The sequence below is a fragment of the Saccopteryx bilineata genome, chromosome 10, assembly GCF_036850765.1.
Source record: "Saccopteryx bilineata isolate mSacBil1 chromosome 10, mSacBil1_pri_phased_curated, whole genome shotgun sequence".
In the NCBI taxonomy this organism is placed as follows: Eukaryota; Metazoa; Chordata; class Mammalia; order Chiroptera; family Emballonuridae; genus Saccopteryx; species Saccopteryx bilineata.
The window spans coordinates 72,317,997-73,471,429 of record NC_089499.1 but is presented as its reverse complement, the minus strand read 5'-3'; the positions used below and the strand labels follow the sequence as shown (position 1 = coordinate 73,471,429).

Genomic DNA, 1,153,433 nt, shown 5'->3' with positions numbered 1-1,153,433 from the left:
CTTGTGGCTGGCAATTTAACCCTTACAATGATGTTGTCAATTTCCCTGGGAAAAGGCCCATCCATATTATAAGCAAGCAAGGGGGGGTTAATGCTCATGAGGAACTAAAATTCAGTCTAAAACCCACAGGAACTGAATTCTGGAAACAAATACATGAGTGAGCCTGGAAGCATATCCTTCTCTCTTAAGTCGTAAACTGGCTGCAGCCCCATGAGAGACTGAAACTCAGAAGACTCAGTTAAGTTGCACCTGTATTCATGACCCACAGTATCTGCAAAATAATAAATATACTGTCATTTTCAACAGCTATGTTTTGAGTAACCTGTTGGGCAACAATAATAGGTAACTAATACATGACATGATCTTCAAATCTTCACCTCTTTTTAAAAAATCTGTTCTTATAAAAACGAGACTAAGAGACATGGATGGGAGAATGGTGGTTACCAGGGGTGGGGGGAGGGAGGACGTAGGAGGGAGGGAGGGAGAGAGTTAGGGGGAGGGGGAGGGGCACAGAGAAAACTGGATAGAGGATGACGGAGGACAATCTGACTCTGGGTGAGGGGTATGCAACATAATTTAATGACGGGATAACCTGGACATGTTTTCTTTGAATATATGTACCCTGAATTATTAATGTCATCCCATTAACATTAATAAAAATTTATTTTAAAAAAAAAACAAAAAATCTGTTCTTACATAAAAGGCTCACTTATTGATATATTTTCTTACAGTTCCACCATACTTTTAAAATAAACTCTGCATTTATTCCACTCCTCCAATAGGTTTCATCTGATATCTAAATATTTCAAAAGAATGCTCTTTACACCCCTTTTCCTCTCAAAAGCCCAAATAAATGGAACAAGAAATGTAACCCAATAAGACTCCTACAGTGGAGGACAAGATGGCGATGGAGTAGGCAGATGTACCAGCTTCGACCTCCCAGAACCAAAGTGGATTACAACATAATTTTAAGAACCATCATCTGGAAAAAAAAACTTTGGACTAAACTAAGAGGATTCTTCAACCAAGGAACACTGAAGAAGCCACAATGAGACTGGTAGGAAAAGTGGAAATACAGAGAGGGCTGCCCAGCTCTCCAGAGCAAATGGCAGCTGGGAAAGACTTGTGTGGAGGGAAGTGAGATTAGCAGAGAGGGGAGGGTCCTGAGCCACAGGAAGAGAGCTGCAGCCTGCAGCCCCAGAGCCTAGAAAAGGCATACGGACAGTATTTAGCTGCAAAACAAGTCAGGATACTGTTTGTGAGAAAGAGACTGATTTCTCAGACACAGGATTCTTCTTAAAGGGACCATGCAGAAAACCTTTCTCACAACCACTCACCTGGGGCTCCAGGGGGTGGGGAGAGAGGAGAGGACCAGAGCAGCTGGAAGAGAGTGTAATTTAGGAGGCACAGGGAGAAACACTTTGAGGGACAGCCACCCTAACCCCTGGGCTGAGTCACTCCTCAAATCTGAAGTGAATATTTCTCCTGGAAACAGCAATACCAGAAAAGAGAAGCAGGACACCAGCCAAACAAGCTCTCCCACGGCACTAAGAGCAGAGTTGCTTAGAAGGAGGGAACTTTCGATACTACAGTATGTAATGTTAGGGTCTGAACTACAGTTCCGCCACCCACATGGCTGAGGGCTTGCCTGGGGGTGGGCGACAGAGGGACGCTGAAGTGCAATTCTGTCGGCAAGGGCGGAAGCTGGCTGGCCACAACTGAGGCCAAGATGTGAGCTCAGTCTTGCCGGGCTGGGGCAGAGGGGACTTGTGAAAGTGGTCAAGCCCAACTGCGGGCCCTCTGCAATCCAGCCTGGAAGGGCAGAAGCCCAGAAAGGGGTGGAGACCCGCCCTTGAGCAAGGGTGCAGAAGCGCAACTCGCCCAGCCTGCAGGAATGTAGACTTCTAGCCTGATGCACTAGCTGGCTCCTCCTGCAAGGGTGGAGTGAAAGCCCAGAACAAGCAGGGTCCCGCAACTGAGCAAGGGCATGCAGTCCCACCCAGCCCATGAAGCCAAGGCTTGCAGCTGTCCAGGAAGCAGGCTCCTCCTGTAGAGGAGAAGCAAAAGCCCAAAATTAGGCAGAGACCTGCAGCTGAGCATAGGTGCTCACCCCTGCCTTCAGGGCCAAGGTTTGCAGCCAGATGCAGCACATAACTACACCTGTGGGGGCAGGACAAAGGCCAAAGTAACTGAGGCTTGTACACCCAAGCACTTGATCACAGCCCCTCCCATGAAGGAGAGGTGGAAACCACAGCAACAGCCGCAGTGGGCTGGCACTAGTAACCCCCATACCCAAATGCCCTAGGCAGCAGCAGAGGGGGTGGCAAACCTGCAGACAGACCACACCTAGGAAACACAGAGGCCAGACCTAGTGGACTCCAGTGGCCAAAACCTTCTTTTAAACAGACAAAATGAGAAGACAGAGAAATACAACACAAATGAATCAAGAGAAATCCCCAGAAAAAGATCAGAATGAGTCAGATATAACCAAATTAGCAAATTCAGAGTTTAAAATAACAATTGTTAGGATCCTCAAAGATCTTAGAACAACAATAGATGGTCATTATGAACACCTAAATAAAGAGATAGCATATATAAAAAAGGACATTGAAATAATAAAAAAGAATCAGTCAGAAATGACAAATACACTATCAGAAATAAAGAACACAATGGAAAAAATTAAAAGCAGGATGGATGAAGCTAAGAATCAAATCAGCGAGTTAAAGGACAAGATAAATGAAGGCATGGAAGCAGAGCAGAAAAAAGCAAAGAGACTCAAAAAGTCTAAGGAAACTCTGAGAGAGCTCTGTGAAAACATGAAGAGAAATAACATCTGCATCATACGGGTTCTTGAAGAAGAAGAGAAAGAACAAGGGATAGAAATCCAGCTAATAACACTGTTTTGTCTTTTTCCAAATAACTCCAGATATATGGAAAAGGTTTATATAGGCAGATGGGGATCCTCAAACCTCTCAGCGAGATCTTCTGAGCATGGCCTTTAAGATACCAAGAGACAGAAAAAGCCCAATAGAGATCATGTGAACTACCAGCTTTTAGGATACGCCCTTTAAAGGCTCCAATGCCCCAAAGGGGTCCTATAAGATTCCATCTGTGTTCTGCTTCAATAGTGAATAGGAAGGTCATTGAGCCAAAGCCTACCAGGCTTACATGCCTTTGTTGTGAGATAAAAGGGAAACTGGAAGGTAGGCTTCCCCCTCGCTCCTCTAAGGGAGGGTTCAGTCTCTTCCCTGCTCCAGCCACCTATGACCTAACCTTGCCCAGAATGCTGGGGTTTGCCACTGAAGGCTGAAGGTGCCCAGGGCCATCAGCCCCATCTACGACACTGTGGAGGAGCCTAGGGTATTTCTTCCAAGAAGCAGGTAAACTGATCTCATTTGCACAAGGGCCACTTAACTATGTCTTGCCTGAATAGTCAGGTTTTTTATTCTTCCCTTGAATATCTCTATTGTGGGTGTTGATAGTCCTATTTTCTGATGCTTTGTTTAATATATAGTGTTTTGTTTATTTCTCCTACCTCAATGCCCCACTCATATTTCAGGCTGGAACCTACTCCTAATTTAGAGCTCTCTTTCCCCCCTTTGCCAACTTCTATTATGAATTTACCTTTGCCATTCATCTTAGTGTATCCCAAGGTTCTCTTTACCATGCCACAGTTGCAGAGCTCCAGGGAAAAGCAGCCTGGTCTCATCTCTCCAGGCAGAGGAGATCAGAAGCTCCATTTCCACACATGCTGCAGATGGCTTTTCCAGTCAACCTGAATCATTACCAGCTAGAAGCAGCGGTCATTGGGACTTGGATGTGAGCTGCAAAGTATAGAATTGTGACAATAATACCAGTGCCATGCGGACTTGTCCTGGATGTGGACTTTTCCTGCACTCCTGCTCCTTGTGAGAGCTCCGAACAAACTGAACTGGGGTTGGGTTGCATTCGCAAGGATCTGGAATGGTGTTGGTGCCAACTTGGACTCAGTGAACATGTTAAGGACACTACTCTTCTATGGATTCTTGCTGTATTGGCCAAGAGTTTGCTTAAAGGCCTTAATCACTGTAAAAAAAAAAATAGAAGACTGGATAAAGAAGATGTGGCACATATACACTATGGTATATTACTTAGCAATAAGAAATGATGTAATTGGATCATTTACAACAAAAGGGTGGGACCTTGATAACATTACACGGAGTGAAGTACGTAAATCAGAAAAAACAAGAATTGCATGATTCCATACATTGGTAAGACATAAAAACAAGACGAAGAGAAATGGACAAGAGTTTGGTGGTAACAGGGAGGGGGTGAGGGAAGGAGGGGGAGGAGGAGGGGGAGGGGGAGAGGCACAAAGAAAACTAGATAGAAGGTGACAGAGGACACTCTGATTTGGGGTGATGGGTATGCAACATAATTGAATGAAAAGATAACCTGGACATGTTTTCTTTGAATATATGTACACTGATTTATTGATGTCACCCCATTAAAATTAATAAAAATATACTTATAAAAAAAGAAAAGAAAAAAATAGTATAAAAAAAAGAATAAGGGATAGAGCCTTTGTTCAAACATATCATACCTAAAAACTTCCTGAAATTAAGGCAGAAAAACATCTTACAAGTTTAAGAGGCACAGAGAACTCCATTAAAGAGTAACCTAAAGAAATCTACACCAAGACACATTGTAATTAAAATACCAAAGCTAAGTGACAAAGAGAAAATATTAAAACCTACTAGGGAAGAAAAAGGCTATCACCTACAAAGGGGCCCCCATAAGGATGACTTCTGATTTCTCAACAGAAACCCTTGAGGCCAGACGGGAATGGCAAGAAATATTCAAAGTAATGCAGAACAAGAGCCTACAACAAAGACTACTTTATCCAGCAAGGCTATCTTTTAAAATTGAAAGAGAAATAAAAAAGCTTTCCAGACAAAAAAACCCTCAAGGAATTCAAAACAACAAATCCAATGCTATAAGAAATGCTAAGGGGCCTGTCATAAACAGATCAAAGGAGAAAAAGAATATAGCAAAAGAGGAATACAATTTTAAAGAAGAAAATGGCAATAAACAACTACATATCAATAATAAACTTAAATGTAAATGGATTAAATAATCTGAAGAAAAGACATAGGGTAGTGGCATGGATAAGAAAACAGGACCCATACATATGCTGTCTACAAGAGACACACCTTAAAACAAAAGATGCACATAGACTGAAGGTAAAAGGATAAAAAAAAATATTTTATGCAAATAGAAATGAATGAAAAGCAGGGGTAGCAATACTTATATCAGACAAAATGGACTTTAAAACAAATTATAGTAAGAGATAAAGACAGACATTACATCCAACAGGAAGATATAAACGTTATAAATATATACACACTAATATAGGAGCACCTAAATATATAAAACGGACTTTGATGGATTTAAAGGGTGCGCTCAACAGCAATACTATAATAGTAGGGGATTTCAATACCCCACTAACATCACTAGATAGATCTTCAAGAAAAAACATTAACCAAGAAACAGCAGACTTAAAGAACACACTAGATCAACTCAATTTAATAAATATCTTCAGAACCTTTCACCCCAAAGCAGCAGAATATACATTTTTTTCAAGTGCTCATGGTATATTCTCTAGAATACACCACAAGTTAGGGCACAAAAGCGGTCTCAACAAATTTAAGAAGATTGAAATCATATTGAGCATTTTCTCTGATCACAATGGCATAAAACTAGAAATCAACCACAACAGAAAAACTAAAAAATACTCAAACACGTGGAAACTAAATAGCATGTTATTAATAACAAATGGGTTAACAATGAGATCAAAGAAGAAATTTAAAAATTCATAGAAATGAATGATAATGAGCATACATCAAACCAAAATTTATGGGACACAGTAAAAGCAGTCTTGAGAGGGAAGTTCATAGCATTACAGGCATATCTTAAGAAGCTAGGAAAAGCTCAAATAAACAAATTAATCCTGCATCTAAAAGAAATAGGAAAAAAACTGCAGGTAAAGCCCACAGCTAATAGAAGGAAGAAAATAATAAAGATCAGAGTGGAAATAAATGACATAGAGGCTAAAGAAACAATACAGAGGATCAATGAAACCAGGAGCTGGTTCTTTGAAAAGGTAAACAAGATTGATGCACCTTTAAGTAGACTCACCAAAAAAAAGAGAGAGAGGACTCAAATAAATAAAATTAGAAATGAGAGAGGAGAAATAACAACTGACACAACAGAAATACAAAATATTGTAAGAAAATACTATGAAGAACTGTATGCCAAAAAACTAGACAACCTAGATGAAATGGACAAATTCCTTGAAACATATAATATTCCAAAAATCAATCTGGAAGAATCAGAAAACCTAAACAGATCAATTATAACAAATGAGATAGAAACAGTTATCAAAAAATTCCCAACAAAGAAAAGTCCTGGGCCTGATGGCTTCACAATGGAATTCTACCAAATATTCAAAGAAGAACTAACTCCTATCCTTCTCAAGCTATTTCAAAAAATTCAAGAAGATGAAATTCTTCCAAGCTCCTTTTATGAAGCAAGCATAATTCTGATTCCAAAACCAGGCAAAGAGAACACAAAGAAAAAAAATTATAGGCCAATATCCCTGATGAATATAGATGCTAAAATCCTCAACAAAATATTAGCAAACCAAATCCAGCAGACATGAAAAAAATCATACACCATGAACAAGTGGTATTTATTCTGAGGAGGCAAGGCTGGTACAATATTTGCAAATTAATCAATGTGATTCATCATATAAACAAAAGGAAGGGGGGAAACCACATGATAATTTCAATATATGCAGAAAAAGCATTTGATAAAATACAGCACCCATTCATGATCAAAACTCTTGGCAAAGTGGGAATACAGGAAACATACCCCAACATGATAAAGGCCATCTATAACAAACCCACTGCCAACATCATTTTCAATGGGCAAAAATTAAAAACAATCCGTTAAGATCAGGAACAAGGCAGGGTGCCCCTTTCACCACTCTTATTCAACATAGTTCTGGAGGTACTAGCCACAGCAATTAGACAAGAAAAAATTTTAAAAAAAGCATCCAAATTGGAAAAGAAGAAGTAAAACTATTAGTATTTGCAGATGATATGATATTGTATATAGAAAACTCTAAAGGGTCAGTCAAAAAACTACTCGACCTGATAAATGAATTCAGCAAGGTAGCAGGATTTAAATTAATACTCAGAAATAGGAGATATTTTTATACACTAACAATGAACTGTCAGAAAAAGAAATTAATGAAGCATTCCCCTTCACCATTGCAACCAAAAAGTACCTAGGAATAAATTTAACCAGGAAGATTAAAGACTTGTACTCAAAAAATTATAAAACATTGATAAAAGAAATCAGGGAAGATACAAACAGGTGGAAGCATATACCATGCTCATGGATAGGAAGAATAAGCACCATTAAAATGTCTATATTACCCAAAGCAATTTATAAATTCAATGCAATACCAATTAAAATACCAATACTTCGAAGATATAGAACATACTTCAAAGATATAGAAGAGATAATCCAAAAATTTATATGGAACCAAGAGAGCATGAATTGCCTCAGCAATCTTGAAAAGGAAGAATAAAGTGGGAAGTATCACACTTTCGGATATCAAGTTATACTACAAGGCCTTTGTACTTAAAACAGCCTGGTACCTGGCATAAGAACAGGCATATAAATCAATGGAACAGAACAGAGAACCCAGAAATAAACCCACACCTTTATGGACAACTGATATTTGACAAAGAAGGTAAGAGCATACAATGAAGTAAAGACAGCCTCTTCAACAAATGGTATTGGGAAAATGGGACAGCTACCTGCAAAACAATGAAACTAGACCACCAACTTACACCATTTACAAGAATAAATTCAAGATGGATAAAAGACTTAAATGTAAGTCGTGAAACCATAAGTATCTTAGAAGAAAACATTGGCAGTAAGCTCTCTGACATCTCTTGCAGCAATACAATACATTTGTCAATTTATCTCCACGGACAAGTGAAATAAAAGACAGGATAAACAAATGGGACTATATCAAACTAAAAAGCTTCTACACAGCTAAAGACAATAAGAACAGAATAAAAAGACAAACTACACAATGGGAGAACATATTTGACAATATGTCTGACAAGGGGTTAATAACCAAAATTTATAAAGAACTTATACAACTCAACAACAGGAATACAAACAATCCAATTAAAAATGAGTGAAAGAAATGAATAGACACTTCTCCAAAGAGGACATACAGATGGCCAACAGGCATATGAAAAATACTCAACATCACTAATCATTAGAGAAATGCAAAATAAAACCACAATGAGATATCACCTCACACCAGTTAGAATGGTGCTCGACAACAAAACAACACAGAATAAGTGCTGGTGAGAATGTGGAGAAAAGGGAACCCTCCTGTACTGCTGGTGGGAATGCAGACTGGTGCAACCACTGTGGAAAACAGTATGGAGATTCCTCAAAAAATTAAAAATCGAACTGCCTTTTGACCCAGCTATCCCACTTTTAGGAATATAACCCAAGAACACCATAGCACTGTTTGAAGAACACCATAGCACTGTTTGAAAAGAAGAAATGCACCTCCATGTTTATGGCAGCATTGTTTACACTAGTGAAGATCTGGAAATAGCCCAAGTGTCCATCAGTGAACGAGTGGATTAAAAAGCTTTGGTACATATATACTATAGAATACTACTCAGCCATAAGAAATTATGACTTCGGATCTTTTACAATAACATGGATGGACCTTGATAACATTATACTGAGCAAAATAAGTAAATCAGAAAAAACTTAAAACTGTATGATTCCATACATAGGTGGGACATAAAAATGAGACTCAGAGACATGGACAAGAGTGTGGGGTTACGGGGAGGGGGGGAGGAGAAAGTGGGTGTTGGGGGAGGGGAGGGGTCACAAAGAAAACCAGTTAGAAGGTGACAGAAGACAATTGGACTTTGGGTGATGGGAATACAGCATAATCAAATGTCAAAATAACCTAGAGATGTTTACTCTGAACATATGTATCCTGATTTATCAATGCCACCCCATTAAAATAAAAAAATGGAAGTATCTTGAAAAAAAAAAGACACTGACAGAGGACCCTGGGATCTGGAGCCCCCGGAAGTTGTGGCCCCAGGAGGCTGCCTGGATCCTGTAGTACAGGACCCAGCAGTGAAGCAGGCAGCGTGGAAGCTTGCTGGTCAGGATTGAAAAAAAAAAGAAGGAAAGAAATGTAACCCCAGCCATTTCAGTTCTGTGCACTAGTATCACTGTTAACTTTGCGTTTTCTGCCTTGACAACTCTACACGTGGCAATAATGCCCTCGAGCTGTGCCCTCTTCCTTCACAAAGGCTTCCTCCTCCCTCCTCCCTTCTCATTATTTTCTTTATGTCAGAACTATTGTAATTGTTCAAAAACAGATTTCAATTCATTTTGTATACATATGAATTGTATACATAAAGTCATGTTATACCTTCTATAACTTTTCTCATTTTACATGAAGCTTTTGCCTAAAAATCTAGAGAACTCTCATTTGTTTCTGGAAAATTTACTTTGACTATGACATCCAATCTGACACTGTACCTGGCATGCCAGTTTCTGTCCCTTTTTTGATCAGGGTCTTATGAAAACTTCTAAGGCTGTGATGGCGAACCTATGACATGTGTGTCAGCACTGACACAAGTAGACATTTTCGATGACATGCAGCCGCATGTGGCCGCATACTAGAGAAGTATGGGACTGCATGCCGAGAAGGACGTTTCATCCTCGGCTCCTGCATGGCCAGGTGCAGTAGCTGAGGATAAAACATTTGCTGTAGTGTAGACACTCTGTGTCAGAGGTATGTAGGCCAAAACAACAGAACTCTGGCACTGAGCGTCTAGCTCTGGGACTTCCAGTTAGGCCATTAGGGGATCTTTGACCTCACTTCTGGCTGGTGGAGCAGGGTGCAGTGGAATGCCTTGGGGGATGCATCTCTGGGGCCCTGTGATCGCCATTACCAGCAACCACAAATCCACAGCAACCATCATCCAATCTACTGTTCTGGGGTGTTGTGGATTTCTAATTGCCTATCATTACTGAGATAAGTGAGGGGAGGCTGGGAGAGGCGAGAGCCTGTGCTATGGGTGCCGTTTCCGCCATTAGAAATAATGGCAACCATCGTAATTTACATAAGATGCAACTTGCAGAATTTCAAGACAGCATCTGGGCTCAGGTGTTTGTTGACTTGAGGTCAAACTTGAGAATCTGGAAAGGTGCCACTTGGAGCATCAAGAGGAGTGCCACTATGAACAGGAAATTTGGAGTACCTGGAATCAATTACCAGAACTTTTAGCACCCTGAAAAATATAGCAATGGCTTTACTCACAATTTTTCCCTCTACGTACTTTTGTAAGACCTTATTCTCAGCATTAAATAATATCAAAACCAACCAAAGAAACAGATTGACAGATGAAGTTAATAGCACTTGCTTGGGCTTGAAGTGTACAAAATACCAACCTTCGATTAAAGATTTAGCCAATGAAATTCAGCAACAAAAATTCACTAATATGCAGGTTAGTTAAAGAATTCCCCCTCCCCCTCACTTATCTTAGTTCACAGCACCCCATACAAGTTAAATAATATCAAGACCAACAAAAAAGAGGAAAAAGAAGGCAGCGGAGTAGGCGGATGCACAGACGCCCAGCTCTCACCACCAAACTGGAATACAAATCAATTTAGGAAAAATCAGCATGAAAAACCAACTCTGAACTGCAAGAACAGCTCTCAAAAACCAAGGAGCAAAGAAGAAACCACAAGAATCCTGGTAGGGAGTGCCTGAACCTCCTCTGCTTACTGGAACGAAGGGGGGGGGGGGGTGAGGCTGAGAGCCCAGAGAGGATCTTAGAGGAAAAAGAGCAGAAACTACTGCTCACAGCCACTTACCTGGTGACCAGGGAGCGAGGTGCATTGAAAAGACCAGCTTATCTCCCAAGTGGAAAGGACAGGGAGAGGGACAGACTGTGAGGGACTAAGGAATGCAGGAAACAAACTAAGAAAGCTGACTCACCCAAGCTGGAGGCAGCCATAGCTGGGGGAGGGACTGAACCTTTCACAAAACAGAGCTGAAGTGCTTCCAGATCAGAGATCTCTGGACATCTATCCAGCTCCAATCAGCGCAACAAGACACAGCTGAAAACAAGAAGTGGGGAGGACGGGCAGTAACTCAGGTCTCCATGGAGTTCTGAGATACACCTCCCCCTACTGAAGCTGAGAAAACACCCTGCCCCCAGTGAGATTAGCTGGCTAAAGAGGCCTTCAGAGTCTCAGGTTACACCCATCGCATTCCTGGATACAGTTTCAAGGAAGCCCCCTGCTGAGATCAGTAAACAAGACTATCACCTGTTAAGAAAGCAAACAAATCAAGACTTCAAAGCTGCCCAAATCGAAAAGTGGATTACAGATAACAGCTGATACCAACCCAAGAAGACCTAGAAATAACACAACTGAAAACTGGAGGCAGACAACACCAAGCCTAGACTCAACCAACTCTACAAATAAAACACCCAAACACAATGAGAAGACAAAAAAGTGCAATCCAAATGAAACCACAAGAGACACCTTCGAGAGATGAACTGAGTGATATGGAAATAATCAAACTTCCAGATGCGGAGTTCAAAATAATGATTGTAAGGATGCTTAGGGATCTTAGAACAACAATGGATGGTCACTATGAACACCTAAATAAAGAAATAGCAAGTATAAAAAAGAATCAATTGGAGATGACAAATAAAATATCAGAAATAAAGACCAAAATGGAAGGAATTAAAAACAGGATAGATAGAGCAGAGGTTCGAATTAGCGAGTTAGAGGACAACTGGAATGAAGGCATGAAAGCAGAGAAGAAAAGAGAAAAGAGACTCAAAAAGTCAGAGGAAACTCTTAGAGAGCTCTGTGACAACATGAAGAAAAATAACATCCGCATCATAGGGGTTCCTGAAGAAGAAGAAAAAGAACAAGGGATAGAAACTTTGTTCAATCATATCATAGCTGAAAACTTCCCTAAATTAATGCAAGAGAAACTCTCACAAATCCAAGAAGCACAGAGGACTCCATTAAAGAGAAACCCAAAGAAACCTACACCAAGACACATCATAATTAAAATACAAAAGCTAAGCGATAAAGAGAAAATATTAAAAGCTACAAGAGAAAAAAAAGTTATCACCCACAAAGGAGCCCCCATAAGGATGACATCTGACTTCTCAACAGAATCACTTGAGGCCAGAAGGGAATGGCAAGAAATATTCAAAGTAATGCAGAACAAGAACCTACAACCAAGACTACTTTATCCAGGCAGGCTGTCGTTTAAAATCGAAGGAGAAATAAAAAGCTTCCCAGACAAAAAACAACTCAAGGAATTCATTACAACCAAACCAATGCTGCAGGAAATGTTAAGGGGCCTGTTGTAAACAGATCAAAGTGGGAAAAGAATACAGCAAAAAAAGGAATACACCTTTAAAGAAGAAAATGGCAATAAACAACTACATATCAATAATAACCTTAAATGTAAATGGATTAAATGATCCAATCAAAAGACATAGGGTAACTGCATGGATAAGAAAACAGGACCCATAAATATGTTGTCTAAAAGAGACACACCTTAGAACAAAAGACACACATAGATTGAAGGTAAAAAGATGGAAAAAACGTTTCATGCAAACGGAAATGAAAAAAAAGCAGGGGTAGCAATACTTATATCAGACAAATTGGACTTTAAAACAAGGGGTATAGTAAGAGATAAAGAAGGCCACTACATAATGATAAAGGGAGTAATCCAACAGGAAGATATAACTATTATAAATATCTATGCACCTAATATAGGAACACCTAAATATATAAAGCAGACTTTGATGGATTTAAAGGGCGAGATCAACAGCAATACTATAATAGTACGGGATTTCAATACCCCACTAATATCACTAGATAGATCTCAAGAAAGACAATTAACAAAGAAACAGCATACTTACTGGAAACACTAGATCAACTCGATTTAATAGATATCTTCAGAACCTTTCACCCTAAAGCAGCAGAATATACATTCTTTTCAAGTGCTCATGGTACATTCTCTAGGATAGACCACCTGTTAGGGCACAAAAGTGCTCTCAACAAATTTAAGAAGACTGAAATCGTATCAAGCACTTTCTCTGATCACAACGGCATAAAACTAGAAATGAATCACAACAGAAAAGCTCAAAAATTCTCAAACACATGGAAACTAAATAGCAGGGTGTTAAATAATGAATGAATTAAGAATGAGATCAAAGAAGAAATAAAAAAATTCCTAGAAACGAATGACAATGAGCATACAACATCTCAAAATTTATGGGACACAGCGAAAGCAGTGCTGAGAGGGAAGTTCATAGCACTACAGGCACACTTTCAGAAGCTAGAAAAAGCTCAAATAAACAACTTAACCCTGCATCTAAAAGAATTAAAAAAAGAACAGCAAGTAAAGCCCAAATGTAGTAGAAGGAATAAAATAATAAAGAGCAGAGCAGAAATAAATGACATAGAGGCTAAAGAAACAATACAGAAGATCAATGAAAATAGGAGCTGGTTCTTTGAAAAGGTAAACAAGATTGATGAACCTTTAAGTAGACTCACCAAAAAAAAGAGAGAGAGGACTCAAATAAATAAAATTAGAAATGAGAGAGGAGAAATAACAACTGACACAACAGAAATACAAAATATTGTAAGAAAATACTATGAAGAACTGTATGCCAAAAAACTAGACAACCTAGATGAAATGGACAAATTCCTTGAAGCATACAATCTTCCAAAAATCAATCTGGAAGAATCAGAAAACCTAAACAGACCAATTACACCAAATGAGATCGAAACAGTTATCAAAAAACTCTCAACAAAGAAAAGTCCAGGGCCTGATGGCTTCACAACGGAATTCTACCAAATATTCAAAGAAGAACTAACTCCTATCCTTCTCAAACTATTTCAAAAAGTTCAAGAGGAAGGAAGACTTCCAAGCTCCTTTTATGAGGTGAGCATAATTCTGATTCCAAAACCAGGCAAAGACAACACAAAGAAAGAAAATTATAGGCCAATATCTCTGATGAATATAGATGCTAAAATCCTCAACAAAATATTAGCAAACCGGATCCAACAATATATGGAAAAAATCATACACCATGATCAAGTGGGATTTATTCTGGGGAGGCAAGGATGGTACAATATTCGTAAATCAATCAATGTGATTCATCACATAAACAAAAAGAAGGAGAAAAACATATTAACATATGATAATTTCAATAGATGCAGAAAATGCATTTGATAAAATCCAGCACCCATTCATGATCAAAACTCTCAGCAAAGTGGGAATACAGGGAACATACCTCAACATGATAAAAGCCATCTATGAGAAACCCACAGCCAACATCATACTCAATGGGCAAAAATTAAAAGCAATCCCCTTAAGATCAGGAACAAGGCAGGGTGCCCCCTTTCACCACTCTTATTTAACATGGTCCTGGAAGTCCTAGCCACAGCAATCAGACAAGAAGAAGAAATAAAACGCATTCAAGTTGGAAAAGAAGAAGTAAAACTATCATTATTTGCAGATGATATGATATTTTATATAGAAAACCCTAAAGTCTCAGTCAAAAAGCTACTGGACCTGATAAATGAATTCAGCAAAGTGGCAGGATATAAAATCAATACTCAGAAATCAGAGGCATTTTTATACACCAACAATGAACAGTCAGAAAGAGAAATTAAGGAAACAATCCCCTTCACAATTACAACCAAAAAAATAAAGTACCTAGGAGTAAACTTAACCAAGGAGACTAAAGACTTGTACTCGGAAAATTACAAAGCATTGATAAAAGAAATCAAGGAAGATACAAACAAGTGGAAGCATATACCGTGCTCATGGTTAGGAAGAATAAACATCACTAAAATGTCTATATTACCCAAAGCAATCTATAAATTCAATGCAATATCAATTAAAATACCAATGACATACTTCAAAGATATAGAACACATATTCCAAAAATCTATATGGAACCAAAAGAGAACACGAATAGCCTCAGCAATCTTAAAAAAGAAGAATAAAGTGGGAGGTATCACACTTCCTGATATCAAGTTATACTACAAGGTCGTTGTACTCAAAACAGCCTGGTACTGGCATAAGAACAGTATATAGATTAATGGAACAGAACAGAGAACCCAGAAATAAACCCACACCTTTATGGACAACTGATATTTGACAAAGGAGGTAAGAGCATATATTGGAATAAAGACAGCCTTTTCCACAAATGGTGTTGGGAGAATTGGAAAGCTACCTGCAAAAAATTGAAACTAGATCACCAGCTTACACCACTCACAAAAATAAACTCAAAATGGATAAAAGACTTAAATGTAGGCCGTGAAACCATAAGCATCTTAGAAGAAAACATAGGCAGTAAGCTCTCCGACATCTCTCGGAGCAATATATTTGCTGATTTATCTCCATGGGGAAGTGAAATAAAAGACAGGATAAACAAATGGGACTATATCAAACTAAAAAGCTTTTGCACAGCTAAAGACAACAAGAACAGAATAAAAAGACAAACTACACAATGGGAGAACATATTTGACAATATTTCTGATAAGGGGTTAATAACCAAAATTTATAAAGAACTCGTAAATCTCAACACCAGGAAGACAAACAATCCAATCCAAAAATGGGCAAAAGAGATGAATAGACACTTCTCCAAAGAGGACATACAGTTGGCCAACAGGCATATGAAAAAATGCTCAACATCACTAATTATTAGAGAAATGCAAATTAAAACCACAATGAAATATCACCTCACACCAGTCAGAATGGCGCTCATCAACAAAACAACACAGTATAAGTGCTGGCGAGGATGTGGAGAAAAGGGAACCCTCCTATACTGCTGGTGGGAATGCAGACTGGTGCAGCCTCTGTGGAAAACAGTATGGAGATTCCTCAAAAAACTGAAAATCGAACTGCCTTTTGACCCAGCTATCCCACTTTTAGGAATATACCCCAAGGACACCATAGAACGGCTCGAAAAGGAGAAATGCACCCCCATGTTTGTGGCAGCATTGTTCACAATAGCGAAGATCTGGAAACAGCACAAGTGTCCGTCAGAGAACGAGTGGATTAAAAAGCTTTGGTACATATATACTATGGAGTACTACTCAGCCATAAGAAATGATGACATCGGATCATTTACAATAACATGGATGGACCTTGATAACATTATACGGAGTGAAATAAGTAAATCAGAAAAAAACTAAGAACTATATGAATCCATACATAGAAGGGACATAAAAATGAGACTCAGAGACATGAACAAGAATGTGATGGCAACAGGGGTGGGGGGGGTTGGGGAGGGGGGAGGGGGTGAAGAAGGAGAGTGGGGTTGGGGGAGGGGAGGGGCACAAAGAAAACCAGATAGAAGGTGACAGAAGACAATTTAACTTTGGGGGAGGGGTATACAGCACAATCAAATGTCAAAATAATCTAGAAATGTTTTCTCTCAACATATGTACCCTGATTTATCAATGTCACTGCATTAAATTTAATAAATAAATTATAAAAAAAAAGACCAACAAAAGAAACCAACTGACAGAATAACAAAGAAGTCACTAAGCAGGTAAGTTAAATAATTAGTTTTTGGTTTATTAAATACAGTTATATATTACAATTATACATTTTTGTTATTTAAACTATAAATATCATAAAATTATGGGTTTTTTCTCAAAGTGACACTTATGCTAGGTTTTTGGTGAATTTTCACACACCAAGCTCAAAAAATTGGCCATCACTGTTCTAAGGTATAGTTTTTCCCAGTTTTAGAGCAAAATAAAACAGCACAGATAATTTGATAGATACATTCATCAAGGATGAATGTCAGTCAGTTGTCCAGGAGGTGCACTGTGAGATGGGGATTATTACCAGGAGAGAAGATTATTAAGGAGTCCTTCAAGATTAACTGTGGGGGCAGGGAGCAGAACTGGCAGACAGAAAAGTTGGGTGACAATGCAATCATTAAAACAGCTTCAGCCTTATTCAGAACAGCACCCTTACTCACAGGAACCTAAAACTGAGCACTGCCCAATATTATGTCAACAAAATTGATTGTGGGGTATCACAAGAAATAAAGGCAGGCCTAGCTGGATCAGTGGATAGAGTGTCAGCCCGGAGTGGACATCTGGGTTTGATCCCTGGTCAAGACACACAAGGGAAGCCACCATCTGCTTCTCCTCCCCTCCCTTTCCCCCTTCTTTCTCTCTTCCCTTCCCATAGCCAGTGGATCAATTGGTTTGAGCATCGCCCCTGAGTGCTGAAGAGAGCTCAGTTGATTCAAGCATCAACCTCAGACAGTGGTTGCCAGGTGGATCTCGATCTGGGCACATGTGAGAGTCTGTCTATCTCCCCTCCTCTCACTTAAAAAAGAAATAAAGGCAGTATTTTTTTTAAGAAAAAGCTACTGTTAATCAATAACATGGATGACTTTTGCAGACATAATATTGATTAAAAGAAATCTGACATCAAAGAGTAATTACTATATGATTCCATGTAATATAAAGTTGAGGAAGTGACAACACTAAGCTATAGTATAGAGGTCAGGATAGTGGATTCAGCCTGAGAAAGAGGGATTATTGGCTGAGAAGGGCCATGGGGGACTGTTTGGGGTGTGGGAACTGGAAGCATGCTGTCTTGATCTGGGTGATTGCTGTATCCATGTGTAAGAATTTCTCCAGCTGTGCACTGAATATCTGTGCATTATAAGGCATGCTGTTGCAATTTCTTTTAAAAGGAAAAATAAGTGTTTGCCTTAACAAAAGTATAATTATCTCAAACAAGTATGTACATCTTCCTTGACCAACAAGTTAAAGTTCCAGCCAATTTATAAAATACATTTTCCCAGTTGTTTAGATATAGTATACCTCTGTCCACCAACTATAAGATCCATGCATCAAGACAAAAGGAATACACTTGAATAACAACAATGGTAATCTCTGGCCACTATGATTGCATATAATTTTCATTTTCTCTTTTTTGCCTCTTTGATTTTTAAAAAGTGAACATCGATTACTTTTTGTGTTAAGGGAAAGGATAATTTTTTTAAAAAAGTACATTATAATTCATTGAAGAATGGGCTAAAAGAGAGAGTCAATGCCAAATATGTGATAAACAGCAGGGTGAAAGAGTATTTTTTTTTCAAGACATGAGAGTGGAGATCAGTACAGAATGCTGCTTAAGAACTAGCTGGAAATGACTCAGACTGCAATGACAACGCATTTAAATGGGACCATCTGTTGTGAAGGGCCACAACATAACTGCTGACATCCAGTTAGGGATTTCTAGCAAGCAACAGGGAGACAGAGGGCTGTCCCCACAACATGGCTCTCATCTCCCAGAAGGCCAACAGAGAGCCCTGTCCTCCAACCATGACAGGATCTCCCCGTGGTGGCAGCTTTGGATGCTACACAGAGGACAGGATAGACCGAGGCAAAGCATAAAAGCCTTTCAGTCATTTTCAAATGCTAGAATAACCAGGATGTCAGCCCTGTGGCCTGGGAATACCCAGAGTCAGCCACTGTGGCAGGTAAATATAGAAGAGTGTGAATTTGTCAGATTATTCTTCAAGGCTTCCAGCCACTTGGACTCAGTGCCTATGAAAATCATTTCATGATGAGCAGGCTATTGCCAGGGCCCCCGTGGTGAAGCATCCCACTATCTGCCCGTGGAGCTCAGGATCATGGATCCCTGGGGATGGCTGACAAACACAGACATTTTCATGCAGTTTTTATAATAGGAGGGAAGATTTTTTTCTCTTACAATGACTGATGAAAGCTCACAAAAAGAGAAAGGTTTAATTTCTTTATCATCTAATAGAAGTAAAATAATAATTTAGTATTTTTATTTGAGAAAACAGGGAAATAAGGTGGTGGTTATGAATAATGCCATCTGCCTTTGAGGAAGCAAAAATAGTGTTGTGATTAAAAGTGCTAGTGTGGACCACATAGCCTCTCCATGCATCAGCTCCCTCCAGTGTGGAATGGGAGAATGATAACACCCATCTCAGATTGTTGTGAGTGAGGGGTAATAGGGTTAACATATATTCTCTACACTTAATACAATGCCTGGCACTTAGCAAGCCCTTGTTAACATTACATGTTACATTATGCATACTATGCTATCATGAATCTCACTGTATATTGGCAGTTCTCATTATGGCCCCTTTTGATATTTCACTCCAGTTTCATTCCTGGTGTAAAGTCTTCTTTCATACCTCTTATTTTATGCTTTAAAAAAATTATTTATTTACTTACTTACTTAGTGAGAGACAGAGAAACAGAGAGAGAGGGACAATCATGGACAGAGAGACAGGAAGGGAGAGAGATGAGAAGCATCAGTTCTTCATTGTGGATTCTTACTATAATTTTCATTGATTGCTTTCTCATTTGTGCCTTGACCAAGTGCTCTTGCCAAGCCAGTGACCCCCTTGTTCAAGCCAGCAACGATGGGCTCAAGCCAGCGACCTCGGGCTTCAAGTCAGTGACCTTTGGGCTCAAGTCAGTGAACATGGGTAATGTCTAAGATCCTATGCTCAAGTCAGCAACTCCGCGTTCAAGCTGGCAACCTGGGGGTTTTGAACTTTGGTCTTCAGCTTTCCAGGCCAACAACACTCTAGGTACCCAGATGCATTTTTTAATCTCAAAACCTGAGAGGCTTATAAAAATAGATGGAATCCATAATCTTTAAGGAAATCCACATTCTATAAAATTAATAATAAAGCCTGACTGGTGGTGGGACAGTGGATAGAGTATAGACCTGGAATGCTGAGGAATCGCTGGCTAGAGTGCAGGGTTGCCAGCTTGAGTGCAGGATCATCAACATAGTCCTATGGTTGCTGGCTTGAGCTCAAGATCACTGACTTGAACAAGGGGTCACGGGCTCAGTTTGAGCCCTCTCCCACCCCCATAAAGGCACATATGAGAAGCAATCAATGAACAACTAAAGTGCCACAACTATGAATTAATGCTTCTCATCTCTTGCCCTTCCTGCCCCTCTCTCTCAAGAAAAATAATGTTTTAATCTTATCTAACCTCTCAGAGATAGCCACTGTTAATATTTTAAAAGTTTTCTTTTTAAATATATAATTTCAGAACAAAGACTAAAGTGTACTCAATATTTTGTAACCTTTCTTCAACTTAACCACCAATTATTGAGGGGAAATATCATATTTTTTATTTAATCATACTTTATGGAAAAAAATCCTTGTCATTAATTATTCTTCTACAACATTATTTTGCCTAATGCAGAATATTATTACATTGTTTAGGGATATTTATTTAAACATTCACCCATTACTGGATATTTTGAAGGTTTCCAAGTTTTTACTATTTTTAAAAAGTGGTTGACCACACTCTTGGAGCTAAAAATTTGTGCAGATCTAAGTTTTTTTCTTCCGATAAATTCCTAGGAGTGGAATGTTCATTATCCAAACATCACTAAAGCTGTTGGTATATTTAGTGGATTTCTATTATAATACGTTATTTCTTCCAATACACTTTGAAATTCTAGCCTGGAATCTCTGAGGCTACTGGCCTTTGTGTCTCTAACTCAGTGGTTCTCAAAGTGTGCGCCAGGGCACACCAGTGTGCCCTAGAAGATTTCCAGGTGCACCCTATGGTATTCCAGAGAAATATGTGCCTGTTGGGGACCAGAAAACCAACAGGGTTTTTTAGATTTTGGGGAGACAGAGGTGTGGGGAATTGGCTGTAAGCTGACAGTCTGCCCAACCCTCCACCTCACTTGCCTGATTAGGTTGCAAAAGCTATTAAGCTGTGGTGCTGGGCCGTTTATACTACCCGCCATGTTCCCCAGAAAGACTGGAGGCAAGTTTCTTCTATTCTTTGGTGTAAAGTTAAGATGATATGTATGGTGGGGGTTTTCTGCACTTGGTAAAATTCTTGGGTTGCCTTGGAAACGTGATCAGAGACCATTGATTTGCTAATGGCCTCACTTTGCCCTATAAATAAAGCAAGATGCGGTTTGGGGACACACTTTGTTCTTGCCAGCAGCAATTACAGGTCCCTCCCAACCCCGTATTTTCTTAGTTCCGCACCATTCCCACTCGGGACCTGGAATTACTAGCTGTGCTGGTTCGCAGCATGTGCCCAGATACAAAAATAAATATAGTTACTCTATTATATCATTTCATTACAGAAATACCTCTCTTTTTGTTAACACATCATTATTGTATTTATTATCAACATATTATTATATTATTTTTAAATAAATACACCCAAATAAAATAAATAGATTTCTCAAAAAGAAGCATAATATTAAAGAATCTGATTCTGGAAGTGAGCAAAGTTAAGTGTAAATAAAATAGGACTTGAAGGCTGATGGACAGAATTTAATTTATAGCATTTTCCATCACTTAACACTGAACAATACAATTGGATTAGAAACCCATTCATGGAAGCTTCAAGTGATTTTGGTTTAACATTAACAGAAGAAGAACTGGCAGCTATATTCACTGATCTTGGATTGATGACTAAACATAAGGAATTGTCTCTTAAAGTCTTTTGGATTTCTATAAAAGAAGAATATGTAGCAATATATAAAAAAGCTTTGAACATTTTACTACAATTTCAATATCCTATTTATGTGAATTAGGATTTTCTACTCTCAACACAATTAAGAGTAAAAAGAGAGAAATTCTTCAATATATTGATGAGGAAATGAGAGTTTGCCTTTCAAATATATGCCCAAATATTGAAGAAATCACTAGGACACATCAGGCTCATGTTTCTCATAAACACAAGAATGAAAATACTTAACACATTCACGCTGAGACCTGCCAAATTTACTAAATCTTACTAAGAATGTATCTATATATATATAAAAAAACTTTTTTATTTTTTAACCCCTCTTTCTTATAAATTCTAAAGAGCATAACTCAAAAAAGTAACAAAAATGTTGTTTAATGTCAGAATAAATTTAATTTTGTCATACTTATTTTGTTTAATTACCATAAAAGCACACTTAGACTTTTTTCTTTACTATTTGACTTAATTATTTTTTATTAATTAATTGTGTTTACATAGATTCTAGGGTTGCCACAAATGCATTCCCCCCTACCCCATACTCCCCTCAACATCTCCCTTGTCCCCCTCCTCACAGTGCCCTCCCCCCTTCCCTTCAGGTTTATCCCATCCTATCATCCCTTTTCCCTCTGTCCTCTTTTCTTCTGGTCCCTTTGATCCCTCCTCTGTCTCAATTCCGTTCCTCAGTTCTCATTATTCCCTGGATTACTCAAATGAGTGAGGTCATATGCCATTTTTTTTCTCTGCCTGGTTTATTTTACTCAACATAATAGTTTCTAGGTCCATCCACATTGTCACAAAAGGTAATATTTCCTTCTTTTTTGTGGCCCCACAGTATTCCATTTTATATATGTACCAAAGCTTTTTAATCCACTCGTCCACTGATGGACACTTGGGTTGTTTCCAGATCTTCACTACTGTGAACAATGCTGCCATAAACATGGGGGTGCATTTCTTTTTTTCCATTGGGGATATGGTGTTCTTGAGATATATTCCTAAAAGTGGGATGGCTGAGTCAAAAGGCAGATCCATTATTAATTTTTAGAGAAATTTCCATACTGTTTTCCGCAGTGGCTGCACAAGTCTGCATTCCCACCAGCAGTGCAGGAGGGTTCCCTTTTCTCCACATCCTTGCCAGCACTTATTCTGTGTTGTTTTGTGGATGAGCGCCATTCTGACTGGTGTGAGGTGATATCTCATTGTGGTTTTAATTTGCATTTCTCTAATAATTAGTGATGTTGAGCATTTTTTCATCTGTCTATTGGCCATCTGTATGTTCTCTTTGGAGAAGTGTCTATTCATTTCTTTTGCCCACTTTTTGATTGGATTGTTTGTCTTCCTGGTGTTGAGTTTTACAAGTTCTTTATAAATTTTGGTTATTAACCCCTTATCAGAAATATTGTCAAATATGTTCTCCCATTGTGTAGTTTGTCTTTTTATTCTGTTCTTATTGTCTTTAGCTGTGCAGAAGCTTCTTAGTTTGATATATTCTCATTTGTTTATCCTGTATTTTATTTCCCTTGCCCTTGGAGATAAATCAGCAAATATATTACTGCAGAGATATCAGAGAGCTTACTGCCTATGTTTTCTTCTAAGATGCTTATGGTTTCACGACTTACATTTAAGTCTTTTATCTATTTTGAGTTTATTTTTGTGAATGATGTAAATTGGTGGTCTAGTTTCATTTTTTTGCAGGTAGCTGTCCAATTTTCCCAACACTATTTGTTAAAGAGGCTGTCTTTACTCCATTGTATGCTCTTACTTCCTTTGTCAAATATCAGTTGTCCATAAAGGTGTGGGTTTATTTCTGGGTTCTCTGTTCTGTTCCATTGATCTATATGCCTGTTCTTATGCCAATACCAAGCTGTTCTGAGTACAATGGCCTTGTAGTATAACTTGATATCTGGAAGTGTGATACTTCCTACTTTATTCTTCTTTTTCAAGATTGCTGATGCTATTTGTGGTTTTTTTGGTTCCATATAGATTTTTGGAATATGCGTTCTATATCTTTGAAGTATGTCATTGGTATTTTAATTGGTATTGCATTGAATTTCTAAATTGCTTTCCGTAATATAGACATTTTAATGATGTTTATTCTTCCTAACCGCGAACATGGTATATGCTTCCACTTGTTTGTATCTTCCTTGATTTCTTTTATTAATGTTATAATTTTCCAAGTACAAGTCTTTAACTTCCTTGGTTATGTTTACTCCTAGGTACTTTATTTTATTTTATTTTTTACAATAGTGAAGTGGATTGTTTTCTTAATTTCTCTTTCTGACAGTTCATTGTTGGTGTATAAAAATGCCTCTGATTTCTGTGTATTAATTTTATACCCTGCCACTTTGCTGAATTAATTTATCAGGTCAAGTAGTTTTTTGACTGAGACTTTAGGGTTTTCTATATGCAGTATCATATCATCTGCAAATAATGATAGTTTTACTTCTTCTTTTCCAATTTGGATGCCTTTATTTCTTCTTCTTGTCTGATTGCTGTTGCTAGGACTTCCAGTACTATGTTGAATAAGAGTGGTGAAAGGAGGCACCTCTGTGTTGTTCCTGATCGTAAGGGGATTGCTTTTAATTTTTGCCCATTGAGTATGATGTTGGCTGTTGGTTTCTCATAGATGGCCTTTATCATGTTGAGGTATGTTCCCTGCATTCCCACCTTACTGAGAGTTTTGATCATGAATGGGTGCTGGATTTTATCAAATGCTTTTTCTGCATCTATTGAAATTATCATGTGATTTTTCCCCTTCCTTTTGTTTATATAATGAATCACATTGATTGATTTATGATTATTGTACCATCCTTGCCTCCCCAGAATGAATCCCATGTGATCATGATGTATGATTTTTTTCATGTATTGCTGGATCCGGTTTGCTATATTTTGTTGAGGACTTTAGCATATAAATTTATCAGGGATATTGGTGTATAATTTTCTTTCTTTGTGTTGTCTTTGCCTGGTTTTGGAATCAGAATTATGCTCGCCTCATAAAAGGAACCTGGATGTCTTCCTTCCTCTTGAATTTTTTGAAATAGCTTGAGAAGGATAGGAGTTAGTTCTTCTTTGAATATTTGTTAGAATTCCCCTGTAAAGCCATCACAGCCCAGGGCTTTTGTTTTTTGGGAGTTTTTTGATAACTGTTTCTATCTCATTTGATGAAATTGGTCTTTCAGGTTTTCTGATTCTTCCATATTGATTTTTGAAAGATTATATGTTTCAAGGAATTTGTCCTTTTCACCTAGATTGTTTAATTTTTTGGCATACAGTTCTTGACAGTATTTTCTTACAATATTTTGTATTTCTGTTGTGTTGGTTGTTATTTCTTCACTCTCATTTCTAATTTTATTGAGAGTCCTCTCTCTTTCTTCTTGGTGAGTCTTGTTAAGGGTTAATATTTGACTTAATTATATAACATATTTCTCAGAAATATGTATATAGTGTGTGCCTACAATTATTTGTAGGATTTTAAATGCTCCCTGACATCAAAAAGTTTGAGAAACACTGTTCTGATTCTTTTTGAGTTTCATTATGAGATCCACATTCTCTTCCACAGCAGTAGGAAGAGCTTTCAAAACTCTTTCTGATAGAAATGAATCTTTCCTTTTTGTCTTTAAGCTGCAATTAGTTTATGAAAATATATGAAGTAAAATACTCATATGCAGCCTCTGGTGATAGCGTCCTTTGATGTTACTTTTTATCACTTGAAGCTCAGTTCTGTGTCTCATTGTTTGCTTGTGTGATGCTCAGCTACTATAGAGAGATTTAGCTCCTCTGACCACCACTCCACTCTCCTTTCTCACTTTCTGGACTGGTAATGTTACCTTTCATAGTCCAAGAGTGAAGTTAGAAACATGAAACCTCCAAACCTCAACTATTTTATAAACTGATGTTTGTGTCAAATTTTCTCTAGTGGCTCCTCCTTGGAATTAGAATAAATCTCGGTCACTCATCCTAACATAAAGAACCAGCCCCTGGCTATTCTCCAACTGCTGTGCTCCTCTCTCTTCCTTGCCCACCAAACTCTAGTCACACAAAACACTTTCCAGGTCCTTTAACATGCTGAGTGCTACTGACTGTATAGCCTGTGTATGAGCTGTCCCCTCTACCGGGAATAGTTTTCTGCTCTTACCTGTCATTTAGATCACAGCTCAAATGACATCTCCTCACAAACCCTCCCTGGCCATTCAGTCTTAAGCTGCCTCTCACTCACTTTCTGACATCTCCCAATTTAAATCTCTGCACTACACTTGTCATTTTCTGATCTTGAAAAACATCAGAAACCTCAATTTTCTTGTTCCCTGATGTATCCATTGGAACTAGTACCTGGGCACATTGTAGGTGCTCAATAAATATATACTAGAAAATTTTGTTAAATAAATTATGACCAAAAAATTGCTAGTTATGTCCTATTTAAAACTGCCATCAAAACTTGAGATCTGAAAGGAAAGGAATGTTGTTAAAGGCTACTCATTACACTTAGACTAAAATCCAAATCCCTCCCACAGTATACTAAATCCTGCATGATGTTTCAACTTGCAATTATTTTACTAATATGCATGTTTCATTTAGGGGTATGATTCGGTCTTCCTCATGCAGAAGGGCAGAAATAATGTCTGCCTGTCCTCTGTGAATCCTCATGCCTAGAATGATGGCCAGAAGATGGTAAAACAAGTGTTTGTCAAATACATGAATAATTAGGAAATTAAAAAATAAGTAATTCCCCCAAATATAGCTAAATAATGCATAGTACTACGTGAATTAAAAGTAACAAAAATATGTGTCCTTTATTTATTTAGATGAAATAATAGCTTAACTTTTATCATAAAAATATAGACTAATTGATCTAGAAGTAGAAAATGTAGTAAAAATAGATATACCTATTATATTTAACTCAATTCAGCACATCAGGCGTTGTGATATTTACGACTAGCACAATGCGCATCCACATGCTACACCTTTGCTGTTCAGAATTATTAAGAGAAAAAATTATTCAAGCAACAAGCTTATTATCATCCTGAAGATTTATGATGTAGGCTTTTTTGCATAGATTGTTTCTGATGAGTTTATTCTGATTCTGTTAGCAAGGAATGTATAACAGCTAAATAAAAGTGTCTGCTGCTCCATTGTGTGTCTGTCTTAACGCATTCTGAGGTTATTCTGATTCTCCCACAAGTCAATCTTTGTTCAATAAAATGTACAAGTGATTTGAACTATACTGTAGGTTTCAGTTTCTTTGGGGTTTTGAGGTTGCTATTGCCACTCACTGAGTCAATTCAAAGTAATTGGATGTTAATAGAGAAATTATTCATGCCATGTGTTACTTAAAAAATCATCATTATGATGGCTTGGAATCTTTTCTATGTAAAGTAACTTTTTTCCTTTGCCTTTCTAAATGTATAACTTTGAGGATTCAAAACAAAATAGGAAGGAGTTCCCACCAAAGCCTCACTACTTCTCATACTTTACATATTTGTTCCCAAGAACTCATCATGTTCTTCAATTATTTAAACTTAAGTGTTACCACCCCTTAAAGATTTTAAAGAGTCCACTCTATTTTACCTTGAATCATGCACTTGTTTTCACCTTCTCAGTCACCACATCTGGGACACTCATTTCTTTCCAGGACAATGGCAGCTACCACCCTGCTGTCCCCTACTCCGCTCACGGTTCTTCTAACTCACCTTCCACCCAGCAGGTCAGATCTCTTGAATGAATGAACTGCTGACTGAATGATTACTCATAGTGCAAGGAGCAGCAATTCTATTGGCATACTTCTCATCTGCATAAAGCATTTGTTCATAATCTCAAACCAACATGTTGATGGGAATAAGTGGGTAGTAGTATTATTGTTTCCATTTCACAGGTGAATAAACTGAGACAGGAGTAATGGGACGATTTGCTCAGGGTTGTACAAGTAAAAATTCCAAATTCTCTGCCCTGTGTTCTTTCCATGGCATTGTGTTTCCTCTGTGTATGTGTACATACCTACACACACACACACACACACACACACACACACACAAGCAGGCATGTACACACACACCAATTCAAGTAACATCTAAAGTGCCTAATCTATTTCAAACAAATCTAAAAGTTATTTATGTTTTCTATCTTCAGACCAAGAGAAGCTATTGCTTGAACATCTGGGATGGCAAAAATGTACTAGTGAGAGATTATTTTATTTACAGACAGAACCAATCATGCTGTCCTTGGAACCACCCAAGAAGAAACTCCCAATATCAGGACATGCACACAACTCAAATGATCAGGAAGGCCATTGAGATAAGAAAGTCATGATCTCCTTTCTAAAGAACTGCCTCAAATTACAGATCAGCTGAGTGTATCTTGAAAATAGGAAATATTAAAATGCTCCTTGACACTTTCCTCGCCTTCAAGCAAGTTATTAAATGAAACAGAGCTCTTTGTGAGGCCTGTTTTTCTCCTCGCTCACTGAAAGACTTTACAACATGATGAACAGATACTCTGATTAGGCAGGGCAAAGGAGACTGGAGAAAATTTAATACAAAATAAAGAGAGACTCATAGAATATCTTTATACCAAAAAACAGCAGGCAAGCAAGGTGCACAGTACCACCAAACCCTTTCACTGGTCATCTTTCTTACAAGCATCTTAGCCTCCTTTCTCACCCAGGACAAGAATGACACCCACACCCTCTGGAGAAGGTAAGAACAAAGGAGGAAACACTTCCATGAGTGGCTTGAAGAAGCTGGTTACCATACTGTAGAGTTTCTATAACTCTGGTCAAAATGTGAACTTGGGAACTAAAGGATAATCAAATAAAATGATCCTAGACCAAGGGATCTAGCACAAAAGAAGTAAAAGGGTGAATCAGGGCTTCAGAAATGTATATAAAATCAAAAATTCTTCCTGTTGAAAATTCTTCCTCAAGACCACCCTCCCTGTTTCCATAGACCTTTAGTCACTCTTACTCATCCCTTTACAATTTCTGCTTGGTTAATACCTCACCCTTTTCATTTCAGTTCCTCTTTTTCCTCTCAAGTTCTAAGCATGGGAAGTGGTAAAAACAACATTCAGATGCCTTGGTAAGTGAAAATGGTGCAGCCCTGAGCTGCCAGGACCCTGCCCCAGCTCCAGCAGGTATTTCTCACACATCATGGTGGCTCTGTACCCCACTTTCAACACATATAAAAAGACCTCCCTCTCCTTCCCTCTCCCTCTCTCTGTGTTTTAACCACTCCATATGTTTGATTCCTGGGGAACCTTCAAAAATGTTTCTTTCCTCTGCCTGGAGTGTTTTCTTTTTCTTCTCATCCTTTGAGTGTTTGCCATGACCCTGCCCATCTCCCTCTCCTAACCAGGCCTAATTACTTCTCTTTGTCTTACTTTCATGGTGTGTATCACAAAAACAAAGTAATTAGCAAAGTGATTGAGATTTTTTATTGTGTGTCTTCCCTGTTAGACTGGGCATTCTAAGAAGAAAGTGATCTAATTTTCTTTCTACTGGAATCACAAAACTTAGTTAACTCATTGTTTGGCACATAAAAAGTGCTCAATAAAAATTTGTTGTTCTTTTAGCAACCTGTCACCTTACAAAATCTTTCTACTCCATCATCTTTCTCAAGTTTTAGTTCAAGTGCATACTGACTTGGAGATAAAACACAAGTGACCAGAAGTATGCTATTAGACCTTAATAACCAAGACATAGTAGCGATGCCCCTCTTCCATAATAATCTATCTTGTTGACATGTTCTACCATCTCACTGCACATCCAGTAATCTAGGTGTCATTTCCAAATTTCTTCTTATTTGTTAATTTTAGAGAGAGAGAAAGGGAGAAAGAGAAGGAAAAACATTGATTTGTTATTCCACTAATTTATACATCCATTAGTTGTTTCTTGTATGTGGCCTGACTGGGGATCAAACCTGCAACCTTGGCATATCAGGGTGACATTCTAACTAGCTGTGCTACCCAGCCAGAGCCAGGCATCATTCTGGATATGTATCTCTCCTTTGCCCTCACATCTCAACATCACCTAGGACTGCCAATTTTATCTCCTAATGCTCTACAAACCATTCTCCAAGTCCCCTTCATAACACAAGTCCAAGTCATCCTTCTCTTCCAGCAACAGCTTCCTTTTCACTGGTCTCACTATGCCTCTCTTGCTCTTTCCCCTTGATTCTCTACTTAGCAGCCAAAGTGTCTCTTATGAAACACCTGCCATGCTGCAGCCCTGGCTTCAGTGACTCCTTATTCTTAGGATAAAGAATAAAAGCTTCAATTAGTCTACAAAGCCCTTGTAGACAGATGACGTCAGAGTAATGGCGGGGTAGGAAGCGATACCGATAATTCGCCCCCAAAACTCAACAAGATCTTCAACCAGAAACAGAAAAACCTATACTTGGAGCTTCCAGATGCTTCGCAATACACCCAAAGGTATGATTGAGTGAAAAATTGGCTAAATATATAACCAAACCCCGAAGGAAATAGCGAGTAAGAAATGCTCCTCCTTCCTCACTAACCTAAACAGGGCGGCTTTCTCTGGTAACTGTGAATATAGAAACTGAGGCGGGCAAAGGGGGTGAATAGATCCAGGCCGCCGCAGCACAAACGGCCGAACCAGGCTGTGGCACAGAGATCCAAGCCGAGGAAAATCTGATCCTGTGGCAACCCGGGCAATACAAGCTAACACTTGCGCCAAACCCAAACAAAGAAAGAAAAGCAGAGCGGCCATTTTACCCGGTCTCCTGGTTGGTGCACAGTTAGTGGGCGAGAATTTCTTCCTGGGAAAGCCACGCACAGGAGGGAGTGAGAACTAATTCCAACGGTGGAGATTTTCCGTGCTGGAGGGTGTTTCACTCAGAGGGAACCACGGCCGGCCTCATATCCTGGTTTGCGCATGCAGATAAGGAGTGAGCAATTCCTCCGAGTGCCTCGGCAGTGCGCGCCCGTGTTATCGCACAGAGGGGCAGAGTCAGGGGCCTTTGTGTGGGCCAAAGTGGAATCTCGGGCTGCCCCAGTGCCTTGCAAAAGCCGCGCACGGGGACGGAGCGAGACTCAATTCCAACGGTGGAGATTTTCCGTGCTGGAGGGTGTTTCACTCAGAGGGAACCGCGGCCGGCCTCATATCCTGGTGTGCGCGCGCAGATAAAAAGTGAGCGATTCCTCCGAGTGCCTCCGCAGTGCGCGCCCGTGTTATCGCACAGAGGGGCAGAGTCAGGGGCCTTTGTGTGGGCCAAAGCGGAATCTCGAGCCGCCCCAGCGCCTTGCAAAAGCCGCGCACGGGGACGGAGTGAGACTCAATTCCAACGCTACAACTTTTCCCTGCGGTTGGGGGTTTCACTCAGAGCGTGAGACTGCTGGCCCGATATCCTGGTCACAGACAGTGAGTGAGAGTTTCCTCCAAGCGCCCCGGAAGTGGGCGCCCGCTTCTGTTACCGGACAGAGTGGCAGAGCCAGAGGTCTTTGAGTGGGCGGAAAGCCCGCCTGATTATGCTAGCAGCTCTGACTGACTGAGCCTTACCCAGAGCCCTGTGCTGAGTGGAAATAGAGTGGGGAGTTGCCAGCTCTTTGAGCCTCTTACTATCCAGGCAGAGGCAGCAGCAACCCCATAGCTGGATTATCAGGCTACTAATTGAGGAAGGAAAGACTAAAAGAAAGGCTCCAGGAACACAGACTCTCTCACTGTCGGAGCCTATAAATGCTATTGAGCTTCGACTGCCAACGAGACTAAAGCACAATACATGACATTGCCATAGAGACTTATCAACTGCAAACCTCTACCTGAGCGTGCCAAAGGGGCAGAACCCGGGGTACAGAGTCACCGACCAGGAAGAGGGAGAGAAAAGAAAAAGCAAGAAGATAACCTCTCAAAATCAAGAATAATCTGCAGACTTTATAACCTATCCCATTTTATTATATTTGTTCGTTTGTTTCTCTTATCTTCATTCTTGATACTTTTTTTGCCTCCTCCACTTTGGCCGATTAACTCTCTACCGGTCTTACTCTCTCCTCTCCTTGAACTACACTACCCATAAGTGTTACATCTCCCATTATCTTTTCTCTTCTCTTCCTTTCTCTCTATGAGGGTTGCACTCCAAAACCCTTAACTCTCTCTCTCTCTCTCTCCTTTCTTTTTTCTTCTTTTAGTGGTTCCCTCTTTTTTCTCTCTCTCTCTTTATTTTCTCCCTCTATATTAGTTTCTTCCTTTCTCCTTTACATCTCCTCTCATTCAAACCTCAATAACAAACAAATTATCTTATCTGGGACTCAAACCTATGTTTGTGGCATTTTGGAAGGTTTTTACTTCACCTTTTTAACTCACTAGCAGTGCTCTCATCCCTGGCTCTCCATATTATCTAGTTCTTGTTCCACTAAATACAATAGTAATTTTTTAATTTGTCCCCCCATTTTTCCGTTTTCCTCTTATTCCTCTCATCATAACTCTTAGACAACCAACACCTAAAAGCAAATCATTTTATTCTTGACCCAAATTTTTTCCTTATTTGCTTTTTGTGGGTCCATATGCTCTTTTTTTTTCTTTTTTCTTTCCTTTTTTTTTTTTTTTATTTTTTTTTTTTTTTTTTTTTTGCCCCTTTATTACTTTTCCCCAATTCAGGCCCTCCATCACAGGCATTGTTTGTTATAATTCACAGTCCACCACAAGATTTTCTCAAAAAAGAGGGGAGAGGAGAGGAGAGGAAAAAAGGAGGGGGGGAATAATTTCCTTTTTTTTAATTTTTATTTTATTTTTCTTTATTTCATTATTAATTTTTTTTTAAAAAAAAACAACTCTTTTCGATTTTTTATTTTTTTTATTGTTATTTTTTTTAACTTTTTATTCTTTATTAAATCTCATTAATACTATCAACAAAACCACCCTCAGATACCATTAAGGAAGAGAAAATCGAATATCATGGATACAAAAGAAAGAGAGGTAACACAGCTAGATGAGGAAAAATCTATAGAGAAAAAATTTAATATATTGGAAACCTTGGAGCTAAATGACAGAAAATTCAAGATAGAAATACTAAAAATCCTCCGAGATATACAAGAAAACACAGAAAGGCAATTTAGGGAGCTCAGAAAACAACTCAATGAACACAAAGAATATATGTCCAAGGAAATTGAAACTATAAAAACAAATCAAACAGAGATGAAAAACTCAATTCACGAGCTGAAAAACGAAATAACAATCTTAGCTAATAGAACAGGTCAGATAGAAGAGAGGATTAGTGAAATAGAAGACAAGCAACTTGAGGCACAACAGAGAGAAGAAGAAAGAGACTCAAAAATTAAAAAAAATGAGATAGCCCTACAAGAATTATCTGACTCCATCAAAAAGAATAACATAAGAATAATAGGTATATCAGAGGGAGAAGAGAGAGAAAATGGAATGGAGAACATACTCAAACAAATAATAGATGAGAACTTCCCAAGCCTGTGGAAAGAACTAAAGCCTCAAGTTCAAGAAGCAAACAGAACTCAGAGTTTTCTTAACCCCAACAAACCTACTCCAAGGCATATCATAATGAAATTGACACAAACCAACAGCAAAGAAAAAATTCTCAAGGCAGCCAGGGAAAAGAAGAATACAACATATAAAGGAAGGCCCATTAGATTATCATCAGATTTCTCAGCAGAAACTCTACAAGCTAGAAGAGAGTGGACCCCAATATTTAAAGTCCTGAAAGAGAGGAACTTTCAGCCACGAATACTATACCCATCAAAACTATCCTTCAAATACAAAGGAGAAATAAAAACATTCACAGATACAGAAAAAATGAGGGAATTTATCATCAGAAAACCCCCACTCCAGGAATTACTAAAGGGGGTTCTCCAATCAGATACAAAGAACAAAAAAAACAGAGCCACAAGTAAAAGCTCCAAGAAGAACACAATAAAACCAAATTTAAACTGTGAAAACAACAAAAAGAAAGAGGGGGAGAAGATGGAGATTAACAGTAGCAAAGGATGATGGAGTGCAAAAGTACTCACAAAATAGTTCGCTTCAATGAACAGGGTAGGGACCCTTTTCATTACTCAAAGGTAACCACCATTGAAAAAACCACCACAGAAGCACATGAGATAAAAAAGATAGCAACAGAGGAAAGATGTATGGAATACAACCAAATAAAAACAAAAGATAGAAAAACGAAAGAGAAGGATCAAACAAGACACAAAACTAACAGAAAGCAATCTATAAAATGGCAATAGGGAACTCACAGGTATCAATAATTACACTAAATGTAAACGGATTAAACTCACCAATAAAAAGGCACAGAGTAGCAGAATGGATTAAAAAAGAAAATCCAACTGTATGCTGCCTACAGGAAACTCATCTAAGTAACAAGGATAAAAACAAATTCAAAGTGAAAGGCTGGAAAACAATACTCCAAGCAAATAACATCCAAAAAATAGCAGGTGTAGCAATACTCATATCGGATAATGCTGACTACAAGACAGGAAAAGTACTCAGAGACAAAAATGGCCATTTCATAATGGCTAAGGGGACACTGAATCAAGAAGACATAACAATTCTTAATATATATGCACCAAACCAAGGAGCACCAAAATATATAAGACAGCTACTTATTGATCTTAAAACAAAAACTGACAAAAATACAATCATACTTGGAGACCTCAATACACCGCTGACGGCTCTAGATCGGTCATCCAAACAGAGAATCAACAAAGACATAGTGGCCTTAAACAAAACACTAGAGCACCTGGATATGATAGACATCTACAGGACATTTCATCCCAAAGTGACTGAGTATACATTTTTCTCCAGTGTACATGGATCATTCTCAAGAATTGACCATATGTTGGGCCACAAAAACAACATCAGCAAATTCAGAAAAATTGAAGTTGTACCAAGCATATTTTCTGATCATAAAGCCTTGAAACTAGAATTCAACTGCAAAAAAGAGGAAAAAAATCCCACAAAAATGTGGAAACTAAACACCATACTTTTAAAAAATGAATGGGTCAAAGAAGAAATAAGTGCAGAGATCAAAAGATATATACAGACTAATGAAAATGACAATACAACATATCAGAATCTATGGGATGCAGCAAAACCAGTGATAAGAGGGAAGTTCATATCGCTTCAGGCATATATGAACAAACAAGAGAGAGCCCAAGTGAACCACTTAACTTCTCACCTTAAGGAACTAGAAAAAGAAGAACAAAGACAACCCAAAACCAGCCAAAGAAAGGAGATAATAAAAATCAGAGCAGAAATAAATGAATTAGAGAACAGAAAAACTATAAAAAAATTAATAGAACAAGGAGCTGGTTCTTTGAAAAGATCAACAAAATTGACAAACCCTTGGCAAGACTTACCAAGGAAAAAACAGAAAGAACTCATATAAACAAAATCCAAAATGAAAGAGGAGAAATCACCACGGACACCGTAGATATACAAAGAATTATTGTAGAATACTATGAAAAACTTTATGCTACTAAATTCAACAACCTAGAAGAAATGGATAAATTCCTAGAAAAATACAACTTTCCTAGACTGAGTCAAGAAGAAGCAGAAAGCCTAAACAGACCTATCAGTAGAGAAGAAATAGAAAAAACCATTAAAAACCTCCCCAAAAATAAAAGTCCAGGCCCTGACGGCTATACCAGCGAATTTTATCAAACATTCAAAGAAGACTTGGTTCCTATTCTACTCAAAGTCTTCCAAAAAATTGAAGAAGAAGCAATACTTCCAAACACATTTTATGAGGCCAACATAAGCCTCATACCAAAACCAGGCAAAGATGGCACAAAAAAAGAAAACTACAGACCAATATCTCTAATGAATACAGATGCTAAAATACTAAACAAAATACTAGCAAATCGAATACAACAACATATTAAAAAAATAATACATCATGATCAAGTGGGATTCATCCCAGAATCTCAAGGATGGTTCAACATACGTAAAACGGTTAATGTAATACACCATATCAACAAAACAAAGAACAAAAACCACATGATCTTATCAATAGATGCAGAAAAGGCTTTCGATAAAATACAACACAATTTTATGTTTAAGACTCTCAACAAAATGGGTATAGAAGGAAAATATCTCAACATGATAAAGGCCATATATGATAAACCATCAGCTAACATCATATTAAATGGCACTAAACTGAAGGCTTTCCCCCTTAAATCAGGAACAAGACAGGGTTGTCCACTCTCTCCACTCTTATTTAATGTGGTACTAGAGGTTCTAGCCAGAGCAATTAGACAAGACAAAGAAATAAAAGGCATCCATATCGGAAAAGAAGAAGTAAAGGTATCACTTTTTGCAGATGATATGATCCTATACATCGAAAACCCCACAGAATCCACAAAAAGACTACTAGAAACAATAAGCCAATACAGTAAGGTCGCAGGATACAAAATTAACACACAGAAGTCAATAGCCTTTCTATATGCCAACAATGAAACAACTGAGAAGGAACTCAAAAGAATAATCCCCTTCACGATTGCAACAAAAAAATAAAATACTTAGGAATAAACATAACAAAGAATGTAAAGGACTTATATAATGAAAACTATAAACCATTGTTAAGGGAAATTGAAAAAGATATAATGAGATGGAAGAATATACCTTGTTCTTGGCTAGGAAGAATAAATATAATCAAGATGGCTATATTACCCAAAGCAATATACAAATTTAATGCAATTCCCATCAAACTTCCAATGACATTTTTTAAAGAAATAGAGCAAAAAATCATCAGATTTATATGGAACTATAAAAAACCCCGAATAGCCAAAGCAATCCTAAAGAAAAAGAATATAACATAACAATACCTGACTTCAAACTCTATTATAGGGCCACGACAATCAAAACAGCATGATATTGGCAGAAAAATAGACACTCAGACCAATGGAACAGAATAGAAAGTCCAGAAATAAAACCACATATATATAGTCAAATAATTTTTGATAAAGGGGCCAACAACACACAATGGAGAAAAGAAAGCCTCTTCAATAAATGGTGCTGGGAAAACTGGAAAGCCACATGCAAAAGAATGAAACTGGACTACAGTCTCTCCCCCTGTACAAAAATTAACTCAAAATGGATCAAAGATCTAAACATAAGACCTGAAACAATTAAGTACATAGAAGAAGACATAGGTACTCAACTCATGGACCTGGGTTTTAAAGAGCATTTTATGAATTTGACTCCAATGGCAAGAGAAGTGAAGACAAAAATTAATGAATGGGACTACATCAGACTAAGAAGTTTTTGCTCAGCAAGAGAAACTGATAACAAAATAAACAGAAAGCCAACTAAATGGGAAATGATATTTTCAAACAACAGCTCAGATAAGGGCCTAATATCCAAAATATACAAAGAACTCATAAAACTCAACAACAAACAAACAAACAATCCAATAAAAAAATGGGAAGAGGATATGAATAGACACTTCTCCCAGGAAGAAATACAAATGGCCAACAGATATATGAAAAGATGCTCATCTTCTTTAGCTATTAGAGAAATGCAAATCAAAATGGCAATGAGATACCACCTCACACCTGTTCGATTAGCTGTTATTAGCAAGTCAGGTAATAGCAAATGTTAGAGAGGCTGTGGAGAAAAAGGAACCCTCATCCACTGTTGGTGGGAATGTAAAGTAGTACAACCATTATGGAAGAAAGTATGGTGGTTCCTCAAAAAACTGAAAATAGAACTACCTTATGACCCAGCAATCCCTCTACTGGGTATATACCCCAAAAACTCAGAAACATTGATACGTAAAGACACATGCAGCCCCATGTTTATTGCAGCATTGTTCACAGTGGCCAGGACATGGAAACAACCAAAAAGCTCATCAATAGATGACTGGATAAAGAAGATGTGGCACATATACACTATGGAATACTACTCAGCCATAAGAAATGATGACATCGAAACATTTACAGCAAAATGGTGGGATCTTGATAACATGATACGAAGCGAAATAAGTAAATCAGAAAGAAACAGGAACTGTATTATTCCATACGTAGGTGGGACATAATAGTGAAACTAAGAGACATTGATAAGAGTGTGGTGGTTACGGGGGGGAGGGGGGAATGGGAGAGGGAAAGGGGGAGGGGGAAGGGCACAGAGAGAACAAGATAGAGGGTGACGGAGGACAATCTGACTTTGGGTGGTGGGTATGCAACATAATTGAACGACAAGATAACCTGGACTTGTTATCTTTGAATATATGTATCCTAATTTATTGATGTCACCCCATTAAAAAAATAAAATTATAAAAAAAAAAAAAAAAAAAAAAAGCCCTTGTAGAGAAGACTGCTGTGCATTTTACTCACCTGAAGCCAGTTCCCATGTACTCAACTGTCTTACTATCCGGTGGACTGTTAAACCTTAGGTGTCACATGACCGTGCATGAACATTCCCTAAGTCCCCCATTAACTCCTGATCATTTTTCAGATTTCAGTTCAACTGTCCTGCTGAAAAGAACCTTGTTTTGACCACATTTACTCCCCAATTCTAGAACCAATTTCTTTCCTTTACAGGTTTAGAGACTTCATATTTTAACACATATTCAACATGTAATGCAGTGTCTAGAAGACAGAAGGCACTACATAAACTTTTGTGAATGGATGGATGAGTAAATAGTTTGAGGTACCATTTATTTATCATGTAAGGCATTACAAAATCCCCACCAGGTCAACCAGGTACCATAAATGTGTAAATTGTGCTGGGGGGCTAATAAATAAGAGTGATAAAGAGTGCATTGACATTTAAAATTTTCTTAAAACCCTAGGTTGGACCAACAAAATGTTTGCCCACTTTTTTGCTGCTTTTAATTTAGGTCTTGGAGGGGATTGTTCCAGGAAGCTCAAGTCCCACCTACTTGGCCCTCAGAGAGGAAGGAAGGCTTTGTTGCTGACAGGTCATGACCAATCTCTCCCCATAACCTCTGCTTTCAGAAGGCAAGCTCATTTCACAGGAAGTGAAAGGTGTCCACACAGGTCCACATCCTGTGAAGAAAGGTATCACATGATGCAGAAGCCAGAAACTGTAGCTCCCACATCTACTGATTCTGATTCATATCATGGAGCTTAAATGACTAAAAGAGGTTTAAAACTTAAACATGTGCTATGACCGCAGGAATTCATTTGTTCATTTGTCTTTTTAAAAAAGAAAGAAAGGAAAAAGTTAAACTTAGTAACAATAGTGTGAACACAAAAACATTTTCTGGGAGCAAAAGAAGAATTGTGGCTCTGAAATTCTGCTTTTATCTTCATGAGAAAAGCAAGCACTAACAACTTGAAAAAAGTTTCCTTTCGGTAAATTCACAGGACCTTGGCTATTGCTTCCCCACAAGTTCAAATGCTTTTTGCTGATCTATGACTTGACCATGTAGAAATGTTCAAACAAAATATCAATTTTCACTTATTGTTCTTATTTTTTTCTACAACAAGAACTAAATATATTCTAAGTTTACATATGATTTTACAAGACTTTTGCTCTGGAAGGATGAGGCCCAGAGGCTAGACAGCCACTCCAGGGATTCCTTGATCTCTCCGCATGAAGTGTCCTCACTGTGTCTGCACAGTCGGCACCGGTGTTCGCTGAGAAGCAGCGTTCTCTGCCGCTCTAGGCCTGCTCAACAGAAACTGGCCGTTCCCTCACCCTGCAAGACTGCGGCTTTCCAATTCAAATGACCAGACAGGCTACCTTTTTTTACTCTATATTTCCAGATGTACTTCAACTGCCAATCAGCTCTCAACAGAGGGGCACATCTTCAGAGTAGAGCAATCTGGAACTACTCTGGCAAATTATGTCTCTGCATTTCCTGTTACCTAGAAATTTAGTACAAGAAATTTTCAGAGAGGTTTATAAATAAGGCTGTTCTGAGTATACTGTTTGCCATGGCAAAAAGTTGGGGACCCATTACTGGGAGAAGAGATTAGACAAAATGCAGTGGGTGCCCATCTCAAAATTAGAAGCAAAGAATTGCATCTAGCCATGTGAGAGGTCAGACTTAGCCATACACTGTGTAAGCTTAACATAGACAGACTAAAATTTCCAGAAGGGCAGCAGCAGGATGTTGGCCACACAGGTATTTTCACCACAGAGTCCCATGACGAGATGTTCTGGGACCAGAGTGCAGCCATATATATCCTGGGCCATGTACCAGAAGGCAGGGCCTCCTCTTCTTCCAAGGCTTGTGAGAACTGCCTTGCATGCAAGCAAAACAGAGTCAAAGCAGGCTGGTGGCAGTGTTGGCTCTTTGGGGAAGTTGTATGTCTATCCTGATAGCACCTGGAAAAACCTTTGGAAAATTGAGGCTGAGTGCAACCTACCTCACTGGGGAGAAAGGAGGGGCCTCTCTCAATCCCAGCTAGCTTCCAGTTAATGGGAAGAGAATACTGAATTTAGCAGTTGGCATTCTCATGGGCACTGCAAATCTTAAATACACAGTTATTAGTGAAAAAAGAAACAGAACAAAGAAATATGGAGTATAAGGACCACCATTTACATAAAGAGTGGGGCATGCACGAGTGAAATGAAGTGAGTGATGAGCAAACAGAACAAAAGAGAATCTTTCACTAAATAGTGTGATAATGTGACCAGTGTTCAACCAAAACCTTTCTACTAGAGGTGCAACAACAATGACACAATTTTAAAAATAAATAAGTAAAAGATATATGGCTGTGGTTTCAGAAAGGCTGGGGGTGTCAGGCTGAGAAGACAGCCTCTAAGTTATATATGGCAACTTGTCACTAATCATTTGTACTGACATTAAATTCTGATTCCGAACCAGAAGTGAACGTTGTTTTACAGTGGAGCTGCAGTGACCTTTAAATAATAACCTCTCTGCCAGCAGGATATTTTTCACTTAACAGTAGACCGCTATGAAATAAGATTAACTCTTCTCTTCTCTGAAGGTGGTAGTGATGGTGAGATCCAATGCCCTCTTGACCTCAAAAATCACATAAATAACAGCTCAGCAGTGTAATGCTTCATTGTTGCCAAGGAAAATCTTGTCCATGAGCACTTAAACATTTGTAGAGAAAGAGGAAAAAGAAAGTGCCTGAAAATGTTTTTAATAAATCGCTACAGCTTGGAAATGTGTCTGAAGGTGCATGGCATAAATTGATTTCTTGATTTCTGATCTTAAAGTCTTGAACACACTCAATATCTGCACGAAAGTATCTATATCAATGCTCATCACCTTTTCAAATCAGCTTGAAATGTATCTAAGATGGTCTAATGTCCAAGAGCATCTTTGACTAATGTAGAACAGGCAAATTTCCTATATCAAAAGACAATTACACACTGGATTTTTAACTATAAACTTTCAATTATACACCAACTTATATTTCCAACTTTTTCCTTGTGTCAGCAGACCAGGATTGCCAGAGAGTAGGTTTCAGAGAGGAAAATGCTGATTAAAGCCAAGTGGAGGTTAGAGGAGTAATTAGAAAGAGGACTGCTCTTTTCCCTAGACTTCCCGGGCTCACAGAGAACACAGATGATTGGGTCTGCAGGAGAGAGGCCCCAGCCACCAACAGGCAAGCAGAAATTCACTGGTGTAGTGATGTACACAATGTCACGGTGACCCTTCGCTTGGGCTCAGACTCCACAATTTATAGCTTGGCTGTTATGTGACCTCTGGGAGTTTATTGAGAACCATTAGTTCTCATTAGGAGACTCTTTTTTTAGTTCCAAGTTTTTTATAGCTTGTCTCCAGAATTCTTACAAAAGCACTATGTTTATAAAACATCTCAACACCCAAGAACTTGGCTGAACCAAGCAACCCTGGGAAATAGGTAACATCTGTTTTTGGATTACAAACCTATCAACCTTTTATCCAGTGCTGCTCCATCATTAAACCCTTCCCTCCCCAAATAGAAAGCCAGCCACACACACTTCATCCTTGGTCCTTACGCACTCTTAACTTCTTCTCCCCTGCCTTCCCCTCCTCTGACTTGAGTTTTGCTAGGATAGTGGTGATAATAAAATGAATTCACCATGTTCAATAGTCAATGAGTGCCAGTGTCTCAATACCCAGATTCTCAAAGTTTGAGGTATATCAATGAGCAGACCTGGCATTAAGTAGCACCTATTCTGATTGCTTAGTGCCCATGCCACATTGGTTGTTACATACTTAGAGATCACCCTGCAGTAGATCTTGTTCAAGATGCACATACCATCTTCTCTTGCCTCCGATTTTTCTGTTCCCTCACCCTGACCTAAGCATCTATGCCAGAATCAATGCTTAAGTGAGTCACTGTGACCAATGCAGGTGTGTCGTAATCTGTAGGTGTTTTGATTCAGAAAAAATAATATCCAAGGACAAGAGTTTAAATTGTTATTACAATAATTTTCAAGCCTGGTTATAGATTAGGAAATTTTGTAGGAGAGTTTTAAAAAGTACTAATGCCCAGTTTTACCCTAAGTCAATTACATTATGCTTCCTGGTAGATGTTGAATGGCATCAATATTTTTTAAAAGACTTTCCAAAAGAGACTTTGTATGAGGCATATGGGGGTATTATGCAGTGAATAGAGAGGGTTATATTGAGTGGGACACTTGAAACCATGTCAACACAATAAATTAAAATCTTTTTAAATTGTAAAATAAACAAAGTAAAGAGTAATAGAAAAAAAACTTTCCAAGTGAGTCTAGTTTGCAGTCAAGGTTGATAACTGCTGGTTTGCTGTCTCCAAATAGATTATTATATCTGTGCTTGAGGACCTACGATGCTTTAACTCAAAACGAAAATTTTACAGAGAAATTTCAGTTACTGTAGCTGGGTGGCAAAATATTTTTTATCAGTTTGAATATCGCACAGTTTAATCCATTTTTCTTCAATGTAGGCATGGGGTGCCAGTATTGTGTCTTCCACTCTCATCTTATTTAACCAACAGGGAACTCAGATGGGCTGAAGACTGGTGAGAGGTGCTCTGGTACCCACTGGGGTGTGTCTGACAAAGTCTTCTCCTGGCAGTTACGTTCACGCATGGAAAAGCAAGCTCCATGGTACTGTGCTATTGAACCCTGAAATTAAAAAAAGAGAGAAAGAAAAACCGACACCCTTAAGACACTCTACTTATTCATGCTTGATTTACTCTACTTAAGTTTACTCCACGCTGACATTTCTATATTAAATTATTTTTCCTGCTGTCTTGTATTTTAAAGCCCTTTAAGAAGTCCAACATTAAATCAGCCACACAATAGAAAAATTGGGAGAAGCAGACTTCCCCCCACCCTCTTTTGTTACCATGATTGTTTTTTATTAAGTCATGTCCGAAATGAAAACCACAGGGGTCTTCCACCCCAGACATCCATCATCAGCCTTGTTGAGGGCATTCTCAGAATCCTTATTAGAAGCCCTACTCATGTGAACAGTGAGAAACTTGCTTGAGAATTCTGATATTTCAGAAACATTTCTGAGGAGTCAGGTTGGGGACAAGGTACAGACAAGGATCATTAAGCTAAATCCTCAAGATTAGAGAAATATCCCCCTAAATTAGCTTTTTGTTTTTTGATTAGAGCTTTTTCAAAATGTTATCACCACAAAAATGCCAGTGATTGTTTAGTTTTTTATGAGCGTGGCATTTCTTCTTCTGTCAGTTGCTTTGTTTGTAACTGTGACTATTTTCTATCTTAATTCTGATGCTTCCATATCAAACATCATGTAATACATAAAGCAACATTTTTCCCCAAAGATGATGTCAACCAAGGGTCTTTATTTGACATAGAAACTGCTATAGATTTTCCTAACTGCTGACAGTAAAGATAATAAATCAGCAATCACTTATTCTGCTTAGAACAGATGCTTACTAGCAATGACTGTTAAGGGTTCACTTGCGGAGTGTAGCCTTAGCTTTATCATACAACCATCACTAAGTTTTACTAAGAACCATGCATCCAGTTCTCATTTTAAATCCAATCTCTTGTTTAATCTTCAGCAGGGATACTATTCTTCTCATTTTACAAATAAGAAACCTAATTCAGAGTAGTTAAGTTACTCGATCAAGGCCACTCAGCTGACAAAGCCAAACAACAGAAATCCAGTTTGTCTCAGCCCAAAGCTCTTGATAACACCTCTATATTCTTTCATGTGACAGAGACTAGTAAACAAATTCTGAAAGCAAAAGCAAATGCATGTATATCATCTGGCCTGAACCCTCTCTGGGCCACCTTGAAGGGTCCTGGCTAGAGGATAGTGGGGATTTTGAGGGCCAGGTCATTCATGTAAAATAGGGTTACTCCACCTCTCACTGTAGACATGTGGGGCCAGATAATTCTTTGTTGTGGGTCTCTTTTGTGCACTGTGGAGTGCTTAGCATCCTTGGCCTCTACCCATCATGTGCCAGAACTAACCCCTCCCAATTGTGACAATGTAAAATGACTCGAGACATTGTAAAATGTCTTTTGGGGATGAAATCATCACCAGATGAGTACCAGTGACATAGACTAAAATGAGAATGGGAGCTCTGGCATTGTACCAGGGCAGCAGCCCTGCCCCATCCTACCCATGACCAAAAGGCTTCAGTGAAAATTAGGATCCAAACAGAGTGGCCATATCAAATGCAGATGAATGCTGCTAGAACAGATGGGCCTGGGATTCTTCTAATTCAGCAATTTCCAACCAACGGTGTGCTGCAAGAATTCTTAAAACATGCAATACCTGACAATGCAATTTACTCAGGAGCACTGAGCTCTTTTCCTTTAGACTGTCAAATAAAAAATGAGAACAGCCAACACAACAATAGCGATCCGGTGTGAATAAATCAAAATTATACCTATATTGTTTTGTCAAATCAGCAAAAAATATATATTTTGGAGCACTTCAGAATTTTAGTAATTAATTTATGTGTGCCACAAGATGAAAAAGGTTAAAAATTGCTGCTCTAAAGCACTTATGCCCCTCAGATTGACTACATCACTCCCAAGTCAGTGAATCATTACTTTACAGATAGCCCCTGTCCACATTCTTCTAGGATCAACCCAGTTGATGTCACCTTGCTCGTCTAGTTTATGTCATACCCTGAGAGATCTATTGTCTGCTCTGTGCTGGGTCTGCATGTCCCATCTTTCAAAAGCAGAACAGAAAAATGGAGAAATGGAGACAGTAATAAAGTTGACAGAGATGAAGTCTTGGGGTCAGTGTGTAAGTCTTACTACTAGTCTGGTTTCCTTCACAGCAAAGAGATTATTCCTGTTCAACAAAATGTTCATCTCATCTATTTTAAGGACTTTCAACCTAACATCAAGCAAATTGCTGAGAGATTGCCTCCCACCTCGACCACAGGCAAGAAAACAAGGCATAATAAGCCACAAAATGCAGCTCTTTAAATCTGAGGATGTCATACTTATATTAGAATGAAGACCTTTAGAGGCTTGTGAATTGAATTTTAACCTGAACAGCAGGCTGTGTTAGCAAAACAGAGTAACCATGATACAGATTGAATTTATTTGTTGGTCTTGGCGTCCTAATTTTTTTATCTCCTCAAGAGTTGATCCTAGTAGAGTTGCAGACACTTTCAATTCCAGTTCAAGGCAATACCTAGGATGAAGGTGAGCCAGGTCCTTAAGAGTTGATAACGAGGAAAGACGGAGGGGCACAGGAATATTCTAAGATTCCAGAGGCATTTTCCTCAGAGCGACCGTCACAAGTCCATCCGCAATTCCTTTTCTGTTTCAAACGGGGTGAATCCAGAGGTCTCTGCAGATTTACACACAGCACTGAAAAGCTTTCGTACATTGGTCTTTTTTGGTCCCTTTGCCTTCTGCCATAACTGGGGGTTACAGAAAATGTGGTCCCCTCATTGCCACACCAACAGGATGCTCCTAGGTTGGCTGCCAGCCACAGGGACCTGGAACTGATATTCATGTTGTATGGACAATTCTCCCTTGGCATTTTGGGGTCCCAGACTGAAGTGACAGCATTGTGTCCCTGCTGGAAATAACTCCAGGGGTTTTCTTCAAGTGAAGTGGAGCTTAGACTTAGGTTTGGCCTCGAAAGCTCTTCCTGCCACTTAACTGAGCCCACAGAATGAGTTCTTTCAGGCAGAAGAGCCTCCTTAGAGCCCAGGACTTCTGTGTTCCTGCCAGATGACTCACAGGATAAAAATTGTCTCTCCTCCTCCTTGTTAATCTTTCTTCTGATGTGCAAGCCAGGTGCGTGTCTCACAAATATTTGTACAAGAAAAAAGGTAAATAAAGAAAAACAAAGCAGCTCATTCTCTCACTCACCCTTAACATTATTTTCCTAGTAAATAAGCCTCAGGGAACTAAAAAATCATTGGCTAAAATAAGCACGTCTGCAAAGGTGTGATTTTTTTCCTATTCCGGATTATGCCATGCTTTAGTTTTATCAATAACTATGTTGGCAAGTTTTAACCCCGGCGCTCGGTATTGAGGCTTGTGAAGCAGATTACTCTTGCAGCCCAGTGTTTGAGTGTATTCACTTAGACCACAAAGTTCAGAGAATGGGAGCCACTGAAAAGTAGTTCAGAAATTAAAAGGGAATACAAGTGCATGAAATCTTTACACAGTTGCATAAAGAAATGCCAAATTATCTCTCTCCTTCCTATCTTTGTCTCCAGCGGTCTGTTTTCCACAGAGCAACCAGAATGATCAAATGGAAATCGGCTGATGCTACCCCTCTGTGTAGAACAGGAAAATCTGAAGTTTAGCAAGGCCTCCACAATGTGGCCCCGATCAGTGACCTCTATGGTCTCCTCTCCTACTTGGCCCTCTCGGTGACTCCAGGCCAGAACTCTTGCATTTTTTGCTTTTCTTTTGAGAATGAAAAGGGGCTATGCAATAAACCTTACAAGCTCAGAGCACCACATAGCAGGCCTGGTGAGCTCAGAGACTGAAAGTAACCCCACAGGATGGTCTGATCACAGACTCTGAACTGGCCAAATCATAGCAAGTAGGCAAGTCCCAGGCCTATTGTTTTCTTAGCAAAGGTTAAACTCTACCTTAAGTGAGCTTGTCCAGTGTTCTTATGCATCAAGGATAACATCTTTGAAATGTCAGAGTAATTTTCTTTTCCAGACCCCTCGAGACGTAACTGCAGGTGCTGGAGCACACGACCACAGAACCCCTCATTGTTACCTTGTTCCCACAGACCACCTGTACCTACTGTAAATGTTCACTGTTAATTATCCTGTGCCCACCAATGTGAAATATGTTTCTCCATTTTGCCTTTTATCCAGTTCTAGAGATTTTCCCACTTTGCTTTCCCCTGCCTCCTTAACCTGCCACTAATGGGTTTCAGGCACCTTTCTTACAGTCTCCTTGTTGGGGACCAAAATATAAACAGGATGTTTTTATATTCAGGGGACTGGTGCTGGGCCTAACTACCTATCTCACCTGCCCAGTTAACAAAGAGCTATACCTGATTATTGCTTGTCCCACCCATGTTCTCCAGAAGAGGCTGGAAGCTAGTTTCTTATTGGTGTAAAGTTAGACCTAAATGGTATGGTGGGGGTTGTCTTTGAGTTGTCTTGGAAACAATTGAATTGCTAATGGACCACGTTTTTTCCCTGAATAAAGACGGATGTGCTTCTGGGGGCCGCCATTGCATCGGCTTAGGAGCAGTAACGACTGCTCGCCGTGTGGTCCTCCTGAACCCATCTTTATGTATATATCTTTAATTCTCTATCATTTATTTAATTCCATACCTTTTCTTGTTTGAGGACCCCGTAACAGACTTGTTGTGGCTAGACCGTGACAACTGGTGCCCAACGTGGGGCCATCAAAAAAGGGAAAATGGAGAGGTAATGGAATTCCCCCAGAAGTGAGCACATGAAGTAAGTTAAAGCTTTTAGAGAGTGAAGCTTTTAAGTACAGTCTGGGGGCAGAGTATAGTAATAATTTGGGAGTAAATAACTATGGGAGCACTAGATTCAAAAGTGAGGAACCTTTTTTCTTTTTGTACAAATGTTTTTATTTGAGAATAAGTTGTTTGATCAGAATGAGGTAGAAACAGAGGAGTGCAAATGTAAGAGCTTGGAGTCTGAGAGTAACTTGGAAGATGGGAATATCACGGCTGTGGCCATTTTAAACTTTGCAGCTCTGCAGCCCTCTGCTCCCAAAGTCTTTGTCTCAGATCCTTGGAAATCCCTGCTCTAAAGAGCGGAAGGCTGGCCTCCCCAGGCAGGGGCGATGAGCCGAGAGCCAGTAAAGCGGCAGGGACAAGGCCGCCCGTGGACTAGGGTTCATGCTGGCCTCACGGCTTGCCCTGCTCCGTGCGGCCGAGGTGAAGCGAGCAGGCAACGGCAGAGGCAAAAGCGGTGGCTTCCCAGGTCAGCGGGGCGAAAAAGACACACATGGGGCGGGAGAGAGCTCTGGCCAGTGCTCGGAATCCACATACAAAAGGTGTGCAGCAGGGAAGGCACACCCCAAATACAAGGTTCCAGAAGCCACCAAGTTTCCGGTAGCGCAAATACGAGAAGCCGTGGCAGCCACCACCTTGAGTCCAAGCAGCCTCCAGTGTGGCTCGGCCATGGTCCCCTTTTGGATGCGCAGGCGGCCACTCGTGTGGGCGGCGAAGAAAGCGTGTCCCTCAAGTGCGCGCGGGTGGCAGACGGGACGTGTCTCACCGGTAGCGCAGGCCAGGTGCACAGCACAGCCTCCTTTGCTGGAATGTGCAGCTCCTATAAGCTGGAGGCGCAGCAGCAGAGGAAATGCCTCCAAGGCCCAGGGCCCCAAATCCCTGTGGTCGAGAGGGTGGTGGCTCTAGGCAGGCTGACCTTTGTGCGAGCAAGGTTGGGCTCTGCCTGGGAGCCCCAGCCCCAGGAGAGGAGCAGGAAAAGATTCCCCTCCCAGATAAATTAAATCTGCCTTTCAGCGGGGGTTGAAATGGAGGGATTTCAGCTGCTGGTTGTAGCAGCTATTAGAATTTATGAATGATTAGAAGACAAATGCTTTTTAAAATTGGTATTATCTAATTTTCTTTAATAAATAAAAATACTTAAGAGTTTGGGGAAATTACAAATTTTTTCCAGATATTCTCTTTCTCTAAACTCATTTTATTTTTTTTACTGTTCTATGCCTGAAATGAGAGCAAAGGGAACACCTGTTCGGATGTGGCTAAACAAAATCTCATAAACGGCCATTCTTGAAACTTTTTGAAAGAGTTCTATTTTTATCCTTTTGTTCCTATCATAATAGCCCTGCGTAAAGATGGAGCAGGCCACATTCTAATCTCTAAAATCCCAAGTTTCTCTCTGATTTGTCTACCTTGTCTAATCCTTGTTTGTGTTTGGTCTTTGTTTAATGCTGTCTAAATGTAATGTTTTAAGTTTTTGCATGCAAAAAATTGGAAATGCTGGCTTTAATATTGAAAAAATGAAATGATATCCCTACAAATTTTTAATTTTAATTGCAACAAGTATAGCGCACTCATTTAAATTTAATAGAATGGAATGTGGATCCTAAAGACTTGCTAATTTTGGCTAAACTGCTTCAAACTTCAGGCTGCTACTGCAGCTGCAGAGCTTGAAGTAGAGTAAATTTACCTAACAAAGGTGTAAATTTTTGTTAATAATATAGGAAAATAATGAAAGCCACACTAAAATTTTCCAGCTTTAATGTGCTCTTTAATTTGCCTATTAATTAATGGGGTAAAAATATTTTAATAAGTATGGGAATGTTACTTGAAAATGCATTTACTATGTTTTGTTAAGTTTACATAAAGACAAATATTTCTTACAATTTTGAAGTAAAGGTATTATAAAATGTGCTTAAAGGTCAATTATAAATAATCTTAAAAAGGGGGGAGGGAGTCATATCCCGGAACTCCTGCAAATCTATTTTATCATGCTTTTTACTTAAAAAAATTTTTCTTTTGAATGCTGATGTACAGGTTTATTCAGCAGCTGAGAGACTCTGGAATCCTACAGGAGATGCCAAACTTCTTTTCTTTCTTCTGCAAACTTCTACACTCTTTTATTTGATCCAGCTGATAATGCTGTTTTGTCTTTTTCCAATCAGCTCTAGATATACAAAAAAGTTTATATAGGTAGATGGGGACCCTCAAACCTCTCAGTGAGATCTTCTGAGCATGGCTTTTAAGGTCTATAATGACCAAGAGAGAAACAGAAAAGGCAGACAAAGCCCAAAAAGAGATCAGGAAATACCAGCTCTTGGTATACACCCATAAAGGCTCCAACTCCCCGAAGGGGTGTCATAGGACTCCATCAGGGCCCTGCTTCAAGAGTGGAAGGAAGGTCATTGAGCTAAAGCCTGCCAGGCTTCTCTGCCCCCACCAGGGACATGCCTTTGCTATGGGAAAAAGGGACACTGGAAGGTAAGCTGCCCCCTCACTCCTCCAAGGGAGGGTTCAGTCTCTTCCAGCCCTGCTCCAGCTACCTGTGACCTGACCTTGCCAGCCTACTGGGGCTTGTCACTGAAGACTAAAGATACCCAGGGCCATTGGCCCCATCTCACGTTGCTATGGACGAGCCTAGGGTATTTCTTCCAAGTAGCAGGTAAACTGATCTCATTTCTTATGGACACAAGGGACACTTACTATGCCTTGCCTGAATATTCAGGTTTTTATTCATCCCTCGAAGATCTTTGTTGTGGGTGTTGATAGTCTTATTTTCTGCTGCTTTTTTTAATATATAGTGTTTCCTTTATTCCTCTTGCTTCAATGCCCCATGCCTATTTTAGGCTGAGATTTGCTCCTAATCTAGATGAATTTACCTCTGCTACCCAGCACAGTGTATCCCCAGGTTCTCTTCACCACACCATGGTTTCAAAGCTCCAGGGAAAAGCACCCTGGGTTCACCTCTCCAGTTTAAAGAAAACAGAAGCTCTGTCTCCATACGTGCTGCAGACGGCTTTTCCAGTCTACCTGAATTGTTACCAGCTAGAAACAGTGGTCACTGGGACTTGGACTCTAGCTTCAAAGCATGGAAATGTGACCACAACTCCAGTGCCTTGAGGACTTTTCCTGAATGTGTGTGACTCTTGCTCCTTGGGACACTTCTCAGACTGAAGTGGGGTTGAGTTACATTTACAAATAATATGAAGTGGTGATGGTGTCAACATGGACTTGGTGAAATTACATTAACATGTTAAGGACATTTAAGACTAAGAATTTTATTTTAGATCCTGTGGTATTAGTTAAGACTTTGCTTGCTAATCTAATAGGCTTTAATCACTTCATTGTATTAGGACACTTGTTATAGTATCTGTTAGCATTGGCTGTTTTAATATTGTTGTTTTATATTTTTCCAGTCTGCCTCCAAATTCGAACATGGGAATTCAAATGAGTATGAATCACAACACACGAATTTGAAGTTTTAATAAATACAAAATGGTGGGGGTTGTCTTTGAGTTGTCTTGGAAACAATTGAATTGCTAATGGACTACGTTTTTTTCCCTGAATAAAGATGGATGCGCTTCTGGGGGCCGCCATTGCATCGGCTTAGGAGCAGTAGCGACTGCTCGCTGTGTGGTCCTCCTGAACCCATCTTTATGTATATATCTTTAATTCTCTGTCTATCATTTATTTAATTCCATACCTTTTCCCGTTCGAGGACCCCGTAACAGACTTGTCGTGGCTGGACCGTGACATCTCCTCCTTTGATTCTAATGTATAAAATAAGCTGCAAAACTGCTACCCTCTGGAGTATTTGAGATCTTGCTCCCTGGCATATGGCTTTGGTTTCACTTAAATATACTAATAAAAATTCTCTACAGGTTTGGATGTTCCTTAGGTTGACCCTTGGAAAGCACAGAGCTCCTGTCCTTACCTTGACAACTGTCCACTCATCAGGACTTTGCTGACTGGCCAGTCCAGCCCTGTCCCAGCCTGCCACCCAGATTTTTCTCTCTCTTCCTTACCCTCACTTGATTTCTTATCATATTAAACATTAGTCATTAATAAATTTATTTGACATCCCCTCCCTAAAAGATCAGCTCTATGAAAACAGAAATTTTGTCAGTAAGGTAGTCAAGGAAGTCTTCTCTGAGGAGGTGGCATTTGTACAAAGATCTCAGTGACCCCCAAATAACCAGAGGAATCAAGTTTGGAGAAAAGAGTGCATGTCAGGACATAGACACAAAAACTCTGAGATAGAATTGGGCTTGGCAATTATGAGAAACAACAGGGAAAATTTTTGAAAATAATTTCTTAATGTTGGCTTCCTCTCTTTCTGGAAAAAACAAACTCTTTCCAATGCAGTTCATTATATCTGATAGAATTAGATGAAGTCCTTGTGTTTGTATATTTACAAATTCTCTCCTCCGAGCTTGAATATTCTCTGTGGTAAGACACACAGGGCCAAGAGGAATTTCATAATAGACAGTGTGTCTAGGGACAAGGAACTGTGAATGACTAACCAATTTTCTTCTCTTCACAAGAGGATTCGCATCTGGGTTTTTAAAATGTTTCCTTCTGGTCTAAGTCCATCTCCATAGGGACTAAGCAAATGAGTTTTCACCCTGATTGATCAATCCCAAGAAAGATTAGTTTACAGAGCAAACAGGCTAAGGCCAAAGTCTCTAAAAGAATTTTTAAAAGATAGGTGGAGGTGTGTCCTCAGAGATGCTGAGTTCTAACTCACAGCGGGTCCCTATGTCACACTCCGGTAGGTATTTTCCTTTGTTGGGAAGAGATAGCATTGGAGGGTTTGTGAACTTATGAAAATGCATATGAGATTCACATACCAAAAGCTTAGTTTAGATAATAAATTACCTGCCCGGTAGCACCTTTGGGTTAGATGAGAGAAGTTAGGCCAGGCATTTATAATTTAATTATGCCAAAAGATCTGAGTTGGTCATGATTTTTAACAAGTTTTGACCTCTTTCTGTGCCTCTGAATATGGAGCCATAGGGGACCCCAGGCCTATCAATCACCCTCACCTAGCATCCAGGAAAAGCCCTTTTCACCTATTTTACCTCCAGCTGATGGCAACTTAATCTGCTACCTCTCCCACAGATATTGGCACTACAATTTCATTTTACTGAAAAATTTATTAATCTCTTGTTATGAACAAGGCTTTCTGCTCACTGATTAAACCTGTCTTATTTCAGTGTTCCTTAATGGAATGAGACCATCAGAATTAAGTTGGAGGTGGGCATTAGTAGTTTTTTAAAATACGTGTAATAACTATTATTTTCATGATATGAACCATAAAAATTGAATCTCAATCAAAATCCTCTTGGCTACTGGTCTTGTGCCAATTGACTGTGGACCTTCAACTTTAGCATTCCACCTCTTCTCTTTGTCCTCCGACCCTCAGGGCATGAACTTCCTGCTGTTGCTCTCTGGTAGCCAGCTGCTGTTGCTTTCTCAGCCTTCCTCCATCACCCACCCATATAACCAATTCTCTGCATTACAACCTACAATTTTAAATACAGAGAGTGTTCTGTTTTTTTTGGTTGGACCCTAATTGACACAGAGACCCTGCACAACATGTCCAAGGTCGTACTTAAAAGAAATAGAGCTGGGAATAAAACTCAAGTCTGCATGCATCCAACAGTCACATTATATTACTGCTTGCTACTTGGATAGATTAACTCATTCAATGAATATTTATTGAACTCCTACTGTCTTGCGAGGCACTGGGCCAGGGAGTAGGTAAATAAGATTCTGAAAGCAAAGGCTTATGACTGACTCAAAGATCATTCTAACTTAGACTTTGTTCTCATAGATGAAGGCATTAAGAGGATTCCCTTCCCATGCTCCCCTGGTTCATTGCTCTCCCTGCACTTACAGCCACATACTCCAGCTCGTGCACTGAGGACATGCTTTCCAGACTTCAGTGTCTAAGAAATGAATCACAAGAATCTCCTAATTTTAGGAAATTATATTATTTGTTTACTATAACATCAGGAGTGTCAACTGTGCTCAGAGGTGGTCAGAAGGATGTCTGAACTCCACAACTCTCACCACCCCAATTCATAGATACATGCTGCCTGAGCTACTTGGTGTGATCTCCTGGTTGGTTGAAGAATCTGAATCACCCTCCCCTACCTACCTTCCTCCCTTTCCCCTCTCCTGAGGAGATACTGGTAGGGAGTCTGGCCTGAGCACCACAAGTTATTATAAACTTCATATTTCATTGTCTCCTGTTCCCATAGCAGATTACCCCCAATGGTACCCATGAAATCCGTCTTGCTTTTCTTCTCTTCCTGCATCTTTCTGTGGGGTGAGTGTGTGTGTCTTTTTATTTTTTCTTCCTACTGCTTACCAACTTACCTTTTAATTTCTTTTGGTAGATACTTATAACTTCACAAAACCATTTCCATTTGTTTCCTTAAACTTCTTAAAGGCAGGAAATAGAGCTCTAATTCAACTGCAAATTCTATAGTAGGCACAGGCTTGGTTACTTGAGTAGATGTTCACAAAGCTGCTTATTATCAACAGAGTAATTGAATCAGGTCATCATTTAAATGCCATAGTTAACACTGTTCATTTTTCTGTTTGTTCTCATAATGCTTTCTTTTGCTTTATTAAAAAATTTATTCACCAGGCCTTGGCCATTTGGCTCAGTGGTAGAGCGTCGGCCTGGCGTGCAGAAGTCCCGGGTTCAATTCCCAGCCAGGGCACACAGGAGAAGCGCCCATCTGTTTCTCCACCCCTCCCCCTCTCCTTCCTCTCTGTCTCTCTCTTCCCCTCCCGCAGCCAAGGCTCCATTGGAGCAAAGATGGCCTGGGCGCTGGGGATGGCTCCTTGGCCTCTGCCCCAGGCGCTAGAGTGGCTCTGGTCATGGCAGAGCGATCCCCCAGAGGGCAGAGCATCGCCCCCTGGTGGGCATGCCGGGTGGATCCCGGTTGGGCACATGTGGATTCTGTCTGACTGTCTCTCCCCGTTTCTAGCTTCAGAAAAATACAAAAAAAAATTTTTTTATTCACCACTGAGATATTATTTTAACTTGCAAGTGATTGCAATAAAAGCTTGGGTTTGTATTATATGTTACTTCTTAAATAAAGAACAATCTGATTTGGGGATACAAAATCATCTCTTTCTGTAACTTAGCAGGAGAAGAGTAGATGCATGTGACAGTGACACAGAGGTAGTGCGGATTTATTGAAAGGCTGAACGTGTTCATTTTCAGCTTTATGAGAGTTAGGCATCTAGAATGGTTCAGGCATTTAGAATGAATCAGGTGAGATATATGCAGAGGAGGACTTTTGTTTTGTGAGGCTGAGCATCTCAGGCTTTAAGGTTTATGGGTTTTAGATATGAGCTTCCAAGTGCATAAAACTCCATGCTCAATATAGCCCAAAAGGGAATTTAAGACACACACACACACACACACACACACACACACACAAAAAGGCATACGAAACAGGCTGTGGCACGGAGATCCAAGCCGAGGAAAAACTGATCCTGTGGCAACCCGGGCAATAGAGCTAACACTTGCGCCAAACCCAAACAAGAAAGACAAGCGGAGCAGCCATTTTACCCGGTCTCCTGGTCGGCGTGCGCGCAGTTAGTGGGCGAGAGATTTCTTCCTAGGCCCCGGAAGTGGGTGCCCGTGTTGCCCCACAGAGAGGCAGGGTCAGAGGCCTTTCTGTGGGCCGAGGGCAGAGTCTCTGGGCAGCCCCAGTGCCCTGGGAAAGCCACGCATGGGAGGGAGCGAGACCTAATTCCAACGGTGGAAATTTTCCGTGCTGGAGGGTGTTTCACTCAGAGGGAAATGCGGCCGGCCTCATATCCTGGTCTGCGCGCGCAGATAGTGAATGAGAGATTCCTCCGAGTGCCTCAGAAGTGCGCGCCCGTGTTATCGCACAGAGGGGCAGAGTCAGGGGCCTTTGTGTGGGCCAAAGGGGAATCTCGGGCTGCCCCAGTGCCTTGCAAAAGCCGCGCATGGGGACGGAGCGAGACTCAATTCCAACGCTGCAACTTTTCCCTGCGGTTGGGGGTTTCACTCAGAGCGTGAGACTGCTGGCCGGATATCCTGGTCGCAGACAGTGAGTGAGAGTTTCCTCCAAGCGCCCCAGAAGTGGGCGCCCGCTTCTGTTACCGGACAGAGTGGCAGAGCCAGAGGTCTTTGAGTGGGCGGAAAGCCCGCCTGATTATGCTAGCAGCTCTGACTGACTGAGCCTTACCCAGAGCCCTGTGCTGAGTGGAAATAGAGTGGGGAGTTGCCAGCTCTTTGAGCCTCTTACTATCCAGGCAGAGGCAGCAGCAACGCCATAGCTGGATTATCAGGCTACTAATTGAGGAAGGAAAGACTAGGAGAAAGGCTCCAGGAACACGGACTCTCTCACTGTCGGAGCCTATAAATGCTAATGAGCCTCGACTGCCAACGAGAATAAAGCACAATACATGACATTGCCATAGAGACTTATCAACTGCAAACCTCTACCTGAGCGTGCCAAAGGGGCAGAACCCAGGGTACAGAGTCACCGACCAGGAAGAGGGAGAGAAAAGAAAAAGCAAGAAGATAACCTCTCAAAATCAAGAATAATCTGCAGACTTTATAACCTATCCCATTTTATTATATTTGTTCGTTTGTTTCTCTTATCTTCATTCTTGATACTTTTTTTCCTCCTCCAATTTGGCCGATTAACTCTCTACCGGTCTTACTCTCTCCTCTCCTTGAACTACACTACCCATAATGTTACATCTCCCATTATCTTTTCTCTTCTCTTCCTTTCTCTCTATGAGGGTTGCACTCCAAAACCCTTAACTCTCTCTCTCTCTCTCCTTTCTTTTTTCTTCTTTTAGTGGTTCCCTCTTTTTTTCTCTCTCTCTCTTTCTTTTCTCCCTCTATATTAGTTACTTCCTTTCTCCTTTACATCTCCTCTCATTCAAACCTCAATAACAAACAAATTATCTTATCTGGGACACAAACTTATGTTTGTGGCATTTTGGGGATTTTTTACTTCACCTTTTTAACTCACTAGCAGTGCTCCCATCCCTGGCTCTCCATATTATCTAGTTCTTGTTCCACTAAATACAATAGTAATTTTTTAATTTGTCCCCCTATTTTTCCATTTTCCTCTTATTCCTCTCATCATAACTCTTAGACAACCAACACCTAAAAGCAAATCATTTTATTCTTGACCCAAATTTTTTCCTTATTTGCTTTTTGTGGGTCCATACGCTCTTTTATTTTCTTTTTCTTTTTTTCTCTCTTTTTTTTTTTTTGCCCCTTTATTACTTTTCCCCAATTCAGGCCCTCCATCACAGGCATTGTTTGTTATAATTCACAGTTCACCACAAGATTTTCTCAAGAAAGAGGGGAGAGGAGAGGAGAGGAAAAAAGGAGGGGGGGAATAATTTCATTTTTTTTAAATTTTTATTTTATTTTATTTTTCTTTATTTCATTATTAATTTTTAAAAAAAAAACAACTCTTCGATTTTTTATTTTTTTATTATTTTTTATTTTTTTTAACTTTTTATTCTTTATTAAATCTCATTAATACTATCAACAAAACCACCCTCAGATGCCATTAAGGAAGAGAAAATTGAATATCATGGATACAAAAGAAAGAGAGGTAACACAGCTAGATGAGGAAAAATCTATGGAGAAAAAATTTAATATATTGGAAACCTTGGAGCTAAATGACAGAAAATTCAAGATAGAAATCCTAAAAATCCTCTGAGATATACAAGAAAACACAGAAAGGCAATTTAGGGAGCTCAGAAAACAACTCAATGAACACAAAGAATATATGTCCAAGGAAATTGAAACTATAAAAACAAATCAAACAGAGATGAAAAACTCAATTCACGAGCTGAAAAACGAAATAACAAGCTTAGCTAATAGAACAGGTCAGATAGAAGAGAGGATTAGTGAAATAGAAGACAAGCAACTTGAGGCACAACAGAGAGAAGAAGAAAGAGACTCAAAAATTAAAAAAAATGAGATAGCCCTACAAGAATTATCTGACTCCATCAAAAAGAATAACATAAGAATAATAGGTATATCAGAAGGAGAAGAGAGCGAAAATGGAATAAAGAACATACTCAAACAAATAATAGATGAGAACTTCCCAAGCCTGTGGAAAGAACTAAAGCCTCAAGTACAAGAAGCAAACAGAACTCAGAGTTTTCTTAACCCCAACAAACCTACTCCAAGGCATATCATAATGAAATTGACACAAACCAACAGCAAAGAAAAAATTCTCAAGGCAGCCAGGGAAAAGAAGAATACAACATATAAAGGAAGGCCCATTAGAATATCATCAGATTTCTCAGCAGAAACTCTACAAGCTAGAAGAGAGTGGACCCCGATATTTAAAGTCCTGAAAGAGAGGAACTTTCAGCCACGAATACTATACCCATCAAAGCTATCCTTCAAATATGAAGGAGAAATAAAAACATTCACAGATACAGAAAAGATGAGGGAATTTATCATCAGAAAACCCCCACTCCAGGAATTACTAAAGGGGGTTCTCCAATCAGATACAAAGAACAAAAAAAAACAAAGCCACAAGTAAAAGCTGCAAGAAGAACACAATAAAACCAAATTTAAACTGTGACAACAACAAAAAGAAAGAGGGGGAGAAGATGGAGATTAACAGTAGCAAAGGACGATGGAGTGCAAAAGTACTCACAAAATAGTTCGCTTCAATGAACAGGGTAGGGACCCTTTTCATTACTCAAAGGTAACCACCATTGAAAAAACCACCACAGAAGCACATGAGATAAAAAAGATAGCAACAGAGGAAAGATGTATGGAATACAACCAAATAAAAACAAAAGATAGAAAAACAAAAGAGAAGGATCAAAGACACAAAACTAACAGAAAGCAATCTATAAAATGGCAATAGGGAACTCACAGGTATCAATAATTACACTAAATGTAAACGGATTAAACTCACCAATAAAAAGGCACAGAGTAGCAGAATGGATTAAAAAAGAAAATCCAACTGTATGCTGCCTACAAGAAACTCATCTAAGTAACAAGGATAAAAACAAATTCAAAGTGAAAGGCTGGAAAACAAAACTCCAAGCAAATAACATCCAAAAAAAAGCAAGTGTACCAATACTCATATCGGATAATGCTGACTACAAGACAGGAAAAGTACTCAGAGACAAAAATGGCCATTTCATAATGGCTAAGGGGACACTGAATCAAGAAGACATAACAATTCTTAATATATATGCACCAAACCAAGGAGCACCAAAATATATAAGACAGCTACTTATTGATCTTAAAACAAAAACTGACAAACACACAATCATACTTGGAGACCTCAATACACCGCTGTCGGCTCTAGATCGGTCATCCAAACAGAGAATCAACAAAGACATAGTGGCCTTAAACAAAACACTAGAGCACCTGGATATGATAGACATCTACAGGACATTTCATCCCAATGTGACTGAGTATATATTTTTCTCCAGTGTACATGGATCATTCTCAAGAATTGACCATATGTTGGGCCGCAAAAACAACATCAGCAAATTCAGAAAAATTGAAGTTGTACCAAGCATATTTTCTGATCATAAAGCCTTGAATTCAACTGCAAAAAAGAGGAAAAAAATCCCACAAAAATGTGGAAACTAAACAACATACTTTTAAAAAATGAATGGGTCAAAGAAGAAATAAGTGCAGAGATCAAAAGATATATACAGACTAATGAAAATGACAATACGACATATCAGAATCTATGGGATGCAGCAAAAGCAGTGATAAGAGGGAAGTTCATATCACTTCAGGCATATATGAACAAACAAGAGAGAGCCCAAGTGAACCACTTAACTTCCCACCTTAAAGAACTAGAAAAAGAAGAACAAAGACAACCCAAAACGAGCCAAAGAAAGGAGATAATAAAAATCAGAGCAGAAATAAATGAATTAGAGAACAGAAAAACTATAGAAAAAATTAATAGAACAAGGAGCTGGTTCTTTGAAAAGATCAACAAAATTGACAAACCCTTGGCAAGACTTACCAAGGAAAAAACAGAAAGAACTCATATAAACAAATCCAAAATGAAAGAGGAGAAATCACCACGGACACCGTAGATATACAAAGAATTATTGTAGAATACTATGAAAAACTTTATGCCACTAAATTCAACAACCTAGAAGAAATGGATAAATTCCTAGAAAAATACAACCTTCCTAGACTGAGTCAAGAAGAAGCAGAAAGCCTAAACAGACCTATCAGTAGAGAAGAAATAGAAAAAACCATTAAAAACCTCCCCAAAAATAAAAGTCCAGGCCCTGACGGCTATACCAGCGAATTTTATCAAACATTCAAAGAAGACTTGGTTCCTATTCTACTCAAAGTCTTCCAAAAAATTGAAGAAGAAGCAATACTTCCAAACACATTTTATGAGGCCAACATAAGCCTCATACCAAAACCAGGCAAGGATGGCACAAAAAAAGAAAACTACAGACCAATATCTCTAATGAATACAGATGATAAAATACTAAACAAAATACTAGCAAATCGAATACAACAACATATTTAAAAAATAATACATCATGATCAAGTGGGATTCATCCCAGAATCTCAAGGATGATTCAACATACGTAAAACGGTTAATGTAATACACCATATCAACAAAACAAAGAACAAAAACCACATGATCTTATCAATAGATGCAGAAAAGGCTTTCGATAAAATACAACACAATTTTATGTTTAAGACTCTCAACAAAATGGGTATAGAAGAAAAATATCTCAACATGATAAAGGCCATATATGATAAAGTATCAGCTAACATCATATTAAATGACACTAAACTGAAGGCTTTTCCCCTTAAATCACAAACAAGACAGGGTTGTCCACTCTCTCCACTCCTATTTAATGTGGTACTAGAGGTTCTAGCCAGAGCAATCAGACAAGACAAAGAAATAAAGGCATCCATATCGGAAAAGAAGAAGTAAAGGTATCACTTTATGCAGATGATATGATCCTATACATCGAAAACCCCAAAGAATCCACAAAAAGACTACTAGAAACAATAAGCCAATACAGTAAGGTCGCAGGATACAAAATTAACATACAGAAGTCAATAGCCTTTCTATATGCCAACAATGAAACAACTGAGAAGGAACTCAAAAGAATAATCCCCTTCACGATTGCAACAAAAAAATAAAATACTTAGGAATAAACATAACAAAGAATGTAAAGGACTCATATAATGAAAACTATAAACCATTGTTAAGGGAAATCGAAAAAGATATAATGGGATGGAAGAATATACCTTGTTCTTAGCTAGGAAGAATAAATATAATCAAGATGGCTATATTACCCAAAGCAATATACAAATTTAATGCAATTCCCATCAAACTTCCAATGACGTTTTTTAAAGAAATAGAGCAAAAAATCATCAGATTTATATGGAACTATAAAATACCCCGAATAGCCAAAGCAATCCTAAAGAAAAAGAATGAAGCTGGGGGCATTACAATACCTGACTTCAAACTATATTATAGGGCCACAGCAATCAAAACAGCATGGTATTGGCAGAAAAATAGACACTCAGACCAATGGAACAGAATAGAAAGTCCAGAAATAATACCACATATATATAGTCAAATAATTTTTGATAAAGGGGCCAACAGCACACAATGGAGAAAAGAAAGCCTCTTCAATAAATGGTGCTGGGAAAACTGGAAAGCCACATGCAAAAGAATGAAACTGGACTACAGTCTCTCCCCCTGTACAAAAATTAACTCAAAATGGATCAAAGATCTAAACATAAGACCTGAAACAATTAAGTACATAGAAGAAGACATAGGTACTCAACTCATGGACCTGGGTTTTAAAGAGCATTTTATGAATTTGACTACAATGGCAAGAGAAGTGAAGGCAGAAATTAATGCATGGGACTACATCAGACTAAGAAGTTTTCTCTTTGCTCAGCAAGAGAAACTGATAACAAAATAAACAGAAAGCCAACTAAATGGCAAATGATTTTTTCAAACAACAGCTCAGATAAGGGCCTAATATCCAAAATATACAAAGAACTCATAAAACTCAACAACAAACAAACAAACAATCCAATAAAAAAATGGGAAGAGGATATGAATAGACACTCCTCCCAGGAAGAAATACAAATGGCCAACAGATATATGAAAAGATGCTCATCTTCTTTAGCTATTAGAGAAATGCAAATCAAAACGGCAATGAGATACCACCTCACACCTGTTCGATTAGCTGTTATTAGCAAGACAGGTAATAGCAAATGTTGGAGAGGCTGTGGAGAAAAAGGAACCCTCATCCACTGTTGGTGGGAATGTAAAGTAGTACAACCATTATGGAAGAAAGTATGGTGGTTCCTCAAAAAACTGAAAATAGAACTACCTTTGACCCAGCAATCCCTCTACTGGGTATATATCCCAAAAACTCAGAAACATTGATACGTAAAGACACATGCAGCCCCATGTTTATTGCAGCATTGTTCACAGAGGCCAGGACATGGAAACAACCAAAAAGCCCATCAATAGATGACTGGATAAAGAAGATGTGGCACATATACACTATGGAATACTACTCAGCCATAAGAAATGATGACATCGAAACATTTACAGCAAAATGGTGGGATCTTGATAACATGATACTAAGCGAAATAAGTAAATCAGAAAAAACCAGGAACTGTATTATTCCATACGTAGGTGGGACATAATAGTGAAACTAAGAGACATTGATAAGAGTGTGGTGGTTATGGGGGGGAGGGGGGAATGGGAGAGGGATAGGGGGTGGGGAGGGGCACAAAGAAAACAAGATAAAAGGTGACAGAGGACAATCTGACTTTGGGTGGTGGGTATGCAACATAACTGAACGACAAGATAACCTGGACTTGTTATCTTTGAATATATGTATCCTGATTTATTGATGTCACCCCATTAAAAAAATAAAATTATTAAAAAAAAAATTTTTAAAAAAGGCATAATTTTTCTAATGTCATAATCCAAGTTTGTTGCATATATAGTTGACAAAGCCAGCCATTAAAATTTTTCTCAGACAGGAAAGAATGGCTGCTTAACTTGGTTTCACTGATAAAACATTTTAAATCATTTATTTTACACATACACACACATGCACACACACCCAAATAAACACATGCAATTTAAGTTTAGAAACCCTTAGGAAATATACTGCAAATAAGGCATGAAAAGAGATTATACAAATTTAGAGAACAAAAAGCCATTCTACTGCTTGGCATATCTTTCTTCAATAAAAATGATTATTTACACAAGCAACAAAATCTCTAAAGATACCTGGGAATCCTATGTGCACAAGAAACACAATGGCTTATGACTGAGTGAGTACACTGCCCTCCGCTCACCTGAGCTTTGCTTAGGTCAAATAAAAATCCAAACACTTATCAGTGCATACATAAATTCTCAAAATTCAATCACTTTTCTTTGGAATTTGGAGTACTGATTAAAAATATATATGTAACTTTTTTCTAGTCTAGAAATTAAAAACCTCAATCCTTGGATTTAGTGACTGTATTACTTCCTTTGTCAAACACATGTAGATCTCAGTCAACTCCTGCCTTCATCAAGAAATAAATCTCAACTAAGTGCTGGCTCAGAAAAACAAAACAGATTGATTTTTAACTTCTCATTTGATGGTTTAAAAATGTATCCACAAATTCTTCGATGCTCCTCTCATCGACAGTGGATTATCATTTCACTCCCCTCAAATATGGCTCCTTGAAATTGAAGCCATAGAAGTGATGCTGTGTGACTTCTGAAGTCAGATTCCTACAAGACACCTGACTTCCTCACCTCTTGGGATGTAGACCTCCAGAGCCCCGAGACACAGTGTTGGAAGTCTGGCTACCACATCTGCCACACTGGGGAGACCACAGAGAAAGAGATGAACAAGGGATTCCCACTACTCTAGTCTTCTTAGCCTGGGCACCAGCTCTATGAGTGACAGGGATAACTCCTGGTCAGCCAGCAGCTGACCACAACAGGTTCAATGACCCAAGTGGGAATCATCTAGCAGAGCCCTGCCAGCCCACAGGACTGTAAGAGATAATAATAAATGATTATTATTGTTTAATGACAGGACATATCACACAACAATGTTTTGGTCAACAACAGACTGCATATATGGCAATCGTCCCACAAGATTATAATAGAGCTGAATTTCCTGCTAGAAATGGAAGACTATGTGGTTTAGGAGGAATCATTTTTCTATTACAGGAGCAATATCTGTTGGACTTGGCAATAAAGTCCCCTTACTCATGGCACCTCAATTTTGAGTTCACAGATGACATCCCAGTCAGCAAGCCAGCAACCTGTTTGAGCACAGAGGAGCCTGTCCCCCAGATCTAGCATGACGGTTATCAGAGTACGTTGCTATAAACTCTGTTAACAATCTAAAAATCCTGTGTGAGGGCACAGGTATGCAGGACCTACCTTAACAAGTATTAAGTATCATTTGAGTAAAAGCTTTCTATGGTTGTGTGAGGCCAGCTGTCCCTGCATTTTGGAAATATTTTCAGGTTGTAATGATGGAAAGTGTTGGGAGCCGATCAACGACTGCTGGCTGGCAAGGTCACAGCAGGAGAAGACCCACAACTGCTGGCTGACAAGGTCACAGCAGGAGAAGACCCACAACTGCTGGCTGACAAGGTCACAGCAGGAGAAGACCCACAACTGCTGGCTGACAAAGTCACAGCAGAAGAAGATCAAAAACTGCTGATTGACAAAGTCACAGCAGAGAAGACCAATGGCTGCGGGGTGACAAAGTCACTGCAGTGAAGACCAATGGCTGCAGGGTGACAAAGTCACCGCAAAGGAAAGGCACAATGATACTTCCCCCTTTGACCTTTTTGAATTAATCTGGCCTTATATCCCCCCTTTTCTGGGTGTGTGCTATTATTTGTAGCACAGGGATAATAGTATCGTGCTTTCCCTGTAGATTTGTAGTAATTTCTTTGGAAATGAGACAGAAGGTGTAAGTTCCAAGGGGCCTGTAAGCCCCTTGAACTGGGCTCATAAACATAAGAGGCTGGCTATGATATCTCTCATAAAAGTTTAAGTTTGTAGGAGAATTTCTTCTTATTAATCATGTTAGAAAGAATAAAGTTAAAACTTAACTAGTATATAAATATAGTAAATGAATAAAGTTTAACTAGACATTAGAATCTTAGGTAAAGTGTAGCGGAGTGGCCTGTTGCGTGGCCTTGGATAGGAGTGCAGCTGGCAAGTAAAGAATGTTTTGTTAAAAGACTTGTTTTGTCACTGAAGGCAGTTGCTGGGCTTTTCTCAGTAAAACATTCTCATGAGATTTTTGTATTTTCCAAGAATAAGGAGAGGAATGTGGTGGGATTCATAGCAGCAGTAGCAACTAATGCCTTCTGATACTGTGTTGCTGCTAGCTATCTTGCAGATGCGCTCTATGTATCTTTGGGTGAAAGTTACTCTTGATACTATGTCAGTTTCTTAAATAGCAAGCCTTTTGTAGTCTCATGGGAAAAGAATTAGGACACTGCATGAACTCAAGGCCATTTGCCTGAGCAAGTGGTGGTCCTTTTGCTAGTCCTTGATGATTTCATCTGCTATCTCTTTCTGCGCCCTCGACTCACAACAACAGTAAAATAGAGTTATTAATTAGTACTAATCTTTTAGAAGTTTGTACCAATATTGTTATTACTATTCAAGTTATTGTATAACTGTACTTTGAATAACTTACCACCTGATTTGTAGTTTATAGATATGAATTAACTGTTATCTGGAAATATGTAACCACAGTGAAACTAAAACAATGATGTATTCAAAATACCATGTGATTGTAACTTAGTGTGTGTGCATAAAAAGGAAGCTAGACCAGCATTTAGCGGAGATGCCTGGCAGTAAATGCTAACCAGAGAATAAAGAATTCGGCTCTCTCACTCGATTTTCGCCGACGCCGTCTCTTCCTGTGGCACCCCTGGATCCCCCCCGGGGCTGGACCCCGGCAGGAAAGAATAGATAAGTTTTATCTCTTTCATCAGTTCCATGCCAGAGAGAGTTTTTTGTGCTAGATAGGGTTATTGGAATAAAAAGTAAATTTTCTAGGTCAAAATATTGAGTTCTCGGCCCTGGCCTGTTGGCTCAGCGGTGGAGCATCGGCCTGGCGTGCGGGGGACTCGGGTTTGATTCCCAGCCAGGGCACATAGAAGAGGCACCCATTTGCTTTTCCACCCCCCCCCCCTTCCTCTCTGTCTCTCTCTTCCCCTCCCGCAGCCGAGGCTCCGTTGGAGCAAAGATGGCCCAGGTGCTGGGGATGGCTCCTTGGCCTCTGCCCCAGGCGCTGGAGTGGCTCTGATCACGGCAAAGCGATGCCCCGGAGGGACAGAGCATCACCCCCTGGTGGGCAGAGCATCGCCCCTGGTGGGCGTGCCGGGTGTATCTCGGTCGGGCGCATGCGGGTGTCTGTCTGGCTGTCTCTCCCCGTTTCCAGCTTCAGAAAAATACAAAAAAAAATCAAAATATTGAGTTCTCAGTTCTACAACCTCTCCATGTTAAACCCCCTCTTTTTTTTATAACTACCACAAAGTTATTCCTTAATTTGACCACTGCTCCACATGCAGTAGCCAAAACCACATGGCCATGTCACTCCCCATGCTCCTGTATCTCTCCATCTTAGCTTCTTGTTCCCACTGATCCTCAGTCCGCCTTCCACTACCTCCTGATGGTCACAGCTATGGTGATTTCTGTCTCGCCTGCCTGCTTCTCCCATGTTTCTAATCAATCCAGCCCACATCCTGTGCATGAAACAGCATTGACATGTTACTTCTGATCCTGTTGGATGGAAACAAGGGGTGGCTTGTGGCACAGAATTTGCAGCAGTGTCTGGTCATGTCCTAGGCCTCCACATTCACTCATCACTCACTCATGGACTCACCCAGAGCTATTTCCAGTCCATCAAGTTCCATTCATGGTAAGTATGTTTTATAGGTGTACCATTTTAAATCTTATATAATATACTTAAACTAACTGAAAATAAAGGAATAGAAGTACAAAACCAAGGTGTCAGGGTAAAGAAAGGAATTTTACTTAATTATTTTATTTAGGATGTGAATACTACTTTAAAACCAAAATGTAGTGGGTTAAAACATTTATAAACTCCTAGTTTCTATGGGTCAGGTATCCAGAAGCAGCTTAGCTGGGTCATCTGCCTCAGGATCTCTCAGGCTGAAATCTATAGTAAGTGTCTATGGAAATTATAGTAAGTAATCTATAGATGATCTGGGGTCTCATCTGAAGGCTCAACTGAAATGGGAAAGTGTTGTGGACCGTAAATGGCAAAAAGCCATTGTAGATTTCAAGGCTTAGCAAAAGGCTAAGTTCTCCCCCCTTCATCTCCATATTTGGCTTTGATGCTGAGTATTTGCACCCACTCCACTTGCTTCCTTGGGTTGCTGGAAGCAATATACATGCCCTTCCTCTGACTCTTTGTTTGTTTCAGATGTTGGTAGATTTCACTAATGTATCCTGTTTTTGCCTTGGGAGAGTTCCTGTCTTAGCCTTGGAGGTGCAACTTTGTATCAAGGTCCTTGATTTGCATATGGCTATATAATAAAGCGAACTGGGGCTATGAGGCACTCGGATACTGCCAGGCAGTTTGAAGAGTCCTCCCTGTCCCATCATTTTTGTTTTGATAAGTGTGTTTCCTTAATTCTGCACCATTATTAGGAGTCGCGCTGGTCCAAGGCAAGTGGCGCCTGAACAGAAGACTTGAGTATGAGTACGAGGAAACTAAAACTGAAGGAAGGTGACAGAACTCCCCAAAGTGAAGTGCGCACAGTGAGTAAAGAAAGTTTTGGGGGAAAGTGTAGTTGGGAGTAAAAGAATATGGGACAGATAGGTTCAAAATAAGGGACCTTTTTGTAGAAATGTTTCCGTATGAAGACAACTTGTCTGAAGAGTATCAGGGTGAGCCAGAAACAGAGGGATGTGAACACAAGGATAACTTGGAGTCTGAGGATGACAGGGGGGATGAAAAATCCGTGGCTATGGCTGCCTTAGCCACAGGGCCGCCACTGCCCTCAGCTTCTTCCTACATTCAACCCTCTGCTCCTCCATTCCCTTATCAGGCTGATTGCGGAGTCTATAGCTCAAAATCTGAGAAATCCCCCCTCCAACAAGCTATAGACCAGGTTCAAAATGTAGGGAAAACAATAAATGATGGCTTTACCCATTTTCCTGTTGCAGAAAGACAGGACGATACAGGGAAACTAGTGCGAGAACTTGAACCTGTACCTTTTAGAACTCTGAAAGAGCTTAAACTTGTTTGTGTTCAGTATGGGCCTACTGCCCCTTTTTCACTTGGTTTATTAGATACTATTAGGGCAAAGGTTCTTCCCCCAAATGACTGGAAGGCGATTGCCTGTGCTTGTCTCTCCGGAGGTGATTATTTGCTGTGGAAGTTGGACTTTCATGAAGGGGCTGTTGAGGTAGGAGAAAAATCTCAGCATAGTCAACCTGAGCCACCATTTACAGCAACTATAGAATTTGAGAATGGATAAGAGATTCAGGTATTAGGAAAGTTACAGCTTTTCCTGTCATGATCTGATTTTATTTAATGTTTTAACTATGGTCTTCTGAACTATCATTTTGTTTCTTTCTTGTTCTTTGCCTGGAAATTGAGGCAGGGGACCTGTGTTGGATCTGACTATAGAAAATATCCCAGCAGCTGCCGAGAGCAAATTTTCTCGGGTAGATTTTGTTTAGTCACATGTGTCTGAGGATGCCCTGACTAATATCAGGCAGGCATATTTCTAATCTGGATGTACTCTAAAATCCCGGGTTTCTCTCTGGTTTGTCTAATTCTTGTTTCTGTTTAGTCTTTGTTTAATGTTGTCAAAATGTGTCTGTTTTAAAGGCCTGAATTAAGTTTTTTTTTGCATGCAAAAAATTAGAAATGCTGGCTCTAATATTTAGAAAAAATAAAATGTTTTTAGAACCTGTAATGAGCGCTCATTTAAATTTAAATAGAATAGAATGTAGATCCTTAAGACTTACTGATTTGGATAGTGCATTGTGAGGTGTGTTCAGAGTTAGGAACCAAATAGCAACTTAAGTATTAAAAAACTCCTGCAAATCTTCTTTGTCATGCTCTTTTTACTTTAAGTTTTTTGAATACTGATGTACAAGGTCATTCATCAGCAGAGAGACTCTGGAACCCTGCAAGGAAAGCCTTCCCTGAAGTGTGATGGAGAGACCCACTAACAAGAATCTGGCAAGGGCCAGACCCTGTTCTCTTATGGGGCCGAGGATATGTGTGTGTGTTTCCTAGGTCTGCTGAAGCTCCTCGGTGGAACCTTGAATGACTGGTGAGACATCATGCTTCTGGATGAGAGACTTTCTTCACAAGAGCAATTGCATAAGACTTATTTTACTATACTCTCTTCCCTTTCTCAATTATTATTATCTAATTTTTTAATGTTTTAGATTATTTTATTTCTTTCCTGCTCCATTGCCTGAAAAGAGGGCAAAATGAGGACCTGATCTGGGTGTTGCTGAACAGAAATCTCATACAGCCATCTTGAGATTTTTTGAGAGAGATCTGTTTAGTATATATCCTTATTACATTCCTATTAAGGTAGCCTTACTTAAGATCAAGCAGGTCATAGTTTAATCTCTAAAACCCCAGGTTTCACTCTTGATTTGTGTGATTGTATGTGAAGTCTTTGTTTAATGTCTAAGTGTCTTTGTTTATAAGGCCTGAATTAAATTCTTACATGAAAAGTAATAATAATAATAATTTTGGAAATGCCGGCTCTAGTATTGAAAACAAAATAAAAATAATTTCAGTTCCCTAGAAAAATATAATTTTGTTTGGAATAAGTAAAGCACGCTCATTTTGGATCCAAAAGACTTGCTAATTTAGCCAGGCTGCTCCAGGCCACAAGTGGAAGGCTTGAAGCAGCATAGATTTACATAATAAAAGTGTAAAGATTTTTTTTACTGTAGAAGAATAATGAAGATCACACTGGGATTTTTAAGTTTTGATATGTACTTTTTAAAGTCCCTGTTAATTAATGTTAAGGGGGTGTTTTGATAAGTGTGGGAATGTTGCTTGAAGGTGCATTTACTCTATTTTTGTTAAAAGTCAAGAATTTCTTGCAATCTTTGAAGTCAAAGTATTTTAAAGTATGCTTAACATTTGCTTGAAGATCAATTGGAAATAATATAAAAAGAAAGGGGGGGGGGTCATGTCCTGGACTCCTGCTCCTGTGACAGTTTTTGATGGATTGAACTGGGGTTGGGTTGCATTTGCAGAGATTTGGAATGGTGTTGGTGCCAACTTGGACTTGGTGAACATGTTAAGGACATTACTATTTTATAGATTCTTGTTGTATTAACTTAAAGAGTTTGCTCAAAGGCTTTAATCACTGTGATGTATTAGTATACTTGTTTTGTGTATCTGTTAGCATTGGCTATACTAATTTTGTGTTTGTTCTGTATTTTTTCCATCTGCCTACAAATTAGAATCTGGGAAACTAAGAAATCAGATGAGTGCAAATCTCAGCACACAAATTAAAAAGAAAAAAGAAAAGAGGGATATGTTGTGGACTGTAAATGGCAAAAAGCCATTGTAGATTTCAAGGCTTAGCAAAAGGCTAAGTTCTCCCCCCTCCCTCCATCTCTATATTTGGCTTTGATGCTGAGTATTTGCACCTACTCCATTTGCTTCCTTGGGTTGCTAGAAGCAATATACATGCCCTTCTTCTGACTCTTTGTTTGTTTCAGATGTTGGTAGATTTCACTAATGTATCCTGTTTTTGCCTTGGGAGAGTTCCTATCTTAGCCTTGGATGTGCAACTTTGTATCAAGGTCCTTGATTTGCATATGGCTATATAATAAAGCAAACTGGGGCTATGAGGCACTCAGATACTGCCAGGCAGTTTGAATAGTCCTCCCAGTCCCATCATTTTTGTTTTGATAAGTGTTTCCTTAATTCCGCACCATTATTAGGAGCTGCGCTGGTCCGCGGCAGGAAAGGAAACATTGCCAAGATCACTTTTGTAATCATTGACAGGACTTGTATCCCAGAGGCTGTGGACTGAGAGTCTCAGTTTCTCACTGGATGTTTGCAATTGGAAACCTTCAGCCCCTGGTAACATGAACTTCACTGAGGGCCAGCTTAGAACATAGTAGCCAGTTCCCATCAGAACAAACAAGTGAGAAAGTGTGAGAGAGTAAAAGCAAGACAAACATCAGCCTTTTATAACTCAATCTTAGAAGTGATACCCCATTACTTTGTCTTATTCTATTCCTTAGAAGCAAGTTACTAGGTCCAGCCCACTCTTACACAAGGACATGAATACTGGAAGACAAGAACCACTGAGAGCCTTTTTAGAAGTGAACTATCCCTCCAGAGATATTCTCACTTCACAGAGGGCCTCTTCATGCTCTGAAGCTAAGCTTAAAACCACAGAAGTTTTATGATAGTTATTGGAACAGAAGGAAATGATTGTAGAAAAATCCTTTTAGGAAATTGAAGGGAAGGATTTTCCAAAACCTAAGCTATTCCAGAATTTCTATATATCAGGGGATTATGTTCAACAGTCTTGTTAGAAGATGAAAACTTGATGTATCTCATTTTCTTTTCGTTTGTCAGTGAGCAGTTGAGCATGAGAGTGGTGAATGGGTTATGATGGTACCAGACCTTCTCCAAGCTTCAGCTGTGCTGGTACCAGAACTTTTTGAGTCATAACAAAAAGCCACAGCTTCTAAGTCTGAAGAAATATTCATCATGGACCAACGCCTTCCCAGCCAAGCCATGGAGGTCCCTCTCACCTGGCTCCAATGCTGAGGAACACAGGTACACTGCATTCTGCAGGAAAGGGGGCTGGAGCCCAGAGTGGGTGCATGGGTGGGATGGGAAGAACATTGCTAGCTACCTGTTTATCAGAAGCACTTGGATTCCCTCTAGTTTAAAACAAGATATTTTTCCTCCTTCTTTCTAACCACTAATTACTCCATAAAATCCTCCAGGTAAATAAGCCAGTAAAATAAAACTGACCTCATTAGAACAGCATTTTGTTGAGCTTTAGATAAGGACTACCTTTTGGGCACAAGAAAATAAAATCACTTGAATAAGCATTATTGAGTGCAGAATTTAAAAAGAAGCTTTAGACTCCAGGGTGCTTTATTCCAAAAACAGTTTCACTTTTCTAGGAAAAGTTGTTGTTTATTATTTAGTTACTTTTTTCTTCACAATAGCGGTATATCCTACATTTTGCATGTTTAGTACTGATTCTTGAAAAAGTGCCTCCATTTTCCCATCTTTGTAACAAGCAGTGTAAATTGTCGCTGGAAAACTAGGGGCACAGCCAGAAACCAGAAGATCTCTGTTGTCAGCATGTTTACTGCATGGAAGAGCCAAGGCCAAGGCAGAGCAAAGCTCAGGGGCAGTCAACCTTGTTATACCTACCGCCCACTGTTGTATCTCTGTTAATACTAAAATTTTCTAACCGCCCACTGGTTCCACAGTAATGGTGATTTATAAAGTAGGGAAGTAACTTTACTTTATAAAATTTATAAAGCAGAGTTACAGCAAGTTAAAGCATATAATAATAATTACTTACCAAGTACTTTATGTCGGATTTTTGATAAGTTTGGCAGAATAAATCTTTATAAAACAACTTACTATAATTAAATCTATCTTTTTATTTATACTTTGGTTGCTCCACTACTGCCCACCATGAAAGCTGGAACGCCCACTAGTGGACAGTAGGGACCAGGTTAACTACCGCTGGTAAAGCAGCAACAGGGAATTTTCCCAGCTTGATTCAAGTTGTGTATGTGTCAAGTTCATTCAAGAACTCCCCAGAATAACCTGCCATTTAGCTATTAAACCAAGACATGTGATCTACAGGAAAAAAACTGCATGTCAACAGAGACCTTTGGTAAAAAAAATGCTTCCCCATTATCAAAATACCGATTTAATAGTGGATATTTGATAGTTGGTTCTGACCTTTACAACTGTAATTAAGCCTCCTTAATGTTCCTTCCCAAGCTAGTTATAAACACTACAAGTGCAAAGTCTAGGACTTGGAGTTTTTGTGAGAAGTGGCATGAATGCTCATCTCCCTTCCTGTATGCTTTTATGCTTTAACTCAAAGAATAGAAGCAAAGTTAGGAAGGACACGTGTCTTCACTCTGTGGTCTCATTCAGTGTTGGCTTTGAAAGGTATCTCACATGTGTGGAAACTGTGTTGGTTAGAACAGCTCACAAGTCTTGTGGCTAAAAGAGTGATACCATAGGTTTACACCTTCAGTAATTCCAAGGTGGAAACTGCCCTTGAAGCCATTTTGAATTGGCTTGCTTCAATATATAATTCCACTGGGTGCAAATATGACACAGGACATGATAACCAAAAATGTGGTCTATTGGTTCTTTTTCTGAGATCCTGCAGCTCCAGTGGGAGAGTCCCTTCCTTCCCGCCAGCCCACGGGGACACATTTGTCTCTTCTGTGCCCTGGGCTCCTGCCTTGACAGTTGGTTCTCAGTTATGAACTACTCATAACTTTCTGTCTAGACTTAACTTATTTTTAGTAATTTCGTCTAAAGCCTCAGATTAGAAATCGTGGTTATCTTCAAATATTCATTCCAGCCCTTCCCCCTGGGAAGAAAACAGAGTTTGGAAAAATGGACTTCACACCCAGAACCCCACTCCAGACACACTGTGCTGAGGTGTCCCAGTTTCCCTTCCGTGGGAGACAGCCTGGTGGCTGAGAGAACAGCTTTGGGTGTCAGAGAACCTGAGGGGGTTTTAAATATGTATATATATTGAATTATTAAGATACAGTGTTCACTTAGAACCCAATAAAGTATCGTCTGCGCGCTCCATCCTGCACCTACACCCCAAGCGACGTCTCTCTCCGTCCCCATTCCCTGCCCCTTGCCCAGCTCCGCCCAGCTCCCACCCCCCTTCTCTCTGGCTATCACCGCACTCTTGCCGTGTCTATGTGTTATGTGTGTGTCCGTTTTATATATATGTTAAAAATATGTGTTTAGGGTTTATTTTTTGCTTAGCCCCTTTACCTTCTTTCATCAAGCCCCCTACTCCAATGACAGCTGTCAGTCTGTTCCATGTATTCTTGCCTCTGTTTCTGTTTTGTTCATTACAGTTCCTATATAAGTGAGATCATATGGTATTTTTCTTTCTTTGATGGCTTATATCACTTAGTATAATACTATCCAGGTTCATCCATGCTGCTGCAAAAGGTAAGATTTGCTTTCCTTTTTTTAATTTTTTTTACATTAAGTAGTATTCCATTGTGTAGATGTACCACAGCTATTTTTTTCACTCGTCCACTGATGGGCACCTGGGCTGTTTCTAGATCTTGGCTATTGTAAGCAATGCTGCTATAAACATAGGGGTGCATATAGTTTTTCAAATTAGTGCTTTGGGTTTCTTCAGGTATATTCCCAGAAGTGGGATCGCTGGGTAAAAGGGCAGTTTTATTTTTAAATTTTTGAGAAAACCTCACACTTTTCCGCGAATATGCAGGAGGGTTTGATTTTTTCCACATCCTCTCCAGCACTTGTTGTTTGTTGATTTATTGAAAACTCATTGTGGTTTTAATTTGCATTTCTCCAATGCTTAGTGACATTGGGCATTTTTTCATATGCCTTTTGGTCATCTGTATGTTTTTTTGGAGAAGTGTCTATTCTGATCCTTTGCCTCTTTTTTTAATTGGGTTGTCTTCTTAAAGTTGAGTTGTTTAAGTTCTTTATATATTTTGGAAATTAACTCCTTGTCAGATATATCATTGGCAAATAGGTTCTCCCATTCATTGGGTTTTCTATTCATTTTGTTGATGGTTTCTTTTGTTGTATTAAAGCTTTTTAGTTTGATGTGGTTCCATTTATTTAATTTTTTTTCCCTTTGTTCCCCTTGCCTGAAGAGATATATTGGCAAAAATATTGCTACAAAAGATGCCTGAGATTTTACTGCCTATGTTATCTTCTAGGATTCTTATATTTAGGTCTTTTTAATCATTTTGAGTTTATTCTTGTGTATGGTATAAGTTGATGGTCTAGTTTCATTTTTTTACATTTACCTGTCTCTTTTTCCCAATATCATTTACTAAAGAGACTATCTTTACTCCAATGTATGCTCTTGGCTCCTTTGTCAAATATTAATTGACCTTAAAAATGTGTGCTTTGGCCTGACCTGTGGTGGCGCAGTGGATAAAGCATCGACCTGGAAATGCTGAGGTCGCCGGTTCGAAACCCTGGGCTTGCCTGGTCAAGGCACATATGGGAGTTGATGCTTCCAGCTCCTCCCCCCCCTTCTCTCTCTCTGTCTCTCCTCTCTCTCCCTCTCCTCTCTAAAAAAAAAATTAATTAAAAAAAAAAATGTGTGCTTTGCCCTGGCCGGTTGGCTCAGTGGTGGAGCGTCGGCCTGTCATGCAGGAATCCCGGGTTCGATTCCTGGCCAGAGCACACAGGAGAAGCGCCCATCTGCTTCTCCACCCCTCCCCCTCTCCTTCCTCTCTGTTTCTCTCTTCCCCTCCCGCAGCCGAGGCTCCACTGGAGCAAAGATGGCCCGGGCGCTGGGGATGGCTCCTCGGCCTCTGCCCCAGGCGCGAGAGTGGCTCTGGTTGCAACAGAGCGACGCCCCGGAGGGGCAGAGCATCGCCTCCTGGTGGGCAGAGCGTCGCCCCCTGGTGGGTGTGCCAGGTGGATCCCAGTCGGGCGCATGCGGTAGTCTGTCGGACTGTCTCTCCCCGTTTCCGGCTTCAGAAAAATACAGAAAAAAAAATGTGTGCTTATTTCTGGGCTCTGTGTTCTATTCTATTGATCTGTATGTCTGTTCTTCTGCTCATACCAGGTTATTTTGATTAAAATGTCTTTGTAGTATAATTTGATATCGAGTAGTATGATACATCCAACTTTGTTCTTCATTCTCAAGCTTGCTGAAGCTATTTGGGGTCTTCATTGGTTCCATATAAATTTTTGGAATATTTTTCTAGACCTATGAAATATGCCATTGGTATTGTTTAGGGTAGTATGGACATTTTAATGATGTTAATTCTTCCAATCCATGAACATGGTATATGCTTTCATTTATTTGTATCTTCCTCAATTTCTTTCATCAGTATCTCATAATTTTCCTAGTACAGATCTTTTACCTCCTTGGTTAAATTTATTTCTAAGTATCTTATTTTTTTGTTTGTTTCAATAGTAAATGAAATTGTTTTCTTAATTTTTCTTTGAAATTTTGTTACTGATGTATAAAAATGCCACCAATTTATGAATATTAATTTTGTACAGGCAGTCCTTGGATTATGAACAAGACAGGTTGTGCAGGTTTGTTCTTAAGTTGAATTTGTATGTAAGTGGGAACAGGTACATTTACCTATTAAATGCAACCTATTTGTCTTAACATAGTATTTATTTTTACCTTTCTGTGCATATAAATACTTAATCATTTTCAAATACAACCTTAAACTAACTTGGATGATGCAGAAGATGATGGATTTGTTGGAGAGGATAGGACTGGTGGTAGAGTCAGACTTGGATTCTGCTGCTGGAGTCAGTTTCTTGAAGTATGTATCAAAGGAGGCTTATACAGAGCTTTTCTTTTTCTCATTATAAATGGCCCTGTAGCATCTCAGGCCTTTGATAACTGTACAGTGAACTCTGGTGAACCTCTCTGTATCAGGACCTTACTCCTCTAACTTTGCCATTCCTGCTTCAATGAGATGAAAAGCATCAGCTGTCTTTTGTAGAAAACTTTTTCAGGTCTGGAGATTCTACATAGCTGTTTGTTTGTTTTTTCCCCCAAATGCTATCATCTGTTGTTCTAGCTCCATAGGTCTTTATTGGTTAGTTTTTTGGTATGGGAGTCGAATAATTCTATGATATAATTTTCATTGATGTCCAACTGCAATTGATTACCAATAGCCCTTATGGTGACCAACTGGTAAGTATGCATTGTATGTAAATCAGCTGTTTGTAACTCAGGGACTTGCTGTATTCTACTACTTTGCCAAATTCATTTATTAGATCTAGTAAATTTTTGGTATAGTTTTCAGGGTTTTCTATGTACAATATTATGTGATTTTGCAAATAACAACAGTTTTACTTTCTCCTTTCCAATTTAGATGCTTTTTATTTCTTCTTTTTGTCTGATTGCTGTAGTTAAAACTTCCAGTACTGTGTTAAATAGAGTGGTGAAAACAGATATCCTTGTCTTGTTCCCATTCTTAAGAAAAACACTTTTAATTTTTGCATATTGAGTATGCTGTAGGCTGTGGGTTTGTCATATATGGCCTTTATTATGTTGAGGATGATCCCTCTATTCCCACTTTGCTGAGACTTTTTATAACAAATTGGTGCCAGCTTGTCTCAAATGCTTCTTATGCATTTATTGATATGGTCATGTGATTTTTATCCTTCATTTTGTTTATGTGATGTATCACATTTATTGATTTGTGAATATTTTACTAACCTTTCATTCCTAGAATAAATCCCACTTGATTATGGTGTATGATCTTTATAATGTATTGCTGGATCAGTTTGCTAATACTTTATTGAGGATTTTAACATTTATGTTCATCAGGGATGTTGGACTATAATTTCCTTTTCTTTTTAGTGTCTTTACCTCATTTTAGGATTAGGATAATACTGGCCTTGTAAAAAGAGCTTGGAAGTCTTCCTCCTCTTGAAGATTTTTAAATAAACTGCTCACAAAAATTAGGGGCTATTTCAAAATGAATAAGAAACTATAAAATATTCCCTAATTTTTATAAGCAGTATAGTTTGAGAAGTATAAGTGTTGGTTCTTCTTTGAATATTTGGTAAAGTTTGCCTGCAAAGCCATCCAATCAAGGACTTTGGTTTGCTGCAAGTTTTTTTTATTACTGCTTCAATTTCAGTAGTTGTAATCTGTCTATTCAGGTTTTCTGATTCTTCCTGATTCAGTTTTGGAAAACTGTATGATTCTAGGAATTTATCCATTTCACCTAGGTAGTCCAATTTATTGGTGTAAAGTTGTAATATTTTTTACAATCCTTTGTATTTCTGTAGTGTCTGTTGTTACTTCTCTTTCATCTCTGATTTTATTTATTTGGGTCCTGTCTTTTTCTCTTGATGTCCTTGTTAAAGGCTTGCCAATCTTGTTTATCTGTTCAAAGAACCAGCTCTTGGTTTAATTGGTCATTTGTATTTTTTTAAATCTCTATGTCATTTCTTTCTGCTCTGATCTTTATTATTTTCTTCTACTTGCTCTGGTCTTTGCTTGTTGTCCTTTTTCTAGTTCTTTGAGGTGTAGGGTTAGACTGTTTATTTGAGATTTTTCTTGCTTCTTGAGGTAGGCTTGTACTGCTATGATGATAGACAAAGAAAACACAAGCTCCTGTGCCTTTTGAGCTCTTCTTCTCCCAGTCTCTAGGGGTCTAATGAGGCTGTGACAAAGTCCTAGTCTTAAGATCATAGAAACTTAAAGGTATCAAGTACAATCCTTTAATTTTATGGACGGAGAAATGGAGGTCCAACAGGGTGAAATGACTTCCCCAAGGTTATGCAATGCAACTGCTTTGTGGTGGAAGTAGTAATGTAATAAAATTTCATAACAGCCAGGACTGTATTTTCCACCAACCAGAATCTAATTAGCTTTGATTATGATAATATCATGAAGGTGTTCCAGGTGTCATGACTTTGCACATAAAGATTTATTTTTTTAAAAAACAGTTTAAGTGTTTATGATTGAGAAGGCAAATGTGGCAAACCAAGTTACTGCCCATTAGAAAGAAAGACAAAACAAATATTATTCTAAAATTCCCAAACCACTGAAACATCAAATAGAATGCACTTACATTAGAGCATCAGTCCATGCATAAAATAGAGCAAAGCGCCAAACACAAACTGGATACAGACAGATTGGAGAAAGAAGGGTGAGATGCTGACTGCCAAAAGTGGTCTTTGATAAACCAGAAGAACTAAAGGTGCTCTCACCACCCCAAAATTTATCTTTTTGTTCCTTATAACTGTCATGAGACCCATTTCAATTCTCTTCCACTTACTAACTATGTGACTAGAGGCAGTTACTTAAACTTTCAGGGCTCCAGATTCTGCTTCTGTAAACAGGAGATAATGACATATGGCTCATGGGGTTGTTTTCATAAGGCATTAGAAAGAAATTGTTGATAATGTCAAGAGTAGTGCCTGACCCATGGAGTTTGGCACTGCCTCTCCCAATCCAGGTATATCCAAAGATACTCATTTTCTAAAAATGCAGTGATTATCTGTTGTGCAGCAGGTCTTTCCTAATTGGGCCTTTGTTTTATTTTTTAAAATGGTTTCTCCAAATTAAATAGAGAGCAAAAAGCTGGCTTAGATTATTACAAGGTCACCACAAAATAGCTGAAACTGTATATATGACCTATTTTTAAGCTGCTGCAGCATAATTAAAAATACTTTCTTTGTCTTGGGAAAAAGCCATAGCTGAAGCCTTCTTTCTTCTGCTTTTGTAGGTCATACAAAGTAAGAAAGCCACTTTGACAACTCCATGGCCCTGGTGCATGCTTGATAGCTTTCTTTGACCTTCCTGAGATTTTCCCCAGAAGGCTTGCTTAGCACACTTTCCAGAATTATTGAAACTTCCTCTCTATTTACAATTAAAGTTCCAATCAAGGTGATTATAAATTTATTTATGATGCTATCAATGATATCTCTAGTGCCTCTGAGTTCAGTACATGGCTTTGTTGAATTCTACAATAATTTGTGGTAGATTATCTCCAAAGATGGTCACAAACCCATCTTATAAGAAATACAAAAAGAAATTTGTTAGGCGAAGGAAAGTATTTCCACATAGTAATCTGACTCCACAGACAAAAAGCAAAATACAGGCCTGACCTGTGGTGGCGCAGTGGATAAAGCGTCGACCTGGAAATGCTGAGGTCGCCGGTTCGAAACCCTGGGCTTGCCTGGTGAAGGCACATATGGGAGTTGATGCTTCCAGCTCCCCCCCCTTCTCTCTCTCTGTCTCTCCCTCTCCTCTCTAAAATGAATAAATAAAAAAAATTAAAAAAATTAAAAAAATTAAAAAAAAAAACAAAAAGCAAAATACATACCAGTTAAGGTAATTATGTAATTATAAAAGGTAGCATGAATGCTTATTGTTTTTACTTTCTTCTCTTAACTAATTTAAATAACAAGTGTACAAAAAAATATGTATATCATTGCATTGCTAAGTCTATAAGGTTTATAATATATGAAAGTATAAAATATTTGACAATGAATAGCACAATGGTAGTGAGTCAAAGCAAAACTGATTGACTTGGCCCAACCTGTGGTGGTGCAATGGATAAAGTGTCGGCCTGGAACACTGAGGTCACTGGTTTGAAACCCCAGGCTTGCCTGGTCAAAGCACAAATGGGAGTTGATGCTTTCTGCTCCTTCTCCTCTTCTCTCTCTCTTCCCCTTCTCTAAAATTAGTAAATAAAATTTAAAAAAAACAACAACTGCATTGACATAGGAAATACCAGATGTTAACTCAAATCCACAAAAATAAAAAAAGAAAGAAATAGCAATAGAAATGTTAGAATACTAAATTCTATAAATATATACTTGTCTCCATTTTCTCTTAACATTGTTTTAAATTATAGACATAATTTATATCAACTATAGGCATAAATTATATAAAGCAATAATTATAATGAATTATTGAATTTGTAGCATACAAATGTCTGCTACAATGTAATATTGTGACAACAACAGAAAAGAGAGAAGATGAAATACAAATATGTAGATAGTAGTAATGTTTCTGTATCTCACTGGAATTGCATTTTTACATATCTAAAGTCATTTCTGATAAGATCAGATGTATGTGGTTTAGTTCTAAAGCAACCATTAAGAAAATAACTTAAAATATATAGTAAAAAGATCACTCAGGAAATTGAAATGTTTCACTAGGAACTATTCACTTAATGCAAAATAAGCAGTGAAGGCCCTGGCTGGTTGGCTCAGTGGTAGTGTCAGCCCGGCATGTGGAAATCCTGGTATCAATTCCTAGTCAGGGCACATAGGATAAGCAATCATCTGCTTCTCCACCCTTCCTCCTCCCATTTCTCTCACTTTCTCTCTCTCTCTCTTCCCTTCCCACAGCTATGGCTTGAATGGTTCAAGTAAGTTGGCCTGGGCACTGAGGATGACTCAATAGACTTGCCTTATGTGCTGAAATAACTCAGTTGACAAGCAGCAGAGCAGCAGCCTCAGATAGACAGAGCATCACCATATAGGGGCTTGCCATGTGGATTCCAGTTGGGGCACATGTAAAAGTCTGTCTCTCTGCCTCCCTACTTCCTCACTTTTCACTTAATAAAAAAAGGAAGAAGAAGAAGAAGAAGAAAAGAAAGACTAGAGAAGCAAAAAAAAAATAAAAAGCCTGTGCTATATAAAAAATAACATGTAAAATAGCATACATAAATCCAACTATATAGTAATAACATTAAATGCAAATGAATCAAGCAATCCAATTAAAAGACAGCGATATGCAGACTAGATAAAAGAACAAGATATAACTATATATTCCCTACAAGAGATGCTTTAAATTCAAAGATACAAATATATAGAAAATAATAGGATGATAATAGATGTGTCATACAAGTGTCAGTCATAAAAAAGCTAATATTAAAAAAATGTATTTTAAACACAAAATCTTACCGGAGAAAAAGAGGGACATTTTATAATGGAAAGTTATAAAATACTTTGTCAGTAAATCAGGAATATATAATAGTTATAAACATTTATGCACCTAACAACAGCACTTCAAAATGCATAAAACAAAACTAAGAGTTGAAAGGAAAAATAGACAATTCAAGAATAATAGTTGAAGCTTCACTTTCAATAATAGATATAAACAAGATATCAAAAAAGACATAGAAGATTTAAATAACATGATAAATCAAGTGAATCCAATAGGCATCTATAAAACAATCCAACCAACAACAGAGAAGACACACTCTACTCAAGAACACGTCATAAAACATTCTCAAAAATACATCACATGCGGAAACCTGAAGATGGCAGCGGAGTAGGCAGACTCCCAGCTCACACCACCAAAATGTATTACAAATTAATTTAGGAACAATCAGCATGAAAAACCAACTCTGGACTAAAAGAACAGCTCTCAAAAACCAAGGAGCAAAGAAGAAGCCACAACAAACCTGGTAGGAAGCATCTAAATCTCCCCTGCTGACAGGAATGGGGGGTGAGGCTGAGAGCCCAGAAGGGCTCTCACTCCAAGGAAAAGAGCAGAAAATACTGCTCACAGCCACTTGCCTGGCAACCAGATCTGAGATACACCTCTCCCTACTGAAGCTGAGAAAACACCCTGCCCCCAGAGGGAGTAACTGGTAGAAGAGGCCTTCAGAGTTTCAGGTTACACCCACCGCATTCCTGGATACAGTTTCAAATAAGCCCCCTGCTGAGATCAGTAAACAAGACTATAACCTGTAAAGAAAACAAACAAATCAAGAATTCAAAGCAGCCCAAATCCAAAAGTGGATTGCAAATAATAGCTGATGCCAACCCAAGAAGACCTAGAAATAACACAATTGAAAACTGGAGGCAGACAACACCAAGCCTAGACTCAACCAGCTCTACAAACGATACACCTGAATACACAGACAAAAAGAGAAGATAGAGAAGTGCAATCCAAATGAAACCACAAGAGAAACCCCCAGGAAATGAACTGAGTGATAAGGAAATAACCAAACTTCCGGATGCGGAATTCAAAATAATGATTCTAAGGAGGCTTAGGAATCTTATAAAAACAATGAATGGTCATTATGAACACCTAAATAAGAAACAGCAAGTAAAAAAAGGATATTGAAATATTAAAAAAGAATCAGTCGGAGATGACAAATACAATATCAGAAATGAAGACCACAATGGAAGGAAGTAAAAACAGGATGGATGGAGCCAAGGATTGAATCAGTGAGTTGGAGGACAAGTTGAATGAAGGCATGAAAGCAGAGTAAAAAACAGAAAAGAGACTCAAAAAGTCTGAGGAAACTCCAAGAGAGCTCTGTGACAACATGAAGAGAAATAACGTCCACATCATAGGGGTTCCTGAAGAAGAAGAGAAAGAACAAGGGATAGAGAATTTGTTTAATCATATCATAGCTGAAAACATCCCTAAATTAATGAAGGAGAAACCCACAAGTTCAAGAAGAACAGAGAACTCCATTAAAGAGAAACCCAAAGAAACCTACACCAAGACACATCATAAATAAAATACCAAAGCTAAGTGATAAAGAGAAAATATCAAAGCTGCTAGAGAAAAACAGGCTATCACCTACAAAGAAGCCCTCATAAGAATGACATCAGACTTCTCAACAGAAACACCTGAGGTCAGAAGGGAATGGCAAGAAATATTCAAAGTAATGCAGAACAAGAACCTACAATCAAAACTACTTTATCCAGCAAGGCTACCATTTAAAATTGAAGGAAAAATAAAAAGCTTCCCAGACCAAAAAAAAAAAAATCAAGGAATTTATTACAACCAAACCAATGTTGCAGGAAATGTTAAGGGGCCTGTTGTAAACAGATCAAAGTGGGAAAAGAATATAGACAAGAGGATTACAGCTTTAAAGAATAAAATGGCAATAAAGAACTACATATCAATAATAACCTTAACTGTAAATGGATTAAATGACCCAATCAAAAGACATAGGGTAGCAGCATGGATTAGAAAACAGGACCCATGCATATATTGTCTACAAGAGACACACCTTAAAATAAAAGATAGACTGAAGGTAATAGGATGGAAAAAAAAAACACTTCATGCAAATGGAAATGAAAAAAAAAAAGCTGGGGTAGCAATACTTACATCAGACAAAATGGACTTTAAAACCAAGGCTATAGTAAAAGATAAAGATGGTCACTACATAATGATAAAGGGAGCAATCCAACAGAAAGATATAACTATTATAAATATCTATGCACCTAATATAAAGGACGAGATCAATAGCAATACTATTATAGTATGAGATTTTAATAACCCATTAACATCACTAAATAGATCCTCAAGAAAGAAAATTAACAAAGAAACAGCAGACTTAAAAGACACACTAGATCAACTTGATTTAATAAATGTCTTCAGAATCTTTCACCCTAAAGCAGCAGAATATACAATCTTTTCAAGTGCTCATCGTATTCTCTAGGATAGACCACATGTTAGGGCACAAAAGTGGTTTCAACATATTTTAAAAGATTGAGATTGAAATCATATCAAGCACTTTCTGTGATCACAATAGCAAGAAACTAGAAATCAACCACAACAGAAAAACTCAAAAATTCTCAAACACATGGAAACTAAATAGCAGTTTGTTAAATAATGAATAGATTAAGAATGAGATCAAAGAAGAAATAAAAAAATTCATAGAAACGAATGATAATGAGCATACAGCAAATCAAAATTTGTAGGACACAGCAAAAGCAGTACAAAGGGAAGTTCATAGCACTACAGGCACACTTTAAGAAGCTAGATAAAGCTGAGATAAACATCTTAACCCTGCATCTAAAAGAACTAGAAAAAGAACAGCAAGTAAAGCCCAGAGAAGAAATAAATGACATAGATGCTAAAAAAACAACACAGAAGATCAATGAAACTAGGAGCTGGTTCCTTGAAAAGGTAAACAAGATGGATGAACCTTTAAATAAACTCACCAAGAAAAAAATACAGAGGACTCAAATAAATAAAATTAAAAATGAGAGTGGAGAAATAACAACTGACATAACAGAAATACAAAATATTGTAATAAAATACTCTGAAGAACTGTATGCCAAAAAACTAGACAAATTAGATGAAACAGACAAATTCCTTGAAACATATAATATTCCAAAAATCAATCTGGAAGAATCAGAAAACCTAATCAGACTGATTACAACAAATGAGATCGAAACAGTTATTAAAACACTCCCAACAAAGAAAAGTCCTGAGCCTGATGGCTTTACAAGTGAAGTCTACCAAATATTCAAAGAAGAACTAATTCTTATCCTTCTCAAGCTATTTCAAAAAATTCAAGAGGAAGGAAGACTTCCAAGCTCCTTTAATGAGGCGAGCATAATTCTGATTCCAAAACCAGGCAAAGACAACACAAAGAAAGAAAATTATAGGCCAATATTCCTAATGAATATAGATGCTAAAATCCTCAACAAAATATTAGCAAACCGGATCCAACAATATTTGGAAAAAATCATGGACCATGATCAAGTGGGAATTATTCTGAGGAGGCAAGGCTGGTACAATATTAGCAAATCAATCAATGTGATTCATCATATAAACAAAAGGAAGGAGAAAAACCACATGATAATTTCAATAGATGCAGAAAAAGCATTTGATAAAATCCAGCACCCATTCATGATCAAAACTCTCAGGAAAGTGGGAATACAGGGAACATACCTCAACATGATAAAAGCCATCTATGACAAACCCACAGTCAACATCATACTCAATGGGCAAAAATTAAAAGCAATCTCCTTAAGGTCAGGAACAAGGCAGGGTGCCCCCTTTTACCACTCTTATTCAACATAGTACTGGAATTCCTAGCCACAGCAATCAGACAAGAAGAAAAAATCAGGCATTCAAGTTGGAAAAGAAGAAGTAAAGCAATCATTATTTGCAGATGATAGGATATTGTATATAGAAAACCCTAAAGTCTCAGTCAAAAAACTACTGAACCTGATAAATGAATTCAGCAAAGTGGCAGAATATAAAATTAATACTCAGAAATCAGAGGTATTTTTATACACCAACAATAAACAGTCAGAAAGAGAAATTAAGGAAACAATCCCCTTCACTCTTACAACCAAAGAATAAAGTACCTAGGAGTAAATTTAACCAAGGAGACTAAAGATTTGTACTTGGAAATTTATAAAACATTGATAAAAGAAATCAAGGAAGATACAAACAAGTGGAAGCATATACCATGCTCGTGGTTGGGAAGAATAAACATCATTAAAATGTCTATATTACCCAAAGCAATTTATAAATTCAATGCAATACCACTTAAAATACCAATTACATACTTTAAAGATATAGATCATATTTTCCAAAAATTTATATGGAACCAAAAAGAACATAAATAGCCTCAGCAATCTTAAAAAAGAAGAATAAAGTGGGAGGTATCACACTTCCTGATATCAAGTTATACTACAAGGCTCAAAACAGCTTGGTACTGGCATAAGAACAGGCATATAGATCAATGGAACAGAACAGAGAACCCAGAAATAAACCCACATCTCTATGGACAACTGATATTTGACAATGGAGGTAGGGGCATTCAATGGAGTAAAGACAGCTTCTTTAATAAACAGTGTTGGGAAAATTGGACAGCTACCTGCAAAAAAATGAAACTAGACCACCACCTTACAGCATTCACAAATATAAACTTAAAATAGATAAAAGTCTTAAATGTAAGCCATGACACCATAAGCATCTTAGAAGAAAACATAGGCAGTAAGCTCTCTGACATCTCTCGCAGCAATATATTTGCTGATTTATTTCCACGGGCAAGTGAAATAAAAGACAGGATAAACAAATGAGACTACATCAAACTAAAAAGTTTTGCAAAGCTAAAGACAATAAGAACAGAATAAAAAGACAAACTACACAATGAGAGAACATATTTGACAATACATCTGATAAGGGGTTAATAACCGAAATTTATACAGAACTTGTAAAACACAACACCAGGAAAACAAACAATCCAATCAAAAATGAGTGAAGGAGCCCTGGCCAGTTGGCTCAGTGGTAGAGCATTGGTCTGGCGTGCAGGAGTCCCGGGTTCGATTCCCAGCCAGGGCACACAGGAGAGGCGCCCATTTGCTTCTCCACCCCTCCCCCTCTCCTTCCTCTCTGTCTCTCTCTTCCCCTTCCACAGCCGAGGCTCCATTGGAGCAAAGATGACCAGGGCGCTGAGGATGGCTCTGTGGCCTCTGCCTCAGGTGCTAGAATGGCTCCGGATGCAACAGAGTGGCACTCCAGATGGGCAGAGCATCGCCCCCTGGTGGGCATGCCGGGTGGATCCCGGTTGGTCGCATGTGGGAGTCTGACTGCCTCCCCATTTCCAGCTTCGAAAAAATTAAAAAAAAATTAAATTAAAAAAAAATGAGTGAAAGAAATGAATAGACACTTCTCCAAAGAGGACATACAGATGGCCAATAGGCATATAAAAAGTTGATTAACATCACTAATCATTAGAGAAATGCAAATTAAAACCACAATGAGATATTACCTCATACCAGTCAGAATGATGCTCATCAACAAAACAACAAAGAATAAGTGCTGGTGAGGATGTGGAGAAAAGGGAACCCTCCTGCACTGCTGGTGGGAATGCAGACTCGTGTAGCCACTGTGGAAAACAGTATGGAGATTCCTCAAAAAATTAAAAATGGAACTGCCTTTTGACCCAGTTATCCCACTTTTAGGAATATTCCCCAAGAACACCATAGAACTGTTCCAAAAGGAGAAATGCACCCTCATGTTTATGGCAGCGTTATTCACAATAGCGAAGATCTGGAAACAGCCCAAGTGTCCGTCAATGGATGAGTGGATTAAAAAGCTTTGGTACATATATACTATGGAATACTACTCAGCCATAAGAAATGATGACATCGGATCATTTACAATAACGTGGATGGACCTTGATAACATTATATGGAGTGAAATAAGGAAATCAGAAAAAAACTAAAAACTATATGAATCCATACATAGATGGGACATAAAATTGAGACTCAGAGACATGGACAAGAATGTGATGGTAATGGGGGTGAGGTAAGGATGTGGGGAGCGGGTGAAGAAGGAGAGAGAGGGGTGAGGGCAGGGGAGGGGCACAAAGAAAACCAGATAGAAGGTGACAGAAGACAATTTGACTTTGGGTGAGGGGTATGCAACATAATCAAATGTCAAAATAATCTGGAGATGTTTTCTCTGAACATATGTACCCTGATTTATCAATGTCACTGCATTAAAATCAATAAAAAAAAAATCAGGAAAAAAATTACATCATATGCTAGGTCATAAAATAAGACTTAATAAATTTTAAAAGATTGAAATAATGTACAATATATTATCTGACTACAATGGAATGAAATTAAAATTTAATAACAGAAAAAAATTATGGGTAATCACAAACATGTGGAAATTAAGCCACTCCTACACTGGTTAATGGGTCAAAGAAGGAATCACAAATAAAACTAGAATATACTTTGTAATGAATGAAAATAAAGACACAACACACCAAAACTTATTGGATGCAGCTAAAGCAGTCTTTAGAGGGAAAGTTATAGCTATGAATGACTACATTAAAAAATAAGGTCTGAAATCGATGACAAGTTCCACCTTAAGAAACTGGGGGGAAAATGAGTAATCTAATTCTAAAGCAAGCAAAAGGTAGTAAATAATAAAGATTAGAGCAGAAATTAATAATAGAGTATAAAAACAGTAAAGAAAATCAATGAAACCAAAGATAAGCTACAGATAATCTCCCCCTACCTATACACACATACAGCTTTTTTCTTCAGGAGATGGGGATCTATTTCTCTCTCTTCTGAATCTGGACTAACATTGTAATTTGCAATGATTAGTTAAATGTTCAGAAATTATACGTAAAGAGGCCACCATAGACAGCTGTGAGAGAGGCCTCATGGAGAGAACTGGGAGCATGAGAGGACATGAAGTGAAGATCCAAGGTTTCCTAACCATCAGTGAGCACTGAGACCTCTGACATGTAAGACAGGATTTTGGAACCTTAGAGCACTGCCCGGCCACCAGATAAATGTAACTTCATGAGGTATTCTTGCCAACACCACATGAAACAAAAGAACCACTCAGCCGACATACAATTGTAAGAAATAATTACTGGCTGTGTTAAGCCACTAAGCAAGATATAACTGAAAATAGTTTTTAAGTTTAAAACTCACAAGTAGAAGACTGTTCAGTAAAAGTTGACTGAATCTCAATCTCATATCTCCATAATGTTGAAGATAGGAGGCACCTGATCTTCTGGTAGTGGTCTTCAGTCCCGCAAGGTGAAACTAAATGAAAGGTAAGTTTCTCTGGCTGAAGTAATGATGGTGGTGGGATGACACCCAGGAACATACCTGTTTGGCCTCTTTAATTACCCCTTAGAGGTTTCTCACAACCAGAAACTTGGATAACCAAACATTGTAAACACCATTTGAAAATCCATGATTTAAGTTAATACTATGATTTTGCAAAAGAGACAGCTCTGTAAAGGAGAGAAAAGAAGCTGCCCAGTCATATTAAAAGTCACTGGCTCATTGGAGTCAAAGTTAGGTTTCCTGAGTTTCATGCAATACTTCACCTTAAACACCAGGGTTATTCTGAAATTGCTTCATTTTGGGCTCACGTCTGGGCCCTTTCTCACTGTTACAGGACAGATAGACATGACTTTGGAACCACTGTCTCTTAGTAGTTGTGTGACCTTAACCTCTCCCAGCAGCACAGACCAACACTGAGTCCCTGTTATGATGCCATTCCCCCTGGTGATCAGCCAGTTACCTGGCAGTAGGTTGATTGCATTAGACCACTTTTATCATGAAAGGGACAGCATTATGTTCTTGTTGAAATAGATACACATTCTGGATATGGATTTGCCTTCCCCACACTTAGTGCTTTTGCCAAAAGTGCCATCTGTGAAGTCACAGAAGACCTTATTCACATCATGCTATTCTGCACAGCACTGCTCCTGATCAAGGAACTCACTTCACAGCAAATGAAGTGCAGCAACGGGCCCATGCTTGTGGAATTTACTGGTCTTGTGCTGGACCCTGCCATCCTGAAGTGGTTGGCTTATTAGACTGGTGGAACAACATTTTGAAGATTCAGTTATAGTGCCAGTTAGGTGGCAATGCCTTGCAGGGCTGGGACAAGGTTCTCCAAGAGGCTATATATTCTCTGAACAAGCATTCAATATATAGTGCACTTTCTTTCATAACCAACATTGATGGGTCAAAAAATCAAGGGGTGTTCTATTAGCTAATACTCCTAGTAATCCACTAGCAAATTTTGTGCTCCCTGTCCCTGCAACCTTATTCTCTGTAGAACTAGAAGTGTTAGTTCCAGAGGGAGAAATCTTCCACCAGGAGACACAAAAATGATTCCATTGAACTGGAAGCTAAGACTGCCACCCAGTAATTCTGGGCTCCTTCTGCCTCTGAATGAACAGACAAAGCGAGGAGTTACTTTGCTGGCTGGAATAACTGATACTTATCACTCAGGGGAAACTGGGCTACCACTGCACAATGGGAGTAAGAAAAAGTAAGTCTGGTTACAGGAGATCCCTGAGTGTCTCTTAGTGTTCTTTTGCTTTGTGATTAAAGTCTATGAAAACTATGAAAGAAAGAATGACTCATGGCTTATAGATCCTCAGAAATACAGTTTTGTTTGGGTCATCTCACTAGGTAAAGAACCAAATCAGCTAAAGGGCTTACTGAGGATACAGGAAATATGAAAAGGGTAGAAGAGGAAGGTAGTTATAAATACCAGCTTTGGTCAAATGACTAGTTATAGAAATGAGGACTTTGTCATGTGTGCTTTCTCATTTTGTTATAAATGTATATGTGTATTAAACTAATATTTTTTTCTTCCCTCTCTCATCCCCTTGTCATTTTAGATAAGATGTATTAACTTTACATCATGGCACTTAAGTATTGTTAACTTCTCAACATAATATTTAAGTTAGAGTATATCAAAAAGAGTCTATCACCCAAGGATTTTGTACTCTTTCAGAGAAAAGTATTATTTCATCATTTTTGGTTGTAAGTGGGGGCTATTTTTTATCATGGTAGGCACAAGTATGACTTAGTTATTCTTTTTATTTAGAGATTAAGCATGTGTGTAGGTGCCAAGTTGACAAGGTATAGACTATAATGGTTAATTTTATGTGTCAACTTACTTGGTCAACTAACCAGACTCTGATGGTTAATTTTGTGGTGCCCAGTTTTTGCTCAAAGACCAGTCTAGATATTGTTGTGAAGATATTCTTTAGTTGTAACAAACATTTAAATTAGTAGATTCTGAGTAATGCAGATTATCTTTCACAATATAGGTGGACCTCATTCAATCTACTGAAAGCCCTAGGAGAAAAAGATTGAAGTTATCTAAGGAAGAAAGACATCTTTCAGCAAATTGCCTTTGGACTCAATGCTGCAACATCAAATTTCCATGGGTTTCCAGTCTGCCAGGCTTCCCTCTAGATTATGGACTTGCCAGTCTCCAAAATTTTGTGAGCTGATTCCTGAAAATAGACCTGCTCTCTCTTTCTCTTTCCCCCTCCACATCTCTTTCTCTTTCTCTCCCAAAAGATGATGACAGATGGATAGATGATACATAGATAGATGATAGATGATAGAAAGATTAGATAGATGATAGATAGATAGATAGATAGATAGATAGATAGATAGATAGATAGATAGATGATAGATAGATAGATAGACAGATAGACTTTTATTCTTTTTTTCTGGAAAATTCTCACTGACAGAAACACTACATAGGCATGTGCTATTATTATAATGTACTTTATCATTTTAGGTATCATTATACACCATCTCAATTTTCCTTTAAACTATTGCATCAATTTCTGTCCAGGCAACACTTCAAATCACATTGTAGATATCATTCGCTCTTTACTAAAATGTGAGAACCTAAGAACAAAAACTGTTTTATTCATCTTTATACTCCCATAACAAACAACAGATGATTGAAAAATATTTTTGAATGAATAAATGAACAAATGGATGAAAAAATTCTGCCTTAGAGAAAACACAAAAGTCTACTTGCTCTTAACTCATGTCACATTAGTCTGATCAATTCTGTCAATGTAATTGATACCTAAACTGTGGTTATGCTAAAGGAAAAAGAAGCTTGAAAACAACTATTTCAGAGATGGATCACTTATTATAGGATCTATAACTTCTTGTCATACTTTAGCTAACATCTATTAACTAAAATTTCCCAAAGGCCTTAATCATAACACAAAAAGGATCTGTTAAGATTTCCAAAGTCAATTACTATAGAATGTCATCTTCAGGCAGAAGCTGCTTAAGAACTATGAGGGCATGCTTTGAGGAAGCATTAGCAGCTCTCAAGGCTTCACGATTTCTCAAAATCAAGAAGCCAGAAAAAATCCAGGGCCCAATAAACCATAGCCCATCATGCTCAAACTCGATGGTGTGGAGTCAGTTTAATGAGCACTTATCTTACTACATCGGGGTTACCTATTCTTAGTAGTTGGTTCTGTCTCCCAATTTTAGCATATTTGCTGAGTCGGTGCAAATCAGAAGACAAGCAGTGCTTACAGAACAATCAGCACATACTACCATGGGCTAATGAGAGTCAATTGCTAGAATTTCACCAGACCTAGTCTTGTAATTATCATTATAATTAATAATAATAATAATGATAATAAGTAATTTTCTAACTGCACAGGTAAAATCACTGAACACTCAAAATTGACACATAATTTGTTAACATAGGTAGTTAGATATTAATAAAGGATGGAGCAAAGGGAATCAGATATTATTAAGCATAATAAACTAGGGAGCTGAACTAGATAATAAGCCTGCTTCATTAGGAAGATGCAGCATTCATAGGCTGCATTTTAGCATAACATTGCCCTGTCAAGTGAATTAACACTCCTCCCTTCCCCCATGTAGAGAGGAAGGATCTCCCTAGGAAACAGCCAGCCCTCTGGTACTGGATTATGAGGGGGTGGGGGGTGTCTCTCTGCTAAGCACATGTGAAGTAGACGTCAAGATGGTGCAGGGGGAGGTTCTTCTACTTTGAGGCATGCACAGTAGGAACTAAAATGGCAACCGTAAAGAGCAGAGCTGAGCCTGGGAGAAGGATCAGATTAGAAAAGGACATAGAACCCCAGAGGATCTAGACAATGGATTGGTTAGAAAGAGGACTAGCCTGCAAAAAAATTGAGAAGTTAGTTGATAGGTTAGTTTGAAAGGGCACCTGGTTCTTCCCAAGCCCAAGATAACATAATCAGAGCCTAACAAAGCTCTCCCTCTCTAGCTCTCTCTCTTGCTCAGTAACCCACCCTCCAGCACTCTCTCTCCATAGCAGCCTCGAGGCCCTAGCTACTTGGCAGGTTCCATGTGCCAGCCCAGGCAAGGCAATGCAGCACCAGTCAAAGTGCAGCCAGGAATAGAGACTAGATAGCTGGCTGGACAGGAACAAAAGCTGAACTGGACTGAGCTTTAATATGAACTGAACCAAGGGCACAGAATTTGTGGACCCTGGTCTTTGTTCTGGACTTGATGAGGACAAAGATGGACTTCTTTCACAGCTGGATGAGCTGAACCCAGGATAGCCCTCTGTGTTTGCTCTAGCTTCAGTAATAGTCTCCCATACATGGTTCCCCAGAATGCTTTCTCAGCAACTCTGTGAAAGAGCCCTATTTTCACTGGCAACAATCTCAGTCAGGATTATAGGCTCAACTTTGTAGATGTTTGGGAATCTAATAGGCCACTTGTCACTTTGGGGAAATTAACTTGAGGATTAAAAAAAAAGTTGGTTCATTATAAGCTACAGAACCCCAAAGTCACAGAAGGTCAGACCTAAGAAAACGATCTATATTCAGTCTTTTAGAAGAGGTTGATATGCATAGACAATGGCAAAATGTGCAAGGTATGTTGTAAGTTTGAAAACAATAAATTGTAAGATAATACGTATAATACCAATTTTTTATAAACATAACCACAAAATAAAAACAAAAAATATTTTCTGAAAAATACATACCAGTATTTTCCAATATAAAAATAAATAAATATAAAATAGTGAGTGTTTTGGGTAAATCCAGAATCTCAAAATATTAACAGTGATTATTTCTGAGAAAATAAAGTTATGCCATGATTATAAAAACAGCACCAATTATTTCCTCTTCCTGGATTTATGCTACTTTTGTGATTTTGCAACTTGTCCCACTAAAATGTGGGGTCAATTTCTCCTTCCTTTAAGTCTTGGCTGGCCTGTGACTTGTTAGCCAATGAAAGCAGCAGAAGTAAAGTGTGCCGGTTATAAACCTGGGCCTCAGTCGGCTTCCACTTGATGTTAGAAGGCCCTGCTCAGCCACCATGAACAAGCCTCAGGCTAGCCTGCTGTGTGATGGGAAATATAATCCTGACACCCCATTGCCAATGCCCTGACAGCCAGTACCACCAGATTTGCAAATGAGGCCCTCCTAGACCAGTCATCCCTCAGCCCAATATCCAGCTGCCCCCAGACACATAAATAATCTCAAGTAAGAGCTTCTAAGCTTGATTCAGATCAGCAGAGCTACCCAACTAACATTTAGGGTCCTGGGCAGCAATCACCACTTCTTACTTCAAGTCACTGCATTTAGTTGTGATTTGTTATGCAACGACCATTCACTGATGCAACCTAATAATGGTAGTGTGGACACAACCTAATAATCTTTTTCTATAACAGCATAATTTTACAATAGACATATACTGTTTTTAAATCAGAAAGCAAAATAAAGATTTTTTAAAAATACCTAACCCTTTAAAGAGAATCAACCTGAAGGCCTGAAGAGGAATTGCCCAACTGCTTACAACTCTGGCAGAAAGTGAAAAAAAGTCAAATTTTAGGCAAGTTGGCTAACTTACTGACTCAGAGGAACTCTGAGGCCCTGAGTGGAATGTTTACAGTTTTGGTAATGGTTGAATTTAGGTGATCAAATCATGTTTTCCTGGAATATGTGTTTCTCTTCTTTTACATTGTTTTTTTTCTCGTTTGGCTTTGTGTCCAGGCAGGAGCTCCTAACAGTGAGAAGACACCCATCTACAGGTTTAGCAGCCTCCCATGTTTTGTTTTTTCTTTATTCAGTGAGAGGAGGGGAGGCAGAGTCAGACTCCTGCAAGCACCCTGATGGGGACCCACCTGGAGAGCCCACTAGGGAGCAATGCTCTACCCATCTGGGGCATTGCTCCATTGCTCAGCAACTGAGCTCTTCTTAGAGCCTAAGGCAGAGGCCATGGAGCCATCCTCAGTGACCAGGGCCAATGTGCTCCAATCGAGCCATGGCTAATGGCCTCCCTTATAAAAGAGAATTCTGCTTTTCTAAAAATTTTAGCAAAGTCTCAAAAGTCATTGTAATTGGCCAAGATTGGGGCATATGCCCATCTATCATTCAATCACTCTAGTTCCAATTGGCCACACCTAGTCATACCCCATCCTTCAATTAGGGATGTGCCCTGAATAGAGAAAGCAGTTACTCAAATGAAAATTGGGGTACTGTTTCTCTAAGAAGGGAAACGAGTTTGACAGGGGAAAAAAGCAGAGGTTCACAACACCCAAGAACATATAACTAGTAAGTGAACAAGCTGGACGAATCCCCGGCTCTGACCTCCAGCACAGCCCTGGAAAATGCCATTCCACATCATGGCATAACATGGTATATTCATCTCTGCCCTTACAATCTTCCTCTATCTGGCAAGTAGTCTTAAGGATTATGAAATATTCTGCTGCTGTGGGAAGCAACAAACTTTCACTTATTCACTCAGGAAACTATACTGTGACCACCACTGCATGCCTAGGCTGTTCTATGACTCAATCAGCATATAAATGAAAAGCAATACAGACACCCTAAAAGGGAGTTAAGTTTAATTATCATGCAACAACCCATCTGTTCCTCAAAACTTCCTGAGTAGAAAAGATGCCTTATTACACCTGAAGCAGAGGTAGGCCCCCATTTGATATGTGGAATAAAATAAAACCTTTAAATGGGCTTTTACAGTACTTAAGTAAGCTTCATGCTTTTTCTCCAAAAATTTCAGAATTTGTACATATTGTCACATTTACCACAGCCTTTCATAGCAAAGCTGTTACCATAGACCAGGGGTCGGGAACCTATGGCTCGTGAGCCAGATGTGGCTCTTTTGGTGGCTGCATCTGGCTCGTAGACAAACCTTTAATAAAAAATAATAACATTAAAAATATAAAACATTTTCATGTATTACAATCCATTCATTTGCTACTACTCATGTTCATGGTTGCAGTGGCTGGAGCCAATTACAGTTGTCCTCCGGGACAACACCAAATTTTTATTGGATAATGCATAACGTACATGGGTCGTTGTAGCTCTCATGGAATTACATTTTAAAATATGTGGCGTTCATGGCTCTCTCAGCCAAAAAGGTTCCCAACCCCTGCCGTAGACAGTCAGGGAGCCCAGAGGAGATTCTCCCACTGGCCAAAATGGCACAGAGAAAGGTTCTTACAACAAGCTTATCAAAAGCTAGAAAGATGAATGGACAGGGCTCATGTGTGCCAAAAGCTAGCAAGATAATTGATTAGAAAATAGCCCTTACCTCTCTCTCCCTATAAGAACTGCTCCATTGAGCAAGATGGGAAGATAGTTTCTGAGACAGGTGTCCACCATGTTCCCAGGTTGCAGCGTGTGAAGAAACTTCTTTCCTTTTGCACCAGCATCTCTCTCATGAGCTTGGCTCTTGTGGCAGGCTGCCGGACCTGTGTATGTGTTTCAGTTACAAACTCTCCTGAGTCACTGCAAAGTAAAAGAAAATTAAGGCCCAGAGAGAGAAACCAACATGATAGATATATGAATTTACTAGAAATTCCAACTGCCTGACCGCACCCTTACTTACTGGACAATCACTGCTGAGGCAGAAGAGTTCCAGGAAGCTGGTCAACCCACCCAAAGAGGAGCGTTCCAGGAAGCCAAAACCGTAAAACCATAAAAGGGAACATACCAGAACTTTTGACTCAGTATATCCTCAGGATCTCCCAAACCCTATAAAATCCGCCCTTTAGTCTGTAACTGGTGCCCTTCTCCCTGGAGAAGTGCCCGGCAGGGTTCCTTTCTTCCTTTCAATAAAACCTGTTACTCTGGTCTTTTCGGACTCCCATGGATTCCAACACAACATGCTCAGGTTTACAGTTTTACTAGAAACGTGTCAGCTTGATTACCCAGGAGTGAACAGAATCTGACCCAGCGGGAGGCGGAGATTTTTTTCCACGTCTTTTGCTATCACACAGAAAAGCTGGTACATGCTGGAAAAAACTTGATGTCTTCCTCCTCTGATTCATTTGGTAATTAATTATGGACTGTCTTGTAATATTTCTCCTCTCTGGTTATTTTGAACTAGAAATCTAATCTTTCTACTTTATTTTTTTTATTATTGTTCTCCATCACCTTTTATTTGGTTTTCTTTTATTTTTTTATTTTTTTTAAATAATTTTATTTTTTTTAATGGGGTGACATCAATAAATCAGGATACATATATTCAAAGATAACAAGTCCAGGTTATCTTGTCATTCAATTAAGTTGCATACCCACCACCCAAAGTCAGATTATCCTCTGTCACCTTCTATCTTGTTTTCTTTGTGCCCCTCCCCACCCCCTATCCCTCTCCCATTCCCCCCTACCCCCCGTAACCACCATACTCTTATCAATGTCTCTTAGTTTCACTATTATGTCCCACCTACATATGGAATAATACAGTTCCTGGTTTTTTCTGATTTACTTATTTCGCTTCGTATCATGTTATCAAGATCCCACCATTTTGCTGTAAATGTTCCGATGTCATCATTTCTTATGGCTGAGTAGTATTCCATAGTGTATATGTGCCACATCTTCTTTATCCAGTCATCTATTGATGGGCTTTTTGGTTGTTTCCATGTCCTGGCCACTATGAACAATGCTGCAATAAACATGGGGCTGCATGAGTCTTTACGTATCAATGTTTCTGAGTTTTTGGGATATATACCCAGTAGAGGGATTGCTGGGTCATAAGGTAGTTCTATTTTCAGTTTTTTGAGGAACCACCATACTTTCTTCCATAATGGTTGTACTACTTTACATTCCCACCAACAGTGGATGAGGGTTCCTTTTTCTCCACAGCCTCTCCAACATTTGCTATTACCTGACTTGCTAATAACAGCTAATCGAACAGGTGTGAGGTGGTATCTCATTGCCGTTTTGATTTGCATTTCTCTAATAGCTAAAGAAGATGAGCATCTTTTCATATATCTGTTGGCCATTTGTATTTCTTCCTGGGAGAAGTGTCTATGCATATCCTCTTCCCATTTTTTTATTGGATTGTTTGTTTGTTTGTTGTTGAGTTTTATGAGTTCTTTGTATATTTTGGATATTAGGCCCTTATCTGAGCTGTTGTTTGAAAAAATCATTTGCCATTTAGTTGGCTTTCTGTTTATTTTGTTATCAGTTTCTCTTGCTGAGCAAAAACTTCTTAGTCTGATGTAGTCCCATTCATTAATTTTTGCCTTCACTTCTCTTGCCATTGTAGTCAAATTCATAAAATGCTTTTTTTTTAATATTAATATTTTTTTATTAAATTTAATGCAGTGACATTGATAAATCAGGGTACATATGTTGAGAGAAAATATCTCTAGATTATTTTGACATTTGATTGTGCTGTATACCCCTCCCGCAAAGTTAAATTGTCTTCTGTCACCTTCTATCTGGTTTTCTTTGTGCCCCTCCCCTCCCCTAACCCCTCTCTCCTTCTTCACCCCCTCCCCCCTCCCCCAACTCCCCCACCCCTGTTGCCATCACATTCTTGTTCATGTCTCTGAGTCTCATTTTTATGTCCCTTCTATGTATGGATTCATCTCAGTTTTTTTTCTGATTTACTTATTTCACTCCTTATAATGTTATCAAGGTCCATCCATGTTATTGTAAATGATCCGATGTCATCATTTCTTATGGCTGAGTAGTATTCCATAGTATATATGTACCAAAATTTTTTAATCCACTCGTCCTCTGACAAGCACTTGGGTTGTTTCAAGATCTTCGCTATTGTGAACAATGCTGCCACAAACATGTGGGTGCATTTCTCCTTTTCGAGCCGTTCTATGGTGTCCTTGGGGTATATTCCTAAAAGTGGGATAGCTGGGTCAAAAGGCGGTTCGATTTTCAGTTTTTTGAGGAATCTCCATACTGTTTTCCACAGTGGCTGCACCAGTCTGCATTCCCACCAGCAGTGCAGGAGGGTCCCCTTTTCTCCACATCCTCGCCAGCACTTATTCTGTGTTGTTTTGTTGATAAGCGCCATTCTGACTGGTGTAAGGTGATATCTCATTGTGGTTTTAATTTGCATTTCTCTAATGATTAGTGATGTTGAGCATTTTTTCATATGCCTATTGGCAATCTGTATGTCCTCTTTGGAGAAGTGTCTATTCATCTCTTTTGCCCATTTTTGGATTGGGTTGTTTGTCTTCCTGGTGTTGAGTTTTACAAGTTCTTTATAAATTTTGGTTATTAACCCCTTATCAGACGTATTGTCAAATATGTTCTCCCATTGTGTAGTTTGTATTTTTATTCTGTTCTTGTTGTCTTTAGCTGTGCAAAAGCTTTTTAGTTTGATATAGTCCCATTTGTTTATCCTGTCTTTTATTTCACTTCCCCGTGGAGATAAATCAGCAAATATATTGCTCCGAGAGATGTCGGAGAGCTTACTGCCTATGTTTTCTTCTAAGATGCTTATGGTTTCACGGCCTACATTCAAGTCTTTTATCCATTTTGAGTTTATTTTTGTGAGTGGTGTAAGCTGGTGATCTAGTTTCATTTTTTTGCAGGTAGCTGTCCAATTTTCCCAACACCATTTGTTAAAGAGGCTGTCTTTACTCCATTGTATTTCCTTACCTCCTTTGTCAAATATCAGTTGTCCATAGAACTGTGGGTTTATTTCTGGGTTCTCTGTTCTGTTCCATTGATCTATATGCCTGTTCTTATGCCAGTACCAGGCTGTTTTGAGTACAATGGCCTTGTAGTATAACTTGATATCAGAAAGTGTGATACCTCCCACTTTATTCTTCTTTTTTAAGATTGCTGAGGATATTCGTGTCCTTTTTTGGTTCAATATAAATTTTTGGAATATGTGTTCTATATCTTTGAAGTATGTCATTGGTATTTTAATTGGTATTGCATTGAATTTATAAATTGCTTTGGGTAATATAGACATTTTAATGATGTTTATTCTTCCTAACCATGAGCACGGTATATGCTTCTACTTGTTAGTATCTTCCTTGATTTCTTTTATCAATGTTTTGTAATTTTCCGAGTACAAGTCTTTAGTCTCCTTGGTTAAGTTTACTCCTAGGTACTTTATTTTTTTGGTTGTAATTGTGAAGGGGATTGTTTCCTTAATTTCTCTTTCTGACTGTTCATTGTTGGTGTATAAAAATGCTTCTGATTTCTGAGTATTGATTTTATATCCTGCCACTTTGCTGAATTTATTTATCAGGTCCAGTAGTTTTTTGACTGAGACTTTAGGGTTTTCTATATACAATATCATATCATCTGCAAATAATGATAGTTTTACTTCTTCTTTTCCAACTTGAATGCCTTTTATTTCTTCTTCTTGTCTGATTGCTGTGGCTAGGACTTCCAGGACTATGTTATATAAGAGTGGTGAAAGGGGGCACCCCTGCCTTGTTCCTGATCTTAAGGGTATTGCTTTTAATTTTTGCCCATTGAGTATGATGTTGACTGTGGGTTTCTCATAGATGGCTTTTATCATGTTGAGGTATGTTCCCTGTATTCCCACTTTGCTGAGAGTTTTGATCATGAATGGGTGCTGGATTTTATCAAATGCTTTTTCTGCATCTATTGAAATTATCATATGGTTTTTCTCCTTCCTTTTGTTTATGTGATGAATCACATTGATTGATTTACGAATATTGTACCATCCTTGCCTCCCCAGCATAAATCCCACTTGATCATGGTGTATGATTTTTTCCATATATTGTTGGATCCGGTTTGCTAATATTTTGTTGAGGATTTTAGCATCTATATTCATCAGAGATATTGGCCTATAATTTTCTTTCTTTGTGTGGTCTTTGCCTGGTTTTGGAATCAGAATTATGCTCGCCTCATAAAAGGAGTTTGGAAGTCTTCCTTCCTCTTGAATTTTTTGAAATAGTTTGAGAAGGATAGGAGTTAGTTCTTCTTTGAATATTTGGTAGAATTCCGTTGTGAAGCCATCGGGCCCCGGACTTTTCTTTGTTGGGAGTTTTTTGATAACTGTTTCGATCTCCTTTGGTGTAATTGCTCTGTTTAACTTTTCTGATTCTTCCAGATAGATTTTTGGAAGATTGTACGTTTCAAGGAATTTGTCCATTTCATCTAGGTTGTCTAGTTTTTTGGCATACAGTTCTTCATAGTATTTTCTTACAATATTTTGTATTTCTGTTGTGTCAGTTGTTATTTCTCCTCTCTCATTTCTAATTTTATTTATTTGAGTCCTCTCTATCTTTTTCTTGGTGAGTCTACTTAAAGGTGCATCAATCTTGTTTACCTTTTCAAAGAACCAGCTCCTAGTTTTATTGATCCTCTGTATTGTTTCTTTAGCCTCTATGTCATTTATTTCTGCTCTGATCTTTATTATTTCCTTCCTTCTACTACATTTGGGCTTTACTTGCTGTTCTTTTTCTAATTCTTTTAGATGCAGGGTTAAGTTGTTTATTTGAGTTTTTTCTAGCTTCTGAAAGTGTGCCTGTAGTGCTATGAACTTCCCTCTCAGCACTGCTTTCGCTGTGTCCCATAAATTTTGAGTTGTTGTATGCTCATTGTCATTCGTTTCTAGGAATTTCTTTATTTCTTCTTTGATCTCATTCTTAATCCATTCATTATTTAACACCCTGCTATTTAGTTTCCATGTGTTTGAGAATTTTTGAGCTTTTCTGCTGTGATTCATTTCTAGTTTCATGCCGCTGTGATCGGAGAAAGTGCTTGATATGATTTCAGTCTTCTTAAATTTGTTGAGAGCACTTTTGTGCCCCAACATGTGGTCTATCCTAGAGAATGTACCATGAGCACTTGAAAAGAATGTATATTCTGCTGCTTTAGGGTGAAAGGTTCTGAAGATATCTATTAAATCGAGTTGATCTAGTGTTTCCAATAAGTCTGCTGTTTCTTTGTTAATTGTCTTTCTTGAGGATCTATCTAGTGATGTTACTGGGGTATTGAAATCCCCTACTATTATAGTATTGCTGTTGATCTTGCCCTTTAAATCTATCAAAATCTGTTTTATATATTTGAGTGCTCCTATATTAGGTGCATAGATATTTATAATAGTTATATCTTCCTGTTGGATTACTCCCTTTATCATTATGTAGTGGCCTTCTTTATCTCTTACTATATCCTTTGTTTTAAAGTCCAATTTGTCTGATATAAGTATTGCTACCCCAGCTTTTTTTTCATTTCCGTTTGCATGAAACATTTTTTTCCATCCTTTTACCTTCAATCTGTGTGTGTCTTTTGTTCTAAGGTGTGTCTCTTGTAGACAACATATGTATGGGTCCTGTTTTCTTATCCACGCAGCTACCCTATGTCTTTTGATTGGATCATTTAATCCATTTACATTTAAGGTTATTATTGATATGTAGTTGTTTATTGCCATTTTCTTCTTTAAAGGTGTATTCCTTTTTCTTTTTTTTTTTTCTGTATTCTTTTCCCACTTTATCTGTTTATACCAGGCCCCTTAATATTTCCTGCAGCATTGGTTTGGTTGTAATGAATTCCTTGAGTTGTTTTTTGTCTGGGAAGCTTTTTATTTCTCCTTCAATTTTAAACGATAGCCTTGCTGGATAAAGTAGTCTTGGTTGTAGGTTCTTGTTCTGCATTACTTTGAATATTTCTTGCCATTCCCTTCTGGCCTCAAGTGTTTCTGTTGAGAAGTCAGATGTCATCCTTATGGGGGCTCCTTTGTAGGTGATAACTTTTTTTTCTCTTGCAGCTTTTAATATTTTCTCTTTATCGCTTAGCTTTGGTATGTTAATTATGATGTGTCTTAGTGTAGGTTTCTTTGGGTTTCTCTTTAATGGAGTCCTCTGTGCTTCTTGGATTTGTGAGAGTTTCTCTTGCATTAATTTAGGGAAGTTTTCAGCTATGATATGATTGAACAAAGTCTCTATCCCTTGTTCTTTTTCTTCTTCTTCAGGAACCCCTATGATGCGGATGTTATTTCTCTTCATGTTGTCACAGAGCTCTCTAAGAGTTTCCTCTGACTTTTTGAGTCTTTTTTCTCTTTTCTTCTCTGCTTTCATGCCTTCATTCCAGTTGTCTTCTAACTCGGTGATTCGAACCTCTGCTCTATCTATCCTGTTTTTAATTCCTTCCATTGTGGTCTTTATTTCTGATATTGTATTTGTCATCTCCAACTGATTCTTTTTTTTACTTGCTATTTCTTTATTTAGGTGTTCATACTGACCCTCCATTGTTGTTCTAAGATCCCTAAGCATCCTTACAATCATTATTTTGAACTCCGCATCTGGAAGTTTGATTATTTCCATATCACTCAGTTCATCTCTCGAAGGTGTCTCTTGTGGTTTCATTTGGATTGCACTCCTTTGTCTTCTCATCCTCTTTTTTGGGTGTTTTATTTATAGAGTTGGTTGAGTCTAGGCTTGGTGTTGTCTGCCTCCAGTTTTCAGTTGTGTTATTTCTAGGTCTTCTTGGGTTGGTATCAGCTGTTATCTGTAATCCACTTTCAGATTTGGGCAGCTTTGAAGTCTTGATTTGTTTGTTTTCTTAACAGGTGATAGTCTTGTTTGCTGATCTCAGCAGGGGGCTTCCTTGAAACTGTATCCAGGAATGCAATGGGTGTAACCTGAGACTCTTTAGCCAGCTAATCTCACTGGGGGCAGGGTGTTTTCTCAGCTTCAGTAGGGGGAGGTATATCTCAGATCTCCATGGAGACCTGAGTTACTGCCCCTCCTCCCCACTTCTTGTTTTCAGCTGTGTCTTGTTGCGCTGATTGGAGCTGGAGAGATGTCTGGAGATCTCTGATCCGGAAGCACTTCAGCTCTGTTTTGTGAAAGGTTCAGTCCCTCCTCCAGCTATGGCCGCCTCCAGCATGGATGAGTCAGCCCTTTTAGCTCGTCTCTTGCATTCCTTAGCCCCTTACAGTCTGTCCCTCTCCCTGTCCTCTGCACCTGGGAGATAAGCTGGTCCTTTCAACACACCTTGCTCCCTGGTCGCCAGGCAAGTGGCTGTGAGCAGTAGTTTCTGCTCCCCTCCCTCCGAGATCCTCTCTGAGCTCTCAGCCCCACCCCCCCCTCCGTTCTGGCAAGCAGAAGAGGTTCAGGGGCTCCCTACCAGGACTCCTGTAGTTTCTTCTTTGCTCCTTGGTTTTTAAGAGCCGTTCTTGCAGTTCAGAGTTGGTTTCTCATGCTGATTTTTCCTAAATTGATTTGTATTCCATTTTGGTGTTGAGAGCTGGGTGTCTGTGCATCCGCCTACTCCGCTGCCATCTTCTCTCTCTCCATAAAATGCTCTTTAAAACCCAGGTCCATGAGTTGAGTACCTATGTCTTCTTCTATGTACTTAATTGTTTCAGGTCTTATGTTTAGATCTTTGATCCATTTTGAGTTAATTTTTGTACAGGGAGAGAGACTGTAGTCCAGTTTCATTCTTTTGCATGTGGCTTTCCAGTTTTCCCAGCACCATTTATTGAAGAGGCTTTCCTTTCTCCATTGTGTGTTGTTGGCCCCTTTATCAAAAATTATTTGACTATATATATGTGGTTTTATTTCTGGACTTTCTATTCTGTTCCATTGGTCTGAGTGTCTATTTTTCTGCCAATACCATGCTGTTTTGATTGTCGTGGCCCTATAATAGAGTTTGAAGTCAGGTATTGTAATGCCCCCAGCTTCATTCTTTTTCTTTAGGATTGCTTTGGCTATTCGGGGTTTTTTATAGTTCCATATAAATCTGATGATTTTTATTCTCTATTTCTTTAAAAAATGTCATTGGAAGTTTGATGGGAATTGCATTAAATTTGTATATTGCTTTGGGTAATATAGCCATCTTGATTATATTTATTCTTCCTAGCCAAGAACAAGGTATATTCTTCCATCTCATTATATCTTTTTCGATTTCCCTTAACAATGGTTTATAGTTTTTATTATATAAGTCCTTTACATTCTTTGTTATGTTTATTCCTAAGTATTTTATTTTTTTTGTTGCAATCGTGAAGGGGATTATTCTTTTGAGTTCCTTCTCAGTTGTTTCATTGTTGGCATATAGAAAGGCTATTGAATTCTGTATGTTAATTTTGTATCCTGCGACCTTACTGTATTGGCTTATTGTTTCTAGTAGTCTTTTTGTGGATTCTTTGGGGTTTTCGATGTATAGGATCATATCATCTGCATGAAGTGAAACCTTTACTTCTTCTTTTCCGATATGGATGCCTTTTATTTCTTTGTCTTGTCTGATTGCTCTGGCTAGAACCTCTAGTACCACATTAAATAAGAGTGGAGAGAGTGGACAACCCTGTCTTGTTCGTGATCTAAGGGGGAAAGCCTTCAGTTTAGTGCCATTTAATATGATGTTAGCTGATGGTTTATCATATATGGCCTTTATCATGTTGAGATATTTTTCTTCTATACCCATTTTGTTGAGAGTCTTAAACATAGCATTGTGTTGTATTTTATCGAAAGCCTTTTCTGCATCTATTGATAAGATCATGTGGTTTTTGTTCTTTGTTTTGTTGATATGGTGTATTACATTAACCGTTTTACGTATGTTGAACCATCCTTGAGATTCTGGGATGAATCCCACTTGATCATGATGTATTATTTTTTTAATATGTTGTTGTATTCAATTTGCTAGTATTTTGTTTAGTATTTTAGCATCTGTATTCATTAGAGATATTGGTCTGTAATTTTCTTTTTTTGTGCCATCCTTGCCTGGTTTTGGTATGAGGCTTATGTTGGCCTCATAAAATGTGTTTGGAAGTATTGCTTCTTCTTCAATTTTTTGGAAGACTTTGAGTAGAATAGGAACCAAGTCTTCTTTGAATGTTTGATAAAATTCGCTGGTATAGCCGTTAGGGCCTGGACTTTTATTTTTGGGGAGGTTTTTAATGGTTTTTTCTATTTCTTCTCTACTGATAGGTCTGTTTAGGCTTTCTGCTTCTTCTTGACTCAGTCTAGGAAGGTTGTATTGTTCCAGGAATTTATCCATTTCTTCTAGGTTGTTGAATTTAGTGGCATAAAGTTTTTCATAGTATTCTACAATAATTCTATGTATATCTACGGTGTCTGTGGTGATTTCTCCTCTTTCATTTTGGATTTTGTTTATATGAGTTCTTTCTCTTTTTTCCTTGGTGAGTCTTGCCAAGGGTTTGTCAATTTTGTTGATCTTTTCAAAGAACCAGCTCCTTGTCCTATTAATTTTTTCTAAAGTTTTTCTGTTCTCTAATTCATTTATTTCTGCTCTGATTTTTATTATCTCCTTTCTTCGGCTTGTTTTGGGTTGTCTTTGTTCTTCTTTTTCTAGTTCTTTAAGGTGGGAAGTTAAGTGGTTCACTTGGGCTCTCTCTTGTTTGTTCATATATGCCTGAAGTGATATGAACTTCCCTCTTATCACTGCTTTTGCTGCATCCCATAGATTCTGATATGTCGTATTGTCATTTTCATTAGTCTGTATATATCTTTTGATCTCTGCACTTATTTCTTCTTTGACCCATTCATTTTTTAAAAGTATGTTGTTTAGTTTCCACATTTTTGTGGGATTTTTTTCCTCTTTTTTGCAGTTGAATTCTAGTTTCAAGGCTTTATGATCAGAAAATATGCTTGGTACAACTTCAATTTTTCTGAATTTGCTGATGTTGTTTTTGTGGCCCAACATATGGTCAATTCTTGAGAATGATCCATGTACACTGGAGAAAAATGTATACTCAGTCACTTTGGGATGAAATGTCCTGTAGATACCTATCATATCCAGGTGCTCTAGTGTTTTGTTTAAGGCCACTATGTCTTTGTTGATTCTCTGTTTGGATGACCGATCTAGAGCTGTCAGCGGTGTATTGAGGTCTCCAAGTATGATTGTATTTTTGTCAGTTTTTGTTTTAAGATCGATAAGTAGCTGTCTTATATATTTTGTGCTCCTTGGTTTGGTGCACATATATTAAGAATTGTTATGTCTTCTTGATTCAGTGTCCCCTTAGGCATTATGAAATGGCCATTTTTCTCTCTGAGTACTTTTGCTGTCTTGTAGTCAGCATTATCCGATATGAGTATTGCTAAACCTGCTTTTTTTTTGGATGTTATTTGCTTGGAGTATTGTTTTCCAGCCTTTCACTTTGAATTTGTTTTTATCCTTGTTACTTAGATGAGTTTCCTGTAGGCAGCATACAGTTGGATTTTCTTTTTTAATCCATTATGCTACTCTGTGCCTTTTTATTGGTGAGTTTAATCCGTTTACATTTAATGTAATTATTGATACCTGTGAGTTCCCTATTGCCATTTTATAGATTGCTTTCTGTTAGTTTTGTGTCTTGTTTGATCCTTCTCTTTCGTTTTTCTATCTTTTGTTTTTATTTGGTTGTATTCTATACATCTTTCCTCTGTTGCTATCTTTTTTATCTCATGTGCTTCTCTGGTGTTTTTTTCAATGGTGGTTACCTTTGAGTAATGAAAAGGGTCCCTACCCTGTTCATTGTAGCGAACTATTTTGTGAGTACTTTTGCACTCCATCGTCCTTTGCTACTGTTAATCTCCATCTTCTCCCCCTCTTTCTTTTTGTTGTTGTCACAGTTTAAATTTGGTTTTATTGTGTTCTTCTTGGAGCTTTTACTTGTGGTTCTGGTTTTTTTGTTCTTTGTATCTGATTGGAGAACCCCCTTTAGTAATTCCTGTAGTGTGGGATTTCTGATGATAAATTCCCTCATCTTTTCTGTATCTGTGAATGTTTTTATTTCTCCTTCATATTTGAAGGATAGCTTTGATGGGTATAGTATTCATGGCTGAAAGTTCCTATCTTTCAGGACTTTAAATATTGGGGTCCACTCTCTTCTAGCTTGTAGAGTTTCTGCTGAGAAATGTGATGATAATCTAATGGGCCTTCCTTTATATGTTGTATTCTTCTTTTCCCTGGCTGCCTTTGGAATTTTTTCTTTGCTGTTAGTTTGTGTCAATTTCATTATGATATGCCTTGGAGTAGGTTTGTTGGGGTTAAGAAAACTTGGAGTTCTGTTTGCTTCTTGAACTTGAGGCTTTAATTCTTTCCACAGGCTTGGGAAGTTCTCATCTATTATTTGTTTGAGTATGTACTCCATTCCATTTTCTCTCTCTTCTTTCTCTGATATACCTATTATTCTTATGTTATTCTTTTTGATGGAGTCAGATAATTCTTGTAGGGCTATCTCATTTTTTTTAATTTTTGAGTCTCTTTCTTCTTCTCTCTGTTGTGCCTCAAGTTGCTTGTCTTCTATTTCACTAATCCTCTCTTCTATCTGACCTGTTCTATTAGCTAAGCTTGTTACTTCGTTTTTCAGCTCGTGAATTGAGTTTTTCATCTCTGTTTGATTTGTTTTTATAGTTTCAATTTCCTTGGACATATATTCTTTGTGTTCATTGAGTTGTTTTCTTAGCTCCCTAAATTGCCTTTCTGTGTTTTCTTGTATATCTCTGAGGATTTTTAGGATTTCTATCTTGAATTCTCTGTCATTTAGCTCCAAGGTTTCCAATATATTAAATTTTTTCTCTATAGATTTTTCCTCATCTAGCTTTGTTACCTCTCTTTCTTTTGTATCCATGATATTCGATTTTCTCTTCCTTAATGGATCTGAGGGTGGTTTTGTTGATAGTATTAATGAGATTTAATAAAGAATAAAAAGTTAAAAAAATAATAAAAAAAATAAAAAATCGAAGAGTTGTTTTTTTCAAAAAAATTAATAATGAAATAAAGAAAAATAAAATAAAATAAAAAATTTTATAAAAAGGAAATTATTCCCCCCTCCTTTTTTCCTCTCCTCTCCTCTCCCCTCTTTCTTGAGAAAATATTGTGGTGGACTGTGAATTATAACAAACAATGCCTGTGATGGAGGGCCTGAATTCGGGAAAAGTAATAAAGGGGGAAAAAAAAAAGAAGAAAAAGGAACAAAAAGAAAAAAGAAAAAAAAGAGCCTATGGACCCACAAAAAGCAAATAAGGAAAAAATTTGGGTCAAGAATGAAATGATTTGCTTTTAGGTGTTGGTTGTCTAAGAGTTATGATGAGAGGAATAAGAGGAAAATGGAAAAATGGGGGGACAAATTAAAAAATTACTATTGTATTTAGTGAAACAAGAACTAGATAATATGGAGAGCCAAGGATGGGAGCACTGCTAGTGAGTTAAAAAGGTGAAGTAAACCCCCCCCAAAATGCCAGAAACATAGGTGTGAGTCCCAGATAAGATAATTTGTTTGTTATTGAGGTTTGAATGAGAGGAGATGTAAAGGAGAAAGGAAGAAACTAATATAGAGGGTGAAAAGAAAGAGAGAGAGAGAAAAAAAGAGGGAACCACTAATAGAAGAAAAAAGAAAGAAGAGAGAGAGAGAGTTAAGGGTTTTAGAGTGCAACCCTCATAGAGAGAAAGGAAGAGAAGAGAAAAGATAATGGGAGATATAACACTTATGGTTAGTGTAGTTCAAGGAGAGGAGAGAGTAAGACCGGTAGAGAGTTAATCGGCCAAATTGGAGGAGGAAAAAAAGTATCAAGAATGAAGATAAGAGGAACAAACGAACAAATATAATAAAATGGGATAGGTTATAAAGTCTGCAGATTATTCTTGATTTTGAGAGGTTATCTTCTTGCTTTTTCTTTTCTCTCCCTCTTCCTGGTCGGTGACTCTGTACCCCGGGTTCTGCCCCTTTGGCACGCTCAGGTAGAGGTTTGCAGTTGATAAGTCTCTATGGCAATGTCATGTATTGTGCTTTCGTCTCGTTGGCAGTCGAGGCTCATTAGCATTTATAGGCTCCGACAGTGAGAGAGTCCGTGTTCCTGGAGCCTTTCTCCTAGTCTTTCCTTTCTCAATTAGTAGCCTGATAATCCAGCTATGGGGTTGCTGCTGCCTCTGCCTGGATAGTAAGAGGCTCAAAGAGCTGGCAACTCCCCACTCTATTTCCACTCAGCACAGGGCTCTGGGTAAGGCTCAGTCAGTCAGAGCTGCTAGCATAATCAGGCGGGCTTTCCACCCACTCAAAGACCTCTGGCTCTGCCACTCTGTCCGGTAACAGAAGCGGGCGCCCACTTCCGGGGCGCTTGGAGGAAACTCTCACTCACTGTCTGCGACCAGGATATCCGGCCAGCAGTCTCACACTCTGAGTGAAACCCCCAACCGCAGGGAAAAGTTGCAGCGTTGGAATTGAGTCTCGCTCCGTCCCCGTGCGCGGCTTTTGCAAGGCGCTGGGGCGGCCCAAGATTCCGCTTTGGCCCACACAAAGGCCCCTGACTCTGCCCCTCTGTGCGATAACACGGGCGCGCACCTCCGTGACACTCGGAGGAATCGCTCACTCCTTATCTGCGCGCGCAAACCAGGATATGAGGCCGGCCGCGTTTCCCTCTGAGTGAAACACCCTCCAGCACGGAAAATCTCCACCGTTGGAATTAGTTCTCACTCCCTCCCGTGCGTGGCTTTCCCAGGGCACTGGGCCTGCCAGAGACTCTGCCCTCGGCCCACCGAAAGGCCTCTGACCCTGTCTCTCCGTGGGGCAACACGGGCACCCACTCTCGGGGCCTAGGAAGAAATTCTCGCCCACTAACTGCGCACCGACCAGGAGACCGGGTAAAATGGCTGCTCCGCTTGTCTTTCTTTGTTTGGGTTTGGCACGAGTGTTAGCTTGTATTGCCCGGGTTGCCACAGGATCAAATTTTCCTCGGCTTGGATCTCCGTGCCACAGCCTGGTTCAGCTGTTTGTGTCGCGGCCTGGATCTATTCACCCCCTTTGCCCTCCTCAGTTTCTATATTCACAGTTACCAGAGAAAGCTGCCCTGTTTAGGTTAGTGAGGAAGGCGGAGCATTTCTTACTCCCTATTTCCTTCGGGGTTTGGTTATATATTTAGCCAATTTTTCACTCAATCATACCTTTGGGTGTATTGCGAAGCGTCTTGAAGCTCCAAGTATAGGTTTTTCTGTTTCTGGTTGAAGATCTTGTTGAGTTTTGGGGGAGATTTATCGGTATCGCTTCCTACCCCGCCATTACTCTGACGTCATCTACTACTTTATTTTTTTTAATTTAATTTAATTTTATTTTATTTTATATTTTTGTGGTAGAGACAGAGAGAGTCAGAGAGAGGGACAGATAGGGACAGACAGACAGGAAGGGAGAGGGTTGAGAAACATCAATTCTTCGTTGCGGCTCCTTAGTCGTTCATTGATTGAGTTCTCATAATGGCCTTGACCGAGGGGCTACAGCAAACCGAATGACCCCTTGCTCGAGCCAACGTCCTTGGGCTCAATCTGGTGAGCCTTGCTCAAACCAAATGAGCCCGCGCTCAAGCTGGTGACCTCAGGGTCTCACACCCTGGTCCTCCACATCCCAGTCTGATGCTCTATTTATTGCACTACCGCCTGGTCAGGCTCTACTTTATTTTTTATGTTTGCTCCCAATTAGATACAATGCCTTGAGACTCTGTATTAAACCAGCAAAGACAATAGAGTGTTCCCTGTGAACCCTCTAGTTATTGCTGGATGTTAGGAAGTTTGATGCCAGGGCTCTTTGGGAGAAAGAACTGAAGCCACTGGTAATGCCATAACCTCTAGCTCCCTTCTCATTTGACACCATTTGATTGTTATTCTTTACTTGGGATTTAAACCTTTGTATAGATATGGATAAATGAATGTTATATATGCAGATATATATTTAAATTGGTTTGTTTTCAATCAGAAAGTTTTCATGTACTTTATGTAGTAAATTTAAAAAATAAAGGAAATATTACAATAAACATAATATGATAAATATTGTAAATATTTTATCATGATAGATAAAAATGACTATAATTATGCCATCCACTGCTAACCACTAATAATATTTTTGGAATGTTCCTTGACAATCAATTTATTTTTCTGTTTGGGCAGCCCAATATCCAGCTGCCCCCAGACACATAAATAATCTCAAGTAAGAGCTTCTAAGCTTGATTCAGATCAGCAGAGCTACCCAACTAACATTTAGGGTCCTGGGCAGCAATCACCACTTCTTACTTCAATGTGGGGTCAAGTTCTCCTTCCTTTAAGTCTTGGCTGGCCTGTGACTTGTTAGCCAATGAAAGCAGTAGAAGTGAAGTGTGCCGGTTATAAGCCTGGGCCTCAGTCGGCTTCCACTTGATGTTAGAAGGCCCTGCTCAGCCACCTCAGGCTAGCCTGCTGTGTGATGGGAAATATAATCCTGACACCCCATTGCCAATTGGGTTTCCCCAAATTTCAGTTCATGCTAATATATAGTTTAGATTGTTTATATAACTTAGCAGTATATCTTGAACATTTTAAGTGTAATTATTCTTCTAAAAAATGTCTTTACTCCAATTATATTCTTTTACATGGATTTCCATGTGTTTATTTTCAACTTATTTGAGGCTATATTTGTATTAAATTATATTGGTTTTGATGACTAGGTAGCTATTTATAACTTTCTTTACAACAGTAGGACTTCTCTCTTCATTATTACAATAAATCAAACATTATCAGGGGTTTTATTTCCACACAGGAAAAACATCCTGCATTTAAACCCTGTGAGGACAACACTCTGACTTGGCTATACTGTTGGAAAAACAAATAATATTATAAGGGGAGGAAAACAATTGTTAGGTTATGAGTGTCTAATAGAGTATGATCTAGAAGCAAATGATACCTTTTTTTTTTCTTACTGAATTAAGAATTCACACTAAGGACATCTAGTTAATTTTTTTCTTTTTCTCAATTGCCTTTAGAACCTACCCTTTTTTTTTTCTGAAGTTGGAAACGGGGAGGCAGACAGACTCCCGCATGTGCCCGACTGAGATTCAGCCGGCATGCCCACCAGGGGGTGATGCTCTGCTCATCTGGGGCATCACTTTGTTGCAACCAGAGCCATTCTAGCACCTGAGGCAGAGGTCATGGAGCCATCCTCAGCACCCAGGCCAACTTTGCTCCAATGGAGCCTTGGCTGCGGGTGGGGAAGAGAGAGACAGAGAGGAAGGAGAGGGGGAGGGGTGTAGAAGCAGATGGGCGCTTCTCCTGTGTGCCCTGGCCGGGAATTAAACCTGGGACTCCTGCACGCCAGGCCAACACTCTACCACTGAGCCAACCAGACAGGGCCAATCATACTCATTTTTTAATCCAGAGGGAAAAGAGTTATGTCATCAACAGAGTTTCCCTTTAACCTCATAGCAGATAACACAATCTTCACATTTTATTCAGAAGCTATCCTTGGGATAAGATCAGAGAGAAAGAAAAGCCAGCAAGAACTAGAACATTCTAGCAATCATCCAAGATAAAATACCTGTAGGCATCCTTATTGTTTCATAGACTTAAAAAGAAACTCTAAGCCTAACTATGATTAGTTTGTTTTAGAGTTACTTAATGTTGATCTACATCAGCAGGTTTTAAATTTAATTGTGCATAATGATTACCTGGGGGCTTGTTAAAATTTCAGACTCCCAGGCTTTCCATAGACCACCAAATCTGAATCATAGAGTAGAGAAGAAAAAAGCCAGAGAATCTGTGCTATAAGTTCCCCAGGTGATTCTGATGCAACTTATGGAAACCACTCTCTCAAAACAAACAAGCAGAATTGAAAATCTCAGTCAATACCTGCTTTTTGATCTGCATGATTTGATGTCAAAAAATTGAATAACTGCCTGACCAGGCAGTGGTGCAGTGGATAGAACATTGGACTGGGACAGGGAGAACCCAGGTTTGAAACCCTGAGATCACCAGTTTGAGCGTGGGCTCATCCATCTTGATTGCAGGCTCACCAGCCTGAGCATGGAGTCACTGGCATGGGAACATAGACATGACCCCTTGGTCGCTGGCTTGAGCCCAAGGTTGCTGACTCGAGCAAGGAGTCACTTGCTCTACTGTACCCTGCTGGTCAAGATACATATGAGAAAGCAGTCAATGAACAACTAGGGTGCCACAAAAAAGAACTGATACTTCTCGTCTCTCTCCCTTCCTATCTGTTTGTCCCTATCTGTCCCTCTCTCTGTCTCTCTCATAAGAGAAAATTAAATAACTTATTTCAATGAAATAGAGTCCCCTACCAAAGCCTACTAATATATATTAAACATTAACATTATGTTTATGTCCTCAGCCAATGATTTGCAATTCTTTCATTATCAAACCATATGACTTTGATAACTGGTCCTCCCACACATCCCAAATATTTCTTTAGTGGATTCAGCAACCAATTGGTACATCTGGAAAACAATGTATAACTAATATTAATATTCATATAGTTGCAGAAAAGAGGAAATAAATTTATATTTTGGTTGGCCTAGCTGGCCATATGATGAAAAATATAGCATATCCAGTTGACATTTTGAAATACTAAAAAGAGGTCAAGAATCCTGTATGCTAGTTTTTACTCATTAGTCCCTAGAGCAGGGGTCGGGAACCTATGGCTCGTGAGCCAGATGTGGCTGCATCTGGCTCACAGACAAATCTTTAATAAAAATAATAACGTTAAAAATATAAAACAAGGCCCTGGCTGGTTGGCTCAGTGGTAGAGTGTCGGCCTGGCGCGCGGGGGGACCCGGGTTCGATTCCCGGCCAGGGCACATAGGAGAAGCACCCATTTGCTTCTCCACCCCCCACCCCCTCCTTCCTCTCTGTCTCTCTCTTACCCTCCTGCAGCCAAGGCTCCATTGGAGCAAAGATGGCCCGGGCGCTGGGGATGGCTCCTTGGCCTCTGCCCCAGGTGCTAGAGTGGCTCTGGTCACGGCAGAGCTACGCCCCAGAGGGGCAGAGCATCGCCCCCTTGTGGGAAGAACGTCGCCCCTCGTGGGCGTGCCGGGTGGATCCCGGTCGGGCGCATGCGGGAGTCTGTCTGACTGTCTCTCCCTGTTTCCAGCTTCAGAAAAATACAAATAAATAAATAAATAAATAATATAAAACATTTTCATGTATTACAATCCATTCATTTCCTACCGTTCATGTTCATGGTTGTGGGTGGCTGGAGCCAATCACAGCTGTCCTCCGGGACAACACCAAATTTTTATTGGATAATGCATAATGTACACGGGTCGTTGTATGGCTCTCATGGAATTACATTTTACAATATGTGGCGTTCATGGCTCTCTCAGCCGAAAAGGTTCCCGATCCCTGCCCTAGAGCATTACCGTTTGCTCAGAAAGCAAAGTATAAGGCATATCCTTACTTTAAAAAAATCACAATGGGTGAGGAGAACAGAATTTGTTTCAAACAATAAAAAAGGAAAAATATAAGACAATGAATAAGCAAGTGAAGGAAGGATCCTAAGTACCAGAGGAATTTGGTGACCAGAAAAACCATATGAGATTTGGTTTATATAATTATATTAACTTTGCAGATGGAAACTTTCCTGCAATCAAACAGTTTTGCATCATCTTTATTTTAAATGTCTCATTATAATATGTTGTCTGCGGCCACAATGGGTTAACCATTTCTGTCTGCTAATCTATTTGTGAAACTTTTTTGAAAGCCTGATTTCAAACATAAATCAGTCAGAACTCTCAACATAAAATCCATTTAAAGAAGCAATTACAGTATAATTCACTCTGACCTTTTGTCTGTAGTAAAAATACAATTGTGAATTGTCCAAAAGATGTCACTTTCAGAATAGTTTGTCACGTACAACAGAGGAGACTGAGCAGTTGCAGCCAGCATCACATCACTATCTCACTTTGGAAGAAAATTTTTGTTTTAATGTCATGGAAACATTAGAAACAAAAACCTTTATGAAAATTGCTATGGAAAGTAATATATTATAATATTAAATATAATCTCAGAATATTTTTATTACAAAAATGTTTGCTACAATTCCACCAACCAGAGAAAAGCACTGTGATCACCTTGGTATGTAGCTTTATAGATCTTTTCCTAAGTGCATCACATGCAAACATACACACATGCACAAGCACATGCATAAATATATTTGTATAGCATATATGACAAAAATTTAAAATAAATATAAAATTATACATAATATATTTTTATAAATAAGGGATCATGTTATACCTATATTGTGTAATCAGCTTTCTTACTCTACATATTAATATATTTTTTCCATATCAGGATGTTCATTTATAATGTTATTTTTAATGAATAGTTTAAATTCTATTATACAGAACTGCAAAAAAAAATTATTCAACCAGTTCCACATTGTGAGGCATTTAGATTTTTTATATATAAATTGTTCCTATTTTATAAAACATAACAATGAACATCAAAAAGATAAAATATTTTCTCTGGTATTGATTACATTCTGAGGATAAATTTATTGATGTGGAATTTGGGGCTGAATGTGAGCTTGTGGTACATATAGTGCCAAGTGTTTCCTGGCCCTAGCCCCAACCAGAGCAGTTCGCCTGTGTTCTTTGCATCAGAGAGGAGTAGCTATAAGGCAAGCCAATCTTCCCTAAATAATATGAGTCTCCTGTCCTAGCCCACGTTATAGTGCTAACACATTACTGAGCAAAAACCTCTTCCTCATCACAAGTGAGGTTGGGAGGGTCACGGAGGCAAAGGGGGAGAAACTGCACCCGGCACATTCATTCATTCAGTCCCTGAGCAGGAGGTAAGCAGGTGCTTTATGCCAGGCACTGTGTTTGGAGCTGGCAGTCCAAAGTTTACTGAGCAGTATTTGAACAGAGACAACCACAGACTCTCACAAACAACCCTGGAAGGTTCTGATGTGAATTGTGAAAGAACCTTGCGCAGGGTGCCTTGAAAACATAAAGGACAAGGTGACAGGCTCTATGTGAGAAGTCAGTCACGAATCATGGAGGTCAACTATCTGGAGCATAAAGGAAGAGCAATAGTTCCCCAAGTAAGTAAGTAGACAGGGAAGAACATTACAGTCAGAGGGAACAGACTCAGAGGCCTGTGTGAGAATGGAGCATTCTGGGAAATGGTGATAAAACCGTGGCTATTGGGGGCACAGACTCCCAGCTACAGACAGGACACGAAGACGGAAACGTAACCTGGGCCAGACTTCAAAGGCCTCTAAGTGGAGGTGAAGAAGTCAGGACAACAAAAGGTTTTTGAGAAATCTTTTTCTACGAAAAAGATATTTTTAGAAAGAGAGTTTTTTTATTTTTAGAGACATGATCTCATTTGACCAGACTGTGAGTGATTAAACAGAAGGCTTTGAAGTCACCTTCAGCTGGAGATAATAATGTCTATCTGACAGGATTGTTAAGATCATTAGATAAGTTGACATTTGTAAAGAACTCAGCAACTGCTTGAGTTATACTCTGCACTCAATAAATTGTAGATGATACAATAATAGGCCTAATACATTATTTTTCATTTTCACAGCACCCATTGGAAGGGGCCCGAGGGGAAGGGAACATTTAAAGGCTGAGGATCTGGCCTAAATCCCAGCAGGTAGTTCGTTGAGAAGTTTTACTTCAACACCAAGTTTTGTGGCTCTAAGTCCAGTGCTCCCCCCACCGTTTTTTTTAACATAACAGTGTGTTGCCTCCACAATGTTTTAACTGGATGGAATAATTTCCCCTGATATTCAGCCCAGATGGAGCAAATTGGAACTTCTAAAAGATCCTCTCCCTTAACCTCTCCAGGAGAGCAAAGCTAAAAACAAACAAACAAAAAACAAAGTTGGGCTAACCACTAGCCTGGTGGAAAATAACATCATGATAAGACTAACACAGCAACAATAGCAGCATTAACAACCATGAGTTTTACTGAGCATTTACTAGATGCCAGGCATCACTCTCTGCATGACTTCTACCATGTAATAACCCTCAACACATCCCAAAATTAAGTTGTTTCTACAGTTGAACAAATTGAGGATCAAAGAGCTTAAACAACTTGCCCAAAGTTTCAAAAGAGTAAGTGATGGGTTCAAACAGAAACCACATCATTCCTAAATCAGTATTTTTAACCTCTGTCAACATTTTGTCCAATTAATCCATATAGCTCACCTTTTCAACAACAAAAAAAAATTCTGCATTTTGAAAAAAGCCATCATCAGCTGGACATAGGCTTTTTCCCAGAGCTGATGCTTCTGTATTGGTCCCACAGAGTGACCCTGGTGTGTTGCAGAAGGACAATCTCCTATCTGAAAGGCTACTTTGGGGAAAGGCTACTGTAACGTAGCTGAGTATCACCGCCTGGCAGTGTGTCTGAGGCCAGTGATGAATGGAAGATGAGAGTGACATTTACTAAATCAGATGGCATCCTCCTGCAGAGGAGCAAGGAGCACCAGACAGCAAAAATGATTCACTGAACTTGCTTTGGCAAATTGTGAAGACTTTATTCCAGACGCACAGCAGGGAAAGCAAACCTAAATCTTGCACACAGAGCTCTCTAGGAATGAAATCTATCATATCACTGTAGGGGGAGAGAGAGAAATCGCTCTGCAATACGTGCTGCATCCAGTGATCAGTCACTGCTGTCAATATTCAAACATCCCCTAGATGTGTATTGAGATGCCACCAGTAGCACCTGTGCGTGCAGCACAGTCCTGGCCAATGGGCTGCAGGACTCCACTGGGCTGTGTGCAGCTTTGAGGTGGTAGGAAACAGCCTCGGTGTGCAGAGGGTAGGAAGAGAGCTTGGATGGAAGGCTATAAACTGTCAGGAGGAGTAAAAGCAGGATTCTAAGTAGGAACACACACTGCATCCATCTTCCCTCGTGGTCAGGCATTATCTTCCTACACTGAGTGTGAGCTTACGATGAGGTCCAGCCTTCTGTGTAGTAAGTGGTTCAAATGCACAGTGGTATTCATGAGCCAGGAGAGGCAGAAAAGTTTAGCAGCTCCTTACCACCCCAGCCCCTTCTCAACCATATTGCAAACATCCTGAGTCCTAACCTTTGTTGAGGCTTATGTGCCAGGCACTGTGCCAAGTTAAGTCCATTTGTAAAACAACCCTCCAAAGTGGGGATTATGATTATCCGTATTTTACAGATGAGCTTTTTAATAACTTGCCTGGGGTCACCCAAGTCATGAGGAGCTTTGCTAGGATTTATATAGTCTTATAATCTAACCAGTAGGCTCTCCCACCACAAGTGCCTATATTGGGTTCTGTTCTCAAAGGTCATTGCTCAATTACTACTTGTAATGGGGTGTTGCTGAATTTCTATTGATTTACCAGTTCATTTCCTTTATGCATTATCATTATGCTTTATGCTTGCTTACTGGTCTCCTCACTCTTCTGCATTCCTCTACAGTTATCATATGGAGAAAGACTTGCAGATTATGACTATTACAGTAGCTTTATTAACTTTGTGTTTCATGTTCTCACAACTGAAAACATACTTTTGCTTGCCCCTGTATTTATCACAATGCTGACATATCTTAATGCCTCTTTGTTTACTTGTTGTCCTTCTCTTTTCCTCACTAGACTGTAAGCTCCCAGACAGCAGGGATCTTATGTGTCATGTTCACCAACAACTCACCACACTGAAAACCATGCCCAGCACGTCCCAGACTTTCATTACATATCTGTCAAATAAATGGTTTGCCATTAGTGCTCTGGTTTGAGTTGGTATATGAGCCATGAGCTTCTCAGCTCAGGACCCATGTTTCATTCATCTCTGTGCCCTATTGTATTATTCAGGGCCTGGTCAGTAATGAGCATGCAGTGAATGTTTACTACTGGCTGGAATAGTTTTAAGAGTGGTCATCTGTTTTGGGGAGCAGTAGACCTGAGCTCAGTCACTCTAACTGTGTGAATTTGATAAAGTTACTTAAACACTCTGTTCTGCTGTTGAATCATTATAATATGAAAGGATTATGGAGACGATTAGATGATAAAACTACTGGCACTGAGTCATATACTAACATTGATGGTTAATTTCTTTGTCTTCTGCGACTGGAGTAATGCCAAGCATTCTTGTAGAGGCTCAAAAATGTTAAGTGACTAGAAGGAAAAATCAATCCTAAGAGACGAGGTTCTTGGGAGCCACTCATCCATGTAGACAAGATTACAAAACCATCCTGGTAATAGGGCATGCCCTCTTTCTTCTAACAGGAAATATCACAGAGCAACAAGAGGGCAAAGCTGTGTGAAGACACAGAGACAGACTGAAGGTATGTTGCCACAAGCCAAGGAATGCCTGGAGCCACCAGAAGGTGGAAAGGTCAAGGATTCTCCTCTAGAGCCCTCATAAGGAAGCAGAGCCCCACCAAAACTTCTATTTCAGACTTCTGACCTCCAGAACAATGACAGAATACATTTTCGTTGTTTAAAGCTGCCCAGTTTAAGGAGAAAAAGATGGCAGCGGAGTAGGCGGATGCACAGACACCCAGCTCTCACCACCAAATTGGAATACAAATCAATTTAGGAAAAATCAGCATGAGAAACCAACTCTGAACTGCAAGAACGGCTCTCAAAAACCAAGGAGCAAAGAAGAAACCACAGGAGTCCTGGTAGGGAGCCCCTGAACCTCCTCTGCTTGCCAGAATGGAGGGGGGGTGGGGCTGAGAGCTCAGAGAGGATCTCGGAGGGAGGGGAGCAGAAACTACTGCTCACAGCCACTTGCCTGGCGACCAGGGAGCAAGGTGTGTTGAAAGGACCAGCTTATCTCCCAGGTGCAGAGGACAGGGAGAGGGACAGACTGTAAGGGGCTAAGGAATGCAAGAGACGAGCTAAAAGGGCTGACTCATCCATGCTGGAGGCGGCCATAGCTGGAGGAGGGACTGAACCTTTCACAAAACAGAGCTGAAGTGCTTCCGGATCAGAGATCTCCAGACATCTCTCCAGCTCCAATCAGCGCAACAAGACACAGCTGAAAACAAGAAGTGGGGAGGAGGGGCAGTAACTCAGGTCTCCATGGAGATCTGAGATACACCTCCCCCTACTGAAGCTGAGAAAACACCCTGCCCCCAGTGAGATTAGCTGGCTAAAGAGTCTCAGGTTACACCCATCGCATTCCTGGATACAGTTTCAAGGAAGCCCCCTGCTGAGATCAGCAAACAAGACTATCACCTGTTAAGAAAACAAACAAATCAAGACTTCAAAGCTGCCCAAATCTGAAAGTGGATTACAGATAACAGCTGATACCAACCCAAGAAGACCTAGAAGTAACACAACTGAAAACTGGAGGCAGACAACACCAAGCCTAGACTCAACCAACTCTATAAATAAAACACCCAAAAAAGAGGATGAGAAGACAAAGGAGTGCAATCCAAATGAAACCACAAGAGACACCTTCGAGAGATGAACTGAGTGATATGGAAATAATCAAACTTCCAGATGCGGAGTTCAAAATAATGATTGTAAGGATGCTTAGGGATCTTAGAACAACAATGGAGGGTCAGTATGAACACCTAAATAAAGAAATAGCAAGTAAAAAAAAGAATCAGTTGGAGATGACAAATACAATATCAGAAATAAAGACCACAATGGAAGGAATTAAAAACAGGATAGATAGAGCAGAGGTTCGAATTAGCGAGTTAGAGGACAACTGGAATGAAGGCATGAAAGCAGAGAAGAAAAGAGAAAAGAGACTCAAAAAGTCAGAGGAAACTCTTAGAGAGCTCTGTGACAACATGAAGAGAAATAACATCCGCATCATAGGGGTTCCTGAAGAAGAAGAAAAAGAACAAGGGATAGAGACTTTGTTCAATCATATCATAGCTGAAAACTTCCCTAAATTAATGCAAGAGAAACTCTCACAAATCCAAGAAGCACAGAGGACTCCATTAAAGAGAAACCCAAAGAAACCTACACCAAGACACATCATAATTAAAATACCAAAGCTAAGCGATAAAGAGAAAATATTAAAAGCTGCAAGAGAAAAAAAAGTTATCACCTACAAAGGAGCCCCCATAAGGATGACATCTGACTTCTCAACAGAAACACTTGAGGCCAGAAGGGAATGGCAAGAAATATTCAAAGTAATGCAGAACAAGAACCTACAACCAAGACTACTTTATCCAGCAAGGCTATCGTTTAAAATTGAAGGAGAAATAAAAAGCTTCCCAGACAAAAAACAACTCAAGGAATTCATTACAACCAAACCAATGCTGCAGGAAATATTAAGGGGCCTGGTATAAACAGATAAAGTGGGAAAAGAATACAGAAAAAAAAAAAAAAGAAAAAGGAATACACCTTTAAAGAAGAAAATGGCAATAAACAACTACATATCAATAATAACCTTAAATGTAAATGGATTAAATGATCCAATCAAAAGACATAGGGTAGCTGCGTGGATAAGAAAACAGGACCCATACATATGTTGTCTACAAGAGACACACCTTAGAACAAAAGACACACATAGATTGAAAGTAAAAGGATGGAAAAAATCGTTTCATGCAAACGGAAATGAAAAAAAAGCAGGGGTAGCAATACTTACATCAGACAAATTGGATTTTAAAACAAAGGATATAGTAAGAGATAAAGAAGGCCACTACATAATGATAAAGGGAGTAATCCAATAGGAAGATATAACTATTATAAATATCTATGCACCTAATATAAGAGCACTCAAATATATAAAGCAGACTTTGATGCATTTAAAGGGCAAGATCAACAGCAATACTATAATAGTAGGGGATTTCAATACCCCACTAACATCACTAGATAGATCTCAAGAAAGAAAATTAACAAAGAAACAGCAGACTTACTGGAAACACTAGATCAACCCGATTTAATAGATATCTTCAGAACTTTTCACCCTAAAGCAGCAGAATATACATTCTTTTCAAGTGCTCATGGTACATTCTCTAGGATAGACCACATGTTAGGGCACAAAAGTGCTCTCAACAAATTTAAGAAGACTGAAATCGTTTCAAGCACTTTCTCTGATCACAACGGCATGAAACTGGAAATGAATCACAACAGAAAATCTCAAAAATTCTCAAACACATGAAAACTAAATAGCAGGGTGTTAAATAATGAATGGATTAAGAATGAGATCAAAGAAGAAATAAAAAAATTCCTAGAAACGAATGACAATGAGCATACAACAACTCAAAATTTATGGGACACAATGAAAGCAGTGCTGAGAGGGAAGTTCATAGCACTACAGGCACACTTTCAGAAGCCAGAAAAACTCAAATAAACAACTTAACCCTGCATCTAAAAGAATTAAAAAAAGAACAGCAAGTAAAGCCCAAATGTAGTAGAAGGAAGGAAATAATAAAAATCAGAGCAGAAATAAATGACATAGAGACTAAAGAAACAATACAGAGGATCAATGAAACTAGGAGCTGGTTCTTTGAAAAGGTAAACAAGATTGATGAACCTTTAACTAGACTCACCAAGAAAAAGATAGAGAGGACTCAAATAAATAAAATTAGAAATGAGAGAGGAGAAATAACAACTGACACAACAGAAATACAGAATATTGTAAGAAAATACTATGAAGAACTGTATGCCAAAAAACTAGACAACCTAGATGAAATGGACAAATTCCTTGAAGCCTACAATCTTCCAAAAATCAATCTGGAAGAATCAGAAAACCTAAGCAGACCGATTACAACAAAGGAGATCGAAACAGTTATCAAAAAACTCCCAACAAAGAAAAGTCCAGGGCCCGATGGCTTCACAACAGAATTCTACCAAATACTCAAAGAAGAACTAACTCCTATCCTTCTCAAACTATTTCAAAAAATTCAAGAGGAAGGAAGACTTCCAAGCTCCTTTTATGAGGTGAGCATAATTCTGATTCCAAAACCAGGCAAAGACAACACAAAGAAAGAAAATTATAGGCCAATATCTCTGATAAATATAGATGCTAAAATCCTCAACAAAATATTAGCAAACCGGATCCAACAATATATGGAAAAAATCATACACCATGATCAAGTGGGATTTATTCTGGGGAGGCAAAGATGGTACAATATTCGTAAATCAATCAATGTGATTCATCACATAAACAAAAAGAAGGAGAAAAACCATATGATAATTTCAATAGATGCAGAAAAAGCATTTGATAAAATCCAGCACCCATTCATGATCAAAACTCTCAGCAAAGTGGGAATACAGGGAACATACCTCAACATGATAAAAGCCATCTATGAGAAACCCACAGCCAACATCATACTCAATGGGCAAAAATTAAAAGCAATCCCCTTAAGATCAGGAACAAGGCAGGGGTGCCCCCTTTCACCACTCTTATTTAACATGGTCCTGGAATTCCTAGCCACAGCTATCAGACAAGAAGAAGAAATCAGGCATTCAAGTTGGAAAAGAAGAAGTAAAACTATCATTATTTGCAGATGATATGATATTGTATATAGAAAACCCTAAAGTCTCAGTCAAAAAACTACTAGACCTGATAAATGAATTCAGCAAAGTGGCAGAATATAAAATCAATACTCAGAAATCAGAGGCATTTTTATACACCAACAATGGACAGTCAGAAAGAGAAATTAAGGAAACAATCCCCTTCACAATTACAACCAAAAAAATAAAGTACCTAGGAATAAACTTAACCAAGGAGACTAAAGACTTGTACTTGGAAAATTACAAAGCATTGATAAAAGAAATCAAGGAAGATACAAACAAGTGGAAGCATATACCGTGCTCATGGTTAGGAAGAATAAACATCATTAAAATGTCTATATTACCCAAAGCAATCTATAAATTCAATACAATACCACTTAAAATACCAATGACATACTTCAAAGATATAGAACACATATTCCAAAAATTTATATGGAACCAAAAGAGAACACAAAAGCCTCAGCAATCTTTTTTTTTTTCATTTTTAAATTTTTATTAATTTTAATGCAGTGACATCAATAAATCAGGGTACATATGTTCAAAGAAAACATGTCCAGGTTATCTTGTCAATCAATTATGTTGCATGCCCATCACCCAAAGTCAGAGTGTCCTCCGTCATCTTCTATCGAGTTTTCTTTGTGCCCCTCGCCCTTCCCTTCCCTTCTCCCTCTCTTCCCCCTCCCCCCCCCAACCACCACACTCTTGTTCATGTCTCTTAGTGTCATTTTTATGTCCCACCTACGTATGGAATAATGCAGTTCTTGGTTTTTTCTGATTTATTTATTTCACTCCGTATAATGTTATCAAGATCCCACCATTTTGTTGTAAATGATCCGATGTCATCATTTCTTATGGCTGAGTAGTATTCCATAGTGTATATGTGCCACATCTTCTTTATCCAGTCATCTATTGAAGGGCTTTTTGGTTGTTTCCATGTCTTGGCCACTGTGAACAATGCTGCAATGAACATGGGGCTACATGTGTTTTTACATATGAATGTTTCTAAGTTTTGGGGATATATAGCCAGTAGAGGGATTGCTGGGTCATAAGGTAGTTCTATTTGCAGTTTTTTGAAGAACCACCATACTTTCTTCCATAATGGTTGCACTACTTTACAGTCCCACCAACAGTGAATGAGGGTTCCTTTTTCTCCACAGCCTCTCCAACATTTGCTATTATCTGTCTTGTTGATAATAACTAATCTAACAGGTGTGAGGTGGTATCTCATTGCAGTTTTGATTTGCATTTCTCTAATAACTAATGAAGATGAGCATCTTTTCATATATCTGTTGGCCATTTGTATTTCTTCCTGGGAGAAGTGTCTGTTCATGTCCTCTTCCCATTTTTTTATTGGATTGTTTGTTTGTTTGTTGTTGAGTTTTATGAGTTCTTTGTATATTTTGGATATTAGGCCCTTATCTGAGCTGTTGTTTGAAAATATCATTTCCCATTTAGTTGGCTGTCTGTTTCTTTTGTTATCAGTTTCTCTTGCTGAGCAAAAACTTCTTAGTCTGATGTAGTACCATTCATTTATCTTTGCCTTTACTTCCCTTGCCTTTGGAGTCAAATTCATAAAGTGTTCTTTAAAACCGAGATCCATGAGTTTAGAACCTATGTCTTCTTCTATGTACTTTATTGTTTCAGGTCTTATATTTAGGTCTTTGATCCATTTTGAATTAATTTTAGTACAGGGGATAAACTGTATTCGAGTTTCATTCTTTTGCATGTAGCTTTCCAGTGGAAATAAAACTTTTAACTTCACTTAGAGGTCGATTTCTGTTTGGTACTACATAGTGGTTTTCTTCTTCTAACTTTGTGATGGCAGACATCTGGGCACTGGCCAATAGTAGCTTCTCTGACTAAGATCTTGCAACACCATTTCATTGGGAAACAATATTTGCTCAGGTAGAATTCACTTCCTTTGTTTGGCTCAGTGGAAACAAAAACATTATTGTTAATTAATCTGTTGAAATTCTATTTTGGTCAACAGTTCTAAGAAATATATCTCAAAAGTCTTTGAATAGAGTAGCTATTAATCAGCCATACACATTTATAAGTATTCCAGTTCAAAGCACTCATTTTGCAAAATATTTTATGCCTGTTGCATGCAACTGATGATCAACTAGAGTTTCCAATTGTTTTTCAAGTTTGTTTGTTTTTTCCAATGGATTATGCACCTTTGGAAGTTTGACAAAATGCTGTTTATTAGTCTCATGCTGGGGTGCCTCAGTCTCTTGCAGTGCTTGGTGGTTTACATGATGTCATCTGCACAGCGTATGTAAGAATATCACATCAGATGAGAAGAAGGGGGGGTCAGGACTTGACTGAGAGAATCTGAAAGCAGAACATATGAACTGACTTTTCCTCTTATAGCGTCTCTCTGGGACATTCAGCATGAAATTCAGTTATGACCTATATAACTTTACTATAGTGCATCTTAGATGCAAACTTCTATTAAATATTTCCTTCTGTGTAATAAAGACTAACTTATTGCAATAAATTTTACCTGCCTTTTAGAAGTAGAACAGTGTGGGGTAGCTGTGTTAGGATTCCTGGCTGGGTTACCGGCTACAAGAGCTTTTACTGATTGGTGCGTGAGCATGTGGCTGTGACACGTGTGTATGGACTATGTAAAGCTATGGGTGCTTGTGCTCAGGGGGATTGTGGATGGAGGATTATGTATTGCCTGCCACCACAGTAAGGGGCCATTTTAGCCTCAGCAATCTTAAAAAAGAAGAAGAAGAAAGTGGGAGGTATCACACTTTCTGATATCAAGTTATACTACAAGGCCATTGTACTCAAACAGCCTGGTACTGGCATAAGAACAGGCATATAGATCAATGGAACAGAACAGAGAACCCAGAAATAAACCCACAGTTCTATGGACAACTGATATTTGACAAAGGAGGCAAAGAAATACAATGGAGTAAAGACAGCCTCTTTAACAAATGGTGTTGGGAAAATTGGACAGCTACCTGCAAAAAAATGAAACTAGATCACCAGCTTACACCACTCACAAAAATAAACTCAAAATGGATAAAAGACTTAAATGTAGGCCGTGAAACCATAAGCATCTTAGAAGAAAACATAGGCAGTAAGCTCTCCGACATCTCTCGGAGCAATATATTTGCTGATTTATCTCCAAGGGAAATGAAATAAAAGACAGGATAAACAAATGGGACTATATCAAACTAAAAAGCTTCTGCACAGCTAAAGACAACAAGAACAGAATAAAAAGACAAACTACACAATGGGAGAACATATTTGACAATACGTCTGATAAGGGGTTAATAACCAAAATTTATAAAGAACTTGTAAATCTCAACACCAGGAAAACAAACAATCCAATCCAAAAATGGGCAAAAGAGATGAATAGACACTTCTCCAAAGAGGACATACAGATGGCCAACAGGCATATGAAAAAATGTTCAACATCACTAATCATTAGAGAAATGCAAATTAAAACCACAATGAGATATCACCTCACACCAGTCAGAATGGCGCTCATCAACAAAACAACACAGAATAAGTGCTGGCAAGGATGTGGAGAAAAGGGAACCCTCCTGCACTGCTGGTGGGAATGCAGACTGGTGCAGCCTCTGTGGAAAACAGTATGGAGATTCCTCAAAAAACTGAAAATCGAACTGCCTTTTGACCCAGCTATCCCACTTTTAGGAATATACCCCAAGGACACCATAGAACGGCTCCAAAAGGAGAAATGCACCCCCATGTTTATGGCAGCATTGTTCACAATAGCGAAGATTTGGAAACAACCCAAGTGTCCGTCAGAGGGCGAGTGGATTAAAAAGCTTTGGTACATATATACTATGGAGTACTACTCAGCCATAAGAAATGATGACATCGGATCATTTACAATGAACCTTGATAACATTATACGGAGTGAAATAAGTAAATCAGAAAAAAAACTAAGAACTATATTAATCCATACATAGAAGGGACATAAAAATGAGACTCAGAGACATGAACAAGAATGTGATGGCAACAGAGGTGGGGGGTGGGGGAGGGGGGATGGGGTGAAGAAGGAGAAAGGAATTGGTGGAGGGGAGGGGCACAAAGAAAACCAGATAGAAGGTGACAGAAGACAATTTAACTTTGGGGGGGGGTATACAGCACAATCAAATGTCAAAATAATCTAGAGATGTTTTCTCTCAACATATGTACCCTGATTTATCAATGTCACCGCATTAAATTTAAAAAAAAACAAAAAACTGCCCAGTTTATAGTAATTTGTTATGACAGCCCTAGGAAATTAATACAGTGGTGAATGTAGATGCTATCTGAGAATATAATTTAACTTAAATACATACATACATACATGCACGCATACATACACGCATACATAAATACAGAACAACAACAGCAAATGGCCCAGATTTGAAGTAGTTCAGGTTCTCCTCTCTGGGAGTAAGCTTAATGAATAAATGTCTTAATTCACAGACATGATGAATTAGAGAGCCAAGACCTTCTCAAAATGATTCATCACAGGATCTCCTTAAAGAGCAAGATTCAATTTAGCAAAATGTTTACTCACAAATTTTCATTTCACATTCGGTGAACAAAATAAGATGTATTTATAAAACCCATTGTCCTTGAATAAATCACATTCTTTTTCTTTGCCTGATGACATGACATGGCCCATTTATTTACCAAACATCTCTCTCTCTTTGTGACCTTTTTTTAGTAAATAATTTCATTGAAGGTAAGTAATTTCTGTACATAGGTACAGAAAACTGGCCAACATATATGTGTGTGGCTCAGTGAATGTTTATAAATTGTCCACACCCAAGTAATCAGACAAGAAAGAAAATATGACCAGCATTCTAAAAACCCCTCTCCTGTTCCCTCCCAGCCACTGTCTTAACCTCTACCATCTTTGATCAGTGTAGCCTGCTTTGAATGTGTACAACCAAACCACCCAGTTTCCACTCCATGTCTGCTGGTTTGCCCAGCATTGCTCCGAGATTCATCCATGCTAGCACATGCATGGTAGTTTGTTCTTTTCCATTTCTGTGTAAATAAAACACAACTTATTTATCCTTCCTACTGCAGATAAAATTTGGGTTGATTCTAATTTTGCAGCTATTACCCATTAGCTGCAAATTTTATATTTATGATTTTTTTGGTGTATTTTGTTTGAAAATGGAAGTAGGTAATGGAATTTAGGGGTCTGTATTTGAAACAAAAAAAAATCAGTTGGTTTTGAACATTTTTTATTGATACCCATTTGGGGCTCATGGAATGCCCTGTCACAAAAATTTTGAAAGCACCGCCACTATTACACACACAAGACAAACTCATGTTCTATGCCAAACAGGAAAGCATTTGATATATGGTCCTACATTATATTTTCTACACTGCTTGCACACATTTGTGCCACATATAGCACATTTCCTTTGCTTTCTCTCACAGGTTCTTTCCAATGCATGTCCAGTTGGATCAAATCTAACACCTTCAGGTACACAGCTTTTCCTTGTCGCACTTGAACTGGGTCTTCCGGTGACTTTAGGATTGAATAATGAGTCTTTTTACATTTATGTTCTTGAAATATTGCCTCTGAAGTCTAATAACGAGATGCTTTCATTCGAAGCAGTATAGAGAGCATGAACGTTAACAACAGCAACATCAATGGCATTTGTAGAAAGAGGAAAATACCACTTCTTTCCTTTAAATTTAATGCGATACTTTTGAACATTCCAGTCCAGCTTGTCAACACCACCCATATATTTGTTATATTGCCCTACAATGTGTGGTCTATCCACTCGACATTCTTTCTTTTCTTTCTTAGAATATCTTTTCACTTTTTCTAAAGGTAGTACTCCTAAATAATTTGACATAACTTTGACACAATTATTGTCATTACAAATCAATGCAAAAATGTCATTTTTATCATAACATAAGTAATCGTATGCTCCACATTCTTCTTTTTTTCATAATGCTATCAGATTTTAAGGGACACTTATTCATTCTATTATACCATGCTGTTCCTGTTGCCTTTATATTACATTCTTTCAATCTCAATAATTCAAAGCTGGTAAAGAAATTGTCGAGCCTGACCTGTGGTGGCACAGTGGATAAAGCGCCAACCTGGAAATGCTGAGGTCACCGGTTCGAAACCCTGGGCTTGCCTGGTCAAGGCACATATGGGAGTTGATGCTTCCAGCTCCTCCCTGTTCTCTCTCTCTGTCTCTCCTCTCTCTCCCTCTCTGTCTCTCTCTCTCCTCTCTAAAAATGAATAAATAAAAAAGAAATTGTCAAAAATACTTCATATTCTGATGGATACTGCAGAAAAGATGTCATCTTCATTATTACAGAGGCTCCTACACCACTCACAACTTTTTCTTCACATTTTCCTTCATAATTATCCATATAAAAGCAGTACCCAGATTCAGAGCAGCACATGGCCCATTGTTTGAAACCAAACCCAACTGGCTTTTCTCTTATAAATTGTTTCAAGAAGTGGTGTCCATAATATCTTACCATTTGCTCATCGACGGAAGCTTTTGAGCAAATATTCCAAACTTTTTAAAACTTGAATTAATTTGTCAATCAAAGGTCAAATTTTAAATAGTTTATCTTTCTTTTCCATAACAACTATGGAGTTATTGTCATTGAAATGCAAATTTCTTTTTATTTCTAAAAACCTGTGCTTTGGCATACAGTTTCTAACACAGGTAAGATTCAGATCTTCATCCTCACACCAGTACAATTGTTCCTGTGGTAAGGAATAGTATCCAGGTAACAAAAATATTCCAATAAACTTTCTAAGGCAATTTGTTGAAAGGTCAAAATTATGTCTGTTGTTTTGTCTTGCATACCTTATACTTTGGGTTACTATGTAGTTTAACAAATCTTCATCTAAAAATTCTTCAAATATGTCAACAGGTGATTTATTTTTCAAATGTTGAGTCATTTTTTATTTCAGTGCAGATACATTATCGTACTGTAATGTACTGCTGGAAAAGTTTATGTCCTGTTTTTTCCCACTCTTCGGCAATACTTTACATGTTTTTTGTGTAGATGATGGGATGTCTTCTAAGGCACTAGAATGTACTTCTAATTGGCTGGGAACGTCCTGTGGGAGAGTGTCTTCTAACATATTTTCATCAAGGTCTTCACAATCTGATACTATATCCATGTTATTGGGAGGCAGTTCAACTATATCAATGGTTTCTTTTCCTAATTGGTCAAAAAGTTTGTCATTTCCAAGTAGTTCTTCTATAGCTCTAACACTAAGAAATTCTCTAGCAGCTATACTGCCCCCAAAACCTTGGAAGTAAAAAAAAAAAACTATGAATTACTAAAGTGTCTAAATATTATCAATTTTTAAACATAGCATATTCCATGAGCCCCAAATGGGGAACAGTGTGTTTTATAGTTTATCTTTTATTATAGGTATCATATGGACTTACATATTATTGTGCTATCAACTAAAGGGATGTGTTAACAGTCTCACACACAAACCTGCCAAAAAAAGCAAAAACATAATAACCAGAAGTTTCATAGAAAACAATATAAACGTTAAAACGACATCGTACCCCAAAAGTTATACATTTTTATGTCAAATACTTTTACAGGTTAGGCAATATTGTAACAAAAAATACTTTTGAAAACTAGAAGGTATGTATGTTTAAAATAATGCACATCTATTCACTATAACCGTACTGTAAGTGAGAAAAAAAATATTAAAATCCCCATGTGGGACCCGTGGAAGGAAAAGATAAAAACAGTGCTTCTATGAACATTCTTATATCAGCCTTTTGGTGCACATATGAACACATTCCTTTGTTCATACATCATACAAATACATGCATGCATTAAGTTTTCCAACATAGTCAATTTTAGCCAATTTGGTAAATTTGTAGTGGTATTTCATTGTGGTTTTAATTTGAATTTCTATAATAATTTATGATGTTGGCCACCTTTCAACAACTTTCAAATATTGATTGTCTATTTGGTTATCCTTTTTTGTGAAGTGGCTATACAAGTCTTCCCATGTAACAAAATGAAATTAGGTTTCTGTCTCAAACATATTTTTAGTTTCAGGTTTTCCACAAAAGTATTTTACCAAGATCATGAGAAAAAGATCATCGCTAGCCAAGTACTATAAACAAAGGGCTGACTACAGGAATTCTATTTTGTGATGTGGTTAGAGTGCTTCCCTTTGTTGCTGGACAGAGACGAGCCTTTAAAAACACAAGGCTGTTGAGTTTTGAGGCCAGAGGTCTATTTTGAGCCACAAAACTGGAGTTACTATTACATACAAGCTGTGGAATTCCCCTAGAAGCCAATTGGAGAATATTTTAAATCCTTAGTTTTCAAGTTAGCAGCCATGTTTCCCTCTCTCTCCTTTCTCCTAAGTAATTTGAATGCAGCACAAATGATTCAGGGTCCTTATAGCCAAGCTGATTTAGGACCTCCAAAATCCAAAATGCGCAGCTGTTTCTCAGCTTGCCAGGACTCATCTGTTAATATCATGTTGTCTTGATTGGCAGAGGTGAGGTTTTCCAACGTCAAACTCTGCAATATTCTTCTATGTCCTTCTTTTCTTTTAGTAAAAAGAACTAATTTTCTTTAAAATTGTCACTTTGCTTTTAGAGAAAAAAATTTGCTACAATCAGTATAATCAGTTGGCTTTGATCTGATTTCTGTCATACTGTGCTCTTTCTAATGATTACTAGAATGACCAGTTTGGACTAGTTTGTCCTCATTGATGGTAAAATGATGCAAGTTTCCAGGATTCAAGCTGTGAAAAAAAAGATACCTAAAATATTAATACAAGTTCTCTTAAAGAGTGAAGAAGCTTTTATACTCAATAGAGATCATAGTCCCTAATGGTTTTTTAGACCTTAGGTCTAGGCAGCTATGCAGCAAAAACATGGGGGGAAACCTACAGAATTGAAAATGCAGTCCTCAGGCATTTTTATTAGGTTAGTTTCCCAAATTCCATTCTGCAGTATTACACTGAGACACTTGAGAACAGACACAATCTCAGGGGACTTGGTGTAAGTCAGGAGGGGCAGAATTCACCACACAAGCAGCCTTTCCCTCCATGTCAGACTAAAGTTTCTACCTGGGTTTTTGTTGTTTCTGTTATTGTTGTTTAATTGATTTTAGAGAGAAAGGAAGGGAGGGAGAGAAAAACATTGATTTTTCATTCCACTTATTCATGCATTAATTGGTTGATTCTTTTTTTTTTTTCTTATTTTATTTTTTTTTTATTTTATTTATTCATTTTAAAGAGGAGAGAGAGAGAGGAGAGAGAGACAGAGAGAAGGGGGAGAGGAGCTGGAAGCATCAACTCCCATATGTGCCTTGACCAGGCGAGCCCAGGGTTTCGAACCGGCGACCTCAGCATTTCCAGGTCGACGCTTTATCCACTGCGCCACCACAGGTCAGGCAATTGGTTGATTCTTATATGTGACCTATAACCATGGTATATGGGGACAATGCTCCAACCAACGGAGCTAACCAGCCAAGGCGAGGGGTTCACATCTTGAACTTAGTGGTAGAATTTCAAGCAACACTGGTGAAATATAGCTTTATTGGTTCTGCTTGCAAATATACTCATGAAATAATAAAGGATATGCACAAAGGTTTACAGGTAACAATGGTTATGTCAATATTATTTATAATGGTAACATATTGCCCATTATTTAAATATTAAACAATAAAAGATTGGAGTCATATATTATGTTTTCCTTGTTTTTCCTTATTTTCTTTCCATTTTCCTACAAAATATCTTGTTTAATTAAACTATATATTTTTTAATTAAGTGATATTAAAAATTAGGTTAGATAAAGAAAATAATACAGAAGAGTAATTGCAGAGAAGTATTACACAATCTTTGAACTAGAGCTTTAGGATGGGGCTGGGTGGGGCTGGGCTTCCAGTTGAAGTAAATCCCTTTAGAAAAGGAAGACATGGCTCTGGCCATTTGCTCAGTGGATATAGCATCAGCCTGGCATGCAGACATTTGAGTTCAACTCCCAGTCAAAGCACATGAGAAGCGACCATCTGATTCTCTTCCCCTTCTTCTCCCCCTTCTCTCCCTCTTCCCCTCCCACAGCCAGTGGCTTGGGTGGTTCAAGCTTCAGCCCTGGGAGCTAAGGATAGCTCGGTTGACTTGAGCATGGACCCCAGACGGGGATTACTGGATGGGTCCCAGTCAAGGGTGCATGCAGGAGTCTATCTCTCTACCTCCCCTCCTTTCATTTAAACCAAAGGATAAAGGAGATATAGTACAACAATAGATGAGGCAGCTGGTTCCTACAGAGACTTTTGTTTGGTAATAATGGATTTGCTCTTGGGTCTAGTGATCGTTACCATTTAAGTGCTATTAGATGTCAGAACATGTGCCAGGCATGCTAATTATGCATATTGCTTAATTTGTGCAAAGATGTCATGCGGGTGCATTTCATGACCTACACCTTCATCTCCCCAGCAACTCCATCCTTCCTATCTACACTCCCACCCCCCATTCCCAATGGCTACCTCAGACCTTACTCCCAAACTTCTGTGTTAGGGGTTGAGTGCCACCAGGCTGCCCTCATCTCTGCTAGTCATCTGGAGCATTCTGGACCTTTTCCCCACCCCACAGCAATGTTATGTACAGCTAAGTCACTCATTGATTTATTTTCCTATTCAACATTGAGTCAAGACTCAAACTCAGGTAAGGCAACTCCAGAATCAAGCTCTTCACCTTTCTGCCTCAACAGACACATATGAGCTTTGCTCTGCATAGACAGGGGCTCAAAGCCCTCTGCTGTCGGGTCCTAGCTGTATTGAGCAAATCACTGAACCCCCTAAGCCACACTACCCATATTTGTCAAAATGGATTTCCCAATGGTAACTATTTCATAGGCTTAATGTGAAGGTTACATTAATTAAGACAATGTAGCCAAAGCTTTTGCACAAATTAGTTTAGTTAATTTTAATTGAACTGAAAAATGGCCCATCAAATCAAGTTTCTGAAAATAATTTATTAAGTATTTATTGAAACATTTGGAAAATGAACCATATAAATGGAGCTTCTTGGTCAGTATATAAATACATAATTTCTGTTGAGCTCAATTTGTCCCCAATTACCCCAAATTATCATTTTACAAAGGGCTAATTGAGGGCCTTCTGTTCTGAGAAGTAAGCACCTTCTCTCTCAAGTTTTTCTCTGACTTGCTTCTCTCTCCCTTTCACTCTTTCTCTCTCTTTCTGAGATATAATCTTCTGATCTTCTTGATGCCTCCCAATAAGACTTAAAATGGGATATTATGTTATCACATCACACTCAAAAATTTGCAGAGTATTGCAAGAAGAAAAAAAACCTCCATTTATTATTCCTCTTGGTGCTTCTCAGTCTTTGACGTGCACACAAAACCCCTTAGGTTCTTACTAAACCCAGCCTCTGATTCAGCAGATCTGGAGTTGGGCCTGCGCTGCTGGAGTTGCTAAGAACCTCCCATGTGATGTCATGCTGCTGGTCAAAGGAAGGCACCTTGAGGAGCACAGCACTAGAGGCCTGGTTCCCAAATGCCCCCATACATTTGAGTCATCATGGAGCTGTTCAAATACTGATGCCTGGTTCTCACACCCAGAGATTCTGATCTCACTAATGTAGGATGCAGCCTGGACAGGAGGTGCTTTTGTTATCAGTAACTACACATACAAGATTTTTAGGAAAGGATAGCATGTTTTTCTTGAAGTGTTCATATATTATAAGTGCACAGAATGTACTGTGATCCCCAGAAACCAGAGAATAGATGTCTATACATACAGCCCAGACTGCTTTCTGCCAGGTAAAATTCCCACTAAAGGACACCTGCTACTTATTGGGGACTTACTGTGTACCAAGTACTTTACTAAAAAGCACATATATTTCACTTGACTCTAAGACAACTTCTGGGGTAGGTGTCCTTATATTCATTTCACATTTGACACTTTAATACTGAAGTAATTGCTCAAGTTAACACTATCAATGAGAGGCAAGTCTGGGATCCAAAACCAAGTCTGTTTGATAGCAAGATTTGACAAAGAGTGTTTTTATTTTGTAACAGCTTTATTGAAGTACAATTGACATAAATAGACTGCTCACATTTAAAGGGTATGACTTGATGATTTTTTTGTGTGTGTGTATTTTTCTGAAGTTGTAAACAGGGAGGCAGTCAGACAGACTCCCGCATGCGCCTGACCGGGATCCACCCAGCATGCCCACCAGGGGGCTATGCTCTGCCCATCCGGGACGTTGCTCTGTTGCAACCAGAGCCATTCTAGCGCCTGAGGCAGAGGCCACAGAGCCATCCCCAGCGCCCGGGGCCAACTTTGCTCCAATGGAGCCTTGGCTGCGGGAGGGGAAGAGAGAGAGAGAGAGGAAGGAGAGGGGGAGGGGTGGAGAAGCAGATGGGCGCTTCTCCTGTATGCCCTGGCCGGGAATCGAACCCGGGACTCCCGCACGCCAGGCTGATGCTCTACCACTGAGCCAACCAGCCAGGGCCTGACTTGATGATTTTTAAAATACGTCTACATCTGTGAAATCATCACCACAATGAAGAAAATGCCTCTTTTCATCCCCAATAAAAGCTTTCTGAGACTCTGTCCCCATCCCCACTCCACACCAGGAAACCACTCACTACCCTTCTGTCATTACACCTTGGTTTGCACTCTTCTAGAGTTTTATATAAATAGGGGCAGACTGTGTGCCCTTTTTGGCTGCTTTCTTTTACTCAGCATATTGATTTTTTTATTGATTGATTTTTGTGAGAGACAAAGAGAGGGAGGAGGGAGAGAAAGAGAGAGAATTATTCATTTGTTGTTCCATTTAATTGTGCATCTATTGGTTGCTTCTCATGTGTGCCCTGAGCTGGGATCAAACCCACAACCTTGGTGTTTCAGAATGACACTCTAACTGAGTGAACTAACTGGCCAGGGCCTCTCAGCATGTTGATTTTGAGATTCCTCCCTGTTGTTAAGAATATCAGTGATTTACTCCTTTTTATTTCTGAGTAATCTTCCATTGTATGGATATATCACAATTCACCTGCTGATCAAAATTGGATTGTTTTTAGTTTGAGACTATTACAAATAGCACTGTTATATACTTGTATGAATATGTGCTTTCATTTCTCTTTGGTAAATACCTAGCATTGGAATGTCTGGGTTACATATTATCTGTATTTAACTTTTTAAGAACCTGCCAGATTGCTTTCCAAAGTGGCTGCACCATTTTACATTCTTGTCAGGAGAATATGAGAGTTCTAGTTGTTGCAAATTTTTGCCAACACTTGGTATGATTTAGTCTTCTAAATTTTAACAATTCTGGTTAGAATGTAGTGACACCTTGTTGTGTTTTTAACTTGCATTTCCCCAGTGACTAATGATATCAAGCATCTTTTTATGCACTTATTTCAAGTGCAAAGTTTTACATTTAACATTACTATTTCTCAAACAAATACAATATGATTATTTTAATGAAAAAATAAAATCATACCAATCCCTGAACTTTACTTAAATAACTGTTATAGTGATATTTATTTTATTATAATATTAATAAAATACCAATATAAAACCAGGCAAACATTTCTTTTACATATAAATGTCATATGACTACAAAAAATTAAATCCAAAGAAAACTAAAAGTTTACTCTAAATAATAATGAGACATATGTTGTTTGCTGATCCTAAGTCATCACTTGCAAATTTTCTTGAGTTGTTAATATAGAACCCCAGGATATTATATGGCCTTTCTTTGGCAGCAATTCATAATTTATATACAAGGTCTGCCTTTACTCTTTAGCTGGTATCAATTAGAATAGTTCTTCCTGGCTCTAACACTGTCATAAATGTAAGGTATTTTTCCCTGCCGAGAAAGAAAGAAGGGGCCGGGGCCACAAAGTGTGGAATGATAAAAAGCTTTATTGAGTACAGAGCGCATCCCATCCAACAAGGTTCCCTGGTCCCGGGGACAGAGGCTAGGAAAGTCGCAAGGGATGACCCACGTGAGAGATATTTAAAGGGTCCCTAGGGTGGTCGAGTTAATATGATGTGAAATCTCACTGGCTGACAGAGGTGTCGCTCTTTTCCAAAGAGTTTCTGGGAAGTTTCTTTTGGTGTGCATGGTTTTGGGTGGTCCTAGCCAAAGTTCCTGGGCCTGAGTTCCCCACGTGACCATCCCCCATTATACACCAACCTTACATTCTGACCTTTTGTATTAAATAGAATAGGGGCACCATTTATTCGTCTGGCTACTTCCTGCTGATTAGGGGCATTGTAGGGAGGGGGAAATTGGTTGGTGGTAGTTTTGATGGGTGACAGGAGGAACATCTGTTTGGCCGTGAGCTGAGAAACTTCGCAGATGCAGTCCTGTAAGGATTTAAAAAAAAAAAAAAAAACAGGAGTAATAGGGAGATCTGCAGGGTCCAGTCTTTTGGTGAGCTGGAGATGGATGGAGTCCAGTGGTTCCGACTGCTAGTGGTCCTGCATGGAGGCAAGCTTGAGGCAAAACTGCATGTCAGGAGTAGTGTACAAAAGGGGAAAGGAAGGGGTCCCATTCATTCCCATAACCGAGACCTGTGAGGGAACTAGAGGTCCAGAGTGTGATGACAAAACAGAGAAGGTAGCCTCCATGTCCACAAGAAATGAGATTGACTTACCAGTTTTTGCAGCATTACCCTGGGTTTTGGTGAGGCTGATGAGGGTCTCTGAATCCAGGGTGTCAGTCCCAGGAGTTGAAGTGATGGGCCCACCTGGCTGGATTGGCCTCCCATTCAGGCAGCTCGTCCTCCACATAGAGACACTGAAGAAAAGCCTGCTGCCCAAAGGGGCAAGCGCACTGCCGGTGACCGGGCTGCGTGCAGTCAGGGCAGGGCTCAGTGGGCAGCTGCGGGCAGGAGCCCTGCTGGGACCAGTGACCCTGCTTGCCACACTTAAAGCAAGTTGCTAGTGAAATTTCTCTTTGCAGCTTGGACTTGGGTCGGCACTTCCTGTGCCCTGCCCCTGTTGTTCTGCCAGCCTCATGGTTGCCACCAGCCTTGGTTTGGAGCATTACCTTCTGCTGCATGTGGGTCTGGCAAACAGCGTTGGCCTGTTTCTACTAGTTGGGACTATTAAAAAACTTTAAATGCTGTGTTCACAGTTCCCGGATAGAGGTTTGGGGGTTGAGAATAAGGGGGGTGCTTGTGGGGAGCCCGGCATGCAAATCTGGCCAGAAATTCTGGAGCCAGAGGCAGGACAGGGCCAGAACTTCCTGTAAGAAAATTGCGGTTGGGGTCCTGCAAACTGGTGTAAGAGCCAATAGTAGGTGGAGAATGGCCTGACAGAGGAGGGGCTTAAGAACACAGTGGAGAAGGAAGGGGCCCCTGGCCAGCAGGGGAGGAAAAAGAGAGAATGGTAGTGGTGAATAAGAAACAGGATCCTGTTAAGGGAGAGAAGGGGGCTCTCGGAGGGAAAAGACTCAAGCGAAGAGGTCTGCAGAGGGACCAGAGAGAAGTCCTGAGAGAGGGCAGCCCCCGAGGGTCAGGCAAGAGGGGGAGAGAGTTGGGGTTGGGTGAAGGAGGAAAGATTTGGAGCAGAGGATTGAGGTGAGGTTTCTCTGGCCAGAAAAAGGGCCTGCGTAGTGGAACAGGTGGCACAGAGATTAAGGACAGGCACGCGAATAACCAGAAGCCATGTATATAAGGGATCTTCAACCAGCTCCCAGCTTTTTTGGTGATAGTTAAATTGTTGAGGGTGTTAAAACCAAAAGTCCCTTCAGGAGGCTAATCCAGTAGGTTCTGTGGCCTGGCCACAGCAGAGAAGAAGAACAATTTCTTCTTCTTTATGGAGGGAGATTCCTGTGCCCCCCACAGCCGCCCTCAGTCCTTGGAGTGGTCAGAGTTGAGAACTGGCATCCCAAAACTTAGTCTCCGGCCACGGACGGATAGGGAAAGTGGATATGTTCAGGACGTCTCTACGGGCACACATGCACTCGGACAGAAAGAGGTCCCTGACGTAGCTATGGTTTCCGGACTAGAAGTCTCGGCAGAAAGAACTGAGGGGAGACTGGAGGCAGGGGGCTTACCATACCATGCGCTGAAGTGGGTGGAAGGTTGGAGATCCTGGTTCTTTCTCGGAGGGAAAGGGAAGAGGAGTGGTCCTTGCGGACTTCAACTCCTCCCAGGTTTTACCAAAATGTAAGGTATTTTTTCCCGCGGAGAAAGAAGGAAGGGGTTGGAGCCATGAAATGTGGAATAATAAAAGGCTTTATTGAGTACAGAGCACATCTTGTTTGACGAGGTTCCCTAGCCCCGGGGACAGAGGCTAGGGGAGTCACAAGGTGTGACCCACACGAGAGATATTTAAAGGGTCCCTAGGGTGATCAAGTTAATATTACGTGGTGAAATCTCACTGGCTGACGGAGGTGTCGCTCTTTTCCAATGGGATCTTGGGAAGTTTCTTTTGCCATGCTTGGTTGTGGGTGGTCCTAGCCAAAGTTCCCAGGCCTGAGTTCCTCACATGACCTTTCCCCATTATCCTCTGACCTTACAGTAAACACCAGTGCAAATGTGGGCACTCGCACCACTTGGCAATACCCAGCTGTAAAGAGAACCAGATGATTCAAAACATATTTACATCGGTTTTTTTAGACTTTCATTCAAATGAAAAACACAGTGTTGAAATACCCTTATAGTAGCCTTCCCCTAAAGACACGACTGTGGATTTCAGCGTTTGGGACATCCCATCATTAGAAAGGCCCCGCGCTGTGTGATGGTGCTTTGTGCTATCTTGACCTGGCCACACATTCTCTTTGCATCTCTGCACTGTCCCACATGCTAATGACTCTGCTAACAGTTTATATTTCCAGGTGTCACTGATTCCCCTCCCCCATCAAAACCCTGCAAAGAAGGCAGAGCTTCACCCTAATTTCCAGATGAGGAAAATGAAATTGACAACTCTAGGTGAGCCCTCTCACATCCACATAAAGAACTCAGTGGAGTCGAGACCAAAGGCAGTTCATCCAAGCCCAAATTACATCTTTTTCCCTATATCATGACTTCTCTGCATTATTACTAGAAGAAATATTCTGGAGAATATACAAACCTGGAACTTTTTTAATAGCTCTTCTTATGATCAAACAACCAAATGTTTCCATCCATTTCGTTTCCACTAATCCAAAACAGATTCAGTGTCCTTTTTCCTATAATTCACGTCTATTTTTTTAAGTTGTCTCCTTATCCTCTTCAACAGGACACACAAAGTCCTGGGCACACAACTGGTTATGACACAACCCAGCTGCCACTGTATGTAGCTAATGCCCATCATGTAAAAACAGGGACTCCTTCCTGCCTCATTCCTATAGACACAGTCCTGGTGTTTTTATAATTGCACCAGCTTTCAGTATCCTCCACACATTCCCATAGGTCCTTGAAAATGCCACATTTCTTTTCCAGGTAGAACTTTTCAAATAAAGCTCTAAAAACAATTACAACAAAACCATGATGCCTGCCATTCACTGAGATTTTGTTTCGTGTCAGGAGTTATGGTGAGCACTCACACAAGCCTCAAATCCACACCATGTCTCTATGAGGCAGATACTATCTTCTTCCCATTGGGAGGCAGTACAGTGAATTCAGAGTGACAATTTTACACAGCTAATAACTAGCGGAGCTGAGGATCAAGCCCTAGTCTTTTTTTTTTTTTTTTTTTTTTGTATTTTTCTGAAACTGGAAATGGGGACAGACAGTCAGACAGACTCCCGCATGCGCCCGACTGGGATCCACCCGGCACACCCACCAGGGGCGACGCTCTGCCCACCAGGGGGCGATGCTCTGCCCCTCCGGGGCGTCGCTCTGCCATGACCAGAGCCACTCTAGCGCCTGGGGCAGAGGCCAAGGAGCCATCCCCAGCGCCCGGGCCATCTTTGCTCCAATGGAGCCTTGGCTGCGGGAGGGGAAGAGAGACAGAGAGGAAGGAGGGGGGGGGTGGAGAAGCAAATGGGCGCTTCTCCTATGTGCCCTGGCCGGGAATCGAACCCGGGTCCCCCGCACGCCAGGCCGACGCTCTACCGCTGAGCCAACCAGCCAGGGCCAAGCCCTAGTCCTTTAAGTGCCTGTAGCACCTGCTACTATTACCTCGGAGATCTCATTCCCAATTTCTGCTATCTGTAAGGAATAGTTCCTTCTGCTAAACATTCATAGCCCTTCAATTATATCTCTTACTCTACTTAGCACTTTCGACCTTACACTGTCTTGAATTGGGAGTTTCATTCAGGGCTTAGCTCACTGCTGCACCTATAATGGACATTTTGTAAAGGCCTGTCCAGTTTTTTTGTTGACTAGTTGGCTGAGTAGGTGGATGGAGTGGACCCACTTGCTTTTCTCTGCCCAGCATTCTTATTCCTGGAACTGACAGGAACTACCATTACCACCTGTTCCATAAATGGTCAGTTATCCTGTTCATTCCCTTCTCTGGTCACATAAACAAAATGATTCCCGAATTTCTCTGCTATAGCAATCAATACGGAAGGGTCAATTTATCCAAGCAGATTCATTCCCTGAGATCATTCATGAACAATGGCAGAGAGAAGTATCTCTTCCTCTGGAATGGCTTAATTAGGACAATGTGCCTGAAGTCAGCAGGGTTCACATTTCCTCCCCTCAAGGAAGGAATCTGCACGTAGGATGACAGAACCACCATTTGAACCCCAAATTCAGCCAAGTGTGCCTGAAGCATGAAACCTCACCAGACTTGCTAGTCAAGTAAGCCATATTTGGTTTATACTCATTTGAGTATTGGCCACTTCAAATTTCAAGTGTCCTAAAAAATATAAGACACACAGGCCTAGATAAGGACAGTTTTATTTATATAAATTATAACTCTTTGTATTATTATGAAATTAGTGATGATACATGAGAAAGGTAGACAGACGAGAGTTTTATGCAATTAGTTATCACTCACAGGCCAATTCCATTTCACACAACCTAGATATCATGGCGTTCATAGGGGGTTTGTCTTCCAGTCTTTCATCTATATTCTCATGCATTAAAAAGAGCAATTTGTTTTCTCACCTAGATGTAAAGTCCAGAAGTAAAGCTGATTTCAGGGTAGACTCAAATACCATCAAGGACCCAGTTTCTCCATTTCTCTTTCATCTAATCTCTCCCTACTTGCCTTTACCCTCATGCTTTACATGGTGGGTGCTTGGTGGCTCCAACCTCTCTCTTCACAAATGCAAAATGGCTGCAGATGTGTTGGCATCACTTTCTCATACTGCACCATACCAAGAAGAAAGAAGAGTCTCTTTTTGTAGCTCCTACAAAAGCTTGGTGTAAGTGAGGTTGTCAGTCTCCAGCAGTCATAGATTAAAGAGAGTGAGAGGACAGGACACACATGTACAGAGAAAGAGAGGGAGAGAATGGAGCACAGTATATAATAAAACTTAAATCTAGGTGTGGAAGGTATTTAGGTGTTTATTGTTCTGATTGTTTTTAGTGTCTGATTGTTCAACAATTCATTATATCTATAATTTTCGGCAGGGGTCCCCAAACTTTTTACACAGGGGGCCAGTTCACTGTCCCTCAGACCATTGGAGGGCCAGACTATAAAAAAAACTATGAACAAATCCCTATGCACACTGCACATATCTTATTTTAAAGTAAAAAAACAAAATGGGAACAAATACAATATTTAAAATAAAGAACAAGTAAATTTAAATCAACAAACTGACCAGTATTTCAATGGGAACTATGCTCCTCTCACTGACCACCAATGAAAGAGGTGCATCTTCTGGAAGTGTGGTGGGGGCCAGATAAATGGCCTCAGGGGGCCATGCGGCCTGTGGGCTGTAGTTTGGGGACCCCTGATTTTCGGGATAAAATGTTGATGGAAAAAGAAGGTATAAAGGTCATTAGTGCTACTCACTAAGTATTCTCAGCTTTCTATCTTCAAGATACGTGATGAGTTTACCCTTCTTTGAATTTAGATGTAGACAAGTGACTAGCTTTGGCCTGGGAGATATGAGCTAGTATCACATCTGGAAGAAGCTGTGTAGGCCTGTTTGTTGCAATGATCAAGGAAGCATACATTGAGATGAAGCCTCCCTCAATGTGGACCTCTGAGTGACTGTAGCAGAACAACCCCAGCAAACCACAGTGGGCATGCATCAAAGCAAGAAACAAACCTTTCTTGTTATGCATCTCAAAGATTTCAGTGCTGTTCATTATAGCAGCAACACTTCAATCATCCTGACTTATATAAAATTGGTGCTACACAGGAAAAACAATACTACTACTTCATCCTCTTAATAACAGAAGGATTTGATCACAAAGTTTTAACTTCTAGACCAGGGGTCGGGAACCTTTTTGGCTGAGAGAGCCATGAATGCCACATATTTTAAAATGTAATTCCATGAGAGCCATACAATATGTTTAACACTAAATACAAGTAAATGTGTGCATTTTATATAAGTCCAACACTTTTAAAGTACAATAAGTCTCTGAATTCTTTTTAATAATGTTGTTATGCTGTTGCTAACCAATGATGAATAAAGTACTTCTTACCATTAATGTGACTTCTGGTGCTGCATGGTTTTGCTGATGGCTTTGTAGTCTGGTTGATACGTGGTGAGGTTAAGCTTCATGCAGGCATTGTGACTTCCATCCATTAAACGTGATCGTAGGTTGGTCTTAATGTTCTTTTGATGTGAGAAAGACTGCTCACATGAAAACATAGAGCCAAACATTGTCAGTACAGCAATACTCACACACTGCAATGTGTGGTATGTGATGGGAAGTGCATTCCAAGTTTTAACAATCAGCTGGTCTGCAAGTTAAAGTTTTTATTTCTCCCCACTTGTGTTTGCTCGCCAACTCTGCTTGCTGTTGTGCAAGTCTTTCCAAATCTTCATTCAGTGACTTGAACTTATTCACCCACATGTCTGAGGCCTTCAGGTCAGCAGCTTGTAGCTTAAAATCTCTGACGGAGACACCGGGGATGTAATTCAGGTCAGTGCTGTCCACTGCACACTCGTGTGGATGGGTGATGAACTTAAAAAGACAAGTGAGCTCACGAAATTCTCCAAAGCATGCTTTTAATAACTGCAGGAGATTAGATGTGAAGCCCACTAGCTGCTGGAGATCAAGATGTTGAGCAGGGTCACTTGCTGTGCATGCATCTTTAAACTCTCCAGTTTTTCAAAGTGTGGTAAACGATTTGTTTCAATGCCAGTGATGAAGAGTTCCAGCTTGTTTTCAAATGCAAACACTGCTTGTTGAAGGGATAAGACTGTATGTCCAACACCTTGCATTTTCACATTGAGCTGGTTCAGATGTTCGGTCATGTCCACAAGATAGTAGAACTTCAGGAGCCACTCAGTGTTAGCTAACTCAGTATACTCAACATATTTCATTTCAAGAAAAGTCTGGATTTTGCTCAAACAAGCCGCGAAATGGCTGAGCACCTTCCCTCTTGACAACCAACACACATTGTTAGTGCAGAAGCAGACCAGGATAATTATTCCCAACTTCATCCAGCAGTATTTTAAACTGGTGATCATTTAAAGTTCAGGAAACAATAAAGTTGACCACTGAATGACCAGCAACATCATCTCACCAAGCTGCTTGCCACACATCTGAGCACAAAGCACCTCCTGATGTAGGAGAAATTTAGGATGGGTCTCTTTTCATGTTCACAAAGAAGCGCTACGAATCCTGTTTTTCCCCACCATGCACGGAGCACCATCAGTACACACCGAAATAAGTTTATCCATCAGTGGATTTTTTTCTTTAGTGAACTCAGTGAAAGACTGGAATAAATCCTCCCCCCCCCTCTTGTTGTCTCCTTCATAGGCAAAACAGCAAGACTTTCCTCACATACTGTGTCACAGACAGCATACCTTGCAATCACGCTGAACTGGGATAAAGGCTTATGTCTGCTGACTCATCTAAAGTGACAGAAAAGAATGGCGTTGCATTTATGTCTTTCATTTGTGTTGCCTCAGTTTGATTTGCCATCATGATGGTACGATCGTGAACAGTTCTTGCCAACAAAGGCATGTCTTTTATTCATTTGATTATCTTGTTTTTATCCAAAAAGTCATCAAAAAGTTCATTGGCAACATCAAGCATGAATGTTTTGACATACTCTCCATCTGTGAATGGCTTTCCATTTCTCACAATTGCTAAAGCACCAGAAAAGCTAGCCGAATTCCAGTTACCTTGTTGGATCCAAACACGGAGTTGCTGCTGACTAGCTTGCACTCTGCACAGTAGCTCTTGACATGGTTTCTTCCTGCTGTCCCCCGCTGGATATTTCAATGCAAATGTAGTATGGCGTGTGTCGAAGTGCTGCTTTATATTTGACCGTTTCATTGATGCAATTTTATCATTGCATATTAGACACACCACAGAACCTGCTCTCTCCACAAAGGCAAATTCCTCTGTCCATTCTTACTGAAAAGTACAATACTCCTCATCTTTTTTTCTTTTAGCCATCTTCTTCATCAAAAGGGTTTCTGCAATTAGCTAGCTGACTACTTGATTAAAAGGAGGGAAGTTTACTTCCTGACCTCACAATGACCCGTGTACCTTACGCATTATCCAATAAAAATTTGGTATTGTCCCAGAGGACAGCTGTAATTGGCTCCAGCCACCCGCAACCATGAACATGAGTGGTAGGAAATGAATGGATTGTAATACATGAGAATGTTTTATACTTTTAACATTATTTTTTTTTTTATTAAAGATTTGTCTGCGAGCCAGATGTAGCCATCGAAAGAGTCACATCTGGCTCATGGGCCATAGGTTCCTGATCTCTGTTCTAGACCATTCTTAAATAGGAATCTTTGAGCACACACTCAAAGCAATCTAAAAATATTGATTTGTTTTTTATTTAAATGATTAGTTAGATTATGGTCCAACATCAAACACAATGTGCTCATGCTTTTAAGATATCAATCCCAATTGCTGTGTTTCCATTTTTCCTATCCTCCAAGAATGTATTCTGAAATGTGGTCAGAGCAGTGGGTAAGAACCTTTATAAAATGCTAGAACCTATTCCATTAGCTGATTGTGTGTGACTCAGAGGAGAACATGAGCAGCCAGAACACTGTTAAGGCCAGTCACTGCCTATTAACTCTAACTGTGAAACAATGAAAAGAGGCAAATGTACCTTGCCCTAGGGAAATTTCCAAAAGGTTATAATATGAAAGTGGAATTAGAGTGAATTCACCAGCAATATCAACCAGAGAAGTAAATGACTTCTCTTCACTACTTAGAGGAAATCTTTGTAAAGTACTCAAAACCCATTGCACCAACTCCACAAGCATTCCCTGTGTGCTAAGTGGTAGTTGGTAGGTCAGTATTGGGTTTTTAAAGGTAACTCAAGTGACCTCTCCACAGAGAAATTATTTTAAAGTGAGGAAGTCACTTGGTGTCCAAATTCAACATGGAAAAGATTATCTGAGAACAGAGAAAGGATAGGTAAATGGTTTGATGAACAGGTCTAGATTTTTGGTAGGAAAGGATCACAGAATTTCTGGTTAATGATAGGTCCACGTTGGCTACAGCAAGGGAGTACTCACACCTACCTTTGAGGTCCCACTCCCTGTATTACCTCTCAGTAATCCCTTCAGCAGGTGTCTGAAACCTTCATATTTGTTTACATTGACCTGGAAGCTATATGGTCTTGGGTAAGTTACCTCAAATCTCAGAGCCTCAGTTTCCCCATCTATAAAATGGGAATAAGACTGCTGTAAATATTAAACAAAGTCAAAATATAAAGTGTTTAGCAATGCCTTGTATATAGTAGGCACTCAGTAAATGTTTAGTTGCTATAATTTTTTTTGTCTTTCTTGGACATCTTGTGTGTCTATGTGTTGGCTAGCCTTTTCCTTTTTAACTTTGCAAGGGCTCAAGTCATTCTCTTCTTTCCTCTTCAATTCAAGGACATTGAACTACTATATGTGTCATGCACTGTCCTCCAGGTTAGTAACAATGATGAATGAGGCATATTTCCTTGTCCTCAATAGACAAAAACAAAACAAACAAAAAACCCACCAGAATATAATGTCATTAGAATGTAGGCTGTGGCCCCATGGAGGAGGGGCACCTGAGTTGGTCTGGGTTCTGGCTATCCTACCCTAGGCAGCTGAGACTTGAATGGCATCCTCTCTGCAGGCCCAACTCTACCCCTAACAGGACCAACAAATATAACTTTACCCGCACGTGATAGGAAATGAATACAAAACTTTCTATCCAGCTTTCAGGGCTATGAAAGCTGGCCTGAGCAAAGAGTGTCAGGAACACGGGGAAACCCTAGACTCTAAGGCATTGGACTGGGCCTGGTGGTAGGGATGGTTTTCTTGCCTGTGTATTGGATATATTCATACTGAAAACCATTAAGGATAGAATATCTATTCCAACAATATTAGGAAAACAATTCCAATTGCTGTGTAGCGTTCTTTCTGCAATTTGCAATAGACATTTCTCACTGCATGCTTGTGTCGTAAAGATTCACTTGACAGTCTCCCTGAATTTTGATCCAAATTTATTGCTTCAGCAAAACCTGAACATTATATTCGTGTGAACATACATCTTGATTTGGTTGAGATAGTCCTGCTTTATGCCTACTATCCCAGCATAATCATTAATAACATTACCTTTTACTTTCAAAGGTGTCCCAGCTTAAATAATAAATTACAAGTATACACTGAAGCTAATTTTAGTAAATCTCTCTATATTAAAAAAATTTAAGGATATTTTGATGCTGAAAATTTCTTAGAATTATAAGAGAAGCTGAATTCATTTTCAATGTTATTCATATCATAAATTGATAGAATCATAGTGATAATAAAATTATATTCCATTTATTAAAAAGCAAATATGCTAGTCATTATGCTACAGGCTTTTTAAATTTTATTTTCTATATAAACTTTATAGTTTCGTTTTTGACTGCTTTCCACAGATGTGCAAATGAAGCACAAGACAGAGAAGTGGTTTGTTGAGGAACCATCAAGGGGTGGGTGGTGGTATGCTATGTGGGGAGACAAAGTCCCAGTGTCCAGAGGGAATGGGGAGGATGCTAGAAGAAAAGGCAGGCAAATAGGGACAAAGCAGAGACAGTGGAGTCTGCTTGGTTCAAGGCCAATCATACTCCTTGGCTAGCACCTCGCAGAAGCTGGAGCACTAATGCTCCCTTAGTCAAATAGTCAGCTGCCCAGATTCCTGAGTGAAGAAATCACTTATCCTAGAACACTGTGATGCAATAATGAAGTTTCTTCTCATCTCAACTGTCTATCTCCCCAGGCCCCACCCCCAGCCGTTCCTTAGCCTGGCACCATGTCTCAAGAGCTCTGCAGAGCAATATCAAATTATAAAGATAAGCATGACTTTTAAAATCCAAGCATCATTAAAAATGAAACTGAGAGTTGTCATAGCCTGCAAAATCCCTGATTATGGCTGAGTTGCTGAGGACTAATTTCCTACCTCAGTATTAGTCTGCTGGCTACAATGAAGCCGGGAGATGGGTTCCAATCTCCCCTCTTACATTACCCACATCCTCACTGCCACTGGCACCAGAGTCTCATTTCCGACATCACGATTCATCTAATCCCTCCAGGTCTTCACCATTAATCACATCTTCATAAAGTTTAATTTAATGTAATTTAAAGTTATACTGCCCTCTTGTGCCTCACTGCACAAGGGCCTTTTTAGGGACAGATTCATTTTTAATTAAAAATAAAATTTATAATTATAGCACTTTATTGAACATTATGCTGGGAGGGCAGGATGTATTTCTTGTTTATCTCTCTTTATCATTTATACCAGTCTTTTGCTACATTGGTTACTGTCATTAATAACTGCTGGCCAAGAAAATCAACTCCAAGGGCCGCTTCAACATAAATCCACATGTGATTATTTTAAAGTAGCATAAGAACGGACAGAGCAAACAATGAATCCAAGCTGCCCAGGAATGAGGAATGACGGAGAAACTGAGAAAGAAATCAGGAAATGAGAAGAAAGTTATTAAATAGACTTGCCACAGCTGGCTCCGTGATTTCAACAGACTTGGTTATGGGAAAAACAATCATAGAGAGCTCGTAATTGCTTCTCTGCTGAGTTCCTTTCCACCTCTCCACGTTTGCAGAGATTAATTAGGAGGCCCAATCACAACCTAAAACTAAACTCAGAAAGACAGATCAGAGAGTTTTTCTGTTAATGGTGGCATGCTCTGGCGACTTCCGAGCAGTGTAGCTCATAAAATTGATGGCCAGTGGCTCCAGTTTGCAAAAAATTACTTGTGAGGAATAAGTAATGTAAATGCAGAATCTAACATCAGATAATACACAAATTGCCACATTCTGAGTCTTATTTCTAGCACAAAAATTAGGTTTTTAGTATTTTTTTTTTCTTGATTAGTCACTACTCAGCATGCAGGGGGAAACAGTAATGGGAAGGAAAATTATCCAGAACACCTTAGATATTCTACAAATCAAAGAAGAACGGTCACAGCCAAGCTGATCTCCAAAGTCAGGTGAAACAGACAGGCCTGTGTAAGCACCTTTGCATGTGTGCTCTTTGTGTTTCCAGCGACAGAGCTTCCGAGACTGTTCCATTTCCATCTGGTTTTCCAACTCCCGCATCTATCTCTGTGGTTATTTCAGAAGGTGGGCATGTTGGCCAGTGACAGATAGCTGACTGGGCACATAGTAGGGCTGCCTACTTTCCCCTTCCCTTACTCATCCCCATTTAGGCCATACTCTGCTTTCTGGCGATCTCTTGTCACCAAGTCCAGAAGTAATAAATCCTGGCTTGCCTAAGTCTCTGGACATTCCCAGTGTCTTGAACTACCAGGAAGCGCCCTTTCCCTTTATCTTTTATTTCCTTTATTTTTGTTTCTTTGTTTTTGTTTTAAGTATTGTACCCCTTGCTGGATTTCGTTTCACATCAAACCCCATCAGGGTTCTATGACAGACAAGCAACACTGGACACTGAGAGGTTATGAGAGAGCATCTTACATGGTTTAGTACTTGGGGACAGGCTGTTACTCTTCTTGAGGAAGGGGGCTCTGAGGGTGTGTGTAGAGAAGAGGGAGTGAGGAGGAGAGAAGGGTCATTTCCAGTGGTAGGCATAGCATAGGTGAACATCAGAATAAAATAAAGAACTCAGTGTGTTGGGAGAATTTTTAAAAATACAGTTAAAAGCAAATTACTATTGGAGCACAGTGTCACAGGATGAGACTGAGAAGGTACATTTCATGCCATTTTTCAGAAGAGAGTAAGACCTCTTATGATCATTATACTACCAGGCTCCCCTTTCTGGATCCCTGGTACCCCATTTCTCAGGCACACTAAGTTCTGCACCTGGCAGTTCTCTCCACCCATCAAAACTGCCTCTCGGCCACGCAGCTGATGAAACTCAGTCACATGGAGAAGGGACTGAAAAGTCTCAGTAGACTACAGAGCCCCCAGAATCTGTAGATGACTTAAGTTCAAATTCAGTGCTTCTCTCTGAACTTCAGTTTCCTCATCAGTAAAGTGCAAATATTAATAGTACCTTCTAAAGCTTTTTTGAGGATTTAACAGAATAGTAAAAGTAAAGCACTTAGTACAATGGCTACAGCGCTATAGCAGGAAAACCTTAGCTGCTGTTAGTATTTTGATCATGGGACAAAGCTTTAGGCTGAAGGAATAAATCCTGGTGGCATTTTAGGTGAGAGTGAGCTGGACAGGGTTTAGCGGTAGGCCTTTTGTTCATCTTGAGTCCTGGGCAGATCCCCACTTGCACACCGAAAGGTGAGGGCTACCATCTCATGAAGCAAAGTGGACACACTTCATAAACCAGGTAGTCTGACCCAGACCAGAATCACAGTACAATGTTTATCTTGGAGAGGATACCAAAAATATTTCTTTTTTTTCTTTTTCTGACTGGCTTGTACTTACTGATTTATTGATAATGAACATGAAAGGCTTTTGCATTTTAAAAGAATGCTTTTAATACTTAAATTTAAAAATTTCATTGTTTAATAAGTATTTTATAGGATTAGACAATTGCACTTTTTTCTTTAAATATTTGTACCAAATTTGAGACCTGACTGGGTGCTCAGTGGGTAGAACATCATCCCTGTACATTGAGGTCACAGGTTCGATCCCAGGCAGGGCACATGTGAGAAGCAATCAATGAGCACACAACTAAATGGAATGACTAAGTGAAACACAAGTTGATGATTCTCTCTCTCTCTCTTTCTCTCTCTCTTTTCCTTCCTCCCTCCACTTCCTCTCTCTTTCTCTCAAATCAATGGAAAAATTAAAAATATATACTTACTCATATATGTGTGTATACATATACATTGATATATATTAATAGATATATTGGTATAAAATTTGGGTGTTCAATCATTTCACTGCATTTACCACATGCTATTGATACTTTTTGTTTGCAGCAATACCTATTCCTATTTATGTAGCACGTTAGTTGTTCATTGATTGCTTTCTGTTCCTATTTAATGTAGGGTAGTAATCCTATTTGCCCAGTATACCATTACCTATTGCACACAGAGCATTGATAAAGACAGCATCCAGCATCCATGCACTGGGTGAGAGGGGGATAGGAACAGGAACAGAGACTGATGAGATTTTAAATCCAGAGACTGATGAGTTTTCAATTCAGAAGATAAGAGTCTCATACACATTAATTGCTTCTCAAGGTGGGAAAAAAACGGTCTCATCAGAGCTAGGCACCGGGGTTCTTAGTCCTCACTATACATCAGAAGTACCTGGGGAGTTTTCTTTAAATTGCAGGTGTCTCCATCCCACCCCTAGTGATCTTGATTCCATCTGTGTGGGACAAGGTCCTGAGTAGGTGCGATTAAAAAAAAAGACCCTCAGGTGATTCTTATGTCTAGCCAAGTTTATGAATTACTAAGTACCAGTATAGCTAAATAGACATAGGGACTCAGAAAAGCATGAGGTTAATTGTCCTTGAAAAGGATGAAGGAGTGGCTTCATAGACAAGATGGCAGTTTCCATGTAAGTAGTTGTGAGGTGAATGCTAGTGTAACAGGTATGTGATGTCATCCACACACCCAGCTCCAGATAAGCACATGATTAATGGTCATTCTTCACTAAAGAAGTAGACAGACATGGTGATCACCCAGAGATTCTCAAGGATGATAGTCAGATAAAAGTGTGCAAGGAGGCATTTCACATGCCACCAAAAAGGGTGAACTACTGCTTAATGGAAAACAGAAAGGGCTTAAAACTGTTGGAAGTCTGGAATTAGCACAACCCTTTAATTCTAGAACTGCAAATTGGTAAAATGAAAAAGCCTTCAGCTGAGAAGAGAAAGGGGGCGGACAGGCAAACTGAACACGCCGTGGTGCCACCCACTCATGCACTGTCTTCCCTGAGGGGCTCGGAGTGAAGGGGGGACCCGCACTGCTTCTCCCAGGCTCCGCCCTGCTGAGAGGGTGAGCAAACAAGAGGACACAGCCCAAACCCCACATGGACCCCATTCTGCATTTCTTCTCTCTCCATTCTTCCTCCATCACACTTTCATTTTTGTTTGAAGGTATTGAAATGGCAACGGGCATCGTTGGGATTGAACTAAAGTTGTAGACACATTTAGTTTGGACTTAGTGGGTGGTATTCACGTAGTCAGTCATTTCCACGTAGTCACATGAAGCTATAGGGTCAGAGGTCATATCTCATTATAAACACGACCTACAGCCACTTGCACTGCACCTATAGAAAAGGAAAAAAAATTGTATAGAGCCAGAGGCTCATATGTAGAAAATCCTTACAATTCTTACAGGTTTCCCAAATTTGACAATTCTAAAAATGTAAAATATTACCAAAACTTATTGGTGGAACTAAAATAACTTTTATAAACCACAAGTAATAAATATTAAATGATGATCAAAAATGCTAGAGACAAGACTGACAACAATATTATAAACTTATATGAAGAGGCAATCAACTGCAGAGATGTGTCAGGACTGTCAACTAAAGAAAGTATATTGTTATTTTCCTGGAGTCTGTGTGATGTTTGTGATATTCGTCAGCTTTTTTAAAGCTACAATTTGTTGTGATTTCTTTCCTCATTCTAAAAAAATAAGAACACTGTTTACATTAGTATATGTTTTTGCCTTTTTTTTTTAATTTTCAAAAGGATCAAAATGAACCTTCTAAATGTTGCAAGAATGTATCTAGTCCTTAATCTCAGGAGAACAAAAAATATTATATTAAATAAATATATTTAAGTATTTATTCAAATCAAGTTATCTGATTTCCAGTTTGCCGTAGGGTCAGGAACTTGTCAGTCATTATTGGTATTTCTGCTTTCCCAGGGTTGTGCAAAGGTCCAAGGGACCTTGGGGTTGTACCCAACTCCAAGCATAGGGAGATGGGAGGAGGGAGAGGCAAGACACTGCTCATCTGCTAGGCATCTGTGGCACACTGCTCCCAAGGAGAGGTTCCATGGCTGCCAGGTTCTGCAGGGGAAATAAGAATCTTGGGCTAGTCCTGAAGCCCTTGAGTCAATGTTCCTGTCCCTGGGTTCCTTGGGTAGGCACCACTCCTCCCCACCCCAGGGACACAGCCTTAGATAGATCTGCTCATCTCAGTCCCCACTGAGCTTCACCATATGTTCAGGCTCTTCACAGTTCTTAGAAATACTGCTTTACTGTCTATCTTTGACCCTATAAGCTTGGACTTTTAGTCCTATATCTTCTAAAAGCTTAGGCTTTTGAAAAGAGCAATAACAGTGTTCTCTTTGGGAAACTTTGTCTATCAATCTGGAGCTGGAGGAGAACATGACACAGGAAATATCAAGGGTCTGGTTACTTCTTGGAACAGAGAGAAGGGAAGAAGCACGGGGAGAATAATGGCTAAAAATATTTAAATAGTATCTCAAATGTAAAAAACAAATATGACCACACCACTCTCTAAACTACATATTTTCAGTGCTTGCCATCACCTACCTGATAAAGCATATATCCATTATTGACAAAGACCATTTATGGTATTGCTCAATAAACTCCATACAAGTTCTTTACAGACTTTAATGTGCATCAAATTGCTTGAGGATCTTCTAAAATAAAGATTCTGATTTAGAAGGTCTGGAATAGGGTCTAAAATTCTGCATTTCTAACAACTTCTCAGGTGATAATGAGGCTCCTACTTGAAGAACCACACACCAAGTAGCAAGGGATGCCGGCTTTCTCTTCTGAGCATTCCAAGCCTCCTTGGCCCACTGCTAATCTGAAGCACCTACTCTCCTATGCTATTTTCAAGCATCCACAAGTAAATACTTTAATCCTTATGTTCTGTCTACTTGGATGTCTCCCTCACAGCTTGTGACCTTCTTGAGAGTAGGAAATTCTTTACTGTTTATACACCATGGACATCCCAGTGCCAGGGATGAATAAAAGATGAATGGATGATGAATGTATGGGTGGATGGGTGGACGGATACATGGATGGATGAGTGGATGGATGGACAGATAATGAATGAATCAGGGGCAGATCAGTCTTTCAATCTAGACATATATAGAAGTTTTACATGAATGAAATTCATGGGAATCATTTAAAATACATTTAGCTAAACTCATGGTGACAAAGTCACATGTGTGCTCATGAAAATCTCACCAAAACATGTCAAATATCTCAAAATCTGGGGGTTTCTTCCCAGGAAGAGTACTGTGCCCTCTATTTTGGCCTTTAACCATGCCAGAGAGATGGCAATATAATTTGCTCTTAAAAAGCTGTTTGAGATGTCTTCCTCTGCAGTCCTGTGTATGCACTTATGTCACTCACAACATGCACCTCGGTTTCTATCACCCAGCTGCTGGGTCACAAACTAAATTATAGCAACAAGATCAGCTAGACTTTGTGAAGCACTTTTTACCATTCAGGAACTCTGTTGATTACTTCTAAAAAATCTCTTTTAAACTGCACAACAAAGCCAACATAGGTTACAGATGAGGAAACTGAAATTAAAGAGGTTCTAAGTTAGCTACCCAAGATCAAACAGCTGGAAGGAGAATGGAACTTAGAAACCAGGACCCTCGGGCCCCAGGGGTTATACTTGGAAGCCCTACATCACAGTGCCTCCCAGGGAACACGTTTTGGTCACCCATGGGCACAACATTCAAAGCCTTTGGGACATTGATTTGGATAGAACTTGGGATTTGTCACCATCTGCTGGATGACCATTGGGAATTTTCATCTTTGAAAACTTCTTGACAAAGGTTAGTAAATAGCATGTTAAACTACCCAAAGAATTCCACAAAGCCCACAGCCTCCCTAGACTTGAAGTGTTTTCCTAGTGCTATTTACAATTTCTGGATGTCTATGGCTGTACCACCCTGAACGCGCCTGATCTCATCTGATCTCGGAAGCTAAGCAGGGTCGGGCCTGGTTAGTACTTGAATAGGAGACAATTTCTGGAAAGATGATGCTTTCAGGTAAAAACCCACAAAGTCTGCAGCCTTCAATCAGCTTTCTGAACAAATTGTGCTGAGTCCACTCAGCAAAGAACTCTCATTCAACCTCCTCCTGTGGATTCTTTTGTTCTATTTTGTTCATCCCCCTCCTGCTCCATCCATAAAAAACCCTGCTTGCACCAAAAGAGAAGGATGGGTTTTTTGTTGTTGTTGTTGTTGTTGTTGTTTTGTATTTTTCTGAAGCTGGAAACGGGGAGAGACAGTCAGACAGACTCCCGCATGCGCCCGACCGGGATCCACCCGGCACGCCCACCAGGGGGCGATGCTCTGCCCCTCTGGGGCGTCGCTCTGACGCACCAGAGCCACTCTAGCGCCTGGGGCAGAGGCCAAGGAGCCATCCCCAGCGCCCAGGCCATCTTTGCTCCAATGGAGCCTTGGCTGCGGGAGGGGAAGAGAGAGACAGAGAGGAAGGAGGGGGTGGGGGTGGAGAAGCAAATGGGTGCTTCTCCTATGTGCCCTGGCCGGGAATCGAACCCCGGTCCCCCGCATGCCAGGCCGACGCTCTACCGCTGAGCCAACCGGCCAGGGCCGAGAAGGATGGGTTTTTGAGGACAGGGGTCCCCCCATCTTCTGAGGGGGCCAGCACTTTAATATACTTCTTTCCTTCTCACCAGCACCTGTGTCAGGTAATTGGTTTTCATGGCTACAAGCAGCCAAACTTCGGGTCACTTTCTCCGGTTTCAGTTCTGAAGATATAAATGGATGTTTATCAGCAGCTGTCTGTGTCTGGTGGGATTGTCAGTGGTTTTATTTTCTTCTCTTTGCTTATTTTTTTCTCTCCTGTACACATGTATTGCTTTGTGATAAGGAAAAAACCCACATACAATCAAAACAGAGGTGGTAAGAAGGGTAGAGTGGAGACAGTGCTTAATACCAGCCAGGTTATGAGAAGGGAGCTCAGTGCGCTGTTTAAATCCTTTCCCACAGGAGCTCCTGGAAAGGGCTGGGCACCTCGGTCTGGCATACAGGGTCAACACCAGCCGGTGGGAAGAGGATTAAACAATAAGCTGGGCAACTCGACTGGGCTCAGTTTTCTTTTCTTTTCTCCTTTTTATTGAATTTATTGGGGTGGCATTAGTTAATAAAATTATACAGGTTTCAAGTGTACAATTCTATAATACGTCATCTGTACCTTGTACTGTGTCTGCCACCTGAAGTTAAGTCTCCTTCCATCTCCATTTATCTGCCCTTTGCTTTCTTCCACCTCCCCGACCCCCTTTCCTCTAGTAATCACCATACTATTATCCATGTCTGGTTTTTGTTTTTATTTTGTTACCTAATCCCTTCACCTTTTCCACCCAGCCCACTCCCCCAACCCCTTCCTCCCTGACAATTCTTAGTCTGTTCTCTGTAACACTGGGCTCACTTTTCAAGTTCATTCACAGTTAAAGTCCAATTTTAACTGCCCAGTGCCATCAGACTTGCACTAAAAAACAATACAGTGTGTACAGAAGCCCTCCGATAGTCCTCAAGACTGTCTGAGATGAAGCAGATGCCAATGGTTTTTATGTAGATAAACAAATGCAATCCTTTCCAATGGACAGAATTTGAAAATGATGTTTAAGTTTTCTCTAGCATTCAAGATAATCACAAATTTCAGTATTTAGCTAAATAGTGGGCTGGGTAGAGAGATCTGAGGCCACCTCTAACATTTAGTAGAAAGAGGTAAATATCACAGTGTACCTGCCACACAGACTCTGAGAAAGAATGGTTGGACCTGTGGCTTCAAAGGCAGCTTAGAATTAGATTGAGAGGGATCTACAACTTGACTTTTTCTAGGTAATGTGGAGCCACTAAAGTTTATAAACAGTAGACTTATATAGCCACATCTTTGTCTGAAAGGTAACTACATGTCTACGGCCATACCACCCTGAACGCGCCCGATCTCGTCTGAAAGGTAACTACACTCATCCACAGAATTGAGACTCTAAAATGTCCCATGAATAAACCAGTCTTCCACCTGAAAGAGTGACTGTTAAAAGGACTTAATGAGAAAAGTACATCATACAGTCTAATATTTATTGCTGATGTTGTCACCTCAGTTTTAAATGATACAACCTCACTTATACACTCTACTGGGGGTCCCCAAACTTTTTACACAGGAAGCCAGTTCACTGTCCTTCAGACCGTTGGAGAGCCACCACAGTGCTCCTCTCACTGACCACCAATGAAAGAGGTGCCCCTTCCGGAAGTGTGCCGGGGCAGATAAATGGCCTCAGGGGGCCGCATGTGGCCCCACAGGCCGTAGTTTGGAGACGCCTGCAGTGAGTGACTCTACTATCACAAAGGGCCATGTCCAAACTCCCACCCACAAGGAGCTCTAATTTATGCCTGAAGTGAGCCTCTCAGAATCCCTCCCACAAAGCTTTTATCAATGAAATGTGGATTTCTACAATAAATAAGATGTTATGGTCTTAAACAATCTTTATGGTCATTTTTACAAAAAGGAATGGTTTCTAGCTATAAATATATAATATAAAATATAAAAAACATCTCAATTTATATAATTATGAATTAAAACTCTGTATTGTAAGTGACAGAAACCCAACTGAAACTAGTATAAGCAAAAGGGAATTCCTACAATCATATAACTGAGAAACCAAAAGGTTAATAGACAGGCATATTGATCTAGAGGCTCAAGTAAAATGAAAGGAATTCTGTATCTCTCTCCATTTCTTCTATTTTCCTAAGTCTGTGTAACTTCATTCAAATATGTCCTCTCTTGATTGTGGCAAACTGTAGCAGCCCCACATTCATATCCTGAATGTTTAGGATTCTCGGCAATAAGAACAAGCTATTTTTTTTATAGTTAAGGCCAAGGAGACTTGGAGAAGACTCTAGAACTAAAATGGTCCAAGTGCACACCTATAAACCAATCGCATTATCTAGGGGACATGCTTATCTAATTAGCAGATCTAAGTCAGTGTCTACCATTGAGTAAATTGTTCCCTTACAGAAAAATAAATAGGTTCTGTTTCCAGAAGACATAGGATGATGTGCCAGGCAAAGAAGAACAAGATATGTGATAGATTTTGCAGATTGGCTCATGCCTCTCCACTCAATCCCCTTGTAGCATGCCCTACTGGACACTGGAGGCTAGAAAGCTAAAAGCTGCTAATCCCAGACTCCCTTACAGCTCAGGTCTCTTCCAGGAGACATACTCATGCAAAATTTAGCAGCTTATGTTGTTTATTCTGGCAAATGCATTCATGGAGGCATTTTGGTGAGATTATTAAAGATGATCTCCAGCTTCATGGGTAGCAAGAAAAATAATTGGTGGCATCTAATTTGCTGGAAAAGTTCATGGCTGAGACAATCTGGTCTTGGAGCCAATAGCTGTGGCAGCAGCTTTCTAATCATTGGGTGGTAATATCTCCTTTGGCAAACCACTTTTGCGATGTAGTTTTGGAGATATTCCACAAAAGCCCAGCCTACAGCCTGTTCCTCCAGTCCTTCCAAGGAATTTGTGAGCCCCCAAATGTCTCTATATTTAATCCCTTTCTATTTAAATTAGGTAGATTATTTTCTGTTATCTGCAACTAGACCCTGAACAATGCAGTTATCCAAACAAAAACTTTATTTTCTTTTAATTTAAATTACAGTGACATTCAACATAATAATATTAGTTTCAGGTGTACAACATAGTCGTTAGATATTTATACAACTTACAGGGTGATTCCCCCATACAAAAACTCTTATGTAATTCTTACAGACTTAGATTCCAGCTAGTGGAGTTACCTATACTTTCCATGAGCTTATTCCATTAATGATGGGCCTCAGTAGTTTGAAATGTACTTATTTATTCTGATATTCTATACTTCACCAATTCACTCTTCATCTGTATATAATTTGCTGTTAAACTCATCTCTTGTTAATTTTGATTATTATAGTTTTCAATTCCCATGCTTGTGTTTGGTTCTTTTAAAACTTATTGTGTCATTTTTCCAGTTTTCTGACAAGATTTTTAATTTTCCAAGCATAGTTACTTTAAAATGTGTTTGATCTTGCCAACTTTTGGATAGGGCCTAACTTAATTGTCCATTGTTTTGTCTGTAATTAGACATGTGTAGTCTCTTTGTGTACCTGGTTATCTGTAGCTATAAATGTATTTGAAAAAGTGTTCACAGAAATAATTTAAGAAATCATGTCATCTTCTCCCAAAGAGGATTTTCCATTTACTTTTGACAGGCAACTAGAGGCATTAGGAATCTAGAATTACCTCTATCCAATTTTAGATCATGCAAAGGTGGGTCGCAGGCTCTGTTTTCCACCCATTATGTATAGCCTTTACTGGTTCTCTAGCCACAGTGGGTGCTGAGCTCCAACTTTTGTCCCCCAAGCCCCATCAGGGTATCAGAAACAACACTGAGCTCTCTTGAGTCTTCTAGATTCAAGTGATTCTCTTCTAGAATCAGCAAGTGCACCAAAAAGTGCTGGTTTTCCCTCTAGAGGGTTTGTCTCCTGCATCTTGGTCTGATAGTTTCACATAACCTAGTTAGCTCTCTTAAACCATCAAACAGAATTTTTTATAAATAATAGTTTGCCCAGATTCTGGGTTGTCGCTGAGAGAGTTGTTCCAAATTACAAAATCTGCCATAATCCAGGGACATTTTCCTTTTTAGGAATCCAGCAGGAGCTTTTCAGACTCAGTCTACCTCAGATTTATACAGAAACTCAAGAGAAAATTACAAACTTGAGTAGAATGTTCTAGCTATTTTACCCTAAGTGGTAGAAAATTAACCTGGGTACACTTAAGAGATGAACCAACCATTTTGAGGAAGTTAATAACCGAGAACTTCTGTCTTCCTTCAAACAAAGCAGTGACTACAAACTCCCTGGTCAAGGATTCCTCTTTTCACAGGGAGGCAGGCTGCTCTCACACATGAGACAGTGGCTCGAGTCACTTCCTTGCTGACAACTGCTTTGCTTTCTCCTCAGTCCTGACAAGCTCAGAGGTTCTGGAATGGTTCTCCCAGGAAGCTTTTGGTTGTTGTTGTCATATTTCATTTTTAGTTGGCAGGGCTTTAAACATGTGCTTTGGGTATAAAGGATTTCCTCTCAGTGAATAAAAAATAAAATAAGGAAGGGGCTGGACTCAAAATATGTTTTACAACTATTTAAAATGTAAATATAGGTGCTGGCTGGTTGGCTCAGTAGTAGAGCATGGGCCCAGAGTGTGGATGTCCTGGGTTTGATTCCCGGTCAGAGCACCAGAAGAAACTCCCATCTGCTTCTCTACCCCTCTCTCTCTTGCTTCTCTCCCTCTCTCTCTCTATCTCTCTCTCCTCCTCCTGCAGCCATGGTTCAATTGGAGCAAATTGGCCCCAGGAGCTGAGGATGGCTCCATGACCTCTGCCTCAGGGGTTAAGAAGAGCTCAGTTGCTGAGCAATGGAGTAACACCCCAGATGGGAAGAGCATCACCCCCTAGTGGGCTTGCCAGGTGGATCCTGGTCAGGGTGCATGCAGGTGTCTGTCTCTGCCTCTCCTCCTCTCAATGATTAAAAAAAAAAAACATGTAAATATGTAAGAGATTTCATCATCTTTTGTATGTTTTGCTTTGGCATTTTGTAAGAAATGCTCCTACAGAGGAACTTTTGCCTACATTTAATCCTTATAAAAAATCTGACCTGGTCTAAGCTTGGATCTCTAACTATATTTTGAGAAATCATTTGCTATTGCCATGGTGCTGAGGGATAACAATCACAAAGCTTAAAGCCATGTTAGTAGCAAAAATAGTGCAAGAGCATCCGGGAAGCCCCAGATGTTCTGGTTTTGCTTTATTGACATTCCTTCCTACAAGAAATAGCACCCCTCCACACTTTTCCTCTGGCAAACAGAGTCATTCTCACTGAGAAATCTGCGAACAGTTCCCACAAAATACCAAGGGCTACTGTGTTGATTGCATTTTTTAAGCAACCAAAAATAAAATATCGGTTGCAAAATCACACAAAATTATTCATGGAAGGCAATAATTTTTAACAAATGGGGGAAGGATAGAGAGGCTGGTCATCAAAGTTGCCTAGGAAAGAGTTGTTTTTTCTTAATGAGCCACCCTATAAATTATTAACATGGAGGTGACATACAGAACAATAAGACATTGTCAAAGGACGAAAACATTAAAAGTCATGTAAAATGAGCCTGACTTGTGGTGGCACAGTGAATAAGGCATCAACCTGGAACACTGAGGTCACCGGTTTGAAACCCTAGGCTTGACTGGTCAAGGTACATAAGAGAGTTGATGCTTCCTGCTCCTCCCCCTTCTCTCTCTCTCTCTCCTTTCTCTCTAAAAATGAATAAGTAAAAATCTTTTTTAAAAAATAAAAGTCATATAAAATGAATGTCAGAGAACACAAGAATCTTGGTCTTTGAAGGTTAGTTTTTCCATATGGACAAACCTATGCAATAGAAAGCAGTATTTTTATCACAAAAGCAGAGTAAAAGTGAGCTCAATGCCCAGCATTGTCACTTACTAGTTGAACACATTTCACAGCCCTCCTATACCTGTTTTCTCATCTCTAAAATGGGATTAATAATGATTGCCATTGCAAAACCAGTTGCATATGAAGAACTTAGAATGGTCACTGGCATGACGTAAGTGATCAATGTTGTTGATGTTACATTATTATTAAGTCAATTTCCATGAAACCCGAAGTACAAGTGGCAACATGAAGTAGTCCCCAGGCAAACTGACATTAGCCAAGGAAGAAGAGAGTACAGTGCCTTACAGCATTATATTAAAACATCTTTAAATCAAAATCCACTAATTTATATTCAGCAGTGTTAATAAAAAATGCCTTCCTGACATTTTCCTTTGAACTGCTGATTTTTTTAGTGAGTGAGAGAGATACAGAGACAGAGACCGATAGACAGACAGGAAGGAAGAGAGCTGAGAAGTATCAATTCGTAGTTTGGCATTCTTAGTTGTTCATTGATTGCTTTTCATATGTGCCTTGAACAGGAGACTCCAGCTGAGCCAATGACCCCTTGCTCAAGCCAGTGACCTTGGGCTCAAGCCAACAACCATGTTCAAGCTAGCAACCCCATGATCAAGCCAGATGAACCTGTGCTCATGGTAGCAACCTCAGTGTTTCAAACCCTGGTCCTCAGTGTTCCAGGTCAATGTTTTAACTACTGTACTACCACCTGGTCTGGCTATACAATCTCTTATCTAAATACTTCCAACAGTATCCAGACAGGTATCCAGATTTCTGAGAAATGTATCTTTTCCCAGATATAACTCTCTCCCCTGTTATACTTTCCATCAAAAAATCATCTGCCCTGACTTCAGCTCCCAAAGCAACAGTCCCCAAAATATTCCTTGGAGATGACTCAAAGATGACGTTAGTCTGTGTGACTCTTTCTCCTTTAATAAACAGTCTAGGCATACTCACAGCCATCCCCCAAGCTTGCACTCATTTCCCAAGAGGCTTGGCAACCCTCTTCTAAAAACCTGGAACAAACATTAAGAGTCTTAAGTGATATAAAGGCAACCAGGTTTGGGAAAGCCTTCAGAAAAGCTAATTCTGCACTCACGAAGGAGGAGCAGAAGTCAAGTCCTGCCAGTGGGTGGATTTACAATGCATCATTCTTTCAGAACGAGATATGCAAATTAAATCAATTAAATCCTGGCTGTGCTTGGCCATTCTAATGCACACACTCATCACCACATTAATTGAAATGGCACTGGAGGAGTCTTAAATTCAGGTAACATGTCTGAGATAATCAACAGGCAATGCATTCATATTAGGGCTGAGTAGGAAGAGCTGATTCTAAATCATTCAAGGATCCAGCAATGCATGTGAGAGAGGTTAGTCATGTGGGGCCAATAACCAAAACCAGAGCTCTATTTTCCAATTATATTGGCAGGAGGATAACCCTCTCAGTTGTAAAGCTCTTTTTTTTTTTAATCCTCTGGACACTGAGCAGGCATGAGGGTGAGGAAACGCAGTAACTGAAACCTTGACTTAGCAAGAGCTCAAGAGAATGAACTTTCAGAATAAAACTGAGCCCATAGCTAGAAGTCAAGCCAGACAGTCCTCAACCACATGCCAGTAGTCGCTCAAGACAGAAACCTGGTTGGTATCCTGGATTCCTACCATTCTAATGATCCATTTCCACCAGCCAATCCCAGATCCTCCTTTTTCTGCTTCTTAGTTTTACTCATAATCCATAAACTTTTCTCAATCTCCTCCAGCACCACCACCCGAGACCAAGCCATTACCTTGTCTCCCGTGGACTTTTATAATCGCTTCCTCACTGGTTTGCCTGATTACACTTTTGTTTACCTCCCATCTATTCTCCTTGTGGAAGGCATAGTGGCTTTTATAAATAAAAATCTGTCATGTTACTTCTTGCCTTAAAAACTCCATAGTTTCTTATTGCATTTTGAGTAAAAATCAAACTTTGTATTACAATCTAATTGACCAATCATAATGTGCCACTTTCTGCCTCTCTAACCTATCTGGGTGCCCAATTTCCTGGCTTCCTTCTCCCCTCAAGCTTTTCACTTCCCAATTATAACCGCTCTGGCCACCTTTCAGTCCTCAAATATACCACGCTCTTTCTTCTCTCAGAGTACTTGTTATACTGTTTTCTCTGTCTGGAACACTTTTCCCTACTCCCCCTACCCTCATCCCTAACCTCTTTCTATGGCAGGCTCCTTCTGATTTTACTCGTCGCACCTTAAATATGGCTTTCTCAATAAGCCTTTCTCTTACCACCCTGCCCAAAGAACATTTGTTTTCTACTCCAAAGACCAACATCATGCAATACCACCTCCCCGAAGAAAGTTTGATATTGTCTTCTAGGATTTCCATATTATGTGCTTTAGTTTATTTCAAGAGGCTGAGAAACGGATACTCGATTTTACTCTGGCCATCTCAAGCCTGTCAATGCTCCTTCAGTAGCAGTGAAAGATGAACTCCTCACTGCTCCTGTTGGGACCTATTTCCTCTCTTAGCAGGCAGGGACCCACTTGAACCAATTTGCCTTCAAACCGGTAAACAGATGAGGTCATTTAGCTTCACACTTAGTACCACTGATTTGCTGAGTACATTCTAACAAGTTTTAGTGACCTAACCCACTCATTTTTGCAAACAGACTTGAGACTATGACACAAAAGAGGTATTTATATATACAATGGATGACACCTCTCTACCAAACAGTCCATCAAATTGCTAATTTTATACATTTGTTTTTAAATGTATTTTTTCAACCAGAACCTATTTTCTTTTTATCCTCCTTTGGAGTTGAAGAAGAGAAATCTGGGTTGGGGTGATAATTATAAACGTATTATACCTCCTTCATACTAATTTACTAGTATAGATAACTGGCAATATTCTAGAATTCAACTTTGCTTCTTTCCTCCTTTGTAATTTATTCCCTTTATCAATCAGAGTTCCTAGTACCAGGAATACAAAACCAAATCTCAGTGTCTGGAGATAAAGTGGAATTTATCAGAAACACACAGAATCAACCAGAAATTCAAGCAGGATGGGAAATGTTCAGGAAACATGGGACACTGGAAAGTTGGAATTATAGGAATATTGTGGCCAGTTACTATTGCCACAAACCCAAATACACCACCATGCTCACTGCTGGTGCACCCTATGTGAGTGCTAATGAACCCTTCTTTATGTCCTTTGCTTAAGATTGCAAGTCCTTGAAGAATATGGTGGGCTAAGTTAGCTCATATGCCCAGCAACCAGGCAACAGGGAGCCACAAAGTTTGGCTCCCGGGGTGAGGGCTGTGGTGTACAACCCAGGTCCTCACAGCCTAGCCCCAGCGATGTTGGCTGCTGATGGTTTACAGGGGTGAGCCTTGCCCTGCAGATGTGAGATAGAGACTCATCCAGATTCATTTCTCCATTGTGTCCTTTGAGAGTCACCAGACCCACCTTGACCATTTCCTGTCCCTGTCATGATTATAGTTGTACACTAAACTTGATTCAGAATGTCAGGTATTGTTCTCCTAGTCTTCCTTGCATGGATGTATATTGCTTCTGCCCAGCACTACTATTTGCAAACCCAGCACCGCAGTTCCCCAGGCTACAGATACACTTCCTGGGGAACAGAGTCCCACCTCTACTCCAAACACAGCATCTCTTGGCTTTGGCTCTTCCTTGCTTGTTGACCTTGAACAAGTTAAGTTTTCTGAGCCATAGGTTTTTTATCTATAAAATGATGAATGCTTACTTTGCAAAATCTTCATGAGAATTAAATGAAATAAGTGATTTTACTTCTGTGTGTCCTCATGCTCCTCTTACCTCTTGGAATTCCTTATTCCTTTCTTTCTCTGTGGATGTAAATCCTACCATTTTTATTTACAAAACATCCAAAAAGGCATTTGGATAAACTTATATCAGTTACACAGTGGTCATTTAATAAGGAATCATTTTTCTTTTATTTTTATTTTCTCAGGCACACCATCATCATTTTTATAAATATTTATTAATTTAATTAAAAGAAATTATGGGCATGATCATAACAAAAATAAAATAAATATTAAAAATGGACAATGGTCTTAAAAACAGTTACTAAAAATGTGTTTAGTGTTTACTATATGTAAACCCAAATATATGTTTCAGTTACATCATCTTTTATGAAACATCAGCTAATCCCTCTGACTTTCACTGACTATGCATCCACGAAATGGCACACATTGGGGTGTCTATTATCTTTACAGATCATCACAGTCCATTAATACATGTTGCAATGCATGTATTTCCAAAACACTATTTTAAACAAGGAGCAACTTTCATTTTGAGAGTAGGGTGACTTCAGCCCAGAGAATAAATGATTGTCCAAAGCCACACAGTCAAAAGGAAACAGAATGGAAGCTAAAATTTAGATTTTGAGTCCAAAACCAATATACTTTCCTCTAGTCCACAAATGGAGTGTTATTTCAAAATTAGGTTACCTTTTCCTTAGATCCATGGTGAAAACTTTGGGTTGTATATTTAAAAAAAAGAGAGAGAGTGTGTTAGTGTCATTTTAGCGATGGTTGAAAGTCATTTGGATGCCAGAAATGGAAACCCACTCAAGTTACCTTAAGAGGAGTTTGGTTTTTTGTTTTGTTTTTTTTTTTTTAAGAATCAAAAGTATCTTATGGAGATACAATATGCTGATGGGAGGTGGTTGAGGGATGGATATAAAAAGTGAAGGCATTAAGAAATACAAATTGGTTGTTACAAAACAGTCCCAGAGATGTAAAGTACAGCCTAGGGAATATAGTCAATAATATTCTCAGAACTATGCATGGCGTCAGATGAGTATGAGATTTAATGAGCTGACTACTTAATAAATTATTTAATGTCTAATCACTGGGGTGTACACCTGAAACTAACATAATATTGTATGTCAGCTGTAATTAAAAAAATTTTTAAATAATTTTTTAAAATGTCTGCTGAGAAACTGAGACTGGAAAAGAAAGCTCTTATCTGTCTCACTCTTCCTCATTCTTCACCACCATGTAGCCTCCTGGTCTCTCACTTCTATTTCTCTTCCCACATGTGCAAATTCTTCGTGGTTTTTTTTTTTTTTTACAGAGACAGAGAGAGAGTCAGAGACAGACAGGATTGGAGAGATGAGAAGCATCAATCATTAGTTTTTCGTTGCGCATTGCAACACCTTAGTTGTTCATTGATTGCTTTCTCATATGTGCTTGACCACGGGCCTTCAGCAGATCGAGTAACCCCTTGCTTGAGCCAGTGACCTTGGGCTCAAGCTGGTGAGCTTTTTCTCAAACCAGATGAGCCCTCGCTCAAGCTGGCGACCTTGGGGTCTCGAACCTGGGTCTTCCGCATCCCAATCCAACGCTCTATCCACTGCGCCACGGCATGGTCAGGCTGCAAATTCTTCTTAAATCCACTTTTCTCTGCTTCCTCACAACCATAACCTTATGCTGCTTCCCAGTTCCAATGCCACCAACGAGCTCACTTGCATTTCTGGATGCCAATTCTCAACTCTCAGGTGAGAACGTCTGTTTGGCTGTGCACAACCAATAGAATGACTCGCTTTACTCGGGTGACTATCCTCATCCAATCTGATGGAGCCATGGCGGAGGATAGCTATGTAATATAATTATGACTCAGAGTGTCACTTGTGTATGAGTGGGGAGGGACAATTTATCAGAGAAAAAGCAGCCCAAAAGTTGCTACTTGAATAAGCTTGCATATCAGAATGACTGCCTTGCATCAATCACCTGGCCTCTCCCAGACTCCTCGACAATGAGCATCTCTACTCATGCATTATGACAATTCATCCATACAGAGGTATAAACTCTCAGCCTCCCCTTCAGGAGAGACTCTGGCATCTCACAGAGATATTTGCACATCCATGTTTATTGCTCCATTATTCACAATAGCCAAAAAGTAGGATCAAACTAATGTCCATCAACAGATGAGCCGATCAGAAAAAGTGGTATAAACATACAATGGAATATTATTTAACCTGGAAAAAGAATAAAATTCTAGGCCCTGGCCGGTTGGCTCAGCGGTAGAGCGTCAGCCCGGCGTGCGGGGGACCCGAGTTCGATTCCCGGCCAGGGCACATAGGAGAAACGCCCATTTGCTTCTCCACCCCCACCCCCCTCCTTCCTCTCTGTCTCTCTCTTCCCCTCCCGCAGCCAAGGCTCCATTGGAGCAAAGATGGCCCAGGCGCTGGGGATGGCTCCTTGGCCTCTGCCCCAGGCGCTAGAGTGGCTTTGGTCGCGGCAGAGCGACCCCCCCCCCCCCGAGGGGCAGAGCATCGCCCCCTGGTGGGCAGAGCGTCGCCCCTGGTGGGCGTGCCGGGTGGATCCCGGTCGGGCGCATGCGGGAGTGTGTCTGACTGTCTCTCCCCATTTCCAGCTTCAGAAAAAATACAAAAAAGAATAAAATTCTAACACAGACCAGTTCTCCCATATACCTGAGAGGTAGGTATGTGTTTCCAAGCAGTGACCTTCACATTCTCTCACCTCTGCTAAAATCCACAGTGTCCACAGGACGCTGTGTTGACCGAATAGTGGTGGGGAATGTGGATACCAGCTGATGACAGAACAATCAAAAGCCCCTGTGTTTCAGTGCTCGGGACGGCAACCACATGCATGTCATGTGGAAACAGTTTCTCCATATGGCACAGAGTAGGCACACAGTACTTCTCTGTTAACTGCCACATGTGTGCACATACTTATGGTTCAAATCACAATAGGAGGAAGCCCCTCTGAAAGCTAACGTGACTCCCTGGACAGCTTCAGCTGTCCTGTTCCCACCGCATCTCAGCACACTTAACACATCCATTTACACTTAGCTCTCTGTCATAGTTGTTTCCCAGTCCCTGACGCCACTGTGAATATGCTCCCTGAAGGCTAAGGATTTGTCCTAATTTATTTATGTATTCCGAGCACCTGCAGGTTCCTAGCATGATTGCGTTAGGACATGCTCAGGAAATGTTTGAGGAAGGAAAGAAAGGGCAGGAGGGAGAGCGTGAAGGAGGAAGGGAGCATTTGGTGTATATCTCAGGACACAGTTGATATTCAAAACTGCACACTTCCCGGGTACGATTCCCGGCCAGGGCACATAGGAGAAGCGCCCATTTGCTTCTCCACCCCTCCGCCGCGCCTTCCTCTCTGTCTCTCTCTTCCCCTCCCGCAGCCAAGGCTCCATTGGAGCAAAGATGGCCCGGGCGCTGGGGATGGCTCTGTGGCCTCTGCCCCAGGCGCTAGAGTGGCTCTGGTCGCAACATGGCGACACCCAGGAGGGTCGCAACATGGCGACGCCCAGGATGAGCAGAGCATCGCCCCCTGGTGGGCAGAGCGTCGCCCCCTGGTGGGCGTGCCGGGTGGATCCCTGTCGGGCGCATGCGGGAGTCTGTCTGACTGTCTCTCCCTGTTTCCAGCTTCAGAAAAATGCAAAAAAAAAAAAAAATTAAAAAACAAAAAAAAAACTGCACACTTATATATACAGTAGTCTGCCCCTTCCTGTGATCCACTCAACAGTTAACAAATATATACTGAGTGCCTACTCTGTGCCATATGGAGAGAGACTGTCTCCACATGACATGCATGTGGTCGCTGTCCCGAGCACCGAAATACAGGGGCTTTTGACTGTCCTGTCATCAGCTGGTATCCACGTTCCCCTGTACTGTTCAGTTAACACAGCATCCTGTGCACCCTGTGGATTGTAGCAGAGGTGAGGAAAGGTGAACGTCACTGGTCAGGAAAATGGACATTGATATCACTGTTGGTTCTTCCAAGATGGTACAGGGAGATATTTGACTTAATGAGTCATTAGTCATTTTCAGGTAGCCCAAGCTTCCTCTTCACTAATTATGCTGACATTTCTTGATTTACACTGTGAATATATTTCCTGTTTCGAGAATCATCGGTTTATAGACGTAACGATGCAAGGTGCCTTGGGAGGTCTGTAGACATGGTGACACGAACGTTCCTTCAGTTGGAAAGATTTGACCACATTTAAGTTATTTAAGACAAAAGCAATTGTCCCAACAATTACAAAATTTTTCAACCTTCTTCAAGAACAAATGCTACTCAATAGAGCTCAATTTTAGCTCCATCTTTAACATGTGTTTTGCTGACTCATCTTTGCTTTGGATGGATTTCTGAGTCCCAGAGTGGAGTGAACAGTAAGTGATTGCTTCAGTGACCAGTAAGAGATTGCTTCAATTCAGTGTCCCTTAGCAACTATAATTTCACTTTCCTGTTGCCATAACAACCATAGCATGAGCATCAAGGTCATCCAGCCCACTGAGCCTCTCTCTGGAAGCTCAGTCTCACACTCTCCAGGCTTCTCGGCCGTTCGCTCTCACAGGAGCTGGTTTATGGAAAATAACCTTTGCTTCTCCCTTCCTCCACTCTCTGTTCCTTCAGAAAGCAATCTATTTAAATAAACAAAATAATCCATAACCAAGGAGATGTAAAGGCCTCACCTCTAGATTGAAAGAGCCATTGTCAGCAAGCATTACGACTCTGCTGTATCCTTGAAATTGTTCTGTTTTAAACGAATGGAGAGACAACATGGCAAGAAGGAGGATTCTGAAATTCTGAAAGTCTTGAGTTCCAGTGACACTTGTCACCATCTTCACATTCACTTAGGTCCTCTAGCTTGTAGTTTCTGAAAAAGAGGGGAAGCTGACCTTAATGGTCTCCAAGGTCCTGTTTAGTTTTTCACTTTGTGAGTCCACATTTCAATGCATCACATTTTGCAAAGCTGCTTGTAAGTGCTGAACTGAAGCTGACCCAAACAGAGGGAGGGAGGCTTGTCCAACTCTCATGAAAAAAATCAGTTTCGTGAAACAAAGGTGAAGGCCCCTCTGGATGTGAGCCTCATGCTCGTTCCCATGCACGAGGTAGACTGGCCCTCCCGAAATGTAGAATCATCGCGAATAATTATGCAGCAGGGACCATAATTTCTTTGTGTTCTCTTAAGAATTATAAATAATTGACATTAAAAGTGGTTTTTTGCCTTAGCTCTCATCCAAAAATCAGAGGAATTAGCTAGATATTATCACTTAGAGATAATATCATTTTGTGGCTCTGTTAAGGCAGACCAAGAAATATATCAAAACTGATTCGCTTTGGGGGAAAGAAAGATCTATCCACTTAGGCTCCTACAAGAGTAAGTGATCTTTACCTCATGCAAGGTAGACCCACTTGCTAGGCTTTCCAAACCATTACTGTTAACAGCAACCATATTCATAAATTCCATACTGCCAATCCTGCAATACACTATAGATTTCAATGTGTATCAGAAAATTTAATTTTGGGACACGTGCATCATGCTCACTTAACAAACTGCAGACTTTGCCTTTTTTCTCTTACATTTTATTGATTTTTTTTTAATAATTTTATTTTTTTAATGGGGCGACATCAATAAATCAGGATACATATATTCAAAGATAACAAGTCCAGGTTATCTTGTCGTTCAATTATGTTGCATACCCATCACCCAGAGTCAGATTGTCCTCTGTCACCTTCTACCTAGTTTTCTTTGTGCCCCTCCTCCTCCCCCTTTCCCTCTCCCTTTCACCCCTCCCCCGGCCCCCGGTAACCACCACACTCTTATCAATGTCTCTTAGTTTCACTTTTATGTCCCACCTACGTATGGAATAATGCAGTTCCTGGTTTTTTCTGATTTACTTATTTCGCTTCGTATCATGTTATCAAGATCCCACCATTTTGCTGTAAATGATCCGATGTCATCATTTCTTATGGCTGAGTAGTATTCCATAGTGTATATGTGCCACATCTTCTTTATCCAGTCATCTATTGACGGGCTTTTTGGTTGTTTCCATGTCCTGGCCACTGTGAACAATGCTGCAATAAACATGGGGCTGCAGGTGTCTTTACGTATCAATGTTTCTGAGTTTTGGGGGTATATACCCAGTAGAGGGATTGCTGGGTCATAAGGTAGTTCTATTTTCAGATTTTTGAGGAACCACCATACATTCTTCCATAATGGTTGTACTACTTTACATTCCCACCAACAGTGGATGAGGGTTCCTTTTTCTCCACAGCCTCTCCAACATTTGCTATTACCTGTCTTGCTAATCATAGCTAATCGAACAGGTGTGAGGTGGTATCTCATTGCAGTTTTGATTTGCATTTCTCTAATAACTAATGAAGATGAGCATCTTTTCATATATCTGTTGGCCATTTGTATTTCTTCCTGGGAGAAGTGTCTGTTCATATCCTCTTCCCATTTTTTTATTGGATTGTTTGTTTGTTTGTTGTTGAGTTTTATGAGTTCTTTGTATATTTTGGATATTAGGCCCTTATCTGAGCTATTGTTTGAAAATATCATTTCCCATTTAGTTGGCTGTCTGTTTATTTTGTTATCAGTTTCTCTTGCTGAGCAAAAACTTCTTAGTCTGATGTAGTCCCATGCATTAATTTTTGTCTTCACTTCTCTTGCCTGTGGAGTCAAATTCATAAAATGCTCTTTAAAACCCAGGTCCATGAGTTGAGTACCTATGTCTTCTTCTATGTACTTAATTGTTTCAGGTCTTATGTTTAGATCTTTGATCCATTTTGAGTTAATTTTAGTACAGGGGGACAAACTGTAGTCCAGCTTCATTCTTTTGCATGTGGCTTTCCAGTTTTCCCAGCACCATTTATTGAAGAGGCTTTCTTTTCTCCATTGTGTGTTGTTGGCCCCTTTATCAAAAATTATTTGACTTTATATATGTGGTTTTATTTCTGGACTTTCTATTCTGTTCCATTGGTCTGAGTGTCTATTTTTCTGCCAGAACAATGCTGTTTTGATTGTCGTGGCCCTATAATAGAGTTTGAAGTCAGGTATTGTAATGCCCCCAGCTTCATTCTTTTTCTTTAGGATTGCTTTGGCTATTCGGGGTATTTTATAGTTCCATATAAATCTGATGATTTTTTGCTCTATTTCTTTAAAAAATGTCATTGGAAGTTTGATGGGAATTGCATTAAATTTGTATATTACTTTGGGTAATATGACCATCTTGATTATATTTATTCTTCCTAGCCAAGAACAAGGTATATTCTTCCATCTCATTATATCTTTTTCGATTTCCCTTAACAATGGTTTATAGTTTTCATTGTATAAGTCCTTTACATTCTTTGTTATGTTTATTCCTAAGTATTTTATTTTTTTTGTTGCAATCGTGAAGGGGATTATTCTTTTGAGTTCGTTCTCAATTGTTTCATTGTTGGCATATAGAAAGGATATTGACTTCTGTATGTTAATTTTGTATCCTGCGACCTTACCGTATTGGCTTATTGTTTCTAGTAGTCTTTTTGTGGATTCTTTGGGGTTTTCGATGTATAGGATCATATCATCTGCAAAAAGTGATACCTTTACTTCTTCTTTTCCGATATGGATGCCTTTTATTTCTTTGTCTTGTCTGATTGCTCTGGCTAGAACCTCTAGTACCACATTAAATAAGAGTGGAGAGAGTGGACAACCCTGTCTTGTTCCTGATTTAAGGGGGAAAGCCTTCAGTTTAGTGCCATTTAATATGATGTTAGCTGATGGTTTATCATATATGGCTTTTATCATGTTGAGATATTTTCCTTCTATACCCATTTTGTTGAGAGTCTTAAACATAAAATTGTGTTGTATTTTATCAAAAGCCTTTTCTGCATCTATTGATAAGATCATGTGGTTTTTGTTCTTTGTTTTGTTGATATGGTATATTACGTTAACCGTTTTACGTATGTTGAACCATCCTTGAGATTCTGGGATGAATCCCACTTGATCATGATGTATTACTTTTTTAATATGTTGTTGTATTCGATTTGCTAGTATTTTATTTAGTATTTTAGCATCTGTATTCATTAGAGATATTGGTCTGTAGTTTTCTTTTTTTGTGCCATCCTTGCCTGGTTTTGGTATGATGGTTATGTTGGCCTCATAAAATGTGTTTGGAAGTATTGCTTCTTCTTCAATTTTTTGGAAGACTTTGAATAGAATAGGAGCCAAGTCTTCTTTAAATGTTTGATAAAATTCGCTGGTATAGTCATCAGGGCCTGGACTTTTATTTTTGGGGAGGTTTTTAATGGTTTTTTCTATTTCTTCTCTACTGATAGGTCTGTTTAGGCTTTCTGCTTCTTCTTGACTCAGTCTAGAAAGGTTGTTCTAGGAATTTATCCATTTCTTCTAGATTGTTGAATTTAGTGACATAAAGTTTTTCATAGTATTCTACAATAATTCTTTGTATATCTACAGTGTCGGCGGTGATTTCTCCTCTTTCATTTTGGATTTTGTTTATATGAGTTCTTTCTCTTTTTTCCTTGGTAAGTCTTGCCAAGGGTTTGTCAATTTTGTTGATCTTTTCAAAAAACCAGCTCCTTGTCCTATTAATTTTTTCTATACTTTTTCTGTTCTCTAATTCATTTATTTCTGCTCTGATTTTTATTATCTTTTTTCTTCGGCTGGTTTTGGGTTGTCTTTGTTCTTCTTTTTCTAGTTCCTTAAGGTGGGAAGTTAAGTGGTTCACTTGGGCTCTCTCTTGTTTGTTCATATATGCCTGAAGCGATATGAACTTCCCTCTTATCACTGCTTTTGCTGCATCCCATAGATTCTGATATGTCGTATTGTCATTTTCATTAGTCTGTATATATCTTTTGATCTCTGCACTTATTTCTTCTTTGACCCATTCATTTTTTAAAAGTATGTTGTTTAGTTTCCACATTTTTGTGGGATTTTTTTTCCTCTTTTTTGCAGTTGAATTCAAGGCTTTATGATCAGAAAATATGCTTGGTACAACTTCAATTTTTCTGAATTTGCTGATGTTGTTTTTGTAGCCCAACATATGGTCAATTCTTGAGAATGATCCATGTACACTGGAGAAAAATGTATACTCAGTCACTTTGGGATGAAATGTCCTGTAGATGTCTATCATATCCAGGTGCTCTAGTGTTTTGTTTAAGGCCACTATGTCTTTGTTGATTCTCTGTTTGGATGACCGATCTAGAGCCGTCAGTGGTGTATTGAGGTCTCCAACTATGATTGTATTTTTGTCAGTTTTTGTTTTAAGGTCAATAAGTAGCTGTCTTATATATTTTGGTGCTCCTTGGCTTGGTGCATATATATTAGGAATTGTTATGTCTTCTTGATTCAGTGTTTCCTTAGCCATTATGAAATGGCCATTTTTTTCTCTGAGTACTTTTGCTGTCTTGTAGTCAGCATTATCAGATATGAGTATTGCTATGCCTGCTTTTTTTTGGATGTTATTTGCTTGGAGTATTGTTTTCCAGCCTTTCACTTTGAATTTGTTTTTATCCTTGTTACTTAGATGAGTTTCCTGTAGGCAGCATACAGTTGGATTTTCTTTTTTAATCCATTCTGCTACTCTGTGCCTTTTTATTGGTGAGTTTAAACCGTTTACATTTAGTGTAATTATTGACACTTGTGAGTTCCCTATTGCCATTTTATAAATTGCTTTCTGTTAGTTTTGTGTCTTGTTTGATCCTTCTCTTTCGTTTTTCTATCTTTTGTTTTTATTTGGTTGTATTCCATACATCTTTCCTCTGTTGCTATCTTTTTTATCTCATGTGCTTCTGTGGTGGTTTTTTCAATGGTGGTTACCTTTAAGTAATGAAAAAGGTTCCTACCCTGTTCATTGTAGCGAACTATTTTGTGAGTACTTTTGCACTCCATCGTCCTTTGCTACTGTTAATCTCCATCTTCTCCCCCCCTTTCTTTTTGTTGTTGTCACAGTTTAAATTTGGTTTTATTGTGTTCTTCTTGGAGCTTTTACTTGTGGCTCTGGGTTTTTTTTGTTCTTTGTATCTGATTGGAGAACCCCCTTTAGTAATTCCTGGAGTGGGGGTTTTCTGATGATAAATTCCCTCATCTTTTCTGTATCTGTGAATGTTTTTATTTCTCCTTCATATTTGAAGGATAGCTTTGATGGGTATAGTATTCGTGGCTGAAAGTTCCTCTCTTTCAGGACTTTAAATATTGGGGTCCACTCTCTTCTAGCTTGTAGAGTTTCTGCTGAGAAATCTGATGATAATCTAATGGGCCTTCCTTTATATGTTGTATTCTTCTTTTTTCTGGCTGCCTTGAGAATTTTTTCTTTGCTGTTGGTTTGTGCCAATTTTATTATGATATGCCTTGGAGTAGGTTTGTTGGGGTTAAGAAAACTCGGAGTTCTGTTTGCTTCTTGAACTTGAGGCTTTAGTTCTTTCCACAGGCTTGGGAAGTTCTCATCTATTATTTGTTTGAGTATGTTCTCCATTCCATTTTCTCTCTCTTCTCCCTCTGATATACCTATTATTCTTATGTTATTCTTTTTGATGGAATCAGATAATTCTTGTAGGGCTATCTCATTTTTTTTAATTTTTGAGTATCTTTCTTCTTCTCTCTGTTGTGCCTCAAGTTGCTTATCTTCTATTTCACTAATCCTCTCTTCTATCTGACCTGTTCTATTAGCTAAGCTTGTTACTTCGTTTTTCAGCTTGTGAATTGAGTTTTTCATCTCTATTTGATTTGTTTTTATAGTTTCAATTTCCTTGGACATATATTATTTGTGTTCATTGAGTTGTTTTCTGAGCTCCCTAAATTGCTTTTCTGTGTTTTCTTGTATATCTCGGAGGATTTTTAGGATTTCTATCTTGAATTCTCTGTCATTTAGCTCCAAGTTTTTCAATATATTAAATTTTTTCTCCATAGATTTTTCCTCATCTAGATGTGTTACCTTCTTTCTTTTGTATCCATGATATTCGATTTTCTCTTCCTTAATGGCATCTGAGGGTGGTTTTGTTGATAGTATTAATGAGATTTAATAAAGAATAAAAACTTAAAAAAATAAAAAATCAACAAGAGTTTTTTTTAATTAATAATGAAATAAAGAAAAATAAAATAAGATAAAAATTTTAAAAAAAGGAAATTATTCCCCCCCTCCTTTTTTCCTCTCCTCTCCTCTCCCCTCTTTCTTGAGAAAATCTTGTGGTGAACTGTGAATTATAACAAACAATGCCTGTAATGGAGGGCCTGAATTGGGGAAAAGTAATAAAGGGTCAAAAAAAAAAAAAGAAAGAAAGAAAAAAGAAGGGGGAATGGACCCACAAAAAGCAAATAAGAAAAAAATTGGGGTCAAGAATAAAATGATTTGCTTTTAGGTGTTGGTTGACTAAGAGTTATGATGAGAGGAATAAGAGGGAAACAGAAAAATGGGGGGACAAATTAAAAAATTACTATTGTATTTAGTCGAACAAGAACTAGATAAAATGGAGAGCCAGGGATGGGAGCATTGCTAGTGAGTTAAAAAGGTGAAGTAAAAAACCCCCAAAATGCCTCAAACATAAGTTTGAGTCCCAGATAAGATAATTTGTTTGTTATTGAGGTTTGAATGAGAGGAGATGTAAAGGAGAAAGGAAGAAATTAATATAGAGGGAGAAAAGAAAGAGAGAGAGAGAAAAAAAGAGGGAACCACTAAAAGAAGAAAAAAGAAAAAAGAGGAGAGAGAGAGAGAGTTAAGGGTTTTGGAGTGCAACCCTCATAGAGAGAAAGGAAGAGGAAAGAAAAGATAATGGGAGATATAACACTTATGAGTAGTGTAGTTCAAGGAGAGGAGAGAGTAAGACCGACAGAGGGTTAATCGGCCAAATTGGAGGAGGAAAAAAAATATCAAGAATGAAGATAAGAGAAACAAATGAACAAATATAATAAAATGGGATAGGTTATAAAGTCTGCAGATTATTCTTGATTTTGAGAGGTTATCTTCTTGCTTTTTCTTTTCTCTCCTTCTTCCTGGTCGGTGACTTTGTACCCCAGGTTCTGCCCCGTTGGCATGCTCAGGTAGAGGTTTGCAGTTGATAAGTCTCTATGGCAATGTCATGTATTGTGCTTTAGTCTCTTTGGCAGTCGAGGCTCATTAGCATTTATAGGCTCTGACAGTGAGAGAGTTCGTGTTCCTGGAGCCTCTCTCCTAGTCTTTCCTTTCTCAATTAGTAGCCTGATAATCCAGCTATGGGGTTGCTGCTGCCTCTGCCTGGATAGTAAGAGGCTCAAAGAGCTGGCAACTCCCCACTCTATTTCCACTCAGCACAGGGTTCTGGGTAAGGCTCAGTCTGTCAGAGCTGCTAGCATAATCAGGCGGGGTTTCCGCCCACTCAAAGACCTCTGGCTCTGCCACTCTGTCCGGAAACACAGGCAGGCACCCACTCCCAGGGCGCTTGAAGGAAACTCTCGCTCACTATCTGCGCACACAGACCAGGATATCCAGCCGGCAGTCTCATGCTCTGAGTGAAACCACCAACTGCATGGAAAAGTTCCAGCATTGGAATTGGTTCTCGCTCTGTCCCCGTGCATGGCTTTTGCAAGGCGCTGGGGCGGCCCGAGATTCCGCTTTGGCCCACACAAAGGCCCCTGACTCTGCCCCTCTGTGCGATAACACGGGCGCGCACTGCCGAGGCACTCGGAGGAATCTCTCGCTATCTGCGCGCGCAGACCAGGATATCAGGCCAGCCACGTTTCCCAGCCGCTGAGTGAAACCCCCACCAGCATGGAAAAGTTCCACCGTTGGAATTAGTTCTCGCTCCTTCCCGTGTGCGGCTTTCCCAGGTTGCTGGAGCTGCCCAGATATTCCACTTTCAGCCCACACAAAGGCCTCTGACTCTGCCTCTCTGTGGGGTAACACGGGCACCCACTCCCGGGGCTTTGGAAGAAATCTCTTGCCCACTATCTGCGCGCGCCTACCAGGAGATCGGGTAAAATGGCTGCCCCGCTTGTCTTTCTTTGTCTGGGTTTGGCGCGAGTGTTAGCTTGTATTGCCCGGGTTGCCACAGGAACAGTTTTTCTTCGGCTTGGATCTCTGTACCACAGCCTGGTTCGGCCGTTTGTGCCGCGGCCTGTATCTATTCGCCCCCTTTGCCCGCCTCAGTTTCTATATTCACAGTTCCCAGAGAAAGCCTCCCTGTTTAGGTTAGTGAGGAAGGTGGAGCATTTCTTACTCCCTATTTCCTTCGGGGTTTGGTTGTATATTTAGCCAATTTTTCACTCGACCATACCTTCAGGTGTATTGCGAAACATCTGGAGGCTCCAAGGATAGGTTTTTCTGTTTCTGGTTGAAGATCTTGTTGAGTTTTGGGGGAGATTTATTGGTATCACTTCCTACCCTGCCATTACTTTGACGTCATCGTCTTATTGATTTTTTTGTTGGGAAAAAATATTTCAGTAGTTCAGATTAGTTCCTATGGTATTATGCCTTTTTCTATTTGTCAAAATGTTTATGATATTGTTAGATTTTCTTTTTCTTTTTTTCCAAAACAAAGTGCTAGCAAGGATTGATGTTTGCAATCATCATCTGACCCCTTGCTGGTTCTGCCAATCCACGCTGATGTCAGTCTTGCTGCTTGCCCCTGTGGCTTCCTCCCTGCCAGCATGTGTACCTTAAGAAGTTGCTGGGGAAGCAGGGTACCAAGAAGGCCACTTAAGTGGTTGAAAATGTTTCCTTTTGGATAAGGAAGAACATTGTAATAATTTAAAAAATAAAAAAAGGGCTGCTTTCTGGTTGCTCTTGTTTTATCAATGCTTTCTCAGGATGAAGAATGATGGCTCTTGGTAAAGGGGACAGGTCACTTAGAAACTAGTCCATAACTTCTTCCTGCAGGCACGGAGACCAGAGGAGTGTGTTTGGAGAATTAGAAGAAGATGATGGATAAACAGCAAACAATGAATCCCTTATAAAAATGCTAATTAGAAACCATGGCCAGGCACACAGTGGGCACACAATAGATATCTCCAGAATGAGTGCAGGAATCCAGTGTCAGTAATTAGCATGTGCTGGGTACAGGTAGGATAAAGCTGCAACACTGAAGAATTCAATCATTCATCCACTCACAGATGATCCACACAATTCTATGTCATATTTATAATATATGTAGCATTTTTAAATTTTAGTTCCTATGCCACACACTCTCACTGGCATTCACAACATCCTTAAGAGCAGAAAATTTTCCTATTCCCATTTTATAGGTGAAGAAACTGAGATGTACATTAAATAACAAACAGGAAATCACATAGCTGAACAGCTTAACAACCGAAGTTTTAGTTTTCCTTACTTCAGCCCAGTGCTTTACCCTAAGGTAAAAGTTTTTCTACAAAGTGGATGAATTGGGAATTAGAATTTCTTACCTATAAAATAAAGTTAAAGCAAAAAATTTTAACAAAAGCATCAGTTAAGATTCTTGGCTGCAAGCAAGGTAAACTGAGGGTGACCACCTTTAGCCAGAGGATCAATTGGAGGGATGTTAATGGCTAAGTATCAGCAGGTGGCTGGAATTGGGGCCTGGGGGTGGCCAGGGCTCTGGAGCTGATCTGCTGGAAGCAGAGAGCACCACAACTCTCTTGTTTTCAGAAAGAACCTGTCCGCACGTGGCATGTGACACGGCTCTTATTGCTGCCATTGCCATCAATGGCCATGAAAATTCCTCCAAATATTTTCTTTATGTTTATATCACTGCTTTAAGATTCCAGTCCCAGGATAGAGTGTCTAGTTGGCTGAGCTCCTGGCTCCTCCAGAGAGCAGGTAGAGGAGGGCTCTGCTTTCCTTGCCCTATTCATCAGTTCCATCATCTGTAGCAGAAGATGACAGATTATCCAGGAGAGTTTTACAAGAAATTTAAAGCCTAAAAATAGAGAGAAGGGCCATCTTCCATTACTTGGACCCTCCTTGGGGCCCCTGGGGAAACAGGGAGAAAAGAAGCTAAGAGGACACATAGAATTCGAGAATGCCTAGTTGGCTTTGTGAGGTGTTTTGGCATCACGGAAGAAGATATCTTCAGTTCTGCTTAACAGAGGATGCTTCTGCAAAGGCTGGTGTTGGTGTGCCCTACTCCACACTTCACCGTTTTTACTTAATGGCCGCTGAGTTCTACGTACTTCACTTCACCATAATGTCACAGCTCACAAGTACAGTGCATTCTCATTAGGAAAGAAGAGAAGAGTAAGCCTGCACAGATCATTTTTGCCTTTAATTTGGAGTTTGCCATTGTGAATCTCCCCTGGTGATCTACTGAGCCCTTCGAGTCAATTAGTTCTTCTTTCTACAGCTATTTTTACTTCCTAGCTTCATGGATACTTATCAGTCTTACAGGTATATTGGCATCCCTGGGGAATGTGTGATATTTTTATCTTCTTTCTTCCAGACATAGCACCTGGTTTCTGGCAGGAAAAACAGTACCTTCTCCATCTCAGACCATATGGCTCTAGTGGGGCTGACCATACCCTCCCTTAGAAGCAAAGCCTGTACAACTCCAATAATCCCTCTCCTGGCAACAATGATTAGTTTGGGAAATAGGCATTTGATTCAAGTTTGACCAATGATATTCAATTCTGGGACTTATGGTGACAGAAGCTTTTTTTTTTTTACTCTGAGATGAATACATTGTGAGGGTGTCATCTGCAGCCTGTGCAGTCTTTTCACTGTGAGATCACAGATCAACCTACTCAGGAAGAGAGCAAGGAGAAGCAGAGCTGAGAGATAGGGAAAGTAGATTTGATCCCCAAAGCCTACACACTTAGATCATCCATTCCTGCATCTATTCCTGAATCTACACCTGAATTTTCAATTATGTGAGTCAATAATTTCCTTTTCCTCATTGAGTCCTTTTGAGTTGTATTTTTCTCCATGCTTATTCTCCACCATATAAGAATGATAAAGCCATCTATTTATTAGCAAATACATAGTGAGTGCCAGGTACTGTAGTAGGTACTGGGGATGTGTAATGTGTGAAGCAGACATGGACTTGGCGGTCTGGGAGTGGCGAGAGGCACTAGTCAAGGAAACACACAAATAAATATGTTTTGAAAAATTGTGATAAGTGCTAAGAAGGAAAATACAGGGAACTACAACACTCTAATGAAGGCCTAGGTGACTATTCCCTGTGCAGAAAAGAGCTATGAAATGTCTACTGTTTTCTAAAGACACTACCGATGTGAGGGAACAAGAAAAGACCATCTTCAGGAAAGACTGAGGGAGGTGAGGCCAACCGAAGCAGCTACTAGATAAGGCAGTTTCACTTTAAGTCTACTAGAGTGTCCCTCTTTTTAAATAATTGTGGTAAGAACACTTATCATGAGATCTACCCTCTGAATATATTTTTAAGTACACAATATAGTATTGTTAACTGTAGCAATTTGTATGACAAATCTCTAGAATTTATTCATGTTGCAAGACTGAAACTTCATACCTGTTGAAAAGCAACTTCCCAATTCCCTCTTCCTTCCCCTACCCCTTCCACCTTTTCATCCCCACCTTCTACTCTGAGTTTTTATACATTTGATGAATTTTCAATATCTTATATAAGTGGAATCATGAAATATTTGTCTTTCTGTGACTGACTTATTTCACTTAGCATAATGTCCTCTGGGTTTGTCTGTCATACATGGCAGGTTTTTCTTTTTCAAGGCTAGGTAATATTCCATTGTACGGATATACCACATTTTCTTTATCCATTCATCCTCGATGAGCCTTTAGGTTCTTTACACATTTGGCTGTTGTAGAATAATGCTACAATGAATATAGGAATTTAGATATCTCTTTGAGATCCCAATTTCAATTTTTTGGGAGGAGTGGTCTTTTTAAGTTTCCTCAATATAGATCATGGATATACAGATGAGGATAAGAAAATTTAAGTCTTCCAGAACAAGTAATACAGATTAATCCTCAAATAAAAAAAAATTCAAAGAGAAAATTTTAAATGAACCCAAATGTGGCCAGTCTGTTTCCAACAAAGGACTCTGTAAGTACCTGCTCATGATCTCTTATTTTACCAGCATGGGGCTAGGCCCTGAAGAAGGCAAAGAAGAGCCATAAAACAGCCTTATTGTCCATAAGGGGCTCACAACATTTGCACAAATGAAGCTATAAGAGTAGTCAGTGTACCAAAGATATGACTGCCCGAAACAAACAAACCATATTCAAGGACTGTGATTCTCAGTGAAAAAGAAGATGCTTGATATTTGAAAAAGCATTCACTGCCACAAAAAATAAGGCTTTACTAAACAAGTGTGTGGCTGGCACAGATATACAGAAAACAGCTAAAAGTATTGGGGGAACATAGGTTTGTAAAAGAGATAGAAATTCTTCCTTTAGAGGAGTGGTTCAGGACAGGTGCAGTGGTGGGGGAAGGCTGTCCTTTTCTGGTATCAGAGCTTTGGGTCGATGGTCCAGGTTTCAGATCCTGCACTGTCACACACTAGCTATCAAAAATGGGACCCTGGGTGTGTGGCTTCACAGTTCTGATTATGATACACCTCTTTTAAACAATAGAGATAATAATACTGTCTACTCTAGAAAGGAGTTGTGATGCCAAGGTGAGATAATTATCAGAAAGAAGTTTGTATTGTCTGGTACACAGTAAATACTAAATAACTCCTAGCTATTATCATTACTATAATTGTTTTGGGTCTTGATGGTTGGGAAGATGTGGATAAATTTGGCTTTTAAAGACTAACATTGCCCGAACAGCTAGTAAGAGTTAACTTCCGTAGACGATTGATTGCATTCCAGACATTACGCTGAGCTCATAGCACAACAGAAAGGTACTATTATTACCCTCATCTAATAGAAACAGCACTGAGTCCGGAGAAGTTAAACTACTAGTGCAGGCTCACACAGTTGAGAAGTCACAAGTGAAGAGTGATCCAGTACAGCCTGGGTTCATGTCCCCCACTCCCCTATGCAGTGTTGCTCACAGCGTGTCCTCCAGCCTGTCCAAACCTCAGAGCCCCTGCAGAGATTTTTTTCAAAGACTTTATTCAAAGTCTCACACCCAAATCTCCCTTTCATTAAGTTTTTGGGGGTGAGCTAGGAATCAATATACTTAAATCTTTCCAAGAAATTCTAAAGATCAAAAGATTTTAGAATCCCCAGCCTTAACGGACCATGAGCCTGATGGCCCTGGCAGGGACTTGACCGTATCTGCCACTGCCCTCCACCCTGCCCTCCTTTATTCTAGCCTTCAAGGTTATTTTCCTGCAATACTAACTCACTCAGGACCAGGTATAACTCAGCAGACAGGGCTTGCTCCACATGCTGATTCCTCGCATCAAAGTCAAAAGCTTCTTTTGCCCAGATTTAAAGGCCACTCAAGTATTAATTTCAATTCTATTATAAATCACAGGTTAGAGCGTGCACCTACAACCCTTTAAAATACCTTCAACTTTTCAGACCTACACCATCAATGACCGTACACCCACCCAGAATGTTGGGCTGTCCATCAGTGACCATCCCTGGCCCCTAGCTCATGATCAGGCGCCTCCACTCAAACACTGCCAGGAGACGGACACCCTCTCCAAATGGTGCGGAGCCCAAGCTCCCACCGCCCCTCTCTGTGCAGGCACAGGGCAGGACTTACCTGCTTAACGTGTCTTGTTATATGCTTGGCACAGGCTCATTATATCATGTAAACGCGCCACTTGATTTTCTAGGAACATTTAGAATAAACTTTGCTCTCAGAAGCTCATCTAAGCAAGGCTTGAAATTTGTTTCCTCTATCAAGTTGTCCTTCATAGAGCACTTTTGGGGACTTCTTCCACTGCTGTCAAGTGTTTTTAACTTACATTTTTCACTTTATTAAAGATGAATTTTTAACTCTATTCAAGACATGTAGGGGCAACGTCTTATGAAATTAAAAAAATATATATTTGTTTCTACACAAGGGAAGACATGAGAGTAAGCAATGCTTTTTGGTAACAATTGATGCCAACCTGTGAGATGATTCTCCTCAGGATGTATGTGGACAAGCAGAAAAACGGCCTGCTTTCCAGGTCACCCCAAACCTCCTGCCGTGGAATATATATTTAAAACAAAGTCTCAGCATGTTCATTCCCCTGAATTCCATCTGAGCAAGCAAGCACTGAAACTCAGTGAAAGCAGGTGAACTTGGAGCTGACAACTCAAAGATTTTCCTATCCTTATTCCTGTTTCTCTTCATAAATGTGTTAAATATAACTCTGTGCTGTTAGTCATGTGTCCTAAAACTTATACTTTTGTGCCATTGGGGAATTTATTCTCATTTAGTAACAGTTATTTTCATATTTTTACAATCTGTTCCTTGCCCACATTTTTTTGTTTGTTTGTTTAATGGCACATTGCAGAGCTGTTCTGCAGAGCCTGTTTAATTCTCAGTGCTTCAATGATAAAACACACGCAAGTGACAAAATGTGTACTGAGCGTATCATTTATGATGAAGACACAGCCTACTCACAAGAAAGACTGCAATTACAATGAGACATGTATCTCATTCTTTCTCTCCTCCCTCCAAAGGGGCAGCTCTCCTGGCACAGCTACCCCCAAATCATCATTTGAGTGTCACTATTGTCTAAGAAGTTGTTCATAGGCCCTGGCCGGTTGGCTCAGTGGTAGAGTGTTGGCCTGGCGTGCAGGAGTCCCGGGTTCGATTCCCAGCCAGGGCACACAGGAGGAGCACCCACTTGCTTCTCCATCCCTCCCTCTCTCCTTCCTCTCTGTCTCTCTCTTCCCCTCCCGCAGCCAAGGCTCCATTAGAGCAAAGTTGGCCCGGGTGCTGAGGATGGCTCCATAGCCTCTGCCTCAGGTGCTAGAATGGCCCTGGTTGCAACAGAGCAATGCCCCAGATGGGCAAAGCATTGCCCCTTGGTGGGCATGCCAGGTGGCTCTCGGTCGGCGCATGCGGGAGTCTGTCTGACTGCCTCCCCATTTCAACTTCAGAAAAATACAAAAAAAAAAGAAGTTGTTGACAACCTCCTGGTTTTTGTTTTCTGTATATCTGTGTGTGCTACTCAGCATCAACAACAATCTCTGAGTTACAGATATAATTGGTCAAGGGACATACACTTGAATAATAGAGGAAGGGGAAGAAAGCTTAGTGGACAACTGGTGGTAATTCCCCATGCTTCCTCCTTCGCCTTCCTCAACAATCTTCCATTTGCATTTGGAAATCCACATGGTTTGGGAAGCTGACCTTTACCCCAAATTCCAACAGGGGAAGATGTGACCTCAGCTGAAAGAAACACATATCTCAGTCTCCCAGTTAGTGATTGGTTCAAGAGTAAGTAGGTGTTTAAAAAAGGATGTGGCTATAAATGGGACAGAGACCCAAAATCAGCAGTGACTTAAGCCAAACCAAGGTTTATTTTTCTAGCACATAAAACTTAGGCTGGTATGATGACTCCACTCTTTAGAGGCATCAGGAGCCCGAGATCCTTCTGCCTGTTGCTTTTCAAGTCCTAGAGTTCTACTCTTGTCTGCATGGTCACAAGACTGCTCCCATGTGTCCTCTTCTTTACTTTAGGCACAAAACACCAAAATGGCACAGAATAATTTCACTCACATCTCATTGGCTAGAACCGGGTCATATGACTAGATTAGCAGCAAAGGAAGGTAGAAAACACTCTTTTTCCAAGCATATATGTACCCAGCTAACATTTTACTACTTAGAAAGAATGGGAGACTAGATTCTAGAAGTCAATCAGTTAGCCTCTTCCTAGCATGTGACAAACTACTCCTGATCCTCATATTTTGGCTTGAAATCCAGAAAAAATCAGTGCATATTCTCTCTCTATGGGCACATGGTTTGCTGCAATGAGAACTTGAGTGACAGTACCAATTTTTGCAACCATAAGGAAATCAATATCAGGATGAAGCTGACACACAGAAGGGGTCAGAGTCAAACAAGTCTCAGAAAATTACCTGGATATCTAGTGACATCATAAACTTCTGGATTAAACCACATCTTAAGCTCTGTCTCCAGACTTTTCACTTATGTCAGCCAGTAACTTGGATGAAAATATATTTTATGAAGCAGTTTGAATTGGGGTTTTCTTATTTTCAGTCAAAACATCCTAGGATACAGAATTAAAAACGGACAGCAAAAGAGACAGGGAGAAAGGCTGAGATAAATATTGAATGGTGCCAGATAACCATTAACATGAAATTCTGACAAAAGTCACTTTCAGAGTCTGGAAGGGTATAAACTATTTAAAACAGAGGAGCTGAATATTAACAAAAGCAGGGAACAACCTTAGTATTATGAAAGCTTCACAGAACAAAGAACAGAGGATGAATAGCTGCTATTGAGCCATCAAGAAGTATGTTTTAAATAATTCTTTCCCAAACTGCTAGATTTTATTGAACTCTTCTGGGACATCACACTCCACTCTACCCCCGTCATAGAAAAGGGTTCATTGGATCAGATAATGCCTTGAATATAAATTCTCATTAGATTAACAGTTATTTTAGATCAAAGCCTCAGTAGACTCTTCAATAAATTCTGCTGTGGTCAATGTGAAGCCACAACAACTAGCTTTGTAACCTTTCAAGTAGTTAGTCTGAGGTTGGCCCTGTGAACAAGACCAAGCAATTATGAACCTTCTGGCCTTTATTTTTCCCTACAATCATCATCATAAGCAAAACTTAAAATATAAATGAAGAAGAAATAGGCACAATTTTTTAGGAAACTATAAAAGGAATTTCATTTTTTTTCTGTAGAATAACTCAAAGTTGAGTAACATGAATAAGAAGGAAATTTAAAAGATGAGAAAAAATAAGGTGGAAATATTGTATTTCTCAAAGTTACAAATAAATTAGAGATAGACTCGGCATTAGAATTCAGATTTACTCGATAGGATAAATAACCTACCAAAAAATCCTTCCATTTTATTGATTTCTAGACTGAGAAAACATATATAGTAGAGGTAAGCATTGAAAGAAATAGGGCTTAAAATTGGTATTCTCCAGCTGAAAGGGTCATTCAGATTCAAAAAACAAAAGCCAGACATTTCAGTAGGTATTTTTACATATTATTTCTCATGTGAGACAGTTAAGGGTTCCAGCAAGACTGTTGAGAGTAGAGATTATGGAGCAGGACATGCAGTGATTCATTCTACAAATATTGATTGCTCCAACTATACACCAAAAGCTGCTCTGGGTGCTGAGGTTATAGCACTAAATAAAATAGACAGGAAGCCCCTGTCCTCAGAGCCCTCACTGCTATTCAGGGCTAAGGAGAAACCATTTAAGGTGGCTGGGGCATTCTGTGAAAGCAGGGGAAGGGAGGCAGTTTTAAGTAGGTTCATCAGAAAAAGACTCCTTGAGAACATGGTTTATTACTCCATAGAAAATTATCTCTAAGACTTTGCATTTTAAAATAACAAACATTGATTATTTCCCTATTTATGTGGGCTAGGAACTCAAGAGCAGCTCAGCTGAGTGATTCTGCTTTAGGGTCCCTCAGGAGTTGCTGGAAGCGGGCCTGCAGGAGTCATGGTCACGGGCAGGCCTCAGTGTCCCGTGGACTTGCTGCATGAACTTTCCTCCATACGCTCTGAGAGCCTCGCAGCATGGCAGCCAGCCTCCCCCAAAGCAAACGTTGAGAGAGACCGAGAGAGAGAGAGAGAGAGAGAGAGAGAGAGGAGAGAAAGCTCAATGGAACCCCAGTTTTTGTACCTTGACCACAGAATTGACACACCAGCTGCTGTACAGTCTTGGTCACACAACTAACCCTGGAACACTGTGGGAGGTCCCTCCACAAAGTGTGACTCTCAGGAGGCCAGGACCACTGGGGGCATTTCTGGAGTCTGGCTAACTATGACATTGAGGAAATACCTAAAAGAAGTGAGTTCAAAGTCACACACATAATGTCAGACAAGTCACTTACCATAACTTTTATACATTTCAGTTTTCTCATCTAAACACTAGAAAATTTTCAACTATCAATGTTGTAGTTATTTTGAGAAGACTTAGATAATATAAATAAATTTCTTTAGCTCAGTGCCTGGCATTCCATAAATAAGCAACACACGCTGGCTGTAATTACTACTATCATTATTGTCGATGTGGCTGTTGTTATCCTCTGCCTTTGCTAGATGAGAAAACTGAGACTTCAAGATTTAAATACTCACTGATGGCCATGCCCCTGAAACAGATGATAATTATATTCAAGCTTTCTGAACTCAATAGCTTATTTATGTAATCGTGGTGCCTTATACGTACCATAGGAAGGATGAATCCAAGTTTTAAAAATTAATCCAGAGCAGGAATTAGAAAATTAGAATTACATGAGGGAGTAAAGGCAAAAAATTAAAAAAAAAAAATCAAAATCTGCCCACTGGTAATAATCAAACAGGACTGCTCAGAGTGCTTCTGGCTTCAAGTACGGGAATACCCAAGTCCTCCCTGGCTTAAACCAGAAATAGAAAAGCAGGTAACTGCAACTTGGGTCCTGACATGGCCATTTGGCTTTTTCTTCTTCTCGCTTGTTTCCTCGCAGTTACTCGCTGACTGCTCTAACTTCTGATATCACAACCCCCTGTGGGAAAATGAAGAGTGGCACCCATGAGCTCTGCTTTCTAAGAGGCCTTGGCAGACTCTCATTTATACCTAGTTGACTAGAACCGTGTCAAAGGCTACAAGGGTAGGTGGTATAAAACCAAAGCACAAAACCTGATGCACCGGCCCCTCCCCGAGACCCAGACACATCACTGCCTGTGGGGAAACGACTGCATCAGCCTTGCTCATGGGTTTACCTGCTGTGAGCTCTGTGCCTGGTTGGTGCGAGGGTGCGTGGCAGCACCATGTGTGCGTGGTCTGTGTAAGGCTGTGGGCGCTTCCCCTGGCGGCGATTCTCCCGGGTCGCTCTCCCACCACCGTGAGGTGCGGTGTTCCTTGCTCCCTTGGCCTCACTATGAATAGCAGGGTTTCCTTTGTTTATTAGCTCTTTCCCTTTTGTTGTTTATTTGCTCACCTGTCTTTGTGAGCCTCCAATAAACGGATATGGCCCAATGCTTTGTGGTTCCGCAGTACCTCTGCCGTCTCCCCAAATTCAATGAGGACCTGCCTGGGACCTGCCTAGCCTCGGCCACTGGCATTACATCTGGAATAGTGGGTAGGATTCAGAGCAGATCAGCATGGAGCTACCATCCCCCTTGAAGGGTTGGGTAGAGGAGTGGTCACTGTTCTCCAGCGTATGGTTCTCCCTGCCTGTCCTTTTGGGGGCTGTGGGCTGGATGTCTCTCACAGCCCTGCAAGAGGAAACCGGGTGCTCTGTGTAAGAGGCTGCCTGAGGTCAAGAACCCCAGGGTGAGCTGCAGACCAAGCGGCAACAATGGCATGAGCTGGAACAGTCACTGGAGAAAGAGCTGCAGATCCAAGAACTGCAGGTCAGGCTTCAGACTGAGAACCAGCAACAGCATGAACTGGAGTGAGCACTAGAGAGAGAGCACCAGGTTTGAGAGCTGCATTGTGAGGTGCAGGCTGAGCACCAACAGTGCCTGGAACTGGAGTGGTCTCTGGAGAAGGAATTGTGGGTTCGTGAGTTGCAGTTTACCCTGGAAGCCAAACGTTGGCAGCAACAGCTGTTGGAGAAACAACTGCAGGTTCAGGAGCTCAAGAGTCAGCTTCAGGCTGAGAGCTGGCAGCCACAGGAGCCAGAGCAGGAGCAGAAGACAGAGCTGTATTCCTGACAGTAGAGCAGCTCTGAGTTAGCGGAAGCAGTAGTTTCCAACTCCTCCTTTTCTGAGGGGGAGGCTCAGGCTACAACTGCCATCTACAGACTGGGAAGCTGGCCGGTGATCACCAAGAAGGTAAAATCCCAGCAGTAAAGAGTCCCTCAGCAGCAGCCACAGCCTCCTCCCCAAGTAGTGGAGCACTCTGTGGTCTGGCCCTACACCCGGGCAGAGCTGATGGAGTTGGGGGTGCAATTTAGGCAGAAACCCATGGAGCTGCTGGCAGCCTGGTTACTGAGATTGTGGGGCATAGAGGTGGATGGCATCATGTTCTCCGGAACAGAAATGGAAAAATTGGCCACCATTACCACACACTCCTTCTTGAGGCAGCATCTCCAGGACTTCCAGGACAACCCAGGAGACCATACCCTATTAGAATGGGTGATGGCTGCCATTCGTACAGTCTGGCAGAATGCTGGGTACTTGCTGGGGGCAGTGAGTTGGTGGCAGTGCTACAGTTAACTGCCCCAGGTCCTTCAGGAACTAGGTATGAAGAATGCTGCTTTCAACCCGGGGTCCCCTGGACCAGATGAAAAAGTGTTAACAGCCTGGATGCAGGATCTTATCCTCTGCAGTGCCCCATAACCCCTTTCTGGGTCACTAGTGGCTATCCTGGGCCCCTATGTGAGACAGCCCTTCAACACAATTACACAGATGGGAGCAGATTTAGGGAAGCTGGAGGTAGCACAGAATCACAAAGCTGTGAGGGTTTCTGTCCATGCTACACCTCTGACTAGCAAGAGGAATGGGCCTGTGAAACTTACCCAAACACAGATGTGGGTACATTTGATTGCAGTTGGGGCAGACAGGGAGAAATTGGATGGCAAGCCTCATAAAGTTCTTTTGGAGCTTTGGCAGCAGCTTATACCAGGATAGAGATTCCAGCCACTGAGATGAACAGCCCCAGCAGCTACCAATAAAACAGTTGGTGCGTGGGTGGCATGATTACGTGATGGAGACTGCTGAGGGAGAGGAGGACCCCCAAGACCTGCTGTTCTAGTTTGAATAGGGGGAAGGCCAAGGGACCTGTCTAACAGGGATGGTCAGGGACCAAAGGCCCCACGTAGAACTGGTTATCCACTGATCCCCTTCCAATGTACATGGGTGTTGGCCTTGGTGGATACAGGTGCAGAATGTTCCCTCCTCTGTGGGAACCCAGAATGGTTTGTTGGGACCCCAGTGGCCATTGATGGTTATGGGAGCCAAACTGTTCAGGTGAAACCAATAACTATTCCATTGGGGATAGGAAGACTGCCTCCTAAGCCATACAAGGTATATGTATCTCCTATTCCTGACATATTTGGGGGTAGATGTCTTACAAGGACTGTGGTTGGAAACTACAACCAGGGAGTTCCACCTGTGAGTCCAGGTCATGAAGGCAGTGTTGCGGGGACATGCAGCACATCCCCCCCTTGCAGTTAATTATTCCTTCTCTGGCATGTGACTAGCCTTCCAGGCAATTATGAAGAAATCACTGGGACAGCCCTCGAACTATAGAAAAGGTGGGGATCATCCAGCCTGCACACAGTCCTTACATTCCCCAGTGTGGCCTGTGCATATGGAACCCAGAGAATGATAGTGGATTACAGGGAACTTAATAAAGTTGTTCCCCCTTGGACCTGGGTTCGATTCCCGACCAGGGCACATAGGAGAAGCACCCATTTGCTTCTCCACCCCCCACTCCTTCCTCTCTGTCTCTCTCTTCCCCTCCTGCAGCCAAGGCTCCATTGGAACAAAGTTGGCCCGGGTGCTGAGGATGGCTCCATGGCCTCTGCCTCAGGCACTAGAACAGCTCTGGTTGCAACAGAGCAACGCCCCAGATGGGCAGAGCGTCGCCCCCTGGTGGGCATGCCAGGTGGATCCCGGTCAGGCGCATGCAGGTGTCTGTCTGCCTGACCCCCCACCCCTGCTTCTCACTTCAGAAAAATACAAATATTAAATAAATAAATAAATTTTTAAAAACCCACCTGGCAACCCAACCAGCAGATGCTGTTATTGCCCCAAACACTTCTGGCCTACCTCCCTCACCACATGACTACACTGCCTAGTGTTCCCTTGCATGGTAATTCAGGACATCACTTCTTGCTCTCAATAGGCACATGCCCATCAACATTTAGAATGAATCATTTTCCATTACATGTTTGTAACTATTTTCCATTCCTTGTGGGGCCAGAGAGAACCCAAAGATACATTCTATAGAGGTAAATTTTCAAAACCTAACAAAAGTATAAAACAGACTTTTTAAAAAATGAAACTAATTCTTATATAATTAAATGAAAACACAATTCAGAGGACTTTAAAAAGTTAATTCAAAGAAAGCAGATGATTTAAAAAGAAAACAAAACACCTTCTTACCATTGGAGTCATGAGGTGTGGTGGTGTATTAGAAAGAGTAGAGAACATCCCAATTCCTGACCTCTGAGCCCTGTTTGTCCAGCTATAAGCCCTGAGGCATAACCTCTGTGCTAAGGCAGAGGTATTTTCTGCCAATTTCATAAGGTAGAGCAGTGAGCATGGGGTTGATCAAGAACATGACACTTTGTGTGGAAGTTCTTTCTAAGTAGCCACATTTTATTGTGTGGCAAGCTTGTGGAAAATGCTACAATGCGCACTTTTACCCTCATCTCATTTGAGCCCAATTTACACAGTAGATACTGTTGTCACTATTCTAAAAGTTGGGGAAATTGTGGGTCAGAAAAGCTAAAGTGATTTCATCTTGACTATATAAACAGAAAATCATAGAGCTAGAATTCAAATTTGGACCTGTATGGCTCTTTCCAACACAAAATTATTATTTTCAGTTCAGAATTTCACACACACACAAGAATGCAGTACCTATGTGTGTATTTTCCAGTCTTACCTACTTTACAAAATATCTCATTCTCCTTCAGATCCCCCAATAGACTCTTTAAACAAAGTCCAGCCACTTAATACCAGTGTCTCTGTCCTCCACCAACAAACCCGTTATTGTAGAAAGGCACACACACACATTTACAAACACAGCTATTTTGGATCTTAACAGTTTGATGTGAACAATCAAACAAAGTGACTGAAATACACTAAATTGAAAAAAAAATGAAAGAAAGAAAAGAAAATTACTGAAGATCCTAAAAGAAGTCAATAATCTTGGGACAGAGAAACTTGTTGGCATTTTGAATAGATATGGGAAATCAACAAGATGAGAATATGAAAAGAATTCTGCCTCTTAAAACTGCAAGAAGGCCTGACCTGTGGTGGCTCAGTGGATAAAGCGTCGACCTGGAAAGGCTGAGGTCACCGGTTCAAAACCCTGGGCTTGCCTGGTCAAGGCACCTATGGGAGTTGATGCTTCCAGCTCCTCCCCCCTTCTCTCTCTCTGTTTCTCTCTCTCCCTCTCTCTCTCCTCTCTAAAAAAGAATAAATAAAATTTAAAAAAAAAACTGCGAGAGAGGAGGGGAAAGGACAGCATAAGTGAGGGAATTGATTACACTAGAGTACATTTAGTCTCAGAAAAAAGTTCTTTGATAACCAGAAAACACTGCATTATAAAGTTAGAGATTTAATACTTATAAGTCTATTACAAATACAACCGGTTTTTTTTTTGTTTTTTTTTTGTAGTTTCCTGAAGTGAGAAGCGGTGGGGAGGTAAATACTCCCACATGCGCCTGACAGGGATCTACCCAGCATGCCCACCAGAGGGCGATGCTTTGCCCATCTGGGGCATTGCTCCATTGCAACTGAAGCCATTCTAGTGCCTGAGGTGGAGGCCATGGAGCCATCCTCAGTGCCCAAGCCAACTTTGTTCCAATGGAGCCTTGGCTGCAGGAGGAGAAGAGAGAAACAGAAAGAAAGGAGAGAGGGAAGGGTGGAGAGCAAATGGGCATTTCTCCTGTGTGCTCTGGCCGGGAATCAAACCCCAGACTTCCTCATGCTGGGCTGACACTCTACCCTGAGCCAACCAGCCAGGGCACAAATAGAATCTTTACCATGCTGGAAATAATTGAAAAACAGAGTCATGCAATTGACTACTTTGTGGCTTCTTTGATTTCTTCAGGCTGTTTGAAGAGTTGAATTCTGGAAAGGATTTGAAACCTGGGCATACCAATCCTGGCCAGCTGATTACCAATGAAGAAGAATGAATTACTCTGCAATTATATTAAAGAGGAAAGAAGTCCTGGAGAATGACTCTAACAAAAGAATGAACTGACATGAATAAAAACTTGATTAGTGACAGCCGAGACTATGCAGGTGTTAAGCCTGAGTTCAAAGGGAAGACAAGAGCAACTTTATGTTTGACAATCTTTAGACAGGGTCACCACCCCCTACAATACATGCCAACTTATTCATATATGATAATTAATTTCCTATATCCTTTCTTCACCCACTGAAGTTTTAAAATGCTATCAGATTTGTTTACCATGACTTGTACATGAATTTGTTCACAGTTTTCCATTCAAGTCATTAGTTTGGCTACTGTCAAACTACAGATAAATTTACAACAGAGCAGCATAGATAGACATTCTTCTGGAGTAATAGGTGGTTAGTTACCTTATGGTACTCATTTATCCCAAAAGCTTTAAAATAAAGATAGATTGCAAGCAGGTTTTGATAATTCTTGTATGACAGATCATAATGGATTATTAAGAATAAAAGAAGTCCAGGCCCTGGCCGGTTGGCTCAGCAGTAGAGCGTCGGCCTAGCGTGCGGAGGACCCGGGTTCGATTCCTAGCCAGGGCACACAGGAGAAGCGCCCATTTGCTTCTCCACCCCTCCGCCACGCTTTCCTCTCTGTCTCTCTCTTCCCCTCCCGCAGCCAAGGCTCCATTGGAGCAAAGATGGCCCGGGCGCTGGGGATGGCTCTGTGGCCTCTGCCTCAGGCGCTAGAGTGGCTCTGGTCGCAACATGGCGACGCCCAGGAGGGGCAGAGCATCGCCCCTGGTGGGCGTGCCGGGTGGATCCCGGTCGGGCACATGCGGGAGTCTGTCTGACTGTCTCTCCCTGTTTCTAGCTTCAGAAAAATGGAAAAAAAAAAAAATTAAAAAAAAATATTAAAAAAAAAAAGAATAAAAGAAGCCCAACATTTCTCTTTTGAGCCTTTATTAGGATTTCCACAAAAAAAACACAGAACACACAATTGAATTTGAGTTTCAGATGAAAAACAACAATATTTTAGTGTGAGTTTGTCCCATGCAGTATTTGAGACTTAGTTACACTAAAAAGTAACTAAGTCTAAATGGGTGTTGTAGCTGGCCGTCCTGATTTGTTCAGGTTTGTTTGCTTGCTCGCTTGTCTTTACTAAACCTGGCACCATGGTCTCTTGTGTTGTAGAGTTCTATCTCCCATGGGGTTCGTGTCTTAGTTGGTAAGTAAGGAAAAAATTACCTGTTCTAAAAATTATCATGGAAAATCTTTTAAATCACTCAAAGTCAAGTGATTTTATATCACTCTATTATCTCTCAATGATTCCCCATCAGACCATTTATCTTGTATTGAAAAGTTCTCTAAGTACAAATTTATTTCCCAAATGTGCTACAACATCTTTGCCACACACCTATGAATAATATTTTCCATTTAATCAGACACATCAGTTCCATATTTTTCTTCCTCAAACACCTTCCTCCCAGAGCTTGCCATCCACTTTCTCCACTCTACGCCTTCCTTTCCATGCCTGGACTCAACGGACATTCTCTCTTTTCCTTTGCAGTTCTCCTGTGTTGAACTGCCTATTACTGAATTCCACACTTGTTTTCATAGCTATTTACCCAACTTCTTATAAGAGCACGCCCTCCAGAATCTTCCCAGGGAAGGCTGTGTTGGAAGTTAATAATTTGAGTCCTTGCAAATGTGATAGTGTCATTTGTTTATTCTTTTTTTTTTTTTTTTTTTTTTTTCATTTTTCTGAAGTTGGAAACAGGGAGAGACAGTCAGACAGACTCCCGCATGCGCCCGACCGGGATCCACCCGGCACGCCCACCATGGGGCGATGCTCTGCCCACCAGGGGGCGATGCTCTGCCCATCCTGGGCATCGCCATATTGCGACCAGAGCCACTCTAGCGCCTGAGGCAGAGGCCACAGAGCCATCCCCAGCACCTGGGCCATCTTTGCTCCAATGGAGCCTTGGCTGCGGGAGGGGAAGAGAGAGATGGAGAGGAAAGCGCGGCAGAGGAGTGGAGAAGCAAATGGGCGCTTCTCCTGTGTGCCCTGGCCGGGAATCAAACCCAGGTCCTCCGCACGCTAGGCCGACGCTCTACCGCTGAGCCAACCGGCCAGGGCCATTTGTTTATTCTTATTCCAGAGACTGAGTGGAGTTTTAGCTGGAGAATTAGTTTCACTCAGGAAGCTGCTGCTCCATTGTTTCTAGTTTTCAGTGTTGCTAATGGTGAGAAATCTAATGCCACCCTGATTCCTGATTCTCCACTTAGGACATTTTTTTCCCATTTGAAATTTTTAGAGTTCATTTCTTAATCCTTGGGTTTTAAAACATTGTGATGTTTTTGTTTATTTGTTTGTGTGTTTTTTTTAGTGTGGGTCTAATCTCAGACACAGGGCTGTGCTGCAGATCAGCTCGGCTAGTAATTTTCCAGGTCCTGAGTGAGAACGGTGCGGAATGAAGAAATAAACTCAGAGAAAAAAAAGATGGGATCGGGAGGTCTCTGCAACACCTTTAGCTTGCAAGAGTGAGTCTGCACCCCCAAACCACTTTATTTATAAGGCAGAGCAAAGTCATTAGCAAATCAAAGAGATCTCCCAAGAATTCTCCCAAATGCAGAAAACACCTACCATACCTAACATCTTAACTTCACAGAACAAAGGATAAAAAGGAAACTGCCTCCAGTCTCTCCCAGGGACATGGGGGATGGGAGGAGTAGAAACACTCCAGCATCACAGCTCACATGGAGGCGTGGGGGAAACTTAGCCCTTAGCAACTTCCTAGAACAAGTGAGGTGGGGGGTTGGGCAGTCTGTCAGCTTACTGCCAGCTCCCCACACCTCTGTCCCCCAAAAATCTAAACTACAAGGACCCTGTCAGCTTGCAGTCTCCAACAGGGCTGGAGACTATTTGTTTCCTACAGCTGCTGCAACAAAATACCACAAGTTGGGTGGCTTAAAGCAGCATTTAGTCTCTTAAATTCAGGAGACTAGAACTCCAAAACCAAGGTGTCAAAACCTTGGTTTCTCTGGAGGCTCTGATGGAGATCTGTTCCATGCCTCTCGTCTAGCCTCTGTGGCTGCCAGCAATCCTGTCATTCCTTGCCGTAGAGCTGCCTCTCTGCACTTTCTGTCTGTTGTCATTGGCCTTCTTCTGTGTGTCTCCTCTGTGTCATTGTAGAGCCTTCTTATAAGAACACCAGTCATCAAGTTTAGGAACCACTCTAATCCAGCATGACTTCATCTTAGCTTAATTGATTGCATCTTCAAAGACTGTATTTCCAAATAAGGTCACATTCAGATGGTCCACATGAACACAAATTTAGGGGGAGTATCACAACCATGCTCACGGGTCCCTTTCATTCTGGAGCTCACTGCCTCCACTTCCAGATGTTTTTCTTAATTAATTCATTCATGCCCCCCCCCTTTTCTACAGTTTGCTTTCTGAAATTCTTCTGATCCATACCTTGGGCCTCCTAAAATCACTCTCTGATATTTTAACCTTTCCTCTGTTGACCGTCTTTCTTTTTGTGATGCTCCTTCCACGAAACTTAATTTCAGCTTTTGTTTCCATTTCATTTCAGCATTTAATTTCCAAATATTTTTTCTCTTTCTAAGATTTTCCCTTTTTTATAGCATCTTATTCTCACATCATGGATGCAATATCTTCTAATATCTGAGGATACTGATTACTGTCTGTTGTTGCCACTGCTGTTGTTGAAAAGGTCTCTCTGCCAAGTTGAAGGTCTTTTTCAAATGTGTGGTGACCATGTAGCCCCATGTTCATTGCAGCACTGTTCACAGTGGCCAAGACATGGAAACAACCAAAAAGCCCTTCAATAGAAGACTGGATAAAGAAGATGTGGCACATATACACTATGGAATACTACTCAGCCATAAGAAATGATGACATCAGATCATTTACAGCAAAATGGTGGGATCTTGATAACACTATAAGGAGTGAAATAAGTAAATCAGAAAAAAACAAGAACTACATGATTCCATACATTGGTGGAACATAAAAATGAGACTAAGAGACATGGACAAGAGTGTGGTGGTTACCAGGGGTGGGGGGAGGGAGGACATGGGAGGGAGGGAGGGAGAGAGTTAGGGGGAGGGGGAGGGGCACAGAGAACTAGATAGAGGGTGGCGGAGGACAATCTGACTTTGGGCGAGGGGTACGCAACATAATTTAATGACAAAATAACCTAGACATGTTTTCTTTGAATATATGTACCCTGATTTATTAATGTCATCCCATTACCATTAATAAAAATTTATTTAAAAAAAAAAATGTGTGGTGACCCTTTGCTGTTCTTACTAAAAAGGCAGATTGGAATCTGTGTGCAGGAATGGGGTTAGTTGCACTGCAACATGATGATACAGTAAGCCACTTCTCAATTTCTCCAGAAAATAAATATCTAGTTTCTTGTCAGGGGTGGGCTGCAGGCTGAGGGGTAGAACAGGAAATCAAGTTCTAATAGTACCATGTACATTTTTCTCTACCAGTCTCTGTTTCTCCAATTTTATTCATCACCCCTGCCCCTGGTAACAGCTTCTTGTATCAATACAGAGTAAAAAAGAAGTTTTTAGTTTCTAGGGGTTAGTATATACTAGGCACTTCAGCCCATTGAAGAAAGTTCCATTTCTAATATTTGAGGCAAGGCTGCCGCCACCCAAATCTTCTCAATTGTTACTTTTTGAATAATGATAAGAATGACTCTAAATGTCCTACCTTATATAATGTGAAAAGAAAAAGATGTTGTTTGCTAATAGTCCATTAAAGCTGCTTTGGGAAGTTCTAGAACAGGTAGGGAGTGAGGATGCAGTAATAGTTGAGAAACCCCTAAATGACTAAGGATGCAATACAAGTTAGGAAGTAATATTGGTACTGGGCTATACATAGCTAAGGGTGCTGGGTAGTATGTGGGAAGGATGAGGCTACCATGTTCAGGATACTAATGGTTAAGAACAATGATCTGAGTTTGAGCCCCAGTTTACATGTCTTCTCACCAACTCTGGCTCCAATTTCTATCTCATGCTGAATTCTCAGCACTGCTCAGAATCCCTTCCTTGCTTGTGTTTTTTTGGAGAGTATCAGGCCACATTGGACATAATCCTAGTGCTTTCACACCACAAAGTGTGAAGACAAAAGATAATATGAGAGTTCCTCTGCAGATGGTTTAGAAAGTAGTGGTGGACAGTGGGGAAAAGACGGGTACTGACTCATCGCAGAGATTGACTAAAGTTTGGATTTGGTCCACCATATATTTTTTTAACCCTCTGCAACTGCCACTGGCTTTTAGTTTGTCTCCAGCTAATTCTCTGGCTAGCTCTTCTTCCTCCAGAGCAGTGGCAGAGCAACAGAACTGTCGCCCGGGCACGACACTTTATTGGAGCCCCCCCTCCCTTCTACTATGTTTTTCTTGTTTGTCTTGCAAACCATTTGGCGCCCCTCTGCGAGTGGCGTCCGGGGCATGATAGGCCCCCTTGCCCCCCTCGCTAAGCCACTGCTCCAGAGCCCTCTTGGCCTCTTTCCACGGTGGCTCTTGAGAGCTCTCAGATTCATATTTCATTATGAGCAAAATTTAGTTCTCATTGTTTCAACTGTCTACCTTAAAGATCTATACAGAACCCATCATTTTGTTGATAAATGGCCCACTAATATATTTTGCTAAGCAATGTTTATCTGATCTAGAAAGAAATGTTGCCACCCCTTAGAGACAGATGTGGCTACATATGTGTTATTTGTAAGGAGCAGTCTGCTTTTCTCACATCTTCATATAGTCATTAAGTGTGGTCATATTTTTATAAATATATATGTGTGTTTTGCATACATATATTCATACTTCATGTACATGTATAGATGTAGTGTGAATGCATGTTACAAATAAATATAAATATATAGTGCACATACAAATTTACATACATGTATAGAGAGAAATAATGAGAAATTAGGAATAGAATTTACCAAAACTGTAAATAGAGCAATAGAAGTTATCTCTGGAAAGAGCTACTATAGAAGAGCTATGGGCTCTTCATTTTTTACAGGGATGTATTACCCAAATAATGAGAAAATAACAACAAAGATATCTCCATTTATAAAAGAAACAGTATTTTTGGGTATGTATCACATGTGTAATTGATATAAATGTCTAAAGAGAACAAATGAAAATTTAAACAGAAAGAAAAAGAGACACTTAAAGAAAGAGGAAGTCATAGTCTTAAAAAATTTTTTAAACAGAGGATAACATATCCTATACAACATTGCCATAATAATAAAACAGAGGTCCTAAGTGCATTTCATGATGCTTGAAAAAATACAGCTAGAAGTTAATGAAAAATTAAAATGAAGGAATTTCATTTTAAGACCTGCAAAATCTATGCAGTCTGGGATTGCACTGAGATTAAGGAAGTGAGTGATTTATACTTTCCTCCCCAATTCATCTATATAGAGATCTCTGGTTTTTCTACCAGTTTAATTCAGCTTAGATCACTTTCTTTATGGAAACATGTTAAATAAGTTAAGTAAATTAGCCAACTTGTTTGATTTTATAGAGAAAATCTGGTTATGTATGCAGTCCCAGCCCAGTGTAGACAAGGGCAAAGGCCCCAGCTTCATCACAGTGCGTACCATGTGCTCACTCCGTTCCTCCTGCATGTTCTGCTGCTGAAGGTTACATTGGGGAAAAATATGAATTCCAAGGGGGTAGAAATTATCTCAGTTAAAACAAAGAAAGAGAGAATAGAGTATAAATTAATGTTTTAAAATTCCTGAATTTCTTTGTGTTTTTTTTCTGATTATAAAAAAAAAGTTATTAAAGATGATTTTTTTATTAATTTTAATGGGGTGACATTAATAAATCAGGGTACATATTTTCATAGAAAACATCTCCAGGTTATTCTGACATTTAATTATGTTGCATACCCCTCACCCATAAAGATGATCTTTTAAAAGGTTGATGAGGTACAACGTCAGACCAGGTTATTTGGATTAGCTCTCCCAGTGAGGAAAAATAATTAAAACTGCTGCGTTACCCATTGAAATCCTTTTAGCAGTCTCACAGAGATGAAAAAAACAAAGAAAATATTAAATAAGCCTGACCAGGCAGTGGTGCAGTGGATAGAGCGTCAGACTGGGATGTGGAAAATCCAGGTTCAAAACCCCGAGGTTGCTGGCTTGAGCATGGGCTCATCTGGTTTGAGCAAGGCTCACCAGTGTGAGCCCAAGGTCACTGGCTTGAGCAAGGGGTTTCTCAGTCTGCTGTAGCCCCCACGGTCAAGGCACATATGAGAAAGCAATCAATGAACAACTAAGGTGCCACAACGAAAAACTGATAATTAATGCTTCTCATCTCTCTCCATTCCTGTCTGTCTGACCCTGTCTATCCCTCTCCCTGTCTCTCTCTGCCTCAGTCACACACAAAAATAAAAATACTTTCATTGCTAAAAATGCTCTCTGCTTCTCTGTATCTCTATCACCAAAACAACAACAACAACAAAAACTAAAGTACTAAAATGAAAAAGGTACATGAAAAACTTTCCAGTTGCTTTAGCTCCAGACCATCTACAGATTGGGAAGAACTAAGCTGTGTTTTGATGGCCTCGTGGTCTGAGGAAACCGCAGGCACAGCGTGGAGCCACTCAGGTTAAGTGTCTGTGAGCGCACTGCTGGGCAGGGGCTGAGCTCTCCAAGCCCGCAGTGCAGGGAAAGGACAGCCACCCCTTCCTCCACCCTGGAGCTTCTGTGAGAGGTTCCAGCACTGAGCAGAGTAGGAGAAAAGAAAGGAAGAAAGAAGGAGAGAAATGTCCCTGAGAGAACAGAACCATGGATAGGTTTTTTCAAGGTTTACCACCCCAATTCTGTAGTACCTAAGTGGTCCAAAAACTATAAATTATGGCTTTATCTTAACCTGGTTCTTCAGTCATCAAGAACTACCCTCCCCACACATACAAACAGTCACCTCCAGGCAGTGAGCAGCACACAGACCACAATACAGGAGGAAATAATATACCGTGAGTGAGAACAACAGAAATAGCAGGCATCTAAATTGTACAGGTATTATAATTATCAGACATGGATTGTAAATAGTTCTGCTTCTATGTTTAATAAAATAAAAGATAAATTAGAAACAAAACAAATAAAAAATATTTAAAAACATAAAAGATAAATTTGAAAATAAGGGAACAGGAGATTATAAAAAATGTTTTAAATTTTTTTAATTTATTTATTAAATTTAATGCATTGACATTGATAAATCAGGGAACATATGTTGAGAGAAAACATCTCTAGATTATTTTGACATTTGATTGTGCTGTATACCCCTCCCCCAAAGTTAAATTGTCTTCTGTCACCTTCTATCTGGTTTTCTTTGTGCCTCTCCCCTCCCCCAACCCCTCTCTCCTTCTTCACCCCATCCCCCCTCCCCGCACCCCCACCCCTGTTGCCATCACATTCTTGTTCATGTCTCTGAGTCTCATTTTTATGTCCTTTCTATGTATGGATTCATATAGTTCTTAGTTTTTTTTCTGATTTACTTATTTCACTCTGTATAATGTTATCAAGGTCCATCCATGTTATTGTAAATGATCTGATGTCATCATTTCTTATGGCTGAGTAGTATTCCATAGCATATATGTACCAAAGCTTTTTAATCCACTCGTCCTCTGACAGACACTTGGGCTGTTTCCAGATCTTCGCTATTGTGAACAATGCTGCCACAAACATGGGGGTGCATTTCTCCTTTTCGAGCCGTTCTGTGGTGTCCTTGGGGTATATTCCTAAAAGTGAGATAGCTGGGTCAAAAGGCAGTTCGATTTTCAGTTTTTTGAGGAATCTCTATACTGTTTTCCACAGAGGCTGCACCAGTCTGCATTCCCACCAGCAGTGCAGGAGGGTTCCCTTTTCTCCACATCCTCGCCAGCACTTATTCTGTGTTGTTTTGTTGATGAGCGCCATTCTGACTGGTGTGAGGTGATATCTCATTGTGGTTTTAATTTGCATTTCTCTAATGATTAGTGATGTTGAACATTTTTTCATATGCCTGTTGGCCATCTGTATGTCCTCTTTGGAGAAGTGTCTATTCATCTCTTTTGCCCATTTTTTGATTGGATTGTTTGTCTTCCTGGTGTTGAGATTTACAAGTTCTTTATAAATTTTGGTTATTAACCCCTTATCAGATGTATTGTCAAATATGTTCTCCCATTGTGTAGTTTGCTTTTTATTCTGTTCTTGTTATCTTTAGCTGTGCAAAAGCTTTTTAGTTTGATATAGTCCCATTTATTTATCCTGTCTTTTATATCACTTCCTCGTGGAGATAAATCAGCAAATATATTGCTCCAAGAGATGTCGGAGAGCTTACTGCCTATGTTTTCTTCTAAGATGCTTATGGTTTCACGGCCTACATTTAAAGGGTGAGATCAACAGCAATACTATAAATAGTAGGGGATTTCAATACCCCACTAACATCACTAGATAGATCCTCAAGAAAGAAAATTAACAAAGAAACAGCAGACTTATTGGAAACACTAGATCAACTCGATTTAATAGATATCTTCAGAACCTTTCACCCTAAAGCAGCAGAATATACATTCTTTTCAAGTGCTCATGGTACATTCTCTAGGATAGACCACATGTAGGAGAACAAAAGTGCTCTCAACAAATTTAAGAAGACTGAAATCATATCAAGCACTTTCTCCGATCACAACAGCATGAAACTGGAAATGAATCACAACAGAAAAGCTCAAAAATTCTCAAACACATGGAAACTAAATAGCAGGTTGTTAAATAATGAATGGATTAAGAATGAGATCAAAGAAGAAATAAAAAAATTCCTAGAAACGAATGACAATGAGCATACAACAACTCAAAATTTATAGGACACAGCGAAAGCAGTGCTGAGAGGGAAGTTCATAGCACTACAGGCACACTTTCAGAAGCTAGAAAAAGCTCAAATAAACAACTTAACCCTGCATCTAAAAGAATTAGAAAAAGAACAGCAAGTAAAGCCCAAATGTAGTAGAAGGAAGGAAATAATAAAGATCAGAGCAGATATAAATGACATAGAGGCTAAAGAAACAATACAGAGGATCAATGAAACTAGGAGCTGGTTCTTTGAAAAGGTAAACAAGATTGATGAACCTTTAACTAGACTCACCAAGAAAAAGAGAGAGAGGACTGAAATAAATAAAATTAGAAATGAGAGAGGAGAAATAACAACTGACACAACAGAAATACAAAATATTGTAAGAAAATACTATGAAGAACTGTATGCCAAAAAACTAGACAACCTAGATGAAATGGACAAATTTCTTGAAACATACAATCTTCCAAAAATTAACCTGGAAGAATCAGAAAACTTAAATTTTTTGAAAAAGAACTAAATTTACCTTGCATAAATAAAAAATACAATAGCCAAAATTTAAAACTTAACATATAGTTTGGGCAGCAGGTCACACACAGAGGGAATAAGCGAACCAGACGAGAGAGAAGATACTTAACTGGAAGGCAGCACACAGGACAAATAATTAGAAGAAAAAGAGGCTTAGCAGAAGCCCAGCTCGCAACTGGTGTTCAACAAATATTTATGGAATGTTTTTAAAACTGAGGACACCGTAATTTTACTGGTAAAATTATTGTCTGGCTTCAGATGTAAGCTGGCTCTTCTGGACTGGGACTTGAACAGGATTCTGGAAAAAGTCTGTGGATCTCAATGGCTGCTACTGGCAACCTGATACAACCCACAGATATTTACAACAGCTTACTAACTGAAAAGCACTGGGTTAAGTAAGCATCAGAGTTAAAATGTATATGTTATCTCATGTAAAGTATGTGTTCTCTCCCTTCCTCTCTCGATTACTAAATAAAATCTTTTTTAAAAGAGAGAAGTGACAAGTTGGTATTTCCTGCTCCTCACTCTCCCCCCTGCCCACCTTTCTCTCTCTCTCTACAATCAATAAATAAAATCTTTAAAAAGAAAAAAAAGAGTAGTAAAGAAAGTGGGCTATCGTAGTGTAAAATCTGAACTAGCCCTCCAGGAGTAGCTGTAGTGAAGTCTGGGGAACAGGAAGAGAAGAATTATAAAGCATAACCTTCCCCAAGGTATTCCTCATAATTGCTCCCAAAGAAATTTTGAAATCTCTGCTGCTCAACTGGGGAAATGAGACCCTGCCACAGGTCCTAGCACCGGCCTAAGAGAGAACAGAACCGTATGCCTCATCCTCACTACAAAAGCTTTTATGATATTCTTTCTGATCATTTTCCCTGATACTTTTGAATGTGTGTATAATGAGCATGTAAAGCATAAACTTGTTTGTACATTGAAAGTTATTTCGTGAACTAAAGGAAAGGTTCTACTTTACATGTGACATTTGCTCACTCTTCCATTCACTTGGCTCTGGAGACACAAAGCTAGGCACTCCATGAGGAGGTTAAGGAGCCAGTTCTGTCCCCTAAGAGTTAATAATCTATTAACACTGATACATTCAAATACCTCTTGGCAAAGAATAAAAGAATTCATTTAGGACATTCTCAGACAGTAAAGGATTTGTCACAGACAAATTAGCTTAGCATTGAAGTTAATGTTTGCAAATAAGAATAATTGGGAATGTAATGAAATGTGCTTCTGCGTGAACTTCTATCCCCAGTCTAATTAAATGGTCTTGGGTAAGTTGCAGAACCTTTGTGAACCTCATTCTCATAAAGAAAACAGAGCTCATATCTAGCATTGCACATTCTTTGATGATTAAATAGCAGCTCATAAAACATATAACACCTATAACACAGGGTCCAGCACAGAAGAAGTGAAAAATGCTATGAGTAGCTGCTCCTATAATTATCATAATTTTCTGAATAATATCAATCCATTAGAAAAGTAAAGGGTGTTAACATACTACATGTATGTTTGAATTTCACAGATTTTCCTTTCTGCTATCGAAGAGTCAAGGCCCTTAAACTTAGTTTTCATCAAGGAAAAATGTTGTATCTGAGGAGATACCATAATATGGGGAGTCAAAGTATAGAAAGAAACCAAATTAAGTAATATTTTTTATTAAGTAAGAGGCAGGGAGGCAGAGAGACAGACTCCACATGCACCCCCTACTGGGATCCACCCAGCAAGCCTGCTATGGGGCAATGCTCTGCCCATCTGGGATCACTGTTCCATCACTCAGCAATCAAGCTATTTTAATGCCTGAAGCAAGGTGCCATCCTTAGTGCCCCGGGCCAACTTGTTCAAACCATTTGAGCCATGGTTACAGGAGAGGAAAAGAGAAAGAGAGAGAAGAGGGAGGAGTGGAGAAGCGGGTGGTCATTTCTCCTGTGTGCCCCAACTGGGAATCAAACTGGGGACTTCCACATGCTGGGCCAACACTCTACCCCTGAGCCAACTGGCCAGGGCTTTAGTGATTTTTTAAAAATGCTTTTGCCAGTTATTGGATCAGCTATGTCTATTTTGTTGCTATCACCACTGGTCTCCTGAAATCTCTCAATTAACCTTTTTAAAATGAACAATTTTGTATTGCTAAACATTACTTTCTAAGTTCTTCTTCTAATGCATTTATATTTTTGTTTAATATAACACTGCTTTTACTCATTTGTTTACTCATTCATCAAAAATATGTTTTAGTGCCTACTAAGAGCCAGGCACCGTTTTGAATTTAACATGTTAAGTAATATCACCAAGATAGACACAGTTCCTAATCCCAAGCACCTTAGAGCTGCTGTTCCATCCATGGCTCAAAATGTCTTTCGGATCCTTTCATATCATGCACTTTCCTGGCTAATCATTGTAAACTTTCATCCCTTAAAGATGTTTATAACATACGTATTCACTAAACTCTCATCTTCATTTGTAGACTACAATTCATCAAGATTATTTTGATTTCTGCTTCTATTCTCTACTCTATTGTTTCTCGCTGTTAGTGAGTTCCAAGACAAACAGAAGTGTTGATGCTTCATTTTGGTGGTTGGAAAACTGTTTCTGTTGAGGTTTAATTGAACAATAAGTCATTCCTCTGACACAAATGAGATCTTAATGTAATGTGATGATGACACATGAAATGGAGGCTTTCTGGTAAATTCTTTAGCGTTTTCATCAACTCGGCAGTTAGGAGAGACTGAATATCTGCTCAAAGCGTATGTTTATCAAGAACATATGCACTAAGACATGAGCTATCATTTTTCCAAGCAAGATTTTAAACTCCAAGTACTTTCACGTTACAAGACATGAAAGGCACTGAGTACTCACTGCATGAATTATAGCCGCTTACTGTGTGGGGACCAGTGGATAATTCCATGCACATCAAAAGCTATTGCCACCAAATTTTCCATCTCTCTCTTGGTGTTAATGCTGGCCTTGACTGATCCCCCATGAAAGACTAGTATAATGTCTTTTTAAATGACCTTTTCTGCTTTATGCAATATTCACACACCTGGTATTCAGAAAAACCTTAGCCAATTTCTAGGAAAAGTAGAAAGCATGCTTTGTCTTAGATGTTCATCATCCTGTTCATGACAAGATGAAATAAACACATTTCCTAAAGTTCAGCAAAACTTTTGCAGAAGTTCAACAACAACTGGAAAGCTGAGAGGTATCGAATCCTTCCAGCCAGCAGCACTGTCCCAGACAAGTGTTTAACAAATAGTGGCTCAAGGTCTATATTGATGTCCTTTCTGAATCATCTAATTTATACCCCGAAAGTAACTTACCCAATAGGGCCCTGTCTCTTTGTTTAGTCATTCACCAGCCCCTCACAGCCCAGCCATGATGATAAACACGTCGCTGGGTCCCACGCTGTTGGCAGGCGGGAGCAAACCTGAGAGCTCACCTGCTTGCCAATTCTCTGCCCCGCTCTGCCACCCCATGTTTGCCGGCACAGCAATCCGACCGATGGACTCTGTGTTTCTGTTTCTAATTCTCCCTCTCCCTCTGTTTCTCCATCTCTTTCTGCCTTTCTCTGCATGTCTCTCCCTATGCTTCTCTCCATACATGTCTCACTCTGTCTCTCTCAGTCTCTTTCTCTGTCTTTGTGTGTCTGTGTATGTATGTGAGCTTTTCTCTGTCTCTGTCTCTCATACATGTGTTATTTTTTAATCAAATACATCATATATGTTTTGCAAATATATATAATCAATGTTTCTTTTTTTTAATAGTTTTTTTGTTTAATTTACTGAGAGGAGGGGAAGCTGAGAGAGACAAGACTCCTGCATGGTCCTTGACTGGGATCCGCCTGGCACACCCACTAGCGGGTGATGTTCATCTGGGGTGTTGCTCCATTGCTCAGCACCTGAGCTCTTCTTAGCACCTGAGGTGAAGGCCATGAAACCATCTTCAACACCTGGGACCACCTCATTCCAATTGAGCTAAGGCTGTGGGAGGGGAAGAGAGAGAGGGAGAGATAGAGGCGAGAGGGGAAGGGATGGAGAAGCAAATGGTGCATATCCTGTGTGCCCTGACTAGGAATCGAGCCTGGGACATCCACATGCCAGGCCAACAGTCTACCACTGATCCAACTGGCCAGAGCCAAATCAATATTTCTTAATGTAGAATCCACAAATGTCACAGGGATTCATGAACCACTGAAACTGAATGCAATTTTATGCTTATAAATATTTTTCAGGAAAAAGTTCATAGCTTTCAACAAAATTCCCAAAGAATTTAGTTCGCATTACGCAGACAAAAAATAATAATAATAATAATCACCAAAATGGTTGTCATTTTCAATAAATTATAAGTTTATTGTAAAGCTTTTACTTTTGCTCAATATATACCTGATCAACCAAGGATATTCACAGGCACACACCACCATCATACGGAAGTTCACAAAATATTTTGACAATTAAAACAGTGCCAATTACTGCTTTAGAGACTTATAATAACTTCCACCTACAAGGAATGTTTTCATTTGGCACTGCTGTTATTTTTCAGTCTTTTCCTATAACATTGGAAAGCTATTTATGACAACATCCAATGAGCTCCATCTTCATAAATTTATAACTTTCTGAATATTTCCACAAGAATATTTTCTAACATTGTTCCTTAAACAGACACTCATAGGTGAAGATAGAGACAGGACACATTCAGCAAGTAGCACATTCTGGTCTCTACAATTAGTCCTACAGAAGAGTTGTGCTGGAGAAATGTTTGGAAAGGTAATATATTGTCTTGCTTCTCAATGTAGAATGAATTTGTATGTTTGGCTTGAAAAATTCCCCAAATAATGAAATCACAGAAAAATGGTTAAAATTAAGTCAACATAGATACTTCACTTTAAAATACAATTGTCATTTCATTTCTAAAACAATTCTAAAAAAAAAATGATTGCTTAAAAAATTAGTATCTGGGCAGTTAATTAAGAATATAAATGGGTTTCTTAGCAAGGATGCTGGCTTCAGGAAGCAACATGAGGAGGCCAAGGATGGAAATGTCCTTTAATAATTTCCACAATGCCAAGAGGACGGTCTCTCAGGCTGGACTTCAAGGATCCCTAGAATACAGCATTTTGCCCCAAATGCATCCTGGTCTCCAGTATTCTTGAACAGCCAATTTATCTCTTCCTTTTCCTTTAGTACCCAATACTCTAATATCCCTCCATGTCTCTCCTTGCTACTGTGGCAGACAGACTACAAGGTGGCCACCAAGATCTCCAACATGCCTGGTGTCCACATATTTGTATTGTCCTCTGCTTGAGTGTGTGTGTGTACTTCCAACCAATAGAATATGGCAAAGGGGATAATTTATGCTTTGTGAGACTCCGTATTGCTAGCCAATTCATTCTGAAATCTCTTTCTCTCTCTCTTTTTCCCTTCCACTTCCCTCCTTCCCTCTCCATTGTTTACTTTAAAGAAGCAAGTTGCCATACCTTTATAGTCCCAAGGAAATGAATTCTGACAACAATTCAATGAAACCTGAAAGTGTATCTGGCCCCAGTTGAGCCTCTGATGAAATCCCAGCCCTGGTCAATGCCTTGGTTGCAGGCTTCTGAGATCCCGAGCATAGAACCCGTCCAGCTGCCTTCAGATCCCTGACCCATAAAAACTGTGAGATAATAAATGTGTGCTGCTTTAAGCTGCTAAGATTGTTACACAGCAAAGAAAATTCATTCAATTAGTACTTTGCTCTCAATCCTCCTTTGAAATCCTGTCCTTTTGTCAAGAATCAGATCCAAAATTTCTCTTTCACCTTATTCTCACCTAAAAGTTGACACTTTATCTCAGGGCTTCCCTAGCAGTTTGCTTTGCAGCCTTTTCCCACTATCCCTTACCCACATGGGGACTCTGGGTCTTGTTATCCTGTGAGGATATCTCTGCATGTTGCCACATGCATTGCCAGAACTTCAAATACACATCTGTATGATCGACTCTCATCTTGTAGGTTCCTGCTTCCCGGGCACATCACTGCTCCTTTCCTTCCACTCAACTCCCTTTCTCTCTCCACAGTGCAAGCAATCCCTGCCATCCCCCTGACCTTAGTGAGACTCCAGCTTTAGATCTGTGGCATGGTTAGTTCTTGGCTCTGAACCCAGGCTGATTTTTCCAGCTGGCCAAACCTTCTGTTTCCAGTGGAGAGAAGGTGTAAGGGCTTGATTACCACATGAATCTTCCCGTCAGTGGGCACATTTCTCTCTTCTAATCAGCAAGGGCCTCAAACTGGTACACCAGAGTGACAGCTGTGACACCAGCACCTCATCAGGCCCCTGTCCACCTCTTTAAACACTCCATTCACAGATGCAAAAAAAAAAAAAGAGCCCATGTTTGAGTCCACCTCAAGGTCACAATAGATATATCTCACTCCACCTGCACCCACTAAACATCAGGAGAGGGTGGAGCCAGCTGTCTATGCCCACAGGTGTTATCCAGTACATATTAGGATGAGTGGGAGTATAAGCTAGAAAAGCCTTCTTGGAGGACATTTTGGAGTATCTATATATAAAACTTCATACCCCTTGACCAAGCAATCCTACTCTGATTAGGTAATATTATAGAAAAAGATCCTCGCAATATGCAAGGCCATCCTGTGGAGCATGATTTTGAAAGTAAAAATCTGAAAAAATGTGGAAGATGGATGAAATAATTATGATATATCTATACATTCACACTGCAGGCTGATATTCAGCAGTTAGAATGCTGGCCCTTCTGTCTCCAGAAAAAGTAAACAGACATACTTTTCCTTATTCCTCCTGATACATATAACTAAAACTCTGGACAATACATATAAAACAAACATAAGGAAACTGAGGGGAATGAAGAAGGTAGATCAGCTGGGAGTCTGTAATCAGGGGGTTGATTACACAGCCTAGAACTGGGGCCAAGGAAGTTCACAACCCCCCTATACACAAATGTTAGCAACATTCTTAATGGCCCCAAGTGGAAACGAGCTGAAGGTCCAATGGGTGAAAAAGGCAGACGAATGGAGACGCACTCTGGAGACACACTTGTACTGTGGACTGCTACTCAGCAGTACGAAGGAGCTTGAAACAACCAAATGCCTATCCAGAGAAATGTGCTGAGGGAAGAGTCAATCCCCAAAAGGGTATATACTATAAAATGCTATTTCCATAACGTGGTTGAAATTTGAAAAATTATAGAAATGGAGATCAGATTAGTTGCAAGGATTAAGGGGGGGGGGTACAGAAGAGAAGTAGATGTTGTTGTAGGGCCCCATTCATGTTAACAATATTAACCAAACTTCCCGGAGACTTCCCGGTGGCAGGCACTGCTCCAAGCTTTGTCCCTGTGTTCGCTCATTTCACCCTCACTGTGAGTCTATGGGGGTAGGCTCTACAATAGTGTGCCATCTGTGGACAAAGAAGCTAAGGCTCAAATTGCTCGGCCAAGGCCACTTAGCATAGGATAGAGTTAAGATTTCAGTTCAAGCTGCCTGACTGCAGGGTCCGTGCTCTAACCTTTAACTGCATTTTTCTAGCTCTCAGTTTGCAATAAATTTTTACAAGTGAACAAGTAGAAAAGGATCTTAGTGGATACCCATAAACTATGTTATTCTTCTAGAGAATGTTTGCAGGGGGAGCTCTGATCTGTAGTCTTTGGCTATTTACGTAGCACAAATATGACCAATTTCAAGCTACTAATGTGATGTCCCTAAACACAAGTGTTGTTAGAAGCCGATTCTGACACTTCACTGACTGTTGTATCTGGGTGTGTGATACCACAAATCGAAACTAGGATGCCTTTAGGGAGGGAACAGGAGGAGGAAAAAAGGGTGACTTTACTTCCTATTAACTATTTATGAAAATACACACATTGCTCATGCATTTTAAAAATACAAAATAAAAGCAATTTAAGGACTTAAAATCCTTTATGGTCCCAGACCCTTCCAACATATAGTTCTGAGTACATGAAACACAGTTTAGTCTTTTATTAATTATTTATTAATTATTGTATTATTTTCCATATTGAACTGTAAACCTACTTTTGCCACATTCTATAGTCAAAACAATTAAATGCACCTATTCCCCTGTGCCCTGTCCTCTCAGGACATACAAGCTCTCTGAAGCATTTGCCTTTGACTGGGTCCCAGCCTCCCCTCCAAGTTCTCCCTCCCAAACTCCTGGCCTCAGACCCCCTGCCCCACACTGCCCGCAGGAAGCTCTGTACATGCTTGCTCCACCGCGCATGCCTGTTGCCTGTCCCCAGGCAAGCGCCGCTCCCACCACGTGCCGCCTCCTGCACCTTCCTGGTAGGAGCCTCCTTGGTAGAAGGGATCGTTTCTTACTCATCTTTCTCTCCTTTAGTCCCCACAACACCCCTATATGGGTGGGTCCTTTATTATCCACATTTTACAGGTGAGGAAACTGGTTAAAACTCATTCAGAGGCCTGACCTGTGGTGGCGCAGTGGATAAAGCGTTGACCTGGAAATGCTGAGGTCGCGGGATCGAAACACTGGGCTTGCCTGGTCAAGGCACCTATGGGAGTTGATGCTTTCAGCTCCTCCCCCTTCTCTCTCTCCTCTCTATCCCTCTCTGTCTCTCTCTCTCTCTCTTCTCTCTAAAAATGAATAAATAAAAAAAAATTAAAAAAAAAAAAACTCATTCAGAGATATTAGTTATCTATTGTTGCATATCAAAGGACTCTAAAAGTAAGCGACTTCAAACAGGATGCTGGTCTGTCACGGATTCTGTGGTCAGACATCTGGGCTGCAAGGGGGCTCCCGCCCACGTAAGGAAGGAAGCCGGGGCCTCGAAAACCTCCGGTCTTCCTGATGCCTGCACGTACCTCTCTCCCGCACGTACCTCTCTCCCTCACGCCCTTCATGTCTCTGCTCAGAGAAGCCATCACCCCAACATCATCTTTGCTCCCTTACCTTCTTTATCATCTGAGGTAATTCACTCTGTGGTTTGTGTGTTTGTCCCCTGCTGTCCCTCAGTACCTAGGACAGTGCCCAGCACATGTATAATATATACTTATTAGAAGGATGCCACTTGCTTTAACAAATAAAATGTGGCAGAAGTGATGGGATAGTACTTCCAAGAATAGATCACAAAGAGAGCACCACGCAGAGGGAACCGCAAATGCAAAGGTGCTGAGGTGGGGCTGAGCCTCCTGTGCTCAAGGAACAGAGAGGAGGCCAGGGGTGCAGAAGGGACAGGAGGTCAGAGGGCAGTAGGGCCTTGCAGACTGTGGTAAGAACTTGGCTCTTTTACTTAAAGCATGTCAAGAAGCCATTGGAAGTCCAGAATATTTCTTCTCAAGACCCACTCATGTAGTGAGAGACACAGAGGCAGATTTAAGGGCTGGCGGCGAGCACACCCAGCGCGCGCTGGGTCCCGGCCCCTGACGGGCCCCGCAAGACCCTAACTTGACACTTTTTTCTAATGATACCAAGTTTGGTTTCATATGTGCAATTTTAACATTAATAGTACGTAATAGTTTTTATTTAAAATATGGTTAACATGTATTTTTATTTTCCCTGTCTCTCTCTCCTTTTTAAGGGGTCCAATATTTTTTTCTGTGCCCAGGGCCTCAACCAACCTTCAACCACCTCTGGAGAGACCAAAGTATTGTTTGAGCCTCTCTCTGATGCTCACCATTGTCCTGAGTTTGACAGTTTTTCTTTTATCTGTTTCAAAGGAAAGAGAATTTACAAGTTGTCACCCATGACACCCACACAGGAGGGTTCGCCATCGTGAACCTAATGTCCTTGCAGTGAAACCTTTGCTTCTTTGCTCTTCCTGGTTTTATTTAGGTCAACAGCAAGTTGCCAACAAAACAGCAAAGTGTAATTTTTTTCCTCTTTCTTTTTCTAAGCCAACCTCCTGATTTTTGTCTGGACAAACAACATCCATTTTGACTAAGAACACACACTCGCCAAAACAAAGTCCAAAGCTCCGTAAGATGAAAGCAGAGCTGAGCGGTCCAGAGCACCTGTGTAAGCGACACTCCCACACCGTCCAGGGCGCACCCAGGGAGTCTTCACAGTTAAAAGGGGCTCTGTGTCATCTTTGTGTTTCTAGAATAGACTGCATTTGCAGTTCATGCTCTCCTTCAGATTTGGCAAGAGTAAAACTGAGGTTCTTGGCTTCGGCGCTGCTGACATTAGGCCTGCACGATCCCTTGTTGTGGGGCTGACCTCACATTACTGGTTGTGCAATAGCACCTGCCTTAGTTCACCCCTCTTGAGTTGAATGTCAGCAGCACCTTCCCAGTGTGACAACCAAAGTATCTCCAAACATTGCCGACTGTCCTTTGGAGGGCAAAATTCTCCCATTTGAAAATGTGATCCCATAACAGCTCAGGTGTGTGCCCTTGGGGAAGTTACTGGTCCTCTTTGGCCCTTGGCTCTTCACCTAGACAGGGAGGAAAATTGTATCCCATGTGCCTAAGGATAGGAAGTTCGACAATGTGACTTCCTGAGAGCTCTGTTCAAGGTCGATGCTTATGAGAATCTGTGATACTCAGTGAAGCCATGACATTTGATTGAGAGTATTCCTGTGATATTCTGAGCTACTTGAGGGTCAGAATGAAATCTTCCAAGGCATTGTATACCAGTGCCTAGCCCAGTTAGGGATATGCAGTATGTTCTTAATAAATGTTGGCTTAATTATAATTAAATATTGTTTATACCATTCTCATGGTGGGCACTACCAAATCTCTTGTACGTAGCACACAGTAGGCACTTAATAAATCCTTAATGGTGTTATTTAATGTGGTGAAGACACCTTAAAATCAGGTCTTTTGTTAATTCAAAAATGTTCAAGTTAACCAACCTATTGATCATTGACAATGATCCAATTACTGGACAGATGAATATGAATGAAACATGGTTCCTGCTCTTCAAAGAATCATGCTAAGTGAAGTAAATCAGGCCCACATCATAAGAGAGTTCACTCTATAATCATTTCCTTGCATGGATTCTCAAGATAATGAATAGCAGAGAATTGAAGCATATTAATAGAATTAACTACATTTAATAGAAATTAGGTCATTTCTTAGTTAGAACGCTTTATGATATGGGTCACACATTTCTGAACCTTACTAACTGAATCACATGTATCATTGAATCTAGTGATGGCTTCATATTCAGGGCCAACTTTGACACCTATTTGCTTCCGGGAGAACTGCGTTAAGAATGATGCCAAGCCCACATTCAAGCCCATGCTCGGTGCCTGCCGTGAATATGATGCTCACTTCCAGGTATTGACAATCTCTGCTTTAACCTCTTTATGAAAAGTCATGATACTGTTGTAGTAATTATGGTCTATCATGTTAGTAAATGACAACTCCATCATTTGACTTGATTGAGCTAAAATCTTTGAAATCATCCTAGATTCCTCTTTTACTTTTACAGGTCACATCTAAATTGTCAGCAAATGTTAATAGCTCCACCAGCAATGGATATCCACCTCCACTACATCCACCTAGGTACAAATCTCCATTTTTTTTTTCCATCTCTAACAGTTCTCCTTTCCACCATACTCCTCCAATAGCTATTCCTTGAATCACCAGTCAACCTCCCAACTCAGGACTTTTGAACTTCTAGTTCCCTCTAGCTGGCATGCTCTCTCACCAGATAACTTTACAGTTTGATCTCTCACCTCCCCCAACTTCTCAGTGAGGCCTTCCCAGTTACAGTTGCAACTCCCACATCCTCCCCTCTACCTATCTCTTTTCTCTGACTTATGAGTATCACTTATCATCAGTTGGTATTCTATACATTGTTAGAACTTATTTATTTAGTGGAAACATTTCCCCACTAAAATATATGCTGCATAAAGACAGAGATTTCTTTCCATTCTGTTCATTGTTATATTTCCAGCACCTAGAAAAGTGCAAGCACATGGTGGCTAATTTTTCTTTCTTTAATAAATGAGATGCAGGGAGGCAGAGACAAACTTCCTCGTGCACCTCAACTGGGATCCACCCAGCAAGCCTCTACCAGGTAATGCTCTGTCCAGCTGGGTCACAGCTCTGTTGCTCAGCAACTGAGCTATTTTAGCACCTGAGGCTGATGCCATGGAGCCATCCTCAGCGCCCATGGCCAACTTTGCTCAAATCATTCAAGCCATGGCTAGCTACAGGAGGAGAAGAGGAGAGAGAGAGAGAGAGAGAGAGAGAGAGAGAGAGAGAGAGAAGGAGGGGTGGAGAAGCAGATGGTTGCTTCTTCTGTGTGCCCTGACCAGAAATAAAACCCAGGACTTCCACACACTAGTCCAATGCTCTAGCACTGAGCCTACCAACCTGGGCCTGATTAATAAATATTTATCAAATGAAAAGTGGATAAATAAATGAATGATCAGAGCTATAACTCAATGACACAGTGATTGCTGATACCTTGGCTCTTTGTTCCTAGACTAAATGGCCCAGCACAATAATGCTTTGGTTACCTCACTACAGCCAGTCAGACTGTTTAGAGGTATATTGTCTAATATAGTATATATTAGCCACATGTGGCTTTTTAGATTTAAATTTACACTAATAAAAATTAAGTAAAATAAAAATTTCAGTTCCTGAGTCACATTAGCCATATTTCAAGTACTCAGAAGCCACACATACCTAGCAGCTGCCATAATGGACAGTACAGATATAGAATATTTCCATCATGGTGGAAAGTTCTCTTGGCCAGCACTGTTCTGAAATATCCATTTTGGTTACCCAAAAGTAATTACTATAGTTAATCTGCTGATTTAGAGACCAATTAAATCAGCTTGTTAAAACTGTGTAAAACAAAAGGAGTATCTATCAAGGCCTGAAGAATTCTCCCATGAGATTGTATGTCTGAGCTGAACTATACTTTATCCCTCAGAGTCCTTTTTTTTTCATTTTGGCTTTTTATTGTTGTTCTAAAGTGATGAATTTGCCAAGTAAATAGCCTGTATTTCAGTGAGTTGCTATGGTATCACCTCTACCACATAAAAATTACCTCCTGAACTCAGGATGCTATTTTGTCAATCTTTGTAGATAAAGTACACATTGACACAACTGTCAGAGATAAAGATAGGAGTAGGATAACATTCCTGTTGTATCTGTGATCAGAAGAGGGGTAAGTGGATAGGAAGACAAGAAGTGGACCAATTATGAAGATAGGTAGACAGAACATTATAATGTCAATGGTAGTTGACATTCATAGTGTAAGATAAACAGGTACAGAAACATGGTATGCATTTATTTTTCACAGTTTGAGGAGTCTTGTCAACTCAGGAATAAAAAGCATGTACGTGCCTTGGCTGGTTGGCTCAGAGGTAGAGCGTTGGCCCGACATGTGGAAGTCCTGGGATCGATTCCCAGTCAGGGTACATAGGAGAAGCACCCATCTGCTTCTACACCCTTCCCCCTGTCCTTTCTCTCTGTCTCTCTCTTCCCCTCCTGCAGCTAAGGCTCCATTAGAGCAAAGTTGGCCCAGGCACTGAGGATGACTCCATGGCCTCCACCTCAGGTGCTAGAATGGCTCTGGTTGCAATGGAGTAATGCCCCAGATGGACAGAGCATCACCCCCTGGTGGGCATGCCGGGTGAATCCTGGTCAGGCGCATGTGGGAGTCTGTCTCTCTGCCTCCTTGCTTCTAACTTCGGAAAAATACAAAAATCCAAAAAAAAAAAAAAAAAAGTACGCAATTTGAATGCCTATCGTCAATTTATTTTTCAGTAGGTCATGGGACCCACATACTGTGTCATTATTGGCCCTTCCCCTATATATGACCTCCAGTGCTCTTTAAATAATCCAGCCAAGCCACCTGCAAAGGTCAGAGTGGGCCAGCCTCCCTGGAAAGGTAGTATTTTACCCTGCAGGCCTTCAGCTCTCTTCTGTCCTAAGGACAAATAGATCTGTCACTGCTGAGGGAAGTCCCTACTTCGACACTTGTAACTGTCACTTTCAGAAATAACCTTAGTTTCTTTCCCTCTTCTTGCTTAATTACAAACTGCCTTTAGATTCATCTAAGGAACTCTACCTATCCCTGATTGGCAACAAGCTTTGCAAGCCCTCAAGGCTAAGATCAGAGGTTGAGTTTGAATGAGCTACTTATACAATCTGATTTAATTTTAACCCTGTTAAATAACTAAAGGAAAAATAATTAGGCAAACTTCTTTAAAAAAATACTCAGAATCGTCTCTTGATTTACAATTAAGTTATTTATTTTAAAAATGTGCTGTGTTTTATCCCTCTCTTTTTTCTAGTCTGAGAAATACTTTTGTTATTTCACAACCAAAATGTTTTTATCATTTTCTGTAGGCCAAATTTTTAACATGATAACTTTTCACAATTTAATATTTTTTCCATGAATAACAGGATTGTATTCTAATTTCTTTCCATGATTAACTGGTTCTAACCCTATCTATGCCTCTTCAATTTCATATTTTATAAAGTTGGCCAATGGATCTTTGAGGATTCTGAATAAGACTTGTTCATTCTTAGTGTTCCCCATGGTGCCTAATAGAGAACTGACTGTGAATTGGTGTGCAGAGCTTGAATAAATGTACAATGAAAGAATGAATGAATGATGAATGAATGAATGAATTCAGCATAACTAGGTGAAGACTCATCACAAGTGCCTGCAATGGCCAGTCTTGTCCTGTTCGTGGTCACTTCGAGAATGCTCTCAGAGCCTGCAGCCAGAAACACCATCACCAGTGAGACTTGGCTACTTTGCAGGATAATGCAGCCTGGTCCAGCTCAAGAGTAATTGGGAGCAGAAAGAGGAGATACTATGGGGACACAGATACAACACAGTTTTAAACAATAATAAAAACTCAGACATATGCCATGTTTCTGAATGGGTGAAAAAAAAGGCAAAGAGCATTAGCAATACACAGAATGTACCAGGGAGCAAAGAAAACCTGAAATTGCTCCCTTTTAAGCCACATGCTGGCACCTGGGTGACCTAGTCTGACATGACTCCCAGTCACTCCTGTTAGTTTCTAGAGTGGTACCATGAGACGAGTCTGAGCTCTAACTTAACAGACCACCACACAAACACAAATGCCAAGGTGGCTAAGCACCAGAGACTTTGGAAAGGTAAACTAGATGGAATGAGTATGGTCTCCAAGCCAACCTCCTTGCTCAGCCACTTACCCAGGTCACACTTGGTCATGGGACCCAGCCAAGTTAGTCGCAACTCTGTGCTTCAATTTTCTCATATGAAAAATGAGGATAGTAACTATACCTGCCTCATGAACTTGTACAGATTGGCCAAGTTGACAAATGTAAAGTGCTGAGAGTAGTGCCAGGCATGTAGCACGTCATCACAAAGTTACTGATGCTGTGACAATAAGGACAGCGATGACGCTGTTGGGAAAACAGAACTTTAGTTACAGATTCCCATTCGAGGACACAGCTTGTAACATGGACAGATCTGGACTGTGTTCATAAAGACTGGGCCCCACTACACATCCCAGATCACGGGTTCCACTGAGCTCTCACATGTGCACCCACATGTGAGATGATTCCAGAGCATAGGTGTTCTGGAACCACATACGCAGGAGGCAGTGCAATGTAGTGTTAATGAGTCAGAGTGGTGGGAGCTCAAACCCCAGCCACGTCACTTATTTTCCAAGCAGCGCAGACCCATTAGCCAACCTTGCTCTCTTTCTGCTTCTACAAAATAGAGATAAAAGCAATTATTACTTTCCTAGTACTGCTGTGAAGAGGAAATAAAATATCACAAGTAAGCTTTTTAGTCTTTGGTGCAGAAGTGTTCAGTGGAAGATAGCTATCCTAATGTATTCTTTTGGTTAAGATGCTGGTGGGGAACATTGGCCTGTTTCTTTGAGTCCATCACAGGACTTTGATTAAAAGACCCCTTGACTCTCTGAGCTGGAAGTAGCTACAGGAGCATTCACTCCATGTTCCTTTCCTTACAGATGAGAAAAATCAGAGGCCTAAAGAGGGAAATTCGTTTTCAGTCTAAGCTGGAAGATACCTCTCCTGCGTTCCTGGCCGGGGTTCTTTCGCCCACCCCTTCCCCACTTGAGCATGACCCTCCCCAATGCAGACACTAGTTCCTTCACCAGATCCACTGCAGCAGGTACATTCCTACCACACTGTCACCCCTAAGCTCTCACTACTCAGCTTATAGTGTCACTGATGAGGAACACCTCTAAAGATGTTCCACATCGTCCCCTAGGACTGGGCCCCCGCTGTCCTTAGAGGTAGCCTGCTAACAAAGGTACCTTGTGTTTGAAAGGTGCAAACTTCCCTTCCCCTTTTCCCACCATGGGAAGATGACCAGCAGCTGAATCCCTGCATGGATACAAAGTTACCAAGGACAGAGTGCCCTGGGAAACTAGGTGAGTCCTTCGAGGCAGACATCTTGTTCTAACTGCAAGCAACGGACGCAGCCGCCTCTGACAAATGTCTGCCTTATCTTCCTGTTGTGGCAGCAGCTGTTTTCCCACCCTCACCCTGTAAAGTAGCTCTCTAAGCAGCACTAGCTGCTGACACCTTTTTCATCCTCAGCCTGTCTGCACCCAGACGTGGTTCCCCCTTCCTCCTCCTGCATGATTCCTCTCGGGGGACCAAACAGTGTTGACTTCCTTCTTCCCTGTCACTTTCTCATCACCTTCCCAGTGCTTCCTGGGGTCACCTTACAAATAAACTACTTGTGTCTTGAGTTCAGCTTCTGGGGAACACAACCTAAGACATTCACAAATAGGATAATTCCTTGAAGAGGGGAAAGTGGAAGGATAAAATAATAGAAGAAGTAGTACAGGATAAAGCATGTGACTTGCAGAGGATACATATGCTGTCTGGGCATCACAAGGAGTTGAATCAGAAGAGCAAACTGGTCATTGGGGGCCACTTGGACTAGACACGTCAGGTTCAAGTACTCTGGCATGACTCTGGGACACACCTCAGTCAATGGGAGTGTCACTGTGCCCCTCAATGGACAGTCCACAGCATCACACAGCACCTCTCTCCATCAGCAAGAACCTATGGTCCTGCCAACCCGCAAGATACTTGTTTTTCTCTCCCTCCTCAAATCTCCCTTTCCACCATGTTCTCTCCAAACAAAGTTCCTAACCACAATGAATTCATCCTCATCTGCCCTCCCGGACATCTGAGTAGAGGAGTATTTTTCAGACTGACTCTGGGCTCAGCTTTTGAGCCAGGGTGGCTGTCTCAACTCCAGGCTCTAGAGCCACTGCTAAACGGAATATCTCAATGTGATGAGCTTCAGTTGGTCTCCAGGAAAATACGATAATAATACCTACCTCGAGTAATGTGATAAAACAAAACAACATCTGTAATACACACACTGGCACATGGAGAATAGTCGACGAACAGCAGCAGTACTGAAGCTGTAGCTGTGTCGTTATTGTTGGTATACAATGGCCTCATCTGTTCCCACTGTCACGGCCTCCTGAGCCTTCCCTGGGGAGCAGGTGCTATCAGCAAAGGGTTGCAGAAGCCAGCCTTCCTCCCCTTTCATCAGGAAAGACTGATTTGCAGTCTGTCTTTGAGCCACTGCAAGAGGAGAGAAATAGAGAGTCCTCTAAAAATAGAGACAGCATGCTAACAAACCTGAAGTAAAGAGGCCTTGGGAACCAAGGGCTGTAGGAAAACCAGAAAAAAGTTACTGTGATTAAATTTAAAGCTGCCTTGCAAGAATAATGCATGACTTTCTGCTTCTAATATAAGTTTCACTATAGCTTATTGGACATCTTGAAAAAATGATGTCATTTCGCCTTCACTGTCTTTGTAATCAGGACAAGTCAAATTCACACAAGAAATTCAACAGGGAAACAAACAGTCTGATCCTATTCAAAATATGACCACTATGGATCTGGAATTCCTCTATTTCACACTGAGAGAATAAATTATTATTAGTAAAACCACAGAAGCCCATTGTATAGCAAACCGCAGAAGAGCATGGTATAGCAAAACGAAGGAACAAGCTTCTGGCTAAGGGTGGGCTAACTGCTGGAACAAATAGACCCCAAAATATATAGCAGCACAAACACAACATGGTTTATTTCTGGCTTGTAAACAGGTCTGAGTAGGTAAACAAGGTCACAGAGGGTCCTTCCCATGCAGTCATTTGGGGACCCAAACTGGTGGAGCTTTATGATCACCAACTTATGACTTCCACGGTGCCTAGGGCTGCCTCCATTCGATCCATTCCGGCAAAGAAAGAACCTGGAGGGATGGGTGCGGGAGTCTGGCCGGCTGGTGCCGATGTGGTTGGCACTCATGCCTTCTGCCCAGTCCATGGACTAGAACTTGATCTCATGGTCTCACAATATTTTAGGAAAGATGATATAAGTGTTGGTGTGCTGTCAACAGTCTTCCTCAGAACCCTAGATTTGATTGAAGAGCCGTGACTTGTAGACCTAGCTAGCTACTGTAATAGAGTAACTCAACACCTCTGAGTCAAAATGAGAAGCTGGGATTTTGTTAATTGGATTTCTGTCGTTATCAAACAAGAATACTAACTCACACAAGTTCTTTGGTAATTGACCAGGCTTTCTAATCATCTCTGCCCTTTGCTGTCCATCTGCCAAGCGACAAAGTGATCTCCCCACAATTGTATCTTGTCCTGGCATGCCCCTGCCCAAACATGATGTGTTCTTATTTCTTTCAGTAACCAGTTCAACTTTCTAGATTGCTATGTAATGTCATTCCTTGTCTTGCTTCAGGTTATCTTTCTCCATTCTATTTTCTTTTCTTCTCCCTTCCTTTTTCCATCTGTTACACACACATACACACACACACACACACACACTCACACACACCTATCAATATTTTCAAAGCTATGCCATGGTTTTGTGTGCATGTATGCCTGCTGTTGTTTTCCCCTGATACACTCACTTTGCTTCTCCTCCAAGTAAACTTCTCATTCCCAACTGTTTCCAGAACGTCATCTCTGATGTTCTCAGAAAAAGTTACTTAAAAAAAAAGTTATTTGTTCCTTTCTTTAAGTTTTTGCAATGCTTCGTGCTTCATCTACTAGAACACTATCAGTAGAGTTTGACCTACCTGTTTATCTGTTTGTCTTCCCCACAAACTCACTGCTTCTACAGTCAGAGCTGATATCTGTCCAGGACCTAATAAAGTACTGGGCATCCAGGAGACATACAGGAAAGTTTTGCTAAATGTGTTTGTCTATTGAAAGTTTAGGCTGTTGTTTCAAGGGCAGCATAAAATTGTTAAATGTGTGGGCTCTGGAACCAGAAAGAGCCAAGTTCCTATCCTGGCTTTTCTACATGTTACCCTGCCATTCTACCTCAGTTTCCTCATCTGTCACATACGGATAGACACATCAAGTTCTGTGTAGAATTATTATGAAGCTCATTAAATGAGGTTAAATAAGATCACCTCTGTTAAGCACTTACGCAGGACCTCTGCAAGCTTTAAATAAATATTAGCTGCTATTATTCTCACCATCACCATCATTATTATCCACTCATACTCTGTCAAAAGGTTTTCAGGCCCTCTGCTAAAAAGCCATCACTGACTATAAGTTGGAAGAGGAAGAAGAAGAAACTACTCAGATTTGAAGAAATGTGTCCTGGAAACATTATCCAGTACAAACTCTGCAGGCAGGGCTTTAATGAGGCTGAATGTCAGCATAGTGTCAGACTGCTGCTCTGAGGCTCCCGACTGCAGGGTGGCCCTCATGCCATAGTGGGGGGCCCGTGGGGATGGGGCTTCAATCCTCCGTCATCAGACTCTGGGCAAGCTGCTTTTAGGTCTCAGTTTCCTCATCTATGAAATGAACACTAATTTATCACACACACCTCTCAGGGCTGAGAGTAATGCCATTTTATAGTCATTCACTTTGTAAAGCTTTAGAACACAACACTAAGGCAGGGCTACAGCTCAGAGTCAGTTGTGAGTTCTCATCAGGCATCTGGCAGAATGAACTGGGCTCAGGGAAGTCGGCCATAGGAATGCTAAGAGAATCAGAAACTCGGCCTGTCACTCAAGTGATTTCGCACACAAGGCCACAGGGCTGATGGGATCCATGTTAGTGCACCCTCAGAGTGACACTTTAGATTCCTTAAATAGGAGCATTCCAGGGGAGTGCTTGTGGCTGAGGGTTACAAGGTCAGTATTAGAAGAAACCTGTTAGAAACTGATCATGGACTGTGTGTGTGTGTGTGTATGTGTGTGTATGAGAGAGAGAGAGAGAGAGAGAGATAGGGACAGAGAGACAGGAAGGGAGAGAAATGAGAAGCATCAACTCTTTGTTGCAGCACCTTAATTGTTCATTGATTACTTTCTCATATGTGCCTTGACCGGGGGGCTACAGCAGAGACAGTGATCCCTTGCTCAAGCCAGTGACCTTGGGATCAAGCTAGTGACCTTGGGCTTCAAGCCAGCGACCTTTGGGCTCAAGCTAGTAACCATGGGGTCATGTCTATGATCCCACGTTCAAGCCAGTGATCCCATGCTCAAGCTGGTGAGCTTGCACTCAAGTCAGATGAGCCCACTTTCAAGCCGGCAACCTCAGCGTTTTGAACCTGTGTTCACTGCATCCCGGTCCGACACTATATCCATTGCGCCACCGCTTGGTCAGGCTTGATGAAAACACAAACACTGAGGTTTTCACAGAAAACAAAGATTGAATAGATAAGATTTTCAGTAAAAACATCAGCTGCTCTTACTCTCTGTCAGTCCCTTTATTAGGTACTATACATACTATTTTCTCAATCTTTCTGCAAACTCTAAAATGATAGGTATCATAAATCCCATCTTATGGAGGAAATTGAAACCCAGAGAGGTTCAGTGATTTAGCCTGGATCACACAGCTTATACACAGTTGAATAAAATTTGAACCAATGCCTTCCTCCAAAGCTTGACTTTGTCTCACTCACTCTGCATCACCCTGTCTCATGTTCAGTATACACCAGCTCCTTGAAATGTTAATTGTCTCAGTTACTGTCTCCTGGATTTGGCTAATTTAAATTTTTCAGCAACACAACAGCTGATCAAATGTGATTCAAAAAGCTTCAGGGTTTTTGAAATTGAAGATCTCAGGGGGATGATGGAGAGGGAACAAGTGTCGCTTGTCTCTAAAAGAAAGGTCCTTCGCATTCAACGCTGGTGCCAGGCCAGTCTGCAGGCTCTGTTCCCAGCCAGAGCATATTTGGGAGGTAAAGGCTGACAGGAAATCCCAGACGAGAAACTGCAGTGCTCAGCAACACATCAAGAAGGTTGCCAAGAAATTATTTCATTAAGGAACAGGCTTCAGTGCCATAAAAAGTGCACAGCTTTTGATGAGGGCAGAAAGGTGTGCCCAGTGCCAAGTCTGGGACCTCCTTCCAAGAAGGAAGTGGCTTCTTCCGTTTTACAGCCTTGGTGGCATCAACTAAGGGCTCTCTTTGACAACTGGGTCTCCCTGGTCAAGATAATTTTCACAGTCACAATGGCTATTTATTCAGCATCCAAAATGAGTAATCAGTGTGTGTGTGTGTGTGTGTGTGTGTGTGTGTGTGTGTGTGTAAGGGGAGCAGAGGTAGAAATGAGGAAAATCTAGAGAAATGGGCAAAGCCCAAAATGAAATTGTTCGATATTAAAATATAGAAGTGCTAAGTCTGAAAAAATAAAATTTGAAGTAATTTTAAAGTACAGAAAAGTCAAGGAGAAATAAATGACTTTTTTTATAGCTCATGCTTTTGAAAGAACAGAGGACACTCACTATTTTTCTGTTCATAAGAAAAGAGACAAAAAATCATACTATCTTTAAATTAGAATACTCATTTCAAGTCTTTCTCTGTTATTGCCAAGTTGGTGCTACAGGATACTGGTAGTTTTGGCTGGGAGGGAAAAGCTGCAGAGAACTTGAGGTTAAGCAAGGAATTCATCCAGCATTGGCTGTGGGATTGCTGACAGACTGACAGCTTGTGTGTGATCTGGCCCCCGCCTGCCTAGTATCTCCAAGTCACTCTATCAGCCACTTTTGATAGGAAAGGAATGAGAAATAGCATATGTCACATGGTCAGAGGACCTGGTTTTTAAAGGATCCATAATTTCTACTTAGGAGAGACTTGCAATAAGGCATGAGGAGAGTGTGGGAAATTAGAAGGGCAAAGCTGAAAAAATAGTCTTAAAATTGCATTTATAATCACAGCACAAAGCTATTCCTTGGATTCTATGTGTCTGTTCAGTGTTTTAAAGGGGCTGATGGACACATGGGTGGCTTTGCTTCTTACTAGCCACATGTGATGTTAGGCAAGTTATTTAACCTTGCTTGTTGACATTTATTGAAGGCCTGTTATGTGCCAGGCACTGGCCGAGGCACTGAAGAACCGGTGGCGAACCAGGCGAAGATGCTGCCCTCAGGAAGCTTACATTCAAGTGGTAGAGGCAAGAAACAAAAAACATAAATAGCCACTCTAATTCCAAGTAGTGTGAAGCTGGATAGGGGATAAGGAATGAGTGGGATAGAAGATGGGAAGCCGTTTCCTAGAGAATGTGTCAAAAGTTTTATGAGGAGAAAACAATTAAGCAGAGAACTGAGTAGGACTGGGTTTTCTCATCGTTGGTGCCACTGACGTGGGGCCAGATCATTCCTCATCATGTGACTGGCCTGGGTAATGCAGCATGCCAGCATCCCTTCCTCTTGTCCACTAGCTGCCAGCAGGGCCCCTCCTCAGTGTGACAATCAGATACGTATCTAGACGCTTGCCTCTGTGGGGCAAAACTGCCCCCATTGAGAACCACTGGAGCAGAGGGCGGGGGAGAGCGATGTGGTTGTTTAAGGGTGGAGCCTTCCAGGCGGAGCAAGGGCAAGTGCGAGGGCTGGAAATGAGCCAGCGAGTTGGATGAGCAGAAAGAAGTCTCGATGGCCAGTTGGCTGAAGTCAGAGAAGAAGAATGGAGTCAAAAGGGAAGTCAGAGAAGCAGGAAGGGGCTAGACCGTACAGGGCCTAAGCGATGACAGGAAGAGGGTTACAATTTGAGTGGCAGGAGAAGTTATTGGAAGGTTTGAGCAAGGAAAAGATTTGGCCTGATTTTCATCTTGAAAATCTGTGGGGTCTGCTGCAGGGAGAATGGACCTAGAGGGTAGAGCCATTAATAGCTGCTAATGCTGAAGACTGCAGTGACGGCGTAAGGATATGCAGAGGGTGTCGCATTTAGGTTGTATTGTGATAGAAAAAGACAGAATTCAATGATATATTTATGGGAGAGATGAGGGCAACAGAAGCCAAAGAAATGGGAGTTTGAGGTGTGGGTTAGGCTGGGCAGAGCCAACGAGGTGGAGGAACCAGGAGTGTCAGCTGGGCCGTGCTGGCTTTGGCATGTTTCTCCAGCACATGGTGGGGGGCTTGCACAAGGCTTGCTCATAGCAAGAGTTCCATCAATGGAGCAGAAGATGGCGGCGGGGCAGGGGAAGCAGGCGCACCTGAACAGTCGCAGCACAGAATTATATATATTTTACTAAGGCTTATAAACGGTTGGTTTAATTACGCATTTCCTTATGCATTTCAACTAAGACAACTCTGGGAAGAAAATTTATCCATGTCATTTACCCATAGCCTTTTGCTTCCAAAGCTTTCATGCTAAAGTGGAACAGTTGATGAGAGGAACTGTTTGAGTGTCTGGGATCCATCATCAATGAGGAACGTGATTAATCTTCATGACTCTCCCCTATTTATTTGACAGTCAATCAGTGGCAGAGTTAATTGGAACCAATCTCTTTACCATATTTTTCCCTATATTTCTTACATTCCAAATAATATTGCAGTCCAGAGAAAAAAACTACAGACTCTGAGATGTTGACCACAGACAAAAGTGATTTTTCAAGGGGTTTAAGAGTGACATTTATGTTTAGAACAGCCTGGGTTCCCTGTTGTTGAGTAGAGAAGTTGCTATTGGCTATTAAATAAGTCCCTCTGTTTCTGTCCATGGAGCATGTGCACCTGCATCCGAATGGGTGGCTGTCATCTGCAGCTCCTGCCTCCGCAACTTCAGGTCTGCTTCCTATTCGAAAGTGCTCTTTCCTCCGCCCTTGCCTCCTTTATCCATATGGGCATCTCTTCCAATTATTAGCACACAGTACCTACATTTCAGCTTTTTTTAAAGCTGGGACTTTTTCTATAAAGGGCCAGGTAGTATTTATTATAAACATTGCAGGCCTTATTATCTCTGTCTATTGAAATTATACAACTCTGCCACTGGGGCACAAGAGTAATCACAATGTAAATAAATGAGTGTGGCTGTGTTCCACTTAAACTTTCTATCCCAAAAACTGGCCGTGGGTGGTATTTGGCCTATGGACACTAGTTTGCCAAGCTCTGCTCTGTAGGATTAATCTCTTTCTGATGATAGCCAAGTCAACTGTAGAGTGACTTCCATGTATACAATACAGCCCATATTAAGACAATTCTTTGGAATATAACCTTCAATGCTGTTTAAAATTTATAGGAATGCATGTAGACAGAACTATAATACCCTTTCTTTTCAAATTTTATGTTAAGAACTTAAGCTATAATTCTAATAGGAAAAATATTTGGTAGCATATCAGCTGTATCTATCTATTACTACTGTGAGGAAATATAATAATCACTGTAGAACAATGGCCAGCTATCATTTCTTCAAAATCTTTGGGTCACCTGGGTCATTATACTAATTGGGCCTGGTTTGCTGATCTTGGTTGGGCTTGGTTATGTGTCGGCCGTCAGCTGTGGAGTTGGCAGGGACTAGCTGGTCTCAGATGGCCCTGACTCAGATGACTTGGAGATGTTCCATGTGGTCTCTCATCCTCCCAAATACCAACCGGGGCTGATGCTCATGGCATGGTTGGAGCCCAAGCCTGAGCAGGGCTAACTGTGCAGGACAGCAAGTGCCATGTGCCAGGGCCCTTGAGACTCAAGCTCTAAACTGTCATGCTGTCATTTACACAAAATTCTTTAGGCTAGAACAAGTCACAAAGCCAGCCCAGAATCATACTGAAATGGAGCTACAGAGTTTCAGGGCAGAGGAATGAATACAGAGAGACCATTAACTAGGGGCATCAATGCAGCTGGTCTACCACTTAGCCAATCCAATACCAGCTTGTTACTGACATGCTTTCTCAGGGTTGGAACGCCTCATACTATCATGTATCCAGGGAAAGGGTGAGAGAAATCAGTTCATTGATTCAGTCTTTGAAAATCTGTGTTCCAAATACCAAGATTTTAGAATAGCTGAAAGATGTACATTGCTTATTTTCTCTATCTAACCATGCTTAAGAGAAGTATTTTATCATTTCAAGGGTGATCACCATTAAATACACTTTCCCCCAAAAGTTGGTATTTAACAGAGACAAAAAGTCTTAGGAAGTGAAATGGCACCAAAATACTCTATTTGAATGGGCGATCTAAAGGGGGAAAATTCCAAAAAATAAAAGCTTGTCAGCAACCATAAACAGAAAGCACTGTCCCCCCACCTTCACTGAGACCGCCCTCCTCCGGGCGCAGGAGGGGTGGGGCCACACAGAGCACTGCCCCCACCTTCACTGAGACCGCCCTCCTCCGGGCGCAGGATGATCTGAACAGATATCTTCCACCAGGAAAGCAAAACAGTATTCATTCAAACCTTTCGGTGGCAAGTAACAAAAACCAACTTGAACTAGCTACCCCATTTTTAACGCTTTCTTTAAAGAAAGATGCAGGTTGTCTCTCAGAACCCATGGACAGAGATGCCCCTGAGCTTCAGGAGGAGACAAGGAAATCAGCCAGGAACCAAGATAGTCCTCCTCTTCACTCATCTCTCCTTGCTCTGCTTCCATTCTCTGCAGAACTAGACTTTTCTATTACTTAGCCCATGTGATAGAAAATATGGGTGGGTGGCTGTCCCATTGTTCTTATGTTTTATTTTTCTAGTCTTACCTCCACATTCCTGAAAGAGTGGATTTTATTGGTCCAGTTGGGTCAGAGGGTCATTCTGGCTTAATCATCTATGACCAGGGTTAGAGACTATTTGTTAGAGACTATTTGTTGTTTAGTCAAGCCCAAAGTGCTTATGATAGCAATGGTCCCCAGAAGTAGGGTAAGCTTCGATAAGGCAGGAAGGAAAGCAAGGAATTTTATGATATCATAAAAAGACATCGTTCCGATGTTGACTCAGTGCAGCCCTTTGGTTCTCTATGTTCTCCTCCTCGTAAGCACAATGGTTGCTAATGACCTAACACTCTGAGGACACTACTAAGAGTTTAGTGCAGTCTTAATCTGGGGACCCTCTCAGCAACACACCCCAAGTTGAGGATCTGACAAGGATCTGACAGCAAATAGCTTATTTGGGAGGTGATCCAGGAAATGCCAAGACAGGAGTGAGAAACCTGGACAGTGACCAGAAAGCCCCAATGAATGGGTTAACAAGTGAGTTATTGAGGAAATCACCACTGGAGCAGCTGAGGATGAGTCCTGCTGGGGACTTCTGAGAAACAGTACAGGTCACATACCTGAGGCTTGTCAGCATTGGTGGAGGACTTGCTGAAGTTGGGATATGTACTTCCCTGGCATTACATATATAGTTAGAACGAGCTCCACTGGCCAGAGAAATCTTGCAGGCATCAAAATTCGACTTCTGACCTTTGGAAGTCCTGCTGGCATGCACGAAAACAGTTGTCTGACATAACCAGCAAGCGAAGTGGTTGTGATGAGTTCAGAAGAGGCCAGATAAGGAACAAGATCAAATCTACTTCTGAAAAGATCCACTCTAGAAGAAGGACCAGTGTGGAAACAGGAAGACCAATTAGAAAACTATTACATTAGTCCAGATTCAAGGTGCTAGTATCTCGATAGAGCATCAGTGGTGAGAATGGGTAGAAGTGGTTGACAGCTGACAAGGGTTATAAGGAATTCTAAGAAACCAGCGATAAGCTAGAAATTGACAAGGATGACTACTAGGTGGGTTTGTTCGGTTTGTTTGTTTTTATTTTGTTAGGAAGGGGAAGGCATTCGAGGCCAAGGAGCAGCAGGCAGAGGCAAGTGGAGGACCTGGTTTCTTCATGACCAGGTGCCTGGGGGCACTGGTAGGGAGCTGTGGGGGAGTGTGGTTCAGGTAGGACTCCGAGGGGTACACACTACCTTGTCTTTTATAGGGAAGAGGGACATGGCCAGACCTACTTTATAAGTTTATGTGGACAAATCATGGAAATCAGATTATCAGATGGTTTAGAAGCCAAGGGGGTCTAGTCACAAAGCTAACATCATCTTGAAAGAACAAGAGGATTAGGGCGACTTTGAGACAGAAGCATCAGCCAAGAAGCGAGAAGGAAAGACCTTAGAAGCATTTCAGGATTGCAGAGGACGGGTCAAAAGAGCTTATGATTGGATGCGGCACTGGAAGAGAAAGACTTGGGTCAAAAAAAACTCTTGAGTCCTATCACTGGGAGTATGGGGGAAACTGTGAAACACTCCCCTGAGATAAAGAACACACAGGCTGAGAGGCAATCCAAAGACAAACCACTTTGTTGTCTGCAGGGCTTCCAGAAAGATGCCGGAGGCCCAAATTATGTTTGAATTTCAGATAACCAACAAATAACCTTTTAGCATAAGTATGTTCCAAGTATTGTGTGGGACATACTTATGCTAAAAAGTTACTCATTGTTTATCTAAAATACAAATGTACTGGAGCTTTATGTATTTTTTACTTGCTAAATTTGGCAGCTCTACTCTTTGGAGGAGCTGCATTTGAGGAGTCCATGAGACACAAGGTAGAGTTGGAGACATGTCTCACATTGAAGGATGAAGTCTCAGCTAAAGGTACACAGCTGAGAATCACATAAAGAAAGATGCATGCCTCTGGTTCTTGTACTTGGCTGCATCTTAGTATCACATAGAGAGCTTAAAAACAAACAAACACCACTGAGCAGATATTCTGACTTAGTCTACAGTACAGTCTGGCTCTGTGATGTTTTAAAGCTCCCTCAGGTGATCTCACATGCAGCAAAGTTTAGGAATCACTGATCTAAGCCACGGAAACAGATGAAATCATCGAAGCAGAAAAGAATGCACCAGATGGTTCTCTGGGGAGCTATTGTGTCTAAAGGTACATAGGGACAAGGAGACCACAGAGAGGGTGAGGATCCAGGCAGAGGGCAGGGAGAAAACAGCAAGGACAAAGAGGAGATCAGAGATGCTGTGGTCAGCTGTGTTCAGTGCTGCAGGAGGGGGTCAGAGAGGGGCCACAGAGATGTTCCATCAGGCCTGTCTATTAGGACAGGCAGCTTTTGTGGCCTCAGGGTCACAGAGTGTGAATGTGGAGGCCCAGCTGCAGCGGTTGAGGAGCACATGAGGATGAACGAGGTAAATTCACCAACAGACTTACTGGTGTTCATAGGCAAATATTTTATCCCTTGTTTCTTTATCTGAAGAACAGAGAAAATGCCACCTTTTCTACTGGATTCCCAGGAGGACAAAAGCTGGATAATAAAAAAAAAGTACAAGTGAAACTTCTTTTAGATGAGGTTCTAGAAAGAATACAACGTTGATTTTGAAACAATCAGTCCCACAGTCATCACTTCCCAGCTCTGTGACCATGGTCGTGACAGCAGCCTCTGTGAGCTTCGGTTACTTTCAATGGGGGTAAGTGTACCTATTTCACTGGCATGGTGAGGGTGAGAAGGCATATTAAGCCCCCAGAACAGTGCCTGATATATCTTGGCTTCCATTTTTTTTCCAAACTGCAAAGAGCTATGCAAATGTAAGATGATGATGACAGTAGCAATGGTGGCAGTTATAAGGGAAGAAGGAAGGACACTCCAAAAGGTTTAAAAGGTAAAATCTACACAGAAAATAAAGATTTCCCCAACGTAGGTGTGGTTTACTTGAGACATTTTTACCAGTCTCATAACCATGCTTCCTCTTGTCCCGGTGGGACCGCAGGACGGGTGGGGGAGGGAGGTGGAGGGAAGAGACAATGCATGAATGAATATGCACGAGAGAACACACCAATTTACTTATCGGTATTTCAGAGGCAACACCCTGCAGTCTTCCATCACTACGAAGGGATTTTAATTTCCCTTGGGGATGTTTTTCTCTTCATCTCCCACTAAAAGAGAATCTGAAAATAGCCATTACAAATGAGGGTTGCATTTTTCCACTGTGAGACTACAGCTTGTTCCAACATCCTTTCTCCCAGTGAACCCACTGCTCAGGCAAGTGAGCAGGTGTGCAAGATCAAAGCCCTCAGTAATGGCTAAAAAGTGCCTAATTTGCCTAATTATAACAGTTAAAACTCAAAGAGAATTTTTTTATCTTTAAAACACCTTACAAAAGTTAACTAATTAATACTCATAACACCTTCTGAAGCATGTATTATTTTTTTTAACTCAAGGAGACGTTTCAGTTGCTGGTTGAAATTTAAATATAACTGAATATGCAACCAAACTCAGGTTGGCTGAAGATGTCACAAGCTGTTCTCTCCAAGGATGATTTGTGTTACAACTAAGGCAGTGGTCCCCAAACCCCGGGCCGCGAACCGATACCAGTCCGGGGGCCATTTGGTACCGGTCCGCAGAGAAAGAATAAAAAACTTACATTATTTCTGTTTTATTTATATTTAAGTCTGAATGATGTTTTATTTTTAAAAAATGACCAGATTCCCTCTGTTACATCCGTCTAAGACTCACTCTTGACGCTTGTCTCGGTCACGTGATACATTTATCTGTCCCACCCTAAAGGCCGGTCCGTGAAAATATTTTCTGACATTAAACCGGTCCGTGGCCCCAAAAAAGTTGGGGACCACTGAACTAAGAAATTGAACAGACTGCTTCAGTAGCAGTCTGAAAACAATAAAAGGCTATTGTTTACTAAGAGATCTGTTTCAAAGAAACATTCAAATCAGCAATTTGGGAGGAATGCAGGCTTATCTAAGAATGACCTTGTCTACAAAATTAAGGTGTCAGTATTCTTTGAAATTATTTGCCTTACTTTGAGGCCCCAGCAAGTCTCCATTATTTGGGTTAGATCAGTTCTTCTCAGCCTTGGCACAACTGACATTTTGGACTGGATAATTTTATTTGGGAGGTTTCCCTGTGCATTATGAAATGTTTAGAAGTACACCTGACCTCAGCTTACTATATGCCAGTAGCACACCACCTCTCCTTTTTCCCAGTTTTGACAATAAAATGTCTCTAGACATTGCTAACTATGCCCTAGACTAGAGGACAAAATTGCCACTGCGTGAGAATCACTGGCTTAGAGAAGTCAAAGTATTTCTCTCCAGTATTGCACATATCCAAAGGGCTCTTGATTTACCAGGAAAGAATTTTTTTGTTTCTTTCATGGGTCATTACTCTTTGATCTCAATGAATTCCAGATTTTCCCATGGCCTAAGGTGACAGGTATATGCACACAGAGGGTTCCTAAAAGGTGCACAGAGTCCTGAATGTTGCCTTTTGGTAAGAGGTTGCAATACCCTGGACAACTCTGGGTAGTGGCTGGAAACTGAGCTGGGGGTGTCTGCCTATGGCCTGGAACTTCTTCAACTCTCCAGCTTTCCCACTGGCAAAGCTAATTTCCAAGGTAGGTATGCAGCCCACACAGGACATTTCTGGCCTTGAGTGCCTCCTCCAACTTTGCACCCGCAAATGCCAGACACTCCCACTTTCTTAGCGGGGAGGAGAAGCCAGAAACTCAGTGGGCTAGTGAGAAAGAGTAATTGGGTATCAACCTTTTAGAAATCAGTCTTTTCTTCTTTATCCCTCTTCATCTCCATTCCCATTCTCTGACCTTCCCACACCCCCAGCAATGAAGAAAATCTCGGTGTCCTTTAGACCTATCAGACAAAATCATACTGTGGTAGTTAAGCTTCAAAAAATGTGATGAAATTTACCTCATGGCAGATAAAGTTTAAGGGATGAACTGATTGGTGTACTTACAAAAGTCATGTGTTGCCTGACCTGTGGTGGTGCAGTGGATAAAATGTCAACCTGGAACGCTGATGTTACTGGTTCAAAACCCTGGGCTTGCCCAGTCAAGGCACATGTGGGAGTTGATACTTCCTGCTCCTCCCCCTTCTCTCTCTTTCTCTCTCTCTCTTGTTTTCTCTCTCTCTCCTTCTCTAAAATGAATAAAGTCTTTAAAAATTTTACTTTTAAGATTCATATGTTGAAGCCTTAATTCCCAATGTGACTATATTTGGAGATAGAGTATTTAAGGAGTTAATTGCAGTTAAATGAGGTCATCAGAGTGGGACCCTAGTTAGAAAGGACTGGTGTCCTTTGATGAAGAGCAAGAGGCACCAGCAGTGTGCATGCAGAAAGCAAAGGCTATGTGAGCTCACAGTAGAAGGTGGCTGTCTGCAAGCCAGGAAGAGATTCCTCACCAGGAGTCAATCCTACACCTTGATCTTGGACTTCCAACCTCCACGTGAGGATGAGGAAATTAGACGCTGTTCTTTTTTTTTTTTTTTTTTTTTAATTTTTTTTTTTTTTTTTTTTTATAATTTTATTTTTTTAATGGGGTGACATCAATAAATCAGGATACATATATTCAAAGATAACAAGTCCAGGTTATCTTGTCGTTCAATTATGTTGCATACCCACCACCCAAAGTCAGATTGTCCTCTGTCACCTTCTATCTTGTTTTCTTTGTGCCCCTCCCCACCCCCTATCCCTCTCCCATTCCCCCCTCCCCCCCGTAACCACCACACTCTTGTCAATGTCTCTTAGTTTCAGTATTATGTCCCACCTACGTATGGAATAATACAGTTCCTGTTTTTTTCTGATTTACTTATTTCGCTTCGTATCATGTTATCAAGATCCCACCATTTTGCTGTAAATGTTCCGATGTCATCATTTCTTATGGCTGAGTAGTATTCCATAGTGTATATGTGCCACATCTTCTTTATCCAGTCATCTATTGATGGGCTTTTTGGTTGTTTCCATGTCCTGGCCACTGTGAACAATGCTGCAATAAACATGGGGCTGCATGTGTCTTTACGTATCAATGTTTCTGAGTTTTGGGGATATATACCCAGTAGAGGGATTGCTGGGTCATAAGGTAGTTCTATTTGCAGTTTTTTGAGGAACCACCATACTTTCTTCCATAATGGTTGTACTACTTTACATTCCCACCAACAGTGGATGAGGGTTCCTTTTTCTCCACAGCCTCTCCAACATTTGCTATTACCTGACTTGCTAATAACAGCTAATCGAACAGGTGTGAGGTGGTATCTAATTGCCGTTTTGATTTGCATTTCTCTAATAGCTAAAGAAGATGAGCATCTTTTCATATATCTGTTGGCCATTTGTATTTCTTCCTGGGAGAAGTGTCTATTCATATCCTCTTCCCATTTTCTTATTGGATTGTTTGTTTGTTTGTTGTTGAGTTTTATGAGTTCTTTGTATATTTTGGATATTAGGCCCTTATCTGAGCTGTTGTTTGAAAATATCATTTCCCATTTAGTTGGCTTTCTGTTTATTTTGTTATCAGTTTCTCTTGCTGAGCAAAAACTTCTTGGTCTGATGTAGTCCCATTCATTAATTTTTGCCTTCACTTCTCTTGCCATTGGAGTCAAATTCATAAAATGCTCTTTAAAACCCAGGTCCATGAGTTGAGTACCTATGTCTTCTTCTATGTACTTAATTGTTTCAGGTCTTATGTTTAGATCTTTGATCCATTTTGAGTTAATTTTTGTACAGGGAGAGAGACTGTAGTCCAGTTTCATTCTTTTGCATGTGGCTTTCCAGTTTTCCCAGCACCATTTATTGAAGAGGCTTTCTTTTCTCCATTGTGTGTTGTTGGCCCCTTTATCAAAAATTATTTGACTATATATATGTGGTTTTATTTCTGGACTTTCTATTCTGTTCCATTGGTCTGAGTGTCTATTTTTCTGCCAATACCATGCTGTTTTGATTGTCGTGGCCCTATAATAGAGTTTGAAGTCAGGTATTGTTATGCCCCCAGCTTCATTCTTTTTCTTTAGGATTGCTTTGGCTATTCGGGGTTTTTTATAGTTCCATATAAATCTGATGATTTTTTGCTCTATTTCTTTAAAAAACGTCATTGGAAGTTTGATGGGAATTGCATTAAATTTGTATATTGCTTTGGGTAATATAGCCATCTTGATTATATTTATTCTTCCTAGCCAAGAACAAGGTATATTCTTCCATCTCATTATATCTTTTTCGATTTCCCTTAACAATGGTTTATAGTTTTCATTATATAAGTCCTTTACATTCTTTGTTATGTTTATTCCTAAGTATTTTATTTTTTTTGTTGCAATCGTGAAGGGGATTATTCTTTTGAGTCCCTTCTCAGTTGTTTCATTGTTGACATATAGAAAGGCTATTGACTTCTGTATGTTAATTTTGTATCCTGCGACCTTACTGTATTGGCTTATTGTTTCTAGTAGTCTTTTTGTGGATTCTTTGGGGTTTTCGATGTATAGGATCATATCATCTGCAAAAAGTGATACCTTTACTTCTTCTTTTCCGATATGGAGGCCTTTTATTTCTTGGTCTTGTCTGATTGCTGTGGCGAGAACCTCTAGTACCACATTAAATAAGAGTGGAGAGAGTGGACAACCCTGTCTTGTTCCTGATTTAAGGGGGAAAGCCTTCAGTTTAGTGCCATTTAATATGATGTTAGCTGATGGTTTATCATATATGGCCTTTATCATGTTGAGATATTTTCCTTCTATACCCATTTTGTTGAGAGTCTTAAACATAAAATTGTGTTGTATTTTATCGAAAGCCTTTTCTGCATCTATTGATAAGATCATGTGGTTTTTGTTCTTTGTTTTGTTGATATGGTGTATTACGTTAACCGTTTTACGTATGTTGAACCATCCTTGAGATTCTGGGATGAATCCCACTTGATCATGATGTATTATATTTTTAATATGTTGTTGTATTCGATTTGCTAGTATTTTGTTTAGTATTTTAGCATCTGTATTCATTAGAGATATTGGTCTGTAGTTTTCTTTTTTTGTGCCATCCTTGCCTGGTTTTGGGATGAGGGTTGTGTTGGCCTCATAAAATGTGTTTGGAAGTATTGCTTCTTCTTCAATTTTTTGGAAGACTTTGAGTAGAATAGGAACCAAGTCTTCTTTGAATGTTTGATAAAATTCGCTGGTATAGCCGTCAGGGCCTGGACTTTTATTTTTGGGGAGGTTTTTAATGGTTTTTTCTATTTCTTCTCTACTGATAGGTCTGTTTAGGCTTTCTGCTTCTTCTTGACTCAGTCTAGGAAGGTTGTATTGTTCTAGGAATTTATCCATTTCTTCTAGGTTGTTGAATTTAGTGGCATAAAGTTTTTCATAGTATTCTACAATAATTCTTTGTATATCTACAGTGTCCGTGGTGATTTCTCCTCTTTCATTTTGGATTTTGTTTATATGAGTTCTTTCTCTTTTTTCCTTGGTAAGTCTTGCCAAGGGTTTGTCAATTTTGTTGATCTTTTCAAAGAACCAGCTCCTTGTTCTATTAATTTTTTCTATAGTTTTTCTGTTCTCTAATTCATTTATTTCTGCTCTGATTTTTATTATTTCCTTTCTTCGGCTGGTTTTGGGTTGTCTTTGTTCTTCTTTTTCTAGTTCCTTAAGGTGGGAAGTTAAGTGGTTCACTTGGGCTCTCTCTTGTTTGTTCATATATGCCTGAAGCGATATGAACTTCCCTCTTATCACTGCTTTTGCTGCATCCCATAGATTCTGATATGTAGTATTGTCATTTTCATTAGTCTGTATATATCTTTTGATCTCTGCACTTATTTCTTCTTTGACCCATTCATTTTTTAAAAGTATGTTGTTTAGTTTCCACATTTTTGTGGGATTTTTTTCCTCTTTTTTTGCAGTTGAATTCTAGTTTCAAGGCTTTATGATCAGAAAATATGCTTGGTACAACTTCAATTTTTCTGAATTTGCTGATGTTGTTTTTGTGGCCCAACATATGGTCAATTCTTGAGAATGATCCATGTACACTGGAGAAAAATGTATACTCAGTCACTTTGGGATGAAATGTCCTGTAGATGTCTATCATATCCAGGTGCTCTAGTGTTTTGTTTAAGGCCACTATGTCTTTGTTGATTCTCTGTTTGGATGACCGATCTAGAGCTGTCAGCGGTGTATTGAGGTCTCCAAGTATGATTGTATTTTTGTCAGTTTTTGTTTTAAGATCAATAAGTAGCTGTCTTATATATTTTGGTGCTCCTTGGTTTGGTGCATATATATTAAGAATTGTTATGTCTTCTTGATTCAGTGTCCCCTTAGCCATTATGAAATGGCCATTTTTGTCTCTGAGTACTTTTCCTGTCTTGTAGTCAGCATTATCCGATATGAGTATTGCTACACCTGCTTTTTTTTGGATGTTATTTGCTTGGAGTATTGTTTTCCAGCCTTTCACTTTGAATTTGTTTTTATCCTTGTTACTTAGATGAGTTTCCTGTAGGCAGCATACAGTTGGATTTTCTTTTTTAATCCATTCTGCTACTCTGTGCCTTTTTATTGGTGAGTTTAATCCGTTTACATTTAGTGTAATTATTGATACTTGTGAGTTCCCTATTGCCATTTTATATCTTGCTTTCTGTTAGTTTTGTGTCTTGTTTGATCCTTCTCTTTCGTTTTTCTATCTTTTGTTTTTATTTGGTTGTATTCCATACATCTTTCCTCTGTTGCTATCTTTTTTATCTCATGTGCTTCTGTGGTGGTTTTTTCAATGGTGGTTACCTTTAAGTAATGAAAAGGGTCCCTATCCTGTTCATTGTAGCGAACTATTTTGTGAGTACTTTTGCACTCCATCGTCCTTTGCTACTGTTAATCTCCATCTTCTCCCCCTCTTTCTTTTTGTTGTTGTCACAGTTTAAATTTGGTTTTATTGTGTTCTTCTTGGAGCTTTTACTTGTGGCTCTGTTTTTTTTTTGTTCTTTGTATCTGATTGGAGAACCCCCTTTAGTAATTCCTGGAGTGGGGGTTTTCTGATGATAAATTCCCTCATCTTTTCTGTATCTGTGAATGTTTTTATTTCTCCTTCGTATTTGAAGGATAGCTTTGATGGGTATAGTATTCGTGGCTGAAAGTTCCTCTCTTTCAGGACTTTAAATATTGGGGTCCACTCTCTTCTAGCTTGTAGAGTTTCTGCTGAGAAATCTGATGATAATCTAATGGGCCTTCCTTTATATGTTGTATTCTTCTTTTCCCTGGCTGCCTTGAGAATTTTTTCTTTGCTGTTGGTTTGTGTCAATTTCATTATGATATGCCTTGGAGTAGGTTTGTTGGGGTTAAGAAAACTCGGAGTTCTGTTTGCTTCTTGAACTTGAGGCTTTAGTTCTTTCCACAGGCTTGGGAAGTTCTCATCTATTATTTGTTTGAGTATGTTCTCCATTCCATTTTCTCTCTCTTCTCCCTCTGATATACCTATTATTCTTATGTTATTCTTTTTGATGGAGTCAGATAATTCTTGTAGGGCTATCTCATTTTTTTTAATTTTTGAGTCTCTTTCTTCTTCTCTCTGTTGTGCCTCAAATTGCTTGTCTTCTATTTCACTAATCCTCTCTTCTATCTGACCTGTTCTATTAGCTAAGCTTGTTACTTCGTTTTTCAGCTCGTGAATTGAGTTTTTCATCTCTGTTTGATTTGCTTTTATAGTTTCAATTTCCTTGGACATATATTCTTTGTGTTCATTGAGTTGTTTTCTGAGCTCCCTATATTGCCTTTCTGTGTTTTCTTGTATATCTCAGAGGATTTTTAGGATTTCTATCTTGAATTCTCTGTCATTTAGCTCCAAGGTTTACAATATATTAAATTTTTTCTCCATAGATTTTTCCTCATCTAGCTGTGTTACCTCTCTTTCTTTTGTATCCATGATATTCGATTTTCTCTTCCTTAATGGCATCTGAGGGTGGTTTTGTTGATAGTATTAATGAGATTTAATAAAGAATAAAAAGTTAAAAAAATAAAAAAAATAAAAAATTGAAAAGAGTTGTTTTTTTTTTTAAAAAAATTAATAATGAAATAAAGAAAAATAAAATAAAATAAAAATTTTTAAAAAAACGAAATTATTCCCCCCCTCCTTTTTTCCTCTCCTCTCCTCTCCCCTCTTTCTTGAGAAAATCTTGTGGTGGACTGTGAGTTATAACAAACAATGCCTGTGATGGAGGGCCTGAATTGGGGAAAAGTAATAAAGGGGCAAAAAAGAAAAAAAGAAAAAAAAAAAAAAAAGGAAAAAAAAAAAAAAAACCAAAAAAGAAAAAAAAAAAGAGCGTATGGACCCACAAAAAGCAAATAAGGAAAAAATTTGGGTCAAGAATAAAATGATTTGCTTTTAGGTGTTGGTTATCTAAGAGTTATGATGAGAGGAATAAGAGGAAAACGGAAAAATGGGGGGACAAATTAAAAACTTACTATTGTATTTAGTGGAACAAGAACTAGATAATATGGAGAGCCAGGGATGGAAGCACTGCTAGTGAGTTAAAAAGGTGAAGTAAAAACCCCCCAAAATGCCACAAACATAGGTTTGAGTCCCAGATAAGATAATTTGTTTGTTATTGAGGTTTGAATGAGAGGAGATGTAAAGGAGAAAGGAAGAAACTAATATAGAGGTAGAAAAGAAAGAGAGAGAGAAAAAAAAAAAGAGGGAACCACTAAAAGAAGAAAAAAGAAAGGAGAGAGAGAGAGAGTTAAGGGTTTTGGAGTGCAACCCTCATAGAGAGAAAGGAAGAGAAGAGAAAAGATAATGGGAGATGTAACACTTATGGGTAGTGTAGTTCAAGGAGAGGAGAGAGTAAGACCAGTAGAGAGTTAATCGGCCAAATTGGAGGAAGAAAAAAACGTATCAAGAATGAAGATAAGAGAAACAAACGAACAAATATAATAAAATGTGATAGGTTATAAAGTCTGCAGATTATTCTTGATTTTGAGAGGTTATCTTCTTGCTTTTTCTTTTCTCTCCCTCTTCCTGGTCGGTGACTCTGTACCCCGGGTTCTGCCCCTTTGGCATGCTCAGGTAGAGGCTTGCAGTTGATAAGTCTCTATGGCAATGTCATGTATTGTGCTTTAGTCTCGTGGGAGTCGAGGCTCATTAGCATTTATAGGCTCTGACAGTGAGAGAGTCCGTGTTCCTGGAGCCTTTCTCCTAGTCTTTCCTTCCTCAATTAGTAGCCTGATAATCCAGCTATGGGGTTGCTGCTGCCTCTGCCTGGATAGTAAGAGGCTCAAAGAGCTGGCAACTCCCCACTCTATTTCCACTCAGCACAGGGCTCTGGGTAAGGCTCAGTCAATCAGAGCTGCTAGCATAATCAGGCGGGCTTTCCGCCCACTCAAAGACCACTGGCTCTGCCACTCTGTCCAGTAACACAAGCGGGCGCCCACTTCTGGGGGGCGCTTGGAGGAAACTCTCACTCACTGTCTGCGACCAGGATATCCAGCCAGCAGTCTCACGCTCTGAGTGAAACCCCCAACCGCAGGGAAAAGTTGCAGCGTTGGAATTGAGTCTCGCTCCGTCCCCGTGCGCGGCTTTTGCAAGGCGCTGGGGCGGCTCGAGATTCCGCTTTGGCCCACACAAAGGCCCCTGACTCTGCCCCTCTCTGCGATAACACGGGCGCGCACTGTGGAGGCACTCGGAGGAATCGCTCACTCCTTATCTGCGCGCGCACACCAGGATATGAGGCCGGCCACGGTTCCCTCTGAATGAAACCCTCACCAGCACGGAAAATCTCCACCGTTGGAAGTAGTTCTCGCTCCCTCCCGTGCGTGGCTTTCCCAGGGCGCTGGGGCTGCCCAGAGACTCTGTCCTCGGCCCACAGAAAGGCCTCTGACCCTGCCTCTCCGTGGGGCAACACGGGCACCCACTCTCGGGGCCTAGGAAGAAATTCTCGCCCACTAACTGCGCCCCGACCAGGAGACCAGGTAAAATGGCCGCTCCGCTTGTCTTTCTTTGTTTGGGTTTGGCGCGAGTGTTAGCTTGTATTGTCCGGGTTGCCACAGGATCAGATTTTCCTCGGCTTGGATCTGTGAGCCACAGCCTGGTTCGGCCGTTTGTGCCGCGGCGGCCTGGATCTATTCACCCCCTTTGCCCGCCTCAGTTTCTATATTCACAGTTACCAGAGAAAGCCGCCCTGTTTAGGTTAGTGAGGAAGGCGGAGCATTTCTTACTCCCTTTTTCCTTCGGGGTTTGGTTATATATTTAGCCAATTTTTCACTCAATCATACCTTTGGATGTATTGCGAAGCATCTGGAAGCTCCAAGTATAGGTTTTTCTGTTTCTGGTTGAAGATCTTGTTGAGTTTTGGGGGAGATTTATCGGTATCGCTTCCTACCCCGCCATTACTCTGACGTCATCTCTCGACGCTGTTCTTTAAGTCACCCAGTCTATAGTATTCTGTTATGGCAACCTGAGCAGACTAAGATATTATATAGAGTACTATCCAGAAGGTGTTTTTAAAAAAGGGGGGGAGACATGATAATTCTTGATAACCTGGAAAGATCTACAACAGTGTTTCCCAACCTTTTTTGTGCCATGCCCCACCTTAACCTTTCTAAAATTTTTATGTCCCCCCCTATGTAACATACATAATTTTTAACATTAAAAAATTGATTTGTTCACTTAATAAACATAAATGATAGGTTCTAGGAAGAAATCACTATGAAATTGTTAACAAAACACAGTAAGTAAAATTTCAAATCATAATGAAAAACAGAAATTTAAATTCCAAATAATTTTAATACAGATTTTTCTATATTAATTTATTATTTTAATTTAGTGTGATCCTTGCACTTGATGCTTGCTGCACAGAGATTTTATATTAGGTTCCAATTTGGTTAGCTTTAGTTTCAAGTCTCCACGTTGTGTTATATCCAGCCGATTTCTTTTCTTTTTTTTTTACCAGTAAATCATTTACAGCACTAAATCCACATTCAGCTAAAAATGAAGATGGAAATGGTAGCAATAGTTTTCTTGCACATTTGGTTGAATTTGGGTATTTGATTTCTGTTTCCTCACAAAGCCATGCCATCGCTCCTTTGATATTAAATAAAGCTTTAACTGACTCATCATTTTGCAATTCTGCGAGTTCTTCTTGATACTGCATATTTGATATATCAGACAAATCCACTAACATTGGCTGCATCATCCATGTTGGGAAATCAATTTGTTTTAAATCAGAAAATCTTTCTTTTAAATCAGCCGATAGAATATTCAAATGATTGACAATAACAAGTAAAGCGGTATCAGTTACTTCACATTTTTGGAGCCAATGAAACTGTTTCAAGTTTTTGTTGTTAATATGTTTCTGACATAACTCAATATTGGTAATGAAACCAAATATCTTTGCTTTTGCATCGACAAGAGTTTTATTTGCTCCTTGAAGTTGCTTATTTAATATATTTAGTTTTTCAAAGATATTGGCTAAATAACTGACAAAATGCTTTACCATCTATTGTTAACAGATACTTCATTTCAGGTTTGTTGCTTAAAAAATCACTAAGAGTATCAAACAGTTCCACAAATCTTTTCAAACAGTTTCCTTTAGATAGCCATCTTACTTCAGTATGAAGTAAAAGTCTCACATGGTCTTCATTTTGTTCTTCACAAAATAGCTTGAAAAGACGCTCACATTTGGCACTAGCTTTAATAGCATTAACACACTTTATTACTGTATGTAATACTTCATTCAGAACAGGCGAGATGTTTTTAGCTACCAAGTTTTCCCTATGAATAACACAATGCACAAGAATCATTTCTGGATTCGCATCTTTCATCAATTTTAAGCAGCCATTTTTCTTGCCCATCATATTGGGAGCACCATCTGCAGCACAAGATGTTATATTTTTCATTGGTGTATCATTGACATCTAAGTAGTTTTTTAGCTTATTATATATATCTTTGGAGGTAGTGGTGCTTTCTAATCTTTTACAGAACAACATTTCTTCAGCAAAATGTCCTTTATCAATATATCTTACGTAAGTTATCAATACTGCCTCACTGTCTCTCAAAGTTGATTCATCCATTTGCAAGGAGAATTTTCTTGTTTTCAGCTTTTCAATAAGTTGTTTTTCAATATCCTCACTCATTTCGTCTATTCTTCTGCTAACAGAATTGTCACTGAGTGGCATAGCTTTTACATCTTTGTCATCTTTTTCAAGAACCGCTTTAAGAAATGCTGATATTGACAGTTTTATTAAATTCTCTCCTATAGTGTGATTTTCTCCAGTTTTAGTGATGAATAAAGAAATTTGATAACTAGTCTCAAGAACACGATTATTAGTTGAAGTATGAGCAGTAAATAGAGACTTTAATGTTGTTCTTTTTTCAAAATTTTTCTTTAAAGTTTTAAAGTAACTCAAATCTGAATTAATATGAGCACTATGTTTCGCCTTCAAATGCGCCTCAAGACGACTTCGTTTCATTGATTCGTTGGTCAAGCATTGCTGGCATAAAAGACAAAAAGGAATCCGCTCATCGTGAACAGCGGGTATGAACCCAAATTTTAAATATTCCTCCGAATATTGACGAGTTTTTTTCTTGCTTGCACCACTCATTTTACTATGGGCTATAAGAAATAAAAATAAGATCAATTAAAAACTAGTATTAAAATATGTGTTAAAATATATTCAATGTGACATAGAGTAAACGTATACTAAAAATTCATATTTATTTAAATGTATATAACACATTTACTACACTACCACCGCAAATCAAAAGGTATCTATATTTTTTCCACTTGACAAAATTTTCTGGAAAGTTATGCTTCTACAATTAAAATTGTCATGCATGCAGTATTATAGCCCCAATAATATTTATAAAATATTAGTGCTTTCTAGCCCCGATGCAAGAAATACTTAATAAAGAGTTTAATATTGATAAAAATAAAATCAAATACTTACCAATTATATCTATACAATATATATATGTATATTTATTAAATCAACAAGCTTTTACAACAGTTTTGACTGACACTTATTTCAAATTAACACCAACTGAATGATGTGAAACACTACAGAAGTTGCGATGGGCCAATTAGGTGAGAATAACTGCGTTGTTTAGCGAGTTTTTAAAACGTCCGGGGTTCCCCGCGGCAGACGGCATGCTCTGCGGTGAACCCAGGACGAAGTTTACTTGACGACGCCAATCACCCAGTTGATATTTTGGTCTCATCAAACGAAATTATACTTAATAATTATTTACCGCAGTTATTTAAGAATTGCATTTTTTGTTAAATTTGGCACCGATATCTAGCATTGCATTTAAATGGCCCGGGGCGAAAGAGTTAAAGTCGTGTCGAGTCCATTTTCAAATTGCCCCCCTTAACTATCGAATTGCCCCCCTGTGGGGCATGGGCCCCACGTTGGGAAACACTGATCTACAAGGTGTATTAAGTGGGAGAAAACAGCACCACCAAACCATATGTACATTATCATTCCCTTGTTATCTGCAGACCCCACAGACAAAAACTATGCACATATCTTTTAATGTGTTTGCATAGATATCATGATATGTCTTAGAGAAGAGCCCCAATCTGACAACAGCATTTCAGGAGAAGGCTGGCGTTTGGAAGGGGTGTGGTCATGAGGGGCTTCTATACTATTTGGAATTTTCAAAAACAAAAATGTATGTATTAGTTATTTCATAAAACAAGTAAAAAACTAAGCTTTTTTTTCCTTTTGGTACCACCTGCTCTTCCTGGTCTCTTCAAAGCCTGAGCTATGTTCTCAGTGATGTCACATGGGGGCTCTCCTAAAAGTAGCATAAACCATAGAAAATATGGACTTCTTTTGATCTAAACACTATAAATGAACCAGGCAATTTCCCAACCTTTGAATGTAACGTCCCAGGATGCTGGAGGGGAAGGGCAGAAAGAAGAAATCACCCCTTCCTCAAAACACAAAGTTCATTAGTAGGAAGGAAAATTAAGATAATTCACTCTTTAGGCATGTGCCCCTGGGATTTCTCATTCAATTCTTTTCAGTGGCATTTGGGAGAGAGAAAAATAGTTTAATAACAATAAAGAATGAAACAGACTATCCAGACAAAATATACCAAAGTAAAAAAAATAACTCTCCATGAAATAGATTACTAAATAAAACCAGAATTGGTTGAGAAGAACAGACATCAAAGCCAGACTGGGTGATTTTACGGGATTCATGACATTGCTCAATAATTTTGCCCACGTATCTGCAGGACATGCTCCCCTGTGTTACAAGTTTACAGTGAGACCTACCTAGTAAGTGACCAGCAGCCAAAGCAGTCCCAACCGAAGCACACTTTCTGTGACCCACACATTGGCTCTTGCAGGAAGAATAAATAATCTGCTCCTTTTTTAAAAAGGGGACCAACACATGATTTTCCCTTCATATGATTGTGGTTATTCTAGCAGATATTTGGATAATAGAGATGTAGAAAATGGACTGTTTCATTTTTTTGTTGTAGGAGTTAGTTTAGCATTAGATGGGGGAATGTAAATTTATAGGTGGCTCCCTATAAATTTACCCTTTGGTCTCCCTTTTCTCTCCCAGTGTGAACAGGCAGTGAGTCTCTCTCCCTAAGACTCACAGACACATTTTAGGTCTTGCTTCTGTCTTTTCTCTCTTGGCTATGTGAGAACTTTAGTCCCATGGGCCTTTGCTTCCCTCCAGGAATTAGCCATGAGGCCTTTGCCCAGGATGAGCTTTCTCCTCAGAAAGCCTTTCCTCCTTTCTCTGTACCATCCAGACTAAGCCCTTCTTATCAGCAGTCATGGTCACCATCTACAACTCCATAGCTCTTACTACAATTTCACTCAATCATTTAATGCCTGTCTGTTCTGCTAGACTCTAACCTTCAGAAAGGCTGGTTTTGTGTTACCTTCTTTGACACTGAGTATCCAAAATCATGCCTGGAAAAGTTTCCAGTATGTATTTAAAAACAAACAACTAAACTATGTATTTTAGGAGATAATCGAATGACTTAAAGTCAACTAAGATATAATTTCCAAGGATAGTAAAGAGCCTGACTCAAAACAATCCTTTTGAGATGGGGCGGCCCTAGGGATGTCTGGGAAATTCATGGATGTGGAAAGACAGAGGAAATATTCGCTGGTCTTACCATAGTCTGTAGCCAGTAAAAGAGGGATACTACTGGTTCTGTATTTCAGGACTATCTCAAACTGATTCTCCAGTTTACTTTGGGTCCAGAGTTAGGGCGAGTCATACCAGGAGTGGACTCTGCACCACCGACCAGTACCAATGTCAGCAGGACCGATGTCCGAGTCTCTTTTGTTAGCAACGGAGTTTCTGGGTAAGTTGCCTTTATTTCCAGCAGCATCTTTCCAAGAATTTTGTTCCCCTTAAATTTTGGTCATAGTAATGACACATTCCACTTATTCAGCCTTGACACAATGACTTTCATCCCCAAAGCTGTCTGCTGGAGTGTGTGTGTGTGCGCGCGCATGCGAGCGCATGTGTTGGGGGGATATACACACTCCAGAAGAACTTATTAGGAAGAATCTTTCATCCACATGATGGTTCATTGCTGATCATTCAATATTCTCTTTTTCTATTAGGTTTTAACATAGCCCACTCCCATTTAATCAGAACACTAAAATATTTCTCAGGCGAACTTAAATGAAAATGTTGGCAGTGAAAAACGACGCCAAGTGTTAATTAAAACTTCAGTTCAGTAACTTTGGCACTTGAGTTTTTATTTAGAAGAATTCAGAGCCAAGGAACTCAAATTATAAAAGAAAATTTATTTAGAAAGTTACACAGATAGTGAAAGGACCCTTGAAACTTAGGAGAAAGAGGGACAGAGACAGCACCTTGAGGAACCAAAGGAGGAGGAGAGGCTCAGGTTCCTGCCTCAGAGGGCTCAGGAGAGGGTCTCAGTAGGACAGTCATCAGCCTTCCGGGGGTGCCCCTCAGGGCCTCGGTCTCCACTGACTGGCCAGCACCAGGGCAAGGGGTCAGAGTCAATGCCATGGGGTCACTCTGTCTGATTTTGCCACCTCTCTGGGCCTGGAGCTTAAACACAGTTGAGGCCTAGAAGCCATCTCCAGGGCTAATGCTAAAGAATGGTGATACAAGGGCTTGTCGGTTTGCCTGTTGCTAGGCGCCCAGGGCTCTCTGCCCTGGTGACCCTCTGCACCAGGCCTGTCTTCCTCCTCTGCTCACACCTGTCTAATGCCTACTACGAAAGAACTGGTGGAATTTTGGATAAATGATAGTGTTTTGCTCTCTTATGAGAATGTAGAAGTCTCTCAATTATCCTTTTAAGTGAGTAAGTTTAGTGGTGACAGAAGTATATGTAGAAGAGAACTCAAAATTAACACATATGTGCCCATTATGTTTATATTTGGCTAGTAACTTCTTGGAATCAGAAGATTTTTTAGTTTATTTTGGAAAAATGTTTTCTAACCACCTTGCCTTGGGGCTACGGCTATACTGCAAATTAAAAGGAGACAACAGGCCCTGGCTGGTTGGCTCAGTGGTAGAGAATCAGCCTGGCGCATGTGGTTGTCCTGGGTTCAATTCTCGGCCAGGGCACACAGGAGAAGCGCCCATCTGCTTCTCTACCCCTCCCCCTCTCCTTTCTACTTTTCTCTTCCCCTCCTGCAGCCAAGGCTCCACTGGAGCAAAGTTGGCCCAGGCACTGAGGATAGCTCCATGGCCTCTACCTCAGGCACTGGAATGGCTCCAATTGCAACAGAGCAACACCCCAGAGGGGCCAAGCACCGCCCCCTGGTGGACTTGCCAGGTGGATCCCAGTCGGGCACATGTGGGAGTCTGTCTCTCTTCTTCTTTGCTTCTCACTTCAAAAAAAACCCAAACAAATAAAAAAAGAGGCAACAGTAGATAGTAGATATAGAGAAGGAAGCAGAGCAGACCTTCAATTCCAGTTTCTGAGGCTAATGCAGATGGCAAATGTAATGGCCGCCTGTTACAGTCTCCTGTGACCTCCACCCCAGGATGTCTGGAGGGTGGGCCTAGGCCTGAGCATCTTTGAAGCTCCCAGATGATTCCAATGTGTATGAACTTTGGTTTTAGTAGCTTCACTGTGCTTTGTAACTCTCATCTGATGAGATATAGATCTGAAGCCTGCAAGTACTTTGGTAAAAACAGCTGTTTCCAATGAAAGCATGCAAAACCTCAATTATATCTGTGACAGCAGAAGTAAAAAAGAACTAGGAGTCACAATGTATCCCTTCAAAAGTATTTGTACCGAATCTTCAAGGGTACCAAGTTTTACTTCTAAGGTTTTTCATTGCTGTATGCTTTGTTATCCATAAGGGACTAGTTAAATAAATGGTGGTCAACCTCAGACTATGAACTGCTAAGAGAGAGAACAATAGAATACTTCTATATACGAAGTGCCTACTATGTGCACTTATTACAAATGAGATCTTGTTCCAGGAACTTTGAATTCACCAGAGTCCAGGACAAAGCTCCTCACCTTTGTGAAGCTTACATTCTAGGTAAGGTCAGCTATATAATTGTAAAATTTAAAAAATTATAAAATTATAATTTTTCAAAAATTATAAAATTTCAAGATGGAGACAGCAGAGCGTTAAACGAAACCGGGGTCCTTTTGAGTGCAGCCTCACACGAATGCGCAGGCTGCGTGCCTTCCAGCCAGCCCAGGTTCTAGCGGGAGACAATATACAGATAGTAAGTACGTAAATTATTCAGCATGTCAGAGGTGGTGAGTGCTAATGGAGGGGAAAGTAGAATATAGAGGAGAAGTCAAGCTGCAACTTTAAACAGGGTGGTCAGGGTGGGCACATTGGAAGAATGAGATTTGAGCAAAGAGTTTAATGAAACGAGGGCATCAGACCTGAGTATTTGGGGAAAGAGCTTTCCAGGCAGGACGACAAGTAAAGCAAAGGCTGTGGGAAGGCAGGGTGCGTGCCTGGGGCATGGCTGGAGCATTCTGCGAGGAATGGTCAGAGTGGAGAGGAGAGGCTGGATCACATGGGGTCTTATACCTACTGTTAAGGGCTCTGCACTTCTTCATGGCATCTTAAAAGAATTACTCTGCTGCTGGGTGAAGTATGTAGGTGGATGGGCAAGGGTAAAGGAAGAGGAACAGGAGGGAAGCCACTGCAGTATATGGAAGAGAGGTGAGACAGGACAGAGAATGAGAATACATTTTGGTATATTAGAATAAATATATATAACATAATGTGACATGAAAAATTATCCACATATATAAGGTAAAGGTACAGTGCATAAAAGACTATACTTATTGGCCCATTCTCTTTGTATAAAAACAAAACCCCTGCCTGACCAGGTGTTGGCACAGTGAATAGAGCATTGGACTGGGATGCGGAGGACCCAGGTTCGAACCCCTGATGTCACCAGCTTGAGCATGGGCTCATCCGGCTTGAGCGTGGGCTCACCAGCTTGAGCACAGGGCCACTGGCGTGAACGTGATATCATAGATATGACCCCATGGTTGCTACCTTGAGCCCAAAGGTTGCTGGCTTGAAGCCCAGTGTTACTCGCTTGAGCCCAAGGTTGCTGGCTTGAGCAAAGGGTCACTTGCTCTGCTGTAGCCTCCCTCTCACCCCTACCCCTGGTCAAGGCACATATGAGAAAGCAATCAATGACCACTAAGGTGCTGCTACAAGGAATTGATGCTTCTCATTTCTCTCTCTTCCTGTCTGTCCCTATCTGTCCCTCTGTCTCTCTCTCTCTCTCTCTCTCTCTCTGTCTTTGTCACAGAAAAAAAAAAAAAAGAAAAAAAATCCCAAACTATATACCTGTATGTTAACCTCCCTTTACCTGCACAGGATACATTGGAAGACACCAGTGGAGGCCTGAAACCGCAGGCAGCACTGAGCCCTGCACAGACTATGTTTTTCTTATATGTATCCCTAGGATAAAGTTTAATTTGTGAATTAGGCACATTAAGAGATTAAGAGGAATAAATAATAGTAAAACTAGAACAATCATAAAGATATACTTTAAGAAATATTTTGTGAATATGGTCTCTTTCCATTCACATCTTCCACCCACAAAGTTCCTCCCACCTTTTCCATCTTAACTAAGCCTAAAGAACTGCAGCCATAACGCTCGTAGTTTGAGGCGTGACAGCAGAACTTGCACAGATTCTTTTCCTTTTTCACAATTTCAGATAGATGATCCATTCTTACTGTAGAGCAGTGGTAGTCAACCTGGTCCCTACCGCCCCCTAGGGGGCGCTCCAGCTTTCATGGTGGGTGGTAGCAGAGCAACCAAAGTATAAATAAAAAGATAGATTTAACTATAGTAAGTTGTTTTATAAAGATTTATTCTGCCAAACTTAGCGAAAATCCGACATAAAGTACTTGGTAAGTAATTATTATTATATGCTTTAACTTGCTGTACCTTTACTTTATATATTTTATAAAGTAAAGTTACTTCCCTACTTTATAAATCACCATGACTGTGGAACCGGTGGGTGGTTAGAAAATTTTACTACTAACAGAGATACAAAAGTGGGCGGTAGGTATAAAAAGGTTGACAACCCCTGCTGTAGACCTTACCAACCTCAGCATACAATTTTTTTCTTTTCCTTCCTTAAGTTGCTAATTCACCTTTTTACTTAGAGGAAGCACTTTATGGCTTCCTCTGTGGCTTATCAAATTGCCAACCTCAGAACTCTTGCGCTTTGGGGCCATTGTTAAGTAAAATAATGGTGATCTGAACACAAGCACTGTGATATCCTGACAGTAGGTCTCATCACAGTGACTAAGGGACAGGGGCGTCCACAACGTGCAGACGTGGGGCAATGGCATGGTTCATGTGTGAGGCACAAGATCTAATCATGCTACTCAGAATGGCCTTCAATTTATAACTTGTGAGTTCTTTATTTCTGGAACTTTCCACTTATTATTTTTGGACCAGAGTTGCTAACTGAAACAGCAGAGTGAAACCATGGCTAAGGCGAGATGACTGCATACATATTTATATAATAGTAGAAAGAGATCATAGATATCTCAAACCAAGCTATTAGCAATAGTTATGGTACTTCTGTGGCTCAAGATTGACAGGTGGTAAGAAACAGTGTTATAGTCTCCTGACATGCTTGAATATTTTACGGTAAGTATAACTTTGTAAATTAAAAAAACTGCTTTTCAAAGTAAGATATCAGAGGAATGGCTTCTCTCTTAACACTCAAACATGGCAATATCTGACAAAGACTACATCATTTTAAGTGGTTTTCTACAGATTAAGAAAGACATAGTTTCAAAAAACAGGAAAACAAGATCACAAGGCTTGCAATCAGGATCTGGAAAAGAAAGGGGGTGGGGAACTTACACCTGGAATAACCCAGGTAGAGAGTAAATGACTGACCTTAGCTAACAGAAGAAATCGGGTGCAAAGTGGTCCACATGCGTGAAGGCAGTTTGGAAGGAAAATGAACTCTTGTAATAAGAGGAGGATAAACATGGGCCTGGGGCCTCTGCAGCCCTGAGAATCCTGCCTGCCTCCCCTTGGTTTTCCACAAGGGTCGCTGCCGGACTTGCAGAGCCTAACTGGACACACTCCCACTATCCTTTACTCTGCTCTGAGGCCATCCTTCTGAAGCTCAAACCTGAGGTGGTCACCACCCCCTGGCCCAGCAACACGGAGCTCCCTGGAGGTCCTGTTAACCTCTTTAACAATCTCCTGTTACTCCAACAATCTCCTGTTACTCCTAAGTCTAAAATTCAAACAAGGCCAGCCGGCCCCTTCATGGTGTAACTCCTCCCATGTTGTAACACACTCTGCCCCCTGATGTACGAACTTCCTCTTTCTCAGTTCATTCCTTCTCCACCTCCTGAGATTATAACCTTCCTCAATCTAGCAAAATCCCCTCCCTGTGAATTACCTTCATAGGATTCTGTGTGTGGTTCATGGGTATTTGTCTCCCCACCAAACATGTTTCTAGTCCCACCAAGTGCCTGGCAGAGTCAGCCCTCAGCATGGACTGCAGAAACAATCCAGTACCAAGCCTTGCCTATTATGCAGGTAGAATTAGTAGCCTTTCTGAGCTATTTCCCTTCAACTCTGATCATCTCAGGTCAGAGACTTTATTCCCTGAGGGATAAATACAGTCCTTATGGGTGTGGTGTTTAGAGTATCAGGCCATTAAGACCAAGTGGATCTTGCGGGACATGACGGTGAAGGGGAAAGGTGATAGAGGCTAGCAGTCACATGTACTACTTGAGTATTTACTGTTCATAACACCTTGCTTAAATCCATCTTCTTTCAAAAAGATTCGCTGCTTGCATTACAGAATTACAGTCGTTCCCCTGCTCCTGATGGTGGGCACAATGTATAAAGACCTCACTGGGTGAAACTTGTCAAAAACTTTTCACAGAAAGCCCACTCCAAAAAACAAAACAAAATCTCACTCCAAATAATCGTGTGGGAGAGGGCCCACCTTTGTCATTCCCTTCTTCAAAGCTTGTAATGACATGTATTCCAAAAGTACTAGGATCATATTGAGCTGACACCACACCCCCAATGCTGATCATGTGGCCTGATTATGAGAAAAACTACCTGGAGGAACTTGAAAGGCCTCCTTCTTTAACCATTAATGCAGACCATCAAAGGTGGTCTCCGACTGCTCGCCAGCAGGAAGAACTTCCTGAGAGCCATAGCTGAGTCACCTCGCATTCTTTTTACTGTGGCTATTCATGGCAAAGAACTTCTGTGACATAAGGTCTTTACAAGTAGCTACATTTAAGCCAGGGACCATTTCTAGATGCCATCTTTAACAAAACAAAACAAAAAATACCAGTTTTGCCTGACCAGGTGGTGGCGCAGTGGATAGAGCATCGGACTGGGATGCAGAGGACCCAGGTTCGAGACCCCGAGGTCACCAGCTTGAGCGTGGGCTCATCTGGTTTGAACAAAAGCTCACCAGCTTGGACCCAAGGTCGCTGGCTTGAGCAAGGGGTTACTCGGTCTGCTGTAGCCCCACGGTCAAGGCACATATGAGAAAGCAATCAATGAACAACTAAGGTGTCGCAACGAAAAACTGATGATTGATGCTTCTCATCTCTCTCCGTTCCTGTCTGTCTGTCCCTATCTATCCCTCTCTCTGACTCTCTGTCTCTGTAAAAAAACCAAAAAACAAAAAAACCAGTGTCCATAATAACCATGTTGGTGACAAAATAAAGCAAAATACAGCATGTCTGTAAAAGTCATGGTGCACTTTTGACCAGTCACAGGAAGGCAAAAAAAGATGATAGAAATGTGAAATCTGCACCAAATAAAAGGAAAACTCTCCCAGTTTTATACCTATTCAGTGCAGTTCGATGTGGGCTCACAAACAGAGTTTTTAGGGCTCCTTGGATAGCTATCCCGTATAGCCTCTACAGACTCGTCACTGACTGATGGCCTACCAGAATGGGGTTTCTCCACCAAACTGCCGGTTTCCTTCAACTGCTTATCCCACCAAGTAACGTTATTCCTATGTGGTGGTGCTTTGTTATAAACGCGCCAATATTCACATTGTACTTTGGTCACGAATTCGAATTTAGCGAGCCACAGAATACACTGAACTTTCCTCTGTACCGTCCATATCTCGACTGGCATGGCCGTGGGCTGCTCCACTGTATACACGGTGTTATGACATCATCTGTGCATGCGCAAATGCTGACACATCATCCTACAGAAACTGGGAGGGTTTTCCTTTTATTTGGTGCAGATTTCACATTTCTACCGTCTTTTGTTGCTTTCCTGTGATCAGTCAAAAGTGCACCATGACATTACGGACACACTGTACAGCAAAAGAGATGAATTGTAGGAAGGCCAGTATACTATTAAACACAGTAAACTTTTGAATGCCCAGGAACTTAGGTTCTGTAGGAAAACCCAAAGTCATACTGAAGGAACAATCCAAAAACTGTGTGAGGGAACTGGAACATCATTAGAAACTACATGATCAAGCAGGAACGATATTCAGTCACTCACTAATGGGTTGAACTTTTCATCTAGTAAGATTAGTAATGCAGTCTTAACTCCACAAACATCTCTATCTGTCAGTTATGGTCCTTGACTATGTGTTAAGTTTCACAGCACAACCCTTTGGTTTCATATTTCAAAACACTGGTGAGCCCAATTATACCTGTGAAGTAACATAAGCCATATTGTTCGTGAACTTTGTCATAAAAATAGGCCTTCTTCCCCATTTTAATAGAGTGATAAAATATTTCATTTTGATGGAAAAACAAACCAGGAAAATGGAAATGGAAATAGAATACTGTCTCCTCCTCAAAAAAATGTCTTTTACTGAGGATTCTTCTGATTGTCAGGTGTGTTAGGCACTTTGCCTTGATTCTTCCCAACTCTATTAGGTGTAGCTTTTTAAAGATGAGGAAATTGAGGTTAAGGAACTTGCCCAATATCATAAATATGAAATGAAGAAGCTCTTTAATTGATAGGTATTTGTTGGGCAAATGGATTTGTAAAATTTGTATTTTTTGTTTGCTCACATTTATTGTTAAAGAATGGCACTTGGCAGCCAGCCACCTGTGCTTGCCCTCAGAGCAGGGCAGTTGATCGCAAGTTGCGGATTGCACTCCTACTTGGGAGGGGCCATTGTTTTGCTAATGTTTGCTGGAGGAGCGGTCTTTTAGGGCAGTGGTCCCCAGCCCCAGGCTGACCGGTACTGGTCCCCAGAGAAAGAATAAATAACTTACATTATTTCCGTTTTATTTATATTTAAGTCTGAATGATGTTTTATTTTTAAAAAATGACCAGATTCCCTCTGTCACATCCGTCTAAGACTCACTCTTGACGCTTGTTTCGGTCACATGATGCATTTATCCATCCCACCCTAAAGGCCAGTCGGTGAAAATATTTTCTGACATTAAACCGGTCTGTGGCCCAAAAAAGGTTGGGGACCACTGTTTTAGGGCCCAGGCAGTTTTGCAGGGAGAGCAGAGAGAATGCAGAGTGCTGAAGAAGAAGCAAGTTTTTGGAGGGAAGGTGTGCAGATGGAGAACCAGAGCTGAGGGGCTTTATGAGCTCCACTGAGACTGGTGAGGCCTTTGATTCTAGAAGCTGGAGAACGTGTCAGGGCTTTGGAAGCCCTAAATGAAAGGGAAGTGTTTGCCCTGCCTATTTGCTTGGTTGGCCGGTGCGAGACTTTAATAAAGGAATGGCCCACCAGTTTTGGCTCCACTGTTTCTTTACGGTGTGCCCGAATCCAATGAGAACCTGCGTGGCCACGATGGTGGCAGCCCCTGGCCCTACAGTATTGTTTTATTACCAGGACTCCATGCTTTACCATGCTGCTCAAACTTTCACGAGCATACTGAATTAGCCAGGGACCTTGTGACAGGCACATTCTGACCCAGTAGCTCCAGGGTGGGCCCAGAGTTTCTACATCTCTAATAGGTTCTGCATTGATTAGGAGGACTTGGTCATGGACCACACTGGGTAGCAAGGCCCTCCCTACAGTACTGCAAAGGCATAATTCTTTCTCTCTCAACGGAATGGTATATTTCAAGCTAGAGCCACTCCAACTTGATTACTTGGCCTTGATACATTTGAGACAACACGGAGACAAGGATTTCAATCCAGAAGCAATAGTGGTTATGGAATGCATATAGTTCCATGTATTTTTACAGTAAAAATGCATTAAAAAATCTTTCACAAAAGAAACTTAAAAAATACAAGTAGGGTGTTGAATCCCCCCACCCCCTTGACACACATTATTCCAGGCTTCCACTGTATAATGAGTGGGAGGGAAATTTCTAAATGGTTTGACTTCATCATACAAAATACTCATCCATTATCTCTCATCAAGACATTTACAGGAAATGGGGGATTAGGGAAAGTAGGCTCACAAGAATCAGTCTCCAATTGAAGGTTACAGTAGTTCAGAGAAAACCACATTGTTCTGCTTAGTGCATAGTCCCTGTACAGTACAATATTTCCAAAGCAAATCTGTGTGGAATTCAGAGGAAATTGCCACACCAAAAGTCTTCAAATTGAGACAAGCCCAAGTGGGTAGCACATAGATTTTAAAATGTGAAATGTCATCTCTGACAACCATAAAGACATCAAAATATTAACTTCAAGGTGTACTACTCCAAAATTCAACCTTGATTTCATTTACTTAAAACTCTGGACCACAGTTGAGAGCATTCATCATTTAACATCACAAATTTTGCTAGAAATAGTGAGAAAATTCCTAGCAGTGGAACCTTAGGAATAAAATCCCCAAGTTGGCTCTTAGGAAATGGATGAAAAAGCACATCATTGTTCAGTTGTCTTCTCCCTCAGCCTATTACAACTCAGTGTATGCTTTGTATGGAAAATTGATCAGAATAGCAGTCACAAAGTTTTCCCTCCTGTTTAGCTATAAAGTATTTTTTATGTCTGTTCCAGGAAAGGATCTTCTTTTGTGAATGTTCATACAACTACAGCTACTGATTCTAATGTTCTATATAAATCTATAAGTCAAATAAAGTTATGAACAATGTAGTATTTATATATGCATAGTGTTTTATAAAATGATTGGCCCACATACTGCTTTTCATCAATACAGAAACAATATAAGTTCATAGCACACTGTAAGAAATGAGTAAAGAACGAAATGCAAACAAATGCTTAAGAATTCACAGGCAGGCTCACCATGGAGGAAATGATATTCAAACCAACTAAAGCTTTGAAGAATTACTTATATAGTCTCCCATTTTAAAACAGCTTTACATACCTGATTTAGATTACATTAAAATATATCCCAATGATCAATTTGTTCCATATTCAGAAATATAAACACATATCACATTCCTCACAGCTAATTTTTTGTCATAAATTCTCTTTTATACAAGAAAAAAAGGCAACAGTTGTTTTTTATTTTTTTTTAACAGGCTCTATTAATTACAATTTTTAACTGTACACACAATGATTGGCTGGTTTTCTCCCCTCCCCCCCCCACTTTTTTAACAGTACCATGAGAACAACAGTGATTGACTTGCAAAGTTTAGTATCTATACGGAAAATGCAAAACAGTACTACGGAAATATACAATGTATTGTAAGCAGCAGTTTGCTGTACAATAGGCACAAGCAAACATTTTGGCTCAGCTAGGCAGTAATCCATTTCAATCACTTCCCGGTGCTACAGCCAACCCAACCACACCTTAGGTAGGATTGCAAAAGAATGAGTCTTTTTTAAAAAGAAAAATTACTATGTTTTGTTCTGCTGTCCAAAAACTCAAAGGACAGGGTCATGAGGGCAGAAGTTTGCCAACTAGATCTAGAACCATTGAGATCACATCCTTTTCTCTTCAATCATTCTGGAGACTCTTACGCTTTAGAATGGAAGTCGGGCATTTCTAAAATAAGCACCTTCAATACTAAATATCAACAGAAAGTTAACTCTACCAAGGCTCATTCTCTCCTCCTCAATTGGGCGAAGGGGAACTGTGGGCTTATGCTAAAAAGGGGAACCTGCCTTCTGTATTGGGGAATTTTTATGGTTCCTTCAAACCATAAAATGGGCATATGGTCCTTGACTCCATTTACTCTTCAGCCTCAAATTAAACAACATAGAAGGTGTTTGTTGTCCATTCCTTCCAGGAGTTGAGCAAAGCTGTGATGGCACTGCCTTCATGAGATCTTAGTAGACGTTGATAATGCTAATGAACCTATCTGTACCTGGGCTGCATTTGGGTAATGATGGCCAACCTTCTCCTTTTTATGCCTTTCTATAGCGAGGGAGAATACGAACTGTTTTCTGAAATAATTATGACTTAACATCACATTCTGTGTGCTGTGTAGGTTTGCTATAAATACCCTTCATCTGCAATAGTAGTCTCTTCATACAGTCTGCTTGATTTTAGGGTCATGGCAACCCTAACCCACCCCAAAGTCCTCAGCTTTCACAAATATAACTTTTGCCTTTTTTTAAAAAAAGAAAAACTACTAACTACAGTATGGTACTATATCATTACATAACAGTTTATATCAAATTAATTAAACTTAATCAATAACTTCCCTTACTTAGAGAAAATGATCAACAGCCCTATTTAACCAGGAGAAAAAGAGTGCCCAAAAAAGGGAACAATTCTTGACAATTCTACAGTTTATGTAGAAACAAAATTTATATCACTTTGGGGCAGCATTTGGCAAATAATTTCCAAAAAAGTGTGCATTTAAAAATACTTTCTTTAATATTATACATCAGGCACAACACTTTTCATATATATTTTTTTTCTTATAAGATTTCAAATGCATAAAATGTTTGTTGCTATTCGTAGGATCGTCAGGTGTCAGATGCTTCATTAGGTAAGAAACTAAATTATTTCAGGTTTGTGGCCTTCCTTTTAGAACCTTTGACATGGTAAAGGTTGGAATGTGACTCGGCTTAGATACTGAGGTCGGTGCTACATTCTTTGTAAGGTCGCCTTCTCTGCTCTGGGGGATGTCTGCCACTCCTGCCGGCATCCTGCTTCAGACTGGGCTCCTCCTTGTCCCGGTGGCTGACTCGGTCCTCTCTGTTCCTCTTCTCCAGGGACCGCTCCCGCCTCCGCTCCGGGGACCTGGCTCGCCTCCGGTCGGTCGATTTCGCCCTCCTCTCGGGCGAGCCGCCCCTCCGCTCCGGAGACCTCCTCTGATCCGGGAGCCTCTCCAGGGACCGCCTCCTGCGGCCGGGAGAGCTGTCCCTGTGGCGAGTGGGCGAGCGCTCTCGCCTCCGCTCGGGAGAAAGCTCTTTTCTCTTCTCGCGCTTCTCCCTTCGCTCCAACGTGTTGTCGGCGCTCCGCGTCCCTTCCCTCCGCTTCTCCGGGGACCTCCCGCCGGGGCCGTTGGCCACCGGCCGCTCGGGCGGCGCGGCTCTGCGGCCCTCGGGCGCCCGGTCCCTGGGGCGGCCAGCCCCGCCCTCGGCTGTCCTAGACGTTCCGTTCCACGTGTGATGCTCACTGGGCTTCCTGCCGTACTCCCTGCTGCCTTTGGACTCTTTCCCCTGTGCCCGCTGTTCCCCGTGTGGTGATGATTTGTGAAGATCGGGTGGATGGCTGGACTCCAGTGGCGGGTGCGGCCGGCGGCCGGCCGGCGCGGGCCTCACTGCCGGGAGCCCTTGAGCACCGGCGGGGGCGCCGTGCCGCTCGCTGCTGGGCTCTGCGGGGAAAGGAGACAGAGCAACAGTTGGGTGAGAAGGTCCTTGTGCTCCTGTCCCCACTCCCACGCTCGAGCTCTCATTAGTCACAACAAACAAGCCACTCTTAAAGCGGTGAGAATAAAAGCCAGCTGAGTCCTGGTTAAATATAACCGCGACTAGTTAAGTTAAAAACTAGCGCTTGTAGCTTTCAGGGACTAGCCCACTATTCTCTCAAGACACAGCTCACTAAGGAATTTACAACATATCGGCACCACCTGGTCTGTCTAGAAGTACCCACTAGATCCCTTCTCTTCTCTCCCCACCCACCAACCCTTCTCCCTTGCCCACCCCTCCCCTGCCCTCATGAAAAAAAAATTTATTTTAAAGAATACCTGTTTTAATTTGCTTAAAAATACTATGGGCATGGGGTAACTTTCTGGGGAAATGTTAATAGCCCATGTTTTGATCTGGGTGGTTATTAAATGGGTACAGACTCAGTAAAAACTCACTGCTTTGTATTCTTAGGCTTTATGCATTTTACTGCATGCACAATATATTTCTATTTAAAAATGCTTCCATTAAAAAAATAATCCAGGGTGTGAGCTAAGGGGATTATACAGGCAGTAGGGCCAGATGTTGACAACTGGTAAATGTGACATAAAGTGAGGGTCCATTAAACATTCCCTCTGCCTTTGTGCACATTATTCAACTATTGTCTTTACTTTTGTGTAAGGTTAAGGAACTATTCTTAAAATGTGGAGTCTTCTGACAGATAAAAGGGAGAGGAAGGGAGATTGTCAGGGACACAGTTGACAGTAGATGGAATTCAAATAATGTCCTTAAATTTAGAGATACTTTTCTTTAGGCTCAACCACAATTACATCAATGAGCTATGGAGTCATTGGACTGCTCACAACATCAAGATAACGATAGATTTAAATCAGGGCAACACCCAAAGGCTTTTATTATTAAACTATTTGAAATAACACTGCAAAAAATGTTTTAGGAAGCCTCCTGAGTTTATGAGAGCTCTTTTCAAAGTGGGGATACTTTCTTACAACTAAACCCAACAAGTCATACACATTACACATATTTTAGGCAAGGCACCAGGAATGGTGTGCGGCAGCGTGCAGGGCAAACCAGGGGGCAGTGACAGAGACGAAGTGGATGTTCTTTAAGGATCTTTCATGAACAAAGACAGTCAATAGTAAGCTGTATGTTTCACAAATGATCTCTTTAAACTGTGGGTAGGTATTAACAAAAGCAGGAATGTAGCCTTGAGCAGGAGTTGGCAAACTTTTTTTCTGTAAAGGGTCAAAGAATAGATATTTTTGGCTTTGTGGGCCACATAATTTGTTACAATGACTCAATGGCATTGTAGTGTAAAAGCAGCCTTAGACAACACATAAAATATGTTGTGCTACTAAACTTTACTTACACAAAATTGGCTGTGGGCAGGACTGGGCCCATGGGTTGCCCTTTGCCAGGAGATAACTAATCAAGCAGGAAATCTCATCTTTCTGTCTAGCAAAGCCCTATCTACCTTGGTGAGAGCTCTGTGATAAGAGGTTTGTTCTTTCTAAATGCTGGGTAGGTATTAGAATTAACACAAAGTCCTTTTAAGATTTGGGTGAGGGAAGGTTCTTAGAGCATTATCATAAATCTAACATTGGGATTTTTTTATACCTAATCTTACAGGAGAGCAAGACTTCAACAGGGTCAGCAGTGTACTTACAATTCAAAGAACGCAGGGTGCTCAGAATGAATTGCCAAACATATCAAAATAGAGCTAAGCAGAAGCAATGAGGAAATTAGGCCACAGCACAGAAACACCTAGTATTGATTTAGCTACAAACCGTAGTTTGATTATGGCCCATAAGGTAGAAGCAAGCCTCCCCGAGCTTTTCATTTCTCATACATGCAGCGATATTAGGAGGTATCATCGCTGTAGGAGGGAGGGCCCAGCACCAAGAACAGTCAGAGAGAAAGAGAGAAAGAGAAAGAGAAAAAGTTGAACATTTAGATTCCCTATAACAAAGAAGAAAGAAAAAAAATCTGCATTTGTTAACATAGCGCAAAGAGAGTTTATTTGTCCAGTCAGACAGTCTAAGGCAACACTCAAATAAGGCTGCAGAGACCGCACTCAGAACAGTAACGCTTTTAGACAGCCATATAAGGTGACTCAAGGACCCAGACAATAGATGCATCCTTTTTTTTCCTTCAAACAACTGGAACAATGACAGGCTGGCATAGGATAGCATTAACAATAAACAACAAAAAAACAAAGTTCCCTCCCTCCCCCTTGAAGACCGCGGCAGTTAAATTAAGTACAAAAAACTCATTACAAAAATAGCCTCACAGAGAAGCAGGTTCCAGTCAAGTCAGAAAAATATTGGAACTTAACATATAACCCATTTGTGACTCTAATAAATAGAATTAGAGAGATTTAGTCCAAATGACACATGGAGACATTACAGCAGCACAACCCTGGCATGTTCAATCCTTCTTGGAAAACCGAGCATTTAAATAATCTTTATTTTTAGCCCAAAGAACATTTGTTAATGTTGGATTTTCATCCTCAGTGCAAGAGACATAGGTTTTGAGAAGGGTACACAGGTTACTGACGGTGACTCTCAAATGAAATATCATATCCAACAGAAGCATAGGGAAGACAGAAAAGGGACACAATGTTACACAGTTTCAGTGGTTCGGTACACTGCACAGCTTAACATCTGAATGCTGTCCGACTACCTTCCCCAGGTGTGGCCGGCCATGTCTAAGGGGGCTTCATCTGATACCCACCTCCCCCCCATCCTAGGCCCCTCATATTCTGCATCTGTATGGATGCCCAACACCTGGGAAAGCTATCCTTCAAAGGAGTTATCCTTGTCCTTGAGCTGCATTTGAACTAAGGATCTTATCAAGTCCAACATGCAACTGGAAATTGTGCAGAATGACTTTCAGAAAAGAAGGTGATAACAGATAAAATCCCTAATAAAGGGGACGGACATATATGGGACCATTCAATCACAGTTTCTATAGAAACTTTGTAGACCTTTGGTTGGGAAGAAAAGCCCTACATTTAGGGCATAGCTTTTTTTCTTTTTTAATTTTAAACAAGAATCTCAAATAAATAGGACAGTTATTATAATATATAATATTTTGCCACCAGGACACTAAGCTATGTAAAGATCATTGCTATTTAGTCAAATCATGTCTGTAGATAGGACAAAGGAACTCTATGTATAACCTGGCTTTCCCCATAGGAAAGGTATAGTCATGTGTTTCCTTCACGATGAACACTGGGTATCTGTTCCATCGTTTCTCCCTTAAAAACATACAGCTAACAAATCAATAGTTTTGTTTGTTTCATAGTAGTGGGCTCATGTGGTCTGATTTGGGGTAGGGACCAGAGGGAGGAAGCAGAAGTGTTATATACAGAGCTTAAAGGAGGTGAACAAGGCCCCCTAAATTATCTCAAAATTTCACATCTCATAAGTAAAATATCGACCACAAAAGAAAAATAAAAGAATTGTGCCTCAACATATCACTCAGGAAACCTGCTTTCCTGCTTCTTAAAAGGAGTATAGTCATTTTGTGCTAACAATTGAATCTGAGAAACAGTTTGGCACAGTTCAAACAATCATTCCTTCGCTCTTGGTCGGACTAGACAAAATGTTCTCTCTGATTATCAGAAAGGGGGCTATCAAGATCTTGTCTTAGGCCATGCCCCAGTCCACGTAAGCAAGCAAAAGGATGAAATGTGTAGAGATTTCAGAACAAGCGAGGCAAATAATCACATGGTGCAGAAGGCTGGTAAGACACTGGTGAATAGGGGAAACAAAAAGGCTTTTCTGCTGCAGTTCTGGAGACAAATTCATGGAGTCATGCCAGGGAAGGAAGAAATGTTTTCATAGTTTGACCCACCATATTCTGGTACGGAGCCGTCTCCCCGCTTCAGAGACAGACGCACTCTACGGCCGCCATTCTTAATCAGTTCTATAGCCCGAGAATGCTTCATGTTTTTGGTGGTTTCACCATTGATCTCTAAAATTTCATCACCAATCTGAGAACAAAGTGAGAAAATCACAATAGGGTTTTACTGTTTACTGAGGTGCTTTGAGATTTAAAATTCTTTCATTTACTGACTTCCTAGATACTCATTGAGTCTATGCCAGAAAATCTGTTGCTTAGGATGTAGCAGTGAAAAAGGCATTCCTGCCTTGATGGAGATGACATTCTAATGGGGAAAATATGATTAACGAGAAAATTAGAAAAATACACCTATGCTATCCCAGGCACTGGATACAGGGGAGTAAACCAGACAGGGCAGGTCCTTGCACTTGTGGAGCTTATCATCTCAAAGGAGGGAGGGAAGCACTAGCTTTGGACTGGAAAGCCTTGAATTTGAGTCTCGCCGCTTGTTAGCTAAGTGACCTTGTTCAAGTTAACTTCTTGGAGTTCAGTTCCTCATCTCTAGAAGGAGATAATACTCCATTCCTACCAAGCTGAGGGCATCAAAGCAGATCATCCCTGTACATATCTTGTGATCTATACAGCATTATACAAAATATCATGATAATGGTATTTCATTCAATCAGAAACTCTTTTAAGTGAATAAAGACAAGGAAAAGTATATCCCATGTGCTTGCAATTTAAACAAAATATTTATGTCACTATATATTTATTGACTTCTATAGACACAAATTGTGCTTGTATGTGTACAAAGGAAGAATAGATAACAAATAGTGTTTGATCTCGGAAACTGTATTTCTTAGTATACACCATTTTTTTTCACTGTTTAATTTTTAGAAACCACCCACATGGTCTACTTTCCCAGTTGGGAAAAAAACTCATTAAAAAATTCAATATGAGACCCTGGCTGCTTTAACTCAGTTGGTTCGAGTATTCTCCTGAAACACCAAGGTTGCAGGTTCAGTCCTTGCAACCAGGGCACATATGGGAAGCAAACAATAAATGCACAACTAAGTGGAGCACAGGAATGTCTTTCTCTCTCCCTTCCTCTCTATCTCTAAAATCAATCAGTACAAAAAAAATACCAATCTGAAGCAGCTTAAAAATCATTATTGTGTCTTAAGTACAAATATTAACTTCCCTATCCTTGGTCATTTTCTTTTTCTGCTCAGGGAAAATTTCATTTACTGTTCTCTCTTCCTGACCTGAATCCTGATTTTTTTAATTCGCTGCAACCTGCTTCCCATGTGTGGGTTTCAGTCCATGTGACTTATCTAAAATGAGCAGGTGAATTTTCTTCCTTTAGTCATCTAATCTGCCCAGGAGAGCAGCACATTCAGACGATAACAGACATTAGGTATCTAAACAGCGGAGTAGACGTTTTGCACTTGTGTATTTAAATTTTTTAGCCTTGACTACTACAGAGTGACCTTGAATATTTATGCCATGGAGTAACTGTCCCTTTGCGGAGGTGAAGTCCACATGCTCCTGAGGTGGGGTGAGATGGTTGGCAACTAGCTCGAGACAGAATGGAGCTCCCCACCCAGCGCCTGCAGAACTAAGGGCTTTCCTGCTCTCCAACCAGCCTGGCACACCCAGGAACTCCTGTCAAGTGATATGTCTGCCTCATGGGATTAAGTATAACAACTAGGGAGCTGGGATTCAGAAATATCTCCTTTAATAATCTTGTAAATAACTGTAATTTTTTAGTCAATCCCAAAGAGTTGAAAGGGTTCACCTCACTTTAGCAGCTACATCTAACGATGCTCCAGGCAGGGGATACAACTAGGGTGGGGTCACGCACTTCAGAGTCCTGAAAGCTATAATCTCAGGAAGAGGGTTCTCGCCCTAGAATGTCAAAGTCACTGCAGATGACTTTCCATCAACCCCAGATTCCTCTTGTGACTTACCCTCATCTTTCCACACCTTTCTGCAGGACCATCCTCCGCTAAGCGCAGAACGTACAGGTCCATGTTATACTCTCGGCCCCCTCGAAGACTAAAGCCAAATCCCTTGGCTCCTCTTTCCAGTTCCACAGTGTAAAAGTCCTGCTCCTATTTCAAGAAAATAAATGTAATCGTCTGTGAGAACATATACCTACACCTATTTCTCTCCTCTTCCCAAACATTCTTTGTTATGCCGATTTGACCAAAAGCCATAATCACTATCCCCCTCTTGGTGATCCTCAATTTTTTATTAATACCCATTAACCTTCAAAGTTTGAAGATCCAGAACCTGAAAACATTCATGAAGTGTGCCTGCAGACTGCACACCAACATGCATACATCAAAATTGAATCAGTGAGGCTGTGATTCTGCACGTGCAGCAGGGAAATGCATTCCATTTGTGCATGCCCTGCATGCTGCCGGAGGGTCAGCCTCTTGCCCAGTGCCTGAAGATGCCAGCAGTGTCCATCATTAGAACACCAACAGGCTCAGGAGGACGGTACGAAGGGAACCTATTTAATTTTACATCACACAGTGCTCCCCAAATTTGCTTCACCTGCTCTTATGTGTCTACCCTCCATTACCGCTGTATGGGACAGGGGTGCAGCTCTATGGGCCCCACCTGAAATTCACAAGTCTAAGAAACACCTTAAGTAAAGGACATTTTCTTGGCTTAAGTACAACTATGAACACCATGAGCAGACATCAGCTGTTTTGCTCTTCTTGCATTGGTCACCAATTATAGCTTTTTATTTTGTTTGTTTTTCCCCTAGAAAAGGATATCTAGGAATATTTTTCAAAGGTAGTAAAATAAAATGTCATTTCCTAGACAACTAGTGTGAATATATATTTAGCACATCCCCTCACCAAAGGTTATTTATTTTGAGGTAACTTGTAAAAGATATCTCTAAAAAATAAAGAAACCTGGAAAAACATGTACAAAGCAAACAAAGGAAAAAGAAACACGGCCCTCACCTGTGTTGCCTGGGGTGCTTTGAACTCAAACTGAGATTCTGGCTTTGGTTTGGTGGTACTCCTGCCAAGAACAGAGGAAGAAATATAAAAGCAGCCTGTGGGGAAACAGAAAGATCCCAGCACAGGTACGCCATGCCTGGAGTTACATTTTTGTCCTTCAAACTAACCAAAGAAACCAAAGCCATGTCTGACCTGGACTCCTGGGCCCCTTGCTGAGAAGGGGTGTGTGTGGTGGTGATGGTGGCGATCTTCTCCGCATTGGTCAGCAGAGTGGCATTGGAAGACTCTGCAGGATGAGACAGAGCACAATAAAATGAGGGCCCCGAAGACACGGTCACACTGGGAGGTGAGCAGAAGCCTCATATCTGAATGACAAGTTGGGATTCCCTGTCACCATTTCAAGCAGTTCTGACTTGAATTTCTAAACAAGAGTCTGAAGAACCATTTTAAGATCTTCTATGATGTGAGCCATATATACTCCATTACTCTTCTCCCACCCAGACATCCCCACAAATGAAACAGAGTTTGCCTAAGAAAATGCTACCCTAAAACTGCAGCCTAGACAGGTGTCTTTCCCTCCTCTGCCACTGAAAAATGCCAGCCCACACCAGAATTATTTCCCGGAGTCTTACATGCTGATAAGTATCTTTCCTAACATTTCCTGCAACTCATTAGCAATATTTAGTGAGTCTGCTTGATTTCTTCACGTGAATATTAAAATTACAAGTGTGTTAACATCTTGTTAAACACACACACCGTCGACTTTCTTCTGCATTGCTTTTAATGAAGCACAACTGGAAGTGTGGAGCTCCTGACAGCTCGTCTAGGATCACTCAGGAGAAATTGATTTTACACTTGCATTCGTTAGAGCCCAAGTTTGTAAACACAAGTTATAAATCATGAAGGTACCCTAACATAATAAATATGATTATATTCCTATGTAAATTGACTTTCTTCTCCACTAACCACATTCATTAGCAACTTCATTAATCTCTAGCAGCGAGGAGATCCAGATGTTGAAAACATTCACAAGCACGCCTATACATGGCAGAGCAGCACACACATATGACCATTTAATAATGATTACATATTTTTTATGAATTATTTCTCCATTATGGTCAAGGCAGATAGCAAGCAACCATAAGCAAGTTGCACATTAAGTATTTCTGTTTAGGTTGACTGGAACATAGCATCAATTTTCTATTCAAGAAAATGCTAACTATGGTGGTTAGATTCTAAGGTTAGCTTATTATACATGCCTGTTTAAATCACAGGGTGCCAGGAAGTCTCAAAGTTTCCAAAAGTTCTATGGTTCATAGGAGGCACTCTAATGTTTGTCAAATACGTATATCTACCCATCGTGTATAACAAAGTTCCTCTGGGAAAATATTTTAAGTATCCCCAACTGGACTACCTGGACTCTACTAGTTATTCTAAGTATCATTTTGGTTTCTTGTGGTACCTGATCAAGTGCCAGGCCAAAATCTAACATTACTGTTATCATCAGTATTAAACTGGTACAACCAAGGTGATACATTTAAGATATTTCATAAAGTACACCCACTGTGTGAGCACAAAGGACTGAGACCGCACAGCCTCTCCTTACGATACCCAGGACTTCCATACACACACGGATCGGCACTTTGGAAAAACTTGATATTATTCACTATAATTACTCTTAGGGAGACTCTCCGAGAAATCACAAGAGTACTTGAGCCATGGGGAAATCATAATCAGGATACCAAAAAGGACATTTACTTCTGATTAAAATTATTATAATTACTGGATTGTGCGGCTCTCCCTCAGAATGCCTGCGTGTTTTTGGTAGCCAGAGTTTTCCAGGTAGATCAGATCCCATTCTCAAACAATGTTTATATTTCTGCTGTTTTCATGACTGCTGAGATAATTACTCAATACACATAAAAACACCTGTTTTATTAAGTTTCCTCCTAGCCTACATTTGCTATGTTTCACCTATTTATATACAAACCTATTTTGGGTTGAAGCTAAACTTTCAGCATTTAAAAAATGCTGAGATTAAATTAACATTTAATATGTAAATGACTATTTGAGCTCCCTGAATTTTCTTGTTGTTTTTCTTAATCTATGAACTACCACCATTCCTAATCACTTACAATCTGCAAAGTGCTATGCTATGTGCATTATCACATGTATTACTTCATTTAATTCATACAGCTCAATGAAACAGGTGCAAGTAATACCCCTATTTTATAGATGGAGACACTAAGGCTTAGTAAAAGCAAGTAACATGTCCAAGGTCATCCAGAGAGCAAGTGGAGACACTAGTGACTTTTAAGTCTTCATTCAAAATTAAAGCAAGGCTTTAAGTGCTGAAATTCTTTCTAGCTTTTAAAAAATACAGATATGAAGCCCACTATCATATATTTATAGCTCTGTTCCAAAGCAAAATTTGCCCCCTAGAATGGAAAAGAAATATGAAAGGAGGGCCTGATATAAGAGTATGCTCCAGCAGCAGTAATCTGAAGGGGTGTCAATGTATTCGGCTTTAAAATCTCCATAGCTGGTGGCCAGATTGGCTGTGTCTATGATAAATTCCCAAAGTACCCTACATCCTTTATTAAACAGTGTTTACACCCACGTTAGCTCCCTTGGAGTAATGAAAATGGATATTACTACTTTGCATAGCAATTTAGCACAAAGAAAAGTATAGGTAAGCTCTGGAGGTGTGTCACCATGCTGTGCTAAATCAGGGCACTGACTTCTGACAGGGACATCTCTCTGCTACAAGAGACTACAATTCTAACCTTGCCTCTATGGTGATATCCTTAGCCTCCCTTACGGATCCACATTCCAAAGGCAAGCAAATCAGCAAAGAATACAACTGTTCCTTTCATAAACACTGTAATGCACAAGCATAAATGTCATAAATATCTGAAGGAAGACTTTGAAAAGCTGAATCCATCAGTATTTGAAAAGCTTGGGGAGATTTTTTTAAATCTACAGTTGGAATACTGTTCCCTTTGCCCAAGTCTATGCTAGTATCATAACCACAGAGCCTTCTACTAAGATCAACTTAACACGATTCTGCGCCTTTGCCAAGGAGATATCCATACCTGTGTTGCCAAACCCTACCTCCTATTTAAGCAAATACTTTGAATCAGTGATCAGCAGTACAAATTATGACCATAATTTAAGTAATATATTTTTAAGCTCATAAACATTCTCATTATTTTGAACTTGATTTAGTCTGATGGTTCCATGTTAGCCTGGCTCAGGCAGGGTCTACCCTATCTGATTCAAGTCTCATTCCCATCCAGACTTCAGAGTATCTCTATACAGTACAAGTGGTAGGAAGCATGTGTGGTTTGACTTGTCATATTTAAAGTTCAGATCCAGTATGTTCAGCTGGTCTCTGGGCCTTTCCATGATGCCATTAAGTATGTCCTACCCCTGACCCCATCTCGCAGGAGACAAGGTTCTGCCCCCCTCCACCCTCCACCTGGTCCCAGAGACAGCAAAAGCAGAGATGGTGGTGACTCTCCGATCAGGGCTTATCCAACATTGTGAAGGTAGGCCTTCTAACAATATAATGTCACAGAACTTTTGTTGGAGGGGGCTGACACAGAGAGAGAGAGAGAGAGAGAGAGAGAGAGAGAGGAGGAGGAGAGAGAAAAAGAGAGAGGAAGAAGCAGAGTGCGGAAAACTACAGACCCAGAAAAGTGAAGTTGTAAAAAATGAGTTGAGTGATGACAAGCAAAAAGGATCAGGCAGCATGAGTAAGATAAAGAAATGAATTTGGAGTGAGTTCCAAGCACTGTCCAACCAAGAATGCGTCCTGATGAGATGTCTCCTAGGGTTTCTGAGAACAGTTCTCTGCACAAGATGCATTTCTAAGAGCTTTAGAAAGCGTTCTGATTGAACTTCAGTCTCCTTGTGAGGATCACAAAAGAAACTGCCTTTGGACTACCTGATAAATGAAACATTAGAGTTAAAGATCTGAAAGAGAGTAGGGGTCCTTAACACAGACCACCTCTCTTTTACCCCACAGTCTACCGTGTCTAACACACATTCACAGACAGGAAGTGTAACCACCATGAAGTTCCCTTCATCCAAGTGTAGTGGTCCTTGTCTGTCTTCTAGGTGTTTGTAAAACCCTCCTGGGTTGCTCCAGCGTATCTCCAGAAATCGAACTCCCCTGCCTTGACTATAGTTTCCAAGAAAGTAATTTTTGGCCCCAGTTAAAAGATGAGCATCACAAATCCACCTTCTGCCGATTGCTTTCCTCTGGCCTCCGAAACTTAAAATGTCACTTCTGGAGAGCTTATTATCATGCCTACAATTCCTGCAGTGTCTTGGATGAGACCACATACTCATCAGTGCATCAGTCCTTGACTATTTCAATATATTGTATCAACCACAATGTTTACTTTCTTCTAACCAATGCAGCCTGTGGATGTGTTGTCTGAATTTTACATTTTTGAAGTATTGAAGTTTTTAAAATGTCTTTTTATCAACAACTGTTATTGGATAACTCACTTTGCATTATACTGCTTTGGTGTTCAGGTTCTCCAAAAGTATTTTCCATTGCACGTTTAAAAATTAAATCAACACCTAGTACGTAGGCAGTGGCATAAGTTGCTTCTGCATATTTCTGTATTTCCTGACTTCTCTTTTGCTAAACCCTTTCCTCAAGGAGTGTTTTTTTTCCTTTCTTCCTTCCTTCCTTTCTTTTTTTTTTGGACATTCTCATTTCTACAGTAAAACTAATCAATGTTGATCCAGCAAGTCAATTCCTTGGCCAGTTCTTCTGGATTTGTTATTTAAAATCTCTCCATGTATCTAAATTTATATACTATAGTTGGCTCTCTCAGCCATTTCAAACTTAATTTTTCTGGTGTCCTTCATTCTTTCCATCAGGAACCTATGCTCTCTTTCATCTTATGATCTCTTTCCTAAATTATAATAGCTTTCCAAAGTGGTGAACTGGTGGAATGGACTTCAGACCAGATGGGCTGTTATTAACCATGCATTTGAGGCAGGCTGAAGGAGACCATCTTTCAAGCAGCTAATTTTTCCTCAACGTTTGGTGTGAGGTATTTTTGGTGCAGAGAAGATTCTCAGTTCTTGGAACCAACCATTTTCAATATTATTGTTTGATTTTGGATTTACTTCTGAAAGGCACAGTCTGTACGACTCAAATTTTAACATAGAGCTCACTTTCTAACAGCTCCTATATAAAAATATTTATTTGGTGAATTCCATTTTGATAAAAATCTTGATTTTTCTTTTTTTTTACACATCAATGGCATAAAATTTATATCACACTAGCTCCATAAAACCACATTTCCTCTTGAGAAATACTGACTTTGAGAATCTATGTTTTATCACATGTGAAGCAGGGATGAAAAACCCTGCAACGCCTGGGCCAGGCCTCAGTTTCTTCCCAAGGCCCAAATCTGTTTCGAGGGAACTGATTATCAGGAACTAATTCTCTGAAGAATCTATCCTGCCTGACCAGGTGGTGGTGCAGTGGATAGCGCGTCGGACTGGGATGCGGAGGACCCAGGTTCGAGACCCTGAGGTCGCCAGTTTGAGCAAGAGCTCACCAGCTTGGACCCAAGGTCACTGGCTCGAGCAAGGGGCTACTCGGTCTGCTGAAGGCCCGTGGTCAAGGCACATATGAGAAAGCAAATCAATGAACAACTAAGGTGTTGCAACACGCAATGAAAAACTAATGATTGATGCTTCTCATCTCTCTGTTCCTATCTGTCCCTGTCTATCCCTCTCTCACTCTCTCTCTGTCTCTGTAAAAAAAAAAAAAAAAAAAAAAAAGAATCTATCCTTAGTGACATTACTGTATCAACTTCATTTTTATTAAATAGGAATAATACATGGAGTATTGATATTTTTGGCTGAGTAACTTTGTATTGTGGGGAGCTATCCAGTGTTCTGTACGATGTTGGAAGCATCCTTGGGTCTACCCGTTATATGCCATTAGCACTCACTCTAGACAATGCCAAATATCCTGGGGGGGGGGGGCTACCACTGCAGTTAAAGAACCAAAGATTTGAATTTAACCAACCAACCAAACAAGAACAGGCCTAGTTTAATATAGATAGCACCTATAATGAAATAAAAAACATAGAGATTTAATTCTTCAGTCACATGTAAAAGTTAGAAAAAAATCATGGATGCACAAACTCTTAAGACTCTCTCAATTAAATAAAAATTTGACACATTCATGTATTCTGAAAAAACACTACTGACTCTGTACTGTAATTATGTAGATTTTGTGATATCACCATATTATACAGTAAATTTTACTGATTGTTTAAAAAAAAAACCTTACTGATTTCCAGATAGAACATCAGGGAATGTTTACCACCTGTGTTCAAACTATTGTATTGTTTTAAAGTCAAGGGCACCAAAACCAAAATAAATCAGGGAAGTTGAAGATTTTCTGAGATGTTTACAGTGGCAGCATGACAGATATTAAAAGCTAGAGGATTACGCAAAGAGGGTGAGGTAAGGTTTAGTAACAATGGCTCACATTTGTTTGATGGTCATGTTCAGTTAGGGATGGATAAGCCTGCCTCTAACTCAACACTATTCAATTACACGAACACTAATGATAAGAGATCAAGAGAGAGAGAGAGAGAGAGAGAGAGAGAGAGAAAGATGCAGAGAGAGACAATAGGTATACTTTACCATCCCCGGGAATGATGCGGAGGGTAACAGTGTTTCCCGCTTCCTTGATTAGGTTGACAATGTCTGAATGGGACTTGTTGGTGATGGAACATCCATTTACTGCCAAGATCCGGTCTCCTACTTTCAGCTTGCCACATCGGTCAGCAGGGCTCCCCTCAATAATCCGACCTATTTTGTGAGGCATAGCCACACATGCATTGCCTGCTTTGATATTGAGTTTTAATTTTTTTAAAGTTATGTGGGAATATAGTACAGGGAGGAGAAAAAGGGTTGAAAAGGGAAAGAGAAGGTTAAGTGTTAATTAATTAAAGCATTAAGCAAATGTTATTAAAGGAGAGCTCTGCGCCGATGGTCAAAACATTGGCAACACTCAGGACATTTGTGTATGAAGCTACTGCCATGACCTGCAGTCCTTTCCTGATTCAAAATGAAGGAAAACCCCCAGCTCCCGTCATTAAATCAACTATAAAATTTGGCATACTTAGCAACTTCAAAGATTCTCAAGAGCCCCAAAATAATTCACCATTGGCTTAAATTTTAGGAATTCAAATGTGCAGCCCGGAGCCGGGATGTATGCTTTTACACATTCTGTGTTCACATCACTCCACTTTTGCCAGCTGTTGTCTAAGCTTCTGCCAATGTTTTGTTCTTTCTCCATTTAGAAAAATAATCAGTGGAGTCTGGTGGGGCATGGGAGTCTGCTAGCACCAAAAATTCAACCTGAAAACACCTACTGGAAAACCACTTCGACTTCCTGCCTTCTATCCAGAATGATGGAAGCTTTAGAAAAATAAGAGATGAGCAAAGAAAGCCCCAACCTTGACACCTGAGTTTGCTTTTCTGATCCTTGCTCAGCCGGCATATCTACTGCGCTGTCAGGGTAGGGTCCACACGGCTTGGGAGCTCTGAACTCCTCCTCCACCCTCACAGAGATCCCCTCAGAGGAGCATGAAACTCTAGAGCCTAATCAGGCTGAGGATGGTGACCCAAAGTTAGGTTCAAATCAGTTTTCAACCCTTAATCATTTCCTCTCTTCTTATCAGTTACTACCCATCTATAATATGAAAAACCAGGAAGAGTGCATTTGAAGGGGGTCATTTATTGTGCACTGTAAGGAATTCCAGGTCTCAAACAAGACCACTGCTAACTTCTAGATAGATGTAGAAAATTGGCTTTGAAGCCTCACACAGAACTTTCAACTAATCTCATGCACTTTCACCTATTTTGGGAATTTGACTTCCTGGGACTGTGAAGAGTTTTACAGTTGAGCCACCTTTTGGAACAGGTGACAAAATTAGCATGGGAAGCACTGAACCTGAGAAGGGTCTTTCAGCATAACTTGGACCTCTAATTCCTTTGAATTTTGGCACATTTGCCTGAGTTTATATTATTGGATGTAACATTGTGGCAAAGTAATTTTTTAAAAGAAAGTTAAATAGTTTTTTGGTTTTTTTTAATCCAATAGGCATGGTTGTTGGAAAGCATCCATACTCAAATTCAAGGTCTTGAGATCAGCCCATATCCATGGACAACTTGCAGGAGAAAGGTTTCAAACAGCAGGTATGAGGAAAGTTCTGCATAGCTCTGAACAGAAGTTTCATGCAAGGTATCAGGGAAAGCTTGATTCATTCCTTTTAAGAGCCAGAGGAAAACAATCAAAGACCAATTGTGAGTGAAGACATTCAATATTCATTAAATAACACATAGCCTCCCACCTAACGTATCTGCTACTTCCTTCTAGGAAGTAAAACTGAGAATTTTGAAATCCTGAGAACATCAAACGGTACATGGGGCCAGTCAAAATGTGGATCTGAAGACAACTTGGGAGTTCTCAACTCCTTGCCTTTCTTTTTATTTTTAAATAAGTAGAAAAGTCTCCAAAATTAATTTTTAAAACCTTGCTTTGATGTTATGTCACCCCTCCAAGACATGGAGCATTAAGGTAGCCGACAAAAGCCCCGTTAGTAATGTGCGTGTTACTGCAGCCACACATGCAGACCTGCTGGCTCACTGTCCCCTACTGTGCAAACCCTAGAGAAGAGGGCTTTAACAGGAAGCAAAGGACAGAAACCACAGGGAGGCCAGGGAGCTCTACAGGGGCAGGAAGCTAAAGAGATGCCACACCCAGCTGACCTCAGCCAGCAAGTAACCTGGGCCCCTGGTCCTGGTCAATAAGTCATTTGGGGACAGGGCTAAGGTACCTTCAAAACCTGCTCAGCCTTTCCCACCTCCCACCCCAGTCCATATTAAAGAAATGTACTTGGGGAATAACAAATGACTTTTCATCCAATGAAGAACTTGGATCATTCTTGGAGTATCTATTTATAATCCATTCAATTGGTAATAGAGTCACAGATTAGTAATTCCTGGAATCCTCTGGGCTCCTATTTGTCTCTGCTGGTGCACCCAGCAGGGAGTGAACCTTCCGAGAGGATGGCAATCAAATTTCTCCATACTCTGCTGAAATCCCCAACACCTGGAGAAGGTGGGAAAATCACCCCCGCTAGAATTCGAGGGCAATGAAGACAAACGACTCTCAGACTTTAGATTCTTAACCAGGCAAGAGTAAAAAATACTATTTAAAATTAAAATTTTTCAGATGGGATCAGAGTAAAGGACACAGATAAATAAGGTGGAAAGGGCATTGCATATGATCCTTTTATTCCTTACACCTCTATTTTTTCCTAAGCATTTGTACTGCCATATGTTTCTTTGAAAAACTCTTAGATCTTCTGGTGCTACTGCTGTTAATGCTGTCCCACCCAGGACCTTGCAAGCAGCTTTCCCTGGCAAGAATCTCTCACTCACTATACTGTCAAGGGATTATTCTGCAATTTCATGCAGAGTTCACATCTGCTTTAGGCTGTTTGTGTGCTAACACTAACTCAGAATAGAAAAAGCTACCAAATACTCTGCATCCCCCATCCAGACTGCAGTTACCTGCAGCGAAAAGCTGGGAGGCATTTCTGCTGGCGAGCTATCAGCTGCCCTGGGAGGCCGGGGGAGAGCCTCGCCAGCACTCACCAAAAGTTGTGCCAGCTTCAGGCCGGCTCACCGAAGACACGATGACGAAGCCGAAGCCCTCGCTGTCCCCGCGCCGGATCTCCACGTCGTAGGGCTGCACTGCGCTGACCACGCCGCTGCCGCCGCCGCCGCCACTGCCAATGCCGCTGGTGCTGCCGCTGCCCGAGCTGACTGTGTTGAGCGAGTTCTGGCTGCCCTGCGGGGTGCGCTTGTCCTCCGTCAGCGACGCGGGCTGTGTGCTGCTGTGCTGCGACGAAGCGGGCGATGGCACCTCCGCCTCCGCCTTGGGGGCTGCATGAAACGTGGGCATCAGTCACCACCCTGGCCTGCTAACAGGAGTGCACGAGGGTGGGGGCGTTGGCCTAGCCTCGGGGAACCGGGCGCAGAGATTTCAGAGAGCTTCTCGAGAAAATTACTTTTCAGTGTCTAGTGACACTGAGCCCACGGAAAAATGCCAAAGAGGGCACCCAATTCATGTCTCCTCTGCAGCCCACTAGACAGCAGTGTCCATACCCAGACTCCAGTTTGCAGCACGAATCAGACAAACCTAAGGCAAGTGGAGGTGTGGCCCAGAGAAGGAAGACCACCATCCTGGCCCGGGAGACATGAGCTTGCCAGCACATTCATGACCCCCAAGTGTCAGTTCTACTAAGCTTTCCAAACAGTTTTCGCTTTTGGAGTTTCCATCAGATTGTAAATTGACAGTACCATTAAGGTCGCCATACTGTGGATTCCTGATACCTGTTAGAAGTATAGTTCCTAGCTTCCAGGTGTCAATCATTTACTCTGATCACACAACTGGATACGTTAACCTCCCTCAGAATTCCAGTTTAATGAAATTCCAGATTGATTGCTTTGTCAGGTGACTGGGTAAATCACTCTTAAATAGCCACAAAAGTCGTTGGAACCAATTGGTGTTTCATGCCAAAAGCAAATTGTGGGTTCAGCTTAGGATAAGACCATATTTATCCAGGAAATCTTCTCCTTTCATAGATTTCTTTTTTATTGTAGTAAAATATAGAGAACATAAAATTTATCCTTTCAACTATTTTTAAGTATATAGGTAGTTCAGTGGCATTAAGTACAGTCACACTGTTGTGCAACCGTCACCACCATCATCTGCAGAACGTCATTACCTCCCCAAACTGAAACTTGGAACCCATGAAAAGCCAATTAACAACTTCCCTCTCCTGCCACCGCTGGAAACCACCATTCTTCTTTCTGACACTAGAAATCTAACCTAGGTACCTCATGCAATTTAAAGTTATGATTAGAGATGACGTCAGAGTAATGGCGGAGTAGGAAGCGATACCGATAAATCTCCCCCAAAACTCAACAAGATCTTCAACCAGAAACAGAAAAACCTATACTTGGAGCCTCCAGATGCTTCACAATACACCCGAAGGTATGGTCGAGTGAAAAATTGGCTAAATATATAACCAAATCCTGAAGGAAATAGGGAGTAAGAAATGCTCCGCCTTCCTCACTAACCTAAACAGGGCGGCTTTCTCTGGTAACTGTGAATATAGAAACTGAGGCGAGCAAAGGGGGTGAATACATCCAGGCCGCGCACAAAAGGCCGAACCAGGCTGTGGCACGGAGATCCTAGCGGAGGAAAAACTGTTCCTGTGGCAAGCCGGGCAATACAAGCTAACACTCGCGCCAAACCCAAACAAAGAAAGACAAGCGGGGCAGCCATTTTACCCGTTCTCCTGGTTGGTGCGCAGTTAGTGGGCGAGAGATCTCTTCCTAAGCCCCAGAAGTGGGTGTCCGTGTTGCCCCACAGAGAGGCAGGGTCAGAGGCCTTTCTGTGGGCCGAAAGCAGAATCTCTGGGCAGCCCCAGCGCCCTGGGAAAGCCGTGCACGGGAGGGAGCGAGAACTAATTCCAATGGTGGAAATTTTCCGTGCGGGTGAGGGTTTCACTCAGGGAAACGCGGCTGGCCTCATATCCTGCTGTGCACGTGCAGATAGGTAGTGAGCGATTCCTCCGAGTGCCTTGGCAGTGCGCGCCCGTGTTATCGCACAGAGGGGCAGAGTCAGGGGCCTTTGTGTGGGCAAAAGCGGAATCTCGGGCCGCCCCAGCGCCTTGCAAAAGCCGCGCACGGGGACGGAGCGAGAGCGAATTCCAGCGCTGCAAATTTCCATGCGGTTGGGGGTTTCACTCAGAGCGTGAGACTACTGGCCGGATATCCTGGTCTGCGCGCGCAGATAGTGAATGAGAGTTTCCTCCAAGCACCCCGGAAGTGGGTGCCCGCCTGTGTTACCGGACAGAGTGGCAGAGCCAGAGGTCTTTGAGTGGGCGGAAAGCCTGCCTGATTATGCTAGCAGCTCTGACTGACTGAGCCTTACCCAGAGCCCTGTGCTGAGTGGGAATAGAGTGGGGAGTGGCCAGCTCTTTGAACCTCTTACTATCCATGCAGAGGCAGCAACAACCCCATAGCTGGATTATCAGGCTACTAATTGAGGAAGGAAAGACTAGGAGAAAGGCTCCAGGAACACGGACTCTCTCACTGTCAGAGCCTATGAATGCTAATGAGCCTTGACTCCCAACGAGACTAAAGCACAATACATGACATTGCCATAGAGACTTATCAACTGCAAACCTCTACCTGAGCGTGCCAAAGGGGCAGAACCTGGGGTTCAGAGTCACCGACCAGGAAGAGGGAGAGAAAAGAAAAAACAAGAAGATAACCTCTCAAAATCAAGAATAATCTGCAGACTTTATAACCTATCCCATTTTATTATATTTGTTCGTTTGTTTCTCTTATCTTCATTCTTGATACTTTTTTTCCTCCTCCAATTTGGCAGATTAACTCTCTGCCGGTCTTACTCTCTCCTCTCCTTGAACTACACTACCCATAAGTGTTACATCTCCCATTATCTTTTTTCTCCTCTACCTTTCTCTCTTTGAGGGTTGCACTCCAAAACCCTTAACTCTCTCTCTCTCCTTTCTTTTTTCTTCTTTTACTGGTTCCTTCTTTTTTTTTCTCTCTCTCTTTCTTTTCTACCTCTATATTAGTTTCTTCCTTTCTCCTTTACATCTCCTCTCATTCAAACCTCAATAACAAACAAATTATCTTATCTGGGACTCAAACTTATGTTTGTGGCATTTTGGGGGTTTTTACTTCACCTTTTTAACTCACTAGCAGTGCTCCCATCCCTGGCTCTCCATTTTATCTAGTTCTTGTTCCACTAAATACAATAGTATTTTTTTAATTTGTCCCCCCATTTTTCTGTTCTCCTCTTATTCCTCTCATCATAACTCTTAGACAACCAACACCTAAAAGCAAATCATTTTATTCTTGACCAAAATTTTTTCCTTATTTGCTTTTTGTGGGTCCATACCGCCCCCCTTTTTCTTTTTTTTTTTTTTTTTTTTTTTTGCCCGTTTATTACTTTTCCCCAATTCAGGACCTCCATCACAGGCATTATTTGTTATAATTCACAGGTCACCACAAGATTTTCTCAAGAAAAAGGGGAGAGGAGAGGAAAAAAGGAGGGGGGGAATAATTTCCTTTTTTTAAAAATTATTATTTTATTTTTCTTTATTTCATTATTAATTTTTTTTAAAAAAAACAACTCTTTTTGATTTTTGATTTTTTTAAACTTTTTATTCTTTATTAAATCTCATTAATACTATTAACAAAACCACCCTCAGATGCCATTAAGGAAGAGAAAATCGAATATCATGGATACAAAAGAAAGAGAGGTAACACAGCTAGATGAGGAAAAATCTATGGAGAAAAAATTTAATATATTGGAAACCTTGGAGCTAAATGACAGAGAATTCAAGATAGAAATCCTAAAAATCCTCCGAGATATACAAGAAAACACAGAAAGGCAATTTAGGGAGCTCAGAAAACAACTCAATGAACACAAAGAATATATGTCCAAAGAAATTGAAACTATAAAAACAAATCAAACAGAGATGAAAAACTCAATTCACGAGCTGAAAAACGAAGTAACAAGCTTAGCTAATAGAACAGGTCAGATAGAAGAGAGGATTAGTGAAATAGAAGACAAGCAATTTGAGGCACAACAGAGAGAAGAAGAAAGAGACTCAAAAATTAAAAAAAATGAGATAGCCCTACAAGAATTATCTGACTCCATCAAAAAGAATAACATAAGAATAATAGGTATATCAGAGGGAGAAGAGAGAGAAAATGGAATGGAGAACATACTCAAACAAATAATAGATGAGAACTTCCCAAGCCTGTGGAAAGAACTAAAGCCTCAAATTCAAGAAGCAAACAGAACACCAAGTTTTCTTAACCCCAACAAACCTACTCCAAGGCATATCATAATGAAATTGACACAAACCAACAGCAAAGAAAAAATTCTCAAGGCAGCCAGGGAAAAGAAGAATACAACATATAAAGGAAGGCCCATTAGATTATCATCAGATATCTCAGCAGAAACTCTACAAGCTAGAAGAGAGTGGACCCCAATATTTAAAGTCCTGAAAGAGAGAAACTTTCAGCCACGAATACTATACCCATCAAAGCTATCCTTCAAATATGAAGGAGAAATAAAAACATTCACAGATACAGAAAAGATGAGGGAATTTATCATCAGAAAACCCCCACTCCAGGAATTACTAAAGGGGGTTCTCCAATCAGATACAAAGAACAAAAAAAAACAGAGCCACAAGTAAAAGCTCCAAGAAGAACACAATAAAACCAAATTTGAACTGTGACAACAACAAAAAGAAAGAGGGGGAGAAGATGGAGATTAACAGTAGCAAAGGACGATGGAGTGCAAAAGTACTCACAAAATAGTTTGCTACAATGAACAGGGTAGGGACCCTTTTCATTACTCAAAGGTAACCACCATTGAAAAAACCACCACAGAAGCACATGAGATAAAAAAGATAGCAACAGAGGAAAGATGTATGGAATACAACCAAATAAAAACAAAAGATAGAAAAACGAAAGAGAAGGATCAAACAAGACACAAAACTAACAGAAAGCAAGATATAAAATGGCAATAGGGAACTCACAAGTATCAATAATTACACTAAATGTAAATGGATTAAACTCACCAATAAAAAGGCACAGAGTAGCAGAATGGATTAAAAAAGAAAATCCAACTATATGCTGCCTACAGGAAACTCATCTAAGTAACAAGGATAAAAACAAATTCAAAGTGAAAGGCTGGAAAACAATACTCCAAGCAAATAACATCCAAAAAAAAGCAGGTGTAGCAATACTCATATCGGATAATGCTGATTACAAGACAGGAAAAGTACTCAGAGACAAAAATGGCCATTTCATAATGTCTAAGGGGACACTGAATCAAGAAGACATAACAATTCTTAATATATATGCACCAAACCAAGGAGCAACAAAATATATAAGACAGCTACTTATAGACCTTAAAACAAAAACTGACAAAAATACAATCATACTTGGAGACCTCAATACACCGCTGACGGCTCTAGATCGGTCATCCAAAAAGAGAATCAACAAAGACATAGTGGCCTTAAACAAAACACTAGAGCACCTGGATATGATAGACATCTACAGGACATTTCATCCCAAAGTGACTGAGTATACATTTTTCTCCAGTGTACATGGATCATTCTCAAGAATTGACCATATGTTGGGCCACAAAAACAACATCAGCAAATTCAGAAAAATTGAAGTTGTACCAAGCATATTTTCTGATCATAAAGCCTTGAAACTAGAATTCAACTGCAAAAAAGAGGAAAAAAATCCCACAAAAATGTGGAAACTAAACAACATACTTTTAAAAAATGAATGGGTCAAAGAAGAAATAAGTGCAGAGATCAAAAGATTTATACAGACTAATGAAAATGACAATACGACATATCAGAATCTATGGGATGCAGCGAAAGCAGTGATAAGAGGGAAGTTAATATCACTTCAGGCATATATGAACAAACAAGAGAGAGCCCAAGTGAACCACTTAACTTCCCACCTTAAGGAACTAGAAAAAGAAGAACAAAGACAACCCAAAACCAGCCGAAGAAAGGAGATAATAAAAATCAGAGCAGAAATAAATGAATTAGAGAACAGAAAAACTATAGAAAAAATTAATAGAACAAGGAGCTGGTTCTTTGAAAAGATCAATAAAATTGACAAACCCTTGGCAAGACTTACCAAGGAAAAAAGAGAAAGAACTCATATAAACAAAATCCAAAATGAAAGAGGAGAAATCACCACGGACACCGTAGATATACAAAGAATTATTGTAGAATACGATGAAAAACTTTATGCCACTAAATTCAACAACCTAGAAGAAATGGATAAATTCCTAGAAAAATACAACCTTCCTAGACTGAGTCAAGAAGAAGCAGAAAGCCTAAACAGACCTATCAGTAGAGAAGAAATAGAAAAAACCATTAAAAACCTCCCCAAAAATGAAAGTCCAGGCCCTGACGGCTATACCAGCGAATTTTATCAAACATTCAAAGAAGACTTGGTTCCTATTCTACTCAAAGTCTTCCAAAAAATTGAAGAAGAAGCAATACTTCCAAACACATTTTATGAGGCCAACATAACCCTCATCCCAAAACCAGGCAAGGATGGCACAAAAAAAGAAAACTACAGACCAATATCTCCAATGAATACAGATGCTAAAATACTAAACAAAATACTAGCAAATCGAATACAACAACATATTAAAAAAATAATACATCATGATCAAATGGGATTCATCCCAGAATCTCAAGGATGGTTCAACATACGTAAAACGGTTAACGTAATACACCATATCAACAAAACAAAGAACAAAAACCACATGATCTTATCAATAGATGCAGAAAAGGCTTTCGATAAAATACAACACAATTTTATGTTTAAGACTCTCAACAAAATGGGTATAGAAGGAAAATATCTCAACATGATAAAGGCCATATATGATAAACCATCAGCTAACATCATGTTAAATGGCACTAAACTGAAGGCTTTCCCCCTTAAATCAGGAAAAAGACAGGGTTGTCCACTCTCTCCACTCTTATTTAATGTGGTACTAGAGGTTCTCGCCACAGCAATCAGACAAGACAAAGAAATAAAAGGCATCCATATCGGAAAAGAAGAAGTAAAGGTATCACTTTTTGCAGATGATATGATCCTATACATCGAAAACCCCAAAGAATCCACAAAAAGACTACTAGAAACAATAAGCCAATACAGTAAGGTCGCAGGATACAAAATTAACATTCAGAAGTCAATTGCCTTTCTATATGCCAACAATGAAACAACTGAGAAGGAACTCAAAAGAATAATCCCCTTCACGATTGCAACAAAAAAAATAAAATACTTGGGAATAAACACAACAAAGAATGTAAAGGACTTATATAATGAAAACTATAAACCATTGTTAAGGGAAATTGAAAAAGATACAATGAGATGGAAGAATATACCTTGTTCTTGGCTAGGAAGAATAAATATAATCAAGATGGCTATATTACCCAAAGCAATATACAAATTCAATGCAATTCCCATCAAACTTCCAATGATGTTTTTTAAAGAAATAGAGCAAAAAATCATCAGATTTATATGGAACTATAAAAAACCCCGAATAGCCAAAGCAATCCTAAAGAAAAAGAATGAAGCTGGGGGCATTACAATACCTGATTTCAAACTCTATTATAGGGCCACGACAATCAAAACAGCATGGTATTGGCAGAAAAATAGACACTCAGACCAATGGAACAGAATAGAAAGTCCGGAAATAAAACCACATATATATATAGTCAAATAATTTTTGATAAAGGGGCCAACAACACACAATGGAGAAAAGAAAGCCTCTTCAATAAATGGTGCTGGGAAAACTGGAAAGCCACATGCAAAAGAATGAAACTGGACTACAGTCTCTCCCCCTGTACAAAAATTAACTCAAAATGGATCAAAGATCTAAACATAAGACCTGAAACAATTAAGTACATAGAAGAAGACATAGGTACTCAACTCATGGACCTGGGTTTTAAAGAGCATTTTATGAATTTGACTCCAATGGCAAGAGAAGTGAAGGCAAAAATTAATGAATGGGACTACATCAGACTAAGAAGTTTTTGCTCAGCAAGAGAAACTGATAACAAAATAAACAGAAAGCCAACTAAATGGGAAATGATATTTTCAAACAACAGCTCAGATAAGGGCTTAATATCCAAAATATACAAAGAACTCATAAAACTCAACAACAAACAAACAAACAATCCCATAAAAAAATGGGAAGAGGATATGAACAGACACTTCTCCCAGGAAGAAATACAAATGGCCAACAGATATATGAAAAGATGCTCATCTTCTTTAGCTATTAGAGAAATGCAAATCAAAACAGCAATGAGATACCACCTCACACCTGTTCGATTAGCTATTATTAGCAAGACAGGTAATAGCAAATGTTGGAGAGGCTGTGGAGAAAAAGGAACCCTCATACACTGTTGGTGCGAATGTAAAGTAGTACAACCATTATGGAAGAAAGTATGGTGGTTCCTCAAAAAACTGAAAATAGAACTACCTTATGACCCAGCAATCCCTCTACTGGGTATATACCCCCAAAACTCAGAAACATTGATACGTAAAGACACATGCAACCCCATGTTTATTGCAGCATTGTTCACAGTGGCCAGGACATGGAAACAACCAAAAAGCCCGTCAATAGATGACTGGATAAAGAAGATGTGGCACATATACACTATGGAATACTACTCAGCCATAAGAAATGATGACATTGGAACATTTACAGCAAAATGGTGGGATCTTGATAACATGATACGAAGTGAAATAAGTAAATCAGAAAAAACCAGGAACTGCATTATTCCATAGGTAGGTGGGACATAAAAGTGAAACTAAGAGACATTGATAAGAGTGTGGTGGTTACAGGGGGGAGGGGGGAATGGGAGAGGGAAAGGGGGAGGGGGAGGGGCACAAAGAAAACAAGATAGAAGGTGACAGAGGACAATCTGACTTTGGGTGACGGATATGCATCATAATTGAACGACAAGATACCCTGGACTTGTTATCTTTGAATATATGTATCCTGATTTATTGATGTCACCCCATTAAAAAAATAAAATTACTTATAAAAAAATAAATAAATAAAGTTATGATTATCCTAACTGTCATAATGACCTCTTTTGTGGAAAGTTATCCTCAAATGAAGGCGATGACTAAGTTCTAGTAGGCAAGGTGCTGGGGGAAGTAATATATTTTCAACTAACCTTCTTCTAGAAGTCTTTGCTGAACAGGTATAAATGGCACATTGAAGTACTTTTGAATGACAGTAGTTTTGCAGGGTTTGAGAGAAGCAAACCATCTAGAAATTTTGAGCTTAGTCACATTTGCAAACACTTGTGCATAAAGTGACAATGCTGTGTCTGAAGAAATGAACGAGAAACAAACATACCTGAAAATACCACTTTCCGTCGCACTGTGAGATTGACATGGCCTTGCTTGGCAGCTTGTTGCATAAGTTGGACCACAAGCTGGTGTGATTTTCCAATTACTGGTGTCCCATCCACACAGATTAATTCATCCCCAGACCTCAGGCGGCCGTCCGTATCAGCAGAACCCAGTGGTACAATGTGACCGATATAAATCTGTTGAGTAATTGGATGACAGATAAAACATTGACCTTTTGGTTCATTATTATACTGATAGCCTTCACATTGCCAACATTTTAGTTCATTCATTCATTCATTCATTCATATCTGCATCCATGCCACAGACATTTATTGAGTGCCCTCTGGATACCAGCTGTTGTGCTATACCAGTTGTTATACCAGTTCTTGCTTGGTGGAAAAATTAACTTTCTCTTGTTTGGGGTGATAATTCTCTTTTTCTCCTTTGCAGAACTAAATCATTTTATTCCTTTCATTTACAAAACCCTTTCTCCTTTTCTATCTACCTAAGAAACAACCCTATCTTTCATAAAACTACTAATTATAATAGTATTACTACCTTACTTTAAAATCCAGCATTCTGCCTCATAATACTGAAAGCACATTAAATACTGTTAAGTGAAGAAATGAAACTAGCTAAGTTTGCTCTGACATTCCATTGCTGTACTCTGAGCACTTCTATCCAAGAAGTCTTCATATAGTGTTTTGCTGTTATATTAATCACTCACTAAACTTTAGTTAAAACATTTGTGCTTTCCTTGCCTTCTCACTACATAATAAAGCTCCAGCTATCTCTGCACAACATGTTCAGTTTACAAAGAACTTTGACAAAAGACTGCTCAAGAATATGGATTCTGGAATCAAACCCTTTCCAGTCCCTTCCACTTACTAACTCTGTGATCTTAGGCAAGTTAATTAACATTTTTATGTCTTTATTTTATGATTAAAAAAATGAGGATACACTTGTAAACGGATAAACGAGAGAATGTATATTAAAAGCCTTTGGCATAGGCGGCAAGATGGTGACAGAATAGGCGTACGTACCAGCCTCCACCTCCCAGAACCAAAGTGGATTACAACTTAATTTTAAGAACAATCATCTAGAAAAATCAACTTTGGACTAAACTAAGAGGACTCTTTAAGAAAGAATCACTGAAGAAGCCACACTAAGACTGGTAGGAAAAGTGGAAACAGAGAGGGCTGCCCAGCTCCTGAGAGCAAACGGCAGCCAAGAGGGACTCCCGCATTGGGAGTGAGTTTAGCGGAGAGGGGAGGGTCCTAGGCCCCAGGAACAAAGCCCCAGCCCGCAGCCCCAGAGCCTACAAGAGGTGTACGGACAGTACTTAGCTGTGAAACAAGCCAGGATACTGTTTGCGAGAAAGAGACAGATTTCTCAGACCTAGGATTCTTTTAAAGGGACCGCACAGAAAACCTCTTTCACAATCACTCACCCAGGGCCCCAGGAGACAGGGAGAGATGAGAGGACCAAAGTAGCAGGAAGCGAATATAATCTAGGAGGCACTGGGAGAAACACTTTGAGGGACAGCCACCCTAACCCCTGGCCTGAGTCACTCCCCAAATCTAAAGTGAATATTTTTCCTGGAACCAGCAATATCAGCAAAGGGAAGCAGGTCACCAGACAAACAGAAGCTCTCCTGCTGCATTCAGAGCAGAGTTGCTTAGAAGCAGGGAGCCATCAGGGATACAGTGTTGAGTGCTGAAGTCTGAGCTGCATCACTCCCCTCCCATACACACACTGCTGAGGGCTCACTGGAGGGCAGGCAGGCGGCAGAGGGACGCGGAAGCGCAGTCCTGTCAGTGGGAGTGGAAGCCAGGCCGGCCGCGGTGGCGGAAAAGCACACAAAAGCCATCCGACCCGCAGCTGTGGCCCCCATATGTGAGTGCAGTACCACCCATTGGGGTGGGTTGAAAGCCAGGGGCCTGCCATAATTTATAGCCCAAACACATGAACTCAGTCCTGCCTGTGGAGGAGAGGTGGAAACCGCTATGACTGCTGCAGTGGTCCAGTGCTGGCAACGCCCATGCCTGAATGCCTGAGGCGGCAGCAGAGGGGGTGGTGGGCCTGCAGACAGACCACACCTAGGGAACACAGAGGCCACACCCATTGGACTCCTGTGGCCACATCCTTCTTATACACAGACAAAATGAGAAGGCACAGAAAAGCAACCCAAATGAATCAAGAGAAATCCCCAGAAAATTATTTGAATGAGTCAGAAATAACCAAATTACTGGATGCAGAGTTGAAATAAAGATTGTTAAGATACTCAAAGATCTTAAAGCAACAATGGATGGACATAATGAGCACCTAAATAAAGAGATAGCAAGTATAAAAAAGGACATTGAAATGATAAAAAAAGAATCAGTCAGAAATGACAAATACAATATCAGAAATGAAGACCACACTGGAAGGAATTAAAAGCAAGATGAATGAAGCTGAGGATCAAATCAGCGAGTTCGAGGACAAGATAAACAAAAGTACAGAAACAGAGCAGCAAAAAGCAAAGAGGCCTAAAATGTCTGAGGAAACTCTAAGAGAGCTCTGTGACAACATGAAGAGAAATAACATCCACATCATAGGGGTTCCTGAAGAAGAAGAGAAAGAACAAGGGATAGAGAATCTGATTGGAGAAATCATAGCTAAAAACTTCCCTAAATTGATGAAGGAAAAAGTCACACAAGTTCAAGATGCACAGAGAGTTCCATAATGATGAACCCAAAAAGGCCAATACCAAGACACATCATAATTAAAAAACAAAAATTAAGAGATAAAGAAAGAATACTAAAAGCTGTAAGAGAAAAGCAGTCTATTACCTACAGAGGAGCCCCCATAATATTGACATCTGACCTCTTGACAGAAACATTAGAGGCCAAAAGAGAATGGCAAGAAATATTCAAAGTAATACAAAACAAGAGCCTACAACCAAGACTTCTCTATCTAGCAAGTCTATCATTTAAAATTGAAGAAGAAATAAAAAGCTTCCCAGACAGAAAAAACAAAAAACAAAAAAACACAAAACTCAAGGAATTCATCACAACCAAACCAATGTTACAAGAAATGTTAAGGGGCCTGCTGTAAACAAAACAAAGGGGGGAAAATCTAGTAAAAGAGGAATGTAGATTTAAAGAATAAAATGGCAATAAACAACTACATATCAATAATAACTTTAAATGTAAATGGATTAAATGCTCCAATCAAAAGACATAGGGTAGCTGCGTGGATAAGAAAACAGGACCCATACATATGCTGTCTACAAGAGACACACCTCAAAACAAAAGATACACAGACTGAAAGTAAAGAGATGGAAAAAATATTGCATGCAAACGAATGAAAAAAAAAAGCTGGGGTAGCAATACTTATATCAGACAAAATGAACTTTAAAACCAAGGCTAACTTTAAAACTAAGAGATAAAAAGTCTTTATCTCTTAATTTTTGTTTTTTAATTATGACGTGTCTTGGTGTTGGCCTTTTTGGGTTCATCCTTAATGGAACTCTCTGTGCATCTTGAACTTGTGTGACTTTTTCCTTCATCAAGGCTATAGTAAGAGATAAAGAAGGTCACTACATAATGATAAAGGAAGCAATCCAACAGGAAGATATAACCGTTATAAATATCTATGCACCTAATATAGGAGCACCTAAATATATAAAGCAGATTTTGAGGGGCGAGATCAACAGCAATACTATAATAGTAGAGGATTTTGATACCCCAGTAACATCACTGGATAGATCCTCAAGAAAGAAAATTAACAAAGAAACAGCAGATTAAAGGACATACTAGATCAACTGGATTTAATAAATACCTACAAAACCTTCTACCCTAAAGCAGCAGAATATGCATTCTTTTCAAGTGCTCATGGTACATTCTCTAGGATAGACCACATGCTAGGATACAAATTGAGTCTCAACAAATTTAAGAAGACTGAAATTATATCAAACAATTTCTCGGATGACAATGGCATGAAACTAGAAATCAACTACAATAGAAAAACTGAAAAATGCTCAAACACTTGGAAACTAAATAGCATGTTATTAAGTAACAAATGAGTTAACAATGAGATCAAGGAAGAAATTAAAATTTCCTTGAAACAAATGAAAACGAACATACAACAACTTAAAATTTATGGGACACAGCAAAAGCAGTCCTGAGAGGGAAGTTCATAGCACTACAGGCATAGCTTAAGAAGCTAGAAAAAGCTCCTCAAATAAACCATTTAACTTTGCAGCTAAAAGAACTAGAAAAAGAACAGCAAGTGAAGCCCAGAGGTAGTAGAAGGAAGGAAATAATAAAGATCAGAGCAGAAATAAATGACATAGAGGCTAAAAAAACAATACAGTGGATCAATTAAAGCAAGAGTTGGTTCTTTGAAAAGGTAAACAAAATTGATGAACCTTTAACTAGACTCACCAAGAAAGAAAGAGGACTCAGATAAATAAAATTAAAAATGAGAAAGGAGAAGTAACAACTGACACAGCAGAATACAAAAGATCATAAGAAAATACTATGAAGAACTGTATGCCATAAAGTTAGACAACCTAGGTGAAATGGACAAATTCCTTGAAACATATAATCCTTCAAAAATCAATATAGAAGAATTAGAAAACCCAAACAGACCGATTGAAACAGTTATGAAAAAAACTCCTAACAAACAAAGGTCTTGGGCCAGAAGGCTTCACTGGCGAATTTTACCAAATATTCAAAGAAGAACTAACTCCTATCCTTCTCAAGGTATTTCAAAAAATTCAAGAGGAGGGAAGACTTCCAAACTCCTTTTATGAGGCGAGCATAATACTGATTCCAAAACCAGGCAAAGAGACTACAAATAAAGAAAACTATAGATCAATATCCCTGATGAACACAGATGCTAAAATTCTCAACAAAATATTAGCAAACTGAATCGAGAATGTCAATCAAGGTGATTCAACACATAAACAAAAGAAAGGATAAAAATCACATGATGATATCAATAGATGCAGAAAAAGCATTTAATAAAATCCAGCACCCATTTATGATCAAAACTCTCAGCAAAGTGGAAATACAGGGATCATACCTCAACATAATAAAGGCCATCTATGACAAACCCAAAGCCAACATCATACTCAATGGGCAAAAATTAAAAGCAATCCCCTTAAGATCAGGAACAAGGCAGGGGTGCCCCCTTTCGCCACTCTTATTCAACATAGTCCTGGAAGTCCTAGCCACAGCAATGAGACAAGAAGAAGAAATAAAAGGCATCCAAACTGGAAAGGAAGAAGTAAAACTATCATTATTTGCTGATTATATGATACTATACAGAGAAAATTCTAAAGTCTCCATCAAAAAACTACTGGACCTGATAAATGAATTCAGCAACGTGGCAGGATATAAAATACTCAGAAATCAGAGGCATTTTTATATACCAACAATAAATTGTCTGAAAGAGAAATTAAGAAACAATCCCCTTCACTATTACAACAAAAAAATATTAAGTACCTAGAAATTAATTTAACCAAGGATGTTAAAGACATGTTCTTGGAAAATTGTAAAATATTGTTAAAGGAAATCCAGGAAGATACAAACAAGTGGAAGCATATACCATGCTCATGGATAGGAAGAATAAACATCATTAAAATGTCTATATTACCCAAAGCAATCTATACATTCAATAAAGTTTCTATTAAAATACTAATGACATACTTCAAAGATATAGAACAAATATTATAAAAATTTATATGGAACCAAAAACGAACACGAAATAACCTCAGCAATCCTGAAAAAGAAGAATAAAGTGGGAGGTATCACACTTCCTGATATCAAGTTATACTACAAGGTCATTGCACTCAAAACATCCTGGTACTGGCATAAGAACATGCATATAAATCAATGGAACAGAACGAGAACCCAGAAATAAACCCACACCCATATGGACAATTGATATTTGACATAGGAGGTAAGAGCATACAATGGAGTAATGACAATCTCTTCAACAAATGGTGTTGGGAAAATTGGACAGCTACTTGCAAAAAAATGAAACTGGATCACCAACTTACACCATTCACAAAAGTAAACTCAAAATGGATAAAAGACTTAAATGTAAATTGTGAAACCATAAATATCTTGGAAGAAAATATAGGCAGTAAACTCTCTGCTATCTCTTGTAATAATATTTTTTCTGATTTATCTCCATGGGCAAGTGAAATAAAGGACAGGATGAACAAATGGGACTATATCAAACTAAAAAGCTTTGCACAGAAAAAGGCACCATTAACAAAATAAAAAGACAACCTACACAATGGGAAAATATATTCGCCAATATATCTGATAAGGGGTTATTAACCAAAATTTATAAAGAACTTGTAAAACTCAACACCAGGAAGATAAACAATCCAATAAAAAAAATCGGCAAAAGAAATGAATAGACACTTCTCCAAAGAGGACATACAGATGGCCAATAGACTGATAAAAAAATGTTCAACATCACTAATCATTACAGAAATGCAAATTAAAACCACAATGAGATACCACCTAACACCTCTCAGAATGGCGCTCATCAACAAAACAACACAGAATAAGTGCTGGTGAGGATGTGGAGAAAAGGGAACCCTCCTGCACTGCTGGTGGGAACGCAGACTGGTGCAGCTACTGTGGAAAACAGTATGGAGATTCCTCAAAAAAAAATTAAAAATGAAATTGCCCTTTGACCCAGCTATCTCACTTTTAGGAATATATCCTATGAATACCAAATCACTGATTCCAAAGAAGAAATGCACCCCCATGTTTATGGCAGCATTGTTTACAATAGCCAAGATCTGGAAACAGCCCTAGTGTCCGTCAGTGGACGAGTGGATTAAAAAGCAGTGATACATATACACAATGGAATACTACACAGCCGTGTGGAAGAAGGAAATCTTATCTTTTGCAACAGCATGGATGGACTGGAAACTATTAGGTTAAGTGAAATAAGCCAGGCAGAGAAAGAAAAATACCATATGACCTCACTCATTTGAGGAATCCAATGAACAATGTGAACTGAGGAGCAGAACAGAGGCAGAGGCGGGGTCAAAGGGACCAGAGGGAAAGTGGTCAGAGGGAAAGTGGAAGAGAAGAGGGGATCAGAGAAGGGAAAGAGATGAATGAAATTATATATACATAACACAGCATTATAGAGAACAGGACAGCAAATCCTAGAGGGAAAGGGGGAAGGCATTGGGGGGAGGGGGCATGAGGGTTCCAAGGGGGAATTAGGGGATGGGGGGAGATATATTCGGTAGGACTCTTGAATCTATGTAAACATAAATTAAAATCATAAATAAATAAAAAAAATAAAGATTATAAAGATTAAAAAAAAGCCTTTGGCATAGTATCTGGAGCATAGTAAGCACTCAATAAATAAGTTATTTTTATTATGATGAGTGAATTAACAGTACTTTTCTTTAGTTTGCTTTTCCCCTTTCAAAAGGGTTGCTGTGATATAATACTAAGTTCAATCTGAAGATGAGGCCCGGAGAGGTAACATGTCTCCTGATGCCTATGTAGGGTTTGTTCTCTCCTTTTGTAAGGACAGAGGTTCTATGTCCTCTAGTCTCTAAGGATACCTTGTGAAGTACTCCCAACGCTGGTGCTACTCAATACACACAGGTAGTTACGGGCTCACACATTTAAAGAAATGGCCAGAGGATCCGTCCATTTTTTCTAAGCTGCTATCAATTCCTATTTCACTTTTTGGTTTCATTTTCTTTGACGGGCAGCTCCAGATGTAGTATCTCCCAGTTTTCACAAGTATGAACCGAAACTTTTTAGAAAGGATCTAGTAAAATCAGAGGTCCTTATGACTTTGATTAAATTTAGCTTTAACTCCTAGCTCTAGAAGTCATTTCTCTCTGTCTCTACCCTCAGAGACCTAGCCTTTCCCCCATAATAAGCAGCTTCTGAGGCAGCAGAAGATAGGAGCCTGAACCTGACACAAATGGTTACACAGTCTGGACCTCTGGAAGGATCAAGATAACATCTTGACCTCAGTTATGTTTCAGCTCCTGAGCCCTAAGGTAGAATGACCCGTGGCTACTTTCCCATGAGACCAGACAGAGGGGCATTACAACAAACCTTAGAGCTGTCCTCAAGACCTGAAGAAATGGTTCATTATCCTTACCTCTCCTTCAACCAATCAGCTCCCAGTGTGACCCCCCAAACCCATGGTGCCTTGGGATCTTGCTTTATCTAATCTGTATCCTACCATATGCCATCGGGAGTTTGGGCTTTTGAGCATTAGCTTCGCATTCTCTTGGGTGGCACCATTCATGATAAAAAAGCCAATCTTTCTCCACTGCAATTAGCAGTGTCTAGTGTTTGGCTCTGCCAGCACCAGGAGAACGAACTCCTTCTGTTCTGCAACACTAGTCCTTTTTCTTTCAGGACAGAAAAAAAGCGCTCTGCAAATCCTAAGGGAAACCCTTCTGCCTGAGATGAAGCAGTCAGTGATGCATGGAGCTGGCTTGAATCTTGGTGATGTGTTACTGCTATCAATTTGCTCTAAAGGATTAGAAAACAGCACTGGAGGTGGGGGGCAGAGGCAGCGGGATGGGGGCAGGGTGGGGAGACAAAGACTCACAGGTTCCCCTGGTTCATTTCCACCCAGAATCCTAAATCCAAATCCAGTCTCTTTTCTCCAGAGGAAGATGTCCTGTTCTTGGTAATCTGGAACTATAGAGGGGGAAAAAGGAAAAGAGAGATTATTTCTCTGGTGAAAGGTATCCCACCCCTAACATCACACAGTTACAGGACCAACATGGATGGTGCTTGAGCACAGGACAGTTTTCTGATGCAGACGAGGTGATAACATAATCTGGACACGTGAAATCACAGAGGACGCTGGACGACAGTGGACAGGGGAGTAGTCATTGAGCCCTAAGTTTTTTCAAAGGACTAATCACTGTTTGATAATTCCTAATCAAGCCTAAGTCGTTACCCCTGACTAATCCAGAAATCAGCATTAACTGCTCTCCTTGGCACTGTTGAGGGGAATTAAGTAAAATTGTCACGTGCTGCACCACACAGAGGGTGCCCGTTTCCAAGGAGAGATGCCAAGTCCGGATGACCTGTGCAGCAGAGGCTGGCTCTGAGGGTGTGAAGGCTTGTTAAGCTACCGGGTTATTTCAACTAAAAGAAGAAAGAAAACCCAATAAGATCAATTTAAAAAAAATTAAAGATCTAAAAAAAAAAGAAAGAAAAGAGCTTGGAGTAAGGAGTGTTCTATTAAAAAAGAAATATCACTTCTTTCTTCCTTAAAGTAATCAAGACCAGTAATGCCAATAATTGATTTGTTAGATCATTTTTGACAAAAAAAGGTTAGCCTTAACCATCCTAATATTTCCAAATTTGCAAAATTTACTATGATGTCAGTACTATTACCAAAAAGTAGCCAGCCTTCCATATCTTTAAGATTAATGGTGACAACAAAATTATTCTATATCAACAAACCACATTTCATTGTTACACTGACTGCCTGCTGCCTGGCCTGTGGTGGCACAGCGGGTAACAGCATCAACCTGGGACACTGAGGCTGCTGGTTCGAAACCCTGGGCTTGCCTGGTCAAGGCACATGTGAGCGGCATCTACAAGTTGATGAACTCCGCTTCTCCGTGCCCCCCCACCTCCACTCTCTCTCTCTAAAAATCAATAAATAAAATAAAAAACCCCACAAACGACTGACTGCTTTACTCCAGAATTTGTCTATAATATTTCAACATTAAAAGTATTAGTTTAGCCTAACCAGGTGGTGGCGCAGTGGATAGAGCGTCGGACTGGGTTGCTGAGGACCCAGGTTTGAGATCCCGAGGTCGCCAGCTTGAGTGCGGGCTCATCTGGTTTGAGCAAAAGCTCACCAGCTTGAACCCAAGGTCGCTGGCTCCAGCAAGAGGTTACTTGGTCTGCTGAAGGCCCACGGTCAAGGCACATGTGGGAAAGCAATCAATGAACAACTAAGGTGTTGCAACGCGTAACAAAAAACTAATGATTGATGCTTCTCATCTCTCTCCGTTCCTGTCTGTCTGTCCCTGTCTATCCCTCTCTCTGACTCACTGTCTCTGTAAAATATAAATAAATAAATAAATAAAATAAAAAAAAAGTATTAGTTTATTATCCAATAACTAGATATTTCACTTTTAAAACTCTAATAGTTGAGGGTTTTAAAATAAAAATATCTTATTTTAAAAAATGTTATTTCCCTAAAAGCATGCTTGCTGCACATGAAATTTTTCTATATACTACTCTGTTACTTAAATAATGTAATAAAAAAGGGTTACTTCTATATCATTCTTATTTAATATTTTATTTTAATATATAGTATTTCATAGTTTGTAAAATGACAAATCTTTTATTTAAAGAGAAAAAATAAAGTTTCGAGGCAGTGAATTTTAAAGATTTTCAAATATTGTTCGGTAGAATTTCTGATTTAGTTAACTGCATTTTGGGCTGAAGCAGTGTGTAGGCCTAAAAATTTAATTCTCGTCTTCTCCAATTCTGTACAGTAGAACAGGGAAGAAGAAGTCGGTGTTTACATTTCAGGTTGGAGAGAGGTGTCCCTTTTAAGTGGCTCACCCATAAACTTAAACTGTACAGTGAATGAATGTGCCGAAAAAATAGCAGCTAAATAAACAGGTAAGTACAAGTCAGAGAGGTTTGAATCTCATATTTTTGCTTGAGCTATCTTAATGCCATGGCTTTACATGGTGCTTTTATTTCCAATGCTTTTTTATTATAATTGCTGAGGCTAAGCTGCAAGACGCCATGGAGCATGGGAGTTAAGCTACATCATAACACTCTCACAAATACAGTTTGAGAATGATATTTTTCTTGAGTGCACTAAGGTAACAATATTTTCTTTCTAAGTAGCTGGCTAAAGGGTATTTACTGTACTAGGCTCATGGAAACAACAAATTAAATCAAGTTAGGTTTCTGTCTTTGGTTCAACTCAAGCAGGAGGATTATTACCAAAACAGACCATGGGTGCTTCCCAGCAAGCAACGGGTTCCTGGCAGAGTCTGCTCTGAGTCTGCCAGGCCTTTCTGTGACCAGGAAAGGGCCTCTGCAAAGACCTCCAGCCATGACCCATTTTTCTCAATGTCATTTAACACAGGAACACCTGCCCATCCTATGATGACACCAGACGTAGCAAGTTTTTGCCTTTTATTGCTCATTTAGATGTAAGTGTAGCTGTGACCAATAGACTTAGGGTTATCATACAGGTTAGTCCATAGGAAAAAAGCATTTATTTCTCTCTGAGAATCAATGTAAAAATGGCAAATTAATTTAAAGAGCTTCCTGTTAAAAAAACAAGATGCCCAATGACACCAATAATGTTGAGGACTCCAATGATGAAGAAGGAAAACATAGACACAGAACACAATACACCAATACAGAGAGATGTGGCAAAGAAAGTCTTTTGGCACCTTAACTTGGGCATTTTCATGATTATACTCTTCTTCCACCAGCCAAATGCCATGTACAAAAGTATGTACAATTTGGTGATAGCTCAGGACTGTAGCACACAGAACGACAGAATTTCTCTCTTCTGTGTCCTCTGCTGCCAGGGTCACTGGGGGTTCTAAACTACTCGCCCAAAGTGCTCCGTTCTCTTCTTACTTTGGGCCAAGTCTGTTATAATTACATTTCCAGGAGGTAGCAGGGTAGAGCCGTTTTTCTGGTGTTTACATCAGTTTGTTTTTCCTGTGAATGTGGCTAAATCAAAAAGGCTAAGAAAATCTAGTCCTGCTTTTTTTTCCCCCTTTCAAGCTCTAGCATAGGAAACAATCTCAGCAGTTCATCTCCACTGGTAACACAAGTAGACTGCCTCAATAAAGTGGTCAAAAGACTTCCTTTGATAATTAGAAAGAATGGAATCGCCAGGTTTGCGGAGAAACCTCCTGGTGTCTTCATCTCTACAGACACACATTTCCAGACTTAACAGAAACATGCCCATCACTTTTTATTTCATCTGGCCTTTGGTCTATGCCTGGTCAACAAGAACACCAAAAACCTTTTTGTTTCAGGCATTTCTTTTTCCGAGTTTCTCCCCAGCTCTCCAGACCAATGGGAACATCAAACACGATGAATATAATGGAGAAATAAAAAGTTTTCAGTGAATCCTTACTCTGACATTCTCCAAAATTCGTGGCATTGATCTCTCTTTCTCTTTCACCCTTGCTCAATCCCGATGCAGGCGAAGGTGACATAGCTGGAATATTAATTTCACAATTTTTCAAAGCTTAATGTATGTGCTTTCTCTTAGTTCATTTTAATTTAGTTCTGATTGATAAAGAACGTGCAGTTCAGCTTTCACAGTAAAGGTCACGGCTGCCGTGGATTTTAAAGACTACAATTTGATTCTGCTTTATTTCTGCTTTTTTTTCATGCTTTTCTTGTCAAAAAGCTAGAATTTACAATTATACTGCTGAGAACTTCATAAGACTCCCATTACCATCTTAGACTTTAATTAAATCTCAAAGTACACATTTTGTATGACCTTGTTTTAACCATGTCATGAACTTCAGATTCCTCTAAACCCTATATCCTTTTGAAAAAAAAATGAAGTATACTTTTGTAACTGCCACACTATGCATTTATTTAAAAGAGAATCAAGTTCCTGATGGAATTCATTCTTGTACTAACACCTGTTCAGGTGAATTCTAGGCAGTTCAACCAGAACGATCTTTTATTTAGAGGCAAAAATCATCAGATCTGGCCAAGACTGGAATACACACACAAACAAGAACTATCATAATAGCTCTTAAAATCTAGCAGCACACCCAGGCTCCTTAAAGTAATTTTGATAAAGGAGCCCATTCACCAATTCCAAGTTTTAAGCATGTCTCTCCCAAGCAGTACAAGTTACATTGGTTAATATCATAGCTCTGACATTTTTTCTTCCCAAGCTATTTTATGAATAGGCAAAATTTCAATTGGAAGTTGTAGACTTTTTTATAGTGAACAGTAGTGAATACTAGGTGGTCCTGAGCATTAACTAATACTATTACATCAATGTCATTTTTAAAAACACACTCACAATCATCTGACCAGGCAGTGGCGCAGTGGATAGAGCGTCAGACTGGGATGCGGAAGACCCAGGTTCAAGACCCCGAGATTGCCAGCTTGAGTGTGGGCTCATCTGGTTTGAGCAAAGCTCACCAGCTTGGACCCAAGGTCGCTGGCTCAAGCAAGGGGTTACTTGGTCTGCTGAAGGCCCATGGTCAAGGCACATATGAGAAAGCAATCAATGAACAACTAAGGTGTTGCAACGAAAAACTGATGATTGATGCTTCTCATCTCTATCTGTTCCTCTCTGTCTGTCCCTATCTATCTCTCTCTCTGACTCACTCTCTGTCTCTGTAAAAAAAAATAATAAATTTAAAAAAATAAAAACACACTCACAATAGGTATGCTACCCAAAGAAAATACAAAACAGGCAATGTGGCTTTTAAAGGACTTCCTACACATCTCAGTTCAGACTAATCATTTGACACTGTTGTTCAGACATAGGGCCATATCAACAATATTTTGTATTTTGCACAGTATGTAGCCCATATGAAAGAACTGGATCAGAGATTTTGTTAATCTTCACGTCTTTCACAAGAAAATGAAATATAAGGAAAATATATTTTTTCCCCAAAAGGGGAACATAAATTAAGGGTACAATTAAGGTACTATTGCTGACTTCAATTTTCCTGGAGTAGTTCGCTCATTTTAATTTCTTGGGGGAAGGGGCAGTGACTCACATTGTTTTTTTTTTTTTTTTTTTAAAGGACAAGATAACAAAAAACAACCAAAGGAATGGCGGAAACTGATCAGGGATAAAGCAAAACACTAATTAAAAGATAATACGGATATAAGCTCATTCATAGGTATAATGAAAAGAAGAAAATCTGTGACAGAGTCAGAATAATTGCCACTGGGGGGGAAAGGCTCCTCATTATCCACATTTAGCAAGAAGAAACGCAATGAATCTCAACATCAATTAGGTAGCTACACTCCTACACTTACAAAGCCTCCAGTCACCAAAAGGACACTGACTCTCACTGGTGCTGCTGGATCCTATCCCTTCAGGTATTAAAGAAAGAGAAGCCCTGGCCCATGAGCTCAGTCGGTTAAGAGCCAGACAGCCAAGAAAGTCATCCAGATAAAGGTTGCAGGTTTGACCCCACCAGGTCAGGGCACACATGGGCAGCAACCAATGGATGCATGACTGAGTGGAACAACAGATGAATGCTTCTCTCCCCTCTCCCCTCAGGGCACACATAGGAGCAGCTCAATGTTCCTATCTCTCTTCCTGCCTCTCTCTCTCTCAAAAAAAGGTGAAGACACAAAACTGGCCCCATCCCAATATTTCAGTCTGATGGCCATCTGAGCAATGTGTGTGTGTGTGTGTGTGTGTGTGTGTGTGTGACAGAGACAGAGAGAGGGACAGACAGATAGGAAGGGAGAGAGATGAGAAGCATCAATTCTTCGTTGCGATACCTTAGTTGTTCACTGATTGCTTTCTCATATGTACCTTGACCAGGGGGCTACAGCAGACAGAGTGACCCCTAGCTCAAGCCAGCGACCTTAGGCTCAAGTTGGTGAGTCTTGCTCAAACCAGATGAGCCCACACTCAAGCTGGTGACCTCAGAGTTTTGAACCTGGGTCCTCTGCGTCCCAGTCTGACGTTCTATCCACTGTGCCACTGCCTGGTCAGGCCCATCTGAGCAATTCTGATGCTTAAAGGATCTTACTGTGGCGAGGTTACATATTTTTCTTATTGTTTTGGGTGGGGTTGGGGATGACAACTTTAAAATAATTGGATTAAATACCAAATTCTGAAAATATTTTGCTTCCATCAAGGTAAAAATGGCATCTGAAATGGAGTCGCTTAGTAGGTGGATGTGTTAGCACTGCCTGTAAACCCTGTTGCCCTGCCAGCACTCCAGAACACAGTGTATTTTCTCACAAGAGGATTCAGATATGGGAACCTCGGTCCTCCACGTGTACTGTACTGCAGAGAGCAGGGGCACGGTGCACACAGCAATATCTCGACATCAGTGGGAGCTGGGCCACTGCGTGGAGAAGCCGCGTGGTCAGGAGGTGGGAAGAGAGCTGGGGAACATGTTTATCAGTGAAGTCTGAGCCGTTAGTGAGGAGCCCTGGCAAGAGCAGACTCCAGTTCACACTCGGTAACTCCTGCTCGCAGAGGTGTTCCAAATGGGACCTCCCTTCCTGTGGCTGGGCCTCAGGGACCCTCTGGGGGTTCTGGAGTCCAGGGACTAAAATCCTTTCTCAAATTATGTGGCTTTTGTCAGCATAGTGAACCCTGAGCCAAAACAGTCTATTCAATTCCACGGACTATTGTAATAAGGCAATGATGTTTCTCCCCTGAGGAGGAAAAAGGTGGATCCCTGAGTGATTGCTAAATTTTGAGAATCTAACTTGCCTTGCACCAGTGTGGCCAACTTTCCTTCTCAGACAGGTATGCTGGCTGGCCTCACTCCCATTCTGTATGGGTCACAGAGGAGATGTGTCAGCTAGCAAAGGAAATGCTTCCCTGCCATGTCCAAGTGGGTGGGCAAGAGTGAGCACTCCTGCCCACCTGCTCGGTGTCTCCTCTTCCTAGGGGATTTCGGACAGTTCGCCAGACCTATGTTGAGGGGGATGGGGAAGGAGGATGGGAAAAATGACTCTCTTTTCCCCTCCTGTTTTTACCAGATCCTTCATACCTTCGCTCCCCTCCCCGGCCAACAGGAGAAAGAAACCCATAACCTCCACAGTGGCTCCATCCTGCCCAACCAGACTCATGAAAAAAGGTTAGCAAAGAGCAACAGCCAAAAGCGTGCCCATCTGTATGGCCTAGTTTCATAATAAAGGTAAGAAATTAAACACAAAGGCAATATTTTGTTTATAAGAGCCAAAAAGTTATGATGTGTGTCATCACTAGTTCATGTTTATTGAAAAGGCAACACCAGAGCCACATGTCTAACCCCAGTAGAAATAACTAAAGCACAAACCATGCAGTGTTCTTTTTCTTTATAAGGAGAATGTTTAGGACAACTAAGAATGTTGGGTAAAAAAAAATACAACCAAACACTTCTTTAAAATTAGGGGAGCACTAAGAAAAAATTTAATTTCTCCTCATTACTCCTACAAGCCAAACCAATCATATTTATGTTCTATTGTATATCAGAGCTGTTTCATAAGAGCTTGCCCAATATCCACGTGGGGAAGAATTAATGGGACAGCAGCTCTTATCTGCAACTTTTTTTTTAACTGAAAGGAAGAATGAATCCATTTTTATTCTTTACTTGATGACCTACCCATCACCAAGCTGAAGATGCAACAGAGCCCTCAGGAATATCCAGCACATTCTATCACTGCGGAAAGCCTTCCTCTCTCACCTTGGTTCACCTCTATCCAGTCTACATGTGAAAATCTATTTTTAATAAGTCTTTCCAGAAAGCTGAAGCCCGAGGTGGGGTCGCAGAAAGACAGCAGTCAGGGTGCTACTCACGTCGGCTTTCATACATGCTCCTGGACTGGGCCCAGATTTTAAAAGGATCTGGTTTTTTCTGCCCAGAGCTGTCGGTCTGATCTGGAGCCGGGGCCTCTGCAGGTGGGAGCTCAGGGAGCACCTGGGCGCTGTGGCTGGGGGACGCTGTGTGCAGGCTTCGATGGCTGGAGATGCTGTGCTGGGAACTATTCTGGCTGTCTTTCCTCTCCAGGGGCTGCTGGACGGAAGCGAGTGAGAGGGGCGAGAGGAGAGGGTTATCACTGGTCTCTGAGCGGGTGTTCCCAACAGCTTGTCTTTGTTCAGCACTTCTGTGCACACACACACAAATATATCAACAACACTTTGGCCTCCACTTTCCTCCGGCTAACGCTGAATGCAGATAACTCTTCACATGATTGGCGGACAGAGAGGGGGGTAGGCCAGATGAAAAGACATAATCACAGACCATACTGCACGCTGGGCTGTGGCAGAAGACAAATCCAATTTTCATCAGAGGTTCCTGGCTAAGAAACCGGGATCGTGTGTGACAAGATACATCAGTATCAACATCCTCATTTTGTGACAAAATGTGTGACACAAAATACCATGAGTAGTTAAATGTAAGGCTATATGATGTGCAAAAGAAACACAATCAGTGCTAACCACGCTTTTTGGGATTCCACGTCTAATTATTCTTGTAATAATAAAATGCCTGACATCTATCTAAGGGTTTGCCAACAGTTCTTCTGGACTCTAAGAATAGGAGATTAGATCTTTTAAAAATCATTATGTGAACACTTGAACTCAAAAGTATATAAATAACTTTCCTATGAAGAGCTTTCATAATTCTGTGATAATCAATTCTGAAGGCATCACAGTCTACCTCTTGCTGTCCTGACACTATTGTTGATTGAAAACCAAGATCAGACTTTACATATGAGTTGGCCTCAGGGCGTCAGCCTTCTTAGATTTGCACCCTGTCCAGGTAGTATTCAAAAAGAAAGAATTACATTGTGTTTAGTTTCCCCCATTCAAAACACAATCCTGGAATCCTGCCTTGCATAAAACAGATGCTATATCCCTACACTTACTGCTGAAGAGCATCCCGAAGGGGAGACAGGGAGGGGCGGTCTATGTCCTGTCCTCTCTTAGAGCTCTTGTATGGCTTATGTTTTTAAAGTGCGTATAAGATCTTTGACCAGAGCATTCTGGGTCTCTTAAAAGTTCTTTATAGAATCACAATCTTCCCCTCGGTCTTACAATGAATCCTATCAACAGTGCTTCCTTGCTTTCCCCTCGGGTACCCTACATTCTTCATTTCCCATAGTGATGGGAAACTCCCAGGGCTCCTTTCATTTCCATCTCAGGTCTCCCTGCCCCTTTCCTTCCTGTCCTTCATATGAAATGAGCACTTGAAGAGCCCAAGGAAGACAAAGCTTCACCTGCTCTGGACAATTATAGATTGCAATCTGAGTCAGGTTCTGGACAATTACAGACTGCAATCTGCATCAGGTTCTGGCAAGGACTCAAAGCTGAGGAAAACGGGGCATTCATTTCATCAAGCAAAATAGACCATTTCACGTTTTACTTGGTATGCCTGTGGGAGGGATTTGAGGACTATACTCTAAACTAGCAAAAAGGTCTTGGGAAACCTGTGTGACGGGTTAATTCACTTAGACTCAAGGGGACAGGGCACTTGGGGGGAGATGCCAGGGGGACATACTGGCGGGTGGCACGAACACCATCATAAAGGCAAGCTATCTCTGCTCTCTGACAAAGTGTTCCGCTCACACCTGGATGGTCAGCATCCCAAAGGTGTGGAACCTGCTTCTGGCAGCTTCCAACAGCATCCTCCAGCGACCTGCTCTCTGCCCCAGAGGCTCAGTGTCAGCCTGCTCGCTCCCTGGACCCATGCAGACAGCACCCTCCAGCGACCTGCTCTCTGCCCCAGAGGCTCAGTGTCGGCCTGCTCACTCCTGGACCCATGCAGACAGCACCCTCCAGCGACCTGCTCTCTGCCCCAGAGGCTCAGTGTCGGCCTGCTCGCTCCCTGGACCCATGCAGAAGGTTTTCAGTCAGAAAATAAGAATGACAGAGAGAATCTCCACCCCATTTGCATGTATATGGAAATATTCACTGTGGTCTTTTCAATGCAGCATCAGCTCATTCTGGGTATGAACACATATTACCATAAAGAGAAAAACATGGGATTCCAGGTGGGTTTTCCCCACTCTGCGTACCTTCCTGCATTGCCTACTTCTCATTAGTTTGAACGGAGAATGCTTTTTATAATTGAGACAAAGTTTAAAGCTATTTTCATTTTGAAATTAACCTGGGTAAAGAGAATTAATGGGGACTGCTCCTTTCTATTTTTTACATTTTGGTGCTACTTTGATTTTGTTCACCTCTGGTGGTGAGGAAGGAGATTTTTAAATGTAAAGCAAGTATTTCAAAACAGGGCCTCCCAGTTTACCGTGAGAGTTGTATCCCTCCCTTCAAATGCCCACCCTGGCTTGGTCCTGCAAATGAGCGGCAAGTGTCAGATCAAGGGGTGTGACTGCTGACACTACATTCATTTCCCTAGAGACTCCCGTCTCCTTTGTGTTCAGACTACTTATCACAAAGCCTCCCGGGCCCCGAGCGAGTCGCACCACAGGCCTATCTGAGGGGAACGCCACACTTACACTTTTCTGGGGTTACTCTGTCCATGGAAACCCAACTTGAACCTCTTCCACTCGTTCCCTCTTCCTGAACTGGAGAAAGAGCTTTCCGTCAACCCCCTCCACCAGGGGGTCTGTTAAAAGACTGGGCCATCTTCCTACAGCGAGTACGCGAGCATCTGCAGGTACCCACGATACTCGCAGAGTTTGTGTGTCACCTCAGTGGGTTCCAAGATGCCTCCAGGGCTGTCCCAGTGTAACAAACCCCGGCAGAGAGGACCAATCTCCTTAATTTAACGAAAGATACAGCTTTGTCATAGACAGAAGTGCAAATGAGGTCAACTGGAAATGGTTTGAGCCATTTTTCAAATTTTAACACCTCTTTTAACCCCCCAATAAGTCACACAGAGTCCAATTGAACACAAAATGACAGGTACAGTTTGGAACAAGTTTGCAAAGTTGCCCCTCAATTAAACTGCACTTCTGCAACCCCTTTAAATGCCATCTAATCTTGGTGTTGAATTTGGAAAATACAAGTAAAGCAGTGTCCCGTGAGCATGTCCTGGGCTGCACCCACAGGTGCCACCACCAGGGGCTGAGCACGCAAGAAGCAATGAGCATGCGTTCTCCTCCAGGGAGCTCCAGCCTCACTTTATGTCTCTTCTCAAGTTCAGTTAGAAAACTACTTAATTTTTTTTTTTTTTGTATTTTTCTGAAGCTGGAAACGGGGAGAGACAGTCAGACAGACTCCCGCATGCGTCCCACCGGGATTCACCAGGCATGCCCACCAGGGGCAACGCTCTGCCCACCAGGGGGCGATGCTCTGCTCCTCTGGGGCGTCGCTATGTTGTGACCAGAGCCACTCTAGCGCCTGGGGCAGAGGCCAAGGAGCCATCCCCAGCGCCCGGGCCATCTTTGCTCCAATGGAGCCTTGGCTGCGGGAGGGGAAGAGAGAGACAGAGAGGAAGGAGAGAGGGAGGGGTGGAGAAGCAGATGGGCGCTTCTCCTGTGTGCCCTGGCCGGGAATCGAACCCGGGATTTCTGCACGCCAGGCCGACGCTCTACCACTGAGCCAACCGGCCAGGGCCAGAAAACTACTTAATTTGAAGATGCATTCTGTAGCTAATGTTTTGTCAGCTCTTTATATAATACTTTTGGAAGCTAAGTTCTTTGAATTGTGGAAAAGTCTAAAGCATGCCTCTTTATTTTTTGTGAGTGTGTTAATTAGCTTTGACATTGTCTTTTATCTGGATCCTCCAGCAGAAAAGCCATGTTCATTTTTCTCTCAAATTACAGTCAGCCTGTGTCTCTCTTCAGTAGTCTGCCGTACCTCCCAGAAGGCTCGGGCCGTGAGAACAAACTCCCTTCTGAACTAGCTGTAAGATCAGGGTCAGATCTGCGTCCAATGTGACTGTCCTTAACCTCATTTTCTAGGTGAAAAACTGGCCCAAAGACAAGTGACTGTAGTTAAAAATACACTCGCAAGTCTGTTCAGGTAACCCATGCATGCTAAGAACATGGATGGAGGGAGCACACAGCGCACCAGCCTCGGTCCTCTTGGACAACTACCTGCAGTACAGGTATTCACTCATCAATAACCACATACGGCCACCTGCTGGGAGTCGGGCTGGAAGGGCTGCGGTGTGTCAGTAAGGAAGCAATGGTGGCTGACCTCTTAGAATGTGCCCCATTGTATGAACCCAGGGTTGTGTGCGTGAGTCTATGCAGATGAATATGAATCAAATATCATAACAGATCGATAACAGCGCACTGTCCTTTGGCTAGGTAACAAGAGGCCTCTGGAAGGACATCCCATTAATGGAATCAGCATGTGATACGTGTTCAAAGCAAAAGCACGTTTGGACTGCTTGAGAACAGAGGTGGCTGGTGGGACCCAGCAAGGGGCCGAGGCCACTTCAGACGAGTTTGGAGACTAAAGAGTGTGAGGGCTTTGTGGGCTACTTTAAGGAGCCTGCGTTTCATTCTTAGTTTAGGGGAGGAGGACTCGGTAATGAAGGGAATGCAGGGATGCATCAGGAACCAGCTTGCTTGCAGGACGGTCTGGCTACTAGGCAGCGGTGGAAGGGTGGTGCGGATGGGAGAAAACGCAGGGAGCACGGGAGACTACTGAGCACCCAGGGAGGCCCTGAGGAGGCTTACCCCAGGGCAGTCCTAATGAAGCAGAGGGACAGGGATGTTAAAAGACATTTGGGGCCGAGTCAACGGGTACTGCTCACAGACTGAACAGGGCACAGAGGCAGGAGGAGGAAGACGAGATCTCCCGAACACGGCACTGCCTCTGGGCACCAGCTTGAGTGGTGGGCGGAAAGGGGTGCCACGTATTGAGGTGAATATTTTCAATGCTAGCTGTTGTCACTGTGCTGATATTTGTGAATCAAGATTTTTATTTCCGAATATTAAATCAGAACCAACTAGGAAGAAAGAAATGGGCTTAATTTTGAAAACTCTATAGAAGGCCTTGGCCTCACACTAGCCATGAACTTGTGCCATAGGACTTTTAAAAATCAAACTATAGCAAGCTCCCTAGAATGAATGATTTCTTTACTAATGACAGGCCAGGGAGACTGGGAAGATGCAATGGTTTTTACAAATGAAAATGGGGGAGGGATCAAATCATCAGTATTTCATGGAATCATTTCAAAATAAAGGTACTTATAAAGTGAGCTGAAAATATGTGCTTGGAAGAGCAAATGAATACAGACAGCACTTAGGAACTTTAATGATGAAAAAAATTCATGTGGCTTAAAAATGACAAATTGATCACTTTTAAAGAAAAATTATTTACAGTTAACTTATCTGCCAAGATTGAAGGCCACTGTGGCGACTTATGTGGACAACAGGAAAAACTCCAAGTGCTGATGAGATACTAGGACAATGTCATTGGAGGCTGTGTGGAAAGCAGACACTCACACACAGTGAAGCAGAGGATGAGTCTTTTTGTCTCTTTTATCATTTATGGTCTAAGTCAAATGATTTCTTCAAGAAAAGACAGGCAAGAAGAGTTAATGGAGAAGAAAAGGGAGGTATTGATTAGGTATGAAAATGAATTTCAGTCACACAGAACGTTTTAAAGCAGTCTAACATCACAGCAAAGTGTGTTTTCCAGGGCTACGAAGGGTGGAGGGTACGAGCTGCTGTGGGAGTGGGAGGCACGGAGGCTTATTTAGGTCACCCTGATCCTTCTCCCATCTGCTTCTCACCTGTAGGAGCTTTGATAGGTTGTATTATTGCCCTACAGGAAGGACAAGCGGCACCAGGGTCCTGTGACAACCGGGAGAGTTTCAGAAAGAGGCAGGACACAGAAACCTGGATGGTCCAGGCCGGGGTCACTCCCTGTGCAGGTTACCTAGGAGATCTCTCTTCCTCACATCTCTTAATGACTAGTTTTCAGCGATGTCCTTAGCATCCTTTCCAGGGAAAAGGAACAGCAGACAATGGAACAGAAACCTGTCACTATTGCTACCTCTCATCTCACTGTGCTTGCTAAAAAGAGGTTGCTGGAGAAACTGCCTTGCCTACCATCCAGGATCTCCTTATGAGAACTCTGTGCATGAGAAGTGTTTTAGTAAATGGGAACACGGTGTCTCCTGAGTGAACGTGGCATGCTTTTTCTGATCTGACACAGGAAAGAGTGTGGTTTGCTACACTGCTCAGGATGCTAGGGAACTCAGAAGAACCCCACAGCTCCAGCTAGCACCTAACTCAGCCTGGGGTCTTTTCTATGGCTTTATAGGACTACTTAGCTTATTGTAATTTAGAGCTGAATGATTTTCAGTAAGTGTGTACTGGGTTCTGCTTTGTCAACTTTTGAAAGTATATGCTCATCATGAAGCAGATCTGCATACATCTGTCGGTGTGACTGCTGGTCTCAACTCCGTTTCACGAGGGCAGGGGTGTCTTCTGTTTCGGTTCCTGCTGGATACAGGCACTGGTCTGACATAGGAGATACTCAACAGACACTTATTGTTGGAACAGATGCATTAAAAAATTGGTGATTTGTGACAGTGAATTTGTTTTTTGAAAGTTAGCAATCAATAAAAATTGCGTGTTTATAAGCTCCTAAAGAAAGGGTGCCTGACATCTTATTTACTAGTCTTTCCAGTGCCACACACAAAACCTGACACTTAGTAGGTTACCCATTGATTTGCTACATAAATATGGATGGATGAATAAAGGTAAATGTATCAATGGATAAATGAATAATGGATGGGCAGATGACTGGATGGACAGACAGAGGAAGAGAGGAACAAAAGCTCAAGTGAGAAAACATAAGTGGATATTAACTTAAAACTCAGGGTCTGTAATGATATTTAGAGTTTTAAATTCTCACACACAAAATCCTTGTGTGTGATCTGGACCCAAAAGTCTCAGTTAAACAAGTCTCAGTCAGGATGATTAAATTGGGCCACAGCATCAGTTTCCCAGCAAGGTCTAAAACCTGACAACAAATACGTCTTATTTTTGTCTGTCATTTGGCAGAAAAATTTCTGATGTTATGGATGCCCCAGCATTAAATTAATAAAATTTCATTAAGATACTGCCATTGTCCCTAGTGAGTATATAAACCATAAAGTCAACATGTAAACCAAATCTAGTAGGTGAAAGTGCTTATTAAGAGGAAGCTATCAAGGCCATCCAGGAAGGGATGAGTCCCTTCGTTCTAATAAAAATCCAGCTACTCAATTATCAAAAACATTTTTTTTAAAAAGGCATGAGGGCAAAAGGAAGCTGTCCATCACATAAGCATGCCAACAAAGTCAGGAGCCTCTGAGAAAAAAGAAAAAAACCATGTTCCTGAGTTACGACAGTGTATTCACAGAGCTGATGGTAAACCCACACATCTCATAACCCAGGCATTGCATTACACAGCCTGCAAAACTGACCCTGTCTGTCAGTATGCGAATGGCTTCCTGAAACTATGACATGCAACATCCCCATGGATCCCTCAGACCCCACCAGAGAACCTACACAATCACCTGTCTCTGGCAGGACACCATCGAAATTCAAACTGGGAAAGGGAAGCACCTTTCCCACCTGGATGGAGCTCCCACTGATCACAGATGTTAGCAATGTCCACTGGCAGCAGCAGTCCTTGGCTGATATCCTTCAAATTTTGAACAGCAGCTGCCAGAGTGTGCCAGCCATACTGTGAAAACCATCATCCCTGTCCTGGCACAGAAATCAGGTAAGGACAAGCCCCAACCTGGGGGCTCATTCTTCTCTAACCCAGCAACACACCAGTCTCTTGGCTTGTGGTAATTAAGAGCCAGCAGACTATGGGCAAAGCAGTTAGAGCTTTTTTCCTAGGAATGCAGCCTGAATAATTGGCTTGCTGCTTGCTAATGACACAGCTTCCACAAAAATAAATTGTCATAGGGAATTCATTCAACTGACTTGGTGAATGCAGGCTCTATACCTGTCTGATACCCTTGAGTGCAACAGAGAATTCCAAAACACTTTGGGGAAGAAGAGATGCAAATAAATCTATAAAAATCCTCTTGCACAGTAAGTTTGAATGGTGTGCAAAGAACACCATGCCACCTGATGTCTTGCTGCCTGTGGAAAATTGCTGTATCTCCCCCAGTGTGCTCCTTATCAAGCCTCTGTTCCATGTGGGTGTATAAGTAAGTCCGTGTGTAGCAGGGCTGGTGGTAGGAGAAAAAGAACGGCTCCTGCTAACTCAAGCTCATGTGATAACACCTTCCAGATCTGCTTCTGTTTTTCTGCAGGCTGCCCAGGTTCTGACTATGACCCAGGGATGGGGAGACACATGTACCACACACACACACACACACACACACACACACACACACAGGCTCTGGCATCCTGGTGGGTGCCTACTAGCACTTTCTGCCTGGACATTAGCACAGACTGACAGAGGAAGCAGTCCTGAAGTCACATGTCCCAACCACTACGGCACTAAGCCATTGCAATCACATCCATTATTGCAGGTTTTTCTCTTTGGAGAACTTGGGAGCTGGGGGGGGGGGGGCGCTACAGAATGCAGGAAGCTCCCTGTCTCATCTCAGTAGACTCTGCCTCCTGCTGCCAGGTTTGTAGGCAGGTGGAAGAAATTCAGCTGCAGCGCAGGAGCTGCAAAGTTTTAAGGTCCTCCCTTCCCCGAGGGACAGAAAGCTGTAAAATCTCCTTCCCCCAAATATTCTATGTCACATGGAAGTAGCTCCTTTATCAGAATGGCAATGAATTGGGAAGCCTCTTCTACTTGGATCAATTTCACAGGCATAGTGTTCCAGATTTTGAGTTTGTAAGTAGCATTTTAATTTGTTCAGTGCCCCGGGAGCAGAGGCTCACACTACCAATCAAAACACTACAGCCTCTAGCTGTTAGCTAACGTGCCACCTAGGTAGTGCATCTTCAGGGAAACCAGATTAGAAAGGACAGCAATATATTGATTTTTTTTTTTTAAGAATCCTATACCTGCAGCACAATGCTGCTAAAGCTAGCAAAACAAGAAAGACATTTCCGCAGCAAGGAGATGCCTCATTCTCAGGGCTGGGCAGTGAACATTGTTTCATGTGAGCATGGACATGCGTGCAGCGCACAGCAGTTCTACAGGCTTTTTAATTTTGTAAATCATTCATCATTCAGTGCATAAGAAAGCTCAGGGGAGACTCTACCCATGAGAACGGCTGGAAACACCAGTTGAGAAGGCTATCCAGGAAGCAGTGCAGTTTTTTCTTTTCTTCTCCCAAAAGAAACAATAGCATTTGTCTCAAGTTACAACATCTAAGAAACTCATCCATTTGAAAGAGAATTTTAATGCAGTATATAGAGAAGACTCCAATGCATTCTTTATCCTGGCTCCTGGAGCCTACCCACAATCATTAGACAGTTAAAGACAAGCCCAAATACCTTATGTACCAAACAGATCCCCAGAACTTAATGTATAGAGCCGGCTCCTTCTCCCCATCCACTCTAAACACATTTAGGGAAGTCAAGCCGGACAGCGTCCCCTCCCACTGCCAGCCGTCCCCTCCCACCGTCCCCCCCACCCCCAACAAGCACCAAGTAACTGGCAAGTCCTTACCGACTTTGGGCTTTTCTTGGGAACTGGCAGCCCTGGAAAAAATGTAACAAGGAGAGGACGGGGAAGAAATCATTAGTATGTAAATATTACCTTTTTCTTAAAGAACAATCCCCAGGTGTTTCATGGCAACCTAGCCATCTGCAGAGTTATGTCAGATTTCTCCCCAGCATCGGAGTTACCAGGCTGTTCATATCGAATCAAAGCGGAGGGAGGAGGCAGCGAGAGGCAGGAGATCTATCTGCATTAGCTATGCTGACTGGTACTGCAGCAGCCTGGAGGCTGGGAAGAGAAATTCACAGACCTCCAGCCTGGGAAACTGAACACTTGGACAGAATCTCAAATGCTCTTCTGGATTAAGAGAGACTTAACTTACAATTAAGTCCAGGATATTTCCTTCCCACCCGATCTATTTGTCAATTGAAGTGGACCAATCAGGATAGAGGAAGGGGTGCATATTTAATTTCAGTGGAGTAAAGGGATAAAAATCTAATTTTTTTTTTATTTCTTTATTTTTAAAAATATTTTTTGGTTTTCTTTATTTCTCTTCTGTCAGTAAAGGAAATGCCTTCTTTTTTTGGGTGAGCAGAACACCAAACAAACACAGACGCTCTTTTGCCAACATAGGACACAAATGCAGGTTGGTCTAGGGTCCCCTCCAGACCATGCCACATCTCTCCACGCATGTCAGTCATCCAAGCAAACTCCCAGTCAGCCTGCTGGGAAGGGCTCCCTGGGACAAGCTCCTTGAGGGGAAAGCCGGTCATTGGGGAGTGAGAAAGAGCAATTTCACAAAGCTGAGAAAGAAAGATGATAATGGAGGCTGAGGGGACAGAGATGCTCACGGTAGGTACCTGGCTAGCTCTTCCCAAACCCTGACCTTAGTGGGAGGAAGACATCTGGAGGGACCTTTGATCTACTCACTTCTAGGAAAGTCAATGTACCCCAGGAGAGGGTAGCCAAGGAGAGCTGGAAAAGGAGATTAAAGCATGAAACAGTGTTTCAAAAGTAATCATTTCTGCAAGCTGTCCTCTCATTTTTTATTTTTCCTGGTTTGAGCAAAGAAAATGTAGATTCCATCTGTATCAGACACCAAAGATATATTTGGGATCTGATGACTTTGTACTGGAAATTTCAACCTTTGGAACCCTGGCCAGGCTAAGTTCAGTGCAAGTAACACAAGGCAACGGAAGCAGGTGAGCAGGAAGAAGTCACCCCGGGGAAGCACTGGCAATGAGGCTTGAGGGTGATCACTCGTCCGCAAAGGCACAAGGGCACTCTCTGGCACAGCCCATCACAGCACCAAAATGAGGTCACCACGGTCTGGCAGAGTGGCTCTCAGACTTCAGAGTATGTACGGAGCGCCTGGCAGCTGGTTAAAAATGCAGGATCTGGCCATGGCCATTTAGCTCAGTTGGTTAAGAGTGCCATCCCAAAACATCAAGGTTGTGGGTTTGATCCCTGGCTAGGGGACACACAGGAAGCAAAAAATGCACGACTGTGTGGAAAAACAAATGCTTCCCACCCCCTTCCCCTTTCTCTCCTTTCCTCTATCTCTCTAAAAATCAATAAAAAAATTAAGCCCTGGCTGGATAGCTTGGTTGGTTGGAGTATCGTCCCAGAGTGTGGAGGTTGCTGGTTCAATTCCCCAGTCAGGGCACACACAGGAGCAGCTCAATGTTCCTGTCTCTCTCCCCCTGCCTCTCTCAAAACAAACAAAACCCCAAAACTGCAGAACCCCTTAGCTGACAGGGCCCAAGAATCTGCAGTATGAACAAATATTCCAGGAGATTCTGGTGCAGGGTCTGAGGGCCACATCTGAAGAGTACTACTTTTTGAGTCAAGCAGACTAAGAGGCAACTTTCAGTGAGCTGCTTTAGGGCCCTCTATGCCTCAGTTTCTCAATTTGTAAAATGGAGATAAGGCTTACTTGACAGGATTGTTAAGGTTACTCAATGGAAAAATGTTTAAAAGCCTTGTACCTGGCAAGGGTTAGGCCCTCAAATGTCCTCCCCTTTCCTCTTCCTTTGCTAATTGACACCACTCAGGAAGGAAGTGGTTCAGGTTATCTTACTCTTACTAGGCAAAATCACTTGCAAGAATATCAAAATATAAAAAATATTGTAGGGGAAATATTTTACCTATGGATGAGAATAACCATGTTGGGCAATTTAGATATGTCATTATTCTAAAAATAATTACTAGGTGCTTTTATTTGTTTATTAATAAGATTCCCTTAATGAATGTTATCACATTATATTAGCATGGGTTATTGTAGATACTTCAAAATTACATATTATATCGCAAAGTTCAGAATTTTCCCTAAGACAGACTGATCTTCTCAGTCAATTGGAATGAGTAAGGTTTCATCATAGGTAGTAGATGTGGGTTTACCCAGGATCCCTATGACTCTACAAAAATTTGTGAAGTATGTGTGACTAGGTAAGAGGAGTCAGGGAAAATGGCTTCCACCCACACTCTGCTATTCAGTTGTAAGACCACGGCCATCTTCAATTCTCTGCCTCGTAAGATTTTCATATAAAAAACAAAGGGCACTTTCATTCTCAGACATAGAGAAACATACATGTTTTGAAAGGTACTGTAGAGGATGCTCACTGTACCACTGCTGGTATAAAGGAAACTTGGATGCGAATGGAAGTTCTAAATACATTGAGGGACAGCCAACCTATAAAGCAGTCTGCAGAGGTTAAAAGAAATGAGCTATCTCTGTGGGTAACAACATGGATGGTTTCCAAAGCCTAATGCTGTGAGGACAGCAGGCTGCAGAAGGGCAGGTACGGGAGGAGGCAAGTGCTGACCACACTCACACACGCGCACAGTGCCTGTCTTCCATGACTGTCCACACCAAACCGATGACAGGAACATTGCTGGTGGGACAAGGAAGGGCAGGGATTTGGGGCACTAGTTTTAGGCAGAATTTAGCCTTAATCTAGAATTCTTTACCAGGAACACCGTATGACATCTTGCTGAGACAAAGAAATACTATTTTAAGAATAAACATAATTAATGGCCCTTCCATTAATTGTGTAAACTGACCAGTGTCTGAAGCACATTGAGGTAACTGGTTGCAGTCTGTTTCATCGGCAGAGGCAGTCCACAGAACATTCCAATGGTCCCAGCTCAACTGACACAAATTGTATTTTATAACAACAAAAACAAAGTTCTTTTGTATTTTTCTGACGTTGGAAATGGGGAGGCAGTCAGACAGACTCCCGCATGCGCCCAACTGGGATCCACCCGGCATGCCCACCAGGGAGCGATGCTCTGCCCATCTGGGGCGTCACTCTGTTGCAACCAGAGCCATTCTAGCACCTGAGGCAGAGGCCATAGAGCCATCCTTAGCGCCTTGGCCAACTTTGCTCCAATGGAACCTTGGCTGTGGGAGGGGTGGAAAGAGATAGAGAGGAAGGAGAGGGGGACGGTTGGAGAAGCAGATGGGCACCTCTCCTGTGTGCCCTGGCCGGGAATTGAACCCAGGACTCCTGCATACCAGGCCGACGCTCTACCACTGAGCCAACCAGCCAGGGCCAAAAACTAACTTCTTTTAATTTGAAGAGAAACTTGTTCCTCTTTGCTAGCTAGTTGTTGGAAATCTTTTTTAAAGAGGCACACTTTACACGAGCTAAAAGTGGCCAAAAATTAATATTTAAAAAGTCAAAAATCAAGAAATTCCACTTGACTGCTTTAAAACAACAACAACAAAAATTTGTTTTAGGTCTCATTGCCATTAAATCTTAAAAGCTTATGAATATGAATGCTTGAACAAACAACTTATAATTTATTTTAGCCCAACTATTCAGACGGATTGAGAACAGCTCGGAGACCTAATGGAAACACTCAAAGAAGGTCACCGTTTGGCAGAATTCACCAAGACCTAGAAATAAGTGGAGGCGGCTCCTGTCTAACTGGAGCTGACTGCAGGCCGCCCTACACTGGCTGGGCGACAGCAAGCAGCACAATCCGACACTTTGTGGGTTACTGGTGGTTTTCCTTAGGACAAATGCAAAATTTGTGTTCCCAGTGGAAGACTTGTGTTGTACACATTACATCAGAAATTTCATGTGTGTCTGCAAAAGAGTTAACCACACTGATGTTGTATGAACATGTGGTTAAACACGCATAAAATTTCTGGTGGACCGGCGGTTGAAAAACACTGGTGGAAGTCCCATATTCTATAGGAGGCATATGAATGGAAATAGCACCTGCTTAATGGCCTCACCTGCTCCCTCTGGGAAAGTGAGGGGGATTCTGAGAGGAGACAGAAGAAGAAGAGTTTATGGATGGCACCATCTGCTCTGAGAGCCCAGAAAGTGGCAAATGCTACTTCAAAGGGACCCCAGAAAACTTTTATGGGAAGTGAGTGTTCAAAGTGTGGGTCAAGGTCTGATCTACAGAGGTGGGAAAAGCCTGGGAACTGCATTTCTAAAGTTCCCTTCTCCAACGGTATCCCGTGGAGAAACAAATGGCAAACTCTCTGCGAGAGACTGGGCTCAGACCAAGTAACACGAGGAGGAGAAATTGGTTCCTTTTAAATGTCAAGGCCATAAACTATGCTATTGAATATGTTCTCATAAAACTAAATAGCAAATGTTATTCTTGGTTAAATTTTATAATGATAGTACACAATTTATATAAAAAAGTAAAACTATAACAGAATACATATGCATTTGGAAACAGACCAGAAGATTATATACCAAAACAGCCTGTTTGATCTTTAACTCATGGGCTCAAGGATGCCCTTATTATCTATTTTACTATTTTCTACAACATGAAAAGCTTTAGTTATTTTTTATAAATACACACATACATATATAATACACAGATACTACAATAAACAAAACTCTATGCTGCGTACTGCCTTTTCAAGTAAGTTAAATTTCAGGACATTTTATTGCACTTTTAAATCTCCAGAGCCATCAATGACCTCTATGTCCTCCAAGGGTGCTAACCTTTTCCTGGCAATATATACATTTAAAGTTTGTGTAAGTGCTCTGTTAAGATTAAGACTCGTGTTTGTCCTACTGACTAAATGGAAATGGGAAAAATGTGGGCTAGCTCAGCTGGCCTCCCAGGAGAGCCAAACAAAAGCCAGAAATGGCCATTTTGGCACCGAGATGAACAAAGCCCAAGTTGCTCGGAAAGAGATAGGACGTCCCTGGACCTAATTTCCTCTACTAGGTTTAAAAAAAGTGAGACTGTCAACTAAACTAAATCAACTGAAAGAATTTTTAAAAATCCCACAAAAGGGCTTTGAAAGGGTAAATTCTAAAGTCACTGTCACATGCGAAGTGGATCAACAAATGATTCAATTGTCCTTTGTTATTTTGGTTTCTTCCAAATGCTATGTCTATGTCACTAATCCACATGTCACTGATCATGCGAAAGACTTCAGAGGTTTGCATAGCAAATGTTGCATTCAAATCGTAGTGCAGCTAAATCAGGTGATGTAATGTGCAAGGAGCAGGGAACTGTTACATCTATTTAGGGAAACAGAGCGAGAGAGACATGTAGTTCATGGAGACCACTGACAAGCCACAGAAAGCAGAAGACTGAGAACTTGGCTGGGGGATGATCTTAGATTCCAAAGAGGACAAGGCTATTCCTGAGCACATTTTCACCTCAGACCCACCAGTCTTCTTTCTTATTCCACAATATATCAATATGTAATCCTGCTCTGGCTGGTTGGCTCAGTGGTAGAGCATCAGCCTGGCATGTGGAAGTACCAGGTTCAATTCCCAGTCAGGCACACAGGAGAAGCAACTATCTGCTTCTCCAACCCCTCCCTCTATTTCTCTCTCTCTCCTCCTCCTATAACCATGGCTTGAACAGTTCAAGCAAAGCTGGCCCCGGATGCTGAGAATGGCTCCATGGCCTCGCCTCAGGCACTAAAATAGCTTGGTTGCCAAGCAATGGGACAGTGGCTCCAGACAGGCAGAGCACTGCCTGGTAGGAGGCTTGCTGGGTGGATCTCAGTCAGGGCTCATGAGGGAGTCTGTCTCTCTGCCTTCCCTCCTCTCATGTAACAAAAAAAATAAAATTAATCCTAAATGCAAGACGCATAACTCATAGCTGACTTGAACTCAATAAACTCATCATAAGGAGTTTATATTAAGGAAAGAATTAAAGTGTCCCAAATATTTATATTAAAAAATGTTCAACAGTATTATTTAAAGAATATAAAAACTAAACAATTTCCATGAATAGTGGACTGAGTAAACAGATTATTATATCAAAAAGATGAAAAATTATGAATCCATTAAAAATGTGTAAAGTGAAGACTAGTGATGTAGGAAAATGGTAATAATGTAAAATCATGAAAAGCAGGACAGAAATAGAGAATGTAAACTCACTGTTTAATATATATATACTACAGCCGTCCCTTGCCATATCATGGTTCACTTTTAGTGGTCTCACTATATTGCAGATTTTAAAACTGTATATACAATATCTAATTGTATCATAGATTTTTTGCTATATCACAGTATTTTGTGGTATATAGGTATTTTTATATATTTATTATTTTAATTATTTTTTGTGGTAAAATAAGCATTTTCTAGCCTAAAAATAAAAATATAAAAATATTAATTAAAACATATTAAAAGAATTTTAAATCAAAATAAAGCCTTAAAATAATATAAATAATAAAATAAATATAAGGTCGCTACTTTGTGGATTTTCACCTATTGTGGGGGGTTCTGGAATCCAACTTTCATGATAGATGAGGGACTACTGTATATATACATATATAATATATATAATATATATAATATATATATAAATTGTTTAACATATATAGTAAACATTATACATTATAAAGACTAGAAGGAACAGGTGTTAAAATGTTGTTTCTGAATGCTATGATTAACAAGTGATTCAAGTATTTTCAGTATTTTCCAGGTTTTCTAGTATTTACAAATAACACAGCTAGAACCATAAAAAGCTAAGCATCATTGAGACTCACAGCCCCACTGAGTGTACATGTACTTACTGGCTTTAGTGCAAGTGCTAGATTAAAATATAACTGGAGTTTGTTCTAGCTCTTTCTTGACTCAGGGACTGCCATTTCTACTCATGTGCCTGTGCTACTAAATTCCTGGCCCATGGCTTGACTGAAGGACAGAATAAAAAGCAAACCTGCATGTTTTTGTATAGAATTTCAAGCTATTTCTAAAACCTTGACCAGTGGCCTTGAGAAGCCCATTCTGTGGGGTCCTGTGATCCTCAGGGTAAATCATCCTTGCCTAAGCACAGCACTATGGTGTCAGGTACAATTCCTAGAGTGAGAGCCACACCCCGTAGGTTTGTGTCCCACAGTGCATCTGCGAGGAGAAGGGTCAATGAGAAGCTTCAAGCAGCAATGGAAAAGCTTCACTGCTTGCTTCTTCTCCTTTCCTGGAAAGGTCTTAAGGGCACATCTAAAATTTTTCTGAGGGAGATGTTGCATTAAAGAACAAACTAGAATACTAATATTTATCAGCGAAGAATGCTCCTGCATAAAAAATAATGGACCTTATAGGCAATGCTTTTAATGGGGAGAAAGGAGTGAAATACAGTGTGTCCGTAAGATCATGGTGCACTTTTGACCGGTCACAGGAAAGCAACAAAAGATGATAGAAATTTGAAATCTGCACCAAATAAAAGGAAAACTCTCCCAGTTTAATACCTATTCAGTGCAGTTCTATGTGGGCTCACACACAGCTTTTTTTAGGGCTCCTTAGGTAGCTATCCCGTATAGCCTCTACAGACTCGTCACTGACTGATGGCCTACCAGAACGGGGTCTCTCCACCAAACTGCTGGTTTCCTTCAACTGCTTATCCCACCGAGTAATGCTTCATTATAAATGCGCTGATATTCACGTTGCACTTTGGTCACAGATTTGAATTTAGCAAGCCACAGAACACACTGAACTTTCCTCTGTACCGTCCACATCTCGACTGGCATGGCTGTGGGCTGCTCTGCTGTATACACGGTGTTACATCATCATCTGCGCATGCACACATGCTGCCACATCATCCTACAGAAACTGGGAGGATTTTCCTTTTATTTGGTGCAGATTTCATATTTCTATCGTCTTTTGTTGCTTTCCTGTGACCGGTCAAAAGTGCACCATGACTTTACAGACACACTGTACTAAGAATTCAATGAGGTAGATAGAGGTGTGGAGAGAGGTACAGGAAAAATAGAGTGAAAAATCTATGGTTTCCCCAGAAATGCAAACTAATGGCCATTTGACTGCAAACCAGTGGCTCTAAACAAAGAATATTAGTGACTAGGAACCCTTCTAAATAAAGCCATTTGCATCATCCTCTCTCAACTAGGTTTTTGTTTGATTTGCTTCATACTAATATAGAAACCATAAAATAAATGTAAACTGTCCTGACCTTATCAATAAAATGCTAAGGACAGTCCATGCAACTGGAAAAGGTAGGTATAGTGAGTCCTAATTATTTCCACTGAGGGTAGGAAGAAAAATGGGGATAATTTACTCATTCAAAGGGCCTATTATGTGCCAGGAACTGGCATGAAATAAAGCAATGGGGAAGATCTATAAGAGCCTGTGTCCACAGTGCTCAGGGTCTGTGTGGAAACAGAGTAACAACTCAGGCAATCATTTCCACATGGTAACTCAGTGAGGAAGATCAGGCAGGATAATAAAGAGTGTGCCTGGGATGCAGAGCTACACCGTACAGAGTATCCAAGCACATACTCAGTATCCAAGCACATCTTTCTGTAGGAAACAGTATTTGAGCCAAGACCGAAATCACAGGAAGGAACCAACCATGGTTCTGTTCAACCATACAGGATTTATTGAGCTCTGCCCTATGCCAGGTGAAGCATTACTGAAAGAGAAAGGTAAATCAGACATGGCTCTGACCTGGATGAGTTCAGTCTATCCTTTGAAAAGAGAAAGAAGCAAAGTAAGTTACAATTCAGTGTGGTCAGTGCTGAGTGCCATGGTAGAAGTAAGCACATGCCTTGGGCAGGAAAAAAGAGAGCGAGCCCAGTGTGAAGAAGGCTTGAGGGGGTGAGCTGACACTGAGGACCAACACGAGCAGCAGGGTTGGCAACCAACAGCAACATATAGTGATGGATGCTGGATTGCACAATGGTGATGACATTCTTTAAGGTTTTATTCAAACTAAATCAGTGTGCGAGCATAAACTCAAGGCCAAGTTTAAACTAGAGTTCATTTTCACCGAGGGACCTTACAAAATGGAATCTATAAAACCAAATGAAAAAAAAAATGGTTCTAGTTTAAACATGTTTGAATCTTTCTCCTTTTTTGGCTAAATATCATCATCAGCCTTGTGGTTTAATTCTTCAATGTAAATATGATACCAGCTGCTAAGAACGGAATCATCAGATCTGATACCTCCAAAAAGATGAGAACATTCTTTCCTTGGGGGGGGGGGACCTAGTAATGGTCATTATGACATACCATGTCCATCATCATTTAGAGGGACTGTTGGGCTTCAGATGTCTGGAATAAGAAGCTCCTGGTGCTGTGTCCATGGCATTTTGCTAAGAAGATTCCTGGAGATGGTTGTACAGCTTTACAGCTGTGAAGAGGTCTGCTTAAAGTACACTGTATGTGGAGCCTAATAAATCTGTCCTGAAGAGAAATAAATGGTTTGTGAAGCTGGTGATTGCTAATGGTCTTCTGAGCCTTTCACCTCAAAGTCTTGAACTGGCACAGGTGAAGAGAGACCTTAAGTCATTAATACTTCAGGCTGCTCCAACCCCAGGTGAGATGGATGGCTTGTCATCATGCAATTCCTGAGAGATAAATGGTCTAAAGTGTAAGGGTGTCATTGAAATGACATACACAGTCCGATTGTTATTGACTTTGAAAAACCTATAAAGTAAACCTTGAAGGGTAGGCACAGGACCAAGAAAGAGTACCTCAAATTCTATCCCTACAGAACACCAAAGCACTGAAAAATAAGACCTTCTTGAGGCTTCTCAATCTCTCCCTCTACAGGCATCTCCAAATCGTACTCAGAATCCATTCATGTCAGTTCATCTCCATGGCCACGGAATTCGTCCCCCATCAGAGCTCAAGAGCCCAAACACTGGTTTCTCTGCTTTATTCTCCATGCCCCTCAATTACGTATCCACACGCAGAGGCCAGAGACAACTTTCTGTGGGCTAAGTCGAATTATGTGATCTTCTGTTTACACGTCCGAACAGTTTCGAGGCAACACACTCTTTGTCCTGCCCACAGAGCTCTCCTTGAGCAGCCCTGCCTACCTCTCCCCGTCCTGCCTCTCTCCCACGCGCTCTCCTCTCCCCGCCTCCCCCTGCGCTGGCACCTCCACTTCTGCGTTAATGCCTTCCATTCCTCTGGGCATTTCCACTGGCTGTTCCTTCTGCCCGGAACACTGTGCCTGCAGATCAATGCGCCGGTCACTCAGGGCTCTCCTCAAATGCCACGTCTTCAGAGAAGCCATCCAGGGAGTACAGGCCATCAGCAGCTCTGGTGCCGTTTCTTGTCACACTTTCTTCACCCAGCCCTGTTTCTGTGTTTTCGTAGAGCCTATGATTCTCTAACATTATGGTTTATAGTTGATTGTTGTTATTTATTTATATACTGTATTTCAGGGACCTAGTCCCCAGCTCTAAAACAGTGTCTGGTCCCCAGTTCAATAAACATCCTTTAAATCTGTGTGAATGTGTTAAGCTTATGAAGTGAGTTTTTATCTGGAGGGCTGCAGGAAGAGCTGACATTGCGCAGGGGAGGGGCAGCCGGCTGCGGGGGCTGCTTCCCCGCTCTTGATCCTTGGGCTACTCTTTGATTTATTGGTGAGCTGCCAGGCTCAGCTCAACTCAGCACGGCGTCCCTCCACAGGGAGAGCAAGGTTCCACTGTGCCACCTTGTGTTCTGACTTCCCATCACACAGCTGGCGCCAAGCCTGGAGTTTACCACAGGCTCACAAGGCAACCCTGGACCCTGCAGCTCTTGGCCCCAGTGAACGGCCACCTTCTCAGGGATTCTTTCAGAGTCTGAACAATGCTTCAGCTAAAGATACCTTCATGTCCTTCCTTAGAATAGCACTTTTATGACAAAACTGAGTTAAAGGCTCCAAATGCCTCACCCTTCTCCACAAAAAGCAAACTGATGAAAAACAGTATTTCAGGTCCTTTTCTCCAGCCAAATCCATTAATTTCTTGAGCAGTTATAACAACCTCGTTGGCTTGAGAATCATCTCTCTCTTGCAGTGTACTTTTGCAAAATTGGAGGAAAATTTTCCTGTTTTCTTCATAAGGGCACCCTTTGTTTAGCCATTTCAATTATTACCAAACTGCTTAATTGCAACTGAAGCCAAGCCTGGTACCATATAAAACTTTATTCCAATTTCTTAAATTTAGGAAGTCATGTTAGCTTCAGAGAGCTCTGGTCATGGTGACACAGGCCAGGCGTTCCGACGTGGGAGCCTGTATGTAGCACTGCATTATTCAACGTGTCTGCAAGTCAGACCTAGAGAGCTACTTACTGGAGTCAGGTTTTTCCAAAGAGCAAAGGACATATGATGAGCAGCCCCATTCCTCTCCCATGGAGATATTAAATGTCTTAAAGAATTTCTTGCTGAAAGAATATCTGAACTGGTCTAAGTGATCGTGTGAATTACAGAGGGAAAAAAAGCTGTTTCCTTGACTTTGTCAATTCCTAATGAATTGCTGCCCCAGATAGCTCTGGGAGGCAGTGCAAGCCTGTGCTTTGTTCAACTAGGTATTAGATTTCAGGTTTCAGAGTCAATACCCATTTTCCCATTGAATTTGCTTAAAGGCAAATGGGAATCAGTTTCACCCACATACAAGGTAGTTCACATACTGTCCCACTCAGGATGACTCTCAATTAAAAATAATTATTATAGGTCAGGTACATTTAAGACACAGGGAAAACTCAAGAACTGCAAGGCTATTGATTTTTTTTTTTTAATCTGGGGACAAGATGTATTACAGGGCACTGCCTTGAAGGAGTACTTTGCATTTGGGGCAGGAAAGGGTAACTGAAGTTCACACAGGCAATGAAATATGTGCTTGTTGTAGTAATATAAGGTTATAGTAATTAAATATATAGAAATATAAAAATATGAAAGATATATAAAAGTAATTAAAAGGATATTAAAAGTAATTATTAAAATTAAGTAAGTTATGCCAATTGGATAGGAATTAATATAGTGGCTTAGTGCCATAACTCTGTAATGTGATAAACAGACTGACTTACAAGCAGAGCCCAGTTAGTATGTGTGTGAAGTTATACATAGATAAGAAGTGGCTTGGTGTTATTTACATTAACTTTGTAAATTAATGAAAATAAGAACATCTTAAAAAGTGGTTTAATGTAAACATTTCAGTAGATTGACATAAAGGGGGTTCCCTGCGAGGAACTCCCAGGTGGTTTGAGGTGATAATCCTGTAGATTGACACCTGTTAGAAGGTGTTGGCCAGAAAGGGTACTAAAGCTGAGGGGCCCCCTGCTGCAGTAGTCACCCAGACTCCAACGTTGATGTGAGCTGTCTCCACGCCACTCTGAGCTCTGACCAAAGCCAGCCGAGAGGAGCATGCCGACGGGGCCCCCTTAATCTGTACCCAGGCACGCCAAAAGGATTTGTAAGTAATAAATTGCCTGTATGATCATTGCAACTAATTTCTGTGTCGGTTGTGTCTTTCCTCTGGTGGCAGTTAACAGTAGCATCCTCATAGCTGCCTCAAGAGTAGTCTTGAAGAGGCTGACAGCCCTGCTGATAAGCAGGAGTGTCCCACTGCACGGGGAAGTCGAATTAGGGATGCCTGATCCACGCAGAGCTTGGGCTCTACTGGGACAGTACTCACCCAGTAAGCCTTTGCGGCGAGGAAACCAACACATTTCGTACAGTGGAGATCAAGTGCCAGGGTCCTTTCGCTTCCTGTCCTGTCTGATTTTGGCTGTTACCCGTTTCCTTTTCTAGGTAAATGAAGCTATAATCAAGCTTAGAGTCAAGACAGATGGAGAACTTCATACAAGCAAATACACCAGAAAGGAACTTTTAAAAGCTGTCATAAAGTTTTGAGGTTGCTTTGTATATGCAAGAAATCAGCCTTGGATATTCTGGGGTACCTGTGTTGTAAGGTACCAAAAAGCTGCACATTAATATTGATATTCTAGGAAGAAAAGGTCAGGCTTTCCTGTCCTCTCCTTAGAAAATGGAGGAAAAGGAATGTAGAAGTCTCCTGACTTACAAGGATGACTAGGGTCATTTGGTTTTTTTTTTTGCATTTTTCTGAAGCTGGAAACAGGGAGAGACAGACAGACTCCCGCATGCACCCGACCGGGATCCACCCGGCACGCCCACCAGGGGCGACGCTCTGCCCACCAGGGGGCGATGCTCTGCCCATCCTTGGGGTTGCCATGTTGCGACCAGAGCCACTCTAGCGCCTGAGGCAGAGGCCACAGAGCCATCCCCAGCACCCGGGCCATCTTTGCTCCAATGGAGCCTTGGCTGCGGGAGGGGAAGAGAAAGACAGAGAGGAAGGCGCGGCAGAGGGGTGGAGAAGCAAATGGGGACTTCTCCTGTGTGCCCTGGCCAGGAATCGAACCTGGGTCCTCCGCACGCTAGGCCGACGCTCTACTGCTGAGCCAACCGGCCAGGGCCATCATTTGGTCTTAAGTTATCTGAAAGGATGAAGGTTACCTGAGAAGCTTCTTCCCTTTCAATAGGAGGCAGAATTTACATACCACCTTGCATTGATTGTAGTTCCTTCCTTTCCTGGAATCTTGAGGGTAAAATACCTCTAGGCTAGAGAGGGAAGAGGAACCCTGAAAGATTTGTAAATGTCTGACTGTGTTACCTTGAGAGTCTTAATGTTTCTGTGTATCCCCTAGACAAATGTTATAATCTTGTTAATGATTGTGCCATAATGTCATGCTCTCCCCTGCCCACGTGTGATCAAGGGTATATAAGCAGCCCCTGAACTATTTTTGGAACTGCACGATTTGGGCCTGCAGATGCCTGTGTCAGCCATATGCAGCCGGCATATTAGAATTTCCTCCTTTAATAAAACTCTTCAAAATTTATCTGGACTGGGTGTCTCTATGTGGACTCGATGAGGTGAGGTACGGTGCCTTGCAGAATCTGGGGTGCAGTACTTTATAACATTTGGGGGCTCATCAGGGATCCGGTGTTTTGCGTCACTGGATAGAGATACCCCGAATCGAATGGACTCTCCACTGAGCTGCCCGGCCCCGCTTGAATCTCGAGGAGAGGTGCCACCTGAGACTTTTCAGGGCTCCCGGTCTTCCTATGGGGTCTGGACAGTTCTCCGGCAGACACCTCCCAGTTCCCAAATTCAATAATTTGGACAATTCAGCAGAGAGATCAAGGAGGTAGGTAAAGCAATTCTTTTGCTTTGCTGAATCTTCTAGCTTTCCTCTAAACTCCTGCTTTCGCTTTTCTGTTTGGGACTAGGAGTAGGCAGAGTGGATTTGGGGGCTTTTGCTGAGTTGTGACTCTGAGGATGTGGAACCCTGGTGGAATGGGTAGGGCTTTCAAAACTGCTTTGCTGTTTGTAACTAGTCTATAGTCTTTCTGTTTTGGGACTGCCGTGAAACAGATCAGACGTGGTTGTATGTTCACGCAGGCTCTCCAGGACGTCGGCGGAGAGTTCTAGGTCCTGCCTCGCATTCTAGGGGATATCTGCTCGTACTCTGGAGGAACATTAGTGCAAACTGAGGGGAGCAGCTCTGCCTCAGGCCTTCAGAGACGTCGGGTTCTAGAGAAACAGAAGTGGGGACAATGCATCTATCTGTAGGAAGGCCAATGGAGGTTGAGTCGTCAAGGATTAGTCAGTCTCGCATCACAATGAATCAGTGGAGACTGAGCTAACCTGGATTGACGAATCTCAACCCAAGACTTCCAGAGATGTCTCTCTGTGTTTGCTGAAATCTCAATCTTTGCTTTAATGTTTCTGTCTAAAACCCCTGGTTAAGAAATCTCTGGTGCCGCGGCCTGTGTGCACCTGAGAGGTCACGAGGGGTAGCTCTTCCCTCGTCTATGAAAGTACGCTCGTCTGTGAGTGTATGTGTAAGTCCTTTGTTTAGTGTCTAAATATGTCTTTTAAAGTCTCGCCTCAGACTTCCAGAGACTTCTCTGTGTTTGACAAGATCTCGTTCTTTGCTTTCCTTGTTTCTGTTTGAAACGCCTGAGCTGTGTGGTGTGGTGTGAGTGGGGAAATCTGGTACCTAAGCCTAAGTTCTGGGACTGGCTGGGAGAACACCTGAGAGGCCCCTGAAAGTGGAGCCCCTTCCTTTGTCTACTGAGCTTTGTAAGTGATCTGTTTCGTCTCTGTTGGTCAGAAAATATCTCTAGTATGATTTTAATTGGAATAAGTAATGTGTGCTCATTTAAATTTCTTAAATTATAAATTGTGTATGTGAAGTCTTTGTTTAATGTGTAACTGTGTCTGTTTCTAAGGCCTGAATTGAATTTTTGCATGCAAAATTAGAAATTTCTGGGCAAAAGTAAAAGAAAATTTGTAAAACAAGCCCGAAAAATATAAAATCTCTTGGATCCAAGACCCCTAGCTTCAGGGCTGTGTCTAATTTCACCCCTAAAGAAATCATTCTCTTCTGTTGGCTCCTACTTCTTGTCTTGTGTCCTCTATAGTCAAACACTCTTTATTCCGTGTGCTAGTTAATTGTCTTTCTTGCTTTTCATGTACTGCCTTCTCTCTGGGAAGTTTGAAGTGTTTCTCCAGCCTCTGGGGGAAGGGCTGACAAGTAAGTGGTTTGGGTGAGAAAAGAGTGGAAAGCAGGGCTGGGACGTGCTGTGTGCAGAACAGTGGGGGGAGGGCGCTAGAATAAATTGGCAGGGACAACTAAGGGTGAAGTGACTAGAGAAAGAATAGAATAACAACTAGTCTCAGTTTTACCTATTTGGAAAATACAGGGTAGGAACAGCATTAAAGATTAGAACCTTGCTTTAGAAAAATCTTAGAAATAGAAAAAGAACAAGATTAACTTAAAAAATTTAGAAATTAACAAACCACAGGTGTGGACCTTGCTAGTTATCAGATCTTTGAAATGAATTGCAATTCTAGAATAAGTGATGTGATCATGAGTAATAGGATTATAGAAAATGGAATTATCAAAACAATCCAGAATGAGTGATGGAATCAGGAGTAACAGGATTATAGGGAATGGGATTATCAGAGACAGGCCCTCCAGCTGCCTCTTCCTTTCCCTCCCTAGGACATAGGAGTCCTATGGGTCCTCCATGGGTTGGGATTAATGGTTTATTGCCCTCCACTAGTGTATAGGAAATTATAGAAGGAAAAATAAGTGTAAAATGTACAAAACTAGCACTGGGAGAAGGGTTCCGACTCTCTCTCCTGCGGGACCAAAGCGGGTGTGGGCTCCCCTCCAAGTTTCCCCTACAGTTCCCCAGTTCCTTCGTGTGGCATGGTTGCTACCTGATGTGGGAGGCACGGGGAAGACCCACTGCATTAGCCAAAAATAGTAAAAATTATAAAAAGAATTTGCAGGGAATTGCGGGAAACATTGGAAACCTCATATAGGCTAAGCAACCCACTGTTAGAAAGGTAAATTTGTAAAATTTATATTTTTAATTTGCTGCTTTTGTTGTAAGAAGTAAAGCTAAACAGCTGCTGGGGGTGTGTGTGGAAGTCGGCTTAGTTCTTGGAAATGCCGGGTTGTGCAAGAAGGGGCAGGCCTGCTGGATACCTCTGCCTCTTCCCCCTTCCCTAAGAACCCTGGTCAGCAAACTGCCATTCGCAAACAGCTCATGGACCACGTGGGCCTTCTGCACCCTTGGGTGTAGCTCTCAATAAAGTGCCATATGTAGGCGCTGCCTTGCTAGGAAGTGTACCTACCTATGTAGTTTAGGTTTAGAATTTGGCTCTCAAAAGAAATTTCAGTTATTGTACTGTTAATAATTGGCTATATTAACTAGTAAGTTTTCTGACCACTGGGTTAGGAGTAATGACTTATTGTCCCCACTAATGTATAAAAAATATTTTCCACGTTAAAAATGTATGTTATTTCAAAAGTCTTTTGTTAATTCTTTTATTTGCTGTTTTATCACCCTGTTATATTGGAATCTTAGTTTAAATATTAGAAATTGTTAATAATGTCTTTTTATGTAATGTTTAGTTTATCATTTTGAAACAGTATTGTTTAAAATTTCTTTTGAATGCTGAATAATCCAGCAGGGAAGAGACTCTGGAATCCTAAAGAGACACCAAAAACCTGTTTTTCTTGATTTAATCCAGCTAATAATGATGCTTTTGTCTTTTCCAAAACTTATACAAACAGAAAAGGACCCTCAAGCCCCTCAGTGAGATCTTCTGAGCATGGCTTTTAAAATCTATAATAACCAAGAAAGGATAGTAACAGAAAAGGCAAATAGAGCCCAAAAGAGATCAAGGAAATACCAGCTCTTGGCATATGCCCTTGAATGATCCAGCACCCCAAAGGGGCTTCATAGATTTCCATCAGGGCCCTGCTTCAAGAGTAGGAAAAAAAAGTCAGTGAGCTGAGGCCTGCCAGGCTTCTCGACCCCAACCAGGGGACACACCTTTGCTGTGGAAAAAAGGGACATGAGAAAGTAAGCTGCCCCCTTGGTCCATGGAGGGAGGGTTCAGTCTCTTCCAGCCCCTTCCAGCTACCTGGACCTGACCTTGCCCAGCCTGCTCAGACCTGCCACTGAAGGGTTAAAGATTGGCCCCATCTCACGACACCGTTTATGAGCTTAAGGTATTTCTTCCAACTCGCAGGTAAAACTGATCTCATTTCTTATAAACACGAGGGCCATTTACTATGACTCGCCTGAATATTTAAATTTTATTTTTATTTCGAAGATCTCTACTGCAGGTATTAACAGTCTAGTCTCTGTCACTTTGTTTAATGTATAGTGTCTCCTTTATTCCTCTTGCCTCAATGCCCCATGCCTATTGTAGGCTGGGACCTGCTCCTTAGTCCAGCTAGAAACACTAATCCTTAGGACTTTGACTCTAACTGCAAAGTGCACAATCGTGACCACAGTTCCAGTGCCTCGTAGACTTTTCCTGAACATGTAGGACTCATGCTTTTTACGACATTTCTTAGAGTGAAATAAAAATTAAGTTAGTGTTGGCCAAATAAGTTTGTAAATATAATATATATGTTTGCTCGCTTATAGTTTGCATTGGATGTGGGAGACAGGCTGTAAGCAGGCAGGGTGGTTATAGTCTAAGGCTTAGTTTTAAGACTAGCTTTTCCCCACACCCTTGACTGACTGCATGATGTGAGGTGGTGCACTCTCATGAGGAATCCCATTATGCCTCAGATAAGTGACTTTGTATTAGAGACTTCCTTGTTTGTATATTGGATTAAAGGTTTTGATTTCTACACTATAAGGTTCGGCAGACTGGGAGCTTGCTGTCTTGGTTCCTGAGATTAGCATTAGAGAGGAGAGCAGAGAAAGGCCATGTGGAGGAGGCCAGGAGGAGCAGCCAAGATGGTGGAGTGCTGAGTGAGAAGCCAGTTTGTGCAGAGTTTGTGCAGAGAAGGAGATAGGGAACAGAGGTGAATAAGTCTGGTAAGCTAGAAACCTTTGATTCTAGGAAACTCGGATAAGTCAGTAGCTTTGTGAGCACTGAATGAGTGGGTTTTGGAGCCCAGTGTGTGTTTTTACTTGCCTGCCGGGTGCAAGCTAGGATTAAAGGTAATGGCCCACCAGTTCTTGGCTCCATTGTTTCATTACCGTCTGTCTGAATCCTATGCAAACCTGCATGGGCCAGGCGGCTGTGATGGTGGCTGTGGCTACTGGCTTTACAGTTACATTTGTGAATAATATAAAACAACTATAGTGTCAACATAGATTTAATAAAACTATATTAACGTGTTAAGAACATTTGTGACTGAATTTTATTTTGAATCCTGTTAAATTGGTTAGAACTTGGTTTTTGCTTAATAATCTAGTAGGCTTTGGTCACTTTATTGTATTAAGGTACTTATTATAGTATTTGTTAACATTAGCTATTTGAATTTTATTGTTAATTGCATATTTTTCCAGTCTGCCTCAAAATCGGGACATAGGAATTCAAATAGATGAAGATGCCACCCAAAGCCAGTGGGGTTTGGGGACCTTTATTGCCAAAGGTTTATTCAAAACCAATTAATAAAAAAAAATTTTACCAACAGAAAAAGGCTTTCCCAGGTAAACATTTAGAAATAGACTTTAATAAAATAATTGACTATTGTTAGGAAATTGCTATATATGGTTGTAAAGCCAGTAGCCATGGCCACCATCACAGCCGCCTGGCCCATGCAGGTTTGCATAGGATTCGGACAGTCATGAAACAACAAAGCCAATAACTGGTGGGCATTACCTTTAATCCTAGCTTGTACCCGTAGGCAAGTAAAAACACACACTGGGCTCAAAACCCACTCATTCAGCACTCACAAAGCTACTGACTTATGTGAGTTTCTAGCTCACCAGCCTTATTCACCTCTGTTCCCCATCTCCTTCTTTCTACACAAACTCTGAACAAACTGGCTTCTCCCTCAGCACTTCACCATCTTGGCTGCTTCTCCTGGCCTCCTCCATGTGTGGCCTTTCTCTGTTCTCCTCTCTAATGTTAATCTCAGGAACTGAGAGAGAGCAAGCTCCTGGTCTGCCCCCATTTTATAGCATAGAAATCAAAACCTTTAATCCAATATACAAACAAGAAAGTCTCTGATACAAAGTCACTTATCTGAGGCATAATGGGATTCCTCATGAGAGTGCACCACCCCACATCATGCAATCAGTCAAGGGTGTGGGGAAAAACTTAGTCTTTAAACTAAGCCTTAGGCTATAACCACCCTGCCTGCTTACAGCCTGTCCCTCCCACACAATGCAAACTGTAAGCGAGCAAACATATACATCATATTTACGAACTTATTTGACCAACAATGGTTCTTTCCAGGTTTAGCTTGCCCATTCTAGTATTAGACCTGCATTTGTATCCATAGTCTCAAAGCTAGTAGGAGGAACCCAATATTAATTAGAGGCTAATTTGAAGTTACATTTTGCCCACAGGCACCGAAAGTTTCAGGGCATGAATCAAATAGTAAAAGAATTGTAACCACCCTTCCCTAAGTACTTGCAGAATTTTCAGGTTACCCAGCAAACTGTTCAAAGGACTGTCCAAGAGATGCTTCCAACATTACCAGGAGATCCAGTACATCACCCAAGGACTGACTCTCACATGGAAGGGTCTACACACTGTGATCCTGACCACTCCCACTGCTGCTAAGGTAGAAAAATGGTGGGCCCTACTGCAACCACAAACTGGAGGCTGCATGGTCTACGTATGGTGAATTTATGAAGAAACTCACTAAGGACTCTCTTTTAATCAGACTTTGGGAAAAGGGAAATTAGGATAAAACAAAAATCAAATTAATTGTCACTAGAGGTTAAAAGTTTTAAAATTAAGAATTCTGATTAAAAGTAAATTATTATAAAAGCCAACTAGTTTTATGTAAGTTGCAAAAAATTTGTGCTATAAGAAATCAACCAGTAATATTTGCTTCTTTAGTGAACTGTATTGTTTCTTTAATGCTGTCTGTTAAATATCTATTACACATTGTAAATTAATATCCCTACACCACAGCCTCATGCTTTTCAGTAAATTAAGTCAAAGATTTGACTTGGGACATAAAGCCAGTGGGGAATGTTGTGAGGTACCAAAAAGCTGCAAATTAACATTGATATTCTAGGAAGAAAAGGTCAGGCTTTCCTGTCCTTTCCTTGGAAAATAGAGGGAAAGGAATGTAGAAGTCTCCTGACTTACAAGGATGACTAGGGTCATTTGGTTTTAAGTTCTCTGAAAGGATGAAGGTTAACTGAGAAACTTCTTCCCTTTCAATGGGAGGCAGAATTTACATACCACCTTGCATTGATTGTAGTTTCTCCCTTTCCTGGAATCTTGAGAGTAAAATACCTCTAGGCTAAAGAGGAGCCCTGAAAGATTTGTAAATGTCTTTGATTGTGTTACCTGGAGAGTCTAAATGTTTCTGTGTATCCCCTAGACCAGGGGTCTGGAACCTTTTTGGCTGAGAGCCATGAATGCCACATAATTTTAAAATGTAATTCCATGAAAGCCATACAATGACCCGTGTACATTACGCATTATCCAATAAAAATTTGGTGTTGTCCCAGAGGACAGCTGTGATTGGCTCCAGCCACCTGCAACCATGAACATGAGCAGTAGGAAATGAATGGATTGTAATAATACATGAGAATGTTTTATATTTTTAACATTATTATTTTTTTTATTAAAGATTTGTCTGCGAGCCAGATGCAGCCATCAAAAGAGCCACATCTGGCTCATGAGCCATAGGTTCCTGACCCCTGCCCTAGACAAATGTTATAATCTTGTTAATGATTGTGCCATAATGTCATGCTCTCCCCTACCTGCGTGTGATCAAGGGTATATAAGCAGCCCCTCAATTATTTTGGGGGCTGCACGATTTGGGCCTGCAGATGCCCTGTGTCAGCCATATGCAGCCAGCATATTAAAATTTCTTCCTTTAATAAAACTCTTCAAAATTTATCTGGACTGGGTGTCTCTCTTCGTGGACTCGATGAAGTGAGGTATGGTGCCTTTAAGAATTCGGGGTGCAGTACTTTATAACACCTGTTGCACAGTGAATTTGCACAGTTCACACGATTTTTCTACTGCTTTTGAACTTAACATTCTCAGTACAAAGAATTCATGAAAGTGTCTGACCCATAAAGGTAGTGTGATATAAGGGCAACACTGGAGAGTGATGAAATCTAACCCTGGATTTGAACCCAAACTCAGCTTCTCCCTCTGGCCTTGGAGGAGAGAGGGCGGAGCTCGCACTGCTGCCTCTGCTCTGCAGCCCAGCCCCACTCACAGGTTAAGCCCGGGCTCCCCCCTCCTACCCTATCTCCCAACCTCCTACAGGCCTCCTGACCAGCAAATTTATGTAAAACAGATTTGAGTAACTGCTCACAATCTGCCAATTCCTAATTTTGCAAACTATAAGCATTAAAAAGGGGAAGGCAAATAATCAAGACCTTTTCCATAAGTAAGAGCCTATTTCAGCAAAAAAAGGTAGGAAGGATATCATCTATACAGGAGTGTTTTTCACCTTGGAAACATAACTTCCTGAAAATCCTATTCTGTTCTGATGTTTCTCATTTCATTCGTTACTGGAAATCACAGACCAAAAGGTACACATCTATCTCTACCTATTCCATTGAGGCTCTTCCTTTTGTCTGTTTCTCAAGCCCAGAAAATTACACACATGGTAGGACCACCTAAGCATTGCCTTGTCTCCTTTTTCTTGAGCCCCAACCAAAATGACAGCAATCAATCCTCCATCAGGATAGGTGGCACTGTGGGGCTTGTCCCTATAGTGCCGAGGAAGGTGGAGTTCCACCCATATTTTGGATGACAATGCAGAGGTTCACGGACATTGCCATCAGCTCCCCAGCCTGCACTGCTATGCAGTGGCAGAGAGGAAGTTGGAAGGGAGATCGTGCTCACTGGCCACATTGCTACTTCCTCTGCTGAACTGATGCAGAGGCTATGACTGAGAAGCAATGGGCAGATTGTCACATGAAACTTCTTCCTTTCACACTCTACAAAAAAAAAACTGATTTCATTTGCATCTACAAAAAATAGAATGTAGCATTTTCAATAAGCAAAATAGATGGTGCCAAAGGGGTTAAAGCAGTAGTTCTAAGTCAAAATTGATGACCTGTAGGGGACATCTGCCATGTCTGAAGACACTATTGGATAGTAGCACTGGGGGGGGGGACAGGCTGTTACGGCATCTCTTGGGGAGAGACCAGGGGGGCTGCCAAACATCCTATGATGCAAAGGTCGGCCTCCACAGCAAAGAACCATCTAGTCCCTGTGTCAGTAGCACCTGGGCTGAGCCACTGCGATAAAGACAACTGTCTCTTCCTCCTCCCGTCACTAAAGTCTAAGTGAAGTTGCTTTGCAGGGGCAAACTACATAAACAAAGAGTCCCATTAATTCATAGACAGTGCTATTATTTTTAATGCAGTTATTTCCCACTTTGGTAAATGGTATCTATGGCAAAAGTAATCATGGAGAACATTTTAAAATTTAGAATCAATATAAATATCTAAGGAAGGCCCTGACTGGTTGGCTCAGTGGCAGAGCATCGGCCTGGCGTGCAGGAGTCCCAGGTTCGATTACCGGCCAGGGCACACAGGAGAAGCGCCCATCTGCTTCTCCACCCCTCCCCCACTCCTTCCTCTCTGTCTCTCTCTTCCCCTCCCGCAGCCAGGGCTCCACTGGAGCAAAGTTGGCCCAGGTGCTGGGGATGGCTCTCTGCCTCAGGCGCTAGAATGACTCTGGTTGCAACAGAGCAACGCCCCAGATGGGCAGAGCATTGCCCCCTGGTGGGTGTGCCGGGTGGATCCCTATCGGGCGCATGAGGGAGTCTGACTGCCTCTCCGTTTCCAACTTCAGAAAAATACAAAATAAATAAATAAATAAATACATACATACATACATACATAAATATCTAAGGAAGGATAGACTTAATTCCAACTATTGTATCTTCCAATGATTAAAAAAAATGAGTGTTTATGCTACTATAAGAAAGCTTTATAAATGCAACTTTTTAGATGGGTACATCATGACAAGCCCCTTGACTACAAATACAAGTCTAATAAACACCCAGGCTGCTGAATGAGGTGAGCTGATCACCAACAGAAGGCAGAAGAAGGGATTCCCTCTATGGCACTCTTATCATTGGTTCATGATGCAGTTTCCTGTCTACTATGGTTTCTACTCTGACACCGTGCAAAAGGATCGTTCAAATAACTCTGCCTCAAATATTAAAATTACAAAATCAGTATACTAGAATTTTTCGTGGAAAGGAATATACCAGCTGCAAGTTCTAGAAAAAGAATTAAGCACGAGAAAATGAGGAAGATGTGATTAACCACACTATTTTTACAGGTGTTTACTTGCATGCCATTCGTCTATTAATGGGTGATTAGCACCATGCTGAAATTTGTGAAATGCATATGGGGAGAAACAAAAAATGTTGAGAATGCCAGAAACATAAAAAGCAACAGAAATATGAAACACACCCAGATAATACTTGGCGCAAAAAAAGGCATGTTGCACGTTGCCAGTGGAAACAACACTCCCAAAAACCCAACATAATTTTCAAAGTCCTTAAGATTTTGCCAATGAGATTTCTGAACCAAAAGGATCGTGCTCACAAATAGGGGATATGATTAATATCTAAACAGGAATACAAACAGCTGAAATAGCAGGCAAGATATAAACTGGGGAACTTAAAAAAAAAACCTGCAGGTGGCAACGTAAAGACAGCTTCAATAAGAACTGTGGCAAACTCTTCACTCCAGATGGTGGTAAAAAAATGCAGTGTGGTGATTTGAGGGCAATGAAGGTGGGAAATGTTACACAGAGTAAATTCTCTGCTTGGTATAACAGTTTTCCAAATGTTCAGAACTCAAAAATTCTCAAAAGGAGGTTAGGAAGAAGCTGTCATGTGTTCCTCATGGCAGACACTTTTAACATGAGAGATACCGCCAAATTCATTTTTTATATGGAACCAAAGTAAAGGTAGAAAATAAACTCAAGGCCCTGGTTGGTTGGCTCAGTTGTAGAGCATTGGCCTGGTGTGTGGATGTCCCAGGTTCAATTCCCAGTCAGGGCACAGAGGAGAAGCACCCATCTGTTTCTCCACCCCTCTCCCTCTCACTTCTCTCTCTCTCTCTCTCTTTATCTCTTGCAGCCATGGCTTGAATGGAGCAAGTTGGCCCTGGCACTGAGGATGGCTCCATGGCTCCTGACTCAGGCACTAAGGAGAGCTCAGTTGCTGAGCAATGGAGCAATGCACCAGCTGGGCAGAGCATCGCCCCCTAGTGGGCTTGTGGAAGGGCGAATCCTGGTCAGGGTGCATGTGGGATTCTGTCTCTGCCTTCCCTCTTCTCACTGAATAAAAAAACAACAACCTCAAAATGTAAGAAAATATGTTTCTAAAGATATCTTGCTTCTGTTAAATATGTAAATGAAACAGAAAAAGAAGAAATAGTCAGTTCCTGGAATTTTGAGAAGATGGTAGTACAAATTCCCAGAAAATGGTCCACAGCAGGTCTACGCACCTCTCTATTCATGTATGCTGTCTTTGGTTAAAAAATTATAAGACCAAAAACTAGAGTTCCTTAAGATGTTTAAAGTGAGGGCGAATTTTTATGACATATAAGGAGACAAACCTAAAACAGAGACATTTTTGTATGTCTCATCTTTTGCTAAAGTCATCACAAATATAAATATGATCTAACATTATATAAAAATTCTCAAATAAAATCCTTGATAACTGTAACCCATGCAATAAACAAGAACAGCATCTTAAAACTGCATTAGTAATAAGGCCAGAAGGCTCGTTCCTAGCAAAGGTGATTCCCCCTTGCTAATTTAACTTGAACAACTTCAAATAGTTAGGAAGATATTAGGCAGCAGTGGATCTGACTAGAGGACTTGACTTCGAAATTATTTAAAATAACAAAGCACTGTAGGTAAGCAGGAAGGTCAATTAGTTTGAGATACCAAATCAGATATATATGCCAAGGAGACTTCAACATCTTTTTACACTGTTGATAGATTGCGTGGCAAATTGTAATATTACTTTATATATAAGACTTTAAGATGAATTTTCCTTGTTCTTTCTCTTTTTGGATTAAAGATAGTTTATGTAACAAAATCATTTAAATTAAGCTTCTTAAACAAAGTCAGTCTGGTGCATGGGAAGGCCCTGTAATTCGCAATAAAACTTGATGAGCTGTTCCCTTGGGACAGAGCAGATCGCCCCAGTGCTAATACTTTACAAGTCTTTTAAGTTCCCTGTGTCTCAATTTCTTGTGACCCCTAACACCTAGTTAACACATGCACAGAGCTTAGTGTGGTGCCTACACATGGAAAGAATTGAATAAATAGGACCTATTATTATTATCTGTATAAAAAATCCACTCACCACAAATTATCTTTCATTCCCTATTTTCCTTATGTTCAAAGGTATACAAATAAGGGAAAGGGTAAAATAAGAGATACCAACATCTCCCTCCTGAGAGTTCCGATAATGAGAACCCCCAGAGCAGCGCCGTCCAGCAGCACTTTCTGTGAGGACGGGGATGTGGTCTGACTGAACAGTTACCACACACGTAGCGACTAGCCACACTAAGCTCTTAAAATGCGGCCAGCTGGATCCAAGAGCTGAATTTTCACTTCCTTTTAATTAATTAAGTAACCTTGTGGCTAGTGACAACAGCGTGGGGGCTGGAGAACACACGTGCCTGGACCAACACGATTCTCCGACACGGTTCCCGGCTGTCTCCTCATCACAGGGAGCAGCCTGCGAGGGACAGCCCAGGCCTCGCAGGCAAACAGCCTGTCACCTGTCACTGTGACTCAGGTGGTCGGTCTCTCCTGCCTGTTGACTCAGCTAGAAGAGCATTCACCCCAGGAAGTGCTCTTGCATATTAGTGTTTATGAAAACAAAGGGCCTATTAATTCCTATTTCTGTCCACAGTGTGCCAGGCACGGTTGCAGGTGGTGGGGTGAAGAAATGGCAGAGACCAAGCCCCTGCTCTCCAGGCAATCACAAAGAAGGAGGGAGAAGGAGAGCAGAAACAGATGGCGGGGGAGGCTACTTCATTTTCTGTGGTGGCCAGGGCAGGCTCCTCGGAGGAAGGACCTTAGAGCTGAAGCCTGAAGGCCGGGCGTGAGCCCTGTGGCACTCTGGAAGGGAAAAATACGGACCAGGGGAAAGAGCTCGTGCTCAGGCCCTGGCACAAGACTTCAGAATTTTCTCTGAATGATGGGAAACCATTCTGACATGAGAAGTGACTTGATCCAACTGACATTAGATCACTCTGGACAGAGAATGGGTGGTAGGTAGGAAGCACTGAGAACTAACTTGCAAGGCCCGTACCAGGCCAGGGACACACTGGGAGGCAGACGGAGCCTGGGCACATGGAGATGGAGAGCTGCCACTGTTGGTGTGAGTGCACAGAACTATCAGGGCATCCCTCTGCCAGCAAACTGAACTCCCTCTCGGAGGCCCTGCAGCTCAACTGGGCAGATTCTGGTAGTCAAACAGATGCAATCTGCATTTCAGTCTCCAGTCCAAGATTAAAGGCAGAGGAAGGACAGACATCTGGCCACCCCAGGTTTAGATCTCTGGCACACAGTTCACTGTGGTTCTGATTATGATAACTGTGCGTCATCTCAGAAAGAAAAAACCCACACAAAGAAGACCTACCGCTAATGATGGGCTTGGATGATGAGATTGATATTGCTTTCCCACTTGGATCAATGATATGATCGACTAAATACTATCAGTAAATTTGGATGAAAATTAAGTGGCATCAACTTGCCCATGGACTTCAGACCATATACATTCCTTTATGTGTAAGATATACTCCTCAAGAGTTAAGGTATTAGAGTTTAATACAGTAGTTAAGGACTCAGTCTCAAGACCTAGTTCCTAGGTTCAAATCCTGACTTGCCAATAATTAGCTTTGTGATTCTGGATAAATTACTGAACTTCTCTAGCCTCATTGTTCTCCTCTCTAAAATGGAGCTAACATTTCACTTATCTCAGAGGGCTCTTTTGAGTTATGAGTTAAAAAATGTTTAGAAACAATGATGCCTGGCACGTTTGAAAGTATTTACTGTTTTTTTTTTACAGTGCCTTAAGCAAGAAGGAGTCTCCTATAGGCTTTCCCAGACAAACCAGGAATCTCCCCTTTGCTAGATAAGCAAATTTAGCTGTGAGTTTCACACTGAAAACAAAAACAATTGCTTCAACCTCACTCCAGCCAGCATAGGGGCCAGCAAATATGGCCTCATTGTCCAGAGAGGCTGCCTCAGAATCACGCTGCCAGTCGCTAGCAGTTCCAAGGCGGTCACAACAATGAGCTGTGGGGAGGTGTCATCTGCGTATGTGTATTGCTTGTACCATGATAACAGGCCTGGCACACAGTAAATACTCATCATGATAGTGGTAATATCATTACCATTACTACTGCCATTTTCATATCTAACTTTCCCTTTCAGTCTTTTTATCATCTTTATACAGTTATGAGGTGTGACTATGAAGCTATATGATTAATTTTCTATCGTGATTTATGGAGCAAGTTTAATTTATTTAACTAGAATTTCCTGAGATCTCACCATATGCTATTTCCCCATGAGGTACCAGGGATATATAATCCAAGGTGGGCCATTGCTGGTTGGCCCAGTGTGTGGAAGTCCCAGGTTCAATTCCCAGTCAGGACACACAGAAGTGATCATCTGCTTTTCTATACCTTCCCCTCGCCCCCTTCTCTTCCTCTCTCCCTGTCTCTCTCACTCTCCCTCTCCCCCTCCTGCAGCCATGACTCAAAAGGTTCAAGTAAAGTTGGCCTTGGGCTCTGAGGATGACTCCATGGCCTCACCTCAGGTGCTGAAATAGCTCAATTGATGAGTAACAGAACAACAGCCCCAAACAGCAGAGAATCTCCTGGTAGGGGGCTTTCTGGGTGGATCCCAGTCGGTCAGGGTGCATGCAGGAGAGTCTGTCTCTGCCTCCCCTCCTCTCACTTAATAATAATAATAATAATAATAATAATAATAATAAAGAGCCCAGAGACCAGGTCCTGGTCAGTTGGCTCAGTGGAAGAGCGTTGGCCTAGCATGTGGAAGTCCCGGGTTCGATCCCTGGCCAGGGCACATGGGAAAAGCGTCCATCTGCTTCTCCACCCTTCCCCCCTTTCCTTTCTCTATCTCTTTCTGCCCCTCCTGCAGCCAAGGCTCCATTAGAGCAAAGTTGGCCCAGGCATTGAGGATGGCTCCATGGCCTCTACCTCAGGAGCTAGAATGGCTCTGGTTGCAAAGGAGCAACGCCCCAGATGGGTAGAGCATTGCCTCCTAGTGGATTTGCCAGGTGGATCCCAGTTGGGCACATGTAGAAGTCTGTCTATCTGCCTCCGCACTTCTCACTTCAGAAAAATACAACAACAACAACAACAACAATAATAATAAAGAGTCCAAGGTGCACAGAGACCTGTCCTCTAGGAATCCTAACATTGCATTATTTTATATTCAGATCCTAAAATGACTTAGCAGCCTGACAAACACATTCTGTAGACAGCTGTGCAGACTGGAAAGCAGAACATCCCCTCTATTACTGTTGTGATCAGCAAACACCACCGGAGACTGCTCCAAAGGCACACCTCCAAGATCCATTCTCCCTTCTACTTTACTCAGGAGTAGGAAATGTAGAATGTGGGAGCTGAAATGGACCTTAGGGAAGACTGAGAAATCTGTTGCCTATAAAGCAGATTTTAAAAGAAGGCCATTACTCGGCAATGAGAATAATTGTTTAGTTTTATAAACTTATTTCTCCCCAAGTTCTATGACAGAACCAAACCAGAAGGACTCCCGAGGGCAGGGCTTGACACTGCTTTCGCCTCTGGCTGCACAGCAGAGTCCCTGGCAGAGCTTCTGAAAAACCCAGGTGCTGGGTGGCCAAGCATTGAGATTAAGATACACCAGGTCCAGGCTGGAGGGTTTTCACTGTTTTTCAGTAAGTAAAAAGCCACCCAAAGACAGTTGCTTCTAACATGAGGCAGCATCAGTAAAACACCACTGACTTATCGTGAGACCACTTCCACATTAGGAATTAGCATAAATGCTGTCTTTATCGCCATCATGTGTGGCCACGTGCCAAGTCAGTGTCACCCTTCCCGTTTGTCAGATGACTTGCCTAAGGGCACAAAACCAGTAAAGGTAGGAGCTGGCATTTAAACTTGCATATCTGGCTCTAAAATCTTGTGTTTTTTTCTTTACACATCTGTTAAAACAAGATAATAGGACCAACATGAAGTCACTTATGTTAAGTTCCATGTCACTAAACCCAAATTTTAACCATTTAGCTATTGTTTTGGTCTCTCCTTAGAATGGAATCGTAAACCAGTCCATATGAAATGATCTGGTCAGCTCTAGTGAGGCAATCTGTCTGATAGACCCCTACTGTCCCCTGAAGGAAGGTGACCTAACACAATCATGCCAGTGTTTACCAGTGACACTTCCTGTGCCGCTCTCTCTGCCTGTAAAGTCTTCTGTAGTGTTCAGCCCCTTGGAGCCCTTTCTGTCAGTTAGATGGGATGCTGTCCAATTCACAAATCACTGAATAAAGCCAAGAAGATCTTTATTTTTAAAATATTTTTTATTGATTGATTTCAGAGAGAGAGAGAGAGAGAGAGACAATGATATGTTGTTCCATTTGTTTATACATTCGTTGGTTGATTCTTTTATGTGCCCAGACCAGGGGTTGAACCTGCAACCTTGGAGTACCAGGATGATTCTCTAACCAACTGAGCCACCCGGCCACGGCAATAAGATCTTTAAAATTTATTCAGTTGAGTTTTGTTATTCTACACATCATGAGGTCATTCTTTGCACAAAATTAGAGCCAAATGGGTCAGCCTACAGGTGATCTAGTTCAAATCAACCATTTTTTAAATTTATTTTTTGATAAAGAAATGAATCTCGAGGCAGGTGCAGTGCCGGGGTGAGAGAGGGAGCATGTGCGGTGCGGTTTGAACTGGCGGTGGCGCCAGACACACCCACTACAGCTTTTCTTCAGTACGGAGCTCCTCTCAACACAAGCGAATATAAGTTCTCCACTGTCATAAAGCATTGCCAAATCTTCTCTTGAAACAAAGTATTCTGACACAACCTAGAATTATATTTTAAAGAATGACCCACCTTGAAATAGTGAGATACAGAAAATATTTTATACAGAGGGGTACAGATAGTTATATGCTTCATATAAGACAATCTCTTTCTTTTAAAAAGTAAAAAAAAAAACCCCAAAAACAACCTTTCAGGGACATATTCTATATATTTTGTAAATTAAAAAAACCCAAACCTATACTAAAAGTAATAACCACCTCTAGTGATTTCCAAATACCTTTAAAAAAAGTCTCTAATCTATACTCACGCTGGTGTCAGAGGACAGGCCATCTGAATGCAAAGGCCATGTTAAAAAATAAATTAAAAATAAAATTTAAGAAAGCGTTTTCCTGACTGGCCAGCAGAGGGAGATGGCGGACGGGCAGGCACAGGAGCTGGGAGCCAGACGCAGCAGGAACTCACACAGGGTCGTGCCTCCTGACCACCCAGAGGACGATCGGACATGTGGAGGCAGCATTAAAAAAAGGCAAATGTATGTTCTTCTTGTTTCCGAACATTGGTTATCAAACAAATATGATTTTAAGTTAATAAAATTGTAACTGGAACTAATTTCATTTTTTGAACAAAAAACAAAAAACTCACTCCCGGGGGTCAGTGAGCATGAAAAAAAAGTCATTACTCAAAGGGTTAGCAACCTGACTGATGGACCAGCAGCCAGGGTCACTTTCACGGAGAACAGATTTATAAGCAAACCAGTGATGGCCCCAGGTGTTAGGGCATGTGGATAGACACTCCCAGCAACTCCACGCCTGACCCAACAAATCATCTGACTCCAGAAATTTACAAATGATATTTCAAACTCTGCTTGATTTCCAGGTGTGGAGTGGAGTGGGGTTGGGGAGAGTGGGATGAAAAATACTACAAACTAAAATATACCTAATCTTGAAAAGAACTAAAAAGCAAAATCAGCTTGTAGTGTTAAAAGTTAAAACAAAATGCAAACGTAGCCAGTTACTGCCCAAAATTGAAAAAGACAGTTTTTTAAATCACTGACAGTGCCTGACCTGTGGTGGCACAGCGGAGGGGGCATCAACCTGAAACACGGGGTCGCAGGTTCAAAACCCCAGGCTTGACCATCCAAGGCACGTGTGAGAAGCAACTACAAGTTGATGCTTCCCGCTCCTCCCTGCCCCCCTGCTTTTCACTCTCTCTCTTTCCTCTCTCTAAAATAAATAAATAAATCACAGAAAGCCTCATTCTCAGGATCTGAATTCCTGAGAATCACAGTGTGGACTTAACGAATTTCTCAATCTGCTTTCTTGGAGTAATAACAGAAATGAGCTTCATTAGAAAGAATCACCAGATATTTAGGAATATTCTCAACTAGCTGCCTTCAGAACTCAGAAACCGGAATGATTGTCTGCTTCAACCATTAAACACTGTTTTTCTTTTATAGAGATGCCTCTTACTAGATACCTGACTTCATGTACCATGAGCCTAACTTTGGGAGTTGCTTGCATCAACTTCTGAGACAAGAGACAACTATTGAACTGAACTGACCTATTCTTAAGAGTGAGATTGGTTTCTAATACCAGCACATAATAGTATCCCGACTGGTCCTTTCCCAATGCTAAAAACTGACTTAAATCTGAGCTGACTATAAATTCACATATAGCAAGCTCATTTCTAATCCATATACCCCTTCAAAGCACATGATGAACCAAAGGAAGGCATTGCACTATGGCATCAAATGACTTTAAAATGATTTTTCTGATCGGTGATGTTTTCTGAGAGAGAAATGCTAATCAAAAGGGGGACAATGAGGAAGGAATAGAGTGAAGAAATAAAAGGGAGTGCTATGGTCAAACTGCTGAACTGGTAAAATCAAGAAGGTTGACATATGAGAAAACAATTCTTTTCTTGTTCTAACTAGCCTGGGAACTTAAAAATTTTTTAACTTTCCAGTCCTGCTTCAATGCCTGGAGATATATCAAACCTCCAGATAACCTTCTGGTTACCCTCTGAGGAACTAAGGAAAGAATGTTCATGTCCCCAGACCACTTGACGTCTAGTATCCAGACCACTGGTCACCTAGGATAACCATTTCACACCAATCCATAAGCTAAGATTACAAAACTGATTTTCTCAAGAATGTGCTTTTTACTATAAAAACCTTTGGCTTTTATTTCACCTTTGAGAAACTCTGGCTATTGCTTCCTTATGCTTCCAGTCTGCAAATCCTAAGCCCTTTGAATAAATCTTTCCCATTTAAAAGAAAAGAAAGGATTAGGGAAATGGCTATTTACGTTCTCATTCAACTGAGCTTCTGTATTTGCTACCTCCCTGGACCTTCTTAGTTGCATCCCATCACACAGGACAGATGACTAAAATGTCAGTGCCAACTGAAATAACTAATGTGTGGCAGAAACAGCCATATTTTATATGCTTTCTAAAAAGATTGATAGTAACTACTGCTTGCCTGCCAATGGCACACGTACAAACTTTCTGTCCCACACGTGAATCAAACACAAGATATATGGTGTGTTTTAAAGACTGCTGATGTCAGTGATCTTACATTGCTCAGGTTCTCGGATAAACTATGTAGATGTTGACTAATAAGGCAGTATATTCTGGATCTTTCCATATTCATGTAATGTTATAAAATATAATGCCAGTAACAAAAAGAAGGTCTCAGAAATTAAGAACAGAAAATGCAAACATATCTGAAATCAAGAGGTATGCTTCTATAATCAATTGTTTGCTAATTTGGGCATATTCATTCTAATATGATTCTAGTAACTATTGTCTGTTAGTAGACTGTATGAGACTTTAAGTGAATCTAACAAAAAGGGAAACCTGAACACACTGACAAAGGAAATGAGGGAGCAAATAAACTAGGTAGGAGAGCACAGTGGTTTGTAACTCCAATAAGCAGTGGCTGAATCAGAGATGTGTGTCCCTGGTGAACTACGGACTACTGAAAAGTTTCCAAGTTGATGACTACAGAAATTAGCAATTAGGTAAAAAATCATGTTATTCAGAGTCAAGCAAGGCAGAGTACTGAATTGCCAACTGCAGACTGAAGGTGAACTCAGTCACACCATGAGCTGGCCCCTTCCTACCTGTCAGGGGCTGGGTGAAAACAAGAAGAGAGGCGTGGGCCAGCGTGGAAGTGCTTTGTCAACTGCTAGAGAATGTATGAGTGCCGGGCATTACCACCATCATCCTTACACTCAAGTCACGTCCTACTATATCTGAGTCACTGTTTAAAAACAGTCAAGTGATCTAGGTACAAAAGACTTCAAAACTGTTTTGGTGGAAACATTTTTAAGAGTAAAATCCGCATAGTGGCATTTAGAACTGCGCAAGAGAGATGGAGCATTTCAGTGCACTCAGCTGCTCCAAATTTTGGGTTTCGTTTCCATGACACCTGTCGTTCTGATCACAGAATGCAGAGCTTCTCAGGAGCATGAGAACATGGCTGTGGTGACATACACGAGCGCCAATGCTGCAACTGAACCAAGAGAAATAGAAGTCTGGGTCCTCAGCTCTTTTCAGAGGGTCAGAATATGCCGTGCCTGAAATAAATCACCCTGGCGAGGATCGAGGGAACAGCCCATCTCAGGCTCCTTGTGTGAGGTGTTCAACCAAGACTAGTCACAAAGAATCAGAAACAAGACATTTAATATCAGGGGAAATATTTTTCAGAGTGAGGTCCTTCCTAGGAGTTCTGGTAGGGCAAGGGTGGGGCATGAGGGCTGGAGGAAGAAGGAAGTCTAACATTTTAAGATTTAGAATACCCCATTTATCGGAAATCCTTAACCACTTCATTCAAATGTGGGTACACTGACAACTGGTAGGGGCCTGGCTAGGTAGCTCTGTTGGTTAGAGCACTGTCTCAATGTGCCAAGACTGTGGGTTAGATATCTGATCAAGGCACATCTAAGAATCAACTGATGAATGCACAGATGGGTAAAGCAAAAAATTGATGTCTCTCTTTCCCTCTCTCAAATCAATAAGTTAAAAAAAATACAATTGGTGGAGATGTTGTACCTGACAAGTGTAAGTAATCACATCATCCATCCATCCATTCAATTCATTCATTCATTCATTCATGCATGCATGCAATCAATACCTATTTACTCATGAACACCTAGCAGGAATCAGGTGTTGCATTAAATGCTGAAGATACAGCTGTCAACATGTGGACATGAAGCCTGGCTTTATGGATCTTACATTCAAGTGAAAAAGAGAGAGCAGCAAAAAATACATATACAAATCAATGACTTGTGATCATCATCAAAGCTATGAAGAAATTGAATAATGCAGTGGAGACTTCATGGAGGTATTGGGGGCTACTTTAGATAAAGTGATCAGTGAAGCCTTCTCGCAGGCGGAGAATTGAATGAGATTGAGCTAGCCAAGGAAAGAGCTCGAATAGAGCATTCTAAGCAGAGGGAACAGCAAGTGCAAAGGCCCTGAGACAGAAAGGGCTTGGAGCTTTAATGGTACTTCAGAAAAGAAACCAGATGGCTAAAGCCTAGTGAGTAGGGGAGAAGAGTGTGAGATGAGGTTGGAAGGGCAGCCAGGAGCTACATTTTGCATGCCAAGTAGGCCAGTTTCAAGAGAATTAAAGTCTTAACATTTTTTTTAAGATTTTTTATTTATTCATTTTGGAGAGGGAAGAGAAAGTGAGAGAGAGAGAGAGAGAGAGAGAGAGAATGGGGAAGGATCCAGAAGCATCAACTCCCTTATGTGCCTTGACCAGGCAACCTCGGGGTTTCAAATCAGCGACCTCAGTGTTCCAAGTCGATGCTTTATCCACTGTGCCAACAGAGGTCAGGCCTAAAGTCTTAAAATCTTAATTGTCATTAAAAAGCACAATCTAATTTACATTTAAGAGAATCATTCTAGCTGCACATGTGCTAGCGTAATGTATAAATACAACTTTTATTCTAAAGACATTCTGAATGCATTTCCAAACATTAAAATAAAAATGATCTTAGAAAAGTAGACATTTAAAAAACCCCAATAGCCACCTGAAGACCAGGAAGTTAAACAATGGATAATGGGTTAAAAAAAATAAAACTAGAGAAAATAAATCAACATACCTCCTCGCTGTACCAACAACGTAACCTCGCTTCCCTTTGGACATTCGATCAGCATATCCACGACCTGGTTGTGGGTCAGAGCCTGCACATTCTTCTTATTCACTTCCACTATAAGATCCCCTTCCTTCAGGCCTCGGCATCGCGGACTGTCAACAATCTGTTTCACTCTTTGGCCGCCCCCACCGGGACTGTCTGCGATAGTAAAACCAAAGCCCATTGGCCCTTTGACTATATGAACAGTTATGAGTTCCGGCTGAGTGGCTATGGAGGAAGCCAAAGAGACAGTGTCATTGGGGTAACCATGGGAACCGTTTGAAGCCATGTCAGCTGGACTGCTTGGCCTGGCATCCTTCATGCCATTGATTTTGCCTGTTTTACTGCTGTGACTAGCTGGTGAATCATAGGTCTCTTGCCCGTTCACAATAATTGGTTCTTTATCCAAAATTGCCACCGAGGTCACTAAACTCGTATTGGGGTCGTCTGGGTCAAAAGGCAATGGATAACCTCGGCAGAGCTCAAGGTCCACACTGGCACCAATCGGAATGGACTGGAAGATTTTCACAACTTGTGCATGTGTGTGTCCCAAAACACAAGTGTCGTTCACACTGACAATTACATCTCCTGCAAAGGTAAGAGTTTGGGGGTTAATAAGAAAACAATACACAGAAATTTTATATCAATATTATAATATGAACACCTATCAACAGGAAGCTGAACTGAAACTGGATTTGGGGCAGTATCATGGGACACAAAGAGACTACTTCTGTTACTTATTTTAATGATGAATAAGTCATTCTTTAAGCATCTAGTGTCTTCCCTGCTACTGAGAATATGCGATCACTAAAAGAACACTGATGCTTTCTTCTAAAACAAAATCTCAAGGCAAAAATCCATGTTCAGATTTCATTTATTCAAATAGATCTACAATCTTAGCAAATTACTGCTTTATACTACTCAAGAGCACCCTAAAAGCTTCCCAAAGTTAAAATGGCTTCAAAGGTTTTCATCTATATCAGGGAATGGATTTACATATTGGAGGAATCTTGCTCATTTATAACCTTTAAAGGAGATCTGCAAACGTGTGAAATCATAGCCGCTGTTTGGTCTTATTAGGGTGCTGGGCAGAAGTCTCATCACACAGGAAAAGCTACATGGCCATGTGGCATCTCTACCTGTTTCCATTTTGCCATCCAAAGCGGCGGGGCCATCTAGGACCAAGCTCTTGATCTGAAGAAACTCATCAGGTTCGTCCCCTCCAACAACTGTGAAGCCAAAGCCACGACTGCTTTTCCGCAGCTTTGTGTGAATGAACTTGCCTTTCAATTCAGAAGGGTTTCGTGTAAAAAAGGGTTTGCCTAGATTAAAACAAGAAAGGTATAAAGAATGCCACAATGAATGAAAAGGTGAATTCAATAATGATACAACTTATACATAATTCTCCAAGCTTCTGTGCCGCATCATTTGGGTACATAGGTGTCTTACTAAAGTCCTGTCTTGATTTCAGTACTCCCCTTTGTTTATGTAGGGGCACACGGTACATGTGCCATCAGCATAGATATCCAAAAAAAAAAAATAGATTGAGGCCCTGGCCAGCTTGCTCAATGGATAGAGCATCAGCCTGGTGTATGGATGTCCTGAGTTCGATCCCCAGTCAGGGCACACAGGAGAAGTGACCATGTGCTTCTCTCCCTCTCTCTCCCCCTTTTCCCTCTCTTCTCCTGCTGCAGCCACACACTTGATTAGTTCAAGCACTGGGTCTGGGCGCTGAGGATAGCTCAGTCGATTGGAGTACTGGCCCCAGACAGGGTTGACCCCGGCTGCCAGGTGGATCCCGGTCAGGGCACATGCGGGAGTGTGTTTCTCTATCTCCCCTCCTCTCACTTAAGAAGAAAGAACAGAAGGCTAAAATAGGGGTCCATCATCTGATGCACATCCCTGGTTTCAGTTCATGTAGTTTGACAGCAACTAAACTGCTTCAGGGTCCTTCTCACTCCACTGACAATGGTGTGAGGCTTTGCTCTGTGTCTTTTGCTTTGTTACAGTTTATATTTTGCAACAGAGCTTCCAATGTGTTGCCCTGACTTGGCTTCCCCTTGTCAAGTCAATACAGCAAAACCTTTAGCTTTTAATCAAACAGAAAACTCATTCTGAAAATACATAGATAATACTAACAAACATATTATGGTCAAAAGGAATAATTTGATAAAAATGTATGATCACTACTTTCTAAATGAAAAGAGTTATGCTTTTACTTTAATTTGAATTCTAAATTCAACTGACTTTTCCTGTTAATTTGCCTCTTTTAACAATTTGTTAAATAGTCTGGATATGTTTATTGCTAAAATTTATGGTTTAAAACAAGTGGCTTGGAATATTTAAAAAGTAAAACAAAATAAAAAAACTTAAAGTAAATAAAACAGTTACTAACGAGAGCCATATAGCTCTAAATTCAGTTGTCTTTTTTAAACTAAATTAATAGATAGGTAGATAGCTAAATAATTTCCAAGCATTCTACCTGAGGTTTTACTGAATTTTCTTGGTAACATTCATAAATAACATCTCGCATAGAAACAAAAAGTTTTTGTGTTTTGTTAGTTGGGCATTTTGCTGTAATTGAGAAACGTATTGGAATTTCTCTGGTTGTCCCAAATAGTGAACATAATTCAATGTTCAGGTTCTTTCAACTTCCCTAATTACACTTTCTGTCACCTGTCCTGGCCACGGCTTCCCCATGTGTCCTATTCCTTTACTATTAAAAAGGAAGAGAGAGAGAGAGAGAGAGAGAGAGAGAGAGAGAGAAATGTCTCCATGACCCCTGCTCTAAAGCCGGGAGCACCCAGGAAGGAAAGTTATTTTTGGTCAGCTGTATCTAAAAAGGCCTTTTTAAAAAGGTGTCTGGGCACACATACAATTTATAATTGCACATTTCAAAAGTTTCTGGCTCTTAAAAAGGCTCTCTTAAATTGTCTGGAGTTCTAGTCTGCTCATCAGCCTCCTCCCTGCTTAGAGTAGTCCCGAGGCTGGTTGGAAGCTTGACAAGCCACAGTCCTGTCACCATGGCTAAAGTATAGAAAGATATGGCAGAATTACCCGAGTAAGGTCATCCGCCAGGCACCAGGAGGATGATGTCAAACGCAGTCAAGGCTGTGGAAAGATGGCTGCCAATACAATCATCAGATGGACAACTAAGGACTAGTGGGACAGCCCCCACATTTACTTTGGGGCGTGTGTGCACAGCCTACATCCTTGAGGTAGAGGCTGCAAGAGGGGTCGGAGGGCTTCTCTCAGTAGCCACCCCCTGCTCAGTGAGGCTTTCCCTGACAACCTCGTGAAAGATCGCAGCACCTCCTCCAACCTTCCCAGTCTCCCTTTCCTGCTTTATTTTTGTGCTTAGCCAGCTACAGTCTATCTCCCACTTCCTGGTTTGGTATTTGGCTCCCTGTCCCTACTCCGTGCATGAGAGGCCTCACACGTGCATGCACACACACACAGCCACTAAACATGAGCTCTGTGCAGACCTCTGCTTGTGTATCCAGTGCCGAATACTGCTCCAAGACACGCTCAGAATGACTGACTGAATGGATGGCAGCACAAAGAAATGAGATTGAAGATGTCTTTGAGAAAGCTGAAGGAGGTGGGTGGGTGTTTATGCTTTTTACCCTTGTCCTAGGCTAAGTCAGAAGATGTGAAAATGTGCCTGGCAGTTTATCTAAAAGAATTCTTTTAAAACCCATTAGTATTTTTTGAGCTTAGAATGTTTTCAATTTAATACAGACATGAGCAGTGCGTGAAATTACACCACTGATGTCCTCTTCCAAGGCTTGACTAGGGAGGGAAGATCAGAGGGCTACACTTTTATGCACATTTTATTGTGTTTTATGTATGGGAGGGTCACCAGTTAAAGGAGCTTTGGAAATGAAACGCCTTTCTACCCATGAGCAGTGATTGAGAGCTCTCCCTGCTGCAGTCCTGTGGTCCATGTCATCTTCCAGGAGATTCTAGTCTGTTGACTAGTTGCCAGTTGTAATATCTGGTTATGGGAGGGAATCAGCTGGGTAGCTCTTTAAATTGTACTCATTTTCAGGGCCCGCCCTAGACTCACTGAATCTGGATCTCTGGGTCTCAGCCCCCAAATTGGCTTTTGAACACCCTTCAGGTGCTCGCTCCCGTCAGACTGGCGCCATTCTTGGCACCCGTCAGAAGGCCTGGACCACCGCCAGCCCACGCCCTCTGCAGCGCAGTTGTCACTGTTGAGAGACCGCAGCTCGGAGACTGCACAGCAGAGGGGCCCTGAGAACACAAGTGCTTCTCTGGGAGAATGCACTGAGCCTCTCCCAAATCCCAAACCAACGTGGGACCAGAGAGAGTCAAAGAAAAAAGAAAAAATGCCTAGAAAATACTCTGGCTGGTGGCTGGCTCAGTGGTTAAACATCGGCCTGGCGTGTGGATATCCCAGGTTCGATTTCCAGTCACAGTCCCAGGGCACACAAGAAAAGCGACCATCTGCTTCTGCAACCCCTCCTTTCCCCTCCTGCAGAAATGGCGCAAGTGACTTGGCCTCAGGCACTGAGGATAGCTGATGGCCTCCACTCAGGTGCTAAAAAAAAAAGAAAGAAAAAGAAAAAGAAAGAAAGAAAGAACAAAAGAAAGAAAGAAAAAAGGAAAGAAAGAAAGAAGGAAAGAAAGAAAGAAAGAAAGAAAAGAAAAGGCTCAGTTACTAAGCAACAGAACAAGGGCCCGAGATTGGCAGAGCTTTGCCACCCTAGTGGGCTTGCTAGGTGGATTCTCGTCCAGGGTGCATGTGGGAGCCTATCTCTTTGCCTCCACTCCTCTCACTAGAAAAAAAAAATAGACCTAAAAAAAAGAAGAAATCTGGGATGAAGCACCTAGCACAGATAAATAACTTCTAGACCCTGCCTCAGTTGGCACACTAAGTTTTTTGGCACCCAGAACCTGAACCTCCCTTTTTTTCAGTGAGAGGAGGGTAGGCAGAGAGATAAACTCCCACATGAGCCCCTGACTGGAATGTACCCGGCAAGCCCACTAGGGGGCGATGCTCTGTCCATCTGAGGCATTGCTCCATTGCTCAGGAACCAAGCTCTTCTTAGCACCTGAGGTGGAAACCATGGAGCCAACCTCAGAGTGGGGGGGCTAACTTGCTCAAGTTGAGCCATGGCTGCAGGAGGGAGGAGGGAGAGAGTGTGTGTGTGTGTGTGAGAGAGAGAGAAGCGAGAGGGTTAGGGGTGGAAAAGCAGATGGGTGCTTCTCCTGTGTGCCCTGACCAGGAATCAGACCCAGACATCGACACACTGGGACCACCTTCTCCCACTAAGCCAATCACCAGGGCCTGAATCTTTAAAGCTTTAATTTGTTTAATCTCTAGGATAATTCTTTAAGGAAGGTCAGCTGCTTATTGCATATGTAGGCATGTAAATCCATGTACATACGTGTATTCTTTCACTCCACAATAAATTTCCGCAGAAGCTAGATAGCAAAGGAACTCTGCCTAGTTTGGAGTGCCCTACAGGAAAAAAGACACAGTCTCCTGCCTCCCGGAGATTTCGGTCTAAAGAGGAAACTATTGTTAAAACAGCTGAATACAAATAAACTCTAATCATAAACTGTCAAATTCTATAAATGAGAAGAGTACATGGAAAGGGTGACTGTAACGGGGACTCCAGCAATAACCTGAGACGAGCAGAGTTGGCCAAGCCAACCCCGGCAGGAACAGACAGCTGCAGAGGGCAAACGTGTGGGCTGCCACCAAGCCCCGCTGGTTCGGGGAACTGAGCAGCTATGCAACCGACTCACCACGAGCGGAAATACAACACTCACTTCTGGAGGGGTTCTACTTTCAAAAAATGGGAAGGAGGCTACAATCATGCTGATATTAATTAATGTTATTATCTACTATGTTCTATCTTTACTAAATCCATTATCACAAAAAAGTACATCCAAGCCAGAAGAAATTATTCTACATAAATTTATATTAATACTAATCTCATGACAATATCAGCTAACAGGGAAACAATTTCTTTCTCATGAAAATTATAATGACAAATTAAAATTAGAGAAAATAATTATTCAACTTACCTACTTACATCTCTTTAAAAACGAGATGATAATTTCACAGTCTTTTTAAAAAAATTTTCTTTATTTATTCATTGTGAGAGGAGAGAGAGAGTGAGAGAGAGAGAAGAGGAGAGAGAGAAAGAGGGGAGGAGCAGGAAGCTTCAACTCCCATATGTGCCTTAGACCAGGCAAGTGCAGGGTATTGAACCGGCGACCTCAGCATTCCAGGTCGATGCTTTATCCACTGCGCCACCACAGGTCAGGCCATTTCACAGTCTTTTTAACAGCTCTGTACCAACTCTATCAAATATGGCACCTTGTTCGGTTTTTCTTATTTAAAAAAACCCAAAAACTAAACAAACCTTAACACCTTTTCTACCACTTAACATTAATGAGATCTGAAAGTAGCAACATTCTAGAGCTTTCAATTTTAAAAAATGAACCTTTCTAGGGGACTCCAACTTTTTGTGAATGCAAATAAGTGAGACTCAATAAAATGTAAAACATGAATAAATGCCACAACTGCAGGAATCGGAGAAGAGAATTTAAAACAATACTGAATGATTATACATTTACAGAAAAATTTTTGTTAAAACCAAATATGTTGACTAGAACCTTGCAATATCTAATGGTTAGTTTTCAATCTGTCTTATTAAACACAACTGTTAAATATCTGTGGTCTCTAAATCATTGGTTCACAATTTTATGATGCTTTGGCCTCCCAGAGATACTTCTGATTGTCACAACAGGGGCAGGGTGCTACTGGCATCTAGTGGGTGAGACCAGGGATGCTCTAACACCTTGCACAGAACAGCCCCCACAACACAGAACTATCTGGTCCCAAAGGTCAACTGTGCTAAGTTGAGAAACCCTGGTTTAATTGATCCTCCAGGACAAGCAGTCATCACTTCCAAAGCATTGCAAATAGCTGAAGACATTCACACAAAAAAAGTTTCTCATCTTTTTGACAATTTCAATTAGTGATACATTGAAATGTTCGATCATTATGGTTTTTATTGTTAAATAAATGACTTGAGAGTTATAAGATTCCACTCCACTCTAAAAGCATCTTTCAAAATTTAGGTTTTTGAGCTAAAATCATTCTGTGATTATAGAAACTCTTTACCCTGAAGTGGAGCTTCTCTGGGAGGCTCCGGATTGCTTGGGGGGTGGTTGGGAATCACAGGAGGCACGAGCGATGAGCGGTCTTCTGTCCACTCTGCAGGAAAGGGAAGAAAGAGCTCACTTAGGATCCACCATCTGCATAATTATAAAGCTGCCCGAATCAATAAAAAACCAGGGCCAAGACCTTTAAAAAAAATTTGGTGTTTGATCCCACTCTATGCTAAGAATATCAAGACACTCTCTCTCTTTCCTAAGACCTTTGAGGATAGAAATATTGTGATATAATCAATCCATCTCCAGTTCTCTCTGGCTGGAGAGTCTACAGTGAGACTAAAAACATCAGGAAGGACAGAGCAAACTAGAGCCAGACCAATAAGGAAGACACTTCTCTACAGCAAAGGAGACAGGGGCAGGTGTGCTACGCCAGCCTGTCTGAGGGCATGAAGGTCAATCTCAGTCTGCTGGGATGCTGTCTCCTATCATCTCTGAACTCCTGGACCCTAAGTCTAGTCTTATTCCCCTGGGAGACCCAGCAGTGACTCAGTGAGTGACACTTGACATTTACCCATGAGTTCCTGTCCAGCTCAGCTCACGTATTCAATTAAGAATCCTCCAAACTCTACTAACACTATCAAGTTTCACTAGCTCAGGGAAAAGATGAAAAAACATGATTTTTTAAATAAAGAAGAAATTAAGGTAGAAAGGAGAACTTTTTAGTATGTGAATTCTCCTTCTCTATCTCAAATATAGTCTATGTCAATTATGGCCAAAAGATCAAATCGGGCTTAAATGCCTGTTTTTATACAACTTACGAGTCAAAATGGCTTTTACACTTTTATTTTTTTTATTTTAATTTTTAATTTATTGTGTTGATATGATTTCAAGTGTCCCACTCAATATACACTTTTAAATGGTTGAAAACAATATAAAGAAGATTGCATGACACATGAACACTACATGATGTTTGAATTTCAGTGTCTATATATAATGCTTTATTGGAAGACAGACATGCCAACCTGTTCACATACTGTCTAGAGCTGTTTTCACACAAAGTCCACAAAATTTACTATATGCCTATTGGCACAAAAATTTCCCAGCTTCCATATGTGGTCTATATTTATTATATTCAATATTATAAGTGTTATATTTGACATTTGTGTAATCGATATTCTTATGTTATATTGAGGGTGTATTAAACCTATTGTTTTAAAAGAGTACAGTGAAACACTGGAAAAAGCCTAAGTATCTATTAATAAACAGATGGCTAAATAAAGTAGAGACATTCATAAAATAGAATATAATGCAGACATTCAAAATTGTAAGGTAAATTTTGATTAACCAACTGAAATATGTGCAAGAAATATGTGAGAAAAACAGGTCATAAAACTTAAGTTTATGCATATACATAAATTATGATCTTTTTGTTAAAATATGCATATTTGTACATCTCTAGAAAATTTCTGCACAGTATTTATTGCTCAGAATGGGTTGGGAGCGAGTAGGAAAGAATTTAATGTTTTACACTCCTGAACTGTTCATATTTCTACAGAGCACGAATTGACTTCTGATTAAGAAAGCTCTCAAATCAGCAGCTTTCTGTGATGCCTCCACGGAATATTCCTAAAAGCAAAAGTTAGTTTCATACCCGGTGACTCCTCTTAACCCTTTGAGTAGTATGACCGTTCATGTATGTCCTCGTGCCTCCTGACCATTCAAAGTACGATCGATTTATTTTAAAAATGTGTAAGGCAACATTAAAGAAAGGAAAATGTATGTTTTTCTTGTTTCCATAAACAGGTTATCAAACAAACAGGATTTTAAGTTAATAAAACTGTAACTGAAACTAATTTCATTTTTTGAAAAAACAAAAACAAAAACAAAAAACAACACTCCCAGGGGTCAGCGAGCGTGAAAAAAACTCACTACTCAAAAGGTTAAAGAGCTAAAAGCGGTTGGCACTTAGGTACCAGAAGCTGTGCAAATGCCGCTGGGGCAAGAGGACGCTTTGCCATCAGAATGTTCTGCCATCTAAAGACGGCTCCTTTCTAAATGAAAGTGGAGACTTTGGTGCCTTTGGGTTGGGCCCCCGACGTGCGCTGTCTGGGTCCCAGGGCAGGAAGCCTGGGAGCTCTGTGTTCCTCCCTCCAAGACGCTAAGTCCTCAGAAGCGCAGAAGGACTTGCTCATTCAGGTCAGTTCCGGCCACACAGGGGTGTCAGCACCCGGCTCAGCCTGCGCACCTGCACCCACAGATCAAGAGAAAGCCAACCTTCTGACTGTGGTTGCTGGGGCGGGGGCTGCTGCTCCAGCTGCTTCTTCCGCTTGGCTTCTAGAACGGGGTTCTCATACTGTGTCTTCCTGTTGATGTGGCTGCAGCAGAAGGCAGACAGTATCCAGTTAGGAAATATTTCAGCCCATAAGCAAAATGCCAATCAGGTCAAGTCCCATGATTAGAACCGAGCAAAGCAGATGGTCTGAGATGTTGACCATCTTGTGTCAAATGTGCAGTGAGGAAGAGGAAATAAAAATGGTCTCTGATATTACTGCTTCTATGTACCAAGCATTGTATTGTGAGATTTATACACACACATTTTATTTTAAAATCTTTAATACACCGCCTGCTTTCACACCCCAGGACTCCCAGTGTTCAAGTAATCAACTCGCGGGTGAGTTGCTTTAATTCAGCAAGAAATAGACTAGAATTATTTTAAAAAGAGATTAAAAAAGAGATGTAATGATGTCTATAACATCTAATGCCAGAACTTCTATGTAACTTTATACTAGAGAGTTCATGGAAGCATAAACATTTGCCCAAATAGTAAAGTTAAAAGGACTCTACCAACATCTGTCAACTATTTTAATCAATAGACATGGAGTCAGGATTAAAAGTATAAGCTTTAGGCAAAAAAAGACTCCACATGCAGCTAACCTATGCAAATGTGATGAGTTCAAAGTGACAAGACCCTGATACTTCAGATGGTTCCAAAACTAATTAGGCCACGGTAAAACACACACACACACAACACACCACACCACACATATAACACACACATACATATGAACACAGGTGGCGTTTGACACAGTCTTATTCAGTGTGTGTATATGTACACACATGTTATACAAATATACACAAGTGTAAACATATTTAGTTTTCTTCATCAAAATCATACTTTACTTAAAAGTTTGGGAACACATCTATTATGTGATTATTTAGAATCAAAATACTAATTAAAGCCAGGCTTTATTCATTCATTTTTTATTTATTTATTTTTAAGTGAGAGGAGAGGAGATAATGAGACCGACTGCTGCATGCACCCCGACCAGGATCCACCTGGCCACCCCGGTCTGGGGCCGATGCTTGAACCGATTGAGCCACTGGCTGTGAGAGGGGAAGAGACAGAGAAGGGGTGGGGGAGAAGAGATGCAGACGACTATTTCTCACGTGTGCCCTGACTGGGGATTGAACTTGGGATGTCCACACGTTGGGCCAATGCTCTATTTACTGCGCCAATCAGCGAGGGTCGGGCTTTATTTTTTAGAGGCAGGCTTGTCAAATAGGGTGAATAGACTAATTGTTCCTAATTTCTACTGTAGGACTGATTGTTTATTTCCTAACTCTTGTACGTAATGTCATGCTAAGATATAGTCTAAGATTAACAGGCACTGGATTTAAATAAAACACGGGGTGGAAAAGTGTATAATAAGAAAACAACTTGCCACTCAAACCAAGTCTCTTCATCAAAGTTGTGGTCCCCTGTTCCCTTTCTCTTAATACACATTTTAGTTCAGGGAGAACTCAAAATGAGCCCCAAATAGGCAAGAATCCTACTGAACATGTTTGAGAAAGATGATCTGCTGGGTACACAATGGAATTTCATTTTAGGAAGGTGACAGAAACAGCTGACTTTGCCTTTCTGGTGCTCCAAATCACCAATCCTCTCATTAGGAAAGAGGTGGCAGTGTGAGCCAGGCCACGGACACTTGCTATAGCAAACTCTTGATTTTCTGCAATAAGATGCTGAGCATCTTACGACCTGGCACTTTTTGCACCGTATGTTCTTATCACTAGGGTATTACACAGATGACTTTCCATTGTCAGCAGCAGGAGGGACAAGGAGCTTGCCTGTTATCTTCATGGTGACAGGTAGGGTTATGATGACAGAACTTTCATATGGCATTTGTTTCTTTCAAAGGATCTGTTGTTAGTTATTTCTCATCTTTCTCAGGGAAATGAAATAAAGCCTATTTATTTTGAAGTCTGAATGAATAAGTAAGTAATAACTGAGAACTTCAGACTTGAGCAGAGCAAAAAATAGGCAAGCAGGTTCTCCTCCTGAAGACAGCCTCTACTTACTTGATCTATTGAATTTTTGCTTTTCTCACTCACTCATTCATTAATCCATTCATTCATTCATTCATTCATTCAACTAATACTTACTAAGTGCCTGCCATAGGCCAGGATTATGTTGGGTCTTGGTAAAGTCATACTAAACCACACAGCTTTGCCCCTCATAAATTGTATAATATAATCCGCTATCTTCAGATTCGGGGAATATTTTCTCATTCATTATATTGATAACATATATTTTCACTATAAAATTAAGTTTATACATATTAATGATGGTAAACTCTGTTTGGCATAAATGTACACAATGACAGGGGTACACACTGAAGCATGGATTAATGGGCACTTACTCTACATAGTAGATACCATAGACAGGGTCTTCAATCTTTTCCCAACCAGCAGGCAGTTCTAAAAAATAAAATAGTTAGAGAAAGAAGAGCATATTCTTAAAGAGCTTAGGGACTTTTAACGTATTAGGCAAAAAGACAAACTCAGAAAAGTGCCTCAAATCCAATTACAACTGTGTATCCTAAAAGAAACACAGGCATTGCTTTTATTTTATCAGTGTACTTTTCTACACAAAGAACAATTGTTTATTGCTATTTTGCAAAAGCAATTGAAACTTAATAAAATGCAGTCCTGGATGCCTTCATTCTAAATCAATAATTAAATTAGATTTTAATAAAAATATAGTTAAAATTTGTCTTGAATGCCTAGTTCCTATCTTAAATATTTATAGTTTTCTCATTTTATTTCTAGACTACCTTAACATAAAAGTGAAATTGGATAGAAATTAGTTTCTTTTCATGTTCAATACAATAGTGCTATTATTTCTCTTCCTGGTATAAAATAAAATTTGCATCTTATTTTCCCCCTGTTCCTAATTAAAATGCTACTGAGCCAGCAGAAATGCCCACATTGAGTTGGGAGTTTGAACTGCATGCATCTGTCATTCAGCTGCTAAATCTGGACAGGCCTATCTTCACCAGCAGTTTGCCTACAAAAGCAGGAACACTGGTCCTGCTCTCCAAGCACTCACTAGCTTTTATTTCTTTTAAATGTGGTAAATGGCATTGGAAGCTATAGGTGCCTTTCTGGAAACCCCACTGTATTCTATTGGACTTTACTTTGTAAGGTTTCATATCAAAGGTTGGAACTTTATTAATAAGTAACAGTGAACTGCGTTGGAAGAATCTGCTGAGAAAAAGCCCACTGTGCCAAATAATCTACTTGGTGAAAGAAGCAACTATGTTGTGTTTTGTGTTATCAAACAATTCTTTCAGGCATAGAACAATTATTCTACATAATTCGAAAGCTACCCAGATACATACATAGATACACAGTTAAGGCAAGCTTGTGTAATACAGTTCTCCAAACTGAAGTATTAGTCCTAGATGTAGCCATTAAGACCAACTTGAATAGAGTATTACAAACACCTGAAATATCGCTTTTTTAAAATTAATTTTAATGGGGTGACATTGATAAATCAGGGTACATATGTTCAGAGAAAACATCTCTAGGTTATTTTGACATTTGATTATGCTGTATTCCCATCACTCAAAGTCCAATTGTCTTCCATCACCTTCTAACTGGTTTTCTTTGTGCCCCTCCCCTCCTCCCAACCCCCTCCCTCTCCCCCCACCCCGACCCCGTAACCTCCACACTCTTGTCCATGTCTCTGAGTCTCATTTTTATGTCCCACCTATGTATGGAATCATATAGTTTGTAGATTTTTCTGATTTACTTATTTTGCTCAGTATAATGTTATCAAGGTCCATCCATGTTGTTGTAAACGATCTGATGTCATCATTTCTTATGGCTGAGTGAAATATCACTTATTTTGAAATACTAGATTTTTTTTTAATTCAAGGAATTATCTGATCACTATTTTCACATAGTGACCATTTTATCCAGGCTTATAAATACCACAAACAGCTCCATATTAAAATGGGGTCCTAGGTGTGTTCCTTAATACGCAGGCTTAAACTCTGTTTTGCTCAAATTTAAGCTGCACATCAAGACACATTAATTTCATTGTTTTTGCTCCATGTTATATGTTTGCAAACAAAGAGATAAGGTCTTCTCTCTTTCTTCTAGTCCTTTTAAAAATACTCTTAGTAGGTTTTATCAAAGTCTTTGAATTTTGGGAGATGTAAGCTAATAAGATGTGAGACAGGTCCAATCTGCAGATGTTGATAAAACCTGGCATTTTTATATGCAGTCTCGTGGGCTAATTAGTGCAAATCAAATGCTAGGGAAATAGTTTCCCCTTACAAAGCTGGAAATTACCATTTAAATTAAAATTATCCAGGAAAATATTTCCAAAAAGTTGGGAAACTAAAGATTCAAAAATTGCAAATTGGTACACAGTCCCACATTTGTTCTGGCATGGGACAGAGAATGGTTGAGTGGAAAGCACTGCCTTATGTTTAATGAACCAAATTTCTTTTCTAAATCAGCAAACTTAAACATTTGGCACTATTATCTTTGATAAAATAGTTAAAAATTCTAAAAGCTCAATTCATTTCATTGTTAATCTGTCCAACATTTAGTGAGTGCCTCCTGTCTGCCGGAGAGTGTGCCAGATGCCAGGGCATAAAGATAATGACAAGTGCCACATCTGAGCAAACAATTCAAATGCCAAATGGCAGGTGTTTTGATGGAGGTCCAAGATACATAGAAGAAAATGTGCCACTTCTGACTTTGTCTTGTCACCCAGTCAACAAGGAGAATAATGTCGGTCTACTAGAATTTTTGGACATTTGTAAACTTAAACACATCTCTGGGACAGATTAGCAAACTCCAACAATGTTCCAGTTTTTCAAGGAAAACTCATTTAAAATTGAATGATTTTGCTTTCTCATTTCCAAAGTGGTGATTAATTTAATAATAGGAATTAGTCCCCTAACGCTTAAAATAGAAATGGGTCATTAATTAAAAAAGAAAATGTTTGTTCTCAAATTTACCATTTGGTTCTAAAGAACTGAAAATAGCAGCAAATATTGAAGCCCAGGAAAAGATGACACCACTTTCTTTTTTTTCACCAAAACTCTGAAGCTACCTGAAAAGCCACGCTGCCCCTTTAACAACTATGGGACATCAGACCAGACTGTACAGCAGGGTCCAGATTGTTCAGGCAGTCGAGACCCACTGGGGTTGCCCAGATCTGGGATGAACCTTAGCGCCCTCCACCACCTCATAAATTTGGAGTAAGCCATTATTTAACATCTTGGAAGCAGATCTTTCTCTTGGATTTACCTCAGAGATCGACTGCAGATTAAATGAAGATGTTTGTAAATGTTTCCCCAGCACCTGGCTGGCACCTGGGCTCAAACAACGACAGCTGTTCCGGAAAGCACACAGGGAACAGGGCAGATGTGTTATCTACTTGCTGGCTGGTCCTGCGTCTGAAGCTGCATGCTATACAATCGCCACCACAGAAGCAAGTATGGAGCGGTCAGATGTTCCAAGTTCTTTCCAAAAGGATTTGTCAGCACACAGACTGAAAGTCATGTTCTTAATCAGAGATGAATTTCAGAACTGTGATTTAGTTTTGACTGGGGGAGACCTCATTTCATCCTCTCTATCTCTCTAGTTGGTGTCAGCACATGAATACCCTGTAACTCCAAAAGGTTTGCAAGTGTCTTTCAATTCTGGGAGTACTGTGATAGAGGATGTGATCAATTCTGTAAACCTGAAGTGCATAATGGAACTACTGACCCCCATCAAACAACAGAGTTCAGAAATGACAACTCTATAATCAAGTGATCTATGTCCAAAACCTATGCCAACAACGCCGCCTCTCAGAGGCAGATTACAGAGAGGGTTTCTTTGTCATATCTGGAATTGTATTGTTCACTGAAAACCTGACAGTCACTGTTGTTTAAGATCAGGACCATTTTATTAAGAAAATGGGTAACAAGCTTGTCAACAGAATGAAGAGTGAATGCAAAAATAAAATAAAATAAAGTCCATGTGTATGTGTGTGTGGTGGACACACACAGGCAAAAATCAAGAGCCTTACTTCTACTCCACGCACAAGAACACACTTGGCCCGTTTCTGTGGTAGCATGTTCCTCTGCTGTCCCATGTTAAAGGCAAAAAGTGTTATCAAGTCTTATAAAAGTACTGTAAAGTCCAACAAGAGGGACTTAGGTAATAAATAATAAAACTGGTAAGAGCAATATGAGCTGATCACAGAGACAAATTCTAAGACACATTCTCATTCAGTTTCCTCAAAAAGCAACCCAAGGACCCCCCTTTCAGCTCCAGAATGGAAGGGAAGCTAAGAAATGAATGACTTGCCCAAGGTCATAAAGCCAGCATGCGGGGGATTTGAGGCCAGGCAGCTGGATCTGATCCAAGCATCATCTCTTCCATTTCCAAACTACTTCCCAAAACTGTGACTATGACCACGAGGAGGAATGCTACACAGCATTAAAACTTATTAATTAGAGTCTGTAAAAGCATAGTTCCCACAATATCACAGTTACATTGGAAAAAGAAAACAGACACCTCTTTCCTAAAACTGTCAGCATTCAAACTTGCATAGGAGTAAGTACACACGCACCCTGCGTTCAGCCATGCCGCCTCCCCAGCAATACAGACAGCGGTAGGCATTCACATGTGTTGGTTTGACAGCAAGAGTGATCTGAATTGGTTCAACAAGTGATTAAGGCACTCATTTTATGTCTGGAAAACCTAGTTCTGCCTTTTTTCAATTACTTTCTCAAATATCACTGGACTGACAATTTAAAAAAAATAAAAAATAGTTTAAAATTGTTTTATTACACAGGTTGAATCTCAAGTCATTCCTACCATGACCACAAAATAACTTAATAATCATGTTTAAAACTAGATCTAGCAATGGTTATCGATCATCATGGGCATACCCATCAATTACAACAGGATATGTTCCAGACATTGAGGAGAACTGAGCAGATTCTGGTATATCATAACTCCAGTCAACCATGACTATTTCCATCCATACTAACATAGCAGCACTGAATGACAATAATAGTCTATATTACATGTTTATTATTTTCAGTTCAAGCAATTTTAAAATGCTAGGCTGATTCAATTGTTTCAGTACAGTTTTATTAATATTGATGTTAAACAATTTCCTATTCTAAAAATATACTAGGTCAATTTTCAACCAGCCAAGACTTTCTTGTGGCATTCTGCCCAAACCTGACCTTTCCCATCCATCCTTCTGCAAAGGAATCGAACGGAATGCAAACTGATATTAACATTGGTCAAAGCTGAACATTGAACAGTTAACTTAGCAGAGAATATCACTCAATGTATTCTAACAGCAAAGATAAAAGAGTTGACATTTTCTGCCAATGTAAATTATTTCTAAACTATAATAGCTAGGGGAGTCAAGCTATGTAGATTTACATAGCTACATGCCCTCTAAGGAAAACAGTATACATAAACCTAGTATCTGGTTTTCAAGCAATTCACTATAGCTACAAACATGTGGCCAGTGACTTAATAACAACACAATACTAAAGACATAAACTATTCAGTGAATAGTCATCTAAATTATTGTATTACTGTTACTCCTGTAATGATCATTGAATCCGTCTCATAGGTTTTTGCTTGTTTTGTTTTATTTGTCCTATCCATGTAGGTAACTTCCCACACCAAAGAAATAACAAAGTAAAGCCGACAGGTTATATGAGAGAATTCAAGGGACACAGCAAGCATCTATCCTTTCAGGCTTTCCATAACCCTGCAATTCCTAGAATGCCTAGCACCCATTTGTGAACTCTCGTTGTAGTCTCAATTCACTCAGACTTTCTTTGTAGACATAATTTACTACAACTCTGCATGTGTCAGCATCCAGGCACAAGCATTGCCAGGTTGACCTTATGAGGATAAACTGGAATGAAAATCATCAGAGAAGTGCAAACTAATGAAACTGAGCAGTCAGGCAGTTCATGGGAGGAAAAGCATTCAGGGCAAGTCATGAAGCAGCAGCAGGCTGGAGAGTTTACCTAGTTCACTGTCCAGTTCCTCCGTGTGGACCCCTTCTTCTCCAAAGGAATAGCAGGAATGAGACAGAAAAGAGAGAAAGAAAAATTCAGACACCAGCACCAAGAAAGAAACTCCCTTCAGAAAAATAGCAGCAAACACATCGCTTGATTTTGTCTTTACCTGTGTTATGTCTATTTCATTGGCTTGGCTAATAAACTTGAGATCTCAGTATAAATCACAAAATGGTTAAGCATTGATATTGGCAACATAATTATATGGCTCATTTCCTTGCATGTCAAAATAGAGTTTGATCAGTTGTAAAAGCTGATAAAAACCTTTGTGGTTTCAGTGTTCTTAAGCAAAAAGTCACTTATTAGAGACCTTATTTAGAGCAAACAAAGCTTTTAAACCTTTTAATATTAGTCCTTTGAATCCTTCAATAATCCTCCAATCAGCAAGGCAATTATACTCAATTAAAGCATTACTTAACTTATAAGTGATACTGCTGCCTGAAAAATAAAAGGTGAGGTCAAATTGAGAATATCTTTTAAAAAGTGTTACAACGATGAGTTCTGTCATGATGGTGTATATTAGAGAAGCAAAGCTGGAAGTACCCTGAAGGAAGCAGTATGCTTTATATAAGATTTCTGAGTGAAACAGCCTAGAAAACTAGAATGAAAATGTTCTCGATAATTTCAATAAGCAAAACAAGTCATGACCCTTTCTTCTCATTCTTGATCTCTCTTGCTGTCAGTAAAACCTTTTATTACCTGCAGAGAGAACACAGGACAGCACACAACTAGGCGCTGATGTGTTAGGTCTCTCCAGCTACAGAGCAGGTGCCATCCCCTCCACGTGAGTGCCACAAAACCAGCATCAAGGCTGTTTTTACCACCGCAACTGGCTCAGTGCCCAATGCACTTTTGGTACATGATAGGGACTAAACATTTCTCAAACTGATGAAAGAAATGAATTAATTATTGGCTTATAAACAACATAGCCCTAAATGCCTTCTACACCTTTTATTTAAAGACTATACAATTGGCCCTGGCCGGTTGGCTCAGTGGTAGAGCGTCGGCCTGGCATGAGGAAGTCCCGGGTTCGATTCCTGGCCAGGGCACACAGGAGAGGCGCCCATCTGCTTCTCCACCCCTCCCCCTCTTCTTCCTCTCTGTCTCTCTCTTCCCCTCCTGCAGCCAAGGCTCCATTGGAGCAAAAGATGGCCCGGGCGCTGGGGATGGCTCCTTGGCCTCTGCCCCAGGTGCTAGAGTGGCTCTGGTTGCGACAGAGCAACGCCCCGGATGGGCAGAGCATCGCCCCCTGGTGGGCGTGCCAGGTGGATCCCGGTCGGGCGCATGCGGGAGTCTGTCTGACTGCCTCCCCGTCTCCAGCTTCAGAAAAATACAAAAAGAAAAAAAGAAGAAAAAAGACTATAGAATTGCCAACAGTGATTGACACTGGCATTGTTTCTCAAAGACAAAATGTAGTTTACATAAAACCTTTCATGCCTGACCAGGCGGTGGCGCAGTGGATAGAGCATTGGACTGGGATGCTGAGGACCCAGGTTTGAGACCCTGAGGTTGCCAGCTTGAGCGTGGGCTCATCTGGTTTGAGAAAAAGCTCACCAGCTGGAGCAAGGGATTACTCAGTCTGCTGAAGGCCCGCGGTCAAGGCACAGATGAAAAAGCAATCAATGAACATCTAAGGTGTCGCAACAAAAAGACCCCTGATGATTGATGCTTCTCATCTCTCTCCGTTCCTGTCTGTCTGTCCCTATCTATCTCTCTCTCTGACTCTCGATCCCTATAAAAAAAAAGAAAAAAAAAGAAAACTTTTCATGAAAACAGTCATTTGGATATTATTTAATAATCTTTGGGAGCATTCATTCATTTCTTCAATAATTATTTAATGAGACCTACTACATGCCCAGCACTGTACAGGAGATATCAGAGTGAGCACAGTCACATCTCTAGCCTTCTAAAGGGGAAGACTAGTGCAAAGCTCATGGAAATAAAAATCAAATTAAAACTGTAATAAGTTCACCAAAGTAAGACATATAATAGAGTGACTAATCTCATCTGGGCAAGGTCATGCAAATAGTTCCTGAGTTATACTTGGAAGGATATGTAGAATTTAACAAGAAGACTTAGAGAGAAAGATGACTAGAACTTAAGTTCTCTGGGAGCATGGCTTTCTGTTTTTGTGTTCATTTATACATCTGAGGTTTTATAGCACATGTAACATATAGGAGGCACTCAATACACAGATGTGGGACTTAAGAGACTATTCTAAGAATGCACATCTAACTGGCATGCAGCATGTTATCTACAGAGTAGAAAGAGATACAGAAACAATACTGTGACAACAATGTTACTCTTCCTTGTGCTATGATATAAACAATAATTCAAGGCAGCTCTGTGTTAACTGGCAACAGAAAATACAGGTATGGGAACTATACTTGTCATGATGATATAACCTGGTAATGTATTTACATTGTGTATACAGGTGCACAAACATACATATAATTCCTACTATAAAAAGAATATAAGAATGCAAATGTTGAAGGCATAATTACTAAACTAAATGTATTTGGTATGACTATATACCTGTTCCAAAAGAAATAACATTAATACCAATGATAAGAAACCCAAGAATAAAAATTTATTAAATTTGATAACAAACTCAATCAGTAATTCTATTCAATACTTTTACTGCATTAGCACTTTTTCTCAATAAAAAACTACTATAGTGTTTTCTACAACATTGTTTTTCAACTGTCAATCCGTGGACTGGTGCTGGTTTGTCAGAAATTTCATGCCAGTTGGCAAAAGTTAACGAGCCTGATATAAATTATAAATCCAATGACCTTAGTCGAATTTGCTTATTCTCAGGGTGATTTCTGCCTTAACAGTCCCTGAAATAATTCTATTTTCACCAGTCCCCAGTGTAAAAGGGTTGAAAACCACCATTCTACAACCTATAACATTATATTAACAAGCATTTACATACATTCCCAGTATAACTACAGTGAATGCTGAAATGAAAGACCCTAGGGTAATAGCAGGGCTTGAAGTGCATTCAAAATCATCAGGCTTCAAATAAAGTTTAAATTTTATTCCATAAGGTTTTTTTTTTGTATTTTTCTGAAGTTGGAAACAGAGAGGCAGTCAGACAGACTCCTTCATGCGCCCGACCAGGATCCACCCGGCATGCCCACCAGGGGGCAATGCTCTGTCCATCGAGGCGTCGCTCTGTTGCAACCAGAGCCACTCTAGCGCCTGAGGCAGAGGCCATGGAGCCATCCTCAGCACCCGGGCCAACTTTGCTCCAATGAAGCCTCGGCTACGGGAGGGGAAGAGAGAGACAGAGAGGAGGGAGAGGGGGAAGGGTGGAGAAGCAGATGGGTGCTTCTCCTATGTGCCCTGGCCGGGAATCGAACCCGGGACTCCTGCATGCCAGGTCGATGCTCTACCACTGAGCCAACCGGCCAGGGCCTTATTCCATAAGGTTTTAAAGTTGATGTATTTTATGTTCTGATCTTTGAAAATTGAACACATATGTATTACGTATTAAACAAAATATTTGAAAAATCAGGATAGTCCATTGTCCCTTACGCATGTAAAATAATGCAGCTCACCACACCTGTTTCATTCCTTCCTCACTAATGGACTAAGCAACCAAAATCAAACAAGCATCTCAGTCATGCCTTCTCAAAGGATTGGTATCTTCGCTCTCAGTCAGTCAGATCAATGTGAACACACAACTCTACTTTCACTTCACGTAATCTGCAGTCCATGTCTAATGAAGAATCTTGGAGTACAATATTTTGACAGTATTTTACTTTACTGGCCTATGTTTTCAAATAAAACTCAAGGGTACATATATACATAACAGTTCTACCTCATAGGGTAAATGAATAAAGTTTCACTACCCTACAATAAAATATGTATTCAATAATTATACTAATTCAAATTTCAGAAATGAAGAGCAATTAGCAAAGCAAACCATTCTCTTTTAATTCATCCATGGCAAAAAGTAATTTTGGTAGAACTTGGGAAGACTTTAGTGTACTGAAAAAGAACACATTAGTTCTGTCTTAATTTTTTTCCATTTCGGAAAAGTAATTAGAAATTCCAAAGCCTTGATAGAAACTTTCTAAAACACTAACTTTTTAAGCCAGTTGATTCTTTTTTGAGACTAACAAGGAGAGTGGGCCTAGGGCAGTGGTTCTCAAAGTGTGTGCCCTAGAAGATTCCCAGGTGCACCCTATGGGATTCCAGAGAAATATGTGCCTGTTGGGGACCAAAACACCAACAGGGTTTTTGGAGGATAGAGGTGTGGGGGAATTGGCTGTAAGCTGACAGTCTGCCCAATTCCTCACCTCACTTGCCTGATTAGGTTGCAAAAGGCTGTTAAGCTGTGGTGTTGGATTGTTTACCCCCCATGTTCCCTGGAAAGACTGGAGGCAAGTTTCTTATATCCTTTGTTTGGTGTAAAGTTAAGATGATGTATGGTGGAGGTTTTCTGCACTCAACACAATTAGGAGTAAAAATAAAGGAATTCTTCAATGTATTGACGAGGAAATGAGAGTTTGCCTTTCAAATATATGCCCAAATATTGAAGAAATCGCTAGGACATATCAGGCTCATGTTTCTCATAAACACAAGAATGAAAAAACTTAACACATTTGCTCCGGGACCTGCCGAATTTACTAAATCTTACTAAGAATGTAACTATATATATAAAAAGATAACTTTTTTCATTTTTTTTTTTTTAACTCCCCCCCCCCTTTTTTTTTTACAAATTCTAAAAAGCATAACTCAAAAAATGTAACATAAAAATGTTTTCTAATGTCAGGATAAATTTAATTTTGTCATATTTATTTCATTTAATTACCAAAAAAGCATGCTTGGACTTTATATTTTTTTCTTTAATATTTGACTTAATTAATATAAAATATTTCTCAGAAATTTGTATATAGTGTGCCTACAATTATTTGTAGGATTTTAAATGCACCCCGACTTCAAAAAGTTTGAGAACCACTGACCTAGGGTGACACTTCAGCCTCTTTCTTAAAAAAAGTTCACTTTTCAGGTACTTAGGATATACTCTAAATTATACAGAGATTTCCAAAGAAGCCAATATCTACTTTCTCTATACCACAACTCAGAAAATAACAGTTATAAAACATGGACGGTTTGAGAAAAGCTACTGATGTTCCCCCTAAGACTTTCATAATACAGAATAAGGGTTCAATAGTAAGTCTGTATTTCTTAGAGAATTTCTACAGTTTTCTTCAGGTTTCTGAAGGCAGAGCTTGTATTTTCATGTGAATAGCTTCTGATTGTGAAGTTGTTTCCAATGGGGATATGATTATATATATCTGCCTTTATGTATAAACAAATCATCCTTTTACAACAATTCTGATTTCTCTTCCACTTTTAGAGACCTGAGTGCATCTACTAGACACTGGGTTACTTTTTAAAAACTCATTGTTAAAACTGGTTGACCTTGCTATAACTCTTTAAAATGTGGCTTTAAAATGAAGGGTCTCCAAGCCCCTTACCGTCATCTTCACACTCCTCCAGAGGCTTCTGCTGCTTGCTCAGGCACCGAGGGTCCAGCCAAGACGTTGTTTTTGTGTTATGGCTAAAATCCAGAAAAACAAACAAACAAGGAATATGTTTGAAAAGGAAAAGCACAGAGCCCAATGACAAAAGAATTATACCCTCCTGAACACTGCTCTTCCACCCACTGAAGATACTTGGCACGAGCAGACCCGGGCCAGAAGCAAGCCTGAGTCTGGAATGATAGAATGGCGCAAGGAAAGATCTTCGGCGGGTTTTCTACTTAACATGAGATACAACCATCCTATTACTGAGAGCTGAAATCCTAATACCAGTTTTATTTTTGAAAAATGAGTTCCAAATGATACCCCTTATCATACTGCCTACTGTTGTCTAGACTCAGTCTTTACATTTGCTGAAGAGCAAACTACAATATATACTGCTCACAAAAATTAAAATTAAATAAAAAATAATTTTTGTGAGCAGTATATTTTAAAATTGCTACGACTTAAATTTTGAATACTGAACTTTATAAAGAAGGCTGCTAGTTCACTCAGTTACATAAGAATTCTTATATCAATGGGAAACTACTTCAATTCATGCAAGTGGCCCAAAGCAGCTAATACATGTATCATGAGTTGCAGCATCCCAAATCACAGTTTAGATATGGTGAAGGCAACCCAAGATTACCTAACATAAACAAAACCTGGGCCAAGAAAAACCGTGGAGAAGGTAAAGATGTTGCCCAGCTGTCTTCTAGAGCAGTGATTTTCAACCTTTGTTTCTCATGCACTCATAAGGCGGGGCCTCTTTACCACTGGATGGTGGTGAAAATACTGTCTCTCCATCAAACGTCCTCTGAAACCATCCTAGCAAGGAAGGAGAGGCTGCCTCATTCCTTCTAGGTCAGTGTGAGGGTCCTGGCTTTCCTCCACATGGCCTCCACTAAGTCCACACAGAGAAAGGGGGATGTTAGTTACTGTCCGGCTATAATCAATGTCCCAGCTTTCTCTGAGCCTTTTTTTACATCACCCTGGCAGAGAGGTTTGGTCTCCTAGTTACACTCTATTGAGGGTTGGGGACTAGGTTCCCCACCTGACCTTTGCTAGCAGGGGCAGGACCACAGGTTTTTCTCTGTTGTTAGCTAGAGTCTAGCAGTTACTGAATAAAAGTTTTGTCTTGTAGGCTGCCCCTTTCTTGGTCCTTTGACTAGAGAGAGCAAGTTGTTATTAGGGCTTCTTTTTTTGTTCTCCACCTGTTGGTGTTTCTGGGTTACTGTTTCTTCAGCTCCAAGTGTAGATTGCAGAAGATAAAAAGGACACTTAGGGAACTGTTTGTGTATTTCTTGGATCCCAAACTCCCTAGCCAGACTGCCTATTGTTTCCTCCTTTCAAAGTCTCTTTACTTTTGTTTTCTATATAATGTCCAGGTTTGCTAGGCCATGCTTGATTCTTAATCATCTTTTCAATTCCATTATTTCTTAGATTCCTCATAAACTGTAGAGTAAATATTCACACATACATAAAACAATGTACATCAGATTCTACAGAAACTTATCTTTGCTCTTCAACGTAAGATTTTCTAAGATAATGTTCTTCAGAATAAAGGACACCTGTAAACTCATTAACTAGGATATATAATTTACAAAAGCCATACTGTCGCATAATTTTTATATTAAACATTAGGCCAATGTTTAATAGAAAATATTAGCACAGATTAAAAGCTAAATTAGGTTACAAAAATTAAGAAAATACTACATGTTCCTAAAAGCCATAGTCCTAGGTCTTCACTAAATATTTTTAAACCATCAAAATAACCAACTTTCTTTTTTCAAATTTATCAAGTCAGTTTTTAGCAAAAATTATTGGTGCATTCTTTCTCAAGAATTTAAGTTTCACATATTACTCTGTATCAGGAATTCTTTTCCTTTCCTCAACATAGTTTTTCTTTACTAATAAACATAATTTCAAAGGTGGATCTCAGGGTGACTTGGGTTATTTGTTGACCTGCTCCCCAGGCTCTGCACTGGCAAAAGCTGCTCTTAGTGTACAGCTTGGTTCTCTTCATGCACCTACTCCCAGCAGAGGCAGCCCCAAACTGTGGATCGTTTGTAGCTCCAAACAGGTTGCTGTAGTCACAGGCAGCATCTTACAAGGGCCTGCACCAGGCTCCCTCCTAAGAGACCCAGAGCTAACACTCCCAGTGGTCAGCTTCAGACAATGACAAAGCAGGATCCAATTAGCTTTACAGGCAGCATATCCAAAAGGAGATATCATCAGGCACCAAACCCAGCTGAGACAAATTCTGTTTCCTCTGGTCAGCACCTGCACAGCAGCTTCCAGGCATTGATCAAGGTAGGGTCTCACAGTCAGCCGGCCTGAGAACTGATCCTACACACACAACAGGTCAATAGCAATCAAGACTCAACTACAACAGGAGGGTCCACATAACCCACACAGGCACATTCCTGGAGCACCCAGCTCAGGTGATTAAGGAGTTTGCATCACTGGGCCTGACAGAACACCTACTGCAGAAGTACACCCCACCAAAACTGGGAATCAAAACAGATCTATTCAATAAACACAAAGAGGCAGTCAAAATGGGGAGAAAAAAAGGCAGGCCCAAATGATAGAATAGGAGAAATCTTCAAGAAAAGAACTAACTGAAATGGAGATAATCAATTTGTCATAAAGTTCAAAGTAATGGTTATATGGATGCTCAAGGAACAAAGTGAGAACTCAACAAAGAGGTAGCAAGCATAAAAAAGGACATAGAAACCATAGAAAGGAACCAGTCGGAAGTGAAGAATACAATATCCGACATCAAGAATATACTGGAAAGAATAAACAGTAGGTTGGATAAAGCAGAAGATCAAATTAGCGATTTGGAAGACAAGGTAGAAAAAACCATCCAATTGGATTTGCATCCAATCAGAGCAGCAAAATGAAAAAATAACTTAAAAAAGATGAAGACAGTTTAAGGGACCTTGGGACAACATGAAACACAACATCTGTACCATAGGAGTGCTGAAGGAGAAGAGAGAGTGCAAGGGAGCAAGAACCTATTTGAAAATACAATGACTGAAAACTTCCCGAACCTGGTGAAGGAAGAAGACGCTCCAGTAAAAACACAGAGAATACCAAACAAGATTGATCCTAACAGGCCCACACCAAGACACATCATAATAAAAATGGAAAGATTAAAGACAAAGAGACAAATCTTAAAATCAGCAAGAGAAAGGCAGTTACTTACAAGGGAGTCCCCAAAAGACTCTCAGCTGATTTCTCAACAGAAACATTTCAAGCTAGAAGAGACTGACATGAATATTCAAAGTGATGAAAAGCAAGGGCCCACAACCAAAACCAATTTACCCAGCAAGGCTATGGTTTAGAATTGAGGGAGAAATAAAGAGCTTCCCAGATAAGAAAAAGCTAAAGGAGTTTGTTACTATCAAACTATTACTATAAGAAATGTTAAAGGGCCTGCTAGAAGAAGAGGAAGAGGAAGTGGGAAGAATAAAAAGAAGAAAAAAGCAGAACATAGTTAAAAAATAAAATGGCAATAAATACATACCTATCAACAATCACTTTAACTGTAAATGGTTTAAATGCTCCAATCAAAAGACAGAGGTAGCTGACTGAACAACAAAGGAAGACCTATATATATGCTGTCTGTACAAGATCCACCTCAGAACAAAAGATACACACAGACTAAAATAAAGGAATGGGAAAAGAAATTTCATGCAAATGGAAATAATAATAATAAATAAAGCTGGGGTAGCAATATTCACATCTGACAAAACAGACTTTAAAACCACAAAATAATGACAAAAAAAAATCCAACAACGGGATATAACCCTTAAAAACATTTACATACCCAATGTAGGAGCACCTAAATATGTAAAGAAAAATTTTTTTTTTCTACAGAGACAGAGAGAGTCAGAGAGAGGGATAGACAGGGACAGACAGACAGAAACAGAGAGAGATGAGAAGCATCAATTATTAGTATTTTTTGTTGCAACACTTTAGTTCATTGATTGCTTTCTCCTATGTGCCTTGACTGTAGGCTTTCAGCAGACTGAGTAACCCCTTGCTCAAGCCAGTGACCTTGGGTCCAAGCTGGTGAGCTTTGCTCAAACCAGATGAGCCTGCGCTCAAGCTGGCGACCTCGGGGTCTCGAACCTGGGTCCTCTGCATCCCAGTCCGACGCTCTATCCACTGTGCCACTGCCTGGTCAAACTGTAAAGAAAATTTTGATGGACATAAAGAAAAAGATTGACAGCAATACAATCACCCCACTGACATCCATGGAAAGATGTTCCAAACAGAAAATCTAGGAATAAATTTAACCAAAGATATAAAAGACCTGTACTCAGAAAATTATAAGACACTCAAAAAAAAATAAAGAAAGAAATAAGATACAAACAAGTAGAAGCATATACCATGTTCCTGGAAAGAAAAAATTAACATCATTAAAATGTCCACATTACCAAAGTAATCTTTAGATTCAATGCAATTTTATCAAGATACCAATGTTGTATTTCATAGAAGTAGAACCAAAACTTTATATGGAACCACAAAAGACCCTGAATAACCATAGCAATCTTGAGAAAGAAGAACAAAGTTGGAGGAATCACGCTACCTGACATAAAACTATACTATACTACAAGGCCATAGTAACCAAAACAGCGTGGTACTGGCATAAAAACAGACATCTATATTAATGGAACAGAATAGATAGCCCATACCTATATGTTAATTAATATTTGACAAAGGAGGCAGGAACATATAATGGGGTAAAGACAGTCTATTCAACAAATGATGTTAGAAAAATTGGACAGATATGTGCAAAAAAATGAAACTAGACTACCTTTTTATACCAAGAAAAATAAACTGAAAATAGATTGAAGACTTAATATTAAACATTAAACTATAAAAATCCTAGAAGAAAATATAGGCAGTAAAACCTTGGACATTTCTTATGCCAATATTTTTTCAGATATATCTACAAGGGCAAGGGAAACGAGAGAAAAAACAAACAAATGGGACTACATAAAGCTAAAAATTGTTTGCATAGCAAAGGAAACCATCAACAAAATGAGAAGATAACCCACTGAATGAGAGAACACTGCTCACTATTGAACACTACATCTGATAAGGGATTGATACCCAACGTTTACAAAGAACTTATAAAACTTAATACCAAAAACCAAACAATCCAATTAAAAAATAAGCAAAGAACCTAAATAGACACTTTTCCAGAGTGGACATACAGTTGGCCAATAGACATATGAAAAGATGCTCAATGTCATTAATCACCAGAGAAATGAAAATTAAAACCACAATGAGATATCACCTCACATCTGTTAGAATGGCTATCATCAATAAGTCAACAAACAAGAAGTGCTAGTCTGGATGTGGAGAAAAGGGAACCCTCATGCACTGCTGGTGGCATGCAAATTGGTACAGCTGCTGTGGAAAGCAGTACAGAGTTATCTCAAAAAATAAAAAATGAAACTGCCTTTTGACCCAGCAATCCACATCTGGGAATATACCTACCTAAGAATACTGAAACACTAATTTGATAGAATATATGCATCTCTATGTTCATTGCAGTATTATTTACAATAGCCAAAACCTGGAAACAGCCCAAATGTCCATCAGTAGATGAGTGGATTAAAAAGCTGTGGTATATTTACACAATGGACTAATATGTGGCCATAAAAAAGAGGAATTCTTACCTTTTCTGACAGCATGGATGGACCTGGAAAGCATTATGCTAACTGAAATAAGTCAGTTAGAGAAAGACAGGTGTCATGACTTCACTCAAAAGTGGAATCTAATGAACAAAATTAACTAACGTGCAAAATAAAAACACTCATATATAGAGAACAGGCCGACAGCTGCCCGTTTCTGTGTATGCAGGGGGTTTGAGTGAAGGATGTAGAGGAATAGAGCAAAAAATGACCAAAGAAAACCTCATGGACATGAACAACAACAGGGGGGAGAAAGGGTGGAGAAGGTGGAGGAGAGAAAGAGGGTAAATAATGATGAACAAAGATTTGATTTGCGGGGTAGTGAACACACAATATGGTTTACAAAGAGGTATAGAACTGGGCACCTGGAACCTGTAAAATTATGTTAACCAGTGTCACCCCAACAAAATTCAATTAAAAAATTATTAACCATATGTTTTCTCAAGCTATTCAGGCTCAATGGCTAGGATGACATGCTAATTGCTTTTTTGTACAAAGCTTGTTAAATTGTGTAAAACAATCCACCAGCCTGTGATCAACTGTTTCTGATTTAATCTACATCTGTAGCTGCTAGAGACAGGGAAGGAAGGAGAATAAAAGAAAGGGAGAGATTCAGGAAGAAATAATGGTATACTTTACTCTATAAAATAGACTTCTCCATTTTCGGTATAGGCCATCTCCCAGTTTTCAGGTAGAGGACCTAAATTATCCTCTGCAGAAAGAGGTAGGTACTGAGGGAACTTCTGAGAAGGGTCCGTGATGGGAACGGCGAAGCGGCTACTATTCACCGGCGGTAGCACTGTTTCTTGGAGAGTGTGCTCTTCTTGATCACCCGAATCGGCTGTTGAACCAATGGTGGGGAAGCAGGAGGGAGACAAAAAGAGAGAGAATTCATCAATCATACCCCAAACTGGGCACTATCCCAGAAACTGTAGGCATTTAAAAGCCTCATCCTTTACTTCTTTTCTGACAATTGACTATATGCTGTTTTATTCAGATAGAAGTGTTTCTTTTTTAATAGAGAACATCAAAATGATGAACCAAATTTGTTTTACCTAACAATTAAGATGAGAAAAACACACTCAAATAATGCATTGTTCACAGTCTTAGAAATGTCAAAGAGGAAACAAATCATGACCCAAACCCCAAAGTTTCTTAAACTAAGATCATCAAAACCGAGGCTGAGCTATATGCTCAGACTGGAGGTATTGTTTGGTTTCATCACCAAGAGAGGACTTTTCAAGGCAAGAAAGAAGTTAGTGAGAAAACACAGAAATAGTGGCATTAAGTGTCCATTTTGTATAAGTTATTTAAAACATTTTTGGTAGACAGTGGCAAAGATCAATGACGTACAAATTAAACTGAAAGTTTCAAAGATAGAGACAGCTGTACCCATGAGTCAGATTTGAGTCTCTCTTGCAAAAGTGAAAAGGCCCCTATAAAAACCAAGACAGTTACCCCCAGATAGTATTATGTGGGTGGACCGATTCAACGTGGGTCTTAAAAGAAGGCTTTAAGTGTATGAGTCTCCTGCCTTCTTACTAACTAGAAATATCAAGAGGTGATGTCATAAAAGTATCTGCAAATGGCAGTGCTGACATTCTGGTTATATTTTTTCTAGAGGCTGATGAGCCAAATGTCAGTCTCTATGAGGTTTGAACACATAGAATCAGGGATGGAGTCACTTTCTAACGCCCATAGTGATTGTCCTGCACTGCAAACACTTCTGATTTACCGAACACAGACTGAGGAATAATGAAGGCTGTAATTTGAACCTTTCTCTGATCAGTAGCTCCCAATGACACACAAAACAAAAGTAATGCAAAGTTGGATGGAGGGTGTCGCGCCTATGACACAACCAATGCCTCCAAAACTTCACCACCATTGAGGAGACAGGCTGTGGGCTTTCCTTCCTCTGTATCTGCTTGCCCTCTGGTCCCGCCATTCTGATCTCGCTTTAACAATCGCCCCCCTCAATTCCAGGTCCAGGTGGGGACGACCTCACTTTCTGTCCCAGCTCATGCAGTCAGCTCAGACATTCTCCTGTTGCTCTTGCCTTTGTGAATGGATCAGTCCCACGATCCAAGGCAGACAGATGAATGTCAGGCATGAAAGTTCTGCTCTTCCCAAGCCAGAGATGGCCTCCTGATGCTGATGTTATTAAGCTGATAGGTTCTCATACTGTAGGCTCTGGTGACCCTCTAGACACAGCTTATCAAGGCCTGTCAGAGTCTTGATCTCATGCCCGAAATCAAGGCTACCCCTGGCCTCTTCCATAACTCAATCCCCTTCATTTTCTTTCTGCTTAAACTAATTTGAGTTGGTTTTATTATGGACATCCAGGAGTGCAGATGAATGAAACAACTCTAAGTTTGAAGAAAAAAGGAAATTAGGCCAAGAGAGAAAAATATTTTGAAATTATTAATCCATAAAGGATAAACTCAAAACTTGGCAATAATTAAAAGATTCTAGGTGCCAACACATGCTCATTTCCAGCATATCTTTGGCAGGCTCACTCTTCTCACTGAAACGTACATAAGAATCACCTGGAGAGACTGTTAACATCCAAGACCTCATTATGCTATTGTTACTCTATACTCAAAATTGCTGGTGGATTGTCACTTAAAGTGGTTCTGAGTATAAAATGCTTTGACACATTTAGTTTGATACACATATCATAGACTGGGTTGTGTCATTACTTGAAAGAATTTCTGTGAGTTAGTGTATGACAGGTGATTAGCTGTCATAGATGTAGTTTGGTGAGGGGGCATTCATTCAACATATCCCATACATAGCAAAGGTGCTCCATCATGTGTATGCTATTGAGGCCAGTTCTCTGTGCATCCTATCAGCTTTCTTGGTGTTAAGACAGGCACCTAAATAAGGCAACCAAGTGCCACATTTTTGTGCAGAAACTAATAATCAGACAGACTTTAGCAAAGATGATCTGGGCCCAGAAGTTCTCAGATGCTATGATTTCAAGTGGAGATTTTATGGGGACAGATTTTCTGGAGCATGGCTTGTAGTAACAGATTTTAGTAGTTAGAAATAGGAAAAGCTCTGAGACTTAGAGTCAACTACCCCTACTTGCTGTCTACCAAAAGATTTACTAAATAAATGAACGACTAATAAAGGCACAAGCTTCTTGGGGACCAGCCAGCCAGCTTGGCAGAACAGATTCACTGCACGTTACTCCAAGAGTCTTTTGTTTCTGTGCCCACATCTGTGTTTTGGATTATATCATGATTTACTATTCTTACTTGTTGAAAATTTAAAACATTAAAATATTAGCTATTTTTAGAAGAAATATTGACTTTTGTAACAATCTACTGTCATATGACTGAGAGCTACTAACTATATATGGATAAAATGCATTATTTCTAAGAGGATGAAATCACCTGATTTCAGTAAAGGCACATATGTAAAAGATGGCAAATTTCTCCTAGCTTCTGCAACTACCGATTAGCCACTGACCTAACTATTCCAACTGAGAAAATGGAAATTTTCATGGAGTCAAATTCTTAGCACTAGAAGGGGGGACACAGACATGATTTAATCCTAGCTAGTCATTTTACAGATAAGAGAAGTACATATTATGTTTATAACAAGACAACTACCAAGAGCCAAGCGAGGATACCAAGCCAGGTCTCCTCCCATTTCCCAGTGCTTCTTGCAGAAGGCTTGGGCTACTATTATGACAATAAAGTCATCAAAAATTTGTTTTTAATTGCTGTGTTGAAGAATTTTAGGTTTTTGAGCTTAGAGAATGAGAAACCTCCAGAAGTGTATGTTACAGTAGAAATCATTCGAATAACACCAACCTCTCCCTAAACAGTCTATAAGACTTGGTAGCACAATCAAGAGTTTAAGTAATGCCTCCTTTATTGGGGTCAAGTCTAACCACCCAATGACCAAAGGTGGTGAAGTCAGAAGAGGTCCCTATGAGAAATGAAGATTTTATATGCTGCAAATGGACAACTCCTTGAGATCTCTAACCCTTAAATATTAAAGGAAATATTTCAGTATAGGAAAAATAGAAGAAACAAGATATTCTTCAAAGGCACAACACTATAAACTGTAGTAACTCACATATTATGGAGTTGTTACATTGAGTTACTATATAAGATCAAAACCCCATACAGTGAAAAGTATTTCTCAACAGTTCTAGGTCATTGCACCAACCCAGGGAATATCCATCACAGCTCTGTGCAAGGTGCCTCCTGGAAATGTGTAAGACCCAACTTGTAATGCCCTGACTAGAGGCATTCTCCTTGAAGATCCCTTTGTAAAATACTGTACAGCATACCTAAGTGTGGGGTAGAGAGTCCTGAGTAAATATAAATAAAAAATGCAATGAGTAATATATGCTATATAATATGCACATGCAATATATAATCAGAGTATTTATTATTTTCCATCTTATAGGGCATATAGTAAAATCTGCCTATGTTTATAGAACACATGATGTTTCTACTGTATCTCCACTTACAAAGGTATGATGTAAAAGGATGATGCTAGCCTTCCTTGTGGCATCAGTTGTTATTAAACTGTTAAACAAATTCTCATATTTTTCTTTATAAGCAATCAGCCATAATTATGGAGCAGTGTAAAGGCCACGAAATAAATGAAAAAAAAAAAATACAAATATCCATAGATAGATAGTTACATAGATAGTAGATATAGACATATCATTTTGAAGTGACAGAAATAGCACTGATTATTCTCAACTCCCTTCTACAGACATTTCCCTCCAGCCCCTTTAAGATATTTGGGTGAAGTTAAAATAGTCTTGTGAAGAAGCATGACAAATAGACCAGGGAAAAGAGGACCTCCTCCTAGCATTGTGTGATCAGAGTTTGAATTTTGGTGACTCTTCTGAATTACTCTTGAGAATGGAAACGTTCTCATTGCAAAAGCCTCCCACCACCCCCTTCACCAAGCCCATTGACAGAGAACATCACCTGGTATTTACCTGTAAAGCTACTGTTCATTTCAGGAACGTCATCCTCCTCCTCATTCTCTGCGTGGACTATGCCAGCATTTTGCATATCATTGTAGGATTTGGTTCGCTTTGGGGTCGACTGCTTGGAGCCAGACTGAAGGCTTTGCAAGGCATCCGTTGTGATCACTTTCCCACTGACTGGCTGGCTAGGAGGTTTGGGTGTCCCATAATAGTTTCCTAGGTGATGGAGAGACATATTTGCATGTTTCAGAAAGAATACTTTGTTGTTGTTTTTCAAGACTTCAAATTAAATCTCTCAGCACATTTTAAAATGTGTATTTATTATTTTATTTATTTTTAATATTTATTTTATTGATTTTAAGAGAGGAAGGGAGAGAGCAGGAGAGAGATAGGAACATCTGTTCCTGTATGTGCCCTGACCAGGGACCTAACTGGCAACCTCATAGCTTTGGGACAATGTCCTAACCAACTGAGCTATCTAGCCAGGGCTAAAATGCATATTTAAACTGAAAAAGAAAAATATAAGAAACTGTATTTCATGTCTGAAACGGGTTAGAAAAAACGCCCTTCCTACCCAGAAAGACATGATGAGTTCAGAAGCTAGAGAGAAATCTGCATTGTTTTAGTGCCAAGAACTTGCTAGGGTTCCAAACAAAGGAGACTGTGCTGAATGCAACACTTCTCCCACATGACATTTGAATTTCAGCCGGTCATTTTTTTACATATATGCACTAGCGGAATGCTGAATCCCACGTGGAGGGAGCCTCACAGAAAATGAAAAATTCATTATCACCTGCACTCTTACCGACCTACCCAGTGGAGTTAGTTCCCCTAGTGAGGGGACTCCTCTAGAGGTGCAAAGGACAGTGAACACCACATGGCACCTCTTTAACTGAATGGCAGCTTGACTCTCAGGGTCATTCTGGATGGGAACAACCTTGCCACGTTTTAGCAGAAAACTGTCTGACAGTTGCACCCCTTACAGGTCACTCCTTTAGCAATTACCCGTGTTTCTTCAGCCACTTGCCTCAGTTTGGCTCAGGTCCGACTGGAATGCGCATCTGGGTGGTATCCGGATGGATTTTTGCATGTTAACAAGTGTGTCTATTTTTAATATGCTCTAGAAAAAGATCTAACTAGTAAATTATGGTAGTAATATAATGTTAATTCTAAAAATTAATAAAATATGTTTTAAATGGACTTTTTTTAACTTAAAATTTAAAAGGCAAATGTATAGGATAATATAGTGTATGTTTCTAATCTTTAAAATGAGGCTCATTACCCCATGTTGGGAGGATTAATGAGACAGTGTGTCTGAAGTGCTTGTTACCTGTAACTGAGTATTTATTACTCCTTGAGATAAAGGAATAAGTGCCAATCACCAAATAACCTTGTGCAAGTTTTCTAAACTCATTCTATCATATTCTCTGTGCAATGGGAAACTTCCCTCTGAAGTAGCACCAGCCCTAGCGACCTCACAGGATTCTCATGAAGATCCAATTATATGACCTTCTTGAAGGTGCCCTGTAAACTATAAGGTGCAGCAAACAGAAGATGGTGTACCATTCGAACAGCTCTGGCACTTCCCATCTTCTGGACTGCCATAATCTTTAGAAAAGCTTTGACCTAGTGATTTTCTAATTGCAGAGGGTTCAATCCTCCTTTGCAGATTTTTTTCACATATTCTTTTTTTTTTATTTATTTTTATTTTTTATTTATTCATTTTAGAGAGGAGAGGGAGAGACAGAAAGAGAGGAGAGACAGAGAGAGAGAAGGGGGGGAGGAGCTGGAAGCATCAACTCCCATATGTGCCTTGACCAGGCAAGCCCAGGGTTTCGAACCAGCGACCTCAGCATTTCCAGGTCGACACTTTATCCACTGCGCCACCACAGGTCAGGCCACATATTCTTTAAACAATTTTAATTTGTGACCAACATTTAAACACTGTTTCAGATGATGTAATCCCCCCATTTGCCACAGTTACCAGGGGTCTCCACTGCCTCAGCCTACTCTATTCACTCTCCCACTTCACCTCCTATCCCCCCATTTCAGTTCTCATCTCCTCCCTTCCAGGAACCTCTCCACCTGATCAACAGTTTGCACTCTGGTCATAAACAATCAGGCCAAGCCTAGCCACAACAGAAACACAAACCTTACACATGGTGTGCACAACAGGCTCCCTTGGGAATATATGAATCGCTTAACAGTATTAAATAAAAATTATGTGAAGAATTATAAATGACTTAAAAATCTAATTTGGGTTATCAGTTGGCTGGCTGCACAGTTCCCAGGAGACAGGAGCCTGACTCCCCCATTCTCCACACTAACTGACACCCCCTTCCCAAGGTGGCCAGGCCTCCCCGTGAGAGTGTGCCTGTCTCTTTGCTATTTCTGAACTCGCTCTGCATTGAAACTCAACAGGGCTGGAGGCTAGAGGGTGGGGAGGGCAGAGGACGCTTCAAAGCCTCTTACACTGCTGGCCTTAATTAACGGGCACAGTGTTTGGCCACCAGCAAGCCAAAGAAAACACTTTTCTACGTGCATTTAAAAACTAATGGGGACTGCAAATCAATTTTTAGAGCTTGATAAAATATTTAAGGAGAACCGTACCCTGAGTTATAAGCAAGAATGAATAAAATCTATATTGCCTCTCACTTTGTAAAAGTTTAGTACTCACTCATTTACTTTCTTAAAGAGAAGCTTTTTACACCAGGCACTATGAATAAAAATGTAAAAATGGGACCAAAACTGTCTTCACAATTGCTCTTTATGGTATATACATCAATTTTCTTAAACAGTGGGCAAGCAGTACAGTTACACAGTATATACAGGCTCTACTTCAGTGGGGCAGGGCAGGGCCTGAGGTTCTGAATTCCTAGCAAGGATCGCCCTGTGCACAGCGACGTAAACAGGACCGAGATAATGACTCCTCTTTCGTGGATGAAGAGACCCAAACCAGTAGAGCCTTTCTCAGAGTCAACCCCGCTGGTCCCGGGCAAACAGTGCTCAGGCTCTTTGTCCCCCAGCGCCATGTTTCTTTTATAATTTTGTAAGTGGTAGGGGAGTGGAGAGACTTGTCTGTATTCTTCCAATAGGATAAGTTTTTTTGTTTTTTTAAAAATATATTTTATTTATTTATTTGAGAGGAGAGAGAGAGAGAGAGAGAGAGAGAGAGAGAGAGAGAGAGAACAGAGATGCAAGGGGGAGGAGCAGGAAGCATCAACTCCTATATGTGCCTTGACCAGGTAAACCCAAAGTTTTGAACCGGCGACCTCAGCTTTCTAGGTCAACGCTTTATCCACTGCGCCACCACAGGTCAGGCTAGGATAAGTTTTTGAAAATAAGTAAAACAGGATGGTAGTGATCACTAGTAGCTGGGAATTTAGAGCACATTTTCAATGAGACAGTGTCAGCTCCAAGGGGGCAAAATACAGTGTTTTTTTTTTGGGGGGGGTGTAACAAAAGTATGCTTTTTTTTTTTTTTTTAATTTTTCTGAAGCTGGAAACGGGGAGGCAGTCAGACAGACTCCCGCATGCGCCCAACCGGGATCCACCCGGCACGCCCACCAGGGGGTGATGCTCTGCCCATCTGGGGCATCGCTCTGTCACAACTAGAGCCACTCTAGCGCCTGGGGCAGAGGCCAAGGAGCCATCCCCAGCGCCGGGCCATCTTTTTGCTCCAATGGAATCTTGGCTGCGGGAGGGGAAGAGAGAGTCAGAGAGGAAGGGGGGGGCAGGGGTGGAGAAGCAAATGGGTGCTTCTCCTGTGTGTCCTGGCCGGGAATCGAACCCAGGACTCCTGCACGCCAGGCCGATGCTCTACCACTGAGCCAACCGGCCAGGACCAAAAGTATGCTTTTGATGTGTAAAGCATGGGTACATGGATATCCAGCATATCTGCTTTTGGCTTAGCCCAAGGCATGCATGACCACCTTGTGGGCTCTGCAGGCTCCTGTCATGGCTGCTAGCGGGTCACTCTCTCCGTTGCTCTTTCCGCTCTAAGCCCACGGTTTTCCTTCAGCCCCCACCTGCAGGCTGTCCCACCTCATCTCACAGCTCCTGCACCTGCTCCTCTCTCGAGTGGTTACCACTCTGCCCTCTGCTTCCTGTCCCATCATCACCACTCATCCTCAGCGACAGTATCTGACCCTACACACTGGGTCAAACTATCCTTAAAGGTTCTTATGTGTTCTCAGGGAAACATGTCTCCTTCTCAAAGTCCTTTTATTTATCCAACCATTTAATTAATTAGTCAATACCCGTCCTGATGTCTGAAGTGCTTGCAGGCAGGGATCACGTCTGTACCTGTGCACGGCGCTTCCCCACACCTACCACGATATAGGCACACCCTGTCACTCAGGAGTCCGTGCAGCACGAGTAGCTGAGCACGTGGAGACAGCACCCATGAGTTACAGCTATGATCGCTATGCTGTGGATCTGGTTTTAATAGCATGGCTCGAGGAGGTTTTTTCCAGTCCATCAATTATACGCGAATCACCTCAGAGCTGCATCACCTCACTCCTCCCCTGGCCGCCGACACGGATGGCATCATTCATAAAACCCACATCACTGTCTTTTCACTCTTTCTTTTCCTGCTGCTCTGCCTTAGAGAACTATGATTTGTATGTGCAGAAGGACAGTCAGCCAGCATCTTATAATTAGATGTTTGTTCTTGCCAGAGTCATTCAGCTTCGAATGTAAGACCTAAGAGGGCAACATAAGTTACCCTGAGCGGGTAAGGGATCTCCCTCTTCCCAGCCTCAGCTCTCATGGTATAAACTAAAGATTGGAATAGTGCCTATCTAATAGGGTTTTTGTGAAGACTAATTAAATAAGCACATATAAAGTACTTAGCAATGTGCTTGGCACATGGTTAACACGTAATAAACTCTAGCAGTCTTAAATTGTGCCGGACACTGTAAACAGATAAGAGCTTCACACTGGAGAATAGGGTACTGTTATCAAAATATATACTCAAAAAACATTAAATGAAGTTACATTAATAGTGCACCTACCAAATGTCACTAGCCATAGTCACTTACTTCCTCTAATCTTTATTAACAATCCTAAAGTTAAAAAGTCAAAGTCATTAATATTCCTATTCTCATGTAAAGAAACTGAAATATACACAGTGCATATGTGATGACTGGTATTTACACACTGATTTGTCCATCTCCAACATTTATGCCCTCAACTCCAGAGATCTCCAGGGCTCTCTCAGCGGGGAAATAAGAGAAACTTCCCTGGCTCAGGACGCCTCATCTTCATATGCAAAGGATCAGCCAGTAGCAATACAGATTCCTTTTGGTTGCTTTCATTATCAACAGAGAACATTCCATGGTGGAGTTTGCCAACAGAGCTTATCACAACAGAAGGCTTCCAAGGCCTGCCAAAGAACAGGACTCCAGCCGGTCTCATTTTCCTCAATGACAAACAAGAACTCTCTTCAACCCTGCTTTATCTCTGTGTCCCCAAAAAGCATGCCCGTGGCAGCTGCTTTTTTGCAGACCTTCTAGGAAGCCAAACAGTAACATTATTGAATGCTGACATCCCCCTTCCTATTTAACATGCAGAAATATGCAATCCTTAACTTCCATTTGAAATGTCATGCTGGCACCATACTTCCATGCTGAGGGAAACCTCTGAATGCTCAAAGTGTATATAATCAGCCTCTCCTACCCAGAGGCACTTGTAAAACAGGCATGTTTGGAACGACCCCACGGAACAGTTCATCCCTTATAAACTTTCCCCTAGAGAAGTCCCAACCGGCCGGCTGAAGCAGCAGCCTGTCTCACTGAGCAAAAATGTCAACAAGGAAAAAAAAAGGAAAATAAGACAAAAGGAAGATGGTATAACTGATTTATTTCCAGCACCATATCAAATAAATATCTTAGCTCAGTGCCACAACTAGGAAGTTGGACCAAAAAGAAAAGACACGTTGGTTCTTGTCCTCTTTGCCTTCACTCTCTTGATGTTGGTTCTGTCTTGTGACAGGAAGAAAAGTCGGTTCCAACTGCAGGGCAGAGATCAGTTCTGAGCTCCATACCTCTGAGGGGGTAGAGGGTTTCCCTACATAACCAGGAGGGCCTCAAGTCCGTGGGGGTCTACACAACTGTACGCATTATAACTGGTAGGCTGGACAGTTCATCAGGGAGCCCACTATCCCCCCTCCCGGCCTTCTCCAGTAGTTCTTATTTCAGCAAATGGTCTCAGCATCTATTCAATTATGAAAGAAAGAGAGTAGGTGTCCTCCTAAGAAGGTTGTCATCACCGGTTTCTCTCTTTCCTCATCAAGATAACCAACACATTTTAGAAGTTCTGCTTTTCAGTCACGTAAATATCTCTGCATTCATCAACTTGTTACTACCACCCCCACCACTGGTGCAGTCCAAAACTAACTCCAACTAGGGCTGCCAGATAAAATGCAAGAATTGGGTGTTCTGTATTATTATTTGCTAAGTCTAGCAATACAACTCCAGCTCAACCAGCAGAGTTAGCCTCAATGACTACTTCTACAAGGGAAGCTTTTCCCAACTCCACAGAGATCAGATCTCCCCACCCTACAAAGCAGTCTCCTTTAGTTTCCTACTACATTTACAATAGTATATTTACTTCTGTGAGCATATGAATAATGTGTCTCCAGTCTGTACGACCTAGAAAGACAATGATCACATCTGGTTTTGTGCAGTGTTTCATTTTAATGAATAAACAAACTAGTAATAGAGTCTACAAACCAAATGTCAATATCAGGCAGCAGACATAGGATATACTGGCATTCCAGTGCTGCCTGCAATATGACCTGGGTGACGAGCATTTGGCTAGGCTTTGTCCCCAACTCCCTTTAGTGTCTTGACCAGTCTCTCTGGATCCTAGTTCTATAATCTGAAGAGATAATATAGACTGTATTTCTAGCTTTAAAATTTAAAAACCCTAACCTGACCAGGTGGTGCAGTGGATAGTGTCGATGTAGGATTCTGAGGACCCAAGTTCAAAACCCCAAGGCGGCTGGCTTCAGTGTTGGATCACAGACACGACCCCCTGGTCACTGGCTTGAGCAAGGGGTCACTGGTTTGGCTGGAGCCCCACTGCTGGTCAAGGCACATCTGAGAAGCAGTCAATGAACAACTAAAGTGCTGTAAATATGAGTTGATGCTTCTCATCTCTCTCCCTTCCTGTCTCTGTTTCTGTCTATCTCTTCCTCCCCCCGCCCTACTCCTTCAATCTCTCACTAAACACAAAATAAAATAAATCTTACAACCCTGCAATTCCAAAATCCCAAAAGTATTGGACTTGAAAAATATTCGCAAGGTTATCAAGCCTTGAGGTTTTATAGGTTTACTCTACTTGTCTGCATATCACATGTCGCTGATATATCCACAAAAGATCACCATGCTTCTGTAGTGACATTCTCTTTGGGAGAATTCAGAAGTGAGTGTGTATGTGTCTATTTTTTTTTCCTGAAGTGAGAAGCAGGGAAGAAGAGAAACAGACTCCTGCATGCACCCTGGGATCCACCCAGCATGCCCATGGTGATGATCTGTCCATCTGGGGCATTGCTCCATTGCGGCTGAGGTGGAGGCCATGGAGCCGTCCTCAGTGCCTGGGCCAACTTCGCTGCCATGGAGCCTTGGCTCTCTTCTTGGAGAAGAGAGAGATAGAGAGAAAGGAAAGGAGGAGAAGCAGATGTTTGCTTCTCCTGTGTGCCCTGACTGGGAATCGAACCTGGGACTTCCACAGGCTGGGCAGATGTTCTACCACTGAGCCAACCAGCCAGGGCTTTTTTCTTTTTTTAAATGAGAGGAGGGGAGATAGAAAGACAGACTCCTGCATGAGCCCCCACTGGGATTCACCCAACAACCCACATCTGGGGCTGATGCTCAATTCAACCAAGCTATCCTAAGTGCCTGAGGCCTATGCTTGGACCAACCGAGGCACTGGCTGTGAGAGGAGAGGGAGAAGAAGGGGAAGAGAAGCAGAGGGTTGCTTTTCCTGTGTGCCCTGGCTCGGGATTGAACCCAGGACATCCACACACCAGACCGATGCTCTACACTGAGCCAACCAGCCAGGCCTACAGTCATATATTGTTTAAAAGGAGCTTAACACTTAAAGATGTGCTTAGCTCTCTGAAGTCACCTGAGTGAGAAGGGAAAGACCTTTTTTTAAAAAAGAGGCCCTTATCCTTCCCTTGCAGAAGCTTTTATTCTAGAATTTCACTGTAAAATAAAACAGCCACCAGATACAGGAGACATTAAAAATTAAATTTGCTTAAATTAAATTGATAAAATTCAGTTTCTCAGTCAAAGTAGCCACATGTGACTAGTGGCTGCCATGTTTGACAACTCAGAATGCTGAACAATTTTATCACTGAAGAAAGTTATATCGGATAGCACTGGTTCTGACAACAGCAGGCATGGTGCCTTGCCTTCCTTCTTCAAGACACATCACTCTGACTTTCTCTTCGTTCATCCTCTTGCTCTCTTTGGATTCGTGAATCATGGCCAGTGCTGACTGAACTGAAACACAGTTGTAAACCCGTCACTGACTTCATGAAATCCTCCGACAAGCTTCAGTTCAAATTCCTTCCTCGAGGCCGCACTGTGACTTGGGCTTAGATGCAGTGCTCTTTCTACCTGCTCCTGAGCACCCTGTCATTCCCTCTCACGACACTCATTACTTGTCTTTAAATTGCACTGCCTCACAAGACGAAGGCTGAGGACCGTGGACCGTGGACCGTGGAGGCAGACTGCCTGGGTTTGGGTCCCAGCTTTACTTTTTGAACTTATAAAAAGATACCTGGGGCCTCTGGTAAAGACGGTGACCTAGGTGAATGGGGTGTTTGCCTCCCCCACAACCACTTCAAAATTGCAACTAAAGCACAGAAAAAACATCACTGAGAACCACCGGAGTCTAGTGAAACAGAAGTCCAGTAACACAGCTATATGAAGAAGTCATGGTGAGACTGATAAGAGAGGCCGAGATTTAGAATGGGCTGGTCCCACCACCACGGGTGTGTGTGTGTGTGTGTTAAAAGTCAGGAGGGATATTTCGGCTGCAGAGGCCTTCCCAAAGGAGTGGAAAGGACCCAGTCCCACACCATGTACCCAGCCCAGGGTCCCAGTGCTAGGAAGAGAATTCGGCATAATGTGTGAATGAGAAATCCAGGGGAGATGTGGCTGAGACAGAAGGCTGCTGGAATCCCAGGTCTGCATACAAACATTGGTGGACTCACTCACTCTGAGCCCCAGGGCTGGGGCAGCAGCTAGAAAGGTGCATGAAACATACAGGGAGAAACTGAATTGTCTGTTTTTAAGGTAAAAACTGGAGGAGCAGCTTTTTCCCAGATCAAAGCCCTGGCAGAGGCCCTTCTTCCTTTATTGAGCCCTTCCCCCACCATGCCTGCGCTCCCAGTGAAAGCCACACCTGAGTCTCCATCAACTTGGCCGATACAGTTCACCCCACCCTGGTGATTCCCCGAGATCCCTCTCCACCCAACTTGTGGGCCAACTCCAGACACTTCCAGTGGTTTTTCCACATATAAAGTCTGTCTTGGATCATGCTGCAGACTTTCCTAAAATCCCTAAAAGGTCCACAGATCAAGCAGTACCTGAACTTGGCACACCCTGAGCCTCTTGCTAAGCAGCCCCAGGCCTGGCACTAGCAGCAGTAGCCTCCATTCACAACTTAGACTCTCCCAGGTATCTCCAAGACCAGCAGGAGTGGCAGCCATCTGCAGATGACTCTGTAAATCATATCAAATGACCCTTGGCAGGACATAGCCAGTGACTGACCTGGGCCTGCATCACAGACCCTCACAAGGGGCCCCAGAACCAATACATTTGGTGGCCAGATTCAGAAAAAGGAGGAGTACCACCCAACTACCTTCACAAACCACACACCCAAAGGACAGACTTCATAGGCACCAGAAACTCGCTGAAGCAAATCCAGAATAGCTTTGCTGTATGCATGGCCAGTCCTCACAGCCATTCATACAGAGAGACAATCCTCCTCATTGATGTGCCATGGCAATCATTGGTCATCTACAACAGGAGGGCATATACAAGCCACATAAGAAACATTCCTGGGGCACTGGGCTCAGGTGACCAGTTAGACTGCCCCACTGGGTCCCCGAGGACACCTACTACCAAAGGCTACTCTACCAAGACCGGGAGACATAACAGTGATACCTAGTATGTAGAGGCAAATATAGGGGGGCAGCCAAAATGAGGAGACAAAGAAATATGTCCCAAATGGAAGAACAGAACAAACCTCCAAAAAATGAACTAAACAAAATAGAGACAAGTAACCTACCAGATATAAAGTTCAAAACACTGGTTATAAGACTGCTCAGTAGGCCCTGGGTGGTGGCTCAGTGGACACAACTTCAGCCCAGCATATGGATGCACAGGGTAAGATTCCCAGTCAGGGCATACAGGAGAAGTGACCATCTGCTTCTTTCCTTCTCCTTCTTCCCCTCCGACAGACAGTGGCTCGATTGGTTCAAAGCATGGCTCTGGGCACTAAAGATAGTCAAGTGCATCAGCCTCAGGTGCTAAAAATAGCTTGGTACTTGAGCATCAGCCCAAGATAGGGTTGCCAGGTGGATGCTGGTTGGGTGAACTCGGTACTCTGCTTATCTCCCCTCCTCTCACTTAAAATTAATTAATTAATTAATGGAACGCTCTGGACCTCATACTCTTCTTCTGTAAAATGAGGATAAATTATAATAACCTCCTAGGATTGTTGGGTAATTGAGTGAGTTAGTAAATGTAGCACACGTTCAAGAGCACTCAGCCCATAGTATACACTAGACAAGTGCTGGTAAAAAGAAATAACTAAAAAGTATAGGCACCTTCAAAGGTCTTCTGCCCTGAATATCACATCCTCTGGCTAAGGACAAAGACACAAAGTAACTGCTCCATGTATACCTGCTGAAACAAACCTTATGGGCAACTCTGTAGGGTAATGCAGAAAGCTCTCCAAGACACTTAAATGTGAAAGGCAAGCCTAGAGTGAAATAAACAAGAATAAATATGTACCAGTACAGGTTGCTTATGTGTAAGTTCCTTGGATCTTTACATGAGACCCTGTAACAGTGTTTACCTACAGGGAAGAGAGGGAGCAACTTAAACTTAAATACTTTTAAATTCTTTACCATGGGAGGTATTCCATCATGTACATTTGTTACTCTTACTTAAAAATGTTTAAAGTGCCTTGATTTAAAGAGTGTTTTGTGTTGTGGCATAGTTTTCTTCTCTGGAACATGGAAAAGCTGAGAGAAAAATAATTGAGCAGGGAAAAAAGATGGTGAGTACCTGGAAAATAAATAATTCTATTTTACCTGCAAATCAAATGGTTTACTGACTAGTAGAAGGGGAAGGGAACACTCACATGGCCATTTTAGACCAGTCGTGTCCGTAAATAAATAGTATAAAAGCTAATGCTGACTGAGAGCTCCCATGTGTCAGACGCTATGCTCAGCCCTTGCCAATTACCGTCTCATTTCATCTACCTATGAGGAGGCATGCCTATTACTCTCATTTTTCTAAAAAGAAATGGAGGCATGGAGCATTAAGCAATTCGCCAAAGGGGACACAGCTCAACAGCAGAAATTCAAACTCAGCCAGAGCCACAGCCCAGCCTGCATGCTTTTAGTGCCCAGCAGACAGTAGCTGCCACAGAGGGGTGGTCCAGGGGGTGCCAAGGTACAGGAAGCTCTCAAAAGTCTATCTAGCCCTATTCTGGTTACAGCATCTGGCATTTGATAAAAATTCTACTTTTCTTTCAGTTCATAATAGTCAACATCATACACTATAGTCGGTTCCAAAACATTATGAGCTGTCTCATATGGTAGGGAAGTTATACAGCTAAAAGGTCCAAGACTGAAGAACACTGCGTTAAAATGCCTTAAAAACTGAAAAAATTAATCTTGGGCATAAGAAAATTTTAGTTCCAAAACAGCTCAGCAACATTCACAGAAAGACTGTTTCATATGAGACGATCATATATTTTTTTTGAAAAATGTTTCTCTGTTGCTACATACCAGGAAGTTAGGTTAAGGTACAAATAGATTGTTTTTACAACTTTTCAGTTACAGCCAGGCTATTCCTATTAGATTTTCAGAGAAAAAGTGTAGAGTGTGAAATGCAAACTGAGCCGCATTTGGGTCCTGGCTCTGGTGTTCCAGAACCAGTTGTACAACCTTGCAAAAGCCCCGAAGTGCTAGCTGGCCTCAGCATCTCCTTTTAAAAGTTGGTGATAATGGCTACCGCTGTCACAGCCGTAAAATTAAATGAGAAAACAGAGTGATTCTACCTGTATGTCACCTACAACAGAAACACCTCAGAAAAATGAGTTGATTTTCCTTCTTCCCAGACCAGTTGTTGTCCAAGCCGCATGCTTTTCCTTCTCAACTCAATATGCTTTGGCTCTCCACAGCCACTCTCACTCCAAACCTCCCCAAAATGCAAAGGGGTGTTTTTTATATTAGGGGACTCGAGCTCCCCAGGCGGGCATAATAACTGACTTCAGAAAAGGACTCTTCACTTTCTGCTAACCAAAGAGGAGTCACATTTGCTCACTCCTCAGCCACTTGAATTTTTTACTAGATTCACATCTATAAGACAACATGTTGAAAATGAGCTGGTAACCCTCCCCTCCTCCCAGTTTTTATTTATTTATTTATTTTTAATTTTTTGACAGAGAGAGAGAAAGTCAGAGAGAGGGACAGATAGGGACAGATAGACAGGAAGGGAGAGAGATGAGAAGCATCAATTCTTTGTTGCAGCACCTTAGTTGTTCATTGACTGCTTACTCATATGTGCCTTGACTGGGGGGGCTATAGCAGAACATGAGACTCCTTGCTCAAGTCAGTGACCTTGGGCTCAAGCTAGTAACCATGGGGTCACATCTATGATCCCACACTCAAACCAGTAACCCCACACTCAAGCTGGTGAGCCCATGCTCAAGGCGATGAGCATGCACTCAAGTTGGTGACCTTGGGGTTTCAAAACTGGGTCCTCTGCATCTCAGTCCGATGCTCTATCCACTGTGCCACCTCGTGGTCAGGCACCTCACTCCGAGTCTTTAATGACCATTCTCGCTTCTGGCATTCTGAGATTCCCTCTAGCCCCTCAATCACCAGGAAACTAAGACAACTGATAATTAGCAATGCTCAAAAAAATATTCCTGAATTCACTTTCAGAAATTTGATTAACATCTAAACACTGTCCGCCGTATATTTGGAAATGAACAGTAGGAACAAAAATCATTGTCTTCCTCTTCCCTCTCCAAAGAATACAAAATCAGATTCAGCTCACCTATGATTCATGATCATTACTTACCTGTTAGCTACTACCTGGAACAGAGGCTATTTTCACATCAAAGCTAAATGTCCCTATAAAATAATAGTCAACTTCATATTTACACTTTATGTTTGATCTTGAAAATGTCCCTGTAATAGTCCAATAAATCCAAATGTTCAGAGTTCTTAAAGAGATACCATAAGACTCTGACCAAGTTAATAATTTGACCTAGTTAATAGTATTCTATTACATCCTCCTGTCTACATAACACTCAAAAGAGCAATCAAGCTATAATACTGTTTTCAGATAATTTAAGATTTATTTTTTTCCCTACATTTGGCTTTGACCTTGGAATCCCATTTGTGGCATCTCATCCTATAGATATATTTTCACCTGTGTGAAATTATTTATGTTCATGTTATTCATTGCAACAGTATTTTGAAATAGTAAAAATATTTACCCAAAGGGAACTAGTTACATAAATTATGATATTCCCATACAAAAAGATTATATAAAAACTTTAAAAAAGGAAGTACTCTATTACTAAATTGCAAAGACCTTCAAGACATACTATTGATTAAAGCAGCAAGATACCAAACATGTTGTATAAAACAGGTAAGAGATCAGACACACATAAAACATACATATATGAACACACATACCTGTATTTAAATAAAGAAATGTCAGAACAGTAATCAGGAAGTAATAACATTGTTTTTAATACTGGGAGGGAAAAGAACTGGAAATTAGGCAGGTGGAAGACAGGTATATAAAAAAGATTAGTTATTGAATATTTTTGAAAAATTTTGTTTTATAAACCATGCAAATGTATTGAATTTCTCTAATTGAAAAATACATGAAAATACACACCCAAAATAATACATCAATTAGTGGTAAAAATGACATTCCATTCTTTCAAGATTAAAACAACACTGATTAAAAGGTCACATTTTGTGACTGATTAAGATTCCTTTTTGCCTGACCAGGCGGTGGCGCAGTGGATACAGCGTCGGACTGGGATGCGGAGGACCCAGGTTTGAGACCCCGAGCTCGCCAGCTTGGACCCAAGGTCGCTGGCTTGAGCAAGGGGTTACTCGGTCTGCTATAGCCCAAAAGTCAAGGCACATATGAGAAAGCAATCAATGAACTAAGGTGTCACAACAAAAAACTAATGATTGATGCTTCTCATCTCTCTCTGTTCCTGTCTGTCTGTCCCTATCTATCCCTCTCTCTGACTCTGTCTCTCTAAAAAAAACCAAACAAAAAAATCCCACAAAAACTTGTATATATGCACCCTAGAATCTATGTAAACACAATTAAATAAATTAAAAAAAAAGAGATTCTTTTTTGTTTTTAAGCAAGGCGGGGGAGGAAGGGAGAGAAATGAGAAGTATCAACTTGTAGTTGTGGCACTTTAGTTGTTCATTGATTGCTTCTCAATACATGCCTTGACCCAGGCTCTCAAGCTGAGCCTGTGACCCCTTGCGCAAACCAGTGACCTTAGGCTCAAGCCAGCAACTATGGGGTCATGTCAAAGATCCTATGCTCAAGCTGGTGAGCCCACGCTCAAGCCAGTGACCTTAGGGTTTTGAACCTGGAACCTTGGCATCCTAGGTCGACGCTCTATCCACTAATGGCACCACCAGTCAGGCTGACCATGATTCTTCTTCATCTTCCTTCTAATACCATATATGCTCATTTTAAAAATCAAAACCCAGGCCCTGGCTGGTTGGCTCAGCGGTGGAGCGTAGGCCTGGCATGCGGGGGACCTGGGTTCGATTCCCGGCCAGGGCACATAGGAGAAGTGCCCATTTGCTTCTCCACCCCCCCTCCTTCCTCTCTGTCTCTCTCTTCCCCTCCCGCAGCCAAGGCTCCATTGGAGCAAAGATGGCCCGGGTGCTGGGGATGGCTCCTTGGCCTTTGCCCCAGGTGCTAGAGTGGCTCTGGTCGCGGCAGAGTGACGCCCCGGAGGGGCAGAGTATCGCCCTCTGGTGGGCAGAGCGTTGCCCCTGGTGGGTGTGCCGGGTAGATCCTGGTTGGGCGCATGCGGGAGTCTGTCTGACTGTCTCTCCCCGTTTCCAGCTTCAGAAAAATACAAAAAAAAAAAAAATCAAAACCCATACATTTAAATTAATTAACTGAGAGAACTCATAGAAGGGGAAAAAAAACACCAAAATTACTTTTAAAGAGCTATACAAAGACTTCCTTATCCCATATACTTTATTATTCATATTAAGGTGAACTGCATCTCCTCCAGTTGTTTAGACCTCACAAGTCCACAAAGCATTTTTGCCCCAATGGCCCTATAGCCACTGAAGTGTCCAGGAGAGAGGTATACTTATCACTGCCACCATATAAGCTCACCTTCATAAGTGCCGACTTCCAAGAGGGTCCCCCTCTGCTCGAGGTCCAGAAACTCCTGCACAGTCAGAAAGTTGTAGTCCACGCCAGGCACTTCTCCTTCCCTCGGAGAGCGGGTTGTGCCTGCAGCAGAGAAGATACAGGCACAAGAAACCGTCAGTCAACTAAAACAGGAAGCTCCACATCCAGGTGTAATTTAACTAACCTGTTCAGTAAGCTGGAGCACCTAAGACTCTGAGACCAATCTGCCCAGACAGGGACTCAGTGAGGACAGCTCCTTTCTAACAGAAGAGCATCCTCGCCTCCACCCAGCAGGGCCCCGGCCGCTCAGACAGGAGTAGGAGAAAACCAAACACAGAGAGGTAACCCAAGGAGAATTTTATGTTTTTAAAATGCACTGAATGAAGAAGGTAAACTGAATTTTATACAGAAAATATTCATAATAAAAAGCTTTAAGGACTATGGTAAATACCAAAATACTTCTACCTTAAGCTCAGAGCCTAAAGGGTTTATAATTTTATTGCCGGCTTCAGGATTCTTGCATTCCTCAGTATATCCAGCTAGCTCCAACGTAATAAGCCCTTTGAAGAAAATGACACCCTCCGCATAAACACGTGACTAGGGAGATGCGACTGCCCAAGACCTGGGCTGGCCATCTCCCAGGGACTGGAAACGCTGCTGCTTCCATGCAGTTAATATGTTGGGCACAAAGAGGCCACCCACAGTTCTGACTGGGGAGAAAGGACGCTGCATTTTGCTAGAAAATTCTCCCCCTGAATTAAGCTGGTTATTCTGGCAATGACTAATAAATAGAACAATTCCTCTTATGAAATAATAAACATTAGCCTCTAGAATATGTAAATCACCCAACTCAGGTACTGGGCTGTGGACCTATCATTTCAGTTCAACCAAACTAAAACTGGGGAAGCAACGTGGAGGTGTGTGGTTTATACATAAACCAGGAAAGAAAATAAACCAAGAAGCAATTATTCAGTGTGTACTAGGAACCTATGTTAAATATTATAAAAGACCAAAAAAACAAAACAAAACAAAACAAAACACATGATTTCTGCTCCCACAGTCAAGTTAGGGGGTATAGCTTACACAGCTCATATTGAAATGCACTGTCACCTGAGCAGTTTAAAGTCACTGTTTTCCTATACAGTAAGCAGGGATTCTTCCTTAGTCCTGGAAATATTAAAGTAGTTAAATAACCAACTGCATATGCCTAGCATCTCCTGTTCCTGTGTGACTGGTCATATCCACACACACACAGTAGATATCCAAAATTTTCTTAAGTCACGAAACTCAACACATTTTACATATTTTTATTCAAGATAAGTACATTTTTAAACGAACCAAATTTTTGTAAGATCTGAAATCTGGTTAAATAGTTGAAAAATTTCCATAAAATGGTAATGTGACAAATGTTTGCTTATCATAAGCTGCGTTCTGGGTGGTCTGGCAAAGCATCCAGATGTCCACTCTTGTACTGTTTCATAGTTTGTTCCTCCTTCTAGCTTTCCCAGTATACACAAACAAGTCCCCTGAGATAGCTCACAACTTTTCAATTTGTCTCCAGTGACAAAGAGAAAAACAAAGAGTATCATATAGTGTTGACGAGCAGGGGTCTGAAGTGTGAGCAATGGGTTCACGGTCTGGCTCCCCAACTTGTGGTCTCAGGCAAGTTCCTCAACTTCTGTTACTTGTCAGTTTCCTCCCCTGCAGGACAGGGACATTAGTCCCTCCTCTGCGGGTATGTTGTGTATACTACATGGGATAACTCTTTCACAGAATAGGCTCAGTAATCATCAGATATTATCGTTTATAAACAATAACATAGTTTATGTTATTGTCAGAATAAAATGAGTTAACAGAATCTTAGAGGTCAAATGATTTATTTATCATGACATAGAGCCTTATGTTTCATCTATTTAATAAATATTTACTAAGACCCTAGTAGATGCCAGGCACTAATTAAGGCACTAGAAAACACTTATGAACAAGCCCCTACTGTAATAGAATTTATATTTTACTATGAAAGATAGAAAATTAGGCCCTGGTTGGTTGGCTCAGTAGTAGAGTGTCGGCCTAGCATGTGGACGTCCCAGGTTTGATTCCTGGTCAGGGCACACCAGAGAAACAACCATCTGCTTCTTCACTCTTCACCCGTCCTTTCTCTCTATCTCTCTCTCTTCCCCTCCTGCAGCCAAAGCTCCATTGGAGCAAGGTGGCCCAGGAGCTGAGGATGGCCCCATGGCCTCCACCTCAGGCACTAGAATGGTTCCAGTTGCAACGAAGCAATGGCCCCAGATGGGCAGAGCATCGCCCCTTAGCGGGTTTGCTGAGTGGATCCCGGTAGAGCACATGTGGGAGTCTGTCTCTGCTTCCCCACTTCTCACTTCAGAGAAGTACAAAAATAAATAAATAAAAAGATGAAAAATTAATATATGCAGCAGCATTTAATTTCTAGGGGAAAGAATTCTTTTATAAGTAGCATAGGTTAAAGCATTAGAAAGTATCTCAGAGCAACAGAGTTTAAAGAGCTTGAAAGCATCCTGGAGGAAGGAAGGGAAATGGAGAGCAGAGAAGGTACGGTAGGTAGGTGGTTAGAAAAAGCCTGGCTTAAGGAGGTGCCATCAAAATTGAGGGCCCTGCACAGGTGATGGGGCAGAGCATTTCCAGAAGGCGTTAGGACTGAGGGCTTTGATGAGTTGGGAGGAAAGGCAAAGAAATAAAATATAAAAGGAAAGAAAGAAAGCAAGGACCAGGTTGTGTTGGCCGCAGTAAACACTTCGTATTTTATTTTAAGGAAAATATAAAAGGAAAGAAAGAAAGCAAGGACCAGGTTATGTTGGCCGCAGTAAACACTTCGTATTTTATTTTAAGGATGATGGGAAACCCCTAGAGATTTTTGAGCAGGGTGGTGCCATGTTTTATTTTTAAAAGGTCACTTGGCTTGACAAAGAACAGGTTATATGAGCAGAGTAGTAGGAACATGTGGGCAAGAATAGAAGCAAGAAGATCAATTAGGTGCTGTCACAGTGTCCAGGTGATAGAAGGCGGGGCAAAGACAAGAACAGGGGGGCAAAGGAGGGCAGAAGCAGTCAGATTTCTCTAACAAATCACTGAGTATCTTAAACAGTTGTAAAGCATCCACAACACAGACGTCTGAAAGTATGTCAACTCATCAGGCCATGCTAGGTTTATATATTTAAGATGGAACTTGCTAATGGAATGGATGTCATGTGTAAGAAAAACAGAAGACAAAATACTAATGTTTAATTTTTTTGACCTGGGAAAATGGGTGGTGCCATTTCTAGAAATCAAGATGAGCGAAATGAGTTTTAGGGGAAAAGAATTAAGAGTTCATTCCCGGACAGGTAAACTTTGAGATGCTTATTAGACACCTAGGTATGGGGAGCTATAGACAATTGACTATATAAATCTGAAAGTCAGACTGAAGAATAAGACAGAATCTTGGGAGTAATCAGTAAACCAGTAGTATTTAAAGGGGCAAGAGACAGAAAGAGCTCATCGGGGAGACGTTATAGACACAAAGAAGCCAAGGAGTCTGGGTTGAACACTAACACCTGTGATATGTAGAAACTGGGAAAAGAAGGAAGAGCCTCAGTGGAGACGAAGAGACAGCAACCAGGAAGGTAGGAACAAAGGATTGAGAGTAGGACATCTTGGAGTCAATGAAAAAATGTTCAGCCCATTGCTGGAAAACAGTCGTCATCATATTGGGAAACTCCAGTGCTGTGCAGGAATAGAACCTCTTCGAAACATGCCATGCAAGGATCTGTCCTAAATATGTTTTATACGTTGCCATTAACTTAACCCATCCCCCCAGCCCATCCCCACCAAAAGATCTGTTGGGTTTTTAAAGTCTTCCAAAACCAGACAGTGTTGTTACTGTTTCTCCTCCCTCTGTAGCCATCTTATCTTTGCCATTTCTTTAAATCCTGTTTTCAGAATCAATTTGTCAGATTTACTTTAAAGACAACAATCACCCCTGGATCTTAACTTCCTGAATGGAAAGTTTGTCATTCAAAACAATGACAAACTTCAAAAATGCTCCACGTTAGAGGAAAAATGAAACTAGCAGATAGCATTTTCCCATGTAAATAAATATGTGTGGATGGCCTTTGAGCTGCCCAGGAAGGGGTGGGAGACGAGGAAGTCTCCACCCATAAAAGCTCCAGGGTTTATTACCCAGACAAAACCTCTCTACTCTGCAGGCTGGCAGGAGGTTAACTCCCAGCCATCCTCTGAGTAGCCTGCCCTGGGTTTGGGCCAACAGGACCAGGCTCGGTTCAGTGACCTGTCGGAGAAAGGGCTGGGAGGGGACCCGCCTCCTCTCTTCTTCTAGCAGCATGATGGCTGCCTGCTGGACACATGCCTGGCAGATGGCATTTCAAAGGGTTTTCAAGAGCCATCTGGGGTGGGTACAATTATTACAAACCATGCTTCTAACAAAGGCAGAAGGGTTACTTCCTGGCAGAGGAGAAATAAAACAAATTCTATCATGTTTCTCAGGGACAGTATGTTAAAAAACAAACAAAAAAAAAACCCAGACTGACAAACTGGGTATTCTACAGCCTGCAACAATGCCTTCTGCTCATCTAGCAGGAATTGGCCCAACCATATCTTGTTGTCATTAGCTTTAAATAAACAAACACAGTGCCTATATCCCACTTCAAAAAACTCCCCAAAAAACAAAACCCAGAAAGATTATCATAAACACTAGGAAAAGAAAAATAATTTTCATTCATTGGATGCTTCCTTATGCCTCTCTCTGACAGGTGTTAAAGCACTTAATCAATCAAGACTATTGTATTTAATCTTCACAAAAAAGGCAGAAGGACTGCTATTATACTCACTTTATTAATGAGGAAGCTGGGAGAGAAGTAACTTGCCCAAGGTCACATGACAAGTAAACTAGGCAAGCATGATGATTTGAGGCAGACATTCTGACTTCAGCGTACCTCATTCCAAACCATCCTGTTCAATGGAACTCTCTGCCATGATAGAAATGGTCCATATCTGTGCCATCTAACATGGCAGCTGTAACCACGTGTGCCTATGGACGAGTGCTAGTGTGACTGAGGAACTGAATTTTAAGAAATTTAAATTTAAATTTAAAGCGCCACAATTGGCAAGGGGCAACCGGATTAGCCAGTGCAGCTCTCAACTGTCGAGTGTTGAGTGGCCTGCATTGCGCTATGTCTGGCTCATTGCCCACAGAGCACTTGCTCTCAAAATAAGAGCAAGGGTCACATTTACATTAATAGCACACATCTTGTACTCACACAGGAAATTTCCTTTTAAAAAACTCATATGCTTTGAAAAATGATCTTGTCTAACCAAAGGCGAATTAAGGTTGGCTGAGGCCCCTGGCGCAAGAGAAAATACTGGGTCTCTCAAAAAAAAAAAAAAAAAAGAGAGAGACAGAAAAAATAAAAATACATGTTAATCATAGTTTTAAATAGTAATAAATATTATGTACTATTAATGTTAAAATTTCACATATGAAACCAAACTTGGTGTCATTAGAAAAAAGTATAAAGTTGGGGTTTTGTGGGGCCCTTCAGAAGTCGGGGCCCAGGGCATGCACCAGGTGTTCCCACCTTTAAATCTGCCTCTGTGTATAACTCTATTTTGTACTAAAAATTCTATTTGGTTCCTACTGACTATGGTTTCTTAGAAAAACCTCCTTAGGTATTGGTGGCAACATGATTTGTAGATAACAACAATAAGACCAAAACAAATAAGTCTCCAAGTTAAAAACTCGGAGTGTCCATGAATACAGAAATAATCAAATGAAATACAGTATTTTTGCCCTTAAATTTTTTTTACTACATAAAGAATAGTTAGATATGTATGCAGTTACCAGAAGGAATGCCTATAATGTTGAGTGATAAAATGAATTATAAAATAAAAATGCAAATAAGTCACTGCATTTTATTGAAAGAAAAAAAATGGAAGTCCTACAGATGTTGCACGTTTTACGAGTTAAATAGTTTAAAAGGGTATAATAACACTAGCCCTGTAACAGTGGTAGCCTCAGGAGGGTAGGCTCAGAAATGAAAAGAGACAAATGACTGTCTATTTAAATAACTTTCACACTTAATTGTACCAATGTGTATATAGTTGTTTTAGCATTTTATAAATTGAATACAATTATTATTTAAGGAATCCTGAAAGATCTGCTTCTTGCATTTACTCTAATATCTTTAATAATAACTTAGTCCATTCAGAAACATGCCAAAAAGTATAGGCTCCAAGTAAATAAAACAAACAATATGTTTCAAGATTCCCCAGCTCACAGAGAGGCAGCATTAATGTTAAGAACACTTGCCTATAGCCACTGGTAGGAATATACTACAAAAAAGTTGAGAGAAGGTGGTACTTCTTTATTGCCTGATTTTGTTTATAAACCTCAAATTCATTCAGACAGAGTCCTTTTTTTTTTTAAGGAGGAGCAGGAAGCATCAACTCCCATATGTGCCTTGACCAGGAAAGCCCAGGGTTTCGAACTGCCAACCTTGGTATTCCAGGTTGACACTTTACCCACTGCTCCACCACAGGTCAGGCCAGACAGAGTCCTTTTAAGTGTTAAAACACCCTCAAGATTTGCACCAGAGTAGTGAATACTATCAACTCTTTCACCATCAGATCATAACAAATTAATCTGAGCTATGCCCTACTGAATGTCTCAGTAAGAATTAGCAACGCCCCAATGTCCGCCCTTCAGGCCTGAGTGGCTGCTTGCTTCTTATGCACATGTTGTGCTTCATAAACCTTTTTTCTTTTCATTTTAGTGTAGAGAGAGAGAGAGTTTGAGAGAGAGAGAGAGAGAGATTGAAAGAGAGAGGGAGACAGAGAGAGAAGGGGGGAGGAGCAAGAAGCTTCAACTCCCATATGTGCCTTGACCGGGCAAGCCCAGGGTTTTGAACCAGCAACCTCAGCATTCCAGGTCAATGCTTTATCCACTGCACCACCACAGGTCAGGCTCATAAACTTTTAGTGTATCTGGCTGCAGTGACCCTGGTAGAGGAAATTAGAAAGTGAGCTTCTTTGTCATCCAACTCCACAAACCAGGTCTACAGGAAGGAAATGAGATTGGAGCTCATCTGTTCTCTTTTTACTTTAGAAATAATTTTGAAACATTTAGTTGCATAACAAACAAAAACCTTGGAGGTGAGCCTGCCACGCCATCCCTACAGCTGTGTGCTGCTGGCCCCACCAGTTTGCGAGGCCGGCACCTGACCAAACTGTCAGTCAGACTGCTGCTCACAGATGAATCGTTACCCAACTAAGATTAGATTGCTAATACATATAATTGCTACATACTTATAAGTATGGATTTTTAAAAAGTCTTAACAAAACAAATACTGGCAAAATAGGGGGTAACTGGAACTCCCAAATATAGATGTTGGCAAAAATGTAAAATGGTACAGCCACTGGGAAAAGAATCTGGCAGTTTGTTAAAAAATTAAACATAAATTTACCATATGAACCAACAATTACACCCCTAGATATTTACCCTAGAGAAATGGAAACTTAAGTTCACACAAAAACCTATATTAAATGTTTATAGTGGCTTTAGGCATAATCACACACAACTGAAAATACAACCCAAATGTCCTCTGACTAGTGAATAGTGCATCTTTACAACGAACACACTCAGCTAATGACAGATGTACATCACAACATGGGTGAACTTCAAATACCCACACTAAGGGAAGAAAAGCCAGACCCAAAAGTCTACATACAGTGTGATTCATTTAAATGATATTTTATAAAAGGAATACTGTCTACGAGGGGGACAGAGCATAGCCATGGTTGTCAGCTCAGCTCGAGGGACACGGGAGAGAGCTGTGCAGTACCTAATGGCAGAGGAGGTTGGAAGGACCATGCATTTCTACAAACTTACAGAAAGGGACACCAAAGGGTGAATTTTACTGCTTATAATATTTTTAAAAGGAAACATTTATCCTTACTTCAAATGAAGAATCAGTTTCACCATGCCATAAACAGTACCTAAAAATAAATACAATAAAAATAAAATAAAGCTATTTCATTTATCTAGAGCCTAAGGCTCTGAGCCTGAGATCCCCATTCTCTTATTACAGGGGGAAACTGACAAACATCACAAAGGTCTCAGATACTTAATAGAACCAAACTGAGTCTTTCTCCTTAGCAGAGTTATAAAGACTTTTTAAAATTTATAAAGAAAGCCAACTTCTCACTGTTGGATTAAATGTTCAAGCAGCATCTCAAACACTCCTTAAAATCATCTCACATCATCCTAAAGTCAATTCAGGAACACCTGGGAAGACACCAGGACAGAGTGGAGCCCCAGCTGGGAAGTTGGAAGAGCCTAGTTTCCAAGTCCAACTCCATCACTTCACTCTGTAGAGAATTTAGGTTGCTAAACTTGTCAGTTTCCTTAACGACAGTTGAAGAAAGAAATAATAAAAATATCTACACCTCAAGGTTTTCCGTGCCAGCGTCCAATCAGGCCCCCAGGCCCTGCCCGGGTGCAGACCCCGCATCAGTGTCTGCCATGGAGTCAAGCATCCAAAACAAACAAGTAGTTGATATTCAACCAACTTTGATTTAGCTGGTTTGGAAGCTGGGATGTGAATGTCAACAGCAGGCTTGGAGATAAGCTCATGGAAAAAATTCTCTATGCTTATGACTTAGCTACATTATGTATTATTTTGTATTCATGCAAAATACAATCAAAGCCAAACCTTCATCATTCTTTACATTCTGGCCTTCAGTTAATGCAACCTGTATATTATTTCAATCCTCTTTGTTCCAAAAGAAAAATGAAGGGAACATATATCCTACAAGTAAGCAATCTTTATGTTTTCCTCCTGAAGGGACAGTCCTGACTCCTTGGCTCTGACTCAAGAATGATCTTGTTCTCTTTCATCCTCCCAGGAACACAAACCTCACAGTACGGCATCCGTGTGAATAGGAGCCTTTTCCAAAGGCAGCTGAAACAATCACGATAAAGATGGAAGTCTCCTTATGCCCTAAAACAGGAGTCGGGAACCTATGGCTCGCGAACCAGATGTGGTTCTTTTGATGACTGCACCTGGCTCGCAGACAAATCTTTAATAAAAAAAAATAACGTTAAAAATATAAAACATTCTCATGTATTACAATCCATTCAAATTCTACTGCTCATTTTCATGGCTGCAGGTGGCTGGAGCCAATCACAGCTGTCCTCTGGGACAACACCAAATTTTTATTGGATAATGCGTAATATACACGGATCATTGTATGGCTCTCATGGAATTACATTTTAAAATATGTGGCCATGGCTCTCTCAGCCAAAAAGGTTCCTGATCCCTGCTCTAAACAGAGATTTGAAAACAATGTATCCATAAATATTGACCACAGCCTTATGCAAGCTAGAGGCTCAAAACATGGGTGGCTTTTCTCTGGTGCCTTCAATGTGGCAACAGACACCCACACGCACAGCCACTGGCATGTGCATTAAGTGTTATCTTCCTAGATTTTTAAAATAAAATGCACTCACTTTTATTGACGTTTTTGTGTCATTAATACTGCTAGTTAACATAAAGTATCCACAGGAAACGGAGGGCAGAAGACCAACAGACCTTTTCTCCTAAGACAAAGCACCTATATTTGATATAAGTCCACCCAGCTTCTTGCTTGTGTCCTTGCATGTCCATGTTCCCTAGAAAAGGGAATCTGAACTGTTTATGATTGTGGGGCATAACAGGAACCATGGGAGCCCTGTCTGGTTGGGTCAGTGGTAAAGCGTTGGCCCAGGATGTGGATGTCCTGGGTTTAATTCCTAGCCAGGGCACACAGGAGAAGCAACCATCTGCTTCTCCAACCCTCCCCTTCTTGCTTCTCTCTCTCTCTTTCTCTTCCCCTCCTGCAGCCATGGCTCCATTGGAGCAAGTTGGCCCTGAGCCTTGAGAATGGCATTATGGCCTCGCCTCAGGCGTTAAAACAGCTGATTGCTGAGCAATGGAGCAATGGCAGAGCATCGCCCAGTAGAGGCCTTGCGAGGTGGACTCTGGTCGGGGTGCATTCAGGAGTCTGTCTCTCTGACTCCCCACTTCTCACTTAAAGAAAAAAAAAAGGAACCATCGGAGAGCATTCAAGGAAAGGTTAAGAAGAGCTAAAGACAGAGGAAGCATAAGGTTCAGCCTTACTATGACTGTTCAAACTATCTCCTCATTAAGGAACACAGAACAATAATATTAATAGCTACTACTGATTGAGCACTTACCATGTGCTAGGGAACTGCTATGCAATTCAAAGATGAAAGTAGCCCAGCACTTGGCAAAAGTAAAGGTCTCTAGCATTGTCCACATTCTAAGGCAGTGGTCCCCAACCCCGGGCTGCGGACTGGTACCGGTCCATGGGCCATTTGGTACCGTCCGCAGAGAAAGAATAAATAACTTACATTATTTCTGTTTTATTTATTTTTAAGTCTGAACAATGTTTTATTTTTAAAAAATGACCAGATTCCCTCTGTTACACCTGTCTAAGACTCACTCTTGACTTTTGTCTCAGTCATATGATACATTTATCCGTCCCACCCTAAAGGCCGGTCTGTGAAAATACTTTCTGACATTAAATTGTCTGTGGCCCAAAAAAGGTTGGGGACCACTGTTCTAAGGAATGCTCATACTCTTTCAGTCTTCCAATCACCACTCACTCCTAAAGTGCCTACTATGTATGTGCCACATGTGTAAGGTGATATGGTGTGTGCGAGACAGATGCAGGCCCTTCTCTGAGGGAGCTGGAAGCTTTTGTGGGAAGGAAATAAGCAAGTACTCACAATAATGAACAATAAATAATATAAAGAAGAAACTTCACCAAATGTGAGAAGAGCTGGAGACAAGACGAAGATGTAAAAGAGTGTAAAAATTCCAATGTAACAACAGCAGAGAGTTGGACAAGGTGGCCATGGAGCCACAGAAAGGGCTGAAAATATTCTGTGGCTCAAACTTGTTGAGTGTGTGTGTGAGTGTGTGATGACCAGTGACAGTAAAGTAACTGACAGTCTGAGGCACAGTCATTCCTGTGACCATGCTGAGCAACACAGCTGTCACATCTGAGACCAACAGTAGTATGGGCTGTACACACACACACACACACACACACACACACACACACCAGCTATGCTACATTTCCAGGGGAACAAAGCTTAGTAAGATCCTTGTCTTCAAAGAGCGTGGGACTACTGGGCATGTTTCCAATCAGAATTGATACCTCGGCCCTGGCCAGTTGGCTCAGCGGTAGAGCGTCGGCCTAGCGTGCGGAGGACGCGGGTTCGATTCCCGGCCAGGGCACACAGGAGAAGCGCCCATTTGCTTCTCCACCCCTCCGCCACGCTTTCCTCTCTGTCTCTCTCTTCCCCTCCCGCAGCCAAGGCTCCATTGGAGCAAAGATGGCCTGGGCGCTGGGGATGGCTCTGTGGCCTCTGCCTCAGGCGCTAGAGTGGCTCTGGTCGCAACATGGCGACGCCCAGGATGGGCAGAGCATCGTCCCCTGGTGGGCAGAGCATCGCCCCATGGTGGGCGTGCCGGGTGGATCCCGGTCGGGCGCATGCAGGAGTCTGTCTGACTGTCTCTCCCTGTTTCCAGCTTCAGAAAAATGCAAAAAAAAAAAAAAAAAAAAAAAGAATTGATACCTCATTATAAACTGGAAAGCAACTAAAAGGGACATGACAGGTTAAAATAAAAAAGAAACAAAGAAGGACAACCTAATCCCAGGGGCACTAGCATCAAAGTTTTGAAGCTGCTGTGTTCTTTAATGCTCCAAACATGGTGACCACTACGATGACTAATGGCCACTCACTTTTCTTCCAAGGACTTTGTACAAGGGATAAAGGTTAATTTCACGTATTAACCTGATTAGGTTAAAAGATGCCCGGTTACCTGGTAAAACATTATTTCTGGGTGTGTCTGAGAGAGTGTCTCCTAAGGACATTAGCAGGAAAGAGACAGAGGAAAGATCACCCTCACCAGGGACGATGGGCACCAATCATCCCATCGGGGGCTTAAACAGAACAAGAAGGCAGAGGCAGGCAAATCTGCTTTCTGCTTGCACCGAGACCACATGTCTTTCCTGCCTGTAGATCGCAAGGCTCCTGGTTCTTAGGCTTTTGGACTCAGACCAGGACTGACACCATTGGCTCCCCTGATTCTCAGATTGCAGACTGAGAGTGAATCACACCACCAGCTCTCCTGGTTCCCCACTAGGTGGGGGCAGACTGTAGACTTTAGGTTTCCATCACCATGTGAGTCAATTCCTATAATAAATCAATCTATATCTCTTTACACACACGCACAAACACACACTTTTGATCCTGTTTCTCTGGAGAACCCTGATAATACACAATCAACATAAATTGATTCTTTTAAGAAACACCATTTTGACTAATTGTGCATCCCTGCCTTGTCTCCAAACCTCCCACACTTCGTAACAAAGGACAGACACGGCACCTTGATCTTTCCACACTGGAGAGTCACACAGAATACTCAGTGGTTATGTGTGTCTTAAATAAAATATTGCCAAACTGCTCACAGCGGAGTGTAAAGACAGTGATTTCACGCCAGCTAAACACGTATGCTTGGGATTAGTAGAGCCATTTGGGCTCCACCTTACGTGCAGGAATACTGTGTGACAGAGGCATGGAGAGCTTGTCAACCAACCACACCCACAACACCTGAAATAAGTAAGGAGTTGGCATATATTCCACTGTGCTGATGAATCTGAAAAGTGCCCTTGATAGCAGAGATGGCCAGCATATGATCTGGTTTTCAGCTCTTCTCTCTGCAGCTGTGATGTAGGATGAAGAGAAAGGTTTGAGTCCCATATCCTCTGTACTACCAAGCTGAAGGTAGGTCAGACTGCCATACATCCTCTTAGAGGGCCCTTGCCCTTCGTTATTACAAGAAATTTGAACATGTTACCATTTAAGGAGAATCCACCCAATGACTGCTGAGTGAATCACATTATGATACAAACGAGGGTCTCTATGTTCCTATGAAGCCTTTGGTAAGCAAAATAGCTCACTAAAATAAAGGCAGCAACTCAAAAAAAAGAAACCAATACAAGTTAGTTAGTTCAGCAATGCTAATAAATTAATGATGTCCGTGACCTTGGACAGTTCCTTTTTATGTACTCAAAATGTCCTTTCTTATAAAACAGGAAAGGTAACCATTGCCCTGACTATATCACAAAATGATTTGAAATAACAAATGCACTCCTGTGCAAGGATGCAAAACCCTTGGTAAATTTAAGACACTTAAAATTTTTGTTCATGTCCTGTCCAGGTCGCTCCACTAGTTAGAGCATTGTGCAGATGCACAGGTTGAGGGTTTGATCCCTTGTCAGGGCACAAACAGGAACAGATTGGTGTCTCTCTATCTTTTCCTCTCTCACTAAAATCAATAAAAAAATTTTTGTCCATGATAAAAACCTGTATTTAGGCTAATATTTATACTTTCTATGTGTTACTTCTTTCAATCTTTGTAACAAGCCTATAAAGTAGGTACCAGTACCCACACTTCACAACTGAGAAAACATGCAGACATTAGGTGACTTGCCTGAAACTATCCAGCTGGTAAGCGCAGAGCAAGGATTTGAACCAGGATTTCATTGCCACATGGCAGCAAAAGCTCCTGTACCCAATGAAGATACTGGAATGGGGGCCCTGAACAAGAGGGGTGAGGGGAACCACTGAGTCTCTGCAGCTCTTCACCTGAGTGAACCGATCATCAACTGTCCTTATCAAAGAAAGGAGAGGTGCTCGATGGAGTGGAGCCGGGGCAGAATGGCCCTCCCAGACTTTCCAGGTCCAAACCCCAAACTTGCAGGAACTGTCTTCCTGCCTCTTAGCCAGAATCAGATAAATGAACCTGAAGTGAACTAGTTACCATTTGTCCTCTTTCATGCAGGGATGAAACCGGGCACTCACAAACTCAGGAAAACCTGCATTCATACAAAACAGCCAGGTGCTAATTCTTAAACTGTCATTAATCCATTTCAAACATTCAGCATGGAAAGAAAAACAGGAGACAAATCTCCAACACTACAGACATGCTTATCAAAAATCAATTTCTGGCCCTGGCCGGTTGGCTCAGTGGTAGAGCGTCGGCCTGGCGTGCGGAAGTCCTGGGTTCGATTCCCGGCCAGGGCACACAGGAGAAGCGCCCATCTGCTTCCCCACCTCCCCCTCCTTTCTCTCTGTCTCTCTCTTCTCCTCCCGCAGCCAAGGCTCCATTGGAGCAGAGATGGCCCGGGCGCTGGGGATGGCTCCTTGGCCTCTGCCCCAGGCGCTAGAGTGGCTCTGGTCGCGACAGAGCGACGCCCCGGATGGGCAGAGCATCGCCCCCTGGTGGGCAGAGCGTCGCCCCCTGGTGAGCGTGCCGGGTGGATCCCAGTCGGGCGCATGCAGGAGTCTGTCTGACTGCCTTCCCGTTTCCAGCTTCAGAAAAATACACACACACACAAAAAATCAATTTCTGAGGAGGGTTAGCTTGAGGCTTTTTTGCACAGAAAGGAATGCTGGAAGTAGTGACGTCATTTCCCAATACTATAAGACTGTCCACGATAAACGAGGATTAGACCAGGTAGACCTTCATTCTGACAGGTCATCCTTTCTACTTTCTCTGAGTTAATGACAGCAATTGATTGTATAAAATTAAATGAGCTAATTCCAATGATTTCAACCAGATAATTTCAAAAGCATATGAGAGAAAATGATTATTTTGGTAAAAAGCTTTAATTAATTAAGAAAATCAAGTTTCCACAAATTAGATGACTTTGGAAATCCAATGTTGAATGTTTCTAATATTTAACAGCTCTCTTTCTTTAGCTTAAAAAAAATCAAGAGTGACTACAAATGGGTACATGGCTTCTTTTGGGGGTTATGATTGATTATGTTTAAAATTAGATAGTTGCAGTGGTTGCACAGTTCAAGGAATGTGATAAAAATACTGAACTTAAAGGGGTGGATTTTATAGAATGTTCATTATATACCAATAAAGCTGTTAAAGGTAATTTTAAACTATAGAGATGCAGAGATAAACAGAAAAAAAGTCTTTGTCTTCAAGGATATCATAATTTAGTAGAGAAATTGTTACATTTCCATGAATAATATGTTCATGGTACGATTTATTCTTCCACCAACTCAGTAGCTGCCTCCATTAGTTCTCCCAATATACTGAACCAAGAAAAAGTGTGAGATCAGAAATTATGTAATTTCCTAAAGATTTCAGGATTCTGGAGTTCTCCCAGAATGGCAGTATAGAGAAATTGTAATAAAAATCTAAAATTGGACTTGGTGAGTTCAAATTCCAGTTCTGATCTATACAAACTGTGCAACTATAGCCAAATTAAATATTTTAAACATTGGTTCCTCATCTTTAAAATGGGACTAATAATAATGTCTGCTTCATACAGTTGTGTAAGGATTATAAAAGACGACACATATAAAATGATTAGCTTGGTCATAGTATGCATTCAATAAAGATAAGGTCATAACAACAAAAGCACCATCACCATCACCATCACCACCACCATACACTCTGCTTTTATATTTTATTTTTGTGTGTTACAGAGACAGAGAAAGGTACAGATAAAGACAGACAGGAAAGGAGAGAGATGAGAAGCATCAATTCTTCATTGTGGTACCTTAATTGTTCATTGACTGCTTTCTCATATGTGCCTTGACTGGGGGGCTACATCAGAGTAAGTGACTCCTTGCTCAAGAGTGACCTTTGGGCTTAAGTCAGCGACCTTGGGCTTCAAGCCAGAGACCTTTGGGCTCAAGCCAGAGACAATGGGGTCATGTCTATGATCCCACATTCAAGCCAGTGATCCCACACTCAAGCTGGTGAGCCTGAGCTCAAGCCACATGGATGAGCCCACATTCAAGCCAGTGACCTCGGGGTTTCAAACCTGGGTTCTCAGCATCCCAGTCTGATGCTCTATCCAATGTGCCATCACCTGGGCAGGCCACACCCCTCTGCTTTTAAAGGGAATGATGTTAAAGGAAGAAAATTGGTCATTTATTACACTGCTAACATAAAACACAGGTTTTTCTATATATAATGCCTAATTCAATGCTTCTAAAAGGAGCATTTTTTGCCCTACCTTGACAAAATGTAATCAACTGTTTTCAAAGCCTCTCATGCAAATGTACACAACTCCCAACCACATTCTTTGGATTACCCTTTGGTAAGAAATCACAAAGCCTGATAAGGCGGTGGCGCAGTGGATAGAGTGTCGGACTGGGATGCCGAAGGCCCCGGTTCGAGACCCCGAGGTAGCCAGCTTAAGTGCAGGCTCATCTGGTTTGGGCAAAGCTCACCAGCTTGGACCCAAGGTCGCTGGCTTGAGCAAGGGGTCACTCAGTCTGCTTAACCCCATAGTCAAGGCACATATGAGAAAGCAATCAATGAACAACTAAGGTGTCGCAACAAAAAACTAATGATTGATGCTTCTCATCTCTCCGTTCTGTCTGTCCTTGTCTATCCCTCTCTCTGACTCTCTCTGTCTCTGTAAAAAAAAAAAAAAAATCACAAGGTCAACACATTCTGTAAATAACATAAATTTAGCTGTCCATTGTTATTAAGCACTGGCCTCTATCTATAAGAAAATGGCTGCTTGTTGGAATACAACTGAATTTGAGGACCCCAAGTCCCCTAATTTCATGCTATGATGTTCTCAGTTGACCTAGGCATGAGAGAGTTCCTGAAGCCTTCTCAGGTGTATGGCCAAATATTCAATACTGTGCGGATTTCATTTTGGCTCCCATCAAGTACACGTGCTTGCATGTCAAAGTACACAAAAAGAACATTGTGCAATACGTATATTAAGCCCACACCAATGAAAGACAGACTGCTGTGTTACTCTTGTGTTTGCTTACTGAGTTCTACTGCTTTTAGTATAAAAGAAAACATGGAGGGAACGGTGAGATTTCTAAGATTATAGTTCAGCATACTGTTGAAGGGTTATTGAGTGAAGAGTATAAAAACTGGGTATTTCTTTCAAATTTTAAACATGTGCTTTCTCCTTATTTAAAACCAGCAATCACCCTGAAAAAGCTTTACTGGCACCAAAAACTCCAACATTCAAAAAGTGTCTTATAAGCAAAGACAGACAGAGTATCTGAACATCACTCAAGGCGGGTTGGGTCCCAGACGCTGAGTTCACTCTTGAGACATGACTGTTCATAGGCCGTTTATGCTCTTCCCCTTAAATGATGACATCAGCAGATTCCCAGAAAACTGAATTACGTCATGACTTCCCCTACCATGGACCATACATTACCTCATCTAATGGCTGTGAAATATCTCTGTAACTGTAAGTCAGAATCCAAAAAAGTAGGAACTTGGAGTGATTGCAAAATGATCTAAACCCTGTTGATGAACTGTTATTGCCCTCAGTTCAATTAGTTCACTTCTCAATAAGCAATTACATTCTCTCATTAGGTAGTATTTCTCTTGCCATGACTCTGGTTCATTTTATGTTACAGACTACATTTTCTTGATAGATGACTCCTATAAATTATTTTTTTCACTTTGACTATTAAGCCAAATTATGTAGCTTTTAGAGGTGAAATTAGAAAAAAATTACTAATGCTTGGAAAATGAGAACAGCACTGAACAGAAGCCTGTGCTGTGACAAATTAAAAATCTCGTCTTCATACACACTCACTTTTTAAAAAATTATCTCATTAGAATACTATATGATGTATCAAATTTATTAAAAGAAAAAGAGTAGGCAGCTTTTATTTATTTATTTATTTATTTATTTATTATTTATTTTTTTTTTTACTTTTCTGAAGCTGGAAACAGGGAGAGACAGTCAGACAGACTCCCGCATGCGCCCGACCGGGATCCACCCGGCACGCCCACCAGGGGCGACGCTCTGCCCACCAGGGGGCGATGCTCTGCCCATCCTGGGCGTCGCCATGTTGCGACCAGAGCCACTCTAGCGCCTGAGGAAGAGGCCACAGAGCCATCCCCAGCGCCCGGGCCATCCCTGCTCCAATGGAGCCTTGGCTGCGGGAGGGGAAGAGAGAGACAGAGAGGAAAGCGCGGCGGAGGGGTGGAAAAGCAAATGGGCGCTTCTCCTGTGTGCCCTGGCCGGGAATCGAACCCGGGTCCTCCGCACGCTAGGCCGACGCTCTACCGCTGAGCCAACCGGCCAGGGCAAGAGTAGGCAGCTTTTAAAATGCAAAATCAAATGGGAATCTTCATTATTACTAGTTACTAAGAATAATTATTACATAAAACAAGAACTATTCTATGCCTTCATTTAATAGAAATTGGTAATTTCAAACAAAACTTCCTTCAGAGAGAGATGTCACCTGAGTGAGCACACTGCCTTCTGAGATGGCTACACCAGTTTAGGCCTCTAGAAGTCTCGTTACGCCATGAATGCAAGTTACGCCCTTGTCATCTATACAAACCAGACCTAACACGAGCCCAGATAAAATCGAATCAAGAATCAGATCAAAGACTTATTAGAGACAAATTTCAAGATCGAGTCATTAAAAGATAATGCCATATCAATCTATTGTTAAAAGATTTGTTTCTATTCTGCTTTATTTTATATATATTAATTACATGTCCTATCCCCAATGCTCACTGGTTCTCCCTCCTGGGTTTCATCCTAATTTGTCATCCCTGTCAACAGTGCCTGCTGATCAAGGGCAAGAAGAGAGGAGAGGCAATCTTTATTTCCTGGACTTGGCATTGGGGTCTGACTGCCATTAGCTCCCTGTCAGCAGATAAGGTGATAGATGGCCCTGGAGTTCTCACAATGAATTTTCAATAGAGACCTGCCTCTTAACCTATTCACTAGCAGTTACACTCTTTTCTTCTGAGAAACTCACATTTTTGCCCAGAGGCGAACAAAGAATCGAGTTTTTCTTAATTCCAGAAACTGCCACCAAGGTCTTCCACAGGCATGGCTTCTCAAAACAAACCAAAGTAATAAAAACAAAAGGGTATTTAAATGAGCTAGCTGAGAAGTCCCGATAACTGTTTCAAACCTCAGTACCTCAGTACGTAACATGTGTTACATTTGAAAGGTGTGGTAAGATTAAAACTATTCATTTTTTAATTTCACAAAGTTTTTTTTTATTTAAATAAATTTTTATTAATGTTAATTGGGTGACATTAATAAATCAGGGTACATATATTCAAAGAAAACATGTCTAGGTTATCTTGTCATTCAATTATGTTGCATACCCATCACCCAAAGTCAGATTGTCCTCTGTTACCTTCTATCTAGTTTTCTTTGTGCCCCTCCTCCTCCCCCTAACCCTCTCCTCTCCTTCCCTCCCGCGTCCTCCCTCCCCCCACCCCTGGTAACCACCACACTCTTGTCCATGTCTCTTAGTCTCGTTTTTATGTTCCACCAATGTATGGAATCATGTAGTTCTTGTTTTTTTCTGATTTACTTATTTCACTCTGTATAATGTTATCAAGATCCCACCATTTTGTTGTAAATGATCCGAAGTCATCATTTCTTATGGCCGAGTAGAATTCCATAGTGTATATGAATTTCACAAAGTTTTGTAGAAGCAACTTTTGGTTTTCTATAGATGGAACAGGAAATGAGATATTTAAGAGAAAATAATTGGTTTTCTAAACCCTCAAATGAACACAAGCTAATGTCAACTTATGACATTTACACCGAAATAAACAGCAGTAGAATATAACAAATTCACAAAATAAGGCCTAATCACATGTTGGGTAGAAGTGGCTAACTTTAAAAGTAATGACACTTCATGTCTTATTTTTCTCTTCAGAGATGACAAGTCCACACTAGAACACTCAGAAATCGCAGAAGAGCACAAGGAAGACAGGCTTCCTCACCGCTCAGAAATGAACACTATCAACAGTGAAGGACGTCAAGTCCCCACTCACCACTCCGGGCCCAGGGAAGAAGTCCTGGAGTCTCCAGGGGAATTCTCAGTCCCACAGTTGTCACTAGCCACTGCCGGCACCATCAGCACTCAACGACCAGCCAATGCTGTGCAAGAAGAAAGTACAGCTTTTTTTCATAACCATATTAGCACACTGGCTACTCACGTGCTTCAGGCTACACGAATGCTGAACAATGAGAGTAAGCAAACATCCCCAAACTTATTGGAAAAGAGCTACTGACTGAAGCACAATTCCAAATCTTTACATGGGGTTGAGAGACTATAATGATAAAAATCCCAAAATGTATCAGAAGCAATTTTGTCCTAGGTATTAAGCCCTGGGTCATTAAATAAGTATTATTATCATTATTATTATTGGTTGTTGTTGTAGTCATGAGGAGGAGGTAGAGGAGAAGCAGAAGCAACAGCAGCAACAGCAGTGATAGCAGGTGACTGGTTAATGATTTGGTCTACTCTAGTACCATCACAGCCAAATTTTATTAAGCACTTACTATATCTCAAGCCTTGTGCAAGTACTTGAACCTTACCATTACCATGAGCATAATCTTAATATAAGCTTGAAAGTTTATTGCCTTGTTGGTCTCGGAATTCCCAGACCACTCTAAGCAGCTTCCTGCCTCATGGCCTTTGCACACTCTTGCCAGCGGGCCACTGTCACCAGATAGCCTCATGACTGCTCCCAAACTTCTTTCAGGAATTTGCAGAAATGTCACTGATGTTGACTAAATTGAGCCCCTGCCATTCACATCTTGAAGCCCAAATCCCAATGTAATGGTATTTGTAGGTGGGGATTTTGAGAAATAACTAGGTTTAGATGAGGTCCTGAGGGTGGGTTCCACAATGGGATTAGTGTCTTTATAAAAAGAAACACCAGAAAGAGCTCTTCCTCCCTCTCTCCTCTTCTCACTCTCACCCATCCCCTCCCTCACCCATCTGCTGTGTTAGGACAGAGTAAAAAAGTGGCCACCTGCCGGCCAGGAAGCGGGCCCTCACCACAAGCCAACCCTGCTGACACCTTGATCTTGGACTTCCATCCTCACAGACTGTGAGCAAGCACCCACTGTAGGGCCTTCTGTTAGGGCAGCCCAAACAGACTAGTTAATGTCTCAGGAAGGAGATCCTTATTGCCTTATAGAAACTGCAGCAGCCTTCTCCCTGCACCACTGTTGATCTCCCTTCACAGCACATCTCACCACACTTGTTGGTTGTTAAAGTAGTCTTGGCTCCAAATCTGCCCTCCATACACAGCTCTGGGAGGCTGGGGTTAGTCTGCACACTGTACTTCCCAGAAGTCTGTGCAATAGGGGACAACTGAGGAAGATCGAGAAGCAGGGGAGAGAAGGGACTGCCCACTTTGGGCCGTTGCTGTCAGTGGGTCCCCAGCTGGGGCCCTTCACCAGGGAGTAGCAGTTGGTCCAGGCCACAGCACCCAGAACCAGCCTCTACCTCTCTGAGAGATGCCACCTCCGAGGCCTGAGCTCCCGGCCGCACCTCCTCTGAGCCGCCACAGCGGAATGCCAAGGACCTGAATAGGGTCCTCCCTCCCAAGGGGGCAGGCTGCTCCACGGTGCTGTTCTCTTCATAAGCCTCAGCTTCCTTTTTGTTTTTTGAGATCAGCAACACCAACTCCCTCTAACATTTTTTTTTTTTCTGAAGCTGGAAACGGGGAGACAGTCAGACTCCTGCATGCACCCGACCGGGATCCACCCGGCACGCCCACCAGGGGCGACGCTCTGCCCACCAGGGGGCAACGCTCTGCCCCTCCGGGGTGTCGCTCCGCCGCGACCAGAGCCACCCTAGCGCCTGGGGCAGAGGCCAAGGAGCCACCCCCAGCGCCCGGGCCATCTCCGCTCCAATGGAGCCTCGCTGCGGGAGGGGAAGAGAGAGACAGAGAGGAAGGAGGGGGGGGTGGAGAAGCAAATGGGCGCTTCTCCTATGTGCCCTGGCCGGGAATCAAACCCGGGTCCCCCACACGCCAGGCTGACACTTTACCGCTGAGCCAACCGGCCAGGGCCTCCCTCTAACATTTGAGTCCTCTGGTGAAATACCCAATATTGTTTTTGTTTTCCTAACTGAACCCTGACTGATACATTATAAAGTATTACACCATATTTTAATTTTAGATGATCAATGACATTTATTTGTTTGTTTGTTTGTTTATTTACAGGTGAGAGGAAAGGAGACAGACAGACTCTCGCATGCACCCTGACAGGGATCAACCCAGAAACCCCCATTTAGTAATGATGCTCAGATAATGAGCTATTTTTAGCACCTGAGGCTGATGCATTCGAATCCACTGAATTGTCCTCAGTACCCGGGGTTATGCTCAAATGAATCGGGCCATTGGCTGTGGAAGGGGAAGAGAGAGAGAAGAAGGAGAAGGAAGGGGAGAGAAGAAGATGGTCGCTTTTCCTGTGTGCCCTGACCAGGAATTGAACCCAGAATGTCCAAAGGCTGGGCAGATGCTCTAACCACTGAGCAACTGGCCAGGGCCAATCAATGACATTTAGAAAATATCTTCTTACACTAGAATGTAAGCTACATGAGAACAGGGGTTTCGTCCTCTTATTCTTTCCAAATCCCTAGCATTTGGAATGGTTTCAAGCACCTGGGGGGTGCTGAGAAAGCATTAGTTGAATGACTGTATCCCTGTAGTTAGTACTTAAAAGTAGCCAGAAGCCACTCTCTAGGTTTCAGCCTAAAGACCACCTTGTATTAGAAGCTCCTGGAGTCTATGTGAAGCAAATCCTCCCTGACTGTGCTTCACAGACCACCGTGGTGTCCTTGACAGTACTTTCACAGTCCGTAAGGACCTGATATATCTGCACAATTAACTGTTATTTTCTCCTTTACCATGATATTGACACCACGAGGCCTTGAGTTATGCGTGTCCCACTATGTCCTCAGGGACTAGCACAGCCTAGACATGCAATAGTTGCACAATTATTTGTTGATAGAAAAGTACGCTGGGGCTTAGAAAACTTCACAAGACAATAATCTCCTTTAACGTTCTGTAAAGCCAGTAGCTGTGGCCAGCATCACAGCTGCCTGGCCCACGCAGGTTCGCATTTGATTTGGACAGATGGTAATGAAACAACGAAGCCAAGAACAGGTGGGCCATTAGCTTTAATCCTAGCTTGCACCAGGAGGGCAAGAAATACACAGTGGGAAACACTTCCCTTTCCATTCAGGGCTCCTAAAGTCACTGACTTATTTGAGTTTCCTAGAATCAAAGGTTTCTACCTCACCAGCCTTATTCACCTCTGTTCCCCATCTCCCTCTCTCTGCACAAACTGGTTTCTCCTTCAGTATTCCGCCATATTGGCTGCTTCTCCTCTCCTCCACATGGCCTTTCTCTGCTCTCCCCCAGCATGGGCTCCTCTGTCCCATTTTATAGTGTAGAAATCAAAACCTTTAATCCAATATAAAACAAGGAAGTCTCTGATACAAAGTCACTTATCTGAGGCATAATTGGCTTCTTCATGAGAGTGCACCACCTCACATCATGCAACAGTCAGGGGTGTGGGGAAAAGCTCAGTCTTAAAACTAAGCCTTAGGCTATAACGACCCTGCCTGCTTATAGCCTGTCCCCCACGTCCAATGCAAACTATAAGCGAGCAAACATATACATCATATTTACAAACTTATTTGACCAACATGTTCCCAGAAAGAAAACGTAGGAGGAGATGGGAGCTGGAGTGCTCTCACCCTGGAACTCCTCACTGTGACCTAGAATCTCAAATGGCTGTTCGTTAAGCCAGATATAATGTCCACAGCATTATGAGACAGTAAGTTATGGTCACACATTAAAAACTTTATAAACATCAATACCATAAAAAATTAAAGCCTGTGTTGAACTCAAGTTCCTCCATGTATTCAATGAATATTTACTAAACACCTACTATATATGCCAGGTACTGTACTGTTCAAGGCACTAGGTACAGCAAAAAGAAAAACAGCCACCACCAACCACCACAACAAAATACAGCAAAGTTTCTGTCCCCATGGAAATTATATTCTAATGGCGGACCTACACAATAAATGAGCAAATAAATATGTAACTCACCTTGTGTAAAGGCAAAGAAACAGAATGAAAGTGATTGGGAGTTCTGGGTGATGAAAGTGGAATCAGGATTTTGTATGGTCAAGAAATGGCTCACTGAGAAGGTGAAATGTGCACAAAGGTTGACAGGAAGCTAGAGCGGGAGCCATGGAGAAATCAGCAGTGTTCTCCGCACAGAGCAACAAACGCAAGCGCTGAGTCAAGACAGTGCTTTGTGTATGAGTAATAATGTAAGGAGCAGGGTAACAGTAACATTTTAGATCAGAGAGATAACAGAGACCTCTAGGCCACCATAGGGACTTCAGGTTTGACTCTGAAGAAGATGCAAAGATATTAAAGGGTTTTCATCAGAGGAATGTCATAATATTTTACAGACTGATTTTAAAGAGGTCACTGCGTATGCTGTGTTGAGAATAAACTCCATAAAGCACTATCAAAAGAGGGACAATAGTTAAAAGAGAATGTTGTAGTAACTGAAATAACAGACCGTGATGCCACTAATCCCTCCCATAAAACATCTGGTCTTCTTAAATCTGAATCAGTGTAGTGACTTGCTTGACCAAAAGAATACGGAAGAAGTAACAGTATTATTTCCAAGGCTAATCAGAACTCTTGCAGTCTTCATTTGTCTCTTAGGATACTTGCTCTTGGAGCATAACTGCTATGCTGGATGGAAGCCACATAGACAGCACGTGGGAAGGCACTGAAGATCACCACAACAATCCCAGCGGGGCTTATAGGCGGTGGCCAGCACAATGCTGCAGGCATAGGAGTCAGCCACCTTAGAAGCGGACACTGGAGCTCCACTTGAACCAGCCAGTCTATTCTTGGTGCAACAGACACGAGCTACCACACTGGGCCTTGGCCTAAGTGCAGGGGCATGAACAAAATAAATGTTTGTTACTGTTTTAGGTCAGCAAGTGCTGGAGCGGTTTGTGACACAGCAATGGTTAACCCAAACAGAACTTGTGGGTACCTAGGTCAGCCATAAGGGAAAAGATAACTTCATAAGTGCTCATCTAGGAGACTTTATATTAATATGGTTAAGAACTTAGGCTTAGAAGTCAGAAACATATGTATCTGAACCAAGTTTTGTCACTTAACAAGTGACTCTAGGCAAATTAATTGATTTTTCTAAACTATAGTCCTCCCCTTCTGCAAATGAGATGCATAAAAGGGCCTGGTCCCTTGAGACATGGTGAGGTTACACTGAGATAATGTATGCGGAATACATGTATGTAAAATGCCTGGTCCCTTGAGACACAGTGAGGTTTACACTGAGTTAATGTATGTAAAATGTTCTGCCTGACACAAGTGCTCTCTAAGAGAGCAAGCTACGGTAAGGGAACATATAAGAAGTGACCAATGAGGGCACAACTAAAAGGAACAATTAAGTGGAAGGGAAAACAAGTCAATGTTTATCAAGCTCTCACCAACGTAAGAATTAAAACAAACAAACAACAACAAAACAAAACACAAAATACCAGGAAGCTAGCAAAAGGATTGGTTTTCCACTATTAAAAATGGCACTATACCACTGAATATATTCACATTAAGACCCTGTGACATGACCCCCTAATATCCATCATATGCAAAAGGAATTACCCAAATGCAAAAGAAATTGATCCCAGAGAGATCAAAAACCACTGTTGACAGTTGCTCTTCTAAGCAGGTGTTTAAGATTTTGTACAATGATCCACCAAACCGCTCTTCAGAGCTCGCTGGGGATGAATGGAGTTAATTAATTCCAACTCTCAGGACACTGTTCCCCAGTTTTAAGACCATTGCATTGATTTTGGCAAAGATTTTAGTCAACTCAGTGGAAATCAAACTATAGTGACACTAATTTATGAGACTTTGTAAATTCATAAAAAATATAATTTTATCATTTCATCAAAATCTTGCTGTAGAAACTTAGTGTAAAGTCCATTATAAAACCCTAGACATGCAAAGTAGCATGGACCACAGAGAGTAGAAGAGAGTCAAATAGGATTGCTGTACCACTTTCTTCACCTGGGCTTGATAACAGATTACTGAGATGCCCACATCCACTTCCACTTTATTACAAAGCTTACACTGTACAGAGAGCTGATTTTAACAGTTGAAATCTTTCTGTGGCATTCAGCCAGAAGCAATAAAATTCTGACCTTAGAGTTATAACAAAACAGAAAAACCTACTCTACATATCTTTATATTAAATAGCCAGCTTTCAAAATACATCATTGGGAGGATGTTGAAAAGGACTGTTGTTTAAAAAATAGCAATATCCCACGATTTAGGAGTAACTACAACAGATGTTGAGAATTGGCTTAATAAATATTTAAATATGTATGACAACATGCTGTTAATTTGTGAAGTATTGGTTTCAGAAAATATTGACTTGAGGCCTGTATTACTAAATACAAAGTTCAATGAATATTCATGAACAAAAAAATTTTACTATTTTAATGTAAATATGCATACCTGAGTTCTTGAATGATTCAGTTTCTATTTGGTGGTTGTTAGATCATGATACATATTATATTCTTTACCATATGTTAATGAGTAATTTAAAACACAAGAGCATTACAAAGAGTCAAGTTTTCATTTTAAACTACAAAATGTTGAAACGCATCAGAAATTCATTATAAACTAGCAGTCATAAAACTTACATTTTTACAAAAAAGCCACCATTTATCTGCTGAAGCATAAAGGAGAATTGTTATTTTTAAAAACTTGCATTGACTATTAAACTTATTGCTCATTTCAACAGAATTTAATGTCTTTGGGATGTGTTCCTCTATCAACTCCATTTTTCCTCTTTATAGCTATATAAGCTTAAGATCGCAGAGTTCTCTGAACCCTCTTTATTGCTACAGAGAGATAGTAATAAAAAGAATGTACTATTACCGAGGGAGGAAAAACACCTACCAGTTTCATTCCTCCTTCAACCGACCATAGTCTTCACCAAAAACCTTGCTTTTGTCACAGCATGGCCTGCAAATGTTAACATATTTTCAGCAATAATGTGTTGGGGTCCAACCACAACAAGTATATAACGGGGTCCTGAACGGGAAAAGGTATGGAATTGAAATAAATTATAAAAAGGGACTTAAAGATATCGATATAGATGGGTTCAGGAGGACACCACGGCAAACAGTCTCTACTGTTCCTTAGCTGAAACACCCCGCTCCCAGAAGCATATACACTTTTATTCATAGAAAATGATGTCCATCAACAATTCAATTGAGTTTCCAAGGCAACTCAAACACAACCCCCACCATGACATCCAAATCTACTTTCACTAATAAGAAACTAGCTTTCAGGCAGACAGACCACACCTAGGGAACACAGAGGCCGCACCCAGTGGTCTCCAGTGGCAAAAACCTTCTTTTACACAGAAAAAATGAGAAGGCAGAGAAATGCAACACAAATGAATCAAGAGGAGTCCCCAGAAAAGGACCTGAATGAGTCAGATACAACCAAATTACCAGATGCAGAGTTCAAAATAACGATTCTTAGGATGCTCAAACATCTTATAACAACAATAAATGGTCCTTACGAAGACCTAAATAAAGAGATAACAAATATAAAAAAGGTAATTGAAATAATAAAAAAGAATCAATCAGAAATGACAAATACAATATCAGAAATGAACACATGGAAGGAATTAAAAGCAGGATGGATAAATCTGAGAATTGAATCAGCGAGTGAGAGGACGAAATAAATGAAGGCATGGAAGCAGAGCAGAAAAAAAAAAGAAACTCAAAAAGTCTGAGGAAACTCTAAGAGAGCTCTGTAGCAATATGAAGAAAAATAATATCCGCATCATAGGGGTTCCTGAAGAAGAAGAGAAAGAACAAGGGATAGAGGCTTTGTTCAAACATATCACAGCTGAAAACTTCCCCAAATTAAGGCAGGAAAACATCTCACAATTTCAAGAAGAACAGAGACTCCATTAAAGAGAAACCCAAAGAAATCTACACCAAGACACATCATAATTAAAATACCAAAGCTAAGTGATAAAGAGAAAATATTAAAAACTGCTAGAGAAATAAAGACTATCACCTACAAAGGAGTCCCCATAAAAATGACTTCCAAATTCTAAACAGAAACACTTGAGGCCAGAAGGGAATGGCAAGAAATATTCAAAGTAATGCAGAACAAGAGCCTACAACTAAAACTACTTTATCCAGCAAAGCTATCATTTAAAATTGAAGAAAAAATAAAAAGATCCAGATTAAAAAAAATTCAAGGAATTCACTACAACCAAACCAATGCTGTAAGAAATGCTGAAGGAACCTGCTGTAAACAGATCAAAAGGGAAAGAGATTATAGTAGAAGAGGAATACAGTTTTAAAGAATAAAATGGCAATAAACAACTACATATCAATAATAACCTTAAATGTAAATGGATTCAATGATCCGATCAAAAGACATAGGGTAGCTGCGTGGATAAGAAAACAGAACCCATACATATGCTGTCTACAAGAGACACAACCTAAAAACAAAAGATGCACATAGACTGAAGATAAAAGGATGGAAAAAAATATTTCACGCAAATGGAAATGAAAAAAAAGCTGGAGTAGCAATACTTATATCAGACAAAATGGACTTTAAAACCAAGGCTATAGTAAGAGATTAAGAAGGTCACTAGATAATGATAAAGGAAGCAATCCAACAGGAAGATATAACAGTTATAAATATCTACACACCTAATATAGGACCACCTAAACATATAAAGCACACTTTGATGGATTTAAAGGGCAAGATCCACAGCAATACTATAATAGTAGGGGATCTCAATACCACACTAACATCATTAGATAGATCCTCAAGAAAGAAAATTAACAAAGAAACAGCAGACTTAAAGGACATACTAGATCAACTCGATTTAATAGATATTTCAGAACCTTTCATCCTAAAGCGGCAGAATATACATTCTTTTCAAGTGCTCATGGTACATTCTCTAGTATAGACCACATGTTAGGGCACAAAAGCGGTCTCAACAAATTTAAGAAGACTGAAATCATATTAAGCACTTTCTCTGATCACAATGGCATGAAACTAGAAATCAACCGCAACAGAAAAACTGAAAAATTCTCAAACACATGGAAACTAAATAGCATGTTATTAAATAACAAACGGGTTAACAATGAAATCAAAGAAGAAATAAAAAAAATTTCTAGAAACAAATGGTAATGAATACAAATACAACAACTCAAAATTTATGTGACACAGCAAAAGCAATCCTGAGAATGAAGTTCTTAACATTACAAGCATTCCTTAAGAAACTTGAGGAAGCTCAAATAAACAACCTAACTCTTCATCTGAAAGAATTAGAAAAAAGAACAGCAAGTAAGGCCCAGAGGTAGTAGAAGGAAGGAAATAATAAAGATCAGAGCAGAAATAAATGACATAGAGACTAAAGAAACAATACAGAGGATCAATGAAACCAAGAGCTGGTTCTTTGAAAATGTAAACAAGATCAATAAATTTTTAACGAGACTCACCAAGAAAAGAAGAGAGAAGACTCAAACATATAAAATTAGAAAAGAGAGTGGAGAAATACCAACCGACACAACAGAAATAAAAAATATTGTAAGAAAATACTATGAAGAACTGTATGCCAAAAAATTAAACAACCTAGGTGCAATGGACAAATTCCTTGAAACATATAATCTTCCAAAAAACAATCTGGAAGAATCAGAAAACCTAAACAGACCGATTACAACAAAAGAGATCGAAACAGTTATCAAAAAGCTCCCAAAAAACAAAAGCCCTGGGTCTGATGGCTTCACTGGTGAATTCTACCAAATATTCAAAGAGGAACTAACTCCTATCCTTCTCAAGCTATTTCAAAAAATTCAAGAGGAAGGAACATTTCCAAGTTCCTTTTATGAGGCGAGCATAATTCTGATTCCAAAACCAGGCAAAGACAACACAAAGAAAGAAAAGTATAGACCATTATCCCTGATGAATTTAGAAGCAAAAATCTTCAACAAAATATTAGCAAACCAGATACAGCAATACATGAAAAAAATCATACATCACGATCAAGTGGAATTTATTCTGGGGAGGCAAGGATGGTACAACATTAAATCAATTAATGTGATTCATCACATAAACAAAAAAAAGGAGAAAAACCACATGATAATTTCAATAGATGCAGAAAAAGCATTTGATAAAATGTAGTACCCATTTATGATCAAAACTCTTAGCAAAGTGGAAGTACAGGGAACATACCTCAACATGATAAAGGCCATCTATGACAAACCCACAGCCAACATCATAATTAATAGACAAAAATTAATAGCAATTCCCCTAAAATCAGGAACAAGACAGGGGTCCCCCCTTTCACCACTCTTATTCAACATAGTACTGGAAGACCTAGCTACAGCAATCAGACAAGAAGAAGAAATAAAATGTATCCAAATTGGAAAAGAAGTAAAACTATCAGTATTTGCAGATGATATGATATTGTATATAGAAAACCCTAAAGTCTCAGTGAAAAATCTACTGGACCTAATAAACGAACTCAGCAAGGTGGCAGGATATAAAATTAATATTCAGAAATCAGAGGCATTTTAACATGAACAATGAATTGTCAGAAAGAGAAATTAAGGAAACAATCCCCTTCACTATTGCAATCAAAAAAATAAAGTACCTAGGAGTAAATTTAACCAAAGAGGTTAAAAACTTGTACTCAGAAAAGTATAAAACATTGATAAAAGAAATCAAGAAAAACACAAGCAAGTGGAAGCATATACCGTGCTCATGGTTAGGAAGAATAAACATCATTACAATGTCTATATTACCAAAAGCAATATATAAATTCAATGCAATACCAATTAAAATACCAATGACATACTTCAAAGATATAGAACACATATTCCAAAATTTATATGGAACCAAAAGAGAACACGAATAACCTCAGCAATCTTGAAAAGGAAGAATAAAGTGGGAGGTATCACATTTCCTGATATCAAATTATACTACAAGGCCATTGTACTCAAAACAGCTTGGTACTGGCATAAGAACAGGCATATAGATCAGTGGAACAGAACAAAGAACCCAGAAATAAACCCACATCTTCATGGACAACTGATATTTGACAAAGGAGGTAAGAACATACAATGGAGTAAAGACAGTCTCTTTAACAAATGGTGTTGGAAAACTGGATAGCTGCCTGCAAAAAAATGAAACTAGGCCACCAACTTTCACCATGCACAAAAACAAACTCAAAATGGATAAAGGACTTAAATGTAAATTGTGAAACTTTAATCATTGTAGAAGAAAATATAAGCAGTAAGCTCACTGACATCTATCGCAGCAATATATTTACTGATTTATCTCCAAAGGCAAATGAAATAAAAGACAGGATAAACAAAATGGGACTATATCAAACTAAAAAGCCTTTGCACAGCCAAAGACAACATGAACAGAATAAAAAGACAAACCACACAATGGGAGAACACATTTGACAAACATCTGATAAAGGGTTAATAACCAAAATTTATAAAGAACTTGTAAAACTCAACACCAGGAAGACAAACAATCCAATCAAAAAATGGGCAAAAGAAATGAATAGACACTTCTCCAAAGAGGACATACAGATGGTCAATAGATGGTAAAAAAGTGTTCAACATCAGTAATCATTAGAGAAATGCAAATTAAAACCACAATGAGATATCACCTCACACTAGTCAGAATGGCGCTCAATAACAAAACAACACATGATAGGAGCTTGCAAGGATGTGGAAAAAGGAGAACCCTCCTGCACTGCTGGTGGGAATGCAAACTGATGCAGCCACTGTGGAAAAACAGTATGGAGATTCCTCAAAAAATTAAAAATCGAACTGCCTTTTGACCCAGCTATCCCACTTTTAGGAATATACCCCAAGAACACCATAGCACTATTTCAAAAGAAGAAATGCACTCCCACATTTATGGCAGCATTGTTCACAATAGCGAAGATCTGGAAACAGCCCAAGTGTCTGTCAGAGGACTAGTGGATTAAAAAGCTGTGGTACACGGCCTAGCGTGCGGAGGACCCGGGTTCGATTCCCGGCCAGGGCACACAGGAGAAGCGCCCATTTGCTTCTCCACCCCTCTGCCGTGCTTTCCTCTCTGTCTCTCTCTTCCCCTCCCGCAGCCAAGGCTCCATTGGAGCAAAGATGGCCCGGGCGCTGGGAATGGCTCTGTGGCCTCTGCCCCAGGCGCTAGAGTGGCTCTGGTCGCAACATGGCGACGCCCAGGATGGGCAGAGCATCGCCCCCTGGTGGGCAGAGCGTCGCCCCTGGTGGGCGTGCCGGGTGGATCCTGGTCGGGCGCATGTGGGAGTCTGTCTGACTGTCTCTCCCTGTTTCCAGCTTCAGAAAAATAAAAAAATAAAAAAATAAAAAAATAAAATAAAAAAAAAGCTGTGGTACATATATACAATGGAATACTATGGATCTATGAAAAAGAAGGAAGTATTACCTTTTGCAACAATATGGAGGGACCTGTAAACTATTATGTTGAGTGAAATAAGCCAGGCAGAGAAACAAAAATACCATATGACCTCACTCATTTAAAGAATCCAAGGAATAATGAGAACTGAAGAACGGAATTGAGACAGAGGAGAGATCAAAGGGACCACAGGAAAAGAGAACAGAGGGAAAGGTGATGACAGGATGGGATAAACCTAAGGGAAGGGGGGAGGGTGCTGTAGGGAGGGGGGTAAGGGAAATGTTGAGGGGAATATTGGGGAGGGGGGATGCATTCGGGGTGACCCTAGAATCTATGTAAACACAATTAATTAATTTAAAAAATAAATAAATAAAAATAAAAAAAATGTTCTGGAATTAGATACCAGTGATAATAGCAAAACATGTATGTTCTTAATGTCACTAATGGTAAACTATATTCTTTATGTATTTTTTAACAGGTAAAAAATAAATAAAATACAATTAATAATTAAAAAAAAGAAAAGAAAAGAAAACCCTGCACCACCAATTCCTACTGAACTTCCATATTTTTTTTTGGCTTTAGGATCAACTTAGACCAGCGGTTCTCAACCTGTCGGTCACGACCCCGGCGGGGGTCGAACGACCAAAACACAAGGATCGCCTAAAGCCATCGGAAAATACATATTTCCGATGGCTTTAGCCGCTGGGAAGCCGCACTACCGTCTGCAGCAGAGCTATTCAGCTTGAACTCACGCCGTTATGGATGTGCATTCCAAACTGAATGCCTGCGGTCATGCGCAGATGTGATTGCATCATCCGTCCAGACGTGATTGCACTATCCACCCCTAAGGGGTGGGGGAAGCCGGGGAATGCTCCACAGTCCATAGCAGCGCATTACGTGTGTCCGGCGCTTGCTGACGTCATCAATGGGCGGGTGCAGCAAGCGCCGGAGGACAGAAGCCTTGTAGGGGGAGAGGCAAGAGGCGGAGAGCCAAGAGAGCCTGCGAGACAGCTTGCTGGTATAAAAAAGGTTAATAATGTAAAAACAGTACACACACCATACACACAATACTGTGTAAGTGTAAGGTGCTTTGTGTGTAATCATTACACAGTACACAAAGCAGCTTACACTTACACAAAGCACCATACATTTACACAGTGTGAACTACATCGGTCTTATACTATAAGAGATATAGTTCACACTGTTCCCCAATGTATAATTATCTCCCATATCTCCCACTATTTTTCCATATTCTGAATGAGGAAACTGCTGAAATCAGCGGTTTCCGGCATTGAATCCGCCTCCTATTAATTTCATTGGGAGTGCGGTGGATTTTGTGGAAGAGAGCACCCGAGAATCTCGGGTTACCACACAATCCGCCACAGCCTCCTTTTGATTTCAATAAGAGGCGGAGAAATGACAGTTTCCGACACGTTTCTTCCTCTCCTATTCAAGTCAATGGGAGGCCGCAGCAGATTCCGCTCAAATAGAGCATGTTGCTTAATTTTTTTCACGCTAGAACTTTTCCTAGAGCAGAAAAATTCCAAAGGTGGAATGCGCCATCCCCAATAGACTGAAAGAGGCCTCACACTGAGGAATCTGCTGTGCGGACTCTGCAGTGTAAAGGATCTGCCTCCTGTAGAATCTGGCTCAATGTCATGTTCCTCAAGAAAGGCAGGTAATGTAGGAAACATGTAAATTTTATTTTTATCCAATTTATTTTTCCAAAGCTGAAGTTTCATTTGGAATGATTTAATTTTTTAGGACAAATCGAGGCACGTTGCATTTGGTCCTTGCAGTGATAAATTTAAGTCATTCAAGATAACAAAGATGTCTACCAAGTAAGCTATTTTCTGCAGCTCAGTTTTATCACTAAAAAGTGCTTCAAATTGCAGTCTTGCTTTCTGATTAAAAAATGTTTTCAGTTCATCACGAAGCTCAAAGACACATTTTAAAACTTTTCCTCTTGACAACCATCTGACTTCAGTATGAAATAACAGAGCATTGTTTGGCGCATCTAGCTCATTGCACAGTTGCCAAAACAGCCGACTATTTAAGGCGCTCGACTTCTGTGAAAGAACATTTACACATGCTTGCAGATGAAATTTCATCATACTTTCCTAATCTACCTGACACCCCATTTGCACTTGCCAGAAGTCCATTCACAGTGAAAGTTGAAGATGTTCTGGAGACAGCGCAAGAAGAGTTCATTGACCTAATTAACAATGATGCAGCGAGAACAGATTTCTCTACGATGCCACTGACAAAATTCTGGATTAAGTGTTTACAGTTATATCCTATTCTGTCTGAGACTGTGCTGTGCCTTCTTCTTCCTTTCCAACAACATATCTTTGCGAAACAGGGTTTTCCAGCTTGCTGGTAATCAAGTCTAAATACTGAAGTAGACTTGTTGTGGAAAATGATCTTCGCTGTGCCCTTGCAAAGACTGCCCCAAGAATTTCTGAATTGGTAAGCAAGAAGCAACCACAACCATCTCACTGAATTTGGCAGCATACTGTTGCAAAATATTGCATTGTTGTTTACTGTTATATTACTGTTGTTATATTTAAACCCATGCTATGCCATGGTGCAATGTTATTTATTGGAATTAGTAATAAATATTTCTCAATATATAATTAAATATTGTTTTTGTGATTAATCACTATGTTTAAATTATGTTTGACTTGTAGCAATGAGAATACATAATGCATATCAGGTATTTACTTTCTGAATCATAACTGTAGCAAAATCACAGTTATGAAGTAGCCACCAAAATTATTTTTTGGTTTGGGGTCACCGCAATATGAGAAACTGTATTGCGGGGTCACGGCATTAGAAAGGTTGAGAACCACTGACTTAGACATTACTTCTTCCAGGGAACTCTGCCTGATACACAAAGGGTGGGCTGGTTATCAGTCCTGAACTATGGGTCCTCACAGCATCCATGCCTTCCCCACATCACAGGACTTATCACTCTCCATTGAAATGACCTGTGCACTTGTTTCAACCAGAATGTACACTCTCTGGGGGCTAACTATGGGATCTCGCCACACATATCATTTTTAGTAGAGCCTTTACACTGCAATCAATTATTCATATATATGTAGTCACTCAGCATGTATGATAGCCCATAGAGGTCACAAACAGATCATTGTTGATCCAATGCATGCCTACATTTCATCTCAGGAGGAAACAATTCTCGTCAGATGCTCTGGATGTTTAAGGACACGATGCTCTAGTTCCACCACTGTGAAGGTTCACAAAGGGTTGAAGGGCAATCAGTATAAACGTCATTTCATGTGTGCAAACTTCCTAAGTGGAGTCAGAAAATAAGGGAGGGAATGAAAAGAAAAGAGAAAGGAAAAGAAAATAAGAAAAGAAAGGAAAGGAAAAGAAGAGAACAGTGAAGAATAAAAAGAAAAGAAAAGAGAAAAAAGACATGAGGTTGAAAGCAAGGTAAAGAGTGATGGTCTTTCTCCATTGCAATGGACTTCTGTCCTGAGACCAGGGCATGAGAGGCTGCTTTCCCACGGGTCTCTGCTCCATGTGCATTTCAAAATTGCCATCTTGCCCCAGGGAGTGTTAGACACTGCACAAACTTGGAGAATTTCAAGGGAAACCTCAACCTTCAGCAATTTCACCTTCCTATGTGTTTAGAAATAGACTTGTAAGTTAGGACTCAGCTCCATAAGTATTCTAAGAAAGAATTATTTCAGTGTTGACAAGAACTGGAAATAGCAAGTAGAACTAAAATGCAAACATAAATTAGCCCCGGGGCTAAAATATTCTTTCCATAATTTCATGTCATTCAAGATAACAAACATACTCCTGGCCAAGTAGCTCAGGTGGTTGGAGCGACACCCCAATACACCAGGGTTGCAGGTTCAATCCCCAGTCAGAGCACATACAAGAATCAACCAATGAATGCATGGATGAGTGGAACAGCAAATCAATGCTTCTTTCTCTCCCTAAAATCAATTAATAAAAAACAAAAAAACAAAAAAAAAAAGCATAAATATTTCCAGAGTGCACATCCTGGGAGATTTCACTACAGGAGAATCATCAATATGGAGTCGATGATATCTTCTTACTCCTGACACCACAGATACTCTAATTTCTAGATCGTATAAAATACAACCCACAAGTTATTACAGTGGCTGTTACAAAGCAAATGCTCAGTGATGCTTTGAGAAAGGGAAGAAAGGAAATGAGAAAGTGAAGGCAAAGAGAAGAGAAGGAAGAAAAGAGGGGAAAGGGAAACAAAGGGGAAGAAAAGGAAAAAGAAAGGGAATGAAGGAACACAGGTTTGGTCTTTGGGATAGCTTTGTTATTCCATAGCAACTCATTATAATTAAATTTTTAATCTACATTCTCAAACCACAAAGCATGGTATACAATGAAAATAGATAATACTTCCCAGTGGAAAAGATCTGCTGTGATCTATTTGGCAACAATGGAGGCTCTTTCAGATTCCATAAGAAGAAAAACGAAGTACCACAGGATAGACAGAAGTCTTCATTTGTAATCAGCAGCTCATAAAATTGTTCTGAGAATTGTCAGAAAAAAGAAAGTCTTTAGCAAAGAGCTTGGCACTTCCTAGCTAGGACTTAACGAATGTTCTACTACTCTGGTTTTGCTTATAGGAAAGTGACAGGCATGTAGCTGTTTTGCTGTGAAATTTCCAGGGCAAATGCTTATAAATTTCAGAGCATCCTTCGGTTCTGCAGTGGCTGTGCTGGAACACAATGAACCACAACAGGGATGCAGGGAAACAGAGCGAATGCAGCCTGCCCCACCAAGAGTCAGCACGTCCCATTCCCCTGGCTGCCGTGTGAGGGTGGATACAGGTGAATTACCCACCAAATGTGTTGCAGAACCAATACACTTGGTTCTTATTGCAGAACCAAGTTGAGCCAAACAACAGGTGATGACAGGTGACTATTTGGAAAGTCAGCCATGCAGAATTCCTTGTGGTCACTCATACCCTAACTCTCTCAGCTCCGTAGACTCTTTCTGGAAGCCAGTGCTCACCTACAAGGTTTGGGCAGTGAGCCAGAAAATGTCAGGGTAAAACTGGCAAGGCTCCCAGCCAGCCCATCAAGTCTGCACACCGTGCCCCTCAGATCAAACATTCATGACCACAGGCCTTGGAGGTGCGGTCTCACATATATCTTCCAGAAACAATTATTAGAAAACAGGTTCATTTGTGTTGTTTGCTAGAAATTGTTTCTTCTCCCATCAGCCCCAACCTCCCTCAACTACATTTAAACATCAACTTGGAACTGCACCTCTAGGCTCAAAATGAAACATTCTCATCTCCCTATAATGAGCCCACAGGCCCTTCCCAGCTCATGGCTCTCGGTCAGCAAGTTCCCCAGACACAGCCGTCCCTCTCTGTCCTGATGTCACAGTGGCCTCATTTGCGGATAACCTTTCTGGGCAAATTCCAATATGTGCTAAACATAACCCTTCTGTACATCAGCAGCTCCAACCGATATCCTCACAAAATCTGTCAACCCTGGTGGCTCCTTCCCTCCTCCCCCTCAGAGTATTTATGAGAAAGCACACTGCCTATTGTTCTGAGGTCACCTGCACAGAATAGTTGGCTAATGTTGGGAATACTTGAAAATCGTAGAACTAAGATAAACTCAAATATTTTATTGTCATTAAGGATCAACAGTAATCTGAAAAGTATAAATACTAAGTTTAGAATAGGTTTCAAGTGCACAAAAGCAGCTACTAGGAAGGTAAAATACAATGACATTGTAACTTAAAACACTGGTTATTGTCTGAAATAAATCTAAACTCCGCTGTATTATGTTTTGAGATTAATGTCATAGAGTAATCCCACCACAGATACAAAGAACTTCTGATCTGTAAAAATTTGTAAAAAAGCAAAGAACAAAACAATGATCACTAACATAGAATGTGCCTAATTCTTAATATTTTCGGGATCAATGACAACAATCCACATCTTGGTTATACAAATATTTATTGAGCACCTCCTATGTTCAGTCCCTGTGTCTGGCGTAAGTGATGCACGCAGACATTGTTCCATTCCACAGCTGGCCACTCTAGAATGGAATGGAATCAGGGCCTGATTACCATGCTCACTTCCCTGAGGATTCCACTGACTTTATAAAGTCAGAACCAGGGAGAGATGACAGTTTTTAGAAAATGTGTATAGAAAAAAGGCTTCCCAATCTTTGCAAAAGCAACAATATTTTGTCATATAAAATTAGTTTTTCAAAGAACTAATTCTCTATTTTCATCACAATTTACATTATCCTAATTAAGTAGACCTGAAACTCAATATCTATTGTGTTTTTGCACTCCAACAACACAATAGGATATTTAATTGTTTCTTTTATTTTTTAGAAACATAGTTCCGGTCACTATGAAGGTATATTGACATCATTGCCACATTTTGCCACAATGGCTGCTCACATAAAGGTAACTTGGGAACTTACTGCCTGCAAAACAAATGGAATGTCCCTGAAATGGTTACTTCTTGCTTGTATATCATTTGAAATTTAACAAAGTCAGGGGGATGGGTCCCATGAGCATACCTCCAGTGAAATCTCCAGCTCTTTCTAGCAACGTGTGCTATACAGTAATTATGCTACCAAGCTGTCCAGAATTCCTATCTGCATGCAAATTAGTTCATATGTGCTCCAGCTGCTATTATGACAGTGTGAAAACAAGAATTTGATAATGAAACTATCCTCTTTATGAAAACACAGTTCAATTACTCTAATAACATAGTGCATATACCTGTAATCACTCACCAACCGAAGAGCCTAATTCCCTCTCCACACATAGGACCCTGCTTTTGACCCACCTTCCTATTGCTGTCAATAAATACAGAACAGCCAAGAGGAGAACTTCTAGGCTACCTTTTGCAGACCTGACCCTTTCTGTGCTGTGATGGGAATGCTCCCTCAACTGACAATATGGGTAATTGAGCAATTAAATATTCCCACAATCCTCTAAAGGTTAAAAAATTAAATGACCATCAAACCCACAGCTGTTAGCTCCTAGCTTTGCCATCCATCATTAACATTAAGTCCTGGGACTTCCACAGGTCACCAGCAGGCAGGAATAGAGAGAGAAAGAGGATCAAGTTCTTAATTCCAGGCCAAAAACACAAGCATAAAGCTAAGCATGCAGGCTCTAAACCATTTAATGGTCATTATGCAGGATAGGGCAAAAGTAGGCTTATAGTTATGAGTACACGAAACAGAGTTTATTTTCTTGTATTATTATTCATTAACTTGTATTATTTTCCTTACAAGCGACTGTAAACCTCCTTTTGCTCCATCCTGCAGTACAGGAAGGCCAGCATTCGCACACTCTCTCCTTCCTCTGGCGGTTTTCTAGATTTCTTGAACAGCTGTCCTAAATCATTGCTTTCAGGCTGAACCTACAATGGAAGTGACCCCTGGTGGTCACACCAGCAGCCTTTTTTCAAGGGGCTGATTACCAGCATCTCCTGTGCGCTGAGCGAGGGGTGTTACCATAAAGACCCTTAGTCCCACATTTACGTATCTGCAATGTTGTTTTCAAAATTAAGAGGTTGTAAGTAGCAACCGTTAATTTTATAAAAAATGGGGAGGAGGACTGATCCTTACATAAAACAACTTTTAAAGATTGCCTTTCGGTTGACTGAGAGAATACAGACTTTAAAAGGAACATAAGTTCATCCAAAAGTGTTTTTACATTTCTCCTTTTCCCTCAGATCACAAGAAGACTGAACTGCCTTAAAAATGGTGGCCTGAAATAGACTTTTAAAAACGACAGAAATACTGTATCTTCTCCCCACTTTTCTTTTATTCCACATTAAATGATACATATTCATCTCACAACACAAAATGCATCTGTTTCTCAAAACTGATTTTTTCGGAGTAGTCCAATGGCTACGAAGCGTGGTTTTGTCCACGCCACGACACAGCTGAAGGTTTCATCGTCATCGACCAGATTCAATACACACACCAGGCGGGGCAGGGAGCCAGGGCCTGAGGTCCCCATGGGCAAACAAGGAGAACATGGAGCAGAAGACCGGGAAGCTGGCGCTCACAGGGACAGCACCTCCCTCTGTGAGACGCTGGGCAGTTCCAGGGCCACCTGCACCTCAACTGCTGAATCTGTACCGTGGAGAAAGCCCCGCCCCAACAAAAGGCTGCTGTGATTGTTGAAAGTTGACAACTCAGTTAAGCACAGTGCCTGGAAGACAGCAAGTGTGCAGCAAATGCCAGCTCACATTCTTCTCCTTCCCAAGGAAAAAATTCACCCCACGCCAGTACGTTCCCTTCAGCTATTCAAAATATTGCCATTGTCTTGTCAGAAGGTCCTCTTTTCTAAAATTAAAAAGAAAATCCAGGAATTTCTGTGCCCATGTTTAAAGCAAAAGATTCTAAATATATATATATTTATAGTGGTAAAATGTAAAAACATAAATTTCACCATTTGAACCATTTTAAACTGTACAATTCAGTGGTATTTATACATTCATAATGTTGTAGAACATCATCACTATCTTGTCCCAAAATATTTTCATTACCTCAAACAGAATCTCCATACCCATTAGCCTTTACTTCTATTCCTGGCTCCCAACAACTCTTGGCAATTACTATAGATTTGCCTACTCTAGACATTTCATGTAAATGAAACCATACAATGTGGCCTTGTGTGTCTGGCTTCTTTCACTTAGCATAATGTTTTCAAAGTTCATTCATATGGTACTATCTTCTTGTGGTATGTACTACTTCTTTCCTTTTCATGGCTGAATAATCTCTTATATGAACAGACTATATTTTGTTTATCCACTTATCAGCTGACAAACATCTGGGTATCTTCCACCTTTTAAAGGCTCTTGTGATAGTGTGCTGCCATGAACATTCATGTACAAGTTTTTGTTTAAACAACTGGTTTCAATTATTTTGAATATATACCTAAAAAGTAGAATAGATTTTAAATATTTTAAACCTATGCACACACATATAATATATAGATACAGACATATAACATATAAACACACATGCACATACATATAATACATACATATACATAGATATAATATCTACATACATATACACAGTTGACCCTTGAACAACACAGGTTTTGAACTATGCTGGTCTACTTCTACATGCACTTGTCCAAAATCTTTCAGAGATTTCCTTACCACCATGAAGCAATCATATCAATTCCACTAGGCTACCATATAGCAATCATATTGCTGCTGCTTTGTTATCAGTGCATGAATCTTTATACCTATAAATAAATATGAATTTCTTTTCATATTATCTTTTTATTTTTTATGTGGAGTGATAAGAATACATAGAATATTTACATTGTTTTATATAAAAGACAATATTGATGTAGTACTGACTGGCAATTCATCTTATAATCAGGTGATATAAAATTATGGTATTAATAAATATAGTACAGTACTGTTAAATGTAGCTCCTCTTCCTTATGCTCTTCTTAGTAACATTTTGTTTTCTACAGCTTACTTTATTGTAATAATACAGTATATAATACTTATAACATACAAAATATATGTTAATAGGCTCTCTATTATTGGTAAGTCTCTGGTCCACAGTAGGCTATTAGTAGTTAATATTGTGAAAGGTCAAAATTTATTCATGGATTTTGAACTCCATACAGGGTGGGGGGTTGGCACCCCCAACCCCATCATTGTTCAAAGTTCTACTCTACACAGACATAATTTAGTGGGCAGTTACACTAAACACACACACAGAAGGTCACTTCTATTAAGGTCTTTCCTGTTTCTGTCTCCATTTATTAGCTGATTTTGACCCCTCCCCCCTTCACATTTGCAATCTCTTAAATGACCTTATGTCCTCTCCATACTCCACCTACTTATGTGATACACATATCTAGGAGAGTGCCTTGCTCATATTAGGTATTCAGTGTATGTTTGCTCAATGAATGAATGAATGAATGAATGAATGAATGAATGAATGAATGAATGTAGTACCTTGGATAAAGTGAGCACTTGAGGGGAAAACAGCCCCATAATCATCCAGGTTAAAATAAAGAAGGGAACCCTTTAGTGTTCAGAGGGCTACCTTGAATAGCACTGAATACCTATCATCACTGTCACTTGTGCTGTTGAATTAGCAAATACTAGGAATGACCTTGATTTCTCTCTTCATCATGAAACTCCTCCAAATGATATAGCAGAGTGAATAAAAAGATAGGTTTGGAGACAGACAACCCAGGATTGGCATCTGAACTGGTCATGTTACTGTTTCCAGTTTCTATAAGCTTCTATATAAGTTTCTATAAGCGTCTGAATATAACAACAATCCTCATGCCTTTGAATTCCTATGGGAATTGAACGGCATAATCCCAGTGAAGTGCCCTGCACACAGGTAGCACAATTAAAGGCACCTCTTACTAAGTAAGTAGGTTCCAAGGATGAACTAATTCTCTCTTAGGGCACTGAATTTCCCATAATCTGTTGCTCCAAACTAGACTCATGGTTCCACATCCATAAACTAATGAATCTTCAATGTACACCTCAAATTTAGAGCTAGAGTTGCAGTCTGAGCTGCAGATCTGCCTGTTTTCCAACTGTCTGCATGAAATCTCCACTTAGATCTCTGAGACATGTTAGAAGTACTATAGCGCCTGATAGGGACATTATGATTGAGGGACGTGTACGCAGGAACACACTGTATTATGTCTGCAACTTTATGTGAGTCTTAAACTATTTGAAAATTATTAATAATAATACTAAAATTAACATGGCCCAAACTGACCTTCCATAGGTTTGCCCTCAAGACCCAATGTGCCCATCTAGCTCAATGTGTGAACCATAGGGCAACCAACAACTCAGGTGAAGAACTTAGGCATCATGCTCAAGGTGTATAGAGGGAGCAATGGTAAGAGCAATATGCCCTGGGGTCAGATTGCTGAGCTCCACCTGAGTGACCCTGAGCAAGTTACTTGACCTTCCCATCCTCCAGTTTCCTCATCTGTAAAATGGGAATAAACAGAACCTATGTGTGAAGTTATTATGAAAATCAGTGAGTCATCTTACAAAGTTCAACTGGTGCACAGTGACTCCCCAGTTTTGTCATTAGTTACTTTCCCTTTGCCTTACACCCATACCCAACATGCATCCTAAACATGACGTCTTCTAGCTCTCCCACTGCCCACAGCTCTAGCATAACCCACCACCATCATCAGTGCCCATAAACCTGCACATCCTCCTCTCCCGTATCTGTTCCCACTTCTGCCCTCCTACATACAGTTCATTCTCCATAGCAGTCAGAGTAAACTTTTGAAAACTTGAATGAAATCATTTTATCTTCTACATCACTGGTTTCCATTTAAGGATCCAATGGTTTTCCATTGAGAACAAAATTTAAAAAAAAACAAAAACTAACAATATCCTAAAAAGTCTAAAAAGTCCTATTTTCCTCTCTGACCTCATATGTCTCCACTGTTTTCACTAATCTCCAGCCACAATGGCTTTGAACACGGCAAAGCTTTGCACTTATTGTTTGTGGCAAGTATTGCTCCCTGACCTCCACATCCATGCTCCCGTTCTTCCTTAGTAAAGGAACTCCCAATTTCTTAGGGCCATGTGGTAGCCTAGAATAGAGACTACATTTCCAGCCTGACTATGGTTAGATACAGATAGGGGACTACATTATAGCTGGTGGAACCCAAGCAGAAATAGTATGTGTGACTTTTAGGAAAAGACCTGAAATCCAGAAAGCATATCTCCCTTTAGTGCTTCCTTGGTCAGACAGGCTACTAAACAAATATGGCAACTCAGTCTTGGATAACTATTTCGGACTACAAAGTTGGAAAGATGGAAAGCAGTGAGATGGAAGGACCCAAAAGTCACGGAGGGCAAAGCAAGAATACAGTGGGAATCTGAGTCCAGGGGATGATCAAGCTGCATTATCAGCTCTGAGATTACTTCCCTGCATACTGCTAATGTGAGGCAGGAACAGTGCTCTCCTGTTCTAAGCCACTTTCATATGAGTGCTCTCATTTCTTTGCAGAAAATTTTCCCTGTAGATCCCTGAATGGCTACTTCTTTCTCATCAGTTAAGTCTCCCCTCAAATGGCACCACCTTTGGGAGCCTTCTCTGACCACCCTGATTTGATAGGACCCTTGTCTGCCTCCCCATGTCTCCACCACGTGGTCTGCCTTCTTCTTGGTAGCACAAAATTACTTCACTTCTTTAATGTCTGTCTCCTTTCACCACAGGTAAGCTCTCTGGGGGTCCTCGTATCCCCCAGCATTTAGAATAGCTCCTGGCTCACAAAAGGAATGATATATTTATCTTTTGACTGATTGATTTGTCATGTGTGTGAATGGCTTGGTTTAGGGTTTCCTTCAAATAATGGTGACCTTCTCATCTCAAATTAATGGGTTTATTAACCCAATCAAACATTTATTAAGCAGCTAGTAGGTGGAGACATTGGAGAAACAAAGGTAATTAAGGCCCAATCACTGTCCCGCGTGGCTTCTCAGTGTGGCAATAGTGTAGTCCACATTTCTTAGCCTATAATTAAATATTCAAGAAGCAAATAGTAAGTTGATAGCAATGTTTGCTTTTTGTATACTTAGAAGTTTAGACTTTACCCATTTTCATTTTTGGATTTAGTTTTGAAACACACGGCATCATTACAGTAGTTAGTGTTTTGACTATCACAAAGTATGAGCATCTTCTAAATTACAGTTTCAAAATGTTGCTAAACACCCAATTATTGAGAAATTCTGTCACTGTACCATTTTTCCTTGAAAATCACTCTCTAGAATTCAAAGACTAACTACTCCCTGAGAATAGTAACATGTAGGATTCTACCAAGTCCTTTTAATGAATCAAATGTTCCCACAAGAGGCATCTTCTAAGAAATATCCTCCATTAAACCATTTATGAACTCTTGAATAATAAGGAATTATCCACATGACTAAGACAGTTTCTTGGTCTAATTCCTCTTAAGATGAAGGTCTTGGAAATTACACCTGCAAAGTCTCAGAAAACTATCCCATATATCACATCCCCCCAATAAAAAAGCCTCAACTGTCTTAAAATAATCTGTGAAAGTTTGTATCATTTGAGTAAATTCTAGACTTGAATGTTTTATAAAAAGCATCATACTGATGGTCCCATTTCCAGACTGTTATAATTGGAATACAGAATAAAAGCATACTTTAGTATTAGATAATATTTTAGAGTGGAAGGGTACTATTGGTTAAGAGAATGGGAGTGTGTGTGTGTGTGTGTGTGTGTGTGTGTGTGTGTGTGACAGAGACAGAGAGAGAGTCACATAGGAACAGATAGACAGGAAAGAGAGAGATGAGAAGCATCCATTCTTCATTGTAGCACCTTAGTTATTCATTGATTACTTTCTCATATATGCCTTGGTGGGGGGGGCTACATCAGACCAGTGACCCCTTGCTCAAGCTAGCAACCGTGGGCTCAAGGTGGTAAGCCTTACTCAAACCAGGGAGCCCGTGCTCAAGCCGGCGATCTTGGGGTTTCGAACCTGGGTCCTTCGCATCCCAGTCCGATGTTCTACCCAACTGTGCCACTGCCTGGTCAGGCAAGAATGTGATTCTTAAAGACAAAGACCAGAGTCTGAAACTGGCATAAGCCACGTGACTCTGGTAGGCAAGTGTCTTAATAACCATTGCAAGCCTCAGTTCTACAAGAGCTGATATGACAAATAACTTCAAAAAAAATCAGTGCCTGGCATATATGCTTACTGTGTTTCTCAGTGAGAACAATGGCATAATAGCAAGAGTGAGCCAGGATTTGAACCCAGGGCTGACTGTCTTCAAAACTCAATCTCATTTCCACTATCTCTTGTTCAGGCTGTTCACTGCTGGTCATGCACCTGGTGCATTAAGAGGAGGCTTCAGTTCTGATTTTTACGGCGCAGAGGCTCTAAGCCTTTGGGGGGTGAATTTGTTCAACCACATCACCATGGCAGATAATTTGTGCAGCAGAAAGAACAGAGATTGAATGGAGAAAAAGTGCCAACACTCCATGTGGGGGACAAGGCACCATATGGCTCTGCAATTAGGGAGAAAGAATACTGCCAAGGGCAAAAATAACCCTGGCAAATCCAACACACTGGGAGAAGATGTCAGCCCAGGTCAGCTCCTTCTTGGTGCTGTTCTTGTTCCCCAAGAGATTTTACTGTCATTCCTTACTATGAATTTGAAAAGGATTTAAAAGATGAAAAAGAAGTCTGATGATAGTAGATATTTCTAAGGTCAGGTCATTAAAACAATTTTCCTCTTTCCTAAAAGCTTGGTGACCAAACAACTCTTCAAAGGGAAGATCTGATTTCACGGAAGTTCACCAGTAACGTTTAGTAAGCTTATTAACAACCTCCCTCTCTTCTGTAAAAGAAGTGAGCAACTCTGACATAAGCACCTGATGCAATCAATATGCTAGAGATAGCTATAGGGAGAGGGGGAAGGAAGCTGCCAGGAGTGAAGTTTATGTTCAAAGGAGAAAGGCAGGGAATGTTAAAACAGCATCCTTAAGGATGTGTGAAGACCTTAAGTATATTTTTATCAGTATACAGGTTTGTTTCATATCAGGAAAACAATGAACATGGTAATCTTTTAAACCCAAAAAGTAGCCTGACCAGTGTCTGGCTTAGTGGATAAAGTGTTTACCTGGGACGCAGAGGTCCCAGGTTTGAAATTCCAAAGTTACCGGCTTGAGTGTAGGATCATGGACATGATCCCATGGTCTCTGGCTTGAGCCCAAAGGTTGCTGGCTTGAGCAAAGGGTCACTGGCTCTGCTGGAGCCTCCCAGTTAAGGCATATATGAGAAACAATCAATAAACATTATGAGCTGATGTTTCTCATCTCTCTCCCTTCCTGTCTCTCTCTCTCTTTCTCTCTCTCCTCTCCCACTCCCTGGAAAAAAAAATTAAACCCAGAAAGTAACCCAAATGTTCAGTTTCTTTCTCTTTTAATGGAATAAAACTATCAATGACAATCAAATACGACCATTCATTCAGCTGAAAGCTACTTATGCAGCATTTGACTACGAGGAATGGTTCAAAGAAAAACAACTAAGGCTTGAATTTGGCAAAGTTAAAATTAGTATTTCTTAAAATAGAGATCAGTTAGTAATCTCTATCTTAATTACGACACCTCAGTTTTCTGTCTTGACAGCTTATAGTCAAAATTACATTGATTGCTGCTTCTCTAGTTAAGTAGCAGCTGAGGAAGCTGGCTTAGATTCAAGGGCCATGTTGAAATTTAAAGAAATATATAATAAGCACTGGAGCCACACCCACTTGATGAGGTACTAACCCCATGAGGAACACATGGAGACTGAAAACAAATGAAACATGCTGATTCCCAGCCTTAATCCTCCTCGCTCGGAGGGCTTTACCCATTATGTTGAAAGGCAGCTGGCACACACTGTATTATTTATGTTTTTCCCTAGATCATTGATTTTGTCTTACATATATTCACATTTTACTACATATTATTATTTTTTGTTCCAGTCTTACCTCCACTACCAAGCTGTAAGTTCTGTGAAGGCAGAATTCATTTTTTTTTTACAATAATTTCTAGCACTTCGTTAAGTTCCTAGCTTCAAATGCTTCCTGCACACCACGTTCTCAGGCACCCTGTACTGGGTAATATAAATGAGAAAGATACATGGTCTGCTACAGAAATAGGCTTTTAAAAGCCGTGAATATATTGCTACAGCTTACCCTTCCTAAGGATTTCTACAAAAATGATGAGTCTGGCCTGACCAGGCGGTGGCGCAGTGGATGGAGCGTTGGACTGGGATGCAGAGGACCCAGGTTCGAGACCCTGAGGTCGCCAGCTTGAGCGCGGGCTCATCTGGTTTGGGCAAGAGCCCACCAGCTTGAACCCAAGGTCGCTGCCTCCAGCAAGGGGTTACTCGGTCTGCTGAAGGCCCACGGTCAAGGCACATATGAGAAAGCAATCAATGAACAACTACGGTGTTGCAACGTGCAGTGAAAAACTAATGGATTGATGCTTCTCATCTCTCTCTGTCCCTGTCTATCCCTCTCTCTGACTCACTCTCTGTCTCTGTAAAAAAAAAAAAAAAAAAAAAAAAGATGAGTCTGCCTGGTCCCCTGTTATGTAGGTAAAATAAATCAGAGAGGATACCAGGATATCTCCAAAGAAGCCAATCCTTTTAGTTGTGTGGAGTAGAATTTATAGTATTAGAAACTTACGGTAACTGTTTTGGTCTAACTAGTCTCCATTCCCCATTTTTCTGCAATTAGCTCCCAGCTCTAGAGATCAGCACAGGACTCTGACTTAGCCAAACAACACGGACTCTTCTCCACTAAAGTCTTCAGGGGTGGTCATATAACCCAAGCTGATCCAACTGGCTTCAGTCTCGGACTTAGGTTGTAACCATTAAGAAAAAGAAACTCATTTTCATGGAGGCTGCTAAGCAGCAAGGATGGGAGTCTAAAGCTGCCAGGAATAATCCTACCCTCACCAAAAATGAGCCTCTAGATGAAGCCAACACAGCAGAGGGCTGGGCTGAGGTACAGGGACAGATTCATGGCAGTAACCTTTGGGTACCTGGACCCAGCCCTGCCTGAAGGCAGTATATATCTTTGGACTTTTTATTACATAAATCAACAAATTCTTTTTACTGTTTGAGTGAATTTGAGTTCAGATTCTGTCTATATTAATACAAAGGGTTCTAAATGAAACATGGGTGTTCCTGAGGATTATTAGCATAGGCTCGCAACACTCAGTTCCTTCACAATATACCCTAACCCAAAGTTTTTCAACTGCCAGTCTGCAGGGTGAACTTTTTCATGGACCGGCAAGAAATTTCTGGCGGGTGGCACTGGTTCAAGGACGGGCCGTTGAATAATACTGCTCTAACCATATTTTCTCTAACCTCATCTGCATCATCACCATTCATTCCATGCATTTAAATGCTAGATGCTCTCCACTATATATTGAATAGACCATGCACATTTATCAATACACTTTTTTTTTTTTAAGTGAGAGAAACTGACAGAGAAGAAGACAGAGTGCAGGACAGACAGAAAGAAAGAGAGAGAGACGAGAAGCATCACTTCTTTGCTGTAGCACCTTGTTGCTCATTGATTGCTTTCTCCTATGTGCCTTAACTGGGGGGCTCTAGCCAAGCCAGTAAATCCTTGCTCAAGCCAGTGACCTTGGGCTTTAAACCAACGACCTTTAACCTCAAGCCAGAGACCCAACACTCAAGCAGGATGAGCCTGTGCTCAAGCCGGTGACCTTGGGGTTTCAAACCTGAGTCCTCTGCATCCTAGGCGATGCTCTATCCACTGCAGCACCGCCTGGTCAGGCTCAATATGCCTTTGCCTATGATATTACTTCTTCTTATGAGATCTATGCCCCTTTTTCTGCCTGGCAAATTCCTATTGATGCTACAAAGCCTACTTTTCTGTGTTAGCCATTATCAACATTCAAAAGCAGAAACAATCATTCCTTTTTCCATGTACCCTTTGCATTTTCTCCATGACTTAGGGCATCTCATGGCATTTACCACACTGAATTATTGCTATTTTTTCATTTATCTCTCCCCTACTCAACAGTCCTGTATGGCCAGTCACCGCGGGCACCATCACAGCCGCCTGGCCAACTCAGGTTTGCATTTGATTCGGACAGACGGTAAGGAATCAACAGAACCAAAAACTGATGGTCCATTTTCCTTTATTCTAGCTCGCACCTGGTGGGCGAGAAAATACACACACTGGGCTCCAAAACCTATTCCTTCAGCGCTCACAAAGCTACGGACTCATTGAGTTTTCCTAGAATCAAAGGCTTCCACCTCACCACTCTTATTCACCTCTGTTCCCCATCTCCTTCTCCTCCACAAACTGGCTTCTCCTTCCCCCATTCCACCATTTTGGCTGCTTCTCCACATGGCCTCCCTGCCCTGCCTCCATGGGCTCTTCTTCTCTACAAGAATGTAATCACTCTCCCCAAATGGCCTCCTAGCTCTACCTTTTGAAACCTTTTGGCACAAAAGCCCTCCCCCAACACATATTAGCACAACCATGCCCCTTACCAAGCAAGAAGGACATTAATATTATCACCTAGGCAATGGCTATCCACCTGGGCAGCACCAACTTTAACAAAGTGAGCACAATATATCTTATCTGCCCAACAAGTCCATACTGAAGTTATCACTTACTCTCTTTTGTCTCCCCATAATTTAATATTCAGTAAACAATTGTAGGAAGGAAAAAAGAATCAAAGGGGGCAGAGAAAAAAGATGCTTTCTAAACAAGAGTCTCTAGGACCTGAATATATCTTGAAATAAAAGCAAAACTCAGGAGATCAGTACTGGATTTAATATTTCCAAAAAACCTCCCCATCTTTCAATTTACACAGAGGAGTCACTAGATTATTAAGTAAATGCAAAGGAAACAATCACTGTTGAGCTAATAAGCAGATTAAGATTCCATATTCTCCCCAAACCTTGAAAATTATACATTTAAAGAAACAGAGAATAAAGTTACTTATCTTTTACATGTAGTCACAATTATTTCTCTCTCTCTGCAATTTCCCCTAACCTCCAGGTTGGAACATAAAGATGAAACCAAAGGGCAGAATTAACATAATCAGGAATGGCCTCAAGACCTCCAAACTCTAATACAATCAACAAAATGCCTCAGCTAAGCATGATGCTTGAACTGGGCCAGACTGCTTGGCCAGACTGAAGAGGACACACACTTTCAGTAGTGAAATAGCAATCTCTCTCTCTCTCTCTCTCTCTCTCTCATCCAAAAATATTTGTTAAGCATTTTCTGAAAGAAAAAAATGGCCCTGGCCGGTTGGCTCAGTGGTAGAGCGTCGGCCTGGCGTGCGGGGGACCCGGGTTCGGTTCCCGGCCAGGGCACATAGGAGAAGCGCCCATCTGCTTCTCCACCCCCACCCCCTCCTTCCTCTCTGTCTCTCTCTTCCCCTCCCGCAGCCAAGGCTCCATTGGAGCAAAGATGGCCTGGGCGCTGGGGATGGCTCCTTGGCCTCTGCCCCAGGCGCTAGAGTGGCTCTGGTTGCAGCACAGCGACGCCCCGGAGGGGCAGAGCATCGCCCCCTGTTGGGCAGAGCGTTGCCCCTGGTGGATCCCGGTCGGGCGCATGCGGGAGTCTGTCTGACTGTTTCTCCGCGTTTCCAGCTTCAGAAAAGTACAAAAAAAGGAAAAAAGAAAAAGAAAAAAAAAATACACATATTTAGAAATCCCCTACAGGTAAATTCACACCAAGTTAGGCTGGGTTTACCTATATTATGAAAGCTCTTTGAAATCTGGAAAATAACATACTAGGACTATCAAAAGTAGCATGTAATTGAGTTGAAAAATTAATTATAGTCTCTGTAATTCTCTTTAACTGGTAAGAGCCAGTAGATGCTCTTACTTATGGAGCAAGATTCAACTCAGAACCACATGAACCTGAAGGGCAGCAGTCAGACTCAAGGCACCCACTTTCTCTCCTTTTGATCCTCAATCTCTTTCTCTTTTGAAACAAGACACACAGTCCAACTACTGGCAAACAGCAAACTCTCTTCCCTGCAATACAGCCAAGGGGCCATCTGAAATGGATATCCCCATTCCCTAGGGAAAAAGAACAACAAAAAAAGATGCCCATGTCCTTTTAACCTGTATCCACAATTGTGATCCTGGGCCAAAGCATATGTGCTCAATAAAGGGGTGTAAGGAGACATATGTTAACTAAACTCACTGTGGCCCAACTGAGATCAAAAGCAGAGCCTTTTCAGGCTGTTTCTAGACACAAAGGGAGCTGGCTTCCTCTACTTCACCAAACTCAGTGCACCTAGTTAGCATATGAAGAAAGGCCCAGCCTGTCATCAATATACAAATAGTTTAAAAACCAATGGTTTCTAATGAACCTGTTACCACTAGTTTTGACCACAAGTGCCTATTTTTTCCTGGCCTGGGGAATCTAGGGAAGGACTAACTCTAGACTTCTTAGTCTTGGCCAGTGATGTGTTTTAAAGGATTTTAGACTAACTCTGGATTTGCTACTTAGGAGCTATGTGAACTTAGGATAGTAACTCAACCTCTCTCACTCCCTATATACTTACTTCCATAGAAGACATAATAACTATCTCATAAGGGCTATGGTGATATAAGATTAAATAATTTATGGAGACTGCTTGTTATCAGTGGGAAAAGTCACCATCCACACACAGTCACAACTGGTAGTTAGATGTTCACTAACATGAAAGCTAAAATGAATATTGTGGATCAATACAACCAATAAATAGAAGAGACTTCTTTTTTTCTTTTTATTGAATGCACTGGGGTGACATTGGTTAAAAAAATTATATAGGTTTCAGCTGTATAATTCTCTAATACATCATCTGTATGTCGTACTGTGTGTTCCCCACCCCAAGTCAAGTCCCCTTCTGTAGGAATGAGACGGCACTCGAACATCAGGTGTGCAGGCTTTATTAGAGGAGAAAGACCTGCCAGGGCGCTTCTCCGGGAAGAAGGGGCCCAAAACAGACGGAGGTAAAACTTTATAGGGTTGGGAACAGCCTCGAGCAAGGGTGTGCTGGTTTGTTTGGGTTTCTGGAATACTACTCTTTGGGGTGGTTGACCAGCTTCCTGGAACCCCCCTGTCCCAGGGGCAATTGTCAGGTAATTAAGGGTGGGGTCAGGCAGCCAAGCGGAACAGCAAAAGGGCCGTTTGGAATTCATGTATCTATCACCTTCCATCATCATTTTTCCATCATTTATCCCTCTTCTGTCCTCTTTTCCACCTCCTATGCCCCCCTTTCACTCTGGTACTCCCCGTACTGTTGTCTGTCTTTTATTTTCATAATTCCTTCACCAGCCCCCCAACACTTCTCCTGCCTGACAGTTGTCAGTCTGTTCTCTGTATCTACAAGTCAGTTTTTATTTTGTTTGTTAGTTTATTTTGTCCATTAGATTCCACATGAGTAAAATCTTAATTTTTATTTGCCTTCCTGACCACTCTATCCAAAATAACCACCAAGCCTTGAGTCTCTTCCATGGTTACTGTACACGGCTGCATGTAGTGCTCCCTGGCGTTTCATGAGTTTACTTTCTGCACCATGAAGCGTGGCCAAGAGCACTGCTATGATCCCACTCCCACCCCGTGCCCTCAACTGTGCCTGGCAAAAGGAGCTCTCAGTAGGTATCTGCAGGATGACAGAATGAGTGTAAGTACAAAAATGTAAGGGTTTATAAACTTTCATATTTGGTTTTGAAAGGGAGCTGTATTTTATTAAGAGAATTTTTAGTACTGCAGGTTGCTTTAAGTTTGAAAAAGGATTCTCATCTACTTAGGCAATATTTACTAGACAACCTGTTTTACAAAGCTGACTGCTAGGTGCTCAGGAAGGGTAATAACCAATCAGCGTCTGACCTTGAAGCGGAATTAGGATCACACAATTCACACACACATGGGGGTATCAATGCACAATAATCCTCCTTCTCAGGGATCTGTCCCTCTTTTCTCCATTCCCCCATGTGATGACAGCAAAGGTAGCCATGTTGGTACCACGTCAAAGCCAGGCTGCATGAGAAGGAAGGAGGAATTAGACGCTCGGAGCAGCCGTGAGGCCAGAATGCCACAGCTCCTCACGTGCCACAGCCTGATTCTCACCTATTACCAAATCTCTGGATGATAGAAGAACTAACATTTTGTCTGAAAAATAATAATGCAATACATATAGAGAACTTTTATAAGTATTTAAATTTCTAAGGAAATCTACCCTAATCAGTAGAAATCTAAACATACATGAAAACATGAAGATGTTTACCACAGCAGTGAAAAAGGAAAAACTGATTATTTTAGAGAGTATAAGAATGTGTGTGTGTGTGTGTGTGTAAAGAGGGATGCAGATGTAGGTGTCAATATATAGAGATGTGGCCCTGGCCGGTTGGCTCAGCGGTGGAGCGTCGGCCTGGTGTGCGGGGGACCCGGGTTCGATTCCCGGCCAGGGCACATAGGAGAAGCGCCCATTTGCTTCTCCACGCTCCCCCCCTTCCTCTCTGTCTCTCTCTTCCCCTCCCGCAGCCAAGGCTCCATTGGAGCAAAGATGGCCTGGGCGCTGGGGATGGCTCCTTGGCCTCTGCCCCAGGCGCTAGAGTGGCTCTGGTCACGGCAGAGCGACGCCCCCGGAGGGGCAGAGCATCGTCCCCTGGTGGGCAGAGCGTCGTCCCCTGGTGGGCGTGCCGGGTGGATCCCGGTCGGGCGCATGCGGGAGTCTGACTGTCTCTCCCTGTTTCCAGCTTCAGAAAAATACAAAAAAAAAAAAAAAAAAATATATATATATATATATATATATATATATATATAGAGAGAGAGAGAGAGAGAGAGAGAGAGAGAGAGAGAGAGATGTAAAGGAAATATAGTTGAATATTCATAATGATTATTCCTGGACTATGGAATTCATGTCAATTTTTATTTTATTCTTGGGATCTTTTGTACTCCTCAGATTCTCTGTAACACATAATTACTCTTTTACAGACAAAATGCCATGTTTCACTTTAAAGTATTACTCAAAGACCTTTGAAAATTTCTTCTTTTTCTAAATAGCAAATACTTCAAAGACCACCAGGAATATACTGAGTTGAACAAGTGGACTTATGACTCAAGCCAAGAGAAAGAATGTACCCTCTGGGGAACTGGGGTGCTCAGTAGGAGGGGACTGCAAACGGCTTTAAGAGGAGATGGGTAGGTGTCCAGTGGCTTCAGGTGATTTGATGAAGGGGTCAAGGCTTTGTTCTGGACTGGATGCTCTTAAGAAGTAGAGGCAATTCGCCTGTTGGCTCAGCGGTAGAGCGTCGGCCTGGCGTGCGGGGGACCCGGGTTCGATTCCCGGCCAGGGCACATAGGAGAAGCGCCCATTTGCTTCTCCACCCCCCTCCCCTCCTTCCTCTCTGTCTCTCTCTTCTCCTCCCGCAGCCAAGGCTCCATTGGAGCAAGGATGGCCCGGGCGCTGGGGATGGCTCCTTGGCCTCTGCCCCAGGCGCTAGAGTGGCTCTGGTCACAGCAGAGCGACACCCCGGAGGGGCAGAGCATCGCCCCCTGGTGGGCAGAGCATCGCCCCTGGTGGGTGTGCCGGGTGGATTCCGGTCGGGCACATTCAGGAGTCTGTCTGACTGTCTCTCCCCGTTTCCAGCTTCAGAAAAATACAAAAAAAAAAAAAAAAACTTAAAAAAAAAATTAAAAAAAAAGAAGTAGAGGCAATTCTATGCTTGCATGTCTTTATAAGTCATTCCTAGAACACAGGAGGAACGAAACAATGCTACAACTACAATTGCAAAAATAAAGAAGCAGAAATCAGTCAAATCAGTTAGCAGGGAAAGATGTCTGGTCATTCTGTGATCATTCATAGAACAGTGTTTTCCAACTGCCAGTCCATGAAAGAGGTAACTACCCTGAGGTTGTATGATGATTAAAGATTCAATGATCTTAGTCGAATTCACTTATTCTCAGGGTGATTTCTGCCTTAGAAATCCTTGAAATAATTCTCCTATTTCTACCGATCCCCAAGATTAAAATGATTGAAAACTACTGGTCTAGACAATCTTTGTTCTATTCTGTGTTAAGATATGATTACAAGTGGTCTTGCCGTGACCCATCACCAAAGCCTAATCGATAGAAGCAGGCTAGCTCCAGAATATCAAAGAATATATATGCTGTTAGAAATGTTGTGGAAAAAGCAATGTGATTAGTGTGTTACCTCTGATAGCAAACATAATGTAAGCCTGATGAAGTTATTTTGTGGATTAAGTAATACATGTGAGTATGACATAAATTATAACCTGCCACAACATGGTAATATGTTGCAAACATCTTCACTATCATTGTCAGTGATACTGATCACTTCTGGGATATAAGGATCAGCATCTCTTTTTGGAAGCCTGCAGTGGACACATGTGCATTAGTTTTAGTTTACCAAGGCAGTCAAAGATAACGGACATAAAGACTCAAATCTTAGAAATTAACACATACTAAAAATTCAAGTAACAATGTAAAATAGATATTTCTTCCAAACTCTAATGTCACTCTTTAAAAATTCATAAGAAAGAAAAAGGTGCAACACCTACCTCAAAATACAGAAATTTAAAAGAAGCTCAAGAATTTAAGAGTAAAGTGAGCAGGGCAAAGTGGCACAATGTAGGCAACTGACTATCAATGGTTCAGCCATACAAATCCAGCAGTGTACAAGTGCTACATGCTGTTAATATTTGTGCTATATAGGCTGTTTAAAAATGTACAGACATACAACTCAAGACAGTTTCTTCCTGTATTCTCACAGGTCATCTTGCCCCTGGGAGGACATCTCCCTAATGAACCTATACAGAGAGTCAGATTTCTAGCAGCGTGTACAAGACGCTTCTCTGAAGCCTGCACAGGACAGAGGGAGGCGTGTCTCCTGAGCAATCCCACAGGCAGGACATTCACCAGTTAGTGTGAAAAAATTCAGTCAGGAGACACTCTGTGCCTTTCATCCTGCCAAAGGGTCGCAGATATTTAAACAAGGAAAAGAAATTAAACAGCCTATAGTACTGTGGTAACAAGAAGGGTGAACTACATAGAATAAAAATTAAGAATAAACACAGGAAAATTAAGTCTTCTAAACTTTTTGTTTTTAATTAGTCCATGCACATAGTGGTATATGTTACAAACCAATCAATACAATCATTCTCCCTCCAGTCCTCCCTTAGAAACATCCATTGCTTTCTATAGGCATGCACACATGCATAAATTCACTCTTTGAAAAATGTACATGGCAATGAACTAGAGACAGCATTCAATACCTTGCTTTTGTCCTCGTTGAACAATATTCACTCATTCAATTACTTATGGAGTAACTATTAAGTAACAAGCACTGTTTAGGAGGTGCTAGAAGTGATGAAAATGGATTAAATTCTTGACCTAATGGAGTTGGTATATAGTGGTCCACTCTATACTATCATATAAACTACACCTCATTCTTTCAACAGGGGTCTAGTCCCCTCGTTGTATGGATATACTACAATTTCTTTAACCAGTCTCTATTGATGGGTATTTATGTTGTTTTCCAGTCAACACATTCTGTTTTATAAACATTGATCTTACAATATCCTTTTCATTTATAAACAAATTTCTTGGCCAAACTCTAAACAGCTGTCTAAAACACATTAATCTATGTCAAAATTGTATTTTGAAACTGTTTCATTCAAAGACTTCTTTTCACTTACGAACATCAATAATAAAAACGGTATCTGAGAAGAAACTCATTCTAGAATTGTTTAAGTTAAGATTCCATCTGGTTATTTAAAACAGTTTAGCAGAAGGTGTTACAGGTTTTAAGAGCCTATGAAGAAAGTAAATGTCATAGTCAATCCATTTTTTTCCCTCTTACAACTGTTAGGTGTGGCTCTAATTCTTACAACTGGTTTTCAGACAGCTTTAAAATTAACTTTGAAGTCTTCCTAGCCCTTAAAAGTCAGAGTGACTGCTTTGCCAAGAGAAACAGAGCTCTTTTACTGAACAGCTCAGAATTCCCTAAATTTCTCTCATTTCAAATGTAGACATTCTGGGATGTGTTTGTGTGCCTGCGCATGTGCACACACTCAGGCACACACAGCTAAGAACATGAGTGTATATGTGTGCAAGCAAACTCTTTCAGCTAAGATTTGTAGAGGTTCTATGATGCCCTGCAGCTCAAAGAGTAATGCAGAACCATATTAATCCAGATAGTACAAAACACAAACAAACCCAATGCAGTAGCCTATACTGATTTACAAAAAATAATAAGCTCCACAGCAACATTTTTTGAGTATTATGTGTGCTAGGCCATGTGCTGTTTTACGTAAAGCTTCTCATTTGGTTGCAGAACAATCTACATTACAGATGTGAAAGCTGATGATTAAGGAGGTTTCAGTATTTTGCCAAGTTCATTTAGCCTGTAAGGGAAGGAGTTAAACATCAGCACAGACAGCTTCTGCTATAAAATCTTAAAGTGGTTATGGTAGTGCTGTTGCAACTACAAAACACATCTAATAATAACTTTATAAATTATGTGCTAGGCATTTTATACTCATTATTGTATAATATGCCATGTAGAATCTACACAGGTTAACTTGCAAATTCTGTAAACATTGGATCCAAGATCCATGCTAAATCTATCTGATTCTACAGTGAAGAGCATGAGCTCTGGACCACTACTGCCTAGATTCAAATCCCAGCACACCATGTGGTTGTCGTGGACTGGATGAATTATTCTCCCCTTGCTTCTGTTTATTTGTTAACTGGGGATTCTTGATGACCACATGCATCCATGAGCATAACAGGTGTAAAGAGCAGAGAACAGGGCCTGGCCCAGGCTTAGACACTCTATACAGCCAGCTGTTGTGGTTATAATGCCCATATTCATTGTGAAACACCTACGATCACACATGTTGTCTCCCACATACAAACCACCGCTGGACCACTTTAGGGCAGAGCATGCAATTGGAAAATCCTACTTGTAGAAATGCCCAACTATGAAGCTTCATTGTTAGGAAAAAATTATGGACAACACTCAGCTGAGGAGTTGTAACTGGGGTAACTGAGAAATTCCCAAACTCCTGCCTACGAGCTCAACAAGCAAAGGTCTCTACTAAACTCCAAAGCCAGACTACGATCCACCTTTGGTCTGGATAAAGATACTCTGATAAGGGCGTGATGGCCAAGAGGAAAGGTCCATTCTTGGGAGTGGACAGGAACGTCGTGGGAAGTAGAGCCAGATATCTTGAGGGGGGGGCTTCCCAGGTGCAATGGAGCCCTCACAGCCTCAGAGCCACCTCTGGCTAACAGAGGAGGAATCCCAACAGGGAGGAGATGGGGCAGCTGACAGCAGCCAAGGAGGGCTGGCATGCCCTATCATTGTCTTTCAGTGTGGAGACCCAGAGAGGCTCTGTGATGGGGGCAGAAAGCCGGCCCTACAATGGGACTCTGCACACAAGGGCCTCTTTCTTTTCAGACCCTCTCCATTTTTCCAGCTCAGCCCAGTCTTACGCAAACAACACTCTTAAAGAAGCTCAAAATACCGGCTGGGGGTTCCGGGGGTGGGGAGAGTAAGCTAACAATTCATTAAGTGGCAGCAGGCCAGTCAAGTGGGAACCATGGGAATGGGAGGCAACGATGAGAAGGGGCCCTGGTTCTCACCCCAGCGGAGGCAAAGCTGTGCATCCTCCCCCCGGCCCCCGGCCCTAGCAGCTCGAGGCCGGAGGAGACTGGCCGCTGCCATCCCCTGCCACCAGCCCCCGCAGCCGCGGCCGGCACGCGCGGGCCCTGGGCGGCCGGGAGCTCGCCCACCGAACATGGCTGGCGGAGCCTCGGCGCGGCGCGCGGGAGCTGGGGCGGCCGGGGCTGATGGGGGCGGAGGCCGGGCTGGGGAGCGTAAACGTCTGGGATGGAGGCTGGTGCCGGGCGTCCCGCTGCTCCCTGGCGCGGTCATTCCTCTCGCTCCCCTGTTTCCCTTCCTTCCTTTCCTCCTCCTTCCAGCCTTCCCCTTTCTCATCCCAGCCCAGCCTCCTTCCCGCCAGCCTGACCCCCGCCCCTCCCCTCCTCCGGCTGTCACTTCCAAGCCCAAGGACAAAACCTGCCCGCCGGCGCGCGCTTACCTGCGGTCCCGGCCCCGAGCCCTGCCGCGGTCACTGCCGGAGCCCAGGCGCGCGCTCGGCCGCCGCCCGCCTCAACCCCGCCCGTCTGAGCCTCCCCGGCGGCAGCTGCTCCTTTTATGGGGCCCGCAAGCAGCGGGCACAGACCAGGCGTCCCTTCACCAGCTCGCTCGCTGGGGTGGCAGCGGAGTCAGTACACGCTATTCACTCTCGGGGGCCCGCTGCTTTGGTCCCCCGGGAGTGCGCGGCCTTCCGCTCGCCCCATCCACACCGTCTGGGTAGAGTGACGGTGGAGGTGGAGTGGGGGGGGGGGGATAAACATTGCTTTCAGGGCACCCCCCTGGGAACATGCGTGGTCCCCGCCCAGTGTAGCCAGGGAAATACGGGCCCAACCTTGGAAATGGATATGGAGATGTGGGTCAAACAGGAATAAAGCTGAACCTTTCATCATTGTCGCCATCCTCATTATATTACTTATAATGACAATTATTAAGTAGCACATGCCATTTTATTAAGTGATAATTCTGAGTCAAAATATTCTCTCCTGGTGCATACCATTTTGAGAGCACGATGCTGGTATTTATTCCCAGTCTACCACCCTACTTTGGTTAATACAAATCCAGTCATATCTTAACTCTTCTGGAAACTCACACTACCCCCAATCCAGAAAATATTAGCTAGCCACCTTAGTTTCACATTCTAGGGCCCTTAAAAATCTATCTGGCCCTCAGGACTCTGCAACCCCATTACGCCTGCACGCAGCCTCATGCAACCCCCGAAGAAGGTAAGTAACTATCTTCTCTTCCAAAGACAAGGTTCAGAAAAGTTAACTGTCAAAGCTTACTCAGCTAAGGACTGCTTGGAGCAATGTCTCAGATCAGTCCAAGTCCTGGGTCTTGATTTCCCTAGGCTACTATCTTTTGTAAACTCTAAGGCAGGGGTCCCCAAACTACTGCATGCGGCCCCCTGAGGCCATTTATCCAGCCCCCACCGCACTTCCAGAAGGAGCACTCTTTCAGTGAGGGGAGTATAGTTCCCATTGAAATACTGGTCAGTTTCTTGATTGAAATTTACTTGTTCTTTATTTTAAATATTGTATTTGTTCCCGTTTTGTTTTTTTACTTTAAAATATGTGAGTGTGCATAGGGATTTGTTCATAGTTTTTTTTATAGTCCGGCCCTCCAACGGTCTGAGGGACAGTGAACTGGCCCCCTGTGTAAAAAGTTTGGGGACCCCTGCTTTAAGGCAAAGAGAGCATGCCTCTTGAATTTTCAAAGCTATTTCATCTCATCTTTGACAAGGCAACCTTCCCTGAGCACCCCCCCTAAAAAAAACTGGACTCCCTGGGACATGAAAAAAAAAGAAAGCCTCTCAGAGAACCCCTTTGAACCTGCTGCCTCAGGCCAGCTCGTCCTTTTGATTCATATCAAGTTTTAGTTCTAAATTCAGGTGGACCATGGCAATAGTAGGTGGGCACTAATGGGAAATACTCTATTTGAACACATTGGTATTGACCCCCGGCATGCTCATATCACTGCCTGGGACAGCAAATCATCCACCAGGGTGGAAGCCAAAAAGCAATTATTTGATATACTTTATATAATGTTAAAATAATTTCTCTATGTGAATTATAGAAGCAGGACAATAAAATCCCTACTGTATGTCTGAAACAGGCCTCCCCGCAAGGGTATGGAAATGCATGAGCCAAATGAGTGAACAATAGCATATTCACTCGTGTCTATTTTTTTTTAAATCAGCCACAGGGGAAGGATTTGACATGAGGGGGTCCCCAACCAAAAAAAAAAAAAAAAGGTACAATTACCCTTGTGTGGAGCTCATCAGAGGGCTAGATAAGCCTGATTCTGAGAAGATACAGAAAAGGAATGTCTAAGTTAGTGGTTTTCAACCTTTCTCTCTTTTTTTTAAGAGAGAAGGAGAGATAGTGAGACAAGACTCCCCCCCATGTGCTCAGACCAGGATCCCACCCAGCAATCCCCACCTGGGGCTGATGCTCAAATCAACAGATCTATTTTCAGTGCCCGGGGTCAATGCTAGGACCAACCAAGCCACCAGCTGCAGGAGGGGAAGAGGGAGAGAAGTAGGAGAGGGAGGGAGAGAAGTGGGAGAGGGAAGAAGAGAAGGGGAAAGGGAGGGAGACAAGGGGGAGAGGGAGGGAGAGAGAAGCAGATGGTCACTTCTCATGTGTGCCCTGACTGGGACTCAAACCCATGTCATCCACATGGTAGACTGACGTTTTATCCACTGAACCAACCATACAGGGTCAGTTTTCAACCTTTTTACACTTCAGGACCAGTGAAAATAGAATGATTTCAAGGACAACTAAGGCAGAAATCACCCTGAGAATCAGTGAATTCGACTAAGATCATTGAGTCTACAATCTTCATACAACACAGGATGGTTAGCTTTTTCACAGACCAGCATGAGATTTCTGGTGGGCCAGTCTGAGGACCTGCAATTGAAGCACACTGGTCTAAGTAACTCCAAAAGACAGGGATGGGGTTGAAATAATGAAAATGATTTTCAATTTTGAATAATTGTATTAGGTCATTCAATGTATGGGATGGAGGGTCTATAGTACAGGGTGTCCCAGCTAAGAGGTTCTCAAGAGCTGAGTGTTAGCTGGCTGCAAGCCTGTAAGAGAAATCCTGCAACACCTCCCTCTGCATGAAGAGGCCTGGAGCACAGCCTGCTCAGGTAGCAGGGCTCTGAGTGTGTGTGTGTGTGTGTGTGTGTGTGTCCCTATTTCCCAACATTACCATCAACTATGCCAAGCCTTATAAGCTTCCAGGGGTGGGACAAAAAGAATTAAATGCAAAGAGAAAAAAAAAAGGCCACTTTACAGGACTCTAAGAAATGCGATTTAAAGAAAGAAATATTTGAACCCACATCCATAAAAAGCTAGGTCTAGCACAGACGTGGCTTGCCCTTCGAAGCAGCCAGCAAAATTCCTAACCACGCAGATAATGAGCTCTACAACTTCTGTTTCATTGGCACTTGTGGGAGATTTTCTTAGAAGCCTTCTCAATGCTGCTGGAAAATGCCACTGGGAAGGACAAAATGAGGACTTGGTGGTGGTGTCTCCATCCTTTTGTCTATCTCTACTCATATATATATTAATATGAGCTTCTTCTGAGTTTCCCTTTCTTGGGCCTTGATCCCCTGAATTAAGTACTTTGGGAAGGGCCTATGAAAACTGAAATTTGCATTTGCCTGTAGGGGATAGCTTGGCAAATCTAACTTAATTCTGTAGATGCTCCAAGCAGATGCAGTTGTTATGTCTCAGTAAGGATGATAAAATGAATTTTAAGTTTTGTATAATATGCTGACTAATGTATTTGTCCTGTTCACAGATGGCAAATGTAAAATTTCTTAGGAGGAGGAAATTTAAGAATTTCTTGTATACGTCATAAAACTTGAGGTTTTGCTCTTGGGTCAGTGCAATAGAACAGTGGTCCCCAACCCCCGGGCCATGGACCAGTACCGGTCCGTGGGCCATTTGGTACCAGTCTGCAGAGAAAGAATAAATAACTTACATTATTTCCGTTTTATTTATATTTAAGTCTGAACAATGTTTTACTTTTTAAAAATGAACAGATTCCCTATGTTACATTTGTCTAAGACTCACTCTTGATGCTTGTCTCGTAAGTTCGACAATTATATTTAAAAATACCACAGTTTTTACGCCAGTCGCATAATTTTATTTTGTGCATTTATCCGTCCCACCCTAAAGGCCGGTCCATGAAAATATTTTCTGACATTAAACTGGTCCGTGGCCCAAAAAAGGTTGGGGACCACTGACATAGAACATCTCCAGTAGGTTGAGTTTTCCCCACCCCCAGTCCCTCAAACATAAATAGCAGTCCTTAATACTCAACTGAGAAACAGAAGACAAGAAGGTGCTTGTATCACACTCAGTTGTATTACAACATTCTGGTTCAAAAAATAATATTGTGGGTTTTTTCAAGCCCCTCAAAATGGATGTAAAAAGCAAGTCTGATTTACTCTATCAGCCAAACACGGAACAATGATGTTCAGACATATACATGTGCAGTTTGAGTAGCATGAAACTCAACTGGCCACCCAGAACTTATTTTCTCTGTGGTAGGTATGAGTCCCATATTTTGGTAATGGTGTTTATTTGTTTAAGTGCAAACATGATGGCCCTGACATCAAAAAAGAATTATTTGTTTGGCTTGGATTTTTAAAAAAATATAACATCCTTTCTCCTTTATTTATTCAACACATATATTTTGAGCACTTCCTATGTGTTGCATTTTTCTGGACACTGAAGAGGTAATAGGGAACAGGCAAAGGCCCTGCCTTCATGTAATGATGTATCTGTTCCTCAATGGAATCCTAACATCAGAGCAAATGTGTATGGAGCTGACCCACAATTAATAACCCTAATCGTAGGATAATACAACTGGAAATTACAATGAATTGTTAATCCTAGAAAAGTTTTCCTTGGTTTTAGGATACACTATTCTATTGACTTTCTAACTTGCCTCTTTATATAAATGCTACACATACACAGGGATGAACAGTGTTTGGATCTGGGTCTTTGACATCTAGGATTATCTTCAGTCTACGCTGGCTGTGACCTAAAGCAAATTACTCAAGGCCATTAATTTATTTGTATTTGTCATAGGGAGAATAAAAATATTTAACTTGAGGTAATGTTGTAAAATTAAATGAGATCATATAGGCAAATCATTTGGTCTAAATCAGTGTTTCTCAACCTTTTTTTCCATTATCTATAAATCCTACCAGTAAGACTTTTTTTTTTTAGATTACTTTTATAGTTTCCGAAAAGCTACCAAGTTAATATTTTGTTTTTTTTATTAATTTTAATGGGGTGGCATTGGTAAATCAGGGTACATATGTTCAGAGAAAACATATCTAGGTTATTTTGACATTTGATTATGTTGCATTGGTAAATCAGGGTACATATGTTCAGAGAAAACATCTCTAGGTTATTTTGACATTTGATTATGTTGCCCAAAGTCCAATTGTCTTCCATCACCTTCTAACTGATTTTCTTTGTGCCTTTCCCCTCCCCCAACCCCCTCTCTCTCCTCCCTCCCACCCTGTAACCCCCCTCTTGTCCATGTCTCTGAGTCTCATTTTTATGACCCACCTATGTATGGAATCATATAGTTCTTAGTTTTTTCTGATTTACTTATTTCGCTCAGTATAATGTTATCAAGGTCCATCCATGTTGTTGTAAATGATCCGATGTCACCATTTCTTATTGCTGAGTAGTACTCCATAGTATATATGTACCAAAGCTTTTTTATCCACTCGTCCACTGACAGACACATGGGCTGTTTCCAGATCTTCGCTATTGTGAACAATGCTGCCATAAACATGGGGGGTGCATTTCTTCTTTTCAAACAGTGCTATGGTGTTCTTGGGGTATATTCCTAACAGTGGTAGAGCTGGGTCAAAAGGCAGTTCGATTTTTAATTTATTAAGGAATCTCCATACTGTTTTCCACAATGGCTGCACCAGTCTGCATTCCCACCAGTAGTGCAGGAGGGTTCCCTTTTCTGCACATCCTGGCCAGCACTTATTCTGTGTTGTTTTGCTGATGAGCGCCATTCTGACTGGTATGAGGTGATATCTCATTGTGGTTTTAATTTGCATTTCTCTAATGATTAGTGATGTTGAGCATTTTTTCATATGCCTATTGGCCATCTGTATGTCCTCTTTGGAGAAGTGTCGATTCATTTCTTTTGCCCATTTTTGGATTTGATTGTTTCTCTTCCTGGTATTAAATTTAACAAATTCTTTATAAACTTTGGTTATTAACCCCTTATCAGATGCATTGTCAAATATATTCTCCCATTGTGTAGTTTGTCCTTTTATTCTGTTCTTATTGTCATTAGCTGTGCAAAAGCTTTCTAGTTTGATAAAGTCCCATTTGTTTATCCTGTCTTTTATTTCACTTGCCTGTGGAGACAAGTCGACAAATATATTGCTGCGAGAGATGTCCAAGAGCTTACAGCCTATGTTTTCTTCTAAGATGCTTATGGGTTTACGGCTTACATTTAAGTCTTTTATCCATTTTGAGTTTATTTTTGTGAGTGGTGTAAGTTGGTGGTCTAGTTTCATTTTTTTGCAGGTTGCTGTCCAATTTTCCCAACACCATTTGTTGAAGAGGCTGTCTTTATTCCAATGTATGCTCTTACCTCCTTTGTCAAATATCAGTTGTCCATAAAAGTGTTGGTTTAATTCTGGGTTCTCAGTTCTGTTCCATTGATCTATATGCCTGTTTTTATGCCAGTACCAGGCTGTTTTGAGTACAATGGCTTTGTAGTATAACTTGATATCCAGAAGTGTGATACCTCCCACTTTATACTTCCTTCTCAAGATTGCTGAGGCTATTTGCGTTCTCTCTCAGTTCCATATAAAATTTTGGAATATGTGTTCTATATCTTTGAAATAAGTCATTGGTATTATAATCGGTATTGCATTGAATTTATAAATTGCTTTGGGTAATATAGACATTTTAATGATGTTTATTTTTCCTAACCATGAGCACAGTATATGCTTCCACTTGTTTGTATCTTCCTTGATGTCTTTTATCAATGTTTTATAATTTTCCGAGTACAAGTCTTTAATCTCCCTGGTTAAATTTATTCCTAAGTATTTATTTTTTTGTTTGCAATGGTGAAGGGGATGGATTCCTTAATTTCTCATTCTGACAGTTCACTGTTAGTGTATAAAAATGCCTCTGATTTCTGAGTATTAATTTTATATCCTGCCATCTTGCTGAATTCATTTATCAGGTCTAGTAGTTTTTTGACTGCAACTTTAGAGTTTTCTATATACAATATCATATCGTCTGCAAATAATGATAGTCTTACTTCTTCTTTTCCAATTTGGATACCTTTTATTTCTTTTTCTTGTCTGGTTGCTGTGGCTAGGACTTCCAGAACTATTTTGAATAATAGTGGTAAAAGGGGGCACCCCTGCCTTGTTCCTGATCTTAAGGGGATTGCTTTTAATTTTTGCCCATTGAGTATAATGTTGGCCGTGGGTGTGTCATAGATGGCCTTTATCATGTGGAGGTATGTTTCCTGTATTCCCACTTTGCTGAGAGTTTTGATCATGAATGGGTGCTGGATTTTATCAAATGCTTTTTCTGCATCTATTGAAATTATCATATGGTTTTTCTCCTTCCTTTTGTTTATGTGATGAATAACATTGATTGATTTGCAAATATTGTACCAGCCTTGCCTCCCAAGAATAAATCCCACTTGATCATGGTGTATGATTTTATTCATATATTGCTAGATCCGGTTTGCTAATATTTTGTTGAGGATTTTTGCATCTAAATTCATCAGAGATATTGGCCTATACTTTTCTTTCTTTGTGTTGTCTTTGCCTGGTTTTGGAATCAGAATTATGCTTGCCTCATAAAAGAAGCATGGAAGTCTTCCTTCCTCTTGAATTTTTTGAAATAGCTTGAGAAGGATAGGAGTTAGTTCTTCTTTGAATATTTGGTAGAATTCACTTATGAAGCCATCAGGCCCAGGACTTTTCTTTCTTGGGAGTTTTTTGATAACTGTTTCAATCTCATTTGTTGTAATTGGTCTGTTTAGTTTTTCTGATTCTTCCAGATTAATTTCTGGAAGATTATATGTTCAAGGAATTTGTCCATTTCATCTAGGTTGTCTAGTTTTTTGGCGTACAGTTCTTCATAGTATTTTCTTACAATATTTTGTATTTCTGTTGCGTCAGTTGTTATTTCTCCACTCTCGTTTGAGTTCTCTGTCTTTTTTTCTTGGTCAGTCTGGTTAAAGGTTCATCAATCTTGTTTACCTTTTCAAAGAACCAGCTCCTGGTTTCGTTGATCCTCTGTATTGTTTCTTTAGTCTCTATGTCATTTATTTCTGCTCTGATCTTTATTATTTCCTTCCTTCTGCTTCCTCTGGACTTTACTTGCTGTTCTTTTTCTAGTTCTTTTAGATGTAGGGTCAAGTTGTTTATTTGAAATTTTTCTAGCTTCTTGAGGTATGCCTGTAATGCTATGAACTTCCCTTTCAGGACTGCTTTTGCTGTGCCCATAAATTTAGAGTTGATGTACGCTCATTATCATTCGTTTCTAGGAATTTTTTAATTTCTTCTTTGATCTCATTGTTTAACCATTCATTATTTAACAACCTGCTATTTAGTTCCAAGTGTTTGAGTATTTTTCAATTTTTCTGTTGTGGTTGATTTCTAGTTTCATGCCATTGTGATCAGAGTAAGTGCTCAATATGATTTCAATCTTCTTAAATTTGTTGAGACCACTTTTGTGCCCTAACATGTGGTCTATTCTAGAAAATGTACCATGAGCACTTGAGAAGAATATATATTCTGCTGTTTTAGGGTGAAAGGTTCTGAAGATATCTATTAAATCGAGTTGATCTAGTATGTCCTTTAAGTCTGCTGTTTCTTTGTTAATTTTCTTTCTTGAGGATCTATCTAATGATGTTAGTGGGGTATTGAAATTCCCTACTATTATAGTATTGCTGTTGATCTCGCCCTTTCAATTCATCAAAGTCTACTTTATATATTTAGGTACTCCTATATGAGGTGCGTAGATATTTATAATGGTTATATCTTCCTGTTGCATTGCTCCCTTTATCATTATTTAGTGACCTTCTTTATCTCTTACTGTAGCCTTTGTTTTAAAGTCCACTTTGTCTGATATAAGTATTGCTACCCCAGCTTTTTTTTATTTCCATTTGCATGAAATATTTTTTCCATCCTTTTATCTTCAATTTATGTGCATCTTTCGTTTTAAGGTGTGTCTCTTGTATACAGCATATGTATGGGTCCTGTTTTCTTATCCACGCAGCTACTCTATGTCTTTTGATCGGATCATTGAATCCATTTACATTTAAGGTTATTATTGATATGTAATTGTTTATTGCCATTTTATTCTTTGAAACTGTATTCCTCTTTTGCTATATTCTTTTTCTCCTCTGATCTGCTTACAACAGGCCCCTTAGCATTTCTTCCAGCCCTGGTTTGGTTGTAGTAAATTCCTTGAGTTTTTTTTTGTCTGGAAAGCTTTTTATTTCTCCTTTAATTTTAAATGATAGCCTTGCTGGATAAAGTAGTCTTGGTTGTAGTTTCTTGTTCTGAATTACTTTGAATAATACTTGCCATTCCCTTCTGGCCTCAAGTGTTTCTGTTGAGAACTCGGAAGTCATCCTTATGGGGGCTCCTTTGTAGGTGATAGTCTTTTTTTCTCTAGCAGCTTTTAATATTTTCTCTTTATCACTTAGCTTTGGTATTTTAATTATGATGTGTCTTGGTGTTGATTTCATTGGGTTTCTCTTTACAGGAGTTCTCTGTGCTTCTTGAACATGTGAGATGTTTTCCTGCCTTAATTGAGGGAAGTTTTCAACTATGATATGCTTAAACAAAGTCTCTATCCCTTGTTCTTTCTCTTCTGCTTCAGGTGCCCCTGATGTGGATGTTATTTCTCTTCATGTTGTCACAGAGCTCTCTTAGAGTTTCTTCAGACTTTTTGAGTCTCTTTTCTTTTTTCTGCTCTGCTTCCGTGCCTTTATTTATCGTGTCCTCTAACTTGCTGATTCGATTCTCACCTTCATCCATCCTGCTTTTAATTCCTTCCGTTGTGTTCTTCATTTCTGATATTGTATTTGTCATTTCTGACTGATTCTTTTTTATTATTTCAATGTCCTTTTTTATATTTGCTATCTCTTTATTTAGGTGTTCGTAATGACTATCCATTGTTGTTCTAATATCTTTGAGCATCCTAACAATCATTATTTTAAACTCTGCATCTGGTAATTTGGTTATATCTGATTCATTCAGGTCCTTTTCTGGGGATTTCTCTTGATTCATTTGTATTGCATTTCTTTGCTTTCTCATTTTGTCTGTGTAAGGGAAGGTTTTGGCCACTGGAGTGCACTGGGTGTGGCCTCTGTTCCCTAGGTATGGTCTGTCTGCAGGCCGCTACCCCCTCAGCTGTTGTTGCCTAGGGCATTTGGGTATGGGCATTGCTGGTGTCTGCCCCCTGGGGCTGTTGCTGTAGTTTCTGCCTCTCCTTCACGGGAGTGGTTGGTGCTTAGGTGTACAAGCCTTGGTGGCCTTGGCCTTCGCCCCACCCCCGCGGATGGCGCTATGCTCAGCCCTGAGGGCAGGGGTAAGCAGCTTTGCTCAGCTGTGGGTCTCTGCCTGTTTCCAGCTTTTGCCCCACCCTTGCAGGAGGAGCCTGCTCGTGGGACGGCCGCAAGCCTTGGCTCCACAGGCCAGGCAGGACTGCATGCCCACATTCAGTAATGGGACTCTACCTGTTCTGGACTTTTGGTTCCACCCCTGCACGAGGAGCCAGCTCCCAAGTCAGGCCACAAGCCTCGGTTCTGTGGGTGGGGCAAGGTTGTACTCCTGCTCCCTTGCTGAAGGGCAGGTCTCCACCCCTTCCGGGGTTAATATCTCACAAATGTGAATATTTGCTTTAATACAGAGGTTTTCTAACTAAAGAGAACAACAAAAAATTTAGGAACTTCTTTCCCAAGTGTTAATCCTCTTCTAAACTAGGCTTCCCGTAAAGGAACCCAAAGGAGCAAATTGCACACCATCCACTACATAACTCAATCCCTTTCATAATGTGGGGCGGGGGTAATACAACAATGACAATAACAGTACTCTTCGTGGAGTTCACTTTCCTTAATGAATTCACAGATAAGGAACCAGCTTTATGTATTAATTTCTAATTTTTCCATTGATTTGTGAGAGAGAGAAAGAGGGAGGGAGAGAAAAGCATCACCTCGCCATTCCTCTTAGTTGTTCCATTTAGCTGTGTACTCATTGACTGCTGTAACAGCTAGGCCAAATTCTAATGACAGTTTTGGATTCTAAAAAAGCCAGCTACCTACAATTAATTTTATAGGATGAGAGGTAATGAGACCTGTTTTATACGCCCTCTGTTATGAGATATGGAAAGATGGACCCATGAAACGGGCACATGCTAAAATCTGCCCACATGGGCGGCTTCCTGCCACTGTGCCCACTAAAAAAAAAACGAGAGACACATGGCTCCTCTTCAAATACTGAGAAGTGTGGCATGAATGCTGCTAGGTGACTTGTCCAGGTGGGAACTGCTAAAGTTGCTAATTTGAGCATCAAAGATGGTGATCTATGGAGATAAATGTTCACATCGGGACAAATCAGGCCCACTTTTTGAAAATGTTCATGCCAGAACATACTTCATTCAGTAACTTTATTCAACACAACCCAACCAGGATGGCCGATATATACAGAAAATACACTGCTCATAAAAATTAGGGCAGTAGTCCCCAACCTTTTTTGGGCCACGGACCATTTTAATGTCAGAAAATATTTTCACAGACAAGCCTTTAGAGTGGGAGTGATAATGTATCACATGACTGAGACAAGCGTCAAGAGTGAGTCTTAGATGGATGTAACAGAGGGAATCTGGTCATTTTTAAAAAATAAAACATCGTTCAGACTTAAATATAAATAAAACAGAAATAATGTAAGTTATTTATTCTTTCTCTGCGGACTAGTACCAAATGGCCCACGGACCGCTACCGGTCCGTGGCCTGGGGGTTGGGAACCACTGAATTAGGGGATCAGGGAATGTGCAGGTACTCCAATACTTTCAGCCTTTTGTATAATGCATTTTCACCAATGAAATAAAACTTGGTTTTGCATCTAATTTGCATAATTGAATTTTCTTTGACTTGTTTGCTTTTCTGATGTTCTTGTTTAATAAAAAAAAAAACATGCTTTCTTTCTTTTATTGCTTCATACTCATTTTGAAATATCCCCTATCTTTGTGAGTAGTATATTAAAATTAAAAAAGCTTTTTCAAGGCACTTAAATATTCGACTTTGTGCTTTCCCTATTTCTTTAAGGAATTCTCTAACTGGGGGTTTTATCAAGCCTTTGGACCTCCCAGTAGAAAAAACTTTTATAATGTTCAATCACTACTAAGAAAACTCAAAATGTTACAGTGATTTTTTTTTTTATCAATAGCTCTTCCTCGTTTCACAGAGCTTTGAGCTTTAGAGAACATTTTATTCAAATATTTTGAGAGCTTCTTTCCCTCCACAGTAATACTGGCACCAGATAGAACACCTATGGCTAGAGAACTGCTGAGTTAGAACTGTGGTGGAATAACGTGGAGGCCACTAGTAAGGGTTTGAGCCTTAGGGAACATCTATAAACTCAGAGAAATTCAAAAAGTTCTACTTCACGTATTTTCAATGAAGAAAAAAAAACATGACACTGAAAAATCTAAACTCAAAAAGTAAAATTCAAAGACATGCTTAGCTTGAGATCAAAGGACCCTGAGATGTAAAGGAACAAGCTCTGGGTGACTCAGCAAGCTCTGAGATCACAGGCAAACTTTGGGAATACTCCCTCATGGGCACTGTTTGCTGGAGACAGCTGGTCTATCTCATCCTATCATGAGACATCTCATAGCCTCCACAGATTAAGAATTAAGTTCCAGTGCCTGACCTGTGGTGGCGCAGTGGATAAAGTGTTGACGTGGAATGCTGAGGTCACCAGTTCAAAACCCTGGGCTTGCCTGGTCAAGGCACATATGGGAGTTAATGCTTCCTGCTCCTTCCCCTTCTCTCTCTCTCTCTTTCTCTCTCTCTCTCTCTTTTCTCTTTAAAAAATGAATAAATATATACTTTAAAAAAAAAGAATTAAGTTCCATTTTCCTCTAGAAAAGACCCAGAACCCTAGGATCTTCAAGCTGACAGGGCCTTTAGACAAAATTTATGTCAACTTTCTCATTTTACACATGAGAAAATTTATACACACAGGTGTGACATTTACTACCTTCACTTAAAAAAGATAAAATACGAGTGTCTCATTTTTAAAATCAGGCCACTGCTTTAGAAAACTTTATTAAAAAATTTAGACAAACTGCATCTGGGGAGACATGCTCACCTCAACTGTAGCAAGCAATTTGCATGTATTTAACATATGTTCTAGAAAATAAATCATAAAACATACCATATTTAATAAAATATAAGATAATAATTATAATTTATGAAGCGATAAGGCAGAAAAAATACTGCCAATTAAATGACAATATGGCATGATGGTAAAATGCATTTCAACACTTGAAACATTAAAATATAGAAAATAATGGATCTTAGAATTGATAAAATATGATATTGCAACAAATTTATGCCTTAATTTATATGGCTCTTAAATGAACAAAATATGGTGAACTTAATAGGTAAGAAAGAGCCTGTGGAACATCTCATACATTACCATACATTAAAAGCCTTCTTTCCAATAGGTGTGAAACTACTATATAATTAGTTATTCAGAAGAGTTCCACAAAAATAATCATATAAAATTATTCATATGTACATAAAGTATCTTATTTAAACACACACTATATCCATTCTTTCATCCATCTTTTAAATTAGACTGAAGACTTTTTTTGAACGAAGTTTCCCTTTTTGGGATTCTATAAAATCTTTCTTGATATAATCTAGTATATTTATAATTCAGAGTCTATGATTTCCAATTTGGGCTCATATGAAATGAAGTGATAATGGAAAGACACTTGCAAAGCAATCTGAGTGCATCAGATATTTTTATGACTTCTTTTTATATTTTATAGTCCTTCCTAAACTTAATTTAACAACAATTTTTTAAGCAGTCAATCTTTGTCAGGTCTTCCTAAAGGATTCAGGATTTCAAGAAAACAGTATTCCTCTATTTAGTTGAATATTATTATATTAGCAATATAATAGTTATAAGCAGGTTTGGGAATATACAACAGACCACTGGAAAGCTTACAATTCATAGTGGGATGAGGACGTGTATAGACAGATATCAGCTTTGAGGAGACCTCCTGATTCTTGCATCCAGGTATTCAAGTTCCTATGTTGTATCCTCCCACATTGAATAGGGCTAAGCTGATACTGCAGGAAGGATGAAGTGTAATTTCGGAGGTTAGGTCATAAAAGCCATTATAACTTGCAATTTGCTCTCTCTTTGGTCTCTCACCAGAGGGAAGCCAGCTGTCATGTCATGAGGTCACTCAAGCAACCCTATAGAGAAGTCCAGGAGTCCTCCTGCCAACAACTACCATGAACTAACCATGCACGCAAGTGAGACACCTTGGCGATGGGCCCTCCAGCACAAGTCTAGCCTTTAGAAGACCACAGCAACTTAGACTGCCATCTAGACTGCAACCTTATGAGATTGCAGCTCATGGCCACACAGCTAAGCCATTTCCAGATTATAGATCTATAGAAACCGGATGAGGTGACATATATTTATTGTTTTAAGCCACCAACAGTCTGCCACATAGAAGTGATAACTAGTACAGCAGCCTGAGAACCAGTATGGGCTGACGTAGGCTGTGGGCACCTTTGAGGATGAACGGCAAGTTGGTTCCTTAGGAGAGGTTCCCTGGATTTCTAGACACATAGAGGCTACCAAATATCCCTTTATAGGTGAGGTGCTTGTGTTCTTCCCTAATTCTCCGGTAAAGTATTTATGCATGCATGCATGTATGTATGTATGTATATATTAATTTATTAAGGAAGTGTGGTAACAGTACCAGCAAGGCACAGCATTGGGATAAAGGTGGATAAGCCCTGTACACGAATGGAAGCTGGGAACAAAAAGAGATACCTGAAAACCAACCCTGCCCTGCACTTGAGCCTTTGCGATGTCAAACCAGTGCGCACAGCCAGGCATCCCACCTCCACACCTACAAGTGGCATCCAGCCCTGAGCCTCAGTGCCCCACTTCCTGTCCCTGTCTACACCAGGGACAGCCCAACCCTGGGAACTGTCAGGCTCGAGAGTGGGTCTCTGAAGCCCACGTACAAATCTGTTTAGTAACAAAGGAACATCGAGGGCAGCAGAAACAAGAAAAAAAGTGATTTAGAAAATACCCACATTTCCAAGTATGTTATCTAGTCCATCTCTGTATAAAAAGAAAATCAATTAGCAGAAACAACTGCCAACTACTCAAATCCCATGGTAAGGCTTAGCTGAATAAATCTGTTTTGTGAAATACAAAAGCAGGCTAAAGTATTTTATGAGCACGTGTTAGGTGAAGCAGACCTCCTTCACAGGAGGACAGGATGGGTTTTGACTGGCAGTAACAGAAATAGATGCCATGGTCGACAGGTGTCCTGAATGTACTTTATTTCTTATAATTACCCTTTAAGGTAATATTATCATCCCAATTTTACAAATAAGAAAACAGGTCATGGAGATGAAGACTTCACCCAAAACCACAGTCAGCTGGACTTCTGTCCTCCCATTATTTCTGCTATCCACTGAGAAGCGGCAGGAAGCGGTGGAAAGGCTGCCGTGTGAACTGAAGAGGAAAATCCCAGTTGAATCCCAGTTCAAAATCAGAACCCCAATATGGGTAAAAATACAGACAATTCACCCTTCAATTCCTGGGCCTCTGGGACTGAAATGACTAAGACAGCACTGAAGGTAGAATCCAGAACTGAATTCCATACTCAGTCCCACCTCTTGTAAGCTGTGTGATGTTGGGTAAGTCAGATAAGATGAACATCACCAGGTTACATAAAGATTTAATGAAAATGTCTATAAAATAGTTGCAAAAAAGCAAGCACTCATTAACAAATGTTACTGATCACTATTGGTGCTTATATGCATAAGTTATTTAATCATGCCAACCTGGGTTTGAATCCAGACTCAGCCACTGCCTAGCTGGGTAACTTTGGGTGAGGTACTCCACTTCCCTAAGAATCAACATTCTCAGCAGTAAAGTGGGGTTGACAACTGTGCCCATTCATTGGGTTGTCTTCAGTTGTTAAAATTCAATAGAAGTATTGTTAACAAGTAATTATTACTGAATGCCTACTTAAGTCAGATCACTCTGCCAAGCCTTTATATTCAAAAGGGAGTGAGACAGAGAGAGAGAGAGGAAGGGAGAAAGGTGAGAAGCATCAACTTAGTTGTGGCGTCTTAGTTGCTCATTGATTGCTATCTCATACATGCCTTGACTCAGGGTGGGGGGCTCCAGCTGAGCCAGGAACTCCTTGCTTAAGCCAATGACCTTGGGTTTCAAGCCAGAAACCATGGGGTCATGTCTGCGACCCTGTACTCAAACCAGTGACCTTGGGGTTTCAAACCTGGATTCTCAGTGTCCCAGGCCAATGCTCTATCCACTGCACCACAGCCTGGTCAAGATAAGCCTTTATATTCATAATTATTATCATGGGGATAAGCCTTGATAGCCTTTCTCTTCTCACCTACTAAGCAGGCCCTCGTGTACAGCACTCGGAGAGCACTTAATAAACGCAGCTTCCAACAACAGCACGTCTGATACTTGAGCACTCCTGCTACTGGAGGTTGGGCTCTTGGGGAATAACCACCGGTCCTGGCTGGCCAAACGGACCACCCAAGCTCTTGAATTTACCCTTTTCCATTCCTTCTCCCCACCAAAGCCACTCTCCTGATCAGATCATTAAAAACCAAAAGGAAATGAGTGCAAGGCTGGCACGTGACCTCGTGAGTCCTGGACCAGCTCCTCTGCCTTAGACAAGACTTCAAAAATAGACAAATCTTTTAAGGAAAAGAAAAAAGAGCAGAACAAATCTATTTTCAAGATTCTTCCCTTCCTTTTACAATCACAATGTGCTGTGCAAGTGCCCTGATTTTGATACTTCCACTGCCACCTCTGCCCTTGCTCTTGGCTGCCTTCCACATCTACTGGTTATTTTGATTTTTCTTGTTCATTGAATAGATCTAGACAACTAGGTGGCATAAGAATGAATGAGATTTATTTTCTTAAATCCCTTATAAATAACTCATTGCAGAAGTCTTGAAATAACTGTGGGCAAGAGTTGTCATCCGACTCACAATACTAATATGAGGACGAAGAAGAGAAAGAGAGTGGGCCAAGTAGCAGCTCCCTGAGCCCCGGGAAATGACCATGAGCTCAGCCTCGTCTCGTGTTCAACAGCAATCTAAAGATTTATTTGCTTAACATTTTGATAGCCTCTAGCCTGCAGCCAGGGGCTTCAGCAAAGAGTCTACTTGTCAAAAATACTTCTAAATGGCATTCACTAATGTTTTATTATTAAATGTCTGTGAGAGAATAAATTTACTGGCTCCTCAGTGCCAACCAACTCATCAATGACAGGAACACAATATGTTTCCAAAGGCTTCAGATCAAGTGGAGATGAGCCAGACAGCTACATATCCAGAGTGCTGATTGCCCAGAGAACCTACCAACAGCAGAACTGCAGTCCAGGCCAGCGGAGCTGCCAAGATATTGTGGAGGTTGTCTAGCTCTTTCTAAACCCAGACACTCACCAACAGGCACCAACACATACCCATATGCCACTATGCACACACATATACACACGTGTGCATAAGCAGTTTGTTAAAGGATTAAACACATCTCTAGCGACAAATGAACAAGGAAAAATGTGCATGATTTAAGATACCTCTTCCCTTTTTTTCTTGTCATCAGATATTGTGACCTATATCAGATGCAGGACAATTCCAATAAAAAATAAATATTTTATCAATGGCCTATCATATTCCTTGCTGTTAATCCACAATATGTAGCCATATCTAGCATGCCAATGCTAATTATAAAATATGCAGGAGCATGCATGGACGACAAATATTCCATAAGACTTGAGGAGTAGTTCGAAAGAGATAAGCCATGTCTGGCCATCTGGATGCATGTGTGTTAGGTCCAAGAGTTTGTGTTGATTTAATATCCCACATCGTCACCTTTTCAGAAGACAGGAAGGAATGTTAACAGCAAATCATTAACTAAGTCCTAGGATTCAAGGTGATTTTGATTTCTCCCATTTTGCGTATCTATAATTTCTTTCCACAATTAACACAATCTCTGTGATAGTCATATTAATTACAAATGGTAACAAAGGGGTAACTTAGTTTCCAAGTTTCTTAAGGCATGCTAACTCAGAGGCAGTCTTCCCAAGTTAATGTTACTAGGTTTTGTTTGTTTGTTTGTTTTAAATGTGGACCATAAGCTTGTGAACAAGAGTTTAAGCATGTAGCAAAAAATAACTCACAATACAACACAGACAGCTGTAATTCACAGTGTTTCTCTTTTTTTTTCCTTAAGTTAAGGTGAACAACTTTTTTACAATGAAAAGGAGGACAAGAATAAACTGAAGAAAACAATATCATATATAAAAGAAACATTTTATTCATTGCAACAATAATATACTATAATATGATAAGTTCATAATAGAAACATTTATAATATTTTATATTGTAATTATGATTTTAATAATAATTATAAGAAAAAAGTACTCATTTAGATGTTATCTAAATGAGTACTTTTCCATTGAATGAATATTTTTTGTCAATGTATCATCTGGTAACAATATCTTGGAAATATCTGAACAAGAAATATCCTTCATATTGAATTTTATATGAATCGTGCTTACCTATGATTGAATATTCACTGAGAAAGAAATAATCGTGAGTCTACAATGTCATATGTGCCGTGTCGTGTTTCAGTTAGAAGTACACAAACTATTTGTGCGCTCGGTATATCACATGCTCTCTCAAGGTCTCCTGTGCAGAGCACACTCGCCTCATAACCTCATAATCGCATCTCGCCGCACTGCACTGATCCTGGACAAATCGTCATGTCAAATACAAATATGTCACATCACACGCAATGGATTGACTCTGCATCAACTGAATGCAGACATTTACAGATTAGTCTTCCAATATCAAAAAGGAGGACAATTTTCAAGGGAGGACGGAACTTACAAAAGAAGGACTGTCCTCCCTAAAGGAGGACGATTGGTCACCTTACTTAAGTGAGAAGTGGGGAGGGAGAGAGACAGACTACCACATGTGCTCCGACTTAGGATCCACCTGGCAAGCCCCATGTGGGGTGATGCTCTGCCCATCTGGGGCCGTTGCTCCATTGTTTGGCAACAGAGCTATTTCAGCATATGAGGCAAGGCCATGGAGCAATCCATAGCACCTGGGGCCAACTTGTTCCAACTCAGCCATGGCTGCAGGACGAGAAGAGAGAGATAGAGAGAGAGGAGAGAGGGGAAGAGGTGGAGAAGCAGATGGTTGCTTCTCCTGTGTTCCCTGACCAGGAATTGAACCCGAAATATCCACAAGCCAGGTGGTCAGTCTACTGCTGAGCCAACTGGCCAGGGCCCACAAAGACGCAAAATGGACAGGGCCTCTGAGACATCAGAAGAGGTCTAGGATGACCACGATTTTTAAGACCTCTAATACAAATATCCATAGACCATTATCAAAGTTATAGTTTATCCTTAGATATATTAAATAAAATATTGTAAATATGTTTATGTGGCAAGAGATCCACTTGCATCTGGAGATAATGTCAAAAGTCTAAATGTGCGTCCATTACTGGCCCCTCCACAGTCACCCTGATTCCATGAAAAAGAATGCTTCCTCCCCAAAAATGCTACTAAAATTAAAAAATAATTTAAAATGCCCTGATACCAAAGGCATTTGACAGCAAGTCCTACAATCGTGTCCTTAACCATTTAATGGAATCTAAGAGAAGGAGAGGGGAAGGCTGGAAGCAGCAAGCCGTCCTCAGAGGCTGCCCCTGGGCTTTTCACACACCTGGTGACATGGGCCACTTGGTGGCATATTTACATTTAATTTAGGCTACACTCCACTCCAGCCAATCTCATTAGCAACTAGATGTTTCCTTCAAAGGGATGTCAAGATATAAATCCTGGTATCAGCTTCCATGTCAACACCAACACAGTAACATTTAAGAGCACCTTCCTAAGGGAATCTCTTCATCAGGGAAGAGACACAACCACATGGACCAGTAATGTGAAAGGGAAAAAGGGTGGAAGGGCCAAATATCCACCTAAGACCAACTCTTGGTCAACTCTTCACCCCTCTAGGTAAGTAGCAGGCAGTGTTCTTACTGGTAGTGAAGCAGCAATTATTTCCCCATCTCATTCCTCCCTCCCCCGCCAGTTCAGATCCCAAGCTCTGTGACAATGAAAATAACATAATTTTTGACTGGGAAAACACGGGTTTATTTTTCCCTTTCAGTTGTTAGAGATGTCTGTTACATCCAACCAAACAATCCAGGTACAGTAATGACTTGCTATGGTTTCTCATATCAGTCCTTAGCTGTAATCAAATCCAGGGACAGAACAGAGCTGCCTTTGGAAATCACTGAGTCAGGGAGCCACCGCACATGAGCAGGTTGGTGACTCACCAATAGTGTCTGGGTTATCGGGACAGCGCGCGGGGCGGCAATGTATTCATTCATTCATTCTGCACCTGCTTAATGCCTGCTTTGGCCAAAGCTCTGTGCAGGCTCGGTGTGTTGGTTCCTGAACAAGGAGGACTACTGCCAAGTCTCTTTTAGACTCTGAACCACACTGAGTATGAAATGTAAGTGCTAGGAGTCTTGAAAAGTCTCCAATACTGCTCCATAAATTTCACTTAGAGAATCAGCCAAGCTTTTAAGTAGAAAGGGCCTGTCCCATTAGTATGATTTCTAGGATTCCTTCATCCTCTGTGCTTTCAAGCATTGTTGTATGACCTACAACAATGAGTTAATAATAAAGTTTTTGTGTAACTTTATCATCCGTATAGGGCACCTGACACAAAATGGCAGTTCATGTGTTAAATCCAGCCAGCTGGGAAATTTTTGTCAGGCTCACAGAGTGCTTTCAATTCTGTTAAAAAATGAGTTGCCAAGCAACCCAAGCATCCATTACTGGATAAATAGTTAAACAAATGCTGAATATAAATACAGTGGAGTATCATTCAGGCTAAGAAGGAAGGCGATTCTGAAACATGCTACAACAAGATGAATCCTGAGAACATTATCCTAAATAAAACAGACCAGTCACAAAAAGACAAACACTGTATGGTTCCATTCCTTTGAGGTACATAGAGTAGTCAGATTCACAGAGACAGAAAGTAGAAAGGTGGTGGCTGGTGCTGGGGGGAGGGAAAATGTAGAGCTGCACAATGAATGGGGAGAGTTTCCATCTTGAAAAATGGAAAGAGTTCTGGAGATTGGTGGTAAAATAGTGTAAATGTATCTCACAGAATTGCACATTCAGTGTGAATGTAAAGTGACTGAATTGTATGGTTAAGAATCATTAAAACGGTAAATTTTATGATATATGTATTGTCACTCAGTTAAAAATAATTAGTTGCCAGTATTTAAAAACTGGGATAAGTCACAGAAGAAACATTCAGATTCCCCACTTGCCTTTAAAAAGTGGAAAAAAGCTGACAACACAGGCCTGCAGGCTGCCCAGCAGGGAGGGGGGGAGGGGCAGGATGTGCCACCCAGGATGCCCAGTGCCCTAAGTCCCACTATCCTAGCTGTCACTTTGCAAAGCGCACTTCATGTCTCACGTCAGGTGTTCTCAACAGGAGTGGGCAGAGCACTCATGTGAATTAGGACCCTTAGTCCCAGTTTGAGCCAGAACACTTTATCAATACCCATGAGAGCTTGGTGTGTCCAGGGCAGGGCACATCTTATCAGGACCATTATATCAGAATTGCCAGATTTATGAACACGTGGAGTCTAACCCTAGGTGATGGAAGAGAGAGACCCAGACTGTGCAAAAGTTATAACTAAGACTCACTACGGATGGCGTGCCCTGTCTGTGAAGTCCAGTGACACAAGCTTGCATTGCAGGGATAAATGCAGCCCCCCACTCCCCTAACTGAAGGCCCAGGCTCTGAGCACAGGTTCTGAGCCTTGTTCTGTCCAGAGGGCACATCAGAGTAAATTCACAGTGATGGTCCCAGTGGTCACTAGCAACGCAAACATTTTTCTCCTTCTCCATGGTGACTAATGGGCCACTGTAGATGACACCCATCCAGAGATAACATCCCATAGCCTGCTTACGACAGCTCCCAACCAAGGACTGTGTGTGTGGTATGTATGTTGGAAGATTTTTGTTTATATAGACTCATTTTATGTAGATAATTTTTTGTTGTATTGAATAATTATAATAATAGAAGTTACCATATTTCCCCATGTATAAAAAGCTTCCATGTATAAGAAGCACCTTAATTTTGGGGCCCAAAATTTGAAAAAAAAATGTATTACATAAAGTTATTGAACTCAAGTTTTATTCATTATAAAATTCATACAACTCCTCATCACTGTCAAAACTCCCACCCATTAGCTTGTCCTCTTCTGTGTCTGATGTCGAATCACTGTCTTCAACAATGAGCACAAAACCAAGCACAAAAAGTGGGAAATGCAAGTAATAAAAATCTACAACTACTGTAAAAGATGCACCCAGTTTTTTTACCCCAAATTTTTCAAAAAAAGATGCATCTTATACATGGGGAAATACGGTGAGTGAAAAGGCTCCTTCTAGGCAGTTTCCATGTTATTTTACATCTAATTACTCAGGGTGAATATAAAGGGTTTGCAGGTCTTAGTCAGACTCTATACTTTTGATGGAAGAGTAATGTCTACCTGTCCTGCCTCTCTGCCCTCCTCACCTACCCAGCCAGGAAGCATTTAGAAAATCCGTGGCTATGATTTTCATTGTCACATTATGAATTATCTCCAATACTCGTGACAGTGTTACACAGTGGAACGGTCTCACCCGAAATGGCCAATAAGATCTCTAAATTAAAGGAAGAGGAAACCATGCTGGCATCTACAGACCTTTAGCATGTGACCAGGACACAGAACTGGTGCACCAATGTCAGATTACTAGAGCTGAAGTCCCAAGGCCTGGCTGCAAATATGAATACTTTATATCTACTTTCAAGCCTATAACCTTTCTGAATATCATTTTCCAGATCTATAAAATGAGCCCAGTGACTCCTGCCCACTTCCAAAGTTTTCTGGAGGTTCAAATAAAATATAGATATCAAAAGATTTTTAATTATAAAGCAAAGTATCCACTTAAAGGAGGACTTTGAAAAAGAACTGTAGAAATAATGTAAATGCCCATCAATAAATGAGTGAAATAAAAAATGTAGTAGCATATGTATATATTGGAGTATAATTCAACCCTGAAAAAGAAGGGAATTCTGACACATGCTACAAAGGATTAATGTTGAAGACATGATGCCAAATTCAATAAGCTGCTATAAAGGACAAATGTTCCCCTTACATGAGGTTCCTTAAATAGTCAAATCTAGAGGGAGAGAAAGGAAACCCATGGTTACTTGCAGCTGAGGGAAGGAGGAAATAGGGCATCACTGTTAAATGAGCACAGAGTTTCAGTTTAGGAAGATGAAAAAGTTCTACATGTAGATGCTGGTAGTGGTTACTCAACAGTGTGAATGTACTTAATATACCCGAATTGTACACTTCAAATGATTAAAGTGGCAAACTGGGTTATATATAATTAAACACAACAAAAAAGTTTATAAAAACCTTCTTCATCTATAAAAATAAATATATGAGCATTGTGGAATCAGAAAATATTCATAAGAGAAAATATAAAGACTTCCACAACTCAGAAATAATCACACTCATTATTTTGGTTTATATCATACCATGATGTTTTCTTTTAAGATCCTTTAAGATTAAAAATGTTCAAGCAAACATTATGTGGTGAATAATGACTGTTGTACTCAGCTGGGACAAGGCAAGACACGGTTTGCAGCACTAGAAGGAAGGGGAGAGGCGATCTCCTGCTCAACCCTGAGTGACCTCCTCTTATTTCCACACTTTTATTTAAGTGGGAGGAGGGGAGATAGAGAGACAGACTACTTACTGCGTGTGCCCCAACAAGGGTCCTCCCAGCAACCCCGTCTAGGGCCAATGCTCGAATGAACCAAGCTATCCTTAAATCAATTGGCTGTAGTTGGAAAAGAGAGAAAGGAGAAAGGGAGGGAAAGAGAAGCAGATGGTCGCTTCTCATGTATGCCCTGACTGGGGATCGAACCCAGGACATCTGCACACCGAGTCAACACTATCCACTGAGCCAACCGAACAGGGCCACCACAATACTTCTTAAGAACTCAAGTTTCATCAAATCAAATGAAAATAAAACAATAAAAGAAAAATATTATAAACTGATTAGAAATGGGAAGTTATATAGAAAATAAAGAACACCAAACATTAGGAAAGGTTTTCTATCTACAAGACTTATAAACCAGATCAAACACACTGAAATGTGAACAGATGAAATTGTACGAGGTCTAGGATTTGATTCAAAATAATCCAGTGGCCGGGGAGCAACTGGAAGGATGTACAAATAAAACAGGAGTGGCCACAGGGATAATTTTTAGAAAAGGTGCTGTGTACATCAAGATTGATTACATCATTCTTTCTACTTTTTGAGTGGGTAAGAATAGATCAAGTTAAAAATAGAAAATAGAACAAGCAAACAAATTAGGACTAGACAACTTTTCCTATCATCACACTCCATTTTTAGTTGTCTAGTTGTTGAGGTGGCTTTTAAACGTGGTGGTTCAAAAGAACTATATACTTTTTTTTAAAAAATCTTGCAAACCAAATTGTCAGCAACTGAATAACAAATTCAATTTTGTCAACTCTACGTGTAGAAAAGTCGGTTTAAATGTTTTTCTTTAAATTAGGTGCGTTTATTAATTTTCTTTCCTTGAAGAGAGCACAGATAAAGGCTATCTCTTTTTCTGGAGATTTGTTAACCAGTTCATTCTTTATTGTTTTTCATTAAAATTTTAAACATGAAATACACTGGGGAACAAAATTTTTGTTGCATCCACAAAAACACTTGTTCTTACCTAATTCAAGTGTTCTGATCTCAAATCTGACATTAGTTTTTCTCTGTAAGCTACATTTTTTTGCAATTCAAGATTTTAGGTTTTCATCTTATTGTAAAATTTTCAACATTTAGTTTAACATAATGAAGCAGAATGTCTTCTTGGGCATCATTTTGTGAAAATACAATAATTTATATAATACAGTAAATACGCTAATACACTAAAAGATATGATTGCATAAGAATTTGTCTACTATTTCAAAATAGAACATATTAAAACACTTACTTTAATCATAAAATTTGCGCAAAACTTATTTAAATTCTATTCAGGCAAAAATTTGTGTTTGTAGCTTTTGCATTTGTGTACTTGTTGAGGACAATCTCATTTGATGCTCCAGCAGTAGTCTGCTCATCACAAACAGCTCCAAGATTTTCGGTAATCTTATCAAGGTGACTGTTCAGGAAGTGAATCTTAATGCTCATGTTACATCCAATGTCAAGGAAAGCCAACAGCATCCTTTGAACCAGAAGTTCATAGTTTTCTGCTTTTTTGTTGCCAAGGAAGTTCTTTGTAACTGCCACAAAAGACTGCCATGCTGCTTTCTCCTCCTTATTCATCTTCCTGGCAAATTTTCATCACAAATGAGGGTTTGATTTGAGGTCCATCGAATACACCTGCTTTTATCTTCTCAAAAGACAAGGCAGGAAAAACAGAAATAATATGTTGAAAGCATTGACTTTCTCTATTCAAAGCCTGAACAACTGCTTCATTAAGCCAAGTTTGATGTGAAGTGGGGGAACAATGATACTGTCTCGATTAACTACAGGTTCATTCACAATATTTTGCATCCCTACTTCCAGAGCTTCAGGTTTCAGCCACTCCTTCTGTGTCCAGTGTTTCTCCCAAGCTCGGCTGTCCCACAAACACAGAAAGCAAGGCTACTTCGTGAAAGCTCTCTGTTGTTTGTGCTAGCAGGAAATTTACCATTTTAAGATCCACATAAATGATCCAGTTATGCTTCTCATACTTCAGAAAGTTGAGGGCAATTTTTATATCATTATAATCTTGTCGCAGATGAGTTAAATAACCAATTGGAACCGCTGCATAAACATTACCATTGTGTAGGATAACACTTTTCAGACTCTGTTTAGAGCTGTCGAGAAATAGCCACCATTCTGTTGGACTGTAAGTGGTAACACCTAGCTGGCTGAGAAGACTACTGATATCATGACAGTAAACAAAGTGTTTGTCTTTGGAAAAAAAGTCCACAAAAATTTGTTCACGCTTCCTAAAATGGGATACTTTAGCTGACCAGTGAAGTACATTCTTTTCTTGAAGCCTGGAGGCTAATAACTCAGCTGCTTTCTTTGATAGGCCCAAATCTCTTAGTAAGTCATTCAATTCGGGTTGGCTAAACTGCTGAGGGGTTAATGACTGCTTGGCATCAGAAGAAGACTCTTCAGATTCTACAACCATTTCTTCATGCATCTTATCAAAATACACTTGATCACCATGTTCACTTTCTTCATCTTTTGAAGAAATAAAACCATTGAAAACTGGAACCAGGAGTGTCCCAGAGTGTGGGATGGGTCGTGTTGCTGAAGGAATATTAGGATATGTGATCATATGCCGTTTTTTCTTGTCGATGCCCTTTGTATGGATCAGACAGAAATAACAGTCACTGCTGTGGTCCTTAGGTTCACGCCAAACCATGGGAATACCAAAAGGCATTCTTTTGCGTTTTCCTTTTGTCCAGTCACGAAACATTTCCTCACAATTATGACACACAATATGAGGAGCCCAATTCTTGTCTTGATCGCCAAGGGGAACTTGAAAATAGGCAATATATGCACGTGTCACAAATGATGAAATATTGCGCCTTTGATGTTGAAGTGTGTAACAGCCACATATATAACAGAAGGTGTTGGGACTATTCTTACATTCACACCTACTTGAAGAACCCATAATTCAATCTTAAAACAAAATAAGAGGGTGTTTTTATCAGATAATAATTTTTTACATTTAAAAACAACTACAATTACGTAAAAGTGATGTTTGTAAAACATTAATTGCCTTGTGGTTATGTTCAATCCAAGAGTCATTGCCCTTTAACTCCAATTTAAAAACCAATGCATGCCATTAACTATAACAAAAAGAAATTAAAATTGCATAAAAATTAGAACATGCACCAAAAAATGGATTTCAGATTTGGAATCAGCGATGCAGAAATATATAGAAACAGTTCTAAAACCTCATGCAACAGAAAATGAAAAAAAAATTTGCTCCTCAGTGATATATTCCAGAAAATGAAAAACCCAATGTACCTGCCCACATTAGGAATTAATTACTTGGAAAATTCCATTTCAAAAATCACAGTGTTTGAAACTAAGAGGCATTACTTTATTCTTTACCCTTTCTTCAACTTCATGTAAACTATTTTGTATATTTTTCTATTAAAGCAATACAAATATATAATAGAAATTTTCCCTGAAATTTTGTATTTTAGAGAATGTAAGAAGAAAATAAGTGTTCTCTAAATGATTTTTTTAAGTCATGAATAAAAATAATGAAGGCCTATCACTCAAGGAAAATTGTATAGTGTTATTTATAAGAGCACCCAGATGATCTTCAATTGAATCTGCAAGCTAGCATTTCAGAAGGCTTTATTAAATAGAACTTTCTGCTTAATACGTTTATGAAATATACCCTTCATAGGCAAGTAATGATTATTAGGATATACCATGGGATTATTAAAAAAATTATAATCAATCAAATATTTTTTCTTTTTAAGTGAGAGAATGGGAGATAGTGAGACAGACTCTCATATCCCCCAGGATCCACCTGGAAACTCCTGTCTGGGGCTGATGCTCCAATCAACCAAGCTATCCTCAGTGCCTGAGGGCAACGCTCAGACCAACTGAGCCCGGCTGCAAGAGGAGAAGAGAGAGAAAAGGGGGAGAGAAGCAGATGGTCACGTCTCATGTGTGCACTGACTGGGAATCAAACCCAGGACACATCCATATTCTGGGCTGACACTCTATCAACTGAGCACCAACCAGGGCCACCAATCAACATTTTTAGGGTTCTTGGCCCTGGCTGGTCAGCTCAGTCAGTTTGAGCATTGTCCCCAAAGTTGCAGGTTCAATCAATTAGTGCACAACTATGTAGAACAACAAATGAATGCTTTCCTTTCTCTGTCTCTCTAATGTCAATCACTAAAATCTTTTAAAAAATAAAGTAATCTTAGGGTTCTTTATTATAGATCATAGATCAAAGAATATAGCAAAGAGTGTCTGTACTTCATAAGGCAATCGGTAGGGTTTTCCTGTGACATCTTTAATAAGGGAGCCACAAGTATTGGTTGATGGATCAGTTTTGAGCGATGTCATCTATCTCCATATTTGACTTTGCCCCATTCATTGATGTATGAATGTTTTAAATGCAAACACAAAAGACATGCTGATCAAACATAGCTCTATGACCCTGCTCATAATCTGATCCAGAAAGGAGGATTTAAAACCATTTTGTCAGGTTAGACAAATAAATCCAACTTCACAAGAAAAAAAATAAAAGTCCTATTCCTTGGGTGAGTAAAAGGAAATAAGATGGCACATGTGTACAAACTGAAAGAAAAAAACATTTAGGAAAAAAGGAGGCAGAAGGAGATTACTCTGTAATAGATACGTAATGTAGCAAACAAGGAAGGTATTAACCCTATCTCATTATGACTAGTGAGGATGAGGTTGATCAGACAGGGTTAGAGTACTGGGTACTCATTATATGCCAAGCAATGCCCTCAACACTTTACAAGCACCATCTCATGCATTCCGCCCTTGAGGGAGGTACCATGATTACCCCACTTGTCATGGCAATATAAATTAGGATTCAAAGGGGTTAAAGGGTGGTCTAAGGTTACATCAATTTAATTGAAGAGAGCTGGATTTGCTTCCCAGGTTAAGAGAACAGTTAATGAAAAAGCAAGACGTTTACAAACTAAAGGTGCTAGAGGGACAGAGAAAGCCCAGATTAGCAGCACATGGTGGATGAGATGAAATGAGGGGAAGCTGGACAAACAGCTGGGAGTTATTGCTGACCACTCCAGTGGAAGAGTGAAGACTTCAAGTTCATAAACATTTGTCCTTAAAAGTGGTTAAGCAGAAGTAAGAGATCACCTGTCAAATATGGAGGCTGGACTCTGGCACTGACTGTAAAATTACACCAGAGGCCTAGAGTTTCTTTGATTCTATAAACAGTAGCAGCAACAGGAGGAGTGGGAGTAGAGATTACCATTTTTAGAAAATGTTCTATGTGCTGGTTTCTTTATATTATCCTTTGTCATTATAACATAGTGTCTTATTATGACCATTTTAACCTCAGAAAAATCAATGGCCCATAGCAAATCAGGACTCAAGGTCAGATATGTTTAGTTATAAAAACCCATGCCCGATCCATGTTTTTCTTCCCAAAGGAACATTTATTTGTTCAATAACTTTAGGAAGAATCAAACTCTGGCCCAAAACCAGATTGTTTCTCTCCAACATACACAGTTCCCAGAACTTGAGCCTAACCATGAATTTCAATTTAGTCTTGCACATTGCTTTTACAAATTAAGAAAAGCAAGCCCTGCGTTGGCCCAGCGTGTGGAAGTTCCAGGTTCAAACCCGGCCAAGGCATACAGAAGAAGCGCATATCTGCTTCTCCACCCTTCCCCCTCTCCTTTCTCTCTGTCTCTCTTTTCTCCTCCTGCTGCCAAGGCTCCACTAGAGCAAAGTTGGCCCAGGTGCTGAGGATGGCCTCTGTCTCAGGTGATAGAATGGCTCCGATTGCAGCGGAGAAACACCCCAGATGGGCTGAGCATTGCCTCCTGGTGGGCATGCTGGGTGGGTCCCGGTTGGGCGCATGCGGGAGTCTGTCTCTACCTCCCCGTTTCTCACTTCAGAAAAATACAAAACAAAACAAAACAAAAACAACAAAAAAAGCAAGCCCTAGCCAGTTAGCTCAGTTGCTTAGAGCGTCATTCCAAAACACCAAGGCAGGGGGTTCAAGCCCATCAGGCACACACGGGAAGCGCCAATGATGCACAACTAAGAAGAATAACAAATGAATGCTTCTCTTTCTCCCTTCCTTTCTCTGTTTCTCTAAAATCATTCAATAATTTTAAAAATCAAGCATATTACAGAAATATGAAAGCAAAATTAATATTCTGTCCCTTTCCCTCAATCACATGTCCAAAATAACCAATGTAAATATGCTAGTATTTATATTCACTCCTTTCATTCAAAACTACATAAACAGATAGTTTTACCTTTTATTCTTTTCTTCAAAATTGAATTAAACTGTACATTAATGCCAAACAATATTTCACAAGAATATTTATATAAAAATTCTAAATAAATATTTAACAAATCAAATACAACAATAAATAAAAAGGATAATAAATCATGGCCAAGAAGTTTATCCCAGGAATGCAAGATTGGTTCAACATAAAAAACAAAAAGTCTATCTATATAATTTGCCACAGTAATAAACTTAAAAAACAAAACATTAATCAGCTCAATAGACACAGAAAATGTATTTAACAAACTCTGACACTGATTCCTAAGAAAGAAAAGCAAATAATTAACAGGACAAACCAAAAATAATAGCAGGGAACTTCCTCAACCCAAATGAGGGAACCTATGAGAAACCACAGCTAACACCATGTCTCAGAGAAAGAGCGAACAAGACAGAATATCTGCTCTCCCTGTTTCCACTCAACATGCCCTTCTGGGCAGTTGCTCTGGCTCTGTTGCAACTGGAGCCATTCTAGCACCTCAGGCCGAGGCCATGGAGCCATCCTGAGCACCCGGGTCAACTTTGCTCCAACAGAGCCCTGGTTGTGGGAGAAGAGAGCGATAGAGAGGAAGGAGAGGGGGAAGTGTGGAGAAGCAGATGGGCACTTCTCCTGTGTGCCCCAGCTGGGAATCAAACCTGGGACATCTACACACAGGGCCAAAGCTCTACCACTGCGCCAACTAGCCAGGGCCTCCACTCAACATTTTCCAGAGTCAAGGCAGTACAGTAAAGCAAGGAAATAAAAGCATCCACATGAAGAAGAAAACTGTAAACTGTATATTTTTTCTCAGAGGGCATGTTTATTTATGCCAAGGGTTGGAAAACTGCAGCAATTTTTTAAAAAAAAGTTTTATTGTAACATAGTCACACCCAATTCACTTAGGTATTGCCTATGGCTGCTCCTCACTCCACCCTCAACAATGGGGAAAGCTGAAGAGTTGCCATAAAGACCTTATGACTCACAAACTGAAAATACTTACTACTTTTTGGTCTTTCTTTTAAAATGCTGACTCCTAATTTATGTAGGAAATCTGATAAAATATGCAATAAAACTATGAGAACTAATAGGCAAGTTTAGTGGTATTTCAGAATACAAGATCAATATATAAAAATCAATTATATTTCTATATATTTATAATTTGCAATCAGAAATTAAAATTTTAAATACCATTTATAACAGCACCAAAAGTTTTTTAAACGCTCAGAGAAAAATCTAAGTAGAGATATGACTGAACTGCCTGAAAACTATAAAGATTTACTGAAATTTAAAAAGACATACTCTCTTAATGGTCAATAATTTTTTCAATGTTGGTTTTCTCCTTGATCTATATATATATATTATATATATAATATATATTCAATGTATATATACATATATATAATATATATATTCAACATAATCCCAATCAAAATCCCAGCATATTATTTTGTAGAAATGGACAAACTCTCCCATCAATCAAGTAACAATTATTCATAATTCATCCAACAATGATGTTTATCCATCCTAGCACTTTCCCTCTGGAAATTCGGTTAAGGGCACTAGGACAAGCAACATAGTCATACCAATACCATGATTTATGTGACATATTTGCACAGAACTGCATGGCTATCCCATGCAGGCATCGCTATTGATCACTGTGCTCTTTATCCATGAGCCTGGATAAAGGATTTTATTAAAATAGCTTGGCGCTAGTACAAAAACTGAACCATCTTTGCCATGTCGGGGTCAGGTGGATGCTGATTGAAGTAGATAAATATTTTCTACCTTCATTTTTTGCCCAGCCTTCTCTGCCATTTCACTGCCTTGCCAAAATCAAGAAAAATGGGTTCTGTACTGCTGTCTATCTTTAGTCTTGCAATTAAATATGTTTATATTATGTTCCCCTTTCAGCCCTAGCTGGTTGGCTCAGTGGATAGAGCCTCGGCCTTGTGTGCAGATGTCTGGGGTTTGATTCCTGGTCAGGGCACACAGGAGAAGTGACCATCTGCTTCTCTCCCCTTCCTTCTCCCCCTCTCACAGCCAGTGGCTTGACTGGTTCGAGTGTTGGCCCTGGGCACTGAGGATAGCTCGGTTAATTCGAGCATTGGTCCCAGACGGGGACTGCCAGGTAGATCCTGGTTGGGGAGCATGTGGGAGTTTGTCTCACTATCTTCCCTCCTCTCACTTAAAAAGATAAAAAAGAACCAATATACAACTCATATTGCAGGAAGCTTCAAATCAACTAAGCCTATGTCATAATTAGCTTGACTTTTCCTGAATCCTTTGAACACTATCCTGTGCTACACAATGCTGTATCAGTTCTCTGATGCTAGGGTTATTTTCTGAGCCTCACTTTGCTCACCTATAAATGATGAAACTGATATCTGTATTGTTGTGAGGACAAGAGAGGATGTGAAGCTACCACTAGGATGTTAACTCCACAAATACCTGGATTTTGTATAATTTGTGTAGCACTGTAACCCAATCACCTAAAATAGTGTTAAGTGCATAGTGAGTGTTCAATAAATAGATATTGAATGAATACGTAGGTAGAGTTTTAAATATCATGGCACAAAAAATTACTTCAATTCATGCACATAGTTAATAAAAATTATTTTTACATTTTTATTTATTGATTTTAGTGAGAGAAGAATGAAGAGAGAGAGAGAGAGAGAGAGGAACATCCATCTGTTCCCATATGTGCCCTGACCAGAGATCGAACCAGCAAGCTCTGTGCTTTGGGACAGTGCTCCAACCAACCGAACGGTTCGGCCAGTGCTCATGCACATAGTTAATATTCTACAACAGTTATTTTCAATCTTTTTTGTCTCTTGAGACAAACTAATTACTAAAACTCTGTGGCACACCAAAAAATATATTTTCTATCGATCTGACAAAAAAATAGGTATAATTTTGATTCATTCACTCCCAGACGACTATTGTTTTGTTGTCGTCATTTTTTTATTTGATAATCTCATGGAAAAGAGGTCAGTGCCCCTGACTAAACTGTCAGGTACTGCATGTATCAGAAATTTTTGTGGCACAAGGGTTAACATCGCTGAGGTGCTTGAAGACAGTCACCCTAGAGTCCTTTTTGTCCCCTGGAATCCTATTACTCAGGGCTTCTGGACCTAGAAATGAAGGCAAATGACACAAATAGAGCCAGACAAGACTGAAGCAAATGAGGCACAATCCTGGGGTGAATGTTTTAAGGAAGTGCCAGAAAAATGCAGTAATCAAGAGAAATAGCATATTCATGCAAGTGTTTAAAAAAAAAATCAAAAGTGAACAAAATCAGCTGAAAATAAAGACAAGATCAGTTTAGAGTGCCATGCTGAGACATACAGAAGCCTGAGTCAAAGCGGAAAAAAATCAGTAACATTCATCCCATCATTATTTAAAATAATTAGAATAAAAAAATTTTTTATTGATTGATTTTAGAGAGAAAGAAGGGGGGCAGTAGACAGGATCATGGATCTGCTCCTGTATGTGCCCTGACCGGGGATCAAACCAGCAACCTGAGCTTCGGGACGATGCTCTAACCAACTGAGCTATTCAGTCAGGGCTAAAATAATTAGATTTTTAAATATTACATTAAAATATTATTTCTCTTGATTACTGTTTTTAGCATCCCCTAATATCAGTTCTGCAGAACAGTCCAAATTGCTCTTGAAAAGTCCCTTAGACTGCCTGACCAGGCGGTGGCGCAGTGGATAGATCGTCGGACTGGAATGCGGAAGGACCCAGGTTCGAGACCCCAAGGTTGCCAGCTTGAGCGCGGGCTCATCTGGTTTGAGCAAAGCTCACCAGCTTGGGCCCAAGGTCACTTGCTCGAGCAACGGGTTACTTGGTCTGCTGAAGGCTGACGATCAAGGCACATATGAGAAAGCAATCAATGAACAACTAAGGTGTTGCAACAAAGAACTAATGATTGATGCTTCTCATCTCTCTGTTCCTGTCTGTCTGTTCCTGTGTATCCCTCTCTTTGACTCCCTCTCTGTCCCTTAAAAAAAATCCCTTAGACTGTCCACAAAACATAACATTCCATTCTTCATAAATTCAGCTCAGACAACCTGCATCCACTGCTGGAACAACTCCCTGTTTCTCCAGAGAGCCCTGGGTGAAGAAGCTGGCTCACCACGAAGGAGCCATGCGACATAGGAAATGTGTGTCTTTAACCAGCAGAGTCACTCTCAGCTCAGGGAGGTGCTAAGAGTCTCCTGGTCTCTAAAAACAGCAGAATCATGTCTCCTCTGTCACCCTTACTCCCGGCATGCCTTCCAAGGCAGGTGGACCCACTACTATTCTACGATGTTCACTCTTGCTTATGCTGGTCTTCTCTCCCTCCCCCCACTCCTTCTCTCTCTGTCACATGCATGTAAACATACATGTACACACATACACACATGCACAAGATCTTTGTGAATTGAATGCATAAACAAAGTGACTCTAACGTAAAGGCAATACTGCCTGCCCCTTGCCCCTTCTCAGCACACCTTCTTGTGGACCAGCTGACTCTGTCCTCAGGACTCTCTGTCCCCACAGCTCTCCCACCAGTCCCCGGTGCTCCCTCCAGCCTCCCAGACCCAGCGACTCTGGCAGCAGGCTCTGCGTTCTTGCCACTTTCCCTAAGTTGCCATACCCTATTGCTTCCCACAGATTCACAGTTTTATCCTGAGATGAAACAGCACCATTTCTGCCAGGAATCACACATACAAACATGGTTTCGTTTTCTTCTGGACATACTGTATTTGATAAAATTAAAAGGGAGTTACCATATAAACATTTTTCACACAAGAAGAAAGGGGAAAAAAGAGGAAAGTAAAACTCAACCAGCTATGAGATCCAGCACAGGGAAGATAAAACATTTCTCACAGATTCCCAATCTTGAGGTACAAAATAAACTCTTGTATTTCTCTGTCCCCATTGATGGCATCTTGCCAGTCACCAACTAATATAAGAGCTGAATGCCAATTCCATTAAACATATTTATACCTAAATGGAGAGATACTCATGGGGGGAAATCAAATCTCCCTGGTCCAAGTCTCTCAGTGAGAACAGATGTTCCCTGTAAGCTCTCTGAAACCAGCCTCATTCTTTCGGTCACTGATATAAAATATGGACTTGGCATGGAGCATGTGATGGCAGTAGGCAGGTTCGATAATTATGTTCGTGTAAATATCTATTAGGTGAACATTCTTGAAGTTCTATTCAGGAACCGTTCAATACTACCACTGTGCAAGTAGAGGCATTGATTATCAGGTTCCACAGGTTTGTCCCAGGGATGCTTCAGATGAGGTGACAGGCTTAGCAGGGCCAGGGGACTTGTCTTAACTCATATAGGCATCAGGTGTGACCTGCCCCTCCCACCACCACCAAAGGTTCTGCCAAGGAACCATGATGTGTTCTGCTGCCCTGTGGTAGGATCATTTGAACCTAGCCTGGCACACATTCCCTCCCTGTGGTGAGGGAAATGAGACCCCTGCCCACATTGAGACAAGATGTGCCACATTATACGAGTGGCTCCAGAAATGCAGCCAGGAGTCACACAGCTACAAAGACCCACTCCGGCCCTGGCTGGTTGGCTCAGTGGTAGAGCGTCGGCCTGGCATGCAGGAGTCTCGGGTTTGATTCCTGTCCAGGGCACACAGGAGAAGCGCCCATCTGCTTCTCCACCCCTCCCCCTCTCCTTCCTCTCTGTCTCTCTCTTATCCTCCCACAGCCAAGGCTCCATTGTAGCAAAGTTGGCCTGGGCACTGAGGATGGCTCTATGGCCTCTGCCTCAGGAGCTAGAATGGCTCTGGTTGCAACAGAGTGACACCCCAGATGGGCAGAGCATTGCCGCCTGGTGGGTATGCCGGGTGGATCCCAGTCAGGCGCTTGCGGGAGTCTGTCTGACTGCCTCCCCGTTTCCAGATTCAGAAAAATACAAAAATAAATAAATAAATAAATAAATAAATAAATAAATAAATAAATAAAAGGGCCCACTCCTCTACAGCCACACCAGAAGAAACACAGAAGTGGAAAGATTCACAAAAACTCACTCAGTACTGGTACACAAAAAGCCAACGACACAAGACAAGTTCATCTGCATTCTTTCTTTATTAATTAATGTATTTTTTTTGAATTATGAAACTGTAATGATAGCACAAGGCTATTAGCTCCCTGAAATTGCAAAACCTCTTTATTTCTGCCTTGCTCATTGGTTTATCCTCCATCCAGATTTGAATCTAACATTGAAAAAACATTTCTTGAATGAGAAGATTTTATACATATATACAAATATATATGTACATATACACATTTATATACATACACACATATACAACATATAATATATTCATTGAGAAAATCCCCAAAACAGAAAAAACTGGAGGCAGACAACATCAAGCCTACACTCAACCAGCTCTACAAACAAAACACCCAAACACACAGACATAATGAGAAGACAAAGACGTGCAATCCAAATGAAACCACAAGAGAAACCTTCAGGCGATGAAATGAGTGATATGGAAATAATCAAACTTCTAGATGCGGAGTTAAAATAATGATTGTAAGGATGCTTAGGGATCTTAGAACAACAATGGATGGTCATCATAAACACCTAAATAAAAAAAATAGCAAGTATATAAAAGGATATTGAAATATTAAAAAAGAATCAGTCAGAGACGACAAATACAATATCAGAAATGAAGACCACAATGGAAGGAATTAAAACAGGATGGATAGAGCTGAGGATCAAATCAGCGAGTTGGAGGACAACTGAAATGAAGGCATGAAAGCAGAGAAGAAAAAAGAAGAGAGACTCAAAAAGTGTGAGGAAACTCTTAGAGAGCGCTATGACAACATAAAGAGAAATAACATCTGCATTATAGGGGTTCCTGAAGAAGAAGAGAAAGAATAAGGGATAGAGACTTTGTTCAATCATATCAGACCTGAAAACTTCCCTAAATTAAGGCAGGAGAAACTCTCACAAGTTCAAGAAGCACAGAGAACTCCACTAAAGAGACCCAAAGAAACCTACACCAAGACACATTATAATTAAAATACCAAAGCTAAGTGATAAAAAGAAAATATTAAAAACTGCTAGAGAAAAAAGGCTATCAACTAAAAAGGAGCCCCCATAAGGATGATATCAGACTTCTCAACAGAAACACTTGAGGCCTGAAGGGAATGGCAAGAAATATTCAAAGTAATGCAGAACAAGAGCCTACAACCAAGACTACTTTATCCAGCAAGGCTATAATTTAAAATTGAAGGAAAAATAAAAAGTTTCCCAGACAAAAAAAAAAAACAAACTCAAGGAATTCATTACGACCAAACCAATGCTGCAGGAAATGTTAAGGGGCATGGTGTAAACAGATTAAAGTGGGAAAAGAATATAGCAAAAGAGGAATACAGCTTTAAAGAATAAAATGGCAATAAACAACTACATATCAATAATAACCTTAAATGTAAATGGATTAAATGATCCAATCAAAAGACAAAGGGTAGCTGCATGGATAAGAAAACAGCACGCGGGCTCTGGCCAGTTGGTTAAGTGGTAGAGGGTCGGCCTGGCGTGCAGAAGTCTCGGGTTCGATTCCCAACCAGGGCACACAGGAGAAGCGCCCATCTGCTTCTCCACCCCTCCCCCTCTCCTTCTTCTCTGTCTCTCTCTTCCCCTCCCACTGCTGAGGCTCCATTGGAGCAAAGTTGGCCCGAGTGCTAAGGATGGCTCTATGGCCGCTGCTTCAGGCACTAGAATGGCTCTGATTGCAACACAGCAATGCACCAGATGGAAAGAGCATCGCTCCCTGGTGGGCATGCCAGGTAGATCCTGGTGGGTCGTATGCGGGAGTCTGTCTGACTGCCTCCCCGATTCCAACTTCAGAAAAATACAAAAAAAAAAGAAAGAAAGAAAGAAAGAAAACAGGACCCGTACATATGCTGTCTACAAGAGACACACCTTAAAACAAAAGACGCACATAGGTTAAAGGTAAAAAGTGGAAAAAAACATTTCATGCAAATGGAAATGAAAAAAAAGCTGGGGTAGCAATACTTATATCAGACAAAATGGCCTTCAAAACAAAAAATATAATAAGAGATAAAGAAGGCCACTACATAATGATAAAGGGAGCAATCCAACAGGAAGATACAACTATTATAAATGTCTACGCACGTAATATAGGAGCTCCTAAATATATAAAGCAGACTTTGATGGATATAAAGAGCGAGATCAACAGCAACACTATAATAGTAGGGGATTTTCACTACTATTATCACTAGATAGAATCCACTAACATCACTAGATAGATCCTCAAGAAAGAAAATTAACAAAGAAACAGCAGACTTAAAGGACACAGTAGATCAACCTCACTTAATAGATATCTTCAGAACCTTTCACCCTAAAGCAGCAGAATATACATTCTTTTCAAGTGCTCATGGTAAATTCTCTAGGATAGACCACATGTTTGGGCACAAAAGTGGTCTCAACAAATTTAAGAAGATTGAAATCATATCGAGCACTTTCTCTGATACAATGGCATGAAACTAGAAATCAACCACAACAGAAAAGCCCCCAAATTCTCAAACACATGGAAACTAAATAGCAGGTTGTTAAATAACGAATGGATTAAGAATGAGATCAAAGAAGAAATTAAAAAATTCCTAGAAACGAATGATAATGAGCATAAAACAACTCAAAATTTATGGGACACAGCAAAAGCAGTACTAATAGGGAAGTTCATAGCACTACAGGCACACTTTAAGAAGCTAGAAAAAGCTCAAATAAAGAACTTAACCCTGCATCTAAAAGAACTAGAAAAAGAACAGCAAGTAAAGCCTAAATATAGTAGAAGAAAGGAAATAATAAAGATCAGAGCAGAAATAAATGACATAGAGACTAAAGAAACAATACAGAGGATCAATGAAACTAGGAGCTGGTTCTTTGAAAAGGTAAACAAGATCGATGAGCCTTGAACCAGACTCACCAAGAAAAAGAGAGATAGGACTCAAATAAAAAAAAAATTAGAAATGAGAGAGGAGAAATAACAACTGACACAACAGAAATACAAAGGATTGTAAGAAAATACTATGAAGAACTGTATGCCAAAAAACTAGACAACCTAGATGAAATGGACAAATTCCTTGAAACATACAATCTTCCAAAAATCAATCTGGAAGAATCAGAAAACCTAAACAGACAGATTACAGCAAATGAGATCAAAACAGTTATCAAAAAATTCCCAACACAGAAAAGTCTTGGGCCTGATGGCTTCACAAGTGAATTCTACCAAATATTCAAAGAAGAACTAACTCCTATCCTTCTCAAGCTATTTCAAAAAATTCAAGAGGAAGGAAGACTTCCAAGCTCCTTTAATGAGGTGAGCATAATTCTGATTCCAAAACCAGGCAAAGACAACACAAAGAAAGAAAATTATAGGCCAATATAGATGAATATAGATGCTAAAATCCTCAACAAAATATTAGCAAACTGGATCCAACAATATATGGAAAAAATCATACACCACGATCAAGTGGAATTTATTCTGGGGAGGCAAGGCTGGTACAATATTTTCAAATCAATCAATGTGATTCATCACATAAACAAAAGGAAGGAGAAAAACCATATGATAATTTCAATAGATGCAGAAAAAGCATTTGATAAATTCCAGCACCCATTCATGATCAAAACTCTCAATAAAGTGGGAATACATGGAACATACCTCAACATGATAAAGGCAATCTATGACAAACCCACAGCCAACATCATACTCAATGGGCAAAAATTAAAAGAAATCCCCTTAAGATCAGGAACAGGGCAGGGGTGCTCCCTTTCACCACTCTTATTCAACATAGTTCTGGAAGTCCTAGCCACAGCAATCAGACAAGAAGAAGAAATAAAAGGCATTCAAGTTGGAAAAGAAGATTAAAACTATCATTCCTTGCAGATGATATGATATTGTTTATAGAACATCCTAAAGTCTCAGTCAAAAAACTACTGGACCTGATAAATGAATTCAGCAACGTGGCAGGATATAAAATTAATACTCAGAAATCAGAGGCATTTTTATATGCCAACAATGAACAGTCAGAAAGAGAAATTAAGGAAAACAATCCCCTTCACTATTACAATAAAAAAAAAAAAAGTACCTAGGAGTACATTTAACCAAGGAGACTAAAGACTTGTACTCGGAAAATTATAAAACATTGATAAAAGAAATCAAGGAAGATACAAACAAGTGGACGCATATACCATGCTCATGGTTAGGAAGAATAAAAATCATTAAAATGTTTATATTACCCAAAGCAAACTATAAATTCAATGCAATACCAATTAAAACACCAATGACATACTTTAAAGATATAGATCACATATTCCAAAAATTTATATGGAACCAAAAGAGAACACAAATAGCCTCAGCAATCTAAAAAAAGAAGAATAAATGGGGAGGGATCACACTTCCTGATACCAAGCTATACTACAAGGCCATTGTACTCAAAACAGCCTGGTACTGGCATAAGAGCAGGCACATAGATCAATGGAAGAGAACGGAGAACCCAGAAATAAACCCACAGCTCTATGGACAACTGATATTTGACAAAGGAGGTAAGGAAATACAATGGAGTAAAGACAGCTTCTTCAACAAATGGTGTTGGGAAAATTGGACAGCAACCTGCAAAAAAATGAAACTAGACCACCAACTTACACCATTCACAAAAATAAACTCAAAATGGATAAAAGACTTAAACGTAAGGCGTGAAACCATAATCATCTTAGAAGAAAATCTAGGCAGTAAGCTCTCCGACATCTCTCGCAGTGATATATTTGCTGATTTATCTCCACGGGCAAAGGAAATAAAAGACAGGATAAACAAAGGGGACTATATCAAACTAAAAAGCTTTTGCACAGCCAAAGACAATAAGAACAGATTAAAAAATCAAACTACACAATGGGAGAACATATTTGCCAGTACATCTGATAAGGGGTTAATAACCAAAATTTATAAAGAACTTGTAAATCTCAACACCAGAAAGACAAACAATCCAATCAAAAAATGGGCAAAAGAAATGAATAGACACTTCTCCAAAGAGGACATACAGATGGCCAATAGGCATATGAAAAAATGCTCAACATCACTAATCATTAGAGAAATGCAAATTAAAACCACAATGAGATATCACCTCACACTGGTCAGAATGGTGCTCATCAACAAAACAACACAGAATAAGTGCTGGCAAGGATGTGGAGAAAAGGGAACCCTCCTGCACTGCTGGTGGGAATGCAGACTGGTGCAGCCTCTGTGGAAAACAGTATGGAGATTCCTCAAAAAATTGAAAATTGAGCTGCCTTTTGACCCAGCTATCTCACTTTTAGGAATATACCCCAAGAACACCATAGAACGATTCCAGAAGGAGAAATGCACCCCCATGTTTATAGCAGCATTGTTCACAATGGCAAAGATCTGGAAACAGCCCAAGTGTCCGTCAGAGGATGAGTGGATTAAAAAGCTTTGGCACATATACGCTATGGAATACTACTCAGCCATAAGAAATGATGACATCGGATCATTTATAATAACATGGATGGACCTTGATAACGTTATACTGAGTGAAAGAGTAAATCAGAAAAAAATTAAGAACTATATGAACCCATGCATATATAGGACATAAAAATGAGACTCAGAGACATGGACAAGAATGTGATGATAACAGGGGATAGGGTGGGGGGGATGGGGTGAGGAAGGAGAGAGAGGGGGTAGGGAGAGGGTAGAGGCACAAAAAAAACCAGATAGAAGGTGACAGAAGCCAATTTGACTTTGGGTGAGGGGTATGCAGCATAATCAAAGGTCAAAATAACCTGGAGATGTTTTCTCGGAACATATGTACCCTGATTTATCAATGTCACTGCATTAAAATTGATAATAATAAGATTTTTAAAAATCTCCAAAACACAGGAAATATTTTAAATGAAACAAAACTCTCCTATCATTTCATAGCACAGAGATTTATATTTTAGTTACATTCACAGTTACATGTTAGGATATTCTGTTCAGAGTATATTCCATCTAATTTGAGATTAGACCACATATATAATTTTGTATTCTTTTTTTGCCAACTAAAATTATATCTTGCTTTTAATTTTAGCCTTCCCTTCAGCTTTCTGTGCTTCAATTCAAGTGCAGTGGCAGCTAAAGGCACCAGAAATGAGTAAATCAATCTACAGTGACCCACAGTCAAATAGCAGAAGTTGCTGGAGTCAAACACCTTTGGTGGAGTAAAGAGTCCTTCCAAGCCAGTTCTTCCTCACACCTAATACAATTCAGTTTTTCAGTTAACAAGTTACGCAAACACCAGGACCCTAGAGTTGCACTGAACTTTGTTGTAGTCTTTGTTTGGAAAGGATATCTATCTTTCTACCAGTGAACAGATAAAGAAGAGAACTAAAGGACAATAATAAAGACGCAGCAGAGACAACCATCTTGGGTATGAGAACACTCAAGCATCTCTGAATCCTGAAGACTAACAAGTAGTTCCAATAAGAATCACAGATCTTTTCCCCCAACTGTTTCAGGATGTGCACACTGATTTCTAAATATGGATTGTGCATTTCAGCTCAGCAGACTACCCTGTTAATATCTATGCTTGGATATCTTGTAATAAGTGAGACCCCAAATTCCAAAATGGAACAATTTTCCCTTTCAAATCTACAACCTGCCACTCCATCTCAGTAAATAATGACTCCAGGTTCCCTTTTGTCTTGGGGCAAAAATCATGATGTCATCCCATTCTCTCTTTCTCTCATACCTCCCATCAAAGCTCAACCTTCAGAACTGACCCAGAATCTGGCCAGTTCCTACACTCTCTAGGGGGTGTCCCTCGTGCTCACCTTGCTACTGACAGGAACCTCCCAATAGTCTTTCTGCAGCCACACTTGTCTCTTTACAGTCTAAGATCCACAAGCCATCCAGAATTGTCCTTTAAAATGTTAAGGCAACAAAGTGGCAGCACAAGGGAGTTTTTTGTTTTGTTTTTTAAGTAATAAAATGATGACTGACTGTATCTTGACTATGATAGTGGTTGCATAACCACGTGTGTTTGTTAAAGTTCACAGAACTATAAGAAAATAAGGGGAAATTTTACTGTGTTTTAAAAAAAATTAAACCAAGAACATAAATCAGACACAGAAGTTCTCTGTTCAAAAACCTGTATTGTATAAGGGAAGTCTGCACACAATCCAATTGCTATCATGTCTCTGACTTCATCTTCTAATGCGCTTTCTCCTCTTTACACACTCTGGTCCAGGCACACTGGCTCCCTTGTTGATCCTCAACAAGTGGCTCTGCACAGGCTGTTCCCTGGAATGTGTTCCTCCACCATACTACCTCTACTCTACCTCTTGGACAAATGTCACCTTCCCAATTGCGCTCTATTTAAAGATGCCACCTATCTCCCATCAGCATTTCCAATACCTCTTACCTTGCTCTAATTGTCCATAGCCTTTTGCAATTTTTATTAATTTCATACATACCGTATAACTAACATATTTTATGGCCATTGCCTAACTACCCCTCATCTACCCCCAGGTGAGATCTAAGCTACTTGAGAACAACAAGCTTTCTTTTGTTCACCTATAGATCCTCAATACTTAGAAAAGTGCTTACAGCACAGCAGGTGTCTAATAATATCTGTTGAATGAATAAGCAGACACAAAAGGTGTCTACTATATATGAGACATTGCCCTAGGACCCTATACTAGAATCAAAATGTAAAATGGCACTTATTCTTGTTTTTAATAAGAAATGTTGGGCCTGACCAGTGGTAGCACAGTGGATAAAGCATTGATCTGGGACGTTGAGGTCCCAGGTTTGAAACCCCAAGGTTGCCAGCTTGAACGTAGGCTCACCTGGCTTGCACACAAGCTTGCCACCTTGAGCACAGCATCATCAACATGATCCCAAGGTCACTGGCTTGAGCAAGGGGTCACTGGCTCGGCTAGAGTTTCTTCTCCCCCACTTCTCGGTCAAGGCAATATGAGAAAGCAATCAATGAACTAAAGTGCTGCAACTACAAGTTGATGCTTTTATTCTCTCTCCTTTCCTCTCTCTCTCTCAAAAAAAAAAAATGTTTGGCCACATCATTCCCAAGTCCCCCTATGCCCCTCACTCACAAGCTCATTCAAAATGAGTGTTTTAAATTTTCTTACAAGCTACCGCAGAATGTAAAATCTTCAGCCTAGAACAGAGTATGGCACATAGTAAGTGCTCAATATTTGGTGAATGTCTAAGCTCCCTGTGGACAAGAGATACAGCTCTTGTTGCAGAGTCTGATTCTCTCCCAACATGTAGAAGGAACATCACCATGGAGAAGGGTGGTTCAGCCCAGGGTCTCCTATTTGGCCAGAACACACAGACTTCTCTCAATATTCTCAGGAATATTAATGAGAGGGATGATTTTACCATGCCGCAGAAGCACATAACTGCAGGTGAGATAGCCCTTTGGAATTCCTATTAGGTGCATCACAGCAGAGAGAGCTCATCAAAGTTGACACGGATTCTGAGCATAAAAACTAGGTCAAATGACAGACCCATGGAAAGCAAGCCTTCTCCAGAGAAATGGCTGGGTTTCCCTTGTATTCTGAGATTGTTACCTAATTTTAAAAAGAATGTGTCCATTCATTTGAGAGAAAGAAAAAGGAAGGGAAAGAAAGAAAGGAAGGAAGGAAGGAAGGAAGGAAGGAAGGAAGGAAGGAAGGAAGGAAGGAAGGAAGGAAGGAAGGAAGGGAAAAGGAGGGGGAGAGAAAAGGCATCAACTCATTTCATTTAGTTGTTCCATTTAGCTGTGCACTCACTGACTGCTTCTACTACCTGCCCTGACCTGGGGTTGAAGTCCTGACCTCTGGTGAGCCAGGATGACTCTCGATCCACCGAGCCACCTCCTAAGGGCTTCACCTCATTTCTTTATCTTAAACTTCACACCGAAGTTGCCATGAGCCCACTCTCCAGGACAGAACCCTCAGCCATCATGTACCCCAAGGCCCTCTGCCCTGCAAGAACTCTCAAAGGCTTTGCATCCATGAATGTGAATTTGCCAAAGATGGATCTGCCTTGTTAGCAACTGAACACTACCAGGAGATACAACCATTGTCACAGGCAGTCTCTCAGCACTGTCCAACACACACATAATATCAACAGGTGTCATTTTAAATTCCATACATAACATTAAAAAGATGTAAAAAGGAACAAGAAAAAGTAATTCAATAATATATATCTACTATGATTCAATATATCAAAACTGCTTTCATTTCAATATGAAATCAATAAAAAATTATTAATGATACAGTTCACCTTTTTTCACACTAAGTTTTTAGTATCTGGTGCATGTTTATTTAACATTGACAGTATATGTCCATGCAGACTGGCTACATCAGAAATGCTCCACACAGTCAGTCATATGTGGCTAGTGGCTGCCATATTACAGAGCACAAGTCTAGACGGTAAGCTCCTTCATCTTCAGGATGCTGTTGTTGCTTTCAGAGTCACACCATTTAAAGGTCTTATAACTGATTTTAAAAAGTCTTCTAAATGACACTGGCATCCCTTTATAATTCTCAGGTTCAAAACATCTTCTTGCAAGGCAGCTCAGAAAGGCAGCCTCATCGTGGGGAAGGGCTGCTCAACGGGCAGAGCTGCCTGGTGCCTATTATTCACAAATAGAATGTATGTTTCTCTGACCTCTAACTAGAACCCATTTCATTGAATTCCAATGACTTCCTTACGTTTTTTTATGGTGGTATTTCTTATTGATATAGGGCAAGTGTGTGATGACTAAGTTTTTTTTTTAATAGTTATGACAAAGACAATAACAAAAGTTAAAATGAACATCAATAAAAAGAACTTGGCAGCAGGAGAAAGTTCAAGTGCATTTACCTTCTCATATAACTGAACCACTGTAGTCCTAAGATATAGTCCTTAATGTTCTAAGAGAAATAACCAGGATGAGGCTTAAGGAGAACAGGGCTCTTGAAGGACTCAATGTAATGTTCTAACTGACTTTTTAATGAAGAGAAACTAAAGACACATTCAGCTTAGGCAGTAATTCACCAGGTGAAAGAGTTGCTTTGAAAATCTTGCACCAAGAAGAGCTCTGTCATTTTGTCCTTTGGCAATGAGATTATTGTTTCTACCAGCCCCTCAAAGGTAAAATGGATTACACGTGAAAGGCAGTGCAATCTGGAGAACTTTCCACATCGACAGTAGTGAGAAGTTGGTAGCTAGATGGAACATAAAATAATCAACACATCACAAAGCATCTAGACTCTGACATTCTCAATCGCCTAGTACCATTTTCCATGGCCTCCAAAAGCTACTTTTGCAAAAGAAAGAAACTAGATTTAAGTTAACTTACTTTCAGTGCAAGGTTGGTTTCAAATATTGCTTAGCCTACAGGATGAGATATTCTGGCTCAGTTCTAACAGCTGACTCAGCAATGACCAGCTGCCACAGTGGTTTTTAGGTGACCAAAGTTGAAATTGGTGAGATCCTGAAATACTCTGCTGAAGTCAGTAATTCTTTAAAAAATGGGATCATGTTATAGAAACCCAGATGCTATATCTACAGGCCTGGTTTCTTAGAGAAAGGAAAGACCAGCCTCTAACACATCCACTACCCTAAAAACAGCCAACCTCAAGGAGAACTGAGTGCTAAGCAGTGTTTGGCACAGAGCTGGGAAGAAACTGATTACTCTGCAATTACTTGCATATATCACACTGAAGTGGAAGTGAAACCTAAGAACCAGTCATGTGTCATGGCCCTTTTGGCCTTTGAAAATGCATATAAAGCAGAGAAGGGAGGAAAGCACATGGTATCCCAAATCCTTATGTCTTCAGCCTCCCTAAAATAAGTCTGAAGTGTGTGAGTAAAAAGATAGCAATGACTACAGCACTAAAATCAGTGGAAAGTATAATAAAGACACAACTCAACAAACACTCCTAGAGTCAAGACAAGGCTCACAACACTATTTAGTTGTGATATTCTTGGTGAGTCAACCACAAATGGACTCATTCTTTTCTTCATTCTTATATTCATTCAACCAGTCATCCAAATCTTTTATACACTGACTAGGGACTATGTTAGAAACTGGTACCACTAAACCTGACAAGGACCTTCCGTCAAAGACCTACTTATCCACTGTGGGGCAGGCAGGCATGGCTATGTAAATTTATCTGCATCAGTATCCTGACATTTGTAATAAAAATTGTCATTTAGCGAATGCCTAATATGTGTTGGGTTCTATGCAAGGCACTAACCTAACAACCATTGGCAGTTAGGCACTCAGACCCTTTCAGAGGTGAGGTAACTTACTTAGTCTTATGACTTGCCAAGGTCATCCAGATAGTCAATGATAGAGCTGGTGGCAAGCCAGATTTATCGGGTTCCCATGTTAGAAAATAAGATGTTTGTAAATCATGTTTGAAAATATCATCTTGATATTTTAAACAAATTAGGCAAATCAATAGTTAGCAGAATTGATGTTTTGTGCATGCCCCTAAAATTCATAATTGAAGAAAAGCCAGTTTAAAACATGCATAAAGAATTTGAACAGATACTTCACCAAAGAAGATTTATGGATGTCAAATAAGCACATGAAAACATGTTCAATGTCTGCAATCATTTGGAAAATGCAACTTAAAATCACAATGAAATGCCACCATACTGTTGAGACTCCAGGTGGAGTTTTCTCTTTAATTTGACAGCATTGAGTGCTAGTGAAGACACAGAGCTCCTGGACCCCGGGCACGGTGCTCAGGGAGCATGCAAAGTAGTCATCCATTTTGAGACGAGTTCCATAATTCCTTTATTTTTTTAAACTGTGATTTTTTTAAATAAACTTTTTAATGTTTATTTTATTGATTTTAGGGAGCGAGGAAGGAAGAGAGATAGAAACATTGATCTGTTCCTGATTGTGCCCCAACTGGGGATCAAACCAGCACCTCTGTGCTTCGGGGTGATGCTCTAACCAACCGAGCTATCCAGCCAGGGCAGTTTCACAGTTTCTGACAAAGTTAAACATATTTACCATACAACCCAGTAACCTCACTCCTCAAGCCAAAGGAAAGCTTCAGTTCACATGCAGCCTCTCTAGCACACATTCGGTTCTTTCCTGGCAGCTCCGACCCTGTTCTCGTGCCTTCTTTGGAAGCTCCTTTAGTGACTTCATTCATAATCTCCCCAAACCAGAAATAACTCAGCTTACCCTAATAGGTCAACATACTGTGGTACAGTCATACAATGGGATTCTATGTAGCAATACAAAGGAACAAACTAATGAAATTGACAAAAACATGGATAAATCTAAAATCCATTTCATTAAGCAAAAGAAGCTAAATCCAAAAACTTCATACTATATTATCCCAATTATATGACATTCAGAAAGAGACAAAATTATTAGGACAGGAAGTCCACGGGGTTGCCGGGGGCGGGGCCGGGTGGGACTGAGCACAGAAGGTGGAAGCAGAGGACAGGAGGGGTGAGTGCACCAGAACTGTGCCTTCAGTGTTGGAAGTGGTGCTCACAAGACTATGCAGCCGCCAAAACGCAGAACTGATTAGTGAAATGAGCAAATTTAATTGCAATTAAATTCAAAACAAATAAAATTCACTTCAAAAAAACCATGATTTTAACGTGAGAAATTAAACATCTCTCATAAATACATTAAAATATTTAAAACTCATCTAGATTAAAGCCACCTCAAACTACAAGAAGTTTTCTTAATGACAAAATGTTGAAACATTTTCAAACTGGCAAGTAACTGACTTTTCTTTAGCACCTTCTCTCGGGTTGGCAAACAGTGCCGTTTGCTCCGACACCTTCACTCTGCATGCTGGGAACTGCAGACACCGGCGGAAGCTGCTGGAACAGGAATGAGGTTTCTCCTCAGCCTGTAATAAGCCACAAAATCTGCTGTGGTGAATGTGTGTCTTTTACAAATGAGAAACTGCCAAGAAGCTGTAATTTTCCAAAGGCTTGCTGGTTTCCCAGTGAGGAAGACATATCTTAAGAATAACCTGGTCAATTGCCTTTGGAGTTTGTGGCTAATTTACTACTGGGTAAGTGCTCTGTTATCAAAGTCCTGGTTACAGTCCTTTTGACATCTTTTGTTATTCTCCAATATGAGATCCTTGTGCCCTAAATCTTTCCTTACCAGGCTGCATTTTACTGCCACTGGACATTAACCACACTTTGCCACCCCGCTTCTTTGCATGACATATAAATATTATCACACAAAGACGCCACACAGAAGCACTCCATCAGCAAGGCACTTCAGAAGCACCTGGCAAGTGGAGAGCTCAACTTGGCAGTCTACGCTGGGAGAGCAGCCTCTGGATCACCACACCCAGCACACACTCGGTTCCTGTGGCTCCCGGGCCTCTCCTCCTGCTCCTCCTGTTTTGAGAATGGCCCTGAAGCTCTGGCTCACCTGCCTCCCAAAGACTAGCTAAAAACCCACATTATAAGCAATTCAAAGTATGAAATGAGAATTGATGCTTTCAGCGCCTGTAAAGATGAAGATGGGAAACTGCCAAAGATTCTGTGCTCCTTCCCTTCCATGTCAGCTTCCAAGACGCAGTTACCAGCATGCTCCGTGAGACAAGAACGCAGACCGGCAAAGCCTCGCTCTCTCAATTTGGCCCCATTAATGCAAAGCTTTTCGCAGCAAAAGACAAGTCTGGTAGGGTTGTATTAATAGCAAAAAGAAAAACTTCAGAATCAACATTCACCACAGTAAAGAGGACAAGCATTCTCTGTATATAAAGGTGTATTAAAATTATGAATTGCTATACTTTTGACTAGGAATCCCAGTTCACTCTGGATGACACAGATGAAAGCCTCGGCACTCCACTGGGGAGGTGGGCAATTCAAGTTCTATCTCTGTGTACTTCAAACATCTGTAAAATAAGAGGGCTGAGCAGCAAGAAGACAATCTCAGAGTTCTTCTGCAATATTATGACCTCTATCTTTAGGAATTAGAAAACCATAGAGTACAATATATTGTCTGTCTTCTACTATTAAAATATAAGTTCCATGAGGACAATCCTTGTAGTTTGGTACCTAGCAGTGTGCCTGGCATACACAGTGTGCTCAATAAATCCTTGCTGAATGGATGAATGAATAAGTCATATAAGAGGATAAGCTTGTTTTGCTCCATCATTTGACACTCAGGTTCTGTTATAAAATAAACATTTGCCCTGGCCAGCTGGCTCATTGGATAGAGCGTTGGCTCAGTGTATGAACATCCCAGGTTCAATTCCTGGTCAGGGCACATAAATGGCATCGTAGCTTAAAAGCAGCCATAAACAGTATATAAACAAATGACTGTGTTCCAACAGATGTTTTAAATAAAAATCAGGCAGCGAGCAGAATGCTGCCCAACGACCACAGTTTCCCACTGGTGACCATCTGCTTCTCTCTCACTCCCTCTTCCCCTTCTCTCTCTCTTCTCCTCCTGCAGCCAGTGGCTTGATTAGTTTGAGTGTGGCCCCAGGTGTTGAAGATAGCTCCACACTGGTCCAAGTGCTAGCCTCAGGCACTAAAAGTAGCTCTGTTGATTTGAGCATCGGCCCAAGATGAGGGTTGCTGGGTAGATCCTGGTTGGGGTATATGCAGGAGTCTGTCTCACTATCACCCCTCCTCTCACTTAAAAAAGACATAAAAAAGAATTTAAAAAAAGAGAAGCAAACATTTATATACCTTAATAGTCATCTCATGTAGACCTGGTAGCACAAAAAAATGCATAAGATACTGAACTTATCCTTGATGTTCTAGATAGAAAAATAAGAACTGTTCACATGAGAAAAGAACCCTGTGGACAGTAAAGAGTTTCCACTGATATTATGCACCTGGCACACTGTGTCCCGAAGTGAACAGACATGAAGCCAAGCCTTGCTTGACTTGTCAAGAAATATTAAAAATGGCAAAGATGGGGGTTCATTTTAAGAACAGGCTATTAGATGGGACACTGGGATAAGGTGATTCTGGACTTTTATGCATTAACAAGGTACCATGAAAACAGGTCCGAACTTAAACCTGACATTTTGAACATCCACTTATGCCACTCCCAGGTTCATTTACTGACCTTCATTGAGATGCCCCTTGACTTTCCAATGACCTTCCAGTACATCTGGTCACTGTTCTCAGGACTCTGTGTGTCATCTTGGACTCCTCCCTTGCCTCCAATAGAGTCGCTAAGTTCTCACTCCTGAATGCCTCTTGGGTTTCTCACTTCCTCTTCTGCCTTAACTGGGGCTTCCACTTTAACCATAGGTTCCCTGATGCCCCTCCTACACTGATTTCATCCCCTACAAAAAGGATCACCAAACTCTTTCTGCAGAGGACCAGATAATAAATACTTTAGGCTTTGAAGGCCATAGAGTCTCTGTCTCAACAACTCAACTCAAAAGCAGCCATAAACAGTATATAAACAAATGACTGTGTTCCAACAGATGTTTTAAATAAAAATCAGGCAGCGAGCAGAATGCTGCCCAGCGACCACAGTTTGATGACCCCTCCTTCTTTAGATGACTACCACAGAGGTTTATAAAAAATACATATAAGACCATGCTATTCTCCTGCCTAAACTCTTCCAAGACTCCCACTCCCCTCAGGATAAGTTCCAGGGTCCTTAGCAGGACACACAAGGACCCCGCTCTCTCTGTCCTGCTGCCTGTCCTTCCAGCTCTTACTACTGCACATTCAACAATCAATGCCTTGATGCTTTCCAGAAACACCAGCCTCTCATGCCATCATTTGCACATGCTTGGGTTCTGTTCCTAGAATGCCTCCACTTGTCCATCTGGAATACTCTTGTCTGTCCTTCAAACCCACAACCAATGTCTCTTCCATGAAACCCTTTCTGACCTGAATTCTGCACAGTGAAGCCAGTCTTTCTACTCTCTCAGGACCTTTACATTTCTTTATAGCCCATGTGGCATTGGGCTGTCATTGGCAGGTATGTGTCTTCCATGACCAGATCACTGGACCTTACATGGGAGTCAAGACTCTGTTATGCACAGTTTTGAATTCTCTGGATCTAGCAAATGTCTAGCACACAGCTGGGTCACAGCAACTATTTGTTTCATTAATTAGTAAAAAAATAATCACCAATATTCCAACTTGTTGCTCACTTAACATTGTATAACTTATATTCGAATTCTCTCAACGTTCGAACTCCTGTGGTTATGTCAGTGATTTAAATTCAGCGCTTACTATTAAAACTTGTCCAAATGTCAGAATGAACTGTTCTTTCTCAAAGTGGTATAATCCAAAATTTCCTCTTTTCAAGGAGATGTACTTTAAAACTGCTACTGAGCTTTTTCCCCATTAGCCTTTAATTAGCAGCTTCAACAATGCTGAGAATGTCCCATCCTCCTGCAGAAAGCTCAAGTCCTCAAGCAATTAGTTTGTCCTAGCAATCACTGGCACTTCGTTTTACTGAGTGCCACTTTTTTGCACTTTTTACAAAGCGAAGGGAAGACCCTCCACCAGCAAGAAGATTATAACTTGCTGAAGGCACAGATGATGGTTTGCAATTTTTAGCAATGAAGCATTTTTTAATTAGGTATGTACATTTTTAGACATAATGCTATTGCACACTTAATAGACTGCAGTATAGTGTAAATGTGACTATTATATACCCTGGGAAACAAACAATCGTGTGGCTCACTTTATTGAGACACTCAGTTTATTGCAGTGCTCTGGACCACTGAGACACACCTGTGTTAACGGAGTCACCACTGTGCCCACAGGAGCAGGCCTTCCCAGAACAGGGAGAATGCCTGTGTCTTCCAGAAGCTAAGCAGAGCCTGAGGCCAGAGGACACATGAGCTCATAAGTGAAGACTATAAAAAGTCTTTCACCCATCAAGCTGGCAAAACTTTAAAAGATGAAGGGAAATGAATACTGTGCACACTGAGAGGAATGTATATTACACGATTCTTTCAGGGGAGTAATTTGAAAGTACTCTCCACTCCTAATATGCACACCCTCTTAAAACTCAGCAACGCTCCATTCAGGACTTTAACCTAAGGAAAGTTTCACAATGGGCACCTCGCTCTCTGTGAAAAGATGCTCCTCTCAGCATTGTTTCTAGTGTTCCCAAACTGGGAAATGATCACCAGAATCAGGGCAGAGTGATGATCCCCACGGACTCTATACCATGCCCATAGCCTTCCTGACAGCCCGCTTCTGTGTCTCATATACATCCTAAATCAGATGAAACTCCAGATCTTCAACCAAAAGATGACACAGCCCAGCTTTCCCCATCCAGTGACTGGCAGCTCTATCCTTCCAGCAGTCCAGGTTTAAAAACATTTGGGAGTGATTCTCACCTCCTCTCGTTTCACACCCTCATCTTATCCATCAGTCAGTTCTTTGGGGTATATTTTCAAAATATATCCAACTCCGTCTAACACCACCTCTATCACTCCTGTCCTGCTCTAGCCAGTCACCATGCACAAGGATTTCATTAACAGCTTCTTGTGTTCTTTGCTTCCAACCCTCCACACATCCTTAACACATTGCCTAAGGTGAGACTTTTCCAAGGTTGAGGCACGTCATTATCTCAATCAAGAGTCTGCGATGGCTCTCATTTCTGAGTAAAGTGGTTAGATGGTCTAAAGCAGGGATCTCAAACTCAACTCAGCATGTGGGCCGCAGAGCAAGATCACAGCCCTTCGGCGGGCCGCACTAGGTCTACAAAAGGCAACTGTTACGCAACACTTTTCTCACTGCAGCTGAAAACAAAAAAAAATCAGTACAACAAGCACAATCGTACATGCAGTTTACTCAGTGTCACAAAACGACCAGAAACTGTAGTTCGCATCACAACTGCTGTTAACTAAGCTAATATCTAGCTAGGATGCTAGAGAAATGAAAAATACAAGTAGGCCCCTAGGCTTACTTAATTTTATCCAAAATATTTTGAACTTCGTGGATTAGTCTGCGGGCCGCACAAAATTGTTTGGCGGGCCGCGAGTTTGAGACCCCTGGTCTAAAGTGTTTGGCATAATCTGTCTGCTCTCTCTTACTCTCTGACCTCTCTCCTTCCACATTTCTACCATTGTTCTCTCTATTCCAGCCACTCTGGCCTCCCTGTGCACTTCTGCCACAGGACCTTTGCACAGAGCCTTTGTACTTCTGCCACAGGGCACACACATGGCTCTTCCTTTACTCATTCAAGGTTCTGTTTAAACGCTACTTACCCTGTGCAGCCAATCCTGAAAACTAACAATCCTATTTAAAACTGCAACACAATACACCCCATCACCACGGTCTTGACTAACTTCTGCTCTGTTCCCCTCATATCGCTTACCAGTTGCTAATATACAAAATTATTTCCTTAGTATATCTATTGTGTATTGTCTTTCTGACTAGAACATAAACCTCATGAGGCATCTTTATTTGTTTTGTCTGATTCTATCCCATATAAAGGTTGTTAAATAAATATTTGCTGAATGAATAAATATATCTTAGACTTTTTGTGAGAACAAAATGTACCAGCCCTAGCAAATAGCCATCCAATCAATGTAGGTCCCAGTTGTGACTGGAAAGAATGAAGTAGGCACACATGTACCAATGTGCAAAGCTGCCCTTAGGCAATGACAGTAAGAAAAACCAAGCTGCACGGCGTGTGAAGATAGTTATTACAGATTGTTGCTGTTGAGAAAAACAAGAACTATCTATAACCTCACCATCAAGGGAATGGTTAATTAGATCATACTGACTGTCGTTTCCATGCTTTGGACACCAGGTAGTTATTACCAAGAATTAGGTAAGAATATCTGTATTATTGCATTAAAATGTCAATTTTAGGTAGGAAAGAAAACTGACTTATTGAACAGGACTGTGGAGTATGATACCATTTTCTTCGAAAAACAATCTGTCTGTGGACATATTAATGTAAAAAGGTTTGGAGGGAAACCAAATTAAAGATATATTTATATATGCATACACATATAATAGATATAATCGTTACTTTTGAGGAGTGAGGGCTAGTGCTTCATTTTATACTGTATTACACCATTGTGTTTGACTCTTTTTTGCAAGTAATCAAGCAAACTTCAGTTTTGCCAATCACAATAATTTTTATGAACAAAATTCTTACAGCTGAAAGATTTCATTTTAACTAATCACTTCAACTTTATTCCCTATTCCCTGGTCTTATTAGGACTAAATAACCAAGGATTATAATGCAAGTTCTAGGAAGGTGTGGGTGTGTGTATATGTGTGGCGGGGTGTCCTGTTTTATCCCCTGAACTATCCTTAACACTTAAAGAGTGCCGGCACGCAGTTAGCAGTCCTGTGTTAGATCACCACCCGGTGAAAATATTAGTGAAATTAAAGGGTCCAAAGAGCTACACAAAGAAATAGCAAAGGCCTCAGTAAACTGGAGTGTAAGGCCTCATTAAAAGGAGTTAAAGATTGTCTGCTTCCCTTTCAGCTTTCTATCTATAATCATTATGTATTTTTAAAGCAACTCTCTTTGGCACTGCGCCATAATTAATTAGGCACTTACTGTCTTATAGACAAGTTATTTCATATAGTTGTTGTTAAATTTGTAGGCTCCCACTGATCTCATCTTCATCGCAGCAAAAAAATACTCTACCTGGTGCAATAATTCAGAACCATGACCTACTAGGAAAGATAGTGAGAAAAGGAGGTAAGAAAAGATAGTGAGAAAAGCTGATGCAGGAGAACAGCATCAACTTTAAGATCAATTAAATGGTGAATAGAAATCGAAAGCTTTTTTATTTCCAGGAGAACTTCACGATAAATTATGTTGTTAATGAGAACGTATGTGTTATTAAATACAAGGTAAAGCTCTGTTTCCTTTTTCTATTTTTAAAATGATTTTTGCTGGAGTTGCACTCTTTTGCTTTCTTTTGGTAACAGCAACTCTACTCTAGGAACCAGCTCAAACTTCTTAATGACTGATCCAAGTTCTCAACTCATCCACTTATTCAAGCATTTACTGAACACAAGGCATGTGCTAAGCATTGTGCTTCGAACTGGGATATAGAAAGAAAAACACCCCCCACCCCAGACAAAAGTGTTAAGACTCACAAAATAGAGTTAAATGCACTCTGCTTTTCTGCTTCCCTTTCAGGTCAGATCACCACACACAGTAAAAAACTGTCAAAGTCTCAGTATTCGACAGAGTTCAGCCCAGAGGTCCATTTTCAAGCTCAGACCTCCCCTTTACTCTCATGCTTAAGATCCCAAACATCTTAATATGAATTAGGTTATATTTTCCCCGTTCTCTTTTTACTCTCAAATCCAACAGTCTACTGAGAGTCTAAGGGATGTCAACCTCATTAGAGGAATAAAAATCAACAAGAGTAGCTCAAGGTCTGTATGGGGGACGACGACAAAACAGATACCTAGATAGCATTTAAGTATCAGCTCACAAGACTACTGGGAACTGAATAGGTTTAGTGCCGTTCTTGTCCACATGAAACCACACATCAAACGTAATTACCACTGCAAAATGGCCCACCACATTATTCACGAGCACTGTTTGGGCCTCATTTTCCTGGCTGAGGGAACCCTACATTAGCCATGTATAAGTGCTAGAGGCCGGTAATGGCAGAAACGTGTTATCAACCCCTGGTTAGCAAAGCATCTTTGTAGTGATAGTGCTCAGAACACTTCAAAAGCCTAAACGTCTTCCAGGCTGATGTGCTTTCAGACGCAACCATCGGCGGCTGGCTGTGTGGTTGGCATTGCTGCCTTTCTGTCCCACCGCACTTCTTAAAACATGCTACGACAGTCTTCCTGGTGCCAGAGGGTGTCAATATGACTGCAAAGGAGGTGCTTACATACAAGTACTTGGGGTCTGATTATCAACATTAAAAAAGTATTTTTTAAAGAAGAAACAAACATGGCCCTGGGCGGTTGGCTCAATGGTAGAGTGTTGGCCTGGCATGTGGATGTCCCAGGTTGGATTCCTTGTCAGGGCACACAGGAGAAGCAACCATCTGCTTCTCCACCCCTTTTCTCTTTCTATCTCTCTCTTCCCCTCCTGCAGCCATGGCTCGGTTAGAGCAAGTTGGCCCCGGGTCCTGACGCCTTGTCTCAGGGGCTAAAATAGCTTGGTTGCTGAGCAATGGAACAATGGTCCCAGATGAGCAGAGCACCACCCAGTAGGTGGCTTGTTGGTTGGATCTCAGTCTGGATGCATGCAGAAGTCTGTCTCTGCCTCCCTGTTTCTCACTTAAGGGAAAAAAAAGAAAAAGAAACAAACATGCTGACAAAATGGTGATTACCAAACTAACTGAATTTCGCCATAAAAATATAGTTGCAAAGAAAAAATGTGGAATGTGTTGACCAGGGTGGAGGAAATCTTTTGATTTAGCTTTTTCTTTACTATCATTTCTTCATCTATTTTTAACTTTAGAAATACTTTTACCTTTAGTTGTAGGTGCAAATTCTTTTCCTTATGGCAACTCTGATAGGCCAACACCAGAAAACCACATGGGTCTACATAGTTCTTGGGATCATTAAATAGGCAATCCTAGCTGGTATCATGTCACCTGCTTTATACAGCATGGTATAGAAACTGAAATTGCTAATCAATTTTTCAATAACTGGTGTCGGTTAGTCATGGTAGTTGGCTCCTTTTTGAACATGGAAATCTCACTTATCTTTTTCCTTTCCTCTACTTACATCCATAAGCCAAGAATGAATGGGAACCAAGGGGATTGGGCGGGAGGAGCACCTCATTAGAAGGCTCTGCTAGGTATGTCTTAGTAGTACCAGCTAGAGTCATTGTTTACAGTGCCTTTAACACAGTTAAAGTTAGCTTCTGTTCTTAAGGGTATCAAAGACCTATAGCCATTTATCACAAAATAGTCCTAGGTTGGGGAAAAACACAGCGGTCCAAGGATATTCTTTCTGTTAATGAAACTGTTATTTGCAAGTTTTTGGAGAGCTTGGGTCCAAGAGACACACCTGGGCCATATTAGAGATGGCTTCTCTGGGCACAGTTAACTGAAAAGGCAGTGAGGCTCTGATATACCCTGGAAGAGGTCTCATCATAAACACAACTACCCATGCATTTTGCTCAGCAAGGACTAGCAGGTAAGACTCAAGTCTAAATGTAATAACAGACCCATTCAAGAAACATGATTAAGTGAAAAGAACAACAAATTGACCCCATACCTTATTATTCCAAGCACAAGTCCAAACACCGAAACCCTCAAATTCTAAAAACTGCCAGAAATACAGCCTAAAACATAGAGCCTAAGAAAGAAACCACACAGAATTGCAAATGAGTAACCTTCAGTATTTAACTCTGTGGGGTGGGGCTGGGGCTGGGGGTTAGAAACCAGTGTCCTCAGCAGGGACCCTTTCCCTTGTCCCCATGCCCTTTCTTAAAACCAGAAGAAAAGCCCTGGCAGGCAAGAACTGACTGCTTGTTTGCTCAACTGAGAAATGGCGGAATTAGGGTCTGCTGATACCATTAATCTGCTGAAGCTCTCAACAGCACTGAAGTTCACTGGCAAGTGATGAGGGACGTCTTGTTGATGAGTTACAGGGCAACTTAAATTATGAAAAGAATCTAACAGCATATCCAATCAATACTTGAGGGCTTCCAAAGTTTTCATAAAATACCAATTTTCAGAAGTTAATAGCCTCATAGATGAGAAAACACAAGCTTTTCTTAACTAAGAAACGCATTTATTTTCCCAGAACCAGAAAGAAAATATGTTATTCTGTGGGTTACCAAGTTCATGGGTTCATGTACATGGTATATATACCCACACTTAAATATATAATTTTTAATATTAAAAAGTCATGGTGGCCTCACACAAAAGCCTCCAGTTTTAGCTGAAACCCCAGCAAATATGTCTGAGCCGTTGGAAAGCACTGAAGACTGGTTCACAGGAAGAGTCAAACAACAGACAACAGAAGCCAGCCTCTGTCCTTTGACCAGTACCCAGTCAGGAGCCGTCTTAGGAGGGCTTCTCAACTGCCTGATAAGCTCTGAGCATGGTGATCTCTAGGAAAGAGGAAAGGGCACTACAACCTAATCCTTATACATATGCTACACATGCCCTCAACTAATTTGGCTCAGGCACAAATCCACTCCCTTTATTTGTGAGACAAAGTGTATGTACCAACATCTCAGACATGACACCTCTCTTGCTTTCAGTTACCCAGGGCAATTAAACTTAGGACTTAAAAATCCCCCAGCCTCCCTGGGCTGGCCCATTCATTTACAAGACGGAGATAGAAAGACCTGCCTTTCAGCTCCCAGCACTCAGGAAGCCAGACTCCAGCCTCCGCTATTTTCTGGATACCCACTGACACGGGTATATTCCCTAGATAAGACAGTGCTCTGACACACACATGTTATTTTCCAGGAAGCAAACTTAAAAAACCTTCTGCATGTACATGTTCTCTTTTTAAAATGGGGGAAACCGTCGGGGGTGCGGATGCAGGTCCTTCTTCCCAGGAGCTTTCAAAGCTCTCCAAAATGCAAAGGCATTTGCCCATCGCGCCGGGCGCAGTGGCTCTGCCTCTCCCCGCCTTCCCAGCTTGGGCGCCTGAACGATGCAGTAACATACATTTACCAACACCTGCTGGAGCCTATTAATATGCACGGAGACGTACTGACTGACCCCCCTTCCCCTGCCCTCCACACTCAGCGGGCTTTCATCTCCTGCTTTACCATCCATCAGGAACTAATTTCACCGTCCCCCGTCCCCTCCCACCCCCAGTCCCCATTCAGCCTAGCCCCTAGCTCCGAAAGCCCAGGCTGACGAGCACACTTTGGAATGCACTTCATTAAAATTTAGCTGCCCGATCCCAACCTGCAATGCGGAGGAGGCAATACAAAGCGCGCGCCACACTTCCCCCAGCATCCCCTTCAAAAGCCCCATTGTTCGTCAGGCATCTGCTCCAGAGCCCGGCCTCTCCCTACCCACTGACCCCTGGTTTTTTTTTTTCTCCCCCTCTCTCTCCCTCCCTCCCTGCTCGGCCAAATGGGCCTGCCCAGGGAATTAAAACGCAGCCGCAGCCATCTGGCCCTCCTAAACTGGCCCGGTTTCTCTCCGCCCCTCCTCCTTGGTCCACACACCACACGCGGCATCTTCACCTCCATGGACGTTCCCACAACCCAAGCGCAAACCTCGGGCGGCAGGGCGCCTCTGCCGCCGCCTGTCTGTCCCCAGGCTTCCTCCAGCGGCGGAGCATTCGAGTCCAGAGGTGCACAGGGGCGGCGGGGCGACAAGGGGACAATCATGGACCACTTGTACTTGCCTGCGAACCCCAAACCCAATCTCCAAGATTAATCCTTCCCTTTGTGAGCCTGAAGGAGCCTCCCACCACGCTGGTCCTCGGCTCTGCAGCGTCTGTAAAGAGAGGCGGGGATGAGGGTGGGATCCGAACCCCTTCCTAGGCGAGCTGGTGGCGCCTCGGCCACCTGACCAGAGCGGTTTGCGAGGAAAGAGAAGCTGGCGGCAGGAGCTGCTGACGGTGCGAGATGGGAGAGAAGATGCCCAAGCTTGCGCCTTTTATATTACTGGCGACATTTCTAACACATGACAACAATTTCCATCGGTATTTAAGCCGGGAGTGTGAAAAAAGAGCATTACATCACAGAGCCCGGTTCCTGGAGGCTGCCGGATATCTAGGCCAGGGAGATTAGAGCCGCACCTGCGGGGCAGGCGGAGCAGAGCGGGGCGGGCACGGTCTCCAGGGCCAGGCCTGTCAGGTCCCCATCTCCTGCTTGGTTCTGTGGCAGCCCCAAGCCAAGGGAAGGCGGGAAATGGGGCTGCTCCACTGGCAAGACACTGGTGGCTGGGCGGATGGGTGTGTGAAGGCGGGGCAGGGGGTGGGCACGGGGCGGGACTCTTGGTTACAGGAGCAACCCGATGCAAGAAGAAACCGGGGGCAGAAGGCTTCCGGGTACCTTCCCCTGGAACCCACCTCTGCCTCTTCTATCACGATGCTTCTTCCCAACTCTGGCGGGAACTTCAAAGATAATAACTCTCATATTTGAAATAATAGTTTCTCTTGGAATTAAGATAAAGGTGGATGGAGAAGCTTAGGATGTTTATTTGAAGAATCCACTTTCAAGGAGCAGCACTTCAGGAATTAAGGACAGAATCTGGTTCAGAATCATGCTGTTTCTTGACTGCTTATCTCCATGTCATCCAAAGCCGCTCTTCAAAAGAATCTGTAAGAGCCCAGGTATTATCTCCATTCTATTTCTGATGAGGTGTCTCTACCCTACTCCTCACCCTCCTTAGTGAAAAAGCTTTACTGAGACCTCCGTCTTTGGAGAGGTAAGCTTTCTCCATTGTTGCATGTCAGTCCTTGGTGAGTGCTGAAGGCCCTCCTGCAATTCGGCAGAGAATGTCTAGACTGTCAAAGCAGGAGGTTCAGCCCACTGCCTGTCCTTCCCTCAGCCAGGTGTCAGAGTCACATGCAACCATCCTCCAGGAATTCACTAAGACAGTTCAAAGAGAAGAAAATGAAGGGGCTGGAAGAGGAATGATTTGAACTAAGGAGAAGAAAGCAGTGCAGAACCTTGATTCACAAACGGGTGGAGGTCCATGTAGCGAGAAACAAAATGAGAGGGGGAAATGTGATGGGACAGCCGGGCTGTTCAAGTAACAAAGGGACAGCTCTCCCCCTCCAATGCTGTGTCCATGGATTGCACAGATGAGAAAACAAGTTTGTTCTTTCACATTTGTTACTCAGTTCAGGAAACACTCATTGGGCACAGATGTCTGACCGCCGTTCCCTGAACATTGGGGTGGGGAAGGAGTGCATTTCTAATGCTCCTTGTCCTGGTCACTCATCAGGGTCAAAGACTCAACTCTGGAGTCAGACTCATTGGGTTCCAACCCATCTCTCCACCTTCCTGCTGTGTGACTATGGAGAAGTTACTTGCCAGGTCTGTGCTTGTTTCTCCTTGTATAAAAAATAAAACAAAACTTCCCTACTTGTTGTGGGGACAATGCATGCCAAGTGCTTGCACAGATCACCACACGCAAGCACTCACTGAATGTCACCAATTGTTACTGTCATTACTATGACTTTTTCTCTGGGCAAAGTACCTCCACAGGATGACAGCCCCATCCTCAACTTCTGTGGGACCTGCACACTGGATCTGCTCCGAGGGCTTCGATTAGCAAACTGTAGACACCAGCACCATGGATGTCACTTGGCCTATCACAAAAGGTGAACAAGAGGCCTTGGAAGAAAAGTGTTCCTTTGCTCCTTGCTTGTTTCACACCTACCTTTAGGAAGGTGAGAACACCTTGCGAGCTGAATGAAGTATTAGTTTATATTTTTAGTTTGAGAGAAAAAATTAACTTAAGGGAATAATGTCTTTATCAACCCTGAACATAAAATTGTGGACATCTGCCATGGCTGGATGGCTCAGTTGGTTAGAGCATTGTCCTGGTATGCAAAGGTTGCTGGTTTGATTTCCCACTCATGGCACAAACAGGAACAGACTGATGTTTCTGTCTGTCTACCCCCCTTCTTCTCTCTCTAAAATCAATCAAAAAATTATTTTTAAATGTATGTATCTACGTCATAGCCCTTTCAATCATCACCAAAAAAAAAAAGAAAAAAAAAGAAAAGGAAAGCAGATTCTATATAAAACTTTTGAAAACTTTAGCCATAATATAATACTGAAAAAGGAAATTTGTATTTTATTAGTTCTCTACAAGAGAATGATTGTGCAGTATATATTAAATAGCTTTTTTGCAAAGAAGCCACATAGAGACTGCATGGAAGGGAATAAACAAGAGAAGAGGAAAGTTGCTTCAGTAAGTATTTAGGGATATGGCTTTCCAGTCTTCAATAGAGGGAGAAAAGTAGCCCTCATTTGATTTGGAAATGTCCGTAACAATAATAAGTTACTTTCAACCAGAACTCTGAAGACCAGGTTTCTATGCATGAGTAAAGCAGAAGTAAAAATTCCATGAAAAGCCACTCACTTTTTATGAGTACATATTTGATTTCAAAAACTGAGACTCTGAGATTGTGTGGTCTCCAGCATAACCCAGGAGAAATGCTTAATTGCATTTATTCTGAACTCGCTTTTGTCACACACAAAAATGAAAACCCATAGGTCCTGGGCCAGCCTTCCTTCAGTGATGTCTGACTTCTAAACCGCAAGGTCGAGCTATCTGGAATCTTCAGGACACAGGTTAGAGCAGCAGCAAAGTGTAGATACTCCTTCACTAGCAATTCTCAACAAACAACTATGAGAAAAGGGACAAGAATTTCCCTTACTGAACAATTTGAAAATAATTAGGAAAATGATTAGGCATCACACCAATTAAATGTTGTGAAAATGTGACCACTGATGAGGCTGATTCAAAACCCACCTCTGACTCTCAGTGTGAATTGTTGGATAAGCGACTTGACCACGTAACATCTCCAACTTTATCACCTGGAAAATGGGAATAAAGAGTTACTGCCTTGCCTGACCAGAAAGTGGTGCAGTGGATAGAGCATCAGCCTGGGGTACTGAAGACCCAAGTTAGAAACCCCCGAGGTTGCCGGCTTGAGCTTGGGCTCACCCAGCTTGAGTGTGGGATCATAGACATGACCCCATGGTCACTGACTTGAGCAACGGGCCACTGGCTGGGCTGGAGCATCCCAGTCAAGGCACATATGAGAAAGCAATCAATGAACAACTAAGGTGCCACAACTATTCTCATCTTTCTCCCTTCCTGTCTGTCTGTCTGTCTGTCTCTCGTTAAAAAAAAAAAAGTTACTGCCTCACAGGATTGTTATGACAACTGACAATTGAGCAAATTCAGGGCAAAGCACTTACATGAGCGCCTGGCACAGTGAAAAGTGCTTAGTGTTAGTTTTTACTGCCATGTCAATCACTTCGAACATAGGTGTGGATTTCCTCTAAAAGCTTGCTATGCATGTCTTAGCACAAACAGTTATTGAGCACATATCAAGTGAATACACTGTTGGATGCAATAAAGAGGTATGACACGTCTGTAAGTTTGAAAAAAAAAGGTCAATGTGCACCTATGTCCACTGTATAGGAATGTTGCTAGCAGGAGCTACACACTGGAGCCACTTCTAATCAGCAGAAGAATGGATTAACAGATCACGGTATACGCCAACAGCACAAGACTATGTGGTAATAAAACAAACTACTGCTACAGGCAAACATGGTGACTCGCACAGAAGTCGTGTTAGCTGAAGAAGTCAGAACAAAAGAATACATGTTGTATGATTCCATTTATATAAATTTATAGAACAGGCCAAATTAATCTAGGGTGATAATTCAGAACCATGGTTGCTTTGGGAGGGAAATGTGTTCAGCGAGATGAGACCAGGAACAAGCCTGATGGATGTTCGTGTTCTGTATATTGATCTGGTTAGGTGGAAGGGTGGGCGTGTGCTGTGTGTGTGTGTACATGTGGGTGCACATGTATGTGTAAATATCCATAAGCTCTCTGCTTATTATTTATAAAGCTTACTATATGTATTTAATTACTCAAATTAAAAAATAACATAAAAATTCTCTCCTAGAACCCAAATATGCCTAACTCCCGTAACTGCCCTAAGTGTCCTGCTATTCCACCAGAGTCTGGAGCAAGGGTCGAACTGACCAGCTTGTAGTGGAAGGAAAAGCAAGAAAGAGGGAAGAGGAAGTAAATGGAGGGAGGGTAGAGAGTGGGAGGGAAGAAAGAGCAGCATAAGGAGAGAGAGGGATGACGGGCTGGCAGGCTGGGCCCCTAACATAAATTCAGACCCAAAACATCAAGTGCTATATCATGTTATTTTTTTCATCTAGTCTAAATTCCAGAGATACCATATTTGTTCAGTTATATCTGACAGTGTTTCTCAATTTGTAAATGATGCACAACTACAGTGAACCGAGAAGATATGAAATTCCCACACACAATCCCAGACTGCAGTGGATTTGTGTGAGGTGCTAATTCCAGAGAAATAAAGGAGTCCAAATGCCCACCCTTCGGCAGGTGGCCTATGGGAGGATCGATTCAGCAGCAAACATGAAACTCAGTCAGACCTGTATCAGCCACAAATTTCTATCTCCTGGGGAAGAAACTGGGAGACTCAGGTCAAATGGCTTTTCTTGTAGATGCCCAGAATTAGCTAAAGTCAAGCAGGCAACACTGTCAGAACTTAGCCCAAATTTCAGTCCACCTGATGCTTTTATATAAGGTCTCATCTTTAGTCATGTCATACACATGGAGAATATTTTATCTATAACTCAAGCAACATTTTTTTCAAAATTCCACTGAAATAGATGTTTTCTTTCCCAAAACACTATGTGAAATTGAGACTGCGCAAAACCATTTTGAGATGGAAATAAACGCGCATCCCTCAAATCAACTGATGATGAAAACAAAGAATACAGGTGTTGTAGCTCCTAACAATCCTATAAGGTCTGTTTGTAGTGACGTTATCCTATGAGATGGGAAAGGAGAGAAATATCAAGTCTGTTTATGCACAGCAACTGTAATTAGAAAGCCAAAGTAATAAATCTTTTACAGTTCAGCAGCTTGTTGACCTTGAACAACTTCATTTCTAGCATAACCAAATTGTGCCTCACTGTTCAGAGCAAAGCACTGAAGACAATTGTGGGGCCCCACATCTCCCAAATAGTGTGAGAGTAGAGAAGCCCCAAGCAAAAATCCCATCCAGGAATGAAGAGTTATCTTCTGATGACAGGAATGATGAGCAATGCTATGAGAAGGCTGTGCTCTGGTAAAATGGGGATCTACAGCACAGTCCTTGCTCACATACTCCTTGCTGAATGCCACCTCCCCTGCTGATGCTCCTTCCATTCACAAACACCTGCAGCTGGGTGTGTACGAGGCCAGCCTGGGTGCACAGGTGTCATCCCACAGCATCCCATACCTCTTTAGGTTGCCTAGGAAGGGAAGGAACAAGAAAGGCATTTGACCTGGTCTCCTAGTTGTGAAAGGCCCCAAATTTAGACCTTTGTCCTCTTCAAATTATAGTTGTATCTATAGTTATAAAGATACACTAAAAAGAATAAAAGATATTTAGCCTGACCAGATGGTGGCGCAGTGGATAGGCATCAGACTGTGATGCGGAGGACCCAGGTTCGAGACCCCAAGGTCACCAGCTTGAGTGCGAGCTCATCTGGCTTGAGCAAAAACTCACCAGCTTGGACCCAAGGTTGCTGGCTTGAGCAAGGGGTTACTCGGTCTGCTGAAGGCCCACGGTCAAGGCACATATGAGAGAGCAATCAATGAACAACTAAAAGTGCCACAATGAAAAACTGATGATTGATGCTTCTCATCTCTCTCCGTTCCTGTCTGTCTGTCCCTATCTGTCCCTCTCTCTGACTCTCTCTCTGTCTCTGTAAAAACAAAAAAACAAACAAACAAACAAAAAGATATTTAAACTTGGGGTCTATGACCAGACTGTACTGACTTCAGTGTACCTTCAGTTAATGTTTTATATACCCTGCAATTAGTCAGGAGCACAATTATACCTCATGGCTAGGTGTATGGTAAAAGCATTAATTAAGTGCAAACATTAAACCCATGTTCTAGCTTTTGCTATTGTATTGGTCTTTGTTGTTGCTATTTTTAAATATTTCTGAAGACTCAAAAACCCTCAGGAGCAAGCACATCTAAAGGACTTCATTATCTTGAAACTGGGCCTGGAGATTAGGATTCTTAATGTATCTATTATACCCCTAATAAACAAATTCCTTTTTAAAGACCAGGTAAGCCTGGAGATGTTAAATAAGAGTCACTTGCCCACGATCACATGGGTAGATCTGTCCTGATTCTCCCTGGGAAAGAAGTGCCACTACCTGCATTTTGTCCCTCCTTTGGTATTTAATTCACTTCCTGGTCACACTGATTCGCTAGTCTCAAGACTGAGGTTAGTTCCTGTCATATGTCGTATGGTCCTGGGCTTACCCTATCATAGACTTTACCTTACTGTAGTATAGCGGCCTCTGGTTTGTCTTTCCCACTATCCTATAAATTCCCTGAGAGCAGGGACTGTTATCTGCTCATAGTAGAATTTACTACGTTGCTGAATGGACAGATAAATGGAATACATGGAGAATGGCTGGATAAGTAGATAGATCAATTGATTGATGGAAAGATAAAGGAAATAAATAATAGTTATTACCCAATAAGATCCAATTCTAATATTGTCTCCAGCCTTTACTTAGCTGAACTAGGAATAGAGAGATCTAGTCTGACCTGTGGTGGCGTAGTGGATAGAGTGTTGACCTGGAATGCTAAGATCACTGGTTCAAAACCCTGGGCTTGTGCCTAATTAAGGCACATAAGGAAAGCAACTACTAAGAGTTGATGCTTCCCACTCTTCCTTCCTTCTCTCTCTTTCTTTCTCTCTAAAATCAATAAATAAAATCTTTAAAAAGAAAAAGGAAGAATGGAAAAATCTTGTAATTGGATTGGATTAGGCTTCTGGTGTCTAAGGATTCAGTATTATCCTCACTGAGGTGAGCCAACATTTTGCCATATTTGAGCGAATGTACTTTCAAAGGAATGGGAATTTGATTCTATCTCTTAGACTTTATGTCTAGCTGAGTATCTACTAAGAGAATTCAGCCACTGCAATAAACCACACATTCAGGCTGCTGCCTACCAAGGGCACCATTCACATAGATAACAAACTAAATAGTGGCCCCAGAGTTGTGTAATGTAGGGCCTCTGATGGGATCTAAGACTTTCAGGAAGCAATTATCATAGAAAGAATAACAAAAGACACTGCCTCAAAGAAAATGAATATGTTTAGTTACTGAGTCTTCCTTTCTTTTCTTAAATCTTTTCTAGAGCTATAAAATAAGCAATACGAGTTACTAGTTAAGAGCAAAACTTCTAGAACAACATGCCACAGCTCTACCACTTAGCAGCTGTGATAGCATGTGTAAGTTATTTAATTTTTTTTGTTCCTGTTTCCTTCAATGTGGAGAGGAGAGTAACAGCATCTATATTACAGAGCCATTGTGAGCATTAAATGAGTTATGCTGTTACAAAATAAAACCTAGCGGAGTGACGTCACGGAAATGGCGCCGTGAGCAGCGCGTCCGACAGATCTCCCCTAAATCACAACAAATTTATCAACTAGAAACAGAAAAATTTATCCTCGGAGCATTCCAGAGTTCCACTCAAACTGAAAGCGAAAGGACTGTTATCACTTGAATCTGAGAGACGAGGGTGTGGAGGAAGCTACCGCAGCGACGTTCATTCAAGCCGCCAGGGAGTGCGCCTGTGGTGAGTCAGCCCACACTCGGGAGCCGCGAGCAGCCACCGGCGTGCCTGGTCCGGTTGCAGAGCGAGCACCGCCCACACTCGGGAGCCGGGAGCAGCCGCCGGCGCGCACCCGGTCCGGTTGCAGAGCAAGCACCGCCCACACTCCGGAGCGGCGAGGCGCGCCCGGTCCGGTTGCAGAGCGAGCACCGCTAACGTTCCCAGCGGCCCGCGCACTGCGAGTGAGAGTCGCCAGCCACCGGTGCCCGGAGCACCCCATTCGCGCGCGCGTGCCCTGGGCATTCCACAAGCCCAGAGCGCCCTACTGGCCCGCACACCCAGGGTGCCCCATTATCCTGCACCTGGTGCGATCCAGCCACCAGCGGCAGGGCGAGCAGAAGAGGCACCAGGGTGGTCTTCTACTTGGGAGATTCTCTCCGTGGGCGGGGCACCTCACCCAGCCATTCAAGCTAACAATCAAGCGTTGGGGGAGGGGCGCGCGCAGGCAGCCTAAAATACCTTCGGGAGCACAGCTGCGACCCAATCACTGAAATTAGCTTAACCCATGAAATCTGCGCACCCTCGGTTCTAATTGATAAGATCTCTCTCAGTTCAGCGACCCAAGACAAGAGGCGTGATATATTTTAGTGCCTCTCGCTAAAGGGGTGGGGGCAACTTCTGATTGATAGAGCCTCCATATTCAGGGATAAACGCTAACAAGAAGGACTTGGCAGATAATAAGATCTATACTACACTAGTCGCAAGCAGCGACTAGTGCCTCTTCTTCCCAGCCAAAACAGGCTACAAAGTGTGGAAAGCCTGGGTTAACAGGTCCAACTGAATGCTAGGCGCTGAACAGTCACCTTGACAACAATTGACTCCCACCCCCGCCTGATTACACTGGAGGCCCTGACTGCCAGAGCCTTTCCCAAAGCCTTGCACTGAGTGGGGATAGAGTGGGGATTTCCCAGCTCTTTGAGCCTCTTACTCCCCAGACAGAAGCAGTTGCAGCCTTATAGCTGGATCACCAGGCTGCTAATTCAGGAAGGGGGGACTAGGAGAGAGAATCCAGGAAAGCAAACTCTCTCATCATTGGACCCTGAAAACACCAACAAGCCTTGACTACCAGCAAGACTAAAGACAATTATATGACATTGCCATAGAATCCCATCAACTGCAAATCCCTACCTAAGTGTGACACAGGGGCAGAGCCTGGGGTACAGAGTCACCGACCAGGAAGAGGGAGAGAAAAGAAAAAGGAAGAAGTTAACCTCTCAAAATCAAGAAAAATCCACAGACTTTACAACTTGTTCCACTAATTTTTTTGTTGTTGTTGTTTGTTTCTTCTATCTTATTGCCTTTATTTCCTTCACCTCGGTCCTTCTATTCTCTGCCCATCTTATGCTTCCCTTTTCTTGAACTACACTACCCATAAGTGTTACATTTTATTTCTCTTCTTCATCCTCACCCTCCTTTAAGGTTATACTCCAAAACACTTAACTCTCACTCTCTCCTCTTTTGTTTTTTTTTTTGATTTGCTTTATTTTGTTTTTTCTCTTCCTTTTTTATTTCTTCCTTCGTTTTTCTCTTTTTCTTATTTTTTCCTTTCTATACGTTTTTTCTTTTCTCGTTTTACTTTCCTCCCATTTAATCCTCAATCACGAACAAATTAGTTAATTTGGGACTCAAGGCTTTTTTTGGCTTTATTTTTCTTTTTTGCTTTTGTTTTTGTTTTTTTCTTCTTTGTTTATTTTTGTGGTATTTTGGGTCCTCCCAACCCAAGGTCTCCATTGTATTTAGTCTTCGCTCCACTTAATACAACAGATTTTTACTTATTATATTAATTTTTTTTCTTCTTTATTATTCTTTTTTTGGTCATTTTTTCTGGTTCCCTCTTATCCCTCTCATTATATCTCTTAGTTAACCATCACTTACAAGCAAATCATCTTATGCTTGTCTAAAGTTTTCTTCCTTTTTTTTTTTTTTTTTTTGCATTTAGTAGGTCCCTACTCCCTTTTTTTGCCCCTTGAACTCTTCACCCCAAATCAGGCCCTCCATTATAGGCATGATATTTCCCTGAGGAGGGGAGAGGAGGGAAAGAGAAGAAAGAAAAAAAGGGGGAAATAATAAATTATTACTGTTTTTTTTTGTGGGATGTTTTACCTTTTTTTTTTTTTTAATTTTTTTTTTTTACTTTTTGCTCTTTTTTCATTCTAATTAGTGCTATCAACAAGACCACCCTCAGATGCCAATAAGAAAGAGGAAATAGAATATTATGGATACAAAAGAAAGAGAGGTAACACAAATAGATGTGGAAAAATCTATGGAGAAAAGACTTAACATATTGGAAGCCTTGGAGCTAAATGACAGAGAATTTAAAATAGAAACCTTAAAAATACTCAGAGATATACAAGAAAACACAGAAAGGCAATATTGGGGGATCAGAAAACAACTCAATGAACACAAAGAATATATTACCAAGGAAATTGAAACTATTAAAACGAATCAAACAGAAATGAAAAACTCAATTCACGAGCTGAAAAACGAGGTAACAAGCTTAGCTAACAGAACAGCCCAGATTGAGGATAGGATGAGTGAAATAGAAGACAAACAACTTGAGGCACAACAGAGAGAAGAAGAAAGAGACTCAAAAATAATAAAAAACGAGAAAGCCCTACAGGAATGGTCTGACTCCATCAGAAAGAATAACATAAGAATAATAGGTATAACAGAGGGAGAAGAGAAAGAAAATGGAATGGAGAAGATACTCAAACAAATAATAGACGAGAACTTCCCAAGCCTGTGGAAAGAACTAAAGCCTCAAATTCAAGAAGCAAACAGAACACCGAGTTTTCTTAACCCCAACAAACCCACTCCAAGGCACATCATAATAAAGATGACACAAACCAATGACAAAGAAAAAATTCTCAAGGCAGCCAGGGAAAAGAAGAGTACAACATATAAAGGAAGGCCTATTAGATTATCATCAGATTTCTCAGCAGAAACTCTACAAGCTAGAAGAGAGTGGACCCCAATATTTAAAGCCCTGAAAGAGAGGAACTTTCAGCCAAGAATACTATACCCATCAAAGCTATCCTTCAAGTATAAAGGAGATATAAAAACATTCACAAATACAGAAAAGATGAGAGAATTTATCAACAGAAAGCCCCCACTCCAGGAAATACTAAAGGGGGTTTTCCAACCAGATTCAAAGAACAAAAGAAAACAACACCACAAATAACAGCTCCACCAAGAACACAATAAAACCAAACTTAAACTGTGACAACAAAGGAAAAAAAAGGGGGGAGAGGATGGAGATTAACAGTAGCAAAGGACGATGAAGTGCAGAAATACTTATAAGATAGGGTACTACAATGAATATGGTAGGTACCCTTTTCATTACTTAATGGTAACCACCCTTGAAAAAACAACCACAAAAACACTTGACTTAAAAAAGGTAGCAACAGAGTAAAGAAGTATGGAACACAAACAAACAAAAACAAATGATAGAAAAACAAAAGAGAAGAATCAAACTAGATACAAAACTAACAGAAAGCAATTTATAAAATGGCAATAGGGAACCCACAAGTGTCAATAATTACACTAAATGTAAATGGATTAAACTTACCAATAAAAAGACACAGAGTAGCAGAATGGATTAAAAAAGAAAATCCAACTATATGCTGCCTACAAGAAACACATCTAAGCAACAAGGATAAAAACAAATTCAAAGTGAAAGGCTGGAAAACAATACTCCAAGCAAACAACACCCCAAAAAAAGCAGGCGTAGCAATACTCATATCTAATAATGCTGACTACAAGACAGAAAAACTACTCAAGAGACAAAAATGGTCATTTCATAATGATTAAGGGGAAGTTGAATCAAGAAGACATAACAATCCTTAATATATATGCACCAAACCAAGGAGCACCAAAATATATAAGACAGCTACTTATTGAACTTAAAACAAAAACTAACAAAAATACAATCATACTTGGAGACCTCAATACACCGCTGACAGCTCTAGATCGGTCATCCAAACAGAGAATCAATAAAGATATAGTGGCCTTAAATGAAATACTAGAACACCTGGATATGATAGACATCTACAGGACACTTCATCCCAAAGCGACAGAGTATACATTTTTCTCTAGTGTACATGGAACATTCTCAAGAATTGACCATATGTTAGGCCACAAAGACAATATCAGCAAATTTAGAAAAATTGAAATTGTACCAAGCATATTTTCTGATCATAAAGCCTTGAAACTAGAATTCAACTGCAAAAAAGAGGGGGAAAAACCCACAAAAATGTGGAAACTAAACAACATACTTCTAAAAAATGAATGGGTCAAAAAAGAAATAAGCGCAGAGATCAAAAGATATATACAGACAAATGAAAATGAAAATACGACATATCAAAATCTCTGGGATGCAGAAAAAGCAGTAATAAGAGGAAAGTTCATATCACTTCAGGCCTATATGAACAAACAAGAGAGAGCTGAAGTAAACCACTTAACTTCACACCTTAAGGAACTAGAAAAAGAAGAACAAAGACAACCCAAAACCAGCCGAAGAAAGGAGATAATAAAAATCACAGCAGAAATAAATGAAATAGAGAACAGAAAAACTATAGAAAAAATCAGTAAAACAAGGAGCTGGTTCTTTGAAAAGATCAACAAAATTGACAAACCCTTAGCAAGACTCACCAAGGAAAAAAGGCACAGGACTCAAATAAATAAAATCCAAAATGAAAGAGGAGAGATCACCACAGACATCATAGATATACAAAGAATTATTGTAGAATAATATGAAAAATTATATGCCACCAAATACAACGATCTAGAAGAAATGGATAAATTCCTAGAACAATACAACCTTCCTAGACTGAGTCATGAAGAAGCAGAAAGCCTAAACAGACCAATCAGCAGGGAGGAAATAGAAAAAACTATTAAAAACCTCCCCCAAAATAAAAGTCCAGGCCCAGACGGTTATACTAGTGAATTCTATCAAACATTCAAAGAAGACTTGGTTCCTATTCTACTCAAAGTCTTCCAAAAAATTGAAGAAGAACCAATACTTCCAAACACATTTTATGAGGCCAACATAACCCTCATACCAAAACCTGGCAAGGATGGCACAAAGAAAGAAAACTACAGAACAATATCTCTAATGAATACAGATGCTAAAATACTGAACAAAATACTGGCAAACCGAATACAACAACATATTTAAAAAATAATACATCATGATCAAGTGGGATTCATCCCAGAATCTCAAGGATCGTTCAACATACGTAAAACGGTTAACGTAATACACCATATCAACAAAACAAAGAACAAAAACCACATGATCTTATCAATAGATGCAGAAAAGGCTTTTGATAAAATACAACACAATTTTATGTTTAAGACTCTCAACAAAATGGGTATAGAAGGAAAATATCTCAACATGATAAAGGCCATATATGATAAACCATCAGCCAACATCATATTAAACGGCATAAAACTGAGGACTTTCTCCCTTAAATCAGGAACAAGACAGGGTTGTCCACTCTCTCCACTCTTATTTAACGTGGTGCTAGAAGTTCTGGCCAGAGCAATCAGACAAGACAAAGAAATAAAAGGCATCCATATCGGAAAAGAAGAAGTAAAGGTATCACTTTTTGCTGATGATATGATCCTATACATTGAAAACCCGAAGGACTCCACAAAAAGATTATTAGAAACAATAAACCAATACAGTAAGGTCGCAGGATACAAAATTAACATACAAAAGTCCATAGCCTTTCTATATGCCAACAATGAAATATTAGAAAACGAACTCAAAAAAATAATCCCCTTCACGATTGCAACAAAAAAAATAAAATACCTAGGAATAAACATAACAAAGAATGTAAAGGACTTATATAATGAAAATTGCAAAGCATTGTTAAGGAAAATCGAAAAAGATACAATGAGATGGAAAATATTCCTTGTTCTTGGATAGGAAGAATAAATATAATCAAAATGGCCATATTACCCAAAGCAATATACAAATTTAATGCAATTCCCATCAAAATCCCAATGAGATTTTTTAATGAAATGGAACAAAAAATCATCAGATTTATATGGAACTATAAAAAACCCCGAATAGCCAAAACAATCCTAAGGAAAAAGAATGAAGCTGGGGGCATTACAATACCTGACTTTAAACTATATTATAGGGCCACGATAATCAAAACAGCATGGTATTGGCATAAAAATAGACACTCAGACCAATGGAACAGAATAGAAAGCCCAGAAATAAAACCACATATATATGGTCAAATAATCTTTGATAAAGGGGCCAACAACACACAATGGAGAAAAGAAAGCCTCTTCAACAAATGGTGTTGGGAAAACTGGAAAGCCACATGCAAAAGAATGAAACTCGACTACAGCCTGTCCCCGTGTACTAAAATTAATTCAAAATGGATCAAAGACCTAAATATAAGACCTGAAACAATAAAGTACATAGAAGAAGACACAGGTACTAAAATCATGGACCTGGGTTTTAAAGAACATTTTATGAACTTGACTCCAATGGCAAGAGAAGTGAAGGCAAAGATAAATGGATGGGACTACATCAGAATAAAAAGTTTTTGCTCAGCAAGAGAAACTGATATAAAAATAAACAGACAGCCAACTAAATGGGAAATGATATTTTCAAACAACAGCTCAGATAAGGGCCTAATATCCAAAATTTACAAAGAACTCATAAAACTCAACAACAAACAAACAAACAATCCCATAAAAAAATGGGAAGAGGACATGAACAGACACTTCTCCCAGGAAGAGATACAAATGGCCAACAGATATATGAAAAGATGCTCAGCTTCATTAGTTATTAGAGAAATGCAAATCAAAACTACAATGAGATGCCACCTCACCCCTGTTAGATTAGCTGTTATCAACAAGACGGGTAATAGCAAATGTTGGAGAGGCTGTGGAGAAAAAGGAACCCTCATTCACTGTTGGTAGGACTGTAAAGTAGTACAAACATTACGGAGGAAAGTATGGTGGTTCCTCAAAAAACTGCAAATAGAACTACCTTATGACCCAGCAATCCCTCTACTGGGTATATACCCCAAAACCTCAGAAACATTGATACGTGAAGACACATGTAGCCCCATGTTCATTGCAGCACTGTTCACAGCGGCCAAGACATGGAAACAACCAAAAAGCCCTTCAATAGAAGACTGGATAAAGAAGATGTGGCACATATACACTATGGAATACTACTCAGCCATAAGAAATGATGACATCAGATCATTTACAGCAAAATGGTGGGATCTTGATAACATTATAAGGAGTGAAATAAGTAAATCAGAAAAAAACAAGAACTACATGATTCCATACATTGGTGGAACATAAAAATGAGACTAAGAGACATGGACAAGAGTGTGGTGGTTACCAGGGGTGGGGGGAGGGAGGACATGGGAGGGAGGGAGGGAGAGAGTTAGGGGGAGGGGGAGGGGCACAGAGAACTAGATAGAGGGTGGCGGAGGACAATCTGACTTTGGGCGAGGGGTACGCAACATAATTTAATGACAAAATAACCTAGACATGTTTTCTTTGAATATATGTACCCTGATTTATTAATGTCATCCCATTACCATTAATAAAAATTTATTTAAAAAAAATAAAAATAAAACCTAGCACATACGAGTGCTCAATATGTTAATAATAATAATTATACTTTTATATTCACCTGAACAGGGGTCAGGAAACATTTTGGCTGAGAGAGCCATGAACGCCACATATTTTAAAATGTAATCCTGTGAGAGCCATACAACGACCCGTGTATGTTACGCATTATTCAATAAAAATTTGGTGTTGTCGGGATGACGTCAGCATAATGGCATGGGAGGAAGCGATACCAATAAATCTCCCCCAAATCTCAACAAGATCTTCAACCAGAAACAGAAAAACCTATATTTGGAGCCTCCAGATGTTTCGCAATACACCCGAAGGTATGCTCGAGCGAAAAACTGGCTAAATATATAATCAAACCCCGAAGGAAATAGGGAATAAGAAATGCTCCGCCTTCCTCACTAACCTAAACAGGGTGGCTTTCACTGGGAACTGAGAATATAGAAACTGAGGCGGGCAAAGGGGGTGAATAGATCCAGGCCGCGGCACAAACGGCCGAACCAGGCTGTGGCACAGAGATGCAAGCTGAGGAAAAACTGTTCCTGTGGCAACTCGGGCAATATAAGCTAACACTAACGCCAAACCCAGACAAAAAAGACCAGTGGGGCAGCCATTTTCCCTGATTTCCGGGTAGGCATGCGCAGATAGTGGGCAAGAGATTCCTTCCAAAGCCCTGGGAGTGGGTGCCCGTGTTATCCCACTGAGAGGCAGAGTCAGAGGCCTTTGTGTGGGCCAAAAGTGGAATCTCCGGGCCACCCCAGCGCCCTGAGAGAGCCGCAAACAGGGAGGGAGCTAGAACTAATTCCAACGCTGGAACTTTTCCGTGCGGGAGGGGGATTCACTCAGAGGGTGAGGTGGCCGGCCTGATATCCTGGTCGGCGCACACGGAGAGAGGGCAAGAGATTCCTCCCAGCACCTCAGGAGTGGGCACCGGTGTTATCCCACAGAGGGGCAGAGTCAGGGGCCTTTGTGTGGGCCAAAAGCGAAATCTCGAGCTGCTCCAGCACCCTGAGAGAGCCAATTCCAACGCTGCAACTTTTCCGAGCGGGAGGGGTTTCACTCAGAGGGTGAGACTTCTGGCCTGATATCCTGGTCTGCGCACAGATAGTGAGCGAGAGTTTCCTCCAAGCGCCCCAGGTGCCCACCCGTGTTACCGGACAGTGGCAGAGCCAGAGGTCTTTGAGTGGGCAGAAGCCCCGCCTGATTATGCTAGCAGCTCTGAATGACTGAAACTTACCCAGAGCCCTGTGCTGAGTGGGAATAGAGTGGGGAGTGGCCAGCTCTTTGAGCCTCTAACTATCCAGGCAGAGGCAGCAGCAACCCCATTGCTGGATTATCAGGCTACTAATTGAGGAAGGAAAGACTAGGAGAAAGGCTCCAGGAACACGGACTCTCTCACTGGTGGAGCCTATAAATGCTAATGAGCCTCGACCGCCAACAAGACTGAAGCACAATACATGACATCGCCATAGAGACTTATCAACTGCAAACCTCTACCTGAGCGTGCCAAAGGGTCAGAACCTTGGGTACAGAGTCACCGACCAGGAAGAGGGAGAGAAAAGAAAAAGCAAGAAGATAACCTCTCAAAATCAAGAATAATACGCAGATTTTATAACATATCCCACTTTATTATATTTGTTCGTTTGTTTCTGATATCTTCATTCTTGTTTTTTATTTTTTTTTCCTCCTCGAATTTGGTCGTTTAACTCTCTGCCAGTCTTACTCTCTCCTCTCCTTGAACTACACTACCCATAAGTGTTACATCTCCCATTATCTTTTCTTTCCTCTTCCTTTCTATGAGGGTTGAACCCCAAAACCCTTAACTTTCTCTCTTTCTCTCTCCTCTTTTCTCTTTTATCTTCTTTTAGTGGTTCCCTCTTTTTTTCTCTCTCTCTCTCTCTTTCTCTTCCTCTATATTAGTTTCTTCCTTTCTCCTTTACATTACATCTCCTCTCATTCAAACCTCAATAACAAACAAATTATCTTATCTGGGACTCAAACTTATGTTTGTGGCATTTTGGGGGGGGTTTACTTCACCGTTTTAACTCACTAGCAGTGCTCCCATCCCTGGCTCTCCATTTTATCTAGTTCTTGTTCCACTAAATACAATAGTAATTTTGTAATTTGTCCCCCCATTTTCCTGTTCCCCTCTTATTCCTCTCATCATAACTCTTAGTCAACCAACACCTATAAGCAAATCATTTTATTCTTGACCCAAATTTTTTCCTTATTTGCTTTTTGTGGGTCCATACCCCCTTTTTTTCTGGGGTTTTTTTTGGCCGTTTATTACTTCTCCCCAATTCAGGCCCTCCAGTACAGGCATTGTTGGTTCTATTTAGTAAAATATAATTCACAGTTCACCACCACAAGATTTTCTCAAGAAAGAGGGGAGAGGAAAGGAGAGGAAAAAATGAGGGGGGGGAATAATTTCCTTTTTTTAAAAAATTTTTTATTTTATTTTATTTTTCTTTATTTAATTATTTTTTTAAAAAATTTTTCAATTTTTTATTTTTATTTTTTTAACTTTTTATTCTTTCTTAAATCTCATTACTACTATCAACAAAACCACCCTCAGATGCCATTAAGGAAGAGAAAATCGAATATCATGGATACAAAAGATAGAGAAGTAACACAGATAGATGAGGAAAAATCTATGGAGAAAAAATTTAATATATTGGAAACCTTGGAGTTAAACGACAGAGAATTTAAAATACAAATCCTAAAAATCCTCCGAGATATACAAGAAAACACAGAAAGGCAATTTAGGGAGCTCAGAAAACAACTCAACGAACACAAAGAATATATTTCCAAGGAAATTGAAACTATAAAAACAAATCAAACAGAGATGAAAAACTCAATTCACGAGCTGAAAAACGAGGTAACAAGCTTAGCTAATAGAACAGGCCAGATAGAAGGTAGGATTACTGAAATAGAAGACAAGCAACTAGAGCCACAACAGAGAGAAGAAGAAAGAGACTCAAAAATTTAAAAAAATGAGATAGCCCTACAGGAATTATCTGACTCCATCAAAAAGAATAACAACAATAATAGGTATATCTGAGGGAGAAGATAGAGAAAATGGAATGGAGAACATACTCAAGCAAATAATAGATGAGAACTTCCCAAGCCTGTGGAAAGAACGAAAGCCTCAAATTCAAGAAGCAAACAGAACTCCGAGTTTTCTTAACCCCAACAAACCTACTCCAAGGCACATCATAATGAAATTGGCACAAACCAACAGCAAAGAAAAAATTCTCAAGGCAGCCAGGGAAAAGAAGAATACAACATATAAAGGAAGGCCCATTAGATTATCATCAGATTTGTCAACAGAAACTCTACAAGCTAGAAGAGAGTAAACCCCAATATTTAAAGTCCTGAAAGAGAGGAACTTTCAGCCACAAATACTATACCCATCAAAGCTATCCTTCAAATATGAAGGAGAAATAAAAACATTCACAGATACAGAAAAGATGAGGGAATTTATCATCAGAAAACCCCTACTCCAGGAATTACTAAAGGGGGTTCTCCAATCAGATACAAAGAACAAAAAAAAAAAAAAACAAAGCCACAAGTAAAAGCTCCAAGAAGAACACAATAAAACCAAATTTAAACTGTGACAACAACAAAAAGAAAGGGGGGGAGGAGAGGATGGAGATTAACAGTGGCAAAGGACAATGGAGTGCAAAAGTACTCACAAAATAGTGCACTACAATGAACAGGGTAGGAACCCTTTTCATTACTTAAAGGTAACCACCATTGAAAAAACCACCACAGAAGCACATGATTTAAAAAAGATAGCAACAGAAGAAAGATGTATAGAATACAACCAAATAAAAACAAAAGATAGAAAGATGAAAGAGAAGGATCAAAAAAGACACAAAACTAACAGAAAGCAATCTATAAAATGGCAATAGGGAACTCACAAGTGTCAATAATTACACTAAATGTAAATGGATTAAACTCACCAATAAAAAGGCACAGAGTAGCAGAATGTATTTAAAAAGAAAATCCAACTGTATGCTGCCTATAAGAAACTCATCTAAGTAACAAGGATAAAAACAAATTCAAAGTGAAAGGCTGGAAAACAATACTCCAAGCAAATAACATACAAAAAAAAGCAGGTGTAGCAATACTCATATCTGATAATGCTGACTACAAGACAGCAAAAGTACTCAGTGACAAAAATGGCCATTTCATAATGGCTAAAGGGACACTGAATCAAGAAGACATAACAATTCTTAATATATATGCACCAAACCAAGGAGCAACAAAATATATAAGACAGCTACTTATTGACCTTAAAACAAAAACTGACAAAAATACAATCATACTTGGAGACCTCAATACACCGCTGACGGCTCTAGATCGGTCATCCAAACAGAGAATCAACAAAGATATAGTGGCCTTAAACAAAACAGTAGAGCACCTGGATATGATAGACATCTACAGGACATTTCATCCCAAAGTGATTGAGTATACTTTTTTCTCCAGTGTACATGGATCATTCTCAAGAATTGACCATATGTTGGGCCACAAAAACAACATCAGCAAATTCAGGAAAATCGAAGTTGTACCAAGCATATTTTCTGATCATAATGCCTTGAAACTAGAATTCAACTGCAAAAAAGAGGAAAAAAATCCCACAAAAATGTGGAAACTAAACAACATACTTTTAAAAAATGAATGGGTCATAGAACATATAAGTGCAAAGATCAAAAGATATATACAGACAAATGAAAATGACAATACGACATATCAGAATCTCTGGGATGCAGCAAAAGCAGTGATAAGAGGGAAGTTCATATCACTTTGGGCATATATGAACAAATAAGAGAGAGCCCAAGTGAACCACTTAACTTCACACCTTAAGGAACTAGAAAAATAAGAACAAAGACAACCCCAAACCAGCCGAAGAAAGGAGATAATAAAACTCAGAGCAGAAATAAATGAAATAGAGAACAGAAAAACTATAGAAAAAATTAATAGAACAAGGAGCTGGTTCTTTGAAAAGATCAACAAAATTGACAAACCCTTGGCAAGACTCACCAAGGAAAAAAGAGAAAGAACTCATATAAACAAAATTCAAAATGAAAGAGGAGAAATCACCAAGGACACCGTAGATATACAAAGAATTATTGTAGAATACTATGAAAAACTTTATGCCACTAAATTCAACAACCTAGAAGAAATGGATAAATTCTGAGAACAATACAACCTTCCTAGACTGAGTCAAGAAGAAGCAGAAAGCCTAAACAGACCTATTAGTAGAGAAGAAATAGAAAAAACCATTAAAAACCTCCCCAAAAATAAAAGTCCAGGCCCAGATGGCTATACCAGTGAATTTTATCAAACATTCAAAGAAGATTTGGTTCCTATTCTACTGAAAGTCTTCCAAAAAATTGAAGAAGAAGCCATACTACCAAACACATTTTATGAGGCCAACATAACCCTCATACTAAAACCAGGAAGGATGGCACAAAAAAAGAAAATTACAGAACAATATCTCTAATGGATACAGATGCTAAAATACTGAACAAAATACTAGCAAATCAAATACAACAACATATTAAAAAGATAATACATCATGATCAAGTGGGATTCATCCCAGAATCTCAAAGATCGTTCAACATATGTAAAACGGTTAACGTAATACACCATATCAAAAAAACAAAGAACAAAAACCACATGATCTTATCAATAGATGCAGAAAAGGCTTTTGATAAAATACAACACAATTTTATGTTTAAGACTCTCAACAAAATGGGTATAGAAGGAAAATATCTTAACATGATAAAGGCCATATAAGATAAACCATCAGCTAACATCATATTAAATGGCACTAAACTGAAGGCTTTCCCCCTTAAATCAGGAACAAGACAGGGTTGTCCACTCTCTCCACTCTTATTTAATGTGGTACTAGAGGTTCTAGCCAGAGCAATCAGACAAGACAAAGAAATAAAAGGCATCCATATCGGAAAAGAAGAAGTAAAGGTATCACTTTTTGCAGATGATATGATCCTATACATCGAAAACCCCAAAGAATCCACAAAAAGACTACTAGAAACAATAAACCAATACAGTATGGTCGCAGGATACAAAATTAACATACAGAAGTCAATAGCCTTTCTATATGCCAACAATGAAACATTTGAGAACAAACTCAAAAGAATAATCACCTTTACGATTGCAACAAAAAAAATAAAATACCTAGGAATAAACATAACAAAGAATGTAAAGGACTTATATAATGAAAACTATAAACCATTGTTAAGGGAAATCGAAAAAGATATAATGAGATGGAAGAATATTCCTTGTTCTTGGTTAGGAAGAATAAATATAATCAAGATGGCCATATTACCCAAAGCAATATACAAATTTAATGCAATTCCCATCAAAATTCCAATGACATTTTTTAAAGAAATGGAGCAAAAAATCATCAGATTTATATGGAACTATAAAAAATCCCGAATAGCTAAAGCAATCCTAAAGAAAAAGAATGAAGCTGGGAGCATTACAATACCTGACTTCAAACTCTATTATAGGGCCATGACAATCAAAACAGCATGGTATTGGCAGAAAAATAGACGCTCAGACCAATGGAACAGAATAGAAAACCCAGAAATAAAACCACATATATATAGTCAAATAATTTTTGATAAAGGGGCCAACAACACACAATGGAGAAAAGAAAGCCTCTTCAATAAATGGTGCTGGGAAAACTGGAAAGCCACATGCAAAAGAATGAAACTGGACTAGTTTGTTCCCCTGTACTAAAATTAACTCAAAATTGATCAAAGATCTAAACATAAGACCTGAAACAATTAAGTACATAGAAGAAGACATAGGTACTCAACTCATGGACCTGGGTTTGAAAGAGCATTTTATAAATTTGACTCCACAGGCAAGAGAAGTGAAGGCAAAAATTAATGAATGGGACTATATCAGACTAAGAAGTTTTTGCTCAGCAAGAGAAACTGATAACAAAATAAACAGATAGCCAACTAAATGGGAAATGATATTTTCAAACAACAGCTCAGATAAGGGCCTAATATCCAAAATATACAAAGAATTCATAAAACTCAACAACAAACAAACAAACAAACAATCCCATAAAAAAATGGGAAGAGGACATGAACAGACACTTCTTCCAGGAAGAAATACAAATGGCCAACAGATATATGAAAAGATGCTCAGCTTCATTAGTTATTAGAGAAATGCAAATCAAAACTGCAATGAGATACCACCTCACACCTGTTAGATTAGCTATGATTAGCAAGACAGGTAATAGCAAATGTTGGAGAGGCTGTGGAGAAAAAGGAACCCTCATACACTGGTGGGAATGTAAAGTAGTACAACCATTATGGAGGAAAGTATGGTGGTTCCTCAAAAAACTGCAAATAGAACTACCTTATGACCCAGCAATCCCTCTACTGGGTATATACCCCAAAAACTCAGAAACATTGATACGCAAAGACACATGCAGCCCCATGTTCATTGCAGCATTGTTCACAGTGGCCAAGACATGGAAACAACCAAAAAGCCCATCAATAGATGACTGGATAAAGAAGATGTGGCACATATATACTATGGACTACTACTCAGCCATAGGAAATGATGACATCGGATCATTTACAGCAAGAAGGTGGGATCTTGATAACATTATACGAAGTGAAATAAGTAAATCAGAAAAAAACAGGAACTGCATTATTCCATATGTAGGTGGGACATAAAAGTGAGACTAAGAGACATTGATAAGAGTGTGGTGGTTACCGGGGGGAGGGGGGAGAGGGAAAGGGAAAGGGGGAGGGGCACAAAGAAAACAAGATAGAAGGTGACAGAGGACAATCTGACTTTGGGTATGGGTATGCAACATAATTGAACGACAAGATAACCTGGACATGTTATCTTTGAATATATGTATCCTGATTTATTGATGTCACCCCATTAAAAAAATAAAAGTATAAAAAAAAAATTTGGTGTTGTCCCAGAGGACAGCTGTGATTGGCTCCAGCCACCAGCAACCATGAACATGAGTGGTAGGAATGAATGGATTGTAATACATTAGAATGTTTTATATTTTTAACGTTATTATTATTTTTATTAAAGATTTGTCTGCAAGCCAGATGCAGCCATCAACAGAACCACATCTGGCTCGCAAGCCATAGGTTCCTATCCCCTGACCTAGAATCTCATTAACAGATATTTAGGATCCATTTAAAATAATTTTTCCTAACTTATTTTCTAAGAATCTTCAGCATGTGCCCATGGATTTATACATACAGATGTACATAAGCACGTCTGAGCAACTGAAATGCGGTGGCTGCTGGAGGGAATGTCAGTGCCCATCCTGGCCACCTGGCTGCAGGCCCACTGCACCATGCGGCAAGTCACTTAACATTGCTACACCTCGCTTTCCTCACCTGTAAATGAGAAACTATAATGAAAATACTTAGCATAAACTTGGTATTTCATAAGTGGTAGATTTTTGTTGTAGTAACTGTACAAGGTCTTTCAGGCTAGTCTCTCTAGAATAACAAATTCTCAACTACAGGCTAAAAACTCTGATAATTAATAATAAGGGGAAACAAACAACACATTTAATTCACTTTCCCCAAATTATATTGGTTGCTTTAAAATTTTTTTTCATATGAATTTATATTTAAAATACTTTATTTGGAAATAAGTTCAAATTTACAGAAAGTTGCCAGAACGAGAATAGTACAAAGAACACAGTATAACTTCATCCAGATTATCTAATATTAACATTTCAACTTCTTGGCTTGTCATTTGTTCTCCTCTTCTCACTTCCCACACATAATATATCTATTCTAAAAATTTTTTATTGAATTTATTGGGGTGACAATGGTTAATAAAATTGAACAAGTTTGAGGTACAGAGTTCTACAAAACACTGTCTGCATATTGCATTGTATTCATCATCCCAAGTCAAGTGTCCTTCCATCACCATTCATCCCGCCTCTACCCTTCTCCACCTCCCCCCATGCCTTTCCCTCCTGCAAGTCCCTACAATGTTGTCTGTGTCGATTTGTCTTTTTTCTTTGCTTAATCTCTTTACCTTTTCACCTAGCCCCTCAGATGACTCTAATAGATGTCAGTCTGTTCTCCATATCTATGAGTCTGTTTCTACTTTGTTAATTCATTTTGTTCATTAGATTCCACATATAAGTGAAATCATATTGTACTTATCTTTCTCTGACTGGCTTATGGTGGTGAGGATATCGAGGAAAGGGAATCCTCAGGTACTGATGGTGGGAATGGACTGGTGCAGCCACTGTGAGAGCAGTACGGAGTTATCTCAAAAAATTAAAAATAGAACAGTTTTATGACCCAGGAATTTCACTTCTGGGAATTTACCCAGAGAAACTTTAAACACCAATTTGGAAGAATAGATGCACCCCTATATTCACTGCAATGTTACTTGCAATGGCCTAGACCTGGAAGCAGCCCAAGTGCCCATTAATACATGAGTACATAAAAAATAAAGTAAAAAAGACCTTGGTACATTCACACAGTGGAATTCTACTCACCCGCAGAAAAGAAGGAAATCTTACATTCGGGACAGCATGGAAATCCTTATGCTAAGTGAAACACATAATATATGTTTAACTATTTTTAATGTTTTATAGCCTTTTAAGAGTAAGGTGTATTTAATATGACCCTTTATGCCTAAATACATTAGGATGTATCTCCTAAAAATAGAGATATGTGATTGGTTCATTTTGAATGCAATAGGAAAATATAACATTGAGTGAAGTCTGCTCATATTATGGTTGAAATAACACAAGTGATACTTTACATAATCCTTTGAGGTAGCTCATTCCATTCAGACTTTAGGTGAGCCCATCACAGTGTAACTGCCGAAGAATCCTTATTTGGATCTTGGCATGTACATAATCCATTACAAAAGCTTGAAAATTATTTGTAATATTTTTAATTTAACACATTTGCTATAAGGAGATGTCTTGTAAAATATCTTGTACTTTATTCTCTTTATTTGAATTATTCTTAGGAAGCTAAAACTTGGTAAGACCACCTCTTAAATAACACTGGGGAACAAATTTTTTTCATTTGCTGTTGCATGAGGTTTTAGAACTGTTTCTATATATTTCTGCATCGCTGATTCCAAATCTGAAATCTGATTTTTGGTGCATGCTCTAGTTTTTATGCAATTTTAATTTCTTTTTGTTATAGTTAATGGCATGCATTGGTTTTAAATTGGAGTTAAAGGGCAATGACTCTTGGATTGAAAATAATCACAAGGCAATTAATGTTTTATAAACATCACTTTTACAAATTGTAGTTGTTTTTAAATGTAAAAAATCATTATCTGATAAAAACACCCTCTTATTTTTTTAAGATTGAATCATGGATTCTTTGAGTAGGTGTAAATGTAAGAATAGTCCCAACACCTTCTGTTATATTTGTGGCTGTTACACACTTCAACGTCAAAGCCGCAATATTTTATCATTTGTGACACGTGCATATATTGCCTATTTTCAAGTTCCCCTTGGCGATCAAGACAAGAATTGGGCTCCTCATATTGTGTGTCATAATTGTGAGGAAATGTTTCGTGACTGGACAAAAGGAAAACGCAAAAGAATGCCTTTTGGTATTTCCATGGTTTGGCATGAACCTAAGGACCACAGCAGTGACTGTTATTTCTGTCTGATCCATACAAAGGGCATCGGCAAGAAAAAACGGCATACGATCGCATATCCTAATATTCCTTCAGCAATACGACCCATCCCACACTCTGAGACACTCCTGGTTCCAGTTTTCAATGGTTTTATTTCTTCTAAGGATGAAGAAAGGGAACATGGTGATCAAGTGTATTTTGATAAGATGCATGAAGAAATGGTTGTAGAATCTGAAGGGTCTTCTTCTGATGCCAAGCAGTCATTAACCCCTCAGCAGTTTAGCCAACCTGAATTGAACGACTTAGTAAGATGTTTGGGCCTATCAAAGAAAGCAGCTGAGTTATTAGCCTCCAGGCTTCAAGAAAAGAATGTACTTCACTGGTCAGCTAAAGTATCCCATTTCAGGAAGCGTGAACAAATTTTTGTGGACTTTTTTTCCAAAGACAAACACTTTGTTTACTGTCATGATATCAGTAGTCTTCTCAGCCAGCTAGGTTCAACAGAATGGCAGCTATTTCTCGACAGCTCTAAACAGAGTCTGAAAAGTGTTATCCTACACAATGGTAATGTTTATGCAGCGGTTCCAATTGGTTATTTAACTCATCTGCGTCAAGATTATAATGATATAAAAATTGCCCTCAACTTTCTGAAGTATGAGAAGCATAACTGGATCATTTGTGTGGATCTTAAAATGGTAAATTTCCTGCTAGCACAAACAACAGAGAGGTTTCACGAAGTAGCCTTGCTTTCTGTGTTTGTGGGACAGCCGAGCTTGGGAGAAACACTGGACACAGAAGGAGTGGCCAAAATGTGAAGCTCCGGAAGTAGGGATGCAAAATATTGTGAATGAACCTGTAGTTAATCGAGACAGGATCATTTTCCCCCCACTTCACATCAAACTTGGCTTAATGAAACCGTTTGTTCAGGCTTTGAATAAAGAAAGTGAATGCTTTCAACATATTATTTCTGCTTTTCCTGCCTTGTCTTTTGAGAAGATAAAAGCAGGTGTATTCAATGGACCTCAAATTCGAACCCTCATACGTGACGAAGAATTTGCCAGGAAGATGAATAAGGAGGAAAAAGCAGCATGGCAGTCTTTTGTGGCAGTTACAAAGAACTTCCTTGGCAACAAAAAAGCAGAAAACTATGAACTTTTGGTTCAAAGGATGCTGTTGGCTTTCCGTGACATTGGATGTAACATGAGCATTAAGATTCACTTCCTGAACAGTTACCTTGATAAGATTACCAAAAATCTTGGAGCTGTTAGTGATGAGCAGACTACTGCTGGAGCATCAAACGTGATTGTCCTCAACAAGTACACAAACGCAAGAGCTACAAACACAAATTTTTGCCTGAATAGAATTTAAATAAGTTTTGCACAAATTTTATGATTAAAATAAGTGTTTTAATATGTTCTATTTTGAAATTGTAGACAAATTCTGATGCAATCATATCTTTTAGTGTATTAATATATTTACTGCATTAATTATTCTATTTTCACAAAGATGATGCCCAAGAAGACATTCTGCTTCATTATGTTAAACTAAATGTTGAAAATTTTACAATAAGAAAACCTAAAATCTTGAATTGCAAAAAAACTGTAGCTTACAGAGAAAAGCTAATGCGAGATTTGAGACCAGCACATTCGAATTAGGTAAGAACAAGTGTTTTTGTGAATGCAACAAAAATTTTGTTCTCAGTGTAATAGATGTTAAGGGTACTGTGAAAACTTCCATATCCCTACATAAATTGCTGTGGAAATGGCTTCATAATTGCAACAGATCTTGATGAAAACTGTCAGCTAAAATTATAATGTAATTAAATAAATTAACATGAGTGCTAAATAGATATTTTAGTATCCTACACTAGCCAAGAACTAATCCATATGTTATTAAGAAAAGACTCTTTTTAAAATCTAATTTTAATTTAGAAAAAGTTCTTTAAGATGACTAACCCAGAGAAATGTACCAAGAGGTTGGACGCTTGGCGACAGAGCTGGATTAGAATCTGGACCCATCATTATTACACTGTGCATCCTTGAACAAGCCACTTACCTACACTTCCCACATCTGAACTGCCATTCTCATAATAGAGAAATAATGACACTATGCCTAAAGAGACAAAACTTGGAACTCATTTAGCACACTGCCTGGTACATACAGTAACCACTCAATTAATGAGAGGTATTATTATTAAGCATGGAGACGGGTCCAACATATTTTCGTAAGAAGGTTATAAATTACATCAACTCCAGTTAAACTTGAATCTAAACTCCTACAGCTTCCCTTTTTTCTATGCTTCTGAGAACCCTGGAATAAAGAACATCAGCCAAACCATGTTTATATGAGTCTATTAACAGACACATATCAATCAAGTCCAGTATAATGAGCATTTAAATTTGTAGTTTTTCTTCTTCTTTTTTATTTTTTCAATGACTCCAGCTACTCATATAATAAGAAACACAAATAAAAAGATCCTCGGGAAATGAGCTGATACTAGGAGTATGCAGAGAAAGTGCTGTTTCAAGCATGCCAATTATTGGCTAAATAATCCAATTATGAATCTTCACTATGTTCTCACCGAGCTTCTAGCACTAGGTTGTTACTCAACAAATGTTAGAAACTCATTTTAACTTAGCTTGTCCTCCTCTAAAAGAATCCTATAAATGATACAAATCATTAATAAAAGAGAGTAGTATGAATAAGGCCCACAGCCTAATGCAAACAAGAAAAGAGAAAGGGGAAGGGGTGGAGAAGGCCTGCTGGGAAGGAAAGGGAAAGGTGGCTGGAAGGACAAGGACTGGGCTACAAAGAGGACCAAGGGGTGCCTGCCCACTGCTGGGACCTAGACTCCTCATAGACATCAGTCATGGTCATGAGAACATGGAGTCCCAGAAAGCCTGCGTCACCTGCTCAAGTCACAGAAAATTAGTAAGTGGGAGAGCCTGCCAGCTCCTTCTACCCACCACACCTGAAAGCTCGTCACTCCTGAATGGTCTAGCCCCGAGAAGAGGAGATGTCGGCTTCAGGACAGTCCAAGGTCAGCTCATGAAGTCATTGCTGGGTAACTCAGTATAGATTCCACTCTGGTGGCTTCAGTACTCCCTACGGGACACTGTAGAAATGAGAAGTGGCCATTTTGCTTCGGGTTATCACAAACACGGCGTATGCTCCTGGCATTTATTGGGTGGGTATTATCAGAACAACAGAGAACTTCCCACTTCCCTCATCATCTTCAGTGCCCCTCCAAACATTCATGTGGATGAATATTTGCTAATAGCTATCTGAGCCGATAGCCCAGTTCCAAATTATATCTAAATAGTTTTTCCCCCTAATTCCATGGATTTTTAATTTGAAACTGAAGTCCTCACTGAGACTACTGCATTACTTTGTGAAACACAGTCCGGACCTCAGCTGACCCCTGGTAGGAGAGGAAGCTGTGTGGAGAAGTGACCCTGCAAGCAGAAGGGGAATCCTTCGCTACAGGCTCTCCTGTGTTTAAAGTGTCCCGCATGTGTATAACGCCGGGCTAAACACTGTAACAAGTACAATAACAGGTCAAAAGCATAAGAATTATCCCTACCCATGAATCTGCTTTGTTGGCAGAACATCACATTATGTAGGGTGTCTTAGCAGCACCACATTTAAAGTCATCTGTTAAAATATACCACATCAGGAGACATTCACTTCTTTGTTCTAATTCTTGGCTTTCTTGAGGACCACCCAATGGGAAACCAATGCGGAACAAATACGTTTTGTTGGAGAAGGAAGGCAAGGTTAAGTGGAGACAGTAAGGGAGTGAGTCAGTGGCTAGGAGGAGTCTCCAAACCACAGACCAGACAAGGGCACATGAGAAAAGACAGTATTGATGGGTAAAGGGAAGGGGAGCGAAGAGCCAAGAACTGATGGGAGAATTAATGAAGACAAATAGTGATTGTATTATAGGCAACAAACATGCTTGACTGATTAGAAAAGAGGCAGGATTTAAGAGTCTAATGGGCTTGAGTTCAGACCTGTAACAGTCTGTGTCCTTGATGAGGTCAGAGTTAGCAATGATGTATATATAAGGATCGTGACCGGGTACCTCGCACACAGCAGGAGAGGCCGAGCTGAACGGCTATTATTATGTTACTGATCCCAGTTTTACAATGGGCTAGGCTTTGTAAAGGCTGAAGTGATCACTTGTTTTAGACAGCACGTATCTTTCGTTAGAGGATAAGGGCAGTAAACCCAGAAGTTCCCAGTGACTTTTATCTGATCAGTCCTGGGGATACTTGCAGAACTGCCTAGTTCATGAATTACGACCTGAAGCATTCCATTTGTGTCAGACACAACCCGAACACAGGGATGTACATTTCAGGAGAGCATCAACATTCCAATGTCGAGTTCTTTATTCTGGCCTCTTGCTGATAAGCTGGTCTAGTTCATATCATCAGTGTTACTTAAAGAATAGGTTGACTTTTGGCAAGCAGTGCTGGAAATAGCTATGCGGAAGAGAAAGTAACAGGTTCAAATATGTTTGAAAATGGCACAAATAAAGACTAGGATCATTTATGTTTACCGTGACATCAAATTTAAATTGTCTTGTAGGTCAAAGAAATTCAATCCCTTCGTAAACTCCTTTAAGTCAATAACCAATGCCTCTTGCACAGGTTCCAGTGGTCTCAGTATCAGGCAGAGCCTTAATCCACAAAGTGTTCTGCTTAGGAACAAAAGCGACCTATCCTGCCCTCGCCGGCAAGCTCTCCGGCCGGAGCCTAGTCCCCACACGGACAGGCTGAGGCTCGATCCCTTCAGGGCACACACAGAAACAGACTGATGTTTCTGTCTCTCTCTACCTTCCTCTCTCTCTAAAATCAATAAATTAAAAAAAAAAAAAAGTGACCTATTCTTTTCCCCTATCCTTTCCCCTTTCAGATCACCTTTGCTTGAAACGAGTTCCTTCTCGTGGAGCCAAGAGAAGAGAGAAGAGTGGAGGAACTGCTCAGCCTTCCAGAGGAGCAGGATGAGCTGTATCTCGTTGGGGCGGCAGCAGCATAGTAAATTACAAGCCCTGTCAGGTAACACATTTATCCTCACAGGAAAAGCAGCCATTCCAAAGCACACATCTCAAATGTTATCACATCAGCTCGGAAAAGAAGTCATAGAGCAGGAAGGCTATCAATGCCAGACCTACGGGAGATCCAAATGGCAATCAGGAGTGTGAATGGGCACTCCACCTCCAAGGTCACTGGAGCCTGGACTTTCCCTCTGGGCCGAGCTTACTTGCCAAATACTTGGTGGAGTCCTGATAAGCCATCTAGGAGCTCAAGCCTCAAGGCTGTCTTTTATTCTAAAACCTTTATGGAAAAAGCAGCTCTGCTCTCTCTCCCAAATGCAAAGTAACCAATGAAAATATAAAAAAAAGAAAAACAAAGAGCATCTTTATTTACTTCTTCATTTGTTCATTCATTCAACAAATATTTATTCTGCGGTCCAACCACTAACCACGGTATGGGCTAGTCACTGAGGCAGATACAGTCCCCACCCGCAGAAGAGCTGGATTCTAACAGGACAGACAGACACGCATCAGGCACCTGGGCGCACCTGAGGAGAGCACTGAGGAGGGCAGTGGGTGCACCGATGGGGGCTTCCCAGAGAAGTGGCATCTCAGGGAAAGCTTAGAAGAAGGCTGTGAACTGATCAAATGGAAAAGTAGAGAAATAATGTGCACCAAGTTATAAAAAGATACCAAATGTGTTCTGGAAACAAATGAAGGTTGTGTGAGTAAAGCACTGAGGGAAGGAGGTTGGGAACTGAAACAGAATTTGAGGAGAAGACAGGACTATTATCCAAATGCTTCTGAAGAATCAGAGACAGAGCAGCTTGGATGATGTTTATATGCATTTCCAATCCATTTATTTAAAGGCGGTTTTCCATAGATATACTAAGAAGAGAGCCAATGAAAAACAAGATTAACCTAGATACCCCAAGAGAATCCTGTAATGACATTTAAAAGCAATTGCGAAAATTATATTGTATTGTACATACCAGTAAGTTACCTGAAATTCAGACAGAAGATAATTATTTTTAAGGTATAGTGCCTTACATATTATCCCCCACCCCAAGCCATAAAACCCCAGAATTTTAAACAGCTAAAACTCTAGAATTCAGCAGTGACAAGCTCCCTTTCCTTCCTCTTCCACTTTTAATAGCCGATGCTTCACTTCTCTAATCACACTGTTATTGGTTACATGTCACCCAGGAGCGAGGCAGAACTGGTTTAACCCTGACCATGCACTTACAGGCAAGAGAGTCACCTCCCTGAGCCTGTTTCCTGTGATGGACCCACTGTCCCGACACATGGTGTCGGCAGTGTCTGGGGAGACAACCATTGAGATGAGGCTTTTATTTCCACTTTGCTGAAGCGGAAAGCGATCAGCGAGGTGACCCGACCCGCACCAGGCCCACAGCGACACGGCGCCTGCAGCTCCCGCCACTTCTCTGACTCATCCTGCGTCCAGGTCTCTTTCCTCTCATAATTCTTTTCGGGGGGCAGCGGCGGTTTTCAGCAGTAGATATAATTTCAACTATGATGACCTCTTTCACAGTGTGGAAATAAAAGTTTTGAATAAAGGGGAAGTGGAGAAGAGTAACCAGCAAAAATAGCACTAGTTAAACACTTCAAATGGGTGAACTGTTTCGTGTGTGAACTACATCTCAACAAAACCATTAAAAATTAAAATAGCGCCAGATGAGAAGGGAGTGACGCTGCCTTTAGAAGGGGGTTGTTTTTGAGGAAGTCACATTTGTTGCTTTATTTTCTTACCTGTGAAATAGGGCTGCTATGACCTCTGCTGCCTTTACCTAGGGGTCAGGATGAACAGGCCGCCAGAGTGAAACCTTTACAGTGCATGCAAGGCCTATTGCAGTGCATGCAAGGCCTATTGCAGTGCATGCAAGGCCTATTGCGGTGCATGCAAGGCCTATTGCGGTGCATGCAAGGCCTATTACGGTGCATGCAAGGCCTACTGCACCAGGAAGACACGGGAAAGAACTCGAGAACAAAGGGGCTTTATTTATGAATTTCTAGTGACACGTGAGCCTCCTAAAATATACAGGAAAAGAAGGCCAGCCCAACTCTCAAGCACCTGTTCATGAGGTCATCCCTTCTCAAAATACTGAAGTCACTGAAATAGCAGCAGCAGGAAGTTCTGGAAAATATAGATCACACGAACCTGTTTCCCGACGGCACTGTCACCACATTGCCGGGAATCGTTCTCTTAATCAAGGGTTTCCTGATTCGTTAGCATGACAAGTTGGTAAGGAAGTTTTGCTTTTGGAGTCACATGGGTCAAAGAACCAAAATAAACTCAAACATGGCTGGAGTTACCTGAGCCTCTTAGCAGAACCCCAAGTCAGCCTGGCCTGCTCACGTTCAAAGGCACATATGCTGCGCCAGGCTCGGAAACAGAGCTCTTCTGAATTTCCTTCCCACTTTATGAAGGAAGTGTAAAATGAAATGTTGCTTGTTTTCTTTTTCAGTAGGAAGGCCATTTCCACGTTCCAATTTCCTAATTTGCTGGTTTCATAGAAATGCAACCTCAACACCACCTCCTTTATACAAATAAAGATAAAACATGATTTTCCACTGTTTTTAAAAGGCTGAGGTCATTTTTGCACCAGTTCCTACATAGGCGTAAGCTTAAAATCAAGCCATTTAGCTCTTTTAGCTCAAAGATACAATAAAATCAGTGGAAAACATAAATGAGAACGCATGCCAAAAAATGTAACCATAGTAACACCACAGATGCATCAAGAAATGGTGTGTTCAATGTGCTTCATTCCCCATTTCTAAAACTGGATTCTATATAGGAGGAAAGTACACAGAGAACAATCATGATTTTGCAATTACTAAATTCTGTAAAACTGCATTCGGCCTGCTATTCTAGAACTTCAAAGGCGCCACGGGCAGCTACAGAAACAGCTCTGATAGCTTGATCTCCCCAAGACTCTGTCTCCTCATCTGTAAAATGGGTATTAAAAATCCCACCCTCAAAAGCTTTTTCTAAGAGTAAAATTGGGCAGTATATCAGAGGTGGTGCAATGGTGCGCTAAGGAGACCTGAGGCCCTAGTCACCCTCAAGCCTGAAAGAATTGGTTTAAATATGTATTTTCCGATGGCTTTAGGCGACCCCTGTGTTTTGGTCGTTCGACCCCCGCCGGGGTCGCAACCCACAGGTTGAGAACCGCTGCCTTAGTGCCTTAGTTTCTTGAGGTATAAATATATATATATATATATATATATATATATATATATATATATATATATATATATATAAATAATCCCTGCCTTTTCCATGTGGTTAACATAAAAATTTATTACTAATCCAAGCGTAAAAAATATTATTAGGATATTATTAGGATTCCAATGCTGAAAGCCCAAGAGAGCTAAGGACCAGGAATTCCCATTAATACATGACAACACTCCTCTGCCCAGGGCAGCTCAGCCCTGCAGCAGAAAGGGGCCACTTTGGGGCATGGGCCTAAGCGACTTGAAGTCAACCTCTTTTTTTCTTGGAGGCTTGCTTTGGTGAATATGTAAAATGGAAGGCAGGGGTTTTTCTAGAAACTGACCTCCAAATGCCCCAGCTAGATTCACGGTCTCAGTCCACGCAGAGCTGTGGCACAACTGCAATTGGGTATGTTTATCATTTTGCAGGAATATCAGGAAACATTTACACTCTAGCACAATACTTTAGAAATATTATTGTATTTTTAAAGAAACCATTTATAACAAACAAATCACAGCAAGAAGCAGAATACCTTGACCTTCTATTTATTCTTTCTCTCTTTTCCTGGTTAAGAGAGCATATTTCTAAAAAGATATTTCAAACTTTGAAGGATGTGGGGTAATAGAAGACAAGAAAACTTCCAAATAATAAAACCCATTCTTTCTTCCTATTTTGAATGAAATGAAATAACTGTATGTCTTCCCAGGATTCCAACCTGATGACTGGCTGTACAGGGAGGAAATCTGGTAGAGCATGATAACACTTCGCTACAACCGAGCTACCAATAATCTGTCATACCCTACCCCTGCCTCACCAGTGGTCAGCCTGAAGGCCTCTGGTCTGGTCCATGCCATTAATACTGTTATGGTTAACATTTACGGAGGCTTACACCCTGCCCAGACTACACAAAACTGACATACCTCATCTCACTTACTCCTCATAATAGTTCTATGACATTGTTAGTATTACTGAGATGCCCTTTCCACTGCTGTGAAAACTGAATCTTACAAGGATAAGTTATTTGCCCAGCATTATAAGCTAAGTAAGCGGCAGACCCAATACTCAAAAGCCAAGTAATCCACCCTGTGCGGTGCCATAAGTCCTATTGTTAATCATGATTCCCTGGAATGCCGTGTCTCAGAACCAGCTCTCCTCTCTTGCCTCCACTTTTCACACACCCACCCATCTGTAAGACGCCCCAGACCAGCTACTTACAAGGCACTGCATGGTGATAAAGATTATCCCGTATGGTCTGCTGCAGCTCGTGGTCAGGAGAGCCCTTCTGGAACCGCTGGTTGAGAAAGTGGCGCAGGTCCTTGTTCAGCTTTCCTCCTGCAGGAAATGTATAAAACAGACAGGACACATCAACGACAGGGCTTCCCAGGGCTGGCAGCCCCAGAGGCTGCGTGGGAAAGCCACAGGAAGCCATTGTAGTCAGCCACCCTCAGTCATTAGGAAGACTTACTTTGGTTTGTCTCTGCAGGGGAAAAAGCAAGCAAGAATGTAACAATGGTAAAACAGCATTAAAACAGCATTATTCTGGGGATCCCATTTCACATAATACTAGAAGGCTAATATAACAAAGAATTTAAACAAAGTTATTATATTAAAAATAGGTGCTGTGAACATTTGCAGATGCTGCTAAGAGAGAGAGAAAATAGCTGGAACCTCAAAGAGGACAATCTCCCAACAGCTGACAAATAATAAAATGGTCTTCGACCAGAAATCCAATTGGCAGAAATTTGCCTTATGGGTATTGTTGCAAAAGTCTGCCAGAATCTCCAGTAGTGACTATTGAACCACTTTTATAACTACAAACAAATAAAAGTAGAGACAAAAAAACCTGAAAACAACCACCAGGCATCAACTAATTAAAGAAAGTTTATCCAAACAGTAACTACTGTGTGAAAGCTAACATCCTCTGTCTTAACACTGCAGGAAAACATGTGAAATGGTGTATGCAGTCTCATTACTTCCGTGTAAAAAGAAAATTAAGAAAAGAAGAGACCATGTATCAGTGGAAGGAATCATCAGAAAGTTTTAACAACAGTTTCCTTTAGGGAGATGTGGGAACTAAAAGAGATATCACTATAGACAGATAGAACTATAGAGACCTCACTATCCTATGTTGAGGTTTAAATACTAAATACATATTTCTTTTTTTGTATTTTTCCGAAGTTAGAAGCGGGGAGCCAGTCAGAACAGACTCCTGCATGCGCCCAACAAGGTTCCACCCGCCATGCCCACCAGGGGGCGACACTCTGTCCATCTGAGGTATCACTCCATTGTGGCCGGAGCCATTCTAGCACCTGAGGCGGAGTCCACGGAGCGGTCCTCAGCACCCGGGGCCATCTCTGCTCCAATGGAGCCTTGGCTACGGGAGAGGGGAAGAGAGAGAGAGAAAGGAGAGGGGGAAGGGTGGAGAAGCATATGGACGTTTCTCCTGTGTGCCCTGATCAGGAACTGAACCCAGGACTTCCACACGCCAGGCTGAAGCTCTACCACTGAGCCAACTGGCCAGGGCTCGAAATACATATTTCTTCTTCATTATTGTTATTATTTAAGCACTAGTTATTGGGATGGAGATATGTGTTAATTTCTTTGTAATTCTCTACAAGTAATAGAACAAAAATAAAACTAAAAAATTATATTGTTGCAAATGTGCTAGAGAAAGAAGGTAAATAAATGTTTAATTATAAACAAATTACAGTTTATAGCATCTACAGAAGGCCTACCTATCAACCTAGCTCACATCCACTGTTAATGGAGAAAGACACTTCAGTGACACTAAAAATAACTAGGCTCAGACCATCCTTCCATTTTTTGACAAGATAAAAATTAGGTAAGAGCATTAGCAGCCTTAGAGAAACAATGCAGCCATTCAGTATTCACGTGAACTACAATATACAGTGTGTCCGTAAAGTCATGGTGGACTTTTGACCGGTCACAGTAAAGCAACAAAAGACGATAGAAATGTGAAATCTGCACCAAATAAAAGGAAAACCCTCCCAGTTTCTGTAGGATGATGATGTAACACCATGTGTAGAGCAGAGTAGCCACGGCCGTGCCAGTCGAGATGTGGATGATACAGGGGAAAGTTCAGTGTGTTCTGTGGCTCGCTAAATTCGAATCCGTGACCAAAGTGCAACGTGAATATAGGCGTCTTTATTATGAAGCACCACCACATAGGAATAACATTACTCAGTGGGATAAGCAGTTGAAGGAAACCGGCAGTTTGGTGGAGAGACCCCGTTCTGGTAGGCCATCAGTCAGTGACGAGTCTGTAGAGGCTATACGGGACAGCTACCTAAGGAGCCCTAAAAATCTGTGTGTGAGCTCACATGGAACTGCACTGAATAGGTATGAAACTAGGAGAGTTTTCCTTTTATTTGGTGCAGATTTCCCATTTCTATCGTCTTTTGTTGCTTTCCTGTGACTGGTCAAAAGTGCACCATGACTTTACGGACATACTATACATGTCCTCAGATGATCATTTCCTCCCGGTCAAAAATACTAAGTCATGAGGATGACAAGAGTAGTTAGGATGATGATATGTCCTATGTAGGGCAGAAAACTATTGATCTTTCTTCTAATATCATGTTCAAAACAAGATTTCCTGCTATGGTTGATCATTTTAGAATATACTAACAGAAACCAATCTGAACTATTTTATTTTAATTGTATTATATCTACAGTTTCAAGTGGCCACAAACACAAACAAAAATACATATATTCAAGTCAATCAATAAATAGGTCATTCAATAAATATTCATTTACTCATCAAATTGAATGAGGAAGACAAATACTCACATGTTCCACTCACTCCCCTCTAAAATATGCACAAGGTTTGATCAGATATTTCACAAAAGAATATTTATGACTGTCCATTAAGCACATAAAAAGATATTCAGTATCATTAATTATCAGAGAAAGGCAAATTGAAACCACAAGGATATGCTACTACCAAACCACTAGAATAGCAAAAATTAATGACTGACAATCTCAATTGTTAGCGAGATTGTGGAACAACAGGAATTGTATTATGCACTCCTAGTAGGTGTATAAAATGGTTCATTCTTCTGGAAAAATAATTCAGCAGCATCTTATAAAGTTAAACCTTCACTAACCAAATGACCCAACAATTCCACTCTTATTTATGCAAGGAAAATGAAAATAAGTACACACACACACACACACACACAAAACTTGTAGATGGATCTTCATAGTAACTTTGTTCATTATATAATAAGTCCAAGTTAGAAAGAACCCAAATGTCCATCAATAGGAGAATGGATAAGCAAACTGCATTATATTCAAATAATAGGCTACTACATCACAATTAAAAGAAATACATACATAATATTGATGAATCTCAAAGACATGATACTAGGCAAAAGAAGCTAGGCACAAAAGAAAGCATACTGTACAAAAAATTAACTCAAAATGGATCAAAGATCTAAACATAAGACCTGAAACAATTAAGTACATAGAAGAAGACATAGGTACTCAACTCATGGACCTGGGTTTTAAAGAGCATTTTATGAATTTGACTCCAATGGCAAGAGAAGTGAAGGCAAAAATTAATGAATGGGACTACATCAGACTAAGAAGTTTTTGCTCAGCAAGAGAAACTGATAACAAAATAAACAGAAAGCCAACTAAATGGGAAATGATATTTTCAAACAACAGCTCAGATAAGGGCTTAATATCCAAAATATACAAAGAACTCATAAAACTCAACAACAAACAAACAAACAATCCAATAAAAAAATGGGAAGAGGATATGAATAGACACTTCTCCCAGGAAGAAATACAAATGGCCAACAGATATATGAAAAGATGCTCATCTTCTTTAGCTATTAGAGAAATGCAAATCAAAACGGCAATGAGATACCACCTCACACCTGTTCGATTAGCTGTTATTAGCAAGTCAGGTAATAGCAAATGTTGGAGAGGCTGTGGAGAAAAAGGAACCCTCATCCACTGTTGGTGGGAATGTAAAGTAGTACAACCATTATGGAAGAAAGTATGGTGGTTCCTCAAAAAACTGAAAATAGAACTACCTTATGACCCAGCAATTCCTCTACTGGGTATATATCCCCAAAACTCAGAAACATTGATACGTAAAGACACATGCAGCCCCATGTTTATTGCAGCATTGTTCACAGTGGCCAGGACATGGAAACAACCAAAAAGCCCATCAATAGATGACTGGATAAAGAAGATGTGGCACATATACACTATGGAATACTACTCAGCCATAAGAAATGATGACATCGGAACATTTACAGCAAAATGGTGGGATCTTGATAACATGATACGAAGCGAAATAAGTAAATCAGGAAAAAACAGGAACTGTATTATTCCATACGTAGGTGGGACATAATAGTGAAACTAAGAGACATTGATAAGAGTGTGGTGGTTACGGGGGGGAGGGGGGAATGGGAGAGGGAAAGGGGGAGGGGGAGGGGCACAGAGAGAACAAGATAGAGGGTGACAGAGGACAATCTGACTTTGGGTGGTGGGTATGCAACATAATTGAACGACAAGATAACCTGGACTTGTTATCTTTGAATATATGTATCCTGATTTATTGATGTCACCCCATTAAAAAAATAAAATTATAAAAAAAAAAAAAAAAAAAAAAGAAAGCATACTGTACAAAGCTATCTTTACAAAAAGCTTTAGTAAAGGCTAACCAAATTTCTAGTCACAGAAGGCAGTTAGGTTGTTTCCTGAAGATAGACAGATTGACTGCATGGGCACAGAGGATTTAAGATCTAAGAAGTCCACCATTGTCAATTTCCCGGCTTTGCAACTGTACTACAATTATATACAATGTTATCATTGGGGGAAACTGGGTGAGGGGGACATGGGACCTCTGCAGTTTTTTATAACTTCCTTGGTATTTGCAGTGATTCCAAAATAAAGTGTTTTAAATGAGGAGAGCACAAAGAAACATTTTAAGGGAGAGGCCAGTAAAATATATCTTGGTTATGATAGTGATATCACAGATTTACACATTTGTCAAAACTTACAGAGCTGTACATGTAAACAAGTTCCTTCTACCATGTGTAAGTTATACAGTAATACAATCTAGTTCAAAAATTTAAAATATACATCATTATTGCATGACTATGTGATAGACACTGTTCCAAATGCTTAGTTCTCAAATTCCCATTAGAAAAATGAACTAAATGAAAGATAGAATACATCTTGGTAGTTAGACAGGCTGGGGTTTAAATCCTGGCTCTGTGTGATTAGCTGGAGAGCCCGAGTGTTCTGATTAACCTCTGAACCTCATGCTTCTCATCCGCACAAGACCGCTGTGAGGATTCAGTGAGGCTAGGTTGGTGCTTGGCAATGAGAAATTACCATCATGAGAAGACAGAGTGGACAACTGTTTGAGGCAGGAGGTAAAGACCTGGGATCTGTCCAGAGGAGGACTGCTCCGTTTTATATAAAAAGAAAGCTAAAGATAAAATCCATCCTGTTGGCTTAGAAATAGTGAGAAATAAAATATAGGCCTAGCAAAATTTGGGTTACAGAATATTTCTACAGTTTATGAAAAGGAATAAAATTCTGCGTGTGCTCAAATGTGTAAACTGATTAGCAAATGTTTAATCTGTGATATATTCCAGCACTGCGCTGGAGTTGAAGTTCAGCCAATGGAACCACTGGTAAATGACTGATATCTGACAGTCACACCTGCCAACTCTATCTCTAGGTATAAAGCACTCAGGAACGTGACTAAAAGGATAACAATGTTTACCAGCAAACTCTCTATTACCTAAAATCTAGGGTTTTATACTCCCCTTAGGAGACCAGAGTCCTACACATTAGAAAGACACTGACATCATTTGAGCCATGATACCAAAGATGTCTATGCCAGGGGTCTCCAAACTATGGCCCGCGGGCCGCATGTGGCCCCCTGAGGCCATTTATCCACCCCCGCCACACTTCCAGAAGGCACACCTCTTTCATTGGTGGTCAGTGAGAGGAGCATAGTTCCCATTGAAATACTGGTCAGTTTGTTTATTTAAATTTACTTGTTCTTTATTTTAAATATTGTATTTGTTCCTGTCTTGTTTTTTTTACTTTAAAATAAGGTATGTGCAGTGTGCATAGGGATTTGTTCATAGTTTTTTTTTTATAGTCCGGTCCTCCAACAGTCTGAGGGACAGTGAACTGGTCCCCTGTGTAAAAAGTTTGGGGACCTCTGGTCCATGCGATCCAAAAGTCCTGCTAGCAACCAATGCAAAATGCAAAATCTCAAAGGTTCGGGATACAGTATCTCTTTATCCCTATACAATAGGCTCACACATGCCAAACCTATCAAGATAAACCCGGGACTTACAGACTGGAAGGCAGTAAGACACAGACACTCTCGGTTCACATTGAAGCTTTACATTAAAACTAGCTAAGCCCTGGCCGGTTGGCTCAGCGGTAGAGCGTCGGCCTAGCGTGCGGAGGACCCGGGTTCGATTCCCGGCCAGGGCACACAGGAGAAGCGCCCATTTGCTTCTCCACCCCTCCGCCGCGCTTTCCTCTCTGTCTCTCTCTTCCCCTCCCGCAGCCAAGGCTCCATTGGAGCAGAGATGGCCTGGGCGCTGGGGATGGCTCTGTGGCCTCTGCCTCAGGCGCTAGAGTGGCTCTGGTCGCAACATGGCGACGCCCAGGATGGGCAGAGCATCGCCCCCTGGTGGGCAGAGCGTCGCCCCTGGTGGGCGTGCCGGGTGGATCCCGGTCGGGCGCATGCGGGAGTCTGTCTGACTGTCTCTCCCTGTTTCCAGCTTCAGAAAAATGGAAAAAAAAAAAAAAAAAAAAAACTAGCTAAGCCAGCTACAGTTTACGATCAACAAATTACAACTCCTCTCTGCTGTGGGTGTGCCAGAGGGCGGGGTTGACTATGCTGCCCATTAACATTTAATCTGTGACATTTGTAAGCGGAAAGCCTCACCCTTTGTATTACATTAAGAATACTGTACTTTTGACATCTAAGCCCAAATTAGTTGCCAATTATTATTTAGGGGACCTGTCTATAAATCTTCTAATTGTCAAGGGCAGTGAGCTAATGAAATGATAAATTGCAAGACGAAATATGTCATAGTATCTGCACTTTGTTTTAATTCAGGATTTGTTTTGCAACTGGAAAAGAAAATATAGGTCAGGAACATGTGGAACTTTTTCCAAGAAAAGGATTCAGAGCTTAACTTAAGACAATTTTATAATATAAATGGGGGGAAATGGGGCTTAGACTGCCCTAGATTTGGCATTATTTTATATTTTCCTATTTTATCTACATATCGGGAATTTACTTTTACATTTAAAACAATGTATTGCAGCTTTTAAAATTCACATTAGGCCCTGGCCGGTTGGTTCAGTGGTAGAGCGTCGGCCTGGCGTGCAGAAGTCCCGGGTTCGATTCCCGGCCAGGGCACACAGGAGAGGCGCCCATTTGCTTCTCCACTCCCCCCTTCCTCTCTGTCTCTCTCTTCCCCTCCCGCAGCCGAGGCTCCATCAGAGCAAAGATGGCCCCGGCGCTGGGGATGGCTCCTTGGCTTCTGCCCCAGTTACATCACCGGGAGCCACACTCCCGCCAGGGAAGGGAGGACACTTCTGAAATCCCAGCTCCCAGTTTCTAGCCAAAAGTCGCTTGTAAGCAGGCCTTCACATGAACAGTGTTGACTCTTTCTTGCACAGTTCATCTTTTAAAAACCTTCCTAATTTAACGAGGCCAAGATGACATTTTGGTGTTATACTAATTTACAATTATTTATTATAAGTGAAATCAACCATTCTATCTTTTGTGTTTCCCCTTCTGTAACTTCCTATTCATATTCTTTCTGCATTTTCCTAATGGGCTGTTTTGTTATTCTGGGTAAGATTTTTAAATATATGTTCTGGGTATGATTCCTTTATCAATTATTTATGTTGCACATTTTGCTTGTTGTTATTTGAACATGAAACAATCCCCTAACATAATTGAGGGGTGTCATTTATCAAACTTTTCCTCTCTTAGACTAGACAGTTTTCCACCAACTCAACCAGAAGCATCGTTTTCAAGGGGATGGGTTTTGAGAGGACTCGGTGTGATCTGATCTCTGTCTTCTAGGCTGTAGCTCCACAGGGAGAATGCTAGTCAGTAGGAATAATCTTCATAGCCAGGAAGCTGGGTTTCCAGTGGCAATGCTTTTCAGCCCTCTTACACCATCTGTTTCTGACCAAGAAGGGAAAACACAACTCTCGCTGTATCATATGAACTCCAGAGCATCCACCTCTACCAGGTCCAAGAATAGTGTTTCTTTACAATTAGAATTTAGACTTTAATGCATTTCAAATTTTCACTGTAGAGGAAAAATTGTACATGAATAATATACTAATGGTATGTCAAGAGATTCTGCTTTAGCACACAATTTCTTCAAGTAATGATATAAGTTGTAGGGAAGCTATATTTATTATGAAAACACAATGGTTTGCATTGTGGTGGAGCTATTGTAGAAAAAAAAAATCTGCCAGTTCAGAAGGTTAAGTTTAGAAAGAGTAATTTTTAAACCAAAGTTATAAATTTAAATACAAATTAACAACAGTTTTATAGTCACTCAAACTTATAATCTGAAAGACACTGAAATGAGCTTTGCTTGGAAAAGATGCTTGCTATTTGTTTCTAGTACATTTTTTTTCAACTGTAAATATAATATAAATGACTAGCACAGGGTGTCTACTGAGAAATGAAGAAGGTATGGGGATGGTAGTGGCAGTGGCTGCACAACAATGAGAATGTAATTGCTGCCACCAGACTGTGTGTTTAAAAAATGGTTAAAATTACCTGACCAGGTGGTAGCACAGTGGATAGTGTCAGCCTGGGAAGCTAAGGACATAGGTTCGAAACCCCAAGGTCGCCAGCTTCGACATGGGATCACAGACATGATCCCAAGGTCGCTGACTTGAGCCCAAGGTCACTGCCTTGGGCAAGGGGTCACTCACTCTGCTGTAGCCTCTGTGGCCAAGGCACATATGGGAAACAATCAATGATCAACTAAGGAGCCACAACAAATAATTAATGCTTCTAATCTCGCTCCCTTCTTGTCTCTTTCCCTGTCTGTCTCTCTCTCTCTCTCTCTCTCTCTCGCTTAAAAAAAAAGGTTAAAACTAGCAACTTCACATTATGTGCATTTTACCATAATAAAAATGTAATATACAGTAATTACAATATTTGAAAAGTACAACAAAGCTAAAATCAACTGTAATGTGACTGGCATCACGATTAACATTTGATTGTGTAGGTACACATTTACACATTTACACGTACATACCTGTGTACTCATAATACACTTAGATATTTAAGGAGAGCCATCCACTCATTCAACAGATATTTATTAATTGCAGACAGCCACACTCTCTGGGCCTCAAATACAGGGAGACAGCACAGAATTCCTGCTCAGGGACTGACGTGCACACATTAGAAAGAAGAGACAGGGAGGGCCTGCAGACAGAGACAACTGTTCAGATGAGAACTGAAGGAAGATCAGCGGCTGGTTGGCTAATGCAGTGTCAGAGGAGGAGCATTTTAGGCAGAGGGAACAGCATGTGCAAATGGTCTGGAACTGGAAAAGAGGACAGCATGTTAGAAAAATGGCATGAAACTCAGACGGGGTAACAGGCTAAATGATGCTAAGAAAGAGACGCGGACGGCAGATAATCCTGTGCCTCATTGGCAATAATAAAGAGTTTGCATTGTATTCTAAACTCAGTAGGAACCCACCGAAGGGATTTTAGTCAGGGAGGTAGGAGGCTTGTTCTAAATTCTGAGGTGACTTATGTACCTGTGCAGTGGGTAAAGCTGGGAAAGGAGACACAATGAGGGAGGAGCAGGAAGCATCAACTCCCATATGTGCAAGTGACGGGAGGAAGCCAGTTCTGCTGAGCACAAGAGACCTGAAATGCCTGGACAAGGAAAGGCCCCTCTGGGAAGAAGGGCGGCAGGTCAGAAAGAAGGTGTCATTTAAAGCTGGAACTGATCTGGTTTGCTGACATGATAGAGGAAGAAAGCAAAGGTAAGGGAGAAGTCAAAATGAACCCAATGTCCGGGCTTATCTGGGATGAGCAGGATTGAGTGGAATAAGAGTCCCTACTACCTTTGAGACCTGAAGGCTCATGTCATATATGTATGTGGATCTGTATCTAAATGTTCTAACACATAATTCATAACACTTCCAATATACTATTCGTGCTCCAAAATACAGTGTTATTACCTATAGAGTATTGTATCTTCTTCCGTCACAACCCACTTAACTATTACCAATTACTAAGCATATTCAATGTTTTCACTGGGACAATTCTCCTTGTGTAAAAGCTATCTATATTACTGATTGCTTTCTCATGATTTTTTCTTTTTCTTTCTTTCTTTTTTTTTTAGTGAGAGAGAGAGAGAGACAGACAGACAGACAAGACGGGACAGAGAGACAGAATGAGAGAGATGAGAAGCATCAACTTGTTGTTGCAGTACCTTAGTTGTTCATTGATTGCTTTCTCATATGTGCCCTGACTGGAAGACTCCAGCTGAGCCAGTGACCCCTTGCTCAAGCCAGTGACCTTGGACTTCAAGCCAGTGACTTCTGGGCTCAAGCCAACAACCATGGGGTCATATCTATGGTTGTTGGCTTGAGCCAGTGACCCGACTCTCAAGCCAGATGAGCGAGACTGCTCATGCTGGCAACCTCGGGGTTTTGAACCTAAGTCCTCAGCATCCCTAGTTGACAATCCATCTACCGTGCCACTGCCCGGGGAGGCTTTCTCATGATTCTTGAAAGGAAAACATTGGAACCAAAAGCACAAAAATGTTTACAGCTTTTTAAAAAAGATTTTATTTATTCATTTGAGGGAGGAAAGAGAGAGAGAGAAAGGAGACACAATGAGGGAGGAGCGGGAAGCATCAACTCCCATATGTGCCTTGACAGGATAAGCCCAGGGTTTTGAACTGGCTACCTCAGCTTTCCAGGTCGATACTTTATCCACTGTGCCACCACAGGTCAGGCCTGTTTACAGCTTTTGATATGAGTTCCCTTCAGCTTCCCTTTCTCCAGCTTGATTTTAAAGGGCTCCAAAGTCACAGTGTAGATTCATCATCATTTATTAGTTTTATATTACTAAATATTTAGATATCTTTTCTTTTTTTGAGGAAATAAAACTACTATAAACAATGATGTAATGATACCCTGGCCAGTTGGCTCAGTGGTAGAGCGTTGGCCCGGCATGTGCAAGTCCCGGGTCTGATTCCCAGTCAGGGCACACAGGAGAAGCGACCGTCTGCTTCTCCACTCCTCCCCTTCTCTTTCTCTCTCTCTATCTCTCTCATCCCCTCATGCAGTCATGGCTCAGCTGGAGCAAGTGGGCATGGGTGCTGAGGATGACTCCATGGCCTTGCCTCAGGTGCTAAAATAGCTTGGTGGCAAAGCAATGGAGCAACGACCCCAGAGGGGCAGAGTATTGCCCGGTAGGGGGCTTGCCAGGTGGAACCTAGTCAGGGTGCATGTGGGGATCTGTCTCTCTGCCTCCCCACTTCTCACTTAAGAAAAAAAATGATGTAATGAAGAAATCTTGAATATGAATTTTCTCTGAAATTTTCTAAAAAAGGAATTACTAGAGTAACAAGTATGAACATTATTTTATACATTCCTAGTGACAAACTGCTTTCCAGAAAGGTTTCACAAGTTTCTACTAAAATCTAAAAGAAGTACAGTATCACTAATATGACAATTATAGAGTCAAAATGAGAATGATTTTCCTTTCAATGATGTGATTTTTAACTTTTTCCACCCGCACAGTAAGAAATTAATTTGGAGAATAGCCTGTTGAGAAGAAGTAAGTAAAACAATAAATAAACAAAGACAAACAAAGCCCTTGCTTCTACAACCACACACAGATTGAGAACAATCATCATGTGAGTTCCTCACAGAAAGACTTACAAGACCCTTCGCCCAAACGACATGGATGTATCAATCTAGATCAGGGGCCAGCAACACTTTTCTTTTCTTTCTTTCTTTTTTTTTAATTAATTTATTGTGTTTACGTAGATTCTAATGTCCCCCATGTTCCCCAGTACATCCCCCCTGTCTCCCTCCCTGTAACACTCTCCCCCCTTCCCTCCAGGATTTGCTTTTCTGCTCTGGTCCCATCCTATCATCCTATCATCCTATCGTCCCCTTTCCTTCTGGATCCTTTGATCCCACCTCTGTCTCTATTCTGTTCCTCAGTTCACACTGTTCATTGGATTCCTCATATAAGCAAGGTCATATGATATTTTTCTTTCTCTGCCTGGCTTATTTCACTTAACCTAATAGTTTCCAGTTCCATTCATGTTGTCGCAAAAAGTAATATTTCCTTCTTTTTCATGGCCCCATAGTATTCCATTGTGTGTACGTACCACAGCTTTTTTTATCTACTCATGTACTGATGGACACTTGGGCTGCTTCCAAATCTTGGCTATTGTGAACAATGCTGCCATAAATATGGGGGTGCATTTCTCCTTTTCAAACAGTGCTATGGTGTTTTTGGGGTATATTCCTTAAAGTGGGATGGCTGGGTCAAAAGGCAGTTCCATTTCTAATTTTTCGAGGAATCTCCATACTGTTTTCCACAGTGGCTGCACCAGTCTGCATTCCCACCAGCAGTGCAGGAGGGTTCCCTTTTCTCCACATCCTCACCAGCACTTACTCTGCAGCAACACATTTCTGTAAAGGACCAAGGGCCAATTCCATACTTTCCGGCTTTGGGAGCACGTTTGAACTCGGTCCAACTACTAAACTTTGCCTTTGTAGCATGAACCAGCCACAGAGCATATGTAAGTAAGGTTGTACTCCAATAAAACTTTACAAAAACAAGCAGCATATCTGGCCAAAGGGCCATAGTTTGCTAATTCCTGGCCTGGCCCTGTAGCTCCAAGTGAGCAATTCTCTTAAGCAATTCCTGGGATGGAGGTGGAGGAGATTCACTGTCTCCACTGTTAAATGCAAATTTGGGGTTCCATCCAAGACTTAACTGAATTAGAACATTTGCAGGATCGGGCTCAGCCATCTATGTCTTAACAAGCCTTCCAGTGATTCTGCTAGATGCTGACGTCTGTGGACCAACGGCGCAGCGACCCTTCTCAACAAAATGTGGGCAGCTAGACTCTATGAAGGAGCCTGTTTGTCAATTTCTCACAAGTGTTCCCCATCTCTGGCAAACTGCAACACTGCCTGTCACTACTGGGCTAATAACACCCCATCATGACAGGTACAGCAGAAATGACTCCAGGCAGGTGGCACCCAGTCAGACAGGCAAAGATTAAACCCATTCCCCCAGCTGTACAAAGACAGTCAGTCTTTCTTCACGTTTCTGTAAAACTTAAATAAAATGAAAAAATAATGTGCGCGAGTCCGTGACATGACACTGAGGATACTGAACAGCTGTGTGCTGATGAAGCTCTGGACGGGACACCTGACCTTGAACTCCCCACACAGGCAAGCACAAAACATTTTGTAAGCACTTTAGGACATTTGCTTTATTGTTATTTCTGACCACCTTCTATGTTCTTTTCCTCCTAGAGATTCTTTTTATAACAAATAGCATCCTACAGTGAGAAGAAACTTGAATTAAGCACAGAAAGAAAAGGAAGGTTTAAACTCTATCATCTCCATTTTTTTTCATCATTTCCAGCATTTTGTGCTTCTTATAGTTATTCCAGTTAAACTCGGGTAGTAGAATCATCTGTAAAGTTGTCTCAGTATCCTTCTCAATGCCCAGCATTTACAGAATCAGAGAAAAGGGACATCTAAACCGGTGTTTTTCAACCACCAGTCCATGAACAACAGGTGCTGGTTGGTACGCTAGAAATTTTGTGCCTAAGATTATAGAGTCTATCACCTTCATACATCCAGGTAGTTAACTCTTTTATGGACAGGCGGTTAAAACCACTGATTTGAACAACAATGACCTCCAGAGAACATTCAGCCAGGGATGTCACATGAGCAAGGTTCCTTCCCAGGGCCTTAGGACAATGCTGACAAATAAGATGTTTTAAACATTTTTATGCAAATGCAAGCTGAGATCCTGCTGACATTCCAGAGCATGGAACATCTCTAGTAATTAAAGCAGCTGTTGCCCTACCTGCCCAGCCTCACCCTCATTTATTCTCAGACAGAAATGGATAATCTGGGTCACAAACTAATATGATCTGATATCATTCACAAAACAGCAGGCTGGGGCCAGAGTTCTAGGCACTCTGACCCAATGGGAAATCTCACACAGACAGGGTTACAAGAGAGAACGCCCCTCGGATTTCTGCTGGATCTTCAGAACTGGGACCACCAGCAATATCCATGTAGTTTGATGGGTCTGAAAACGTGAGCTATTCCCCTCAGCAGAGCATCCTTAGGAATCTATTCTTTGCACAGCACCCCTCCTTAAATCTTTCAAAGATGTAAACAGAAGAGAGAATCACATAGTCCCAGACAAGCAAGAATAGGAAAAAAACATGGCATGCACCAGTAGGAGTCTAGAGCAGGGCACACAGAAGTTTCTTGTGTAGTCGTAGAGTGAATGTTTTAGGTTTTGCAGGCGGTAAGATCTATGTTCCAACCCAACTCTGCTTTGTGGCAGGAAATGAGCCCTAAAGAATATGTAAATGATTACATGGTTATATTCTAATATAATGTTATTACAAAAACAGGCAGGGGGATAGATGTGCCCCACAGGCTGTATTTTACCACCCTCTGTTCTAGAGGATTGTGTCTCTCTCAGAAACATGCTACACTTTTCCCAATAGAGCCAGGGTGTGCATGCTGGTGCGTGTGTGTGCATGTGTGCACATGCAAACAGCTTTGGGTGTGAAAACTATTCGCCTAGTAAAGCAGGAGGAAAGTGAGCCATGGGTGTGCACTGATGAAACTTTCAGAGAAATACTGTACAGGTTAAAACACCCCCTCCCCACATCCTCTGGGAAGTTAAATAATTTTAAGTATTTAAGGGTCTAGATAGCCTTCAGAGAAACTAATCAAATGACTACAGGAATAAAATCTATTACTGGTGTCAATCTCAAGCTTATACAAATATGCAGAATAGAAAAACTCATACATTATAAATACAAATTTCTCTTTGATGATCATAAATTTGATGTTTTATCATAGATTGCTTTTATGACATTATCTCATTTAAACCTTGCAAAATCCATTGATAATGGTGACACTACTCCGAAAAGTGCAGGATTAGAACTCAGATGTTCCCCTCAGAGTTCTCCACTTTCCCCACTACCTGCAAGTAAGGTCTTCATCCAGCAGTGAAGAGTGAAACTTTGTCTGTTAAATTCATATAATGATATTGTTCAAAACTATCAAGGTCAGGCCCTGGCCGGTGGCTCAATGGATAAGGCATCGGCCCAGTGTATGGCTGTCCTGAGTTCCATTCCCAGTCACCCAGGAGAAGCAACCATCTGCTTCTCCCCTCTTCCCTCTCCCCCTTCACCCCTCTTTCTTTCCCACAGTCAGTAGCTTGATTGGTCAGAGAACGGCCCAAGGCACTGAGGATAGCTCAGTTGGTCTGAATGCATCATCCTCAGGTGCTAACAACAGCTCAGTACTCGAGTATTGGCCCTAGACTAGGTTGCCAGGTGGATCCCGGTCAGGGTGCATGCAGGAGTCTGCCTCACTAACTATCTCCCCTCCTGTTACCTAAAAAATAAAAACTATCAAGGTCATGCAGAAACAAGGAAAGACTAAGAACCTGGCACAGACCAGTGAAGACTAAGAAGACATAACAAATATATGCAACGTGGAGTCCTGCACTAGATTGGGGACAGAAAAGGAACACTAGTGACAAAAACTGGTGAAATGTGAGTTAAGACGGGAAATAACAGTAACGTACCAATGCTAACTCCTTACTTTTAGCAAATGTATCACAGTTATGCAAGGTGTCAGCATTAGGAAATATTAGGCAAAGGAGATTCGGGAACTCTGTACCATCTCTGCAACTTTTTAGCATCTTAAATGTTCCAAAATAAAGTTCATTTATTTTTGTAATGCATATAGTACACAAAAGATATGAATGTGCCTATATTGAGGTTCTCTGCTATTTTGTGTGTTGCAAACCCACTAAGGTAGGGATTCTTATAGAGATTCATCTCTCTGGACTGACCACAGCTCTCATTTTTAGAGAGTGTGGTATACAGTGTACCTGGCTGAAAAATATTTTGGAAAGAAAGTTCTCACCTCATAGACTGATCATCAAATATTTCTAATATCCACAATTCCATAAGCAGTTGCCATCTTCATTCCCTCTCACTGTTGTCTTTCCGCTGCTATTCAAAAGTGATTTATACATGATGAGACTATAAAAGCCAGTCAATGATTAGGACACTCACTAGCCATATGCCCACCTTGACGCCAGAAGTGATTTATGCAGGCAGCTCTACCACCGTGGTCCGCTCGGCCTCCCGCGCACAGGCTCTCGAGTTGCACATCAACACTGCTCTGACTGGAGTCTGTTTGTTCTGACTACAGAACAGACTGGTAAGCCAAAGTGCTACAGCTTTTCAACTGTATATGCAGGGAAAGAGAAACAAGCTCCACCATTCTCTGTCTTACCATCTCACACACCCAGGAAACAGGAGAAAAAGCACAGAATACAACGAATCAAGTCAAAGTCCTGGCCTCTGTCACAGAATGGGAGAGACCCAACTGAAAGCGGGGCCCTAAAGAACTCAGATCTGGCCAACCAAACCTTGACACTAAACACCCACAATTTCAGGGTACAAGCTTAAGCCACTGCATTACTCACCAAGTGCTTCTCAAAAGGAGGGTCAGTGGCATCTTGGGCCCGACAGTTCTTTGTTGTTGCGTGGTTGGCCTCTGGACATTGGCATCCCTGTTCTTGGCCAAGAAGTGTCAGAAGGGTCCCCAATCATGGTAACAACCTAGTGGGGCAGGCCCACCATGGGAGGAAGGTAATAAATAGCAGTCCGGGATAGTTACTGCTTAACTGTTGAATTTTTTTCTTTTTCTTTTTTTACTTAGATCCAAGAGCATATTAGAAAAGAATATTGCAAAAGGGTCCATCCAGGTGATGACTCCAAACTGCTAAGATCACATATGCTATGCACAAGCTTACGTACACACGTGCTCTGGTACTGGGCTGCTGTCAGGAGGCTGCAGAGACCCCAGGCCCAGCGTGGGATCACCTCCACAGCGGCCTGGCACAGGCCCCTCCATCGGTGACTGCCTACAGTCCTGGTGTGCTGTGCTCATGGCCGTTATCATTCTTTGAAATGACTGATTTTCCTTTTTCCTGCTTGTTATCTGTCACTCCCCCCACCAGGAGGTGTTCGTGTCACAGCTGAAATCCTCTCTGCTTAGAGGAGAGGGTATATGCTTAATGACTGACCAGATGAATGAATAAAGAATGATAATACTAATTAAAACAATACAAGCAGTGGGTAAACCATTTACTACCTCTGTATTAGGCAGAGCCTCACTCAGTAAAACAAGGAGAATGACAGTACACCCCAACATGGCTATGATGAAGAAGAAAGAGGGCCTAAAACGCGATGCTCATTAGATGCTAGCTCCCCTCCCCTTCATTATCTGACTCAAAAGTACCGTATTGCAAAAACACCTTTAATGGAATTTGGTTTCCTCTCAAGGAGAGAAATTGTTTTGTTTTATTTACTTATTTTTTAAATAGAGCAATAGGAAGGGAGAGAGAGGGGAAGGAGAAAGATGAGAAGCATCAGTATGTAGTTGTTTAATTTTAGTTCTTTTATTGATTGCTTCTTTTAATGTGCCTTGCCCAGGGGACTCAAGCCGAGCCAGTGACCCCTTCCTCAAACCAGTGACCTTGGGCTCAATCCAGTGACCATGGGATCATGTTGATGATCTCACGTTCAAGCTGGCAAGCCTGAGCTCAAGATGGTGACCTAGAGTGAAAAAAGATGGCAGCGGAGTAGGCGGATGCACAGACGCCCAGCTCTCACCACCAAACTGGAATACAAATCAATTTAGGAAAAACCAGCATGAAAAACCAACTCTGAACTGCAAGAACGGCTCTCAAAAACCAAGGAGCAAAAAGAAATCACAGAAGTCCTGGTACGGCCTGGTACGGAGCCCCTGAACCTCCTCTGCTTGCCGGAACAGAGGGGGTGGGGTGGGGCTGAGAGCCCAGAGAGGATCTCAGAGGGAGGGGAGCAGAAACTACTGCTCACAGCCACTTGCCTGGCGACCAGGGAGCGAGGTGCGTTGAAAGGACCAGCTTATCTACCAGGTGGAGAGGACAGGGAGAGGGACAGACTGTGAGGGGATAAGGAATGCAGGAGAGGAGCTAAAAGGGCTGACTCATCCGTGCTGGAGGTGGCCATAGCTGGGGGAGGGACTGAACCTTTCACAAAACAGAGCTGAAGTGCTTCCGGATCAGAGACCTCCGGACATCTCTCGAGCGCCAATCAGCACAACAAGACAAAGCTGAAAACAAGAAGTGGGGAGAAGGGGCAGTAACTCAGGTCTCCATGGAGATCTGAGATACACCTCCCCCTACTGAAGATGAGAAAACACCCTGCCCCCAGTGAGTCTAGCTGGCTAAAGAGGCCTTCAGAGTCTCAGGTTACACCCACTGCATTCCTGGATATAGTTTCAAGGAAGCCCCCTGCTGAGATGAGTAAACAAGACTATCACCTGTTAAGAAAACAAACAAATCAAGACTTCAAAGCTGCCCAAATCCGAAAGTGGATTACAGATAACAGCTGATACCAACCCAAGAAGACCTAGAAATAACACAACTGAAAACTGGAGGCAGACAACACCAAGCCTAGACTCAACCAACTCTACAAATAAAACAAACAAAAAAAAGAGGATGAGAAGACAAAGGAGTGCAATCCAAATGAAACCACAAGAGACACCTTCGAGAGATGAACTGAGTGCTTTGGATATAACCAAACTTCCAGATGCGGAGTTCAAAATAATGATTGTAAGGATGCTTAGCGATCTTAGAACAACAATTGAGGGGCAGGTTGAAAACCTAAATAAAGAAATAGCAAGTATAAAAAAGAATCAGTTGGAGATGACAAATACAATATCAGAAATAAAGACCACAATGGAAGGAATTAAAAACAGGATAGATAGAGCAGAGGATCGAATCAGCGAGTTAGAGGACAACTGGAATGAAGGCATGAAAGCAGAGAAGAAAAGAGAAAAAAGACTCAAAAAGTCAGAGGAAACTCTTAGAGAGCTCTGTGACAACATGAAGAGAAATAACATCCGCATCATAGGGGTTCCTGAAGAAGAAGAAAAAGAACAAGGGATAGAGACTTTGTTCAATCATATCATAGCTGAAAACTTCCCTAAATTAATGCAAGAGAAACACTCACAAATCCAAGAAGCATAGAGGACTCCATTAAAGAGAAACCCAAAGAAACCTACACCAAGACACATCATAATTAAAATACCAAAGCTAAGCGATAAAGAGAAAATATTAAAAGCGGCAAGAGAAAAAAAAGTTATCACCTACAAAGGAGCCCCCATAAGGATGACATCTGACTTCTCAACAGAAACACTTGAGGCCAGAAGGGAATGGCAAGAAATATTCAAAGTAATGCAGAACAAGAACCTACAACCAAGACTACTTTATCCAGCAAGGCTATCGTTTAAAATCGAAGGAGAAATAAAAAGCTTCCCAGACAAAAAACAACTCAAGGAATTCATTACAACCAAACCAATGCTACAGGAAATATTAAGGGGCCTGGTGTAAACAGATCAAAGTGGGAAAAGAATACAGCAAAAAAAAAAAAAAAAAAAAGGAATACACCTTTAAAGAAGAAAATGGCAATAAACAACTACATATCAATAATAACCTTAAATGTAAATGGATTAAATGATCCAATCAAAAGACATAGGGTAGCTGCGTGGATAAGAAAACAGGACTCATACATATGTTGTCTACAAGAGACACACCTTAGAACAAAAGACACACATAGATTGAAGGTAAAAGGATGGAAAAAAACGTTTCATGCAAATGGAAATGAAAAAAAAGCTGGGGTAGCAATACTTATATCAGACAAATTGGACTTTAAAACAAAGGATATAGTAAGAGATAAAGAAGGCCACTACATAATGATAAAGGGAGTAATCCAACAGGAAGATATAACTATTATAAATATCTATGCACCTAATATAGGAGCACCTAAATATATAAAGCACACTTTGATGGACTTAAAGGGCGAGATAAACAGCAATACTATAATAGTAGGGGATTTCAATACCCCACTAACATCACTAGATAGATCCTCAAGAAAGAAAATTAACAAAGAAACAGCAGACTTATTGGAAACACTAGATCAACTCGATTTAATAGATATCTTCAGAACCTTTCACCCTAATGCAGCAGAATATACATTCTTTTCAAGTGCTCATGGTACATTCTCTAGGATAGACCACATGTAGGAGAACAAAAGTGCTCTCAACAAATTAAAGAAGACTGAAATCATATCAAGCACTTTCTCCAATCACAACGGCATGAAACTGGAAATGAATCACAACAGAAAAGCTCAAAAATTCTCAAACACATGGAAACTAAATAGCAGGTTGTTAAATAATGAATGGATTAAGAATGAGATCAAAGAAGAAATAAAAAAATTCCTAGAAACGAATGACAATGAGCATACAACAACTCAAAATTTATGGGACACAGTGAAAGCAGTGCTGACAGGGAAGTTCATAGCACTACAGGCACACTTTAAGGAGCTAGAAAAAGCTCAAATAAACAACTTAACCCTGCACCTAAAAGAATTAGAAAAAGAACAGCAAGTAAAGCCCAAATGTAGTAAAAGGAAGGAAATAATAAAGATCAGAGCAGAAATAAATGACATAGAGGCTAAAGAAACAATACAGAGGATCAATGAAACTAGGAGCTGGTTCTTTGAAAAGGTAAACAAGATTGATGAACCTTCAACTAGACTCACCAAGAAAAAGAGAGAGAGGACTCAAATAAATAAAATTAGAAATGAGAGAGGAGAAATAACAACTGACATAACAGAAATACAAAATATTATAAGAAAATACTATGAAGAACTGTATGCCAAAAAACTAGACAACCTAGATGAAATGGAAAAATTCCTTGAAACATACAATCTTCCAAAAATCAATCTGGAAGAATCAGAAAACCTAAACAAACCGATTACACCAAAGGAGATCGAAACAGTTATCAAAAAACTCCCAACAAAGAAAAGTCCAGGGCCCGATGGCTTCACAACAGAATTCTACCAAATATTCAAAGAAGAACTAACTCCTATCCTTCTCAAACTATTTCAAAAAATTCAAGAGGAAGGAAGACTTCCAAGCTCCTTTTATGAGGCGAGCATAATTCTGATTCCAAAACCAGGCAAAGACAACACAAAGAAAGAAAATTATAGGCCAATATCTCTGATGAATATAGATGCTAAAATCTTCAACAAAATATTAGCAAACCGGATCCAACAATATATGGAAAAAATCATACACCATGATCAAGTGGGATTTATTCTGGGGAGGCAAGGATGGTACAATATTCGTAAATCAATCAATGTGATTCATCACATAAACAAAAGGAAGGAGAAAAACCATATGATAATTTCAATAGATGCAGAAAAAGCATTTAATAAAATCCAGCACCCATTCATGATCAAAACTCTCAGCAAAGTGAGAATACAGGGAACATACCTCAACATGATAAAAGCCATCTATGAGAAACCCACAGCCAACATCATACTCAATGGGCAAAAATTAAAAGCAATCCCCTTAAGATCAGGAACAAGGCAGGGGTATCCCCTTTCACCACTCTTATTTAACATGGTCCTGGAAGTCCTAGCCACAGCTATCAGACAAGAAGAAGAAATAAAAGGAATTCAAGTTGGAAAAGAAGAAGTAAAACTATCATTATTTGCAGATGATATGATATTGTATATAGAAAACCCTAAAGTCTCAGTCAAAAAGCTACTGGACCTGATAAATAAATTCAGCAAAGTGGCAGGATATAAAATCAATACTCAGAAATCAGAGGCATTTTTATACACCAACAATGAATAGTCAGAAAGAGAAATTAAGGAAACAATCCCCTTCACAATTACAACCAAAAAAATAAAGTACCTAGGAATAAACTTAACCAAGGAGACTAAAGACTTGTACTCAGAAAATGACAAAGCATTGATAAAAGAAATCAAGGAAGATACAAACAAGTGGAAGCATATACCGTGCTCATGGTTAGGAAGAATAAACATCATTAAAATGTCTATATTACCCAAAGCAATCTATAAATTCAATGCAATACCAATTAAAATACCAATGACATACTTCAAAGATATAGAACACATATTCCAAAAATTTATATGGAACCAAAAGAGAACACGAATAGCCTCAGCAATCTTAAAAAAGAAGAATAAAGTGGGAGGTATCACACTTTTGATATCAAGTTATACTACAAGGCCATTGTACTCAAAACAGCCTGGTACTGGCATAAGAACAGGCATATAGATGAATGGAACAGAACAGAGAACCCAGAAATAAACCCACAGTTCTATGGACAACTGATATTTGACAAAGGAGGCAAGGAAATACAATGGAGTAAAGACAGCTTCTTTAACAAATGGTGTTGGGAAAATTGGACAGCTACCTGCAAAAAAATGAAACTAGATCACCAGCTTATACCACTCACAAAAATAAACTCAAAATGGATAAAAGACTTAAATGTAGGCCGTGAAACCATAAGCATCTTTGAAGAAAACATAGGCAGTAAGCTCTCCGACATCTCTCGGAGCAATATATTTGATGATTTATCTCCATGGGAAGGTGAAATAAAAGACAGGATAAACAAATGGACTATATCAAACTAAAAAGCTTTTGCACAGCTAAAGACAACAAGAACAGAATAAAAAGACAAACTACACAATGGGAGAACATATTTGACAATACGTCTGATAAGGGGTTAATAACCAAAATTTATAAAGAACTCGTAAATCTCAACACTAGGAAGACAAACAATCCAATCCAAAAATGGGCAAAAGAGATGAATAGACACTTCTCCAAAGAGGACATACAGATGGCCAACAGGCATATGAAATAATGCTCAACATCACTAATCATTAGAGAAATGCAAATTAAAACCACAATGTGATATCACCTCACACCAGTCAGAATGGTGCTCATCAACAAAACAACACAGAATAAGTGCTGGCAAGGATGTGGAGAAAAGGGAACCCTCCTGCACTGCTGGTGGGAATGCAGACTGGTGCAGCCTTTGTGGAAAACAGTATGGAGATTCCTCAAAAAACTGAAAATCGAACTGCCTTTTGACCCAGCTATCCCACTTTTAGGAATATACCCCAAGGACACCATAGAACAGCTCCAAAAGGAGAAATGCACCCCCATGTTTGTGGCAGCATTGTTCACAATAACGAAGGTCTGGAAACAACCCAAGTGTCCGTCAGAGGACGAGTGGATTAAAAAGCTTTGGTACATATATACTATGGAGTACTACTCAGCCATAAGAAATGATGACATCGGATCCTTTACAATAACATGGATGGACCTTGATAACATTATACGGAGTGAAATAAGTAAATCAGAAAAAAAACCTAAGAACTACATGAATCCATACATAGAAGGGACATAAAAATGAGACTGAGAGACATGAACAAGAATGTGATGGCAACAGAGGTGGGGGGTGGGGGGTGGGGGGAGGGGGTGAAGAAGGAGAGAGGGGTTGGAAGAGGGGAGGGGCACCAAGAAAACCAGATAGAAGGTGACAGAAGACAATTTAACTTTGGGGGAGGGGTATACAGCACAATCAAATGTCAAAATTATCTAGAGATGTTTTCTCTCAACATATGTACCCTGATTTATCAATGTCACTGCATTAAATTTAATAAATAAATTAAAAAAAAAATATGGTAACCTAGAGTTTTAAACTGGGGCCTTCAGTGTCCTGGTTCAACCCTCTATCCACTGGGAAGCCACCTGTCAGACAAGAAGAGAAAATTTTTTTAAATTTCTGATTACAACTAAGTATACAAAACAAATGAGTTAAACAGGCCAGCCTTTCCATATCATGAGACTGCAAACTAATTAAAACCTGTTAGCAGTACAGGTGTGCAGACAAGGACACAGGATGTCCAGCTTTGTGTTATCTGTGACAACAGAGCATCAAACAACTGCACTCCTCTCTCTCGACCAGGTGTCACGCTATCTGGCATTCATTCATTATTTAACCTTGTATATATACTATATGTTTTTCCTCTGTGTATTATATTGTTTATTCATTATTTTAATCGGGATTACCCTGGTGATAATGCTATGAAACATCCCATCATGCACTAATACATATCCTGGACACTAGTCCTTTGTCAAAAATATATTTTGCAAATATCTTCTCCCAGCCTGTGTCTTGACTATTAATTATTTTTAACAGACAGAGAGAGGGTCAGAGAGAGGGATAGATAGGGACAGACAGATAGGAATGGAGAGAGATGAGAAGCATCAATCATCAGTTTTTCGTTGCGACACCTTAGTTGTTCATTGATTGCTTTTTCATATGTGCCTTGACTGTGGGCCTTCAGCAGACCGAGTAAACCCTTGCTCAAGCCAGCAACCTTGGGTCCAAGCTGGTGAGCTTTACTCAAACTAGATGAGCCCGTGCTCAAGCTGGTGACCTCGGGGTCTCAAACCTGGGTCCTCTGCAACCCAGTCCGACACTCTATCCACTGTGCCACTGCCTGGTCAGGCTCTATTAATTTTCTTGATGATATCTTTAGACTAGTGGAAGTTTTTTTTTCCTCTTTATTCAGTGAGAGGCAGGGAGGCAGAGACAGACACCTGCACGCACCCTGACCAGGATCCACCTGGAAATTCCACTAGGGGGTGATGTTCTGCCCATCTGGGACCACTGCTCCATTGCTCAGCAACCGAGCTATTTCAGTGCCTGAGGTGAGGTCATGGAGCCATACTCAGCACCCAGAACCAACTAGATCGAATCGAGCCATGGCTGTGGGAGGGGAAGAGAGAGAGAGAGAGAGAGAGAGAGAGAGAAACAGAGAGAGAGAAAGAGAGAAGGGGCAGGGGTGGAGAAGCAGATGGTTGCTTCTCCTGTGTGCCCTAACTGGGAATTGAGCCTGGGACTTCCACAACCATCTGCTTCTCCTGTGTGCCCTAACTGGGAATTGAGCCTGGGACTTCCACACATGGAGCCAACTGGCCAGGGCCAGATTAGTATGTTTTGATTGTTGATGAAATTTAATTTATCAAGTTCCATGGGTTTTTATATGTATTTTTCATTTATTACAGAGGAATCAGCAAATAGCACAATGAAACAGAAGAACTGTGGGCAAGGATTAGGTACCTGGATTTGACACCTAAATCTGTGTCATTTTTGTGATGGGGAAGCCATTTCTGAGGGTTAATTTTATGTGTCAAGTTAACTGGGCCATGGGATACCCAGATATTTGATCAAATATTATTCTGCGTGTTTTTGTGAGTGTGCTTGTGGATAAGTTTAACATTGACATTGATACCGAGTAAAGCAGACTGCCTTCCCCAGTGTGAGTGGGCCTCACCCTATCAGTTGAAGACCTTATAGCACAAAAGGGCTTACCTCCCAAGAGTGAGAGGGAATTGCCTCTGCCTGAGCCATCACGCTGGCTTCTTCCCACCTTTGAACTCAACTGAAACATGAGCTCTTCCTGGGTCTCAAGCCTGCCATGCTTTGGACTAGAACCTCCAGAGTCAGCTCTCCTGGCTGTCAGAGCTTCACACTCTTACAGAACTACACCATCGACTCTCCTGAGTCTCCTGCTTGCAAACTGTAGATTTTGGGATTTGTCAACCTCTATAATTGTGTCAGCAAATTTTTCACAATAAATTTCTTTTCAAATATATATATACACACATATATACACACACATGCATTCTATTGGCTATGTTACTCTGGAAGCCTGGCTAATTAATACATCACTTGCCTCTCCTAGCTCCAGCACTGCATGGAGCATTTTAATAGGTGCTAATGAATATTGTTGGAATCTCTAATAAATTGGCCTAGTACACATAAATGAATGAGCTGGTTTTGGCAATCCGAGAGGTCTCTCCCATTCTGAAAATCTGATGCTTGTCTTGGTCTCACATTTCCAATACAGCAACACCTTCTCCCTCGAGTATTCTCTTCTAAAATTGATTTGACTTCACCACTCAGAAAAATTAACATGCACCCTCCTGGCTAATCTACTCAGCAGCCATTCAGATATAGCTTCCTACCCTGGCTTGCTCTCCCATGCCTGTAAGCAAAGCTACACCCTCACACAAAGTAGCTGGAGTGTTTACTCAAGTTTCTCCTGTAACACATTGCTTACATACAGACATACTCAACCCCACTTCTAAAGTAACGTTTTTTAAACTGCAACAAAGATGTCAGGTCAGCCAATAAACCAATGACTGCCTCACTATGGGGCAAGCAAGTCCCTGACTCTTCCAAGTTAACAGAACATTGAAAGGAGCCCAACATTAGAAGGAGGGCCAAATGTGTCGGCCTCTGGGAACCTGGGACACCTTCTCTTCACGGCTTGATTTCAGATCAAGCCTGGAATTCTAGAGAGAAATTTATCTTTAGAAATTAAATAAACTTAAATAAGTTTTGCAATGTCCTCTGGTACCAGCTTATACCCTAGGGAGATGCCAAACCACCAGTGAGAATTCTTACTTTATAATAATAAATCAATATTAACAAAGAACATTAGATGACAGTGTAGAGAGTTACAGTGAGGGCCTGAGGAACTAGATTCACTGGATTCCCCCAGAGGGCTCTAAAATGCAGACTGCTGCCCTCTCCTCTCCCACGGTCCTCGAATAACAGCAGGGAACTAGCCAGGCTTCCTCAGAACTTAAGTGGTAACTGCACATTTCCTAGAAGGAAGGAATCGGAACCTTGCTGAACGCTAGGTTCATTCACCTGGGGCACATCTGCAACATTATCAGTGCCTAGGCGGGACCTCCGACCAGCGAAGAATCTCTAGGGAGGCCCTGGCTGGGTAGCTCAATTGGTTACAGTATCATCCAGATACACCAGGTTGCAAGTTTGATCCCAGGGCACATGTAAGAATCACCTGATGAATGCACAAATAAATGGAATGACAAATTGATGTCTCTTTCTCTCTGCCTTTCTTAAGACAATCAATAAAATATTTTTTAAAAACAGAAAATGAATGGGAGAAACATGTACAAAATTAAAAAAGAATCTGTGCAGAGGAACTAGCCTTTTTTTCCTTTTCTTTCTCTTTTTTCTTTTATTTATTTTTTAGCATCTTTCTCAGTGATTCCAGTGCACAGCCAGAGGAGTATAAGCCTAGATTCCTTCTCTGATACTGAATTCTCAGCGGCTCCACTAAAGATGAGCTATCTGTTTAAAGAGCATCCTGTAGGATCTCCTGGAAGACAGACCCGGAGCTTCAAAGCAGAAATAGGACTGCACCAGGAGCAGGCTGGGTGTGTGGGAGTGAACGGCATCAAGGAGAGAGGGAACTAAAACCCTCCCAGCCTCCAAGAAGTACAGTCCTGGGGATGAGACTGGCTTTCTGGCAGCTCTGCCTATGGAAGAAAAGTCAGACTAGCTGGGTAGGAAATACATCTCCAGGGGACAGGGGACTCGAGGTGGTCTGATGAATGTCGCCCACTGCGGCTCAGTCACCCTTTTCACCTTCACACCAATTCCTGAGAAAAGTCCCAAGTAAGACCCAAATGACTTCTATTCAGTGTGGAGAACACACATCAAACATAAAGGGAGGCTGGAGGCTGGGCGCCCAAGGTGTCCCTCTGGCTGTAACAGGTGACAAAGAGCACTGTGGAGGGACTGAGAATGCAAAGGCGGTTCCCCCACACTGAAATTCTGCGGCTGAGGTCTTCAAGTGGCACCAGCCAACCCAGGGGTCAGCTGATCAAAGCACCAACATATTTAGAAATAGCTAGAGAAGACCTTGGCTGGTTGGCTCAGCAGTTTAGTGTCAGCCTGGTGTGTAGACGTCCCAGTTCGATTCCCACTCAGGGCACACAGGTAAAGCACCCATCACCCATCTGCTTCCCCTCTACCTTCTCTCTCTCTCTCTCTTTCCCCTCCAGCAGCCATGTGTGACTAGAGCGAGTTGGCCCCAGGCACTGAGGATGGCTGCATGGCTTCTGCCTCAGGGGCTAAGAAGAGCTCAATTGCTGAGCAATGGAGCAGTGGCCTAGATGGGCAGCGCATAGCCCCCTAGTGGGCTTGCCAGGTGGATCCTGGTCAGGGTGCTTGCTGGAGTCCCTCTGTGCCTCCCCTCCTCTCACTGAACAACAACAACAACAAAAAAGCAAAAAGAAATAGCTAGTGAAGATGAAATAACACACAGAAGGCTTCCCCAAGTGAATCATGGCTGAAATGTGCCTGCTTGGAATCACTGAGTAATTATTCTGTTGATGGATTCAACTCTGAGGCTAACACTAAACCAGACTGCCTCAGAAGCTGTTTACAAGGACCAACACTTAACTGATGCTTTCAGCCACTCCCAGTTGCTGATCAGTGCCTTCTGTGCTCACAGGAACAATCTATTTCCTTTAATGAGATATTACTTCACCACTGGTCACAGGCCCAGAAGTTATTACAATCATGTCCTCTCCAACAGACTCCCAGGGAATGAGTGAAAAGGCTTAAAAATTTTTTTCCATCAGCAAACTAAAAATATTTAAGCTGTAAAAAAAACACAACAATCAACCAACAAACAAACAAAAAACCCATTTTTCATCCAGATACCAAAATCTTCTGGGAACTGTTTCCATATTGGCTTCCCGGCCAGCCACGCTACCCATAACCACAGTATGGATGTGCCATTTATATATACCAAAAGCACACTGGTAACCTCAAGGCTCAAGCAAAACCCAAGTATGAAAATAAAGCTGTGACACTTCTCTTTTTCTCTTGTTGAAAGAAGACTAGTTTAACATTTCCTTTTCCCTCATTATTAGAAAGATTCCAGAAAGAAAATGTAGTAAACAGCCTTGAGCAGATAATAGCTAAAGACAAAATCTTATATATAAAAGAACAACAATTAAGGAATAAAAGCCCTATCTCTCATCTGATAGGTACTACCTGTCTGGAAATTAAAACATACTTTGTGCTATCTCCAGAGAAGCCTCTGTTCCCAAACAAGGGTCTGATGTTTGAGTTGCACAAGCCAAGCCATCTTGAAGAAACAGAAGGCTCTGCTCAGCTTTAGCAGAACAAGCCCTAACATAATATGCTGAAGAACACATTTGACACAACAGAAGTAGAAAAATATTTTCAAAATTAGTTCTTGGCTTCAATATGTATAGCATTGGCACCTCATGTAAACACAGAAAAGAATGAATTTGGTGATGCCCTGTGACTTTCTGAATTGCAGCAGGCCAGGTGGCAGGGAGGTTATTTACTCACCAGGATCCTCACCCGCTCAGCCCTTCCATTAGTGACATCTCATTTCAGAGTGCCTTAAAAGAGCTGGAAAGAACAGAATTGGAGAAATGCAGACACCAGTGATCTTAGTAATGATCTCCTTTAAACAATGCTGGCAGCAAGTATCTCATGCCGTCTCGACAGTTTTCATTATTTATTAAATGTTCTGGATTATAAAGCCAAAGCAATGTCTTAGATCTGCCTACAAACAGGAAAGGGCTAGTGTGCTCCCTCTGGAAAGATGGGGCAGAGGTGAATTTCCTTAGTCCTCCCACTAAGTGCCACACAGACCTTGGATGTCATCTAACAGGGAAAGCCAGACCTCAGGAACCTTGGCACTGAGGTAAATTCCATGGGCATTCTTTATGCTTCATATGTTCCAGAATTAGACTGGAGAGCTGGCAGGCAGTACATACCAATGGACCGAACAAAAAAAGTAGAGAAGCCTGCTCTCTCTGGCTAAAGAACCAGAAAAGAGGTAGACTAACAACACAGAAAATGTTTAGACAATAATTGCTCCACTCCAGCCAACTACCACAGGAAAAAAACTGTGGTGCCAGCAATATACAACCCAGAAATGACAGAGTAGGGAGCCTGTACATCCAAACTCTCCAGGCTGAAAAAAGGGACCAGATATCCCCACCCCATGCCAGGGTCAGGTCAGAGAACGCAGAGAAGAGAGACAGAATTTTTAACCACACTCGGATAAAAAGAACCCTTTCGGCCCTGGCCGGTTGGCTCAGCGGTAGAGCGTCGGCCTAGCGTGCGGAGGACCTGGGTTCGATTACTGGCCAGGGCACACAGGAGAAGCGCCCATTTGCTTCTCCACCCCTCCGCCGCGCCTTCCTCTCTGTCTCTCTCTTCCCCTCCCGCAGCCAAGGCTCCATTGGAGCAAAGATGGCCCAGGCGCTGGGGATGGCTCTGTGGCCTCTGCCCCAGGCGCTAGAGTGGCTCTGGTCGCAACATGGCGACGCCCAGGATGGGCAGAGCATCGTCCCCTGGTGGGCAGAGCATCGCCCCCTGGTGGACAGAGCGTCGCCCCATGGTGGGTGAGCCGGATGGATCCCGGTCGGGCGCATGCGGGAATCTGTCTGACTCTCTCCCTGTTTCCAGCTTCAGAAAAATGCAAAAACAAAAACAAAAACAAAAAAAAACCCCTTTCTCCTCCCTCTTCCCTCCCTCCCCCATATGTGTCCCACAGAAGCCACAGCTGCTACCCTACCAGAAGTAATAAGAAGCCCCTCTCCCCATCAAGTGTCAATGAAAGAAGAGTGAAGATTCAACTCCCAGCCAGCCCTGCAGTAACAAGGTATCATCCCCCTTTCTAAATCAAACTGTATAAAACAGAAAGGTTAAACAAGATGCTGAGTTTTGTAGCATAATATCCAAAATGTCCAGGTTTTAACTGAAAATCACTCATCATAACAAGATCCAGGAAAATCTCACTGGAGTCTTAAAGAAAAGGAGAATGAGGGCAGTGTTAAAAGACTTACTTGAAGAAATAATAACTGAAAACTTTTCAAATTTAGCAGGGGATGCAAATGTATAGTATAGATTCAAGGTAAGCAAACTCCAAAACAGAATAATCTTTTAAAAAGACATACCAAAACACATCATAATCAAATTTTTTTAAATGAGAAAAAAAAAAAAGGAGGCCCTGGCCAGTTGACTCAATGTATACAGTGTCAGCCCAGCATGGGGAAGTCCTCTGTTCGAACCCCGTTCAGGACACACATGAGCAGTGACCATCTGCTTCCCTCCCCGACCTTCTCCCCCTCCTCTCTATTTTCCCCTCTTATGGCCAGTGGCTCGGCTGGTTCAAGCCTGGGCCCCAGGTGCTAAGGATAGCTCAGTTTGGTTTGAGCATCAACTTCAGGCACTAAAAATAGTTCAGTTGATTTGAACATTGGACCCCGACAAGGGTTGCTGGGTGCATCCTGGCAGGGGTGCATATGGAAGTCTGTCTTTTCTCTCTCCTCCTCTCACATAAAAATAAACAAACAACAAAAAAAAAAAAACCTAAAGAAAAAGGAAAATTTTGAAATCAGTGAAATAAATGACACCTTACTTAGAGAAGAGAAATAATTGAAATGACAGTGAATTTTTTTTTTCATAAAAATCTATGAGACCAGAAAGACAAAGGTGTATATTTTTCAAGTGCTGGGGAAAAACTCTCTAGTGAGAATTCCACATCAGATGAAAATCTTCTTTAGAAATGAGGTGGAAATCAAGAGATTCTCAGAAGAAGGAAAATGAAGACTTTGTAGACAGCAGACATGCACTAACGTATGGCTAAAGAAGTTCTCTAACCAGAAAAAAAATAGAAGTGGAAATTTTAGAACAATAAGAAGGAAGAAACAGTGGAAAGAGCTAAAATGTAAACAAATACACATAATTTCCTACTCCCCTTCAGTCTTCCAAGTTAGATTTGGTGGCCAAAATGAAAAGTATAACACTGCCTCACGTGGCTCTAAGTGTACACGAAGGAAAATTTTAAGACAATGATGTTGTAAAGAAGACTGTAAGGATGTAAAGTTTCAATAGTTCACTCACTTGAACTGGGAAAATGACAACAGAACACTATGCAGTAAGTCTGTATCTAAAGCAAACAATGGCCATAAAAGAGATATACTCAAACATATTAAAGAAATATCCAAACAAAATGCTTTAAAAATGGTAAAAATAACCCACTGGAGGGCAAGTAAAATAAAATGAATGACAGACCAAACACACACACACACACACACACACACACACACACACACAGCATCAGACTTAAGCTTTAAATCGTCAATATTTACATTAAATGTAAATTGTTCAACTATATCCCATCTATAAGAAACTCACTTCAAATACAATGCTATAGGTATGTTGAAAGTAAAAGAATGAAAAAAGATATATCATGTAAACATTAATGAAGAGAAAGCAGCACTGCTATATTAATATCAGATAAAACCGACTTCAAAGCAAAGGAAGTTAGTATAGACAGAAAAAAAAATGTAATGATAGAAGTTTCAGACTACCCAGAAGACACAGCAATCCTAAATGCCAAATAAGAGTATTGTAAAATATACAAAGCAAAACCAATAGAACAGAAAGAAAAAAGGAAACAAATCCACAGCTATAGTTGAAGCCTCCCTCTCTCAGCAGTTGAAAGAGTTAAAATAAAAATCATCAAGATGTAGAAAAACTCACCTTCAAGTAGCAGGATCAAATGGATAGCTATAAAAACACTCCCCCCAACAAAGCACTATGCAAATTTTTTTCAAGTTTCTGTGGCACATATACCATAATAGGTCATTATGGATCACAAAACAAACCTCAACAAATTTTATTTTATTTACTTATTTATTTATTCTCTTCTTTTCCAAGTGAGAGGAGGGGAGATAGAAAGACAGTTTTGCATGTGCTCTGACTGGAATCCACCCAGCAACCCTCTCTGGGGCCAATTCTCTGCCTATCTGGGCCATGCTTGCAACCGAACTACTTTTACCACCAGAATTAAAGGTTCCACGGAGCCAACTTCAGCACCCAGGGCCAATGCTTTCAAACCAATCAAGCCATGGCTAAGGGAGGAGGAGAGAGAGAGAGAGAGAGAGAGGGAGAGGGGGAGAGAGAGAGAGAGAGAGAGAGAAAGGGGGGGTTGGAGAAGCAAATGGTTGCTTCTCTTGTGTGCCCTGACTGGGAATCAAACCTGGGACATCCACATGCCGACCTGATGCTCTACCACTGAGCCAATTGGCCAGAACCAAATGTCAATAGATTTTAAAGAACTGAAATCATACATAGAGTGCATTCTCTAAGCACAAGGAAACCAAACTTGAAATCAATAAAAGATAAGAAGAAAACCCCTTAAAAACTAAAAGCAAACATTATACTTCTTTAAAAAAATTGTGTCAAAGATAAAAAGCCTCAAGGGAAATAAAATACAGTGAGCTAAATGAAAAATAAAAATATAACATATCAATATTTGTGAAACAGAGCTAAAGTGGTGCTGAGAAGAAAAATGTATAGAATTAAAATTATATTAGAAAAGAAACATTTAAATCAAAATCTCAGTTACTACCTTAAGAACCTACAAAAAGAAAAGCAAAATAAACCTTAAAAAAAGAAAAGCATAAAGATCAGAAATCAGTGAAATTAAAAAAAGAAAACAACAGAGAAAAATCTGTAAAACAAAAAGCTAGTTCTTTAAAAAGGTCAAACAGCTGACACATTTCTAGAAAGACTGACAAAGAAATTGCCAGTAATGACCCAGTAATATATAAAAAGAATTATATATCGTGATCAAATGAGGTCTCAGGGATGCAAGATTGGTTATAGATTCAAAAATCAATCACTGTAATCCACAATATTAGCATTCTAAAAAAGAAACTCACATGATCATATCAACAGATTCAGGAATATTTGATAAAATTCAATATCTATTTCTGACAAAAAATCTCAGAAAATTATGAATAGAAAAAAATCTTCTTTAAGTTGATAAAGAACACATATTTAAACCCCCCAACTACTTTATACTTAATGATAAAAGCCTAAATCCCACCTCCCCCAAGATTGGAAACAACAACAAGGCTTTCAACATTCTCATCCAACGAAGTGCTGGGAGTTCCAGTAAGAGAGCTGCAGAAAAGAAGGGAATAAACAGAAGGCACACACGTCAAAAAGGAAGAAGTAAAACTTGTCTGTATTTGCAGATGACAGGATTGTCTGTATAGAAAATCCCAAGGAATCTACTAAAGAATACAAACAACCTCCTGGTACTAACAAGTGACTTTAGAAAGATTACAGGTTACAAGATATGTATCCAAAACTCAATTTTATTTCTATATACAACAACGAACACAATGAATCTAAATTTAAAATATAATTTATATTTGTTCAAAAAAGATGGGCCCCTTAGGTGACAATCTAACACAGGGGTCCCCAAACTACAGCCCGCGGGCCGCATGCAGCCCCCTGAGGCCATTTATCCGGCCCCCGCCGTACTTTGGGAAGGGGCACCTCTTTCATTGGTGGTCAGTGAGAGGAGCATAGTTCCCATTGAAATACTGGTCAGTTTGTTGATTTAAATTTACTTGTTCTTTATTTAAAATACTGTATTTGTTCCCGTTCTGTTTTTTTTACTTTAAAATAAGATATGTGCAGTGTGCATAGGGATTTGTTCATAGTTTTCTTTATAGTCCGGCCCTCCAACGGTCTGAGGGACAGTGAACTGGCCCCCTGTGTAAAAAGTTTGGGGACCCCTGATCTAACAAATCATGACAGGATTTCCTTGCTGAAAACTAAAAAACTGCCCTGGCTAGATAGCTCCATTGGTTATACAGGGGGAGTCAACCTTTTTATACCTACCGCCCACTGTTGTATCTCTGTTAGTAGTAAAATTTTCTAACCGCCCACCGGTTCCACAGTAATGGTGATTTATAAAGTAGGGAAGTAACTTTACTTGATAAAATTTATAAAGCAGAGTTACAGCAAGTTAAAGCATATAATAATAATTACTTACCAAGTACTTTATGTCGGATTTTCGCTAAGTTTGGCAGAATAAATCTTTATAAAACAACTTACTATAGTTAAATCTATCTTTTTATTTATACTTTGGTTGCTCCGCTACTGCCCACCATGAAAGCTGGAGCACCCCCCAGTGGGCGGTAGGGACCAGGTGGACCACCACTGGAGAGCATCGCCCCAAAGCGCAGAGGTTGCTCGTTCAATCTCCAGTCAGAGCACATACAGGAACAGACTGATGCTCCTGTTTCTCTCTCTCTCTTTTCCATTCTCTCTAAAATTAATAAATAAGAAAAAAGATTTAAAAAAAAGAGAATTAGAAAACAATAAAATAAGTAAAAAAGACCTAAACAATGTAGAAGGTATGTGTCATACTCATGGATTCAAGTGTCAACATATCAAAGACGTCTATTCTCCTCAAACTGCCACACATGTTTACTACAGTTCCTATCAAAATAAAATCCCAGGAAAGTATATATTTTGTAGGGATATACAAGACTATTCTAAAATTCATATGGGAAGGCAAAGAAATTGATATAGTGAAAATTTTTTGAAAAGGAAGAGTAAAGTTGGAAGTATCAGTTTATTTCATTTCAAGACTTATTATAAAGCCAAGTATTCAAGTCTATATAGTATTGATGTTGGGCCAGACACATAGATCAATGGAACAGAATAAAGAACACAGAAATAGATACACATGAATATACACAACTGACTTTTCACAGAGCAACAAAATCAGTGGAGAAAAGATAAGCTTTCAACAAATGTGCTGAACAACTCAATCACCATGGGAAAATAATGAACTCTGATTTAAACCTCATACCTTTTATGAAAGTTATCCCAAAATGTGTGATGAACTTCAATATAAAATGTAAAGCATAAAATATTTATAGAAAAAAACAAAGAAAATCTTTGGTATTTAGGACGAAGCAAAGAGTTCTTATTCTTGATACCACAATTTACTAAAGGAAAACAACAAATTGGGCTTCATCAAAATTAACATCCTTTTTGTTTTCTGCAAAAGACCATAAAGAGGATGAAAAGACAAGAACATATTTGCAAACCACACATCAGACAGACGCCTAGTATCCAGAACAGGAAAAGAGCTCTCGATACTCAATAGTAAAACACAAGTAGAAAAGAGGCAAGATGTGATCAGATCCCAGACATCAAATATGAACATTTTACCAAAGAAGGCAAACAGACGGAAATTAGCATATGAATAGATACTCAACATTATTAGCAAATTAAACCCATGAGCTAAGGCTACACAACTATTCTCAGGAAAAGTTCTAAAATGACTGGTTGAAATGCAGACAGACAGCTACTCTGGGAAAGTTTGGCAGCTTCTTAAATATCTATCTACACATTCAACTACCACATGACTCAGCAACTATGCTGCTGGACATTTATTCCAGAAAAATAAAAAATCATGCTCACACAGTAATCTGTGAGTAAATGTGTATAGCAGCTTTATTTTTAATAGCCAAAAACTGAACAGCTCTGATGTTCTTCCCTGGTTAAATGGTTAAATTAACTGATATATGCAACAACTTAGCAAAATCTCCAGAGAATTACACTGAGTGAAAAATGCCAATTCCAAATGGTTACTTTCTGGGTGATTCCATTTCTATAACATTCTTGAAATGACAAGAGGCAGGCCGAGGCAAAGAAGAGGTTCTCCCATCCAGCCTCTAGAGCAGTGGTGGTCAACCTGGTCCCTACCGCCCCCTAGTGGGCGCTCCAGCTTTCATGGTGGGTGGTAGCGGAGCAACCAAAGTATAAATAAAAAGATAGATTTAACTATAGTAAGTTGTTTTATAAAGATTTATTCTGCCGAACTTAGCGAAAATCCGACATAAAGTACTTGGTAAGTAATTATTATTATATGCTTTAACTTGCTGTAACTCTGCTTTATAAATTTTATCAAGTAAAGTTACTTCCCTACTTTATAAATCACCATTACTGTGGAACCGGTGGGCGGTTAGAAAATTTTACTACTAACAGAGATACAAAAGTGGGCGGTAGGTACCCCTGCTCTAGAGGAAGCACAGCCCTGCAAACACCCTGATTAGACCCTGGCTTCCAGAACTGTGAGAGAATCAATGTCTGTGCTAATCTGGTCCAGCAGCCACAGGAAGGCCAGGCACCTGCCTCATCAGCAGCCTGTGGGGACTTGCTGGGAATTAAGAGGCTCAGTCCTGACCCAGACACAGTAAATCAGAATCAGCATTTAAACAATGTTCCCAGGTGATGAGAATGTGAATCAATTTTGAGAGTCATGGGTATAAACCTACCACACAGCTCTTAATTTATCATAGTGATGGCTGCAGCAGCATGGAAAGCATTGACGATATCAATGTATGGAAAATAAGTAGGAAACACAGCTGAAATTCCATCGTGGTGCTGTGCTATTCTGTATGTGCATACAGTCAAGGCCTGCACGGTCATCAGCATACAAACAGCTGTTAAGGGACAGAGGGATGTTGGCTCCTTCCTCTCAAAGCCCTAACTTTGTTCTCAACACTTCTTATAATTCTGCTTATATGCTTTATGGTAATTCCTAAGGCCAACACAGGTTTACACGAGGACCAACATTTGCCCCTTTTGCTTACTGCTCTCCTAGGATAGGATCATGATGATGGCGAAAGAAAGAACACACAGCTGCCCACCCAGGCTCATTAACCACGGGTCTGCAGGGCCCTGGAGAGGCCTTGGCAGTTCAGCTGCCTACCAGGAGAACAAACTGGAATCGTGGTCCACAGCATCCTCATCTGAAGGAACCCAAAGCAACTCCCAACAGGCCCTGGAGGTGAGGTCCCGGTGGCCAGTGTGGCCACACTCCCAGCACGTCCAGCCTGGGGGCCATCTGCTCCAGGGTACAGCCCTGGCAGCCAGAGCCAGCGCCCACTGGCAACACGCAGTGACTGACAATGATGGCGGTTTGCTGCGTGCCGGGCAACGTGGCCTGTGTACTTGTGCTTACACCCGCTTTCCAGTCACATGGAGTCAGCAACACCAAACAGTAAAATCAACTGATTGTTATAGTGAGTCCACTTTAAATCCTTCGCTTCCTAGTTTTCTCCCTGCAGGCAGTCATGCCAACTTTGCAAAATGGCTCCAAGAAAACATCAACAGATTTTCAGAGGATCCAAGAGATATTCTTTTTCACGTATCTGAAAGCAACAATATGCTTTACTCAACACTAAAGTTAATTTTTCAAATGACGTACTAAATAAAAGCCAACTCCCTCACCCCTCATCTTAAAATGACTGTATTTGAAATGAACGTCTCAGCTCATATTTAAAGAATGTATTGGTCCAGTTCAAACATGTTCTGGGAATATTTATATATAAACATCTAAAAACCTATCTTCTTTAACTAGTACACTGAGGGGGGAAACACTTTAATTAAAGGGGGATAATGCTAATTTGGCTGAACAGAACAATATCTACTTCCAAACCCGACAATTATTTATACACATGCCATCCAAAATGAAAGCCAAGTTTTATTATTGTTTCTATACTAGCCACACTCATGCTATGAAGTCATTATTTAAATATTTTTTAAATATGATTATCAAAGGGTAGATAATTAAACACTCTAAGAAAATTGTTTTCACTTCTAAATATGAAGTCACTTGCAATTATTTAAGAAAGTAGGATTCATGGTCATTCAAAATGAGTAACAGAGAAGGGAAATAACATTATAACATCTGGAAAAGCAAAATATTACTTTAATAAAAAGCCCTCAACCTTAGGACTGTTAATATATGAGGGCAGATAATACTTTGCTGTGGGGGCTGTGCTGTGCACTGTAGAAGATTAAGCAGCATCACTGGTCTCACCCACAAGATGCTAGATGCCAACACACATTTTCCCACCAGCTGAGAAAACCAAAAACCCCTCCAGACATTGCCAAACATACCCCGGGGAAATTATCCTCAGTTGAGAACCACAGCTTTACTTAAGCAACAAGGAGCCTAGCTGAATTCTGAGGTATAACTGAACTCTTCACTGGCTCTGTGGGTTTGGTGGTTAGCCAACCCACTAGAATGACTATCACCATTCAGCTTCCTATGACCACATTTTAGGAACCATCCAAAGATTAGCATATTTCATGCAATGAAAGGCCCTGCATGTAGTGGCCTCACCTGTACAGGGACTGAAATAATAACTGGTCATTGGTTTTTCTAGACTGAAGGTATCATTCTGAAGCCTAAAACCAACAACCAATGTTACTATGAAGAATACCTGAGACAGTCACTCTGCCCCAAATGTGGAGGTGTACTGTAGCCCTGGCCTAAGGTATCGTCAAAATTATGATCTCATATTTGCCTAAATTGCTGAAATCCAGGAAATCTGAGTAGTCAAGAGCTGTCTACCAGGTAAGCCAACTGATCCAGCAAATATCTAGAGGTCACCAGTAGTTTCAAAATAATCTCAATGGACATAAACAATTTTACATGTTATATTCTTTTTAGCCAAGTTCTCCCAATTCCACTCCTGTGTTTCCCTTTAACAGGCCCACTCTGCCTGTCTGGACTATTCCAAAAGCCTCCTAAACAGTCAGCTGGCTTTCAGTGTTAGTCTTGTCCATGGGACATGAAGCAATCTTTCAAAAGCACAACTCTGATTGACTGTCTTCAGTTTGTATTCCTTCACTGGCTTCCCAATGTGCTTCCATGAAATCTGAACATCTTCAAGCTTCTGTGTGTATGGACCGTGATTGGATATAAGCTTGGGTAGCGGGGGGACAGAAGATGCCATGTGCAATGGAAACACACCTTAGGCAGGGTCTGGTACTGAAAGATTTCATGAAGCAAAAATCATTGATAATCCAAATTACACCTAAAAGTAACACTACACTACCAACACCTGGACTGCTGGGGGCTCAAAGTCCAAGAATAAAACTCTCTAGTTTCTCTTCCAATTTCTATTGTGCCTTTCCTTTCTGCAACACAGTGACAAGGAGCTAGGCTACGGTTAGTTTAAACCCAGCAGGAGTGGAGGATGGGGAAGCTACACCGGTGATAAACTTTATTTAAAATGTGATTCCAGTATGTGAAACACAATTCCAACTATGCTCAAAATATACATGCACAGATGGGATACAATTCCACAGGGTGGGAGCAGGGAGCGGGCTGTCAGACACACTGACATGCAAGGCACACGAGCTAGGAAGAAACACAGCCATAGGTTAACGAGTATATCTGGGTGGGGAAATCGGAGATGATTAATTTGATTCTGAATACCTTCATGTAGTGTCCATATCAATAATTAAATAAAAAAAAACTCTAAAAGGTTATTTTTTAAAAAGACTTTATATCTAGAACTAGCTATAGAGCAGATGGCAGAGGAAGCATCAACTTTTTCTAGAGTGGGAAGATTTGTCACTTGCCCTTACTTTTTTTTTAATTTTAATTTTATTTAGACAATTTTAACGGGGTGACATTGATCAATTAGAGTACACAGATTCAGAGAAAACTTCTCCAGATCATTTTGACATTTGATTATGTTGTATATCCACCACCCAAAGTCAAATTGCCATCTATCCCCTTTTATTTAGTTTTCTTTATGCCCCTCCCCTCCCCCACCCCCTCCTTCACCTTCTTTCTCCTCCCCCTGGTAACCACTACACTCTACCTATGTCCATGAATCTCAATTTTGTGTCCTACCTATGTATGGAATCACACAGTTCTTAGTTTTTTCTGATTTACTTATTTCACTCAGTATAATGTTATCAAGGTCCATCCATGTTGTCATAAATGATCCTATGTCATCATTTCTTATGGCTGAATAGTATTCCATAGTGTATATGTACCACATCTTCTTTATCCAGTCATCTAGTGAAGGGCTTTTTGATTGTTTCCATGTCTTGGCCACTGTGAACAATGCTGCAATGAACATTGGGCTGGCATGTGTGTTTACATACTAATGATTTTGAGTTTTGGGGGTATATACCCAGAAGAGGGATTGCTGGGTCATATGGTAGTTGCATTCTTAATTTTTTGAGGAACCACCATACTTTGTTCCATAATGGTTGTACTACTTTACATTCCCAACAACAGTGGATGAGAGTTCCTTTTTCTCCACAGCCTCTCCAACATTTGCTATTACCTGTCTTGTTGATAATAGCTAATCTAACAGGTGTGAGGTGGTATCTCGTTGTAGTTTTTGTTTTGTTCTGTTTTTTTTTACAGAGACAGAGAGAGAGTCAGAGAGAGGGATAGACAGGGACAGACAGACAGGAACAAAGAGATGAGAAGCATCAATCACTAGTTTTTCATTGCCCATTGCAACACCTTAATTGTTCATTGATTGCTTTCTCATATGTGCCTTGACCGCGGGCCTTCAGCAGACAGAGTAACCCCTTGCTCGAGCCAGCAATCTTGGGTTCAAGCTGGTGAGCTTTTTGCTCAAACCAGATGAGCCCTCGCTCAAGCTGGCAACCTCGGAGTCTCCAACCTGGGTCTTCCGCATCCCAGTCCGATGCTCTATCCACTGCATCACCGCCCGGTCAGGCTCATTGTAGTTTTGATTTGCATTTCTCTAATAGCTAATGAAGATGAGCATCTTTTCATACATCTGTTGGCCATTTGTATTTCTTCCTGGGAGAAGCATCTGTTCATGTCCACTTCCCATTTTTTTATTGGATTGTTTGTTTGTTGTTGAGTTTTATGAGTTCTTTGTATATTTTGGATATTAGGCCCTTATCTGAACTGTTGTTTGAAAATATCATCTCTCATTTAGTTGGCTGTCTGTTTTGTTGTCAGTTTCTCTTGCTGTGCAAAACCTTCTTAGTCTGATGTAGCCCCATTCATTTATCTTTGCCTTAACTTCTCTTGCCTTTGGAGTCAAATTCATAAAGTGCTCTTTATGGCCAAGGTCCATGAGTTTAGTACCTATGTTTTCTTCTAAGTCATTTATTGTTTCAGATCTTATATTTAGGTCTTTGATCTATTTTGAATTAATTTTGGTACAAGGGGACAAACTGTAGTCGAGTTTCATTCTTTTGCACCTGGCTCTCCAGTTCTGCCAGCAACATTTATTGAAGAGGCTTTCTTTTCTCCGTTCTGTGTTGTTGGCCCCTTTATCAAAGATTATTTAACCATATATATGTGGTTTTATTTCTGGGCTCTCTATTCTGTTTCATTGGTCTGAGTGTCTATTTTTGTGCCAATACCAGTCTGTTTTGATTATCGTGGTTCTATAATATAATGTGAAGTCAGGAATTGTAATGCCCCCAGCTTTGTTGTTTTTCCTTAGGAATACTTTGGCTATTTGGGTGTTTTATAGTTCCATATAAACCTGATGATTTCTTGTTCCATTTCTTTAAAAAATGACATTGGAATTTTGATGGAAATTGCATTAAATTTGTATATTGCTTTGGGTAATATGGTCATTTTGACAATATTTATTCTTCCAATCCAAGAACCAGGAATATTTTTCCATTTCATTATATCTTTTTGGATTTCTGTTAATAATGCTTTGTGGTTTTCATTATATAGGTCCTTTCCTTTCTCTATTATGTTTATTCCTAGAAATTTTTTTGTTGTTGTTGCAACCATAAAAGGGATTACAGTGGTACCTTGAGATAAGAGTTTAATTCATTCTGTAACGGAGATCATAAGTCAGTCAACTCGTATATCAAACAAATTTGTCCCATTTAAAATAACTGAAATAGATTTAATTCATTCCAGTCCTGTGAAACATTCCCAAACCATCCAAAATTATGAAAAAAGACATGTTTTTAATTTAAAAACACACATGTATACTTTACCAATGCATAATAAAATGTATGAAATAAAAAAGTGTTATTTAGTACTGTATTTTTATCTTAGAGACAGATGAGTGCAGCTAATGGAGGTGAATAGTGGAGTAGGAGGGAGGGAGAAAGGGATGCAGGCACTGTAGACATGTAAACTAAAACTGTACTTTCTTAACACTAAATATAAACAAAAACTGCATTTTATTTACTTTAAACAAAAGTAAAACTGCACTTTCTTTACTTAAAATGAAACCGCAAAAACTTAATTGTAAAAAAAATGCACTTTCTTAACTTTAAACTTAACCTAAGCTTAACATTACGTATTTTTCATTTAATCATCACCTGTTTTTGCCTTTTTGGCTGCACATTTGGCACGTTCAATGGTAAGACTTTTGAATAAAAATCCATCCAAAGAGGTTTGCTTTTGCCTACCTTTTGAAATCTTATGGAAATGTGACAAACAAGTGTCATTAAAAAAGGGCTGAAGCACGACCAGTTGAAACTTTTTCTGGGTGTTTCTTTTCAATGAAACTTGAAAGCCTCTCCCACATTGCCAGCATGTCTTTAATTTCACTCGTAGAAATCACTTCCTCACGACTTGTTATCTCGGAATTTCGCTCAGATCTTGACCAAGAATATGGACCAAGTTACAGCTTGTATCTTTAAAAAGTATGTTGGTCTGCTTGTATCTCAAGGCACCACTGCATTATTTTGAGTTCATTTTCTGAAGTTTCATTGTTGGCATATAAGAATGCAATTGACTTTTCTGTATATTAATTTTGTATCCTGCAACTATACTGTATTGGTTTATTGTTTCTAGTAGTCTTTGGGGTTTTTGGTGTACAGGATCATATCATCTGCAAAAAGTGAAACTTTTACTTCTTCTTTCCCAATATGAATGCCTTTTATTTCTTTCTCTTGTCTGACTGCTCTGCCTAGAACTTCCAGCATTACGTTGAATAAGAGTGGAGAGAGTGGGCAAACTTGTCTTGCTCCTGATATTAGAGAAAAGGTTTTCAGTTTCTTGCCATTTTATAGGATGTTAGCTGATGGTTTGTCATAAATGGCCTATATTATATTAAGATATTTTTCTTCTATATCCATTTTGTTGAGTGTTTTAAACATAAAATGATGTATTTTATCGAATGTCTTTTCTGCATCTATTGATAGGATCATATGGTTTTTGTTCCTTGTTTTGTTGATATGGTGTATTATGTTAACTGTTTTACGTATGTTGAACCAGCCTTGTGATTCTGGGGTGATCCCACTTCATTATGATGAATTACTTTTTAACGTGTTGTTGTATTCGATTTGCTAGTATTTTGTTTTAGGATTTTAGCATCTGTATTCATTAGAGATATTGGTCTGTAGTTTTCTTTATTTTTGTTGTCTTTGCCAGGTTTTGGTATGAGGGTTATGTTAGCCTCATAAAATGTGTTTGGAAGTATTGCTTCTTCTTCAATTTTTTGGAAGACTTTGAGTAGAATAGGAACCAAGTCTTCTTTGAATGTTTGATAGAATTCACTAGTATAGCCATCTGGCCCTGGGCTTTTATTTTTGGGGAGGTTTTTGATAGTTATTTCTATTTCCTCCCGGCTTATGGGTCTGTTTAGGCTATCTACTTCTTTGTGACTCAGTCTAAGAAGATTGTATTGTTCAGGAATTTATCCATTTCCTCTAGATTGTTAAATTTGGTGGCATATAGTTTTTCATAGTATTCTATGATAATTCTTTGTATATCTAAGATATCTGTGGTGATTTCTCCTCTTTCATTTTGGATTTTGTTTATATGAGTCCTTTCTCTTTTTTCCTTAGTGAGTCTTGCCAATTTTGTTGATCTTTTCAAAGAACCAGCTCCTTGTTTTATTGATTTTTTCTACAGTTTTTCTGTTCTCTATTTCATTTATTTCTGCTCTGATTTTTATTATTTCTTTTCTTCTGCTGGTTTTGTGTTGCCTTTGCTCTTCTTTTTCCAGTTCCTTAAGATGTGATGTTAGGTTGTTTACTTGGGCTTTCTCTTGTTTGTTCATATAGGCCTGTAGTGATACGAACGTCCCTCTTATTACTGCTTTTGCTCTATCCCAGAGATTCTGATATGTTGTATTGTCATTTTCTTTTGTCTGTATATATCCTTCGATCTCTGCTTTTATTTCTTCTTTGACCTTCTCATTTTTTAGAAGTATGTTGTTTAATTTCCACACTTTTGTGGGTTTCTTTACTTCTTTTTTGCAGTTAAATTCTAGTTTCACAGCTTTGTGGTCAAAGAATATGCTTTGTATAATTTCAATCTTTCTGAATTTGTTGATGTTAGTTTTGTGAAACAACATATGGTCAATTCTTGAGAATGTTCCAAGTACACTGGAGAAAAATGTATACTCTAGTATTTTGGGATGAAATGTCCTGTAGATATCTATCATATCCAATTGTTCTAGTGTTTCATTTAAGGCCAATATTTCTTTATTGATTTTCTGTTCGAATGAACGATCTAATGCCATCAGCAGTGTATTGAGGTCTCCAAGTATGATGTATTTTTGTCGGTTTTTATTTTTAGATCAGTTAGTAGATGTCTTATATACTTTGGTGCTTCTTGGTTTAGTGCATATATATTAAGAAGTGTTACGTCTTCTTGATTCAATGTCCCTTTTATCATTATGAAATAACCATCTTTATCTCTGATTACCTTTGCTGTCTTATACTTGGCATTGTTCCACATGAGTATGGCTACACCTGCTTTTCTTTGGATATTATTTGCTTGGAGAATTGTTTACCAACCTTTCACTTTGAATTCGTTTTTATCCTTGTAGCTTAGATGTGTTTCTTGAAGGCAGCATACAGTTGGATTTTCTTTTCTGATCCATTCTCCTACTCTATGTCTTTCATTGGTGAGTTCAATTCATTTACATTTAAATGCAATTATTGACACTTGAGGGTTTCCTATTGCCATTATATATATTGCTTTCTGATAGCTCTATATCTTGTTTGGTTCTTCTCTTTTGTTTTTCTGTCATTTGTTTTTGTTTGGTTGTATTCCATACTTCTTTCCTCTGTTTCTTTTTTTAAGCCATGTGTTTCTGTAGTGGCTTTTTCAGGGGTGGTTACCATTAAGTAATAAAAAGGATATATATCATATTCATTGTAGTATGTTACCTCATGAATGCTTCTGCACTCCATCCACCTTTGCTACTGTTAATCTTTGTCCTCTACCCTTTTTTGATTTTGTAATCACAGATCAATCTTGTTTTTATTGTGATCTTCTTGGAGCTTTTACTTGTAGTTTTGTTTTGTTTTTTTCTTTGTATCTGGTTGGATAATCCCCTTTAGTATTTCCTGAAGTGGGGGTTTTTTGGTGATAAATTCCTTCATCTTTTCTATATCTGTGAATGTTTTTATTTCCCCTTCGTATTTGAAATATAGCTTAGATGGATATAGTATTCTTGGCTTGAAGTTCCTCTCTTTCAGTACTTTAAATATTTGGGTCCACTCTCTTCTGGCTTGTAGAGTTTCTGTTTAGAAATCTGATGATAGTCTAATGGGCCTTCCTTTGTATGTTGTATTCTTTTCCCTGGCTGCATTTAGAATTTTTTCTTTGTCATTGGTTTGTGATAATTTCATTATGATGTGCCTTGGAGTAGGTCTGTTTGGGTTAAGGTAACTCAGTGTTCTGTTTGCTTCTTGGATTTGAGGCTCTAATTCTTTCCACAGGTTTGGGAAGTTCTCACCAATTATTTGTTTGACTATGTTCTCCATTCCATTTTCTCTCTCTTCTCCTTCTGATATACCCATTATTCTTATGTTGCTCTTTCAGATGGAGTCAGACTATTCCTGTAGGGCTTTCTCAAAATTTTTTTTAAATTCGTGAGTCTCTCTCCTCTTTTCTCTGTAGTATCTCTAGTTGCCTGTCTTCTATGTCACTAATCCTCTCCTCTATGTAGCCTGTTCTATTAGCTAAGCTTGTTACCTCGCTTTATAGTTCATGTATTGAGTTTTTTATCTCTGGTTCCTTTTTATAGTTTCAACTTCTTTGGTGAAGTATTCCTTTTGCTCATTAAATTGTTTTTTGAGCTCTCTAAATTGCCTTTCTGTGCTTTCTTGTATTTCCTGAGTAATTTTAGAACTTCAATTTTTAATTCTCTGTCATTTAACTCCAAGGTTTCCAAGCCATTGGTATTTTTTTCAAAAGATTGTTCATCATCTATCTGAGCTACATCTCTGTCTTTTGTATCCATGATATTTGATTTCATTTTCCTTAATGGCATTTGAGAGTGGTATTGTTTATAACACTAATAAGAGATAATTAAAAAAATAAAATAAAAATTCAAAAGATACAGTGAAAAATGAAAATTCTATAATGATAAGTGGAACAAACACTACAGAGGAAAAGGAGCAGAAACAAAGGAAAGATGACAAAAGAGATAAAAATAAAAAATAAAAAAACATGCAAAATGCCACAAAGAAAAACTTAAATCCAAAATACAATAATTTGTTGATAATTGGCAATCAAATGAGAAAAAAAGAAAAAAAAGTAAAGGTTTTTGAAGTGAAATCCTCATAAAAAACAAGAATGAAAAATGTAACATTTATGGATAATGAAGTTCAAAAGGAAAAGGAAAGAATAAAAAGAAAAGATGATAAAATGACCAAAACGAATAAAGAGAAAAAAAAGTTATAAAAATAAAACTTTTGCCTGGTTTTGAGAGGTAGCTGCTTCTTTTTTTTTAGGCAGGTGGCACTGTACTACGGTTTTTGCCCCTGTGGGGCTCTTGGGCAGAGGTTTGCTGTTGAATCACTTGGAGGCTCTGACAATGGAGACTCAGTTTTCCAGGTGCCTCTTCCCATGTGTCTCCCACCTGAGCTAGCAGCCTGGGGACTCAGCTGTGAGGTTTGCCCCAGCCACTGCTTGCAGAGCAAGAGGCTCTAAGAGCAGCCAGGTCCTTCCTCCAGCACCGCTCAAAGCACAGTTCTGGGTAAGGCTGTGCCAAGCAGAGCCGCCAGAAAGAGCAGGCAGGGCAGGGAGCCAATTGCTGATCAGGCACCTTTCTAAGGGCCAGTGGACAGGTCTAGCACATCTCAGCGTGCCGCAGGCTGGGAGCCGATTGCAGATCAAGCACCTTTCTATGGGCCCCCAGGCATATCTAGTATGCCTCAGTGCTCTGCAGGTCTAATCTCCACAGCCTTCTCACTTGTGCACTGTTTGGTAGCCCACAGCAAGCCATGTGCTTGCCCAGCCCCCACACCTTCAGTCATGCACACGGAGGCTTGCATTTGTACACTTAGATGGACAGCACCTGTGATCTCAGTCAGAGCTGGGAATGCAGGCCCGCAGAGGCACCCCACCTGGACAGCCCCAGGCCCAGGGATCCCAGCACTTGCACATGTCACAGAGCCAGGAATACACAAAGACACTAGCTACAGCCCACGCAGATGTCCACCGCTGATAACCTCAGACTAAGCCCTTCAGCCCACGAGCACACGTGCGCATGAGAGAGGTGCCAGGTGGAGCCAATCGCATACCGCCTGTGATCACGGAACCGAGAGCACACAAAGCTGCTGGCGTGGTGCTGGCTCCCACAGGCACCCTGCACCAGTAACCTTTGTCAGAGCCTGACACCCATGCTTGTCCTCCATCTGCAATTTTAGGGAGAGCTAGTGCGGTCTTTCTTCTGCTTGATCATACACCCTAACCCAGCTTCCTCCCTCTGTCTCTGACACTCTGCTTTGCTCGGCTTCATACGAAAGTGTTCCTTCCTCAGATCAGCGAGGAAAGCAAAAAACCCTGTTCTCCATCTTATTTCCTTCAGAGTGGATTATATATTCATCCATCTTTTCGCCCAATCATACCTTTGTCTGGTGTGTGTATATTCCAGGTGCTCCTGAGATTTTTTTCTCTGTCTTTAGTTGTTAAATTTGTTGAAATTTCAAGGTGAGATATCAGGAGCACCCCTCACGGCGTCATTTCTCTGACGTCTTCACCCTTACTTTATCTGGCTGCAGGTATTTGTGTTCAGATTCTGGGCATGTTGTTTTCACAAGTTATTCCCCCAAATTAATCATCCCTAAGGTTTTTAACACTACACAAAGATACACAAAATTGAGATCATAGGAATTTCTGGTAAAATTGTTAATGGTTGCAGTTAGGATACGTATTAAAGGTGTAAAGAGGGACAGGGAATGCTGGCCCATCGTGTGGCAAGCAAGGGAGAAAAACCGTTTTGAAGTCTGACTGCCTTGTAATTCTGTGTGCAAAGGTTTCCCTGCTACTTTCTTATCAAGGATTCCATGAATATTAAAAGGTTCAAATTCACAGCTTTATCTGACACATACAGTTGAGGCTCTGAGTGCTAGTGACATGCATAGTGACTAATTTTTGTCCTAAAGAATGTATTTTTCATTATGGGTATGGTAACGTACTCATGTGCCAAATCCTACCTATTCCTTCCTCTACTTACCCAAAAGCCACAACATGAATTAGGTTAGGGCATGACATGAACATTTATGTAGAGAGTGTCGACTGCTCTGTCTCATTCTGCCTACTGAGTTTATTTTCCTAAGTTTCTGAGCATTGGGCCTCAAGTATAATAATAGAAACTACACTGACTTTATTACCCAGTGGTTTAGAAATGTAAACTGTTAAGCATAAGATGTTACGTGGAATGATTATACAAATTTTGTAATTGTCAAATAACTTAAATTTAAACATGAAAATGTCTGTTGTTTTTATTTTACCCTATTTCTTTCATATCAGTTTCAGAAGATGCAATTGCCTCCTGACTTGAAATAGCAAATCCAGTTTCCATCATTACAGAAGCCTTCATAAGTTCCCTTCCTTACACACACGCATTCTTCTACCAATGTGAAGGCCAGTGTGTGTGTGTGTGTGTGTGTGTGTGTGTGTGTGTGTGTGTGTGTGTGTGTGTAGGAGTGGGAGGGTGAAGGTGAGTCTCATTCCACTCCCTGGCATTCGAGCAGTATGACCACTGGGAGTATAAACACAGAGGAGGGGTGGGGTTAGCATTTCACCACCTGTAGTCCCAGACTGCAATGAAAAAACACTTCACTGAAAACCCAGAAAGGCTTAAAAAATATAAAGCAACATACTAATTAAAAAGCAAACCACAACGAGCCATCCAGAGTTCGGGTAAACATTATTAGATACATAGTCAATGGTGACTTCTGAAATAGAGCCAAGTCCCACTCCAGCTTCTCATTCCTCTTCTACCAACAGAACAGTGCAACTCATATGGCTTATTCTTTCAAAGAGTGCTTTCATTTTGTTCACTTGACTTGCTGAGGAGAATTTTGAGTCACCGCCATCCATTACCACAATGACTACAATTTATTACAGGACTATTCTAAGCATTCACATACATTATTTAATTCAATTCACTCCACTCTTTGAAATGAAAACTATCATCTGTTTTAGAAATTAGGCATAGACAAGTTGAGAAAGTTTACAGAGCTTAGTAAGAGACAGAAATTGTGTTTGAATTTAGGCAATTCAATTTTAGTGTTCTGATTTTTTCACACTCTGTGTGAAAAGTCTTGTTATTTAATAAAGAAATAATCTTAGGTTTTGGAACTTTTTAAAAGTCTCTTCTCAAAGCCTGGCTATACTTTGAGTGTACCCAGAAAGTTGTGTGTCAGAGATTGTCCCCGTGTACTAAAATTAATTCAAAATGGATCAAAGACCTAAATATAAGACCTGAAACAATAAAGTACATAGAAGAAGACATAGATACTAAAATCATGGACCTGGGTTTTAAAGAACATTTTATGAACTTGACTCCAATGGCAAGAGAAGTGAAGGCAAAGATAAATGAATGGGACTACATCAGAATTAAAAGTTTTTGCTCAGCAAGAGAAACTGATATCAAAATAAACAGACAGCCAACTATATGGGAACTGATATTTTCAAACGACAGCTCAGATAAGGGCCTAATATCCAAAATTTACAAAGAACTCATAAAACTCAACAACAAACAAACAAGCAATCCAATAAAAAAATGGGAAGAGGACATGAACAGACACTTCTCCCAGGAAGAGATACAAATGGCCAACAGATATATGAAAAGATGCTCAGCTTCATTAGTTATTAGAGAAATGCAAATCAAAACTACAATGAGATACCACCTCACCCCTGTTAGATTAGCTATTATCAACAAGACGGGTAATAGCAAATATTGGAGAGGCTGTGGAGAAAAAGGAACCCTCATTCACTGTTGGTGGGACTGTAAAGTAGTACAACCATTATGGAGGAAAGTATGGTGGTTCCTCAAAAAACTGCAAATAGAACTACCTTATGACCCAGCAATCCCTCTACTGGGTATATACCCCAAAACCTCAGAAACATTGATACGTGAAGACACATGTAGCCCCATGTTCATTGCAGCACTGTTCACAGTGGCCAAGACATGGAAACAACCAAAAAGCCCTTCAATAGAAGACTGGATAAAGAAGATGTGGCACATATACACTATGGAATACTACTCAGCCATAAGAAATGATGACATCAGATCATTTACAGCAAAATGGTGGGATCTTGATAACATTATAAGGAGTGAAATAAGTAAATCAGAAAAAAACAAGAACTACATGATTCCATACATTGGTGGAACATAAAAATGAGACTAAGAGACATGGACAAGAGTGTGGTGGTTACCAAGGGTGGGGGGGGGGAGGGAGGACATGGGAGGGAGGGAGGGAGAGAGTTAGGGGGAGGGGGAGGGGCACAGAGAACTAGATAGAGGGTGGCGGAGGACAATCTGACTTTGGGCGAGGGGTACGCAACATAATTTAATGACAAAATAACCTAGACATGTTTCCTTTGAATATATGTACCCTGATTTATTAATGTCATCCCATTACCATTAATAAAAATTTATTAAAAAAAAAAAAAAAAAAAAAGAACTATTCATAAAGGTGAGGATCAACCATCAAACCATCCAAGATTACTGTTTTATAATAAAAATATAATCCTCTAATGTTAGCAAGTCTGCTTCAGGGGAAGAGATATGAAGTTTAATGAGTGCTCAATTAAGAAAAAAAAAAACCCAATTCCCTCAATTACCAAGGAAATTCTAGGTCATACATTGAGAAAATCTATTCTTCTTAATCAAAAGCTAGAAAACATGCATTCATCTCATAGTGCCTTTGCTTCTGATGAATTCTACTGTCTGTTAAGCTACACACAACATCAATATGGCAAGCGTCTGCTGTTTGTGTTTCCAGAGGGCTTAATATTGGAAAGGAGGTGACTGACCAGGCAGTGGTGCAGTGGATAGAGCATCGGACTGGGATGTGGAAGGACCCAGGTTCGAGACCCCGAGGTCGCCAGCTTGAGCGCAGGCTCATCTGGTTTGAGCAAAAGCTCACCAGCTCAGACCCAAGGTCGCTGGCTCAAGCAAGGGGTTACTCAGTCTGCTGAAGGCCCATAGTCAAGGCACATATGAGAAAGCAATCAATGAACAACTAAGGTGTCGCAACGAAAAACTCATGATTGATGCTTCTCATCTATCTCCGTTTCTGTCTGTCTGTCCCTATCTATCCCTCTCTCTGACTCTCTCTGTCTCTGTGAAAAAAAAATTGGAAATGAGGTGAAGCCTGATGTAAGTTTTCAAAGTATTTTTAACATTTAAAGGTGTAAAATCCTATATACCAAACTATCATTAGACACAGAATACACATCTTTTAAGCAATTTTCAATTCCAAATCTCATGCATATAAAATGCTATGAAATAGGAAAGAGACTAATGAAATTAAGATAAACATCAAAAGAAAACTGACCCTGGAATCTTTTAATACAAACTTCTCGTTCTTAGGGAGAAAAATGGAGCAGGGCTGTCCAATAAAGTATGGGAATCATAGAACACCATGTGCTCCACTGCAAACACTAGAAACATCAGGAAGTATCAACAAAAGTGCCAGAATAGCCACCATGATGACAATGAGGACAAGGACAATGATATCAATAGATAATATTTATGGAATGGCCACAGCCTGCCAAGTATTAGGTTAAGAACTTTATCTGCATCCCTGCCTTCAAAGCCTGCAATTTCCTTAGGAAGTTACTCCTATCATCATCCCCCACTTAAAGAAAAGGAAACAGGGACAGAAGCAGGATAAGAATCTTACCAAAGGTAGACAGAAAGTGTGAAGCTGGGATGCAAACTCCTGAGCATGTAGAACAAATAGAAAATAGTATAATGGGGTGGCGAAAGAATCCTCTATTTTGTATATACAAGAGCAAGCAATGTGGAAGCTGTTTGCTGCTGGTTATTTAGGGAACAAAACATACTGATTTCACAAAGAGTAAGTTGGACGCTGAGTAACTAGGAAGTGGGAGTGGAGTGAAACCCACCTGGCCTTACCAGCCTGGCTGAACTCGATTTTTATTAAAATCTCTATCTGGCTACATCACAATTAGCCTGAGCTTTGTGCAGCCAAAATCTAGCAGTAAATACTCTGAAGTCTGGAGCCAAGTCCAGTAAAAATCAAACCACCCTGCACAACCCTCCCCAACAGAAGTTATAGCAGCACTAAGGTGTTGGTTTAAATTTTGATTCTGCCACTGAAAGCAGCTACAAGCTACTGCGAAGGTCACTTGTGTTCTCTGAGAGTAAATTCCTCAGTTATCAAAGGGGCTTTCACACCTTCCTTAGATGGTCAGTACTAACCGAGAGAATGCATGTAAAATGCTTCATACCATGTTTGATGTGTTTATCAGTGAATCATTAAGTGTTCATACAGAAAATAACTTAGGGGTTAGCATTAATTCAATATTCTAGAACTTTTTTTTTTTTTTTTTGTATTTTTCTGAAGCTGGAAATGGGGAGAGACAGTCAGACAGACTCCCGTATGTGCCCGACCGGGATCCACCCGGCACGCCCACCAGGGGTGACGCTCTGCCCACCAGGGGGCGATGCTCTGCCCCTCTGGGGCATCGCTTTGTCTCGACCAGAGCCACTCTAGGGCCTGGGGCAGAGGCCAAGGAGCCATCCCCAGCACCCGGGCCATCTTTGCTCCAATGGAGCCTCGGCTGTGGGAGGGGAAGAAAGAGACAGAGAGGAAGGAGAGGGGGAGGGGTGGAAAAGCAGATGGGCGCTTCTCCTGTGTGCCCTGGCCGGGAATCGAACCCGGGACTTCTGCATGCCAGGCCGACGCTCTACCGCTGAGTCGACTGGCCAGGGCTCAATATGCTAGAACTTTAACATGACATGGAAGCCGCATCACAGAAATTCACAGATTTATCACAGGTTCCCTGGGGAAAAAGATTTAATGCTGAAAAAAATAATTTGTATTAAGAAAATGGAATAAGGTGATGGTTTATAAAAATTAACTGATTCTGTTTTTTTCACTCAAAAATCACTTATTGCGCTCTAGAGAACTGTACAGTTCTTTTTAAAAATATCACTGTTGACCTTTAATAAGGACATGATGAACCAAATATCAATATGTCAATGTAAGAATAAAAGCTCCAGTTTGAGATTCAGTTAAAATCCAGAGGTCAGGTAAAATGGTACTATTTTAATAATCAAGATTACTTTTAGAGAGATTTTTACCTTCTATGTCCTCCAACACCATTGATGAGGACCAAAATTGCAGCATGAGTAACAAGATTAATGAGCACATGAATTCTTTAGGACAGATCTTCTCAAATGTTAGTGGTTAAAATGGGTTCTGTAGGGCTGGGGTGAGCCCTGAAACTCTGCATTTCTAACTGGCTCCCACGTGATACCAACACTGCTTGTCCATGGACCACACCTGGAGCAGCAAAGTTGTGAAACATGTCATCCATCTCTCTCTTGCTCTCTCTCTCTCTCTCTCTCTCTCATCTAGCCTTACATATTTTAAGCCACTTTTTGTCCTCCTTCCTAGAGGAAGTTTCTGTTTAATGCGAAAACCAAATAAAATACCTACAAAACACAAAATTGTTGGGGGTCTTAATTTAAGGGTTTTCTTGCCCTGTACTTTGATATAACTACATCAGGACAAAGACAAAACAAATACTAGAAATCAAGCAGAACTTACGTCCACATCTCCTTTGAGGATTACTAGTAATTGCTCTTGTCTTGCGTGTTCCATGCCAGGCCTTTATTGCTTATCTAATCCCAACAACCAACAGATAGGTCCTATTTTTATCCCAACTTTGTAGAAGAGAAAAGTGAGGCTCAACCAGATTAAATAACTTGCTCAAAGTCATCCAAAAAGGAAGTACAAAGTCTGTCTCACTCTCAAATCCAAGCTTGTAACTACTGTTATGAGATACAATTATCCCAGCACTTTCCATTCTGTTTGTGAGTAAATGGCACCAAACCACTCATTCCATGTTCATAACAACATTTGTCCCAGGCTCTCTGTTTCTCAGGTTCTGGATCTCTGAATGAGTGGATGGTGAAGGATGTGGGTTCCCAGAGTATGGCTGTGGTCTCCCACGTCCTGCATAAGGCCCGTGCTTTACAGCCTGTCCAGATCAATACTGAAACGACACCAATTATAAGTTGACCAAACAGAAATCACTCACATAGCCATTTAACTGGTATTTATAAAACATCTCCTCTATGCTGTATTGTGAGGTAAATACAATAAAGAGAAGGTGCTCAGACAGAGAAAGACAAATACCATATGATATCACTTATGTGTGGAATCCAATAAACACAGAAAACAGAAACAAACTCAGCAAAGACAGAGAAGAAGCTGATGGTTGACAGAGGGAAGAGAGGGATGAATGAAAAGATGAAGGTAAATAAAAAATACAGACTTTCACTTACAAAGTAAGTAAAGGGTGGTAAAGTCCAGCATAGGGAGTATAACCAATAATATAATAACTAGGTATGGAAAGATAGGTACTAGACTTATTGTAGTGATCACTTCAAAAGGTATATAAATATCTAATCATTACATTGTACAACTGAAACTAATGTAATTTTATGTCATCTCTAATTTAAAAAAAAACATTTTTTTTTGTATTTTTCTGAAGCTGGAAACGGGGAGAGACAGTCAGACAGACTCCCGCATGCGCCCAACTGGGATCCACCTGGCATGCCCACCAGGGGGCGACGCTCTGCCCACCAGGGGGCGATGCTCTGCCCACCAGGGGGCGATGCTCTGCCCCTCCAGGACGTCGCTCTGTTGCGACCAGAGCCACTCTAGCGCCTGGGGCAGAGGCCAAGGAGCCATCCCCAGCACCCGGGCCATCTTTGCTCCAATGGAGCCTCGGCTGCGGGAGGGGAAGAGAGAGACAGAGAGGAAGGGGGGGGGGGGTGGAGAAGCAGATGGCGCTTCTCCTGTGTGCCCTGGCTGGGAATCGAACCCTGGACCTCCGCACGCCAGGCCAACGCTCTACCACTGAGCCAACCGGCCAGGGCCTTAAAAAAACATTTTAAAAAGGAAGATAGGAATGGAGGGAGGAAGGGTAGGCTTTTGGCCTCCAAGGGTATCCAATATTTTGGTGAGGTAAGACTACAATGATTCCATTCATTTTACAAATATTCACTAAGTGACTGTCCCATGTTATACACTCTATAGGGTCTTAGGGTCATGAAGGTAAAGATGTCAGATGTGGACTTCACTCTCTTTGAGTTCATAGTCAAGCAGTAGACATACACATTAAATGAGCAAATGTTCAAATAATCACAGTAATAAATGCAACCAGGGTCAGGTCCAAGATGCTAGGGAAGCCTCGGGCTTCTCTAGGGTCACAAACAAGGCATCCTAGAAAGTTCAGACAAGGTCAAGATAAATACTCAAACATCCATATTTACTCACTTTTTTTTTGGTGGTGGTGGTGGGGTCTACCTGTACAAAGTGAATGTCCTTTGACAACTCTGAAATCAACACATTCATTAGGAACAAATAACACTACTATCTTTTTAAAAAGTTTCCAGATTTTATTAGGGGGAAATAAGCCACATTTCTGCTCTTAATCGCATGATTACTTCAAACCATGCTTAAAATCACAAAAAAGCTAAACTATCGAACAGTATTCTGACATCTGTTTTCCAATGATACTTGCCTTTTTCAGATTAAGCAAATTTTGCTATAATGAAACACAATGAGCAGGAAACATCATCTCTATGGGAGGCCACAATGTCTAGTCTTCTGTAGTAAGCTATTACAACATGTTAGAATCGTCCATATGAAGCCAAAGTACCAGTTATTGCTAGAATTTAATACTAGAATAAGGTTAGCAAGGAGAAAAGCATCAAGTTCAAACAAAAGCACACTCATCACACTGGCACCTCATGGGGACATCAAACAAAACTCTAAACTACACCCCAGGGTACCAGAATGAATACTCATTTTCTGAAGTAAAATAGATACCACACAGAACACAGATCCATCTCTCCTGATATCAATTTAGAGCCCCAGAAAGGAAAAAAAATTGAAAACAAAAATGCATATTCTTCTGCACATTTGTTCACCAGATGGTTTGCAACTAGATTAATTGTGGGTCTATATGCCCCAAGGGCAGAAACAGCCTTCCTGGAACAGCAGTCTAGAGCAGTGACGGGCAATCTTTTGAGCTTGGTGTGTCAAAATTCACCAAAAAACCGAGCATAACTCGGGTGGTGTGTCACTTCGAGAAAAAAAACCGTAATTTCGCGATATTTATAGTTTAAATAACAAAAATGTATAGTTGTAATATATAACTGTATTTAATAAACCAAAAACTAATTATTTAACTTACCTGCTCAGTGACTTCTTTGTTCATCTGTCAGTCGGTTTCTTTGATGGTCTTGATATTATTTAACTTGTATGGGGTGCCGTGAACTAAGATAAGGAGGGGGAGGGGGAATTCTTTAACTAACCTGCATATTAGTGACTTTTTCGTTGCTGAATTTCATTGGCTAAATCTTCAATTGAAGGTTGGTATTTTGTATACTTCAAGCCCAAGCAAGTGCTACTAACTTCATCTGTCAATCTGTTTCTTTTGTTGGTTTTGATATTATTTAATGCTGAGAATAAAGTCTCACAAAAGTACGTAGAGAGAAAAATTGTGAGTAAAGCCAATGCTATATTTTTCACGGTGCTAAAAGTGTTTGGTAATCGTTTCCAGGTACTCCAAATTTCCTGTTCATAGTGGCACTCCTCTTGATTCTCAAAGCCGCACCTTTCCAGATTCTCAAGCTTTGACCTCAAGTCAACAAACACCTGAGCCCAGATGATGTCTGGAAATTCTGCAAGTTTCATCTTATGAAAATTAAGATGGCTGCTGCTATTACTAATGGCGGAAACGGCACCCATAGCACAGGCCCTCGCCTCTCCCAGCCTCCCCTCACTTATCTCAGTAGTGATGGTCAATTAGAAATCCACGACACCCCAGAACAGTACACTGGATGATGGTGGCTGTGGTTATGTGGTTGCTGGTAATGGCGATCACAGGGCCCCCAGAGATGCGTACCCCACGGCATTCCACTGCTCCCTGCTCTGTCAGCCAGAAGTGAGGTCAAAGATTCTCTAACAGCCCAACTGAAAGTCCCAGAATTAGACACTCTGTGCTGGAGTTCTGTTGTTTTGGCCTACAGACCTCTAGCACAGAGTGTCTACACTACAGCAAACGTTTTATCCTCGGCTACTGCACCTGGCTGTGCAGGAGCCCAGGATGAAACGTCCTTCTCAGCATGCGGCCTCGTACTTCTCTGGTATGTGGCCACATGTGGCCTCGTGTCATTGAAAATGGCTACGTGTGTCAGTGCTGACACACATGTTATAAGTTCGCCATCATGGGTCTAGAGTTTGGAATGAGTAGAGAGAAGCAAAGGTCAAGGACACCTCCTTCATCATATGTAAATTACAGGGAAAATGATTTCCTGTAGACAAAATGAAACTTCTGTATGCTATTGTGGGTACAGCAACTTATTAAAGACACAAGTCATTTTCATAATTAAACAAGGATAAATTCAGCAGAAAACAGTCATTCAAAATTACATCTTGGTTTTTAAGGGAAAAAAGCCTAAATATTAACATTTTTAAATACATAGTGAAGCATAAGCCACATAGACACATCAACGATCAACAGGTCTTGATGTAAAAAGAATTAACACTAGATTTAGGACAAGACACTTGATCAGGAGCCCGAGAAGATGGAATGGAGTAGGCGGATGTACCAACTTCCACCTCCCAGAATCAAAGTGGATTACACTTTAATTTTAAGAACCATCATCTGGAAAAACAAACTTTGGACTAAACTAAGAGAACTCTTTAACCAAATAACACTGAAGAAGCCACACTGAGACTGGTAGGAAAAGCAGAAATGTGGAGAGGGCTGCCCAGCTCCCCGGAGCAGAGTGAACGGCAGCCGGGAGAGACTATCGTGGCGAGAAGTGAGTTTAGCAGAGAGGGGAGGGTCCTGAGCCCTAGGAACAAAGCCCCAGCCTGCAGCCCCAGAGCCTAGAAGAGGCATATGGACAGTATTTAGCTGGAAACAAGTCAGGATACTGTTTGTGAGAAAGAGACTGATTTCTCAGACCCAAGATTCTTCTTAAAGGGACTACGCAGAAAACCTCTCCCACAACCATTCACCCAGGGCTCTGGGGGAGAAGGACTGGAGTAAAAGGAAGAGAGTGTAATCTAGGAGGCACAGGGAGAAACACTTTGAGAGACAGCCATCCTAACCCCTGGGACAACACACTCCCCAAATCTGAAGTGAATATTTCCCCTGGAAACAGCAATACCAGCAAAGGGAGGCAGTACACAAGCCAAACAAGCTCTCCGAGGTACTTAGAGCAGAACAGCTTAGAAGGAAGGAGCTTACAGGACTCCATTAGTGAGTCTTAGGGTCTGAGCACCTCCATTCACACAGTTGAGGGCTCGCCCGAGGCTCGTGAGAGCTGGCGGGATGCAGCAGCGCAGTTCGGCCGGCAAGGGTGGAAGCCAGCTGGCCACAACTGAGGCCCAGGTGTGAACTCAGTCTTGCCCAGCTGGGAAGGAGAGGACACGTGAAAGTGCTCAATCCCAGCTGCAGGACACTTGCAATCCAGCCTGTGGGGTAAGGGCAGGAGCTCCAGAAAGGACAGAGATCAGCCCTTGAGCAAGGGTGCAGGAGCACAGTCTTGCCCCACCCGCAATCAGAACCAAGGCTTGTGACATGACACGGGAGCTGGCTCCTCCCGCAGAGGTGGATCGAAAGCCCAGAAGAGGCAGAACCCGCGACTGAGTGTAGGCACGCAGCCCCGCCCATGGAGTCAAGGCTTGCAGCCTTCCCAGGGGCAGGCTCCTCCTGCAGGGATGGGAGAAAGCCCACAATCAGTCAGAGAACTGTAGCTGAGCAAAGGTGCTCACCCCTGCCCTCAGGGCCAAGGCTAGAGGCCCAGGTGCAGTGCATCATACCACCTACAGGGGCAGGGCGAAGGCCGAGGCCACCAAGGCTTGTACACCCTAGCACATGATCATAATCCCTCCCATGAAGGAGAGGCGGAAACTACAGCAACAGCCCCAGTGGGCTAGCATGGGCAACACCAATACCCAAACACCTTAGGCAGCAGCAGCAGAGGGGGTGGTGGGCCTTCAGACAGTCCACACCTAGGAAAAACAGAGGCCACACCCAGTGGACTACAGTGGCCAAACCTTCTTTTACAGACAAAATGAGAAGGCAGAAAAATACAACACAAATGAATCAAGAGAAATCCCCCAAAAAGGACCTGAATGAGTCAGATATAACCAAATTACCACATGTAGACTTTAAAATAATGATTGCTAGGATGCTCAAAGATCTTAGAAGAGATTCTAGAATAGATAGTCATTACGAACCCCTAAATAAACAGATAGCAAATATAAAAATGGATGATGAGATAATAAAAAAGAATTAGTCAGAAATTATAAATACAATATCAGAAATGAAGAACACAATGGAAGGAATTAAGAGTAGGATGGATGAAGCTGAGAATCGAATCAGCGAGTTAGAGGACAAGATAAATGAAGGCATGGAAGCATAGCTGAAAAATGAAAAGAGACTCAAAAAGTTTGAGGAAACTCTAAGAGAGCTCTGTGACAACATCAAGAGAAATAACATCCACATCACAGGGGTTCCTGAAGAAGAAGAAAAAAAACAAGGGATAGAGACTTTGTTCAAACATATCACAGCTGAAAATGTCCCTAAATGAAGGCAGGAAAACATCTCACAAGTTCAAGAAGCACAGAGAACTCCATTAAAGAGAAACTCAAAGAAATCTATACCAAGACAAATCATAATTAAAATACCAAAGTTAAGTGATAAAGAGAAAATATTAAAAGCCGCTAGAGAAAAAAAGACTATCACCTACAAAGGAGCCCCCATTCAGATGACTTCCAACTTCTCAACAGAAACACTTGAGACCAGAAGGGAATGGCAAGAAATATTCAAAGTAATGCAGGACAAAAGCCTACAACCAAGACTACTTTATCCAGCAAGGCTATCGTTTAAAATTGAAGGAGAAATAAAAAGCTTTCCAGACAAAAAAAAACTCAAGGAATTCACTACAACCAAATCAATGCTGTAAAAATGCTAAGAGGCCTGTTGTAAACAGATCAAAGGGGAAAAAGAATATAGCAAAAGAGGAATACAGTTTTAAAGAATAAAATGTCAATAAACAACTACATATCAATTGCAACTTAAATGTATATGGATTAAATGATCTGATCAAAAGACATAGGGTAGCTGCATAGATAAGAAAACAGGACCCGTACATATGCTGTCTACAAAAGACACACCTTAAAACAAAAGATGCACATAAACTGAAGATAAAAGGATGGAAAAAAAAATATTTCATGCAAATAAAGATGAAAAAAAAGCTGGGGTAGCAATACTTTTATCAGACAAAATGGACTTTATAACAAAGGCTACAATAAGAGATAAAGAAGGTCACTACGTAATGATACAGGGAGCAATTCAAAAGAAAGATATAACCATTATAAATATCTATGCACCTAATATAGGAGCACCTAAATATATAAAGCAGACTTTGATGGATTTAAAAGGCGAGATCAACAACAATACTATAATAGTAGAGGATTTCAATACCCCACTAATTATCACTAGATATATACTCAAGACAGAAAATTAACAAAGAAACAGCAGACTTAAAGGACATACTAGAACAACTCGATTTCATAGATATCTTCAGAACCTGTAACCCTAAAGCAGCAGAATATACATTCTTCTCAAGTGCTCACGGTACATTCTCTAGCATAGACCACATGTTAGGGCACAAAAGCGGTCACAACAAATTTAAGAAGACTGAAATCATATCGAGTACTTTCTCTGATCACAATGAAATGAAACTACAAATCAACTACAACAGAAAAACTGAAAAATACACAAACACTTGGAAACTAAATAGCATGTTATTAAATAATGAAAGGGTTGACAATGAGATAAAAGAAGAAATTAAAAAATTCATATAACCAAATGATAATGAGCATATATCAACTCAAAATTTATGAGACACAGCAAAAGCAGTCCTGGGAGGGAAGTTCATAGCAATACAAGTATACCTTAGGAAGCTAGAAAAAGCTCAAATAAACAATTTGACCCTGCATCTAAAAGAACTAGAAAAAGAACAGCAAGTAAAGCTGGGAAAAGAAGAAGTAAAAGTATCATTATTTGTAGATAATATCATATTGTACATAGAAAAGCCTAAAGTCTCAGTAAAAAAGCTACTGTACCTGATAAATGAATTCAGCAAGGTGGCAGGATATAAAATTAATACTCAGAAATCAGAGGCATTTTTATACAATAACAGTGAACTCTCAGAAAGAGAAATTAAGAAAGCAATCCCCTTCACCATTGCAACCAAGAAAATAAAAGTACCTAGGAATAAATTTAACCAGGGAGTTTATAGACTTGTACTTAGAAAATTATGAAACATTGATAAAAGAAATCAAAGAAGATACAAACAAGTGGAAGCATATTCCGTGCTCATGATTAGGAAGAATAAACATCATTAAAATGTCTATATTACCCAAAGCAATTTATAAATTCTATGCAATACCAATTAAAATACCAATGACTTACTTCAAAGATATAGAACACATATTCCAAAAATTTATATGGAACTAAAAGAGAACACGAATAGCCTCAGTAATCTTAAAAAGAAAAAATAAAGTGGGCGGTATCACACTTCGAGATATCAAGTTATACTACAAGGTCATTGTAGTCAAAATAGCTTGGTACTGATATAAGAAAATGCATATAGATCAATGGAACAAAACAGAGAACCCAGAAATAAACCCACACCTTTATGGACAACTGATATTTGACAAAGGAGGTAAGAGCATACATTGGAGTAAAGGCAGCCTCTTCAACACATAGTGTTGGGAAAATTGGACAGCTACCTGCAAAAAAATGAAACTAGACCACCAACTTACACCATTCACAAAAATAAACTCAAAATGGATAAAAGACTTAAATGTAAGCTGTAAAACCATAAGCATCTCAGAAGAAAACATAGGCAGAAGTTCTCTAATATCTCTCGCAGCAATATATTTGCCGATTTATCTCCACAGTAAGTGAAATAAAAGACAGGATTAACAAATGGGACTATCTCAAACCAAAAAGCGTTTGCACAGCTAAAGACAATAAGAACAGAATAAAAAGACAAACTACACAATGGGAGAACATATTTGACAATATGTCTGATAAGGGGTTAATAACCAAAATTTATAAAGAAATTGTAAAACTCAATACCAGGAAGACAAACAATCCAATCAATAAATGTGCAATAGAAATGAATAGACACTTATCCAAAGAGGACATACAGATGGCCAATAGGGATATGAAAAAATGTTCAACATCACTAATCATTAGAGAAATGCAAATTAAAACCACAATGAGATATCACCTCACACCAGTCAGAATGGCGCTCATCAACAAAACAACACAGAATAAGTGCTGGCGAGGATGTGGAGAAAAGGGAACCCTCCTGCACTGCTGGTGGGAATGCGGACTGGTACAGCCACTGTGGAAAACAGTATGGAGATTCCTCAAAAAATTAAAAATCGAACTGCTTTTTGACCCAGCTATCTCACTTTTAGGACTATACCCCAAGAACACTACAACACTGTTTCAAAAGGAAAAATGCACCCCCATGTTTATGGCAGCATTGTTCACAATAGTGAAGATCTGTAAACAGCCCAAGTGTCCGTCAGTGGACGAGTGGATTAAAAAGCTTTGGTACATATATACTATGGAATACTACTCAGCCATAAGAAATAATGACATCAGATCCTTTACAACAACATGGACCTTGATAACATTATACTGAATGAAATAAGTAAATCACAAAAAACTAAGAACTATATGATTCCATACATAAGTGGGTCATAAAAATGAGACTCAGAGACATGGACCAGAGTGTGGGGGTTACGGGGTGGGGAAAAGGAGAGGGAGGGTGTTGGGGACGGAAGGGGCACAAAAAAAACCAGTTAGAAGGTGACGGAAGACAATTAAACTTTGGGTGATGGGAATGCAGCATAATCAAATGTCAAAATAACCTGGAGATGTTTTCTCTGAACATATGTACCCTGACCTATCAATGTCACCCCATTAAAATTAATAAAAAAAAAAGACACTTGATCAGAACCCCTGCTCTTCCCCTTCTAGGCTGGGAGACTTAGACAAGCTACTTCTCTTCTCTGAGCATCAGTTTCCCCATTTGAAAATAGGAGTGAAAAGATCTGCTATGATGTGAAGCATATAAGTTTCATAGCCTGGCACCTGGCACTCTTAATGTTTACCTGTTACTACTAGTCTCATAATCATCTTCGTATTTCCTTATTGTCACCAAAAAAAGCAGGGCCACTAACATAGCAAAAAAACAGGCATGACCAAGAACTTTACTAACAAGATCAGAACAGATGCTCAAGCAGACCAAAGCAAAAGGTGAAGTAAAGAAGAGGAAAAAAAATTAAATCAAAAGACTGGATTCACCTCCCACCCCGCTTTAACAAGTAGGACCTCTAAGAAGCCAAATTAAGTCCTCTAAGAAGACTACTTGTTTCCACAGGCCATGCCGATGAGGAGCCTTGTCAAGTTTTACATGAAAAGATGCTCTTCTAAATTAGGGGTCAAGAACCGTTTTCAGTAAAAGGCGAGGCAGTATTTATTTTAGGCTTTGCAGACATGGGACTCTGCATCAACTCTCCAGTTCAGCAGCTCAGCTTGCAAGGAGCCAGGGAAAACGTGCAGGCAGTAGGCATGGCTGTGTCCAACAAAAGTGACGGCAACAAGGGCAGACTGCCCTGATCTAAGTGGGCATTTGAGAGGTCAGTGTGGTAGCTATGTTCTGGTTTGTAGTTTTTCTAGCAGTTACTTCTGTCCAGTTCCTGAGATCCCACCATGAGGAACGGGCAGGGAGAGGATGGTAGAGCAGGGTGGAGGCTGTGCAGGGCACTGAACCTGGTCCAAGGAAGGACCTAGCACATGTGGGGAGCTCAATAAATACAGCCATATGTTTCACTCCTTTAAAGAAGGGGAAGGGGTGGGTAGGGGAGGGGAGGGGAAAGAGTAGGCCCTGGCTGGTTAACTCAGTTGGTTAGAGAGTCGTCCCCACACACCAGGGTTGTGGGTTCAATCCCCGGTCAGGGTACATACAAGAATTAACCAATGAATGCATAAGTAAGTGGAACAAGTCAAACAAATTCAAACACCTTCTATATGGCATTCAAAAAGTAATCCTGGCCCTAGCCGCATGGCTCAGTGGTAGAGCGTCGGCCTGGCATGCAGGAGTCCCAGGTTTGATTCCCGGCCAGGGCACACAGGAGAGGCGCCCATCTGCTTCTCCACCCCTCCCCCTCTCCTTCCTCTCTGTCTCTCTCTTCCCCTCCCGCAGCCGAGGCTCCATTGGAGCAAAGTTGGCCTGGGCGCTGAGGATGGTTCTGTGGCCTCTGCCTCAGGCGCTAGAATGGCTCTGGTTGCAACAGAGCAACGGCCCAGGAGCATCGCCCCCCCCGGTGGGTGTGCCGGGTGGATCCCAGTTGGGTGCATGCAGGAGTCTGTCTGACTGCCTCCCTGTTTCCAACTTCAGAAAAATACAAAAAAAAAAAAAAAAAAAAGGAATCCTACCCAAAATTCTAGCCAGGAGTCTACCCACTGAGGCAGAGGCTCTCTGCACTCACCATGGCTATACTGACTCATGTTGATCAATAAAAACATGTCATTGACTCCCGCTACTCTCACAAGTTCTCCTTCCTCACCCTTTTAAACCTTCCCATGTGTGTTTGTTTGCTTACCATGTGCTATTAAATCAGTAATCACAATGATACACAAATAGCATTAAAAGACAATAAGACTTGGAAATGTACTTTTTTAATAGAACAAGAATTGACCCCTGCTTGCAGTGAACCTTAGGTCATCCCCAGTGTCCAGCAATTTTCATCACCAATACAGAATTCTCCAGAGGCTGTTCTGCTAAACACGAGTCACACAGAATGCTTTGAGAAGAAAGGACTCTACAACAAGTAAGTCTTGCAAATGCTGGATGGCACCATGTACACACTCAATCACATGTTAGTGTAACAGAGCTCTGAGAAGTCCTGAAGGGAAGGTGGGAATAAGACATATCTAAGACAGGTTTTAATGAGCAGCTTCCAGGTATAGGCTCCTGGACATTCCAGGGAACAAAGCTGAGAAATGTTTGAATATTTTGGTGGCAGAGGCCACAGTGAACCATGAAACAAGCCCCACTGATGGTGCCTTCAATGCTCTGGACCCTCCATGGCTCCTCACGCCTCCTCCCCTGTGAGCACTCACAGGCACTGTGGCCACACAGCCCTGGGGCCCCTCAGACACTCCACAGCCACCAGCAAGCCGAAGGGTTGCCATGAGGAGGAGCTGAGCCCCAAGTTTCACCGTCACCCCCCTTTCCTTCACAACAGACAATCTCCACATCTCAGAACTGAGAACAGGACCCTGAGGAAGCCTTCCAGAAACACGTGTGGCCCCCTGGGAGAGCCAGCCCGAGAGGAATGTGCTCATCCAGGGAGAATGGCAGCCCTCTGCTTGTTCAAAGGGAGAGAAACAGCTTCCTGCTGCCTAGAATAAAAACAGAGCAGAAAAGTCTTAAAATTAAGACATTTTCATTCTCAAATGCCTCGATCTAAATTATTTAGATTCCATGAAGAAGGAAACAATGGGCTGCTATCCTCTAAGGGACAACTCAGAATGGTGGGTGGGTCAGGAGTCTGTGTGAGGGGTAGGCTAGGCTGGAGGGGAGGTTTGGGCTGGTGTAGACAGAAGAACAAAGGGATGCAGAGAAGAGTATGCTTCATCAGCACTCCACAGTGGCCAACTCCTGTGAGAGAAGCAGCCAGAAGGTAAAACTTAATTAGACTTTCCCAGGCCACTGGAGACACCCCTGCATGAGGGCTGCGTGTGCGTGGCACCAGCTGGGAATAAACACCACATGTGCGCGAGCAAGTGGAGAGCCGGAGGAGTGAGCGTCCTTTCAGAACCGCGGGCTCTTAAGGAAAATTCAAGTGAATAAGAGTTTTCTGAGCAGTAATGGTGTACCTCCGACGTACAGTGCATTAACCCTGTGTCCAGGCTGCCTGCATCCCACACTCTGCCCTTTATTACCTGTGTGACCTTGAGTTAGTCGCTTAAACTCTGTGCATGTGCAAAATGAAGGTGATGACAGTACATCTACTGCAAAGGGCCAGTGTGAGGCTTAAATGAGTGACCCACTCAAAGCACCTGGCACGTACAAGTGCCACTGAGCAGTTGTGTACTGAAGCAGGCTGGGACTGGCTCATGGCAGCCATCTTTCCCTGAGACATGACAGAGGACCTTGCCCGGAAGCAGCTTACCACCTAGCTAAAATAATCCCAGAAATCCCCACGCCCCTGCCCTTGGTCTTACTCACTGTCACAGAGGACAGGCAGCACAGCTGGGAGCCCAGCTCCTGGAAAGCACTACTTTCCCTGCCAGCATTCTGAGCACCACCAGGACTCCCCTCCTTGGACCCCTGTGCCCACAGTCGCGGCCGTCTCCACAGTTACAGTGCATGAGTACAGCCATCACCCCAAGGCTCTGCACATTTGCGCTCATCCCTGTTACTAGATTATACCAAAAAAAAAAACAACCCCAAAACAAGCAGATTCACATTTTCCAATTTAAATCAACAATCCTGTATTAAGTCTTTAGAATATATCAGAGTGCTTTTTGTGATTTCCTACATCTGTGGGCTATTCTTTCACTGTTTTATCTACATCTTATGATATTGCATTAAAACGAAAAGGCAAGCACCGTAATGAGAGTTAATTATAACACCTAATTTTTTGTTTGTTTTTTTGTGACAGAGACAGAGAGAGGGACAGACACAGACAGACAGACAGGAAGGGAAAGAGAAGAGAAGCATCAATTCTTGGTTGTGGCACCTTAGTTGTTCATTGATTGCTTTCTCATATGTGCCTTGATGAGTGGGGGCTATAGCAGAGCGAGTGACCCCTTGCTCAAGCCAGCATCCTTGGGCTCAAGTCAGCGACCTTAGATTTCAAGCCAGCGACCTTTGGGATCAAGCCTGTGACCATGGGGTCACTTTTATGATCCCATGCTCAAGCTAGTCAACCAGCATGCAAGCTGGTGAGCCTGCACTCAAGCCAGTAACCTCGGGATTTCAAACCTAGGTCCTCTGCATCCCAGTCCGATGTTCTATCTGCTGCTCTACCACTTGGCCAAGATAACACCTGCCCTGGCCGGTTGGCTCAGTGGTAGAGCATTGGCCTGGTGTGCAGGAGTTCCGGGTTCGATTCCCGGCCAGGGCACACAGGAGAAGCGCCCATCTGCCTTCTTCACCCTTCCCCCTCTCATTCCTCTCTATCTCTTCCCCTCCCGCAGCCAAGGCTCCACTGGAGCAAAGTTTGCCCGGGTGCTGAGGATGGCTCTGTGGCCTCTGCCCCAGGCACTAGAATGGCTCTGATTGCGGCAGAGAGACGCCCCAAGATGGGCAGAGCATCGCCCCCTGGTGGGCGTGCCGGGTGGATCCCGGTCAGGCGCATGCGGGAGTCTGTCTGACTGCCTACCCGTTTCTGGCTTCGGAAAATTACAAAAAAAAAAAAAGATAACACCTAATGTTTACTGAGAATTTCCTAGCAGCCATGTAGCCTTCTAAGCACTTTACTTCACTACTCACAACCCTGTTAGATGGGAAAACTTTAAGACCTTCAAAAGATCAAGTAGGCCCTGGCTGGTTGGCTCAGCGGTAGAGTGCCAGCCCAATGAGTGGAAATCCCAGGTCAATTCCTACCAGGGCACACCAGAGTAGCGCCCATCTGCTTCTCTACCCTTTTCCCTCTCTTTTCTCTCTATTTCTCTCTTCTCCTCCCACAGCCAAGGCTCCATTAGAGCAAAGTTGGCCCGGATGCTGAGGATGGCTCCATAGCCTCCATCTCAGGCACTAGAATAACTCTGGTTGCCGCAGAGCATCGCCCCCTGGTGGGCATGCCGGGTGGATCCCAGTTGGGCACATGCAGGAGTCTGTCTCTCTGCCTCCCCATTTCTCACTTCAGAAAAAAAAAAAAAAGTATGTCTGTCCAGTGAGTGATGGTGCAGTAGATATTGTCAACCTAGGATACTGAAGTCCCAGGTTTGAAACCCTGAGGTCGCCAACTTGATTGGGGGCTTATCTAGGCTTGAGCATAGGCTCACCAGCTTGAGTGTGGGATCATCTACATAATCCCATGGTCACTTGCTTGAGCAAAGGGTCACTGGCTTGGCTGGAGCTCCTCTGTCAAGGTATATATGAGAGGCAATCAATGAACAACTTACAACTATGAGTTGATATCTTCTCATCTGTGTCCCTTGATATCTCTCTCTCTCTCTCTGTAAAAAAAAAAAAGATCAAGTCATTTGCCTAGGATCACAGAGCCAGTAAGACCTAGAATTTGATCTGGAGTTTGGCAGACTCCAGAGCTATAAATAGGATGCTTCTCAAACTTGGCACTACTGGCACTGGGCTGGGCATTTCATTGCTGTGCATCGTTATCCACCATAGATATTTAGCAGCATCTTTGGCTTCTGTCTAGATACTGGGAGCAGTTCCCATTTGTGACAATGAGTGGTGTCACCCATAGGAAACATACCACCCAAATGAGTTTGCCAAATGGGCTGCAGGTTGAAAAGAACTGCTGTAAATGAAGGAAGGAGAGCAGAAGAATTTCTAAGTCTCTGTTGTATATTAGAAATGCCATGGGGATACTTTAAAAATAAGACTAAAAATGGAGACACCAGGTCCTACTACTGCCTCAGGAAATCAGAATTTCAAGAAGCCAAACTATTAGAGGAGACATCTGCCACCAATGAACTATGTCACCTTGGGAAACTACTTGCCTCTCTGTGCCTCATAGCTTTATCTATAAACTGGTTGGACAGAGCCAGGCTGTGAGTTCGGCCTATCCCTTTCTAACAATGGCTTTCTGCCTGGACAGGGGTCCACCCACACTGTACCAAGTGCCTCAGCTCCCCAGAGGAAAACAGTCGGCACGACCCCAATTTTCATATAACTAGAAGACACCTGGCCATGGGCAGATGCCTTGACAGAAATACACTCTCTTCATGGAAAACAAACCCAGACAGAATCATTGCCAGGAACAGGCGAGTTCCTTCTCCCACCTGAGGGTTGCGAAAATGAAACCCTCAGTTAGAAATGTGCTGTTCCATTATGCCAGTGTCTGCCTCGTCTCTGAAGAAAGAGAATACCAGTATTGCCATACACCATACTCCCCGAAACCTCCTCCTGAAGGGGACTGGGACACGTGCCCGTGCTCTCAGAGTCACAGAATGCATTCAGGTCCTTTGTGTAACAAAGGCCAAAGGAAAAGGGTTGGGGTACACTAGACTCTATAATGGGCAGGATATTGTCCGAAAACCCCGGGTCCTATCCCCGATCCAACAAAATTCATTCCGTGAAAAGACAGTAGTTCAGAGCGTCAAACCATATCTCTATATCTGTATATAAGCCCCAGTGAGAAAGCTGTGGAGGGGCCACACCAACAGCTTAAAAGAAGGCATTCTTCTTTGCTTGTACCAATTTGTGAATAACTGAGGGTTGTATCAGTCTTGGTCACTTTCACTTCATACTCTCCTGTGTAGAAATAGAATGCAATGGTTGGTTACATTTTAAAGTATCTGAGATTGTTAAAGTAAAAATTACAACAACCATTCTTTAAGTGGGAGGGGGGATCCCTGTAAGACTGCTGAATAGAAGGGAACCTGCAGGTGGGAGAGAAGAAGGGGAGATTTCCTGGATTATAACACCACGACACAGTCTTCTGTATGTTATCAATTATAAGAGATGATCAGGAACCACTAAATCAATTTCATAAAAACTGATCTCAAAGGAAGGAGATAGTAGCTGTAATTTCAAATCCATTCCTAAACATGTATCACTCATACACTCTATCAAGGGCAGACTTACTTAATATTAAATCATTAAAGAAATTATTCCCACTTTCTTGCTGAGTATGGAATTATAGAAGAAAGAAATCAATTGATCTGAAGTGATATGCCGCCAATGAGTATGAAAAATTGCTTTCTTTTATCCTATCTTCTTAAATGATGGGTTGGACAGGTTCTGCAAAGGTGTTAAAAAAAAATACTTGTTCCCAAGCCCAATTGGGACTACCGCCATCTGTTGGTGGTAGGCAGATTTATATTTCTTTGTTCACATTGGATCCGGTGCCTTCATTCAAGTTTTCCATGTGGAGAGGAATCTTTCTACTATTCTTAATGGTGCAGTGCAGAAACTCATTAACATTTCTCTTAACACTCTTACTTCTTGCATGGCCAGACCCTGAATGGATTCCTGTAGTGATCTGGAGGTGAACTCTAAAGTAACTGCCTCAAATTCCCTGCTATCCAATACTTTAGCTTAAAATTTCATCTGAGGCCCTGGCCGATTGGCTCAGTGGTAGAGCGTCGGCCTGGCGTGCAGAAGTCCCGGGTTCGATTCCCGGCCAGGGCACATAGGAGAAGCGCCCATCTGCTTCTCCACCCCTCCCCCTCTCCTTCCTCTCTGTCTCTCTCTTCCCCTCCCGCAGCGAGGCTCCGTTGGAGCAAAGATGGCCCGGGAGCTGGGGATGGCTCCTTGGACTCTGCCCCAGGTGCTAGAGTGGCTCTGGTCGCAACAGAGTGACGCCCCAGAGGGGCAGAGCATCGCCCCCTGGTGGGCATGCCGGATGGATCCCGGTCGGACGCATGCTGGAGTCTGTCTGACTGTCTCTCCCCGCTTCCGGCTTCAGAAAAAAATACAAAAAAATTTTTTTTTCATCTGAATTTTGTGCTGTACAGTAATCCATGTCTGATTCTCTATGGCTTATGTTTTGTCACCAACTATTCAGGTTAAATTGATCAGTCACTGGGTACCATATTTAGCCTCTGGTTTCATGGGACCCTGGATACTTATCATCTCCAGATAGAGTCTCGCCCCCGTTTGAGAAGAACCAGCATAAACTGAAGCTGAGCCCTGCTGCATCCCACTGTGCCCACAGTGGGCCTCGTTTCCTATCGGTGAGGCAGGAACTGTGGCCGGATCTCACAGGGTGCTCCCCGCTCTCGCAGGCTCTGCAACGATAGCCACCAGCTCTCCACACATGATCATCGCCCCTCTCTCTACTGCTGAGCCACAGGTGCACATTCTTATAAAACGTGGGCACAGAAAAGACATAATAATTCTATTATTTTATATAATAGATAATTAAATTATTAAATAATATCAGTTGACAGTTATTATTTCATCTATATTGCTAAAAGCTTTAGTATATGACGTGGCAAAACAAAGGCTCATTCCCATACTTCTCATTAGCAAAATAGGAGAAAGCTTTCCATGTGGGATCACCTCATACTGAAGCATACACAGTAACTCAGTAAGGCTAGATTTAGGGCTCAAGGGTGCAGCAAAAGGTGATGCTAAAGACAAAAGCAATGATCATATCAAAAGAAATCTCAAAAATGATGTTAAGATCCAAAATATATAAAGAACTTTTAAAACTCAACAATAAGAAAACCTAACTAAGAATGGGCCAAACACCTTAAGAGATACCTCATGAAGGAAGATGTAAATATAAAAAAAAAAAAAACAAGCATATGAAAAGATGCTATATATCATATGTCATTAGGAAAATATAAATTACAACCAGCAAGATACCACTACACACTGATTAGAATGGCTAAAGTATGGAATATTAACAATGTCAAACACTGACAAGGTAGTGGAGCAATAGAAATTCTCATTTGTTGTTGATAGGAATGAAAAATGGGCCATGGCTGGCTGGCTCAGCAGTAGAGTATTGGCCTGGTGTTTAGAAGTCCTGGGTTTGATTCCCAGTAAGGGCACACAGGAAAAGCACCCATCTATTTCCGCACCCCTCTCCTTGCCCCCCCTCTGTCTCTCCCCCCACACACAGCCATGGCTCAAATGGTTCAAGTAAAGTTGGCCCTGAGGCACTGAGGATGGCTCCATGGCCTTGCCTCAGGTGCTAAAATAGCTCAGTTGCTGAGCAACAGAACAGTGATCCAGACAGGCAGAGCATCACCCAGTAGGGGGCTTGCCAGATGGATCCGGTCGGGGTACTTGCAGGAGTCTGTCTCTGTCTCCCAACTTCTCACTTAAAAAAAAATGGTGCAGACACTTTGGAAAACAGTTTGGCCATTTCTCACAAAACTAAACATACTCTTTACCATAAAATCTAGCAACCACGCTCCTTGGTATTTTCTCAAAGGAGTTAAAAAAATTCTGCCCACAAAAACCTGCACATGGATGTTGATAGCAGCTTATTCATAATTGCCAGATCATGAAAGCAACTAAGATACCCTAGAGTAGGCGAATGGATGAACTGGCATATCCAGACAGTGGGCTGTTGTTCAGCACTAAAAAGAAAATAGCTATCATGCCAGGAAAAGACATAGAGGAACCTTAAATGCATATTCTAAGTGAAGTGAATTTGAATGAATATAAATAACTATATGACATTCTGGAAAAGGCAAAACTATGGAAATAGTACAAAGATCAGGGTTTGGAGGAGTGTGAGGGATGAACAGATGGAGCACAAAAAAATTTTAAGGCAGTGTAAATATTCTATATGACACTGTAATGATGAATACATGTCATTATATATTTGCTGAAACCCATAGAATGTACAACACCAAGAATGAACCATAACGTAAGCTATGGACTCTGGGCAATAACAATGTATCAATATAAGTTCACCAATTGTAGCAAATGTACCACTCGAGTGGAGGATACTGGTAACAGAGAAGGCCATGTGTGATGGGGGCATATAGAAACCCTTCCCCTCAATTTTGCTGTGAACTTAAAACTGCTCTAAAAAAAATAAGTCTGGCCCTGGGCAGTGGCTCAGTGGATAGAGCACTGGCCCAGAGTATGGATGTCCCAGGTTTGATTCTCATTCAGGGCATACAAGAGAAACAAACATCTGTTTCTCTTCCGCTCCCTCTCCCTTCTCTCCTTCTTCCCCTCCCACAGCCAGTGGCTCAACTGGTTCTAGCATCGGCCCACCTGAGGATAGCTCAAGTGGTCCGAGCATGTCAGCCTTAGGCACTAAAAATAGCTCAGTACTCGAGCATTGGCCCCATATGGGGGTTGCCGGGTGTATCCTGGTCAGGGTGCATGTGGGAGTCTGTCTCACTATCTCTCTTCCTCTCACCTAGAAACACTTAAAAGTAAATTTAAAAAATTAGTCTTCAAAATATTTCACCCCTTCATATGTACATAAATAAAAATCAAGATACTAAGTAACTTAGATTTCCCCACTTGGTGGCCTGTGGACTTTTAGACTCTGACAAGCCCAAAAGATAAGTCACCAGCTCAGAGAACCAACCACAGCCTGACCAGCACAAGGACTTCAGTTCCGATTTCTGCAAACACAGAAGAATAAACTCTCAAATGACTTTTCAATAAAACTAGTCATTTTATTCCTTCCCTGTGGCCACAGACATGCCCAGTCCCAGAGGTGCTTGTGAAGCTCCACATATGGGAACTATATTTTCAGGAAAAAGGGCGTGGTGTCAGAGGCTGTGTATCACAAGAATAAACCCTTCTTTCTCTTTTACCAACAGAGTTCAGCTTTCCCCAGTTTCCACAGAAGCTATTTCCAAAGCTTTATGTTCTCAGACAAATTTAAACACAGCCTTTCCCCTAGAGCCACTAAACACAATAAAATAAAATAAACTTCCAGTGTGCTCCTCGCCCTGCCCAGCACTCAAGCCTGCTGTAGAACTCAGACCTGGTGCACTTCCCAGTCGCCTCAGTCGTCTGAAATTTGTACTACAATGAGAGCTTCAAGTGATTAATCAGTTGCAAATCAAATATCAAAAATAAGGATTAATCTCAGAGCTACAGTTCAACAGATGTGTTTAGTGTTAATAAATAAACTTGAAACCTCATGCAAACACTGTGCAGTGAATTCCAATTTGCTTCTGCGCCTGTTTCCTCCCAGAGAGGAGAGGAGTGCTCCATCCAGAGGCTGAGACGACAACCGCCCAAAGTATCCTGGAAGCCACTCCACTGTATCTCAGAAGATAAGAGAATCAGAAACCAGGTGCCCTCTGAACTCCCTAACAAACCCTCAGCCACAGCGCCGGTCTCAATCACATCCTGCGGGCACTGAGATTCATGGGGCCAAAAAAATATAAAATGATGATAGTCATTGATGTGTGTGATGGAAGGGTCGATGAAGTGAACCACATGTTTAGAGTTCTCAATGTAATTTAAAACAGCAACACACTGGCCTTAGAAACAGAACCCCTATGGCTTCTATACTTCAAGGATAATAGAAGATGCTTGTTTAGGATAAATCAGTTTGGAAAGCTGTACTCATCAGTTTCAAATTAATTTCTGCTAAAGCATAAATGACCATTTAAACACAGGAGGAAAGTGTCAGGGAAACAGAACTTGAATGTTTTTATTAATAAAAAGTTATGTGCTAAGGGACATGTGAAAAATATAGAGATAAACTCATATGAACACATGTATAAATGTAGTACACTGAATTCAACAGTGTGTTAAAAACAAAAGCAACCCACCATGGACCAAGTCGGATAATCCACAAATTCAAGGCAAGACAATAAGAAAGCTCTATTGAGGTAATTCATCACAATGGCAGAGCATTACACATGCGTCTAATTTGTGAATTTCAACTGTATAACTGAGCTTAAAACAAGACAAGATAAAACAACAGGAACATAACCAAGAACAATCATTTGTGACGAAGGACCTTTCTCTAACAGAAACCAACCATTCCTTGGGTTTGATCAAAGAAACAATGATGTTATAATCTTGGAGGAAAATCTGGCTGAGCAGTTCCCAGTGAGAAATGCTAGCACAGAGACGGGGGTGCTGCAGTGAGTTCGCAAAGGTAATGAGAGCAGTACTCCATTTTTACTTTGTTCGGTGACTATAAAATTTAATACCCCCTATATAGCAATAGTTTAGAGGAAAAATAATATTATAATTAACTCAGCATAGAGTATAAAGCAAGCATTTGATAAAATTGGGCACATATTCTTGATATGCTTTTAGTAAAGCACAGGGAAATTTGGAGCATTATTATTTAATAGTGAATTTTGTAAACAATCCAAATACACACACACACACACACACGTATGAGCAAAATGATGGTGTATCTACACAAGGAAATTATGAGTAACTGTTTAAACAATGAGACCTGCATTCACACACAATAATGAGAAGACAGACACAAAGGAAAGGACAGAGGCCACAGCGCATTTGTTTGAGCCACGGGGTGTACACCATGTTTCTGTATTTAAAGCAAAAGGAGCCTGACCAGGTGGTGGCGCAGTGGATAGAGTGTCGGACTGGGATGCGGAAGGACCCAGGTTCAAGACCCCGAGGTCGCCAGCTTGAGCGCGGGCTCATCTGGCTTGAGCAAAGAGCTCACCAGCTTGGACCCAAGATCGCTGGCTCCAGCAGGGGGTTACTCGGTCTGCTGAAGGCCCATGGTCAAGGCACATGTGGGAAAGCAATCAATGAACAACTAAGAAGTCACAACGCCCAACGAGAAACTGATGATTGATGCTTCTCATCTCTCTCCGTTCCTGTCTGTCTGTCCCTGTCTATCTCTGCCTCTGTAAAAAAAAAAAAAAAAAAAAGCAAAAGGAATGAAGGACACACCCCAATAATTGGCAATGGCTCCTCTGTGGAGAGGTGCTGAGGCAGAGGCTTTCCCTTCTTTGTCACTTTCTGAAAACTTAAGATGATTTTTAAACAAACATATTTCATTTGTAATTAAGAAAAAAATCTTGAATTAAAAACATGGGCTTGGAACCAGCCTAGAAAGGTTACTGGGAAAGGCTGCATCCTCATCTCCATCAAAGAGGATGCTCTTTTTCCGAAGACATGAAAGAGGGTGAGAGCACAGCTCCAGGAACATCCAGTCAATTGTTATAGGACCTGAACAGCGAGAAAATCTGTCTTTTTATCTACCCCCTTCTTCTTATTCTAGCTCAGAAGCTAACCCTTTTGTTCTTCCCTCAGGAGCGATAGAAAACAGATGGCCACACCATCCTTTGAATTAGTCAATAAATCACACAAAACCAACAGTGTTCTTCTGAAGGGGCAATATTGTGTTCAACAACACAAGAGTGACATATCCCAATTTGCTCCTCACACAGAAACTTACCAGAATTCATTGCTAATGAGCTATTCAAAGGGATTTCACCAGATGTATGTACTCAACAGGTATTAATTCAGGGTTTCCAATGTCCTTGGTATTTTATTATAAGCTATGGAGGGTCGTTCAGAAATTTAAAATTTCATGGCAGGGAGAGTAAACATGACAAGGAGATAAATGATTCGGGATAGTTTAAGATGAACTGGGTGAATGCACTCATTCGTGGTTATTAAAGCTTATAAACAAGATCTTTAGAATTGAGGCTAGGTTAAACAGGGAAGGAGAGAACTTTTAGAACCTTTTAAGTTTTATTATTCTATTTTGTCTTTCTTTAAAAAATTATTTTTGATATTTACTATTTGCCAGCAAGATTAGATAAACTTTGGCAAGGAGAGCAGTGACGGTCGGGGGGGGGGGCACACAGCGAGGTGGAGGCAGGAGGACACATGGGCTCTCACGGTCACCAAGGCACCCAGGGGTGACAGCTGAGTGAGGCAGTGACCCAGACATACCAGAGAAGACTTGACCAGGCTTGATGAAGGGGCTGTTCTTATAACTGACATAGTGAAGAACACTTGGATTTGAGAAGGGGGCTGAAGACAGTAATGCAGGAAGAACTGTCAGTATGCAGGACGAGAAAGTAGTCTCAGAAGTCAAAGCAGCCTGACCAGGCAGTGGTGCAGTGGATAGAGCATGGGACTGAAATGCAGAAGACCCAGGTTCAAAACCCTGAGGTCGCTGCCTTGGGCGTGAGCTTACCAGCTTGAGCGCAAGATTGCTGGCTTGAGCATGGGATCATAGACATGACACTACTGTCACTAGTTTGAGCCCAAAGGTCGCTGGCTTGAGCAAGGGGTCACTCACTCTGCTGTAGCCCCCGGTCAAGGAATATATGAGAAAGCCATCTATGAAAAACTAAGGAGCCACAATGAAGAATTAATGCTTCTCATCTCTCTCCCTTCCTGTCTGTCTGTCCCCATCTGTCTCTGCCTCTCTCTCTGTCATAAAAAAAGGAAAAATCAAAACTGGACCCAGATTTATGAGTTGCCACCTTGAGCTGCCTCCCCATGGCCGACACCTCCCAGCTCTCTGCAGTTAGCAGGAGAGGTCGGGCGGCTCCACTCTCTCCCACTCTTTTGCAAGAACTTGTAACTTGCAGAATTACTTTACAACAGGTCTACCAGCTAAAACACCATCACAGAAACCTCACTGCATCCACTCCATTATTTACAATACAAAAAGGAATTCTAAATCATTTCTCACTGAATTTATTCCTTCTCTCTTCAAAAGCTCGAGTCTCACTCATACACCACAGTCCAGAAACATCTCCACACTAGCCATTCCCTCAGAATACTCTCTGAAAGATAAAATCATTATGTATTTTGTCCTGCCATTTTTTAAAATATGAATTACATCGTTTTTACTCTAAATGAGCAACTCAAACGTTTTTACAAAAAAAGACTCTTCATATTGTTAATCTATCCAACTGGGACAGGAATTACAATTAACACTATCATTTTGCTGCCACATTGTCTGGAATTTTTTTTTTTTTTTTTTTGGTATTTTTCTGAAGCTGGAAACGGGGAGAGACAGTCAGACAGACTCCCGCATGCACCGGACCGGGATCCACCCGGCAAGCCCACCAGGGGCAACGCTCTGCCCACCAGGGGGCGATGCTCTGCCCCCTCCGGGGCGTCACTCTGCCAGGACCAGAGCCACTCTAGCGCCTGGGGCAGAGGCCAAGGAGCCATCCCCAGCGCCCGGGCCATCTTTGCTCCAATGGAGCCTTGGCTGCGGGAGGGGAAGAGAGAGACAGAGAGGAAGGAGGGGGGGTGGAGAAGCAAATAGGCGCTTCTCCTTTGTGCCCTGGCCGGGAATCGAACCCGGGCCCCCACACACCAGGCCGACGCTCTACAGCTGAGCCAACCGGCCAGGGCCTGGAAACATTTTTCAAAAAAGATAACTCCAAAAAACTTGCTGTTTAAACACTGACCCTCGGCCCTTATATTTATGCTCAAGTTCAGTGCGACTCCAGCATAAAGCCTTCCTGCGCTCTGAACAGCACACTATAAGATGGCCAGTGAGCACTATCCCTCTCTTCCCCTCTAACTCCAGGTATCTAGATAAACTGGAACAAAATAAAAAGAACTTAAGAGCTGGATGACCAAGGGAGCAGATACAAAAGAAGAACAGGTCCATGGCAACACATTTAAAAGTTTGGCAAGTTTAGGTAGGCATAAATAAAATCATTCACTATTTAATTTTTAGGACACTCAGAAAAAAAAGCAACACAGCATTCCCTGGGAAAGGGAAAATGCTCCTTTAGTAATGCTCCTTTATTTCCTCTGGAGGGAAATGTGGAAAATGAGTCCAGGGTTAAAAATAAGCCTCACCAACAAGACCAGGAAAGAGGACCCACTGCCTCAAGCAGTACAGCCTGATACCAGCTATAACAAGCCTGAGGAGAAAGAAGGAAGTGGCAGGAGTTACTTCACTCAATGTTAAGGATTATTATGTGGCTCCAATAATCAAGACAGCAAGGTATTGACTGAGGGATAGACATCAATCAACAGAACACAGAAATAGACCTACACAACTATGCCTGAATTTAGATACAGGTACCAAAAAATAACTTAGTGGAGGATGGATAATCTTTTAAACAAATGGTGCTAGAATAAGTAGACATCCATATGTAGAAAAATGAATACTGAGATAAACCTCACACCTCATACAAGAATTACTCAAGATGGATCATGAAATTAAATTTAAAATGTATTGATAATATTAGGTTTGACACCGAAGGCATGAGCCATAAAAGGCAAAACTGATCAATTGAATCTTATCAAAATATAAAACTTGTACTCTGTGAAAATGATGGAAAAGAAAGCCTACAAATTGGGAGAAAATATCTATATGCAAATCACAAACGCTAACCTAAAAACAAAAGGCTTTCAAAGTGAGAGGCAACAAGCATTTATTTGAGATCAAATGTATTCAGGACGCACTGATTCAGGCAGAAGCCCTTTAATATCCAACTAGGAGGCAAAGGCAACGGGTGTTCATGAGAAAGGGGCGGGACAATGACATCGATGGGAGAAGGGCGTTTCTATTGGTACAGACTACCTAGCATAGAAATGCTCATTTGAAATAAGGTTTTTAAAATTTTCAGTCCAAATCATCAGTATGGTAGTCATAATATCTGCTTTCTTGTTATTCTTGCATGTTCTTTGGGACATGAGGTTGCTTTAGGCACAGTCCAAAAGATATTCTGCCTTTTTTTAACATCAGAAAGGTTTGAGGCATAAGATGTGCAAGGCAATTCCTCTGCCATATCAGCTCCAGTTCTGTTTTAAAGGGGCTCCATTTATATATATATATATATATATATATATATATATACACACATACACACACACACACACACACGACAAAAAACTAGTATCTAGAATGTATAAAGAACTCTCAAACCTCAAACATTAAAAAAAATCCAATTAGAAAACAGGCAAAGCCTTGACTGCATAGCTCATTTGATTACAGCATCCTCCTGATACACTGAGGTTGCGGGTTCAAACCCTGGTTAAGGCACATACAAGAATCAACCAATGAAAGCATAAATAAGTGGAGTAACAAATCTCTCTCTCTCTCTCCCTCCCTTCCTCTCTTTCTCTAATTCAGGGGTCGGGAACCTATGGCTCACGAGCCAGATGTGGCTCTTTTGATGGCTGCATCTGGCTCGCAGACAAATCTTTAATAAAAATAATAATAACATTAAAAATATAAAACATTATCATGTATTACAATCCATTCATTTCCTACCGCTCACGTTCATGGTTGCGGGTGGCTGGAGCCAATCACAGCTGTCCTCAGGGATAAAATTTTTATTGGATAATGCGTAAGGTACACAGATCGTTGTATGGCTCTCACGGAATTACATTTTAAAATATGTGGCATTCATATCTCTCTGCCAAAAGGGTTCCCGACCCCTGCTCTAATTGATAAATTAGAAAATGGTCATAAAAACTGAACAGACATCTGAATGAAAAGAGTATTTAGATGGCAATCACATAAACCATATCCGATGTTATTAGGTAATAGGAAAATGCAAATTTAAAACACAATGAGATCATTTTACACCTATCAGAATAAATCGAATGAAGTAGTGACAACTCCATGTTGGTGAGGATGGTGAGAGTGCAGAATAGTACTGTCTCCTTGGAAACAGTTTGTCAGTTTCTTATTAAGTAAACATTTTGACCAGCAATTGTGCTCTTCTGTATTTATCCCAGAAAAGAAAGAAAAACATTTAAAAATGAAAGGAACGCCTTGGCCGATTGGCTCAGTGGTAGAGCGTCAGCGCAGTGTGTGGAAGTCTCAGGTTCGATTCCCAGCCAGAGCACACAGGAGAAGCACCCATCTGCTTCTCCACCCTTCCCCTTCTCCTTTCTATCTCTCTCTTTCCCTCCCGCAGCCAAGACTCCAATGGAGCAAAGTTGGCCCGGGCGCTGAGGATGGCTCCATGGCCTTGCCTCAGGTGCTAGAATGGCTCCAGTTGCAACAGAGCAGTGCCCCAGATGGGCAGAGCATCACCCCCTGGTGGGTATACTGAGTGGATCCCGGTTGGGCACTTGTGGGAGTCTCTGCCTCCCAGCTTATCACTTCAGAAAAATAAAAGAAATTTTAAAAAGAAAGAAAGAAAGAAAAACCCTGTATGTTCACAGCAACTTGATCGGTAATAGCCAAAAACTAGAATCAGTCCATATGTCTTTCAACAGGTGAGTGGTTAGGTAAACTGTGATGTATAACAATTACAAGTACAAAATAAAGACGGACAGACTACTGATACTTGCAACAACCTAGATGAACCTCCAGAATTACGCTGACTGAAAAAGCCAATCAAAAGTTAATACATATTACTCTGTTAACTTTAAATTTTTGAAAAGACAAAATTTCAGAAACTACGGGCAGATAAATAGTTGTTGGGTGTTGGATGGAGGCAGGTGGAAGGTGGTGAGGTTGTAAAGGGATCCAGGAGGGTCTTTGGGGTGATGGAACAGTCCAGTATCTTGACTGTAGAGGTCGATACACAAACTTACACAGGTGATTGTATAGAACCAAATACAGTGGTACCTTGAGATATGAGTTTAATTCGTTCTGTAACCGAGCTCGTAAGTCAGACAACTCGTACATCAAACGAATTTCTCCCATTTAAAATAACTGAAATAGATTTAATCTGTTGCAACCCTGTGAAATATTCTCAAACCATTCTAAATTATAAAAAAGGTGTTTTTAATTAAGAAACACACATGTATATTTTACCAATGCATAACAAAATATATGAAATAAAAGAAAAAAGTGTTATTTAGTACTGTATTCTTTCCTTGGAGACAGACAAGTGCAGCTAACGGAAGTGAATGGTGGAGGAGGAGGGAGGCAGGAAGGGATGCAGGCACTGTAGCACGTAAACTAAAACTGTACTTTCTTAACACTAAATGTAAATTAAAACTGCATTTTATTTACTTTAAACAAAAATAAAACTGCACTTTCTTCACTTAAAATGAAACAACAAAAACTTAATTGTAAAGAAATGCACTTTCTTAACTTTAAACTTAACCTAAGCTTAACATTACGTATTTTTCATTTAATCATCACCTGTTTTTGCCTTTTTGGCTGCACTTTCAGCACTTTCACTTGCAGGGCTTTTGAATAAAAATCTATCCAAAGAGGTTTGGTTCTGCCTGCCTTTTAAAATGTTTCGGAAATATGACAAACAAGTGTCCTTAAAAAGTGCTGAGGCACAACCAGTTGAAACTTTTTCTGAGTGTTTCTTTTCAATGAAACTTGAAAGCTTCTCCCATATTGCCAGCATGCCTTTAATTTCACTTGTAGAAATCACATCCTCCGACTCTACTTCCTCCTCACTACTAATCTCTTGCAGAAGCTCCAAATGTTGCATCATCTGTAGCTCCTTCAACTCTTCATTTGAGAGTTCCTCCTCATGTTCCTCGACGAGCTCGTTTACATTGCCCTCATCTACCTCCAGACCCATCAAACTTTCCAAGGGACACAATCTCCTCCAACGCTTCTACCTCGGTCTCGGTCTCTGGTTCGAATCCTTCAAAGACCCTGTCTTCAACAACATCAGGCCATAACTTTATCCATGTCGAGTTCAAGGTTCTTCTTGTAACCTCTTGCCATGCCAAGTCAATAATGCGTAAATATATCATAATGTTGTAGTGATCTTTCCAAAACTCTCAAAGGGTTAGATTTGTATTCTCAGTCACCTGAAAGCAGTGGCAGAACAAGTGCTTTGTGTAGAGCTTTTTAAAATTGGAAATGACCTGCTGATCCATAGTTTGCAAGATTGAAGTCATGCTGGGTGGGAGGTAGAGGACTTTTACGAATTTGAACTCATCGAGAATGTCATCTTCAAGACCAGGTGGGTGGGCTGGAGCATTTTCAAGGATTAGTAATGCTTTCATCAGGAGTTTATTTTCTTGAAGATATTTCTTCACTGCAGGACCAAAGACAAGATTTACCCATTTAATAAAAAACTGCCACGTAACCATGCCCTAGCATTGGCGTGCCACATAACCTGAAGTTTTTCTTTAAGAATCTTGTGAGTCTTAAAGGTGCGACGATTTTCAGAATGATACACTAGCAGTGGCTTTACTTTATAGTCACTGCTAGCATTTGCACACAATGCAAGGGTCAGACGGTCCTTCATGGGTTTATGGCCTGGCAGCTTCTTCTCCTTTGCACTGATGAAAGTCCTCTGGGGAATTTTTTTCCAAAACAATCCTGTTTCATCACAGTTGAACACTTGTTGGGGGATGTAGCCTTCCTTTGCGATAAGCGGAGCAACATCAGCACTTGCAGCTTCACCATGCCTCACCATCGAGTGGATGCCAGATCTCTTGAAATTATCGAACCAGCCATGACTTGCCTTAAATGTATCTTCTGCTGCCTCTTTTGAGGTTGATGGTTCTTTCTTCTTCAAGTTGCCGTAAATAATAATATGTGCCTTTTTGCATATTATATTTTCCGTCTCTGTATCTGCTGCCAGCTCTTTCTTTTTCACCCACACCAGCAGAAGCTTCTCCATTTCTTCATGGATATTTATCCTTAATTGGGACAGAATTGTAGTTCCTTTCATTGGATTTGCGCTTTTAATGGCATCCTTTTGTTTAAGGATGATACAAATTGTAGATGTATTGCAGTCATACAGCCTTGCCAGTTCAATCACTCATATACCACGCTCATGTTTCTCTATTATTTCTTGCTTTAATTCTATCGACATCATTCTCTTCTTCTCACCACTGTCCTTTACACTCACTTTATTCGGCCCCATGATAGCACACACAAAAAAATAGTAAAAAATGCAAAAATGATGCAAGAATGAGTACAGCATACAAGATTTGACTTGATTCTGAGGGTAACACATTAGAAAGAATGAGATGCTGGTATGCTGCCGATACTAGATCCGTGCACCAACATGCCAACTAGTGGCAGCTTCCCGAATCACAACTTGTATCTTGGAATTTCAATCATATCTCAAACAGAAAAACAGACCAAGGACAGGATGGCGATGGGAGTAGGCGGACGTACCTACTTCCACCTCCCAGAATCAAAGTGGATTACAAACTAATTTTAAGAACCATCATCTGGAAAAACAAACTTTGGACTAAACTAAGAGGACTATTCAACCAAGGAACACTGAAGAAACCACACTGAGACTGGTAGGAAAAGCAGAAACGCAGAGAGGACTGCCAGGCTCCCTGGAGCAAACGTCAGCTGGGAGAGACTCGCGTGGTGGGAGGTGAGTTTAGCCGAGAGGGGAGGGTCCTGAGCCACAGAAACAAAGCCCCAGAGCCTAGAAGAGGTGTATGGACAATATTTAGCTGGGAACAAGACAGGATACTGTTTGTGAGAAAGAGACTGATTTCTGAGACCCAGGATTCTTCTTAAAGGGACCGCATGGAAAACCTCTCTCACAACCACTCACCCGGGTCTCCAGGGGATGGGGAGAGAGGAGAGGACCGCATCAGCAGGAAGAGAGGCGGCACAGGGAGAAACACTTTGAGGGACAGCCACCCTAACCCCTGGGATGAGACACTGTCCAAATCTGAAGTGAATATTTCCCCTGGAAACAGCAATACCAGCAAAGGGAAGCAGGACACCAGCCAAACAAGCCCTCCTGTGGCACTCAGAGCAGAGTCACTTAGGAGGGAGCTTTCTGGACTACATTAGTGAGTCTTAGGGTCTGAGCTGCAGCGCCCTCACCCACACAGCTGTGGGCTCGCCCGAGGGTGGACGGTGGCGGGACTCAGAAGTGCGGTTCTGTCGGCAAGGGCAGAAGCCGGCTGGCCACCATTAAGGCCCAGGTGTGAGCTCAGTCTTGCCCAGCTAGGGAGAAGGAGATGTGCAAAAGTGGTGAAGCCCAGCTACAGGACGCCTGCAATCCAGCCTGCGGGGGAAGGGCAGAAGCCCCTGAAGGGGCGGAGACCCGCCCTTGAGCAAGGGCGCAGGAGCACAGCCTTGCTGCACCCACGAAACCGAGGCCTGTGCCCTGACTTGAGAGCCGGCTCCTCCCGCAGGGGTGCAGCCAAAAGTTCAGAACAGGCGTAGACCCGCTACTGAGAGTGGGCACACAGTCCCACCTGCCCCGAGGAGACAAGGCTTGCAGCCGTACCACAAGTGGGCTCCTCCTGCAAGGGTGGGGCAAAAACATGGAATCAGGCGAAGACCCGCAGCTGAGCAAAGGTGCTCACCCCTGTCCTCAGGGCTGTGCATAAGGCCTCCCACAGGGGCAGGGTGAAGGCCAAGGCCACAGAAGCTTGTACACCCGAGCACGTGATCATAGCCACTCCTGTGAAGGAGAGGAGGAAACCACAGCAACAGCCTCAGTAGGCAGGCACCAGCAACGACCATACCCGAACACCCTAAGCAGCAGAAAAAGAGGGGGTGGTGGGCCTGCAGACAGACCACACCTAGGAAACACAGAGGCCACACCCAGTAGATTCCAGTGGCCAAAACCATCTTTTACACAGACAAAATAGAAGGCAGAGAAATGCAACACAAATAAATCAAGAGAAATCCCCCGTAAAGGACCTGAATGAGTCAGATATAACCAAATTTCCAGATGCAGAGTTTAAATTAACGATTGTTAGGATGCTCAAAGATATTAGAACAACAATAGATGGTCATTACGATCACCTAAATAAAGACATAGCAAATATAAAAATGGACATTGAAATAATAAAAAAGAATCAGTCAGAAATGACAAATACAATATCAGAAATGAAGAACACAATGGAAGGAATTAAAAGTAGGGTGGATGAAGCTGAGAATCAAATAAGTGAGTTAGAGGACAAGAAAAATGAAGGCACGGAAACAGAGCAGAAAAAAGAAAAGAGACTCAAAAAGTTTGAGGAAACTCTAAGAGAGCTCTGACAACATGAGGAGAAATAACATTCGCATCATAGGTTCCTGAAGAAGAAGAGAAAGAACAAGGAATAGAGACTTTGTTCAAACATATCATAGCTGAAAATTTCCCTCAATTAAGGCAGGAAAGCGTCTCACAAGTTCAAGAAGCACAGAGAACTCCATTAAAGAGAAACCCAAAGAAATCTACATCAAGACACATCATAATTAAAATACCAAAGCTAAGTGATAACGAGAAAATATTAAAAGCTGCTAGAGAAAAAAAGACTATCACCTACAAAAGAGCCCCCATTCGGATGACTTCCGACTTCTCAACAGAAACACTTGAGGCCAGAAGAGAATGGCAAGAAATACTAAAACTAATGCAGAACAAGAAACTACAACCAAGACTACTTTATCCAGCAAGGCTATCGTTTAAAATTGAAGGAGAAATAAAAAGCTTTCCAGACAAAAAACAAACAAACAAAACTCAAAGAATTCACTACAACCAAACCAATGCTGCAAGAAATGCTAAGGGACCTGTTGTAAACAGATCAAAGGAGAAAAAGAATATAGCAAAAGAGGAATACAGCTTAAAGAATAACATGGCAATAAACAACTACATATCAATAACCTTAAATGTAAATGGATTAAATGATCCGATCAAAAGACATAGGGTAGCTGCATGGATAAGAAAACAGGACCCATACATATACTATCTACAAGAGACACACCTTAAAACAAAAGATGCACATAGACTGAAGATAAAAGGATGGAAAAAAAATATTTCATGCAAATGGAAATGAAAAAAAAGCTGGGATAGCAATACTTATATCGGACAAAATGGACTTTATAACAAAGGCTACAGTAAGAGATAAAGAAGGTCACTACATAATGATAAAGGGAGCAATCCAACAGGAAGATATAATCATTATAAATATCTACTCACCTAATATAGGAGCACCTAAATATCAGATCTACCAGAAAGTTCTGTCCGTTTCTATAACAACAAGTTTCCACATGTAAGCACATGTTTGTTTGGCGCATGTGTGCCTCTCTATTTTTATCACTTAATGTATACATATTGATGTAGAAAATTAACTAAAACAAAGTTGATTCATGTTAGTCTTGTGTGAAACCATAGTTTACCCATGGCTACTGATAAAGTTCATTTACACCACTGTAATTTTTACGAATTTCAACAAGTAAGAAATGCTGCAGAAGCATGTAGAAATTTGTTGAAAGTGTTTGGTGAAGGTACAGTTTCTGATAGGACATGCAGAAGATGGTTCAAAAAATTCACAGGTGATTTTGACCTTTCTGATAAGCCACGTTCTGGGTGATCATCTTTGATTGATGACGATGTTGTTAAGATTATATTGGAGCAAGATCCTTTTCTGACAACATCGGAGATTGCAGAAAGGCTTAATTCAGCTCAGCAAACCATTTTGGACCATATTCATGAGATTGGATTGGTGAGGAAATATGCAAGATGGGTGCCACGTGAATTAAGTCAGAAGAATTTGAATGATCGAGTTGTCATATGCACATCTCTGCTTGCTCAGAACAAAATCGAGCCCTTCTTGAACCGGATGATAACTGGGGATGAAAAGTGGATTACCTTCAAAAACATCGTAAGGAAAACGGCATATTGTGAACCTGGAAAACCTAGCCCTTCCACCTCTAAACCAAATTTGACTCTGAATAAGAGAATGTTGTGTATATGGTCGGACATTCGAGGACCAATACATTATGAGCTTTTAAAACTGAATGAAAAGCTCAATTCGGAGAAGTATTGTCAGCAACTGATTAATTTAAAGACAGCAGTCCAAGAAAAGAGGCCAGCGATGTTCAATAGGAAGAACATCATACTGCATGATGATAATGCCAGGCCACATGCTGCTTTGGAGACTCGTCAAAAAATTGCAGAACTAGGCTGGGAAATTCTGTCACATCCACCATATTCCCCGGACTTAGCACCCTCCAACTATAACTTGTTTTTGTCCTTACAAACTTTTTTGAAAGGCAAAAAAATTCAAAAATGAATAAGATATCAAACAAGCACTGGTTCAATTTTTTGCCTCAAAAGATAAAACATTTTTCAAAAATGGGATATACAAATTGCCCTCACGCTGGCAAGAAATCATTAATAATAATGGCAATTATATTATTTAATAAAGTTTATTGACAGTAAGAAAAATTTGTATTTTCTTTTATTCCAAAAACGGACAGAACTTTCCAATAGACCGTATATATAAAGCAGACTTTGATGGATTTAAAAACCGAGATCAACAGCAATACTATAATAGCTGAGGATTTCAATACCCCACTAACAACACTAGACCAATACTCAAGAAAGAAAATAAACAAAGAAATAGCAGACTTAAAGGATATACTAGATCAACTGAATTTAATAAATATCTTCAGAATCGTTCACCCTAAAACAGCAGAATATACATTCTTTTCAAGTGCTCATGCTACATTCTCTAGGATAGACCACATGTTAGGGCACAAAAGCGGTCACAACAAATTTAAGAAGATTGAAATCATATTGAGCACTTTCTCTGATCACAATGGAATGAAACTAGAAATCAACCACTACAGAAAAACTAAAAATACTCAAACACTTAAAAACTAAATAGCATGTTATTAAATAACGAATGGGTAAACAATGAGATCAAAGAAGAAATTTAAAAATTCTTAGAATCAAACGATAACAAGCATACGTCAACTCAAAATTTATGGGACACAGCAAAAGCAGTACTGAGAGGGAAGTTCATAGCATTACAGCATACCTCAAAAAGTTAGAAAAAGCTCAAACAAACAACTTGACCCTGCATCTAAAAGAACTAGAAAAAGAACAACAAGTAAAGCCTAAATGTTGTAGAAGAAAGAAAATAATAAACATCAGAGCAGAAATAAATGACATAGAGGCTAAAGAAACAATACAGAGGATCAATGAAACCAGGAGCTGGTTCTTTGAAAAGGTAAACAAGATCAATGAACCTTTAACCAGATTCACGAAGAAAAAAAGAGAGAGGACTCAAATAAATAAAATTAGAAATGAGAGTGGAGAAATAACAACTGACACAACAGAAACAGGAAAAATTGTAAGAAAATACTATGAAGAACTGTACACCAAAAAACTAGACAACCTAGATGAAATGGATAATTCCTTGAAACATATAATCTTCCAAAAATCAATCTGGAAGAATCAGAAAACCTAAACAGACCAATTATAACAAATGAGATTGAAACAGTTATCAAAAAACTCCCAAAAAAGAAAAGTCCTGGGCCTGATAGCTTCACAAGTGAATTCTACCAAATATTCAAAGAAGAACTAACTCCTATCCTTCTCAAGCTATTTCAAAAAATTCGAGAGGAAGGAACTCTTGCAAGCTCCTTTTATGAAGTGAGTATAATTCTGATACCAAAGCCAGGCAAAGACAACACAAACAAAGAAAATATAGGCCAATATCCCTGATGAATTTAGATGCTAAAATCCTCAACAAAATATTAGCAAACCGGATCCAGCAATATATGAAAAAAATCATACACCATGATCAAGTATTTATCCTTGGGAGGCAAGGCTGGTACAATATTCACAAATCAATCAATGTGATTCATCACATAAACAAAAGGAAGGAGAAAACCCACATGATAATATCAATAGATGCAGAAAAATCATTCGATAAAATCCAGCACCCATTCATGATCAAAACTCTCAACAAAGTGGGAATACAGGGAACATACTTCAACATGATAAAAGCCATCTATGACAAACCCACAGCCAATATCATACTCAATGGGCAAAAATTAAAAGCAATCCCCTTAAGACTAGGAACAAGGCAGGGGTGCCCCCTTTCACCACTCTTATTCAACATAGTACTGGAAGTCCTAGCCACAGCAATCAGACAAGAAGAAGAAATAAAAGGCATCAAAATTGGAAAAAAAGAAGTAAAACTATCATTATTTACAGATGATATGATATTGTATATAGAAAACCCTAAAGTCTCAGTCAAAAAAATACTGTACCTGGTAAATGAATTCAGCAATGTGGCAGGATATAAAATTAATACTCAGAAATCAGAGGCATTTTTATACACTAACAATGATCTGTCAGAAAGAGAAATTAAGAAAGTAATCCCCTTCACCATTGCAACCAAAAAAAATAAAGTATCTAGGAATAAATTTAACCAGGGAGATTAAAGACTTATACTTTAAAATTATAAAACATTGATAAAAAGACATCAAGGAAGATACAAACAAGTGGAAGCATATACCATGCTCATGGCTAGGTAGAATAAACATCATTAAAATGTCTGTATTACCCAAAGCAGTTTATAAATTCTATGCAATACTGATTAAAATACAAATGACTTACTTCAAAGATATAGAACACATATTCCAAAATTTATATGGAATCGAAAGAGAACACAAATAGCCTCAGCAATCTTGAAAAGGAAGAATAAAGTGGGAGGTATCACACTTCGAGATATCAAGTTATACCACAAAGCCATTGTACTCAAAACAGCATGGTACTGGCATAAGAACAGGCATATAGATCAATGGAACAGAACAGAGAACCCAGAAATAAACCCACACCTTTATGAACAACTGATATTTGACAAAGGAGGTAAGAGCATACATTGGAGTAAAGATAGCCTCTTCAACAAATGGTGTTGGAAAAATTGAACAGCTACCTGCAAAAAAATGAAACTAGACCACCAATTTACACCATTCACAAAAATAAACTCAAAATGGATAAAAGACTTAACTGTAAGCCATAAAATCATAAGTATCTTAAAAGAAAATATAGGCAGTAAGCTCTCTGACATCTCTCGCAGCAATATATTTGCCGATTTATCTCCACAGGCAAGTGAAATAAAAGACAGAATAAACAAATGAGACTATATCAAACTAAAAAGCTTTTGCACAGCTAAAGACAGTAAGAACAGAATAAAAAGACAAACTACACAATGGGAGAATATATTTGACAATATGTCTGATAAGGGGTTAATAACCAAAATTTATAAAGAAATTGTAAAACTCAATACCAGGAAGACAAATAATCCAATTAAAAAATGGGCAAAAGAAATGAATCGACACTTCTCCAAAGAGGACATACAGATGGCCAATAGGCATATGAAAAAATGCTCAACATCACTAATCATTAGAGAAATGCAAATTAAAACCACAATGAGATATCATTTCACACCAGTCAGAATGGCACTCATCAACAAAACAACACAGAGTAAGTGCTGCGGAGGATGTGGAGAAAAGGGAACCCTCCTGCACTGCTGGTGGGAATGCAGACTGGTGTAGCCACTATGGAAAACAATATGGAGATTCCTCAAAAAGTTAAAAATCAAACTGCCTTTTGACCCAGCTATCTCACTTTTAGGAATATACCCCATGAACTCCATAGCACTGTTTGAAAAGCAGAAATGCTTGTTTATGGCAGCATTGTTCACAATAGTGAAGATCTGGAAACAGCCCACGTGTCCATCAGAGGACGACGAGTAGATTAAAAAGCTTTGGTACATATATACTATGGAATACTACTCAGCCATAAGAAGTGATGACATCGGATCATTTACAACAACATGGATGGACCTTGATAACATTATACTGAGTGAAATAAGTAAATCACAAAAAACTAAGAACTGTATGATTCCATACATAGGTGGGACATAAAAATGAGACTCAGAAACATGGACAAGAATGTGCGGATTAAAGGGGGGGGGAGAAGAAGAAGGGGGTTGGGGGAGGGGAGGGGCACAAAGAAAACCAGTTAGAAGATGACGGAAGACAATTGGACTTGTGGTGATGAGAATGCAGCATAATCAAATGTTAAAATAACCTAGAGATGTTTTCTCTGAACATATGTACCCTGATTTATCAATGTCACCCCATTAAAGTTAATTAAAAAAAAACAGACCGAGTCTCAGCTCGTATCTTAAAAAATTTGTATGTTGGTCTGCTTGTATCTCAAGGCACCACTGTACACTCAGAGACATAGTAGAGCCTGGGTGGAAATGGAGAAATCTGTAGGAGGCTGGGGTCCCCGTCAATGTCTTAGATGCTGCACTGTACAGCCGTCCCTCACCGTATTGGGGTTCACTTTTGCAGTCTCACTGTATCGCAGATTGTTATATTGTATATATATCTAATTTTGTATTGCGTATTTTTCACTATATCTAGGGATTTTGTGATATATAGATATTTTTATATATTATTTTAATTATTTTGCAGTAAAATAAGCAAAATAAGTGTGGGAAAGGTTAATAACAGTGTGGGAAAGGTTTCTAAGAGTGTGAGGAGGGTTTATAAAGCCTTAAAATATAAATAATAAAATAAATATAAGGTCAGTACTGCAGAGACTTTGGCTATCACAGGAGTTCTGGAACCTAACCCATGATAGAGCAGGGGCCACACTGTACTAGTTTTGTAAAATATTAATTGGTGGAAACTGTGCAAAGTATACAAGGGACCTTGCTGTACTATTTCATAAGACTACATATGAATCTACAGTTACCTCAAATTTTTCTATTATTGCTAAAAATAAACATATTAAGATGTATACTTTAGCCTGACCAGGCGGTGGCACAGTAGTAGATAGCGCATGGGACCGGGATATGGAGGACCCAGGTTCAAAATATCAAGGTCACTGGTTTACGCGCAGGCTCAACTGGTTTGAGCAAGGCTCACTAGCTTGAGCCCAAGGTCGCTGGCTTGAGCAAGGGGTCACTCGGTCTGCTGTAGCCCCCCAGTCAGGGCACATGAGAGAAAGCAATAAATAAACAACTAAGGTGCCACAACAAAGAATTGATGCTTCTCATCTCTCCATTCCTGGTTGTCTGTCCCTATTTGTCTCTCTCTCTGTCTCTGTCACCAAAAAAAAAAAAAAAAAAAAACCAACCAAAAAAAAAACAACCAAGATATATACTTTATACTTTTAAGTAAAAATACTAACATATAAAACTAGAGGACCGATGCTGATTTTGTTAAAATGTGAGTATGCACTTGTACATTTATGCATTTAAAAAAGATCAAGAGGACACAATGTACTTGTTAGTGACTGTCATTTCTGGGTGGTGGGATTATACATACTGTTATCTGCTTGTTAATTTTTTTCTCAAATTTCCAATTTATTTTTATGATAGTCTATAATGAATATATTCTATACTTTCAGAGTTATTAAAAATAGTTGCCATCCAAAGGGGGAAAATCATCCATAACATATACATTTCTTATCAAGCACCATGTCAAAGAATGTGGCCTGTCTGAGGGGTCAAGTATTTTAGAAACTAACTGAAGCAGTAAATTGAATTTAGAAATGATAATCTCTTGAATATAACTACCGCTTGTGAGACAATTAATAAACCCATTCTACGTATTACTACTATTCCCATCCAGCCAATTCTGACTTTTCCATTTTAGAAACAAGGCTTCCAGGAGGACCACCGGGCTGCATGCAGACCTTCAGGGGACTGCGCCCTAAGAACAGACCCCTCCCGTACGGGGCACCAGTGATCCCTGAGGCGGCAAACACCAGGCCACCAGACAGATGGAGAGGAGGCTAGAAACACTGATCTGATCCATCTGTGATCACCAGGAAGTCATACTCCCTCCCCCCCCCCAAAAAAAAACAATTATCTTCATTTGCTTCAGATGCTTCACAGGCCTCCACTTAACACCCTCTGGCAACACGGTGCCAAACGATTCTGTCAGCTGCGAATCTGGCACCGCAACTTATCTCCCAATTGCCAGGGGAAGGTTGAACAGCAGAGAAAACACCTCTGAAAAGAATGTACCACTTGCTGGTCATGCTGGTGCAGTGACTGTGACCCTATTTTCTTTGAGTCCTGGCTTGGGGGACAATTTGCTTAAATAAACTGTGGGTATTCACTTAAGTCCTATGAACCTCCCTGTGGCCTATTTGCTTTTATTGGTCTTTGGGTTGAGAGTTCTCGACAGATGGCACCTCCCCCTGTGAGGCAATCTGGAAGTCTGTGGAGTATTTTCTAAATACAGAGAGCAAGGGAGCAGTCTCAGGAGTTGGTGGGTGGGCGTCTCAAAGAACCTTGCTATGGCATGCATCAGATCAGCACTGCCAAGCATCTGAGCCTAGAACCCTCCTTCTGCTCGCATAAATGCAAAACATGTTTTTTACTGTTTCAATATACAGCGCATGCAAAATTGAGACCATGAGAGGAAACCGCTGCCCCTCTCCGTTGAACATTACTAAGGTTTGATCACCATCCCGGAAAACTGCATGACGAACAGCAGCACGGCTATAGCTTTCAGGAGCCCATTCACGGCATCTGCAGCAGTGGGCTTTACGGCTGAAGCACTTGTGGGGAGTCTGTGCACAGGTGCAAGCAGCTGTTCTTCCTTCTGGCCTCCACAACCTTGCTGTTCAAAGTGCGGCCCCCGGGAGTGTGTTGGAGATGCAGATTCTCAGGCCCCACACTATAGCTGCCAAGCCAGAACCTGCCCCCTCCTCACGATGCCTCTGAACTGGGGGCTGAAGCAGGTACTATTGATACACATGCATCATTTATTTTAAGTTACTTTCTTTTCATTTTTATTTTCCATAGTTAGGTCCCTATATGACTTTAAGAATTAGATCTGTTAAAGGATGAATTACTGATTACTTTCATTTTAGGATATTAAAGGAAACACTAAAAATGATTTATTTTAAAACAGGGAATCACTGAGTTCAGACTACTGAAAAAGAAATTATTGACACATCGCCAGCTTTGTGGTTTTATTTTTCTACATTAATCCTAGCCTTGGGAAAATAGTTGAACTACAGCTACCTACAAAAAACAAATGTGAATATTTCCTGACTATGATTTTTGTGTCCCAAATTGCCCTCGTTGAGGTAATGTGATGTTATGTCACTAAAATGTGGCATCGAGTGCAATTTGCCACTCACAAATGGAAACATTTGAAAACACATCATCCCTCTGAGACCCAGACATCAGTGACTTTAAGAGAAAAATGCTCCATAAACACTTCCCTTGAACAGTGTTGTAATGTTGTTACAGGATAAAGCATTCCACCTACTGTTTGTTCCTCATGAGAAAATATGCCTACACTTAACCAGAGGAAGTTCTGTTTTGAAGTAAAGATAAGGTTGGATTTTCCCATAAAGAATCAATGGAGGTGCGGTCCACATTCCCTGTGCCAAACTGCTCCCAGCAACCCTAGTGCATTTCACTTCCATTTTCACACTCAGCATCTTCTCTCTTGAGTCTTTCCTTTGCTCCTTTATGTCTATTAAAGAAACAAAGTCTCCTGATTCTACAACAATGAAAAATATGTACATCATTGAGAATTAACTATGCCAGGCCATGGTGACACCAAATGAAAAGAGCCACAGCACAGCCACCCGCCCCTTCCCCCAGGAGAGCAGCTCACTGACAGGGGGCTCCTCGTCTAGTCCCATCTGGAACATCTGAAGTCATCCTTGAATCCTCCCTCTCATGTGTCCACATGCTGAATCCATTGCCAGGACCTGCTGATTGTATTTTTGTGACATCTCTTCCACTTATTGACTCCATCATCACCTAAGTATCTAACAAACGTAACTGGTGCAGCTTAAACTAACTAGAAGGTCAATGAACTGAAATCTTTTTCATTTCACATACAGGAAAAGAGGTTTTCACAAATCAATAAACAAAAAAGGCAGGTGAATGAAATACGTATAACTTTTACTGGCTGGATGTATATCCCCTGGGCCACAGCAGCTCCGTTTACTTCTGGGCATCCATCCCCCAAGGCCCTTCCCTGGCACTGTGCATGTGGTCACAGTGGGGTTGGCCAGACCCCTCGGAGTGAGAGACAGCACACAGCCTCGCCTGGCCCATCACAGGGCTAAGAGACGGTGGCAGGGAAGGAGTCACAGGACCCAAAGCAGGCCAATGAGATTTAAACCTGGGACTGTCAGAAGATGGCAAAGATAAGTTTGATTCGCACTGAAAAGGCTGTGCCCAGGCCTGCTGGATTCCATTTGCCACACAGACAAAGTTCTTCCTGAAGACTCAGATGATTGTGGAGGACGAGGAAATCCAGCAGACGGAGTGAAGCAGACCCTGCTGACACTCTCTCAGTTTACAAATCTCTCTCCTGATATGTCCAAACTCTTTTTTTGCCAAAACACATTGCAGTTGGCTTTCTGACACTTGTCACAAAAACAGATGTTCTGAGTTATTTGTTTAATTGCTGAGTTTAGTAAAAAAATTTACAGCTAGATCTAGAAAACTTTAACCATTATAATAGTCGACATTAAAAATTGACATTTGGAATGATGCTTGTGGAATGCCAATATATAACACGATGGGAAGGTAAAAGACAAACTTCTGATCAAAATACACTGTCTACCAAACCAACAAAATGTGTGAGATATTTAAGACTGCCGAGAGAGACCACTGTCAAAGAGTGTTTCCCAGAATACCAGTGCCTTAATTAAAATGTCTGGGGCAAACGTGTGTGCAAGCCTGCAGACTGCAGTCCCCACTGGGACAGTCACACGTACACTAGCATATTAATGCTCTGTGAAGTGCTGCCTTTGAGCAACCTGTCTTCCACGGTTTCTGGACTATGACTTTCTTTTACTATAATTTTCATTTGTTTATACTTAGCAATATCCAGTAACATCTCACAAGGGAAACGATGCCCCCCAGGCCACCAGCTCCATCAGAAGCACAGCCCTCGGTTCTCCCTGGTCTGCATCTGTCCTGACAGCAATGGGAGCACCTTGATTTTCAAATCCAACAGAATCTGAATCCCACTATCACAGCATAACCCAAAAGAACGTTCTTCTAGAAGTTATGCTGTCAGCATTGTGTGGCCTTCCTCAGTGTCATATCTGAGGCTGCTGTGGCTGCCTGTGCTGACATGTGTGCAAACAGAAGAAGGTATGCCCAACTAGGCTGAAAGCTAACCAGAAAACAGGTGCTTAATCCAATTCCTATCTAATTAGTTCCTACAAAAGCTAAAATCCTACTTTATATAACCAAATAGCTATTATTAAATCAAAGTCAAAATGCTGCATTTCAGAACAGAATAAAATTCAGATTTTAACTGTCCCCAAACTAATAAGTTTATCACTATATAAATGCCACGTGAAACCCATCCCCACATATTCCCCCAGAAAATCCTCCTCAGCATTGCTAACTGCTAAAATAAAAAAGGATAAGATAGAACTAAATTAGGGGAAGGAAGACAAAGTGGAAGTCCGTGCAGGAGAAGAGAAGTGTTTGGGAAGAGGAGTGTCAGGAGGGCCAGAGCTGATGTAGGCATCACCCAGATAAATGAATCAGAGACTCTCCAGTCACATCACAGGGAGAGCACTGCAGAGCTCACACTCTGCATGAACCAAAATGATACATGCAAACTCAGGAAAAACAGGGAATGTGCCCTGGACACACACCCTTCAGTCCATCTTGCCACGGGACCATGCACCTGCTGCTCCCTGCACCAAATGTCATTCCCCTATTATTTAAATGGTCAGCTTCTCATTTTTCAGATCTCAATCACATTGTTTTTCTTCACAGCACTTTCGAGCTGAAATTATCAAGCTCATTGACTCATGGACTTTTGTATTGTCTTCCTCAAAATGCTCAATATATACTGCTCACAAAAATTAGAGGATATTTCAAAATGAACACGAAGCTATAAAATATCCCCTAATTTTTGTAAGCAGAGTATATTGTAGATGACTGGATGAATCTGGAGCAGATGCCTAGACCACTTCAAAGGATACATGATGCATTCGAAAGCCATTCGGTATATGAACTGTTGGGACAGATAGAACGAGATCTCATTTGATGTGCACACTCCAAGCTCAGTGCTGCCTACAGCTGCGATGTCATGCCCATCAATATCCAGACCACTGGGAATGGACTCTGTGACTGACTGCTGATTTCTGCCGTGCGTGCAGCAAGAACTCTGACAGGGTTTTACTCACCCTTCAGTCATGTTACATTACATGGGATGCTTTCTTTTGGTTCTCCACAAGAAGCCAGACTGCTCCTCCTTGTAAAGGCAAGGCAGACCCCATCACTGCATGTCTCAAAATCCTCCCACAACACCCCTTCTCACGGAAGGATGAAATCCATGGGCCATTCATCATCCCCCTTCCCTCTCACCCAAAGGGTTCTAATTGCTGTTCTTAAACATCAAGGACACTTCTGCCTCCCTGTCCTGGAAGCATTTTCCTCCACCAGAAACATCCTCCTTCCCCAAATATATAGGAGCTCAGACCTCTTGCTACCTGCAGCAACTACCTGGGCGGCCCCCTTTGCTCACCCAATGTAAAATAGCCCTCTCTCACTATCACCTTCTGTAATTTTGTCCAGCTTTATTCTTCTTTATAACATTTTCTACTTGGCATGTACATATTTATTGTCCCTCCCTTTACCCCTCCCATCCCCCATCCAATACCTAGACGAAATTAGGGAAGGAATCTTACCTTCTTTACTCATGGAACATCTGGAACACTTAGAGCTATACTTGATTCATAGAAGTCCTCAATAAATGTGTTATGAATGAATGAATAAATTAATGAATAAATGAATGAGTTCTCATTGATAATTAAATTTTCATCTAAAGAATAGCTTATCCATCCATTAAAAAGTCTATTTGAGATTTACACCTTGCCACCCTCCTACTAGCTACTATAAACCCAATTTTCCAATTTGAAACAAGTGTGGTGAAAAGCCAAATAGAAATATATTGAATACATTTGGATTCTCAGCAAAAAGTACTGTATGTCACCACAAAACACATGTTAGAAAGAAACAAGATGAGAGAAAGCTCCTCATGTAACCCTGTACAAATTTTCCCTCAAGCCATGATTCTCCTCAGGTGGTCCCTAACTCAGCACCAGAACTCACTAGGCACCTGCTAGAAATGCAGGTGCTTAAGCCCTACTCCAGAACCCCTGAATCAAAAGCTCTGAGGCTGAGGGTCAGAGAACTCTGTATTTGCATAAGCCCTTTAAAGGATTCTAATGCACATTCAAGTTTGAAAACTACTGCCCTGAAGAAAGTTATGATTCTAAAAATATATTTTAACTAAGCACAATTTAACTCTTTTGGCTTGTAAATTAAAAACCTGATTATAAGGTGGGTGAGAAAGCCCTTAAATAATAAACAGCAAATTTTACCTTATCATCTTAAAGGAATTGTCATTTTTGGCTAGCAACTATACACAAATGTGTCTATGTTTTGAATATCTATATATCTATATATCTATCTATATCTATCTATCTATCTATATATATATATATATATATATTTATTTAAATCTAGCTTTATACTCCATGGATACCCTGGGTCTACTTATAAATAAAACCAAACAACCACATCTAACTTCATCCTAATGCTGGAATTGTTTCAAGTAGCAGCTCTGATTATTAGGGGGAATCAGCAAATTAAAAAACGACAATAAAACACTATATAAGAAACCCTCAAAGGATAGAAAACGTGAGCATCTAAGAGCCAGAAGCACAAAAATTTCAAGTCTTTACCTGAAGCTGTTTCTTTAACTGCTTCTAATGAAGTCAGTGCATATGTTAATTAAATATTAAGTGCAACGTGAATCCTCACAAGGTGCAGCACAGCTCTCAGCTCATCTAAGTGCTCAGGCCACTCCCCAAGTCTACAGAAGGGGAACTGGGGTCCCGATCTTCTCAGCGAGCTGCCCCTCCTAACGCACGGGGCCACCAGCAAGGCGCTCATTACCAAATCCTGAGACAAAAATTATGCCCACAGTACGGCTAGGGCAGTCTGTAGAAACAGGCTAGCAATATTAATGGCTGGTCCTGTGCTAAGCACTATGTGCATATTATTTAACTTTCAAAATAGCCTATGAAGTTTACATTTATTTTTAGTTATGAATGGAAACACTGTGGTCTCAATTGACAAAGTAACTTACCTGAAGATGCACAACTCATAAAAATAAAGCCTGAACTTGAATCCAAGTAGCTATCAATGCAAAATTCACTTTTTCTTTTCTATCGCATTTATATTTCCCCTGAGCTCCCAAGATTGGCCCCAGATAAAGGCACTTTCCCTAGAGACTAAGAAAGATGTGAAAAGGAAGGGCTGAATACGAACTCTGTTTGCTAAGATATGGTCTCGGGTGGACCCATGTATGCCTTTTTTTTTTTTCACCAGTGATGCTCTGAATCACAGCTGTAAATTTCAACAAAAAGAAACATGTATTATAGTCATAGGAGAAAAAGAATAAACTAGAGGGGAGAATATTTTTTAAAATGGCTGCACAGGTTACCATGATAAAATTTTAATTGGAACATTTTCTGAGACTGAATTTCAGCTTATCAAATACTATGCAATTCACTCACAATGCTCGCAAGCAGTCCCCACACCTACTGTTTCCTTTCTTTTTTCCCTCTTGCTATCCTGTATGTGGCCTTTGGGAAATCCAAGTACAAACAACGGCGCTTCACCACCACCTGGTTCAGCACTCCGGCTGGAATACTGGCTGTAGTGGAGATGGCAAATCCCAGGGAGGTTTCTGGTTGGCAGTAGGCACATATGTTCAAGAACAAGCCTACTGGCATCCTACAATGGCAGCATTAAATCCAAACATCGAAAAGAATTTGTATACAAATATTTTTTTTTTTCATTTTTCCGAAGCTGGAAACAGGGAGGCAGTCAGTCAGACTCCCGCATGCGCCCAACCGGGATCCATCCGGCACACCCACCAGGGGGCGATGCTCTGCCCATCTGGGGCTTTGCTCTGTTGCATCCAGAGCCATTCTAGTGCCTGAGGCAGAGGCCACAGAGCCATCCCCAGCGCCCGGGCCATCTTTGCTCCAATGGAGCCTTGGCTGCGGGAGGGGAAGAGAGAGACAGAGAGGAAGGAGAGGGGGAGGGGTGGAGAAGCAGATGGGCGCTTCTCCTGTGTGCTCTGGCCGGGAATCGAACCCGGGACTCCTGCACACCAGGCCGACGCTCTACCGCTGAGCCAACCAGCCAGGGCCGTATACAAATATCTTTAAGTGTCAGTTTTAAAAGGCTTCAGCCCAGTTCCAGGCAAGATTCTTGCCACCCTGCCTTTTAAAAATCAGCACACACACACACACAAGCCACGTTTTGGGTATACTCGTTAGGTCTTTGAAATAAGAACTATAATGAAAAGAAGCAGAGTCCAAGGCCACCATGGCCTTTCGGTCACTACTGTAATTTATCACAGGGCAATTTGCAGGCTACCCGAGGAGACACTCTCAGACAGCACAGTCCTTGCACTTTCTGGAACTACCAGGCCCTCTCCTCCTTGACCTTTCACTTGTTCTTTAACTCCTCTTGACTCTTCTCCTACATCTATCTCCTTTGCCTCCTGCAGGACTCAGCATAAACAGCCCCTCCTCTGAGAAGCCTTCTCTGGCTAAGGAAGACTATTCAATTATTTTTCATCAGAGCGCTTCAGTCGCCAGCAACTATTTTATCATATATTTCTTCCAGATCTGAATGCCCATAAAGCAAGGACCTTGTCTGTCTTGCCAACCACAGTATTTCTAAAACCTTGGTCACTAATGCATGCTTGTGAAATTAGTGAATAAAGTAGCAGCTCCCTTTTTTGTTTGTTTGTTTTTAATTTCCACTCCAGAAGCTTGAGCTCAGGTAGGGAGGAACTTCCTTCCTTAGATCTCTGAGATGCAGAGCTGCCCCTGCTCAGGATCATGGAAGGCCACTGACTTCATAGAAAGAACACTTTCAAGCAGAATCGCAGTAGAAGCACTGAGAGCAAGGGAAAGGCTCCACACACAGGAGCTCCACCCCGCACGTGACATCCTGCCACATGCCAGCTTCAAGACATGATGTGCTCCAAACTGTTCGGGCGGAGGGTAGCGGGCTCTCAGTCTTTGCTGCTGTACTCCTGAACCAGATGAGCAAATCATCAGCTGCTTACATGCTGAGTGAGTCTAACTAGGGTAATGAACACCAGGAGGGCATTCACTGAACCCAGGAGTAGGGAGTGTGAGGGCCCATGCGTGGCTGGTGAATCAATGATCTAATGCTAGCAAGCCTGCCCTGGTCACTTTTCTCACTGATTACAATACAGACCCAATAAACATTTGCCCAAGAAAATTTAAAAACACTGCCAGTGCCCTTTCTCGTTTCATTAGCTGCACTGCCCTTATACAATTCTATCCAAGCCAAGGCTTCAATTACTATCTCTATGCTGATGAATCCTCCAGGTTGGACCTTTCTTTTGAGCAGCTAGCACCTATCAGCTGCTGTTTAGGCACTGTGTGGATGGCTCACAGGCATCTCAAGCTCAAAACTGTGCAAACTTGCCTAAAGTCACGCTGCTAGGAAGGGGCAGGTTATTTCAGGTTCCCACAGACACTAAGGAATGTATAGTCTCACCCCTTGTTGATGGGGATGGTTGTAGGACAGAGGTGGGGGCGCAACTGGATAAGAGCACTTTAGGGAAGTGAGGTATAGATTGGTACTGGCAGTCAAGACTGTCAATAAAATGCTACCCAACCTCCAAGGAACCTGGGAGTCCCCTTCGGTGGTAGCTGGGGATTTCTTACACATTGATGGGCTTCAAGTTGTTTCGAGAAATTCACTTGCCTAGAATTCAATGGGTTTTTGGGAAGCTGGTACAATCTAAACAGTCTTTTATTGCTTACTTTGCTTTGTAGGAGTCTCAGTTAATGAAGTACCACCCTGCACAGAGGGTGAGGTGTGGAAGAACGAAGATGATCACCAATTCACTGTTCTCTTTTAATAATCCTCATAGGAAAATACCATTTCTTAAGCAACATTCTACAAGTCCAACACAGATGGCTATGTGTTCTGCCTCATTTCTTTCACATTTTAGCTCACCAACACAAAATAGGCTAAGCTATTCCCTCCCTGAACAAAACACGGTCATCTATTTGCAGTTTGTTTGCAAGCTTCAACTCTTTCCAATTTTCTTAGACACAGCTGTTACCAAATGAGCACCAACTCCAGGATTCAACTCAGTCAACTCACCCAGAAACAACGTTGCACCCTCCCCAGCAGGAGGCTCTAACCAGACTGGCTGTCCAACACCGCCTCACTTCCACATGCTTCCTCAGGGCTTCCTAGACATCCCTGCTTGCCAAGTTTCTCCTGCCCCTGATCTTCTCTGTTGCCAACTATCTTTATACAGACAGATTCTTCTGATTTGGGTTTTTTTCTCAACTGACTTGGCACCGAGAATTTGCACATTTGACAAATCAATGGGGTTATGTGGTTTATAAATTTAGGGATGCAATTGTAGGTCAGTTTTGTTTTCTTCAACAGTTGTTATTTTAATCAGTCCTTGAGAATTTCTGTGCATCTGAAAGCATGGCCAAGTAATAATTCATTTTTTTAATGCCGCAAGTAGCACCACAGTGTTAACACTGTGCAGAGGTGCCCCTACAGGGAGAGAACGTTCCTCCTCAGTGGGGTCTGTGCACCCGACCTCGCCTCCTCCATCCTGCAGCAGACATGCCGGTGAGCTCTTTCTTGTATTTACTTACCCTTCCCAGTGATTCCTATTATTTTCCTTCTAAACTCAGAATACAACTTTCTACGCTGTACAAATTCCTCACGGGCTCTCTTAACTCCCCAATCAATCAAAAATGGATCTGCCTGGCTGAAGTTTTGGAGACCTTTGCTGAGGTTAAGGGTCAGTCACAAGTCATCTCATATTACTGTCACACAAATATTGAGAGGACACTGTTACACAGAATTTCAGGTTTTATAAACATTCTCATCCTCATGATGTTAAATCAAGCTATGTTCTTATCAAGGTCTATCTGAAGTAAGAGAAAATAATTTCTAACCTTACATTTGGATAATAAAGTGCTATTTTAAGTAATTTAATGTTTTTAGAGTGTGTTAGCTTAACTGAGTATTTTTTTCTGCTTTATGAAATTTCACAAAGCAGTTAGTATCCAGTGGCAAACTAAAGCCAGTTATGAGGTATTTTGGAAATTTACCAAAATTCTAATTAAAGAGAGAGTGTGTCTTGGAAATCTCTAAAAGGAACAATACCAACTATACACCTAATCCATTCAAAAGCAATTATGAGTATACACTTTAAAATGGTTAATTTTATGTTATATGAATTTTGGCTCAATGTTTAAAAGAGCAATTGTGAAAGGTGCTAAGTTGGCCTATTCAACCTCTCTGATGATGATGCCTCTTCTCATAGAGGAATCGGCCTGTGACTATCAGTCGCAGAACCTCCGATTTATCACTCTAAAAAGTAGATCTTCTACATCTTCACATCCTCCTAGATGATCAGAACTTAGCCAAGGCCCCGTTTCAATGAGCTGGAAAACGGTGTTACAGTAGAATGAGCCAAGTGATCAGGGAAGAGGGGAACCTGGGCTGGTAGGAGGGAGGCTGGCCCAGCCTTGAGTGGAGGGAAAGATGAGGAGGCTCCTACATGCAAAGAAAAGGCAGAGCTTCAGCAAGAGGGAAACAGAAACGCAAGGACCCTGCACAGTCTGACAGCACCACGCCTCCCTGTGCACCACAGTGTGACGGTGCGGCGGGGAGCAGCAGCAGGAGATGGGCTGGAAGAAACGCAAGGACCCTGCACAGTCTGACGGGACCACGCCTCCCTGTGCACCACAGTGTGACGGTGCGGCGGGGAGCAGCAGCAGGAGATGGGCTGGAAGAAACGCAAGGACCCTGCACAGTCTGACGGCACCACGCCTCCCTGGGCACCGCAGTGTGACGGTGCGGCGGGGAGCAGCAGCAGGAGATGGGCTGGAAGAAACGCAAGGACCCTGCACAGTCTGACGGCACCACGCCTCCCTGGGCACCGCAGTGTGACGGTGCGGCGGGGAGCAGCAGCAGGAGATGGGCTGGAAGAAACGCAAGGACCCTGCACAGTCTGACGGCACCACGCCTCCCTGGGCCCGCAGTGTGACGGTGCGGCGGGGAGCAGCAGCAGGAGATGGGCTGGAAGGGCAGGAAGGGGCCAGTGCCCACAAAGCCTTACTGGCCACAGTGAGACCTTTCTGCAGGACACTGGAATTTCGACAAGAAGACACTGAAAGTCTTTATTCAGGATGCTCAATTTGCTTTAAAGCCAGTCCTGTAATTCCATCTTTGCATGGCATAAATAAAAATGTCATACCAAAACCACCAGCGGGTTTCATTCCTCATTTCAAGTATACCACTGTCTCAGCCCAGCAGTAGGATACACTAAAGACCCGGCCAAGGATTTGGGGAGCTGACAGCTCACTGGTCAAACAGGAGAGTGTTTGATGCAGTTACGTAGATGGTGCAGGAACTTCTACCCCCAAAGTCTGACAGAACCTTAGCTGTAGGAAACTTTTCAATGCCGACTGTCAAGGCTCCTAAGGTGTAACTTTCGAACTAAACCTGCCATTTCATGCTCCCAAAGTAAGTACTTCATTACTCACATGCTGCACAGCTGATGCTATGCTACATGGACGCACCCGTGCTTAATCAAAATATGCAATCAAAAAGGCAAAAGATTTACTTATTTCACTTTGTATAATGTTAAATCAGAAAAAAACAGGAACTGCATTATTCCATACGTAGGTGGGACATAAAATTGAAACTAAGAGACATTGATAAGTGTGTGGTGGTTACGGGGGGAGGGGCGAGAGGGAGAGGGAAAGGGGGAGGGGGAGGGGCACAAAGAAAACTAGATAGAAGGTGAGAGAGGACAATCTGACTTTGGGTGATGGGTATGCAACATAAGTGAACGACAAGATAACCTGGAGTTGTTATCTTTGAATATATGTATCCTGATTTATTGATGTCGCCCCATTAAAAATAAAATTATTAAAAAAAAAAAAAAAAAAAAAAGGCAAAAGATTCCCCGGAGAAGAGAGCTATGAAGCCACAGAGGTGAAAGACATTCACCAGCCATGGATTTCAAACTTACCTCTCAAGTTTCTTTCTTAGTAAAACCTTTAAACTATAGTAATAGCTGAACCAGAGAAAAGCAAGTCAATAAAATTTTGACAATTAAAAGGCTTGTAAAAACTCAAGGTATAGACATGCCAATACAACCGGGGGCTGTGACTATGTGAAGAATATAGAACTCAATAATAGGTACAAAGAGTAAAGCATCATTTTATAGAGCTTCAGTGAATACATTTTAATTAAAAAATCATTTTATTATCAAAGAGTATGGAATGGGGTAGTGGTTCTGCATATTTACTATTTACCAAAATAATCAACCCTAGAAATGTAAGCCACTTTCTTTCTTTCTTTCTTTTTTTTAGTTTCAAAAGATAGAAATTTATTTCTCTGTAGTCTAGCACTAGGTCATACAGCAAAGGTGGTACGGCTTAACAGTGCTTGGCATATGGCTTCCATCTCTGGTCCACTGTAGCTTTACCAACTCCTACTATTTTCTTGCTAGTGAGACAGCAGACAGATCAGTGGGAGCACATGATGCAGAAGCAGTGACTTGATCAAAACTTCAGTTTTTCATTCACCTAGATAGCATATATCTAGGGAGTAGTTCGTAGCAGTTAAATGTAAAGTGCCATTTGTATATTGGCTTCAAAAAGATATTTTTTGGCTCCAGCTGACTTCCCTTTTCTTCCTCTGCTGATTAAGTGTAACCCACTTTCTATAAGCTGAAAAACAATCTTCAGAACCAGCCTGACAAAAGCGATGCGTCTCCCACAGCTAAACTTTCTCCAACCTGAGGTTCAAGATTGCTCCAAACATTGAGACTCAACCCAGCTTTCTCCTCCCTTAAAGATAGTATCAATCCAAATGGAATATGTGAATGGTTTAAAAATGGACAAAATCAATGAAGAGAAGCTAATGAGGGCCAGGAAAAGTGGAAGGCCAGCTTTTGTTGACTAAGTATCCTCTGGCCACTTACAAGAAAAGTGAGGAGTGTGGGTGAAGCTGTCCCTGCCAAAAGAGAGAGCTCATGGGCAGAGAGAGGGGCAGCCATAGCTGCTCACTGAGGAGGACGGAGCCCGATCACCTGATCATGGACAGACTCAAGAGAGATTGAATGAGAGATGCCATGTTGTAACTAATCCAGAAAAGCTTCCCCTTCTTAAAAATTATTTGAGAAGAAATGTTCAATCAAGTACTTTTTCTACTTAGAGTGCAGTAAACAGGTTGGCAAGTGAGTTTTTGATAATGGGGAGAAGAGAAAAAAAGAAAAAAGATAAACAGAAAAGAGGGAGGGAGGAAAGAAGAAGGTGAAAGAAAACAGAAGAGGAAGGAAAGAGTAAGAATGGACAAGAGCTAGCATTCCATTTTTTCTGGCAACTTCCATAGACACCTTGCCATTCTTCTCAACTAGCCCTCCCCTTATTTTCTCTTCTCCCACCAGAGGTCAAGGCATCTGAAGGACAGGAGGGAATACAGGGAGGGAAGGCCAGCCATGCAGAGAGGAATTATGTCCAACTTTCTCACCCTCTCTCTCAAAGCTCTACAGGCTCTGTGACTTAAGAGGGGAAGTCAGAGGTTTTCTAAGAGTTAACAAATTGTTCTAATTTAAAAAGAATCCAAGCCCTGGCTGGATGGCTCGGCTGGTTAGTGCACTGTCCCAAAGCACAGAAGTTGCTGGTTCAATCCCCACTCAGGGTATACACAGGAACAGATCGATGTTCCTCTCTCTCTCTCCCTTCTTCTGTCTAAAATCAATTAAAATTTTTTTTGAAAAAAGAAGAACCCAGAAGACCAGATACACCCACACACCCCAGCTTTGGCATGAAAAAAATTAAAATTAAAATTAATCAATACTTTTCAAATAAAGATGTATCTATGTAATACATAAAATATATGCCATATATACATATATAAAATGGATTTCTGTTCCCTTTGTGTGACAGAAATTTGGTCTGCATCCACAGTACTATCACCTAGTTTTTTCCAAGTAAAAGGTGAGGAAAAACTGTACAGCCTGACATATTTCTTAAACCAATCTCTGAGGCAGAGGTGGTTGGTGACACACCAGATAATGAAAACCTTCTATCCTTTTGTTTCCAGTCCAGTGCTTAGCACACACTGATTGCAGAGCCTTCAAAAGTTTTAAGAAATCTTCTATTTGAAATGTGACTTTTGCCAAGTCTCTGCCTTTAAAAGTGAGTTTGTTCATCCCTGTCTATGAATGCCTCTAAGGGTTCCCTCCATATGTAAGAGCCACTGAAAGGGCCCAGACTGAGGACAAAATATTTAAACCTCTTTTAGAAACATCACCGATGAGTTCTGGGAAAATAAAGACACAAAATTAGAGATAAAGAAAAACACCAGCAGTCTTACTGCATTACTTTGCTATGTGAGTTTTTACTAAGACCAGGCGCATTTAACATCTACCTTTCCATGTCTTATCAACTAGAAATGAGTGTAAGCAAGATGATGCCCAATTTCCACACCTCCATCAGCATGTAAAAGAGTACTCATTTTATGTGTTACATGTAAGAGGTTAAAAATTCAAGATCCAGGCCCAACACTTTCTATTACCTGTTTTGTCGATAATAGCCAATCTAACAGGTGTGAGGTGGTATCTCATTGTAGTTTTGATTTGCATTTCTCTAACAGCTAGTGAACATGAGCATTTCTCATATATCTGTTGGTCATTTGTATTGTATGTCTTCTTAGGAGAAGTGTTCAAGGCATAATTTAAAAGACATAGGCTTAAACCAGGCAAATTTAGTTGATTCTTGATTTTTTTTTTTTTTACAGAGATAGAGAGTCAGAAAGAGGGATAGATAGGGACAGACAGACAGGAATGAAGAGAGATGAGAAACATCAATCATCAGTTTTTCGTTGCAACGCCTTAGTTGTTCATTGATTGCTTTCTCATATGTGCCTTGACCACGGGCCTTCAGCAGACTGAGTAACCCCTTGCTCAAGCCAGCAACCTTGGGTCCAAGCTGGTGAGCTTTGCTCAAACCAGATGAGCCCGCACTCAAACTGGCAACTTCGGGGTCTCGAACCTGGGTCCTCCACATCCCAGTCCGACGCTCTATCCACTGCGCAACCGCCTGGTCAGGCAGATGATTCTTGATCTTGAGTATCATTTTCCCCTCTTCCATTTCTAGAGCACTCAGGAGTTTCTAGATTTGTCTCAACACCATGACCTCCTTTGAAGCTCCCACACCCTCCCTGTAAGGTAGACAGCTGCAGACAGAAACAATTACCCTTGTTTCAAATAGGAAGAAATGATTTTTAGAAACTAGTTTCCCCAAGATCGCACAACTAACCAAGAGTAAAAGCAAACTTGAACTAATGTTTTCTCATTTCCCACCATGCACTTCTTGACTAACAGTTCCATCTTGAGTATGTTCTTCCTAGATGTCTAGAGACACAGACATTCTTGACGTCCAACCTCTGTGCATCTCTCTAACTGCTGCTTTTTATCTTTGTTCACTCTCCTTCTATATCCACTAAATACTAAATACGGTGTGATGGTTAATTTTATGTGTCAACTTCACTGGGCTAAGCGATACCCAGAGAGCTGCTAAAACATTATTTACGGTTGTATCTATGGAGGTGTTTCTAGAAGAGTTAGCATTTGATTCAGTAGACTGAATAAAGAAGATCTGCCTTCCCCACTCTGGGTGAGCATCATCCAATCTGTTGAGGGCCCTGACAAAACACAAAGGCAGAGGAAGAGAAATTGCTCCCTCTCTCTTTCTGACATGGGGCATCAATATTCTCCTACCCTCGGGCATCCACAATCTTGGTTCTTGGGTCTTTGGACTCCAGGACTTACACTGGTGCTTCTCAGACCTTCACACTGGGAGTTACACCAAAGGTACATTCATGGTTCTCAGACCTTTGAACACAGGCTGAACTAAACTAACCTACCTGCTTTCCTGGTTGTCCAGCTTGCAGACAGGAGGTCATGGGACCTCTTGGTCTCCGTAGCCATGTGAGCCAATTCCCATTCTCTCTCTCTCTCTCTCTCTCTCTCTCTCTCTCTCTCTCTTTCTCTCTTTCCCTCCCTCCCACCTTCCTTCCTTCTTCTCCTCCTTACCTCTAGAGAATGCTAATATAAATGAAACTTTTACACTTTCTTTCTTTTTATACACATTCCCAGGATGTTCCATTCTACTTTCATGACCACCAAATAGATGATTTTCAAATCTTTGGTTGGTTCCAGTCTATATCCTGAACCCCAGTACATATAGTCATTCAACAAATGCCATCTACTCTCCTGGTGTAGTAGCAGGTTTCAGGGGTAGGCGATGAACAGGAGAATAGAGGTTCCTGCCTTCATGGAGCTTGCAGTCCAGGAGAAACAATTATGAGTAAGAAACAATACTATGAACTCCACAATGCCATGGTCACTGGACATAACAAGTTCTTCACAGTGTATAGATGGTACTAATCAGGAAACACTTCCAGAGGAAATGAGATTGAAGTTTGGAAGCTAGACTTCTTGAATACACTTTGTAGATTTTACTTTGAAACCATGTCAGTATTTTAAACATAAAACAAATTAAATTTAAAAGCAACTCCTAATAACAGAGATGGACCCAAATTATTTTAAACTGGGTAATTTGAGTTTATAGCCATAGCACGATCTATCTACAGACAAAAAAACCTGCAAGAAAACTATTAGTGAAATCCCTATTTTCAGCTTAACTGTGTCTCTCCAAAATTTGTATGTTGAGGGTTTATTTATTTAGACAGACAGACAGGGAGAGACAGAGACAAGAAGGAAGAAAATGAGAAACATCAACTCATAGTTGCTGCACCATAGTTGTTCACTGATTGCTTTCTCTTACATGCCCTGACCTGGGGCTTCATCTAAGCCAGCGACCTTGGGCTTCAAGCCAGCAATCATGGGATCATGTCTATGATCCCATGCTCAAGCCAGAGATCCTGTGCTCAAGCTGGTAAGCCCATGATCAAGCCCATGATCAAGCCAGATGAGCCCGCACTCAAGATCATGACCTTGGGGTTTCGAACCTGGGTCTTTATAGTGTCCCAGACCAACATTCTATCCACTGCACCATTGCCTGCCTGGTCAGGCCATATGTTGAGGTTTTAATTTGCAGTACCTCAGAATGTGACTATATTTGGAGACAGGGTCTTTAAAAAGGTAATTAAGGTAAAATGAGGTCATGCGAGTGAACCCCAATCCAATATAACTAATGTCCTTTAAGAAAAAGGATACCAGGTTCTGGCTGGATAGCTCAGTTGGTTAGAGCACAGAGGCCAGTTCAATTCCTGATTAGGGCACATACAGGGACAGATCGACATTCTTATATCTTAATCTTTCTCTCTCCCTCTTCCTTCCTCTCTTGCCAAAATCAATAAATTAAAAAATTAAAATAAAAAAGATACTAGGACCAAGTCATGCATGCACATAGTACAGACCATGTGAGGACACAGTGAGAGACAGCATCTGCAAACCAAAGAGAAAGGCCTCAGAAAAAGCCAAACCTGCCGGTACCATGATCAGCCTCCAAAACTGTGAGAATATATATTGCTATTGCTTAAGACCCCCAGTCTGTGGCATTCGTTATGGCAGCCTCAATGAAAGAATGTGGTCCCCATACTGCAGGCTCTCAGAGTATGTCACCATCATAATCCTTACCATACTGCGATTTACCTTTTATTTGCACGTTTTCAGACTGAAGTCTATCTTCCAGGCTATAAACTCCATGAGGACAGAGAGAGGGTGTGTCTCTTCCTAGTGTCCAGCTCATACCTGGCACTTGTGGTGGTTTAAAAACACAACCTAAAAACTCTCTGGCACATTCTCCACTGAAAAGTAGAGTCTAGTCCTGACCATATAGCTCCACTGGTTGGAGCATCGTCCCGGAGCATGGCGGTTATCGGTCCAATTCCCAGTCAGGGCACACAGGAGCAGCCCGATGTTCCTCGTCTCTCTCTCCCTGACTTTTTCACAAAAGAAAGAATGAAAGAGAGGGAGGAAGGGAGGGAGGGAGGGAGGGAGGGAGGGAGGGAGGGAGGAAGGAAGGAAGGAAGGAAGGAAGGAAGGAAGGAAGGAAGGAAGGAAGGAAAGTCTGTGTCACCCCCCCTTAATGTGGGCTGTGCCAGTTTCTAGGCTGAAAGCATAGAGACTTCTTGTTCCTCTTTCCTGGACACTCACTGCTGGAGCCCAGCCACGATGCTGTGAGGAACTCAGGCCATGTGCAGAGGCCATGAGCATATGCTCTGGCCTCTAGTCTCAACAGCAGCACCCACTGCCCTGTGTGAGAGCTAGGATCCTGCAGGATGATCCAGCCACAGCCACCCTCTGAAATGCAACCACATAAGAGATAATAAGTAAGAACTACTCCTGAATCTGGAAAGATAATAATAAAATTGTTGTTTTCAGCCATATGTTTTAGGATGGTTTGTTATGTAGCAATGTATTACCTAAACAGTGCTCTAAAAATATCTGTTCAACAAATTTCTTTCTGGGATATGTCTATAAATCTTGTCCATAAGTGCTTTGGGATGTCCCTTGGAATCCCAAAAGGTGAACATCATTCTACCTCTTCTCTCTCCCTGGTAGACTCCCCACCTAAATAGGCACTCAGGAGAGGCAAAGTTAGAGAATTCTTCCTACTGTTTACTCTTGATCCCTAAATAGGCAAACCTGTCAAATATGCAATCAGGAAAGAAACTTTCACAGACAAAAACAGATTTCCAGGACCCATTCCTTCCACTCATGAGCCTGTTTCTCTGTCCATTGTCACTGGCCACAGACACTCCTGTTTGTGGTCATAAAAGGTTTTGTTACTTCCTGAAGCAACATCACCCTGTCTGGCATTTCCTCTCCCTGCCACCAGCCCTATTAAAGCTGCAACCGTCACCATGGAAACCAGCCTGGGAAGTAACTCAACATCTTGGTCAAACCTTCTATGCTGTCACCCCACAGGGAGTTCTAGGAAGAGAGGCTGGTATTTAAGTAAAAATGATTATTTTTTATTCTTTTTTGCATTGTTTTCTCCCTATAAAACTGCAAAAGAAATTCAAATAATAATAATAATAATAATAATAAATTAAATCAACAAAGCTCTTTCATTTCTAAAATAATGAAATATAATTTTTTATTATATTATATAATAAAATATAATGAAAAATATTATATTATCCAAAATATATTACTCCAAAAATAATATTAACTGCCTGCCTTATGGGAATTACTAAAACAATACATACAGAACCCTAAGGTTTTTGGGGTTTTTTGTAATGTTTGAGCATTGGGCTGATTCTACCACTAACTGAAAAGGGCAGAGACTAATAATAGTTAAATATGAGGCTTCAGAGCCAGACAGACCTTAGTTCAAGTCCCAATTCCATTCTTTAGTATCTGACAAATCCACTCACATTTCCATATCCATTCAACAATTTTTTTCATGCATCTACTTGTCACAGGTACTTTGCAAACACTGAGAAAACCCTCAGGTAAAACCAAACACAGTCCTGAAATATTTACCCCATGCCCCACACACCACCAAGCACTAATCTAACTGTAAGAAAACAAAGGTGAACAAAATGAAGTCCTTGCCTTTAAAAAACTTTTATTTCTGTGGTGGAGACAGAGGAGAAAATTTCAATAATATGACATATCATTAAAGGAACCATGAAAGAGATATACTAGGGGCTATTTAAAGCAGAAAATAGCAGAAAGAGTCACACTTTAGGGCAGGGGTCAGAACCGGAAATGTTGTTTATATTCTTTAGGTCTTAATTTTCCCACCTATAAACAGGCATACTTCTGCGCTGGATTGTTGCAAATTAAGCCATGTAGAGCATATGCAGCGTGCCTGGTGTGTATGCACTGTCAATGGCAGGTGGTGTTATTGGTATGACATATGAAAGTACTTTGGGGGACTCTTGGGAGTGGCAATCCACCATGGCCCTGAGCCTAGAGTGTCCCTGTTAAGAACGCTAAGCCCTGACTGCCCTTTGGTTGGTCCATCACACAGAACTGTGTCTGCAGTGACCAATCTTGACGGATAAGGTCAAGATTCCATCCAGGACAAAGGGCAGGCAGGTTTGCCATAAAATACATGGATTCCCCAAGTTCAGGGTTCCTCAATTTCAAAGCAAACCCAGTGTGCACAGTACACATCGGGCCCCTTTGCATCACCCCCTTGGGATTTGGGGGCTTGAAAGCAGAAACAAATGATAGTCATTCTGCTTCCTGTGCTGGGAGTGATTAAGTCTTTATCTCTGACCTAAGAGTCTCATGTTTTCTGTCAGCATGCATAAAACCACAATAGGCAAATTAACTAGCTTGTAAGTATAATAGAATTCCAGATCCTAAGTGTGTTCTTCAAAAACCACCTGTGATGCCCTGGCTGGGTGGTTCAGTGGGTGGAGGGCCATCCCAATGTGCCGAGGTCACGGGTTCGATCCCAGGTCAGGGCATATATGAGAAGCAACCCATGAGTGCACAACTAAATGGAAATAGGGAAACAGCTAATTGATGCTTTTCTCTCTCTCTCCCCCCTTCTCCCCTCTCTCCCTTCCCCTCTCTCTCTCAAATCAATTGAAAAATTAAAAAAAAGAAAAAGCCTCTCCAGTGACCCATAACTTAGTATTCTCTAAGTAAGCCTTCGGTCACTTCCTCCCTGACAGTAATTTCTTAATGACAGTGTGTAGGTACCATAATCATGAAATATAAACACACACACACAATATACAAACCACACAGGAGCAATCTAAATCATCCCAAATGTTTGTTCATGATTACACCGAGCCTGGAAGTCTCTTTTGTCCCTCATCAATGGAGACTAAAGCGATTAATGACATTTTGGTTTCCCACAATTCCCACAAAGCCAGAAAGAGCTATATCCATAGATACAGTTTTAGAATCAGCACACAAGATGGTGAAAAAGATAAAAATGATGATGATGATAATGATAATGATAATGATAGTGAGAAAGAAGAGCCAAAGAATCATAAAAACAAAAAGAAGGTAGCAAATTTGCAAATATGATACAATGCATAGATTTGCTTTCAAAATGGAGACTTGTCAAGAAAGAAAAATGATCTCAGACAAGTAGCTTTTAATCAGCAATGTTTTGCAAAAAGGCATTTTGTCAAGGACATGTCACTTCCACTAAATGACAGAAATGGTATGACAATGTTATGCAACCCAAAGAAAAGTAAAGCATGCACAGGCAGCAGTTACCAATTTTTGCCGGCTCAAAAGGGCTTCTTGTTTTGGACCCTTGTAGTATTTCCTTCTTTCTCTCTCAACCAATTCAATTTTTTTTTAAGGAGCAAAGGTGTAAGTTGAATTTGCTAACTCTTGTTGTATATGGCAAAAGCTCAGAATCTGGCATGCATTTTTAATTAAATGTGCTGCTGGGAATTTGAAAATTCCAATGGGACCAGCATTTGTCTATTTCATCTTGACTGGCAAAAAAGCAGCATGGCTGTCCTCTCTCAGATCACTTAGTCCTGGGACCACGAGCACATATCAGGGAAAGAAATGACAGGTACCACAGTTTCAGACACACATTTTGTTTGTTTAACAAAGAAATCATCTGGAGAAAGGAAGTAGATTTATCACTTCTCGCAGGAATTAACCATGCTGTGGAATTGTATCACGCCAAAGATAACCGCAAAGATGAAATATTTATGTGCACTCATTATAGGCAAACACTTTGTTTTAAAACCACGACTTTGTAAGAAAGCAGGAAGAGTTTAAGTTGTAGAATTCATTCTGGTTTGGATTTGTAAATTTTGTAAACTAAAGCCAGGGTAGCTCCCTATGAGCTGAGATGTCCTTCCAGCAAGAAGAGGTGCTGGAAGCAATTTGTGAGAGCAGAGCATTCAGAAAGTTTCACGTCCCAATTAAGTGTGTGAGATTCAGGCCTCTCTGTTCTCTAAAGCCTGCAAAAAAAAAAAAAATGTTCCAAGATAGCATTATAGCATTCGCTGAACTAAACCACTCAAGTTCCCTTGGATTGTTTTAAATTAAAGGTATCCTCTGGTGTTCACCTTCAGGTCTGATGGAGCAGGTGCTGTCTACCCAGGAGCAAGGCACTGCCTCAGATACAGACCAGCCTGAGACTCCGGGAGGGTCTTTGGGGGCACAGAAGGCATAGTAGAAATGGCGAGATAAGCTACAGGACAGTGAACTGTAACCCAAAGGGGTTAGTGCCATCTCCCTGTTAGAGAAGCCAGACTCCAAAATACACAAGGCAGAAACACAAAATATTTCAACTTGAGAAGCTGCTCAGAGAAGGAAAACAAAAAATAAATAAATTCTCCACCCAGGATTGATTTATCAGTCACTTACCTCAATGTGCAATGCCCCCCAAAAACAAAGGGATGGGAGAGCAGAAATTAGGTACACACAAAGACAAATTATCTTATTTTACAGAGTGCTGGGAGAACAGTGAGAAACTGCAGTTGTTCCTTGCTACCTGACTCTGAAATCCTCAGCTCTTTAAAATCACTTAATTGCTTATCTTTGCAGACAATGTTTACTTCCTTTCTGGTCATTCTCTCTTCCAGAGCCCTGCCTCTAACAATACATGTGTTAGTTTCTAATAACTCTTCTCTCAGGACCCAAGGCAAATGGAAAGAATAAACCCACATTCAATAAGTCCACATGGAGGCACACTGTGTACCAGATTTGTCAGGGGCTAGGGTGGAGGCGTACAAAAAATCTAATTCTAAAAACTACAGCATGACTTAGAAAGAGGTTTTGAATACTATTTTTCAAACATTTTATTGTTAACTCTTGGTTGCAGTAACTGAAAGTCAAGTCAAACTATAGTAGTTCAAGCAAAACATAAATTTATCTGTGTATGGGGCAGGCAGAAAAATGCCCTTCCTCCTAAAAGTATCTATGCCCTACTCTCCAAACTTGTGAATGTGTTACCTCACATGATGAAAGGGATTTTGTAGAGGAACTCAAGGTGATGGGGAGATTATTCTGGATTATCTGGATGGGCTGATCTAATCACATAAATCCTTACAAGAGGAAAACCTTTCCTGGCTTTAGTCACAGGAATGATAACAGAAGCAAGGTCATACTGATGGCAAAGATAGGTAACTAATACAGTATAAATAACTAAAAAGTTAAAGAGTTGCCTTCAAACCCAGTTAGACCTGGTTGTTTCAGTCAATAGTTCTCAAATGGAGACATCTGGCAATGCCTGGAAACTTGTCTATAACAAGTTATAACATCTGGTGCCATGGGGATGGTGCTATTGGCATCTAGGCAGGGATGCTGCTAAGCATCCTACATTTCATAAGACACACCCTACAACAAAGAATTATCCTGTCCATAATGTCAATTTGCTCTGTCTTAATGTTATACTGACTTTTTATCTCTATGTCCTGGCTTTGCTTGGCTTTTTTCTCAAGTAAGGGCTCCTTACATAGAAGCAATGTGGCTGCACACAGCTTCAAGCAACAATTGTCAGTCTCAAAAATTCCTTCTTCCATCAGTCTGGCAAAAGGCCTTGTATTGATTCTGATTGGCCAGCTTGGATCACACACCCTGACTGCTGAACTTATCATGATGGCCATGAGGATGGAGCACTATCCTGATTGGCTAGGCTTGGTCACATGCCCTCTCCAGGGCTGAGTAGGTGCCAGCTCTAGCTCCATATACACCATAATGCAATAGGGGAAGGTGGTCACCAAAAGGAAACAATGTAAGAAAGATTTTTTTCAAGTGTCTGCTACTGCTGTAGATTCTGTCTAACCAAGTGAGCAAAGAGTTATTTGCTGGGTTTTATAAACACTGTATAAAAACGCCTTCCATGCACAGGGCTCCATACCTTCGCACCGCCACATGGAATTCTGAATTAATTTCTCTATGAATCTAACACCCCATCCAGATATTCTTTAGGAGGTCACAATGAAATATAACTGACAGACTGTGTTGTCTCAAGTACTGTATTTTTCGCTTATAAAATGCATTCCCTCCCTCCAAAAAGTGGAGGGGAAAATGCCCATGCATCTTATGGAGTGAAAAATACAGAATTTTATTAAATATTTTAACACACCATTTGGTTCAGAATATTTATTTTCTTATTTTCCTCCTTGAAACCCTAGGTGTGTCTTTTGGTCAGGTGCATCTTATGGAGCAAAAAATACGGTAAATGTGACATGAATTTGGTCAATGTAGACCTTCCTTTTAAGAATGCTATGACTAGACACTCAAACAACAGAAGCAAGCTGTACAGTATTGCCAGGACAACTGTGGGGGGATCTAAAAGACAGCTTCCTAAAATGATGAAAAAATCATTACTCTGAGAACTTCATACAATTCTCTTCACAATACACATTTCTAGAAGGAGAGTGAGATGGACCAATCTTTGATCAACTTCAATGTTGAGTATTGGCTTTATCCTTTCAAATCACTTGTGTCATCCCACATCTTTCAGCAAAGCATGGGCAGTCCATTTTTATTAAGCACTGGTAATGAGCCTTGATTCAAATTTCTTCATGTTTTCATAACTCGGGTGTAAATATTCAAAGAAGCCTGTGACCAAGCATGATATAATTTTTTGTGCACATACTGAGGTCAGATTATCATGGGATCCACATATAAACATGGTAGTTGAGCCTGGAAACTGACATAGCACAAAGGAGGACAGCACAAAAGTAAAATCATCTTTTCAATATGAATCTCCAAGAAACAATATACTGCGCATTTCAGGATTCAAGTTTCCCATATCAGGTATCACTAGGCATCCTTCACAGACTTCCATCTGCTCTTTCAAACTGGGCTACAGTATATTGCTCACAAAAATTAGGGGATATTTTATTGCTTCATATTCATTTTGAAATATTCTCTAATTTTTGTGAGCAGTATACTTTTTCTTCCTTTGCTTGTTTTCCTTTCCTTCCTTCTTTCCTCCCCTCCTTCCAAAAACCACTATGAGACACCATCAACTCCTCCCTGCCCTCTCTCTGCCCCTGACCCCATGCTGTATGCTCCCTTCCAGAATTTCACCCAGCAGCACACAGCACTATAAGGAAAGGATAAAACATAAATGCCCTAAACTTCTGGATACTAAAAATGTTTTTTAAAAATCCTTTGAAAAATAACTTTAAACCAAAACATTATATATTCATAAGAGAAACATCAGAAGACAGATAAATACAAAGAGATTCACAAAGAGCAGTGACAAAGGTAACCTGTATAAACACATTGCTATGAGGCCCTAGCTGGTTGGCTCAGTGGTAGAGCATCGGCCTGGCGTGCAGAAGTCCTGGGTTTGATTCCCGGCCAGGGCACACAGGAGAAGCGCCCATCTGCTTCTCCACCCCTCCCCCTCTCCTTCCTCTCTGTCTCTCTCTTCCCCTCCCGCAGTAAGGCTCCATTGGAGCAAAGATGGCCCGGGCGCTGGGGATGGCTCCTTGGCCTCTGCCCCAGGTGCTAGAGTGGCTCTGGTTGCAATAAAGCAACGCCCCGGAGGGGCAGAGCATCGCCCCCTGGTGGGCAGAGTGTCGCCCCCTGGTGGGCGTGCCGGGTGGATCCCGGTCGGGCGCATGCGGGAGTCTGTCTGACTGTCTCTCCCCGTTTTCAGCTTAAGAAAAATACAAAAAAACAAACAAACAAAAAAAAACACATTGCTATGAATTTGTTCAGACTGTGCATATCACATGCACAGTGGGTTTCATTACTTATCACATAAAACAGGAACAGTGCATACATATACAACCATATATATGGACTTACTATATATAATTCCACTTTAATAAAACATACTACATATGATGCAATTAAATATTTTATTAAGCAACAGAATATTAGCTACTTTATAACTAGCTTTTCATAACTTACACTATACACCGTGAATACTATTCTATTCCATCAATATTGAACTATGACACTGTTAATAAATAGTATTTTATTAAAAAGATGTACCACAATTTACCTACTCAATCCTTTATTCCTATATATTTAGTTTTTTGCTAATTTTATGATTGTAGTGTCAAATTTTTAAATGTTACTGTTCAGAGAGCAAGGTTAAGTGCAGCTACTTTCTGTACTTGATGCTGCATTCCTTTAGAGTTCTAGTCCTGGCCGGGTAGGTCAGTTTGTTAGAGCATCATCCTGACATGCCAAGGTTGTGAGTTTGATCCCTGCCAGAGCACATACAAGGAGCAACCAATGAGTACATGAATAAGTGGAACAGCAAATCAATGTTTTCCTCTCTCTCTCTCTAAAAATCAATTTAAAAAAAAAAAAAGTTCTCCGATTCCCTTGCCTGTACTATGTCCACATTCCCACAAGTTAACGATATTTCACTGTCTTATTGTTTGAATAAGGTCCTGGGCAGAGGTAAGTCCCACACAGGCAGGGATTGCACTAAGTCATTTACTGTGAATCCCCAGAACGTACAGCAGCGCCTACACAGGGTGAGTGCTCTATAGCTCTGTTTCAGAAGAAAGAATTCATCTCCTTAATGAGGATGCAAACTCCACACCTACATTTTCCTCCCATCCCTGCAAATCCCTAGGCCAGTGGTTCTCAAACTTTTTGAAGTTGGGGCACATTTAAAATCCTACAAATAACTGTAGGCACATTATATACAAATTTCTGAGCAATATGTTATAATAATTAAGTCAAATATTAAAGAAAAAAATATAAAGTCCAAGCGTGCTTTTATGGTAATTAAATGAAATAAATATGACAAAATTAAATTTATTCTGACATTAAAAAACATTTTTATGTTACATTTTTTGAGTTATGCTTTTTAGAATTTGTAAAAAAGATGGGTTAAATAAAAAAATGAGCCCTGGCCGGTTGGCTCAGCGGTAGAGCATCGGCCTAGCGTGCGGAGGACCCGGGTTCGATTCCCGGCCAGGGCACACAGGAGAAGCACCCATTTGCTTCTCCACCCCTCCGCCGCGCTTTCCTCTCTGTCTCTCTCTTCCCCTCCCGCAGCCAAGGCTCCATTGGAGCAAAGATGGCCCGGGCGCTGGGGATGGCTCTGTGGCCTCTGCCTCAGGCGCTAGAGTGGCTCTGGTCGCAACATGGCGACGCCCAGGATGGGCAGAGCATCGCCCCCTGGTGGGCAGAGCATCGCCCCTGGTGGGCGTGCCGGGTGGATCCCGGTCGGGCGCATGCGGGAGTCTGTCTGACTGTCTCTCCCTGTTTCCAGCTTCAGAAAAATGAAAAAAAAAAAAAAAGAAAAAGAAAAAAGTTATCTTTATATCTATAGATCTATAGATACATTCTTAGTAAGATTTAGTAAATTCGGCAGGTCCTGACACAAATGGGTTTTTTTCATTCTTGTGTTTATGAGAAACATGAGCCTGATGTGTCCTAGTGATTTCTTCAACATTTGGGCATATATTTGAAAGGCAGACTCTCATTTCCTTATCAATACATTGAAGAATTCCTCTCTTTTTACTCTTAATTGTGTTGAGTGCAGAACACCACCCCCCCCCCACCATACATATCATCTTAACTTTACACCAAACAAAGGATAGAAGAAACTTGCCTCCAGTCTTTCCAGGGAACATGGGGGGTAGTGTAAACAATCCAGCACCACAGCTTAACAGCCTTTTGCAACCTAATCAGGCAAGTGAGGTGGGGGGTTGGGCAGACTGTCAGCTTACAGCCAATTCCCCACACTCTGTCTCCTAAAAATCTAAAAAATCCTGTTGGGTTTTTGGTCCCCAACAGGCACATATTTCTCTGGGATACCATAGGGCACACCTGCAAATCTTCTAGGGCGCACCAGTGTGCCCTGGCGCACATTTTGAGAACCACTGCCCTAGGCAGACACTCGGCTGTACAGCTGGCTTATATACTCTTGTCGCAGTGGGGACCTATGCTGGTCACTGGGCCTTCTGCCCCCTGCCATGAAGCACCTTATCTCCCCAGGTCTCCTCAGGGGTGGACACTGAGGCTGACCTCACGTGACTTGGCTCTGCTCTCCAAGCTCAGACTGAGCCCTATGTCCTCCTTTCCCAACTCCATCCCACCCAAACTTCCAACTTCCGACGACTCTCTGGGCCTTGGTCAAGCCCTGACCAGCAGCGTAAGCTCTACCCTCCAGCTGTCATCTCATGCTCCTCAAGTCTGTTTTCTCCAGTGTTCTCTTCAAGGCCTAGACATCCTCCAGGGGGCCTGTCAACTTCCCTTTCACACCAGGTGGGGCCCAGACTGACAGAACCTCTCAGACCTTCCTTCCCAAGCCCACTACACTGTTCTTATCACACTCCTGCCAACCGCCTCCATGAGGCGACCCTGCACTGTAGCCTTCCTAGGGCTCCAAGGACAGTGAGGCCAAGAGTACTATCACTTTTAGCTCAGATTTCCACCAGCACCACAAAACACAATCAGTGGAATTCTGACTTCGGAAATAAAGTAACAGCATCAACTTAGCAGCTGCCCTCCCCTTTCCCACATTCCACTGGGACTGAGGGGTTGGCTACATCTCACTCCATGTCCTCTGTGGCAGGGATTCCCCTGTAACTTGTCATCCAAACCAGAACACATCTGAGAATGAGGGCTGCTGCTGCTAACTGGACAGGACCACACGCATGAACTGAGTGTCTCATGCCAGCTGGAAAGTGTGGCCACTCTGGTTACACTGAACCTAACACTCAAGCCCACTGGTCCTCACTCTTGATGATCATGGAGGCTTAAGGCATTCAGAAAATCTTATTTGAGTTAGCAAGAGTTGAACACTGATTCTTTCTCTCCTTCCTGCTCTGAGAATCCTCATCTCTTGAAGCAAATGGACACCTCTGAGTAATGAGGAAGGTGGTCCTATGCACAGAAATATAGAAGAGAAAAATAGTCATACTCAATGATTAGCTCTCTTCTGTATGTTACTTGAAATAACATAGCAAAGGACACTCATGGAATTAAATCATTGCACACTTGTTCCAGGATTTTCTTAAGCGTTTTTTTTAAGGACGTAGGTTTACAAAGACTTGGTAATTACTAAAGAGGCTTGTGGGGGGACCTGCTGAACACCCACTAACCACCTTGTCATTTCCCACTAACCACCTTGTCATTTCCCACTAACCACCTTGTCATTTCCCACTTACCAAGTGTCTCTGACCTCAAGCACACACTGCCTCTGCCTGGAGTGTCCTCTCGCCACCCCAGGCCACCCTCCAGCCTTACCAACGGTCCCTCCTCCCCCAGCCTTACAACTCTCCCTCCTCCTCCCCCAGCCTTACAACTGTCCCTCCTCCTCCCCCAGCCTTACAACTCTCCCTCTTCCTCCCTCCAGCCTTACCAACGGTCCCTCCTCCCCCAGCCTTACAACTGTCCCTCCTCCTCCCCCAGCCTTACAACTGTCCCTCCTCCTTCCCCAGCCTTACAACTCTCCCTCCTCCTCCCTTCAGCCTTGCCAACGGTCCCTCCTCCCCCAGCCTTATAACTGTCCCTCCTCCTCCCCCAGCCTTACAACTGTCCCTCCTCCTCCCCCAGCCTTACAACTGTCCCTCCTCCTCCCCCAGTCTTACAACTGTCCCTCCTCCCCCAGCCTTACCAACTGTCCCTCCTCCTCCCCCAGCCTTACAACTATCCCTCCTCCTCCCCCAGCATTACAACTGTCCTTCCTCCTCCCCCAGCCTTACAACTGTCCCTCCTCCTCCCCCAGCATTACAACTGTCCCTCCTCCTCCCCAGCCTTACAACTGTCCCTCCTCCTCCCCCAGCCTTACAACTGTCCCTCCTCCTCCAGCCTTACCAACTGTCCCTCCTCCTCCCCCAGCCTTACAACTGTCCCTCCTCCTCCCCCAGCCTTACAACTGTCCCTCCTCCCCCAGCCTTACCAACTGTCCCTCCTCCTCCCCCAGCCTTACAACTGTCCCTCCTCCTCCCCCAGCCTTACAACTGTCCCTCCTCCCCAAGCCTTACCAACTGTCCCTCCTCCTCCCCCAGCCTTACAACTGTCCCTCCTCCTCCCCCAGCCTTACCAACTGTCCCTCCTCCCCCAGCCTTACCAACTGTCCCTCCTACTCCCCCAGCCTTACAACTGTCCCTCTTCCTCCTCCAGCCTTACCAACTGTCCCTCCTCCTCCCCCAGCCTTACCAACTGTCCCTCCTCCTCCCCCAGCCTTACCAACTGTCCCTCCTCCTCCCTCAGCCTTACCAACTGTCCCTCCTCCTCCCCCAGCCTTACCAACTGTCCCTCCTCCTCCCCCAGCCTTACAACTGTCCCTCCTCCTCCCCCAGCCTTACAACTGTCCCTCCTCCTCCAGCCTTACCAACTGTCCCTCCTCCTCCCCCAGCCTTACAACTGTCCCTCCTCCTCCCCCAGCCTTACAACTGTCCCTCCTCCCCCAGCCTTACCAACTGTCCCTCCTCCTCCCCCAGCCTTACAACTGTCCCTCCTCCTCCCCCAGCCTTACAACTGTCCCTCCTCCCCAAGCCTTACCAACTGTCCCTCCTCCTCCCCCAGCCTTACAACTGTCCCTCCTCCTCCCCCAGCCTTACCAACTGTCCCTCCTCCCCCAGCCTTACCAACTGTCCCTCCTACTCCCCCAGCCTTACAACTGTCCCTCTTCCTCCCCCAGCCTTACCAACTGTCCCTCCTCCTCCCCCAGCCTTACCAACTGTCCCTCCTCCTCCCCCAGCCTTACCAACTGTCCCTCCTCCTCCCTCAGCCTTACCAACTGTCCCTCCTCCTCCCCCAGCCTTACCAACTGTCCCTCCTCCTCCCCCAGCCTTCCTCTGCACCGTCACTGGCTCCCTCCACTTCACTCCCGAGTTAACACACAATGAGACTATTTCCCATAAGTTAAGGACTCAGTCAACCAATTTGTGCAACAGAGGTAGGTAGAATATCCCATTTTTACAGATTAGGAAACTGAATTTAGTAAATTGTGGCTCAATACTCTCACCAAAGCTTACTCAACATTGTCCACCTTACCTGGCCTTTCTGTTGTCGTGTTTGGTTTTTGAGGGCTGATGGCTAGAGAATGTGGAAGCTCTTGGGACAGCCAAGGAGCAGAACAAATACAACAAATCACTTTAGGCCCATCTTCTTTTAACTGGGATGCTAAACTTCTGGAAAACAGAGACTAGATTGATCCAAATTCCCAAACGTTAACATGACATGAAAAGCCTCAAGACCTTCCTAGTAAATTAGCAGAAGTCTCCCATGAGCAGACACAGCTCAGCCCTCCATATGGCCCCATTGCTGGGAAGAAAAGGGAGCACCACCACGTGAGTTCCCTGCCACTTCTGACCTAGAACTGGATCCCTGGAGGAGGAGGGTAGACAGGGACTTGAATGGCATCTCTGACTTTTGTACATACAGGAAGCAGGTACCCATTGTTCTGAAGTAAGGCTGTAAATGAGAATTTGGAGGTCCAAGATTCCTGAGCAGGAACGATGACTATTAGGACATCCCCAATGGACTGAGGTCACAGTGGTCACAGATCAGAAAAGGATGTCAGGGAGGCCCAGGTGAAAAACTCCCTTAGAGTTTGGACTAGTGACCAGTGCTCAACAAACCCTAGCTGCACTGAGAGAAGGGATGGCACAGGATCAAGTATGGCTAGCAGCGAAGCCCCTTGTGGCACTGTGCATGCAACATGGGCAGGCAGGGAAAAAGAGAAAGAGAGGGTGTAACAAACAGCTACATCACCACAAACTTTAACACTGGACCTTTGGTGCAGAACGGCCAGTATCTGGTGCCCCCCCCCTCACACCCTAGGATGGCTCCAGAAGGAAGCTGAGAATGTGCAGAGGCAGAGAGCACAGCAGGGCATCTTGACACAGGCTATATGGAAACTCCTGCAGCAGCAGTTCTCAAAGTTTCAGGACCCCCTTATGCTCTTTTCTTTTTTTAGTGAGAGGAGGGAAGGCAGAGACAGACTCCCACATGCGCCCCAACATGTATCTACCCAGCAAGCCCATTAGGGAGTGATGCTCTGCCTATCTGGGTGGGGCCCTTGCTCCTTGCAACTGGAGCCGTTTTTTAGTGCCTGAAGCAGAGGCCACAGAACCATCTTCAGCACCCAGGGCCAACTTGCTCGAGCCAATCAAGCCATAGCTGCAGGAGAAGAAGAGAGAGAGAGAAGGGGGAGGGGTGGAGAAGCAGATGGTCGCTTTCCTCTGTGCCCTAACCGAAAATTGAAACCAGGACATCCACACGCTGGGCTGACGCTCTACCACTGAGCCAACCAGCCAGGGCCTCTTTATGCTCTTGATACCAGTGGGACTCACGCAGGAGACTGGATTCTACAAATACTGCCACTGTGATGCACCCAGTCACATCAGTCACCAAACATAATACACTGGGATTTCTGCCTTTTCTACACACACCTCCTCTTTAAGCAGTGATTTCTCATTAATGTTAGAACTTAAACAACAACAAAGATGACAAAATTAGTAATTCTGATGTGTGAAGTACACATCCTAATCACCTGTTTCAGTGGAGAACTTAAGCTAAATGAGAGTATTGACATCTTAATCCCATAGGAGCCTAACGAGCTTTGAGCATGTCATCCTCAGGTAACTGTGGTGTGCTGGAGAACTCACTATGAAAGTTAGCATGGTTTGGGATTAGAAAAAGTGAGAATTTTCTAGGTGTACCTGTGAACATACATATTTTTAAAACCCCAATACTTGCAGACACACCATTATTTCAAACAAAGCAATTTGGATACTCCAAGCAAATCACTATAAGGCTGTACAGACAGGCTTAATTAGCCTGAGCACTGTGGATCTTAAAAAAGACAATACAAACAAACAAACAAACAAAAAAGACAATACACAAATTGGAGCTTTCCTCCACCCCAACGAGGCTTTATAAAAGCACACATATTTGTACATAAACTCACACTGTCCTGTCAAAATTATGATGTATGGTAGAGAGGGATGCTAAGAAAACTGGTTACCATAGCAACAACCAAAAAAAGCCACCACCACACTGGAGATGTCAGCGATTCTGTCTTATCTCTGAGAGTCTTGCCAGAATGACTTGCACAGGTTATTCTCCAGCAGCACCAAGGACAGCATTTAGGCCCAGGACTGATGGTTCTGAGTCACTGAGTGGGGTTAATACTCAAGTCTGTGGGCAGGAAATGGACTGCATGCCTGGCTCAGGAGACCAATCCGTCCTGCCCTCTAGTGCAGTGGTCCCCAACCTTTTTTGGGCCATGGAGCGGTTTAATGTCAGAAAATATTTTCACGGACCGGCCTTTAGGGTGGGACGGATAAATGTATCACATGACCGAGACAAGCGTCAAGAGTGAGTCTTACACAGATGTAACAAAGGGAATCTGGTCATTTTTTAAAAATAAAACATCGTTCAGACTTAAATGTAAATAAAATGGAAACAATGTAAGTTATTTATTCTTTCTCTGCGGACCGGTACCAACTGGCCCACGGACCAGTACCGGTCCGCGGCCCGGGGGTTGGGCACCACTGCTCTAGAGTGCATGCTACCTGAGAGGAGGAATTTTTCCCTGCTTTTGTTCTTTACTGAATCTCCACTATCTAGGATAATGCTTGGTACACACTAGGTGCTCAAAATTTATTTGCTCAATAAATAATTACTATAAAAAACACAGCACTAATGAAAACCACAGCTCAAATCTCCACACTTTATTTTAAAATCTCAAGGCCCAAGATTCAGGTCAAAAGAACTCACTTTATCAACCTATTAAAAAAAACAAAAACAAGTAAGACTCCTATGTAATATAGCTCGATACTGTATCCTTTCCAATTATCATTAAGTTCAACTGAGACAAGATCGTACAATGGTTAAGTACATGAACTCTGGAACCACAATGCCTGGGTTTGAAAGCTGGCTCTAGCATTATGTGACCTTGAGGAGACAGATCACTTAACTTTTGTGTGACTCTGTGTCTCCATCTGAAAAACAGAGAGTACTGGGATATACCTCAATGTTAGCTATTAGAATTAAGCAGACACCATAGATAAAAAAGATGACTAAAACATACCAAGTTTTAATTACAGCAGCACCCACATGGTATTATATATTTTATTATGCCTTCCATTGTAACTCAGCAAAAGCTGGTGTAAATTTTCTTATAGTTGGGAAGTGGATTTTTAAAATTTATTTATTCATTTTAGAGAAGAGACAGAGAGAAAGAGAAAGAGAGAGAGAGAGAGAGAGAGAGAGAGAGAAGGGGGGAGAAGCAGAAAGCATCAACTCCCATATGTGCCTTGACTGGGCAAGCCCAGGGTTTCAAACCGGCAACCTCAGCATTCTAGGTTGATGCTTGATCCACTGCGCCACCACAGGTCAGGCCTAGGAAGTGGATTTTAAACTCCACCAAATCTTTGAAGATCATACCACAGTGATTCCATTCACATCATCAGCTACTCAGAAACAAAGCCTGGAAAGCAAACATGGAGCTAGCTTTGTATCCTCCAGCACAGCGTGAATAAAAAGGAATACGGGGACTTCAGTGAGGCCAAACCACAGGAGCAGAAAGTCAGGAATCAGTGGCTCCCTCACTCTCTGCCCAGGCCCTGGAATGAGTGCCAGCACACTTCATTCCAGCTTAAACATGGGTGCAGCCTAGCCTTCGCCGAGGGCCACAAATACGTCATCGGCACTCAGGCTTCCAGCACTCTCCAAAGGGGCTGCTCCAAGCTTAAGAAAGTCTGTATATAATGGGAAAACCTGATTTCAGGTCACTTAATTAGTAATATAAAAAAGGAAAGAGGAAGTATTATTTAAAGGGTTAGGAGACTAGTTGCTTTTCAAATATTTTCTGAAGCTAGTTTATCAGGGGAAAATGATTATATGAACATATTCTTGGCAAAGAAAGTATAGTACTTTATAGTATAAAATTATGTAGACTTGTTGAGATTAAATGAATTACTGTAGCATATGAATCAGTCTTTTCTAAAGAAGCTATACAGTATAAAATAGACATAGCCTTATAGTAGATTAGATTTACATTTCCATCTTATTTAAACGGGGCCACCTGGAGAACAGAATAATACGATGCTTTTTATATAAAACACCTTACCTTAATATTTCACAATGAAAAGCTTTGTTTTGGGATTAAATTATTCCAAATGGGAATCTAGGAAAAAAGAATGTTCAGCATGTGGGATGCTAGCCATTCAGTGTGGTGAAAACCCTGAGTCCCTGCATTGAGTAACTGCTGCAACGTACATTTTCTTCCCGTTGGGAAGTGGCTTTGGAAACCCTATAAAATCTTTGATAATCTGACCATAAGGCAGGCATAAATTGCCATGTTTTCTTATAGGGACACCAAGTTACTGCAGCATTCACAAAGCCTAGAAATCTCTGAATAATGTAAACCTCATTCATAGACGACATCTTGAAAATAGAGAATATAGCTAACATGAAATTCTACAGGTCATCATCCATAAGGGTGCTGCACAGCACAGCTTCTCTACCTGGGTTCCGAGAAAAACCAATGCCCTCAGCCCTAGGGTCCTGGATGGACACTTGAGTAGATGAGGGTCTCATCCTATGTGTATTTTGTTGCGGCTTTAAATTCCCTCCACGTGGTCACACAGCTGTATCACCAGTGTTTGTTTCAGCCATGACTTGCAAAAGGCAGGAGGCCCATGGAGAGGACACAGTTCGTTCCACGCAGTATTAGTGGGAGTTTGGAGGAAAACAGAATACCTGGGGATAGAAGGGAGTCTTTGGCCAAATACGTATGTAAGTGGTGAGACACAAGTAATAGAGACTTCATCACCACAGAACTTTGAAAAATTCTTTAATATGCTAATGACATATACTTAAGGAACATGACACTGCTGTATTTCACCAATTTAGTTGACAGCACACTCATTTTCCTGAAGTTTCACCAGGATTAGTAATGCACAGAATAGTTTGGGAACAGCTGTTTCAAGTATTTAACTTGTTATCTGATGAAAGGGCATCAATAAGCACTTCAGTTATATCTTAATTATCTTAAAAATAAATTTAAAAGGAAAGGGGGAGCTATTCCAGATGGAATTCCTAATGAGGTAGCTGTTTTATGATAGAACGAACTGATTGTAACCTGGGAGAAGTGAGTAATAATATTATTTGGATGGCCTAAATTAATTCTCCCATTTCCCTTCTAAAATGCCATGGGTTTATCTGTACATGATCTGTTCATTTCCTTTCCTTCCATTTCATTCAAAGAGTATTATGAGTGTCCACTAGGTGTTCCAGGCCCTGGGGAATCCAGTCTCCCTTGTAGACAGACAAGATGAATCAACAAGGTGGGTAAGATGGACCTTCCATTTCCACAGAAAGATACAGACAGTGGAAATACTGATATGTAAAATAAATTCAGAAGAAAAATTGTATGCCCTTTTATTTTAGATTTTATTTATTCATTTTTAGAGAAAGAGGAGAGAGAGAAAAGTGGAGAGGAGCAGGAAGCATCAACTCCCATGTGTGCCTTGACCAGGCAAGCCCAGGGTTTTGAACCAGTGACCTCAGCATTCCAGCAAAGCAAAGCCCTGGGAAGAGAGGGTTCCTCACCAGGCACAGAGAACAGTCTCAGAGACAAGGAGCAGGGACTGAGCGAGGCTGCAGCTGGAGCCCACAGCTGGGAAATTCCAGGGGGGGAGCTGAGCCCCAGGCAGGCAGAAGGCAAGGAGAACAGCAGGGGCGCCGCCTAGCCAGGGCAGGCATTAGTATGCTCATCGCAGGGAAGCTACTCAGCAGGTTCCAGCAGGAAGATGCCTGGACATCATTTCTGCTGTTAGAAATGGGCTCTGCTGCATGACGAGCAGCAGGAGAAGGGCTACAGCAATGCCACGGCGTGATTCACGCTGACCACGGCAGATGCCTCCGGGGGCACAGGCCAGGAAGTCCAAGTCCCGGAGGAGGGCGCACACCAATGCTCACCCAGCTAAGGAGCCGACAGGTGTCCCGCCGCACTCTGCACTCTCCCCTTCACACTGTGCTGTCAGAAGAGATAGTCACCCAGAAGAAACATGCAAAGAGAAAACAGTTGCTTTAATAGTAACTCATCTAGGGCACCATTACTCTTATCAATCTTCTTGTGTCTTAAAGGAAAAAAATATTGAAAATAAAACTTAAAATTTTAACTGCATAAGCATTATTCCTCTAGTAGAACTTGAGTGCATATTGAAGCCAATTATTTTCTAAATCAATAAGGCTTTACCTTGATTCTTAATCGATACTTACATGACAGCTCCTCACAGAATGGTAACTTAACAAACACCTTTAAAAACTATTGAGGTTAAAAAGAAACAACAGACAGCAAAACCTAATTAATTCTGACCCTACTAAATCAGTTTGTAAAACTTTGGACTGGTCATCTAAATCTGCATTCTGCTTTATTCAACTGAGAAAAAAAGTCTGATCTACAAATTAGCAATTAACAAACAACTGGGGGTTAGATTCAATCTGAAGGGAGCAAACTCTATAGGAATATATTTATACAGAACCAACACACAAATTACAAAGCACTCATCTGCTCATTATAACAGGACACCAAAAGATCTCCATGACATTGTCAGCCTGCTTTAAGGTTATCTATACCTACATCAGAGGAAGTGAATGTATTAATTTAAAAATATTTCCTAGTGGAAATTTTTCAGTAATCCTATCTAGCTTTAGAATATACTTCATTTAAAGGTTTGAGATTGGCTCAAATCAGATGAAATCAGTATGTTTTAACATTTTGTACATATAACACTATGTACAATAGATCAGTGGTTCCCAACCCCCAGGCCACAGACCGGTAGCAGTCCATGGGCCATTTGGTACTGGTCCGCAGAGAAAGAATAACTTACATTATTTCCATTTTATTTATATTTAAGTCTGAACAATGTTTTATTTTTTAAAAAAATGACCAGATCCTGTTACATCCGTATAAGACTCACTCTAGACGCTCGTCTCGGTCACGTGATACATTTATCCGTCCCACCCTAAAGGCCGGTCCGTGAAAATATTTTCTGATATTAAACCGGTCCGTGGCCCAAAAAAGGTTGGGGACCACTGCAATAGATAACATAAAACAGAGATTTTATCCAGTCACTTGTAGATTTGTTTTCTTCTAAATTTTTACAGCCGTTTTGGTTTAGAAATTGTGCTGAATCTGAGGCAGAGAGGAGCCACTCCCCAGCAGGACCAAAGCCCTTGGGCAAACCTGTGCTGGCCCACCATTGAGGCTCCATCACTAACAAAGAGAAAATCTACCTTCAGACCTTTTCAGCTGCTCTGGGAATCCGGCCATAACCAGAGTCTCCTGTGAGAACCTCTGAATCAGTTTACTGTAAATACAGCACTATAGTTGAAGCAGCCGACTGACTGGACTAGATTTTAAAACAAGCAGCTAACAACAAAAGGCAGCAACGAAAACCACCATGTAATACAATCATGCTAGCTCTCATCTTCGGTTACACAGTAGTATAGGATGATTTAATCAAATAAGAAATGCCACATTTTTTTTTTCTGTTGCCAAATATTTTAGGGCCCTGTGTTCAATAAAAAAATAAAAGTTGGCCACATAGTCCAATAGTCTAATCACATTTCTCAACATCTGTCTTTTCTTCGAAGCCAAAAAAAAATGATATTTATAAAATAGCATATTGAGAAAAAATATACTGCTGTGTTTTCATCTAACTGAATTGGTGAACATCTCCATTATATAATTTGTCTTTTAGGTGGTTTATCAGTTAGTAATGCTTTTGGCTACAAAAAAGAGAATCTCTGCATAACAGTGGCTTACATAATTGGTGGTTTATTTCTCCCACAAAAAGCTGGAGGGAGATGGTCCCTGGGGTTGATGCATCTATTCAACAGTGCTGTCAAAGACGCAACACTTGGCCTCTACTCCACTATCCTCAGCATGTCCCTTTTCTTCTTCAAGCATGTCACCTCATTGTTACAATATGGCTGCTGTACTTCAATGCAACATATCTTCATTTGAAATGAGAAACAAGAGAGACAAAAGAATTTATCTTCCTGGGTGCCTGTCATTTTTCAGGAAGGGAATCACTCCCCCTTCCCCTTATGTGTCACTGGCCAGAGCAGGGTCACATGAACAATTCTTGACCAATCCCTGTGGAAGCAGAATGGGCTGCCCAGACTGGCTGAATCCAATCATGACTCATCAAGAACCACTGGGGACAGAACTGCTTTGCCTAAGACCAAGTATTGTGCTGATGAAACACAAATCAGGGTTCTGTTTGTAGGGACAAGGGGAAGCTAGCTCCTGGGGAGGCCAGGACTGCATGGTACCCCACATGTTTCAGAGAATGGAAGTGACTATGAATAAACAGACGGCCATTAAAGGAGAAAGTGGCCTCACATCTTCTGTTTCCTCTAAAGCCTGAATATTACTGGAAGCTGAAATGTCAGAGCTGTAGAATAGAATGAGTTATTGTCTCTCTTCCTCAGATTTTTTTATTTACTATTTTTAATAAGAGAGATGGGCATCTCCATGGCAAGTTTTATCATATTCACTGCAAAGTAGAATGAATCAAATCACCTCTGGAAATACTCCTAACTCCAAAATTCACTGATTGGATAGTAAGCAAAGTACAACAGGGTATTTCATCCAGTTTTCCTGGAAGGTGATTTAAATGTCCATTTGGAATGTATGACACATATCTCAATGATATAATTAATAGTATATAAAGGGAAGGTAAAAATTACAAATATTCTCATGAAGGAAACCTGCCCTTGGAGTGGTATATGTCCAAAGGAGATAGGAAGTTATCAGTTGGTCAGGTCAGAAATACATACAACTAATTTCTATGCCATCGTACAGCCAGAGTTAACATCTGCCTGCAGTATGGCTAAAACAGAATTCTAGCCACAGATAAAGACATTTACACTTACCGTGCATAGATTAGCAATTTTAGTGCTTTAAAATAGTATGTGCCACTTCTTATAACTCAGGTATCAAGAAAACCACACATATTTATCCCCAGAAGTCAAAAACTGATGAAGATGAACATTAAATGTTGATTGTAGCCAAAACTGGAATAGGATGTATAATCTCCATTCTGGCTAAGTTTACAAGCACACAGCTTCTAGAATGAGTCTCCAAATTTTACAAACAGTCAATGTAATATTACGGGCAGTGTTTATTTCAGGTTCAGATATAATGTAAAGTTGATAATTAAATATCAAAATAAAACAATTCTATTATAAGAATTGTGAAAATTATACCCCTTTAAATTACATTGCTTCCAAGTAGAAAGTAACCATGTAAATCAATTAAGTAAATCAGCTCTTACTAACCTGTTCAGGAACAAAATTAATTCAGAGTTGGCCTCAAGAAGAGGCCACAAACCTAAGAGAAACAATAGAATCTAGACAGAAAAAGCTCCTGTAGTGTCTCTGTGCTAGAATTACAGTCTCGTTGTTGGGCACTTAGCAGCCAAGCAAAACACACAAGCAGACTATATTTGACTAATCTGATATGAAAGAGACAAAGACTTGCAAATACTTTGTACATGCATACTTCTTACTTGACTAATTCCTAGGGACACTAATAAACAATACCTAGCAGAGAATACAATTTCATCCTTCTTCCCACGTCTTCCAAGAACTCCCTATACACCAAGGATTACCATGGGAAGAAGACAGGCAGAAGAAGTTCTCTGAATTATGCCAAACTGGTATCCCTGCCCCAGACTCAAACCTCAAGCTGCTCTCTATTACCTTCTAGAGGACTTCCATATTACAGCAGGAAAAGAAGAAAGTGCTCAACTTCCACTCACTGCACACTTTTTTTTTTCTTCAAGTGAAAGCAGAGGAGGTAAAGAGACAGACTCCTGCATATGCCCCAACAGGGATCCACCTGGCATATCCACTAGGGGGCAATATTTTGCCCATCTGGGGCCATGCTTGCAACCAAGCTATTTTTTTTTTAATTTTTTAAATAATTTTATTTTTTTAATGGGGCAACATCAATAAATCAGGATACATATCTTAAAGGTAACATGTCCAGGTTATCTTGTCCTTCAATTATGTTGCATACCCATCACCCGAAGTCAGATTGTCCTCTGTCACCCTCTATCTAGTTTTCATTGTGCCCCTCCCCCTCCCACTTTTCCTCTCCCTCTCCCCCCTACCCCCATAACCACCACACTCTTATCAATGTCTCTTAGTCTCACTTTTATGTCCCACCTACGTATGGAATAATGCAGTTCCTGTTTTTTTCTGATTTACTTATTTCACTTCATATCATGTTATCAAGATCCCACCATTTTGCTGTAAATGATCCGATGTCATCATTTCTTACGGCTGAGTAGTATTCCATAGTGTATATGTGCCACATCTTCTTTATCCAGTCATCTATTGATGGGCTTTTTGGTTGTTTCCATGTCCTGGCCACTGTGAGCAATGCTGCAATGAACATGGGGCTGCATGTGCTTTACATATCAATGTTTCTGAGTTTTTGGGTTTATACCCAGTAGAGGGATTGCTGGGTCATAAGGTAGTTCTATTTTCAGTTTTTTGAGGAACCACCATACTTTCTTCCATAATGGTTATACTACTTTACATTCCCACCAACAGTGTATGAGGGTTCCTTTTTCTCCACGGCCTCTCCAACATTTGCTATTACCTGTCTTGTTAATAATAGCTAATCTAACAGGTGTGAGGTGGTATCTCATTGCAGTTTGGATTTGCATTTCTCTAATAACTAAAAAAGATGAGCATCTTTTCATATATCTGTTGGCCATTTGTATTTATTTCTTCCTGGGAGAAGTGTCTGTGTGTTTGCTCATGTCCTCTTCCCATTTTTTTATTGGATTGTTTGTTTGTTGTTGAGTTTTATGAGTTCTTTGTATATTTTGGATATTAGGCCCTTATCTGAGCTGTTGTTTGAAAATATCATTTCCCATTTAGTTGGCTGTCTGTTTATTTTGTTGTCAGTTTCTCTTGCTGAGCAAAAACTTCTTAGTCTGATGTAGTCCCATTCATTAATTTTTGCCTTCACTTCTCTTGCCTTTGGAGTCAAATTCAAAAAATGCTCTTTAAAACCCAGGTCTATGAGTTTAGTATCTATGTCTTCTTCTATGTACTTAATTGTTTCAGGTCTTATGTTTAGATCTTTGATCCATTTTGAGTTAATTTTAGTACGGGGGACAAACTGTAGTCAAGTTTCATTCTTTTGCATGTGGTTTTCCAGTTTTCCCAGCACCATTTACTGAAGAGGCTTTCTTTTCTCCATTGTGTGTTGTTGGCCCCTTTATCAAAAATTATTTGACTATATATATGTGGTTTTATTTCTGGGTTTTCTATTCTGTTCCATTGGTCTGAGTGTCTATTTTTCTGCCATTACCATGCTGTTTTGATTGTCATGGCCCCATAATATAGTTTGAAGTCAGGTATTGTAATGCCCCCAGCTTCATTCTTTTTCTTTAGGATTGCTTTGGCTATTCGGGGTTTTTTATAGTTCCATATAAATTTGATGATTTTTTTGCTCCATTTCTTGAAAAAATGTCATTGGAATTTTGATGGGAATTGCATTAAATTTGTATATTGCTTTGGGTAATATGACCATCTTGATTATATTTATTCTTCCTAACCAAGAACAAGGAATATTCTTCCATCTCATTATATCTTTTTCGATTTTTCCCTTAACAATTGTTTATAGTTTTCATTATATAAGTTCTTTACATTCTTTGTTATGTTAACTCCTAAGTATTTTATTTTTTTTTGTTGCAATCGTGAAGGGGATTATTCTTTTGAGTTCGTTCTCAAATGTTCCATTGTTGGCATATAGAAAGGATATTGACTTCTGTATGTTAATTTTGTATCCTGCGACCTTACTGTATTGGCTTATTGTTTCTAGTAGTCTTTTTGTGGATTCTTTGGGGTTTTCGATGTATAGGATCATATCATCTGCAAAAAGTGATACCTTTACTTCTTCTTTTCCAATATGGATGCCTTTTATTTCTTTGTCTTGTCTGATTGCTCTGGCTAGAACCTCTAGTACCACATAAAATAAGAGCGGAGAGAGTGGACAACCCTGTCTTGTTCCTGATTTAAGGGGGAAAGCCTTCAGTTTAGTGCCATTTAATATGATGTTAGCTGATGGTTTATCATGTATGGCCTTTATCATGTTGAGATATTTTCCTTCTATACCCATTTTGTTGAGAGTCTTAAACATAAAATTGTGTTGTATTTTATCGAAAGCCTTTTCTGCATCTATTGATAAGATCATGTGGTTTTTGTTCTTTGTTTTGTTGATATGATGTATTACGTTAACCGTTTTATGTATGTTGAACCATCCTTGAGATTCTGGGATGAATCCCACTTGATCATGATGTATGATTTTTTTAATATGTTGTTGTATTCGATTTGCTAGTATTTTGTTTAGTATTTTAGCATCTGTATTCATTAGAGATATTGGTCTGTAGTTTTCTTTTTTTGTGCCGTCCTTGCCTGGTTTTGGTATGAGGTTTATGTTGGCCTCATAAAATGTGTTTGGAAGTATTTCTTCAATTTTTTGGAAGACTTTCAGTAGAATAGGAACCAAATCTTCTTTGAATGTTTGATAAAATTCGTTGGTATAGCCATCTGGGCCTGGACTTTTTTTGGGGGGGAGGTTTTTAATGGTTTTTTCTATTTCTTCTCTACTAATAGGTCTGTTTAGGCTTTCTGCTTCTTCTTGACTCAGTCTAGGAAGGTTGTATTGTTCTAGGAATTTATCCATTTCTTCTAGGTTGTTGAATTTAGTGGCATAAAGTTTTTCATAGTATTCTACAATAATTCTTTGTATATCTACAGTGTCCGTGGTGATTTCTCCTCTTTCATTTTGGATTTGGTTTATATGAGTTCTTTCTCTTTTTTCCTTGGTAAGTCTTGCCAAGGGTCTGTCAATTTTGTTGATCTTTTCAAAGAACCAGCTCCTTGTTCTATTAATTTTTTCTATAGTTTTTCTGTTCTCTATTTCATTTATTTCTGCTCTGATTTTTATTATCTCCTTTCTTCGGCTGGTTTGGGGTTCTCTTTGTTCTTCTTTTTCTAGTTCCTTAAGGTGTGAAGTTAAGTGGTTCACTTGGGCTCTCTCTTGTTTGTTCATGTAGGACTGAAGTGATATGAACTTCCCTCTTATCACTGCTTTTGCTGCATCCCATAGATTCTGATATGTCATATTGTTATTTTCATTTGTCTGTATATATCTTTTGATCTCTGCACTTATTTCTTCTTTGACCCATTCATTTTTTAAAAGTATGTTGTTTAGTTTCCACATTTTTGTGGGATTTTTTTCCTCTTTTTTGCAGTTGAATTCTAGTTTCAAGGCTTTATGATCAGAAAATATGCTTGGTACAACTTCAATTTTTCTGAATTTGCTGATGTTGTTTTTGTGGCCCAACATATGGTCAATTCTTGAGAATGATCCATGTACACTGGAGAAAAATGTATACTCAATCACTTTGGGATGAAATGTCCTGTAGATGTCTATCATATCCAGGTGCTCTAGTGTTTTGTTTAAGGTCACTATATCTTTGTTGATTCTCTGTTTGGATGACCGATCTAGAGCCTTCAGAAGTGTATTGAGGTCTCCAAGTATGATTGTATTTTTGTCAGTTTTTGTTTTAAGGTCAATAAGTAGCTGTCTTATATATTTTGGTGCTCCTTGGTTTGGTGCATATATATTGAGAATTGTTATGTCTTCTTGATTCAGTGTCCCCTTAGCCATTATGAAATGGCTATTTTTGTCTCTGAGTACTTTTGCTGTCTTATAATCAGCATTATCAGTTATGAGTATTGCTACGCCTGCTTTTTTTTGGATGTTATTTGCTTGGAGTATTGTTTTCCAGCCTTTCACTTTGAATTTGTTTTTATCCTTGTTACTTAGATGAGTTTCTTGTAGGCAGCATACAGTTGGATTTTCTTTTTTTAATCCATTTTGCTACTCTGTGCCTTTTTATTGGTGAGTTTAATCTGTTTACATTTAGTGTAATTATTGACACTTGTGAGTTTCCCATTGCCATTTTATAGATTGCTTTCTGTTAGTTTTGTGTCTTGTTTGATCCTTCTCTTTTGTTTTTCTATCTTTTGTTTTTATTTGGTTGTATTCCATATATCTTTCCTCTGTTGCTATCTTTTTTAAATCATGTGCTTCTGTGGTGGTTTTTTCAATGGTGGTTACCTTTAAGTAATAAAAACGTTCCTACCCTGTTCATTGTAGTGCACTATTTTGTGAGTACTTTTGCACTCCATCGTCCTTTGCTACTGTTAATCTCCATCCTCTCCTCCCCCCCTTTCTTTTTGTTGTTGTCACAGTTTAAATTTGGTTTTATTGTGTTCTTCTTGGAGCTTTTACTTGTGGCTTTGTTTTTTTTTTTTCTTTGTATCTGATTGGAGAATCCCCTTTAGTAATTCCTGGAGTGGGGGTTTTCTGATGATAAATTCCCTCATCTCTTCTGTATCTGTGAATGTTTTTATTTCTCCTTCATATTTGAAGGATAGCTTTGATGGGTATAGTATTCGTGGCTGGAAGTTCCTCTCTTTCAGGACTTTAAATATTGGGGTCCAATCTCTTCTAGCTTGTATAGAGTTTCTGTTGAGAAATATGATGATGGACTGACCTGTGGTGGCGCAGTGGATAAAGCGTCGACCTGGAAATGCTGAGGTCGCCGGTTCAAAACCCTGGGCTTGCCTGGTCAAGGCACATATGGGAGTTGATGCTTCCAGCTCCTCCCCCCCTTCTCTCTCTGTCTCTCCTCTCTTTGTCTCTGTCTCTCCCTCTCCTCTCTAAAATGAATAAATAAAAATAATTAAATAAATAAATAAAAAGAGAAATATGATGATAATCTAATGGGCCTTCCTTTATATGTTGTATTCTTCTTTTCCCTGGCTGCCTTGAGAATTTTTTCTTTGCCGTTGGTTTGTGCCAATTTCATTACGATGTGCCTTGGAGTAGGTTTGTTGGGGTTAAGAAAACTCAGAGTTCTGTTTGCTTCTTGAATTTGAGGCTTTAGTTCTTTCCACAGGCTAACCAAGCTATTTTTAGCACCTGAGGCAGAAGCGTCACAGAGCAATTCTCAGCACCCAGGGCTGATGCGCTCAAAACAATCAAGCCATGGCTGCAGGATGCTGAGAGAGAAAAAGAGAGAGAGAGAGAGAGAGAGAGAGAGAGAAGAAGGAGGAAGGGTGGAGAAGCAAATGGTTGCTTCTCCTATGTGCCCTGACCTGAAATCGAACCCAGGACATCCATACGCTGGGCCAATGCTCTACCACTGAGCCAACCGGCCAGGGCTGGACACTTTTTACTCATTTATTTCTGATGACTTCGAAAATTAGAATGTGAAATTGATTTAAAATGAGAATTTCTTGCACATAAGATTCAGAACTCTTGAGATGTAGGCTTTTACATTTCAGCTATCATAAGGAAATCAGGCAAAAATCTTGCCACAAACTGTACATCACTATTAAGCAAATTAATCCAATACCCCACCCCACTCCAGGTTTTGTTCACTTCCTGGACTTTACACACATACTATCTGAAGATACTAGACCATCTACTCTCTAAAAATGTCTCTAAGCTATAAAAACTGTAACTCAGTGACTCTTAAATTCACTGATTAGAAACTCATGTGAGAGAAATAAACTAGGTATAAAATGTTAGGGAATGGTGAGGACTGTGGCAAACTGGAGATCTCATATGCATAAAAGAGGTTCTTGTGGTTCTCATTGATTATGTGGGCCCAAGGTGGCAGTATCACCTCAATCTTAAAGGAAAGAAAAAAAATAATATAAAAATCTCCGTATTTTACATGTTTAAATTACCTCAAAGAACTGTATTGGGAAGAAGAAATCATGAAAACAGACTGGATTTAGCCCACCAGCGCAGACTGATCTTAATAAGATCATCTATTGATGGAAACTGCAAACCAAGAGAAAAAACAGAGAAGGAAAACTCATCCATCTTTTCTACAATGAGATTCATCCTTTCAAAAGACATCTGCTTAATAGGGACAGATGCAGCACATGTGGTAACTTGAAGACTGCTTAAATCTTCAGCCAGTCCCTTCACTGGGTGTTTCATCTTAATTTTGAAACAAAGTAGCTTTCTATGGCATATTAAAGCATATATAATTACTCCAAAAGTCTGGGCTATTTCTTCTCCTGCTGGCTCAGTCCAAAATCTCAGAAGATACAGACCTAGGTGAACATTCCCAGGAGGAGACAGAGGCAATGGAGACTCCCATCACCACGCGGTTATTAACTCTCTCCCAGGGAAGGGTGATCCATGTAGGTTTAGGTCAGGTTAAACCCACAAGTTTCAACCTTCAGTCCTACCTACTTTTTCCCAGGTGGAGTTAAATTTAAATGTCAGTCTATTCTTCCTATCAGTATAATGGCCCCTCTTTATATCCATTTATCTTTTTCCAAATACGTGCATACTCTGGGTCCATGTTGTCTACAGCCAAAAGACCATGGGATAGGCAATGGATTTAGCAGAAGAGGGAAAGCTGCCAAGATGACAACGCATTTTCACTGGCAGTTTAAACAGACTGTCTTACCTACATGACCTTTGTTATCATTAGTCAAATCTGTATTTCAGCAGCATTAAAAACTACTTACTGATTCTTCCCAACTCAAATACATGACCTTTGAAGATTCCTAAGGAAGCAGATTTCCTAAAATCTAATGAAAGGACCCAATCCCTTTCAAAAGATTTACGTATTTATTAGAAATTTCTGAGTTGCTAAATCCAGAATCAGATGTGGATTAACAGCTCTAACAAATAGAAACAGAGAAAGCAAGTAAGAGAGAAAACAAATTCTAAAATTATCCTAATGACCATTGCAAGTCACTAAGAGCTCATCTCTGTATATTAAAGAATGTATGGCCCTGGCCGGTTGGCTCAATGGTAGAGCGTCGGCCTGGTGTGCAAGGGGTCCCGGGTTCAATTCCCGGCCAGGGCACACAGGAGAAGCACCCATCTGCTTCTCCACCCCCCCTCCTTCCTCTCTGTCTCTCTCTTCCCCTCCCGCAGCGAGGCTCCATTGGAGCAAAGATGGCCCGGGCGCTGGGGATAGCTCCTTGGCCTCTGCCCCAGGCGCTAGAGTGGCTCTGGTTGCAACAGAGTAACGCCCCGGAGGGGCAGAGCATCGCCCCCTGGTGGGCAGAGCGTCGCCCCTGATGGGCGTGCCGGGTGGATCCCGGTCAGGCACATGCGGGAGTCTGTCTGTCTCTCCCCGTTTCCAGCTTCAGAAAAAAAAAAAAAAGAATGTATGTACCTGTGCCTATAATGACTGTTTATTTAGTAATAAACTACTTCTGAGGGTGATGCAAAGTTGTATTTAAAAACCTATGGGAAAAAAAAAGAAAGCAAAAGAAAACCTATGGATATCATTTAACCTCCAAAGATTTCTTTTTTTTTTTTTTTTTTTTTTTGTATTTTTCTGAAGTTGGAAACGGGGAGGCAGTCAGACAGACTCCAGCATGCAACCGACCGGTATCCACCCGGCACGCCCACCAGGGGGCGATGCTCTGCCCATCTAGGGCATTGCTCCATTGCAACCAGAGCCGTTCTAGTGCCTGAGGCGAGGCCATGGAGCCATCCTCAGCGCCCGGGCCAACTTTGCTCCAATGGAGCCTTGGCTGCGGGAGGGGAAGAGAGAGACAGAGAGGAAGGAGAGGAGGAGGGGTGGAGAAGCAGATGGGCGCTTCTCCTGTGTGCCCTGGCCGGGAATAGAACCCAGGACTCCTGCACACTAGGCCGACGCTCTACCACTAAACCAACCAGCCAGGGCCTAACCTCCAAAGATTTCTTAAGATCCCATTGGAACTATGATATATCTCCAACATTTCATTTTTTCCTTGAAAATAAATGAAGGAGAAACCTACAGACTGCTTTGTTTAAAATTTCAATTTATTGATTGCTGTCTGGAAGTATACTAATAACAGGCAAACAGAAGCAGTAATTATGTATTGTCTTGGTCTTATTTTAAAAGTGTGGATAAAGCCCATATTTAAAAGTTTTGTTTATTTTTAAGGACAGGTCAGTAGAAAATATAAACACTGGAAATAATACCTAAGGTCATATAAGGCAATAAGCAAAACAGAGCCAATCAGAAGTGTGGGACATTGACATTCCATGGACTTGCTATATTGTGGAGAAATTACAAAGTAGAAGAATCAGTAATGTTGTCAAAGGGTTAAGGGCAATCTGAAGACTCTGCTGATGCTCATACAGCACTGAATTAGTTATCCACAGCTCTTGCTAGGAATCCTTCTGACCCAACGGAAACTCCTTGAGCTGGTGTAGAAACTACCCCCCAGGCCCCGAGTAGCAAATCAATGGTGATTATTGTTTACTACCCAATGAAGATCAAAAAAGGCAAAACATACTGATGAAGGAGAGCCCCCAATTAAAAAGCCATACTCTACTAATTCTCATTTACAGCAAAAGAAATTATGCATTTCAATACAAATAAAAAGTTTAACAAAGATCATATTTAATATCAATGAAATATTTAGAATGTGCAAGGCGCTGTGCCGGGCACTATATAAGCACTGTGTCAATAAGTCCTTGGGGTTCCTGTTAGGCTGCTGCCTCACCCCCATAGTCAAGCTTTACAGAGGCCAGGAGATCCAGTGATTGACCCAGGTCACCCCGCAATGAGCACCCAAGCTCCAGCCACATCTATGTCTTCACCCAAGGTGCTCCAACAATTAGAACTCTCACACACAGGATTTTCAAGAATAACACTGATACTTTATAAAAGTGAGTGCTCACCACAAGAGGACTTTTGTTTTTATCACTCTATCTCAAACGCATAAGAAACAGAAGCCTCACCTCTCTGGGAACTGCAGGTGCTGAGCTATTTAGATCAACCGGATCCCAGGGGACAGGAACAGAGCTCCCGTTTAACAGGATGCTACTATTGATTTCAAAGACATCATCACCAAACATTGCAAACACCTGTGTTCTCACCAGCCAGAACTGATTATTAATATTGTTTGCTTTGTCCCTGGCCAGGTAGCTCAGTTGGTTAGAGCACTGTCCCCCACACCGAGTTTGAGAGTTCAATCCCCAGTCAGGGCACATACAAGACTCATCCGATGAATGCATAAATAAGTGGAACAACAAATTGAGGTTTCTCTCTCACACCCTCCCACTTTCCCTCTCTAAAAATCAATTTCAAAAATTTAATATTGTTTGGTTCAAGCCTTTTAAAACACATGAGTAGGTGGATGGAGGAATGTATGGATGGACAGAGAAATGAACATAATGCCCCCAAATTAAAAACAAAAACAATTACTTCAGGTAAGGGACAGTCAATCTTTGGAACTAATTAACTTATTCACCAAGTATACTCGGGTTAGAACCCAGCAATGTGCTGGTCACCGGGGATCCAAAAGGGTCCCAAACAATCATGTAACGTTGCTCCAACTGTACAGCTGCTCATCTGGGGTGAGCAGCATGTTGTGGGACTGCGGCAAGGAAACCCTGTCCTAACAACACCAAGAGCAGCTTCGTTCACAGCTGGCAAATGTCTCTATTGCCAGTAAGAGCAATGAGCTGTGGGACGGAATGCCTGCTCTATGGGTTTTGGCCGCCCCTCATCCACAACCACTTGCTACCACGTGTGAGCAGGCCTTCAAACTCTTCTGAAAGGCAGGAAATGAAAATTTCAAATGAGTAGGTGGCTGGGGTTGGATCACCAAGGTGCAGGTAGTTATGTCAAATGAGAACCAATGGAAAGTGTTAACAAGGAACTGAGGCCATCAGTTTCTGCTTTTGAACATCACTATGGTCCCATTTGACAAATGGGTTGGAAAGGAGTGAAGGCAGAAGGCTGAAGTCCCACTTATCCAATACTGGAAACACACACCACACATATACCTTAGTCCAGGAAACCAGCCTCATTAGGCCTCCCAAAAATAGATTCTGCATCGTCTTACAATTTTCTAACTTAATAAGAAAATCTCCCTGCAAGCTATGATGTTCTCAGAAGCTCTTCAGTTTTCTTCCCTCTTTATGCCAATGGCTCCAGGCCACATCTTCTCACTATAATTCCCAAGGTGCTTCCATCACAGGCTTACAGTGAAACAAACCCTCATCCTGTCAATATCCTCCAAGAAGACTTGTAATGGTTTTCGTGTTTATTCAAATACTTGATGGTAATGTACACTCAGTACACACAAGTATTGCCAGCTGAACACATACACACAACCAACCCACAGCCCACAGTCATACTTCTGCAAGGAAACAGCGTGGATCAACTTCCACTGGGGGTGCCTGTAAGGTTTTTTTATAATGATCAGCTGATGATGACACTAACGGCTGATAAAGATGCTAAAAACATTTTCTCAGTGCTAGATATTGTGCAGGTATCTTACACACATTCATTATCCTAACACTTAATTCAATCATCACATGAATCCTAGGAGTTAGTACAATTACTATCCCCTTTGCCCAGGTACAGTGAGCAATGCTTTGAGTAGCTAATGGGCTTGCTGAATGAATGTCACACACTTACTATGATGTCAAGATCTCCAATCCCTGTTTCTAAATGCCATGTCAAGTGCAGGAACAACAAAAGTTGTTCTTCAAAGGTTTCTGTTGTTACAGATCAATGACAAAAAACAATAGCAATGGCAAGCATTACCTAGGGAGCACTTAAGGTACATCAGATACCATGTCAAATGGTCTATGTCACTGCACTGAATTTTAAGAGAGGATTCTCAGAATTCTTGTACCCATGTTTTGAGATAATGCATTTTTTTTTCCTTTTAGAAAAATCTAACATGCCCTAAACATGCTTGTCATTTCAATAAATATTTTTTCCTTTTTTCAGAGAGAAAGAAAGCAAGTAAGGGTTTTGGGGCATGATCCATAAAAATGTGAACAGTAAATGCACCATGATTTTTTTTGTGTGTGTGTATTTTTCCTAAGTGAGAAGCGGGGAGGCAGAGAGATGAGAGACAGAATCCCACATGTGCCCAACCGGGATCAACCCGGCATGCCCACCAGGGGGCAATGCTCTTCCCATCTGGGGCTCCACTCCGTTGCAACTGGAGCTATTCTAGCACCTAAGGCAGAGGCCATAGAGCCATCCTCAGCACCCGGGCGACCTTTGCTCCAATGGAGCCTTGGCTGCAGGAGGGGAAGAGAGAAAGAGAGAGAGAAAAGAGAGGGGGAAGGGTAGAGAAGTGGATGGGCGCTTCTCCTGTATGCCCTGGCTGGGAATCAAACCTGGGACTTCCACACGCTGGGCCGACTTGCCATGAATTTTTTAAGTGAACTCTGGCAAATTCTGTGGCTGGAGATTCTGATCCCATCTGGGTAACAAAGTGGCCTTTTCCAGCACTACGCAGAGGCTCCACAGGCACCATGTGTGAGAGTGCTGCCCACTGCTCAGAATGGTCAGAGCACAAAGGCAGAGTGCCATCCCCTACCAGACAGGACCTGTACCAAACTGTCCCGTGTGCTCTAACCCCTCTAAGGCATTCCATTCCATCAGAACTGTCCTAGGACGCACAATCAGATTTCCAATGAACTCCTCTGAGTTGGTAAGCTTCTCTGTTCCTGCATCCCTGATACTAGTATTTGTCATACAGTCAGAAAGCAGAAAACAGGCTTTAGAAGCTGCTGTTAACCGAAGAAACCTGCTGATTGACAGTATGTCTGGAAAATGTTTGTAAACAAACTCTAAAACATCTGCCCACATAAACGCCTGAAAAAATAAAGATAGCTTTAGAAGAACGGGGGTACATGGGAGGTAGTGTTGAGGGAGGACAGTAAGAAGCTAGGGAAATTTCTTGACAAGTGGAATAACAGAAACTGAGATAAAATAATTAAATGAGGCCAAACAATTTAAGAAACTTATATCCAGCTAATGGATCACAATGTTTTCTCTTCTCCAACCAAGGGTTCTTAGTGGCAAATAGTTTACACATTACAAACTGCCCAGAACTGACCAGCCTTAGTCCTGATCCCTTTTCAATAATGTTCTTTAAAAATGAAACTAACCAGGCCTGAACACGTGGTGGTGCAGTGGATAGAGCATTGGCCCAGGACACTGAGAACCCAGGTTTGAAACCCTAAGGTTACCAGCTTGAGTGCAGGGTTGCTGGCTAGTGCATGGGATCGTAGACAATACCCCATGATGGACGACTTGAGCCCAAAGGTTTCTGGCTTAAAGCCCAAGGTCACTGACTTGAGCAAGGGGTCACTAGCTCAGCTGGAGACCCTGGTCAAGGCACATATGAGAAGCAATCAACAAAAAACTAAGGTACCACAAGTACAAGCTGATGCTTCTCACCTCTCTCCCTACCTGTCTGTCACTGTCCCTCATTCTCTCTCTCTCACTAAAAAAATAAAGAAATAAAGAAAAAGAAACTAAGAGAGGAGAAACCAGAAGAATGCAGGAGAGGGCAGCCTGCAATGTCTGCGATCTTACTTTCAAGCCAGTGACCTCAGTGTTACCAACTGAGGGAGGAAGGGCTGACTGAGAAAGTTTAAAAAGTAATAAACCAAAGCTGTGGTTCTTGTTATCAGTTACTTGAAATACACCTGAAGCATCAGCAAGAATAGATTATATCCGACCTGAAGATGGCAACAGAGTAGGGAGACGCACAGACTCCCAGCTCACACCACCGAACTGGGTTGTAAACTAATTTATGAACAATAAGCGTGAAAAACCAAATCTGGACTACAAGAACAACTTTCAAAAACCAAGGAGCACAAAAGAAGCCATAACAAACCTGGCAGGGAGTGCCTGAATCTCCCCTGCCTACAGGAACGGGGGTAGGGGGAGGTGGGAGGTGAGCCTGGGTTCTTACTCCAAGGAAAAGAACAGTAAATACTGCTCACAGCCACTTGCCTGGTGACCAGGGAACGAGGTGTGTTGAAAGGGCCCGCTTGTCTTTCAAAAAGAAATGAGAGAGAGAGAGACAGATGGTGAGGGGGAGAGGAATACAGGTGATGACATGAAAAGCTGACACATTCAGTGCTGGAGGTGGCCATAACTGGGGGAGGGGCTGATCCTTCCACAAAGCAAAATATAAAAGTACTTCCAGGTCACAGAGATACAGACATCTCTCCAGTTCCAATCAGCGCAACAAGACACAGCTGAAAACAAGTGGGGAGGAGGGGCAGTAACTAAGGTCTCCATGGAGATCTGAGATACACCTCCCCCTACTGAAGCTGAGAAAGCAACCGGCCCCCAGAGAGATTAACTGGCAGAAGAGGACTTCAGAGCCTCAGGTCACACCCACCGCATTCCTGGATACAGTTTCAAATAAGCCCCCTGCTGAGATAAGCAAACAAGACAATCACGTGTTAAGAAAACAAACAAATCAAGACTACAAGGCGGCCCAAATCCGAAAGTGGATTACAAATAATAGCTGAAGCCAACCCAAGAAGACCTAGAAACAACACAAGGGAAAACTGGACACAGACAACACCAAGCCTACTCAACCAGCTCTACAAAGAAAATACCCAAACACACAGACATAATGAGAAGACAAAGAAGTGCAATCCAAATGAAACCACAAGAGAAACCTTCAGGAGATGAACTGAGTGATACGGAAATAATCAAACTTCTAGATGCAGAGTTCAAAATAATGATTGTAAGGATGCTTAGGGATCTTAGAACAACAATGGATGGTCATCACAAACACCTAAATAAAGAAATAGCAAGTATAAAAAAGGATATTGAAATATTAAAAGAGAATCAGTGGACGATGACAAATACAATATCAGAAGTGAAGACCACAATGGAAGGAATTAAAAACAGGATGGATAGAGCTGAGGATCGAATCAGCGAGTTGGAGAACAACTGGAATGAAGGCATGAAAACAGAGAAGAAAAAAGAAAAGAGACTCAAAAAGTCTAAGGAGCCTGACCAGGCAGTGGCTCAGTGGACAGAGCGTCAGACTGGGATGCGGAAGACCCAGGTTCGAGACCCCGAGGTTGTCAGTTTGAGCGCGGGCTCATCTGGCTTGAGCAAAAAGCTCGCCAGCTTGGATGCAAGGTCGCTGGCTCATGCAAGGGGTTATTCAGTCTGCTGAAGGCCCACGGTCAAGGCACATATGAGAAAGCAATCAATGAACAACTAAGGTGTCGCAATGTGCAAGGAAAAACTAATGATTGATGCTTCTCATCTCTCCGTTCCTGTCTCTCTGTCCCTGTCTATCCCTCTCTCTGTCTCTGTAAAAAAAAAAAAAAAAAAGTCTAAGGAAACTCTTAGAGAGCTCTGTAACAACATGAAGAGAAATAACATCCACATCATAGGGTTTCCTGAAGAAGAAGAGAAAGAACAAGAGATAGAGACTTTGTTCAATCATATCATAGCTGAAAACTTCCCTAAATTAATGCAGGAGGAACTCTCACAAATTCAAGAAGCACACAGAACTCCATTAAAGAGAAACCCAAAGAAATAGACACCAAGACACATCATAATTAAAATACCAAAACTAAGTGATAAAGAAAAAATATTAAAAGCTGTGAGAGAAAAAAAGGCTATCACCTACGAAGGAGACTCCATAAGGATGACATCAGACTTCTCAACAGAAACACTTGAAGCCAGAAGGGAATGGCAAGAAATATTCAAAGTAATGCAGAACAAGAACCTACAACCAAGACTACTTTATCCAGAAAGACTATCATATTTCCTTTCTTCTACTACATTTAGGCTTTACTTGCTGTTCTTTATCTAGTTTTTTTAGATGCAGGGTTAAGTTGTTTATTTGAGCTTATTCTAGCTTCTTAACTTCCCTCTTAGTACTGCTTTTGTTGTGTCCCATAAATTTTGAGTTGTTGTATGCTCATTATCATTTGTTTCTAGGAAATTTTTTATTTCTTCTTTTGATCTCATTCTTAATCCACTCATTATTTAACAACCTGCTATTTAGTTTCCATGTGTTTGAGGATTTGGGGGCTTTTCTGTTGTGGTTGATTTCTAGTTTCATGCCATTGTGATCGGAGAAAGTGCTTAATATGATTTCAGTCTTCTTAAATTTGTTGAGACCACTTTTGTGCCCTAACATGTGGTCTATCCTAGAGAATGTACCATGAGCACTTGAAAAGAATGTATATTCTGCTGCTTTAGGATGAAAGGTTCTGAAGATATCTATTAAATCGAGTTGATTTAGTGTGTCCTTTAAGTCTGCTGTTTTTTTGTTATTTTTCTTTTTTGAGGATCTATCTAGTGATGTTAGTGGGGTATTAAAATCCCCTACTATAAATGACATAGAGACTAAAGAAACAATATAGAGGATCAATGAAACTAGGAGCTTGTTTTTTGAAAAGGTAAACAAGATTAATAAACCTTTAACTAGACTCACCAAGAAAAACAGAGAGAGGACTCAAATAAATAAAATTAGAAATGAGAGGGGAGAAATAACAACTGACACAACAGAAACAGGAAAAATGGTAAGAAAATACTATGAAAAATTGTACGCCAAAAAACTAGACAACCTAGATGAAATGGACAAATTCCTTGAAACATACAATCTTCCAAAAATCAATCTGGAAGAATCAGAAAACCTAAACAGACCAATTACACCAAATGAGATCGAAACAGTTATCAAAAAACTCCCAAAAAAGAAAAGTCCTGGGCCAGAGGGCTTCACAAGTGAATTCTACCAAATATTCAAAGAACTAACTTCTATCCTTCTCAAGCTATTTCAAAAAATAAAAGAGGAAGGTAGACTTCCAAGCTCCTTTTATGAGGCGAGCATAATTCTGATTCCAAAACCAGGCAAAGACAACACAAAAAAAGAAAATTATAGGCCAATATCCCTGATGAATTAAAATGCTAAAATCCTCAACAAAATATTAGCAAACTGGATCCAACAATATATGGAAAAAATCATACACCATGATCAAGTGGAATTTATTCTGGGGAGGCAAGGCTGGTACAATATTTGCAAATCAATCAATGTGATTCATCACATAAACAAAAGGAAGGAGAAAAACCACATGATAATTTCAACAGATGCAGAAAAAGCATTTGATAAAATCCAGCACCCGTTCATGATCAAAACTCTCAACAAAGTGGGAATACAGGGAACATAACTCAACATGATTAAAGCCATCTATGACAAACCCACAGCCAACATCATACTCAATGGGAAAAAATTAAAAGCAATCCCCTTAAGATCAGGAACAAGGCAGGGGTGCCCCCTTTCACCACTCTTATTCAACATAGTCCTGGAAGTCCTAGCCACAGCAATCAGACAATAAGAAGAAATACAAGGCATTGAAGTTGGAAAAGGAGAAGTAAAGCTATCATTATTTGCAGATGATATGAAATTGTATATAGAAAAGCCTAAACTTTCAGTCAAAAAACTACTGGATGTGATAAATGAATTCAGCAAGGTGGCAGGATATAAAATTAATACTCAGAAATCAGAGGCATTTTTATATACCAACATTGAATAGTCAGAAAGAGAAATTAAGAAAAACAATCCCCTTCACTATTACAACCAAAAAATAAAGTACCTAGGAGTACATTTAACAAGTCTTTAATCAAAGACTTGTACTTGAAAAATTATATAACATTGATAAAAGAAATCAAGGAAGATACAAACAAGTAGAAGTATATGCCGTGCTCATGGTTAGGAAGAATAAACATCATTAAAATGTCTATATTACCCAAAGCAATTTATAAATTCAATGCAATACCAATTAAAATCCCAACAATATACTTTAAAGATATTGAACACATGTTCCAAAAATTTATATGGAACCAAAAGAGAACATGAATAGCCTCAGCAATCTTAAAACAGAAGAATAAAGGAGGAGGTATCACACTTCCTGATATCACGCTATACTACAAGGCCATTGTACTCAAAACAGCCTGGTACTGGCATAAGAGCAGGCACTTATCAATGGAACAGAACTGAGAACCCAGAAATAACCCCACAGCTCTATGGACAACTGATATTTGACAAAGGAGGTAAGGGCATACAATGGAGTAAAGATAGCCTCTTCAACAAATGGTGTTGGGAAAATTGGACAGCAACCTGCAAAAAAAATGAAACTAGACCACCAACTTACACCATTCACAAAAATAAACTCAAAATGGAAAAAAGACTTAAATGTAAGGCATGAAACCATAAGCATCTTAAAAGAAAACATGGGCAGTAAGCTCTCCGACATCTCTCGCAGAGATATATTTACTGATTTATCTCCACGGGCAAGGGATATAAAAGACATAATAAACAAATGGGACTATATCAAACTAAAAAGCTTTTGCACAGCCAAAGACAATAAGAACAGAATAAAAAGACAAACTACACAATGGGAGAACATATTTGCCGGTACGTCTGATAAGGGGTTAATAATCAAAATTTATAAAGAACTTCTAAATCTCAACACCAGAAAGACAAACAAGCCAATCAAAAAATGGGCAGAAGAAATGAATAGACACTTCTGCAAATAGGATGTACAGATGGCCAATAGGCATATGAAAAAATGCTCAATATCACTAATCATTAGAGAAATGCAAATTAAAACCACAATGAGATATCACCTCACACCAGTCAGAATGGCGCTCATCAGCAAAACAACACAGAATAAGTGTTGGTGAGGATGTGGAGAAAAGGGAACCCTCCTGCACTGCTGGTGGGAATGCAGACTGGTGCAGCCTCTGTGGAAAACAGTATGGAGATTCTTCAAAAAATTGAAAATCGAACTTGCCTTTTGACCCAGCCATTCCACTTTTAGGAATATACCCCAAGAACACCATAGAACAGTTCCAGAAGGAGAAATGCACCTCCATGTTTATAGCAGCATTGTTCACAATAGCGAAGATCTGGAAACAGCCCAAGTGTCCGTCAGAGGACGAGTGGATTAAAAAGCTTTGGTACATATATACTATGGAATACTACTCAGCCATAAGAAATGATGACATCGGATCATTTACAATAATATGGATGGACCTTGATAACATTATACAGAGTGAAATAAGTAAATCAGAAAAAACTAAGAACTATATGAACCCATGCATAGATGGGACATAAAAATGAGACTCAGAGACATGGACAAGAATGTGATGGTAACAGGGATGGGGTGGAGGGGTGGGAAAGAGGAGAGGAAGGAGAGGGAGGGTGTAGAGGAGGGGAGGGGCACAAAGAAAACCAGATAGAAGGTGACAGAAGACAATTTGACTTTGGGTAAGGGGTATGCAGCATAATCAAAGGTCAAAATAATCTGGAGATGTTTTCTCGGAACATATGTACCCTGATTATCAATGTCACTCCATTAAAATGAATAAAAAAATAAAAATATAATAAAAACGAATAGATTATATCCTGACCAGGTCGTGGCACTGTGGATAGAACATCGGACTTGGATGCAGAGGACCCAGGTTAGAGACCCTGTTGTCACTGGCTTTAGCATTGGCTCACCTGGTTTGAGCACAGCTCACCAGCTTTAACCCAAGGTCACTGCCTTGAGCAAGGGTTTCTTGCTCTGCTATAGCCCCCCCCCCCACAAGACATATATGAGAATGAACAATTAAGGAGCCACAACAAAAGTTGATGCTTCTCATCTCTCTGCCTTCTTGTCTGTCTGTCCCTCTCTCTGTCTCTGTCACACACACACACACACACACACACACACACACACACACACACACACACAAAAAGAATAGGTTATATGATGGTCAAGGACAAACAGTTCGAACCTCCCCTCTTACCCTTCCCCTCCCGGAGACACAAAAGTCACATAGGTCTGCAAACAAAGAGCTCAAAGAAATCAGGCACTTGTCACATGAAAACTAAAGCTGTAAAGGTATATAAGATGTAAGAAATCTAACTTCAGGGAGCTCGTGTTTTTGGTGCTACTATCCCCAAGTGCTCTGCCAGCTACCAATAAATCCTATTTCCTCGATCAAGTTGTCTGGATGTCTTATCCTCCATCAGAGTTGCTGCTTGCAGCAAAACTAACTCAAGAAGGCCCAAGGATGAATGGCATGGAGTGAGTGCTCAAGAACTATCTGCTAATGAAGGAAATGGAGACGTCAGTATAAACAGAAATAGGCTGAGAAGGATCATGGTGATACTTGGTCTTTAATGAATGTGTCTGAATAGAATGAGCTCTTTCTTATGTAGCTCACGGTATCAATGCAAAGGTTTCAATGGCATAGAAAAATACTTAATGGCTCTGGTTGGTGTGCTCAGTAGATAGAGCATTGGCCCAGCGTATGAACATCCCAGGTTCAATTCCCAGCCAGGGCACACAGGAGAAGCAATCATCTGCATCTCTTCACCTCACTCCCCTTTCTCTCTCTCTTCTCCTCTCACAGCCAGTAGCTTGATTGGTTAGAGTGTGACCCCGGGCTTTGAGGATAGCTCGGCTGGTCTGAGAATGTCAGTCTCAGGTGCTGAGAATAGCTCTGTTGATTTGAGCATCATCCCTAGATAGGGGTTGCCAGGTCAGGGCAGGGGGGCTTCCAATAAAGGTGTATGTAGGAGTCTGTCTCACTACCTCCCAACATAGAAAGAAAAGAAAAAGAGAGGAAGAGAGAAAGAGAAAGAGAGAAAGAAAAAGAGAAAGAGAGAAAGAAAAATACTTATGACAGAACGTTGAACTAAAGAAAATAAGATGTAGAATTTATTGTGCCATAGAATCTTAACTTCAATAATAAGAACAATTATCAGGGAATATGTCAAAAAATGTAAAACTAAGGATGATGTGCCCAAGTATTAACAGTGAAATCTTTGAGGGATGAGATTATGGTTGATTTATTTCTTAATTTTTTAAAAAACTGTGATAAAATATATATAACATACAATTAGCCATTTAAGTGTACAGTTGGATGGCTGTAGTTGCTTTTACAATGTTGTGTAACCATCACCACTGTCTGTCTCCAAAAACTGGTCAATAACACCTCAATAAAACTGGGGGAGAAAGCCCTTGTACATCCCTCAAACAAAGTCTGTACTTTCTTTTTGTGTGTCTGTGTTTGACAGAGAGAGAGACAGAGAGAGGGACAGATAGGAACAGACAGACAGGAAAGGAGAGAGATGAGAAGCACCAATTATTCATTGAGGCACCTTAGTTTTTCATTGACTGCTTTCTTATATGTGCCATGGCTGGTGGGGGGGGGGGGGGCTACAGCAGAGTGAGTGACCCCTTGCTCAAGCCAGCAACCTATGGGCTCAAGTCAATGACCATGGGGTCATGTCTATGATCCCACACTCAAGCCAACGACCCCATGCTCAAACTGGTGAGCCTGTGGTCAAGCTTGCAATCTCAGGGTTTCAAACCTGGGTACCCTGCTTGCCAGTCCGATGCTCTATCCACTGCACCACTGCCTGCTCAGGCCAAAAGTCTGCACTTAGTAAGCAACACTTTTACATCCCCTCCCTCCTCCCAACCTGTGGTAACCTGTCTTCATGGATGTGCCTAGTCTAGAGATTTCAGATAAGTGGAACTATATATTACTGGTCCCTTTCTGTCTGGCTCATTTCAGTTAGCAAACATTTTCATGGTTCATCTGTAATTGTTTTTTTTAATATACATTTTTGTATATGTGCTTTTTTTAATAATAAAAATGTTAGGTATGAGCCTGGCCCATTGGCTCAGTGGTAGAGTGTCAGCCTGGCGTGCAGAAGTCCCCAGTTCGATTCTCGGCCAGGGCACACAGGAGAAGAACCCATCTGGTTCTCCCCCCCTCCCCCCCTCCTTCCTCTCTGTCTCTCTCTTCCCCTCCCGCAGCCAAGGCTCCATCGGAGCAAAGTTGGCCCGGGCGCTGGGGATGGCTCCATGGCCTCTGTCCCAGGTGCTAGAATGGCTCCCGTTGCAGCAGAGCAACGCCCCAGGGGGGCTGAGCATCGCCCCCTAATGGGCACTGCTGGGTGGATCCCAGTCGGGCACATGCGGGAGTCTGTCTGTCTGCCTCCCCCCTGCTTCTCACTTCGAAAAAATACAAAAAAAAAGGAGTTAGGTATGAGAAATTGTTAGACTTTGTATTTAAAATGAGTGAAATACAAGGGAAAGCATCTCCACAGAGGAACGGGGCTGGCGACGGTGCAGAGCAGACAGTGCAAAGCCCCGAGCCCCCAGGGCCACGGGGACGGTGCCGATGAGCAGTGGTCAGTGCGTTGGCTGCTGCTCCACAACCAGTCCAAAAAATGGGCATAGCCCAGAGTACCTCCCCCTGGCTCTTACCTCAAGATCCACTCTACACTCGACTGACAAAAGCACAGAGCACATTACTTACAACTGAAGCCCGAATTCTGTAAGTGAGAACATCCTGCAGGATTTGGCAGGTTACAAACAAATGCAAGAAGAAAGCATCCGTCAAGTTCTTTAGGAAACCAGGCAGAACCAAATGTAATTCCTTACCTGAAAAACATAAACACATAACACATATTAAAATTCAGCTGGCATAATTTTGTGTCTTTCTTAGTAGTTTAAGCCACATGTTTAATCAATTGTTTCTTCTCTTGGCAGGCTGGGAATGGCCTGTGGGGACTGAATTCTTAGTTCAGTGCACCTTTATTCCCACATCCAGACTGGTTTCCTGTAAACATCCCCATCAAGGATATGTATTTGATAAGTGCTTCTAATGCAAGCATTTGAAATCACAGTGTGAAACCTAACTCAGAGTTGACAGCAATTATTAACAGTGTAATTAGTTATTTTCAGGACAGAATAATCATATAATCAAATGGACCCTTAACTCCCACTTGAAATCCCCTCTGCCCCCTGATCCATCCCTCCCAGACTGAATATCCATCCATTCTCTCAGCATGACATCTACGGAACACATACTACACCCGTTGATGGACAGAGATAAACCTGATTCCAGCCAGCCAGGATTCTGCAATCTAATGTAGAAATAAAGTATGCTAATGCTTTTGCTTCCTTCTTTACCAGTAAGTTCCTAGACAATAATTATATGAGTTTCCATTTCTCCTGCTTAGTCAATCACTGATTAGGTACACATAGGACACTTGTGCTAGGACTGCGCCATGCAGCAGTGACAATCCCTGCCCCCAGCAAACACAGATATTCTAGTGCAAGCATGTCTGACGGAGAGAGAGAACAGGGAGCTCTAGTCTAAGGTAAGAGAGGTCCCTTTGACGACACACATCTAAACTGCAGCCTAAAGGATGAGTAGCTGCTAAAGGAGGCACCATTTGGGTTTATGGAAGTGGTTCTCAAAATATGAGCAGGGGTTCCCAAAACCCTTTCAGAGGATTCACAAGCCCAAAAACATTTGCTAATGCCAGTAGCACACGCCAGTCCTTTCACTCTCACCTTCTCACAAGGGCACGGTGCTGCTCCCCAGAGCCACGGGGTCAGTGACATCGCAGCAGGCCAAAGCAGGAGCAGTTACGAGATGACAGCTGACTTCTCTCAAACCCAACCATAAAGAGATGCAAACGGGTCAAGAACTGCCACTTATAATTTTTTAATTTCTAAAAAGGTTTCTAAGAAATAGAAGCCCTTTTCTGTTTTCAAATATATTTATAAATCTCAAGGATTAAACTATGGACTTCAAATGACATAATGAAATTGATTTATCCATTGCAACAAATGTATATATATGCTAACACAAACTGCTGGGTGAGAAGAGATATGTGGGAGCTCTGTGTGCTTCCTGCGCAGTTTTCTGTAACCCTAACACTGCTCTAACAACTAAAGTCTACTAAAAGAGATACAGGTACAAAGGGCTAAGGTCAGAAAGACCCAGCTCCCTGACCTACAGGACAGCACAACTGAAGCGGCGAGGAGGCGCCCGAGACACAGGAAGCCACGCTGTCCTCCAGCCGAGGCGGAGGCATGGCAGCCAGAACCAGGCTGGGCACTAAGAAGGCTCTCCACAAGGTCCCACTTCCCAGCACCACTGCCGGAGCAAGGCTCCTGTCTTCCCAACAACAGCCCGAGGGTCGGCCCGGGAGCGTCTTCCCCAAACACCAGGGTTGCGACTTTGATCCCAGTCAGGGCACAAACTGGAAGCAGCCAATGAGTGCACAACTAAGTGGAACAACAAATGAATGCTTCCCTCTCTCTCCACACCTCCACACCTCCACACCTTTTATTTTCTTTGTCTCCCTTAAAATATAATCAATCAGTAAATAATAAAAATTTTAAAAAGAAAACATGGAAGTCCCAGGGACAATAAAGCTACAAGCAAGGGCTGCACGCACCTTAGTAGCAGAATATAGACAGGTGTTCTTTTCACGTTTGCTCTTACCAAGATTAAAGGTTTGAGATGTTGTTTTAATATATACCAGGTAACTTGAAAAGTGTCCTCAAAGAATCAGACATGAGCAGCACTAAGCCAGCCCATGTCCACTGAAGTTACTTTCTCCAGTGGGCCTGAGAAGGAAACTAAAGCCGTGAATGTAAAGACATTTCAATTGTCAAGTTCAAGTCTTCTGGAGATGAATGCACAGGCCAGAACAGGGTATGCACTTTTAGGTATTCTGGCTCTCTTCTGGGTTAGGGTTCTGAAAAACTGAGTAACCCCTCGAGACCACAGAACACAATAGAAATGCAATTATGTGTCATTTCAGACACTAGATAATACAAATTTCCACCTCCTACTTTGTGCTCATTCTTTTCGAAGTTTTTTATTAAACCTCTACTGTGTGCCAGTCCCGATGTCAATGGCCTGATGGTCAAGTTGGAGAAACTGATTAGAAAGAAATCCAGAGTTACACCTGTTATGAGAGAGATAAAGGATACTAAGGGCACCCAAAGGAAGCATGTGAGCAGCGTGTCTTTCTGGAGGAGCTGCTATCAAAACTGAGGCCATAACAACATGTAATATCTGGCCAGATTATGAGTAGAAATATGGAGTGCACAACAGTGCTTAGATGGGGGGTGCACAAAAGAGCAAAAGCCACATGGGATCTTAAAGGAGCCCCGGGAAGGGACGAATGCAGGGGCAGGAGAGCAGACAGGAAGGGCGACTGTGGCCGTACGCATCGTCAGCGAGGCCAGCAGCAGTGGGGGAGAGACGCAGATGGGTCAGAGATGTTCTGGAAGAGCACTGATGGGCTCTGAGAATAACTGGGTGACTGGAATGAAGAGAGCAACACTACATAAGGAGCCCAATCTCTATAGCAGAAGAGCCGATGGGCTTCCCAACTCATCATAGGAGAGTAGAAAGGGCGCACTGGTGGCCAGCAAACCATAGCAAAGGTCATGGTAAAGATTAAACTAAAGAATACCCAATGCCTGTAAGTGCCCGATAAATGCAACCAAAAACTCACAGGGGACAAATGGACAGCTGTCAGAAAGGGGGAAGAGGGGACACGCTCAAAGAAGGTAAAGGAATTAGCCAAAATCATACATACATAACACAGATATACAGACAACAGGGTAGCAATAATCAGAGAAAGCAGGGATGGAGGTAGGGGGAGGGGAACAAGTGGGGGAAACGGGTGGGAAGAGACTTTGCATGGGGTCTGGGCACAATGTGGTGTGCAGAGTGTGTCATATTGCGTGGGACACTTGAAACCATGTCAGCACAATACATAAAAAATAAAATTAAGAAAAAAAAGACCTGGCCTGACCAGGTAGTGGTGCAGTGGACGGAGCGTCGGACTGGGACATGGAGGACCCTGGTTTGAAACCTCGAGGTCAGCGCTTGAATGTGGGCTCATCTGGCTTGAGCGCAGGCTCACCGGCTTGAGAGCAGGGCCACTGGCTTGAGCGTGGGATCACAGACATGACCCCATGATCACTGGCTTGAGCCCTAAGGTTGCTGGCTTGAAGCCCAAGGTCGCTGGCTTGAACAGGGGGTCACTCGCTCTGCTTTAGCCCCCTGCCTTCCTGGTCAAGGTACATATGAAAAAGCAGTCAATGAACAACTAAAGTGCTGCAAGAAAGAATTGATGCTTCTCACCTCTCTCCCTTCCTGTCTGTCCCTCTGCCCCCACCTCTCTCTTTTGCTCTCTCTCTCTCTGTCAAGAAAATAAAAAAAAAACACAAAGAAAAAGAAAAACAAAAAGACCTGTTGATACTATTATCATAGCTATCCTTGTAACTGAGCATCAGACCGAGTAAAGCAGATGATTCTGACTATATAGATGACTATTCTATATCTATATTTAGCATGACCGAAGTCGCTGTAAAACTGCTGGTTGCCCAATCACCTATTACGTGAGTGAGGCTGAAGGTTAATATTCAGGAAGAGCTGATGTAACAGAAGCAAATGTTGGTCAAGCGAAAGGGAGGCTGCACATTATATTCTGATATTTATTTTAAAATATACGTTGTGTCTGTCCCCTCAGGCAAGGTCCAGCTGATACAAATAGAGCACAGTTTGTACCTGCTCCATGACCATGGCGGGGGCATTTAAAGTCAAAATGATGATGGAAGGCAGACAGTCAGAAGGGCTGCAGGACAAAGTGCGAGTCCAGCTTCCTGGAGGCCAAGGCTCTGGGCAAGGGCAGGTAGAACAGGAAGGGAGCCAGAGGTTGCTGATGCTCTGCCCATCTGGGCTGTTGCTTTGTTGCTCAGCAACCTAGCCTTTTTTTTTTAGCACCTGAGGCCAATTCGCTCAAAGCACTAGAGCCATAGCTGCAGGAGACAAAGAGAGAGAAGGGAAGTAAGAGGGGTAGAGAAGCAGATGGTCACCTCTCCTCTGTGCCCTGACTAGAATCAAACCCAAGCCATCCACATGCCGGGCTGATGCTCTACCACTGAGCCAACTGGCCAGGGCCATAGGCTTTTAAAAGAGGACTGAGGAATGGGGATTAGAAAAAGAGAGGTGAGAAAGGAATCTTTAATACTGCTTCTCATATAAATATGCATTGTCAAGCAAAATCTGGCATTAATAATAAAACCAACTAACTAGATTAACGAGAGAATGAGTTCATCAAATTTATAAAAGACCTTACAACATGGGTCTTCTTAATTGTGATTAGTTTAACAAATTCTGGTTTTAGACATTTTAGAAACCTGTACAATATAACAAAGGACTCTGAGAATCAGAATTAATTCAAAATTTCCTATGTAGATCAGAATTTCTCCAAATATGGTCAACGGACAACCTATATCTCTCTCATTTGAAGTATTTGTGAAAAATGCACATTTTCAGGCCCAAATTCAGGTCCATTTCATTAGCATCCTAATTTTTCACAAGCTCCCTAAGGTATCTACTTACGATGAAATGTACGAGTACCCAGGGGAAAATGAGCAGACCTTGAGGGTAGGGCTCTTACAAACTCAGTTGTTCTCAGACAACACAAAAATCAAGTACTGCTTGGAATCTGTGTTGCCAAAGAAACAATCTGACAACAGGAGGTATCAATGAACACTGACTATCAAAGATGCTTATAATAATCTCTGAACCTTCCTTTCTAGAAGATGCAGTGAGCAAGTTATTTAACCCCTGAGTCTCAGTTTCTTTACTTTAAAATAGGGATTAAAATAACATCATAAATCTGTTCTGAGGATTGACCCACTAATACATTTACTACGTGGACAGTATCAGGCACACAGAAAGCTATGAATTACATAGGATAAGCAATGATTATATAATAGTTGGTTAAAATGGCATAACTAGGTCTGCATTCAAAACAAGAGATGAGTGTCCATTACAATTGCCCTAACTGGCTCAGCAACACTGAAAGTAAAGTAAATCCTTCAGTTGGCAGTGGCTCATGAGCAAAAAACAAACTATCCTGCCCCCTGCTGGGCAATGGCATAATAACAGAAAGAGAAAGAAAAATCTTTGTAGCATGAGCCAGGCTGCAGAGCTTCCATTATTATGTGGCAGGGTCAGCTTCAAAGAATAGTGTCTCCCTTTGTCTACTTCGATGTCCTTTTTCAATCTAAGATTATGATGTGACACTGACCTTTAGAGAAGAGGGCACTGTTTTACACAGTTCTGATAGGCTGCTTTCTAAAAAAAACTTCCTAGATGCTAGCAGTACTTCTTACCAAGAGGACAAGATGGTGATCCTGTCCTTTAACAGTGGTCTTAGGAAAGAGAGACAAATGACAGACTGTTTCCAAAGGTCACTTAAAAAGGGGCTTTGCAAGTATCGCTGAGTCAAACGTGGACAGTATGCATGTAAGAATGAGGGTGCATCTGCATATTACATATTTTTCTGTCCCTGATTGAAATTCTTAAAAATTCTACACTAAAGTTCATGCAACAGTTTTAGATTAAGATGTATATAATATTTACAATTAAAAGACCTGATCACTAACCAATTTTTTTAATTTCCTTTTTTAATTTGTTCAGTCTTTTACAAATATAGAATTCCTTATCAAAAAAAATTTTAAATGGTATTCATCTTTAAAGATTTTTTAAAGATTTAAAGGTATCTTAACAACTAGAGTTAGAACTTTGGTTTTTTCACTTACTTCAACATGACATTAGACAAGTCACTTAACCTCTGTGTGCTCCATTCTTCCCTCTAAGACGGGGAAATGCCTATGCAGGCTACTTGTGAGGAGAAAGTGAAAAAATGTAGAGCAAAGTGCTTTACAAGTCAGCCCTTTATAGAAATGTAATTTAAAGTCAAAATTAATCTTATAATTAATACAAAATGATTGATCTCCACAGAATTTGGACATGATCTTGCATAGTTACAACTGCAAGCCCAGGACTCGCTTCTTCAGCATGCGGGAGGGAGCTGTGAAGGGGTGGCACCAAACGGCCATCTACGCTGTTCTGGTTCAGGACAAGGCCTTGTGTTTCCCTGTGTACTGACAAAGACTCTCTCCTTGAACGCCCCTCCCCCCCTGACTAAGTCTTGATCTTGGCTGCTGTCTTGTCTTTGGCCTACACACCCTATTCCAGCAGAGGCCTGTCCTCCCCACCGGCCTACACACCCTATTCCAGCAGAGGCCTGTCCTCCCCACCGGCCTACACACCCTATTCCAGCAGAGGCCTGTCCTCCCCACCGGCCTACATACCCTATTCCAGCAGAGGCCTGTCCTCCCCACCGGCCTACACACCCTATTCCAGCAGAGGCCTGTCTTCCCCACCGGCCTACACACCCTATTCCAGCAAAGGCCTGTCCTCCCCACCGGCCTACACACCCTATTCCAGCAGAGGCCTGTCTTCCCCACCGGCCTACACACCCTATTCCAGCAGAGGCCTGTCCTCCCCACCGGCCTACACACCCTATTCCAGCAGAGGCCTGTCTTCCCCACCGGCCTACACAACCCTATTCCAGCAGAGGCCTGTCCTCCCCACCGGCCTACACACCCTATTCCAGCAGAGGCCTGTCTTCCCCACCGGCCTACACACCCTATTCCAGCAGAGGCCTGTCTTCCCCACCGGCCTACACAACCCTATTCCAGCAGAGGCCTGTCTTCCCCACCGGCCTACACACCCTATTCCAGCAGAGGCCTGTCTTCCCCACCGGCCTACACACCCTATTCCAGCAGAGGCCTGTCCTCCCCACCGGCCTACACACCCTATTCCAGCAGAGGCCTGTCCTCCCCACCGGCCTACACACCCTATTCCAGCAGAGGCCTGTCTTCCCCACCGGCCTACACACCCTATTCCAGCAGAGGCCTGTCTTCCCCACCGGCCTACACACCCTATTCCAGCAGAGGCCTGTCTTCCCCACCGTTGATGTCGATCACCCCGACCTGCCTTCATTCAGTACAAGGTCCCTGGTGTCTCCTCTTATTCCCACACACTGGCCAGACCCACTGTGCGTCAGTGTTGAGAGTTGAGCCTAATCTTTCTGCCCTTATTGCAAACCCTCATTGTAATCATCCTGTAAAAGCTGTTTTTACCATTTTAACAAGAGTCAGAACAAATTTTTTTAAGTCTATAAAAGAAAAATAGGTAGAAAAAGCATAAGCTCATGCCATAACAAAGATGACAGAAACTGGTATAAGGAAATCAGAAAAGCCCACATATCCTGAATGGAAATGGAGTGTCTGAGAGCTACGAGAAACATGCAAACACTCCCCCTTCCGCAGCCAACTGCCGAGGGTCACTGAAATTTGTGGTGGCCCACACACACCACCATCATCACCCAATGAGAAAAACATAAAAAAACTACTAAGATGAAGCACTCATATGTATTTTCTCAATAAATCTTCACAAAACTAGGTGTTAAATTAATTAAGCAAGAAAGTCATTAGAGTGAGGTGGCTCTAAAGCCTAAACTTACATAAGCTACTTAAAACCTAAGCTTGGAATGCCTCAACATTAAGATATCGAAAACCAAAGGACAATTACAAAGAGCTCACTGGACTTGCCTAAATAATGCACTCGCTTAAGTTGCAGCCAATCAGCTTCCTGGCTTTGCTTCCACCTCCTTTCCATAAAACCCTCTCCCCTGACTCCTGTGGGCGAAGTGCTCCTAACCACTTCCAGATTGGCTATGCACAAAGGGGGCTGATGTGTGCTCAGAAAAACTCTTACAAACAATTTTCTTTTTATTCAGTGAGAGGAAGGGAGGCAGACAGTCAGACTCCCACATGCACCCCAACTGGGATCCACCCAACAAGCCCACTAGGGGGTGATGCTCTGCCCATCTTCTTAGCACCTGTGGTGGAGGCCATGGAGCCATCATCGGCACCTGAGGCCAACTTACTCCAATAGAGCCACGGCTGCAGGAGGGGGAGAGAGAGAAAGAGAGAGAGAAGCGAGAGGTTGAGGGGTGCAGAAGCAGATGGGTACTTCTGTGTGCCCTGACCAGGAATCGGACCTGGGACATCCACACACCAGGCCAACGCTCTTAACACTGAGCCAACCAGCCAGGGCCTCTTAAATTTTTAAATATGACTTAGTTTATCTTTTTAAATAGGTATAATTATTATCCCCATTTTATTTGTAAAATAACTAATAACTAGAAAAGTAAAGCTTGCACCCAGCTATACTGCTAGGAAATGGCAGATGACTCTGAAGCCCATTCTGTTCACACCACACAACTCTGATGCCCTGGGAGCAAGATCCAGGAGAAGGAGAAGAGGGAAAACTAAAATCCCAGGAGAAGTAGGGAACCCAGGTCTAGAGAACCTCTCAACCCCAACTTCATAGGCTTGGGAACTGACCACAAGGATGCAGGCCATTTTTGAATGGATAGTTAATGTCTAACAGAATAAAAAAGTTAGTTCCCTGCCATGTTATAATCTCACAAAATCTTTCTCATTATTCTTCAAATACCCCCCCCTCGAGACATTTCTTCTCCTCCCTACCCCAGGTACTACTGCTGTTCACTTGAAATCTATGACATGATGGTGTTGCTGGTGGAAATGGTGTTCTTGCAAGGAGTCATGAGTGATTTGCTATGGAGACGGTGGCTTGACAAGGTTTAATGGAGCTGAAACAGAAGGCTGCCTCTGGGTTCCCAATGTCTCATCTCCATCCATCCCACCACGGACAAAGTCCAGCCTAGTTTACATTAGACCCAGAAGAAAGACCAGCGTCCAGACATTTTGTGCCATGATTCAATTCATATCAAAGCTTAGTCCAGTCCAGCCATTGTCCTTGTCCCGGGAGCACAGTATGTGTTCCCAGCAGCACTCTGGCTGGGATTGTGTCCAGGCCCCCACTCAGACCTGCACATGGGGGTCCACATGGCTGCTGGCCCCAAGTGGCTGCTGGCCCAAGCAGCAGCTAAGGTCGCATGACGACTACTTGGAGAAGATGTGAATGGGATGAGCACATGTTACAGAGAGAGAGAGAGAAGAGAGTGCTAGCTCTTTGTTAGGCTGATTATACTGCCTGGGCCTTTGGGAAGAACTAGGCATCCTTTAAACTAACTAAGCAGCCTGACCTGTGGTGGCGCAGTGGATAAAGCATCGACCTGGAAGGGCTGAGGTCGCCGGTTTGAAACCCTGGGCTTGCCTGGTCAAGGCACATATGGGAGTTGATGCTTCCTGCCCCCCCCCCCTTCTCTCTGTCTCTCCACTTTCTCTCTCTCTCTCTCCTCGTCTCTCTCTCTCTCCTTTCTAAAAAAATGAATAAATAAAATAAGAACCAATTTAAACTAACTAATCAACTTCCCAGTCTTTCAGGGCTTCTGATGTTCCTCCTCCTAATCCATCTAACTCCTAGATCTTTCAGGGTTCTGTGTCTCTTATCCAAGTCGATTCTTTTCCCAGCCTAGACAGACAGGCCTCTACTGTGCTCACAGGAGCTCTTACTGCCATGCCTCTTCCTGCACCATCTTGACTTCTACTAGGGATATGCCCAGCAGAAGAATCTCTCCTGTTGTTTTTTATTTGTTTGTTTTTGGTATTTTTCCGAAGTTAGAAGCAGGGAGGCAGTCAGACTCCCACATGAGGCAGACTGGGATCCACCTGGCATGCCCACCAGGGGGTGATACTCTGCCCATCTGGGGCGTTGTTCTGCTACAGCAAAGCCTTGGCTGCGAAGGGGAAGAGAGAAACAGAAAGGAGAGGGGGAAGGGTAGAGAAGCAGATGGGCGCTTCTCCTGTGTGCCCTGACCTGCAATCGAACCCGGGACTTCGACACGCTGGGCCGATGCTCTACTGCTGAGCCAACTGGCCAGGGCTTCTCCTGCTGCTTTTATTCCTGCCCCAGGAATGACCAGTGGCGATTCTGCCAGCTTAGGGGGGTTAGGTCCTGATGCAGTGGAGGATGCTCTAGGCTGGAACTTCCTAGTGGAGCAGGCTTTTTAATATCTGATTCCCTTTGCTCCCTTCTCTTATTATAGCTAGCTACCTATGCTAACAATAGCTATTGCTATAATACAGGAACATGTTTTAACCAATTATTGTAAAGCATAAAAGCAAAATACATTTACTACTTATGGCTGAGAGACACCTCTGATCACTACCACCATGAAGAGTGAACCCAGCAAAAGAGCCAAGAGCTGATGTAAAAACATTGGCACATGAAAAATTAATGTCCGTTCCAATTAAAGTGACAGTTTCAAGAGGGAAAAAACTAAGCTAAGTTGTGATAAAATGGGGGAAGGAATTAACTATGACATCTATCAAAGACATTAATATCCAGGGCACACAAAAATATATTCACTGAATTTTGTGCTCCATCACTTGTTTTGATTCTCAGATTTTTATCCTCGCCATCATTTTTCAAGAGCAAGAAAGTTATTTCGCAAGCTCCCAAAACAAGCATTTATTAGCTGGATGCCATTATGCACTCTTCACTGCTGCCAGTCTACCTTTCCAGTAGAGCCACTGGAACGGGCAGTGCCTTAAGGAACAGTGTTGTACAACCAGCCCCTCTGCACCCCAGACATCTGAAGGAAGTAAAATTTTAGAGAAGCCTCACAAGGTTTTTAAATTTTTTATTCTTGTTATTTCAAACCAAGTATGCCAAGTTACAGATAAACACATGGCAAACTCCTAGCAAACTAATTTGGACAGTATTTTGGAGGCTACACCAATTTGGATTACATAGGAAATGCCTGCAGTCTTTCTTTATTAAAGAGGGAGTATCTTCCATATAAAAGGAAGGGGAGAAGGGACGGGTTAAACACCATTCCATGCCAAAACATAGTACATTTACATTATCTTATTTATTTATTTATTTATTTATTTCCGAAGTGAGAGGGAGGGGGCAGACAGACTGACTCCTGCATGCACCCAACCAGGATCCACCTAGCATGCCCACTAGGGGGCAATGCTCTGCCCATTTGGGCCATTGCTCCATTGCAACCTGAGCCCACCGGAGGCCATGGAGCCATCCTCAGCGCCCAGGCCAACTTTGCTCCAATGGAGCCTTGGCTGTGGGAGAAAAAGAGAGAGACAGAGACGAAGGAGAAGGGGAGGGGTGGAGAAGCAGATGGGCGCTTCTCCTGTGTGCCCTGGCTGGGAATCAGACCCGGGACTTCCACACACCAGGCTGACGCTCTACCTCTGAGCCAACCTGCCAGGGCCTGTCTCTTTTATTTTTGTAACCATTCTCCTAGCCCCAGCCCAGCCTTTGGCAACCACATAACTGTATTGTTTCTATAAATCCAGTATTTTTAGATTCCACATGTAAGTGTATCATACAGTATTTGTCTCTGTATGACTTATTTCACTTAGCATAATGCCCTCAGGATCTGACCCTGTTGTCACCAGTGGCAAGATTTTCTTCCTTTTGTGGATGAACAGCATTCCATTGCATATATGTACCACGTTTTCTTTATTCATTCATCAAATGGATAACACTAAGGCTGCTCCCATGACTTGGCTATTGTAAATAGTGCTATATTGACCATGGGGTACAGAGATAGTAGTCTCATTTCCTTCAAGATTATACCCAGAGGTGGAACTGCTAGATCATATAACAATTCTTTCTTTTACTTTTTTGAGGAATCTCCATACTGTTTTAATAGTGGCTGCACCAATTTATACATTATTAATGTTTACAACAATTCACCCAAGGAGGTAATTAATCCCTCTGACAACTAAAGAGAAAGGTCTTAGAAAGATTAAGTAACTAGGTAGCATTCATGGTCATTTCTGACCAGGCCCAGCCAATACTTTGCCACTATATATGTGGTCTCTAATACTGGCATTCTTGCACAGGTACGTGGGAATTTATTTGAGATACAAATCACCGTCTCGTATAGAGTCATAAGGAGACAGTGAAAGAGTGTAGGTGCTGTCTGAACTAACTTTTTCCAGTATGTGACGGGACTCGGCATGAGGTGGTAGGGATTTACAGACAGGAATAAAAAAAATCAGTATCTTCTATGAAAATGTAAATGAGACTGAAGGATACAATTATATGTATTTATGGCCTACAGGAAGATTATCATAATGCTTCAATAGCTGCTCAAGTGAAGAATGAAATTATTTTACCACAATCAAGCAAGTCTCTAAAAAATTAAGGCAGCAACTAGTCTTCAAAGTTATCATAATTATTAAAATAAAATCTCATTCACCCTGTGTCTCCTTATCACAGGTGGTACCAATCTGAGAAAATAACTCTCTGCATTGTTATGCTAGAGTACAAAGAATAAATAACCTATACGCAGTTGAATCAAAGTCTGCCTTTTCTAATCTCTTACATTAAAATTCATGGAGCCTGACTAGGTGGTAGCACAGTGAATAGAGCATCAGACTTGAATGTGGAAGACCCAGGTTCAAACCCCAAGATCACTGGCTCAAACGCGGGCTCATCTGGTTTGAGCAAGGCTTGCCTGCTTTAGCCCAAGGTCACTGGCTTGAGCAAGGGGTCACTCAGTCTGCTGTAGCCCCCTGGTCGAGGCATATGTGAGAAAGCAATCAATGAACAACTAAGGTGCTGCAACGAAGAACTGATGCTTCTCATCTCGTTCCCTTCCTGTCTGTCTGTCCCTCTCTGTGTCTCTCTGTGTCATAAAAAAAAAAATTAATGGAGTTTTATCACTATCTCTTCTCCACTTGTGGATTAGCTCTCTTAAATCTTTAGAATATTTTCAACTTTTACAATGAAAGATATTCTAAATCTGGAAACAACTAAGTACACAATATTCTTGTATTAAGGACATTAATATGGGGAGGTATATACCTCTTTCTCAACTGAGTTTCCTCCTGGTGCCCACTTTCTGAAAAAGAAAAGGACAATCTGATGTAGTTTTTCACTGCTAGATCCTTGAGGGAGGAAAGGAATCAGGACGGAGGCTTCATTCTCCGGGGGGAACGCGCCCTATTGGGCAGAATGGTGCACACGTCTGTCAGCACAGCTGAGGAGGCGGCGTGGTGGTGCATGCTGGTGTGGGCCAGAGCCAAGTTCCTTAGGGCTCAGTGCAAGAGGAAACAGAGGCTGAAAGACTTCAGTAAGAGTTGTCAGGTATTCAGTAACTTTGGACCACCTTCAGTGTCTCATAAAAACATAGGTAAAGTGCAGCATTCTTGTTGGGACTGTCTCTTCCAATGCAACGCCACTCTAGGTCTGGCGAGCATGAGCACGGCCTTTCGAATGCGCATGCCCACTGGCCCCCCACACCTGCTGTCCAGCCTCTTGTGTGTACCTCTATACACCAGAAGATATGCCCTTTACCTGCTGTTAATACTCCAGTGTAAACTATGGTGGCATAATCTCTGCCTGTAAATGATATTTATAAAAAATTCTGGTCCTACTCCCAACTGACACATTCTGAAGTCATTGGTAGGTATTATCTCCATCACACAGTACTCAGAAAACAGACCTAAAATAAAAACTATACATAATGTCTGCAATTCAGTCTTAATAAAAACAACGTAATACCATATACACAAACACCTCATCATAATACACACAAAGATGTAGAATACTTAACGCTATTATCTTCCCTTGATGAAAAGTAGAATTTCATTGGTAATGAGGACCTTCTATCTGAACCTATATATGGAAGGACAAATTTGAATGCATTTCAGTTTAGAAAAATAACTCTTAAGCTATAATGAAATAACTGCATTTTAGACACTTGAAAAAGATATACTTAAAATCTCATAATGTATCATAGCTTCGGGTATCGTATCTTTCAGAATGCAAAGTTTATAAAATCGTTTAAAGCCCTTTGTAGCTTTCCACTTGCTATTTATTAACAGTAACTTAGAGACAAAAACATATTTGATTATCTATGTTGACTCTTTTAATCTTACTGAGTATGAGCTACAATAGCACTAATTTATAACCTTTGTAGAGAATCAAAGCTGAGGAGGAGAGAGATGGCATTTACAGAAAAGAGATTCTCTGAAACATGAAAACAAAGATACTGCACTGTAACTATATAACCAGTTGACTTTTTAATGTAGTATAAATTAAACTTCTATAAATAAAACCATACCCTCCCAGTGACTTAAATCATCTTCTCAGAAGTGTTTCACATTATGCCGGGACAACTAACTACTTGTGTTGTAGGTTTCTCTGCCAATTTCTCTGCAATCTGATCCATAAGGAGGAATTCTCAAACAAGTTATTTTAGAAACTAAAAAGAAGGGGAAAAAGAAAAAATGCACACTTCTACATTCTCTGGTTCATAAACTGAGATTTTCATCTTTGATATCAAAACAAGACACACTTGGATTTTAACTAAACGAATCACCTAATTTCCTTTGAAATATAAAGATAAAAATTCTGTTCCAGGAAGATACCTTGGAATCTTCTCTTGCCAGACACTTCTCTCAGGAAGAGCTGTCGGCACAGGCCCATTGCCGTGACGTCTCAGCACCATACGCACACAGCGCAAAGACACCTGAAACCTCAAGTGGGTTCTCATCCAAAAAGACACTTGCGGCCTTCAGGAGTGTACTGACTGTCCAGGAGAGGGCTCTCCCAGGCCCACTGTATCTCAGACAGGCACAGAGAGAACCAGGCAGAAAAAAGATATTTCATAAAAACGGAGGGGGGGTCCTAAGGCAGCAATACTTACACCAGACAAACTAGACTTTAAAGCAAAGGCTATAACAATAGACAAAGAAGGACTCAGCACTTCTGCTTTTGGGTATTTATCCAAAGAAACCTAAAACACTAATTCTGAAAAACATATGCACCCTGTGTTCAAACAGCATTATTTACAATAGCCAAGATATGGAAGCAACTTAAGTGTCCATCAATACATGAATGGATAGATGAAAATGCGATACATATATACAATAGAATATTACTCACAATAAAAATAAAAAGATTGAAATCTTACCATTTGCAACAACATGGATGGACTTGGAGGATATTATGCTGAGTGAAAAAAGCCAGAAAAAGAAAATACCAGATGGCTTCACTTATATGGGAAATCTAAAGAGCAAAATAAACAAACAGACAAAACAGAAACCGACTCATAGATTCACAGAACAAACTCATGGTTGCCAAAGGGGACAGGACTGGAGAGCTGGGGGACAAAGGGTGAAAGGGTTAAAAGGCACAGGCTGGTACATACAAAATAGTCAGGGGGATGTAAAGTACAACGTAGGGAACATAGTCAACCATATTGTAACAGCGATGATGAGTACTAGATTTATCTGTGGGATCGCTTCCTACGTTATATAAATGTCTAATCACTGGGCTATACATCTGAAATTAATATTGTGCATTAACTGTAATTGATAAATTAAGCCGAGGCCTATTAGCTCAGTGGTAAAGCATCAGCTTGGCGTGTGGATGTCCTGGGTTTGATTTCCATTCAGGGCACACAGGAGAAGTGACCATGTGCTTCTTCACCCTTCCCTCTCCCCCTCCACCCCTCCCCCTCTATTCCCCACCCTCAGCCATGGTTAGAGTTATTGGCCCCAAGCATTGAGGATGGCTCTGCGGACCCTCCACCTTGGCTGCTAAAAATAGCTTGGTTGGAAGCATAGCTCCACATGAGCAGAGCATCAGTCCCAGAAGGGGTTTGCAGGTAGATCCTGGTCAGGGTGCATGCAGGAGTCTGTCTATCTATTTCTCCTCCTCTCACTTGGAAAAGAAGGGAGGAAAATAGTAAGGCGGAGCATGGAGTAAAGGGGGCAGAATAAGACTTATAAACAACACTAAGGGAAGATACTTCATGCTACTATTTTATTACACTCAAAACTTTCCACATAGTGGACAGCCAGTCAGTCTCACTGCATTTCTCTTGTAAGCGCACAGCGCTCAATCCTGAGAAAGGTGCTGTTGAAAATATCTGAGAAAAAAGCTCCTCTTGCCCTGGCCGGTTGGCTCAGCGGTAGAGCATCGGCCCAGTGTGTGGAATCACGGGTTCAATTCCTGGCCAGTGCACACAGGAGAAGCGCCCATCTGCTTCTCCACCCTTCTCCCTCTCCTTCCTCTCTTTCTCTTCCCCTCCCGCAGCCAAGGCTCCATTGGAGCAAAGTTGGCCCGGGCGCTGAGGATGGCTCCATGGCCTCTGCCTGAGGCGCAAGAATGGCCCCGATTACAAGGGAGCAACACCCCAGATGGGTAGAGCATCGCTCCCTAGTGGGCATGCCAGTCGAACACATGCAGGACTCTGTCTAACTCTGCCCCTTCCCACTTCGGAAAAATACCAAAAAAATAAATAAAAAATCTCTTTTCTAGTGGCAAAGGCAGAGCTAAGAGGAGAGCGCCATTTTATTCACACAAAAATGAACAATGCTGAAAAAGTCTTCCTTCTGTCAGCCTGCCTGCTCGTTAAGCAGCCCAGAATGAGACCAGAATGCACACTTTCTAGGTCATCGGGGAAAACACATGCCTGTGATGGCTGCAGGTAAAGCTCATTGTGTTTCCCTACAGGTGCCACTTTGTAGAGAGTGTGATCTGTTTCATTTCTGCTCTTTCCTGCAGGACTGCAAGGCTTCCAAGCATTTGTGGAAAAAAGTCAGGTGTGGGCGACAGCATTGCAGAAATGAAAAACGGTCCTGATGTGACAAGAGCTGCATTTTTAAAAATATTTTATTTATTCATTTTAGAGAGGACAGAGAGAAAGAGAGAGAGTGCACAAGTGAGAGAAGTAGGCAGAGGAGCAGGAAGCATCAACTCCCATATGTGCCTCGACCAGGCAAGCCCAGGGTTTCGAACCAGCAACCCGAGCATTCCAGTCAATGTTTTTATCTATTGCACCACCACAGATCAGGCCAAGAGCTGCATTTTCCATCTTGCTGTAAGTGGGCCAAGACTGACACCGCGTGAGAGCCACTTGACATTTCAGGACCCATGGCTCCATAGAGCAGATTGAAACACCAGCCCAGAAGCTTCAGGAGGTCAACAGGGCAGGGTGAGATCTTCACAGAAACTCAATGTCATTTATCCACACTCATAACACCCCCAAATAATTGCATTTCAACAGCTGAAAACCACTATAGTACCCAGGCCCCTTTAGGCAGGCAATCCACAATCACAGCTCAAGTGGCTCAACTTTTTCCCTCTCCAACAAGAATCATGGATGTGTCCCAGTAGGCAGGGGGTGGTTCCCACTGGCAGCTCCTTGAACGTTCATCTCTTTCCCGAATTGGAAATTCTGTCCAGAGGCTGCAGACCTCCGACGGTGGACAGGAGACACATGTGGCAGTAGTAACTCCCGGGGCCCCTGTTCATTTCCCCAAAACCATTCTCCCTCAGGACTTTGCTGCTGCACAGCAGACGGACAAGTGAGGTGCAGAGAGTGGGAGGAAGAAAACCAGGGAGCAGAACCTCACGGCTCTCGGGACACCACCATTCTTTTACTTCATAATAATCCCTAGAAAAGAGTGAGTCACTCACTGCTTGTTTATTCATTCACTGGAGAACCATAAGCAGGGCTCTGGTGAAGTCAGAATGTTATCAGTAACAATAATTACTTTATTTCCATTTGCGTTTCTGGTTACATCAGCGGTCCCCAACCTTTTTTGGGCCACAGACCGGTTTAATGTCAGAAAATATTTTCACGGACCGGCCTTTAGGGTGGGATGGATAAATGTATCACGCGACTAAGACAAGGGTCAAGAGTGAGTCTTAGACGATGTAACAGAGGAAATATGGTCATTTTTTAAAAATAAAACATCATTTAGATTTAAATATAAATAAAACGGAAATAATATAAGTTATTTATTCTTTCTCTGTGGACCAGTACCAAATGGCCCATGGACCAGTACTGGTCCGTGGCCTGGGGGTTGGGGACCACTGAGTTACATCATGTCTGGTGTATTTATTCTGGGTCAGACACTCCACTAAGTGCTTTTCTCATTGAATCCAATTATTGTTTCCCTCCATTTTATAGAAAAGGAAACTGAGGTCTTGAGATACTAAGCATCTCAACCATGGTCACTCAGCTTGTAAGCAGAGAAGATGGGATTTAACTCTCATTCATCCACACGGGCTAATGTATGGATCACACCGCCACCTCCAGAATGTGGTCTGAATGCAGGCATAGTAAGTACATGTACAAGAATATTCATTGCAGCACAATCTGGAAGCCAAAAGGAAAAAAGGAAAGGAAATTCTGAATGTCTAACTCTGACATTGCAAGGGTTGCTGGTTCAATAAACAGCAGAAAAGCTTTCTAATGGGATACATACAGTCATTACAAAGGAAGACAGAGCTAAGCGAGGTGCTGACGATGACAACATTTATATAGTGTTCACCACTGTCAGGCATTTTTCATATATTAGCTCATTTAATCCTCACAACAACCCCAGAGAAACAAAGGAATCTGCCCAATCATATAGCCACCAAGTGCAAGAGCTGAAATTCCAGTCCAGGCTGCCAGGCTTCGGAGCCCATGCGCTTAAGTATGACCCTTTACTAAAGGTAACAAGACAGCACAGTGTCCTCGTTGGGAGTGCAGGCATATTCATTCCATCATTTTATGTATTCATATATATGTATATATACTTTTAAAGGAAAAGAAAAACCCTGCTTGTGAACTAGGGTTATATAGGTGGGTAGTAAGACTGTCCTTCTCTTTCCTTTTATAATAAACATGAAACACTTCGATAGCAAAATTTCTACACTGCACCCCAAAAAGGATGTGGATGTCAAAATGGTCTAATACTTAATTATCAAGACCTTCTCCGCTAAGGGTTAACATAAGCCAGCACCGTACTACTTACTCTTAAGATTCATTCTCTCTCAGCCTTTCTTCCTCCTGCCTTCTCCCTCCCGCACTATTCCACACAGAAAGGGAAATCTGAATGTCTGGCTCTGGCATCGCAAAGGTTGCTATATTCTATTCTACTATGTTTGCTATGTTTTCAAATCAACAAGCATTTTAAAAGAAATAAGAAAATATCAGTTTTTAATTTTGTTCTTCACTTTTTATTTTTGTGTAAATTAATAAACAAATTTCATGCACATGACATTCAATGCAGATTACTGACCCCAGGAGGAGAGCCTACCTTGCACCTCTGACAGGAAGTGTTAATACTTGACTCCCTCAGCAGGAGGAAGAAGAGATTCCTTCCGGCCCAGTAACAGCTCAGCCAATGGGAGATGGCTATAATCAGTCACTGAGAAGTCACTCCACTTGCAACCTTCAGTTTCCTCCAATGGACTGTTTACAATGGCCCTTCCCAAGTCCATAAAAGAGCATTCCTCTCCTTTGATTCTCTGATGCCTGGTTCACCATTGGACCACACGTCCTGAGTTGCAATTCTTTCTGTTTCCTAATAAAGCCATTTTGCTGGAGAACAATCTGACTATCTATTTGTTTAAGGTCAACACACTAAATCAAAGTTCAATTTACCTTCAAGGATTTTTTTTAATTAAGTGAGCGGCGGAGAGGCAGAGAAAGAGACTCCTGCGTGCGCCCTGACCAGGGCCCATGAGGCAAGTCCCCTCTGGGGTGATGCTCTGCCCATCTGGGGCCGTTGCCTCATTGCTCAGCAACCAATCTCTTTTAGTGCCTGAGGAGAGGCCTTGGTGCCATCCTCAGCACCCAGGGCTAACTTGCTCAAATGAATCATGGCTGTGGCGGGTTGGGAGGGGTGGAGAAGCAGATGGGCGCTTCTCCTATGTGCCCTGACCAGGAATCAAACCTGAGACATCCACACGCTGGGCCAATGTTGTACCGCTGAGCCAACAGGCCAGGGCTTACCTTCAAGTATTAAAGAAGGGCTGACAACTGAGGTCTTTTGGAAAGATCACCTAATTTGATAGAACACTTAGAGAAAAAAAAATTATAGATAGTCCTACATTTTGCAGCCAGGAGACATCAACTATAAATCAGATTTTTTTTTTTTTTGTATTTTTTTGAAGTTGGAAATGGGGAGGCAGTCAGACAGATCCACCCGGCACGCCCACCGGGGTTGATGCTCTGCCCATCTGGGGCGTTGCTCTGTTGCAACCAGAGCCATTCTAGCGCCTGAGGCAGAGGCCACAGAGCCATCCTCAGCGCCCGGGCCAACTTTGCTCCAATGGAGCCTTGGCTGCAGGAGGGGAAGAGAGAGACAGAGAGGAAGGAGAGGGAGAGGGGTGGAGAAGCAGATAGGCGCTTCTCCTGTGTGCCCTGGCCAGGAGTCAAACCCTGGACTCCTGCACGCCAGGCCGACGCTCTACCACTGAGCCAACTGGCCAGGGCTAGATTAGATTTTTTTAAATCAACCTTTTTAGGATATAGTAAGGGAAAACCAGTACCATGTAAGGTGAATTTCTGAAGGGGTAATCAGCGTGCACTCAGATTCAGAATATGCCTCGGCCTGCTGATTCCTTCTAGACATTTAGAAGCATTGCCTCTTGTTCTGTCCGTGATCATGTCTTTTTCACGTGGCACCACCCAATGTGACACGATAACTAACAGATTGTCTACTGTTTTCTTGGGATTCCACCACTGAGCCAAGACAAGGGTGGGAAAATGGACACTTAATCACCAAAGAAATTATATGAACTTAACTAAGTCAACTGAACAGTGAGGTTGGTTGGTTTCCATAAAGGGGCTGTGTCCCTAGGTACACAGTATATATTTCCATCATGGAGGTCAACAGATGGCCCTCAGTGTGGTGTGCTCAGTGCCACAGAATTCAGTAATTAATGATGACTTAGCTGTTACCTTTAAAAGTATAATGTATGATACCAGCTCTAGTAGAATGAAAATCTTTGGCAAACACGATGAATCCCATTTATAGCTCTTGTGTTAGGAAATGAACTGACACCAAAAGCCAAGGCTCCCCGACCCCTAAGGATTGCTATTAGGGGCTTGGTTTCCACCTGAGATAGTGCCAAGTGTTTGACTTTAACACAACGACTGGTGATGATGACAACTTATAAATTTACTAATATTTGAGTACTCACACTAAAGCGCAAGAGTCTCATTAGTGCTCTTAACAATTGTAGAAAGTGTATCTATAGTGACTATTTCACATAATAAAGAAAATTGAATTTTAAAATGTGTAAGTAGAGTGGTACCTTGACACACGAGTTTAACTCATTTAATGGCCAAGCTCGTGACTCAATTTGTTCATGTGACAAATCAAATTTCCCCATTTAAATTAATGGGAATGCAATTAATCCATTCTGGCCCCCAAAAACCATACAAATTTTTTGTTCAATATGCTTTTAAATAAGAAAATGTACTTTATAAATAACAAATACATATCTATATACACACATAACAAGAGAGGATGTAAAGAAATAAACTGGTTTAGGAAGGGTATTTACCTTCAAGGTCAGGCAAGGATGCTGGTGGAAGAGGTTTCCAGCTCATGCGCTATCACTTAACATAACTTACTCTCTACACACTTAATTGCAAAATTTAACTTACTATACAAAATTCAACTTACTATGTATGATATGGAACTTTATTGCTAAACTTAATTGCTACATTTTTACTTTGTTAAATCATCATCATTTTCTTCACTAACTTTTAGCTTTTTTGCCACACTTTCCTCACTTTCACTTAGAGGCCATTTCAACAAAAACTTTTCCGTGGAAGTTTGTTTCTTCCTCCCTTTCAGAACATTCGGCAGGCCATCTAGTGGAGGGTGGCGGAAGCTCGTGATTCAATTATCCGCTCATGACTTAAAGCAAAAAATCCCATGAGTGACTGCTCCTCTCTCAAATTGCTCGTGATTTAAAGTGCTCGTGTGTCAAGGCACCACTGTACTTAAAGCCATTCAGCCAGAGAACTGTAACTGTCTGGGTTCTGGTCCAGGATAGCCCAACACCAACTCTTCGGGGCTATAGCACCTTTGCATCATCTCTAAGTTGCCTTACAAAGTTATCTAAAGAAGTACTGAGATTGGGCCTTAGAAATACTCAACCAGAGGCTGTAGAACCTTTTGGAATTAATTTTGTAGAGAATTTAATCACTGGCTGGGGAATGTCAGTGACTCCTTCCCTATTAAATGTTTGGTTTTTCCATACACAAGTCAATGGACAATCTTCGATATCTGCAGAACTTCCGTCTTTTTCAACCATGTTTCTAGGCAAAATAGTCACATTTCTGCAACATCTGTCTAAATTGTTAGTAAGTACATGACCCTGACAATATAATCAAACATCTGCTGCCCTTAACTAAATAATTTGATTTGACCATCCCACCCCTCTGTCCCATCAATGGCTTTATTCTTGCTACTTTTTTTTTTTTTAGATTTTATTTATTGATTTTACAGAGAAAGGAGTGAAAGGAACAAGGAGTATCAAGCCAAAGTTACTTCACTCTAGTTGTTCACCAATTGTTTTTCATACCTGCCTTGATGGGGCAAGTCCAGGGTTGCAAACTGGCGACCTCAGCACTCCAGGTCAATACTCCACCACAGGTCAGGCTATTCTTGCTACTTATTAAGTTGAGATGAACAGGTCAGGCTGAACTATGCCTACCATTTTCCTGCTTGTATAATTAACAACTATGGATATGTGCCTTTTTCTTCCTAACATATTTAGCACTAATTAAATCTAACATATTCGGTCCTTCTCTTTCTACAAGACACAGCAGAATTTAACAAGGTAATCCTAAGAAAACTGCATCTGGTAAGTGGTGGTGGTGGCGGATACCTGCTTCAACTCAGTTGTAAGGATTTTAATAAATTTTGCTTGTATTCAATGTAGTGTATTATCTAGAACAGGGGAGGAGGTGTTCTGCTCTGGTGGGAAACAATAAACTTGGGCTATTGTGATCCATTCTGGGTGCCACGTTTTAAGGGGGACACGAACTAAATTGTGTGCAAAAGAGATGTGCGAGAGAGAGATTTGAACCCAGATTGGAAGGGATTCAATGGCTGCTTCAAGCAGTAGAGTGTTAGGTATATATTTAAAACAATGTTCCTTAAATTAGCTCAAAGCAGCCCTGGCCGGTGGTGCAGTGGACAGAGTGTCAACCTGCACCACCAAGGCCACAGGTTGGAGCCTGGGGTCGCTATTTTGATCTCAGGGTCACTGTTTCAATCCTGGGGTCTCCAGCTCAATACTGAGGGCATAGAATTGGTCCCGAGGCTCTGGTTTGAGCCCTAGTCAGGGCTCAAGACCAGGGACACTGGGGTGGTCACCAGTTCGAGACACAGTCAGGACACAGAAGTAATCAATGGCATAGCTAAGTGGTACAACCCAGCAATGAGCAAATACATTTCTCTCGCTCCCTCCTTTCTTCTCAAAAACAAACAAAAAACTCAAAGCTTAAAGATACACAAAAAAGTGGGGGGGGGGCCTGGAGGGAAGGTGGTGAGTCCTATAGTCAAACAGCTGAAATTTATATGTTACATGTATCTTCCTCTTATAGTTAAAAAATACTCATAGTCTAATGACTATATTTAGGAAATAAATGCTAAAGTTTTGTGTGTGTTTTCTACGTGGTCTAGACATCTAGGATCTAATCTCAGTTACATAACAGTTGGCAATTACTGCTTACCAGCAAGACTTAAAGATACCAGAGAATGACAAATGAGATCTCTTGATAAAATGTAAAGTATGGGGGACATGGTCTCCTGAAGCGAAAGAAAAATCTTCATCACACCCATTCCTGTTATGAAGCAACAGAGAACACACTAGCCTGAGGGTAAAGGTGCCTGGCTTCTAGCCCAACCCAGGCTGGTAGCAGACCACCTCCTGGGGAAAGTCATAAGACACTGTGAGTTTCACCCCACCTTTCTCCTCTCCAGTGTTTGGTCTGGATTACAGCGCAGGGAGGGCAGAACCGCGGTGTGCAAAACCAAGTGGCAGATGCACTCTGTTGGCCAGCAGGGACTCTTCAGACCCCGTAGTTACTCCCTCTCCACCATATCAACAACCACCCTGTTCACACACTTAACTTGCTGTCTGACCGCTGTGTGATCCCTAAGTTCTATACGATTTCTTCCAGATACAGAAATATGTGCTTTCTATTTCCGAATCACCCATAGTTTTGTTTGCTTTTAAATTAATTAAGACTTTCTGCAAAACAATTTCAAAACTCTCATCATCCTACATTGGATAATATTTTCATATCACTTAGGAAGCTCAGAGCTATCCACTCCTTCCACCAAGGAAAGCACACCCTGGAATGAAGCTCTGACAACAGAACTAGGCGAGCTTCCTCTCCCTCCTGGACAGCCTTTAAACAAACTGCAGGGAAAACTACTTAATATTAGTTCCATTGCATCAAACTCACAAACTGGTAAAACAAAGTCACTTTGCTGCAACCAAGTTGTTTTATTTTATTTATAGTATTTGCTTTACCAAAGTATGTGCGCACGCGCGCGCACACACACACACACACACGCGCACACACAACTGAAACCAAACAATTGAAACCAAACAGCAGAAAGTTAGAATGCTTCCTAAAAAGCTAATCACTCCTGCAGGGTTCACATAATTAAGCCAGCTGCAGGGGCAAATGGCTGTAGCCACATCCATTAAATAAATGACAAAGATGAAACGCAGCAAGGGGAGCCCATTTGTTCCAGTTAAGGGAGAACACACAGGAGTGTGAGTTTGAAACTTCCTAGAGTTTAATTTTTAATATCTCTAATTTAGACCACTCTACACTGCATTACTTTAAAGAAGTCATTATCGTCTGGAAACTGTGAGAAACATGTTTTTAAAAGATAAAAATTGACGCACAGAGAATAATATAAATATTTTCTCCTTTAAACTCAAAGCACCAGGCGGATTTTCCAGTGCCATCTTACCAGAAGCCGTGTGGGACTCTGAGAAAGCACATCTATTCAAACTCAGTGCTGAGGACACTCTAAAACTTAAAACCAGCAAACAGATCTTCATAACTTAAATTGATGAATTTCAGTTTTAAAGTGAACTCACCTTGAAAAAAAATGGCAAAACTTGAACTCAATATTGATTTACCATTGAAGAAAAGAAACAAGAAAATATTATTTAAAAGTTGTTGACCCTTTATATTTTTTGATGACAGAGTAATATAAGCAAGGCCAAATGATTACTTAGGTGACTATAATCCTCGTATCTGTGTGTATGAAGGTGTTTGTTTCCTTTTGACCTTTCACAACATGGGCTCACACAGTAGGTGCTCTTGGTTTTGCTGTTCAAAGCACACTGGCATCACAGGGAGTGTATTAAAGATACACAATCTTGGCCCTGGCCAATTAGCTCAGTTGGTTAAAATTGTCCTAAAACACCAAGGTTGAGGGTCTGATCCCCAGTCATGGCACAAGGGAAAGTGATCAATGAACCCACAACTAAGTGAAAATAACAAATGAATGCTTCTCTCTGTCTCCCCCCTTTCTTTGTCTCTCTAAAATCAGTCAATAAAAAAAAGTTTAAGGAAATACATATCTTGGGGCCCTTAATGATATTCCCAGGGGATCTGTATGCAAATGAAAGTTGAAACAGCCCTGGTTGTGAAATGATTACAAAGCACAATTCTGCACCTTCTTTGATGAGAAGAGGCAAGGACAGATGTTGATAACACGCATCTCTGGACACCGGGGACAGTGTAGTTACTGTCTCTATAAACAGTGCCTCCAAAATAAGCATGCTCTTCGTTTTCTTTGTACGAGCACATCCAAAGAGGATGACAGTGCCTAGCCATTGTAAGCAATTATCTAATCTCATCATCCAACTCATTCGATCTTGTTGCCTTCAGTTTCATATCCCTGTTTGGCCTGTGAGAAAACTGAAGCAGAATGAGAATAAAATGGGCCTCTGAGTTCAGGTTCTAGGTGGTGGAGGGCCTTTGGGAGCAGCTTCCCCAAGTTGCATCCCTTCTCTAATAGTGTAGCTCCAATATCACCAATGAGATGGCCTCTCCTGTCACCTCGAACAGAAGTCATTGTATCCAACAGTGTTCTTGGGCAAAGATGTTCACGCACAAATGCATCATGAAAGTGTCAAGGTGCGTGTTCATGCAGCATGCAGGAGGCTGCTAGCTGGGGCCGTGATACTGTTACAACTCTCACACTCCTTATTGCTGGGATGCAGGGGAGTCGGGGAGACAGAAGAAAGCGGCACAGCACAAATGGCTCTCTGTGCTATCTCGAGTGGTGCCAAACTCCTGACAGCAGAAATGCAGCCACTGAGACAAGACCTTTGACACCATTCAACTGTTCCCAGACTAGAGCTTCTCCCAGTTCCAAAGAAGAGTGCCTCCTGAAAAACTGTAATCAGTTTCCAATCTTTGCGTCAAAATCAGTCAAACAAATTAATTACAAGTATGTAAAATGCTGACATACAGTCTTCACTGCCCTTTAGTTATTGTATGACATCAGTTGGTAAATGCAGTCTCCAATCTGTGCTGCCAAGGAGAGTAAGGAACAGAGCTGGGAGAGAGCCTGCTGCTCAGTCCTTTCTCTGACCTTGGCCTGTCACAAGCCAGTCACTCCACTGCCTCAGGTCACTCTGGTGGAAATCACAGCTATTTTCCTCAAGTGTTTCTCTAAGTGTGATTCACTCCCATGGCAGGTAGGGGAGAAGGCAGTGTGAAAATTAACTGTTAATTATTATTACCTTTACCCTTATAAAATCTAAAGTGAAAAAATATATATAAACTCCCAAGTCTTCACCAGTCTGGAAGCATTATGACCAGGGAATAATATATTAAAACAACAACCAACACCTCTAAAATTAATGACCTGAATGAGTGGGACAAAACCACAGGCAGATACACCCCGCATGTGCTGGCCCAGGTCTAGTCACACCAGGCCGACTGTACCGGGTCAACCCCTGGCTTGGGGAGCAGTGTGGGTGGCGGTGCTCACCAGGCCGACTGTACCGGGTCAGCCCCTGCCTTGGGGAGCAGTGTGGGCGGCGGTGCTCACCAGGCCGACTGTGCCAGGTCAGCCCCTGGCTTGGGGAGCAGTGTGGGTGGCGGTGCTCACCAGGCCGACTGTGCCAGGTCAGCCCCTGGCTTGGGGAGCAGTGTGGGTGGCGGTGCTCACCAGGCCGACTGTACCAGGGCAGCCCCTGGCTTGGGGAGCAGTGTGGGTGGCGGTGCTCACCAGGCCGACTGTACCAGGTCAGCCCCTGGCTTGGGGAGCAGTGTGGGCCGCGGTGCTCACCAGGCCGACTGTACCAGGTCAGCCCCTGGCTTGGGGAGCAGTGTGGGCCGCGGTGCTCACCAGGCCGACTGTACCAGGGCAGCCCCTGCCTTGGGGAGCAGTGTGGGCGGCAGTGCTCACCAAGCCGACTGTACCGGGTCAGCCCCTGGCTTGGGGAGCAGTGTCGGTGGCGGTGCACACCAGGCCGACTGTGCCAGGTCAGCCCCTGGCTTGGGGAGCAGTGTGGGCGGCGGTGCTCACCAGGCCGACTGTACCAGGGCAGCCCCTGGCTTGGGGAGCAGTGTGGGTGGCGGTGCTCACCAGGCCGACTGTGCCAGGGCAGCCCCTGCCTTGGGGAGCAGTGTGGGCGGTGGTGCTCACCAGGCCGACTGTGCCAGGTCAGCCCCTGGCTTGGGGAGCAGTGTGGGCGGCGGTGCTCACCAGGCCGACTGTACCAGGGCAGCCCCTGGCTTGGGGAGCAGTGTGGGTGGCGGTGCACACCAGGCCGACTGTACCAGGGCAGCCCCTGGCTTGGGGAGCAGTGTGGGTGGCGGTGCACACCAGGCCGACTGTACCAGGTCAGCCCCTGGCTTGGGGAGCAGTGTGGGCGGTGGTGCTCACCAGGCCGACTGTACCAGGTCAGCCCCTGGCTTGGGGAGCAGTGTGGGCGGCGGTGCTCACCAGGCCGACTGTACCGGGTCAGCCCCTGGCTTGGGGAGCAGTGTGGGTGGCGGCGCTCTTCAACCAGCCTTGGAAGGCTACACCGCAACTCCCTGGACTTTGCTCCGGGATCTAAAAAGTTCACAAGACTGCCTTCTGGAGAATGTGTTGAATTCAGAATAAAAATTAAACTGTATTCTAGCTTGCCCTTCTAAGGTTTCAAACTGCCTTGACTAGGCTGGTTAGCCTGAAGTACACTCGAGTCATTAATTTCAATGACATTTTGTAATGAGATACAGAGATTAGAATTTTTATATTTCATTGTACTTTCCTTTTAAAATCCGAATTACTTGTGGTTGCTGAATGAGTTACAAATTAGAATAATTTCTTTCAAAGAACAAAAATGAATTAGTCACAAGAAGAGAGAACACTGCAAAGGATAAATAACTCCGTTGTAGAAATCACACACTACAAAATCCTATAATCCAGCAATTTTCCACCACTGTACCATGCGGCAGGCATACTGGTGGACCACAGGACTTCCTAAAGCATGCCATACCTGACTGTGTAGTCAGGGGCACTGACTTCTTTGCCTTTAAGAGTGTCAAATATCAAATTAGAAAATGACAACAGCCAACACAACAATTGCTGTCTGATGTGAATAAATCAAAATTATAACATTTTCTTGTCATATGGGCAAAAACTATTTTTTTTGGTGTGCTACAGAATTTTAGTAATTAGTTGATGTGTGCTGTGTAGTGAAAAAGGTTGAAAATTGCTGCCATGTGTAACTGTCCAATAATTTAAGTGGCATGCAGACATTTGTTTTCACAGCCCCAGGTTTTCTAGCTAATAAACAGAAGTGGCCCTGGCTGGTTGGCTCAGTGGTAAAGCATCAGCTTGGTGTGAGGATGTCCTGGGTTCAATTCCCAGTCAGGGCACACAGGAGAAGTGACCATCTGCTTTTCCACCCCTCCTCCTCTCCTTTCTCTCTCTCTCTTTTTTTCTCTCTCTCTCTCCTCCCCACCTACAGCCGTGACTCAGTTGCAGTAAGTTGGCCCTGGGCACTGAGGATGGCATCATGGCCTCGCCTCAGGAGCTAAAACAGTTGCTGAGCAACGGAGCAATGGCCCCTGATGGGCAGAGCATCACCCCATAGGGGGCTTGCTGGGTGGATCCCGGTTAGGGTGCATGTGGCAGTCTGCCTCTCTGCCTCCCGTTTCTCACTTAAGAAGAAAAAAAAATAAGAAGAAATGTAAAGTAAAAAATTGGTATATAGCAAAGATTCAGTCTAAAGTTGGAGTTAACTTTCCATTGTCATAAATATCTACTTACACCATATAATTCTGGCTGGTCAAAATTCCATTTTTGACAGACACAGAAGTCCTGAGCATGATAAGACAGTGCTTATCACCGTCGGTATTGCTTTCAAAGGCACGGGACATATTTATCACAGCATCATGGGTGCCTGTCTGAGCTGCCTGTGATTGAATTTATTTCACCCTGAATTTTGTGAAGCTATGTTTGAAAGAAGCCCATTTCTTTTCCCTGTATTGCTTCTGGGATAATTAGCTTCTGAAGTCTGAATTTGTCTGACATTTTAAATCTCAGGGCAAAGCATTCCTTCTTGATTTGAGTGTCCAAGCTTCAGTAAAAATGGACTCTGGTAAGTGATCTCATACTCTCCTCAGAACACTGTTGGCATGTGTCCCCCAGAGACTCCGAGTCCATCAAGTGTTTGTCCCCACGGTCTGTGGGGGCACTGTGCACCTATTCTTTACGCTGGCGCTTGCCTGCTCCAATGATACAAACAGCATGCTTAAAATATTTTCCCATCCAGTAACGAACGACATCAAACGTAAAGATCACAAGTGTGGCCCTGGCTAATGGCTCAGTGGATAGAGCGTCAACCCAGCATATGGATGCCCCGAGTTCGATTCCTAGTCAGGGCACACAAGAGAAGCTACCATCTGATTTTCCAATCCTTCCTCTCTGCCTTCTCTCCCTCTTCCCCTCCCACGGCCAGTGGTTCAAATAATTCGAGCATGGCACTGGCACTGAGGATGACCCGGTTGCTCCAAGTGATCAGACTCAGGTGCTAAATATAGCTCGGTTCATTCAAGCAGTGGCCCCAGACAGGGTTGCAGAGTGGATCCTAGTGAAGGTGCATGCAGGAGTCTGCCTCACTATCTCCCCTCTTCTCACCAAAAAGAAAAAAATCACAAATGATGTTAAATAAGAAACAGCCAAGAAATTCAATCAAAGAGCCAACTGGTACTGAACACGTGTTCTTACCTAACAAGAGGTCCTAGGATATGTGAATTGGCTTAGGCCACAGGGAGACAATAGTAAGAAGTCAACTGTTAAAACCAGATAAGCCTCGGTTTGATTTCTGCCTCTGCTATTGATTATCTACATGAGTCAATTACTTAGCCTTTCTAAGCTTCAGTTTCCTTGTCTACAAACCCAGGATTTAAATATTATCAACATCAGATAGTAGTAAAAATTTAATGAGACAATGTATATAAAGTTCATTATAGTGTGACATATAGTAAGAGCTCAGAAATATTAGCTATTAAATTTTATCATTATCATCCTTATTATCATCCAAAAGAGTTACATTAATATAGTATAGTTACTGATCCCAAATATATTTTTTAACTCTAAGTTTTCTGAAATCTATGATATAATAAAGTTTCTGTCCTTCCCCTCCTCCTCCCACCTTCCAAACTAATGCTGCTTACCTTGGTGAACAACAATAAACATCACAATAGATAGTATCTTACAATAAAAATTGCACAGTCTATATATGAATGGATATGCACAGAAAAAAATCTGCATTCATATACAACAAAGTATTCATTGTGATTATAAGGACTGCTAAGACTAGAGGTCATTTTAACAGCATTCCCCAATTGGCCTTTGATGAACACATATTACTTCTGAAATAAAAAAATTAAACAAAATTTGTTTTGTAAAAGAAATAAAACACAAATTTCTAATTTACATTGTACCCAAAATCTAATAGCATAAATCACATGAATAGTTTTTTGTCATTTTCTATACAGTGTGCAGTTTTTACGACTCCTCTGAAATTTAAGCACACATTACTGTCTTTGCCATAGACGGTACACAAAGAATAAAGGAAATCAGCACAGCAGTCTTTTATTCTTTGATTTTTAGTTATTGATTTCAGTGAGAAACAAAGAGAAATAGAAACATCGATTTGTTGTTCCACTTATTAATGCATTCATTGGTTCTTTTTTTTTTTCTTTTGTGAGAGAGAGACAGACAGAAAGGGGGAGAGAGTGAGAACTCATAGTTGCAGCACTTCAGTTGTTCATTGATTGCTTCTCATACATGCCTTGCCCAGGCGGCTCCAGATGAGCTAATGACCCATTGCTCAAGCCAGCGACTTTGGGCTTCAAGCCAGAGACCATAGAATCCTGTTGATGATCCAACACTCAAGCTGGTGACCCTGTGCTCAAGCTGGTAAGCCTGCACTCAAGCCAGATGAGCCCACACTCAAGCCAGCAACCTCAGGGTTTCGAACCTGTGACCTCAGTGTCCCAAGTCAATACTCAATCGACTGCATCACTACTGATCAGACCATTGGTTGGTTCTTGTACAGACCCTGACCAGGGATTAAACCCACAACCTTGGTGTATTGAGACGGCACTCTAACCAACTGATCTGTCTGGCCAGCACTTCAATGCAGCATTCTGTACTACTTGCTACATGAAACACAGTTGGCATCAGACCGCTGGGGGTTTTATGGCTTCTATTTTCTCTTTCATTAATTAAAACCTATTTTCAATTACTTTTTAAAAGTCACAAAAACATGTCAAAAAAGAAAAAGTGATGAGGTAAAAAAATGGAGGATATATTTCAAAAATATTTAAAGGTCTCTTAAGTCCCAGAATATACAATGTTTAAAATGGTAACCCTTATGTAAGCGTGAATGTGTGCACGCTCGCGCACACATACTGAGAAAGGTCTTGTCAAACATATTAAATTATAAGCTGGACATCAGTTTTGTGCAGACTGATTTCTAAGTCCTAACAGAGCATATCTGGGTGGTTTTCTGACTCTCCTCAAATACTTGGTTCTCTTGGCAGACACAGGAACTCTCTGGGCAGACACACCGCTATAATAATTAATGCCAGCTTTTGGGCACCATGATGAAAAAAACTCATGACAGCAAAAAAATGGTTCCCTCCCCCAAAACAACCACGGATTTAATGTGAAACATGAACTCACACGGCTTCTAGCCTAGAGCAGCTGAAAGACATTTGTGTGGTTCATAAACAAAGGGTCATTCGCTCTCTTCCATCAGACCTTCCCTGTGTTTCAGCAGTTTGGTTGACGCCCAGTACTGGCGGCTTTGCTCACACCCTGGTCTTCTCTGTGCTGAAGTGTGCTGGTTTCCACCCTGGTTCCAACAAGGCCTTTGCTTTCCCCTTGCTCCTGACATTCCCCAGTCCCCACAGGGCATCCAGAGGCCAGCACAGGGCTGGAACTCGGCAGAGAGAGGCTCCACCGCCTGCGGCAAGCTGAGCAGGCAGCCTGGAGGCTGAATGAGTGTGTGAATGGGTCAAGAAGGTGTGAACAAAAAGCAAACATCTAAAATTATAAGCTTTCCCTACCTTCGTCTATAAAAGCACATATTTAATTTTTCAGAAGCAAACATATAGGTAATATACTCAGTGCTGGTGTGACTTTAAGGAAATCCCATCCTCTCTGTGCTTCAGTTTCCTTACCTACAAAACAGAGACACTCCCAGTGCCTGCTTGGGGATTGCTGGGAGGGTTAAATTAGTTTCTGCTTGTCAAATACTTCACAGAGTGACTTGAACAGTCAATTCATTCTAGCTACAAGTCAAAAAAGAGTAGTAAGAGCAAAAAACATCATGTTCACTATCATTTTATTAAAACATCGGGGTCATACTTGGCATAAATCCCAGATGAACCAAAAAATACATTTGGTCTCCCAACAGTAGGAAACTAATGTATGCAGTGGACTTTAAACCCCGCCTGACTGACTAGGGTACTGCAGAATCTCTGGGACTCTGTAAGCCCTTTTTACCCAAAGATGATAACAATAGTTCCTATCTCATGGGGATTTTGTAAGGATTAAATTAATAAGATGTATGAAAAATTTAGCAAGATGTTTGGCACATAGTCAATGATCAATAATATTTTAGCTAACACTACTATAGTAGTGATGATCTGGTAACATGATTACATAGGTACTGCATAGTAATTAATGTTGTGCATAATTTCTTCATGCATCTAATACCCATTGAGCACTTATATCACCTTAAGCAATTTCAAATACCATGTTCTGCAAAGCCCCACAATAGCCACATGAGACAGTGGCTAACTTCATTTTAAACATAAACAGGCCTTGGCCGGTTGGCTCAGTGCTAGAGCGTCAGCCTGGCATGCAGGAGTCCTGGGTTCGATTCCCGGCCAGGGCACACAGGAGAAGCGCCCATCTGCTTCTCCACCCCTCCCCCTCTCCTTCCTCTCTGTCTCTCTCTTCCCCTCCTGCAGCCAAGGCTTCATTGGAGCAAAGTTGACCCAGGCGCTGGGGATGGCTCCTTGACCTTTGCCCCATGCGCTAGAATGGCTCCCGTTGCAGCGTAGCAACACCCCAGATGGGCTGAGCATTGCCCCCTGGTCGGGGTGCATGCAGAAGTCTGTCTGTCTGCCTCCCTCGGCTTCTCACTTCAGAAAAATACACCCCAAAATAAATAAATAAATAAACCCCCAAATCCCATTAATTAAAAAAGAAAAAGCTTTTGAAAAATAAAGGAGAGGATAAAAACAAAGGTAGTATTGCTTGAAGATCTAACATATTCCAGGCCCCATACAAGGCTCTCTCCATATATGACCTAACTACAACCTCACAAAATAGCAAGACTGATACCACCATCACTTAGATGGCACAGGTGAGGGTACACAGCAGTAAAGTCAATTGCAAGGAGCACACACGTCACAGAGCCCAAATTCAAACTGAAATCTATGGACTTTATGCCCGTCTCTTTAAATTTTGTTAAGCAGAAAAATATAAAAATGAATAAACCAGTCAAAAATTTCCTTCATTTTTAGTAACTTTCAAAAAGACAAAACTCTCATCTCAGCTCAGGTTGATACAAAAAGTTTTGAAAGAGCCCTGGCCGGTTGGCTCAGCGGTAGAGCGTCGGCCTAGCGTGCGGAGGACCTGGGTTCGATTCCCGGCCAGGGCACACAGGAGAAGCGCCCATTTGCTTCTCCACCCCTCCGCCGCACCTTCCTCTCTGTCTCTCTCTTCCCCTCCCGCAGCCAAGGCTCCATTGGAGCAAAGATGGCCCGGGTGCTGGGGATGGCTCTGTGGCCTCTGCCTTAGGCGCTAGAGTGGCTCTGGTCGCAACATGGCGACGCCCAGGATGGGCAGAGCATCGTCCCCTGGTGGGCAGAGCGTCGCCCCATGGTGGGCGTGCCGGGTGGATCCCGGTTGGGCGCATGCGGGAGTCTGTCTGACTGTCTCTCCCTGTTTCCAGCTTCAGAAAAATGAAAAAAAAATTAAAAAAAATAAAAATAAATAAAAAAAAAGTTTTCAAAGATTCCCCTGTATTTCAAAGATTTTCTACCAGGGGTGGTTATGCCCCCAGGGGACATTGTCAATATAGTCCCTGACAACAGTGCCATGTTAAGAAACCCCATATTCACCAGTGAAATGAAAATCTTTGCATTTCTAAAAAGTATAGCACTTAGCCATGCTCTAGAATTTCACAGGAATAACCAGTTAGTGCGCTCCTTTTTCTATGTTGACTTCAGCACAGCCTAGTTACTGCCAATACAACCTCGCCCACCACACCCTGGGCTTGGCCAGCATTCATGTCAGTGGCCTCTTCTCCATGCAGATGTGAACAAATGGACTAGTGTTGGTTTCAATGAGACAGAGGTCCCCAGTGGCTTCTGAAAGGGCTCAGCCCAAGGTAAGAACAGTTAGGAGAGAGCTCTTTCTAGTACAGGATATTTGTACTCAACATTTTTCCAGATGTAACACATCTTCAACCAGCACTGTGGTATTCTCTGCCTGTGGTTTCTGGCATAAGAAACTGTGAGATGATTTAAAATGAACTTTGGAAGGTAATGTTGAATCTGCTAAGAGCAAGGAATTACAGTCACTTGATAGATTTATCCCCTAATTTGATAGCCTCTGCCCCTTCCCAGAAAATATCAGTTTAGGCTATATGGATCTTCCTGGACAACTGGTTATCCTGTAGGAACACAGGGCTTTGAAAGTCATAGACTAATGAACTTTACTCACACCATGGAGGAAAGCTCTTGATTCCTGATGGCCTCCAAAAACCATCTACCTTTTTTGAAAGTGACAACTATGGTATATATTCTTAAGCCAAGGCAGCAACAAGTAACTCTAACCTTTTCTTACTAGCTAGATCTGCTATTTATTACATATGAAGAGAGCATAAATTTTCATGCAAATACAGTATTTAAGAAGGAGGCAATGACAGCTTAGCACATTCTACAAACTTGAAGAAGGGAGGCTGGCCTGCTGACACTGTGCTGTCACTTGAATGTGCAACAAGAGGCTAGAAGAAGGAAAGGCCGTTTATCCGATGTTATCGCCACCAAATACGCAAGCAGCAAGGCAAAACAGTTCCCCCATCAAATATGCCAATTAATTTAAACCAGTACTTAATTCTAAAATTACTACCTTACTTTTGATTATTTAAAGCAAAAGTTCTACGACCACAGTACCAAAGAGACTGAAAAGAGGAACAACCAGATGTGAACTAAGGGAAGAAGTGTCCTGCTGGACTACCTCCACATCTGCGCACAGGCAGCACCGCGCTCCCTCTCGGGGAACCCCTCACAGTGCGCACAGATGAATTCAAGCCTCCCACTCGGGGAAGAATCCATTATTTTAAAAAAAGATCCTAACATTTAAAATAAATCATTATTTTGATCAGTTGGGTGAAAAAAAACCCCACTGTATATTTAAGAGCATGTATGGACTATTTATAAAACAGAGAAATTAAGGACAGATGGGTACCAAATTGTTAACAGTGCTTTGCTGAAGACAGAAGGAAAAGAATTCCGCCCACATGGCGTGGAGGGTACTAGAAACACTGCGTATTTTATACTTTGTAAGGGCTATGGCCATAGGAGGCTTTTTTCTTGCTCAGTATTTTTTAGTTGTTACTTTTTTCATACTTATATTTTATTTTTAAGTTTGGAAGGAAAACAGAACAGTGCCTACAGGAACACATGTCAGCCTGACTGGTGTGGCACAGTGGATAGAGTGTTGACCTGGAACACTGAGGTCCCAAGTTTGAAAATACAAGGTCACTGGCTTGAGCATGGGCTCATCCGGCTTAAACTCAAGGTTGCTCACTTGAGCAAGGGGTCACTGGCTCAGCTATAGCCCCCCCCCCCAGTCAAGGCACGTATGAGAAGCAATCAATGAACAACTTCAAGTGCCACCACCATGAGTTGATGTTTCTCATCTCTCTCCTTTCCTGTCTTTCTCTCGGACAAGAAGAGAGAGAGAGAGAGAGAGAGAGAGAGAGAGAGAGAGAGAGAACACATCGGTACATCACAAGCTACTTCAGAGCATTCACTGAGCATTTCTAAGTACAGGCCCTGGGCTAAGGGTTTCACTTTATCATCTACACACCTGACTGTTTTCTCCTCACACCTGCCTTGTCTACCCTGACCAGGAACTAGAGTAGATCTTTTTTTTACTACAAACTTTGTTTCACAGAAATAAGTTCATTAAAAGAATTATTATAGAAATTATACAGTAATTACAGCTTTTCAAAAACCAAAGATATACTGAAATTGACTTGACATTAAATTCATCTTACAGTTAATTCAGTTTTATCTCCTGACTGAGAAGTTGTTACAGGATTCTAACAGCTTCAGGCTGACATTGGCAATATCCCTAATAAAACAAGGACCATGAGAGGGACTTGCTAATGACTTTAGCTCAATTCTGATTAATCTCTATCACCCTGCCCCATTTGAGGCTACAAAATCAGTTTAGGTAGCTTTCTTGAAGTCACAGGGTCAGTGGGAGGCGGAGCTATCTGAATAGAAAACCTAATATGTGACTGTTTGCAAAAATAGAGACACATGAAACGAACAGTCTCTTGGGTGGGTGGATTGGTAGATTTCACTGTTTCATAGAATTTGGGAGGGGATATATTCCGTGTCAGCTCATTACATGTCTAGTTTAGATAATCCCTGGCTATCAAAACTCTGCAATCAGGCCCTGGCTAGGGAAATCTGTTGGTTAGGGAATTGTCCCAATATGCCAAGGTTGTGGGTTCAATCCCCCATCAGGGCACATACAAGAAACAACCAATGAAAGCTTAAGTAAGTGGGAAACAAATCTCTCTCCCTCTCCCTCCCTCCCTCCCTCCCTCCCTCCCTCCCTCCCTCCCTCCCTTCCTCTCTCTCTAAAATCAATACAATAAAAAAATTAAAAGAAAAACTCTGCAATCATAGCTGGCAGAAATAATCATTAGTAAGCAGGGCAGGCAGGCCCTGGCCCTGGTCAGCTGAACACTGTCCTAAAATGTCAAAGTTGTGGGTACGATCCCCAGTCAGGGCACATAAGGGAAGCGGCCGATGAACGCACAACTAAGTGGAACAACAAATGAATGCTTCCCTCTCTCTCTTTCTCTCTCTCACATCAATCTTTTTTTTAAACTTTGGGCAGACGGAATAATTCCCCCCCCCCAAAGCTGTCTACCTCCTAATCCCCAGAAATTGTGAATAGTTATACGGTAAAGGAGAATTAAAGTTGCTAATTATAGCAACCCTAAAATAGTGAGGTTATCCTGGATTATTATTTGGTGGGCCAAATCTAATCATAAGGGCCCTTAAAGTGGAAGAGGCCATGGCCGGATAGCTCAGGTGCTTAAAAGCATCTTCCCAAAGCACAGAGGTTGCTGGTTTGATCCCTGGTCAGGGCACATACAGGAGCAGCTTGATGTTCCTGAATCTCTCCCTTCTCCCAACCTCTCTAAAATGAATACAATAAACATTTTTTTTAAAGGTGGAAGAGAAGAATCAGAGAAAGATGTGACTATGGGAGAATGGCACAGAAAGCTACAACATTGTTGGCTTTGAAGACAGAAGAAAGAAGCCTCTAGAAGTGTAAGGTTCAAGGAAACAGATCTTCCCAAAGAGGCTCGAAAAAGGAATGCTGCCCCGCCAACAGCTTGATTTCAGCTCGGCGGAGCTCCGTGGGACTTCCAACCTGCAGAACTGTAAGGTAACAAATCTGTAGGGTTTAACACACTAAGTTTGTAGAAATTTGTGACAGCAGTATAGGAAGTAACTACTAAATCTTTCTCTAAACCTCTTGGAACAGGAAGAATATTAACTATTTGAAAAAAGAAATTTTATGAATTGTTTTAGTAAAAGAAAAAAGTCACTTTCTAAAGGTTCAGTTTATTGTGACTGTTTTTCCTCAGAATATTATTAGCCTTTCAAAGTATTTAATATTTATAATTGCAGGTTAGGGTATAATCTTGACGGTTTTAGTAGAGCTGATATGTTTTCAGGATAAATATTGTAATCACAACAGTGAACATTTACTGAGTGTTCAATATGTTCCAGATATAAGTATTATCTCATTAAGTCCTCACAACAACCTATGAGACACATAATATTACTGCTGGGGCACTGGTAAAAAGTAATTGAATGCATCATAACTCTAAATGTAAAAGCTAAAACTATAAAACCCTTTAAAACCCTACAGAAGTAACTTTCATGACCGTGAGTTAAGCAACAATTCCTCAGATATGACCAAAAACATAAACCACTAAAGAAAAAAATGAAAACAGATAAATTAGACTTCAAAAATTTTAACTTGTGCTATAAATGGTATCATCAGGAAAGTGAAAAGATAATCCACAGAATGGGGAAAATATTTGCAAAACATGAATCTGAAAGGGTCCAGTGTCCAGAATATATAAGAACTTTTACAACTCAGCAATAACAAGATAGTCCAGTTGAAAAATGGGTCAAATATTTTAATAGTCATTTCTTCAAAGATGAAATCTTACGCTGAGCATGTAAGAAGACGCCCAACGTCAGTCTTCATTAGGGAAATGCAAATGAAGGCACAATGGGACCACTCCCTAGGAAGGCTAAAGTCAAAAGGTTTTGGTGAGGGTGTGGCAAAACTAGAACCCTCATGAGTCAGCCACTTTGGAAGTCAGTATGGGAGTTCTTAAAAAAGCTAAACATGGAGCTAATATATGACCCAGCAATTCCATCCCTATGTGTTTATGCAAGAGAAACTAAAATATAATGTCCACATAAAAACTTACACATGAATGTTCATAGCAGCATTACTCATAATAGTCAAAAAGTAGAAACTACCCAAATGTCCATGAGTTGATGAATGGGTAAACAGACTGTGGTATATCCATACAGTGGAATATTATCTTTCAATAACAAGGAATAAAGTACTGATACATGTTACAATGTGGATGAATCTGAAAACAAGCTAAGTGAAAGTAGCCAGTCACGGCCTAGCGTGCAGAGGACCCGGGTTCGATTCCCGGCCAGGGCACACAGGAGAAGCACCCATTTGCTTCTCCACCCCTCTGCCGTGCCTTCCTCTCTGTCTCTCTCTTCCCCTCCCGCAGCCGAGGCTCCATTGGAGCAGAGATGGCCCGGACGCTGGGGATGGCTCTGTGGCCTCTGCCCCAGGCGCTAGAGTGGCTCTGGTCGCAACATGGCGATGCCCAGGATAGGCAGAGCATCGCCCCCTGGTGGGCAGAGCGTGGTGGGCGTGCCGGGTGGATCCCGGTTGGGCGCATGCGGGAGTCTGTCTGACTGTCTCTCCCTGTTTCCAGCTTCAGAAAAATGCAAAAAAAAAAAAAAAGGAAAGTAGCCAGTCACAAAAGACTCCATGTTGTATTGATTCCATTTCTCCAGAATAGGCAAATCGACACAGACAGAAAATAGATTTGTGGTTTCCTAGGACTTGGGACAGAGGGGGTCAGTTGAGCAAGGAGTGACAACTAATGAGTATAGCATTCTTTTGGAGGGGACAAAATATTCTATAATTGGATTGTGAATGGTTGTACAACCCTGTGAATCTCTTAAAAACACAGAATTGTACATGTTAACATGGATGAATTGTATGGTATAGTAATTATATTTCACTAAAGCTGTTCTAAAAGTGTGATTTCACTTCTGTACTCCATATGTACCCAATGAATTACTATGTAGTTTTTTATATAAGGAAGCAGATAGTTGAGAAAGAATTATAAAATGACCACAGTCAACCACAAGAGGGCACTTTCTTCACAGCCTACAGAATGAAGAGGTTCTAAATCACCTAGGTCATATTTACCAGTTTGATCTCATTCCAAGTTGTGTGTGTGCATGTGCATGCCTATGTGTGTAGAGGGTTAGATTATGAGTGTAACCAAAGTTGATGATGGGTTGAAAAAATCACAACATACACAGATAAAAATCAATGTTTAAACTTCAAAAATAGAGAAACTGTAGATAGCATCGCATTGGGTTCATTTCTTTTCCTTCTAGTACGACAGATTATACAAAGTTACTTATTTAGCATAAAACTCATTAAGATAAGGCAAATCATTACAAGAAATAAAATGTGTTATAAATAGTTGGTCTCTGGTTCTCCACTATTTCTATCCCCCAGAACAATGCCTAGTATAATTGGGACTTGAAAAATATTTATTAAATGAAGGAGAGAAATAAAAAAATGAGTGATATCCACATTTCTTAAATTTTAGGAAAAAAAATTTATCTACTACAACTTGGAGAGCAAATCAAAATATTTCTCTTCATCCATACAATAAATGAATAAAACATCACAGTCATTTTTACTAATTAAATATCCCTCAAACAAGTTCATAGAGACATTCTGTGGTGTTAAATATAATTCAATGGCCACGAATCCCATCATATTGACCAACACATCTCTTTCAGTGAGTTATCTTTGGTCTTCTTATATAAAGTTCTTCAATCAATGTACCTCTTACTAAACCAGAAGCAGAGAACATTTCATTGGGGGAAACCGGATTCCTCTCCAGCCCTCTTATATTCCAAATGGTCTGACAACAGAATAATATCTGGATGTGGTAATAGTATCAGCCCTATTTTCCACACAAGCCATGTTTCAACTGTAAAAGTTATACTTGACTCTAAGCTCAACCACAACAAAAATTAGGCATCAAGTGTAGAGATTTTTTCGTTTGGGACTCACACAAACACAAAGGGTGGGCTGCTGCGAGCGCAGTTCACCGGGTGCTGGAGCGTCCGTGTCCACAGAAGCACGCCGTCAGAAACTGCACCACCAGCAATGAACAACTTGCAAAGTCTTCCTTTGCCATTTGTTTAGTGAACAGTCTACTGTCAAAACAAAGATATCATGTTTAGCTGGTTCTAGGCAGCCCAGAATCTTTAAATAGAATGCCAAAACACGTTGTACTGGAGCAACAAAAGAACTAACTCTCACACGTCATTCATTTATATGCCTAAAAATGTTCCGTGTAACTGGGAACTCTATTATATTAGGTGCTTAGGGATGTGACAGCAAACAAGGCACACTATTTGCCCTCTAGGAGCATACAGCCTAGTAGATCAGATGGACAAACAAGTGGAGAATTAGAAAAAGAGAGAATGAAGTGTCAGGGAAGACATTCAGTGGTGTGGGAACACAACGGTTGAACTAATTTAACCTGACGTGGTTAGTAATCACTATAAATGGGTGTATTAATACAGCTGGACATTAGGAGAAGGAGCTGGCCATTGAAATTGGTAGGAAAACCACCCTAGGCAGAGGCAGGCCCAGAAGAAGACAATTTAGCAAATTCAAGAAATAAGAATTCAGTATGGTTTAAACTGTGTACAGAACACAGACTAACAGAGGTTAAGCAGGTATGCACAGCCTAATCATGAAACATATAATAAACTCTTGATCCTTTGGTCACTAAGAAGTGACCAAAGCAGGCTGCTTATATACTTTTTTAGACAAAGAAACAATTATTTGTGAAGATAGGGCAAAACTAGAGGTGCTGATCCTTTCCCAGTACAGGAGAAGGCTCCACATGGGTGATTTAATTCCTGCTTTCGGGAAGAAAGGGCAGGGGAGATCAGAGTGTTCTTTGGCTGTTTTTCAAGTAACTTTAATTCCAAATAATCAAATGCCACAGTGGCCTATGTCGGGGTGGCCTGCCCCAAGCGCGAACAGCATCCATCCCCCTGCAGCCGGCCTCACTCTCCAATGACTCCCTCACCCACCACCTGTCCTATGCTCCTGCTCAGTAGCTCCCATCTTTTCCAGCTATGCAGATACATTTCAAAGTTTGGTGGACTCTAACATGATAGTAATTATATCTGTGACATCAGCTGGTCAAGAAGATATATATAAACAAAGATCTTCAAGAACTTCCCTGAGTTTCACCTGACCAGGCAGTAGCAGAGGGTATAGAGTTGTCAGCCTGGGATGCTGAGAACCCAGGTTCGAAGCCCTGAGGTTGCCGGCTTGAGTAAGAGCTTACCAGCTTGAGCGAAGGGTTGCCAGTTGAGCCTGGGATCACAGATGTGACCTCATGGTCACCGGCTTGAGCCCAAGGTCACCAGCTTAAGCAAGGGGTGATTGTTTTGGCTGGAGACCCCAGGTCAAGGCACGTATGAGAAAGCAATCAATGAACAGCTAAGGTGCCACAACTATGAGTTGATACTTCTCATCTCTCTCCCTTCCTGTCTGTGTGTCTCTGTCTCTCTGTCTCTCTCTCTCTCTCTCTCTAATAAAAAGAAACAAAATCACTGAGTTCCTAATTTATTAATCCTTAAAGTATCTGCCTTATTTAAAAATAGTCACTGAATTTGAATTTATTTGACCTTCTCCTACTTGGTAGGTGTTTGCAGAACTTGAGATTCGCTCTCTCTCTTCCTTCCTGTCCCTGCCCTCCCCTCTCTCCTGGAAGAGACCTGAATGAAATGGTTATTTCTGATAGGGGAATTTTTCATTCTATTAGTTGAGGAAAAGATGGAAGAAAGGCAGATGGAAGCAATTTTCCCTTTGTCTTTGAGTTTTTAATTTTGACCACATGAATACATTAATGAATTACTTGTTTAACTAAAAGTAAAGGGAGGGGACTAAAGGATTTGTGTGAGAGATGTTTAGAGGAATAAAAAGTCCTTTGCAGTGACTCTAAGGACTCCTAAGAATAAGAAACCGAGGGCTCCACCCAATTGTTCTATCAGTGCAACTTAGTAAACTGGTGCGATTCTCAGAAAAGGACCACCTTTCTTTTATTCATCCTGTAACCTCCATCCAGGACACGATGCCTGGCAGATGACCAATACTCAATTAAGTAATTATTGAATGGCTGACTGAAAGAATGAATAACTGAAGATTAAGTACTGAAACACTGACCATTTTTTCTTACTTGGTGACCCTCGCAAACTCTTCACAACTCCCCTAAGAGCATCCCCTCCTCTGTGCATGTGTCTTTTGCTGACAGTGAACGTGCCCATGGTGCAGGACACACTTCAAAGCCAAGCTGGACGTCTTCTGCCGTGGGATGCGCTGTCAGGTGAACACAGAGACAGCGTTCTCAGTACCCTCGACTCCCTCTACCTCTCCTCTTTTATCCTTTTAATAACATCTTTAGCCATTTTTTGTTTGTTTCTTTGTTTTCTACTACTTGCAAAGTAAAAGAGGTGGTGAATAAGACAATGGTTACATAAGCTGATGTTTTTTTATTAGAGCAAACATCTCTAATCTGGCAAAGGATATAAACTAAAAATAGTATGAGAAATCTAAACAGCACTTATCTAGACATGAAAATTTAACATTGGACTAAAATGATGTAGGTGCATTTATAATAAAGGGGATCATGAACATGAAATGTATTAAAGATTTCTAATTTGTTCTCAATAGTCAATGCTTAAATAATTTTAGTCACATTTGTTAACTATAAATAAAAGATAAACTAAGGAAATACTCAAATGAGACACAATATGCAACCTCAAAATTCTCATCTTAAAATTGTTCCATTCATGAAACCTTGTTCAAGAAGAAACTGACAACAAAACAAATATGCAGCCAACTAAATGGGAGATGATATTTTCAAACAACATCTCTGATAAGGGGTTAATATCCAAAATATATAAAGAACTCATAAAGGTCAGCAAAAAACAAGTAAAAATCCAATTAAAAAATGGGGAAAGGACCAGAACAAACACTTCTCCCAAGAAGACATGCAAATGGCCAACAGGTATATCAAATGATGCTCATCTTCACTTAGCTATTCAAGAAATGCAAATCAAAACTACAATGAGATACCATTGTAGTTTACTCACAACCAGTTAGATTGGCTATTATCAACAAGTGTAGGAGAGGTTGTGGAGAAAAAGGAACCCTCATTCACTGCTGGTGGGAATGTAAAGTAGTACAACCAGTATGGAAGAAAGTATGATGGTTTCTCAAAAAATTAAAAACAGAACTACCATATGACACAGCAATCCCTCTACTGGGTATAAACACCCGAACTTGAAAATACTGGTACGTAAAGACACATGCAGCCCCATGTTCATTGCAGCATTGTTCACAGTGGCCAAGACATGGAAACAACCAAAGTGTCCCTCGATAGAGGATTGGATCAAGAAGATGTGGTACATATATACAATGGAATACTACTCAGCCATAAGAAAAGATGACATGGTGACATTTATGACAACATGATGGACTTTGAGAACATTATACTGAGTGAAACAAGTAAATCAGAAAAAGCTAAGAACTGCATGATTTCACACATAGGTGGGATATAAAACTGAGACTTATAGTCGTAGATAAAAGTGAAGCGGTTACCAGGGGGGAGGGCATGTGGGGGAGGGGAAAGCAGACTTGAGTGAATGGGGAGGAGGGACATGGTGGGGAGAAAGGTCTAAAGAGGGACAAATATAAGGTGACGGAAAATGATTTGGCATAGTTAATGAGTATACAACAATCAACAGTTCAAATGCTATAGAGATGTTCACCTGAAACCTGTGTATTCTTATTGATCAATGTCATTCTGTTAAAGTTAATTTCTAAATAAACATTTAAAAAAGAAACCTTGTTCAATCCATCACTTGGAATGTCAGAAGGCAAACAGACTTTGAAAACAACGAAATACTCATCTCTTCTCTTACAGAGGAATGATAGATACTAAAGTCCATAAAGACTACTTAAACCATGAAGATAGTAATGCTAAATTAACAGGAATCTAGAACCAACTATTTGAGGCATCTCTAAAATCCACTCTCCATCTTTCGCTGGGACAACTCCAAGAACATTTGAATCCCATTTATAACATTCAAGAAGCAAACATCTGTCTCATGCCTGTGGAACCCCAGAGAAGCATCACCCCATTAACTGCTCAACACAGCCTGGCACAGATGCTGCTTGGCACAGAACACAAATAAGAAAGGCAGAAAGTACTAAAGAATTCATCATTTTGCAAAGCAGAGCATTTCTCAGGTACACAATCATGCCCAAACATCAAAATAAAGACAAGATTTCCAGACGACACCAGTGATTGGTGTAGGCAATTTATTTACATCGGGATGTTTCAACTTCAACACCACTGACTCTTGGATGGAGGCTGTCCTGGGCACTGTAGGGTACTAAGCAGCATCCTTAGTCTCTGCCCACTAGAGGCCAGTAGCACACCCACCAAGTTGTGACAACCTAACACACCTCCGGATATTCCAAATGTCTCCTGCAGATAAAACAGCCCTTGATTGAGAACCACTGATTTATAATGATGACACAGAAGATGACATAGATGATGACGACGATGATGATGATGATGATGATAATTACAGTAACAACAGCAATAATAAGAATAAAACATAATAATTTCCACCTATTCGGTATTTTATATCAGATGTTGTAATGAGGAATTCATTTATATCAGTGGTCCCCAACCCCCGGGCCGTGGACCAGTACCGGTCCATGGGCCATTTGGTACCGGTCCGCAGAGAAAAAATAAATAACTTACATTATTTCCATTTTATTTATATTTAAGTCTGAACAATGTTTTATTTTAAAAAATAACCAGATTCCCTCTGTTACATCCATCTAAGACTCACTCTTGATGCTTGTCTCAGTCACGTGATACATTTATCCGTCCCACCCTAAAGGCTGGTCCGTGAAAATATTTTCTGACATTAAACTGGTCCGTGGCCCCAAAAAAGTTGGGGACCACTGATTTATATGGTACTTTGTTCTGTATAACAATCCCAGGAAATAAGTACTATAATTTTCCATATTTTATCGATAAAGGAACTAAGGTTCAAAAAGTTAAATGCCCCATTCAAGTTCACACACCTCATAAGAGGCTGACCAGTGTTTCAAATCTAACTTTTAAATCCATAAATTTAACCACCATGCTATATACACTGCCATCACACTATTCCAAACAGAGGTAAATACATTACATGGTACACAAAGGATACAACAAATGATACGTAGAGGCAATGGAAACAGACAACTGCTGGACAGAGAATTCACGAATGGCTTCTATTAATAACACATGCTTCATAGGTTCATAAGATCTCAGTAAGCCTCAGAGCAACTTCCAAGACAGATCCCAATATTCCTATGCTACAGGTGTAAGAAAATCTTTTCCAGAGAGATTGAGTAAATTCCTTGAGGTCACATCACTGGCTTCCTAATGGAGGCAATATTTCAAATGAGATTGCTCTGAAAACTGAGCCTTAGTTGCTTTGGATAGGACAATTTTATGTGCTGGGGAACAATAATAATGTGAGCAGCCAGCATACTATCAGCAGTTACCGACACGGGTTAATAGCCTTAGGTCCCACTTCATAGCGAAACCTTCCTAAGACCAAAGAATTCAGCCTCGTGCTCCAGCCACCTCACAAATGGGGACTGTGCAAGGATCCTGTCACTCTGGACGTACTCAGGTCCTAAATGGGTCTTGACTTTTCAAATTTCATTTTAAGTAGAACCAGATTGGCAGGGTAGGGGGTGCATAAGTAAATTCTCCCTTCACAGAAGTAATAACTTTACCACTGAAGCTCCATCTGGGACATGTGAACTATATGAACAAAGTGTCTCCTGGATAACCCAAAAGGGAGAGGAAAGAAACAAAGGAGATTTATGGTGGGAAAATGAGAGCAATGCCCAGAGTGGGAATAACCTAACGTACAGATATTTAATCTGAGAGAAATATTTGCATGTTGGGAATTCCAAAGGAGAACTGAGCCCATGATTATAGTCCAGGAGGGCCCATGGGCTAATACTAAGAAATGCACTTGCACTGAAATACGAGGCTACAGACACACGTGTGCACACCAGAGTGATGTAAAATACTGTGTGAGGTTTCACAAGCACGCTCGTCTCAGACGGTGATGATACATACGCTCTAATAGCTGGAATAATTGACCACACTGGGACCCTAAGCTTCTTTTCAAACACTTCTGCAGCTCAAGTGTAGAAGATAAATTGAAATGTAAGGTCATCAGGACACACTAACAATTGTTACCATTTCAAGGGATGGTTAAATAAGTAGGTGGAAGGATTTTACATAAACTTTTCCAGGATCACAGAAATTCAGTTCTCAGATATCATCCATTTTGTTTCCTCGCACCGTGAAAATAATAGAGCTTATGCAAGTCAGTCAACTAGAGGCACTAAAAACGGCAGAGAAGACCTACCAATGGTGTGGGCAAGAGCAATTAGGGGGCTTCCAGAACCACTGCACTGGGCTGTTCACTCTGTTCTGATCAATCCAACATCCTGCAGAAATCCTGATCAATCAAAAAAAACCCTTTCAGCTATGACAGAAAACTGAACTCAAGCTGAATATGGAACACTTTAATCTACTGACATGGTCACATGCCCAGCCTGGAGCTCAGAACCAGGGAAGAGGCTTAGCTGCCCAGAGGAAGAGTGGTGCCCATTCACCAAAGCAACAGGGGTGGATGCAATGCAGGAAAAAAATACATTCTGCACGTCCAGGTCACCCTTATCATCCACATAAATGACAAATACAGAGTGCTCTCTAGAAAAGCTCATGTCCACCTTCCAAACTCAGCCGGCTCCTTCCCCTCCACTGTCCTTCTGCACACCCCTATCTGAAACCCCTCCCAACGCCCTTCCACTTGTCCTGTGTGCACCAGCTGAGCCCCCTCCCTGGACCCCTCTCTGTCCTCTATCACTCTCCCTCATTTCATATCTGCTCTTTTCTCAACTACCTTGTTATTTCATCTCTGCCAGAAACATGAGCCAGTACAAGAATTCACTCGTCAGAAGTTCTTACCAGCATCATTCTTGCTTGGCCCTCACACTAGGTAAAATCATTCTAACCAGAAGGCATGCGTGCCCATGGTGGGGTTTCAGACACTGTGGCATTTTGGGGAGACCCTAAGAGGATCCTTCTTAATGGCCTTCAAATTGTGCCGTGTAGATTGTCAGTCTCTTTCCTTTACCCAGTTTTACCCCACACACCTAAAAGGCCAATTAGTGTGAAAGTAAATGCCTCTCCCATGACAAGCAAGCCTTCCAAAAGGTTATTTCCAGACAGACTGTTAAATGAAACATGAGTAATTCCATTAGAGTGTTGATTAGAAACTCAAGTCAGAAACTGCTCCAGAGAAGAAACTAGTTACCGCAACAAATGGAAAATGAACTCCAACTTGGCTCCCCAGAGAGAATCCAATGAATGAATGGTATTTCCCGTCTCTAATTTCTGAGGCTCCAACAAAGGTCCATCGCTGTCAGTGATGTTAGGGGTTTGGTTTTGAGGAGATGGAGGCAGCTCTCTGTTGGACCTAGCTAGAATTCCTCCATCGGCCAAGGGGGAGTAGCCCACTATCGACATATGGCAAGGAGATTTGTCCACTTGCATGCATGAAATGTGGGTGAACCAAGTTCACATCCCACCACTCTGCTCCTTACACAACATACACACATACACCACACACACAATAATACCCAACAGTGTGGTAATTCAAACTTCTGAATAACTCACAAATAACGTTGCCACTGGAAGAACATATTTGCCTTCTTACTAATCTCACTAAATACTTCTTTAGTAGTTTTACTAAATATTTGCTAAGTTACTATATTTTTTTACAAGGCAAACTTTCTTTATTGTTGACGTCGGTGTCTGTCTTCCCAGTTTCAAAGCGTGTCCTGTGCAGTGACTTCTCACTCCACACTTCTGAGTATGGTGACCAGACACCCCATCTGCCAGATGCTTTCTTTTTCTTTTTTTTTTTTTTTCATTTTCATTTTTCCGAAGCTGGAAACGGGGAGGCAGTCAGACAGACTCACGCATGCGCCCGACCGGGATCCACCCGGCATGCCCACCAGGGGGTGATGCTTTGCCCCTCTGGGGCGTTGCTCTGTTGCATCCAGAGCCATTCTAGCACCTGGGGTAGAGGCCACAGAGCCATTCCCAGCGCCCGGGCCATCTTTGCTCCAATAGAGCCTCGGCTGCGGGAGGGGAAGAGAGAAACAGAGAGGAAGGAGAGGGGGAGGGGTGGAGAAGCAGATGGGCGCTTCTCCTGTGTGCCCTGGCCGGGAATCGAACCCGGAACTCCTGCACACCAGGCCGACGCTCTACCGCTAAGCCAACCGGCCAGGGCAGATGCTTTCAATGAACCTCAAACCTCTGGTACCCAGACCTGCTGTGACACACAGGTCTGCCAACCTGAGACATTCGTAGGTGTCCCTTGTTTTGTGTCCATCCTCCAGTAAGTTAGACATGCCTTTACTGTGGCCCCACAGGCCCGTACCTCTCACCTCCACATGTGCATGCTTTATCTGTCTTGTATTACAAAAAAACTATAAACCTTGTGGATCTGTTAATAAAAAACAAAAAACAAAAAAACCCTCACCACTTCCAGGGCCCTCCTGATCCAGGCTCACTCACATCATAACCCTCCTCACTCATTACCACTCAGCAATAGGACTGCCCTTCCTGCCACTGGAAAGGTCTTGGTCCAATTCTTTCCATTCTTCCGGTCTCAATCCTGTGTCACCTCATCAGAGGAGGAAGTCTTTTTCATGATCTCTAAAGAATGGTGTGGAAAACGGCCCTGGTCCCTCCCAGGTCACCTGACTCTCTCCAATTATGTCCTTCATGGCACCTACACATCTAATTCCATTTGTTTTGTTCTTAGTATATGTGTGTAGAGCTTCTACCCTTCCTCCTCTATGAGATCCTATATTTCAGGAGGGCTCTAGGCAGCATCCCCATTACCTTGCAAATACCTGGCACAGAATAGGCACTTAATACATACTGGTCAGGATAATTAATCCACTGGTTTTAAACAATGAACTGTTGAATAATTTAATGAATAGCTACATATTGTCTTAGTGCAGCTATAGCTGTCATAACAAAATATGACAGCTGAGACAAGATCAAGGTGCCACCTGATTTGCTCTCTGGGGACAGCCCTCTCCCAGGCTTTCAGACAGCTGCTTCTCACTGTGGCCACACGGTGAAGACCGCAAACTCTGGCTTTCCTCCTGATAAGGACACTAATTACAACAAGGGGGCCATTCTCACGGCCTCATTTTAACCTAATCACCTCTCACAGGCCCCGCCACCAAATACCATCACACTGGGGGGGAGGGTTTAAACATATGAATTTGGAGGGGACAAGAATATTAGGTCCATATCACATACAGACAAAGAAAACTCAACTTTTCTTCTCAATGGATAACATTTTTTTAGTCACAACAAACTTAATTATAGAAAATGTTCTGTAATACCAAACTGTGTATAGAGGAAACCAAGAAGTGGCCATACATACTTCATTATTTACCTCCATACAGTTTCACAAAACCACCTTGCATCTTGGCCCCTTAATATTTGTTGATCATCTATTGTTACGATAACTCACTCTCAGTCTTATCATCCGGCCCTTCTGACATGAACAAACAATGAAGACTATCTTTGCTAACATTTCCTGCTTAGAATATCAGTGTCTGTATGCTGAGCTGCTTTTTTCTTATTACACTGGACATCTTTTGGATTGTCTGCCAAGCCCAGAAGCCAGCCCACTTCTTGGGAAGCTTCCTGCCAGATCTCCATGGGGAGCTCAAGGCAGCCATGTTTGGCTGGGAATCCAAGCTTCACACTGGCCAAGAGCAGTCATCTGACCCAAGCTTGGCAAAGAAGAACCTCTTTCCAGGGAATGCAGAACCTGGACTGAGAACCAGCCAGCCAGCCAGCCATCGTGGGTGGCTGGAACTGTGGAAGGTGCTAAGGGTTATTCAAGTTTTCTTTCATGTGAAAACCGCTCTGCAGAGGCATAAAAATAGCAAAATCAAAAAAGCAGAAACTAGAAGAAAGATAAAGTGCTGATGGTTTTTCAGGTTCAGATTCCTGTCTATTTTCAAGTACCAGCTCATTCCTGACTCTTTGAGGCATGAGATACCCCCTATAATAAAGACCCCCCCCCCTTTTCTTGCTCTTCTTATGCTAGCTTCATTGCTAGCTAGTTCATTCATTGTAACCTAATATGTATGGTCTAATTTCCTAAGCTATGAATATCTTTTGTATGTTTACATACATAAAACGATTTCTTCTTGTGCAAACTTCCACAGAAACTCTGAGGGTGGGGAGTTAACCTCACAATCTCTGAATTAATCCAGCCTGAAACTCTCTGTGTCTCTGTAACTCCAAGTGAGTTACAAGCTCTTTGTAACTCCAAAGAGCTTTCAGAAAACGATTTTCCTAGAAAAACGATAAATACTTTTCTAAGTGCAAGGAGAAAATAATAGTGCACCACCAAGCTGGCCAATCTTTCCGCCTTTCTGATTCAGCACAGGTGCAATATAAAAATTAGAACTAAATAAGTGCTCTAGAAATATTAATTGCTGTTATTGTTGCTATTTAAAGTTATCGTTTACCAGCTCCTGACCCAATGCTCCCAAGTAGAGCTGGCAAGGTGAGGACACATGTTGCTGTGACCTTAAACCCATAAAAATGCCTGAGCAAAGACTGAGTAAAAGTATAGAATAATTATGAGTTAATGAAGACACTTGGCATTCTGTGTTCCAAAAACAATTTTAGATGACATAAAATTAATGACACAAAATGACTGGTTAAAACTGGTTTACAGTTTTTAAAAGAAAAAGAATATCCATTTATATTATTGAAGAGAAAAACTATAATGTTGGTTTCAATTGTTACATCAATGGAAGTATAGGATAAATGCTGGCAAAATGTGCAATTCTAGGCTGATATGCATCAAAAGTGCTTCGAGTATGAAATATTGAGTATCAGATTGAGTTAAAAACTTTTACAATCCTAGCTGGTTGGCTCAGTGGTAGAGCGTCGGCCTGGCGTGCAGGAGTCCTGGGTTCAATTCCCGGCCAGGGCACACAGGAGAAGCACCCATCTGCTTCTCTACCCCTCTCCCTCTTCTTTCTCTCTATCTCTCTCTTCCCCTCCCACAGCCAGGGCTCCATTGAAGCAAAGTTGGCCCTGGCGCTGAGGATGGCTCCATGGCCTCCACCTCAGGTGCTAGACATTGACCGGACATTGACCATCTCATTAGCCAAAAGCAGGCCCATAGTTCCCATTGAAATACTGGTCAGTTTGTTGATTGAAATTTACTTGTTCTTTATTTTAAATATTGTATTTGTTCTCGTTTTGTTTTTTTTGTTTTGTTTTTTTACTTTAAAATAAGATATGTGCAGTGCGCACAGGGATTTGTTCATAGTTTTTTTATAGACCAGCCCTCCAACGGCCTGAGGGACAGTGAACTGGCCCCCTGTGTAAAAAGTTTGGGGACCCCTGTTCTAGGGGGTAGGTCTCTTCCCCAATCATCCCACACTTAAGCTGCATTACATACTAGGTATCCATCTAAAACGATACATAATGAAATGATTCTACCGGTTAAGAAACAAAAAGTGGTTGGGTATTAACTGTTACTATGTAACTGTTATAAATCACGTACTATATATGTACAGACTGAAAAGGGTAGTTAGGTTCTCAGATACCTCATAGGTTTCAGTGAAGGGTGGCTCCTTGGTCCCTACTACTTAAAGGCACAGCTATTCCTGACATAGGGTTTTTTCATCCCTAAGTAACTCTGAAAGATGGTATAATCTTCTCTTCATTTCATCTGCATAAAGCAATAATGATAAAATCTCCCTCCTAAGATGGTAATGAAACTTCAGTAAGATGATCATGTAAAATTTTTTTGTTTCATTTTGCATTTTTCTGAGGTTAGAAATGGGGAGGCAGTCAGACCCCCACATGCACCCAACAGGGATCCACCAGCATACCCACCAGGCGGTGATGCTCTGCCCATCTGGGGCGTCATTCCCTTGTGGCAGGAGCCAGTCTAGCACCTGAGGCAGAGGCCATGGAGCCATCCTCAGTGCCCAGGCCAACTTTGCTTCAATGGAGCCTTGGCTGCAGGAGGGGGAGAGAGAGACAGAGAGGAAGGAGAGGGGGAGGGGTGAAGAAGCAAAGGGACACTTCTCCTGTGTGCCCTGACTGGGAATCGAACCTGGGACTTCTACAAGCTGGGACGACGCTCTACTGCTGAGCCAACCAGCCAGGATTGTAAAAGTTTTTAACTCAGTCTGATACTCAATATTCCATACTCGAAGCACTTTTGATGCATATCAGCCTAAAGTTTAGAATTGCACATTTTGCCAGCATTTATCCCATACTTCCATTGATGTAACAATCGAAACCAACATCAGCTCAGACATCCTAGAAGGCATCCATGAAACCAAATCTTTTATATAGTTAAAAATTATTCCTCTCACCCAAAGGACTCCATCTTCAAAATGCACAGGCTTTGTTGTTGTAGTGGTTTGGTTTGGTTTGGGTTTTTGTAGCTACGGAAACAAGCTCTTCATTTCTTAAGCAACTGCATATCCTCACGAAAAATCCCAACAACAGGTCACCTAATCCCCACAATCACAGAACTACTCCAAGAATGCTCAGAGCATCACAGAAGTTTACAAGTTGTTGTTTTTCATGGAGAAAAGTAAGTATAAGGCCAGTGGCCAATGCTGTCGTGGCCATGCAGGTTCTCATCGAATTAAGAAAGATGGTAAAGACACAGTGGAGCCAAAATCTGGTGGGCCATTCCTTTTTTAAAGTCTTATACTGATTGATGAGCAAACAGGCAGGGAAAACACTTTTTTCTTCACTCAGAGTTCACAAAGCCATGACACATTATCCGGTTCCACAACCAGGAGAATCTTCTCCGGTTCCTCCTAGAATCAAAGGCCCCACCAGTCTCAGCAGAGCTCGCAAAGCCCCTCAGATCTGGTTCCCTGTCTGTACACCTTCTCCTCTCTGCACAAACTGGCTTCTTCCTCAGCACTCTGCATTCTCTCTGCCCTCCTTACAAAACTGCCTGGTCCCACAAGAACCTCTCTCTCCAGTAAATATTAGCAAAACAATGGCCCCTCCCAAGCAGAAACTCAATCCACAATTTGCAATCAACTTCCCTGCTCTGAGAGCAAGCACACACGTGGCTGTACAATGCCATTTTGTAAAAATAAAAGTGAGCACACTCAAAAAATACAAATTTTACAAACTCTTTGCCCAACAGTAAAGCTGGAGCGTTTTTATGCCTTTGAAAAATGTCGATAATTCCAGTTTCATTTCTATAATAATTCGATTTGATCATTTTAAAACAGACATAAAATGGTTCATTTATATAACCAGTTGCTAAGAGTCTTGGCATTTTAATAGGCAGCTTATAAAAACATACTTTTTGAAAGAAAATACTAGCGTCTACAGAGAGGAAAAGGATGGACGAAGCTCATAAAATTTAACTGCGCTTTAGTTTTTGACTCGGGGAAATCAATCCAGAGATCCACTGACATATTGCGAAGTCCTCCTTGGTTCAGTTTACAGCCAAGTGCTGCCCATGAGAGCCCCTTATCTAAAAGGTTCAATAAGCCGCATCAAACAGCAACAATTGACTCTGCTCCTCCATCACAACCTCTCCATCCAACCTCAAGGAGTCTCAATGATTCTAGGAACTGGAAAGGAGTTTCACTCTTCAAAACCTGATAACACTGGGCCCCCTGATTGGGAATCAGAGGTTTTGCCTAACACAGGCCAGGGCGAACAACTGGTTGTACATTGATTGCTCTACCAGCCGCAGTCATTTCTCAAGAGAGAACACCTGCCAAGAGCATTCAAATTCAATCCTGCTCACCAATTTTACCACATCAACCAAGAAAGCAGAACAAGCAATTTGTGGTAGACACAGCAGAACCTGTAGAAGCCTTCTTGCCCCAAAATACCTCCCCACTCACCAACAAGGATGCCCAAATCCCCATATTGATTTCTTACTGTTGGGCAAATGAGTGTAAAATTTTATTTTTTGAGTTTGTTCACTTTTATGGTTAAAAAATGGCACTGGGCAGCCCAGTGTGCTTGCTATCAGAGCAGGGCAGTTGATTGCAAATCCAGATTGCATTCCTGCTTGGGAGGGGTCATTGTTTTGCTAATGTTTACTGGAAGAGGGGTCTTTGTGGGCCCAGGTAGCTCTGCAAGGAGAGCACAGAGAATGCAGAGTGCTGAAGAAGAAGCCAGTTTGGCAGAGAGAGGGAAGATGTGGAACTGGAGCTGAGGGGCTTTGGGAGCTCCACTGAGACTGGTGGGACCTTTGATTCCAGGAGGAAGATTTTCCTGGCGTGGAACCGGAGAATGTGTCAGGGCTTTGGGAGCCCTGAATAAAAGCAAAGCAGTCTTTCCTGTGTGACAGGCACTTCTCCTGTGTGCCCTGGCCGGGAATCAAACTTGGGACTTCCATACGCCAGGCCGACGCTCTACCACTGAGCCAGCAGGCCAGGGCGTGGCCCAGCATTCTTTGGCTCCACTGTTTCTTTACCATCTGTCCAAACTCAATGAGAGCCTGCGTGTGAATGGCCACCAAGGCAGCAGCCACTGGCCACACACCCACTCAATAGAGTAAGGAGAATATCTAAAAGTTCCCTGACAGGGAGGGCAAAATTCATGAAAGCAAATCATGTAGTACTATCTTGGCAAGAATTTTGTATTGTAAAATATTCTAGTATTTATTAAGGGCTTATGTTGCCAGGAACTGTCACAACTGCTTTATATGCTTTAACCTAATTAATATTCACATTTGTCAAGGCAAACACTATCATTATCTACATTTTACACATGAAGTAACAAAAGCTTGGATTGGTTAAGTAACTGCCCCAGAGTCACTCAGCTAGTAAGGGGCAGAACCCAGGTTCACTTTCACTCCCAAGACTTATATTCTATCATCTCTTCTCTAAACAGGTTCCAAAGGAGGTTGGTCGAAAAGAGGCAGGTATACCGAATTCAAGGTACACTGATTTGTATATTAAAAATAAAATATTACTATCTAGAATGGCAGTGCTAAAATGTTAGCAGCTGCCTGGGGTCACTAAAGGAATTTTTATCAATGTTGGTGCCTGAGTTTCAGCACCCCCCCACACACACACCACTCTGATTACAATTAACTTGAGCACACAAATTTTAAACACCCCCCAGGTGAGGTTGCATAGAGTCAAGGTTAGAAACCACCACCTGGAAGGATTTGTGGTAGAATCTAAATGTTAACAGAAGAAGTGAAGTGACAATGAGGTTTTAGAAATCTCGTAACACAATCCAGAAACAATTCCTGCAATGATAAAAATATTCAATAATCTGCACTGGCCCAAATGGCAGTTACTAGATACACTGGCTAGTGTGACTTACTTAGGAAATGAATTTTAAATTTTATTAAATTTAAATTAATTTAAATTTACATAGCCACATGAAACAAGTAGCTGCCCTAGTGGACATCAGTCTGCCTCCGCTTTTTTGGTTTGCATTGGGGGAACAGGGATAAGTATACCATATGACAATAATAAGGGAAAGGAATGAAGTGAATTTAGGATATGAGTAATTCTGCATTCAAATCTTTGGCACGATTCCAATGCCCTAAATATATACTCTATGGGTTAACTTAGTGATTTTCATCAAGTATGCCACAAGAATTTTTAAACATGAAATACCTGACTAGTCAGAGGCACTGACCTCTTTTCCCTTAGATTATCAAATTAAGAAAATGGCAACAGCCAACACAATAATAACAGCTGTCTGGTGTGAATGCCCTGTCTTGAACCATAAATATATAGGTCATGAAATAAAGTTGCATCTTATTGGTTATGTCGCATGGTAAGATTGCATCTCATTGGTTAATTTTTGGTACAGGAAATTCTTATATACAAGTCACTTTAGAGCGAAAAGAGTAGGTAATTACTTTTTTTTTTTTGGTAAGTCAATCAAAATTATATCTATTTTCTTTGTCTGATTAGCAAAATATATATATTTTTTTGGTGTGCCACAAAATTTTAGTAATTAGTTTATATGTGCCATGAGATGAAAAAAGGTTGAAAGTTTCTGGATTAATTAATAACTTAATGATAAGACAATTACGAATACATTTATCCTGTATTGGCTACTGTAGTTAATCATACTTGAAGAATATAAGGACTTAGATCTTAGTAACAGTACAGAAAAGTTACCAATACATTTCACTTTTATTATAAAAATTTTTTATATACATTATCAGGTATATTACATGCCTGTGTACCCAAGCTATGCTCTTCATTTGGGCTATAAGACTACATGTCAGTGAACTATTTCCAGAGATATGTTGTATGTTTCCCTAAATTTTGCCATAAAATGATATACTTTTTTTTTTCTTCTGTATTTTTCTGAAGCCAGAAACGGGAGAGACAGACAGACTCCCGCATGCGCCCGACCGGGGTCCACCCGGCACGCCCACCAGGGGGCGATGCTCTGCCCCTCCGGGGCCTCGTTCTGTTGTGACCAGAGCCACTCTAGCACCTGGGGCAGAGGCCGAGGAGCCATCCCCAGCGCCCGGGCCATCCTTGCTCCAGTGGAGCCTCGGCTGCGGGAGGGGAAGAGAGAGACAGAGAGGAAGGAGAGGGGGAAGGGTGGAGAAGCAGATGGGTGCCCCTCCTGTGTGCCCTGGCCAGGAATCGAACCCAGGACTTCTGCACGCCAGGCCAACGCTCTACCACTGAGCAAACCGGCCAGGGCCAATATACTTTTTTAAAAGCCTTAAATTATTTAATATTGCAGATGTTGACATATTTCATATCTTAATTTAATGTAATTTTAAAATGTCTTGCAATGAATTATACTTAGCTAATTGTACATGTGAATGCCTGTATAATTTTAAATGACTTATATTCCAAATGGCACATTAAAGAGGAAACATCATCTCTGGCTCTGTATTTACCTTTACAGTGAAATCATACTAAAACCTGGGCATGATGCTCATATAAGAGCAAACAAGAGCCTGTCTGATAAAGTCTGGAGATACAAACCAAAAAACTTACTGTTATACTTCTCAGTAACTCGGTATTATACTTGAGCTTCCTCCCATTTTCCAAAATGATGCCAGATTAATTGCCAAGTGGCTATTAGAAAGGACAGGGGAAGAGCAGTCTATGAGACTGAACATGGGTCCTCATGCTTAGTTCACCAGTTGCTTTGAGGATGCACACTCTTATACTCTATATCACCTAATTACTGCTCTGGCCTTAGTACCATCTTTACGACAGCAATGAAAAGAAAAACCTTGCCTGTGATTTTAAGCTAGTGACATAGCAAATGTACAATGGTCTAATAAAAAAGAAAGAAAATCCTAAAAGAAATTCGGACAGAGATAATGGCCTGATATAGTCATTTCCAATGCAAGAGACTAGGGGTCCCCAAACTTTTTACACAGGGGGCCAGTTCACTGTCCCTCAGGCCGCTGGAGGGCCGGACCATAAAAAAAAACTATGAACAAATCCCTACGCACACTGCACATATCTTATTTTAAAGTAAAAAAACAAAACGGGAACAAATACAATATTTAAAATAAAGAACAAGTAAATTTAAATCCACAAACTGACCAGTATTTCAATGGGAACTGTGCTCCTCTCACTGACCACCAATGAAAGAGGTACCCCTTCCAGAAGTGCGGCGGGGGCGGATAAATGGACTCAGGGGGCTGCATGCGGCCCGCGGGCCATAGTTTGGGGGACTCCTGCAAGAGATCATGATATCTTCTAATTGTTCTTTTCTAATTATCAAATGAAGGCCAAAACATGTAACATATTAACCACAGACAAAGAACAACTAAGTGAAATTATGAGTCTCTCTCTCTTCCCTTTTTTAAACAGAGTAGAAAGAACTGGAGTCTTTTATTTTTTAACATAGTATTCTATATTATTCAAATACTGCCCTGGTCTAGAAAACATGGGTTAATTTATCCTCCATGGGTTCTTATACATTTTTCTACCAAAGAATTTACTGCACTATTTTGTAGTTAGTTTGTACATCTATAGCCAACATTTAATTCCACAAATATTTATTGAGGGACCATTTTCTAAACACCATACCAGATGCTGCAGATCTCACAATGAACTTGGTAAATTTCATCTCTGATGGAATATATAGATTTCTGGTTGACCTGGGGCTGATAAGAGTCATAAAAGGAATAAATAGAGGATGCTGACAGAACTTTCAGTGGGTGTCCAACCCAGATGTGGGAGTGGGGAATGGCCTTCCAGGAGATGTGACCCAGAGCATGAATCCAAGCTGGTAAACATAATCAGCAGAGGCGCAGAGGGTAAAATGTTAAGAGCATCACTGGACAAGAAATGACATGTACAACAGCTTGGCAGTGGGCACAGCACTGAGAGGCGAAGGCAATGCCCAGGGGAGAGGAGTGTATTCAAGAGGAGGTGAGAGAACAGAGATAACCACGAAGGCACTATACTTCCTATTAAGGCCTTTTGACTCTTATCTTGATAGTATGGTGGAACCAGACTTGAGTTTTATGGGGCAACTATTCTGGCAGCCTTGGAGAGAGAAGACTGGAGCATGGAGGAAGCCAGAAAGCAGACTTCTGCCGGCTGCCTCCCAGGTGTGGTTTAGTGGACTGGGCTCAATACAAAATCAGCAACTCAAATTATATATATATGTCATTCTTTACTAATAACACATGTGCTCCCCAACAAAAGAACATGGGGTTTGAGCTGTTTTATAATATGTACTCTAACTCTGTCCTATCACCTTCACATTTGTTATCATAGTGGTCAATAGATACAATTGCATAGTGGCAAGTCAGAAGTAGAGATCCCCTAAACCAAGTTAAGTCATTTTTTACCATGTTGATTCCATCAATATGATCTATTCCACCCAGCAAAACACAAATAGAAAGCAAAGTTGAAGAATAAAGGCAGCTTGAATAGCCATTCAGAAATTGTTGATCAGAATCACAGATCTGAAGCACACACGCTGCATGTGCACAGGCCTGTCGCTCAAGGAGCGACATTGGATCACTCAGCATCAGCCCAGAAATTTATTAACCAGTTGATTAACCTTCAATGCCCAACAATCAGCACCCAAACAGAAACAAATCTGTATGCTGCACAAACAAGTAGCTCAAAATAAGAAAACATTCACACTTGACGGTTGTGTTACTTACTGCAGCAATTTCTTTCTACCTTTCAACTTGCACTGCATGAAGTTACCATTTTCTGGGAGATCCTCAGAGATGGGTCTCTGGTGCGTATGCCACAAATGGGAACAGGTTTAAAAGCCTGCTCATTAACATTTGAGATCTCTTCTCCAGTCGTACCAGAGACAGAGACGTCATTCTCCATGTCAAGGGGGGGTATATTAGGGGTACTGATGGAGTAGTGATCTCTTTTCTTTAAGTCAAGAGCACAGCTTCCACTCTGATTCAGAAACATCTTCATCACACGTCCTTAACTTTTTAGGATAATAAACCTATGGATTTATACCTCCCAAGTATCACAAAGTCTTGAATGCAGTATCTGAAGCCCATGCATGGACTCCCAAATCCATCTAGGTGAGTTAGGGTTGACTGCGTTCTAAGAAACATGAAATCAAAGTCAAACTAATTCAAGTCAATCCACCCCCAGGACTGTCTTATACAAATAACAAAACTAACTTGTCATTTAACAACATGCCACAGCTTGAGTTTGCATCATCAAGACTGTCTTTCTGCCTGACCAGGTGGTGGCGCAGTAGATAGAGCATTGACCTGGGATACTGAGGACCCAGGTTCAAAACCCCAAGGTTGCTAGCTTGAGCATGGGGTTGCCGGCTTGAGCATGGGATCACAGACATGAGCCTAAAGGTCTCTGGCTTAAGCAAGTGGTCACTGGCTCAGCTGGAGCCCCCCAGTCAAGTCACAAGTGAGAAAGCAATCAATGAACAACTAAGGTGCCACAACGGGTTGATGCTTCTCATCTTTCTCCCTTTTTGTCTGTCTCTCACTTAAAAAAAAAAAAAAAAAAAGAAGGCAGCAAAAGCCCTGGCCAGCTAGCTCAGCAGCAGAGTGTCCGCCTGGCGTGTAGAAGTCCCATGTTCGAATCCCGGCCAGGGCACACAGGAGACGCGACCATCTGCTTCTCCACCCCTCCCCCTCTCCTTTCTCTCTCTGTCTCTCTCTTCCCTTCCCGCAGCCAAGGCTCCACTGGAGCAGAGTTGGCTGGGGCACTGAGGATGCCTCCATGGCCTCTGCCTCAGGTGCTAGAATGGCTATGGCTGTAGAGGAACTATGCCCCAGATGGGCAGAGCATCGCCCCCTAGTGAGCATGCCGGGTGGATCCTGGTCAGGCGCATGAGGGAGTCTGTCTGCCTCCCGGCTTCTCACTTCAGAAAAATACAAAAAACAAAACAAAACTGTCTTTCTTTAATCTCTGTGGACTTCATTCTCAGGAGCTATATGGTGGTATCATGCAGTGAGAGGCTCCAGGCCAACACTATCTCAGGTTCAAAGGAAAGGACACAGAGTGTTTTAGTATGTTTTCTCCTCCTGCGCACAAAACTCACAGCACACAGCACAGCTCTAATTGTTTCTGGGTCACATACCCATCTCTGAATCAATCACTACAGTCAAGGAGATGTGATTCTCTGCCCAATCTTATGCCACATGCCCACCCAGAAGTTTGGTGGGCTGGGGGGGGGGGGGTCAAGTCAGCAGAAGAAGGGCTCATGATGGTTCAATAAAATCTAAGTGGCTTTTGCTAGCAGACGAAAAGTGAGTGCTGGTTACAAACTCCTGACCTACACACTGAATTTAAGTAGTCTAAGCTTCTGCATTAGAATCGTAGAACCATGGCTCTCAGAACTCAAGAAAACAAACACAGCGGTCTAAACCAGTGGTTCTCCAAATGAGAAGCAGGGGCCCCGGGGGATCCTGCGACCTCTGCGGACTTGCCAGGACTGGGCTGTTCCCTGCACAGTTTCAGGCGCCAAGGACTCCTGCACCTTGGCCACAGTATATGTTTATGTGATTGGTGCTCTCTACCCTTACCTGTAAGCTATAAGCTCCATAGAAGCAATACTTTGTAGTTACCACTTCCCACTGTTTACCCCACATAAACCTTCTCAGAGGTCAAAGATGGTATACAATAGGAGGCCTATTTCTTACATGGAGCTGAAAGAGATTATCACTACAACATAATCATATACAAACAGTCGTTAATTTACCTGGGCCAGGAGTTTCTTGGTGCCCCCCCTGACTTAGCATATTCAGACTGGGGCAAAATTTAAGACAAGCAGCTAAGATACAAAAGAGGACAGAGTTGATAGGGCATAACGAGGAAACTCAAACCCTAAAAAGGTATACTCCAAAAGAGTTATGGCTGGGATACGCTAACACACCCTGAGACAGTTCATTTTTAGAATTTCATTTTTACATTTCGAAAGGATCATCTCAACCTGATCAATCATATGACTCCATTTTCCATTCATTTAAAGAAGGAAGATAGCAAGTATTTATCTACACCTACCAACTTACAGGAAATACTGAGATCTGAGGAACATGTGAACTGACACCAGAGAGTGACAAGCTAATCCACTCTGTGGGAAATTGGAGGACAAACAACTCACATTCTTCAAAACCAAACTGCAGCCTGACCAAGTGGTGGTGGAGTGGATAGAGCGTCGAACTGGGATGCAGAGGAATCAATCACTACAGTCAAGGAGATGTGATTCTCTGCCCAATCTTATGCCACATGCCCACCCAGAGTTTGGTGGGCTGGGGGGGGGGGGGTCAGGTTTAAAACCCTGAGGTCACCAGCTTGAGCTAGGGCTCATCTGGTTTGAGCAAGGCTCACCAGCTTGAGCTCAAGGTTGCTGGCTTGAACAAGGGGTCACTCGGTCTGCTGTAGCCCCCTGGTCAAGGCACACATGAGAAAGCAATCAATGAACAACTAAGGTGCCACAATGAAGAATTGATGCTTCTCATCTCTCTCACTTCCTGTCTGTCTGTCCCTTTCTCTGTCTCTGTCTCTGTCACACACACACACAAACCCCCCCCAAGATAACAACAAAACCCACAAATTGCAGAAAGAGAGAGACTTGGTGGGGAGCAGGGGAAATGAAGAAGGGACTGAACACATAACCAGAAACATAAAGGACCAATCAATTGTAAAACAGGTACCTTATTTATTTAGGTCCTTATTCAATCAAAGAGAAAAAATATTTCACGGCACTTGGTAATTACTCATTTAAACATTTACTGGATACTTGATTACTAAGGTACTAAGTTAATTTTTTTAACTTTAAATTTTTTAAGTCCTTCTCTGTTAGAAGCACAAAGTGAAAGATATAAGAAGTGAGATAACATCTAGAAATTGCTTCAACTCAGAAAGGAGAACAGGACTGAGGAGAGCTCTTGGGGGTGGATGGAGCACACAGTGAGGTGTCCATTGTCCTATTCTGTCTACTCTTCTTATGGTCCATTTCATTTTCTGGAGACAAATCAGAAAATGGCTTTCACAAAAGCGGGGTCTTAGCCATCTTGTTCTCTGCCGTATTCCCAATCCAGGCACGGTTCCTAATAAAGAAGGGGCTCAGTAAATAATTGTTCAGTGAAGGCAAGGATATTCCCACTAGCTCATACTATTCATTTCACTAGTCCAAGGCCAGTGGCAGAGTATCATCCAAAGCTAAAACAAAACCTTCTCAGCCTGCTTCTATGGACATACACGTTGTACAATCTGCAGTTGCCAATAGCATCTTTTCATCATCTTGCTATCACTACTGTGAAGCCCAGGTGGCTTCTTGCCCAGTACTGACAGCTTAGTACACACTATCCATTATTATGGGAATGCAATAAAAGTGAGAAAAATCCTACCCAGAGTGATTGAAACATATAGTATATTTATACTCTAAACAGCATCTGTATTTTTTCTGTACTATATGCCAGAACTGATCTAGGTACTAAGGATCCTTCATGGCATTTATATTTCTTTTTTCTTTTTTTTTTTTTTTTTTTGTATTTTTCTGAAGCTGGAAACAGGGAGAGACAGTCAGACAGACTCCCGCATGCGCCCGACCGGGATCCACCCGGCACGCCCACCAGGGGCAACGCTCTGCCCACCAGGGGGCGATGCTCTGCCCCTCCGGGGCGTCGCTCTGCCATGACCAGAGCCACTCTAGCACCTGGGGCAGAGGCCAAGGAGCCATCCCCGGCGCCCGGGCCATCTTTGCTCCAATGGAGCCTTGGCTGCAGGAGGGGAAGAGAGAGACAGAGAGGAAGGAGGGGGTGGGGGTGGAGAAGCAAATGGGCGCTTCTCCTATGTGCCCTGGCCGGGAATCGAACCCAGGTCCCCCGCACGCCAGGCCGATGCTCTACCGCTGAGCCAACGGGCCAGGGCCGGCACTTATATTTCTAATGGTGGGCACGCACCTGGCATTCCCCTTCTGCAGTGTCACCATGTGAGAATTACAAGTGCACACTCAGCTCCAGAATTTAAGAGACCAGGTATTGAATCTGGTTCAGGCATCTACCAGATTCTGAAAAAATAGGTGAATCACCTCTGTGTTTTCACTGGTAAAATCAAAAACATTTAAATGTTTCCTAGACTTGGCATTTGAATTAAACATAAAGACCTTTCATAGTGTCTAGTACAAAAAAATCAAAAAGTTACTATTATACCAATTATTTTCCTGGAAAACTTAAAAGGAATTAATTTAATTAAAAGAAGATTAGAAGTTAGTTAGCCAAGCTTCCCATGACGGCTCACCACCTCTGCAGATTTGGAACCTGACGTGATTTTGATAATCCCTGCCTGGCCTCCACTTGAAGCCTTTGCAGGATCTTGAAGGAGAGATATAATCAACAGCCTGAGCTATAGGTGTGCAAACAGTGGGACTTGTTTGCACATCACATCTTGACTCCTTTCCAATTTCTTGCTGACCAAGAACTCTTCACAAGTTTCAAAGCAAAGCATCTTGTCTGTGCCCTTGTTGCAAAAGGTGAGCGAACACACAGCACTGCGCAGATGGAGAAGACGAGGGGTGGGAGGGTCGAAGACCAACGTGAATGCCCATGTGAAGCTGTTAGAAAACAAAGGGATGGTGATAAAACCTTTAGAAAGCTGCATGTACGAACCAAAGATTGTTGATAAGGTTTTGCAAAAGGACCATTGTCTTCAAAAATACATCTGCTCTGGCCCTGGCCCGTTGGCTCAGTGGTAGAGTGTCAGCCTGGCGTGCAGGAGTCCCAGGTTCGATTCCCTGGCCAGGGCACACAGGAGAAGCGCCCATCTGCTTCTCCACCCCTCCCCCTCTCCTTCCTCTCTGTCTCTCTCTTCCCCTCCCGCAGCTGAGGCTCCACTGGAGCAAAGTTGGCCCGGGCACTGAGGGTGGCTCCATGGCCTCTGCTTCAGGTGCTAGAATGGCTCTGGTTGCAAGAGAGCAATGCCCCAGATGGGCAGAGCATCGCCCCCTGGTGGGCATGTCAGGTGGATCCGGTCGGGCGCATGCGGGAGTCTGTCTGACTGCCTACCCATTTCCAACTTCAGAAAAATACAAAAAAAAAAAAAAAACCCAAAACATCTGCTCTCACCTGACCAAACTCTTTTCACTATTAATAGATTGATGAACAAAGAAACAACACAATAGCTCTCCATTTCCTCCTGAAAGTGGCCACCACCTAAATACCTTTCCCATCTAATGTAGCCACGGTTTTTGTTTCTGTTTTTTTCTTGCCTATCAATAATGGAACCTCTTTGTAAGTTTCAGGAACATTGCTTGCTAAAATATGTCACCTTTCTTTCCACCTTAACCTCTTTTGTTCCCAGACACCAAAGCATCCATGGGAATATCAACACATTTTCAGATGCAATGGACACTAAGTCTCTCCAGCTCCTGCCTGGAAGAAACAAGGCCTGTGCTCCCTAGCCCCTGCCACCAGTAGCCACACACCTAACAGCCTAAGGTCAAGTGTCCACGAAGCAGAGGAAAGAGGAATATTTTAAAAAGGCACAGAGACCACTTTTAAACAGCTAATTGGTTTAAAAGATGTTTTAAAAGATTATCTTTGAAAATCAAAGCCCAAGGTTAGTTTTAAAAAACTAAAAAAGAAGCAGTGAAAAAAAAAGAGTTCAATAGGGTTATCAAGGAACTATTTTGGCCAATGGCAGAGATGTTTTTTTCTCCCCTTCACTGAGGGGCCCTCTTCTCATGTTTAGAATCTGTCTAGCATCTAAACAACACTTCTCTCAAAAATCTATCCTTAAAATCAATTGCTTAAAACTTCAACCTCAGCAGCATGGTGCTCAAGCCGGCATATCCTGGTTCAGAGAGTAGCATCTCTTCCCAACTCCGTGTGCAGTGACTCCGTACTGGTTAGCATCACATCAGCCAAGACGGATCTAATTACACCACGGAAGTCAGAGGCCTCAAATCAGGGCTCTTTTTTTTCTCCAGAGAACCAGCTGTTAAACCCTTACCAGCCCACTACTGAAGCTACATGTCCATCAAAAAGGAACTTTTTAGAACATAAATTATGGCACAATTATACAATAGACCTCTAAAACACTTTGAAAGGTAATACAGAACTATGCATTTATTAATGAGGAAAGATGTCCACTGTATTTTAAAGTTAAAATTATACACACACACACACACACACACACACACACACTCATATAAGTTTTTTTTTTTCTTTTTCCGTATTTTTCTGAAGCTGGAAACAGGGAGGCAGTCAGACAGACTCCCGCATGTGCCCAACCGGGATCCACCCGGCACGCCCACTAGGGGGCGATGCTCTGCCCCTCTGGGGCGTCACTCTGTTGCATCCAGAGCCATTCTAGCGCCTGAGGCAGAGGCCACAGAGCCATCCTCAGCGCCCGGGCCAACTTTGCTCCAGTGGAGCCTTGGCTGCGGGAGGGGAAGAGAGAGACCGAGAGGAAGGAGAGGGGGAAGGGTGGAGAAGCAGATGGGCGCTTCTCCTGTGTGCCCTGGCCGGGAATCGAATCCGGGACTCCTGCACGCCAGGCCGACACTCTACCACTGAGCCAACCAGCCGAGGCCTCATATAAGTATTTTATATGTATGATCTCATTTTAGTAATACACACATACATACACACACATGTAGGAAAAAATATGGAAAAATATACACCAAAATGGTAAAAACACACCACTGATGAGAGGTAGAATTATGAGTGAGTTCTAGTTTCTTCATCTTACGTTTCTAAGCATTCCGAAGCTTTTAGAACAAGTAGTTATAGGGGACCACAACAAATGAAATATTGTACTAGCAATAAGCATTGCATTTCAATGCCACTTGCACATGAAGATGACTGGGGTAAGAAGGAGAGGGCAGTATTGCCTTTTAAATGTTCCAAAATGAATTAGGTATCAGGCTTCTAAGTAACTCTGCAAAAGTTGCTTTGGACCAAAAGAAAACCTTAACTGCTTCTGGGCTAATTAAGTATGGTTACTCAGTCTGATAAAACTTTGAAATAAATTTAATAGGTAATTAAGAATATTTTTCTTAGTGAACTTTCCTATCATTATATACACTGGTCTGCTTCCTTCGAGACTTGGTGTACTTTATGCCCAATTCAGAAGGCTAGACCAGCCTGACATTTGTCAACATGGATTTGTCTTATCCCCTCCCCCTCTAATTACTTGAAGGGCATCATATTCAGACGTTGGCAGTTCTGCCCTTAGGGAGCTCCAAAAATCTGATCCTCCAAAACCCTTTGCTGTAAGTGGAACACACGACCTACTTCACATTTCAAATGTGTTTTCCCCAAAGCCTTTTAACCATACTGCCAGTGATAACATTAGTGAGAGGAATAAGAACATCTTTAAAAATAAGGTGAAATAGACCCATTCTATTAGCACTGCCCTTAGCAACATTCTTCTGTCTCTCCACGTTACCTGACATGTTCTCATCTGACTTGAATTTGTGCTGCCACACCCTGTATCCTTTCCACAACAAGCTCACTGCTCCTCAGGGAGTTCAGTGTTCCATAATCCCTGAGGGGGCCATAATCCAGGATAATCACCTGATTAAACGGTATTGGAAATGAGGAATTGCTTTTTCCATTCAGATTTCTTAAGGTTTGCCTTGTTTTTTATGACTTTGACAGTTTTGATGACTACTGGCCAGGCATTTGGTACAATGACCCTCAAGTGGGGTTTGTCTGATGTTTTTTCTCATGATTAGACTAGGGTTATAAATTTTGGAAAGAGGACCAAAGGGTGGCATGCCTTCTTGCCACATCATATTAAGAGTATATGCTGTCAACGTGGACCCCCATTGATGATATATGTGCACTTTGATCACTCACTGAAGGTGCATGCCAGGTTTCTCCACTGTAGAATCACTATTTTTCACTCCCCATGTTCTAATCTTCAGAAACGAGTCACTAGGACCACGCAACACTTCAGGAGACAAACTAAGCCACCCCACCTGGAGGTGAAAGCATCAACCTATAGCGTCTAGAATTAGTCTGTAAGGCAGATATTTCTCTTCTTCCCATTTATTTATCTATTCCAGCATTTACTGTTATCAGTGTAGACTCAAAATTTCATTTTATTCTTTCGGTGACATTTTAATACTGTCATTACTTATTTTGCTGCTCTTTTTATTTTCAGCCTGCACAAGTTTAAGAAACAGAGGTCTAGGATTTTCTCATCAGCCATGTTCAATAGAAACAATCCATTTATCTTAAATTTATATTTTCCCAGCTTCAATGGCAGTTCCCATAGTTGTAGGACTCTGAAATTTGCTACATAAGTGTATGCCACCTCCAAGTTACCTGCAGGGTGACCACACTGCATGGACCGAGGGGGTACGGATCACACACACACAAAAATTCAGCCTGACCAGGTGGTGGCACAGTAGATAGAATGTCCGACTGGGACAGAGAGGACCCAGGTTCGAAACCCCGAGGTCGCTTCCTAAGCACGAGATCATCTGGCTTGAGCACAAGGTCACTGGCTTGAGCGTGGGGTCTCTGACTTGAGCGTGGGGTCGCTGACTTGAGTGTGGGGTCGCTGGCTTGAGCGTGTGATCATAGACATGACCCCAAGGTCGCTGGCTTGAGCAAGAGGTCACTCGGTCTGCTGTAGTCCCCCAATAAAGGCACATATGAGAAAGCAATCAAGGAACAACTATGAGCTGCAACAAACAACTGATGCTTCTCATCTCCCTCCCTTCCTGTCTGCCCCTATCTGTCCCTCTCTGTCATACACACACACACACCAAAAAATAAAATAAAATAAAAAATCAGTATAAGGATTTTCTTTACCCAGTCCTGAGGAATTCCGTGATGGTTACAAACCTGGGTCCTCCCACTGACACTGGCCGTCCGCCTCTCGCTTCCTTCCTGTACTCCCTTCTCCTCCCTGACACCAGGGCAAAGCAGCAATCCATGTGCATGGCCAAACGCCCGAGATATACTTTGGGCTTTAGAAAGTTAATTCTGAATTGAGAGCTAAGACAAGTGGGAAAAAAATGGGGAAAAAACAAAAACTACTTTCAGGCACTGATCGCTTCACCAAGCCAGGCACAGGGCAAACCATACTATTGTAAAAGGAAAATAAAAATCTCCAAATGTTCAAAAGCCTCCTTAGGAGACAGCATTATCATTCAGAATTTACACAGCTAAATGACACAATGCTAAAGTGACACAGTTAACTATGGAGGCAATTCGCCCTGTTCCAAAGGCCTTTCTCTTCATCAGGATCCTCTCGCGCCTCCAGCAGGCCGCGGTCTAACCCTGACGTGCGCCCCCTCTGGCACGCTGTGTCAAGGAGTCAAGCACAGACAGGCAGGTGCATCTTTACTCCAAGGCGTCCTCTTCTGCATTCCCTCCACTACATGATCAATTTCTTCTGCCCAAGCTCTTTGCTCTTGGCATGGAGGAAGTTGCTATGATGCTGAGATAATTACTACAAAGAGGAACAAGCTTTCTCTCATCTCCTTTCAGTACTCAAAAGTGCAGTTCTACTCAATTGATGTAACACGAAGTTCAGTTCCCATCAAATCCTTCAAATTGCCTAGAGTAGAATTTTTTTTCAGTTATATGTACAAATAACACCATCTTTACATCTGCCCTTACAATGGTGAGATTTAAATCCACCCGAAAACTGCCTGAGTATTTCCTTCCAGATAAAGCAGTAACCATCCACTCATACCAAGTATGTGTTCAACCAGAGTCGTTTCATAACACATTAGTTAGCACAACTTCATTCTGCAGTGACAATGGACCATCTGCTTCCTTGGCCATAAAAAGGAGATAGATTTCAAGTCAGGGTAAGGGGCACCAAGCCTGGAACATTTCTATGCACACATTAAGCTGAAATTCTCATCTAGTTCTACTGTTCACTGTTAGCGTAGCACATCCTAACAGATTTCTTCAACAGGCCAGAGGAGGGCCATTTACCCATCACGGTCTGTCCCACGCTGGGGAAACATCATGCACCAGGACAACAGGCTGAACTTCTGGAGCTGAGTTGGGAGAGAGAAGGCTCATCCCACAATGGTTAACATTTTTCACTCTGAAACCGCATGTAAAGCCTTCTCTGCAGCTACACCTGCTGTGGTCATTGGTTTTGTTCTCTGGGACAAGGTAATCTCAAATCAATGGATTTTTTTTATTTATTTATTTTTTATTTATTTACAGAAACAGAGAGTGAGTCAGAGAGAGGGATAGACAGGGACAGACAGGAACGGAGAGAGATGAGAAGCATCAATCATTAGTTTTTCATTGCGCGTTGCAACACCTTAGTTGTTCATTGATTGCTTTCTCATATGTGCCTTGACCGCGGGCCGTCAGCAGACCGAGTAACCCCTTGCTGGAGCCAGTGACCTTGGATTCAAGCTGGTGGGCTTTTGCTCACACCAGATGAGCCCGCACTCAAGCTGGCAACCTCGGGGTCTCGAACCTGGGTCCTCTCCATCCCAGTCCGATGCTCTATCCACTGCGCCACCGCCTGGTCAGGCTCAATGGATTTTTTTTTAAATGGCTCTTTTTGAGTGCTGTGATGGGGGACTAGAAGAAAGAACACAAGCACTCTTAATGTTGCTATGTGGTGAGGGGCTCATGCTCTGCTCTCCACTTCCACAGGCAGAAATCTGAGCAAATTAAGTTTCCAGTTTTAAAGTCAAATGACGGATAGGCTGTGGTGGGCAGAATAATGTGCCTAAAAGATGCCTGTGCCCCCATTAAAAATGTTAACTACACTGCAAAAGGACTTTGCAGCTACAATGAAGGGTGTGGAGCTGGAGACAGGGAGACTGTTCTGGGTGATCTGGGGGACACCATGGAATCACACGAATCTGTAAAAGCTGAGGACCTTCTCTGGTCAGAGAGACAGGACTGGAAAGGGGGAGAGATTCTCAGAGAAAAAGAACTTAACACGATGTGGCAGGCTATAAAGGTGGACGAATGCTGGCTATGGACTAAAGAAAATGGCTTGCCCCACGCAGCTGGGCACGGCTCTCAGCGGACAGCCAGTGAGGCAATGGGGTCTCACAGTCACAATCCACTGAGCATTACCAACAATCCAAATGAGTAAGACAGCTGATCTTCCCCTACTGCCTTCAGATAGGAACGCATCCAACTGACACTTTGATGTTAGACCAGTGAGACCCATGTCAAGACTTCTGATCTTCCAAAGCATAAAGTAAATGTGAAGTGTTTCAAGGCACTAAATATGTTGTCATTTGTTATGGCAGCAACAGAAAACTAATAGATAGGCTCAGGGTAAATGAACCCACTTCTGAACACATAGGCTCAACTCTTTAAATCAAAAGGGACCATCTCTGCAATACTCACATAACACTGCTGTTCATAAGCCCACTTTAGTAACAGCTGCTGCAGAGCCACATTTGCAATGCCCAAAACAGCTGCTGGTGTTCAGCAAAGTCTCTAAGAGATCACTACCAAAGATTTTAAGCCATCCCAGACCACTCTGAAAGGCAAAGATAATTTACTTTGGCCTGTAATTCTGAGTTTTCAAGTGTAAGGAGCATTTATAATAGCAATTAAAACAAAGAAGCAGCCCTGGATAGTGGGCTCAGTGGTAGAGCATTCGGCTGGTGTGTGGAAGTCCCAGGTTCAATTCCTGATCAGGGCACACAGGAGAAGCAGCCATCTGTTTCTCCACCCTTCCCCTTCCACATTCTCTCTACTCCTCCCATAGCCATGGCTCAAATAGTTTGAGCAAGTTGGCCCCAGGGGCTGAGGATGGCTCCATGGCCTTGCCTCAGGCACTAAAATAGCTCAGTTGCCAAGCAATGGAGCAGTGGCCCCAGAGAGGCATGGGGAGAGCATTGCCAGGTAGATCCAAATGGGGGCACACGCAGGTGTCTGTCTGTCTGTCTGCCTCCCCGCCTCTCACTTAATTAAAAAAAAAAAAAAGCACAGACCCTACATGAAAGTTACGCTTCAGTAACGTGGACTGATAAAATCCTTAAACCGTCTGACCGGGCAGTGGCGCAGTGGATAGAGCGTCGGACTGGGATGCAGAGGACCCAGGTTCGAGACTCCGAGGTCGCCAGCTTGAGCGAAGGCTCATCTGGTTTGAGCAAAGCTCACCAGCTTGGACCCAAGGTCGCTGGCTCCAGCAAGGGGTTACTAAGTCTGCTGAAGGCCCGCAGTCAAGGCACACATGAGAAAGCAATCAATGAACAACTAAGGTGTCACAACAAAAAACTAATGATCGATGCGTCTCATCTCTCTCCGTTCCTGTCTGTCCCTGTCTGTCCCTCTTTCTGACTCTCTTTCTCTCTCTATCTCTGTAAAAAAAAAAAAAAAAATCCTTAATCCCTCAAATCTGGTCGGGACTCACAAATGTTTGTAATTGAACTACTGTCTTATTCATCACAACAGAATCTATATGCAGGTGAAACTCTATACTCCAGACACCCATGCAGTAGTTAGTTATGCAAACAAAGCCTGGAACATGAATGGATGCTAAGGATCCTTGTGTGTCCTGGTCACTAGCACTGCCCACACTCACACTGTGAAAACCAGTGTCACAAACTAAATGCACCATCAGCATCTTGGCACACACTGGGTCAGAGGTCACCTCTGGGGGGAATCACAGTGTTTGTAATTTCTATCTTAAGGATGAGTCTGATTTTTCAATAATAACAAATCTACCTGAGGTTATTTATAGACTGCTAAAGCCACACTTAGAAAAAAATATTGTAAAAAGAAATGAAAGGAATGACTATCCAAGAAAATAAAAAGTCACTTCCAGAAAAAAACTTGGGAAGCACTATTGTGGGCATGACTCAGTTTATTACCAACCCATGATTAGTTCAACCATGACACCAGTGAAAGTTCTCGCGGAAAACAAAATTTTTAGCAAATAAAAAAAAAAGATTCAATTAATTTTGAAATATCACTGGGGAACCCTTTTTTTGTTTTCATTATCTGTTGCATGAGGTTTTAGAACTATTTCTATATATATATCTGCATCGCTGATTCCAAATCTGAAATCTGTTTTTTGGTGCATGCTCTAGTTTTTATGCAATTTTAATTTCTTTTTGTTACAGTTAATGGCATACATTGGTTTTTTAATTGGAATTAAAGGGCAATGACTCTTGGACTGAACATAGCCACAATGGAATTAATGTTTTACAAACATCACTTTTACATAATTGTAGTTGTTTAAATGTAAAAAAATATATTATCTGATAAAAAAAAAACCCTCTTATTTTGTTTTAAGATTGAATCATGGTTTCTTCGAGTAGGTGTAAATGTAAGAATAGTCCTGACATCTTCTGTTATCTATGTGGCTGTTACACACTTCAATGTCAAAGGCGCAATATTTCATCATTTGTGACACATGCATATATATTGCCTATTTTCAGTGGTTCCAATTGGTTGTTTGACTCATCTGTGAGATTATAATAACATAAAAATTGTCCTCGATTTTCTGAAGTATGAGGAGCATAAGTGGATCACTTGTGTGGATCTCAAAACAGTAAATTTCCTGCTAGGACAACAGAGAGGTTTCACGAAGTATCCTTGCTTTCTGTGTTTGTGGGACAGCCAAGCTCGGGAGAAACACTGGACACAGGAGGAGTGGCTGAAACGTGAAGCTCTGGAAATAGGGATGCAAAATATTGTGAATGAACCTGTAGTTAATTGACACAGGATCACTTTCCCCCCACTTCACATCAAACTTGGCTTAATGAAGCAGTTTGTTCAGGCTTTGAGTAGAAAAACTGAATGCTTTCAACATATAATTTCTGCTTTTCCTGCCCTGTCTTTTGAGAAGATAAAAGCAGGTGTATTCAATGGACCTCAAACTCAAAACCTCATATGTGATGAAGACTTTGCCAGGAAGATGAATAAGGAGGAGAAAGCAGCATGGCAGTTTTTTGTGGCAGTTACAGAGAACTTCCTTGGCAACAAAAAAGCAGAAACTATGAATTTCTGGTTCAAAGGATGCTGTTGGCTTTCCGTGACATTGGATGTAACAGGAGCGTTAAGATTCACTTCCTGAATAGTCAGTCAGCTTGATAAGTTTCCCGAAAATCTTGGAGCTCTTAGTGATGAGCAAACTACTGCTGGAGCATCAAACGAGATTTTCCTCAACAAGTACACAAATGCAAGAGCTACAAATGCTAATTTTGCCTGAATAGAATTTAAATAAGTTTTGCGCAAATTTTATGATTAAAATAAGTGTTTTAATATGTTCTATTTCGAAATAGTAGACAAATTCTGATGCAATCATATCTTTTAGTGTATTAGTGTATTTACTGCATTATATAAATTATTATAGTTTCACAAAGATGATGCCCAAGAAGACATTCTACTTCATTATGTTAAACTAAATGTTGGAAATTTTACAATACGATGAAAACCTAAAAATCTTGAATTGCAAAAAACCTGTAGCTTACAGAGAAAACCTAATGTCAGATTTGAGATCAGCACACTGAGGTAAGAATAAGTGTTTTTGTGGATGCAACAAAAATTTTGTTTCCCAGTGAAATCAGATAATCAATACTTGGAGAATATGCTACACTCACATTTCCTCTCAGTAGACATTACTCACATCAGGCTCCATAGCCAGTCTTTGCACCAAACACCCTACCAACATCAATTCGACAAGGCCGACTACTATTTGCAATCATTTTACTATGTGGCTCATGATTAACAGTATTATATCATATAATCCATTAAAAATAATCAGATGTGACGATTTGATTAAACACTGAACACTTGCCCAAAGCTCCTCAGGATAGCAGTACCCCAATTCAATGTCATAGGTAAAAAAAAAAAAAATGTAACTTCCATTGTTTATCATGAATACCACTTGTGAACTCTGTTGATTAAAAAAAAAAAGGAAATGTTTATAGTATAAATTGAAGCAAATAAGCATGAAAAACTGAAGAGGTGTTGATATTAAATGGCTCTGGCATTCAGACACTGCCAGTACTCAACAGAGCATCATTTTTTATTTGTTTTCTTTTTGTGACAGAGACAGACAGGAACAGACAGGAAGGAAGAGAGATGAGAGGCATCAATTCTTCATTGCAGTTCCTTAGTTGTTCATTGATTGCTTTCTCATATGTGCCTTGACAGGGGGCTACAGCAGACTGAGTGCCCCCTTGCTCAAGCCAGCAACCTTTCACTCAAACCAGCAACCATGGGGTCATGTCTATGATCCCACACTCAAGCCAGCAACTGGCGGTCATGCTGGTGAGCCTGCACTCAAGCCAGATGAGCCTGCACTCAAGCCAGAGACCTTGGGGTTTCAAACCTGGGTCCTCTGCATCCCATTCCAATGGTCCAGCTCAGCTGTGCATCTTTAAGCAAGCAATTGAACCTCTCTGAACTTGTGATTCCCCCCCACAATTGTGAAATGAGGAGCAGGTCTGCATCTGACTCTGCACTGATTCTTGATTCTTGCTCCCCACTTCTAACACAGAGCTACTATCAGCCCGCCCCATGACTCTGAACCCTTATCCTTATTTTGTGGACAGCCTCAGCATCTCCTGTGCCTAAAACTTCCTCTCCTAATCATGAGGAAGTATGGGCCAATCTGGAGAGAAATGTCTGTATATCCTAAGTAGCATTACTTTTTACAAAAACTGAAACAAGTATGGACTACAACCCAGAACTAGCGAGTTCCTTTCTGCTTTAAGAACGAGGTGCGTAAAGGAAAGAAGCACAGAGATAAAGTGGCTCACAGCCAAGCACACTGTTGGGTTTGACCATTCTTCTGCCACAGTACACAAAATGCAACACTTAATCCATACAACAGATTTGAAGATTGGCCTCTAACCATTGACATGCAACCACAATAAAGAATGCCAAGTTTTTGACAAAAAAAAAACAAAGAACTAAATGATTCCTGGTCTTACTATTTGGGCAACAATGTCCCAAAAAGAGCAAAATCCCATAAAGATTTTAGCAAGAGAGAATTTGAAAAGCACCTACTGGAGAAAATCTGTGTGCATGAATGGGAGTTTCAGACACAATGCCCACATTGAACTACACTGACTTTGCAAAAGATAGAAAAAAGGAAGGGGGGAGATGTAGAAAGTAATTATTGCAGATGTAAAGTTGAGACAGACAAATACAAAACTTGTCACAGCGGGTATGAGACCAGTGATTACAGTGAGGAGTGCACCAGCATTTTCTAATTTACATACTTTACCCACTCCTGGCCTTTGTAAAGGATGAGTATTAATTGTGTGGCCTTGCTTTTAATAGTGCCAATAGTCCCCTGACTGTCATTCATCAAGAGGTTTATAACACTTTGTTGTCATCCCTCCAAATTGCATTTGTCTGTGACGTTCCCAAACATGCCTCTCTCTAAGAGCCCTTGCGTTCTCTGCCCGCAGACATGGCTGCACAGGAAACAAATGCTCAGCCATAGCATAGATCCCACTGCAACCCACTCACCACATTTAATGGGCAGAATTTACATCTGCCATATCAACACCTAAAAGTACCACTGAATTGGTAATGTCATTGGGTCTTAAAATTTGGTTAAGCCCTTTAAAAATTATGTCAAGGCAGGAGGTCAGAGAGAATCTTCAAGACAATAGTGAATTTTTCAGTGTGCATTTAGAACATATAATAAGACTAAACTTGAGACTTCGGAGAGACAAGATGGCCACGGAATAGGCAGACATTTCAACTCCCACATTCCAGAACAAAAGTGGATTACAACTTAAATTTGAGAACAGTCATCTTGGAAAACCAACTTTAAACTAAACTAAGAGGATTCTACAGCCAAGGACCACCAAAGACGCCACACTCAGACTGGTAGGAAAGACGGAGATGTGAAGAGGGCTGCCCGCTCCTGGGAGTGAGCGGCAGCCGGGAGAGACTCTCACCGTGGGGAGGGTACCTGGCAAGCTGTGGGTTGTGGGTCCTCAGCCCCAGAACTGGAGGCCCAGGCCCTGAAGCCTGTAAAGGGCAAACAGACTGTATTTTGCTGAGAAAGGAGCCTAGATATTATTTCAGAGGAGACAGAACTCTCGGGCACAGGCTCCGTATTAAAAGGACCACACAAAGAGCCTCGCTCACAGCCACCTGCCCAGGTGTCCAGGAGTGGGGAGCACTGGGAGAACTAGAGAACTAGGGGAGAGTGCAGTCTCAGAGGCACAGGGGAGACACTTTGAATGATGGACACCTTAACCCCTGGGCTGAACCACTCCCCAAATCTAAAGTGAACATTTTTCCAGGAAGCAGCAACATCCGCAAAGGGAAGAAATTACCCCGCCCATCAGAGGCTCTACTGCCCCAGTCAGAACAAAGAGGTGCTTCGGGGCAGGCAGCACATTAGGGACACAGGTAGTGAGTGCTGGGGTCTGGGCTACACGCCTCCCCCCAGCTGCTGAGTACCCGTGGGGGGTAAGGCTGACGGACAACAGCAGCAGGGCGCGACAGCAGGAGCCAGGGTGGTCGGAAAAAGTGCCTGCGGGCCTGACCACGAAAGCAGAAGACACAGCAGCTGCTGCAGAGGTCGGAGCAGCCGCGCAAGACTGCCCACAGCTCTAGCCTATGCCAATGGGGAGGCAGACCAAGCGGGCACATGCACAAACCTGCCCGTGGAGGCGGGAGCCACGGCAGCCGCTGTGCAGGTCTGAGCTCGCGCACAATCCCTCCCGCAGCATGAGCCTGCCTTTGGTGGCGGCTGGGGCCTGGGTAACCTCAGAGTCAGTCCACGTAGGATCACGTGGGCCTGCCAGGAGCAGCGAAAGCAGCAGAGGCAGGCTGACACTGGCAGTGCCCGAGCCCAAATGTCCGAGGCAGCAACAGCGGCACTGGTAGCCAGCGCACAGACCATACATTGGGAGCACTGAGGCCACACCACTGATCCCCTGAGAACACTCTTCTGAGTGCTGAAAAAGAAGAAAAACTGAAATAAAATAAAATAAAATAAAATAAATAAAAAATCTGGATAGAGAGACATCTGAGGCTAAGGACCAGGCCACATATAACACAGTACCTAATCAATGAATTACAGTACTGAGCCCAACAAGTAGCCAGCAATAAACAGCAGAAAATGGATCTCAGGAGAACTTGAACTTTTAAAGCAGGGGTCTCAAACTCGCGGCCAGCCGAACAATTTTGTGCGATCCGCAGACTAATCCACGGGCTTACTTAATTTTATCCAACATATTTTGAACTTCGTGGATTAGTCTGCGGGCCACATAAAATTGTTTGGCGGGCCGCATGCGGCCCACGGGCCGTGAGTTTGAGACCCCTGGTTTAAAGAAACTTCCCACAGGCCAAGAGTAGATAAAAGCTAGCCTAGGAGTGCAGCTGATATTTACAATGGCACCTGGGCCCAGCAGAGGCAGATACAAGATCTGGATCTCCTGTAGCTCCATAAAAGGTTGATAAGAGCCAGTCATAGGCAGGGACCCCCACTGATCAGTGCCAGACTCCAGCCAGGGAGGTCTAGGGCAGGCACATCCACAGCCAATTATGGAGAGCAACAGTTCAGGACCTCACAACCCTTGTTATAGTGGTAGCTTAAGGAAGGGCTCCTAACACCTGAACCAGCTAAAACATAAAAAATGCCAACATGAATAGCAAAAAGAATAGTTATAGCAGATAAGTAACCCATAGAAGATTACAAACAACAGCTGATGCCAACCCAAGAAGACCTAGAAACAACACAACTGAAAATTGGAGGCACCCAATACTAACCCTAGACTCAACTAGCGACACAAACAACACACCTAAAGGAAGAGTGTATACACAGACAAAATGAGAAGAAAAAGAATTGCAACCCAAATGAATCACAAAAGAAAATCCCCAGAAAAAGAACTGAGTGAGATGTAAATAACCAAATTACCAGATGCAGAGTTTAAAATAATGATTGTTAGGATGCTCAAAGATCTTAGAGCAACAATGGATGGACATAATGAACATGTAAATAAAGAGATAACAAGCATCAAAGAGGACATTGGAATCATATAAAGGAACCAGTAGGAAATGACAAATACAATATCAGAAATGAAGACTACACAGAAGGAATTAAAAGCAGGCTGATGAAGTAGAGGGTCAAATCAGCGGTTCAGAAGACAAGATAAACAAAAACACGGAAATGGAGCAGCAAAAAGAAAAGAGATTCAAAAAGTCTGAGGAAACTCTAACAGAGCTCTGTGACAACAGGAAGAGAAATAACATCCACATCATAGGGGTTCCTGAAGGAGAAGAGAAAGAACAAAGGATAGAGAACCTGATTGAAGAAATCATAGCTGAACTTTCCTAAACTGATGCAGGAAAAAGTCACACAAGTTCAAGAAGCACAGACAAACACATTTTATGAGGCCAACAGAACCCTCATACCAAAACCAGGCAAGAATGGCACAAAAACAGAAAACTACAGACCAATATCTCTAATGAATACAGATGCTAAAATACTAAACAAAATACTAGCAAATCGAATACAACAACATATTAAAAAAATAATACATCACGATCAAGTGGAATTCATCCCAGAATCTCAAGGATGATTCAACATACGTAAAACGGTTAACGTAATACACCATATCAACAAAACAAAGAACAAAAAACACATGATCTTATCAATAGACGCAGAAAAGGCTTTCGATAAAATACAACACAGTTTTATGTTTAAGACTCTCAACAAAATGGGTATAGAAGGAAAATATCTCAACATGATAAAGGCCATATATGATAAACCGTCAGCTAACATCATATTAAATGGCACAAAACTGAAGGCTTTCCCCCTTAACTCAGGAACAAGACAGGGTTGTTCACTCTCTCCACTCTTATTTAATGTGGTACTAGAGGTTCTAGCCAGAGCAATCAGATGACAAAGAAATAAAAGGCATCCATATCGGAAAAGAAGAAGTAAAGGTATCACTTTTTGCAGATGATATGATCCTATACATCGAAAACCCCAAAGAATCCACAAAAAGACTACGAGAAACAATAAGCCAATACAGTAAGGTCGCAGGATACAAAATTAACATACAGAAGTCAATAGCCTTTCTATATGCCAACAATGAAACAACTGAGAAGGAACTCAAAAGAATAATCCCCTTCACGATTGCAACAAAAAAAATAAAATACTTAGGAATAAACATAACAAAGAATGTAAAGGACTTATATAATGAAAACTATAAACCATTGTTAAGGAAAATCGAAAAACATATCATGAGATGGAAGAATATTCCTTGTTCTTGGTAGGAAGAATAAATATAATCAAGATGGCCATATTACCCAAAGCAATATGCAAATTTAATGCAATTCCCATCAAAATTCCAATGACATTTTTTAAAGAAATGGAGCAAAAAATCATCAGATTATATATATGGAACTATAAAAAACCCCGAATAGCCAAAGCAATCCTAAAGAAAAAGAATGAAGTTGGGGGCATTACAATACCTGACTTCAAACTCTATTATAAGGCCACAACAATTAAAACAGCATGGTATAGGCAGAAAAATAGACACTCAGACCAATGGAACAGAATAGAAAACCCAGAAATAAAACCACATATATATAGTCAAATAATTTTTGATAAAGGGGCCAACAACACACAATGGAGAAAAGAAAGCCTCTTCAATAAATGGTGCTGGGAAAACTGGAAAGCCACATGCAAAAGAATGAAACTGGACTACAGTTTGTCCCCCTGTACTAAAATTAACTCAAAATGGATCAAAGATCTAAACATAAGACCTGAAACAATTAAGTACATAAAAGAAGACATAGGTACTAAACTCATGGACCTGGGTTTTAAAGAGCATTTTATGAATTTGACTCCAAAGGCAAGAGAAGTGAAGGCAAAAATTAATGAATGGGACTACATAAGACTAAGAAGTTTTTGCTCAGCAAGAGAAACTGATAACAAAATAGACAGCCAACTAAATGGAAATGATATTTTCAAACAACAGCTCAGATAAGGGCCTAATATCCAAAATATACAAAGAACTCATAAAACTCAACAACAGACAAACAAACAATCCAATAAAAAAATGGGAAGAGGACATGAACAGACACTTCTCCTAGGAAGAAATGCAAATTGCCAACAGATATATGAAAAGATACTCATCTTCTTTAGTTATTAGAGAAATGCAAATCAAAACTGCAATGAGATACCACCTCACACCTGTTAGATTAGCTATTATTAACAAGACAGGTAATAAATAGCAAATGTTGGAGAGGATGTGGAGAAAAAGGAGCCCTCATACACTGTTGGTGGGAATGTAAAGTAGTACAACCATTATGAAAGAAAGTATGGTGGTTCCTCAAAAAACTGAAAATAGAACTACCTTATGACCCAGCAATCCCTCTACTGAGTATATACTCCTAAAACTCAGAAACATTGATATGTAAAGACACATGCAGCCCCAGGTTCATTGCAGCATTGTTCACAGTGGCCAGGACATGGAAACAACCAAAAAGCCCCTCAATAGATGAATGGATAAAGAAGATGTGGCACATATACACTATGGAATACTATTCAGCCATAAGAAATGATGACATCAGATCATTTACAGCAAAATGATGGGATTTTGATAACATTATACGAAGTGAAATAAGTAAATCAGAAAAAACCAGGAACTGCATTATTCCATACGTAGGTGGGACATAAAAGTGAAACTAAGAGACATTGATAAGAGTGTGGTGGTTACGGGGGGAGGGGGGAGAGGGAGAGGGAAAGGGGGAGGGGGAGGGGCACAAAGAAAACTAGATAGAAGGTGACAGAGGACAATCGGACTTTGGGTGATGGGCATGCAACATAATTGAACGACAAGATAACCTGGACTTGTTATCTTTGAATATATGTATCCTGATTTATTGATGTCGCCCCATTAAAAAAATAAAATTATTTAATAAAAAAAAATTGGAGGACAAATAAAAAGCTTTCTAGGAAAAAAAATCTGAAGGAATTCATAACAACCAAACCAATGCTGCAAGAAATGTTAAGGGGCCTGTTGTAAACAGAACAAAGGAAGAAAAAATCTAGTAAAAGAAGAATGTAGATTTAAGGAATAAAATGGCAATAAACAAATACATATCAATAATAAACTTAATGTAAATGGATTAAATGATCATGATCCAATCATAAAACATAGGGTAGCTGCATGGATAAGAACACAGAACCCATACATATGCTGTCTACAAGAGACACACCTTAAAACAAAAGATACACATAGACCAAAAATAAAAGGTTGGAAAAAAATATTTCATGCAAATGGAAATGAAAAAAAAAAGCTGGAGTAGCAATACTTATATCAGAAAAAAAAGACTTTAAAACAAACGCTATAGTAAGAGATAAAGAGGGTCACTACGTAATGATTAAAGGAGCAATCCAACAGGAAGATATAAACATTATAAATATCTATGCACCTAATATAGGAGCACCTAAATATATAAAGCAGACTTTGATGGACATAAAGAGCAAGATCAAAAGCAATATTATAATAATAGGGGATTTCAATAGCCCACTAACATCACTAGATAGATCCTCAAGAAAGAAAATTAACAAAGAAACAGCAGACTTAAAAGACACACACTTGATCAACTAGATTTAATAGATATCTTCAGAATCTTTAACCCTAAAGCATCAGAACATACATTCTTTTCAAGTGCTCATAGTACATTCTGAAGGACAGACTACATGTTAGGGCACAAAAAAAATCTCAACAAATTTAAGAAGACTGAAATCATATCAAGCATCTTCTCTGATCACAATAGCATACAATTAGAAATCAACTACAATAGAAAAACTGAAAAACACTCAAACACTCAAATAACTAAATAGTATGTTATTAAATAGCAAAATGTGTTAACAATGAGATCAAGGAAGAAATCAAAAATTTCCTTGAAACAAAAGAAAATGAGCACACAACAACTCAAAGTATATGGGACACAGCAAAAGCAGTCCTGAGAGGGAAGTTTATAGCATTACAGCATACCTTAAGAAGCTAGAAAAGCTCAAATACACAACTTAACCCTGCATCTAAAAGAACTAGAAAAAGAACAGCAAGTAAAAGGAAGAAAATAATAAAGATCAGAGCAGAAATAATTGACATAGAGGCAAAAAAAAAAAAAAATCAATACAGAGGACCAATGAAACCAAGAGCTGGTTCTTTGAAAAAGTAAACAAGATTGAAGAACCTTTAATCAGACTCACCAAGAAAAAGAAAGGACTCAAATAAATAAAATTAGAAATGAGAGTGGAGAAGTAACAACTGACACAGCAGAAATATAATACAAAGGTTTGTAAGAAAATACTATGAAGAATTGTATGCCAAAAAATTAAACAACCTAGGTGAAATGGACAAATTCCTTGAAACATATAATCTTTCAAAAATCAATCAAGAAGAATCAGAAAACCTAAACAGACCGATTACAACAAATGAAATTGAAACAGTTATCAAAAATCTCCCAAAAAACAAAAGCCTTGGGCCAGATGGTTTCACAGGCGAATACTACCAAATATTTAAATAAGAACTAACTCCTATCCTTCTCAAACTACTTCACAAAATTCAAGGGGAGGAAAGACTCCTTTTATGAAGTGAGCATAATTTTGATTCCAAAACCAGGCAAAGACAACACAAGGAAAGAAAACTATAAGCCAATATCCCTGATGAATTAAAATGCTAAAATTCTCAACAAATATTAGCAAACAGGATCCGGCAATATATGATATTAATCATACATCATGATCAAGTGGGATTTATACTGGGGAGGCAAGGCTGGTACAATACTCACAAATCAATCAATGTGACTCATCACATAAACAAAAGGAAGGTGAAAAACCACATGATACTATCAACAGATGCAGAAAAAACATTTGATAAAATCCAGCACCCATTCATGATAAAAACTCTCAGCAAAGTAGCCAAGTGGGAATACAGGGAACATACCTCAACATGATAAAGGTCATCTAGGACAAACCCACAGCCAACATCATACTCAACAGGGAAAAATTAAAAGCAATCCCCATAAGATCAAGAACAAAGCAGAGGTACCGTCTTTCACCACTCTTATTCAACATAGTTCTAGAAGTCCTAGCCACAGCAATCAGACAAGAAAAAGAAATAAAAGGCATCCAAATCAAAAAAGAAGTAAAATTATCATTATTTGCTGATGATATGATATTGTATATAGAAAACCCTAAAGTCTCAGTCAAAAAACTACTGGACCTGATAAGTGAATTCAGCAAGGTGGCAGGATATAAAATTAGTATTCAGAAATAAGAAGCATTATTATACACCAACAATGAACTGTCTGAAAGAGAACTTAAGAAAACAGTCCTCTTCACTATTACAATAAAAAAATAAATAAAGTAGCTAGGAGTAAATTTAACCAAGGAGGTTGAAGACTTGTACTCGGAAAATTATTAAACATTGATAAAAGAAATCAAAGAAGATACAAATAAGTGAAAGCAGATACCGTGTTTGTGGATAGGAAGAAGAAACATCATTAAAATGTCTATATTATCTGAAGCAATTTATAAATTCAATGCAATTCCTATTAAAATAACAATGACATACTTCAAAGATATAGAATATTCTAAAAATATATATGGAACCAAAAAAGAATACAAATAGCCTCAGCAATCTTGAAAGAGAAGAATAAAGTGGGTGGCATCACACTTCCTGATATCATTATACTACAGGGCCATTGTACTCAAAACAGCCTAGTACTGGCATAAGAACAGGCATATAGATCAATGGAACAGAACAGAGAACCCAGAAATAAATCCACACCTATGGACAATTGATATTTGACAAAGGAGGTAAAAGAATACAATGGAGTAAAAGACAGTCTCTTTAACAAATGGTGTTGGCTTACACCATTCACAAAAATAAACTCAAAATGGATAAAAGACTTAAATGTAAGGCATGAAACCATAAGCATCTTAGAAGAAAACATAGGCAGTAAGCTCTCCAACATCTCTCGGAGCAATATATTTGCTGATTTAACTCCACAGGTAAGTGAAATAAAGGACAGGATGAACAAATGGGACTACATCAAAGTAAAAAGCTTTTGCACAGCTAAAGACAATAAGAACAGAATAAAAAGACAAACTACACAATGGGAGAACATATTTGACAATACATCTGATAAAAGGTTAATAACCAAAATTTATAAAGAACTTGTAAAATTCAACACCAGGAAACAATCCAATAAAAAAAATGGGCAAAAGAAATAAATAGACACTCTCCAAAGAGGACATAGAGATTGCCAATAGGCAGATGAAAAAATTTTCAATGTTACTAATCATTAGAGAAATGCAAATTAAAACCACAATGAGATATCACCTCACACCAGTCAGAATGGCGCTTATTAACAAAACAATACAGAATAAGTGCTGGCGAGGATGTGGAGAAAAGGGAACCCTCCTGCACTGCTGGTGGGAATGCAGACTGGTGCAGCCACTGTGGAAAACAGTATGGAGATTCCTCAAAATATTAAAAATCGAACTGCCTTTTGACTCAGCCATCCCACTTTTAGGAATATATTTCAAGAACACCACATCACTGATTCAAAAGAAGAAATGCACCCCCATGTTTATGGCAGCATTATTTATAATAGCCAAGATCTGGAAGCCCAAACGTTCATCAGTGGAGTAGTGGATTAAAAAGTGGCGATACGTATATACAATGGAATACTATGGGACCATGAAAAAGGAAATCTTACCTTTTGCAACAACATGGATGAACCTGGAAACTATTATGTTAAGTGAAACAAGCCAGGCAGAGAAGGAAAAATATCATTGACCTCACTCATTTGAGGAATCCAATGAACAATGTGAACTGAGGAACGGAATAGAGACAGAGATGGGATCACGAGAACCAGAGGGAAAGCAGACAGAGGGAAATGGGATGATAGGATGGGATATTTCTGGAGGGAAAAGAGGAGGGCATTGCGGGGAGGGGGGTAAGCGGGATATTGAGGGAAACATGGGGGAGGGGAAATGCATTCAGGGGGACACTAGAATTTATGTAAACACAATAAATTTAAGTCAATTAAAAAAAAGAAAGAAAAATACTAAACACAATTATAATGAAACTAATAGGGATGGCCTTATTCATCCCTAGTAGTTTAAAAAATAAAAATAAAACACTTACAGGGAATTCTTCATCACCAAACTGCTAGCTAGCACTTCTCTGAATGGGTGAGCTTCCCCGCCTACCTGTTCTGCACTGATACTCTGTCTGATTGCTTCACTTGGATTGGGGAAACATGTTCATTTTTCTGTCCATCTCTCTCAGAAGACTAGAGCTTCTTGTTCATTTCTCTATTTCCAAAGCTAGGCCCCATCCAGAGACATAGAGATACTTAGTATTCACTGCAATGACAATCAAGCAGGCAAAACATCTGCTTTAAATGTAATCATCAGGGTCTCTATCTACTTCAATGGAAATGTAAACAACGTTATGAATACTGTTGAGTTTTCAAGTCTGATTATTATTCACTGTGAGGGAGGCTAGAAACCTACCTATAGCTTTTCCCCAGTATATGATTATGCCAAAAAACAAATTAAATGATATATTACTTTTTCCTTAAAATCCTTGCAAAAACTCTACAGTGATGCTCTCAGTTTTCCCATCCTTATGGGTGAGGTAACTAGGGATAGGTATGGTAAATGACTTTTCCAACATTTCCCAGCAAGAAAGGCAGGACTAGACCTGTCAAACTTCTAACACCCATGATTTACAACCTCCCAACTTACCCAACAGCATAGGTTCAGCTGCAATTAACAACAGAAGCTAAAAACCCTGTGGATGACCAACCACTTAATGTGCATTCATATGTTCAAATACTTATTAACAATGTAACCACTATTTGTTAATCATTTACCTATCTGCAAATCCTTGTTATGCCATATAAAATGCAAAACATTCATTCATTTTAAAATTACAATGAATTTAAAATTCACTAGTGCAAATTTTTATTTTATTATTACAACCAACTTTGGGGAGCTACATGCTTTTTCCACAAGGTAAGTTTGCAGGCTTCTGAATACTTTTGAGCATATTCAACCTATTTCAGTCCAAGCCCCCATAGGAGTTTCTTTGTTGGATTACTAAATATATAAAACCAAAGGTGAGTTAAACAGAAGCTAATTCTCTGTTTCATTTGCATGCAGCGAAGTTATTGTTTACTAACTTTCACAAGATGATCCCTAGTGGCTTTGCGGCAGTGAGTCGCATGCTACCTACGTGCCAGAAAGCCACTGTTCATTCAACAACTTCTCACTCAGGACATATTGCCCTGCGGACTGGGGATACGTGTATTACTGTAATTCTTACTTTTCTGGAGTAGTATTCTTCTGCTTAACAGTGGCTGATAAATAAGTAAACAAACAAAAAGGACTGCTTCAAATATTAAGGAACTGAAATGACCAGTTGACACAAACGTTGAGGGAGGGGTGAAGGCAAGGAGATGGCAGTGAGAGAGGACTACACAGAGGTTACTGGAGATAGGGTAAATGCAGAAGTTTCTGAAACGGTGTTGCAGTTAGAGCTCAGACTGAGTAAGCCAGGAAAATATCTGAGGGAAGAACATTCTAGACAGTAACCACAAATAGTGTGAATGGGCTTAGTGAATTGGAGTGTACTTTCGGTATGATGTAGTGTTTTTAAATTCAGCAAGGCTTGCACTGTGACTCAGGATATGGACATTCTTGGTATACAATCGGTGAGTGTTTGAAGAGACTGTATTCTACTTTTGTTGTGTTCTATAAATCCTGCCGGTTGATAATGATGGTTATCAGTATCAATACTTTTGAAATCTCTCTAGTTGTCCTATAGTTGTTGAGGGGGGTGCTGAACTCCGTGTTGCTGTCCTAGCATCACATGGTTTGCAGCTCCATTATGTGGTGCATAAACATTTAGAATTGTTTTGTAAACTTTGTGGAATAACCTTTTCTTATTTGCTCTGAGGACTACTTTATTGATGTTAAAATAGCCACTTTTGTTTTCTTTTAAAGATTTTTTGATTGATTTCAGAGAGAGAAAAAAATTGATCCACTGCTCTACTCATCTCTGCATTCACTTGTTGACCTTCCCCCTACCTGGGGCTTGAATCAGCAACCCTGGTGTATTGGGACAACACTCCAACCAACTGAACTACCCAGCCAGAGCCACCTTTGCTTTCTTTTAATTGTTTGCAGGTTATTCCTTTTTCTATATTTGATGCAATTTTTCTTTTTTAATATTTATTTTAATGACTGTAAAGAGAGAGAGAAACATCAATTTGTTGTTCCATTTATTTATGCATTCACTGGCCAATTCTTTGTATGTGGCCTGACCGAGGATCGAACCAGCAACGTTAGTTCTACTCAACTGGGCTACCTGGCCAAGGCTGACACGAGTTTCTTGAGGACAGCATATAATTAGGTTCTGTTTCATCCACACTGTTGGTCTCTGTCATTAAATTGATCTAGGTATGTAGACCATTTGCATTTAATGAAATTATTGATGTTTTATTTGGGCTTAAGTCTACCCTTTTATTTTATTTATTTTCTCTTCTTTTTCCTGCTTTCCTGTCGGTTACCTGAACATATATTAGAATTCTATTTTGATATGACTATAGTAATTTTTAGTGTATTTCTTTGGTACAATATTTATTTTATTTTATCTTATCCAAGGGCTTATTATGCTCTAGATACTACAGAATTACTTCACTCATATCAAGGAAACAAGAGACTATAATTGTATCAGAAAGATATTTAAAAATTCACTGGTTAGATGTGTCTGGCAGGAAGATAAAAAGTGTCACAAGAGCCTCTGCTTAGCAATGACAAATGTACCAGCAAGTTAATTTATATCAAGCAATGGAGAAAAGATTCGCTTTCAACCCCAAACCAATGCATTTTCTAATTTCATGGATCTGCATTTGCTGACTTTCTGATTCTTATGACTTTAACAAATAGAACTCATAAATTTGATAAAAGCCATTCATGGTGAGCCAATATTTGAAAATAGATGACTTACACAATAAATTAGTAACCAGTGTATTTACTTTCATTGCCAAATAATATCTGCATTAATATTACATTTGTATGGCAAAATCTAAGGAATTTAAACTATTTAAATGTAAATGAGAGCATTCTGATTTTACATGAAGTATTTATAGATCATTATTTGGCAGATGCAATGATTTATATTTACAATTTTAGCACCCACTGCACCATATATGGACTCTCCCATCCTGCGCTCGAAACCAGAGTGCAGCCCTTCTGTTCAACAGCCATGTCTCTCCCTGGTAGACGACATATGCTTCTTATTTCTTTCTTCTTCAATTATAAATTGGTACGATAGCTCAGATCACTGCAAACAAGCAGGGGTGCTGCCCGCTCAATCTGCGGACCCAGGATTGGGACACTAGTTTGGTGGCTTCTGCCATGGCACCCACAGTAGTGGTCTGCACTGCTGTGGTCCACCAGCTCACTATGGCCAAAGCAGGCTGTGCAACCCAGATGGGAGTGAGGCACACCTAGTCCTGAGTAGAGATAAAAGTTCCAGCATATAATAGCACGAAGTACAACAAAGATGGTGTTTTCATTGGAAAACATGAACTCAACTCCATGAATGAAAACAGTGATCAGCTTTCCTTAGTGATAAGCTTTATAGTCACAAAGAAACTACCTAATTCTGCATGCATGATGTGATGCTCCTACAGTGTTACTAGTTTCGTAAGCAATCTCTAAACAACACAGAGGCTGAGGATCACTGGCGAAGTGACAGGAAAGATGAGGGAGTGCAGGGCAGACACAGAGTCAGATGCTTCCTCATGAAGCGCTATGATGTTCCAGCTCCATGGAAACACAGGTGGTACCTGGAAGCCACTCCTGCTGAAAATAATCCCGGGCAAAATGTCGTGCCTTCCTGGCCCTGCATGTCCATGCTCTTGTCCCTCAGGCCAGCATCCGCTGCCATGCCTGCTGAAGGCAAGCTAGAGCACAGCACTGGGACAGGCAGAGTGGCGCAGGCTTCTGGATCTCTCCCAGGCACACTCTCCAGTGCCCACACACCTGCCATGTCACACCGCCACAATATCTCAGCCTCCAGCTCACCACCAGGCGACACCCAGCCGCAGCTGCCTTTGTCCTTCGTGTGTATCCAATACACAGCCACTGCAACCAGCTGCTCACACAAGACACAGCCAAGCTCCAGCCAAGTACCTGCTTCCCAGTAACAGTGAGCATTTCACATGTGGTATAAAAACCACATACAAACATGAAGCACCAAATAACTCAAATTTGCCATATCTTTTCTGCAACACTGTTTTTCTCCTTTAGATTCACAGAAAGGTTTTTGTCAGTATTCTAATCTATGTTGGGCAACTTTGCTCATATGTCATGTCTGATATTATTATCTGATGCCTTAAAGGCATAACCCCAAGACTCATGCTTCCTAGGGTTCTCAAACTCAAACTACTGACATTTTGAGCTGAATAATTCTTCATTGTAGACTTTGCTTTGTACTTGAGGACATTTAGCAGCATCCCTGGCCACCACTGGTGGCAGTAAAAAATTTCTCCAGACATTACACAATATGCCTGGGATGGGATGGGGACCCGCATGTGGGGAACAAATGGTCGCGATTACTACAGGCCTAAAATGAGCCAGTTCAAACATCATGAGGACCTCAGGGGTTCATTTCAAAACAGGATCATCATCTATTTTGATAATATAGACACAAGGGAAGCTAAGCCCAGTAATGAAATATTTAAATAATTAAATATTTAAGTATCAGTGTGAGCATTTTTATCATTCCACCTTCCTACTTCCTGCTCCAGACCTCCCTCCACAGAAATGTTTGGCCTCAATCAAATTTTATTGCCATCTCGCTAACATCAAAACAGATGTCAGCCCTGAGTTATGGAGCAGTTTCCTAGAGAGCAGGCGGAAGTTGAGTTTTCCCTCCCGGGTGTCTTAACAGATAGCAAATAAACAACATCACCTTTCGTAACACTGTAATTTACATTCTAGTAAGGGAGGAAGTAGAAAAATTTATTTAATCAGGTAAATAAATGCACACCTGTTCTCTCTTCTTTTTTCTTCGTTCTATTTCCCTTGAATTTTATAAATGTGTAGTTTTAACCGACTCTTGTTTCCTGCTGAAAGATATTTGGACTATAGCAAAATGCTTGTCTGTAATACATTCCTTCCTTCTAGCAAGATTCAGAGCCCACAGGGTCCCTGGGGGACAAAATCATGCCAGCCAACTGGTCCTGATTGATTTTCACGTGGACCTTATATTCTTTGCTCACTCATGGACCAGGGAGAGGGAGTACTTCTTTCTTCAAGTGCTCTCTATTTCCTCACCACAAATAAAACTGAAACATGTCTCCTCTACCGAGCAAACACCATCCCTCCACTCCCTTCAGGGGCAGGCTGTAAAGACCCTCACTTCTGTCTTAGGCACTCTCCCTCGTGCTCTCCCGATCCTTCTCCTGGGACAGGGCAGGTGCCACACTCTGCAGCTGCTGTGTGGAGAGGTTCACGTGGTGAGGGGCCAAGGCATGCCAACCACGGTGATTCTGGGAGGAGAATTATGTACCGCCACAGTCAAGCCCTAGATGACACTGCAGCCCCAGAAGACAGTGTGGCTGAAACCTCATCAAAAACCCTGAGCCTAAGAGACCAAGTTAAGCCATGCTCAGATTACTGACCCACAGAAACTATGTAATACAAAATGTTTTAAGCTGATAAATTTGGGGTTCATTGGTTATACAGCAGTAAAGATAACTAATATACCCTCCCAGCTAGAGACCTCTACAACCAAAAAAGAGACTTAGTCACCTGTCATTCAACTCACTCCTTTCCCAAGAGCCTCTAATTCCAGAGGACCTTTCCATCCCAGCTCTTTGCATCAGGCTTCTAGTGTAGAAGAAATGTCATCACCATGGCTTCACTCTATGGGATGTTTATCACATTAAAGCAACAAAATACAATGGACATAAACTGTAATGCACTCCACACAAAACCTAGCTCCTCATAAGGCCCTCCTGAGCCAGTATGAACCACATTCTTCAGGGAGCAGAGGTCCAGGGCTTGAAAAAATATAAAAACCCAATTCACACAACTCTTGGGTCTTATTTGACAGTATGCTTCCCAGTGTAGATCACAACCTATTCTAAAAGCACAAAAATCAAACTCTGAATGAAATGATACTGATTATCATTTACCAACCTTCCTCTAAAGAACACACCAGGGGGGCCATGAGTCCACTCTCACTTCAGATTTCAAGGTTAAGGAGACATCAGTATTCTGTATGACCATATATAAATTTGCTCAGCCTTTTATTTTGCCAGTCAAAATCCCTCGGAACACGGAGTGCAGTGGTTACGATGATAGGCCTTGGAGTAACTTTGAACTTAATTTCTGCTCCATCACTCACTCATATGTCAGTTACCCTTGCTGAAACTCACCATCTTTTATCTGTAAAATAGGGACAATAAGACCTACCTCACTGCATTACACAAGATCATTTATGTTTAATTTTTGCACAATGCCGGGCACAGAGTATGCATGCAATGAATCTCACCTATTTGGTGCTATTACCATTACCTAGTGCATTGGCTCTTAAATGAACCAATTTAAGTTTTAAATCAAGTCCCAGCATCTCAACGTGTCTCAAGCATGGCATTCACAGCTGCACAGATGCCATGCCCTTGCCCTGTCCTCACACTACCCAAAGGACAATCTGATGCTCTAACCTCAGTCTCAAATGGCAGCTCTTAGTGCTTCACCTTCACCCCTCCCAGCCACACCTGTCTCGGCCTTCTCTAGTTCCGAACTGCAGGCAGTGTCATAATAACCACCTTGATTTTAGAAGTTTCACAGTCGTTTACAAAACGTAAGCTTTCTGTTTTGCTTCCAATATCATTCATGACACGACCCAACATTTTGTCATGGTCTAGCCAACAGACTAAGCTGCAGAGACTATCAGAGCCTGTTGTCCTGCTTGTCTAGTTCAGAGATGAAAAGTAGGTAGATGACAAGCTTAAAAAGCTTAATTCTTTTTTTCATAAAATTTGAAGACGAGGCCCCGGCCAGCAGGGTCAGTTGGACAGAGTGTCATCCTGACATGACAAGGTTGCAGGTTTGATCCTCAGTCAGGGCACACACAAGGATCAACCAATGAATGCATAACTAAACGGAATAACAAACTGATATTTCTCTCTCTCTCTCTTTCTCTCAATAAAAAAAAAAAAAAAAAAAGACTGGGGAATCAGAGCTACAAACCAATTAGTAACAATGCCACAATTAGCACCGTGTTTGGCCAGTGGGGAACCCATGGAAATCGAGTTGGTGTGTGGGCACACATGCAGAGAAAAGGAACGGGAGATTGGGTGGCTACACATACAGCATCTGCCAGCCCCATCCTGATACTAGCAGAAGGCAGTGGATATGCAAAAGTTATTTTCAAGATGCTCACAAGACTCTCTAAAGCTGCCTCCCGGCTGTCTGAAAATGGGTGTCATTCTGGGATGCAAGCCATGATGTAATACAGTCCCAAATGAATAGCAGCTGGAAAGGAAAATTTCACCCTAGCCTCTACAAGACTGCAAATCTACAGCGATGCTGAGACACCCATGCAGCTTGGCCTTGGAGTGACCTTAATAAAGTACGTAAGCCGGAGAGACAAGATGGCGCTGGAGTAGGCGGACGTATCAACATCTACCTCCCAGAACCAAAGTGGAATACAAACTAATTTTAAGAACTATCATCTGGGCCCTGGCCGGTTGGCTCAGCGGTAGAGCGTCGGCCTGGCGTGCGGGGGACCTGGGTTCGATTCCCGGCCAGGGCACATAGGAGAAGCGCCCATTTGCTTCTCCACCCCCCCCTCCTTCCTCTCTGTCTCTCTCTTCCCCTCCCGCAGCCAAGGCTCCATTGGAGCAAAGATGGCCTGGGCGCTGAGGATGGCTCCTTGGCCTCTGCCCCAGGTGCTAAAGTGGCTCTGGTCGCCACAGAGCGATGCCCCGGAGGGGCAGAGCATCGCCTCCTGGTGGGCAGAGCGTCGCTCCTGGTGGGCGTGCCGGGTGGATCCCGGTCGGGCGCATGCGGGAGTCTGTCTGATTGTCTCTCCCCGTTTCCAGCTTCAGAAAAAAGAACTATCATCTGGAAAAACCAACTTTGGACTAAACTAAGAGGACTCTTCAATCAAGGAACACTGAAGAAGCCACACCGAGACTGGTAGGAAAAGCAGAAACGGGGAGAGGGCTGCCCAGCTCCCCAGAGCGAAAGGCAGCAGGGAGAGACTCGCGTGGCGGGAAGTGAGTTTAGCAGAGAGGGGAGGGTTTTGAGCCACAGGAACAAAGCCCCAGCCTGCAGCCCCAGAGCCCAGAAGAGGCGTAAGGACAGTATTTAGCTGGAAACAAGTAAGGATACTGTTTGTGAGAAAGAGTCTGATTTCTCAGACCCAGGATCCTTCTTAAAGGGACCGCACAGAACATCTCTCTCACAACCACTCACCGAAGCTCCTGGGGATGGGGAGAGAGGAGAGGATCAGAGTAACAGGAAGAGACTGTAATCTAGGAGGCACAGGGAGAAACATTTTGGGAGATAGCCACCCTAACCCCTGGGACGAGTCAATCCCCAAAGCTAAAGTGAGTATTTCCCCCGGAAAAAGCAATACCAGCAAAAGGAAGCAGGAGAGCAGTCAAACAAGCTCCCCGTGGCACTCAGAGCAGAGTTGCATAGAAGGAGGGAGCTTTTGAGTCTACAGTAGTGAGTCTTAGGGTCCCAGCTGAAACGCCTCCACCCATGCAGCAGCAGGAGACAAAAGCGCGGTTCTGCTGGCAGGGGCGGAAGCCAGCTGGCCACCACTGGGCTCAGGTGTGAGCTCAATCTTGCCCGGCTGCGGGAAGGGGGCATGCAAAAGCGGTCAAACTTAGCTGCCGGCAGCCTGTAATCCAGCCTGTGGGAGAAGGGCGGGAACCCTGGAAAGGGTGGAAACCAGCCCCTGAGCAAGGGTACAGGAGCACAGCCTTGTCCCGCCCGTGCAACCCAGGCTTCCGGTCTGCTGAGTTGGTAGCCGGCTCCTCCCGCAGGGGTGGAGCCAAAAGCCCAGAAAAGGCAGAGTTCCGCTACTGAGTTGAGCTTGGGCACGCAGTCCTGCTCGGTGGTAGAGCCAAGGATAGCAGCTGTTCCTCGAACGGGCTCCTCCTGCAAGGGCGAGGAGAAAGCCCGAAACAGGCGGAGACCCGCAGCTGAGCAAAGGTGCTCACCAGTACCCTCAGGACCAAGCATAACATCACACATGGGGGCGAGGCAAAGGCCAAGGCCATCAACACTTGTGCACCCCAGCGCGTGATCACAACCACTCCCGTGAAGAGAAAATGCAGAGGCAGAGAAATACAACACAAATAAACCAAGAGAAATCCCCAGAAAAGGACCTAAGTGAATCAGATATAAGCAAATTACCAGATGCAGAGTTTAAAATAACGATTGTTAGGACGCTCAAAGATATTAGAACAACCATAGATGGCCATTATGAAAACCTAAATAAAGAGATAACAAATATAAAAAAGATATTGAAATAATAAAAAAGAATCAGTCAGAAATGACAAATACAATATCTGAAATAAAGAATACATTGGAAGGAATTAAAAGCAGGATGGATGAAGCAGAGAATCGAATCAGCGAGTTAGAGGACACGATAAATAAAGGCACGGAAGCAGAGCAGAAAAAAGAAAAGAGACTCAAAAAGTCTGAGGAAACTCTAAGAGAGCTCTGTGACAACATGAAGAGAAATAACATCTGCATCATAGGGGTTCCTGAACAAGAAGAGAAAGAACAAGGGATAGAGACTTTGTTCAAACAAATTATAGCGGAAAATTTCCCCCAATTAAGGCAGGAAAATATCTCACATGTTCAGGAAGAACAGAGAACTCCATTAAGGAGAAACCCAAAGAAACCAACACCAAGACACATCATAATTAAAATACCAAAGCTAAGTGATAAAGAGAAAATATTAAAAGCTGCTAGAGAAAAAAAGACTATTACCTACAAAGGAGCCCCCATAAGGATGACTTCTGACTTCTCAACAGAAACGCTTGAGGCTAAAAGGGAATGGCAAGAAATATTCAAAGTAATGGAGAACAAGAACCTACAACCAAGACTACTTTATCCAGCAAGGCTATCATTTAAAATTGAAGGAGAAATAAAAAGCTTTACAGACAAAAAAAAAACTCAAGGAATTCACTGCAACCAAACCAAGGCTGCAAGAAATCCTAAGGGACCTGTTGTAAACAGATCAAAGGAAAAAAAGAATATAGCAAAAGAGGAATACAGTTTTAAAGAAAAAAATGGCAATAAACAATTACATATCAGTAATAACTTAAACGTTAATGGATTAAATGATCCAATCAAGAGACATAGGGTAGCTGCGTGGATAAGAAAACAGGACCCATACATATGCTGTCTATAAGACACACACCTTAAATCAAAAGACGCACACAGACTGAAGATAAAAGGATGAAAAAAAATATTTCACGCAAATGGAAATGAAAAAAAAGCTGGGGTAGCAATACTTATATCAGAAAAAATGGACTTTAAAACAAAGACCATAGTTAGAGATAAAGAAGATCACTACATAATGATAAAGGGAGCAATGCAAAAGGAAGATATAACCATTATAAATATCTACGCACCTAATATAGGAGTACCTAAATATATAAAGCAAACTTTGATGAACTTAAAGGGCGAGAACAACAGCAATACTATAATAGTAGGGGATTTCAATACCCCATTAACATCATTAGATAGATCCTCAAGAAAGAAAATTAACAAGGAAACAGCAGACTTAAAGGACATATTAGATCAACTTGATTTAATAGATACCTTAAGAACCTTTCACCCTAAAACAGCAGAATATACATTCTTTTCAAGCGCTCATGGTACATTCTCTAGAATAGACCACATGTTAGGGCACAAAAGCGGTCTCAACAAATTTAAGAATATTAAAATCATATCGAGAACTTTCTCTGATCACAATGGCATTAAACTAGAAATCAACCAAAATAGAAAAATTGAAAAACATTTAAACACTTGGAAACTAAATAGCATGTTATTAAATAACGAATGGGTTAACATTGAGATCAAAGAAGAAATTTAAAAATTCCTAGAAACAAACGATAATGAGCATACATCAACTCAAAATTTATGAGACACAGCAAAAGCAGTCCTGAGAGAGAAGTTTATAGCATTACAGGCATACATCAAGAAGCTAGAAAAAGCTCAGATAAACAACTTGACCCTACATCTAAAAGAACTAGAAAAAGAACAGCAAGTAAAGCCCAGGGCTAGTAGAAGGAAGGAAATAATAAAGATCAGAGTGGAAATAAATGAAATATAGGCTAAAGAAACAATACAGAGGATCAATGAAACCAGGAGCTGGTTCTTTGAAAAGGTAAACAAGATCGATGAACCTTTAACTTGACTCACCAAGAAAAAAAGAGAGGGCTCAAATAAATAAAATTAGAAACGAGAGTGGAGAAATAACAACTGACACAACAGAAATACAAAATATTGTAAGAAAATACTATGAAGAACTGTACGCCAGAAACTAGACAATCTAGATGAAATAGACAAATTCCTTGAATCATATAATCTTCCAAAAATCAATCTGGAAGAATCAGAAAACCTAAACAGACCAATTACAACAAATGAGATTGAAACAGCTATCAAAAAACTCCCAAAAAAGAAAAGTCCTGGGCCTGATGGCTTCACAAGTGAATTCTACCAAATATTCAAAGAAGAACTAACTCCTATCCTTCTCAAGCTATTTCAAAAAATTCAAGAGGAAGGAAAACTTCCAAACTCCTTTTATGAGGCGAGCATAATTCTGATTCCAAAACCAGGCAAAGACAACACAAAGAAAGAAAATTATAGGCCGATATCCCTGATGAACTTAGATGCAGAAATCCTCAACAAAATATTAGCAAACCGGATCCAGCAATATATGAAAAAAATCATACACCATGATCAAGTGAGATTTATTCTTGGGAGGCAAGGCTGATACAATATTCGCAAATCAATCAATGTGATTCATCACATACAACAAAAGAAAAGAGAAAAACCACATGATAATTTCAATAGATGCAGAAAAAGCATTTGATAAAATTCAGCACCCATTCATGATCAAAACTATCAGCAAAGTGGGAATACAGGGAACATACTCAACATGATAATGGCCATCTATGAGAAACCCACAGCCAACATCATACTCAATGGGCAAAAATTAAAAGCAATCCCCTTAAGATCAGGAACAAGCCAGGGGTGCCCCCTTTCACCACTCTAATTCAACATAGTTCTGGAAGTCCTAGTCACAGCAATCAGACAAGAAAAAGAAATAAAAGGCATCCAAATTGGAAAAGAAGAAGTAAAACTATCATTATTTGCAGATGATATGATATTGTATATAGAAAACCCTAAAGTCTCAGTCAAAAAACTACTGGACCTGATAAATGAATTCGGCAAGGTGGCAGGATATAAAATCAAAACTCAGAAATCAGAGGCATTTTATACAATAATAATGAACTGTCAGAAAGAGAAATCAAGGAATCAATCCCCTTTACCATTGCAACCAAAAAAATAAAGTACCTAGGAATAAATCTAACCAAGGAGATTAAAGACTTGTACTCGGAAAATTATTAAACATTGATAAAAAAAATCAGGGAAGATACGAATAAGTGGAGGCATATACTGTGCTCATGGTTAGGAAGAATAAAAATCATTAAAATGTCTATATTACCCAAAGCAATTTATAAATTCAATGCAATACCGATTAAAATACCAATGACTTACTTCAAAGATATAGAACACATATTACAAAAATTTATATGGAACCAAAAGAGAACACGAATAGCCTCAGCAATATTAAAAAGGAAGTATAAAGCAGGAGGGATCACACTTCCAGATATCAACTTATAAGGCCATTGTACTCAAAACAGCATGGTATTGGCATAAGAACAGGCACCTAGATCAATGGAACAGAACAGAGAACCCAGAAATAAACCCACAGCTCTATGGACAACTGATATTTGACAAAGGAGGTAAGGAAATACAATGGATTTAAGATAGCCTCAAAAAAATGAAACTAGACCACCAACTTACACCACTCACAAAAATAAACTCAAAATGGATAAAAGACTTAAATGTAAGCTGTGAAATCATAAGCATCTTAGAAGAAAACATAGGCAATAAGCTCTCTGACATCTCTCACAGCAATATATTTGCTGATTTGTCTCCACAGGCAAGTGAAATAAAAGACAGGATAAGCAAATGGGACTTTATCAAACTAAAAAGCTTCTGCACAGCTAAAGACAATAAGAACAGAATAAAAAGACAAACTACACAATGGGAGAATATATTTGACATTGTGTCTGATAAAGGGTTAATAACCAAAATTTATAAAGAACTTGTAAAACTTTATACCAGGAAGACAAACAATCCAATCCAAATATGGGCAAAAGAAATGAATAGACACTTCTCCAAAGAGGACACACAGATGGCCAATAGGCAGATGAAAAAATGTTCAACATCACTAATGATTAGAGAAATGAAAATTAAAACCACAATGAGATATCACCTCACATCAGTCAGAATGGCACTCATCAATAAAACAACACAGAATAAGTGCTGGCGAGGATGTGGAGAAAAAGGAACCCTCCTGCACTGCTGGTGGGAATGCAGACTGGTGCAGCCACTGTGGAAAACAGTATGGAGATTCCTCAAGAAATTAAAAATCGAACTGCCTTTTGACCCAGCTATACCACTGTTAGGAATATACCCCGAAGAACACCATAGCACTGTTCCAAAAGAAGAAATGCACCCCCATGTTTATGGCAGCATTGTTCACAATAGCAAAGATCTGGAAACAGCCCAAGTGTCCATCAGAGGATGAGTGGATTAAAAAGCTTTGGTATATATATACTATGGAATACTACTCAGCCATAAGAAATGGACCTGTGGTGGCGCAGTGGTGGATAAAGCGTCGACCTGGAAATGCTGAGGTCGCCGGTTCAAAACCCTGGGCTTGCCTGGTTAAGGCACATATAGGAGTTGATGCTTCCAGTTCCTCCCCCTCTTCTCTCTCTCTCTCTCTCTCTCTCTCTCTCTCCCCCTCTCCACTGTAAAATGAATAAATAAAAAAAAATTTTTTAAAAAAAGAAATGATGACATAGGATCTTTTACAACAACATGGATGGGCCTTGATAACATTATAATGAGCGAAAGAAGTAAATCAGAATAAACTAAGAACTATATAATTCCATACAAAGGTGGGACATAAAGATGAGACTCAGAGACATGGACAACAGTGTTGGGGTTACAGGGTGGGGGAAGGAGAGGGAGGGGGTGGGGGGGCGGGAGGGGCACAAAGATCATGGCTTTTCAGCATTTGCCATATTCCCCCTTTAATCTATAGACAGCAAATATTTACTTATGGTGTCTCCACTATAAAGACTGCTGTCTTAGGGACAAATGCTGATGAACTATTTCAGCAGTTCCTCCTTCTTCAAAGACTTATATGTCAACATAGAGCTCCATGTTTCATAGGACATACTCAAGCTCACTCCATGCTCCCTGGAGCTTTAACACAAAGGAATGCCCTTTTTTTTTTTAACTCTTTCCTTTTTTTTTTTTTTTTTGTATTTTTTCTTTTATTTATTTATTTTTTGTTTTTTTCTGAAGATGGAAATGGGGAGGCAGTCAGACAGACTCCCGCATGCGCCTGACCGGGATCCACGTGGCATGCCTACCAGGGCAGAATGCTCTGCCCATCTGGGGTGTTGCTCTGTTGCAACCAGAGCCATTCTAGCAACTGAGGCAGAGGCCATGGGGTCATCCTTAGTGCCCGGGGTGGCTTTGCTCTGGTGGAGCCTTGGCTGCGGGAGGGGAGGAGAGAGAGACGAAGAGCAGGGAGAGGGGGAGGAGTGGAGAAGTAGATGGGCGCTTCTCCTGTGTGCTCTGGCCCGGGAATCCTGCACACCAGGCCAATGCTCTACCACTGAGCCAACCGGACAGGGCCTAGGAATGCCCTTGGTGATCAAGCTAACCAAAAGAAAATTATATGGAGCAACCATGACAGACTGAGCAAGTCAGTCTCATACTATTTGTCACCAGAACACTGCAGCCCGGTGTCAACGGTTTCAACTTTCTCGGGAAGCAGCACGGCAGATTGGGAAATCCTGTCCAAGGGGTCCTATACTGCCCCCTCATTTGGAGTTAACCCTCAAGGACCCCTACCAGGACAACGTTGGCAGATGGATGTTACTCATATACTTTCATTTGGCAAACAGTCGTATGTCCACATTACAGTGGATACATATTCCGGATCTATAGTAACCTCTGTCAGAACAGGAGAGGCTGCTAAGCATGTTATAGCTCATTGTCTGTATGCATTGTTCTATTATTGGATTTCCTAAACTGGCTTAACTGAAAATGCTCCTGCATATGGAGCAAAAGCATTTACTGTATTTTGTCATGCTTACAATCCTTAAAGTTAAGGTATTATTAATGTGTACTCAGCAAACATTTTAAGGTCAATTTAAAAAAAAAATTAAAAGGAGGTAGTCATATCCTGGAATTCCTATGGGTCTACCATACCATGTTTTTTACTTAAAAATTTTTAAATTTCTTTTGAATGCTGATGAACAGGAGACGCCAAATCTTTTTCTCCTGCAAACTACTACCTTCTTTATTTGATCCAGCTAATAACACTATTTTGTCTTTTTCCAAATAGCTCCAGATATATGGAAAAGATTTATATAGGTGGATGGGGATCCTCAAACCCCTCAGTGAGATCCTCTGAGCATGGCTTTAAGATACCAAGAGGCAGAAAAAGCCCAATAGAGATCAGGGGAACTACCAGCTTTTAGGATACACCCTTAAAGGCTCCAACACCCCAAAGGGGTCTCATAGGATGCCATCTGGGTCCTGCTTCAATAGTGGAAAGGAAGGTCATTGAGCTAAAGCCTGCCAGACTTACATGCCTCTGCTGTGAGGAAACAGGGACACTGGAAGGTAGGCTTCCCCCTCGCTCCTCTAAGGGAGGGTTCAGTCTCTTCCAGCCCTGCTCCAGCCACCTATGACCTAACCTTGCCGAGAAAGCTGGGGTTTGCCACTGAAGGCTGAAGGTGCCCAGGGCCGTCGGCCCCATCTACGACACTGTGGACGAGCCTAGGTTATTTCTTCCAAGAAGCAGGTAAACTGATCTCATTTGCACAAGGGCCACTTAACTATGTTTTGCCTGAATAGTCAAGTTTTTTATTCTTCCCTCAAAGATCTCTGTTGTGGGTGTTGATAGTCCTATTTTCTGCTGCTTTGCTTAATATATAGTGTTTCCTTTATCCCTCCTATCTCAATGCCCCACTCATATTTCAGGCTGGGACCTACTCCTAATTTAGAGCTCTCTTTCCTCCTTTTGCCAACTTCTATTATGAATCTACCTTTGCCACCCAGCTTAGTGGATCTCAAGGTTCTCTTTGTCAAGCCACAGTCGCAGAGCTCCAGGGAAAAGCTACCTGGTCTCATCTCTCCAGGCAGAGGAGAGCAGAAACTCCATATCCACGCATTCTGCAAATGGCTTCTCCAGTCTACCTGAATCATTACCAGCTAGAAGCAGCGGTCATTGGAACTTGGACATGAACTGCAAAGTATAGAATGGTGACAACAATTCCAGTGCCATGCGGACTTTTCCTGGATATGGACTTTTCCTGGATTCCTGCTCCCTGTGACAGATCCTAACAGACTGAACTGTGGTTGGGTTGCATTTTTCAGGGATTTGGCATGGTGATGGGGCCAACTTTTACTTGGTGAACATGTTAAGGACACTACTCTTTTATGGATTCTTGCTGTATTGGCCAAGAGTTTGCTTAAAGGCTTTTAATCACTGTAAAAAAAAAATAGAAGGCTGGATAAAGAAGATGGGGCACATATACACCATGGTATACTAGTCAGCTAGAAGAAATGATGACATCGGATCACTTACAGCAGAATGGTGGAATCTTGATAACATTATGCGGAGTGAAATAAGCGAATCAGAAAAAAAACAAGAACTGCAGGATTCCATACATTGGTGGGACATAAAAGTGAGACTAAGAGACATGGACAGGAGTGTGGTGGTTATGGGGGGGTGGGGGGAGGGAAGGAGGGAGAGGGGGAGGGGCAGAGGACGGGGAGGGGTACAAAGAAAACTGGATAGAGGGTGACGGAGGACAATTTCTCTTTGGGTGATAGGTATGCAACAGAACTAAATGACAAGATAACCTGGAAATGTTTTCTTTGAATATATGTACCCTGATTTATTGATGTCACCCCACTAAAATAAAAATTTATTTATAAAAAATAATAATAATAATAAAAATAATAAAGTACGTAAGCCCTCTAAGCAACATGTCCTCCTTTCTGAAACTGCAGACATGGTCGGGGTCTACTAGGTTGTCAGGCCTGAAGGAGGCTCTGCCACCAATGACACACAGGACAGTAAACCTGGGATAGGGCTGCCAGCTCATTGAGGGTCCTTATATATTAATCCAAAGTAGCAACTGTTCACGTACCAACAGTCATGGTCATCAACATGTTCTGAACATTAATTCCATTAAAAAAAATCATGTGTGCAATGCTTCTGAGCTCGTAAGAACCCAAAGAAGGTTCTGTTATTCTTCCCACAATAAACAAGATAATCGCAGGCCTGAGAAGTTAAGCAACTATATTCAAAGAAGCTAGGAAATGTTGGAATGAGAATTCAAATCCAAGGTCCTAGCCACTGTACCACACTGCCTCTTTGAGGAAGCATTTAATACACATTTATGAAAGGAAGGACAAACTGACAAGTATAATTATCTGGTGTTTTAATCCTTTGTCACTTTTCTTTTCTCCAAGAGAAGAAAACATTAACTTGTTCTTCTTGCAGCAGCAGAAAGCAGCAGCAGCTTACTAAACACCAAGCACATTTGTTTATACTGATTCTAAGACAATTATCTTCTGAACCAAATTTTTACTACCCTAAGGGTGGGTACTTACTTCAATACTGCCACTTACTGAAATGAGTGCCCAAAATCAACAGCTGATCACCACAGGCAATTCTTTTCTCTGTAAATACAAAAATCCTATCAGCTGAAAGAGTGTAGCATGACAAATCACAAATCGGAGCCAGAGTCTTTGACATGAGGGTTTAAAGCTCAGGAATTTCCATGTACTTAATAACGTTACATCTGAGCAGAGGCAGATGCCTTAGGAAATCCCAAACTAAAAGGGTTCCTGGATGAGAACTCCTTAGCTGGGTCTGTATTTCTCTTCTCTGGGTCAGAAAATGGCTGGCACCACCTGGTGCTTCTTTTTTCCTCTAAAATCTAAGTCTCCTTGAGCCAAAAAATTAATGCTACCTATGTCTGCTTTCCTTTTGTCCCTATGTAAGAACAAAATCCTGGACAAAGTTCTTCTTCCGGTGGCTTCCATGAAGGGATACAACATCTAGTCACAGGAATACCATGCCATCTGGGATGGGCACCCTGGCCCTAGCCAGCATCGGATTGGAGCCTGCCCAGAAAGGGAAGAGGATAGTGAGAAAACAAATTTTACTTTTCACCACTGTCCCAACATTATGTTTGAGGACCAAATGTGAAACTCCACCCAACAGGTAAAAACAAACACTGTAAGTATATATATAAACACATCCATTACCATTAAAAAAAATGTTAGAAGACACATCTGACACATTTTAAATTATTGGCAAAAAATTATTCAAAATATTTGGGGTTGCTATTTTGAGGCACACCACCAACATCCTTTGTTGATTCATAACTCAAGATTCAAAAGACCTGAGATTTATCACAATCTCTAGACAGGCCACCTAGCACGGGTGCAGCAAACAGCTTGATGGAAACTGTAAACATTGCCTGGCCTGCATGGTATAAATAGTTACAAAAGTGCATGCTTAATGCATTGATAAGTGAGTTGTTACAAAGCGTCGACCTGGAAATGCTGAGGTCGCCGGTTCAAAACCCTGGGCTTGCCTGGTCAAGGCACATGGGAGTTGATGTGCCTAAAATCTAAGTCCCCATGAGCCAAAAAATTAATGCTACCTACGTCTACCTTCCTGCTCCTCCTCCTTCTCTATCTCTGTCTCTCTCTTCTCTCCCTCACTCTCTTTCTAAAATGAATAAATAATAAATAAATAAATAAATAAATAAGTGAGTTCCTGGCAGGGTCAAGATCTTAGCTCATTCTTGCGTGCATACTCTGTGCTGATAAAATTTTTAGCACAAGTTCCATTCCACATATACCTCAATATCGAAAATCAAAAACACACACCACATCTTTCTATGCTGTTGGGAAGTTCTGACATACCTAATTTGTTTCTCTGCTCTGCCCACACTACCTTCCTCCCTCAACTTATGTTAGAAAAACATAGGATGCATTTCTGGATCAATACATGAACCTCAGATGTGTTTAAAAAGAGTGGTTGGATGTCAAGGAAACAAAAGCAGTCTCTATCTACATAAGACCATATTTGACTGTATTGTATTAAGTGCTTTGATTGATGCATTTTGTAGCCAACACTGAAGAGGAAACCTTCCTAGGAGAAAAGGGTCTTCTGAATCAAGAACTCTCCGAAATGCCCCCCACAAAAATAGTTTGGTTGTGCGAAAATTCTAACCTACTTAAGAATATATATTTTTAAGCAGACAGAAACAAAGAAACATAAACAATGCAACATACTTTTTTTGCTTGCTTAAGTGTGAAGCAGGTAGGCAGAGAGACAGACTCCCGCATGAGCCCCCACCAGTATCCACCCACAAGCCCACAAGGGGGCAATGCTCTCCTCATCTGGGGGCATTGCTCTGTTGCTCAGCAACCAAGCTATTTAAGCACCTGAGGCAAGGCCATGCAACCATCCTCAGTGCCTGGGGCCAACAGGCTCTAACTTAAGCCATGGCTGAAGAAGAGAGAGATAGAAGGGAGAGAGGGAGGGGTGGAGAAGCAGATGGTCACTTCTCCTGTATGCCCTGATTAGGAACTGAACCCGGGACATCCACACGCCAGGCCAATGCTCTAATACTGAGCCAACCTACCAGGGTAAAAACATCTAATTTTTTAATGAATGAATATGTGAATGATATGCATCTACTTCTATACTTTCAAAAAGCTCAGAAATTCCTATGCCAGCAGTTCCACAATCATAGTTTCCCTATAATTTAAATAAAGAACCCACCAGATACAAAAAAAAGTGGTTCCAATGGCCAGGATTAGAACCACCCTTTCTGCGAATTGGGTAATTTTCAAACACAGTCAGAGAAAAACTCAGAGCTAGTCTTACAGACCCCCACTCCAGCCAATTCTGCTCGGGGAAATTTGCATAGAGCATCCTAGCTGAGGGTGCTCAGTGCCTTTGTTTAGTGAATGAGGCATGCGCCTAATAACAAAGCTAGTCTCTGCCAACTAAATGGGCTGCTGGGTCCCCGGGCTTGACTGGCCCCGCCACAGCCCACAGTTCCCACACTCCTGGGACACCACTACTGCAAAGGGAATGCCTACACAAAGCCCACAACTACAACCAAGAGAGAAGCTGGCCCCTCAGTGGTACGAAGAGCTTCCTCTCATCAGGGGCTGGAGACTACTGTCTGTGGGAGCCAGGGAGGTAACACCCATGGGCACGTCTGCTGGGTATCACACAGAAGGGATGTGCTGACTGCATCCGGAAATGAGACCAACAGTCTCTATGACTTTGAATAAATTTAGCTTTAACTCTTAGCTCAAAGACCTAGCCTTGCCCCCATAATCAGCAACCCCAAGGCAGCAGAAGGACCTGATTAATGGCCACCTGGTCTGGACCCCTGGCAGCATAAAGATAACATCTCGACCACAGTTATATTTCAGCTCCTGAGCCAGAAGCTAGAATGACTCCCTGGGTACTTTCCCATGAGACCAGACACAGGGACTCCGGAAAAGACCTCAGAGCTGTTCTTAGGAGCTGAAGAAATTATTACCCTTCCCTAACATCCAACTGCTCAGCTCCAAGCATGACCCTGAACCCCTAACCCACAGTATCTTGTTACATTGCCCTACATAATCTGTATCCTACATGCCACCAGGGATTTTGGGCTTTGAAGCATTAGCTTTGCTTCCACATTGGCCAATTCAATATTAAACTATTCTTCTTTCTGTAGTGCAAACGCCCACTCCTGCATTTCTCTGTGCCAGTGCCCACAGGCAGGTAAACTCAAGGAAAAAAAAATTGGGGTTCTGGTATGCCACACCTGAAGGATAAAACTTAATAATTAAGGCCCTGGCCAGGTCTCATTTGGTTATAAAGCATCATCCCAAAACACCAAGGTTGTGGCTTCAATTCCTGGTCAGCCATGTTTAGGCTACTAGGTTAGAGTCATTGTGTTGTTATCCCAATATAATCCCTAACTGACACAGAGCACTAGGGGCTTCCATGGTTCATCAGAACATTGATTCATCAGGAAACAATGAGAGTACGGTGAAGAGAAGTCCAGCTTTGAGGTCTGTGATAAGGCTACGACCACTGGCTCTGCCGCATTCTTGGGACTTAGCTCACCTTGGGCAAGCTTCTTAACCAGCAGGCTTCAGCTTCTTAACCATGGGGCCTCTAGTAGCACTGCCTCCCAAGGGCAACACCAGGCTTTCACTAAACTTTTTTTTTTGGTATTTTTCCAAAGCTAGAAGCGTGAGGCAGTCTGACAGATTCCCGCATGCACCCAACAGGGATCCACCCAGCATGCCCACCAGGGGCGATGCTCTGCCCATCTGAGGCATTGCTCCATTGCAGCTGGAGCCATTCTGGCACCTGAGGCAGAGCCCATGGTGCTGTCATCAGCACCCAGGTCAACTTTGCTCCAGTGGAGCCTTAACTGCAGGAGGGGAAGAGAGAGAGAGAACGGAAGTAGAGGGGGAAGGGTGGAGAAGCAGATGAGCATTTCTCCTGTGAGCGCTGGCTGGGAATCGAACCCGGGACTTCCACGCACCGGGCCGACACTCTATCACTGAGCCAACTGGCCAGGGCCTCACTGAACTTTTTATCTGAAGCTCTCATTGCAGTAGCCTGCACACAGCATACGGATGTGCTCAGTAAAAGGTGCCAATGGAATAGAAACCCATGAGTCCACAAGATGGAAAAGGGCTTGTGAAATGTCTGCTTTGAGATGGGCAGGCAAGAGAGTAATGGCATGGAAGAACTGGGAGGAAATGGAATCAAATAAACAAAATCAGAAGGAGACAGATGGCATGTGAAAGTTGGTAAGAGTCAAGCCTGGACAGCCATTACCACCAGAAGGTACATCATCAGCTGGGGCCAGGGAAGGCAGGACAGTGCTAAACCATGTACATGGAGCAAATCCTTCATTTGTTTACTCATGGACATCCACCTACTCGTTCTTTCACTTGCTCGTGCAACAGATAGTCACTGGGCACTTTTATGGGCCAGGGACCATGGCTCAGCCCTGAGGGCTTGATGGTGGTTAACAACACACACACACACACACACACACACGCGCGCACACGCACGCACACACACATGCACGCACGCACACGCACGCACACGCATGCACGCACGCACGCACACGCACGCACACACACACGCACGCACACACATGCACGCACGCACACGCACGCACACACACGCATGCACGCACACACACATGCACGCACGCACACGCACGCACGCACACTTTGCTCTTCCAGAGTCTACTGCCTTTAGTGCAGTATAACAGAACTTTCTACAATGACAGAAATATTTGAGATCTGCATTTTCCCTTATGATAGCCACATGAGGCTATAGCACATGAAATGTGGCTATTGCCCCTGAGAGATTGCAGGGTTTTTTTTATTGCATTTCCTTTTCATTAACTGATTCTGCAATATAAACAGCCACATGTGGCTGATGGCTACCACAATGGGTAGTGCGGGTCTCGGCAGACTGCACAGAAAGTAACCCTCAGACTGAGGAGAGGAAAGGAAGAGCAAGGAGGACAGAAGACCCCAGAGGAAAGGAAAGCAGGTCTTCCCTCAACAGCCCTTGTACACTCGTAACTGTCTGTACCTCAGATACCTCATCCATTCCGCTCTTTCATTGCTACCCCCCCCAACCTTGAAGCATACCTTCCCAGGCAGGAGCTAAAAATGAAGGGCAGATGGTGACAGACACTTAAAGGGCTCCTATTCAATGATGTGTAGACCAGAAGACTGAGTCAGGCACTCAGGTGCTCCATCCAATTCAGTCCTAATTACATGCTGCCTGGTGCTCTGCTCTTCCTGTCTCACACTCCCTGCAAGGAGAATGACAAGGTCACTTTCTCATCAGGTGACAAAAATGTTGTGTTACTATAGAAAATGAGGAGTCTTAGAGAGCACACCAGGCTTTGCTCCTTACCAATGTGACATATTTTAGATGACTAAGTGAGGATGTCACCTGTTAAGCGTTCATGTCAATAGCACTTTCTCAAGATCTACTGGTCCCACTCTGTTGACTCCCAGGCACAGGGCAGGGAGCTGAGGGTTTCAGCACTCTGCAAATACTGGAGTGGTCCAGCCAACAGTGTGAAGGGAAAGCACTTCCCTTTCCAGGGGAGCTGTGGGGCCCAAGTTTCCAGGAGGCCTAATGGAAGGAGAACTCAAACTGCTCAAAGGGCCAGCCTTCCTTTTCTTGAAACCAAGTCACATACTAGAAACTGTCCACTCTTCTACCAAAAACACAGAGATCATATGAGAACCAAAACAACCCGACTGTCCTGTTCACTTGACAGAATCCAGCGAGCCACAACACAGTAATGGCCTTAGCAGGGTTCCTGGCACAGCACGTGCACACGGTACACCCGGCAGAAACACAGCCCTACGTCTCCAAGGGGCTGGCTGTTGTTCATTGGGTCAGTTCCTGTAATCCTGGTCAGAAGCGTTCCAAGCAGGAAATAGAACAAGTCTCTTTGAGGTCTGGCAAGCAGTTTCCTGGAGGGAGAAACATGAGACTACAGCACAGAATCAAAGACTTCCAGATTTTATAAAACATCAAAATACAAAACTGGTGTCAAGCAATACATGGTTTCAGATATGTCCTATTTTTCACATATAACAGCTTAAAAACTGATGAAATTGTGTAATTATCACCCTACTACCATTGTTTACAAATTGGGACACTTTCACAGATATTTTCTAATTTACACCTGTTAATCTTTGTAGGACTCCTGCAGACACCCCCCCCCCCAATCACAAGGAAGAAGACAGTTGAGGGCAGAGTGGCTCTGATCCGGCAGGGTCATCTGATGCAGCATGTTGCAGGAGGCTGGTCAGCAAGGCTGCAGCCTTAGCTGTTTTGTTTAATATTTCTATCAAGGAAGCACCTGGGGGCAGCACCGGACGCCACCCCAAATGTGCCTCTCAGCACAGGATTACCTTGAACTGATTATTTTTAAGAAAGGGAAGACACATGAGAAGCTCTGAAAACTGAGTGAAAGTTATCCCTTTTGTAAGACACATTTACATTTGAGAGGGAAATCGCCATTTCTCTGTACCAGGAAGAGGAAGATGACTAAAACTCTAGATAGGCCTATCCATGGAGAAGACTAGACTCAAATATGCAAACCCTTGTCTACTGGGCTTCTCCTGGTCTCTTTCCCTAAGGGGCCTTCCCCCACCCACACCCCGGGGTTCTCTCTTTGTCTTTATCTGGATGTCGTATTTAAGATGATGGCTTGGACCATTTCATGGAGTTACTCAGTTTTCCTGGGTATCGCCCATGTATACGGAAGTATTAAACCTGTTTGTCTTTCTCCCATGAATCTGTCTTTTATTACAGGGGGGAGGGTCCCAGCCCAGAACCAAGGAGGATAGTGGTAAAATTATTTTTCTTCCCCTACAAACCTAAAAGGCGTAAACCTGAGATGTTGCCTTTCATGAAATTGTACAAAGTGCTATGCACGAGCAGTCCAGGTGGTGCTCCAGTCTCCCACCCACACCGACAGGACAGATACAGGGGGGTACTGCTTTACCTAGACTGGACTCTTTCCACAAGAGAAACATGGACAACATACCTTAGCCATTTCAAAGGAGACAGAAAGGGAAGGAGGGAGGAAACAAATTGGCCTAGCCACACACATTTTGGTGATTAAATAAAGGTTCCAGAAAATGTAGCTTTTCAACAACGTAAATTCTAAAATGGTGATAACAAATACAGTATTTTAACAATAGCCTAAGCATAAATGTGATCATTACCACCAAACAAAAATCCATAAAAAAAGCTTCCAGCTGACTACACAAAGAACCCAGTGCTCCATGCTGACATGGTAAGACATGATGCTATAATTTACGGAGCTCAACAGTGTGATTAAGAAAAATGTCCTGGCTCACATCTATGACACAAGCCAGTTGTTATGGAGACAATACATCAGTGGGTCTCTGTGACATTCAACTAATTTTTAATCTTAGAGATTTGTGAGTCTGTTTGGCTAGGCCATGCTATAAATAAATTTGAAAAAATGAGAACCAGGATTTTAAAAATTCTTTTTTTTTTAATTTTTTCTTTTATTAATTTTTTTTTTTTTTTTAGAGAGGAGAGAGAGTGAGTGAGAGAGAGTGAGAGAGAGAGAGAGAAGGGGGAGGGAGGAGCAGGAAACATCAACTCCCATATGTGCCTTGACCAGGCAAGCTTAGGGTTTTGAACCGGCGACCTCAGGGTTCCAGGTCGATGCTTTATCCACTGTGCCACCACAGGTCAGGCCTTTTAAAAATTTTAACAAGAAAGAATTAAATCATTGCTTCTTCCCAATAGACAAAAAAAAATTCCTTTACTCTTAACTCTATACTCTTATCTTCTTATCTCTTTACAGAATACATTTATGACTATCTCTGTCTTGAGGAGAGAGGAGGACGATAACATAGCAACCCTAAAGCTTTGCTTTTTTAAACCACCAAGGGTCCACTCTTCTCATCTCCACAAGAAACACTTCATCTGTGATAACAGGGAGTTAACAACAAGGCGATTTTCAAGAATTATTTTATGCAAATATGTAATCACCAATAGCATCTACATTGAAACAGTAATGAATCAAATCCTGTTTTCTCGTTGACTTGTATTATTATTTCAGAGCTAATCCATTTCCACTTCTAGATGAACTAACACCAAGTTCCTCTGCATCTACCACAAATGCAGTCGGACTCTTCAAATTTACAGAGCAGGCAGTTCATGCCATGGGCAGCAAAGGGTGAGAAGAAACGATCAATTTTATGTTGAATGGTGGCTATGTGCCAGCAGTTTGCTATGTGCTTTATTTTTTTTTATTTATTCATTTTAGAGAGGAGAGAGAAAGAGATAGAGAGAGAGAGAGGGAGAGAGAGACAGAGAGAGAAGGTGGGAGGAAGTGGAAGCATCAACTCCCATATGTGCTTTGACCAGGCAAGCCCAGAGTTTCAAACCTTTTTTTTAATTATTCATTTTAGAGAGAGGGAGACAGAGAAAGAAGCATCAACTCCCATATGTGCCTTGAGCAGGCAAGCCCAGGGTTTCGAACCTTTGTGCTTTAAATATGTGATTTTATTTAGTCCTTATAACAGAACTGTGGACAAGTGTAATATGGCCATCTCTCACGGTGAAGACAATGGGGTGGGAAGGAGCTGGAAGTCACAGGGCTGGGCGGTAGGGCTGCTGGTGTATCCGGATCTGCAGTCCCTACGCTTTCCCTCCCTCAATACTAACCCAAGGGAGAAGTTCTCAGGGGAGGCCACAGAGACCTGGGTACCTTTGTAACAAGAACTGTGGGGACTCTCCATGGTGATGGCATCCTCAGCTCAGTGTCCCTTTCCATGGCAGCTGGTGCCACTGAAGGGAATGCTCAGGGAGAAAAGCAGGGCGGTAATTCTCTCTTCTGCTATTAATGTAAGCTGCTCTGAGAAGGGCACTGTCCTTTATAGACTCAAACTAGGGTTGACATAACAAATACATTATTTGAGCAATTTCAAAGTAACAGACAATAATCATTACTTTCCCCTTACTTGCTCATTACATCCAAAGCAGCGTACAGAATTCAGAGAGGGGCATAGGTTGTCCTTTCATGAAGGTCCTTATTCAGCAGCATTTCCAAGAAGGTTGCAGCAGTGTGACCATGGGGCCAGCGTCACCCTCAGATTTGAGAGAGACAGAAAGCAAGCTCTCCTCACTCTAGTTTATTGGCTGGGGAGGGTGGGGCTACATTCCTTCTCAGAGGTCACAAAGTAAACACGTGCAAGCTAAACACAGCCCTTGAGGTATTTTGTTTTCCAACACAATAGGTTTTTTAAACATGGAGTTTGTCGTTTCTTAGACTCTCTTGTCTTTCTAAGACTCTCTTGTCTTGCAGGTGTGGACTCTCTTGTCCAGACTGCACCGCACCAATTCTGACTACTTCTGACTCTGCCAGGTGCCCATGTCACTCTTATGTCACCCCCCTTTGGGGAGTGTCAAAGTGTCGCCCCCAAACACTTTGTGTTTTAAAACCAGTTTGGAATATTCAGAGGGAAAAAATGACAGCTTATCTCCACAAAAAATTATGCCCCCCATACTAACCTCTCTTGTATATCAACCCCAGAACCTGGGGGTGCTAATACCCTAACAGACCCCAGAAACAGACCCCAGACAGGTCATCATGAGTAAGTAGAGAATTAACTGCACAGCATGAACAGAAAAGAGGGAAAGCCTCTTCTGCCCAAAAAGTTAGGGACAGTGTCACAGGGGGGGGGATCTGACCTGGTCTTCAGGGTGAGGAGGAGCTTGCAGAGCAGAGAGGCACCCTGGGACAAAGGCATTCACTCAGGAAGAGCAACAGGCCCCATGACTGCGTCACAGAGACTGCCTCCACTGTCCATCTAAAATGTGCATCTAACTTTCCTTTAACAACCAATACAGAGCAACCAATGAAATCCCTTAAAGAGCAACTTGTCAGGATGTCAGCAGGTGTGTGCAGCTGCTCTGCTAACAGGGCCTGGCATTGTGAGATGATGGAGCTGGAACTGGGAAGGCTTCACACAGTAACACAGGACATGCCCTGCCTCTCTAGCTGGAACCACAGGGCTCCCAAGCATGACATCTTGTTCATCTTTGATTCCTCTTTCCTCACATCAAAGGAGACACTGTTTGCCTCACTTCAGACGTGGTTCTTTCTTCGCCTTGTCTTCCTTTCTGGGGATAGCAGCATGGCCAGCTAGCAAGAGGCGGGCAGCAGTGGTTGAGAGCTCAGGAGCTGGGCTCAGACCAGCCAGGGTTGGGTTCCTGGTTCTTCTAGTCCTCAGCATATGACTCCTAGGCTCAAGTTTTTTCTTATGTAAAGTGGGGAAGCAAGGTGTCCCTGTTGACTGTAGTATTAGGTTGATGCTTACGAAGCTCCTGTCACATAGTGAGCACTCTGTCAACATTAGCCTTCATTATTCATGCCTTCATAGTAAGCACTCTCCCTCCCAGTCTCTGTGTTTCCCCTCCACATCTTTCTCAACATCACCATTACACTAAAGTGTCAAGAACAGCAGTGTAGCAGGACCTGCTATTCTATTCCTCGACAACCCGTGTCAAACACCTGGACTCTGCTCTCCAGTACCCCGGGCCTGGTGGGGCCGTGGAACTGAATTCTAGCCACTGAAATGTGTGCAGATGTGGCATGAGACTATTTCCAGAACTGGCTTAAAAAAAAAAAGTTGATACTTTGTACTATGTTCTTTCCTCTTTCACCAGCTTCCTGCAAGGATGCATACTGACAGGGAAGCTATATACCAAAGATGGCAGAGCCCCCACCAAAAAAAAGAAAGAGCCTGGGGCCCTGAATCACCAGTTGGAGCAGAGTCACCTAATAATCAGAAACACCCCTTTTAGACACTATGTGAAGAATGAATACATTTCTATGATGTGAAGTTTGTCTGTTACAGTGGCTAGCGTTACCCTAACATAATCTACTATATTTGATGAAATCATTCCTTTACTACACATGGAATAAAACCCAACTTTCCTAGCATAGCATTCAAGGTCTCTCCTAATCCAGACCCAACTAATCTCCAAGCCCATTTCCCACCAAGAAGCCAGAAATGTACCCAGTATCTTTCATACATACCAGGCATCGCCAGGCCTCCTCAGTTCCTAAAATCTTTGCTTTTAGAGTTCCTTCTATCAGAAGGCCCCAAATCCCTTGATATTTAACAAAATGTTATCAGCTTTCAAGAATTTGTTCATTAATGACCTCCTCTGAGGCTCCTGTGTGGAGCTGGTCACTATGACCTCAGGTTCCCAGAGCTGGCAGAACAGACTACGCCAGGGGTCAGGAACCTACGGCTCGCAAGCCAGATGTGGCTCTTTGGTGGCTGCATCTGGCTAGCAGACAAATCTTTAATAAAAAAATAATAATGTTAAAAATATAAAACATTCTCATGTATTACAATCCATTCATTTCCTACCGCTCATGTTCATGGTTGCGGGTGGCTGGAGCCAATCACAGCTGTCCTCCGGGATAACAGCAAATTTTTATTGGATAATGCGTAATGTAGACGGGTCGTTGTATGGCTCTCACAGAGTTACATTTTAAAATATGTGGCGTTCATGGCTCTCTCAGCCAAAAAGTTTCCTGACCCCTGGACTAGGCTAACTCCTTCCTACATGAGCACTGCTTATGTTACTGAGTGGACTGCCTCTGTGTTGCCACACTTTCTGTGTGCTGCTGGAGGACACAGGCTAAGAGCCCTCCGTCTTCACATTCTCAACTTTTAACCCAGTAGCTGGCCTGACAGGGCTATGGTCCATGTTATACGAGTCAATCAATAGCTGCATAAAGGAACAGAGCAAATGCCAGCAACTGTCAGGTAGTACACATGGTGTGGCTATACGATCTCAACATCGCAAAAGCAAGACCACTTCCTTAGTGCCATTCCTGGACAGGTCATTCACTTTTCTCTACAGCCCAGTTTGAGATTTGCAAATTTGGTCACTAAACACAAGATAGATGAGAAGGTTGCAAATTCTCTCCACTGGCTTTGAGACCAGGAGCTCAATCAAAGTCTCTAATCCAGCTATCAAAATGAATGAAATACATGAAAAATCAACAATAATCTATTTTTTATTTTATTTAAAAAGAATTTTTTTTCTTTTTCAGGAGGGGAGATAGTAAGACATATTCCTGCAAGGACCCCAACCGGGATCTATGTGGCAAACCCTGTCTTGGGTCAATTCTTGAATCAACCAAGCTATTTTTAGCACCTGAGGTGGATGCTCAGACCAACCAAGCTATCCTCAGTTCCTAGGACCACCACTTGAATCAATCGAGCCACTGGCTGCAGGAGGAGAAGAGGGAGAGAAGGGGGAGGAAAGGAGAAGAAAAACAGATGGTCACTTCTCCTGTGTGCCCTGACCAGGAATCAAACCCAGGACATTCATACGCTGGGCCAATGCTAGAGCATATCTATCTACTGAGCAAACTGACCAGGGCCAAATTCAAAAATAATCTAAATGTTCCCATTATCAATGACATTTCAATAAGGCCAGAGAAAAAAATGCCCCAAAATAACTTGTACCATGAATCAGGACATAGCCATAAATGGAATATTATACCATGAAACTGAGAACAGTCCCCTCTTTTCCCGTCCCAATTCCATGACCGTGTCTGATTGCCCAGGTCACAGCTGCTGTGCCGGTTCTCGGGGGTCAGGTTCCTGCTGCTGCCTGCTCACAGAGCAACCTTCCTTCAGAGCCGGCATGAGATGGTACAATTATTATTATCTGCCTCTTCTGCTAATATTGAAAGAATGTCTTTAGAGTTTCCTTTTTCATTATTAAATATGTTAGCGGGTGACGTCACGGAAATGGCGCCATGAGCAGCGCGTCCGACAGCTCTCCCCTAAATCACAACAAATTTATCAACTAGAAACAGAAAAATTTATCCTTGGAGCATTCCGGAGTTCCACACAAACTGATAGCGAAAGGACTGTTATCACTTGAATCTGAGAGATGAGGGTGTGGGGAAATCTACCACAGGGACGTTCATTCAAGCCGCGAGGAAGTGCGCCTGTGGTGAGTCAGCCCACACTTGGGCGCCACAAGCCGCCGCGCGAGCGCCCGGTCCGGTTGGGCACCGCTGACGTTCCCAGCGTCCCACACACTGCGAGTGAGAGTCGCCAGCCACCGGAGCCCGGAGCACCCCATTCGCGCACGTGCCTTGGGCATTCCACGCGCCCAGAGCGCCCTACTGGCCCGCACACCCAGGGGGCTCCATTATCCTGCGCCTGGCGCGATCCAGCTGCCAGCGGCAGGGCAAGCGGGAGAGGTTTGGGAGATTCTCTCCGTGGGCGGGGCACCCCACCCAGCCATTCAAGCTAACAATCAAGCGTTGGGGGAGGGGCGCGCGCAGGCAGCCTAAAATACCTTCGGAAGCACAGCTGCGACCCAATCACTGAAATTAGCTTAACCCATGAAATCTGCGCACCCTCGGTTCTAATTGATAAGATCTCTCTCAGTTCAGCGATCCAAGACAAGAGGCGTGATATTTTTTAGTGCCTCTCGCTAAAGGGGTGGGGGCAACTTCTGATTGATAGAGCCTCCATATTCAGGGATAAACGCTAACAAGAAGGACTTGGCAGATAATAAGATCTATACTACACTAGTCGCAAGCAGAGACTAGTGCCTCTTCTTCCCTGCAAAAACAGGCTACAAAGTGTGGAAAGCCTGGGTTGAGAGGTCCAACTAAATGATAGGGACTGAACAGTCACCTTGACAACAATTGACTCCCACCCCCGCCTGATTAATCTGGAGGCCCTGACTGTCAGAGCCTTTCCCAAAGCCTTGCACTGAGTGGGGATAGAGTGGGGATTTCCCAGCTCTTTGAGCCTCTTACTCCCCAGGCAGAAGCAGTTGCAGCCTTATAGCTGGATCACCAGGCTGCTAATTCAGAAAGGGGGGACTAGGAGAGAGAATCCAGGAAAGCAAACTCTCTCATCGTTGGACCCTGCAAACGCCAACAAGCCTTGACTACCAGCAAGACTAAAGCCAATTATATGACATTGCCATAGAATCCCATCAACTGCAATCCCTACCTAAGTGTGACACAGGGGCAGAGCCTGGGGTACAGAGTCACCGACCAGGAAGAGGGAGAGAAAAGAAAAAGGAAGAAGTTAACCTCTCAAAATCAAGAAAAATCCACAGACTTTACAACTTGATCCACTAATTTTTTTGTTGTTGTTGTTTGTTTCTTCTATCTTATTGCCTTTATTTCCTCCACCTCGGTCCTTCTATTCTCTGCCCATCTTATGCTTCCCCTTTCTTGAACTACACTACCCATGAGTGTTGCATTTTATTTATCTTCTTCATCCTCACCCTCCTTTAAGGTTATACTCCAAAACACTTAACTCTCACTCTCTCCTCTTTTGTTTTTTTTTTTTGTCTTGCTTTATTTTGTTTTTTTCTCTTCCTATTTTATTTCTTCCTTCGTTTTTCTCTTTTTCTTATTTTTTCCTTTCTACTCGTTTTTTCTTTTCTTATTTTACTTTCCTCCCATAAAATCCTCAATCATGAACAAATTAGTTAATTTGGGACTCAAGGCTTTTTTTTGGCTTTATTTCTCTTTTTTGCTTTTGTTTTTATTTTTTTTTCTTGTTTGTTTATTTTTGTGGCATTTTGGGTCCTCCCAACCCAAGGTCTCCATTGTATTTAATCTTCGCTCCAATTAATACAACAGATTTTTACTTATTATTTTTATTTTTTTCTTCTTTATTATTCTTTTTTCCTTTTTTCTGGTTCCCTCTTATCCCTCTCATTATTTCTCTTAGTTGACCATCACTTACAAGCAAATCATCTTATGCTTGTCTAAGATTTTCTTCCTTTTTTTTTTTTTTTTTTTTTTTTGCATTTAGTAGGTCCCTACTCCCTTTTTTTGCTCCTTGAACTCTTCACCCCAAATCAGGCCCTCCATTATAGGCACGATATTTCCCTGAGGAGGGAAGAGGAGGGAAAGAGAAGAAAGAAAAAAGGGGGAAATAATAAATTATTACTGTTTTTTTTTTGTGGGGTGTTTTACCTTTTTTTTTTCTTTTTCTTTTTCTTTTTCTTTTTTTTTTTTTTTTTTACTTTTTACTCATTATTAATTCTAATTAGTGCTATCAACAAGACCACCCTCAGATGCCGATAAGAAAGAGGAAATCGAATATTATGGATACAAAAGAAAGAGAGGTAACACAAATAGATGTGGAAAAATCTATGGAGAAAAGACTTAACATATTGGAAGCCTTGGAGCTAAATGACAGAGAATTTAAAATAGAAATCTTAAAAATACTCAGAGATATACAAGAAAACACAGAAAGGCAATATAGGGAGATCAGAAAACAACTCAATGAACACAAAGAATATATTACCAAGGAAATTGAAACTATAAAAACAAATCAAACAGAAATGAAAAACTCAATTCACGAGCTGAAAAACGAGGTAACAAGCTTAGCTAACAGAACAGCCCAGATTGAAGATAGGATTAGTGAAATAGAAGACAAACAACTTGAGGCACAACAGAGAGAAGAAGAAAGAGACTCAAAAATAATAAAAAACGAGAAAGCCCTACAGGAATTGTCTGACTCCATCAGAAAGAATAACATAAGAATAATAGGTATATCAGAGGGAGAAGAGAAAGAAAATGGAATGGAGAATATACTCAAACAAATAATAGACGAGAACTTCCCAAGCCTGTGGAAGGAACTAAAGCCTCAAATTCAAGAAGCAAACAGAACACCGAGTTTTCTTAACCCCAACAAACCCACTCCAAGGCACATCATAATAAAGATGACACAAACCAATGACAAAGAAAAAATTCTCAAGGCAGCCAGGGAAAAGAAGAGTACAACATATAAAGGAAGGCCTATTAGATTATCATCAGATTTCTCAGCAGAAACTCTACAAGCTAGAAGAGAGTGGACCCCAATATTTAAAGCCCTGAAAGAGAGGAACTTTCAGCCAAGAATACTATACCCATCAAAGCTATCCTTCAAGTATGAAGGAGATATAAAAACATTCACAAATACAGAAAAGATGAGAGAATTTATCAACAGAAAGCCCCCACTCCAGGAAATATTAAAGGGGGTTTTCCAACCAGATTCAAAGAACAAAAGAAAACACCACCACAAGTAACAGCTCCACCAAGAACACAATAAAACCAAACTTAAACTGTGACAACAAAGGAAAAAAAGGGGGGAGAGGATGGAGATTAACAGTAGCAAAGGACGATGAAGTGCAGAAATACTTATAAGATAGGGTACTACAATGAATATGGTAGGTACACTTTTCATTACTTAATGGTAACCACCCTTGAAAAAACCACCACAAAAACACTTGACTTAAAAAAGGTAGCAACAGAGGAAAGAAGTATGGAACACAAACAAACAAAAACAAATGATAGAAAAACAAAAGAGAAGAATCAAACTAGATACAAAACTAACAGAAAGCAATTTATAAAATGACAGTAGGAAACCCACAAGTGTCAATAATTACACTAAATGTAAATGGATTAAACTTACCAATAAAAAGACACAGAGTAGCAGAATGGATTAAAAAAGAAAATCCAACTATATGCTGCCTACAAGAAACACATCTAAGCAACAAGGATAAAAACAAATTCAAAGTGAAAGGCTGGAAAACAATACTCCAAGCAAACAACACCCAAAAAAAGGCAGGTGTAGCAATTCTCATATCTAATAATGCTGACTACAAGACAGAAAAAGTACTCAGAGACAAAAATGGTCATTTCATAATGATTAAGGGGAAGTTGAATCAAGAAGACATAACAATCCTTAATATATATGCACCAAACCAAGGAGCACCAAAATATATAAGACAGCTACTTATTGAACTTAAAACAAAAACTAACAAAAATACAATCATACTTGGAGACCTCAATACACCGCTGACGGCTCTAGATCGGTCATCCAAACAGAGAATCAACAAAGACATAGTGGCCTTAAACAAAATACTAGAACACCTGGATATGATAGACATCTACAGGACACTTCATCCCAAAGCGACAGAGTATACATTTTTCTCTAGTGTACATGGAACATTCTCAAGAATTGACCATATGTTGGGCCACAAAGACATTATCAGCAAATTTAGAAAAATTGAAATTGTACCAAGCATATTTTCTGATCATAAAGCCTTGAAACTAGAATTCAACTGCAAAAAAGAGGGGGAAAAACCCACAAAAATGTGGAAACTAAACAACATACTTCTAAAAAATGAATGGGTCAAAGAAGAAATAAGCGCAGAGATCAAAAGATATATACAGACAAATGAAAATGAAAATACGACATATCAGAATCTCTGGGATGCAGCAAAAGCAGTAATAAGAGGAAAGCTCATATCACTTCAGGCCTATATGAACAAACAAGAGAGAGCCGAAGTAAACCACTTAACTTCACACCTTAAGGAACTAGAAAAAGAAGAACAAAGACAACCCAAAACCAGCCGAAGAAAGGAGATAATAAAAATCAGAGCAGAAATAAATGAAATAGAGAACAGAAAAACTATAGAAAAAATCAATAAAACAAGGAGCTGGTTCTTTGAAAAGATCAACAAAATTGACAAACCCTTGGCAAGACTCACCAAGGAAAAAAGGCACAGGACTCAAATAAATAAAATCCAAAATGAAAGAGGAGAGATCACCACAGACATCATAGATATACAAAGAATTATTGTAGAATACTATGAAAAATTATATGCCACCAAATACAACAATCTAGAAGAAATGGATAAATTCCTAGAACAATACAACCTTCCTAGACTGAGTCATGAAGAAGCAGAAAGCCTAAACAGACCAATCAGCAGGGAGGAAATAGAAAAAACTATTAAAAACCTCCCCAAAAATAAAAGTCCAGGCCCAGACGGTTATACTAATGAATTCTATCAAACATTCAAAGAAGACTTGGTTCCTATTCTACTCAAAGTCTTCCAAAAAATTGAAGAAGAAGCAATACTTCCAAACACATTCTATGAGGCCAACATAACCCTCATACCAAAACCTGGCAAGGATGGCACAAAGAAAGAAAACTACAGACCAATATCTCTAATGAATACAGATGCTAAAATACTAAACAAAATACTGGCAAACCGAATACAACAACATATTAAAAAAATAATACATCATGATCAAATGGGATTCATCCCAGAATCTCAAGGATGGTTCAACATACGCAAAACGGTTAACGTAATACACCATATCAACAAAACAAAGAACAAAAACCACATGATCTTATCAATAGATGCAGAAAAGGCTTTTGATAAAATACAACACAATTTTATGTTTAAGACTCTCAACAAAATGGGTATAGAAGGAAAATATCTCAACATGATAAAGGCCATATATGATAAACCATCAGCCAACATCCTATTAAACGGCATAAAACTGAGGACTTTCTACCTTAAATCAGGAACAAGACAGGGTTGTCCACTCTCTCCACTCTTATTTAACGTGGTGCTAGAAGTTCTGGCCAGAGCAATCAGACAAGACAAAGAAATAAAAGGCATCCATATCGGAAAAGAAGAAGTAAAGCTATCACTTTTTGCTGATGATATGATCCTATACATCGAAAACCCGAAGGACTCCACAAAAAGATTATTAGAAACAATAAACCAATACAGTAAGGTCGCAGGATACAAAATTAACATACAAAAGTCCTTAGCCTTTCTATATGCCAACAATGAAATATTAGAAAACGAACTCAAAAAAATAATCCCCTTCACGATTGCAACAAAAAAAATAAAATACCTAGGAATAAACATAACAAAGAACGTAAAGGACCTATATAATGAAAATTACAAAGCATTGTTAAGGGAAATCGAAAAAGATACAATGAGATGGAAAAATATTCCTTGTTCTTGGATAGGAAGAATAAATATAATCAAAATGGCCATATTACCCAAAGCAATATACAAATTTAATAGAATTCCCATCAAAATCCCTATGAGATTTTTTAAAGAAATGGAACAAAAAATCATCAGATTTATATGGAACTATAAAAAACCCCGAATAGCCAAAACAATCTTAAGGAAAAAGAATGAAGCTGGGGGCATTACAATACCTGACTTTAAACTATATTATAGGGCCACGATAATCAAAACAGCATGGTATTGGCAGAAAAATAGACACTCAGACCAATGGAACAGAATAGAAAGCCCAGAAATAAAACCACATATATATGGTCAAATAATCTTTGATAAAGGGGCCAACAACACACAATGGAGAAAAGAAAGCCTCTTCAACAAATGGTGTTGGGAAAACTGGAAAGCCACATGCAAAAGAATGAAACTCGACTACAGCCTGTCCCCGTGTACTAAAATTAATTCAAAATGGATCAAAGACCTAAATATAAGACCTGAAACAATAAAGTACATAGAAGAAGACATAGGTACTAAAATCATGGACCTGGGTTTTAAAGAACATTTTATGAACTTGACTCCAATGGCAAGAGAAGTGAAGGCAAAGATAAATGAATGGGACTACATCAGAATTAAAAGTTTTTGCTCAGCAAGAGAAACTGATATAAAAATAAACAGACAGCCAACTAAATGGGAAATGATATTTTCAAACAACAGCTCAGATAAGGGCCTAATATCCAAAATTTACAAAGAACTCATAAAACTCAACAACAAACAAACAAACAATCCCATAAAAAAAATGGGGAGAGGACATGAACAGACACTTCTCCCAGGAAGAGATACAAATGGCCAACAGATATATGAAAAGATGCTCAGCTTCATTAGTTATTAGAGAAATGCAAATCAAAACTACAATGAGATACCACCTCACTCCTGTTAGATTAGCTATTATCAACAAGACGGGTAATAGCAAATGTTGGAGAGGCTGTGGAGAAAAAGGAACCCTCATTCACTGTTGGTGGGACTGTAAAGTAGTATAACCATTATGGAGGAAAGTATGGTGGTTCCTCAAAAAACTGCAAATAGAACTACCTTATGACCCAGCAATCCCTCTACTGGGTATATACCCCAAAACCTCAGAAACATTGATACGTGAAGACACATGTAGCCCCATGTTCATTGCAGCACTGTTCACAGTGGCCAAGACATGGAAACAACCAAAAAGCCCTTCAATAGAAGACTGGATAAAGAAGATGTGGCACATATACACTATGGAATACTACTCAGCCATAAGAAATGATGACATCAGATCATTTACAGCAAAATGGTGGGATCTTGATAACATTATAAGGAGTGAAATAAGTAAATCAGAAAAAAACAAGAACTACATGATTCCATACATTGGTGGAACATAAAAATGAGACTAAGAGACATGGACAAGAGTGTGGTGGTTACCAAGGGTGGGGGGAGGGAGGACATGGGAGGGAGGGAGGGAGAGAGTTAGGGGGAGGGGGAGGGGCACAGAGAACTAGATAGAGGGTGGCGGAGGACAATCTGACTTTGGGTGAGGGGTTTGCAACATAATTTAATGACAAAATAACCTAGACATGTTTTCTTTGAATATATGTACCCTGATTATTAATGTCATCCCATTACCATTAATAAAAATTTATTATAAAAAAAATATATATATGTTAGCAAATGAATGAACAAACATTCAATAGACTATTGACATAGAAAAATAATATACTGTATTTTTCGCTCCTTAAGATGTGCACCTGACTATAAGACACATCTAGGGTTTTTTTTGTTTTTTGTTTGTTTGTTTGTTTGTTTTACACCTAGAGTTTTGAGGAGAAAAAAAAAGAAAAAAATATTCTGAACCAAATGGTGTCTTAAAATATTTAATAAAATACTGTATTTTTCGCTCCATAACACACATGGGCATTTTCCCCTCCACACTTGGGGGGAAAATGTGTGTCTCATGGAGCAAAAAATACAATACTTGTAATTGAAAAAATTAGGTTAAATAATAGCATGTTCAGCATTATCCTACTACTTTGTGAAGGAAAAGTATTAGACCCACCTGCCAACACACACACACACATACACACTTCTGGAAGGTCCTATACTAAAATATCACAATGCATTTTTCTAGCCAAAGTTAACAGTATCTGTGTAGGGGGTGATCATGACCCTACTCAAAAATTCCAGGTACAGTCCAGGGCAGTTTGTCCCCGCAGTGATGGGAGGAATGGACACATCTGTGAGCAGGTGGAGGGGTGCCTGCCTCCCTGCTTTGCTCACCAACTACAAAATGGCAACTGTTGCAGAAGCATGGACTGTCCATGCTTCTACCAGTCACAGCAAGATGGCGGTGCCCACAGCAGAGGCACGTGGCCAGACCAGCCACAGACAGCTGCCTATCACAATGGGAGAAAATGGCACTTTCCACTCGGGTTTTCCGGCTGCAGCCGGGTCACAATGGAGAAAAAATAAAAAAAGAATGAGAGGAACAAGGGGACTCTGTGCTCGTACTCTGTCACTTCCTTCCAGGCTGTTGGGGGAGAACCAGGTGGCTTTCCATGGTGATTCACTGGAATATGGGACTAATGTGAAAGTCCTACCTTCTCACTCTGTTCAAACCCAAACTACAGTCACAATATGGCAGCAATAAAGGGATACATGCCAATTATCACAGCGATGAGCATAAACTCTTCCCTTCAATATGTCAGATAAATGCATCTATAAGTCTGTCATATATACATACATACACATGTAACATACATAGATATAGGGTATGTAAAATATACAGTAATGTTTATTAAAAAATCAGAAGTTGGGGAAACTGTTTAGCCTTTGATGGTACAATTTTATCCTGGAAATTTATCAAATAAATAATCTAGGATGTGTACTATATAAAAATTTGGCAACACTCTAAGCCCGTGATGGCAAACCTATGACACTCGTGTCCGCACTGAAATGCATAGCCATTTTCAATGACACGTGGCCGCATACCAGAGAAGTATGGGGCCGCATGCCGAGAAGGACGTTTCATCCTCGGATCCTGCACGGCCAGGTGCAGTAGCCAAGGATAAAACATTTGCTGTAGTGTAGACACTCTGTGCCAGAGGTCTGTAGGCCAAAAAAACAGAGCTCTAGCACAGAGCGTCTAGTTCTGGGACTTCCGGTTAGGCCGTTAGGGGATCTTTGACCTCACTTCCGGCTGGCAGAGCAGGGAGCAGTGGAATGCCGTGGGGGACACATCTCCGGGAGGGCCCTGTGATCGCCATTACCAGCAACCACATAACCACAGCCACCATCATCCAGTGTACTGTTCTGGGGTGTCATGGATTTCTAATTGACCATCATTACTGAGATAAGTGAGGGGGAGGCTGGGAGAGGCGAGGGTCTGTGCTATGGGTGCTGTTTCCCGCCATTAGAAATAGCGGCAGCCATCTTAATTTACATAAGATGCAACTTGCAGAATTTCAAGACAGCCTCTGGGCTCAGGTGTTTGTCAACTTGAGGTCAAAGCATGAGAATTTAGAAAGGTGCCACTTGGAGAATCAAGAGGAGTTCCACTACAAACAGAAAATTTGGAGTGCCTGGAACCAATTACCACACTTTTAGCACCCTAAAAAATATAGCATTGGCTTTACTCACAATTTTTCTCTCTATGTACTTTTGTGAGACCTTATTCTCAGCGTTAAATAATATTAAAACAAACAAAAGAAACAGATTCACATATGAAGTTACTAGCACTTGCTTGGGCTTGAAGTGTACAAAGTACCAACCTTCAATTGAAGATTTAGCCAATGAAATTCAGCAACAAAAAAGTCACTAAAAGGCAGGTTAAAGAACTCCCCCTCCCCCTCACTTATCTTAGTTCACGGCAGCCCACACAGGTTAAATAATATCAAGACCAACAAAAGAAACCACTGACAGATGAACAAAGAAGTCACTAAGCAGGTAAGTTAAATAATTAGTTTTTGGTTTATTAAATACAGTTATATATTACAACTATACATTTTTGTTATTTAAACTATAAATATCACGAAATTACAGGTATTTTTCTCGAAGTGACACACCACGCAAGTTATGCTCAGTTTTTTAGCGAATTTTGACACACCAAGCTCAAAAGATTGCCCTAAGCAGTAACTAGTTAAAGAAATTATGGTACACCAAAAGGGAGCACTTTGTGAACTTTCAAAACCACAAATGCACCTGCTGACACAGAATAATGTTCATGATAGGATACTGAGAAGAAAACAAGTTTCACAACACTATATATTATTTAATTCAAATTGTATAATATAAACATATACTTATATGTATGAAGTAAACATGAATATAACTGAAAATATGAATGTTATTCAAAATATAAAATATATTAAACAAAAAATGAATATATACTATGTATAAAGTAGTTATGGTTGGGAAGGAATGTTGATATTGGCTATCTTCATTTTCTTTCCTGTATATATTTATTTTTCTTTAAAAATGAGGTGTGCAGTTAAAAAAAGAAAAGGTAAAAAAAAAAAGAGAACCTCTAAAATGAAAATAAAGAAGGAACCCTATGCTGGGGTACAGAAGAGCCACTTGAGAAAGATCAGGTCACAACAGAATAGCCCATGTAAGTTGGGCTCTGGACCTAAAGAACTTAGGAAATGCAGCATCTCAGGTATATGTTTAAGGTGGCACTTCCAGTGTGGGCACTGCCCACTACACCTGTCCTACATTCCCCTTACCCCCAAGCATTTATTATTATTATTATTAATTTTAATGGGGTACCATTGATAAATCAGGGTACATATGTTCAAAGAAAACATGTCCAGGTTATTTTGACATTTGATTATGTTGCATACCCATCACCCAAAGTCAAATTGTCTTCTGTCACCTTCTATCTGGTTTTCTTTATGCCCCTCCCCTCCACTCTGGTAACCACCACCCTCTTGTCCATGTCTCTGAGTCTCATTTATATGTCCTTTCTATGTATGAAATCATATAGTTTTTAGCTTTTTTCTGATTTACTTATTTCACTCAGTATAATGTTATCAAGGTCCATCCATGTTGTTGTAAATGATCCGATGTCATCATTTCTTATGGCTGAGTAGTATTCCATAGTGTATATGTACCAAAGCTTCTTAATCCACTCGTCCACTGACAGACACTGGGGCTGTTCCTGGATCTTCACTATTGTGAACAATGCTGCCACAAACATGGGGGGTGCATTTCTCCTTTTGAAACAGTGCTATGGTGTTCTTGGGGTATATTCCTAAAAGTGGGATAGCTGGGTCAAAAGGCAGTTCGATTTCTAATTTTTTGAGGAATCTCCATACTGTTTTCCATAGTGGCTGCACCAGTCTGCATTCCCACCAGCGGTGCAGGAGGGTTCCCTTTTCTCCACATTCTTGCCAGCACTTATTCTGTGTTGTTTTGTTGATGAGCGCCATTCTGACTGGTATGAGGTGATATCTCATTGTGGTTTTAATTTGGATTTCTCTAATGATTAGTGATTTGAGTATTTTTTCATATGCCTATTGGCCATCTGTATGTCCTCTTTGGAGAAGTGTCTATTCATTTCTTTTGCCCATTTTTGATTGAATTGTTTGTCCTCCTGGTGTTGAGTTTTACAAGTTCTTTATAAATTTTGGTAATTAACCCCTTATCAGACGTATTGTCGAATATGTTCTCCTATTGTGTAGTTTGTCTTTTTATTCTGTTCTTACTGTTTTTAGCTGTGCAAAAGCTTTTTGGTTAGATATAGTCCCATTTGTTTATCCTGTTTTTTATTTCACTTCCCCGTGGAGATAAATCAGCTAATATATTGCTGGAGAGATGTTGGAGAGCTGACTGCCTATGTTTTCTTCTAAGATGCTTATGGTTTCATGGCTTACATTTAAATCTTTTATCAGTTTTGAGTTTATTTTTGTGAATGGTGTAAGTTGGTGGTCTAGTTTCATTTTTTTTGCAGGTAGGTGTCCATTTTTCCCAAAACCATTTGTTAAAGAGGCTGTCTTTACTCCATTGTATGCTCTTACCTCCTTTGTCAAATATCAGTTGCCCATAGAGATGTGAGTTTATTTCTGGATTCTCTGTTCTGTTCCATTGATCTATATGCCTGTTCTTATGCCAGTATCAGGTTGTTTTGAGTACAATGGTCTTGTAGTATAACGTGATATCAGGAAGTGTGATAGCTCACACTTCATTCTTCCTTTTCAAGATTGCTGAGGCTATTAGTGTTCTTCTTTGGATCCATAAAATTTTTGGAATATGGGCCCTGGCCGGTTAGCTCAGTGGTAGAGCATCGGCCTGGCGTGCAGAAGTCCCGGGTTCGATTCCCGGCCAGGGCATACAGGAGAAGCGCCCATCTGCTTCTCCATCCCTCCCCCTCTCCTTCCTCTCTGTCTCTCTCTTCCCCTCCCGCAGCCAGGCTCCATTGGAGCAAAGATGGCCCGGGCACTGGGGATGGCTCCTTGGCCTCTGCCTCAGGTGCTAGAGTGGCTCTGGTCGCAAGAGAGCGACGCCCCAGAGGGGCAGAGCATTGCCCCCTGGTGGGAAGAGCGTCGCCCCCTGGTGGGCGTGCCGGGTGTATCCCGGTCGGGCGCATGCGGGAGTCTGTCTGACTGTCTCTTCCCGTTTCCAGCTTCAGAAAAATACAAAAAAAAATATTTTTTTTGGAATATGTGTTCTGTATCTTTGAAGTATGACATTACTATTTTAATTGGTATTACATTGAATTTATAAATTGCTTTGGGTAATATAGACATTTTAATGATGTTTATTCTTCGTAACCATAAGCATGGTATATGCTTCCACTTGTTTGTACCTTCCTTGATTTCTTCTATCAATATTTTATAATTTTCCAAGTACAAGTCTTTAATCTCCTTGGTTAAATTTACTCCTAGCTACTTTATTTTTTTGGTTGCAATAATGAAGGGGATTGTTTCCTTAATTTATCTTTCTGACAGATCATTGTTGGTGTATAAAAATTCCTCTGATTTCTTTTTTTTTTTTTTGCATTTTTCCGAAGCTGGAAACGGGGAGGCAGTCAGACAGACTCTCGCATGCGTCCGACTGGGATCCACCCGGCATGCCCACCAGGGGGCGATGCTCTGCCCCTCTGGGGTGTTGCTCTGCTGCATCCAGAGCCATTCTAGCACCTGAGGCAGAGGCCACAGAGCCATCCTCAGCGCCTGGGCCATCTTTGCTCTAATGGAGCCTCGGCTGCAGGAGGGGAAGAGAGAGACAGAGAGGAAGGAGAGGGGGAGGGGTGGAGAACAAATGGGCGCTTCTCCTGTGTGCCCTGGCTAGGAATCGAACCCGGGACTCCTGCACGCCAGGCCGACGCTCTACCACTGAGCCAACCAGCCAGGGCCTTCCTCTGATTTCTGAGTATTAATTTTATATCCTGAAACCTTGCTTAATTCATTTATCAGATCCAGTTTTTTGACTGAGACTTTAGGATTTTCTATATACAATATCATATTATCTGCAAATAATGATAGTTTTACTTCTTTTCTGATTTGGATGCCTTTTATTTCTTCTTCTTGTCTGATTGCTGTGGCTAGGACTTTCAAGACTATGTTGAATAAGAGTGGTGAAAGGGGGCACCCCTGCCTTGTTCCTGATCTTAAGAGGATTGCTTTTAATTTTTGCCCATTGAGTATGATGTTGGCTGTCAGTTTGTCATAGATGGCCTTTATCATGTTGAGGTATATTCCCTGTATTCCCACTTTGCTAAGAGTTTTGACCATGAATGGGTGCTGGATTTTATCAAATGCTTTTTCTGCATGTATTGAAATTATCATGTGGTTTTTCTCCTTCCTTTTGTTTATGTGATGAATCACATTGATTGATTTGCAAATATTTTACCAGCTTTTCCTCCCCAGAATAAATCCCACTTGATCATGATGTATGATTAATATCATGTATTGCCGGATCCTGTTTGCTAATATTTTGTTGAAGATTTTGGCATCTAAATTCATCAGGAATATTGGCCTATAATTTTCTTTCTTTGTATTGTCTTTGTTTGGTTTTGGAATCAGATTTATGCTTGCCTCTTAAAAGGAGCTTGGAAGTCTTCCTTCCTCTTGAATTTTTTGAAATAGCTTGAGAAGGATAGGAGTTAGTTCTTCTTTGAATATTTGGTAGAATTCACTTGTGAAGCCATCAGGCCCAGGACTTTTCTTTTTTGGGAGTTTTTTTATAACTGTTTCGATCTCATTTGATGTAATCGGTCTGTTTAGGTTTTCTGATTCTTCCAGATTAATTTTTGGAAGATTATATGATTCAAGGAATTTGTCCATTTCATCTAGGTTGTATTCGATCCTCAGCTTCATCGATACTGCTTTTAATTCCTTCCATTGTGGTCTTCATTTCTGATATTGTACTTGTCATTTCTGACTCTTTTTTATTATTTCAATGTCCTTTTTTATATTTGCTATTTCTTTATTTAAGTGTTCGTAATGACCATCTATTGTTGTTCTAAGATCTTTGAACATCCTAACAATCGTTATTTTAAACTCTGCATCCAGTAATTTGGTTATATCTGACTCATTCAGGTCCTTTTGTGGGGATTTCTCTTGATTCGTGTTGCATTTCTCTTCCTTCTCATTTTGTCTGTGTATAAGAAGGTTTTAGCCACTGGAGTCCACTGGGTGTGGCCTCTGTTTTCCCTAGGTGTGGTCTGTCTGCAGGCCTGCCACCCCCTCTGCTGCTGCTCCCCTATGAGAGAGGCTGTGATCACATGCCTGGGTCTACAAGCCTTAGAGGCCTCGGCCTTCACCTGCCCCAGCAGGTGGAGTTATGGGCCGCGCACAAGCCTGGGCACCACAGGCAGGGGTGAGCACCTTTGCTCAGCTGTGGGTCTCCACCTGTTTCCAGACTTTAGCCTCGCCCCCGCATGAGGAGCCCACTCAGTTCGGCTGCAAGCCTCGGTTCCGTGGGCTAGGTGAGGCTGCACACCCATGTGCCCTTGCTCAGCCGCTGGTCTCTACCCCCTCCGGGGCTCCCACCCTTCCCCTACAGGCGGGATTGCAGGTGGGCCCGTAGCTGGGCCTGACCACTTTCGCACTAGCTTGATCTGCTCGACCCTGCACAGCAGCTGGCACACTGCACACTGTTAGCAGTGGGTTTCCTGAAAGTACGGATCAATCATGGGATGACTGCAAGTGAGTGAGGTCCGTGAAGATCGCGGCATCACCAGGTCGGACTCACGTGTTCTCAGAGGTAGTCAGTGGGCTGTACAGAAGGCAGCCTCCCTGGAAGAATGGCCCTCAACCCAGCCCCATGGACCTCTGCACTTTACTTATGTTTTCTAAATTCCACTCTGGGCTGGAGACTCTAGATATGACAAGTCTGGGGAGGATGGGAACAGATGGCAGTCCCAGGGGTCACGCCTGTCCCTGCTGATCTACCAGGAATCCAACACCACTCTCTCCCACCCTGTCATTTGTTCACATATACACCTGTGGAGAAAAATCCCCAGGAGTTCTTTTGGTCCATATGCTGTTCTGGAAAGTTGGCTGTGTGCTGGGAAGAAGAAGGGAGCAGTGCCAGTGCATCCCTGACCCATGCCTGTCATCTGGCCTCACACAGTGCCCTGTGAGATGTCACCATAGCCACAAACCTCAAATGATCCTGCAGATGAGGGTGGGCAATCATGACCCCTGCAGTGACAACATGTGTCAGACCCCACACCCAACACTGCCAACAGTCCTTACATTGGTGTTAGGATAACCCTCTGAGCAAGGATTACTATTCCCATTTTACAGAGGAAGAAAGCAAATCTCAAAGAGCTGAGGGAACACACCACACACAGAATGGCACAGCTCAGAATCAAAAGGTAGTTCGACTCTGAAGACAAGGCCCTTAATCACTTCACCTCACCTCCTGGCAAGACCCTCAGTGCTCTGGGACAACCTCTCAGACTCTCGTGTGTCACTGGGTTTCCCACACAGCGTGCGATCAGCACATATCTAGGGAGAGTGCTGACTGACAGCCAGTCTTCCCTCCGCTGAACTGCCCTCGAAATCTGTGCACACCATTCCTTGCAGTGACTAATTATTTCCTAGGGGCTCATTGATCTCCTTCGAAATACTGTAAGGCATTAGGGGTAGGGTGGTGGATAATCTACTCCTGTATTACCCAGCTCAACAAAGAGGTACCAAAGGAGTTCTTAAATCTTTTTGGCTAGATGATACAACACAGTGCTCTTTTTAATATTTTGCATATTTTACTGAATTCTTCATTTTCCCATGAAGTCACTCTGACTATTCCATGCAATACTATAATCCACTAAACCCTGGGCATTGTCAATCCTCTGAGCCTGCTCTATTTTGCTTGATTCCATAGCCCTTACCAATTTCTACCATACTTCATAATTTACTCACTGATTATATTTACAGTTTGTCTATCCTACCCTATCTGCCCACCCCCACTAGAATGCACAGTATCCAAGGGCAAGACTCTGTTTTCAACTGATGCATTCCAAGTGCCTACAAGAGAGGATGGTGCAGAGTAAGCGTGCCACAAATATTTCTAACTGAACTGAACAGAAGATTCTCAGTATTTAGCATTGCACGTTTCTTGTCTGCAATCACAGTTCTAGTGCTGCCTATTCCACGCATTGCCGTGAGAATGCAAGGGCCAGAGACAGCATGGAGCACACTGTATGACACCTGGCACAGAGAAAGCACTCAGTACATCCTCTCTATTCTTTAACCCAGATAAGGAGATCCGCATTGTAGTCTGGCCTTGGCTTCAAAGATTGAGCCATAGATTGCTACATTTCAATAGACCAAGTTGTTTCTGAGGTTGGAAAAACCATTGTTCATTAGATGCAATTCCTCTTAGAAGAAGCTATTTATTCTACCAGGGAGGCTGAGCATTTATTTCTTGTGTAGACAGGAGCCTATAAGGTTGACAAATGTCTGTAATGATTGGTAAACAAATATGCGAAGGGTAGGAATTGTACTTAATTTGATAGGCTGCCTGAGCACTGGGACATTTTTATTTTAAATTCCCAGGAGTCAAGGTCAATTCAATATTGGAATAGCAAGCCAGGGCAGCCAATGACCCCCCTGTTTCATTGTAAGTGAATGAGAAGGACTGTCAAAATGAAAAAACAAAACAAAACAAAATGCCTTGTAGCAATTAACTATTCACATCTGACTTCTGCACAAGACTTTGATCTCCAAAGGGGTAAGGACAGTATCTTTTTGGGGTTTTTTTTGTATTTTTCTGAAGTTGGAAACAGGGAGGCAGTCAGACAGACTCCCGCATGCGCCCGGCCGGGATCCACCCAGCATGCCCACCAGGGGGCGATACTCCGCCCATCTGGGGCATTGCTCTGTTGCAACCAGAGCCATTCTAGCTCCTGAGGCAGAGGCCACAGAGCCATCCTCAGCACCCGGGCCAACTTCGCTCCAATGTCACATTGGCTGTGGGAGGGGGAGAGAGAGACAGAGAGGAAGGAGAGGGGGAGGGGTGGAGAAGCAGATGGGCGCTTCTCCTGTGTGCCCTGGCCAGGAATCAAACCCAGGACTCCCGCATGCCAGGCTGACGTCCTACCACTGAGCAAACTGGCCAGGGTCAAGGACAGTATCTTGATGCATCCTTATATCCCTTGCCCCAGCACACCAACTAGACCAAAGTAGCTACCCACTGAAATGAGGGAGAGAGGAAGGAAGGAAAGAAGGAAGCGAACAAGTAGAGAGAAAGAACAAGTAGGGAAGCCAGGTGGGAAGGAGAGGGGAAGAGAGAGAGGACAGAGAAGAAGAGAGGAGGAAATGGGTTTTTTTTAAATGAGATGAAGCCAGATGATGGTTTTCATGCTTTTGTATGCTCCTAGAATTATGAAAAGATACAGTCACCAGATAACCCCTGGGCTGGGCCAGGAGCGCTGAGACTGTGGGGTGGAACACTAACATTGTCTTCATGCACCTTTGTACTGTGTGACCTGCTCAGTGCTGGGATTGTGTGACCACAGCAGATCCATCCTCCAAGAGCACAGCACTCAGAGAGACCTGGAGAACCGCTGAGGGGAGAAGGGAGAAAACACTTATGGAATCATGGGTACTGCCCAGGAGTACAGTATTAGATCTCAGAGCAAAGCAGACAGCAGCCAAAGGGTGGTGTGAAGCCAGCACAGCCAGAAACATGACAGACAGGGAGAGGAAGGGGAGGGAAAAGAAAGGCCCTTTTACCAGGGACCAGACTCAGGGATCAGACTTCAGAAAGAGCAGACTGGGCGATCTAATGCAAAGTGGGGTGAGCAGGGATCTGGGCTGTTCAGAATCACCTCAATGCAAAGTTTTCTAGTGTATGCTGGGAATGAAACTCAAATCTTGCCCTGGAGATGAGGCTGCATATTATGGAAAGAGATCTGCCAACTTTTCTCTCTCCTTCATCCCAACAGTCAGTGTTCCTTCCTGGACTACTGCAGAAAACCCTGGCTCAGGCACCCGCTGGTGATGTATCCTGCCGGTATCAACAGTTCTTCACTTGTTCACATCTAAAAGAAAGAAAACTCTGTTTCATGTCAGTCTGCCTCCCACGGTCTCTGCAATCAATACATCCCTGTCAACCTTTCAGAGTCCCCACTCTACTCACTGACCAGCTCTGTGACCTGGGGCATGTTACTGAAGTTCTCAAACCTTCAGCTGCCTAACTGGTAAAACTGGGAAAATAAGAGTACATACCTCATAGGTTGTTGCAAAGATTAAATTAGCTAATTTAATTAGCACAGTGACTAGTACATAGTCACCAAATATAAGCTGTGGCTTTTAGGCAATGCTTCATCTACTCACTGCTCACAGTCATCTATAATACAAGTCCTTATTATTTGCTCCATTTTACAGATGAGAAAACGGTGGCTCAGAGGTAAAGTAAGTTTCCTGAAGTTACCAGTAAATAGTAAAAATAGCAGAGCTATTTATTTATTATTGGAATTTAAATCCAAACTAAAAACTTGTATTCTTAACTCATAATTATACTGTCTCCAAGTCATTCTCTTCACTTTGTTCCCGTAATATTATCCCATGTAAAATTTGAACAGACACAATCTTTATTACCCCACCTCTGCACCTTTCTGTCTCTACCAATTTCTCTTCCTTTTCCCATCATGACCTGAACATGTCTGAGGCCGCACACACACCTGAGCCAGAGCTTAGAGAGAGATGTAAATGGGAGAAGAGTATCATAAACAGAATTCACCTAGCAGCGTCTCCTACAGTCAAATGCATACCTACATCCAACCTAGCTCTTCCATACCACTGTAAACACATAATAATAAAAAATTCAGTGCTTGTGTCCACCAAAGAACCCAGACAAAAACAAAAAAAGCACTTTAATAGAAAATAGCCCCCAAATACAAGCTATCCAGATTCCTAAGAATAGAAGAATAAATAAATATATTACAGTATGTTCACACAGTAGACTAAGTAGATTATTACACTGTATGATATCATATAAGAGAAATAATAAATGAACTACTGATCGGCACAAGAAAGTGAATGCAAGTTAAGCCAGGCATAAAAGAGCATATACTACAATTTTTATTTATTGAAATTCAAAATTAGGCAAAACAAATGTGCCCTGTGTGGGAAGGGAGCTCTGAGTAGGAGGAGGCCCAAGGGACCCTCCATGTGTTTGCAGTATTCCGTACCTTCATCTGGGCTATGGCGACAGAAGAGCACATAGATTAAAAGGTCACCAAGCTATATTTAATATTAGTGTACTTTATGTACTCTAGACTTCCATAAAAAGAACAAAGATAATAAAAAGACCTAAATGCATTTGACTGCAGAGGTGTCCAGGGTTCTGGGGCAGTAGCCAAGAGGGCAAGCTTTGGTGCTGCCATGGAAAAAGTGCTGACTTCTTCATTGGCTGAAACCCGAGACAACCTTGTATGTGGGGACAGGAATAGTGTAGGTCAGGACACAGCCAATGGAGACACAGCTGAGTGCAAGTGTGTCTGCTGCTTTCTGTGTCTCTCAGCCCAAAGTTCGCTCTCAGACCTACAGAGTCTCAGCAGAGACCCAGGCACGGCTGGACTGCTCATGTTCATGCCTCATCATGTTCTCTTGGAAACCCTCAAAATTAATTCCTAGTTCGTATTTCTTGGCACATTTGACAGCTTTTATTTAGGCCAATATTATACTTGGTTCTCTATTTTCCCCTTATCTGACCTGGAGTGCATATCCCCAAGATGTTTATTTATTCTGCTCACAAAAGTTTCACACAAAGGAGATTGTTGGAACCCATTCATTGGATTATCAGGAACATCATTCATTAGTCACCCACTCTATGAAGGACAAAAGGATAGCATGATACTATGTCAAAACCCCTGGAGGTTTAATTTGCAACAAGGGTGCCAAGTCAATTCAATGAGAAAAGAATAGTCTTTTCAACAAATGGTACTGGGACAATTTCACATCTAAATGCAAATAAACAAAGCTGGGATCCCTTCCTCACTCCATACACAAAAGCTAACTCAAAATGGAACAAAGACCTAAATATAAGACCTAAAACTATAAAAATCTCAGAAGAAGATACAGGAGTAAATCTCCATAACTATGAGTTGAACAAAGCTTTCTTAGATATGAACCAAAAGCACAAACACAAAAGAAAAAATAGATAAACATTTGTGCTGCAAATGATATCATCAAGTAAGTAAAAAGCTGCCCCAGGAAACAGGAGAAAATACTTGCCAATCTTATAACCATTAAGGGACTTGTGTCCATAAGATATAAAAAACTACACAACTCAAAAAAAACCCCAAAAAAACACTACACATCTCCCAATAGAGATGACACAATTTTAAAATCTGCAAAGCATCCAAATAAATATTTCTCCAAAGACACATAAATGGTCAATAAGCACAGGAAAAGATACTCAATATCATTAGCCCCCAGGGAAACAGAAACTAAGACCACAAGATACCACTTCAAACACTTGAAATTGGATCCTTCATACATTGATGACAGGAATGTAAAACAAAGTAGCTGCTTCAGAAAACAGCCTGCCAGATCCTCAAAAAGTTAGACATAGAGTTCCGTTGGAGCCAGCAATTCCACTCCTGCATATGCCCTGAGAGAGATGAAAACATATCCCCACACAAAAACTTGTGCGTGAGTATTTTTATAAAAGCCAAAAAGTGAAACTAAGCAAAATGTCCATCAACTGATGAATGAACAATGTAATACTATTTAGCCATAAAAAGGAATAAAGACTGATACATGCTCAACATAGATGAATCATGCAAATATTATGTGAAAAGTAAAAGGATCTAGTCACAAAAGGCCTTACTTATATTGTAGATTACATTTATATGAAATGTCTAAGAGTCAAACCTGTTGAGATGGGAAGTAGATTACTAGTTGCATAAGGATGAGGGTTAGGAGAGTGAGAGCAAAGGGTATAGGCCTTGACCGGTTAGCTTAGTCAGTTGGAGTATTGTCCCGAAACAACAGGGCTGTAAGTTTGACCTCAGGTCAGCGCACATACAGGAAGCAGCCAAAGAATGCGCAAGTGGAACCTAAATGAACGCTTTCCTCTCTCCCTTCCTCTCTGTCTTAAAAAAAATCAATCAGTTTTTTAAAGTAACATTGAAAAGATACAGGCTATCTTTTTGTGATGATAAAATGCTATGAAGTTTGGTTTTGGTGATGAGTGCATCTCTGTGAATATATTAGCACTACTGAATTATAAACTTTAAATAGTGAACCGTATGGTATTTGATTTATATCTCAACGAAGCTGTTTTCTTTCTTTTTATTTATTTACTTATTGTCTTAAGTGAGAAGTAGGGAGGCAGAGAGACAGACTCCAGTATGTGCCCCTACTGGGATCCACCTGGCAAGCCCACTCTCAGGCCATGCTCTGCCCATCTGGGGCCACTGCTCCATTGCTCAGCAACCAAGTTATTTTAGAGCCTCAGGCGAAGCCGTGGAGCCATCCTCAGCACCAAGGGCCAACTTGCTCCAACCGAGCATGACTACCGAAGGGGAAGGAAGGGAAGGAGAGAGAGAAAAGGGAAAGAAGGAGGGGTGGAGAAGCAGATGGTCACTTCTCCTGTGTGTCCTGACCAGGAATCGAAACTGGACATCCACACGCCAGGCCCATGCTCTACCACTGAGCCGGCCAGCCAGGGTTTGTTGTTTTCGATTTTTTTTTTTTTTGCATATTTCTGAAGCTGGAAACAGGGAGAGACAGTCAGACAGACTCCCGCATGCGCCCGACCGGGATCCACCCGGCACGCCCACCACGGGGCGAAGCTCTGCCCACCAGGGGGCGATGCTCTGCCCATCCTGGGCATCGCCATGTTGCGACCAGAGCCACTCTAGCGCCTGGGGCAGAGGCCACAGAGCCATCCCCAGCGCCCGGGCCATCTTTGCTCCAATGGAGCCTTGGCTGTGGGAGGGGAAGAGAGAGACAGAGAGGAAGGCGCAGCGGAGGGGTGGAGAAGCAAATGGGCGCTTCTCCTGTGTGCCCTGGCCGGGAATCGAACCCGGGTCCTCCGCGCGCTAGGCCGACACTCTACCGCTGAGCCAACCGGCCAGGGCTCGATTTTTTTAAAGAAAGAAATTAGTAAAGTAGAGAAGAAATGGCTATGACACTTAAAAGAAAAAGAAACAAAACAAAACAAAACAAAATACACCGCAGGTTACAGAGGCTGAGTGAGGAGGGGAGAGGACCCAGGACTGACTGAAGTAAGAGGGGCGTCACTGTGGCTCTGCTCTGTCACTCTGTGCCTGGCCAGCCCAGTGACCTTGGGAATGACACACATCTCCTCTGTCATTACAGCTATATCCCAACACTAACATTTCCTGATTCTTATAGATGTGTTGCAGTTTAGTGGTCATAATGTATAACACAATGAAGAAGAGGAGAACAATAAAAAAAGGATAAACAAATACTGACTGAACTCTACTTCATGCACTTACTTACATATCTTAGCTCATTCAATTCTCACAGTAACTCCTGAGCCAGACAGTATCCCCTCAGCACAGATGAGGGGTAGTAGCTGAGAAGGGCTGAGACCCTCGCCTTGCCAGGATCTTATCAAGGGAAACCTCAGAATGACAACTGTGGGATGGACATAGGAAAAACCTGGTCCAGATCAGAGCAGGAGGACAGAAAATAATAGGAGAAAAGACCCCAAAAATGTTTTTTACAGAAACTGATGGATTCTTTAATTAGTTTTGCTATGTTGGAAGCATTTTTCAGTTCTTCTATAGAGTATGGTGAAAAATTAGAGATAGGCACAAAGAAAACCAAGCAACCACTTGGCTTGGGAGAAGGTGAACACACAATAAATACAGTGTAGATGTGTTATGTAGAATGGGCACATGAAACCCATATAATTACGTTGATCAGTCTCACTCCAATAAATTTAATTTTAAAAATTTTTAAAGAAAAAGAAAACTAAGCAACATAAAAGCAAAGTATAAAAAGCAATCTTCATATAACTGTGAGTGTTTATTCAAAAATGCTGAGGCCCTGGCCAGTTGGCTCAGCGGTAGAGCATCGGCCTGGCGTGCGGGGGACCCGGGTTCGATTCCCGGCCAGGGCACATAGGAGAGGCGCCCATTTGCTTCTCCACCCCCCCTCCTTCCTCTCTGTCTCTCTCTTCCCCTCCCGCAGCCGAGGCTCCATTGGAGCAAGGATGGCCCGGGCGCTGGGGATGGCTCCTTGGCCTCTGCCCCGGGCGCTGGAGTGGTTCTGGTCACCGCGGAGTGACGCCCCGGAGGGGCAGAGCATCGCCCCCTGGTGGGCAGAGCGTCGTCCCTGGTGGGCGTGCCGGGTGGATCCTGGTCGGGTGCATGCGGAAGTCTGACTGTCCCCGTTTCCAGCTTTGGAAAAATACAAAAAAAAAAAAAAATGCTGATGTGCTAATAATAATATATAGATATTAGCAGGGTAGAGGAGGGAAGGTTGAGTTTTACATGGAGTGAGAAGATGAACCCTCATCTTTGTACTAAGGATTAACAGTAAATAGTACCTACCTTTGAAACCACAGAAGCAAGAAGACAAACCTATGGCTTGTCAATACAAAGAGATTCCCGAGTTACGAACGGCATTCTCTAAGGGGCCTCTCCGAAGGCTGCAGAGAGGTGATGGGGGGGGGGTGTGTCATATTTTTTGTTATAAATCTTAAAAGTATTTTTGAGCTGCCTAAAATTACCTACATTATTACTTTAATAAAGTTAAGTTAAAAACAAAATTAAAAACCTTGTCCAAGTTTGAGCTACAGGTCTGAATTCAAATTCTGTGCCATGGGATTTATAATCAATGTTCTATGAGATGTCTTAGAAAACATCTTTAAACAAATTCAGTCACTTTTTACATAATCAGCAGTATGAGTTACTTTATTCCACATTAAAGAGGAAACCCCACACAGCTCCTCTCTCTGTGAACACTTACGTGGCAGGAGTCACACCAGTAACTAAGGCAGAGCCACACACACTGGCAGCCTCCCTGTGCGTGTGAGCGGCTCTCAGAATCCCATAGATACTTCCATGTTTTTCCTTCCACTTCTGCCCAGGGGACAGGTTCCCCAGAGATGACCTCAGCTTGCATCTAGCTGCAAAGTGCAGGCCTCATCCTTGGAGAAATGTCCTCATTCTTGAGCATGGATTCAGTTAGGTGAAAAGAAGACAGGGACATCTTCTTCCCAGCAACACAATCACCTGGATTTTCCATCTAACTATGGTTCAGGAGCTTTCTGGTCACCAGAGAAGAATCTGATCACTTGCAAGAACAGAAGAGCCCGTAACAGAACAGGGTCACAGTATATCACAAAACCACCCGCCTTTGGACAAAATCCTCGTCTGATAGGATCTTCAGGCTTCAAGTCAACAGTTTGGATATTAGAATGTAGGTCCATTCTTGAGTTGCCCAAATAAAGACAAAATAACTTATTATTCTCTCCAGTCCTCAAATAAATGTTTATTAAACCTGCAATTAGAAGGAATAAAAGTAACAGACAAGTGACAGCAGAGACAAACGGAGAGTTTTCCCACCATGACTGCATATCACATTTGTGACAGTTTAAACAGTGCGCTTAGCTTCCATGCCCTCAGTTGGTTTATAAAAACAGCCCAGCACCTGCTCCTAATCACAGCCCAAAGAAAAGCTGCCTGGACTCATTTAATGACCAGAGCCTCTAATTTACCCATGCAACAGGTGGGGTGCATGGAGCTGCTACCAGTGGGAACTAGTTTCTGCACTTGGCACCTTCTTCCTCCAAAGCATCACCATTCACCATGTGAGCAGTATTCACCTGCCGCTGTAGCAGGAGCCCATCCAGCTGGGAGCTGGCATGGTCAAAGTCAGTACAGATCTCATTTCAGAATGGCTTCCATGCCATCAATCCACCTTTTAAAAACTTAAAGAAAAAAGGCTCCTCAGTAAACAAGACCATTCCCACCAGGCAGGACTGCAGCCTAAGTGGGGACGAGTCAGCTCCTCAAGGCAACAGAGACTTGGCTGAGTCCTCCTTGGACGTTTCTCAACTTGTTGATGCAAAGCCAGGAACTGAGTTGGAAGCAGAGAATGAATAAAAGCAATTTAAGTTTACAGGGAGTCCCAGGATCAGCAGTCCAATTCCAAAAAGGCCATCAGTCTGTTTGCTTTAAGGACTGGAAGAGCAGAGCCACCTCTCCCTGCAGCAGACAGAATGTCAGGGTGGGAACAAAAGTGCTGTTCAGAGAGGAGCCAGGGGGACTTCCAGGAGGGCAGAAGCAGGCTCCCGGAGGATGCAGCCTCGCTTGTGATTATGTTACTACACTTTGAATGAATGTTACAATGTGCTAAGTGGCTTCATGATCAAAGCATCATGTGCTCTAACAACCTTGGGTGACGGGACCACCTGGGCCCCAATCCCAGCTCCCCCGCATGCAGACCGTGTGGCCACAGTTCTTACCTCTCTGTGCTCAGAATTGGGAATAATGATGATTCCAACAACCCAAAGGGGAGTTAAAAGGTTTGAAGAAGACAGGGTAAATGCCTAGGACACATTAAAGAGTGAACAACATTATTCCCATTTCACAAGGAAAACAGCCCAAGAAGGGATGACAAATTTTTCTCAAGTTACAGAGAACTGGAGTGGCAGGAAGGAGTCTGACCCAGAGAGCACACTCTTATTGCCTACGGCCTCACCTCTCCCCCTACCCTTCCCGCCATCCTCAAGCGGTACATGAAGGCATCATCGGCTTGTCTATGTGAAAAAAGAAATCGTGGAGAAGATGCACAGTAGTACTAACAGTAGCAGGGTGGTGGTTGCCATCATCATTGTAGCAGTGCTCTGCAGTATGAACCAGCGAGGCTACCGCCTGTGAGTGCTCCGTCTCATCTCCTCTATTTGAGAGATTCCACTTCAGGTAAAAACATCAGGTATTTGGAAGTGACAGCCCAGAAGGAGAGATATGTGTTGGTGGGATAATTATAAACAAGAAATATTGCTGAACAGTCCCAAAACAAAACATTTATGACAGATGGGGGAAGAGGCCAGCATAGCAAATGCCCAGATCATAGGAGGCATTACACGCCTTCCCTCTGAGGAGCTGATGGATAGCTGACAATCACAGATCACTAGTTTCAAGGATAATGAAACATCTCTGGGTCTCTTTTTAACTCTTCTTCTGCACCCTAATCTCTACAAGAGACTGGGTCCTGTTCACTGTACACCCAGTATTCAGAAGAGTACAGGGCACAAAGTAAGCAGATAATAAATATCTACTGAATGTATAAGTGATGTATGTATCAAACACTAATTAAGTGGTACGTGATTATCATTATTTTCTGTTTTTCTCTACAGAAGAACTCAGCCCTTTCCTTGGTCTGCCAACGGGCCCGCAGTTCAGCTGATCCTCTAAGGAACGGGATCATCACACCCGCCTCACCCTCTGGACTGGAAGCTCCTTGTGGGCTGGGTTCACCTTTCTACTTTCCCGTTCACCCCCAGCCTCCCAGGCCTGTACATTTGCACTAAAATGTTAATTTATCCGACAAATGTTTACTAAGCTCCTACTTCACTCCACACATCACACCAGGAATATAGCAAGCCCAAGACAGAAACTCAGGCACTCCTCACTCTTCAAAGCAGAGTCACATTAAATAAGTTTTCAGATAATATTGAAGGGTGGCACTGACTGAGCAGGAGGAGAAAGCACTGCTTTCAAGTGGGTGGGAATGGTTGGGGCAGAAAACAAGTAAGGCAAAGACTCCTTGCGAGAGGTTCTCCAGGTGGACATCCGTATTTGGGACACTTTGTTCATTTTGCACCAATAGTAGAATGTATTCAGTCTGAAATTTTTGGTAATCATGATTCCGCCAACAAGAAAAAGTAGATCTTGGTCAGTAGAGCCACAGGAATGATTAAACATCAAGTATTAACAGGTTTGAGAGAGGAAGAAAATGGAGTGGGATTTTAGAGGAAATTCTTACAGAACAGGATTGAGGTAAAATGAGTAAGGATTAGAGTAGTGAATCGGGTGAGGCTTTCCCCAAGGAGGACGCTGAAGCTGAACCTGACCTGTCACTAGACAAAGGTGGCTGGGTTGAGGGGAATGAGAACCAGCACAGGTGTGGACCATCCCAGTGGAAGGCACACAGAGTTCCATCAGGCCTCAAGTCCAGGCAGTGAATGTCCAGCACACTACAGGGCCCCTCCTCCTCTTCCACACTGGACCCCTCATGCAGCAGCCGGGTCTCCTGCCAGGTGGGGCCATTTCTCACAAACACCATCTCAGACTGATCTTTTCCCAGAGAAGCATCACATATAAATTTAAAACCACTCCCTTGCCTTAAAGGGCAAGAGGGCCTCAGGGTAGACAGTGCACTGAAAGAGTTGGAATATTAGGGCTTAAATGCCGGTTTTGCTGTTACTTTACCAGGTGGCCTTTGGAAAGTAAGTAAACAACCTTCTGCTTCAACTCGGTGCCTACAAAATAATTATCCAGAATGATCCTGTTTAAAAAAAGAAACAATGAAATTTTACACTATCTGCCAGGATACACCACTGAATTTGCTTTAAAATGATTCTATAATATAGTCAATTAAAAAAAATTGTCTAAAAGTATTTAAAAGATTTTTGTTCTTGATGTAGAGGAATTTTGTTTCATTCTTAAGCCATGAAATAACTGAACGCTTGAAGCAGGCCCACCGGTCAACCGGTCAGGGCCCCGTGCGTTAGCTGCTCGGCAGCGCAGGGAACGAGGACAGAGTGGCCTTGGGGACGGCAGACCTCAGTCTGGACTAGTCCTCTCCGACCTCATCAGCTGCAATGCATGACTCTGGGCCTGACACTTTCTAAGACTCACATTCCTCATGGGAAAAATGGAGTTCAAGATGGCCTTAACTGAGGATCGTTTTCATAACAGTGTACTGTTAACGCAAGTCAGCACAGTACACGGCATACTGAGATGCTGAACAAAGTGATCAAACTTGACCTCAGAATTCAGATCAAGGAGGCCACTTTGATAACCTGCGACTATGGATTAAATACTCAACACATGCACAGCTCTCACTGTGCAGGGGCAACGGTCACGACAAAGAATGATCATCAAAACCCTCAAGATGTACAAGGTGAGCATGTGAAACAGGTCATTCTTTTTTTTTTAATTGATGTTAGCGATAGAGGAAGGGAGAAAGAGAGGAATAGGAACATGGAGCTGTTCCTGTATGTGCCCTGACCAGGGATTGAACCGGCAACCTCTGTGCTTCAGGACAATGCTCTCACCAACCAACCTAGCAGCCAGGGTGAAAGTTTATTCTCGTATTATTAATTATTGTACTATTTTGCATACAAACCCAATTCTGCCTCACCCAGTATTAACTTCTTTAATCCTCCCAAGAGCCAGTGTACCATTATTGTCTCTCATTTTACAGATAAAAAATTATGGCATTGAGAGGACAAATAATTTACCCAAGATAACAACTTGTCAGCCCCAGCAGTGGAGCTCCAGAGCCTGTGCTCTTGACCACCCGGCCACGCTGGCCCTGCATAGAAACTGGGAGTTACTCGATAGTCTTGATCATGGGAACACTATGATCAAAGGATGTTCTTAGGAAAATTATTCTGGTCATAGTAACAAAATTGAATGAAGGAGAGTAAAATCAGAGGGGAGGGGAGGAGAGGGGAGTCAAGGAGTGAGAATGAGAATGTGCACTGCCCCTCCATACAGAAAATGAACACAATCATCTTACAAGCATTCAGAGAGCCCACAACAGCAATTTATACAACTGTTTATCCTCCCAATTTCTTTAACATTCCAGTTATTTAGTGGTTCAAGATATATAAAAAAAGCTGAAGCCCAGGTTTGAAAATGCAATGGGCTCTCATAAGAAAAGCATAGTTAAAATGGATATATTAAAATGGAATCAAAATGTCATTGAGAGTCATAAAAAAGCATTCAGTTATTTAATTAGAGTCTTTACCAAAGGTGAATTTTGTGATAGCTAAACAAGTTGGAAATAATCTTTCAGAAAACATACCCAATGCAGAAGTTACACTTGTCTAAAAGAAGAAAAATTAAATAATACTTCAATGAGATCCTCAGAAAAGAACAAGACTATGCCTGACCTGTGGTGGCGCAGTGGGGTAAAGCATCGACCTGGAACACTGAGGTCACCGGTTCAAAACCCTGGGCTTGCCTGGTCAAGGCACATATGGGATTGATGCTTCCTGCTCCTCCCCCTTCTCTCTCTCTCTCTGTCTCTCTCTCTCTCTCACTCCTCTCTCTCTAAAAAAATCAATAAATAAAATATTAAAAAAAAAAAGAACAAGACTAACTCTTTCACAAGTGGGTAGATCAGGGGTCGGGAACTTTTGGCTCGTGAGCCAGATGTGGCTCTTTTGATGGCTGCACCTGGCTCGCAGACAAATCTTTAATAAAAAAAATAATAATATTAAAAATATAAGACATTCCCATGTATTACAATCCATTCATTTCCTACCGCTCATGTTCACGGTTGTGGGTGGCTGGAGCCAACACCAGCTGTCTTCTGGGACAACACCAAATTTTTATTGGATAATGCATAATGTACACAGGTCGTTGTGAGGTCAGGAAGTAAATTTCCCTCCTTTTAATCAAGTAGTCAGCTAGCTAATTGCAGAAACCCTTTTGACAAAGAAGATGGCTAAAAGAAAAAAGATGAGGAGTATCGTGCTTTTCAGCAGGAATGGACAGAGGAATTCGCCTTTGCGGAGAGAGGAGGTTCTGCAGTGTGTCTAATATGCAATGATAAAATTGCATTGATGAAATGGTCAAATATAAAGTGGCACTTCGACACACGCCATACTATATTTGCGTTGAAATATCCAGCGGGGACAGCAGGAAGAAAGCATGTCAAGAGCTACTGTGCAGAGAGCAAGCTAGTCAGCAGCAGCTCCGTGGTTGGACCCAACAAGGTGACTAAAATTCAGCTAGCTTTGCTGGTGCTTTAGCAATTGTGAGAAACAGAAAGCCATTCACAGATGGGGAGTATGCCAAAATATTCATGCTTGATGTTGCTAATGAACTTTTTGACGACTTTTCGGGTAAAGACAAGATAATCAAACGAATAAAAGACATGCCTCTGTTGGCAAGAACTGTTCACGATCGTACCATCATGATGGCAAATCAAATTGAGGCAACACAAGTGAAGGACACAAATGCAGCACCATTCTTTTCTGTTGCTTTGGATGAGTCAACAGACATAAACCATTTATCCCAGTTCAGTGTGATTGCAAGGTATGCTGTCGGTGACACACTACGTGAGGAAAGTCTTGCTGTTTTGCCTATGAAAGAGACAACAAGAGGGGAGGATTTACTCAAGTCTTTCACTGAGTTCGCTAAAGAAAATATCTACCAATGGATAAACTTATTTGGTGTGTACTGATGGTGCTCCGTGCATGGTGTGGAAAAACAGAGGACTCGTAGCGCTTCTTCGTGAACATGAAAAGAGAGCCATCCTAAGTTTTCACTGCATCCTACACCAGGAGGTGCTTTGTGCTCGGATGTGTGGTGAGCAGCTTGGTGAGGTGATGTCACTGGTTATTCGGGTGGTCAACTTTATTGTTGCCGAGCTTTAAATGATTGCCAGTTTAAAACACTGCTGGATGAAGTTGGGAATAATTATCCTGGTCTGCTTCTGCACAGCAAAGTGCGTTGGTTGTCAAGAGGGAAGGTGCTCAGAAGTTTCGCGGCTTGTCTGAGAGAAATCTGGACTTTTCTGGAAATGAAAACCATCGAGCATCCTGAGTTAGCTAACACTGCGTGGTTCCTGAAGTTCTACTCTCTTGTGGACATGACTGAACATCTGAACCAGCTCAATGTGAAAATGCCAGGTGTTGGAAATACAGTCTTATGCCTTCAACAAGCAGTGTTTGCATTTGAAAACAAGCTGGAACTCTTCATAGCTGACATTGAAACAGGTCATTTACTACACTTTGAAAAACTGGGAGAGTTTGGCCTGACCTGTGGTGGCGCAGGGGGATAAAGCATCAACCTGGAAGTGCTGAGGTTGCCGGTTCCAAACCCTGGGCTTGCCTGGTCAAAGAACATATGGGAGTTGATGCTTCCAGCCCTCCCCCCCCTTCTCTCTCTCTCTCTCTCTCTCTCTCTCTTTCTCTCTCTCCCTCTCCTCTCTAAAATGAATAAATAAATAAATAATTTTTAAAAAACTGGGAGAGTTTAAAGATCCATGCACAGCAAGTGACCCTGTTTAACATCTTGATCTCCAGCAGCTAGTGGGCTTCACATCTAATCTCCTGCAGCCATTCAAAGCACGCTTTGGAGAATTTCATGAGTGCACTCGTCTTTTTAAGTTCATCACCTATCCACAACGAGTGTGCAGTGGACAGTGCCGACCTGAGTTACATCCCCAGTGTCTCTGTCAGAGATTTTGAGCTACAAGCTACTAACATGAAGGCCTCAGACATGTGGGTGAATAAATTCAAGTCACTGAATGAAGATTTGGAAAGACTTGCACGACAGCAAGCAGAGCTGGCGAGCAAACACAAGTGGGGAGAAATGAAAAAACTTCAACCCACGAACCAGGTGATTGTCAAAACTTGGAATGCGCTTTCCGTCACATGCCACATACTGCAGCGTGTGAGTATTGCTGTACTGACAATGTTTGGCTCTACGTATGCATATGAGCAGTATTTCTCACATCTAAAGAACGTTAACACCAACCTATGATCACATTTAACGGATGGAAGTCTCAATGCCTGCATGAAGCTTAACCTCACCACGTATCAACCAGACTACAAAGCCATCAGCAAAACCATGCAGCACCAGAAGTCGCATTAATGGTAAGAAGTACTTTATTCATCACAGCAACAGCATAACAACGTTATTAAAAAGAATTCAGAGACTTATTGTACTTTAAAAGTGTTGGTCTTACATAAAATGCACCCATTTACTTGAATTTAGTGTTAAACATATTGTATGGCTCTCACGAAATTACATTTTAAAATAAGTGGTGTTCATGGCTCTCTCAGCCAAAAAGGTTCCTGACCCCTGGGGTAGATCATAGCAAGGAAAAATTTAATACTTCTTAGGCAAACAATTCTTTGCAACAGTTATAACAGAGACTTATTTCTGGAATTCTGCATCGGCCCGGCGTGTGGAAGTCCCAGGTTCGACTGCTGGCCAGGGCACACAGGAAAAGCAACCATCTGCTTTTCCACCCCTCCCCCTCTCCTTCCTCTCTGTCTCTCTCTTCCCCTCCCGCAGCCAAGGCTCCATTGGTGGCTCAGGCACTGCGGACGACTCCATGGCCCCTGCCTCAGGTGCTAGAATGGCTCCGGTTGCAGCGGAGCAACAGTCCAGATGGGCAGAGCATTGCCCCCTAGTGGGCTTGCCAGGTGGATCCCGGTCGGGTGTATGCGGGAGTTTGTCTGTCTGCCACCCCTCACTTCTCACTTTGGAAAAGTCCAAAAATAAAAATAAAAATAAATAAATCACATGGTTGAAAACTTCAAGTTGTGGCCCAGGCCCGTTGGCTCATGGAAGAGTATTGGCCCAGCGTGTGGATGTCCCGGGTTCGATTCCTGGCCAGGGCACACAGGAGAAATGCCCATCTGCTTCTCCATCTTCTCCTTCTCTATCTCTCTGTTTCCCTCCCACAGCCAAGGCTCCACTGGAGCAAAGTTGGCCCAGGCTTTGAGGATGGCTCCATAGCCTCCACCTCAGGCACTAGAATAGCTTTGGTTGCAACAGAGCAGTGGCCCCAGATGGGCAGAGCATCACCCCCTGGTGGGCATGCCAGGTGAATCCTGGTCAGGCACATGCAGGAGTCTGCCTCTCTGCATCTCACTTTAGAAAAATACAAAAATAAAAAAATTTCAAGCTGTGGAATATAAAAAAATCTATGGGACAATGTTCTTGCCATTATAGCTCATATATGTATATGTGTGTATCTACACACATAGAATCACATTTATACACTCATTCCTATATACACACATACACATTCACATAGTATATACATGCCATTTAAAAATCAAATGTCGCACAGTGGTTAAGTGAAGGTATCACATTTTCTTTTAATTTATATTTTCTAACTATAGCAACCAAGTTTGATAAACTAAAGCAAAAATAACTTTACAAAGATAATGTGCTATACTTATATAAAGGTTAGAACAGTAGCAGGCCAACCTTGAATCAGATTGAAAAATAAACTGCTATATTCCACATCTCCTATCTTACAAATTTTCACTACCTAATAAAATTCTTACTTCACATCTATTCTGCAGAGAATAGTCATATGTAAAAGTCTTATTATTAGCAAAGTTATGTTCTATTTTTCACAAGCTACATAAAGTGATGAAAACAAGGACAAATTTAAACAGAAACGTAGTTTTTTAAATTACATTTGGTAAATCCATGGAATTTTCACTTACTCTCAAAATGTTAGTATCTCAAGATTCCTTTTGAACAAATTACAAAGTTATACTTTTCAGCAGAGACTGTGAGTTGCCGATAAAATGCATCCTCCTCCAAATCCTCAGCTGAGCATCTGGCTGTCCTGATTAAAGTCTTCATTGCTTCTGGTTATGGGCATACAATTGAGGTCTGGCTGATGAGATGTGCACAGAAGTGAGGTATGTCATTTCCAAGACACACTTGTGAAGAGCTGTGCCTCCCTGTTCCCTTCCCACTACCATGAATGCTAAAAGAGACCATACTACTCTCATAGTGGCAGAGCAGGAATGGGATAGAACCCAAGTTCCCATCCCCACACAACCACCACATTAGCCCTACACAATTATAGGGCTGGACCATTACATAAAACAGAAACGAACTTCTATAATATTGAAGCCACTATAGCTTGAGTTATATGCTAATGCAGCCAAACCTACATATTGGCTGATACACAGAAAACTTGAATACAATGGAACCAATTGGCTATTTAATTTCTCCAATCTGACCTTATACATCTCTTCCTTGAAAAAAAAATCTCAAAATGATTGTCACCTCTTAATCACTTAATGAAGTACCTAGTTAGTGTCAGGGGCTTCTATGCAAATATGTAAAATACTAGTTGTAGTTACAGTAAAATATTAATTAAGGATAGTGTAAGTTAAACACAAGATTTTTAGACAAGAGTAAAACATTTGCATCTAAAGAAAAAAATTACAAAGATCATGTGCCTATTTTATATATATACAAAAACTGAAAGAATATATCTCAAATTACTTACCTCTGGAGGATTAGAATTTTGGGTTGGGGACAGAGGGAGGTAACAGGAAAAATGTAGTTTTCGTCTTTATATACATACAGTTTATTAGAATTTTTTACAATAACCATGTATTACTTTAATAACATTTTTTTTAAACTACCAAAAGAGCCTATTTAAAAACTCTGTAAGTTACACTGAAATTAAAAATGATGGGCAGGGAAGGCAATGAAATTGCCATCTATAAATAAAACCATAACCTTCCAAATTCAATGAAACAAATTCATAAATGTGTAGCTTTTACAATACATTAAAAACTATAGAATACCATAAAACTTAAATCGATATCTTTAACTTCCTTAACCTTAACAGGTACCGCAATTTATCTTAGAGATGGTGAACAGAAAAAAAGAAAACATGAAAAAATAAAGGGACAGAAAAATATACATTCCTTGTCTGGTTAAGACATTAAACACACAATCACAGGGCACCACTGGCATATATGGGCAGTGTTTCTGATCTGAATGTTAAGTCAGCTCATCCTTAAGCCTCAGTCAAGTTCTGATGACTATTAAGACCTTATTAGGCCTGACCTGTGGTGGCACAGTGGATAAAGTGTCAACCTGGAAACGCTGAGGTTGTCGGTTCAAAACCCTGGGCTTGCCTGGTCGAGGCACATATGGGAGTTGATGCTTCCTGCTCCTCCCCCTTTCTCTCTCTCTCTCCCCTCTCTATCATGAATAAATAAAATCTAAATAAAATAAAATAAAATAAAGACCTTATTAGGCTGTGGAAAGCAGCCCGTTAATATAGTTTTCATTGCAAAGGACTTACTGTCATGGAAGAATTGCATAGCTACACTCCACTAAATGATAATGCACATCAAACATACATTAACATCATATACACTGAACATTAGCAACTCTGAGTGCTTGTATAATACATTATCAATAACTTACTATAGTACTCAAAATGCAATAGTTCAATATATACTATATTGTATTTCATGAAGAACACACTATCAAACTAACACTTCTTTAGTTCAGCAGTACCCAATCTTCATAAAAGGTATACCCAGTTGATTAGCTAAGTCACATTCTCACTACTGTACAAACAATTCCCACTACCCAACCACATGATAATAGAGCAACCACATAACTGTGTGAAATCATCAACTTTAAGTATTCCTAGAAAAGAGTGCTCGTAATTTTCATGGGACTTAAAATCTAAGAAGCCATGTCAAGCACCAAATATCTAACTCAACAACCTTACAAAAGCCCCAGGGTACTGAAAGGGAAGTAGAGAAAGGAAGGACTGTATATCTCATCTCCAGGGCCAGACCAAGGACGGTATTGAGCATATAACAAGGCCTTCAACCAAAGAATTCAAGAGAACCACTAAAACTCCTGAGGTCCAAATGAACTCTTAAGAGGCTAAGTTGAGAAGGAAAATATGTTGGTGTACATTGCAAGTTGCTACTGGCAGAAGTTAAGAAAATAAAGTTACTCAAACAGTAAATGGGATAAAGTTTCTAATATTAATAAAAGTAGTTTTATAACCTTCTAAAATGCAAAAATTAATATACAAGTGTTAAATACACATACACATTTAATTTTAAAATGCTACTAAAGCCTTTAATTTCCTCATTCTAAAAAATAAATTAATAAAAGAAAGCATAAAGTTTGTCCAAGATGCACAAGACATTGAAAGGCAACGCTCCCATAAACTTTAGGTCACAAAGTATGATCTAAAAGTTATTACAACAGGTATGGGATTCTATAATGTACATCAAGAAATATCTGTATGCTAAATGAATGTAATTAAGATATAAATATGATATACAGATACATATGTAATAGGTATAATATGTGGATATAATATGTAATAGGCATTACTGGACTTACCGTTTCACAAAACTAACAGATTCTGAAAGTGCGGCTAATATGTGAGTATCTGAATTTTTTTCAAATAGACACTCTATAGACTCTAAAAGACTAGAAACAACCACTATCTCCAGAGTGATCTTTCAATTGACCTAGATAACATAATGCCTGACGGATGGGAGAGTAAGTACATTAGTCCCAGGTCAAAGGGAGAGTGCGTTAACAAAGAGGGAAAACAATTACCTGATAGGTACCAGAAAATGTGTGAAAGCAGAAGAGAAAGATCTGTCCATTCAAAAAGTAGACTTTTTTTTAGAGGGGCAGTTTTTGCTGCAGATTTTGGGTCAGCTATTCAGATACATAATGAGCCACAGTGATGACTATTTTTGAATACCATTAGTGACTTTCAAGAAATTCTAAGCTCGCCAACCAATTTTTAAACCTAAGTGATGCAGAGGAGTTAACACTTGCCAGGGAGCTGCAACTTGAGACTAGCATCATATCTCAATGTCAGGAAAATATAAGAGTTTAACTTGAGAGGACATACAATGAAAACTAAACCATGCAAAATTAGTCTTACAAAGGAAAGGAGAAGAATGGACATCGTCATTTTTGAGAGTTAAGGTATTGGGTAAATTTACACTTATTAACTCAATAAGGCAATAGGCTCCAAAGACCAGGAAAACCACTGCTGGGCTCTCCATTTGTTTACTGCATGCCTTGGAATCAATAGATGAGGCAACATTCTGTTTCCTAAGCAATCAGAGGGAAACAAAGGTGTAGATTATTCAAAAGTCACTGGACAGCAATTATTGGGGTACCGCTCCTTCTGAATTTCATCTCACTAATCCGGTATTAAAATAAATATACAGTTCTTAATATATATCAAAACATGTCAGGAATGGCTAAGCAGAATAAATGTGTGAGGATTTAAGAAATTAAAAACATAGATATGAAAATATTTTATTACTACTTTCCTAGTATGTACCACACTATCAATAAGACATTACAACTTTGAACAATTCAAACCATCACATTTACATTTTCGGGTAACGTAGTGAAAGGGTATGGGAAATACCTTCCTGAAGTCAATAACAGGTTGAGGAAAATAAAACCAGAAAAAGAGAACCATAAATCCCAAGATGAAATATCCATATTCTGATTAAACTCTGTATTGTGTAAGAGAAGGAATCGAAGGCAAAGTTAGACACAGAGACTTTGGTACCCGTAAGCGTCCACAAGTCCACCCATCTACATATTCCTAAGTAGGGTGTATAAATCATATGAATTACATGTGAATTACTATGTGCTAATATGTACTGAGCATCCATGATGTGTCATGAAGGGGCTATGAGTGTAAAGGAAGCCATATTTACTAGAGAAGAACTCATAGTGGGGAAAGAAAAATAAAGCAGACATACTTTAATAAAGGTATGTGTCGTCCAAAAGAGAACATGGAAAGAGGCATTTAACCTGGAAGAAAGGAGACGTGGGAGAATTTGGAAGAAGTTATCAGGTAAGGCTGTCTGGAGGAGGTGCCACCTGAGCTAAAACCAAAAACAGAAGTGTTGTAGAATGCAAATTTATTAATATATGTTCACAAGGAATAGGTATGAGGATGTTCACATGTGTATATGGGTGTGCACTGCAGCATTCCTTATAGAAGACAAATGTGGAAATGAGCTTTATAGCCTTCAACAGGTTATTATCTTAATGCCCATCTCCTGCTGTTTGTAATGGAAAAAAATACGGAAACTATATGCACATATATAGATAAACTCACTGTGATGATCATGTCACAATATATTCAAATATAGAATCATTATGCTGTACACATAAAACTAATATGTCAATTAAACATCAATTTTCTTAAAGACAATAATTTTATCTTTCACAGTGTCTGTGAGTCAGGGTTTTTGTACAGACCACAGTGGGGATGTTTTGTCTCTGCTCCTGGAACTTCCACTGTGAAGACTGAGGGTGATTCAACAGCCAGGGGCTAGAATCACGCAGGACCCTGGCAGAGATACCCAATGGAACACTGGAATGGCTACGTGTTCCACAAGGCTACTAAGCTTCCTCATATCCTCCTGGCTGAATTCCAAAATCAAATGTTGCAAGACCATCAGGTGGAAGATATGTGATTTTGTATAACCCTCTCTTGGAATTCTCATAGCATTACTTCTGCCATAATCACAAAGCCCAGATTCAAAGAGAAAAGAACCATAGACACCTCCACCCCTTATATCCCCAGGGAGAAGTGCCCAAGTCACTTTGGACAAAGAGTAAGTTATCACTGCATTCAATTTCTGCCAAAATCCCAGAAGATTAGGAATATTATGATTCCTAATAGTAAAAAAAAAACTGGTGTTCCAGAGAGGCTATGTATGTCACCCAAGGTTACACAATTAATAAGCAATGACACTAAGAAGCTAAACCAGGTCTGTGTGGCTCCAAACCCTATGCAATTTCCATTACACCACACTTTGTAAAACAGACCGTTAAAAACATGCTCTACTTCAGTGAAAGTTAGGACATATAGTCTACAGCCATACCACCCTGAACGCGCCCGATCTTGTCTGATCTTGGAAGCTAAGCAGGGTCGGGCCTGGTTAGTATTTGGATGGGAGAAAGTTAGGACATATTACGTATTTTAAAAATAAAGAAAAGTAAATCATCCCACAAAAATTATGCTAAAAGAATATCCAAATATGAATGATCAGATTTGGAAAGGTAGTAATTAGAAATCCTAATCTATATTAGCCTTATCAATACTAGGGTTTGTTTGCAAGAAAAGAAAAACAAATACTAAGAGTATTCTGCAAATAAAGTCCTTGAAAAGAATAGGAACCACCTAGGACAGTGGTGCAATCAGATGATGAAGTCTAATAACAAACTCAGGCAACCCAATGAGCCAACTCCACTTGAAATCAAGTCCAAAAGAGGCGTTCTTAGTCATCACCACCGACAGCCTTAAAAGTGTCAATCCCAGCTATGAGTGTCTCTTCTGGCATAGGGAATTTCACAACACATCTTTACTGAGGGCCAAGGATGCTTACATCATCCAGATTTATTGTCTTATGAAAACCTGCGATGTGAATGTTTACTGTTGTTATGGAACTTTCACATGAGGTCAAAATAGCGCACACCCATTGTTGTAACATTTCCAAATAGGACTAAATGATCACAAGGATGGGAAACAGACATGTTTAATAACGTTATTCATTACAACAAATCAAAACATCTCTTTTTTAGGTATTTGTGATGTTCATGGGGGACTTAGCAATACGTACATGCCCTTGCATAGTTTGACCTTAAGTCTATCAGCCCTTTATTTCACCATGGGGCTGATGACAATGCCAGGCAACAACTTACCGTGCCTCTGCAGCAGATGTGGCTGATAGTGGGCAGCACCAGCACTGGCTCCCTTGATGCGTTCACAGCAAGAGGCAGAAGGGCTTCTGTGAAAACCCAGCACCTCTTTTCAGTCCCTTCTCTCTCCATTCAATGCCTTGACCAAGATATTAAAGCATACAACATGTAAAATACACACAGCTATCTGCTCGTCTGGGTTTGATCAAGTGGCATCTTGAGGGTTCAGAATCAAATTGTCACCTCAGAGTCAGGGACCAGAATTCTCAAAATTACTATGGTTTGTTCCAGAAGGCAAGGCCCGGTAGATACTAGCTTTGTCTTCAAAGTGTAATCAATTTTTTTTTCTTTTCAAACACAAACCCCTAAAAAGAATCTTGATGTGACTAATGACCACCTATCCTCCAGCTTTCTTTATGACAGAGAATTGATTTAGCCTAAATTCATTACAGTTTCAAGTGCCAAGTGCATAGCTAATGACTAACATCAAAACAAAGTCATCTAGGTGGTGAAGCATCTTCCAAAATCATGACAACCTTCCTTCATGTTAATGTTGAAAAACAATGCCCATCTATGCCATCAAAACAGTAAACACTTTCATTCTCTGAAAGGGTTCTTCAGTAATCAAACTATAATTGGCACACTAAGCCCAAAAGAATATTCAACCATAGCACTGAATATCTCCCTGGAAACCAATTAATTATTCAGCACTCCCTAGCTTCTTAGACGCCCAGAGACGTCCAGGTTGTTCTGAGATGGAAACAGTTGCTCAGGACTTCTCTGGTGTGGAGAGGACCACAGACTCATCACCATTGCAACAACACTCATAAACAGATGCTCACAGACAATTACATCAATAACACCCAAGAGACCACTTCTCTATCAGCTTTGGTACTTTTGTCTCTAAAGGCAGTGGCCAAAAGGCAAATGTTGCAACAGACCTCACATTCAGGCATGAGTAACAGACTTGGACATGGGAGAAAACTGAGGTTCCAGACACAAAAATGAAACCACCAGGATGTTAAATACTGATAATAATAACAATGACAGTAGTCACAAACAGTAAAAGCACAACAGTGCCCAGTGCCGAGGGGAAGGTTATCCATAGAGAAAAATTTGGTTACATGGGATTAAAAAAAAAGTCTCAGAATTATCAAAGTTTGTACTCATCAATTCTACATCTGGGAGGCTCTTCCAGGAAAATCATTTATGTGAAAACCTGAACAACTAAGATACCCCACACTAGAAAGTTACATAGTATGTTCACACAATGGCACAATAAGCAACCCTTAAAAATGACAGTGTAAAACACATGGGTTTCTTTTTGACAAGGAATACATGTTCCTGATTTATTAGAAAATGGGAATTCAAGGAGCAACATGTAGACACTTCAATAAAAATTTTCATTTTATACACACATACATAATACATCTCGAATAACATATCCCAAAAGGGTAACACTCGTTCAATTTGATTGGTGGAATTACAGGTGATTTTTATCTGTTCTTCCTAATATTTCTGTAATAAACATGTGCTGCATTCTTGTGCATTAGAAAATTAATATAACGCATTTAAGCATTTCACCAACATGCTTTCGCAAAGAGCACTTATAAAGACTTATCGTTTTCAGGAGCCCAAATCTAAATATTTAATTCAGTATGAAGCCATCAGTAGCTCTTTCTCTCTGTAGAACTCTTAAGAATAACTCTTCAGACAAGACTGACCATGAGCCAGAGTCTGACATACCAGTCAGCTGCATGACTCTTCCTACAGAATCCCTGCTCAGAACTCCTCCATATATCTGTTTCTGCCACACGTTCTCACCCAGAAATCCAACCTGACTATGCCATACTAAAGCAAGTCCTTACTCATCCCAAATAAGAGTTCACGGAAAACTTCCACAAAAACAATAAAAAGGGGCATATGAAGAAAAGGTGAGTACAAAGTATTATTTTAGTATACCCAAGGAAAAGCAATTAACATAGAAGAGTTTAGTGTGGCAACATATTATAATGTAGGCATTTACTTGTAAAAAATTAAATATACATGTTTGTATGTATAGACACGTGCATGTGTGTATAATCAAAACAAAAACAAAAATCTAACCTGAACTTCAAGTTGATGGTAAGTAGAGAGTAGAAGACAATGGCTCTTTGTGTGATTCATTTCGGAAGTCCCCATTACTATTTTGGAATGCTTATTACACAGTCCCTCAAAATGTAGTGACCTAGAACAACAAGCACAGCCAATGACAAAGCCATGCATTGTCAACAGATGTCTTTCAGAGTCAGAAAAAGCATTCACACCGTGCAAAGTCACTTAGAAGATTCAGCCCCAGGAAAGCATCCATTGGAGGCAGCAAGTTCACAATTAGGTCCCTTTTCTCTCAATAATTCTTACTAGTAACATATACCTCTCTGACCATTCATCTGAAGAAATCAGGCTTATCATGAATGTAAACAGATCACAGGAAGGCAGAAAATAAGTGTCAATGTCGGGAAAAAATGCGATCCTTGCAGAGGTGCCGACAGCGGAAATGTCGCCCATGCCATACATACCCGCACCCTTTTTGACACGACTGGGATAAAACCCCTTATAGACAACAATACCAGAGAAATAAAATGAAGAGGGCTGGAAAGAGAGGAAACAATTACAAGTGTCCTTATTTTTTATGATGGAAAATTAATTTATAGCAAGGACTTTGACATCAATGATAATTCCCTCTACATCTACTAATGACCCACAGAGGTTTTTCATACAATTTATAGTATACTTCAACTAACTAGTTTACATTTTTTATTGGTTTGAGAGAGAGAGAGAAACAGCCATTCGTTGTTCTATGTATATATGCACTCATTGGTTGACTCTTTCATGTGCCCTGAGAGGGGAACAAACCTGCAACCTTGGCATATCAATTAGCATGTTGCTCTAACAAACTGAGCTTCCCTGGCAGAGATAACTTGCTTACACTTTGAATTACAATTGCAACTGTGTGTCAGCGTTAAAATTGGTCCTGGACAGATAACCCAGATGGTTAGAGCATCATCCAGACACACAAAAGTTGTGGGTTTGATCCCCAGTCAGGGCACATACTGAAACAGAACAATCTTTCTGTATTTCTCTTGCTCTTTCTCTCTAAAATCATTCAATAACATTTTTAAGTTTGTTTTTTTTTTTTTTAATTAAAACTGGGTTAAGAGCCCTGGCTGGTTTGCTCAGTGGACAGAGCATCAGCCCGGCATATAGACATCCTGGTTCAATCTCCAGTCAGAGCACACAAGAGAAGTAACCATTTGCTTCTCTCCCCCTCTTTAACTCCCCCTTTTGCAGCCAGTGGCTCAGTTGTTCTGAGTGTCAGCCTCAGGCGCTGAGGATAGCTTGGTTGACTCAAGCATTGGCCCCAGACGGTGGTTGCCAGGTGGATCCCGGAAGGGGTACATGTGAGTGTCTATCTTCCCTTCTCTCCTTAAAAAAAGAACTGGGTTAAGAAATGCAAATTAAAACAAACTCTCTCTGATGCATTAATTTTCCAGATACTATACAAGTCTTGGTCAAGTCCAAAGTGAGAGCACTAAAATGGCCTAAAGTACATAGAAATCCACATCTTACTTTTACAGAAAAAGGGAAAGGAAGGTTTTTCACATATCTTGCAGCTAATCACTTATATGCTTAGATAAAAAAGAATAATTAAATATAGTTCCAAAAGAATTTCAGATTAGATTTCACATTATCATGTGTCCCATGATTATCATCACCTGGCCCAAAATATGAACTTTGTATCCTCCTGGGAAAACATACCTCTTTGTGTGTCTTTGGGACAAGTGATGGGCACTATATATTTAATCATCACACCGCGGATATTACTGCAAGGACGCATGCACTTTCTTACATATCCAATGAGGCCTCTTTGAATTCATAAACTATGTATTTAAAAATCACATTCACCATCCAGGACATGAAAGGTATAAATCAAAATCACTAAGCCACCTGCAAAATGACTTCTTACTCACTGTAATGAACATGATGGGTAAGAAGCAAAAAGAAAACACTGAGTTATAACTGGGAAGAGGTTAAAAAAGGGGAAGATGACAATAAAATGAGGCATGATTAACTGTCTAGTATTAGACTTGAAAATGAGCTTAGCTTACAGGGGGCACTCAACAAATGCCCACTTAGTAATAGTATACTAGACACAGTTAATCTGTCATATCTGTCTGTCCAACACCATGCATATAAATACTCACTAGTATTTGGCTGGGTTCTGATGAAGTTAGAATTAGGATGGGGAAGATTATAGGAAGTGCAACAAACAGGTATAAAACTCAACTGTGGAACACCACAGTGTTACTGGACAAACACCCTGACCCCCAATTTTATAAGTGCTGTCGCATTCCTATCTACTGGTTACAAGAGACACACCTCCAGCCACCACATCTGGATGGAACTCCACTGCACTGGCCAGCTTTCAGATCCAGGCTCTCACGGACCAATCGGACTCCCCTAGAATTTACAAGGTCTAAGAAATTCCGGCCTCAGTCCTGCCCATCACTTGTCCAAATGAGACCAGGAAAAGTAAGAAGTACATGCAGGGATCTCTGGGCAGCCCAGCGCTGTTATGGTAGGTAGATTAATCTATTTTAAGAGAAGAATGAAAGAATAAGCAAGAGCCCCAAAAGGGGAAAACACAGATACTTACAGAAAAAAACTGGTAAGGCTAAAGTCCTGGTCCCTGAGTGTCTGCAAGGCTTGACTATATCCCTCAGCTTGGGTACCCCCTCCGGTACCTATGCCCATAAAATACACGCCCTTTTTCTACTTGGGTTCAAGAGCATTTCACAACTTGCAACTCAGAGTCCTATATAAAAAACTCTATAACAAAAGTAATCAAAAGGCAAAAAGATGAGGTCACAGCAAGAGAAAGGGCAAATAATCCCGGGTGGGCCCTGAACTGATGAGGAAGCCAACACACAGGGCCAGATGGCAGCTCAGAGACCCCATCACCCCATGTGGAATGGTGAGAGTAACTGGAGACCACACTGCCTGGAACATCAGGTTTTCACAGTGCGTCAGTATCTGTGCATACCACATTCTTTCCCTTTCTTGCACCATCTTGTCTGTTCTCTGGCAAAACCCTGCACAGGGAAGCAACTGAAAGTTGGCTGAGATGAAGTTCTGTGATTTCAATAAAAAACATTCTCTCACTTGCTGCTTGCTACTGCCATGGAAAATAGAGAACTGCAGTGGCAATGTTTTCTTCCTTTTGAAAAATACCTCTGTTAAACTTCAGAATTGGGAAAATCATTTACCTATATATTCAAGTAACTGCTGACCCAGCTGTACCAGGGCTCGGATGCAATCCTTAGTTTCTGGGGAAACTAGCAAATTCTGTACAGGCTAATTCTACTGTTCTCATTTCCTGAGCTATCTCCATGAATTCACATTTATATACCCAAGAATGCCTAACAACTCCCACAACTGCCTCCTATCCCACAGAGTTCCAAGGATTGATCATTGCTTTTACTTGTATTGGCTCACTCTGCCTCAGAAGACACTGGCTGAGTTTAAACATTCATTCTTATTATAAAAAAAATAAATAAAATAAAAACAATAAAAACTCATTCTTATTAAAAAAACACTTTAACCACAAAAAACTCCCAAGACAGTTCTCCCCCAAAGAGCAACAGACTTCTTAATTTTTCACCATGACACTAAACACAAAAGAATACAACAATAAATCTCTTTGTTAAGAATTCTCTGATATGAATGAATGACAGCCAGCCTCTCAAACTACGATAGTAGGGAATGAATATCTCAATTTGTTATCAAACAATCTGACAGGTTATAATGTTAGCATTACACAGACGCAGGGGAAGAAGAAAAGCCAAGTTGAAAGAGAGAATCTCCCACATCTCTGAGCTTGGTGTTCCCAGAGAACTGGTCTCCCCATCACTGCTCTACCCCCAGGTCTAACAGGGACAGGAGCACAGACTCTCACCCTCTAAATGGAAGCCCAACATCAAAGAGTGAAATAAAAACAGAGCCAAGATGTCTCCTTCACAATGAAATTCCAAGCAATGCAAGAACACAGCTGCCCAGACTCTGATTTCACAGGGCAGGAACAGCCCAGGCCCCTCAATTATGCAAAATAAACCCCCTACGGAGTCACTCATTTCTGTAGGAAGCACCCAGGGCCCCACAGGAATCAAAAGTTTAGCTGAGAAGAAACAGAGGAGCTGGAGCACAAATCTCTTACCTGTACCAGCCTGCGGCTCCCTCCCTCCCATTCCAATTCAGGAGAGGAGAAGGTTGGGGCTCTTTCAGCAACTTTAAGACATGGCGGGGGGGGGGGGGGGGGGGGGGGCCCTGCCCGAGTTCTGCTGGCACCCAAGCAGAGTAAACTGAGCATGCTCCCCAACCTGGGAGACCCACACCCTCGTCTCTATTTTAAGAGTAGACCACGCCAGCAGTCTCACTCTCTAAGATTACTATTAACTTAAGAAAATACGAGTGAAAACTAAAATTACCCTAAGGAGCTCTAAGAGAATCAGAAATTAAGAGCAAAGGGGTCTTGGAGTCACTGGGTCCAACAAGGCAAGGCCACAGGGCCAATCCTGTAAAAGAGCCATGGAATCTGTCCACATTCAACCAGGGGTCCTTTGCTTAAAGTCTAAAGACAGTGCAGGAACAGTGGGCAAGAGTTCGGGCTGTGGGACCTGGTTCTATCCTGCCGACGCCAGTTCCTACTTGGGTGTAACCTTCAGCAAGTCACTTCTCCTCTCCAGGGTGCAGTTTACCTACAGCACAGGGATAACACCAGTGCCTATTCACAGGGTGGAGTGAGAACAAATTCCTAACAGAGAAAACAGTCATGAAATGTCATTATCAGGTAGGTGTGACACAACTCAGGAAAATCTACACACACACACATGCACACAAACACACAAACACCTTTTCCCTGGAGGTCAGACACTCCCTGAAAGGGTTTTCTTTGTATTCCTTGCCACTAGGTTTACTTTAATCAAAGTTCCTAAGTGCCTTTTATAAATGGCCTAGTTTTCTATGCCTGGTTTTAGGCACAGAAAATAATTTAAAATTCCATAAAACCATGTATATCTAGCAAATCAGAAAGGAGTACAGATCTTTGGGAAGTCACTGAGCAGTAACTTTGGGAATCAGCTTCCCCTCCAAACTAATCCTAGAGAAACACCATTGCCTTGAGGGCTGAAATCCTACAAACAGGCAATAACGCTGGCGTGGGCCAGAGTGTCCTACTTTATCTTCTGTTTAGCCTGCTTGACCTGAAATCAGTCTCAAGTTAGAAGGGGCAATAAAGCCACTCAACCTCACCTACCCCATCTTCAAAGTGTTATTCGGCCTCCGAGATAGCAGTCTGAGTGAACGGAAGCTCACTGTCTGCTTTGAGTCCTCAAAGCAGACACTGCTGGCCACTGCCCTTCGGACAAACTCCAAACCCCTGACCATGGCCTTCAAGGCCCTGGGGCCTGTCCTCTTCTGCCCTTCCAACCCAGTTTCCATCATCACTCTCCCAAGGCCTAACCAGGAGTCCCCAAACTGCGGCCCCCTGAGGCCATTTATCCGCCCTCCCACTTCCAGAAGGGGCACCTCTTTCATTGGTGGTCAGTGAGAGGAGCACTATATGTGGCAGGGCTCCAAAGTGCGGTGTTGCTCACGTACAGTACTACTTCCAGAAGCACATCATATCACATGTTATGGCTAGCAGTGACAAATATGGAACCGGACATTGACCATCTCATTAGCCATAAGCAGGCCCATAGTTCCCATTGAAATACTGGCCAGTTTGTTGATTTAAATTTACTTGTTCTTTATTTTAAATACAGGAGCTTTGTTCCCATTTTGTTTTTTTACTTTAAAATAAGATATGTGCACTGTGCATAGGGATTTGCTCATAGTTTTTTTATGCCGTTGGCCGGCCCTCCAACGGTCTGAGGGACAGTGAACTGGCCCCCTGTGTAAAAAGTTTGGGGACCCGGCCCTAGCCAGTTGGCTCAGCGGTAGAGCGTCGGCCTGGCATGCGGGGGACCCGGGTTCGATTCCCGGCCAGGGCACATAGGAGAAGCGCCCATTTGCTTCTCCACCCCCCCTTCCTTTCTGTCTCTCTTCCCCTCCCACAGCCAAGACTCCATTGGAGCAAAGATGGCCGGGCGCTGGGGATGGCTCCTTGGCCTCTGCCCCAGGCGCTAGAGTGGCTCTGGTCGCGGCACAGCGACGCCCCAGAGGGGCAGAGCATCGCCCCCTGGTGGGCAGAGTGTCGCCTCCTGGTGGGCGTGCCGGGTGGATCCTGGTCGGGCACATGCGAGAGTCTGTCTGACTGTCTCTCCCCGTTTCCAGCTTCAGAAAAATACAGAAAAAAAGAAAGAAAGAAAAAAAAAAGTTTGGGGACCCCTGGCCTAACCTCAGGAGACATTCCTAGCTCTGCCCATATCTAGGACTGTTTCCACAACCCCTCAGCCCAGAATGTCCTTTCTCTCTACTTCCCATCTCTAACTTTCTTGTTCTCCAGGTCACACACCACCCTGCCTCATACTGGCCCCTATGCATTGGTTCACAGTGGGTTTACAGCCTGTGTCTTTATCCCCCCAGACCGGAAGCCCCACAAGTACAGGAAGCACCTAGCACATGATAAGGCTGAACGGGCAGGTAAGGTGGTAACCATCTCCAGAGGCTGCCCATCTCCCCTTTGGAAAGCATCCTGAGACATAGCTTAGGCAGGTAACAGGGAAAGAAGTGTTCCACCTTCTATGGAAATCAACCAGAATTCACAACACTTAAGCAAAATGTCAGGTACGCCATAAAAATATCTCAAACTTGACCCCCATTGCAGTAAAAAGGGGAGCTTTAGAAAAATATTTTATTGATTTTAGAAAGAGAGAGAGAGAAGGAAGCAGTCATTTCTCGTTCCACTGGTTGTACTATACATTCATTGGCTGCTCCCTGTTATGTACCCAACAGGGGATAGAACCCACAACTCTGGTGTTTTAGATGCTCTTACAGACTAAGCTAACCTGCTGGGGGAAAAATATTTTTTAAAAGTCCTGGCTAGATGCTCAGTTGGTTGGAGCATCATCCTGATACACCAAGGTTACAGGTTCAATACCTGGTCAGGGCACATACAAGAGTCAACCAATGAATGCATAAATAAGTGGAACAACAAATTGATGTTTATCTCTCACTCTAAAAGCAAGCAATAATTTTTTTGAAAATAAAATTAATAAATATTTTGTTTTAAATACTGAGGCCTGGGAATACAGACCTGCAGGATTCTGATTCCATTGCTATGTGGCATGCCCCTGGCAGGGGGAGTCCCAAAACCCTCTCCCAGAGAGCCTGCTGTGCAGCCCGGGTCCAACACCACCACTCTAGAATGCCACTTCTCATACCATTTGTGGGGAAGAACCTGTTGTTTCTTTTCCAAAGGTATCAAAATACTATAAAAATGAATTACAACAAAAATAACACAAATACCTAATTATGTTTATTATTAAAGTCGACAGATGTAAAATTGCTCTGTAAAATTATCATTCAATTTCTAAATGCTTACCCTCAATTTCTGTGCTGATACCATTTGTGCACAGGCAACAGAAACACAGTTTGCATGGGTCTATGGAGCATGCTTAGAGCAGACTGCCCAAGAGGGTTCAGAAAAAGCACAAAATGTAATTACCAACTGTGGGGCAGCTGTGTTAGGCTTGCTTGCGGGGTTACCAGCTGTAAGCACTTTGCCTGATTGTTGCGTGGGTGCATAGTAGTGCCACCATAGTTTGTGGCCTATATAAGGCTGTGGGTGCTTGTGCTCAGGGGGACTGCAGATGTGCGGACTGCCTGCCCACCACTCTGAGGGGCTATTTTGCTGTTAGTTTGCCTGAGAGGCGGTTTCCTCTGCCTGTGTGCTTGTCCGCCATTGTGAGACTCTGTTAAACAGAATGGCCCAACCCTTTCCGGCTCCACAGTTTTTCTACCATCTGCCCGAATCCAATGTGGACCTGCCTGTCCTTGGCCACTGGCATGACACCAACTACTACTACTGCTTCTGCGTACAAGGAAGAGCTCTCTGAATACTCTTAGAATGCTGAAATAGCCTGACCTGTGGTGGTGTAGTGGATAAAGCATCGACCTGGAAACACTGAGGTTGCCAGTTCAAAAACTTGGGCTTGCCTGGTCAAGGCACATATGGGAGTTGATGCTTCTTGCTCCTCCCCCGTGTTCTCTCTCTCTCTCTCTCTCTCTCTCTTCTCTCTAAAGTGAATAAATAAAAAGTAAGTTAAAAAATAATAATAAAAAAAGAATCCTGAAATAATAAAATTTCTGGAATGGTTAATGCACAAAGTGTTCCTTTATTAAAAATATAACTACTTGTATTCGCTTGGTTTTTTGAATGCGGCTGAACTGGAACATGTGTTTGACATTAGCTGGTAATGCAGAGGTGTGTCATTCTTCTCCCTGCAAATATGCTCTTCGCATGAAGGCACATGTTAAAAACGATAGCATCTGACATCAAAGGGAAAATATTACCTGATGTAGAACTGAGTATGAAGGAGAGATGCATGGCCTAAAAAATTCGAGGGTGGGAGTGATCAAGGTAGGTCAGAGCAGCAAGTGAGGGCCTCATGACGAAGGAAGCACAGGGGTAGCCTTGACGAGGCATTAGGATTACACCCAGAAGTAGGGAGGAGTTAAACCCCATCTGAAGGCCAGAAAGAAGACCAGCTAGTTGTGGCACAGGCTCTGCTCAGCAGGAAGAGATGCAGTGGGCAGAGGGGACCACACCCCCATGCCCCCGTGCTCCAGGGCCCACTCCTGCCTCCTTAGTACCCACAAAAGCCCATGCTTTCACTGAGCTCTCAAAGGAAATACTGAAAGCAAAGTTTAAATGTGATTTAATACACCAAAGTCCATGGACTTCCAAGTTGTTGTTTTTTTTAACTCAGTGAGAGGAGGACAGGCAGAGACAGACTCCCACATGCAACCCCACTGGGGACCACCTGGCAAGCCCACTAGGGGGCGATGCTCTGCCCATCTGGGGCGTTGCTCTGTTCCTCAGCAACTGAGCTCTTCTTAGCACCTGAGGCAGAGGCCATGGAGCCATTCTCAGCACCAAGGGCCAATTCACTCCAATTGAGCCATGGCTGCAGAGGGAGGGGGAGGGAGAAGGAGGGAAGAGGAGGAGGGGTAGAGAAGCAGATGGGCACTTCTGCTGTGTGTCCTGAAAAGGAATCAAACCCAGGACATCCACATGCAGGGCCAACGCTCTACCACTGAGCCAACTGGCCAGGGCCCTAGTTAACTTTTAAAAAGGAGAACTTGATAATGCACTTTCGCACTTGAACTGTGGTGAGAAAATGAATTTCCCTCTTGTCTCTAGCATTGGTCTGCAAATTCAGAGGGATAAATTTTGCTTCTTGTTTACTGAAAACAAAAATCACAAACACACAAACAAAAAAACCCCACTGGAAAAACCTCCACTTGGAGAAGGTTAAAGATTTTAAAACAAAGCAGCTCAATTACAAATACCTTTAGTTCTAAGGAGGATTTTTAAGCAGATGTTCACACTGCTAAGAATTTTTCTACTTAGCTCCCTTTGGTTTCCAATCTAACATGATATGTAATATTATTAATAAACACTTTATATATGTTATTCCCATTGATCCTGCAGATTACCAGAGTGGGTGGATAGCTATCATGATATTTTTACAGGCTGAGTCCTAGAGAGGCAGGATTACTTGTCAAAAGTCCTACAGATTGTCAGTGACAGAGGTAAGATGCCAACTCAAGTCTCTGGTGCCAAATCCTTTGAAGGTCACCACCTGCAATGTGCCTTCCCTCCCTGCCTTCCTTGAGCTCCAGCAGCTCAGCCAGCCAAGCATGGGCTAATGAAATGTAAGCAAGCATCAAAGCAAAGAGGATATATTAAAAGCAAAAGTAAATATTGTTTGAAAATCTAGAATACTCTGCTCTCAGGAATTGGCCAACCAAAAGGCTTGACATTTTTCAAGCTGAAGGCTTCAGTAGCTCTGGTGTTTCACATGGCCCAGCCCTGAATCCTCATTCAGCAGCACCATTACCCGTTACCGGTATGACTTCACCTTACTGTCCCTGGAGCCTTTTCAAGCTATTCCTTCTCCACCTCAATCACTTTCCTCAAACATGCAGTGGCTTTTTCAGACTTATCCCTGCCTCAATATCTTGACACTTGTCATTCACTCTGCATTCACTCTTTTCCCAATGTCTATATGCCTGGCTTAGACCTACATTTGTGTCTGAACTTGAATGCCCCTTCCTCCAAGATGTCTGCTGGGAATACCCTGTCACATGTTACCCCCACCCCACACCTTCTATTTTCCTGTCTTTCTATTGTGTCACTTGACCTGAGATTCTTAGTCAATGGACATGCAAACTCTACATGAGTACAAGTTCAAAGAAGAGAGAAAGAATCAAAGTTCACATACAATAAATAAACCAGATGCCACACATCCACTGAAAATATATATACTCTTATTAGCGTAGTCAGCTAAGAGTTAAGAAAAGAGAAGGAAGCCCTGGCTGGTTGGCTCAACGATAGAGTGTCAGCCTGGCATGTGGAAGTCCCAGGTTCAATTCCCAACCAGGGCACACAGGAGAAGTGCCCATCTGCTTTTCTACACTTCCTCCTCTCCTTTCTTTATATCTCTCTCTTCCCCTCCTGCAGCCATTGGAGCAAAGTTGGCCCAGGTGCTGAGGATGGCTCCATGGCCTCTACCTCAGGCACTAGAATGGCTCCTATGGCAGTGAGCAATGCCCCAGATGGGCTGAGCATCGCCCCCTGGTGGGTATGCTGGGTGGATCCCAGTCGGGTGAATGCAGGAGTCTGACTGCCTCCCTGCTTCTCACTTCCGAAAAATACAATAATAATAATAATAATTTTTAGAGAAATAGCATTGAGTAAGAATTTTTATTTTTTTAAGGTTAATTCACAATAAACCTGTCCTCACCCAAAACACACACACACACACACACACACACACACACACACGAAAAAAAAAACAAAAAAGAAGAGAGAGAGAGAGAGAGAGAAGGAAGCTAGACTGGCTGTGTCTGATTGCATCACTGGTGCCACCAGTGTGTTCCCCACAGATTTCCACAGAGGAAGAACCAGTAAGGGATAAATTCCTCTGCTGGCACATGTATGGTGAGAGCCGAGATGTCAGCCACAGCGGGAAAATCTAGCCTGGGAAAAGGATTGGGTTGGATGAGGGCAAGAAACCCTGGAAGATTTGGGAAGAATATTGGATAAGGGGAGGACCCTACAGAAGCCCATAAAAAGCCAGGAAAGAGATTGGTTAGCTTGATAGGAAGCTTATCCCTTCCCAAGCCTGAAATAATACAATCAAAGTTTCACAAAGGTCCCTCTGGGCAGCACGTGTTCACCTATTCCTTCACCCACTGACACGTGTTCTCTCTCCATAGCAGCTGCGTGGCTCCACGCACAGGCCCACTGCAGCTGTGCAGGCCTGGCAGCCATGCCGGCCCAAGCTTGGACAGGCCCGAGCACAGGTCTGGGTGCAGCAGGACACGGTGACCAAGCCAGCCAGTGGGACAGAGACTGAGTTGGACTGAGCTTTGGCATGGACTGCACTGAGCTACTGCAGTTTGGATGCCGTGTTGGAACTCTGAACCCTGGCCCTTCTTCTGGACTTGGGGAAGACAAGGATGGACTTATTCCACAGCAGGGCAGAGCTAAGCCACCTGGTCATGGATAAGGGCACAATATCTCTGAACCCTGGCCCTTCTTCTGGGCTTGGGGAAGACAAGGATGGACTTATTCCACAGCAGGGCAGAGCTAAGCCACCTGGTCATGGATGAGCCACTGGGCATCTGGGACAGTCCTTGTGTTTGCTCCAGCTCCAATAAATCTTAACTCTTCAGCCCCCCCATGCATCGGTCCCTGAAATGCTTTTCTTGCATCTCCACTGAAGAACCCTATTTCTACCAGCAACATCCTAAAGGGGTGTATTTTAAAGTTAAAATAACATAAGAGACCAAATATTGAATACCTTGCAGGCTCACATATAGCACACAGTAAGACAAAGGCAGTCCTCAGAAAAAAGAAAACATCAACCTATTCTTCCTGCTGTTTAACACTATTTCCTCTACCATACTGGCCACAACAAACTTTAATGTTTCTAAAAGGAACAACTTTTCAACTGTGACTACAAATTATCTCCAGCATAGCCCCTTCTATGAAATAGGTTAGATTATAAAAATTAGTTAAGAAAAAACTGGTAACTAAGCCATACAAAACAAAGGGTATTGGGACTCCCTGACCAACGTCCCCCTGCAGAAAACCTGGATCAGTCTTTCCAACAGACTCCTCAGGGTCACTTTTCAGAGCGCCTCATCATTAGAGCATTCTCTTGGTCATCAGCCATAATGACCATCCACAGGCCCCTCATTTCCATCTGTAACACATGGGCTGGAATGCAGAAGTCTGCTCCTTCCCCAGTATGTTATGCTGATGTTTTAATAAAAGTGGTAAGTGTATGATTTTACAATACATGAGCATGGCTTCCAGCTATGAAAAACAACCCATTTTCTATAGCTAGCCCTCTGCAATGCCAACCTCATGCACAACTGGAATAACATTTACGTATGATTTTCCAAGGAGAGTGTGTGAATTCCTACTGCGGGATGTTTTCGGCTCCCATTACTTGCCCTCCCTGTGAGACCACCCTCACTGTGTATTCACATGCACAGAACCTCTTTTCTGCAATGAAGCTACAACATAAGCAAACCCAGATAATACTTCCATACTGCAGGCCCATAACCACAGGTCTGTGTTTGGAGAAAATTACACTGAAAAACAATATAAAACAATAAATATTTTAAATAGTTTAACCTATTAAGTGAAAGACATAAGGAGTCCCTTTGTTAAGAGAAAGACCTGGGAATACCAAAGTTGGAAGGAGATGTTTATCCCGATGAAAAGAATGCATCAGTTATTTTTTTAAAATGTTAAAAATGACAATAAATACTGTGCTGACAACATAAAAATCTGTCAAATGTATACTGCAGAGTAAAAATAAACACCTTTAAAAAAATCTGGGAAAAGCAATGAATAGTTAAGTCACCAAGAACTACTATGATGGGGGACATAAAGATATGAGGTAGCTAGGGAGAATGATAAACTAATCTAAGAATAGAGTATTGCATATTAAATTATTTAAAATATCTTGCTATAATTCTTTCTATAAAAACTATAAAGTACCCTTAAACTCCACCAAAATCCTACAAATGGCTTCCCATTCCCCTTAGGACATAATCCCAAACTATCTGTCCAACCTTCCTTCCCAATATCCACTTGAAACAAAGATCTTGCTTGATCAAGTAAAATATCTACACAACATCCAACAACATGGATGAATTTCTTCTGCTGCTATCAACATCCACTTCCCTTCCGTTAGTAGGAACAAGCCAATTTTGTTGAAAGTAAATACCCTTTCTCCACTGGCTATGGTTTATTTAGTGGGACCATCAGGCAAGCAGCTCTATCTGGGCATTTTACCCAAGTTGAACGATTTGGACATTTGTTTATGGATTTTTTAATCTCAAACTGAAAATGGTTGGAGTCGATTTATCCTCCAGGGGGCGCTGGACAGAGATGGTGCATCCATTCCCTCCATCAGCAGCCCGGAGCTGCCTGCCCAGTCTCTACAGTGTGTTCTCGTTTTTTCATGTGCCCCTCAGATTCTATAAGTTATTCCATGTTCCTATTGTTCTTAACATTTATTTTTTTGCTTAAAATAGATTCAGGGCAGGTTCTCTGCTGCTTGCTTGCAACCAAAGGATCTAAATTCACATGCTTGCCAAGGTCATTCTGGTACAAAATCCCAGTCCCTGATTATTTTCAAGGCCCTCAAAGCTATGACCTCAACACCATGTTCTTCTCTCCTCAAAACTTCGGTAAGTCCTATTCTGTACTCTTACTTTTCACTTATCCTGCTTTTCCAAATAAAATATACAAAAGTATTAATTTTATTTTATAGCCCATTGACATTTGATTTTCCACACTGAATTTGCCACCTAGATAGTGATAAAAAAATTTTTTTATCTATCATTACTAAGTACTTATAGTAAGGCACTGTGCTAAGGCACACAAGATAGGTAGAATTGCCCCATTTCACAGATAAGCACATCAAGGCTATAAAGAAATTACTTACCCAAGGGCATACATATACAGCTACTAAATGGACAAACCAGGATTTAAATCCAAATGTACCCTAATTCTCTACCAATATGATGATAATACTTCATGAGGGAGGTAGGGTGCTACAAGTAATTGTATCTTGGGAATTTTTATTTTGTTAACTGACGGCTCATAACCAAACTCATATCTTCTCTTAGGTTTGGTTATAAAATTCTGCCTGTTTAATTGCCCATCAATCCAGTCTTAAAAACTACACAGAGTTCCATGGAACAGTCTAGTGCTTCAATGAGACAAAATAAAAATAAAGCCCTGTCCTCTTTTTTTAAAAAAAAGAAAAAAAGTGCTCTGAGGCCTACATCACTTTGGGATTGGGTTATAAACTGCTCTGACAAGGCCAAGCCATAGTTCGGGGGACAGAACAGCAGGTGGAGAGGTAGGAAGGACCACAGCTAGGGATTAAAACTACTGGCATGTGGATAATTCACGCACGGCTGTTTGAACGTGGGGATGGTTAAAGAACTCACATCTGGTTTTAGTTAGGCTCTCTGTTTTGTCAAATAAACAAGTGCCGAATAGTAAGAAACTCTGACTTTTGGCTTTTTAAAAATTAGGTAGCACAAGTGTATTTTTCAAGTCCCACACCAGGTCAAGTTAGTTTGAGAACGGAAACCAGCAGCTGAAAAACGAACTTATAGAACTAAAGCACTGTGAGACCCCAAGCAGGTGACTCATCTCCTTGGACCCCTTTCCTTTCAAAAATGGAGAAACATTCTTTTAGTTACCTCACAGGATTACTATTAGAATCAAAAGAAAGCATTTTGTGTGGGAAAGATGTACAATCATGACAACATATTAACAAATATGCCCAGAGGAAGCAGTGAAAGTCCATCTACGTTGACAGTTGAACAAGTTTGTCTAACATGCCACCAAATAGAAACACAGTCCCCACTTCATTCAGCAACCCACCCACCAGACATCATGAAGAATGATATCAGCTTTTATTCAGCACAGACATTTCGAATACTCCCAAACTATGAAGTTCAAGTCTTCTGTGATAACCAGTGCTATTTTAAACTGAACACCTAGAATGCCCCATCTAAGGCTCAGAGACTACTGGTGAGACAGTAAGAGCCAGAGAAGATGGCTGATAGGCAGACAAACAGGACTCCATCTACAAATTAATCCTCCCCCTGACTGGACCTGAACCCAGCTGCCCTGTATTCTTCAAGACTGAGAAAGAATCAAAGGAAAGGGGGGAAATTGTAGCCGTACAGAAACGCCATTTCATTACCATGACCCTTTCTCCTTCCAATCAGTCCACTCCCTTCCTTCATCACTACGCCCTGAGAACATCAGGTTGTGGTTAGCATGAAACTGTCTTAAGAACAAACTCTCAGGTACATCTTGACTTCAGTTGTGTCTAAGCCCCAGGCCCATGAAAGCAGAACCACCCTATGGACCACAACCTCACACCAGGGCTGACATCAGGACCTGATATAATGATCAATTACTCCCTACCTTGACCCCAACCAATCAGTAGAGTCCACCATCTCAACTCCTTTATCACCATGATTAATGGTTTTTCCCCTTTATAACCCGTCCCCTGGAAGGCAGCAGGGAGGGAGCCAGGTCTTTGAGCATCAGCTCACTTGTGACCCCAGGCATGGCACCATTTTCTTAAAATAAACCTTTATTTTACTTTCTTAGCTGAAATAAAAAACTTGATAAACCTGCATTTTACAAAATAAATCCACTGAAATTATGCCCACCCCCAAAAATCAAAACAAGGTTTCATGCTTTTAGGCAATTTGCACAGAGGCAATCTCCAAGCATATGCAGTAGAAAGAGAATAGGAGTGGGTTTTTTGGAAGACAAAGGGTGGTGTACAGAGTCTAGAAGGGTTCTCTGGTCAAGTAAGGTTGAGTAACAGTGTGTCAGGCAAAACCAAATATGTCCTTTAAATATGTTACTGTTCATAGACTTTAACATACTATATATATTTCAAATTCTAAGTAGGTATTGAAATATAATAAAAAGCATTTCTCAAACTTATTTGTATAGAGCAGGGGTCAGAAACCTTTTTGGCTGAGAGAGCCATGAATGCCATTTATTTTAAAATGTAATTCTGTGACAGCCATACAATATGTTTAACACTAAATACAAGTAAATGTGTGCATTTTATGTAAGACCAACACTTTAAAAGTACAATAAGTCTCTGAATTCTTTTTAATAACGTTGTTATGCTGTTGCTGTGATGAATAAAGTACTTCTTACCATTAATGCGATTTCTGGTGCTGCATGGTTTTGCTGATGGCTTTGTAGTCTGGTTGATACGTGGTGAGGTTAAGCTTCATGCAGGCATTGAGACTTCCATCCGTTAAATGTGATCATAGGTTGGTGTTAACATTCTTTAGATGTGAGAAATACGGCTCACATGCATACGTAGAGCCAAACATTGTCAGTACAGCAATACTCACATGCTGCAGTGTGTGGCATGTGATGGAAAGCGCGTTCCAAGTTTTGATAATCAGTTGGTCCGTGGGTTGAAGTTTTTTGTTTGTTTGTTTGTTTGTTTAATATTTTATTTATTGATTTTATTTATTTATTTATTTATTTTTTTTTTTTTTCATTTTTCTGAAGCTGGAAACGGGGAGAGACAGTCAGACAGACTCCCGCATGCGCCCGACCGGGATCCACCCGGCACGCCCACCAGGGGCGACGCTCTGCCCACCAGGGGGCGATGCTCTGCCCATCCTGGGCGTCGCCATGTTGCGACCAGAGCCACTCTAGCGCCTGAGGTAGAGGCCACAGAGCCATCCCCAGCGTCCGGGCCATCTTTGCTCCAATGGAACCTTGGCTGCGGGAGGGGAAGAGAGAGACAGAGAGGAAAGCGCGGCGGAGGGGTGGAGAAGCAAATGGGCGCTTCTCCTGTGTGCCCTGGCCGGGAATCGAACCCGGGTCCTCCGCACGCTAGGCCAATGCTCTACCGCTGAGCCAACCGGCCAGGGCCTGATTTTTTTTTAGAGAGAGAGGAGTGAGAGAGACAGAGAGAGAGAGAAGGGGGAGGAGCAGGAAGCATCAACTACCATTATGTGCCTTGACCAGGCAAGCCCAAGGTTTCGAACCAGCGACTTCAGTGTTCCAGGTCGATGCTTTAACCCACTGCGCCACCACAGGTCAGGCAGGTTGAAGTTTTTTCATTTCTCCCCACTTCTGTTTGCTCGCCAACTCTGCTTGCTGTCATGCAAGTCTTTCCAAATCTTCATTCAGTGACTTGAACTTATTCACCCACATGTCTGAGGCCTTCAGGTCAGCAGCTTATAGCTCAAAATCTCTGATGGAGACACCAGGGATGTAACTCAGATTGGCACTGTATACTGCACACTTGTGTGGATGGGTGATGAACTTGAAAAGACGAGTACAATCACGAAATTCTCCAAAGTTCACTTTGAATGACTGCAGGAGATTAGATGTGAAGCCCGCTAGCTGCTGGAGATCAAGATGTTGAGCAGGGTCACTTGCTGTGCATGCATCTTTAAACTCTCCCAGTTTTTCAAAGCGTAGTAAACGACCTGTTTCGATGTTGGCTATGAAGAGTTCCAGCTTGTTTTCAAATGCAAACACTGCTTGTTGAAGGGATAAGACTGTATGTCCAACACCTTGCATTTTCACATTGAGCTGGTTCAGATGTTCAGTCATGTCCACGAGATAGTAGAACTTCAGAAGCCACTCAGTGTTAGCTAACTCAGAATGCTCGATATTTTTCATTTCAAGAAAAGTCCGGATTTCGCTCAAACAAGCCCCGAAACGATTGAGCACCTTCCCTTTTGACAACCAACACACATTGCTGTGCAGAAGCAGACCAGGATAATTATTCCCAACTTTATCCAGCAGTGTTTTAAACTGGCTATCATTTAAAGCTCGGCAACAATAAAGTTGACCACCCGAATAACCAGTGACATCACCTCACCAAGCTGCTCGCCACACATCTGAGCACAAAGCACCTCCTGATGTAGGATGCAGCGAAAACTTAGGATGGGTCTTTTTTCATGTTCACGAAGAAGCACTATGAGTCCTCTGTTTTTCCACACCATGCACGGAGCACCATCAGTACACACTGAAATAAGTTTATCCATCGGTAGATATTTTCTTTAGCGAACTCAGTGAAAGACTTGAGTAAATCCTCCCCTCTTGTCTCTTTCATAGGCAAAACAGCAAGACTTTCCTCACATAGTATGTCACCAACAGCATACCTTGCAATCACGCTGAAATGAGATAAATGGCTTACGTCTGTTGACTCATCCAAAGCAACAGAAAAGAATGGTGCTGCATTTGTGTCCTTCACTTGTGTTGCCTCAATTTGATTTGCCGTCATGATGGTACGATTGTGAACAGTTCTTGCCAACAGAGGCATGTCTTTTATTTGTTTATCTTGTCTTCATCCGAAAAGTCGTCAAAAAGTTCATTGGCAACATCAAGCATGAATGTTTTGGCATACTCCCCCATCTGTGAATGGCTTTCTGTTTCTCACAATTGCTAAAGCACCAGCAAAGCTAGCTGAATTTCAGTCACCTTGTTGGGTCCAACCACGGAGCTGCTGCTGACTAGCTTGCACTCTGCACAGTAGCTCTTGACATGCTTTCTTCCTGCTGTCCCTGCTGGATATTTTGATGCAAATGTAGTATGGCATGTGTCGAAGTGCTGCTTTATATTTGACCGTTTCATCAATGCAATTTTATCATGCATATTAGACACACTGCAGAACCTGCTCTCTCCATAAAAGCGAACTCCTCTGTCCATTCCTGCTGAAAAGTACAATACTCCTCATCTTTTTTTCTTTTAGCCATCTTCTTTGTCAAAAGGGTTTCTGCAATTAGCTAGCTGACTACTTGATTAAAAGGAGGGAAGTTTACTTCCTGACCTCACAATGACCTGTGTACGTTATGCATTATCCAATAAAAATTTGAGTGTTATCCCAGAGGACAACTGTGATTGGCTCCAGCCACCCGCAATCATGAACATGAGTTGTAGGAAATGAATGGATTGTAACACATGAGAATGTTTTATATTTTTAACGTTATTTTTTTATTAAAGATTCATCTGTGAGCCAGATGCAGCCATCAAAAGAGCCACATCTGGCTCATGAGCCACAGGTTCCCAACCTCTCGTCTAGAGCATCCCATGAACAAGTATTTCATGGGAAACAAACCAAAACTGTGACAGTAGATATTTAAAGATGAAAATACATGGAACAGAAATTCCTTCAGAATATGCTGCATTTAGAGGAAGCGATGTCCATAAATAGAGGTGTAGGGACATCCTGCTGCTGACTCTGGACCTCACGTCCTCTGGTTCTAGTCAAGGAGTTCTAGAGCTCTTTAATTTTCTTGATAGGCATTCCGAACACACTCACATGGAGCCAGAATGCAATTTATCTAAAGCTGGACAGTCAATTAGCAAGAAAGTGAGTGCAGGAGAAAGAGAGAGGAGGAAAGAAAAAATAATAATCCTAGACCCTCATTTTTCTACTAATGCTTATTAACAAACAATTTACTGGCTTTCCTTTTTTCTTCAATAGATTTAGCCTACTGATGAGAATCACTCCAGGTCATTATTATGAGAACAAAGCCAACAGAGTCTTCCTGGAGATGCACCGCATGACTATCCACAGGTCAGCAGACAGACATTCAACAAACATAAAGAGGTGCGAATTCTAGCAACAAAGGGCCTTCTGTGAAAAATGCTAAAAGTAAATCCATAATAAAGGCAACTTCATGTTTTATATTGAGTAATGTAAATACCAGCAAAGTCAATTTCAGGGCAAAAAAACCCCACATCAATTTGTTAATGTTAATCTGAACAAACAAATGAACACATCTCCTAACTGGTGTACTTCCTGGTTTAGTGGTTGCTACCAACACAAACTCAAATCCCATCAGGGGCCATGTAAGCGGGGCCTAGAAAATACGGACTTACAAGGACTGAGGGGGAATTTAAGAGTACAAGCCAAGCCTTGAGGCATTCATGCTCAATTCAATTAAAACTCAATGCTTCCCCCCACCACCACCATAACAACAACAACAACAAAAACCAAACAAACAAACAAAAAAAAACAGAACAGAACAGGTGCAGCCAAAATTCTGCCCAGAGGATGCTAGTTTGAGACTCAGGGAGAGCCACCATCCTTAAGAGGATCTGAACCTACTTTTTACAAATGCCTGATGTGCACATTACATTTACAAATCACCAAGTGAAGAAGAGAGTCAGCCCAGATGTGTCAAATAAACTTGCTAATAGTAGATGAGTATGTGCATGGTGTGTGTACAAACATAACAGGCTTTCAACACTGTGTAAGTGAGTTGAACGCCTGCTCAATGACCTCTCTGAGCCTCGGTTTCCTCATCTAAAAAATATAGACATTGACAGAAGCAAGTTGCTGTCTTTGAAGGAAGGAGGACAGGAGCTAAAGGAAGTACTTCAGGCTGTGGAAGCTGGAACAGGCAGGAATGAAGCCTCTCCTGGAGAAGCCAGAAGGAACCAGCATGTGACACCTTGACTTTAGCCGAGGGAAACTCATGTCGGTTTTCTGATCTCCAGAACTGTTTGAGAATAAATTTGTGTTTTTTTAAGTAAAAAAAATATATATAGTAATACCAGCCAGACCCTTTGGGAAGTAGTGATAGTTACACAAGATTATATTTGTCACACTCTTAGCATATAGCAGGCAATCCATTAAATAGTAATCATTGTTTTTACAAGCTATATTTCAGTTACTATTGCAAGTGATGTTTAGAACAATTCAAGGAAGGGCAGAGTGACTTTCACAGGCAAACTATTAGGTAAATGGTGCTGATAAGTCCCCTGGAAAGAGCTCCTAGTTGTGTGATCAAACTTGGCCACTTTGCAGAAGTCATGAGAAGACGCTGCTGCCATCTCATGGAAATGTTCAGAGCCCAGCGGGGATTAAAAAAAATAGTAGTATCATTCCAACTTGAACAACAGCTTACAAACATTTAGCATTAATTCTATAAAATGAATATTCAAACCAAAAGTATAAATGCAAATTCATGGGATGCTGAGACCGCCCTCGGCCAAGGACCTCGCAATGTGTACAATGTGCAGTCATCTGCTCTCCATAAATCACAACCAGTAATGTCACTATCTCACCTCGTCTTTCCAGAAGATCATCTGTACTCTCTCCTCTACAGAAAATTTACATTGCATTTTAACTTCGTCTTTTTTGTTTGTTTGTTATTTTTAATCTCTAAAGAAACTGAACTGGGAAGAAGAAAATGATGAACACCACACAGGTGCTTCTTACCTAATTAAAAGAGAAGTTTACAGCTGCACTGGTTGTGAATCACCCCTGTGGGTTACTCACCTGTATCCTTCAAGTGGTATGTCGCTCCACCAAGAGGCATATTCCATATGCTTTCCGGCAAAATGCCCTCTCTTAGCTGAATAAAAGGATGGCTATCGGGTAACTAATGGTATATTCTGCTTCCTGTCTTTCCACCCTAGGACATCCCAGTTCATTTGCATTTCCTTAATTCTAAAAATAATTAAGCATCTTTGAAGCAAGAGGCTCAGAGCTTAGTAAATCAAGCTTTGATTTACACTGAATCAAAGTGTGCTGGGGGGGAGCCAGATGCAAACTTAGGTGCCTTACTATTTGTGTCAAATAGATGGTGCGATATGTATTTATACATACGCTCGGCCTCAAGGCCAGTGCCCTGACAACAGTCAGGGAGGCCAGCTGGCTGGGGAGAAACTACTCTTTTTATCTTCTTATTTAACATACTTTTAAAAATTGTCTACTTAATGAATGTATTAATGGTCCTGAAAATTTACCTTTGACTTGAAAAATTTATATGGACTGCCAACTGTTTCCTTGTATCTCAAATTACTGATGTCAAAAGTGTTTAATGTTTTTATTTTGCAAACTTATCCAAAGATACTTCTTTTTTATAGGTAAATAGAAAAATACCTTTAAAGATATACACCAGATTTCTAAGGATGAAGAGTTACCTGGGGCTTGAGGTTCTGTTTTTTCTCTCTCCTCTGCAATATTATCATATCATTTTTGAAATTTAAAAATAGCCTGACCTGTGGTGGCGCAGTGGATAAAGTATCTACCTGGAACACTGAGGTCGCCAGTTCAAAACCCTGGGCTCATCTGATCAAGACACATATGGGAGTGGATGCTTCCTGCTCCTCTCCCCTTCTCTTACTCTCTCTCTCTCTCCTCTCTAAAATGAATAAATAAAATCTTTAAAAAGAATTTAAAAATAAAAAGCTACATAGAGAAACGATTAAATAATACTACACATCTATCAGAATAGCCACAATCCAGAACACTGACAGCAGCAGAATCATAACAAATAAATCCTATACTTAAGCATTTTTATTAAATACCAGAAAGACACCTGTAACTTAAACAGAAACTTAATTTTCTGCAGTCTTTTTTTAACAGAATTTATTGAGGTGACATTGGTAATAAAGTTATATAGGTTTCAGGTATACAATTCTATAACACATCATCTATACATTGTACTGTGTGTTCACCACCCCTAGTAAAGTCAAATTTCTGCACTCTTTTTTTTTTTTTTTTTAATTTTTCTGAAGCTGGAAACAGGGAGAGACAGTCAGACAGACTCCCGCATGCGCCCGACCGGGATCCACCCGGCACGCCCACCAGGGGCGACGCTCTGCCCACCAGGGGGCGATGCTCTGCCCATCCTGGGCGTCGCCATGTTGCGACCAGAGCCACTCTAGCGCCTGAGGCAGAGGCCACAGAGCCATCCCCAGCACCCGGGCCATCTTTGCTCCAATGGAGCCTTGGCTGCGGGAGGGGAAGAGAGAGACAGAGAGGAAAGTGCGGCGGAGGGGTGGAGAAGCAAATGGGCGCTTCTCCTGTGTGCCCTGGCCGGGAATCGAACCCAGGTCCTCCGCACGCTAGGCCGACGCTCTACCGCTGAGCCAACCGGCCAGGGCAAATTTCTGCACTCTTTAGTCAAACTTCTGCTTGACTAAAGATCTGGAGCTGAGAAGAGAATGTAATTATTTAATGTAGCATTGCAGTCTGGGGGAAATCTGTAAAGAGCGAGACAGTTATTAGGAACCAGCAAGTCAGAAGACCACCAGGTTAGTGTCAAATAATGACTGGTATATTTCCAGCCCCTTCCAACAGTCATTGGAAGCCCCAGCTTGCCAATGTCTATGATGAGCTCTGGTCACACTGCTCACAATAGTAAAACCTATTTTTCCATGCTAGCAGAGACTCAGAGTAGGAACATCTGGTTATGTGGAACGCAAGAGATTCACAACAGCAGAGATATGGAAAATATAGCTTCCCTGCGGGCTCAGAAGGGAGGAGAAGCACGTAGATAAATTTTGATTATTCCATACCATCTGCAAGTTTGAATCTAAGATCCCAGGTCCACGTGCCCCCAGCAAAAGATGTGCAACACTTATGCTTGCTCTATCCATTCCACTTGTCTCCATCAGCCCACCCACACATGCAGCTGTCCAGCCTGCATTCAATACAAATCATAAACAATAAACATGATAAAGAGCCCACCAAGTGCCTGTTAGTTTGCCTGTTCTTAGAGATACAGTGGTAAAGATAACAAATGTAGTCCCAAACTCATCCCTCAGTGAATTTACCCTCCAGCAAGAATGAGAGACATTTAATAAGTCTTTTTAAGTGTGAGAATTACCAAGGGAACAGGAAAGATGTTGTGAAAGATATGACATGAGGCTGGTCAGTCCAGTGCAGCTGCACTGTCCAAGGAGCATGTGGGGGCAAAAGGACTGCCCCTCATGTGTTCAGTCTGACCAGAAGTCTTTCTCATCACCACAAAGAAGAAATTCGAATTAGCATCACCCTGATGCTATAGAGGACAGAGACCTGACAGAGCAGGCATCATTGATGAACTTGGATTCTGTGTTAAAAGTTATAGGAAATAACGGAAGAAATTTCTAAGTATTAGACTCAGTTGTCAAGGGGAGCAGAGCCAGGAACTTATCCAACATGATTTTATCACTTGTGTAAAACTGAAATAATTCAAAAAAAACATATAAATCAATGAAGTTAAGACCATTGGTAAAAATGCCATTTGGCTCTTGACTAATTAACATGCATTTAAAGTCTGATGCAACATGTATTTTTTTCATTCTTTTAACTTTAGGAAAATGTAAATGCTTTATTAATCAAATGCTCTTTCAATTATTTAAGTAGGATCATAGGACCTACTCAAACCCATTTTCCCTTGCCACATACCAAGTTCTCGCCTTCACAAGGCACTACTCAAGTTTTCAAATAAAAAAGGAATGGTCTGCAGAATTGGGATCTGTTCTCTCCACCCAGCAGGCTGTAAAGTTGAAAGATTAAACTTGTCGCTTAAAGATACACGAGTCCTGCTTCAAGAATTTCTAGCAATAATCGAGCAAGAACATCATTGGGAGGTAAATCTACGCAGCATGGGGATTCTGAGAGAAGCCATCATTTCGCAGGCAGAAACCAGGAGGCCTACTAACATGAGTCCAGAGTGAGGCCTGACCTCCAAAATTATCCACGTGTTGTTCAGCCCGCTAGAGAACAGAGCCAGTTTCCTGGCTCTAATCTCACGGGGTACATCAGGAAACCTGTCTCTGGTCAGGTGTGCTCAGGAAACCCCCCATCCTCTACTCCAAGCTTCAGTTGGCTCATATATCAAATGAGAAGAAACAGGCATGCCTCCCTCGCTGGGCTGTGTGAGGATTTGTAAAAAAATTAATGCATATGAAGTGCTCAGAACCATGCCTGGCACTTAGGCAGTACAGAAATAAAAGGTAACTGTTACAATTATGTTCCATTTCAGAGTTTTGAGGATTCATTTTCATACATAAAACCCTTTTAGAAGACATGCAAATAGCAAAATCCACAGGGTTTTACGTATTCCAGTCTTCCCCAAACATGTCTGTACCCCAATCCTTTCACTGCCCCATAAAACACTGTCACCAGAACAGCTCAAGTCCCACAAAACCCCCTAGGGATACGTGCCCCAAGCCTGTCCCCTCCGCCTCCCTCCACTGCCCATCCAGTAACCCAGAGGGACTTGTTTTAACTCAAGCCAAGAGATGGCAGAAGAAGGAAACACAGACGCTCACTGAAGCTGCCTCTCCGTGTCCAGTTCCTCATCTACTGACTCGCCCCAACCTTGAGATTTCCTTTGAACAAGAATCCCAAAGCAAGGAAAGGCCTCAGTCCAGGTGGTGTTTTTATATATTATTTATCCATAAGAACTTGGCTGAAAGGTAAAATGACAGTGTAAAAAAGCCCACCTTGACCCCACAAGAACAATTATAAACTCCCCAGAGCCAGTGAAAACATAATTCCTCAATGCGAAGCTGTGGAAAAAAATTTTTTTAAAAAAGGGAACTTTGTTCATGTTAATACAATCTGGTGTGTGCCTTTTTCAATTTACATGACCTAGAACCCAGTGACACTCCTTCAACAACTAGAATACGCTGAGGAGACTGATGGCAATGAAGAACCTCAGCTTCTTAAAACACCTCACGTGGCCGTCAACTACCCTTACTGCATTAACTCATTTAATCCTCCCAACCACCCTAGAGGCAAATATAGTATTTATATCCCCATTTTTCAGATGAGCACACCATTAGCAAGGCTAAAAGATATTAAAGACTCACAGGCACTAAATGAGACCATCTCAACATCATCACACTCACACAGGGTGATCTACAAGGGGGAGTGACCACCTCACCGCAAGAGTCAACAACATTTAATGCCAATCCCCACCATTTATCATGGGTAGCCCCACACTTTATAAAACACTGTTCCAGGGTTCTGGTGGGTAACTCAATTGGTTAAAGCATCGTCCCAATACACAAAGGTTGCAGGTTCGATCCTCAGTCAGGGCACATACAAGAATCAACCAAGGAATGCGTAAAAAGAAAAAAAAATAAGTGAAAAAACAAATTGATGTTTCTCGATTTCTCTCTCTCTTTCTCTCTCCCCTCCCCCTTCCTCTCACTCTAAAATCAATAAAAATGTTAAAAAAAAAGAAAAGAAAACACTGCTTTAGGGAACATTAAGAAACAGAGATGTCACAAATGCAGGTATATTTGCCAATAAATTAAGTTGCCCCTGAAGGTTTTGTACATAATGAGAAACCACAGAGATATATAAAGGACTGATTCTGGGTTCACTCAATGGTAAAATAATTTAATGAGGAAAACCAGGCTTGGCTGGCAGGTGTCCTTGTGGAAAGGGGTGTGTGGTTTAGGCTGACCACAAGATCAACACCAGCCAAGAATGTAACATGGGTCCAAGGACAAGCAAGGGCCTCTGAGACTGCATTTCTAGCCTGTCAGGGACCAAATCAAGGGAAGGAAGGGAGGGCTGTCTGCAGTGAGCCAGGCAGACCACACTTGGTGTTCAAGAAAGAACTACTTAACAAAGTATGTCCTGTCCAGGAGAGGTAACCAGCAGAGGCACAAGGTCTGAACATTAAGTAATCGAAGGGAATAGTATCACCTTATTAAAAAGTGTTTATCTCCTTCCATGCGAACCTCATTGCTTTTACATGAATTTGTTGCCTATCTCCCCCTATTAGGACTGTTTTACTGTTTTGTCCCCTAGTGCAGAGAACAGTGACTCACGATAATAGATGCTTCTAAACCTGGAAATACATTCATAAATTATTTCATAAAAATTGTGGATATTTACAACAGGAAAAGAAAAAGCTTAGGGCAAAGGCAATCAACGTTTAAACATGTGAATAATTATTTACAGTTTACAGTGATTACAAATGCAGAACCTAGAATCAAAAAGACTCAGGTTTGAATCTCAGAACTGCCACTTGGAAGCAACTCCGTTATGAGGTTTTGGATGACCTCAGACCTCACCAAGGGGACTACAGAGAACGAGAGCCCAAGCATCTGGAAATACAGACTGTATTAAAACGGGATAAGCAATAGCACTTATTTCAGATTGTGCTCCTTAAATAATGTGTGTAAAAGAGCTTTTGAAACTCCTAATCCTAATAAACCATTATCCACCCTCATTTACAATTACTATATTATCAGTCATGACACTTTACTGTGTATGGAACTCAGTGGTGGCAGGAACCACCTATATTAACACCAAAGAGCCAACTGTATGCAACTCTTCCAGATCTGTGTTCAGTGCTTGCACATTAGTCACTTAATATTGGTTTTGATGGGAGTATTTACACAAAGGAAATGGGCAAACACTATAAATCAACACTCCCTGCCCAGAGCAGGTTGTTAACCATTAACCAGCACACCCACACTACAACTGAGAACAGAATTAGGAGCAAACAGCAACAGAATTACAACTTGACACCTGAGAGAGTTCTTCAGATTGGAACCAGTTGTGATGTTCAAACAGAAATTGGATGACATTTTTCAGAAGCACATGACATTAATCAATGCAGTATGTGGCTCTGTTCAATTGTCTCCTTCTACCTCAAGACTCTAAAGTTCTGTACTGCTCAGCAAACTACATCAGGTCTAATCCCCAGGGTTCTAATCTCTAGAGAAAATGGGTCCTTGGCTGGCTGGCTCAGTTGTAGAGCGTTGGCCTGGCATGTGGATGTCCCAGGTTTGATTCCCTGTCAAGACACACAGGAGAAGCTCTCATCTGCTACTCTACCCTTCCCTCTCTTCCCCTCCCCCCTCTCTCTGTATTTCCCTTCCACAGCCATGACTTGATTGGTTTGAGCGCATTGGCTGGGGCACTGAGGATGGCTCCATGGAGCTTCCACCTCAGGCACTAAAAATAGCTCCATTGTGAGCATGGCCCCAGATGGGCAAAGCATCAACCCCAGATTGAGATCTGCTGGGCAGATCCTGGTCCAGGCGCCTGCAGGAGTCTGTCTATCTCCCCTCCTCTCACTTGGAAAAGAAAAAAGGAAGGGAGGGAGGGAGGAAGAGGAGGGGAGGGAAGGGGAGAGGTGAGAAGGGGAGGGGAGGGAGAGGTGAGGAGGGGAAGGGAAAGGGAGGGGAGGGGAGAGGAGGGAGGGGAGGGGAGGGGAGGAGAGGAGAGGAGGGGAGAGGAGGGGAGGGGAGAGGAGGGGAGGGGAGGGGAGGGGAGGGGAGGGGAGGATGAAAAGAAAGAAAATGGGCCAGTGCTTTCTTTTCAATAAGAAAGTGCAGTTTCTCTTTGCTATTCCTTAAGGAAAACCACACCTTACGGTGAATGGGCTCTTACGTCAGCCTCCAGGCAAAGCAATGAGATCATTCTGTTCTCCAAAAATGACTGACTGGAATTAGTATGAGTTTTAAGAGACACAAAGATAAAAGATGGCCAGGACACAAGAGGTTATCATTGATGCTTTTCAATGTATTCAATTTTTTAAAAACTAAAAAAAAAAAAAAAAGGCCCTGGCCAGTTGGCTCATTGGATAGAACATCAGCCCCATGTATGGACATCTCAGTTTGATTCCCAGTCAGGGCACGGCACACAAGAGAAGTTACCATCTATTTCTCCCCTCCCTCTTCCCCATCAGCAGCCAGTGGCTCACCTAGTCTGAGCATCAGCCCCAGGCACAGAAGATAGCTGGGTTGGTCTGAGCGTTGGCCTCAGGTGTGAGGATAGTTGGGTTGATTCAAGCATGGCCCCAGATGAGGGTTACTGGGTGGATCCCAGTCAGCATGTGGGAGTCTGTCTATCTCCCCTCCTCTCACTTAAAAAAATTAGGTAATTTGGACAAAAATATTTACAAATAATTCAAAAGATTTCCTTCCCTATGTTTATTTTCCAGTAAAGAAGGCTTCAAAATTTATACTTTCTAAACCTAATTTACACATTATTTTCTTGTTTATTTTCTCTCCTGTTCTGTTTAAAACAATGCCAAGAAAGCCCTGCTGGAGACCTATGGATTGTGCTCCACTGAAATTATTTCACTGTGTTGTTCCTGAGGAAATGCTTCAGAGATCTTGACCCTAAGTCCTGTCTGGCAAACAAAACATCCACACTGTCTCATGTATTCAGCTGAAACTCTAAGTAATGCTTAAGTTTACACGGATTGGAAGATGCATGTCTACAGATGACAATTTTGATGAGCTGACTTTACTTGTAAATGTCATAAAAGTACATTATCAATAGAGTCTTTGATTTTGGCTTTTGGGATGTATAATAAGTATTACTTTACCCCCAAATACTAAAGTTCTTGATTTAAAGGACATAAACCCGGATCTATGGGAATGGGAAGAGGAGGAAAACTGTAGTCTGGCAGTGTCAGTGATCCCTGACTTGTAGAACAGTGGGTGAAGAATGTGCTGAGATGACACACATCATGGTTTCTGAGACACTGAAACATGTTCTCTCCTCTGGTAGCAGATGCCTTTGAAGTACCTGTCTGTCCCACAGGTCCTTCTTTAGAGCCAGTCTTTTCTAGCACCTCCCCCTCAACACACATTCCAGCAACAGGAACGTGCTCCTGGCAGCTCTCTGATCCCCCAACCCCCTACCTACCAGGCATACAGTGGCTGACCGGCTCCATTATGAACATCTTCCTGAAGATCTACATAATTGGGGGGGGGGGGAGCAGGACTAGAACACAGAGCCTCCATGTGACTAAAACAGTCACATAATAATTTAAGCTATAGTGCTTCTAAATTCTACCTTGAAGATGAAAGATCAGTGGAAGACCATCAAGAGAAAAACGTGTTCAGAGCAAAGACGAGATAAAGCCCTCACAAATTTCTCTTCCAGGTCCAGAACCTTAACGAGGCCCTACCATACCCTTGGTTTCACAAGCATTCCTCTTTCTATATAATAAACTCTCTTCCTTCTTACACTGTTACTTGCAACCAAAGCTGACTCGTAATTAAATACAAAGCATGAGGTGGCACTATCCCACAACAGCTCTCATTTATTTAACAGTCCTATCTTCTCAAAGCTTCAATCTGATGAAGTGTGAATGACATGGGAGATGAGACAGTTCTAGTTGTCTCTAAGTAGCACCTGACCAAATACCCCTTTGAAAATTGGGCATCCTGGAAAGGTTACAGTCACACTTCTCTAAATAACTAGTCACATTTTGTAAATATGTATGGCTGGGAGGACCTTTTTCAGGGCTAAACCACTTACAGACATAGGCCATGTTCTTTTCTCAGTCCAATGCGAATGCAAAGTGGCTGATGTGTTGGTTCTCTATTGCTGTGTGACAGATCATACCGAAGTGTAGCAGCCTAAAACAACAATAACCATTTGTTATCTCACACAGTGTCTGTGCGTCAGAATTTGGGAGCACTTTATGAAGATAGTTATGGCTCAGGGGCTCTCCTGCGGCTGCAGTCACGACTGTGGCCAGGGTTACCATCACCTATCTGAAGGCTTGATTGGGTCTGGATGACCTGCCTTTCAGCTGCTCACTCATATGGCTGTGGGAGGGGACCTGGGTTCCTCACCATGTGGGCTGGTCCAAAAGGCTGCTTTCATATCCTCATAACACAGCACTGGCTTACCCCAGAGCAAGTGATCCACAAGACCAAAGCAGAAGTCACAATATCTTTAATGACAGTCTTGGGAGTGACATGCTGTCATTTCCACCATATTTTATTGGCTCAGATGTTGGTCCTCTTATATTGTGAGGCTCTTTATTTTATTCTAAAATTAAAGTATGCAAAATTTTAAAGATGCAGTTTTATTTAAAAAAAGAATAAGTTGGTCCTTTCCATTATGAAAGTGAACTATACAAGGCATGAATACAAGAAATGAGAATTGTTGGGCTGGGGTGGAGGGAGCTCTGGAAGGCTAGCTACCACAACCAACTAGGTTATAATATATACTCATTGAAATTGTGAAATTTAAAACACCAAATATAGTGTTTAGAATAAAATAAGAAGAAAGGCATGTTGGATGAGCCAGTGTTTATTATAATTGTATGCCCTGTGAAGAAGGAAAATGAAGCATAAAACACGTGCCTACTCCCTCAAAGAGTTGAATCGAGGTAAGAAGCTCAGATTTTCACATGGACTAATTAGAGAGCAATTAGTGTGAGAAACTGATTCTAAATGCAATATAGGTTCAGAAAAGGAAGAAATACTAGGGTGGAGGAGCTAAGGGAATGCCTCCCTTCAGTTAGCATGTACAATATATGCCCTGGCCGACTGGCTCAGTGGTAGAGTGTCGGCTCAGCATGTGGATGTTCCGGGTTCGATTCCTAGTCAGGGCACAAAGCAAAAGTGCCCATCTGCTTCTCCACCCCTCCCCTCTCACTTTTCTCCTTCTCTCTCTCTCTCTCTCTCTCTCCTCCCTTGTACAGCCATGGCTCGACTGGAGTGAGTTGGCCCCAGGTGCTGATGGCTCCATGGCCTCTGCCTCAGGTGCTAAGAATAACTTGATTGCTGAGGAATGGAGCAATGCCCCAGAGGAGCTGAGCATCGCCCCTACTGCAGTGGTCGGCAAACCACGGCTCGCGAGCCACATGCGACTCTTTGGCCCCTTGACTGTGGCTCTTCCACAAAATACCACGTGTGGGCGCTACCTTGTTAAAGAATGTAAATACCTATATAGTTCAAGTTTAAAAAATTTGGCTCTCAAAAGAAATGTCAATCGTTGTACTGTTGATATTTGGCCCTGCTGACAAATGAGTCTGCCGACCGCTGCCCTAGTGGGCTTGCCAGGTGGACCCTGTCATGGCACATGTGGGAGTTGGTCCCACTATTCTCACTGAATTAAAAAAAAAAAGTTAGTATCTGTAACCACCTATTTTATAGACTCCACTAAGACTTCTTCCAAATTTTCATTTGATGACAGCAAGTGACTTAACAGGTATAATGGTTTAGTAAATCTAAGAAAAAGGGTCCCAACCTAATTATATCCCCAAGTCTCTCTTCTACTGGCTATTTCTTTCAGGCCAGATTGCTGGGATGAGCAGAAAGGGTTAAAGTGGAAGGTGGGGGGAGCGTGGAGAAACAATGAGTAAGATATTCCAAAAAGGAACAGCAGTATCATCTTGTGAGCAAATGCCAATAATAGATCTGCACCAATTTGACCTGCATTCCACAAGCATTTCCTTAACATGGCTATGACAGCCAGTCACTGGGCTGGGGACCAGACACACCTAAGACCAAGAGGGAAACCAGTCCTGCTTCCTACAGCTTTCAGTTTCCCAGAGAAGACCAACCCCCCCCCAAAACCGGAAGTTCTAATAAAGAAGTGATACTGTGACAAGGAAAGCAAAGGGAATCATTAAATCACAGAGGAATTATATGCCCCTATGCTTAGGATATTAGCAAGGATTAAATGACAATGAAGCTGAAGTTTTTAGTATGTGCAGCAGTTATCTGGGAAAAAATGGGCAAGAAAGAATATTCCAAGTGGAGAGAAATACATGTTTTCAGGACAAAGGCTGAAGAACAAGGTAAATTTAAGGAACTAAAAGGAGCTTCGTGGCCAGAATGGGCTGTGAAGGGGACAAGAGGAAAGAGCAGAGCAGGAAGGCTTGGCAGACTGAATTCCTGCAGCAAATCCATCCAGAGGTGGAGTCTCCTTCTGCACCCTTTCAATTTTGGCTGACTTGGGACTTGCTTTGACCAATAGAATATGACACTATGTGACTGCTATAGCTTAGTCCTCAAGAAGCCTGATTCTATAGAACGTCACTATTTTGAAATGCTGCCCTAAAACCTTAAATTAAAGAAGCCAATCCAACCTAATAGAGGCACAGGGACCATGTGGACAACATCCTTAACTCAGTTTTGCATGATCTGGCCTCTTTCTGTTTGCTGTCAAACAAAACCACCAGAGCTTCATGGCTTAAAAAAACACACAAAACACAACAATTTCTTATGTATCATGATTTTTTGGTTTGGCCAGATAGTTCTTAGGCTTGTTTCATGCGGGCAGAGTCATGTTGTATGTTCAACAGGAAAAATGACTGAGCTGGGTCAAGATGGTCTCTGCACTGTCTGGCCTCTCTGGTCCTGGCTGCCCCCTGGGGTTTTCTTGTTCATAACCCATTACCACCACCACATATACCATGCCTCGGCCAACAAGCTTTCCAAGGGCCCACACGTTGTGTAAATGTAGCAAAAGGCAGGGCATTGACTATGAAATACAAAAAGAAAATGGCAGTCAGAATTCATCCATGTTTTGGTGGATATCTGCAATCCACAGCAGGTCAACGGTAAATCAATCCTTATGTAAGTATATACATTTATTGCCTTTCATTTGTGAAGTGGGTACATTTCAATTCATTTGATTAGTCATGGAGGGAGGATTCTGCAAAGTTCCCTGCTCCTTGACTGTCTTTAAATTGCAAAGATGGGAGCAGAGAGAAGGACCCAGAAGTGAGGTAACAAGCAGAGACAGAAAGGCTTACCACACCAAGGGACTGAGCCATCAATATAGCAAAAATGAATTATGTTTACCTTGGCAACCAAAAAAAATTTTTTTTTAATTCAGCAAAATTTAAACCAAACTGTTTTAAAAATTGTATCTAATTTTCTCTGTGGACAGCATCTTTCACGTGAAGATGAACAAGTTTGTACAGTTTACCAAAGCCACAGCCTACACCGGGGGGGGGGGGGGGGGGGGTGATACCAGAGAGAGAAACTCAGGGAGAAACCAAACCAGCAAAGGAGAGAAGGGCCTCTATTCTGACATCTGCACTCCAATAGCAAGGTGTTCTTGCTTGAGATTTCGGAGCTGTCAAAGAATGGCAGCCAAATACCTTGACAATGCTTTCTACCCATCTGCAGACCTCAGCCTGCTCTTCCCGGTCTCGTTTCCTTTCCCTTTGCCCTCAAATTTCCAAGGCTGGCTGGCTTTGTCTGTTTTGAATGTCAGTGCACAATGTTCAGCTCAGGAAACCCCCTCCTTCCCCAGCTGGCTTACCAGGAAATTGTTTGGATGTCAGTGTTTTCCTGGAGGTGGCCTAACTGCCCTCAGCGAGACGGAGCTGAGAACATGCCCTTGGCAAGCCAGACTGTGGGTGAGGGGTCGCAGCGCCACACCTGTGTGCCCAGGGGGGGCCTCTACGGGGCTTGCTCTGGATGAGCAACCCACAGCTCACTGCCCCTCACCTTCTCAATACAATGTTTAAGCCACACCTTATATTTGAGTTTATTTATTTTGTTTGTAAAAGATTTTATTTATTGATTTTAGAAAGAGGAGAAAAAGAAGGGGAGGAGCAGAAAACATCAACTTGTTGTGGTTGCTTCTCATATGTGCCCTGACCAGGCAAGCCCGGGATTTCCAACCTCTGACCTCAGCATTCCAGGTTCACTGTGCCACCACAGGTCAGGTGACATTATTTATTTTTTTACTCCCATCTTAATCAATTTCTGACAAACAGGACAAGAATTACAAAGGATAATGTTTTATTCAAGGAAAGGGAAGAGACAGATTACAAAATATATCAAAATTTAATAAAAATTTAAACTAAAGGATTTTCTTCTATTAGATAGTTTGACCCAGAAGTTATTTTACTAAAATAATGTTCAGACAATTCAATAAAAAAGGCAATTTTTATTTTTTAATGTATTATTTCATTTTTAAGAAATTAAGTTGTCAGAATCAGAAGAATATGAACAAAATAATACTATTCTAAAGATGAATTATTTTACCATATACCTTCATCTTAAGGAGTATATCCCAAATTACATGTCAATATAATCACCCTTCTCTCTCAAGTGTACATATATACAAGGAAGATAAACCTCAAGCTATGGAGAATTCTTTTTAATTATCCAAATTAAAAATAAAAATAGTGCTGCCATCAGAAATGAAGAACTTGATCTGTAGGAAAAAAACAATTTATTTCAATTTACCTTAGTTAACTAAAGTATTATGGGGTTGGTGGGGGGTATTTTGAAACATGCTTTTTTTTCTTAAGTGAGAAACAGGGAGGCAAAGAGACAGATTCTCGGCTGTACCTTCACCAGGATCCACCCCCACAAGCCCCTTATCGGGTGATGCTCTGCCCATTGCTCAGCAACTGAGCTATTTTAGTGACTGAGGCAAGGCCATGGAGCCATCCTCAGCACCCGGGGCCAACTTGATCCAACCGAGCCATGGCTGCAGGAGAGGAAGAGACAGAGAGAAAGAAGGAAGAGGTGGAGGGGTGGAGAAGCCGACAGTCACCTCTCCTATGTGCCCTGACCAGGAATTGACCAAGCAGGGCCAATGCTCTACCCCTGAGCCAACCGACCAGGGCCAAAACATGCTTTTTTAAGAACCTTTAACAAAGGCTCTGTTCTCACTCATCTGCTCAAGGTGATTCAGTAATCAAGCCTGAAGCAGAATGACCAACCTCTGAAGGTCTCCTTCAGCCTTATGATGACATCGTTAAAATGACAACCTCCGCACTAGTCACATTCAATGAGACTTGATGGATTTTGTTGTTGTTGCTCTGCCATTCTGCATTTAGACAGGACAATTTAAAGCCCAGAATAAAATAAATTAAAATAAAGAATCAAACATGCACCCCTGAAGGCAGACTACTTGTAATGAACATCGGTGGGACATCCTAATTATCTAAGGCCTCAAGACATACTTGTTCTTCGGTGTAACAGTGACATAAGATTAGTTTATAGTTTTCCCGAAACTCATTAAACATTTCCTGAAGTGAGACCGCATCACTGAAATAATTTTATTGTGGTAAGGATGGCAAAGCACAAAAGGCACCAGTCCTTAAGTACTGACAGGTCCTGCCGGAGTCCTGTAGCAGAGTCCTGTGTTTATACTGAGTAGGCAGCAATTGTGGGTGAACAGAAAGAACTCTCTTCCTCTCTTATATCCTATCCCTTTTAACTCATTAATTTAGCAGATCCCAAGCTGCTGAAGTAAACACCAGCATTAGGAATTCTTCCGTGACTGCCCCTTCAAGCATTTCATTGTGACTATCTAGCTAAAGAGTAACATAAACCCGTCCACTTATTCTTTAAACTAACACAGATTATGCGCAGAATAGGTATTCAGATCATCAACAAAATACTCTTTTGAACTTACTGTGGACCCTCAGTGAGACACGAGTCTTTTATTTATTTCTCTATTTTCTAACTTGCCTTTCACAAGTCCTGCTTATTTTCACATTAATATTACTATGGGCAGTAAAAACATACAGACTATATTTTCCTACCAAGAGTATTTCATACTCTTTCATGCTTACACTGTGCGGGGAAAAAAAAATCAATAACCAGAAAGATCACTAATGCTAATTCTAGAAAAATTATAAACAGCTTAATATAGACAACTAAAGATGATCTTGACTTCCATGCAGATGGAATCATATGAAAGTTTTCCAAAGAAACATTCTCAAATGGTCTTAATGATGGTCTGCTTTCTAACTTCAGAGAAAATATTTCAGTGGTGAATGTTCAATTATGCGCCCATCTAAATTATTAAGTAGCAGTGACATGGGCTATACAAAATTCCAACTCCTACTTCTCCAGCACTCAGAGCAGCCCCTCTGATCTTCCCTGGGATGTGTAATGTGCATCAAAGACCCTACAAGAAAGGAGGGTGATTGATTTGGGAAGTAAAAAGATTTAAGCAATGATGGTATCAAGTAGTTTGGAGCTAATGAGGATTTGGAAGCAAAACTGACATTCCTCATATTCTTTGAACATTAGTGAGCACACTGTGGCCAACTGATAAATGGTTGCTCATAACATTACAGTTTCTGGATCATTTTATAGTCTCTGGAGGTAAAAAAGAAAAAAAGAAAAAAAAAGGCAAGCATAGAATAAGAAAAAAGACTTAAGAGACTAAAACAAAACAAAAATCAGAAAAGAATCTCTGAGTGTCAGTGTGGGAGGGGCTGCAGGTTGTCCACTGTCTCTCCTACCCCTTTGGCTCTCAGTAACAGAACTCACATCACGAGCTGGGTGAGGCGACCAGCAGGGAGAGAACGTACGCAGCAGAACCACACTCGGGAAGCAGTCCTCCAAACCTCACTCCTCTTTATCCCAAAGCACAGCTCGCAAGGAAAGTGACACTAGGATGGCCCAATCAAAGAATTTTCAGTTTATGCCATGCTTCAAAGAATTAGGGAGTCTAATGGGATTTTTCCTCAACTTTAAATTAGGTAACATTTTGAATTTCACTGGGTATTATGAGTAAGCAAAATATGTGCAAAGCACCTGTCACACTGCTTAAACTGGGATAACCTGACATGTGTTACCCATGATTTAGTTTGTTCATAGCACATTTTCCAGCAGAAGATCCATCAACACCTCACAAAGTCCACACCTGAAACAGTTCTGTCCAAATTCAACAATTTTCTCGTCCCTGGGCATCTCTCACCTCTTCTCTCCACTGCAGCACCACCCCCAATAATTTGCAAATGGACATAAAACAGCATCCAAGAAAAAGAATTGTAATGGAGGCCCTGGCCAGTTGGCTCAGTGGTAGAGCATCGGCCTGGTGTGCAGAAGTCCCGGGTTCGATTCCTGGCCAGGGCACACAGGAGAAGCGCCCATCTGCTTCTCCACCCCTCCCCCTCTCCTTCCTCTCTGTCTCTCTCTTCCCCTCCGGCAGCCAAGGCTCCATTGGATCAAAGGTGGCCCGGGCGCTGGGGATGGCTCCTTGGCCTCTGCCCCAGGCGCTGAAGTGGCTCTGGTCGAGGAGAACGACACCCCGGAGGGGCAGAGCATCGCCCCCTGGTGGGCAGAGCTTCGCCCCTGGTGGGAGTGCCGGGTGGATCCCGGTCGGGCGCATGCGGGAGTCTGTCTGTCTCTCCCCGTTTCCAGCTTCAGAAAAATACAAAAAAAAAAAAAAAATTGTAATGGAATCAAGAAGTAAATAATCAGAATACTGTCGCTTGTAGTTAAAGACCCAAACAGTCCACTAACCCAGAATTACACTGACTTGCTCTGAAGCAGCTTTCACACCCTCCATGACTTACATTTGTAGCTGTGTCATTCTCTGTCATGGGGAACTGTGCCAGGCTTTGTAGGATGTTTGGGCAGCATTCCTGGTCTCTACTATGTAGGTGTTAAGAGCACCCTTTGAGTTGTGACAATAACAACAAAAAAATGTGTCCAGAAAACACCAAATGTTCCCTGGGGACCAACACAGACCCCACTGAGACCGACTGCTACTCTAACATAAAGAAATGAGAACCACACCCTGGTCGGTTGGCTCAGTGGTAGAGCGTCCACGTCCACCCAGTGTGTGGAAGACTCTGGTTCCATTCCCAGCCAGGGCACACATGAGAAGTGCCCATCTGCTTCTCTACTCTTCCCCCTCTACTTTCTGTCTCTATCTTCCCCTCCCGCAGCCAAGGCTCCATTGGAGCAAAGTTGGCCCGGACGCTGAGGATGGCTCCATGGCCTCCGCCTCAGGTGCTAAAATGGCTCTGGTTGCAACAGGGCAACACCCCAGATGGGCAGAGCATCGCCCCCTGGTGGGCATGCCGGGTGGATCCCAGTCGAGCACATGTGGGAGTCTGTCTCTACCTCCCTGCTTCCCACTTCGAAAAAAAAAAGAAAAAAGAAAAAAAAGAAATGAGAACCATGACTCTCCATTCTGAAGCCTGAAGCTCTGGGGTTTGGTTTCTCTCAGAAGTGAATAAAATAAGCTCTTCAGAGTAAAGTGTTTTTCAATGGCTGTGGGTACTGAAGGAAGATCATTAACTTTCTCTGAAAATGCCACTTTCTTTTGGGTGGGAGGGAAACATCTTTTCCTTCTAGCCTTCTCTGTTCTTAGCTAGGGCTCTGGACCAAATGACAGATTAATAACAGAAGAGCACACTAATTTATTTCATACCAGTTTTAAGTGACTTGGGAGCCTTCCTATGGAAAAGAAGAACCCAAGAACCAGTTAAACCCGCACTTTTTTAATGGTAGGTTTGATGAAGAGGAAGCCCTGGAAAAAGTGACAGGAGAGAAGGGTATAAGCAAACAGCAGCAAGGTGGGGGCCACTCAGCAGCATGTTCACTCCTCCCAGTGCCTGTCTCTTCGTCTTAGGAGATGTGGACGCTCCTTTACCCCAGGTGTGGGTCACATGACCTTCCTCAGGGGAAGGTCATTGAGTCTTTCTTGTAAACACCATTTCCCAAACTCCCGCAGCTTGAAATATATGCCAAGGTGCCATGATTGGGGGTACAGTGTCCTGACTCCCGTCACCTCCCTCTCCTGTGGTTGGCAGTCCCACCACTGGCCAGGTCACTGCATACACTGTTACAGTTGATGAGAAGTACGACTTTCACTTACACCTTTGGGGAGTAATCCTGACACTGGTGAAATCCTCGGTTATAAAACAAGAATATTCAGAGGATCACTGGCTATCACATCTGTTGGTCAGAAACTAGCAAGTGACATTTATTCATGGTCTACAGAACTGTCTTCTTTGAAACAGACCTCAGTTGATTGTTCTAGGTCAGGCATGGCCAACATATGGTCCTGGTCCGCGGGCTGGATCTGGCCCACGTAATCAGTTTATGTGGCCCGCGATTAAATTTTCAATATTCTCTGCTACTTTAAAATCTCAGCTACTCAGAAGCAGAAGTGTCTTTGATTATTGGAAATCGAGATATTTAAGAAGATAGGCCCGTGACTAATTTAGGGTTAACTTCCAATAATTGGTTGAATGGATTCGCGATACCTTTTTATTTTTTTAAAAAATTGCATTAAAAAGATTTACAACTTTTGTACTTGTCTGTACTCGAAATAAACTGATGTTTAGCGGCGATGTGAAATCTACATTCTTTTAAGCAGAGTTTGTCAGTACGCACCCAAGGTCAAACAATTCATTATTTTTGTGGTCAAGTGTGCTGAATCAAGTGGCATTGTAGCATAGACAATAGCTGCTGCTGATAACTGAAAGCATGTACAGGCTGTTTATAAAACGAAATAATTGTTTTATTTGCAATATAACCCCTTCATGCTTATTCTATTAATTAAATATTGTTTCGATTGATTGTGATAGTTTGAATATTTATATGGTAATTATATTTTTATTTAAATATATTTTATTAATAATATTGTGTATTAAATTTTTTCACTCACATTTATTCATAAACAAATTACATAATAAAATTTTACTTAAATCATTTTTGTGTTTAACATTTTTTAATTTTAATATTTCGTCTAGCCTGTGAAAAAAGTTTTCTTTCTAATCTGGCCCAAGGGCAAAAACTGTTGGCTACACCTGTTCTAGGGTCTAAACATAGTATATTTCATCCCTAGCCCCACTGCTTTGGGACCAGAAAGAACACTTCCCATGATCCCAACTCTAATATAATATTGTAGGCTTCTCTTTTTTATTTTTAATTACCATTACTAAATATAAGGTCAAAGTTATACACACTAGAATAATTATTACTATCATTTTCTGGTTTTATAGTTATTAATATCATATAGAATGCTGGCAAAAATACTTCAATTTTTCATTCATAAAACAGGGATAATAACATAATTATTACCCTATGAGTTTGTTACGAGGATCAAATTAGTTAATATTTGTAAAATGCTCACAATAGTGTTGGCACATGGTGAATACTATATATGTTTGTTAAATAAAATTGACAGTTGAAGAACTTATAATAGTCATGCGCATTCTTCATGTCAAACTGGCTGTATTTTCACGTTTGGTTTTTCTTTAGGAAGGCAATGCAGAAACAGTCTTTTGAAATGTCCTCTTCTATCTCCGAACTCACTCACATACCTAGAAAACAAACTTTTTGGAAACAGTACCCCGCCATATGTGCTGTACTAATGTGTGTGTTTATGTATATGTAAATCCTGGTTGTAATCCACTATATGGATTTCACTACCAATAATCATGAATCTTGTCCTAGAATTTGAAATACAGCACTTTAGGCTAGTATTCCCCAAAAAGTATTCTTTAGAGCAGTGACACCAGGAAATATTAAAGAAAAGGTTCCACAGTCAAATAAGTTTGAGAAAGTTTATTCCATATACCCCAACAACAATAAAAGTCTTAAGAAATTCTGCAATGAAGAAATCTATTAACTCTTTGAGTAGTACACATATTCATGTACGTCCTCGTGCCTTCTGACCATCCAGAGTATGATCGTGTAAAAACTTTATTTTAAAAATGTGTAAGGCAACATTTAAAAAAGGCAAATGTATGTTCTTCTTGTTTCCATAAACTAGTTATCAAACAAACGTGACTTTAAGTTAATAAAACTATAACTGGAACTAATTTCATTTTATGGAAAAAAAAAAACTCACTCCCGGGGATCAACAAGCATAAAAAAAACTCACTACTCAAAGGGTTAATTCTATAGAACTCCAAAGGCCCCAAACTTACCTGTGAACTAGGAACATTTTTATTCCACTGTAACATACTAGCATCATCAAGCTTGAGGACTTGTAGCTAAAGTTTATTTCTCAAGTGAAAAACAAAAAGGAGTTTGGAGGAGAAACACTGTTCTTGTCTCAAAGTGCCTAACCCTGGGCCTAATTCAAGGGAAGTTCTTAGAACCCTTGCTCAACTCCAATGAGCAGTTTTTCTAATTTCTTGGTAGAGGTTAATGAAAAGTGGCCCGAGTATTTTTCGCTTAAAAAGAAATGTACTAGTTACACAATTAAAATAGCAGACATTCAACCTGCTATATAAATGCTAACAGCTTTTAAAGTCTTTTGCGTTTTTGTCTCACTTACCCATTCATGCAGTAATCTATCCAATAAATATTTACAGACTGCTATGTGCCAGACACTGCCCTGTGTGTGTGTGTGTGTGTGCGCGCGCACACACATGCGCGTATCTGTGTGTGTTTGTGGGTGGGAAGGTGTTTGGCATTTCTACCCCCCTCAGGTTTCATTGAGACATAATTTACATATAACATTATATTCATTAAGATGTACTGCACAATGATTTGATACATGTATATATTGCAAGATAATCAGCAAAATAAGTTTAGTTAACATTCATTATACTGGGGAACAAAATTTTTGTTGCATCACAAAAATACTTGTTCTTGCCTAATTCGAGTGTCAGGATCTCAAATCTGACATTAGTTTTTCTCTGTAAGCTATACTTTTTTGCAACTCAAGATTTTAGGTTTTCATCTTATTGTAAAATTTTCAACATTTAGTTTAACATAATGAAGTAGAATGTCTTCTTGGGCATCATCTTTGTGAAAATATAATAATTTATATAATGCAGTAAATACACTAATACACTAAAAGATATGATTGCATCAGAATTTATCTACAATTTCAAAATAGAACATATTAAAACACTTATTTTAATAATAAAATTCGTGCAAAACTTATTTAAATTCTACTCAGGCAAAAATTAGCATTTGTAGCTCTTGTGTTTGTGTACTTGTTGAGGATAATCTTGTTTGATGCTCCAGCAGTAGTCTGCTCATCACTAACAGCTCCAAGATTTTCGGGAAACTTATCAAGGTGACTGCTCAGGAAGTGAATCTTAACGCTCATGTTACATCCAATGTCACAGAAAGCCAACAGCATCCTTTGAACCAGAAGTACATAGTTTTCTGCTTTTTGTTGCCAAGGAAGTTCTTTGTAACTGCCACAAAAGATTACCATGCTGCTTTCTCCTCCTTATTCATCTTCCTGGCAAATTCTTCATCACGTATAAGGGTTCGATTTTTGAGGTCCATCGAATACACCTGCTTTTATCTTCTCAAAAGACAAGGCAGGAAAAGCAGAAATAATATGTTGAAAACATTCGCTTTCTCTTCTCAAAGCCTGAACAAACTGCTTCATTAAGCCAAGTCTGATGTGAAGTGGAGGAAAAATGATCCTGTCTCGATTATCTACAGGTTCATTCACAATACTTTGCATCCCTACTTCCAGAGCTTCATGTTTCGGCCACTCCTTCTGTGTCCAGTGTTTCTCCCGAGCTCGGAGAAAGCAAGGATACTTCATGAAACCTCTCTGTTGTCCTAGCAGTAAATTTACCATTTTAAGATCCACACAAATGATCCAGTTATGCTCCTCATACTTGAGAAAGTCGAGGACAATTTTTATGTCATTCATACTAAGTCATTCAATTTGGGTTGGCTAAACTGCTGAGGGGTTAATGACTGCTTGGCATCAGAAGAAGACCCTTCAGATTCTACAACCATTTCCTCATCCATCTTATCAAAATACACTTGATCACCATGTTCACTTTCTTCATCCTTAGAAGAAATAAAACCATTGAAAACTGGAACCGGGAGTGTCTCAGAGTGTGGGATAGGTCGTATTGCTGAAGGAATATTAGGCTATGCGATCATATGCTGTTTTTCTTTGCTGATACCCTTTGTATGGATCAGACAGAAATAACAGTCATTGCTGTGATCCTTAAGTTCACGCCAAACCATGGGAATACCAAAAGGCATTCCTTTGCGTTTTCCTTTTGTCCAGTCATGAAGCATTTCCTCACAATTATGACACACTATATGAGGAGCCCAATTCTTGTCTTGATCGCCAAGGGGAACTTGAAAATAGACAATATATGTACATGTCACAAATGATGAAATATTGCGCCTTTGACGTTGAAGTGTGTAACAGCCACATATATAATAGAAGGTGTCAGGACTATTCTTATATTTACATCTACTCAAAGAAGCCATGATTCAATCTTAAAACAAAATAAGAGGGTGTTTTTATCAGATAATATTTTTTTACATTTAAAAACAACTACAATTATGTAAAAGTGATGTTTGTAAAACATTAATTGCCTTGTGGTTCTGTTTAATCCAAGAGTCGTTGCTCTTTAACTCCAATTTAAAAACCAATGCATGCCATTAACTCTAACAAAAAGAAATTAAAATTGCATAAAAACTAGAGCATGCTCCAAAAAATGGATTTCAGATTTGGAATCAGCGATGCAGAAATATATAGAAACAGTTTTAAAACCTCATGCAACAGAAAATGGAAAAAAAATTGTTACCCAGTGTTATCTGACGAAGAAATTTTTTTCAATGAATAAAGCATTTAAAATAAATAAGTATACATTTTAAAACCACAAAGGAAGTCCTTTGAATAGTATAGTTGATTATATTATATACTCTGCAAAAAACCTCTAGGAAAAAACTTTCAGCTCACAAAGTTTATGCCTAAATTACTTACTCTTTGTAACATTAAAAAATAACAGAAAATTCGGGAGGAAGGTTTATCCAACAGTAGGGAATGGGTGAAATATAGAGTGTGCCAATGTTGTTGGATAACAGGAAAGTACGATATAGCGCTGGCATTCAGTCCCTGTATGTGGCGTATCCGTTATGCAATATTAACTGTGGTGGGGTTAACTATGGTGGGGTGAGAAGTGCAACTAAAATCTGCACATTACAATATGCACAAGAAGCACAGGCACACTGGGAATAGTTGGTGTGTTAGGGCAGCTGTTCTCAAACTTGGAACCCAAACATATGTCACTGGGGAAGATTATTTTTAAATGCAGAGTCTCTGTTCCATCTCCTAGACATTCTGACTCTATAGGCCTAGGGGATGCCCAAGAATCTGCACTTGTAATGACCACCCAAAGTTTCTGAGCTAGTTGACTGTGGAGCACACGTTCATTCAGTGGAAATGTACTGGGTACCTAGCGTGTGCCAAGTCTTGCTCTGGATGCTAAAACAGGGCCATGAATAAAACCACACTAGAGAAACATGCATTAGGGTGCTAATAAATTTTTTTTAATTCTTTTAAATTAAAATACTATTCCTCACATAAATTTGAGAAAATAATTCAAGACCCAAAATGTCCCTGCTGTGTAATTTATGTTTTACATAACAGAAAAGCCCCATGTGACAGGTCTCTGCCTGGCCCTGGAAGGGCGTGGCCCAGCTGCCACCACAGCCAGCGCCCCTGGGGGCCCCCACAAGTGGGCCAGAGCATTTCCTGCCAAGCCTTCTAACCCTTCCAGGGAATTAGGGGCAACAACTGGAAATCAGAAAGGGTGGCGGCAGAGAACAAAATCTGTGCTACCTCCTCTCTCAAAAAGCACAAAGGAAGGAACGCTGGAAACTGCAGTTCCTCCTCTGCCTCCTTCCGGTTAGTGACACTGACCTGTGAACTCCGTGCCAGGTACAATGTGTTCTCTGCCTTTCCTGCATTTTATAATTTATTTCCTGATTCGGAATATTAAAACTTTACCACATCCTGTTTCAGTCTCTTTTGTTTGTCTGTTTTCTTTTGGATACCAATTTCAGCCAGATTTTTTCAGGTTGGAGAAAGGCAAAGCCAGGGCAGAACGGAATTCAGCACAGGAGCAGCACCTGTGCGGACGACACAGTCCTACTGTCCTGGCTCAGTGTTCCATAAGCTGATGCTCTGTCAGGTCCTGGCGTTCCATTTCCCCAAATGGCACCCTGAAGACACAGACACACACGCACACTGCAGTGCACCAGCCCCCAGGCTGCCCTGACCCCTAAGGAAACAGGACCAGACACAAGCAAATGAAAACAAAAGGTACAAGCCATATAGAACAAAACACGTAAGAATTTTAAATACTGAAACACTTTTTCACTTACAGGGCAAGAAACTACAGGGGGAAAGTGGGTAGTTAGAGAATTTTATCTAGCAAAAGAGTTGATAAAACACCCTTTGGAAGTTAAACCTAAAGTGATAAAACCATGAAAGCTAAACAATACCCAAAAATTCTACTGCTAAAGTGTATTTTATATAAATTAACTTCAATTTACAATTAAATAAATCTCAAGGAAAATTGGTTAGTTTCTATACTGTGCTGTTTGGCACCCTAAGGCCTAAGGGCCCTGAGTAACTCACACATAAACAACATTTATACTAATTGTTGTGTAAAATAACTCCCCAGTTCATGGGGCCTTCAGTCTCTAAAGGAAACTGAATCCTGAAGATGCAGGAGAGTTAGAACTAAAAACAACAGCCAACAGTTCCTGAAAGCAGACCAACAAACACCAAGGTAACACTGGTTGTGGCTACAAGAATGCTAGGATTAGAATTTCTAGGACTCCAAACAGAACAGCCAATCAGTTGATCACTCTAAGATGGGGTAATGGGGTGAATAAACAACAGCATTTCTGTAAATTCTGGCATCAGATAAATTGTCAGGACTTTCAAAAATCCTGTATTGATAGCTTAAAATCATCACATGGATACAGAGACAAGCTATCATGAAATTATTATGCTCAAATTACATTAAGTATAAATGCACATGTCTGATTAACTCTGAAAGCTTTCAAGTGAAAGCTTTAATCAGCAAAACCTCTTTTTTTTTTTTGTATTTTTTCTGAAGCTGGAAACAGGGAGGCAGTCAGACAGACTCCCGCATGCGCCTGACTGGGATCCACCCGGCACGCCCACCAGGGGGCGATGCTCTGCCCATCTGGGGCTTCGCTCTGTGGTAACCAGAGCCACTCTAGCGCCTGGGGCAGAGGCCAAGGAGCCATCCCCAGCACCCGGGCCATCTTTCGCTCCAATGGAGCCTCGGGTATGGGAGGGGAAGAGAGAGACAGAGAGGAAGGAGGGGGGGAGGGGTGGGGAAGCAGATGGGTGCCCCTCCTGTGTGCCCTGGCCGGGAATCGAACCCGGGACTTCCGCATGCCAGGCCGACGCTCTACCACTGAAAAACCTCTTTTTAAATCCTTGGCAATGTGTGCTCTAAAGCCAAACTTGATCTGAGCCCTGTGTTCCGGGAAAGGAGCCTGTTCAAGATGTGCTCCTTCCTTCAGAGACCCTCCGTATTCAGAGAAGAGACTAGCTGCAAGGGCCCTCTGCCCCTCCACCCTCTACCAGTGATTCCCTTGTTTTATAAAATCCCACATCTTCTCTCTCTAGTTTAAGACTTCCCTCATTAATGAAAGTTCTCCCGATTGTAACAGCCTGAGGTGCATCTGTCCTTACATTCTAATAGAATCCAAACTTCCCAAGTAGAGTCTACAGCAGGGGTCCCCAAACTGCGGCCCCCTGAGGCCATTTATCCGGCCCCCGCTGCACTTCTGGAAGGGGCACCTCTTTCATTGGTGGTCAGTGAGAGGAGCATAGTTCCCATTGAAATACTGGTCAGTTTGTTGATTTAAATTTACTTGTTCTTTATTTTAAATATTGTATTTGTTCCCGTTTTGTTTTTTTACTTTAAAATAAGATATGTGCAGTGTGCATAGGGATTTGTTCATAGTTTTTTTTATAGTACGGCCCTCCAACAGTCTGAGGGACAGTGAACTGGCCCCTGTGTAAAAAGTTTGGGGGCCCCTGGTCTACAGTAACTTTGAAATGAGATTAAGCCTCACTAAATTACAGTTTGTGTAAGGGCCAAGAGTGAGAAAGTTCTTGGAAAGTTTAATAAGGGCTAACTAAAAAAAAAAAAAAAAAAAATCAAAATCCATGTCTGAATTTTGGAAATCTTTCCTTTAAAAAATAAGGAAACTGATTCAGTTTGGTCAATATATTTGTGAAACAAATCAGTATGTCACAGGCTAAGACTTCAACCCACAGATTTAAAAAGCCCTAAATACTATGAGCAAAAAAGGGGCCACATACCAACCTTGCAGAGCTCAGGGAAGGCCTACATGGAGGCCTCACAAACTCAAGAGGCCCACAGTAACCACACAGGATGGTCTGAAATTAAAACTTTCTACGGTTAGTCATGGCAGGTATCTTCCCTAACGAAGGTCAGTGTGTACCTTAACTAAGCCTGCCTACTGTCTTTTTGCATCTACAGTAGGATACCTTTAGGATGTTAGGGTACCCCCCCCAACCACCACCACCAGAGCAGAGATCACTAATCCCCTCATTGCTATTATCTTGTTAATTGTTGACTATCACTATCCCGTACCACAGAAAAGGAGTATGTGACTATTCACTTTGCTTTTTCCCCAATCCCTGAGGTGCCTTTTGCTTTCTGCCGCCTCCCTATCTATCACCAATGCATTTTAGGCAACCCCCTTACGCCTCCCGTTTTGACTGTAATGTATAAAATAAAGTGCGAAACTGCCATTCTCCAGAGCATTTTCTCAATCACATTGCCTCAATCCGCTGAGATTTTGCTTCCCAGCAATTGTCAGGTTGGCTGAAATAAACTCAGAAAAATTCTCACAGGTTTGGACATTTCTTATATTAACAATGCCTACAAATAATATTCAAGCAACTATATAAATTCCTTAAAATTTAAGTTGTTTTAAATAGTTTTCACAATAGAAAATCTGTTTGATTTTAGTATCATGAAATCTCTTAGCAGTCATTTAAAAATACAAATTCTACAGGGCAAGAAGATGAGGGTACAGATAACTCTCCATGAATCATGCAGCTGAATTTTATGTCCCAAAGCAAATGACTGAAACGAATCTTCCACTGTCTCCTCAAATGGCCCAGTAAACATCCCAAGAAGATGACAAGACTAGAATGAATGAAGCACAGAGAAAAAGATAAGCAAAGGACACTGTCACTTCTGACAGTTTGTCTTCACCCATTTTATCTGTATTCTTCCAAGCACCAATCACTTCCTGAGCATACTGCCAGCACAGCCATGACAGCATACAGCTATAAAATTTATTCAGTCAACTCATTAAAATGCAAGTGTGCATGTGAGGTATCAAATCCACTCCAGACTTACAGAAAAAAAGCTAAGCAAACTCTGTCCACTGTGTTGATTGCTATGTTCTAGAATACTGCTTCGTACATAGTAAGCACCCACTACACATTTGTGGAAGGAGTAAATAAGTTCCAATTCTGTTGTTTTTACTACTACATGGCTGGAAATTGCCAAGCTCCTATAAGTTGCAGAATTAAAAATATAAAACAGGATCCAATGAAAAACCTAGCTTTTGTCTCAATCAACATTTAGACTTGTCCAAGTTTACTACCTCATTTTACAAAGACTATGACTCCTCAAGGCAGGAAATGTGACGTTTATTCTCTTTCAGAAGCATGAGCACAGTGGGTATAACACTCAGCTGAGGTATGAGACATGTGGCCAGGTTTCTAAGGGCCAAAAGAGTTTACCATTCTCTCCAAAATGCAACCCCCCCCCAGGTTCTCACAGGCAGGACTCACCCACTAGCAGGATCAGGGTACCCTCCACACCCACCGTTCCTGCCCTTCCATGTTTTTAGACTGTGACATCTAGGAAACAGTAAACTGGATCAGGACTAGCAACTTTATTGGTTCACAATTTTTTCAGAGCCTGTCAATTTTAATCAGAGGAAATAAAAAGGCCACACGCAGTATTCACATCAGACACACATGCTAGCATGTGAAAAGAGAGCTCCCTGCCCTGGGGGCTAATCTACTGTAGGCTAACCCCCCCCCTGCCGCCCCCCCCCCCCCGTTGCTTTACCTCTGGAACCACCCCTGGAGGGGGGGAAAGGGCATTTCTAACAACTTTAGCCAGCGGGAAGCATGGAGTCTTCCTGAACCTTCTGGGAAAGGCCCCTCATGTGGAGATAGATGCAGATCCTCTTGAGCCCTCAAAAGACTGCAAGACCAGGCCCGCACTGGCCCTAGCTAGTGAGTGACAGACAATCAGGGAAGGTCAACAGGAAACTGAGGAAGAATTAGGGTACAGGATTAAATCAAGTCCAGCAGAACACCAAGGAAGTGGGGTGTGGTAAAAACAAAGACCTAAAAATTCATGTGTAAATTACATCCCATTATTATGCCAAAGACTTACCCAAGAAGGAAAAAATTAGAATCTTTCCTCTCCAAGAATTTGTGAATCCCTGTTCAAAGGTTGAAACAGAAATTACAAAATTCCATCCCTACTGATCTCCCAAAGCCTCCTTTTGACTCACACAAAGCCCAGCCAGAGTCAATTCTCTGAGGGTCTACTGGGGATTCCGGAGGCACAGGATTTCAACAAGCACCCGCCTCACTAAGCAGGTAACAAGAGAGCATATGCAGCAGCCCAGATGCCTCCTTCCATTTCCCCCTCGCGGGGCGGGGTGTCCTGTCCCACCCTCCGCTCAGGCTGCCTGACACAGAAACTGCACACCACAGGCAGGTGGGAGGGGGACTGACAAAATGAATTTTAACCTGTATTTCATCTTCACTGATTTAAATTTAAATGACTCAATGCAGTTAACGGAAAACTTTTCATTGTATTTGGACCTGAATCTACTTTTTTTAAAAAATATTTTTATTCATTTAAGAGAGGAGAGAGAGAGAGAGAAAGAGAGAGAGAGAGAAGGGGGGAGGAGCAGGAAGCATCAACTCCCATATGTGCCTTGACCAGGCAAGCCCAGGGTTTCGAACAAGTGACCTCAGCATTCTAGGTTGACGCTTTACCCACTGCACCACCACAGGTCAGGCTGAATCTACTTTTCCAACTAAATTCTGTTCAATGTAAATACATATCAAGTATTTCAATGAAACTGTAGCATGCAAAATGAAATGTACTCCAAGTGTAAAACAGCCACCTAGTTTCAAAGGCACCGTATGAAGAAAAATGTTAAATATTCCATTAGTGACTTAATATTGATTACCTAATTAAAATAACATTTTGAAAAGATTCAGTTGAATTGATTTTAAATTAATTTAATCAATTTAAATGAATTTTACTTATTAAAATAAAATTAGGTTATTAATATTTACTCAACTTGCTCCATCTATTCTTCTTAAAATAGCTACTAAATTTTTTTAATTACACGCAGCTCGCATTGTTTTTCTACTGGACCGCGCCACTCAGGAGACTCGAAGCATGCACCTTCACCTTGACAACTCCCCCCACTGCTTGCTTTTTCTCTTTGTTTTTGGTGCCTGAACTCATTTGGCAGTTGGATGAAATCTATGGGCCCTTCAGAATGATATTTATAAATGAATAAAATAAAATATATGAGTACAAAGGAAACCAATTATATTGAAATAGTTTTTTAAAAGTTTTTCCTAAACAGGTAACTTTTTTTCTTAAGAAGTTCTTTCCTAAATTAAGGCACTGAATAGCAATAAACAGTGGTGAGTCTGAGAACTACTGTACTTTCTAAGTGCTGAGACACACAGACTGTACTGCCGTACTAAGATAACTGGGACTCTGGCTGGTGACCAGTCCTGGGCACTGTGTCTGCTGCTGTGGTCTGCTGCCTATATTCCTAACTGAAGGAAACATTCAGATTCAGTGAGGGGGTGAAGGAAAACTGAGTCATAAGTGTCACCCCACCCAAGAATACAATGCCCTAATTTCTACGCACAAATCCCCTTGGGGACCCATGGATCCCAGGCTGAGAGGGCTGTTTTAATACCTGGTGAATTCCAACATCTGTCAAAGAGAACCCCCGTCCCTGGGATGTCATTTTACCTCGGCTCACTCCTCTTAACTTGGCTGGCGTTTATGACTCACAATTCCTGTTTTTGACCACAACCAAACCAACAGTGTGAGGAAGTGCCTGCACTTGCTTTTTTCCAATCCTGTTGCTCTCCAAAGGGACAGGAAGAGCAGTAAGGAATGTATACTTAAAAGGAAAAAGTCTTAACGGCATACCAAAAAAACAATCCTTTTGATCTAATGATTAGTTTATGGATGTCAGAATGATCAGCAAGCAGACAGTCCACATAAAGTTCAGTGGCACTTCCTATAATTGTAGAAAGTATTTCCCATTTTATTTTCCTTTACAAACACTTCCAACACTTATTCTATGCTAGGGACTGTTCTAAGAACTACAAATATTACAGTCATAATCTTTAATACAACCCTATGAGTTCATTACTGTTTTTTTTTTTTTATCTCCTTATTATAGATGAGAAAACTGAGGCTCAGAAAAAAGTTAGGCAACTTGTCCAAGGCCAAGGGGGACTTCCAACAGAGACCTGCGGCCTCTGGTGTCTCAAGAAGAGGCCATGGCAAGCAATGGGACCTTGAGGCTAACTCATTACAAGTGAGCAAAGGTAACTGGCACCCTCATTCCCTTTTCTAAATCACCTGCTGAAAAATTCAACCCAGATGAGGTAAGGCAGGCCACCGTTACACCTTGTGGCCTATTCACAAGCAGCTTTCAGAATGAAAGCCAGTGCCTTCCTTTGTCTGCGAGGGAAATGAAAAGCTTCTCTGTCTGCGGCAGCATGAACGCCGGGCCTGCCCTTTCCCACTCTTATCTAAGATATGTGCCAGCAGAGTCTAGGCCCAGCGATAAGCCAAGTTTCGACTTCCCCACACCAGCGTCAGAGAGATTACACACATACTGAGGACTTAACCAGCAAGAGGACATAGAAACCTCGCTGTTGACACTCTGTTGCCAGGGCTGAGTCAACCACCTGTGTCACATGCTGGGCAGTGAGGTTTCATCAGCGAAACCAGCCCTACAGGTGTATCCAGAGGGGCAGGTATACAAGGCCACATTCCTTCCTCCTGTGAACAAATGCAGGTTTGTCTCCAGGCTGCTCGGGCTCCCAGGGCCAGATAAGCCCCTCCACACACAGTAATCCAGCACAGAAACATTCTCGCTAGTTGCCACTCGAACACTGAAAGTAAAATGGCTTCAAATGCTAACCACTACAAGAAAGAGACAGATAATATTACAGTAACATTTATCTAGAAAGACAGTTCTCATTAGGTGAAATTCAACTACACAGCAATAATCTTTAGGATAGATACAATCAATATATATTTGTGGCTTTGCAAATCTACTGCTACCTTTTAAAAGGTTTTGGACTAATTTAAAAAGCTTCATCTTGGCTGTAGGAACTGCCACCCCCTTTCTGGAATGATAGAGTCCCAGTGGTCGCCTCCATATTAAATAAAATGACCTCATTTCCTCCAGAGAAATATTTTTACCTCAACCCCCACACTCCGCACTCAAATACACAAAACTCCAATATCAGGGTGCAAAAGGTCAGGCCTAATAGGCCTGGATTGTTCTCAGATTAACAACCTTGAGGGAATAATCCTATAAGAAAATATTTTAAAGATCTGGGGTAATAACATTTTTGGGCCAGATGAAATTTGTTAGAGTTTGCACTTTTGTTTCTAAAAACCTCTGAAGTCATTTGTTTCCCACAGTTTTTCTCAGAAGCTACTCTGTGGGAAAGAAAGCCAGTTCCTAGGCAGCAAGCCAACTAGAACCAGGCTGCTCCGAAGGCCAGCCAGCCAGCCTGTGCCAAGGCTGGGTCCAAGGGACAGCTCCTGCCAACGTGGGTACATTTTTACCTTGGGAGAGCTGCAGGGACTGCTATGGAAAAAGTCTGTGACACAGAGTGTCATGAAATAGGCAGGTCACACACAGAGTGGGTGGTAGGGTCCCAGGTTTATTTCCAAGTACATAAGAAGAGTTCTGGCAAACGGTGAAATGGTTCTCTCTAGAGAGAAGATGGGGGGCGTTATTTGGAGGAACAGTGGGAGAACAGCAATATTGTGATTAAGGACATGGATTCTACACCTAAACTGCCTCCCATACAGATCCCAGCTCTGCCACTTACATGAGTAATCTTAGTCAAGTTACTTAAACACTGTCTGCCTCAGTTTCCTCATCTGCACACTGGAGCACACTACCCATGGGGCTGTTGTGAGGACTAAAAGAATTGATACATGCAAGTACTTTAGGTAACGTACAGCTGTTATGTTATTATTTTTGCAAGTCTCGTGTTACTCCCTAAAATTTGTCACTTTTAACATAACCTTCATTAACCAGCAATAGAGTTAGTGTCTTCATGAAGGGATGGAAGAAGAGACTGGGAGAAAGCAAGGCACTTGCCCCAAACCCTGCAGTTAATAAGAGACCATGGAGGGGTACACCCCTAAGTGTGGAGTCAAATGCTAGCAGTGTGAACCTCTCCACTCCTGTCTGCCTTTTCTTTCCATAACTTACTTTCTCTTAAAAAGAAAGATAAGGGAAAGAAAGCATACTAGGTACATACTTTTTTAAAAATAGCCTTAGCTACTTACAAATGAAAGTCCACTACAGGTCAAACAAACTCTGGGAGGCTGCGAGCTGAGGGCTAGCCCTCTCCTACCCTCGTCTGGTTTGCACCCCAGTTCCAGCTTAGCCTCCCCGGCAAAGCAGACGCAGAACAGTGAGGCCATCAGAGGGAAACCACAGAACGAGGCACCTGAACCCAAGCTGCACGGGGGCTGAGGAGTCGTGGCAGAGGCTCGCGAGAGGCAGCACAGGGACTTGGTACCGAGGAGGGGCTGTAAACCATGCTCCTCTCTGCTTTCCCACCTTAAAAAACCTCACAATTTCCCGCAGAAGAAAAAAGCATCTTGTGGTTCTTACTTCTCTGGATATCCCTTTTTCATTCTGGAATTGCTGTGGCTCTTTCGAGTATCAGAATGACAACCACTGAACTTTTTAAATGCCACCCACAGTCACCATGTAATGGAGGAACAGGGAAAAGCAAGGTTGTGGGCCACCAGTCACAGTATTCACCAGGGCTGGAACGTTTGTGTGTTCTCGGTGGAGGATGCAGAGAGTTGACAAAGGAATAACAAAACTCCTCTGAGTCCAAATAGGAGCTGCAGATAATTTCCTTCCCGGCTGCCCTGTGTCAGCCGCACACAAATCCTGACCAGCCCTGGGCTGCAGCAGCGCGCTTACGGCTCCACCAAGCCATAAACACGCCATCCTTCAAAGCAACACACAGCTGCCCGAACATCAAACGAGGCAGTTCCACAAAGGATATACTGGGTTTTGACGTCTAATGCTCTGAGTGAAATAACTGGTTTCCCCTAAAAATAGATAAACTAAAATAAATATTGGACGATTCCAAAGCAATGCAACCAGCCACTTCTTCCTGTGACTCACCAAGACCTCGTGGCTTCTTTTCTTATAATGACTACGGGATAGGAACTACGTACTTCTTGATGGATTGATTTATATAGTCTTTATACCAACTCTGTGAGGAATTTAAAATTATTCCCATTTTGCAGAAGAGGAGACTGAGGCTCACAAAGGTTAAATAACTGTGTAAGCTCAAATAGTTTGCTACTGGCTTTCGGATTCTGGAGGCTGAAGTCAAAGAAGACTGCTCCCCATTCAGTTAAGGTCTTAAACGACCCCCTCATGGCCCTTCAACCAGGGTACAAGCAAAATTTATTCACAGATTTTGGGTCCCAAACCTCAGCCTCATTTCTTTTCAACAAGCCACCCAGACACCATCATGATCAATTTTAAAAATTTAAAGTTGGCATACTTTTAAATGGCTAAAATTAAAAGATTAGCAATACTAAGTGAGAATGTTAAACAACGGAAATGCACACCCTGCTGGCAGGACTGTAAACTGGAACCACCATCTTGAAACGCCATATGGAATCATCCACTGGAATTAGATAAATGCAACTCTATGACACGATCCCCAGAGAAATGCAAGTACATCTCATGTGTACCAAAGGACGTGTATGGCCATAATGATAGCAACACTATTCATATCAACCCCAAACTCTAAGCAACAAATACATCATCAAAAGTAAAACAGCCCTGACCAGGTAGCTCAGTTGGTTACAGCATCGTCCTGGGTTGTGGGTTCAATCCACAGGGTGCACAGATGAATCAACAAATAAATGCATAAATAAATGAAACAACTTGATGTTTCTGTGCCTCTCCACCTCTTCCTCTCTCTCTCCAAAAGTCAGTAAATTTTAAAATACAAAATGTGAGTAAATGTTGCTATCTTCATGCTACAATACTATTAAAAAATGAGAAGGAATGAACTGTGGCTACATACAACATGAGCAAACCTACAACAAGCATGTCCCTGAGGAAACGAAACCAGGTGCAAAAGAAGGCATACTGAATGAACTGATCCGTTTACACAAAGTCCTAAAACAAGGAAACCCCATTAGTAGGGACAGAGGTCAAGGAAGCAGCTACTTGGGGGAGGGAGCAGTGAGCCGGGGTCTTCTTGGGCCCTGCCACGTTCTGTCTGGCTCTGGACTGCGCTTGTGTCGCCCTGGTGTGCTGGCTGCCTCTGACGGCTCATCCACAGTACACTTCTGAGTTAGGTAGCTCTCTTCAGATTACAGCTGTCCCCCCGATTCAGTTTCACTTTCAGTGGTTTTGGTTTCCCATGGTCAACCGAAAGCATTAAATAGAAAATTCCAGAAGTTTGAAATTGTGCCCTATTCTGAGTAATGGGATGAAATCTCACGCAATCCCGCTCCGTGCCACCTGGGATGTGAGTCCCTGTCTGTCTAGCACCTCCGTGCGTGTATGCCGCTGCCCCTAGTCCATGGACGGCCATCAGCTATCACACATCACCTGTCACAGCATCGCAGTCCTTGTGCTCAAGTCACCCTTACTGTGCTTAACAATGCCCCAAAGTGCAAGGGTAGTAGTGCTGGCAGCTCAACAGTGCAAGGGGAATGCCCCAAAGTGCAAGGGTAGTAGTGCTGGCAGCTCAACAGTGCAAGGGCAGCTAATGAAGGTCACCTTTAAGTGAAAAGCTCAGTACAGTACAGTACAGTACAGTAAGAGATTTTGAAAGAGGCCCCATTCACAGAACTTCTATTATAGTGTATTATTATAATTTTTATTATTAATTTTTGATGCTAATCTCTTACTGTGACTAATTTATAAGTTAAACTTCATCATAGGTATGTATGCATAGGAAAAAACACAGTATTTCTGGGATTCGGCACTGTCAGCAGTTCCAGGCATCCACTGGGGTCCTGAAATGTAGCTGCCATGCATCGGGGGCGGGACAACTGTACCTCTCTCTCCCTCTTCGCTAACACTCAAGTAAAAAAGTACCTAAAACCAACAAATCTAAACCAAGTTTTTAAGACTTGAACAAGGAAACATTGGTATAAGAACTTCTTACGCTAGCTCAATATTCTTAATTGTACAGCAACAAGTCTACAGGAAAAGTGTTTCAACAGACTTTCAAACAATGTGTTCAATGATTCCAATGATTGTGGTATTAGAGACACACGTATGACTCAGCTCAAGGACAGGTATACACATGCACTGAGTGCCCAGGGTTTGAAGGTATAACTCTTGCTGCAATAATGAAGCCATTTAGTATGTGGCACAAAATACACTGAGCCAGTATAAAACCTGAGCGTCCTATGTTCATCTCCGTGTTCCTTCTGACAGTTCTACAGAAGATAACCAGGCGCTCCATAATAGAACCCACATACTTGACGTAAAAAGCCAACGCTCATGGTCCTGGGGAGAAAAAATTCTCACTTTGTCCCTTGACCAGCACAGAAGGAAGTCTAGTGCTTCTCAAGCCCCTGAGGGCATGGCTGCTCCCAAGGATACAGACCCAGGCCTAAAGCAACTCCCCACTTTCCCAGAGCCTTCCTTCAGCTCACGCTCCCATGCTTCCCCTGACTGCCCTCTCCCTCTGCTGGGGCCCTTCATCCTCTGTTCCTTTAGACCAGGGGTCTCAAACTCAACTCAGCACGTGGGCCGCAGAGCAAGATCACAGCCCTTCGGCGGGCCGCACTAGGTCTACAAAAGGCAACTGTTACGCAACACTTTTCTCACTGCAGTTGAAAACAAAAAAAAATCAGTACAACAAGCACAATCGTACATGCAGTTTACTCAGTGTCACAAAACGACCAGAAACTGTAGTTCGCATCACAACTGCTGTTAACTAAGCTAATATCTAGCTAGGATGCTAGAGAAATGAAAAATACAAGTAGGCCCCTAGGCTTACTTAATTTTATCCAAAATATTTTGAATTTCGTGGATTAGTCTGCGGGCCGCACAAAATTGTTTGGCGGGCTGCATGCAGCCCGCGGGCCGTGAGTTTGAGACCCCTGCTTTAGACTGTTGTTTCTTTCCCATTAGCTCTTCAAATTGTCATTATACCCTTATCCACACAATTACCTGCTTCACCACAAAGAAAATCCCAAGCTAGCCAATGTTTGATCCTCTAGGACAAAGGACAATGTCTGTAGGTACTTGATAAAGTCTTAATAAACAAATAAATAAATTCTCTTTTACACCAAAAACAACAGGAGCAAAGATCTTTCTGCCATTCCCACAGACCACGGTGGGCTTTTATAGTCTGGCTGACTTCCCTGTGAGTGGCACTTCTTGGTAGAGAAGCTCCCAGAAAGGCCTCCCTAGATAAGGAGAAAGTGATATCTAGACAATTCTGCTTCAGCCTCCTTCTGGGAAAGCCTCCAGCTATTGCACTTAATCTCATATAACCAAGTCATAGTTTACATTTCACAGATTCCTCTTGAGGGTTTTGGCATCTTTGGAAAAGAGAGCTGGGGGAAGGGTGGGCAGACACCTGTCTTTTTAGAGTGATTTCTAACAAAGTGATGTGTACAAACAATTTCAGGGCCATGAGGAAGTCACTGGTCTCTTTTTCAAGTCTATGGTTGCCAAACAAAAAGCAAGCCTGTTCTATGTAATGACCTCAAAAGAATGAAAAAGTGCCTAATTATGCTTTAATTACACTATTTTATCTAGAAATTACAGAGGAGAAAGCCACCCAGGTTTAAAGCTGGAATTGTGGGTCTCTCTGTCCACACAAAATACAAAAGATTGCCCTTGAGCAGAACTGCTGGAAGGTGGCTCTTGGTCCCCTTCAACCAAGTTCAATACTCCCCCTTTTCCCTATAACTCTCCACTGTTTCCACATGATTTCCCTATCCTTCCTCCTACATGGCCACAAGGAAAAAACATTCTGACAAATGAGTTTAAATGCTCCACCTGCAAGCACTCCTTCATTTTCTGTTAATAACCCGTCACTCCTGCTGACTTTCTACACCGTGTCTCTACGCTATACACTCTTGGTGGGCAGGGACTCATCTGTCTTCTCCATGTTATAGGCAGCTTAGAACACAGGCCAGCCCGATGTGGCAGGCATGCAAATACTGATAGGCTAGATGGAAGAATTAGGTTGCTATTAAGCTTTGAAATAACATGAAATCCTAAAATAAGCACTTGAATATCCATGACACCATGCTTCTAGAGGCAAGGAGAGTAGGGTTTTTCCTGCTCCCATCTAGCACCCCCCGTACATCAGGCTATTTCCGCTTGCTGAGAGCACTGGAAAGGACAGACTAAAACAACTAAGTGGTTACTGTCCATTCAAAATATCATTCAACAGAGAGCTGCAGAAACAAGCTACCTTGAGCTGGTACTACTTACGCAGAGTGCATCACTCTTACCTCTTTGAATTCAATCAGTGATGCAGGCCACCCCTCCCTGGGTTGTAGTTACTAGCAATGCTACTCTCGTGACAAGGTCCTCAAGCCACGGAACAGGCATGCATGAACGATACAATGTCAGCACTGGATAGTGACTAGGATCTTGAAGATTCCCAATGTAAGTTTAAAAAAAATACAAAAAAAAAATCCATTGAAAACTACTTTGTGCCCTGTCCAGATAGCTCAGTCGGTTAGAGTGTCATCTCAAAATGCTAACGTGGGTTTGATCCCTAGTCAGGGCATGTACAGGAACAGATCAATGTTTCTGTCTGCTTCTCTCCCCTTTCCTCTCTCTCTAAAATCAGCATATTTTTTAATTTAAAAAAAAAAGAGAGAAAACTACCTAGTGCATTCTGCATGACTGGCTGTAACAGCAGAAATACCTTTATATGTGTGCTATGCTGGGTATCTTGCAAAATTATATATATTAAAATGGAGATCTTTTGAAGATACCAATAAGATCAGGAAAGTCAAGTGCCTAGATAGTGCCTCAAAGGCACTCTGTGGAGACCAGGAATCCTCACTGTCAGTGCAGTCAGGAGAAGAACTGATAATATAGACTACATCCAATCACGTCATTTTACATGTTTCAGAAAACAAACTTTCCAATAAAAACAGACTCCATTTCTCTACCCCCGACCTTCCTGTCAGGCTTCCCTTAACTAACTTTCTGCTAGATAAACATCATGATTGTTCCATCATGCAAGAAGAAAGAAGCTTACATCAAATTGCTTGGTCAGAGTTAAGAGCTTGCGAGCCACCTGGGCAGTCAGCTCAGGTACTTGGAAAAGGTTATTCCTCCAATCGGGACAGTTCCCATGCTCTGACTCAGCATCATATTCATCAAGGGGCTGCTTTTCTCCTGCTATCTTTCCCATGTCAGTCGTTTCAGGATGAGAAATAAGCACATTTGGTTTGTTTGTTCTTATGGACACCCCTCTGAACTACATTATTCAAGTTTATTCAAGCTTTTCCAGGAGTTACACGCTCTTGCACATGCGTGTAACGCATACATACACAAACACAACAAATGTACTTTCCAACTCAGTTATTTAGAAAAATGAGCTTTGTTACACCAAAACATCAATTAAAGAATCATGACACAATGCACAGAGAAATTAGGTTTCATCTTAAGAGCAGACAAAAAAAGAACATTAAAAGAATATCAGTTTTTTAATTTTTTTTACTTTTATTTTTTGTATTTTTCTGAAGTGAGAAGCAGGGAAGAGGCAGACAGACAGACTCCCACATGTGCCTAACTGAGATCCACCCAGCATGCCCACTAGGGGGCAATGCTCTGCCCATCTGGGCCATTGCTTCACTGCAACTGGAGCCATTCTAGTGCCTAAGATGGAGGCCATAGAGCCATCCTCAGCGCCCGGGCCAACTTTGCTCCAGTGGAGCCTTGGCTGTGGGAGGGGAAGAGAGAGAGAGAAAGGAGAGGAGGAAGGGTGGAGAAGCAGATGGTTGCTTTTCCTGTGTGCCCTGGCTGGGAATCGAAGCTGGGACTTCCACACACCGGGCCAACGCTCTACTGCTGAGTCAACCAGCCAGGGAGAAATATCAGTTTTTTAATACTGTGTAAAAGATAGTGAAGTCATTTGTTCCAAGTTTTGATGTTAAAATAATGACAACCTGAGATAGAATAGGCAGTTCATATTTTTTCCATTACAATATTTTACAGTTCTAAGAAGAGCCCCATGCCGGGTGCCCTCACGGGCACTACTATTTAAATCTAACAATGCTAAATGAGAGAAGGAACTCCATGAAGGCAGGAGCTCTGCCTGCTTTTTTCACCCATTTACCTCAAGATCTGGTACAGTGCCATTCATACAGTGACTACTTAATAAAATTTGTTGACTAAAGGTCAACATTTTTATATGTCAGACAAATACAGCTCATAAAACATGACTGCCTTGTCTGAGACCACAGGGCTGGCCAGAGGCTAAGTCAGGCTTCCAGTGGAGGACAGTGGGATTCCTGAATCCTGGCAGGTAAGCACTCTGAGTTTGGTCCTGCCAATATCACTCTTAAGAGTGTTAACATGAGTCCTGATAACCTCAAAGCAGCTATGACACCACCTTGCAGACAGAGAGAAGCACAATTTTCACTCATGAACCCAGTAACTGCCCTAGCATGGGTTCTCACTGTCTCTTTTACAATGAAACTCTGTCCCCAATAATTACCTTCGTGTCAGAGACCCATGAGGAAACCTAAAGATCTTCAGGACAGGAAAGAAACCAAAGCGCTGGCCTCTGAGAGCACACCACACACTACTGGAGGACACCACCTCCACACTGGCATCAAAAGTGGACCCTAGGAGCAAGAAGGAGAAGAGGCTCATGTGACACATGCTGACCCTATAAAGAGGCTTCAGGTATCTAGGTCAGGGAGTCAGCAGAGAAAGACAAGTCTTCATGGAGCAGAGGCCTGGGGGACTCACTCCTCTCTTGCCAGGGGACACAAAGAAAGGAGACTCCTTACATCCACGTGAAAATCTCTCTCTCTCTCTGTCTCTCTCTCTGTCTCTCTCTCACCCCTACCCAACCCTGTCATTTGCTGCCACTCATAAGGCTCAATGAATTACCGACACACTCATACTGGTAAGTCTATGGTTTCTCCTTCCAAGGTAAAGCTCTCGCCCTTACCTTCCTCCTTCCCAAACTCCAGTCACTTAGTAATAACTCAGCTCAGATCTTTGTAGCATTTACCTCCCTAAACAAAATCCCTAAGACTCATGTGGCCTCAGGCTCATCCTGGGTTCTCTTTCAGAGGATTCCCTGACCAAGCCACCCTGTGATGTCCATCTGCCTTCTGCAGTCACCTCGCATCCAGCAGATTCACAGTACCCTTTTCTCAGATGTACTGCCAAGTAAAATGCAAAGAATTTCAACAGGAAGCTAGAAGCATCTGCATCCAACTCACCCATTCTAAGGGCTGCTTCATAAACCAGCGTGTGCGGCCAAAGCTCCAGGGCATAACTACCCCTGCTCGGAAACCTTCCAGAGAGGACAGAACCTGCTGCAGAGATTTTTTTTTCTTAGTCAAGAAACAGATGCAGGCTATAAATGATTTTCCACTGAGCATCTTCAAAACAGACACAACCATCTGATAGATGTTCCCTCTGCCCAAAGCATCCAGACAACAGAGAAAAGACAGACAACCATGAGGATCATTAAGCATTTTTTAAAATCCATCATTTGTATCCCATCCTTATGACATTTGCCACATCTGAGTACCAATTCTGCCATTCCATCTTTGCTTTAAAAAAAAAGTTTCTTCTATGTAATTAAATGTACTTAAAAGAAAACTTTGTATCGTCTCTATAAGAAGACAAACAGAATTAGCTGCCATAAAAATACTGTAGCTCTTAAATATAATGAAGGTCAAGTGGCATCAGAACGTACTGCCTCTGGATTATAAAGACAGATTAGCAAATGTTGAGGGATGCTGAAGACAGCACTGGGAATTCATGGAAAAGGGGGAAGGGACAGAATGGGAAGTAAGGCGGGAACCCAGTGAGAAGGCCAAGCGGATCTCCTCTTTACTGCCTGAGGTAGACGCATAGCACAGCTTTCTGTGGGCACTTCTCAGAGACAGAGCTGTGACCAGGCCAAAACTTTCCCCAAGGTGACCGACGAGGGCAAAGCAGCCAGGTCTCCTCAACACAGTCATGTCCACAAGAGTGTTGGCACTCACATTATGTTTCTGCTTTTTATTTTCAACAAAAGATTTTGGATAGCACACTAGTGGTAATTTTCTAGCATCTGAGACGTGAAGCAGTTGACAGATGATGGCACAGCCAAGACACCCCTAGGAAAACCCCATTGGGGAGGTCAGTCAGAACTCCAGACGGCAGGAGGGCCTGGACCTGGAAATGCTAATGGAGGGAAACTATGTTAGCAAAATACAAACACAGCAAGGTAGTCTTCCTTCTGCAATATTCACCATTAAAAGCTCAAGGTCACAGCAAAGTGATAAAACCTTGTGTGCCTGTACCTATTTTCCAGAGTTCAGATGATGGAGTGTTTTGTTATTTTTTCTCCCAACCACAGAATTGCTACCACCTTATACAATCCAGAAATTTCTCCATTTTGAGATGAAAAGAGAAAGGGCAAAGCATAAAGATTATGATGACTCATAACAGATGCAATAGATTTGTGATTAAATCCCGTTGCTGCCACTGATCAGGCCTCGTTTACTCATCTGAAAATGGGGATAATCGTCTTAAGCCTGTGTTTGAGGATTAGACGAGGCAATGGACTTCAAATGTCTGGCATAGTATCAGGCACACAGTGGCTTCTCCCCTAAATTCACAAAAAATATTAGTATTTAAAGCCCACAAAAATCCACAGAATGTTAATTTAGCACTAACTTATGGCATGTAGTACATGGGTAATGTGGGTAGCTTCCCTTCCAAGTGCTATACATAAACCTATTTATTTATTCTCACAGAACCCCAGGAAGTCTGCACCAGTATCATCACCATTTTATAGGTGAGAACACTGAGGCGTGTAGAGGCTTAGTAAGTTGCCAAGGTCACAAGGTTAAACAGCATAGTCAGAAATCAAACCGAGGCAGTCTGGCTCTGTAGCTCACACCCCTACCCCTCCATGCTGTGTTGCCTCTCCAATGCCAGAAGGAAATCACTACAAGAGTCCTAAGTAATGAACAGAGTGATAGCTACACCATAAAACAAGTATAGTGCAATATTTATGGCAGAATCTATTAGCAGGAACATGGGTGTTCATTACAAAATTGTTTCAACCTTGCTATGTGTTTAAAATGTTTCATGAGAAAAGCAAGGAAGAGGCGAGAATGTCAATTCCTGCTCTGAAATGATAGACTACTGGAGAGAGGATTTGCCAATGACATCATGGTGAGAGGACTGAAAAAAACCATGTCCCAGTTAAACTCAACAGGCCGCAGAATCAAGTTGCAGGTCACTCCATGGTGAAGGGCGAGGTCAGACAGAGGAGCAGGCAGGCTGGAGACCTGGGTGCTCTGCCAGCTCCACCAAGAAACCACCTCCCCAGCAAAAGCGATAATGGAAATGCCAGCCCAGACCAGTCATCTGGAAACCATTTCTTGACACTATACACACAAAACAGATCCTGCTCCTTCTGAAACGGCTAAAAACACGGCGGTCCAACCATGCCTATCTTTAAGTGTTGGCAAGGTCCCAAGATAAGTGAAAAGATTTCAACTTCTCAGGCGCTGCAAATGAGTACCAGGACTTAAAAGCCTCCCAGGCAGTGAAAGGCAGACAAGGGTGAGGAAGGGGTTTCACCCAGATGTAGCTGAGCTAGCAATTAACAAGGAGAAGGAGGCAGGTGTCGAGGGAGGAGATCCCAGCAGTGTTTAAAGAAGGGAACAGGTTTGTGCCTTTCCAGAATGTGCCTGAGACTTGTGTTCTACACACTTGGATGGGATAAACCATTCAACTGAAGGCTCCCCGCCTTCTGCACTGGGGCTAGGAAGGGAAGACAGCAAGGGGCAGTAAAGGATGCTAAGGATTACACACATCCATATTGCGTTGGTAAAAGTAAAATGGCAACTTAGCAATGTAATAAGAACAAATAGTATATTTACATTTTTAACCAGAAAGTCTACTAGAGTTTTACTTTATAAATGCAATTACCTGTATATGTGAATAAAGAGCAAGGTAAAAGAATCTATTACTCATTGTAGCAGTTTTTATAAAAGAGAAGGCTGGAAAAAACTTTCATGCTCATCAGCAGGGGACTGGTTAAATGAATTACGTATGGAATAGTGACACAAAGGCGAACTCCAAGTCACTAAGAATGAAGCCAATCTCAGTACTAATAAAAAAGACTCCAAAACAGAGCTGTAAATATTAACTAAAAATAATAAGGAACAGAAACTGATGTATACTTATCATCAGAAACTATATACAGTGAGTTTCTATATATACATACACATACATACACACACACACATATACTCTGTTTTCTATTTTTTGTGTTTTTTAAATGGAAGGAGGGAAAGGTTAGAGGAAAAATAATACACTTGTATTAGTACAAATAATTTCTAGACAAGTAACCATTAAAGGAGGTTCCATCTAAGAAAAGTCAGGGGTTGGAAACTTTTCATTCTATAACTTTTTGTAGTATTTGAATTTTTCATTCCACATCTATACTCCTTTTTTACTTTTTTTTTTTACAGTGACAGAGAGTCAGAGAGAGGGACAGACAGGGACAGACAGACAGGAACGGAGAGAGATGAGAAGCATCAATCATTAGTTTTTCTTTGCACATTGTGACACCTTAGTTGTTCATTGATTGCTTTCTCATATGTACCTTGACTGTGGAACTGCAGCAGACCGAGTAACCCCTTGCTCGAGCCAGCGACCTTGGGTCCAAGCTGTTGAGCTTTGCTCAAACCAGATGAGCCCGTGCTCAAGCTGGTGACCTCAGGGTCTCGAACCTGGGTCCTCCACATCCCAGTACAATGTTCTATCCACTGCACCACCGCCCGGTCAGGCAACTCCTTTTTTACTTTAAATAAAAGTAATTACCCATGGCTAGTCCAAATCAAACCACTGAAAGAATATTTTATATAGCTTCACAGTGTATTTACTTTCTTGTTTGCAAGTCTATACTGAACTAGTTCCTAAGGGGCTGTGACAATTAGCAGCATACCCTAATTTACTGTGCATGTGTGCAGGGCTTTAAAGCTCACTTTCATATGCATTAACTACTCTTGATAAAAATCTCCAGGAAAAAATGTGTCATTTTCAAGGACATCTTGTCAAGGATCTCTTGAGTGATGAAAAGCAAAAACTCAAAGTCAAGGTATTATTAAAGTGTACCCAGCAAATATTTTAAGGTCAATTTAAAAAAAAAAATTAAAAGGAGGGAGTCATATCCTGGAACTCCTACAGGTCTACCATACCATGCTTTTTACTTAAAATTTTTTAAATTTCTTTTGAATGCTGATGAACAGGAGATGCCAAATCTTTTTCTCCTGCAAACTACTACCTTCTTTATTTGATCCAGCTAATAACACTGTTTTGTCTTTTTCCAAATAGCTCCAGATATATGGAAAAGATTTATATAGGTGGATAGGGATCCTCAAACCCCTCAGCGAGATCCTCTGAGCATGGCTTTTAAGATACCAAGAGGCAGAAAAAGCCCAATAGAGATCAGGGGAACTACCAGCTTTTAGGATACACCCTTAAAGGCTCCAACACCCCAAAGGGGTCTCAAAGGATGCCATCTGGATCCTGCTTCAATAGTGGAAAGGAAGGTCATTGAGCTAAAGCCTGCCAGACTTACATGCCTCTGCTGTGAGGAAACAGGGACACTGGAAGGTGGGCTTCCCCCTCGCTCCTCTAAGGGAGGGTTCAGTCTCTTCCAGCCCTGCTCCAGCCACCTATGACCTAACCTTGCCCAGAAAACTGGGGTTTGCCACTGAAGGCTGAAGGTGCCCAGGGCCGTCGGCCCCATCTACGACACTATGGACGAGCCTAGGGTATTTGTTCCAAGAAGCAGGTAAACTGATCTCATTCGCACAAGGGCCACTTAACTATGTCTTGCCTGAATAGTCAGGTTTTTTATTCTTCCCTCAAAGATCTCTGTTGTGGGTGTTGATAGTCCTATTTTCTGCTGCTTTGTTTAATATATAGTGTTTCCTCTATTCCTCCTACCTCAATGCCCCACACATAGTTCAGGCAGGGACCTATTCCTAATTTAGAGCTCTCTTTCCCGCTTTTGCCAACTTCTATTATGAATCTACCTTTGCCACCCAGCTTAGTGTATCCCAAGGTTCTCTTTACCAAGCCACAGTCGCAGAGCTCCAGGGAAAAGCAACCTGGTCTCATTATCCAGGCAGAGGAGAACAGAAGCTCCATCTCCACACACGCTGCAGATGGCTTTTCCAGTTTACCTGAATCATTACCAGCTAGAAGCAGCGGTCATTGGGACTTGGACATGAGCTGCAAAGTATAGAATGGTGACAACAATTCCAGTGCCATGCGGACTTTTCCTGGATGTGGACTTTTCCTGGGCTCCTGCTCCTTGTGACAGCTCCTAACAGAGTCAACTGGGGTTGGGTTGCATTTTTCAGGGATTTGGCATGGTGTTGGGGCCAACTTAGACTTGGTGAACACGTTCAGGACACTATTCTTTTATGGATTCTTGCTGTATTGGCCAAGAGTTTGCTTAAAGGCTTTAATCACTGTAAAAAATATATAGAAGACTGGATAAAGAAGATGTGGCACATATACACCATGGTATACTATTCAGCCATAAGAAATGATGACATCGGATCACTTACAACAAAATGGTGGGACCTTGATAACATTATACGGAGTGAAATAAGTAAATCAGAAAAAAACAAGAACTGCAGGATTCCACACATTGGTGGGACATAAAAACGAGACTAAGAGACATGGAGAAGAGAGTGGTGGTTATGGGGGCGGGGGGAGGGGAAGGGCACAAAGAAAACTAGATAGAAGGTAACGGAGGACAATCTGACTTTGGGTGATGGGTATGCAACATAATTGAATGACAAGATAACTGGACATGTTTTCTTTGAATATATGTACCCTGATTTATTGATGTCACCCCATTAAAATTAATAAAAATTTATTTATTTTAAAAAGAAGCAAAAAACTCAGGATGTTGATTTTTGGAAATCAAGTTCATTCATATAGCTTCCAAAGGATTAAAACTCAGTCTTCTTTAAAATCATGTCTCCCTTTAGGAACATATAGGTCATCCAGTCTGTACAGTCGATGCAATACAGAAAATCCTCAGCGATCGCATGTGCATGCTGGGATAGTAAGATGTTGAAAGGAAATTTTACTGATGCCCTTCAGTGCCAGGAGAAACATGCAGGACTGAGAGCCTCACAGCCACGAGGCCACTAGTCAACTGTGATAGGCCCTGCTGTTTGTTTAAAACAATATTTGATTCATGTGAAACGTAGCAGTTTCTTTGGAATTTAGTCAAAATATCTCTGTGAGCCTGCTGCAACTGAATGCCTACTGTGTGTCAGATATTTCATAGAACTCCCTTAAATTTAATACCCAATTTACACAGAATATAACTAAAGGAAGGAACTGCTAAATAACTCACTGTATTGAAACACAGAGCAAAAGGCGAAAACCCAGTTCAAAATAATTCAAGTGAAACAGTAAGGTTTTATAACAACAAGATCCTCCCCTGAACCTCAGCAAAGGCAGGAGGCTGGTCTCGGGAACAGGGAGTCGAGACAGGACCCTGGTCGAGAGTCTCGCGCTCTGGGGCTGCGTTTCCTCTCCCTGCATACCAGCTTCTTCTCCATGTCAAAACCAGGGCTCCCAGCCTCTGTCCTTATCTGCAACCCTTTCATCAGGAGCAGGGACATATCTCATGCTTGGAATTAGAAGCATCTGGGGCCATCTGCTGTAAGGGGCGGGTGTCCTGTGTGTGCATCATAGGACGTTTAGAAGGGATGCCAGGAGCACCTCCCTCTTGCCTCAGCTGTGAAAATCAAACTGTCTCCAGACACTGCCAAATGCTCCCAGAAAGTAAATCACCAGTGACCTAAGATGCTGAATCGCTCGTTCAGTTTGCCTTCCAAATTGCTGAGGGAGCACTCTAGACTAACAAGGTGTGGTGAGTTTGCACTCACAAGGTGACACCTTGATAAGACTGTGGTTTAAGGGGACAGTTCCAGGAACAGAGCGTCATCACTCTCTCAATGTGATACGGCTTTACCTAGAACTCTTCCATCGGTGCTAACACAGTGGACACTAGCCACAGGTGACTATGAATCACTTCTGTAATTGAAAAATTGCATTTTAAATTACATTTCACTTTAATTAAGTTATAGTTCAGTAACCACATGCAACTATTGACTACTAAATAGGACAGCACACCTCTAAGCATTGAGAGATTTCAGAATCCTTTAGAACAGCTGCTGGGACACAGTAGGCACTAAATAAGTATTTTCTGAATTAATGAATTCAGATTCTGGCTAGACCCAGAATCCAGGGAAGAAAAAAGAATCTTCAACAAAGTCAGATGGCTCTAGTCTAGAGAGAACTCAGCAACAAAGCATCAGGAAAGAGGCTAGTCAAGAAGGCGGAGTAGGTCAACGCTGTGTCGCCTTCTCCAACCACTACATGAAAATCACAACTAAACCACAGAACAACCATCACTGAGAACTGTCTTGAGTCTAGCTGAACAGAAGTCCCTTAACTACACATATACAGACAAGCCCGGCTGAGACTGGTAGGAGGGGGAGAAACAATGAACAGGCTAGTCCCACACCCACATGTGGTAGCTACAGATGTCCTCTCAGAGAAGTGAGGCCTCCCAGTACAGGGTTCCAGTACTGGGAAGAGACGTTCTCATAACTTATGACTATGAAAACCAGTGGGGACTATGGCTGAGTGAGACAGAGGGCTGCTCGAGTCCCAGGTGTTCCTCTTAAAGGACCCATGCACAGACTTACATGGACTCACTCTGAGCTGCAGTGCAGAGGAAGCAGCTCAAAAGATGCTAGGGACAGATGGGAGGAACTGAATTGTCTGGCATCAGAACAAGGCCTAGAGGGTAGGCCTCTTCCACATACAGCACTGGAATAAGCTACTGCTCCTTTGCTAAGCCCCTTCACTAAAGGTACAAGTAGAGGCTACATCTGAGTGTCTATCAACCTGATTAACACCTTTAATTCTGTTCTTGTGAATCCCTGAGACCCCATCCAATTTGTGGGCCCACCCACGCCATTTCCAGTGGCTTTTCCATACAAACAGTCTGTCTTGGCTCATGCTGTGGACTTTCCTAAAATCTCTCAAAGATTCACAAACTATAAACAAGCAGCATCCAGCCTCAGTGTACCACATAACTCTTGTAAGTGGCCCCAAGTCTTACACTAGCGCAGCCAGCCTCAGTGTGTAGCTTAGCCTCTCCCAGGCACCTCCAAGCCCAGCAAAAGTGCAGCCAAAGAGCCCCTCCACTGTAGTCATGGCCAGTCCTCATGACTAACTAGCCCGAGGGTCAGTCCCTTCCACTGACATGCCAGTAGCAATCAAGGCTCAACTAAACAGGAGGGAACACACAATCCACATAAGGGACACACTTGGAAGACCCACGTCAGGTGACCAGGGAGACTGTCCCATTAGGCCTCACAGGACACCTACTACATAATACCACTGTACCAAGACTAGGAGATCTAGCAGCTCTGCCTAATGCATAGAAACAAATACAGGGAGGCCACATAATAAGGAGACAAAGAAACATGTCCCCAGTGAAAGAACAAAATGCCAGAAAAAGAACAAAACAAAATGAAGACAAACAGTCTACCAGATGCACAGCTGAAAACACTAGTTATAAGGATGTCCAATGATGTCAGTGAGAACATCAACAAAGGCATATAAAACATAATAATGGAGATTAAAAAAACATTTTAAAAAAACAGTTGGAAATGAAGAATACAATATCTAAAATGAAGACTACATCAGAGCAGTGGTTGTCAACCGCCAGTCCATAGAGTGATGCTGATCTGTCAGAAATTTCATGATTAGTCTGTAATCATTGGGTTTTCATACAACATCATGGTGGTTAACTCTTCCACAGACTGGCATGAACTTTCTGGAGGACTGGCGCCAGGCCACGGAGGATGGTTGGAAACAACGGCATTAGAGGAAATCAACTAAGATTAGATGAAGCAGATGATTAAATCAGCAGTTTGGAAGAGAGGATAGCCGAACCCCCCAACCAGAACAGCAGAAAGAAAACAAAGAAATGCGGACAGTTCAAGGGGCTCTGAGATGACATCAAGTGTGACAACATCCATGGCATAGGGGTACCAGAAGAAGATGAAAGAAAGCAAAGAATTAAAAATCTATGAAGAAATAATTATTGAAAAATTCTCAAATCTGGCAAAAAGAAAAGGAAAAGAAACAGACATACAAGCCCAGGAAGTGTAGAGTCCCAAACAAGATGAACCCAAAGAGGCCCACACTAAGATACATCATAATTAAAATACCAAAGGTTAAAGACAAGAGAAAATCTTAAAAGCAGCAAGAGAAAGACGTCAGTTATTTACAAGAGATCTCCCATAGACTGTACGCTGATTTTTAAAAAGAAACTTTGCCGACAAGAAGGGATTGGCATGAAATATTTAAAGTGACAAAAAGCAAGGACCTACAACCAAGAATATTCTACCCAGCAAAGCAATCGTTTAGAATCAGAGAACAGATAAAGGGGTTCCCAGACAAGAAAAGCTAAAGGAGTTCATCACCACCAAACCATTATTACAAAAAATGTTAAAGGGACTTCTTTAAGAAAAAGAAAGGGGAGAGGGAAATCAAAAATATAATTAATAAAATGTTAATAACTACATAACTATCAGCAATTATTTTAAATGTAAATGGATTAAATGCTCCAATCCAAAGTTAGAGTTGGATTAATGGATAAAAAAACAAGACCCTTATATATGCTGCTACAAGAGATTTACTTCAGATCAAAAGACACACACAGAGACTAAAAGTAAAGGGATGGAAAAAGAGATTCCATAAAAGTGGGGGGAGGGGAATTCCAGTTACAATACTTACACCAGACAAAACAGACTTCAAAACAAAGCTTATAACAAGACACAAAAATGGACTCATCAATTCCGCTTCTGGATATTTATCTGAAGAAACCCAAAAAGACATATGCATCCTTATGTTCACTGCAACATTATTTACAATAGCTAAAATATGAAGCAACCTAAGTGTCAATGGATGAATGAAAAAAAACGATGCATATACATGAAATATGACTCAGCCATAAAAAAAGAATGAAGTCTTGCTGCCTGCAACAATATGGATGGACCTAGAAAGTATTGTGCTGAGTGAAATAAGTCATACATAGAAAGACAAATGTCACAAAGTTTCACTTACATGTGGGATCTAAAAAATAAAATAAACAAAACAGAAACAAACTCATAGATAAAGAGAATATTTTGATGGTGGCAAGATGGGAGGAGAATGGGGGCATGGGCCATAAAGGAAAAGGTACAAAACAGTCCTGGGGGTATGTAAAGTCCACTATGGGGAATATAGTCAACGATAGTATAATAATTACGTATGATAGCGGAAGGTTACTAGATGTATCAGGGTGATCACTTTAGTAAGTTATATAAGTGCCTAATCAATGTGTTGTATATATAAAACTAATGTAATACTGTATGTAAACTGTTGCTGATAACTAAAAAAAATTAAAAATAATCAGGAACATAGAAGTAACCCAGATGTCCATTGACAGATGAATAGATAAACAAATTTGGCACAGACGTATAGTGGACTAATATTTGATCCAGAAAGGAAGTAAATTCTGGCACATGCTACAACATGGCTGGATCTTAAAGACATTATGTAAATGAAATGTTAGTCAAAGGATAAATACTATATAATTCTACTTACATGTGGCACCTACAGTAGTCAAACTCACTGAGACATAAAAGCAGAGAGGCAGTTTCCAGGAGCAGGGGGAGCAGAAAATAGGGAGCTTGATTTTGGGTACACAGTGTCAGTTTGAAAAGATAAAATGTTCTGGAAATGGACGACAGTGATGGTTGCACAACAATGTGAGTATATTTACCATAATGCCACAGAAAGAACTGTATACTTAGAAATGGCTAAAATTGCTGTAACTTTTATGGTTACTTAACCATAAAAAAAAGGAAAAAGGAGAGGAGGGAGGTTGAAAGAGGGAGGGAGAAGGAACAAACCAGGAAAGCTTGTTACACAGTATGGCACACTGAATCATTGCTCCTGGCTCTTCATGCCATCCCTGTGCTGAAATGACATACCCATGCCCTTCGCCATGTAACTCTACATTCTTTCTGATAGGGATGGAGTCTATATGCCACGAACCAGGTCTGACCATGCAATCTGCTGTGGCCAATGGAACGTCCGTAGGTATGACAAGACACAGAGGCATCAAATGTGCTTTTGCAGTCTGGCTAGACCTCTGAAACTCTGGTAATTCACCATGAGCAGAATATGTCAGAGTAGCTATTAATCAGACGAGATCGGGCGCGTTCAGGGTGGTATGGCCGTAGACAGTAGCTATTAATCAGAGAAGAAAAAGGAAATAACTGGAGCAGACCCCAACCCAACCCATACTCGGAAGCCAAGACTAGCCTCAGCAGAAAGCCACCCACAAATCTATGACTGAAAGACATCCTTGTTGCTGTAGGCTATGGGTTTTGGAAGTAGTTTGTTAAACAGCAGGTTTATAGCAAGAGCTGCCTGAGACAATGAGTTTCAATGTTCATGGCTTTACCACCAAGAGAATGATCAAAGAATAATGAATACTTTTCACAAGGGTGCTTAAGAATCAACTGCATCCTAGAATCACAGACATATCAGTTCCTGAACTATGTATGCACTTCTATGACTCACTATCTAGAAGGCCCACTAGGCCTCAGAGTGCTAAAGAAACTGGGTCCAATGTGGAACTGTGCTTTATTCTTTTTGCTTTTTAAAGATTTTATTTATTGATTTTTACAGAGAGAGGAGAGTGGGGGGACAAGAAGTAGTTGCTTCACTCTAGCTGTTCACTGATTGCTTGCATATGTGCCTTGACTGAGCAAGCCCAGGGTTTTGAACCAGCGAGCTCAGAGTTCCAAGTTGTCACCATATCCATTGCGCCACCACAGATCAAGCTGTCCTTCATCCTTAAAGGCTTGTGGTTACAGTTTTCAGTGGTGTTGAACCTGAGGAAAACAAGTCCCAGTACCTCTCAGAACTCATTATTATCCTGGAGACCATCTGATTGGAAAAGGATCCAATTTGAAATGCTCCCTGAAGCACTTCAGGCCTCAGTCAACATTCTTCTTTCCAAATGTCTTCTTTCAGCAGCCCAGGTAGTCAGTCTGAGCTGGCAGCCAACATACTTTACTATCTGAGACCCTTAGCCCAGAAAGGAAATTAAATTTGCATCCAAGTCAAGCATGAGTTCTTAAACAATTAAAAAAAAACACCATGGAAAACCAGTGGGCTCACAGAGGCCTGTTCTAGCACAGAGATGTGTGAAGCTGCTCAGGCGCACACTCACTCCCACAAGATGGGATGCCTCCCTGCTCTCACGAGGGGAGCCTGGCCAGCCTCCACCAGTGTGCTTCCCTGGGCTTGAACCTGCTCCACGCTCCACCCCAGCTCCCCTCCACCTCCGCATCAAGTGGCCAAGGAGGGCTATGCTTGGAATTTTTCCCCCAGGGTATAACTTCTTACCTCACTGTGGCCCAAGGCCAGCATAGCTTCCTCTTGGGCACACTCAATGATCATTTTGTACCTAGCAAGGAGGAGCAGGAGGAAAATCCGGAGGCAAAAGGGGAAAGATCTGATGGGGCTGAGAGTGATAAATCCTGGGCACAGATTGATTCAAGGAATAAGGGTGAGGGGGTTAGAAAAGGCCCTCTCAGCCCACTGCCTCCATCCAAGCAGCTAACAACACACTGCATGGCAAAGAGGTTCCCACCCCTCATTTGGAAAACTGACAGGACATAAGGCAGTCAACAGGGGAACACATACAACGCAGCAGAGAAAGAAGTGGACATGAGACCATTAAAAGAGAGATTGATGATAAAGCCATTGTTGTAGATGTTAATCGTTAACTCTAGTAAAAGACAATTCAAATCGTCTCACTACTGTTAGAAAGACATTCACTAAAAGATGCCATTTTTGCTGGTTACATCTTAGAAATTTTAAACTTTTCTGACGCAGTAATGTTCAATTATTTCTTCTTTCATTTGAGTTGTAATTTAATTAATTAAGAAGGCATTCCTTTTAACTTAGTTTCTTTTACCTAAGATCCTGGACAGTTAGCACTGTCTGACCTTTACCGGTCTTAAACCGTTTTGTTCCCTGATTTTTATTTAAAGTGTCTATTCATCCTGACATTTCATGTATTCCTGCTAAAGTCGTTATGATCCCTCTGGAGAGTTACAGTTGGGTGACAGAGGTTGCTAATTTTGAAAATGATGGTGAAGAGGAAGAGAGGGGAAATCAGACAAGAAGAAAGATCTATATTCAACTATTAATGGTCAACATTTATTAAGTGCATGTATGCATATACTTAACCCTCAGAACAACATAAAGCATGTTAATACCATTCAAATTTCCTATACGGGGAAAATAAGCTCAAAAGTTCTTAGGCATCTTCACTGAGATCGCACACCGAGTAAACGGTGGTGCTCAGACCGAAATCCTGCTTTCTGAACAGCATCACTAGTGTCCCACCCTCCTGGTGGGTGATAAATACCTTTATGAAGACAAAAGGTAATGAGACTTGCCATTCTCCCAGGAGACATCAGTCCACTCATCTCAGCCCCCATCTCAACACTGATCAAAATTTAACAAGATGAAGTGCATTTTCATGAATCTTCTAATCTGGTATTTTCTCTCCTTCTGCCCCTTATGTCCCCCTTCACCTCCTCTCCTCCTCAGTTTTTGTTTTCATTTTCACATCTTCATAAAGAAAGTACCAAAAAGTTCCTCTGCATTGCACAAAATTTGATAAGATATCCCATTTAAAGTTCTGACTATTACAGCCTACATGATACTCTGATGCAAGTTTGGCCAAACCATGCGTTAAGGGCTATGTTATATTATACCAAGAGTAAAACTAATAGTCCCCTGGTAAAACCAGAAAACTCCAGAAACATGCAGCATAGTACTTATTATGCATCATCACACAAGCATATACATTTACATACAGTGGAATAACTAAGACCTTAACACCTGGGTTTGAAACTCATCTCCAGCTCTCTCGATGTTTAGACTTCGTGCTAAACATTTGTGCTAAACATTTAACTGTGTTAAATCTTAGTTTCATTATAAGTAAGATAGAGATGATAATTATTATAACATCTTGTGAGAATTAATAAAAGAAGCACACACAATTGGTCAGCACTTAATTTGGCATAGAGAAAGCACTTCATCAATATTTATATTCACTATTGCATATTGATGTGGCTCATATAAGATTTTCTTTCTCAAAGTCTTTAGTAGCTTTTTAACTAGGGGACAATTCATATAATTAGTTAAAAAAAAATAACCTCAAGAAACAATGAACATAAGCAATCCACCTAAAGCACTATACACAACTTACAAATACTGATGCCATAAATATATTTTGCATTAAGATCTAAAATTCCTGTTTACAGTATAAGCCAAATATAGTTTAAATGGAATGGTATTTATTGTTCCTGTTCTAAATTAGCATAAAGGACATAAAAAATAAAAGATTCAGAAAAATAAAACTTTCTTTAAATATTTATTGACTTTTAAAACTCAAATTTAATCCTAAGAAAATGATAAAGTAGAATTCAAGCACAGCACAGTTTTGTTGGAGAAAACAAGGTATTTTGCTCCTTCAGAACACAGATTGTGGCATTTGTTTTTGTATCCTAATCACCAAGAGAATTCCTAGGATAAAGCAGGTCCTCAAGACATTGTTGAAAGCATGGAGATTGGGATCAGTGGGTGAATGGCTGGATAAACTGACAAACCTTTATGCTATAAGTTTGTAACACAACAAACTATTGCTGTGTAACAAATTATTCCAAATGTATTGGCTTCAAACCGTAAACATTTTAGGAGAGTGGGAAAAATGGGTAAAAATAGTCAAAAGGTAAAAAAAAAACTACTTATGAAATAAAAAATAAGTCCTGGGGATGGAAGTACAGCACAGGGAATATAGTTAATAGTACTGTGTTGCTTTAATACTTAAAGGTTACTAAGAAAGTAGATCTTAAAAATCCTCAACACAAGAAAAACAGAACTGTCTGGTGATAATTTTGCAATATATACAAATACCAAATTGTTATACTGTATACTTGAAACTAATGTAATGTTACATGTTAATTGTATCTCAGTTTTTCTTTAAAGTTAAAAAAAAACAAACACCATAGTTTCTTGTGGGTCAGGAATCCAAGAGAAGCTTAGCAGGTGCTGGTGGGTCAGGGTCTCTCAGAGCCTCACCAAGTGTCAGTGGGAATGCAGTCACGGGCAGCTGGCAGGGTCTGGAGGGTACTCTCCCAGCCTCACCCTCATGGCTGCGGACCAGGGCTTCAGGTCCTCACCCCATGGGCCTCTCCGTAGGGATGCTCACAACATGGCTTTCCCCAAAGTGAGGGATCCAAGAGAGGGGGAAGAGAAAAACATGCCCAGGACAAAAGGTAATCTTTCATAACAATCTCAGAAGTGACATTCCATCACTCTGCCATCGCTATACTACTGGTCACAAAGACCAACTCTGAGAGTGTGAGACAAGACTGTATAAGGAGTCATCAGGGGATATCTCGGAAGCTATAAAGTTTGAAATCAAACCTTTTAAATCCTGGAACCAATACTCAGACAATGAAAAATAAACACGGCCCCATAGGCAAGTTTATTTTTGCATAGTTGAAAAAACTTATACAAACCATTCATGTTATTTTACAAAGATAAAAAGAGAAATAGCTATAAAAAAGAAAAGGTAATTATCCATGAAAAATGCCAACTTTTATTTTTTTCCTATACCAAAAATGACTGAAATGTTCTCACTACCTAATTTTCAACTTGTAGCAATCTTGATTTCCATTCTAAAAAATTCAGGACGTGGCTCAGCAAACACATCAGTGTCCAGAAGGTAAATTTCCAAAAATTACCTCTGTCTTTCTGGAGCACAGGCTAGACCCAAATGAAAAAAAGTTTAGACCACAAAATGTTGTGTCACCTCTTGCCCTTGTATAAGCTATAACATTTTAACTAAGGCACAATATCGAAGGAAAACTTTCCTGAAACATCTTATTACCCAGTCTGAATTGGAAGATGGATTTTACAACACAAAAAGCTTTGCATTGATTTCTCTCTGCTCCTTCATCTGTAATCAAATGTTACTCAAATGGACTCCACTTAAGTCATAACTGATGCTGATTCTACTGAGTTCGAGCTCTTCTGTGACCAGATCAAGCCCATGGGTAACCTTATGTAGCACATTCTTCTTCATTTTAAATGTTTCCAGAGGATGGTGACTATGGCCAGCAGGGATTAATACAAAGTACTTCAAATTATATTTTTGAGCTGGAATTGAGACACAAATGTCAGTCTGAACACGGTTGCCACTGAATGATAGGTCTCTACTGCAAAGGACAGACATTATTTCTGGCTGCATCCTATCCCAGTTCCTTCAAAACTACCCTTTGCAAGTGTTTCATCACAGCTCTACTGAGTGCTAAGAAGCCAGAGCACTTGGTGAACTCAGTCCACATCCCTGTGTGGGCTGGGCCGTCTACCAGCCTCCCCTCCTTAGCCAGCCTGTATGTGATGTTGCTGTAAATGCTGCTGAGACAGCTGATATTCACAATTAAAGCAGACCATCACTAACACCTTCAAATGATGCAATTTATTGTACATGACTACTTTCTAAACAGCTGTGGGGTGTTAAAACATAGGACTCGCAAAATGTATTTTAAAAACCTTTCTCATTGATGATTTAGTTTATTGATGGTAAAAGAAAAAAGAAATTACGATCTAGAGGTATTTACTATTACACTTGACTTTTTTACTCTTTTGAACTAAACTTAATTACATACAAAAATCAATCAAAACACACTCAAAGGACAGATAAAGCGTCAAGAGAAGCTGTGTGGGGTGACCCTGAATCAGCAGAAGGTTTCTGACCTGCCCTAGTTCAAACCACACACGTTCACACTTGCTTGTTCAAAAGAGGGCATCCTCCAACATTCTTAGCGGTGTCTCTCTCACAGGTATTTTCAAAGAGAAATTGTTTGAATATGTCAAGTGAACAAGAAATGAAAACCACTCCAACAGGCAATCTTTCAAATCCCAGTCCTAGGAAACCCAATGTCAATTCCCACACTTAACCTTGGGCCTGTCTAGTGCTGCTCAATACCTGTTTAAAACTGATGGTGGCATTACAGGGTTGGCTGCCATTTCATCGGGCTTTAGGCAAGTCGGCACTGGAAAGGGGACCAGAGGTCATCACAAAGTCTAACCCTGTGGTTGGTGACACCCACTCCCCTGATACCATACATGGAAGTTGTTACCTCAGCCTACAGGCAACTCTACCTAACTTCATCCTAAGAACACACTTGGATACAAGTTCCAGAATAGTTTCTTCAAAACCTGATCATGCCACTGCTCAGCTGAAGACCTATCAACCTTACAACAAATTCCAAGTTCATCTCCAAGACCCACAAAACCCAACAGGATCTCGCCACTGCTTTGTCCTTGGGCCATCTCCCGTTTTTGTGCCACTTGAGCCACACTGGTCCTCTAGCTCTTCCTTACACTGACTGAGTTATTTTCTTTTTCAGGGACTGTGCTGGTGCTGCGCCTTCTGCCCTCAGGTCATCACAAGGTCACTCCTCCAGAATCCAGGCTCTGCCTCAAAAAGCAAGCCTCCAGGAGACGTGCCCCGACCGTCTAATATTGTTATCTCCCATTGTTCTCATCACTTGCTGTTATTTTTCTCTGCCTTTACTTATTAACATGGCTATTTTCTGTCATATGGGTCACATCAGAAATTGTGCTCTACACTAACAGCAGTCAATAGAAACGAAGGCTTTATTTCCTCTGAGACGTGTTAGGCGCCGGGAACAGTTCTAAGCACCTTAGCTCTCACAACAACTCACAAGAATGCAGGTGGTAGCATTATCCTCGCCTTACAAATGAGAACACTAAAGCACACAGAGGTTAAGTCATCTGCAAAACACAGAGCTACTAGGTAGTAAAGCAGGGATGCCAATCCACATATGTGGCTCCAAAACCCGTGTTCTCAATCATCCCCTCCCACGGTTTCCCATCCACGCTGGAGCATTCTCTATTCTGCTTGGAAGAGAGGCAGGAGGAAGAGCTCACTCATCTCCTCCACCAGGTCCACTTCCTGCTCTCTTATGGGCCCCAAATACCTCCAGCTTGAGGACCCTGCCCCACAGCCCTGTTCGTATCTATGGCTCAGCCACTGCATGAGCAATCTGCCTTCACGCCACACGGGGACGCAGCTCAGCAGCGCCTCATTCACAGAGCAATGTTGTTAAGAATCCAAAAAGCATCTCTCTTTATTCAAATATCCATTTCACTAACTCATTTTTTTTTAATTCCAGAAAAAGGAGTCAAATTAGAGAGAACAGCAGGTTTTGTTTTGTTCTGTTTTGTTTGTGCCACAGCTACACACAAAAATCTCAAGATCTCTGGAACAATGAATAACAATTGAACATTAAGGCCAGTCCAATTTTCTTACAGTAATTTAGCCTACAAGGCAAAACCTCAACCCACAAGCCCTTCCTGCTACTCCAGCTTCCATCTGGGCCATATATGCTATCTAGAGACCACATTCCCAGGGTTGGAAAGCAGCCTGTCGGCATAATCAAAACGCTACCCAACAAAAGCCTTTCCGGCAGTTGATCGGTTTCCTTCAGGAGCAGCGGGCAGAAAGCTCGCCAGGGTGGGTGGCTTCAGCTGTGCCCACTATTTGGGTAGAGCTATTTTTCCTCAAAGCAACGCAGCCCAGCAACCCCTCGGAAACCTGCTGAGCTGCTTGGGGATGCGCCTGTAAGATGCATAGCACTCTTTGCCTCGGGGACTTTTAATGGCACATCTCTGTTTCACGATAGTCTTAAAATACCCACAGAAAAAAGAGTAAAAATCAATGCGCCTCTGCTGGAATAGCCTTTGTCTTTCCCAGGTCCTTATTTTGCTTTCAGAATGCAGGTTGGCTTAGGAACTAGAAACTATACCTCACTTCTCCGAAGAGAAACTACATTAATAAACTTGATGACATGGGGTCCAAAGGAGCTTAGTAAGTGAATCGCTTATGTGTTCATAGGACATGCCAATTAATCCACCGACTGGGGTAGCCCAACCTAGATGGTTCCAGCACTAGGCCCTGAGACCAAGGATACAGAAGCAGTCTCCTTACGAAGTGTGAACTCAGCAGTATCCCAGAATTCAGCTGCACACTTGGTCCCAGAGAGTCATCATAAAACTATGTGCTGGTGACTCAAAATTACCTGGCCTTCAAAGTGGGTCAGTATGAACTGACCACCATTCCTGAAAAAGCTGCCCTGTGCCCTGGGCAAGAGCGTCTCCAGCAGCCGCCGAGACTGGGGGCACAGTGCGAAGAAAAGGCAGGGGCGCACAAGTGCAGGGGAAGATCCTGCATGTGTTAAAAATTTGATATTTTGTTTATCAAAAAGTTTTTCACTAAGACTGGTATTTTAAATATTAGCTTGATTTTTGGGGTTGTTGCTGTACCTTAACTTTTCTTTCCCAAGCAAGTGGCTTACCTGCCTTACTCAGCCCTTGCCTTGACACTCCAAATCTTCGGATTAATTACTCACATCTTAAGCTTCATGTGCGAGCTGATTTACCCATCTCTGCTATATCATTCGATTTAATCCTCATGACAACCTCGTGAGATAGGTGTTAAGTGTTATACTCACACAAGGAAGGCTGCATAACTTGCCCAAGGTTACACACTGGTAACAAGAGGGACACAGAGGGCTCCACCCTAAAGCAGCTAGTGTGGGATTTGTAGCTGTACTGGTATTCCTTGACAGGGAACCTTAAAACCCCTTAAGTGCATTGCCTACTTTGACTTAAAGAAAGGGCAGCCAACAATACAGCATAATATTCAAGTATAGACCTAGTCTGATTAGGCGGTGGCGCAGTGAATAGAACGTCGGACTGGGATGTGGAGGACACAGCTTCAAACCCCGAGGTCAACAGCTTGAACGCAGGCTCATCTGCCTTGAGCACAGGTTCACCAGCTTGAGCGAGGGATCGCTGGCTTGAGCATGGGATCATGACATGACCCCATGGTTGCTGGCTTGAAGTCCACAGGTCGCTGGCTTGAGCAAGGGGTCACTCGCTCTGCTGTAGACAACCCCTCCCCCTGTCAAGGCACATATGAGAAAGCAATCAATGAACAACTAAGGGGCTGCAATGAAGAATTGATGCTTCTCATCTCTCCCCCTACTTTCTGTCTGTTCCTCTCTCTGACTGTCTCTGTCAAAAAAAAAACACCCACAAAGTATAAACCCAAAAACAGTTTGAAAGAAGACAGCCTGTTGGGCTATCACAAACTAAATGTAAGTAATGTGGCACTTATCCTTAAAAGAATATTTAAACAAACAAGCATCTAAGGTTCCAATTGACATTTCAAATATGGTTAACGAACCACAAGAGAAAACAATCTCTCGAAGCACTGGAATGCGAAAGGGCCAAGGATGTGCGCGTATGCACCTGGGGAACGTCAAAGCGAAAGCTAGAGCTAATTTTAGGACTGGCTGGCCTGTTTGAACCCTTTACCTTAATTATATACTTCTGCTAACAGGGTTTAGAAACTGGCCCAATTCAGATGCAAGAGACAAATTCAGGCACACACCCCAACTCATCTATGGATAAAATCAGTATCAGCTGTAAATGTATTTACAGAATCTCTTCAGCTTAACCTAAGAATCTCTGCAAATATGAATTCTTCTACTAAGGCAATAATTTTTTAAGTTAATTTAATAGGGTAAAATCGGGACATCGTTAAAAAATAATGTTATATGTCATAAATAACATACAAGTTACATTTTATGTGCAATTCCTATAAATTGAAAATAACTTCAAAACAAATCTACCTTTGATGGGAAAAGGTGCCATGACTGGTCAGCGATGTCTGCCAGGGACACATAGAGTCCATAACCAATGAATGATGTGTGTATATGCAAATTATTTGCTCCCCCTCTCCCATACCCTGGCCCTTGAGTTGATTATCCAAAAGCCAATGAAGAATAGGGAACCTATGGACTAGGGTAGATGTCTTCACAAGTATCTGCAACATGCCCTGGCCAGATGGTACGGCTGGTTAGAGCATTGTTCTTAAGTGCAAAGGTTGCCTGTTTGATCCCAGTCAGGGCACATACAGGAACAGACCGATGTTCCTGTGTCTGTCTGTCTGTCTGTCTCCCTCTCAACTTTCCTCTCTCGCTAAAATCAATAAACAAAAATTAAGAAAAAAATATCTGCAACACTCATTACATTCTCCTTGACTAGGGTTCCAAGTCAAGTCATAGAACATGTTCAAATGGCACTATTTTAACTGTTTTAGTTTCAATATTTCAATTTTCCTTTTCCTGTTCTCTTGGTTTTTCCACAAGGCTAGTATCCTTTTCACCTGAACTTAGAGATGCAAAACATGTGAGCCAAATTGGGTCTATCCCAACTCACTGTCTGAACTCGCAGCCCTCTCATGACCATAGCCTCCATTGTTCTGAGACGATGACATCTCCTCCCAACAAGTAGTTAGTAAATAAACAATCAAATACTGGAAATGAAGTTTATTTTAGCCTCCCAAGTACAAGGGGGAAAAGGGCAAGAGATTCCTAGTTAAGACCATCCATTAGTCTTACACTCACTTCCGTAATCTTTGATTCCACTGAACCTTTGGGATGTGCTCTCTACAGAAACTTTCAGAGACCTGAGAATGGTACCCATTTCCAGCTTCACCCAACTGCCTATTCTGTACATTTCCAACGCAGGAGGTGCCTGTACACCAACTAGCTCCATCTAGCCACTGAGGATATCCCTGCAGATCACCAAATGAACAGGCTACCAAGCTGGCCACTGTGGTCATGTTGGCCATTCTCAGTCAGAAGAGATTAAATTCATAAACAAAACCTCAGCTCAAATGCTGTTTCCTGTAGGAAACTTTCCTTGACCTGCCACCCACTTTTCAGATGACATTAAGAACAACCCACTGTGTGTCCCTGAAACAGTCTCAACACGCTTCTAGTTACATGCTCAGGTTAAGAGGACGGCAATCTAATTCATCACGGAACTCAGGGGCTCACAAAGCCTTTCGATAGTGACACACGCTGAGTCGATGCGGAAACACCGAGGTTGCCATCAGCACCAAGGTACTGCAGAGAACTGGACGCAGAGGCAGGAGGCCTGGGCCTCAGCCCCACTCCGACCCTCACCACAAAAAGCATGCCTGCTATCTGTCCTCAAGCTGCTCCATCCACAAAACCCTGATAAAAACTCCCTGATCTCTATGTCACAACATTAATCTGAGAATAAAATGGTATATTTTAAAAACACTATTTTAAAACTTTTTAAAAGAGCATGGTAAGGAGGACATAAACATGAAAATTGGCCATCGCAGTTTCATGAAGCACTTCGATCTGAATAAAAAAAAAAAAAAAACTTTTAAAAAGTAAAGAAGCCTGACCAGGCAGTGGCACAGTGGATAGAGCGTCAGACTGGGATGCCGAGGACCCAGATTCGAGACCTCGAAGTCGCCAGCTTGAGCGTGGGCTCATATGGTTTGAGCAAAAGCTCACCAGTTTGGACCCAAGGTCGCTGGCTCGAGCAAGGGGTTACTCGGTCTGCTGAAGGCCCACGGTCAAGGCACATATGAGAGAGCAATCAATGAACAACTAAGGTGTCGCAATGCACAACGAAAAACTAATGATTGATGCTTCTCATCTCTCCGTTCCTGTCTGTCTGTCTCTGTCTATCCCTCTCTCTGACTCTCTCTCTCTCTCTCTGTCTTTGTAAAGAAAAAATAAATAAATTTTAAAAATTGGGTAAAAAAAAGTAAAGAAAACTTTTTTTTTTTTTTTTTTTTATAAGCTGGAAACAGGGAGAGACAGTCAGACAGACTCCCGCATGCGCCCGACCGGGATCCACCCGGCACGCCCACCAGGGGCGACGCTCTGCCCACCAGGGGGCGATGCTCTGCCCATCCTGGGCGTCGCCATATTGTGACCAGAGCCACTCTAGTGCCTGGGGCAGAGGCCACAGAGCCATCCCCAGCGCCCGGGCCATCTTTGCTCCAATGGAGCCTTGGCTGCGGGAGGGGAAGAGAGACAGAGAGGAAAGCGCGGCGGAGGGGTGGAGAAGCAAATGGGCGCTTCTCCTGAGTGCCCTGGCCAGGAATCGAACCCGGGTCCTCCGCACGCTAGGCCGACGCTCTACCGCTGAGCCAACCAGCCAGGGCCTAAAGAAAACTTTTTTAAAAATAAGGATATGCTAGGTTCAGGATCCGTGAATGCAAAACCACATCTTTCCATTAACCACTTGATTCCCAGTATCTAGCACACTGCCTTTATAAAGGCATTTAGGCCCTGGCTGGTTGGTTCAGTGGTAGAATGTCAGCCCAGCATGTGGATGTCCCAGGGTCGATCCCAATCAGGACACACAGGAGTAGCAACCATCTGCTTTTCCACCACTCCCCCCTCCCACTTTTCTCTCTCTTCCTGAGCACATTGGCCCGGGCACTGAGGATGGCTCCATGGAGCCTCCACCTTAGGTGCTAAAAATAGCTCAGTTGTGAACATGGCCCTAGATGAGCAGAGCATCAGCCCCAGACAGGGGTTGCTGGGTGGATCCCAGTCAGAGTGCATGCAGAATATCCTCTCCTCTCACTTGGAAAAGAAGGTGGTAAAAATTTAAAAATACAAAATTAAAAATGCATTTAATTGCTAGTTGATGTATGAGGGAGCAGGTGGATGAAAGAATAAGGATGATGGTAACAACAAAAATACTAATGGCGACATTGTGAGCACTTCCTGGTACCCAACACGACTCGGCATATTCTATGCATTAACACATTTAAACCTCCCACTGCCTTCTAAACTGTACCTATGGTACTTACTTTCTGGGCTTAGTACCAACCAATACCCCCATTTTACAAATATGGAAACTTAGGGAGAGGTTAACTAATTCAATAAAGGTAGCCACATAGGAAGTGGCTGCCTCCAGCTGGTGTTTCCATTAGCGCCATCAATGCTGAGTGACCCATGAGCGAGGGCCTGAGTGAGGAGTGAAGAGAACTGGGGGGCACATATGAGAGAGCAATCAATGAACAACTAAGGTGTCGCAATGCACAACGAAAAACTAATGATTGATGCTTCTCATCTCTCGGGGGGGGGGGGCAGTGGATGAAGGGACATGGAAATGATGTCTGCCCACCAAACCCCTTCAGTTTGATTTTTTAAAAACACAGTATTTATCTAAAAAGAAAATACAAGCCCTGGCTGGTTGGCTCAGCAGTAGAGCATCGGCCTGGCGTGCAGGGGACCTGGGTTCGATTCCCGGCCAGGGCACATAGGAGAAGCGCCCATTTGCTTCTCCACCCCCCCTCTTCCTCTCTGTCTCTCTCTTCCCCTCCTGCAGCCAAGGCTCCATTGGAGCAAAGATGGCCCGGGCGCTGGGGATGGCTCCTTGGCCTCTGCCCCAGGCGCTAGAGTGGCTCTGGTCGCAACAGAGCAACGCCCTGGAGGGGCAGAGCATCGCCCCCTGGTGGGCAGAGCGTCACCCCTGGTGGGCGTGCCGGGTGGATCCCGGTCGGGCGCATGCGGGAGTCTGTCTGACTGTCTCTCCCCGTTTCCAGCTTCAGAAAAATACAAAAAAAAATAATAATAAAAATAAATAAATAAAAAGAAAATACATTTAGAGAAGAGGATTCAAATCTGGAATCATGCTATCTAAATCCCTTCTGTTCAAATTCTTTTCATCCAAATGATCTGAGCAAATTTTAAGACAAGAAAGTCTTGAGTTGTAGCAACTTGAAAGTCATTTCATAGAGACCTTGGAGAACTATCCTATGCTCCACATTTTCAGATAAAGGGACTTGGTTGAATTTGCACAGCTTCAAAGGGGATGTCAAGCAGACAGTGGTCCCTAAGTCCATAGCTACTAATGTTGAAAGTGGTACAAGACACCTCAATCCCAAGTTCCCATAATAAAGAAAAGAAGCAAATACAGGGGTGGGATAAAGTAGTTTTACAATTATTCCTGTGGAAAAAGACATGCAGGTTCTGATCATTACAGTAGCTTTATTAACTCACAACAATAATACAAGAATAAACTGTTTCGTGTACTCACAGCTGTAAACCTACTTTGACCACCCTCTATTTATGTCTGAAAGCAAATGATGAGTTCTTTGAGATGTTGCTGATTTCCCCATCTCTTTATGAAAACTTATGCATTAAAATATCCATGTTCCTGGCTGTTAAAATTTTTTTAATATTTTATAAGATAAACCTTATACTCTCAGGGCTTGTCAGGAGAGCTTCTGAGTCGGTTGAAATTATTCTACACTCATTACAACTTTACACATGGGCCCCATTAATGAACCATACTTGCTCCAAGACATTGATAATCAACATTGTTTATGAACCATAACTATCTACTAATGGTGGTCACTCCATAGAGCATATTATGTATACATTAAAAGCACTAATTGATTAGGAATAAATATTTAAAATATACCATCACTTTAATAGGCATGTTTTGGCTTTCTTATCTTTATGAACGCATTATGGAAATTTCGCAAGTGTCTCAAATTCTGCCTTGGCAGGGTGAACTACCTCACTGGGGATGAGAAGAACGCTACCAGCACAGAAATCTGCCTTTTCCCTGAAGCTACCCCTTGCAAATGAAATCTCACTTAAGACAAGGAGCATGCAGCTTGCCCAAGTTTAGAACAAGAGATAAGCAGAGGGTGAGAACTAACCCACAGGCTGGTCTCAGGCTGAAGTGCTCATGGAAACCCTCTCCCTAAGTCAAGACCTCTAAGCAAAGTCACTGGAAAGGGCCAGATGCCCAGGGGAGTGGGCCAAGAGGGGCAGTCACTTGTCTACAGATTAAACCAGAAAAAAACATTCCTCTATTTGCTTGTTTTAAATGACATAATTAAGGTGTCCATTCTTGCAAGGTCAGGAGGTGCTGCAATGCAGTAGAATGGAAAGAGCTTGGGCTCTGAAGGCAGACAGAGGTCCCACCACCAAGAACTGGGCCAAATGCTAAACTAGACATAAAAAATACAGCCCATCTTTTGAGTACTTAGAACATACAATATCCCATATAACATTTACAATATATCTATATGGGGACTGTTATTATCCTAGTTTTACAGATGATCAAACTAAAGGCATGATTAGAACCAGAAATCAGCATGACTCCAAGATCATTCTCTTCGTGGCCCTATTTTACCAAATCCTCCAAAAGGCAAACTGGGGGCCACATGGCTCATCTACCTGCTAAAGCAGGGGTAGTCAACCTTTTTATACCTGCCGCCCACTTTTGTATCTCTGTTAGTAGTAAAATTTTCTAACCGCCCGCAGGTTCCACAGTAATGGTGATTTATAAAGTAGGGAAGTAACTTTACTTTATAAAGTTTATAAAGCAAAGTTACAGCAAGTTAAAGCATATAATAATAATTACTTACCAAGTAGTTTATGTCGGATTTTCGCTAAGTTTGGCAGAATAAATCTTTATAAAACTATCTTTTTATTTATACTTTCATTGCTCCGCTACCCACTCCTTCCACAGTGTCAAGCATCAGGAGTCCTGTGAGATGGGTTATCATTTAACCAGTCTGAAGCTCAGCTATATAATTAGCTATCAATTAGCAACCTACTAAGTCACCAGGTTTTCTACTATTATCCTTTTATTCGTCATGTACCCATGTACTATCATATTATATTCCATGAAAATGTGGCCCCGAGAGGCTAAGTAATTTGCCCATGTCACACAGCTAAAAAGTGGCAGGAGCCAGGACTCAAAATATTTACCATCTGACACCCTTCCTTAAAGCTGAATGAATCTTAGCTGCCACCACCATTTACTTGTGTCAAATGAGAAAAATTTCTTTCCCAAATACCTAGTACTGTTATAAAACTGAAATGAGAACATGGATCTGAAAATGTATCAAAGACATAAGACAGGTGTAAGTTATTATATGCACAGGTTTTTTAAAGTTTGAAAAACAAAACCAGGTCCTGGTCGGTGGCTCAGTGAATAGAGTGTTGGCCCAGCATCAATATGGACATCCCAGTTTGATTTCCAGACAGGGCACACAAGAGAAGTGACCATCTGCTGCTCTCCCCCTCCCTCTCCCTCTTCCCCTCCCGCAGCCAGTGGCTCAACTGGTTCGAGTGTAGACCCCAGGCACTGAGGATGACTCAGTTGGTCCAAGCATGTCAGCCTCAGGTGCTAAAAATAGTTCAGTACTTAAGCATTGGCCCAAGATGGGGGTTGCCAGGTGGAGCCGGGTCAGGGTACATGTGGGAGTCTATCTCCCTTCCTCTCACTTAAAAAAAACAAACAAAAAAAAACAAAAGAGAAACTTTTCAGCTTATTAATGTGAACTTATGACATTCCAAAAAAAAGAAAAACCAAAGTCAGTAAGCAATGGAAATAAATATTCAGGAACTTCTTCAAGTCACTCAAATCTACACTTGTCCTGAAATTCAAGTATTCATTTATGTCTGTGAGTTGCCTTTTTTTTCTCAGCCTATGGTTCCCAAAAGCCAGAGTGGCCACCTATTTCCCGAGTTGAAGAATAAATCAGGCAAAATTGTGTTCTGGGCAATGTTAGCAACAGGCCCAGTGAAGGGGGTATACAGATAGCCCCCAAACCCACTAGGAGACGGAAAGTGCAATGGCTCTCTTCACCCACGTCACTCCATCTGAGCCAGCGTCTGCTGCAAAGCAAGATTGCTACCAACAACATGGAACAGGCAACCTCCAAGGACTCCACCCACAAGTGAGGCAAGAGCTGACAAACCTGCACTGGCAAAGACAAACACGTGGCGATAACAGTGAAAGGGAATCTAACCTCATCACAATCAGACTGTTTTTGTTTTAGCTGTAGTTAGCAGACACTGGTCAGCAAGCCTCAAAGCAAGCCCAGCTGTCTTCTGAGGCCTATGACCCATACAGTGGTGAAAACATGGGCTATGTTCTACAACCCGTTAGCAAGAAGACACTTTTTATATCATCACCACTAATGTAAAATATATTCTCAAATTCTTCCCTATTTTTCAAATCTTCTCCCAGACTTAATAAAAGTTATATGCCATGGTACCCTTAAGAAAGTTGGCCAAGCATTTTAAAAACACATTTTCTCATTTGACCTTTAATAAACTCTTGGAAATATAAAGGGTACACATTACTCTCTCCATATGACAACAGATTTAACTAAGTCTCAAAAACATGTAGCCAATGACCTGCAATTTTCAAGTTAATAAGTAGTAGAACTGAGCCTAGAACCCAAGCCTGCTCACTTTCACTCCAATGATGGATCACACAATTATTCACTTAAAATGTTTCCAATGCTGGCACTATTCAGAGCACCATGACAATTTCTGTCTAACCAGTAAGTCTTAAAAAAGCCACTTTTCAGAAGGTTAATATAGAAACAGAGTAGGCCCTGGGAGGTTAGCTCAGAATGTTAAGAGCGTTGTCCCAAAACATGGTTTCAGGTTCAATTCCTGGTCAGGGGGCAACCAAGAAATGCATGACTAAGTGGAACAAAATGCTTCCCTTCCCCTCCCCTCACTCTCCCTTCTTCCCTCTGTCTCTCTAAAATCAGTACAAAGTAAGCCCCAGCCGGATAGCTCAGTTGGTGGGAGCACTGTCCCAGACATTGCTGGTTCAATTCCAGGTCAGGGCACACACAGGAGCAGCTCAATGTTCCTGCCTCTCTCTCTCTCTCTCACAAAAAAAAAAAAAAAAAAAGGTAAAACGTGGATTAAAATGGGTAGAGACTAAAGATAGTAGAACTACTTGACCATATCACAGGCTTTGTTTTTCAACTTTGGCTGCACTCGAAATTCTGCTAAGAAACTTTTCATAAAAGCTCTCTATACCTGTATCCCATTCCTAGAAATTCTGACCTCATTGGTGGAGCTTGGAACATCAGGCTTTTTAAATATTGTCCCCTTTGAATCTAATGTTATGTGTCAGCTGAGAAACACTGCTGTAGGTCAAAGGTTGCTCAAAATAGTACATAGGCAAGGTACAATTTTTTTTAATGTTAAAAAAATGTGTGTTTGTTTTAATAAGTATTTTGAAAAAGCTGTCATATAGAACTGAAGGTTTTACATATTTTTACATAGTAAAGTTTAAAAAGCATTTGATTAAAAGAAAAATGAGTAAACAATAGTACAGGTGGTCCACAGATAGGAAGACATTATAAATGTAGTTCAAGGATGACCAATGTCCAGCTAGCTAATGATGAAAGCTACAGGGGTCCTGAGCAGAGTGGGTCAGGAGAAGCAGATTGGGGGGGGGCCAGCAGGACCTGCAGAGTGACCTGCTGAGGCAGGGAGAGCAAGAGCAACCACGGCAAAGCCAGCGCTGCATCTCGCGCCAACACTGTCAACACCTGCCAGGTGGGCCAGAAGCATTCCACCGCGGGCAGAAGTAGAAAAGTTCAAGATTAAAGAGGTTACTACCGGAGGAAGAGCAATCGCAAAATCAACTGCTCAGGCTGTTCCTTCAGAAAGATCTACAAGTCCAGGTCCTGGCCAGTTGGCTCAGCAGTACAGCATCAGCCGGCATGTGAAAGTTCTGGGTTCAATTCCCAGCCAGGGCACACAGGAGAAGCGCCCATCTGCTTTTCCACCCCTCCCCCTCTCCTTTCTATCTCTCTCTCTTCCCCTCCCGATGCCAAGGCTCCACTGGAGCAAAGTTGGCCTGGGCGCTGAGGATGGCGCTGTGGCCTCTGCCTCAGGCGCTAGAATGGCTCTGGTTGCAACAGAGCAACACCGCAGATGGGCAAAGCATTGGCCCCTAGTGGGCATGCCAGGTGGATCCCAGTCAGATGCATGTGAGAGTCTGTCTCTCTGCCTCCTCGCTTCTCACTTCAGAAAAATACAAAAAAAAAAAAAAGATCTACAAGTCCCTTGAAAAAGGTGCCACCTACCATGGTTGCCTGCCAGAGGATGGCCATGGAAGGGAGGCACCCCTTGTCAAACGGAGGTTCTAAGCCCTGGGAGCGTGGGTGCTGGGTGTTAGCTCTCAGGTACATGCTTCACGTTGCACTCTTCACATTCCACGCCAGCCAGGGTGCTGTGGACCTCTGAGCCAGGATGCCACTTCACGTAGGAACTTGATAAATACAAACTCAGTACAGTAAACTCTCCTGAAGCCCAAATGTGGTCAACTGGACAAATTGCTCACAGATGGCTTTGGAAGGACAATTCCAACTATGAAAACTTATTTATGTTCAGACCTATTTGCCAACATGAAGAAGAACTTAGATAGTATTAGATACACCCAGAAATAAATAACAGTAAATTACATTTTGAAAAAATTATTTCCTTTCTAATTCTCTCTCAACCCTTCCATTTGGGATCTCATCAGAAGGTCACAGTTTGGAACTGAGTGGTTTCTTTTCACCTCGCACTGGTTGGTAACTCTACCAACCAGTTTAATGAAGGAACAGCAGGACTCGGGCTCAGAAGCCTGAAAATATATGTGTGTTATGTTCATAGCAAGTAGTGTAGGTTCCCACTGATGACTGTGTTATAAAGTCTGCTCTTAAAATACATTTAATTTTGTAAGTGAATTGGTCATAGAATAACAGGTCAATCCCATAGTAATAATGCTTAAATGTGGCAAAAACTGTGATGGTGGTTTCTAAAGGACTCACATTTGAGGCCTCTGCTTCAGATGTCCTGTTTCATTGTTCTCCCCCAGTGGTAGTATGTGAGGCAGCTCTGTGAGGCTGCGTGCTGGTTTGCCAGCTGCAAGCACTTTGCCTGATTAGTGCATGAGCACATAGTAGCGCCACACGTGTGTGGCCAATTTAAGACTATGGGTGCTTGTGCTCAGGGGGGTTGCGGATGCACGGATGGCCTGCCCGCCACTGTGAGGGGCCATTTTGCTGTTTGTTTGCCTGAGAGGCAGTTTTCCCTGCCTGTGTGCTTGTCCGCCATTGTGAGACTTTATTAAATGGAATGGCCCAACCCTTTCCGGCTCTGCAGATTTTCTACCATCTGCCTGAATGCAATGTGAACCTGCCTGGCCTCTGCCACCGGCATTACATCTGATGTAGTGGGCAGGATTCAGAGCAGCTTGGTATGGAGCTGCTGACACCCTTAAGGGGTGGAATAGAGGAGTGCCTGTTCCCGGTGGCTCTCCTGGTGGATCGTGAGCTCGGTGTTTACAATCCGGTGAGAATAAACCAAGAGCTCTGTGCGAGAAGCTGAGCAAGCTCAAAAGCTCCGGATGAGCTGCATACTGAGTGCCAACGACTGTGTGAACTGGAGCGAGCACTGAAGAGGGAGGCTGACTGGTCTGAGAGCTGCAGTGTGAGGCGGGGGCTGAGCACCAAAGGCACCTGGAACCGAAGCAGTCTCTGGACAAAGAGTAATGGGTTCATGAGCTGCAGTATGCTGCAGAAGCTGAACACTGGCAGCAACAGCTGCGGGTTCAGGAGCTCGAGAGTCAGCTTCAGGCCGAGAGCTGGCAGCCACAGGAGCCTAAGCAAGAGCGGAAGACGAAGCTGCATTCCTGACAGTGGAGCAGCTCTGAGTTGGCAGGAGCAGGAGTTTCCAACTTCTCCTTTTCTGAGGGGGAGGCTTGGGCTGCAACTGCCATCTGCAGACCCAGAGCCCAGCTGGTGATTGCCAAGAAGGTAAAATCCCAGCAGCCAGGAGTCCCTCAGGGGCAGCCACAGCCTCCTCCCAGGTAGTGGAGCACTCTGTGGTCCAGTCCTCACCCAGGAAGAGGTGATGGAGTTGGGGGTGAAATTCAGAAAGAAACCCACTGAGCCCTGGCAGCCTGCTTGGTGCGGCTGTGGAACGTAGGGGTGGATGGCATCGTGCTCTGAAGAACAGAGATGGACCATAGAGCAGGGAGGGCTGCTGCCCCCCTACCAAAAAAAGAAATGGGCCTGTGAAAGTTTCCCAAACACAGATGTCGGAAGAACTGATTACGGCCAGGGCAGATAGAGAGAAATTAGATGGCAAGCCTAATAAAGTCTTGTTGAAGCTTCAGTGGCAGTTTGAGTCTGAACAGAGGTTCGACCCGCTGAAAAACCAGGGCAAGCGGGTGGCCCCAGCATCTGCCAGAAAAATGGCTGGCATTCAGGTTATAGCATCCCCAAAACCCATTGTCCCAGTTTCAATGGGGGAAGGGCGAGGGACCCATTTGACAGGGATGGTGGGGCCAGTGGCCCCGTGTGAAATTGGCAGTCCACTAGTACCCTTCTAATGTGCAGCAGGTGTTGGCACTAGAAGGTAATAGTTGCTTTTTTTACAGCAGCAGCAGCTAAGAAAACTGTTAAGGTGACACAGGCCTTGAATGTGTTTGACCCCGCCAGGCCCTGTGAGCTCGTTGAGTGTCGGGAGCCGATCCACTAATGCTGGCTAACTAGGTCACAGCAGGAGAAGATCCACAACTGCTGACTGACAAAGTCACAGCAAAAGAAGATCGATGGCTACTGGTTGATAGAGTCACCCCAGTGAAGACCAACAGCTGCAGGTGGACAAAGTCACCGCAAAGGAAAGGCACAACAATACTTCCCCCTTTAATCTTTTGAATTAATCTGGCCTTATATTCCCCTCTTTTCTAGGTGTGTGCTATTATTTATGGCACAGGGATAATAGTACCGTGCTTTCCCTGTAGATTTGTAGTAATTACTTTGGTAATGAGACAGAAGGTGTAAGTTCCACAGAAAAGCCTGTAAGCCCCTTGAACTGGGCTCATAAACATAAGAGGCTGGCATGATATCCCTCATAAAGGGTTAAGTTTGTAGGAGAATTTCTTCTTATTAATCATGTTAGAAAGAATAAAGTTAGAACTTAACTAGTGTATGAATATAGTAAATAAATAAAGTTTAACTAGACATTAGAATCTTAGGTAAGGTGTAGTAGAGTGGCCTGTTGCGTGGCCTTGGATAGGAGTGCAGCTGGCAAGTAAAGAATGTTTTGTTAAAAGAATTGTTTTGTCACTGAAGGCAGTTGCTGGGCTTTTCTCAGTAAAACATTCTCATGAGATTTTTGTATTTTCCAAGAATAAGGAGAGGAATGTGGTGGGATTCATAGCAGCAATAGCAATTAATGCCTTCTGATATTATGTTGCTACTAGCTATCTTGCAGGTGCACTCTATGTATCTTTAAGTAAAAGTTAGTTACTCTTAATACTATGTCAGTTTCTTAAATAGCAAGCGTTTTGTAGTCTTGTGAAAAAAGAATTAGGACACTACATGAACTCAAGGCTATTTGCCTGAGCAAGCGGTGGTTCTTTGCTAGTCCTTGATGATTTCGTCTGCTATCTCTCTCTGCGCCCTTGACTCACAACAACAGTAAAATAGAGTTATTAATTAGTACTAATCTTTTAGAAGTTTGTACCGATATTGTTATTACTATTCAAGTTATTGTATAACTGTACTTTGAATAACTTACCACCTGACTTGTAGCTTATAGATATGAATTAACTGTTATCTAGAAATATGTAACCATAGTGAAACTAAAACAATGATGTATTCAAAATACCATGTGATTGTAACTTAGTGTGTGTGCATAAAAAGTAATGTTAGACCAGCCATTAGCGGAGATGCCTGGCAGTAAATGCTAATCAGAGAATAAAGAGAAAGAAAAGAATTAGGCTCTCTCACTCGATTTTGCTGACGCCATCTCTTCCTGTGGGACCCCTGGATCCCCCCCGGGGCTGGACCCCGGCAGGTGAGGGGTGTAATGGGGCTTGTGACAATGGACAGCACACTATAGAAAGGTGCTGAGGTCCGTTACTAAAGAGCTGTATGGCTAGTGGCCTGTAATGGACCTTTACCTTGGTGATTTGCACAGACAGCTGGGCTGTCTATCGTGGACTGACTCTTGGATTGTGACCAGAGGGGGGCACCAGCTTCCTTGATGGATGACACGTTGATCGTGGACAGTACTATGAGACCTTCATGAGGGGGGCGTGCCCACAGCACCTGTGGAGGCCCTCCTGCCCTGGTTCTCAACCAGTTAAAGAGGTGCACTGAGGGGCAACTGTGTTAGGCTTGTTCACTGGTATACCAGCTGCAAGCACTCTGCCTGATTGGCGCATGGGTGCGTAGCAGCGCCATGTTGCACGGTCTATGTAAGGCTATGGGTGCTTGTGCTTGAGAGAGATGGGGGATTGCCAATGCGCAGACTGCCTGCCCGCCACTGTGAGGGGACATTTTACTGTTTGTTTGCCTGAGAGACGGTTTTCCTTGCCTGTGTGCCTGTCTGCCATTGTGAGACTTTATTAAACAGAATGACCCAAACCTTTATGACTCTGCAGTTTTTCTACCATCTGCCAAATCCAATGTGAATCTGCCTGGCCTCGGCCCCCAGCATTACATAGCAAAAAAATGTTTTCTCTGCAGCTTCAGAGTATTTATGGAATGTAGGTGTTGGAAATGCAGAATGAGACATCACTTCTTCTCACTCCCAGGAAACTGAAGAAATAGATTGGATGAGCTCATACTAGCAGGCTGGCCTTCTTCTGATGTAATAAAACTCAAATATTCACCAACTACTACATTTCAAACTTTGCTCTGACTGACAAAATATGAGTTTTAGTGTAGACACTTTTATTGCTTAGATTCTTCCCTAAACTACATGTTGGCACCAGTTTTAAAAAGCAATTCCAATGCCATGGGAGAAAGGGTACAGGGTGATGACAGAAGGGGTTAGGTGCCATACAGGTGTGGCACCTGATCATGGGCCAGTGTGGCAGCTGGGAGGCTGCTCGCCGGGGCGCCGGCTGCCAGCACTCTGCCTGGTTGGTGAGCGAGCGCCTGGCAGAGGCCCGTGTGCACGGCCTGTGTAAGGCTGCGGGTTAGCTGAGTGAGGCTGCTCGCCGGGGCGCCGGCCGCCGGCACTCTGCCTGGTTGGTGCGTGAGCGCCTGGCAGAGGCCCGTGTGCACGGCCTGTGTAAGGCTGCGGTGCGGGCGCTTGCCCTTGAGAGAGATGGGGGATTGCAGATGGCAGATCGCCTGCCCGCCACCGTGAGGGGCCACTCTACCGTTTGTTTGCCTGAGAGGCGGCTTCCCCTGCCTGTGTGCCTGTCTGCCATTGTGAGACTTTATTAAACGGAATAAATGGGGGGGATTGCAGATGGCAAATCGCCTGCCCGTCACCGTGAGGGGCCACTCTGCCCGTTTGTTTGCCTGAGAGGCGGCTTCCCCTGCCTGTGTGCCTATCTGCCATTGTGAGACTTTATCAAACAGAATAAATGGCCCAACCCTTTCCGGTCCCACAGTTTTTCTACTGTCTGCCCAAATCCAATGTAAACCTGCAGCTCTCCTTCCTTTTCTATTTTTAATTTTTATATTTTATTTTTCTGAAGTGGGAAGCAGGGAGGAGGCAGACAGATAGACTTATGCATGCACCCGACCAGGATCCACCCGGCATGCCCACTACGGGGTGATGCTCAGCCCATTTGGAGAGTTGCTCCACTGCAACCGGAGTCATTCTAGCGCCTGAGGCCATGGAGCCATCAGCAGTGCCCAGGCCAACTTTGCTCCAGTGGAGCCTTGCCTGCGGGAGGGGAAGAGAGAGACAGAGAGGAAGGAAGGGGGAAGGAGAAACAGATGAGCACTTCTCCTTTGTGCCCTGGCCGGGAATCGAACCCGGGACTCCTGCATGCCAGGCCGACGCTCTACCACTGAGCCAATCAGCCAGTCCTCTTTCCTTTTCTTGAATAAAACAGCCAGTCTGGCAGTTAGGGCAAACTTGCCCCATAAAGGTCCTGCAGGGACCCCCATCCCATAGATAACTGAGCACAGTGTTTGCTCTCCTCCCCCAGGTCCTCAAGTACCATCCCTCAGTATCTGTAATGAAATAACATAGACTGAGTACTGAACAATACCTGAGCCACAGCAGTGAAGAGGTCTGTGACAAAGTTCACAGTGTAGTAGCTGTGTCTTACCTCCGTAAAAGTTAACACTTTTCCTTTAACAGCCATCACACTCTGCTTCCCCTTCGATATCAAGTCCATTCCAATCAAAACTTTCCAAACACGCTCTAGGCACAGGCTTCACATCAGGGCAACAGCTGGGGATCTTGACAAAATGCAGAGTCTCATCTAGCAGTTTGGGCAGCCCTGAGGTTCTGTACTTAGTAAGCTCTCAGGAGATGCTGAAGCTGCTGGTCAGTCCACAGACAACCTTATAAGTAACAAAACCCTAAGAAACACCCACAGCTTCCAGGCCAGCGAGGAGAACAACAGAAGGAAGGACATAGTCCTTATCAGATTCTCACAAGTTCCCTTCTCTTTCCAAGAGTCTGGCCATCATTTCAGCTTTATCCCCAGATGTTCCAGGAGGGAAATGAGATGTCTAACTGAACATCCCATTTAATGAAGCGCCACTGCACTAGACCAAATGGAGTTGGTTATAATGACACATTACTAATCTGCTTACTTCACACAATTTTACTGGTAACCCATCTGATGTCAGCTTTCCCAGTGATGCTTCAGACTGACAGCTCTGCCTGTTATTCCTCAGGGTGTGGCCCTATAAGAACAAGAACCCAGGCAGCTAGAAACTTGTCAGCCACTGTAGGAACCCACAAGCAATTAGAAGAACCAAAAAGCCCTGACTGAACACCCACTGACTAAGAATAACTTCTGTCCAAACAGACCACACATTAGTCGTTCATTCAATAAACGCTCGGTAATGCCGGTGGCCGAGGCCAGGCAGGTCCACATTGGATTTGGCAGACAGTAGAAACACTGCGGAGCCAGAAAGGGTTGGGTCATTCTGTTTAATAAAGTCTCACAACGGCAGACAAGCACACAGGCAGGGGAAGCCGCCTCTCAGGCAAACAAACAGCAAAATAGCCCCTCAGAGTGGCGGGCAGGCAGTTCACCATTCACAATCCCCCTGAGCACAAGCACCCACAGCCTTACACAGGCCGTGCACACGCGCCTCTGCCAGATGCTCACGCACTAACCAGGCAGAGTGCCTGCAGCCGGTGCACCAGGGAGCAGCCTTCCAGCTGCCCCACAGCCTTACACAGGCCGTGCACACGTGCCTCTGCCAGGTGCTCACGCACTAACCAGGCAGAGTGCCTGCAGCTGGTGTACTGGCGAGCAGCCTCCCAGCTGCCCCACAGCTTGCGAGGCACTAACTGGGGGCCAGACACTGCTCTGGGTTCCCCATCTGAACCCAAACACTGCACCACGGCAGCCTTCACACCCTTGGGAGACACTTCATTTTTCTAATCAAACTGAATGAAATTTGAGCACAGCAAGCCTGTGAGTTGGGAAGTTCAAACATTATGTCATCAGATACCTTACATAATTTTCAGACTCCACGAAGTAAATGCTGCCTGTACGTAAGAGATATCACACACACACTGTAATGGCGATTGCAGAGTGGTCTAAACTCACCCTGCTTGCTGAGCCAGGGCAGTGCCGGTGGCCGTGGTGAGGCCAGGCAGGTTCACACTGGATTCGGGCAGACCACAGAAGAACCGCGGCATCAAAAGGCATGGGGCCATTCCCGTTTGCTGGATTCTCGCACTTGGGAAAGTACCCATAGACTTGTATATGCTACACATACATGGCTTTCAGCCACATGCTCACACACTAATCATGCAAAGTGCTTGCAGCAGGGAAAACAGCAAGCAAGCCTAACACAGCTGTTTTGCGTGCGCACACACACACACACACACCACTTGATGTAGTTAAATAAAATTCTCCCAAGTAACAGGGCTAGTAAATGCCAATAAAACCCTGTGTGATTGCAAGACCCATGCGCTCAGCCTCCAGCTGTGCTCCTCAGGGGACAAAAGCAACTCCCTGCCCCTCCTCAAGCAGTTTATGGTCTCATGAAAGAGAAAGAGCCCACAACTTGGCAGCAGTTAAACACAAGTAGTAAATGGAACAGGCCTCAGCTTTTCATGAGAAACCCACAGCCCTTTTCAAAATACCTTACCTTGGGAAAATGTATCCCATATCTTTCTTCCTACCCATATAATAAGCTTCCTGAGCGACAGAGACCAGCCCAGTGATGGGCCCACACTCAGTTCCAACCAAACATCTCCTGAATACATTTATTTTGATTATCTTTTTTATACCAAACTACTCAAAGCTTAGTAACTTAGAACAATACTTATTTCTTTATTTCTCAAATTCCTTCAACTGGGAATTAGGACAGTGACCAGCCAGACACTGCATCCTGACTCCCCGCGGTCGTGCTGGGGTGAGAGCGTCCCAGGCGCCTTCTCCAGTCCCCAGTCCAGGTCCCGGCGAGAACGGCTTGCACAGCTGACCCTGGTCGGAGATGCTCGCAAAGGGCCAAGCGCTCAATGTGAGGGGCACGGAGTTCTTGGCCAGGAAGCTTCTTCACCAGCCTACAGTAGTCCCCTTACCCACGGTTTCAGTTACTTACGTTCAACCACAGTCCACAACATTACCTGGAAAATTCCAGAAATAAAAATTCATAAGTTTTAAACCGTGTGCCTTTTGGAGTATCTCACTTCATCTCACCGCAGAGGCACTGAACCCTCTCATACCTTCACAAGGAGGGCGAGTGCAGTCCAGTAAGACTCTGAGAGCAGAGAGCACGTTTATGTAACTTTTATTGCAGTATACTGTTATAATTGTTTTGTTTTATTATTAGTTGTTGTTGTTAACCTTTTACTGTATAAACTTTAAAATAGGTATGTATGGCCTGGTGCAATGGATGGAGCATCGACCTGGAATGCTAAGGTCACCAGTTTGAGACCCCAGGCTTGCCCAGTCAAGGCTCATACAAAAAGCAACTGTCATTGATGCTTCCTGCTCCTCTCCCACCGTGTCTCCATCTCTCTCTCTAAAAAAAATAAATAAATAAAATCTTTAAAAAAATAAAACAGCTATAGGACAAAACATAGTATATATAAGGGTTCAGTGCTATCTGAAATAGCAAGCACCCACTGGGAGTTTTGGAGCACATCCCCGTGGATAAGGAGAGACTACTCTATAAGCTTCTGGGGGGCAAGAATGTTCTCCTGTACCCCACGGATGCCCGGCATTATACACTGCAGGCCCAAGACAAACACGGAAGGAAGCATGACCCTCTGAGGAGTCACCTCGCTTTGGCTTCTCCCTGGTACAGACAGACAACAAGAAACATGTTTCCATAAAAGCGCTGAGATAAGCAACACAAATAACAAATGCAACATGGTGTCAGGGTGCGCCGGCTGCCCGATAGTGCCTGTCCAGAGGGTGTGGCAATAGCCGGCAATTACAACGAGTCATTAGTCGGTAAGTTGTTAGAGCTGTCCCAACACAGGGAGGCTGAGAAATAATAAAAAACAGATTTGGTCCCACTGAAAGCACTAGTTAATTAAAAATTATGAATACTTTTAAAATGACCAAGGACACACTCCATGCACCGTCCCTTTAGGATTGACAGTCCCTTAAGGTTTGTTACGGAGGGGGCTCAGATCCACAGGCTGCTAGCAGGCCCTGAACAGTTCATTCAAACCCTACTCCAGCTGCGGTCAGCACAGGAGAGAGAATGAAAGAACAGCAAGCACATTTCTAAAACTGCAAACCTAACCTCCCATCTCTTCCAGTACAGAGCACACTGTTCAGCTGGGCCCTTCTATTCCCATTTGTAATTATTCAGGTACAGTCGTTTCCACAGTACTCAATATCTACCTAAGTTTGTGCTCTGGGAATTCTGGGAAGAGATTCTTTCAGACATAAGTTTGTGCACCAATTCAAAAGGCTCTTCTTCTTTCTTAAAAAAAAAATGAAATGAAATAACCAAAGTTCTAAAAATTTGGGCCCCTGAGCATGTGGGGTCCCTCAGAATCTGGGACCCGCCACTCATTAGCAGGTGTTGAACCTCTCTAAGCTTCGCCTTCCTCATCTATAATATGGGAATAAAAATAGCACCCACCTCAAAGGTTGGTTAAAAGGATTAAAAACAAAAGCCCCAAATCTGTCAAGTGCTTCATCCAGGACAAGTCACCCAATAAGCTCTCAATAATTGCTAGCTACTATTATAACTTGTCTTTTTATACTGCAGCTAACCCTAAATTAACAGTGAAACAACTTTAAGTCTCATAATTCCACTCCATTGAAATCTAACTGAATTTAAAATACACACCAAAAACTAAAAAAGAGATACAGGACAGCTGCCAAATGGCAAGTAAAAAGCCATAATTTTCCATCATTGGAATATATTTAGTGATACCTATAAAAGAAAAGCTAAGGGAAAAATATCCCCAACTTAAAAGTTGCCCTCCCAGGCTGAAAACCAGAACTGAAGTTAGACTTCCGCCAGCCTTGCTCCTTTCCCTCCCATCTCTCAGGGTGGGGTGGAGAACGCCCACGTTTCCTGCTCTGAGCCAGGAGCACTCTGCCAGGTAAAGCAGGACACACTCCAGCTTGGTTCGGACAGCTGGGACAATCGGGGAGCTGGGAACTCAGGAAACTTTCTCCCATTATCCCTGGGTTATTTCCCATTGTATCAGCACCTTGAACTGAGAGAGGGCTGAGCTAGCCAGGGTAAAGGTTCACTCATCAGATGCCTACCATGCCTACATCTTAACAAACAACTCCTGTTTACCATACACAGTTACAATAATATCATCTCCAATACATACCTTGTTAGATGGTCAAGCCCCAATATCTTACAACTGAAAAGCCACTAGCCTGTTGGCTCCTCAATCTACTTAGCAGAGGCAGAAATTTAATTGAGGTATATAGCATTCCTTAGATTTCCTTGTGCAGATTATGTACACTCCAGCACTTCATACACCCTAGACCAGTGTGTGATCTGGGGAGGGGGTACTTAAAAGTGTGTATCTGTACAGACACTCCCCTAGATGGGCATCAGACATCCATACTTACACTAACCAGAGTGTGTAAAACTTCACAGAAGATCCAAAACAGTTTATCAACAGACCAAAATCAGACATGTCAAGATCATACCAAACTTCAGCAATGTCATACTAGCGAGGAAAGACATCAATCTTAAGGAACTCGACAAAAATGACAAAATATAAAGGCCCTGGCTGGTTGGCTCATGGTAGAAAAACGGCCCGGCATATGGAAGTTCCGGGTTCGATCCTGGCCAGGAAACACAGGAGAAGCGCCCATCTGCTTCTCCACCCCTCCCCCTCTCCTTCCTCTCTGTCTCTCTCTTCCCCTCCCGCAGCAAAGGCTCCACTGGAGCAAAGTTGGCCCGGGCACTGAGGATGGCTCCATGGCCTCTGTCTCAGGCGCTAGAATGGCTCTGATTGCAAAGGAGTAATGGCCCAGATGGGCAGAGCATCACCCTCTGGTGGGCCTGCTGGGTGGATCCTGGTCAGGCACCTGTAGGAGTCTCTCTGCCTCCCAGCTTCTCACTTCAGAAAAACACACACAAAAAAAATGGACAAAATATAATATCTATGACTATATTTCATCCAGGCTGTTCTATCACATCACCCTACCCAGTATCTGAAATTACCTTGTTTGACTCATCATGTGTTTTTGCTAATATGTTTACTGTCTTTTCCCTCCACCTCCACCCTCCAAAATGAGACGGTAAGATCCATGAGAGGAAGGACTTCATTAATCTTGTTCACCACTCTAACTCTAGTCTCACAAGAAATGGCCAAGAGTAGCTGTGATGGCAAATATTCTCTCCTTTCTCCTCCTCCACCTCTTCCTCTAACCTCTGTGGAAGGAATGAACCTCACTGACATGCTTTGGGTATGTGCAGAAATGGCAGCCTCTTGCGAGCTCCAAGGCCAGCCTTTACTGTCTATACCTGTTTTTACTTGCCCCGCTAGGAGCTTTGATTTGGGGACCCACATGCCACTGCCTCATCCAGCCTGGGCCCACGAATGAGACAGAACAGAGCTCTCTAGCCAATGTGTAGACCCAGGAGTGTGAGAATAATAATATTTAATGCTCTATGCCACAGAGTCTCGGTGATTTGTTATAAACAATTCCTATGCCAACAGATGACTGAAACAGCAAGTTCTCAATAAATATCTGCTTAACAATAAGAAAACTCATTTGTTATTAACAACAAAGGAATTAACAATTAAAAAAATCATAATTATCACTTCCCAAATCCATTAACTGTGACAATTCAGCAACGTATCAAGTTTTGTTTTGTTTTTGACAGAGACAGAGAGAGTGTCAGAGAGAGGGACAGATAGGGACAGACAGGAAGGGAGAGAGATGAGAAGCATCAATTCTTTGCAGATCCTTAGTTGTTCAGTGATTGCTTTTTCATATGTGCCTTGACCTGGGATGGGGGGGGGCTACAGCCGAGTGAGTGACCCCTTGCTCAAGCCACTGACTCTGAGCTCAAGCCAGTGACCGTGGACTTCAAGCCAGTGACCTTTAAGCTCAAGCCAGCAACGCTACACTCAAACTGATGAGCCCGTGCTCAAGCCAGCAACCTTGGGGTTTTGAAGCTGGGTCCTCTGCGTCCCAGTCCAATGCTCTATCCACTGTGCCACCGCCTGGTCAGGCCGTATCAAGTGGTAAGCCTGGTTTTTGCTTTGGCATACACTCTTTCGTGTAATAAAGATTATATATTCAGAAATGGAGACCTAAGAGACCAAGGCTCATCTCGGGCATTCCTCGTTTAACTGAAGCCAAAGGATAACGACCTCTTCTCCCATTTGTAGATTATACTCAAACTATTAATTTTATTTTTTACCCTCTTCTTTCCTAAAATGCTGATAATGAAAGTTTTAAGCTCATAAAATATCAGTTTTTATATGGTATTCTTCCTTTCATCTAGTGCTACAAGTCTTAAAGCTCATAAAAATGAGGCTGTAAACTTTTAAAGCATACAGCTTTGTAGGGTTACTGTTGATATGTTTCTGAAACATTTAATGGAAGTAGGTCTACAGTTCACTTATATATGGTATTTACAATTACTTCATTTCTTAGCAGAGAACAGAATCACATCTAAATGGAGTAAACCAAGTTACAGCTCATAAGTACCGTTTCATTCTCTACCTTTATCATTCAAGGCAATGGTTCTAAAAAGCCCTTTTTAATGAAATTACAACTAGGGAGGATGGATTGACAGACAGAAATAGAACTGATAAATCTGAAACCAGTATGTTTCCCATGTATGATATTGATGTTCTTAATTTGAATGTGCTAAACTAGAAAATACCAAAATTTCATATGGGCAGATGGTTATAATCTATCAATGCCTCCCCTCCTCTAAGTGTGAAAAACTATAGAAGCACCTAACAGAGTACCCAGAGCCTTATGGTGAAATAGTCAGTGAATAAAATAAGTATTTTAATATATATTATAATGAACTAAAATCAAATTAATTCAAAATGTTTTCCTGGCTACCTTGAAAGTCCATCCTTTTTTCTATTTCAGAAAGCTCGAGTCACTTGCTGATGCATGTGGTAATGTTGGCTTATTCCCATTTTTATCATCAAGTTTTTAACTTCCCTTTTAAGGCATGGCAGAAGATGCTAGTAGTCCACAATCCTCTTGCTGTCAACAACTCATTGCACCATATTCCACAAACAGCCCAGGAGTGAGAAGTCTGAGCTCCCTCACTGTACTAACGAACCAATGAATAACTTAACTGCCCTCTAGACAGCCAGTGTAACCAACAGAGTTAAGGGAATTCCATCTAAAAGTAAAGAAACTTGAACTTTTAGTTAACTTAGTAACTGTAGCTATAGAAAATGTACTCTTTGTCCAGTGGGTTTTATTTTCTTTTAGTAATGAAAGCAGCTTGAAATTCCTTCCCCAAAAAGCCTTTTAAGGACTCCAGAGAGAGCCAGGGAACCAGGTTGGGGGGTGACGTTCAGTTTTAGTCCCTACTTCCCCTTTTCTTTCTTCCTACCTTAACTAAATTTTCTTACTGAAATAAAAGTAGGTTAAAAAGAATACTCACCCTGGCCAGGTACCTCAGTAGGTTAAAGCATCATCTTGACAAGCCAAGGTTGTAAGTTTTATCCCTGGTCAGGGCATATATAAGAATCAAGCAATGACGCATGAATAAGTGAAATAGCAAACCAATGTCTTGTCTCCTTTCCCGCTTTCTCACTTGCTCTTGCTCAATCTCTCTCTCTCTCTCTCTCCTTCCCCCTTCTCTAAAGATCAGTCAATGAGGGGGGGGGGGGGGGGAGCCCTTAGTATGACTGAGGCAAAAATGCCCCCAGAACACATCCTCTGATACTTCAAAATAACAGCACATGATGACCTTTGTGGGGAATAAAACCTAAGACCATCCAAAGGCAGCAGACAAAATGAAAGGTGTTCCAAACTGGAGAACTGCAATAAGGAAGCAGGTGGGGTAAGAGCGTGCATACCTCCCCGGCCTCCTTGGTGGCCTAGGCGGCACGAGGGGCCTGGCCCGCAGGGGGGTCCTCATGCATGTTCATGCCCTGTCAGCAACAGGGCACCTTGCCTCTGGGCTGACCCTTCCACATCAGGCTTGTGTAAAACGTTGGCAACTATTTATTCTCTCAGTCCACCAACCTCAATGAGAACCCAGTGCATGCTAAACCCTATCTAAAGGGCTTGACACCCATTATTTCATTTAATCATCCCAATGATCCGGTAAGCCAGAAAGAATCTGAGGCTCCAAGAGTTGCAGTCAGCATGGATAAGACATTATGAAGATGACTTGTGCTGGTGTTGGAAAATGTAGAAACATATAATCAGCACCTTCAAGATGGCTCCTACAAGCCCTTGAGAATTTCTTTACTGTCCAGTTCATAACAATGTGTCTGCCTAATCAAAAACAAGTAGTCTGAAGAACAATGGAAAATTCCAGACATCTGTGCCAATTTTAATAAAATAATTGCTTGCCCACAGGCCAAGCTGTGAAAGCCCTCAGAAAAAGATGAACAGTGAAAGCTCTCGTGCATATAAAACAAAAAGTCACCTGTCCTAGACGACGACTATCACAGTCCAAACCTTCCCCTAGCCTCTGTATTTGTTCCCAGCAGAAAGTTCAGGTTTGATAAACCCCTTCCCGCCTCAAGTCCAGAGAGTCCCCAAGTGCTGAGATCCTTGGAAGCTCTGGAGAGCTTGCTGCCTCTATTTCATAGACTGAGTATCCTAAACACAAACAAATGGGCCCTGGCCAGTGGCTCAGGGACAGAGTGTCAGCCCCATGTATGGACATCCTGGGTTCAATTCCCAGTCAGAGCATATAGAAGAAGCAACCATCTGCTTCTTCCCCTCCCTCTCCCCCTTCTCTCTCTCTTCCCCTCTGGCAACCAGTGGCTCGATTGGTTCGAGAGTGGCACAGACGCCTCTGCCACTAAAAATAGCTCAGTACTTGAGCATCAGCCCAAGACAGGGTTGCCAGGTAGAACTCAGTCCAGGCACATGATGGTGCTGCCTTACTGTCTCCTTTCCTCTCACCTTAAAAAAAAAAAATGACCCGCGCAGAAACTTCTTGCCAGTAAACAAACTTGCATTAGTCCTACTTAGACAAAACATTAACTTCAATAATTAGCTTAGAAATAAAACATTTGTAATGAGCATTTTTGGAAATTAAGGGCAATTGGCAGGAAGAAAATGTCTGGATGTGGGAGGTCAGATCTCATTATGATCAATATCTCTATAACTAAGAAGCCCCTAAGCTACCAATTTTAATCACTTGACAGTTTGTTTCCTTTTGGTGCAAATATACAGAACACATTACTACAACTTCAATTTTATTTGCAAGGACATATGTAGGTCTTAGGCAAGAATTAGGGCCTAGTTTTAAGACATGTTGTAGGAGGGGAAGATCTGTGTCTTCTTCAAAATGGCTGGTACTCACCAGTATCAATATGGGCTATTTTTTTAAAGTGGTGCATGTGACTTCAGAACTGGCCTCTCTGACAGCACGGAAAGGCCATTTGTCCAGGCAGGTGTATTCGTGCAGGTCTGGATTCAGAAACACATGCACGCACGCACACACACAGACACGGGCAGGGGGTGAGGCAGTATTACATCTACCTTCATATACTAGGCAAACTGTCCCTTGAACTACTTCAATCTCTCCACCAAGGACATAAGAAGAAGAAACTATCACTTCCATATCTGTAAAACTGTGCAGATGAACAGGACAGCTGATGCAAAACTGCAAAGCCCCGTGAACAACAGCCTCACAGGAAGCCTCTCTGACTCGAACTTTTCCTCCCACCCCTTTCCCTTTCCCACCCGTCGTTCGCATTGTGCACGAAGACAGGGCTCAGGATAGCAATGGCCGGCCAGCCACGGTGTGGAAAGTGTGGATTTGCCTTTCGGATTCCTAAGGTTAAAGGGAGGCAGGCAGGAGATTCAACCATTACGTTACAGACAAGGAAAAATTTATTGTCATATTGTTCGTTTCTATGACAAATAGATACAATTTTTTAATGTACTATGAGAGAAAAGAACGTATTAGTTCCCAGAGAATCTCCTGTGAACGTAGAGCCTTTATTGACACAAAGCCCAGCTCTCCAGGTCACTCCTTCCTGAAGTCCAGGATGGTGTCCAGGAAGAATGTTGGCTGAGGGCCAGGGGGCCAGGGCCCCAGTCTGAGCTCAGCCACTTCCTAGCTGTGTGACCTCCAGCAAGTCACTCCTTTCTGGGTGCTGGTTTCTATAAGATGAAGTAACAGATGAGGTGACTGTGAAAGTCCCTTACAGCCCAAGGCTCTACCAGAAAACGTTCTTTACCAACTATCCATTAAATCTGGTTTAGAAAGCTCATGATGGGTAGGACGCTATAGTGGAACCAGAACGCATTATCCGTGGGATATCAGGAAACCAAACGCTTTCAGTTTTTAAAGCTAACTGGAGCAAAGTCTCACTTTTTTTTTTACTTCTAATAATAGAACAGTACCAAGAGAAAGTGAGTACAACACGATAATCTCCCTCTACCCTTTTTTTTCAGCTGACAATGCCATTCCTTTATGCCTGGGAGGCAAGCTAAAACAATTCATAAGGTCAGGCTTTATCATCCCAAAAATCAAATGTGGGGAGGAAAATCCCACTCAGATTTCCTGTGAAGAAAATGCCTTTTTCAATCCATTCTCACACTCTCTCTCTCATTACTAATGCTCCAAAACAAATCACTCTGAAACTTCAGGATATAAAACCCCCATTTTTGTTCTGGGGTTCAGGAATTCAGGTGGAACGCAGTGGGAATAGTTGGCCTCAGCTGGGGGTGACCTGACATCTGGGCACTGGAATATTCAGAAGGACCTTCACTCCCATGTCTGGGGGCCAGCACTGGCTGTCAGCGGAACGCCGACACGTGGCCTCTACACGAGGTCTCTGCATGGGCTAGTTTGGGCTTCCTCACAGTATGAGGGCTGGGTTCCAAGAGTTAGTACCCCAAGAAAGCAAAGCAGATGCACCTGACATTTTTATGGTCTTGTCTCAAATGTATATATAGTGTGACTGACTTCTGTCATGCTTTGTTGCTTGAGTCAATCACAAAAGTCTTCCCAGGTCCAAAAGGAAGGCTATATGGGGAGGACATATATGAGTCAAAGCCATGCTTTAAGATGAGCATGGGGGATGGGAGATGGCTCTGCAGCCGTCTTTTGGAAATGCAGTCTGCCATGCTGCACCATCGCTGACCAAAAAACCCATAGACAGAGGAAGTACAAACATCTGGGTCTTCAGTATCTTTGACTATTGCAAATTTAAAGTAAACACTTTGATAGGCAAAGATCACAGCCAAGAACTAGAGAAATGGGATTCAGCCAGAGAAGCCCACCAAGTTGCCTTTGAAGCCATAATTACAAACACTAGTCCTGGTAACAATTGGAAGCATCCTCAACACACATACTTTCGCTGTTTTATTAAAGCTTGGTTCCTTCTGTATCCCACTGACATTTTATTTCAATGTACAGGAGTATTAAAACATCTGCTGAATTATAATTCCAAAGTTCAGAAGACCTTGAGATGAAATCTATGAAACTATGAATTCACCATGTTAAACAGATTTTTTTTTAATGGAATACAGAGAAAAGCTGTTTATAAAGCAGTCCCATGTGCAAAGCCATGGACTAGGTTTAGTTCACAGCTGATGTGACCGATGATGCCTTTAGACACGTGGCAGGAGAGACCTCAGTCTTCAACAATGCAGGGTCTCCCAGCAGTCCTGCTCTGGGGTTGGGGAGGGGGTGCAGGGGGCAGACACACTAGCATCCCATACCTTGGTTTTCAGCATTTTTTTCCCTTTCTAAAACCACGTTCCAGCCTCTTCTATTTAAGGATGTAACTGGCCCACCTTTCAGGTTTCTAGTTCCATCACTAACCAGATCACCGTCACTATCAGATAGTAAACTAACATCCTTATCTGATAAGCAACAGTCTCACCCCAGTTGTTCAAGAATCAATACCCACAACCACTTTGCCTCTCCTCACCTGCTAAGAAAGAAAATCTGTGGTCTTGCCCACTCAGCACAAACCCATTCCTCACTGCGTTCCCCATTCTCCTACCCTTTCCTGTGCATTCCTCCGCACACTGAGACAATCAGTGTGTGAGAGTGGAGGAGGGGGGAGTGAGAGATGAGAAAACAGCAGCTGGAAAATAAAAGAAAAATAAAGGGGGCACTAGCCAGTTGGCTCAGTGGCACATGTCGACCCGGCATGTGGATGTTCTGGGTTCGATTCCCGGTCAGGGCACACAGGAAAAGTGCCCACCTGCTTCTCCCCCTCCCCCCCTTGCTTCTTCTTTCTCTCTCTCTCTTTCTCTCTCTCTCTCTCTCTCTCTCTCTCTCTCTCTCTCTCGTTTCCTCCTGCAGCCATGGCTTGATTGGAGTGAGTTGGCCCTAGGCGCTGAGGATGGCTCCATGGCCTCCGTCTCAGGAGCTTGGAAGAGCTCAGTTGCTGAGCAATGGAGTAAGAACCCAAGATGGGTAGAACACTGCCCCCTAGTGGGCTTGCCAGGTGTCCTGGCCGGGGCGCATGCGGGAGTCTGTCTCTGCCTCCCCTCTTCTCACGAAAGGAAAGAAGGAAGGAAGGAAGGGAGGGAGGGAGGAAAAGAGAGGGAAGAAGAGACACAGAGGAAAGGTAGCATGAGGCCAGGGAGAGATTTGGAGGAGGGAAGACACCATGGGGACACCTTCCAGGCCTCTGTCAAAGACCAAGAACTTGACCTGTGGTGGTGCAGTGGATAAAGCGTCGACCTGGAAATACTGAGGTCGCTGGTTTGAAACCCTGGGCTTGCCTGGTCAAGGCACATATGGGAGTTGATGCTTCCAGCTCCTCCCCCCTTCTCTCTCTCTGTCTCTCCTCTCTCTCTCTCTGTCTCTCCCTCTCCTCTCTAAAATGAATAATAAAAAAAAAAAAAAAAAAAAGACCAAGAACTGAATGGAAGACAAATAGGCAGAGAAGGAAAATACTGTAGAAGGCAATCACCTGAGTTTCTCTAAATGTTCTTCAGGAGACAGAAGATTGGGATCCTTCTACTGCTGGCTCCTGGACTCTGTACCTTTGAAAGAGACATGCTCCAAGAGCAGTTGGTTAGCATCCCCAGATAAAAATGAGGCTCAGAAAGATAAGCAACTAGGAAAGTAACAGCTCGATTCTACATGTCACTAGAGTTAGTGATTTACCACTATCATACTGCCAGTAACCAGAAATCTAGACAGATTCATTCAGCCATCATCACCAAGTGTTCATGAGCATCAGCTATGCACCAGGCCAAAACCCGGAACCATGCCTGACCAGGCAGTGGCGCAGTGGATAGAGCGTCGGACTGGGATGCAGAGGACCCAGGTTCGAGACCCCAAGGTCGCCAGCTTGAGCGTGGGCTCATCTGATTTGAGCAAAAGCCCACCAGCTTGAATCCAAGGTTGCTGGCTCCAGCAAGGGGTTACTCGATCTGCTGAAGGCCCGCGGTCAAGGCACATATGAGTAAGCAATCAATGAACAACTAAGGTGTTGCAAAACCGGGAACCAATAGATTTACGTTGCAACTTAAACAAATAACATCAGCCAAAGAGAGTTAATTGCAAGACACTGAAAAATGGTCACTGCCAGTAGTGGATGTAAAGTAAAGGGAATTCCTACTTTCTAAGAAAGAGGACTGCCAAGGTCTTTATTCTGAGTGTTAGTCTTAAAAACTTCTCACAAAGTCACACAACTTATATTGTTTCAATAAGACATATGAACTTTATATCCTGACCAGGCAGTGGCACAGTGGATAGAGCATTGGACTAGGACGCAGAGGACCCAGGTTCGAAATCCCAAGGTCGCCAGCCTGAGCGTGGGCTCATCAGGCTTGAGCGCAGGGTCACTGGCTTAAGTGTGGGATCATAGACATGATCCTATGGTCACTGGCTTGAGCCCAAAGTCTCTGGTTTGAGCCCAAGATTGCTGGCTTGAGCAAGGGGTCACTTGCTCTGCTGTAGTCCCGGGTCAAGGCACATATGAGAAAGCAATCACTGAAAAAGCAATCAACAAATGATTAAGATGCCGCAATGAAAAATTGATGCTTCTCATCTCTCTGCCTTCCTGTCTGTCTGTCCCTGTCTGTCCCTCTCTCTGACTCTCTGTCTCTCTCTCTCTCTCAAAAAAAAAAAGACGCTTGAACTTTATATAGCACTACAGTCCTCAATCTGTCCTAGTGAGCATATTAACTCTTGAAGCTAAAAAAGTTGTTTTTAATTAAAAACGAATAATTGTTGACATGTAACGATGCTAAGCCCTCACCTCACATTTATTATTTCCTTCAGCTGTCACAATTGTAGGTCTAGGAATTGGGTACTGCTGTTAAAACCAAGTTACAACCAAGCACAAGGAGGCTCTGTCACTGGGTCCAGCTTCAAGCGCAAGTCTGGCTGCAGGTGGGCTCTGATTCCTCAGGGCCCCGGTGGGCATAACCCTACGCAGCAAGTTGGCGACTCACAAAGGGCTCCCCCGCTCACCTGTGAGCTCTTTGAAACACTGGATACCATGCTGCTGTTCACTGATGCCGCCAAGGCCTGTGCACGCAAACCCCTCGCTGCATTCAAGCATGAATAAAGGAACACACCCCTAGGCCAGGGGTAGAAGCAGTTGAAGGATAAGAACAGCGGAACACGGGTGGACTTCATAAAAGTTGCCCACTTACACTTCTCCAGTGAAGAGAGGTTTTCAGTGGCGTGGGTGGACTGCAGTGTCCTTAATAGGCCACCTACCTGAAAATCCCTAAGGATTGAGTTTTGGTAAAATGTAACTTCCTCTTCCCAATTTCCTGTTTGGGCTCTTTAGAGGAACTGCCTAATTCCTGCTTTATTCAACATGAACTAAACTGCCTTTATCTTCCAATATTTTGTACACCATGGCCACCACTACCTTGATACAGTATTTACAAAACACCTTTGCCCTCAGGATTTTCAGGCAGTGATAAAAGCACAGAGGAAATCATCTGTGGCTGGTCCGCCCTGGTGCGGCCAGGTGTGCAGAAGGCCAGCCAGCTGCAAGCACAGGCCCAGGGAGCGAAAGCTCTCTCTCTCTGAGGCAGCCAAGTGCTATCTGTGAACTTTAAACGGCAAGGGGCCTGAGAGTCAAGTGCAGGCCCAGGGATCTGGAGGAACACCAATCTGCTCAAAGTCATCCCTGGCTGGGAATATAACAGAGGGCTGAAGTTTCATTACAGCTGATGACTCACTTAGGACAAATGACTTTACCTTTCCTTTGATACCCCTGTGACAAAAGGTATATTGTACAATAGAAAGCCAATTCAGCAAACTCCAAGGGTGTCCTCATACTGTTGCAAATATCAAGCCACATGGACAATGAAGGGGCCTGCCCAAAGTATTCTTTTCTGTGGCAACTCCTACTGCAACCATCACATAGCAGCAAAAGCAGAGATTTGGGAACTAATCAAATGTGAATTCAAAACCAAAAACATCCACTTCCCAGATGTGTGTTCTTGGTCAAGTTACTGAAGGAAGTGTAAAATTAATACGTGCACACACATGCACACATGTGCCTGCATTGTATGCTCACGGGCAAGGAACACTGTGCTGTGTTTCTCTCCAGGAACCTCCAGGATCTGTCGTGACTGCAGAGAGCCCCCTTCCCCAAGGTCATCGCTGCCCCAGAAGAGCACGCACCCAAGGGCTAGTTGGCATGACAAGCCTGCTCTCTCATCTCAACTCTGGACACCACTGAAGAACCATCTCAATTTCCAAGCCTCCTGTGAATCAGCCTGGACCTCCGCTGAGACCACCTCACAATCTAACTTCTTCAACCAACAACCCCTCCGAAAGGGCTGACTACTAGGCATTCCCTAAGAAATGTCCTCTCTAGAAATCTCCATCTCAGTTTCCAGTGAGCCAACCCTTACACTTCACCAAAAAATTGGAAGGAGAAACAACACGACACTACTTGATTTGTCATTTTTCCAAGGCTAAGTAAAATGCAAATCTGAAGAAAACTTAGGTAAGTCTTTAAAGAGTTGATACGATACCCAACAGATACCTGACCTCTCCTTCCTTCTTAGCTCTACTCTCCCTATATCATCCAGACCAATCTACATCAGACTTGCACTTGTTTGGTTTAATTAGGATGAAGAGCAAAGTGGGCATTTAAAAGTTCTATCTTTAAAATTAAAAAGAGCCTGGCCTGGGGTGGCACAGGGGTGGGGCGTCGACCTGGAGTGCTGAGGTCGCTGGTTTGAGAACCCGGACTTGCCCAATCAAGGCACATAGGAGAAGCAGCTGTGAGTTAAGGCTTCCCTCCCCCCTCTCCCTCTCTGCTCTCTCTAAAATCAAGAAATAAAATCTTTTATGAAAAATAAAAATAATAAGCCCTGGCCAGTTGGCTCAGTGGTAGAGCGTTTGCCCAGCATGCTAAAGTCTCGGGTTCAATTCCCAGTCAGGGCACACAGGAGAAGCACCCATCTACTTCTCCACCCTTTCCTCTCTCTTTTCTCTGTCTCTCTCTTCCCCTCCCACAGCCAAGGTTCCATTGGAGCAAAGCTGGTCTGGGCGCTGAGAAGGGCTCTGTGGCCTCCGCCTCAGGCACTAGAACAGCTCCGGTTGCAATAGAGCAATGCCCCAGATGGGCAGAGCATCACCTCCTAGTGGGCATGCCCGGTGGATCCCGGTTGGGTGCATGCGAGAGTCTGTCTCTCTGCCTCCCTGTTTCTTGCTTCAGAAAAATACAAAAAAATAAAATAATAATAAAATTTAAAAGAATGACAGCTACTGAAGCAATCTATAATCCATAATTAGCTAACCTGAAACACCCAACTTTAAAATGCAGACAGACTGTAATCTCTCAAAAATTTAACTAAAATATTTTTGGATAAGTAATCAAGTATTATATTATAGAAACCATTTTTTTTTTTTAGTCAAGGGCAAGGAAATTACAACATGATCCACTGAATTTGAATAATATACTCAATACTTTTATCTAGAAAACATTCATTCCAAGTTGTTCTTACAAATATAAATACAAGAAGAGATATTAGAAGAACCCTATCACCAGCTTCTCCTTGAAACACAAAGATATTAATTAACGCTCAGTAATAACCAACTGATTATGAAAAACAGAGGTGGGAACAGATAAGAGATAAAAAGCAAATGGTGCCTGACCAGGCGGTGGCACAGTGGCTAGAGCATCGGACTGGGGGATGCATAAGACCCAGATTCGAGACCCCGAGGTCGCCAGCTTGAGTGAGGGCTCATCTGGTTTGAGCAAAAGCTCACCAGCTTGAGCCCAACGTCCCTGGCTCGAGCAAGGGGTTACTCGGTCTGCTGAAGGTCCGCGGTCAAGGCACATAAAAAAAAAAAAAAAAAAAAAAAAAAGCAAATGGTGAGCCTTTGTTAAACAGTGTAATTCACCTGAAAAGGACTTCCCTGGGATGAGCTAGACAGTGGCTGAGAAATGGACCAATGTGTGGCATTAACGGCCCAACACCACTGAATACATCACCAAAGGCTCTAAGCAGCATTTCGTAAGTCTCTCACTGTGACTCTGAATGAAGTCACATGGCATTCATAAAATGCGCCTTTATGGCTTTAATGTATCCCTGGCTGACCAGGGCAAGGGGATCATCTGACCAAGGATGAGTGAGATGAATAAACTAAGAAATGTCTTCTTAGTGCAATACTTTCAATCTGTTAACATTCTGACCAGATCCATTAGTCAACTAATAGGATTTTCAGCTACTTTTCTGGACTTCTCCAAGGAATGGGAATGGAAGGGAAGGGGGAAGGGGGAAAGGGAAAAGAGAAAAGGGGAAGGGGAAAAGGGAAAAGGGGAAGGAGGAAGGGGGAAGGGGTAAAGGGAAAGGGGGAAGGGGAAAAGAGTAAGGGGGAAGGGGGAAGGGGGAAGGAGGAGGGGGAAGGGGAAAAGAAAAACGGAGAAGGGGAAAGGAAGAAGGGGGAAGGGGGAAAGAGGAAGGGAGAAGTAGATAAGAGGAAGGGGGAAGGGGAAAAGAGGAAGGGGGAAGGGGAAAGGAGGAAGGGGAAGGGGAAAAGAGGAGGGGGAAGGGGAAAAAAGGAAGGGGGAAGGGGAAAAGAGGAAGGGGAAGGGGAAAAGAGGAAGAGGAAGGGGAAAAGAGGAAGAGGAAGGGGAAAAGAGGAAGAGGAAGGGGAAAAGAGAAAGGGGGAAGGGGAAAAGAGAAAGGGGAGGGGAAAAGGGAAAGGGGGAAGGGGAAAAGAAGAAGGGGGAAGGGGAAAGGAGGAAGGGGAAGGGGAAAAGAGGAGGGGGAAGGGGAAAAGAGAAAGGGGGAAGGGGAAAGGAGGAAGGGGAAGGGGAAAAGAAGAAGGGGGAGGGGATGGGGAAGGAAAGGAAAGGAGAAAGGAAAAGAGAAAGGGGAGAGGGGAGAGGGCAGGAGGGGGAGGGGAGAGGGCAGGAGGGGGAAGGGGGTAGAGAGGGGAGGGGAGGGGAGGGGAGGGGAGAAGAGAGGAGAGGAGAGGAGAGGAGAGGAGAGGAGAAGAAATTACACCTGGAAGAGAACACAGCTGCCAGGTTTGAGAGTCTGTCCCCCTTTGCCTGACTACTCTTAAATCTTGATTTGTCTGGATTCTACAATATTCTTCAATTTTTCCACAGAAGTCACTTTTTTTTCCTTCTTTCCTTCCTTCCTTCCTTCCTTCCTTCCTTCCTTCCCTCCCTCCCTCCCCCCTTCTTTCCTTCTTTCCTTTCTTCCTTCTTTTCTTGACTGGAGAAGAGGGAGAGATAGACTTCCACATGTGCCCCAACCAGGATCCACCCAACAAGCCCACTAGGGGGCAATGCTCTTCCCATGTGGAGTGTTGCTCCACTGCAACCGGAGCCATTTTTTAGCGTCTGAGACGGAGGCCATGGAGCCATCCTCAGTGCTTGGGGCCAGCTCACTCAAATCCAGTCATGGCTACAGGAGGGAAGGAGAAGAGAGAGAAGTGAGAGGGGGAGGGGTGGAGAAGCTGATGGGCACTTCTCCTGTGTGCCCTGATGGGGAATTGAACCAAGGACATCCAAACACCGGGCCGACACTCTACCGCTGAGCCAATCCACCAGGGCTATTTTCCTTTTTCTTTATTTTTTATTATTTTTATTTATTTATTCATTTTAGAGGAGTGAGAGAGAGAGAGAGAGAGAGAGAGAGAGAGAGAGAAGGGGGGAGAAGCAGGAAGCTTCAACTCCCATATGTGCCTTGACCGGGCAAGCCCAGGGTTTTGAATCAACAACCTCAGCATTCCAGGTCAATGCTTTATCCACTGCGCCACCACAGGTCAGGCGAGAAGGCAGTGAGGTAGACTTCTGCATGTACCCTGACCAAGATCCACCCAGCAAGCCCCCTACTGGGCAATGCTCTGCTGATCTAGGGTTGCTGCTCTGTTGCTTGGCAGTTAAGCTATTTTAGTGCCTGGAGTGCCATGGAGACATCCTCAGTACCCAGGGCCAACTTTCTCAAACCATTTGAGTCATGGCTGTGGGCGGGGAAGAGAGAGAGAGAAAAAGAGAAAGGGGAAGGTTGGAGAAGCAGATGATCGCTTCTCCTATGTGCCCTGACCAGGAATCAAACCAGAACTTCCACAGGCCAGGCCGACACTCTACCACTGAGCCAACAGGCCAGGGCAGAAAAGTTATTCTTAACCAGGGACTATTCTGTTCCCCTGCCCCAAAAACTTCTAGCAACATCTAAAGACATTTTTAGTGTAGAAGTTGGTGCGGGGAGGAGGGGGGGCTGGCATCTATGGACAGAGGCCAAGGATATGACTAAACATCTCACCACACCCACTAGAGCCCCCCGCAATAAATAATTTACCCAGCACAGGCCCCGGCAGGTTAGTTCAGTTAGTTAGAATGTCCCAAAACATAAAGGTTGTGAGTTCAATCCCTGGTCAGGGCACACATGGAAAGCAACCCAGAGTATACAACTAAGTGGAACAACAAATGAGTGTTTCTCTCCTCCCCTTCTTCGCTCTGTCTCTCTAAACTCATCAATTAAAATATTTTAGAAAATAAAGAAGAATTACCCAGCACAAAATATCAACAGTGCTGAGGTTGAGAAACTCTAGTGGAATGAACTGAGCACTAAAATTCCAAATCAAAGAACCCTGATTTGAATCCCAAATAGCTGGGGCAGGTACTTAGCTTTACTGAGCTTCTGTTTCCATTTGTTTAAATGGAACTGATAATACTCTAGAAGAGTTTTAGTAAAGAATAAATGAGATTACAGATGAGAAGTCACCTACACAGTGCCTGGCACATCAAGTGTCTGTGATGTCTGGTAAATCTGAATCATGGCTATTCTTTTAACTGCTGCTATTTCCCACCCACCCCTATTTCCTCTAGGATTTTATGGGGAAGCAAAGAAAAGAGGAACCCAGCCAATTCTAAAGCCCACTCTAGGTCAATAGTTTGCAAGTAGCTCATTTAATAATTTTGACTCCTATTGTGTCTAGATTTATGTTTGAGAAACCTGGGGGTGGGGAAGGCCACAATCTCTGCTTTTTTAAAAAAAAGGTGTGTTGTTTTTGCAAAGGAGAATTTCAATTCAGTGACCAGGGAGCCAAATAAAAGAAGGAAATACAAAAATCCCCACTACAGATTTAAAAAAACATGTTAGTGTTGAATGCCAAGTACTTTTCTCAGACAATACATATCTTCAATGAGTTAACTGAAGACTTAATTAAGCAGGGACTCATCTATCTGACAAAAAAAACAACAATACAAAAAAACCCAGTAACTTTATCCTTAGTAATGACAATGTAGGATGTCTCGGCTTCGTGGTTTTTTAGGGTGAACCACTACCTAATGTATCAGAGCCCTAATACTCAATTTGCCTTAAAAAATAATCCATGCCTGTTGTAAATGACACCAAGTCACATGTGTAAGAGTCAGTTTCCCATTACTCTTGCCCCAATTCCAATCCTCAGAGGAAGGTAGGGTAACCATATAATTCACAGTCCAAACTAGGACACTGGGGACTGAAAGGGACACTATTAATAATTAGGCCAGGACAACAGGTGTGAACCAGGAACTTCTCAAGGAAACTGAGACAAATGGCCACCCTACTCAGAGGTCCCCAAGGATTAGAGTTTTTCCCACACACAAACACACCCACCCAGGTGAGTTGCAAACAGTTACACAAATGTGATCGTCCTACAGATGCTGTTCTGTCTCCAGCTCTTTTATTTAATACATGCATGTATCATGAGATGCTTATATGTCAAGGCCAAGTGATCAACCTCATTCTTTTTAATTGACTGCCGACTATGCCACTGTAGGGAGATACCATGATTTTTCAATCACACATAGCACATGTAAGTCAACTTTCTATTTTTATAGAGAACACAGTCTAAATCCATCTTCTATAGGTGTATTTCCAGGGAATAGGCTTCTAGTGGGAAAATTACGGTGAAAGTGTTACATTTTTTTAAAAGATTTTATTTATTGATTTGTTAGAGAGGGGTGAGAGAGAGAGGAAGGGGGTGGGGGAGGAGCAGGAAACATCTGTTCATAGTAGTTGCTTTTCATATGTGCCTTGACCAGGCAAGCCCAGAGTTTCGAACTGGCAACCTCAGCATTCCAGGTCAATGCTTTATCCACTGCGCCACCACAGGTCAGGTTACAAGGCATATCAAGACCAACAGTTAATGAACACTTCTGAATTTCTGCCAAGCTGACAGAGGAGCATGCTATCTCACTCCGTTTCTCCCTTGTGTGTTCCCTGGACTCCAGAGAGTCTGAGCCATGGTTATGCTAGGAATTTTCCTGCCTCTAGGTCTCTGCTCATGTCTGTTGAATGGAGCCTAAAATTACAGTTGCTCAGTGGATCAAGTAATAATGACGACTAATATGGACTGAGTGTAGTAGTGTGTACAATGCACGCTGATGAATATTTCTCATGCAGTATCTTATGTAATCTTCATAAACATTCTGCAAGGTAGGTCCTTTACAGATAAGAAACATGGAGAGGTTATAGGTCTCCCCAGGGCCAGAGGCGAGGAGGGGATTAAGACCCACAATGCCTCATTCCAGAGCCTGTATACCACCTTCCAGAATCTGGGCCATTATGTTGTGTCAAATATCACAATCAAGAGAGAAGTCAACAGAGTCCCAAAACCTCCTAGTCTTACTCACATATAGATTCTTTCAGAACAATATAAATTCCTTTATCTGTGAGCTGACTGGAATTTCAGGGGGGAAAATCCTGCGACTCAACGATATCACTACCCAGGTATGCTGCCCATACTCACCCAGCCTCACCACATCTCCCCACCAATGCCACCAAATACCATGTACTTTGAAAATGAACACCATTTTACTTTTAGGCAAGGAAAAATTAAACAATCCCATAGAGGACAAATTCCAGGCCTCCCAGGTCAGGCTCAGCCGAGGTTCTTCCAGTGCAGCGGGTCCTGGACTTGACCCACACTGCAGCCTTCGGGTCCACCAAACACACTCCTCCAGCCATAGAGCAGCACGCTGCCCCGAGACCACACTGCAGCCTTCGGGTCCACCAAACACACTCCTCCAGCCATAGAGCAGCACGCTGCCCCGAGACCACAAGTACACCTGGGCGTGCCAACAGCTGGGGGACGTAACGCTTGTGGCCAAGGCCAGGCAGGTCTCACTGGATTTGAGAAGACGGAGGAGGAACTGCAGAGCTGGAAAGCGGTGGCCATTCCCGTTTAACAGATTCCTACAACGGCGAATGAGCAAACAGGCAGGGAAAACCGCTTCTCACGGCAGCAGGTGCATGAACAGCAAAACGGCCCCTCACAGAGGTGGGCAAGCAATCTGCAATCCGCCCTGACAGTAAGCCCCAAAGCCTTATATAGGCTATATACGTGTGGCTCTGCCACGTGCTCATGCACTAATCATGTAAAGTGCAAATGAGCAAGCCTAACACAGCTGTTTTACCAACAGGGAACAATCCAAAGTGAGCCTTGCACATGACCACCATGTCAGGAACTTCTATACCCCCAAGAGGTTCCTGCAAACCCTCAGTGCACAGGAACACTGTGGCACTCAAGGAGCGGAGAGACCATATCCTCACGATGGCTTCATTTAGTAACTTCAATGAATTCTAGCAGTTTGTCTTCATATCTATAAATATGGCACAGTACTCTTTCTACAGATAAGAAACTGAGGCACAGGCATTATGCGGGAGCAGAGTCCTGGATGACCCGAAAGCAGATATAAAATAGGCCTACCAGTAAACGCAATGTCTCCCCACAACAGCCACAATGATTTGTTGCATCGTTTGCAGGACTTATCCTAACTGGATTAGGAAAATGTAAAAGGAAGGATGCAGTTTACATGTACTAACTGATACACGAAGCCAGCTGTGGTCAATCAAAATCAGTTCAGGAAATAGCATCAAAGACCTGGACACAAAGCTCTGGCTCTGCTGATCCCAGAGAAGTCCACCTGTTCCACAATAAGTGAAGACACAGCCAACCATCTCCCAGTGCTCGTAAGAGCATCCATCATTCCTGGATCTGAGAGCCTGCGTGGTATCCCGTCTCTGCCACTAATGGCAAGGGCAGAAAATACCTTAACTTCTCTGAGCAAAATGGGAACCAATATAGTACCTACGCTTCATAGAGGTGTTTGAAAAGTAATGAGACACTACCAAGCACTTACAGCAAAGTATAGCATACAGTAAGGATTAAATGAGATAAAAGCATACATAAATTTTTATATGCAATAAATGTCTAGTGGTTCCTTTTTCTTACCCAATTCACAGCTGGAACAATCAATTAAAAGAAAAAAATGACCCAACCATACATCTACCCTGGCATAAAGTTTATTATAAAATGCCTATGTGTGTTTGTTTACCCTTCTTTCTTTACACCAATCATTCTAGAATTCTGAAGTCTCCAGAACCATTTAGTTGTGCTCTAATCATTTGTGCTTCCTATAGACTGGTGACTAATTTCAGACCTCAAGAAAGAGATCTCAGGGAAACAACATGAAGACATACACACAGTATACTTAGAACGTGTTTCTTCCAAATCTGTTCCATATCATTTAATCCAACAAACTCAGCTCCATAAAATCTTAAGAGGAGGTGGCAGTGCCAAGAAGGAAGATAAAAACTCAGGGTATTAAACAAAAGTATTTTGAGTCAATTACGCAGTCAATTCAGCGCCTCCACAAACATAAAATCAAAAGTTATCAGATTCAGAAGAGGAAAACTGACAAATCTATTAACTATCCTTTACTCAGCACTGCCTCTGCTCCTTGTTCCACACTGAGAGTTTCACTGCAACATTTCCTTAATCCACATTAGGTGTGTGTTCTCACCACTGCGTCAGAGGAAAATCACATACCCAAGGTCACAGAGCAGACAAGCAGTAGGGATGGATTTGAGCCTGAACTACTTGAAATGCAAAGCTTGTGAGCACGACTACTGATCACATGACCTTGAACGCAGAAAGGTGGAATGTTGGCCAGGTCAAAGCTGATGGTGAAATTGAAGCCTCTAAGACCAGGTGACCAATGCATACCTTAGCAAACTACTCTAAATGCCAAAGAGAAGACAAGGAAATATGTCTAGCTCCCATCTTCAGGGCTAGACACGTAAGGCAAATGCATTCCTGAGACTCCTAGGAAGGACAAGCAAAGCAATGAGAAAGGCAGGAAAGCAAAGAGGAGGAGGCCAAGACATCAGAAAATCTAACTGCACCTGCTTCTGTGGGCAGACAGAAGATGAAGTCAAACAGAAAAGGTGAAAGCCCAAATGTCCATCAGTAGATGAATGGATAAACATAATACACTACTGTAATGCTGGTGGCTGAGGCCAAGCAGGTTCGCAGGCAGTAGAGGAGGCGTGGAGCTGGAAAGCGTTGGGCCATACCCACTCCTTAGAGGCTTGCAAAGACAGGCAAGCAAATAAGCAAAGGAAAACTGATTTTCACAGTGTAGGGCAAGGTATCAGGAACACTGCCCCTCACGGTGGCGGCTGAGGGAACCAAGGAACCGCACCGCACAGTGGCAGGAGAGCTGTCTGGGAGAACCGCCCCTGAGGGAACGCACCCATTGCTTTTCATAGAGACACACATGTGGCTTTTTGCTCACACACTAATCATATAAAGTGCTTTCAGCCAGGAAACCAGCGAGCAAGCCTAACACAGTTGTTTTTCCAACAGATACATAGATACAATGGAATATTATTCAGCCTTTAAAAGGAAGGAATTTCTGACACATACTACAACACAGATGAGCCTTGGAGACATTATATTAAGTGAAATAATAGGCCAGAAAAAAACAAATACTGTATGATCCACATACTGTATATAGGTACCTAGAGTAGTCTGAATTATAGACAGAAAGTCAGATAGTGGTCGTCAGGGACCGAGGGAGGGGAGTTAGTGTTTAATGGATACAGAGTTTGGGATGATAAAAAACGTTCTGGAAACAGATGGTTGTACAACAGGTGAAAACACTTAATGCACTGAACTATAAACTTAAAAATGGTTTAAATGGTAACTTGTTATGTATATCATACAAATTTTCTAAAGTCAAATAGAACCTTGCTTTGTTCATGAAGTGCAAGTTCCATGGCCTAAAACTGTATCTGAGGGGACAGCTGCGACCTCAGAGCTGGAAGATGCAGGTGCTCGTGTCTGGTCCTGAGCAGGGCACAGCTGCAGATGGACAAACAGAACCTCTGGGGTGGGGCTGCACAAGCCCCTCCCTCAGGCCTAGATATTCCCCATGGAGGGCATGAGGACTGCAGCCTGTCCGAATACAAGAAAGGGTGGCTGGCTGCTGGAGGCCACGCCCAGCAGTTTTATAACCTGAGCTAAGGGATGGCAGTGTGGTCTGAGGGTATCCCACCAGGTGCCATGGGGCAATAATGCAGAATCCCACTGAAAGCCCAGAGGGACACCAAGCTGGAGGAAACCCATCACTGTCACTTCATCAGCCGCATGCCTGGGACAGATAACTCCTCAAGCCTCAGTATCCTGACCCTACAATGAGAGGACGGTGCACGCACTTCACGGTCCGTGCTCAGGAATTAAGATCGGCTCATGAAGCCCTTGGAGCAAGGCTTGACCCAACAAGCACTGAATTGAGTTCTGCTACGGTCTGCATCATCCATATTCATCTCCCCTCAGTTTTCACTCCCATACCTGAAGCCCAGCAGGCAGATGGTATGACAAGGTGAAGAGGTGAGAGCTGGAAGGCTTCCCAACTTCGACAAGAAAGACACTTTCAGGCACACACACACAGCAGGGGAAGCCAGTGAGTAGTTAGCAAGGATGCAGGAACCAACAATAAAGGAAAAAGCCACCATCTTTACTCTTCTTTGAAAGTTAGTATCTATAAATTGCTGTATTATATTGGATTCATTTATTTTTCCTTCTCCCATCTTGGTCAGAGATGGGGTCCCTAATTATTGCTAGCTGTTTTTTTTCTTTCACTCACTCACACACACACACACACAACCATGAAACAAAAATAAGGTTAAGACACTGGTGTGTGTGTCTTAACACACATACACATTTGTAGTTATATTTTACAAGCCCAGAACAAAATACCTTTAATCACCCCTCCCATACACACACACACACACACACAGACACACACATGCGCGCGCGATTCTTGCATATTTTCACATTTGTAACTCTCTGCTACTACCCCTTGGGGGATATAAAAGCAGATGATTTTCCTCTGGAGACCATGTATCTGGTTAACAACATTTGGCTCTCTTTCCCTAATGGTAACGTTCATCCCCCCTCTACACCTACCAGACAGGGTATTCTAGCCAGGATTTGAACCCAATCTATACTTCTAAAACTCTTAAGCACTGAGCTGTGTGGCCTCCAGCCAAACACTACTGTTATCATCACCTTTTACAGATGAGAAATTGAGGCACAGAGAAGCTACATAAAAGTGCCCAATCCCACAGCTGGTAAAGGGTGAGGCTGGTATGAAATCAGGGCAGCCCACTGTAACCATTTAGCTCTCCAGATTCATAGGGATCATGGTCCCTTGTGGCCAAGTCTCCAGGTGTACCTGCTACAATCTTTGGTGGTCAATGACGGGGTGGGGATCTTCTTTGCATCCCACTGCATTCTGAGTGCTCAGTCTCTCACCTCATTCTGCACAACACAGGTTGGTCCTGGTTACTTTCTCTTTTTCTGCTCTTCAAGTCACTATGAATTCTGGCCAGCAAACTAACACTTTTCTGCTCTTCTCTCACCCTGCCCTTTGGGAATCCAGTGTGTATCCACTGTTAACCAGCACTGTTCAAAACTTCTGGCTAATTCTCATATCTTCCCTGAGCCATGTCCACATCTGAAAGCACCTACCCAACCACAAGAAAAAGCCATTTGGGTTGGTTCATTCATCCATTCATTCATTTAACAAATGTTTGTGCTGCTCAACTGCCAGGTGCCAGGGACTGCCTAGCCATATTAACAATCAAGGATACACAGGTTCCTGCCCTCAAGATAACTATACTCCAGTGGGACAGAGTAAGTAATTTCAGATGGTGATGAGTGTTAGGATAAAAGCAGAGTGGAGAATGACTGGAGGGGAGGGTCTATGAGCAGGTAACAGGAGTCTAGACCAGGGTTTCTAAATCTTGGTTCTATTGGCATTTGGGGCCAGATAATTCTTCGTTGTGGGGGCCTGTCCTACGCACTGTGTGTTTAGCAGCCTCCCTGGTCTCTAAATACTAGATGCTGGTAGCCCCTCCCCAGCTGTAAAACCAAAACTATCTTCAGCCATTGCCTGATCAGGGATGGAGGATGGGAGCAAAACCACCTGGGTTCAAAAAACACTGGTCTTAAATAATATTTCACACCATGGGGTCTGGAGTTAGAACCAGATTAGAATCAATGCAGATTAGCTGTTGAGTTGAAGCAATCTAGGCTTCAGTTTCTTCATTCGTAATATAGGTAAAATAATATGTACTTCAAAAGCTACTGTGAAATAAAATGTTTGTAGTCATGGACTGAATATTTGTGTTAACCTCCCCCCACCAAATTCACATATTGAATCTTTGAATCCTTAGCCCCCAAGTGTGGCTATATTTGGAGATGGAGCCTCTAAGAAAGTAATTAGGGGCCTGACCTGTGGTGGCGCAGTGGATAAAGCTTCGACCTGGAATGCTGAAGTCGCCGGTTCAAAACCCTGGGCTTGCCTGGTCAAGGCACATATGGGAGTTGATACTTTCTGCTCCTCCCTTCTCTCTCTCTCTCTCTCTCTCTCTCTCTCTCTCCTCTCTAAAATGAATAAATAAATAAAGTTAAAAAAAAAGTAATTAGGGTTAAATGAGGTCACAGGGTGGTATCTTAATCCAATAAGATTAGTGCCCTTATGAGAAGAGACACTAAAATTAAGAAGGTATCCATCTGCAAGCCAAGAAGAGATCCCTCACCAGAAACTGAAATTTGCCATCACCTTCATCATAAACTTAGTGAAAAAAGTGTCTGCTGTCTAGCCCAGAACTGTGGGGAAAAAGTGTCTGCTGTCTAAACCAGCCACTCACAGGCACTTTGTTATAGCAGCCCAAGCAGACTAATACACATGTTCTGTAAAGAGCCCATAGCAGGGCTACAAAAACAAAGGATCAATAAATGTAGCTATTTCTATTCTTGACTCCTTCACTTACTGACCTCATATCCAAGGACTCCATTCTTGCCTCATCTATACTCAATTACAATTGAATTTTCAATGGCATTTGTCCAATTTGACTCCTGCTACGTTCACAATCACAATGGGGCAGGTGCACAAATTAGGCATCACTTACTAGCATCCATCCCATGGATTTTCCCTTCCTAACAGCACCTCCATGTTTCCCACACTGTAGCAGTCACGTGGCCCAGATGAGGGCTGACTTTCATCCCCACTGCAAGTGAGAGCTGATTTGCATAAGCTTCAATTATTAATTTAGAGACCACAAGCCTTATTATGGTCTCTAAATTAATGCCACTCAGCAGACCATGAAGCATTCCTCTGGCTTACCTGTAAATAAAATAAGCAGGCATGTCACCCCCTTTTGCCAGTCACCCATCTGCAAACAAAAGAAGGCACCCTGAGGCTAAAGCCCACAAAGAAAAGAGTGTGGCTGAGAGAATCCAGACTGTCCCTAACAAAACATCTATGTCATGTTTTCACAGGTGGTGAGTGTGGGCTGAAATCTCGCCGTACACTGCTCTCTGGGCCATGAGGGGACGTGTTCGCCCGGAAAATACATACTTTCTAGTTTGAACAAAGGTGCCATATGGGCCAATGGCAGTTTTGAAGCAAATGAGAGAAACATGACTCATGTCTTGATCAAACCCAACCTGAAACCCCATCTTTCTTGTGAAAGTCTTAGTTACATGCATCGGCTAATGCCCTTTGTTATTTAAGCAATTTAAATTGTTTATTACTTGTAATCAAAAGCATCAAGGTGATAAAATAGTTTATACAATCCCAAGGTAACTTAGAATCTTTCTCTCTATATAAAACAGTCAAATTGAAATCATTTACTTAACCATCCATTACATCAACTGCTGGAAACAGAGCAATCCAGAGGAACAACGTCATGCCTCACCTCATGGAACATACCTGTTCCCTACACACCACTGCGTTTGGGAAAATCGGCCCACTGCCATACTCTGAGCTTTTTTAAGATGACTGTCACCAATAAATACAATGATATGAAAGATAAAAAGAACATTTAATGACTACCTATCCCAAGCCTTCATATCTAACAAGCATTAACCCAAAGTATCACCCCAGCCTCTTCTTCATGGAGCAGGTAAATATGACACCAAAGAGTTGTGACTGTCTTCACCATTTGTAAGGGCATTGTGCCATTCAATCTGCTACACACTAGCCAGCCACATGTGGCTAGAGTTAAATTTAAATTAATTATATGTAAATAAAATAAAAATTTTCAGCCCTGGCCAGGTAGCTCAATTGGTTAGAGTGTCATCCTAATATTCCAAGGCTGCCAGTTCAATCCCCAATCAGGGCACATAGAAGAATCAGCCCATGCATCTACCCCAAAATACTCAAAAACACTGGTATGTAAAGATACATGCACTCCCATGTTTATCAGAGCATTATTCACAGTGGCCAAGATATGGAAACAACCAAAGTATCCCTAATAGAGGACTGGATAAAGAAGATGTGGTAGTGGCCCTGACTGGTTGGCTCAGCGGTAGAGCGTCGGCCTGGCATGTGGAAGTCTTAGTTCGATTCCCAGCCAGAGCACACAGGAGAAGCGCCCATCTGCTTCTCCACCCCTCCCCCTCTCCTTCCTCTCTGTCTCTCTCTTCTCCTCCTGCAGCAAGGCTCCATTGGAGCAAAGTTGGCCCGGGCACTGAGGATGGCTCCATGGTCTCCACCTCAGGTGCTAGAATGGCTCTGGCCACAACGAGCAACACCCCACATGGACAGAGCATCGCCCCCTGGTGGGCATGCCGGGTGGATCCCGGCTGGGCACATGCGGGAGTCTGTGTGACTGCCTCCCCGTTTCTAACTTCGGAAAAATACAAAAAAAAAAAAAAAAGATGTGGTAGATATATACAATGGAATACTACTCAGTCAAAAGAAATTATATATTGACATTCATGATAACATGGATGGACCTTGAAAACATTATGCTAAGACTCATAGATAAAACTGAAGTAGTTACCAGAGGGAGGAGAGTTGGGGGAGGGGAGTAAAGGGTGACAAATATAAGGTAGCAGAAAATTATTTGACTTTGGGTGATGGCACACAACACAATCAACAGTTCAAATGTTATAGATGTTTACCTGAAACCTATGTATTCTTATTGACCATCATGCCATTAAATTTAATTTCTAAAATAAAAAAATGTTTAACCTTATAAAAATTAAAGAATCACCAATGAATTCATAAATATATAGAACAAATTGATTTTTTTTCTCTCTCTCCCTCAAATCAATTAATAACATTTTTTTTAAAAAGAAAATTTTCATTTTCATAATGTGGCGAATAAAATGTGGCCACACTAGCCACATTAAAAGTACACAGTCACCACATGTAGTTAGTGGATAAAATATTGGACAGAGTAGATACAGAACATTACCACTATTGCAGAATGTTCTATTGGTTAGGATTGTCTTTCCTCCAGAGTTCCTTTTCTATTTTAGAAAGGCAATGGTGATGCTGGGGAAGAGGTCTCTCTGAATTACCAGACGAATGTGAGGATCTGGAAGCAAGAAACTGACTTCTACTTACACGTGTGCACACACCCAGCACTGGCCACCCTAGAACTAGTAGCTCAAATCACTCAAGTCTTTCTGTACTTATTCCCTCCACCAATCAGTGTTCATTCATATATAGAGTACGGTCTGTTACTATCACTTATTAGGGAACTGGAATTGAAATGGCCAGTATCTTAGAGATGGAGCCTCAAACTTAGGACTTCCCATGATCAGCCAGAACTTTTTAAGCTCTATGGATTCACAGGGCCCACTGCCCAGGATTCTGACTCCATGGGTCTGGGCTGGGGCCTACTGACCCCCCTATTTAATAAACAGTCAGGATGACTCAGTGGCTGTTTGTGGACCATTCTTAGGAGTTGGAGCATACGCTGAGCTGGGAGACATGTGTCAGCGCCAGTAATGAAGTAACCCCCAGAGGCCCACAGCTTGAAAACCGCCCAGGTAATTCTGATGCACTTTCCTTTGATGCACACCCAATTTGTGGGCCGCCACTGTTTCTGAAGCTGATCGTTTCCTCCAAGTAGCTCTGCCTGCAATCTGCTAGCAGCCATCAGGTGAATTAAGTGCCTGTTAACAGGTGCACAGGGCCGCAAAGATCCCCACAGCCTTTCCACAACATCTCTTTCCCCTCAGGAAGTCAGGCAACAGGGTGACTCACCATGTTTTATTTAACCCCATAGATAAGCTCTTTCAATAGTAACCAGCTACCTTATTCCCATTAATGCCTTCTTGTAACAATCATTTTCCTTTGAGATAATTATTTCACATAGAATTGCCTCAGCTTCCATTTTTAGCTAAAATGAACATCAGAAACAGACTCACACTGCTTACAAAAGCCAGGCGTTTCTTCCTTGTGGCAGTATTTCCCCACAGATTCAGAGAGACAGAAATAGACAGTAGCTACATGAATTTTTTTCCTTGCTGGGCATCTATCTCTCTGACTTCTCTCTTCTAAATATGAGATATGTACAATATGTCAATATTTAGAGAACAGTCTATGCTTTCTAAAGAATTTTCTTATACACCGTAGAGGTGCTTAACCCTGGCTTTGCACTACAGCATAACTCACTGTGGCTAGATTGTTCTCTTTACCAAAGACTAAAGCTCAGGAATTTTATCATGAATTGTCCATACTGAACTTAAATATAAGCTTTTTCTGCTGCATCTTATCCTTATGCATTTTAAGGAAACAGAAACCAAAGTTCATGCCAAATTAGAGGAATGGTGAATGCCCCCAAAGTGATTACGATAAAGAAGGAAGTGGATCAGGGTATACAGTAGTTGAAACTTGAAAACTGTCCTAAGTTTTGTCTCACATCCATAGTCTTAAATTACATATAAAATACTTGATCTAAACTTTGAGTACCTAGACAGTCTACTGGAATGCTCTCATTGGGATATGAGTAGAGACAGAGGGAAGAATATAAAGAAACACAGTCCAAATGTTTCCATTCATTCGAGAGGGTCAAAGAGAGGCAAAGAGAGAAAGAGAGAGGAAAAGGGAAAGAGAGAGATGGGAAAGAGAGAGGAAGAGAAGCATCAACTTATTTCACTTAGTTGTTCCATTTAGTTGTGTACTCATTGTGTCTAGCACATGCCCCAACCAGGGGTCAAACCACTACCTCCAGTGCGCTGGGTCGATGCTTTGGCCACTGAGCTTCCGATTAGCGCCTTTCCTGCTATAGTTAAAACCAAACCTTCCCTAAAGACTTACATAAAATTCATTCATTCCTTTATTTTCACAGTAAAACCACTTAGGAGCAGAGAATATATATAATATTTCCAGCACACAGTCATATAAATGAAATCAGCAAGATGCTATTTTGCACCCAGTTGTAAGAGACAGCAGACCAGAATCATGAGACAAACTATCCCAAGAATTATGATCAGCTGTCAAAATATACCCTCTCCCCAGCTCCGCACAGTTAGAATGGAGCTGTCACCAGGTGGGCCCCAAATAAACTAACATGGACTAGAGTGACAAACTAGACCACTTCTGGAACTTATTATTCACTTCAGTGCACACTTACCCTCACTGCAAGTTGGGCACTCTCCTGAACCTTGAGAATACAGACAAGGGTAAAAAATGCGACCACTGCTCTTAAACAGACGAAGTGTGAAAGATGTCAAAAGAGACAGATAAAGGCATGAATAATAGGTTGCAAGCCTATCACCTGAGAACCAAATATGGCTCCCAGATGAGTTTTATTTTGTTCATCCATGCTTTTGAAATAACTCTGAGCCATCAATTTGAAATTGGCAAAGTTCATTTTTTTAACAAGTTCAAAGTTCTGGATTCTCTTGAAAACTAGAAAAATCTGGCAATACTGGGCCATGTAACAGTAATACACTGAAGCTGAGTGGCAATGCTCCCTCTGAACAAGTCAGGACCTTCCAGTTCAACCCAGTCCCCACCATTCCCTAATGTCTGTCTTCTAAAATACCTATGCAGTATTCCAATGTTCCCTTTAAACAAGCCATGACCTTCCAGTTCTCCTCAGCCCCCACTGTTCCCTAATGTATTCTGAAATATCTCCTCAGTATTTCAGTTTGTAGTGACTTTTATAAGTAGACAATTCTAGTGCTAGGTCGTATCTGTTATAACTGAGAAACGAAAAAATACAGGACTCTCATATATAGGCTGCAAGGATATCAGTTGACATTTTATCTGAAGAGCACTATATTGTTAAGTATTAAGTCTTAAAAAATTAAAAATTGGCCCTGGCCGGTTGGCTCAGCGATAGAGCGTCAGCCTGGCGTGCGGGGGACCTGGGTTCAACTCCCGGCCAGGGCACATAGGAGAAGCGCCCATTTGCTTCTCCACTCCCCCCCCTTCCTTCCTCTCTGTCTCTCTCTTCCCCTCCCGCAGCCAAGGCTCCATTGGAGCAAAGATGGCCCGGGCGCTGGGGATGGCTCCTTGGCCTCTGCCCCAGACGCTAGAGTGGCTCTGGTCTCGGCAGAGCGACCCCCCCCCCCAGGGGCAGAGCATCGCCCCTGGTGGGCATGCCGGGTGGATCCCGGTCGGGCGCATGCGGGAGTCTGTCTGACTGTCTCTCCCCGTTTCCAGCTTCAGAAAAATACCAAAAAAAAATTAAAAATTCACGTGGGCCAAGAATTCTATACATCTATCTGAAGAAAATACCTGAATAAGTTCACTAAAATATATGTATAAGGGTATTCATCAATGTGTGTGAGAAATCGAAAACTGAAGACAGCCTAAATGACCATCCTTTAATATATTCTATTAAATATAATGGTTTAATATATTATAAGTCAACCAAAACTTAATTCTACAGCCATTAAAATGGTAAATATATATATATATGAAAAAAATGTCCATGGTATATAATTAATATTGTTAGGCACAAAGAAAAGCCCTACTAACAAAGCATGTATTGTATGATTCAATTTTCACATGAAAAAATCTTTTAAAAAAATCTATTAAAAATACCATATGTGGCCCTGGCCGGATAGCTCGGCTGGTTAGAGGATCATCCTGATGCACAGAGGTGGACAGTTTAATCCCTGGTCAAGGCACACACAGGAATAAATGTTCAGATGTTTCTCTCTTTCTCTATCTCGATCTCACTTTCTCTTTCTCTAAAATCAATGAATTTATTAAAAAAATATAAAACTGGCCTGGCCTGTGGTGGCACAGTGGACAAAGTGTCGACCTGGAATGCTGAGGTCACTGGTACGAAACCCTGGGCTTGCCTGGTCAAGGCACATATGGGAGTTGATGCTTCATGCTCCTCCTCTCCCCTCTTCTCTCTCTCTCTCTCTCTCTCTCTCTCTCTTTCTCTCTCTCTCTCCTCTCTAAAATGAATAAAAAAAATTTTTTTTAATTTTATTTATTTTTTTTTTGCAGAGACAGTGAGTCAGAGAGAGGGATAGACAGGGACAGACAGACAGGAATGGAGAGAGATGAGAAGCATCAATCATTAGTTTTTCGTTGCACATTGCAACACTTTAGTTGTTCATTGATTGCTTTCTCATATGTGCCTTGACCGCAGGCCTTCAGCAGACCGAGCAACCCCTTGCTGGAGCTAGTGACCTTGGGTTCAAGCTGGTGGGCTTTTGCTCAAACCAGATGAGCCCACGCTCAAGCTGGCGACCTCAGGGTCTCGAACCTGGGTCCTCCGCATCCCAGTCCGACGCTCTATCCACTGCACCACCACCTGGTCAGGCTAAAAAAAATTTTTATAAATTAATTTTAAAAATAAAATAATTTAAACCATATATATGTTTGTGTGTTTTACATATATATAAATGTCTAAATTAAAATAGAGTGTTAACACATGTGCTTCTCTGCAGTGGATGAGCAATGTGGATACATTTTTCTTTCATATCCACATCTTAATGTATTGCATACATTGTTTAAATGATGGGACAAAATTAAATTTTGCCAGAAAAAACATAAGTGGTAGAAGCACAGACCCACTACAAATAGTGATTGACAACCATACAAGATGACAATACTATTGAATATTTGAGTTTTTATATGGTCTACCAGAAAGTTCTGTCCGTTTTTGGAATAAAACAAAATACAAATTTTTCTTACTGTTAATAAACTTTATTAAATAATATAATTTCCATTATTATTAATGATTTCTTGCCAGCGTGAGGGCAATTTGTATATCCCATTTTTGAAAAAAAATTTTTTTTTTTGGATTTTTCTGAAGCTGGAAACGGGGAGAGACAGTCAGACAGACTCCCGCATGCGCCTGACCGGGATCCACCCGGCACGACCACCAGGGGCAACGCTCTGCCCACCAGGGGGCGATGCTCTGCCCCTCCGGGGCATCGCTCTGCCGCAACCAGAGCCACTCTAGCGCCTGGGGCAGAGGCCAAGGAGCCATCCCCAGCGCCCGGGCCATCTTTGCTCCAATGGAGCCTTGGCTGCGGGAGGGGAAGAGAGAGACAGAGAGGAAGGAGGGGGGGTGGAGAAGCAAATGGGCGCTTCTCCTATGTGCCCTGGCCGGGAATCAAACCCGGGTCCCCCGCACGCCAGGCCGACGCTCTACCACTGAGCCAACCGGCCAGGGCTGTTTATGCGAAAAATTGAACCAGTGCTTGTTTGATATCTTCTTCATTTTTGAATTTTGCCCTTCAAAAAATTTTGTAAGGATAAAAACAAGTGATAGTCGGAGGGCGCTAAGTCCGGGAAATATGGTGGATGCAACAGAATTTCCCAGCCTAGTTCTGCAAATTTTTGACAAGTCCCCAAAGCAGCACGTGGCCTGGCATTATCATGAAGCAGTATGATGTTCTTCCTATTGAACATCGCCGGCCTCTTTTCTTGGACTGCTGTCTTTAAATTATCCAGTTGCTGACAATACTGCTCCGAATTGAGCTTTTCATTCAGTTTTAAAAGCTCATAATGTATTGGTCCTCGAATGTCTCACCATATACACAATATTCTCTTTTTCAGAGTCAAATTTGGTTTAGAGGTGGAAGGGCTAGGTTTTCCAGGTTCACAATATGCCCTTTTCCTTACGATGTTTTTGTAGGTAATCCACTTTTCATCCCCAGTTATCATCCGGTTCAAGAAGGGCTCAATTTTGTTCCGAGCAAGCAGAGATGTGCATATGACGACTCGATCATCCAAATTCTTCTGACTGAGTTCATGTGGCACCCATCTTGAATATTTCCACACCAATCCTATCTTCCGAATATGGTCCAAAATGGTTTCCTGAGCTGAATTAAGCCTTTCTGCGATCTCCGATGTTGTCAGAAAAGGATCTTGCTCCAACACGGTCTTAACATTGTCATGGATAGTCGCCCAGAACGTGGCTTATCAGAAAGATCAAAATCACCTGTTTCGAATTTTTCGAACCATCTTCTGCATGTCCTATCAGAAACTGTACCTTCACCGAACCCTTTCAATAAATTTCTATGTGCTTCTGTAGCATTTCTTCCTTGTTGAAATTCGTAAAAATTACAGTGGCATAAATAAACTTTATCAGTAGCCATGGGTACACTATCGCTTCACACATAAGACTAACGTGAATCAATTTTGTTTTAGTTAATTTGCTACATCAGTATGTATACATTAAGTGATAAAAATAGAGAGGCACACATGCGCCAAATAAACATGTGCTTATGTATCGAAACTTGTTGTGATAGAAACGGACAGAACTTTCCGGTAGACCTGATATTTATTTTTTTAAAGATTTTATTCATTTTAGAGAGGAAAGAGAGAGAGAAGGAGGGAGGGAGGGAGGGAGAGAGAGAGAGAGAGAGAGAAGGGGGAGGAGCAGGAAGCCTCAACTCCCATATGTGCCTTGACCAGGCAAGCCCAGGGTCTTGAATCGGCAACCTCAGGGTTCCAGGTCAACACTCCATCCACTGCGACACCACAGGTCAGGCCACGACAATACTATTTGAGTTTTTAAAAGATTAGAAACCAAAATATAGATAGATGCCTGAGTTTTTTTAAAAAAAATAAAAATAAAAACTCCACATGCTCCAACCAAAGAAAGTTCTATTTTAACAACTTGAGCTTGAGTTTTGAATTTTTAACCAAGTCACACAAACTTCAACAGGCCGATAGCTGGAGGAGGAAATGAACAGGCTTTCCCTATCAGATGTCAACTGTAACGCTCAGCCAAGAATCCAGGTGGTAAAATCCTGACTCTATGTACATGAAGCCAAAGAGGCGCCTCTGTGGCCACATTACATAAGCAATGGGTTTCATCATGGAGCACCTCGGCGTCAGAATAAAGGCCCTCTGCGACCTTCAATGCTATTCAATATTTTCTCTACAGTTCAAAATGCTACAACAACTGGCAGACAACCATCTTATATCATCACGGAAAAGTCAGACATATGGCTAAGTATAATTAATACACCTTAAAAATAAACCATGGCTTTTCTCACCAACAAGATCTTAGGCAAGAAATTTTCATTTATTTAAAAGTTATGGCTACTCATTAACCTCAAAGAATTCAATGAAACAAATATTCACTGAGTACCTACAGAGGGCAGAGATTACAAAGAGCTAGAGAAAAGGGATGCTGGCTTTGAGAATTCAAGAAATACATCATCCAATACAGAAGAGCGGCACATCTACAATTACTAGGCACTGCTATGACTCTTGAAATCATGATGTTCGTGGGGGGTGGCAGGAAGGTATCATGGGTAGATCAGGAAAAACAGAAGGCGGCAAATATGCAGAACTGCCTGAAAATATGCAGCAGCACACACTGTGTTGTGGCAAATAAACACTTCAGGAATCAATTCTGTATTTCTAGGACCGTCTTGGGTGCGGCCCCTGGAATGTTGTGCTGTCTGTCTCAAGCAGCAATGGGACAGCCTCTAAGAGGTGCATCCAAAGTGACTCCCACAGTAAAGGGACATGGAGTAGCACATTTCTAATGTAGAAAGTGACAAAAGAAAAATTCTCAGATGTCCTAAATTAAATTACAGCAGACCAGAGGGTGGGAAGCAACGAGGAAAATTAATCAGTTACCAGCCCCAGCCCAAAAGCAACTTAAGTCTGTGCATATATAACTGAATGTACATTAAAACTTGAATCAACTTCCAGGTAGCTATTTCAGTTATCTAACAGCATTAGCTGACCACCAGATGCCACCACATCTTGCTTAACCCATGAACTTTCTGGACTGATGCCCACAACCAATCCAGAAGCATCAAATCCTTCTTCATTATGATACACCTGCCCCAGGAATTTTCCACTTCACCTTCTCCCACCCATGTCTCTACAGCCAGTGTCAACCCTCTGTCTTTCTTTCCTTCTCTTCTCTTCTCTTTCTTTTCTTTCTTTCCTTTCCTTTTTCTTTTCTTTCTTTCTTTCTCTCTTCCTCTTTCCTTCCTCCCTTCTTTCCTTCCTTCCTTCCTTCCTTCCTTCATTCCTTCCTCCCTTCTGTCTTTCTTCCTTCCTTCCTGTTTTCCTCCCTCCCTCCCTCCTTTTCTTCCTTTCTTCCCTTCCCTCCCTCCTTCTCTCCTTTCTTTTCTTTTTTCTTTTATTTTCTTTTTTTTTTTTTTTAGTGAGAGGAGGGGAAGCAGAGACAGACTCGCACATGTGCCCCAACCAGGATCCACCCAGCAATCCCACTAGGGGGCAGTGCTCTCCCCAGCTAGGGCAGCTGCTCCCTTGCAACCACAGTCATTTTTTAGTGCCTGAGGCGAAGGCCATGGAGGCATCCTCAGTGCTCAAGGCAAACTTGCTCAAGCCAATTGAGCCATGACTGCAAGAGGGCAAGAGATGATGATGATAGATAGATAGATAGATGATAGATAGATAGATAGATAGATAGATAGATAGATAGATAGATAGATAGATATAGAGAGAAGGGGAAGGGGTGGAAAAGCTGATGGTTGCTTCTCCTGTGTGCCCCGACTAGAATTGAACCCAGGACTTCCACATGCCGTGCAACACTCTACCATTGAACAAACTGGCCAGTCATCAATTCTTTCTAAACATCTTACAGCTCCCATCTCCAAACACATTATACAAAAGAGCCCCGTCAACCCCAGAATGGAAGGCATGTTTGTCTTCTCCATCCAGCCCTGCTGCTGGCAGTTTAGACTGGATGTCCCAGACCTGGTCCCTTTTCTGGACAAAACTGAGAATACAAATTTGGAAAGAACATTCTGTAAAGTATATGATTGTCCAACTACTATGCCTGATCCAAGCTTGAATCTTGTTGTGTTAGCTGACAGGGGGCCAGGATAAATTACCTGACCTCTTCAGCTAATTTTTCCCTGACTAAAATGAAAATGACAGAATTTATCTACCCAGGTGAAACCCTAACCTGATGTTAGTGACCTGTGGAAAGATCAACAGAGAACAGACTGATGGTTGCTAGAGAGGGTTGAAGGAACTGGGTAAAAAGTGAAGGGGATAAGAAGTACACAAATTGGTAGTCACAAAATAATCATGGGATGTCAAATACAGCATAAGCAATATAGTCAATAATACTGTAATAACTACGTATGGTTCCAGGAGGGTACCGGAAATATCAGGAGAACACTCTCCTGATGTTTGATTGTCTAACCACTATGATGCACACCTGAAACTAACACAAAATAATACTGAATGTAAACTGAAATTGAAAAATTGTTTTAATTTTTTTTTAAATTTAAAAATATACATCAATAAATAGTAGTCATGATTATCAGTTTACCACTCCTAATTCATATTCCCAGACTTGACCATGAAGTTTTACCTTCGAGCAGATTTCAACCGCAGCCCCATTACCATCTGGGCTAATAATTCTCTGGTGTGAGGCTGTGTTGTACACTGTCGCACGTTTAGCAGCGTCCCTAGCCTCAACTCCCACACGCCCACACTCAGTTGTTAACAACCAAAAATGTTTCCAGTCATTGCCAAATGTCCCCTTGGGGTGAGGGGAGCAAAATCTCCCTTAGTGAGAGAGTCTCCATTTCTCAAATGAAAATTATCACAGCTGCTACAATGAAGGTATCTGAGTAAGCACTACTTAGGTGCCAAAGGACTGTTTTGCATACATTTTCTCATTTAATCCTCACAACCACCCTTTGAAGTAGGTATTATTCTCATTTTCAACTGAGAGAACTGAGGATCTGGGAGGTTACTGTACCCATGGTGGTTCAACTGGAAAGTGGCAGAGCCTAGACTTGAACCCAACCAGCCTGACTCTAATCCCTTCTAACACCAAGCTCCACTGTCTCCCCAGCCACTCTTGATCTGGGAACCCAGGCATGGTGCCAGGAAGATCACGGGACCTCAGTGTCAAATTCTGGAGGATCATCCTCACTGCCACGACCCCCAGCAAATAGAGAAAGTACTTGTCTTTCTTTCATGCCTTATCGCAACCATTAGAATCAACTGTAACCAGTGACAATGTAGGAGAAGATCAGGCAGCTCAGACCTCCCTCTCCACTTGGGTAGGTCCAGAGTTTTCCTTCTTATTTGTCTGAACTAATCCAGTCTCAGCCTTTTGAAAAAGCAGCATCTGAATCATGCAGAAAAATGAGAGTTTTTTTCTAGACTTGAAAAGCTCTCCAGGGAACTGTGTACCACAATCTCTCAAGATTCTCTCAAAAGATTCTTCTCTTCCAAGCGCTCTGAGACCGGGATGACAATGGAAGCCAGCATTTACTGAGCACTTATTATGTGTAGGGCCCTGCACATGTGCTTTACTTAAATCTCATGTTTTTCCATCAGCCCTCAGTAGAATTATCATCCCTATTTTCAGGAGAAATCTTAGTGCAAAGAGATGAAGTCTCTTGCCCCGGGTCACCCAACTAGTGAGTGTAAAAACCTGCTTTCCAACCCTGGCCAGCTTTAGCTCAAAACCTGTGAATCTAAAACACATTGGGAAATTGGCATTTGTGGATTATCTCACAAGCAATACTGCAGTCCTGTTCACACTATATATCGCAACAATTTTGAAACATGGTTTATCATCAGGGCATAATTGCCTTTTAATTGCACCATCAAATCACTGTCCATAAAGAGAGCTTTGAATCTTGTCTCATAAGGGGCTAAAAGATTAGCTTTATTGTAGAGAACAACTACATCCCATTAATGGCCCACCAAATGCCTCTGTCGGCAGTAATGGTGGGGTTGACACCTTAGCCATGAGAACGTAGTTCTCGTACATCACTCATTCTCATGACCCTGGGTGGTAACAGAGAAGGTCTATACACACAGCTGACAGTACAGGAAGAACCTCTCACAGTTCATCTGAAGCACAAGAAACTTGCAAAGTCTCCTGACACTCAGTACAAGCTGCCCTGAGTCTGTAACATGAAGACCAGCTGAAGCAGGCCAGCAATGCTCACTGTCTTCGAGAATATCTCTACATCATCGGCTAAGCTCTACTCAGCTTCCAACAGAGGCTACAAATGTTAAACCCTTGGCAAGTTTAATGTGATCCATCACGAATTACCTAAATTCTCAGAGATTTACAAATATCAGAATTTTTAGAGGCAACTGAGCTCAAGAGAGATTTATTGTAGTTCTAAATTTGACAGTGGATGTGAAGAAATACTTGAACAACTACAAAGCACCAGGCACTATTATACTCAGTGCTGGGGAGGCAGCAGGGGAACAGAATTAAAACATCCCTGCCCTCTCCACACTTATTGCTAGAAGGAAGAGACAAAACAGGAACTTACTTATTTTGAATTTACATACCATAGGGTAAAATAAAGCAGAGAAGGGGAATAGGGAATGACAAGTGGCAATGGAGTTATGGTCTTCATAACAAGGTCAGAGGACATGTCACTGAGAAGGTGACATTTGGAAATGACTTATAGTTCATGAAGAACCAAGCCTTCCAGATGTCTAGGTGAAGGCTTGCAGGCTCTGGACAAGACAGAGGAATTTCATGCACCACATCACGGGGAGCCTGCAAGTCACTGGAAGGACTTCTGGCTTTCAATCTGAGATAGGGACTATAGAAACAACTATAACTAATTTAATTACTTAGCTATAAAAAGAAATTATTTAATCGTAGAAGACATTGTTCAAATTACATCTTCTAATTTTGCTACATGTCTTTAGAAAAACTGACATCCAGAGCATGTTGACCCTACCCAGGACACTTTACAATAAAGCCGAAGTCAATATGACAGGCGTGTCCTTGACATCATGGCGTGTCATCGACAACATGGGGTTCAGCTATGGAAACACCAACACCAATCACAAGAAATACTACATGGATGCGGACATCCATAGGGATGCAGTATACCAAGCTCCAGTATTTACTAGGGATTTTTCAAGGTTATGGTTCTCACATACGAGCTGCATGAAGACAGACAGGAATGCATTAACCTACTTTTTAAGGATGTGAATGTCAGCCTTTAACAAATTTGACAGCCTTTATTCTCAGTGTACACAAAATCAGTATATCCTGTTACACATATATACAAACTCAAGGAAGAGACCACTAACATCAGAGACGGGTGTTTTGCATTAAATAACCATCGTTTATAAAGCAACATCCTTCATATAAACCCTTGTGGTAAGGAGATGTCAGAATGTTTTCGCTTATAAACCACTTAATTCCCCTTGGTGGATAGCATCAATTCTGCCATCCATAACTAGCCAGAACGAATGCCAACAAATGCAGTGAGCCAACTGTATGCCATTGCATCAAAAGGTCAAGTTAATCTATTTTAAATAACACAGCCATTGGCCTAGGGTGGCCACCGGAAACAATGCACAAGTTGGGTTGCCTGTCTTTGCATTATTTTTTGTAAAAGCTATGGAATGTTCCATAGTATAATCTAAAAATATCCTTTGAAGAGTGGTCATTTGGCACCAGGACCAAAAACAGATTGATTTTTGAAAGTTCAAGTTGTTTTTTTTTTAAGGATATATAAACACACAACACAATTTAAGGGCAAGAAAGGACAAAAATCAGACTTTCTGTAGCAAAGATCTGATTTGCTGTTGGTTTGGAAATTTATACACAGAGACAACAATGCTATAAAAAATGGAGATAAAGTGTCATTCTTAATGGTCTTAACACAGAGCAGATCCCACATCAACAGAAAAAACCCTCATCATCCAGACTGTGGAACAACTGAATTTTCACTTTGTAAACTCCAGTTACAGAGAAATACTTAAATATAACTCATTAAGCCTAAATTATTAGACACATAGAACCAGCTAAATGAAGATATAGTAGTGAGAGAATGAACATATTATGATCCTAAATGAGAAAAAATAAAAGATGAATAGGGAGAAAAGAGGGAAATATTTTGGAGATATTCTAGTATGAATTTATCTAAGAAGCGATAATGGAAAATTCATTCACGCATCCAACAAATTTTAGTGAACACCTGTGATTTGCCAGGTGCTATTTCAGGCAATAGAGCGGTGAACAGATGAGGAAGCTACTGTTTCCATGGACCTCACACTGCAGTGGGGGGAGAGCCTAACAAAAAGAAGTACCAGAAGATTATGTCAAATGGTGACAAGGCTATGAAGACAAAAAGGATGAGGCATGGCATGGGGCTCAGGGAGCTGTCCTCCATGCGGTCAGTGGCAGGCTGGGCCAGCTCCACTGACTGCAGAACTGACTAGACACAGCTCTTCTAAACTCAGTGATGCTACAAATCGGGGTCTCCTCTACCAGAGCTGGTTGTTGGGCACTGAGCAGCAAAGCACCGGATGAGGAGCTCAATGAAGGTCTCTCTAAAGGGACAGCTGGAGAACCATCATTCTTGTGACTGTCTGGGGGGAGGGGGGGAGGCAAGCACAGAGGCCCTGAAGCAGAATTCATGGAAAACCAAGAAAGACAAGGCACTGTGTTTTTAAGATGAGAATAGAATTTTGTTATAGAACTGTTGTAATATATCCCAATTGGTCAAAATAAACATACAACATCAAAACAAAACAAAGAAAAGCACAAAGAACCATATTCAACTGTATGTGGTCATAATTCCCTCAGTCAGGGAAGGGCCAGGTGAAGGTGCTGTGGTTTTTTAACCATGTCTTGTTTATTGTCTCCATTCTGACTCAAAAAAAGTGGAGAGACCATTTCAGTTCCTGAGTCATTTGCAAAACCACAAAATTCATCTACTAAAATATGTAAGCATGACCTATAATATTACCAGTTTAGGAAACTACAATCACACCATTTTAAACTTTTGAAGTCTGGGTTATTCATGGAATTGCTGCACTTTTAGTGCAAAAGACCTGAAGGGGCACACCCACTCCCTTCTGGCATGAAGAAACTTAGGCCCAAAGATGACTTGCTAGAGATGACAGTACTAGCTGGCTGACCTAGAACTCAGGTCACCTGCCTTATATGATGTCATTTTCTCAATGTCAATCTAGGCAGTGGTACTCAAAATTGAGCATGGATCAGAATCACCTGAGGGCTTGTCAAAAATACCCCACAGGCTGTAACCCCACGAGCTTCAGAGTCAGTGGGGATTGGGTGAAGTCTGGGATGTGCACATCTCACCAATTCCTGGGTGATACTAATACTGGTCTGGGGATCCTACTTTGAGATCCACTGACCTAGAAACTAGGAATATAGGTATTAGAATCCAACACAGCAGAGTTTCAGCTCTACTTCTGCCACTTGGATGACCCTTGGAAAAGCCACCAGAAATCTCTGTGCCTCAGTTTCTGACATCTAAGTTATGAGAAATTAAAAAAAAATGCCCATCACACACCAAGTTAGCCAAGGGCCTGGCACATTCTAAAGCAAGTGCTTAATAAAGACTAGCTACATCCTGTAGTCAAGTTTCCTCAATTACTTTTTCTTTTTCCACATATAATAGAATGGCTAAAAGTAAAAAAACAGACAAGCGCTGGCCAGGTAGCTCAGGTGGCTAGATCATTGTCCCCATATACCAAGGTTGTGGGTTCTATTCCTGGACAGGACACATATAAGAATTAGCCAATGAATGCATGAATAAGTGGAACAACAAATCAATGTTTCTTTCTCCTCTTTTCTCTCTCTCACTCTCTCTCTAAAACTGAATAAATTAAAAAAAAATAAAGACCAAAAATTAGCAAATATGTGGAGCATATTTGAACATTTATAGCAGTGTTATTCATTTAACTATTATTCAATAGCCAAGAACTGATAGACAGTCCAAATATCCATTGATTAGCAAAAATGTAAACAAAGTGGTATGTATACTCAATGCAATACTACTCAATAATAAAAAGAGAACAATAGTGCACATAACAGTATGAAATCTTCAAAATATTTTGCTGAGTGAAAAATTTCAGACACAAAGAGTACGTACTACATTATCTCATTTGTATGAATTTCAAGAAACAAAAGTAATTCATGGTGATAGAAATCTAAAAGCTTTTGGCTCTGGAGGAGCTGACAAGAAGTGGAAATTTCTGGGCTTCTATTAATATATGTTATCTGGGTGAAGATAACATGAGCATATACAATGGTCCAAGCCGTGCATTTTATTCAATACTATAGGTAAATATATATGTATAAAGTATACATAGATGCTTTATGGCAGATCTAAAATAGCATTCATATACCATACACATGTAAAAATTTTTTAGGCACTTTATGACAAATGACTGTCTTTTCCCTTTAAAATGAATCAACTCCAATCTGGTAGATCCATTTAACTTAATTCCTTCATGGTCCAGTCCTGCTTCCTTGCTTAATTTGTTTATTTTAGATTTTTATTTATTGATTTGAGAAAGAGAAAGAGGGTAGGGGAGGAACAGGAAGCGTCAACTAGTAATAGCTGCTTCTCATATGTGCCTTGCCTTGACCAGACAAGTCCAGGGTTTCAGACCAGCGACCTCAGTATTCCAGGTTGAAGCTTGATCCACTGCGCCACCACAGATCAGGCATCCCGTCCCACTTTATATAATACCATTTGCTACAAACTATTTTGGTCTGTGCATCTTTCCAGAGACCTGCCCTGAAATAGAAACAGCAGAATTTTCTCCCACAAGAAGACCATGACATTTCCATATCAACAGCACCCACAGTGACCCAAGTCCCTGGGAATGGCTAGCTCACTGTGTAGACAACACAAAAGTAACATTCTCCTTTACCATGTACCAAGTATGAGCCGATCTAATATAAATAACACACAGTAATAAAAGACACAGTAAGAGCAACTCCGGTCATAATTTAAATCATATTCTTAATATAAAAGAAAGGCCAGAAGAGCAGTGAGATGCTTTCTAGCACCATGTTTCTGTACTGAATATGTTCACAAGCAAACTACGCCCATGTAGTTATCACATGAAATAGTAGCTTTCCTTTTGTAGTGGATTCAGGCCATTCAAATCTCCCCATGCACGTCTTTATTCTCTCTCACTACAAGTAGGGCAAGTAGATTTACACACACACACCTGCTGTGAAAATTCCTATGCAGCACACAGAATGGTTCTGGGTGAAGGGAAATAGTATAACACTTGGAGACACTATCATTCCCTTCCAACCCAGAGGTGTCTGATTCCAAACACACTTGATTATCCAACCAACCTTTCCTAAGTTCCATAATAAGGCAGCCCTGGGCATCTGACATCACCAGATCTAGATAACTGGTGAAAGAGGTTCAGACACATGCAGCATCTTGATGTAGATGCTGCAAGCTTCCCACAGAACCCAGTGGACACCTGGAGATCCCCAACTAGACAGTACCCCTAGCTGTCCTTCCTCTAACTCTCTCTCCAAAATGCCCCTGAACTGAGACCTTTAGCTGCTCCCATAAAATGCTTTCACACAGCATTTCCTCTATAGGTCTATCAAGAGACTCATAATCCAGGTTTCTAACAGTAAAAGCTTGACTTAGAAATAAGTAATTGCTCAAATTCAATTTAAACATAACAGTATGTCCCTAGCTGGTTTGCCTCAGTAGATAGAGTGTCGGCTCAGGGCTCAGCGTGCAGACCTCCTGGGTTCAATCCCCAGTCAGGGCACACATGAGAAGCAACTATGTATCTGCTTTTCTTCCCCTCCCTCTCCCTCTTCTCTCTTCCACTCTCACAGCCAGTGGCTGGATTGGTTAGAGAGCATCTGCCCAGGGCGCTGAGGCAAGTATGGGCCAAGGAGCTGAGGATAGCTAGGTTGGTTCTAGCATCCACCCAAGATGAGGGTTGCCAAGTGGATCCTGGTGAGGGTGTATGTAGTAGTCTATTTCACTATCTCCCCTCCTCTCACTTATAAATAAATAAACAAACAAATAAAACAATAATAGCTAATTTTTATTGAGCACCTACAATGTGTCAGGCACTGTTCCACATATGTTCCACTTATTAGCTTATGTAATACCTTCAAGGAAGCCAGTTTTCAGATGACACATTCTCGAGGGATGCCAGGAATTGACCCTCAAGCAAAGCCTGGAGAGGTAAGCAATGAATGAAGCACTTTCTCTGTTTAATGAGCTTACTACCTCCTACAGAAATGAGACAAGATCTAACTCACAGTTTAGAATAAAGAAAAAACTACAAAGTATACATTTAGGGGATCCCCAGAGGAGGAAGGATTTGTTCATCCCGGCTAGTTGCTAGAGGGCTTCTTGGAGGAGGTGTCAAAGTGGAAGATGAGAACATATATGGAAGGAGCTTTCCATAACTAAGTGTCAGCACCTCAGCTCCCAAAGCTAGAAGGTTCATCTACTCCTCCTGGCCCCCTCTCCTCTGGATCACCTGAAACAGGCCTGTTGCCAAGACAGGACCAGCCAGCCCTTTTTCTCCTTGGACACATTCCTCCAGCTGCTGTTGCCCTTCCAGACCAGCAGGCACACACACTCAACTCTGCCACCACCTCCTGTGCTTTCACTGGAGAGAAACTGCATCACGGCACTTGGCAGTACTAGGGTCCTTCTGAGGGAATCAAGTCCTGCTCTGATGGACTGATTGGTATAGGGACAACCCCTTGCCTACACCATCTGAGATCTATGGGACTCCCTACCACCAGCTGCTGTCAAAGAGGCCATCACTCCTCTATAGACTTTTGAGAGGAATTTGCTCCCACTCCCCAAAGGTCAGCTCCCCATCTCTTCCTCCTCAGTGCTTAAAGCTCTGCAGCAAAGCTCAAACCCTCATTTGGTATCTGTGTGACCTTGGGCAAGAAACTTAACCAATGTTAGTCCAGTTTCTTTATCTGTAATATAGGGTTTATAAGAACAACTAGCTCTCAGAAATCTTGTGACTCAGAACAAGATAATGCCAGAAAAGCATTTTACAGAGTCTGATATACAGTAAGTTAACAATGAATAGTGGCTATCGTTATCATCATCATTAATGGTGATGGTGACTGTGATGGTGGGGAGGGCAGCAGCAGCATCAATTTGGGCTTCACCCTGCTGGGAAATACTTCCCCAGCCTACCCCCCACGCCTTGGGACTAAGCCACACGGTGGAGACACATGCCTCATCCAGCTGTGGGGTGAATGCTGGATCTTCAGGCGGCTGGCTCAGGAAATGAGGCGCCCCAACTCACCTGGAGGGGTTGTAAGGTAAAGATCTTGTCTCCTTCTCTAAAGGAGGAGGTCCAATAACCACAGGACCCCTCCTCCTGCATACCCATTCTCCAGGTCTGGACCAAGACAACTAGCAAAAGAACGCAGCATGGCGCCTGCTGCAGCGCTCCCCTAAGGAGCCAGGAGTGCCTCCACTTTGCCCCAGCCTCAGTTCCCCAACAGTCCTCCAGCGCAGGCGAAGCTAAGCTGTACTTTGTGGCTAAAATAACAGGTTGGTTGGCAAATAGGCCTGGGAAAAGTCCCCGGGGTGTAAATCCAACCCCCTCTTCCCAACGCAGGGGAGCTAAAAACCCGCAACCTCTCCACAACTTGTTATTATTTCAACACGACAGGACACACGGCCTCAATTTCCCCTTTAAGCTGTGTTGGGAGGGGGAAAGCGGGAAATCGAGACGGGGGGAACCCTTCGCAGGCCGCTCCCCTCTTCTGGAAGCCCCCCAGAGGCGCATCCCGTCTTACCTTGTCTGACGGTTTTGAAGGTGACGGCCTCCTTGCAGCTGTCGATGACTCCCAGCACGTCATAGCGGGGCAAACCGGACACTCGGATCCCCTGGACCTCCAGAAGCAGCTCCCCTTCGCCCAGTCCAGGGCCCTCGCCGCCGCCGGGAAGCCCCGCCGCCTCGGCAGCTGCCACCGCTCCGACATAAGGAAACTCCCCGTTCTCCGCACCCCCCAGCACCGTCACCCCCAGCTCGCCCTGGGGTCCCCGCTTCACGGTGCATTCGTGAACCTTGCTAGTCCAGTGGTTCTTCTTCTGGATCACTTTCGACATGACGAGTAATGTATACCCTTCCTCCCCCCCCACAAAAAAATAATAAAATAAGAGACAGGTGCCCCCCTAGGCACAGCCCCCAAGCCACCGGTTTATGGGAGAGACATCTCCCCCCTCAAATAAAGCAACGGAAGAAACTTGGCAGCCTCGCTCCTCTGCACACACTCGCGCACTCAAGCCATCATAAAACAAACTTTCTGGGCTTCCTCGCGAGCCCTGCACCAGCGCCCTCGAGCTTTGTTTGCATTCCGGTGCTTCTCAGTCCACGTTCCGGCGCCAGACTGTGCTCTCCGGGACCAGAGTCCACTCTGCGCCTCTTGGGTTTTTTTTTTTTTTTTTTTCCTTCCTTCCTTCTTTCTTGCCTCTTAGAAATGCAGTGTCCTCTTTGCCTACCGCCTGGTTCTCCTTTCCTCGCTGGCGGGCTGTTCCTGAGCGTAAGCCTTTCCAGCTAGTTGCTTGGAGTCCTGGAGATGCTATTGCGGGGTTGGGGGGGGCGGGAGGCGGGGGGAGGTGTACTGGAGGGAAGTGCCTGCGGCCCCTTTAAGCAGATACAAAGCCTCGGCTTGTTTTGTTACAGTTCATTCTATTCCGCGCCGCGGAGCGCAGCGACCGGAGAGAGGAGACGCGCGCGCATGCGCCCCGCGGTCGCCTGCCGGCCAGCCCGCCCCACCACTCCTTCCCGAAGGGAAAGATTCCAATGTGCTTCCCTTTGGGTCCTAAAACCTACCCTCTACGAGAAGGCAAGTTATCCTCTTTCATACACCCCTTATTCCTCTTTTTCTTTCAGTGCCTTGGACGCAGTAAAACCCTTTTGAGCTAGGGGGATGCGCACGCATTTTACTCCGTTTGCAACTTTTGAAACACGGTTAATCTGGCTTTGGCATTTTAAAACCATTCAAACAGGTGGGGGTTGGGGAGGCTTGGACACTCACACCGGCCTAAGCCTCCTAATGGCCTTCGGCTAGTGGCTGGCCACGCTGTCAGTCACCCAGCCCAGTTTGTTCTCCGCCCCCACCGCACCCCACCCCCTCCACATTTCCCTCTAATGTCCCAGTGCCTGACCGGGAGGCGGGCGCCAGCTCCCTGCTGTAGTGTGCCAGGTTCTGGGACCGGCATTGCCGGCGTCTCGGGCAAGGGGTGGTGCGGAGGCGAGGGGGTGGGTAGTAGTCCTCTGGACCACCAGACAGGGACCCTGTGAGGGTCACAGGCTCCCAAACACACACATATACCCACACCCTTAAACTTTGGGTCCAACTTTTCAGGACACAGGGAAAACTATAGACGAAGCCAAATTGGGTGGGGGCATTTTAACTGCTCTTGCTGCTAAGACTTTTAGAGTCAGTCATCCACCGCCGGCTCCAATTCCAGGCTGAGCGGGGAAGCCTGCAGACCCGCCCTGGGTGGGGGGTGGGGGTGGGCAGGGGATAAAGATCACCCCAGGTCTGGGCTCTGCACCGGCGTTCCGGCGCCCGCGGGGGCGTGGGCCAAGCAACCACCTCTCGGAATTCGCAGCCCCGAGGTCGGTGCTGCCTAGATGGAGGTGGGGGTGGGGGAGTAGAGCGGGCGTCTGTCCCGAGCTCCTGCGGACAAAGAATACCCTGCACTGGGAAAGCTGCCCTTCCCGAATACTCCCCAAATCGGCCTGGGTGGTAGTTTCCCAAGCAAATTTTTTCCTCAGTGATTTATAACTTGTTTATCTTTGGTCACAGGAGAGAGTCCAAGTGCTAAATAAGGGAGGTGAGTGGAAGGGACCCAGAAGGATGGGGTGCTGCAGCACCCAGGTTGAGATCTGGGTTTAGGATCTCACTGGTCCAATCTTTCTGTGACCTTGAGCAAGCACCGTGAATCCTTGGCGCTCCGTTTCTCCAGTTAAGTGAGTTTAACAAAACCTCACAAGGTTTTTAGGAGTAGCACATGGGTGAACACTTGTTAAGTGCCCAGCTTGTAAATTGAATATTTATAAGTGACTTATAATAAAAATATATACTATTAGTAATAGTAGCATATTGAAAGAGAATTGGGAAATCATATGGGATTTCAATTTAGATAATAATTGTTCCTCTCCTTTCTAAAGCTTAAAATAGGACACAGAAATACATTTAAATATTTTAAAAATACTGTTTGGAGGGTGCTATCTAGTTAATAAAAATAGGGGAAGAATGTTGATGCTTCTCTCCTGAGATATTCAGAACTTAAGATCCCATTGCCTTATAGTATTTGTGAAGGAAGTAAGGAAGTGGCCAGTTTTCCTTGGCTCCTCTTAGTGAGGAAAACTTCATCTCCATGCTCTTTCTCGGAAACAATCAGTTTATCTCACATTTGACTGGATCAAAATGAGTAGGAGCTGCAAAATATTCCCTCTCGAGCACAACAACCATCCAGCCCATCCGAGTCACAGGACTTTTAGATTCCCTTCGAGGGGTCCTAATACACAAGATTGAGGACCACAGTTCTAGCTTCTTGATTCCTGAGCATTTTTTACATCACAGACCCTTTTGGAGAATAAACCTGTGGTCTATATCTTCCTCTAGAGCAAGAGTCGGGAACCGTTTTGGCTGAGAGAGCCGTGAACACCACATATTTTAAAATGTAATTCCGTGAGAGCCATACAATGACCCATATACGTTAAGCATTATCCAATAAAAATTTGGTGTTGTCCCGGAGGACAGCGGTGATTGGCTCCAGCCACCTGCAACCATGAATATGAGCAGTAGGAAATGAATGGATTGTAATACATGAGAATGTTTTATATTTTTAATGTTATTATTTTTTTTATTAAAGATTTGTCTGTAAGCCAGATGCAGCCATCAAAAGAGCCACATCTGGCTCGCAAGCCATAGGTTCCCAACCCCTGCTCTAGAGTGTGAGCTCCAGGAGGTCAGGGAGTTTTGGCAATTTGGTTTACTGGCATATTCCCATTTCCTGGAACTGTGTGTGGTACCAAGTTAATGCACAAGTTTGTTGAATGGATACTACCACAAAAATGCACATTTTTGCATACTACTTTAGAGCGGAGTCACAGACTCCCCTACAAATAACTAGGATATCCACAAACAAGATAAAGCTTACTTCTCTACTCCATATTCTAATAGTCTGATCACTTGCCAAGGATTCCTACACCTGCCTGAAATAGGTCTTCTCTCTATTTCCCCAGTTAACTCTCACTCCCACCGGGAGAAGTCCAAAGTTTGGACAAGACCAACTGTTTCGTGATTCCTCCCACTGCGCAATGCCATCTTCCTTCTCTAGGGTTCCACGTGTCCTGCAGCTGAGAAGGGTAAAGAACCGCAGGTTTTAGACGTGGAATCATCTAAATGCCGAGAAGGGATATCTGAAGGTACAGAAGGCAGGGTGGAGAGACATATAGGGAGACATTGTGATCCAAGAATGTAAGTATTTTGAACCTCCACAGCAGCTAAGACTGCCAATTTTCAGGCACTAAGTTTTTGAAAACTCCCCTCCTCTGACCCTTTCTGTCAGCTCTCTTTCACCTGGTCTAGTTCCTGTGTCCCAGATCAGGCAGACTTTGAGTCCTCAGCACCTAAACCATGCTTTGTATTAATTATGCACCATACACATTTGTTAAATGACTGCACGAGGATATGAATGAAGTGTGACATTAAACTGTATAGTATGTGACAACTTTTATTTATTTGTTTGTTTTGAGAGAGAGGCAGGTAGAAAGAGAGACAGGAACCTCAAGCTGCTTTTGTATGTGCCCTAACTGGGGCATCGAACTGGCAATATCCATGCTCTGGGACGATGCTTCAGAGCTATCCAGCTTGAGCTTAACTTTTATTGATTTATTTAGAGAGGTAGAAAGAGAGAGGGAAAGGGAAGCATTTGTTCTTCACTCGGTTGTGCAATTTTTGGATGCTTCCTCTGTTTGCCATGACCAAAGATCAAACCCACAACTATTGTTTCAAAACAGTGCTCTTAACCGACTGAGGTAACCGCCCAGGGCCCATCTTTAAAATTTTTTTTAAAAATTATTGATAGCCTGACCAGGTGGTGGCGCAGTGAATAGAGCATCGGACTGTGAAGCGGAGGACCCAAGTTCGAGACCCCGAGGTCGCCAGCTTGAGTGCAGGCTCATCTGATTTGAGCAAGGCTCACTAGCTTGAGCCCAAGGTTGCTGGCTCGAGCAAGGGGTCACTCGGTCTGCTGTAGCCCCCCCCTCCCACCCCCCCCACCCCCGTCAAGGCACATATGAGAAATCAATCAATGAACAACTAAGGAGCTGCAACGAAGAATTGATGCTTCTCATTTCTCTCCCTTCCTGTCTGTCTATCCCTATCTCTCCCTCTCTCTGACTCTCTGTCACAAAAAAATAAAATAAAAATTATTGATAGATTTTAGAGAGAAGGGAAGGGGGAGAGACACAGACAGACAAACAGAAATATTGATCTGTTTTTGTGTGTACCCTGACCTGAGATTAAAAGCTCTAACCAACCAAGCTATTGGCCAGGACAATATGTGACCTTGGATACAAAGCCTAGTTACATTTGGTAGCTAGACCCAAGGTATTGTTTTCTTGAAAGAGCTTATAGTTACCTCATGTCAAAGTAGGTTTTTCTTGAGGAGATGTAAAATAGGATCCTAGAGCTCTGGCTTCTATCTCTTTGGCTATGGCTTTTGGTAATACATTACAATGGAGAAGGTAATACCATCAAATACCTAACGTTGGGCTTACCAATTGTGACAGGATAGTTATGTGCATGATTTTATTTAATCATCACAACAGCCCTATGAAGTAGGTATGGCTTTGACTTTACATGAATGACCTTGATTTGACAATTGAGAAAAGTGAAGCTAGGGAAGTAATTAGAGATGCTCAAGAATTTGGAAATAACAAAGCTAAGATGTGAACCCAGAGGCATGACCCAAAGCCCACATTCAGAACACTGTACTAGAAGAGTGTCGGATGTGGCCACCTACCATTTACCATATTTGGCTAACAGCATTTTTTTTACTTTTTGGCTCTTGAATCTGCGACAGAATGTGAGCATATTAAGTCACCCTCCTATCTCTTCTTTTTAATCTGAACAAGTACAGTGTCCCACTTGAGAATCCAATCCTTTTCCCCCATCTGTGGGCTCTCAAGATTGAATAATTTACTGGAAGGTAAAGAGGATTGATTTACAAGCATTTCTAAAGTGTTTGGAGACCTGTGGGCTGTGGTACAGGTGACCTGGCAAGCATCCTTAAATTGTCATTGCATTAGCATTTGAAGAATGAACTCCTAATAAGCACAGTACATTCAGATGAGAACCAAACTGTAACTCTGCAGAAATTAAGATCTTATTTTCTTTTTTAAACTTGAACTTTGAGTGATGGGTATGCAACATAATTGAAAGACAAGATAACCTGGACTTGTTGATCTTTGAATATATGTAACCTGATTTATTGATGTCGCCCCATTAAAAAAATAAAATTATAATAAAAAAATTAAAAAAAATAAATAAACTTGAACTTCTTTTTTAAGATTTTATTTATTGATTTAGAGAGAAGAGAAAGAGAGAGAGGCAGTGGGAAGGAATAGGAAGCATCAACTCGTAGGTAGTTGCTTCTCATGTGCCTTGACTGGGCAAGCCTAGGGCTTGGAACTGGCAACCATAGCATTCCAGGTCGACACCTTATCCACTGCGCCACCTCAGATAAGGCAAGGTCTTATTTTTATACGCTGGTTTCACTGAGGGGAAGGGAAAAAGCCACAAACATAAAAATGTGCATTTCTTCTCTTTTTCCCAAATACGTTTCTTCCCAAAGTTTTCTATTTGTGATTAAAGAAATTTATAATTGCACTCTAAAGTGCTATTTTACCTCACCTTGTCCAGATAGCTCAGTTACTTAGAGCATCATCCCAATATGCAAAGGTTGCTGGTTTGATCCCTGGACAGGGCACATACAAGAACAGATTGATGATCCTGTCTTTCTCTCTTTAAAATAAAAAATGATATTTTTACCTCATTTTTCTGAAAATATGACAATGAGAAATACGTTGGTGAGCTGTGGGGCAAAGAAGAACATAAGGCCCTGGCCTGTTGGCTCAGTGGTAGAGTGTCCGCCGGTATGTTGAAGTCCTGGGTTCAATTCCTGGCCAGGGCACACAGGAGAAGCACCCACTCTGTTCCACCCCTCCTGCTCTTCTTCCTCTCTCTCTTTTCCCCTCCCGCAGCCAAGGCTCCATTAGAGCAAAGTTGGCCCGGGCACTGAGGATGGCTCCATGGCCTCTGCCTCAGGTGCTAGATGACTCCGGTTACAACAGAGCAATGTCCTAAATGGGCCAAGCATTACCTTCTAGTGGGAATGCCGGGTAGATCCCGGTCGGTCACATCCGGGAGTCTGTCTCTGCCTCCTCGCTTCTCACTTCAGAAAAATACAAAAAAAAAAAAAAATCACAAAAATTGGTTATCTTTTAATATATGGGAAAATGCCAAGAGGTATATACATATTATAGATACCAATATAAGTATTTTTTATGTATTTAATACCATAACTGACACCAACTAGTGATTTAGAGCAAAAGAGGATGGTGATGCCATTAGTTCAGGTAGCAGGTCAATAGCAGGCAGGAGAGGCACTTTATGATTCACTTGATAACTTGTTCTAGTTCTTACTGGGAGGCAGATGGGTAGTTTTCGCTGACCATAGTATTTTTCTTTTTAGTACCTTTAGCTAGGCAATAATAAATAAAAATGTTAATTCTTGTGACCTTTCCGGACATGACACGTAAAGTGTCACTTTAATACCCCAGAGAAGAAACCCAGGTAGAGAGTTTAATCCTGACTAATACTCTGGGTCACTTCAATGGGAAAATTGAGTATTAGTAACTGGAAGATTTGAAATTCGATAATAGTTCCAGAAACTCAAGAATTTATTATGGGAATCTCTTCTAAAATTTCCCAAGTGATTCAACTGCATAAAACATTAAATATCTCAAATTAGCATGCTGTCCTAATTAATTCTACTGAAAATATATCTGTTGATAATTAATCTGTTAATTTCCTTGAGAATAGAATATTTGTATTTTCTTGATTATAGACATTTGTATCTCTTTTATTTCATCTCCCCTCAACTCTATGACAATATAATAATTTGTACATGGTAGGTGATTAAACAATAGAGGATTCCCACTCTTCTTCCTTATTGTGTAACTTTAATAATTTATTGTACCAAAACAGAACTGAATGAGAAAAGAGGAAAATTCACACTGAAACCAAGGGTGAAATGCTTGTATATATATTTTTATATTTTTCCCATTAATTTGAGAGACAGAGAGATGGGGGGCAGAACATCAACTTATTGTTCCACTTAGTTGTATACTTATTGATTGCTTCTCATATGTGCTCTGAACGGGGATCGAACCAGCAACTTTAGTGCACTGAGTCAACACTTTATCCACTGAAGCGTCCAGTCAGGGATGCCCATATTTTTTTTAAATACTCTACTGATAAGTTTTTGTGAAGCAATTTTTAAAATGGATAAATAAAAAGGTAGCACTAACTTAAGATATTCAAATTCTACTACCTAGAGATAAATACTTGTTACATGTGGGTTTATCTCCTACTGGACTGTGACCAATACAAATACACACACACACACACACACACACACACACACAAAGAGAATCTACCCTCTTAACCTCTCTCCCCCACTTTGGGATTTATAGCTAATTTTTATAATAAAATAATCCTTGTTATCCTTTTTCACTCACTGATATATCATCAGTTTCTTATTTGTAAACATAGACCTATATTTATCACTTTCAATAGCTCAACAATAATCCATTCTTTGCATGTTTCAAAATGTGTTTAACCAATGTCCTATTAATGATTGTTTAGGATTCTGAATGGGGCTAAAGTAATTGTTTGTATGATCTTGGTTACCAGTGACAGAAAGAAGGAAATGTATTACTCCATTTAACTGGCAACACTAGAAGTGCAACTAGTTTTCAGCATGGCTAGAGAAGAGGCTGGAGCTCTGCCCTCAGCTTTCTCTGCCCCTCTGGGCTCTGCTTTGCTCTGTCACCCTCATCCTCTCCTGCCACATCCAAGTTGCTCTTCTCTGGACAGCCAGGAATGACACCCATAAGCAGCACACATCATCCAAGGTTAGCAATGTCAGGAGAGAGGAGATTTTCACTAACAGTTTGAAAAAGCAATAAAGAACTTTCAATCTATATTGCACTTTCAGTTTCAATTATTGAGAGTAGTGGTGGACTCTGCCTGCTTTTCAGTGGCCTTGGCAAAAACACAGGTGAGTCACAAGCACCATCAGCTGTCTGATCAAGCTTGGCAGAGTGTGTATTGCTTTGGGACAACTTGGGGAAACCTCAGCAAAGTGGGTCCTCTGCAAGCTCTGCAGGCTCTTATCATGGTCACCTTCCTACGTTGAAAGGTCCAAGAATTCACTGTAGTGGGAGTTTGATTTCAATCAAAGCTGCAGTGGTTGGCCCACATTTTTGTAGATATTTTGAAGATATGCTGAAGCTGGCAGCTGTACAGGATTGAAACCCTTACAAAGGAAGCAGTCAAGTGTTTGACTTGTTTAGTGTAGATGCTTTGTTAAATTACATAGGATCGATTTCAAATGTTCTGAAATGAATCTTACATTTCTCCGAGGCTACACTGAGAAGAGAATTAAGTAATCCAAGGTGGCACATGACACTTGGTATAATATTTTCATTCATTCATTCATTCATTCATTCATTCAACAAATATTGATTAAATACTTAGTTTGTCAATTCCTACTAGGCACCGGTAATACAAAACTAAAAGATACACTTTTCATTTTTTCTGGAGAAAGTTTACCTCTTAATTGGATATTGAGACAAGAAAACAATTGTGTTTGGAAAGTTCAATGACAAGGAGCCCAGGGTGATCCTAGAGAACATCTTATTAGGGAGAATTGTAATGCACAAATGTGGCTTCAGAAATTAAAGTTACTCTTGTTAGGAGAAAGTCTTGACTTCTCCCACTCTAATTTATTTTAATAGTATTTTAAGACGTGAAAGACAAAGTCCAGTTTTATGATCACATTATACCCAAAGGTGTGTTTTATTGGAGCCATTGATAGAGTTCTCAGGCGATTACAATCACCCACAGTGTGAATAGATGGTTCCATAAAGCACAACATTGTCTTGATACAGAGCTGATCCAGAAAACACGACATGGAGTTTTAGAAAATGACTCAGGATAATTAAGCGATCTGGAATCTAAGCAAATTTGATCCTTGAACTATGCCATCTTTGGAAAATTTTTCCCAACAAAATCTTGTCATCAGATGAATGAGCAACCACTCCCAAAATGTATTACTCACATTCCAGATTTAGTATGTTCCTAGAATTTTAAACTTACTTTTATGGACTATTGCCCAGGTGAGGGAGGTTTAGCCTAACCCACAGTGGTTAAGAACAACATCCCTTGGGGAGTAAATGCCCAAATTTAGTCTTTGTGTTCTGAGCACTCCTGACACTCCTGGCTTAGAAACTCAGCATGCTGAGTTTGGGTACTCCAAGGATTTTACATGCAGCAGGGAACTGCTGAATTAAGCTGAGTGTTAGAAGACACTGCAGTTTTAATTATTAAGTTAGCCCTCTGCTTTAGTGAATGAACAAGCTGGCATAGGCTTGGGAATGTTTCTGTTTCCAAACTCACAGCAAGTGCATTTGTCAGATATTTGACCTTGTTCTTTTGACCTTTTCTCTAGAATCCTGAGCATGCTGAGAACACTCACAGCTAAGTGATAGGAGCAAAACTAGACAGATAGCAATTTATTTTTCTTTTACTTAAATTGTAGACTACCCTTTTTTAGACCAGACTCAACTTCCCCTTCAATTATTCATTTTATTTTAACCTATTACCTTGTTATGACTTTACTTTTTAAACTGACACCACTGAAACCTAAAACTAACAAAGCTATGCAGTTCACTTGCTAGGTCAAGCTGGAGTTCCTGACACTGCTCTCCAAATAGCTGAGATCTTTCTCTAGGTTATTTCTTCTTTCATTTGTATATGACATCCTCCCGGGTAATCTATGGAGCAAAGCCTAGAACAGCTCCAAAAGAAACCATGCAGCTGCTTTCATATCCTTAGTAACTGAAAGGCCAAAAACGTTTAAAGAGGCAGGTAAAATTCATCTCCCTAAAGGTTCAGAGTGACCACGGGTCCCCAAACTTTTTACACAGGGGGCCAGTTCACTGTCCCTCAGACCGTTGGAGGGCCGCCACATACAGTGTTCCTCTCACTGACCACCAATGAAAGAGGTGCCCCTTCCGGAAGTGCGGCAGGGGGCCGGATAAATGGCCTCAGGGGCCGCATGTGGCCCACGGCCGTAGTTTGGGGATGCCTGGTTGGCCCACAGGCCATAGTTTGAGGACGCCTGGTTCAGGCACAGACCTCTCCACTCTACACCCTACCAGGCATCCCCAAACTACGGCCCCGCGGGCCACATGCGGCCCCTGAGGCCATTTATCCGGCCCCCTGCCGCACTTCTGGAAGGAGCACCTCTTTCATTGGTGGTCAGTGAGAGGAGCGCTGTATGTGGTGGCCCTCCAACGGTCTGAGGGACAGTGAACTGGCCCCCTGTGTAAAAAGTTTGGGGGCCCTGCATGATTCTTCCACCCACACAACTCAGCCTTTGTAAGTAAGAGAAGATACTTCTAGAACCATGTCCTCTAACCTCTGCTCCTTTTTCTCTCTGGCTCTCCTGGAAGTTGAGGAATACTGAAAAAGAGCTTTAGGGTTTGGCTTCCAGGTGGTCAACCTTCATGCTAATTTCTCTATGGGACACTTTAATCTCTGTTCTTGGTAAGAAACTGCAGGATAGCAAAAAGTTGCCAGCTAAGTGAATCCATGTGTGCAGAGGCCACAGAGTGGGTCAGATGGCCATCTGGGGACGGAGGTGTTGAACAAGAGTTCTATCCCTGCTCCAACATTCTAGTCTTAACACAGTCCAAATGGCTGAGACCCCCTTATTCTTTTTTTTTAATTTTTTTAAATTAAATTTAATGCAGTGACATTGATAAATCAGGGTACATATGTTCATAGAAAACATCTCCAGATTATTTTGACATTTGATTGTGCTGTATACCCCTCCCCCAAAGTCAAATTGTCTTCTGTCATCTTCTATCTGGTTTTCTCCTTCCTCGCCCCCTCCCCCTCCCCCCACCCCCCCACCCCCATTGCCATCACATTCTTGTTCATGTCTCTGAGTTTCATTTTTATGTCCCATCTATGTATGGATTCATATAGTTCTTAGTTTTTTTCTGATTTACTTATTTCACTCCGTATAATGTTATCAAGGTCCATCCATGTTATTGTAAATGATCCGATGTCACCATTTCTTATGGCTGAGTAGTATTCCATAGTATATATGTACCAAAACTTTTTTATCCTCTGATGGACACTTGGGCTGTTTCCAGATCTTCGCTATTGTGAACAATGCTGCCATAAACATGGGGGTGCATTTCTCCTTTTGGAGCCGTTCTATGGTGTTCTTGGGCTATATTCCTAAAAGTGGGATAGCTGGGTCAAAAGGCAGTTCAATTTTTAGTTTTTTGAGGAATCTTCATACTGTCTTCCACTCTGGCTGCACCAGTCTGCATTCCCACCAGCAGTGCAGGAGGGTTCCCTTTTCTCCACATCCTCGCCAGCACTTATTCTGTGTTGTTTTGTTGATGAGCGCCATTCTGACTGGTGTGAGGTAATACCTCATTGTGGTTTTAATTTGCATTTCTCTAATGATTAGTGATGTTGAGCATTTTTTCATATGCCTGTTGGCCATCTGTATGTCCTCTTCGGAGAAGTGTCTATTCATTTCTTGTACCCATTTTTGGATTGGATTGTTTGTCTTCCTGGTGTTGAGATTTACAAGTTCTTTATAAATTTTGGTTATTAACCCCTTGTCAGACGTATTGTCAAATATGTTCTCCCATTGTGTAGTTTGTCTTTTTATTCTGTTCTTGTTGTCTTTAGCTGTGCAAAAGCTTTTTAGTTTGATAAAATCCCATTTGTTTATCCTGTCTTTTATTTCACTTCCCCGTGGAGATAAATCAGCAAATATATTGCTTCGAGAGATGTCGGAGAGCTTAATGCCTATGCTTTCTTCTAAGATGCTTATGGTTTCACGGCCTACATTTAAGTCTTTTATCCATTTTGAGTTTATTTTTGTGAGTGGTATAAGCTGGTGATCTAGTTTCATTTTTTTGCAGGTAGCTGTCCAATTTTCCCAACACCATTTGTTAAAGAGGCTGTCCTTACTCCATTGTATTTCCTTGCCTCCTTTGTCAAATATCAGTTGTCCATAGAACTGTGGGTTTATTTCTGGGTTCTCTGTTCTGTTCCATTGATCTATATGCCTGTTCTTATGCCAGTATCAGGCTGTTTTGAGTACAATGGCCTTGTAGTATAACTTGATATCAGGAAGTGTGATACCTCCCACTTTATTCTTCCTTTTTAAGATTGCTGAGGCTATTCGTGTTCTTTTTTGGTTCCATATAATTTTTTGGAATATGTGATCTATATCTTTGAAGTATGTCATTGGTATTTTAATTGGTATTGCATTGAATTTATAGATTGCTTTGGGTAATATTGACATTTTAATGATGTTTATTCTTCCTAACCATGAGCACGGTATATGCTTTCACTTGTTTGTATCTTCCTTGATTTCTTTTATCAATGCTTTGTAATTTTCGGAGTACAAGTCTTTAGTATCCTTGGTTAAGTTTACTCCTAGGTACTTTATGTTTTTGGTTGTAATTGTGAAGGGGATTGTTTCCTTAGTTTCTCTTTCTGACTGTTCACTGTTGGCATATAAAAATACCTCTGATTTCTGAGTATTGATGTTATATCCTGCCACTTTGCTGAATTCATTTATCAGGTCCAGTAGTTTTTTGACTGAGACTTTAGGGTTTTCTATATACAATATCATATCATCTGCAAATAATGATAGTTTTACTTCTTTTTTTCCAACTTGAATGCCTTTTATTTCTTCTTCTTGTCTGATTGCTGTGGCTAGGACTTCCAGGACTATGTTAAATAAGAGTGGTGAAAGGGGGCACCCTTGCCTTGTTCCTCATCTTAAGGGTATTGCTTTTAATTTTTGCCCATTGAGTATGATGTTGGCTGTGGGTTTCTCATAGATGGCTTTTATCATGTTGAGGTATGTTCCCTGTATTCCCACTTTGCTGAGAGTTTTGATCATGAATGGGTGCTGGATTTTATCAAATGCTTTTTCTGCATCTATTGAAATTATCATATGGTTTTTCTCCTTCTTTTTGTTTATGTGATGGATCACATTGATTGATTTACAAATATTGTACCAGCCTTGCCTCCCCAGAATAAATCCCACTTGATCATGGTGTATGATTTTTTCTATATATTGTTGGATCCGGTTTGCTAATATTTTGTTGAGGATTTTAGCATCTATATTCATCAGAGATATTGGCCTATAATTTTCTTTCTTTGTGTTGTCTTTGCCTGGTTTTGGAATCAGAATTATGCTCACCTCATAAAAGGAGCTTGGAAGTCTTTCTTCCTCTTGAATTTTTTGAAATAGTTTGAGAAGGATAGGAGTCCGTTCTTCTTTGAATATTTGGTAGAATTCAGTTGTGAAGCCATCAGGCCGCAGACTTTTCTTTGCTGGGAGTTTTTTGATAACTGTTTTGATCTCCTTTGTTGTAATCGGTCTGTTTAGGTTTTCTGTTTCTTCCAGATTGATTTTTGGAAGATTGTATGTTTCAAGGAATTTGTCCATTTCATCTAGGTTGTGTAGTTTTTTGGCATACAGTTCTTCATAGTATTTTCTTACAATATTTTGTATTTCTGTTGTGTCAGTTGTTATTTCTCCACTCTCATTTCTAATTTTATTTATTTGAGTCCTCTCTCTCTTTTTCTTGGTGAATCTAGTTAAAGGTTCATCGATCTTCTTTACCTTTTCAAAGAACCAGCTCCTAGTTTCATTGATCCTCTGTATTGTTTCTTTAGCCTCTATGTCATTTATTTCTGCTCTGATCTTTATTATTTCCTTCCTTCTACTACATTTGGGCTTTACTTGCTGTTCTTTTTCTAGTTCTTTTAGATGTAGTGTTAAGTTCTTTATTTGAGCTTTTTCTAGCTTCTTAAAGTGTGCCTGTAGTGCGATGAACTTCCCTCTCAGTACTGCTTTTGCTGTGTCCCATAAATTTTGAGTTGTTGTATGCTCATTGTCGTTCGTTTCTAGGAATTTTTTATTTCTTCTTTGATCTCATTTTTAATCCATTCATTATTTAACAACCTGCTATTTAGTTTCCATGTATTTGAGAATTTTTGAGCTTTTCTGTTGTGGTTCAATTCTAGTTTCATGCCGTTGTGATCAGAGAAAGTGCTTGATATGATTTCAATCTTCTTAAATTTGTTGAGAGCACTTTTGTGCCCTAACATGTGGTCTATCCTAGAGAATGTACCATGAGCACTTGAAAAGAATGTATATTCTGCTGCTTTAGGGTGAAAGGTTCTGAAGATATCTATTAAATCGAGTTGATCTAGTGTGTCCAATAAGTCTGCTGTTTCTTTGTTAATTTTCTTTCTTGAGGATCTATCTAGTGATGTTAGTGGGGTATTGATATCCCCTACTATTATAGTATTGCTGTTGATCTTGCCCTTTAAATCCATCAAAATCTGCTTTATATATTTAGGTGCTCCTATATTAGGTGCATAGATATTTATAATAGTTATATTTTCCTGTTGGATTACTCCCTTTATCATTATGTAGTGGCCTTCTTTATCTCTTATTATATCCTTTGTTTTAAAGTCCAATTTGTCTGATATAAGTATTGCTACCCCGGCTTTTTTTCATTTCCATTTGCATAAAAAGATTTTTTCCATCCTTTTACCTTCAATCTATGTGTATCTTTTGTTCTAAGGCGTGTCTCTTATAGACAGCATATGTACGGGTCCTTTTTTTTATCCATGCAGCTACCCTATGTCTTTTGATTGGGTCATTTAATCCATTTATATTTAAGGTTATTATTGATATGTAGTTGTTTATTGCCATTTTATTCTTTAAAGCTGTATTTCTTTTTTGCTATATTTTTTCCCACTTTGATCTGTTTACAACAGGGCCCTTAACATTTCCTGAAGCATTGGTTTGGTTTTAATGAATTCTTTGAGTTGTTTTTTGTCCTGGAAGCTTTTTATTTTTCCTTCGATTTTAAACAATAACCATGCTGGATAAAGTCGTCTCGGTTGTAGGTTCTTGTTCTGCATTACTTTGAATATTTCTTGCCATTCCCTTCTGGCCTCAAGTGTATCTGTTGAGAAGTCAGATGTCATCCTTATGGGAGCTCCTTTGTAGGTGATAGCTTTTTTTTCTCTTGCAGCTTTTAATATTTTCTCTTTATCGCTTAGCTTTGGTATTTTAATTATGATGTGTCTTGGTGTAGGTTTCTTTGGGTTTCTCTTTAATGGAGTCCTCTGTGCTTCTTGAACTTGTGAGAGTTTCTCCTGCATTAATTTAGGGAAGTTTTCAGCTATGATATGATTGAACAAAGTCTGTATCCCTTGTTCTTTTTCTTCTTCTTCAGGAACCCCTATGATGTAGATGTTATTTCTCTTCATGTTGTCACAGAGCTCTCTAAGAGTTTCCTCTGACTTTTTGAGTTTCTTCTTTTTTCTTCTCTGCTTTCATGCCTTCATTCCAGTTGTCCTCCAACTCGCTGATTCGATCCTCAGCTCTATCTATCCTGTTTTTAATTCCTTCCATTGTGGTCTTTATTTCTGATATTGTATTTGTCATCTCCATCTGATTCTTTTTTATACTTGCTATTTCTTTATTTAGGTGTTCATAATGACCATCCATTGTTGTTCTAAGATCCCTAAGCATCCTTACAATCATTATTTTGAACTCTGCATCTGGAAGTTTGATTGTTTCCATATCACTCAGTTCATCTCCTGAAGGATTCTCTTGTGGTTTCATTTGCATTGCACTTTTTTGTCTTCTCATTGTGTTTGGGTGTTTTATTTGTAGAGTTGGTTGAATCTAGGCTTGGTGTTGTCTGCCTCCAGTTTTCAGTTGTGTTATTTCTAGGTCTTCTTGGGTTGGTATCAGCTATTATTTGTAATCCACTTTCTGATTTGGGCAGCTTTGAAGACTTGATTTGTTTGTATTCTTAACAGGTCATAGTCTTGTTTATTGATCTCAGCAGGGGGCTTCCTTGAAACTGTATCCAGGAATGGGATGGGTGTAACCTCAGATTCTGAAGTCCTCTTCTGCCAACTAATCTCTCTGGGGGCAGGGTGTTTTCTCAGCTTCAGTAAGGGGAGGTGTATCTCAGATCTCCATGGAGACCTGAGTTACTGCCCCTCCTCCCCACTTCTTGTTTTCAGCGGTGTGTTTTTGCGCTGATTGGAGCTGGAGAGATGTCCGGAGAACTCTGATCCGGAAGCAATTCAGTACTGTTTTGTGGAAGGTTCAGTCCCTCTCCCAGCTATGGCCGCCTCCAGCATGGATGAGTCAACTTTTTTAGTTCGTCTCCTTCATTCCTTAGCCCCTCACAGTCTGTCCCTCTCCCTGTCCTTTCCACTTGGGAGATAAGCTGGTCTTTTCAACGCACCTCACTCCCTGGTTGCCAGGCAAGTGGCTGTGAGCAGTATTTTCCTACAGAAAATATTGCTGTGAGCAGCTCTTTTCCCTGGGGTGAGATCCCCTCTGGGCTCTCAGCCTCCCCTCCACTCTGTTCCTGTAAGCAGGGGAGATTCAGGCGCTCTCTACCAGGCTTGTTGTGGCTTCTTCTTTGCTCCTTGGTTTTTGAGAGTTGTTCTTGTAGTCCAGAGTTGGTTTTTCACACTGATTTTTCCTAAATTGATTTGTATTCCAGTTTTATGGTGAGAGCTGGTTGTCTGTGCGTCCGCCTACTCTGCTGCCATCTTCTAATCCTTTTTCGTCCATGGCCAGACCTTGAGTTTTTAGGATGCTAATGCTCAATGCTGATCACTCCGAGGACTGAGGGCGGCTGTTGGGGCACGGGAGTCTCCCTCCTAATTTAACTATCGCCAAAAAAGCTGGGAACTGATTGGATATCTCTTACATACACGGCTTCTAATTATTCGCGCACCTGTCCTTAATCTCTGTGCTGCCTGTTCCACCGTGCAGGCCTTTTTCTGGCCAGAGAAACCTCACCTAAAACCTCCACTCCTAATCTTTTCTTCTCCACAGACTCCCAACTCTCTCTCCCTCCTGTCTGATCCTCTCGGGAGCCCCTCTCTCAGGACTTTTCTCTGGTCCCTCTGCAGACCTCTTTTATGCTCAGTTCTCTTCCCTCTGAGAGCCTCCCTCCTCCCTCGACCCCCTTATTATTTTAGTTACCTTAGACTCCTCCAGCTAGGGGAAAGGTCCTGCATTTGTTTTAGTCGTATCTGTACTTCTTCATTCAGGCATTCATTCATTCAGAAATACTTCCTGAGTGCCTGCCATGTGCTAACAATTTGCTAAACAGAGGTCCCCAAACTTTTTACACAGGGAGCCAGTTCACTGTCCCTCAGACCGTTGGAGGGCCACCACATACAGTGCTCCTCTCACTGACCACCAATGAAAGAGGTGCCCCTTCCAGAAGTGCGACGGGGGGCCGGATAAATGGCCTCAGGGGGCTGCATGCGGCCCGCGGGCCGTAGTTTGGGGATGCCTGGAAACACTAGGTACCGATTCAGCCTTTCATTGAATAAATCGTTATTGAGCATCTAATATGAGTCAGGCACTCAAGCTACCAGGGGAAAAAAACAGTCAAATTGACAGGTTCGTTCTCACAGAGCTTACATTTTTAGATACACAAATGAGAGATAGAGTATTTAAATGGCATGGATGATGTGGAAGGGGAGAGGGGACTCCTGATACCCAAAGTAGGATTTGCTACTATGTATAAGGAGAGAGGACAGACCTTGAGACAGAGTTCCTGTCTGAGTGGAGGCCTGGCAGGGAGAGTGAGCCCAGGCGCTCCTAGGTAGGCAGTGCTGCAGGCAGAGGAACTGCTGAGGCCAAGGCCCTGAGGCAGGCATGTGCTTGGTGTGACTCGGAAACCTGGAGGTGAAAACAATAGGCATAACCGCACTGTCTGACTGGGGAGCCAGATGGTAATCGTATCTCCCACATAGATGTCTAGTTCTGAAGGGTCTGGGTGCCAAGCAAGGAACACAGATGGGGCTGAGGGTCCATTAAGGATACTTGATTAAATCTTAGGAAAGTTATTTAAACTGGAATCCAAGAAGGAGAGGTTAACCTGGTGAAGGGGCACAAGACTTTGTGATACCAGGGAGCATTTCCTGGGAAGGGAACAGTGTGTGTTCAGAGGGGAGGAAGGAGACAGCATTAGTACTGAGAAATGGAAGATCCAGACAGTGAGGGGGAAGCATGCTTGATGAGCTAGAAGGTGTGAGCAGGGGACTCACCACATAGGGTCTCGGCAGTTTGTATTTATGTAGCTGTTTACATAAAAATGTCTGCAGTCAGTCCTGCCTGCTGGAGCCAGCCCCAGGATGGGACCCTGCCTCATTCACTACTGCACCCCTAGCTCCTGCCCAGACTGCGGTCTGCAGGTAGGGCATGCTCTGTCCTTCTGGCTGGCTAACATCTCAAGCAATCTGACAGCCATCTGAAAACCTCAATAAGGAAACTGCAGCTTGTATAAATGAGAAGTTGGCTCTGGCAATTGTGGGTTTAGAAAAGGCCAGTAGACTCGGCAGTATTCAAAGCTCTGACTTCCCTTCAAAGCCACAGAGAAAAGCTTACTGTGACCACTGACCACGGAGAACTCTCCACACTGAGAGCAGAATCCCCAGGGCACCTCGACACCTTGACTTCACTGAGTTGGAGCAGAGTTCTCACCACACTAGGCGACAGTGCTCCTCTTGGATGGGTGCTCATTTGCACAGTAGTAAAGGCTAAAACTGTCGGATGTGAAAACAATATTGTTCCTGAGTTTAGAGAACAAGTGTGGTGTTACCTAAGATACCTGTTGTCCACCCGGTGGGCTGATTGCCAAGGCATAGTCGCTGTGAGAGAAGGAAAGAAAGTATAACACAACTCTGGGGCAAAGTGCAGAGTTTTGGCCAATTCCTTTTTTTTGCAAGTCAAAAGATCAACTTTTGGGGCACCATCCTCATATTTGTCTTTGGGACTGGGGTAACAGACTTAATGCTTGTCCTCACACCTTCACTTCCCCCTTCTTATCTCCCCACAGCCCTCCAGCTGAAGACCCCTGCTGTTTTGGGGTGCAGAGCCTCTCCTCCACAGGACAGGGGCAGGCACCCAGGGGCAGCTGATAGGCCCATTTCACCCACCTGGTCCCAGGCATGGATTCAGCGCTGCACAGGGGGCCTAGGCTGGTTCATTGGCCGAGGCTTGGTTATTGTGCCTGGAATGCTGGGACAAATGTCCCCTTCATTCTGAACTGTGTGACGGGGTTGCCATTACAGGGGTTGAAGCAGAGGTAGCCATTTTTGTTACCAATATGGCATGCCAGTCTGGGACCAGTGTGAATTAAAAAACGGCCAGAGTTGAGAAAATTGAAGGGAAAGAGCATGAAACATCAAAAACATTGTGGTCCTCACAATCAAATTACAGCTGAATCCTACCCTGCCTCTGGGTTCTCTCAGTAAGGCCTTCTGTTCATTGTTTCAATTGAGACTTCTGTAATTGGTGGTCAAATCATGCTAGATGGTAAGGGCGATGACAATTCAGAAACAGTTTCCTACTCTCTAAAAATATAGCAGCACAGCTCTGGCCAGGTAGCTCAGTTGGTTAGAGAATTGTCCCAACATGCCGAAGCTGGGGCTTTCATCCTTGGTCAGAGCACACACAGAGTCAATCAGTGAAGAATCACTTCTTAACTTTTTGGTTAAAGTCAAGTGTAGTGTCTGTTCTTCTCAGGGTAGTATCTGCTATGTCCTCTATCTGAGGACAATATAGTAAGTGTGCTTTTGGAGCAGGGGCATGGAATAGGAGCTTGCTCCATCCACTCTGGGGACCAACCTGGTACTGCAGTACATCTGGGAAATGATGCAGAACATCTGGGAATGGAGCTTACAAAGGACTCTGGCTCATTTCTCCTGGAAGCACCATCTACATTGGCAGTTGTTGGTTTGTCCTTGTGTGAACTGGCTGGTTTTCCATGGTCAAGAATATTATAGGAAGGGGAGAAGTTAAGTAGAATTTAAAAAAAAGAAAGAAAAAGGATCAGCCAATGAATGCATGGAATGGGTGGAACAAGTTGGTGTTTCTCTCCTTTCCTCTCTTTTTCTCTCTAAAATCAATTTTATAAGTATTTGTCCTTAAATTCATTACTGTAAGGTTGTTTATTTTGTATTTTTCCTTTTTAAAAAGAAAATTTATTTATAGAGAGATAGGGGGAGAGAGAGAGAGAGAGAGAGAGAGAGAGAGAGAGAGAGAAACATCGATTTTTGTTGTTCCACTTATTTATGCATTCATTGCTTTATTCTTGTATGTGCCCTGACTGGGATCACACCCACAACCTTGGCATAGCAGCACAACACTCTAACCAACTGATCTACCTGGCCAGGGCTTGCATTTTTCTGAAAAATGTTTAGTTTCCTTTTGAGTCTTACCAATCAAGTTGGTAAGAATCAATTCTGACTCAGCATTTTCATTTTCTCTACAATTGCAATGTTACATTCCATCATATTATCAAAAATGTTAAAACTCTAAGAAAATAAAAGAATTGCTAACAATATGAGATGGAACTCTTCCTGCAGCTGAGATATGCTGTTCCTGACAAATGAGCAACGTGTTCTTCAAGTATTCAATCTATGAGGAAATATGTGATCACATTTATTACAACCAGAACTAGAAAGACTTCATAGAAGTTCATTTATATCAGGCCTCAACTTCAGAATCTAAGGTCTCTTATTTTACTTTCTGTTTGTCTTACGTCAAACTTTAAAATGGAATGTTTATTATGTGACTGTCTCTTGTCTTGCTCCTTCACTGGCCTCTACGCTTTATGAGATTAGTGACTGGGTCTATTTGTGCGCTAACTTTCAGGGACTAGCACCTGGCAGGTGCTCAGTAAATATTAGTAAATGCTATGGACTAAATGTTTGTGTCCCCCAAAATCCTGACCCTCAAGGAATTCAGAGGTGGACCAGCCTTTGGAAAGTAATTAGGTCACGAGGGTGGAGCCCTCATGAATGGTATACATGCCTCTGTGGAAAGGACCCCAGAGAGCTCTCTCCCCTCTTTCTGCCCTGTGAGGGCACAGCCAGAAAAGGGCACTCACCAGAAATAAACCATGCTCGTGTCCTGGTCTCAGACTCCAGGCCCCAGACCTGTGAAAAATAAATTTCTGTTGTTTATAAGCTGTTTGGTACTTTGTTATAGCAGCCTGAGCAAACCAAGACAGTGGGACTGAATTTATTGGGCAATGCTCTTATTAAAATGTACTAAGGTAAGAGTAGTTTGTTTCATAAAGTTTTTTAAATAACATGAAAATAAAAGTAAAATAATAAAGTGAAAATAAAATAGCTCATTTAGTATGCCAATGAGTAGGAAGGAGAAATAACATGGCTACACATTTCTTCCTTCTACTGATAGAGACACTACTTATAGCCAAGGGCATTATAGTAAATTGGTTTGTTTCATTGGTGAAATGAGGCATTCACCTTCACAGACTTCTAAGGAAATAATTCATTTAAAATGACTGTGTTTTACATACTGTTAAAGAAATGTAAGCCCATAATACAATGACAGTCTGGTACCAAAGTGGCCCCTTTCATTTTAAGACCTTGAGACATTTTGCAAATGACAACTGTCTCTTACATCATCCCCTCTGAGATAAGAATTATTTCCTCCACTTACATTGGAGCCTACAAAGAATTATTTCTCCCAAAGTCCCAAGTGATGAATGCTCTTTGAATCCCTTATCTGGTAAGATATGTACAAGTTAACATTATAAAAAAAAAACCCAAAACTTTAAATCGGGACAATTATGTTTGAGCTATCAAGGGACTAAACTCCTTAGGGATTTCAGATTTCAAGTAAAAATTTCCCAGTGGTGAGTGGAAATGCAAATGAACTGAGAGACTTTTAAGACAAAAATCTTCTCAGTTCTACTTCATAATTTGATGACATTTTCAATATTTGGATGGTCTAAGAGATGAATTGACTCAAAGGAATGATAATAGAGTTCTAGGCTCGAAGAATGTTTTATTTTATGACCCAAATCTATGGAAATTCACCGTGGCTGAGCAAACTTTTAATATCTGGTCACAACAGGACATCGTTCATAATGACACCCAGCTGCAGAGAGTGTGTGCTTGGGATTTTTATCCCTACCTTTGTGCTGTGAGGGACTCTACATTTTAGATTTACAAAGTCTTAAAACTTTTATTTGCAAATGATTACACATATCAAGAAAAACAATCACAAGGATAGTATACCCTTTGCCTAGATTCACCAATTGCTAAACATCTTGCCCCTGTCATTTGTAACATATAAACTTTTTCTCAAACCATTTGCAATTAAGTTGCATTCACCATGCTGCTCTGCCCTTAAATTCTTTTTTTTTTCTCTGTATTTTTCTGAAGCTGGAAACGGGGAGAGACAGTCAGACAGATTCCCGCATGCGCCCGACTGGGATCCACCCGGCACGCCCACCAGGGGGCGACGCTCTGCCCACCAGGGGGTGATGCTCTGCCCCTCCGGGGCGTTGCTCTGTTGCAACCAGAGCCACTCCAGCGCCTGGGGCAGAGGCCAAGGAGCCATCCCCAGTGCCTGGGCCATCTTTGCTCCAGTGGAGCCTCAGCTGTGGGAGGGGAAGACAGAGACAGAGAGGAAGGAGAGGGGGAGGGGTGGAGAAGCAGATGGGTGCTTCTCCTATGTACCCTGGCCGGGAATTGAACCCGGGGCTTCTGCACGCCAGGCCGACGCTCTACCACTGAGCCAACTGGCCAGGGCCCCCTTAAATTCTTCAGTGAGTGTTTCATAAGAACCAGAACATCCTCACCCATAGTTACCAACTTCAGGTAATTAAACTTTTTTTTTTTTTTTGACAGAGACAGAGAGAGTCAGAGAGAGGGACAGACAGGAAGAAAGGGAGAGAGATGAGAAGCATCAATTCTTCATTGTGGCATCTTAGTTGTTCATTGATTGCTTTCTTATATGTGTTTTGACCAGGGGACTAGAGCAGAGCAAGTGACCCCTTGCTCAAGCCAGTGACCTTGGGCTCAAGCCAGTGACCTTGGGCTTTAAGCCAGTGACTATGGGATCATGTCTATGATCCCACTCTCAAGCCAGCGACCCCATGCTCAAGCTGGTGAGCCCCTACTCAAGATGGATGCACCCGCACCCAAGTGGCGACCTTGGGGCTTCAAATCTGAGTCCTCCCTGTCCCAGTTTGATGCTCTATATCCACTGTGCCGCCGCCTAGTCAGGCTCATTGCTTGACGCTTAATTTTTATTTATTTATTAATTTTAAGAGGGAGGGAAGAAAGAGAAAGAAGCATCAATTTGTTGTTTCATGTATTTATACATGTATTTGTTGATTCTAGTATGTGCTCTGACCAGGAATGGAACCTGCAACCTTGGTGTATCAGGAAGATGCTTCCATCAACTAAGCTACCTGGCCAGGGTTAAATGCTCCTATTATATGTGTGATTTAGACTGTTCATAGTATAATGGTTTCATCTAAGTTAGAAGCATTTTCTCATAACTATACTGGCCTAAAAAATGATTGCAAAGAAAAGAAGAGGCCCTGGCCTGTTGGCTCAGCGATAGAGCGTCGGCCCAGTGTGTGGAAGTCACGGGTTCGATTCCTGGTCAGGACACACAGGAGACATGCCCATCTGCTTTTCCACCCTTCCCCCTCTCCTTTCTCTCTGTCTCTCTCTTCTCCTCCCGCAGCGAGGCTCCATTGAAGCAAAGTTGGCCCGGGCACTGAGGATGGCTCCATGGCCTCTGCCTTAGGTGCTAGAATGGCTCCAGTTGCAGCTGAGCAATGCCCCAGATGGGCAGAGCATTGCCCCCTAGTGGGCATGCTGGGTGGATCCTGGTTGGGCGCATGCAGGATTCTGTCTGTCAACCCCTGCTTCTCACTTCGGAAAAATACAAAAAATTAAAGAAAGAAAGAAAAGCAAACATAAACCTCCTTTTGCATTTTACCTATACAAACAGATGAAGGAGTATTGTGCAATCTCACTGGGGTGGGATGATCCTAATTTCCTGGCTGGTAAACAAACCAAGTGGTAACAGTAACCACACCTAATATTTACTAAGCAGTTGTTGTTAGCAGGCACCAGGAGAAGCACTTCGCTTAGATTTAATCCTTATCTGAAACCTCAGAGCCAGTGATTGTTATTATCAGTTTTGTAGGTGAAGACAATGAAACTCAGAGAGACTATGACTAAACAAAAGCCCCCATAGCTAAGAATCCTATTCAATCTGAATCTAGAAACTACAGGGTAGTTGTCAGAAGGGTGAATTGCAAGGGCACTGAAAAGATCCAGGAAATCAGAGAAGGGACTGTTAAGGTATAGTTTTTTGACCTGTTACCTGTCCAAGTAAGGGGTGATGGTAGCTTGGACTAGAATTTTAAGGGTACATTAGAGGAAAGTGGATAGAGATGGTAAGGTCTTGGTGGTGGATTTGATTGGGACATGGGAGAGTTGGTAGTTTTGAGGATCAGTCGGGGTTTTTACCTGATATGGTATGAAATGTATATTTTTCTTGGTCCTTGTTTCTGTCATAGGGCTTCTAAAACTTTTGGAATTTCTAAGTGATGAAGCAACATAATATTGTCATGTTCATAAGTTTATTTGGGGGCCCCATCTAAGGGTGAGGGGATGGTTGCCTGTGGAGCCAACCAAGTGATTAGGGGTTGGAACTTTCCTTCCATCCCACCTTTGACTTTGGTGAGGGGAAGAGGCTGGGGGCTGGAGGCTGGAGGCTGAATCTTGCCAATGGCCAATGAATTAATCAACCATACCTATGTAATGAAGCTTCTTCCACTGACACCCAAAAAAAATACAGTGTCTAGAGAGCTTCCAAGTTGGTGAATACCTGGGGGTTACTGGGAGAGTGACTGCCTTAGAGAGGACAGGGGAGCTCCAGGCCTTCGTCCCCTGCCTCTCTTCCATCTGGCTGTTCCTCAGTTATATCCTACTATAATAAACCAGTGATCTAGTGAGTAAAATGTTTCTCTGAGTTCTGTGAGCTGCTCTAACAATTGAGTCAGACCGAAGGAGGAGGATATAGGAAATTTTTATTTATAATTGGTCAGTAAGAAGTACAGGCAACAACTGGGGCTTGTGACTGGTAGCTGAAGAGGGATGGGGACAATCTTGGGGGACTGAGCTCTTAACCTGTGCAACCTGATGCTATTTCCAGGTAGATAGTGTCAGAATTGAGTTGAATTGTAGGACCTCCAGCTGGTGCCTGAGAACTGCTTGGTGATGTGGGAAGAACCCCCTCCCTGCACACACATACTCGTACATTGGAATTGGGCCCAGCAACCCCAAAATACATGGCAAGGATAGGTGGTAGAGGAACAGTTTGGGAGAACAAGATCTATCAAAGCTTGGCAGTCCGATGCCTTGTTAGAGGAAAGCCAGCCAGAGTTAGTGCAAGGTCAGAATGATGAAACATTCTAAAGGAACCAGTTTTATTATTTCCAGGCAATAGGACCAGGCTTTAAAAGTGTTACCTGGTCTGCCCCAGCACTTGTTTCATAAATAACTAGAAATGGTTTGCAATTCACAAATTGGCTGGACGGCAAATGATGCTTGTCAAGTGTTTGAAGGTGATTAAAGCAGTTTGTTGGCCCTGGCCGGTTGGCTCAGCGGTAGAGAGTCGGCCTGGAATGCGGGGGACCCAGGTTCGATTCCTGGCCAGGGAAAATAGGAGAGGCGCCCATTTGCTTCTCCGCCCCCAACCCCTCCTTCCTCTCTGTCTCTCTCTTCCCCTCCCGCAGCCGAGGCTCCATTGGAGCAAAGATGGCCCGGGCGCTGGGGATGGCTCCTTGGCCTCTGCCCCAGGCGCTAGAGTGGCTCTGGTCATGGCAGAGCGACGCCCCGGAGGGGCAGAGCATCGCCCCCTGGTGGGCAGAGCATTGCCCCTGGTGGGCGTGCCGGGTGGATCCCGGTCGGGCGCATGCGGGAGTCTGTCTGACTGTCTCTCCCCGTTTCCAGCTTCAGAGAAATACAAAAAAAAAAAAAAAAAAAAAAAACAGTTTGTTTCCCTGAGCAGTTTAAATTTTCCCTCTAGAAATCTTGTAAACTCTTTGTTTGTTTCCCAAACTCTTTTCTCTTTCAAAAGAGGAAAACATAAACTTCAATTGAGTCTCTGTCCCAATTAATGAGGCTTTACTCAACTAGAAAATATTGACCACTGCATTGGCCAATGTCTTCCTCTGTGGTCAATAGAAGCTCTTTTTCCCCAGGCACTTAAACCATAGCACAGGGCTGGCTCTTTTGATGGCTGCATCTGGCTTACAGACAAATCTTTAATAAAAAAAATAATAACATTAAAAATATAAAACATTCTCATGTATTACAATCCATTCATTTCCTACTACTCATGTTCATGGTTGCAGGTGGCTGGAGCCAATCACAGCTGTCCTCTGGGAAAACACCAAATTTTTATTGGATAATGTGTAACGTACATAGGTCATTGTGAGGTCAGGAAGTAAACTTCCCTCCTTTCAATCAAGTAGTCAGCTAACTAATTGCAAAAACTCTTTTGACAAAGAAGATGGCTAAAAGAAAAAAAGATGAGGAGTAACGTACTTTTCAGCAGCAATGGACAGAGGAATTCGCCTTTGTGGAGAGAGATGGTTCTGTAGTATGTCTAATATGTAATGATAAAATTGCATCGATGAAACGGTCAAATATAAAGCGGCACTTCGACACACACCATATTACATTTGCATCAAAACATCCAGCGGGGGCCCTGGCTTGTTGGCTCAGTGGTAGAGCATCAGCCTGGCGTGCAGAAGTCCCGGGTTTGATTCCCTGCCAGGGCACACAGGAGAAGCGCCCATCTGCTTCTCCACCCCTCCCCCTCTCCTTCCTCTCTGTCTCTCTCTTCCCCTCCCGCAGCCGAGGCTCCACTGGAGCAAAGATGGCCCGGGCGCTGGGGATGGCTCCTTGGCCTCTGCCCCAGGCGCTGGAGTGGCTCTGGTTGCAACAGAGCAATGCCCCGGAGGGGCAGAGCGTCGCCCCCTGGTGGGCATGCCAGGTGGATCCCGGTCGGGCACATGCGGGAGTCTGTCTGACTGTCTCTCCCTGTTTCTAGCTTCAGGAAAAAAAAAAAATATATATATATATCCATCCATCCAGCGGGGACAGCAGGAAGAAAGCATGTCAAGAGTTACTGTGCAGAGTGCAAGCTAGTCAGCAGCAACTCAGTGTTTGGGCCCAACAAGGTGACTGGAATTCAGCTAGCTTTGCTGGTGCTTTAGCAATTGTGAGAAACGGAAAGCCATTCACAGAAGGGGAGTATGCCAAAACATTCATGCTTGATGTTGCCAATGAACTTTTTGACGACTTTTCGGATGAAGACAAGATAATCAAACGAATAAAAGACATGCCTCTGTCGGCAAGAACTGTTCACGATCATACAATCGTGATGGCAAATCAAATTGAGGCAACACAAGTGAAGGACATAAATGCAGCACCATTCTTTTCTGTCGCTTTAGATGAGTCAACAGACGTAAGCCATTTATCCCAGTTCAGCGTGATTGCAAGGTATGCTGTCGGTGACACAGTACGGGAGGAAAGTCTTGTTGTTTTGCCTATGAAGGAGACAACAAGAGGGGAGGATTTATTCAAGTCTTTCACTGAGTTCGCTAAAGCAAAAAATCTACAGAAGGATAAACTTATTTCGGTGTGTACTGATGGTGCTCCATGCATGATGGGGAAAAACAGAGGATTTGTAGCGCTTCTTCATGAACATGAAAAGAGACCCATCCTAAGTTTTCACTGCATCCTACATCAGGAGGTGCTTTGTGCTCAGATGTGTGGTGAGCAGCTTGGTGAGGTGATGTCGCTGGTCATTTGGTGGTCAATTTTATTGTTGCCCGAGTTTTAAATGATTGCCAGTTTAAAATACTGCTGGATGAAGTTGGGAATAATTATCCTGGTCTGCTTCTGCACAGCAATGTGCATTGGTTGTTAAGAGGGAAGGCGCTCAGCAATTTCATGGCTCGTCTGAGTGAAATATGGACTTTTCTTGAAGTGAAAAACGTCGAGCATCCTGAGTTAGCTAACACTGAGTGGCTCCTGAAGTTCTACTATCTCGTGGACATGAGTGAACATCTGAATCAGCTCAATGTGAAAATGCAAGGCATTGGAAATACAGTCTTACCCTTCAACAAGCAGTGTTTGCATTTGAAAACAAGCTGGAACTCTTCATCGCAGACATTGAAACAGGTCGTTTACTACACTTTGAAAAACTGGGAGAGTTTAAAGATGCATGCACAGCAAGTGACCCTGCTCAACATCTTGATCTCCAGCAGCTAGCGGGCTTCACATCTAATCTCCTGCAGTCATTCAAAGCGCACTTTGGAGAATTTCATGAGCGCACTCGTCTTTTTAAGTTCATCACCCATCCACATGAGTGTGCAGTAGACCGTGCCGACCTGAGTTACATCCCCGGTGTCTCCATCAGAGATTTTGACCTACAAGCTGCTGACCTGAAGGCCTCAGACATGTGGGTGAATAAGTTCAAGTCACTGAATGAAGATTTGGAAAGACTTGCACGACAGCAAGCAGAGTTGGCGAGCAAACACAAGTGGGGAGAAATGAAAAAACTTCAACCCACAGACCAGCTGATTGTCAAAACTTGGAACGTGCTTCCTGTCACATACCACACACTGCAGCGTGTGAGTATTGCCGTACTGACAATGTTTGGCTCTTCATATGCATGTGAGCAGTCTTTCTCACATCTAAAGAACATTAAGGTCAGCCTACTATCACATTTAATGGATGGAAATCTCAACGCCTGCATGAAGCTTAACCTCACCACATATCAACCAGACTACAAAACCATCAGCAAAACCATGCAGCACCAGAAGTCACGTTAATGGTAAGAAGTACTTTATTCATCATTGGTTAGCAACAGCATAACAACGTTATTAAAAAGAATTCAGAGACTTATTCTACTTTAAAAGTGTTGGTCTTACATAAAATGCACACATTTACTTGTATTTAGTGTTAAGCATATTGTATGGCTCTCACGGAATTACATTTTAAAATACATGGTGTTCATGGCTCTCTCAGCCAAAAAGGTTCCCGACATCTGCCTTAGCTGGTGTTAGTGGTGATTTTAGCAACAGTGTTGGTGTCAGCAGCACCCTCCATAGTTAGAGGCCTGCGTTCATTCTTGATGCCTCCTTTCCTATCTTTTTCTTCTACCTAGCTTATCTTATCAACTTAATCATTTCAATTCAACATTTTTTCCTATTTGTTTTTTAAAATCATCTGTTTTAGTTATAACAATTAACCACAAATATAATGACTGGAAACAACACAAATGTATTTCCTTGTAATTCTAGAAGCCAGAAATCTACAGTGAGTTTTACAGGCGTTTGCAGGGCTGGTTTCCTCTGCAGGCTCCAGAGTCAAATCCACTCCTTCATGCTTTATAGTTTCTGGAGCTGTCTGCATTACCTTGTTGATGGCTGCTTCTTCTCTCTCCACATTGCCTTTTCTCCCCCCCCCCATCACATCCTTAGTCACACTGTCTTCTTACTCTTCTGCACTTAAATCTCCCTCTCTCTCTCTCTTATACAGGTACTGTGATCACAGGTAGGGCCCACCTACCTAAGTGAGGACAGTCCCCACCTCTCAAGTTCCTTAATCACATCTGTAGGTCCTTTTTACCATGCCAAGTAACATTCACAGGTTCAGGGCATTAGGACATGGACATCTTGGGGAGGCTGTCTTTTCTCCTACCACCTGCTCCTGGCCTGCCTCTGTATTCATCCCTCACTTCCTAGCTTTTCTCCCTGCCTTAGTTTAATTCATCTTCCCTCCTTGCCGCTTAGAACAGTGGTCTCCAAAAGCAGGTTCCTAAATTGAACCCTGGGAAGGTTGTTTATAAAATACAGATGCCTGGGGTCTACCCCTGGAGATTCTAATTCAGAAAGTCTAGTAGATCTTTATATTTAATTTTTTTTCTTCTTTTCCAAGTGAGAGGAGGGGAGCTAGAAAGACAGACTCCTGGATGCACCCCAACTGGGATCCACTTGGCAGCCCCCATCAGGGGCTGATGCTCTGCCCATCTGGGGCCGTGCTTGTAACTGAGCTATATTTAGCGATTGAGGTGGAGGCTCCACAGAGCTATCCTCAGTGCCCCAGGTCAATGCACTCAAATCAATAGAGCCATAGCTGTGAGAAAGGGAGAGAGAGATAGAGAGAAGCAGGAGAGGGAGGGATGGAGAGCCAGGTGGCCACTTCTCCTGTGTGCGCTGACCAGATATCGAACCTGGGACATCCACATGCTGGGCCAATGCTCTACCACTGAGCCAACTGGCCATATGTTTGTTTTTTTTGTTTTTTTTTTTTTGTTTTTTTTTTCCATTTTTCTGAAGCTGGAAACAGGGAGAGACAGTCAGACAGACTCCCGCATGCGCCCGACCGGGATCCACCCGGCACGCCCACCAGGGGCGACGCTCTGCCCACCAGGGGGCGATGCTCTGCCCATCCTGGGCGTCGCCATATTGCGACCAGAGCCACTCTAGCGCCTGAGGCAGAGGCCACAGAGCCATCCCCAGCGCCCGGGCCATCTTTGCTCCAATGGAGCCTTGGCTGCGGGAGGGGAAGAGAGAGACAGAGAGGAAAGCGCGGCGGAGGGGTGGAGAAGCAAATGGGCGCTTCTCCTGTGTGCCCTGGCCGGGAATCGAACCCGGGTCCTCCGCACGCTAGGCCGACGCTCTACCGCTGAGCCAACCGGCCAGGGCGGCCATATGTTTTTAATTAAAAAAAATTTTTTTTCCATTGATTGGAGAGGAAGAGAGACAGAAGGATCAACTTATTGTTCTACTCAGTTGTTCCATTTAGTTGTGCACTCATTGATTGCTTCTCCTGTGTGCCCTGACCAGGGATCAAACCCATGACCTTGACATGTCTAGAAGGTGCTTTATCCACTGAGCAACCTAGGCAGGGCCCTTATACTTTCTTAAAATTTTTATAGCGAGAGGAAGGGGGAGAGAGAGAGAGAGACATCGATTTGTTCTTTCCACTTATTCATTCATTCATTGGTTGATTCTTCTATGTGCCTAGACTAGAAATTGAACCCGCAACTCTGACATATCAGGACAGTGCTCTAATCAACAGAGCTATCTGGTCAGTGACAACAAAGACTTATACTTTGATGACAGCTCCAAACTTTCTGATAGGAGAAACATAGGTTAGAAGTTTTTTTGGCTCCCCTGGGGCACATAACTGAGACTGTTTGCATAGCAAGCATATTGCTTTTGCATTGACTATATGTTACAGGTCAATGAAAGTAGCAGTTTTCTATAGATATTTTTATGCAGATACTATGTTAGTTTTTAAAAATTTGTTTTTAAATTAGAAGGAGCTTTCTGGGTTGATGGAAGTTACAGAATGGAGGAAGTTTGCTTAAATCTTTCTTCTCCATGGCCGCACTTATCACCCTACTGTTTCTCCAAGACATTCTAATGCCCAGTGAGTTTGGGAACCTCTGATTCTGGTTCTAAACTTCTTGAGGACAAGGATTGTATCTTGTTCTGTATTTAATCCCCACCTCATAGGATACTGGCACACATTTGATATTCAATTAATGTATGGTTGACCCCTGAATAATTTGGGATTCAATTGAAAATTCACATATAACTTTTGATTCCCGCAAAACTTAACTACTAATAGCCTACTGTAGACCAGAAGCCTTACCAATAACATAAAAAGTTCATTAATACATATATTTTTAAGTATTCTTTTTTAAGATTTTATTTATTGATTTTACCAGGGAAGGGGTGGCATATAGAAGTATCAATTCATAGTTGCTTTATTTTAGTTGTTCACTGGCTTCTTGTCATATGTGCCATGACCGGGCAAGTTCAGGTTTTCAAACCAGTGACCTTAGCATTCCAGGTCAATGATCTATTCATTGTGCCACCACAGGCCACACCATTAACACATATTTTGTGTTATAGCAATCATATACTGTATTCTTAAAATAATGTAAGCTATAGAAAAGAAAATGTTATTAAGAAAACAATTAGAACCTGACCAGGAGGTGGCACAGTAGATAGAGCATCGGACTGGGACACGTAGGACCCAGGTTTGAAACCCCGAGGTCACTGGCTAGAACACGGGCTCATCTAGTTTGAGTGCGGAGTCACTGACTTGAGCATGGGATCATAGACATGATCCCATAGTTGCTAGCTTGAGTCCAAAGGTCAATGGCTTGAAGCCCAAGGTTTCTGGCTTGAGCCCAAGGTTGCTGGCTTGAGCAAGGGGTCACTCACTCTGCTGTAGCCCCCAGTCAAGACACATATGAGAAAGCAGTCAATGAACAACTAAGGAGCTACAACAAAGAATTGATGCTTCTCATTTCTCTCCCTTCCTGTCTGTCTGGCCCTATCTGTCCATCTGTCTGACTCTCTCTCTGTCTCTGTCAAAAATAAATAAATAAAAGAGAGAAAGAAAGAAAAAGGGAAAATACATTTATAGTATTTATTGAGAAAATTTCCCACATAGAAGTAGATCCATGCCGTTCAAACCCATGTTGTTCAAGGGTCAAGTGTATACTAATAGATGAGTCAATGAATTAATGAGTAAATTAATAGAATTCATGCTAGTACAAAAGAGTTTGTTGAGTTGTTACTAAAAGAAAACCTACTTGATGAGAATCTGAAGTGAGAAATTAAAGGATCTGTTGGGAGAAGGATAAACAACCAGGCCATTCAGAGGTCAAGGTGAGCATTTGCTGATGAAAAGCATCACCAATGATGGTTGGTAGTGATGCATGTCTAGAGTGGGCACAGACACTTCTGGGAAGTAGAACACCTGAAACTGAAACACAACCTAGATGTCATCTCCAGGGGTTAATACTTAAGGCCCATCATTCCTGCTCTGCTCGTGCCTATCTAACCCTACTACAATAGCATCTCTCTGTACTTCTTTTTTCATGGCTAAGTACTATTCCATTATATGGCCATATCATATTTTGTTCTTACATTTGCCAGTTGACAAATCTTTGAATGTTTTCCAGTTTTGGCTGTTATGAATAATGTTGCTATGAATATTCATGTACAAGATTGTGTGTAGACATGTATTTGTCTTGGGCACATGCCTAAAAATGGAATGGCTTGGTTGTATGGTAACTATTTTTGCTTATGTGTAATTTTTAAGAAACTCTGGCCAGAATTGAAGTCAAGAACTGAAGGTTGGTAAAGTAACAGCCAAGGGAAAGGAAGGGGCAGTATTCTTGACAGTGGGAACAGCACCAGAGTCCTTGTTTCATATATGGCAACAATAAAGTAATAATTACCGTATTTTGTATCTTAAACCCAAGGCAAAACAATGTTATCAAGCCAAAAGCATCGATTTCTTGAAGGTGATGAATGCATGCATCACAGCAAGGTTGCCTGTTCTCAGTTTGAATTGAACTATTTTAAGAGAAATCAGTAAAAAACAACAACAAAAAAACCCCAAACCAAACAAAAACAAAAGAACCCACAACCTCACTCAAATTTAACTAAAAAAACCCCAAACAAAACAAAGCAAGCAAACAAACAAAAGCCAAAACTCTAGCCTGATGATCTGGTCTGAGAAGGGCATATGCCAAAGGAAAGGGTCTGTGCTACTTCTGATATTGTGTGTTTTTGTGTTTCAGCAAGTTGATCTCTTCACATGCATAGCAATCATATTTTCAGAGTCTAGAAGCCACAGCTCTGTTTGCACTGCTTTCCAGAAGACAAATGGTATTCAAGAAAATGCAGAAAAATAATCGTCCCAAGTTGTCTTTCTCCAGTGAGCTCTCTTCCTTTCTGTGCTTGTTTTGTGTGCGTGTTTTTCCTGTCTGTGTGCATTGCAGTACAAGACAGAGCAAATATTCATGACTTCAGCAGCTCAGTCAGTCAGTTGAGCATACAATACATTGGTTAATCCAAGGTGACCTGCAGGTTTAAACTTGGTTTGCAAAGGCAGCTGCAGTACAACTCTGAAGGCAATTACAACATCACAAATCATGGGCATAAAGTTGGAGAGATGATTTCTAAAAGGCCCAAAGAGAGTTTTCCTCCTTAAGCCAATGACCAGAAGTTCATGGCACATTAAGTTTTCCACTTGAAAACTAAGAGAATCCCTTGCCACAGCTTCTAATTCCTGGAAGTGATTGGGAGAGAAAATGTCAGGCTTTTTCTTGATGAAAAGTATTCCCCAAGTGCAGTGCTAGAAGCCCAGCTTTGTCTCTGTGTTTTAAGGCTGAGTAGGAGGTAGAGATTGGCTATATGTGTGAATCGAGGTTACCAGTGACCATTTTTAAATCTTTTTTTTTTAATCCATTGATTCTAGGGACTGAAAGGAAGGGAGAGAGAGAAACATCAACTTGTTGTTCCACTTATCCATGCATTCACTGGTTGATTCTTTATGTGCCCTGACTAGGGATTGAACCCTGGTGCATCAGGACAACACTTGAACCAACTGAACCACCCAGCCAGGACAGCGGTGCCCACTTTTTATTTTATTTTTTGTTTGTTTTTTGGGTTTGTTTGGGTTTTTTTTTTAGATTTTATTTATTCATTTTTATTAGAGAGAGAGGGGAGAGAGAGAGAGAGAACAGGGGGAGGAGCAGGAAGCATCAACTCCCATATGTGCCTTGACCAGGCAAGCCCAGGGTTTTTTGAACCGGCGACCTCAGCATTCCAGGTCGACGCTTTATCCATTGCGCCACCACAGGTCAGGCGGTGCCCACTTTTTAAAATTATCTACTTAAAATTCTTGCCCCTAACTTTTGGAAATAGCCCCTTGATTTTCCTTTGTAAAACAGTGCCATTCTCAAGTTCATGCAATTTGCTTGATCTGACATCATCACTGTGTCCCAGGTGTCGACTCAAGACCTGTATTTGAGCAGGTGGGGCAATGCCTTTCCCTAGTCGCTGTGAGTGTTGCAGGAAAAGCACGTGACCCAAGCTGGGATAACAAGAAGGCTGGAGTTTTTGCTGAAATTGTCAGGAAAGAGGTGCCATATTCTTTTGGTTGGTTAGGTTGGAAGAGGTGCCATATTCTTTTGGTTGGTTAGGTTGGAAGAGGTGCCATATTCTTTTGGTTGGTTAGGTTGGAAGAGTTTAAGTGTAGAGCTGCTGATGAATATCTTCTCTGGCCACAAGGAGGGAGCCTGTCTATAACAGAAGAGAAAGAAGCCGCTAGAGAGGAAAGTAAAGCCCAGAGGTGGCAGAAGATAGGTTACCATGGCATCATCTCAGCATTCTGAGCCAACTCTGTTAGAGCCAACATAGCCCATGGATCAGTCCACTATTTGGGCCATTAATTTATTGTGTGTGTGTTTGAGTGGAGGGAGGGTTCTGTTACAGACAAGCAAAAAAATTCTAGTTGATTTAGGGTCTACCTCAAACTGTGTTTAGTACTGAAGGAAAGTGGACTTTCTCCCTACCTTTCACCCCAATTCTGAATCAACATAGGAATTGCAAAATAGTCTCAGCACATGAACATGGTTTCAGCGTATTTTCGCTTTATCTGTACACAGGTATCATATATTAAAATCTCATCAAGTTAAAACTGAAGAATCCCAGGTTTGTGATCCCAAAGGCGCAGCACTTGTCCAGAGTCATAGATGTGGGATGATGGGAGTGCCGTGCAGTCAGAGTCGCTCCCTCTCCTTCTCTGTCTTTCAGTGAAATGCATTTTAGAATTTAAAATCCTACACAGAAGTTGGTTAGAAAACCAGCATATTAGATAGTGATCAGCTTTTTAAAATAAGTGAAATTGAATAGATAACTTCAGACTATATCACCTATAAGGGTTAAGTAATATTTTGTGAAGTTTTGTTTCAGTTGTATATGAAAGTAAAGATATATCAAAGTACATAGATATCAAAGTACTCTGACATGAACTGTACTTACTTTGAAAAGAAGTTTGAAAGCCTCTTTAGTACATGTTTTCTTTCTTATATGAGCATGTTTTCATCTGAAACATAAAATTATGTTTTATGTAACAGGGACGAGTCACCTGGTATTCCAGCCAGGCGAGCCCGTTCAGATGGTATGACTTGGAAGGAAGTTTGGAGCCCGAGCTATGGACACAGCATTTCCTGGCTTGGCTTCCACACCACTAGCTACCACTAAAAGAGCATTCTTTTAGAATTCTTTGGGGGAGGAACGTGCTGCATAAAATCAAGTCCGGTCTGTTTATGGACATAACTCCCAGTACTCAGAGATCAGGACGAGCACTGTGGCCTGAATTACACGCATCTGATTCTCATTAACCCACGCTCTCGCCTGGATTGGGTCCTCTGCCCTTGCTGAATTGCTGTGCACAGGGCTGGCTGCCACAGACCGTGTGGCCGCTTGGCTGCCATTGAGTCCACTGCTCTGGTACAACCCACACTGCAATTTGAGCAGACACATATCCAGAGTGTTTCAGACATAAAAATTCTGTTTAATGATTAAAGAAACTCCCTGAGCTAAATGCGACTGACTTGATGAAGTTTATTATCCAGCACTGTGGAGGAGAAGGGAGCGATTTCATTTCTCAGACCAGGAGAAAGAAAACTGGACAATAAATGTTTATTACCAAAACTTGGACAGCCAGCAAGGCCTGTCTCAATCCTCCTTCTGTACCAAAAATGTACTGCTGACATTTTCTTAACCTAGTAAGTAGTTACATCATGCCTACTATGTGCCGGGGATGTGTCCCAATGCTTAACAATTATTGGCTCAGGAAATCTTCACAACAACTCTCAATCAGGGTGGGCTAAGTTATGCTGCAGTAACAAGCAACCCCCAAATTTCAGTGTTTAAAAATATAGGTGTTTATAGTTCCCTCACAGTTATGTCTTCCCTGGGTCAGCGTTGTGTGTGTGATTCCGCTCTCGGTTCCCTGACTGCACCTGGAAAATAGCTGACCACTGTGGCAGAGGAAGAAAGAGCAACACATTTGTGACTAGTTCTAAAAGGCATCACCTAGAAGTGACACATTCCCTCTGCTCACTTTCCATTGGCTAATGCAAGTCATAGGCCTCAGCTAAGTGCAGGAGGAGAAGGAAGGGCAATCCTACCAGGATTCTGGAAGGAAGAAAAGCAAACACATTTTATCGAACAATGCAAATGACTACTACAACCATTCTGTGAAGAAGGTGCTTTGCCTTGGCTGGATACCTCTGTTGGTTAGTGTTGTCCTCACACGTAAAGGTTGCTGGTTCAGTCCTGGGTCAGAGTACATTCAGAAGCAGATCGATGTTTCTGTTGTTTTCTCTCTCCCTTCCTCTCTTTTTGAAATCAATAAATAAAATAATATTGAATAAAAGTAAAGAATCTGCTTTTAATATTATTAATTATTATTATTATTTACAGATAAGGGAATATTATTATTATTTACAGATAAGGGAACTGAAACACAGAATTTATGTAACTTGTGCCTGACCTGTGGTGGTGCAGTGGATAGAGTGTCAACCTGGTCAGCTGAGGTCACCAGTTCGAAACCCCTAGCTTGCCTGGTCAGGCCACATTCAAGAAGGAACTAATATGAGTTGATGCTTCCCGTTCCTCCCTCACCTCTCTCTCAAATCAATAAATAAAATCCCTTTTTTAAAAAAAGGAATTTATGTAACTTGTTCTGGGTCACAAAACTAGTAAATGCAGAATCATTACCAGGTTTAGCAAATGAAAATACAGGACACCCAGGTAATTTGAGTTTCAGATAAACAACTAATTGTTTTTTAGTATAAATATATTTCATATGCAGATTTGGGATGTATTTTTGCTTAAACTGTATTTGTTGTTCATGTGAAATGTAAATGTAACCGGGTGCCCTCAGATGGAGCTGTCAAAGCTGGACCCCACGTAGTCTTGCTCCAGAGATGAATACCCTGTTTAGTACCATTCTCTTGCATCTGTGACTTTCTGTCCTTCCTCTGACAATGTCGATTTAATATTTGTTCCTTAACCATATAAATAAGGATGAAAACAAATTTGAAGTCCTTTCCCTCTGAGAAAAAAAGCATTTTGTAAATGTTTTCTCACTGATAGTTTCATGTGGAGTTCTAAGAATTGTGTGTGGGGGGGTAGGGACTGAAGGAGTTCAGAGAGAAGAAGAGGAGGGAGTGAAAAGCTTTGCCATAAAGTGAATCTGTCTACTTGCACACATGTCTAGTGATCTGCCCCCTAATGTTCTGAGCTAATGGAAGGGGAAATGCAGGGCAGATAATCAACATGACAGTTAATCTTCGAAACTTTCCTCTGATTTTGAAATGTGACATATTTGCCTTTCTAATTATGAAGCACATAAGCTAATAATAAAATTGGTTTGCATTCTCTGACTACAATAATTGAGGACACAGGCTTGAGCAGTTGGATTCACACCAGGGAGAGATAGTGGGCAATATAATTATGCATGTGGAGAGATGAGTTTGAGGGGGCTATAAAGCTAGCCTAAGACTCCAAAATTTTCAGCTACTTTTCCATAAAGTAGGTAATTGATATGCAAGTAACTTAGTGTTGAGAATAATAATAGCTGATACATGAGTAACATTTTTTAAAAGATTTTACTTATTGATTTGAGAGAGAGAGAGAAAGGGAGGGGGGAGGAAGGAACAGGAAGCACCAACTCTCAGTTGCATTTTGCATGAGCCTTGACCGGGCATTCCAGGTCGTTTTATCCACTGCGCCACTGCAGGTCAGGCAAGTGAGATTTAAAATTTTTTTAAATTAATTTTTTTTAGAGAGATGGGAAGTGAGGAGAGAGCGAGAGAAAGAAAGAGAGAGAGAGATAAAAACATTGATATGTATCTGTATGTGCCCTAACCGAGACTCAAACCAGAAACCTCTGTGCTTCAGGAGGAAGCTCTAACTAATCAAGCTCTCCAACTAGAGCTACATGATTAACATTTAATAAATACTTATTAATTGCCTGACACAGAGCCTGGTAGATAATGGGACTGAAATGGTTGTTAAATCAATAAATGTTGATACCCTTTAAGATAGATGCCTTTATTCGCCCTATTTACAAAGGAGGAATTGGACATTTTAGAGGGGTTTAAGTGACCTGGATTAAAGTCTGGCCAACTACCAAAGAGCTTTTGACCTAGGCAAGAACTTGGGTTTACCAAGTGGATGGGTTTGCAGAGCACCTATTACTACCTCCTTTGATTTGACTTGGCCTCCTCAGCACTTTCAGCAAACAGCTGAACCTAGTGACTAATCGGCCTTATTAGGAATAATGACAAGCAATTAGAAAGAGTCTATTAGCCTGTCTGAGCCCTTGGATAAAAAGTTAACCAAGTACAAAAAAAACCTTTATCCTTTTTCTTCTTCTTCTTCTTTTCCAATTGAGAGGAGGGGAAATAGAGAGATAAACTCCCACATGCACCCCGACCGGGATCCACCCTGCACCCTGTCTGGGGCCAATAGTACTCTGCCCATCTGAGGCCATGCTTGCAACTGAGCCATTTTTAACACCTTAGGTAGAGGCTCCATGGAGCCATCCTCAGCACCTCGGGCTGAAGTGGTCTAACCAATCGAACCATGGCTGCAGGAGGGAAGAGAGAGAGAGAGAGAGAGAGAGAGAGAGAGAGAGAAGGGGTATGGTGGAGAAGCAGATGGTTGCCTGTGCTGTGTGACCAGAAATCAAACCTGGGACATCCACATGCCAGGCTGATGCTTTATCACTGAGCCAACAGGCCAGGGCCTCTTTCTTTTATTTTCTTTTAAAATTTATTATTTTATTTTTGGAGCGAGGGAGAGGAAGAGAGAGAAAGAGAGGGAGAAACAGGAAGCATCTATTCTCAAATGTGCCTTGATTGGGCAAGCTCAGGGATTCAAACCAGTGACCTCTGTGTTCCAGGTTGATGCTTTATCCAATACACCACCAGATCTTTTCTTTTTATTTAATATAAATGAGAGCATGGATGAGGTTTGCCTAACATATTGTGTTAATCATTTTACAATATATGTAAGTCAAACCATCATCCTGTATGCCTTAACCTTATACAATGATATATGCCAATGATTTTGCAATAGAACTGGGGGAAAAGAAGCTGTGGGAAATCAAAACTAAGTTTATACCACTGAAAATTAAGAATTTATCACCAAAACAAAGGTAATAAGTGTTAAAGATTTAATAAGATTGAAAGATAGATAGATAGAAGGATAGATGGATAGACAGATAGATAGAATCTTATAACCAGAAAGCAAGTTCTCTGAGAGTTATATGGGTGTGTGAAAATCACCTTAAAAGGTGCAGTAAAACGCCCTGGAGTGAAGGTACAGCAGGGAGGCCAGCGGCCGCCCCAGTGTGTGAGGCTATGTAGGCTGCTGTGTGTGGTGCTGTAGATTTAAATAGATGGTCTGTTTCAATATAAGGGGTACTATTTAATTTACTTACCTGTCATGCTACAAAATGGATAACTATCATTAAATATATTTTTCATTTTACAAACAGATTTTCTTGTTTATCTTTTTATTTCTAGTGACTACTACAAAAATCATTGTTCATTTTGGTTGGCTTTCTTTTTATTTTTTAAATTATTTTTATTTATTTATTTATTCATTTTTAGAGAAGAGAGATAGAGAAAGAGAGAGAGAGAAAGAGAGAGAGAGAGAATGGGGGGAGGAGCAGGAAGCATCAACTCCCATATGTGCCTTGGCCAGGCAAGCTCAGCATTTTAAACTGGTGACCTCAGCGTTCCAGGTTGACACTTGATCCACTGCACCACCTCAGGTCAGGCCTTGCTTTGCTTTCTTATGGTGTTTTTTTCTACATTAAAAAAAAAACAGGCCCTGCCGGTTGGCTCAGTGGTAGAGCATCGGCCCAGCGTGTGGAAGTCCTGGGTTCAATTCCCGGTCAGGGCACACAGGAGAAGCGCCCATCTGCTTCTCCACCCCTCCCCCTCTCCTTCCTCTCTGTCTCTCTCTTCCCCTCCCGCAGCCCAGGCTCCATTGGAGCAAAGTTGGCCCTGGGCGCTGAGGATGGTTCCATGAACTCCATCTCAGGTGCTAGAAGGGCTCCGGGCACAACAGAGCAACCCCCCAGATGGACAGAGCATTGCCCCCTGGTGGGCATGCTGGGTGGATCCCAGTTGGGCACATGCGGGAGTCTGCGTGACTGCTGCCCTGCTTCTAACTTGGGAAAAATACAAACAACAACAACAACAACAAAGCAAACAACCATAACCTGACCAGGTGGTGGTGCAGTGGATAGAGCATCAGACTGGGAATACAGACGGCCCAAGTTTGAAACCCCAAGGTCGCCAGCTTGAATGCAGGCTCAGCCAGCTTGAGAGGGGTCTCACCATCTTGAGCACAGGGTTGCTGGCTTGAGCATGGGATCATAGACATGACCCCATGGTTGCTGGCTTGAGCCCAAGGTTGCTGGCTTGAGCAAGGGGTCACTCACTCTGCTGTAGCTCCCGGTCAAGGCACATATGAGAAAGCAATCAGAGAACAACTAAGGAGCCACAACAAAGAATTGATGCTTCTCATCTCCCTCCCTTCCTGTCTGTCTCTATCTGTCCCTCTCTCTCTGTCACACACAAAAAAACCCAAAACAAACAAACAGGAAAAAACCATATATGGCCTATGGTGGTACAGTGGCTAGAGTGTCAACCTGGAATACTGTGTGTGCTCGCTGATTTGAAACCCTGGGCTTGCCCAATCAAGGCTCATACAACAAGCAAACAACATCTAAAATGAAGCAACTATGAGTTGATACTTCTCACTGCCCACCCTTTGTAAAATCAATAAATAAAATCATTTTTTAAAATTTCATTTAAGCACTCTATGTATCTATTCACTGACACTTGGTATATGATGTACATTAATATTGGATTTGATAAAAGATTAATCGATAATGAAAAAGTAAACCTAATACAGATTAGCATTTCTTTGCTGTGAAGGGGTCTGGATTTCAGGAGGTTTCTTTCTTTGCTTGTTTGTTTCTTTTCATTGATTGATTTTAGAGAGACAGAGAGAGAGAAGGAGAGAGTGCGCGAAGCATTCATTTGTTGTTCCACTCAGTTGTGCATTCATTGGTTGCTTCCTGTATGTGTCCTGACCAGAGCACCTTGGCATATGGGAACAATGCCCTAGCCAACTGAGCTACTCAGCTAGGGCAGCCCTGAGTGCTTTTGTTCTAGAAATAGCTGCTATATAGGAAAATGCACTGGTGCTTTGTTTTAATCTTGCTAGCTTGCTTGTAGTTCAAAGAAACTACCTCCTCAGTGAGGCCTATGCAGACTAATGTCAGTTTTGAGCAATGGAGATCCCTCTGTACCCTCTTATTATGTGCTTTGGGCCAGAGGCCAGGGAAAAGGAAAGAATGCAAGTCTGAAGAAGCTGTTCTTGATCAGGGGGCTACTCACCGTTGATGTGTTTCTTGGACTATTTAGTACATTTTGGCTAGGCACTAGGGCAGTGGTCGGCAAACCGCGGCTCGCGAGCCACGTGCGGCTCTTTGGCCCCTTGAGTGTGGCTCTTCCACAAAACACCACGTGCAGGTGCTACCTTGATAAGGAATGTACCTACCTACAGAGTTTAAGTTTAAAAAATTTGGCTCTCAAAAGAAATTTCAATCGTTGTACTGTTGATATTTGTCTCTGTTGACCGATGAGTTTGCCGACCACTGCACTAGGGTATATCACTAAGCTGGACATACATACCTTGAAGACTTTAACAGCATAACAAGAGAGAACACACAGCATTAATTAATTTGTATTGAGAATGCTAACTTTCATTTAGTCATTACTCTATCTCAGTTTCTGTCTTGTATTCTTTATCATGATCTTATTTCATAACCCTCAGAACAGCCTTATGCACTGTTAGTGGGTATGCAGCTTGGTAAAGCCACTTTGGAGAACTGTTTGACGGTTTCCAAGCTGAGCATATGCATACCCTATGACATAGCAATCTCACTTCTCAATATATACCCAACAGAGATATGCACAGATGCTTACCAAAAGAATAGCAGCACTGTTAGTGACAGGAACTGCCCTAAAGTCCATCAACTTTTATATGAGTAAGTAAATTGTGGTATATTCACACTTGCAGCAGTGCAAATAGACCATATGCAATCACATACAGAAGAATGAGTGCATTTCAGTCACATTGTGTGTGAACTAGAGAAGCCAGACACAAGAGGCAAATTGTATGATTCCATATTTATAAAGTTCAAAAATAGGACAAACTCCTGTATTAAACATCAGAGAGTGGTTACCTTTAGAGGATGGATGATAGGCAGAACTCTAAGGTGGCCACATGATCTTTGCCAATAGTGTTACTAGCTTGTATAAGCACTGCCCCTTGAATACAGGTGGAGCCTGTGATCTGATGGGATACCACCCCTTTAATTAAGATCCCTAATCACCTGGGATATTGTCCTAGGTGGGCCTGACCTAATCAGGTGAGTTCTTAAAAGAGCATTTAAAGGTTGGAGACAGACACCAGAGAGACCAGCTACTGCTGACCTGAAAGAAAGCAACAGTGTGAACTTACTGTAGAGGTCATGTGGCAAGAACTGTAGGCAACCTGTGGGGCTGAGAGTAGTCTCCAGCCAAGAGCTAGCAAGATGATGGGGACTTCAGTAACACGCCCTAAGGACTTAAATCCTGCCGACAACCTGAAGGAGCTCAAGCTTCAGATGAGATCAACACCTTGGCTGCCACCTCGAATGCCACCTTATGAGACCTGAGCAGAGGATCTGGCTAAGCCACGCCCAGAATCCTGACCTATAGAAACGGAGATAACAAATTTGTATGTGTTAAGCCACCAAGCTTGTTTGTTCCACTGCAAGAGAAAACTAGTATAGATGGTAGAGACTGGTGGGGAGCTCCTGGGGCTCTGGAAGTGTTCTGTTTCCTGATCGAAGTGATGGTCTTGTGTGCATATATTTAATTTGTGAAGATTCATTGTGTGTGCTTTGTACTTAGGATGGTTGCCCTTTTATCCGTGTTTCAGATACTTGATACAAAATATCAATACAAATATACAAAGTATTTATCAAATTATGATATGATCTTATGAAATAAGTTGTATATTATGAGCTCTACTTTATAGCTGAAGAAATAGAAGTTCAGAGACAGCAAACCCGAGCCCAGCTTACACTGTGCCGTGAGGTCTACATTGCAGCCTCACACTGGTCAGGCAATCACGATATCTCCCAGGTGGTGCTACTGCAGAGAAAAAGGAAAAAGAGAGGAGCAACTCTTTAAAATGAGTCAGATCTTGAGATATGTTATTCTGATTATTCAGAAAAACTTGATAATAATTCTGGCCATTCTCAAGGAGTACAGTAAGTGAGCTCTGATACATGTGACCTTTTATTGATGATTCAGTGCCATTCCTTCCACGGACCAGCCAAAAATGTAGCTACCTAGGACTATGACTTTTGACCCCTCCTGTCAACAACAAGAGAGAATGAAAGTAAAGATCAGGACGAGAGGAAAGGTTCACCTGAGGTGTGTTTGTTCAAGGAAAGCCACCCTGAGAGCAAAAGTTTCTTAGGCAAACAAAAACTCAACAACTGTCTCTTTTTTATTTTTCTTTGCGTGTGTATGTAAGAGAGAAGCATCAACTCATTGTTCCACCTAGTTGTGCCGTTGATTGCTTCTCATATGTGCCCTGAACAGACCTTGAACCAGTGACCTAAGAATCGAGCCAGCAACTGTCAATATAACAGAACTATTTTAATAGAATCAAACCACTTTAAAAATTAAAAACTTGTAGTCCTGGCCGGTTGGCTCAGTGGTAGAGCGTCGGCCTGGCATGCAGGAGTCCCAGGTTTGATTCCCGGCCAGGGCACACAGGTGAAGTGCCTATCTGCTTCTCCACCCCTCCCCCTCTCCCTCCTCTCTGTCTCTCTCTTCCCCTCCTGCAGCCAAGGCTACATTGGAGCAAAGTTGCCCCGAGCGCTGAGGATGGCTCCATGGCCTCTGCCTCAGGTGCTAGAATGGCTTTGGTCGCAACAGAACGACGCCCCAGATGGGCAGAGCATCGCCCCCTGGTGGGCATGCCCGGTGGATCCTGGTAGGGCACATGTGGGAGTCTGTCTGACTGCCTCCCCATTTCCAATTTCAGAAAAATACAAAAACAAACAAACAAACAAAAAACCCTGTAAACTAAAGACACTCCCAAAATAACTGCTGTTAACTCCTGAGCACATCTTTCACTTTCTGTGTTTGTTTTGTTTTAATGATTTTATTATCTGCAAGTGGAGAAGTACTAGATCCCAGAATTGGCTATCCTCTTATTATGCAGAAGGACAGCACATACATATGTAAAATCACACTGTCCAATACAGTAATCACTCGCTACATTGATATGTGCTGTGTAAAATACACAAAGGATTTCAAAGACATAGGGGAAAAAAGAATGCAAATATGTCAGTAATATTACATTGATTATATGTTAAAATAATAATCTTTTGGATATCCTGGGTTGAGTAAAACAGTATTACTAGAATAAAATTTTACCTGTGGCTCATATAATATTTCCATTGAAAAGCTAACATAACATATTGCAGGTTTTTGCAAAAGCACCCATGAAGGAAAAAAACGAGATTTAATTTCATGGCATAATTATTTGTTTCTTACTAATCTTTCCCCTTGATTATAAATGTATTTCAATATAGTTTTTTTAAAAGTCAGCAATACAGGAAAGAATAAATTAGTAAGCAAAAGTTCTCCCATATCAGGAACATCATTTTTGTTAACATTATGGCTTATACCGGTGTTTCCCAAAGTGGGGCCCACGCCCCACAGGGGGGCAATTCGATAGTTAAGGGGGGCAATTTGAAAATGGACTCGACAGGACTTTAACTCTTTCGCCCCGGGCCATTTAAATGCATGCTAGATATTGGTGCCAAATTTAACAAAAAATGCAATTCTTAAATAATTGCGGTAAATAATTATTAAGTATAATTTCATTTGACGAGACCAAAATATCAACTGGGTGATTGGCGTCTTCAAGTAAACTTCGTCCTGGGTTCACCGTGGAGAGTGCCCTCTGCTGCGGGGAACCCCGACGTTTTAAAAACTCGCTAAACAACGCAGTTATTCTCACCTAATTGGCCCATCACAACTTCTGTAGTGTTTCACATCATTCAGTTGGTGTTAATTTGAAATAAGTGTCAGTCAAAACTGTTGTAAAAGCTCATTGATTTAATAAATATACATATATATATTGTATAGATATAATTGGTAAGTATTTGATTTTATTTTTATCAATATTAAACTCTTTATTAAGTACTTCTTGCATCGGGGCTAGAAAGCAATAATATTTTATAAATATTATTGGGGCTATAATAGTGCATGCACGACAATTTTAATTTTAGAAGCATAACTTTCCAGAAAATTTTGTCAAGTGGAAAAAATATAGATACCTTTTGATTTGCGGTGATAGTGTAGTAAATGTGTTATATACATTTAAATAAATATGAATTTTTAGTATACGTTTACTCTATGTCACGTTGAATATATTTTAACACATATTTTAATATTAGTTTTTAATTGATCTTATTTTTATTATAGCCCATAGTAAAATGAGTGGTGCAAGCAAGAAAAAAACTCGTTAATATTCGGAGGAATATTTAAAATTTGGGTTCATACCCGCTGGTCACGATGAGCGGATTCCTTTTTGTCTTTTATGCCAGCAATGCTTGACCAACGAATCAATGAAACGAGGTCATCTTGAGGCGCATTTGAAGGTGAAACATAGTGCTCATATTATTTCAGATTTGAGTTACTTTAAAACTTTAAAGAAAATTTTTGAAAAAAGAACAACATTAAAGTCTCTATTTACTGCTCATACTTCAACTAATAATCGTGTTCTTGAGGTTAGTTATCAAATTTCTTTATTCATCGCTAAAACTGGAGAAAATCACACTATAGGAGAGAATTTAATAAAACCGTCAATATCAGCATTTTTTAAAACGGTTCTTGAAAAAGATGACAAAGATGTAAAAGCTATGCCACTCAGTAACAATTCTGTTAGCAGAAGAATAGACGAAATGAGTGAGGATATTGAAAAACAACTTATTGAAAAGCTGAAAACAAGAAAATTCTCCTTGCAAATGGATGAATCAACTTTGAGAGACAGTGAGGCAGTATTGATAACTTAAATAAGATATATTGATAAAGGACATTTTGCTGAAGAAATGTTCTGTAAAAGATTAGAAAGCACCACTACCTCCAAAGATATATATAATAAGCTAAAAAACTACTTAGATGTCAATGATATACCAATGAAAAATATAACATCTTGTGCTGCAGATGGTGCTCCCAATATGATGGGCAAGAAAAATGGCTGCTTGAGAGAGCTAAGACGGTGGGGGAGGTGTGGGGAATCGCGGCTCTGCGGAGGGTGGAACGTGGAGGTGCGTAAGGCTGGAAATGAGCTGAGGAAGGGTCCAAAGATGCAGAAGGAGTAGAAAAAAAAAAAAAAGAAAGAAAAAAAGAAAAATAGCTGCTTAAAATTGATGAAAGATGCGAATCCAGAAATGATTCTTGTGCATTGTGTTATTCATAGGGAAAACTTGGTAGCTAAAAACATCTCGCCTGTTCCGAATGAAGTATTACATACAGTAATAAAGTGTGTTAATGCTATTAAAGCTAGTGCCAAATGTGAGCGTCTTTTCAAGCTATTTTGTGAAGAACAAAATGAAGACCATGTGAGACTTTTACTTCATACTGAAGTAAGATGGCTATCTAAAGGAAACTGTTTGAAAAGATTTATGGAACTGTTTGATACTCTTAGTGATTTTTTAAGTGACAAACCTGAAATGAAGTATCTGTTAACAATAGATGGTAAAGCATTTGTGAGTTATTTAGCCGATATCTTTGAAAAACTAAATATATTAAATAAGCAACTTTAAGGAACAAATAAAACTCTTGTCGATGCAAAAGCAAAGATATTTGGTTTCATTACCAATATTGAGTTATGTCAGAAACATATTAACAACAAAAACTTTAAACAGTTTCATTGGCTCCAAAAATGTGAAGTAACCGATACCGCTTTACTTGTTATTGTCAATCATTTGAATATTCTATTGGCTGATTTAAAAGAAAGATTTTCTGATTTAAAACAAATTGATTTCCCAACATGGATGATGCAGCCAATGATAGTGGATTTGTCTGATATATCAAATATGCAGTATCAAGAAGAACTCGCAGAATTGCAAAATGATGAGTCAGTTAAAGCTTTACTTAATATCAAAGGAGCGATGGCATGGCTTTGAGAAATCAAATACCCAAATTCAACCAAATGTGCAAGAAAACTATTGCTACCGTTTCCATCTTCATTTTTAGCTGAATGTGAATTTAGTGCTTTAAATGATTTACTGGTAAAAAAAAGAAATTGGCTGGATATAACACAACGTGGAGACTTGAGACTAAAGCTAACCAAATTGGAACCTAATATAAAATCTCTGTGCAGCAAGCATCAAGCGCAAGGATCACACTAAATTAAAATAATAAATTAATATAGAAAAATCTGTATTAAAATTATTTGGAATTTAAATTTCTGTTTTTCATTATATGTTTTGAAATTTTACTTACTGTGTTTTGTTAACAATTTCATAGTGATTTCTTCCTAGAACCTATCATTTATGTTTATTAAGTGAACAAATCAATTTTTTAATGTTAAAAATTATGTTTTTGGTGTTTTTTTTTTTTGCATTTTCTTTTTGCATTTTTCTGAAGCTGGAAACAGGGAGAGACAGTCAGACAGACTCCCGCATGTGCCCGACCGGGATCCACCCGGCACGCCCACCATGGGGCGACGCTCTGCTCACCAGGGGGCGATACTCTGCCCATCCTGGGTGTCGCCATGTTGCGACCAGAGCCACTCTAGCGCCTGAGGCAGAGGCCACAGAGCCATCCCTAGCACCTGGGCCATTTTTGCTCCAATGAAGCCTTGGCTGCGGGAGGGGAAGAGAGAGACAGAGAGGAAAGTGCGGCGGAGGGGTGGAGAAGCAAATGGGCGCTTCTCCTGTGTGCCCTGGCCAGGAATCAAACCCGGGTCCTCCGCATGCTAGGCCGACGCTCTACCGCTGAGCCAACCGGCCAGGGCCATGTTAAAAATTATGTATGTTACATAGGGGGGGACATAAAAATTTTAGAAAGGTTAAGGTGGGGCATGGCACAAAAAAGGTTGGGAAACACTGGCTTATACCCTTGCAAATGATATACACACAGACATACAGTATATCACCTATTCTATAAACATTTTTTCACTTAATGTATTATGGAATTTTTTTCTATAATAATATATAGTTTGGTATTTCACCATATGAATGGACCACAAAATTAATGTTCTCTATAATACATTTTTCATGGAAAAAAAATTAAAATGTCACCTACTAAAATTCCAATAGTACTTTTATCATTAATTCATGGCTATTTTAGGGTGTTAACTCTTCAAGGAGTGCCTGGAAATTAGTAGGTGCTCAGTTGCTATAATTAACTGAATTGGAAGAAACATTCAATGCTAGTAGCTACTGTCCTTTATGCCATTAGAACTAGCAACAATTTATTAGAAATATAAAACCATCCTGTACTCAGGAGACATGCCAGAGTCTAAAATATACATATCTAGGAACTTAATACCCATAGAGTAACATTCTATACTATACAATTCTTCATGAGAGTTAAAAAAAAAAAAGGCTGGAGTGGAAATGTCCTTAGAAGGACTTGCCTGGTTTCTCCTGCATTTTGGGGATTAAGGGGCAACAGAACCTGACTTACATGGAAAAGCCTTAGGGGAGAGGCCACCCCTCCTGACAAAAGTATCGAGTTGCTGTAAGACAAGAATGTGGGTGCCCCACTAGCACTATAACCTTGTTTGAGTCCCTTTAAAGAACCCCCTCTGAAGAAGAATGTGGCAGAGCATGTAGTATGGGCTATGCCGCCAGAGCAGGCCGGAGGAGGACACATCAGCTGTTGGAAGAGTACAATGACTAAGGACTTAGGGCACTTTCAGAGTCCCCAGTTCTGGGTGCTGAGGGAGGTGGTGAATCTCTAAAGATCATAAAACTGGCCCCAAAGGGAAGGAGCCAAAGCTGGAGTCACCAGTTCCATAGACCACACTGTCCCCTTCCATAAACCCTCCTCCCACACCCTGCCCTGCCCAGTGCAGTCTGAAAGTAGCCAAGAGTCATTCGAATTGGAGGGCCAGCAAAGAGAGAAACAACAATCACTTTGCTTTCCCCTCTGGGACTGGGTCTGAACTGCTGGGGAGACAAGCCTGGACTGGATGAGACACTAAAGTCCTGACATTAAAACTGCATTGGACATTTTACCACCTGAAAATGAGAATGTTAATACTTGACTGTTCTTGAACAAGCCATGGAACCAGCCCCAGAGATCAACCTGGGGTAGGACAGAAAAACACAGTAAGAGAAGATTTGAAGATAGCAACGGGGGAAATGAATTTGCTTCCTTCTGTATCTCATCAAAGCCAATTTATTTATTTATTTATTTATTTATTTATTTTATTTATTTTTTTAAGGTGAGAAGAGAGGAGATAGTGAGGCAGACTCCCGCATATGCCCCAACCAGGATCCACCTGGCAACTCCTATCTGAGGCCAGTGCTCAAATCAACCAAGCTATTTTTAGCACCTGAGGCTGATGCACTTGGACCAGCTGAGCCATCATCAGTGCCCGCAGCCAGGCTCAAACCAATCCACTGGCTGAAGGAGGAGAAAAAGTAGAGAAGCGGGAGAGGGAGTGGGGGAGGAACAGTTGGTCACTTCTTCTGTGTGCTCTGACCAGGAATTGAACCTAGAATGTCCATGTGCTGGGCCAACGCTTAATCCACTGAGTCACTGGCCAGTTTCCCAGGTGATTTAATTAGCCAGTTTCTCCTATATGTTTTTTTTTTTAAGATTTTATTTATTGATTTAGAGAGAGGAGGAGGGAGGAGGAATGAGAAACATCAACTGGCAGCAGTTGCCTTCCATATGTGCCCTGACCCAGCAAGCCCTGGGCTCAAATCGGTGACCCCAGCACTCCAGGTTGACACTCCATCCTCTGTGCTATCAAAGGTCAGGCTCTCCCATAAGTAAGTCTTCATTATTGTGTAAACTGTATCCCAGTTTTTTTTCTTTCTTGTTTTTTTAATTGATTAATTTTAGTGAGAGAGGAGGGGAGGGAGAGAGAGGCACAGGAACATAGTTCTATTCCTGTGTGTGCCCTGACCCAGGATCAAGCCAGCAACCTCCGCACCTCAGGACGGTGCTTTAACCAACTGAGGTATCTGGCTAGGGCTGTATGCCAGTTTTTAACAACCTGAGATAACCTGACAGCATGATTGCATTGTTCGTTTGGGATCCAGTGAAGATTCTTTGCTAGAAGCAGATGGTTCTCTTTTGACTAAACAAGAGACTAGTCCATGGATCAGTGGCATCACCTGGGAACTGTTAGAAATGCAGGACTGCAGGCTTCCGCCCTGACCTACATAATATGAATCAATTTTTTTTTACAAGATCTCCAGGTTGATTCACATGTACATAATAGTATGAGACACATTGATTAACAAACTCAGTATGGTTTGGATTACCAGCTAGACAGAGAATTGCTCATATTGATTTCAGGGTTGTGGGATGCTGAGTTAGAAGAATTATGAGACCTAGGCCCTCACTGTGTTACTTTGGGCAAATCATTTCCAGGACTCTCTTGCTTTCCCATAGTTGTTTGATAAGATGAATTGTAAGGTCTCATCTGGTTCTGACAATCTAAAATTCTAAGAATTTTGCTGAAGTAAAATGAAAATAAAAACCCAATTGAAACTTAATAACTACCATAATAAATGGATTAAAGAGCCACCATGGCTTTCCCATGTCACCATTCAACCATTAGGGAGGGTATTGTCCACGTAGCTGCGTCATCGCACAGTCCTGTGGAGGCCCAGATGAAAAGTAATTTCCTGTTTAATAACAAGTATCCCTTCTTCATTGAAGAGGAAGCATATTTTATGGGAAAACAGTATTATTACTAAAACAAAATGAGATTTAGAGCAGCTGGCTGCTAGGAGCTTCTGAACCATTTGTATTGGAATGATTAGTAAATCCCTTTTTTGAAAAACAGTTCATCGAAATAATTTTGGTGTGCAAGGATTTTTTTTTTTAAGGAAAAAGAGATAGCTCTGTTGAAAAACAAAAGGAAACCAGACATATGCAACACACTCAGACTTGACCTTCTGAAAGCAAGTTGTATGTCAGTGTAGATAAAGGACCATATTGAAGCTCAGTACTCAGGAATGTGTTTCAGGTGCATCCCTGACACACTATGTGACTGGCCACGTCTTTTTCCCTTTATGGTTCAATTCTGTTATCTTCAGAGTGATCAGATTGGGCCATTCCATTCTGCATGTTCACTGCTGTTCCTTAACAGAGGTCACCTGGAACTTTGGGCCATGAACTACAACAAGATCTTAAGCAAGTTCAGTGGGAAAGAATCGATCCATTAGTGATGTCTGCTCTGGACAAGAGAATAAGATGTACCAGGTCAGTTCCATTTGTTTGCCAATTCCTGGGCTGGAGGCTGTCTGAGGACATTGACTGTTTTAAATATTTCCTCCTGAAAACATTTATAAAAGTGTCTTATTATAAGACAAAGTGAAAGAAATTAGACTGATTACTAGGTTTACTATTGCTATTTTGGAGTCTTTTAAAAGTTTGAAGTATACATTTACTTTTCTGGTCTTGACAGCATGCAGGACAAACTCTGAGGAAAAGAAAAATGTGCCTGAATGTCAAAGAAATTCAGTGTGAGATATCTGATGGGCTGAAAGTGATTTATGAAATGATTCCTCTGTTTGCTTAGAACAGAGATTGTTGTTCTGTTCAGGCCCTTGACCTGCAACAGATGCCCAATTCCTAAATCAGGCACCTGCCTGAAAGGAGGTGGCACTTTTGTGTAAATTCTTGTGGATTCAGGAGATAAAATCGCGGATGCACACATTGTTATTGGCTTCCTGGCATAGACGTCATTCCATCAGTCATCAATCTGGAGTGATGTTTTCCCTGTTCCTCCTAGGGATCCACTGGTCTTGAGAAAATTGTGGAAAGTTCTGCGTAGAAACACATTCTTTGATCTAACAAGTCCCTCCTGGGTTTAACATGGCGGGGGAGTAAGTGCCTCCTTTCCCACCAGACCTGTTGAGAGAGCCCCACTGCTGCATCTGGGCTTCAGTTTCAAAGGTAAATTCCCCTGACCTGTGGTGGTGCAGTGGATAAAGCGTCGACCTGGAAATGCTAAGGTTGCCGGTTCGAAACCCTGGGCTTGCCTGGTCAAGGCACATATGGGAGTTGATGCTTCCAGCTCCTCCCCCCGTCTCTCTCTCTCTCTCTCTCTCTCTCTCTCTTTCTCTCTCTCCTCTCTAAAATGAGTAAATTAAAAAAAAATGAAAACAAAGGTAAATTTCCTACAAGGAAGCTGGGTAAAAGTATTCCCTGGAGCTCCAGAAGGACTGCATTGATAGTTTTCCTTTTTCCCTTTTAGGTTACTGAACTCTTACTTCAGTGGTCAACTTTCTATTTCCCATTTTTTAAATAAAAATGTCACTTTTTTAAAAAAGATTTAGTTAACTAGGGTGACTTATTGGTAAAATTGTATAGGGCTCAGGTGTACAGTTCTATGATACACTGTCTGTGTGTTGTATTGTGTCCCCACCCCACGCCAAGTCTCCCCCCCCCCTTTCTCTCTGGTAATCACCACACTGTTGTTTGGGTCTATGAGGGTTTTTTTCTTTGCTTAATACTTTCAATTTTTTCACTCAGTCCACCAACCCCCATCCCCTCTGACAGATGTCAAAAATGTCATTGTTGCCTGATAGCTGGTGGCACAGTGGATACAGTGTCAACCTGGAACACTGAGGTCCCCAGTTTAAAGCTCAGAGGTCACCATCTTGAGAGCAGGCTCATCAGGTTGAGCATGGGTTTGTCAGCTTGAACACAGGGTCACTGGCTTGAGCCAGTGGTAACTGGCTCAGCTTGAACCCCCCACCCACATCAGGGCACATATGAGAAGTAATCAATAAACAGCTAAAGTGAAGCAACTACCAGTTGATGCTTCTCACTCTCTCTCCTCCCCCATCAAAAAAAATCATTGTTTTCATGTAATTCTTTAGTTCTTTGATATTTTTTGATAGTTAGCTAATGACCATTTTTTCTGCACTTGTAGGCAGCAAGCTCATTGTTTTATTCATTGGTTCAGTAAAAAGTATGCATTCAATTCCCTGATTGAGAGCAAGACACCCAGCTGGCCACCCAGGCTACAGTGTTGCATAGGACATGCCCTATCTCAAGGTTTACAACCCAGCTTGGGACCAGAAATACGTTCAAAATGGAAGAGATTTATTCTTTTATTTTATTTTCACTAAAACAAAATATAGACTTTATTTAGGCACAGATACATTTCCCAGCAATAAAGGAAAGAGTTTTAAAATTTCCTGGGCAAATGGTTCCTGTGTACTTCTTACAGGAAGGTGGGGTGTGGGGACAGGGGATAGCATTGCAGCATTAAGCAAAAGAAGCTCACCAATGAGGAGCTAGGCAGGAAGAAGAGAAAGAGAGGCCTCAGAGGAAGAAGAGAAAGAGGAAAAGAAGCCTGACCTGTGGTGGCGCAGTGGGTAAAGTGTCGACCTGGAAATGCTGAGGTCGCTGGTTCGAAACCCTGGGCTTGCCTGGTCAAGGCACATATGGGAGTTGATGCTTCCAACTCCTCCCCACCCTTCTCTCTCTCTGTCTCTTCTCTCTCTCTGTCTCTCTCTCTCTCTCTTTCTCTGTCTCTCCCTCTTCTCTCTAAAATGAATAAATAGAAATAAATAAATAAATTTTATAAAGTAAAAGAAAAAATAAATTTAAAAAAAAAGAGGAAAAGAAGGGTCCTTGAGGAAGGTGAAGGAAGAGGGGGGAGGGGAAGGGACAGAGCCTTGGGGGAGGAGGTGACAGCTTAGGAAGGCACTGGCCTCAGATCATGTATAGGGTTGACCATGCCAGACATGCCCATGTCTGGCTGGGCTCAGCTGGGCCTGCCCCAGAGTAAGACATTGCAGTGGAAAGGTCAGTGGAAGGACCCAGGGCCTGGCACACATGTAGAAGTGGTGGCCCAGGGTGGGTCCTGGCTTCTTTATAGTTCACATCACGCATGGCTCCCAGAGGCCCCTGTGACAGAGGGGCACAGGCGAGGGGCCCCCCAGCACAGATTTCCAGAATAGTCTGTACCTCCTTCTCATCTTTGGTTTCAGAAGCCTTGGCCTGTCCCTCCACCAGTTTGGCCTTCACCTTGTCTTCTGAGTCTTCGGGGTCACCAGGGCACCCAGGCTAGGAAGCTCTAAATTAGAAGAAACTTGGAGGTGGCTGAAGGATGGCTGGAAGAACCTCATCAGGTGTTTTTGGCCTCTGGTGCAGCCAGCCTGACTTGCAGGCCTAGTTGAGGGCATGCAGGCTTAGTTTTGGTGGGCTGGGTTTGACCACTGAGCTGGAGTGCTGATGGCTTGAACACCGGATCTTGTTTGAGATGAACTAGAAAGTGAAGGCTCTTGAGCTGGGAGCCTGGACACCCAGGGAGGAAGTGGGTACAAAGAAGTGGGCACTGTTTTTCTGGCACCGAGGATCTGCTAAAGACAGTATCCACAGGGCAATGGTCAGAGCCCATCACCTCAAGCAGCAGGAAGGAGGCCTGGAAGGTGTCTGTGACCAGGGTCCTGTCCCTAGCACATAGATAGTTCATATGATGGGCACCAGTGACTATTGAACAACCGGTGAAAGCCCCCTCCGGCTTTGGCTGGGAGCAGTGGCAGCTATCAATAAAGGCCCCTGTAGGGGGCCCAGCCTGGCAATCCAGGTCACTGAGCAAGCCGTCCATCCAACTGAGTGCTGGGTCCTCTTCAAAGCATTCCTGGGGAAAGGACAGGGGAATGAAGAGCAAGGTAGAACTAAACGCCTGGAATTGGGAGGGACTTAGACTGTTTAATTTACAGACAAGGAAAAATGTTTGTTCCAAAGACTCAGGGTCAAAGTCTAGCACTGGTGGAGCCAGGATCCAGTTTCATCCTTACTGATTTGTTTTTTGCTTAGTCAGAGCAACTCTCAGAACTGCTCACCAAAAGAATGGAAAATAGGAAGCTAAAAGCAGCTGCTTCTAGAAAGTAAGCCTGGGGCTAAGAGTTAAAAGACTGCTGCCTTTTCATTAAAACCCTCTGGAACTGTTTGTCTTATTCTGTTTCAACAGCCTCACGGACCATCCCTCACTCCTGAGCTGGGGGCTCCAGAGAGATCCATGTCTGAAGACTTCCTTGGACTCTACTTCCCAACTCAGCCACATAGCCAATCCACCCACCCACCATTCAAAGCAATAAATGTTCAAAGAACACTGATTACGTGCCAGATGTGATCCTAGGTACAAAGTGGGAATATAATCTTGTTCTGGGGACCAGTGAGACTTTCAGGTAATGATCTGGAGATGAAGAGTGAAGGTGAGCAGGAGTAGCACAGGCAGAGAGTGTTACAATTGAGAAAACGGCCTCTGGGAGGCCTGTGGAGGGTGGACCAGTGCGCCCAAGCACCCGAGGGGAGACCTCACCCGTCCCGTCCCGTCCTGTCCAGGAGACCAGCAGGGGATGACTGCTGCAGTTCTCGGCAGTGCCAGAGGAGACAGGGAAAAATAAAAATTGAGATATGATTTGGAGCTAGATCACAGTACTCAGTGACCAGCTGAATGTGGGAAAGGTAGGGAAAGAAAGAAAGACAATACTAACACAATTCCGAGGCTTCTGATTAAAGCAGCCAGGGGATGCTGGTCTCATTTTAGGAGATGAGAAAACTAGAAGAGCTGTCTTGTGGGAAGTGGACGTGTTCTGCCACTTTGAACAGTGTTTGTCATATGATCCAGCACTGTTCTCTTTTTCTGGAAGGAAAGCAGGCAGGAGGTGCCCTTAGATCTGGGATAGTTCTGAACTAAGGAGAGAAGGCATAAAGGTATATGACACTGTCGCAGGAAGCAGAAAGGACAGTCTGAGTAAGTGCCTGATGCGGAATACTGCAGGGAGGGACGAAGGCTCCTACTTTGTAGTATACGCTTCCTTCCCCACCACACCACCACCATTACCTTCTCTCTGCTCATTTTCTAGGCTGGGAGCCGCATCTGTTTACGCAGCTCTTCTGTAAATTAATCAAGGAATCTGTCTACAGCTCCTTCTTTGAGCCGAGCCCAGTGCTGAGCTGATATTCACCAGCGTAAGTTACTGATTCCCGCCACCAGTGTGAATATATTATCAACCCAAATATTACAATCAAAATAAAATATTTAACATTATCTAAACTTAATAAGTTTCAGAGAACACCTGCACAAATGCGCAGAAGGCCCGGCTGGTGATTGGAGTGTCCAGTGATTCTCCTGTCCCGAGATTGGCACAGGCTGGGAGGCACGAGTGGTTTGCTGTCAAGATGTGTCGCCCTGGTGGGGTAGCTGCATTGGCTAAAATATTGGCTTGAAGGGCAGAGGTTGCAGGTTCAATCCCTGCTCAGGGCATGTACAGGAATGGATTGATGTTCCTGTCTCTCTCTGCCTTCTTCTCCCTCTAAAATCAGTAAAATAAACATTGAAAAAAAAGGTGTTGTGTGTGGTGAGCTAGAACACTAATGGGATCCGAGCCCTCTGCGAGGGATGGTATAGGAGGGGCCCAACGACTGTACTGGCAGGCTGGCGGGGCCAAGGTGGGCATTTGGACAAGCTGGGGGCTGACATCATCTGTCTTCAGGAGACCAAAGAGACGGGATGTGATGGCCAAACCCCTGGTTATCAGGGAGGGCTCTAACTCCTGTGTCAGCTTCAGTCACAACTGTGGTGACTGTCCCAGTGTGGCCACCTCTGTAAGGTCAGCTCTACCCCAGTGGCTGCTGAAGAAAGCCTGAGTGGCCTACTTGCCACTCAGAATGGGGAATGTGAGTTGCTATGGAAACATGGATGAGTTTACCGAAGAGAAGCTTCTGGCTCTGGATAATGAGGGCCAGGCTCTCCTCACAAAGCACAAGACCCACCTGTGGGAAGGGCAGGAGAAGATCTCGACACTAATCAGCATGTACTGCCCCCACGCTGGGCCTGGGAAGCCGCAGCAGCTGGCCTTTCAGATGAGCTTCTATCACTTGTGTGGATCCAAGCAGAAGCCCTCCTGCCCACTGGTAGCCATGTGGTCACCCTGGATGACCTAAACACAGCCCACCACCCCACTGACCACTGGGATGTGGTCAATCTGGTAAGTCTCCAGCTAGGCCGCGACCCCTCTCCTAACTTTGGTTCTGTCCAGCCAGCCAACCAATGCTAGTCTTTTTGACCCAGAGGCAGCTTCTGTCATGGAAAAGCAGAACTTCGTTTGAAATGCTATTCTCAGAGCACTGAAGATTGGTTATTCATTCAATAGGCACTATTGACCATATCTTTGGCTGGCCTTGAGGTACATGCTGGGGACCCAGTTACCACTCAGTTCTGGCTGTTGGCCTTCAGAGCTCTCAGCTTGGTGGCTGGCCAGGGGCACACGACCAGTCGATTACAGAATGGTGTCTTCAGGGCTGAGGCAGAGGTGGCAGCCCAGGCGGCCAGGGAGCTCAGAAATGGGATTCCTGGGCCAACCTGCACATCAGGAGAGGCATTTGCACAGGTGTTCTCTGAAACTTAATAATTTTAGACAGTGTTAAATACTCACTTTGATTGTTGTATTTAAGTTGGTCATATATTTACATGACTCAAAAATAAACTCAAATGAAATTTTATTCTGACCCCTGACCCCTCCTACCCAAATTCTCACCTTCAGCCTCTTACACATAGAGACTTCTGGTAATTTTTATGCAGATAGAAACAAATATAAACGGGTCTACCATATCATGCTTTTTACTTAAAAAAAAAAAAAATTTACATTTCTTTTGAATGCTGATGAACAGGAGACACCAAATCTTTTTCGCCTACAAACTACTACCTTCTGTATTAGATCTAGCTAATAACACTGTTTTGCCTTTTTCCAAATAGCTCCAGATATATGGGAAAGATTTATATAAGCGGATGGGGATCCTCAAACCCCACAGCGAGATCTTCTGAGAATGGCTTTTAAGATACCTAGAGGCAGAAAAAGCCCAATAGAGATCAGGGGAACTACCAGCTTTTAGGATACACCCTTTAAAGGCTCCCATACCCCAAAGGGGTCTCATAGGATGCCATCTGAATCCTGCTTCAATAGTGGAAAGGAAGGTCATTGAGCTAAAGCCTGCCAGGCTTACACGCCCCTGCTGTGAGGAAACAGGGACACTGGAAGGTGGGCTTCCCCCTCGCTCCTCTAAGGGAGGGTTCAGTCTCTTCCAGCCCTGCTCCAGCCACCTATGACCTAACCTTGCCCAGAATGCTGGGGTTTGCCACTGAAGGCTGAAGGTGCCCAGGGCCGTTGGCCCCATCTACGACACTGGGGACGAGCCTAGGGTATTTCTTCCAAGAAGCAGGTAAACTGATCTCATTTGCACAAGGGCCACTTAACTATGTTTTGCCTTAATAGTCAGGTTTTTTATTCTTCCCTCAAAGATCTCTGTTGTGGGTGTTGATAGTCCTATTTTCTGCTGCTTTGCTTAATATATAGTGTTTCCTTTATCCCTCCTACCTCAGTGCCCCACTCATATTTCAGGCTGGGATCTACTCCTAATTTAGAGCTCTCTTTCCTCCTTTTGCCAACTTGTATTATGAATTTACCTTTGCCACCCAGCTTAGTGTATCCCAAGGTTCTCTTTACCATGCCACAGTCACAGAGCTCCAGGGAAAAGCAACCTGGTCTCAACTCTCCAGGCAGAGGAGAAGAGAAGCTCCATATCCACGCATGCTGCAAATGGCTTTTTCCAGTCTACCTGAATCATTACCAGCTTGAAGCAGCGGTCATTGGGACTTGGACATGAACTGCAAAGTATAGAATGGTGACAACAATTCCAGTGCCATGCGGACTTTTCCTGTGGGGAACTTTCCTGGACTTCTGCTCCCTGTGACAGCTCCTAACAGACTGAACTGTGGTTGGGTTGCATTTTTCAGGGATTTGGCATGGTGATGGGGCCAACTTGGACTTGGTGAACTTGTTAAGGACACTACTCTTTTATGGATTCTTGCTGTATTGGCCAAGAGTTTGCTTAAAGGCTTTTAATCACTGTAAAAAAAAAATAGAGGACTGGATGAAGAAGATGGAGCACATATACACCATGGTATACTATTCAGCCAGGAGAAATGATGACATCAGATCACTTACAGCAGAATGGTGGAGTCTTGGTAGCATTGTGCGGGGTGAAATAAGCAAATCAGAAAAAAAACAGGAACTGCAGGATTCCATACATTGGTGGGACATAAAAGCGAGACTAAGAGGCATGGACAGGAGTGTGGTGATTACGGGGGGTGGGGGGAGGGAAGGAGGGGGAGGGGGAGGGGGAGGGGTACAGAGAGAACTGGATGGAGGGTGGCGGAGGATGATCTCTCTTCGGGTGATGGGTATGCAACAGAACTAAATGACAAGATAACCTGGAAATGTTTTCTTTGAATGTATGTACACTGATTTATTGATGTCACCCCATTAAAATAAAAATTTATTTATTAAAAAAAAAGAAACAAATATAAGTATGTTCTTCTCCCACCCCCACTTTTTTTACATAAAAATTAAAATACTGTATGGCTGACTTTTGTGTCTTGCCATTTTCATATACTAGTCCTGAGATATTCTCACAGGGCATGGAGACTGCATTCTTTTTTTCACAGCTATGTGATAGTGAATAAGACACCATGGTGTTTTATCTGCTCCTGTCTACATGGACACCTGGGTGTTTTCAGGGTCTTGTTCACACATGCACACAACTCCACAATCAATAGTGGGGCTTATCTGTTGCTTTGCTTCTTACTGGTTTAAATATGTAAAAAAAAATCTCAGGAGTACCTAGCTGGGGGTGGCACCATGGTTAGAGCATGGGTGCTCATGGCTGAAGTCTCTGGTTCCAAATCTAAAGCTGGCTGATTCAGCTGGAGCCCCATGATCAAGGCACAGCTAAAGTGAAGCAACTATAAGTTGATGCTTCTCACTCTCTCCCTCCCTTTATCTATCTCTTAAAAAAAAAGTCAATTTAAAAAAGATGCTTTGGCCCTGGCCGGTTGGCTCAGCGGTAGAGCATCGGCCTGGCATGCTGGGGACCCAGGTTCGATTCCCGGCTAGGGCACATAGGAGAAGCACCCATTTGCTTCTCCATCCCCCACCCCCTCCTTCCTCTCTGTCTTTCTCTTCCCCTCCCACAGCCAAGGCTCCATTGGAGCAAAGATGGCCCGGGCGCTGGGGATAGCTCCTTGGCCTCTGCCCCAGGCGCTAGAGTGGCTCTGGTCGCGGCAGAGCGACGCCCCAGAGGGGCAGAGCATCGCCCCCTGGTGGGCAGAGCTTCACCCCTGGTGGGCGTGCTGAGTGGATCCCGGTCGGGCGCATGCTGGAGTCTGTCTGACTGTCTCTCCCCGTTTCCAGCTTCAGAAAAATACAAAAAAAAAAAAAAAAAAAAAAAAGATGCTTCACAGATGAATGAGGTACAAACTTAAAAACAATTCTCAGGAGTAAAATTGCTGAGTAAAAAAATTAATGTATTTTTTATTTTTAAAACATTTATTGGTTTTAGAGAGAAAAGAAGAGAGTGAGAATGAGACAGAAACATTGATCTGTTCCTGTATGTGCCCTGACCAGAAATTGAACTGGCCACCTCTGGGCATTGGGATGATATTCCACCAGCTGAGCTACCTGGCTAGGACTGCATGTCTGATTTTGATAGGATTTGCCAGTGGGCTTCCCAAAGGGTTATTCAATTTTGCAGTCTTGCCAGCAAAGCATGAAAGTGCCTAATTCCACTATTTCTTACAGAACATGTAAAATTTTTGAACTGGCTTTTTGCCAACTTGATAGGTAAAAAATGATGTCCTTGTACAGTTTTGACTTGCATTATTGTTATGCTCTGTAAGGTTGTGGGGTATCTGTGTTAGGCTTGCTCGCCGGTTTACCGGCTGCAAGCATTTTGCTTGATTAGTATATGAGCACGTGGCTGTGCCACATGTGTATGGCCTATATAAGGCTGTGGGTGCTTGTGCTCAGGGGGATTGTGGATGGCGGATTGCCTGCCTGCCATTGTGAGGGGCCATTTTGCTGTTTGTCTGAGAGGCAGTTTCCCCTGTCTGTGTGCTTGTCTGCCATTGTTAGACTTTATTAAACAAAATGGCCCAACCCTTTCCGGCTCCACAGTTCCTCTACTGCAGAGGTCGGGAAACTTTTTGGCTGAGAGAGCCATGAATGCCACATATTTTAAAATGTAATTTCGTGAGAGCCGTACAACGACCTGTGTACATTATGCATTATCCAATAAAAATTTGGTGTTGTCCTGGAGGACAGCTGTGATTGGCTCCAGTCAACCACAACCATGAACATGAGTGATAGGAAATAAATAGATTGTAATGCATGAGAATGTTTTATATTTTTAACATTATTTTTTTTACTAAAGATTTGTCTGCAAGCCAGATGCAGCCATCAAAAGAGCCATATCTGGCTCACGAGCCATAGCTTCCCGACCCCTGCTCTACTGTCTGCCAAAATCCAATGTGAACCTGCCTGGCCTCGGGAACTGGCATTACATCTAGCATAGTGGGCAGGATTTGGAGCAGATTGGTGTAAAGCTGCTGACACCCTTGAGGGTTAGAATAGAGGAGTGCCTGTTCCCGGTGGCTCTCCTGTTGGGGACCGAGGGCTGGGTGTTTTTTGCAGTCCTGCAAGAAGAAACCAAGAGCTCTGTGCAAGAAGCTGAGTGAGGTTGAAAGCTCCAGAATGAACTGCATACTGAGCGCCAACAATGGTGTGAACTGGAGAGAGCACTGGAGAGGGAGGCCGACCAGGTCTGAGAGCTGCAGTGTGAGGTGCAGGTTGAGCACCAACGGCGCCTGGAACTGGAGCGGTCTCTGGACAAAGAGTTACAGGTTCACAAGTTGCAGTTTGCTCTGGAAGCTGAGCATTGGCAGCAACAGCTGTTGGAGAGACAACCATGGGTTCAGGAGCTCAAGGGTCAGCTTCAGGCCAAGAGCTGGCAGCCACAGGATCTGAAACAGGCACGGAAGACCGAGCTGCATTCCTGCCAGGGGAGTGGCTCTGAGTTAGTGGGAGCAGGCATTTCCGACTTTTCTGAGAGGGAGGCTCGGGCTACAACTGCCATCTGCTGACTCAGAGTCCAACTGGTGGTCACCAAGAAGGTAAAGACCCAGCAGCCAAGAGTCCCTGAGGGGCAGCCACAGCTTCCTCCCCAGGTAGTGGAGCACTGTGTGGTCTGGCCCCACACCAGGGCAGAGCTGATGGAGTTGGGGGTGAAATTCAGGCAGAAACCCACTGATCCCCAGGCAGCCTGCTTGGTGCGGCTGCCGGACATAGGGGTGCATGGCATCGTGCTCTCCAGAACAGAGAGGGACCATATGGCTGTGAGGCTGCTGCCCATGCTTACCCCACCCCACCTACCAACTAGCAAGAGGAATGGGCCTGTGAAAGTTACCTGAACGGTGTGGGTAGCTTTTATTGCAGCTGGGGCAGATAGAGAGAAATTAGATGGTAATTCTAATAAAGTCTTATTGCAGCTTTGGCAGCAGCTTGAGTCTAAACAGAGGTTCCAGCCACTGAAAAAGCAAGGGAAGCAGCTGGCCCCAGCATCCGCCAGGAATATGGCTGGCATCCAGGATACAGGATCCTCAAGACCCGTTGTCTCAGTTTGAATAGGGGGAAGGGTGAGGGACCCATCCGACAGGGATGGGTGGGGCCAAAGGCCCCATGTGAAATTGACAGTCCACTGGTCCCTTCTAATGTGCAGCAGATGTTGGCATTAGAAGGTCATAGGTTTTTTCTGTGTGTGGTTGTTGTTTTACAGCAGCAACAGCTAAGAGAACTGTTAAGGTGACACAGGCCTTGAATGTGTTTGACCCCGCCAGGCCCTGTGAGCTTGTTGAGGGGTTTGATGGGGCTTGTGACAATGAACAGCACACTGTGGAAAGGTGCTGAGGTCCGTTACTAAAGAGCTGTATGCTAGTTGCCTGTAATGGCTGGGGTGTCTATCGTGGAGTGACTCTTGGACTGTGGCCCAAGGGGGGCACTGGCTCCCTTGATGGATGGACATGTTGCTCATGGACAGTACTATGAGAGACCTGGTGGGGAGGGGGCGCCCGCAGCACCTGTGGAGGCCCTCCTGCCCTGGTTCTCATCCAGCTGCAGAGGTGCACCAAGGACACTTGACAGTTTCCATGGACACAGCCCTGGACTATACAGGCCTTCTACCTACCATGGGGTAGGGAGTTAGAGGTGGCCTCCAGGTGACACCCTGGGCAAAGTGCTCAAGGAGACATTGTGAAGGGCACCTTTGTAATTATTGTAATTATTGTGTAACTTTTGCTGTTGCTGTAGTCTCTGTTTCCTGTCATGTAGATTGTGAAGTGAGCAACTCTAAAGGGGTGGAATGTGGGGCAGCTGTGTTAGGCTTGCTTGCGAGGTTACCAGCTGCAAGCACTTTGCCTGATTGGTACATGAGTGTATGGCCTATATAGGCTGTGGGTCTTGCACTCAGGGGGATTGTGGATGGTGGGTTGTCTGCCTGTCACTGTGAGGGGCCATTTTGCTGTTTGTTTGCCTGAGAGGCAGTTTCCCCTGCCCAAGTGCTTGTCCGCCATTGTGAGACTTTATAAAATGAAATGGCCCAACCTTTTCCAGCTCTGCAGGTTCTTTATTGTGTGCCAGAATCCAGTGGGAACCTGCCTGGCCTCGGCCACCAGCATTACACATTTATTCTAAGGATCTAAACTAATTCCTCTTTATAGGTGCATTTGTTTAAGCCTTACAGCAAGCCTGGGAGTTGGGTATTGATACTGCATTTTAATGATGAAAACTGAGATTCAGAGCAGTTCAGTAACTGACTGCAGGCCACACAGCCAGTAAGAGGTAAAACTAATGTTCAGATCCAAGTTTGTCTTATTCCTGAAATCTTTCTTCGGAATCACCCAGTATGACTTTTTCTTAGGCAGAGACCAAACTGACTTTCACTTCCCAAGCACACAAGATGACAGAGGAGGCTTTGGCTGAGATCATGCTGGGTGCAGACGGAAGCCCAGCTGGGATTAGAAACATGCCTCCCATAATCCAGCCAGTGAATAAGCCACAGGAGATTGATTTCATACCCCCCAGGAGAGCCTCGCCACCATGCAACTGAAGCCAAGAGGAAACAGAAATGACAAGTGGCTGAAATTGCACAGGGAAAGGATTATACAAGTCAGGTATCAAAGAGAGTGTGTGGCCACTGTGAACTAACACGGGAACCAAACTTGACCCGAGAGTGGCTTCCCATCAGGAACTGAGAAAAAAAGAAATGAAATATTGCAGCTCCTTTTGCTTCTGCTGTCTTGAAGGAGGCCTCAGGGAATCTCGGTTGCAGGCAGTGTGTGAAGCCCTGCACCTCAAACAGCGTGGGCCAGCACCTGGGGCTCAGGAATTCTTGGGAAGGATCATTTCCCCTCCCAGCTGTCCTGTTTAAAGTTGCTTGTGCTGTGGATAGAAAATAGAGCTGGCCCCAAAGAGAAAAAGAGATGCAACTGTGCTTCATTTATGCCGTTAGACAACCTGTAAGATTCGAGGCAAGTACATTCCCAGATGATTAAAACCCGAGGTTTCCCTCTGAGATTAAGTGTGTGAGAACATACTGACCGGGTATTGCAATCACTGCTGCTTTCTGCCAGTTCAAAAATATAGCCGAGATGCCCTTTATCGCTTTATTTACTGCGTTCCATCTTCCTTACAACAAGTTTCCCCATTTTCTTTCACTTTATTGTGACTCGGTGTGGAGAAGCAGTTGTGTTAGGCTTGCTTTCTGGTTAACCGGCTGCAAGCACTTTGCCTGATATGATGTGAGCGTGTGGCAGCATCACGTATGTGTGGCCTATGTAAGGCTCTGGGTGCTTGCGCTCAGAGAGATTGGGAATGGCAGATTGCCTGCCCACCACTGCGAGGGGGCCGTTCTTTCTGTTTCTTTGCTTGAGAAGCGGTTTTCCCCTGCCTGTGTGCTTGTCTGCTGTTGTGAAACTTTATTAAATGGAATGGCCCAACACTTTCTGGCTCCGCAGATTCTCTCCATCTGCTCGAATTCAATGTGAACTTGCCTGGCCTCAGCCACCAGCATTACACTCGGGAAAGTATGAATCCAAGGGCTTTAAACTTAATTAAAACTACAGTCATACTTTTAAGCAAAATAGCTGGCGTGTGCAAGGGTGTGTGCTCACCAGAACCGGGTGGTGTCTCCTGCTGTATAGACTGATCACTCACAACAGGAGGGAAGTCCAAACGGGTTTGGTTTAGCTGAGCATTTAATTGAAGTTCTCATTATGATACAGAGGTTCAGCATTTCCCCTGAATATATAAGTTTAGAAATAGAAAAAATCCAAAAGAAAAAGAAATAGAAAAAGTCCTAGACATGAATTTTTAGTGCTGTTCCTAATAAACTTGAAGACACAGCAGAGCTGATGTAGTATACCTGTAATAGGGAACATTTCTGAGCTGTACCCGCACCATTGAGAAGAGGTTGGCAAACTTCTATAAAGGGTCAGATAAAAAATTTATGTCTTTTAAGGTCTCTGTCAAAACTGATCATCTCTACCTTCAAAGTGCAAAAGTAGTGATAGCCAACATATTAATGAATGGGAAAGCCTTTGTGCCAATAAAATTTTATCTAAAAAACTAATTAGCAGTGGGTAGGACTTGACTAGAGAGCCCTACAGCAAAGCATGAGTGCTTTCTTCCATAGGTAAGGAACCCTGCTCTGGGCAATCTCCTTGTGGGAAAAACAGCTGTGTTAGGCTTGCTCGCTGGTTTAGTGGCTGCAAGAACTTTGCTTGACTGGTGTGTGAGCACGGTGCAGTGCCATGTGGGGATAGTCTAGGTAAGGCTATGATTGCTTTCCCTCAGGGCAGACTGTGGATAGTGGATTGTGAATTGCCTGCCTGCCATAGTGAGGGGCCTGAGAAGCAGTTTTCCATGCCTGTTTGCTTGTCCGCTGTTGTGAGACAATTAAATGGGAATGGCCCTACACTTTCCAGCTCTGCAGTTTCTCTACCATCTGCCCGAATCCAATGTGGACCTGCCTGGCCTCAACCACCAGGATTATAGTACCTCTATAAAAATGTGCAAATATGATTATTTCCAGCCACAAAAATAGATGTAGACACCACCAAGAGAACCACGGAGGTGGGTCCTCTACCAACTCTTTTTATCCTCATTCTTCTTGCTCATAAGCCATTATATTTAATATATTTTCTATCGTGTGTCATAGGTCTCTGGTCTTTTCAGTTAACTTTCTCTGTTTTCCTGCTGACCCTGGAGACGCTAGGGTGAGGGGAGTGGCCTGAGGCTCTTCTCCCACTCGGGTTAAACCTTGGCTTAACCATTTATTTAAGAAACTGCTTGAATACTGGGATTGTGTTTGATCATGTGTAGGAAAATGGCCAGAGATTAGGATGCTGCCCTGAAACAAGTCTTTGGTGTGGACTTTGGAACGCCAAGTCCTGCGGGGGCAGAACACTGCCCAGCAAGCACTGATAAGATTGTAAAGGAAGCGGCTAATCCCTATAGCCATTTTCTGCACACCTGAAAGGTATTATTAGCTAATCATCCTTTTCTGCACCTGAATCCATGCTCTGCTAATTTGACCCAGGATCTGCTAATTTGCTTGGTGAGTAAAGAAACGAATAAATACGATGAGGCTGCAGAGATCTGGGCTCTCAGTCCTAAAGGCTGGGAGTCCCCTGTACCCATCTTTTCTCTATGTTGTGTCTTGTGTGTTTTTTCTTAAATCCTGCAGCACCTTCCTCTCGTGCACACCCACTGCCGAGCTGGTCTCTGCAGTCATCTTTGAATGAGGCTTGCAGTAGATAATCCCACGAAGTTACTGTGAAGTTTATGAGTAGTAATGAAACCTCACAATTTACTACTCAATAAGTACTAAAATATATACAAAAAAATCCAAATTACTACTACTAGTTCATAATCTCTGATATTCTCTCTATTTTCTTGAGTTTTTAAATTTTTCCCCCCAGGTTTCTCTGTATTTGTAAGTTTGGAAGCAGAGAAGTCCTCAGAAGAGAAAAAGTAATTGTTTTGAGTACTGTTAAACTTGGCTGTGAGCGACAGAAACACAAAGAACACTGGCTTAGAAGGGAGAAGCTGCGTCATTGTGACACCGGGACTGGGGCTCCTTTCACCTTGCGTATCCCACGTCAAAAGTGGCAGCTCTGGCTCTGTGGGAAGCACAACAATCGGAGAAGTCAGTGCAGGAGGGCAAGGAGCAGGAGGCTCTGCCGTCAACTGTGGCTCCTTCAGGTGGCCACGCTCACACACATCTGCTCCACTTCTGCACTAACTGCAATCTTCTTGTCTTTGTTCACTTGTTTACTGTCTGTTTCTTCTCAACAGAATATAAGCTTCCGGGGTTTGGGGACTTAGTTTTATTTGTCATCGTTTCCTTCAAACCTGACACAGTGGCTGGCATGTTGTAGATTCACATCTAGTATCTTTAGAATGAATTCCAGAGTGAAATCATTTCACTTGGACAGACTGAAGGGTTCTTTGTGTTCCTCAGAGAGCTCTGTGCATAGTAGGTTCTCAATATAATTACCACACAGACCTGGGGGAACATGGGACAACGATCAGCTTGGATGAGTGCTAGGAAACAATAATACTATGGTTAACAGTGCTAAAGCCCTGGCCGGTTGGCTCAGTGGTAAAGCGTCGGCCTGGTGTGCAGGAGTCCCGGGTTCGATTCCCGGCCAGGGCACTCAGGAGAAGCGCCCATCTGCTTCTCCACCCCTCCCTCTCTCCTTCCTCTCTGTCTCTCTCTTCCCCTCCTGCAGCCGAGGCTCCATCAGAGCAAAGTTGGCCTGGGCACTGAGGATGGCTCCATGGCCTCTGCCTCAGGCACTAGAATGGCTCTGGTTGCAACAGAGCAATGCCCCAGATGGGCAGAACATCGCCCCCTGGTGGGCGTGCTGGGTGGATCCTGGTCGGTCGCATGCGGGAGTCTGTCTGACTGCCTCCCCGTTTCCAACTTCAGAAAAATACAAAAACAAACAAACAAACCCCAAACCCCACCCCCAAAACCAAAAAAAAACAGTGCCAAAGAACGTGCAAAGTGTTTTACATGCTTTGCCTTGTTTACCCCTCCTACAACCCAAGAACAATAGATTGTAGTAGTATTACTACTAGTAGTAGCAGCAATAATGGTAGTAGTAACAATACTAGTGGTGGTAGTAGCGGCAGTGCTAGTGGTAGTACGTGAGACCCCGGTTACTAGCTAGAGCCCTGGGCGCCTGCGCAGTAGCTGTGCCAAAGGACGTGACCTGGAAGTGGGAGCACATGCGCTGGTGCTCCCAGTTATATAACCTGCTGCCTTAGCTATAGTTTACTTCAGCAGGAGGAACTGTTGTGCAAATCTTCCTGCACAGAATATACTGGCCTTGAACAATAAAGTGTGCTGCAGCTTTTGTTGCTTTCTTCCTCCCCATGTTGGCTCTGCGTGCGTTCTTTAACCTTGGTGTCACCCCTCCCAAGGGGCCCCTAGACCCCACAGAGTAGCAGCAGTATTGCAGCAGTATTGGCACTACTAGTGGTGCTAGTGGTAGTAGTGGTGATAGTAGAAGCAATACTAGTGGTAGTAGCAGCAGCAGCAGTCATCCTATCTTAATGATAAGGAAACTAGAATTTAAAGAACTTAAATATTAATAACTTGCCCAAAGTCATACCACTGAAAGAACAAGAAAACCAGGACTTGACCCAGGTGTATCAGGTTTTGGGTCTACAGTCTTTTTTTTTTTTTCTTTTTGTGACAGGGAGCAAGAGAGAGAGAGAGACACCAACTCACTGCTCCACTTAATTGTGTATGTAACTTGGCCAGGGACTGGACTGGTGATCTTGCGGTCGAGCCAGTGACCCTGTGCTTAAGGCAGTATACCCAGGCTCAAGCTAGCAATATTCAGGTTTCAAACTGGTGACCTCAGCATTACGGGTCGATGCTCTATCCACTATGCCACCAGCAGTCAGGCTGCCCACAGAGGATCCCACTAAACTATTTAATAGATTGAGATGATTTTAGGATTTCTGGACTAATCAGAGTAAGTGATGTTGGAGGTGCAGTAGACCAGTCTCTAAAATGTGTGGCAGAGAGACAAAGAAGCACTCTACAAAAGAATTACTTTGTCATCGCCCATTGACTTGACAGTGAGTCTGTCTGAACTTGTTCTATTGTATTTTTATGATTAGTGATAGGCTTTCAACTTAATTCAAAGGAAAGTTAATGAAGTGAAGTTTAAAAGTTAGCAAAGGAAGAAAAATAAATCAAACTGATGAAAAGCTAAGCTTAAAGTCTTCTCCCAACCATTCAAAATCACATTTCTTTCTCTTTTTTTAGCGACAGAGACCGAGACAAAGAAAAGGACAGATAGGGCCAGACAGGAAGGGAGAAAGATGAGAAGCATCAATTCTTTGTTGTGGCTCCTAAGTTGTTCATTGATTGCTTTCTCATATGTGCCTTGACCAGGGGCCTACAACAAAGCAAGTGACCCCTTGTTCAAGCCAGTGACCTTGGGCTTCAAGCCAGCAACCTTGGGCTCAAGCCAGCGACCATGGGGTCATGTCTGTGAGCCTGTGCTCAAGCCGGTGACCTCGGAGTTTCAAACCTGGGTCCTCTGCATCCTAGTCCGATGCACTATCCACTGTGCCACCACCTGGTCAGGCCAAAATCACATGTCTTTATAAAGAACTAAGTGCCAAAACTTTTCCTCAATTAGACATTTTTAAAATATATAATGCAGCTAAAAATCATGAAATTATCACTATAGTACAGGTTGAACAACTATAACCATGAAATGACTTGGAATTCATTAAAAAAAAAATACAAGTCTGCGTTGAGATAGTATGGGATAGCAGGATACATGATACATCCAGGACGAGGATGCAGATACATCTAACTTTAAACGCTGACTTTGCCAGCTTCTTTCTGCCTGGGTAGGCAATGTCCTCTCCCATCTCGGAGACTGGTTTCCTCATCTTAGAAAAGAGGGTAGGTGTGTACTGAAATCTCCTTCACTGCTCTGTCATGAAAAATCAATGAAATAAAGAAAATCACTCACACAGTGTCTGCCAATTATAAGCACCCTAGAAATGCTGATATGGGCTGTGAATGTAACATCTGATGTCTCTGCTGGGGAACTGCAGTACCCAATGATAGCACCGTGATGATACATAGTACATTTCTGGACTTTTATTAGGAGCCCAGCCAATGCAAAGCACTGAGCTTATTCATCAGTTTTCCTTGGTCAAAGTAGATTTGGTTCTTTAAAAAAAACCTTTTTAAAAATTTTAGAATAGGGAGATGACGTCAGAGTAATGGTGGAATAGGAAGCGATACCGATAAATCTCCCCCAAAACTCAACAAGATCTTCAACCAGAAACAGAAAAACCTATACTTGGAGCTTCCAGATTCTTCGCAATACACCCAAAGGTATGATTGAGTGAAAAATTGGCTAAATATATAACCAAACCCCGAAGGAAATAGGGAGTAAGAAATGCTCCGCCTTCCTCACTAACCTAAACAGGGCGGCTTTCTCTGGTAACTGTGAATATAGAAACTGAGGCAGGCAAAGGGGGTGAATAGATCCAGGCCACTGCAGCAAAAATGGCCGAACCAGGCTGTGGCTCAGAGATCCAAGCCGAGGAAAATCTGATCCTGTGGCAACCCGGGCAATACAAGCTAACACTCGCGCCAAACCCAAACAAAGAAAGACAAGCGGAGCGGCCATTTTACCCGGTCTCCTGGTCGGTGCGCAGTTAGTGGAAGAGAGATTTCTTCCTAAGCCGTGGAAGTGGGTGCCCGTGTTGCCCCACGGAGAGGCAGGGTCAGAGGCCTTTCTGTGGGCTGAGGGCAGAGTCTCTGGGCAGCCCCAGCGCCCTGGGAAAGCCACGCATGGGAGGGAGTGAGAACTAATCCCAATGGTGGAGATTTTCCGTGCTGGAGGCTGTTTCACTCAGAGGGAACCGCGGCCGGCCTCATATCCTGGTTCGCGCGCGCAGATAAGGAGTGAGCGATTCCTCCGAGTGCCTCGGCAGTGCGTGCCCGTGTTATCGCACAGAGGGGCAGAGTCAGGGGCCTTTGTGTGGGCCAAAGCGGAATCTCGGGCCGCCCCAGCGCCTTGCAAAAGCCGCACACGGGGACGGAGCGAGACTCAATTCCAACGCTGCAACTTTTCCCTGCGGTAGGGGGTTTCACTCAGAGCATGAGACTGCTGGCCGGATATCCTGGTTGCAGACAGTGAGTGAGAGTTTCCTCCAAGCGCCCCGGAAGTGGGCGCCCGCTTGTGTTACCGGATACAGTGGCAGAGCCAGAGGTCTTCGAGTGGGCGGAAAGCCCGCCTGATTATGCTAGCAGCTCTGACTGACTGAGCCTTACCCAGAGCCCTGTGCTGAGTGGAAATAGAGTGGGGAGTTGCCAGCAATTTGAGCCTCTTACTATCCAGGCAGAGGCAGCAGCAACCCCATACCTGGACTATCAGGCTACTAATTGAGGAAGGAAAGACTAGGAGAAAGGCTCCAGGAACACGGACTCTCTCACTGTCGGAGCCTATAAATGCTAATGAGCCTCGACTCCCAACGAGAATAAAGCACAATACATGACATTGCCATAGAGACTTATCAACTGCAAACCTCTACCTGAGCGTGCCAAAGGGGCAGAACCCGGGGTACAGAGTCACCAACCAGGAAGAGGGAGAGAAAAGAAAAAGCAAGAAGATAACCTCTCAAAATCAAGAATAATCTGCAGACTTTATAACCTATCCCATTTTATTATATTTGTTCGTTTGTTTCTCTTATCTTCATTCTTGAGACTTTTTTTTCCTCCTCCAATTTGGCCGATTAACTCTCTACTGGTCTTACTCTCTCCTCTCCTTGAACTACACTACCCATAAGTGTTACATCTCCCATTATCATTTCTCTTCTCTTCCTTTCTCTCTATGAGGGTTGCACTCCAAAACCCTTAACTCTCTCTCTCTCTCTCCTTTCTTTTTTCTCCTTTTAGTGGTTCCCTCTTTTTTTCTCTCTCTCTCTTTCTTTTCTCCCTCTATATTAGTTTCTTCCTTTCTCCTTTACATCTCCTCTCATTCAAACATCAATAACAAACAAATTATCTTATCTGGGACTCAAACCTATGTTTGTGGCATTTTGGGGGGTTTTTACTTCACCTTTTTAACTCACTAGCAGTGCTCCCATCCCTGGCTCTCCATATTATCTAGTTCTTGTTCCACTAAATACAATAGTAAGTTTTTAATTTGTCCCCCCATTTTTCCATTTTCCTCTTATTCCTCTCATCATAACTCTTAGAAAACCAACACCTAAAAGCAAATCATTTTATTCTTGACCCAAATTTTTTCCTTATTTGCTTTTTGTGGGTCCATACGCTCTTTTTTTTTTTCTTTTTTCTTTTCTTTTTTTCCTTTTTTTTTCTTTTTTTTCTTTCTCTCTTTTTTGCCCCTTTATTACTTTTCCCCAATTCAGGCCCTCCATCACAGGCATTGTTTGTTATAACTCACAGTCCACCACAAGATTTTCTCAAGAAAGAGGGGAGAGGAGAGGAGAGGAAAAAAAGAGGGGGGGAATAATTTCCTTTTTTAAAAAATTTTTATTTTATTTTATTTTTCTTTATTTCATTATTAATTTTTTTAAAAAAAACAACTCTTTTCGATTTGTTATTTTTTTATTTTTTTTAACTTTTTATTCTTTATTAAATCTCATTAATACTATCAACAAAACCACCCTCAGATGCCATTAAGGAAGAGAAAATCGAATATCATGGATACAAAAGAAAGAGAGGTAACACAGCTAGATGAGGAAAAATCTATGGAGAAAAAATTTAATATATTGGAAACCTTGGAGCTAAATGACAGAGAATTCAAGATAGAAATCCTAAAAATCCTCCGAGATATACAAGAAAACACAGAAAGGCAATATAGGGAGCTCAGAAAACAACTCCATGAACACAAAGAATATATGTCCAAGGAAATTGAAACTATAAAAACAAATCAAACAGAGATGAAAAACTCAATTCACGAGCTGAAAAACGAAGTAACAAGCTTAGCTAATAGAACAGGTCAGATAGAAGAGAGGATTAGTGAAATAGAAGAGAAGCAACTTGAGGCACAACAGAGAGAAGAAGAAAGAGACTCAAAAATTAAAAAAAATGAGATAGCCCTACAAGAATTATCTGACTCCATCAAAAAGAATAACATAAGAATAATAGGTATATCAGAGGGAGAAGAGAGAGAAAATGGAATGGAGAACATACTTAAACAAATAATTGATGAGAACTTCCCAAGCCTGTGGAAAGAACTAAAGCCTCAAGTTCAAGAAGCAAACAGAACTCCAAGTTTTCTTAATCCCAACAAACCTACTCCAAGGCATATCATAATGAAATTGACACAAACCAACAGCAAAGAAAAAATTCTCAAGGCAGCCAGGGAAAAGAAGAATACAACATATAAAGGAAGGCCCATTAGATTATCATCAGATTTCTCAGCAGAAACTCTACAAGCTAGAAGAGAGTGGACCCCAATATTTAAAGTCCTGAAAGAGAGGAACTTTCAGCCACGAATACTATACCCATCAAAGCTATCCTTCAAATACGAAGGAGAAATAAAAACATTCACAGATACAGAAAAGATGAGGGAATTTATCATCAGAAAACCCCCTCTCCAGGAATTACTAAAGGGGGTTCTCCAATCAGATACAAAGAACAAAAAAAAAAACAGAGCCACAAGTAAAAGCTCCAAGAAGAACACAATAAAACCAAATTTAAACTGTGACAACAACAAAAAGAAAGAGGGGGAGAAGACGGAGATTAACAGTAGCAAAGGACGATGGAGTGCAAAAGTACTCACAAAATAGTTCACTACAATGAACAGGGTAGGGACCCTTTTCATTACTCAAAGGTAACCACCATTGAAAAAACCACCACAGAAGCACATGAGATAAAAAAGATAGCAACAGAGGAAAGATGTATGGAATACAACCAAATAAAAACAAAAGATAGAAAAACGAAAGAGAAGGATCAAACAAGACACAAAACTAACATAAAGCAAGATATAAAATGGCAATAGGGAACTCACAAGTATCAATAATTACACTAAATGTAAATGGATTAAACTCACCAATAAAAAGGCACAGAGTAGCAGAATGGATTAAAAAAGAAAATCCAACTGTATGCTGCCTACAGGAAACTCATCTAAGTAACAAGGATAAAAACAAATTCAAAGTGAAAGGCTGGAAAACAATACTCCAAGCAAATAACATCCAAAAAAAAGCAGGTGTAGCAATACTCATATCGGATAATGCTGACTACAAGACAGGAAAAGCACTCAGAGACAAAAATGGCCATTTCATAATGGCTAAGGGGACACTGAATCAAGAAGACATAACAATTCTTAATATATATGCACCAAACCAAGGAGCACCAAAATATATAAGACAGCTACTTATTGATCTTAAAACAAAAACTGACAAAAATACAATCATACTTGGAGACCTCAATACACCGCTGACGGCTCTAGATCGGTCATCCAAACAGAGAATCAACAAAGACATAGTGGCCTTAAACAAAACACTAGAGCACCTGGATATGATAGACATCTACAGGACATTTCATCCCAAAGTGACTGAGTATACATTTTTCTCCAGTGTACATGGATCATTCTCAAGAATTGACCATATGTTGGGCCACAAAAACAATATCAGCAAATTCAGAAAAATTGAAGTTGTACCAAGCATATTTTCTGATCATAAAGCCTTGAAACTAGAATTCAACTGCAAAAAAGAGGAAAAAAATCCCACAAAAATGTGGAAACTAAACAACATACTTTTAAAAAATGAATGGGTCAAAGAAGAAATAAGTGCAGAGATCAAAAGATATATACAGACTAATGAAAATGACAATACGACATATCAGAATCTATGGGATGCAGCAAAAGCAGTGATAAGAGGGAAGTTCATATCGCTTCAGGCATATATGAACAAACAAGAGAGAGCCCAAGTGAACCACTTAACTTCCCACCTTAAGGAACTAGAAAAAGAAGAACAAAGACAACCCAAAAGCAGCCGAAGAAAGGAGATAATAAAAATCAGAGCAGAAATAAATGAATTAGAGAACAGAAAAACTATAGAAAAAATTAATAGAACAAGGAGCTGGTTCTTTGAAAAGATCAACAAAATTGACAAACCCTTGGCAAGACTTACCAAGGAAAAAAGAGAAAGAACTCATATAAACAAAATCCAAAATGAAAGAGGAGAAATCACCACGGACACCGTAGATATACAAAGAATTATTGTAGAATACTATGAAAAACTTTATGCCACTAAATTCAACAACCTAGAAGAAATGGATAAATTCCTAGAACAATACAACCTTCCTAGACTGAGTCAAGAAGAAGCAGAAAGCCTAAACAGACCTATCAGTAGAGAAGAAATAGAAAAAACCATTAAAAACCTCCCCAAAAATAAAAGTCCAGGCCCTGACGGCTATACCAGTGAATTTTATCAAACATTCAAAGAAGACTTGGTTCCTATTCTACTCAAAGTCTTCCAAAAAATTGAAGAAGAAGCAATACTTCCAAACACATTTTATGAGGCCAACATAACCCTCATACCAAAACCAGGCAAGGATGGCACAAAAAAAGAAAACTACAGACCAATATCTCTAATGAATACAGATGCTAAAATACTAAACAAAATACTAGCAAATCGAATACAACAACATATTAAAAAAATAATACATCATGATCAAGTGGGATTCATCCCAGAATCTCAAGGATGGTTCAACATACGTAAAACGGTTAATGTAATACACCATATCAACAAAACAAAGAACAAAAACCACATGATCTTATGAATAGACGCAGAAAAGGCTTTCGATAAAATACAACACAATTTTATGTTTAAGACTCTCAACAAAATGGGTATAGAAGGAAAATATCTCAACATGATAAAGGCCATATATGATAAACCATCAGCTAACATCATATTAAATGGCACTAAACTGAAGGCTTTCCCCCTTAAATCAGGAACAAGACAGGGTTGTCCACTCTCTCCACTCTTATTTAATGTGGTACTAGAGGTTCTAGCCAGAGCAATCAGACAAGACAAAGAAATAAAAGGCATCCATATCGGAAAAGAAGAAGTAAAGGTATCACTTTTTGCAGATGATATGATCCTATACATCGAAAACCCCAAAGAATCCACAAAAAGACTACTAGAAACAATAAGCCAATACAGTAAGGTCGCAGGATACAAAATTAACATACAGAAGTCAATAGCCTTTCTATATGCCAACAATGAAACAACTGAGAAGGAACTCAAAAGAATAATCCCCTTCACGATTGCAACAAAAAAAATAAAATACTTAGGAATAAACATAACAAAGAATGTAAAGGACTTATATAATGAAAAATATAAACCAATGTTAAGGGAAATCGAAAAAGATATAATGAGATGGAAGAATATACCTTGTTCTTGGCTAGGAAGAATAAATATAATCAAGATGGCTATATTACCCAAAGCAATATACAAATTTAATGCAATTCCCATCAAAATTCCAATGACATTTTTTAAAGAAATAGAGCAAAAAATCATCAGATTTACATGGAACTATAAAAAACCCCGAATAGCCAAAGCAATCCTAAAGAAAAAGAATGAAGCTGGGGGCATAACAATACCTGACTTCAAACTCTATTATAGGGCCACGACAATCAAAACAGCATGGTATTGGCAGAAAAATAGACACTCAGACCAATGGAACAGAATAGAAAGTCCAGAAATAAAACCACATATATATAGTCAAATAATTTTTGATAAAGGGGCCAACAACACACAATGGAGAAAAGAAAGCCTCTTCAATAAATGGTGCTGGGAAAACTGGAAAGCCACATGCAAAAGAATGAAACTGGACTACAGTCTCTCCCCCTGTACAAAAATTAACTCAAAATGGATCAAAGATCTAAACATAAGACCTGAAACAATTAAGTACATAGAAGAAGACATAGGTACTCAACTCATGGACCTGGGTTTTAAAGAGCATTTTATGAATTTGACTCCAATGGCAAGAGAAGTGAAGGCAAAAATTAATGAATGGGACTACATCAGACTAAGAAGTTTTTGCTCAGCAAGGGAAACTGATAACAAAATAAACAGAAAGCCAACTAAATGGGAAATGATATTTTCAAACAACAGCTCAGATAAGGGCCTAATATCCAAAATATACAAAGAACTCATAAAACTCAACAACAAACAAACAAACAATCCAATAAAAAAATGGGAAGAGGATATGAATAGACACTTCTCCCAGGAAGAAATACAAATGGCCAACAGATATATGAAAAGATGCTCATCTTCTTTAGCTATTAGAGAAATGCAAATCAAAACGGCAATGAGATACCACCTCACACCTGTTCGATTAGCTGTTATTAGCAAGTCAGGTAATAGCAAATGTTGGAGAGGCTGTGGAGAAAAAGGAACCCTCATACACTGTTGGTGGGAATGTAAAGTAGTACAACCATTATGGAAGAAAGTATGGTGGTTCCTCAAAAAACTGCAAATAGAACTACCTTATGACCCAGCAATCCCTCTACTGGGTATATATCCCCAAAACTCAGAAACATTGATACGTAAAGACACATGCAGCCCCATGTTTATTGCAGCATTGTTCACAGTGGCCAGGACATGGAAACAACCAAAAAGCCCATCAATAGATGACTGGATAAAGAAGATGTGGCACATATACACTATGGAATACTACTCAGCCATAAGAAATGATGACATCGGAACATTTACAGCAAAATGGTGGGATCTTGATAACATGATACGAAGCGAAATAAGTAAATCAGAAAAAAACAGGAACTGTATTATTCCATACGTAGGTGGGACATAATAGTGAAACTAAGAGACATTGATAAGAGTGTGGTGGTTACGGGGGGGGAAGGGGGAATGGGAGAGGGATAGGGGGTGGGAGGGGCACAAAGAAAACAAGATAGAAGGTGACAGAGGACAATCTGACTTTGGGTGGTGGGTATGCAACATAATTGAATGACAAGATAACCTGGACTTGTTATCTTTGAATATATATATCCTGATTTATTGATGTCACCCCATTAAAAAAATAAAATTATAAAAAAATAAAAATAAAAAAAATAAAAAAGAAAACCAAAAAAAAAAAAAAAGAAAGTGATCAGCCATTTACAACAAAATGGTTGAATCTTGATAACATTATATGGAGTGAAATAAGTAAATCAGAAAAAACCAAGAACTGCATGATTTCATATATAGGTGGGAAATAAAAACGAGACTAAGAGACATGGACAAGAATGTGGTGGTTATGGGGGGGGGAGGGGAAGGGACACAAAGAAAACTAGATAGAAGGTGACGGAGGACAATCTGACTTTGGGTGATGGGTATGCAACATAATTGAATGACAAGATAACCTGGGCATGTTTTCTTTGAATATATGTACCCTGATTTATGGATGTCACCCCATTAAAATCAATAAAAATAAAAAAAGAAAAAAAAATTTTAGAATAACATACCTATAGCAAAGTGCATAAATCTTAACCACAAGGCTCAGCGTAATTTAAATGTGATGTCCCCACACACCCTAACCTAGCTCGTGACAGAAAATATTTCCAGCATCCCTGGTTTTTCACACCCCTCCCAGTTGGCATCCAAGGGGAAACAGCATCTTTTATATTTTTTGTAACTTGTCATTTTGAAATAATTTCACCCTTCCCAAAAAATTACAAAAGGCAGACAAAGAATTCTGCTTATCAATTTCACCCACTTTTCCCAAGTGTAAACATACCTTCTAATCACAGAACACATGTCAAAACCTGGAAATGAACTAGTAACTATTCTACAGACCTTATTGCAGTTACTCCACTAATGCTCTTCCTTCAGTCCAGGATCCAACCCTGTTGTCCTATCTCCTTAGTCTATCCCAATCAGCGACAGTTCCTTCATCTTTTCTGTCCTTCATGATGTTTTAAGAAACTGGTCCATTATTTTGTATACTGTTCCTCAATTTAGGTTTGCGTGATGTTCCCTCATGATTAAGTTCATGTCATGCATTTCTTGACAATAATGTCATAGAAATGATGTTGAGCCCTTCTTCGTGCTGCCTGTCTGGAGATACTGAGTAGTTGGTGATGTTAGTCTTGATCACATGATAAAGGTGTGCCTCCCAGATTTCTCAACTGTAAACTATTATTTTCTCCTCTCTAACTAATAAATATCTTCTTGGGAGGTATTTTGAGACCATGCCAATATCTTGTTACTCGTCACTCATTTACCCACTAATTTTAGCATCCATTGTTACTGGCTGATTAAAGTGGTTTTCTATTTTTATTATTCCTTCAACATTTATGAATTGGAATTCTGCTATAAGGAAGGAGTGTCACTTCCCCTATTTATTTATTTATTTATTTACTTGTAGTTAATGCTAGTCTGTCTACTCATGGAGATTTACTTTATTCTGTGTTATAATTCACTACTGTTGGTATTTCTTTTTACTGCTCAAATGGTCCCAAAAAGTGCTTTCATACTGACTCCTGTGCCCTTTAAACATATTCCATCACCCTTCTGAGCAGGGTCTTACTTCGTGGAACCATAAGAAGTTCCAAGCTCATCTCATGCTTTCCCTGCTCCAGTCCTGGAATCCACCCATCTTTTAAGAAGTCCTGGTTCCTTTTATTGGGGAATGGCATAGAGACTGTGATCTGGGAATTACATGTGCTCATTGCCCCTGGAATGCCATTGTTTTCTTTCTTTTCTTTTTTTTTTAAATTACAGTTGACTCACAGTATTATATTAGTTCAGGTGTTCAACATAGTGATGAGACATTTACATAACTTGCAAAGTGATCCCTTGATAATAACTCTGGTACCCACCTGACACCATACATAGTTATTACACTATTATTGACTATATTCCCTGTGCTGTACTTTTGTCATTGTTATCATTTTTCTGGATCCTCTCAGCAGAACACACTAGGAAATACACTAACACACATCTATGTTTATTTCTGCATCCACCTGTGTACATAGCTTTGTATGTGTGTGTGAGTATAATATGTATCATGGTTTCATACTATTAACTCTAATTCCAATCCAACACCACAGGGTTTATTCTATTCTTCCTTCTTTTCTTATTTATAACTCTTTCCTCTGACAGGGAGAAACCCATATCTCATCTACAATATATTGATATTTACTAACTTCTTCAGTCCTTGAGTACATGTAATATATATTCTAACCAATACCCATATTTAGAACAGTTCTTCAGTGTTATAACACAAACTGAAAATACTGTTTCCTAGAGTTACTTTTAAAAGAAGTTGGCGCACCTCCAGTCATTCTGTTACTCAGTGTAGCACAGATTCATTGTTACTCCTTGGCTTCTCCTCATATCTGGTTAATTTCCCTTCTGTACTTACATTTTGGAAAGGTGAACATTAACAAGGTTCTAAAAACTCCAAAACTCTGCTCAGAAGGGTCACTCCTCCTGTGTTTCTTCCACCCCAGCTCCACTTTCCCATTTTTTCCAGCTGATACCCATCTGTTTGCTGGAGGGCATCATTCTCATTCATTTCTGTTGAACCCGTCCTCTGTTTCTTTTTGTACAAGTGAGCAGACACATGCATATATTTTTTTCTGTCTCCTTTCTTACATGAAAAGTGGCATATGCACATACACTTTGCTCTTTACACTAGAAATATTCTCTGGAAATCACTTTTTATCTGTTTGTAAAGATTTTCCTCAGCAATGCAGCACTTCCCTGTGTGACATACCCTGGTTACTTATCTGTCCTCTTATATTTGGGCATGTAGGAAATTCTCCAATGTTTTGTGTCTACAAACAGTGCTGTAAGAATAATGTGTGTGTATCTTTGTGTATTGCTGGAGATGTATCTTCAGTATAAATTCCCAGAAAGAGAATTGCTGGATCAAAAGGTAAGGGCATATGAAGCTGGGGTTTTTTGTTGTTTGTTTGTTTTTTAGCTATTTCCAAAGTTTCATACATAGGGTTTGTCCCAGCAGTGTGTGAGAGTAGCCATCCCCTCACCCACTGACAGTCTTGCAAACAGAATGGCTTATTATTATTTCCAATGTTCAAAAATTGACAGGCAAGAAATAATACTTATTTTTTATTGATTTTAAAGAAAGAAGAGAGAGAGAGAGAAGAGAAACATTGATTAGTTGTTCCACTTATTTATGCATTCATTGGTTGATTTTTGTATTTTCCCTGACTGGGGATCAAACTTGTAACCTTGGTATATTGAGGACGACCCTCTACTAACTGAGCTACCCGGCCAGGTCTCCAGTTGTAAGAATGAAACATCTTTCCATACATTGCCAAACATCCACTGGAGACAAAAGAGCCCCAACTAAGAGCAACAGCCTAGCCTTAGGGGTATTTAGTTGTGTTACTTCACAGAATCTCAAGGGGGCTGGAGAGCCTGATCTTACATGTGGACCAGTGGAATACATTTATATTTTTAAATTCTTCCAGTGGGAAATGTCTCTACATAATAGAAAAGGGTAGGATAATCAATTGATTACCCTGGGCCACTCGTTCTATGTGGAGCCTTTATTTTGGATAAAGGCTTTTTAATTTCTGCTGTGAGTTCACTGTTTAATTTCTGCTATACAGACACTGTGCTCCCTAGTGGGATCTAAATTGATATCCTCCTTCACTGCCGATAGTACTAAGCAATTTTGTTACTACTTTTTCTTTTTTTGCTACCAAGAATTGTTCACAAATAAGTAGGTGGATTTTAAATCTAAGGGGCCAGGTGAAATCAGCTAGAGAATAGACAGATGAAGAAAGAAGAAAAGATGGTGGCCTAGGCCAGGTGCCACCCTGAGTCCCTTCAACATTTAAAAGTAAGGTAGAAAATAAAGAAAACCAGGGAAATGTTTATATATAGTTATACACATATACAAACACTTATATACATATACATGCATATATGCAAATACACACACATATATATGAGATATATACATATACACACACATACATATATATGTGATGTAACAGAATATATGTATTGGTCTGTGCCCCCAGTTCCTGGCATAGATACCCTAAAACCCTTGTAATTTCCTAATTGATAAGAACACTAGTCTGACCAGGTGGTGGCGCAGTGGATGGAGCGTCAGACTGGGAAGCAGAGGACCCAGGTTCGAGACCCCAAGGTTGCCAGTTTGAACGCAGGCTCATCTGGCTTGAGCAAAAAGCTCATCAGCTTGGATCCAAGGTCGCTGGCTTGAGCAAGGGGTTACTCAGTCTGCTGAAGGCCCGCAGTCAAGGCACATATGAAAAAGCAATCAATGAACAACTAAGGTGTCCAAAAAAACTGATGATTGATGCTTCTCATTTCTCTTTGATCCTGTCTGTCCCTATCTATCCCTCTCTCTGACTCTCTCTCTGTCCCTGTAAAAAAAAAAAAAAAAAAAGATAAGAACATCTCTTAATTTAATATTTGGTCTTTGACCCTAGTTCCTGGCACAGAGCTCCTGAAAGCCTGTAATTTTCTGGTTGAAAGGAGTGAGTGTCTTGTTCCAGGGAAGGAACTCTGCATGAGCTCCTGCGTGGCTCCTGGGTGAGGGCAGTCACCAGAAAGTCCAAGCCATCACGAGGACCTTGGAATTTTTAGCTCACCCCTTCTCTTGAGAAGGAAAAAGGGCTGAAAATGGAGTTAATGATTGATTATATCTATATGATGAGCTTCCATACAAGTCCCAAAAGTATGGAGTTTGGAGAGCTTTCAAGTTGGTAAACATGTGGAGATACTAGGAGACCAATAAACCAGGACAGAACTGGAAAGCCCCACACCCTTTCCTGCATAACTCACCCTAAGCATCTCTTCCATCTAGATATATTCTTCATCATATCCTGTTATAATAAACCAGCTATCTAGTAAGTTTTTCTGAGTTCTGTGTGCCACTGTAGCAAGTTAATCAAACTCTAGGAGGTGTCTCGGGTACCTCTGATTTAGAGTCAGTGGGTTAGAAGTACAGGTAGTAACCTGGACTTGTAATCAGTATCCTGAGTTAGAGGGGTCGTTGGCACCCCTAGTTTGTAACTGATCAGTCAGAAGCACAACATGGGCTTGTGATTGACATCTAAAAGTTGAGGGACAGTCTTGTGAGACTGAGCTCTTAACCTGTGGCACCTGATGCTATCTCCAGGCAGATGGTGTCAGAATTGAGCTGCATTGTAGGATCCCCGCCAGTTGGTATTTCAGAGAATTGCTTGGTGTGAGAAACCAACCTCCTCACCCCAACACTGGATTGGTACCAGAACCTATATTCTCTGTATAGGTGTTTTCTTATTCATTTGGATATTTTAAATTAAGAAGAAAATTTAATTTTGAGTCACATTTGAATAAGGCAAAGGATCAATCTGGTCACTGCCAATTCCAGGCTTGTCACTGCCCTCTCTAGTTTACGAGGGAGCATCTTCTTGAGTTTCATGAAACTAGCCTACGTTATTCACTCTTGTGTCCACAGTGCCTGGAAGCATGCATGGTATCAAATAGGCATTTGTGATATATTTGTTGAATGAGTGGGTAGTCTGTGTTGGAGACAAAATTCTTGAATATGCACAGCAGATGACTTGGGTCATAGGTGCCACTCTGTGTGAAGTCCCTGCAAATGGGGCTGTTGGGCCCTACCCAATTCTCATTTACTTAGGCGGGCATGCATGCTGCATGCTTCAAGTGTTTGCTTAATCCAGGAGAGAGATGATGATGACTTGGACCAGAGTATGTCAGTAGAAGTGTTAAGAGAAGAATTAGATTCTGGATTGTATAGTTTATATTTTTCCCTTCTGTAGGCTATGATATTTTGAGATCTATAAAAAAATCTTTTTGGCGTGAGAGATACTGCTTTTAGGGATAATTAATACTTAGAGGTAGTAAAGGGCTCAGCATGCCTTTAATGTAAACTAACCATCCAGAGCCATGTTTCTTCCTCACCTAGCTGGTGCTTGCACCCAGGGGGCAATATTCCTCTGCTTTAATGATCCCAAGACCAGGTACCTGGCAACTAGGGTCCACCTTTATAGTTTAGATCCTGAAAAAATTATTCAGACTGTTTATCCTTCCCTGCCTTTCATGTTCTGCAGAAATCCTAATAAAGGCTCTGGCCTAAATGTTCCCCTCCTAAGTGTCTTCAGCCTCCTGACCAGAGCCTGGTGTCCCTCACAGGGCCCTGTGTGGTGTGTCATGCCACACAGGTCCTTGTACAGGTCCTTGTACTCCTAGGACCTGTGACTATATTAAATCTTGTTTGTCTGAGCCTCTCCTGTATCTCTTTTTGTGGCCACTCCTGATTGACCATCACATAAAAGAAAACAGACCATGTAGACATTTTGGTGGTAGAGCCAAGAGGATTTCCTGGTGGATATGATATAGCAAGTGCGGTAAAGAGAGCAGCCAAAGATGAATCCAAGGTTTTTGGCTAGAGCAACTGGCTAGAGAAAGTGGACATTTGCTGAGATATGGAAGACTGCATATGGAACTGATCAGGGTGTGTGGCCTTGCTAATTTTAACTTTACTATTAGACATCCAACAGAAGAAATTGAAGAAGTAATTGAATAAGTGAGCCTGGGGCCCTGGCTGGGTAGCTCAGTTGGTTAGAGCATTGTCCCACTAGGCCAAGGTTGCAGGTTGAATCCACGGTTATGGCACATACAAGAATTAACCAATAAATGCATAAATAAGGGGAAAACAAATTAATGTTTCTCTCCCTCTCTTTTCTTTCCTCTCTCTGTAAAATCAATCAATCAATAAAAAATTTTTTTTACATCTTTAAAAAAAAGTGAGGCTGGACTTCAAAACAGATGTCTGGGCTAGTGATATAATTTGGGAGTTACTGGCATATAGATGTTTAAAGCCATGAAATGGAAAAACGAGTCGCTAAGGGAGTGAGTAGAGAAGAACAGAGGACCAAGTATTGAGTCCCTGGATCACGAAACTCTAAAGTTAAAAGTGTGTCCCAAGGGGTCCTTGCTGGGTAGCTCGGTTGGTTAAAGCATGGTCCCAACATGCTGAGGTGTGGAGTTGATCCCTGGTCAGGTCACACACAAGAGTCAACTGATGACGGCATGAATGAGTGGAACAATGGATGACGTTTCTCTTTTCATTTGTGTATCTCTGTCTCTTTCTCTAAAAAAAAAAAAAAAAAAAAGTTTTGTCCCTGTAGTTCTCATGTGAAGATTATAGGCCCAATGATTTTAGTCAAATTTGCTTATGCTCAGAGTGATTTGTGCCTTAATAGTTCCTGAAATAATTCTCCTATTTTTACCAGTCCCCAAGTATAAAAAGGTTGAAAACCACTGCTTTAAGGTTCATTTTTATTATTTTATTCTGCAATCCTCATGAGGCTAATAAATTTCTCAGTCCTTCTCCAAATCTACACATTCAATGTACTTCCTTTCAATTATTCATCATTTGAATCAAATTGTTATTATTCACCAAAACATAGGGACATGAAACACCAACATTTTATTGTATCACCTGATCTTGTGGGTACAGAACGTGGGCTGGGCAGGGTGAGCCTTCTGACCCCTTTGAAGCAACTGGAGGTCTGTTGATTGTATTGAGCTAGTGGATGAACTGATCTAATCAGTGTGGAGAGATGTAAACTGACTCTTGCTGCCATGCATGTAAGAGCAGATAAAGCCAAGTTACTGTATCATGCAGGAAGAGAGGATTGGGCTTTCCCAGAGAAGATTTCAGTCTTCTCAGCCTCTACGGCTGTTACAGAGCTGGGGGGAAAGGACCAGAAGTTTGGCAAATTACAGCATAAATAAGAACAGACAACTTTACTGGTGTTCAGAACAACAGAATCCTACCAGAGTATGGACCTCCTCTAGCTCATCACTCTCATCTAATGGTGGATCTCCTGAACTATGGGTCCTGCTGCTCTCCACACGTCACGGGAATGCTTTCCAGACTTTCCCAGGTAGAAGTGGTGGTTTCTTCTGCTGTGCTCCTGTAGTGTTTGTACCCACATTGTCTGAGGAGCACCCGTCAGTTCACAGTGTGGATGTATGTTTTGGATGAGGACAGGCTTAATGTGAATTAACCTTGAAAAAAAATAAAAATTCTAACTCAATGTTATTTCTCTAAAAAATATATATATAATAATAATAATTATTATTATTTTTCCCGACGTTAGAAGCAGGGAGGCAGTCAGACAGACTCCCACATTCACCCGACCAGGATCCACCCAGCAGGCCCACCAGGGGGCGATGCTCTGCCCCTCTGGGCGTTGCTCCACTGCAATTGGAGACATTCTAGTGCCTGAGGCGGAGGCTGTGGAGCCATTCTCAGTGCCCAGATAAACTTCACTCCAATGGAGCCTTGGCTATGGGAGGGGAAGAGAGAGATAGAGAGGAAAGAGAGGGGGAAGGGTGTGCCCTGGCCAGGAATCAAACTCAGGACTTCTACACTCTGGGCCAACGCTCTACCGCTAAGCCAACTGGCCAGGGCTAAAAAATTATTTTTTATTCATTGATTTTAGAGAGAGAGGAAGGGAGAGAGAGATAGACAGACAGACAGACAGAAAAATCAAGTTGTTTCTCTAAGTGCCCTGACCAGGAATCCAACCATCAGTCTTGGCATATCAGGATGACGCTCCAACCAACTGAGCTGTACGGCTGGGGCTCAGTGTTATCTCTGATTGCAACTGCATGCAAGAGGCAGTGAGTGTGTCACCTGCTTATTGTTTTGCTTGGCATAAAGTTTTAATAGGCAAAATTTTGTGATAAATGACATAATCCAGCTGTAACTTTTTTTGCCTAATAAAAAAGGACAAGTTTTGTATTTATATATGTACACTCATGTATGTACATGTATAAATATTTATTCTAGAGCTTCAGAATGTTAAACTTTTTTGCTATGTCCTATATTTACAGAAAAGTGTACAACTCAGTGCCTGGCCTGTGGTGGGGCACTGGATAGGTTGCTGACCTGGAGCACTGAGGCTGCTAGTTCAAACCCTGGGCTTGCCTGGTCAGGGCACATACGACAAGCAAGCAATAAATAGCTAGAGTGAAGCAACTACCTCTTCTCTCCCTTCATCCCTATAAAATCAATAAATAAAATCTTTAATTATACACACACACACACATACACACACACACACACCTCAGTGAATTTTCATTTCATGAATTTTTCACACCCAGGTAGGCAGTACTTAGCCCCAGAAATAGAATTTACTAGAACCCTGGGTACTCCTCTCTTGCTCAACTCCAGTTATTATTTCCCCCACCCAAGAAATAAGTCTCTTGACTTAGAAGAGCATAGATGAGTTTTGCTGGTTCTTGAATATCATATAAATGGAATTCTACTTTGTGTCTGAGGTCTTTTTGTGTACAGTATGTCTATGAAATTTATATGTGTTATTGCTTATAATGGTTTATTTAGTCTCATTGCTGTGTATTCCATAATATGCACATGCTAAAATTTATCCATTCCACCACTGATGGAAATATCAGGTTTCCAGTTTGAGGCTCTGAAAAATAAGGTTCTATGAACATTTTTAGTACGTGAGTTTCGGTACGTATGTGTGTGCCTTCCTGTTGGCTCACAGTGTTGTTGCTCTTCCCTAGTTAATCTGTTCGACTTGGTCATATCTGTTCAAAATGGTAGCTTCAACGGCCTTTGACCAGTGTTGGAACAAGACATATTGAATTCAGCTGATGTTTGATGTACCTTACGAAAGGGAACTCAGTGATCCAGTGGCTCTTCCTGGAAGACAAACTCATCTGAGGTGAAGAGGGACAGGAAGCCCACTTTGGCTTCATGTCCAGGCAGTGTTCTCTCCCGCTTCACCAGCCATAAAGCCACCACTCTGGTGCAAGCTCTCATCATCTATGACCTGGATTAGCTGTAATAATTTTCTTAGGAGTCTTCCTGCTTAAAACATTACCCACCCTTTACAAACTGTTCTCAGCATAGCAGCTAGAGTGAGCATTTAAATCATAGGTCAGAACATGTCCCTGCAAACTTACAATAGCTTCCCATCCCACTTGGTTTTCAATCTGAGCATCCTGCAGGCCTTGTGCCCCTGTGACTTTGTTACTCTCTGACTTCCTCTCTCACCCCCCCCCACACACACACCTTGGCTACATTAATCTGGCCTCCTTACATGCCCAAATTTTGGGACTTTCTCAGTTTGTCCTGCCAAGGACAGACTTGGAGACAAGGATTTGAGTCTAAATTGTTTCTTTGGAAAGTGAGGGAAATGCCCCTAGGACATTGGAAAGGGTGGTGGGATGGGGAAGGCTGCTAATCAGGCTGTGCTACATGCCAGCTTCTACTGTGGGAGGCTGAGCCAGGTCTGAGAGCCAGTATGCAATAGGCCCCTTGGTGTCAGCCCTCCAGAAAGTCCAGTGTGCGTGTGTGTGTGCATGTGTGTGCATGTGTGTGTTGGCAAAGCAGGCACCAGCGCCAGAGAAAGCCCTCTGGCAAAAAGGATGTGGGTGCTGACAATCTTGACTTCAGGCTGTCATTAAAATGATAACCTGAAGCCTGTGGGCAAGACCATGAAAGTGTCTACTACATCTCTCTTGCCTCTGCCTAGAATCCTGTTCCCTCTGATATTCGCACATCACCCTCGCAGGTCTATGCTCAGAGGACTCCCCAGAAAGTCTTTTCCTGACCATCTTCTTGAACCACGCCCTTCAATTCCTAATACACACAGATATCTTATTTACTGCCTTTCTTCCCCACTGAAGAGCGGCACCACGAGCTCAGGAATTTTGGTCTGTATGTGTGCTGCTTCATCTCCACTACCTACCATGGTGTCTAGCACATAGTAGCAGTTCAAAAAATATTAAATGAATGAACAAAAGCTCATGTTTAAAATAAACCTTTCTATTTTTCTCCTGTGTTATTGTCAATTAATTTATAATTGTTAGAGATGAAAAATATGTTTGGCATCAACAAGCACCAACATGTGCTACGGGACCCTCAAAGAGCTCTCCTCCTCTCCCGTAGAACTGGGACGTCCACCGTGTGCTACGGGACCCTCAAAGAGCTCTCCTCCTCTCCCGTAGAACTGGGACGTCCACCGTGTGCCTCTCCTCCTCTCCCGTAGAACTGGGACGTCCACTGTGTGCTACGGGAACCTCAAAGAGCTTTCCTCCTCTCCCGTAGAACTGGGACGTCCACCGTGTGCCTCTCCTCCTCTCCCGTAGAACTGGGACGTCCACTGTGTGCTACGGGAACCTCAAAGAGCTTTCCTCCTCTCCCGTAGAACTGGGACGTCCACCGTGTGCCTCTCCTCCTCTCCCGTAGAACTGGGACGTCCACCGTGTGCCAGGAACCATTCAAAGCACTAGGAACACTGCTCTATATTGGCTAAGAATGACTTTTGGCAGCAAATGACCAAAAGTAATGGCTTTAAAGAAGTAAGGGTTTTATTTTTCTCATGTAGTTAGACGTCTGGACGGAGGCAGTCCTGTGCACATACAGCGCCTCCAAGGGGCCTGCAGGGACCCTGTCTGCTCTGCCTGCTCTCCTGGTCCCAGGCTTGCTGCTCGCACTCCAGCAGCGCCTGCGTTCCAGGCAGTGGGGGAAAACGCGTGTCCCAGAGGGTTTCTCACCCTATGCTCTGCTTTCCTGCTTCTATCTTCTTATATTTCCCCCAGCAATTCCTGCTTGTATCTTCTTGCCCATCTCTTGGGCACCTAGCAGTAAGGGAGCTAAGAAATGTAGCATTTTTGTGATTAGTTTGTTTTCTTTAGTGGGCTACTTGCTTGTAGAAACAGCACTGGAAAGAAAGCTCAGATAAAGGCTTCCTTGAGTCAGCTGCTAGCACTACCTGCTGCGTGGGACTGGTGAGAACCATGCTCTCTGGAAGTTGTCATTGTAATGGAGGCAAACAGAAAACAAGAAAGCAAGCACATACCCACTTACTTACATACACGCTCACACACACACACACACATGCTCACACACTCACACGCACACATACACACGCCCACTCACATATATACACACATACATACCCACTTGCAAAAAATGCCAATTATCCACAGAGCTGTGCAAAGTAGCAAACTGAGGGGAGTGGTTAAAGTCACTCAGATTCAACATTGGACCTAGAAGTCAGAGGCAGGGCTCCTGAGAAGTGACATTGCCGCTGAATTCTGAGTGACGAAACTGGCAACCTTGCCAAGATCAATAGCAATTTCACCGATCTTTTGTTGCTTTTAATCTAATCTGGCACAAGGAAGCAGTGTAATCATGTGTACCCAGTTCTTCCATAAAATCCAGCTTTCATGATGTGGAATAAATCATCCTTATTTTTCTTCCTTTCTAAAATCTTTTCTATTGATTTGAGGGAAGGGGAGAGAGAAAGTGAGAAAAGCATCAAATTGTTGTTCCACTTAGTTGTTCCATTTAGTTGTGCCCTCATTGCCTATTTCTCATATGTACCCTGTTCAGGGAACCCACCACCTTGGTGTGCAGGACCATGCTTTATCCACCTGGCCAGGGCAAATCATTCTTATTTTTTTAAACATTCTCTCAAAATTGTGATGGGGCCTTTTCTCATTCTAATGCTTTTTTCTCACTCTCTCTTTCTCACTTTCTCTTCTCTCCTCTCCCTCACACACAGAGCAAAAGTTGACATTGTTCCTTGACAATATGGAATATTAGGCAGAGCCTAATGCCAGAGAAAATATTTCAGGGAAATAAGGCAGATGAGGGCCATTTATAACAAAGGGAGAAATTCTGTATATCCTGTAAGCCAGTCTGAAGAATTTAGGCTTTGTTAAAGCAGACGCACTGTGAGAACTCGATGTGTTGGCTTCCAGAGGCTGTCTGTGGCGTTGGGCGGAATGCTGTCTGTGGACCATGTCTGATTCCCACACAGCCTCAGCATGGCTCTCAGGTGCTCGCGGAAGGTAAGTCATTCGTTACGGAGAAATGTGATTTTTTACATCTAGAAGTTTTGCTGGCCACAGTAAGGGCTCAGCTGTCACCAGATTTACATTTTCTTGAAACCATGCCGAGAAATTGCAGCCCGTTCTGTTCTCCCAGTGTGTTGATACCACAGTAGGTTGTCCTTTGTCTGATGGGTGCCACAGACACAGACACCTTTGTGCCAGTTGGCAGCTGTGGCTCCTCCAAATCCTGGCTGGACCTGAAGCAGCAGGGGAGTTCCAGTCCACTTTCCCAAGAATCAACAAGGAGGAGGGTGGAAAAGTGTCAGCACGCCATGGGTCTCATGTATCCGTCACATGCTGCCTCGTGCTACATTTACCAGTGATGATTGATGCTTCATAGAGAAGTGTTTGAAACATCGTTCACTGCATATCACTTTTAGGGAGCAGTGTTGTCAGACTGTTTTCTTCTTTTACTTTGTTCTCATTTTATTTATTTATTTTTTTAAAGATTTTTTTTTTTAGTTAAGTGAGAGGCAGGGAGGCAGACACAGACTCCCACATGCATCCGATCGGGATCCACCCAGCAAGCCCCTGACAGGGCGATGCTGTGCCCATCTGTGGCTGCTGCTCTGTTGCTCAGCAACTGAGTTATTTCAGCACCTGAGATGAAGCCATGGAGCCATTCTCAGCGTCCAGGGCTGACTGGCTTGAACCATTCAAACCATGGCTGCAGGAGGGAAAGAGAGAGAGACAGGGGGAGAGAGAGAGAGAGAGAGAGAGAGAGAGAGAGAGAGAGAGAGAGAGAGAGAGAAGGAGGAGGAGGGGGAAGCGTGGAGAAGCAGATGGTCGCTTCTCTTGTGTGCCCTGACTAGGAATTAAACCTGAGACTTCCACATACCAGGCCAAGTTTTAAAGATTTTTAAAATTGGTTTTAGAGAGAGAAGGAACATGATCATAGTTGCTTCACTCCAGTTGTTCATTGATTGCTTCTCATATGTGACTTAACCTTGGCTAGCATGGGCAAGCACAGGGTTCCGAACTGGTGACCTCAGTGTTCCAGGTCAAGGCTCTATCCACTGTACCACCACTGGTCAGGCTCCACTTTTACTTTAAAGACAAAGTACTCTTTGAGCCTAGTGGTCTCCGAAGTTGACAGAGACAACTCAGCACTTTGCAACTGGCCGTGTCCAGATGCTATGGCTTTTTTTTTCTTTGTCTGGATGTCGGGTAATGTGTAAACACTGCTTAAGTAGAAATTTTTTCTTTTTAATGATAAGAAACCTCAGACATATTAATGTCTTTATTACATATAACTTTTTTTGGTAATTATCTCCTCTGTGTAGGAAGTCCCTTCTGTTTATCCTGTGCCATTTGCAACCGCTGACAATAAAGCCCTATGTCCTGAATTCCTGATTCCATACTTTGTTCATATAATAATTCTACTTAAGGAATAAACATCTAGCATGAAAGATTTTGATAACCAAGATTGTTTTAAAATATTACTTGAGTGGTTTAAACAAACTGGTACATTCATATGAAGGAATTATTTGCATTAATTGGCAACCATGCTGTTAAAATATTTAGTAAGAAAGTAATATTAATATCATGTTGAGTAAAAATTAAAAAGATATAAAATAATGTACTTACTTGATTATTCCAATTCTGTAAGCTGCATAAAGACACTGGAAAGTAATACTTCCAAGTCTTAATCTCTGTACGGTGGGGGTTGAGAACTCTTATTTTCTTATTTTGTGTTTTCCTGCATCATTTGTATTATTTTTTATAATAAACATGTAAAATCAATTTTAAAAAGAATACAAATTTATTTTTCAGTGAGGAGGCAATCTAGGAAGAAAGAATACTGGCTTAGGAACTGAACCAAATTCAAATTCAAGTAATCTAACCTCCCATATGCGACCTAAACCCCTCTAACTTCCCATGTCTTTCATCTGTAAACCCAGGAAGAGGAATGATTCGTTCTCCAAAGTCTGCCTTTTTCAATAATGCAAAGACAAAGGGTTAAAATCCATGAGGATGTCATAGAGGAATCTGTGACAAAGTGAGACACCTAGAAAAGGTGGTCAGAGTGCAGCCTCGAAGACACCCGTGCTCCCCAAACAGCCATCAACACAGGCTCACAGTTACTGTGTCCAGATCACTCCTAGAAATGAGCTCCCCTCTTTCTATTGATATAAGATGGGAATGAAAATGTGTAAATGTAGTGTGACCAGGAGCAGATGCCAGTAAAATAGTACACATTGCGGGTACTCCATTAGAATTGTGATATTCTAATGTTTGCCTCTGTCACCCACAATAGAAGGGAAAGAAGGGCTAGAACATGAAAATGACCATTTGTGCTGATGGCTACTTAGAAGTCTATGTTAGCAGACTTCCTTCCCCGCTGGAAAACAAAACGGGAATCACTAGCTTAACTTTGTCTCCTTATCTCATTTCCATTTACATACAGATATCCTGTTGTGATCACCTTTGGCACTTTATTACACAGTTACAGTAAATAATAACTGCCTCATTTTTAATGTCATTCCTGGTTAAACAGTGCCACTAATTACTGAACATAAAAGTCGAAGTTTCTGTGAATAGAAGGAAATGTCATGTGGGTTCCTTTGCTTTGTTTGCTAAGTTTATTGGAGGGCTTGGGTGGTTTATATAGCCAAGAGGATCACTGAGTTGTCTGTCCTTGAACTGCCCCACACGGACAATGAGAACCAGCCTATTTAGGGTCAGGGCTGACATGTTAGAATTATAAAGCTTCTTTGGAAATCTTAATGCAAGATGAAATTAAGAAATTAATAAAATTTAGCCTGACCAGTGGTGACAAAGTGGATAAAGAGTCGATCTGGAATGCTGAGCTCCCCGCTCTAATTCCTGGGCTTGCCCGGTCAAGGCACATACAAGAAGCAACTAGGAGGAGTTGATGCTTCCTGCTCTTCCCCTGCTCCCCTTTCCCTCCCTCTCTCTCTCCTCTCTCTAAAACACATAATCAATAAAAAAATTAATGAAATTTAAAAAACAACTTCCAAACACTCACAAGCTACCTTATTTGCTTAGAAAATGTAACTCGAATTACCTTATAAAATAACACTAAGAACTTGCAAAGGAGTTAAAAATCATTATGTAGATCACTTGGAAGAAAGTGACACTGAGTTAGAGCTTTTCTCATCTTTCATTTTTGACAGTGTCTTTGTCAGTATTTCTTAAATAAGGAAAACCTGGGATAATAAAATTCAAATTTTACTGAAAATTAGTTTAATTTTGTTGCCTGCTAGCGACTCATTTTTTTCCCTTAACTTACATTTTAATTTCAGAAATTACTTATTTTGACGACAGGTTGATTTTCAGTTTACTTCTGACCTTTTTTTAATTTAACTTTAGTAAAATAGAAATAAACATTTCAATTTGCTACATGATGGAGTCTTAAAACTTTAGAATTTAGCCTTTCCTGTCCCATCTTTTCCATTAGTAAGATGATAATACAAATCATCAATACTGGTGATATTTTAAAGGAGAACAATTTTTTTCTGCTTGATTTATTTTGTATTATAAATCTTCTATTTTCAGAAATGGCATTAACTTCTGTAGATCAGGTTTTATATAGTGTAAATAAAATGAAGACTTTGGGACAAACAAAAGGGACGAGTGGACATTCTTTCAGTGCATCCAGGCCTCTGGGGATCATGTAATTTCACAGGAATACTCATCTTTGTCTTTCATTAAGCTATTTTACAAGTCTGTTGAGATTAAAATTAACATGAACTGGAACATGAAGCTAAAAGCAATTTTGCAAGAGAGACAGGGACAGAGAGAGGGACAGACAGGGACAGACAGACAGGAAGGGAGAGAGATGAGAAGCATCAGTTCTTCATCATGGCACCTTAGTTGTTCATTGACTGCTTTCTCATATGTGCCTTGACAGGGAAGCTACAGCAGAGCAAGTAACCCCTTGCTCAAACTAGCGACTTTGGGCTTCAAGTCAGTGACATTCAGGCTCAGGCCAGAGACCATGGGATCATGACTGTGATCCCATGGTCAGGCCGGCAACCTTGGGGTTTCAACCCTGGGTGCTCTGCATCCCAACCTGACACTCTATCCACTGTCTGAGTCCCAGGCTGACACTCTATCCACTGTGCCATCATCTGGGCAGGCAACTAAAAGCAATTTTGAAAAGAATAAAAATGCTTTTCTCATGTTTGAGAAGGCATTCTATGAACAGACAGTTCACTGAGATAGAAAGAACATCAATTTAGGAGTCAAACAGAGGTGTATTCAAATCTACACAGCAATTTGTGACATCTATGCACTGAGATTCCATGTTTTCATCTTTAGGCCCGGGAGAAGATGAATGGTTGTCTATCATGCAGTAGTCATTTGGTAATTTATAGTGTAAAACCTATAAATTTCCATATTGACCAAAATAGTTCAGAAGTTGATAAGAAAACTATAGGCCCTGGTTGGCTGGCTCAGTGGTAGAGCATTGGCGTGGTGTGTGGAAGTCCCCGGTTCAATTCCCAGCCAAGGCACACAGAAGAAGTGACCATCTGCTTCTCCACCCCTCCCCCTCTCCTTCCTCTCTGTCTCTCTCTTCCCTTCCCGCCGCCAAGGCTCCATTGGAGCAAGTTGGCCCAGGCGCTGAGGATGGCTCCATAGCCTTGGCCTCAGGTGCTAGAATGGCTCTGGTTGCAATGGAGCAATGGTCCAGATGAGCAGAGCATCCCCCTCTAGTGGGCATGCTGGGTAGATCGTGGTTGGGCATATGTGGGAGTCTGTCTCTCTGCCTCCTTGCTTCTCACTTCAGGAAAATACAGAAAAAAGAAAACTATAATAACATAAGTAATTCTTGCTTATGGATATGCAAAGCAAGTTTGTCCTGTGGGTAGTCAATGAATTTTCCTATCCCAAAGGACAGTTTCTTGTCCATTTGCAAATTACTTGAGCACTCCTGTCTATCTACGTCTCTGTTCTTTGAATGCTTCTTTGAATGAGTTGCAACATTTTCCTCATTTCACTGATAAGTTAAATAAAATCTTCACCAGGTATTCATTTTTATCTATATGAGAGTCATGAGTTTACCTTTTTGGGAAAATTATCCTTTAACCTAAAATATTACCAGCCCTGTCTGGTTGGCTCAGGGATAGAGTGTCAGCAGTGTGGATGTCCCAGGTTCGATTCCTGGTCAGGGCACACAGGAGAAGCACACATCTGCTTCTCTACCCTCCCTCCTCACTTCTCTCTCTCTATCTCTCTTTCTCTCTCTCTCTCTTCTCCTCCCCTCTTGCAGCCATGGCTTGATTGGAGCAAGTTGGCCTCAGGTGCTGAGGATGGCTTCATGGCCTCCGCCTCAGGTGCTAAAAAATGGATCCAGTTGCAATGGAGCAAGGGCCCCAGATGGGCAGAGCATCACCCACTGGTGGGCTTACTGGGTGGATCCTGATTTGGGCACATGCAAGAGTCTATCTCTGACCCCCCTCCTCCTACTAAATTAAAAAAAAAGATACTACCAAATGAGTACTGCATGATAGAAAACCATTCTCCCCAGGCTTATAGACAGAAAACATGGAAGCTCAGAGGAACTCAGTGTGTAGATGTCATAAATTGCTGTGTAGATTTGAAGACACCTCTGTTTGTTACCTAAATTGATGTTCTATCTTAGCATACTGTCTTCTCATGGAATGCCTTCTCAAACATGAGAAATACAGTTTTATTCTTTAAAAACTTGCTTTTAGTTTCATGTTCCAGTTCATGTTGATATTTCAAAGTATTTACTTGTTATGCAAAAAAATAGATACTCCCATAATCTTGAGATTCATGGTAGTGAAATTTGATTTACATAGTGTTTTACTTCAGTCTTGTCTAACTGTTAGGTTTTTTTGTTCTTCTGTGGCTGGGAAATTTTTCTTGGCTTTGCATCAAATACTATATTTTTCAAAGCCATGGTTGGCATTGATTAAGGTATGCATTAAATTGTATACAAAGCTACTCCTTTTCAGTACTTGTTCAAACCTTCTGATTATTTCAAGGAGAAAGTTTCACTGAAGAGGTAATGTGTCTTTGACAGCTCTCTCATACTTGCTCCCTCTTTCTTTTCTTTTCCTTTTTTTTTTTTTTAAATTGAGAGTAGGGGAGATCCAGAGGCATATTCCTGCATACGCCTTGACCAGGATCCACCTGGCAACCCCTTCTGGGTCCTATGCTCTGCCCATCTGGGGCCATGCTCGCAACCCAGCTATTTTTAGCTCCTGAGGCAGAGGCTCCACGGAGTCATTCTCAGTGCCTGGGCAGATGCGCTTGAAACAATAGAGCCATGGCTGTGGGAGAGGAACAGAGAAAGAGAGAAAGAAAGAAAGAGAGAGAGAGAGAGAGAGAGAGAGAGAGAGAAGGAGGGAGAGGGGTGGAGAAACAAGTGGTCACTTCTCCTGTGTACACTGACCAGGAATCAAACACAGAACATCCACATGCTGGGCTGATGCTCTACTGCTGAGCCAACTGGCCAGGGCCTGCTCTCTACATTTCATAACAAAGAGAGAGTTTCAAAGTCTCCCCAGAAAGATCAGTATACACCTTTTTGTTTTTATTGTGCTTATTTAATGTTTATCTGTTATTTATTAATTTTGTTTTATATTTACATTAGTTGTATAAGCCTTCTTTGAAGATAAACTTTAGTTAAAAATAGGTTGAAGTCCTGGCCAGTTTCTCAGTGGATGGAAGATCAGCCCAGCATATGGATATCCTGGATTTAATTCTCGGGTTCAATTCATGGTCCGGACACACAGGAGAGGTGACCATCTGCTTCTATCCCCATTCTTCCCTGCCTTCTCTCCCTTTTCCTCTCCTGCAGCCAGTGGCTTGATTGGTTTGAGCATGGCATTGCATGCTGAGGATAACTTTGTTGGACTGCATTAGCCTCAGGTTGTAAAAATAGCTCAGTACTCGAGCATCATCCCCAGATAGAATTTCTGGGTGGATCTCAGTCAGGGCATATGTAGGAGTGTGCCTCACTATCTCTCCTTCTCTCACCTAAAATAAATAAATAAATAAATAAATTTATATAAAGAAAAATAAATAATTCAGGTAATAGTTATAAGCTGTGTGATGGCAAAAATTATGACTGTTAAGATGACTAAAATTTATGAAGGAGTAAAGTCTTAGGAGTTGAAAATCCAGGCAGGGCTACTTAGTCAGTCATGCAGTAGTTAAATGACCCTTACCTAAAGGAACCTATCTGTCAAAATGAGGCTACTATAGTCAGCACCACAGAAGGACTCATTGGTCAGTGAGGAACCACATATATGACTGGGGTCCCATACGATTATAATAGAGCTGAAACATTATTATCACCTGATGACACTGTGGCCACAGTGTGATGCATTACTCACATGTTTGTAGCAATGCTGGTGTAAACAAACCTGCACTGCCAATTGTACAAAAATGTTACCCACCCAATTAAAGGAATAGGCTACACCATTTAGGTTTTTGTAAGTGGACCCTAAGCTGTTCACATGGGAAAAAAATCACACAATGATGCATTTTTCAGAACATAGCCCCACTGTTAAGTGGTGCATGACTGTACTGTCTACTTCATAGAGCCACTGTGACATAGAAATAAGATTATAGAGATGACTATATGTTTCCGGAGGTCACAGAGTGTATCTCATTTACCTTTTTATTCCTCAGCTTCTAATACAGTCCTTAGCACATAGGACTCAATAAGAATTTGTTTTCTTTTTTTTCTTCTGTGATGCTCCTCAAATTGGCCACATGAACTTCCCTATGGTGTCATCAAGCAGAGACTATTGCATAAGAATACATGAATTATATACAAACATTTATAATTTTTTATTTTGCCCTGTGATTATCAAAGCTGTATACATTCAATGAATACAGTATATATATAAATATAGGAATACATAATGAAGCAAGAAAAAAGTTCTTGAAATTCCACACCTCAAAGTCAACCACTTTTAATCTGACAGATTTCTATCTTTTTTTATATTAAAAGAATTATCTACTGGACCTGTGGGGAGTGCAGTGGATAAATTGTGGACCTAGAATGCTGAGGTTGCCAGTTCAAAACCCCAGGTTTGCCCAATCAAGGCATATATGGAAAGCAATTATGAGTTGATGCTTCCTGCTCCTCATTCTCCCACCTTTCTCTCTCTCTTTTCTTTCTCTAAAATCAATAAATAAAATCTTTAAAAAGAAATCTTTATACACTTGTGAGACTACCATTACCAATTTTGTAACCTGTTATCTTAATTTAACATTAGATCAAAGGCTTTTTTTTAAGTGAGAAGAGGGAGATAGAAAGACAAACTCCCACATGTGCCCTCACTGGGATCCACGTGGCAACCCCCATTTGGGGTCAATTCTCAAATTAACCAAGCTATCCTCAGCACCCAGGGCTGACACTTGAACTAATCGAGCCACTGGCTGCAAGAAGGGAAGAGAGAGGGAAGGGGGCGAGGAATGGGAAGAGAAGCAGATGGTTGCTTCTCATGTGTCCCCTGACAGAGAATTGAACCCGGACACCCGCATGCCAGGCCGATGCTCTATCCACTGAGCAAACTGGCCAGGGCCTTGACCTAATTTTTAATGTTCAACCCACACTGGGGACTTTCCTTCCCATCATCATGGGATCTACCAACAGAATGTTTACCTGTGAATTCTTTGTGAAAACGTGGACTAATCCAACTATTTGGGTTTGGGGAGCATGGCTACTGGGGGGGGGGCTAGGGAAAAAGAGGGAGATAAAGGAAGGTGGGTAGGGAGGAAAGCATGGGGAAAGAGCTTCACCTGCAAAAGCTAGGCTGAGAGGTTCTGAATGGGGAACATGGTTGCCTTGGCAAAGCTTGGAACCCACCGGCTAATCTTGTGCTCCCTCTGCTGGCCTCGTGAACACATCCTCAGGGTGACTTGTGAGCAGTGACTAAGGAGGAGCTGAGTCCATTAAAACCACCTGTGATAGAAAAGGGAAACAGCCAGCTTCATACAATTTTTTAACATCAAGGTTTACATCAATATTGATGGATTGACTGATTGTGCTTATTCAGTTGAAACAAATTAGAATCTGCCACTGCCACCCCTTTCACCTTTTTCTCTGCCCCAGGGGAATAAAATTCTGAAGGTCTCGGAATTTTCTTTCAAGATTCTTAGTGTTCTCCTTCCAGGTCTCTGGTGAGCCTGTTGGTTGTTTCTCTTAAGTGAATTTTGCTGTTGCTTTTCTTTCTCTCTCTCTTTTTTTTCCAACTTTGCCACACCCCAGCCCCTTGCTGGTGCCATTTGTGAATAAAAGAGTAACAATAAAACCCTGCCTTTGCCTTGCAAAGCAGAGCTCCACTAGTTCCTATAATTACGCAGCCTTTTATTTCTCCATTTGTGCTTAATTCAAAGCTGTAAAAAGCTTTTCAAAATAAGTGTATGCTCAACTAGACAATTGTGATAAAACAATGCCTCCAATAAAAAAAAGACACCTTCATAATTTTCTTTTCCATAATTTATAGTAATTTAGCTCCCCCCATCAGGAGATAAGAATTTCTTTCGGAACAATTTTCTTTTAACAGCACCACCAAAAACCACAAACATTTCTTTTGCAGTCATTTGAGCTCCTAGGCTACAAAAACAGTCACTGAAGATTGAATTAGGATTTAGAGAGAGGCTGCTTGCATCACATAAATAAACAATAAGGGCCTCGACTGTTTCCTTACAGAACTTAGGCAGGCAGTGTAGATGGTCAGCTGCTATGCTACACTTGCATAGCCCATTTAAAAGACAACAGTAGGGCCAGAAGCATTCATGCACTCACAGTGCCGCTCATTTACTCTACTTGAGCACTTCTTCTACATTAAGCACCAAAGCCATGGGTCAGGCAAATTATTGCAGGCAGTAATGCAGACAGATGAGAAGATAAGGGAATTGATGAATAATGAGAGGACAAATATTAAATTAATTTAGGGATTTATGGCCCCAAGCTGAACCTAATAAATGTTATTTCCCACTGATCCTTCTCACTGAGTTGTGGACCTCCCCTCAAATCAATTCATGTTTATTTAAGCACACACCAAAAGATAATTTATTATCTTATTGCTTCATGTAACAGAAGTTTAGATCTCCAGGCATAGCTGGTTCTAGAAGCTGTTAAGAAACAAAATTCAGCTGGGTAAATTTAAAGATCTAATTGGCTCATTCAACAACCCATGAAACAGGCAGCATGCGTCTGACCAATAGGAAAGAGTTCCAAAGACCTATACAAGATAAAAGAGGGTGGAAAAAGGAAGTTTCTAGCCAAGAACAAATGGTTTCAGGCAAAATTGCAACGAAGTTAGGGATTAAGTTTTGGTTTGATGACATGGGTTTAGCATCAGTGACTTCATCTGTCTCTTTTCAAGCAGGCAGGTTGTTAGTTAGGTCTGCTTTGTTCCATGTTGGCTTCATTGATAGCCTGCTGTCTCTGCTAGTGTTCACTGATGCTTTCAAATCCAGCAATAGAGACCTTTGTCCTAATCATTCTAGCTAAAGATCAGGGGTTACATCTCTCTGAGTACTTTCAGATATGTTGGCTTCATTGATAGCATGCTGTCTCTGCTGGGGTTCACCGATGCTTTCAAATCCAACAAAGATTAAAGATCTTTGTCCTAACCATTCTAGCTAAAGATCAGCAATTACATTTCTCTGAGTACTTTTGAATAGGTGTGTTTTCTGAACCACTCATTGCGTCCAGGAGAATGGAATGTCTTAACTGAGTCATGTGTCATTCTGTGAGCCATGAGTTAGGGGGGTTGTGAATAATACCACTGAAGCAACTAGACTAATACTACATGCTATTAGCAGAAGATGGTGGGGTGGATGCTGAATAGATGAGATGCCTAATCCTTCAATGAATGCAGTCTCTAGAACCTTCAAACGAGTTTATTTAACACATGGGATGGACCCCACAGTAAACATTGGAACACGTCCTTGGGTTTCTTTATCTGAGGTTCCAGTTCTAAGTTAAATTTATTAGCAGGCTGAACTAGCAAGTGTTCTTTGTAAGTAAAAACAGTCTTTCTGGCACCTTGAAATGCTACTACTCAATGTTTGCCAAATTTCAAGTTTCCCATGTTCTTAAATGACAGAAAATGTCTTACTGTATTGCATCCTTCAGTGTGTTGAATTCAACAGAGTGTGTGGCAGCCAACCTGTGAATATCAACACTGGAAGGATCAAGCGAATGGAAAAGGTGTGGTTAACTAATAGGTTCCAGGCTGCTGAGTGACCCTCACTACTTTAGAAATGCTGTTTCTTTTAACTTGTACTTGGGGCCATTTACTTGTGGCTACTCTGGTGGTGCCACAGTCTCTGAGGTTTCTTACTAGTCACCAGACCATAATACTAAAAGGAACTGCTGTTACACTTCATTGTACAAACAGGACACACACACACACACACACACACACACGTGTACACATAGAACTGCTGGAATTTGAATGAGATAGATGGATGGTATCAGTGCTGAGATCCTGGTCGCAATATTTTTCTATAGTTTTTCAAGATGTGACCATTGTGATCACTGGGTGAAGGGGACACAGGATCTTTCTGTACAATTTTTTATAACTGCATATGCATCTAAAAAATCTCAAATTGTATTGTAAAACAGCATAAGACCAATAAACAAAACAATAAAAAAGGTTAGTCCTAGGGTCGGCATTATGATGATAACAGTGTCCTTTGTCATCTCGATGGGAGCAAACATTTGAAACGTTTTTCCTGATTATGGTTGAATGAGCTCCAGCTTCGTGCAGACTCAAACACTTTGGACCGAGTTGCCGAGGCCCTGGCTGGTGCAGAGTGCTCTGCACCTTGCCGCGGGAAGGCTTCGGAAACAAGTTCTAAGTAAGTATTTATTCAACAAATATTTATTTTTAAAAAATTGAGGTAAAAGTCACATAACATAAAAATAATTATTTTAAAACATAACATCAACCATTTAAAGTGAACAATGCAGCAGCATTTGGTGCATTCAGAGTGTTGTGCACCCGCCATCTCGACCCAGTTGCAACCGTTTGCATCAGAAACAGTAAGCAGCTGCTTGCCATCTCCTCCCCTCCCCACGTTCCTCCTGGCAACCAGCAATCTGCTTCCTGTCTCTATAGATTTACCTACTCTGGGTACCTCATAGCAATGGAATCATACAATATATGACCTTTCATGTCCTGCTTTTTAAATTTAGCATAATATCTTGCTAAGAAAAATGTTCATTCTTGTTTCATATGTCAGTACTTCCTTCTTTTCCATAGCTGAATAATCCGGTTACCTGATATAGCACATTTTGTTTATTCATTACTCAGTTGATGGACATTTAGGTTGTTTCTGCCTTTTGGTTATTGTGAATAATGCTGCTATCACATTTGCATCCAAGTTATTTGTTTGAATATATGTTTTCAATTCTATGGGGAATATACCTGGGAGTGAAATTGCTGGGTCATATGATAATCCTACGTTTAACTTACTAAATATTTATTTGTAGTACTCCAGCCCGCTGGGAGCTACCAGTGTCGTGTGGATAAAACCTATTCAAGACACAAGCTGATGTCAAGAGGAAGAGGGGGCGGCCTGCCAAGGGAGGCAAAGAAGACCTCCTGAATTTCCTTCTTACTTAGCTTTTATTATCAGAAGCAGAACTGAGGTAACAGGATTACAGGGAAAGGAGATCAGGTGACAAGGGGAAGAATGATTAATGGCTGTTTTGCTGACATAAAGAAAGGGCTAATTTGGGTCAATATATTCTTTTCTTTTGCTAATTAACAAGCACAAAGGAAGGGGCAATCTAGGACCTCTAGGCTAATTTTCTAAAGCCCGTTCACATGCATTCCTTTGTGTTTGTACAAAGGTCACTCACTCACACAGTTTCTTGGTGTTTGCATCCAAGAGACATTCACTCAGGGCTTTTAACTAAAGTTCCCAATCCAAGTCATAGAGGGTTCAAGTTTAGATGGGTGATTCCCTACATTTATTGAGCACCTTCCATATTCTCTATAGCTTTCTAAGTGCTGACAACACAATACTGTACCAAAGAGGTAACATCCCTGCTGTCCTAGGGTGTGTCTCTAAGAGCAGAGAGACAACAAACACTAAGCAGGAGTGGTGCCTAACTTGTGGTGCAAAATAAAAACGTGGGTCTCCATGGTAAAAAATTATGATTCAGAACTGTAAGATGGCAACAACAGGACAGTAAAGCACATGGAGGGCCCATCTAGAGAGATTGCACATCCCCTGTTCTGAAGCCCACATTGACAACAAGAACAGAAATACAGCACAGAGAATGGGGTAACATGACAGAGCACTGTGCTGGGTGAGCTGGTTGTACTGGAGAGATGGTTGGTAATAGATATATGAATTTACCAGAACTTCCAACTGCCCTTTTGTTGTTCCACTTGGCTGCCTGACCTCATCCTTACTTACTGGACAATCACCCCTGAGGCAGAAAAGTTCCAGAAAGCTGATCAACCACCCAAGGAGGAGCATTCCAGAAAGCTGAAATCCTAAAACCGTAAAAGGGAACATACCAGAACTTTTGACTCAGTACTCCCTCAGGCTCTTCCAAATGCTATAAAATTCGCCCCTAGTCTGTAACCGGCGCCCTTCTCCCTGGAGAAGTGCCCGGCAGGGTTCCTTTCTTCCTTTTAATAAAGCCTGTTACTCTGGTCTTTTCAGACTCCCATGGATCCCAACATTTGGTGCCAAAACCCAGGACAGGGTACTAACTGCCTGGACGATCCCTCTTTACTGTCCAAACTTACAACCAGGGAAGCAATGGGCAGTGGCAGCTCATCCTGGGCTTACTCCCTGATTCTGTTTGGACGTGTAATTGTACGTTGATTGGCCAGCAGTCTAACCCTGTCCTGAACCCCTGCTGGACCAGAAAGGTAAGGAGTTTCTCCCTCCCCCTTCCCCAATTGGCCTCCAAATTTCTTTCTAAAAACACCCCTTCTTGGTAGGATGGTTTTGACTTTGGACCCCATACCTACGAGTGGTCTGCCTTTACTCCTTTATGGACTTCTATTAAAGTCTAGGCGTGCCTAGCCAGGCCACTCTCATACGTCTCAGGATCTCAGCCTTGGGGTGACGACCCCTTGTCTGAGACTCTCTTTCTACGGAGATTTTCTCCTCTCAGAACTGTGACTGAAGGCGGGGACACCCCCTTCTCTCACCAGTCTCCTCTACTGTGGGCTCCTCTCAGTCCAAACTGTCCAGCCAGATTTCCCTCGGAACATGGGCTCCTCCCAATTTCAGGCCTTAGAGACTACTCCTCTACTCCTTCAGGACTCCTCTACTCCTTCAGGACTCCTCTACTCCTTCGGGACTCACTCTACTCTCTGAGGTTCACAGTTTGGGAGGTTTCTACTCTGAGCAGCCTGCTTCTATGGACTTCCTCAAAAGTCTAGGCACCTAGCCAAGTTGCTTTCTACTACCATTACAATATCCTAAGAGATCTTGACAATTTCTGCCACTGGATGGGGAGGGCATCAGAGATTCCTTACGTGCAGGCTTTCTTCTCCCTTCACTCCTGTCCTTAATCTCTGTGCTGCTTGTTTACACACAGGCTGTTTTTGACCAGAGAAACTTCACCTAAAACCTCCACTGCTAATCTTTCCTTCTCTGCAGACTCCCAACTCTCTCTCCCTCCTGCCTGACCCCTGGGGCACGCCTCTCTCGGGATCCCTCTCTGGTCCCTCTGCAAATTTCTTCCATTTGAGTCTCTTTTCTCCAGTAATCCCCCTCCCCTCTCTTTGCTGAATCCTCTTTCACATTCACCTGCAAATACCAGTCTCTCTTTCTCCTCCCCTGCTGGCCAGGGACCCCTCCCTTCTACATTGTGTTCTTAAACCCCTCCTCCCTCCTTACAGATGGATGGCTCTGTTTCTTTTTCTTCTTCAACCCATCCTCCTCCCTCCTCAGAGACTGACTGTGCCTTCCACTACCCCTTGTCCTCTCCCCTCTCCTCAGAGCTCTAAATCTTTTTGACTCCTCTGATCACGTGGTGCTACCACCAATACTTCAATCTCCTCCTTCTCCTGCCGATTCTGACCCTCCTACTTTCCATCTAGCTGCTCACACTGTGAGCACCATCTGTCTGCTTTCTCTCTTCCTCCCTTCTATGCTGACAACTCCCTGCCATCTCAAAAAGCTTAAAAAACCAGAGTTGTCTATTGAGCTGTGTAAGTGAGTAATCTGTTTTATCTCTGTGTTTGTCAGAAAATATCTCTAGTATAATTTTAATTGAAACAAGTAAAGCACACTCATTTAAATTCCTTAATTCATAATTTGTATATGAAGTCTTTGTTTAATGTATAACTGTGTCTGTTTCTAAGGCCTTAAACCAATAATTACCCACCTCTTAAACCAGGCTTACTCATCCCCATGGACTCTCCCTGAAATACCCCCATCCTTCCTGTTCAAAAACCTTCAGGGGCTTATCACCTTGTATAAGACTTACACCTAATCAATGAGGCAGTAGTTCCCCTTCATCCAATCCCTACACATTACTGTCATACATTCCCTCAAACACCACTCACTTCATGGTTCTAGACATCAAGGATGCCTTCTTTACCATTCCTCTACACCATGACTCTTATTTTCTGTTTGCATTCACCTGGAGTGATCGGGACACTAATGCAGCCCAGCAATTTATGTGGATTGTCAAACCCCAGGGGTTCAAAAACAGCCCACACCTGTTTGGGCAGGCACTAGTTCAAGATTTAGCAGCATGCAATCTCAAAACTAGTATTCTCTTATAATATGTAAATAACCTACTCCTCTGCAGCCCCTCCCTGCCTGCCTCAAGCCCTTCTTAACTTCCTCGCTGTGAAGGGATATCGCGTCTTCTCTGCTAAGGCTCAACTTCACTTAGTCCGTAGTCTATCAGGGCATTGCCTTAACCCCCACCACCTGAGGTCTCACCCTAGATCGAATTCAGACCCTCCACAGTCTCTAAGCACCTACCACCACAAATCAAATTCTTTCTTTCCTCAGTCTAATAGGCTTCTTTAGACACTGGATTCTCAATTTTGCTCTCTTAGTTAAGCCCCTCAGTGAGATCTTCTGAACATGGCTTTTAAGGTCTATAATGACCAAGGAAGTAACATAAAATACAAATAAGGCCCCAAAAGAGGTCAGGAAATACTAGCTTTTGGCATATGCTCTTAAAGGCTCCAGCACCCTAAAGGGCTTCATAGGATTCCATCAGGGCCCTGCTCTAGAGTGGAAAGAAAAGTCATTGAACTGAAGCCTGCCAGGCTTCCCAGCTCCACAAAAGGACACATCATTGCTGTGGAAAGAGGGACACAAGAAGGTAAGCTGCCCCTTGCTCCATGGATGGAGGGTTCAGTCTCTTCTAGCCCTGCTCCAGCTACCTGTGACCTAACCTTGCCCAGCATGCTGGGAATTGCCACTGAAGGCCCAAGGACATCATTCATGAGCCTAAGATATTTCTTCCAAATAGCAAAGACAAACTGATCTCATTTCTTGTGAACACAAGGGCCATCTACTATGCCTTGCCTGAATATTTGAATTTTATTTATCCCTTGAAGATCTCTACTGTGGGTATTGACAGTCTAATTTTGTTACTTTATTTAATGTATAGCGTTTCCTTTATTCCTCTTGTCTCAATGCCCCATGTCTATTGTAGGCTGGGACCTGCTGCTAATTCCAGCTAGAAGCAGTGGTCACTAGGACTTCAACTCTAACTGCAAAGTGTAGAAATGTAACTATCCTTTCCCTAAGTACTTGCAGGATTTACAGATTACTCAGCAAACTGTTCAAAGACTGTCCAAGAGGTGCTTTCAGCATTACATCACCCCAAGGACAGAATTTCACATGAACAGGTCCACACACTGTGATCCTGACAACTCCCACTGCTGCTAAAGTAGAAAAACAGCATGCCTTACTCCAACCACAAACTGGAAGCTGGCTGGCCTACAATGGCGAATATATGAAAAAATTAAGGACTCTTTTAATCAGACTTTGGAAAAAGGGAAACTAGGGTAAAAAGAAAGTCAACTTAATTGTCACTAAAAGTTAAAGATTTTTAAATCAAGAGTTCTGACTAGAAAGGAATTTATGGTTTTGATAATAAAAGGTTTAAGGTATGGAAAAACTTTTGAAAGAAAAAGGAAAAAGCAAGTTGTTATGAAGGCCAGTTATTTCTGGATAAGAAAGTGCATGAAAGCTGTAGGTTTATGTACATTGTAGAAGGTTTGCGCAGGTTGTAGGAGGTTTGTACAGAGAAAAAAGAATTTGTACAGTCAGAAAACTGGTTTTCAAAGAATGTTTAATCAGTCACCCTAACTAACAATCCTTTACTCTCCCCACTTATTGGGATGGCTCTTTCCTCCACCCTGACCACCTGGAGCTCAGAAACAGAGAAATGAAACCGACCCCTTGTCCTTCCATTCTCTATTCACCTCTCAGCCTGCCTCACCCAATCAGGGGCTTTCTACTTGTGTGGGACCAACACCTATATGTGTCTCCCTACTAATTAGACAGAAACCTGTACCCTAATCTATCTCACCCTATCTATCAACCTAATCCCACCCCATGAGCCTCTTTCAATTCCTAGTACACTATCCATCAATCTAAGGACCAAACGAGCTGTACAGGTAATCCCTCTTCTTGTTGCTTTAGGAATTTCTATAAAAATAGGTCTAGGGGCAGGGGGACTGGCCACTTCCCTGTCTTATTCCTACTCTCTCTCTCTCTCTGAAGCCCAGCGAATTTGTAAACATGGAATCAGTGGTTTTACACAAACTGGGTGTCTTGACTATTACCTTTCATTGGTCCACTCACTCTCCTATTAATTTTTCTAACTTTTGTACCCTGCCTCTTACGTTTGTTCACTAGTTTCTTACAGAACTGCATGCAGAACCTTCGCCAATCAGAAAATTGGAAAAATCTACCTAACTCTACACACAAACCCTGAAACCTGCCCTCATGAAACAGAAAAATCTGGAAATCTATAAAAACATCCCTACTCCGAACAATGGTGGAAGAACCCCTTATTCTTGATGTTAGCACCAATTATAGGACCAATCCTAATTTTGTGCTTAATTTTAATGCTTGCCTCTTTCTTTATCAAGTTCCTGCAGGCTCGAATGAGGGAAATCTCCAGGATTACCTACAATCAAATGCTTTTACAACCCCTACTCCAACTACCCCGGGGGGGGGGTTCACGAAGGAGGCCCCCCATATAGGGATAACAGCAGGAAGGGGCTCCAGAAGATGGCTGGTCCGAGACAAACCTCCTTCCTGAACCCCATGCCCTTTCCTTCCCCCCACCTCTTTTCCTTTTTTTTATTTTTTATCATATCACAGAGTTGAGAAATGATAGATATAAGAAATTCCAACTGCCCTTTTCTTGTCCCACCTGGTTGCCTGACCTCACCCTCACTTACTGGATAATCACCCCTGAGGCAGAAGAGTTCCAGAAAGCTGATCAACCACCCAAAGAGAAGCATTCCAGAAAGCTGAAATCCTAAAACTGTAAAAGGGAACATACCAGGACTTTTGACTCAGTACCCCCTCAGGCTCTCCCAAATGCTATAAAATTCGCCCCTAGTCTGTAACTGGTGCCCTTCGTCCCAGAGAAGTGCCCGGCAGGGTTCCTTTCTTCCTTTCAATAAAGCCTGTTACTTTGGTCTTTTCGGACTCCCATGGATTCCAACACTCGGGAAAGGGCTCTGAGAAGGTCCTGGCCAAGCTGAGATCTGGAAGATAAAAAGGAATCGGCTTTAGCAAGATCTAGCTAGGGATAGAGTACCCAACAAAGGGACCGTTTGAGCGAAGCCCCCAGATGTAAATGTGTTTAGTGTGGTTGAGGAACTAGAAAGACAAAAAAGACCAGTGTGGGTACAGCCTGACTGTCATTAGCCTGGGTCTACATATGATTTCTAACATTATACTTCTTGAAGAAGGTACCCAAGAAAAATGTGGGTCTGTACTTTGGAATGAAGCCAGAGAAGCTGTCTTGGTCACCTCAGGCTCTAGACCGATGATTCTCAGTAAGTAGCACACTGGTGTTCCCTGTACTTTTCAGGTGGGCCTGATTTTGCATAATGTGTAAAATTTATTCTGCCTTCACTGAGAATGCCTGGTATCTTAGCAACGCTAAGCTGAGGGGTGGCTGGAGCATCCTATGAAACTGTGAGTGACAGTCAGCTCACCAGGATGTCAGCACAGTGCCAGAAGCTGCCTGCTGGGATGGATGGAGAACGTGGGTTTCTGCAGTGAGGGAGGCTGAACCAAGGCCAAGAGAACAGAGTAGGTTTGGGCACATGCTCATAGATACCACCTAATGTTGTTAAGCAGGAGTGGACACTGCATCACAATCACTGCGGATGCCTCATGCCTTTCCATCTTGTTAAGCATGCCTTCCAAAGCTCTGCTGTTCATCAAGTTCTAAGAGCCAGACCAATATGGAGAATACCACTCCAGGCAATGTTGGCAAGGACTGTTTAAGCTGGAAGAGTCAGACGTCTGTGTCCTCTCAATTCTCTTCGTAATTCTCTTGGACTGGGCCAGCTCCAGTCCAAGAAGTAGGGTTTATACTCAGCCAAGACTTTTCTGGGCCATGAGTCTAGAGGGGGACGAGTCAGAGAAATGATGCAATCCAGAAAAAATCTTTTAGAAATGACTGTAAAATCAATGGTTTAGAAAACTGAACTAATGGACTATTAGCAAGGGGGTGGGGGACCTATATTAACCATGTCTTTCCAAGCAGTAATAGAAACTATGAGAGGAGCAATGGGTCTCATCTGAAAGCAGAAAGCATAGGTAGCTGATCACAGAAACAACTGAGTGGGAGTCAAAGCTCCACAAGGTTCGCCCGAGATTCTCTCTTGGTTCTTTTTGTTGGATAAACACTTGATCCTAACTTATTCTGAGTAACTTGGACCTATAAACGTGGTCACGTTCATTTTAAAGGGCACTGTCTTAGTCATTTGGGGCTGCTCTAACAAATCACTGCAGACTGGACAGCTTAAAAAACAAACATTAATGCTCTGGCTGGTTGGCTCAGTGGTAGAGCATCCACCTGGCATGTGGAAGTCCCAGGTTTGATTCCTGGCCAGGGCACACAGGAGAAGCACACATCAGCTTCTCCACCCTTCTCCCTCTCCTTTCTCTCTATCTCTCTTCCCCTCCCGCAGCCAAGGCTTAACTGGAGCAAAGTTGGCCCGAGCGCTGAGGACGGTTCCATGGCCTCTGCCTCAGGCGCTAGAACGGCTCTGATTGCAGCAGAGCAATGCCCCAGATGGGCAGACCATCGCCCCCTCGTGGGCATGCCGGGTGGATCCTAGTTGGGCACACGTGGGAGTCTGTCTGCCTCCCCGCTTCTAACTTCAGAAAAAAACAAAACAAAACAAACACAAACATTTATTTGTCACTGTTTTGGAGGCTGGAGGTCTGCGATCAGGGTGTCGCTTGGTCAGGTGCTAGTGCGGACCCTCTTCTGGGTTGCAGACAGCCATCTTCTCATTGTACCCTCACATGGCAGTTAGGCAGTGGGAAAGGGCTCTGAGGTTTCTTTTGTTAGGTGGTAGTCTCACTCACCAGTGCTCCACCTCATGAATTAAATCCTTTCCGACACCTCTCTCCTAACCCCACCATCACACTGAGGGTAAAACTCCACTCAGACCAGTTGGATGGACACAGTCAGTGCACATCAGGCTCTGAGCTGGCCGCTGTGTTCATTGACTTTGTTGAATTACTGAGTTTTGAGAACATTTGTGTGTGGGTCCAGCCATGGTTGGTGGTCCAGTTTCAAGACAATTCTTGGCAGGGTGCAGAGTCCCAAATCCTTCACAGACATCACTGAGTCAGCATTCCATTCAGTGTGCAGTATATAACTGGAGTTTTTTTTAAAATACTCATCATCACTTGGTAAGATTTTTTTTTTCCAAAATGAATTACCTAGGGAAAATGTTATATTCTCATTTAGAGCTAAATATAACACCTCTAGATGGAAATAGAAATTAGAAAATGTTCCATCCCATTTTAATTCTTTTTCCCCCCTACTATAATAGAAAAAAATCACATAAGACCAGTTAAGTAAAAAATCCCGGCCTGAGTAAAATGTGAATGGTAAGCCACTTCTTCTTTTGTTTTCTAAATATTTTATTTATTGATTTTACAGAGAGCATATTGACTCATAGTTGCTTCACTTCAGTTGTTCATTGCTTGCTTGTCTCACATGCTTTGACCAGGCAAGCCCAGGGTTTCAAACCAGTGACCTCAGTGTTCCAGGTCGATGCTCCATCTACCACACCACTATAGGCCAGGCAGTAAGCTTCTTTAAAAGAGAACTCTAAAAATAATTATTTTGTAGTTGTTTTTAAAAGGATGAAGTTACAATAATTCTAATAATATCGTTCTATGAACATAAAGGTAATTTTTTTATGATTAAAGTCAAATCTGAAAACATTAGCTTCCTATTACCATTTTTAACAGAAAAGGTAGACTATTTTTGCACATTTTCCCCCTTTGAGAGCTTTCCATTTAAAAACCTAATAATCATTCCACTTTCGTTTTTCGTGTTTTAAAATTTTGTGTATGTACATGGTGGAGCAAAAGTAGGTTTAGAGTTGTTCGTGTGGAAGATAATACAACAATTAATAAACAATACAGGAACAAACTGTGTTTCATGTACTCACAACTGTAAACCTACCTTTGCCCCACTTTCTGTGTATTTAGATGTAAAGAATAAAATAGGAAAGGGTAACCACAAATGTAAGTAATTATTACATCTAGGGGTTAAGATTAAGTATAATTTTTCTTTTCCTTTTTGTATTTTCATGTTTTTTTCTACAATGATAGGTTTTGGATTTGTTTTTTTTTTTTTTTTTTTTTTTGCATAATTAGGGAAAAGGGAGAAAACTAACATAAGCAAACTATGGGTCAGAATCTTGGCCGAAAGCTGATGGCATACTTAAGAGTTTAAGCAAGGAGAGTTGAATTGAGTTAATCACTTTGTGAAGAAGAATAGTCAGGGTTAAGGAACCAACAGGGCACGATGAAATGCCCGAAGACTAGCACAGTGGGAAGTTACCACCCTCACCAAAGGCCAAGGGGACGAGGATTGATTCCAGAGCCTGGAAAGAGTTTGAGATTGACAAGATCTTGGTGAGGCAGACTGAGTAGGAGGGAGACATTATCCAGCCTCACTTCCTTGTGGCTGAGCCAAATCCACTGGAACACAGGTCAGGCAATCCTATGAAGCTGGTCTCAAAACACAGAACAGGACAGACAGCAGAGGATAATGAACGCACTGACCAAATGGAGAGGTGACAGCAAGAGCAATGATGTTACTAAGATTCATTATCTGCTATGGGCTACATTTCTTGTATGTTTCCACCATTTTGAAAGAAAAATACTTTTTTATCCATTATTTTCTTCTTTTCTCTCTTTATTAAATTGAAATAAATTCTATGTGTCTATATCAGACACCAGTCTCTCAAACTAGGAGCATTAGGGGGTGAGTGCAATTTAACAATCCTTTGTTAAGGATGCATGTGGTAGACATCTGTCAGTTTTTTTGTCCATATTTCATTCTTTCTGGAGAACATTTTCTCCCCAACTCTGCATGATGGAAGAATTAATCAAGAATTTCCTTTGTTATGTTGTGGGCATGTGACCCAAGCTGGCCAATCAGTATGCTCCATCTCCCTGGATGTGGGGCTAAGTGAATACGGGACCCACATCTAGAGAGCCTTTAGTGAATGCTTAGTAATTAACTAAGTAACATCATTACATCCACCATCTAGAGAGCCTTTAGTGAATGCTGCCAACATGTAGGAAAAGAGGACTGAAAATGGAGGAAGAACACAGATTTCTGATGACATCATTTAGCACCTGAGCCCTAAAGCTAGCAAAACCCTGGACATCTGTTTTATGGTTAGATGTTCTTTTCTGCTTATGTAACTTTGAGGTGTATTTCTCACGCTGGAACTGAGTAACAGGTTCTCCAGTGGGAGGAGGGGAGAGGACACTACTGCTCACTGTGCTCTCACCTATGCTGTGCCCATCCATTCCTAAAATAACTCTCTGAAGACAATGATATTATTATTGCCATTTTCTAGGTAAACAAACTGAGATACAGAGATGTGAAATAGTTTGCTAATAACATTAAGGGTTTAAATTGCCATTCAAATCTTTGGTTCAACTGCAAAAGTTATGCTCTTAATAAAATAACTATGTAATTTATCTTCTGGGTCAGGACACTTTAATAGTGACCCTAGAATAATAGACACAAAGAGGATTGTCCTAGGCCATCTATCTCTTTGCTGTTCTCCCGTAAGTCTTATGATCCCTACTTTACTGTCAAGGAACTAAGATGTGGACAGGTTGAGTAATTTATCCAAAGTCACATGTTAGTACATGTGAGAGCTCCATGGCTAGGGAACAGAAGGGTTAAGGAAAGTGACCACCAGCCAGAACTGTGTCTAGTCTAGACCCAACCTGAGGCTTTTTCAGATTCACAAACACAAAGGCACAGGAGATCAAAGTTCAGGCTATTACAGAGGCTAATTTCCAAGTCTCCAAGCCAAAGGAGCTTGAAGTACAAAGGTGATTCATTAAAAGGCAGTTTTTGAGCTGCTAGAACAACAAAATAATAAACTAAAAAATGCATACTCACCCTGGCCGGTTGGCTCAGCAGTGGAGCGTCTGCCCCGGTGTATGGGGGTCCCAGGTTCGATTCCCAGTCAGGGCACACAGGAGAGGCGCCCATCTGCTTCTCCATCCTTCCTCCTCTCCTTCCTCCCTGTCTCTCTCTTCGCCTCCCGCAGCCAAGGCTCCATTGGAGCAAGGTTGGCCCAGGCACTGGGGACGGCTCCATGGCCTCTGCCTCAGGCGCTAGGATGGCTCTGGCCTTAATGGAGCGACGCCTCAGCTGGGCAGAGCATTGCCCCCTGGTGGGCATGCCAGCTGGATCTTGATCGGGTGTGTGCGGGAGTCTGTCTGACTGCCTCCCTGCTTCTAGATTCGAAAATATACAAAAAAAAAAAAAAAAAAGGAAAGAAAGAAAGAGAAAAAAAAGCATACTGTGGCACCTAGAAGAACAAATATTAATAGGCCTATTTTTTTTAAGTGAGAAGTGAGGAGACAGAGAGACAGACTCCCTCATGCACCCTGACCAGGATCCACCCAGCAAGCCTCCTATGGGGCGATGATCTAATCATCTGGGGCCACTGCTCCATGGCTTGGGCAACTGAGCTTTTTTAACACCTGAGGTGAGGCCATGAAACCATCCTCAGCACACGGGGCCAACTTGCTCTAACCATTTCAGCCATAGCAAGAGGAGAAGAGAGAGAGAGAGAGAGAAGGGGGAGGGAGAGGGGTGGATAAGCAGATGGTCACTTCTCCTATATGCCTTGACCGGGAATCAAACCTAGGACTTCCACAAGTTGGATCAATACTCTATCGCTGAGCTAACCGGCCAGGGCCAACAGGCCAAATTTGATACTATATCAGAAATGATGAGATGATAGTAAATGAAGGCATCTTTTTATCCATTCACAAAACCATCTGGATCATTCCGGAGTTATCGGATAATATTTAACAGACTCTGTTTTAGATTGCAACTGCTGGTGGTGAGAATTAGCTGTTCATACTATCTTTCCTTTGGAATCCCATATGTGTGTGTGTGTATGTGTGTGTGTGTGTGTATGCACAAGCATATATTTGTGTTAGGGGTGGCTTGTGCCTTGCACTGTATTGTGTACTCACACAGTCACCTAACACAATGCAAGCAAGCAGGTACAATTATCCTATGTTACAGACAAGATAAATGAAGCTTACCATGGTTAAGGAACCCGAGTGAGACTATTCAGCCAATTGATATTTATTATGACCTTCTTTGGGTCAGGGTGTCTGGCCCAAAGTGCTGAGAGCAAAGTGGTGATGATGTGACCTACAATGGCACTCACAGCAAAGATGTAGAAACTGCTTCAATATGAGTCAGCCAGACCCATTGCTCCATTCTGTCTGTCAGCTCCAATAACAAGCTTGTGAAAATGTGCTAAGCTGCCCTGGTCTACTCTGCTAGGCTGAGGGACGAGGGGGAAGGCAAGAGCAAAAGGTGCTGTGGGAGGCTGTGCGGCATTCTCAGTTAGTGAGCTGGGCTGTGCTGGACAGGGCTGTGTTCAATGCATCGGGACTTCTCACACAGCAAAGGGAACAACTGATAGAACGAAAAGGTATGCTATGAAAAGGGAGAAAACGTTTGCAAACCATACATTTAGTAAGAGATTACTCCAAAAATATATAAGGAACTTCCACAACTCAATGATATAAAAACTAGCAACTTGATTAATTGGGCTTAGGACTTGAGTAAACATTTCTCTAAAGACATACAAATAGCAGCCACCTTCCAAGACCAAACTGGATTACAACTTAATTTAAGAAAAATCATCTTGAAAAACCAATTTTGTACTAAAGGAAGAGGAGTCTATAACCAAGGACCACAGAAGAAGCCACACTGAGACTGGTAGGAAGGGTGGAGACATGAAAATGGTTTCCCTGCTCCCAGGAGTGAGAGGTGGCTGAGGGTCTGAAGGGACTTGCACTGTGGGGAGGGTCACCCTGAGAGGTGTGGGTGCTCACCCCCAGGCCTGGAGCCCCAGCCTAGAGCTAGAAGTGGTGCCCAGATAGCATTTGGCGGTGAAAAGAGCAGGGTTTCTGTCTATGAGAAAGAGACAGAGCTCAAGGAGATGCAGGCCCCATCTTAAAAGGCCCACACAGAAAATCTTGTTCACAGCCACTTACCCAGGGCTCTGGTGGAGAGAGAGCTGAGAAGACTGGAGTTGCATGAAGAGAATGTAAAGTTGGACATCCAGGGAGAGAGAGACATTGTGGGGAACAGCCACTGGAACCCCTGTGCTGAGTCATTCTCCAATACTGCAGTCACCATCTTTCTTGGGCGGAGCATCTCCTCTGTGCGGCATCAGCTTGGGAAAAGGCAGCTGCTCTGCCCTGGGGAGTCTCCCCTACCCCAGTCACAGTGATGGGTTGGTCTGAGAGGCCAGGAAGCAGGGGATCTGTCAGTGACTCAGTTTTCTGGTGTCGAGACCAGAGCCCCCCCCCCCCCACTCTCTCCCGAGTCTGTGACTGGTGCTTCCACCTCATGGGAGATTCAGTAGAAACTGTCCAAATTGCGGGCAGACCATATCACTAAGTCTCAGAGGCCAGACCCACCAGACTCCTGGGGCCACACTCTACTGAGGTCTGTGAAAAGTCTGAACATACTGACAAATGGGGCTGAGGGGTGGAGCCATACCCACCACCATTCCTAATCCCTGAATTGCCGCAGGTGCTAGACTCTAGCAGAGTTTTTTTTCAGTGGTTGAGCCCAACAAGTAGCCAGCAGACAGAGGCTGCAGGAGATAGGACTCAGGGAAACTTGGCCTTTGAAGCGGACCTTCTCCCAGGCCCAGTGTGAGTAAAAGCCAACCTAGGTGTGCAGCCTGGTATTTCCATGTACACCTAGGCCCAACAGAGGCAGACACAAAAAAGTCTGGATTGCTTGTTGCTACAAGAAGGTTGCTAAGGGCCAGTCACAGGCAGTGTCTCCTACTGGTCTGTGCTGGGTTCCCTCCAGAGAGGCCCAGGGCTGACACATCCAGGAGCCAGCTGTGGAAAGCATCAATTCAGGACCTAACAACCCTTGCTAGAGTGGTATCCTAAGGAAAGGCATCTCACACTTGGCCCAGCTGAGGCGAGTTCCATTCTCTGTGATCAGCACCAGCACGTGCATTGGATAGGGTGGAGCTTCACAGTCAGCCAGCCTGGGTTCTGGATATCCTGCCCTGCTGGGCTAGATTCCACAGGGGGGAGGAAGAGAGGCTTGGAACACGGACATTTAACATGTGGGTCCCTGTGAGTCTTTTGTTGGATCTGGTCGAGGGGTTTAGACACCATTGGGAAGGGCACAGTCAGCCCCAGGAAAGGACTCTCTCAGTCTTCCTCCCTGAGATTGGGGTCTCAACAGCTGAAAGACGTTCTGTAGAAGGGACTGTTGGCTACACTTGGTCTGAACCTACTTCTTACCTTGTTAGGGAGAAATGAAATTTAAGTATCCAGCAGTGATTGAGGGATTAAGCTCTGGAGTAGGGGCCACATTCCTGTTACTGAGCTCCTGACCAAGATACCACTGAAGTAGGGGGTCCCATTAATGTTATATTCACAACCTCAGCTGCCCTAACCCACCAACGTGCAACCTGTAGAGGGGTTGGATGGATAAGGCCAGTCTTAGCCCACATTACAGTGTTTCTACAGAAGACTCCAAGATTTTGGGAAACTTATCAAGGTGACTGCTCAGGAAGTGAATCTTAACACTTATGTTACACCCAATGTCGTGGAAAGCCAACAGCATCCTTTGAACCAGAAGTTCATAGTATTCTGCTTTTTTGTTGCCAAGGAAGTTCTTTGTAACTGCCACAAAAGACTGCCATGCTGCTTTCTCCTCCTTATTCATCTTCCTGGCAAATTCTTCATCACGTATGAGGGTTCGAATTTGAGGTTCATCAAAGACACCTGCTTTTGTCTTCTCAAAAGACAAGGCAGGAAAAGCAGAAATAATAGGTTGAAAGCATTCACTTTCTCTATTCAAAGCCTGAACAAACTGCTTCATTAAGCCAAGTTTGATGTGAAGTGGGGGGAAAATGATCCTGTCTCAATTAACTACAGGTTCATTCACAATATTTTGCATCCCTACTTCCAGAGCTTCACGTTTCAGCCACTCCTTCTGTGTCCAGTGTTTCTACCAAGTTTGGCTGTCCCACAAACACAGAAAGCAAGGCCACTTCATAAAACTTCTCTGTTGCCCTACCAGGAAATTTATCATTTTAAAATCCACACAAATGATCCAAATATGCTTCTCATACTTCAGAAAGTCGAGGACAATTTTTACATCATTATATCTTCTCGCAGATGAGTTGAATAACCAATTGGAACCACTGCATAAACATTACCATTGTGTAGGAGAACATATTTCAGACTCTGTTTAGAGCTGTTAAGAAATAGCCGCCATTCTGTTGGACTGTAAGTGGTAACACCTATCTGGCTGAGAAGACTACTGATATCATGACAGTAAACAAAGTGTTTGTCTTCGGAAAAAAGTTCACAAAAATTTGTTCACGCTTCCTGAAATGGGATACTTTAGCTGACTGGTGAAGTACATTCTTTTCTTGAAGCCTGGAGGCTAGTAACTCAGCTGCTTTCTTTGATAGGCCCAAATCTCTTACTAAGTCATTCAATTCGGGTTGGCTAAACTGCTGAGGGGTTCATGACTGCTTGGCATCAGAAGTAGACCCTTCAGATTCTACAACCATTTCCTCATGCATCTTATCAAAATACACTTGATCACCATGTTCACTTTCTTCATCCTTAGAATAAATAAAACTATTGAAAACTGGAACCGGGAGTGTCTCAGAGTGTGGAATAGGTCATATTGATGAAGGAGTATTAGGATATGCGATCATATGCCATTTTTTCTTGCCAATGCCCTTTGTATGGATCAGACAGAAATAACAGTCACTGCTGTGGTCCTTAGGTTCACGTCAAACCATGGGAATACCAAAAGGCATTCTTTTGCATTTTTCTTTTGTCCAGTCATGAAGCATTTTCTCATAATTATGACACACAATATGAGGAGCCCAATTCTTGTCTTGATCACCAAGGGGAACTTGAAAATAGGCAATATATGCACGTGTCACAAATGATGAAATATTGTGCCTTTGACGTTGAAGTGTGTAACAGCCACATATATAACAGAAGATGTGAGGACTATTCTTACATTTATCCCTACTCGAAGAAGCCATGATTCAATCTTAAAGCAAAATAAGAGGGTGTTTTTATCAGATAATAATTTTTTACATTTAAAAACAACTACAGAGCCTGACCTGTGGTGGCGCAGTGGATAAAGCGTTGACCTGGAAATGCTGAGGTCGCCGGTTCGAAACCCTGGGCTTTCCTGGTCAAGGCACATATGGGAGTTGATGTTTCCAGCTCCTCCCCCCTGTCTCTCTCTCTCTCCTCTCTAAAAAATGAATAAATAAAAAATTAAAAAAAAACAACAACAAAAAGCCCAACTACAATTATGTAAAAGTGATGTTTGTAAAACATTAATTGCCTTGTGGTTATGTTCAATCCAAGAGTCGTTGCCCTTTCACTCCAATTTAAAAACCAATGCATGCCATTAACTGTAACAAAAAGAAATTAAAACTGCATTAAAAACTAGAGCATGCACCAAAAAACAGATTTTCAGATTTGGAATCAGCGATGCAGAAATATATAGAAACAGTTCTAAAACCTCATGCAACAGAAAATGAAAAAAAATTGCTCCCCAGTGTTAAGTGCCAAAGTTAAGAGACAACGAAAGAATACCAAAAACTGCAAGAGAAAAGCAGTTTATTGCCTACAGAGGAACCCCCATAAAGATGACACCTGAATTCTTAACAGAAACACTTGAGGAAGGAATTGGCAAGAAATATACAAAGTGATACAAAACAAGAACCTACAACCAAGACTTCTTTATCCAGCAAGGCTATTGTTTAAAACTGAAGGAGAAATAAAAAGCTTCCCCGACAAAATAAAAAACCTCAAAGAATTCATTACAACTAAACCAGTACTGCAAAAAATGTTAAGGGGCCTGTTATAAAAAGAGCACAGGAAAAAAATCTAGAAAAAGAAGATTGTAGATTTAAAAAATAAAATGACAATAAATAAATACATATCAATAATAACCTTAAATGTAAATAGATTAAATTCTCCAATCAAAAGACATAGGGTAACGGTATGGATAAATAAACAGTATCTGTACATATGTTGTCTACAAGAGACCACTTCAGAGCAAAAGATACACATGAACTGGAAGTGAAGGGATGGAAAAAAGTATTTAATGCAAATGAAAATGAAAAAAAAAAAAGCTGGGGTAGCAATACTTATATCTGACAAAATAGACTTAAAAAAAAGGCTATAGTAAGGGATAAAGAAGGTCACTACATAATGATAAAGGGAGCAATCCAACAGGAGGATAGAACCATTGTAAATATTTATGCATCTAATATAAGAACACCTAAATATATAAAACAGATTTTGATGGACATAAAGGGTGACATCAACAACAATACTATAATGGTAGGGGATTTTAATAGCTCACTAACATCAGTGGATAGATCCTTCAGACAGAAATTTAATAAAAAACAGCGGCCTTAAATGACACACTAGATCAACTGAATTTAATAGACATCTTCAGAACTTTTCACCCCAAAACAGCAGATTATACACTTTTTTCAAGTGCTCATGGTACATTCTTTAGGATAGACCACATGTTAAGACACAAAACGAGTCTCAATAAATTTAAGAAGATTGAAATCATATCAAGCATCTTCTCTGATCATAATGGCATGAAACTAGAAATCAACTACAATAGAAAAACTGAAAAACACTGAAAAACTTGGAAGCTAAATAGCACATTATTAAATAACAAATGGGTTAACAATGAGATCAAGGAAGAAATAAAAATTTCCTTGAAACAAATGAAATTGAACATACAACAACTCAAAATTTATGGGACACAGCAAAAGCAGTCCTGAGAGGGAACTTCATAGCATTACAGGCATACTTTAAGAAGCAAGAAAAAGCTCAAATAAACAACTTAACCCTGAATCTAAAAAAATTAGAAAAAGAATAAGAAATAAAGCCCAGAGGAAATAGAAGGAAGGAAATGATAAAGATCAGAGCAGAAATAAATGACACAACACAAAAGATCAATGAAACCAAGAGCTCTTTGAAAAGGTAAACAAGATTGATGAACCTTTAACCAAACTCATCAAGAAAAAAAAGACAGAGGACTCACATAAATAAAACTAGAAATGAAAGGGGAGAAGAAACTGACACCACAGAAATACAAAAGAAATTGTAAGAAAATACTATGAAAATCTAAATGCCAAAAAGTTAGACAACCTAGGTGAAATGGATAAATTTCTAGAAACATACAATCTTCTAATACTCAATCTGGAAGAATCAGAGAATCTAAACAGACCAATTACAACAAATGATATTGAAACAGTTATCAAAAAACTCCCAACAAAGAAAAGTCCTGGACTGGATGGCTTCACAGGTGAATTTTACCAAATATTCACCTGTGAAGAATATTCACTTGAGAAGAATTAACACCTATTCTTCTCAAGCTATTTCAAAAAATTCAAGAAGAGGAAAGACTGCCAAGTTCCTTTTATGAGTCAAACATTATCCTCATTCCAAAACCAGATAAAGACACTACAAAGAAAAAAAAAACTATAGACCAATATCCCTGATAAACATAGATGCTAAAATTCTCAACAAAATATTAGCAAACCGAATCCAACAATACATTAAAAAAGTCATACAACATGATCAAGTGGGATTTGTTCCTGGGAGGCAAGACTGGTACAATATTAGTAAATCAATCAATGTGATTCATCACATAAACAAAAGAAAGTTGAAAAATCACATGATAATATCAATAGATGCAGAAAAAGCATTTGATAAAATTCAGCACCCATTTATGATCAAAACTCTCAGCATAGTGGAAATATAGGGAACATACCTCCACATGATAAAGGCCATCTATGACAAACCCACAGCCAACATCATACTCAATGGACAAAAAGTAAAAGCAATCCCCTTAAGATCAGGAACAAAGCAGAGGTGCCCCCTTTCACCACTCTTATTCAACATAGTTCTGGAAGTTCTAGCCACAGCAATCAGACAACAAGAAGAAATAAAAGGCATCCAAATTGGAAAAGAAGAAGTAAAACTATCATTATTTGTTGATGACATGATACTGTACATAGAAAACCCTGAAGTCTCAGTCACAAAACTACTAGACCTGATATTTGGCAAGGTGGCAGGATAAAAAATTAATATTCAGAAATCAGTGGCATTTTTATACACCAACAATGAACTTTCTGAAAGAGAAATTAAGGAAACAATCCCCTCCACTATTGCAACAACAACAACAAAATAAAGTACCTAGAAGTAAATTTAACCAAGGAAGTAAAAGACTTGTACTCAGAAAATTTTAAGATATTGAAAAAGAAATCAAGGAAGATACAAACAAGATACTGTGTTCACGGACAGGAAGAATAAACATCATTAAAATGTCTATATTACCCAAAGCAATTTATAAATTCAATGCAATTTCTATTAAAATACCAATGGCATACTTCAAAGATATAGAACAAATATTCCAAAAATTTATATGGAACCAAAAAAAGAACATGAATAGCCTCAGCAATCTCAAAAATGAAGAATAAAGTAGAGAGTATCACACTTCCTGATATCAAGTTATACTGCAAGGTCATTGTACTCAAAACAGCCTGGTACTGGCATAAGAACAGGCATACAGATCAATGAACAGAACAGAGAACCCGGAAATAAACCCACACTTTTATGGACAACTGATATTTGACAAACGAGGTAAGAGCATATACAGTGGAGTAAAGACAGTCTCTTTAATTAATGGTGTTGGGAAAATTGGACAGGTACATGCAAAAAAATAAAACTAGAGCAGCAATTTACATTATTCACAAAAATAAACTCAAAATAGATAAAAGACTTAAATGTAAGTTGCAAAACCATAAACATCTTGGAAGAAAATATAGGCAATAAACCAGGGGTCTCCAAACTTTTTACACAGGGGGCCAGTTCACTGTCCCTCAGACCGTTGGCGGGCCGGACTATAAAAAAAACTATGAACAAATCCCTATGCACACTGCACATATCTTATTTAAAGTAAAAAAAACAAAATGGGAACAAATACAATATTTAAAATAAAGAACAAGTAAATTTAAATCAACAAACTGACCAGTATTTCAATGGGAACTATGGGCCTGCTTTTGGCTAATGAGATGGTCAATGTCCGGTTCCATATTTGTCACTGCTAGCTGTAACAAGTGATATGACGCGCTTCCAGAGCCGTGATGCGTGCATCTCGCATCACCGGAAGTAGTACTGTACGTGGGTGACGCCATGCTTTGCGGTGCCGCCACATACAGTGCTCCAGGAGCACAGGATGCATCCTCTCACTGACCACCAATGAAAGAGGTGCCCCTTCTGGAAGTGCTGCGGGGGCCGGATAAATGGCCTCAGGGGCCCGCATGTGGCCCGTGGGCCATAGTTTGGGGACCCCTGCAATAAACTCTCTGATATCTATCATAGCAATATTTTTGCCAATTTATCTCCACAGTCAAGTAAAATAAAGGACAAAATAAACAAATGGGACTATATCAAACTAAAAAGCTCTTGCACAGCTAAAGACAACATGAACAACAACAAAAAAAGACAATCCACACAATGGGAGAACTTATTCGCCAATATGTCTGATAAGGGGTGAATAACTAAAATTTATAAAGAACTGCTAAAACTCAACATCAGGAAGGTAAAAAATACAGTTAAAAAATGAGGGGAAAAAACTGAATAGACACTTCTCCAAAGGGGACATACGGATGGCCAATAGGCATATGAAGAAATGTTCAACGCCATTAATCATCAGAGAAATGCAAATTAAAACCACAATGAGATACCACCTCACACCTGTTATAATGGCACTCATTAACTAATCAACACACTATAAGTGCTGGTGAGGGTGTGAAGAAAAGGGAACCCTCCTGCCTTGCTGGTGGGAATGCAGACTTGTGCATTCACTGTGGAAAAGAGCATGGAGTTTCCTCAAAAAATTAAAAATGGAACTGCCTGCCCTGGCTGGTTGGCTCAGCGGTAGAGCTTCGGCCTAGTGTGCGGAGGACCCGGGTTCGATTCCCGGCCAGGGCACACAGGAGAAGCGCCCATTGGCTTCTCCACCCCTCCGCCGCACTTTCCTCTCTGTCTCTCTCTTCCCCTCCCGCAGCCAAGGCTCCATTGGAGCAAAGATGGCCCGGGCGCTGGGGATGGCTCTGTGGCCTCTGCCTCAGGCGCTAGAGTGGCTCTGGTCGCAACATGGCGATACCCAGGATGGGCAGAGCATCACCCCCTGGTGGGCAGAGCGTCGCCCCATGGTGGGCGTGCCGGGTGGGTCCCGGTCGGGTGCATGCGGGAGTCTGTCTGACTGTCTCTCCCTGTTTCCAGCTTCAGAAAAATGAAAAAAAATAAATAAATAAAAAATAAAAAAAATAAAAATGGAACTGCCTTTTGACCCAAGTATCTCACTTTTAGGAATATATCCAAAGAATACCAAATCACTGATTCAAAAGAAGAAATGCACCCCAATGTTTATTGCAGCATTGTTTACAATAGCCAAGATCTAGAAACAGCCCAAGTGTCCGTCAGTGGACCAGTGGATTAAAAAGCAGTGGTACATATACACAGTGGAATTCTATGCAGACATGAAAAAGAAAGAAATCTTGTATTTTGTGATGGTGTGGATGGACCTGAAGATTATTATGTTAAGTGAAATAAGCCAGGTAGAGAAAGACAAATATCATATGATCTCACTTATATGTGGAATCTAATGAACAAAGTGAACTGAGGAATGGAATAGAGGCAGAGGCGGCGTCACAGGGAGCAGAGGGACAGCTGTCAGAGGGAAGGGGGATGAGGGAATGGGATCAGAGAAGGTGAAGGGATTAGTGAAATTATAAATACATAACATGTAGATACAGATAATTGGACAGCAAATTCCGGAGGGAAGGGGGGAGGGAGTTAGAGGGCAGGGGGTGAAGGGGGCATAATGGGGAACAAGGGGTGGGGTGATGGAGTTATATTGAGTGGGACTCTTGAATCCATGTTAACACAATAAATTAAAATTAATAAAAAATTTTTAAAAAGATATACAAATGGCAACAGGTATATATATAAAAAAATGTTCAACATCACTAATCATCAGAAAAATGTAAATCAAAACCACAATGAGATATCACCTCCCATGTGTCAAGATGGCTATTTTCTAAAAAGACACAGAAAGACAACAAGTAATGGTGAGGATGCAGAGAAATTGGCACCCTTACACAATACTGGCAGGAATGCAAAAGGCTTTAACCACTATGGGAATCAGTGTAAATGGTCCTCAAAAAATGACAGATAGAACTCCCCTATGATTCAACAACGCACTTCTAGGTATTTAACCAAGAGAATTACCATCAGGATCTTGAAAAAGGTTATTAGCACTCCCATGTTCATTGCAGCAGGATCCACAATAGTCAATCTGTGGAGACAACTTAAATGCCCATTAACAGATGAGTGGATAAGGGAATGTGGTATATACAGGCAATGAAATACTGTTTGGCCATAAAAAAAGAAATTTTGCAGTATGCCACAATATGGATGAACCTTGAGGATGTTACACTAAGTGAAATCAGCCAGTTACAGAAAGACCTGATTTTGCTTGGTTGAGGTATCTAAATAGTCAAGTTCATAGAATCATAAAGTGGAATGCTGGTTTCCAGGAGCTGGGTACAGACATAAAGTTTCCATCAAGATAATAAGGTCTACAGATTTGCTATACACATTTTCAACCTAGAGCAGGGGTCCCCACACTACAGCCTGCATGCAGCCCCCTGAGGCCATTTATCCAGCCCCCACTGCACTTCCAGAAGGGGCACCTCTTTTTTTTTTTAATATTTTATTTATTGATTTTAGAGAGAGAGGAGTGACCAATGGCAAGAGAAGTGAAGGCAAAAATTAATGAATGGGACTACATCAGACTAAGAAGTTTTTGCTCAGCAAGAGAAACTGATAACAAAATAAACAGAAAGCCAACTAAATGGGAAATGATATTTTCAAACAACAGCTCAGATAAGGGCCTAATATCCAAAATATACAAAGAACTCATAAAACTCAACAACAAACAAACAAACAATCCAATAAAAAAATGGGAAGAGGATATGAATAGACACTTCTCCCAGGAAGAAATACAAATGGCCAACAGATATATGAAAAGATGCTCATCTTCTTTAGCTATTAGAGAAATGCAAATCAAAACGGCAATGAGATACCACCTCACACCTGTTCGATTAGCTGTTATTAGCAAGTCAGGTAATAGCAAATGTTGGAGAGGCTGTGGAGAAAAAGGAACCCTCATACACTGTTGGTGGGAATGTAAAGTAGTACAACCATTTTGGAAGAAAGTATGGTGGTTCCTCAAAAAACTGAAAATAGAATTACCTTATGACCCAGCAATCCCTCTACTGGGTATATATCCCCAAAACTCAGAAACATTGATACGTAAAGACACATGCAGCCCCATGTTTATTGCAGCATTGTTCACAGTGGCCAGGACATGGAAACAACCAAAAAGCCCATCAATAGATGACTGGATAAAGAAGATGTGGCACATATACACTATGGAATACTACTCAGCCATAAGAAATGATGACATCGGAACATTTACAGCAAAATGGTGGGATCTTGATAACATGATACGAAGCGAAATAAGTAAATCAGAAAAAAACAGGAACTGTATTATTCCATACGTAGGTGGGACATAATAGTGAAACTAAGAGACATTGATAAGAGTGTGGTGGTTACGGGGGGGAGGGGGGAATGGGAGAGGGATAGGGGGTGGGGAGGGGCACAAAGAAAACAAGATAGAAGGTGACAGAGGACAATCTGACTTTGGGTGGTGGGTATGCAACATAATTGAACGACAAGATAACCTGGACTTGTTATCTTTGAATATATGTATCCTGATTTATTGATGTCACCCCATTAAAAAAATAAAATTATAGAGAGAGAGGAGTGAGAGAGAGAGAGAGAGAGAGAGAGAGAAAGGGGGAGGAGCAGGAAGCATCAACTCCCATATGTGCCTTGACCAGGCATGTGCAAGGTTTCGAACCGGCAACCTCAGTGTTCCAGGTTGACGCTTTATCCCACTGCGCCACCGCAGGTCAGGCGAGGCACCTCTTTCATTGGTGGCCAGTGAGAGGAGAGGCGGTGCTCACGTACAGTACTACTTCCGGTGACACGGGACACACGCGTCATGGCTCTGGAAGCGTGTCATATCACTTGTTATGGCTAGCAGTGACAAATATGGAACTGGACATTGACCATCTCATTAGCCAAAAGCAGGCCCATAGTTCCCATTGAAATATTAGTCAGTTTGTTGATTTAAATTTACTTTTCTTTATTTTAAATATTGTATTTGTTCTCGTTTTGTTTTTTTACTTTAAAATAAGATATGTGCAGTGTGCATAGGGATTTATTCATAGTTTTTTTATAGTCCGGCCCTCCAATGGTCTGAGGGACAGTGAACTGACCCCCTGTGTAAAAAGTTTGGGGACCCCTGACCTAGAGTCACCAGTAATGCATTGTCCATGCAAACATTTGTGGAGAATGTGAAGTGTTCTTACCACAATAAGAATAATAAGATGGTTTGAGGACTAAAGGGGAAAAACTCCCTACCATAGATTTTAAAGTGTTATAAAGCCTGGCCACCCCTTCAAACCCATCAGGAACCTTGCCATTCACAGCTTAACTCTGCATCCTGGGCTCCCTCTCCTTTCACAGTTTGCTGAGTTCACCCTGCTTCTCCCTGAATGGGAAGGGCTTATGCATTGTCCTTTCCTTCTGCCATGTGTATTCTCCTCTCCATCTGTTCCAGCTTTCTCTACTCACCCTTCAGATCTCATCGAGACAGCCTTGCCTGATGAGCCTGATGGGATCAAATCTCCCACATGAACCCACGTTCCTCTCCAGGGTTGCATTTATATAATTGACACCTTCACATTTGTTTGTGATTAAGTGCTATCTGTTTTTCTCAAATAGACAGTGTGCTTTTGAAGGGTGAACACTGCCCCTTCTCTCTGTTCACTTTTCAATGTTTTTGTTAATTTTGTTGGGTTGATAAATGTAGTGTTAATTACATATTTTTTGAATGAGTGAAAGAATGAATGAATTGATGAAGATGAGGTATTGCCAAGTGTAAAACAGGACCTGTAAGCAAGTCAGAGAAGCCAAGTAACCATCTCTGGTTTTTGCTTATCACTGTCTACCCATCCCCCAGTCCAGTGCTTGAAAGATCAGTTATCTAAGCCTCTGCTTCTAAAAATTTAATGTTCACACGAACCCCCTAGGCATCTCATCACCGTGCAGCTTCTGATTCAGTAGCTGTAGCTGTGGAGATGAGCTTGAGATTCTGCATTTCTAGCATGGACCGCACTTTGAGCAGCAAGGCTAAAAGCAATATCATATTGTAAAAGGATATTGGCTTACAACGGAACACCAGTTAGGATGCTTTGGTTGTAAGTAACAGAAAACCCAGCTGAAACTGGCTTACATACACAGTCAAAATGACTTATTTTGTCATGTACCTGAAAAGGCCAGTGCTGCCCTCCTCTGAGTACTCCTTTCCTCCATGGCGGCAAAATGACTACAGCTTTTTCAGCTGTTGTATCTCTGTCCTGTGCCACCTGGTAGAAAAGAGACTATCTGTTCCCCTAGGTATCAAGAGGAATTCTATTTTTAACTCTGTTTTGATCAAGCTTGTTTATACATGGGGTGAAGTGGAATTTATGTGTTTGACTGACGTTGTCCATCTTATAGCATCAGAAGGGTGGTTCATATTGTCCTATCTGCACACCTGGTCCTGATGGCATGTACATAGGTCCTCAACTCACTCCATCCATGTGGCTTGAGGGTTTACCTTCCGTGAAGTCACAAACATACACAGACCCTGTCTCCAAGTGTCTGGAGAAGTGGTTCTCAACTCTGGTATATTAGAATTACTTGAGAAACTTTAAAATAGAATTGCCCAGCTTCTTTCCTTAAATAGAGAACAGTTTCTTAGGGAAAGGTCCAATAATCTGAGTTTTACAAAGATCCTGAGTGATTCTAATGTGCAGCCAGAGTTGGAAAACCCTTACTTAGAGCAGTGATTCTCTGTGGGGAGTAGGGGACATTTTGTCTCCAGGAAACATTTGTCAATGTTTGGAGCCATCTTTGGTTGTCACAACTGGAGGGTAGTAATTAGTGGTATCTCATGGGATGGTACTAAACATCTTATAACGTGCAGGGCAATCCCCCTCCCCAAAACAAAAATTACCTGGCTCAAGTGTTGACAGTGTGGAGGTGGGGAGCTATTACCTCGAGGGACAGATGTTTGAGCCAGTGACTTGTTTGCTGCATGTATGGCACATGGGCAGGGGGTATACAGGGCAGACAGTGCTATTAAGCTTTATTGTACTTAAGAATTAGCAGAATCCTGACCTGTGGTGGCGCAGTGGATAAATCGTCAACCTGGAAATGCTGAGATTGCCGGTTCGAAACCTTGGGCTTGCCTGGTCAAGGCACATATGGGAGTTGATGCTTCCTGCTCCTCCCCACCTTCTCTCTCTGTCTCTCTCTCCTCTCTCTCTCTCTGTCTCCCTCTCTCCCTTTCTCTTTCCTCTCTAAAATGAAGAAATAAAATTTAAAAAGAAAATAAAAAAAAAAGAATTAGCAGAAGTGTGTGTTTAAAATGAAGGTTCCTGGGCCCCAGGTCTTGAAGTATTGAATAGCCCTGCCGTCTTAGTGTTGGTTCTGATAAAGTTGACTTGAAGGCAGATGCTCCACAGGCCCCACTTTGAGAAACAATTGCAGAATGGAACTTACATTTTACAGGGTGCTCTCAGGAAGAAGTCCAGGCTGAGCCCAGCAGTAGCATCATGAGAGGTGGCACTGGGGGCTGGAACGGGTCCCCTGGTGGGAACCCAGGCCCCTGGACGCTGGGAGGTCTTGGGGAGATCACAGCAGCAGCCCCCATTCCTTCCTGCTAGACTTGGCCTTGTCAAGTTCAATGAAAACCGAGCTAGTTCATGATCTCATCTTCCTCTGTGGAGAGATTGTCTGAAGACAGGGTTATGATTTCCAATGTACAGATTGAGCTCTGGGGGCTTTATCGACATTCATTTTCATAGCTCTGAGGAGGTTATTTTTATCCTTTCTGTCAGTATGTGAGATAAGCAGGTAGGAAAATGAGGTCTCCCCGGAGCGCACAATTTTGTT

The 1,153,433-nt window shown here is 41.5% G+C and overlaps 1 protein-coding gene, 1 long non-coding RNA gene, 1 other non-coding gene and 2 pseudogenes across 16 annotated transcripts; 3 read left to right on the top strand and 2 right to left on the bottom strand.

Moving 5' to 3' along the window:
- Positions 1 to 260,061: 260,061 nt before the first annotated feature.
- Positions 260,062 to 1,021,695, bottom strand: MAGI1 (membrane associated guanylate kinase, WW and PDZ domain containing 1). 13 transcript variants are annotated; one of them, XM_066245932.1, is made up of 25 exons: positions 1,020,867 to 1,021,695; positions 556,511 to 556,627; positions 400,245 to 400,364; positions 384,589 to 384,795; positions 380,256 to 380,457; positions 373,861 to 373,943; positions 368,315 to 368,350; positions 362,663 to 362,720; positions 360,237 to 360,337; positions 357,970 to 358,062; positions 351,944 to 352,126; positions 350,772 to 351,392; positions 314,895 to 314,926; positions 305,187 to 305,403; positions 300,807 to 300,890; positions 297,267 to 297,358; positions 288,664 to 288,856; positions 279,288 to 279,578; positions 276,264 to 276,467; positions 269,766 to 269,859; positions 269,574 to 269,634; positions 268,563 to 268,706; positions 266,605 to 266,743; positions 264,534 to 264,622; positions 262,506 to 262,697 (listed from the first exon to the last, which is right to left on the bottom strand). In XM_066245932.1, exons 1-25 carry the CDS (start codon positions 1,021,177 to 1,021,179, stop codon positions 262,641 to 262,643), a joined length of 3,831 nt encoding a protein of 1,276 aa, XP_066102029.1. In that variant the 5' UTR covers positions 1,021,180 to 1,021,695; the 3' UTR covers positions 262,506 to 262,640. The 13 variants fall into 13 exon arrangements, with proteins under 13 accessions (XP_066102021.1, XP_066102019.1, XP_066102022.1 ...); XM_066245933.1 differs by having other exon boundaries at positions 276,264 to 276,464; XM_066245924.1 differs by lacking the exon at positions 264,534 to 264,622 and having other exon boundaries at positions 260,062 to 262,697; positions 276,264 to 276,464; positions 1,020,867 to 1,021,694.
- Positions 1,021,696 to 1,021,762: 67 nt separating this feature from the next.
- Positions 1,021,763 to 1,079,011, top strand: LOC136314690 (uncharacterized). Of its 2 annotated transcripts, none has more exons than XR_010727350.1 (4): positions 1,021,763 to 1,021,919; positions 1,077,590 to 1,077,757; positions 1,078,488 to 1,078,593; positions 1,078,688 to 1,079,011. It is a non-coding gene; the product is annotated as an uncharacterized lncRNA (long non-coding RNA). The 2 variants fall into 2 exon arrangements; XR_010727351.1 differs by lacking the exon at positions 1,021,763 to 1,021,919 and adding an exon at positions 1,073,760 to 1,073,859.
- Positions 1,041,030 to 1,041,221, top strand: LOC136314763 (U2 spliceosomal RNA). The gene has a single exon (XR_010727364.1). It is a non-coding gene; the product is annotated as a U2 spliceosomal RNA (small nuclear RNA).
- LOC136314560 (DNA-(apurinic or apyrimidinic site) endonuclease 2-like) lies at positions 1,076,331 to 1,077,410 on the bottom strand (annotated as a pseudogene).
- A 67-nt stretch (positions 1,079,012 to 1,079,078) lies between the features above and the next one.
- On the top strand, positions 1,079,079 to 1,084,195 carry LOC136314028 (DNA-(apurinic or apyrimidinic site) endonuclease 2-like; annotated as a pseudogene).
- Positions 1,084,196 to 1,153,433: the final 69,238 nt, after the last annotated feature.

What these genes read in the sequence shown, in the direction of transcription:
- MAGI1 (XM_066245922.1), bottom strand. Translation starts at nt 1,021,179, where the DNA reads ATGTCGAAAGTGATCCAGAAGAAGAACCACTGGACTAGCAAGGTTCAC. An exon ending in TTATCACCATGCAGTGCCTT is followed by an intron (nt 400,365 to 556,510) that starts GTAAGTAGCTGG and finishes TCTCTGCTGCAG; the next exon opens with GCACAACCCGCTCTCCGAGG. An exon ending in GGAAGTCGGCACTTATGAAG is followed by an intron (nt 384,796 to 400,244) that starts GTGAGCTTATAT and finishes TCCATCACCTAG; the next exon opens with GAAACTATTATGGGACACCC.